The sequence below is a fragment of the Taudactylus pleione genome, unplaced genomic scaffold, assembly GCF_031769625.1.
Source record: "Taudactylus pleione unplaced genomic scaffold, aTauple2 ptg000454l, whole genome shotgun sequence".
Classification (NCBI taxonomy): Eukaryota; Metazoa; Chordata; class Amphibia; order Anura; family Myobatrachidae; genus Taudactylus; species Taudactylus pleione.
In genome coordinates this window covers 3,085,769-4,007,500 of record NW_028284856.1, presented here as the reverse complement: position 1 = coordinate 4,007,500, position 921,732 = coordinate 3,085,769, and the positions used below count along the sequence as shown (strand labels likewise).

The following is a 921,732-nucleotide window of genomic DNA, read 5'->3' as shown; positions in this document are numbered from 1 at the left end:
AGGCAATTACAGCCTGAAGTCTGGAACGCATAGACATCACCAGACGCTGGGTTTCATCCCTGGTGATGCTCTGCCAGGCCTCTACTGCAAATGTCTTCAGTTCCTGCTTGTTCTTGGGGCATTTTCAGTTCAGTTTTGTCTTCATCATGTGAAATGCATGCTCAGTCGGATTCAGGTCGGGGGATTGACTTGGCCATTGCATAACATTCCACTTTTTAGCCTTAAAAAAGTCTTTGGTTGCTTTTGCAGTATGCTTCGGGTCATTGTCCATCTGCACTGTGAAGCGTCGTCCAATGAGTTCTGAAGCATTTGACTGAATATGAGCATATAATATTGCCCGAAACACTTCAGAATTCATTCTGCTGCTTTTGTCAGCAGTCACATCATCAATAAATACAAGGGAACCAGTTCCATTGGCAGCCATACATGCCCACGCCATGACACTACCACCACCATGCTTCACTGATGAGGTGGTATGTTTTGGATCATGAGCAGTTCCTTTCCTTCTCCATACTCTTCTCTTCCCATCACTCTGGTACAAGTTGATCTTTGTCTCATCTGTCCATAGGATGTTGTTCCAGAACTGTAATGGCTTTTTTAGATGTTGTTTGGCAAACTCTAATCTGGTCTTCCTGTTTTTGTGGCTCACCAATGGTTTACATCTTGTGGTGAACCCTCTATATGCACTCTTGTGAAGTCTTCTCTTGATTGTTTACTTTGACACATATACACCTACCTCCTGGAGAGTGTTCTTGATTTGGCCAACTGTTGTGAAGGGGTTTTTCTTCACCAGGGAAATAATTCTTCTGTCATCCACCACAGTTGTTTTCCGTGGTCTTCCGGGTCTTTTGGTGTTGCTGAGCTCTCCGGTGCGTTCTTTCTTTTTAAGAATGTTCCAAACAGTTGATTTGGCCACACCTAATGTTTTTGCTATCTCTCTGATGGGTTTGTTTTGATTTTTCAGCCTAATGATGGCTTGCTTCACTGATAGTGACAGCTCTTTGGATCTCATATTGAGAGTTGACAGCAACTGATTCCAAATGCAAATGTCACACCTAGAATCAACTCCAGACCTTTAACCTGCTTAATTGATAATGAAATAATGAGGGAATAGCCCACACCTGTCCATGAAATAGCTTTTGAGTTGATAGTCCCATTACTTTTGGCCCCTTAAAAAGTGGGAGGCACATATAGAAACCATTGTAATTCCTACACCGTTCACCTGATTTGGATGTAGTTACCCTCAAATTAAATCTGAAAGTCTGCAGTTAAAGCACATCTTGTTTGTTTCATTTCAAAGCCATTGTGGTGGTGAATAGAGGCCAAAATATGAAAATTCTGTCAATGTCCCAATATGTATGCACCTGACTATATATATATATATATATATATATATATATATTTATATATCATACATACTGAGAACTCACCATTACATTCTAGACTGTACTTCATTTAATTCCAGGAAATGTTAGTTCCAAAGTATTGCAATAATTTGTCAAGCTGACCAACCACGTCTCGGTCTTACCTTCTGGTCAGTCTCACTGACTCTAAAAATATGAGCAGCTCCAGGTATCAGACAGATTTTAAATACACATTATGCGGGATCAGTATGCAAGTCCTGGGTTCAGATCCCGACAGCGGAAGCCCGGCAGGGGTAAAAATTCAGAAGCTAATAAGATAAGTAAAACTAAACCTATTCTACCCCCTAACCCTCCTTTAGGGGTGCCTAACCCTAACCTCCTGTCATGATTGGTGCTTGAGAGTTACCTGACTCAGGTGATGAACTGGATTCAGGGGAGACCGGCTTGATGGGAAACATGGATGTTGTAGATAGCTCTATTTGCATAAGAATTGTGTGGCAGTGAGAACTGCCTTTGATGATAAATGACAGGAACTTGGAACCAGTAGAAAACTTGGAAGAACTGGACTGGGACCGGCAGGAAAACTTGCTGAGCTGGATGGGGTACCAGTAGGTAGGCTTGCAGAATTGGACTGAGAACCAGTAGATAACTTGGAGGAACCGGACTGGGACCGGCAGGAAGGCTTGCTGAGCTGGTCTGGGAACCAACGGAATTCCGAATGCGCCAGGTATAGCTATTAGCAGGATTTCTGGGTATGCCAGGTATTGCTGTTAGCAGGATTTCTGGATATGTCAGGTATTGCTGCATAAGGATTACTGGTCTGAGAACCAGCAGGTTTTCCAGATGCACCAGGGGTTACTGCCAGCAGGAGCCTCGGATACACTTATACACAGAGAGACAGAAATAGCACAATCTGTACACCATGGGAAGTAACGAGATGTTCAGGCCCAGAATGCTACCAGAAGAGGATGTTTATACCCTGGGTCATGCAGAAATTGGTGGATACAGTCAGGTGGTCTGGCGGTAGCGTTCTGAGTGGTTTAGGGCACAACATGCAGAGGGAGCAAACATAACTGCAGTACTGAGAGTCAGGACTACACCTGCAATTCCAGTCAAGACTAGCAGTGTACACAGACAGGAAAGGACCCAGGTGAATAATCACTGTGGAAAGGAATGTATACAGAGAAGTGCTGCAGCCAGCATGATCAGAGCAGATCTCCCAGGCAAATACACATACAGATCCATGAGACAGTTGGCAGGGGTAAGTCTAAAGGCAAAAAGGTGAAAAACTAGACAGGGTCGTGACACCTCCCCCCTAGTGCCTAACCCTAACTCCTCCCTAAGTGCCTAAACCTAACCCCCCTTCCCCGCAGCCTAAACTAAAGTCTCCCGGGGGGGTGCCTAACCCTAACCTCCCTAGCCTAACCCTAAACCTCCAGGGGAGGCCGCCTGACCCTAAGTCCCCCTGGGAGCCCCAATTCCCCCCCCCTGCGGCTGTCCGCGGCCGGCTTACCTTCGATCGGTATGCCAGCTGTCGGGCTCCCGGCGTAGGTCTAATGACAGGCGTTGGGATTTCGACACCTGTCATTAGTACCTTTCCCGGATTTGACAGTCGGGAAGCCGGCGGTCGGCATTGCAACCGTCGGCTTCCTGCTTGCATCCCCATTATGCTCCTTCCATGGGTTTAGGTGCTGGCTCACTGGCTTAAAGAGACAGAACCACACCCAAGCATATTAATTAATGAGCACCCGATGCATAGCATGGGACTGGAACAAATCCAGATACTAATGATGATGGCTGAAGCTGTGACAGATGTCTGACTCAGAATCAGCTCCACTGTATCCTCATCAAGTGACAAAACCAGAATTGTTACAAAGTCATAGAGCCATTTGGTAATTTTGTAGCTGTTAACTAAACAGGATCAAGAGTGATTCATTTATGTAACTACTTAAGACAGGCGACACTGAATAAGTGGGATCACAAAAAACTGCAGATATCACACTGCTTATAGACATGTTACTAAATATATGCCATTCAAATAAACAATCATCATTTGTATATGAAACAAAGACTGAGTGGGTTATGTAATAGGTTCCGATTATATGTAACCTTTTACATAACCTCCTTAATGTCTAACTGAATGACTGCTCACGCTCTAACTTTAGGGGCTTATGTATCAAGCCATTTTTTACATAAAATTATGCAGAAACTGCAGTTTCTGCATAATTTTATGTATCAATTCTATCTTTCGATCTCTCCCCCTGCAGCCCCCCCGTCCAGTCCCGGAAGCGGACGCTGTGAGCATGTACAGTGTCAGCTTCCCCCGTGGAAGTCTCTCACTTCAGTGAAAGACTTCTCCGAAATGCCGGGGACATAACTTGCGGGGACAGCGGTTATCGCAACCGCTGTCCATGCGAGTTCCCGGTAGTGCATAGCCGGGATATTTTCATCAAAAATGTAAATATTCACGCCGAGTTACAACGTTAATAATTGCGGCAGTACCGCGCTTATTAATACCTAGGCCCCTTAGTCACAATTACATATGACTTGTGGCACTTAGTTCAGTGGGTAATACAATGTCATACAGTTCTGATTATGACCCAATAATATCTTAATATCAAAAATGAAAGGATATTTTTTTTGTTGTTTTGATCCCAACAAAAGACACAACAGTTGATCAAACAAGATTTTTAATTTCATAAAAACAGCAGTTTTCTCTAAAGAAAAAAATGTTTTAAATATTGTAAGCCATCAAATACAATCTGTATACATTATTTACATCTGTCTACATGTTGTAGAGTTTAAACATTCTTTTTTCGGTCTTCAGAACTTTGTTATAAACTTACATTTTTAGGTTGCGTTACAAACCTGAATAACTATTGGCACACACACAGCTTACATTATACGTCACTTAATAGAGTTCTACCTGCTTTCACCAAACTACGGAATAAAATATCAGTTTTATTTCCAAGTGTAGAGGGCATGAGCCTTTCTGTTTTCTGAACCAAACAGTACCCATCAAAGTCTTTATATTAATGGCAAAGCAGAACAACTACAATATGATGCATTGTCATTTTGGGTAAAATACATTGGATCGTGGAAATATCAGTTAATGGTATTAAGCTGATTACAAATTGGTACAATATGAACATTGGTTACTCTATGAGGAGCAAATCTGTAATTTTGTATTGTACATAGTGTGTTACTACACTTACACTGTATAATACATTCTTCACTATTGTAGCTAGATGAGTTTATTTTTATCTTGTGGCCTCCAACCCACTGAATAAAGTAGAAGTTATACTAGTCACTCACTAGCAGAAATGTACAAGGTTATGGCTGCAGCAAGCAGGCATTTTACAATGCAGTTTGTTATTTTCTACTAGAACACTGCACTGGTTTGAAAGTGTTAAACATTCTCATAGAGGGCCTGATTCAGAGATGGAAGCTATTGCAGCCGCTGTTGTGATTTTTTGCAGGCTCGCAGCAGCGGTAATATGCAAATGCTAGCTTCACCCATGGCCTTGTGCACTAGCGTGCGCCGGACTGTGCAAGCTCTGGGACGCCTACTCTCAATGCCCATGGACACTGTAACTCCGCTGGTGGTGCTGAACACTCAGCGCACCATTGTGTCTACCATCGACCCATTGTGTCTACCATCGACCCTTGCACCAGCCTATGGCTGGCAGAGTGTCTCCTTCTGAAATGCTCTAAACATGGCTTGTGTCTACGGCCCTGCGTATAGTAATGCAGTCATGTTCACTGACACACCCGTGACACACCAACAGCACGCCCATGGGACAGACTTTTTTTGCTCTCACTTCAGGCCACCTCCCAGGATTGTCCCTGATCTTGCGCCGCCAGTTCTAATCCCAGCGATCCCGTGTGCAACAGCGCAACTCTGTGTACACTCATGTGAACGCATGTGTCATTGAGGTCTTCAGGCCTTTATGCGCATGTGCAATAGCAAATAATTGCTCAATTGTGGAAACATCTGCATTGTGTCCACCTCTGAATCATGCCCTGTACCCTGTACCACTTATTAATAAATAGGAAACACTGTTTTTCTGTAACACTGTGTTGAATTGTGAAGGTTTTACAAGCAGCACTTTTACAGCTTAATCTCTCCGATGTGATGTGGAAACAGCATTTCACATTCCGATTCCGATTATGCAAAAGTGTTGCTTCTCTTGCAATTTCACTGCGATTGTTTCATAGCCAAAACCAGATTTAATTCCCACAACAAAATCACAGAAATATCAGCCCTTTTGCAAACTCAGACCCTATTATGTCGAACCCCCCCGCCAATGTTCCCAGTCATTGAAGCAAAGTTTCAACAAGACAATCTATGAATTCTAAAGCTTGTATCACTACCCTTAGATTGCTGTTTAAATTCCAAAAGGTTCGGGCAGTGATCATTTTACTTTTGTTTTATCAGACTGCATGCTGCATTTTATGTCTGGTGGTATATCAGTTAGCACAACTAAAATATGGTCCAAGATATGACCATTGTGTATTTGCTATGCATGCCTGTACGTACATAAAGGGGTAAGATACTAACCGGGCTGGTGGGAGACTGTGGTGAATGGAGAGAACAGAATCTGGGCTTCCTAGTTAGAGGTAAGGATACCTATGCTTGTCCTATTAAGTTTCCCGGTAACAGAGAATTGTCATAAAAACTAGCTTCCTGACTTACATGTCCAACATCTAGGGACCTGGGTGCCTCCTGGCTGTACATCATGAATCTCAGGTATTTGATGTTGCTTGTGTAGGCGTACAGTAAGGTAACGCTAAACTACATTAATCCTTGGCTAATATTTGTAAATGGTTGCTCGCTCAATAGAGCACAATTCACGAAGACATTGGCAAGGGCACAGTGAGAGTGAGTTCAATCACTATTTTGCTACCCACAAGCTTATGTAGCCGCAAATGCTGGAAAACTAAGCATGTTCTACAATATAAAAATAAGTTTGTGAAACCATCACCTATGTGATAAATGTGCTCTCCTTATTGTGTCTGCAATGTTTACTGAAATCAATCTTCTTTAAAAGATTCCTGAGATAATAAAACTGTTTTCTATATTTTACATCTTATGTAAACGGCATAGATGTGCAGCCTCTTCTGGAGGCATTTCTCTATGGCAGGTGATTAGGTTCATGGCTGGCACCTTATTTCTGAGAGTGGAATGGGAAGCTGGGAGTAGGGGTGCAATAGTGGGCAGGGAAAATCTTTTATTTTGCTAATTTTGTCGTTCTCAACCATCAGCTGCACTAGTTGGTTGCACTATTGATATAAACAATCTTTAGATGTACAAGTTATAACTTTGGATTTAATTTTATAAGCCAAGTTGATATTGTCATTATCGAGCAATACAGACCTGTAGCTGGACCACCTAGTAAATCTAGGCCCTAGGCACTTGGCAAAGTATTTTAAGGTTATCATTACTAAATTATAGCACCATTCTAATATTGTATTTTCAATGCAGAAATAGAACTAAATATGAAAGATAAGCAGATCCTAGTATTTCACTGTTAAAGCCCCTCACTATTGTGACCAAGAAGAGCAGAAACAGGGAGGCTGGAACAAAGGGCACACATGTATCTCACAGGAAATAGAAGTACGGTACATGTTTTACAGCTAGTAGCAGAGTATTTGTTTTAGTAGTATGTATATGGAACTTATACTAAGTCCAATGGAATTGGCTTTATTGTGCTTATGGGAACTTAACTACTGGGCTTTAAAACCACAATGGATAGACTATTATTTAAATGTAAGTAAAGTGTACCTGTCAGCTACACAGAATGGAGGTAACTATTTTTCAGGCTCAACCAAATATTTATGGTTCACTAAGAACCTGCCTATCGATATTTGAATTGCTGTGCACCAATAGTTTCTAAAACAGAATTTTGACATACCAGACACGGCTGCATTAGGATTAAGGTCAATTTCATATTTCATTGGTAATATTTGCAGCTTTCAGTGATATTAATACAGCCTTAAAAGCTACTTTTCAACCACATATGGATATATACATGTACAAAAGAGTACATGAATACACACATTTGGGGGCTTATGTAATAGGTTACAAGCTGCAGCCGCTGCAGGAACTCCTGTGAGTCTTCCCATATTTTTAAAGCGGCAATCATTTTTAAAGCAATACCAGCTTGGTTTTGCCTTTAAAATGATTGCCACTTTAAAAATACAGTAAGACTCGCAGGAGTTCCCACAGCGGCTGCAGCTCGCAACCTTTTACATAAGCCCTTGAAGTGATATTAAATTGTATTCATTAGTGCAAAATAGCTGTGTGATTATAGAATAGAAAGGAAAAAAAAAGTACTGGGGAACAAAAAACCCACTCTGTAAAATTTAATTTCCTATACGGCAATTGAAAATCAAATTCAATTCTGATTGATATGGTTACAGCACTTTTTCATCTGCACCAATTTTTGAAAATTCCTCCACTTAATTTTGTTTTACCATATACCTTGCCTGCAAGTCATATGGGTGTAGGATACTCTGGTCCTGATTCAGAGATGGACGCAGTTCCAATGTTTACACAGTTGAGCAATGTTTTTGCTAATGCGTATGTGTTAAAAAGTCCTGAAATCCCTTACTACGCACGTACAAAACTAAGTGTCCTATGCTGTTTGCAATTGAGTATGGCATCGATAACACTTGAGAAGGGGTTTGCAACCCCTGGGCATTTCAGGGTGAAGACTGGAAGGTAACCTAAAATTATTTAAAAAAGGGTCCGTTTCATGGGAGTGCAACGGGCATGTCTGCAGACCCTGCTGCGTTCTCATTCGTAAATCCACAACTTCAGAGGCCATGTTTAGTTGGATTTGAGGAGAGTAGTTGGAGTAGACCCTAGGCTACTGCACATTTCGATTGTGCGACCGATGTAGCATCAATGTTGGAGTGTTTACAATCTCCACGACAAATGCACAGATGAGGGAGGCTGAAAGTGGGCGTCTCACCGCTCGTACAATCCATCACACCATCGAGCGCAAAGAGAAGGCTGAGATTACCATTTGCATATTCCCACAACCACTATTGCAAGTATTACCAACCATCTCTGAATCAGGCCCTCTGTCCCAAAACCAGATTTGCTGCATATTTATAGTCTTGTAAATTTCTATGAACTTCCATAGTGTTTGCTTAACCTAAGACTCCAGTTTAACAGTGCAACCAATTTATAAATCATTATGATAAATTGAAGGGTACTCCTCTAACTGGAACTAAAGAAATAAAAAAAAATGTAAGTTGTATAGGTCAGTGCATATTGATGTTCTAAATGTCTTTGTATGTATGAAAAATTAAGTTCAAGTTGTTAGTTGAAGACATATATCTGTGAGTGTCCTGCCTATATTCTTAATCAATGATTTCTAAGTGTTTACATTATTTGGTGGGGTTTGTTGCACTTAATTAAATTAGTGTTAATTTATGACAAGTCACTATCTAAGACCAGTCAATACAACTGGCTGTTATAGATTTCCAGTTACTTGCCATAAGGTTCCATCAGAGTGTCCCTTACTGTATGCAAATGCAGAGGGGTTTCCAGTGCCCAGAACACCTCACAGTGGCCCGGCCAGCGTCTCGAACCATGACCACTGTAGCAGAATTATATAATATGATTTTACTAGAGCTGCTGCCACAACTTGTAGTATGAGGGACAGAACGGAACTACTGCACATGCCCAGTAGCAGCAGCTGCTCCTACCAAGTCTGCTCTGTGCAGGGCTGGCTCCATGGGTCTGAGCGCACTGTGTCAGCTCAGTCAATAGCACCCAATACTACGAAAATGGGGGTGTGGCCTAATTACCATAGGCCATGCCCCCTAAGTGACGTTATTTGGAGGCGTGCCCGCATGGCACTGCTCCAAATAACGTCAGGCTGGGGATAAGCCCAGCACTCCGTCACTAACTGGGCTTCCCCGCCCTCTCCGGGCACTGAATGGATGCCGGGAGAGGGCAGTAAATTCTCATATTGGTCGAGTTTTATCTTCAAAATGGGAAAACATCTGGATGAGAGTTTTTTGAGTTTGAAAAACATGCGAGTTTACTCTGTTGCTTTGTTCTCGGACTCTATTAGATTGGCAGAGTTTAAAAAGTGTGAGAAAACTCACATTTTCTAACCTCTCATCCTATTACATTTGACCCAGAAAGTCTGTCTTTTAGACTCTCTCCTACAGCCTATATTAAAGAACAGTGTTTCTTAAACTTGGACTTCAGGAAGCCCTAACAGTACATGTTTTACAAATTTACTCAGTATCACAAGTATCTCTTTTAAAATGTGTTAACTAATATTAAATACACCTTGTGTTCATTCTAGCACCCTGCACCTGTAACAACCCGTGCAGTTCCTCTTTCCTCGCTCTCTGCTCTGGTGCTTCAAGCACAATCTGGTCTGTATCTCAGCATTGTTGCATCAGCTAAGTGTGGTAGAAGCACCAGTGTGGAAAGTGACACCCCAGGCAGGAAAGAGGAACTACACGGGTTGTGAAAGATGCAGGGTGCTAGAATGAACACTATACACCTATGTACCAACTAGGAGATATGGAAAACATGCACTTCTAGGGGTCCCAGAGGAAGTTACTACTATAGACCATCTACAATGTCAATTATTAATACTGTATTACATACACTATTCAGTGTATAAGCAGACCTATGTGCACAGATATGCCCAGGGCCGATGTAAGATTCATCTGCAGCTCCCCCAGAATTCTGGATATACTCCAGTGTACTGCAGACCAGGGGACTAAGGTTCTCATTCAGACCCGGTCGCAAGCACCAATGTACTCGCGCGTGCGCAAGCCCTGGGGCGAGAGAAAAACTCTCTCGCTCTGGAGCTCTCTACAAAAGGGCGGCTGTCGATGTTGATCAACAGCTCGCCCCGTTTTGTAGGGGGTGGTTTCCAAAATGGAGGAATTCCTTAAGGAACGCCTACCGTTTTGTGGGTGGCCGCACTGACATCATAAGTGATGTCAGTGGGGAGTTTACTGCTCTTTCAGAGCAGGAAGCTCCCTGGGGCTTGCGGCTGCCGAGACCCAACCTTAGGGTCTCGTCGCAAGCCCCGATGGGTGTGACCCACAGCTTACCTAACGACCAGGAGGCCGCACTTCAAAACTGAAACGGCCGCCCTCATTCAGAACGAGCGCTCGCTTCTTGCGAGCGCCTCTGAATGAGGGCCTAAGATTGTGGAAAGGTGCCCACATCCAAAAAGACACCAAAACATTCAACTCTGGTGGGCTGGCCCTACTGCAGCATATATTGGCTGACTATGGCCCTGATTCAGAGCCGGACGCTCTGACAGAGCGCTCGCTCTGAATCAGAGCGTTTTTTTTTTTTTTTATGGAGCGGCCTCCTGTCCGCTCGCATTGCTGTGGGTTGCCACCCACAGCTAATGCGAGCGGCCAGGATGATGGTCGCGATGGCCAAGACCATCGCGACCATCGGGCTTGCGACGAGACCCTTGTGGTAGGGTCTCGTAGCCGCAAGCCCCAGAGAGCTTTCGGCTCTAACAGAGCCGAAAGCTCTCCCACTGACATCCCCCCCCCATCTCCCCCAGACGGTAGGCATTCTCATGGGGACGCCTCCATCTGGGCAGCCACCCCCCCGGCCCGCCCACCAAAGGGGGCGTGCTGTCACTCAACATCGACAGCACGCCCCCTTTGGTGCGAGACCCAGAGCGATGGATTGCCCGTCGCTATCCGGGTCTCGCGCATCCGCACGATGGAGCCAGCTCCGTCGTGCGCATGCGCTCTGGGCCACCATCGACCTGGTTGCGAGCGTTCAGCGCTCGCGACCGGGTCTGATTCAGGCCCTATGATCGCTGGCTTTGTATATGACTGATGCATTACATACACTGAACTTTGTAAGAGGCAGACTATAGTTTATGTGCTAATTATGCCCCTTTCATGTGCTGGCAACACTTGACCTAAAATCAAGCATTTGGAAACTCCCCTCTGGAAATCCTAAGTTTGTCCCTTCCTATATTACTCTGCAGTAGTACCAAGACTCATGAAAGCAGCCTCTTTCCTAATAGTTTGCTATCAGATAGCAGCATATTGAACAGTGAGCCTGATTCAGAGCCGGATGCTCTTTGAGAGCGCTCGCTCTGAATCAGGGTGTCCTTGGTTTTTTTTTTAAAGACGGCCTCCTGTCTGCTCGCTAAGCTGTGGGTGACCACCCACAGCTTTAGCGAGCGGCCAGGTGATGGTCGCGATGGTCATGATCATCGCGACCATCGGGGCTTGCGACGAGACCCTTGTGGTAGGGTCTAGTTCCCGCAAGCCCCAGTGAGCTTTTGGCTCTAATAGAGCCGGAAGCTCACCCACTGCGGTCAGTGGGGCCGCCCCCAAACGGCAGCCGTTCCTTCGGGAACGCCTCCGTTTAGCCAGCCACCCCCTCTGCCCGCCTCCAAAACGGGGCAAGCTGTCAATCACAATTGACAGCTGCCCGGCTTTGGTGCGAGACCCGTAGCGAGGGAGCGCCCGTCGCTGGCCGGGTCTCGCGCATGCGCACACCGGAGCCTGCTTCGGCGTGCGCATGCGCAGTTGGGGACCATCGACTTGCTTGCAAGTGATGTGCGCTCGCGAGCGGGTCTGAATCAGGCCCAGTACTCAGTAAGTACCTGGAAATTTGGCTACTAGTTAATTTAAGATTTCAAGATTTGTTTCAATGTCATTATGGTACATACCCATCCATCTTCAGTGTTTTGAAAAAAATATACATTGTAGCTAACATATCTTGTACTGTGTTGCACTCTATAGCAAAATCATTAAAATATAACCTCTGCCTAAATACGTTAATATTTCCAGAAGTTAGCATTATATTATAGGGTAACAATGTTTATTTTTCTACAGGAAGTGTTTCTGAGATAAGAACCAAAACATGGAAGAACAGAAAAATGTCTATCTTCAAATATTATAAGTATTTCAGTATATATATATATATATATATATATATATATATATGGACAACTAGAATTTCCAAATTACATACAGTGCTATGAATTAAAATGACTTTAGTACTATATCAAACACAGGTATTTTATTTATTTTTGATAATCAACTGCCAATTTCATATAGGAAAGTCACAGTTTGCGCAGGTGGAACATAACTGCAGACATATCCAGATACGGCCAGCATCCAATCATTTTACTAACGGCCTGTGTCAAAACCGGAATGATCCTGATGAGATGTGGATTTAGATTGCCACATTTTTGGTTCCATTCACACTGCAGTTTCAAGTTTATTTAGACCTAATTGGCTGCAACAATTGAAGCAAAAATTGGTACCTTTAGCGTACACAGATGACCGATTGTTGCGTACTGCACATGCATCGCAGTGTGCGTACGCGAACCAGCAACTGTGATTGCAGTGACTGTGCAGACCCATCGCAGAGTAATTGACAGGAAGCACCGTTTGTGGGTGGTGGTCAGAGAAACGCAGTCATGCCAGTGTTTTTGAATGCTGTTGCAGGGGCGTGCATAAATTAGCCACTGTGATGGCATACGCAGCATAAGCTCTCACTGCGTGCAGGAAAGTTAGCAATGTAGTGGTAGCGTCAGACCTGCCTTAAATGTGTGAGTGGCTTCGATGTTACTGATATCTTGGCTGGATTGCAAGGTATTACGGATGTTTGAGAGGGGAAGTGGGCGTCTAAATGTTGTCAGTGGGAGTGATTTGCGATTGCAATTATTATCATACTTTCGCAGCAGAACTGTGTGCATGATTGCTACCGCGATCACAATAGCGACCCTTGCTGAATCAGGCCCATAGCCCACACCTCAGCTTCACCCTCTTCACCCTGAGGTAAATGTACCACAAAAAGAGGTTGAAATAAAGATTAATATATTAAACGCTAGACTAGATGCTAAATATTCAAAACTATTGTGTAAATTATTGGCCTCATTTGACATTTGGCTACAAAGTTTCAAATATTTAACTTGCAGAACTTGTCCTTATGTGTCCGAGGAGGATATTTATCAATGTTTGGAGAGAGATAGAGTGGAGAGAGATACGGGGCCTGATTCAGAGCCGCTCGTAAGCGGCCGCTCGTTCGCTCCGAGCGATGTTCGCACAACTGCGCATGCGTATGGGTCGTAATGCGCATGCGCCAACCAGTCAGTGCGATCGGAAATCAAGCGCTCGCCAAATAGCGAGTGCCTGCTAATTTGAGTGACAGGATGAGGCGTTTGTGGGTGGTAACAGGGGAAGGTGCTTGAAAACGGGGAGTGGTGATCCGAACGCAGGCGTGCCAAACGGTCAAAACGGGCGTTTTAAGGGTGTGCATAATTAACAAAGCAGCGTCATCGACCTACCACAAGCACTGCGAGCAGTTCAGATGCCTTTCGATTTACTCGATTAATCAAATAAATAGCGGAGATGACGTAGGTTGCGAGCGGCCAGGGGGCGTCTTTACAAAATAGCGAGCGCATGTTTTGTTCGCTCGCTCAGACATAGAGGCGTCAACAGACCGCAAAGAGCGAGCGCTCAATTTAAATAGCTGGCCCCTTTTTCTGACCGAGCAAGCGCAAATAGCGTGCGGCTCTGAATCAGGCCCACAGTCCCGACCAATCAGCTTCTGTCATTTTACAGACTGTGTGTCACTGTTGTGCTAGGTTTCGTATGTGAATCAAGGTTTGAGTGTCTGGCAGGAATGGGTTCTGGGGTTGGTGTCTGGAAGCTGGCTGGTCTGATATACTTCCTGCTCATTGAATAATGTGTATGAGGATGCTGGAAGTACAACTGGGATGGTTTTGCGCTGTACTAGAAGTTGATTATCGAATTGGAACCGATGGTACTGGTTATTGGATTGGAACTGATGGTACATCGTATTGGACTGGAACCGATGGTGCTGATTATTGGACCGGAACCGATAGTTCATGATATAGGCACACATGGAGATAGTTCATGATATCGGATTGGAGCTGATGGTACAGGATTTCTGGGATGGAACTGAATAAAAGGATCACCGTGATGGAACCAGATAGGGAGCATGGGGTGCAGCGAGATAATCGGCACTTGAGTCGCCGAGTAGGATAAGTATTTGCAGGAGTTCTCACAGTATCTGTGAGCTAGGCTGTGGACAAAATTGCACTGGCAAGTGCTATTTGCAGCAGTGACATGTGGTGAGGTCAATGGCTGGGGAAGCACACATGGAGATGGGTCTGAGTGCTGGAAACCTGTCTCACCCACTACTCACTGTAACTCTCCCCTCACTACACTAAGGACCTCATTCAGAGTCGGTCATTGCGGCCGCACGGTCGTACGCCACCGATGTACGCTAAACTGCGCATGCGTAAAATTCACAATGCGTGTGCGCAAACTAGCTATTACGATCAGAAATTTCTCTCTCCTTCAACTTGGCCAGGTCGTTAGTTTGAGTGACAGGATGAGGCGTTTGTGGGTGGTAACAGGGGAAGGAGATCCAAACGCAGGCGTGCCTGACTATGCAAACGGCGTTTTATGGGAGTGCATAATTAACTAAGTAGTGTCATGGCACATGTGACATGGGAGGTTTTTACACTGACTTGATCGTAGTGCTTAAGAGAGGGTATGGTCAACCTTAAGCTCTACGACCAGCTTGATGGTTCCCTATAGTCTCGATTAATCCTTATATGCCTGGAGATGACGTGTAATGCGAACGAGAAGGGGGCATATTTTTAGTCTTACGGCCGCATCCTCCCCTCGCTCGTCCAGCTAACGATCCCATCTTAACGACGCAACTTGCGAGCACTTCATTTGCATATCCGGCCCCTTTTACCTTACGACCGTGCGGCCGCAACGACCGACTCTGTATGAGGTCTTAAGTTTCAATGTCCAGTGATTCTCCTACCTGCATCACTGTGTCTTCTCTTGCAGCTGTTGCCTGAGTTCTGATCTCTAAACACTGCAGTGCACTTCCTGGTTACATGACACTCTCCTACCTGCATCACTGTGGGGTCTATTTACTAAGCAGTGTTAGGAGACAGAGTGAAAAGTGATAAGAAAGTGATAAGGTGCCAGCCAATCAGCTCCCAACTGTCATCTCACTGGCTGTGCTTGAAAAATGTCAGTTGGGAGTTGATTGGCTGGCACCTTATCACTTTCTTATCACTTTTCACTCTGTCTCCTAACACTGCTTGGTAAATAGATCCCTGTGTCTTCTCTTGCTGCTAGGTGTTATACCCCTGCTCCATCCCTATTCAGGACACAACTGACAAGCACTTTTTCAAGAAGCCTACTTTTCATTTCAACCGCTAATCAGCAGAACAGTATTGCAGTGTGCGCGGTATATCGGGAGCACACGTGAGCCGCAGCAGACAACACTACCAGGATACAGGAGAGTCCACTCCATTCACAGTGGCGTGCCATCAGACACGGACCCTGACTGTGATAACTGGTCAGCAGTGGAAACCATTACAGGAGTAGAGGAACACCGCAGCATGCACACTCATTTATTTGAGACCCCCAGCTGCGCTATTATCTATATTTACTTTTACATTGTATCTAATTTTTTCCGGTACTGGCTCAGTCTATTTTTCTTGCTGCTGAGCGCCGATCTCTAACCACTGCAGTGCACTTCCTGGTTACATGACACAAGGTGTCCATCAGTGCTCAAGGCACGCCCCCCATACTCAGAGGCATGCCTCTATTAGCTCTTTGCAGCTCACTGCCCGTGGTGTGGGCCCGCTCCCAGCTCTGCATGCAGTGTCTGACTATAGAGAAGCGAGGCTGAGCTGTTGCTGCTTCATCTTTTGTCACCCTGCAGTCCTACTCCACAAAGCTGGTGAGTGTTAACTATAAAAATTATTACAATAAACAAAAAATATATTTATAAGTTATTTTTATATCAAATCTCAGAGTATGACAGGGGAGGCTCTGCTTACTCTGACTGCACGTCCCTGGTGTGCAGAAAGAAACCTTCTATACCCCTGGGAGAGCAGGGCTTGGCTACAGATGTCAGCAAACTGGATTCAGACTGTCATGGCTGCGCCCAGCAGCCAGCACTGGAGGGAATGTTGTACATGGAAGCCAGCGAAGCTGCAGGTAAAGAGAGCCACCGCGGCTGGATGAAAGCCGCACTGAGTCCCAGGAGGTCTGCCACGAAGCCAGAGCATGGAGTGAGGAAGCAAGTAAGTAGGCTGGCGGCTGCACAGAATACTGCGATTTGTGACACTGTGTTTGAATGAAAAATGATAGGAGCTGATTGGTCGGTACTTTAATTCTCTCTGTTTTATCTCTTTCCAAGCTTTGATAAATCTTCCCCCAAGTTCTAACCTAATTGCATCACACTGTAGAATTAATTTACAATCACTCCAGCTTAACTCATTACACAAGATGAAAATGTAAAAACAGTGCAAAATGTGATTCTGCTTAATAATGATAATGTGTAACTCGAAGATCATGTCACTGGAATGCCACTGCAAAATGGCCTCTGCAGAAAATCCTGCTCCACCATAAATGGCTTGCATGGACTAAATATATCCATCATGTTGAATGATTTCTGTTTCTGTTCTATGCACCACAAATGGAGCAGTGTACACCTAAAGCTGCATACACATGTAAAGATTATCTGTCCAACCATCCAACTAGTTGATTGGTTGGAATGAAAATCTGGTAAAGTATGAAAGCAATTGACAATCAGCAATTTGCTCCCAAACGCCGGAAAATGGACAAAAACTGTTGTTTGAACAAATTGTTTGGATCAAACATTTAACAAACTTGTGTGACGACCATTTTCATCTGTTTTCTGGCATTTAGAAGCAAATTGCTGATCATCATTTACGTTACCAGATTTTCATTCCAACCAATCAACTAGTTGGACAGAAAATATTTTCGTGTGAACCCAGATTATGTACAACGGCCTGGACATAGGACAGTCCATCTATTTATTGTATTATAGTATCTTATTGGCTTCATATACCTGCTACAGAAGAATTACTAGGTCCTGTTTATTTAAACTGATTTTTTTGTATATAATGATTTAAATTATTGCTTTTCTAATGAAAGTAATAGTTTTTCTGTGCATTTTTGTGTTACTCATTGCATTTCTATTATTGGTTATAAGCTACTGTACTTGCTACCAAGTCAATGTACAAGTGAATGCAGTAGTTTATATTGACAAATCTTCTCTGATCTAAAATTAAATACAATGTATTTACTGTAACAAGAAAAACGGGAATTCTTATACAGCGCTACACCTAAAAGTGAGCAGCTAACAGTCAGATCTCAGTCCCCCCAAGGACTAATAAACTTTGAACTAAAAAAATTGAAAAACTGACACAAGCGCTACCTCTTTAACCAAAAAAGGTTCATAATAGATGATGATAAAGATGGTAGAATTACTTATGTAACTATGTCTGCAGACGACGCCCAAGGAATAGAGGATCACTTTAACTCTCTGTATACTCCATTCGATACATGCCGGCAGCCCAGAAGGATACTCCAGCGACCACAACGGAACCTTGAGCTGCTGTCCCAGCCTATTTTGATGTGGAACTAATGTCACGCTCCATATTTCTTGGGACATGCTTTTCCGTAACCCTCGATGACGTCACTTCCGGCTGGACGACTCAAACTTCCGGTTTGATGCTATAAACAAGCGTTCATAGAAAATAAAGAAAGGGAATGTTTGGAATAAATAAGGACGTCTCCACATGCTGTTTTCAAGCTGGGAGGATATACAGGATGTTTTAGAGGGACTGCAATTAGAAACGGGCGACCACTTCCGGTCCGCGATAACCAGAACCGGAAGTCATCATCAAAAGGGGTATTTAAGAGAGCCCAATCATCCATACCTCCAGGCCTTGATAAAGGTACACGGAGTACCGAAACGCGTTGGCAGGAGGGAGTTAGAACTACTGCAGCACCAGGATTGTGGAGAATCAATGGACCTGTGGATTTGAGGGACCCGGACTACCTCTCCGCAATTTTTTACATCTATGCCCATGACCTGCATAATTCTGGTAAAGCAGCCACCTTATATTATAAACACTGAGATTGGACTTATATATGTCATGCATTTGTGATTTCTTGGTGACATAGTTATTTTATATCAGAGCTACCAAGCTGAAGTTTTTATGTGTCATATGTATTGTGTTTTATACTTATATGTTTCATGTCAATAAATAGTGTACACCCTATGATTGCTTTCAATGTACCAGACATAGTTACATAAGTAATTCTACCATCTTTATCATCATCTATTATGAACCTTTTTTGGTTAAAGAGGTAGCGCTTGTGTCAGTTTTTAAATTTTTTTAGTACAATGTATTTACTGAATTACCTTAAGGCAAGCATTACTAAAACAAGCAAAAAGATCTATATGAAACATTTGACCTTATGAATACTGCCTTAGTTCTGAAGCTGGTATAAATTTGCTCCACCGAGTATAAATCAGAAACAAAAATGGCAAAAATATGGGTTTGCTAAATTTGACCCACTTTTATCAGTTAGTATTAGTTGCTTACAGAACATGAAAATGTGCAATAGTTCTTGGCTTCAGAATCAGTCTTCCCAGTCTAACTAACGTCACACTGATTTGTACAGACCTGTTAGGTCACCGTCCTACACTAGATAGGAAATCAGCAAGCATTCATGTAAATGTGCAACTTGTAGTGGTTGAGAAAGGGTTGAGGTGTATTTAAATTAGGCACATTATACTTAACAACCTCTTCAGTGCAGTAAACGTGTGCAAATTATCACATGGTCTTATAGATTCCCTCTCCTTTGAATGTGGTTATGTAAAAATACAATCAACTGGAATCACTAGAAGGCAATAAATTAGGTACATCGCATTCCCTCTGTAAGCACACACACGCTAAAATAAAATTGGTTTTGGCTGTTATAAATGGAACAAGATAACAAAACAATGCTTGCTTGAATGAAAGGCCTCTGTGCTTGAATGACTTGAATCTTATCTGTCCTTGGATGTCAGCTTTTCAATTAGTTCCTGCAGAGGAGCTTGCTCTTTTCTGTCAATTAAGTTGAACTCCTGAAATATATGAACAGAACTTAGCATTAAAGTTGCATCCTAACATCTCCTGGTGCTGATTGTGATGAGCAGTTACTCAGTTTGCTGTTTTACAAGCTACTGTACATGTAACATTTAATATAATCAATTCTATTCCCCCAATATATCTGAAGACACTTTTGTAGTGCAAAAAAATATTCTCTATATTATGGCAGCACAGAGATTATTTAAATTGCCAGATATGTCTTTTAATAAATCTGGTTAAAACATACAGAATTGTGAATAAATTAAAGAATTTAAGCAGCAGCAATAAAGAAAGTGCCAGCGGTGATCAGAAGAGGACATAGGCCCTGATTCAGAGCCGGACGCTCTGACCAGAGTGCTCGCTCTGAATCAGGGCCCACCTCCATTAATATGGAGCGTCCTCCTGGACGCTCGTATAGCTGTGGGTTACCACCCACAGAATATACGAGCATGCAGGATGATGGTCGCGATGGTCTTGACCATCGAAACTGCGAGCAAAAGCCTGCGGTTGAGTTTCTCAACCGCAAGGCCAGGAGTGATTTTGGCTCTATCAGAGCCAAACTCACTCCCACTGACATCACTAGTGATGTCAGTGGGGCCGGCTTCAGACGGTAGGCGTTCCCTTGGGAACGCCTCCTTCTGGCAGGCACGCCCACCAAAGGGGGCGTGCTGTCAGTCAACATCGACAGCACGCCCCCTTTGATGAGACACTCCGAGTGAAGGAACGTCCTTCGCTCGTCACGTCTCGCGCATGCGCACGACGGAGCTCCCTCCGTCGTGCGCATGCGCAGTGCAGACCATCTACCCACTTGCGAGCGGACAGCCGCTCGCGAGTGGGTCTGAATGAGGGCCATAGTGCTGGCTACAATAAACATCATAATGGTGAATTTTACTCTAAGCAAACAAGTGTACACCCAATTATGCATGAGCCCCTAAACCTATATAACTCCGGCTATAATAACTCCTCTTCTAAAACTAGCTACAGGCAGAGCCTTGGGAACACACACCACACTGGTGGTACTACAACATGGGCATGGGCTACATGTCAAACCATCTAACAATGTGAGGATAGACACATTGTGGCTGCAACCCAATAACATACAGTAGCTAGCAAGTGTCCCAACTCTCACAGGACTGTTTCACTTTTTACCCCTATATTCTGCAGCATCTAAGTACTGAAAGGTGAACTAAGACTTGCAACTCATTGTAAAGGCAACTGTTCGGCACAGAAATCTGGTAGCGCTAGTCTGGCAGCATATCAGAAAATATTATCAGCCGGCTGCTGTGAACACTAGTGTTTTTCAGCTACAAAAGCACTAGAGTTCATAGCACTTAAATTAGTCTGGCCAAACAGAGGGAGAAGAGTATCTGTTCTGCAATGTGTTATACGCGTGGTGTATAATTGTGTGCATTCGTACAAATGAAAGAGATGTACCCACCCGCATAAATTTGTGTTTGTAAATGACCTTTAGGGAGGGTTATTTACAAACATTTCAAAAGTGCAAATGTGCGTTAAAACTCTAGCAACCAAATTGTACCTTTTGAGCATCATTAGTAGGTAACTCTCAGAAGTCAATTAATGAACTGGAAAATGTAGACACAGAGCATATTTGCTTTCGTTTGCTTGTGACTTCATGCATCTTTCTGTGTGTGACTGCCTGTATGAATGGGCAAATGCATGGTTTGGGAGGTGTTACCATAGTACTCGTATACAAGAGGGTGATTCAACTTGGTACGAGTCTCATTGGATCTGGTGTTAATTTGGAGTTGTGAGGTCCTAGTTCCAATTTCTGTGCTGTCATAGATTAGTGTCAGACGGACACTTTCTGTGCCCATAATACAACTGCTCTAATAATTGGTTCCTGTCAGACTACTTTGGATACATTCTATGAACGTTATCTATAGTGTTCATAGACATTACCTGCAGTAGTATGACAGGATTCCGACACTTACACTGCCTGTAATGTGTGCTAGATAAACACCAGGCTGTCCTGAGTGTAATGGTGGGTACACACTGGCCGATAAATTGGCCGATCAATTTATCGGCCAATATATCGTGCCCCCATTGGCCAGTGTGTACAGACGATATGTCTGTGAACGACGTCGTTCACAGACACATCGCATTGGCTGTGCTGCACAGCCGATGAACAGATATGTCTACAGACATATCTGTCCATCGGCAAGTGTGTACGGACAATCAGCCGACCACCCATACACACACAGCAGCAGCCGCGAGGAGGGGGTTGGGACACGCCCCCTACCCACCCCCAGGCCAGCGGACCTGCTGCAGCATGTAGATGATGGTTGTTCAGCGTATTTGAACGACCATCATCTGCAGATATATCGCTATAGTGTGTACCCATCTTAAGTCATTAATAAGTGACATGTGCAAATCAGATGTGTTAATTGACCTGTCTTAATTGCAGCTCTTCCTTTTTGGCTTAATAGAGCGTGCAATAAGGTTACTTGCTCCTTGAAGCGGCATTGGTTTCATTACCTGGACAAAAAAAATAAAGTGCTTGAACGATGTGTTAAGATGTGCCTCTTCCTGAAGCTGGATCACTGAATCAAAGTGCTGGTGGTAGATGTGGGCATAGACTCGGAAAAGTCGCTTTAATATTATTTTAGCCACAGACATAAAGTTCTTCGGGAATGGGACACCTACAAAATAAATGGTATTATATAATAGAAATAAACATACATTAGCCAGACCAAAACTATTCATTGCACATAACAAACTAATATATCTGTATGAACAAGTGCCTAAGGTACTTGGGTCCTTCAAATAACTAATCATAAAAAGAAAAGGTTGACATTGTGAGTATCACTATCACTGGATCTTATGAATCTACTATTCACACAGTGTTAATATAGGGCCTGATTCAGAGCCGGACGCAATTAGCGCTCGCTCGTCCAGAAAATAGGGGTGGCTATTCAAATGATCCGTTCGCTGTTTGCGGTCTGTTCACGCCTCTAGGTCTGAACGAGCGTACAAAACTTGCGGTCGTTTTTTAGGAAACTACGCCCCCTGGCCGCTCGCATCCTACGTCATGTCCGCTATTTGTTAGATTAATCGAGTACATCGAACAGGGTATGAACTGCTCGCTATTCTTGTGGTTGGTTTTTGCTACCACAATTTTGCGAGCAGTTCTGGCTATAAAATAACCCAGTGACGTGGTCAATGACGCTGCTGTTTTAAATATGCACACCCATAAAACGCCCGTTTTGACCTTTAAGCACGCCTGCGATCGGATCTCCACTCCCCGTTTTCAAGCACCTTCCCCTGTTACCACCCACATACGCCTCTTTCTGTCACTCAAATTAGCAGGCATTCGCTATTTTGCGAGCACATGAATTTCGGCCGCACTGACTGGTTCGCGCATGCGTATAATGATCCGTACGCATGTGCAGTTGGGCAAACATCGCTCAGAGCGAACGAGCTGCCGCTTACGAGTGGCTCTGAATCAGGCCCATAGTTCCTTTCAAAGGGTCTTGAGATTCAATTTTACTTAATTCCTTCTTCTCTCACGGCTTGGGCAAGGCAACATGGTCACAGCTTAGAATCCTGGGAGTTTCCAAACAGACAACTGTGGCATTCTAAAGTAAGGCTATGCCAGTTACCGCATCATTAAAGTCCATGAGAATCAGTGGCGGAACTTGTAAGCGGTTGGCCCAGGTGCAAAAATATGTTTTGGGCCCCCTCCTCCGCGGAGAGGCAGTGGGTGATGGGAATAGGTAGAAGATGATAAATAGTGATAGAGGGAGAGGCACTGGGTTACAGGGGTACAAGCACACAGTCCTGTGCACTACGGAGAATGGGGGGGAACATAGACACCTCTGCTCTGTATGTGAGAGGGGGCCCAGCCCCTGTGCTTTCCTCAGTTCGGCACTTGGTCAGGCAGGCTCTGGCAGTACCAATTACACCAGCCTAGAGCTGCTTCTAATTCACCCACAGCTGTCTTTGAATTAGAGCTGTCTGTGAGTTAAAGGCAGCACTGATCATTGGCGCTGTTAGGTGGTAGGTCTCCCCTATCGGTCCAGCTTAGATGGCAGACTGATGCGGCTGCACACACATAAGGTCAGGTCCATCTCTCTATGGTAAGCGGCAGGTCCCTCAGGCAGAGGGGCCCACTCAGCTCCCAGCGCTGGACCAGTCATCCAACCATGGTCAAAATGGTCGGGCAGCGAATACGGGGAAAACTCATTGCTTGTCTGGGGAGCAGTGGGCCCCTTAGTTTTCAGGGGCCCTGGTGCAGTGCACCTGCTGCACCACTGGTAATTCCGCCCCTGATGAGAATGTTGTTCCCCTGTCGCATCAGAGCAGATCTCATGTCAGTGTCAATTAATGTTAATTCTATTAACTTGCAATTATTTCAAACAAAGGGCAAACTGACACGTACAAAAATAATAATAATAACATAACATTAACAAAACTCATTAAAGCTGAACAGTAGTACTGTATGTAATGCCCCTTTGGTTAAGCACCAATTAGTGGACTGCACCCAGTAGTTAGTGGAATTGAGATTGGGTTTGAGTGGCAAAATTGTATTTAAATTGCCTCTCAGAGGCCCCGATAAAAACATAGTAGGGTTGGAGTCTCCACAGCTGTTCTCTATATATTCTTATTAATGTTCTGAAGAACTATGAGTTGTCACTATAAATGCTAAAGGGATGAATGTTCCTGAAAAAAACCAAAACCAGATGCTTTGGTCTTTTCGGGCTGATATAAACAATGTAGCTCTTGTACATAAAACTAATTTTAAATATAGTATTTCCCCCTCTCCAAATGATTACTATCCCTATATTAAAATGTTTTTTATAGTGGCAACTCTGCCAGGAAGACGATCAGAGTGGCCATATTGTTTGCTAGACACCTACCTATTACTGATGTCTCTCAGCATGTCAGATCTATAACCAAAGCTTCTCTTTTCTTAATTTACAAACACCTAATCAAGGGCAACCTCTATTTATCTCCTACATGCTAGAGAAGGCTGGGGCTTTTTTGGAAAGTGTTGTGGTGGTGGGTGGAGAATTTGATCATAATACATTGAATAGAGCCTCTCACAGGCCCGGTAAGGTAAGTAAGACGCATCCTGCACGAGCACCAGCTGGCTGACACCTGTAAGATATCCCATTCTGTGGATATAGACTATACATTCTTCTCCTGCCCCCACCTGGTTTATTGCAGGATTAATTATTTTTAAGCCACCGACATTTAGGGGTAAATTTACTAAGCTGACGATTTCTATTCGTTTTCATCCGAGATCAGTCTCGGATAACATCATCCATTATCATGTGTTTCATTTTTCAAACAGATTAGCAAATTTACTAAGCTGCCGAGTTGCTGTCATTTGTGTTCGATGGTCATTCGATATTGTGTTCAATATCATTCGTATTTTTAATTTCTATTTAGCATTCGGTTTTGGCTAATTTGAACGAACAGATGCCTGCACGGATCAGGGAGATCCATGATATATGCATCTGTGTGTAAAAAAATAAACACAGATGCGCGGACTGATCAGAGAGAGCTGTGATACATGCATATGTGTGTAAAAAAATAAAACCTGTGTAAAAATGAAAAAAAAATGGCGTGGCTCCCTCCCCAAAAGAACAACCAGCACCGGGCTTTGCAGACCCGGTACTGGTTGTGCTAAATACAGGGGACAAATTACGTTGCTTCTGTGTTTATTTTTTTACACACAGATGCATGTACAGTATCAATGATCTCCCTGATCGGTGCATGCATCTGTGTCGGTTGACATGTGAAACTCAAATGGAAAAAGGTGTTCTATTTGAGATTTCTATTTGGGTTCTTTTTTGTGTCTTTTGCGCCTGATTTGCACTGTATTTCGGCCGTTAAAACAAATTCAATGTCCTATTGATGTCTATGGCAAAATGCTGCCGAGTTGGACTGATGGTCTATGTGTCCGAAAACATGTTACTGTCCGAGTTATAGGTATTGTCGCCAAAGTTTTAGACATCGAATGGAGCAAAGTCGGCAGAGTTAAGCCTTTAGAAAATTCTGAATATTTAATGATCGAATTTGCCTCATTCGATGTCAGTTGAAACTTAGTAAATTTCCCTACTAAACTTACTTTCTGACATTACTATAGACCTAATCGCCTGCTCAGTTCACGCTCCTATGTACCTTACGATATCCAAGCTCACGAGAATGCAGTAAAAGACTATCTTCAGTCTCTTAGCTATTCCACTCTATCCACATTAACAGATTTTCTTGAACAGCCCCTCCTTCTAGAGGAGGAAGAGCAGGTGATCTCTTTGTCTCCCACCGGCTAAAGCCTGGGACTCAACAGCTTTCATAGCCTAATAAATTCACGCCTCTACTGGTCCAGGCTTTCAACTCCTACTCTGATAGGACCCATTTCTCTAAGCAATCCCTAGAGGGCCACATTACAGTCCTATCTAAAGACCCCATTTTATGCCCAAGTTATAGGACCATTTTGCACCTTAATATTGATATGAAACTAAAGCAAATCACCTGAAACTCTTGTTGCCGAAGTTGATTCATGGAGATCAGATGGGCTTTGTCCTGAGGGCCTGATTCAGACCCGGTCGCTAGCAAGCGATCGCTCGTTGCTGGCGATGTTTGCTAATGTGCGCATGCGTGTACTTTGTAGTGCGCGTGCGCAAACTAGTACGAGCGATCGGGATGCGCTCGCTCGCCCAGCAAAGACAGCCCAGTGGAATGAGTGACAGGAGAGGCCGTTTGTGGGTGGTAACAAGGGCAGGCCACTGGAAACGGGGGAGTCGCGTTGCGAACGTAGGCGTGCCTGAGCATCTTAATGCCGTTTCAGAGGCGTGCATAATTAACGGGAAGCGTCATAGTGCACGTCACCTGGTTGAATTATACACTGAAGTGCTCGCAGTGCTTGCGATACGGTACAGTCAAGTGCTGCGGTCAGGTCTGTTGTACCCCAGTGTACCGATGGTTGCATACAATTCCTGGCGATGACATGCGCAAGTGGTTGTCTTAAGACTGGCCGCAAGACGCCATCTTGATAATGAGATCGCAAGATGCCATTTTGCGAATGGCCAGCAAGCGCCATTTTGGATAAACTCACATTTAAGTACATATGGCGATATTACTATTAGCACCATGCGATTGCATCTTTCACCATTTCTCATATACACATTAATACGCACAATTGCACTGTTAACTAGTCGCATATTAGCGAATGCATAAGATCCTATATGAAAATGCTGTTTATTAGCTTTATGCGCACGCATCTGCTCCAAGTTAACTAGCGTCTTTATATCAAACCCCGCATACTCACACATTACATATCCACATACAAGGTTCCATAAGCTTTAAGGGATAAGATTTAAGTTCGTTCATTTAGTATAAATGCTGTGAAATAAAGATTATTTGGTAACTAAGGTTTTATACATGCTAAGTAAGCCGTGTTTGGTTTTGTAATGATGCATACTCTTTCAACAGAATTCCGGTATTATCGGTGTGGAGATCGCATCATGCATTCTCAACTTATGGACCGCAGAGACTTCAAGCAACAAAATGTATATTATATGAACAACTGTTAGGATGTTGCATGAGGCGGGAAACCAGAGACCCCCAGTTGTCGGAGGCTGGGTGGGGTCTATTTGAATCAGCCTGTTAAATGCTCTGTAACAGATGCATCCCCCTTGGGAACCAATGGCATCAGCAACAAACTTCTCTATTGTGTTGTCTATTTCTGGGGGGTATAAATATGTGTGCTCCAACACTGGGTTTTTAGTGTTCGTGCTGAATGCTGATTGACGAGGGGTTTCTTGCTGATGCCTAACATCTGGTCCGGAAGCGCTGCGTATGTATACTGTACTTGGGTCTGTATAATTCCTTTGCGACTAATTGTGTCTGGATCAATAGCGTGTAACTGACTGTACTTTTATCTGAATAATACTTGTGCTTTGGAACCACAGATTCCAGGTCTGAAGTCTTTATTTACTGTATGACTGCGTACGCAAATTAGCGTCATCCTTAGAAGGTATAGGCAGGATATTAGAAGGTATAGGCAGGATATTAGAAGGTATAGGAATAAGTGTATAGAGGTTCTAAGGCAGTATTGTTAGTCGGGGGCTCGTAGTGAAGTCACTTACCTACTCACACGGTATATACGGTTATCGATATTTCAGCAAAGGGTGGAGTGGCCACATGCAGGGTTTACCTGCAACCACTTTGTGCTGAAAGATCGCTATCCGTTTCCGTGTGAGCCAAAAGCTGACTAGAATCAAGGGACAAGAGAGGGGTTATCCTTTGTTGATAGAACCTAACTTTTAAAGGGGTGCCGCAGTATTGAGTACGCGGCTGAGTCGCAGTTTTGCGCACAGCAAAGATGCACTTTTGCAGACGCAGCTAAAAAGTTGTCATACGGTTGTGTGGTAGACGCATTATTGTGTATGCGACTGGTCGCACAATAGCTTATACTACTTCCGGTTGTGCTGCCACGTGTTTAAACAAAGCCGTTGAGGTTTACATTTTTCAATTGTTATCAATATCTGGGTTAACGTGTATTTTTCTGTGCAGGAAAAAGTGTGTAACAGTGAGTATTTGTTGGTAGGGGTAACTTGTTCCCTACAGTTAGAGGTACCGTATGACCTTTAAGGGCTAAGTGCTAGTCGCTCGGTAAGCAGCTTTACCGTTCTATACACAGTAGCAGGTGTACATGTTGTATTTGTTGTAGAGAGGTGCGTGGAAGTAGCCGACATAAACTTCCATAGGTGTGGAAGTTGCCTTACTAAATCTTATCCGGGTGTGGAAGTTGCCTTTTTCAAATCTTATCCATGTGTGTGGGCGCTGCCGATTTAAATCGTCCACAGGTAAGTGAAAGTATCTTGATTTTCTTTCACCAGTTTAAATCTTTATTGAAAAGCGTAGGATTTGTCTCAGAATGGGAGCCGCGCAAACAGTAGAGATGTTAGACAATGATGTGCTGCTAATGGAAGCGCCGATTGGATCGGCCCATCGTATTATGCATACTAAGTATGGTACTTATGCAATAAGGTATTGTGATTTATGGTTTAAAATGATGATGAAGAGTGTTAGATCGTTTCCCAGAATTGGTATTTTTGATAAAAATGTACTAGATAATGTCCGGGATCACATCAGTCTGATGCGCTCCCGAGAGAAAAAGGTAAAATATCATCAATGTTTAAAGTTGTGGCAGCATGAAGGGGATGCGTGGCTTAAAAATGCGCAAGCAACGCAAACAAGCGTTGTGAGCGCATTGCCAGAGAATACATCCGCGACGCTAAATTGCAATTTCGGGCGGGCCGCAAAATGGCGTGCACGTGCAGCAAGGTAGCGTTGTGGAGAGTATTGCCAGCAGTTCACGCTCACCTCCCCCACCTTATGTGGATGGAGGTGCAAGTACAGTTACCAAAAATACCCATAAAAATGTAACAAGCAATTTGTACCCTCTCTTAAGCAACCATAAAGAAAATGTTTATGATGTGGATGATGAGCCTATTGTAATGTCTGCCATTTCCCATGCTGTGCAAATGATAGATGCTGCATCACCACAATGACGAGTGGTGCCGCCATCTCCATCGGTAACAGCAAGGGAAGTGTTAACACCCTCTGCACCCATAGAGGAAGTTGTTAATTCCATATGTAGCAGCAACAGATTAAACCCCCAGCCAGGTAACAAGGTCAAAGGTAGCAGCGCTGCCGGTCTGCATCCCATTCGGACAATAACCATTCCAAATGGAAATGCAGATGCGAACGGTGTAGTGCCCACGAGGGAAGTGGTAATGCATTGTCCTTGGACAAGAGCAGAACTAAATTCCATCATAAATGACTTCCCCGATCCCAAAAAGGAACTAGCCAAATGTCAAAGATTTTTCAGAAATTTCGGTAGTTCACATGAGCCAACTAATAAAGATTGGCGTGTGGTGTTAAGGGCCTGTCTACCAAGCAATACCGATGTGACAAAATTTATCACGGATTGTGTATTAGATGGTGACGTTCCCTTAACAGACCAAGTAAACCAAGGTAACATTTCCCGCATTGTAACTCAATTGGGTATATATTTTCCAGTAGTAGTTAACTGGAACAAAATTTTCACCATTAAGCAAAAGGAGAGTGAATCTGCAGAAGATTATTGCGACCGGGCTCTGCAGGCTATCACCCAGTACACTGGGATAGAAGATATTAAAGATAGCACTCACCACAGGGGAATGATAGTCACGGTACTCATGGACGGTCTGAAAGAGAATTTAAAGACCCGGGTTCAGACCTCAAAGCCTGGCTGGAGGGGACTCACAATAGATATCCTCATAGAATCTGCCATAGAACATGATAAAAACATCTCAAAGAAGAGAGAGACCCAGAGCGAAAAACTAATGGCTGTCAGTATCCAAGCTCTGTAGGGTATGACGGTAACATCACAGCCAACAGACACACTCGTACCTGCACACACACTTACATCTGAACAGTTAAATGCCCTCTCTAACCCCACACAACAACAAACACAGCTCTATTCCACTAACCCAATACAACCACAGGTCCCATACTACCCACAAACTTCATATCCCCCACAATACCCTTACCCTCCCTATCCTTACCCATATCCACCACCTTTGCCCTCTGCTCAAACCTCACAACAACACATGTCTTCACCCGATCCACGAACATGTTTTAATTGCAAGCAAACAGGACACTTAAGTGGAACATTATCCTTTAACAAAGTCCACAGAGGTTACTATTGGGCCATTGCATACCAGGCATTGTTTCCTTCTGACTGCTGCGACTCCTACTAACCTGCTGGGTAGAGATCTGTTATGTAAAATGGGATGTGTTATATATTGCACCCCTGATGGTGTATTTTTAGATATCCCAGAGAGAGTTGCACATGAGGTGCGGGATATGTTGGACACTCCCCAAAGGATAATCTATCACTCTACTAGTTTAAATGAAAATCCATCTCAGGTAGATGAAATGTTGTCCCAAATTCCAGATTCCCTTTGGACTAAGGATGGCAGGACACTGGATTAATGGCATACGTAATCCCTGTAATGGTAAATTTAAAAAGCGGTAGGCAAGCTCCAAAAATTCCCCAGTACCCACTAAAACAGGAGGTAGAGCTAGGGGTTTTTCCAATAATTGAGCGATTATTGCAACAGGGAATTTTAGGCCCTCATTCAGAGCCACTCGCTAGCGGCAGTACGCTCGTTCCGAGCGATGTTCGCACATCTGCGCATGCGTACGGTTTTTAGTACGCATACGCGAACCAGTCAGTGCGGCCGAAAATCGTTGGTACGCAATATAGCGAAGGCCTGCTATTTTGAGTGACAGAATGAGGCGTATGTGGGTGGTAACAGGGGAAGGTGCTTGAAAACGGGGAGTGGAGATCCGAACGCAGGCGTGCTTAAAGGTCAAAACGGGCGTTTTAAGGGAGTGCATAATTAATACAGCAGCGTCATTGACCACGTCACTTGGTTTTTTTTAACTCAGAACTGCTCGCAAAATAGCGGTTGAAAACACCAACCACAAGAATAGCGAGCAGTTCATACGCTGTACGATGTACTCGATTAATCTAATAAATAGCGGACATGACGTATGGTGCGTGCGGCCAGGGGGCGTTTTTATCAAAAAAACGAGCGTATGTTTTGCTCGCTCGTTCAGACTTAGAGGTGGGAGCAGACTGCAATTTGCGAACGGATCATTTGAATAGCCACCCCTTGTTTTTGAACGAACGACCACAAATAGCGAACGGCTCTGAATCAGGCCCTTAGTTCGTACAGCTAGTGTAGCCAACAGTCCCATCTTTCCAGTGAAAAAGAGTTGTGGGAGGGGTTATAAGCTGGTACAAGACCTTAGAGGTGTTAATAAAGTGGTAGAGAGCCAATTCCCTGTAGTACCAAATCCAGCTGTCATTCTGATGCAGATCCCACCAAATGCAACCCATTTCACTGTCATTGACCTCTGTTCTGCTTTCTTCTCTGTGCCTCTCCACCCTGACTGTCAGTATCTATTCACATTTGCATACAGAGGTGTACAATATACATGGACACGGTAACCCCAAGGTTTCATAGACAGCCCCAGTATCTTCTCCCAGGCATTGCACGACTGTTTACAATCTTTTCAACCTGCCAATGGATCTGTTCTAATTCAATATGTGGACAATTTATTGCTATGTTCTGACTCGTTTATGTCATGTTTGAATGATACTAAACTTTTGTTACTTCATCTCTCGCATACAGGACACAAGGTGGCTAAGAACAAACTACAGCCGTGCCAATCCAGAGTAAAATATTTGGGACACTGCCTAACCCAGGGGTTACGACATCTTACAAATGATAGAATCCAGGCCATACAGAACATGACAGTGCCGCAGAATCAACAGCAAATTCGTACCTTCTTGGGAATGTGTGGATACTGTAGAATGTGGATCCCAGGTTTTTCAATTTTGGCCTTGCCTTTACAGGAATTAGTCTCTTCCTCAAAGCCCGATCATGTCATACACACAAAGGAATCAGAGCAGGCTTTCCTTAATCTTAAGGATAGTCTGACAAAAGCTCCTGCATTGGGAATACCTGATAATGAAAATCCTTTGGATTTGTATTGTACAGAAGCCGATGGTTGTGCTGCACAAAAACATGGTGATGCCAGTAGACCCGTAGCATACTACAGTGCCCAATTGGACACTGTAGCAAGATCACTCCCCACTTGTTTGAGAAGTGTAGCAGCTACCGCTCTATTGGTGAGTAAAAGTGAGGACGTAGTACTGGGTCATGATATGATTGTCTACACTCCCCATGCTGTATCTGCTCTGTTGAACTCAGCTCAAACCAGACACGTCTCTTCGGCTAGGTTTTCCAAATGGGAACTAGCTCTAATCGCACCCGCAAACATCACTGTTAAACATTGCAGGACGCTGAATCCAGCAACGTATTTACCATATGTACAACATGATGTACAAAGGGTGGAAGGAGGCGAGTTGCTAGCGGGAGGTGAGAGCGGACATAATGATACGCACGATTGTATGAAATATCTGAATCAGACCTTTACTGCTAGACCTGAGATACATGACACACCTCTACAGAATGTGGATGTGACCTTTTATACGGATGGGAGTTGTCATAGACAAACAGACACAGGTGAATTATGTACAGGTTATGCTGTTGTAAATGACACAGACATCATAGAAGCTAAACCTCTTGGTCCTCCTCACTCCGCCCAGGTGGCAGAGTTAGTAGCACTAACTAGAGCGTGTGAACTGGCAGCAGGCAAATCTGCTAACATTTACACTGACTCGAGGTACGCGTTCAGGGTGGTGAACGATTTTGGGGCTCTACGGCGTCTGAGAAATTTTATGACAGCAGCAGGCACACCAGTTGCACATTCCGACACATAAAACATCTTTTACAGGCAATCCAACTGCCCAAAGTGGTGGCAGTAATTAAATGTAAAGCCCATACATGTGAGGATGATCCGGTGTCACTGGGCAACAACAGAGCCGATGAAGCTGCAAAATGGGCAGCAGGGTTAAAAATGTTTTCTCCAACTGAAAAAAATTATGTCTTTCCAAACAATTGATATGCTGAAATTAATTGAGATGCAAAATTTGTGTTCAATTCAGGAAAAATCCATTTGGAAGTCCAAGGGATGTGAACAAGAGTCCTCCGGGCTCTGGACGGACGGACAAGGTAAACCAGTAGCCCCCAAGGCATATTACCCCTGCCTGGCTGAGGCAGCACACGGTCTGACTCATCTGGGAAAACAAGGTATGTGCAAGTTGGTGAGAGCATACTGGTGCGCACCAGGGTTTTCTTCACAAGCAGAAAAGATAGCAATGTCCTGTCTGACCTGCTTGAGGAACAACATAGGGAAAGCGATCCCTACCGAAACGTCCCACATTCCACTGACTGATGGACCTTTCCAGGTGATACAAATTGATTTCATCCAATTACCACCCTGCAGGAATCTTAAGTATGTATTAGTGTGCACTGACGTATTTTCTAATTGGGTTGAGGCCTACCCAGCGGCCACTAATACTGCTGCATTTACTGCCAAGAAAATAGTTCAGGAATGTGTATGCATGTACGGTATCCCTAAAATCATCGAGAGTGACAGGGGTACTCATTTCACAGGTGATATTTTTCAAAATATGTGTAAGCTGATGGGTATTAATAGCTGACTTCATACCCCCTACTGACCGCAAGCCAGTGCCAAGGTAGAGAGGATGAACAGGACTATTAAAAATAAGTTAAGTAAAATCATGGCAGAGACTGGACTAGGATGGCCAGAAGCGTTACCTTTGGTAAGCGTTACATAAGGACCACTGCTAGACCCCCTCTAAATCTGTCCCCATTTGAAATACTGTTCGGTAGACAACCTCATTTGATTATAAGTCCACAGGAAGACTTGAAGGATAACAACGAGGTAACTGTAAAGTATCTCATATCAATGAGTAAGCAGTTAAAGCAACAGCAGCAGAAACTGAAATTGTTGTCCCATGATATGCCTGACACTAACTGTCATGATGTTGAACCAGGAGAATATGTTATGATCAGAAATTTTTTGCGTTCAGGTTGTTTGACTGATCGGTGGGAAGGTCCGTACCAGGTGCTGCTGACAAGTACTACATCTTTGAAGGTGGCTGAGAGAGATACCTGGGTCCATTCCACTCACTGCAAAAAGGTCAATCAACCGGTGGAGAAACAAGTCGGAGACAAGGCTGATAGCATGGACCTGTCGCTCGCGAGCTTGTTCCGGGAAGATTGAAAAGGTCGTAGTGAGATACCTCAACTAAGAGAAATTTGCAGGTCTTGTTGTGACAATGGACGGGCCTGCTGTGTTCATTTTCATATTCTCTTTTAGAGTGTTCACCATCCTGGTCGGTTCGGGAATATCCAGTTTGTGTGATGGAAGACCGATTGTGGAAATGGGAGCTGATGGCAGTGCTGATGGAGTGGCGTCAGGAGGAGTACAATGCCAATCAGGGGAGTGTATGACCAATCTTAGTACTGTTATTGTTAAGAGAGCTGTCATTCCGGATACTCGGGGAAGGTGTGGAGGTTTATTTTCTGAAGATTCCTGTATTTGTGAGCTTTGTGGGTCCCTAGTTGATGAGAACTGTATCCAACGGTGCCAACCTAAATATAACCCGTACTGGGGTGGGTATCCTTTAGAGGATTATCATAGCATGGTAGGCAAAGTGTTAAATCAAACTTATTGCTGGGTGTGTTCACATGTGCCACAGGGACAGCATAATGTAGGGTTGGTGCCATTTCCGCTGAATATCATGGAAATTATAGAATTACAAAAAGGGAAAACATTGGATGGAAAATTCCTCTCATCCAAACCACCTCATTTCAAACTCTACCAATTCCAAGTAGATAGATCACTATTGTGTTTACACATAACCAACCCTAATAAACCCGGGAGTTCGGAAGTGACAGGGAATAATCAGATGATGACCTCACAAAGAGCTGATAATGAGTCCATAAACCATGATCTGTTACGCTCAATTAAATCTGGTGGGAAACATTTTAGGTATCGGTATACATTGAGTTCCACCAAAGAAATTATTGGTAAGGTGTCAGATGGTTATTGTGCTAAAATAATACAGCCAGAAACTTGCATGTACCAGATGGAAGACCCATAAATAGGATTGTTTGCAAGGGAAATGTGCTTAATGATAATGATGCATACCATTCCTTATGTTCTCCCTGATAATGTATATTTTATATGTGGAAGAAAAGCGTATAAGTGGCTCTCCACGAGTTCCGAAGGTTTGTGTTACCTGGGAAGAGTAGTCCCAGAAGTTATGACCCTCACACATTTTGAAATGCTTGGTATACATAAGAACACACCATCACCATATCTTCACACACAATATGAACACAGAGGCAAAAGAAATATGATACCCGGTGATGTGCACAAAGCCACTCAGTTAATTAGTGAGACAACTGGATTTCAAGTTTTAGTCGCACTGGATCCCACCAGGATTGCTTGGGGTACATCCAATTTTAGGTATATTCAGGAAATGCTAAATTGATAGATAATATCACCGAGATGTATGATGACACATATACAGGGAGAGAATTGCAAGCGTACAAGAAAGAACTGGTGCAACACAGGCTAGTGTTAAATTATCTAACTGCTGTTACTGGAGGGTATTGCGTAACGTTAGCCACCCAATTTGGAGCAAAATGTTGCACCTATGTCACCAATGATACCAGCGACCCCAAGGAGGTGATAGACCGGAAGATGGATGAAATTCTGCAGCTAAAATGGGAGTTTCGTAAGAACCATAACGCTTCAGTGGCTGAAGTAGGGGAAAAGATAGAAGGATGGGTTTCATGGCTGAACCCAGTGAAATGGTTCTCAGGTCTAGGGGAATGGGTTCAGGAAGTGATCGCCAGCATAGGCAAATTCTTGATCCTTATACTGATTGTCATCATAATAATTGGCATATGTGTCCGTTGTGTTCCTATTGTGTTGAAGTGTGGAAAATGTAAAAATAGAGTAAAATGCAAGAACAAAACGATGATGGTGATCAGTAATGACAATATGAATACCGAGGTAAATATAAAACTGCATTACAATCCTGAACTAGGAAATACCATCATTTAATGTATTATATTTAGACGTGCATAGAATGTATTATTGAAATGTTATTTTTAAAACACCTCAGATAATGTAAAGTCTCAATTCCCCTTCAAGACTGCCTTTATAAGACTGGTGCATCCCCACACCTTTCACATGATCTTCCAAGATCCGCGGTGTGCGTATAATAGTAGTTTTATGTCCCCACTCAGAGACACATTATTGATGGATTAAGAACCACCTTGTGCCATCCCATAATAACACTAAATCATATGTAAATGTAAGCCTAAAATATATATTTTAAAATCAGATTGTGATAGCATGTTGTTCGCTATCAAAGGGTGGACTGTCGAAGCTGGATTATTGGCTGAGACAAGATCAGTTTAAAATTGAATCGCAGCGACGCCATCTTGCGACTGACCGCAAGACGCCATCTTGGAAATTAGATCGCAAGACGCCATTTTGCGAATGGCCGCCCAAGCGCCATTTTAGATAAACTCACATTTAAGTACATATGGCGATATTACTATTAGCACCATGCGATTGCATCTTTCACCATTTCTCATATACACATTAATACGCACAATTGCGCTGTTAACTAGTCACATATTAGCGAATGCATAAGATCCTATATGAAAACGCTGTTTATTAGCTTTATGCACATGCATCTGCTCCAAGTTAACTAGCGTCTTTATATCAAACCCCGCATACTCACACATTACATATCCACATACAAAGTTCCATAAGCTTTAAGGGATAAGATTTAAGTTCGTTCATTTAGTATAAATGCTGTGAAATAAAGATTATTTGGTAACTAAGGTTTTATACATGCTAAGTAAGCTGTGTTTGGTTTTGTACTGATGCGTACTCTTTCAACAGAATTCCGGTATTATCGGTGTGGAGATCGCATCATGCATTCTCAACTTATGGACCGCAGAGACTTCAAGCAACAAAATGTATATTATATGAACAACTGTTAGGATGTTGCATGAGGCGGGAAACCAGAGATCCTCAGTTGTCGGAGGCTGGGTGGGGTCTATTTGACTCAGCCTGTTAAATGCTCTGTAACAGATGCATCCCCCTTGGGAACCAATGGCATCAGTAACAAACTTCTCTATTGTGTTGTCTATTTCTGGGGGGTATAAATATGTGTGCTCCAACACTGGGTTTTTAGTCTTCGTGCTGAATGCTGATTGATGAGGGGTTTCTTGCTGATGCCTAACATCTGGTCCGGAAGCGCTGCGTATGTATACTGTACTTGGGTCTGTATAATTCCTTTGCGACTATATGTGTCTGGATCAATAGCGTGTAACTGACTGTACTTTTACTTGAATAATACTTGTGCTTTGGAACCACAGATTCCAGGTGTGAAGTCTTTATTTACTGTATGACTGCGTACGCAAATTAGCGTCATCCTTAGAAGGTATAGGCAGGATATTAGAAGGTATAGGCAGGATATTAGAAGGTATAGGAATAAGTGTATAGAGGTTCTAAGGCAGTATCGTTAAAAGTTATCAAACTAGTCCACTATGCCTCTCTGTCGGCATCGCATTCAATCCTTCAATAGATGCAGAAAAGGCTTTTGCCTGGTTTGTGGGTGTTATGAAGGGTTTTTCTGAGACATTTAGGATTAGGGCATATCTGCCTCCATAGAATCCTGGCTCTCTATGACTCTCCATCTAAGAGAATTAGGATCAATGGCTCACTTTTTGATGACTTTGATACAACAAATGGCAATAGACATGGTTGTCCTCTCTCTTCTCTTTTATTTGTACTATGCATGGAGGCATTGGCGAGAGCCATTAGATTAAACCTAAACATTTATGGTATGCAACTAGCAGGACAGTAATACAAACTAGCTTTATTTGCAGATGACCTGTTGGCACTGATTACAGAGCCAGTCGTTTCACTTCCTAACTCAATTTCTGTGTTCAGGAATTTTAAAATTAAGTACTCAAAGTCTGTTGATATGAATTTGATGACACCTGCTCCCATGGTCATTGGTTTGAAACATGCCTGGCACCCTACCTGGCTAAAATGTCATAAACATATGGGTGGACTACAACTTTCTCATATTACCAATCACTACCATGCCATATTGTTGAACCGCATTCTTGAATGAACCCATTCTAAAGACTCAGGGCCTGATTTAGATCCACACGCAAATGCAAATGCAGCAGCGATTTCTTACGGATTGCAATAGCGAAAATATGCTAATATCTCTAAAGCCTCCCCGAGCATAGGGACGCTCACTGCTGGCTTCTCTTATCCGCCTGACGAAGTGCAACATAATAAACATCAGGAACATTGACGTATTTTGAGCAGTCAAGCAGCTTCTGAATAAGTCTGACCTGTCTCAAACACTGCTGTTCTCCTGACACGCAGAGGGTCTCATGCTGTGAAGATCACAAAGGCTAATTATGCACGCCCATGAAACAGAATTTAAATGGCCTCTACATTTGCCTAGTTTCCCCCCTGTTACCACCCCCAAAAGCTGACTACCTGTCACTCACTTTGCGATGGATTCCTATGTGTGCGTGATCACTAATCAATCGCTGCGTGTGCATATTGCGGCTCTGGCGCATGTGCAAAGCTTAACAATCTCTCCACTTGTATGAAACAATGACTTTGCATCTGAATCAGGCCCTCAAAACAATAGATCCTGATGGAGTAATGTTGCTTCGTAGGGCTCCATAGAAGTAATCACTTGGCTTCCAACACTCCCTATTATGATTATCTCATACTTCCAACTTTGCGTTGTTGGAGAAAATTGGCAGTGCTCTCTCACATCTCTTCACCAACTTCACCTCTTATGACTTCTTATATAATCCTGACTTTGCCCCAGGTCTTCATGCTCCTTCATTTAAACTTTTGGTGGTAGAAGGTTTTTTCCACGTTGACCTGCTGCTGTGTTTGCTAGATATACCCTCTTTCTCATACATACAGTCATCCTGGCAATAACTTTACTTAAAGTTTTGGAAATATGTACAACTCTCTCATTTCCTAACCACCTCCATCAAATCTTCCAACCTCTTTGTGGCCCTTACCCCTTTTGAATCTCTCTGCGTTTCCACTCAGATATCATTCTATTTCCACATTGTATACATTACTTATTGAGACCCTCTATCATACACTTCCTTCTTTCACATCACCATGGGGGAGGGACTTTCAAAGTGTGGTACACTGAGAAAACAAAATCTTCCAAAATACACACGTTAGTTCTTTAAGCTCTGCAACCTTAGAGAATTTTTAGTAAATTTCTCTTCAGTATAGGCACCCTAGCTTACTCTGGATAAGTGGTGGAGATGTAAAATGGCTCCTGGAAGCTTCTTACAATTCTGGTGGGATTGCCTAAATCTTTCCTCCTTTTGGACATCAGTCTTCAAGTGCTCAGAGTCAATTCTAGGAGGCAATGTTCCAAAGGATGAGGGAGGTGAACCGCGCTCACTGTATAGGCTGTAGGGTTTGGGTTTGGAAAGAGAGGGCGGGAGGGGGGGAGGGGGGAGTGTAGGGAAGGGAGAGGAGTGGAGAAGGAGATGTGCGTGTGTCTGGATGGGGGGGGAGGTTGGCAAGTGCTGCACCTATGGTAGGAGTACCTGTTCCTACCTGGATTGTGGACTAGTAATTAATCATGGAACCTCCATGATTAAGGCACACGCCGAAACGAGTTGGAGAATCCACACCAACCCCCTTCAAATACTCCAAGTCCTACACCCCTCTCTGCTCAGCAGAGAATCCCCCAGCTGTACGCAGGGTGGTGCGTCACAAGGAGCCGCCAGCACCTTCGGCGAGCGGCACCCCCGCCTTGTGCGCACACCACTTCCGGCGGCAACCCATTGACCTCATCAACAGGAGCCGCGAGCAGCCGCCAGACTCCACACCCGAGCGGCATCTATCACCAGACACCCACCCCCATCTGCCCGCCGGCACACGCGGTACATGGACTAGCCAGCAGCGCACCTCCCGCACCCCGGAGCCGCTACCCCACCGCAGCCCGCCCACCTACCCGGGCACAGCCACACCCAGCATCCAGAGGCACCCAACACCAGACACCCACCCCCGGTCGTCCCGCCGGCACACGCGGCACGTGCACGTTGGCAGAAGCGTGCAAACCTTTCCCAGGAGCCGCCAGCCCGTCACAGTCCGCCCACTCAACTCGGGTACAGACACCGCGCTGACGCAGACACCTCCAGTCTGCCATCAAGAACGCCACCACCGTCAACACCAGCACGTGGCACAGCCGCTCCAGGAGACACAGCAGAAAAAGAACAGCCTGCATCTACATCGCTGCACACCATCTAGAGACTGCCTATCACCATCCCCATATCGCAATGCCTACCCAGGCACCTACCAGTAGGTAAGTTGCACACTGTGCGGGATGCCGCCACATCACCCTCCACCACCACATTGCCGGGAGTTAAGACTGTTGACCAAAGGTCCAGCAGGGATTACGTGCTGGTCAAGAACTGCATGGCAAGGAGCCCCCAAAAAGGGTCCACCCACCTTCCCCCCCCCGTGCACGCATCTATCCACACCCCCTTACACCTCTGGGTCATTTGTTTTTCAAGCAGCACTGTGTCTACTTCAATAAAGCCTTTGACCCAACACTACCGCCTCAGTCTCTCTTTTAGACAACTCTTATACACCCACACACAGCACACACTCCCACTTCCCACAACAAGAGCGCGCCTTACCCCTAATTACTAATGTTCCAAAGGATCCGGGGTTCTGGCTGTTATATTTTTCCCCTGTCATGACCAGTGTCTACAATAAGTCCCTTTCAAAATATCTCAATAATCCAGCAAAGCTTTTGATTCCGTTCCTTTGGAGGTTGTCCTCTGCGGGTTGGGTACGGGACCCCGGTAGTCGGGGCACTGGCGATCAAAATCCCAACAGAAGATAAGGATACTAACCCTATTACCCTCCCCCCACTGCAGCCTAACCCTCCTCCTAGTCCCTAAGCCTAAACCTAACCCTTCCCCTAACCCTAAAAAGGGTTAGGGATGCCGGCAGTTGAAATTCTGGTGCCGGGATTCTGACTGCTGTCGGGATTCTAGTGCCGGGATTCTGAGCGCCGGCATCCCAACCACCATGATCTTAACTACATCCCTTTTTATGTCACCTCTACTCGAGATTGGTTTAAAAGAATTGATTACTATATGGACATAGATGATATTATTGTCTTTTCTATAGACAAGTACACCTACTTCTCTGCCACCTGTCTATCTGAGTTGCGGTGGTACCCTTCCTCTCCTTTTAGAGTGTTTGACCTGTAGTCTATTGTATGTGACTAGTCCACAATGCTCCTCCCTCACTCAGGTTGAGTGTGTGGTCCATTATACCACTTTTCCTAACCCCTTCCTTCCATCTCTCTCTGTCTTTCCTTACCCCCTTCTCCCATTTGTTTAAGGTTCCATGTGTTGTTAACTTTTTTGTTTTCTTATTAGCATTAAACATTTTGTATTATATATTGTATATCCGGGACACAAAGCACTATTTGTAATGTGGTACTCTCTTTACCATCTTCAAGTTTCTCTATGCCATATTTATTGTGATGTTATACGTTCTGGGATTTCTCCCATTGTTACATATATGCTATTGTGTTGTGTATTAAAAATTTTTTTAATAAAAATTGTTTGAAAAAAAGAAAAGAGATGGCCAAGACAAGTGAAGGTCTGGTACAGAATAGAGGCGTCAGGTAACAATAGCAGTGGCCAGAGACAAGAATGGGTTTTGTACACAGAAGCAGAGACAGGTAATAATAATAGCGGTATTCAGAGACAAGCTGGGGTCTGGTATACTGTAGCAGAGTAGTCAGGTAATAATAGCAGTGGTCAGAGACAGGTTGGGGTCTGGTTTACAGTAACGGTGACAGATAATAGAAATGGCCAGGGACAAGTAGGGATCTGGTACAGAGTAGCAGAGTCGGGTAATAATAGCAGTGGCCATAGACAAGCCGGGGTCTGCTATACAGCACCGAATGAACTGGGGACCTTTTGTGCATTTGTTGGATTCTTTTCTGCTCCATTTTCAGACTTTTAGGATCTCCCTGATGGAATTGAAATATCTACAGATGCTAAGAGTAGTCATTTTATTAATAATATTTATGTAGTGTTCTTCATATCTGCATTTTAAATGCCTCATAGTTCTGCTTATATATTGTCTCACTGGTGTTGTTGTATTAAGCAGTCAAAAGAGTGGAGAAGTGGAGCAATAGAGCAGTTGCCCATAGCAGGCAATCAGCTTCTACCTATTATTTTATAGAATGTACTTAATAAATGTTAGCTCGAAGCTGATTGGTTGCTATGGGCAACTTCTCCACTGGTATACTTCAATATCAACCCTACTGTAACGTGGGTTGGGTACAGGATCCCGGCAGTCGGGATGCCAGCGGTCAGAATCCGACAGCGCATCCCGACATTCAGAATCCCGACGCATGCAGGTAAGTACCCTAACCCTCCATCTTTCCTTCAGCCTAACAGTAACCCTCCCTTTCCACAGCCTAACTCTAACCCCCCCTCTGTGCAGCCTAACCCTAACCCTCCCTCCCACAGCCTAACCCTAACCTTTCTCCTAGTACCTTACCCTAAACCTAACCCTAATACTTACCATTCAGGATGTCAGCGGTCGCATTCCAAGCGCCAGGATGCCTACTACATCCCCTGTAACACATATGTGGACATTTATTAAATCGTGAGAGATAAAGTGGAGAGTGATAAAGTACCAACCAATCAGCTTCTAACTGTCATTTTAAAGGCTGTGCTAGAAAAATTACTGAAGCTGATTGGTTGGTACTTTATCTCTCTCCACTGTATCTCTTTCCAAGATTTGATAATTCTCCCCCATAGTAACAATTGATAAAAATATTATTAAAATTTTTTTCTGGTGTAATAAACACATTTTTATGTGAATACATGATCAATGCAGTTATTTGTACTGTTATATTTAGTTTTCAGGGACTCTTGGTAAAAGGCGCAGTGTTCTCTTTCTATCTAACTGTATATGTGCCTACTCTCATTAGTTAGTTACTGTATATTTATATATGCAAAAGTCTAATAGAGTGTATGATTTAGAAAACACCTCTGCGAATACATTTTAAAAATAACAAATACAGTAATGTATAATCATTATCAGATGTCTTTGTTGTGACTGTATTCCTACCTATTTTTGAGGGGAAGAGAGTTTCATCATCAAGTTGATCTTGTACCCAGGTCATTAGATAATCAATATATTTTGGGGCAGAACATTTAATTGGCTTCTTTATATTGGTTCCATCAGCCCAATGGTATTCATACCTAGGGAAAAAAAAACATGTTAATCTTTAGACATATTACCATCGATTTATAAAAAAAAATAGTGTCAAAACAATATTCGCTGATAATCCCCGTTTTTAGACAATTTATTTTTCACTGTATCCTATTTGTTCGGCAAAACAAATAGGTGGCCGAAAACACATAGGCTTGTGAACATATCACAGAACCTATGTATTTTCGCCATTGCTGCGGCGAAAACATGGCACTTTTTTCAGGGATTATATTTCAGGACACATCAAATCCCGAAATAAAATCTCTGATAAATTCCGGCGTCGGGCCGGACTCCGGGGCTAATTGGATAACCCCAGGGGAACCATTAGCAGCAGTAATTTACTGCTGCTAATTGGATACTGGCCAGTGTGTAAAAAGCTTTATCATTTACCTGTCTCTGACTTACTGAAACCAGTGGTATATTTGCTGGTGTAACGGATCTATCCTATCTATCTATCTATCTATCTATCTATCTATCTATCTATCTATAAGAATAAAAGTGCATGCATTTCTTGTCTTGTGTAATACATAAAGGGGCAGCCGCGGGGCTAAAGCTCGGCTCTGAGCAATTCAAATAGCGTCGCTACCCCACGTGGTAAGTCCCAAAGGGTGCATATTTATATAACGCATATTTATCCTTGCAACCTCAGGGGCTTACTGCGCAGAGTAACCCATAGATTCCGGGCACTTAACCAGGAATTTATGGGATAAAGTGCGTTAGCCGTGGATTTACCATGTGGGGAAATTGCCTAACAATTGAATAGCTCCAGGCATTAAACCCAGAGCTTTAACTACTCGGTAAACAGCAGCCAATTGACCTGCCCCATAAAGTATGGTGTGACTACATAGAGTCGGTAAGTCATATCTGCCATTTCAAAGACACATATTGCTCTCCACCTGTTTGTTGCTGTGTAATGCCCAATTTAATTAAAATAGGCTAAATAAATGGTGATAAATATTCACATTTTCTAAACCATGTATTGATTAATTCAGTAAAATTAATAATTCAGCCTGAGAAATACTTGAAAAACAGGAGAAGAGTGGTGGTGGTGGCTTATGCTGACATGTATTGGTAACTAAAGCAAGTGCTTTCTCATTCTATTCAAATGAATGCTTATTACAGCTATTTGACCAATGAATGGGAACCAAAGAATTCTCTTACTTTGGGCCAGCAGACATTACTGGGCAGCTCTCCTCTGTACAGAAATCTGTAATGGTTCCATACAACATATTGATCTGGTTGAAAAAATCCACAGCTGGAATTGAAGGGACAGCCTATTAGCATCATAAATACGAGCAGCTGGTGAATAAGTATACAGCAAATTTGGACCATGGCCATAAACAGTCACTGAGAACAAATGATGCAGTGCAAAATGAAAATAACCAATTAGAGCTAATCAAACTCATTTCATCAGTATTTGCTAAAGTGATTAGTTCTAATACACTGTGCTTCTCTGGTGGTGAAAACATTACACACTCACACAGGGAGATGTATCTTGCCTTGGAGAGAGATAAAATGAAGTAGGTGCCCGAAGCAACCAATCAGCTTCTAACTGTAATTTCAAAGAATGAACTAGATCACAGGTTCTCAAACTCGGTCCTCAGAACCCCACACAGTGCATGTTTTACAGGGCTCCTCACAGAATCGCAAGTGAAATAATTAGCTCCACCTGTGGATCTCTTAAAATGTGTCAGTGAGTAAGGAATACACCTGTACACCTGCTGGGTGACCTGCAAAACGTGACCTGTGTGGGGTCCTGAGGACCGAGTTTGAGAACCACTGAACTAGATGAATGACATTTAGAAGCTGATTGGGTGCTTTGGGTAACTTCTTCACTTTGGGGGGGACGATCCAAATAGCTCTGGAAACACCTTCCCGGGGCTATTCAGCATCACACTGAATTGAAATGCCCCTTTATCTCCCTCCAAGGCTTCATACATGTCTACCACAGTCAAAGCAGCTTCCTAATAATAAAAAGAGCCCAGTGGACTGTGCTGCTTTGCTTTGTCTAAGGGGACTTACATCCTTATATTTCATAGGATACAAAAGCTATTTTGTTTGTCTGAACATTAGGCTATTGGATACATAAAATTATGCAGAAACTCTTGTTTCAGCATAATTTTATGAAAAACCGGCTTAATAAATAGGCCTCTAAGAAAGGATTCCTCCAAAACAGACACTGTGGGGAGTTATGTTCAAGCCACATTTCAAATGTTATATCCATATAACAGAAGCAAACTGAATCACTGAGTGCTTACTATTCACAGCCACCCATTCATTGAGATCTTCTCCCTCCGGTAGCATGACAGCCATACGCAGGTTTCCACTGCCCAATGTAGCTTCTGCATGTTTCAGCAGCTCATACTGGTGGGAGCCTTCGGGAATACTCCTTTTTGGCTTAAAAGTCTTCGAAGAGCGATTGCCACTAAACAATATCAAGAGAGAAGACAGCTTGTATACTAATGTTCGAGGGTTTATTACTATTTTATCTACAGATATATAGCACTGATAGGGAGGTAGTCAGCGGCAGACGGGATGCCGATGGTCAAATTACCGGCTCCAGAATCCAGACCACCGGCATCCCGAATGTAAGTATCAGGGGTTAGGGATAGGCACTAGGGGGAGGGTTAGGTTTAGGCGCTAGGGGGAGGGTTAGACACTAAGGGGGAGGTTTGGTTCAGGCCCTGGGGAGGGAGGGTTAGGGGCAAGGGTTAGCGTTAGGGTACTTACCTAATGGTGTCAGGATTCTGATTATCAGGATGCCACTGTCGGTATTCTGACCTACGGCATCCCGACCACCGGGATCCCATACCCAACCTCACTGATAACACTTGAACACACAACTTTCGTATTTGCGTACATATCGATGTGTCATCATACAATGTGGCTTCAGCCGCACCAAACAGGTCCTGTGTGGCTCGGCTACGCCGAGGGTCTTTTACTCTCAAAATGTGCATCTTATTCACACAAATAAAACAACAGGAAATAACAAATCTAATTAGCTAGATTGCACTGATCAATTTGATGTGTGATATTTCTACATCTGTGTGCGAATGAGCCTGAATACAAAGTGCTATTATGCAGCGGTCACAGCTATTTCTCACACCAAGGACCTCATTCAGAGCCGGTCGCACAGAGCGTGCGGTCGGTCTGAATGAGGGGAGGACGTCTTGAATTTTCAAGACGTCCTCCTTTGCGGTGGTAAGGCTGTGGGTTAACAACACCCACAGCCTTACGACCGCCTAAGGTGATGGTTGCGATGGTCAAGACCATCGGGGCTTACGGTGAGACCCTAAGGTAGGGTCTCCCTTGTCGTAAGCCCCGGAGAGCTTTCGGCTCTAGTGATGTCAGTGGGGCCGCCCCCAAACGGTAGGCGTTCCCATGGGAACGCCCCCATTTGGGCTGCCACCCCCCCCGGCCCGCCTTCCAAACGGGGCGAGCTGTCAATCAACATCGACAGCTCGCCCCCTTTGGATCGAGATCCGCTACGACCGGCGCTGTCGGTCGTAGCGGGTCTCACGCATACGCACGACGGCGCCGTCGTGCGCATGCTCTATGGGGGGCCATCGACCCGGTCCGAGCGCATCGGCGCTTACGACCGGGTCTGAATGACCCCCCAAGTTCCTTTCTGCTTCATATACGACTTTGTAAGTTTAAACCTAATTCCTGTCTGGTTAAAGTCGCAGCTCATCATCTCTAATATAATTTGAGTGGTGTTTTGTTGCTTCTTTGATGCGAATAAGTTGCAAAATTGAAAGAAAAAGTTGCTATGCTACACTGCTCGGAGCGGCTCAGTCATGTCGGGCGACTTGAGCCATATGGCTTATTGGTGCTAGGTGTATGAGGACACATCTGTATGTAATTTTTACACACTACACATTCCTTCTGCCCATTGCAGACTATAATGCTACATAGCTAAAGAGGACTATAATTATGGCATTATGCGTCAGGTTCGCAGGTCCCTAAGCTTTTTTTTTTTTTTTTAAACAAAAAAACATAGAACAGTGCTGCTCAGGTCCAAGGGATCGATCTGGCATTATGAATACATGTTTTTGTCACTAAATTTTGCCCTGTGTGTATGGTCCTATATGCTTCATTCTGTTCTATACAATCTTCTTACAGTATGAATAAAAAATGACTTATCAGTGCTTTCCCCTATTTGTCAACATTATGTTTATTTATAAGGTACCGCAAACTCTGCAGCACAAAATGGTGTTATAAGTGGCAAGTCTCTTAAAGGTATGGTATGCTATAAATACAGTCAGGTGCATAAATATTGGGACATTGACAGAATTTTCATATTTTGGCCTCTATTCACCAACACAATGGCTTTGAAATGAAACAAACAAGGTGTGCTTTACCAGCAGACTTTCAGATTTAATTTGAGGGTAATTACATCCAAATCAGGTGAACGGTGTAGGAATTAGAGCGGTTTCTATATGTGCCTCCCACTTTTTAAGGGGCCAAAAGTAACGGGACTATCAACTCAAAAGCTATTTCATGGACAGGTGTGGGCTATTCCCTCGTTATTTCATTATCAATTAAGCAGGTAAAAGGTCTGGAGTTGATTCTAGGTGTGACATTTGCATTTGGAATCAGTTGCTGTCGACTCTCAATAAGGGCTGTCACTATCAGTGAAGCAAGCCATCATTAGGCTGAAAAATCAAAACAAACCCATCAGAGAGATAGCAAAAACATTAGGTGTGGCCAAATCAACTGTTTGGAACATTCTTAAAAAGAAAGAACGCATCGGAGAGCTCAGAAACATCAAAAGACCCGGAAGACCACGGAAAACAACTGTGGTGGATGACAGAAAAATTATTTCCCTGGTGAAGAAAAACCCATTCATAACAGTTGGCCAAATCAAGAACACAGGTGTATATGTGTCAAAGTCAACAATCAAGAGAAGACTTCACAAGAGTGAATATAGAGGGTTCACCACAAGATGTAAACCATTGGTGAGCCTCAAAAACAGGAAGACCAGATTAGAGTTTGCCAAACAACATCTAAAAAAGCCATTATAGTTCTGGAACAACATCCTATGGACAGATGAGACAAAAATCAACTTGTACCAGAGTGATGGGAAGAGAAGAGTATGGAGAAGGAAAGGATTTGCTCATGATCCAAAACATACCACCTCATCAATGAAGCATGGTGGTGGTAGTGTCATGGCGTGGGCATGTATGGCTGCCAATGGAACTGGTTCCCTTGTATTTATTGATGATGTGACTGTTGTTAAAAGCAGCAGAATAAATTCTGAAGTGTTTCAGGCAATATTATATGCTCATATTCAGTCAAATGCTTCAGAACTCATTGGACGGTGCTTCACAGTGCAGATGGACAATGACCCGAAGCATACTGCAAAAGCAACCAAAGAGTTTTTTAAGGCTAAAAAGTGGAATGTTATGCAATGGCCAAGTCAATCCCCTGACCTGAATCCAATTAAGCATGCATTTCACTTGATGAAGACAAAACTGAACTGAAATTGCCCCAAGAACAAGCAGGAACTGAAGACATTTGCAGTAGAGGCCTGGCAGAGCATCACCAGGGATGAAACCCAGCGTCTGGTGATGTCTATGCGTTCCAGACTTCAGGCTGTAATTGCCTGCAAAGGATTTGCAACAAAGTATTAAAAAGTGAAAGTTAGATTTAGGATTGTTTAGTTTGTCCCATTACTTTTGGCCCCTTAAAAAGTGGGAGGCACATATAGAAACCGTTGTAATTCCTACACCGTTCACCTTATTTGGATGTAATTACCCTCAAATTAAATCTGAAAGTCTGCAGTTAATGCACATCTTGTTTGTTTCATTTCAAAGCCATTGTGGTGGTGAATAGAGGCCAAAATATGAAAATTATGTCAAAGTCCCAATATTTATGCACCTGACTGTATGTATTAGCAAGGAGAATATCATCTGTAGTCTCCTATGGAATGGTGATACCTATTGCAGTCTTTCTATCACATTGCTCAAATTTAATAGCTTATTTCACCCTTAAAATCTCGATGCTACAGCGCTAAAATCTCGCTGCTGTCGGACACTTGCATATTAATACATATGGGCCATTGTCTCACAAAAACGTTTGTTTTGTTTTAGAAGATACAAAACATGATTTGTCGATACAATCTCCTTGACACAGATGCTTTGGGATATATTCTAACTTTTTTTAAACCCACACTGTTTAATTTGGCTTAACGTGGCACAAATGGTACAGCACAGCTATACTCTTGTCACCAGGTAGACAAAGCTATTTACCACACATATGTGATGCCCACCTGCAGCAGAACCAAAGAATGAAGGCAAAAGACAATATATTATCTCCATTTTGTTTTATTCAGAGAAGTAATGATCACTGCTACACAAAACCTCTTGGCAAGTGTATGTGGGCATGATGCACTTATGGACCATAATAGCTATAATTTAGCAGCTGTTCCTTCTCTGACAATATAATGTTAAGCTCTACAGTATAATTTTGGCACACTTGCTTCTGTATATTTTCAGCTGTATAGCTGTGCTAAGGTCTGTCAGTAGTTGGAAAAATGGCAATCCCAGCTTGCAGAATAATGGGTGTCCCATGCTAAGGATACTCGTGACAACTCACCACAACTCTCTCTCTACTCCTTGCCAGTCAGGGAAGGAGGTTATTCATACCAAACTGAGGGCCTGATTCAGCAAGAATCGCAAGTGCAAAAACACACGCAACTGGTTGAATATTGCGTTGTGCGCATGCGTGTACATTGCAGTGCGCGAAACAGCCACTACGCGGACCCATCGCAGAGTGATTTTGGTAATGACGGGGAAGGGGGGTTAGGCGAAACGCAGGCGTGCTAGTGCGTTTCCACGTCTTTACAGGGCTCTAGATACCGACAGGAAATTTAGCAGTTTGCGAGTGAGGTCTGACTTGCCTTAATTGTGCGAGGCTCCGATGGTACTCAATCGAAGGTTATTTGCATAATTTCACATCAGAACTGCGTACGTGCTTGCTGCCGCGATCGCATCAGCCATCCTTGCTGAATCAGGCCCTGAGTACATTTATAAAAAAAAATAAAATAAAAGGAAAAAGCCTTTCCCTATCTATCTAAAACTACCACGTGTTATCAATGGAATGGCAGCACTTTGATTACATTCTGAATTATTTTTCATTCTGCTTTTTAACAAGTAGGACTGGAAGCCCAAACCATTATAGTTCCACTGTGTATGAAATTTAACTGATGACAAATACACAGATGCAACAAGATTGGCCAATGAGGCAGAAAGACTTCTCTTAACGCTGCCAGACAGTAAAGAGGCCTATGCATTACACGAATTTTTGAACAATCCAACTAAAACCAGGAGGTTTTGGTTGCATTGTTCACAAAGTCGTGTAATGGATAGCTGGCAAGGACCAGCGATGCGCGTGCACACTGGGTCCTTGCTGACCCCGACTATCTACGGAACATGCTGGTCAACCTGACAACGCTCCTCAGGTTCCCCATGTTCCGAGATAGGAGGTCGGGATCCTGCACTGAAAGACGTTCAGTGAACGCCGATCAGTGTGAGCACCGCACCTGGTGACCTGAAGGACTGAACGCTAGACGTTCAGTCTTTCAGGTCGCCAAATGGATAGGCACCTTAACACTAGACAGGTGAGTATCACTCAGCTAGTAAATTGCTGTGGTGACTGAGTTTCCAGTGCTGCATTAAGCGGTGATACAAAATCTGTGTTGTAGCATAATAATAAACAGGGCAGGATAATCAACCCTAAAATAACTACCATACATTCCTATTTTCAAAAATAAAAATTATTTTGAAAAGCAGTGTTAACCATATAATATTTTTTATATTACATCCTTTAGTGGTATGCAGGTCCTCTCTGGTTTGCATTCTGATTACCAGTAGATTAAACATTGCATGTACAATAATAAAGAGAACAAGACAAATATTTTTGTGAATAGTATAGGAACACCAGTCCTGCATAATATACATTTATTAAGTAGTCACATTTGAAAGCAGCATACAAAAGCGACATTTGCAGACATTTTTGAGCTCCCCTATGAGAGATCCTGGAGGGGAGGTCCATGGTGCAAGTGCAGGGGATGTTGCGGCACAATACTCATCATCATAGCTACACCCCTGCTGTTCAGTGCCGCACCCCGCCTTTCATAATTTAGGTGTTCCTGTAGAGAAATAGCATTATTACCCTTGTGGATTCAGTTACATGCTTCCTTCCTAACCCACCATGGCAAGATGGAGGTTGTCAGTAGCCACATCACTCTCAACCTCTGTGCATTATTAAATGTAACAATTACTTTTCATCTAGTTGTGTGGCTCATGTACTGTGAGGCATATAGTGGGTAAAATAAGTATTGAACACACCACCATTTTTCTCAGTAAATATATTTGTAATGGGGCTATTGTAATTAAATATTCACCAAATGTCAGCAACAACCCATGCAATCCACACATGCAAATAAATCAAATCATAGATGTCCATAAATTAAGTTATGTGTAATAATGTGAAATGACACAGGGAAGAAGTATTGAACATAGGAAGAAATGGAGGTGCAAAAAGGCATGGATAGCCAAGACACCAGCTGAAAACAGTAATTATAAAGCAATCCTGCCCCTTGTCAGTGCAAATTAATATAAGATGGTTCAGTCCCAACTGATGGCCTATAAAAAGGTGTCTCATTACCAAGGTGTCACACAAGAAACATCTCATGATGTGTAATAGCAAAGAGCTCTCTCAAGACCTTCACAACCTTATTGTTGCAAAACATACTGATGGCATTGGTTACAGAAGGATTTGTACATTTCTGAATGTTTCAGTGAGCACTGTTGGGGCCATAATCCAGAAGTGGAAAGAACATAATTTCACCATAAACCGGCCATTACCAGGTGCTCCTCGCAAGATTTCTGACAGAGGAGTAAAAACAATTATCAGAAGAGTTGTCCAAGAGCCAAGGACCACTTGTGGAGAGCTTCAGAAAGACCTGGAATTAGCAGGTACAATTTTTTTCAAGGAAAACAATAATAATGTAATGAAGAAAAAGCATGTTGAAGCTCTTTTAAAGTTTGCTGCACAACATTTGGACAAGCCTGTGAAATACTGGGAGAATATAGTCTGGTCAGATGAGACCAAAATTTAACTCTTTGGATGCCATAATACACACCATGTTTGGAGGAGAAATGGCACTGCACATCACCCCAAAAACACCATTCCAACAGTGAAGTTTATAGGTGGGAACATCATGGTTTGGGGCTGTTTTTCAGCATACGGTACTGGCATACTTCATGTAATTGAATGAAGTATGAATGGAAAAATGTACAGAGACATTCTTAATAAAAATGTGCTGCCATATACCAGATGCTGAAGATGAAATGAGGGTGGACATTTCAGCAAGATAATGATCCCAAACACACAGCCAAGGACACTCTCAATTGGTTTCAGAGAAAGAAAATAAAGCTGCTAGAATGGCCCAGCCAATCACCTGACTTGAATCCAATTGAAAATCTATGGCAAAAACTAAAGATCAGAGTTTATAGAAGAGGCCCACGGAACCCTCAAGATTTGAAGACTGTTTGTGTGGAAGAATGGGCCAATACCACACCTGAGCAATGCATGCGACTAGTTTATCGATACAGGAGGCATCTTGAAGCTGTTATTACCAACAAAGGCTTCTGTACAAAGTATTAAATAAAATTTCAGTAAGCGTTTTTAATACTTTTTCCCTATGTCATTTCACATTATTACACAAAACTTAATTTATGGACATCTATGGTTTGATTTCTTTGCATGTGTGGATTGCATGGGTTGTTGCTGACATTTGGTGAAAATTTCATTACAATATCCCAATATATTTACTGAGAAAAATGTTGATGTTTTCAATACTTATTTTACCTGCTGTATATCCCACCATGCGGTCTAGGGTTTGCGGTGTCAACCCCTGGTCGGATTCACACAATCCTATTATTTTAATTTAGTAAAACATAGACTTTTATAGTGCCTCACACAGCATTTTAAGAGATGGTATTTACAATTCATATGAAGAATATAATCTGTCACATCTGTCTCTGTCAGTCTCATGTAGGCAGGGCCGTAACTAGGGTAGTGCGACCAGTGCCATGGCACAGGGCACCGCAGGGCAAGGGGCGCTGTTTGGGCCTGTACATTTTTTGTTTATTATCATTCTCACTTGTAGCTTCCTTTTTTCTTATCCCCAGCAGCTCCTGGCCTCCCCTATATCTTCCCTGGCCCTTCCCCATGAGGTCATGCCCTTTCTCGGGTGCGCATCTTATATCCCTATTTGAAAAACATGGGGGGTGGCGCCAATGCTCTTTCTGGCATGGGGCACCAAAAAGTCTAGTTACGGCTCTGCATGTAGCAGTGGTCGGCAATATGTCAGCTGTTGTATCTGTATAAAATGGTGAGTTTTGGCATTATCACTTCAGTATTCATTTGGAAAACTTCTCTATTATAAGGAATAATGTGACCTTTACTACAAATTATTATGGATATTTGAAATCCCCTTAAAATGTCCATGACCTGTATAGAAGCACTCAGTGTTTTGTAAGAGCATTATAATGTACATTATACATTATTCCATATATCAATGTATTATTAACAGTAAAATATGTGCTGTGAATGTACAAAAACCATCTCAGAAATAGTTGTAATGTTACACAATGATTGTTTTCTTTTATCAAACCATTAATTAATTCCAGGAAGTGATTAATTTCATGCCTCACTGATAATTTTACTAATGTTGCTTAATATAACTTTACTGTTATTTGTTCATGAAGCAGAATACAGGAACAGAATACAGATCTTCTGCAGCTGTAACGTTGTAAAGGGGAAGTATTTATTTTTAGGCTTTTGACTCTTGGTCAGTTAAGTAGTGTAGTCAAATAATAAGATTCTTTTGTAACAATGAAAATAGATTTACACATGTTTGAGACTTATGCATCCTTTCACTAAAAACGATATGCACTGCATCAGAATGCAACAGTTGTCGTCAGTTTTTTCTATTTGTTCATAAAGAGCATGACATAAATTGGATTAGCAGATTCTGAAATGCAAATTGTAACATAAAATAACAAATGTTTCTACTTGCCTGCAGATGTAGACTTACACACTAGATGACTCGCGAAAGATGCAATGTCGTCAACGATTTCCCTTGATCTCCCACAGCAACTCCCCTGCACTCCCAGACAAACAATATCTTTCATAAACTGTCCAATCTGACAAACGATCTGAACAACAACCTGAATTTTGTTAACGAGATTGGCAGATCTTGCCTGCCGTAGGCAAGATCTGAAGATGCGATGTTCCCCCCGAAATCTGGCAAATCGTGCAAAATATCTAGTGTGTGTGCACCTTTAGGGGGGTATTCAATTAGCCGCGGGGTTTTCTCCGTGACTAATTACCGGCAAAAAATCCAAGTTTTTTCCCCACGTCCGGACCTGATTTTGTGGTTATTCCGCGGACCTTACTTTAATTTGCACCTCCATGAGCTGCGAGGTTTAGTTCGACTGCGGGAGCTCGCGTGTGGAGTAATCCGCTAATTGAATTGCTCTGGTGCGGCAAATAGCCACAGGGTAATCCCTGTGGCTAATTGAATACCCCCCATAGGGCCTGATTCAGATCCACACGCAAATGCCATCACAGCTGCAATCTCTCATGGATCGCAATTGCGAAAATATGCTAATTACTCACTTGCCATCCAGTGCTTAAAGACACCCGCTGACAGCATCTCACTAATGCACTAAACCGGAAACATTGAACATGGCAGCCATCAGCCTTCGGAGTAAGTCTAGGCTGTCGCAGGCAGATAGTGGGTCTCCAGACATGCAGAGAATGCTCCGGCTGCAAGCAAGGACACAGTGGCTCATTTATGCACACCCAGAAAACAATGTTTAAACTCTAGCAACATGCTTGCGTTTACCTCCAACAAACGCTGACTACCTATCACAAACTTAGCAAGTGAATCCTTTAGTGCATGTGCAGTTGCTAAATCAGGCCTATAGAACCCTCCTATTACTAAAGGCAGTATTTATTTATTGAAGCCTATTTATCAAGCTCCTTTTACCTAAAAATCATGTGTAGGCTGCCACTTCTGCATCGTGGCTACTTAACAAGACGCTAAATCAGAACATATTAGAGACATCTCCTTCATTACGCTAAAGCTGGGTACACACATAGCGATGTGTACTCAGCTCGACAACACCTGCAATGGGATCCGGCAAGTGCATACACAGTTGCTGATGCCGGGTCAGACAGGAGGGAGGTACATGTCATGCTGCATTCTGCAACGGATGATGTCGCTAGCGACCAGTGGGAGCGCGCATATCATGGGTACACACTCAGGGCCGCCATCAGGGGGGGACTGCCGGTACTCGAGTCCCGGACCTGGACCCTGGCGGAACGGGAGGGGGCCTGGGCCTGCTCCTGCTGCATAGTCTACCGCACTACCCCCTTGAGTTAAAAGGGAGTGGGGCGCTGCTACCGCCTGCCGGCATGAAATGTGCACTACTTGATTAAGTAGATCTGCTCCAACCTGAGAAACCCATCCCTCCCCTTCCTTCACGATTCCCCTATTCCCCTCTTCGGTCGGCTTGTAATGGGGCGTAGCCAATATGTCAAGCCCCGCCCCCACACACCTGCGAAATGCGTCGTTCCTTAGGGGTGGGGCCTATTAATGCAAGGTGCCCGCCTCCCATTAGCAACCAGCTGGTGTGCAGAAGTGTAAGTAATAAGTATGTTTGTGTTTGTACTGTATGTGTTAGTGTGTATATATGTTTATGTAGTATGTCTATGTGTTAGTGTGTATATATGTGTATGTATTGTGTACTGTATATGTCTGTGTTAGTGTGTATATATGTGTATGTACTGTATATGTCTGTGTTAGTGTGTATATATGTGTATGTACTGTATATGTCTGTGTTAGTGTGTATATATGTGTATGTACTGTATATGTCTGTGTTAGTGGGTATATATGTATATATGGGTATTTATGTCTATGTGTTAGTGTGTATATATGTGGTTGTACTGTATATGTCTGTGTTAGTGTGTATATATGGGTATGTATGTTTATGTGTTAGTGTGTATATATGTGTATGTACTGTATATGTCTGTTAGTGTGTGTATATATATATATATGCGTGTATGTACTGTATACTGTATGTCTGTGTTAGTATGTATATATGTGTATGCACTGTATATGTCTGTTAGTGTGTATGGGTATGTATGTCTATGTGTTAGTGTGTATATATGTGTATGTACTGTATATGTCTGTGTTAGTGTGTATATATGGGTATGTATGTCTATGTGTTAAGGTGCCCACGCACATAGCGATGTGCTCACGATCAGCCGATGTGTACAATTTCCCTTGAAACGCTTCCCGGCAGCTCTGCACACAATCTGCACACGATTCGGTGTCCAATCTTCATACGATCTCTCCCGCATCCAGACTTTTTACAGTGCATCCCTTTCCTAGATTGTCAGATCTGCCCTACAGCATGGCAGATCTGACGATGCGATATATACGACGAGCGGGGACGCGCATCGAATCGTGATCATAAGTGGGACTCACGATTTGGGCATATTTTTACACGATTTGTCGTCACGATTCGTCGAAATCGGCCAACTTGTGTAAAATATCGCTATTTGTGTGGGCATCTTTAGTGTGTATATATGTATGTACTGTATATGTCTGTGTTAGTGTGTATATATGGGTATGTATGTCTGTATGTGTTAGTGTGTATATATGTGTATGTACTGTATATGTCTGTGTTAGTGTGTATATATGGGTATGTATGTCTGTATGTGTTAGTGTGTATATATGTGTATGTACTGTATATGTCTGTGTTAGTGTGTACATATGGGTATGTATGTCTATGTGTTAGTGTGTATATATGTGTATGTACTGTATATGTCTGTGTTAGTGTGTACATATGGGTATGTATGTCTGTATGTGTTAGTGTGTATATATGCATATGTATATGTCTGTATGTGTTAGTGTGTATATATGTGTATGTATATATCTGTATGTGTTAGTATGTGTTAGAGTGTATATATTTGTATGTATGTTAGTGTGTATATACTGTATGTGTATGTACGTATGTTAGCGTGGATATATGTGCATATATGTGTTATATATATAACATATACATGTGTGTTATATGCTGTATATATTATATGTGTATGTGTGTAGTGTTCACTCTAGCTCTGGCGGCAGGCAGGACATCGGAGCTAGAGAGGGCAACTTTGTGTGAAAAGGGGGTGTGGCTGTAAAAGGGGCATGTCTATAAGACGCGTCCCCTTCGTCATGCTTGGGGGCGTGCCCGGCACTTACGGACACGCCGGGCAGCCCCCAAGTGCTGCAGACAGGTAGAATAGATGCCGGGCGCATGCGCCCGGCGTCTATTCTCCGGCGGTGACCGGGTCACCACACATTTCTCCACCCGCGGGACGCAGTGTAGACGGCATCCGCAGGCTGTGAGGGCAGGGTGCTTTTTACCCTCCTTCTGGAGGTCAGGGTGCTTTTTGCCCTCCAGAAGGAGGGCAGGGCGCCGCGCCCCGCTAAAACAACCTAGCGGGAATGCTATGTGTGTGTTTAACAAAACACACACACACATAAAATATATATATATATATATATTTTATTAGAAACCCCCCCTCCCGCTCAGAAAATCCTGCGTTTGCCCCTGCACTTGTTCAATACATTTTTTCTCCTTTGGAGTTGGGGGGCATGCCTTCACGCCACTGGAAGGGAGAGGTCAGATGAGCCGCAGCGTGTGAGGAGCAGCGCCAGCAAGACCTGGGGGAGAAGAAGCCAGAAGGAAGAAGCACAAGGTGATAAGGTAAGTCATAATTAATTAGACTTAGCAGTAGTGGTAGGGGGTGCCCTGCCTATTTTGTCAGTCCTGGGCCCCACAATTTCTGATGGCAGCCCTTTACACAGTATATGATGTACCCGATATGTCGCTCCAGTCCACAGGATCGGACGACACATCGTCTAGTGTGTACCCAGCATGGGACAAATTGCAGTCACCATTATTGCTAATAGAGACTGAGGTATGGCTCTATTTATCAAGCTTCGAAAAATGAAGACTGCATTTCATGGAGATTGGCAATGCTAACATACTATAAGTAAACTTTTATGTTTCTATGGAGCACATTTATCATTTGCAAACTGCACTCCTTCCAATACCTTGGGGACACTTCATATTTGTGGGTATTTCCTGAAAACGGGTGTTTTTGGGGGATATTTCACAAACAGACTTTAATAAAATAGGCCCAATATTTTTAAACCCTTTTACTAAAATATTGGTTTAGCTGTGCATCCAAGCTATGGGCCTGATTCAGCAAGGATCGTAATTGCAAAGCTGCACGCAGGCTATAGATACAGTATATGATGTATGCACTCAGACAGCTTTGCAATTGTGATCCTTGCAAATACGGTAATGCAGCAGAAGGCATCACGCCCCCTGTGCATTACTTATCCGAGCTGCATTGTCCAACGCAGCATCGGATAATCTGCGTAACATCAGCCGGCTGCGGTCACCCATAGGGTCCCGCAGCCGGCCGCTGCAGTTGAGAGGAAGAGGCCAGGAAATCTCCATCAGCCAACGGAGATCCTGGCCTCTTCCCTCTCCTTCAACGGCTGCAACAAGCCTCCGTTTCAGGAAACTGAGGCCATCACCACCCCCTCCCCGCCCAAAAACAGCAGCAGACTGTCAATCACTGACAGTTTGCTGCCAGTCTGCGAGCGGGATCACATACCCATTCTGCACATGCACACATCGGGAATCTGCGTTCAGCAGTGCACTGCTGAATCAGGCCCTATGTTCACTATCAGGTGGACACAGTCACACAAAGGTGGGAGAGAACTAGAAACATAAAGCCAGTGTATACGTACCCTTAGACACTGGTCTACTGCTATTTATTCCTAGCTAAAACAGATCACTGATTTGTGCTTATTGTGATCTAATGAAGTCTACTTTCTGACATTGTAGTGAATTAGATGCCATGTACACTCATGCAGGGTATTCACCGTGGCTAATTGATTGCTCCGCATGGGGAAATACTATCTAATTAAGTAGCATTTTCCCCGCGTGGTAAACCAGAGGTCTTAAAGTGTGGAAACAATGGGTTTTCCTTGTGTGTTAAACCCCAAAGGGTGCCTTTCCTCACTGACTTTTCCTCGCATTCTCCTGAAGCTGCAAGGAAAAGTACACCTCTGTGGTTTAACACGTGGGGTAAACCCGCTAATTGAATTGGATGGTGCAAATAATTAGCTCTGGGGTAAACCCGTGGCTAATTGGATTCCCCCTTAGGGTTCTATTTATCATTAGTTGTACAGTGGGCGCATTCTGTATCGTTGCATATTGCAGCAATACAAAATGCACTTGCCTCGCTTTTTACCTATCTGGGAAACCTCCTGGAACCCCCAGCAAAATATCCCTACTCCTAAGCGGAGGTTTTCTCCCTGTCACCGGCAGTCTAATGCTGCCAGAAAATAGTTCCCATAATATGCTAGCTGCCAGTCAAGCACATAAAGATCATCCAGTGGGGATCCAGTGAAGTCTCTCTGGTTTCACTGGTTCCCCATTGCAAGGTATTACTATGCATTTTGTCACTTGATAAATAGACTCAAGCCGCCTTCCACATAGAGATCTATGGGTACAGCCTTAAACAGCGCAAAACAGGTCATCACCAAAAAAATAGCTGATTTCGCCAGTGTACACCGCTTGTTAGATTGAAAGAAACATGGATAAGCCCTTTCTATAGCGAAAACACTGCAACAAGGACATTTCACAACTCTATGAATAGACCATGTGGCCACAAAATGCATAGTCATCCTTGCCTGAGACTGTGCAGCTTCTCCTACATCTCCTCCGTATCACAGGTGAACAAGCTTACCCGATGAAACGCGCGTCCTGCTTCTCTCCCCGCACTGTATACCTTCTATGCGGGGAAACGCTATCTTGGAGCATTAGGAGATTGTATTCTGCACTGATTTCCAGGTATTTCCTTTCAGTACAAGCAGTCCTCCCAAGGTGCATTTTGACTTCTGCAATGTCTTTATTTTGATATCAGAAGCCACCTAACACCTAGCATGTGAGTGATAGCCTGTATTTTTCTGTTTCCATCAGCACAGCAATTGGCCCCCCTCTCATCCAGCATCCTCTCTTAGAAGAGGCTGGAAAGCAGAAGGTGTCAGGGCATCTGTGTGCTGTACTTTTCACCATCTATACCTTAACCTCCAGTTTTATCTTATATTTATGAAATTGTTTACATGCTGCAACATTTACCATTTCTGTTTTAATTTCTGGCTATGGGCCTGATTCAGAGCCGCTCGTAAGTGGCAGTACGCTCGCTCTGACCGATGTTCGCCCATCTGCGCATGCGTACGGTTTTTAATACGCATGCGCGAACCAGTCAGTGCGGCCGAAAATTGTTTGTTCGCTATATAGCGAATGCCTGCTATTTTGAGTGACAGAATGAGGCGTATGTGGGTGGTAACAGGGGAAGGTGCTTGAAAACGGGGAGTGGAGATCCGAACGCAGGCGTGCTTAAAGGTCAAAACGGGCGTTTTATGGGTGTGCATAATTAATACAGCAGCGTCATTGACCACGTCACTTGGTTGTTTTATAGTCAGAACTGCTCGCAATATAGTGGTAGGAAAAACCAGCCACAAGAATAGCGAGCAGTTCATACGCTGTTCAATGTACTTGATTAATCTAATAAATAGCGGACATGATGTATGATGCGAGCGGCCAGGGGGCGTATTTTTCAAATAAACGTCCGCATGTTTTGTTCGCTCGTTCAGACATGGTGGCGGCAACAGACCGCAAGGAGCGAACGGTTCATTTGAATAGCCACCCCCTTTTTCTGAACGAGCGAGCGCTAATAGCGTCTGGCTCTGAATCAGGCCCTATGTTCAAATATCTGTGAATATAATAGGGAATGATGTTTACTTATAAATCATTGCATCAGAATATTATGTTTTTTACCTACTCACCTATTAATTAAGTGAAATTGTTTTTATTTATTATTAATACTCTAGTAATCTCATAAACTTGTACGAGAGTTTTGAATTTAAGCCAGATTGCAGTAATGAAACTGAGTATTCAAGGTTAAACTATTTATTCATGTACAGCAAAATTATGGAAATTGTCTTGTAGGGTTATTTACCTACTCCCATTAGATGTAATTATTTAGTACTTGTGAGATACTGTTGAGTCACTAAATGTAATTAATCAGTACTTGTGAGATATTTTTGAGTCACAGAAGTTTATTTGAATGACTTTGGCCCTCATTCAGAGCCGTACGCTCTGAGCAGAGCGCACGCTCTGAATGAGGGCCGGCCTCCATGAAAATGGAGCGTCCTTCTGGACGCTCGTATAGCTGTGGGTCACCACCCACAGGCTATACGAGCGTGCATTTTGATGGCCGCGATGGTCGAGACCATCGCGACCATCGAATTTGCGAGCCGGAGCCTGCGGTTGAGGTTTTCAACCGCAAGCTCCGGAGTGATTTTGGCTCTATCAGAGCCAAAATCACTCCCACTGACATCACTGATGTCAGTGGGCCGGCTTCTGACGGGAGGCGTTCCCGTGGGAATGCCCCCGTCAGGGAAGCACGCCCCCGGCACGCCTACCAAAGGGGGCGTGCTGTCAATCAACATTGACAGCACGCCCCCTTTGATCGGACACAACGAGCGAAGGACTTTCCTTCGCTCGTCGTGTCTGGCGCATGCGCACGACGGAGCTCCCTCCGTCGTGCGCATGCTCAGTCCAGAACATCGACCCACTTGCGAGCGGACAGCCGCTCGCGAGTGGGTCTGAATCAGGCCCTTTGTCTCCACTGCTACCAAGTACTAATATATACAATGCGTTTAAATGACTTTGAATCATATCTCGCCGCTATATAACTATTGTAATAGGATATATTTCCAGTGATCGAAATTGTATTTTAATGTTGTTGGGTGGACTCATTATTTTTAAAGAGCCAAGACGCCTTGTATTTTAAAGAAATGTTAATAAAAAGTTATGTTTTAATGTACATCATATTTTCAAAAAAATATTTATTGTTATTTCTTACAAATGAGTGCTCCCCAAAAAGGAATTTCTTCTTTTTTAGCTCTTGCTAAAAATATTGTTTGAGCAGCTTCTCCTACATACAGTATCCTGGCATTTCATGTATTATACAAGGCAGGCATGCAGTGGTGGAGATGTGTAAACCCCTGATGAATTTGACATCATTATAGTTTGTGCAAAGGGTGTATGGACATGATTTACATCTGTTGTGTCAACAGACATACTGTATGTTTATAACAGGTTCTGAAAGGTAAGCCACAATGGAGATTTCTTAAATTTGGAGGCTGCTGGTAAGCCAGGAGCAGTGGTTCTGGGAATATTTACATTGCATCTTCAGCCCCAGATAAAGGCAATGTAAACAGACGCATGGATGATTAGAGATTTCCCTGCAATAATTCCAGGGTCCTCATCTGTCCGGAAATGAAAACAAGAATCAGAATGTAGTTGTAACGGAAAAATTACTTGACTAGTCTGAACATAATTGCATTGTTTAAAGGCAATAAGGAAATGGAAGATACTGGTCACATCGAGCAAAATAGGAAAATATGATAAAAGATTGTGTACTACGACAACTGATTTAAAAATACTGCCATAGATAATTGAATTGCTGCACAATTAGGAAACTAGGGAAAATGAGTACACTGTGTACTGTATTATGAAAAAGCAGTAAGACTACCAGCAGTACTTATATATTTACTAATTATGGGGTTTTAGACTCAATGATTATTATTTCTTATTGCTGCTATTTGCGGCAATAAGAAATCATTGCATAAGCCATCATTTCACTTCTCCTTCTGGAGCCTGGGCTGCTGACCACTCATATGCTGCGTTTATTGGTCACTCTTCTGGTAATTTGTGCAAAGTGTTGCCCATAGGCTACAGTGGCTAACACTATCTTCACATTCCGGAGCTTGGTAAATCTGACAGCTTTGCAGCAACCATAGAAACCTATGGAAGGTCCGTGGCAGATATGGAGATATCTGCTGCGGTCCATTCTTCATACATTCAACTGATCTTTAATATTTATGGCTACCACCGAAAAAACTCCTGATATGAAGCATATAATATTTGATACATAGTCCCCTTAAAGATAATTCTGGTGGCATGGCAATATAGCAATATTCCTGTAATTAACTTTCCAGGTGTTGTGAGAGGGCCCCTGGATAGATCATTAGCTTTCGCCTTGGTATTCTTGTGTCCTTAACTTTCACTTCCAATATTTCTGTTCTTTTAATATTTTAAATGTATATTGTTTCTATACCGTAAAATATAGACGATTCAGCTTTTACTATTGCAATTGATTTATAAACAATAACCCCCCAAAAATTCAGGGTTAGTCGCTCTTGTATTCCTATGGATAGCATTTACTTTTATACATAAATATCAGGAATCATCTCATGAAGGGCCAAATGTAATAGGGTGAGAGTTTAGAAAATGTGACAGTTTAGCAGTAACTCTCACACTTTTAAACTCTGTCCAATGTAATCCGAGAACATGCAAACTCACATGTTTTTAGACTAAAGAAACTCATTGCTTGTTATCAGACCACAAAATAAAGCAACTTTTTACTTGAAATGTATAATAACAACCTTTTATATCGATGAACCTATCCAGAATGTCAGTGCATCTATTAGTTAGTTTTGTTGTTGTTTCGCCCTTTTTTGTTGCTCCACAGCACATTTCTTTTTTTTTGTTTTACAATTTTTTCTCTCTTGGGAGCCTATGTATTACCACGATTATTGACAGTCTGCATTGCAAAGGATATTTTAATTTTGAATGGAAATATGCCCACTATGTACTAACTCACAGAAACAGTGGTAGCATTAATTGCTGTCCCTGCATGTTACATCCCCGTCATATTGGAGGAGTCTTTCACATTTTTAAAAGACTCCTCCTGGGAAAACAGTGTCAGATTCAGGAGTTGGCCAGAGGCTGTGGAAGAGGGATCGTAAAACATACTTGCCGACTTTGTGGCAGCCAGGTCAGCACAGCAGGAGGCATGGCAGTGGCAAAGGTGGGCGATGCGGAGGGCCATTTGTGTCATTTTGGCCCCGCAGAGAGCACAGAAATTGTAAAGCCGGGGTCGGGGCTACAATAAGGCATTTCAGCACTAATTGCATCATCGTCCCGCCCAACACTGCCCACTTTTGCTCGCCAAGTGGGTGGCTGCTGGGGAGTGTTGGCAGCTGACTCCAGGAGACCTGCCCGCTCTTTTCTGGGCGGCTGGGAGCGCCACCCGATTTCCAGGATCCTCCTGACTGTACTGGGAGAGTAGGCGCGTATGTCGTCAGATCCCTCTCCTGTGAATAGGTCTCCATAGCTTAAAAGCTGTTGATGCCATTGAAGGATGGTGGAAACCAAATTGGCTAAATGGTACATAGGGATCAGGACTGCGGTCTGCCTCACTAATAAGCCTTGTGCTGGAGATTTCTGTGCAATCTCCTGCATTAGGCTGTTAGCACATACATACAGTAGCATACAGTAGCAACAATTCAAAAAATTATGCAGAAACTGCAGTTTCTACATAATTTTATAAGAACTGCTTGATAAATAGGCTCCTTAGTTATTTATAGCTGGAAATCCTCATAAGTTGATTGTTTTCTATCTGTCCCACCCTACATGATGTCCTTTCCTGTTTAGAAAATTTGTTTCCTTTCATTTTTCATTTATGACTATTATATAATACTGAATCTGTCATACAATAACTTCTTGTTATCTTACATGTAAATATAAAATAAAATTCTAGTAAACAATGAAAAAAATAAATGAAACAAAAATAAAAATCCAAACAGTGTTGGCAGAAGTAAATCGTAAGGGTTGTCGACGTAAAATTAGAAATAAAATCTGAATGTTAGGGGTGTGGTCTATACATTCTAGGTGCACAACTTTGTACAAATAAAATAATGTAGGCTCTTAACTGTTGCAATCAGCAGCACACACCTGAGGCTTATCTGCAACTCCCACAAGAGACACAAGGCAAAGTGTATAGATGAAAGGGCTAGATTTTGACACTGTCTAAAAATATATATATATTGTATATACAGAAACTGATACTACTTACTATATTTATTTAGAGCATATTAAGGATACATATGATCTGACTGTAGTCCATAAAATATAAATTGAATGCATATAGGCAAATCAACCATACACATAATATACATGCCTATAATCAAAAGTTACTGGGCTTTCTTATGTATCTTAACCAGTCGCAGATTTTACCTAGGGGTTGCAGGTTTGAAGCCCCCCCTTGTAAAATCCATCACCTCAGTGAGACAGTTGCAGTCTGTTACTGGCAGTGACTTCCTATTATAAGCGCTACCTGCCAGTCACACACAGGACAGGCTGTCCCAGGGAGAGGTAGTTTCTCCCTCTGGGACTGTCAGTCCGGATTGCTATTAGCAGAGAACGTGCTTCCAGTGGGAAGCCACTCCTCTGCCTTTTGAACAGCCATACCCGACTTCTAGGGGCTGAAGCAGCAGCAAGCTGATGTTTTCAGCATTTGTGGTGCCACAGCCGCTTGTGCTGGTCTGGGCACCTGCCAGATCCATTGTGCAGGCGCCGGGACCCGACTGGTCAGACCAACTGCCTCCACCTCTCCTTCGGCAACCCCCCGTTATGCAAGAGGGTAGGAGCCGCTGCTGATCTTAACAGTCCAGATGAAAAGTATTAATTAGGCAGGTAGCAATATTTGCATAGATTGCATGTTATATGAATAGAGTTGTAAATAACCAGACAATTGTTGGAACACATAGTCCCTCCTCGTAGAGTTTTATTGGATGTGAGAATTCACAGAAAAATAATGCCGCTAGCAGAAAATTAGTACTGGATCAAGGAACCATAGATCCCTGTGTGGATCACAAACTCCGTCATCTGAACAGTGTGTGCAGTAGAGGCAGATCATAAGTCACAGTTGAAGATGTACTAAGCTGTATGTTTCAAGTAAATTAGGATGAGTTCTGCAATAAGCTTCAAGCCCAGCAACAGTACTGGTGACTGGCCAATAACAGTAATAATGATCAAGATGAAGGAATTCTTAACGCGTTTCTCCTCGACTTGCAAGGTTTCCTCAGAGGACAAAGGTCCTGATTCAGAGCCGGACGCTCTGACAGAGCGCTCGCTCTGAATCAGGGCCGTCCTTCCTGATTTTAGAGCAGCCTCCTGGCCGCTCGCATAGCTGTGGGTGACTTGCGCCTGCGTCTCTTGTCCTTGACCCGTAAACGGGCAACTTGTGATTGTGACGGGAGGCCATCAAGTCCAGCTCCGGCAGTCCCCACCTGTCCACGAGTAGCTGAAACACCTCTGGGTGAAGCGACCATTCCCCGGGATGCACGTCGTGACGGCTGAGGAAGTCCGCTTCCCAATTGAGGACTCCGGGGATGAAGACCGCCGAGATCGCTGGAATGTGACCCTCCGCCCAAGTCAGGATGCGAGACACCTCCGACATCGCTGCCCGACTGCGAGTTCCTCCTTGGTGGTAGATATACTCCACCGTGGTGGCGTTGTCGGACTGCACCTGTACCGCCCTTCCATGTGGAGCGGGGCCGGACGACTGCAGGGATGTCCCCAGGACCGGAGGCTAAAGGACTGCATTTTAAGGCATTCCGCGCGCCGCCGCTAGCCAGCGACGCACATTTTACCTGAATCCCCGGCGACTCCGGCAGCAGTCCTGGGAGGTAGACAGAGTCCGGCTAGTACAGACTCTGTCCTCCCGCCGTGATCCCCAGATCAGTACTGGCGTCGCGGCGCCAGTCGGGGATCAGAGCGGCAGCGTGGGCGTCTGTATAGACAGCCCTTCGCTGCCGTCTGTAGTAAAAAGATTAAAATAAATAATATCTAATTTAGAATAAAAAGCTTCTGGGGGCTGCTCCTGCAGCCCCCCTGCGCGGTGACCGACTCCGGCCGGGCACCAACTTACACTGAGGCTCGGGGGCGGGGTATAGGGGAGGACCCAAGTGCATCCTGGGAGCTAAAAGCTTAACTGTGTGGTGCCCATGGATCCTGATCCAGCTATAACCCCAAGGTCAACCCTGTGGACCCCCTATGGACTCTGAAGTAGAAACATTGTGTATGCCTGAAAATTTTTTGTTGGAGAATGGTTTTCTCCTAAATTTAGTTCACATTTGAAATTATGTAAATCTGTCTCTGTGTTGGCATGGGGACATGATACTAGCACAAGATGAAAATCTATGAGCAGCTGCATACAGAGAATATTGAAAATATATAGTGTGAGATAAAAAAAAAAAATCCATCTCCCCATATTCATATGACCCTTAAATTACAATCATTAAAATGATTAACACTATGAGAAATATATACAAAAGGAGAGATTGCTAAGTGACTAATACATGACCTATTTGTTCGAAGGAAAACAGAAATGTCAGTTTCCATTCAAAATAACCAGGAACCATTCAGCGGCCATAAAAATAAATATCAATAGAGGCATCTGACTACATTGTGCAAGATGTTCAACTTGCTACATAGAGAAATCTGATAAAAGCTTAAACAGATAGTAATTCCATTTGTAATACTTGTCTCATATTAAAAACTGGCAGATGGACTGCTAAATGAGATGAATTTAAGGCTGGCCATTGACCATCTCTGCAGGAGCAGCTCAAGGCATGGGCTGACACGACCATCGCCCGAAGCGCCGTAGCCTTGAAGGGCGCAGCCCTGTGACCCCAGCCATTGGCTAAAAAACTGGCCCGGGCAGTGCTGCCTGGGCCGGCTCAAGGGTAATTTCATAGGAGCAGCCACAAAAGGGTGCATTACGAGGCTGATCAACTCTAAGGGACCAGCACTGCGGTTGCTGGATACATTCCCTGGGCTCCGTGGTGGAAGCCATTGTGCTGGGCACAAATCATGGGAGGATGCACAGGCTGGAGTGCACGACCCCTACCACCTGTTGGCTCCTCCCCCTCATACTCGCAGCAGTGGGATCCTTTTCATATGCGCTGTCTGTGGGAGGCTGGCTGCAACACATAGCAAGCCCAGAATGGAAAAAGTCCCGAACAGCATTAGATGAGGGACTTTTTTATTTTATTTAAAAAACAATATTATACTTCAATATCACTGTTTGCTGCGGAGATTGGGAGTTGGTAGGGGGTTGCTTGTCTCTGGGTGCTGGTGAGGTTGGGGTGTTGGTGGGGGAATGTGTCACTGGATGCAACTGACGTTGAAGTGTTGGTAGGTGAGATGGGAGTGTGTCACTGGGTACAGCTGAAAATGGGGTTTTGGTAGGTGAGGGGGCTGTGTCTCTGGGAGCAGCTGAGGTTGGGGTGTTGGTAGGTGAGGGGGCTGTGTCTCTGGGAGCAGCTGTGGTTGGGGTGTTGGTAGATGAGGGGGGCTGTGTCTCTGGGAGCAGCTGAGGTTGGGGTGTTGGTAGGGGAGGGGGGACTGTGTTTCTGAGTGCAGCTGAGGTTGGGAACAAAACGTTTACACTGAGCTGGAAAGTTTTATTCTGTACACTGGGTGTACCTGGCCCTCATAAAAAGACAACTTGTATGAAACCAATGATATTGTTGTTAGTTGGTCACATAGGGGGGTCCTACCATAGACAGTCTATAACTATAAACCAATCACAAGGAAACGGGAAAATAAGTATGTTGATTGGTGCACTCAGATACAATACTATAATAAAACTTAACTTTTATTACATTATTCAGTTAAATGATTGCTACACATTATATTCAAAATATAGCATGCTGAGGTTGACATCTTGGTAGTTGGGGGACTGTGGGCCTGATTCAGAGCCGGACAGTATTTGCGCTCGCTCGTTCAGAAAAAGGGCCGGATATTTAAATTGAGCGCTCGCTCTTTGCGGTCTGTTGGCGCCTCTATGTCTGAGTGAGCGAACGAAACATGCGCTCGCTATTTTGTAAAGACGCCCCCTGGCCGCTCGCATCCCACATCATCTCTGCTATTTATTAGATTAACCGAGTACATCGAAAGGCGTCTGAACTGCTCGCAGTGCTTGTGGTAGGATTTTCCTACCGCAATCATGCGAACAGTTCAGGCTAAGAGACAACCAAGTGACGTGGCCGATGACGCTGCTCTGTTAATTATGTACACCCTTAAAATGCCCGTTTTGACCGTTTGGCACGCCTGCGTTCGGATCACCACTCCCCGTTTTCAAGCACCTTCCCCTGTTACCACCCACAAACGCCTCATCCTGTCACTCAAATTAGCAGGCACTCGCTATTTTGCGAGCGCTCGATTTCCGACCACACTGACTGGTTGGAGCATGCGCATTCCGACCCATATGCATGCGCAGTTGTGCAAACATCGCTCGGAGCGAACGAGCGTCCGCTTACGAGCGGCTCTGAATCAGGCCCAGTGTCTCTGGGTGCAGTTGATGTTGGGGTGCTGGTAGATGGAGTAAGTGTGTCTCAGAGTGCTGCAGAGGTTAAGGTGTTGGGGGGGGGGGCATGCGACCACTATCTGAATTCTGGGCACCTGGGCCTCTGTCTGGGCTGCACGCCTCCTCTAATAATGTTCTGAGGTGTGAGCCAGGGATGAGCGTACTGCATAAAACCATTAGGAACACTGTAAGGTCAAGGACATAACAGGCCAATGGGGGCAGTTTTTAATTAAATACTATGAAATACTTTTACTGTTAATGAAAATATTAATTATAAACATAGTTGGAAGAAGGAGGGGTCTAAAGGCAAATAGTACTACAAGTACATATTAATTTTATTAGTCCAATTACAGTACTGAATGCAAGAGTCTTGACATGGGCACCATCAACCTTACAAGGGTTTTTCATAAGTACAGACAAATACAGAAGGTATATAAATTAACATAGATACATACAGTAATTATAGTGTGCATTTAGCATAATTATGTAGAGAAGATAGATCATATATTATTAAAATAACATCAAACCACACTATTCATTAGGTGGAAAACATAGCAGCTATTATTAATGTAATTCTATATAAAATATACAAAACAATTAGTAGCAATGTAGATACTTATATACTTAGCAAAATAAGTGAAATGCCATATACAAAAAGTGGTCACCCCTCATTCCCCACCCAGTTACCCCATATGGACGAGTGCTCCCTTTTAAGATTAAATTATATAATAAGACCTAGCCATAATAAATAAAATAACCTCCAGTGCGACAAGAAACTTCCTGCTCTAACCAGCCAGTCTCTGCTTCTAACCATTAATCTACAGGTTGAGTCTCCCCTATCCAAATATTCCGAAATACAGAATTTTTTTTGCATGACGGAGATAATGAAACCTTTGATTTTTGATGGTTCAATGTACACAAACTTTGTCTAAGGCACAAATTATTAAAAATATTGTATGAAATTACCTTCAGGCTGTGTGTATAAGGTGTATATGAAACATAAACGAATTTCATTTCTGTGTACAAACTTTGTTTGAGCTACAAAATTATTGAAAATATTGTATAAAATTACCTGCAGGCTTTGTGTATAAGGTGTATATAACACATAAATGCATTGTGTGTGTATATTTGGGTCCTATTCCCAAGATATTTCATTATGGTATGCAATTATTCTAAAATACGGAATATTCCGTTCTCCAAAACACCCCTGGTCCCAAGCATTTTGGATATGGGAGACTCAACCTGTAATACATTACATTTCTAATTTTAGAACTGGCAAGATTAGAAATTAAATTTATTTTTTAAATAGGTACAATATCCCCTAGAGGTTTGAATTTGGATTTTGAAACCAAATGGTTCTTGGTATAATATAAATTTTGACTATGTATAATATTGAGTTTATGCATTGTAAAGCCTAGGACGATAGTTTTCACACATCTTTTGGTGAGGATGGAACTATTTCCGTCCTCTGACATATGGGTATAAAGAATGTAAAATTACCCATTGTATAAATCAATGTAAGATGAGATTTCTACTTAAAATAGTCAGATCATATAATATTTTGTGAGTTACCTTGTTAATCTTTCTGTATGGTGTTTTATGTATAACTATTCAGTTCCTGTTTGTGTTCAATTATGGTCGGCTTCTGCTTTACTTCTGTGACGTTCTTCCTGCGTAGGTTCAGAGCGGGAGAGAACCGCTAGGTTACTAAAGGTTACATAGCGGTTCTCACTATTGAAGTCAATGGTGGGAACTGCTCATAGGCTGAGAGGGGCGGAGGCTCACCTCTCTCAGCCAAGAACACTCAGCCCCGGCATTTCTATAGAGAAATGCCGCGGCTGAGCTGTCATTCGGGAAGTACCATCCTAAAAACAGTACTTTTGTTTGTGGAATCGGGGCTTGCCGTTTTTTTGTTTTAAGAAGACTGTGGATGCATACATGGACTGAAGAGGACATGATCTATGCTAGGAATAGGTGAGTATGGACTTTTTTTCTACAGGTGTTGTGGATTCTGCTGGACAAAGGGACGTGAATGGCTACAGGGATTCTAGGTATGTGCGAATGTCAGTGTGAATGCAAGTGTGCATGTATGTTTTAATAAAATTATACTGTCGCGGTGTGTGTCTTGTTTTTATTTTAATATTTATTTTGCAGGTGAACTACAGGTACCAGCAGGCCTTTAATACCTCACATGCTGATACTTGTGGTTCTCCAAGTACCATCATGCAGGGGAGGCTTGCTAGGACCTGTAGTTTTCCAGTTTTTTACACACACTATACACAATCAACTATAAGCTCAGGCCTAGGGTGCCCTGGAGAGGGGGACCCCTTTATTGGGGGGGTCCCCACCTCCCCAGGGATCCCCAGCCTGGGCTTAGCGGTCAGGTGTAATGCTTTGGCCGTAGCAACCGGTGAAACAGTTCCCCTGGCTGTGGCATTACACCCCCGCTAGAAGGAGTCCGGTGCCCGTTATGGAAAATACAGGGGAACCATACTCATTTTGTCCCCTGTATTTCCAAAACCAGGACCGGCTCTGAAAAGTCCGGTGCTGGTTGGTCTTTTAGGGGGGACCCCACTTAATTTTTTATTTTATTTGACACTTTACAAGCTTTTTACACAGATTCAAGCACGGATGTCATCTGTATCTGAAGCAGGTATGGGAGGGGAGTGGGAATGCCTGTCAAGTGCAGGTCTGAACGATATTTCATTTGTCATTCAGTAGTGCGTACACACTGCACGTTAAGAGAATCATTAACGATATTGACAGATCTTCCTGCATGTACAAAAGATCTGAAGATGTGACCAACGACCAGCAAGAGCGCGAATCGGGATCGTGATAGGGTATACACACTGTTCCGATGCATCGGAAGCAGCCATATCGCTCACGATATTGTCTAGTGTGTAGGGGTTTTTAGGATCAGATTGGTTGGCAGTTTATCACTCTTTAATTTATCACTTTCCAGAGGTTAATACATCTACCCCAATATCTCTTAACAGGCCTGCTGCCTGTTTCCCCAGGTAGTGAGACACTGAGTTAAAACCCTGACACCTTTATTGGCTTCTTACAGGTGCAAGTTCTACTTAGCCTGTTCTCCCTTAGTGCCTAACCCTAACCTTCCCCCTAGTGCAGTCCAGGTTTTAGTGATATCCATGCTTGAGCACAGACGGTTAAATCAAAATAACTGAGGTACTAATTAAGACACCTGTGCTCAAGTATGGCTATCCTTGAAACCTGGACTGTTAGTGTGCCTTGAGGACCGTGGTTGGGAACCTCTGCCCTCGTGCCTAACCCTAAACCATAACGCTAACCCTCCCCCTAACCCCGCTACTTACCTAAGGGATTTCAGTGGTCGGGATGCTGACGCCGGGGATTCTGAAAGGTGTCGGGATTCTGGCGCAGTCATTCTGACCGGCATAATGTGTGCTGTTCCCTCTATTGTGCACAGCACACAGTTCTAATATCACCTGCAGTCTGCTTCCATTGTGCATAGCACTACGTTCCAATATCTCCTGCAGCCTGCTTCTGTTGCGTTACAGCATCCAAGTCCAACATTTCTATAGTCTGATCAAGATTGTGCTACCGGCACCCAACTCCAGTGCATCTTCACAGTCCATTCCAGATTTTTCACATACTATTGCCATCTCTGGTTTCCCTGGTAACTGCATCTGTCCTGTATCCTGCTGCATTAGTTTCTGCCAATAGCCCTGATCTACATGAGGTCTAATTGAGGAAAAGCATAATCAGACCATCTAGCTTTGTTTACTCTACAGCATCTGTAGCTAATCATAGGGGTCTCGACCCAAATTAAACAAAACTCCGGTGATCTGACAGTTTGCTCTTGTCCCATGGATTCGGCAGAGAAACAGGCCCCAAATGTGGATTCAGGGCATCATTCAGCTTGGATCGCAATTCTGCAATTGCACCCACACGCACGTTGCGAAAATATGCAAATGAATGTGATCGCAGTACTATACCAAGACGCCCACCAGCTTGTAAAGCCGCCCATTTCCCATTACATACATCCGCTTGTCAGCGAAAACATTGGTAACATCGAGTAAAATCGGACCCATACGCAGAGTTGTGTATGAGTTTGACATGACTCACAACCTACGAAGCTTCCTGTCGCCATGTAGATCTCTGGCTATATATGCCATTGCTGGGGCTTAATTATGCATGCCTCCTGTAATGGCATGCAAATGCATTGGCACGCCTGGTTTCCCCGAACACCCCCACCGTCAACACCCACAAACGGCACTTCCTGTCAATCCTGCGATGGGTCTGCATAGTCACTGCAATCGCAATCCCGATCACAATGGCGGTTCGCACACTGCGGTGTATATGCATACCGCAAACATTGACCAGTTGCGTGTGAACACAGACCTGTGATCCAAGCTGAATGAGGCCATCAGTCCAAAATATGGCTAGCCAATTGGAAAAACAAGAAGCTAACCATCATGCACTTCATTCATGGACCCTATTCAAGTATCCCTGAACAGACAAACCACACCTCCGATGCTTGATCAAGTGAGGGCTGCTTCTCTGTCCTTGACATCCAGGCTTTGCCTTCTTACTCCAGCTAAATATGATGAGAATCCCAAAACATGCCAGGGATTTCTGAACCAGTATAGTGTCGAAGCTGGATAATTGGCTGAGACAGAATCAGTTTTAAAATTAGATCGGAGCGACACCATCTTGCGAATGGCGACAAGACTCCATCTTAGAAATAGGTCACAGCGCCATTTTGTCAAAACCACATAGTACACAAAACACAGCGCAAAATTGCTAATAAGTAGCACGGCCAGCTTTTTAACAATCTTCCCCAAACACATACCAACGGTGTCTGACATACATAAAAATGTCCAACACATTAAAATCACCACAGACTTAAATATGAAAAGCACTAAAAAAGTAGCAAATTAGTGGTGTTTTCCCTGCATTCACATTAACACATACACGCGATGTTAAACAGTGCACAACGCAAAATAGCTAATTATTAGCACGTTCAGCTTTTTAACGATCCCTACACAACCAATACCGACTTAGGCCCGGATTCAGAGCCGGACGCTCTGACAGAGCGCTCGCTCTGAAACAGGGCCATCCTTCTGAATTTTAGAGTGGCCTCCTGTGACAACCCACAGCTATAGCGAGCGGCCAAAAAGATGGTCGCGATGGTCAAGACCATCGCGACCATCGGGCTTGCGACGAGACCCTTGTGGTAGGGTCTCGTCTGCCGCAAGCCCTGGAGTGCTTTCGGCTCTATCAGAGCCGAGAGCACTCCCACTGGCATCACTTGCGATGTCAGTGGGGCTGGCCCCAGACGGTAGGCATGCCCATGGGAATGCCTCCGTCTGGGCAGCCATGCCCCCGGCACGCCCACCAAAGGGGGCGTGCTGTTACTCACCATCGACAGCACGCCCTCTTTGTAGCGAGACCCATAGCTACGGCTTGCCCGTCACTATCCGGGTCTCGCGCATGCGCACGACGGAGCCGGCTCCCTCGTGCGCATGCGCACTGGGCCAACATCGACCAGCTTGCGAGCGCTCAGTCTGAATCAGGCCCTTAGTCCCATACACTCAGAGATACCTTTCCAGCTTAGTGCTGCTAACTAAGTACCCCACAGACCCCCAGACGCTATTTAGTGTCGTTCTCCCTTGCATACATACACTTAAAGCAATAGTTCCGTAGCGCAAAAGGGTTATTATTATTATTCAATCACAATGCCAGCATGTAAAGAAATGACTGTTTTCTACAACTAAGGTTTAGTACATGATAAGCAAACTGTGTTTGGTGTTGTACTGATCTACTCTGTCTCAACAGCTTTCCGGTAACATCGGTGAGAAGATCGCAAAATGTATTCTCAACTTATGGACTGTAGATAGTTAAAACACTAAAATGTACTTTGTAATATTAACAGCTTAGATTTGCATGCGACGGGAAAAATGAGACAAAAAAGGTTGTCGGAGGCTGATCTGTGTCCATTTGAATCAACCTGTTAAATGTCCTGTAACAGATGCACGCGTACTGGGAACCAATGGAACCATGCCACACTCTTCTATTGTGTTGCTTATCCCTGTAAGAGTATAAATGTGCGTACTGACTCCAATCTGTAGTCTTCTTGCTGATGCTGTTGACGGAGGTCTCTTGTTGATGCCGGTAACTGGTTCCAGTGCGCGTGCGTATGTATAACTGTACCTTGGGTCTGTATAATTTCTTTGTGCTAAATTGTCTTTAGATCACAGCGTGTAACCTACTGTTTTTATGTTGAATAATATACTTTGTGCGTTGGAAACACATTTCCATGTCTGAAGGCTTTTATTTTACTGTATGACTGCGTACGCAAATAGCGTCAACTTAGAAGGTATAGGCAGGAGTGTATAAAGGATTAGAAGGTATAGGCAGGATTGTACAAGGTTTAATTATGTTATAACAATAGTATCCCCTTCGCTATAGCAAAAACTAAGATCGCTTATATAATGTCTTTATTCTCTGGGCAAGTTCTGGCTTGGGCATCTCCACTATGGTAAAAGTCTAATGCCATCCTACCTGAATATGACAACTTCTTAGCCACTTTCCATAGAAGTTTTGACAAGCCTGGAAGAACCACATCAGCTGCATCCGATATTTTGCTTCTGTGTCAAGGCTCATATACCATGGGACAATACGTACTGCAATTCCAAACCCTGTCCTCTGAACTTCAGTGCAATAATGAGGTGCTTGTTGACAGAGTTAAAATCTAATTCACTGCTCAAGAATTACCCACCAGAATTGACAAAACTCATATCTCTCTGCAATAGGGTAAACCTTCACTTTTGTGAAAGAGCTCAAGAAAGGGGTAGCACGCCCTACGGTTTGTTTGCCTCAGTCCATATCAGAATACATAAATGAGAATCTGGAAAGGGGCTTCATTCACTCTACTACCTCTTCTGCTGGGGCAGGATTTGGGGTGCTATGGCCATGTATTAACTATCAAGTCTATAATTATATCACAGTCAAGAATTGATACCCCCTGCCTCTGTTCTCAGGAACTATTTGACAGTGTCAAAGGAACAACCATTTTTACAAACTCAGATCTGAGAGGGGCATATAAACTCAGCAGAATCTATCAGGGTGAAGAGTGGAAGACAGCTTTTAATACTCGAGACGGGCATTACGAGTACTTGGTGACGCCATTCATTCTGTGCAATGCTCCTGCTGTGTTCCATAACTTTGTAAGGACTTGCGATATGTCACTGTAGTAGTTTATCTAGATTACATCCTCATCTTTTCTAGAGATACTGAGACTCATTGTCAGCATGTCAAGGAAGTCCTTTGGCATATTAGACAAAATAGTATGTTCTGCAAACTAGAAAATGTGTGTTTGAGGTATATTCCATTCCCTTCCTTTGGTATATCATCTCTGGCTCTGGTTTGCGGATGGACCTGGAAAAAGTCCAGGTTATTCTCAACTGGCTTCAGCCAACTACCTTGAAAGTGCTCCAATGATTCCAAGGCTTCACAAACTACTACCAGAAGATTATACAGGGATATTCCACGGTGGTCTCTCCAATCACAACTCTCACCAGGAAAGGTGCCAATTCTGCCAGGTAGTCTGAAGAAGCCCAAGCTACTTTTCAACAACTCAAGCAATCGTTCATCTTGGCACCTATTCTCAATCAGCCAGATGTTGCCCTTCCTTTTGCTTTGAGGTAGACATCTCATCTGTCAAAGTGGGGACTGTTCTCTCCTAGAGAGCACCTGATGATCAACTTCATCCTTGTGGGGTTCTTCCTTTGGAAGTTCCAACCTGCCAAGAAAAATTACTCTATTGGGGATAAAGAACTGGTCGCAGTGGAATGCTACCCATTCACTATCTACACGGACCACAAAAACCTGCATTATCTCAAGTCAGCCCAATGTATGAATCCCCATCAGACCCGGTGGTCCATAATATTTTTTACATCCAAGGTTGAGAGTCCTTTAGCTGTAGAAACATGTCCCATCCTCAATCGTCAGTGTGCATTAACAGTCACTCAGAGGAAGACCTTCTCTCCTGCAAGGCTACACAAAAAACTGCTTCAATGGGTTCATTGCTTCTGATTCACTGGACATGCTGGGATCCATCAGACTTAGGAGCTGATATTTCGGGACAACTGGTGGCCCACACTTCAACAGGATGTAAAGCAGTTTGTGGCAGCCTGCTCAGGAGTGCCCTCAGCATTAGGTTCCCAGACAATCTCCCGCAGGACAACTTCTACCTCTGGCAATTCCAAGGACACCTTGGACCCACATATCAATGGATTTTATAACCAATCTACCACCCTCCAATAATTATATCACCATCTGGGTTGTTGCAAATCAGTTCTCCAAAATGGCTCATTTTGTCCCACTCCGACGCTCCAAGGTCTTCCTTCCGCTCCAGTGTTGGTGCAATTATTCATCAGAAAGATCTCCCAGAGAATATGTCTGACCACAGAGTCCAATTTGTGGACAAATTCCGGCGGTCCCTGTGAAAAACTCTAAAAATAAAGCTCAATTTCTCTTTAGCATATCATCCGCAATCCAATGGCCAAACTGAGCAGGTTAATCAGGATCTGGAGATCTCCTAATATTTTTAATCTTCACAGGATGACTGGTCAGATCTTCCATGGATGGAATTTGCATATCATAATCAATATGCACCCTGCATGTAATCAGTGAGGAGGGCATATTTTAATTTTGAAGGGCAAAATTTTCTATGTGACATATCGCTACAGCTACAGTATCTATAGTGATACATCACGTTTTAATTGTTGCTCTTCAAAATTAAAATATGCCCTCCTCACTGATTATGTGCAGGGTGCTAGAATAAACACTAGCTTAATTCACAAGAAAATATACACAGCAGTATTTTATAAGAAAAAAGGAAATGTAGGAATTAATACTAAGCAATATTATACCCCTTTTACACCAGAACTAAAACCCGGGTTATTGCAGGGTTAACCCGGGTAGCTCCTTGGTGTAAAAGGGGACAGGGTTGGATTCCTGGGTCGAGTGACCCAGCAATCCAACCCAGGTAGCTTGCAGGGTTTTATACGGGTATAACCAGTGAAACCCTGCACTGTAAACGGCGCGATCTGGGTCACGATGACCTGGATCATGGCGCATGCCTGCCGATTGGCTGGCTTCAGTGGTGCTTGAAGATTACGTCATCTCCAAGCGTCCACTTTAACGGCGGAAAAGCCGGGTCTCTGCAGACCCTGCTCCGGTGTGGATGGCGCCGACTCAGGAATATCCTGGGTTGGCACCAGCTAAATTCCGGGTCTGATCCGGTTTGGAACCCTGGGCCTGATTCAGAGCCGGACGCTCTGACCAGAGCGCTCGCTCTGAATCAGGAATCAGGGCCCTCCTACCTGAAAATGGAGCGGCCTTTTGGACGCTCGCATAGCTGTGGGTGACCACTCACAGCTTATGCGAGCGTCCATGATGATGGTCGCGATGGTCAAGACCATCGCGACCATCGGGCTTGCGATGAGACCCTGCGTAGGGTCTCGCTGCCGCAAGCCCAGGAGTGATTTTGGCTCTATCAGAGCCAAAATCACTCCCACTGACATCACTAGTGATGTCAGTGGGGCCGGACCCAGACGGTAGGCGTTCCCATGGGAACGCCTCCGTCTGGCAACCACGCCCCCGGCACGCCCACTAAAGGGGGCGTGCTGTCGATGGTGACTGACAGCACGCCCCCTTTAGTGCGAGACCCATAACGACGGCTTGGCCGTCGTTATTCGGGTCTCGCGCATGCGCACGACGGAGCTCCCTCCGTCGTGCGCACGCGCATTTGGGTACCATCGACCCGCTTGCGAGCGACCGGCGCTCGCGAGCGGGTCTGAATGAGACCCCTGTTACAACCTCCGGGTCAGACCCAGAATTTAGGTGTGAAAGCGGTATTATTCTTCAAAGTGATTTTTTTTAACTTGACTACATGTGCATTCGTATAACGTTCAGCAAGCCTACAGAATATTGTGCAACGTCTGCATTGATCAACATAAAGAAAAGGACTAGTGCTCAGGTGTATGTGCCTGTGGGCATATTGCTATATTAAAAAAAGACCACATAAATACACATAAATTATCTTTACAGGGTGCAATGTATTCATGTAATCACCATCCTTGGCTTGACTAATTCATAAATGCCAGAAAAACTGAACGACGACCTCGCCTATGGAGACTGCCCTGTGAAGGCCATGTGTTTCCATTATTCATGCACCAAGCACAATGCACATGGTAAGGAGAATACAAGAAAAACAAGAGTCCCAGATGTTTCCCTGCAGCATAGAGCCAAGTATCCCTGAGCAACAATCAATGTAATGTCAGGAAACTCTTGGCACATGCACGCCAAGACCAGGCATATGTAGCTGGAAATATATTTGCAGCTCTCTGTGATACATGGCTTTTGCTGTGCTAAAGGGAGCTAATTGCACAATACAATCCCTGCACAGCCAGCAACGGTGATGCTTCTTTGGCACATTACAGCATATTCAATACGCTCCAAATTGACCGTTAAATTAGAATTTCGAATGTAGTGTCCAGAATGGCAAATTTAAAACTAATCATATGTGTCTAGATAATCACCTGAGTACCATCAAACAAACAACTGTAAATAATTTAGTTAAACTATATTCAATATAGAAAGACACTTAGGGGAATATTTATTAAGTGGAGAAAAGCCCATTATCTAGCAAAAATGTCTGCATGTGCTAGAGATAGGGTTTCTTGCTAATTATTGAAGTTACCATCAGTGGTTGCTATCGCTAGTGTTGCCGGCAGACGGCAGTAGTCATTGCTGGGGTTCTGCCATTGTCCTATCACTATCAGCATCTCAAAACGGGGATAACAGTGCTGGGGCAAATTAAAAAAAGGCTTTATTTGCTAAATAGGGCATTTAAATAAAAATTTTTATATTAAAATAATCTTTTCAAGATTTTACTTTACTCGAATGAGTGAACTGGCAATGCCAGCTCGCCCATGCTCACGGGATCTGACCTAGCAAGCAGTAACAGCACTCTTACTGCTGCCAGCCAGTATCACCAGTAGCTGAGCATTTTTACTTTTGGTGGCAGTTTTTTTTCATAAATGAGGATAATAAGCTGCGAGAGAAAATCTACGTTATCAACTAGACTTAACAAATATACCACATAGGCTTTAGTTTAAACAAACTGCTTATGAAAAGAAGTAACTAAGTAATTAAGTAGAACCAGTTGTGCATTATGGGCATGTCCAGACAGGTAAGACTTTGTTTAATGTTTTGATTGAATAATGTAGAAAGTTGATGAGAGTGTTAAACTGGAGTGTGAAGAGACATATAAATAAAGCAGCTCACTGCCAAGACAATATTAATATCTATAACAAATAATGTTATACTCTAAATACAGAATTGTTTACAATAAAGTGGAGGTTTCAAATAAACCTAAATTCACATATCTCATGTTTTCTTTTGTCAGGTGGTGTATCACAAAAGTCCCACTTCGAGCCTCCCAGTGGTGGAACTCTACAGTTCAGTATGAGTTAAATAGTCTAGATCAGTGTTTCTCAAACTTGGTTCTCATGGAACCCTAGCAGTGCATGTTATCTAGGTATCCTCAGGAATAAATAGTACTACCTGTTGATTATTGTGTTAGTCAATAAACACACCTGTGCTCCAGCTAGATGATCTGGAAAACATGACACACTAGACGATGTGCTCACGATGCAATATCGTGAACAATTTCCCTTGAACTCTCCCCGGCAGCTCCCCTGCACTCCAGGACACGATATGGTGCTAAAAAGTGTCCAATCTGACCAACGATGTATAGTGCGTCCTTAATGAGTTCCAGTGCGTCATGTACGAGATTGGCAGATCTTGCCTGCTGTAGGCAAGATCCGAAGATATGATGTACAACCCGCGGGTACGCGCATCGTTATCGTGAGTGGACACTCACGATTTGCACATATTTTGCACGATTTGTCTATCAGGTGAATTGTGCAAAATATCGCACCGTTAGGGTTCCATAAGGAACGAGTTTTAAAAACACTACTCTAAACTAATAAATAAACATTAAAGCTGATCTCCCAAATAGCCATAAGTGTTATTAATCTGCACCACTTTTAGATGACTGGAGGGTGGGGGAGGTTGGAGGGGGTTTGAGTGGAAGGGCCAATCAAAAGCTGCAATCTCTGTGGTATGACAGTCACAAGAAAGGCTCTCAGGACTCTGGTGACTGGTGCCCTGAGTAGGAGGGATTCTACATCTGAGAATGCTGCTTTCAAGGAGAACTGAGAGATAAAACCGATGAAACTGTTTTGAACTATTATTATTCAGCACAGACTTATACGCAAGCACCGCAGTTGCTAATATCAGAGGTGCTATTTAAATGTTTGCATTCACATTACGATCGCAGCCAGACATAAGGATGCCCACTTCCCCTTACATCCGCAAACTAGGGCAACATTGCGAAACAATCGGTAACATCGGACCCATATGCACATTTGCACAAGCCCTGACCTTACTCAGAAATTGCCACGCACGCCCCTACAACGGCGTTGCAACGCACTGGCACGCCTGCATTCGCCCGACCAGCTCCCCGATACCACCCACAGACTGCATCACTTTGCTCTGGGTCTGCGTAGCCTCTGCAATTGCTAGTTCGCGCACTGTGATGCATACACATGCGTAGTACACAACAATCGACTGTGCGCGTATTAGCAACTGCATTCCTTGCTGAATTAAGCCCATTGTCATAGTGGTTAGCGCTGCTGCTTTACAGCAGGTCATGAGTTAATTTCCTGTCTAGGGCTCTATCTATTTGGAGTTGGTATTTTCTCCCCGTGTTTGCGTGGGCTTCCTTCGGGCGCTTCGGTTTCCTCTCACACCTAAAAAACATACTGATAGTTTAAGTGGATTCTGAGAAAATTCTCCTTAGTGTGTGTGTGTGTTTACTTGTATGATAGGGATAGGGATGTATGTTAGCGTGATAAGAATGACAAATTTTCTCTGTGCAGCACTGGTCGTGCTATATAAACTACTGTATAATAATAAACACACACATTACAGTGCACTGCAACAAAATGTCTTCATTCACTTATAGCATTCTAATGATGTAGAGATGAATCTTAGCTTATCTTTGCTGCAGTCATGCCAAAAAGCCCCTCTCGGGGCGCCAGGTCCCTAAAGACTATGCTAGCGTCGGGCAACGTTTTAATCTGAAAATACGTCCCAGTCGCAATACGATACAACTACGATGCACCAGGAGATTGTGCTGATAAATTTGATATGCGACACTTTTATATCTGTGTGCGACTGAGTCTGTAAACGGAAAATGGCATGAAAAAAAGCAGCGGCCATTGCATAGTAGCACTTTGTATGCTGATTGTCACATATCAAATTAATCAGCACAGTCTCGTGGTGCGTCCTAGTTGCAACGAATTGTGACTTAGGGCCTGATTCAGCAAGGAACGCACAGGAGAAACGCACGTGGCTGATGTTTTCGTACTGCGCATGCATCGCACTGCGCGTGCACGAACTACCCGGTGAGATCTGGTAAGCGTACACAGATTACACGCAGCGTATATGCAGACCCCTTTCGATATTGATTGACAGGGAGTGTCGTTTGTGGGTGGTGACGGGGGGGTGGTCGGGTGAATGCAGGCGTGCCTGTGCGTTGGGACGCTGTTTTAGGGGCATCCATAATTAAGCCAGTGCGGTGACGGATGCAGGGATGAGACTCCATGCACACAGGAAGTTGCCAAGATCCTGCATGAGGTCTGGTCAACCATTATTATGCAAATGTGGTCAATGGTTCTCGATGTTACCGATGTTTACGATATCTTGCATGCTGATCAGGCTTTGAGTAAAGGGAGATGGGCGGTTTAATAAGGGGCTGGGCATCTGCATCTTGTGCTGCAGTCTCCGTGCGTATGTATTGATTAGCATATTCTCGCAGCGGCTGGGTGCATGCGTCTGCTAGCTTGCGTTCCTTGCTGAATCAGGCCCTTAGACACATTTTCGGGATAAAAAGATGTGAAAAAGATGTTTGTCGCTAGCAGTGTCTCACGGGACCAGTGGCTCACTCACAGTATGCAAGTTGAGCTGCAAACAAGAGTCTGTAAATTAAGTGCAATAGAACTTGTGTAGAAAAAAGCCACGACCACTGCATCGTAGCACTTCGTATACAGATTCCGACCCAGTCGCACTCTTTCACTTTTTCCACATTTTGTTACGTTACAGCCTTATTATAAAATTGAATAAATTTATTTTTCGTTCTCAAAATTCTACACACAATACCCCATAATGACAACGTGTAAAAAAATTTTTTAAGATTTTTGCAAATTTAATAAAACAAAACAAAAAAAAGTATTCACAGCCTTTGCTCAATACTTTGTTAATGCACCTTTGGCAGCAATTACAGCCTCAAGTCTTTTTGAATATGAAGCCACGAGCTTGGCACACCTATCTTTGGGCTGTGAATACTTATGTACGTATGATTTCTTAGTTGTTTTTGTTTTTTATTAAATTTGAAAAAATCTCAAAAAAACTTTTTACACGTTGTCATTATGGGGTATTGTGTGTAGAATTTTGAGGACAAAATTGAATTTATTCCATTTTGGAATAAGGCTGTAACATAACAAAATTGGGCAAAAGGGAAGCACTGAGAATACTTTCCGGATGCCCTGTATACAAGTGTTGCATATCAAATTAATCAGTGCAGTCTCCTGGTTCCTTTGACACGCATCATATTGCGACTAAGGCTAAAAAGATACACAAAAAAGACGCTGAGCGCAATCAGAGTTACACAAGACCTGGTACGCCGAGGGGGGCTGTTTGATGTGACTGCAGCAATAGTGTGTGATGACACATGTGTACTAGTAATTAGGAACAGATCTTCTCAATCCCAAACCAAATATACAGGATGCGCCTTTACAGTAAGACTTAGGTAAATAAGCTGTGTCCTCTTTATTATCCAAATTCTCACAGTTCAATCTAGATAAATAAATTAGAAAGGACACTGCATAGTGCAGTAAAATGATATATATCTATTTTGCAGTTGTCCAAAAATATAAATCACTCAGTTTCCAACAGAATAAAAAATTTTAAGAGTTTTTTAGATGTACACTGCAGAATGGGATTGACATGCCGGTTCAAATCCAGTCTGTGGAAGCCCTACAGGAGGAAATCCTGACTGGGGCTGGTGAGTATCCTAACCCTCCCCTCTTCCTCCACTAACCCTCCCTTGGTGGTGCCTAACCCTAAAACTCCCGGGGTGGTGCCTAACCCTAAGTACCCCTGGGAGTGTCTAAACCTAACCCCCCCCTTTCCGGACCCTAAACCTAACCCTCCTGGGTGAGTGCCTAACCATAATCCCTCCTTCCTCTAGCCTAACCCTCCCTGGGGAGTGCCTAACCCTAAGTACCCCCCAGGGGTGCCTAAATCTAACCCTCTCCCCCCGTGGCTAACTGCTAAAACGCCCGGATTTATCTTGTCCGGCACGGCGTCGTTCTGCATTCCGGCGTCGAGATTAAGAAAAGCATCGAAATACCGATGCCTAAGTCCCATATCGGGCTTTAGCCATTGGTGGCATCCTAATAACTACATCCCGTACACTACAAAGCTCATACAATACCAGGATTAATGCAATATTTTATAATATCAGTAGGTCGCCAAGCCACCTCCCTGTACATTTTGTTGCCAGCACTTTGCCAAAGGGCCGGCCTAGCACTCAGCACAATGGGCCTGATTCAGAGGTGGAGGCAGAAGTGGTCGCAACTGCGCTTACTGGCGGACGCCTGTCTGCAACTTTATGCAAATGCCACAACAAAGTCCTTCCCTTGTGTTCATCCATGCATCCAAATGTGCAAGGACTGAGAAGCCCACTTTTATCATCCATTCATGCAGTGATGCTGATTGGTGTGTCCTTAGATACCACCACTGAAACTTGCTCAAGCCCTGTGGCAGGTGCAATGTCTCTATCCAAATATGGCCTCCGATGTGAGCGAATGAGTGTTTGTGTATGCAACTACTTGCACAGACACTCCTTTGACACTCCCATAACCCGCCCATAATACAGACCATCCCGTGCATGTGACGGAAGACAGAGTCTGACCATCAACAAGACATTTTCACCATAAAGTCCCCACCATGAAGCTGAATCCTATGTTCACTGGTCCATTCCAAATTCTACAGGCAATTAAATAAGTGGAATTCAGGTTGAAACTTCCCTCCACATTCAAAATTCCTAACATCTTCCATGTCTTCCTCCTTAATCACCTGGTTTTTAATCGGTTTTCATCTTCCAGAAGTCCTTAGTCCGCCATCCCAGTTGACCAACAAGAGGTTGGTTCTAGAGTCGCTTGTGGGTACTTAGTTGATTGGAAGGGTTTTCACCCTAAAGTAAGATGTTGGCTAAAATCCTTGAATGTCCATGCTCTCCAGCTTCTTCGCAAGTTCCACACAAAATTCCCCAATATACCTTTTGTGGGGTGCTTGGTGCCCACCCCTAAAAGGGGGGAGGGTAATGACACAGCACTCCAGAACCTGGCTTCTACTTAGCGTGTCCGACGGCGCTGGTCCCCTGGGGCTTTGGCAGTCCCATCGCAGGCAGGTGATGGGTGGCGCACACAGCAGTAAGTTCCTCATACTGCCGGTGGTCCCTCTCCTAGCTGCAGATGACCGTGGCTCACATAGGGGCTTGCAAGCCATTCTGCCTGATATTTAAAGTGGGAGGTGCACCAGTTCCCAGTGAACTTCAACTGGAAGTTATCTGTGTTCTGATCCGGCTTGTCCGACAATTCTCCTTGCTTATTCCTCTGGTACTGCACCTAGCGTTTTCCTGGTTTGACATCGGCTATTCCATTGACTTGATTCTGCTCGCCCCCTGGTAACACTTTGCCTGCCTGGTCCTGACCCATTCCTAAAGACTACGCTCCAGTATGTCCTCGGCGACCAGTCTCACTGCATGCCCTCAGTTGGAACCCAGCCAGAGGGCCACAACCTGGGATCCCTGGTGAAGGCCATCGATATTTTAGACTCTGTGCCTCCGTTCTGGGTTTACGCCAACTCCAAGTGTACGGTCAGCACCTACACCATCTAAACGAGAGTTTGTGACAGACATCTCCCTATCACAGAAACAGACAAATCTCAGGTGCACAACTCCAAATTATTAATAATATATATAAATGCATTAAAATTTTGCAATCAATAGAGGTTTTTAGCATAATCATGGCCAAGGTTATGGGCCTACCCACCATATCCAGGTAACCTCTTTCGGGTAGGTTCCTAACATACTAGGGTTCAAATCCAGAGCGCAGTACCCCCCAAAACTGGCCCAGCCAAGCTGCCCCAGGGCACCACCATAGTAAGAAAAGTGCAGTGTAAAGAGATAGTTAGGAGCAGCTGCAGCTGCATATAAAGAATGAAAATAAAAGTGTAGTACATATATATTAAACACACAGTGAAGGGTTAAAATGTGTTATAAAGGAAAATGTGTTATAATGCGGTGCCCTGAGACAGATCAACCAATGCAATCTAGGGGGACCCACGCCCCAAAAATGAACCAAAGTTGCACTACAGTATATAACTTGTAGGACTTATCTAGAATTGTGCCTAGATTGCATTGGTTGATCTGTCTCAGGGCACCACATTATAACACATTTTCCTTTATAACACATTTTAACTCTTCACTGTGTGTTTAATATATATGTACTACACTTTTTTATTTTCATTCTTTATATGCAGCTGCAGCTGCTCCTAACTATCTCTTTACACTGCACTTTTCTTACTATGGTGGTGACCTGGGGCAGCTTGGCTGGGCCAGTTTTGGGGGGTCTTGCGCTCTGGATTTGAACCCTAGTATGTTAGGGACCTACCCGAAAGAGGTTACCTGGATATGGTGGGTAGGCCCATAACCTTGGCCATGATTATGCTAAAAACCTCTATTGATTGCAAAATATTATTGCATTTATATATATTATTAATAATTTGGAGTTGTGCACCTGAGATTTGTCTGTTTCTGTGCCTGCAATTAGTCTCATCAGGTAGCACCTCCCATCATATATATAGTCAGGTTGTGCAGTCCAGAAATCTTTCCCATAATCTCCCTATCACAACCCAGAAACGGCCACTACATTTTCAATACACAATCTGGAATCATGCTTGGTGCAACTTAAAACAAATGCACAGTAGCAAAATAAAAACAAATCTCTCCAGTACATCCAATATCAACATTGTGTACACCACTGAATCAGGTCCAAAGAGTTTATAAGGAGCTCCTCATGAATCGTGGCCATTATTCCAAAGCCCCAATCAGCAGTTGTTAAACAATAGAGATAAATAGACATTTCCTGGGATATTTTGGTCCATAAAGTTATTAAAAGTACAACTGGGAAAACCATATATTCACTTAGTCATAACAACAGATTATAGTCCCACTGTGTTACTATACGTCATTAAATCCAATGTATATAGAAGCCAATTGTGATATTTACATCAACAGCATGTCAATCTGACTCAGTGTTTAAAAAAGCAGTGTGTCACACTAAGTCAGCTATATTATTCAATTACAGTAAATCACTCCCTTAATACAGTCATTTTTATGGTAAAAATACTTTTAGGAGGAAGATACTGGCAAAAGATTGACATATTTATAGTCAGATTTGATATAAAAGTGAGCTCTCTGTACATGTCTGATAATGCATGTTATATAACCGGAAATTAGTATAAATCTCCTGGTTTGTTTTATTTGCGACAGTCAATCATTAACAGAAGGCGTGTCCCAGCACACTGCATAACAAGAAGATAATGAAATGGAAACCCAACTGGGTTTTAGCCAAAGGAATTATGTCACTTTAGTGTTGTAGCAATGGCTAGAACACTATAGTCAGAGACAGGGCTGGATTAAGTAAGTAAGAAGCATAGGAAATAAATATTGATTGGGATGTTGAAGATTATAAAAACAAATGTATAGCTGCTAAGGCACCACTTATGGCATGAAGTTACAACAAGTCACCCTTTTCTATGGCTTATCTTAAACAAAACTGCCCCATGCTAATTGGCCAGGAAGGAGTTAACCCGTGAGCATTCCATGCAAAGAGAAAATGTGATTGGATGTTATCATCACATGATCACTTCATAGCTAATACCATGACACCCTATTTTGCCAACTGAGCCCGTTTCTTTGTGTTAGATCTGCATTTGCCACAGGTTTAAAAGTATTTTTTTAGTTATGATTCCTTTATATTTGTGACATATTTGTGACGTGTGTTAAAAAGGATATGATTGACTTTTAGATCAAATTGCAATGCTTTGGGTTGTTATCTACAAAGTATACAACATATAAAAAGGAATTAGACCTTGCGCCAAATCTGTTCCAAATATATTGTGTAGTTTTTCCTTGTTGCAAAACAGAGATGAAATGTATCATATGCGTCCTTCTTAGTGATGTCACAGTTCCTCAATCAGAGTATGAAAAATAAAATAACATACAAAACCAAACATTAGTAGGAATATGTTTAGAGAATGTATATAACATGGAATCCCCAGAATTGCAGGTAAGTCAAAAGCTGAATCATTCCAGAATGACAGATCACCAAAAGGAAGTGGAATAAGGCTCACATCAGTGCTTACATCCAAAGATATATTCTCTATATGAAACCTCTATATGAAAGATCAACATCTTTGGATGTAAGCACTGATGTGAGCCTTATTCCACTTCCTTTTGGTGATCTGTCATTCTGGAATGAATCAGCTTTTGACGTTTGTAGGAGAGTGATCGTGTGTCACACCCCCGTTTTAAGTCATGCTGGTGGCAAACCCAGCACTCATGTCACCTTCAGGGCCCCCTCTCCCCGGGCCACTCCAGTCCAGCTACCCTTCCTCCCATTTCAGAAGCCACTCCATCCCTCCATGTCTCAAAATTAAAAAAACAATTAGAAACCCCACAGCTCTTACCTTGCTCTGGACTGTGTGTCACGTCGGTAGGATCTGGCGTCTAAGGCGCGTCCCCCTCATGGCTGCAGTATCAGTGGCAAGTTGAACTGCTCATTAACATGCAGGAGTGCCTGCCCCTTGAAGCCCTTGTCGTCAGGAAGAGTGAGAGTCGTCAGGAAGAGTGAGAGTCTAGTGGGAAGGCGGCACCAAGATTGGGAGTATGGCAGAGTGAAAACGCCGGCCCCGAATATTCAAACTAATCATGTTGCGTACGGCCCCTGCAGTGGGGGTGGGGGTGCAGCTCAGTACTGGAGCCAGCACCACAGTAAAAGTAGGCAGCAGAGCCTGGCCGTCGGCTGCTAAGGCAGCACCAGGGAGTTACTAACTGGAGGCGGCGCTGGTGGGGTTGCTCAGTACAAGAGCCGGCACCAGTGTGTGGTGAGACAAGGTTGGTGGCAGACAGCCCCTGAGGCGGCGCAGAAGTCCGTCAGAGCAGCCCACTGTGAAAGGGAATTTGCTGGCTGAGCTCTGTCCAGCTCTGGGAGCAGCTTCAGAAGGCAGAAAGAGCTGCAGGTTGGCCACCGCTGCACTTTTAGGCTGTGGGGGGGATGGTTAGGCTGCAGGAGGGGAGGGTTAGGCTGCGGGAAAGATAAGTTAGGAGTAGGGTAAGAATACTTACCTGCATGCATTGGGATTTCCACTTTCGGGAATACGCTGCCGGGATTCTAATCACCAGCATTATCAGCGCTGGGATTGTGTGGCCAACCCCTTTGGACACCGTCTTACAACATCCAGTCAAAAGTGGGTAAGCCTTCTCAATCTGCACACCCACTCTGTGCACAATAATCACATAATTCCTTTTGAAGGGGTATAGGGCCTGATGCAGAGCCGCTCGTAAGCGGTCGCTCGTTCACTCTGAGCGATGTTCGCACAACTGCACATGCGTCGTAATGCGCATGCGTAAACCAGTCATTGCGGTTGGAAATCGTGCGCTCGCAAAACAGTGAAGGGCTGCTAATTTGATTGACAGAATGTACCGTTTGTGGGTGGTAACGGGAAGGTGCTTGAAAACGGTGGAGTGGAGATCTGAACGCAGGCGTGCCTAACGGTCAAAAGGGCGTTTAATGGGAGTGCATAAATTAGTAAAGGAGCGTCATCGACCATGTCACTTGGTTGTCTTTTAGCCTGAACTGCTCGCAGTGATTGCGGTAGGAAAAACCTACCACAAGCACTGCGAGCCGTTCAGATGCCTTTCGATGTACCCGATTAATCTAATAAATTGACGGGTGATGCGAACGACAAAGGGGCGTCTTTACAAAATAGCGAGCGCATTTTTCGTTCGCTCGCTCGCTCAGACATAGAAGTGTCAACAAACCGCAAAGAGCAAGCGCTCAATTTAAATAGCCGGCCCCTTTTTTGGAACGACCGTCCACAAATAGCGTCCGGCTCTGAATCAGGCCCATAGTCAGCATCCTGGCGTGCAGAATGCCAATGGTCAAAATACTGTCGCCGGAATCCCGGCTCCAGTATTTTGACTGCCGGCATCCCGAATATATAGGGGTTTAGGGTGCGGGGAGGGAGAGGTTAGGTTTAGGTACTAGGGGAGAGGTTAGGTTTAGGCAACAGGGGTAAGGGTTAGCGTTAGGGTACTTACCTGGCGGGATCCCATACCCAACCCATTTTGAACATTAATTGTATAGAATGTAAATAGTGCCAGATATTACCCAAACCAGATTCTCTGACGAAGCCCAACGGGGGTGAAACACTTCCTTTCTTACGAGTTTCACCCAGTGAGAGGAACCTTACAGGAGTGTTGATGTGGATGTGCAGGGAGCAACCTTAATCCCTTACCAGCAGGATGCCGCTACAGAATTATAATGATAAACTTTGTCTTTCCATTTATAGAGGAATTGAAGGTTATAGAAGAAGTGCAATAAAATATACCCATGCATTAAGATCCTTATGCCTGGAAGTAAGGCAATAAATGTAGTTTTGGTCATGTCTGGCACTATTTACATTCTATACAATTGACAAGTATCAGCACTTTATATTAGACAGCACCAGTTATACTATACTTGAGGCTTGCTATAGTTGAGACCATCTAACCAGTATTACTATACTGCTTCATGAAAAGACTTTTTATTTTATTGTATTATATATTTGTGTATGTTATAATGTGTATTATACATGTTGATTGCTACAGGTTTGAGTTTTAATAAATGTTTAAAGTGAGACATTGCATTCACACATGTTTGTGTAGCAATAAGCAGATAATTGCTTTTATTACACCTTCCTATATCCAGCGCCAGCACCCTTTAGAAAACCATCATTACAAAGTTACTTGTTCTAAACATTAAAATGCAGCCAGTCTAATATTTTTAGCGCTGACATAACATGATACTGTTGTACTATTTTACTATCAAGAGTTTGTTCCCCAATGTAGAAAATTATCCCTTATCTACTGTATATCCACAAGACTAGTCACTGCTTATTCACATGACAGTAATACACATAACAATAATATTAATAGGTTACAACAAGCTGTAAAAAATATAGGAAAACGAGTGTCACTTTTATACCCCAAGCGATCAGCAGCCTTCCCCTCATTGAATACTCTGAGCACAGAAGGATAGTGAGTGTGACTAAGATAATGTAAGTTGATGTACAGTATAGACCTTCATCAGCATGCATAATAAAGGGATGTCCAGGATGCAGTGTTCCGAAATTGCTTTATTAAAGATGACACACAGATAATTATCTCACTAAATTACAGTGACTAGCTTTACTGCCATCAACAACTTTTTAGAAAAGAGTGCAATAGACAGTTCTTTGCAGCAGTTTTTTCCTCTTAGAAGATGCCCAATTGCAGATAACAAAATCAGTGAAAAACCTAGTTTGTATCTTAACTTTAGGTTCATGTCATCAGCAATGTCCAAAAAACAATGAGCTTTCAAGAATCTTAAATGGATCACAATTTAAACAATATTTAAAATATTTAATCTATGTTTATATATGTTGGTTTATTGGCTCATCAAGCATGAGATGATAGACCAACATAAATAAACATAATTAACGATACTGGAGTTGTCAGAAATAAGAAAAAAAATACTAATCTTCTAAAATGTGTCATTTTAGTAGATTGCCTTAGGACAGTGTGATGCTGGCTTTCTCTGCAGGGTGCCACTTATAGGCTGCTAAACCAGCACCATAGGTCATTCAGGGATGAAAGGATTACAAAACACAAACCCTGTCAACTTCACTTACATGTGAGCATGTTCCAAATATACATGTTCCAAATATACACTGTTAAAAAATTGGTGTGTCTAATTGTCCTTCTCTTCTCCTAACACACTCTTCTCTATCCATGCTTGCTTGGGACATTAACACCACAAAGCAACAACAGACCTGAGCATCTTTGCAGCCTATACACTACTAGACAGATGTCCAATAATCTCCAAGCATGTTCCTGGAAGTACAAAGGACACATAAAGATGCCAGCTTCAGCACCAACATAGGGTCCACTAAATGATGTTTTATTAGTGCGCTCCTTCATTTGTGACTAAGACTGCCTCATTGGCTAAAACTGCTTTTGATTATTAGTATTATTATTATTCAGGATAATACTAATATGTATGACTCCAGTCTTATTACATTCAGCAATAACGTGTTATTATTTGATATGTACTGTACATCCATAAAGATAATCCCATGTAATTTGTGCTCTCCTAAAAAGAACCTGTGTATTTTTTCCATGGTGCTCCATGCCTATAAATAAAACATATTAGCGTACACTGCAAGTAAATGAGCTAACTACACTTCCTATGTTACCCCTGGTTCCAGAATTCCATCACAGTTTATCTGACATGCAAATGCTGGTGAGGTTGGGAAGCGATGACTTACACAAAGGTGAGAGAAATGTTTATATTTACCCCCAAAAAAACACCCAATAACACAAAAAGTTTTAGCTTTAAAAGTTAATCAAGTTAAGAACATAGATGCTTCAATTTATCTAATACTGATGTAACTACATTACACAATATTTAAAACAAATATTTAAAAATAACACACTTGTATCTAGCATCAACTAACTAGACTATAACAGCGCTACAATGAAATAAATTAATAGATTTGGATAGTATATTGTGTATGATACATTGTGTAAAATCAGAACATTTTCTTGTATGGTTACCATTGGAAAACATAGTCAGGCATTGTTATATATTCTGTATATTGACACAATTACATTTGTTAGGACAACTTCTGCAGTGCAAGTATGTACGTATGGTACGTGAAGTTATATTTTAAGCACAGTGCTCCTACCAGTATGTGTAACTTCATCACCTGGCTTTAGTTGAAGTCTCAATGGTAACAGTAATGAGTGTGTACATCTGTATAAGAGACTTACAGAATCATCCATAAATACATTTTTGGAACAAACTTTCATCTTAAAAAACAATACACTTTGCCTCCAAATGCTCAAATGTTTTGCAGTTGTGGAGCATTGTGGGATTAGAATTACAATTTTATAAAAGTAGAAATAATCCCAGAATGATATAGGGTGTGAGAAGGTATGTCTAAGCTTGGCCTAGGTGTCCTAAAAAAAAAAGAAAAAAAAAAAGTTTACCAATAGGATCTCTCTGTGATTTGTATAAATGAGAGCTGCACTGGGGAGGTCATAATCATATTCCAGGATGTGCAGACGAAGAGACACTAGAAAATGCATAGGGGACATTATATAGCGCAAATGCCCTGAATGCAGCTTAGACAAAGCACATAAATCATAGTGCCAGACAGAGGACTAAACTCTGGGTGAAAATAGACAGATCACTCTGCGACAATAGAAAAATGATACATTGTGAGAGGGAGGTACACAGTGTCACAGAGCACTGTGTGACAATGCAAAGGTGACAAGCACACTGACACTCACAACAAGAAGCTCATCTCCTTGCTAAGCCGACAGCAGCAGGGACAGCAGCAGAGCCCAGGAGGTGACAGTCCACTCACAACAGCAGCTGTAATCCTTCTGCCTGAGAGATGGGGGTGTGAACCACACGCTGCAGAACGTTTTTTTTTCTCCTAACAGCTTTATTTAAATAGAACAACTGTAACAAAACACCAGAAGGACATTACAAAATAAATGTGAAATATTGTAATGTGACTAATTTTGAAATATCAACATATCTCACAGCAATTGTGTTTTAAGCTACTGAAATTTGTTTTTCTACATTTATTGGATGTTGCAAACTTGTACAGTATATTATATATATATTTCAAATGCAATACATTTGTCAAATGAACACATAAGTATACTGATCTACAATATATGTAACTAATCTGCTACGGTACTCATAAAATATAATCTAGTATTTCAGCATACCCCCCCAACATGTTAAATGGCAAAGGACACAGAAATCCGTGGTTAGAAGAATATCCCTCTAGGACTAGGATACTTTTGAGATGATTACAGATATGGGCCTCATTCAGATTTGCACGGAATGCCGACATTTACGCAATTTGAGCGATTGTTAGCCATTCCGCATGCGTGAACGCCATACTGTGCACGCGCGATTGTTTTATGATCACGAGTGACAGGTAGTGTTTGGGGAAGTTAACGTGGGTGGTTATAAAAATACAGGCATGTCGAACCGTTTAAGCACTGTTTTCAGAGCGTGCATCTTTGCTTGCAGCAGGAGACACGCTGTGTTTGCAGCACCTTAGACTTACTCAGTAGGCTGATGACCTCCAGATCTGCGTTCGATGCTATTGTGCATGAGAGGCGGATGTGAGATCAGTGGCGGCTCAAAGCACGGCTGTTGCCCGAAGTGCCATAGCCTAAAGGGTGCAGCCCTGCCTAAACTCACCATCACCCGCCTCTGGAAAATCCCACCCTCTGCCCACCCGCTGGCGTTATTGGGTACACGCTCAGGGGGAGGAATGGGGAAGGGGTGAAGCACAGGACGGTGCTGGGCGCAGAGAAACCTAGTGACAGCCCTGTGTTAGATGCTTTCATTGGGCATATCTTAGCCGTGGATGGCGAGTGGATCATTATCATATTTTCGCAATTGCGATCCGTGAGAAATCACAGCTGCAATGGCATTTGCATGTGGATCTGTATCAGGCCTATGGTGTCTTAGAAGACCATGATCTATAGAGAACTTCCATGCCATGATTATGAAACCATTGGGTAATCATATGTTGTCTGTGGATAGGGGGCATTGTCATCGCCTGAAAAGAAATGCAGCAACATGAGGTGAAGATTATCATTCAGTGTTAGTAATTAGCACAGAGCTTACCTTCTGAGGTAATGACTGTATTCAAAAAGTGCCTGGAAAATACACCACACAGTACATAACTACTAGAACACTCACCAAGTAATGTCCACAATCTATATATACAGGCATGTGGGATTGGATACAAGTCACACCATATTTTTTAAATGGCTAAAGTCACAGCCCCATGCTCGTGTGAGGATATACATATGGAGCCAACTTCTGTCAGGAAGAGGCAATGAATTACAGTATAGGGCAGAGGATGGTAAAGATTAATTAAATGACATTGGAAGACAGTTGGAAATGAATAACAAGCGAGGGGTAAGGGTGCAAAATGAATTGCATGAAAGGGTGATGGGGAAAACTGACATGCAATATACACATACATATTACTTTCATATTATTTTCACAAGTTTTCTAAAGGTTGCACTGTAACACACAAGAAAAAACACAGGAGAGAGTGATAGAGGTTTTGTTCACGCATCCATCCAGGGTGTGACCTGGCTGAGACCCCTTTCAGACAGGCTGCCCGACCTGACACTAATGCCAAGTCGATGATGTCATTGGCATCATGTGATGAGACAGCACTTTGAGATGAGATCATCTCCAAGCTCCGGCTCTTCCAATGCAGTGAACGGGACCCGGGTGGCATGGACCTGGGTTACCCGTTCACACTGCATCACGAGCTGGGTTGAACACACTTCACACCTTCTTGTGACCAGGGTTGAAATACTGACCCTATTTCAACCTGGCCCTTTCACACTGCATAGTAAACCAGGTTGCTACGCATTCACGTGCTGGGTTATTGCTTGTAGTGTGAGTGGGGTATATGTAGTTTATCAACCTGAGAATTATATGTCAAAAATAACTATAATAAACTCAGTTAACCTTGGGCTAATTTTTCCAGAAAAAATAAATAAAAATATGATTCTCCAATGTCAGAGAGGTCTGACAGTGCAGGAGTTTGTAAAGGAAGGCGAAAATATGAGTGAACATGAACAGATAATGAAAAGTGCTGAAAAAAAGACAGATTATTATTATCCTTTATTTATATGGCGCCACAAGGGTTCCGCAGCGCCTTACACAGTACATAAACAAATGAGCACACAAGAAAAACAGTTATTAACAGTACAAACAATGCAGGACAAATACAGGATTTATAAAAATTGCTGCATAACAGTGCTGCATGCAGGGTGTCAGCAACCAAGTGTTAGGTGCTGTTGTAAATTAAAATATAAGTAAGGGAAGGAGAAGCACGTGAGGGAAGAGGGCTCTGCTCGTGAGAGCTTACATTCTAAAGGGGAGGGGCAAACAAGGGTGACACAAATGGGCTGGATTGTGAGGAAGGAACATTGAGTAGTGGGTTAGGATGAGCACTGGAAAGCTATGAGGAAGAAAGGGGTATTGAGAACCCATTTAAAGATTAGGAGCCAGGGAACAAAGTTTTCAAGGACTTTTGAGCTAAGGCCATGGGGGCGAAGAAAGGTAGCTACGTCAGGAAGTTGGAAGAAGCGAATGTCATGAGCATTGAATGGAGAGAATGAAATGGAGAGTTTAGTATGTAAGAGTTGGTGGGGGTGACCAGATGATAGAAGTACCCCAACACTGTGGTAACCTCCTGGCCAGGGAGTGTGAAAGACTGTGAGGCCCCCAAAGGAGATAGCTGCAGGAGAAGTGGTGTCAGATTGGTAAATCCAGGATTTGGTGATGGCTAGGAAATTCAAGGAGTTGGAGATGAGGCTGTCATGAACAGGGACCAGTTGATTATAGACAGAACTGGGTTTCCAGAGGACACAGGAGAGAGGGACAGAGTTAGGAGGAGATTGTTAGGGTTACTGTATTGTGGGGTTAAAATGGATTTAGAGCAGAGGGATAAGGATAGTGTGGGTATGTGGTGGGCTTCAAAATGAGGAAAGGTGACAACAGGTGGTGGGCAATGTGAAGGTTTAGTGTGGTGTGGGTGGAGAAGAGAGGTAACTTGGAGAAAAGGGAGGGTGCAGGGCTTAGTGATGGAATAGCAGGACCATGGTGGAATAGGAGTAAATAATAATGGAGTTGTGGGAGATAGGGTGGAGAGTACTAGATGGGATGAAGGGAGACAGAGGAGAGGAAGGAGGGGGAGGAGACTATGGAGGGAGGAAAAAGATGGGAACCAGTGACAGAGGAGAGAGTTATGTAGCTGCTGAGTGAGGGGCGGAGCAGAAGAGAGACATACTGTAGGTGAGGGAATAGTGGAGGGAGCAGCAGTTGTAGTGATGAGAGTAAGATACAGGAACAGTACACTTAAAATGTCTAAGGGCCGTAGTCAATTGCAGGTGAAAAGCCGTTCTCGGTGAACTTTTCGCCGATGACGTAATTTCGCCTGTCGGAAATTTTCCGCCAAATTCAATTGCAATGACTTTTCGCCTAAGCAGAAAGTCAATGCATTCAGATAGGCGGAAAAGATTTGCCTCTGAAAGGAGGCGGAATAAAATGCATTTTTTTGGTGCAAAGTTGCGGGACCCCCGTACAGTGTTAGGACAGTCCCCCAAAGGTAAACTGCATCAAAAAAGTTAAAAAATCCTTAAGCACACCCCAAAAAAGTACTTTAGTTTTGGGTCCGTTAAAGTACAAAGTTGGGGGACACACTTAAAAACTAGCAAAATAGACTCCAGGAGGGTCACCAAGTATACCCCAGGTGTTTTTTTCTTTGCAGGTGATTGCGGCAGGAGTATTTTCCATGATTTTTAAAACTTCACTTTAGTAACTTTTAATATGCTAGCCCCCATTTTCAGGTACCCCAAATTTGCTGGGACTACTTATTTTGATGAAAAAATATTGCTAAATGCTATTCTTCACCCCATATGCATATATGCTAAATAGCACCTATTGAGACCATTTAAGTAACCCAAATACCTTCAGCAGGGCTATTCGGGGGTATCCATACTGATCCCCCATGCCAGTGCATCTTTTGGGGAATGTCAGGCTGATTTCCCCAAAACTGACAGCACTTTTCACCTGTTTGAGTTTCGCCGGGTCCCGTTTTCGCGTCACTTGGAATTGAATAGGGAGAAAAGCAGACGCGCGCACGATACTTTTCCGGACCCAAAACCAGCTATGTAGGTGGAAAGTGCCGGCAATTGAATATGCTCCTATAAATCAGATAAAAGGAAGATAGATGCTGGTAGATGTAAAGGCACAACTAGAGTAGTATCTAATAAACAAAATGAGTGTGGAGTTGTTAAAGTTGCAGTACTTTAAATTTAGGATAAAGTATTCTTAATGAAGAAAGACTGAAATAAGAACACCTGCTCACAGCAAAAAAAATAGTCAATTGTTTCTATTGAATAATCGAACACCCTCTCAAGGTCAGGACTATGCAATTTAAGCTGCAGTATATAAATATTGACAATATCCAGTTACATAAGTGGGGGAAAACAGTAACAGACTATTGGGCCACTGAAGAAATGGATCACCTTTTGGAATAACTCAGGAGTAGATCAGAAGTTAAAGACAATAATTTTTAAACTATTATTATTGGCAATGAGCAGGCCCTGACTATCTCTCACTATATACAGTGCTGCACCTTTACCATACAACACCATGACGGGGGCAGCAAAAGAAGGAAGACAGGTCATATGACCCAGCGCAATGTCACTGTGACCGGCGGCGTGCCCATGTGATCACTGCTATTACTGTCTCACTGCGACAGCGGCTGTCACACAGACCGTTGCATTATGGGAAATGTAGTCTCTATGCATGCCGGGATTTGTAGTATGCTCCTACGTAAATGTGATCGCTGCCTGGATTCGTCGGCAATTTATAGGAAGGCTCCTGGGAAATGTAGTCTTCTCGGTCTCTCACGTGTGGCCATTGGTGAAGCATGAGGAGGAGCTGCTTGCTGGGGGTTGTAGTTCTGCTTCCTGTGTCAGGCTGCTGGTGGCGTCGGCCGGCCTGTCTTTGGTGAGCTGCCCTGCTAGGTTTCCGGGTGAGGTGTCTGCCCTTCCTCTGCATGGCCGGGAGCTGCAGAGTCATCAGCGCCTCGATAGCTCAGCTGCTGCGGGGCCGGGGAGCCGCACTGCTGTGGAGAGGAAGGCCCGGGCAGCAGAGCTGCGTGGGGCGGGCGGGGAGAGTGTGGGGTCCTGGGCAGGAGAGCAGGAGGCTGGAGAGCTCGTTCTGCACCAGCAGCAGCCAGGTAATAATCCTACTCCCAAACTGGAGGCCAGGACAGGGGTGTCCTCGTCTCACCACACAACGACTAGGTCTCTTCACACCCAGGTGCCACTAAAGCAATATATAGGCTTCTCCTGTAACTTTTGTATGGCAACAGGATTAAAGTATGGCAGTCAGTCATGACGCTTATTGCAACATGATTACCCATGCTCTCTAGCCCTTATCTACAAACTACCTACTTGGGCTACTTACCAAATGTATCAAACTTTCTGAAGTGACCAACAGAGTTATTGTCTATAGCAGCCAATCAGATTGTAGCTATCACTTAGAACTTTCTATAAAATGATAGCTAGAATATGATTGGTTCTATAGGCAACACATCTGCTGGTCCTCTTCAAAAAGTTTGATATATCTTCCCCATAATATATCCATAACGTTCTTTTCTCCTGCATAACTGTGACCAATACTCTGGTTTTTCTCAGGTTATTGTATATAGGAGTTGTCCATACTGTTTGCCACCTATATACCTGTACCACCTCTGCATCCATTTTCTGAGCCTTTTCTCATGGCTGCCTGTCCGGTCAAGAACTGCTGCTATGTGCCATTTGTCACACCCAGGGTGGGATCAATTCTTGGCAATGGGAGTGATCTTCCATTCCTGCACCCATCTCCATTGCAAAAGTTTGTTTCACACCCCATAGAGGTGCACAGGAAAACTTGCACAACCAGGCCTACAGAAATTGGCCGTTACGTGTGTGGTCAGACATTGCAGCAATGTCTGGCAGCACATTGTGTTGAATTGAATCTCTTCAACTTCCGCTTTCCCCCCATAGTGTCTGGGGAAGATAGAAAAAAGGGACTTAGGTAGTGATTCAATTAGCTTATTGTAGCCTTGTGCGTCATGTTTCTGCACATATTATAGTGACGATAAAATTGTAGTTTTTTTTTTTTTTTCTTTTTGCTGCAAGCAAAAATGAGCGAATTAAGCATATTATACGTCATCTTGCCTACATGTCATGTGGAAACCGAACTCCTGAGGCTACTATGGATCCCCATGGCGCATCGCCCCTTTAGTTTGAGGGCAACTCGCAAACAGGCCAGAGAAGCCAAACCACCAGTGAGAAATAATTATTGGCAGTTGATTGGGATGAGAGAATGGATGTAGGTTGAACTGAGTTCAGTGGGAGGGAGAGGGTAGGTTTTGTCGGATGGAGTGTGAAAACGGCAACGAGGATGGTTAATCAGGAAGTTTACAGTTTTTTTAGAATTTTAAACTAAACCTAAGGATTAAGGCACACATCCACTACACGATTAAGTTGAGTGATTGAACGATAACGTCAACATTCAATTGTTCATTAATCGTTTGCAAATCGTTCATTAAAATGTCTAAAACGACCAGCGATGCGAGCTCCCGCTGGTCGTTTTAGACATCCATCATCGGCCAAACATGCTGAACAACCTGACGATAACATGTTGATCATGATGTTCCTACACTGAACAACTGATCGTTCAGTGTAGGCACAGCACAGACTGTCAAACGACTGCACGATTACAATGTTGTAATCGTGCAGTCGTTTGGAGGTCTGCTAGTGGATGTGTGCCTTAACAGTGCCAGTAATCTGCCACAGATTTACAAAAATGCTTTAAAGACTGTTCAGTCATGTTTCTTTACCTAACTTTGATCTAAGTGGATCATCAGCTTCAGAGCAGTTGAGTCTCAGCCTCTTCGGTAATAGCTTTATTTGGATTTTTTAACAAAATTTCGAACAGTTGGGGGTCCTGGAAAAACAGACATGTTACGTCCTAGGTGTAAATGGGAGTTCTAGACAGGATATGCATGGTGTATTACCCCGTTTTAAAGACCGGGTTTGTTTGGGGTTAAGTACTTGGGTCCAGGAAAGAAAGACATTTTTATGTTTCTATGAGGTCGCAGGAGATGAAATGCTACTCTATCAGTAGTGCTTTGATAATTCTGTGAGCTCAATGACTTCTGTGAATAACCTCAAGAGCACTTTGGTTGTTTTTTCTTCTTTCCACAGTTTGGCATGTTGTGATTGGGGATGTTCTTTGGTACTAGCTGGATTTGTGATTTCTTTATGGTCTAGTCCAGGGGTAGCCAACCTTGGTCCTTGTGAGCTACCAACTGTTTACGTTTTCCAGACCACCTAGCAGGTGCACAGGTGTATTCATTACTAACTAACACACTTGAAAAGATCCACAGGTGGAGCTAATTATATCACTTGTGATTCTGTAAGGAGACCTACAAAACATGCACCGTTGGTAGCTCTTGAGGACCAGGGTTGGCTACCACTGGTCTAGTCCATTAGTGTGCGTAAAATCTGTATTTGAGGTCCCTTGAGTTTCTTTTTTGTTCAGTTTCTTTTTTTTATGACTCGCGTCTTTCGGGTCCTATTGAATTTAAGTTCACTTGCCAGATTGGAATGTTTTTACTCTTATTTCGTTGAGCTAGTGGCACAAAAGTGTGATCTATCACCAAAGCAGGGTTTCGATGAGGGATGATATTGTGTTTTTTTTTTTTTTTTTTTGTTATGCATTAAGAGTTAAGCCATATATCTAGCAAAAAAGGAATGACCACTGCATCAGTTTGTTCTAATTAAAAGTATTTGAAAATCTTTTAAGAGTAGGATATAATTGGATTAATAAATCTTTTAAATATGATTTAGTGGTTGCGCTCTTTTAGAGTGAGTATATAATACAGAACATGAAAAAATTAGAAAAAACTCTACGGTAAGGGCATTCTTGCATTTTAAGTGTCAATATAGTTTAAACAACTTTTATTTAGTTCCAGGGTATTGTTTCAAATACTTTCTATATAAAACAATAAATAGTATGTGTTGGATAAAGTGAAGGAATGCTTGAGGTAAGCACCTACTATCTATTGTCTTAAATAAGAGTCCATTTTAATCAATACCCTGAAACTAAATAAAAGTTGTTTTGTTTACATTTGAAACTCGAGTGCTTTTACCATAAAGTTTATTTTTCTCCCTTTTTTATGTTCTGCATTAAAAGCTATTTATTGTAAACTGGTTTATTAATAAAGATAAATAAAAGGGGGCCTGTACATATTGTAGTATACTTTCTGATCACCTTGTGAGGATGACCAAAGATGATACATTCACTTTAAAGGATTCCTGTATGCCATGTTCAAAGCTATTCAATAAAGTCCAGCAAACAGATGATTAGTGTTCATTCTAGCACTTTGCACCTGTCACAACCCGTGCAGTTCCTCTTTCCTGACTGGGATGTTGCTCCTTGCTCTGGTGCTACTAGCGCACTCATCTAAGGCAACAAACTGCTGAAATAGAGACCAGACTGTGCTAGAAGCACCAGAGCAGAGAGCAACATCCTGGGCAAGAAAGAGGAACTGCATGGGTTGTGACATGTGCAGGGGGCTAGAATGAACACTAGATGATGATTTGGGCATTGGTTGGCTTGCTTTATTTGAAGGACTAAGTTAATAATTAAACTAGTCAGTGTATGTATGATGCATCGACCACCATTCAGCCACACATTCAAAGTGCATAGAAGAGTAGAGACATGCCTGTGGTAATTGTCTGTGACATTCATTATTCTTTAGACTATAAACTTCCCCTGCTGCCTTTTCAGTAGTAAAAATGGGAAGCAGTTGCAGTATTTCTGATTGCTTTGGACTGACATACAAGTTATACCTCCTACACACTGCACTATGGTCCTGGGTTATTCCCATGTCGACCCCTTTCACACAGAACCTGTGTGAGCCCTGCAAAACAATGTGTGTCATAAGAAAGTGACTTTTTTGGGCACACAAAGGTGAGGTAATAAAGTGGGTGGTGACTGCTTCACAGCCATCAATCAGCTCATTTTAGACATGACCCGGGTCTCACTTTTCACACTGCAGGCTGGGTTGGTTCTGAGAATAACCCTGTTAGCGACTGGGGTCAAGGCCCTGGCAATTTGGACCTGGGTAGACCCTTCCACATAGGCAAAACACCAGGGTTAACACGGCTCACCCCAACAATATCCCGGGTCCAAATCTCTGTGTGAAAGGGGTATTTGTTACTCTGACATTATTCATGTAGAGTAACTGTGGTCTCTCCCCACATTCTGCCAACAGTTGTCAAATTTTTGTCATTAGCGTACTGTTGAATCATTATTTTTTCTTGATTATAGCAGCAGTGCCTTCCTTTTTTTTTTTTTTTTGGTAGTCTAGTTCTCCACTTTAATGGGGGTATCCAATTAGCTGCGATTGTCAAAATATGGGGATTTTTTGCAGGTTATCCCCATTTTTTTTTTTTTTCTCCCTATCCTATTATTTCTCCCGAAAACACATAGGATCCGTGATAAGCTCATGGACCTAATGTGTTTTCACCATTTCAGGGGTGAAAAAACTGCACTTTTCATGGATTCTTTTTCGGGACACTTCAGGTCCTGGAAAAAAAGCCCAGTCGGGCGGACTTCGGGGTTAATTGGATAACCCCGTGGGATCCGTTGGCTCCCAAACAATGTTTGGGGCTAATTGAATACGGCCCTTAATGTTCCTTTAGCCCTCTGTGGAGGGGCGGGGTTGCCGACTATCACATTGTTAGCAAATGCACTTTGTAAAAATGTGCTGCTACTCTCTTTTGGAAAAGTCTTGTTAAAGTGTGATAACTGCTGAAAAATGCTGTCTGTTAGTATCATTTTCTCCTTCATACTTCATGGCTGCCTTACCCTTGAGATTACATCCCTTTCCATTAGATTATACAGGAAGTTTTTCTCCCCTCCTTTAGGGCCCGCCCACTCTTTTTTTCCTTTCTCTTGGAAAGAGGATGTATAGTGTGACACAGTTAGGTTAGGGGGTCCCTCTCCTGGGTAGAGGACTCCTTCCTTACACACACACACAGCAGCAGGGAAGCAGCACACCAGTCTGGATGCAAGTACAAGCTGGTCGGCGCCAGTCTTTATTGTACAATGTCAGAAATAACACAAAGAAAACATAAACGTAAATCCTAGCCCTGTCGGGGCACTAACTTCACAGGTAGTTCCCTCACTACCAGAACCTGGCAGGGCCTAATGCCCTCGCCAGCAACAAAAGCACAGCACAACACTCAGAGTTAGGTATCCAAGTGTCTCTGAGCAAACTCCCTGTCTGCTCTCTCAGTTGAGACAATCAGCCCTAAACAAACTAGGCTTATATTGGCCACTCTCAGGTGGAAAACTAACAATCCTGTTACCAGGCTGCGAGAACCAAAACCTGGAGTGGCCGTGGGTGGAGCCCTCCCTCTCCTCTCACCCACAACCCCCAGGTCCCCAACCGGCTTTTCAAAAAGCCGAAACTCAAGCCTGCTACATTGCAGACTTTCTCCTGGGGGTTTAAAACACAAAAGACAGGAATCTGGGACAAATGTACCTGCTACAGACCACTTTACCAGTGATCCTATCACAATAGATAGAGGTAGTGTAGAAATGTTTCTTATTAGGGCTTACCTAATTTATTCCGGCAAAATGCGCCTCTGGTAGACGCGGCTGAGGAGGGTAGCACTGTGGGGAGAAGTGGAGGCTTCATCCAATGGGTCCCTGTGGCGTCAGAGATGATTAATAATGTCCGGCATATATTTCATATTTCATATCTTTCACCTACGGCTCCCAGGCCGCTCCAAGTAGCTTCCACGCTACCAGCTTTTCCACACGGCTCCCAGGCCACACCAAGTAGCTTCCACGCTACCATCTCTCACCAACTGCTCCCAAGTAGCCTCCCAGCTACCAGCGTCTACCCACGGCTATCCAGCCGCTCCACGTAGCCACCCAGCTACCAACGTCTACCCACGGCCTCCCAAGCCACAACAAGTAGCTTCTACGCTACCATCCATCTGCAAGCCCATCTACTAGTACCTCGACCAGCTCAGTCAGCCTACCCGCCGGTCCCAGTCCGGTCCCTCCAAGTTCCTTCTGGTCTCATTCCAACGTCTCCAGTTTCCAGTTCCAGTCACTCATCACCAAAGGCAGTTCTCATTGCTACCCACTTCTTATAATAAAAGAGCTATTCATGTTAACCATGGTTCCAGTCCAGCCGGCCTCCAGTGATTCCAGTTCATCACCTGATACAGGTAACTCACTAGCACCAACTGTGACAGGACCCCAAGAAGGTACAAGCAATTCTGGATTCGACCCGACCTCAGACACTGAAAGCCATCCAGAGATTGTTGGGCTTCGCCAATTATTATAGACTCTTCATCAAGGGATTTTCTACATTGCTGGCTCCCATTACAGCCTTGACCCGCAAAGGTGCTAATCCTTCCCAATGGTCACCTGAGGCAGAGTCTGCCTTTCATCTTCTAAAACAGGCCTTTATCACAGCACCTGTTCTTCGACAACAAGATCTGGACAGGCCTTTTTTGTTGGAAGTAGACGCATCATCTGAAGCTGTGGGAGCAGTTTTGTCTCAACGTTATGAGGACAACCGAGTCCATCCTTGTGGGTTCTTTTCTAAAAAATTCTCACCTGCCGAAAGGAACTACGCCATAGGTGAGCAAGAGCTACTAGCTGTTAAGTTGGCGATGAAGGAATGGAGATATTTACTAGAAGGTGCTAAGTTCCCATTTACTGTATTTACGGACCATAGAAATCTCCTATTTCTCAAAAATCTTCAATGTGTGAGTCCTCGTTTAGCCCGCTGGGCAATATTCTTTGCCAGGTTTCAGTTCACCCTGACCTTCCGGTCTGGAGCACTTAATCAGAAGGCTGATGCCCTATCGAGATCTCTCCTCTGTGATGATCAATCTGAAAATCAAAGCAATACCCCTGTCTTGGAATCAAGAGTCTTCGCCGCATTACAGATTCAGCCTCCTACGGGGAAATCATTTGTGGCCCCGGAATTAAGGAAGCGGCTTCTCACTTGGGCACATTCCTCTCGCTTCGCAGGGCACTCAGGCACTCGGAAGACCTTGGAGTTCCTGAAAAGACACTATTGGTGGCCTTCTATGAAGGCAGATATAATGGAGTTCATTTCTTCCTGCTCCTCCTGTGCCCAGCATAAATCATCACGACAAGCTCCAGCTGGGGAATTGCTTCCACTACCTACTCCATCACGTCCATGGATGCATCTCTCCATGGATTTCGTCACAGACCTGCCAGTCTCTCAAGGCTTCAACAAAAAAAACTATCTGGGTTGTAATAGACCGATTCTCTAAGATGGTCCACTATATACCGTTGAAGAAGTTACCTTCTGCCCCTGACCTGGCACAGTTGTTTGTCCAACACCTATTTCGTCTACATGGCCTTCCTGCTGAAATTGTCTCTGACCGTGGTGTGCAGTTTACTGCAAAATTCTGGAGGGCTTTGTGTTCTGTTCTTCAAGTGAAGTTAAACTTTTCCACGGCCTACCATCCGCAAAGCAACAGCTCCACCGAGAGAGTTAATCAAGATCTAAAGACTTTTTTAAGAATTTTTATGTCATCTTCCCAGGACAATTGGGCTGTCTTGCTGCCGTGGGCCGAGTTTGAACACTATGCTTCCTACCACTCGTCAACTAACCCAACGCCATTTCAGGTTGTTTATGGCCTTCAGCCTCGTATTCCCAATTTCCGAAGTCTGCCTGTGTTTGATGTTCCGGCCGTGGAGGACACGGTGCAGAATTTTGCTGCCATCTGGACTCAAATACGGTCTGATTTGTTGAAGGCATCCTCTCACTATAAGACCCAGTCCGATAAGCGTAGAATAGTTCCACGCATGCAAGTAGGAAACCAGTAGGAAACCAGGTCTGGTTGTCTACCTGGAACCTTCGTCTAAGAGTTCCTTCAATGAAATTTGCAGCCCGCTTCATCGGTCCCTTCACTATAACAGAAGTCATTAATCCAGTGGCCTACCGTTTACCGTTACCCCCATACCTAAAAATTCCTAATTCCTTCCATGTTTCCTTATTAAAGCCCCTGGTCCTGAATAAGTTCCATAATGCTCTACCTGCTTCTCCTCGAGTCCAGACGGAGAGAGGAGTTGAGTTTGAAGTCGCCCAGGTCTTGGACACTCGTCTGCGCAGAGGTCATCTACAGTATTTGCTGGACTGGAAAGGTTACGGTCCAGAGGAACGTTGCTGGGCCGATGCTCGTGATGTCCACGCTCCCATGCTCATCAGGAGATTCCATTCTGCCCATCCGGAGAAGCCTGGTGAGTGTCCTGAGGCCACCCCAAAAGGGGGGGTATTGTCACGGCCAGGGTATTTCAGCATGGTGCTAGGCGGGTGTTACCTTTTGAGGTTGTTGTGGCGCGGGCTGTCTGGTGGCGGAGCTGGTGTCTGGCGGGGGGCTTTGGCTGCGCGTGTTGTTGTGCGGGGCCTGTTGTCACTCTGCGCTGGTAAGGTCTGGCGGCGTCTCCGTTCCGTTTGGCATGGGCGCCGCCATCTTGCCTTCTGGCCATGTGATGCAGCTGGCCAATCCTGGTGAGTCACATGTTCCCTCCGGCCAGTAACAGCACGGCATGGGGTATTTAGGAAGGGTCAGTGCCTTCCTTCTTTGCCAGTGCAACGTGTATCTCAGCCTAGCTGAGAGGGAGTCTCTATGCTTATCCTGTTCCTGTGAATTCGCTGTCTGCCAGTCTGCCTGTCAGCTCCTAGCTCCCACTGGACTACCCCGCTTCCTCCATCACCCTTGCCCATACCTGAGTGCCTGAGCCTGCTGACATCCTGCTCATTTGCCTTAGTTCACTACCTGCATACCTGGCTTATTATTTCCTGCATACCTGCTTGATTATTTTCAGTCTCACTACCTGCACACCTGGACAGCTCTAATTGTTTCTACTTGGACATTAACCCATTACTCCCACCACAGAACTCTTGTGCACATTTATATATTCCTGGACTTTTATTTACTGCCATATTTTATGTCTACTCAAGCACTTATTAAAAAAACCTAGTTTTTTATTCAAACCCGCTTCTGTGATCGCTCCTGCTACCACCCCGGGTCCACAAATAACCCAGAACATAACACCTACCTTTTGAGGGTTTATTTTTTTTCTTGGTAATAAATTGGGAACAATTTTACTTAAAATGATGGGGGGTACATATGTAAGATTACTTCACGATAAAAGAAGCAGACATCCTATGCCATCTGCAAAGCTGCAGTATAAAGCCAGAAGTTATAAATCTGGGCGGCAGTACAGTGGCAGATGAGGAGACAGTCCTTTCGCCAATCCTACAGGAGACCTAGTCAGATACAATGATTATTACAGAACCCCGACACATTTGCCGGTAGGGGGCAGACTTTTGCTATTCCACAGTCAATGGAAAAAGTCGATTCAAGACTGTTGGATTTGGGATGACAGTGTCAAGGGCATACAGAATAGAATTTTTGAAAGTCCCAAAAAACAAATTTGTGGAATCCAGAGTTTATTCTGGAAGTCAAAGTTTTGGAAAACAGTATAAGAAATTTGCTCAGTTCAAAAGTAGTGGAATTTGTTCCGTAGTTGGAAGAGAAGAGAGGTTTTTATTCTCCATTTTTTTCTCGTAGAAAAGGCAACAGGCGGATTCCGAACTATCTTGGATCTCAGGCATTTGAACAAATGTGTAAAAGTATAGAAATTCTGCATGGAAACTCTGAAAAGCACAAATGGGTATAAGACAAAACTATTTTCTAGCCTCAATAGATCTGAAAGATGCATATTTCCACGTTCTGGTGTGCAGAAGGGATCGAAAATATCTGAGATTTTGCATTCAAGGAAAACATCTCTAATTGTCTACCATTTGGTCTAGCGACGTCCCGAAGGACATTAACAAAAGTGTTGGTGACTCTGTTATCTTGCCTAAGAACACCAGGTATAGCCGTATGGCCATACCTGGACGATCTACTGATTGCTGGAAAATCAGCAGAAGTAGTGAAAGTGGCCGTGCAGAGGACCATAGCATTTCTACTGGGTCACGGCTGGATAATACATTGGGAAAAGAGTCCTTTAATCCATCACAAAAAATAAAAAATTTTGGGGGGCTGATAGACACTCAAATTTACTATATAGCACTATCAGAAGAGGTGTAAAAATCCAAAGCTTGGCTGCTCTTGTTCAAGCATGTGACAAAATAGTTACGTCTAGGGCTACGCCTATTCCGAATGATGTAATCTACAATAGATAAGATACCGTGGGCGAGATGGAGAATGAGGCGATTACAGTGGAATCTACTTCAGTACAGCAGGAAAGGATTTCCTTTATATTATCGGATAAAACTACATCACATGGTGGAAAAGTACAGAAGAAAATATCCGAACAACATTAAAACAACAATTTTTTTGTAAATGCCGACGCAAGTTCGACAGGCTGGGGAGTTGAATTTTCGACACAAAATTTACAAGGATCCTGGAACACCAAGGAAATATTAATGTAATCAAATAAAAAGGAAATGCGGGCAGTTTGGTATGCTATAAAAGGTTTCCAAGATCATTTGAAAGGAAAACATCTAAAGATATTTTCAGACAACATATCAGTAGTGGCCTATCGGAATCGTCAAGGTGGGACCAGATGTCGAATCCTAATGGAAGAAGCATCAACAGTTATAGAATGGGCAGAAAAACATCTCAGTTCTCTGACAGCCATTCATGTTCCAGGAAAGGACAATGTAATTGCAGATTTTTTCAGCAGGAACAAGGTACTATCTGGAGAATGGGCATTTGATGTCCAAGTGTTCTAGGAAACTGTAAGAAAAAATTTGGTCGTCCACAGATAGATTTGATGGCAACTCATCTGAACACAAAGGTACATCACTTTTCCAGATACAACCTACCGCACACAAGCGGAGTGGACACATTCTCTCAAACTGGGATATGTGTTCCCACCGTTCCCTATGATTCCTTGTGTACTGAGGAAAATCAGAGAAGACAGGGCAAAGGTGATAGTAGTGCTTCCGTATTGGCCAAGAAGAGCATGGTTCCCCACAGTAAAGATAAGAGGTGAGAGAGGTCACTTTTTAGGGCGCAAAAGCTGCCAGTCGGTTCTATCAGTATTTCAAATAAGGAATCTTGCCACAATTCAACTAAATAAAGTATCACAGCACAATGAAAAAAAAGACAACCTACGGCGCTAATAAATTTACATGGAGTAGTAATGGTAATACATTCCTTGTTGTTTAAATATGGAAGATATCACAAGTCGAGTCAACAGATGTATCTCCTTCTGAATACAGTTCCTAATCGACGTCCTCTCAATCGTCACATAAGAGGAGATGTTGAAAAAGAAGAAGAAAGGGGACCAATGTGTAGTAATTGTCACGGCTGCCGACACTTGAGACTCCTGGAGGGAGGCAGGCCTACTAGGCACAATAAACTGGGGTGGTCTTGGGAATGACCTTTCCATGAAACTCAGTAGCACAGGATAAAAGTAAAATAGAATTTATTCACATAAGAATTATAAACAGCAAGGTCTCAAACACCACAGAGGTTCACATATGCAATAATATGTATAGGAGAGAATCCCCCCCCCCCAAAAAAAAATAAAAAAAAATATATATATATAATATATGCAGTCTTTAGCATATAAGAACTAACGGGGTAGGGAACGCCGAGTCCAGAATGAGGCTAACACCTCAGGATGACATTAAGGACCTTTGCCAGGGTAGAACCCTGTAGTAATGGAAATTCGGAGTAGAGCGGACCCTGCAGAATAGTATAGTTCTGGGACAGGGCCGTGCCCTGCGGTGCAGTGAGAGCCTTGTGGAGTAGTGAAGTCGGAGCAAGGTTAAGCCCTGTAAGACTATGAGATTCCAGGGCAGGGTTGAGCCCTGCAGCGTGGCTAGAGTTCGGAGCGGGGTTGAGCCCCGGGATGCGGAGAAGATTGCAGCGGGGTTGAGCCCCGGGATGCGGAGAAGATTGTAGTGGGGTTGAGCCTCGTGATGCAGAGAAGATTGTAGCAGGGTTGAGCCCTGTGGTGTGGATAGAGTACGGAGTGGGGTTAAGCCCTGTGATGCGGAGATGACACTGTAACGGTGCAATTGTAACAAGGATGAGTTCAATATCCACAGGAACGAAAAGACAAAAGGTAAAGTGCAGCAAAATGATGAAAGCACAATGATGGAGCAAAAAGTAATATCTAGACAATAGGAATACCTGGCTCTGTAGTACAGCGGATAACTGGCATCAGAAGTTTATCTGGAATACAACAAAGTCCACAGCAATCCACAGGCACAGTGGGGATCTGGCAGGAGTCCAAGAAAAGACCTGAAAGCAACGTTGCACAGACACTGAGACACAGTAACAGGGTTTATACTAGAGGTCTGTGATCCATAGGAAGTTTCAGAACATGTGACCCAAATGGAATCTGGTTTGAAATAATGAGCAATCTAGGAATCCCACAACCTGACGACACCTGGGAAACCGATGATCACTTTAACACTCTATCCCCTGAATGAGAAGCATGCCAGCAAGCAGGATATCTCCTCCAACGAACACCATGGAACTTTGGCAAAAGTAGTCTATCTTTATGTACTGAAATAGTCGCAGTCCTGACAGTAATTACATAAACGCCAAACTTGCTAGCAGACAGAACAGATATTTAGTCATTCATAATGTGGCGTACTCCGCTACCATGAATAACGGGGAAGAAACGTACTAAAGGGTATCTTTATATTCCAATATAAATAATTTATCTTTAGAGTTCACTTACCCATTTCACATCTCAGAGTATTGGATAAAATCTATAAAGGTTTCTTTTTCACTTTATTTGATGGAAAAGACTGACATTAAGGGTGTGTTTTCAAGCCTCACAGCTGGGCTATAACTGTTAGAAGTTTCTTTATAGTGAAAAGGTCCTTAATTGTGTACCCAAACTCACACTAGAGAGTGGACAGATATTCACATAAAGGTATCTTGGTATGATAAATACGGGTGCATACCCCAACTCAAATGATATGGAATGATGGCACTCTCATAGAGGTATCTTTATGATGATATTCAAATGTCTGGATTGGTCCTCAAAAATGTCACTTCAGTGGATGTATAGGCGGACCAATATATTTAAATCCAAAGAGTTTTATTTTTGGCATCATAAAAAAAAAAAGACACGTGGAACAAATCACTCCCAAAGAAAAGCTGTACCACGACACAGGGTAAAAAATGCCAGAATGAATACAATGGGCAATAATTAAAAGTCCAAAGAAAAATACACAATAAAAAAAATTAAAATAAAAAACATGCAAATAAAAAATGTAGCGTATAGGTCCAGGTATTTAGCTACTCACACCCTCAGTAGATTTCAACATGTTTCGGTCTCCAGGACCATTTTCAAGACATACTGCTGGTGTAGGGAGCTCAATATTTATGGAGGGGTGAGCTTATCAACTTGTTACAGGAAGTGGTCATCGCACAAAACATATACGAATGACTAAATACAATATCCAAAACGAACATCTGTTTTAATAAACATAACATTATTCAAAGTGCTAATATCCCATAATTTATGCAGGCCTATTAAGTGACCATTAATCATATTGCAGTAGTAAAATACAATACGGCATACAATTTTCGCTATTGTAGAACTGGAACTTCCGATTAAGTGGATCCTGGGAAATGTAGTCCATAACCTTTAGATGAAAATTCTGTATGTCTGACTACTGGAGTTGTAATTGGCATCATTTGGTACCACATTAGTAAACATGGTGATGGAAGATCCATGGACTTTACCAATTGAAGGCAATGACACTCGCGGACTGTTTGGAAAGCTATATTTTATATAATTGAGCAGTGGTCGCAATAATTAATGATCATTGTGAATGAATCTTTCCTAATAAGAGGACCCTCTATAAAACAGTGTGGCACATTGAAATCAATAGCAACTTTTGCCAAATATATATGGGAATGATAATTCATACTATTATTGTAAGCAACACATTTTCTTTTAACTTCTTCTTTATTAATGTTTGTGTATGTTAATTGTTGGTTCAATATTTCGCTGGTAATATTTTAATTTTAATAATAAAAGTTAAATTTTAGACAATTTGTTAAATCCCCAGAATGATAAAACATCATCATTAGATATCAATTTGTGGCTCATGAGTGCCCACGTAGGAATACTTTTTCTTTCTTTCTTCAGTATACTTTACCAATCATGCCAGGTTTGTTACACCAAGGACCACTGTTACATTCAAATCTTCATTTGACGGTATGGAAATTGAATGTGAACTACTAAGGAAGAAGGGAGTATCTGAACAAGCGGCAAAAAGTGTCCCCTGATATCTTAGAGAATATGGAAAACGTTTCTATTCTGAGCTGGATCAAGATTTGACGTGATGAAAGCAAGCACACCACAAGTGTTACCGTTTTTACATGATGGCTTTGAAAAAGGTCTAGCGACTTCAACCATTAAGGTGCAGATAGCAACACTAGGGGGTAAATATACTAAGATGGGAGTTCTATTACGAAGTGATGTTGCCCATAGCAACCAATCAGATTCCAGGTATTATCTTCTAGAAGGTGCTAGATAAATGAGAAGTAGAATCTGATTGGTTGGTATGGGCAACATCACTTCTTAAATAGAACTCCCATCTTTGTAAATTTACCCCACAGTGTTTTGTTGGACAAGAGATTGTCTCTGGAAAACTTTATAAAACTGTTCTGCCAAGCAATGAAGACAGAACGTCCTCAAGTGAGATCAGTCTTAGTCCCGTGGGATTTGAATCTGATTTTGGATGCATTAATGAAGACTCCGTTTGAACCATTACATGAAATTTTGTTGAATCTATTGACTTAGAAGGTAGTTTTCCTTACAGCTATCACTTTAGCATTATGGGCAGAAGAGCCCTATTTGAATATTTTGCCGGATAAAGTTGTCCTCAGGACAAATCCAAATTTCTTGCCGAAAGTGGTATCTTTTCATCTAAACCCAGAAATAATATTTTACCTTCATTTTTTCCACATCCAGAAAATGAGAATGTCTGCCTGTATACAGCAAAAGTCAAAAGTTTTGAAAATGACACAAGTATTGGTATTCACAAAGTGTTGCTGCTTCAGTGTTTAGACCTTTTTGTCAGATGGTACTATGGTATACTGAAGTAAAATTACAAGCATTTAAGTGTCAAAGGCTTTTATTGACAATTACCTTAAGTTTATGCAAATAGTCAATATTTGCAGTGTTGACCCTTCTTTTTAAAGACGTCAGCAATTCGCCCTGGCATGCTGTCAATCAACTTCTGGGCCACACATACTGACTGATGGCTGCCCATTCTTGCCTAATCAATGCTTGGAGTTTGTCAGAATATGTGGGTTTTTGTTTGTCCACCCGCCTCCTGAGGATTGACCACAAGTGCTCAATGGGATTAAGGTCTGGGGAGTTTCCTGGCCATGGACCCAAAATTTCTATGTTTTGTTTCCCGAGCCACTTAGTTATCACTTTTGCCTTATGGCAAGGTGCTCAATCAAGCTGGAAAAGGCATTGTTCGTCACCAAACTGTTGGATGGTTGGCAGAAGTTGCTCTTGGAGGATGTTTTTAGTACCATTCTTTATTCATGGCTGTGTTCTTAGGCAAAATTTGTGAGTGTGCCCACTCCCTTGTCTGAGAAGCAACCGCACACATGAATGGTCTCTGGATGCTTTACGAGATGTATGTTCAACCGATGGTTAGCAGTCTGCGCAGAACAGGTCCTGCGATCTCGCTCACAGACTCCTCAAGCCGCAGCATGATTGACAGGCTACGCCGTTTGGGGGGCGGGTCTGATTGCCGCTCCCGGAAGCGGGGGCGTGTCATCTCAGTTTTCTGGGGGAGGACGAGGCCAGGGTATGTCTCGGAGGATGCAGATTCCTTCTTCTTGCGTGACCAGGCACCAAACAGGCTGCAGGAAGCTTATGCTCATATAGCATGGCCTAGGGATATTTGGCATATTCTTTAGGTCCCCATGAGCTGTGTGGGTGTGAATATAAACATATGATCTTTGTGAATGACTTGCATTGATTGGAGGTATATCTTTTGTATTTAATTTGAGATGTATTTGGCGGGGGTGGAGTTGGTGGCTGGAATGTTGTCAATGGCTTTTACTGTGCCCCTCAGGCAAGACCTAATAGTTGCTGGCATTTCTGTGGCCCCTGTGTTTTTTTTTTTTTTTCCCCCTCTGACTTCAATAGCCTCTAATACATTTTTCTTTTTTTTTCACCAATGACCTTGGTTTCCTCAGGGTATAAAAAATTGTCTTTCAATGTATCTTGTTGGCGTGGGACTTCATTGTAATAAGCTGAATTACTGCACTACTTAGTGTTCTTTTCTCTCCTCAGGAACAGCACAGTTCATATGTGAATGAATATCCCGCCTTACCAGAGTATGAAACAGAGATTGTAGGCAAAGAACAAAGCGAGATGTTCATTGTGCGTGCTAGAGGATTGCCATGGTCTTGCACTGCTGAGGATGTGGTGAATTTTTTCTCCGGTATGTCCTTCCACCCTGGTAATACAGGGGCTTTATGAAGTGATATAGGAGTTGAATTAGCACATGGACCAATGAAAAGTTTAGTAGAATAGGTGTGTACCATGTAAGTGGTGGTACTATAAATGTCTATGAAAGAGATGCTTATTTTCTGCACTCTGATATCTACATTTTTCAGTATATCTTTCACTGCTGAGTCCCCTCCTTTATGCCAGAGATTGACAAAGGTGATATATTTAGCAGTTCATAAACTACTTGAAAGATACTTTCTGCTTCATCCTTTTTTTTTTACCTCAGCTATTGACTACACACTGCCCAAAATAGACCCAACACCATTCTTGCCCCATGTTGTACCACACCGTCTCCCTCTCACATAGACAGACTTACCTTGCAGAGCACAGCTTAGCTGTATGATGATCACTTTCCTTTTGGTAAAGAGAAGCCAATTAAAGTATATCAAAACCTAATATAATGAAATGATTGTGGTACTCTTTGGGTATTTGGCGTACATACCACTTCAGAAGGGGGGAGAGCAAGCATCCAACATGTGGGAATCTGTCATTTAGGAGATAAAAAATACAATTGCAAAATTTCAGGAGATTTTTTTGTGTTTCCCTTTTTGTCCAAAACTACTACCCTTGTAGGAGGTGTAAAAACATATTAAAAATATTTATCCTATTATTCCCATAATGGTCCTGTGATCAATATAGTATAAAAAAAAACGCATGATATATGTGTACCTCTATTCCTTTACCATAAGACTCTCATTCATTGGCAGACTTTTAAATATAGGTTTTGCACAATGCGCTATTGTTATGCTACAAACTATTTATAAATATACTAAGTACTGGAAGTAATACTGCTATGTATGTGGAATATAAGCGGGCAACTTCTAGGTATCTTAAACTACATGTGCTGTCCAACAGCTGTTAGAGGAGCAAAAATTGATCATCCTTTGACATATTTATATTTTACATGCATAAAATGAACATAGAGCCACCATTTCACCTTTCAGGTTGCAATATACGAAACGGGGAAGATGGAGTGCATTTCATGTTTAACAGAGATGGCAAACCACGAGGAGATGCAGTCATAGAGCTTGAGACGGCAGATGACTTGGCAAAAGCTTTAGAACAGCACAAAAGGTACTTGGGGCAGCGCTATGTAGAAGGTGAGCAAGCTGGATTACTTATTGCCACTATATGCTGGTGTAGTAAATGTATTTGATTTGTCGATTTTCATTACCCTAAACCCAAATATGCATTGAAGTAGAAATCTGATCAGGTGGTATTAGTGACTGCTGCATTATAGTGCTTACAGCAGACAATTACAAAGGGGTGGGTTCAGCAAGCCATTACTGAATGTGATCAGTTGGCCTAAGCAGCATCCGCTCACGTGCCGCTGATCTTTCAGATGATATGCTCCAATGCTCCTTTCAAAAGTCTGTGACAATTAACCTTTACTTAAAAGATTTTGCTACAACTTTAGTGGTTGGATTTGCATCAGTATAAACTCAATTTTCTTTATTAGCACATTGGTAAAACATTGCATAAAGTCCTATTGAGCTGTGCTGCCTACACTGTTACATTCATGGGCATTCCAGAATGCACCCTCCTCAAAATGGAACAAAGTATCCCATTAACTTGACCAGACAGCAGAATATCTGCTGACAAAAAATGCTTGTTACTCCTCTATAAAGAGCATTGCTGTAAAATCTATGATTTGTTGGCCAAAAACAGCGATTTTACAATGCTGGGGGTTCAGTAGCCATAACCTGGGTACACACTTGTCCAATCTGACCTAACACTTGGGTTGACATTGGTAGATTGTGGTTGCTCACACAATCTCTCATCCAATCCCGGCTATGTCAAACGATTTTCATATCTGCTGAAAAAATCTGGAGACACAGTTGTCAATCACTCGACCAATATAGAAGGGTGTACGCTCCTACGACTGGTTTGTCCAATTATCCTGTTTAATCACTCAAGCAGTGTGTGAATGGCAAGTGGTCTGCCAAAGATTGGAAGAGTGTGTATAGTGACACAATAATTTCAGCAGATCTGCTGTAATATTGGACAGGTGTGTACGCATGGATTTGGTGTTGTATATATGCGACCTAGGTCTCCAGTAAGATTCCATAAACAGTCTGGTAGGGAGTTGGGCCCCTGATGCTAGATGCTAGATTGCCATATCTAGCAGTACACTTGTTTTGCTAGGAAAGCATTTTTTTTAAATGCCAAAATTAAGTAGAATGAGTTCCTTATTATGTCAGCATGCTCTCATTGCTGAGATATGCTTTTCACCAAGGTATATCCAATGTGTGATTTTTTTTTTTTTTTTTGTTTTTGTTTTGTGGGACTTCACCCACTTGAGATTATTTTTTGGTCATCAACAACTTTGAGTGTCCTTCCTTTGAACTGTTGTGTACAATTTAATCGCCTTCAAGAGACTCCTGCTGCCCACCATGTTGAGACATAGTACATCTGAGTTGTGTGCTCTTATTTATTCTTCTAATTTTTCAGGAGGGTAAAGAAGTCCTCAGGCTGGTACTGTCCTTGCTGAAGTTTATTTAAAGGTTCAACATGAACCATGTCTTAATTCCAAAGGAAGAACCCTGCGTATGTTAGATGGGTTTTTTTCTCTGCTTGTGTACTTTTCTCAAGTTTTTTTTCGAACATTTTTGGTTTGCTCTATGAATGGAGTGATAGTCATTAGAAAGTCATACTTTATTTTTGGTGAAACTGTTCCTGTCCTAACAATACATTCTCCTAGGTTGGTAGTTCTTTGTGCACTGTTCATAATGAGGCCTCAGTAGAGCTAGCATTTTAAAGATGTCCTTACTTTGTTCACTTCATATCATCACCTATACAGGGTTAACATAACTGCTGCATCAGGTGTCTGACTTGGTCAGAAAAGTCAACCAAGCGACTGCTATTCGTCAGCATTTCTCTCTCTTAAGCATGTTAAGGGCATCCCAAAGTATCTCTATACCAATGGAAAAAAGGATTCTTAGGTATTCTCTACTCACTCATCCAACAAATTATAGTCTAGCTCCCATAGTTTTTCTCTGTATTGGTCTAATAGTAACTGAGCACTGATAGAAGTTAAAAGAAAATATAGGGCTGGAAGAGGAATTGTTTGTAGGTGTAGGGTTTGGCCCCAAATAATGTGTTCCTCTGTTTATACTTTGGAGAAGTATTGGTGCAGAATGCAAATTCCCTTGATTATAAGTAAAAGCCAGTGGGAGGGTTTTCTGGTGACCATAACATTCTTAATTTCTGCTTATTTAATTTGGTGAACAAAAGACTTTAGGTAAAATGTAAAATGATGGAACTGAATTTTTGTTTTCTTGGACATACCTTAAATGTTGCAAAACCAGTAGCACAAAAAGAAAACTCTAGCAGAGGGGCAAACTCTGAGAAAATGAATTAAAACAAAACTTTTAATAGTCTAATGGATAAAATTATTTTAATAGTGGCTCATTTATCTGAATAAGCAATCTGAACACTCGTATATATGCACAACAGTTATCAATATATTCACAGTTGCTGCTGCACCCGCTGTCTGAATAAGTCTATTAGATTACATAACCAGCTCTGTTTGGACAGTTAGGAGGTCTAAATTATATTGTTTGGTTAGCTGTAAAATGCAGCAAGAATGGCATTCACATCTGTAAATAAATCACCGTGACTCCAGCAGACTGCTGTATAACACGCCTATCTGGCGTAAAAGCTGGCCCTGATTGTATATAACGGTGGTCTGTCTCATTTATACTGCTTTTATACCTAAATTCCGGGTCTGATCAGGAGGTTGGAACAGAGTTCTAAACCGGATCAGACCCAGAATTTAGCCGGCGCCGACCTAGGAAATTCCAGAGTCAGAGCCGTTCACACTGGAGCCAGGTCTGCAGTGACCCGGCTCTTCTGGTGTGGAAGTGGACGCTTGGAGATTGTCATCTCCAAGCGCCACTGAAGCCGGCCAATCGGCGTGCTCCAGGTCATCATGATCCGGATCGCGCCGTTTACACTGCAAGGTTTCACAGGTCATTCGTGTTTTAAAATCTGCAAGTTACCTGGATTGGATTTGCTGGGTCACTTGCCCCGGGAATCCAACCCTGTCCCCTTTTTACACCAAGGAGCTTACCCGGTTAACCCTGCAATAACCCGGGTTCTAGCCCGATTGGTGGAGCTTGCTACAATCAGCCTGTCTATGTTCTGGACATAGACGTTTGTCTTGTTTAGAGTGCAGAGATTGGATAGCATAACATACTATGATAGGCTTATACTTTAGTCTATCACTGATTGACCACCTAATTGGTGGAGCTTTGCTATTTAACAGCCTGACTATGTTCCTGGAAACTGAGCTTCTGTGAAAAAGCCCTGGTGAAACGCGCGTTGAGTCTCTGGGGAATTTTCTAGTGCACACAAGGGATCCCCCTGCTCCACGTACCCTGATCTTTTGGCAGTCTAAAGGTATTTACACTGCTATATTCTCTGGTATATTCAGTAGCACTCTCATTGTGAACTACATGCCCTACTGCCCTGCAATGTTAAATGCGCTAGACCATGTTTGGTTTCCAACATAGGACATGATTAGTTTCCAACAGCAGATGCTACTATAATCTATTTTCAATGTGCTAGTGTTTGAGGACTCTCATTGTCTGGGACAGCAGATCCTCCTACATGCAAGAACACAGGTCCTATATTTCCATCAGCTTTACCACCACATTCATATTAATAGGGTGAAATTATCCTTATTTTTTGCTACTATCTTAAAAAATTTTTGTTTCCCAATTGATCAGAGCTATATATATGTAATTGTAAGCCATATATATAATTTTGGGTATTGGTACATTTTAATTTATATATTTTCCTTGTTTTCTATTATTCAAATTTTTGTCATATTTATTTTGTATAAGCAACATATATACTATCAAGTACTGTTCTTATAATTAGGGAGGGTTCAATTAGCCGCAGTAATTGAGTGCTAATTGATTCCCCAATTAGCACTAGAGGCAGCCTGCAGGCTGCCCATAACAGGGAATCCGACCCGAAAATCCCTCATAACTAGCGTGTTAACTGGTACCACAACGCTATTAGCGCATAGGTCCGTGATTTTAGCATGGATTCTATGTGCCCGTTAATGTGTTCACTTAATGGGCGTTAAAACAGACTTTGGTAAAAAATAACTTTGAATTGAATAGCCACAGGCGTTGAAGCCCGAGGATACTCTTTTTTTTTTTTTTTTTTTTTTTTTTTTTTTTTTTTCACCCCCATTGATTTAAAGGGGCTAATTGAATTTGGCCCTTAGTGTTCAGACTGCAATTGCAGGAGCAAATGTGAATTCTTAGACCGCAAATATAATAACTGTTGTGCATATATACGGGTGTTCAGATTACTTATTCATCTAAATGAGCCACTATTAACTTAATAGACTGATAAAATATTTTTGTTTTAATTCTTTTTCTTAGAGTGTGCCCCTTTTGCTAGAGTTTTCTTTTTGTTCTATTGGTTTTGTATGATTCAAATTACTCTGGGTGCACCTCTGTTCTTGCATTTGTTCTGTATTAACACCCTGATGCTTTATATAGAATATCCATTATCTGACATAGTATTACCTGACACAATAATTGGAGAACTTTTTTTTTTTTTCTCTTCCCCCTAACCCTTTTTAAGTACATACATTAAATATCATAGCACATAAGTAAATATAAACTTTGAAAATACCGACATCTATTAAAATATAATATAAATTGAATATAATTTGTTAGTTCTGTTAGTTATGTGACAGAGAAACAATTTAAGGTTCTGTCACGTTGGTCAGATGTCCCCTTAATCTAGCAAATATGTTTCCTGGGCTACCAGATAAATGCTGGCGTCGTGATATGGAGATCGGCTCCCCACTGCACATTTGTTGGGACTGCAGTCTCCTATGTTCCTTCTGGGACCAAGTGATCTGTCCCCAAGTCAATAGTGGGCGAGGAGACTCCCTCTGATCCCTCTTTCTGGCTCCTTAACTAACATCCTGGTCCTTTGGCAACTTATGAGTCCCTGTTAAAGTTTATTAATAGTGCCGTGATCCTGGTTCGCTAGCAGTCTAAATCCCCCCCCTTTCACCCACACACACTAAAGCAATGGTTTGCCCGTATATGTCTATGGAAGAGGGGAATGAGGAGTTCCCCTACTTGGCACCCATGACTGGAATTCAAGTTTTCAAGAACAAACCTAATGTCTGCTGCATGAGCCCAGTTATCTCTTCCCCTGATAGAGCTCTTATAGTTGCTTATGTTGAAGGACGCCCCTTCTCAGATATTATTATTATTACTACCAGTTATTTATATAGCGCACACATATTCCGCAGCGCTTTACAGAGAATATTTGGCCATTCACATCAGTCCAGATATGCTTTCTATCTGCACTTTTGGACCCCCCATCTCTCCCCATCCCCTCCCTTATGTGTGCTTTTTATTTTTGGTGGACTTTTGTCTGTTCCCAATATTTTGTTTTATGCTGGATAATATTTGAGCGCTGTTAGTTTTGGATTTATCTCCATGACTAGTTTTATGTTGTGTATTGTCTTTATCCCACATTTTGATATACTGTCTCTGGTGATTTTGTAATCTGCTTTAAAAAAAAAAAAATATCTATTGAAAAAGATTTAATAGAATATGTTAAAATGGTATCTTGTTACCAGCTGATTTCTGTTTTACAGTGTTCGAAATGAGCCCAAAAGATGCAGAGTCACTGTTACAAAGACTGCAAGCTGTCATGTCGCCCACTACACAGTCCTCTCTGTCACAGGTTCCACAGTCACTGTCTGCAACCCAAATTGACAGCACAGTACGGCTTCGGGGTCTTCCATATAGCTGTAGTGACCAGGACATAATCAATTTCTTTTCAGGTGATCCCTTTTTTTTTAAAATATAATTTGCATTGTTAAGCTGATATGTTTTGTATGCATTTTGATTCATACAACATTAATTTCCTTTTATGAGAACCACTGTGCATAGGTTTAAAGTCCTAGGACTAAAAGCACATAGTGATGTAATCTCAGAGAACGAGAGTGGTGGAGCGATGAACATTCAGTTGCAAAGTGGAATTGGAATTTCCTCTCCATGTTTGGTCTTTCCTTTTTGTTTTCTTTGTTTTTGTCATTTGAACAAAGGAAAAGCACATGAGCTCAGAAAGGTCAGTGATTCTGTAGAGAGAGATGCTTGGGAAGCTCACGTAGTTGTCCTACCAAAACAGACATAGGGACAGCAAAGCATATTCCTTCCCCTTTCCTGTTCTGTCATTCACCTTTACGGGTGTCTATCACTTGTCACACAGTCATACAGCTCAATGATCACTGTGGGCCCCTCCTCTCTCTTTCACCAGACAAAAATGGAATAAAGCTAAAACCAAATGACTATGTATGTGTACATATAGCATAAGAATGTTCTGAAAAAAGCAAAGTGCATAAATCTCTCTGCTTGTAATTCTTAAGATCCCACTGATAGGTTTATTTATTTAAGAGGTGTACAAACGTTTACTTTGTTTTTCATTACTATGTACTGTTTTTTGTGTGTTCTTGCAGGACTGACCATAGCCAATGAAGGCATAAATTTTGTCTATGACCAGAGGGGACGCAAGTCAGGGGAGGCATTTGTTCAGTTTATTTCTCAAGAACATGCAGAAATGGCACTTTTGAGACACAAGCAGGAAATAGGAAGCAGGTAACGTGCGTATGTGATACGTCCGAGATGCTGCCAGTCTTTAGCTGAATTTAGAGGAGTCCAAACAAAACCTATTATTGTACTAAATGCATGTATGCTCAGGTACTGGGAATTACTTGTGACCACAACCATCAAAAGTTATTGCTGGCCACATGATGCTGTATCACAGCGCTATCGGTCAGTAGGTCTGAGCGCACATGTGACTTGCAAACAAAAAGGGCCTCGCAAATGCAGTGATTGGCATATATGATGCAAAAACAATTATCGGATGATTTGTGTATAGTTTCCAAGAAATTATGATTATTGGAGGAATAATGTAAATTAAAGATCTGAAATTATAATTTAAGACTATCAAGTTTTGGTCCTTACATGCAAATTGGATCTTTGGAAAACTTAGAATTATCTGTATTCTAGCATTAGTTTTCTCTAAGGGCTGTAGTTCTACCTACACTCTAGTTAGTGATCTGGTCAGTTTGTTACTCATTTGTTCTGATAGTGTATTGCAGGGGTTGACAACCTGTGGAACTACACCTCACAGCATGCCCTGCCATTTTTGCTGTTGGGATACGTAGTCCACAGCAGGTGGAGCTGTGCATTTTGCATACCTCTGGTGTGTACTATTAGATCTTTTCAGGAAGATATGGCATCCCTGTAAGCATAAGCTGACTAATATTATTGGGATATTGTTCTCTAGGTAACGACAGTGTGTGAAACGTACCAGTAAATTGCAAGTGGAGGGAAAAAATGAAATTTTATTGGTGTTTGTACTAAAATTCATATCTTTAAAAAGGTTGGCTGGATATTGTCAGATGATAAAAGAAAAAAAACACACACACCAATGTACTATATATGGTGCCCTGATACACATAAGCAGCTTAAACATGTTGAGGCATATATCCAGATATATAAATTTTCATGTCATGAGTTTTCCTATAATAATTTGTCGGTGCATAGATAAAGATGTATAGAAAACAATGTAGATGGTTTTAAAATGGCTCTAGCCATTAAAGTGCAAACCATCCCTGCATCGGTGCCTGTAGAGTTTCTTGCCATGGACTTTTATATTTTCCCAATGTGTCCCCATTTTCAGGTACATTGAAATTTTTCCAAGCAGGAAAGGTGAAAGCCAGAGCGCTAATTTCCCTGTCAGAAGAAGAAAAGCATTTGATCCAACCATGAAAGACCTTTATGACCCAAACAATCCTCATAATAGTGAAAATAAAGACAGACAAGCTGATATATCAAGTGAGAATAATCACATGAATGGTGAGACATTACTTACTTTTCTCTTCAAATAAATTGTTAATGACATGGCCTAATTTAACCCTTAGAATGCCAAGCACATACATGTACTGTATGTTAAATGTGCAAAATGCTAGGCAATAAATTAGGACTTAAAGGTGCATACACACACAGATTATCGTTAACTATATCATTTATCGTTCAATCATTGAAAAAGAATCGTTCGCTTTCTAAGTTAAAACGATGAACGATTATTGTTCATGCGCGTTCATGTTTGTAGTTGTCAGATTGACCAACTAAACTATTTTCAGTAAGGGAATATGCAAAAATCGTTTGTAGTTTACTAAAATCGTTCATTTACTAAATGTAATGAACGATTTTTTGTAAGTATTTTCGTTCATTTTTCCCTTGAATGATTTTAGTAAACGATTTTCATTCATTTTTTCCTTGAAAAAATGAACGAAAATCGTTTACTAATATCGCTCATTTACTAAATCGTTGTGTGTGTGTATGCAGCTTAAGAGTCACATTCCTACACAAATCTTTTGCTGATCTGTTTTTTTCTTTAAGACTGCCTTATGAATGATTCCCCCTCCTACAATAAAAAATAAATTGTTAATTATTTTAAAACCTTTTCGGCTGCACTTTCATACCATGATCATCCCCTTCAGTGCTTACACTAGTCTTGGTGCTCAGAGGGTATTCCGTAAGCAGTTACCCACAGTGACTGGGGCATTGGTGGGATGGTCAATGCATGAATAGATAAAAAAAACTAAACAAATTTACTTAAGGACAACACTCTTAAACCTCCCTTGTAGAGAATGAGAGCACCTCTATTGATTGACTAGTCTGTCTGGAACAGTTTGAAGACTGTTCAAAATGGTGTGATCCATGATGTCCACCCAAAGTGCTCAGTTACACCAAACCACTACTACCCCAAGTGACCAGTATAGCCCATCTACCAATAGCAACGCTCCATTTTACTTGCTTAACATCTTTTTATTTGGCAGAGAGCACACATTTTTAAACCCATAGTAGTACAAGTGTATGCTGCTCAGTCTGTGCATTTAGTTTTCTTGGGCTATCTCTTGTATATTTTTTATTGGGCTGCATTGCAAACATTTTTTATAGTTTTGAAATGTTAAAGATTTTGAAATCTTTGATTATCATGTTTCTGGAATTTGCATTTAACCACTTTTGTTTAATAAGTGGTTTTAATTCAATGTTTACCCACAGATTATGTTAAGGACATTTCTGGAAAATCTATGGATGCTAATGATTTCACAGTTGTATCACCAGTCCACGATATCCACATTCGAGGAATCCCATTCCATGCTTCAGGGCAAGATATTGCAAATGTAAGTTAAATAATGATCAAAATGCCTTGTGTACATATTATAATGCTGTTTTATAGTTACAGTATTATCTGCACAATGTGATGACCTCTTTTCTCTCAATAGTATTTTCATCCTGTGATGCCGCTGAAGATTAATATTGAGTTCAGTGCAGATGCTGGCGGTGCCTCTGGGGAAGCTGTTGTAAGATTTCTGACTCATGAGGATGCTGTAACTGCCATGGCCAAAAACAGATGCCATATGCGTAAGTATAGCTACGATCTGTACCTAGATTTCATCTGTGCTGAACTCATTGTAAAAGCTGCATTTCTACTTCAGGGTCCATAGGGTATCCACAGGATACCTTGGGGTATAGGTGTGATGTCAGTCATCGGGCACCATAGAGTTAAGCTTTTCAGCCTCCCAGGATGCACTAGGTCCCCCTCCTATACCCCGCCCCCGAGCCAAGGCACCTCAGTTTAGTTTGGTGCCCGGCCGGAGTCGGGTGCACCTGTCGGAGTGGGGGCTAGAAGAGCCCCTGAAGCTTTCTTCTATGCAGCTGTGGCTGCACATCTGGATGTACAGCATGGACAGTCAGTCCTGACGTCCATGCTGTCTTCCCTACACCCCCGCCGGTACCAGAACGCCGGTACCGATCCGGGGATGCTGGTGAGCATCTGGGGTCACAGCTAGGTAAGCAGCGGGGTCCCGCGGTGGGTCCCTGCTGGTCACATGGTCCTAAGTCCCCAGGCAGGGGGCTCCCTGGGGACTGGCTGCAGCGTGGAGCCAGGCGACCAACCTGCGCTTCCACTACCCCTGGGACAGCGGACCGCAGCAGAGCGGTAGCGCTGCGGCGTCCCAGGGGTTAAATGCATGCCAGGGGAGCGCGCCTTCCCTGTCTCACAGCCGACGCCTCCCCCGCTGCACACAGCCCTCTCTGCACGCTGCCGACTGATCCTATGGCAGCGCTCCTCCCCCAGGCCAGCCTCCTCTCTGCTCCTCGGCGGCCATCTTCTCTGAAACGCATGGTGAACGCTGCTGGAAGCCTGGACGGAAGCATCGTGGTCTGGGTCCGCCTGCATACCTCTCCTCCGATTTGGGTCAGGTCTGTGTATGCTGCGCTGTGTCCTACCAGGCCCTGTGTCTGTGTAGTTGAGTGATCAGCGCTGTTAGTGCAGGAATTGATATTTCTTTGCATTGTATGTGACTGTGCTAGCGCTGCTGCCTGTAACTTTTCTTCTAACTATCAGCTTTATTACTGTCCCTGTTCTTTCTGCTAAGCCCTTGCGGTGCTGCAGGGTGGTCTCTCGCCTATTTAATATATAATTGGTGAGAGGGGTCACATACGTGGTGCCATCATGTCTGAAAGTGATTTTCCCCTCCGGCTACAGTGTACTACGTGTAAAGTACCGTTAGCGGAGGGGGAGGGTAGCGCGGAGGGCCTCTGCCGGCAGTGTTTGTCCATGGCGCGGCCTCTTACGGTTACAGCACCGGTACAGGAGCCGCCCTGGGCTTGTTTCGCTCAGGCGCTTACAGCCTTAGTGGGCCAGTTAGCTCCGCAGCCCGCGTTTACACCGATGGGTTTGTCCCAGCAGTCAGTGGTGTCGTCACCCATGCAGGGTTTCCCACGACAATTGGTGGTACCCCACAGTCTCCCTATTTCCCCGCTCCCGGTTTCTCAGGAGCCAGCGTGGGTTAACTCCCTGACTAGTTCTGTACAGCACTTGTCGGATGTGTTACAAGGGGAGTCTGTGATGCGGCCACATAAACGGCCGGTGGCGTCTCTGTCGGCTCCTTATGAGGATGACGAGGGGACGTCTGATGATGGGGAGTTTCTGGATCCTTATGATCAGGAACCTCTCCATACTAAGGACGCTGATGCTAAGTCCAAAGTATATATTCCTGGACTTATTCGGGCGGTCCGCACAGCCTTGGTGATTGAGGACAAAGTTCCCCCAGCGGCTAAATCTAAGTATGCCTTTTTCAAGGATGTGAAGGGCGATGCCACAGTCTTTCCTCTTTCGGGTCAGTTAGTGGACCATTTAGAGGAGGCGTGGAAACAGTCTGGCAAAAGATACCAGCCGCAGAGGCGCCTGGCGGTAGCTTTTCCGTTTGCGGATAATTATTTTGCAAAGTGGGAATCCCCTCCACAGGTGGATTCTCACGTGACCCGTCTTGTCCGTAGTGCCACATTGCCGATGCCATCCATGTCCTCCCTTAAGGATGCTACAGACCGCAAGGTGGAGATCTGCCTGAAGTCAGCTTATTCCCTTGCGGGGGGGGCAGCACGGCTGGCTATGGCCATTTGCTGGGTTGCCAGAGCGATGGAGCGCTGGGCGGATTCATTAGAGGCATCTTTTGATTCCGACTGTCCGGCCGAACAGGCGGAGTTGATTGGTAATCTCCATGATTCGGCCACTTATATCAACAAGGCGGCCTTAGACATTAGTACTCTGGTGTCTAGAATTTCTTCAGCAGCGGTGGCTGCTCGTCGCACCTTGTGGCTGCGATCCTGGAAGGCGGACGCAGATTCCAAAAAGGGTCTGGAGGCGTTGCCATCTACCGGAGAAGTTCTCTTCGGTCCGGATCTGGATAAGATTGTGGCCACGCTGGCGGCAGCCAAATCGGCTTGTCTCCCGTCGGCCGCTGCTCCTTCTGGTTCTGGACCATCGTCCTTTCGGTCATCTCGGGCCCTGGGCAGGCCCAAACCACAGTCGTTTCCTCGACAGGCTGGCCCTAAGAAATCGGCCAAGCCCCGGAAGCAGGCATGGAGTACCAGACGTCCGGCCCCCAAGCCAGATGACAAGCCTGCGGCCTGACGGTCCGGGCCTCCCTTTGGGGGATCCCAAAGGGGGAGGCCGCCTGCTGCAGTTCGCCGAGTGTTGGTCGGTCACTACGACAGACACTTGGGTTCTCGAGGTGGTCTCCCACGGGTACGCCGTCTCCTTCCGGCACAGACCCCCGGCTCGATTCTTCACCACGGGTCTACCATCAGACCGGAACAAGGCTACGGAGCTGCGGAAGGTATTGCACACTATGCTCCAGGCTGGAGTTATAGTGCCTGTTCCATTCTCCCAGAGGGGCCAGGGTTTCTATTAAAATCTTTTTTTGGTACAGAAACCCAATGGATCATATCGTCCGATTCTCAACCTCTAAGCTCTCAACAGGTCTTTGCGGGTTTCGGATGGAGACACTACGGTCCATTATTCTGGCACTGGAACCTGGGGACTACATGGTGTCATTGGACATACAGGACGCTTACCTGCATGTCCCTATTCTTTTGCGCCATCAACAGTTCCTCAGGTTTGCAATCCGCAGTGACCACTTCCAGTTTCGGGCGTTACCTTTTGGCCTGGCGACAGCACCATGTGTTTTCACCAAGGTGATGGCGGTCATGGTGGCTTCTATGCGGCTGCAGGGAGTCCGCATGTTGCCGTACTTGGACGACCTTTTATTGGTGGCAGGATCTCCAGAGCTCCTTCTACGCCACTTGGACCTGACCATTGCGCTACTGCAACGGCACGGCTGGATAATCAACTGGCAGAAGTCCACTCTAATCCCGTCTCGGAGGATTCTGCACCTCGGAGCCTTATTGGACTCGGAACAGCAGAGGATCTTCGTGACTGAGGAAAAGATCTCTGCTTTACAGTCGAGGGTGCGCAGTTGTCTGCTCAGCCGCCGGGTGTCTCTACACTCGGCGATGAGGTTACTGGGCTCCATGGTGTCGGTGTTCGACATGGTGGAATATGCCCAGTTTCACTCCAGACCTCTGCAGCACCTAATTCTGTCCAAGTGGAACGGGCTGCCTCAGTCTCTGAAGTCCCAGACGATTGTGCTCTCCCCGGAGGTTCGCCTGTCCCTTGCCTGGTGGTTACAGACGACCCATCTCAGCGGGGGACGTCCGTTCTGGGTTCCAACTTGGGTCCTGTTGACAACGGACGCCAGTCTTTGGGGCTGGGGAGCAGTTTCGGGTCCACACTTGTTCCAGGGCAGGTGGACGCCGACAGAAGCGGAGCTTCCAATCAATATCTTGGAACTCCGTGCGGTCTTCAATGCTCTCCAGCAGGCACATCGGGTTCTCCAGGGTCGTCCGGTACAGGTCCAGTCGGACAACGCTACCACCGTGGCCTACATAAACAGGCAAGGAGGAACCCGAAGTCGGGCGGCTCTCGTGGAGGTCTCTCGGATCCTGGTATGGGCGGAGCGCAATCTTCCGGCCATATCAGCGGTCTTCATCCCGGGAGTGCTAAATTGGGAGGCGGACTTTCTAAGTCGCCAGGACGTTCATCCGGGGGAATGGTCCCTGCACCCGGACGTTTTTCAACTGCTGGTGGACAGATGGGGTCTTCCAGAGATCGACCTCATGGCTTCCCGGCACAACAACAAGTTGCCGGTGTACGGGTCTCGCACAAGAGACGAAGGGGTGTCTCTGGTAGATGCTCTGTCCGTCCGGTGGACGTTCCGATTCGCATACCTGTTCCCTCCGGTCTCCCTTCTTCCACGGGTAATCCGGAAATTCAAACAGGAAGGAGGGACGCTCCTGTTGATAGCTCCCGCGTGGCCCAGGCGGCACTGGTTCTCAGACCTTCAGGGTCTGTCCGTGGACAGTCCTCTGCGGTTGCCGCTACGACCGGACCTTCTGTCTCAGGGTCCTTGTCTTCACCCGGACCTGACTCGGCTGTCTTTGACGGCGTGGCTGTTGAGACGGCCATGCTGAGGTCCCGGGGGTTTTCCAGCTCTGTGGTGCGTACCATGTTGCGAGCTAGGAAACAGTCTTCCGCGAGGATATACCATCGCATGTGGCATACGTTCTTCCAGTGGTGTCGACCGAGAGGTTATGCACCGCGGGAGTTTCGTCTGTCTCGGATTCTCGCCTTCCTGCAAGCGGGACTAGATCATGGGCTTCGCCTTGCTTCTTTGAAGGTACAGGTTTCGGCCCTGTCTGTCTGGTTTCACCGTAGGATTGCTACAATCCCGGATGTGCGCACCTTTATGCAAGGTGTTCTCCGCATTCAGCCGCCCTTTGTTCCACCTGTGGCGCCTTGGGATTTGGCTGTGGTCCTGAGGGCTCTCCAGGGACCGCCGTTTGAACCACTGGGCTCAGTGGATCTTAAATGGCTAACAGCTAAGACTGTTTTCCTTCTGGCTATTGCTTCGGCCAGACGTGTTTCTGATTTAGGGGCTCTTTCTTGTAGACCCCCTTTCTTGGTTTTTCATGGGAGCAGGGCAGTGCTCCGCACTCGGCCCGAGTTTCTTCCCAAAGTCGTTTCCCAGTTTCATGTTAACGAGGAAATCGTTGTTCTGGCCTTTAACTCACCGGGTCTTTCCGTGGGTGAGGCCTCTTTGGATGTTGTGCGGGCCTTAAGGACTTATGTTGACCGCACTTCTTCGTTTAGGAAGTCGGACGCTTTGTTTGTCCTCTATGGCTTCCGTAAAAAGGGTTGGCCTGCCTCAAAGCAAACTTTGGCAGCCTGGATCCGTATGGCTATTTCTGAAGCTTATCTTCATGAAGGCCTACCGGTTCCTCCTTCTCTGAAGGCTCATTCCACTAGGTCTGTGGGTCCTTCGTGGGCAGCTCGACGTGGTGCCTCTGCAGTTCAGATCTGCAAGGCGGCTATGTGGTCCTCTGTCCATACCTTCGTGAGGTATTACAGGTTTGACACCTTCGCCTCTCAGGATGCTTCCTTCGGGCGGCGGATTCTCCTTTCTGCACAGGAGCGTCCCCACCCTTAAAGGATACTGCTTTGGGACATCCCCAAGGTATCCTGTGGATACCCTATGGACCCTGAAGTAGAAAATATGAGATATGGTAAGAACTTACCCTTGTTATCTCTATTTCTACGAAGTCCATAGGGTTCCACAGGACTCCCGCCCTGTCGCACCTGTGCTGCAGATGGGCTTTGCTCTGGTCACCGGGTTTTCCGTCTCCCTCTGGTGAGAATGTGATTCTTGTGTGTGTCCAGATCTTTTTTCTCTCTCTCTTCCTTCTCCTCCTCCGGCCTATGGCTTGGTAACTGAGGTGCCTTGGCTCGGGGGCGGGGTATAGGAGGGGGACCTAGTGCATCCTGGGAGGCTGAAAAGCTTAACTCTATGGTGCCCGATGACTGACGTCACACCTATACCCCAAGGTATCCTGTGGAACCCTATGGACTTCGTAGAAATAGAGATAACAAGGGTAAGTTCTTACCATATCTCATATTTTCTCTTTTTAAAAATAGATTTATAATTTTTGTTTTGTGATTATTTTTTTATTTATTACTGGATTACAAAATCCTGAGAAGCTATAATTTTATAACTTCTCAATATAATGCAACTTGCCGTTCGTAAACCTCAATATGCTCTTCAGCGCACTGCAGTATACCCTACACATATGGGATGTCTTATCTATAAAGCAATTATCCAGTGAATTCTGAAAAGCTAGAAAGCAGTATATGTTTGTTTTGGTGTATATTAAATATACATGAACATTGTGTATTTCACACATTAATCTCTGAGGATTGCTGCTGTACACTTTAATGAAAAGGGTAATTTGAGGAAAGAAAGGATGAACTTTCAATTCTAGATATTAAAACCCATCCTTTTACACTAGTGCATTGTGTTTAGTATAAAATGTAGCTTATTAATGAAATGTTAATTATAATGGAATGCTGTAAACGTTGTAGTCATTTGGAGATTTGCACTGACCATCATGCTTGACTTAATGTTTTGGTGCATGGATTTACAGGCACAAGGAGCATTGTCCTTCAATGACTACATGTAACAATGCAGCTCTACTATACTAGTGAGGTGGCTACAACTGATCTATATTCCATACCTCATTGAAAGCCATTATTGCTGCACGGTTACTTGTCTGGCTTAGAAATCATTAATAAACTACATTAAAGATATGGCTTTGCCAGTGTATTGCAAGTTACCAGTTATGGATGTACTTTATTGTATGTATTTATCTTAAAATGTTCTCAAATCCAACTTATTTTTTCCCCCTCCTTCTAGAACAAGGATACTTAGAACTGTTTCTGAATTCATCACCAGATGGCAAATGAGATCTGTATTGGCAGTTTTGTTGCGCACACAAAAGGTATTTAATGCATAAATTGCAATAAAATAGCACATTAGGTTTAAACTGATAAATTTTGCTGCATGGCGATTTACATCAGCCATTGATGCATGTTTTTATGGGTATATATAATTATACAAACTTTTCTATATACAAATGATGCATTAGGGTGTAGCCTAGTGGACTAGCAAGGCCTTGGTTTGTATGGTAATTCCCAATGCCATCAAGTGCCCCCATTAACTACCTCTAGTGGAGGCATTGATGTGGGCTTATGGTGCGTACACACGGGACGATCGTCAACAATATCGTTGAACGCTCCCCCTGGTGTGGTGGATGATGGATATCGATCATCCAGCACAATACGGACCCTGCAATAACCTGTGATCAACAATCGCAGGTCCCTTAGTAACCTGGTAGATATCGACCAGGTTGGCCTGCATGCACAGGCGATGGACGATATCATTAATGTCCATATGTGCATCGCAGGTCGTTGGGCACTGAAAAATGCATGATATGAACATTAATATGATCGATATTGTTCATTTTAATCGTACCATGTGTACGCACCATTACGCTTAAGGGGCCTATCCATTAGCAGATGAAAGACAAGATATTCCTTAAATTCTGATGGCTGTGCTGAACGATATCTGTCATGTACAACAGATTTTGGCGAATGATATCGTATGACATCATTCAGGGAGTGGATTTTTTTTCTCTGCAGCTGCTGCTAATATCTTTCGTCATACACCGCATATAAACTGCACGATATTGCTAATATCGTACAGCTATATGTGATAATTGACCAACATGTTGGAGAGATGATAGACGCGATTTATCGGCCGCGGGAGTGCACATCTGTCAGGGCCTATCCATTAGCAGATATAATGAACGATTTATCGTTCATTTTATCTGCTAATGGATAGGCCCCTTAACTGCTACTTTAAAGGAACTGATACCTCCAGCCCACTTACTCAAGGGGCTGTGGTTGCTAGTGAATGGATAGCCTTGCTTATCATGAATAATTGATCAGCTATGTTCTGTGTAACTGAATTAACATCCCAAAATGCCAACAAATTAAAAAAATTATCATGGAGAAACCATTCTAATAATGTTGTAAAGCTATTTTAAAATTGACCAGTTTCCCCGTTAGGTTCTTTATTTTTTTTATTTTTTTTTCCCTCTACAGGACTGTACAAGAATAATTTCACCACCTCATGCCATTCAACAGATACAATCTTTATACATACATAGATATTTGTTAACCTGCTGAATGTAAGACGATAACTGGTACTAATTCAGCAGGAGACAAGTATATAACGTCCTCTGCAAAAAGTGTACTCATTCAAAAGTAAATATTGGTTCTGGAAGAAAAAAAAAAATAGTTCTGATTGGAATAAATGTTGCAAACCAGCTGTGTATGCTTGTTGTTTCATCAAAGTGCCTAAGTTTATTACTGAGAATGTGATTTGCACTGTAACGCCTCTTGCGTATATGCTGAGAATGGAAAATGAGTGAAATCCTAATTGATCCTCCTTTTTAGCTGTAAAAACATACATTGGTAAGTGGTACAGTAAGCAGGCATTGATCGTTGGCAGCAGTTATTAAGGAAGAAATGTGATGTGGACTCATTCCTTGCATAACTGATTAGCAATGAGATCTCAGTCTATGTAAAACAGTTACATGGATATAGTAGTGTGTTGGGGTGGGGGATGAAGTGGAATAAACATGACAAATACCACGTTTTGCTGTTGTCTTGAATACTTCTTTTTATTGTCTAAATGTGGTTGTATGTTCAAACTATGCTATCAAGGTAGCATCAAATAAAACAAACTGACCCAATTCTCAGTTGTATTCATTCCAGGGTTTAGTTTGGGTGGGTTTTTCTTCGTTGTTCAACAGAAATTAAATTTCACTAATTGATGGATGGAAATAAAGATATGTAATGGTTAGTGAATTCTGCTTTTTAGAAGTAAAGAGAATAGACAGGGATATAGCAGTAAAACAGGAGACACCTGTTGCCATTGTTTTTTTTTATTTAACCTTTCCAAGGTTTGCATAATATATAATCTTCCAATGTATATACAGCAAATGTACAAAGAACATCCATAGCAGCAAGTGACAAGTCAGCATTAAATACCAAAATAGTCATTCATCATTTGTTGTACTGTATTTTTGCATGATATAATACATTCACTGGTGTTCAGAAACATTTGCAGTCAGTTTCTGACATCACTTAGCTGGCAAGCCAGGATTATCACCAATAATTGCTAGATTTTAGTTTGACACACGGGCTACAGCAGGCTGTACATTGAATGTAAATGCCGCTTTAAATTTTCAGCTCCAACATGACGAAAAGCGTGGCTTACAAAAGCTGCGCTTCATAAATATAGCCCATGGTCTTACTTTATCACATCTGCCTGTAGTTAATTTCAGCACTTTGTCCAGTAGCTTATCAGCAATTACAGCTTACAATGCTAAAACAAATCTAGCATATTACACTTGGCAAGGGAGGATCTGACGAGACACTTGTATTACCTTGCACCTCTTTATTTAGAGCATCAATACCAATAATACAGCCTAAGTTATGTATTTGTATTACAAATGTGTTTGACGATACAAATTGCTGACCAAGTCTTGTCCTACCCATGGAAAGCACATCACTCAATCAATGTATTACCTCTTGCCCTTGTCAACAGGCCTCTTCTACTTTCCTCCTGTTTCAGTAGTGCATAATAATTTGGAGATGGTTTTAGAGGGCAAGTAAACAAAAAGAAAAATAGTATTGAACTAGAATCTCATCTTAAAATGCAATTACCAGATTTTGGTGGTAGATAAACATGAGCCTCGCTTAAGTCCCTGTTATGAAGAGTGCAGTTTGCTACGCTACAGTGTGTTTAAACAAAAAACAAATTCATGATTAAACTGAAAGTTTGAATTTGTCCCTGACTAGTTTCTTGGGTTTCTAAGCAGTAACACACAAACCCTAATTATTTCCTAACTGCTGGCAAATTTTACATCCTAACATTGATAAGTATAATATACTAGGCCTGGACAGAGCCATCCTACTCTTACAATGTATGGATTTGAATCCTTTACAGGTACTGCAAATGTGTGCCACACAGCTGTCAGTCAAAAAAGCCTTGGAAAAATTATCAACCTCTTTGCCACAAATTCACTGTGTGAAGGATCCCATTCTCAAAACTTTGGAATGCCAACTACCATTTAAATGAATTGTGATTTTATCAATGAGGCATTTAAGTAGCAGTATGTTTAATGAACGGATGATGGATCTCTATATCAAACACAAGTAGGGGAATTCAATAAAGTGCAAGGTATCAAAGTGGCTGCCGGCATTGCGGGTAATCAAAAGAAAGAAAACATCCCTCATCTTCCTTTCCAAATAACCTGTTATATAATTTAGTTCAATATTTGCCAGATAGTTTTATAAACTGCTACACCCAAACATCTGTGAATGAGCCATTTCTGTACTTGTTCTAATACAGGGAGATTTGAATTAATTAGAAAAAAATCTCTCCGTTATTAAAGGCAATATGTTTAATCTTCATTTTGAGAATGCACAAATTTTCCGGTCTACAGATAAATAGGTATTGGCTCTTCCAAAAAACACTAGATGGCTAATGGATCTGAATGGCTGTAGTATGCTGATTAGTGTCTGTTCCAGTAAATCAGCACATACTGTACTGTCCATGATCTATACATTGCTTTACGATGGACTGCTACAATATTGCTGTATCAGTTTCTTGTGACACAGGTTACAGACTCGCTCAGGATTAATGGAAGAAGGAAGAGGAATTTCATTGGATGAACATGTGGAGCAAAATATCCCACCACAATTCTTGCACTCATTCTGTAAAACAGCAATAATGACACAGGTTAGAAACAAATGGCATAATGCAATACGGAAGTAATTGGATCAAATACTTCGTTAACTAAGCTGGATGTCTAACTCTCTTCTAAAGGTGCCCTAACAGTCCATGTTTTAAGGCTATCCATGCTTAAGCACTTAATTAGTACTTCACTCAGTTTGTTTATACCAGTTGTTCCCAAATTTTCTTGAACCACAGCTCCCCAGAGTATTTTTTTTCACATGGTACCCCTAAGTCAAAATTTTCTTATAGGGAAATTCATAAATATGAATTTTGTAAATTGTTCTTACCTATCATCCCGAGGTTCACTTATGTTGCGCCTCTGTTTGTCCACATATTTATGATTGGTAGCCACCAGCACTAGTTTACACATTGACTATACTTAATTGTATTTGTCACACCTCTGCAAGTGCCCCATGGTGCCACTGCACCCAGTTTGGGAAGCACTGAATTATACCATCTGTGCAGAAGTATGGAAATCCTTAAAACACGGACTGTTGGGGTGCCTTGAGGATCAAGTTTTGGAAACCCTGAACTAAGTGCTTAAACATAGGTGCTAACATGCAGTTGCAAATGGTCCATGACTGTCTACACAAATATTTATGAATGCCTTATTTTAATGTTAAATTCTAGTGGTATGTAAATTATAGTCTATAATTCTATACACTGTAGCAGTCTCCATTACCAACCATTCCTAAAGAGTTGGAAAACCATAATATTGATTTGAAAATGACAGCTCCAAATTGAAAGGAAGTCTTGTTGCTATTACTTTCCCGCACCTCTTCTCAGCACCCCCACATTGCTTAGGAAGCATGCATGCAAACTCATGACTTATCTTTCACTGATCAGTAAGAAAGGGTGCAATGATTTTATTTCCATACTCTTATTTATCCATTGATTTATAGATTAACAAAGGTGAATCATAAAAATTAAATATATGATTAAAAATAATAAGAATTGTCCAAGCAAACTTGAGATCTTAATCTAGATTCTCAAAGAAAAATCTCCATTTAATTGAATGGAACTGTTAGACACTATTATAAGATGCCTATTAAAAAGTGAAGCACAAGGCAGATACAGACTGCATTTTTAAAGAGGAATGCGGTCAATGTAGACAAGCTCAAAATGTTAGGATCCAAAGATATTAATAAATACTGTATAACACCTAGGAGTGTATTTATTAAACACCCTTTGGTATAGACCAAAAACCAGGCATGTTTTGCATTCAATATTATTGCAGTTTAAAATTTTGTTGGAAAAGCCACTAGCTTGGCAAATATACTCTGTAGTTTTTTTTTTTTCACAATGTAAAGTATTAAGGGTAAGTCAGAAATAAGTGGATCTCCTCCAGGTTGGGGCATTTTTTTCAAAGGAGTCAAGATATAGTTTTTTAACACAAACTTTCTTCATTATCAACATCTCAATATTGAATAAACTCCAAAAACAAAGAATATTCGCTATCGGACACTTTAGGACAATATCAATTAAAAAAAAAATAAAGTATGGCTATAAAATCATTGGCACTAGCCTTCTTCCTTAAACATGGACCCAAAAAAGGTGCAAAGAGAAAATGTAAAAAAAAAATACTCTAGACAAACATTTATATAAAAACCACATTAATAAGTTATTTGTTTATAATTGGGATTGTAATAACAAGTAACTGCTGTCTTCGAGGTCCACAGGGATACCATGGGGTAATGTGGTTGGAGAGATCCAGGCACCAAACAATTAAGCTTTCATCTCTAAGGATGCCTCGGGTCCTCTTCTATATATATATCCCACCCCGAGGCCTTCAGTTTTGTAAACAAGCCTCAAGGCAGAAGAAGGAAGAACAATCATACACCAGAAGCACACTCGAACAAGAAGAGGAAATCCGTGACTGAAAGACAAAAATACCCAATGCAGCCAGGTGCGTCAGGGTGGGTGCTCTGTGGACCTCGAAGAAAAAGAGTTATGAATGGTAAGTCTACCATAACTCTTATTTTCTTCTTTAGGGTCCACATGGATACCATGGGGATGTCCTAAAGCAGTTCCCCTAAGGGTGGGGGGCACTCCTGAGCAGAAAGAAGATCTCATTGCCCAAAGGAAGCATCCTGAGGGGCAAAAGTATCAAAGGCATAGAACCGAAGAAAAGTGTGGACAGAAGACCATGTGGCTGACTTGAACAATTGTTCAGCAGAGGCACCACGACCAAATGCCCACGGTGGCCCTACAGACCAAGTAGAATGTGCTATCACCGTGTTTGTGACAGAGATATTAGCCTATGTGTACACCTGAGAGATAGTCATACGTAACCATCGAACCAAGGTCTGCTTGTTAGCTGGCCATCCTAGTTTGTGAAAACCATATAATACAAAAAGAGTATCTGGTTTTCTGGGATGTACTTAATAGACCGGCAGACGCAATGCTGCTGGTCTAAATCCCGACACGATCTGCCCGACAAGGGACTTAATCCCGACCCCCGCCATCCCGATCGTTCTCTGATTCGTAAGTATAACACTTAGCCTGGGGTTGGGGGGGTGGGGTTAGGCAACCCCCCCCCCCGGGAGGGTTAGGGTGTGGGGAGGGGGGTTAGGATTAGGCACCCCTAAGGGAGGGAGAGGGGAGGGTTAGGGTACTTCCTAACGCCCGGCGGGATCTCAATCTGTCGCACTGTCACTGTCAGGATTTGAGCCGCAGGTATTTCAATCCCATTCCGATTTTATAACAGAGTTTGTACGCTCCACATAGATACGGAGAGCACAAACTACAACTAGGGAAGCTTCACCTACCGAGAGGTCTGGAGCCTGAAAAGCTGGAACTACAATTTCTTCATTTACTTGAAAATGGGACGCTACCTTAGGAAGGTAACCCTCCCTTGTACGAAGAACACCTCTATCCTGGTGAAAAAGAAAAAATGGGGAGCGACAAGAGAGCACTGCCAAATCAGAGACTCTGCGTGCAGAAGAGATAGTGAGGAGAAAAAAAAAGTGTCTTAGCTGTCAACTATTTAAAGTCTACAGAGTCCGGAGGTTCAAATGACATATCCCACGATGCTACCGGTGGGACAAGAAGGAGGCTGAAGTCACAGAACTCCCTGAAAAAAAATTCTAACATCTGGTAATGAAGCAATCTTTCTCTGGAACCAGACTGACAATGCAGAAACCTGCACTCTCAAAGTGGCCAGGTAGAGACCAAGGTCTAACCCAGCCTGGAGAAAAGCCAGTACCTGGGAAACCCTAAACACCTTAGGGTTATACTTTCTCTGGGAACACCAGTGACCAAAAGAATGCCAAACCCTGTAATATATGCGGGCAGAGGCAGGCTTCAGTGCGCTAAGCATCGTTTTAATCACAGAGCTGGAGAAACTTTTGGGTCTTAAGATGGAAGATTCAAGAGCTATGCCATCAAAGCCAAATGTGGTAAATCCGGAGGCAGGCAGGGGCACTGAGTTAACAGATCCTGCCATAGAAGAAGAGGCTATGAACTGTCTATGGATAAATTTTGTATGTCGTTGAACCAATGAAGTCTGGGTCAACCTGGAGCCACTAGTATTACTGTTCCGCCTTCCTACTTGAATTTCCTGAGAACTCTTGGGAGGAGGGAAACTGGAGGAAAGAGAGATCCCATCTTGCTGCCAGTGCATTCACGAATGCTGCTGATGGGTCTCTGGACCCGGATCCATACCTGGGGACCTTGCGGTTGTTACATGATGCCATGAGGTCTATGTCCGGTAGACCCCATTTGTTCACAGAGCTGAAACACTCCCGGGTGGAGAGACCACCCTCCGGTGTGTATGTCCTGACGACTTAGGAAATCTGCTTCCCAATTGATGATTCCCGGTATGAATATTGCAGAGATGGCCGGAAGATAACATTCTGCTCAAATCAGAACCTTTGTCACTTCCTTCATGGCTGCATGACTTAGCACGCCTCCCTGATGATTGCGATAGGCCACTGTAGTCACGTTGTCGGACTGGATCTGGACCGGCTTGCCTTGGAGCAGATCTTGTGCCATGATAAGTGCTTTGAATACTGCTCGCAGTTCCAGAATGTTTATTGGCAGATTACTTCCCTGATTTGTCTATTTTCCCTGAACGGTGTGATGACCTGTCACTGCCCCCCATCCGCGAAGACTGGCGTCCGTGGTGAGAAGCACCTAATTTGGAATCCAGAATGGGCACCCTTTGTCCAGATGATCCTTTTTCAGCCACCACAGGAGGGAAAGACAAACCTCTGGAGTGAAAAGAATCCTCTGGGACCTTATTAGCTAATACTGTCTGTTCCCCCTGGAGAGAAAATCTTTTCAGAGGCCTGGAATTAAACTGAGTATACACCACAAAGTCAAAGGTGGATTACCATTTATCCCAGGACCTGCATCATTGATAGAATGGATACCCTTCGCTTGCATACTCACAATGATAGGGCCGCAATCTTGTCCTCTGGTTGAAACACCCTTTGTACCTGAGAATCCAGGGCTGCCCTGCGCCTCGGACGTGAACCCCTTAATGGACGCCGGTATAGAGGAGCCTTGACGCTGGCCAGGCGCTTAATCATATATTTGCAAATGTATGCAACCAATACCTCTGAATTTCTATTATCATGTAGGATTCAAGTATTTTTGCTAATATTGCTGCAGTGTGCTAGAGGGAATCTTCTTTTTTCTGTGGTTCAGTATAAACCCCGCCCTTTACAAGCACCTGAGCAATATCATTAAGCTGATGTGAGCGACCACCATATTTTCTATTTGCAATCCAGAAGTGCTCCAAGATGTATCATCTGCTCTGTTGGAGAAATAGAGGATTTCTTTCAATTGATGATCCAGCCGTGCTTTTGTAGGCAGGCTATGTTCAGTTGAAGATGGTGTTGTAAAACAACTGGAGTTTGTGCCAAAATCAGAAGATCATCCAGATATGGTAGTATTCTGATTTCCTGACGCCTGAGATAGGCCATCATAACTGCCATTATCTTGGTAAATACCCGCAGGGCTGTTGATAGGCCAAAGGGCAGTGTCTGAAATTGGTAATATTGTTGTAGGACAGCAAACCGTAGAAATTGTTGGGAAACCATAAAATCCAGAGGTTCCATTGCCAAATAGCTCAATTGCCAATTATAACTATCACTGTTTTTCTCATCATCCCTCTGTTGCAGCTATGTGGGGTTTTTCTTTATTCTTCACATTTATTTGTTATTTGTGAAGGCTGTCAACATTACGTTACATTGTTACCTTTATAATTGATATGTCAAAAAGTAAAGGGAATCAGGAGGGAGAGGCCCCCGTGCTGGTTTCATGTAAATAATGTTTGGCAGGCTTGTCCTCTCAGGACTTTGTAAAGGATGGTTTAGTTATAAAGAACCACCTCACCAGTACAGTATACCAGTCCCTGTACAAGAGCCATCTTGGGTGTCCTCCTTGTCTCAGGTTATGAAGCAGTTTGTGGATCGTATGGCTACTCCCATACTGCCTCTTTGTATGGGGTATCCATAGCAAATGTAATCAGCTTAAGGCACTGCATCCACAATACATCCTGATTATTTAGGAGCCTATTTGATTCTGATATCAGTTATATCCAATTGAAAAATAATAAGCGTCTTCCCAAATTTTACTACATATAAGTGCCACCTTCTAGGCTATATTTTTCTACAGGCCAAATGTAGAAAATGACTAGAAGCCCTTCCTGTGGTAACTTATTGCTGCATTTTCAGCAGAAAGTGGCTACCTTAGTAAGCAATATGCTGGACTCTTCCCGACACAGCTGGCACATTTGAAGGATCTTCTTTTCACTATTTTGATCCTGCAATAAGAGATAAATATTAATTTTCCCATTTGTCACGTTATATTTATAATTACAGCAAGGAGAGGGGAAGGAAGAATTGGCAGTGGATGTAAGGTGGTATGAAAAAGTTTTTGCCCCCTTCCTGATTTCTATTTTTGCATATTTATTACACTTATTAGTTTTAGATCTTCAAGCAAAAGCGAATATAAAGCAAAAAGACAACCTGAGTAGACACAAAATACCATTTTTTAAATAATTTTTATTGAAGGAAAAAAGTTATCCAACACCTATATCACCCTTGTGAAAAAATTAATTGCCCCCTAAGCTTAATAACTTGTTGTGCAACCTTTAGCAGCAACTACAGCAACCAGCCCTGTAACAAGGAGTGTCCTTGGCCCCGCCCTCTCAGAGCATGCCATCATGAAATCGCACTGAGGGAGTGGGTGGGCGGATCCGCCATCACTGGGAAAGTATGGCATTACCCGAAGCATACGGCCAGATAATTGTACAGTGTATGCCCAGCATTAGTGATGTTTAGATTTGACAGGGCTGGTAGTAATCAAATTGAACCCAATTATTAATTCAATTTGGTCCATTGTTTCAATGAGTTAACTAAGGAGGCAATTACTATTTCACACAGGGCCAGCTTGTGTTGACTAACTTTTTTGCTTCAATAAATGAAATGATCATTTAAAAACTGTATATTTTGTTTACTCAGGTTGTCTTTATTTTATTATTAAATTTAGTTTGAAGATCTGAAACAATTAAGTGTGACAAATATGCAAAAAAAAAAAAAAAAGGAAGACCTCAGGGAGGGGCTAAAACTTTCACACCAGTGAATTCAGAGTAAGCGGTGGCAGAAAGCATTGTTGACAGTGGAAATGCTGGTAATTTGAGATATGGTTTGACAACAGAGTTTATTTATTTTTTAACACAATTCAAGATTGAATGTCTACCAGACCTAGGAGAAATGGCTGTCATCGATGAGTAAGAATAAATAGCTTATAAAAGGTGTTGTAGAGAGAAAACTGATAGCTTAGCACCCAGGTGTGGTGTGCAAAGTAATGTGCATCTAACCTCCCTCTATATTATTTGAGCTTTTCTTTTGTTTAAACGAGTTATAAAATGTACATAGGGATGTTAAATTTAGAGATAAAAGATTAAATGATTGTATCATGCAAAAAGGTCAACTGCTGTACCACAGGCCTGACAATTGGCATTAGGCAGGCTTTGGTCCTAAAATGCAGTTTTAGTACAACTGAACCTGCAAAAAAGTAGCATGTTATAATATATAAACTACACTGAACTGGACATATTTTAGAAAATATATTTTGAGCAACTATTATTTTTCTCTTTTATTCATTACAGGTTGAGTCTCCCATATCCAAATATTCTGAAATATGGAATATTCCGAAATACGGAACATTTTTGGCATGACTGAGCTAATGAAACCTTTGATTTTTGATGGTTCAATGTACACAAACTTTGTCTAAGGCACAAATTATTAAAAATATTGTATAAAATTACCTTCAGGCTGTGTGTATAAGGTGTATATAACACATAAATGCATTCTGTGTGTATATTGGGGTCCCATTCCCAAGATATATCATTATGACATGCAAATATTCCAAAATACGGAATATTCCGTTATCCAAAATACCCCTGGTCCCAAGCATTTTGGATATGGGAGACTCAACCTGGATTTACTTTTTTTTAATACAGGTTGAGTCTCCCCTATCCAAATATTCCAAAATACGGATTTTTTTTTTGGCATGACTAAGATAATGAAACCTTTGTTTTTTGATGGTTCAATGCACACAAACTTTGTCTAAAGCACAAATTATTAAAAATATTGTATAAAATTATGTTCAGGCTGTGTGTATAAGGTAACATAAATGAATTTCATTTCTGTACACAAACTTTGTTTGAACCATAAAATTATTGAATATATTGTATAAAGTTACCTACAGGCTGTGTGCATAAGGTGTATATAACACACAAATGCATTCTGTGTGTATATTTGGGTCGTATTCCCAAGATATTTCATTATGGTATGCAAATATTCCAAAATATGGATTATTCTGTTATCCAAAATAACCCTGGCCCCAAGCATTTTGGATATGGGAGTCTCAACCTGTACTGCGCTATAATATAAACTATGATATAAAAAAAAAAAAAAACCCTCAAAACAACAAAGAAGTGTTTTTGTTCTTTTGTTGTATACTAGAGAGAACAAATCATCGAGTTGCATACAAACCTCACTTTCGGGGTTAATAGAAGTTGACACTGAACTGAAAAACAGAATAAATGACAACATAAGTCTTAAAAAGTTAAACTAAACAAACTAAATATAAATTGGTTATGAATAAGAAACTAAATTATGATCTTTTATTTTTAAGGTGCAATGGGTGTCTGTAGCGCCGTAAACAGAACTTACATGATCAAGTTTCGCTTATTATATAAGTACAGCCAATATAAAGTTACATATCTTTGGAACAACATGGAAATTAAACAGACTAGTTAGGCTGAGGACAAGGGTTGAGGGTAGGACAACTCACTGTTTCTTGACAGGCAAGTGGAGGTGAGTTGCAGGGAGGGGAATGTAGTTCATCGCCCAATAAGTCTAAACCCAACTAAAAGGTGAACATACAGTTTCAAAGTCGCTGAATGTGACATGGAGACAAGAAAAGGAGAAATAGTGGAATGGTAGTGTTAGGGACCAGACAAGAGGAATAAGGTTCCTGCCCGTGAGAGCTTACATACTCCGTGGTGGGGAGAATAGTTTGAAAGTGAACTGGGAAGAGCAGCAGCTCAGGAAGGGGGGGAAGGAAGGTGGAAATTTAGGAGAAGGGATTGTAAGCATTGATGTAAAGGTATATTTTCAGTTCAGATTTGAATCTGGTGAGACTTATCAGGTCTGACTTGTTGAAGGAGAGGGCTCCACAGGTGGGAGGCAGAGCGTGAGATAGGATAACAACAGTGGAGAGGAGATGGCAATCAGTATAAGAGTGTGGGGAGTAGGGGCATATCTGTACCGGGCCCTGGAGTGTAACTGCTACTTCAGCGATCAACAGGGTGCAGGCATGTACGGGGCCTCTGCTGATCACTGCAGCAACACAAGCAGTGGTTTGGGGTCGATCCAGCAAGGAGTTGCTGTATTGCACGTGACGTCATGACTGCTAAAAGACCAAGCAGAGGAGCCGCGGCGGGCAGCCAGAAGACCCAAAAGAAGGTAGGTGAGGGGGCTGAAGACTGTGCTTGTTGGAGCATGGTCAAAACACATAATGGAACCTGTATAAATCATAACAGTTGGTAGTAGGAATATCAACAAATTCTTGTGTAGATAGCTGAGGATGGGAAATGTGCAGTTACATTGTGTTGGGTGATCTAGCCTCCAAATATCTAGTAGTGAAACTGCTGAGCAAAGTCCACAAAGGTTTTTTGAGATCCCGTCTTTTGATCTGTACAATGTTATGGAATTTATAATGCGTTATGGTATTAAAATCTCCTGCTACGATCAAGTCTCTGTGACAAAAGATATTAATGAGAGTTAATAAAGTATGGAGGAATTTGGTAATATTGTATTGGGAGTATACATTGAGTAGATTTAGATTAGTCTTTCTCATAGTATGAACTTTACATCTAGAAAGATGTCCTTAAGGTAAGGGACAAGGTCACACTGTAGGGCCTGGATGGACACTGTGGATGCTGGACAGAAGGGGGGCTAGGGCTGGATAGACCGAATCTAGTGGAAAGACACGGGAGAATAAAGCTGGAGAGACACAGGGCTACTGAAGAGACACAAGGGGATGAGGCTCAGGGACAGTAATCTTCATTCTAAAGAAACATTACTAATACAAATTATACCAAATTATCAAATACAGTTAAAATATAAAATTTTTGATCATGGAAGTTCACATTTAGCCATGCACCAAAACTTCTGTTACAATGTTATCTGGTCGAACCTCTTGGTTATATTCCTACGCAAACAGACTTCTTCTGGACAATGTTATCTCCTATGTGAATACCGATTGAAGTCACCATCTGTCCAGGGAGGAACAATTTCTTCAGAGGTTCCCCACAGAAACCACATATAGGTATGGCAGACTCAAGCATCAGGTCTGTACCTGCCAGTGACCCGGGGATGGGGGCCCCTAAAAATGTGTACAGTAACAAAATTAAAGATGTAAGAGTAGGCAGAGTGAAAGTGTGTGAGGGTGAGTAGTTTGAACTGGATTCTGAGGGGGATGGGGAGCCAGTGAAATAGCTTGCAGAGATGTGAGGCCGACTCGAAGCAGAAAGGAAAGCGAGACGAGCAGTAGTGTTAAAAATAGACTGAAGTGGGGAAAGGCGAGAAAAGGAGATGTTAGAGAAGAAGTTACAGTAGTTGATGCTGGAGAGGATGAATGCATTGATAAAAAAAATTAGTAACACTAGAGGTGAAAAAAGGTCCAATCCTAGATTTGCGGCAGAGATGGGTACAAAAAGAGCGAGAGAGAGCCGAATGTGTTGGATGAAGTAGGGTTCATGTATAATTTGAGGTGCTGGCAAATAAAGGTTGAGATTGCAGAGAGCCAAGGAGAAGACATTTACCACTTCAGTGTTATCAGTGTTAAGGTGGTATTGGAGACTGATGACTTTTCCAAGGGAGGATATGTAAAAGGACAGTTCCTCGGCTAACGATGTTATTATTATTATTATTATTATCCTTTATTTATATGGCGCCACAAGTGTTCCGCAGAACCTTACATAGTACATAAAACTAATATGTGAACAAAAAAAAAACAAGCAACTTACAGTACAGTGAAGGACATTATATACTTTGCTGCAATAGTGTTTAAAACACTCACAATAAGCAGCAGGGAGTTGGCAGAGACGTGTTAGGTGCCCTTATGAGGAGTAAGGAGTAAAGTGTAAGGAGAAGCACATGAGGGAAGAGGTCCCTGCTCGTGAGAGCTTACATTCTAAAGTTAGAAGTGGGGAGAGATGGAATCAGAGATACAGACAGGGTTAGTGTGGTAAGAGGTGAACCATAAAAGAAGACATACAGAGACCAATGGAATGGAGAGTTTGACGGAGGTGGGATAATTTAAAAGTGACCATTGGCTTTGGCGGTGAGAAGGTCATGATGACCTCAGCGGGGACAGTTTTTGTGGAGTGGAGGAGACATAAACCAAATTGAAGAGGATCAAAAAGGGTGTGGGAAGAAAGGAATGTGGTGAGTCAGAATCAGACATCTCCAGACGTAGCTTCGCGGCATAAAGAGGAGACAGATAGGGTGTCGGAGAAAGTTTGGGTCAAATGAGTTTCTTAAGGATGGGTTAAGCAAGTGTACATTTCATTGAAGACACTAGGTTTTAGGAGAGAAGGATCAAAAGTGATGGGAGGGGAATGGGGTCCAACGGCCATGTGGAATGGGAGGATGTTGAGAGAAGGACATGGCAGAGATGGGTCAGATAGGGAGAGCAGGAGGTTGGTATGAGGAGATGCCCTTTTGGGTAGTGTCAATTTTCAATGAGAAGTAGATAGCAAAGTCAAGGGCAGTAGGTGGCACACAGACAACTAAGATTGGAGGTAATTATTTATGTGTAGATATGAATGAAATTCATCACCAAATACAGTGTTACACAAATGCCTATCTAACCAGTGTCCTATTGGAGGTTTACAATCATACGTGAGTTTTCACAATTCCATGCTTCTAAATAGGATTTATATTCACTTTATTTTCATTCACTAAAATATATGCTCAGAAATGAGCATTGATTACCTAATTTCTCAGTGTGTTTATATGTATAAATTATGAGCGGGGGAAAAAATGTCCATTTATATTAGAACAACATACAATGGTATCATTTTTAGTAATGGAATGGGATATATATACGCCTTGTAGACATTCCCAATATTTACAAGCAGTTTGTGGACCCCGCAACGCCGCCACCGGGAGATTGACAATGCTACTTAAAGCATTTCACGGACACAGTCAAATTGTTATCATAATGGTTTATCTTTTTGTTTACATTTGTAGTGCCGGCACGTGTGAAATGCTTTTAGGTACACTTGCCGATTTATAGGTGCCGGCGTTCCCATGGTCCACATAGCGTTTCTCAACTTATCGACGTGTCAACTAAACACCAATGAATATAAGGTCTATCAAGCAACATTTTAATTGTAACTAGTACCTATAGGGCAGCACGGTTTCCAGTATGAATCTCACATCACTAACTGAAGAGATCTGATTAGCTATTCTGAACCCTGCAACATGTATCAAGGGAATAACAGCATTAGTATTCCCGCTAGAGCACAGACAGGGCAGGGCGTGTCTGCGCTCCCAAAAAAGGGCGTGTCTTTGTGACACGTCCCCAATGCATCACACTTAGGGGTGTACCCAGCCCTTACAGAGATGCTGCGCTTCCTCTAAGTCGCTCCCCTCACGGCGAAAAGATGCGCACGTCATCTATTCTTCTGCAGATTGGTCACGGCAACTTTTCCCACCCGCGGGACACTGCGGCCCACAGGTGGGGAAGGCACAGGGCAGACTGCATTAGCCTAACGGGAACACTAAACATAATATTCACGCTAAACAGATTTTACATAAAGTATAGTGTGACATACTTGATTTCAGTGGTGTTGTGGATTTCATTCACAGCTGCTCTCATATTTTCATCCAGTCCTTTATGTTGTGCATTCTGTGTGCATAAGTCAGTATAATTAGCTTTTCACATGCTGGCCAGAAAATGCTATCTTGCAGAGTCCTAGCAAGGCATCTGTATACGGATATTCAGTGTCATGCTCTAAAAGCATTAAGTGCTGCCTTATTAATTGCATTACCTATTCTCCTGAATAGGAGTGGATGCTGATAAATAGAGAGAGATCAGTGAGAGAGAAAGGTAGTACAGGGCAATGACACTTGAATAAACACTGGTTCCCGCAATGTGATTTTTCTTTGATATTTCACAATTTCGGTGGATCCAAACTAATTGATAGTGATCAAACTTTCATTTATCATGCCAGTAATGTGTATCCTCATGTGCAGCATTAATATAATTCGATGATTTGACTGCTGCGATCAAACCACTACTGTGTTTAAGACCTAACAGCTTTACTTCAGCCTGGTGCTCACTCCTCCAAAGTCCCTGATGATACCTTATTTTTGACACTTGATGATGCATGTAATAAACAAGGGACAGGTAAGCAGTTTTCGAGATTCCTATGTGGATAAACACTCCAGCTATTTTATCAATGAAACGGAAAGATGCACCTTCAAAACTTACACTAGTCTAATTAGGTATTACTATTATTAGCATTTCCTATACCATTCATTATTGACAGTGCAGTATTTAAACTCATTTTTCTACTTCAGGGTCCATAGGGGGTCCACAGGGTTGACCTTGGGAGTATAGCTGGATCTGGATCCACGGGCACCACGCAGTTAAAGCTTTAGCTGCTCCCAGGATGCTCTTGGGTCCATCCTCCTCTATACCCCGCCCCCGAGCCACAGGCACCTCAGCTTGAGTTGGTGCCCGGCCGGAGTCGGGTCACCCTGCTCAGGGGGGCTGTAGGAGCAGCCCCCAAACCTTTTTATTTAAAAAAAGAGCCTGTTAGTTTTTTATTTTTAACAGGGGCTCTTCAGTGTGGCAGCGAAGGGCTGTCTGTACAGACGCCCACGCTGCCGCTCTTACTCCCCGCTGGCGCCACTACGCCAGTATCGCACTGGGGATCGCGGCGGGAGGCCAGAGTCCGTACTAGTCGGATTCTGGGGACCTCCCTGGACTGCCGCCGGAGTCGCCGGGGAGAAGGTAAGCCGCGAGTCGCGGGTCTTACTCTACATGCAGTCAATAGTCCCCGTTTCTAGGTGACAGACCGGGGGCTGCTAGCGGTGGCGGCGGGCTACCTCTCCCTTGGAGGAATACCCCGTCAGTCCACTAGACCACCAGGGTTATTTAGCGGCAAGCGGGATGCCGGCTATCCGGGGGTTAATAGCTAGCCTGGGGAGGAAGCCTTCCCTGTTTAGCGGCTCCTCCCCTCAGCTCAGCACGCCTTTCAGCACGTAGTCTGGCGTCGCTGAGCTGCAGTTACTCGGCCACTCCTCCTCTGAGGTCTCTGGGGGCCATTTTCTCTGTGGCTGCGCAGATCTCTCAGGGAGCACGCGGACCGGTCCCCCTGTGTACCTCTCCCCCGATCAAGGACAGTGTACACAGCGCTATAGCCCTCCCAGACACTGAATCTGGGAGGTTGATTGTAGTGGAAAGGTGCAGTGAGTATATCTTCTCTGCATGGCATGTGACTTTTGCTAGTGCTGCATGTCTGTGCTTATTTCTACTTACTGTCAGCTTATACCTATCCCTTTACTTCTCCTACAAGCCCTACAGGTGTGTGGGGGAGGGGCGTTTCTACAGACCTCACCTATATAAATCACGTATTTGTGAGGTCCGTCACATACAGTTGTGTGCTACACAGTACCATATTGTGGGCTGTTGTTCAGCACACTGGTGAGTGCGCTTGATTCTGCTCTGTTGCCAGATATATTTATTTATATAATATATTTTGTCATGTCGGACGAGGAGATTGAGCACTCCGTGGCTCCGGTGTTGGTCTCCTGCGGACGCTGTTCTGCAGGAGTGGATAGGGAGGATTTGTCACAGGATGGCCTGTGTAGACGGTGCCACGTGGTTCCTGGCCCATCAAAACCTCCTATGATGCAGGAACCACCATGGGCGATGTTTTCTCAGGTGCTGGTGTCTATTGCGGACCGTCTGTCGGTCTCGACTGCTGCCCCTACTGGGGCGTTGCCCCAGCCAGCCGTCTCCCATTCCCCGGGTGTCCCGCAATTATTGCGGAGCCCCCCCGGGTCTCAGTCTGTTGGTCCTTATGCGTGGTTACCAATGTATATACAGGCTTCCCCTGTGAAGCAGCAGTCTGTGGTGCCCTTCCAGGCCCCTGTGGCGGCTCCTCCACCCTGGGTGGATGTGCTCTCCAATTCAGTACAAAATTTGGCGGCCGCGTCTTCGGCTTTTCAGTCAATGTTGCAGAATGACATGCCTTCTAGGGCGTCAAAACGCAAACTAATGGCGCAGGCGGAGCATTTATCGGACTCCGAGGGGTCCTCAGATGATGGGGAGGTTCATGATGACACTGACTCGGACACATCGGTCCAGGAGGTGGATACCAAGTCGTCCATTAATGTGCGAGCACCGGTTAGGGCGGTGCGAGCCATTCTCCTAATAGAGGATGAGGCACCAGCTCCTAAGTCGAAGTATCCTAGTTTAAAAAAAACTAAGGTGGCTTCAGCGGTGTTTCCCCTGTCTGATCAGTTGACGGATCATATGGCAGTGGCTTGGCAGGCGCCCAGTAAGAGATTCCTACCACAGAAGCGGTTGGCTTCTCATTACCCTTTTCCTGAGGCACACTGTAAAAAATGGGGAACTCCGCCGGCGGTGGATTCCCATGTCACCCGTTTAATAAGGAGCGCTACTTTGCCATTACCGTCTATATCCTCGCTGAAGGATCCCACGGACAGAAAAGTTGAGACTTGCTTTAAGTCCATTTACTCCCTCTCATGGGCAGTGGCCCAACCGTCCATGATCATCTGCTGGGTGGCCAAGGCCATTGAGGGTTGGGCCAACCCATTAGAGGATCCCTTTCCGGATGATGCTCCGGATTTCCAGAGGACGTTGTTAGGACAGATGAGAGACGCTGCTTCCTACATTGGAGAAGCCTCTTTGGATGCTAGTCTGCTGACCTCTCGAGTATCGGCTGCAGCAGTGTCTGCCCGCCGATCCTCATGGCTGAGGTCCTGGAGAGCGGACTCTGATTCAAAGAAAGGCCTGGAGGCCTTACCTTTCAATGGAGAATTGCTATTTGGTCCGGACTTGGATTTAGCCAGGGTATCCACTATTTTGTCCAAGTCAGCTTTCCTCCCTTCAGCAGCAACGCCTGCCAAGGTCCAGAGCTCGGCCTTTCATTCCTTATGGGTTCAGGGTAAGGCAAAAGGTCAGTCCTTCCCGAGGCAGTAGGCAGCTAAGACCGCCTCTAAACCCAAGAAGCAAGCCTGGAGTGCTAGGCGCCCTTCTTCCGAGCAGGAGGATAAACATGCTGCCTGATGAGACGGGCCTCCCTCTGGGGGACCTCAGAGTGGGAAGCAGACTTCTCCAATTCGCCCAGTGTTGGCACAATACCACCATGGATGCCTGGGTTCGAGAAGTAGTCTCTCAGGGGTACGCCCTGTCTTTTCGGGTCAGGCCGCCCCACCAGTTTTTTTGCACGAGTCCTTCTCTGGACAAGACCACAGCTTCCCAGATTCAGGTGGCAATACAATCCTTGCTACAAGCAGGGGTCATTGTTCCCGTTCCGCAGTCTCAACGCGGGACGGGATACTATTCTACTCTGTTTCTGGTACAGAAGCCCAATGGTTCTCATCGCCCTATCCTGAATTTGAAGTCTCTGAACAAATACCTCAGAGTTCCCAAGTTCAGGATAGAAACGTTACGTTCCATCATTCTGGCGATGGAACCCGGGGATTACATGTTCTCCCTGGATACCCAGGACGCCTATCTCCACGTGCCCATAGCACCGGCACACCAGCAGGTTTGCTATCCTGCAACATCACTACCAGTTTCGGGCATTGCCTTTTGGCCTTTCCACAGCTCCGAGGGTGTTCACCAAGGTGATAGCAATTATGGCCGCCCACCTTCGGGGCCAGGGTATACGGCTGCTGACGTATCTGGATGATCTTCTTCTGCTGGCGAGCTCCCCAGAGGTACTTCTTCGACATCTCCACCTGACCATTGCTTGTCTTCAGGCACACAGGTGGTTGATAAATTGGAAGGAGCCATCTCTGATCCCATCACAACGGATGGTTCATTTGGGAGCCCTTCTGGATTCTCGTCAGCAAAGTATTTTCCTTACTCCGGAAAAGGTGTCCTCCCTACAACTGCGGATACACACTTGCCTGAGCAGTGCCAGGGTGTCGGTACACTCGGCCATGAGAGTCCTAGGGTCCATGGTGTCGGCATTCGACATGGTGGAATTTGCCCAGTTCCATTCCAGGCCCCTGCAGGAGCAGATTCTATCGGAATGGAACGGGTTACCACACCGGATCCGTTCCCAGACACTGGTCTTGTCCTCGGATGTACGCCAGTCTCTAGCTTGGTGGCTTCAGCCAGCTCATCTCATCGAGGGTCGCCCCTTTTGGATCCCGGACTGGGTTCTGCTCACAACAGATGCCAGTCTCCGGGGTTGGGGGGCAGTGACCGGCTCGTTGTCTCTTCAGGGCCGTTGGTCTGCGGAGGAAGCAGTTCTTCCCATAAACGTGCTGGAACTGCGGGCCGTGTACAGGGCTCTGCTGTCAGGCACCGCTCTTCACGGAAGGGCAGTTCAGGTGCAATCCGACAACGCCACCACGGTGGCGTACATCAATCACCAGGGAGGAACTCGCAGTCGAGTCCTCAATTGGGAGGCAGACTTCCTCAGCCGTCACGACGTGCATCCCAGGGAATTGTCGCTTCACCCAGAGGTGTTTCAACTTCTTGTGGACAAATGGGGACTGCCGGAGTTGGACCTGATGGCCTCCCGTCACAATTACAAGTTATCCGTGTACGGCTCAAGGACAAGGGACGCAGGCGCAAACCTGGCGGACGCGCTGTCGGTGAAATGGACATTTCACCTAGCGTACCTGTTCCCTCCGATCTCCCTGCTACCTCGGGTACTAAGAAAAATCACACAGGACGGGGGCACCTTTCTGCTGGTGGCTCCAGCGTGGCCCAGACGTCCTTGGTACTCCAATCTCAGGAGCTTGTCCGTAGATGTCCCGTTCCTTCTGCCGCAGTGTCGGGACCTGCTGTCTCAGGGGTCTTGCCTTTACCCAGATCTGGGTCGGCTGTCTTTGACGGCGTGGCTCTTGAGACAGCAGTCTTAAGATCCCGGGGTTTTTCAAGCTCTGTTGTCAGTACCATGCTGAGGGCGCGTAAACCTGCCTCTGTACGGATTTACCACAGAGTGTGGCACACTTACTTTCAGTGGTGTGAGTCCAGAAACTTTGATCCTCAGGTGTTCAGGGTTTCTAGGATTATTGCATTTCTGCAGTCAGGTCTTGACCGGGGCTTACGTCTTGCTTCCCTGAAGGTTCATGTATCGGCTCTGTCTGTGTGGTTCCAATGTAGAATCGCTACACTGCCTGACATTCACACCTTTTTCCAGGGTGTCCTTAGAATCCAGCCTCCCTTTGTGCTTCCAGTGGCTCCGTGGGACTTGGCGGTGGTTCTTCGGGTCCTGCAGGGAACCTCCTTTTGAACCTCTTGAGTCGGTTGACCTCAAGTGGTTAACACTAGACTGTTTCTCCTGGCAATTGCTTCGGCCAGGAGGGTATCAGTGTTGGGGGCTCTTTCCTGTAGTCCCCCCTTCTTAATTTTTCACCAGGACAGAGCAGTGCTTCGCACTAGTCCTGAGCTTTTGCCTTAAGTTGTCTCTAAGTTCCACATCAATCAGGAACTGGTGGTGCCAGCTTTTCAGTCCCCTGATCTTACAGCTGGCGAGGCTTCGTTGGATGTTGTCCGTGCTCTCAGAATTTATGTTGATCAGACTACTTCGGTTAGAAGGTCCGATTCTTTGTTTGTCCTCTTTGGTTTTCATAAGAGGGGTTGGCCTGCCAACAAACAAACCTTAGCCCGTTGGCTTTGTTCTGTTATTAGGGAGGCTTATGTACAGGAAGGTTTACCTGTTCCAGCCTCTGTTAAGGCTCATTCCACTCGGTCTGTGGGTCCTTCTTGGGCTGCTAGACGTGGTGCCTCCGCAGTTCAGCTGTACAAGGCAGCCACTTGGTCTTCCATTCAGACGTTTTTGAGGTTTTATGCGTTTGACACCTTTGCCTCTCAGGATGCATCCTTTGGGCGCAGGATTCTACTTTCTGCACAGGAGCGTCCCCGCCCTTAGTTGAACTGCTTTGGGACATCCCCAAGGTCAACCCTGTGGACCCCCTATGGACCCTGAAGTAGAAAACAAGAGATATGGTAAGAACTTACCTTTGTTATCTCTGTTTCTACAAAGTCCATAGGGTCCACAGGGCGCCCGACCCTGACGCACCTGGCTTCAAAAGGGTTGTTTTGCTGGTCACCAGTTTTCAGTCTCCTTTTTCTGTGAGTAAGATTTTCTTGTGTGTTCCAGTCTTCCTTCTCTCTGTTTAGTCTACTCCTCCGGCCTGGGCTGCTTACCAACTGAGGTGCCTGTGGCTTGGGGGCGGGGTATAGAGGATGGACCCAAGAGCATCCTGGGAGCAGCTAAAGCTTTAACTGCGTGGTGCCCGTGGATCCAGATCCAGCTATACCCCCAAGATCAACCCTGTGGACCCTATGGACTTCGTAGAAACAGAGATAACAAAGGTAAGTTCTTACCATATCTCTTGTTTTGTATTTTATTTGCTCACATTTTGTGCCATTTAGTTATGCATTTTTCATTTTATTGTGATATTGAGGGGAGTGTATTTGGGGAGATAAACTACCATCCAATCAGCTCCTGTCTGTAATTTTTCAAACACAGGGGGAGATTTATGAAAGTTTAGAGGGAAATAATGTTGAGAGCATTTGAGTACCAAGCAATTAGCACCTGTCATTTTATAAACTGTGTGGTAGATGTATTACATGTCATTATGGGATTTAGAGGTCTATTTACTAAGCAGTGTTCGGAGAAGTGAAAAGTGATAAGGTGCCAGCCAATCAGCTCCTAAATGCAATCTCACAGGCTGTGTTTGAAAAATGACAGTTGGGAGCTGATTGGCTGGCACCTTATCACTTTTCCTAACACTGCTTAGTAAATAGACCCCTTAGTGGCATCTACGCACTTGATGTGTGCTGATACCGCTTCTCCCCATGTATTAATGTGGAGATGTGTTTGAAATGACTCATTTTCAGCACGCCTATCTACATGACAGTGCGCCAATGATGATGCCAATGTATGAACAAAGTTTAGCAGTGTCTGTTCCAATTCCTGCCGTTATCGATTTCGCCTGGTCAGTCCGTGCAGCTGCAGTCTCCCTCTCTTGTTCCATTTTTTTTTGTGATTTTCTGGCCGATAAAGAATTACTTGGTCAGCGTCTTTCAGTGACCGGGATAAGAACGCATACGCAAGCACACAAGCGCAGGAGGCGATGGGAGAAATACAGACGGCGCCTAACTCAAACACAGGAGAGCCGGAAGTGGGAGGGCGCAGATCAGTTGACAGATGATGAAACACTCTCCCACTTCGTAATCAGATAAATACATGCGGCTGTTATCAGTACACGCTTCCCTGCGATCTAGAGGTGAAGCGGGTCCGCACAAATAACGTCCGGAGCCTACTGCTTAATACATATACCAGTCTTTGAAAAATGACAGGAGCAGATTGGTCAAGGAAATGAATGGTGTGTATCCGTTTGCTACACAGATGTTTAGTAATTATTCTAATCTTCTGAAATTAATTGAAGTCCTTGACTAATAAAAGTTTTAAAGTGACTTGGAAAGTGACCTCTGGGTTACCGTTTTCACTGTGTTTTTTTGGAGAAGTTGTGGTATTCTCAAAGGTGTGTATTTATTTTCAGGGGATTCTGTCTCTTTCCGATTTCCAGAAGGACGTCTGCTTCGTTCCTTCTTCAGTTCAGATTCATAATGAGAACTAAAACAGAAGAGAATAAAAATATGTTTACTTAATTATATATTAAATGAAGAGCCTATTCCCTAAAAGGTGAATGATCTATAATGCGGACAGTGAGATCAGATTAGGTGAAACCTTCTGAAGACATGACAATACTGCATGTGATATTTCCCAATATTTTTATAAACTCATTGAACTATTGCTGGATTTATGAGGTAACCTGTTGTTCCCAACATGCACCTGAGAGCCAGAGATTGGCATACTGAGATTTGCAGTTCCATGATAGCTGATAATTAACAGGTTACAAACATACATACAGTAAGAGGGGAATGTGTTACTAAAAAGGTGAGGGAGGGGAATGTCAAATGTGTTACAACATGGGCAAGGGAGGGGAATAAGTTACTACACGGATGAAGGAGGGAAATGTGTTACAATCCCTCCCTCACACTTGTAACACATTATCCTAATTCACCCCTGTAGTAACTTATTCCATTCCCTCACCTCTGTAGTAAGACATTATCCTCGATTACATCTGTAGTAACACATTTTCCTCCCTCGCCCGTGTTGTAACACATTTGACATTTCCCTCCCTCACCTGTGTAGAAATACAATCCCTCCTTCAGACATGTAGCATTTTTACACAGGTGGGGAATGGGATTGTCAAATGTGTTACAACACGGATGAGGGAGGGAAATGTGTTATTTCAGAGGTGATATTGTATAAAATTACCTTCAGGCTGTGTGTATAGGGTGTATATGAGAACATAACTGAATTTTATGTTTGTACACAAACTTTGTTTGAGCCACATAATTATTGAAAATATTGTATAAAATGACCTGCAGGCTGTGTGTATAAGGTGTATATAACACAAATGCATTCTGTGTGTATATTTGGGTCCCATTCCCAAAATATGTCATTATATGCAAATATTCCAAAATACGGAATATTCCGTTATCCAAAAATACCCTTGGTCCCAAGCATTTTGGATATCGGAGACTCAACCTGTACTACAGAGTTGAGGGAGTGGAATGTGTTAGTGCACAGGTGAGGGAGGGTAATATCTTACTATAGCAGTAAGGGAGGGGATGCATTACTATAGTGGTGAAGGATTAATGTGTTACTGGAGTGGTGAAATGGAAACCATACCTATCTAAGTTCTACCCAGGTTTAACAGCTAGTATATAGTACAATAGCGTGCAAATGTTTTAGGCAGGTGTGGAAAAAATACTGCAAAGTAAGAATGCTTTCAAAAATAGAAGTGTAATTTTCAAATTTGTATCAATTCACAAAATGCAAAGTGAAAGAACAGAAGAGAAATCTAAATCAAATCAATATTTGGTGTGACCACTCTTTGCCTTCAAAACAGCATCAATTTTCTAGGTACACTTGCACAAAGTCAGGGATTTTGTAGGACTATAGTCAGGTGTATGATTAACCAATCAACCATAAAGGTGATAATCATCATTTTCATATGCAGGTTGAAACACAGTAATTAACTGAAATAGCTGTGTATGAGACTTAAAACTGGGTGAGGGAACAGCCAAACTCTGCTACAAAGGTGAGGTTGTGGAAGATGGTTTCATATTACAGGTCATACACCATAGCAAGACTGTGCACAGCAACAAGACACAAGGTAGTTATACTGCATCAGCAAGGTCTCTCCCAGGCAAAGATTTCAAAGCAGACTCTGGTTTCAAGATGTGCTGTTCAAGCTCTTTTGAAGAAGCACAAATAAACAGGCAATGTTGAGGACCACAGATGCAGTGGTCGGCCATGAAACTTAGTGCATCAGATGAAAGACACATCATGCTTACTTCCCTTCGAATCAGAAGTTGTTCAGCAGTGCCATCAGCTTAGAACTGGCAGAAACCAGTGGGACCCAGGTACACCCATCTACTGTTCGGAGAAGTCTGGTCTTCATGGAAGAATTGCAGGCCAAAAAGCCATACCTTCGACGTGCCAAACAAGGCCAAGCAACGCAACTATGCACAAAAACAGAGACTGGGGTGCAGAAAAATGGCAGCAGGGGCAGGGGAAATATTTGGCTGTAACAGAAGGCAGTTTGTTTGCTGAAGCGCTGGGGAGCGGTGCAATAATGAGTGAAGTATGGCAATAGTGAAGCATGGTGGAGGTTCCTTGCAAGTTTGGGGCTGCATTTCAGGAAATGGAGTTGGGGATTTGATCAGGATTAATGGTGTCCTCAATGCTTAGAAATACAGACAGGTACTTATCCATCATGCAATACCATCGGGAGGCATCTGATTGGCTCCAAATTTATTCTGCAGCAAGATAACGACCCCAAATATACAGCCAATGTCATTAAGAACGATCTTCAAAGATCGTTCTTAATGACAAGAAGAACAAGGAGTCCTGGAAGTGATGATATGTATATTCATTATATTTATTTTTGATAGGTCAATTCTCCATATAATTGTAGTACCCAGGTGCACACACCTGGTTTTACGAATGGATATTGTGAGGAAGCCCTCCCTCTGTTTCTGATTTGTTCTGCTATTATTGATAGGCGGATTTTCCCTATAAGAACAGGGATTTCCCAGGTATTATTCACTTTGTATGAACAAGCCCGGCCAAAGGCGAAACATACGTCATCAAATAATGGAAGTGGGCAGGTATTTTCCTGGAAACAGCGTGGATAAGAGATCCCCGCGCCTCCTATCACAACGCACTCTACACGGGGAAGCCACTTACAGGCTGTTGCCTGACAACAGTACAGGGAGGAGATCCCTCTATTACTGCTGCGAGCTTCTGATACGACTTGCATACACTCACACACGGAACCAGGCATCCAGGAATGGGTGAGTGGAATCTCTCCGGACCCGGAGGGAGAAGGTGCCTTTTTCAGCTTATAAACGTATCATCTACAGTGGTATCACGGGCATCCGACTACAGTTGAACAAGAATAACTGAGTTAGAGTCCATTTCAACTGATAGTTAAGTATCAATGGTTAATTTACTATCTTGTGGCAAGTTTGCTAAACATATGCTGGGAACATGACTAGTACTTTAACTAGCAATGTTTTAAATGTATGTTGTTATTTTGAGGTTCAATTAATTCTTTAACCTATTCTGTAACTTAGTGAGAGTGTTAAACTGTGCTAATTAATGGCACGTCAATATGTTACTAGTGTACTTACGACATACGGTCTCCTGATAATAGACTATAGCAGTCTTTAGACTTTAAGATTTCTTTCATAATATACACATCACTGTGCAAATAAATTGTTTTACTACATTACGGTTTAATATATGTTACAAATTGTTGTGAAAGACAGTATTAACTATATATACACATTTGTTTGGATACAATGACTAAAATCTGTTACATATTATAATTGGACTGCAGTATTGCAGAAGTGTAATCCATTTCAATTCATGACTATAGGATGTGTTTAAATTTGTGGAAGTGTGCTATCTTAGCAACAGTGAATCACTGCTAGGCTGCTTGGATTGCCAGCAGACCTCATGTTTATTCTCCCATATTAACACAATACCTTGCAATCAAATTGTGTTGCTAGGCTGTGTTAACTGACTTTGGATACTGTGACTAATACCCCTTTTACACCAACCGAATAACCCGGGTTATTGCCGGGTTGATGCTCTGTGTAAACAGCTCCCAGAAAGATTTCCCGGGTTGATTTACCCGGGAATCTTACTCGGGTTGAGAGCAGGGTTGAACACGGGTTGTTCCCGTGTCATGAGGCAGTGTGAACGGGTGCTACCCTGCTTATTTGACCCGGCTAGCTCTGAAAGATGCTGATTAGAGCTTCTGGGGCACTGGCAGATGATGTAATTTGTCAGTGCCCTGCAGAGAGATGCACATGAAGCCATCGCTTGCCTGCCTAACCTCCTGCACCACAGCCTGACCAGCAGCCACAAACGCAGGCTGATACACAGCCTGCCACAGCCAGAACAGCAGCCTGTAGCAATGCTGTAATCAGTCCCCACCCCTCTCTTTTGTTGCCTTTTGTGACCATCTTTGTCAGACCTTAAAACAGACCATTTTTAATGACTTCTATAGAGAAAAGCAGGGATTACCCGGGTTCAGTGTGAACGGGGCAAACCCGAGTCAAGTTGCAGTGTAAACGGGGTCTGAAGCCGAGTTCGACCTGGGATTGACCAGTGTTCAAATTCCAGGGTCGGACCCGGGATTTTGGTGTAAAAGGGGTATTATAATTTGTTACATGTTATATCTGGACTGCAATGTTGCAGAAGTGTATCCTTGCTTACTTCAAGGCTATAGGATGTGCATGAAGTTGTAGAATTATGCTGTTTTAGCAACAGTGAATTACTGTTAAGACTGTATTGTTTACCAGTCTGTTTATAAGGTATATAGATGCATATTATCTCCATTATTTCGCAGCAGGGCATTATGTCAAACTTAAGGAGATCGTGATTTATGATTTACCATCCTATGTATTTATATATGTTATATGTTTGTCTGTCCAAACTTATTTTAAAATAGTGATCGTAAACGTTAAGTTTTATTTATTTTCAAATTACATTACAAGTAGTGCCCCCAAACAAGAGTCTGCTTCTTTCTCTTTTGCTCTGTTTTGATTGTACCCCTCTGGCTCTGGGGAGCACCACCAACATTTAAATTATTACCACTTGTGGTTTATGCTAATTTTTGTCATTTTGGTTTGATTTTTATCTATATTCTAAAATATCTGAATCCTGTGGGCTCTCACTCCCCATTTTTCCTTGGAATAAGTGATGATATGTCCCTGATCTCAACATCATCGAGTCTGTCTGGGATTACATGAAGAGAGAGAAGGATTTGAGCAAGCCTACATACACAGAAGATCTATGGTTAGTTCTCCAAGATGTTTGGAACAACCTCCCTGCCGAGTTCCTTCAAAAACTGTGTGCAAGTGTACCTAGAAGAATAGATTGTTTTTTGAAGGAAAAAGGTGGTCACACTAAATATTGATTTGATTTTTATTTGCTATTTATTCATTCACTTTGCATTTTGTTAATTGATACAAATAAACTATTAACACTTCTATTTGAAAACATTCTTACTGCAGCATTTTTTCCACACCTGCCTAAAACTTTTGCACAGTACTGTATGTGTCTGTGTGAATAGTGCATATAGTATACATGAGGTATATATAGTGTGTTTAAGATATACATAGGGGTAGATTTACTAAAGTTTCTAATAATGAAAAGTGGTGGTGTTACACATAGCAGCCAGCCTCTCTATTGCATTCTACAAAATATAAGTCGTGGGTGGTCATGCTTTCTATGGGAAGCTTCATTGTTAGCCGTGGGACGAGGAGGTCATGTGCCTCCATTCGGCCCATTCTGTTCACATGGAGTGGCTGTGAGTAGATGTAGAGTGCCCAGGGCCGCACTGTAGGTCAGTCCTAGCAGCCACTAAGCTCTCTGAGGGGGAGCGGGACTTTCCATTATCTCTAGTACATGACTGCTACACTGACATTTAGGCTGCTTATATTATAGATGCTTTCTGTTTTTTAGTTAACAATATGTGTAATGGTGTGGTATTATAAACTCTACAATTAAAAGGGCAAGTTTATCAACATTGTATAATTGAAAATTATTAACTAGTAAAAAAATTACAATTGATATATTTTGTTATAAATAGCTACCATTACGTGGAGAGAATAATTGTACAGCTCTTAATATAATTTGTGGCTAATTATTAGTTACCACTAAAATTACCATCTTGCACTTTATTAAATTATACAATAGGGGATTTTGTGAAATAAATAAGTAATAGAAACAGTGGCTAATATATACATGCCATAAAGATGAAGCCAATATACAAAAGCCGAACTAAGTACAATCCAAAGTGACTAACATCTTAATGCCACTTGGAAAATAAACAACAACCTATAGAAACAATAAGTCTACCCATATTATAAGTGGGACATTCAAAGATTTCTTTAAAAAAAAAAAAAAAAAAAAACAACTTTATAAATATGCTGATATTCACAACTAAGAAATAATATGTCCATTTATTAAGTCAAATACTCCCAACCATTCTGCCACTGAAAATAGAGTGGGAATCAACTAAGGGAAATTTTGTGGCAAATTATTTGTACGCCACATATACGAACACTAGGACAGATGTGTACTAATTCACTTTCATCAGACCCTGGGTAATATTCTCTCAGAAAAGAAATGAAAGGGATCTCAATACCCATGTGAACCAACTGATATAATCTTAAAGAGGATATAGAACAATATTCAAACATTCCTAGGAGGTATATAAGATAGCACCTTTTGGTCTGTTATACACTATATATATATATATATATATATATATATTTTATTACATCTCAAGAGATAGAAGAGTAGTTTATAGCTTTCTTTAATCACATTATTTTCTGTACACGTTCTTTAAAATCTATCCAATTTATTTTTCTGGCTATTATATGATGATATTTTATAGGGAACATTTTTTTGTGTACCACACAAGACTATTTTTGTTCTCTCTTTTGTCTGTGATATACATTTAATTGTCAGTGGCAGCACCTCCTCACTGTTCTATGCAATATTAGTATTACTACTTACAGTATAATAGGGGTTCTTATGCAAAATGAACTATTAATATAATTCCAGTGCAGTCGGTAACATAACTATGTCTTGGAACGAGGGCCTGATTCAGAAATGGTTGCTGCTGTGTACACTCTTGCGTCTGTTGTTAGAGTCATGGCAGCGAGTATATGCAATGCTATTATATCATCCTTCCCCTGTTGCAGAAGCCTGTGTCTAACTCTGCAAGGAGTGAGACGCCCACTTCCATCGTCTCAACGCTGTAATACCACCGGTTATTCTTTAGATGCCACCATTGACGCACCTTTGCATGAACCATCACGCGCAGCAGCCCTATGGCAGGTGCAGTTTATCCATCTGACTATGGCCTCTGTGGCTGCCATTGCGTTTAGGTACGCAGTCCCTTTTGCTTTTACGCCACCAACACTCCCATAACTCACACTTTTTTTGCGTTCACTTCTAGCCACCTCCCAGGAATGCCCATCACTTTACTGCCCGATTTCTGATACCGTCTGTCCCGATGACAACAGCATCTTAGTGCGTACACTCTGTGTAATGCATGTGCTGTAGGGGTTTTCTGAATTTTTTTGCGTAGTTACAAATAATCGCTCAACTACGTGAACATCAGCACGCGTAAAAAGTTTTTTTTTATATTTTTGCAAATTTCATTATAAAAAAAAAAACCTAAGAAATCACATGTACATAAGCATTCACAACCTTTACTCAATACTTTGTTGATGCACCTTTGGCAGCAATTACAGCCTGAAGTCTTTTTGAATATAATGCCACAAGTTTGGCACACCTATCTTTGGGCAGTTTCACCCATTACTCTTTGCAGCACCTCTCAAGCGCCATCTGGTTGGATGGGAAGCGTCGGTGCACAGCCATTTTCAGATCTCTCCAGAGATGTTCAATTGGATTCAAGTCTGAGCTCTGGCTGGGCCACTCAAGGACATTCTCAGAGTTACCCTGAAGCCACTCCTTTGATATCTTGGCTGTGTGCTTAGGGTCGTTGTTCTGCTGAAAGATGAACAGTCGCCCCAGTCTGAGGTCAAGAGCGATTTGGAGCAGGTTTTCATCCAGGATGTCTCTGTACATTGCTGCATTCATCTTTCCCTCTATCTTGACTAGTCTCCCAGTTCCTACCGCTGAAAAACATCTGCACTGCATGATGCTGCCACCACCATGCTTCACTGTAGGGATGGTATAGGCCTGGTGATGAGCAGTGCCTGGTTTGCTCCAAACAGAACACCTAGCATTCACGCCGAATAGTTCAATCTTTATCTCATCATGGTCTGAGTCTCTTCAGGTGCATTTTGGCAAACTCCACGTGGGCTGCCATGTGCTTTTTTCTGAGGAGTGGCTTCTGTCTGTCCACTCTACCATACAGGCCTGATTGGTGGATTGCTGCAGAGATGGTTGTCCTTCTCTAAGGTTCTCCTCTCTACACAGAGGAATGCTGTAGCTCTGACAGAGTGACTATCGGGTTCTTGGTCACCTCCCTGACTAGGGCCCTTCTCCCCCAATCGCTCAGTTTAGACAACCGGCCAACTCTAGAAAGAGTCCTGGTGGTTCCGAATTTCTTTCATTTATGGATTATGAAGAACACAGTGCTTATTGGGACCTTCAAAGCAGCAGATATTTTTCTGTACCCTTCCCCAAATTTGTGCCTTGAGACAATTCTGTTTCAGAGGTCTACAGACAATTCCTTGGACTTCATGCTTGGTTTGTACTCTGACATGCACTGTCAAGTGTGGGACCTTATATAGACTGGTGTATGCCTTTCAAAATCATGTCCAATCAACTGAATTTACCACAGGTGGACTCCAATTAAGTTGTAGGAACATCTCAAGGATGATCAGTGGAAACAGGGTGCACCTGAGCTCAAGTTTGAGCCTCATGGCAAAGGCCGTGAATACTTATGTACATGTGATTTCTTAGTGTTTTTTATGTTATTAAATTTGCAAAAATCTCAAAAAATATTTTTACACGTTGTCATTATGGGGTGTTGTGTGCAGAATTTTGAGGACAAAAATGAATTTATTCCAGTTTGGAATAAAGCTGTAACATAACAAAATGTGGAAAAAGTGAAGCGTTGTGAATACTTTCCAGATGCAGAGAGAGTGTGTGTGTGTGAGTATGTGTGTATATATATATATATATATATATATATATATATATATTTATATATTACATATACATACACATATACACACATACATTGTGGTTTTGAATAATATGAAACTGGGGATTGGTAAAGAATTTTACCAATTTTCCCATTAATTTCAATTGTGCTAAATACAGAAAGCCAACATGCGCCCAGCAATAAAGCAAAATTGAAGTACAAAGAGGGAAATTGATTATCGGTTCCTCCTGTGACTAACTCTGTTGCCCTCTTTTTTTGGGGGGGGGGGGGGGGTTACTGATGGGAGGAATCTATTCCCACTGAGGGTGATCTATGGACACTGGGGGTGGGAGGATTATTCCACAAATGGAATCATTGCCCCTGGATAAGGGGGGTGTTTATTAACACAAGAAGTTTACTGGCACTTGGCGTGATGATTCTTTAGTGGGGATCTATGGATCTATTACCATTGGGGAGATAATGCCACTGGCGGGATTAATTGCCCCTGGGGAATCTGGGGGGTTAGGGAATAATATTACAATGGGAGCGATGGACATTTGGGGTTGCTAGGTGGTATTTGTTCACTAATATTGTTAAATGGTTTTGAATACATTTTAATTTACAAAATATTAAATATATTAGTAAAATAATGGGCCAAATTTAAAGATAATGCAAAATGCAAACAATGCCATACATCTGTTAATTTGATAGGGTAGTGGGTGGGTAATTTGAGCGTTGTTGGGCTAGAATTCCAGACACGTGACACAGCTACTCATAGTGGCTGCAGCTATAGAAGTCTGCGTATTTCAAGACCATATTTATTTTTAAGGCATAATGCATATCTAATAGTACTGGGCCAGGAAGGCTCACTGTTATTCTGGAGTCCAATAGTAATTTTGATTTATGCTTTAACAGAGACAACTGGCTAATGGTTTACCTCAGTGGATCAATATTACCACAGTAAGATTTTGGGCTGATTGAATTATAGCACAGTGTATGATGGTGGTTCATGGTTCACAGAAAGTAGCAGATAATTATGATTGTATTACACTGCATTTACTACCCTTGATTCATATGCATTGCTGTAAAACAACATCAAATGTTTACAGGTTATTTCATGGAAACAACAATGACTGAAGCTGAGGTTTCCAATTTGGTCACAAAAAGTGGGTAGAAAAAATGAGCAGATCCAATTGGTGGACAAGTTAAAAAAAAAACCTATTGCTATGGACACTGATGGGTGTAACCATCAGCCTAAAATAAACCCATTACATTTTTTTATAAATATTTTATTTCTAAGCATATATTATTTTCCACTTGGAAGACCTCTGTCAGATGGGTTTTGAAAGAAATCAAAAACAAAATGAACACCAGGATGTCACTGATAGCGCAGTAATCTAAAACATTTATATGGATAATATACAAATATTCAGTGTACATTAAATGAACTTGGAAAATATCTTATCTGAGATTTCTTTACACTGGAATCTCCTCATAGAACTTGTCTTCCTCCTTTTGTCCTCTGACAGATTTCAATATTCCTGTAGTTATACTCATGCAGCAAAAGCAACAAACAAAAAGGCCACTCAGCATGTAGTATATTGATTTTGAATCTTTATAAAAAGTGGATTGAAAAATCCTTACATTAAGACAATGTGTAACTCGCGTATCACAGATGCTTTTTTTTTTCCCTGTGAGTCCACAGCACCGCAATCTCACCCAAACATGGATGGTAGATGCCAAAATCTCCACCAGCAGTTAAGCAAGATCAATAGCCATCCAACATGTATAGCTGTGTCGCCACCTTCATCAGAGATATACTCCCTTATGAAGTTGCACATTAAGGAGCAGTGCAGGTTTTAATGTAAGAATTGTTTTCCCCAATTTTTACAAAGAATAAAAAACAATGTATTCATCGAAGAGGAAGAAATGTTCTATAAGGAGATTCCACTGTAAAGAAACCTTATTGGCAAGTTCACATAATGTACGCTGAATATATATTTGTGGTAGCCATAAGATACAGGTTTTTAAAAAAAAAAAAATTACTGCACTATCAATGCCATCTTGGTGTATGTATCATTCTTTATTTGTAGATTAATGAAGCATTTCACAAAGTGTGTGTGATAAATACAATGGGCAATGGTATTAAAGGTATAATAAGGAAAGGACAGCTAATTATTAAGTTCATTTGTTTAGCGTTTTCTCCACTGCAGTCTCCACATGTAATTTAGAGTTGTAAGAGATAAGAGTGAGTGACAGGCGGTACAGAAGAAAGCCTCTGGCATTCTCCTCCTTATTAGTTTGTATAGCTCCTCACTCATCACCAAAAAAGAGGCTTAATCTGTGTACACACTGACAGATATATTGACCGATCAATTAATCGTCCAATATATCTGGTGCCCGTCGGCCAGTGTGTACCAGCGATATGTCTGAACGACGTCGTTCACAGTCATATCACGTCGGCTGTGTTGCACAACTGATGGACAGATATATCTGCAGACATATCTCTCCATCGACAAGTGTGTACGGGCGATCAGCCGATCGCCCGTACACATGCAGCGGCTGCCGCAGTGAGGGGGAAATCCACCCCTGGACCCACGGCTGCCTGGCAGCTGGACCCACGGCTGCCTGGAAGATGATGGTTGTTCAGTATATATGAACGACCATCATCTACAGATATATCTGCAGATCACTCGATCTGCAGATATATCTGCTAGGTGTGTACCCACCTTTAGTGATCAAGACAAAGTGTATGACATTTTCACAATAAATAGGATTTTAAAAGAAAATTCAGTCCTTCTAAAATTTCTGTCAGAAAGGACTCAGGATAAAGATTTCAAACCTGTATGTGAAAACATTGGATAAAACTTGCAGATTCTAAAATTTGAGTGTCAAAATTTTCATTAGATACTGTTAGTATGTTTTTTCATTGCAGGTTGTGACACCTCTAGTTACAGAACAATACGTTTTAATATTTAATCAATTGACAGGACGGAGGTTCAGGTAATCCTGAAACTTTGCACACAACAGCATTTCAGAATATTTTTATGGGGGTCCAATGAAAGATATCACCACCTGCAAGAGGTTAGGCAATTGGCTGGCACCAGAGATGCCAAGATGGCATCACCGCTGCTTGTGACTAGTACTACACCAAACAATCATTTCTTCACCGCTGCTTTCGGAGCTGATCCACTTCCATCTGTAGACTCTCAATCTTGTCTCCAAACTCTAGCTTGAAGAGTCGGTTGGCTTCCTCAGCTGCCTGACGATCTCGCTCCACCACTCGCAACCTGGATTTGAGCCACATGAATGGGTAGTAAAAACAAAACAAAAACCATGGAGGTGGTGGGGACAAGGATGGGACTTTAATAATCAAAATAAATATAAAACCCAAAAGGTAAATGATGGGAAAATTAGAATGGATAGAATACAGTAAAAATAAAATTATAAAAATGAAACCTTTAAGATGTTTTATGAAACAGAATAGTGGTGAATCAGGCAAAAGTGGACCTAAATATATGTATGTAATACTATAGAAGATTCATTTTAATGGTTCAAAATTAGTAAATGTTGTAGATTAGGCTTATTGTAATCAGCAGTTGGAATGTTTCCATAAACAGACTGAGGTACAGAATGATCCTTAGTTTGGTGAAAGAATTCTAGTGAGAAGTGGAATTCCGAAAACTGGTCCCCAAACATGGCTTCATTATGTCATCCTTGAAAAACTCAAGTGGTACTGCCAATTTCCTCACAGCATGAGAAGTGGTTGCATAATCTTATATAACTGTGGATAGCAGTTGAGTTCAAGTAGAAGAGTTCAACATGAGGTCATTTATTGTCACCATCACATAAACTGAAACCATTACCAAATCTTCTGAAACCATTTGGTAGTGTAGATGCCTTATTCGTCATCACAACATCATGATGACGACATACCTAAGGGGTAGGGCCGTCGTCTCTGGGAAGTAGAGCCCTTCCCAGAGTGCCGTAAGGACACTCCTGGCAACTCCACAGGCTACATGTCTGGCGTGTCCATGGACGGCTTTGCAGTACCGCTACTGACTGCAGGGTGCCGTTCCTGGAACCCTGCAAGCCACATGTAGATGACATGGGACAGTGAAGGTGCCACCCCCTGTCACAGCACCACTCACACACCCCTAGTTACGGCCCTGAGAAATGGGCATCGTTTTATCAAGCAGTATTAATAAACATATATTTAGAAATTCATAATTTAACCAGCCCATGAAAGCTCTGGTCTCCACTGTTCAGCCTTCAATCTTTTTTAGAACAACTATCACAATCATTGCTCATCTGTCATATAAAGATTGTGAGAACTGTAGGGCAGGATAACATTAAGTACCTATTGTGACCATGGAAAGGTAAAAAGTACATTGGATACTTGATCATTAAATGTCACACAGAGGTGGTTTTAAAAAGTTTATTTGGCAAATATTTTGGGGGTTCTAACAAAGATTCCATCTACAGGGAGGGGGTGGGAGAAAAAAAGGATAACAGAACGGAGGAGCCATGGCTTCAAAAGGCAGCAATTTCCAAATCAACGGTAGGCAACATTTAACATCAATGTAGTAGCTTGTAACACGGCAGAATTCCTCCCTTCCTCCTGCTACTGAGCTGCTCTGTTAGTGTTGGTCGGGGGCCCTTGTGTTAGACACCTAGTGCTGCTTCTGTAGAAGTTTACTCGCTGTACTGCTTAAGGTTTTTGCCTGCTTCACCAAATCTTTTTCACTGTCATGTTAATTTAAGGTTGCAATGTGAACAAAAAACAGAAAAGTCAGATGAGAGACAAGGGCAAATGATTAATAGAACAGACAGAGAACACCAAGAGAGAAAGGTCAGCAAGAAACTCATACAGATTTAGAAAAACATTGCAGAGAACCGGTCACTTATGAGTCAAGTATTTACTTACATAATTCTCCATGCACTATGATGTGGGTAAAAACAGCCCCCCACCCCAACATACTATGTTCTGCTCACTTGTGTGTGACGTTCATCCTACATCACAGTTCCTGTGCCTCACAAGGAGCTGTACGGGAGTAAGCATAACACAGTATGTGGCACAAGTTGAAAGAGTTACATCATTTACACATAGTTCACTAATATGATTGTGCTCCCTCTGGAGTCAAAGAGACACCGGGAGCTGCACTTTTTCTTCCAAAATCTATAGTACAGTGGGAATTGTGCAAAAAATACTTACAATGCTCTACAACAGATCTTATATGGTGATTCAATTAAACAGAGTTGAGGGCTCCTGGTTATAAAGAAGAAGGCAGAGTCACCTGTTGATGAACTCTAGTACAATTTGTAACTGACTAACAAAGGTTGGAGCCAAAGATTATGGTGTTTAGTTTTGTGACTATTCTGGCGTATTTAATAAAGTTCCTTAAAACAAAGGTGATGAAAAAAAATTGCCCATGATCTAATTAAATAGGGAAAGAATGCAGTTTCTTACAACAACAAAAACATGAGCTGGCACTCTGTAATGCTGCACAATATGTTCAAAAAGTTTTTATTAAATATCACCTTGCGAGTCACATATTGAAAAAAATGGCTGCAGGAAAGAAAGTGAAATATGAGCGTGCACTCATCTTGAACAGTATATCACAGTGATGGAGAACAGCAGTCTTCATCTTCTCCCAGCTTTATGTCCCCTCAGCCCTGTCCCTTAGGCCCTGCCATCATGTTATTTATTAGGAGCTCAAGTAGCAGATGAAGATGGCCAGGTCATAGAACAGAGAATAAGACTGACCATGATTACTACTTACTTCATTAAGGTCAGGAATGTTTAGGCTGGCCCAGCCATGTACCAGAATACTAGTTCACTTACATATGTGAACATTCCCTATAACTGGGCATATTTAAAAACAAGTTGACGGATGGAAACCTCTGCAGAATTGTGTTGGGTCTGTTCTGTCAGATTTGTTGGTTAAAGCTACTAACTTATTGGGATAATGTATCTAAATACCTGTGATATATTATTAAAAATGTGTCTTTCTTTGATTATATGCAGTTTTGCTGGTATTAAGTGTAACCAGTGGCCCTTATGAAGATTACAGGAGAAAATGCGTCCCTTGGAGCATAGCAGGTTGTCCATCACTGGTATAGCAGTTCTCCAACAATAACTTATTGTAACTACAGCATGCCAAAAATTCATATTATAACATTATTATTTAGCCAAATGTGACATGCCGTCATTTTAATTGGTTAATCTGTGTTATAGTAGCCAAGCCTAGTGTTAAGTACGTTACATTCAAAGGGTGTCTAGTTGTGATTCAGGTCTGTGGGATTGTGACATACAGTTCATCTGTAGAACTTCAGCATGCACACATTATGCAACCTGTGATAAGTACTGTGTGCCTAAACCTTTCAGCAGACTGAGTGCAGATAATTTACACAGGCTGCATAATACACGTTTCCTCAATAGACTTGTGGCTTGGTTATTAGTCTGCTAGGTTCTACTTACTAATAAATGGGTCACAGGTCTTGATAGTTTGAGGAAAATCTTCAAATAAGACAAAAAATAATGTGCTCACACTCACTGCATTAACACAAGTCGCTATCTAGAACCTCTCTTGTTGCAAAATTGATAAAATGTAAGTGATATTTTTCCTTTTAAAACACTACTAGGTGGGAAAATAATTCAAGAATGTGACGTTCACTAATTTGACTGGAAACTATGAAGAATATATTGAAATGTGATGCTATTGGACATTATTAAATTATATTATTGTTACATCCCAGCCACATGCACACCGACACCAGTGTATGTAAAATGTTTGTGACTAAAGCATGTGTTACCTCTGCTCCAGCTGTTTAATGGTAGCGGCCATCTGACTGGTCTTCTCTTCTAAGCGACTGTTCAACTCACTCTTCTGTTTCACTGCAAGGTCTGAGCTCTGCAGGGGAATTGGCACAGTCAGTGAGAGAAAGTCGCTCAAGTACAAGAACAATATTCAGATAAGTCAATACAGGCTCATAATGTTGGTGTGTAGAAATAGCAGGAATCTCTTCCACACCGATGCTAATCAAAGGGGTTATGATAAATATGAAGCTTACTTGGAATTTACATTTTATTGAAACATACCCCATTTTATTTTTTGTTTTAACTGTTACAAATAAAAGCATGAAAGTGTCCCTGAAACTGACAAAAGGCATAGACAGAGAGCAGGTAAACCTGTATAATTGGTACATCATTGTATGCTCAACTAATGTACCAGGTTCACAAGATTGATAGATATTAAGAATGGGCATAGCCGAAAAATCCCATTTCCATAGAACACCTAGGGCGGGATGTAATAGAGATCAAGTCTGCCGGAGGTGCGGGATGCAGATTGATCTCAATCGTTTTTTTCTTAAAGTTGCAGTCATTTACAAGGCAAAGCCAGTTCGGCTCTGCCTTGTAACTGACTGCAACTTTAAAAAACGATCGAGATCAGTATGCATCCCGCAACTGCGGCAGACTTGATCTCTATTACATCCTGCCCTTAGAGCGGAATTCAATTACCCCCATTAAGTTAAAGGGTGCTAATTGAACGCCGGCCACTATTCAAAGAGCCCGACTTTATGGGGATTTCTTTTTGGGTTTCATGAGGCCTGAACAGAATTCCCAGATAAGTATGCAGTTAACGGGTCAAAACGCCCAGTGAAAGCATAAGTCCGTGAACAGTTCACAGACTGTATGAGTTAATACCCGTCAATTGCACTTAACGCCCCTTTTTAACACTCGTTAAAAAGGGTCTCGGGTGAAAAAGGAGTTTGATTGAACAGCCTCAGACGATAAAGCCCAAGGCTACCTCCCATTTTCATCCATGCAAACATAACAGGCTGAATTGAATTCCCCCCCACCTAGTCTATAACCAATTATAGAAAATGAAGATTTTTTATTTAATGCAATTAGAACAAAAAGCATCTATTTCTTGGTTTCCTTCAAGCCATAAAAGTAAGGCCAACTGTGGTTCCCATGGTAAATAAAATGCACTATTCCCATTTGCATAGGTGCAGGCTGTGGTTAAAAAAGAAAATTGTGGTGCAATAATAACTAAATGTAGGGGTATTGGTAGAGAGTGTAAATACAGTATTTAACGCCAGAATTTAAAATGACATGGGTAGAATAAGCTTAAGAACTTTAATGTTCAGTTCAACACTGCCAGGGAATATAGCTCAGACATAAATGTAATGCAATCGGCTTAGTATTGAATGCTTTGGCACTTTACTGCTTATTCTATGCATACAATGTGTTTTCACAGAAGGGAGGGGAGAGAGGGGGACTGATTCATTTTTTTGCATAATACAGTTAATATAATAGGTAACACCACCTCTCAAAATAAAAGATCTGCCCCTGCACAGGAGGTGCCTCCTAGGACTCACACTTTTACCTGATGATCAGTGCAGTACAGTTTGACATCTAGAAGAGGATCCAGCTAACAGAGTACAGGGCAGGCAATTCAAACTGAGATGGTAGTTAATGTGGCATCCGATTTTACAGGAGCCAAAAGCATCCAATCAGGTGCCACACTCATTCTACACCTCCCATCCGCAAATCAGAAATTAGTACATCTTTGTTTCCTGACCTGCAGTTTAAAGGAGAGTTCATGCTTTAAGGCCCTGAGATCGTCAAGCTGCTGTCTGAGCGCTGCTAGAGTATCTTGCTTATCACACACATCCTTATCCAGCATTTTCATGGCCATCTCCATCTCTTGTCTTATTCCTATCTGCACCTCTAGTTCCTTCTCTACATCCTAAAACACAGATAAGATATTAGAAACAAAATGGAAACACCTCAATAAAATAAAATCATTAGCAAACTTCGTAATGTACTGTTACAGTTATATATCCATGAGCTATGTCTACAATATAGTTTCAAAATGGCAAGTGAATCAACAAATATGAAATCATTTCAGAAAAGACTAGAATTTTTATATATTAACTTGTTACATTTAAGTCATACATAACCAGTATTTTATTTATTTTCATAGAAAATTACCCACACATTCACAGACACGAATACAAGTAGATGAGAATATGAGTGAAGTTAACTGAAAATCACTTCTCCTTAAATGCTTGGATATTTAGGTCTCATCTTGTTAATCTGCTTCCTCTCGTTCCTGCTGGCATTTCCAGCCTAAAATAAATAATGCTGGTAGGAATGGAGGTGCGAGACTGATCCAGCAACTTTCTAGTAGTTTAAAACATAAGATGACACTTTCATTTACGCTGATAAGAGAATTGTTCTTTTCATACCTGTATAATGTAACCACAGACAACACTATTTACACAATTTGCGTACTCCTAATTTATGTTCAAAGCTGCTACCGGACTAATGCTGGGTACACATTGGCCAATATATCGTGTTTGTAAGCCAGTGCGTACCAGCGATATGTCTGAACGACGCCGTTCACAGACCCATTGCGTTGGCTGGGCAGCACAGCCGATGCCCAATATTATCTGCAGATATATCTGCTCTTCGTGCTGTTTGTATGGGCAGTCAGCCGATCACCCCTACACTTGCTGCAGCGACTGCCATTGACGTACAGCTTAACTGGGCAGGCACATGTAAATACCTGCCAAGTTGTGACGTCTGGTCGACGATTGGTTAGTGCGTCCAGCCGACCCGTCGTCCAAGTGAGTACCCAGCTTTAGTGATACCTTCCAATGTCCCAGTTGGAAAATCAGGACACGTTTAGTCACTCCTCTGAACAGCACACACGTCTCTATTATAGCCACACCCATTTTCCATTAGCCCACATACCTATTGACCCTGGAATAGTGTTTCAACCACTAATTGCTAACTGTTCAGGGGGGTAGCTATAGTAGGTGCAGAGGGAGTGTGCTACGTTGCCCAGGTTGCCTCATAGGCCCGGCCCTCCCTCTTCACCCAGTTACGTTTTTAGCGGAGGGTCACTCACCTCCTGAGCCCTGTGGCTGGTTTTCATTTTCCAGCAGTTTGCAGAGCAGCACAAATGGTTTCCTGGCTGGCTCTGTATCTCCTTCCTGATGGTGGGAGGAGGTGTGGCTGTGTTGAGCCTACTGGGACTCCCCGGACCACAGCCATGCCTCCTCCCAGCATCAGTGAGGAGAGACTAATCTGGCCGGGACAGCAATTGTGCTGCCCTGCAGCACACTGCTAAGGAATGAAAAGCCGTCCACGGGGCTCAGAAGATGAGTGCCCGCCCCACTCTAAATTGAGCACAGTGGGGAGAGGGGCCCGTGGAAACTTTTTTTTGCTATAAGGCCCCCGTAGGTCTATCAAAGCACTTGTGACTGTTGCTAAGGTATGAGAACATGGTCTTACCAGACGCAATTGGGTTTCTTCCTTTAAGTGCTTCCTGACCTCACCAAGTGTCTGTGCATCAGCTGTCCTCTCTTGCTTGTTTCCCTAGGCACATGATAAAATGAAAACATGCATTTAATGCCGGTCTTATTTTGTGCACTGTGTATTTCTTACAAATAAGAAACTATAAAACAAAATAATAAATGTTAATACAATGTAGTGTAGTTGACCATAAACCTAGACGGTATGTGGACTTTGTGCAGCAGCCCACCTTGGAGTAGAATGAACTGTCATCTTTCATCCTCTCCATCTCCTCCTGCATGGTAATGATTCGGTTGTTTGCCACAGCAAGCTGAAAATAGGGCAGGATATTCATTAGTTACCCAGATACCTTACTTACGGACAGAGAAACATTCAATATATAGTGCATGTGAAGTTAACAGATATAATAAAGAACAACATGCTAGAGAAGTGGGCAACCACACCATCATTCTGCAGGTGGTCCCAATAAATACTGCCAGTGATAGGCAGGTAAAATTCAATGTTTGTAAAAAGAATAACCGAAATGACGTGTGGCAATATTTATACAGGAGAGTTCAGACGGCTCATGCAAGGTATGGGTCACAATTAAAACATTACTACTACAGTGGCTGAGCAGGCACACCACAACAATGTACGGTTTGGAATTTACCTCCTCAGTTAACTTTGTATTAGATTTCTCTAATGCGTCCACCTTTGCCTGCAAGTTGTTGACAGTTGCACTGTAAGACAGAGGGAAACCTTACAATTATGGCCTTACCAATGTCTAAATAACGTGTACAATGATTCACAGCAATAAGTCTCCAAAATGTTAAATGTTACGCCCCAAACCAGTGTAAATATTATTAACTACTAGACTCCAGCGTAACGATTTCTCAATTCCACAGCAAAGCTTTACATTGCCTTCTATTTACAGATAGTGTCAGTTAAAATAATGTACAAATTACAATAGGAAACAGGCATTAAAAAGCAATAACCTTCTACATAGTGGAGGCAGCAATTGAGTTTGAAGGTAAAAGGAGTTTCCAAAAAGAGTGGAATGTTATTTTAGCAGAATGCATGTCCTCTGTATAATAGGAGACTCTCATGGATCTTAAGTGTCCCCAAGACAGCAGCTTTTACCACAAATACACCGTATGCGAAGTTTAGAAAGCTGCTGTCTGTTGGTTTCCATCATTTATTATTATTTATTTATTAACAGTTTCTTATATAGCGCAGCATATTCCGTTGCGCTTTACAATTGGAAACATTGATAGAACAAAACAGGGTAATAACAGACAGACATAGAGGTAAGAGGGCCCTGCTTGCAAGCTTACAATCTATAGGCAAGCTCATGGCAAGAAGCAGAAGCACTATCTGGAAATCACAACTGAACTATCAGTTGGCTGGTTATAACTGTTGGTAACCATTTGTGAGCTCTTTATATCCACACCAAATTTAATTTAGGGACATGAATTTGATTGATTTACAATTTTAATTCACACATCAATTTCCTGTTTTTTATAGGCACGGTTATCTTTAAGTATATAAATACTGACTATTCGCTGAATACTATTTAATATCTACGGTGTTTTACTGCAATTGTTTCAGGAATACTTTAGCTGTTAAAAAGGTAAACTAATACAGTGTAATGGTATAGAAGCCTGTTAGTGGCCTTAATCAAAGGGTTTGGGGTTCTTCAAATGTGTCAAATGGCTGTTATATGCATTTTTGTAAAACAGTGAAACTATAGAAAGCAAGTGTTTTTTGGCCAAAACAAATGCTGTTGTTAAATTAAGGGCAAACTAAAATGGGTGTAAATTATATTATATATATATATATATATATATATATATATACATACATACACAGAATCGGTATGAAACGGTTCGATTCCCGATGCAATGGCAGCCCGATAGATGAACAGATCCAAGCAGCGGCAGCCCGACAGCGCTGGAAATCCCGATCGCCCTCAGGTAAGTAATTGCTAACCTAACCCTCCTTAGGGGTGCCTAACCCTAACCTCCCCCCCAAGTGCCTAACCCTAATCCCCCCTGTAAGTGCCTAACCCCCCCCTTTCCCGCTGCCTAAACCTGAGTCCACCGGGGGGTGCCTAACCCTAAGTCCCCGTTGGGGGTGCCTAACCCTAACCCTCCCTCCCTCTAGCCTAACCCTAACCCTCCCAGGGGGGTGCCTAACCCTAAGCCCCCCCCCCCCGTGTGCGCTAAACCTAAAAAGTTTTCACCGGTGAAAGCTTTTCGTGGAAAAAGGGGTTATCGTGGCTAATAGGATACCCTCCATAGTCACCAATTTCTGGATTTGCACTTAATAATTGACAAATTTATCATTTCCAGTAAAGAATTATGTATATTACTCGAATCCATAGTCAAAATACTGAAGTAACTAAGTATGGTGATATGTTCCTCTGACATATTTTCTATCAAAATTACTACGAACTTATGAGCTAATGATAGGAAAATGCCATCACAGTATCTGGAGAATTTATAGGACAATGCCATCACAGTATCTGGAGAATGTATTATATATAACAAGGGATTCTTGTATTGTTCATGTTTTAGAATATAAACAGAAAATTATTAACACCACCACCCTTACTATCAGTGAACTGGAGACTTCAGCACTTAAAACACCAGGCAGGGAAGAGGAATGAGATAAACAGGGCTACAACAAAATATAGTAATGAGCAAGACTGGTCTCTGTATCCTTCAGTGATATTTTTCAAGGATGTGAGCAGTACTCCATTCACGGTGAGTTGTATAGGAATATCTTTATTTCAGCTATGACAGGGTTAAAATGTTCGATACAGATCCAAAAAATTTTTTCTCTCTTAAAATTAAGCATTTATTACATTGTAAGAGACACTTCCTCAAGGTAATGACAGTTTCTATTTTGTAACACTGCTCAACCTCTGCCACCACAGGAAACTATTAGTATCAGTGCAGTGCTAATGGGACAAATGGAGTGTATTTAAATTACTGATCTGCTTGGGGGCAAAACGGAAATTTCCTCTGTCAGTAGTACTGATTAGCCCTTCAATTATTCACGCTTAGCAGTCCATAAGCCTGAGATGTATAAATTACAAACAAACACATGAACTTCCACTGAATGCTTCTCATTATACAAATTGTACTATTGTTACGTTTTTTTTCCCCCATCAGAGTAACCATGTAATTATAATAACCCCTGAAATCAACCACATGCACATGGGCTAAATGTAACAGCTTTTTCGCTAGTAATCAGTAGAAAATTCATATGACAAACAAATAGCAATATATTTATAAATGAGTAAAAAAAAATGAAGACCTATTTACATATTTGCACACAAAAGTTAAGATTTGTCTCCTGAATTAATTATTCTTTGTTCCCAGAAAGTGAGGAGAGCAGAAGAGAATTTTACCTCTAATTTAAAAGGAACAAACACTGATTTTAACGCTCTTGCTTTGCAAGACACCTTTCTCTATTATAATCTGGAATCCCAGCGGGTGTAGGCGACAGCTAGAGAAGTGAATAATAGTCAAAGGCACATAATTCACTGTTGGTAGGAAAAAATCCATTATATCATTAATTCTGTTTTTAATTGAACAATTATAGCGTGCCATTCAGTCACCATATTCAGCAAGAATACAGGCATCTCTCCTATGTGTTATGCTTCTGGCCATGAAGTAATACTGTGTAGTAAAATCTATAGGTTACAACTCACTGAATAGTATGTATAGTGGTTTTTTCTATTAAAAAAAGGGAACAGTGCTCTCCTAAAATTACGAGTGAATACAAAATGTACATACTCACAACAAGCTTTCAGATGCTTATTTTATTAATTTCCTAAATCATTTCAGATTTAGTCCTGACTCCAAAACTAGTTATATAAATTAAAAATTATACAAAAAGGTGCATCTATCTCCTTCTCTCCGAATTGGTGAAACACTTTACAAATATACAAGTTAATAGAATTAACAGATTTGATCTATTTTCTTTTTAAAAAAGAGGCGTAAAATGATCCCTTATATGACCAAATTTATTTTTGCCCAGTTTAATTGTTAAATGTTCTTACCATACCTTAATTGTCTGTTGAGTTCTTCTACATAATTCTTCTGATCAAGTATGGCAGTTATCTGGCCATCTCTATACACAGAATGAAAATAGTCAGATAATATAAAAAAAATGCATAACAATAAATCTTAGCAATAGAAATAGGAAATATTTCAAAACATTTAAAATGTGTAAAGGTGCTGTCCACTTTGTCAGTCAGATATTTGCTTTCATTGTCCAAGTTGTGTTATGATAGTATAATATGACAATAAGGGCCTAAATAAGTTGCTATGGGTAACACCATTTTTGCAGTTACCTGTACAAGTTTTCATAAATAATGAACAATATCAGCCTTTGGCATTTTCATTCAAGCATAACAATACAGAAAAAAATATTTAATGTTAACTGGTGGGTCTCGTATATATGTAAAGATGGCTTAGACCTATATTCTTTTGTCCATTCTCTCTCACCTCCCCGAAAAACTTTATAATCCTCATTATGATACATTTAGTTGTCAGTGAATGTATATGTTAACACATACTTAAACGATCAGACTTTTCTTTAAAAATAATAATTTTGACTGGTGTTAAAATTAAAATTAGAAAAGGCAAATGAAAACTAAAACCAGCTGCTAGAAGTGCACCATTCAGCAAGATTAAGTGTAATACCACTGGACACATTGATATTTCTCTCTTCATGGATGTCAAGAAACAGGATATCAGTAGCACACTATGCTGTATAGAAATGTTAACACTTTATTGCACAGTGGATTTTCACTGTCATCCAGATGTAACCATGACATTTTATGGACTTGAATATCCTAAATTATGCCAGATGAGCAAATTCCTCTGTCATATCTTTAATTATACAACTTAAATAAGCGGTTGATGCAGCAACATAACCTGCCTTCCAATACTTGTTGTCTGATGCGTTTTCCTCCTACATACTACAGATTAAAAAAATCTGTATGTTTTTTAAATGATCTAATGAACAAAATATACTGGGTTTTGTATATATATATATATACATACATACATATATATAATATATATATATATATATATAATATATATATATATATATATATATATATATATATATATATATATAGTAGTTTGTTTGTTGGCGAATATCTTCCACAGCACTCAAAGTAAAGCTCCCAAATATCTTACATAGTTAATTAGTATAAAAAAAAGCAAGCTATTAGACAACATAGCGACTTGACAAATCTATAAAATTAATTGGTCTTTTTGTTTGTCTGTCTGTCTAGTTATGCATTCGGACACCACTGCACCGACTGGAATGAAACCAATGCGAGGTGGTTCAGTTGGATCCTGGCCAGGTTTTAGGGGGCTAGGGTCCCAGTCGGACCTCCCGTTGGTGTACGTTCGACACCCGGGGAGCCTGTTCTGGGCCTTCCATTGGATGGATTTGCATGAAAACTTCACAGATAGGTGCCAATTGGTCTTGGATGCCTAATGGAGTGGTTGGGATCCCAGTCGGCACTCACATCGGAGTGCGCCGAGCAGAACCCAGGGATCCTGTCCTGGGCCTTCCACTGGATGGATTAGGATGATATCACATAATAAAACTTAATAACTTGAAGATTTAAACCGGGCAACGCCGGGTACTTCAGCTAGTATATATCTATATCATAACGTCCCCGGTTTAGGGGGCTGTCTGTTTGTTCAGGCTAATCTCTTAAACCACTGGACGGATTTTGATGGGGCTTATACTACAGCATACATTGAGGAAGGTATAGGTGTATGAACCATTCATCTGTGACAAAAGGGAGCCGAGCAGTCACTATTTTAGTGAAGTCACAGAAAAAAAAAAACTTGCACCAAGTAGCTGTATAGGAGATGGCCAGGGTGCTGAAATAGCAAGAGAGCATCTGAAACTGATCCAATCAGAGATAGTAATGTGCCATGTTGCTTAGCAGCAGCCTAGAGAGGGGAGCGAGTCAGGGACTGAACAGGGTCATGTTTGAGGCAGACAGAGAATGACAGCACCTCCAATTAATCCATGAAGATGCCCTGATTCAGACACAGTAGCCGGGAAGAAGCAAAGCCATCAGTAATTTAATAAAAACAACCAACAATCGGAACACCATCAAATTATTTCCATTCAATGTTGGCAACATCGGACCGCCACCATCAAAAGTTAAAAACACACGCCCTTGGTGAACAGGAGGGACCTCCCATGGAAGTCAGCGCTGTTCTCAGACAGGGGCACCATGTCTAGGAAGCTCAACAGGAAGCCCAGCAAATACAGGGTACATTGTGCAAAGACTACATTGCTCATCGCTATGTTAGACAGCTGGGGAGAGGTGCACATGGAGGCTGCGTTAATATGCACGGATGCCCCAGCCCCTTTCAGATGGTGCTGATAATGCTTACGGTAGCTGCAATACAAATCTCTCATCTATGATTCTCCTGACCTTCCCAGCACATCCCAGTGGCCGGGCCCCAGGCAACTGCAGAGCAGCAGCAGTGGGAGTTGTGGTGACACTGGTGAGAAGGAGTGAAAAGCAGGGGGCTGTGGTGTTATGTGCTACATGGGGCTGTGATGAGATGAAATTGCATCCGTGTGAAAGCAGGACGTGTCGCTAGTATATGAATAATCTGCGGTGGCCCATAGATAGATAATGATAAATAGGTCACCGTAAATTATACAACTACAATTATAATAAATTTGATTTTTTTCATTTATCAGTATACTTGTATAATCAACTAACTTGTTAAACAATTAAAACATGGCCCATATGAAAGCAAGTGCTGGAGAGATGGGAGTAGTTACCAAGATGTGATATCACATGTCCTAAACATTTTATTTAGTATCTGAATTCAGAGACTCACTTCAACTCTATGCACCAGTAGCAAAAAATAGAATATAAAATCATTTGGGTATGTCTGTGTCTATTGTATGGGCTAAAGTAACTGCATCCTGAAAAAATGGATATTATACTTCACCAAGTAGTACTGTGGCCATTTACACAGATCTGAGATGACCTTTACAATCCATAATAATTTATACTAAGGGAAGAGTAATCACAGAGTGGGAAGTCAGATACTTTATGGTGCAGTGCTCTACATAGTCATGCCCCGCATAATGCAACTATGTCAATATAAGCAGTGAAAACTGATCACTGACCACAGACTGACTGAGATTTATCACAGAATATCAGCTTCATTATCTAAATGGTTGCATTGTACTTACCCTTCACTGCACTTGGTTATGGGGCCTTCTTTTAAGTACATTGAAAAATCAATCACTCCAACCTGAGAATTCAATAAAAAGAACAAGAAAAAAAAAATGACCTTACTAGTACATAATGGCAATAACAACGCATTAAAAATTAAACTTTTGCTAGACACTGAGAAATAATACTGCCTGAGAAAAGTATTACATGGTAAGCTATACAAACTACACTGTATCATATTGAGTAGACTTCATTGGTATTTCTGTTGCAATGCAGACTACTTCCCCTGTAACATTAGGATACCGTTTATACACACACCTGAGAATCTAAGTCTTCTCCTTTCATACAAAAATTAGCATCAATCACATTGAGCCCAACCAGAAGCCCAGAAATGATGGCACCTTCCTCTTCCATCATTAGTGCATTGGGCTCATAAAATTCACTACAATAAAAAAGAGAACAAATTATAGCATTACAATTTTCATTTTTACTTTAAAAGAGAACTGATCAATTCATTTAACTGCAAATTAAAATATACAGCTTATTATTCAAACCATACTTTGTGCTTGCCTTATATATAAATCCCATCTATTTTTATCCCGTTAATAATTTTAAATTATATACACATACCCCCATATACACAATGAGCAGTGCTAGTACAGTATGTATGTAAATCAGATCAGAGTGTGTTCAGTGTGACATAAGCAGCCCAGCTCAGCCTTCTGCTGTACATTAGAAAGCACTGTGAGTGACTATGGGGCACAGCTGCCTCTGTAGCACCATTGTTAGTCCAGACGGTACCATTAACCCTGTTGTAAATACTTAATTACTAATCAATGTGGGACCATTTGCTTTGCTGTGACTCATTTCAGTCATACCGCACTGTGCACCTGCATCCTTGTGCTATATACATGAGGGAAGAGCCTGTTAATTGAGTATAAACAGGCAGACAGGGAAAGCAGAATACTAATTTTTTATCATTTTCAAAGCATTCTTTCTAGAAAGAACATTTAGGTAGTTATCTTATACAGATACTGTGGGCAAATATATAGTAAACAGATATATTTATAATAATGCCTGTTTTTATAGCTTTTTCTTATTTTAGATCAATTACTGACATGCTGCCTACTTCCTGTTCAGCCAACCTGCACACACCAAAGTTATTCTTTGGCTAAAATCATCTTTGCAATTGAAAAATGTAATAGACGTGTTATTTTAATAAAAAAGCTTTGTAGTCAACATTTTGATCTTTACATGAAGGTCTAAAAGGTTCTCCACGTACAGAGTGCTTTTGACTGCCATTTAAGCAGATTTAAATCAGACAGGATGCTAATGGCAGTGTGTAGGAGACTAAAACATCTGAGCACCATGAGATTGGGATTTAAATCAAAATAAATTCTGTCAGATGATGACCTTTTTTTTGCAGATACCTGTTGGATTTGGCCATTCAGCTCAAGGGCTACACATAGAAAGCACACACGTGTTCATATACTCAAGTGTATGACAAATATCAAACCGCTCTGCGATTCTGCCAAGAGGCTCGAAAAGTTTGTGTATGGGCAGGACACCTTAACTCCAGGAACATCTAAAATTCAAATATAAAGAAATCAATTTGCCATGTCACCTCAGGAGATCTTTTCTATTGATAAGGGCTTTCATGTACTCGGAAAGTTTTTTCTGCATCAGAGCTAAACGCAGCCAGGCTCGGCCTCTGCCCACAGGTGTCCTGTCAATGAAAAATCAGTTAATGAAATCAAAGAAACAAAATTTCTATGACAGCAGAAACAATGGTCATTTTAATAGGAATCAACGCCCCCTGCAGTCAGGGCAGTGGCGTATTTATAATGGGGGGCCCCGCACCGCACACCCTGCACCCATAGTATTTTAAACTGACCTGTCCGTGGTCCCGCGTCGGGTGTCAGCGCTGCTCAGAACATCGGAAAATGGCTGCCGCGGCCATATTTCCAGTGTTCTGCGCATGCGCAGTAGACTCCGGGCACACTCTAGTGCCCAGAGTCTACTAATGCTCAGGTGGCTGGCCAGCCGCGTCAGTCGGCAGCCGTCCACCGGGGAGAGAGGAGGAGGCCCCGCACGGGGAGTGCACATGGGCCCCCTCCTCTCTTAAGACGCCCCTGAGTCAGGGATATGCTTTTAAAGCACTTTTGATGCATTGCACCATTCTGTTGTATAGGTAGCATGTGTTAATGCAAGAGGTTGTAAAACTTATGTCTTGGGGGTAAATTTACTAAGCTCCATGTTTGTCCGAATTTGCATTCACGTTAGTATTTTGGCATATTTACAAACATGGAAATTTACTATGGCAAAAACAGGTGTATTTTCAGAGGTAAACGCAGCCGAACAAATAGAAAAAAATACACCATCGTCTGAACATGGCAGTACTTTCCATAGACAGAAACACAACACAGGAATCTACCAAGAATTGCGATTATAATCACAGGTGTAATTGAAACAAACACGGTTAATAAATAGAAGTTTGAAATTTGATTTGTTATTTTGCATTGCAGGGACTCTACTGGAAAAGCGGACCAACCTGGGATAACCGTGGATTTCTACTGGACAAGGGAACTGATCACCGAGGACAATTTAAGCATGTATGTGTGTGTTTTGTGTGCAATAAACTTTCTACAGTGTATGTGTACTGTAAGTTTTTTACTATTATTTGTTCAGTAGGGGTACCGGTGCCGGCCACTAACTGGCACTTGTAGTTCCACAAGTGCCAAAGGGCAGGCACGCTGGCACCTGTAGTCCCACTGTATAAAACAATAGTAGCCATATATAATTTTCACTATTACTCATGCACCCACCAGCCAAGGGTGCAGGGCATAGCCCCGGGCTTGAGCCCAGGCCTGGGGTGCTCAAGAGAGGGGGAACCCCTTTATTAGGGAGGTCCCCACCTCCCCTGGTATCCCCAGCCTGGGCTGACTACTTTGGGATGTTAATGCTTTGGTCGGGGTGACCTGGTGAAAGAGTCCCCTGACTGTGGCATTACACTCCAGATAGTTTGAGTCCGGTGCCGGTTTTAAATTATGGGGACCCCCATGCCATTTTTTCCTAATTTTTTTTTTAAAACCAGGACTGGCCCACAGAGCCCAGTGCTGGTTCATAAAATAAGGGGGTATCCCCTACACATTCCCCTCCCCACCCGTATTTTTAGAACCAGGACTGGCTCATGGAGCCTGGGCTTGTTATGCTTTTGGAGGGTAGTCTTACGTCTTTTTTTTTTGTCTCTTCTTAACAATTAAACAAGCAGCATGCACATATCTCACTGATATGTGCAAACTGCTCATTCGGGAGTGTTGGGCTAGGGAAACACAGCCAGGAAACATGGGTAGGAACGATCAATATACACCATTGGAAAACACGATTCTGTCAAACACGGGAACGTAGTAAATTTCCGAATTGCTTTTAGAATAAAAAACCCTGTGTATGATCGTTCCTACCTGTGTTTAATCTCGGATAAAACACGGGACAAACCCGGAGCTTAGTAAATTTACCCCCTAGAGTGCAGAAAAGTTCAGAAAACCTGTAGTTATGCAAAATGCCACTTACCTGAGCCCAGGTAGGTCCTTCACACTAGCTGTGATCTCTGACGCTTCAGGTACAAGTTTCTCCACAAGTTCCAGTGGTCCCCAGAATGATTTATTCTGCCCTAGAAATGTCTTCTTACCTAACATACAATAACAGAGATGTTACCTCTATATTAACTACAGGAGGATGAACTAGATCTAGTCTATAGTCTCTAGCAAGTGACTGAGGAAGGTGGCGGTTGGAATTTTGAGCAGCTGTATAAAGTAATAGACTGTAAATACTATAAGCCATGCACGTGACTAAAAGCTATTGGCAGAGAAATTTAAAAATAGAGCAATCTGCTGTCTACACACATTACTATGCTACCAATGCTCTTGATATTACATGCCAAAGTGGAGATTGATTAATATCTCTCCATAACTGTCCAGTTTTCTAAACTATATATGGCAAACAAGATGGTAAGTACAGCATTGTGTTTTTTACAAATAAATATAACTCAACCACCAAGTGCTAGTTTTCCTACCTTTTAATCCATGTTTCAGGCAGTGTTCCATCACCACAAAGAACTGCTGCAAAGGGGCATAGTCCGAGTCCAGGGTCCGACCAAGATTCAGAGCAGACTCAATTAGGCCCTTTATACTCAACTTTGCCATATTCATGAGATTCATCCGTTCGTTGGCCATGAGATAATTGGGATCTAGAAAACAAATAAATTACACTTTTAAAACAGAAAAAAAAGTTACACGGATATAGCATAAATAGAGTTATCAAGTAGATTTGGTATTCAGAATGACTAGACTGAGTAAAAGGTGCACAATTCATAATAAGCTGTGCTAGATGCTGCTTTAGGCCATTGTTATATAATACACAATAAATTAGTAATTGTAGCAATAACATGTCCAAAACACAGTTTATTGTATGTAGCTGGTACAAAAATAATGAGGAATGCAAATTAATGTGAAGCCTGATTACTGTTCCATCCTTGTTTATACTACACTAAACCTGTGCGGGCCCCCTGATACTAGTTTAAGCATCTCCATGTATGGTGTATAATTTGCCAAGAACCAGATCATACTTTTATTGATACTTAGTGGTATATTTACTAAAGTGCAGAATTTTAGAAGTGGAGCTGTTTCCCATAGCAACCAATCAGATTCTAGCTATTACCTTCTAGAAGGGGCTAGATAAATGTTAAGTAGAATCTGATTGCTCGCTATGGGCAACATCTCCACTTCTAAAAACCCCACACTTTAGTAAATATACCCCTTACTTTTAACATTGATTAAACCAAGAAAATACCCATCGTCTTATAATTTATATATAAGCCACCATTGTGCAATTATAAGAGCATTAAACAGCAGCTAGCATCTTTAAAAGAAGCACTATATCACAAATGTTAGTTGAAACTACTATTTCAAGCAGCTTATACATTTTTGCTTCGATTCATTACTATTTTACTGACTTTAAAACTATGATAATGTGATGAGTCTAACAAAAGGTGACCTACCTAACAGCGCTGTAATCTCTAACCTATATGCAGTTCTGTTACGTAATATAGTACTAAATAATTAGGTTTTTCTATACAGTAATAGTTACAGCACCATATCCAGCTGATCCTCTAACCTGCAGTTACTGTGAGAATCCACTTTTAAGCTTACTTACCACCCATCTGTCTAAAAACCACCACAGGCTAAACTGTTACAGTATATTTTGTTGAATGGTTTTGCTTATATACATCTCATTACATAACCTAATAAAATTATTGCTGCAAACTTACTTTTCTTAGACATTGAGATACAACATCTTTTAAACTCATCTCGTGAAGGAAGTGAGCCTAGAATCAAAGTATATCAGGAGGCCCGTGATGGAGCTGGTGCCATGGGTGGCCCGGAATTGCAGCATGCATTATTACATTATTAGCACGATTAACAAAAGTATTTCAGTTTTAATTCCAGCAAATTATCCCAATATAAAAACAAAAGAAATGCAACATTAAAACGGACTATAGTATTAGCATAAAATTACTCCTTATTTTATGTAGTTTTCCAAAAATGCTTTGAGGTTACAAAAATTTTTGTTTATGTGGAAACTCATCAGAACTTCTCAAGTAGGAATAAGAAGAGATGCACATAAGCAAAACACAAATACACACACATATATATATATATATATATATATATATATATTTTTTTTAATAAGATAAGAAAAAGAAACATTACTATTCCTAGTAGTTTGCTGAGCAGAATTGATCTTGCATGTATAGAAGAATCTATTTACCTTTTGTAAGAATATCAGCCAGCTCAATCCTCACACAAGACGGCGGAGCACCAAAGCTGATGATCGACTGACTAAGATCAGATTTTGGCTTCATCAGAGAGAAGACAAAACTGAGTACCTGAGCAGACATTACAGAAAGTGTGTCCGCTTCAAGAGAGCCCTGGTAATGTTGTGATTACTTGCTGGGAATTTATACAGCTGATGAAGGGCCTTCCATTTCTCTCAGTCTGTGTTCATGGTAAATTATATTTCTGTTCCCTTAATTATACCATCACAGAGTATTCAGATAAATTGGACATTGTTTCCTTTAATACAGAAATGCCATAGTTCATGTAATAATTGCTGGCCAGCATTCCAGCAACACTGTTATTATAAGACTCAAATACTGCAATTAAGGCTAGATTAAAAGTAGTTTTTAATAAAAGGAAATCACTGGAACCAGACAAAACATATGTGAAGCAGCTTTTAAATCAATCATACAGAAGTAAATGTGTGCTGTTTAGCAGCGTCAAACACCATTGTTTTATGGGTCTTCACACAAAGATTCGGTAAATCAGTTGTAAGTTGGCCTAAGCAGTCTATAAGATTGAGAGCCTGATTCTGATGTAGTTGAGCTGTTTTTTTGCTACTGCGCATACGTAAAAATCCCTAAACACAAAAGGTGCTGTTGCCCGGTATCAGAAATGTCTTGGGAAAAGTGATGGGTGTTTCTGGCCGGTGACTGGGAGGTGGCTTATCACCAAACAGTGTTATGGGAGTGTCACAGATGTGTCAGTGAAAGCAGTGGCTTAACGTCATCCCAGGTGCCCGGAGGCAAGATAAATGTTGGTTCCCCCCCCCCCAAATTCAAATGTACCACCCCCCAGCACCTATGCCAGCTGCCGCCGTCCCCCTATGCAGTTCCTTTTATACAATGCCCCCCAGTAATGGTCCCCCAATGCAGTGCCTCCAGTAGTGGTCCCCCTATGCAGTGACCCCAGTAGTAAGGCCCCTGTAGTGCCCCCATATGATAGCCCCAGTAGTAATGCTGTTGTAGTGACCCCATATGATGCCCCCAGTAGTAATGCCCCCTGTAGTGACCCCATATGATGCCCCCAGTAGTAAGGCCCCAGTAATGCCCCCTGTAGTTCCCCCAGTAGTAAGCCCCCAAGTAATAAGCCCCCTGTAAGTTCCCCCTGTAGTAAGCCCCCTGTAAGTTCCCCCTGTAGTAAGCCCCCACAGTAATAAGTTCCCCCTGTAGTAAGCCCCCACAGTAATAAGCCCCCCCTGTAGTAAGCCCCCCCTGTAGTAAGCCCCCAGTAGTGTCCCCTGTAATCAGCCCCCTGTAGTGTCCCCTGTAATAAGCCCCCTACAGTGCCTCCAGTAGTAAGCCCCCTACAGTGCCTCCAGTAGTAAGCCCCCTACAGTGCCTCCAGTAGTAAGCCCCCTACAGTGCCTCCAGTAGTAAGCCCCCTACAGTGCCTCCAGTAGTAAGCCCCCTACAGTGCCTCCAGTAGTAAGCCCCCTACAGTGCCCCCAGTAGTAAGCCCCCTACAGTGCCTCCAGTAGTAAGCCCCCTACAGTGCCCCCAGTAGTAAGCCCCCAGTAGCGCGCGCGCGCACACAAACAAATTAAAAATATGTACCTTAAACCCCATTCCAGTGCCTGTTGCCGTCCGTTCCCAGCTCTGAACTATGGGAGTGACGTCATGACGTCACTACCATAGTGCACTGCGGGACCCGGAAGCCAGAGCTCAGGAGTGAGCTCCGTCCTCCGGCTATTGCCGTGGGGGAGAGAAGGAGCTGGGCGCCCGCTGGTAAAACACTGAGCGGGCGCCCGGCACATGGAGGGTGCAGGGAGCACACAGATTAGGCTATAACCATCATTCCAGACTGACCACCCAAACCGTGGTTTTACCCACCTATAAAAGCTAGAGATTATTGCTAGGTCCTTCAAAGTAAAGTTTCAATGAAAGGCTGGACCTTCTTCAGGCCCAATTCAAATCTATGTCAATGACAATATTGCTTGGTTGTGAACTAAAACCATCCATCTGATTAACACCGTAATTAAAGCTGCACTACCAGTTAGGGTGAAAAGAAAATCCTACTAGCCAGGGGACCATTCAACAAAGGCAAAGTGGCTCCTCTATATAGTTCCCAAACTATGCGCCGCGGCACCCTGGGGTGCCTCAGGTTGGTGGTCCAGCACCAAATCAAATTTTTTATGGTCAATGTAATGTAAATATGTTGACAAACAGAAGCGCATACCTGTCCACCATCACATAACTGACCCTAAGGATGACAGGTCAGCACAATTTACTTCACTTTACTAATTGCTCAATAACACACTACTGGCGTAAAGGGTGCCGTGAAAACAATATGGATACTCTAGGGCGCCGTGATTCAAAAATGTTTGGGAACCACTGCACTAGGCATTGATTATCTGCCCTCTCTACTACAGCTTTAACCCTTTAAAGGATGCTAATCATTATTGGGACAGACAGAACAATTAAACACGGATAATAATTTGCAAGGTGGTGAACAGTTCTTTGGACAAATCACCCTGGAATTTGGTGAAAATATATATAGTGCTCACGCTTACACACAACGTACCATATTATACCACCACCTGGAGTGTCTCGCTCCCTCCCCTTTGTTTTTGTCTCCAAAATTGCATGTGCGCATCGGAGACTGACATTTTGATTTGACCAGCCCAGGAGAGAACACAGAAGAATGAGAAGAGACAGAGATGAAAGATGATAATAACTTATTTAGATTAGGGTTTTTATGTTTTTGTAAAGAGAGAGCTAAGAATTTGGGTTGTCCTCTTAAGAAACTAAAGAGGCATTAATGAGATGCTTGAATAAACAGTTGAGTATAGAGTCAGTTTCTAGAGGTTTCTGAAGTGGCAGCCTCTCGGGCTGACAGAGGCAGCGAGTTCCCGAGAGTCGGAAACACAAAACTAAAAGTCGGCCCCCAAATGAAGTATGGGAGATTCTAGGTATTACTACCTTCATAGCAATGTACAAATCCACTGTAGCAATCCTTTAAACAGAAATAAAAAATAAGAAAATAAGAATGGGATAAGAGATATTTTAGGATTTAACAAATTTTCATTGCATTCCAAATGATATGCAGCACAGTACTGCAGCACCAATCAGTAAAATCTGTATGTAGTATGAAACAAAGTTTGGCAACTTTTTTAGCAATATGGGTTTAGTATCATTCATGGTTAAAAAAAAAAAAAAAAAAGGAACATATCAGAAAAAGAAGGAGGAATTAAAAATAGAGATTTTGTCCCAGAAGACGCATATTGAATATATAGGGCAGTGGCAGAACAAGCCTGTTTAGATGGTACCAGTTTTCTCCAGCAAATCTAATCTTCAAGGCAGCAGTTTAATACTCATACATTCCAGAATTCTCAATATTATTAGCATAAAAAGTGAATTAGACAATTCCTATTCACATACAAAGTACAATTAAGCTCTATAAACCTTTACTGTTGCAGCAGGGACATAATTAAAAAGTAAACTCCCACACACGGATAACTATATTAAACAAAACCCCAAATACATATAGAAAAGGGATAGAATTTTCAGTCTGCATTTAAATAGAAGTCCGATTTAAAGCAGAATGGATCTCAACCTCTAATGTCAGTCCCACTCCACTGATCACAGCTACACATGAACACTAACCATTTTATCAAAAGGAGTTAAGAAAAGGCTGTTGTCCTGGGTGACTCCCATTTAATAGACTTAAGTACGTTAAACATTTGACAAATCTTAATTAAAAAAATTAAAGAAGAGCAGGTGCATCTTAAAAGCTGTGTGTAATTAAGTATGAAAGGAGACCACAATTTCTGCACTAGGCATAAAAAATAACAATTATACAACTATTAAGATAGTAAGAAATAGTGGGATTACACTATGACTAACTCCAGTGCTTGGGACATACAGTGCATCCGGAAAGTATTCACAGCGCTTCACTTTTTCCACATTTTGTTATGTTACAGCCTTATTCCAAAATGGAATAAATTCATTATTGTCCTCAAAATTCTACACACAATACCCCATAATGACAACGTGTAAATAGTTTTTTTGAGATTTTTGCAAATTTAATAAAAAAAACAAAAACAAACTAAGAAATCACATGTACATAAGTATTCACAGCCTTTGCCATAAAGCTCAAAATGGAGCTCAGGTGCATCCTGTTTCCACTGTTCATCCTTGAGAAGTTCCTACAGCTTAATTGGAGTCTACCTGTGGTAAATTCAGTTAATTGGACAAGATTTTAAAAGGCATACACCTGTCTATATAAGGTCTCACACTTGACAGTGCATGTCAGAACACAAACCAAGCATGAAGTCCATGGAATTGTCTGTAGACCTCAGAGACAGGATTGTCTCGAGGTACAATTCTGGGGAAGGGTACAGTAAAATATCTGCTGCTTTGAAGGTCCCAATGAGCACAGTGGCCTCCATCATCCGTAAATTGAAGAAGTTCGGAACCACCAGTTGGCCGGCCGTCTAAACTGAGCGATCGGGGGATAAGGGAGGTGACCAAGAACCCGATGGTCACTCTGTCAGAGCTACAGCATTCCTCTGTGTAAAGAGGAGAACCTTCCAGAAGGACAACCATCTCTGCAGCAAAACACCAATAAGGCCTGTATGGGAGAGTGGCCAGACGGAAGCCACTCCTTAGTAAAAAAAAGCACATGGCAGCCCGCCTGGAGTTTGCCAAAATGCACCTGAAGGACTCTCAGACCATGAGAAACAAAATTCTCTGGTCTGATGAGACAAAGATTTAACTTTTTTGCATGAATGCCAGGCGGTATGTTTGGAGGAAACCAGGCACCGCTCAAAGCCAGGCCAATACCATCCCTACAGTGAAGCATGGTGGTGGCAGCATCATGATGTGGGGATGTTTTTCAGCGGCAGAAACTGGGAGACTAGTCAGGATAGAGCACAGGTGCTCAAACTCAGGGCCTGATTCAGAGCCGGATGCCATTTGCGCTCGCTCGTTCAGAAAAAGGGGCCGGCTATTTAAATTGAGCTCTTGCTCTTTGCGGTCTGTTGACGCCTCTATGTCTGAGCGAGCGTATGAAACATGCGCTCGCTATTTTGTAAAGACGCCCCCTGGCCGCTCGCATCCTACGTCATCTCCGCTATTTATTTGATTAATCGAGTACATTGAAAGACGTCTGAGCTGCTCGCAGTGCTTGTGGTAGGATTTTCCTACCGCAATTATGCGAACAGTTCAGGCTAAGAAATAACCAAGTGACGTGGTCGATGACGCTGCTTTGTTAATTATGCACACCCTTAAAACGCCCGTTTTGACCGTTTGGCACGCCTGCGTTCGGATCTCCACTGCCCGTTTTCAAGCACCTTCCCCTGTTACCACCCACTAACGCCTCATCCTGTCACTAAAATTAGCAGGCACTCGCTATTTTGCGAGCGCTCGATTTCCGACCGCACTGACTGGTTGGCGCATGCGCATTACGACCCATACGCATGCGCAGATGTGCGAACATCGCTCGGAGCGAACGAGCGGCCGCTTACGAGCGGCTCTGAATCAGGCCCTCAGTCCTCAGGACCCCAAACAGTGCATGTTTTCCAGGTCTCCTCACAGCAACACAAATGAAATAAATAGCTCCACCTGTGGATCTTTTAAAATGTGTCAGTGAGTAATGAATACACCTGTGTTCCTGCTGGTTGACCTGGAAAATGTGACCTGTATGGGGTCCTGAGGACAGAGTTCGAGAACCACTGGGATAGAGAGAAAGATGAATGCAGCAATGTACAGAGACATCCTGGATGAAATCCTGCTCCAGAGCGCCCTTGACCTCAGACTGGGGCAACGGTTCATCTTTCAGCAGGACAACGACCCTAAGCACACAGCCAAGATATCAAAAGGAGTGGCTTCAGGACAACTCTGTGAATATCCTTGAGTGGCCCAGCCAGAGCCCAGACTTGAATCTGATTGAACACCTCTGGAGAGATCTGAAAATGGCTGTGCACCGACGCTTCCCATCCAACCTGATGGAGCTTGAGAGGTGCTGCACAGAAGAATGGACGAAACTGCCCAAAGATAGGTGTGCCAAGCTTGTGGTATCATATTCAAAAAGACTTGAGGCTGTAATTGCTGCCAAAGGTGCATCAACAAAGTATTGAGCAAAGGCTGTGAATACTAATGTACATGTGATTTCTTAGTTGTTTATTTTATTAAATTTGCAAAAATCTCAAAAAACTTTACACGTTGTCATTATGGGGTATTGTGTGTAGAATTTTGAGGACAAAAATGAAGTTATTCCATTTTGGAATAAGGCTCTAACAAACAAAATGTGGTAAAAAGTGAAGCGCTGGGAATACTTTCCAGATGCACTGTATGTGAGGCAGTATAATTCATGTGGACATTGAGCTGCTGACTTCAAAAACAATCATTTTACAACCTTATATATGAAATAATGGTAGAAATCTCAGGGGAACACTAGTGCTGTAATTAGAAAGTTATTTTTTCACACATTGATGTCACCCACCCACCAAACCAGAGGCAGCAATTTTGTGGGCAGATACAATGTGCATCTTATAATTTACGAACTACGGATACTGAGGCTTGGGATACCATTAGATCCTTAAAGGTAGAGTTCTCATAAATATTTGGCCATCTCAAAAAATGTCAGCCTCCACTATGAGAACACAACAGGTGCAGTTTAATAACGACTGAAATCTTTCCGCCATAGGGATGAGACTTGTTTTCATGAAATGAGAAATGGAGACCCCCAATCATTCAGTAATCCCCTTAATGAAGGCCTGTGAGAAAGCGTTGGTACAGATCCATTTCATTACATTTACTCTTTGAAACCCGGCTTCAGAGCACTTACATGGCTATGTTTACATGCATTTACGCATTTTGGAGGAAATGTATCAACCCTTTCAGAGAAAAAGTGGAGCAGTTTCCTATAGCAACCAATCAACTTCGGGCTATCATTTATCTAGCATAGTCTATGAAATGACAGAAGCCGATTGGTCACTACGGGCAACTTCTCCACTTTCTCTCTCAGACATATAGTAGTTTTTATTGATCAACCTTGATTAATTCTCAAAGTAAACAGAACAACTGTTTAACCAACACTACACCATATTATGGGCCCCATTTAACAATGAGACATTACTCCTTTAGTACTCGCTAAAGGAGTAATGTCCGCCTTCATTGTTTAACACATAGCGGTAAGCTAAGCGCAGGGATGTTGGTCCCAGAGCTACAGTATTCAATTCAGCACGCTGTTTAGTCCAACTATTACAAGTTAAAACAGAGAATGCTGGTTCTCGCGACTTAACCTGGGTGTTTAGTTGTGACAACCGGCATTCTCCGATTTAAGTGCCGGCCGCGAGGCTGTAAGCACTTCATTAAGGCGGAAAACAGGAGACTGTAAGAAGAAATAATTTAGTCGATAATAAAAGCGCACTGATTTGAATAGCTCCGGGACCAAGTTCAAAGTGCTGATTTGAATCGCCCCTTAAGATTACAGTTATTTGCCACTGAATCGCTTACGCCATCTGTTGCCAGCAATGAGGATCCAAAATAGCCTTTACGGCTTCAGAGAAGCCTTCCAGGCACTGCTGTGTCCATGATACAGCGGAATCGGTATGAATGACCGCCAGACGAGAGCCCGGCGATCGAAATCCCGACGCCGGCAGGCCGAACAGCGCGGATCCCGATGGAAGTAAGTTAAGTACCTAACCCTCCGCTCTCCCCCCCCCTAGCCCTAACCCTCCTTTAGGGGTGCCTAACCCTAACCACCCACCCCTAGAGCCTAAACCTAATCTCCCCACCCTAAACCTAACCCTCCCGGGAGGGGTGCCTAGCCCTAACCTAACCCCCCCTTCCCCTAGCCTAACCCTAACCCACCCTGGGGGGTGCCTAACCCAAAGTCCCCCCCGGGGGTCCCTAAACCTTACCCCCCCTTCCCCGGCTACGTGGATACTTACCCCCGGCATTTGATGATCGTTCCAGCGTCCTGTCGGGGTCCCGGCGTCGGGATTAACATAGGAGTCGGTATTTCAATGCCAATGTTAGATCGCTTGCCAGGATTACACTGCCTTGCGGCCGCCGGTCACGTGACTGCATCCCAATACAGCAGCCTGTACCTGGTTTTTATAAGCTGCCAGCAACACAGCAGAGGATGTCGCTGGACCTTGCTGGAGGGGTAAGCAATAATAAATAAAATATGCCGCTGGTATTAAGGTTCATTGTTAAATGGGGCACTAAAAATAGTAAGTGTACTGATATCAAATATTTTCCTATATAACTGCCCAACCTCATAACACAAATAATGACATTTGACCTTACTTCCTGTTATTGTCATACTGTCATGTTATATTGCTGCTGTGGCCTCAACTGTAAGCCACCTGAAGTTATACGATGATTAGAGCATGAGGCAGGGCACATATACCACACAAGTTTTACTTGTGTGGAATTATGTGTATAGCCTGCTATTTTTGTATGTTCTAAATTTTGTCAGAGTGTCAAAATAATGCCTGTTCACAATATAATGTATATAAGCAAACACCTAACTAGAGTATTTGGTGAGGTGGTGAGAAACGCACCTTCTGTAGCATGACGCATTTGCTCCATCAACTCTGTCAAATCTTCCCAAGAGTCTTTGCAAATAGCAAAAAAATAAATATTAAAGAAAAGGAAGGAAAAAGAAACAAGCAAAAATCATGTCATGCAAATAAAAGTCCAGAATAATGACATCAGTAATGCTACACAATGCTGTTCATTCAAATGATTTCATTTAAAATCATATGAAAATGGTTTTCTAATCTAAAACCACAGCCTGGTCACAAGATACATATCAATTTAAAAACAGTACAACAGTAGCATGCAATAGTAAAATGTCATTATAATGACCTTATAGTCACAAAGACAAATATAATCTTAACATCGAATAGCACAGTATAAATAGTAAAAGTAGTAATGTTATGGATATGGTATGATAAGAAAAATATGGAGTACTTGTTAAACATATTCTACACACCAATCTTGAATTCATGTGATTTTCAGCCACCACCTGAAATATTGCATATGAGCAGCATAATGGTAACTAGTAATAACATCATATAAAGAAATACAAATTTATCATGAGGTATTTTTATTTATAATATTTTGATTAATTTTTATTCAGCAGCTATCAGAAACCAAAATGTTTAAATGAATGCACCTTAATTGTGTACATAGGGCCACATTCAGCACGGGCTGCTGAACAGATTCCCGAAAGGCATAGAACCAGTTCTGCGCATGTGTAGAACAGGTCCTGCATGATCGGACGCAGAGCGACAGCAGACAGTCAGTGATTGACAATCTGCTGCCGTTTTGGGAGCTGCGACAGGCTAAGTTTACCAAAAGGAGGCATTTTGACGCCGTTGGGAGGGAGGGAAGAGGCCAGGATCTCCCTCGACAGAGGGAAATTTCCTGGACTCTTCTGGTCATATGCATTGGGCGGCATGCGTGACCCCATGGTTACTCAGCCGGCAAAAGGATCACGCAGAGTTCACATCACTAATGCATGCAGGAGGCCTGATGCTCCTGCTGCATTAACATAATAGCAAGAAAGGAATAGCAAAGCTCTGCAATTCCGGCCAGTGCTGAATCACCTCCATAGTGCATGTAATTAAGCATTAATTCTATCAATAGTTGATTGCTCCAGTATTTACTTGATTAATAGATTACGTATAGCTTAAAAGATATATATTTGAATTACTAAGAACATGGTTAAATTCTTCAGCTGTCCATACTGCCATTTTTAGACCAGTCACCAAAAAGGACACAAATTATTGAGTGGTCAAAATATGCATATCAATCTGATCCACTGATAATGGCAAATTGGAGCCACACAGTATATGAACACAGGTGTTATCGCATTATTGGGAATCTGCGCTGGACTCGTTCTGCTCATGTGCATAACGGGTAATGCGTGATCGCACGCAGTCTCTGTTATGTCTTTCTCAGATTGATAGGCAGAGGTATAAGGGGCTATGCAGGGGCGGGGATGGTCGGCGTTTTGCCAGGAGTGGCAAGGCCAGGATTTGCGTCCACGGTTTGCAGTTTCATGGTCTCGCAAGCTGGCCAGCCTGCCTTACTCAGCTGGCCGAAGCCGTCCACCGTCGCGACCTGTTCGTAGTGCTGGGATCGCAAATGCAGCAGGGGGTGGCAGACACCTCTTGCTGCATTTGCATAATTGCAAGGACGGAATTGCAAAGCTGCTTGCGTGCAGCTTTGCAATTCCATCCACTACTGAATCACCCCCACAGATCATACTGCCCATTAGACCATGGGTGGGGAACCTTTATTCTGCCGAGGTCCATTTTGATATATATAACATTATTTGCAGGCCCGGTGCAGGCCACGACCCTCCATGTGGCATCACACGGGGATGGGGCCACAATCACCGGTGACTACAGCAAGGCCTGGAGCATCCTGAGGATGCTTCAGGGAGCTGTAAAGGCAGCGGTGTGACCATCTGTAGCTTCCTGCCGCATATGCTGCATATATTCTGGCTGCAGGATGCCATTCTAGGCACCCTTCTAGCCAGATGAGGCTAGCAGAAAAAAGCTTTGAGGGCCATACCAAATGATTCCGGGGGCCTTATACGGTCCCCGAGCCTGAGGTTCCCCATCCCTGCATTAGATTATGGGATAATTTATTCAATTCTTTTTACTTCTAAAATTTGCCATTGTAAGTCTACCAAAAAAGAAGTAATTCACTGTGATTTGTAGAAGCTTCACAATTTATTTAAATAAGCAACATTTGGAGAAGATTTTCATGTTCAAGCAGCACACATTTTAACTAACAATATGCATGGCAGGCAAGTAACATCAGTGGATTTACACAAGTTTAGTAAATCTATGCACTCTAAAGACAGCATTGCTCAGTAAATTTAGTCCTGAATCAAGGAAGAGATGATTTCTTATGTAGGTTTATAAATTAATACTATAGAAACAGATGAACGCCATTTGCTTACATGATGCATACGGTCCGGCTTAAACTTATATGCCATACTGATATCTGATCTAGCTGTGCACTCAATGTGTCCAGCTCCCAGGAGACACAAGATCCATTCTCTTGTCTCCGTCCATGTGATGTATCGCTATAAAATCTGGCTACTGCCACTTCTGGGAATACACGCTCAGAGCAAGGCAGGGATAATACTCACAAGACATGTACTTGGGGGCTGTGCAAGGATCAAAAACATTAACATTCTGTAGGCATATGTGCATGCTGAAAGAAAGAGCAGGACAGGCTTGTGGAAGCCCAGTGACAGACTGAACACTCTCCCTCTAGTAGGAAACACTACAATTAGGCTGAACCCTATTTTGAATACGTAAACCACAATAATCATACTGCCTAGGCTGAAGATTAACGCTATGCTGTCTGCGCCTGTGGAAAATTGCTGATTTCTTAGAAACGAGCTATGAGCATATAATACCTTTTATTGTAAAAATACCCTTTCTGCATTATTTATGTTAGAAGGCTATTAGGGTTACAGTTGCAGTGGGATAGATAAAACCTAATAGTTAAATTTTTGCTATTCCATAGAGGAGTTTATTCAACTTGGAATAATTATAATACTATAATTTCTATTACAAATTGATGTTAAGCAAAGAAAATGCATGGGATTGGTAGACATGTTTTATTTAAAAGAAATTTAAAAGAGGTTTTCAGTATTATAGATTGCACAGCTGAGAGAATAGCCTAATGGTCTTTATACTGTAGAGATGCATAAAGTATACTGATCTATTTCAGTCATGTGAACAGAACATACATAATGATCAATGATTCACGGTTGGCATGGATGTCTCCTGGGTTCGATTCCCATCAAGGCCCTATCTGTGCAGAGGGCCTGATTCAGAGACGGACGCTCTGACCAGAGCGCTCGCTCTGAATCAGGGCCCTCCTCCATGAAAATGGAGCGGCCTCCTGGCCGCTCGCATAGCTGAGGGTGACCACCCACAGCATATGCGAGCGGCCAAAAAGATGGTCGCGATGGTCTTGACCATCGGACTTGCGACGGAGACCCTGCGGTAGGGTCTCCCTGCCACAAGCCCTAGAGTGATTTTGGCTCTATCAGAGCCAAAATCACTCCCACTGACATCACTAGTGATGTCAGTGGGGCCGGCTTCAGACGGTAGGCGTTCCCATGGGAACGCCTCCATCTGGCCGCCACGCCCACCAAAGGGGGCGTGCTGTCAATCAACATCGACAGCACGCCCCCTTTGGTGCGAGACCCGGAGCGATGGAAAGCCCGTCACTCCCCGGGTCTCGTGCATGCGCAGTGGGGAACATCGACCCACTGGTGAGCGTACTGCCGCTCGCGAGTGGGTCTGAATGACCCCCAGAGTTGGTATGTTCCCCATGCATTTGCTTAGTTTGCCTCAAGTTTTTTTCCCACAATCCAAAATTTGGTAAAAAAATTTTGGTCAGAATCCTAGTGCATATTTGGGTGTGTGCCAACATGGTAGAAAGTAGATAGTAAGCTCCACTGGGGCAGAGACCAGTGGCGTATCCAGGGGGGGTTGGTGCCGTGGGCCAAAAAGGCAAACAGACTCCTATTGGCTGCTGTATCCACGGCCGGAGCCGGGCTGGAGCTCATTCATGAGCTCCGCCCTTCTGCTCCCGCAGTGGGTGCAAGGAGAGACGTCATTACATCTCTTCCATAGTGCCGAAAGGGACCGGAGGAGCGGACGGCGGCGGGCGCAGGAGCGGGGATTCGGGGGAAGTATAATTATATGTGTGTTTGTGTGTTTTATGTATACATGGCACTACTACTGGGGGCACTGTATAAGGAGCACTAATGGGGGAACTGCATAAAAAGCACTACTGGGGGCACTGTATAAGGAGCACTAATGGGGCACTGCATAAAAGGAACTACTGGGGGCACTACATAAAAGGCACTACTGGGGGCACTACATAAGGGGCATTGTTTAAGGGGCACTGCATAAGGGGCACTACTACAGTGAGTATTGCATGAGGGGCTCTACTACTGGGGGCAGTAAGGTGCATATGGAATGGAATGTTACCAGAGTAACAAGAGACGGTGGTGTCCTGTTGACACGCCCCCATTTTCAGTGGCCACACCCCTTGTGGCATGTGGCTATTCCCACTTTTTTAGCGCATGCAAATAGGTGGGGGGCTCAGTCTTTCAAATTGCCCTGGGCTCCAAATACCCTAGTTACGCCACTGGCAGAGACCGATATGAATGACTAAATCCGCTCTGCAAAGCGCTGTAGAATATGTGTTCTCTATCTAAATAATGTAATAAATAAAGGATTCACAATGCTGCTTATGGATTTCAGTCTTTAATTATTTTTGTGTTCAGAGCCTCATTTCAATGGTATTGAAAAACCATCAGCAAGTTTTGCTATTTTCTTTATGGATGATCCAAAGCATCTTGGGATATATACTTGTATAAAAGTGCCCACTTTGCATATGCCATTTATAGTGTTCACTCTAGCTCCGGCGGCAGGCAGGGCGCCGGAGCTAGAGAGGGCACTTCCATGCCCGTGCGCCCGAAAAGGGGGCATGTCTATAAGACGCGTCCCCTTTTCGTCACTCTTGGGGGCGTGTCCGGCACTTATGGACACGCCGGGGCATGCCCGGCACTTACAGACATGCCGGGCAGCCCCCAACAGGGAAAATAGATGCCGGGCGCATGCGTCCGGCGTCTATTCTCCGGCGGTGACTGGGTCGCCGCACATTTCCCCACCCGTGGGACACTGCGACCCACGGGTGAAGACGGCAGCCGCAGGCTGTGAGGGCAGTGCGCTTTTTCCCTCCAGAAGGAGGGCAGGGCGCCGCGCCCCGCTAAAACAGCCTAGCAGGAATGCTACCATTACCTACAGTATGAGTTTTAAAATTCTTTGCCACGGCATGTAGCTTTATAAACACTAGTTTAATACAATAAAAAAAGTAACTGTATTGCTTGTGTTTCCTTGCCCTAAAGCAAACATCAATACTAGAGGTTACATTTGCTAAGGGATGCTTTTCAAAATCACTGCATCTCTGGCAGTTTCAGCTACTGGGTTAAAAGGAGCAATAATATTAAATAAAAAAACTAGCTCCATTCAAAACAAACTTCTGTAATTGCAACAACTACATGTATGAGCAAACAAGAGTAAGACTACTAGGGTATTATTTTGTCCATATCTCTGTATGCTGGTCAGTGGCATTGTAAAAACGCTGGCAATTTTAACAGACCCCAGCAACACCACCAGCATTATATATGCGTTTATGACAGGCATTAAAATGTGTACATGTCATGAGGGCAAACATGTTTGTGGATTCGTTTTGCAGTGTAACGAATATAGTGTTGGCATGAGATACGAGAGCGCTACTCTTGCAATAGACAACCTATTCAAAGATTAGTCTGATATGCTCTTATGTCTCATTTCTATATTTAAAGTGCATCCAAAACTAAGCTTTAATACATCTCTTAAGCATGATAAACTCCAGCTCAGCTTTGTAACATATCGGACTGAAGCCAAAAATGGCTGTAGTCAAAGCAATTATAATATATACAGGGCCGGACAATACGTCGATCGCGATATACCGGTAGCTCACGAAGCTACTGCAGGTAGATCGCCACCAACTTGCTGCAGCAACTGGGAATGCTGGTCTCTGAAGCAATCGGAGACTAAAGAAGCCTCTGATCGCTTCAGAAGCCAGCGTTCCCAGTGATTCAGTGCGCGGGTGACGTCATGGCGTCACCCGCGATGTGATGAGCCTGCGCGCCTGCTGGATCTAGTTCGATCAGCGGCAGGCAGGGTCTAAGCGGGAGTGCTGACCAGTGTGAAGAGAGGTAAGTACTGTACAGGGGAAGGGGCACCCGTACTGGGGCCACAGTATAAGGGCACTACTGGGGGCACTACATAAGATGCACTACATAAGGGGGTATTTAATAATGGGCACAACTACAAGGGCACTGTATAATGGGCTCTAATACAGAGGGCATTGCATAATGGGCACAACTACAGGGGCATTGCATGAGGGGCACTAATACAGGGGGCACTGCATAATGAGCACATCTACAGGGGAACTGTATAATAGGCACAACTACAGTGGCACTGGATAAGGGATTCTAATACAGGGTGCATTGCATAAGGGGCCCTACTACTGGGGACAATGCATAAGGGGCAATACTACGGGGGTCATTGAAAAAGGGGCACTACTACAGTAGTCATTGTATAAGGGGCACTACTGTGTGTCGGAACATGAATAAGGGAGACTACTATGTGGTGTAATGTGAATAAGATTGTGCTGCTGTGTGGAGTAATTTGAATTGGGGATACTGTGTGTGATTTTGGCAGGACAGACCCCACGCCCCTTGCTGTGGGGCCACACCTCCTTTTTTGCAAAGCACACCTCCTTTTTCTGGCTTGGTAGACCAGAAAAGGTTTTAAGTTCTAAAAGTAGATCACCAAGTCCAAAAGTCTGGCCACCCTTGATAGACAGTATTAAAAAAAACAACAACATTATATAGAAATACTGCCCAGAACTTAGTACTTGGTCAGGTTTGTAGCTAGTGAAAGCTGATAGCAGTAATCATTAAAATAATAATTTCTCCTACTCCATACTAAACTATAAAAATCAGGGTTGACCCACGTGACCATGACAAGCCACTTTTTTAAGGCCACTATCTCCATTCCTCCAATACTAGTCACTGAACTTGGGAGCTTATTGCAGTAAATCATGCATGTGCAGCCACATATGTACCAGTGATTAGCGAAGAGGTAGGGGGCAAACTACATAGCACAGGGAAAGCAGAAGTTTGCAGTTAAACAACATGCAATGAACCTGCTTATCCACTAAAAAATAATAACCAGTCTTCGAACCCTCACTAATATCATATATCATCACATTAGCCCTGTTATAATTTCAGCCACAAACAGTATTGCAAATGGAAACATTGTGTTCTGTACTGCTGAAAACAAAGCACTGAGTGGCAGTAACAACAGAGGTGACATTCATTCAGGATTGAGACTCTACATCCTACTGCCTGATTTTCCTTTGTCAGGCCAGACCGATGCGGAAAGATTAACAGGTATTACAGAAGCTGACCCTGTCTATCTGTCTTACTGGCCTCCACACTCCCTGAAAGCACAATGGTGCCCATATTTTCCTCTGGTATAATATGGGAACACTGCTGATACGGTGCTATGTTGGTATATTATCCAGGTGTTTGAAGTAGGATAATATATATTTTACACAATTATATGATGGTCATTATTGCTATCATAATATATTACACGACTAAAACTATATACTAAGGCTATATTTTCTCTTCATTCAAAAGATTGCTGGTCCTAGTACCAACCATTGATACTGGCTGTTAAGGTGCCCACACACTAGATGGTTATCTGCACGATTTGGACGCATCGTAACAATAAATCGTTCTAATTTGTGCAAATCGTGCACAAATTTGATAACGATCCCGATGCGCGGTCCCGCGGGTCATTAATTGTATCTTCAGATCTTACCTGCTACAGGTATAATATATATTTGATATACCCCTGTAGTTTGTATTTGTCTAAAAATTTTCAATAATAAAATGGAAGTCTGTGCAACAGATAGTGCAACCCATTTATCTGGGCCTTGCCTAGGTGATAAGACACACCCCTTAAGCCTTGGACTAAACATATGGCAGATAAAATCCATATATATGCAACACATATGTAAACATATTATATTATATATCCATGTTCTACACACATACAGACTATGCATCCAGATGACCAATATATGTCAAATTATATTTAATGTGTTCTTTACATTCCCCTAAACACAAGCATTCCCTTAAAACAAGCAAAAAAAAAACAACAAAAAAACAATAACAAACAATGGCAAGAGTAGGAATAGGGCACAAATCACGAGAGTGAAAGTACATTAAAGTAGGGATTACAGACTGACAGCAGCTCTCAGTATGCTCTACTGGCCTTTTGTGTGAAAACTATTTAGGCAGAATGACACGAGCTCTACAACAAGGGAGGGGGCAGTGCCATTTAACCACTTCACTGCTGCACACATTACAAAAATCACTGCTACCAGATGGCCCAGCAATGCTAAATCTATCCGTGCAGGCCCAGAAACACATTACAATAGAGGAATTCATTCAGTGCTATGGCGTATTTCACTGCACCATATATAACAAAGGTAATATGAAGGTTACTGATCATAGAGAGAGACAGGCATGCGATAAAAGGACATGATCAATATAACGCTGCTGTTTATAAAGTCCATAATGGACCAAGGAGATACAATTAAGCTTTTCAAAATCTAATTAAATTGTTATAGAGCACAGATATTTTGTAAACAGCACAGCAGGCTGAGATACAATTGACCTTCACAAAACTATGCCATGTATGAAAAGGTGAATTATTTCTTTAAAATCTTACTAACTAGAAAAAAGCATAAATTGTAAGTGGCATGTTCCATTCTAAAAAGAGAAGTAGTATTAACTTCCCGAAAAGGTTACATTCCACAATATATCAAATTATCCGTAAGGACAATTTGTAACAAAGTTGTTTATGACAGTAAATCAGTAGAAAAATAATAAAATGATTGTTTGCTACTAAAACAGGAACCATGCACAAGATATGGATATGGTAAGAATCGAGAACTATATAGCAGGAGATTATGGGATGTTGTCATGGCAGCGATTCAGCCCATACCTTCAGGGTTAGGTTCGGGGTCTGGCGTAAGCGATATGTCATCAAGTTCACGCAAGCAAAGCCATTCGCCATCCATAGAGACGCGGAATTTGCAAAGGTAGATGGTCTCCATGGCAGCTTGTGTTATCTTGTCAGTCGTGGGGGTTGGCATGTCGCTTTGTGGAGTGAGAGCCGACATGATGGCTCAGATGGTATAACAACCACTTAAATAAAATAGAAATAAAGAAAAGAGAAGTAGCAGCAGCAGGAAGAGCCTTTAAGGAGTCCAAAAAGGAGTATGCGCAAGTTAGGAAGGCAGTGAGCTCCGAGATAAAGTTAAACAATTAACATGCAGAGAGAGAATGTATATAGATTTTAAAATGTTACAACAATATTTCTTCAGTGTTACAACAGTACATGAGAGATGCTACTCCTCTCTGGACTGCTCTGGATTCCGGTGAGTCGTCTCTGCCTCTTCCGCCCCCCTGCTGCTCTGTTGTCAATCGTCATGCGTCAAAGCTGCTTGCTAAAGCACTAACTCTCCAGATTATAAGACTCTCCTTTGTCCTAGTCATTAAGATAAAAAGTCAATGCAGTCATCCAGTAGGACATAAATGACAAAAGAGGCAATTCACGGAATCCGAATGTTTCAAAGAGGGCAGCAGGTCTGCACAGCCCAGGCACTTGTGATCTTGTAGGATTGGTTGTGCGCAGTAAGCAGGGTGTTGACCAAAATGGCTGACTAATGAAGAGAAGAGAAAATTCACACTCATGTGACCAGAGATGCTAGGAGCGTAAGCAAGTCCCAGGATGCTGTCTAGATGCTGCTGATGCAGGGAGAGCAATTAAAACGTTCTCTCCTCCAGTACCCAACCCCACTGTTTTCTCAGTGACAGCCTTCCCCTCCCCACTCAGTAACTCCTCCTTGATTCTGACTCTACTAGCAAACAGAGAATCGTTTTAACACAATGAAGCTATGGTTATTCATTCCGTCAGCCCAAACAGCAGGTTAATCTATGAAGAACAGCTAAGCAAGACTGGTAAAGCATCACACCTATGAAATCTATATACTAAACAGCTTATTTAAAGCAAAAATAAGAACATTTTACTCCCTTTTTACTCCTACAATGAGCTTTATATGTTGCTAATTTCTCATAACACACAAATCCAGAACACGTTTATTACAGTGTAAATGTATTCCGCATGAGTTCAAAACAATTCTATTTGCATGCAGATGTTAGATAGTCAATAGATCGACAGGGACAAAAGGTCGACACACTAAAGGTCTACATGTAAAAAGGTCGACAGGTACAAATGGTCAACAGTATCAAAAGGTCGACACAAAAAATGATCACTGCATTTTAAAAAAAAAAGTTTTCTAACCCCGTTCTTCACCCTAAGCCTAACCCCATCCCTTGGTGCCTAACCCTAACCATTTATTCTAGTGCCTAACCCTAACCCTCCCTCCTGGTCCCTAACCCTAGCCTTCCGGGTAAGTGCTTAACCCAAACCATCGGGGTGGCTAACCCTAAAAAAAAAAAAAAAAAAAAGAACAAAAAAACGTGTCAACCATTTTTGTTTCGGCCATTTGTACCTGTCGACCTTTAGCATGATGACTTTTTGTCCCTGTCGACCTTTGGCCCCTGTCTACCTATTGACTGTCTAATATCTGGTGTCTATTTAGACACTGTCGACCTTTTTACTATCTATCTATCTATAGACCAGTATTTCTCAGAATTGAGGACATCATTAATCCTGACTAAATCCCCAACTCCATTTGCTGAAATTCAGCCCCAAATTTGCAAGAAGCCTCCACTGGGAAGCAGTCAGGAAGCCGGCGGTCGCAATGCCGACCGCCGGCTTCCTGGCTGCTTAATCTCGGCAAGGTACAAATGACAGGAGTCGAAATCTCGACGCCTGTCACTAGACCTACGCCGGGAGCCCGACACCCGGCTTACCGATCGAAGGTAAGCCGGGCGCGGACAGCCGTGCAGGGAGGGAGGGTTAGGTTAGGTGCTCCCGGGGGGGACTTAGGTTTAGGCACCCTCCAGGAGGTTAGGGTAAGGCACCCCCCGGGAGACTCAGGGTTAGGCTGCGGGGTTAGGTTTAGGCACTTGGGGGGGGGGGGGGGTTAGGGTAAGGCACACTTCAGCAGCCTAGGGAGGGGAGGAAATCAGGGACTGAGCAAGACCACGTCTTAGGTCTACAGCCTCCAATGAACCCATGAAGATACCCTGATGCAGTCACAGTAGCCAGGAAAGTGCCAAGGGAGACATATCCATTAGGAAATTATTAAAAACAAACAAGCATCGAAACACCATCAAACGATTTCCATGCAATGGTGGCAAACATCGGACCGCCACCATCAAATGGCAAACACACTACCATCGGAACAAAAACATCGACGGTTAGTAACCATCGAATTCCGTTGTTCATCCCTACGTAGAACCTGCAGGCGGACTTCGGCCACCACTCCACCATAAAGTACTCCTTCTCCAGCGTGATGTTCCCGCTCAGCCACATGCCCCCGGAGAACAGGAGTAACCTCCCATGAAAGTCAGCACTTTCCTCAGACAGGGGCGCCATGGTGAGGAAGCTCAGCATGAAACACAGGAAATACAGGGTAAATTGTGCAAAAAGGACATTGCTTATCGCAACGTTCATCAGCTGGGGAGGAGGCTGAGGAAATATGCACAGGTGACCCAGCCCTGGGGACATGCTGCTGATAATGCTTACGGTAGCTGCAATACAAATCTCTCATCCATGATTCTCCTGCCCTTCCCAGCAGTGAAGGTTGTGGTAACAACTGATGAGATGCAGGGGGCAAGAGTGAGAAGCAGGGGCTGTGGTAAGAAGCAGGAACCTGTGATGAGATGCAAGGGGCTGTGGTGAAATATAGGCTGCAGTGGTGAAATGTAGGGGGCAGCAGTGAGAAGCAGGAGGCTGTTGTGCGATGCAGGGTGCAGAAATAAGAAGCAGGAGGCTGTGGTGACAGAGCAGGTTGTTATGAAACTCAGGGGGCTGTGATGAGATTAAAGTGCTCAAGCGCAAAGCCAGGTGGGTCGCTAGTGTGTAATAAATTAAATTTTTTATATATATATATATATATATATATATATATATACACACACACATATATACACAGGTAATATAAACACACACTGCTGTTCCATGTACGCTTTTTCTCACATAAATTCAGCCCACCTGCAGCACAATGTGCTTTAAGCTGCTCTAAGTAAAAAAATATAGTCCAATAACATTCTCTAGACTTTTATATTAATCAGAGATTTCTTTATTCTCATTTGCCATGTTTTACGGTCAAGGTTATATGGCATAGCAAGTAAGAATAAATAAGTAAGAACAGTATGTGGTTGATACAGAAGTCTCATGAATGCCCTATTTCTATACTATATTTTATACAAAAGCTGCTTATATGGTTGAATAGCTTATTACAGCTTTTATGTGTAAGGCTATAGCTTTTTGCATTCATTTCAAATAGAACTGTGGGCCTAATTCATTATGGATCGCAATTGCAACAGTATACGCATATCGTCCGATGGTGCGTACTGCGCATGCACCGCAGTGCGCAGGCCAGTATTGCAATAACGCACGCAGATAGAAAGCAATCGCAGTGGTGACAGGGAAGTGGTTGGAGAAACGCAGGCGTTTCTGGCCATTTGAACGCCATTTCCTGGGAGTGCATAAATTAGCCACAGTGACGGCATACGCAGTTTCAGTACTCACTGTGTGCGACGAGACTTGCAATCTCTGAGACAGGCAAGAGCTGCTGTAATACTGCGTCAGGGTCTGATGTTACTTGATGTCGCCGATGTATACGCAGGACTGCGAGGTCGGATGAGAGAAAGCTGTAGTCGGCGTCTCTATGCTAGCTGAGCAGTTTCAGACATTAGCATATTTTTGCAGCAGGACTGCATGCGTAATCGCAGCTGCAATTGCAATAGCGATCTGTAATTAATACGGCTGTGTGTAAACTACTTATATTTTAAATAACACACTACATGTATAAGCTGGTGTCACGAACATGTTTTCTGTTATTTTTTTTTTTATTTTTTTTAGTGTGTCATCTTGGTTTCTTTTTTAGTAACTTCTAAGGAAAACAATGCTTTCATACATTTACATTCATTGCAATGGCCCTGTATTTTGAAATTACTAAATAAAAAACAAATCTCCTTGGTGAAAATTCTACATGTAATGTTTGTCATTTTAGAAGGTTTGATTAGTAAATATACACCTAGGTGTTTCCAAAGTAAAAGTTTATAGACGTGGAGGTATTGCCCATAGCAACTAATCAGCACCATAGCAACCAATCAGCTTATCATTTATCTAGAACCGTCTAGAAGATAATAGCTAGAATCTGATTGGTTGCTATGGGCAACACCTTCAATTCTATAATCCCGCACTTTAGTAAATATACCCCCTCATTTAAACAGAGCATCACCTTTCGGAAAAACTTGATTCCATGGGCTAAATGTAAGCATCCAATCTTCACTCGCTGTGGGGTTTAATGCGAGTCTCCCTGTATTTTTAAAGTAGCGATAATTTTAAAGGCTAAACCAAGCAGGCAGGAGACGGAGAAAGATCTCTTGCTGCAGCATTTGGGGATTTCTTTGACCACCACCAGGCTGTACCTCTCTGAAAAAAATCTGGAGGAACCACCAATTGTCTGGTGGTGAGAAGCACTGAAAATAAACTCTGAAGAAAGGCAATTATTGAGAAAATATACCCTCTAGTGTCACATATCCAGGATTCAACTCTATTATTATATACACAAAGAAATAAAATATGGTAGTATGCAGCCACTTATTAACATAGGGTCTGATTCAGGGTCTGATACACTATGCACACAGCATCATATATGCCGTCGAAACGAAATAATCGGATATGATCGCTTGCAATTATTATCTGAGGATTTAGTCATCTATGGTCTGATGACGAATTGCTTGGATGCTACCCGGCGTCAGCGCAATTCTTATACACACAAATATATATTTTTAGCACTACAGAATTTGGTCAGAGTGTGGGAGACAGGTCTGGTGTGTATGTTTGTGGGTGTTTGCTTATGTATTGAGAAGACTCCGCATACTGAAACTAGTATGCCTGTAACAAATAATTGAAATATACACAGAAACTAGCATGCTCAAAAGAAGTTATCTTAATGTGAAATTAAGGGTTATTGTCAAGAACCTGCAAGTCATTTGCAATTGTAAGCCTCTTTGTTCAGTATTAGTTTAGCCTAAAGGAACTGGAATTTAGACTGTGAATAGGTAGAGGAAAAACCATTGAATTAATTAATTAAAATGTGGCACCTTTAAGCAGATGTGGCTCTCTCTTCCCCCCTGCTTGGAAGTGATCTTTGCTTTTTGTAAACACATTGCACTGTAGTTTTAAAATATGTCAGAAATGGATAAAATATTAATTCATCACAAAATACACAGAATTACATAAACGCACAGACACATTTACATATAATCATAAATATACACACATTGATAATTGTATATATACTTATTCAAGTATCCATGGGCGCTTGAGACTTTAGTGAGGTATATAAACCTTCACGAACATTTCCTTAGTTTAAATACAGACACAAATTAGTGACCACAATCATATACACATATTTACACTTATAAAAGGTTCCTGCACAATATGGTTTATGTTAGAGATATGTTATAATATGAAATGTATGTATTTGATATCTACAGTATAGAACAATGTAAGCACACCATGTTTAGTATCCAACTGATGCTCTGTTTCTTTGCAGGTTTCCGGTTCTGACAACGAGGAAGCCGCATCATGTGTTCCCGAAATATGGATCGTAGAGAGATTATGGTTTTATTTGGAAATGTTGTATGCAGTGCTCGAAGTGGTAATTTGGAGGTGGGGGTATGGAGATTGAATCTTCCCCCCCTGCTTCCATATCACTCCATTGTACTTCTAACCCCCCCACACACACACTTCTCCCTGCCTGCTCCCCTCTCTCACATCCTGCCCTTACTGATTCCCTCTCTCTTTCACCCCCTACAATAGCTAGCCTGCCTCTGTCTGCCCCTCTCTCTATTCCCTCTCTCACACCCTCCCCTCTCTCTAATTCCCTCTTACCTGCGCTGCTGGAGTGGAGCCACCGGGATCCTCGGGTCTTCCCTCCAGTTTATCTGGCTCCGCTGCGAGCCAATGAGAAGCCGCGATTGGCTGGCGGCTGCGAGCCTCGTGATTGGCTGGCATCCATCCAGTACGTGGTGCTTACAGTGCAGCTGGGACCAGGTACTTTGTCCCGGCTACATGTCAGCGCCTCCACTGCCCCGATTGAGATGTGTCTCCTGCGGGACACATCTTAACACATTGCCGCCGCTGTTCCAGCGCTGGGATCCCATACTGGATCCCAGCGCTGGTGCATTCTTTTCTACATCTAAAACGAAGTGGGGCCGGGAAGTGGTGGTATGTCATACCGCCGTATACCGCCCCACTTCGACCACTGGTTGTATGCAATAAAATGGCTAGTTTAGATTAGTTATGCAGAGGGAAGGTTACACAAAGAAACAACTCCAAGACCAAGCCATGCCCCTAATGACATCATATGGATTGTCCAACGAGAAGATCAAGCTGGAACAAGAACCAATGAAACAGTGTTTGTCTCTCCCCATTGTGTTGATACATCTTGTAAGATAATATATGTTTGCGCAATAAGCTAGGCCAGTAGTCATCACCTGTTTGATGACCACAGACGTCTGGATTGATCGGCTGGGACCTGGTACCGGGGTGCAAGCGTATGTATTTGGCTGTAACCTTGTATTATAATTGTATTTACGCTCAGTGTCTAGATCAAAGCGTGTATTATTTATTTTTGTTGAGTAATATAACTATTTGTGCTTTGGAAACACAACTGGGCTGGTCTGCAATTATTATTGTGTGCAACGCTAAACAGCGACATTTAAGGTAAAGAGGATTATTAGAATCCATAATGCTAATGCATCAGGTGTCTGAAGGAAAAAGACGCCTCCAGCCAGCATATCAAATCCGATGCCTGCATCCGGAGACACAAAATCCGATCAACATTGCAACCATCGAATTGCAGCATTGGTCATCTGAGTAAGCCTAAAGCTGGGTACACAGTAGGCTGACCTATCTAAAAGATTGCCAAGTGTATACACACTTACCAATCATTCTGGCAATGGGTCTGTGGTATGTGCTGAAGGCACAACTGGGCGGGCAACTTAAATTTACCCGCCCACTTAAGATGTTGTTATTCATCGCCGGGTCCCTGCTGCTTGTGTACGGGCGATATATCCATCAGTGTGTACCCTACTTAAGGCTACTTAGATTGGCAGCCTCATCTGTGCTGCCAAGACCAGTAAATCTGTGTTGGTAGACACCTCTATGTTTTTGGGAACGCTGCACAGCGCCAACCACTCCCCACCCCCAAACTCAGCCTGTTAATCAGCGATCTCACAAGACTTTTTCTGGACATGAGCAGTCCTCTTGCCATTAGAGAGGACATGCCTGATTCAGAGTTGCACGCTATGCTCATCGCTGCTGCGTCTTTGTATGCAGCAACGATGAGAAAATATTCTAATGCTGCAGGAGGCGTCTGAGGAAAAAACAGCATCGCAGATTTGTTCAGCCAGGGCCAAGAAATCTCATCGGAAGACGCAGACCCTAGCCTTACCACTCCCCCATTTTGAGAACGCTGGCCAGCCCCGCATATTCTCTGCCCCCATATAGCTGCATGTCAATCATGCTGTGGCTTAGGGGAACCGTGCGCAGTGCAGGTCTCTATCAAGCGGTATTGTACGCAAACCATCAGGCTTGTGTACAAGTCTGAATTAGGCCCATAATAACTTATATTTTTATTGCAGCTATAACTAAATATCAGTGCATATTGACAACACTGGAAGAGTATCTATATTGTTAAAAAAATGAATGAAATAGGAGAGTCTTCTAATTTGGCCAGCACTCTCCTTCCAACCATGGAATGTAAGAGAGATGAGGGAGAACGTATTTCTGAATGTCCATTACAACGGTTTTGGAAACATACAGTGCAAGAGCTGGATGCGACTCTCAAAAGGGCCAGCTGTGGCCAAAATGACCAACCTTCTACATAATTCACATTGCAAACAAACAAACAAACCAGCAGTAATATATCCTCACCCAAGAACCAGCTTTACCAGCTATTCAGCCTTCTACTGTACTTTGACTCATTGTAATTGCAAACATGCAGCTCTTAAACAACTAAAAAATCTGTTGCTGCACTTCCTAAGTACTGGTATAAGCAAAATATACTGACTGCTGCCTAAAATGTAGAGGTGGGAAGTACAGTCAGGTGCATAAATATTGGGACATTGACAGAATTTTCATATTTTGGCCTCTATTCACCAATACAATGGCTTTGAAATGTAACAAACAAGATGTGCTTTAACTGCAGACTTTCAGATTTAATTTGAGGGTAATTACATCCAAATCAGGTGAACGGTGTAGGAATTACAATGGTATCTATATGTTGCTCGCACTTTTTAAGGGGCCAAAAGTAATGGGCCTCCCGTAGTTTACTGACACAGTGCGACAGTGGGGTACAACACCACATTGCCATTACTGATGTGATTTGGAACTCAGAAAGCCGAACCAGTTATAGGAAGCTTAAACATTGCCTAAAGGGGTCTCACCATCAGCATCTCCATAGCTGATCCTGTACGGACTGTAGCTACTGCGGAAAACCAAAAAGACATTTCACTTAATAGACACAGTTTACCTCTGTGCACCTTCCCAACCTTCAACTCCTATTTTGCACTTGCGAAATTGTGAGAAAGGTGTGACGCCAAGACACCTGAGAATTCAAACTAGGCTGCCACATTTTTATGACTTTATCTTTACGATGTATTATATTTTTAAATTTTCTGAATGGACAAAAATATTAGTTTTTCTGCATCAATAATCTTTTAACATATACTTGATAAAATCAGTACAGAACATATATTATTTTTTTTCCCCCTTACCCTTGATTCCTTTACCCATGCACCTCCAACCCCTTTCCCCATGTGACCCATCCTTGTTCCCCCTGTGTCTCCTCCCAGAGTCTGCTCAATTGAATAAACTAGTAACATTGTGATTTGACACGGTCATTGTCACTTAATTGATTTCATTACGATATTTATCTATACTAGTTGTACAACACTTAACCTAATACAGATATATATGATTTTATAACCCTAATTGATTCATAAAGATTTCTTGATTTTGTTAATTGAGTGCTAACTGTATCATTCATACATAATTGGTTCCATTACGCTGTTTATCTATACTAGTTTTACCACACAAAAATTGGTCCCATTACTATATTTATAAATAGAAGTTATACCACACTTAACGTAATAAATATATGTATGATTTTAAAACCATAATTAATTCGTAAAGATTTGTTAATTGAGCGCTAATTGGATTGACACAGTATTTTGCGACATTGTACAAATATAGAGGTTAGTGGTGACCTCACCAACAAGCAGCTCCCATTTTCTCACCAGTATGTTTGACTGAGCACACCCTTACTTCTTAAATAGCTAGTAGTAGCATTCACAAAATAAGAGATATGGTAGGAACTTACCCTTGTTATCTTTAGTTCTACGAAGTCCATAGGGTTCCACAGGATACTTTGGGGTATAGGTGATGACGTCAGGCATCGGGCACCACAGAGTTAAGTTTTTTCATCCTCCCAGGATGCACTGGGGTCCCTCTCCTGTACCCCGCCCCCGAGCCTCAGTCACTCAGTTACGTTATAAGCCAAAGGCCGGAGGAGGAGAAAAGAGAGAGAAGCAAGTCTGGAACACACAAGAAAACACATTTTCACCAGGAGGAGACGGAAAAACCGGTTACCAGAACAAAGCCCATCTGCAGTACAGGTGCGACAGGACGGGAGTCCTGTGGAACCCTATGGACTTCATAGAAATAGAGATAACAAGGGTAAGTTCATACCATATCTCTTATTTTCTACTACAGAGTCCATAGGGTATCCACAGGATACCTTGGGGATGCCCCAAAGCAGTATCCTTTAAGGGTGGGGATGCTCTTGTGCTGAAAGGAGAATCCGCCACCCGAAGGAAGCATCTTGAGAGGCATAAGTATCAAATGCATAGTACCGTACATAAGTATTGACAGATGACCACGTGGCTGCCTTGCAAAGCTGAACCACTGAGGCGCCACGTCGAGCTGCCCACGAAGGACCCACAGGCCTAGTGGAATGAGCCCTAACAGAAGATGGAACAGGAAGGCCTTCATGAACATAAGCTTCAGAAATAGCCAAACGAATAGATCCTGCCAACATTTGCTTAGTGGCAAGCCAACCCTTCTTCCGGAAGCCATAAAAGGACAAACAAAGAATCCAACTTCCTAAAAGAAGCAGTGCAGTCAACATAAAGTTTTAAGGATCGCACCACGTCTATGGTGGCCTCACCAACCGAAAGGTCCGATGAATTAAATGGCGGCACAATAATTTCCTTGTTGATATGGAAACTAGATACTACCTTCGGGAGAAAACCAGGACGATAGCGAAGCACAGCCCTGTTTCTATGAAAAATGAGAAAAGGAGGTCGACATTAGAGAGCCCCCAAATCAGAGACCCTTCTGGCCGAGGCAATGACCAGAAGGAATAGTCTTAATCGTAAGCCATTTCAAATCCACGGAGCCCAATGTTTCAAATGGCCGTCCTTAAAGAGCCCGTAGGACCACAGCCAGATACCAAGGCGCCACAGGTGGAACAAAGGGAGGCTGAATGCGTAGCACACCTTGCATAAAGGTGCGGACATCAGGAAGCGTAGCAATCCTACAATGAAACCATACTGACAGGGCAGATACCTGCACCTTCAGAGAAGCAAGGCGAAGACCGTGACCTAAACCTGCCTGTAGGAAAGCCAATACTCTGGATAGCCGGAACACCCAAGGAGCATAGCCTCTAGGGCGAATCACTGAAAGAAAGCATGCCACACACGATGGTAAATTCTTGCAGATGAGGGTTTCCGAGCTCTTAGCATGGTGTTAACTACAGAGCTGGAAAAATTCCTGGACCTCAAGAGGGCAGTCTCAATAGCCATGCCGTCAAAGACAGCCGGACCCAGCTCCGTATGATGACAAGGACCCTGAGAGAACAGGTCCGGACGTTGAGGCAGCATCATTGGAGTGTCTACCGAGAGACTTCGAAGGTCTGAGTACCAGTGCCGTCTGGGCCACGCTGGAGCTATCAGCAGGAGCGTGCCGCCTTCTTGCTTGAATTTGCTTATCAGTCAAGGAAGAAGGGAGAACATAGGAAAGATGAATGCATACTTCAAGGTCCACCTGACCGACAGGGCATCCACTGAACAAGCCCTTGCGTCTCTTGTTCTTGACCCGAACACCGGCAGTTTGTTGTTGTGTCAGGAGGCCATGAGATCTATTTCTGGAAGGCCCCAACTGTTCACCAGTAGCTGAAACACCTCCTGGTGAAGAGACCACTCTCCTGGATGAACGTCTTGACGGCTGAGAAAGTCTGCTTCCCAGTTGAGGACTCCTGTTATGAACACTGCCGATATTGCAGTGAGACTGCCTTCCGCCCAAGCTAGAATGCGGGACACCTCTGTCAGTACTGCCTGACTGCGGGTCCCCCCCTGGCGGTTTATGTAAGCCACTGTGGTGGCGTTGTCTGACTGTACCTGCATGGGTCTTCCGTGCGGGACCTGTCTTGCATGCTGGAGAGCCTTGAACACTGCCAGAAGTTCCAATATGTTTATTGGAAGAGCAGCTTCTGCTGACGTCGACTTTCCCTGGAAGAAGTGAGGACCCGTCACTGCTCCCCAGCCTCGGAGACTGGCGTCCGTCGTCAGAAGGACCCAGTCCGCAATCCAAAAGGGGCGCCCCCTGTTCAGGTGAGCCGTCTGCAGCCACCAGGCCAGAGACAGACGTACCTCCGGAGAAAGCACCATTGTCTGTGTCTATCCGCTGGGGCAACCAATTCCATCTGGAGAGGATCAACTTCTGCAGAGGCCTGGAGTGAAACTGGGCGAACGCCACCATGGAAGTCCATAACCTCATCGCCGAGTGAATAGACACCCGGCGACTCCACAGACAAATGCGAACCTTTGCCTGTAATGCAGAGATCTTTTCCTCCGTCACAAAGATCCTCTGATGTTGGGAATGCAACAGAGCTCCTAAATGGAGCATCCTCTGTGATGGCACCAGGGAGGACGTCTTCCAATTTATCAGCCAGCCGTTGAAGTTTCTCTTGAGACTCCGCCAACAACAGGAGGTCGTCCAGATAGGGTAACAAGCGAACCCCCTGCATCTGCAGGTGAGCTGCCATAACTGCCATAATTTTGGTAAACACTCGAGGCACTGTGGCCAGACCAAAAGGCAGAGCCTGAAACTGGAAGTGGTTGTTGACCACTGCAAACCTGAGGAAAGGCTGGTGCGCTGAGACAATAGGGATATGCAAATAAGCATCCTGAATATCCAGCGACACCATGAAATCCCCAGGCTCCATCGCAAAGATGATGGTACGCAGGGTCTCCATCCTGAACCGGTGAACCCTCAAAAATTTGTTGAGGGATTTGAGGTTGAGTATTGGCCGGTAGGACCCACTGGGTTTCTGTACCAGAAAAAGATTGGAGTAATACCCCAATCCCCTCTGAGACAAAGGAACCGGCACTATGACCCCAGCCTGGAGCATAGTATGTAATACGTTCTGGAACTCCAGGGCCTTGTCCTTATTGGATTGAAAACCTGTGGTGAAAAACCGGCTGGGAGGCCTCCGCCGGAAGGAGAGGGCGTACCCCTGAGAAACTACTTCTCTTACCCAAGTGTCTGATGTGGTCAGACGCAAACACTGGGCGAATTGAAGAAGTCAGCCTCCCACTTTGGGGTCCCCCAAAGAGAGGCCCGTCCCCTTTGAGAAATAATTATCTGCAAAAGGGTATGCGACGGCCAAACGTCTTTGAGGCCGGTACCGCTTACCTGGATTTTTCCACACCTCCTCTAAATGGTGCAAGAGCTGACCAGATAGGGGAAACACAGTGGTATCACCCTTAATATCCTTAAAGAAGGCATATTTCGATTTAGTCACGGGGGGATCGTCCTCATGAATAACTAGGGCCGTACGGACTGCACGTATAAGGCCTGGTATGTATACCTTAGACTTAGTGCATCCTGGGAGGATGAAAAACGTTAACTCTGTGGTGCCCGATGCCTGACGTCATCACCTATAACCCAAGGTATCCTGTGGATACCCTATGGACCCTGCAGTAGAAATATAAACATAAAAATGTAGAGAGTCTATAGAACAGAAGATGTTGAGATTAAAGCAGTGATCGTGAACAGAGGGCCTATTTTAGACTTGACACTAATGCATTAGCAGCTGAGATATTGTACGGAAATATAGTAATACTACAGGAGTCTGTAAAATGTAGTGAGAGGCCCAATGGCTGTCTTGCGTATCCAAACAACTGCGTGCAAATACGCAGCTGTGGTTGCAGATAATCAATCATCTGAGTAACCCTATGGTCACGCAGAATGGCCGCGGGAATTGAGAGGTTGGCACAATATTTTCTGCATATGGGATCGGAGATGTAGGCAGATACACATTCAAGGAAAACTGTCACAACACGCAAGTGTTCTTGCCGCCACTACACGTTACCTCGCACAAAACAGCCCATCTGTCAATTATTTGAGAATTAATCTTTATTACAACCGTAGCCACATTTGAGCAAAATTCAATCGCTGCACGTGCACATTGCGGCTAAGACGCATGCACAGTCAAACATCGAAATAGCGTCTACATCTTAATCAGGTCTAGATGTAATACAATTAAACCATTAACAGCCTCTACTTTCAGCCACTTTTTGCTGCTAGGAGCAGCTGCCCACTTTGCCACAAGCAAAGGAAAGTTACATGAGCAACAGCCGTTTATTACACAGACGTAATAGCTACAGCTCTTGTGAAGCCACTGGGGCTTGTTACTGCGTTAATACCTATTGTGAATCGTGTTTTCTTCTGTGAATTAGTCTATCGCACTGAGCATGCGTCCAGTTATCATGCGAAGAGAGCCAGAGTTACAATGTAGTCACTCAGGAGACACGGTGTCAGAATTGTGTTGAAAATGTAATGGGCATTCCTGTGCGATGACAAAGCGATCGCACAGATATGGACCATCTTATGGGCGTGTTGCGGGCATGGTGGCGAAATTGGTTACTTACAAAGCCACTTAACTGCTCAGAAAGGAGGCCATACTTGGATGGAGGAACCATACCTGCCAAATGGGCTGCTACAAGTTTCGATGGTGCAACCGATGGTGTGTCGAAAGATGCACCAATCAGTATTTCAGCATATACAGATTTTGTAAGTGGACATCTCAGTCCTTGCATATTTGGATGCATGGATGCACCAAGGAAGGACTTTGTAGCTCCATTTGCTTAAAGTTGCAGACGGTGACCGCCAAAACATGCAGTCATGGGTTAGACGCAGAATCATCCCCTAACGGGCCAATAGACACCTTCCACGAACTGCATTTACAACATACTGTATATAAAACCAGCCACACAATTTTGATCAGATTAGTGGACAACAAGCTAATTTTGAGACCACACTCTGCGATATTGGAGTAAATTACGCAGCATCACTGCTGATAAACCAGTGTGGGGCCAGGGAAACATCTCAATATCCATCAAGTTACAAATGCCTTTACATATACATTTTTTTTACTACAGTAGGTTCTCTTATAAAATGTCACTTGTATTTTATGTTTAGTGTTCCTTTAACATTTGCATTGCTTTCATCTCAGCTGCGTGCAGCATCACAGGGCCTGATTCAGAGATATACGCTAAAGCCACCGCAGCGGTGATTGTGTGCGGCAACTGTGCGAAAATATGTAAATGTTACAGACACCTGGATTTGTATTGAGATGCCCATCACCACCTTGGAAATTGGCTCCAGCGTCTCAGTACATTCGCCCATTCTGCGTGACCATAGGATTTCTCAAAAGGCCGATTATTGACAAAGGATCTGTGACCGATGCTGCATCTCTGTTTGAAGATGCTTTGATTTTAATTGCATACTGGATTGCAGACGCAGGCTGCGAAGCCTCGAAAACGGGCTCAACACTCCTGCATTTTTGCTGTCACTCCCCCAAAAACTCCATGCCCATCAATCACACTGCAAGTAAATAGTCGCTGCAAGCGACTATGGAAATGTACCTTGATGCATGCGCAGTTTACCAATAATCGCACAACTGTGCTAATATTGGCATTGAGTCCATCTCTGAATCAGGCCTGATTCTACTAGAAATTAGATTTGAAATGAGCAAAATAATATTTTATCCCTAACGAGTGTCATTTGTCTATACATATTTTTGATTATATTTTTTCAAATCCAACATTTGCTGCTCTTCAATTTTTCAGTTAATATAACCGTTGCCTTACCATGTATGTATGCTTTCTACACTATAAACAGTAACAAGTTCGTTGATTATAGGGGTGGAACAGACATAACCAGCCAATCAGAACAAAACCTCTGCAATAGAAACAAATGGATTAATGGGGGCTACAGTCAATCAATTAAACCACTGTTATTCCAGGCAAAAAAAATTACAGACGATATGGTTCTTTTATGTTAAGTCACCATTTTACACATAGACTTGTGCTGGAAGCCCAGTTGTTATCAGGTAGTCTATATTGCCTTTTATACTTTGAGAGAACACAATTAAATAATTTATATATACTCATATTGCCAAGTTCACTAATAAAGTGGAAACAAGGAAGGTGTATGGTCACAGTTCCGTGTGTGAGTTCAGGACACAGCCTGGAGTTGTTCCAAGATTATTATTCTAGCTGGAATAACTGGTTTTCTGTTCTCTATTTTGTAACGTGCAAATAGGCTTAAGGGGTTGTCATACAAAGGACATGAATTTACTGTAAAAATCAATGTTGAGTCAAACGCCAAGAAACCATAATAATAAAAAGGGACACGAGCAAAGGGATCAATGCTAAACAAAAGCAGGAAAGACAAAAAAAGCAAACAGATGATTCTCCCCACACAGACACATTAATAATCAATGTTAACTCCTCATTTACATTCCCAAAATTGATGAGAAAAAAAAATAAATTAGCCGATGCTCAAGAATGAAATAAAATCTTAACACTGTTTATTTCAACTACAGATCCTCAGCTGGTGAAGGTGTTATCAAGACTCACCCAGAGTAGTGGATGAAGTGAGGAATATCCTGTGCGTTAAGCCACACTCCAACTAGATCAACACTGTAGAACCTTCTGAAGGGAGACGCTAAACTCACCGTCATCACAGTGACACAAATTCTCTTCAGATGGCCCAGTACATAGATCTGCTCACATTATCCTAGAGGCAAAACACTGAAGTCCTATGCCCAAGTTTCTATATTCTATTGGTCTTGTACAAGGATTTCTTTCCCATTCTCTGGCAATCATCTTTTTAATAAGAGCTGTTATTTTTACATGAAGGGTACGTTGCAGCTTCAAAACCGCAATGCCTGTTACTCATTAAGTGTTCATTTACCTGCTCCTTGCCCTTGGTGGAGCTCTGGGAATGGCACACAACAGTTTTAATGGGTCTGCTTTGTTTTTATATTGCATCGCTGACTTATCATCTTATGGGTGTGTGTAACCACATATGCCAATAAACAGTCACCCACACAGCTCACAGCTGTCACCTGCCCTCCCGCTGACACCCATCTCAGAATGCAATTTAGAATGGTAAATTCTAAACTGTATTGTCCACCTTAATGATACAATGAATGAGAACGTAGTAACTTGTAACGGTGCTTTAGAACTTTATATACACATTTCTGTATAGTGACTTCAGAGACACTGCTATAAGTGCTTTTTCATTTCGGCTACACAGCAGCAGCTGCATGGATACGTTTTGTTTTTCACATCCCCATCCGTATTATTCTCTAAAATAAATTGAAAGTGACAAAAGTAATTGGCACCCATCACAGTTTCTTCAATATTTAATGCAAATCAGGCTGCATTTGATTTTTTGATTCTTTGATTCAACATAATATTTTAAATAAAATAAATGAACATGGCATGGACATTCAAGGAAATAGCTGCAATCAAGTGATTTCTGTAGCTCTCAGAGACTTCTGCACCTGTCAGCACGTAGTTTGGCAAACTCTGTCTTAGGTTAGATGAGTGCTTTCTCCAGACTAGGAATCAGGCCAGGGCTAATAGAATGCTACTTTAGAATAGTCCAATGACCCACTGCCCGCCTGTACACTGGCCGCAGGAACCGCCGACACGGACATCACAACGGGTCAGGCAAATGTAAATGCCCATCCAGTTGTGATGTCTGGCCATACATATCGAGTGGCCAATTGGTGTGTATAGCTTACCAAATCGGCTGCTCAGTCGGCGAGACGGCCTGTCGGCCGCTGGGTCACTCAAGTGTGCATCCAGCATTAGTTTTGATAGACAGACTAATATAACATGGTTGTTTTGACATGCTGAATGTTAGAGCAATAAAATCTGTGGATTGCAGCAACCTATGCAATTGTGATCTAGAATGAAACTAAAAACACCCCTAAAAAGTATACTTTTACCTCCAGCCCCATAATCCCTTCAAACCTTATACAATGTAAACACAATTTGTATCTTAATATTAAGCAGAACTAGCAGTTTACATTTTTAGGTATGTCGTGATTAGGATATGGATCGATCACGAGTTATTAGACCTCATGTAAACCTTCATGCGTATTAATTGTATAGTGATCTTTTAGTGAACTGTTATGGGGTACATCCACTAGGCGATATTAATGAGCGATTGCACAATTACGACATCGTAATCGTCCAATCGCTCATTAATCGTGCACAAATCGTGCACTATAATGTCATAAATGACCAACGATGCGCACTCCCGCCTGTCGTTTCTGACATCAATCATCGCCCGAACATGCCGGTCAATCTGCAGAGAACAACAGATTGGCCATGTTCGGGGATGATGGAGGGTGCCTACACTGAACGACTATTCGCTCAGTGTAGGCATTGCAGGGGATGGGGAACGACGGTAAGATTACGATATCGTAAAAAATAATAATTTTACTTAAGCTGGGCCTACACTGAGATAAAAGGGGTTTTATTCACTATCTGTCGGGTTGTAACACCAACACTTTTTTTTCGTGTTCATGCCTGAAATTTAAAAGGACAGTGCTTTTACTATCAAGACATGGTTAGTAAAAGCAGTGCCCTTTTAAATATCGGGCAAGAATACGAAGTGTCAGGTTGTAAACTTAGTAAATAAACAGACATTTCATCTGACAAGCTGAAACCCATCAGATATCATGCCATACACAATTTCACAGCATATGGCCACGATTCAGCATCAGACTAGGAAATGAAGGGCCCACCAGGGGAATGCAATTACAGAGGTCCACTAGGGGGTGTGGCCAGCCATTAAAACACACACATTGGTCCCCACAGGAAAAAAAAATACATTACTCATCACCCAGCCTCCCACAAAAGACTTACCTGACCTGTAGGTAGCAGAGAAGAGATGAGCTCCCAGTCCCTCCCTGTATATACTCACAGCTTCAGTCAGACGGCAGAGCAAGCACAGCCTCACAATGATACTCCCATGAGGCTGTGCTGCTGCTGATCTCCATGTGTCAGAGAAGCATGTGTTGGGCTCCTCCAATCAGAGCACAGTACATGCTCCACTGACACCTTTGCAACGTCTCATGGAATTTACCCAGAAGTTCAGTACCCCAGTAGCTGCTAGGTCACATTAAACCGCACGCCTACTGCAGCCGCCGCATTGGGCAAGTCAAAACATTTGATGACTGCCTGGCAAGCAGCTGCACTGTTACCTGCTATTTAGAATGATGCCATCAAAGTAGGCTCTGCCCTCCCACAATAGATTGTGTGGCCATGAAGCAGTGAGGCCCACCGGGGTCCTCCAGACCCCTTCCCCCCAGCGGCCCAGTCTGAATCTATCTGTATTACTCCCCTGGTGAGGAAACATTTCCCCGTTCCTCACCTGTGAAACAACAGGGTAAACTGATAGGCAGTCGGCCACGGCAGTGCATACACTGACAGATGTTCAATTATTGGCTGATCAGGACGATAATTGGACAGTGTATGCCCAGCATTAGTTATACTACACAGTTAAAAAGATGTTATTCCCTACAAAACAAGCAAATTGGACTAGTCACAAAAGGGCAAAAATCCTATACCCATTAAATAGTTTAAAGCAGCGGTACAAATGGCAATGTAGCTATCCACACCACACCGCCCTTCCCCTGCCAAATGTACTGCACAGAGAAGTATATCAGATCCAAATCCTACAACGCATTACTACAACAGGTACTTTAGTTACTAAAGTTCATTTTTCCTGCAACTAGTTAAAAAAAAAATATATATATTATAATAATAAAGTTTAAGTAGCATGTACAAGATAATCCAACTTTAATTTTATATCCAACAGTATGCAAAACAGGGGACAGGTTTTCAAACTGGTATTCACTTCCACTTCCACAATTACACTGGCAATAGTGCTCCTTACAGTCATTTGCTTGTGTCGCAGCAGAGCACTAATTTATGCCATGTTGGCACACTGTCTAACCTCCTGTAATAACTGGTCCCATATGAGGAAAATACAACATTCAGTCACAGTTATAGCCAATTTTGTTGAGTATTATTTGAATTTATGATGATAATTGGGATCTGTTATGTCGATTGTGGTATGTATTGTATTGTTTATGTTAATCTGCCCATCGGAGGTGCCATTTTATTTAAATCTGTTGACAGAGGTTGCATTTAAAAAAAAAAAATATATATATAGATATTTTTATTTCACAATAATGGGCCCTTGTTGAGTTAAACATGCTTGTGTAAAAAAAAAAAGAAAAGAGAAAGTAGCATCAGCCGACAGAGAACCTGTCCTTTTCTCCCCGCCCCCTCCCCCAACACGCATCTTGTAGGGGAAACTGAGGTCGTCGTCGACCCCCCCCCCCCCAGAAACAGCAGGAGGCTGTCAATCACTGACAATCTGCTGCCATTCCGCATGCGATCATGCATGACCCGTAGTGCACATGCACTTGCAGAATGACACAAATGGAGATGTGTGCTAAACATCGGGTTAGCGCACATCTCTGAATTAGCACCTATGATCGACGTTTGATAGTAGGTCTCTGAGAGATGGGTGATCTCAGAAATAAACATGAAATTTAAATTTTCATGTGCTACAATTTCAAAGGTATAACGACTACACAACATCAGGGAAAAGATTGTGGTTAGAGTCGTCTGGTACGTATTGTAACATCCAACTGAAAGATAACAGCAAACTTTAATACTGGGGCAACAAGTAACATCAGCATTGCAACAGTGCAATGTTCCCTTTCTTCTTCTATGGGGCACAGGAGCGGATGGCCCACTCGGGTCCCATTGCTGACCCGAGTGGGTCAGCAATGGGACCCTGTGCAAGGCTCTGTGCATCGCCAGGGGCTCGTGAACACCATCACTGGATGCAAGATGACCGGAAACATGTAGCTTGATCTTTTTCATTAAGGTTCCAACTGTTTTAGTAAATAAATAGAAGCCAGTGCTTAGCACTATGTAGCCCAATGACAAATGCCCCTGCCACTAGTTTTAAAAAAGGGGAGATTTGCAGCCCCCCACAAACATAAAACATTAAATTATTGTATTTTGGTGTGTATATATGTATACAATAGGCCCACAGGTGTTACACACAGATCAACATACAACAAGGGTAGATGAGCTGATAGCACGAAATATAGCAATAGATGTTACAAATGTAAACAAATTCTATTGTCAAAATGTTAGATTTGTTTTATCTTGCTATCACTAGAGGTTGATACATTGAAACATAGAGGATATATATTCCAGAACTATGTTAATACCGTAAGACAAATATTATTCTTGCATATACTATTCTTTGATGCTAAAGCGATATACTCATATGGTTTTTATAGATGTTGTGATATGTTTAATATTTTGACAATAAAAATAGTTTACATTTTTAACATCTTTTGATATATTTAGTGCTACCAGCGCAGTTTCTCTCGTTGTATGTTGATGTGTGTGTAACACCTGTAGACTTATTGTAGACATACAGTATATACACACACCAATATAGAATAATTTAATGTTATGTTGTTGGGTGTTTTCAGGTAGCACTCATTTGGACCCCCGATACATCTGCAATCATCCCTGACCGGTGGACGCTACGTAATCATCATTGCGGATCATTTGCAACCGTTCATGTCATGCATTCACTCAGAAGGGAGAGGGCTTTCTCAGAAGACAATGCAGAACTGCCCAGGTCAGATTATGGCTGGAGGAACAGCCCTCCAAGTTTGGCATCATGAGTTTGCCCCCTTGTTTGCCAGATTTGAACTTAATAGAACTCATGTGCGACGCAGTTCAACGTGCCATCAATGGCAGTGTTCCAATTCCAGCAAATATTAGGGATCTGTGGATTATAATTCAGGAGGTATGGTGTACACTATCTACACACTACTTCAGAGTCCATGCTCCATCATGTTACTGCTGTAATCTGATCGAAAGGAGGACCTACATGTTAATGTTTACTGGCACAAGAGTGTATATTTATAAATATTTGCTAAAATAAAAATATAAAATAATACAATACATGTACTACCAAAGATGAAAACACCCATTTTCTACAAAGGCAAATTCACAGTCAGCTACCAGTGCTGGCGACCGTCATCCTCATCAGGGTATATTTGCATCTGCCGTTTGGCACCCAACCCTGTCATCAATCATAATATGGACCCCACAATGTCGACAACATAATGCCGCATGGTTCAAATGGTAAACAGTTCATCATATCGACATATCATCCATTCAGACATGATGAAAGTCAACATGATAACTGTCGACCATACCCAACCTATCCTCCTTCCCTCACAAGAGAACACACCTGTAGCAGTACTAGACATACTTCCAAACATTTCCAGCAGTGATGACAAATTCTTGGCTGGTGGGACAGAAGGATAGGAGGAATGATGAGAGGTTGATATGCTGTTCAAATGGATGTATAAATAAAATGTTTTTAGGCCTAATGATTTACTGTATATCCAAAGCTTGGGACTTTTCCGGATAAGGGTATTATTTCCATAATTTGGGAGGACCAGACTTTAAATTAATCAAAATTTCAATAACCACTATACTTGCTCAAACGAACATTGGCATTCCCATTCTCAGTAAAACCATTTAGCAGCGCTCCGCAGAGTGCCTGTAAGAGGAAACACTTAGGGCCAAATGTAATAGAAATCGCGCTGACGCCCTCAAATCGCCAGTTATTACATTTGGCCCTTGGTATCAAGAAAATATTTATGAGAAAACAGAGCAGAAGCAATTATTTATTTATTTTTCCATTTTTTGTTTTTTAAATCTCTCTAGCTAAAGGGCTGCTGGATATAGAATACATACAGTAGGTACGACAATACATAATAGTCTTAAGCTGGGTACAAAAGATTTTCTGTCCAACCAGCCAACTAGTTTATTGGTTGGAATGAAAATCTGGTAAGGAATGGGAGTAACAGATCAGCAATTAGCTCCTAAATGCCAGAAAACAGATGAAAATGGTCGTCAGACAAGTTTGTTAAATGTTTGACCTAAACAATTTGTTCAAACAACAGTATTTGTTCATTTTCCGGCATTTGGGACCAAATTGCTGATTGTCATTTGCTTTCATACCTTACCAGATTTTCATTCCAACCAATTAACTAGTTGGATGGTTGGACAGAAAATCTTTACGTGTGTACCCAGCTTTAGACTTGTATTCATGTAAGAAAAAATACAGACATCCACCCCAACATATTTTGTGCAGCTTGAAATTTTATCTGTTATATAATTGCTGACTCCTAACTTTTGATTAAGTTGGTATAGGTCTGTTTAATTAAGATATTTTTTTTGTTTTGAATCTTTACAGCACATAACAATGCTGAAAGCAGAAATGCAAAACCCCAAAACCATTTTGTGCCACTTATCAGTTATGCATTTCCTCTGGCATGCATCAACTCTTATCCTTGGTCCCAAACATACTCATATGGCCTATAAAACTGGAAAGCGGATAAAGCAGCAAATAAAAGTCACTCCAATCACTAGCCTAATTCATTACACAAATTAAATCAGTGCCATAAACCATCTTCCTGCACATGAAGGTCCTGGACAACCCACACATGAACAAAACATACTGCAGGCAAACACGGACTATGGGGAAATTACATTGTTTTCTTTAGATATAACTGCTATATATGCTGGTCCTTATGCTATAATCACCAAACACAACTTTAGGATGTCTCATCAGTTTTTATGCCCCAATAGAGACCCTGCGGGCAGAGGAGATAGCAAGAAGAAAAACTGTCTTCACTGTCAACCACTTAAGGTCTACGATTTCAGTGGTTCGAAAGGGGGAGCCTTTAGAGCCCTGAGAACCAAAGACAAATCCCACGGAGCTACTGGAGGGACAAAGAGAGGCTGAAGTCTCAGAACACCCTGAAAAAATGTCCTAACATCAGGCAGCGGAGCGATCCTTCGCTGAAACCAAACCGAGAGTGCAGATACCTGAACTCTCAGGGTGGCCAGGCGGAGACCCCTGTCTAACCCAGCCTGGAGAAAAGCAAGCACCCAGGAGACCTTAAAAACTTCAGGGTCATATTTTCTATGCTTACACCATTGAAAATACGAGTGCCAAAACCTGTAATAGATGCAGGCAGAGGAAGGTTTCCATGCCCTAAGCATCGTCTGAATTACAGAATTAATAAAATCCTTGGCTCTTAAGATGGAAGATTCAAGAGCCACGTTGTCAAAGACAGACGCGTAAGGTCCGGATGCAGGCAGGGGCCCTGTGTTAACAGGTCCAGTCTTAGAGGAAGAGGCCATGGAGAGACTCTGACGGTTGGTCGGTGAACAAATGGATGTCTGGACCAAGCTGGGGCTATCAGTATTACTGTGCCGCCCTCCTGCTTGAATTTTCTGATAGCCCTTGGGAGGAGGGAGATCGGAGGAAAGAGATACGCTAGCTTGAAGTCCCACTTCACTGCTAGAATGTCCCCAAAATCAGCGGAGGGAAACCTGGTTCCATCGCTGCAGGGGCCTGGAATGGAAATGGACATATACCACCAAGTTCGAAGGTGGATACAATGGACCCCAGGACCTGCATTGCTGAGTGAACTGACACCCGTTGATTTTGGAGCAATTTGCGCAGCCGCAGTTGTAACATAGCCCTTGTCTTGTCCCCCGGTAGAAAGATCTTTTGTACCAGGGAATCCTAGTAGCACTCCCAGATGTACCATCTGGTGTAATGGAGGAAGAAAATACCTTTTCCAATTGACTATCCAGCCGTGCTCCTGTAGGCAGACAATGGTCAGCTGGAGATGACGTTGTTAAATCTCTAGAGGCTGCGCCAATATCCGGTGGTCGACAAGTATGGCAGTATCCTGACTCCTTCTGAGAAGAGTAGCTATGACTGCCATTTTCTTGTTAAACCCACGAGGGGCTTGTGGTCTGACCAAAGGGTAATGTTGCAGATGAACAGCAAAACTCAGAACCCCTGGCAATAGGTACATGCAGATATGCATTCTGTATGCCCAGCGCCATGAAATCCCAGGTTCCATTGCCAGCATAATTGACCGTAGGGTGTACATACGGAACTTGGGCACTTGGACAAACCTGTTAAGAGATTTCCAATTCAGAATAGAGCGATGAGACTCCTCTAGCTTCTGAATCAAACACCAATCTGAGTAATATCCTTCCTTGTTAACCAAAGGAACCGTGATTATCACCCCTGAATTTAGAAGCCTGAATGGTCTACTAGAGAGCAAGGGCCTAGATAGAATCTGATGGGGGAGTTGTGTAAACAACCTTCTGGTAAGTAACCCTTTAGGTAGGTGTCACATAAAAATCTCCAGTAAGGAGGGGGATTTCCCACCTAACGCACTCTCCCTGTGGGAGAGGGTAAACAGGAATCTGGAACAGTTTATCTGGAATGTTCCATGCTTCCCCCACAATCTCACTGAGCTGTACAGATTGAGGTAATCCATCCTAAATCACCTTCTGGTGTCTGAACACCAGACTTATTAGGTTTTTTGGAGTCGGTAGTTAATTTTCTATAATGAGAATTGAATCAACCGCCCATACTAGAGAGGAACATCCACAGAGGAATGACACTCCTCCTCTCGGAGAGAAGACCAGAGGGAGAAACTTGTGTATCCTCAGATTATATTTATATCAGACTCTGAAAGCAGGGTGGACTGGGATGGTGCAGTCCATTTATATGCTCAAACGGCTGATGCCTTATTCGCCTGTAACATCTGCAGATAGGTAGATACTAAAAGCCAGATTCTGAACTGAGTGGACATAACCCTCCATCCAGGAGGTATGTATGAGAGAAGGAAACATAGCAGGCTGTAATCACTGTGGGAAACCCAAGTAGGAGGCAGTGTGGGGGCTGATAAGCGGTCGAGCATTCAAGGTGACCCCTGAACAGGTGCTGGCAAGGTGGAATGTTGTCGTGTATAACAATCAACACACAATCTATCCTGTATGAAAACCTGAGAGGCCTACTGCACAGGGTTTACGTGAAACCAGCCCAGGGACAACAGTGTCCCAATTCCCTAGTCCTGGGAAATATTTGCAAGTAACCTACAAGTGTAGGGTTAACAAGTAACCCCCTAAACAGAAAAAAATAAATGTGAAGCACTCTCTAACCCCTTACACCGGCAGTTTGGGGATTAGGAAGAAACAAAAAGTAAAAACTTTTTGAACAGTCACATAAAATCTTTGCAAAAGGGCATTAAAATCAACTACTTAAACACATCAGTTTGGTAGGATCTACCTGCATATAAACATATTTGCAAATAGGCACTAAATCACAGTCATATTGGTAGAATATAAGTGCAATGCATACATATAGGCACTAAATCACAAGCAACAAGAGTTGGTAGGATTCCAGTGCTATATACCTTCCTAGGAAAAAGGTATACTCAGAGAGACCAAATCTCCCCTCAGCCAGCACTCAACTGCAGCTGAATGTCCCTAATTAATTAGGAGAGAGGGGGATGGGAAGCCTAGCCTTCACAAGTCTATGTGGAGTAGAATTTAACCCCTACACACCTGCAGCTGGGGGTTAATTGGAGCACATCCCTTATGCTGGGCATAGACTCTACAATTATCTGTCAGATATCTGTCCAATCTGGATGGTTGGAATGAAAACCTGGTAATGTATGGGAGCCAATGACACTCGAACATTTGCTCACAAACACTGGAACACAGACAAAAATGGTTGTTAAGACAAATTATTTAAAAACACACAAATTTAAACAATTTGAACAATTGTTGTTTGTAAGTTTTCCAGTGTTTAAGACCATATGATCGACTGTCATTCGCTCCCATACATTACCAGGTTTTCATTCCAACCAGCCAGAATGGACAGATAATTGTATAGTGTATGCCCAGCATCAGTCATATAAAGGTAATGTGGCCACCTTCACAAATATCTAGTAAATGTGAAGTACAGTTATAACTGACAGTTTTTTTCAGCAAAATAAAGGCAGTGTAACACAGCAAAACTTAATGCATTTAAGCAATATATTTGCAATAAGCTCTTAATCAACTACAAAAAGCACAAACCACTTAGTAGGATATTGAGCTCTGTATAACCTGGCCACCAAAGGAGAGGCATACAGGGCCATGATCTGGGGAAAAGAAGCCCAACGGGGTTCCTGCCCAGGAGCTGGTAGGTTGGACCAATGTGGTGACTCCTTGTAACAGTGACCACATAATCTATTCTGTATGAAATCCTGAGGGGACAACCCGCCTGACAGGCCACACATGAAACCAGGACAGGTGCTTTCACCTCCTCCTTCTCGTTTTCTTTGGACATAACAATATCCCTAATGTTATGCAAAGTAATATAATACAATGTGACAGTGTTTCACACCCAAAATAACCCACACACCTGTAGCAGAGGGCTTATGAGGAGAAACAGCAGTGATAGTTATCAGGGCCGGGTTAAGGTCTGTGGGGGCACCTGGGCAACAAACATGTGGGAGCCCGTATTAAATGTGACGAACTTGGGGTATGCACAGTGGGGATCTCAGTAGTGTCAGTGCCCACAGTAGTGGTGCCCTTTATGCAATTCTCCCATTAATAGTGCCCCCTGTAGTCATGCCCCAAGTAGTCATGCCCCCTGTATAAATACCCCCAGTAGTAATACCACTGTAGTTGTTCCCCCAATAGTAATGTCCACCAGTAGTCATGCCCACTATGTGTGCCCAATAGTAATACCCCTGTAGTTGTGCCTCCTGTGGTAGTGGCTCCAGTAGTTATACCCCCTGTAGTAATGCCCCTGTATTAGTGCCCCTAATAGTAATGCTCCCTCTGTAGTAGTGCCCCAGTAGTAATGGCCTGCCTTCAAGTAGTAGAGCCCCAATAGTAATTCCCCCAGAATTGGTGCCCCAAATATTAATGCCCCCTGGTGTAATGCCCCCCCCTCCCCACCGAGTAATGCCCCCAGGTGTAATGCCCCCCTCCCCAAGTAATGCCCCCAGTACAAAAAGCCGCTTGCACTACAAAATAAAAAAAGAGCTATTACTTATCTTAAGCCCCGCTGCCGCTGAAGTCCACGTCCATGCCGCCCGGCTGCTCCTCTGCACCATGGGAGAGACGTCATCGTGACGTCTCTCCCATAGTGCACTGCGTGAGCCGGAGCCCGGAGCTCACAAGTGAGCCCCAGTCTCCGGCTGCCGCTGCGGGGAGGGAGCCGGGCGCCCGCTGATTACAATTGTAATCAGCGGACTTCTGGCAAATGGTGCCTCCCTGCGGCGCCGGGGTTGGCCGGAGGAGGCGGAACTGGTTCCGTCTCCTCTAGTTCACTTTAACCCCGATGGATGTGGGCAGTGGCGGACTGGGGCATGAAGGGCCCACAGGGGAATGCAATGGTAGGGGCCCCCAGAAGGGAGACAGCACAAAGCTGGAAAGGTGAGGCCAGCCACCAGAAGGAAAGACGAATAACTGCCCAGGGGCGGAATGCATGACGCAACGCACTCGCGATGCGATGCATTCCGCCGGTCATCGCATGCATGCTGGCATTGGTAACGCCAGTATGCATGACGATCCTCGCAAAGGACCATTCTGTCGGTAAGAGCGGCCTTTTGCGGCAGAGTGGCTTCTGGGTCTATGACCCAGGAAATCCCTCTGGCATCCTTCTGCGCATGACGTAGGGGGGTGCTGGGAGAGATCCAATCGGATCCCTCTGACAGAACTCTGTGGAAAGAAGCCCATTGGCTTCTATGGGTAACACCATCAGGAAGATGGTGTTACCCACAGCAACCAAGTGCACTTCAGGGCTTGGTGCACATGAGAAATGTGGTCAAACCTGCATTTTTGGGGCTTTACCGCATTTCTTCCAAATGGTGCATCCAGTGCAGGCGCTAGGTGTGTCTCGGCACCCAGCGCCGTCCTGTGCTCTCCCTCCTCCCCTTCCTTCACTGCGGCCTCCCACTGAGATTAATAATTAAAGCTGCGGGTGGGCGGGGATCTTTTACACCTGGACACATGTGCAGCCGCACGCTTGGAGTGTGCCTGGAGCCAGCACTGGGTGCATCCCGCCCCAGGTAACCTCATGAGAGTAAATTTACTTTCCACAATAAAAGGGGACTGGGTATAATTTTAACCAATGGGAGGCAGCTCTCTGGCCCCCTACCATTCACTTTGCAATAAATGGGCCACCACTGCTAATGCATAAAATAACATTAAAAAGAAAACAGTAAAAAAATAAATAAATAATACAAATAGACAGGAGGGACGAGAGAGAGAGAGAGAGAGAGAGACGGACAAGATATAGAGGGGTAGTGACGAGAGAGAGAGTTGAAGACAAGAGAGAGAGTCAGCCAGGGTAACTACTAGTACAGCTCACCCAGTAATGTCCTGCACTGTTCCCCGTGGCACAGACTCTGGGTTGCAGAGGGGGGGGGGGGGGGGGAGATTGGATCAGCCGCAGATACAGTATACACTCCTGCACTCACCCTGGCTGGCACAAAGCTCTCCATTCCCTGGCTGATAATGGGCTCTTCCAGGCTGCTCCTTCTCTCTGCAGTGCTGATGCTGCAGCTGCTGCTCCTGCTCTCACAATTTAGAAATCTCCCGCGCTGGTCACTCTTTCAGAGCCCGCCCCCACCTTCCTATGACAGCTTGTCTAAGCAAGCACTGCAGCCAACAGGGATAGTCAGAGAGGCTGAAGTGCACAGTGGTCCCTCCCCCTGAAACTGAAGGCTCCGCTCCCTCCATCCGAGTGCTGCAGTGTGAGTACAAGGGCTTCAAAAAAAAAAAAATATATATATATATTATCAGTTGTTGGAGGCCCCCTGCCTTGCATCCTTGTTGTGTAAAAGGGATTACCTTGCAGACACCGGCAGCGCAATAGGCCACGCCCTCTCGCGGTAGGGGGCGGGGCTTACAGTCGGTGGGGCCCACCGGGGAATACCCCGGCAGCCCAGTCCAAGCCTGGGTGTGGGGGCCCTTCAGGTGTGGGGGCCCAGGGACGATCGCCCCTGTCGCCCCCCCCTTAATCCGGCCCTGATAGTTATAACTGACAGTTGTTCAGGAATAAAAAAGGCAGTATAACACACAGTAGATTTACACAAGTCACATACAATGCAAAAAAATAAATATATACACACATACATAAAAAAAAAAAATATATATATATATATATATTTTTTTTTTTTTAATATATATATATATATATATATATATATATATAAGATAATAAGCTCATAATCAACTACAAACAGCACACAAGGCTAAAGGCCCCCATACATCAGAGATTGATTGCGGCAATCACGCAATTTGCAATCGATTGAAAAAGGGAAAGACTTTTATACACAATCGATTGCAAATTGCCACAATCCATTGAAAAAGGGAAAGATTTTTAAACACAAATCGATTGCAAATTGCACGATTGCTGCAATCAATCTCTGATGTATGGGGGCCTTAAGTAGGATATCGAGCTCTGAATAACCTGGCCATCCAAGGAGAGGTATACAGGGAGACTAACCAAGCTTCCTGAGATCTGCAGCCACTTGAGAGTGGTCTCTGGCTGTCTCATATAACAGGGAGGCAGGTAGCAACCCAGACGGGGACCAGCATCTGGGTTGGAGGAGGGGCAGCTAGGGAGAACGTACCTCCCCCAGGCTGTATGGATCCACTGGGCTCACTGACTTATACATGGCCACCGCCATTATCATCCCCGGCTGCCAGGAAATCTTATGTTCCGGTGGTCTAGTGGGGGAAGCAGTTTACCTGGTTCCTGACAACAGCAGCCTCCGGCAGGTCTCCCACCGCCGGAGGTACAGACTGCCACATGGTTCCCCATCGTCGGCGGCCAGCGGGGAACTACCTTCCCTGCGTCCTCGATGTTTCTGGCTGCAGTTCTGGATCCAGCGCTATGACTATGCTGGCGCCCGCCGAAATCACCAGTTCCCCCACTGGTGTTGAGGCGCCGGCAGGGGTCTACGGAGCAGTAGCGCAGGCGTCCATCCGGACACCCTGAGCTGCTTACTCATAGGATAAAAAAGAAAAACAAACTTGCTTAGGACTGCCGAAGCAGTCCGCTGTTCACAAGGTGCACTCCTGCGCAACAAACAAAAGACTGAATGCCTGTAGCCAGGGGCAGGGTATATATGGAGTAGGACCCAGTGCATCCTGGGAGCTAAAGCTTGTAACTGTTTGGTACCTGGATCACTCCAGCCACATACCCCAAGGTAATTCTTGTGGACCCTAAGAACCCCGAAGAGGAAAAATGACATTATGTAAATTGTGCTGACCTGTCACCCATGGGTTCAGTTATGTGGTGGTGGACAGGATTGCACTTCTGTTTGTCCACTTATGATTGGCAGCCACCAGCATTGGTTTTCCCTATCACATAGACCACAACTAATTTGATATGGTCCTGGACTATCAACCCATGGCACCCAGGTTTGGAACCACAGCCCTATACAACAAAAGCATTAAGTATGGGGGAGAGAGTGAGGTGTGACTTACCAAATAACAAGACTCTACTTAATAGGGAGTGGGAGAACATTGAACTTGGGCCCTCATTCAGAGCCGGACGCTCTGAGCAGAGCGCACGCTCTGAATGAGGGCCGTCCTCCATAATTATGGAGCGTCCTCCTGGACGCTCGTATTGCTGTGGGTCACCACCACAGCTTATACGAGCGTGCAGGTTGATGGCCGCGATGGTCTTGACCATCGCGACCATCGCCACTGCGAGCCGGAGCCTGCGGTTGAGTTTCTCAACCGCAAGGCCCGGAGTGATTTTGGCTCTATCAGAGCCAAAATCACTCCCACTGACATCACTAGTGATGTCAGTGGGCCGGCTTCAGACGGTAGGCGTTCCCTTGATCAGCACGCCCCCTTTGATCAGACACAACGAGCGAAGGAAAGTCCTTCGCTCGTCGCGTCTGGTGCATGCGCACGACGGAGCTCCCACCGTCGTGCGCATGCGCAGTGCACACCATCGACCCACTTGCGAGCGGACAGCCGCTTGCGAGTGGGTCTGAATCAGGCCCTTGGACTTTCCCAAAAAGGTTTTGCAGGTTTTACCCCTATCGCACAGATAGTTTGCTGTCACACAGCGTTGAAAGAAGTGTTTTTCCAGTGCGTCATAAAAATGCTTAGTACAAAAGTAGAGCAACATCTTTAATTTAACTGAGCGAAACACTCACCGAATCTTTCAGTGTCCTCACCGAGGCTTACAGGGCAGATTGTATGTCACGTGCACATGTGTTTGCACAAAAGATTTAGTGACGGTGATGAAGATGTCGAAGATGAACGACCCCAGAAGGCCTTGCACATCAAAAACAAAATTAAAATGCAGAAAAAATTTGAGAAAGTTGATCGAACTGAGGGCCTGATTCAGACGCGCTCGCAAGCGGGTCAATGTTGGCCAAGTGCGCATGCGCACCATGGAGCCGGCTCCGTCATGCGCATGACCCGCATAGCGATGGGCAAGCCGTCGCTATGGGTCTCGCACCAAAGGGGGCATGCTGTCGATGGTGAGTGACAGCACGCCCCCTTTGGTGGGCGTGCCGGGGGCGTGGCTGGCCAGACGGAGGCGTTCCCATGGGAACGCCTACCGTCTGGGGCCGGCCCCACTGACATCACAAGTGATGTCAGTGGGAGTGTTTTGGCTCTGATAGAGCCAAAAGCACTCCTGGGCTTGCGGCAGACGAGACCCTACCACAAGGGTCTCGTCGCAAGCCCGATGGTCTTGACCATCGTGACCATCTTTTTGGCCACTCGCTATAGCTGTGGGTGGTCACCCACAGCTATGCGAGTGGCCAGGAGGCCGCTCTAAAAAAAGAGAAGGAGGGCACTGATTCAGAGCGAGCGCTCTGGAAGAGCGTCCGGCTCTGAATCAGGCCCTGACTGCCAACTCAGCATCCGAATGATAGCAGAAATAGTAAACATTGACAAAGAAACTGTTAGACAAGTTTTGCGTCAAGATTTTAACATGACAAAATTTTGTGCTAAGATAGTTCTGTCGAGCAGAAAGAAACTTTAAAGCAAATTTGTACAGACATTTTTAGATAAAGTTATTACCTGTGATGAAACATGGATCTTCCAGTATGATCCTGAGATAAAATGCTAGGACCATACACTGTAGAACACCTTCATCACCAAGAATGAAGAAAGCTTGTCAAAGCAAATCCAATTCAAAGCCATGTTAATTGTTTTCTTTGATATTAAGGGTGTTATTTTCTAACACTGGGTACCAGAAGGCGCAACAGTGAATCAAAATTACTACAAAAATGTTCTAGCAACTTTGTGGTAAAGAATCAGAATCAGAAGAAAAAGGCCAGAGTTGTGGAAAAATGGTTTCTTCCTCCATCTGGACAATGCACCAGCCCACACAGTTCTCTCTGTGAAGCAGTTTGCAGTGCTAGAACACCCTCCATACTCGCCAGACCTAGCACTGTGTGACTTATTTTTCCTCGAGTCAAATCTGTGCTTAAGGGAACCTGTTTTGAAAATGACAGAGCTGTTGAGCATGGCTTTGACCAATGAAAAATAAGAAAGCAGCAGTGTGCGGATGCAGAAGGGGAGTACAAAGAAGGGGAACGAAGTTAAAATGAACTTAATATAATTAAACAAATTATAGCAACAGTCTCGTTATTTAATAGCCGCACCTTGCATGTGGCTTTAATAAGCCCAGTGGTACTCTCATTCGAAATAATGTGATCACCAGACAGTACAGAAAACATTAAGCAGAGCAGTAATGGGGGAAGGAGCTGTTATGTAAAGATCTTAGCAATCCTGGCTCTTAGAAACTAGCAGGACTCATAAAGGGGAATTCAATTCTGCTACAAGGACGCAATGTGGGAAGCCACTTGCATTGCAAGTTTTCCATTCCATCCCATAGAGGTGTGAGGGAAAACTTTCAATGTTGGCACTACCATAAATGGCCTATATGTACACAATCGGCAGCACATCATTTTGCATTGGTTCCCTCAATAATTTGAAAGATGACAGTTCACGCTTTCAAATAATGTGCCCTCAATTCACAGATTCCTGATGTTCGGGAACTTGCGCATGACCCGTCCTGTGCAGAACAAGTCAACGATCCTGCACGCAGTCCGGCAGCAGTCTGTCAGTGATTACCAGTCTGCTGCAGTTTCTGGATGGCCTCCGTTTCTCAAGACGGTAGCGTGTCACCGCCGATGGGACGAAGTGGAGAGGCCAGGATCTTCGTCAGCTAACAGATTTCCTGGCCTCTTTTACTAAACTGCGGTGCCCGGCTTTAGACCCTATGGTGACTCAACCGGCAGATAGAATCGCAAATTATACAATGCTGTGTCCTTGGACGCAGCTCAGATCAGTAATGCATGCAAGAGGCGTGACGCCTCCTGCTGCATTACCATATTATTGCTACCACAGCTGGTACCATGATAGCAAATGCATCCACAGCTGAACCATTACCATTGTCAGGTGATTACCAGATAAGAACACCCTGCACCACAGAAAGCATTAGGCTTTGAAGAGATGGGGGAGATTTAGTGCAAAGCTCTCACCAAGATGTCCTATCATTTTATGGAGAAGGTTATCTAGTTTTCATAATGTTATGTCTTATTGTTCTATCCATATTATTTCTACACATTTTATGTGTTTTATGCAAAACAGTGCAAATTAGCAAAAACAAAAGCAACATCATTTTCAAACACAGATTTGATGAAAACCTGTGTAGAAAATCCCAAAGAGTGCCAAAATAGTCTCAGGACTGGGATGGGAAAAGCCAGTTAAATATCCTTCCATTAACCAAATGGTCACTGGTTCAATCTATCATAATCAAGAGAAGCTATTAAGACAAAGTTGCACTTTGTATGTTGGAAATGTGTCCTTTTATACAGCAGAAGTACAAATCCATGAATTATTCATCAAAATAACAATAATAATAATAATAATAATAATAATAATAATAATAATAATAATAAGAGATGTGAAGAAAAAAATCATTATGGGTCTTGATAAAGTGAAGAAAGCAGCCTGCGGATTCTGTTCACTACCACATGTAAAATATAAATCTTTAATACAAAGCAACATTTACAAGTAGCTGACATAATAGAGATACATATAGACAAAACACACCTTATTACACAGAAATAGTGTATATGGAGTATGTGGTTCATTATTGTAATCACAACCATAATAATGTGGACATCTGAGTAACCCAAAGGTTTGTCAGAATCTCCACTGAAAGTAAGGTGCCAAAGTCAGTGAATCTGCCTTGAAAGACACAGGCGCTGACTTCGGCATGCCCTTGAAACGCCGGCGACGTGCCTTACATTTTAGACGATCCTCCCCGTCGTCGCCAAACAACCGCAGCCTTTCAATTAGGCTGCAGCTTCTCACACGCTCCCACAGTTAACTAAACATCGGTAAATTGCAACAGATGCATTTATTGCGTCTGAATCAGGCCCTATGTGCCTATTTGTATGCTTGGTTTCAAAGCCATCTGTAGCACTTGCACTTACTTGGTGCAAAAGATCTGTCTGAAAACAAGTTATTTATACTTCCATACTACTATGCATGGTCCGCAATTCCATTGACACACCCTCACTAAACTTGGCAACACCATATTACCACCCAGTTATGCCCATTTGCCACAAGTGGAGATGCGACTGAGTTGTGTACGACTTCGCATCGCCCATAATTGTATACGCTTTAAGCTCGACTCCAAAGCATACACAGTGCTAAAAGACAAAAGCAAAGGGCTCGATTCAATTCAGCGCGATGCTGAATAGCCCCAAAGCTATTCAATTCACCGCGCTGTTTAGTCCGACTAAAGGATTTTTTCTTGCACCCCGAGGGTGCGAGGAGAAATCCCACAAGAGTGTCGGCTGCTATGCTGTTTTCTGGCTTAACGCGGCGCTAGCAGCCGCATGGCCAGCACTTTAGCCGGAGAATGCCGGTTCTCATGATGAAACACCAATGTTAAGTCGCGAGAACCGGCATTCTCCGACTCAGCGAGCTCAATTGAATAGCCTCGGGAGCCCCTCCCGGGTCTATTCACCATCACGCTGAATTTAATCGAGCCCAAAATTTGCAAAACTGTCTGCACCAGCCCTTATATGTTTCACTGTATGTTACTATTGCACTCAGGCTATATGCTTATATTTTCAAAAACAATCATTGTTATGTATGAACCGTTAACATGGGCCATGAGTTCTGATAGGGTTTTTGTGGGATGATCAAATAAATTAGATTATAGTCTTTCAAAATTGAAAGTTCCCATAGTCTGTGAGGTCACTAATTCTCATTGACATGATAAGCTGTGTTTCACCAACATTGGTCGAGACCACAAAGTGGCTACCTCCAGGGGCGCAGAGGGAGGGGAGCGGATACTATTTACCCGGGCCCGGGCTTGCTGGAGGGACCCGGTGCCACCCCCCTCCTTCTTACCTCACAGCAGCCCAGTACACGCTGCTGTGTGCTGGGCTGCAGTGGAAGACTGCTCGCAGCCATCTCCTATGCCTGTGGAGGGGAGCGATCACACAGATTGCGCCCCCCCTGGCTTTGCCCTGGGCTGAGGGGTTTACAGCAGCCCTTTCCCCAGCAGGCAATGCTGCAATAATGATTTTTGTACATTTTTTGTTATCCTAAAGGGGCCTCCCAAATTAGGCCACGCCCCCTTTCCCCGATGCTGCTACACGCTGCTGGTCACGGCAATAACCCAGGTTTTAGCCGTGGTGTAAAAGGAGTATCACAGTCTTTCTTGACTGCTGCCCTGAGTGAATATTCGTTTTTGGTTTTTTTTTACCATAGCTGGGTTACAAAGACAAATTATTTACTACTCAACTAATCATTACGCCTGCTTGGTTAAAAGGAGAAACATATATAAGATTACACATTAAAAGCACTAATGCTGTTAGTTGTGTTGTATTTGTCCAAACTAGGATTTCTTTCTTGACAGAATAACCTTAATGTTTTTACTGTCTTTTCTCAAGTTTGAGAGTTTAATCAGCTTTTCTTCAATACTTTTGCATTAAGAGGGTATTAAGATGAGAGTTTGGACTGTCTCTGACATGCAGTAAGAGCCATTTATCTGAAATTACCAGGATATAAACAAAATTGTTGATTTTAACTCATGTGAAGAAATTGTAAATTCTGTATAGTTTGCTAACTGTTTCATATATCAGAATATTTAATTACATGGAATATAGCAAAAATAAATTAAGTACTACCAATAATCTGACTTTACAAAGTTGTTTAGCTGTCATTAAAATACTCAAATAAGCCTGTGCCACCTTCATTAGCTGACACACTGGCATGTGAGTCTTTGCCATTCTGTTAGTACTATACACATTATAGCAGTTATCCCATATCTTGTTTTCTATTTACTTAAATTACATATCAATAGAAAGCTAAAACAATATTAGGTCTATTCACTACCACATGTCAAAAACAGATCCTTAATACAAAGCAACATTTGCAGTAACTGGCATAATGGAGCTGCATATAGACAAAACATACCTTATTACACACAAATAGAAATAGTGTATATGGAGTATGTGGTTCATTATTGTGATCACAACCATGATAATGAAGCATCATTTTTACTCACTTTTCTGCACTTTGTCTGTACTGCTGGTGCCACCGCTGCCTGCCCCCGTGTAATTCATCATCAGCATCATGAGCTGCAGGGAGGATGTGGGGGAAAGTGCCCCTGCTCCGGGTGATGGGGGGTCTGGATACCCTGGCTGGGATGAGGAAGAGGACAAGGAGGTGGAGGGAGAGGTGCTGATGTATTCGTTCAGGAGGTGCACCCCAGCCTCAGGAGCACTGCAGGGGGCACTTATCACACGCTGCTTGTGCTTCCTTGCACCTGGATAGAGGAATATGGGCGGAGGCAAAGGAGATGCAGGGGGAGAATGCTCATCCTGCTGGCAGTCGCTCTCTTCCAGGTGTAGAGGGATTACTTCCAAATCACTCCCATGCAGAGCTGTTCCCTGGGGGCTGCCGTTGCCGTGCACCCCTGTGCTGGGCTGGAAGCCGTTCTCCTCCTGCTGCTGCTTCCCTTCCATGCTCTGCGGGCGGCACGGGGTGTGACGGATGGCTGTGCTCCCTGCTGCTGTTGTTGCTCTCGGTGTTCTGCGCTTCTCTGCTCTATCTGTGAGCCAGGAGCGGTACCCTCACAAAACTCTAGCGCTCATCCTCCTACTACACCTTCTCCTCTGTTTCCCCCACGCCAGCCCTGCTCACTCACACTCCATACTGACACAAGCTGAAAGAGCAGAGAGTGAGACGCGACTACACACGGGTGTCACGCCGGGGTGAGGAGGATGTCCCCCGTGTTATTAGCAGCAATCATACAAGGGGTAACTCTCTCCCAGCCAGCGTACGTCGTACGCCCGGAACTCTCCTGTCAGCCAGAGGAGGAAGCAGACACTACACAGACTCGGGCTGTTCCTCAGCTGCTGCTCCGCCCTCATCACACCCTCCTTAGGTTGTAGCCACACACATGCTGGTGACACTGCATACACTCTGTGCATGAGCGACTTGTACAGTATTGGTAAGATTTGTTTTAAAATACCTGAATTTATCATGAGATTCAATGGATAAGATGTAAACAAAAGAATTACTGATCGTATTGTAAGTGTTCTCAGTGAATAATTATAGTGAGAGAGAGATTACAGTGCAGTGCATTATATAGCTATCTGCATAGGAGGGAAGCTCTCACCCTGATATTTTCGCGCTCTATCACTCCTGGAAATCATACGGAAACTGCCCTGATTCATCTATCGATGCTATGTACCAAAAGCAAAACGCAGAAGACATCACAGCATTGTTACCTAAAGTTTTTCCTTAAAAACTGCAGAAACTCCGGTAGGGGGCAGACAGGTCTGCACAGTGGAGAAAACACTAGTTTGCAGGAATCTATGACCTGCAAACTGGATTTGTTCTAGGGAATAGGATTGCCACCTAGCAACAGCATGTGGGTTAGGCAGCAAGCAGTCGCTGTCTGGGCCGGGGGGCAGGGTGCCATCTGCCCCCCCGGGCCGGTACAATGCTAGTATTCCACGGCCGCCTGGCAGCGGGAGTACTGTAAGGCAGTCGCAGATGGTTCTTCAGTTCCGACGGGTGGATGGCCAGCTACACTTCTAGATAGAGCTGACTAGTTACAGAGGCTAATAAAAAATGGCTGCCCCCATAGTAAGCTACAAAGAAATGGCCGCTGTCGACCAATGGGGAGCCAGGTTTCCTTTCCCAGGAACCCTGGAGGCTGAAAAGTGTAAAAAGGGGGTGGGGCTTACCGGAGAGTTTGTCAGTGAAGAGGAGCTAAATACGAAGTTTGATGGCACCCAGGGAAGAGAGAGACAAGAGGGCAGAGGTGAGGAGTGATCCAGTGTACAGGAGATCCTGTGCTTCCTGTCTTGTCTACCCTTTTAGAAACCAGGTAAGTGGAGGGTGAAGCTTATATACAGTGTATGTGTCTATTTATCTATCTATCTATCTATCTATCTATCTATCTATCTATCTATCTATCTATCTATCTATCTATCTTATATCTATCTCATTATCTATCTTATATCTATCTAATATCTATCTCATTATCTATCTATCTTCTATCTATCTAATATCTATCTCTCCTATCTATCTATCTATCTATCTATCTATCTATCTATCTATCTATCTATCTATCTCTAATCTTGTATACAAATTATATCAGTGTGGCATAAACTATGCAAGAAGGGTTTTCGTTCTTTATAATATTCATTGTTGGAATTCAATCAAGCGCAATGCTGAATAGCCCTGGGATAAAGCTCCTGGAGCTAATCAATTCAGGGCGCTGTTAAGTCGGAGAAAGCCGGTTCTCACAACTTAACCTGGGTGTTTAGTCATGAGAACCGGCATTCACCGCTAAGCTGGCAAAAAGCCGTGCGGCCGGCAGTTTTGTCGGATTTCTCCTCGCATTCCCAGGGGGGTGCGAGAAGAAATCCCTTTGCCCGACCAAACATCGCGTTGAATTGAATAGCTTCAGGGGCTCCCTCCCGGGGCTATTCAACGTCTCTTTGAATAGAATTCCCCTGCGTGTGTGTGGACTTAATGTGTCTGTATGTATATTAGTGTTCAAACTAGGTACTTTTAGCAGGGCACTACGCCCTGCCCGTTTTGTTAACTATGAAATGCACCCTGCCTGTTTTGTGATTGATGAATTGTGCCCCGCTTTCTCTGGGTCAGATAAACACACTGTGGGACGGAGCTTTAGGGGAAGGCGTAACAAAGGGCCGGGCGCAGCTGCTCTACCCCAGTCCCCAGGAAACGCACACAATAGATGGTATTTATTTATAGCTCTTTGTCATAACAATTTTACCATTGTATACTTAATTGGCTATTTGAACCACACGCACATTACGGAAACCATTGTTGTCACACCCATTTTTACATTGCATTCGCTAGTAGAAAAACTGGGCCACTTGCTTGCGTCTGCCCTCCAGGCTGAAAGTTGCCAGCCAGCCAATGGCAGCAAGCCTCCCGAAAAACGCTGAGGCAGAGGAAAGTGAAAGAATTTTCACTTCCTCTGCCTGTGAATAGCGCGGCGCGGGTGCCCGCGGGTCACGTGCACGCTCGTGTCAGGTGCACGCCTGCGGTCACGTGGGCGCTCACCTGAGCCGCGAATTTCGATTTTTTTCGGAAGCTCGCTGGTGACAATTCAGTCCCCAGATTGTAATGGTGTGGGAGAAGGTAAACCTGTTTACCTGGTACCTTATGCCTTTGTTTGACCTTTGACCTTAGTTTGAAAGGGAAAATAAAAAGGATGAAACCGTAAATGCTTCACAACAAGAACTATTTTTATTGAACTGTAACTGATGATTTCCTTGAAGGAAAAATGGTTTGACTTTGAACAGTGGATTTTGGACTGGACGGGGAACAGCTGTTCCAAACTTAGGCAGGAAATCTTGTCCGGAGTACCGGATTACTTCTGTTCTTTATTGGTTGTTGCTTGAGGCTTCTTTGGGTCCCTTAAGGACGAGAAAGGTAAGGTTAATCGACGTCAAGTGAGAGTCTCAAGAGGAAATAACAGACCTAGCAAAGGAGGAAAAGAAAAATTGGGAGGGTAGGGTGGGAGCTGTTGCTAGGTGGCAATCCTATTCCTTAGAACAAATCCAGTTTGCAGGTCATAGATTCCTGCAAACTAGTGTTTTGTTCTTCGGGAGGCTTGCCACCTAGCAACAGCATGTGGGTAGACTAGCACATACCTGGTGGTTGCTCTGAGAAACTCCATCTTTTGTAGATCAGTTGGTCTCCAATAGTGCTTTGCAAAGGTACGGGCCGAGGCCCACCTTGCTACTAGCATGATTGAGTGTAGGGGCATTCCTTTAGCTGCTCTTGTTGCGGCAGCTCCCCTTAAGGAATGACTTTTGAAGTGGTCGGTGTCTATCCCAGCTTCCCTCGTGGATGTCACAATCCATCCTCTAATAGTAGAGGATCTTGCTGGGCGAAATGGTTTCCTGCAAGTGATGAATAGCTGTGTGATATTATCCCTTATTGGTGCTGTGAGGGCCAAGTAGATGATAAGCATGAAACCACGCACAGGTTAGGTTCTGAAGTGTCATGTATCAAATCGAATTCTACTATTGGGCTATTGAACAAAGATGATTTTGTATGACCTTTAAGAATGATATGGTACCCTGTAGGAGTCCGTGATAACCATGGGTCTGAGGTATCTATAAGGGTTAATTCGGCCCCTATGGCTGCTATCGCTAAAGCTAGCAAGGATGCCAACTTGTGGGATAACAGGGTAATGTTGTTCTCTGTCTCCCAAGAGGCTAGGGCAGAGAGGAACGGTTCGATATCCCAGGTATGGGAGTACTTAGGTTGTATGGGCCTGGAGAGGCAGATACCCCTTAACAGACGTAGGTAAAGTTTATTATCTGTTAGGTTTGGGATCATGATGGCTAAGGCAGAACCATATGACTTTATGGTGGCCGATGCTAGGCCTAATTATTATTTAGAGGATAAGAAGTCTAAGGCTAAATGTAGTAGAGAGGATTGGTTAGAAAAAGACCCTTGGGACCGCCAGCGGTCAAATTCTTTAATTATTGCTGCATACCTGGCTCTAGTGCGGGGTCTTAAGGATGCATTGATTAGGGCTTTTGTGGGGGATGCTAGGGCTGGATCTGTTAGCAACCTAGTAATATTGCCATCCACATGCACTGGGGAAGTGGTTCCAGAATGTCTGGGGTTCCCTGGAAACAGTCCTTGGATAACCCCAGGGGAATCTTGGGTCCTATGCGTAATTGGCTGATCAGGGGGAACCATACCCTGGATGGCCATACTGGATATACTACCACAATACTGGGTACTCGCTCCTCTCTGATTTTCTGTAGGACTTTCAAGAGGAGGGCAGGGGGTGGGAAGGCATAGGGGTGAGACAGGTCTGTCCAAGGGAAGGACATCGCATCCATTCTCCATACCCCTTTTGTCCATATTCTGGATACGAAACATGGAACTTGGGCATTTGTGGGGCTGGCGAAGAGGTCTATTTCTAGGTTTCCGAATTTTTGGATTATTTTTAGGAAGACCTGGTTTGTCAATGCTGCAGATCCCAGGGAGATTCTTTCTCGGGATAGGGAGTCTGCGAGTTCGTTGAGCTCTCCTGGGATGTAGGTTGCCAGTAAAATTATGTCCCTTTGGACTGCCCAATCCCAGATCTCTAATGCTTCTTTGCATAGGGTTAGTGATTTGGTACCCCCCATTCTGTTTATGTATGACACCGCAGTCGTATTGTCCAGGCATAGCTGGATGCAGACCCTTCTCGTGTGCTCGGGAACTAGGGCTTTTAGAGCAAGTTTTGCTGCGCGTAATTCTAGTACGTTTATGAAGAGACTGGATTCTTGGGGACACCAGGTGCCCCTGACTGCTTTCTCTTGAGAGAAACCTCCCCAACCTTTTAGTGATGCATCTGTCATGATCGTCATATGGGGTGTTGGGTCTAAGAGTGGGCGAGGAGGAGGTACAGGGAGACTGTTCCACTTCGACAGTTCTGTTTTTACTCTTCTGGAGAGGAAAATGGTGTCCGTCCAGGAATAGTGGGCGTGAAGTAGAGATCTTAGGAGCGTTTGTAGCTCTCTGCATGACAAGGGCACATGTCTGAAACCAGGGGACATAGCAATCATTTTTCGAATAATCCTTGCTAAGGAGCGGAGGGATAATCTGCGCTTCTGGGAAGTTCTTTGTATGTACTCTTTCGTATCTAGCCATTTTTCTAGAGGGACTGCCAGGGAGAAAGAATGGGTATCTAGATCGAAATAGAGGAATGTTATGTTCCGGGTTGGAGTTAACACTGACTTTTGAGTGTTTATTATGAATCCCAGGGAAAGGGTCAAGACTTTGTGTCTTAGTAGGGTGTCGTGGTCTGAGTGTACCAGTAGTATGTCGTCTAGGTAAATGATACATTGAATGGTTTTCTGACGCAAGTGGGACACTACGGCTTTCATGAGCCTTGTAAAGGTGTAAGGAGCGGAAGAGAGGCCAAACACCATAACTGTCCATTGGAATAAGGTGTCTATCCAAAAAAATCTGAGGAGACGCCTATGATTCGGATGAACTGATATGGAATGGAAAACTTCTTTCAGGTCTATCTTTACGCAGAAGCAGTCTTTTGTGAGGAGGTAAGGAATGTCTGGAATACCTTCCATGCGAAAGTGTTTTGGTTTCAAATATTGATTTAAAGCTTTGACATTTTTTATCGGTCTTATAGAGCCGTCTCGCTTTATTATGGGAAATAAGTGGCTTATCCAGCCTTTTGCCGTCTGGTCTGCCAATTCTATTTTTCCCTGTTGGAGGGCTGTAGTCAGTACCTCATCTAACTGAGGGCTGCAATTCCTTGGACAAGGAATATGACCAGCTTGGTTTGGAAAACAAATTAGAGGGAGGTTTAACCCTGAAGGGATTGTTTTCAGCAACCACTTGTCTGTGGTAATCTTCTGCCACTCTAGATATGATTGTTTGAGAGTTATGTGTCGAGAAGGGAAAGTGGGTGAACTTACCGTAGTTACGGCCTCTCTTGACGTTGTTCCAAGTGTTAGAGTACGATCCTCTTGGGGCATCATTGGATCGGTGCACGAAGCCTCCTCTCTGGGCTCTTCTTGTGCCGTGGAAGTCTCGGGTCGAACCTGTGGCTCTCGAAGTCTGATCCCCTTGAAGAAAGGGCCTCTTGAAGGGCTCATTTACTTTTTTAAGGTCTGAGAAGGACTTCCTTGCCTTATGTCTTATTTTAACCTCCTCTATAACTGAGGGCCGAAGAGGTCTGCGTCAGTAAGGTTAGGGAATTCTAATGATTTAGGCGCTAGGTCTGCGAGTCCTGCGCAAGTAAGCCATCTGGACCTGCGGGTGTTGGTGATGTAGTTAAAAGTCTGGCCTATTATGAGTGTTGCTCTGCTAATGGCCTGAAGGAGAGCAATCTTGGACGCCACTAAAGATTCCAGAGAGATGCTGGATTCCCCTTCTCTCTCTGCTTTATCTAATACAAACAGCAGTGGGCCAGCATTCCACATTCCAGCCAATCCAGGCAGAGCATCACGGGGAGTCCTAGCAACCATCATGCACTCCCTTCCAGGTATTTAAGGGCTGATCTGCAGTCCTTTTTTGCCAGTGCAACGTTATTCCCAGCTCTTGCTGGGTGCTAGTTCTCTGTGCTCCTTGCTGTGTTTCCAGTTCAAGCTTGCTGTTACAGCTCTGCTTGCTCCAGGCTCCAGCTATCCTCGTTATACCCCTGTGTGCAAGCAGCGCTCCTCCTGGCTTTCGCTCCCAGTTGGGATCCCTGGTAAAGGTCCAAAACATCAGTGTCTCTTCTGGCTATCCAGTCACCTATTGGCAGTACCCACATGTCTGCCTGGGTATACGGCCATCTGAATCACTGCCATACGGGCCACTCATGAGCAGTACTCCTCTCAAGCCAGCGTCCTTCCAATATCAGAAGTCTGTTCTTAAATCCACTCCTGATTCCACTCTGGGTCCAAGTCCACAACCATCCATGACAGTTTGTAGTGGACAGGATCCTAGGACAGATCTTCTCCTAGACATTGTCAGCTGCCTAGAGGGACTGTTGGCTTCCCAGCAACAAATGGCCCAATTTCTTCAGGAGATGTCGCTGCGACAGGATAATCTTCAGGCTTATGCCGACTACTAGTCCGCAAGCCTCTTCAGGAGCTTCTACTCCAGCCACTCTGGCCACTCCAGCCCATCTGCATCTTCCAACTCCTAATAAGTTTGATGGAAGTCCAAAGCTGTGTAGGGGCTTCCTCAACCAGTGTGATGTACACTTCACCCTCCAACCCACACATTTTCCATCCACCAAATCCAAGGTGGCCTATATAGTGTCCCTCTTATCCGGCTCCACTCTGGACTTGGTATTGGCACTCTGGGAGAGATCCGATCCATTATTGGAGAATTACCCTGAATTTCTGGCCTCCTTCAGGTGGAGTTTTGATGAACCAGGAAGAACAACTTCAGCAGCTGCTGAGATACTACAATTTCACCAAGGCAGGCGTCCCATGAGCCAGTACGTTGTTCAGTTCCAGACGTTGGCCTCTGAGTTGAGATGGAATGAGGAAGCTTTGATCTCGGCCTTCTGGAGTGGGCTGTCAGACCGTATTAAGGATGACCTTGCCACTAGAGACCTTCCCACTTCATTGGGTCAAGTTATCTCACTCTGTAATAAAGTGGATCTTTGATAGTGGAAAAGACCAAAGGAGACCGCTACCGGTTTCATCCTAGCAACCTCCCTTGTTCGCCCATGCCCGAGCCAGTGACAGATGAGCCCATGCAGATTAATAGGGCCCACTTATCCATCGAGGAGCGGCAAAGACGTCGCCGCAAAAATTTGTGCATGTATTTCAGAGGGACTGGTCATCTGGTGGCATCCTGTCCTCTTCGTCCGGGAAACTCCTGCTCCTAACTGGCACTGGAGACACCAGGTTAGGAGTCATGTCTCGGTCTCCGTCCACGAAAGATTCTACCTTGTCCCTTTCCTTGGAACTTACAAAGGGTTCTAAAACTGTGCTTTCTCTCCTAGATTCAGGGGCAGCGGAGAACTTCATTACCTCCGAACTCATCTTCCGATTACAGATACCCGTTACAACACTCGATCACAACATCACCCTATCGGCAGTTGATGGCAGCCGAATCCATAATGGGACTGTGACTTCCAAAACCCAACCTGTACGAGTCTGGGTAGGGGCTCTCCATACCAAGCTTATCCAGTTTTTAGTTATTCCCAAAGCCTCGCATGGGATCATCTTGGGACACCCCTGGTTATGTAGACATAACCCCATAATTGATTGGACTCTATGCAAATTCTGTCCTGGGGTGAGGACTGTCATGTCTCCTGTTTACCCTGTGTCAAACCCGCAAAGAAAATACAAATATCTGAGAACCCGCAAATTCCTTGTGAGTATGCTTTTGTTTAGGGATTTGTTCTGTAAAGCTTGAGCAGACACTTTACCACTGCACTGGTACTGTCCTATTGAGCTGATGTCGGGCAAGACTACTCCTCGGGGTCGCACGTATCCTTTGTCTCTGCCTGAAACTAAGGCCATTTCTGAATATATTCAGTAGAATTTAAAAAAAGGCTTCATCAGACCTTCCACCTCTCCATCAGGTGCAGGATTCTTCTTTGTGCCAAAAAAAGATGTAGGCATCCGACCCTGTATTGACTATCGAGGATTAAACAATATCACAGTGAAGAATCGTTACCCTTTGCCTCTTATTATGGAATTATTTGACAGGGTCAAGGGGCTACAGTTTTACAAAACTGGTCTTGAAAGGGGCATTCAATCTCATCAGGGTACATTCAGGAGACGAATGGAAGACCGCATTTAATACCCGGGATGGACATTTTGAGTATCTGGTGATGCCCTTTGGTCTTTGCAATGCCCCTGTGGTTTTCCAGGGATTCGTGAATGAGATCTTCAGAGATTTGCTTTATTCCTCAGTCATAGTATATCTCAATGATATTTTAATATTCTCTTCCTCACTTGAAAAACATTGAGTCCATGTGAAGGAGGTCTTATCCCGTTTAAGAAGAAATCAGTTATACTGCAAACTTAAGAAATGCGTCATTGAGGTGCCTTCCATCCCTTTCCTAGGTTACATCATCAGAGTCTGAATTGGAGATGGATCCAAAATAGATACAGGCCATTCTTGACTGGTCTCATCCTACTTCCCTGGTTCTTAGGTTTTGCTAACTATTCTAGACGACTAATCAAGGGCTTTTCCACCTTGGTGGCACCAATATCCGCATTGACCCGAAAGGGAGCAATCCCCTCTCAGTGGCCACTCGAAGCCGAGACAGCCTTTCAACTACTGAAACAAGCCTTCATCACCACACCCATTCTGAGACAACCTAATGTGGAGAATCCTTTTTTGCTGGAGGTGGACGCCTCCTCTGAGGCAGTAGGAGCAGTACTTTCTCAGAGATTTGAGGATAACAGAGTGCATCCCTGTGTGTATTTCTCCAAGGAATTCTCACCTGCAGTAAGGAACTACCCTATTGGAGAACAGGAATTGTTAGCGATTAAGATTGATTTTGAGGAGTGGTGATATTTGCATGAAGGTGCCAAGTACCCCATCACTCTGTACACTGATCACAGGAATTTGCTCTTTTTGAAGAATATCCAATGTATCAGTTCTCGCTTAGCCCAATGGGCAATTTTCTTCTCCCATTTTGAGTGCAATCTAACCTTCTGCCCAGGATCACAAAATTTAAAGCTGACGCACTTTCACGGTCCTTCTCTTCTGAGAATTCTGTCAGAGGTCTTCAAGAGGCACCTGTTCTGGAGTCCAAGGTGTTTTCCACTACTAATATTCAACCACCTCCAGGGAAGATCTTTGCAGTTTCAGACCTAAGGAAACAACTCTTAACCTGGGCACATTCATCTTGTTTTTCCGGACACGCCAGCACTCATAAAACCCTGAAATTCCTCCCGATGATCATATTGGTGGCCTGCCATGAGAACCGAAGACTCCGAATTTTTTCAACTCCTGCATCCAGTGCGCTCGGCACAAGGCTTCTTGACAAGCACCAGCTGGAGAACTCAGACCCCTCTCCATCCCAACTTGTCCTTGGTTCCACTTGTCCATGACAGACCTGCTGTCTCAAAAGGTAATACCACCATTTGGGTGGTGAGCGACCATTTCTCAAAGATGGTACATTACATACCCCTCAAGAAATTTCCTTCTGCTCCTGAAATGGCTCAACTTTTCATTTCCCATATTTTTCGTCTACACGGACTACCAACTGAAATTGTGTCTGACCGCAGAGTCCAGTTTTTGGCAACATTTTGGAGAGCCTTATGTTCAGCCCTGCAGGTCAAGTTAAGAGTCTTCACAGCCTATCACCCCCAAACTAGTATGGAGAGAGTGAACCAAGACCTTGAGATGTTCTTGAGAATTTACATGTCTTCCTCTCAAGACAATTAAGCAGATTCCTTACCATGAGTGGAGTTTGCACATAACAGCACATATCATTCCTCTAATGGACAAATCCCATTCCTCGCAGTCTATGGCTACCATCCCAGGAATCCTGAGTTCAAAAGTCTGCCAGCCTTCGACGTACCAGCAGTGACTACTTCATTATGGAACTTTTCACAAATTTGGTCCCGGATTCGTTCTTTGCTGTTGAAAACGTCCCATCATTATAAATTAGTGGTGGATAGGAAAAGAAGAATTGTTCCTAGCATGAAAGCAGGGGATCAAGTATGGCTCTCCACCCATAACCTACATTTGCGGGTTTCTTCTATGAAGTTTGCACCCCGCTTCATCAGCCCATTTAGCATCATAGAGGTAATCCTGTAGTTTACAAGATAAGACTACCTAATTACCTCAAAATTTCAAACTGCTTCCACATCTCCTTACTCAAGCCACTTGTTCTTAATCGATTCTTACAAGTCCTGCCGCCATCTACCAAAGTCCAAACTGAGGGCCTGATTCAGAGCCACTCGTAAGCGGCCGCTCGTTCGCTATGAGCGATGTTCGCACAACCCATGCATATGGGTCTTAATGCGTAAACCAGTCATTGCAGTCGGAAATCGAGCGCTCGCAAAACCGCGAGGGGCTGCTAATTTGATTGACAGAATGTACCGTTTGTGGGTGGTAACGGGAAGGTGCTTGAAAACGGGGGAGTGGAGATCCGAACGCAGGCGTGTCTAACGGTAAAAAGGGCGTTTAATGGGAGTGCATAATTAGTAAAGGAGTGTCATCGACCACGTCACTTGGTTGTCTTTTACTCTGAACTGCTCGCAGTGATTGCGGTAGGAAAAACCTACCACAAGCATTGCGAGCAGTTCAGATGCCTTTCGATGTACCCGATTAATCAAATACCGGAGATGACGTGTGATGCGAACGGCAAAGGGGCGTCTTTACAAAATAGCGAGCGCATTTTTCGTTCGCTCGCTCAGACATAGAGGCGTCAACAAACCGCAATGAGTGAGCGCTCAATTTAAATAGCCGGACCCTTTTTTGGAACGACTGTCCGCAAATAGCGTCCGGCTCTGAATCAGGCCCTGAGATAGGTGTAGAATTCGAGATTAAGCAGGTCTTGGATTCCCGATTTCATTATGGTCAACTTCAGTATCTGGTGGACTGGAAGGGCTATGGTCCGGAAGAAAGATGTTGGGTGAAAGAAGGAGATGTCAACGCACCCCATCTCTTAATATATTTCATTCCGAAAACCCAGAGAAACCCAAGACATTCCCAGAGGTCACCCATAAAGGAGGGGGTACTGTCATGACCAGGACTGTGTGTGCGCAGGGGCAGCGGACCTTAGCTGTCCAGACACTATGGCGGGGTCCCGCTGGCGGGGTCCTGGCACTTGCATGCTAGAGGCGGTATGCAATCTGGATGCCGACGGCCTAAATGCCAACCGCCGGCATCCCGACTGTCTAATCCCGGCAAGGGTCTAATGACAGGCATCGAAATCCTAATGCCTGTAATTTTACCTATGCTGTGAGCTTGGTGCACGGCATCACGATCGAAGGTAAGCTGGGCGTGGACAGCTGCCTGGGGGGGAGGGTTAGGTTAGGGGCTACCATGGGTGACTTGGGGTTAGGCACCCCCCAGGAGAGTTAGGCTAGGGAAAGGGGTGGTTAGGGTTAGGCACCCCCAGGGGGAGGTTAGGGTTAGGCAATCCCCCTGGGAGGTTTAGGTTTAGGCAGCGGGGAAGGGGGGATTAGGGTTAGACACTTAGAGGGGGGTTAGGGTTAGGCACTAGGGAGGAAGGTTAGGGTTAGACACCCCTAAGGGAGGGTTAGGAGGGGTTATGTTAGTACTTACCTTTACCGCAGTCGGGATCTTCACTGGTGCTGCTCTCCCGGCATCGGGATTTGAACCGCCGGACATGCATCCGGCGGTAAATCATACCGATTCCCCGGAGGCACACTATCCTGAATGCTTGAGTGAGTCTGGGTCAGGTCTGGCAGTGCCACATGGGCACTGCTATCTTGGATTTCATCATGTGACACATTCCAGCCAATCCAGGCAGAGAATCACGGGAGTCTTAGCAACCATCATGCACTCCCTTCCGAGTATATAAGGGCTGATCTGCAGTTCTTTCTTTGCCAGTGCAATGTTATTTCTAGCTCTTGCTGGATGCTAGTTCTCTGTGCTCCTTGCTGTTTTTCCAGATTAAGCTTGCTGTTATGACTCTGCTTGCTCCAGGCTCCAGCTATCCTCGTTATACCCTTGTGTGCCAGCAGCGCTCCTCCTGGCTTTTGCTCCCAGTTGGGATCCCTGCTATAGGTCCAAAACATCAGTGTCCCCTCTGGCTATCCAGTCACCTATTGTCGATACCCACATGCCTTCCTGGGTATACAGCCGTCTGAGTCACTCCCTGCCATACGGGCCACTCATGAGCAGTACTCCTCTCAAGCCAGCGTCCTTCCAATATCAGAAGTCTGTTCTTAAATCCGCTTCTGATTCCTCTCCGGGTCCAAGTCCACAACCATCCATGACACCTTCTTCTTATCATAGCCAAGTGCTGCTTCCACTGGTGCCTAACTTACAAAAAACAACATCCTCATCCTCAATATCCTCATTAGTGCCAGCATCAGCTACAGAAATATTCCCCTCATCCTCTTGCATTCCCACGTTGACATCCTCAATGTCTATGTCATCAGCAATACTTATGCTGCTCAACAAATACAGGGGGAGTAGAAACTGTGGAAGGCAGCTTCTCTGAAAGGTCAGGCTCACACATAGCACTTGTGGACACACTTAGACTCTCCTCAGGGATTTCTGACATTTGTGTTTCTGAACGCACAGTATGATCTACTGCCTCAGTGATTTTACGCCCTTGAGCATCAGCTTTAGATGATAGTGAAGGACTACTATGGTCATCATAACTGGTTCCAGCAGCTGCAGTGCTAGCATTTGCTTGCTACTTCTGCTCTCCTCTTGGTTGGTTGTTGTGATCCATATTGATGAAAACACTCACGTTGTACAAAAACTATTAAGTTACTAATATTATGTGTTTACTAATCACCACACACTTTGGAGTCACAGTACTTGTGTGTTATAGACTCACAGAGGGCTAAGGCCCAAGGAGTCACAGTGCTTGTATACACAGAGGGCTAAGGCCCAAGGAGTCACAGTGCTTGTATACACACAGGGCTAAGGCCCAAGAAGTCATGGTGTTTGTATGCACAGGGGACTAACGGCCTGATTCAGAGCCGGACGCTCTGACCAGAGCACTCGCTCTGAATCAGTGCCCTCCTCCATGAAAATGGAGCGGCCTCCCGGCCGCTCGTATAGCTGTGGGTGACCACCCACAGCGCATGCGAGCGGCCATGATGATGGTCTTGACCATCGCGACCATCGGACTTGCGACGGAGACTCTGCGGTAGGGTCTCCCTGCCACAAGCCCTGGAGTGATTTTGGCTCTATCAGAGCCAAAATCACTCCCACTGACATCACTAGTGATGTCAGTGGGGCCGCCTTCAGACGGTAGGCGTTCCCATGGGAACGCCTCCATCTGGCAGGCACGCCCCCAGTGGGGCCGCCTTCAGACGGTAGGTGTTCCCATGGGAACGCCTCCGTCTGGCAGGCACACCCCCAGCACGCCCACCAAAGGGGGCGTGCTGTCAATCAACATCGACAGCACGCCCCCTTTGGTGCGAGACCCGGAGCGATGGAAAGCCCATCGCTCCCCGGGTCTCGCGCATGCACACGACGGAGCTCCCACCGTCGTGCGCATGCGCATTGGGGAACATCGACCCGCTTGCGAGCGTACTGCTGCTCGCGAGCGGGTCTGAATGACCCCCTAAGGCCCAAGCAGTCACGGTCCTTGTATACAAGGAGGACTATGGCCCAAGGAGTCATGGTGCTTGTATACATAGAGGGCTATGGCCCAAGGAGTCATGGTGCTTCTATAAAGTACACAGGGGGATACAGCACAAAACAAAAACATTTTTTTAAAACTTTTATTATATTTTTTTACAAATATTATTTTTTTTTTTACTCTGAAGAAGATGGGAATGAGTACAGCGCAGCATACATCAGCATGTCTTGTACAGAAAGCCACTTTTGAGTCAGACACAAGTTACAACCACTTTAATCAGCAGAGTAGCGCAGCATACATCAGCGTGCAGTGTGCCCCCTAAACAAAGTCACTTAACAGCACAGCCACTTGTGAGTCTGGAATCTGGACACAGGCTACTACAGCCACTTTAATTAGCAGGTGCAACAACCCGGGTCTGTTTCCCTTGCCGCCAGGTCACTTAATGGTTCTGCCAGCATTCTCTATCACATCCCAGATGCACAGGCTTCAGTGTTACTCACCCTGCTATGCCTCAAGCAAAATCTAAGCCTGCTACAGAGTACTGCCGTGACAAGTCCCGATCACCTGTCTGCAACAGCCAATAAAGTGATAGCCTGAGCCTCAACGTATCACCTGTCTCTGCGCCTATCCCAGGTAACCCAGGGGTATATATCCCAGCTGCTGACTCTACCTAATTGCCAGTACAATGTCTAACCTCAGTTCCTACTGAGTGAGCTATACTGAGCTCCTGTTGCTTACTTGTATCCAGTTTGTGCAGTTTTGCTTTCTTCTGATATATGGATTCCTGCAAGTGATCTACACCTGGGGCAGCTATTTCACTGGCTGCACAGCTATCCAAATCTGCAACTCGCCTGTATATACCATTCTCATTGCATGGTGAGTGTTCCTGGTTCCTGCGTCATTGATGCCGCTCCTGGTATCGGCATCCACTATCCATTCTGGTGTCCGGTCAGCATCCGGTTCTGTCTATGCCTGAAGCAGCTATCTCACTAGTTGCACAGATAATACCTACCTTTTCCAGTTATCCGAACTACAACTCACCTGTGTATACCATTCTCACTACATGGTGAGTGTTCCTGGTTCCTGCTCCATTTGATACCGTTCCTGGTTTCATCACCTACTACCCATTCCAGTGTTTTGTCTGCATCTGGTCCTGCTACCATCTGAGTGCTCCTGGATCCTGGACTACAGCGACAACCCAGTTTCAGCCTGGTGAATATGTTGCCAAGTTCTACCACTCCAGCATACCGGTTACAGTAAGAAAAGTGTCTTATTATATATCTACAGTATTAATCCATTATCACTTTTAAACAAACACAATGAGATGGCCAAAAGGCACCGGATATGCGTCTCTATATTTTCTTCCACAACAAAAATAGACACATAGACAAATGGTGTTATACACAATTCCACTACAAAGTTTGTTTGTGGGCTGTCCTTGATGTTTCCTCGCCAGAATAAGGTGAGAAGTGTGCACATAAAGGTATCTTTACTTTTTCGTCCAGTTCTTTTTCTCATGCCCGATGGATCCTCTCCATATATAATCAAAGAAAACTGATCATGGTGTTTAAAAGTTTTAACATTTATTAACAAACAACAGATCATAAAAAATTACTTTGTACCATAAATGGCCTTTCCAGAAAGGCACAGTATAAGATGTAATGCCAAAAGTAGAGAATGATACCCAGGTAAATCACCTCACTTCTCCCGTCCTCCTCCCTGGAAATGGTCACAAAAATTTCAACAGCACTCCTCCCTCACCAACATGTTTTGGACACACTCTGTCCTTTTTCAAGGTGTATAAGGAATGCTGCCACTACTTCCCTTTTAAACCCTCCACCTTAACTTAATTGATCATGTGATCACCAACTTTTAATTGCACAAATCCCATAAATACATTAAAAACCTAAAAAATAATAACCCTTTGACTTTATTTAATAAAGGGCATTTTCCTAGGTATCATACTCCCTAAAAATACAATAAAAAAAACCAAATTCATCAATAAACACTTAAACATAAAATGTCCCAAATAAAAATCGGCTTTTTGTCTTAAAAAAACCCGGGATGGAATCCTCCCAGTATACAAATGTCCTTATATGGTTGATATGCTCTGTCTGTTTGTGCCGTTCCTGGGTATGGATAAACGATCCTCTAATCAACCACCTGTTTCTTCATGAGCTCCGGGGAGTGGGTGTGTTATCATCCACCATCCTGTGTACCCTCGCGACGTACTTCCGGTGGATGGCCCGCAGACCGGAAGTGTCTCCTCGCGATGAACATCTGGTGAATGACCCACAAACCGGAATTCTTCAAACTGAACTAATGTCTCTGGTCATACTGTCCAACAGTCCTCCCGGGACATGTTACCGGATGTATCAGTTCCATATATACTCCTCATCCATGCTCAGAAATAAGAGTGGGATAAGAGGAAATGTTAAAATCATCATAATAATGAAAACATCTCTAAAAACATATACATGGTTATAGCAAAAAGAAAAACACATATTAGGATCCAACAGGTAGCTCTATGCTAATATGGACCTATTATAGAAACCATTTAGTTTCAAAGTCAACATTTAGACCATATGTTGTTAAGGTACGTAATTCATAAATGGTACGCATTTCTAATCTGGCTAGAGTACCCTCCACATCATTATTCCTCTAATTAGGTATTGCTGCATTAATGCCATAAAACGAGGTTAAATCAGAAAAACTACATTGGTGTTCCTTTTTAAAATTTAAAGAGACACTATGCATTTCTACCCCTTTTTGGATGTTCCTGCGGTGTTCTGCCAGTCTAGTTTAGAATGTTTAGACTCTAAACCACAGTTTATATACAGGAGGGCAAAGAACGTAAAGAACCAACTAGTAAGAAGCGTAGTAGAAAATCCTAAAAAAAATATAATTAATAAATCCAAAGGTTTCTATCGTTGTGGTTTATGTATTCCATGCAAATACTGTAAATCCACCTCTACCAAAATTACCACATATAAGTCGAATAATACGGGGAAAGAATATCCGATTTCTCAATTTATTACGTGCCAGACAAAAAACTGTGTTTATCTATTGGAGTGTTCCTGCGGTAAACAATACGTGGGCAAGTCTAGTCGGATGTTGAAAACTAGACTGGCAGAACACCGCAGGAACATCCAAAAATGGGTAGAAACACATTGGTGTTCCTTTTTAAAATGTAAAGAGACACTATGTAGTTTTTCTGATTTAACCATTGGTGTGGCATTAATGTAGCAATACCTAATTGGAGGAATAATGATGTGGAGGGTACTCTAGACAGATTAGAAATGCGTACCATTTATGAATTACGTACCTTAACACCATATGGTCTAAGGCCCTCATTCAGAGCCGTACGCTCTGAGCAGAGCGCACGCTCTGAATGAGGGCCGGGCTCCATTTTCATGGAGCGTCCTCCTGGACGCTCGTATAGCTGTGGGTCACCACCCACAGGCTATACGAGCGTGCATTTTGATGGCCGCGATGGTCGTGACCATCGCGACCATCGAAATTGCGAGCCGGAGCCTGCGGTTGAGGTTTTCAACCGCAAACTCCGGAGTGATTTTGGCTCTATCAGAGCCAAAATCACTCCCACTGACATCACTAGTGATGTCAGTGGGCCGGCTTCTGACGGGAGGCGTTCCCGTGGGAACGCCCCCGTCAGGGAGGCACGCCCACCAAAGGGGGCGTGCTGTCAATCAACATTGACAGCACGCCCCCTTTGATCGGACACAACGAGCGAAGGAAAGTCCTTCGCTCGTCGTGTCTGGCGCATGCGCACGACGGAGCTCCCTCCGTCGTGCGCATGCTCAGTGCAGACCATCGACTCACTTGCGAGCGGACAGCCGCTCGCGAGTGGGTCTGAATCAGGCCCTAAATGTGGACTTTGAAGCTAAATGGTTTCTATAATAGGTGCATATTAGCATAGAGCTACCTGTTGGATCCTAATATGTGTTTTTCTTTTTGCTATAACCATGTATATGTTTTTAGAGATGTTTTCATTTACCGTATATACTCGAGTATAAGCCGACCCGAATATAAGCCGAGGTACCTACTTTTACCCCAAAAAACTGGGAAAACTTATTGACTCGAGTATAAGCCTAGGGTGGGAAATGGCAGCAGCTGGTAGTGCCCCCAGTAGTAATTCCCCCTGGTTGTGCCCCCAGTAGTAATCCCTCCTGGTAGTGCACCCAGTGGTAATCCCTCCTTTCAGTGCCTCCAGTGGTAATCCCCCCTTTCAGTGCCCCCAGTAGTAATCCCTCCTGGTAGTGCACCCAGTAGTAATCCCCCCTTTCAGTGCCTCCAGTTGTAATCCCCCCGTTTTAGTGCCCCCAGTAGTAATCCCTCCCTGGTAGTACCCCCAGTGGTAATCACCCCTTATAGTGCCCCCTGTAGTAATCCCCCCCTGGTAGTGCCCCCTGTAGTAATCCCCCCCTGGTAGTTCCCCGAGTGGTAATCCCCCCTTTTAGTGCCCCCTGTAGTAATCGCCCCCTGGTAGTGCCCCCTGTAGTAATCGCCCCCTGGTAGTGCCCCCTGTAGTCCCCCCCAGTAGAGAGACATGATAAGAATAAAAAAAAATTACTTACCTGAAACTCCCGCTCCTGGTCCCGCCGCTATCCGCTCTTTCGGCCGCTTTGCATGGGAGAGACGTCGTCATGACGACGTGTCTCTCATTACCCACTGCGGGAGCCGGAAGATGACTCCCGCAGTGGGAGCAAGCAGCAGCCGCTGAGAGTCTGACAGACTCTCAGCAGCTGCTGATTACAGCAAACACACAGCTGCCGGCTCCGGAGGCTGTGTGTTTGTGCTGTGTAGCGCTGACCGAACTCCGTCCGGTCAGCGCTACACTTCACTCGAGTATAAGCCGAGGGGGTACTTTTTCAGCACAAAAAATGTGCTGAAAAAGTCGGCTTATACTCGAGTATATACGGTATATGATGATTTTAACATTTCCTCTTAACCCACCCTTATTTCTGAGCATGGATGAGGAGTATATATGGAACTGATACATCCGGTAACATGTCCCGGGAGGACTGTTGGACAGTATGACCAGAGACATTAGTTCCATTTGAAGACTTACGGTTTGTGGGTCATTCACCAGATGTTCATCGCGAGGAGACACTTCCGGTTTGCGGGTCATCCATCGGAAGTGCGTCGCGAGGGTACACAGGATGGTGGATGATAACACACCCACTCCCCGGAGCTCATGGAGAAACAGGTGGTTGATTAGAGGATCGTTTATCCATACCCAGGACCGGCACAAACAGACAGAGCATATCAACCATATAAGGACATTTGTATACTGGGAGGATTCCATCCCGGGTTTTTTTAAGACAAAAAGCCGATTTTTATTTGGGACATTTTATGTTTAAGTGTTTATTGATGAATTTGGAGTTTTTTATTGTATTTTTAGGGAGTATGATACCTAGGAAAATGCCCTTTATTAAATAAAGTCAAAGGGTTATTATTTTTTAGGTTTTTAATGTATTTATGGGATTTGTGCAATTAAAAGTTGGTGATCACATGATCAATTAAGTTAAGGTGGAGGGTTTAAAAGGGAAGTAGTGGCAGCATTCCTTATATACCTTGAAAAAGGACAGACTGTGTCCGAAACATGTTGGTGAGGGAGGAGTGCTGTTGAAATTTTTGTGACCATTTCCAGGGAGGAGGATGGGAAAAGTGAGGTAATTTACCCGGGTATCATTCTCTATTTTTGGCATTACATCTTATACAGTGCCTTTCTGAAAAGGCCACTTATGGTACAAAGTAATTTTTTATGATCTGTTGTTTGTTAATAAATGTTAAAACTTTTAAACACCATGATCAGTTTTCTTTGATTATATATGGAGAGGATCCATCGGGCATGAGAAAAAGAACTGGACGAAAAAGTAAAGATACCTTTATGTGCACACTTCTCACCTTATTCAGGTGAGGAAACATCAAGGACAGCCCACAAGCAAACTTTGTAGTGGAATTGTGTATAACACCATTTTGTCTATGTCTATATTTCTTTTTTGGAAGAAAATGTAGAGACGCATATCCAGCACCTTTTGGCCATCTCATTGTGTTTGTTTAAAGGTGTGGTGATCCTGAGGTGGTCTTTTGGCAGCAGGATCTATAATCACGCAGGTTATATTCTGTTTTTTCTGTCAATCCATTATCAGCCTGGTCAATCTACTGCTACACTCTCCACTGATTGCACATAACAACTTCAACACTAACATCCCTGTTGGTCTAGTGGATACAATTTGACATCTCTCCGCTGAGACTCGGTTTCGATTCCCGGTCAGGGAAGTGTTCTTCATTAACATGCCAGGAGGTCTCCTTAGGCCTGCCAGCTTTCATTACACACCTCCAGACACCATCACAGACAAATATCAGACACCGGGTTCACAAACAAATACTAGTCTGACAGTTTGTACTGGCCACATGGATCCGGCCGAAAGAATTCGTCTTACACCGGACCTCCTCAGCAATATTGCGTGTTGTCTGGAGGGTACTGGAAGTAACAAGTCTCTAGCTGGCGCAATGTCTTCAGGAAATCTCCACCCGTCGGACTATGATCCTAAATTCTACCGCAGGATCTGGTGTTACTACCCCTCCTGCATCTATTGTTCCTCCAATACCCAGACTTCGCCTACCAACTCCTAATAAATTTGACGCAGGTTTTTAAGCCAATGTGATATGCACTTTACTTTGCAACCTGTTAATTTTTCATCTGACAAAATCAAGATTGCTTATATTGTATCCTCGGTCCAGCTCTGGATTGGGTATCCCCATTATGGGAACGATCTGACCCACTACTGTCTGTTTATACTGACTTTGTTACTACCTTCCGCAAGATATTTGGCAAGCTTGGAAGATCTACATCAGCATCCATAGACATAATACGGTTACATCAGGGCAGTAAATCTGTTGGTCAATACGTGATTCAATTTCTGACTTTAGCATCTGAATTGCAATGGAATGAGGAAGCTCTTATAGCCACATTCTGGAATGGGGTTTCTGACCGAATTAACCACTTAACTGACAATTTTTTTTTTCAAAAAACACCCCCAAAATTGTCGTCTTTTTTTTATTAGCAAATTATGTAAATAATAGCTATTTAAACTTGATTCAATATATATATTTTTTAACAAAAAATGTAAATCACATTTAAATAGCTATTTATTATATAATGTATAATAGACGCGCTAATGGTGTAACTGAGCAAATGACCTTAATGGGTTAATCGCGGTCCCAGCAAAGGTGAATGACAAACACTCAATACATATGATTCAAGACAAAATGTAAATAGCGCTTTCTGTGATAAATATTTTATATGTTGGATCTCCCCATGACTGCCAAAAGGCGCACTGAGAAAACTAGCCCTACCTTTCCCTGTCTGAGTCCCGCTTGGTGTGCGACTGGTGTCTTCAGCGCTGCTGTTGCTGGATCAGCTGTGCTGCTTCTCCGTCCGCTCACAGCCCATCTGGAACGCCGTCCTTCCACACACCCTCGTAGCTGTCGCTCACGTGTAGGGAAGCAGGAATCCTCGCGCTCACCAAGTAATGACGTCAGTGGGGGTCCGACACCAACGCGTTTCGTCACGTATGACTTTATCAAGGTGTCTCCGTGTTGTTCTTGCTCTCCTTTTAACCCTGTGAACCTTTTCTGATTGGCTGGGTGGTTATGTCCATCATAAGGTACCTTAGTCCCATGTTGATTAATAGCCCGGTCTCAGGATGGAGGCTGAATCTTTGGTCATGTCAGTTTAAAAACTTTTATTAGGCAAATGAATGTAGTAAAAAATGCAAATGAGATCATAATGTTAATGAGATAAAAAAAAATATATATATATATATATATATATATGAAAAAAATATATATATTAAGATTAAAAATTAATAAATTAAAATCAGATTGCTGCATAAATCATTTATACTAAATCATCAGTAGAATGTATTGTTGTAATTCATTAATTGCTGGGCACAAACATGGACCATCTAATGGGGTATTATACAAGAATAAAGGAATAACCTTTAGTCAAAAAATATATATATATAAAATCGTGTATGTGCCTACATCTTCAAGAATGCTCCTAAATCAAAGTCAAGATTTAGGCCCTCATTCAGAGCCGGACGCTCTGAGCAGAGCGCACGCTCTGAATGAGGGCCGTCCTCCATAATTATGGAGCGTCCTCCTGGACGCTCGTATAGCTGTGGGTCACCACCCACAGCCTATACGAGCGTGCAGGTTGATGGCCGCGTTGGTCTTGACCATCGCGACCATCGCCACTGCGAGCCGGAGCCTGCGGTTGAGTTTCTCAACCGCATGGCCCGGAGTGATTTTGGCTCTATCAGAGCCAAAATCACTCCCACTGACATCACTAGTGATGTCAGTGGGCCGGCTTCTGACGGTAGGGGTTCCCTTGGGAACGCCCCCGTCTGGGAGGCACGCCCCCGGCACGCCCACCAAAGGGGGCGTGCTGTCAATGAACATCGACAGCACGCCCCCTTTGATCAGACACAACGAGCGAAGGAAAGTCCTTCGCGCGTCGCGTCTGGCGCATGCGCACGACGGAGCTCCCGCCGTCGTGCGCATGCGCAGTGCACACCATCGACCCACTTGCGAGCGGACAGCCGCTTGCGAGTGGGTCTGAATCAGGCCCTTAATCCCTTTGGATGTAATGTGCCAATGTTGTATATCCATTCCATTTCTGATCTAGAAATTTTTTCCAGATAATATTATATAATGTGATAATAAAATTTACCATTTTGGGGACGTTTAGAAAAAAATACTTTTATATTGTATTTTTAAATAACCTGCTAGCTGGGAGGATGGACAAAATGAAGGGCTGGGTATATGTGTGTGTGTAATTATAAGGGCACAGTCGTGCCCTTATATTAAGGCTGAATAGAAAAAAAATGGAAATCTCCATAGAGAATTCCGAAGGGGGGGCAGGGTTCTAAAGGGGATACACCTCAAAAGCTATTGAAGGTACCAGACTGAAATTTGGCATGGACAGGTAGAACCGTTGATAGGTGCTGCGTGCAAAATTTCAGGGCAAAGATATAAAAAAATAGGATTTGGAAGTAATCTAAAGCTCCAACTGTCACTTTTCTTGACACTCTCAATTAGGACAACTTTTCTGCTGTTCTCTATGGGGGATTTTTGGGAAGGCATAACTCAGGGTATGGTGCAAATTTAGACTTGGGGTTTGTTTTATTAGGTAGCTATTATTCCAGAATAGGGCCTTTTGGGGTTCAGGTAATTGAGAAAGTTACAGTTTTTAAACTATTACCTCACAAATCCAACATTATACAGATAGAAAGTTTAAATTCCTTGCGCAGCCACAGTAGGAGCCTTTAGGTGTATTCACTGTGGCTTCACTTGGGTGCAGCAAGATGGTTACCTTTTGCGGGCGGTAGTGGGGGCCAGGTCCGGGGGGAAGGAAGCCGCTGTTTGCTGCGGCCGGGATGCGGGGGAGAGGCGGTAGGGGTTAGCGGGCGTTAGCTGTGGCCGGGAACTGAGACGGTAGCAGATGTTAGCAGCAGTGGAGCGGCGGCAGTGCGGGCGGTGGTGGTGCAGGCATTAGGACCCGGGGGGGGTAGCAGCACACAGATGCAGGTTCGGATCTGGAATATCCATAATACCTGCATCTGTGTTTAAAAAAACAAACACAGAAGCAGGGATGGGTCAGTGAGACCCGTCTGTGCTTCTGTGTTTAGTAAAAAAAAAAACCTGTGTAAAAAAAATAAAATAAGATGGCGTGGCCCCCTCCCCAAAAACAACAACCAGCATCGGGGTTTGGAAAGCCAGTACTGGTTGTGCTAAATACAGGAGACAAATGACGTAGCGGTTCCCCCGTATGAAGCACAACTAGGACTAGGCTTTTCAGAACCAGTCCTGGTTGCCAAAACATGGGGAACAAATGACATAGGGGTCCCCCGTATTCAGCGCATAGGGGTCCCCCGTATTCAGCGCAACCAGCACTGGGCTCTGAACCAGCCCTGGTTCTGGAAATACAGTGGGAAAAAATTGATAGGGTCCCCCTGTATTTACCAGAACCAGCACTGGACTCTTTCTAGTGGGGGGGGGGTGATGCCACAACCAAGAGAGCCCTTTCACCGGGCCCCCCCAGCCGAAGCATCACCCCTGACTGCTAGCCATCCAGACAGAGGAAACCCTGAGGAGCTGGGGACACAATTCTGTGAATTAGCAGTTCCACCATTTTGTGAGTGACAGCAATCTCATTCTGTGAGAGTTCTGAATCTGTAGTTAACCACAGGGTGTGATGGCATACCATATCTGTATTGCGCAAGGAACACGTCCATTCAGATCATGTCTTAGAAGCCTTGATGGGATATGTAAAACCGTAAGGTTTTTTTGCCTATGGAATATATATATATATACTTACAATGTAGTCAGTAGACACTGCTTGACCACTGTTGCCTGCAGCGATCAGGCACATGCCATGGGTGCAGACAGCAGAGGTGGCACTAATGTACCTGTGTACTGGTGAACCCGGTGGCACTGTGAACCCGGCGGAAGGAGAAGGTCTCTGGGGCAGGAAACAGATCAGCAGCCGGGCTGCTGCTATCACTGAAGGCAGCCGTGCTGGGAGGAGGGTGCCGCCGACTGGACACAGTGCAGCAGCTGCGGCAACTACAAGAAGCCAGGGGTACTGCCTTCTTTGAACAGGCTGGGAGGGGTGAAGGTAGCTTCCTGATCACTGCTGGCCACAGTGATTGGGGCACAGCAGCAGCTTCGGCTATAAGGAGCCACAGCTGCTGCTTCTATGTAAGACACAGCTGTCCTTGCAGCCGCGCTGGGAGGGGGCTGATGCCAGGTGCCCAATCACTGTGGCCAGCAGTGATCGGGACACAAAGGAGGGGGAGCCGAGGCTGTAGAGGGACCAGGAGGTCCCTCTTATATAGACGACTGTGGGAAGATTAGCTTCCCGAAGCCACCCAGTGGGCATTTCTGACTGGTCGTATCAGATACGACCATGTCAGGTAAAGCCCAGTCTGGTATAATCGTATTTGATACGACCATGCCAGGCAAGTGGTTAAGGATGAATTGGCAACCCGCGCTCTTCCATCCAAATTGGAGGACCTTATTTCCTTGTGCATCAAAATTGATTTATGCCTCCATGAGCGTTCTAGTGTAAGAAGCAAAAGCAAGGGGATTTCTTCTCCTGTTAAAAGGTCCCGTCTATCGCCCAAAGAACGTCAAAGACGACATCAGTTGAACTTATGGGCCTGATTCAAACCCGCTCGCGAGCGCTCAGCGCTCGCATGCGGGTCGATGTTGGCCCAGTGCGCGCATGCCAAGCCATCGCTCCGGGTCTCGTACCAAAGGGGGCGTGCTGTCGTTGGTGAGTGACAGCATGCCCCCTTTGGTGGGCGTGCCGGGGTCGTGGCTGCCCAGATGGAGGCGATCCCATGGGAACACCTACCGTCTGGGGCCGGCCCCACTGACATCACAAGTGATGTCAGTGGGAGTGCTCTCGGCTCTGATAGAGCCGAAAGCACTCCAGGGCTTGTGGCAACGAGACCCTACCACAAAGGTCTCGTTGCAAGCCCGATGGTCGCGATGGTCTTGTCCCACAGCTATACGAGCGGCCAGGAGGCCGCTCTAAAATTAAGAAGGACGGCCCTGATTCTGAGTGAGCGATCTGTCAGAGTGTCCGGCTCTGAATCAGGGCCTATGTTTATATTGTGGAGAAATTGTACATATGATTTCTTCTTGTACCAAACGACTGGGAAATGGTCGCTTCTAATCTCTCAGAGTGAACAGATTAGGAGGAATACATCCTTATTCTCAACTACTTGACTCTGTGATTCCTGTGACTCTTATTCTTGACAATAAACGTTATTCTCTCTCTGTTCTCCTGGATTCTGGTTCTGCTGAGAACTTTATAACACACAGCTATGTCATCAAGCATCATATACCCACTGTGACTTTATCCCATCCAATATCACTATCGGTTGTGGATGGCAGTCTGATTCCTCATGGCTCCATCACTGACTGCACATCAACTGTTAAACTCCAGGTAGGAGTATTGCACTTTGAAGAAATGTCATTTCTTGTCATTCCAAATTCTACCCATGCTATTTTACTCAGACTTCCTTGCCTACAGAAGCACAACCCTCAGGTTGAGTGGTCTACCATGCATATCCTGTCTTGGGGTAAGAGCTGTGCTAAAGCATGTCTGGAGAAAGTGGTCCCCATGCGGGCCTCTGATACTGCCCTGGTTGAAAAACTACCATCCCTATATCATTCTTATCTGGATGTTTTCAGCAGACAGGGGGCTGACATTCTGTCTCCCCACAGGGAGTTGGATTGCCCAATAGAGTTACGACCTGGAAAAACGCCTCCCTGAGGTCGGACTTATCCATTATTCATGCCAGAGATGAAATCAATGACCGAGCACATCCAAGAGAATCTTGCCAAAGGATTAATGCGACCTTCATCTTCTCCTGCCAGTGCAGGGTTTTTCTTTGTTAAAAAAAATATGGCGGACTTCGCCCCTGTATTGGTTATAGAGGACTCAATGAAATCACCATCAAGAATCAGTGCCATTACCACTGATCACAGTCCTCTTTGATAAATTGAAGGGTTCTACTGTCTTCACGAAATTGGATCTAATGGGTGCATACAATTTAATCCATATTCGCTTGGGTGACGAATGGAAAACCGCATTCAACACTAGAGATGGGCGCTATGAATACCTTGTCATACCCTTTGGTCTGAGCAACGCCCCAGCTGTATTTCAACATTTTGTGAACAAAATTTTTCGTGACCTCCTGTACCAAGCAGTGGTTGTATACCTGGATGATATCCTTATATTTTCCAGTGACCTTGCTACTCATTGTAACCAAGTGAAAGAAGTCTTTGTACTAACCACCTTTATTGTAAGATTGAAAAATGTATGTTCGAAGTACCAGACATTGCTTTTCTAAGATACATAATTTCATTTACTAGCCTCAAGATGGATCCTGAAAAGGTTCAAGCAGTACTTTCCTGGGCTGAACCCAATTCCTTAAAAGCCATTCAAAGATTTCTGGGTTTCGCCAACTTTTATAGGACATTTGTCAAAGCATTTTCTACCTTGGCAGCTCCTATCTCTACATTAACCTGCAAGGCTGCCAACCCAACGCAATGGTCTCCAGAAGCAAAGTCAGCCTTCCAGCTATTAAAACGGTCTTTTATTTCTGCTCCGGTACTCTGCCAACCTGACGTCACTCAACCTTTTATTCTCGAGGTGGACATATCTTCTGAAGTAGTAGGGGCAGTGTTATCTCACAGATCTTAAGAAAACCTACACCCATGTGGATTTTTCTCCAAAAAGTTCTTGCCTGCTGAATAAAAATACCCTATTGGTGTGAAAGAACTTATCAAATTGGCCTTTGAAGAATGGCTTTACCTGCTGGACAGTGCCCATTTCCCAATATCTGTATTCACTGACCACAAAAATCTGTTTCTAAAGACTGCCCAATGCCTCACACCCAGACAAGCCCAGTGAGCATTGTTCTTCTCCCGATTCAATTTTAAAATTTCCTTCTGTCCTAGCTCTTGCAACTGTAAGGCAGATGCCTTATCTCGGTCCATGAACCCCGAGGATGAATCAGAAGCTCCTGAACAATATCCACTGTTAAACCCTACTTTGTTTACTGCTACTGATTGTCAGAACTTGATTGGAGTTTGGATCCGGAGTGGACACAGGAGTAGTACTTGGGGCCGTTTGCTGGTATTGAAAAGATGCCTGCCTTAATGGGGTGTGTTTCATGAATGGAGGGAGGTGCAGGAGGTACAAACTGTGGTAACCGAGGGAGGCAAGGTATGTCAGACACTGGAGCCGGAGCTGGAGGCGTCCAAGGACACAGAACCCTCTATAGGAGGCAGGACCCTCTATAGGGCAGGCGACTGGAGCACGCAATCCGGACAGGAGTCAGAGGTGGAACGAGCTGGAGCACGGACTGAGAGTTAGCAGGCTCACCATGACAGACTGCAGCAATACAAACAAGGGAGCTCAGGAACTAGCACATAGCTAAGCTGTGTAAAACGTTGCACTTGGCAACTAAAGAGCCTCTTGACAACTCTTTAATACCCTCAGGTAGTGCAGGATAGGTTGCTAGCCCTCCAGCCCAAGCTGTAAGTTGATTGGTCCAATTTAGACATCTGACCTGGATCCAAGATAGTGACGCCCAGTGGTCAGCAGCACTGCTCAGGAATGTACAGCCTGCTGTTCAGCCAGCTGCTACACCTGATCTCCAGGACCAGGATCACCTCCAGAAGCCAGGATACCTGAAGGAAGGACCATGCCAGAGCGCCCTGAGAGGTAAGGTCCGCACTGCTCGTGAACCTGCGGTCCTGGTCGTGACACTGATATGGTCATACCTCCTCTAGGGAAACTTTTGTGTCCCCTGAGCTTCATAAACAACTACTACTATGGGCTCATGCTTCCAAGTTCTCCAGCCATACAGGCATCAAAAAGACTATAGAACTTATCAAAAGTTCCTATTGGTGGCCTTCTATGCAATCTGATGTACAAGAGTTTGTATCCTCATGCTCTCAGTGTGCCCAGCATAAGATTTCTTGCCAGCTGCCTGTTGGACCATTACAGCCTCTGCCCATTCCACTGCAACCATGGACCCATATATCCATGGATTTTATTACCGACCTTCCAGTCTCCAAGGGATTTACCACCATATGGGTTGTAGTCGACAGGTTTTTGAAGATAGCACACTTCATACCTCTATTAGGATTACCATCTGCTCCACATCTCTCTCAGCTCTTCATTGCCGAAATAGTTTCAGACAGGGGGTCACAGTTCATTGCTAGTTTCTGGCGAGCTCTCTGTACTTCCTTACAGATTCAATTAAAGTTTTCCACATCATATCATACGCAGTCCAATGGGCAAACTGAGAGGGTCAACCAGGATCTCAACACCTTCCTCCGTATGTATATTACTTCCTCTCAGGATGATTGGATTGATTTTCTGCCATGAGCTGAATTCACCCATAACAACTCATATCACACTTCTCCTGGAACCACTCCCTTTCTAACAGTCTTTGAGCAACATCCTCGTATCCCTGAGTTTCAGTCTCTTCGAACATTTGATGTACCAGTGACCAACGCATTTCTGAAATATTTTTATCTAGAAGGAAGTTTATGCCACTTTGAAAAAATCTTCAGCTCGTTACAAAATCTTTGCTGACAGAAAAAGGAGGGCCATTCCATATCTTAAAGTGGGCGATCGTGTCTGGCTATCCACAGGTAACCTCAGACTTCGACTTCCATCTATGAAGTTCGCTCCTCGTTTTATCGGTCCATTCCCTATTATCAAGATCATCAATCCAGTGGCATACCGTTTACAGCTTACGCCATCACTCTAGATCCCCAATTCCTTTCATGTGTCTCCCCTCAAACCTCTTATTCTCAACAGGTTCCAATCTTCTCCACCAGTCAAGACCCAGCGAGGGGTTGAATTTGAGATTGAGAACATTGTTGACGCTCAATGTTGTTATGGGAAACTCCAATATTTGGTCCATTGGAAAGGATATGGTCCTGAGGAGTGATCCTGGGTGAGTTTTGAAGATGTTAATGCTCCTCACCTTGTTTCCAGCTTTCACGCCAAGTTTTCTGGGAAGCCAAAGAGATGTCCTGATGCCACTCCTCAAGGAGGGGGTACTGTCACAACCCAGGTCTGTTTCCCCTGCCACCGAGTCACCTACCGATTTTGCCAACATTCTCTGTCACATCCCAGACGCACAGGCTTCAGTGTTTTCTCGGCCTGCTAGGTCTCAAGCAAGATCTAAGCCTGCTACAGAGTACTGCAGTGATAAGTCCCGATCACCTGTCTACAACAGCCAATCAAGTGATAGCCTGAGCCTCAACATACCACCTGTTTCTGCTCAGCCTATCCCAGGTAACCCAGGGGTATATAACCCAGTTGCTGACTCTACCTAATTGCCAGTACAATGTTTAACCTCAGTTCCTATTGAGTGAGCTATACTGAGCTCCTGTTGCTTACTTGTATCTAGTTTGTGCAGTTTTGCTTCCTTCTGCTATTTGGATTCCTGCAAGTGATCTACACCTGGGGCAGCTATTCCACTGGCTGCACAGAGAATATCAACCTGTTCCAGCTATCCAAACCTGCAACTCGCCTGTGTATACCATTCTCATTGCTGTTACGATCCTCTAGCAATTGCTAGGACCGAGATGGAGGTGTTGTAGATACGTGGCACATCGAAGAACAAACACAAGAAGTATAGTTAAATCATGGCAGTTTACTAAATAAATGATATGATGGACCAGTGAAAACACAACATGTCAATGGTGCAATAAGGAGCTGAAACCATAGGACAGTCAATAGAATATACTGTAGGTTTACAGTACAAACTAAAGTTGTTAAATGGCCAGGAGGCCTAGTAGACAGCGATGCTTGAAACCTGATGTAGAATCAGGATTGCTGGATGGCCTGGAGGGCCTAGCAGACAGCGATGCTTGAAACATGGCATAGAAGCAGGATTGCAGTATGGCCTGGAGGGCCTAGCAGACAGCGATGCTTGAAACGTGGTGTAGAAGCAGGGTTGCTGTATGGCCTGGAGGGCCTAGTAGACAGTGGTGCTTGAAACGTGGTGTTGAAGCAGGATTGCTGTTTTGCCTGAAAGGCCTAGTAGACAGCGTAGCTAGAAGCAGGATAGCTGTATGGCCTGGAGGGCTCAGCAGACAGCGATGCTTGAACCGTGGTATAGAAGCAGAATAGCTGTATGGCCTGGAGGCTCTGTAGACAGCGATGCTTGAACCGTGGTATAGAAACAGGATAGCTGTATGGCCTTGAGGGCTTAGTAGACAGCGATGCTTGAACCATGGTATAGAAGCAGGATAGCTGTACAACCTGGAGGCTCTGTAGACAGCGATGCTTGAACCGTGGTATAGAAGCAGGATAGCTGTATGGCCTGGAGGGGCCTGCAGACAGCGTTACTTGAAACGTGGTATAGAAGCAGGATAGCTGTATGGCCTGGAGGGCCCTGGAGACAGCGTTGCTTGGACCCAGGGTACTTGGGTCACTTAAAAGCCGGTGAGCAGAATACACGCAGCATGTAGAAAATATAGCTGGAAGTCTGGATGCACAGAGAGCAGCTTGCATAACCAAAAGTTCCACATGAAAACTCTATAGCCGACAGGGTGGCGACAGTCCAGGAAGTTCAAATAGGATCAGCTGCCAATCAGGCAACACTAGGAGGAAACATGTGAAATCCTCTGACATCTGGGTCTCCTAGCAACCGGCAACCTAGAAGCATGGTCAGGAGCAGGAGGAATACTGGCAGGAGACAAGTCCTGGACTGGACTTGTAACAATTGCATGGTGAGTGTTCCAGGTGACTCCAGGATACTTGGCCACTCTTCCATGTGGCTGAGAGCACCACCTGATTTTTGGAGCCTCCCCGCCATTCCAGGAGAGTAGGCAAGTATGAAAAGATGATTTAAGACAGGAAAGAGCCCGTGTGTAGACTTTGTGTCATGTTCCCGGAAACTTCTCTGTTGCGCATGTGCTAAAAACTGGGAAAATTACCTAAATACTAACTTTTTCTGCAGACCGCAGTCCCCATTAATGTCAGTGGTTACTGTAGACTGACTCCTGTGTACCAAATTTTGATTTTCGGAGGTTTGGTCCCTTTGATTTATGCCATCCTCAGATGGCAACAACTGTTTTAGGCATACTCGCAGGAAAGCGATCTTCTAGCTAGGACGCTGAGATTGACTACTGTAACGCTGGGTTGCTACAATGATAACCTACTGTATGATTCTTGTAGCTCATGGTCTTTCTTCAAATTCGCTAGACACACCTGTGTGACTGGGGTTGAGTGGGGTTGCTGGATTTGCTGGGCTGCTGCAGGGCAGGGGGGAATTCCTGGCCGTCTGTGGGATCATAAAGCTCTGCTCTTCCCCTCTGACTTCATACAGTCTGGCTCTGTGTCCTCAGGTACATCGGCCCTGTAAACAGATTGTTCTTCACTCACCCCCACAAACTGCACCGCACCTGCGGGCTGCGTCTGCCAGACTGGCATTCCAGCATTCTTGCCTGATGCTCTCATGAGCTGGCTGGCTGGCTTGTTGTATCTTGTATATCATCTGACAAAGGTGGCACCCTTGCAGCTTTTCTTTTATGGGGCGGGATGCACTAACTTCAGAAATGCGGTCAAACCCCCAAAAAATGCCTTTTATGTGGTATGACCGCAGTTCTCATTTACATCAAGATCCAGAATGCAATACATTCCAGAGCTTTGATGCAGTGGGCTTGCCCAATAGAAGCCTATAGGATTCTATTCGCAGCTTCCCCCTTGGGAGGGTTCCAATCAGATCCCTCCGAGCACCCCCTGTGTCGTGCATCCTTCTGCGCATGCTTCCTTCTACATGCATAGAAGGACACCAGAGGGACTTCTGGATCGTAGACCCAGAAGTCCCTCACTTGCAAAGGACAGCTGTTACCGAGAGAGCTGTCATTTGCATCTTTCGTCATGCATACCAGTGTAATTAATGCCGGCATGCATGCGAAAAGTGACTGGATGCATCGCATGCATCCAGCCCCTAATATTACTGCTTCTCTCTCATCTGCTGCTGGCTGCAGGTGCATGAACGGCCGTTCCTCTTCCTCGCTTAAAAGGGCAGCAAGAGCCCTTCTCCTCTCCAGGCGCTCAGTGCAAAATACCTCTGGCTGCAGCATGCTGTTAGTGATGTGAGCTTATGTAGACCAGGATGTGCAGTGTGTGGATTGATCTGCATGTGAGTATTAACCTCCCTTTCTTCTTGCTGTTCATTATATCTGCCTCCCTGCTCCTTCCCCTTCCAGCACAGATGTGCTGCCCTACTGAGCAGCGGGTTGCCTAAGGTGTTAAAACGGAAATGGCCCCCCTCCCAATTTGTGCCACCATTTTGGCGTCATTTGCCCACATTATATAGCCATTAGCATAGCATTGAAGCTGTCACCATGAGTTTTTTTCACTGTATTAGACTTAGGGGACTATTTATTACAACTTACAGCCTGCTGATATACCAAAAGCAAAGCGCAGAAGACATCACGGATATTGCCCGCATTGTTCAGCTGAATAAGGGGCCTATTAATCAAGCCAGTTTTCCATAAAATTATGCAGAAATTGCAGTGTCTCATAATTTTATGCACCCCTGCTGCGTAACAACAGCATAATGAATGAGATTTCACACAAATCTCCAGCAAAAGGCTAGCTATTATATTATTAATTTCAATGGGGACTGTAGTCTGATCCCTATGTACCAAACTTTAAGGTTTGGTCCCCTTAGTTTGTGCCATCCTCAGATAATGTAAACTGCTTTATGCCTATGGAGGCATACTCGCAGGAGAAGGATCTTCTGGCTTCCGATCTAATATTGCAGTCCTATATGGGGCGCTATAACAATTATATTGAATAAACAAAGCCTATTAATTTCTATAGGGGGTGCTGTAATAAGAATATTTGTTGATAAAACTTCATTAGGCAGCATAACACCTACCAACTGCATGTAACATACAGTTTATGAATTAACTTTGTAGTCCTACAGGGGGCACTGAAACAGAAATATCTAACAATATAATCTATATATCCCTATAGGGGGCGCTGTAGTGAAAATACCTGATAATGAATCATATCCAGGGGCGTATCTATAATGGGTGTGCGCGGAACACGGGCACCTGGGTCCAGGGGGGCCCCACACCCTGCACCCATAATTTTACTTACCTCTCCGAAGTCCCACGTCGGCGCGGGGGGTCCGGCGCTGTAAAACAACTGGAAAATGGCCGCGGCAGCCATTTTCCCATCGTTTGTGCATGCGCAGTACAGGGAACATGGCTGCCACGCCATTTTCCTGGTGACCTGTGCATACACTATAGACTCTGGGCACACTCTAGTGCCCAGAGTCTATAACTCCAGCGCTGGCCGCACACAGCTCAGTGCGCTGCCGGCCGCCGGGCGGAGAGGAGGAGCCTGTGTCGGAGACTGCATACGGGCCCCCTCCTCTCTAGAAATTGGATATGTGTTCCCATGTGACAAAATTCTACAGCTATAGATGCTTTACTCCTACAGGGGGCGCTGTGATTATTACAGTATATGTGATTAGATTCTACAGTTATAGACGCTTCACTCCTACAGAGGGCGCCGTGTTTATCACAGTATAAATCAGTCATAATTATTTTCAGAACACATCCTAGACAATTTAATTATAGATTATATCCAATAGATGGCAGTGTGATACTGAAAGCTCAATGAACACACAATCTGAGACTATATAATCAGGCTATTATGAGATAAGCAGGTTATAATAATACTATAACCAATCTTGATATACTCTATAACTTGATATAAATTAAGAGTACATTATATATATTGAACATATTAAAATCCAATAAATATTATTAAATGATTAAAAGCACAACTCAAAAAAGGACAGAGACAAATGTACTGTCAATAATTTAATACCAATAATAACTTCATGATATACAGTCAGGTACATAAATATTGGGACATTGACAGAATTTTCTTATTTTGGCCTCTATTCACCACCACAATGGCTTTGAAATGAAACAAACAAGATGTGCTTTAACTGCAGACTTTCAGATTTAATTTGAGTGTAATTACATCCAAATCAGGTGAACGGTGTAGGAATTACAACGGTTTCTATATGTGCCTCCCACTTTTTAAGGGGCCAAAAGTAATGGGACAAACTAAACAATCCTAAATCTAACTTTCACTTTTTAATACTTTGTTGCAAATCCTTTGCAGGCAATTACAGCCTGAAGTCTGGAACACATAGACATCACCAGACGCTGGGTTTCATCCCTGGTGATGCTCTCCCAGGCCTCTACTGCAAATGTCTTCAGTTCCTGCTTGTTCTTGGGGCATTTTCCCTTCAGTTTTGTCTTCATCAAGGGAAATGCATGCTCAATCGGATTCAAGTCAGGGGATTGACTTGGCTATTGCATAACATTCCACTTTTTAGCATTAAAAAACTTTTTGGTTGCTTTTGCAGTATGCTTCGGGTCATTGTCCATCTGCACTGTGAAGCACCGTCCAATGAGTTCTGAAGCATTTGACTGAATATGAGCATATAATATTGACTGAAACACTTCAGAATTCATTCTGCTGCTTTTGTCAACAGTCACATCATCAATAAATACAAGGGAACCAGTTCCATTGGCAGCCATACATGCCCACGCCATGACATTACCACCACCATGCTTCACTGATGAGGTGGTATGTTTTGGATCATGAGCAGTTCCTTTCCTTCTCCATACTCTTCTCTTCCCATCACTCTGGTACAAGTTGATCTGTGTCTCATCTGTCCATAGGATGTTGTTCCAGAACTGTAATGGCTTTTTTAGATGTTGTTTGGCAAACTCTAATCTGGTCTTCTTGTTTTTGAGGCTCACCAATGATTTACATCTTATGATGAACCCTCTATATTCACTCTTGTGAAGTCTTCTCTTGATTGTTGACTTTGACACATATACACCTATCTCCTGGAGAGTGTTCTTGATTTAGCCAACTGTTGTGAAGGGGTTTTTCTTCACCAGGGAAATAATTCTTCTGTCATCCACCACAGTTGTTTTCCGTGGTCTTCCGGGTCTTTTGGTGTTGCTGAGCTCTCCAGTGCGTTCTTTCTTTTTAACAATGTTCCAAACAGTTGATTTGGCCACAACTAATGTTTTTGCTATCTCTCTGATGGGTTTGTTTTGATTTTTCAGCCTAACGATGGCTTGCTTCACTGATAGTGACAGCTCTTTGGATCTCATATTGAGAGTCGACAGCAACTGATTCCAAATGCAAATGTCACACCTAGAATCAACTCCAGACCTTTTACCTTCTTAATTGATAATGAAATAATGAGGGACTAGCCCACACCTGTCCATGAAATAGCTTTTGAGTTGATAGCCCCATTACTTTTGGCCCCTTAAAAAGTGGGAGGCACATACAGAAACCGTTGTAATTCCTACACCGTTCACCTGATTTGGATGTAATTACCCTCAAATTAAATCTGAAAGTCTGCAGTTAAAACACATCTTGTTTGTTTAATTTCAAGCCATTGTGGTGGTGAATAGAGGCCAAAATATGAAAATTCTGTCAATGTCCCAATATTTATGCACCTGACTGTATGTCTGTTTTACATTTATTTTTCATGGAATATTTCACTAATAAGGCGAAGTGAATTTTTAATATATACGTAATAAAAGTTATATTTTATTCTATTTTCTCATATTTGCACCAACAAAGAATACTTTTCTTTCTTCCTTTTTTTTTTTTTTTGGCATACTTCTATTTATTGTCCTTGGCAGCACCCCCACAGAGTGATTATATATCTGCTAGAATTTGTCTAATTGGGGCCACTATACAAATAATCTTTCTGACCTAAGCCTAGTGCAGAGGTGTCTCCCAAAAAAAACCCACCCCCAATCCAATGGCTTCCGATCGGACACTGTGTGCATGTGTAGATTTACAATAGGAATCTTTCACAAATGTGATAGACTCCTCAATACCCCTGGGAATGTAACTCACAGGGACAGTGGTTAGTGCTACCACTGTCCCTGCAAGTTACATTTAGTACATAATGGGACAATCATGTAAAAAATAATTATCCCTGCTTCGATGTACAATGGAAAAAATTGCGGCACTTCTGCAGGTTTTTGTACATATACCCCTAAGATAGATTTTGCACTCCCTATAGTTTTTAGAAAATGGGTGCTGCAATATTCTATTTATTAAGCTCTGAAAACCAAGTCCCAGATAGCTACAATATGGCATCTGTGGGCTACAATTTTGCATTGTTTTCGGAGCGAAATCTACAGATACCTTCTTTGTACACCATGGAGGAAAAAATATGGTGCGCTAACTGTTCAATTAATGTCTATTGTAAACACCTGCAGCTGACACCAGAGGGATTCCTGCAATCATGCCTCACACAAAATAAACAAAAGAGAGAAGGTGACTGCGCTGGTGTTATTACACAAACCACAAATCTAATATATGTGAATACAAAAATTATTTATTAAACATGTAATATGAACTGCATGTTTAATAAATAATTTTTGTATTCACATATATTTGTACACCATGGACCTGATTCTGAATCAGAGCGTGTTTTTTTTTTTTTTTTTATTTCTCCAGCCCGCTTGCTAAGCTGTGGGTGACCACCCACAGCTTGTGCGAGTGGCCTGGAGTCCATCGCGATTATCGCGACCATCGGGCTTGTGACGAGACCCTGTGGTAGGGTATCGGCTCCCACAAGCCCGAGTGGACTTCCTGCTCTAATAGAGCAGGAAGTCCACTACTGACATCACTAGTGATGTCAGTAGGGCCGCCCACAAACGCCAGGCGTTCCTAAGGGAACGCCTGCATTTGTGCAGCCACCCCCCCTCCCCACCTACAAAACGGGGTGAGCTGTCACTCACCATCGACAGCCGCCCCATCTTGTAGCGAGACCTGTAGCGACAGTCGCTGGACGGGTCTCGCGCATTCGCGCGCAGCAGGTGGCGCATACACAGTGGGGTAATGTCGATCCGCTTGCGAGTGCTGTGCACTTGTGAGCGGCTCTCAATCAGCCCCTATGCTTGCAAATGCAACACTCAATGGCTATGCATACACATACCTCTGGAACATCTCGCCTGCAGCATTAAGCTACGGAGAGGGGAGAAAACCATAATTTAGGAGCCAGTTTTTTATCCAGGCTCTAAAACTGGGTACACACTATATGATCAAATATATATTCCAACGCAGATCTGAACGATATATTGTACACATCGTATAGTGTGTATGCCCAATCCGTCGTTCACTGCCATCGGTTATTGCATGATTACTTCTGATGGGACCATGCAATGAATGATGTGGTGCACTTCGTGTAGTGTGTACACACAATCGCACGACCACAAGATATACTGTATTGGTCCAATCTTTCCTCTGAAGATGTCACCCGAACTGCAATAAATATACACAATTTACACATTGTGTGTACAGGAGAAAACATTAATTGGATACAGTCATTCGACTAAATATATTGTGCCGTCATTCTGAAGATTGCATAGTTTGTATACTCTGTACCGTGTGTTCTGGGATTTAGTGAAATTCTAATTGTTTGTTCCATCATATAGTGTGTACCCAACTTTAGAGCAGCCCTGGATTGATACATAGGTGAGAAAAAACATTCCAAATCACTGCAATATGTGACAGTATGGAATGTTAATGGGAGCAACATAATCTTAATAAATAGACCCCTAAGTGTGTAGATAATAGTAATAATAATAACAACAATAATATAGATTTTGATAATATTTTTTAAGAAGTGTTAACCCTTCCCTTTGCACCCCTTTCTCATTTTAGTGTGACTTTACTAGAAGACTCTGGCCCTCATTCAGAGCCGCTCGCTAGCGGCAGTACGCTTGTTCCGAGCGATGTTCGCACATCTGCACATGCGTACGGTTTTTAGTACGCATGCGCGAACCAGTCAGTGCGGCCGAAAATCGTTTGTACGCTATATAGCGGGTGCCTGCTTTTTTGAGTGACAGAATGAGGCGTATGTGGGTGGTAACAGGGGAAGGTGCTTGAAAACGGGGGAGTGGAATTCGAACGCAGGCGTGCTTAAAGGTCAAAACGGTTAAGGGAGTGCATAATTAATACAGCAGCGTCATTGACCACGTCACTTGGTTTTTTTTAACTCAGAACTGCTCGCAAAATAGCGGTTGAAAACACCAACCACAAGAATAGCGAGCAGTTCATACGCTGTACGATGTACTCGATTAATCTAATAAATAGCGGACATGACGTATGGTGCGTGCGGCCAGGGGGCGTTTTTATCAAATAAACGAGCGTATGTTTTGCTCGCTCGTTCAGACTTAGAGGTGTGAACAGACTGCAATTTGCTAAAGGATCATTTGAATAGCCACCCCTTGTTTTTGAACGAACGAACGCAAATAGCGAACGGCTCTGAATGAGGGCCTCTGTTCTTAAAAGTGCTTTTATAGCTGTTGATGGTCAGCTTTTGAATAATGTAAAAAAGCTCAGTTCCCCATGACTAATTTTGCAGAACAATATTTTGTGTTGAAAGGACATAAACATTTTGTGTTGAAAGCATAAACAAATGGGGTGGTAATACAACAATTGGTTGTCCCTGTATGCTTTAGAAAACAAGTACGTGGCCCATGGTTTTCCCTTTGAAAAATAGGGGTGGACCTGTTGAGATCTACCAAGCCATCCTTTAAAGTTACAAGTTTATTCTAGTGATAGACCATGCCATCCAGTGTCCTAAGGTGATTCACCTGCCTTTTGCCAAGCAAACTGATGGCCACCATGTTAGTGGAAATATTATCCTAGCAGGTTTGATAGAAAGTTGACGAAACCTGCACCGAATATTAGGAACAAAATTGTAAAAAGTGCAATCCCGTAAAGAACTGGCATAATCAAAACCAAGGGGTTCCACCGCTGTGGAACCTGACTGGTATGTAGAACCTTCACAAAACAAACTTCAAAGGTAGAGAATTTCCAATCATCTATAACTAAACAGTCGCATCCTATATTAGAGTTCATCACTTATAATAGTAAAAATTGTGTATATCTAATAGAATGCACTTGTGGTTTACAATACATAGGGCGAACCACTCGGTGTCTGAAAGATAGATGGTCAGAACATCTGAGAAATATTAAGAAAGGCTTTGAAAAACATTCGTTATCATGCCATTTTAAAGAGTATCACCAAAATCTCCTAATGGCGTAAAACAAATTATTGGAATTAAACAAGTAGGGAGGCATTGGAGAAAAAATAAAGATGTTGAAACCAGTCTGGCCCAAACCGAAATGAAATTTATCTGTGACCTGAAAACACTTAAACCCAATGGATTGAATATCGATTTTGAACTTAAGTGGTTTTTATGATGCATTTTACAATTTTAAGAATTTATGTCTTCTATTCTGTGTCATCTATATTTTTAAGCTTTTAGATTTTAGATCTATTTACTATATTGGTATATACTGTATAGTTTTTATTGTCAAGTTTTCCTGTTGCTCCTCCCAACTGTTGGCACTTTCTGCTGTTTTATCTAATAGTCCCACTTTTAACATGGAGATCGCGGCTTCTGTGTATAATAAACGAAAGTGATGCGAACAGACCCATTGGCATCCTGCTGGTTGTTCCATTAAAGAGTTCCCTTTTTCAAAATGGCGATGTAGACTTCCGTCTATATAGCAGAAGTAATGCGGATGAATCTCCGTTTAAATTCTATTATCAGTGGCTTTATTACAATTGGGCACTCTGAATCTCACTCTGGGACTGTCACAGGCTGGGAAATTGGAAGGGGTGGACCCGAGCTGGGTTGAGTGACAGAGACACCTGGACCAGAAGGGAGTTTGAATTTAGATGGTTTAATGTAATTCTTTAACATACAGATGAAAGAGGACTAACTGAGTGATGGTAAATAAAGTCCTTGGTGCAGAGATGCACAACTGCAGATACTTAAAACAAACACAAAAGTCTCTTAGGTTCAGGGGGTACTGTGGAGGAGAATTGCAGGGTTAAATACTGTAGAACTTGTAGATGAGTTGAATACTAAATTGAATAATGTGCAGAGTAGACTATATCTCCTGGATGGAGTATGCAGGATTGGGGAAGCACTTTGAATAGAACTCCGGATGGAGTGTGCTGGATTGGGTGAGCACTTGGAATAGAACTCCAGGATGGAGTGTGCTGGATTGGGTGAGCACTTGGAATAGAACTCTGGGATGGAGTGTGCCGGATTGGGTGAGCACTTGGAATAGAACTCCGGGATGGAGTGTGCCTGATTGGGTGAGCACTTGGAATAGAACTCCGGGATGGAGTGTGCTGGATTGGGCAGGAGTACTCCCGGCTGGAGTACAGAGGAACAGAGTCACAGGTGAACTGGAACTGGAAACAGCATGGCTCATAAGCATAGGTCTGGCTAGAGCAAGAACACTATTGTACTGACAATGAGACAGAGACAGGGAAGGGCTTTTATACTCCTGGCCAGATGGTGATTGGCTGGAGTCACTGGAGAGTGCTGCTGACTGGATGGGGTTGGATCACCTGACCTGATCCAAGATGGCCGCGCCCATGATCCGGATGTCTGGCATGCAGAAGCACAGGAAGTGCATGGAGAGGCAGCAGGAACAGCTAGGCAACAGCGGGAATGCAAGGAACCACCTTCTGGCATAGGCCCCACTCTGGATTCCTCTGAAATCAGCGGCCGGCGACTCAGCAAGCCGCGATGACACCAGCACATGGGAAGATGCAGGGGTTTCTGACGGAGGTCTCTAGCATGGTTTGTGACAGGGAGTACTTATTATATGGAGAAGATTAGCCGTCACTTGGGAGGCGCTGATTCTTTCTCCGTCCAGCACCGGAAGTGACGTCTGCGTGTCACCGCCGGACCGGAAGCCATGTGTGTTTGCATTCCACCGAAGCGTGGAAAGTTATTTATAAGTAATTTTACTCATCTGTAACAATTTTTTTGTATTTGTATGATGTTATTGATATAAGCATCTCTCAAGTGTTTTAAGATGCCTAAATCTCATACTTTTTATTAGTAAATGAAAGTTTATGAATGTTATCCGGTATGAACCAATCAGGATCCTAGGGAGGGTATAAGAAGGTACCCAGTCCACCAAATGATCACACCTTGAAAAAGACTCCTATTTAGAGTCAAAACACGTTGGTGATATTTCTGAAACGCTTGAATCCAGGAGGTGTGGACGGTCCATAGGCACTGGGGTCTGCTGAGGTACCACGGAGTCCTGTTCCCAGGAAGTGTTAATGAAGCGACTTGTGTATTTCTGTACACCCACATCATCTGGTACGCCTTGATTTTTTAAAAAACTATGGTGGATTTTATATGTATTTATTTTATGTTTCTATTTCTATTAAAGTACTATACTATGGTAGTCCTTTTTACCTCTCTTTTATATATGATTGGACGTGTTTGATGAGAGTGTGAAGATCATCCTACTACAATACCCTATATTGGAATCAGAGAAACCCTCTATCTTTTAATTACCGGATATATTGAATAATTATATCACCGGATTTATTGATTTAATTATATCACCGGATATATTGAATAAGTAACTTTATTCTGAACCCTTATCCAGGAACTTTGTTAAGATCGAATTATTGAACTTCTCACAGATCGTTTTAGTAACTGATATAGACTGTTTTTTGTGACCACTCTGTATCTGATTTGTGCTTGGGTGACTATCACTATTGGTTGTTCATTATCCTAGCAGGGTTTGCCAATGGTGATCCTTATAGGTCAGTGCACCACTTTTATTTTCTGAAGCTCTTAATATGGACCTTATTGATGATATCAGTCTACCATCCACAGACAGATAATTAGTCAAATGGCTGAATCGCACTCTAAAATCAATGTTAAAATGCTTTACTGAAGCTGAGAAATTATAGGGTGAACCCCTTCATACCTATTGTTTGCTTTTCCTAAGGTGGCACAGGCTTATACTTAAGTTCCACTATAGGAAGAATCTTCTGGCGTCCTTGATCTCCTTTGAGAGTCCTTGGAGGAGCGGCCAATAGAGATGTAGAATGTCCTGCAATATGTTGTGAATATGCATACAGTAACTGCATTGATTCAACTGCACAGTTGGTCAAGGAGAATCTGTTGAATATACAACAAGCACAAGAGTGGCTGTATGATTGTAATGACCTCACTCATTTCTATGCATCAGGCAATAACATTTTACTGTTGTTAAAAAAACAGGGGAGCAAGCACATTTGAAGTGACCCATAAAGTAGTATCTCAACCTGATACTTGAAAGAAGAAATATATTTATCATTTAAACCCATTAATAGCTTGAAGAAACCAGCAAACTTTATTTGCACACCCTAATGGAGTTGACATTGGTTTTGGTCCTCAGGTACCTCGAAAAGCATGGACTGAATGTGAGTTTCCATGTGGACCAACTTCAACTATAGAGACCCAGGTGGCCAAATATGTGGATTTGTTCTCAAATTCCCCAGGAAGCATTAATGATCAGCATGACCTTATGCAAGTTATGTTATTACTAAGTACCGTATATACTCGAGTATAAGCCGAGTTTTTCAGCACAAAAAATGTGCTGAAAAAGTACCCCCTCGGCTTATACTCGAGTCAAGTGTAGTGCTGACCAGACGGAGTTCGGTCAGCGCTACACACTGCCAAACACACAGCCGCCGGAGCTGGCAGCTGCGTGTTTGGTGTAATCAGCAGCCACTGAGAGTCTGTCAGACTCTCACTGGCTGCTGCTGCTCCCACTGCGGGAGCCATCTTCCGGCTCCCGCAGTGGGTGATGGGAGACACGTCGTCATGACGACGTCTCTCCCATGCAAAGCGGCCGGAGGAGCGGACAGCGGCGGGACCAGGAGCGGGAGTTCAGGTAAGTGATTTTTTTTTTTATCTTTTCACTTCTCTCTCTACTAGGGGGGGGGACTACAGGGGGCACTACCAGGGGGCAATGACTTCAGGGGGCACTACCAGGGGGCGATTACTACAGGGGGCACTACCAAGGGGCATTATCAGGGGGCGATTACTACAGGGGGCACTAAAAGGGATTACCACTGGGGGAACTACAAGGGGGGGATTACTACAGGGGGCACTACCAGGGGGAGATTACTACAGGGGGCACTAAAAGGGGGGATTACCACTGGGGGAACTACCAGGGGAGGATTACTACAGGGGGCACTACCAGTGGGGGATTACTACAGGGGGCACTAAAAGGGGGGATTACTACTGGGGGTACTACCAGGGGGGGATTACTACTGGAGGCACTGAAAGGGGGGATTACCACTGGGGGCACTACCAGGAGGGATTACTACTGGGGGCACAACCAGGGGGAATTACTACTGGGGGCACTACCAGCTGCTGCCATTTCCCACACTAGGCTTATACTCGAGTCAGTAAGTTTTCCCAGTTTTTTGGGGTAAAAGTAGGTACCTCGGCTTATATTCGGGTCGACTTATACTCGAGTATATACGGTACATATAACAGAAGGGTGTAGCCCCATTAAAATTGCAAGGATTTCCTCAAGGTAAATGCAGTTCCAAAACTGTATGCTTATTCTATGCCACAGGTGAATGAGTTCCCAGATTGGCTGGTCTCTACTCTTTTGAAACCTGCTACTTGGTAGTGGTTTAGGAATGTCTCGCAGTCAAGTGGGCTTTGGAGGTGCTTTACATTGATCTTGAAGGTACATTTTGTTGTGGTCACTTATTATGGCCCCCTAGCATGGCTTCAATCAATGCAGGATTCCAATGGCCTCTTTAAGAAGTGGTATATGGTGTTCCAGCCTTTTTCTTTTGAGATATATCATTGCCCAGGATGTCTCCATCATAATGCTAATTTTCTGTCCTAGGATGGCTGGTGTGCCGGGCTTTTGCCTCAGGCAGTCACGGATTACCAACTAATGGCTGGAGGTATGTGGCATGGTGGGAGAGTAGATTACCACACTTGAGGAGACTCACATGGTGAGAGACTGCCACATAGAATTCAGGAGGTATTTTTTCCTCTTCCTAATATGGAGCAGAGTTTGGGTCCCTTTAAGGCCTCAAGCTTAGGGACTAGTGTTGGGTAGTTGTTATGATCCACATTGCAGTGAATGGGGATGTGGTTAGCTTCTTGGCAATCAAAATGTTGACAAGTTAAATATAGACCAGTGAATTTAGACATCATCATGTGAACTGATGCAAAATACTTCTTAAAGCTTTTCACGAGCAACGACAGTACAACTGTAATCATTATCAATTAGGATCATGTTTACAGTTGTACTGCCAGCCCTCATAAAATACATGGCATTTTACAGTGGTCGACACAATGGTGTCTAATTTCTGGTACATATAGCTTGCTGACTTTTTGATTAACGACAAGCCATATGTATCCCAGTGAAAGAGCCTGTGGGGTATATTTACAAAATTTAGATTTTGGATTTGTGGTATATTTGAATTAAATTTTCAATCAATTTTGCACATCATACAATTATTAAAGGTATTTAAATGTAAAATCAAATATATATAAACGTATCCCATTCAAAATCAAATATTGCCAACACATCTGCACTTTTACATAGACGAACATAGGATCCCCTGATTTACTAACATTCCTTTAGAAAATTGAACATAAATCTCACACAAAATCGAACCCAAAATAATAGACTAATAACAGACAGGCGATTTGTGCTTCTAAACAGCATTCTATTGGTTGTAACTTAATTGTGCTCCTTATAAAAGTGGACACAAGCATGTGCTGCACTGTTTTTGTAGGAATAATTGCTAATCAAAGATATGCAATGCTGGCAACTTTCCTGCGGTATGCAAATCGCCACCTGACTGAGAGGACCCAGGAGCCTGAACCAGAGGAACAACAGCAGCTTATTGAGGTACCACAGAGCCTACGCAGACCTAGGTTGTTTCGTTTGCTGTTAAATCTTGATAACTTATCTGCTGGCATGGTCATACAAATCTTTCGCCTCAACCATTCCAACCTTATGCTGTATGACCTAAGCAAGATTCACCTTGACACTGCACGGTCAGCCTACCTATAGCAGACACCTCTCACAAGTTATGGTTGCACTGACCCCCCCCCTTCCCCTGCAACAACTACATTTGCATTCCCAGCCAGATGTCACTTGGCATGAAGTTAGGGTAGCTTTCTATAGTCTCTCAGGCATGGATAATGTCCTGGGAGCTATAGATTGCACACACATTTAGCTTAGACCACCCAGGAATACTGCACACCATTTACATTATTCATCGTCATGCAGGTGGTCTGTGATGCAAAACCAAAAAATTGTGAGTGCTGTAACTGGCTATCCTGGTTCATGTCACAATGCCTACATCCTCAGTAATTTATCCCTCTCTGCAAAGTTTGAGTTGGGACAAATACCAAAGGTGATTGCTGGGTAAGTTATCTGTATATTTTAAGTAACCAGCTACAATATGTTCTGCATATTCAATACTTTTTTGTTATCAATTTAAGAAGTAATGATTGCATGCCTAAATGGGTGATTTTACAAATTTTGGCCATCATGTGGATATTTGAAATGTGATAAATAGAGAAATGTCTTGTCTTTTTACATATCCTCTCTAGCTCATGTGATAAAGCTGAAAAATTACCAGATCTTAAAGAGCAGAAAAATCAAATCAGTTTTTACAATAGAAGAATATTCGTTTCTGGAGTTTTTTCCTAAATGAAATGTACAATTATGTTCTGTATATTCAATACTTTTTGTTATCAATTTAAGAAGTAAAGACAATGAATGCATGCCTAATTGGGTGATTTTCCACTCTGCACTATGGGGGTGATTCAGACCCGGAGGCAATGCAGTGCACTTTCGCAGCCGTCAGGGGCATGTTGGGGTGACGAGGCTTCCTACCCCTGGATTATGGTATGAGAAACGCTTCTCTTGTATTATTAATTTTCCTTCCAGCCGGTTGGGGAGATGAGAAAAACTCAACACACACACTTGTGATGAATCCACTCAGCTCTCAGAGGTACATCATCTTTGAGCCGTCTTTTATAAGTTCAGAAAACTGCTGTCACAAACATTTGGCAAAAATGGTTTGACAGAAAAGAATACATATGATTGGTTTTAACAAGTACATAGGATGTGTCAATGCTTCTTTCAGTTTGTCGTTTCTTCAGTGTCCAAACTTAGGGTCTCATTCAGACCCGCTCGCGAGCGCAGGACGCTCGCAAGTGGGTCGATGGTACCCAAATGCGCATGCACATGACGGAGGGAGCTCAGTCGTGCGCATGCGCGAGACCCGGCGAGCGACGGGGTAGCCGTCGCTCGGGGTCTCGCACCAAAGGGGGCGTGCTGTCGATGGTGAGTGACAGCACACCCCCTTTGGTGGGCATGCCAGGAGCGTGGCTGGCCAGATGGAGGCACTCCAGGGCTTGCAGCAACGAGACCCTACCGCAGGTAGGTCAGAGCGTCCGGCTCTGAATCAGGCCCTTAGTATCCTATTCTGGGATTCTTCAGCTGTTGCTCTCCTTCAGCTGCTCGTTCAATATAATGGTGGTTCAATCTCATGATATTTGTGTAAAGGAAAATGGCTTTTTCTCGTAAATACTGATGAATCTTACAGTATGTTTTAAATAACCACTATAAATTATTATAGACTCTCACAGGCAGGGTATGCAAATTCCGTGATTGCACAGTAAGGCTTAAGGACTCCCTCTATCTGTTAGAGAGTAATTGCAAAGTTCACGCCAGTCTATAGATGCCCCATTTTTCCTTCGCAGCACACCTCATCTCTAGTGTTTGCAATATCAGTAATATTGAGAGCCATCGGAGCTGCTCGTATACCTTGAGGTAGACCCTACACTGCTGCAAGCACTGCGATCACTGCAGGCTAAAATACAACCAGGTGATGTGTACAATGATGCCTCCATGCTAATTATGCATGCCCGTGAAACACCGTTAGGACGCACAGGCACTCCTGCGTTCACACATTCACCCACCCGTTTTCATAGACCTTCCCCTGACAGCACACACAAACGGCATTATCTGTCACGCAAAGCAGCGCTCAGTCTGTGTACCTCAAGCGCCTGAATCCCGATCGCTAAGACTGGCTTGCGCACATGCACTATGACTTATATGCATGCGCAGAATGCGAAAATCAGCCAGCTACGAGTTACACTGCATTGCATCTGGGTCTGAATGACCTCCTATGTTCCATTTCACAAAGAACAGCACACTGCTTAAATGGCACTCGCCCAAACATAGACTTGATTAAAAGTCTGAAGCTTTACCGACTGAGGTATCCAGGATCTGCTGGAGTAAGTTACAAATCTGCAGAAAGTTCATAATACTAAAAACAAGTAATTTCAAGTGCTGACAACTCCTAGTTACTGTGCAATTATCAAAGTGTGAAATCTCTGTATTACTAAAAGTATGAACTGAAAATCTTGACATTTAGGCCCTGATTCAGACCCGGACGCAAGTGGGCGTACGTACGTTCGGCGTACGTAAAAAAATATTTAAATTCAAGCACTCGCTCGTATTTTCGTACGCAGATAAAAATCCGCCCCAAACTCAACAGACCCCTCCTCTAACTAACGAGCGTGCCAAATAGCGAGCGTACATCCCCGAAATGGCTTGAAGGGAACGCACGCACAAGTACAAACCGGAAGTGGGCCTGTCAGATTCCGATTACCTGCTCGTTTATTCTGCCTACCTCCCTCAATCGTATCCTGCCAATCAATGTATCAATTAGCTTAATTTATTTATTTTTTTCAATACAATGCAATAAACTTTAATCTTGTCCGTGTTTGTGTTTACCCGCAGAATACGTACGGCTTAAACATTCGCTTTTATTGGTCAAAATACATGTTAGCCCCAATTAAACAATTGTTCTATTTGTTTGGATCCCCGCATATTTTCCGGGGTTCATTTCTTTATTTAAATTTGCTTACGCATGTCACTGCATCAAGCCTATCATAACTCTCAAGAGATTTCTGGCCCTGTCGAACACATGACTCATACACTAACCAATAGAATTGGTCCTGTTAATTTCCAAAATACATTAGCCAATCAAATTTTTTTTTGGTGCTTTATTAAAATTAATTGTAAAAAAATACACCATTGCCACCATGAGAGCCGCCGCATTCACCAGGCGCGAGCTGCTGGTGCTCACGGAGGTGATGGACAGGCGGATCACCAGGCAGCCTCCACCCATCACAAATCGCAGAAAGCATTCCGCATATGCGGAGGTACGTCGGACATATCGGCCAGCTGGAGCGCAGGTGGTCGGACCTGCCCCGCTTGCTGGCATGCTTTCACATGCAGATCGCGGAAAGTAAGTTTTATGGACTGTGGCTTTCGTGTTTATCTTGTGGGCCATAACTGCGTGTGCATGTTTTCATGTCTGATCTATTTATTCATTGTACTCATATCTGCGTGTGCATGTTTTCATGTCTGTTCTATTTATTCTTGTACTCATATCTGCGTGTGCATGTTTTCATGTCTGTCCTATTTATTCATTGTACTCATATCTGCATGGCCATGTTTTCATGTCTGTCCTATTTATTCATTGTACTCATATCTGCATGGCCATGTTTTCCTATTTGTGTTGTCTTAAAAATTTTTATTTTTTGGATTCATGTTGAAACTAACCACATTTTTTTTTACATCTTTTAGGGGCACAGCAAAGACTACGGCATCATCGGCAGACAAGACGCCGGTCACGGCCCCTCTCGCCAACCCCCAATTCCTCAATTACCCCCTCCTCCCCAGACCCTGTGGCCGAGATTTCGGGGCTACTTCCCCTCCAGCCCAATTCCCCCTCTCCTCCAACCGCCCCTCCTCCAAATACCCCCTCCCAGGATTCAGCCAACACCCTGCCCCTAGGTTTGGGGAATGTAGCCACCTCCGAGGAGGTCGAGGGAGTGGCTTCTCGCTCTGGCGTTTTGCAGAACGGTATGTTTTTTTTTTTTGTTTTTTTTGGCACCACAAATTGTTTGTATGTAATCATGTGTCGTCCCCTTTTTTGTGGGCTTTTTGTCGCCTTTTTGTTTTTTTTGGGGTTGTCTTTACCTGTTCCTGCTGATTTCACTATACACATATCACACCTGTGGGCATTTTTTTTTGGCCCTTGTATTTTTGGGCTACAACATTTTGGGGTGCTGGGTTTTATCCGTGTAATGGTGGTTTTTTTCACAAGCTTTTAAGTTTTGGTTTGCTTGTTTTGTGTTGTTTTTGAATGTGGCTTCATTATTGATGTATTAATCCCCAAACTTTTGTCACCCACAGAGGAACAGAGGCGTCGGGCTGAAATATGTCAGTGTGTGGCCCGTATGCAGGAGCAAGTCACCGGGCTGCTGCAGGGCCTTGACCATCTGGCAGTCCTCCTTAGGAATTAGTTTAATTTTTATTTTTTTTACAAATTGTTTACAAATAAATCAGTTATAATTAACGCTCTGTCTCATGCGTTTTTTGTAAATCAAAGATTCTTTACACTGACATAAGTAGACTCTTCAAGCAAGGATTGCCAATTATTCTCACTAAAGATTGTGTGTTGTATTTTGAAGGCAAACAGGCACAAGAAACACCTACCAGTACCAATGTAATTTTCCTTTTTTGGGGTGGGCAACATTATAGTTTACAACATTTTACAGGTTCCTATTTGGTGGGCAAGCTGCTTAGGCCGATCTTACGAAGCCAACTGATTGTACAGGATTCCTTGGTGTGTTGGTTTGTACCCCGAAAACATATTACATTTTAGCTCAACTTGCTTCATTACTGGGTTACCCCTTAGGCAAATGTAACGTTTGTGAGCCTGGTTACACTTGCTTCTAACGTGCCCAAAAAGGAACCAAATTACACTCTCAAAAAATTTATTCACAACAGAAATCAAAAAACAAAGTGGTCACTCACAAACAAAACACACAGTGATAATCAGAAATACACCACATACCAAAAACAGGAAACAAACACAACAAATCAAGAACTGGTTGACGAAGGACCATGCCCACATGATTCCACAAATATGGCGTTGCAATATGGGTTACATAATATATTCCACAAGTTTCCACATAAAGGTTTTTGAAGGGTAGCAGGAAGTAGTCATCGTGGGAGTGCCAAAGATTATGCAAACAAACAGATGATGGGGAAAAAATTATTTTAAAAAAAGATGAACGCAAACAAACCGTAACACATTGGGTATAAACACTGTTGTTTGGTCAATAATTACCTAAAATATCTGGCCACCACATCATCGCGTATGGCCCCCCCACATACTGACCTCCGACCAACCTCGGGGGGGCCATCCTCAGGTAAGGCATCCTCTGGCTGCATTGGGACACCACTCCTTATGGCGATGTTGTGAAATATCCCACACAGGACCACAATTTTCGAAACCATATCCGGCAAATACATGAGCTCGCCACCAGAGCGGTGGAGGCATCTGAATCGGCCTTTTAAAAGGCCGATACAGCGCTCCACCACTTGCCTGGTGGCTGTAAGTGCGGTATTAAACTCACTTTGTGGGCCTGGTGTGGGAGCCAAATAAGGAGTGAGCAGCCAGGGCATGCAAGGGTAGCCACTGTCTCCTGTGAAAAAGAATAGACAATATCAGGATCACTGTGTATGAAGCTTAACATTGTTATGTACTAAAGGTCTCCACTTACCCAGAAGCCACGCATCACCAGCTTGTAGGTTGGTTAATTTGTGCCATATCTCTGATTGACGGATGACGAAGGAGTCGTGCACTTCCTGGTAATTTTGCATTCAGGGACAGGATCTGGAGGGAGGCATCACATACCACCATTACATTCAGGGAGTGATAGTGTTTACGGTTGCGAAATATGGCCTCCAGCCGTGCTGGAGGCTGAAGTGGTATGTGAGTACCATCCACAACCCCTATGATGTGTGGGAAGCCAGCTATTTGGTAAAAATTGGCCTTGGCCACACTAAGGGCACCCATATCCAAAGGCATTTGAATAAAATGATGGAGGTGCTTGAAAAGTGCCTCCATCACTGCCCTCAGGATCCTGGAAAAGGAGGATTGTGAGATGCCCGCCACTATTCCCACCGTTGTTTGAAATGATCCTGAGGCACAGAAATGTAACACCGCCATAAATTGCGTAAGTGGTGGTATTGCTGTAGGACTGTCAATTTGCCGCTCAAGATCACTCTCTATTAATGAGAGAGTGTCTATGATGATTTTGGGAGGAAGACGGTAGCGTCTTAAAACCTCATCATCGGGCATTCCAAAAAGGGTGACACGTGTTCGAAATATCTGGGGCCTTGCATGCCTACGATGCCTACACCTGGGACGAGATTGAGGTTGGTCGGCTTCCGGGAGCATGGCCAGAACAATCCGACCCAGATCAACCTGAAATGGCAAGATTTGAATGTAAGGCTTTTTACCCACCCCAAAATAAAATTAAAACAACTTAGCTTGATGATACCATCCATTGCTGCTTACATGCCGGGGTATTGTCATGATACGTCCAAACTGTAAATATTCCCAATATTAAAAAAAATCTGTTTAGTCTGTGCATTTATGTTTGTAAATTTGGTGCAAGACAAAACATAAAATAGGTGAAACACACTTTTGGCCAACGAGCAAAATGACATTGCACACAGTACATCAAATTGGGGTCAAATGTAAGCAAAAAATGCTAAAGGGAAAACACAAACAATTTTACAGGATGAATAAGCATTTAAAATTGCGCTAATTAGTTCGCAAATACAAGTCACTATACAAACAGATAAAAATGCGCTAATTAGTTCGCAAATACAAGTCACTATACAAACAGATAAAAATGCGCTAATTAGTTCGCAAATACAAGTCACTATACAAACAGATAAAAATGCACTAATTAGTTCGCAAATACAAGTTAAAAAATGGACTTACCAAGAGCTAATATATAAGATTCCCGATCAAAAGGTCTTTGGGGCCGAGACAAATAAAAACCTAACAGAGATGAAATTAGGAAAAAAAAACTTTAGAAAAATATGAAAAAGAAGGAGACACAAATTGAACCAAAGTTAGACTTCCCAAAACTTACCAAATCAAGAAACGAGGCCAAAAAAAACACCAAAAAAAAAGCGTCCGGAAAATAAAAACGCAAATATAGCAAACAAAAAAAACTCCCAACAACGCCAACTCCAAAATCCGCAAACAAGAAACTCCGACCAAGGTAACCTCCAACAATCCAAAAACGCCACCTCGACTCGAGACACACCAAGCCATAAATAGTGTTTAGTTTCCCGCACAAATTAAGGAGGGATCATAGGAACGCACAATCAATGATGCGGCCGCAAAATAAGGACGCATGTATAAATACGTCACGAAACACAACTAAAATTCTGGTGTATTTCTTGTTTGGAGCTCAGACATGGCTACAGACCAGGGAAACAATGGACAACAGTCAGGCGGTAAGTATTTCATGCATTTTGTCTCAATGATTAATTTGAAACATAATATTGGGCAAGTTGTGAAGTTGAGAATTCTGCATATTTACACAAATAGGTGAGGAGGATGACATGGAAGAGGCTGCTGGGCCCAGTATTCCGGGCAAAGCTGCCAAAAAGAAAAGGCAGCCACAATTCACAAGAAAGGAGATGGAGGTTTTGATTCAGAAGTATGTGGACATCCTGCCACAGGCAGACAGGAATATGAGTACAAGCCAGAAGTGGAGAATGTGGGAAGAGGTAGCCGTTGCTGTCAATAGCCCGGGATGTCAAACGGCGGTAAGTAAACACTTGCCCCCCCTAAAAACAAACCCCATTTTAAACAAAAGGATAATGGTTCCAATTTTATCCCACAGATGGGGCGACTTCAAATATCGCCTAAAGCAAAAACTGGCGGGCAGGGCTAGGCATGCAAGGGGGACAGGTGGGGGTCCCACCCCTGTGTCATTGGAGTTGACGGATTTAGAAGAGCTGGCACAGGGATGTGTGCAGCCTGTGGAGGTGTTTGGCGTGTCCAACATGGATACGGACATGCCAGACTTTGCGGCTCCTCATGTTGTCCCAGGTAAATATTGTGATGTCACCAACTCTGAAATGTTATTGTGCCAATATGTAGATTCTAATGTGAGTCTTTTCTCATTTTTCCAACAGAGACACAGGCGGATGAGTCTGCTCCAGAGGGGAGCCTTGGCCGCAGAATTTCTGCTGGCTCTGCAGGGGAGGAACCAGTACATCCGGCTGAGGACCCTGCAGAAGCCAGTCCAGGGCAATCCCCCTCGCAGACAGTTGCCCTCCTCACAGAACTTAATTTCAAATCGGATTTCCATACGGAGATTCTGCAGAGGATGGACGCCAGTCTGATACGGGTGGCTGAGGCCCTGGAGCAAAATGCGGCGGCCAACGTGACCATTGGTCAGGCCCTTGCGGAAAATACCAGGGCCAACATCTGCATCACCAATGCCCTGGAGCAGCTCATTTGCCAGCACATGGTGGAGCCGACCTCCCTTCCTGCCGGAACATCAGGATCCTCCACCTCTGGCACAACATCAGCCAATCCTCCAAATGTGCCTAGCCCTGTGCCTAGTCCAGAGGCCACAACATCTGCCTCTGGACAGGCCAGCCCGATGACATCCCGGACCCGGTCTGGCGCCCTCCCTCCCCCAGCCAAACGGGTGAAAAAACGGTGACAGCAATGGCTACTTTTCCTTCTGTGCTTGCCTCATATTCCTTTCTGGACAAAACTTCCCTCTCCTTTCTTGTGAATTGTTTTTAATTTTGTGTTTTACGTTTCATAAATCTTTTATGTTGGCCCAATTATTTTAACTTTGGGAATGAACCCTGCAAAAAATCTTTTTCTACAATCTGTTTTTTATTTTAGTTTTTGTTTGAGCAATAAAATTCAAAAAAAAGTTTGAAATTGTATTCTCACATTATTGTCAAAATGGGTTACATTTAATCCTGGGCCAAAAGGCAAAACGTGCAAAAACCACATTTTACATGAATTAAAAAAAAGGGCTCTTTAAGGAACGTTTAAAAATTTACATAACGATGCAAATTCACCAGGCCAAAAGAAAAAGGGAAAAACAAAAAAAACATGATGACATTATTGTTACAATAGGCCAAAACCAACAAATTGAGGCCAAAATAAACCCCCACAAATGTACGCAAATTGATTGTGTAATCCTGACATTAGCAGCTATGATTTCCACCTGCGTACGCTTTTGTGCTAACCCAAAAAACTGATTTCAAAACACATACCAAGCCGGTTTTCAATCCAACACTAATTGCTGTTCTGACCACCCGCGATTAATCGCTGCAACATCGTGGAGTGCCGGGACGGAGGAGAAGGCCATCGCCAATGTGGTCCAGTAATCCAGACCCTAAGCTGTGCGAGCATTTTGAAGGGAAAGAGGATCATCCAGTGACGAATGAGTCGGTACGAACACATTTGACGTTCGCATCTGCTAATGTATGTACGCCCCAAAAACGCCTCTCCACGCCTGCGTTTTTCCATCTCCACCCCCGTCAACACCCAAAAACGCCCTGTTCTGTCAATCACATTGGACATGTCACTTCCTGTACGCTATTTTATGAACGAGTCAAAATAAGCTCGCAATCTGCCGTACGCACATGCGCAGTGTAACACCGACGCATGCGCGGTTAGTCAACATCGGAACGCAACGAGCGTACTGCTGTTAACGAGCGGCTCTGAATGAGGGCCTTAGTGTTTTGATGAAATATGTTTAATTTAGCTCTTGGTTTAAGGTGTAGATTCTTAGGGTGCATACACACCTGTATGATATCGGACCAATTTAGCCAAATCGGAATGACAAATTGGGCATATCGTGCAGTGTGTATGCCCAAATTGCGCGTACCCGTGGTTGCATGCGATATCGTGCGATTGGCTGTGCTGCACAGTCAATCATACGATATCGCATGTGAGTCTGTACAAGTTAATGAAGGACGGAACAGTGGGCCTGATTCAGACCTGCTCACGAGCGATGAGCACTCGCAAGCGGGTCAATGATGGCCCAGTGCGCATGCGCACAATGGAGCCGGCTTCTTGCGCATGCGCGAGACCCGGATAGCGACGGGCAAACCATCGCTTCAGGTCTCGTACTAAAGGGGGCGTGCTGTTGATGTTGAGTGACAGCACGCCCCCTTTGGTGGGCATGCCGGGGGCGTGGCTGCCCAGACAGAGGCATTCCCATGGGACCACCTACCATCTGGGGCCGGCCCCACTGACATCACAAGTGATGTCAGTGGGAGTGCTTTCGGCTCTGTTTGAGCCGAAAGCACTCCAGGGCTTGTGGCAACGAGACTCTACCACAAGGGTCTCGTCGCAAGCCCGATGGTCATGATGGTCTTGACCATCACGACCATCTTCCTGGCCACTCGCTATAGCTGTGGGTGGTCACCCACAGCTATACGAGCATCTAGGAGTCCCCTCTAAAAATAAAGGATGGCCCTGATTCATAGCGAGCGCTCTGTCAGAGCGTCCGGCTCTGAATCAGGGCCAGTGATTGTTCCATCTTTCATTAAATCTTTCAAGTGTGTACCGGCAATCATGCAAAGTCCAGGGTGAAGGCAAATTGCCCTGAACATCGGCACGATTGCCGGTCATTTAGGTGTGTACCCTGCCTTAAACAGTTTGTAATTTTCCACTCTGCACTATGTTCCATTTCACAAAAACAGCACATTGCTTAAAAGACACTCACCCGAACCCTGGACCCTAAAATTAAAAGTCTGATGGTCTACTAACTGAGCTATCCAGACTTTTCTGGAGTAAGTCCTAAATCTGCAGAAAGTTCGTAATACTAAAAACAAGTCATGTCAAATGCTAACACCTACTACTAATTGTGCAATTACTAAAGTAGGAAAATCTTTGTATTACTAAGAGTGTAAACTGAAAAGCTTGACAATTAGGGCAAAATTTACAAAGCGGCGTTTTGATGGCGGTTTCTATTCTATTCTAAACCGCATCGGTTTGGTGGCGAGTTCTATTCTGTTCTAAACCCGGAGGTTTGGTGGCAGTTTTGCAGTGGTTTCTAAATGACAGCGTTGTTCTATTCTATTCTAAAATGTGTTTTGACTGTGGTTTGGTGGCGGTTTTGCTAGCTGCAGATTTACTAAGGCCAAAACCGCTGCAAAACTGCTGTTAAAACACATTTAGAATAGAATAGAACAGGGCTGTCATTTAGAAACCACTGCAAAACCGCCACCAAACCCCAGGGGTTTAGAACAGAATAGAACCCGCCACCAAACCGCCGGTGTTTAGAATAGAATAGAAATCGCTGTTTAGGGCAAAATTTACTAAGTGTCTATTGATGAAATACAAATAATTTACGTCTTGGTTTAAGGTGTAGATTTAAACAGTTTGTGATTTTCCATTTCACTAAGAAAGCACATTGCTTAAAAGACACTCATCCGAAAAGGTACTTGAACCCTGGACCTCAGATTAAAAGTCTGATGCTCTACCAACTGAGCTATCCAGACTCTGCTGGAGGCAGTTGCAAATAGTTCGGAATATTAAAAACAAGTCATGTCAAATGCTAACAATTACTACTAACTGTGCAATTACCAAAGTAGGAAAATCTCTGTATTACTAAAAGTATGACCTGAAAAGCTTGACATTTAGTGTCTCTTTATGAAATACATTTAATTTGCCTATTGTTTGTAGGTGTAGTTTCTTAAACAATTTGTGACTTTCCCACTCTGCACTATGTTACATTTCACAAAAATGACACATTGCTTGAAAGACAGTAGCCCGAACAGGGACTTTATCCCTGGAACCTCAGATTAAAAGTCTGATGCTCTACCGACTGAGCTTTCCAGGCTATTCTGGAGTATGTCACAAATCTGAAGAAAGTTCGTAAAACTAAAAACAAGTCATTTGAAATTCTGATAACTACTAGTTACTGTGCAATTTCCAAAGTAGAGAGATTTTCCTATCACTAAAAGTATGAACTGAAAAGCTTGACATTTAGTGTCTCTTTATGAAATACATTTAATTTGCCTATTGTTTGTAGGTGTAGTTTCTTAAACAATTTGTGACTTTCCCACTCTGCACTATGTTCCATTTCACAAAAATAACATACTACATAGAAGACACTCACCTGCACAGGGATTTGAATCCTGAACCCTCAGATTAAACGTCTTATGCTCTACCGACTGAGCTATCCAGGCTCTTCTGGAGTGTGTCGCAAATCTGCAGAAAGTTCGTAATACTAAAAACAAGTAAATTCAAATGGTGACAACTACTGTGCAATTACTAAAGTATTAAAATCTCTCTATCACTAAAAGTATGATCTGAATAGCTTAACATTTAGTGTCTATTGATGAAATACATTTAATTTGCCTCTTGGTTGAAGGTGTACATTCTTAATCAGTTTGTGATTTTCCCACTCTGCAATATGTTCCATTTCACAAAATGACACATTGCTTAAAAGACACTCGCCTGAACAGGGACTTGAACCCTGGACCCTCAGATTAAAAGTCTGATGCTCTACCAACAGAGCTATCCAGGCTCTTCTGTGATAGGTCGCAAAAATGCAGAAAGTTCGTAATACAAAAAACAAGTCATTTCAAATGATGACAACTACTAGTTACAGTGCAATTACTAAAGTAGGAAAATCTCTCTATCACTAAAAGTATGAACTGAAAAGCTTGACATTTAGTGTCTCTTGATGAAATACATTTAATTTGCCTCTTGGTTGAAGGTGTACATTCTTAAACAGTTTGTGATTTTCCCACTCTGCACTATGTTCCATTTCACAAAAATGACACATTGCTTAAAAGACACTCGCCCGAACAGGGACTTGAACCCTGGACCCTCAGATTAAAGTTCTGATGTTTTACCGACTCCAGGCGCTTCTGGAGTCTGTCGCAAACCTATAGAAATTTCGTAATACTAAAAACAAGTAAATTCAAATGGTGACAACTACTGTGCAATTACTAAAGTATTAAAATCTCTCTATCACTAAAAGTATGATCTGAAAAGTTTGACATTTAGTGTCTATTGATGAAATACATTTAATTTGCCTCTTGGTTGAAGGTGTACATTCTTAAACAGTTTGTGATTTTCCCACTCTGCACTATGTTCCATTTCACAAAAACGACACATTGCTTAATAGACACTCGCCCAAACAGGGACTTGAACCCTGGACCCTCAGATTAAAGTTCTGATGTTTTATCGACTCCAGGCTCTTCAGGAGTCTGTCGCAAACCTATAGAAAGTTCGGAATACTAAAAACAAGTAAATTCAAATGGTGACAACTACTGTGCAATTACTAAAGTAGGAAAATCTCTCTATCACTAAAAGTATGATCTGAATAGCTTGACATTTAGTGTCTATTGATGAAATACATTTAATTTGCCTCTTGGTTGAAGGTGTACATTCTTAAACAGTTTGTGATTTTCCCACTCTGCAATATGTTCCATTTCACAAAATGACACATTGCTTAAAAGACACTCGCCCGAACAGGGACTTGGAACCTGGACCCTCAGATTAAAGTTCTAATGTTTTACCGACTCCAGGCTCTTCTGGAGTCTGTCGCAAACCTATAGAAAGTTTGTAATACTAAAAACAAGTATATTCAAATGGTGACAACTACTGTGCAATTACTAAAGTAGGAAAATCTCTCTATCACTAAAAGTATGATCTGAATAGCTTGACAGTTAGTGTCTCTTTATGAAATACATTTAATTTGCATATTGGTGTTTGGTGTAGTTTCTTAAACAGTTTGTGATTTTCCCACTCTGCACTATGTTACATTTCAAAAAAATGACACATTGCTTAAAAGACATTAGCCCGAACAGGGACTTGAACCCTGGACCCTCAGATTAAAAGTCTGACGCTCTAAAGGACTTGAACCCTGGACCCTCAGATTAAAAGTCAGACGCTCTACCGACTGAGCTATCCATACTCATCTGAAGCATGTTGCAAATCTGCAGAAAGTTCGTAAATACTAAAAACAAGTCATTTGAAATGCTGACAACTACTAGTTACTGTGCAATTTCCAAAGTCGGAATATCTCTCTATCACTAAAAGTATAAACTGAAAAGCTTGACATTTAGTGTCTGTTGAAGTAATACATTTGATTTGCCTATTGGTTGTATGTGTAGTTTCTTAAACAGTTTGTGATTTTCCCTCTCTGCACTATGCTCCATTTCACAAAAACAACACATTGCTTAAAAGACACTCACCCGAACAGGGACTTAACCCCTGGACCCTCAGATTAAAAGTTTGATGCTCTACTGACTGAGCTTTCCAGGCTCTTCTGGAGTATATCACAAATCTGCAGAAAGTTCGTAAAACTAAAAACAAGTCATTTGAAATGCTGACAACTACTAGTTACTGTGCAATTTCCAAAGTAGGAAAATCTCTCTATCACTAAAAGTATGAACTGAAAAGCTTGACATTTAGTATCCCTTGATGAAATACATTTAATTTGCCTATTGGTGTTAGGTGTAGTTTCTTTAACGGTTTGTGATTTTCCCACTCTGCACTATGTTACATTTCACAAAAATGACACATTGCTTAAAAGACAGTAGCCCGAACAGGGACTTGATCCCTGGACCCTCAGATTAAAAGTTTGATGGTCTACCGACTGAGCTTTCCAGGCTCTTCTGTGATAGGTCGCAAAAATGCAGAAAGTTCGTAATACAAAAAACAAGTCATATCAAATGATGACAACTACTAGTTACTGTGCAATTACTAAAGTTGAAAAATCTCTCTATCACTAAAAGTATTATCTGAATAGCTTGACATTTAGTGTCTATTGATGAAATACATTTAATTTGCCTCTTGGTTGAAGGTGTACATTCTTAAACAGTTTGTGATTTTCCCACTCTGCACTATGTTCCATTTCACAAAAATGACACATTGCTTAAAAGACACTCGCCCGAACAGGGACTTGAACCCTGGACCCTCAGATTAAAGTTCTGATGTTTTACCGACTCCAGGCTCTTCTGGAGTTTGTCGCAAACCTATAGAAAGTTCGTAATACTAAAACCAAGTAAATTCAAATGGTGACAACTACTGTGCAATTACTAAAGTAGGAAAATCTCTCTATCACTAAAAGTATGATATGAATAGCTTGACATTTAGTGTCTATTGGTGAAATACATTTAATTTGCCTCTTGGTTGAAGGTGTACATTCTTAAACAGTTTGTGATTTTCCCACTCTACACTATGTTCCATTTCACAAAATGACACATTGCTTAAAAGACACTCGCCCGAACAGACCCTTGAACCCTGGACCCTCAGATTAAAAGTCTGATGCTCTACCGACTGAGCTATCCAGGGTCTTCTGCGATAGGTCGCAAAAATGCAGAAAGTTCGTAATACAAAAAACAAGTCATATCAAATGATGACAACTACTAGTTACTGTGCAATTACTAAAGTAGGAAAATCTCTCTATCACTAAAAGTATGATCTGAATAGCTTGACATTTAGTGTCTATTGATGAAATACATTTAATTTGCCTCTTGGTTGAAGGTGTACATTCTTAAACAGTTTGTGATTTTCCCACTCTGCAATATGTTCCATTTCACAAAATGATACGTTGCTTAAAAGACACTCGCCCGAACAGGGACTTGAACCCTGTACCCTCAGATTAAAAGTCTGATGCTCTACCGACTGAGCTATCCAGGATCTTCTGTGGTGACATTGCACAACTACTGTGCAATTACTAAAGTAGGAAAATCTCTCTATCACTAAAAGTATGATCTGAATAGCTTGACATTTAGTGTCTATTGATGAAATACATTTAATTTGCCTCTTGGTTGAAGGTGTACATTCTTAAACAGTTTGTGATTTTCCCACTCTGCAATATGTTCCATTTCACAAAATGATACGTTGCTTAAAAGACACTCGCCCGAACAGGGACTTGAACCCTGGACCCTCAGATTAAAAGTCTGATGCTCTACCGACTGAGCTATCTAGGATCTTCTGTGATAGGTCGCAAAAATGCAGAAAGTTCGTAATACAAAAAACAAGTCATATCAAATGATGACAACTACTAGTTACTGTGCAATTACTAAAGTTGGACAATCTCTCTATCACTAAAAGTATGAACTGAAAAGCTTGACATTTAGTGTCTCTTGATGAAATACATTTAATTTGCCTCTTGGTTGAAGGTGTACATTCTTAAACAGTTTGTGATTTTCCCACTCTGCACTATGTTCCATTTCACAAAAATGACACATTGCTTAAAAGACACTTGCCCGAACAGGGACTTGAACCCTGGACCCTCAGATTAAAGTTCTGATGTTTTACCGACTCCAGGCTCTTCTGGAGTTTGTCGCAAACCTATAGAAAGTTCGTAATACTAAAACCAAGTAAATTCAAATGGTGACAACTACTGTGCAATTACTAAAGTAGGAAAATCTCTATCACTAAAAGTATGATATGAATAGCTTGACATTTAGTGTCTATTGGTGAAATACATTTAATTTGCCTCTTGGTTGAAGGTGTACATTCTTAAACAGTTTGTGATTTTCCCACTCTGCACTATGTTCCATTTCACAAAATGACACATTGCTTAAAAGACACTCGCCCGAACAGACCCTTGAACCCTGGACCCTCAGATTAAAAGTCTGATGCTCTACCGACTGAGCTATCCAGGCTCTTCTGCGATAGGTCGCAAAAATGCAGAAAGTTCGTAATACAAAAAACAAGTCATATCAAATGATGACAACTACTAGTTACTGTGCAATTACTAAAGTTGGAAAATCTCTCTATCACTAAAAGTATGATCTGAATAGCTTGACATTTAGTGTCTATTGATGAAATACATTTAATTTGCCTCTTGGTTGAAGGTGTACATTCTTAAACAGTTTGTGATTTTCCCACTCTGCAATATGTTCCATTTCACAAAATGATACGTTGCTTAAAAGACACTCGCCCGAACAGGGACTTGAACCCTGTACCCTCAGATTAAAAGTCTGATGCTCTACCGACTGAGCTATCCAGGATCTTCTGTGGTGACATTGCACAACTACTGTGCAATTACTAAAGTAGGAAAATCTCTCTATCACTAAAAGTATGATCTGAATAGCTTGACATTTAGTGTCTATTGATGAAATACATTTAATTTGCCTCTTGGTTGAAGGTGTACATTCTTAAACAGTTTGTGATTTTCCCACTCTGCAATATGTTCCATTTCACAAAATGATACGTTGCTTAAAAGACACTCGCCCGAACAGGGACTTGAACCCTGTACCCTCAGATTAAAAGTCTGATGCTCTACCGACTGAGCTATCCAGGATCTTCTGTGATAGGTCGCAAAAATGCAGAAAGTTCGTAATACAAAAAACAAGTCATATCAAATGATGACAACTACTAGTTACTGTGCAATTACTAAAGTTGGACAATCTCTCTATCACTAAAAGTATGAACTGAAAAGCTTGACATTTAGTGTCTCTTGATGAAATACATTTAATTTGCATCTTGGTTGAAGGTGTACATTCTTAAACACTCTGCACTATGTTCCATTTCACAAAAACGACACATTGCTTAAAAGACACTCGCCCGAACAGGGACTTGAACCCTGGACCCTCAGATTAAAAGTCTGATGCTCTACCGACTGAGCTATCCAGGCTATTCTGTGATAGGTCGCAAAAATGCAGAAAGTTCGTAATACAAAAAACAAGTCATATCAAATGATGACAACTACTAGTTACTGTGCAATTACTAAAGTTGGAAAATCTCTCTATCACTAAAAGTATTATCTGAATAGCTTGACATTTAGTGTCTATTGATGAAATACATTTAATTTGCCTCTTGGTTGAAGGTGTACATTCTTAAACAGTTTGTGATTTTCCCACTCTGCACTATGTTCCATTTCACAAAAATGACACATTGCTTAAAAGACACTCGCCCGAACAGGGACTTGAACCCTGGACCTTCAGATTAAAGTTCTGATGTTTTACCGACTCCGGGCTCTTCTGGAGTTTGTCGCAAACCTATAGAAAGTTCGTAATACTAAAACCAAGTAAATTCAAATGGTGACAACTACTGTGCAATTACTAAAGTAGGAAAATCTCTCTATCACTAAAAGTATGATATGAATAGCTTGACATTTAGTGTCTATTGGTGAAATACATTTAATTTGCCTCTTGGTTGAAGGTGTACATTCTTAAACAGTTTGTGATTTTCCCACTCTGCACTATGTTCCATTTCACAAAATGACACATTGCTTAAAAGACACTCGCCCGAACAGACCCTTGAACCCTGGACCCTCAGATTAAAAGTCTGATGCTCTACCGACTGAGCTATCCAGGCTCTTCTGTGATAGGTCGCAAAAATGCAGAAAGTTCGTAATACAAAAAACAAGTCATATCAAATGATGACAACTACTAGTTACTGTGCAATTACTAAAGTTGGAAAATCTCTTTATCACTAAAAGTATGATCTGAATAGCTTGACATTTAGTGTCTATTGATGAAATACATTTAATTTGCCTCTTGGTTGAAGGTGTACATTCTTAAACAGTTTGTGATTTTCCCACTCTGCAATATGTTCCATTTCACAAAATGATACGTTGCTTAAAAGACACTCGCCCGAACAGGGACTTGAACCCTGTACCCTCAGATTAAAAGTCTGATGCTCTACCGACTGAGCTATCCAGGATCTTCTGTGATAGGTCGCAAAAATGCAGAAAGTTCGTAATACAAAAAACAAGTCATATCAAATGATGACAACTACTAGTTACTGTGCGATTACTAAAGTAGGAAAATCTCTCTATCACTAAAAGTATGATATGAATAGCTTGACATTTAGTGTCTATTGGTGAAATACATTTAATTTGCCTCTTGGTTGAAGGTGTACATTCTTAAACAGTTTGTGATTTTCCCACTCTGCACTATGTTCCATTTCACAAAATGACACGTTGCTTAAAAGACACTCGCCCGAACAGACCCTTGAACCCTGGACCCTCAGATTAAAAGTCTGATGCTCTACCGACTGAGCTATCCAGGATCTTCTGTGATAGGTCGCAAAAATGCAGAAAGTTCGTAATACAAAAAACAAGTCATATCAAATGATGACAACTACTAGTTACTGTGCAATTACTAAAGTTGGACAATCTCTCTATCACTAAAAGTATGAACTGAATAGCTTGACATTTAGTGTCTATTGGTGAAATACATTTAATTTGCCTCTTGGTTGAAGGTGTACATTCTTAAACAGTTTGTGATTTTCCCACTCTGCACTATGTTCCATTTCACAAAAATGACACATTGCTTAAAAGACACTCGCCCGAACAGGGACTTGAACCCTGGACCCTCAGATTAAAGTTCTGATGTTTTACCGACTCCAGGCTCTTCTGGAGTTTGTCGCAAACCTATAGAAAGTTCGTAATACTAAAACCAAGTAAATTCAAATGGTGACAACTACTGTGCAATTACTAAAGTAGGAAAATCTCTCTATCACTAAAAGTATGATATGAATAGCTTGACATTTAGTGTCTATTGGTGAAATACATTTAATTTGCCTCTTGGTTGAAGGTGTACATTCTTAAACAGTTTGTGATTTTCCCACTCTGCACTATGTTCCATTTCACAAAATGACACATTGCTTAAAAGACACTCGCCCGAACAGACCCTTGAACCCTGGACCCTCAGATTAAAAGTCTGATGCTCTACCGACTGAGCTATCCAGGCTCTTCTGTGATAGGTCGCAAAAATGCAGAAAGTTCGTAATACAAAAAACAAGTCATATCAAATGATGACAACTACTAGTTACTGTGCAATTACTAAAGTTGGAAAATCTCTCTATCACTAAAAGTATGATCTGAATAGCTTGACATTTAGTGTCTATTGATGAAATACATTTAATTTGCCTCTTGGTTGAAGGTGTACATTCTTAAACAGTTTGTGATTTTCCCACTCTGCAATATGTTCCATTTCACAAAATGATACGTTGCTTAAAAGACACTCGCCCGAACAGGGACTTGAACCCTGGACCCTCAGATTAAAGTTCTGATGTTTTACCGACTCCAGGCTCTTCTGGAGTTTGTCGCAAACCTATAGAAAGTTCGTAATACTAAAACCAAGTAAATTCAAATGGTGACAACTACTGTGCAATTACTAAAGTAGGAAAATCTCTCTATCACTAAAAGTATGATATGAATAGCTTGACATTTAGTGTCTATTGGTGAAATACATTTAATTTGCCTCTTGGTTGAAGGTGTACATTCTTAAACAGTTTGTGATTTTCCCACTCTGCACTATGTTCCATTTCACAAAATGACACATTGCTTAAAAGACACTCGCCCGAACAGACCCTTGAACCCTGGACCCTCAGATTAAAAGTCTGATGCTCTACCGACTGAGCTATCCAGGCTCTTCTGTGATAGGTCGCAAAAATGCAGAAAGTTCGTAATACAAAAAACAAGTCATATCAAATGATGACAACTACTAGTTACTGTGCAATTACTAAAGTTGGAAAATCTCTCTATCACTAAAAGTATGATCTGAATAGCTTGACATTTAGTGTCTATTGATGAAATACATTTAATTTGCCTCTTGGTTGAAGGTGTACATTCTTAAACAGTTTGTGATTTTCCCACTCTGCAATATGTTCCATTTCACAAAATGATACGTTGCTTAAAAGACACTCGCCCGAACAGGGACTTGAACCCTGTACCCTCAGATTAAAAGTCTGATGCTCTACCGACTGAGCTATCCAGGATCTTCTGTGATAGGTCGCAAAAATGCAGAAAGTTCGTAATACAAAAAACAAGTCATATCAAATGATGACAACTACTAGTTACTGTGCAATTACTAAAGTTGGACAATCTCTCTATCACTAAAAGTATGAACTGAAAAGCTTGACATTTAGTGTCTCTTGATGAAATACATTTAATTTGCATCTTGGTTGAAGGTGTACATTCTTAAACACTCTGCACTATGTTCAATTTCACAAAAACGACACATTGCTTAAAAGACACTCGCCCGAACAGGGACTTGAACCCTGGACCCTCAGATTAAAAGTCTGATGCTCTACCGACTGAGCTATCCAGGCTATTCTGTGATAGGTCGCAAAAATGCAGAAAGTTCGTAATACAAAAAACAAGTCATATCAAATGATGACAACTACTAGTTACTGTGCAATTACTAAAGTTGGAAAATCTCTCTATCACTAAAAGTATTATCTGAATAGCTTGACATTTAGTGTCTATTGATGAAATACATTTAATTTGCCTCTTGGTTGAAGGTGTACATTCTTAAACAGTTTGTGATTTTCCCACTCTGCACTGTGTTCCATTTCACAAAAACGACACATTGCTTAAAAGACACTCGCCCGAACAGGGACTTGAACCCTGGACCCTCAGATTAAAGTTCTGATGTTTTACCGACTCCAGGCTCTTCTGGAGTTTGTCGCAAACCTATAGAAAGTTCGTAATACTAAAACCAAGTAAATTCAAATGGTGACAACTACTGTGCAATTACTAAAGTAGCAAAATCTCTCTATCACTAAAAGTATGATATGAATAGCTTGACATTTAGTGTCTATTGGTGAAATACATTTAATTTGCCTCTTGGTTGAAGGTGTACATTCTTAAACAGTTTGTGATTTTCCCACTCTGCACTATGTTCCATTTCACAAAATGACACATTGCTTAAAAAACACTCGCCCGAACAGGGACTTGAACCCTGGACCCTCAGATTAAAAGTCTGATGCTCTACCGACTGAGCTATCCAGGCTCTTCTGTGATAGGTCGCAAAAATGCAGAAAGTTCGTAATACAAAAAACAAGTCATATCAAATGATGACAACTACTAGTTACTGTGCAATTACTAAAGTTGGAAAATCTCTCTATCACTAAAAGTATTATCTGAATAGCTTGACATTTAGTGTCTATTGATGAAATACATTTAATTTGCCTCTTGGTTGAAGGTGTACATTCTTAAACAGTTTGTGATTTTCCCACTCTGCACTGTGTTCCATTTCACAAAAACGACACATTGCTTAAAAGACACTCGCCCGAACAGGGACTTGAACCCTGGACCCTCAGATTAAAGTTCTGATGTTTTACCGACTCCAGGCTCTTCTGGAGTTTGTCGCAAACCTATAGAAAGTTCGTAATACTAAAACCAAGTAAATTCAAATGGTGACAACTACTGTGCAATTACTAAAGTAGCAAAATCTCTCTATCACTAAAAGTATGATATGAATAGCTTGACATTTAGTGTCTATTGGTGAAATACATTTAATTTGCCTCTTGGTTGAAGGTGTACATTCTTAAACAGTTTGTGATTTTCCCACTCTGCACTATGTTCCATTTCACAAAATGACACATTGCTTAAAAAACACTCGCCCGAACAGGGACTTGAACCCTGGACCCTCAGATTAAAAGTCTGATGCTCTACCGACTGAGCTATCCAGGCTCTTCTGTGATAGGTCGCAAAAATGCAGAAAGTTCGTAATACAAAAAACAAGTCATATCAAATGATGACAACTACTAGTTACTGTGCAATTACTAAAGTTGGAAAATCTCTCTATCACTAAAAGTATGATCTGAATAGCTTGACATTTAGTGTCTATTGATGAAATACATTTAATTTGCCTCTTGGTTGAAGGTGTACATTCTTAAACAGTTTGTGATTTTCCCACTCTGCAATATGTTCCATTTCACAAAATGATACGTTGCTTAAAAGACACTCGCCCGAACAGGGACTTGAACCCTGTACCCTCAGATTAAAAGTCTGATGCTCTACCGACTGAGCTATCCAGGATCTTCTGTGACAGGTCGCAAAAATGCAGAAAGTTCGTAATACAAAAAACAAGTCATATCAAATGATGACAACTACTAGTTACTGTGCAATTACTAAAGTTGGACAATCTCTCTATCACTAAAAGTATGAACTGAAAAGCTTGACATTTAGTGTCTCTTGATGAAATACATTTAATTTGCATCTTGGTTGAAGGTGTACATTCTTAAACACTCTGCACTATGTTCCATTTCACAAAAACGACACATTGCTTAAAAGACACTCGCCCGAACAGGGACTTGAACCCTGGACCCTCAGATTAAAAGTCTGATGCTCTACCGACTGAGCTATCCAGGCTATTCTGTGATAGGTCGCAAAAATGCAGAAAGTTAGTAATACAAAAAACAAGTCATATCAAATGATGACAACTACTAGTTACTGTGCAATTACTAAAGTTGGAAAATCTCTCTATCACTAAAAGTATGATCTGAATAGCTTGACATTTAGTGTCTATTGATGAAATACATTTAATTTGCCTCTTGGTTGAAGGTGTACATTCTTAAACAGTTTGTGATTTTCCCACTCTGCAATATGTTCCATTTCACAAAATGATACGTTGCTTAAAAGACACTCGCCCGAACAGGGACTTGAACCCTGGACCCTCAGATTAAAAGTCTGATGCTCTACCGACTGAGCTATCCAGGATCTTCTGTGATAGGTCGCAAAAATGCAGAAAGTTCGTAATACAAAAAACAAGTCATATCAAATGATGACAACTACTAGTTACTGTGCAATTACTAAAGTTGGAAAATCTCTCTATCACTAAAAGTATTATCTGAATAGCTTGACATTTAGTGTCTATTGATGAAATACATTTAATTTGCCTCTTGGTTGAAGGTGTACATTCTTAAACAGTTTGTGATTTTCCCACTCTGCACTGTGTTCCATTTCACAAAAACGACACATTGCTTAAAAGACACTCGCCCGAACAGGGACTTGAACCCTGGACCCTCAGATTAAAGTTCTGATGTTTTACCGACTCCAGGCTCTTCTGGAGTTTGTCGCAAACCTATAGAAAGTTCGTAATACTAAAACCAAGTAAATTCAAATGGTGACAACTACTGTGCAATTACTAAAGTAGCAAAATCTCTCTATCACTAAAAGTATGATATGAATAGCTTGACATTTAGTGTCTATTGGTGAAATACATTTAATTTGCCTCTTGGTTGAAGGTGTACATTCTTAAACAGTTTGTGATTTTCCCACTCTGCACTATGTTCCATTTCACAAAATGACACATTGCTTAAAAAACACTCGCCCGAACAGGGACTTGAACCCTGGACCCTCAGATTAAAAGTCTGATGCTCTACCGACTGAGCTATCCAGGCTCTTCTGTGATAGGTCGCAAAAATGCAGAAAGTTCGTAATACAAAAAACAAGTCATATCAAATGATGACAACTACTAGTTACTGTGCAATTACTAAAGTTGGAAAATCTCTCTATCACTAAAAGTATTATCTGAATAGCTTGACATTTAGTGTCTATTGATGAAATACATTTAATTTGCCTCTTGGTTGAAGGTGTACATTCTTAAACAGTTTGTGATTTTCCCACTCTGCACTGTGTTCCATTTCACAAAAACGACACATTGCTTAAAAGACACTCGCCCGAACAGGGACTTGAACCCTGGACCCTCAGATTAAAGTTCTGATGTTTTACTGACTCCAGGCTCTTCTGGAGTTTGTCGCAAACCTATAGAAAGTTCGTAATACTAAAACCAAGTAAATTCAAATGGTGACAACTACTGTGCAATTACTAAAGTAGCAAAATCTCTCTATCACTAAAAGTATGATATGAATAGCTTGACATTTAGTGTCTATTGGTGAAATACATTTAATTTGCCTCTTGGTTGAAGGTGTACATTCTTAAACAGTTTGTGATTTTCCCACTCTGCACTATGTTCCATTTCACAAAATGACACATTGCTTAAAAAACACTCGCCCGAACAGGGACTTGAACCCTGGACCCTCAGATTAAAAGTCTGATGCTCTACCGACTGAGCTATCCAGGCTCTTCTGTGATAGGTCGCAAAAATGCAGAAAGTTCGTAATACAAAAAACAAGTCATATCAAATGATGACAACTACTAGTTACTGTGCAATTACTAAAGTTGGAAAATCTCTCTATCACTAAAAGTATGATCTGAATAGCTTGACATTTAGTGTCTATTGATGAAATACATTTAATTTGCCTCTTGGTTGAAGGTGTACATTCTTAAACAGTTTGTGATTTTCCCACTCTGCAATATGTTCCATTTCACAAAATGATACGTTGCTTAAAAGACACTCGCCCGAACAGGGACTTGAACCCTGTACCCTCAGATTAAAAGTCTGATGCTCTACCGACTGAGCTATCCAGGATCTTCTGTGACAGGTCGCAAAAATGCAGAAAGTTCGTAATACAAAAAACAAGTCATATCAAATGATGACAACTACTAGTTACTGTGCAATTACTAAAGTTGGACAATCTCTCTATCACTAAAAGTATGAACTGAAAAGCTTGACATTTAGTGTCTCTTGATGAAATACATTTAATTTGCATCTTGGTTGAAGGTGTACATTCTTAAACACTCTGCACTATGTTCCATTTCACAAAAACGACACATTGCTTAAAAGACACTCGCCCGAACAGGGACTTGAACCCTGGACCCTCAGATTAAAAGTGTGATGCTCTACCGACTGAGCTATCCAGGCTATTCTGTGATAGGTCGCAAAAATGCAGAAAGTTAGTAATACAAAAAACAAGTCATATCAAATGATGACAACTACTAGTTACTGTGCAATTACTAAAGTTGGAAAATCTCTCTATCACTAAAAGTATGATCTGAATAGCTTGACATTTAGTGTCTATTGATGAAATACATTTAATTTGCCTCTTGGTTGAAGGTGTACATTCTTAAACAGTTTGTGATTTTCCCACTCTGCAATATGTTCCATTTCACAAAATGATACGTTGCTTAAAAGACACTCGCCCGAACAGGGACTTGAACCCTGGACCCTCAGATTAAAAGTCTGATGCTCTACCGACTGAGCTATCCAGGATCTTCTGTGATAGGTCGCAAAAATGCAGAAAGTTCGTAATACAAAAAACAAGTCATATCAAATGATGACAACTACTAGTTACTGTGCAATTACTAAAGTTGGAAAATCTCTCTATCACTAAAAGTATTATCTGAATAGCTTGACATTTAGTGTCTATTGATGAAATACATTTAATTTGCCTCTTGGTTGAAGGTGTACATTCTTAAACAGTTTGTGATTTTCCCACTCTGCACTGTGTTCCATTTCACAAAAACGACACATTGCTTAAAAGACACTCGCCCGAACAGGGACTTGAACCCTGGACCCTCAGATTAAAGTTCTGATGTTTTACCGACTCCAGGCTCTTCTGGAGTTTGTCGCAAACCTATAGAAAGTTCGTAATACTAAAACCAAGTAAATTCAAATGGTGACAACTACTGTGCAATTACTAAAGTAGCAAAATCTCTCTATCACTAAAAGTATGATATGAATAGCTTGACATTTAGTGTCTATTGGTGAAATACATTTAATTTGCCTCTTGGTTGAAGGTGTACATTCTTAAACACTCTGCACTATGTTCCATTTCACAAAAACGACACATTGCTTAAAAGACACTCGCCCGAACAGGGACTTGAACCCTGGACCCTCAGATTAAAAGTGTGATGCTCTACCGACTGAGCTATCCAGGCTATTCTGTGATAGGTCGCAAAAATGCAGAAAGTTAGTAATACAAAAAACAAGTCATATCAAATGATGACAACTACTAGTTACTGTGCAATTACTAAAGTTGGAAAATCTCTCTATCACTAAAAGTATGATCTGAATAGCTTGACATTTAGTGTCTATTGATGAAATACATTTAATTTGCCTCTTGGTTGAAGGTGTACATTCTTAAACAGTTTGTGATTTTCCCACTCTGCAATATGTTCCATTTCACAAAATGATACGTTGCTTAAAAGACACTCGCCCGAACAGGGACTTGAACCCTGGACCCTCAGATTAAAAGTCTGATGCTCTACCGACTGAGCTATCCAGGATCTTCTGTGATAGGTCGCAAAAATGCAGAAAGTTCGTAATACAAAAAACAAGTCATATCAAATGATGACAACTACTAGTTACTGTGCAATTACTAAAGTTGGAAAATCTCTCTATCACTAAAAGTATTATCTGAATAGCTTGACATTTAGTGTCTATTGATGAAATACATTTAATTTGCCTCTTGGTTGAAGGTGTACATTCTTAAACAGTTTGTGATTTTCCCACTCTGCACTGTGTTCCATTTCACAAAAACGACACATTGCTTAAAAGACACTCGCCCGAACAGGGACTTGAACCCTGGACCCTCAGATTAAAGTTCTGATGTTTTACCGACTCCAGGCTCTTCTGGAGTTTGTCGCAAACCTATAGAAAGTTCGTAATACTAAAACCAAGTAAATTCAAATGGTGACAACTACTGTGCAATTACTAAAGTAGCAAAATCTCTCTATCACTAAAAGTATGATATGAATAGCTTGACATTTAGTGTCTATTGGTGAAATACATTTAATTTGCCTCTTGGTTGAAGGTGTACATTCTTAAACAGTTTGTGATTTTCCCACTCTGCACTATGTTCCATTTCACAAAAACGACACATTGCTTAAAAAACACTCGCCCGAACAGGGACTTGAACCCTGGACCCTCAGATTAAAAGTCTGATGCTCTACCGACTGAGCTATCCAGGCTCTTCTGTGATAGGTCGCAAAAATGCAGAAAGTTCGTAATACAAAAAACAAGTCATATCAAATGATGACAACTACTAGTTACTGTGCAATTACTAAAGTTGAAAAATCTCTCTATCACTAAAAGTATTATCTGAATAGCTTGACATTTAGTGTCTATTGATGAAATACATTTAATTTGCCTCTTGGTTGAAGGTGTACATTCTTAAACAGTTTGTGATTTTCCCACTCTGCACTATGTTCCATTTCACAAAAATGACACATTGCTTAAAAGACACTCGCCTGAACAGGGACTTGAACCCTGGACCCTCAGATTAAAGTTCTGATGTTTTACCGACTCCAGGCTCTTCTGGAGTTTGTCGCAAACCTATAGAAAGTTCGTAATACTAAAACCAAGTAAATTCAAATGGTGACAACTACTGTGCAATTACTAAAGTAGGAAAATCTCTATCACTAAAAGTATGATATGAATAGCTTGACATTTAGTGTCTATTGGTGAAATACATTTAATTTGCCTCTTGGTTGAAGGTGTACATTCTTAAACAGTTTGTGATTTTCCCACTCTGCACTATGTTCCATTTCACAAAATGACACATTGCTTAAAAGACACTTGCCCGAACAGACCCTTGAACCCTGGACCCTCAGATTAAAAGTCTGATGCTCTACCGACTGAGCTATCCAGGCTATTCTGTGATAGGTCGCAAAAATGCAGAAAGTTCGTAATACAAAAAACAAGTCATATCAAATGATGACAACTACTAGTTACTGTGCAATTACTAAAGTTGGAAAATCTCTCTATCACTAAAAGTATTATCTGAATAGCTTGACATTTAGTGTCTATTGATGAAATACATTTAATTTGCCTCTTGGTTGAAGGTGTACATTCTTAAACAGTTTGTGATTTTCCCACTCTGCACTGTGTTCCATTTCACAAAAACGACACATTGCTTAAAAGACACTCGCCCGAACAGGGACTTGAACCCTGGACCCTCAGATTAAAGTTCTGATGTTTTACCGACTCCAGGCTCTTCTGGAGTTTGTCGCAAACCTATAGAAAGTTCGTAATACTAAAACCAAGTAAATTCAAATGGTGACAACTACTGTGCAATTACTAAAGTAGCAAAATCTCTCTATCACTAAAAGTATGATATGAATAGCTTGACATTTAGTGTCTATTGGTGAAATACATTTAATTTGCCTCTTGGTTGAAGGTGTACATTCTTAAACAGTTTGTGATTTTCCCACTCTGCACTATGTTCCATTTCACAAAAACGACACATTGCTTAAAAAACACTCGCCCGAACAGGGACTTGAACCCTGGACCCTCAGATTAAAAGTCTGATGCTCTACCGACTGAGCTATCCAGGCTCTTCTGTGATAGGTCGCAAAAATGCAGAAAGTTCGTAATACAAAAAACAAGTCATATCAAATGATGACAACTACTAGTTACTGTGCAATTACTAAAGTTGAAAAATCTCTCTATCACTAAAAGTATTATCTGAATAGCTTGACATTTAGTGTCTATTGATGAAATACATTTAATTTGCCTCTTGGTTGAAGGTGTACATTCTTAAACAGTTTGTGATTTTCCCACTCTGCACTATGTTCCATTTCACAAAAATGACACATTGCTTAAAAGACACTCGCCCGAACAGGGACTTGAACCCTGGACCCTCAGATTAAAGTTCTGATGTTTTACCGACTCCAGGCTCTTCTGGAGTTTGTCGCAAACCTATAGAAAGTTCGTAATACTAAAACCAAGTAAATTCAAATGGTGACAACTACTGTGCAATTACTAAAGTAGGAAAATCTCTATCACTAAAAGTATGATATGAATAGCTTGACATTTAGTGTCTATTGGTGAAATACATTTAATTTGCCTCTTGGTTGAAGGTGTACATTCTTAAACAGTTTGTGATTTTCCCACTCTGCACTATGTTCCATTTCACAAAATGACACATTGCTTAAAAGACACTCGCCCAAACAGACCCTTGAACCCTGGACCCTCAGATTAAAAGTCTGATGCTCTACCGACTGAGCTATCCAGGCTCTTCTGCGATAGGTCGCAAATATGCAGAAAGTTCGTAATACAAAAAACAAGTCATATCAAATGATGACAACTACTAGTTACTGTGCAATTACTAAAGTTGGAAAATCTCTCTATCACTAAAAGTATGATCTGAATAGCTTGACATTTAGTGTCTATTGATGAAATACATTTAATTTGCCTCTTGGTTGAAGGTGTACATTCTTAAACAGTTTGTGATTTTCCCACTCTGCAATATGTTCCATTTCACAAAATGATACGTTGCTTAAAAGACACTCGCCCGAACAGGGACTTGAACCCTGTACCCTCAGATTAAAAGTCTGATGCTCTACCGACTGAGCTATCCAGGATCTTCTGTGGTGACATTGCACAACTACTGTGCAATTACTAAAGTAGGAAAATCTCTCTATCACTAAAAGTATGATCTGAATAGCTTGACATTTAGTGTCTATTGATGAAATACATTTAATTTGCCTCTTGGTTGAAGGTGTACATTCTTAAACAGTTTGTGATTTTCCCACTCTGCAATATGTTCCATTTCACAAAATGATACGTTGCTTAAAAGACACTCGCCCGAACAGGGACTTGAACCCTGTACCCTCAGATTAAAAGTCTGATGCTCTACCGACTGAGCTATCCAGGATCTTCTGTGATAGGTCGCAAAAATGCAGAAAGTTCGTAATACAAAAAACAAGTCATATCAAATGATGACAACTACTAGTTACTGTGCAATTACTAAAGTTGGACAATCTCTCTATCACTAAAAGTATGAACTGAAAAGCTTGACATTTAGTGTCTCTTGATGAAATACATTTAATTTGCATCTTGGTTGAAGGTGTACATTCTTAAACACTCTGCACTATGTTCCATTTCACAAAAACGACACATTGCTTAAAAGACACTCGCCCGAACAGGGACTTGAACCCTGGACCCTCAGATTAAAAGTCTGATGCTCTACCGACTGAGCTATCCAGGATCTTCTGTGGTGACATTGCACAACTACTGTGCAATTACTAAAGTAGGAAAATCTCTCTATCACTAAAAGTATGATCTGAATAGCTTGACATTTAGTGTCTATTGATGAAATACATTTAATTTGCCTCTTGGTTGAAGGTGTACATTCTTAAACAGTTTGTGATTTTCCCACTCTGCACTATGTTCCATTTCACAAAAATGACACATTGCTTAAAAGACACTCGCCCGAACAGGGACTTGAACCCTGGACCCTCAGATTAAAGTTCTGATGTTTTACCGACTCCAGGCTCTTCTGGAGTTTGTCGCAAACCTATAGAAAGTTCGTAATACTAAAACCAAGTCAATTCAAATGGTGACAACTACTGTGCAATTACTAAAGTAGCAAAATCTCTCTATCACTAAAAGTATGATATGAATAGCTTGACATTTAGTGTCTATTGGTGAAATACATTTAATTTGCCTCTTGGTTGAAGGTGTACATTCTTAAACAGTTTGTGATTTTCCCACTCTGCACTATGTTCCATTTCACAAAATGACACATTGCTTAAAAGACACTCGCCCGAACAGACCCTTGAACCCTGGACCCTCAGATTAAAAGTCTGATGCTCTACCGACTGAGCTATCCAGGCTCTTCTGTGATAGGTCGCAAAAATGCAGAAAGTTCGTAATACAAAAAACAAGTCATATCAAATGATGACAACTACTAGTTACTGTGCAATTACTAAAGTTGAAAAATCTCTCTATCACTAAAAGTATTATCTGAATAGCTTGACATTTAGTGTCTATTGATGAAATACATTTAATTTGCCTCTTGGTTGAAGGTGTACATTCTTAAACAGTTTGTGATTTTCCCACTCTGCACTATGTTCCATTTCACAAAAATGACACATTGCTTAAAAGACACTCGCCCGAACAGGCACTTGAACCCTGGACCTTCAGATTAAAGTTCTGATGTTTTACCGACTCCGGGCTCTTCTGGAGTTTGTCGCAAACCTATAGAAAGTTCGTAATACTAAAACCAAGTAAATTCAAATGGTGACAACTAGTGTGCAATTACTAAAGTTGGAAAATCTCTCTATCACTAAAAGTATTATCTGAATAGCTTGACATTTAGTGTCTATTGATGAAATACATTTAATTTGCCTCTTGGTTGAAGGTGTACATTCTTAAACAGTTTGTGATTTTCCCACTCTGCACTGTGTTCCATTTCACAAAAACGACACATTGCTTAAAAGACACTCGCCCGAACAGGGACTTGAACCCTGGACCCTCAGATTAAAGTTCTGATGTTTTACCGACTCCAGGCTCTTCTGGAGTTTGTCGCAAACCTATAGAAAGTTCGTAATACTAAAACCAAGTAAATTCAAATGGTGACAACTACTGTGCAATTACTAAAGTAGCAAAATCTCTCTATCACTAAAAGTATGATATGAATAGCTTGACATTTAGTGTCTATTGGTGAAATACATTTAATTTGCCTCTTGGTTGAAGGTGTACATTCTTAAACAGTTTGTGATTTTCCCACTCTGCACTATGTTCCATTTCACAAAATGACACATTGCTTAAAAAACACTCGCCCGAACAGGGACTTGAACCCTGGACCCTCAGATTAAAAGTCTGATGCTCTACCGACTGAGCTATCCAGGCTCTTCTGTGATAGGTCGCAAAAATGCAGAAAGTTCGTAATACAAAAAACAAGTCATATCAAATGATGACAACTACTAGTTACTGTGCAATTACTAAAGTTGGAAAATCTCTCTATCACTAAAAGTATGATCTGAATAGCTTGACATTTAGTGTCTATTGATGAAATACATTTAATTTGCCTCTTGGTTGAAGGTGTACATTCTTAAACAGTTTGTGATTTTCCCACTCTGCAATATGTTCCATTTCACAAAATGATACGTTGCTTAAAAGACACTCGCCCGAACAGGGACTTGAACCCTGTACCCTCAGATTAAAAGTCTGATGCTCTACCGACTGAGCTATCCAGGATCTTCTGTGACAGGTCGCAAAAATGCAGAAAGTTCGTAATACAAAAAACAAGTCATATCAAATGATGACAACTACTAGTTACTGTGCAATTACTAAAGTTGGACAATCTCTCTATCACTAAAAGTATGAACTGAAAAGCTTGACATTTAGTGTCTCTTGATGAAATACATTTAATTTGCATCTTGGTTGAAGGTGTACATTCTTAAACACTCTGCACTATGTTCCATTTCACAAAAACGACACATTGCTTAAAAGACACTCGCCCGAACAGGGACTTGAACCCTGGACCCTCAGATTAAAAGTCTGATGCTCTACCGACTGAGCTATCCAGGCTATTCTGTGATAGGTCGCAAAAGTGCAGAAAGTTAGTAATACAAAAAACAAGTCATATCAAATGATGACAACTACTAGTTACTGTGCAATTACTAAAGTTGGAAAATCTCTCTATCACTAAAAGTATGATCTGAATAGCTTGACATTTAGTGTCTATTGATGAAATACATTTAATTTGCCTCTTGGTTGAAGGTGTACATTCTTAAACAGTTTGTGATTTTCCCACTCTGCAATATGTTCCATTTCACAAAATGATACGTTGCTTAAAAGACACTCGCCCGAACAGGGACTTGAACCCTGGACCCTCAGATTAAAAGTCTGATGCTCTACCGACTGAGCTATCCAGGATCTTCTGTGATAGGTCGCAAAAATGCAGAAAGTTCGTAATACAAAAAACAAGTCATATCAAATGATGACAACTACTAGTTACTGTGCAATTACTAAAGTTGGAAAATCTCTCTATCACTAAAAGTATTATCTGAATAGCTTGACATTTAGTGTCTATTGATGAAATACATTTAATTTGCCTCTTGGTTGAAGGTGTACATTCTTAAACAGTTTGTGATTTTCCCACTCTGCACTGTGTTCCATTTCACAAAAACGACACATTGCTTAAAAGACACTCGCCCGAACAGGGACTTGAACCCTGGACCCTCAGATTAAAGTTCTGATGTTTTACCGACTCCAGGCTCTTCTGGAGTTTGTCGCAAACCTATAGAAAGTTCGTAATACTAAAACCAAGTAAATTCAAATGGTGACAACTACTGTGCAATTACTAAAGTAGCAAAATCTCTCTATCACTAAAAGTATGATATGAATAGCTTGACATTTAGTGTCTATTGGTGAAATACATTTAATTTGCCTCTTGGTTGAAGGTGTACATTCTTAAACAGTTTGTGATTTTCCCACTCTGCACTATGTTCCATTTCACAAAAACGACACATTGCTTAAAAAACACTCGCCCGAACAGGGACTTGAACCCTGGACCCTCAGATTAAAAGTCTGATGCTCTACCGACTGAGCTATCCAGGCTCTTCTGTGATAGGTCGCAAAAATGCAGAAAGTTCGTAATACAAAAAACAAGTCATATCAAATGATGACAACTACTAGTTACTGTGCAATTACTAAAGTTGAAAAATCTCTCTATCACTAAAAGTATTATCTGAATAGCTTGACATTTAGTGTCTATTGATGAAATACATTTAATTTGCCTCTTGGTTGAAGGTGTACATTCTTAAACAGTTTGTGATTTTCCCACTCTGCACTATGTTCCATTTCACAAAAATGACACATTGCTTAAAAGACACTCGCCTGAACAGGGACTTGAACCCTGGACCCTCAGATTAAAGTTCTGATGTTTTACCGACTCCAGGCTCTTCTGGAGTTTGTCGCAAACCTATAGAAAGTTCGTAATACTAAAACCAAGTAAATTCAAATGGTGACAACTACTGTGCAATTACTAAAGTAGGAAAATCTCTATCACTAAAAGTATGATATGAATAGCTTGACATTTAGTGTCTATTGGTGAAATACATTTAATTTGCCTCTTGGTTGAAGGTGTACATTCTTAAACAGTTTGTGATTTTCCCACTCTGCACTATGTTCCATTTCACAAAATGACACATTGCTTAAAAGACACTCGCCCGAACAGACCCTTGAACCCTGGACCCTCAGATTAAAAGTCTGATGCTCTACCGACTGAGCTATCCAGGCTATTCTGTGATAGGTCGCAAAAATGCAGAAAGTTCGTAATACAAAAAACAAGTCATATCAAATGATGACAACTACTAGTTACTGTGCAATTACTAAAGTTGGAAAATCTCTCTATCACTAAAAGTATTATCTGAATAGCTTGACATTTAGTGTCTATTGATGAAATACATTTAATTTGCCTCTTGGTTGAAGGTGTACATTCTTAAACAGTTTGTGATTTTCCCACTCTGCACTGTGTTCCATTTCACAAAAACGACACATTGCTTAAAAGACACTCGCCCGAACAGGGACTTGAACCCTGGACCCTCAGATTAAAGTTCTGATGTTTTACCGACTCCAGGCTCTTCTGGAGTTTGTCGCAAACCTATAGAAAGTTCGTAATACTAAAACCAAGTAAATTCAAATGGTGACAACTACTGTGCAATTACTAAAGTAGCAAAATCTCTCTATCACTAAAAGTATGATATGAATAGCTTGACATTTAGTGTCTATTGGTGAAATACATTTAATTTGCCTCTTGGTTGAAGGTGTACATTCTTAAACAGTTTGTGATTTTCCCACTCTGCACTATGTTCCATTTCACAAAATGACACATTGCTTAAAAAACACTCGCCCGAACAGGGACTTGAACCCTGGACCCTCAGATTAAAAGTCTGATGCTCTACCGACTGAGCTATCCAGGCTCTTCTGTGATAGGTCGCAAAAATGCAGAAAGTTCGTAATACAAAAAACAAGTCATATCAAATGATGACAACTACTAGTTACTGTGCAATTACTAAAGTTGGAAAATCTCTCTATCACTAAAAGTATTATCTGAATAGCTTGACATTTAGTGTCTATTGATGAAATACATTTAATTTGCCTCTTGGTTGAAGGTGTACATTCTTAAACAGTTTGTGATTTTCCCACTCTGCACTGTGTTCCATTTCACAAAAACGACACATTGCTTAAAAGACACTCGCCCGAACAGGGACTTGAACCCTGGACCCTCAGATTAAAGTTCTGATGTTTTACCGACTCCAGGCTCTTCTGGAGTTTGTCGCAAACCTATAGAAAGTTCGTAATACTAAAACCAAGTAAATTCAAATGGTGACAACTACTGTGCAATTACTAAAGTAGCAAAATCTCTCTATCACTAAAAGTATGATATGAATAGCTTGACATTTAGTGTCTATTGGTGAAATACATTTAATTTGCCTCTTGGTTGAAGGTGTACATTCTTAAACAGTTTGTGATTTTCCCACTCTGCACTATGTTCCATTTCACAAAATGACACATTGCTTAAAAAACACTCGCCTGAACAGGGACTTGAACCCTGGACCCTCAGATTAAAAGTCTGATGCTCTACCGACTGAGCTATCCAGGCTCTTCTGTGATAGGTCGCAAAAATGCAGAAAGTTCGTAATACAAAAAACAAGTCATATCAAATGATGACAACTACTAGTTACTGTGCAATTACTAAAGTTGGAAAATCTCTCTATCACTAAAAGTATGATCTGAATAGCTTGACATTTAGTGTCTATTGATGAAATACATTTAATTTGCCTCTTGGTTGAAGGTGTACATTCTTAAACAGTTTGTGATTTTCCCACTCTGCAATATGTTCCATTTCACAAAATGATACGTTGCTTAAAAGACACTCGCCCGAACAGGGACTTGAACCCTGTACCCTCAGATTAAAAGTCTGATGCTCTACCGACTGAGCTATCCAGGATCTTCTGTGACAGGTCGCAAAAATGCAGAAAGTTCGTAATACAAAAAACAAGTCATATCAAATGATGACAACTACTAGTTACTGTGCAATTACTAAAGTTGGACAATCTCTCTATCACTAAAAGTATGAACTGAAAAGCTTGACATTTAGTGTCTCTTGATGAAATACATTTAATTTGCATCTTGGTTGAAGGTGTACATTCTTAAACACTCTGCACTATGTTCCATTTCACAAAAACGACACATTGCTTAAAAGACACTCGCCCGAACAGGGACTTGAACCCTGGACCCTCAGATTAAAAGTGTGATGCTCTACCGACTGAGCTATCCAGGCTATTCTGTGATAGGTCGCAAAAATGCAGAAAGTTAGTAATACAAAAAACAAGTCATATCAAATGATGACAACTACTAGTTACTGTGCAATTACTAAAGTTGGAAAATCTCTCTATCACTAAAAGTATGATCTGAATAGCTTGACATTTAGTGTCTATTGATGAAATACATTTAATTTGCCTCTTGGTTGAAGGTGTACATTCTTAAACAGTTTGTGATTTTCCCACTCTGCAATATGTTCCATTTCACAAAATGATACGTTGCTTAAAAGACACTCGCCCGAACAGGGACTTGAACCCTGGACCCTCAGATTAAAAGTCTGATGCTCTACCGACTGAGCTATCCAGGATCTTCTGTGATAGGTCGCAAAAATGCAGAAAGTTCGTAATACAAAAAACAAGTCATATCAAATGATGACAACTACTAGTTACTGTGCAATTACTAAAGTTGGAAAATCTCTCTATCACTAAAAGTATTATCTGAATAGCTTGACATTTAGTGTCTATTGATGAAATACATTTAATTTGCCTCTTGGTTGAAGGTGTACATTCTTAAACAGTTTGTGATTTTCCCACTCTGCACTGTGTTCCATTTCACAAAAACGACACATTGCTTAAAAGACACTCGCCCGAACAGGGACTTGAACCCTGGACCCTCAGATTAAAGTTCTGATGTTTTACCGACTCCAGGCTCTTCTGGAGTTTGTCGCAAACCTATAGAAAGTTCGTAATACTAAAACCAAGTAAATTCAAATGGTGACAACTACTGTGCAATTACTAAAGTAGCAAAATCTCTCTATCACTAAAAGTATGATATGAATAGCTTGACATTTAGTGTCTATTGGTGAAATACATTTAATTTGCCTCTTGGTTGAAGGTGTACATTCTTAAACAGTTTGTGATTTTCCCACTCTGCACTATGTTCCATTTCACAAAAACGACACATTGCTTAAAAAACACTCGCCCGAACAGGGACTTGAACCCTGGACCCTCAGATTAAAAGTCTGATGCTCTACCGACTGAGCTATCCAGGCTCTTCTGTGATAGGTCGCAAAAATGCAGAAAGTTCGTAATACAAAAAACAAGTCATATCAAATGATGACAACTACTAGTTACTGTGCAATTACTAAAGTTGAAAAATCTCTCTATCACTAAAAGTATTATCTGAATAGCTTGACATTTAGTGTCTATTGATGAAATACATTTAATTTGCCTCTTGGTTGAAGGTGTACATTCTTAAACAGTTTGTGATTTTCCCACTCTGCACTATGTTCCATTTCACAAAAATGACACATTGCTTAAAAGACACTCGCCTGAACAGGGACTTGAACCCTGGACCCTCAGATTAAAGTTCTGATGTTTTACCGACTCCAGGCTCTTCTGGAGTTTGTCGCAAACCTATAGAAAGTTCGTAATACTAAAACCAAGTAAATTCAAATGGTGACAACTACTGTGCAATTACTAAAGTAGGAAAATCTCTATCACTAAAAGTATGATATGAATAGCTTGACATTTAGTGTCTATTGGTGAAATACATTTAATTTGCCTCTTGGTTGAAGGTGTACATTCTTAAACAGTTTGTGATTTTCCCACTCTGCACTATGTTCCATTTCACAAAATGACACATTGCTTAAAAGACACTTGCCCGAACAGACCCTTGAACCCTGGACCCTCAGATTAAAAGTCTGATGCTCTACCGACTGAGCTATCCAGGCTATTCTGTGATAGGTCGCAAAAATGCAGAAAGTTCGTAATACAAAAAACAAGTCATATCAAATGATGACAACTACTAGTTACTGTGCAATTACTAAAGTTGGAAAATCTCTCTATCACTAAAAGTATTATCTGAATAGCTTGACATTTAGTGTCTATTGATGAAATACATTTAATTTGCCTCTTGGTTGAAGGTGTACATTCTTAAACAGTTTGTGATTTTCCCACTCTGCACTGTGTTCCATTTCACAAAAACGACACATTGCTTAAAAGACACTCGCCCGAACAGGGACTTGAACCCTGGACCCTCAGATTAAAGTTCTGATGTTTTACCGACTCCAGGCTCTTCTGGAGTTTGTCGCAAACCTATAGAAAGTTCGTAATACTAAAACCAAGTAAATTCAAATGGTGACAACTACTGTGCAATTACTAAAGTAGCAAAATCTCTCTATCACTAAAAGTATGATATGAATAGCTTGACATTTAGTGTCTATTGGTGAAATACATTTAATTTGCCTCTTGGTTGAAGGTGTACATTCTTAAACAGTTTGTGATTTTCCCACTCTGCACTATGTTCCATTTCACAAAAACGACACATTGCTTAAAAAACACTCGCCCGAACAGGGACTTGAACCCTGGACCCTCAGATTAAAAGTCTGATGCTCTACCGACTGAGCTATCCAGGCTCTTCTGTGATAGGTCGCAAAAATGCAGAAAGTTCGTAATACAAAAAACAAGTCATATCAAATGATGACAACTACTAGTTACTGTGCAATTACTAAAGTAGCAAAATCTCTCTATCACTAAAAGTATGATATGAATAGCTTGACATTTAGTGTCTATTGGTGAAATACATTTAATTTGCCTCTTGGTTGAAGGTGTACATTCTTAAACAGTTTGTGATTTTCCCACTCTGCACTATGTTCCATTTCACAAAATGACACATTGCTTAAAAAACACTCGCCCGAACAGGGACTTGAACCCTGGACCCTCAGATTAAAAGTCTGATGCTCTACCGACTGAGCTATCCAGGCTCTTCTGTGATAGGTCGCAAAAATGCAGAAAGTTCGTAATACAAAAAACAAGTCATATCAAATGATGACAACTACTAGTTACTGTGCAATTACTAAAGTTGGAAAATCTCTCTATCACTAAAAGTATGATCTGAATAGCTTGACATTTAGTGTCTATTGATGAAATACATTTAATTTGCCTCTTGGTTGAAGGTGTACATTCTTAAACAGTTTGTGATTTTCCCACTCTGCAATATGTTCCATTTCACAAAATGATACGTTGCTTAAAAGACACTCGCCCGAACAGGGACTTGAACCCTGTACCCTCAGATTAAAAGTCTGATGCTCTACCGACTGAGCTATCCAGGATCTTCTGTGACAGGTCGCAAAAATGCAGAAAGTTCGTAATACAAAAAACAAGTCATATCAAATGATGACAACTACTAGTTACTGTGCAATTACTAAAGTTGGACAATCTCTCTATCACTAAAAGTATGAACTGAAAAGCTTGACATTTAGTGTCTCTTGATGAAATACATTTAATTTGCATCTTGGTTGAAGGTGTACATTCTTAAACACTCTGCACTATGTTCCATTTCACAAAAACGACACATTGCTTAAAAGACACTCGCCCGAACAGGGACTTGAACCCTGGACCCTCAGATTAAAAGTCTGATGCTCTACCGACTGAGCTATCCAGGCTATTCTGTGATAGGTCGCAAAAGTGCAGAAAGTTAGTAATACAAAAAACAAGTCATATCAAATGATGACAACTACTAGTTACTGTGCAATTACTAAAGTTGGAAAATCTCTCTATCACTAAAAGTATGATCTGAATAGCTTGACATTTAGTGTCTATTGATGAAATACATTTAATTTGCCTCTTGGTTGAAGGTGTACATTCTTAAACAGTTTGTGATTTTCCCACTCTGCAATATGTTCCATTTCACAAAATGATACGTTGCTTAAAAGACACTCGCCCGAACAGGGACTTGAACCCTGGACCCTCAGATTAAAAGTCTGATGCTCTACCGACTGAGCTATCCAGGATCTTCTGTGATAGGTCGCAAAAATGCAGAAAGTTCGTAATACAAAAAACAAGTCATATCAAATGATGACAACTACTAGTTACTGTGCAATTACTAAAGTTGGAAAATCTCTCTATCACTAAAAGTATTATCTGAATAGCTTGACATTTAGTGTCTATTGATGAAATACATTTAATTTGCCTCTTGGTTGAAGGTGTACATTCTTAAACAGTTTGTGATTTTCCCACTCTGCACTGTGTTCCATTTCACAAAAACGACACATTGCTTAAAAGACACTCGCCCGAACAGGGACTTGAACCCTGGACCCTCAGATTAAAGTTCTGATGTTTTACCGACTCCAGGCTCTTCTGGAGTTTGTCGCAAACCTATAGAAAGTTCGTAATACTAAAACCAAGTAAATTCAAATGGTGACAACTACTGTGCAATTACTAAAGTAGCAAAATCTCTCTATCACTAAAAGTATGATATGAATAGCTTGACATTTAGTGTCTATTGGTGAAATACATTTAATTTGCCTCTTGGTTGAAGGTGTACATTCTTAAACAGTTTGTGATTTTCCCACTCTGCACTATGTTCCATTTCACAAAAACGACACATTGCTTAAAAAACACTCGCCCGAACAGGGACTTGAACCCTGGACCCTCAGATTAAAAGTCTGATGCTCTACCGACTGAGCTATCCAGGCTCTTCTGTGATAGGTCGCAAAAATGCAGAAAGTTCGTAATACAAAAAACAAGTCATATCAAATGATGACAACTACTAGTTACTGTGCAATTACTAAAGTTGAAAAATCTCTCTATCACTAAAAGTATTATCTGAATAGCTTGACATTTAGTGTCTATTGATGAAATACATTTAATTTGCCTCTTGGTTGAAGGTGTACATTCTTAAACAGTTTGTGATTTTCCCACTCTGCACTATGTTCCATTTCACAAAAATGACACATTGCTTAAAAGACACTCGCCTGAACAGGGACTTGAACCCTGGACCCTCAGATTAAAGTTCTGATGTTTTACCGACTCCAGGCTCTTCTGGAGTTTGTCGCAAACCTATAGAAAGTTCGTAATACTAAAACCAAGTAAATTCAAATGGTGACAACTACTGTGCAATTACTAAAGTAGGAAAATCTCTATCACTAAAAGTATGATATGAATAGCTTGACATTTAGTGTCTATTGGTGAAATACATTTAATTTGCCTCTTGGTTGAAGGTGTACATTCTTAAACAGTTTGTGATTTTCCCACTCTGCACTATGTTCCATTTCACAAAATGACACATTGCTTAAAAGACACTCGCCCGAACAGACCCTTGAACCCTGGACCCTCAGATTAAAAGTCTGATGCTCTACCGACTGAGCTATCCAGGCTATTCTGTGATAGGTCGCAAAAATGCAGAAAGTTCGTAATACAAAAAACAAGTCATATCAAATGATGACAACTACTAGTTACTGTGCAATTACTAAAGTTGGAAAATCTCTCTATCACTAAAAGTATTATCTGAATAGCTTGACATTTAGTGTCTATTGATGAAATACATTTAATTTGCCTCTTGGTTGAAGGTGTACATTCTTAAACAGTTTGTGATTTTCCCACTCTGCACTGTGTTCCATTTCACAAAAACGACACATTGCTTAAAAGACACTCGCCCGAACAGGGACTTGAACCCTGGACCCTCAGATTAAAGTTCTGATGTTTTACCGACTCCAGGCTCTTCTGGAGTTTGTCGCAAACCTATAGAAAGTTCGTAATACTAAAACCAAGTAAATTCAAATGGTGACAACTACTGTGCAATTACTAAAGTAGCAAAATCTCTCTATCACTAAAAGTATGATATGAATAGCTTGACATTTAGTGTCTATTGGTGAAATACATTTAATTTGCCTCTTGGTTGAAGGTGTACATTCTTAAACAGTTTGTGATTTTCCCACTCTGCACTATGTTCCATTTCACAAAATGACACATTGCTTAAAAAACACTCGCCCGAACAGGGACTTGAACCCTGGACCCTCAGATTAAAAGTCTGATGCTCTACCGACTGAGCTATCCAGGCTCTTCTGTGATAGGTCGCAAAAATGCAGAAAGTTCGTAATACAAAAAACAAGTCATATCAAATGATGACAACTACTAGTTACTGTGCAATTACTAAAGTTGGAAAATCTCTCTATCACTAAAAGTATTATCTGAATAGCTTGACATTTAGTGTCTATTGATGAAATACATTTAATTTGCCTCTTGGTTGAAGGTGTACATTCTTAAACAGTTTGTGATTTTCCCACTCTGCACTGTGTTCCATTTCACAAAAACGACACATTGCTTAAAAGACACTCGCCCGAACAGGGACTTGAACCCTGGACCCTCAGATTAAAGTTCTGATGTTTTACCGACTCCAGGCTCTTCTGGAGTTTGTCGCAAACCTATAGAAAGTTCGTAATACTAAAACCAAGTAAATTCAAATGGTGACAACTACTGTGCAATTACTAAAGTAGCAAAATCTCTCTATCACTAAAAGTATGATATGAATAGCTTGACATTTAGTGTCTATTGGTGAAATACATTTAATTTGCCTCTTGGTTGAAGGTGTACATTCTTAAACAGTTTGTGATTTTCCCACTCTGCACTATGTTCCATTTCACAAAATGACACATTGCTTAAAAAACACTCGCCTGAACAGGGACTTGAACCCTGGACCCTCAGATTAAAAGTCTGATGCTCTACCGACTGAGCTATCCAGGCTCTTCTGTGATAGGTCGCAAAAATGCAGAAAGTTCGTAATACAAAAAACAAGTCATATCAAATGATGACAACTACTAGTTACTGTGCAATTACTAAAGTTGGAAAATCTCTCTATCACTAAAAGTATGATCTGAATAGCTTGACATTTAGTGTCTATTGATGAAATACATTTAATTTGCCTCTTGGTTGAAGGTGTACATTCTTAAACAGTTTGTGATTTTCCCACTCTGCAATATGTTCCATTTCACAAAATGATACGTTGCTTAAAAGACACTCGCCCGAACAGGGACTTGAACCCTGTACCCTCAGATTAAAAGTCTGATGCTCTACCGACTGAGCTATCCAGGATCTTCTGTGACAGGTCGCAAAAATGCAGAAAGTTCGTAATACAAAAAACAAGTCATATCAAATGATGACAACTACTAGTTACTGTGCAATTACTAAAGTTGGACAATCTCTCTATCACTAAAAGTATGAACTGAAAAGCTTGACATTTAGTGTCTCTTGATGAAATACATTTAATTTGCATCTTGGTTGAAGGTGTACATTCTTAAACACTCTGCACTATGTTCCATTTCACAAAAACGACACATTGCTTAAAAGACACTCGCCCGAACAGGGACTTGAACCCTGGACCCTCAGATTAAAAGTGTGATGCTCTACCGACTGAGCTATCCAGGCTATTCTGTGATAGGTCGCAAAAATGCAGAAAGTTAGTAATACAAAAAACAAGTCATATCAAATGATGACAACTACTAGTTACTGTGCAATTACTAAAGTTGGAAAATCTCTCTATCACTAAAAGTATGATCTGAATAGCTTGACATTTAGTGTCTATTGATGAAATACATTTAATTTGCCTCTTGGTTGAAGGTGTACATTCTTAAACAGTTTGTGATTTTCCCACTCTGCAATATGTTCCATTTCACAAAATGATACGTTGCTTAAAAGACACTCGCCCGAACAGGGACTTGAACCCTGGACCCTCAGATTAAAAGTCTGATGCTCTACCGACTGAGCTATCCAGGATCTTCTGTGATAGGTCGCAAAAATGCAGAAAGTTCGTAATACAAAAAACAAGTCATATCAAATGATGACAACTACTAGTTACTGTGCAATTACTAAAGTTGGAAAATCTCTCTATCACTAAAAGTATTATCTGAATAGCTTGACATTTAGTGTCTATTGATGAAATACATTTAATTTGCCTCTTGGTTGAAGGTGTACATTCTTAAACAGTTTGTGATTTTCCCACTCTGCACTGTGTTCCATTTCACAAAAACGACACATTGCTTAAAAGACACTCGCCCGAACAGGGACTTGAACCCTGGACCCTCAGATTAAAGTTCTGATGTTTTACCGACTCCAGGCTCTTCTGGAGTTTGTCGCAAACCTATAGAAAGTTCGTAATACTAAAACCAAGTAAATTCAAATGGTGACAACTACTGTGCAATTACTAAAGTAGCAAAATCTCTCTATCACTAAAAGTATGATATGAATAGCTTGACATTTAGTGTCTATTGGTGAAATACATTTAATTTGCCTCTTGGTTGAAGGTGTACATTCTTAAACAGTTTGTGATTTTCCCACTCTGCACTATGTTCCATTTCACAAAAACGACACATTGCTTAAAAAACACTCGCCCGAACAGGGACTTGAACCCTGGACCCTCAGATTAAAAGTCTGATGCTCTACCGACTGAGCTATCCAGGCTCTTCTGTGATAGGTCGCAAAAATGCAGAAAGTTCGTAATACAAAAAACAAGTCATATCAAATGATGACAACTACTAGTTACTGTGCAATTACTAAAGTTGAAAAATCTCTCTATCACTAAAAGTATTATCTGAATAGCTTGACATTTAGTGTCTATTGATGAAATACATTTAATTTGCCTCTTGGTTGAAGGTGTACATTCTTAAACAGTTTGTGATTTTCCCACTCTGCACTATGTTCCATTTCACAAAAATGACACATTGCTTAAAAGACACTCGCCTGAACAGGGACTTGAACCCTGGACCCTCAGATTAAAGTTCTGATGTTTTACCGACTCCAGGCTCTTCTGGAGTTTGTCGCAAACCTATAGAAAGTTCGTAATACTAAAACCAAGTAAATTCAAATGGTGACAACTACTGTGCAATTACTAAAGTAGGAAAATCTCTATCACTAAAAGTATGATATGAATAGCTTGACATTTAGTGTCTATTGGTGAAATACATTTAATTTGCCTCTTGGTTGAAGGTGTACATTCTTAAACAGTTTGTGATTTTCCCACTCTGCACTATGTTCCATTTCACAAAATGACACATTGCTTAAAAGACACTTGCCCGAACAGACCCTTGAACCCTGGACCCTCAGATTAAAAGTCTGATGCTCTACCGACTGAGCTATCCAGGCTATTCTGTGATAGGTCGCAAAAATGCAGAAAGTTCGTAATACAAAAAACAAGTCATATCAAATGATGACAACTACTAGTTACTGTGCAATTACTAAAGTTGGAAAATCTCTCTATCACTAAAAGTATTATCTGAATAGCTTGACATTTAGTGTCTATTGATGAAATACATTTAATTTGCCTCTTGGTTGAAGGTGTACATTCTTAAACAGTTTGTGATTTTCCCACTCTGCACTGTGTTCCATTTCACAAAAACGACACATTGCTTAAAAGACACTCGCCCGAACAGGGACTTGAACCCTGGACCCTCAGATTAAAGTTCTGATGTTTTACCGACTCCAGGCTCTTCTGGAGTTTGTCGCAAACCTATAGAAAGTTCGTAATACTAAAACCAAGTAAATTCAAATGGTGACAACTACTGTGCAATTACTAAAGTAGCAAAATCTCTCTATCACTAAAAGTATGATATGAATAGCTTGACATTTAGTGTCTATTGGTGAAATACATTTAATTTGCCTCTTGGTTGAAGGTGTACATTCTTAAACAGTTTGTGATTTTCCCACTCTGCACTATGTTCCATTTCACAAAAACGACACATTGCTTAAAAAACACTCGCCCGAACAGGGACTTGAACCCTGGACCCTCAGATTAAAAGTCTGATGCTCTACCGACTGAGCTATCCAGGCTCTTCTGTGATAGGTCGCAAAAATGCAGAAAGTTCGTAATACAAAAAACAAGTCATATCAAATGATGACAACTACTAGTTACTGTGCAATTACTAAAGTTGAAAAATCTCTCTATCACTAAAAGTATTATCTGAATAGCTTGACATTTAGTGTCTATTGATGAAATACATTTAATTTGCCTCTTGGTTGAAGGTGTACATTCTTAAACAGTTTGTGATTTTCCCACTCTGCACTATGTTCCATTTCACAAAAATGACACATTGCTTAAAAGACACTCGCCCGAACAGGGACTTGAACCCTGGACCCTCAGATTAAAGTTCTGATGTTTTACCGACTCCAGGCTCTTCTGGAGTTTGTCGCAAACCTATAGAAAGTTCGTAATACTAAAACCAAGTAAATTCAAATGGTGACAACTACTGTGCAATTACTAAAGTAGGAAAATCTCTATCACTAAAAGTATGATATGAATAGCTTGACATTTAGTGTCTATTGGTGAAATACATTTAATTTGCCTCTTGGTTGAAGGTGTACATTCTTAAACAGTTTGTGATTTTCCCACTCTGCACTATGTTCCATTTCACAAAATGACACATTGCTTAAAAGACACTCGCCCAAACAGACCCTTGAACCCTGGACCCTCAGATTAAAAGTCTGATGCTCTACCGACTGAGCTATCCAGGCTCTTCTGCGATAGGTCGCAAATATGCAGAAAGTTCGTAATACAAAAAACAAGTCATATCAAATGATGACAACTACTAGTTACTGTGCAATTACTAAAGTTGGAAAATCTCTCTATCACTAAAAGTATGATCTGAATAGCTTGACATTTAGTGTCTATTGATGAAATACATTTAATTTGCCTCTTGGTTGAAGGTGTACATTCTTAAACAGTTTGTGATTTTCCCACTCTGCAATATGTTCCATTTCACAAAATGATACGTTGCTTAAAAGACACTCGCCCGAACAGGGACTTGAACCCTGTACCCTCAGATTAAAAGTCTGATGCTCTACCGACTGAGCTATCCAGGATCTTCTGTGGTGACATTGCACAACTACTGTGCAATTACTAAAGTAGGAAAATCTCTCTATCACTAAAAGTATGATCTGAATAGCTTGACATTTAGTGTCTATTGATGAAATACATTTAATTTGCCTCTTGGTTGAAGGTGTACATTCTTAAACAGTTTGTGATTTTCCCACTCTGCAATATGTTCCATTTCACAAAATGATACGTTGCTTAAAAGACACTCGCCCGAACAGGGACTTGAACCCTGTACCCTCAGATTAAAAGTCTGATGCTCTACCGACTGAGCTATCCAGGATCTTCTGTGATAGGTCGCAAAAATGCAGAAAGTTCGTAATACAAAAAACAAGTCATATCAAATGATGACAACTACTAGTTACTGTGCAATTACTAAAGTTGGACAATCTCTCTATCACTAAAAGTATGAACTGAAAAGCTTGACATTTAGTGTCTCTTGATGAAATACATTTAATTTGCATCTTGGTTGAAGGTGTACATTCTTAAACACTCTGCACTATGTTCCATTTCACAAAAACGACACATTGCTTAAAAGACACTCGCCCGAACAGGGACTTGAACCCTGGACCCTCAGATTAAAAGTCTGATGCTCTACCGACTGAGCTATCCAGGATCTTCTGTGGTGACATTGCACAACTACTGTGCAATTACTAAAGTAGGAAAATCTCTCTATCACTAAAAGTATGATCTGAATAGCTTGACATTTAGTGTCTATTGATGAAATACATTTAATTTGCCTCTTGGTTGAAGGTGTACATTCTTAAACAGTTTGTGATTTTCCCACTCTGCACTATGTTCCATTTCACAAAAATGACACATTGCTTAAAAGACACTCGCCCGAACAGGGACTTGAACCCTGGACCCTCAGATTAAAGTTCTGATGTTTTACCGACTCCAGGCTCTTCTGGAGTTTGTCGCAAACCTATAGAAAGTTCGTAATACTAAAACCAAGTCAATTCAAATGGTGACAACTACTGTGCAATTACTAAAGTAGCAAAATCTCTCTATCACTAAAAGTATGATATGAATAGCTTGACATTTAGTGTCTATTGGTGAAATACATTTAATTTGCCTCTTGGTTGAAGGTGTACATTCTTAAACAGTTTGTGATTTTCCCACTCTGCACTATGTTCCATTTCACAAAATGACACATTGCTTAAAAGACACTCGCCCGAACAGACCCTTGAACCCTGGACCCTCAGATTAAAAGTCTGATGCTCTACCGACTGAGCTATCCAGGCTCTTCTGTGATAGGTCGCAAAAATGCAGAAAGTTCGTAATACAAAAAACAAGTCATATCAAATGATGACAACTACTAGTTACTGTGCAATTACTAAAGTTGAAAAATCTCTCTATCACTAAAAGTATTATCTGAATAGCTTGACATTTAGTGTCTATTGATGAAATACATTTAATTTGCCTCTTGGTTGAAGGTGTACATTCTTAAACAGTTTGTGATTTTCCCACTCTGCACTATGTTCCATTTCACAAAAATGACACATTGCTTAAAAGACACTCGCCCGAACAGGCACTTGAACCCTGGACCTTCAGATTAAAGTTCTGATGTTTTACCGACTCCGGGCTCTTCTGGAGTTTGTCGCAAACCTATAGAAAGTTCGTAATACTAAAACCAAGTAAATTCAAATGGTGACAACTAGTGTGCAATTACTAAAGTTGGAAAATCTCTCTATCACTAAAAGTATTATCTGAATAGCTTGACATTTAGTGTCTATTGATGAAATACATTTAATTTGCCTCTTGGTTGAAGGTGTACATTCTTAAACAGTTTGTCATTTTCCCACTCTGCACTGTGTTCCATTTCACAAAAACGACACATTGCTTAAAAGACACTCGCCCGAACAGGGACTTGAACCCTGGACCCTCAGATTAAAGTTCTGATGTTTTACCGACTCCAGGCTCTTCTGGAGTTTGTCGCAAACCTATAGAAAGTTCGTAATACTAAAACCAAGTAAATTCAAATGGTGACAACTACTGTGCAATTACTAAAGTAGCAAAATCTCTCTATCACTAAAAGTATGATATGAATAGCTTGACATTTAGTGTCTATTGGTGAAATACATTTAATTTGCCTCTTGGTTGAAGGTGTACATTCTTAAACAGTTTGTGATTTTCCCACTCTGCACTATGTTCCATTTCACAAAATGACACATTGCTTAAAAGACACTCGCCCGAACAGGGACTTGAACCCTGGACCCTCAGATTAAAAGTCTGATGCTCTACCGACTGAGCTATCCAGGCTCTTCTGTGATAGGTCGCAAAAATGCAGAAAGTTCGTAATACAAAAAACAAGTCATATCAAATGATGACAACTACTAGTTACTGTGCAATTACTAAAGTTGAAAAATCTCTCTATCACTAAAAGTATTATCTGAATAGCTTGACATTTAGTGTCTATTGATGAAATACATTTAATTTGCCTCTTGGTTGAAGGTGTACATTCTTAAACAGTTTGTGATTTTCCCACTCTGCACTATGTTCCATTTCACAAAAATGACACATTGCTTAAAAGACACTCGCCCGAACAGGGACTTGAACCCTGGACCCTCAGATTAAAGTTCTGATGTTTTACCGACTCCAGGCTCTTCTGGAGTTTGTCGCAAACCTATAGAAAGTTCGTAATACTAAAACCAAGTAAATTCAAATGGTGACAACTACTGTGCAATTACTAAAGTAGGAAAATCTCTATCACTAAAAGTATGATATGAATAGCTTGACATTTAGTGTCTATTGGTGAAATACATTTAATTTGCCTCTTGGTTGAAGGTGTACATTCTTAAACAGTTTGTGATTTTCCCACTCTGCACTATGTTCCATTTCACAAAATGACACATTGCTTAAAAGACACTCGCCCGAACAGACCCTTGAACCCTGGACCCTCAGATTAAAAGTCTGATGCTCTACCGACTGAGCTATCCAGGCTATTCTGTGATAGGTCGCAAAAATGCAGAAAGTTCGTAATACAAAAAACAAGTCATATCAAATGATGACAACTACTAGTTACTGTGCAATTACTAAAGTTGAAAAATCTCTCTATCACTAAAAGTATTATCTGAATAGCTTGACATTTAGTGTCTATTGATGAAATACATTTAATTTGCCTCTTGGTTGAAGGTGTACATTCTTAAACAGTTTGTGATTTTCCCACTCTGCACTATGTTCCATTTCACAAAAATGACACATTGCTTAAAAGACACTCGCCCGAACAGGGACTTGAACCCTGGACCCTCAGATTAAAGTTCTGATGTTTTACCGACTCCAGGCTCTTCTGGAGTTTGTCGCAAACCTATAGAAAGTTCGTAATACTAAAACCAAGTAAATTCAAATGGTGACAACTACTGTGCAATTACTAAAGTAGGAAAATCTCTATCACTAAAAGTATGATATGAATAGCTTGACATTTAGTGTCTATTGGTGAAATACATTTAATTTGCCTCTTGGTTGAAGGTGTACATTCTTAAACAGTTTGTGATTTTCCCACTCTGCACTATGTTCCATTTCACAAAATGACACATTGCTTAAAAGACACTCGCCCGACCAGACCCTTGAACCCTGGACCCTCAGATTAAAAGTCTGATGCTCTACCGACTGAGCTATCCAGGCTCTTCTGCGATAGGTCGCAAATATGCAGAAAGTTCGTAATACAAAAAACAAGTCATATCAAATGATGACAACTACTAGTTACTGTGCAATTACTAAAGTTGGAAAATCTCTCTATCACTAAAAGTATGATCTGAATAGCTTGACATTTAGTGTCTATTGATGAAATACATTTAATTTGCCTCTTGGTTGAAGGTGTACATTCTTAAACAGTTTGTGATTTTCCCACTCTGCAATATGTTCCATTTCACAAAATGATACGTTGCTTAAAAGACACTCGCCCGAACAGGGACTTGAACCCTGTACCCTCAGATTAAAAGTCTGATGCTCTACCGACTGAGCTATCCAGGATCTTCTGTGGTGACATTGCACAACTACTGTGCAATTACTAAAGTAGGAAAATCTCTCTATCACTAAAAGTATGATCTGAATAGCTTGACATTTAGTGTCTATTGATGAAATACATTTAATTTGCCTCTTGGTTGAAGGTGTACATTCTTAAACAGTTTGTGATTTTCCCACTCTGCAATATGTTCCATTTCACAAAATGATACGTTGCTTAAAAGACACTCGCCCGAACAGGGACTTGAACCCTGTACCCTCAGATTAAAAGTCTGATGCTCTACCGACTGAGCTATCCAGGATCTTCTGTGATAGGTCGCAAAAATGCAGAAAGTTCGTAATACAAAAAACAAGTCATATCAAATGATGACAACTACTAGTTACTGTGCAATTACTAAAGTTGGACAATCTCTCTATCACTAAAAGTATGAACTGAAAAGCTTGACATTTAGTGTCTCTTGATGAAATACATTTAATTTGCATCTTGGTTGAAGGTGTACATTCTTAAACACTCTGCACTATGTTCCATTTCACAAAAACGACACATTGCTTAAAAGACACTCGCCCGAACAGGGACTTGAACCCTGGACCCTCAGATTAAAAGTCTGATGCTCTACCGACTGAGCTATCCAGGATCTTCTGTGGTGACATTGCACAACTACTGTGCAATTACTAAAGTAGGAAAATCTCTCTATCACTAAAAGTATGATCTGAATAGCTTGACATTTAGTGTCTATTGATGAAATACATTTAATTTGCCTCTTGGTTGAAGGTGTACATTCTTAAACAGTTTGTGATTTTCCCACTCTGCACTATGTTCCATTTCACAAAAATGACACATTGCTTAAAAGACACTCGCCCGAACAGGGACTTGAACCCTGGACCCTCAGATTAAAGTTCTGATGTTTTACCGACTCCAGGCTCTTCTGGAGTTTGTCGCAAACCTATAGAAAGTTCGTAATACTAAAACCAAGTCAATTCAAATGGTGACAACTACTGTGCAATTACTAAAGTAGCAAAATCTCTCTATCACTAAAAGTATGATATGAATAGCTTGACATTTAGTGTCTATTGGTGAAATACATTTAATTTGCCTCTTGGTTGAAGGTGTACATTCTTAAACAGTTTGTGATTTTCCCACTCTGCACTATGTTCCATTTCACAAAATGACACATTGCTTAAAAGACACTCGCCCGAACAGACCCTTGAACCCTGGACCCTCAGATTAAAAGTCTGATGCTCTACCGACTGAGCTATCCAGGCTCTTCTGTGATAGGTCGCAAAAATGCAGAAAGTTCGTAATACAAAAAACAAGTCATATCAAATGATGACAACTACTAGTTACTGTGCAATTACTAAAGTTGAAAAATCTCTCTATCACTAAAAGTATTATCTGAATAGCTTGACATTTAGTGTCTATTGATGAAATACATTTAATTTGCCTCTTGGTTGAAGGTGTACATTCTTAAACAGTTTGTGATTTTCCCACTCTGCACTATGTTCCATTTCACAAAAATGACACATTGCTTAAAAGACACTCGCCCGAACAGGCACTTGAACCCTGGACCTTCAGATTAAAGTTCTGATGTTTTACCGACTCCGGGCTCTTCTGGAGTTTGTCGCAAACCTATAGAAAGTTCGTAATACTAAAACCAAGTAAATTCAAATGGTGACAACTAGTGTGCAATTACTAAAGTTGGAAAATCTCTCTATCACTAAAAGTATTATCTGAATAGCTTGACATTTAGTGTCTATTGATGAAATACATTTAATTTGCCTCTTGGTTGAAGGTGTACATTCTTAAACAGTTTGTGATTTTCCCACTCTGCACTGTGTTCCATTTCACAAAAACGACACATTGCTTAAAAGACACTCGCCCGAACAGGGACTTGAACCCTGGACCCTCAGATTAAAGTTCTGATGTTTTACCGACTCCAGGCTCTTCTGGAGTTTGTCGCAAACCTATAGAAAGTTCGTAATACTAAAACCAAGTAAATTCAAATGGTGACAACTACTGTGCAATTACTAAAGTAGCAAAATCTCTCTATCACTAAAAGTATGATATGAATAGCTTGACATTTAGTGTCTATTGGTGAAATACATTTAATTTGCCTCTTGGTTGAAGGTGTACATTCTTAAACAGTTTGTGATTTTCCCACTCTGCACTATGTTCCATTTCACAAAATGACACATTGCTTAAAAGACACTCGCCCGAACAGGGACTTGAACCCTGGACCCTCAGATTAAAAGTCTGATGCTCTACCGACTGAGCTATCCAGGCTCTTCTGTGATAGGTCGCAAAAATGCAGAAAGTTCGTAATACAAAAAACAAGTCATATCAAATGATGACAACTACTAGTTACTGTGCAATTACTAAAGTTGAAAAATCTCTCTATCACTAAAAGTATTATCTGAATAGCTTGACATTTAGTGTCTATTGATGAAATACATTTAATTTGCCTCTTGGTTGAAGGTGTACATTCTTAAACAGTTTGTGATTTTCCCACTCTGCACTATGTTCCATTGCACAAAAATGACACATTGCTTAAAAGACACTCGCCCGAACAGGGACTTGAACCCTGGACCCTCAGATTAAAGTTCTGATGTTTTACCGACTCCAGGCTCTTCTGGAGTTTGTCGCAAACCTATAGAAAGTTCGTAATACTAAAACCAAGTAAATTCAAATGGTGACAACTACTGTGCAATTACTAAAGTAGGAAAATCTCTATCACTAAAAGTATGATATGAATAGCTTGACATTTAGTGTCTATTGGTGAAATACATTTAATTTGCCTCTTGGTTGAAGGTGTACATTCTTAAACAGTTTGTGATTTTCCCACTCTGCACTATGTTCCATTTCACAAAATGACACATTGCTTAAAAGACACTCGCCCGAACAGACCCTTGAACCCTGGACCCTCAGATTAAAAGTCTGATGCTCTACCGACTGAGCTATCCAGGCTATTCTGTGATAGGTCGCAAAAATGCAGAAAGTTCGTAATACAAAAAACAAGTCATATCAAATGATGACAACTACTAGTTACTGTGCAATTACTAAAGTTGGAAAATCTCTCTATCACTAAAAGTATTATCTGAATAGCTTGACATTTAGTGTCTATTGATGAAATACATTTAATTTGCCTCTTGGTTGAAGGTGTACATTCTTAAACAGTTTGTGATTTTCCCACTCTGCACTGTGTTCCATTTCACAAAAACGACACATTGCTTAAAAGACACTCGCCCGAACAGGGACTTGAACCCTGGACCCTCAGATTAAAGTTCTGATGTTTTACCGACTCCAGGCTCTTCTGGAGTTTGTCGCAAACCTATAGAAAGTTCGTAATACTAAAACCAAGTAAATTCAAATGGTGACAACTACTGTGCAATTACTAAAGTAGCAAAATCTCTCTATCACTAAAAGTATGATATGAATAGCTTGACATTTAGTGTCTATTGGTGAAATACATTTAATTTGCCTCTTGGTTGAAGGTGTACATTCTTAAACAGTTTGTGATTTTCCCACTCTGCACTATGTTCCATTTCACAAAAACGACACATTGCTTAAAAAACACTCGCCCGAACAGGGACTTGAACCCTGGACCCTCAGATTAAAAGTCTGATGCTCTACCGACTGAGCTATCCAGGCTCTTCTGTGATAGGTCGCAAAAATGCAGAAAGTTCGTAATACAAAAAACAAGTCATATCAAATGATGACAACTACTAGTTACTGTGCAATTACTAAAGTTGAAAAATCTCTCTATCACTAAAAGTATTATCTGAATAGCTTGACATTTAGTGTCTATTGATGAAATACATTTAATTTGCCTCTTGGTTGAAGGTGTACATTCTTAAACAGTTTGTGATTTTCCCACTCTGCACTATGTTCCATTTCACAAAAATGACACATTGCTTAAAAGACACTCGCCCGAACAGGGACTTGAACCCTGGACCCTCAGATTAAAGTTCTGATGTTTTACCGACTCCAGGCTCTTCTGGAGTTTGTCGCAAACCTATAGAAAGTTCGTAATACTAAAACCAAGTAAATTCAAATGGTGACAACTACTGTGCAATTACTAAAGTAGGAAAATCTCTATCACTAAAAGTATGATATGAATAGCTTGACATTTAGTGTCTATTGGTGAAATACATTTAATTTGCCTCTTGGTTGAAGGTGTACATTCTTAAACAGTTTGTGATTTTCCCACTCTGCACTATGTTCCATTTCACAAAATGACACATTGCTTAAAAGACACTCGCCCGAACAGACCCTTGAACCCTGGACCCTCAGATTAAAAGTCTGATGCTCTACCGACTGAGCTATCCAGGCTCTTCTGCGATAGGTCGCAAAAATGCAGAAAGTTCGTAATACAAAAAACAAGTCATATCAAATGATGACAACTACTAGTTACTGTGCAATTACTAAAGTTGGAAAATCTCTCTATCACTAAAAGTATGATCTGAATAGCTTGACATTTAGTGTCTATTGATGAAATACATTTAATTTGCCTCTTGGTTGAAGGTGTACATTCTTAAACAGTTTGTGATTTTCCCACTCTGCAATATGTTCCATTTCACAAAATGATACGTTGCTTAAAAGACACTCGCCCGAACAGGGACTTGAACCCTGTACCCTCAGATTAAAAGTCTGATGCTCTACCGACTGAGCTATCCAGGATCTTCTGTGGTGACATTGCACAACTACTGTGCAATTACTAAAGTAGGAAAATCTCTCTATCACTAAAAGTATGATCTGAATAGCTTGACATTTAGTGTCTATTGATGAAATACATTTAATTTGCCTCTTGGTTGAAGGTGTACATTCTTAAACAGTTTGTGATTTTCCCACTCTGCAATATGTTCCATTTCACAAAATGATACGTTGCTTAAAAGACACTCGCCCGAACAGGGACTTGAACCCTGTACCCTCAGATTAAAAGTCTGATGCTCTACCGACTGAGCTATCCAGGATCTTCTGTGATAGGTCGCAAAAATGCAGAAAGTTCGTAATACAAAAAACAAGTCATATCAAATGATGACAACTACTAGTTACTGTGCAATTACTAAAGTTGGACAATCTCTCTATCACTAAAAGTATGAACTGAAAAGCTTGACATTTAGTGTCTCTTGATGAAATACATTTAATTTGCATCTTGGTTGAAGGTGTACATTCTTAAACACTCTGCACTATGTTCCATTTCACAAAAACGACACATTGCTTAAAAGACACTCGCCCGAACAGGGACTTGAACCCTGGACCCTCAGATTAAAAGTCTGATGCTCTACCGACTGAGCTATCCAGGCTATTCTGTGATAGGTCGCAAAAATGCAGAAAGTTCGTAATACAAAAAACAAGTCATATCAAATGATGACAACTACTAGTTACTGTGCAATTACTAAAGTTGGAAAATCTCTCTATCACTAAAAGTATTATCTGAATAGCTTGACATTTAGTGTCTATTGATGAAATACATTTAATTTGCCTCTTGGTTGAAGGTGTACATTCTTAAACAGTTTGTGATTTTCCCACTCTGCACTATGTTCCATTTCACAAAAATGACACATTGCTTAAAAGACACTCGCCCGAACAGGGACTTGAACCCTGGACCCTCAGATTAAAGTTCTGATGTTTTACCGACTCCAGGCTCTTCTGGAGTTTGTCGCAAACCTATAGAAAGTTCGTAATACTAAAACCAAGTCAATTCAAATGGTGACAACTACTGTGCAATTACTAAAGTAGCAAAATCTCTCTATCACTAAAAGTATGATATGAATAGCTTGACATTTAGTGTCTATTGGTGAAATACATTTAATTTGCCTCTTGGTTGAAGGTGTACATTCTTAAACAGTTTGTGATTTTCCCACTCTGCACTATGTTCCATTTCACAAAATGACACATTGCTTAAAAGACACTCGCCCGAACAGACCCTTGAACCCTGGACCCTCAGATTAAAAGTCTGATGCTCTACCGACTGAGCTATCCAGGCTCTTCTGTGATAGGTCGCAAAAATGCAGAAAGTTCGTAATACAAAAAACAAGTCATATCAAATGATGACAACTACTAGTTACTGTGCAATTACTAAAGTTGAAAAATCTCTCTATCACTAAAAGTATTATCTGAATAGCTTGACATTTAGTGTCTATTGATGAAATACATTTAATTTGCCTCTTGGTTGAAGGTGTACATTCTTAAACAGTTTGTGATTTTCCCACTCTGCACTATGTTCCATTTCACAAAAATGACACATTGCTTAAAAGACACTCGCCCGAACAGGCACTTGAACCCTGGACCTTCAGATTAAAGTTCTGATGTTTTACCGACTCCGGGCTCTTCTGGAGTTTGTCGCAAACCTATAGAAAGTTCGTAATACTAAAACCAAGTAAATTCAAATGGTGACAACTACTGTGCAATTACTAAAGTTGGAAAATCTCTCTATCACTAAAAGTATTATCTGAATAGCTTGACATTTAGTGTCTATTGATGAAATACATTTAATTTGCCTCTTGGTTGAAGGTGTACATTCTTAAACAGTTTGTGATTTTCCCACTCTGCACTGTGTTCCATTTCACAAAAACGACACATTGCTTAAAAGACACTCGCCCGAACAGGGACTTGAACCCTGGACCCTCAGATTAAAGTTCTGATGTTTTACCGACTCCAGGCTCTTCTGGAGTTTGTCGCAAACCTATAGAAAGTTCGTAATACTAAAACCAAGTAAATTCAAATGGTGACAACTACTGTGCAATTACTAAAGTAGCAAAATCTCTCTATCACTAAAAGTATGATATGAATAGCTTGACATTTAGTGTCTATTGGTGAAATACATTTAATTTGCCTCTTGGTTGAAGGTGTACATTCTTAAACAGTTTGTGATTTTCCCACTCTGCACTATGTTCCATTTCACAAAATGACACATTGCTTAAAAGACACTCGCCCGAACAGGGACTTGAACCCTGGACCCTCAGATTAAAAGTCTGATGCTCTACCGACTGAGCTATCCAGGCTCTTCTGTGATAGGTCGCAAAAATGCAGAAAGTTCGTAATACAAAAAACAAGTCATATCAAATGATGACAACTACTAGTTACTGTGCAATTACTAAAGTTGGAAAATCTCTCTATCACTAAAAGTATGAACTGAAAAGCTTGACATTTAGTGTCTCTTGATGAAATACATTTAATTTGCATCTTGGTTGAAGGTGTACATTCTTAAACACTCTGCACTATGTTCCATTTCACAAAAACGACACATTGCTTAAAAGACACTCGCCCGAACAGGGACTTGAACCCTGGACCCTCAAATTAAAAGTCTGATGCTCTACCGACTGAGCTATCCAGGCTATTCTGTGATAGGTCGCAAAAATGCAGAAAGTTCGTAATACAAAAAACAAGTCATATCAAATGATGACAACTACTAGTTACTGTGCAATTACTAAAGTTGGAAAATCTCTCTATCACTAAAAGTATTATCTGAATAGCTTGACATTTAGTGTCTATTGATGAAATACATTTAATTTGCCTCTTGGTTGAAGGTGTACATTCTTAAACAGTTTGTGATTTTCCCACTCTGCACTGTGTTCCATTTCACAAAAACGACACATTGCTTAAAAGACACTCGCCCGAACAGGGACTTGAACCCTGGACCCTCAGATTAAAGTTCTGATGTTTTACCGACTCCAGGCTCTTCTGGAGTTTGTCGCAAACCTATAGAAAGTTCGTAATACTAAAACCAAGTAAATTCAAATGGTGACAACTACTGTGCAATTACTAAAGTAGCAAAATCTCTCTATCACTAAAAGTATGATATGAATAGCTTGACATTTAGTGTCTATTGGTGAAATACATTTAATTTGCCTCTTGGTTGAAGGTGTACATTCTTAAACAGTTTGTGATTTTCCCACTCTGCACTATGTTCCATTTCACAAAAACGACACATTGCTTAAAAAACACTCGCCCGAACAGGGACTTGAACCCTGAACCCTCAGATTAAAAGTCTGATGCTCTACCGACTGAGCTATCCAGGCTCTTCTGTGATAGGTCGCAAAAATGCAGAAAGTTCGTAATACAAAAAACAAGTCATATCAAATGATGACAACTACTAGTTACTGTGCAATTACTAAAGTTGAAAAATCTCTCTATCACTAAAAGTATTATCTGAATAGCTTGACATTTAGTGTCTATTGATGAAATACATTTAATTTGCCTCTTGGTTGAAGGTGTACATTCTTAAACAGTTTGTGATTTTCCCACTCTGCACTATGTTCCATTTCACAAAAATGACACATTGCTTAAAAGACACTCACCCGAACAGGGACTTGAACCCTGGACCCTCAGATTAAAGTTCTGATGTTTTACCGACTCCAGGCTCTTCTGGAGTTTGTCGCAAACCTATAGAAAGTTCGTAATACTAAAACCAAGTAAATTCAAATGGTGACAACTACTGTGCAATTACTAAAGTAGGAAAATCTCTCTATCACTAAAAGTATGATATGAATAGCTTGACATTTAGTGTCTATTGGTGAAATACATTTAATTTGCCTCTTGGTTGAAGGTGTACATTCTTAAACAGTTTGTGATTTTCCCACTCTGCACTATGTTCCATTTCACAAAATGACACATTGCTTAAAAGACACTCGCCCGAACAGACCCTTGAACCCTGGACCCTCAGATTAAAAGTCTGATGCTCTACCGACTGAGCTATCCAGGCTCTTCTGTGATAGGTCGCAAAAATGCAGAAAATTCGTAATACAAAAAACAAGTCATATCAAATGATGACAACTACTAGTTACTGTGCAATTACTAAAGTTGGAAAATCTCTCTATCACTAAAAGTATTATCTGAATAGCTTGACATTTAGTGTCTATTGATGAAATACATTTAATTTGCCTCTTGGTTGAAGGTGTACATTCTTAAACAGTTTGTGATTTTCCCACTCTGCACTATGTTCCATTTCACAAAAACGACACATTGCTTAAAAGACACTCGCCCGAACAGGGACTTGAACCCTGGACCCTCAGATTAAAGTTCTGATGTTTTACCGACTCCAGGCTCTTCTGGAGTCTGTCGCAAACCTATAGAAAGTTCATAATACTGAAACCAAGTAAATTCAAATGGTGACAACTACTGTGCAATTACTAAAGTAGGAAAATCTCTCTATCACTAAAAGTATGATCTGAATAGCTTGACATTTAGTGTCTATTGATGAAATACATTTAATTTGCCTCTTGGTTGAAGGTGTACATTCTTAAACAGTTTGTGATTTTCCCACTCTGCAATATGTTCCATTTCACAAAATGATACGTTGCTTAAAAGACACTCGCCCGAACAGGGACTTGAACCCTGTACCCTCAGATTAAAAGTCTGATGCTCTACCGACTGAGCTATCCAGGATCTTCTGTGATAGGTCGCAAAAATGCAGAAAGTTCGTAATACAAAAAACAAGTCATATCAAATGATGACAACTACTAGTTACTGTGCAATTACTAAAGTTGAAAAATCTCTCTATCACTAAAAGTATTATCTGAATAGCTTGACATTTAGTGTCTATTGATGAAATACATTTAATTTGCCTCTTGGTTGAAGGTGTACATTCTTAAACAGTTTGTGATTTTCCCACTCTGCACTATGTTCCATTTCACAAAAATGACACATTGCTTAAAAGACACTCGCCCGAACAGGGACTTGAACCCTGGACCCTCAGATTAAAGTTCTGATGTTTTACCGACTCCAGGCTCTTCTGGAGTCTGTCGCAAACCTATAGAAAGTTCATAATACTGAAACCAAGTAAATTCAAATGGTGACAACTACTGTGCAATTACTAAAGTAGGAAAATCTCTCTATCACTAAAAGTATGATCTGAATAGCTTGACATTTAGTGTCTATTGATGAAATACATTTAATTTGCCTCTTGGTTGAAGGTGTACATTCTTAAACAGTTTGTGATTTTCCCACTCTGCAATATGTTCCATTTCACAAAATGATACGTTGCTTAAAAGACACTCGCCCGAACAGGGACTTGAACCCTGTACCCTCAGATTAAAAGTCTGATGCTCTACCGACTGAGCTATCCAGGCTCTTCTGTGATAGGTCGCAAAAATGCAGAAAGTTCGTAATACAAAAAACAAGTCATATCAAATGATGACAACTACTAGTTACTGTGCAATTACTAAAGTTGAAAAATCTCTCTATCACTAAAAGTATTATCTGAATAGCTTGACATTTAGTGTCTATTGATGAAATACATTTAATTTGCCTCTTGGTTGAAGGTGTACATTCTTAAACAGTTTGTGATTTTCCCACTCTGCACTATGTTCCATTTCACAAAAATGACACATTGCTTAAAAGACACTCGCCCGAACAGGGACTTGAACCCTGGACCCTCAGATTAAAGTTCTGATGTTTTACCGACTCCAGGCTCTTCTGGAGTGTGTCGCAAACCTATAGAAAGTTCGTAATACTAAAACCAAGTAAATTCAAATGGTGACAACTACTGTGCAATTACTAAAGTAGGAAAATCTCTCTATCACTAAAAGTATGATATGAATAGCTTGACATTTAGTGTCTATTGGTGAAATACATTTAATTTGCCTCTTGGTTGAAGGTGTACATTCTTAAACAGTTTGTGATTTTCCCACTCTGCACTATGTTCCATTTCACAAAATGACACATTGCTTAAAAGACACTCGCCCGAACAGACCCTTGAACCCTGGAGCCTCAGATTAAAAGTCTGATGCTCTACCGACTGAGCTATCCAGGCTCTTCTGTGATAGGTCGCAAAAATGCAGAAAGTTCGTAATACAAAAAACAAGTCATATCAAATGATGACAACTACTAGTTACTGTGCAATTACTAAAGTTGGAAAATCTCTCTATCACTAAAAGTATTATCTGAATAGCTTGACATTTAGTGTCTATTGATGAAATACATTTAATTTGCCTCTTGGTTGAAGGTGTACATTCTTAAACAGTTTGTGATTTTCCCACTCTGCACTATGTTCCATTTCACAAAAATGACACATTGCTTAAAAGACACTCGCCCGAACAGGGACTTGAACCCTGGACCCTCAGATTAAAGTTCTGATGTTTTACCGACTCCAGGCTCTTTTGGAGTTTGTCGCAAACCTATAGAAAGTTCATAATACTGAAACCAAGTAAATTCAAATGGTGACAACTACTGTGCAATTACTAAAGTAGGAAAATCTCTCTATCACTAAAAGTATGATCTGAATAGCTTGACATTTAGTGTCTATTGATGAAATACATTTAATTTGCCTCTTGGTTGAAGGTGTACATTCTTAAACAGTTTGTGATTTTCCCACTCTGCAATATGTTCCATTTCACAAAATGATACGTTGCTTAAAAGACACTCGCCCGAACAGGGACTTGAACCCTGTACCCTCAGATTAAAAGTCTGATGCTCTACCGACTGAGCTATCCAGGATCTTCTGTGATAGGTCGCAAAAATGCAGAAAGTTCGTAATACAAAAAACAAGTCATATCAAATGATGACAACTACTAGTTACTGTGCAATTACTAAAGTTGGACAATCTCTCTATCACTAAAAGTATGAACTGAAAAGCTTGACATTTAGTGTCTCTTGATGAAATACATTTAATTTGCATCTTGGTTGAAGGTGTACATTCTTAAACACTCTGCACTATGTTCCATTTCACAAAAACGACACATTGCTTAAAAGACACTCGCCCGAACAGGGACTTGAACCCTGGACCCTCAGATTAAAAGTCTGATGCTCTACCGACTGAGCTATCCAGACTATTCTGTGATAGGTCGCAAAAATGCAGAAAGTTCGTAATACAAAAAACAAGTCATATCAAATGATGACAACTACTAGTTACTGTGCAATTACTAAAGTTGGAAAATCTCTCTATCACTAAAAGTATTATCTGAATAGCTTGACATTTAGTGTCTATTGATGAAATACATTTAATTTGCCTCTTGGTTGAAGGTGTACATTCTTAAACAGTTTGTGATTTTCCCACTCTGCACTGTGTTCCATTTCACAAAAACGACACATTGCTTAAAAGACACTCGCCCGAACAGGGACTTGAATCCTGGACCCTCAGATTAAAGTTCTGATGTTTTACCGACTCCAGGCTCTTCTGGAGTTTGTCGCAAACCTATAGAAAGTTCGTAATACTAAAACCAAGTAAATTCAAATGGTGACAACTACTGTGCAATTACTAAAGTAGCAAAATCTCTCTATCACTAAAAGTATGATATGAATAGCTTGACATTTAGTGTCTATTGGTGAAATACATTTAATTTGCCTCTTGGTTGAAGGTGTACATTCTTAAACAGTTTGTGATTTTCCCACTCTGCACTATGTTCCATTTCACAAAAACGACACATTGCTTAAAAGACACTCGCCCGAACAGGGACTTGAACCCTGGACCCTCAGATTAAAGTTCTGATGTTTTACCGACTGAGCTATCCAGGATCTTCTGTGATAGGTCGCAAAAATGCAGAAAGTTCGTAATACAAAAAACAAGTCATATCAAATGATGACAACTACTAGTTACTGTGCAATTACTAAAGTTGGACAATCTCTCTATCACTAAAAGTATGAACTGAAAAGCTTGACATTTAGTGTCTCTTGATGAAATACATTTAATTTGCATCTTGGTTGAAGGTGTACATTCTTAAACACTCTGCACTATGTTCCATTTCACAAAATGACACATTGCTTAAAAGACACTCGCCCGAACAGACCCTTGAACCCTGGACCCTCAGATTAAAAGTCTGATGCTCTACCGACTGAGCTATCCAGGCTCTTCTGTGATAGGTCGCAAAAATGCAGAAAGTTCGTAATACAAAAAACAAGTCATATCAAATGATGACAACTACTAGTTACTGTGCAATTACTAAAGTTGGAAAATCTCTCTATCACTAAAAGTATTATCTGAATAGCTTGACATTTAGTGTCTATTGATGAAATACATTTAATTTGCCTCTTGGTTGAAGGTGTACATTCTTAAACAGTTTGTGATTTTCCCACTCTGCACTATGTTCCATTTCACAAAAACGACACATTGCTTAAAAGACACTCGCCCGAACAGGGACTTGAACCCTGGACCCTCAGATTAAAGTTCTGATGTTTTACCGACTCCAGGCTCTTCTGGAGTCTGTCGCAAACCTATAGAAAGTTCATAATACTGAAACCAAGTAAATTCAAATGGTGACAACTACTGTGCAATTACTAAAGTAGGAAAATCTCTCTATCACTAAAAGTATGATCTGAATAGCTTGACATTTAGTGTCTATTGATGAAATACATTTAATTTGCCTCTTGGTTGAAGGTGTACATTCTTAAACAGTTTGTGATTTTCCCACTCTGCAATATGTTCCATTTCACAAAATGATACGTTGCTTAAAAGACACTCGCCCGAACAGGGACTTGAACCCTGTACCCTCAGATTAAAAGTCTGATGCTTTACCGACTGAGCTATCCAGGATCTTCTGTGATAGGTCGCAAAAATGCAGAAAGTTCGTAATACAAAAAACAAGTCATATCAAATGATGACAACTACTAGTTACTGTGCAATTACTAAAGTTGGACAATCTCTCTATCACTAAAAGTATGAACTGAAAAGCTTGACATTTAGTGTCTCTTGATGAAATACATTTAATTTGCATCTTGGTTGAAGGTGTACATTCTTAAACACTCTGCACTATGTTCCATTTCACAAAAACGACACATTGCTTAAAAGACACTCGCCCTAACAGGGACTTGAACCCTGGACCCTCAGATTAAAAGTCTGATGCTCTACCGACTGAGCTATCCAGGCTATTCTGTGATAGGTCGCAAAAATGCAGAAAGTTCGTAATACAAAAAACAAGTCATATCAAATGATGACAACTACTAGTTACTGTGCAATTACTAAAGTTGGAAAATCTCTCTATCACTAAAAGTATTATCTGAATAGCTTGACATTTAGTGTCTATTGATGAAATACATTTAATTTGCCTCTTGGTTGAAGGTGTACATTCTTAAACAGTTTGTGATTTTCCCACTCTGCACTGTGTTCCATTTCACAAAAACGACACATTGCTTAAAAGACACTCGCCCGAACAGGGACTTGAACCCTGGACCCTCAGATTAAAGTTCTGATGTTTTACCGACTCCAGGCTCTTCTGGAGTTTGTCGCAAACCTATAGAAAGTTCGTAATACTAAAACCAAGTAAATTCAAATGGTGACAACTACTGTGCAATTACTAAAGTAGCAAAATCTCTCTATCACTAAAAGTATGATCTGAATAGCTTGACATTTAGTGTCTATTGATGAAATACATTTAATTTGCCTCTTGGTTGAAGGTGTACATTCTTAAACAGTTTGTGATTTTCCCACTCTGCAATATGTTCCATTTCACAAAAATGACACATTGCTTAAAAGACACTCGCCCGAACAGGGACTTGAACCCTGGACCCTCAGATTAAAGTTCTGATGTTTTACCGACTCCAGGCTCTTCTGGAGTTTGTCGCAAACCTATAGAAAGTTCGTAATACTAAAACCAAGTAAATTCAAATGGTGACAACTACTGTGCAATTACTAAAGTAGGAAAATCTCTCTATCACTAAAAGTATGATATGAATAGCTTGACATTTAGTGTCTATTGGTGAAATACATTTAATTTGCCTCTTGGTTGAAGGTGTACATTCTTAAACAGTTTGTGATTTTCCCACTCTGCACTATGTTCCATTTCACAAAATGACACATTGCTTAAAAGACACTCGCCCGAACAGACCCTTGAACCCTGGACCCTCAGATTAAAAGTCTGATGCTCTACCGACTGAGCTATCCAGGCTCTTCTGTGATAGGTCGCAAAAATGCAGAAAGTTCGTAATACAAAAAACAAGTCATATCAAATGATGACAACTACTAGTTACTGTGCAATTACTAAAGTTGGACAATCTCTCTATCACTAAAAGTATGAACTGAAAAGCTTGACATTTAGTGTCTCTTGATGAAATACATTTAATTTGCATCTTGGTTGAAGGTGTACATTCTTAAACACTCTGCACTATGTTCCATTTCACAAAAACGACACATTGCTTAAAAGACACTCACCCGAACAGACCCTTGAACCCTGGACCCTCAGATTAAAAGTCTGATGCTCTACCGACTGAGCTATCCAGGCTCTTCTGTGATAGGTCGCAAAAATGCAGAAAGTTCGTAATACAAAAAACAAGTCATATCAAATGATGACAACTACTAGTTACTGTGCAATTACTAAAGTTGGAAAATCTCTCTATCACTAAAAGTATTATCTGAATAGCTTGACATTTAGTGTCTATTGATGAAATACATTTAATTTGCCTCTTGGTTGAAGGTGTACATTCTTAAACAGTTTGTGATTTTCCCACTCTGCACTATGTTCCATTTCACAAAAACGACACATTGCTTAAAAGACACTCGCCCGAACAGGGACTTGAACCCTGGACCCTCAGATTAAAGTTCTGATGTTTTACCGACTCCAGGCTCTTCTGGAGTCTGTCGCAAACCTATAGAAAGTTCATAATACTGAAACCAAGTAAATTCAAATGGTGACAACTACTGTGCAATTACTAAAGTAGGAAAATCTCTCTATCACTAAAAGTATGATCTGAATAGCTTGACATTTAGTGTCTATTGATGAAATACATTTAATTTGCCTCTTGGTTGAAGGTGTACATTCTTAAACAGTTTGTGATTTTCCCACTCTGCAATATGTTCCATTTCACAAAATGATACGTTGCTTAAAAGACACTCGCCCGAACAGGGACTTGAACCCTGTACCCTCAGATTAAAAGTCTGATGCTTTACCGACTGAGCTATCCAGGATCTTCTGTGATAGGTCGCAAAAATGCAGAAAGTTCGTAATACAAAAAACAAGTCATATCAAATGATGACAACTACTAGTTACTGTGCAATTACTAAAGTTGGACAATCTCTCTATCACTAAAAGTATGAACTGAAAAGCTTGACATTTAGTGTCTCTTGATGAAATACATTTAATTTGCATCTTGGTTGAAGGTGTACATTCTTAAACACTCTGCACTATGTTCCATTTCACAAAAACGACACATTGCTTAAAAGACACTCGCCCTAACAGGGACTTGAACCCTGGACCCTCAGATTAAAAGTCTGATGCTCTACCGACTGAGCTATCCAGGCTATTCTGTGATAGGTCGCAAAAATGCAGAAAGTTCGTAATACAAAAAACAAGTCATATCAAATGATGACAACTACTAGTTACTGTGCAATTACTAAAGTTGGAAAATCTCTCTATCACTAAAAGTATTATCTGAATAGCTTGACATTTAGTGTCTATTGATGAAATACATTTAATTTGCCTCTTGGTTGAAGGTGTACATTCTTAAACAGTTTGTGATTTTCCCACTCTGCACTGTGTTCCATTTCACAAAAACGACACATTGCTTAAAAGACACTCGCCCGAACAGGGACTTGAACCCTGGACCCTCAGATTAAAGTTCTGATGTTTTACCGACTCCAGGCTCTTCTGGAGTTTGTCGCAAACCTATAGAAAGTTCGTAATACTAAAACCAAGTAAATTCAAATGGTGACAACTACTGTGCAATTACTAAAGTAGCAAAATCTCTCTATCACTAAAAGTATGATCTGAATAGCTTGACATTTAGTGTCTATTGATGAAATACATTTAATTTGCCTCTTGGTTGAAGGTGTACATTCTTAAACAGTTTGTGATTTTCCCACTCTGCAATATGTTCCATTTCACAAAATGATACGTTGCTTAAAAGACACTCGCCCGAACAGGGACTTGAACCCTGGACCCTCAGATTAAAAGTCTGATGCTCTACCGACTGAGCTATCCAGGCTCTTCTGTGATAGGTCGCAAAAATGCAGAAAGTTCGTAATACAAAAAACAAGTCATATCAAATGATGACAACTACTAGTTACTGTGCAATTACTAAAGTTGAAAAATCTCTCTATCACTAAAAGTATTATCTGAATAGCTTGACATTTAGTGTCTATTGATGAAATACATTTAATTTGCCTCTTGGTTGAAGGTGTACATTCTTAAACAGTTTGTGATTTTCCCACTCTGCACTATGTTCCATTTCACAAAAATGACACATTGCTTAAAAGACACTCGCCCGAACAGGGACTTGAACCCTGGACCCTCAGATTAAAGTTCTGATGTTTTACCGACTCCAGGCTCTTCTGGAGTTTGTCGCAAACCTATAGAAAGTTCGTAATACTAAAACCAAGTAAATTCAAATGGTGACAACTACTGTGCAATTACTAAAGTAGGAAAATCTCTCTATCACTAAAAGTATGATATGAATAGCTTGACATTTAGTGTCTATTGGTGAAATACATTTAATTTGCCTCTTGGTTGAAGGTGTACATTCTTAAACAGTTTGTGATTTTCCCACTCTGCACTATGTTCCATTTCACAAAATGACACATTGCTTAAAAGACACTCGCCCGAACAGACCCTTGAACCCTGGACCCTCAGATTAAAAGTCTGATGCTCTACCGACTGAGCTATCCAGGCTCTTCTGTGATAGGTCGCAAAAATGCAGAAAGTTCGTAATACAAAAAACAAGTCATCAAATGATGACAACTACTAGTTACTGTGCAATTACTAAAGTTGGAAAATCTCTCTATCACTAAAAGTATTATCTGAATAGCTTGACATTTAGTGTCTATTGATGAAATACATTTAATTTGCCTCTTGGTTGAAGGTGTACATTCTTAAACAGTTTGTGATTTTCCCACTCTGCACTATGTTCCATTTCACAAAAACGACACATTGCTTAAAAGACACTCGCCCGAACAGGGACTTGAATCCTGGACCCTCAGATTAAAGTTCTGATGTTTTACCGACTCCAGGCTCTTCTGGAGTTTGTCGCAAACCTATAGAAAGTTCGTAATACTAAAACCAAGTAAATTCAAATGGTGACAACTACTGTGCAATTACTAAAGTAGCAAAATCTCTCTATCACTAAAAGTATGATATGAATAGCTTGACATTTAGTGTCTATTGGTGAAATACATTTAATTTGCCTCTTGGTTGAAGGTGTACATTCTTAAACAGTTTGTGATTTTCCCACTCTGCACTATGTTCCATTTCACAAAAACGACACATTGCTTAAAAAACACTCGCCCGAACAAGGACTTGAACCCTGGACCCTCAGATTAAAAGTCTGATGCTCTACCGACTGAGCTATCCAGGCTCTTCTGTGATAGGTCGCAAAAATGCAGAAAGTTCGTAATACAAAAAACAAGTCATATCAAATGATGACAACTACTAGTTACTGTGCAATTACTAAAGTTGAAAAATCTCTCTATCACTAAAAGTATTATCTGAATAGCTTGACATTTAGTGTCTATTGATGAAATACATTTAATTTGCCTCTTGGTTGAAGGTGTACATTCTTAAACAGTTTGTGATTTTCCCACTCTGCACTATGTTCCATTTCACAAAAATGACACATTGCTTAAAAGACACTCGCCCGAACAGGGACTTGAACCCTGGACCCTCAGATTAAAGTTCTGATGTTTTACCGACTCCAGGCTCTTCTGGAGTCTGTCGCAAACCTATAGAAAGTTCATAATACTGAAACCAAGTAAATTCAAATGGTGACAACTACTGTGCAATTACTAAAGTAGGAAAATCTCTCTATCACTAAAAGTATGATCTGAATAGCTTGACATTTAGTGTCTATTGATGAAATACATTTAATTTGCCTCTTGGTTGAAGGTGTACATTCTTAAACAGTTTGTGATTTTCCCACTCTGCAATATGTTCCATTTCACAAAATGATACGTTGCTTAAAAGACACTCGCCCGAACAGGGACTTGAACCCTGTACCCTCAGATTAAAAGTCTGATGCTCTACCGACTGAGCTATCCAGGCTCTTCTGTGATAGGTCGCAAAAATGCAGAAAGTTCGTAATACAAAAAACAAGTCATATCAAATGATGACAACTACTAGTTACTGTGCAATTACTAAAGTTGAAAAATCTCTCTATCACTAAAAGTATTATCTGAATAGCTTGACATTTAGTGTCTATTGATGAAATACATTTAATTTGCCTCTTGGTTGAAGGTGTACATTCTTAAACAGTTTGTGATTTTCCCACTCTGCACTATGTTCCATTTCACAAAAATGACACATTGCTTAAAAGACACTCGCCCGAACAGGGACTTGAACCCTGGACCCTCAGATTAAAGTTCTGATGTTTTACCGACTCCAGGCTCTTCTGGAGTTTGTCGCAAACCTATAGAAAGTTCGTAATACTAAAACCAAGTAAATTCAAATGGTGACAACTACTGTGCAATTACTAAAGTAGGAAAATCTCTCTATCACTAAAAGTATGATATGAATAGCTTGACATTTAGTGTCTATTGATGAAATACATTTAATTTGCCTCTTGGTTGAAGGTGTACATTCTTAAACAGTTTGTGATTTTCCCACTCTGCACTATGTTCCATTTCACAAAATGACACATTGCTTAAAAGACACTCGCCCGAACAGACCCTTGAACCCTGGACCCTCAGATTAAAAGTCTGATGCTCTACCGACTGAGCTATCCAGGCTCTTCTGTGATAGGTCGCAAAAATGCAGAAAGTTCGTAATACAAAAAACAAGTCATATCAAATGATGACAACTACTAGTTACTGTGCAATTACTAAAGTTGGAAAATCTCTCTATCACTAAAAGTATTATCTGAATAGCTTGACATTTAGTGTCTATTGATGAAATACATTTAATTTGCCTCTTGGTTGAAGGTGTACATTCTTAAACAGTTTGTGATTTTCCCACTCTGCACTATGTTCCATTTCACAAAAACGACACATTGCTTAAAAGACACTCGCCCGAACAGGGACTTGAATCCTGGACCCTCAGATTAAAGTTCTGATGTTTTACCGACTCCAGGCTCTTCTGGAGTTTGTCGCAAACCTATAGAAAGTTCGTAATACTAAAACCAAGTAAATTCAAATGGTGACAACTACTGTGCAATTACTAAAGTAGCAAAATCTCTCTATCACTAAAAGTATGATATGAATAGCTTGACATTTAGTGTCTATTGGTGAAATACATTTAATTTGCCTCTTGGTTGAAGGTGTACATTCTTAAACAGTTTGTGATTTTCCCACTCTGCACTATGTTCCATTTCACAAAAACGACACATTGCTTAAAAAACACTCGCCCGAACAAGGACTTGAACCCTGGACCCTCAGATTAAAAGTCTGATGCTCTACCGACTGAGCTATCCAGGCTCTTCTGTGATAGGTCGCAAAAATGCAGAAAGTTCGTAATACAAAAAACAAGTCATATCAAATGATGACAACTACTAGTTACTGTGCAATTACTAAAGTTGAAAAATCTCTCTATCACTAAAAGTATTATCTGAATAGCTTGACATTTAGTGTCTATTGATGAAATACATTTAATTTGCCTCTTGGTTGAAGGTGTACATTCTTAAACAGTTTGTGATTTTCCCACTCTGCACTATGTTCCATTTCACAAAAATGACACATTGCTTAAAAGACACTCGCCCGAACAGGGACTTGAACCCTGGACCCTCAGATTAAAGTTCTGATGTTTTACCGACTCCAGGCTCTTCTGGAGTCTGTCGCAAACCTATAGAAAGTTCATAATACTGAAACCAAGTAAATTCAAATGGTGACAACTACTGTGCAATTACTAAAGTAGGAAAATCTCTCTATCACTAAAAGTATGATCTGAATAGCTTGACATTTAGTGTCTATTGATAAAATACATTTAATTTGCCTCTTGGTTGAAGGTGTACATTCTTAAACAGTTTGTGATTTTCCCACTCTGCAATATGTTCCATTTCACAAAATGATACGTTGCTTAAAAGACACTCGCCCGAACAGGGACTTGAACCCTGGACCCTCAGATTAAAAGTCTGATGCTCTACCGACTGAGCTATCCAGGCTCTTCTGTGATAGGTCGCAAAAATGCAGAAAGTTCGTAATACAAAAAACAAGTCATATCAAATGATGACAACTACTAGTTACTGTGCAATTACTAAAGTTGGAAAATCTCTCTATCACTAAAAGTATTATCTGAATAGCTTGACATTTAGTGTCTATTGATGAAATACATTTAATTTGCCTCTTGGTTGAAGGTGTACATTCTTAAACAGTTTGTGATTTTCCCACTCTGCACTGTGTTCCATTTCACAAAAACGACACATTGCTTAAAAGACACTCGCCCGAACAGGGACTTGAACCCTGGACCCTCAGATTAAAGTTCTGATGTTTTACCGACTCCAGGCTCTTCTGGAGTTTGTCGCAAACCTATAGAAAGTTCGTAATACTAAAACCAAGTAAATTCAAATGGTGACAACTACTGTGCAATTACTAAAGTAGCAAAATCTCTCTATCACTAAAAGTATGATCTGAATAGCTTGACATTTAGTGTCTATTGATGAAATACATTTAATTTGCCTCTTGGTTGAAGGTGTACATTCTTAAACAGTTTGTGATTTTCCCACTCTGCACTGTGTTCCATTTCACAAAAACGACACATTGCTTAAAAGACACTCGCCCGAACAGGGACTTGAACCCTGGACCCTCAGATTAAAGTTCTGATGTTTTACCGACTCCAGGCTCTTCTGGAGTTTGTCGCAAACCTATAGAAAGTTCGTAATACTAAAACCAAGTAAATTCAAATGGTGACAATTACTGTGCAATTACTAAAGTAGCAAAATCTCTCTATCACTAAAAGTATGATCTGAATAGCTTGACATTTAGTGTCTATTGATGAAATACATTTAATTTGCCTCTTGGTTGAAGGTGTACATTCTTAAACAGTTTGTGATTTTCCCACTCTGCAATATGTTCCATTTCACAAAATGATACGTTGCTTAAAAGACACTCGCCCGAACAGGGACTTGAACCCTGGACCCTCAGATTAAAAGTCTGATGCTCTACCGACTGAGCTATCCAGGCTCTTCTGTGATAGGTCGCAAAAATGCAGAAAGTTCGTAATACAAAAAACAAGTCATATCAAATGATGACAACTACTAGTTACTGTGCAATTACTAAAGTTGAAAAATCTCTCTATCACTAAAAGTATTATCTGAATAGCTTGACATTTAGTGTCTATTGATGAAATACATTTAATTTGCCTCTTGGTTGAAGGTGTACATTCTTAAACAGTTTGTGATTTTCCCACTCTGCACTATGTTCCATTTCACAAAAATGACACATTGCTTAAAAGACACTCGCCTGAACAGGGACTTGAACCCTGGACCCTCAGATTAAAGTTCTGATGTTTTACCGACTCCAGGCTCTTCTGGAGTTTGTCGCAAACCTATAGAAAGTTCGTAATACTAAAACCAAGTAAATTCAAATGGTGACAACTACTGTGCAATTACTAAAGTAGGAAAATCTCTCTATCACTAAAAGTATGATATGAATAGCTTGACATTTAGTGTCTATTGGTGAAATACATTTAATTTGCCTCTTGGTTGAAGGTGTACATTCTTAAACAGTTTGTGATTTTCCCACTCTGCACTATGTTCCATTTCACAAAATGACACATTGCTTAAAAGACACTCGCCCGAACAGACCCTTGAACCCTGGACCCTCAGATTAAAAGTCTGATGCTCTACCGACTGAGCTATCCAGGCTCTTCTGTGATAGGTCGCAAAAATGCAGAAAGTTCGTAATACAAAAAACAAGTCATATCAAATGATGACAACTACTAGTTACTGTGCAATTACTAAAGTTGGAAAATCTCTCTATCACTAAAAGTATTATCTGAATAGCTTGACATTTAGTGTCTATTGATGAAATACATTTAATTTGCCTCTTGGTTGAAGGTGTACATTCTTAAACAGTTTGTGATTTTCCCACTCTGCACTATGTTCCATTTCACAAAAACGACACATTGCTTAAAAGACACTCGCCCGAACAGGGACTTGAATCCTGGACCCTCAGATTAAAGTTCTGATGTTTTACCGACTCCAGGCTCTTCTGGAGTTTGTCGCAAACCTATAGAAAGTTCGTAATACTAAAACCAAGTAAATTCAAATGGTGACAACTACTGTGCAATTACTAAAGTAGCAAAATCTCTCTATCACTAAAAGTATGATCTGAATAGCTTGACATTTAGTGTCTATTGGTGAAATACATTTAATTTGCCTCTTGGTTGAAGGTGTACATTCTTAAACAGTTTGTGATTTTCCCACTCTGCACTATGTTCCATTTCACAAAAACGACACATTGCTTAAAAAACACTCGCCTGAACAAGGACTTGAACCCTGGAGCCTCAGATTAAAAGTCTGATGCTCTACCGACTGAGCTATCCAGGCTCTTCTGTGATAGGTCGCAAAAATGCAGAAAGTTCGTAATACAAAAAACAAGTCATATCAAATGATGACAACTACTAGTTACTGTGCAATTACTAAAGTTGAAAAATCTCTCTATCACTAAAAGTATTATCTGAATAGCTTGACATTTAGTGTCTATTGATGAAATACATTTAATTTGCCTCTTGGTTGAAGGTGTACATTCTTAAACAGTTTGTGATTTTCCCACTCTGCACTGTGTTCCATTTCACAAAAACGACACATTGCTTAAAAGACACTCGCCCGAACAGGGACTTGAATCCTGGACCCTCAGATTAAAGTTCTGATGTTTTACCGACTCCAGGCTCTTCTGGAGTTTGTCGCAAACCTATAGAAAGTTCGTAATACTAAAACCAAGTAAATTCAAATGGTGACAACTACTGTGCAATTACTAAAGTAGCAAAATCTCTCTATCACTAAAAGTATGATATGAATAGCTTGACATTTAGTGTCTATTGGTGAAATACATTTAATTTGCCTCTTGGTTGAAGGTGTACATTCTTAAACAGTTTGTGATTTTCCCACTCTGCACTATGTTCCATTTCACAAAAATGACACATTGCTTAAAAAACACTCGCCCGAACAGGGACTTGAACCCTGGACCCTCAGATTAAAAGTCTGATGCTCTACCGACTGAGCTATCCAGGCTCTTCTGTGATAGGTCGCAAAAATGCAGAAAGTTCGTAATACAAAAAACAAGTCATATCAAATGATGACAACTACTAGTTACTGTGCAATTACTAAAGTTGAAAAATCTGTCTATCACTAAAAGTATTATCTGAATAGCTTGACATTTAGTGTCTATTGATGAAATACATTTAATTTGCCTCTTGGTTGAAGGTGTACATTCTTAAACAGTTTGTGATTTTCCCACTCTGCACTATGTTCCATTTCACAAAAACGACACATTGCTTAAAAGACACTCGCCCGAACAGGGACTTGAACCCTGGACCCTCAGATTAAAGTTCTGATGTTTTACCGACTCCAGGCTCTTCTGGAGTCTGTCGCAAACCTATAGAAAGTTCATAATACTGAAACCAAGTAAATTCAAATGGTGACAACTACTGTGCAATTACTAAAGTAGGAAAATCTCTCTATCACTAAAAGTATGATCTGAATAGCTTGACATTTAGTGTCTATTGATGAAATACATTTAATTTGCCTCTTGGTTGAAGGTGTACATTCTTAAACAGTTTGTGATTTTCCCACTCTGCAATATGTTCCATTTCACAAAATGATACGTTGCTTAAAAGACACTCGCCCGAACAGGGACTTGAACCCTGTACCCTCAGATTAAAAGTCTGATGCTCTACCGACTGAGCTATCCAGGATCTTCTGTGATAGGTCGCAAAAATGCAGAAAGTTCGTAATACAAAAAACAAGTCATATCAAATGATGACAACTACTAGTTACTGTGCAATTACTAAAGTTGGACAATCTCTCTATCACTAAAAGTATGAACTGAAAAGCTTGACATTTAGTGTCTCTTGATGAAATACATTTAATTTGCATCTTGGTTGAAGGTGTACATTCTTAAACACTCTGCACTATGTTCCATTTCACAAAAACGACACATTGCTTAAAAGACACTCGCCCGAACAGGGACTTGAACCCTGGACCCTCAGATTAAAAGTCTGATGCTCTACCGACTGAGCTATCCAGGCTATTCTGCGATAGGTCGCAAAAATGCAGAAAGTTCGTAATACAAAAAACAAGTCATATCAAATGATGACAACTACTAGTTACTGTGCAATTACTAAAGTTGGAAAATCTCTCTATCACTAAAAGTATTATCTGAATAGCTTGACATTTAGTGTCTATTGATGAAATACATTTAATTTGCCTCTTGGTTGAAGGTGTACATTCTTAAACAGTTTGTGATTTTCCCACTCTGCACTGTGTTCCATTTCACAAAAACGACACATTGCTTAAAAGACACTCGCCCGAACAGGGACTTGAATCCTGGACCCTCAGATTAAAGTTCTGATGTTTTACCGACTCCAGGCTCTTCTGGAGTTTGTCGCAAACCTATAGAAAGTTCGTAATACTAAAACCAAGTAAATTCAAATGGTGACAACTACTGTGCAATTACTAAAGTAGCAAAATCTCTCTATCACTAAAAGTATGATATGAATAGCTTGACATTTAGTGTCTATTGGTGAAATACATTTAATTTGCCTCTTGGTTGAAGGTGTACATTCTTAAACAGTTTGTGATTTTCCCACTCTGCACTATGTTCCATTTCACAAAATGACACATTGCTTAAAAGACACTCGCCTGAACAGACCCTTGAACCCTGGACCCTCAGATTAAAAGTCTGATGCTCTACCGACTGAGCTATCCAGGCTCTTCTGTGATAGGTCGCAAAAATGCAGAAAGTTCGTAATACAAAAAACAAGTCATATCAAATGATGACAACTACTAGTTACTGTGCAATTACTAAAGTTGGAAAATCTCTCTATCACTAAAAGTATTATCTGAATAGCTTGACATTTAGTGTCTATTGATGAAATACATTTAATTTGCCTCTTGGTTGAAGGTGTACATTCTTAAACAGTTTGTGATTTTCCCACTCTGCACTATGTTCCATTTCACAAAAACGACACATTGCTTAAAAGACACTCGCCCGAACAGGGACTTGAACCCTGGACCCTCAGATTAAAGTTCTGATGTTTTACCGACTCCAGGCTCTTCTGGAGTCTGTCGCAAACCTATAGAAAGTTCATAATACTGAAACCAAGTAAATTCAAATGGTGACAACTACTGTGCAATTACTAAAGTAGGAAAATCTCTCTATCACTAAAAGTATGATCTGAATAGCTTGACATTTAGTGTCTATTGATGAAATACATTTAATTTGCCTCTTGGTTGAAGGTGTACATTCTTAAACAGTTTGTGATTTTCCCACTCTGCAATATGTTCCATTTCACAAAATGATACGTTGCTTAAAAGACACTCGCCCGAACAGGGACTTGAACCCTGTACCCTCAGATTAAAAGTCTGATGCTTTACCGACTGAGCTATCCAGGATCTTCTGTGATAGGTCGCAAAAATGCAGAAAGTTCGTAATACAAAAAACAAGTCATATCAAATGATGACAACTACTAGTTACTGTGCAATTACTAAAGTTGGACAATCTCTCTATCACTAAAAGTATGAACTGAAAAGCTTGACATTTAGTGTCTCTTGATGAAATACATTTAATTTGCATCTTGGTTGAAGGTGTACATTCTTAAACACTCTGCACTATGTTCCATTTCACAAAAACGACACATTGCTTAAAAGACACTCGCCCTAACAGGGACTTGAACCCTGGACCCTCAGATTAAAAGTCTGATGCTCTACCGACTGAGCTATCCAGGCTATTCTGTGATAGGTCGCAAAAATGCAGAAAGTTCGTAATACAAAAAACAAGTCATATCAAATGATGACAACTACTAGTTACTGTGCAATTACTAAAGTTGGAAAATCTCTCTATCACTAAAAGTATTATCTGAATAGCTTGACATTTAGTGTCTATTGATGAAATACATTTAATTTGCCTCTTGGTTGAAGGTGTACATTCTTAAACAGTTTGTGATTTTCCCACTCTGCACTGTGTTCCATTTCACAAAAAAGACACATTGCTTAAAAGACACTCGCCCGAACAGGGACTTGAACCCTGGACCCTCAGATTAAAGTTCTGATGTTTTACCGACTCCAGGCTCTTCTGGAGTTTGTCGCAAACCTATAGAAAGTTCGTAATACTAAAACCAAGTAAATTCAAATGGTGACAACTACTGTGCAATTACTAAAGTAGCAAAATCTCTCTATCACTAAAAGTATGATCTGAATAGCTTGACATTTAGTGTCTATTGATGAAATACATTTAATTTGCCTCTTGGTTGAAGGTGTACATTCTTAAACAGTTTGTGATTTTCCCACTCTGCAATATGTTCCATTTCACAAAATGATACGTTGCTTAAAAGACACTCGCCCGAACAGGGACTTGAACCCTGGACCCTCAGATTAAAAGTCTGATGCTCTACCGACTGAGCTATCCAGGCTCTTCTGTGATAGGTCGCAAAAATGCTGAAAGTTCGTAATACAAAAAACAAGTCATATCAAATGATGACAACTACTAGTTACTGTGCAATTACTAAAGTTGAAAAATCTCTCTATCACTAAAAGTATTATCTGAATAGCTTGACATTTAGTGTCTATTGATGAAATACATTTAATTTGCCTCTTGGTTGAAGGTGTACATTCTTAAACAGTTTGTGATTTTCCCACTCTGCACTATGTTCCATTTCACAAAAATGACACATTGCTTAAAAGACACTCGCCCGAACAGGGACTTGAACCCTGGACCCTCAGATTAAAGTTCTGATGTTTTACCGACTCCAGGCTCTTCTGGAGTTTGTCGCAAACCTATAGAAAGTTCGTAATACTAAAACCAAGTAAATTCAAATGGTGACAACTACTGTGCAATTACTAAAGTAGGAAAATCTCTCTATCACTAAAAGTATGATATGAATAGCTTGACATTTAGTGTCTATTGGTGAAATACATTTAATTTGCCTCTTGGTTGAAGGTGTACATTCTTAAACAGTTTGTGATTTTCCCACTCTGCACTATGTTCCATTTCACAAAATGACACATTGCTTAAAAGACACTCGCCCGAACAGACCCTTGAACCCTGGACCCTCAGATTAAAAGTCTGATGCTCTACCGACTGAGCTATCCAGGCTCTTCTGTGATAGGTCGCAAAAATGCAGAAAGTTCGTAATACAAAAAACAAGTCATATCAAATGATGACAACTACTAGTTACTGTGCAATTACTAAAGTTGGAAAATCTCTCTATCACTAAAAGTATTATCTGAATAGCTTGACATTTAGTGTCTATTGATGAAATACATTTAATTTGCCTCTTGGTTGAAGGTGTACATTCTTAAACAGTTTGTGATTTTCCCACTCTGCACTATGTTCCATTTCACAAAAACGACACATTGCTTAAAAGACACTCGCCCGAACAGGGACTTGAATCCTGGACCCTCAGATTAAAGTTCTGATGTTTTACCGACTCCAGGCTCTTCTGGAGTTTGTCGCAAACCTATAGAAAGTTCGTAATACTAAAACCAAGTAAATTCAAATGGTGACAACTACTGTGCAATTACTAAAGTAGCAAAATCTCTCTATCACTAAAAGTATGATATGAATAGCTTGACATTTAGTGTCTATTGGTGAAATACATTTAATTTGCCTCTTGGTTGAAGGTGTACATTCTTAAACAGTTTGTGATTTTCCCACTCTGCACTATGTTCCATTTCACAAAAACGACACATTGCTTAAAAAACACTCGCCTGAACAAGGACTTGAACCCTGGACCCTCAGATTAAAAGTCTGATGCTCTACCGACTGAGCTATACAGGCTCTTCTGTGATAGGTCGCAAAAATGCAGAAAGTTCGTAATACAAAAAACAAGTCATATCAAATGATGACAACTACTAGTTACTGTGCAATTACTAAAGTTGAAAAATCTCTCTATCACTAAAAGTATTATCTGAATAGCTTGACATTTAGTGTCTATTGATGAAATACATTTAATTTGCCTCTTGGTTGAAGGTGTACATTCTTAAACAGTTTGTGATTTTCCCACTCTGCACTGTGTTCCATTTCACAAAAACGACACATTGCTTAAAAGACACTCGCCCGAACAGGGACTTGAATCCTGGACCCTCAGATTAAAGTTCTGATGTTTTACCGACTCCAGGCTCTTCTGGAGTTTGTCGCAAACCTATAGAAAGTTCGTAATACTAAAACCAAGTAAATTCAAATGGTGACAACTACTGTGCAATTACTAAAGTAGCAAAATCTCTCTATCACTAAAAGTATGATATGAATAGCTTGACATTTAGTGTCTATTGGTGAAATACATTTAATTTGCCTCTTGGTTGAAGGTGTACATTCTTAAACAGTTTGTGATTTTCCCACTCTGCACTATGTTCCATTTCACAAAAATGACACATTGCTTAAAAAACACTCGCCCGAACAGGGACTTGAACCCTGGACCCTCAGATTAAAAGTCTGATGCTCTACCGACTGAGCTATCCAGGCTCTTCTGTGATAGGTCGCAAAAATGCAGAAAGTTCGTAATACAAAAAACAAGTCATATCAAATGATGACAACTACTAGTTACTGTGCAATTACTAAAGTTGAAAAATCTCTCTATCACTAAAAGTATTATCTGAATAGCTTGACATTTAGTGTCTATTGATGAAATACATTTAATTTGCCTCTTGGTTGAAGGTGTACATTCTTAAACAGTTTGTGATTTTCCCACTCTGCACTATGTTCCATTTCACAAAAACGACACATTGCTTAAAAGACACTCGCCCGAACAGGGACTTGAACCCTGGACCCTCAGATTAAAGTTCTGATGTTTTACCGACTCCAGGCTCTTCTGGAGTCTGTCGCAAACCTATAGAAAGTTCATAATACTGAAACCAAGTAAATTCAAATGGTGACAACTACTGTGCAATTACTAAAGTAGGAAAATCTCTCTATCACTAAAAGTATGATCTGAATAGCTTGACATTTAGTGTCTATTGATGAAATACATTTAATTTGCCTCTTGGTTGAAGGTGTACATTCTTAAACAGTTTGTGATTTTCCCACTCTGCAATATGTTCCATTTCACAAAATGATACGTTGCTTAAAAGACACTCGCCCGAACAGGGACTTGAACCCTGTACCCTCAGATTAAAAGTCTGATGCTCTACCGACTGAGCTATCCAGGATCTTCTGTGATAGGTCGCAAAAATGCAGAAAGTTCGTAATACAAAAAACAAGTCATATCAAATGATGACAACTACTAGTTACTGTGCAATTACTAAAGTTGGACAATCTCTCTATCACTAAAAGTATGAACTGAAAAGCTTGACATTTAGTGTCTCTTGATGAAATACATTTAATTTGCATCTTGGTTGAAGGTGTACATTCTTAAACACTCTGCACTATGTTCCATTTCACAAAAACGACACATTGCTTAAAAGACACTCGCCCGAACAGGGACTTGAACCCTGGACCCTCAGATTAAAAGTCTGATGCTCTACCGACTGAGCTATCCAGGCTATTCTGTGATAGGTCGCAAAAATGCAGAAAGTTCGTAATACAAAAAACAAGTCATATCAAATGATGACAACTACTAGTTACTGTGCAATTACTAAAGTTGGAAAATCTCTCTATCACTAAAAGTATTATCTGAATAGCTTGACATTTAGTGTCTATTGATGAAATACATTTAATTTGCCTCTTGGTTGAAGGTGTACATTCTTAAACAGTTTGTGATTTTCCCACTCTGCAATGTGTTCCATTTCACAAAAACGACACATTGCTTAAAAGACACTCGCCCGAACAGGGACTTGAATCCTGGACCCTCAGATTAAAGTTCTGATGTTTTACCGACTCCAGGCTCTTCTGGAGTTTGTCGCAAACCTATAGAAAGTTCGTAATACTAAAACCAAGTAAATTCAAATGGTGACAACTACTGTGCAATTACTAAAGTAGCAAAATCTCTCTATCACTAAAAGTATGATATGAATAGCTTGACATTTAGTGTCTATTGGTGAAATACATTTAATTTGCCTCTTGGTTGAAGGTGTACATTCTTAAACAGTTTGTGATTTTCCCACTCTGCACTATGTTCCATTTCACAAAATGACACATTGCTTAAAAGACACTCGCCCGAACAGACCCTTGAACCCTGGACCCTCAGATTAAAAGTCTGATGCTCTACCGACTGAGCTATCCAGGCTCTTCTGTGATAGGTCGCAAAAATGCAGAAAGTTCGTAATACAAAAAACAAGTCATATCAAATGATGACAACTACTAGTTACTGTGCAATTACTAAAGTTGGAAAATCTCTCTATCACTAAAAGTATTATCTGAATAGCTTGACATTTAGTGTCTATTGATGAAATACATTTAATTTGCCTCTTGGTTGAAGGTGTACATTCTTAAACAGTTTGTGATTTTCCCACTCTGCACTATGTTCCATTTCACAAAAACGACACATTGCTTAAAAGACACTCGCCCGAACAGGGACTTGAACCCTGGACCCTCAGATTAAAGTTCTGATGTTTTACCGACTCCAGGCTCTTCTGGAGTCTGTCGCAAACCTATAGAAAGTTCATAATACTGAAACCAAGTAAATTCAAATGGTGACAACTACTGTGCAATTACTAAAGTAGGAAAATCTCTCTATCACTAAAAGTATGATCTGAATAGCTTGACATTTAGTGTCTATTGATGAAATACATTTAATTTGCCTCTTGGTTGAAGGTGTACATTCTTAAACAGTTTGTGATTTTCCCACTCTGCAATATGTTCCATTTCACAAAATGATACGTTGCTTAAAAGACACTCGCCCGAACAGGGACTTGAACCCTGTACCCTCAGATTAAAAGTCTGATGCTTTACCGACTGAGCTATCCAGGATCTTCTGTGATAGGTCGCAAAAATGCAGAAAGTTCGTAATACAAAAAACAAGTCATATCAAATGATGACAACTACTAGTTACTGTGCAATTACTAAAGTTGGACAATCTCTCTATCACTAAAAGTATGAACTGAAAAGCTTGACATTTAGTGTCTCTTGATGAAATACATTTAATTTGCATCTTGGTTGAAGGTGTACATTCTTAAACACTCTGCACTATGTTCCATTTCACAAAAACGACACATTGCTTAAAAGACACTCGCCCTAACAGGGACTTGAACCCTGGACCCTCAGATTAAAAGTCTGATGCTCTACCGACTGAGCTATCCAGGCTATTCTGTGATAGGTCGCAAAAATGCAGAAAGTTCGTAATACAAAAAACAAGTCATATCAAATGATGACAACTACTAGTTACTGTGCAATTACTAAAGTTGGAAAATCTCTCTATCACTAAAAGTATTATCTGAATAGCTTGACATTTAGTGTCTATTGATGAAATACATTTAATTTGCCTCTTGGTTGAAGGTGTACATTCTTAAACAGTTTGTGATTTTCCCACTCTGCACTGTGTTCCATTTCACAAAAACGACACATTGCTTAAAAGACACTCGCCCGAACAGGGACTTGAACCCTGGACCCTCAGATTAAAGTTCTGATGTTTTACCGACTCCAGGCTCTTCTGGAGTTTGTCGCAAACCTATAGAAAGTTCGTAATACTAAAACCAAGTAAATTCAAATGGTGACAACTACTGTGCAATTACTAAAGTAGCAAAATCTCTCTATCACTAAAAGTATGATCTGAATAGCTTGACATTTAGTGTCTATTGATGAAATACATTTAATTTGCCTCTTGGTTGAAGGTGTACATTCTTAAACAGTTTGTGATTTTCCCACTCTGCAATATGTTCCATTTCACAAAATGATACGTTGCTTAAAAGACTCTCGCCCGAACAGGGACTTGAACCCTGGACCCTCAGATTAAAAGTCTGATGCTCTACCGACTGAGCTATCCAGGCTCTTCTGTGATAGGTCGCAAAAATGCAGAAAGTTCGTAATACAAAAAACAAGTCATATCAAATGATGACAACTACTAGTTACTGTGCAATTACTAAAGTTGAAAAATCTCTCTATCACTAAAAGTATTATCTGAATAGCTTGACATTTAGTGTCTATTGATGAAATACATTTAATTTGCCTCTTGGTTGAAGGTGTACATTCTTAAACAGTTTGTGATTTTCCCACTCTGCACTATGTTCCATTTCACAAAAATGACACATTGCTTAAAAGACACTCGCCCGAACAGGGACTTGAACCCTGGACCCTCAGATTAAAGTTCTGATGTTTTACCGACTCCAGGCTCTTCTGGAGTTTGTCGCAAACCTATAGAAAGTTCGTAATACTAAAACCAAGTAAATTCAAATGGTGACAACTACTGTGCAATTACTAAAGTAGGAAAATCTCTCTATCACTAAAAGTATGATATGAATAGCTTGACATTTAGTGTCTATTGGTGAAATACATTTAATTTGCCTCTTGGTTGAAGGTGTACATTCTTAAACAGTTTGTGATTTTCCCACTCTGCACTATGTTCCATTTCACAAAATGACACATTGCTTAAAAGACACTCGCCCGAACAGACCCTTGAACCCTGGAGCCTCAGATTAAAAGTCTGATGCTCTACCGACTGAGCTATCCAGGCTCTTCTGTGATAGGTCGCAAAAATGCAGAAAGTTCGTAATACAAAAAACAAGTCATATCAAATGATGACAACTACTAGTTACTGTGCAATTACTAAAGTTGGAAAATCTCTCTATCACTAAAAGTATTATCTGAATAGCTTGACATTTAGTGTCTATTGATGAAATACATTTAATTTGCCTCTTGGTTGAAGGTGTACATTCTTAAACAGTTTGTGATTTTCCCACTCTGCACTATGTTCCATTTCACAAAAACGACACATTGCTTAAAAGACACTCGCCCGAACAGGGACTTGAACCCTGGACCCTCAGATTAAAGTTCTGATGTTTTACCGACTCCAGGCTCTTCTGGAGTTTGTCGCAAACCTATAGAAAGTTCGTAATACTAAAACCAAGTAAATTCAAATGGTGACAACTACTGTGCAATTACTAAAGTAGGAAAATCTCTCTATCACTAAAAGTATGATATGAATAGCTTGACATTTAGTGTCTATTGGTGAAATACATTTAATTTGCCTCTTGGTTGAAGGTGTACATTCTTAAACAGTTTGTGATTTTCCCACTCTGCACTATGTTCCATTTCACAAAATGACACATTGCTTAAAAGACACTCGCCCGAACAGACCCTTGAACCCTGGACCCTCAGATTAAAAGTCTGATGCTCTACCGACTGAGCTATCCAGGCTCTTCTGTGATAGGTCGCAAAAATGCAGAAAGTTCGTAATACAAAAAACAAGTCATATCAAATGATGACAACTACTAGTTACTGTGCAATTACTAAAGTTGGAAAATCTCTCTATCACTAAAAGTATTATCTGAATAGCTTGACATTTAGTGTCTATTGATGAAATACATTTAATTTGCCTCTTGGTTGAAGGTGTACATTCTTAAACAGTTTGTGATTTTCCCACTCTGCACTATGTTCCATTTCACAAAAACGACACATTGCTTAAAAGACACTCGCCCGAACAGGGACTTGAATCCTGGACCCTCAGATTAAAGTTCTGATGTTTTACCGACTCCAGGCTCTTCTGGAGTTTGTCGCAAACCTATAGAAAGTTCGTAATACTAAAACCAAGTAAATTCAAATGGTGACAACTACTGTGCAATTACTAAAGTAGCAAAATCTCTCTATCACTAAAAGTATGATATGAATAGCTTGACATTTAGTGTCTATTGGTGAAATACATTTAATTTGCCTCTTGGTTGAAGGTGTACATTCTTAAACAGTTTGTGATTTTCCCACTCTGCACTATGTTCCATTTCACAAAAACGACACATTGCTTAAAAAACACTCGCCTGAACAAGGACTTGAACCCTGGACCCTCAGATTAAAAGTCTGATGCTCTACCGACTGAGCTATCCAGGCTCTTCTGTGATAGGTCGCAAAAATGCAGAAAGTTCGTAATACAAAAAACAAGTCATATCAAATGATGACAACTACTAGTTACTGTGCAATTACTAAAGTTGAAAAATCTCTCTATCACTAAAAGTATTATCTGAATAGCTTGACATTTAGTGTCTATTGATGAAATACATTTAATTTGCCTCTTGGTTGAAGGTGTACATTCTTAAACAGTTTGTGATTTTCCCACTCTGCACTATGTTCCATTTCACAAAAATGACACATTGCTTAAAAGACACTCGCCCGAACAGGGACTTGAACCCTGGACCCTCAGATTAAAGTTCTGATGTTTTACCGACTCCAGGCTCTTCTGGAGTCTGTCGCAAACCTATAGAAAGTTCATAATACTGAAACCAAGTAAATTCAAATGGTGACAACTACTGTGCAATTACTAAAGTAGGAAAATCTCTCTATCACTAAAAGTATGATCTGAATAGCTTGACATTTAGTGTCTATTGATGAAATACATTTAATTTGCCTCTTGGTTGAAGGTGTACATTCTTAAACAGTTTGTGATTTTCCCACTCTGCAATATGTTCCATTTCACAAAATGATACGTTGCTTAAAAGACACTCGCCCGAACAGGGACTTGAACCCTGTACCCTCAGATTAAAAGTCTGATGCTCTACCGACTGAGCTATCCAGGCTCTTCTGTGATAGGTCGCAAAAATGCAGAAAGTTCGTAATACAAAAAACAAGTCATATCAAATGATGACAACTACTAGTTACTGTGCAATTACTAAAGTTGAAAAATCTCTCTATCACTAAAAGTATTATCTGAATAGCTTGACATTTAGTGTCTATTGATGAAATACATTTAATTTGCCTCTTGGTTGAAGGTGTACATTCTTAAACAGTTTGTGATTTTCCCACTCTGCACTATGTTCCATTTCACAAAAATGACACATTGCTTAAAAGACACTCGCCCGAACAGGGACTTGAACCCTGGACCCTCAGATTAAAGTTCTGATGTTTTACCGACTCCAGGCTCTTCTGGAGTTTGTCGCAAACCTATAGAAAGTTCGTAATACTAAAACCAAGTAAATTCAAATGGTGACAACTACTGTGCAATTACTAAAGTAGGAAAATCTCTCTATCACTAAAAGTATGATATGAATAGCTTGACATTTAGTGTCTATTGGTGAAATACATTTAATTTGCCTCTTGGTTGAAGGTGTACATTCTTAAACAGTTTGTGATTTTCCCACTCTGCACTATGTTCCATTTCACAAAATGACACATTGCTTAAAAGACACTCGCCCGAACAGACCCTTGAACCCTGGAGCCTCAGATTAAAAGTCTGATGCTCTACCGACTGAGCTATCCAGGCTCTTCTGTGATAGGTCGCAAAAATGCAGAAAGTTCGTAATACAAAAAACAAGTCATATCAAATGATGACAACTACTAGTTACTGTGCAATTACTAAAGTTGGAAAATCTCTCTATCACTAAAAGTATTATCTGAATAGCTTGACATTTAGTGTCTATTGATGAAATACATTTAATTTGCCTCTTGGTTGAAGGTGTACATTCTTAAACAGTTTGTGATTTTCCCACTCTGCACTATGTTCCATTTCACAAAAACGACACATTGCTTAAAAGACACTCGCCCGAACAGGGACTTGAACCCTGGACCCTCAGATTAAAGTTCTGATGTTTTACCGACTCCAGGCTCTTCTGGAGTTTGTCGCAAACCTATAGAAAGTTCATAATACTGAAACCAAGTAAATTCAAATGGTGACAACTACTGTGCAATTACTAAATTAGGAAAATCTCTCTATCACTAAAAGTATGATCTGAATAGCTTGACATTTAGTGTCTATTGATGAAATACATTTAATTTGCCTCTTGGTTGAAGGTGTACATTCTTAAACAGTTTGTGATTTTCCCACTCTGCAATATGTTCCATTTCACAAAATGATACGTTGCTTAAAAGACACTCGCCCGAACAGGGACTTGAACCCTGGAGCCTCAGATTAAAAGTCTGATGCTCTACCGACTGAGCTATCCAGGCTCTTCTGTGATAGGTCGCAAAAATGCAGAAAGTTCGTAATACAAAAAACAAGTCATATCAAATGATGACAACTACTAGTTACTGTGCAATTACTAAAGTTGGAAAATCTCTCTATCACTAAAAGTATTATCTGAATAGCTTGACATTTAGTGTCTATTGATGAAATACATTTAATTTGCCTCTTGGTTGAAGGTGTACATTCTTAAACAGTTTGTGATTTTCCCACTCTGCACTATGTTCCATTTCACAAAAACGACACATTGCTTAAAAGACACTCGCCCGAACAGGGACTTGAACCCTGGACCCTCAGATTAAAGTTCTGATGTTTTACCGACTCCAGGCTCTTCTGGAGTTTGTCGCAAACCTATAGAAAGTTCGTAATACTAAAACCAAGTAAATTCAAATGGTGACAACTACTGTGCAATTACTAAAGTAGGAAAATCTCTCTATCACTAAAAGTATGATATGAATAGCTTGACATTTAGTGTCTATTGGTGAAATACATTTAATTTGCCTCTTGGTTGAAGGTGTACATTCTTAAACAGTTTGTGATTTTCCCACTCTGCACTATGTTCCATTTCACAAAATGACACATTGCTTAAAAGACACTCGCCCGAACAGACCCTTGAACCCTGGACCCTCAGATTAAAAGTCTGATGCTCTACCGACTGAGCTATCCAGGCTCTTCTGTGATAGGTCGCAAAAATGCAGAAAGTTCGTAATACAAAAAACAAGTCATATCAAATGATGACAACTACTAGTTACTGTGCAATTACTAAAGTTGGATAATCTCTCTATCACTAAAAGTATTATCTGAATAGCTTGACATTTAGTGTCTATTGATGAAATACATTTAATTTGCCTCTTGGTTGAAGGTGTACATTCTTAAACAGTTTGTGATTTTCCCACTCTGCACTATGTTCCATTTCACAAAAACGACACATTGCTTAAAAGACACTCGCCCGAACAGGGACTTGAACCCTGGACCCTCAGATTAAAGTTCTGATGTTTTACCGACTCCAGGCTCTTCTGGAGTCTGTCGCAAACCTATAGAAAGTTCATAATACTGAAACCAAGTAAATTCAAATGGTGACAACTACTGTGCAATTACTAAAGTAGGAAAATCTCTCTATCACTAAAAGTATGATCTGAATAGCTTGACATTTAGTGTCTATTGATGAAATACATTTAATTTGCCTCTTGGTTGAAGGTGTACATTCTTAAACAGTTTGTGATTTTCCCACTCTGCAATATGTTCCATTTCACAAAATGATACGTTGCTTAAAAGACACTCGCCCGAACAGGGACTTGAACCCTGTACCCTCAGATTAAAAGTCTGATGCTCTACCGACTGAGCTATCCAGGATCTTCTGTGATAGGTCGCAAAAATGCAGAAAGTTCGTAATACAAAAAACAAGTCATATCAAATGATGACAACTACTAGTTACTGTGCAATTACTAAAGTTGGACAATCTCTCTATCACTAAAAGTATGAACTGAATAGCTTGACATTTAGTGTCTCTTGATGAAATACATTTAATTTGCATCTTGGTTGAAGGTGTACATTCTTAAACACTCTGCACTATGTTCCATTTCACAAAAATGACACATTGCTTAAAAGACACTCGCCCGAACAGGGACTTGAACCCTGGACCCTCAGATTAAAAGTCTGATGCTCTACCGACTGAGCTATCCAGGCTATTCTGTGATAGGTTGCAAAAATGCAGAAAGTTCGTAATACAAAAAACAAGTCATATCAAATGATGACAACTACTAGTTACTGTGCAATTACTAAAGTTGGAAAATCTCTCTATCACTAAAAGTATTATCTGAATAGCTTGACATTTAGTGTCTATTGATGAAATACATTTAATTTGCCTCTTGGTTGAAGGTGTACATTCTTAAACAGTTTGTGATTTTCCCACTCTGCACTGTGTTCCATTTCACAAAAACGACACATTGCTTAAAAGACACTCGCCCGAACAGGGACTTGAATCCTGGACCCTCAGATTAAAGTTCTGATGTTTTACCGACTCCAGGCTCTTCTGGAGTTTGTCGCAAACCTATAGAAAGTTCGTAATACTAAAACCAAGTAAATTCAAATGGTGACAACTACTGTGCAATTACTAAAGTAGCAAAATCTCTCTATCACTAAAAGTATGATATGAATAGCTTGACATTTAGTGTCTATTGGTGAAATACATTTAATTTGCCTCTTGGTTGAAGGTGTACATTCTTAAACAGTTTGTGATTTTCCCACTCTGCACTATGTTCCATTTCACAAAATGACACATTGCTTAAAAGACACTCGCCCGAACAGACCCTTGAACCCTGGACCCTCAGATTAAAAGTCTGATGCTCTACCGACTGAGCTATCCAGGCTCTTCTGTGATAGGTCGCAAAAATGCAGAAAGTTCGTAATACAAAAAACAAGTCATATCAAATGATGACAACTACTAGTTACTGTGCAATTACTAAAGTTGGAAAATCTCTCTATCACTAAAAGTATTATCTGAATAGCTTGACATTTAGTGTCTATTGATGAAATACATTTAATTTGCCTCTTGGTTGAAGGTGTACATTCTTAAACAGTTTGTGATTTTCCCACTCTGCACTATGTTCCATTTCACAAAAACGACACATTGCTTAAAAGACACTCGCCCGAACAGGGACTTGAACCCTGGACCCTCAGATTAAAGTTCTGATGTTTTACCGACTCCAGGCTCTTCTGGAGTCTGTCGCAAACCTATAGAAAGTTCATAATACTGAAACCAAGTAAATTCAAATGGTGACAACTACTGTGCAATTACTAAAGTAGGAAAATCTCTCTATCACTAAAAGTATGATCTGAATAGCTTGACATTTAGTGTCTATTGATGAAATACATTTAATTTGCCTCTTGGTTGAAGGTGTACATTCTTAAACAGTTTGTGATTTTCCCACTCTGCAATATGTTCCATTTCACAAAATGATACGTTGCTTAAAAGACACTCGCCCGAACAGGGACTTGAACCCTGTACCCTCAGATTAAAAGTCTGATGCTTTACCGACTGAGCTATCCAGGATCTTCTGTGATAGGTCGCAAAAATGCAGAAAGTTCGTAATACAAAAAACAAGTCATATCAAATGATGACAACTACTAGTTACTGTGCAATTACTAAAGTTGGACAATCTCTCTATCACTAAAAGTATGAACTGAAAAGCTTGACATTTAGTGTCTCTTGATGAAATACATTTAATTTGCATCTTGGTTGAAGGTGTACATTCTTAAACACTCTGCACTATGTTCCATTTCACAAAATGACACATTGCTTAAAAGACACTCGCCCGAACAGACCCTTGAACCCTGGACCCTCAGATTAAAAGTCTGATGCTTTACCGACTGAGCTATCCAGGCTCTTCTGTGATAGGTCGCAAAAATGCAGAAAGTTCGTAATACAAAAAACAAGTCATATCAAATGATGACAACTACTAGTTACTGTGCAATTACTAAAGTTGAAAAATCTCTCTATCACTAAAAGTATTATCTGAATAGCTTGACATTTAGTGTCTATTGATGAAATACATTTAATTTGCCTCTTGGTTGAAGGTGTACATTCTTAAACAGTTTGTGAATTTCCCACTCTGCACTATGTTCCATTTCACAAAAATGACACATTGCTTAAAAGACACTCGCCCGAACAGGGACTTGAACCCTGGACCATCAGATTAAAGTTCTGATGTTTTACCGACTCCAGGCTCTTCTGGAGTTTGTCGCAAACCTATAGAAAGTTCGTAATACTGAAACCAAGTAAATTCAAATTGTGACAACTACTGTGCAATTACTAAAGTAGGAAAATCTCTCTATCACTAAAAGTATGATATGAATAGCTTGACATTTAGTGTCTATTGGTGAAATACATTTAATTTGCCTCTTGGTTGAAGGTGTACATTCTTAAACAGTTTGTGATTTTCCCACTCTGCACTATGTTCCATTTCACAAAATGACACATTGCTTAAAAGACACTCGCCCTAACAGGGACTTGAACCCTGGACCCTCAGATTAAAAGTCTGATGCTCTACCGACTGAGCTATCCAGGCTATTCTGTGATAGGTCGCAAAAATGCAGAAAGTTCGTAATACAAAAAACAAGGCATATCAAATGATGACAACTACTAGTTACTGTGCAATTACTAAAGTTGGAAAATCTCTCTATCACTAAAAGTATTATCTGAATAGCTTGACATTTAGTGTCTATTGATGAAATACATTTAATTTGCCTCTTGGTTGAAGGTGTACATTCTTAAACAGTTTGTGATTTTCCCACTCTGCACTGTGTTCCATTTCACAAAAACGACACATTGCTTAAAAGACACTCGCCCGAACAGGGACTTGAACCCTGGAACCTCTGATTAAAGTTCAGATGTTTTACCGACTCCAGGCTCTTCTGGAGTTTGTCGCAAACCTATAGAAAGTTCGTAATACTAAAACCAAGTAAATTCAAATGGTGACAACTACTGTGCAATTACTAAAGTAGCAAAATCTCTCTATCACTAAAAGTATGATCTGAATAGCTTGACATTTAGTGTCTATTGATGAAATACATTTAATTTGCCTCTTGGTTGAAGGTGTACATTCTTAAACAGTTTGTGATTTTCCCACTCTGCAATATGTTCCATTTCACAAAATGATACGTTGCTTAAAAGACACTCGCCCGAACAGGGACTTGAACCCTGGACCCTCAGATTAAAAGTCTGATGCTCTACCGACTGAGCTATCCAGGCTCTTCTGTGATAGGTCGCAAAAATGCAGAAAGTTCGTAATACAAAAAACAAGTCATATCAAATGATGACAACTACTAGTTACTGTGCAATTACTAAAGTTGAAAAATCTCTCTATCACTAAAAGTATTATCTGAATAGCTTGACATTTAGTGTCTATTGATGAAATACATTTAATTTGCCTCTTGGTTGAAGGTGTACATTCTTAAACAGTTTGTGATTTTCCCACTCTGCACTATGTTCCATTTCACAAAAATGACACATTGCTTAAAAGACACTCGCCCGAACAGGGACTTGAACCCTGGACCCTCAGATTAAAGTTCTGATGTTTTACCGACTCCAGGCTCTTCTGGAGTTTGTCGCAAACCTATAGAAAGTTCGTAATACTAAAACCAAGTAAATTCAAATGGTGACAACTACTGTGCAATTACTAAAGTAGGAAAATCTCTCTATCACTAAAAGTATGATATGAATAGCTTGACATTTAGTGTCTATTGGTGAAATACATTTAATTTGCCTCTTGGTTGAAGGTGTACATTCTTAAACAGTTTGTGATTTTCCCACTCTGCACTATGTTCCATTTCACAAAATGACACATTGCTTAAAAGACACTCGCCCGAACAGACCCTTGAACCCTGGACCCTCAGATTAAAAGTCTGATGCTCTACCGACTGAGCTATCCAGGCTCTTCTGTGATAGGTCGCAAAAATGCAGAAAGTTCGTAATACAAAAAACAAGTCATATCAAATGATGACAACTACTAGTTACTGTGCAATTACTAAAGTTGGAAAATCTCTCTATCACTAAAAGTATTATCTGAATAGCTTGACATTTAGTGTCTATTGATGAAATACATTTAATTTGCCTCTTGGTTGAAGGTGTACATTCTTAAACAGTTTGTGATTTTCCCACTCTGCACTATGTTCCATTTCACAAAAACGACACATTGCTTAAAAGACACTCGCCCGAACAGGGACTTGAATCCTGGACCCTCAGATTAAAGTTCTGATGTTTTACCGACTCCAGGCTCTTCTGGAGTTTGTCGCAAACCTATAGAAAGTTCGTAATACTAAAACCAAGTAAATTCAAATGGTGACAACTACTGTGCAATTACTAAAGTAGCAAAATCTCTCTATCACTAAAAGTATGATATGAATAGCTTGACATTTAGTGTCTATTGGTGAAATACATTTAATTTGCCTCTTGGTTGAAGGTGTACATTTTTAAACAGTTTGTGATTTTCCCACTCTGCACTATGTTCCATTTCACAAAAACGACACATTGCTTAAAAAACACTCGCCCGAACAAGGACTTGAACCCTGGACCCTCAGATTAAAAGTCTGATGCTCTACCGACTGAGCTATCCAGGCTCTTCTGTGATAGGTCGCAAAAATGCAGAAAGTTCGTAATACAAAAAACAAGTCATATCAAATGATGACAACTACTAGTTACTGTGCAATTACTAAAGTTGAAAAATCTCTCTATCACTAAAAGTATTATCTGAATAGCTTGACATTTAGTGTCTATTGATGAAATACATTTAATTTGCCTCTTGGTTGAAGGTGTACATTCTTAAACAGTTTGTGATTTTCCCACTCTGCACTATGTTCCATTTCACAAAAATGACACATTGCTTAAAAGACACTCGCCCGAACAGGGACTTGAACCCTGGACCCTCAGATTAAAGTTCTGATGTTTTACCGACTCCAGGCTCTTCTGGAGTTTGTCGCAAACCTATAGAAAGTTCGTAATACTAAAACCAAGTAAATTCAAATGGTGACAACTACTGTGCAATTACTAAAGTAGGAAAATCTCTCTATCACTAAAAGTATGATATGAATAGCTTGACATTTAGTGTCTATTGGTGAAATACATTTAATTTGCCTCTTGGTTGAAGGTGTACATTCTTAAACAGTTTGTGATTTTCCCACTCTGCACTATGTTCCATTTCACAAAATGACACATTGCTTAAAAGACACTCGCCCGAACAGACCCTTGAACCCTGGACCCTCAGATTAAAAGTCTGATGCTCTACCGACTGAGCTATCCAGGCTCTTCTGTGATAGGTCGCAAAAATGCAGAAAGTTCGTAATACAAAAAACAAGTCATATCAAATGATGACAACTACTAGTTACTGTGCAATTACTAAAGTTGGAAAATCTCTCTATCACTAAAAGTATTATCTGAATAGCTTGACATTTAGTGTCTATTGATGAAATACATTTAATTTGCCTCTTGGTTGAAGGTGTACATTCTTAAACAGTTTGTGATTTTCCCACTCTGCACTATGTTCCATTTCACAAAAACGACACATTGCTTAAAAGACACTCGCCCGAACAGGGACTTGAACCCTGGACCCTCAGATTAAAGTTCTGATGTTTTACCGACTCCAGGCTCTTCTGGAGTCTGTCGCAAACCTATAGAAAGTTCATAATACTGAAACCAAGTAAATTCAAATGGTGACAACTACTGTGCAATTACTAAAGTAGGAAAATCTCTCTATCACTAAAAGTATGATCTGAATAGCTTGACATTTAGTGTCTATTGATGAAATACATTTAATTTGCCTCTTGGTTGAAGGTGTACATTCTTAAACAGTTTGTGATTTTCCCACTCTGCAATATGTTCCATTTCACAAAATGATACGTTGCTTAAAAGACACTCGCCCGAACAGGGACTTGAACCCTGTACCCTCAGATTAAAAGTCTGATGCTTTACCGACTGAGCTATCCAGGATCTTCCGTGATAGGTCGCAAAAATGCAGAAAGTTCGTAATACAAAAAACAAGTCATATCAAATGATGACAACTACTAGTTACTGTGCAATTACTAAAGTTGGACAATCTCTCTATCACTAAAAGTATGAACTGAAAAGCTTGACATTTAGTGTCTCTTGATGAAATACATTTAATTTGCATCTTGGTTGAAGGTGTACATTCTTAAACACTCTGCACTATGTTCCATTTCACAAAAACGACACATTGCTTAAAAGACACTCGCCCGAACAGGGACTTGAACCCTGGACCCTCAGATTAAAAGTCTGATGCTCTACCGACTGAGCTATCCAGGCTATTCTGTGATAGGTCGCAAAAATGCAGAATGTTCGTAATACAAAAAACAAGTCATATCAAATGATGACAACTACTAGTTACTGTGCAATTACTAAAGTTGGAAAACCTCTCTATCACTAAAAGTATTATCTGAATAGCTTGACATTTAGTGTCTATTGATGAAATACATTTAATTTGCCTCTTGGTTGAAGGTGTACATTCTTAAACAGTTTGTGATTTTCCCACTCTGCACTGTGTTCCATTTCACAAAAACGACACATTGCTTAAAAGACACTCGCCCGAACAGGGACTTGAACCCTGGACCCTCAGATTAAAGTTCTGATGTTTTACCGACTCCAGGCTCTTCTGGAGTTTGTCGCAAACCTATAGAAAGTTCGTAATACTAAAACCAAGTAAATTCAAATGGTGACAACTACTGTGCAATTACTAAAGTAGCAAAATCTCTCTATCACTAAAAGTATGATCTGAATAGCTTGACATTTAGTGTCTATTGATGAAATACATTTAATTTGCCTCTTGGTTGAAGGTGTACATTCTTAAACAGTTTGTGATTTTCCCACTCTGCAATATGTTCCATTTCACAAAATGATACGTTGCTTAAAAGACACTCGCCCGAACAGGGACTTGAACCCTGGACCCCCAGATTAAAAGTCTGATGCTCTACCGACTGAGCTATCCAGGCTCTTCTGTGTTAGGTCGCAAAAATGCAGAAAGTTCGTAATACAAAAAACAAGTCATATCAAATGATTACAACTACTAGTTACTGTGCAATTACTAAAGTTGAAAAATCTCTCTATCACTAAAAGTATTATCTGAATAGCTTGACATTTAGTGTCTATTGATGAAATACATTTAATTTGCCTCTTGGTTGAAGGTGTACATTCTTAAACAGTTTGTGATTTTCCCACTCTGCACTATGTTCCATTTCACAAAAATGACACATTGCTTAAAAGACACTCGCCCGAACAGGGACTTGAACCCTGGACCATCAGATTAAAGTTCTGATGTTTTACCGACTCCAGGCTCTTCTGGAGTTTGTCGCAAACCTATAGAAAGTTCGTAATACTGAAACCAAGTAAATTCAAATTGTGACAACTACTGTGCAATTACTAAAGTAGGAAAATCTCTCTATCACTAAAAGTATGATATGAATAGCTTGACATTTAGTGTCTATTGGTGAAATACATTTAATTTGCCTCTTGGTTGAAGGTGTACATTCTTAAACAGTTTGTGATTTTCCCACTCTGCACTATGTTCCATTTCACAAAAACGACACATTGCTTAAAAGACACTCGCCTGAACAGGGACTTGAACCCTGGACCCTCAGATTAAAGTTCTGATGTTTTACCGACTCCAGGCTCTTCTGGAGTCTGTCGCAAACCTATAGAAAGTTCATAATACTGAAACCAAGTAAATTCAAATGGTGACAACTACTGTGCAATTACTAAAGTAGGAAAATCTCTCTATCACTAAAAACAAGTCATATCAAATGATGACAACTACTAGTTACTGTGCAATTACTAAAGTTGGACAATCTCTCTATCACTAAAAGTATGAACTGAAAAGCTTGACATTTAGTGTCTCTTGATGAAATACATTTAATTTGCATCTTGGTTGAAGGTGTACATTCTTAAACACTCTGCACTATGTTCCATTTCACAAAAACGACACATTGCTTAAAAGACACTCGCCCGAACAGGGACTTGAACCCTGGACCCTCAGATTAAAAGTCTGATGCTCTACCGACTGAGCTATCCAGGCTATTCTGTGATAGGTCGCAAAAATGCAGAAAGTTCGTAATACAAAAAACAAGTCATATCAAATGATGACAACTACTAGTTACTGTGCAATTACTAAAGTTGGAAAATCTCTCTATCACTAAAAGTATTATCTGAATAGCTTGACATTTAGTGTCTATTGATGAAATACATTTAATTTGCCTCTTGGTTGAAGGTGTACATTCTTAAACAGTTTGTGATTTTCCCACTCTGCACTGTGTTCCATTTCACAAAAACGACACATTGCTTAAAAGACACTCGCCCGAACAGGGACTTGAACCCTGGACCCTCAGATTAAAGTTCTGATGTTTTACCGACTCCAGGCTCTTCTGGAGTTTGTCGCAAACCTATAGAAAGTTCGTAATACTAAAACCAAGTAAATTCAAATGGTGACAACTACTGTGCAATTACTAAAGTAGCAAAATCTCTCTATCACTAAAAGTATGATCTGAATAGCTTGACATTTAGTGTCTATTGATGAAATACATTTAATTTGCCTCTTGGTTGAAGGTGTACATTCTTAAACAGTTTGTGATTTTCCCACTCTGCAATATGTTCCATTTCACAAAATGATACGTTGCTTAAAAGACACTCGCCCGAACAGGGACTTGAACCCTGGACCCTCAGATTAAAAGTCTGATGCTCTACCGACTGAGCTATCCAGGCTCTTCTGTGATAGGTCGCAAAAATGCAGAAAGTTCGTAATACAAAAAACAAGTCATATCAAATGATGACAACTACTAGTTACTGTGCAATTACTAAAGTTGGAAAATCTCTCTATCACTAAAAGTATTATCTGAATAGCTTGACATTTAGTGTCTATTAATGAAATACATTTAATTTGCCTCTTGGTTGAAGGTGTACATTCTTAAACAGTTTGTGATTTTCCCACTCTGCACTATGTTCCATTTCACAAAAACGACACATTGCTTAAAAGACACTCGCCCGAACAGGGACTTGAACCCTGGACCCTCAGATTAAAGTTCTGATGTTTTACCGACTCCAGGCTCTTCTGGAGTCTGTCGCAAACCTATAGAAAGTTCATAATACTGAAACCAAGTAAATTCAAATGGTGACAACTACTGTGCAATTACTAAAGTAGGAAAATCTCTCTATCACTAAAAGTATGATCTGAATAGCTTGACATTTAGTGTCTATTGATGAAATACATTTAATTTGCCTCTTGGTTGAAGGTGTACATTCTTAAACAGTTTGTGATTTTCCCACTCTGCAATATGTTCCATTTCACAAAATGATACGTTGCTTAAAAGACACTCGCCCGAACAGGGACTTGAACCCTGTACCCTCAGATTAAAAGTCTGATGCTTTACCGACTGAGCTATCCAGGATCTTCCGTGATAGGTCGCAAAAATGCAGAAAGTTCGTAATACAAAAAACAAGTCATATCAAATGATGACAACTACTAGTTACTGTGCAATTACTAAAGTTGGACAATCTCTCTATCACTAAAAGTATGAACTGAAAAGCTTGACATTTAGTGTCTCTTGATGAAATACATTTAATTTGCATCTTGGTTGAAGGTGTACATTCTTAAACACTCTGCACTATGTTCCATTTCACAAAAACGACACATTGCTTAAAAGACACTCGCCCGAACAGGGACTTGAACCCTGGACCCTCAGATTAAAAGTCTGATGCTCTACCGACTGAGCTATCCAGGCTATTCTGTGATAGGTCGCAAAAATGCAGAAAGTTCGTAATACAAAAAACAAGTCATATCAAATGATGACAACTACTAGTTACTGTGCAATTACTAAAGTTGGAAAACCTCTCTATCACTAAAAGTATTATCTGAATAGCTTGACATTTAGTGTCTATTGATGAAATACATTTAATTTGCCTCTTGGTTGAAGGTGTACATTCTTAAACAGTTTGTGATTTTCCCACTCTGCACTGTGTTCCATTTCACAAAAACGACACATTGCTTAAAAGACACTCGCCCGAACAGGGACTTGAACCCTGGACCCTCAGATTAAAGTTCTGATGTTTTACCGACTCCAGGCTCTTCTGGAGTTTGTCGCAAACCTATAGAAAGTTCGTAATACTAAAACCAAGTAAATTCAAATGGTGACAACTACTGTGCAATTACTAAAGTAGCAAAATCTCTCTATCACTAAAAGTATGATCTGAATAGCTTGACATTTAGTGTCTATTGATGAAATACATTTAATTTGCCTCTTGGTTGAAGGTGTACATTCTTAAACAGTTTGTGATTTTCCCACTCTGCAATATGTTCCATTTCACAAAATGATACGTTGCTTAAAAGACACTCGCCCGAACAGGGACTTGAACCCTGGACCCCCAGATTAAAAGTCTGATGCTCTACCGACTGAGCTATCCAGGCTCTTCTGTGTTAGGTCGCAAAAATGCAGAAAGTTCGTAATACAAAAAACAAGTCATATCAAATGATGACAACTACTAGTTACTGTGCAATTACTAAAGTTGAAAAATCTCTCTATCACTAAAAGTATTATCTGAATAGCTTGACATTTAGTGTCTATTGATGAAATACATTTAATTTGCCTCTTGGTTGAAGGTGTACATTCTTAAACAGTTTGTGATTTTCCCACTCTGCACTATGTTCCATTTCACAAAAATGACACATTGCTTAAAAGACACTCGCCCGAACAGGGACTTGAACCCTGGACCATCAGATTAAAGTTCTGATGTTTTACCGACTCCAGGCTCTTCTGGAGTTTGTCGCAAACCTATAGAAAGTTCGTAATACTGAAACCAAGTAAATTCAAATTGTGACAACTACTGTGCAATTACTAAAGTAGGAAAATCTCTCTATCACTAAAAGTATGATATGAATAGCTTGACATTTAGTGTCTATTGGTGAAATACATTTAATTTGCCTCTTGGTTGAAGGTGTACATTCTTAAACAGTTTGTGATTTTCCCACTCTGCACTATGTTCCATTTCACAAAAACGACACATTGCTTAAAAGACACTCGCCTGAACAGGGACTTGAACCCTGGACCCTCAGATTAAAGTTCTGATGTTTTACCGACTCCAGGCTCTTCTGGAGTCTGTCGCAAACCTATAGAAAGTTCATAATACTGAAACCAAGTAAATTCAAATGGTGACAACTACTGTGCAATTACTAAAGTAGGAAAATCTCTCTATCACTAAAAGTATGATCTGAATAGCTTGACATTTAGTGTCTATTGATGAAATACATTTAATTTGCCTCTTGGTTGAAGGTGTACATTCTTAAACAGTTTGTGATTTTCCCACTCTGCAATATGTTCCATTTCACAAAATGATACGTTGCTTAAAAGACACTCGCCCGAACAGGGACTTGAACCCTGTACCCTCAGATTAAAAGTCTGATGCTTTACCGACTGAGCTATCTAGGATCTTCCGTGATAGGTCGCAAAAATGCAGAAAGTTCGTAATACAAAAAACAAGTCATATCAAATGATGACAACTACTAGTTACTGTGCAATTACTAAAGTTGAAAAATCTCTCTATCACTAAAAGTATTATCTGAATAGCTTGACATTTAGTGTCTATTGATGAAATACATTTAATTTGCCTCTTGGTTGAAGGTGTACATTCTTAAACAGTTTGTGATTTTCCCACTCTGCACTATGTTCCATTTCACAAAAATGACACATTGCTTAAAAGACACTCGCCCGAACAGAGACTTGAACCCTGGACCCTCAGATTAAAGTTCTGATGTTTTACCGACTCCAGGCTCTTCTGGAGTTTGTCGCAAACCTATAGAAAGTTCGTAATACTAAAACCAAGTAAATTCAAATGGTGACAACTACTGTGCAATTACTAAAGTAGGAAAATCTCTCTATCACTAAAAGTATGATATGAATAGCTTGACATTTAGTGTCTATTGGTGAAATACATTTAATTTGCCTCTTGGTTGAAGGTGTACATTCTTAAACAGTTTGTGATTTTCCCACTCTGCACTATGTTCCATTTCACAAAATGACACATTGCTTAAAAGACACTCGCCCGAACACACCCTTGAACCCTGGACCCTCAGATTAAAAGTCTGATGCTCTACCGACTGAGCTATCCAGGCTCTTCTGTGATAGGTCGCAAAAATGCAGAAAGTTCGTAATACAAAAAACAAGTCATATCAAATGATGACAACTACTAGTTACTGTGCAATTACTAAAGTTGGAAAATCTCTCTATCACTAAAAGTATTATCTGAATAGCTTGACATTTAGTGTCTATTGATGAAATACATTTAATTTGCCTCTTGGTTGAAGGTGTACATTCTTAAACAGTTTGTGATTTTCCCACTCTGCACTATGTTCCATTTCACAAAAACGACACATTGCTTAAAAGACACTCGCCCGAACAGGGACTTGAATCCTGGACCCTCAGATTAAAGTTCTGATGTTTTACCGACTCCAGGCTCTTCTGGAGTTTGTCGCAAACCTATAGAAAGTTCGTAATACTAAAACCAAGTAAATTCAAATGGTGACAACTACTGTGCAATTACTAAAGTAGCAAAATCTCTCTATCACTAAAAGTATGATATGAATAGCTTGACATTTAGTGTCTATTGGTGAAATACATTTAATTTGCCTCTTGGTTGAAGGTGTACATTCTTAAACAGTTTGTGATTTTCCCACTCTGCACTATGTTCCATTTCACAAAAACGACACATTGCTTAAAAAACACTCGCCCGAACAAGGACTTGAACCCTGGACCCTCAGATTAAAAGTCTGATGCTCTACCGACTGAGCTATCCAGGCTCTTCTGTGATAGGTCGCAAAAATGCAGAAAGTTCGTAATACAAAAAACAAGTCATATCAAATGATGACAACTACTAGTTACTGTGCAATTACTAAAGTTGAAAAATCTCTCTATCACTAAAAGTATTATCTGAATAGCTTGACATTTAGTGTCTATTGATGAAATACATTTAATTTGCCTCTTGGTTGAAGGTGTACATTCTTAAACAGTTTGTGATTTTCCCACTCTGCACTATGTTCCATTTCACAAAAATGACACATTGCTTAAAAGACACTCGCCCGAACAGGGACTTGAACCCTGGACCCTCAGATTAAAGTTCTGATGTTTTACCGACTCCAGGCTCTTCTGGAGTTTGTCGCAAATCTATAGAAAGTTCGTAATACTAAAACCAAGTAAATTCAAATGGTGACAACTACTGTGCAATTACTAAAGTAGGAAAATCTCTCTATCACTAAAAGTATGATATGAATAGCTTGACATTTAGTGTCTATTGGTGAAATACATTTAATTTGCCTCTTGGTTGAAGGTGTACATTCTTAAACAGTTTGTGATTTTCCCACTCTGCACTATGTTCCATTTCACAAAATGACACATTGCTTAAAAGACACTCGCCCGAACAGACCCTTGAACCCTGGACCCTCAGATTAAAAGTCTGATGCTCTACCGACTGAGCTATCCAGGCTCTTCTGTGATAGGTCGCAAAAATGCAGAAAGTTCGTAATACAAAAAACAAGTCATATCAAATGATGACAACTACTAGTTACTGTGCAATTACTAAAGTTGGAAAATCTCTCTATCACTAAAAGTATTATCTGAATAGCTTGACATTTAGTGTCTATTGATGAAATACATTTAATTTGCCTCTTGGTTGAAGGTGTACATTCTTAAACAGTTTGTGATTTTCCCACTCTGCACTATGTTCCATTTCACAAAAACGACACATTGCTTAAAAGACACTCGCCTGAACAGGGACTTGAACCCTGGACCCTCAGATTAAAGTTCTGATGTTTTACCGACTCCAGGCTCTTCTGGAGTCTGTCGCAAACCTATAGAAAGTTCATAATACTGAAACCAAGTAAATTCAAATGGTGACAACTACTGTGCAATTACTAAAGTAGGAAAATCTCTCTATCACTAAAAGTATGATCTGAATAGCTTGACATTTAGTGTCTATTGATGAAATACATTTAATTTGCCTCTTGGTTGAAGGTGTACATTCTTAAACAGTTTGTGATTTTCCCACTCTGCAATATGTTCCATTTCACAAAATGATACGTTGCTTAAAAGACACTCGCCCGAACAGGGACTTGAACCCTGTACCCTCAGATTAAAAGTCTGATGCTTTACCGACTGAGCTATCCAGGATCTTCCGTGATAGGTCGCAAAAATGCAGAAAGTTCGTAATACAAAAAACAAGTCATATCAAATGATGACAACTACTAGTTACTGTGCAATTACTAAAGTTGGACAATCTCTCTATCACTAAAAGTATGAACTGAAAAGCTTGACATTTAGTGTCTCTTGATGAAATACATTTAATTTGCATCTTGGTTGAAGGTGTACATTCTTAAACACTCTGCACTATGTTCCATTTCACAAAAACGACACATTGCTTAAAAGACACTCGCCCGAACAGGGACTTGAACCCTGGACCCCCAGATTAAAAGTCTGATGCTCTACCGACTGAGCTATCCAGGCTCTTCTGTGTTAGGTCGCAAAAATGCAGAAAGTTCGTAATACAAAAAACAAGTCATATCAAATGATGACAACTACTAGTTACTGTGCAATTACTAAAGTTGAAAAATCTCTCTATCACTAAAAGTATTATCTGAATAGCTTGACATTTAGTGTCTATTGATGAAATACATTTAATTTGCCTCTTGGTTGAAGGTGTACATTCTTAAACAGTTTGTGATTTTCCCACTCTGCACTATGTTCCATTTCACAAAAATGACACATTGCTTAAAAGACACTCGCCCGAACAGGGACTTGAACCCTGGACCATCAGATTAAAGTTCTGATGTTTTACCGACTCCAGGCTCTTCTGGAGTTTGTCGCAAACCTATAGAAAGTTCGTAATACTGAAACCAAGTAAATTCAAATTGTGACAACTACTGTGCAATTACTAAAGTAGGAAAATCTCTCTATCACTAAAAGTATGATATGAATAGCTTGACATTTAGTGTCTATTGGTGAAATACATTTAATTTGCCTCTTGGTTGAAGGTGTACATTCTTAAACAGTTTGTGATTTTCCCACTCTGCACTATGTTCCATTTCACAAAAACGACACATTGCTTAAAAGACACTCGCCTGAACAGGGACTTGAACCCTGGACCCTCAGATTAAAGTTCTGATGTTTTACCGACTCCAGGCTCTTCTGGAGTCTGTCGCAAACCTATAGAAAGTTCATAATACTGAAACCAAGTAAATTCAAATGGTGACAACTACTGTGCAATTACTAAAGTAGGAAAATCTCTCTATCACTAAAAGTATGATCTGAATAGCTTGACATTTAGTGTCTATTGATGAAATACATTTAATTTGCCTCTTGGTTGAAGGTGTACATTCTTAAACAGTTTGTGATTTTCCCACTCTGCAATATGTTCCATTTCACAAAATGATACGTTGCTTAAAAGACACTCGCCCGAACAGGGACTTGAACCCTGTACCCTCAGATTAAAAGTCTGATGCTTTACCGACTGAGCTATCCAGGATCTTCCGTGATAGGTCGCAAAAATGCAGAAAGTTCGTAATACAAAAAACAAGTCATATCAAATGATGACAACTACTAGTTACTGTGCAATTACTAAAGTTGAAAAATCTCTCTATCACTAAAAGTATTATCTGAATAGCTTGACATTTAGTGTCTATTGATGAAATACATTTAATTTGCCTCTTGGTTGAAGGTGTACATTCTTAAACAGTTTGTGATTTTCCCACTCTGCACTATGTTCCATTTCACAAAAATGACACATTGCTTAAAAGACACTCGCCCGAACAGGGACTTGAACCCTGGACCCTCAGATTAAAGTTCTGATGTTTTACCGACTCCAGGCTCTTCTGGAGTTTGTCGCAAACCTATAGAAAGTTCGTAATACTAAAACCAAGTAAATTCAAATGGTGACAACTACTGTGCAATTACTAAAGTAGGAAAATCTCTCTATCACTAAAAGTATGATATGAATAGCTTGACATTTAGTGTCTATTGGTGAAATACATTTAATTTGCCTCTTGGTTGAAGGTGTACATTCTTAAACAGTTTGTGATTTTCCCACTCTGCACTATGTTCCATTTCACAAAATGACACATTGCTTAAAAGACACTCGCCCGAACACACCCTTGAACCCTGGACCCTCAGATTAAAAGTCTGATGCTCTACCGACTGAGCTATCCAGGCTCTTCTGTGATAGGTCGCAAAAATGCAGAAAGTTCGTAATACAAAAAACAAGTCATATCAAATGATGACAACTACTAGTTACTGTGCAATTACTAAAGTTGGAAAATCTCTCTATCACTAAAAGTATTATCTGAATAGCTTGACATTTAGTGTCTATTGATGAAATACATTTAATTTGCCTCTTGGTTGAAGGTGTACATTCTTAAACAGTTTGTGATTTTCCCACTCTGCACTATGTTCCATTTCACAAAAACGACACATTGCTTAAAAGACACTCGCCCGAACAGGGACTTGAATCCTGGACCCTCAGATTAAAGTTCTGATGTTTTACCGACTCCAGGCTCTTCTGGAGTTTGTCGCAAACCTATAGAAAGTTCGTAATACTAAAACCAAGTAAATTCAAATGGTGACAACTACTGTGCAATTACTAAAGTAGCAAAATCTCTCTATCACTAAAAGTATGATATGAATAGCTTGACATTTAGTGTCTATTGGTGAAATACATTTAATTTGCCTCTTGGTTGAAGGTGTACATTCTTAAACAGTTTGTGATTTTCCCACTCTGCACTATGTTCCATTTCACAAAAACGACACATTGCTTAAAAAACACTCGCCCGAACAAGGACTTGAACCCTGGACCCTCAGATTAAAAGTCTGATGCTCTACCGACTGAGCTATCCAGGCTCTTCTGTGATAGGTCGCAAAAATGCAGAAAGTTCGTAATACAAAAAACAAGTCATATCAAATGATGACAACTACTAGTTACTGTGCAATTACTAAAGTTGAAAAATCTCTCTATCACTAAAAGTATTATCTGAATAGCTTGACATTTAGTGTCTATTGATGAAATACATTTAATTTGCCTCTTGGTTGAAGGTGTACATTCTTAAACAGTTTGTGATTTTCCCACTCTGCACTATGTTCCATTTCACAAAAATGACACATTGCTTAAAAGACACTCGCCCGAACAGGGACTTGAACCCTGGACCCTCAGATTAAAGTTCTGATGTTTTACCGACTCCAGGCTCTTCTGGAGTTTGTCGCAAATCTATAGAAAGTTCGTAATACTAAAACCAAGTAAATTCAAATGGTGACAACTACTGTGCAATTACTAAAGTAGGAAAATCTCTCTATCACTAAAAGTATGATATGAATAGCTTGACATTTAGTGTCTATTGGTGAAATACATTTAATTTGCCTCTTGGTTGAAGGTGTACATTCTTAAACAGTTTGTGATTTTCCCACTCTGCACTATGTTCCATTTCACAAAATGACACATTGCTTAAAAGACACTCGCCCGAACAGACCCTTGAACCCTGGACCCTCAGATTAAAAGTCTGATGCTCTACCGACTGAGCTATCCAGACTCTTCTGTGATAGGTCGCAAAAATGCAGAAAGTTCGTAATACAAAAAACAAGTCATATCAAATGATGACAACTACTAGTTACTGTGCAATTACTAAAGTTGGAAAATCTCTCTATCACTAAAAGTATTATCTGAATAGCTTGACATTTAGTGTCTATTGATGAAATACATTTAATTTGCCTCTTGGTTGAAGGTGTACATTCTTAAACAGTTTGTGATTTTCCCACTCTGCACTATGTTCCATTTCACAAAAACGACACATTGCTTAAAAGACACTCGCCTGAACAGGGACTTGAACCCTGGACCCTCAGATTAAAGTTCTGATGTTTTACCGACTCCAGGCTCTTCTGGAGTCTGTCGCAAACCTATAGAAAGTTCATAATACTGAAACCAAGTAAATTCAAATGGTGACAACTACTGTGCAATTACTAAAGTAGGAAAATCTCTCTATCACTAAAAGTATGATCTGAATAGCTTGACATTTAGTGTCTATTGATGAAATACATTTAATTTGCCTCTTGGTTGAAGGTGTACATTCTTAAACAGTTTGTGATTTTCCCACTCTGCAATATGTTCCATTTCACAAAATGATACGTTGCTTAAAAGACACTCGCCCGAACAGGGACTTGAACCCTGTACCCTCAGATTAAAAGTCTGATGCTTTACCGACTGAGCTATCCAGGATCTTCCGTGATAGGTCGCAAAAATGCAGAAAGTTCGTAATACAAAAAACAAGTCATATCAAATGATGACAACTACTAGTTACTGTGCAATTACTAAAGTTGGACAATCTCTCTATCACTAAAAGTATGAACTGAAAAGCTTGACATTTAGTGTCTCTTGATGAAATACATTTAATTTGCATCTTGGTTGAAGGTGTACATTCTTAAACACTCTGCACTATGTTCCATTTCACAAAAACGACACATTGCTTAAAAGACACTCGCCCGAACAGGGACTTGAACCCTGGACCCTCAGATTAAAAGTCTGATGCTCTACCGACTGAGCTATCCAGGCTATTCTGTGATAGGTCGCAAAAATGCAGAAAGTTCGTAATACAAAAAACAAGTCATATCAAATGATGACAACTACTAGTTACTGTGCAATTACTAAAGTTGGAAAATCTCTCTATCACTAAAAGTATTATCTGAATAGCTTGACATTTAGTGTCTATTGATGAAATACATTTAATTTGCCTCTTGGTTGAAGGTGTACATTCTTAAACAGTTTGTGATTTTCCCACTCTGCACTGTGTTCCATTTCACAAAAACGACACATTGCTTAAAAGACACTCGCCCGAACAGGGACTTGAACCCTGGACCCTCAGATTAAAGTTCTGATGTTTTACCGACTCCAGGCTCTTCTGGAGTTTGTCGCAAACCTATAGAAAGTTCGTAATACTAAAACCAAGTAAATTCAAATGGTGACAACTACTGTGCAATTACTAAAGTAGCAAAATCTCTCTATCACTAAAAGTATGATCTGAATAGCTTGACATTTAGTGTCTATTGATGAAATACATTTAATTTGCCTCTTGGTTGAAGGTGTACATTCTTAAACAGTTTGTGATTTTCCCACTCTGCAATATGTTCCATTTCACAAAATGATACGTTGCTTAAAAGACACTCGCCCGAACAGGGACTTGAACCCTGGACCCTCAGATTAAAAGTCTGATGCTCTACCGACTGAGCTATCCAGGCTCTTCTGTGTTAGGTCGCAAAAATGCAGAAAGTTCGTAATACAAAAAACAAGTCATATCAAATGATGACAACTACTAGTTACTGTGCAATTACTAAAGTTGAAAAATCTCTCTATCACTAAAAGTATTATCTGAATAGCTTGACATTTAGTGTCTATTGATGAAATACATTTAATTTGCCTCTTGGTTGAAGGTGTACATTCTTAAACAGTTTGTGATTTTCCCACTCTGCACTATGTTCCATTTCACAAAAATGACACATTGCTTAAAAGACACTCGCCCGAACAGGGACTTGAACCCTGGACCATCAGATTAAAGTTCTGATGTTTTACCGACTCCAGGCTCTTCTGGAGTTTGTCGCAAACCTATAGAAAGTTCGTAATACTAAAACCAAGTAAATTCAAATTGTGACAACTACTGTGCAATTACTAAAGTAGGAAAATCTCTCTATCACTAAAAGTATGATATGAATAGCTTGACATTTAGTGTCTATTGGTGAAATACATTTAATTTGCCTCTTGGTTGAAGGTGTACATTCTTAAACAGTTTGTTATTTTCCCACTCTGCACTATGTTCCATTTCACAAAATGACACATTGCTTAAAAGACACTCGCCCGAACAGACCCTTGAACCCTGGACCCTCAGATTAAAAGTCTGATGCTCTACCGACTGAGCTATCCAGGCTCTTCTGTGATAGGTCGCAAAAATGCAGAAAGTTCGTAATACAAAAAACAAGTCATATCAAATGATGACAACTACTAGTTACTGTGCAATTACTAAAGTTGGAAAATCTCTCTATCACTAAAAGTATGAACTGAAAAGCTTGACATTTAGTGTCTCTTGATGAAATACATTTAATTTGCCACTTGGTTGAAGGTGTGCATTCTTAAACAGTTTGTGATTTTCCCACTCTGCACTATGTTCCATTTCACAAAAATGACACATTGCTTAAAAGACACTCGCCAGAACAGGGACTTGAACCCTGGACCCTCAGATTAAAAGTCTGATGCTCTACCGACTGAGCTATCCAGGCTCTTCTGTGATAGGTCGCAAAAATGCAGAAAGTTCGTAATACAAAAAACAAGTCATATCAAATGATGACAACTACTAGTTACTGTGCAATTACTAAAGTTGAAAAATCTCTCTATCACTAAAAGTATTATCTGAATAGCTTGACATTTAGTGTCTATTTATGAAATACATTTAATTTGCCTCTTGGTTGAAGGTGTACATTCTTAAACAGTTTGTGATTTTCCCACTCTGCACTATGTTCCATTTCACAAAAACGACACATTGCTTAAAAGACACTCGCCCGAACAGGGACTTGAACCCTGGACCCTCAGATTAAAGTTCTGATGTTTTACCGACTCCAGGCTCTTCTGGAGTTTGTCGCAAACCTATAGAAAGTTCGTAATACTAAAACCAAGTAAATTCAAATGGTGACAACTACTGTGCAATTACTAAAGTAGGAAAATCTCTCTATCACTAAAAGTATGATATGAATAGCTTGACATTTAGTGTCTATTGATGAAATACATTTAATTTGCCTCTTGGTTGAAGGTGTACATTCTTAAACAGTTTGTGATTTTCCCACTCTGCACTATGTTCCATTTCACAAAATGACACATTGCTTAAAAGACACTCGCCCGAACAGGGACTTGAACCCTGGATCCTCAGATTAAAAGTCTGATGCTCTACCGACTGAGCTATCCAGGCTCTTCTGTGATAGGTCGCAAAAATGCAGAAAGTTCGTAATACAAAAAACAAGTCATATCAAATGATGACAACTACTAGTTACTGTGCAATTACTAAAGTTGGAAAATCTCTCTATCACTAAAAGTATTATCTGAATAACTTGACATTTAGTGTCTATTGATGAAATACATTTAATTTGCCTCTTGGTTGAAGGTGTACATTCTTAAACAGTTTGTGATTTTCCCACTCTGCACTATGTTCCATTTCACAAAAATGACACATTGCTTAAAAGACACTCGCCCGAACAGGGACTTGAACCCTGGACCCTCAGATTAAAGTTCTGATGTTTTACCGACTCCAAGCTCTTCTGGAGTCTGTCGCAAACCTATAGAAAGTTCATAATACTGAAACCAAGTAAATTCAAATGGTGACAACTACTGTGCAATTACTAAAGTAGGAAAATCTCTCTATCACTAAAAGTATGATCTGAATAGCTTGACATTTAGTGTCTATTGATGAAATACATTTAATTTGCCTCTTGGTTGAAGGTGTACATTCTGAAACAGTTTGTGATTTTCCCACTCTGCAATATGTTCCATTTCACAAAATGATACGTTGCTTAAAAGACACTCGCCCGAACAGGGACTTGAACCCTGTACCTTCAGATTTAAAGTCTGATGCTCTACCGACTGAGCTATCCAGGATCTTCCGTGATAGGTCGCAAAAATGCAGAAAGTTCGTAATACAAAAAACAAGTCATATCAAATGATGACAACTACTAGTTACTGTGCAATTACTAAAGTTGGACAATCTCTCTATCACTAAAAGTATGAACTGAAAAGCTTGACATTTAGTGTCTCTTGATGAAATACATTTAATTTGCCACTTGGTTGAAGGTGTGCATTCTTAAACAGTTTGTGATTTTCCCACTCTGCACTATGTTCCATTTCACAAAAACGACACATTGCTTAAAAGACACTCGCCCGAACAGGGACTTGAACCCTGGACCCTCAGATTAAAAGTCTGATGCTCTACCGACTGAGCTATCCAGGCTCTTCTGTGATAGGTCGCAAAAATGCAGAAAGTTCGTAATACAAAAAACAAGTCATATCAAATGATGACAACTACTAGTTACTGTGCAATTACTAAAGTTGGAAAATCTCTCTATCACTAAAAGTATTATCTGAATAGCTTGACATTTAGTGTCTATTTATGAAATACATTTAATTTGCCTCTTGTTTGAAGGTGTACATTCTTAAACAGTTTGTGATTTTCCCACTCTGCACTATGTTCCATTTCACAAAAACGACACATTGCTTAAAAGACACTCGCCCGAACAGGGACTTGAACCCTGGACCCTCAGATTAAAGTTCTGATGTTTTACCGACTCCAGGCTCTTCTGGAGTTTGTCGCAAACCTATAGAAAGTTCGTAATACTAAAACCAAGTAAATTCAAATGGTGACAACTACTGTGCAATTACTAAAGTAGGAAAATCTCTCTATCACTAAAAGTATGAACTGAAAAGCTTGACATTTAGTGTCTCTTGATGAAATACATTTAATTTGCCACTTGGTTGAAGGTGTGCATTCTTAAACAGTTTGTGATTTTCCCACTCTGCACTATGTTCCATTTCACAAAAACGACACATTTCTTAAAAGACACTCGCCAGAACAGGGACTTGAACCCTGGACCCTCAGATTAAAAGTCTGATGCTCTACCGACTGAGCTATCCAGGCTCTTCTGTGATAGGTCGCAAAAATGCAGAAAGTTCGTAATACAAAAAACAAGTCATATCAAATGATGACAACTACTAGTTACTGTGCAATTACTAAAGTTGAAAAATCTCTCTATCACTAAAAGTATTATCTGAATAGCTTGACATTTAGTGTCTATTTATGAAATACATTTAATTTGCCTCTTGGTTGAAGGTGTACATTCTTAAACAGTTTGTGATTTTCCCACTCTGCACTATGTTCCATTTCACAAAAACGACACATTGCTTAAAAGACACTCGCCCGAACAGGGACTTGAACCCTGGACCCTCAGATTAAAGTTCTGATGTTTTACCGACTCCAGGCTCTTCTGGAGTTTGTCGCAAACCTATAGAAAGTTCGTAATACTAAAACCAAGTAAATTCAAATGGTGACAACTACTGTGCAATTACTAAAGTAGGAAAATCTCTCTATCACTAAAAGTATGATATGAATAGCTTGACATTTAGTGTCTATTGATGAAATACATTTAATTTGCCTCTTGGTTGAAGGTGTACATTCTTAAACAGTTTGTGATTTTCCCACTCTGCACTATGTTCCATTTCACAAAATGACACATTGCTTAAAAGACACTCGCCCGAACAGGGACTTGAACCCAGATTAAAAGTCTGATGCTCTACCGACTGAGCTATCCAGGCTCTTCTGTGATAGGTCGCAAAAATGCAGAAAGTTCGTAATACAAAAAACAAGTCATATCAAATGATGACAACTACTAGTTACTGTGCAATTACTAAAGTTGGAAAATCTCTCTATCACTAAAAGTATGAACTGAAAAGCTTGACATTTAGTGTCTCTTGATGAAATACATTTAATTTGCCACTTGGTTGAAGGTGTGCATTCTTAAACAGTTTGTGATTTTCCCACTCTGCACTATGTTCCATTTCACAAAAACGACACATTGCTTAAAAGACACTCGCCAGAACAGGGACTTGAACCCTGGACCCTCAGATTAAAAGTCTGATGCTCTACCGACTGAGCTATCCAGGCTCTTCTGTGATAGGTCGCAAAAATGCAGAAAGTTCGTAATACAAAAAACAAGTCATATCAAATGATGACAACTACTAGTTACTGTGCAATTACTAAAGTTGAAAAATCTCTCTATCACTAAAAGTATTATCTGAATAGCTTGACATTTAGTGTCTATTGATGAAATACATTTAATTTGCCTCTTGGTTGAAGGTGTACATTCTTAAACAGTTTGTGATTTTCCCACTCTGCACTATGTTCCATTTCACAAAAATGACACATTGCTTAAAAGACACTCGCCCGAACAGGGACTTGAACCCTGGACCCTCAGATTAAAGTTCTGATGTTTTACCGACTCCAGGCTCTTCTGGAGTTTGTCGCAAACCTATAGAAAGTTCGTAATACTAAAACCAAGTAAATTCAAATGGTGACAACTACTGTGCAATTACTAAAGTAGGAAAATCTCTCTATCACTAAAAGTATGATATGAATAGCTTGACATTTAGTGTCTATTGGTGAAATACATTTAATTTGCCTCTTGGTTGAAGGTGTACATTCTTAAACAGTTTGTGATTTTCCCACTCTGCACTATGTTCCATTTCACAAAATGACACATTGCTTAAAAGACACTCGCCCGAACAGACCCTTGAACCCTGGACCCTCAGATTAAAAGTCTGATGCTCTACCGACTGAGCTATCCAGGCTCTTCTGTGATAGGTCGCAAAAATGCAGAAAGTTCGTAATACAAAAAACAAGTCATATCAAATGATGACAACTACTAGTTACTGTGCAATTACTAAAGTTGGAAAATCTCTCTATCACTAAAAGTATTATCTGAATAGCTTGACATTTAGTGTCTATTGATGAAATACATTTAATTTGCCTCTTGGTTGAAGGTGTACATTCTTAAACAGTTTGTGATTTTCCCACTCTGCACTATGTTCCATTTCACAAAAACGACACATTGCTTAAAAGACACTCGCCCGAACAGGGACTTGAACCCTGGACCCTCAGATTAAAAGTCTGATGCTCTACCGACTGAGCTATCCAGGCTCTTCTGTGATAGGTCGCAAAAATGCAGAAAGTTTGTAATACAAAAAACAAGTCATATCAAATGATGACAACTACTAGTTACTGTGCAATTACTAAAGTTGAAAAATCTCTCTATCACTAAAAGTATTATCTGAATAGCTTGACATTTAGTGTCTATTGATGAAATACATTTAATTTGCCTCTTGGTTGAAGGTGTACATTCTTAAACAGTTTGTGATTTTCCCACTCTGCACTATGTTCCATTTCACAAAAATGACACATTGCTTAAAAGACACTCGCCCGAACAGGGACTTGAACCCTGGACCCTCAGATTAAAGTTCTGATGTTTTACCGACTCCAGGCTCTTCTGGAGTTTGTCGCAAACCTATAGAAAGTTCGTAATACTAAAACCAAGTAAATTCAAATGGTGACAACTACTGTGCAATTACTAAAGTAGGAAAATCTCTCTATCACTAAAAGTATGATATGAATAGCTTGACATTTAGTGTCTATTGGTGAAATACATTTAATTTGCCTCTTGGTTGAAGGTGTACATTCTTAAACAGTTTGTGATTTTCCCACTCTGCACTATGTTCCATTTCACAAAATGACACATTGCTTAAAAGACACTCGCCCGAACAGACCCTTGAACCCTGGACCCTCAGATTAAAAGTCTGATGCTCTACCGACTGAGCTATCCAGGCTCTTCTGTGATAGGTCGCAAAAATGCAGAAAGTTCGTAATACAAAAAACAAGTCATATCAAATGATGACAACTACTAGTTACTGTGCAATTACTAAAGTTGGAAAATCTCTCTATCACTAAAAGTATTATCTGAATAGCTTGACATTTAGTGTCTATTGATGAAATACATTTAATTTGCCTCTTGGTTGAAGGTGTACATTCTTAAACAGTTTGTGATTTTCCCACTCTGCACTATGTTCCATTTCACAAAAACGACACATTGCTTAAAAGACACTCGCCCGAACAGGGACTTGAACCCTGGACCCTCAGATTAAAGTTCTGATGTTTTACCGACTCCAGGCTCTTCTGGAGTTTGTCGCAAACCTATAGAAAGTTCGTAATACTAAAACCAAGTAAATTCAAATGGTGACAACTACTGTGCAATTACTAAAGTAGGAAAATCTCTCTATCACTAAAAGTATGATATGAATAGCTTGACATTTAGTGTCTATTGGTGAAATACATTTAATTTGCCTCTTGGTTGAAGGTGTACATTCTTAAACAGTTTGTGATTTTCCCACTCTGCACTATGTTCCATTTCACAAAATGACACATTGCTTAAAAGACACTCGCCCGAACAGACCCTTGAACCCTGGACCCTCAGATTAAAAGTCTGATGCTCTACCGACTGAGCTATCCAGGCTCTTCTGTGATAGGTCGCAAAAATGCAGAAAGTTCGTAATACAAAAAACAAGTCATATCAAATGATGACAACTACTAGTTACTGTGCAATTACTAAAGTTGGAAAATCTCTCTATCACTAAAAGTATTATCTGAATAGCTTGACATTTAGTGTCTAGATGAAATACATTTAATTTGCCTCTTGGTTGAAGGTGTACATTCTTAAACAGTTTGTGATTTTCCCACTCTGCACTATGTTCCATTTCACAAAAACGACACATTGCTTAAAAGACACTCGCCCGAACAGGGACTTGAACCCTGGACCCTCAGATTAAAGTTCTGATGTTTTACCGACTCCAGGCTCTTCTGGAGTCTGTCGCAAACCTATAGAAAGTTCATAATACTGAAACCAAGTAAATTCAAATGGTGACAACTACTGTGCAATTACTAAAGTAGGAAAATCTATCTATCACTAAAAGTATGATCTGAATAGCTTGACATTTAGTGTCTATTGATGAAATACATTTAATTTGCCTCTTGGTTGAAGGTGTACATTCTTAAACAGTTTGTGATTTTCCCACTCTGCAATATGTTCCATTTCACAAAATGATACGTTGCTTAAAAGACACTCACCCGAACAGGGACTTGAACCCTGTACCCTCAGATTAAAAGTCTGATGCTTTACCGACTGAGCTATCCAGGATCTTCTGTGATAGGTCGCAAAAATGCAGAAAGTTCGTAATACAAAAAACAAGTCATATCAAATGATGACAACTACTAGTTACTGTGCAATTACTAAAGTTGGACAATCTCTCTATCACTAAAAGTATGAACTGAAAAGCTTGACATTTAGTGTCTCTTGATGAAATACATTTAATTTGCATCTTGGTTGAAGGTGTACATTCTTAAACACTCTGCACTATGTTCCATTTCACAAAAACGACACATTGCTTAAAAAACACTCGCCCGAACAGGGACTTGAACCCTGGACCCTCAGATTAAAAGTCTGATGCTCTACCGACTGAGCTATCCAGGCTCTTCTGTGATAGGTCGCAAAAATGCAGAAAGTTCGTAATACAAAAAACAAGTCATATCAAATGATGACAACTACTAGTTACTGTGCAATTACTAAAGTTGGAAAATCTCTCTATCACTAAAAGTATTATCTGAATAGCTTGACATTTAGTGTCTATTGATGAAATACATTTAATTTGCCTCTTGGTTGAAGGTGTACATTCTTAAACAGTTTGTGATTTTCCCACTCTGCACTATGTTCCATTTCACAAAAACGACACATTGCTTAAAAGACACTCGCCCGAACAGGGACTTGAACCCTGGACCCTCAGATTAAAGTTCTGATGTTTTACCGACTCCAGGCTCTTCTGGAGTCTGTCGCAAACCTATAGAAAGTTCATAATACTGAAACCAAGTAAATTCAAATGGTGACAACTACTGTGCAATTACTAAAGTAGGAAAATCTCTCTATCACTAAAAGTATGATCTGAATAGCTTGACATTTAGTGTCTATTGATGAAATACATTTAATTTGCCTCTTGGTTGAAGGTGTACATTCTTAAACAGTTTGTGATTTTCCCACTCTGCAATATGTTCCATTTCACAAAATGATACGTTGCTTAAAAGACACTCGCCCGAACAGGGACTTGAACTACCGACTGAGCTATCCAGGATCTTCTGTGATAGGTCGCAAAAATGCAGAAAGTTCGTAATACAAAAAACAAGTCATATCAAATGATGACAACTACTAGTTACTGTGCAATTACTAAAGTTGGACAATCTCTCTATCACTAAAAGTATGAACTGAAAAGCTTGACATTTAGTGTCTCTTGATGAAATACGTTTAATTTGCATCTTGGTTGAAGGTGTACATTCTTAAACACTCTGCACTATGTTCCATTTCACAAAAACGACACATTGCTTAAAAGACACTCGCCCGAACAGGGACTTGAACCCTGGACCCTCAGATTAAAAGTCTGATGCTCTACCGACTGAGATATCCAGGCTATTCTGTGATAGGTCGCAAAAATACAGAAAGTTCGTAATACAAAAAACAAGTCATATCAAATGATGACAACTACTAGTTACTGTGCAATTACTAAAGTTGGAAAATCTCTCTATCACTAAAAGTATTATCTGAATAGCTTGACATTTAGTGTCTAATGATGAAATACATTTAATTTGCCTCTTGGTTGAAGGTGTACATTCTTAAACAGTTTGTGATTTTCCCACTCTGCACTGTGTTCCATTTCACAAAAATGACACATTGCTTAAAAGACACTCGCCCGAACAGGGACTTGAACCCTGGACCCTCAGATTAAAGTTCTGATGTTTTACCGACTCCAGGCTCTTCTGGAGTTTGTCGCAAACCTATAGAAAGTTCGTAATACTAAAACCAAGTAAATTCAAATGGTGACAACTACTGTGCAATTACTAAAGTAGGAAAATCTCTCTATCACTAAAAGTATGATATGAATAGCTTGACATTTAGTGTCTATTGGTGAAATACATTTAATTTGCCTCTTGGTTGAAGGTGTACATTCTTAAACAGTTTGTGATTTTCCCACTCTGCACTATGTTCCATTTCACAAAATGACACATTGCTTAAAAGACACTCGCCCGAACAGACCCTTGAACCCTGGACCCTCAGATTAAAAGTCTGATGCTCTACCGACTGAGCTATCCAGGCTCTTCTGTGATAGGTCGCAAAAATGCAGAAAGTTCGTAATACAAAAAACAAGTCATATCAAATGATGACAACTACTAGTTACTGTGCAATTACTAAAGTTGGAAAATCTCTCTATCACTAAAAGTATTATCTGAATAGCTTGACATTTAGTGTCTATTGATGAAATACATTTAATTTGCCTCTTGGTTGAAGGTGTACATTCTTAAACAGTTTGTGATTTTCCCACTCTGCACTATGTTCCATTTCACAAAAACGACACATTGCTTAAAAGACACTCGCCCGAACAGGGTCTTGAACCCTGGACCCTAAGATTAAAGTTCTGATGTTTTACCGACTCCAGGCTCTTCTGGAGTCTGTCGCAAACCTATAGAAAGTTCATAATACTGAAACCAAGTAAATTCAAATGGTGACAACTACTGTGCAATTACTAAAGTAGGAAAATCTCTCTATCACTAAAAGTATGATCTGAATAGCTTGACATTTAGTGTCTATTGATGAAATACATTTAATTTGCCTCTTGGTTGAAGGTGTACATTCTTAAACAGTTTGTGATTTTCCCACTCTGCAATATGTTCCATTTCACAAAATGATACGTTGCTTAAAAGACACTCGCCCGAACAGGGACTTGAACCCTGTACCCTCAGATTAAAAGTCTGATGCTCTACCGACTGAGCTATCCAGGATCTTCTGTGATAGGTCGCAAAAATGCAGAAAGTTCGTAATACAAAAAACAAGTCATATCAAATGATGACAACTACTAGTTACTGTGCAATTACTAAAGTTGGACAATCTCTCTATCACTAAAAGTATGAACTGAAAAGCTTGACATTTAGTGTCTCTTGATGAAATACATTTAATTTGCATCTTGGTTGAAGGTGTACATTCTTAAACACTCTGAACTATGTTCCATTTCACAAAAACGACACATTGCTTAAAAGACACTCGCCCGAACAGGGACTTGAACCCTGGACCCTCAGATTAAAAGTCTGATGCTCTACCGACTGAGCTATCCAGGCTATTCTGTGATAGGTCGCAAAAATGCAGAAAGTTCGTAATACAAAAAACAAGTCATATCAAATGATGACAACTACTAGTTACTGTGCAATTACTAAAGTTGGAAAATCTCTCTATCACTAAAAGTATTATCTGAATAGCTTGACATTTAGTGTCTATTGATGAAATACATTTAATTTGCCTCTTGGTTGAAGGTGTACATTCTTAAACAGTTTGTGATTTTCCCACTCTGCACTGTGTTCCATTTCACAAAAACGACACATTGCTTAAAAGACACTCGCCTGAACAGGGACTTGAACCCTGGACCCTCAGATTAAAGTTCTGATGTTTTACCGACTCCAGGCTCTTCTGGAGTTTGTCGCAAACCTATAGAAAGTTCGTAATACTAAAACCAAGTAAATTCAAATGGTGACAACTACTGTGCAATTACTAAAGTAGGAAAATCTCTCTATCACTAAAAGTATGATATGAATAGCTTGACATTTAGTGTCTATTGGTGAAATACATTTAATTTGCCTCTTGGTTGTAGGTGTACATTCTTAAACAGTTTGTGATTTTCCCACTCTGCACTATGTTCCATTTCACAAAATGACACATTGCTTAAAAGACACTCGCCCGAACAGACCCTTGAACCCTGGACCCTCAGATTAAAAGTCAGATGCTCTACCGACTGAGCTATCCAGGCTCTTCTGTGATAGGTCGCAAAAATGCAGAAAGTTCGTAATACAAAAAACAAGTCATTTCAAATGATGACAACTACTAGTTACTGTGCAATTACTAAAGTAGGAAAATCTCTCTATCACTAAAAGTATGAACTGAAAAGCTTGACATTTAGTGTCTCTTGATGAAATACATTTAATTTGCCTCTTGGTTGAAGGTGTACATTCTTAAACAGTTTGTGATTTTCCCACTCTGCACTATGTTATATTTCACAAAAACGACACATTGCTTAAAAGACACTCGCCCGAACAGGAACTTGAACCCTTGACCCTCAGATTAAAGTTCTGATGTTTTACCGACTCCAGGCTCTTCTGGAGTCTGTCGCAAACCTATAGAAAGTTCGTAATACTAAAACAAGTAAATTCAAATGGTAACAACTACTGTGCAATTACTAAAGTAGGAAAGTCTCTCTATCACTAAAAGTATGATATGAATAGCTTGACATTTAGTGTCTATTGATGAAATACATTTAATTTGCCTCTTGGTTGAAGGTGTACATTCTTAAACAGTTTGTGATTTTCCCACTCTGCACTATGTTCCATTTCACAAAATGACACATTGCTTAAAAGACACTCGCCCAAACAGGGACTTGAACCCTGGACCCTCAGATTAAAAGTCTGATGCTCTACCGACTGAGCTATCCAGGCTCTTCTGTGATAGGTCGCAAAAATGCAGAAAGTTCGTAATACAAAAAACAAGTCATATCAAATGATGACAACTACTAGTTACTGTGCAATTACTAAAGTTGGAAAATCTCTCTATCACTAAAAGTATTATCTGAATAGCTTGACATTTAGTGTCTATTGATGAAATACATTTAATTTGCCTCTTGGTTGAAGGTGTACATTCTTAAACAGTTTGTGATTTTCCCACTCTGCACTATGTTCCATTTCACAAAATGACACATTGCTTAAAAGACACTCGCCCGAACAGACCCTTGAACCCTGGACCCTCAGATTAAAAGTCTGATGCTCTACCGACTGAGCTATCCAGGCTCTTCTGTGATAGGTCGCAAAAATGCAGAAAGTTCGTAATACAAAAAACAAGTCATATCAAATGATGACAACTACTAGTTACTGTGCAATTACTAAAGTTGGAAAATCTCTCTATCACTAAAAGTATTATCTGAATAGCTTGACATTTAGTGTCTATTGATGAAATACATTTAATTTGCCTCTTGGTTGAAGGTGTACATTCTTAAACAGTTTGTGATTTTCCCACTCTGCACTATGTTCCATTTCACAAAAACGACACATTGCTTAAAAGACACTCGCCCGAACAGGGTCTTGAACCCTGGACCCTCAGATTAAAGTTCTGATGTTTTACCGACTCCAGGCTCTTCTGGAGTCTGTCGCAAACCTATAGAAAGTTCATAATACTGAAACCAAGTAAATTCAAATGGTGACAACTACTGTGCAATTACTAAAGTAGGAAAATCTCTCTATCACTAAAAGTATGATCTGAATAGCTTGACATTTAGTGTCTATTGATGAAATACATTTAATTTGCCTCTTGGTTGAAGGTGTACATTCTTAAACAGTTTGTGATTTTCCCACTCTGCAATATGTTCCATTTCACAAAATGATACGTTGCTTAAAAGACACTCGCCCGAACAGGGACTTGAACCCTGTACCCTCAGATTAAAAGTCTGATGCTCTACCGACTGAGCTATCCAGGATCTTCTGTGATAGGTCGCAAAAATGCAGAAAGTTCGTAATACAAAAAACAAGTCATATCAAATGATGACAACTACTAGTTACTGTGCAATTACTAAAGTTGGACAATCTCTCTATCACTAAAAGTATGAACTGAAAAGCTTGACATTTAGTGTCTCTTGATGAAATACATTTAATTTGCATCTTGGTTGAAGGTGTACATTCTTAAACACTCTGAACTATGTTCCATTTCACAAAAACGACACATTGCTTAAAAGACACTCGCCCGAACAGGGACTTGAACCCTGGACCCTCAGATTAAAAGTCTGATGCTCTACCGACTGAGCTATCCAGGCTATTCTGTGATAGGTCGCAAAAATGCAGAAAGTTCGTAATACAAAAAACAAGTCATATCAAATGATGACAACTACTAGTTACTGTGCAATTACTAAAGTTGGAAAATCTCTCTATCACTAAAAGTATTATCTGAATAGCTTGACATTTAGTGTCTATTGATGAAATACATTTAATTTGCCTCTTGGTTGAAGGTGTACATTCTTAAACAGTTTGTGATTTTCCCACTCTGCACTATGTTATATTTCACAAAAACGACACATTGCTTAAAAGACACTCGCCCGAACAGGAACTTGAACCCTTGACCCTCAGATTAAAGTTCTGATGTTTTACCGACTCCAGGCTCTTCTGGAGTCTGTCGCAAACCTATAGAAAGTTCGTAATACTAAAACAAGTAAATTCAAATGGTAACAACTACTGTGCAATTACTAAAGTAGGAAAGTCTCTCTATCACTAAAAGTATGATATGAATAGCTTGACATTTAGTGTCTATTGATGAAATACATTTAATTTGCCTCTTGGTTGAAGGTGTACATTCTTAAACAGTTTGTGATTTTCCCACTCTGCACTATGTTCCATTTCACAAAATGACACATTGCTTAAAAGACACTCGCCCAAACAGGGACTTGAACCCTGGACCCTCAGATTAAAAGTCTGATGCTCTACCGACTGAGCTATCCAGGCTCTTCTGTGATAGGTCGCAAAAATGCAGAAAGTTCGTAATACAAAAAACAAGTCATATCAAATGATGACAACTACTAGTTACTGTGCAATTACTAAAGTTGGAAAATCTCTCTATCACTAAAAGTATTATCTGAATAGCTTGACATTTAGTGTCTATTGATGAAATACATTTAATTTGCCTCTTGGTTGAAGGTGTACATTCTTAAACAGTTTGTGATTTTCCCACTCTGCACTGTGTTCCATTTCACAAAAACGACACATTGCTTAAAAGACACTCGCCCGAACAGGGACTTGAACCCTGGACCCTCAGATTAAAGTTCTGATGTTTTACCGACTCCAGGCTCTTCTGGAGTTTGTCACAAACCTATAGAAAGTTCGTAATACTAAAACCAAGTAAATTCAAATGGTGACAACTACTGTGCAATTACTAAAGTAGCAAAATCTCTCTATCACTAAAAGTATGATATGAATAGCTTGACATTTAGTGTCTATTGGTGAAATACATTTAATTTGCCTCTTGGTTGAAGGTGTACATTCTTAAACAGTTTGTGATTTTCCCACTCTGCACTATGTTCCATTTCACAAAAACGACACATTGCTTAAAAAACACTCGCCCAAACAGGGACTTGAACCCTGGACCCTCAGATTAAAAGTCTGATGCTCTACCGACTGAGCTATCCAGGCTCTTCTGTGATAGGTCGCAAAAATGCAGAAAGTTCGTAATACAAAAAACAAGTCATTTCAAATGATGACAACTACTAGTTACTGTGCAATTACTAAAGTAGGAAAATCTCTCTATCACTAAAAGTATGAACTGAAAAGCTTGACATTTAGTGTCTCTTGATGAAATACATTTAATTTGCCTCTTGGTTGAAGGTGTACATTCTTAAACAGTTTGTGATTTTCCCACTCTGCACTATGTTATATTTCACAAAAACGACACATTGCTTAAAAGACACTTGCCCGAACAGGAACTTGAACCCTTGACCCTCAGATTAAAGTTCTGATGTTTTACCGACTCCAGGCTCTTCTGGAGTCTGTCGCAAACCTATAGAAAGTTCGTAATACTAAAACAAGTAAATTCAAATGGTAACAACTACTGTGCAATTACTAAAGTAGGAAAGTCTCTCTATCACTAAAAGTATGATATGAATAGCTTGACATTTAGTGTCTATTGATGAAATACATTTAATTTGCCTCTTGGTTGAAGGTGTACATTCTTAAACAGTTTGTGATTTTCCCACTCTGCACTATGTTCCATTTCACAAAATGACACATTGCTTTAAAGACACTCGCCCGAGCAGGGACTTGAACCCTGGACCCTCAGATTAAAAGTCTGATGCTCTACCGACTGAGCTATCCAGGCTCTTCTGTGATGGGTCGCAAAAATGCAGAAAGTTCGTAATACAAAAAACAAGTCATATCAAATGATGACAACTACTAGTTACTGTGCAATTACTAAAGTTGGAAAATCTCTCTATCACTAAAAGTATGAACTGAAAAGCTTGACATTTAGTGTCTCTTGATGAAATACATTTAATTTGCATCTTGGTTGAAGGTGTACATTCTTAAACACTCTGCACTATGTTCCATTTCACAAAAACGACACATTGCTTAAAAGACAGTCGCCCGAACAGGGACTTGAACCCTGGACCCTCAGATTAAAAGTCTGATGCTCTACCGACTGAGCTATCCAGGCTCTTCTGTGATAGGTCACAAAAATGCAGAAAGTTCGTAATACAAAAATCAAGTCATATCAAATGATGACAACTACTAGTTACTGTGCAATTACTAAAGTTGGAAAATCTCTCTATCACTAAAAGTATTATCTGAATAGCTTGACATTTAGTGTCTATTGATGAAATACATTTAATTTGCCTCTTGGTTGAAGGTGTACATTCTTAAACAGTTTGTGATTTTCCCACTCTGCACTGTGTTCCATTTCACAAAAACGACACATTGCTTAAAAGACACTTGCCCGAACAGGGACTTGGACCCTGGACCCTCAGATTAAAAGTCTGATGCTCTACCGACTGAGCTATCCAGGCTCTTCTGTGATAGGTCGCAAAAATGCAGAAAGTTCGTAATACAATAAACTAGTCATATCAAATGATGACAACTACTAGTTACTGTGCAATTACTAAAGTTGGAAAATCTCTCTATCACTAAAAGTATTATCTGAATAGCTTGACATTTAGTGTCTATTGATGAAATACATTTAATTTGCCTCTTGGTTGAAGGTGTACATTCTTAAACAGTTTGTGATTTTCCCACTCTGCACTGTGTTCCATTTCACAAAAACGACACATTGCTTAAAAGACACTCGCCCGAACAGGGACTTGAACCCTGGACCCTCAGATTAAAGTTCTGATGTTTTACCGACTCCAGGCTCTTCTGGAGTTTGTCACAAACATATAGAAAGTTCGTAATACTAAAACCAAGTAAATTCAAATGGTGACAACTACTGTGCAATTACTAAAGTAGGAAAATCTCTCTATCACTAAAAGTATGATATGAATAGCTTGACATTTAGTGTCTATTGGTGAAATACATTTAATTTGCCTCTTGGTTGTAGGTGTACATTCTTAAACAGTTTGTGATTTTCCCACTCTGCACTATGTTCCATTTCACAAAATGACACATTGCTTAAAAGACACTCGCCCGAACAGACCCTTGAACCCTGGACCCTCAGATTAAAAGTCAGATGCTCTACCGACTGAGCTATCCAGGCTCTTCTGTGATAGGTCGCAAAAATGCAGAAAGTTCGTAATACAAAAAACAAGTCATTTCAAATGATGACAACTACTAGTTACTGTGCAATTACTAAAGTAGGAAAATCTCTCTATCACTAAAAGTATGAACTGAAAAGCTTGACATTTAGTGTCTCTTGATGAAATACATTTAATTTGCCTCTTGGTTGAAGGTGTACATTCTTAAACAGTTTGTGATTTTCCCACTCTGCACTATGTTATATTTCACAAAAATGACACATTGCTTAAAAGACACTCGCCCGAACAGGAACTTGAACCCTTGACCCTCAGATTAAAGTTCTGATGTTTTACCGACTCCAGGCTCTTCTGGAGTCTGTCGCAAACCTATAGAAAGTTCGTAATACTAAAACAAGTAAATTCAAATGGTAACAACTACTGTGCAATTACTAAAGTAGGAAAGTCTCTCTATCACTAAAAGTATGATATGAATAGCTTGACATTTAGTGTCTATTGATGAAATACATTTAATTTGCCTCTTGGTTGAAGGTGTACATTCTTAAACAGTTTGTGATTTTCCCACTCTGCACTATGTTCCATTTCACAAAATGACACATTGCTTAAAAGACACTCGCCCGAACAGGGACTTGAACCCTGGACCCTCAGATTAAAAGTCTGATGCTCTTCCGACTGAGCTATCCAGGCTCTTCTGTGATAGGTCGCAAAAATGCAGAAAGTTCGTAATACAAAAAACAAGTCATATCAAATGATGACAACTACTAGTTACTGTGCAATTACTAAAGTTGGAAAATCTCTCTATCACTAAAAGTATGAACTGAAAAGCTCATCTGGAGTTTGTCGCAAACCTATAGAAAGTTCGTAATACTAAAACCAAGTAAATTCAAATGGTGACAACTACTGTGCAATTACTAAAGTAGGAAAATCTCTCTATCACTAAAAGTATGATATGAATAGCTTGACATTTAGTGTCTATTGGTGAAATACATTTAATTTGCCTCTTGGTTGAAGGTGTACATTCTTAAACAGTTTGTGATTTTCCCACTCTGCACTATGTTCCATTTCACAAAATGACACATTGCTTAAAAGACACTCGCCCGAACAGACCCTTGAACCCTGGACCCTCAGATTAAAAGTCTGATGCTCTACCGACTGAGCTATCCAGGCTCTTCTGTGATAGGTCGCAAAAATGCAGAAAGTTCGTAATACAAAAAACAAGTCATATCAAATGATGACAACTACTAGTTACTGTGCAATTACTAAAGTTGGAAAATCTCTCTATCACTAAAAGTATTATCTGAATAGCTTGACATTTAGTGTCTATTGATGAAATACATTTAATTTGCCTCTTGGTTGAAGGTGTACATTCTTAAACAGTTTGTGATTTTCCCACTCTGCACTATGTTCCATTTCACAAAAACGACACATTGCTTAAAAGACACTCGCCCGAACAGGGACTTGAACCCTGGACCCTCAGATTAAAGTTCTGATGTTTTACCGACTCCAGGCTCTTCTGGAGTTTGTCGCAAACCTATAGAAAGTTCGTAATACTAAAACCAAGTAAATTCAAATGGTGACAACTACTGTGCAATTACTAAAGTAGGAAAATCTCTCTATCACTAAAAGTATGATATGAATAGCTTGACATTTAGTGTCTATTGGTGAAATACATTTAATTTGCCTCTTGGTTGAAGGTGTACATTCTTAAACAGTTTGTGATTTTCCCACTCTGCACTATGTTCCATTTCACAAAATGACACATTGCTTAAAAGACACTCGCCCAAACAGGGACTTGAACCCTGGACCCTCAGATTAAAAGTCTGATGCTCTACCGACTGAGCTATCCAGGCTCTTCTGTGATAGGTCGCAAAAATGCAGAAAGTTCGTAATACAAAAAACAAGTCATATCAAATGATGACAACTACTAGTTACTGTGCAATTACTAAAGTTGGAAAATCTCTCTATCACTAAAAGTATTATCTGAATAGCTTGACATTTAGTGTCTATTGATGAAATACATTTAATTTGCCTCTTGGTTGAAGGTGTACATTCTTAAACAGTTTGTGATTTTCCCACTCTGCACTGTGTTCCATTTCACAAAAACGACACATTGCTTAAAAGACACTCGCCCGAACAGGGACTTGAACCCTGGACCCTCAGATTAAAGTTCTGATGTTTTACCGACTCCAGGCTCTTCTGGAGTTTGTCACAAACCTATAGAAAGTTCGTAATACTAAAACCAAGTAAATTCAAATGGTGACAACTACTGTGCAATTACTAAAGTAGCAAAATCTCTCTATCACTAAAAGTATGATATGAATAGCTTGACATTTAGTGTCTATTGGTGAAATACATTTAATTTGCCTCTTGGTTGAAGGTGTACATTCTTAAACAGTTTGTGATTTTCCCACTCTGCACTATGTTCCATTTCACAAAAACGACACATTGCTTAAAAAACACTCGCCTAAACAGGGACTTGAACCCTGGACCCTCAGATTAAAAGTCTGATGCTCTACCGACTGAGCTATCCAGGCTCTTCTGTGATAGGTCGCAAAAATGCAGAAAGTTCGTAATACAAAAAACAAGTCATATCAAATGATGACAACTACTAGTTACTGTGCAATTACTAAAGTTGAAAAATCTCTCTATCACTAAAAGTATTATCTGAATAGCTTGACATTTAGTGTCTATTGATGAAATACATTTAATTTGCCTCTTGGTTGAAGGTGTACATTCTTAAACAGTTTGTGATTTTCCCACTCTGCACTATGTTCCATTTCACAAAAACGACACATTGCTTAAAAGACACTCGCCCGAACAGGGACTTGAACCCTGGACCCTCAGATTAAAGTTCTGATGTTTTACCGACTCCAGGCTCTTCTGGAGTTTGTCGCAAACCTATAGAAAGTTCGTAATACTAAAACCAAGTAAATTCAAATGGTGACAACTACTGTGCAATTACTAAAGTAGGAAAATCTCTCTATCACTAAAAGTATGATATGAATAGCTTGACATTTAGTGTCTATTGGTGAAATACATTTAATTTGCCTCTTGGTTGTAGGTGTACATTCTTAAACAGTTTGTGATTTTCCCACTCTGCACTATGTTCCATTTCACAAAATGACACATTGCTTAAAAGACACTCGCCCGAACAGACCCTTGAACCCTTGACCCTCAGATTAAAAGTCAGATGCTCTACCGACTGAGCTATCCAGGCTCTTCTGTGATAGGTCGCAAAAATGCAGAAAGTTCGTAATACAAAAAACAAGTCATTTCAAATGATGACAACTACTAGTTACTGTGCAATTACTAAAGTAGGAAAATCTCTCTATCACTAAAAGTATGAACTGAAAAGCTTGACATTTAGTGTCTCTTGATGAAATACATTTAATTTGCCTCTTGGTTGAAGGTGTACATTCTTAAACAGTTTGTGATTTTCCCACTCTGCACTATGTTATATTTCACAAAAACGACACATTGCTTAAAAGACACTTGCCCGAACAGGAACTTGAACCCTTGACCCTCAGATTAAAGTTCTGATGTTTTACCGACTCCAGGCTCTTCTGGAGTCTGTCGCAAACCTATAGAAAGTTCGTAATACTAAAACAAGTAAATTCAAATGGTAACAACTACTGTGCAATTACTAAAGTAGGAAAGTCTCTCTATCACTAAAAGTATTATCTGAATAGCTTGACATTAAGTGTCTATTGATGAAATACATTTAATTTGCCTCTTGGTTGAAGGTGTACATTCTTAAACAGTTTGTGATTTTCCCACTCTGCACTGTGTTCCATTTCACAAAAACGACACATTGCTTAAAAGACACTTGCCCGAACAGGGACTTGGACCCTGGACCCTCAGATTAAAAGTCTGATGCTCTACCGACTGAGCTATCCAGGCTCTTCTGTGATAGGTCGCAAAAATGCAGAAAGTTCGTAATACAAAAAACAAGTCATATCAAATGATGACAACTACTAGTTACTGTGCAATTACTAAAGTAGGAAAATCTCTCTATCACTAAAAGTATGAACTGAAAAGCTTGACATTTAGTGTCTCTTGATGAAATACATTTAATTTGCCTCTTGGTTGAAGGTGTACATTCTTAAACAGTTTGTGATTTTCCCACTCTGCACTATGTTATATTTCACAAAAACGACACATTGCTTAAAAGACACTCGCCCGAACAGAAACTTGAACCCTTGACCCTCAGATTAAAGTTCTGATGTTTTACCGACTCCAGGCTCTTCTGGAGTCTGTCGCAAACCTATAGAAAGTTCGTAATACTAAAACAAGTAAATTCAAATGGTAACAACTACTGTGCAATTACTAAAGTAGGAAAGTCTCTCTATCACTAAAAGTATGATATGAATAGCTTGACATTTAGTGTCTATTGATGAAATACATTTAATTTGCCTCTTGGTTGAAGGTGTACATTCTTAAACAGTTTGTGATTTTCCCACTCTGCACTATGTTCCATTTCACAAAATGACACATTGCTTAAAAGACACTCGCCCGAACAGTGACTTGAACCCTGGACCCTCAGATTAAAAGTCTGATGCTCTACCGACTGAGCTATCCAGGCTCTTCTGTAATAGGTCGCAAAAATGCAGAAAGTTCGTAATACAAAAAACAAGTCATATCAAATGATGACAACTACTAGTTACTGTGCAATTACTAAAGTTGGAAAATCTCTCTATCACTAAAAGTATGAACTGAAAAGCTCATCTGGAGTTTGTCGCAAACCTATAGAAAGTTCGTAATACTAAAACCAAGTAAATTCAAATGGTGACAACTACTGTGCAATTACTAAAGTAGGAAAATCTCTCTATCACTAAAAGTATGATATGAATAGCTTGACATTTAGTGTCTATTGGTGAAATACATTTAATTTGCCTCTTGGTTGAAGGTGTACATTCTTAAACAGTTTGTGATTTTCCCACTCTGCACTATGTTCCATTTCACAAAATGACACATTGCTTAAAAGACACTCGCCCGAACAGACCCTTGAACCCTGGACCCTCAGATTAAAAGTCTGATGCTCTACCGACAGAGCTATCCAGGCTCTTCTGTGATAGGTCGCAAAAATGCAGAAAGTTCGTAATACAAAAAACAAGTCATATCAAATGATGACAACTACTAGTTACTGTGCAATTACTAAAGTTGGAAAATCTCTCTATCACTAAAAGTATTATCTGAATAGCTTGACATTTAGTGTCTATTGATGAAATACATTTAATTTGCCTCTTGGTTGAAGGTGTACATTCTTAAACAGTTTGTGATTTTCCCACTCTGCACTATGTTCCATTTCACAAAAACGACACATTGCTTAAAAGACACTCGCCCGAACAGGGACTTGAACCCTGGACCCTCAGATTAAAGTTCTGATGTTTTACCGACTCCAGGCTCTTCTGGAGTTTGTCGCAAACCTATAGAAAGTTCGTAATACTAAAACCAAGTAAATTCAAATGGTGACAACTACTGTGCAATTACTAAAGTAGGAAAATCTCTCTATCACTAAAAGTATGATATGAATAGCTTGACATTTAGTGTCTATTGGTGAAATACATTTAATTTGCCTCTTGGTTGTAGGTGTACATTCTTAAACAGTTTGTGATTTTCCCACTCTGCACTATGTTCCATTTCACAAAATGACACATTGCTTAAAAGACACTCGCCCGAACAGACCCTTGAACCCTTGACCCTCAGATTAAAAGTCAGATGCTCTACCGACTGAGCTATCCAGGCTCTTCTGTGATAGGTCGCAAAAATGCAGAAAGTTCGTAATACAAAAAACAAGTCATTTCAAATGATGACAACTACTAGTTACTGTGCAATTACTAAAGTAGGAAAATCTCTCTATCACTAAAAGTATGAACTGAAAAGCTTGACATTTAGTGTCTCTTGATGAAATACATTTAATTTGCCTCTTGGTTGAAGGTGTACATTCTTAAACAGTTTGTGATTTTCCCACTCTGCACTATGTTATATTTCACAAAAACGACACATTGCTTAAAAGACACTTGCCCGAACAGGAACTTGAACCCTTGACCCTCAGATTAAAGTTCTGATGTTTTACCGACTCCAGGCTCTTCTGGAGTCTGTCGCAAACCTATAGAAAGTTCGTAATACTAAAACAAGTAAATTCAAATGGTAACAACTACTGTGCAATTACTAAAGTAGGAAAGTCTCTCTATCACTAAAAGTATTATCTGAATAGCTTGACATTAAGTGTCTATTGATGAAATACATTTAATTTGCCTCTTGGTTGAAGGTGTACATTCTTAAACAGTTTGTGATTTTCCCACTCTGCACTGTGTTCCATTTCACAAAAACGACACATTGCTTAAAAGACACTTGCCCGAACAGGGACTTGGACCCTGGACCCTCAGATTAAAAGTCTGATGCTCTACCGACTGAGCTATCCAGGCTCTTCTGTGATAGGTCGCAAAAATGCAGAAAGTTCGTAATACAAAAAACAAGTCATATCAAATGATGACAACTACTAGTTACTGTGCAATTACTAAAGTAGGAAAATCTCTCTATCACTAAAAGTATGAACTGAAAAGCTTGACATTTAGTGTCTCTTGATGAAATACATTTAATTTGCCTCTTGGTTGAAGGTGTACATTCTTAAACAGTTTGTGATTTTCCCACTCTGCACTATGTTATATTTCACAAAAACGACACATTGCTTAAAAGACACTCGCCCGAACAGAAACTTGAACCCTTGACCCTCAGATTAAAGTTCTGATGTTTTACCGACTCCAGGCTCTTCTGGAGTCTGTCGCAAACCTATAGAAAGTTCGTAATACTAAAACAAGTAAATTCAAATGGTAACAACTACTGTGCAATTACTAAAGTAGGAAAGTCTCTCTATCACTAAAAGTATGATATGAATAGCTTGACATTTAGTGTCTATTGATGAAATACATTTAATTTGCCTCTTGGTTGAAGGTGTACATTCTTAAACAGTTTGTGATTTTCCCACTCTGCACTATGTTCCATTTCACAAAATGACACATTGCTTAAAAGACACTCGCCCGAACAGTGACTTGAACCCTGGACCCTCAGATTAAAAGTCTGATGCTCTACCGACTGAGCTATCCAGGCTCTTCTGTAATAGGTCGCAAAAATGCAGAAAGTTCGTAATACAAAAAACAAGTCATATCAAATGATGACAACTACTAGTTACTGTGCAATTACTAAAGTTGGAAAATCTCTCTATCACTAAAAGTATGAACTGAAAAGCTCATCTGGAGTTTGTCGCAAACCTATAGAAAGTTCGTAATACTAAAACCAAGTAAATTCAAATGGTGACAACTACTGTGCAATTACTAAAGTAGGAAAATCTCTCTATCACTAAAAGTATGATATGAATAGCTTGACATTTAGTGTCTATTGGTGAAATACATTTAATTTGCCTCTTGGTTGAAGGTGTACATTCTTAAACAGTTTGTGATTTTCCCACTCTGCACTATGTTCCATTTCACAAAATGACACATTGCTTAAAAGACACTCGCCCGAACAGACCCTTGAACCCTGGACCCTCAGATTAAAAGTCTGATGCTCTACCGACAGAGCTATCCAGGCTCTTCTGTGATAGGTCGCAAAAATGCAGAAAGTTCGTAATACAAAAAACAAGTCATATCAAATGATGACAACTACTAGTTACTGTGCAATTACTAAAGTTGGAAAATCTCTCTATCACTAAAAGTATTATCTGAATAGCTTGACATTTAGTGTCTATTGATGAAATACATTTAATTTGCCTCTTGGTTGAAGGTGTACATTCTTAAACAGTTTGTGATTTTCCCACTCTGCACTATGTTCCATTTCACAAAAACGACACATTGCTTAAAAGACACTCGCCCGAACAGGGACTTGAACCCTGGACCCTCAGATTAAAGTTCTGATGTTTTACCGACTCCAGGCTCTTCTGGAGTTTGTCGCAAACCTATAGAAAGTTCGTAATACTAAAACCAAGTAAATTCAAATGGTGACAACTACTGTGCAATTACTAAAGTAGGAAAATCTCTCTATCACTAAAAGTATGATATGAATAGCTTGACATTTAGTGTCTATTGGTGAAATACATTTAATTTGCCTCTTGGTTGAAGGTGTACATTCTTAAACAGTTTGTGATTTTCCCACTCTGCACTATGTTCCATTTCACAAAATGACACATTGCTTAAAAGACACTCGCCCGAACAGACCCTTGAACCCTGGACCCTCAGATTAAAAGTCTGATGCTCTACCGACTGAGCTATCCAGGCTCTTCTGTGATAGGTCACAAAAATGCAGAAGTTCGTAATACAAAAAACAAGTCATTTCAAATGATGACAACTAGTAGTTACTGTGCAATTACTAAAGTAGGAAAATCTCTCTATCACTAAAAGTATGAACTGAAAAGCTTGACATTTAGTGTCTCTTGATGAAATACATTTAATTTGCCTCTTGGTTGAAGGTGTACATTCTTAAACAGTTTGTGATTTTCCCACTCTGCACTATGTTCCATTTCACAAAAACACACATTGCTTAAAAGACACTCGCCCGAACAGGGACTTGAACCCTTGACCCTCAGATTAAAGTTCTGATGTTCTACCGACTCCAGGCTCTTCTGGAGTCTGTCGCAAACCTATAGAAAGTTCATAATACTAAAACCAAGTAAATTCAAATGGTGACAACTACTGTGCAATTACTAAAGTAGGAAAATCTCTCTATCACTAAAAGTATGATCTGAATAGCTTGACATTTAGTGTCTATTGATGAAATACATTTAATTTGCCTCTTGGTTGAAGGTGTACATTCTTAAACAGTTTGTGATTTTCCCACTCTGCAATATGTTCCATTTCACAAAATGATACGTTGCTTAAAAGACACTCGCCCGAACAGGGACTTGAACCCTGTACCCTCAGATTAAAAGTCTGATGCTCTACCGACTGAGCTATCCAGGCTCTTCTGTGATAGGTCGCAAAAATGCAGAAAGTTCGTAATACAAAAAACAAGTCATATCAAATGATGACAACTACTAGTTACTGTGCAATTACTAAAGTTGGACAATCTCTCTATCACTAAAAGCATGAACTGAAAAGCTTGACATTTAGTGTCTCTTGATGAAATACATTTAATTTGCCACTTGGTTGAAGGTGTGCATTCTTAAACAGTTTGTGATTTTCCCACTCTGCACTATGTTCCATTTCACAAAAACGACACATTGCTTAAAAGACACTCGCCCGAACAGGGACTTGAACCCTGGACCCTCAGATTAAAAGTCTGATGCTCTACCGACTGAGCTATCCAGGCTCTTCTGTGATAGGTCGCAAAAATGCAGAAAGTTCGTAATACAAAAAACAAGTCATATCAAATGATGACAACTACTAGTTACTGTGCAATTACTAAAGTTGAAAAATCTCTCTATCACTAAAAGTATTATCTGAATAGCTTGACATTTAGTGTCTATTGATGAAATACATTTAATTTGCCTCTTGGTTGAAGGTGTACATTCTTAAACAGTTTGTGATTTTCCCACTCTGCACTATGTTCCATTTCACAAAAATGACACATTGCTTAAAAGACACTCGCCCGAACAGGGACTTGAACCCTGGACCCTCAGATTAAAGTTCTGATGTTTTACCGACTCCAGGCTCTTCTGGAGTTTGTCGCAAACCTATAGAAAGTTCGTAATACTAAAACCAAGTAAATTCAAATGGTGACAACTACTGTGCAATTACTAAAGTAGGAAAATCTCTCTATCACTAAAAGTATGATATGAATAGCTTGACATTTAGTGTCTATTGGTGAAATACATTTAATTTGCCTCTTGGTTGAAGGTGTACATTCTTAAACAGTTTGTGATTTTCCCACTCTGCACTATGTTCCATTTCACAAAATGACACATTGCTTAAAAGACACTCGCCCGAACAGACCCTTGAACCCTGGACCCTCAGATTAAAAGTCTGATGCTCTACCGACTGAGCTATCCAGGCTCTTCTGTGATAGGTCGCAAAAATGCAGAAAGTTCGTAATACAAAAAACAAGTCATATCAAATGATGACAACTACTGGTTACTGTGCAATTACTAAAGTTGGAAAATCTCTCTATCACTAAAAGTATTATCTGAATAGCTTGACATTTAGTGTCTATTGATGAAATACATTTAATTTGCCTCTTGGTTGAAGGTGTACATTCTTAAACAGTTTGTGATTTTCCCACTCTGCAATATGTTCCATTTCACAAAATGATACGTTGCTTAAAAGACACTCGCCCGAACAGGGACTTGAACCCTGTACCCTCAGATTAAAAGTCTGATGCTCTACCGACTGAGCTATCCAGGATCTTCTGTGATAGGTCGCAAAAATGCAGAAAGTTCGTAATACAAAAAACAAGTCATATCAAATGATGACAACTACTAGTTACTGTGCAATTACTAAAGTTGGACAATCTCTCTATCACTAAAAGTATGAACTGAAAAGCTTGACATTTAGTGTCTATTGATGAAATACATTTAATTTGCCTCTTGGTTGAAGGTGTACATTCTTAAACAGTTTGTGATTTTCCCACTCTGCACTGTGTTCCATTTCACAAAAACGACACATTGCTTAAAAGACACTCGCCCGAACAGGGACTTGAACCCTGGACCCTCAGATTAAAGTTCTGATGTTTTACCGACTCCAGGCTCTTCTGGAGTTTGTCACAAACCTATAGAAAGTTCGTAATACTAAAACCAAGTAAATTCAAATGGTGACAACTACTGTGCAATTACTAAAGTAGCAAAATCTCTCTATCACTAAAAGTATGATATGAATAGCTTGACATTTAGTGTCTATTGGTGAAATACATTTAATTTGCCTCTTGGTTGAAGGTGTACATTCTTAAACAGTTTGTGATTTTCCCACTCTGCACTATGTTCCATTTCACAAAAATGACACATTGCTTAAAAAACACTCGCCTAAACAGGGACTTGAACCCTGGACCCTCAGATTAAAAGTCTGATGCTCTACCGACTGAGCTATCCAGGCTCTTCTGTGATAGGTCGCAAAAATGCAGAAAGTTCGTAATACAAAAAACAAGTCATATCAAATGATGACAACTACTAGTTACTGTGCAATTACTAAAGTTGAAAAATCTCTCTATCACTAAAAGTATTATCTGAATAGCTTGACATTTAGTGTCTATTGATGAAATACATTTAATTTGCCTCTTGGTTGAAGGTGTACATTCTTAAACAGTTTGTGATTTTCCCACTCTGCACTATGTTCCATTTCACAAAAACGACACATTGCTTAAAAGACACTCGCCCGAACAGGGACTTGAACCCTGGACCCTCAGATTAAAGTTCTGATGTTTTACCGACTCCAGGCTCTTCTGGAGTTTGTCGCAAACCTATAGAAAGTTCGTAATACTAAAACCAAGTAAATTCAAATGGTGACAACTACTGTGCAATTACTAAAGTAGGAAAATCTCTCTATCACTAAAAGTATGATATGAATAGCTTGACATTTAGTGTCTATTGGTGAAATACATTTAATTTGCCTCTTGGTTGTAGGTGTACATTCTTAAACAGTTTGTGATTTTCCCACTCTGCACTATGTTCCATTTCACAAAATGACACATTGCTTAAAAGACACTCGCCCGAACAGACCCTTGAACCCTTGACCCTCAGATTAAAAGTCAGATGCTCTACCGACTGAGCTATCCAGGCTCTTCTGTGATAGGTCGCAAAAATGCAGAAAGTTCGTAATACAAAAAACAAGTCATTTCAAATGATGACAACTACTAGTTACTGTGCAATTACTAAAGTAGGAAAATCTCTCTATCACTAAAAGTATGAACTGAAAAGCTTGACATTTAGTGTCTCTTGATGAAATACATTTAATTTGCCTCTTGGTTGAAGGTGTACATTCTTAAACAGTTTGTGATTTTCCCACTCTGCACTATGTTATATTTCACAAAAACGACACATTGCTTAAAAGACACTTGCCCGAACAGGAACTTGAACCCTTGACCCTCAGATTAAAGTTCTGATGTTTTACCGACTCCAGGCTCTTCTGGAGTCTGTCGCAAACCTATAGAAAGTTCGTAATACTAAAACAAGTAAATTCAAATGGTAACAACTACTGTGCAATTACTAAAGTAGGAAAGTCTCTCTATCACTAAAAGTATTATCTGAATAGCTTGACATTAAGTGTCTATTGATGAAATACATTTAATTTGCCTCTTGGTTGAAGGTGTACATTCTTAAACAGTTTGTGATTTTCCCACTCTGCACTATGTTCCATTTCACAAAAATGACACATTGCTTAAAAAACACTCGCCTAAACAGGGACTTGAACCCTGGACCCTCAGATTAAAAGTCTGATGCTCTACCGACTGAGCTATCCAGGCTCTTCTGTGATAGGTCGCAAAAATGCAGAAAGTTCGTAATACAAAAAACAAGTCATATCAAATGATGACAACTACTAGTTACTGTGCAATTACTAAAGTTGAAAAATCTCTCTATCACTAAAAGTATTATCTGAATAGCTTGACATTTAGTGTCTATTGATGAAATACATTTAATTTGCCTCTTGGTTGAAGGTGTACATTCTTAAACAGTTTGTGATTTTCCCACTCTGCACTATGTTCCATTTCACAAAAACGACACATTGCTTAAAAGACACTCGCCCGAACAGGGACTTGAACCCTGGACCCTCAGATTAAAGTTCTGATGTTTTACCGACTCCAGGCTCTTCTGGAGTTTGTCGCAAACCTATAGAAAGTTCGTAATACTAAAACCAAGTAAATTCAAATGGTGACAACTACTGTGCAATTACTAAAGTAGGAAAATCTCTCTATCACTAAAAGTATGATATGAATAGCTTGACATTTAGTGTCTATTGGTGAAATACATTTAATTTGCCTCTTGGTTGTAGGTGTACATTCTTAAACAGTTTGTGATTTTCCCACTCTGCACTATGTTCCATTTCACAAAATGACACATTGCTTAAAAGACACTCGCCCGAACAGACCCTTGAACCCTTGACCCTCAGATTAAAAGTCAGATGCTCTACCGACTGAGCTATCCAGGCTCTTCTGTGATAGGTCGCAAAAATGCAGAAAGTTCGTAATACAAAAAACAAGTCATTTCAAATGATGACAACTACTAGTTACTGTGCAATTACTAAAGTAGGAAAATCTCTCTATCACTAAAAGTATGAACTGAAAAGCTTGACATTTAGTGTCTCTTGATGAAATACATTTAATTTGCCTCTTGGTTGAAGGTGTACATTCTTAAACAGTTTGTGATTTTCCCACTCTGCACTATGTTATATTTCACAAAAACGACACATTGCTTAAAAGACACTTGCCCGAACAGGAACTTGAACCCTTGACCCTCAGATTAAAGTTCTGATGTTTTACCGACTCCAGGCTCTTCTGGAGTCTGTCGCAAACCTATAGAAAGTTCGTAATACTAAAACAAGTAAATTCAAATGGTAACAACTACTGTGCAATTACTAAAGTAGGAAAGTCTCTCTATCACTAAAAGTATTATCTGAATAGCTTGACATTAAGTGTCTATTGATGAAATACATTTAATTTGCCTCTTGGTTGAAGGTGTACATTCTTAAACAGTTTGTGATTTTCCCACTCTGCACTGTGTTCCATTTCACAAAAACGACACATTGCTTAAAAGACACTTGCCCGAACAGGGACTTGGACCCTGGACCCTCAGATTAAAAGTCTGATGCTCTACCGACTGAGCTATCCAGGCTCTTCTGTGATAGGTCGCAAAAATGCAGAAAGTTCGTAATACAAAAAACAAGTCATATCAAATGATGACAACTACTAGTTACTGTGCAATTACTAAAGTAGGAAAATCTCTCTATCACTAAAAGTATGAACTGAAAAGCTTGACATTTAGTGTCTCTTGATGAAATACATTTAATTTGCCTCTTGGTTGAAGGTGTACATTCTTAAACAGTTTGTGATTTTCCCACTCTGCACTATGTTATATTTCACAAAAACGACACATTGCTTAAAAGACACTCGCCCGAACAGGAACTTGAACCCTTGACCCTCAGATTAAAGTTCTGATGTTTTACCGACTCCAGGCTCTTCTGGAGTCTGTCGCAAACCTATAGAAAGTTCGTAATACTAAAACAAGTAAATTCAAATGGTAACAACTACTGTGCAATTACTAAAGTAGGAAAGTCTCTCTATCACTAAAAGTATGATATGAATAGCTTGACATTTAGTGTCTATTGATGAAATACATTTAATTTGCCTCTTGGTTGAAGGTGTACATTCTTAAACAGTTTGTGATTTTCCCACTCTGCACTATGTTCCATTTCACAAAATGACACATTGCTTAAAAGACACTCGCCCGAACAGTGACTTGAACCCTGGACCCTCAGATTAAAAGTCTGATGCTCTACCGACTGAGCTATCCAGGCTCTTCTGTAATAGGTCGCAAAAATGCAGAAAGTTCGTAATACAAAAAACAAGTCATATCAAATGATGACAACTACTAGTTACTGTGCAATTACTAAAGTTGGAAAATCTCTCTATCACTAAAAGTATGAACTGAAAAGCTCATCTGGAGTTTGTCGCAAACCTATAGAAAGTTCGTAATACTAAAACCAAGTAAATTCAAATGGTGACAACTACTGTGCAATTACTAAAGTAGGAAAATCTCTCTATCACTAAAAGTATGATATGAATAGCTTGACATTTAGTGTCTATTGGTGAAATACATTTAATTTGCCTCTTGGTTGAAGGTGTACATTCTTAAACAGTTTGTGATTTTCCCACTCTGCACTATGTTCCATTTCACAAAATGACACATTGCTTAAAAGACACTCGCCCGAACAGACCCTTGAACCCTGGACCCTCAGATTAAAAGTCTGATGCTCTACCGACTGAGCTATCCAGGCTCTTCTGTGATAGGTCGCAAAAATGCAGAAAGTTCGTAATACAAAAAACAAGTCATATCAAATGATGACAACTACTAGTTACTGTGCAATTACTAAAGTTGGAAAATCTCTCTATCACTAAAAGTATTATCTGAATAGCTTGACATTTAGTGTCTATTGATGAAATACATTTAATTTGCCTCTTGGTTGAAGGTGTACATTCTTAAACAGTTTGTGATTTTCCCACTCTGCACTATGTTCCATTTCACAAAAACGACACATTGCTTAAAAGACACTCGCCCGAACAGGGACTTGAACCCTGGACCCTCAGATTAAAGTTCTGATGTTTTACCGACTCCAGGCTCTTCTGGAGTTTGTCGCAAACCTATAGAAAGTTCGTAATACTAAAACCAAGTAAATTCAAATGGTGACAACTACTGTGCAATTACTAAAGTAGGAAAATCTCTCTATCACTAAAAGTATGATATGAATAGCTTGACATTTAGTGTCTATTGGTGAAATACATTTAATTTGCCTCTTGGTTGAAGGTGTACATTCTTAAACAGTTTGTGATTTTCCCACTCTGCACTATGTTCCATTTCACAAAATGACACATTGCTTAAAAGACACTCGCCCGAACAGACCCTTGAACCCTGGACCCTCAGATTAAAAGTCTGATGCTCTACCGACTGAGCTATCCAGGCTCTTCTGTGATAGGTCACAAAAATGCAGAAGTTCGTAATACAAAAAACAAGTCATTTCAAATGATGACAACTAGTAGTTACTGTGCAATTACTAAAGTAGGAAAATCTCTCTATCACTAAAAGTATGAACTGAAAAGCTTGACATTTAGTGTCTCTTGATGAAATACATTTAATTTGCCTCTTGGGTGAAGGTGTACATTCTTAAACAGTTTGTGATTTTCCCACTCTGCACTATGTTCCATTTCACAAAAACACACATTGCTTAAAAGACACTCGCCCGAACAGGGACTTGAACCCTTGACCCTCAGATTAAAGTTCTGATGTTCTACCGACTCCAGGCTCTTCTGGAGTCTGTCGCAAACCTATAGAAAGTTCATAATACTAAAACCAAGTAAATTCAAATGGTGACAACTACTGTGCAATTACTAAAGTAGGAAAATCTCTCTATCACTAAAAGTATGATCTGAATAGCTTGACATTTAGTGTCTATTGATGAAATACATTTAATTTGCCTCTTGGTTGAAGGTGTACATTCTTAAACAGTTTGTGATTTTCCCACTCTGCAATATGTTCCATTTCACAAAATGATACGTTGCTTAAAAGACACTCGCCCGAACAGGGACTTGAACCCTGTACCCTCAGATTAAAAGTCTGATGCTCTACCGACTGAGCTATCCAGGCTCTTCTGTGATAGGTCGCAAAAATGCAGAAAGTTCGTAATACAAAAAACAAGTCATATCAAATGATGACAACTACTAGTTACTGTGCAATTACTAAAGTTGGACAATCTCTCTATCACTAAAAGCATGAACTGAAAAGCTTGACATTTAGTGTCTCTTGATGAAATACATTTAATTTGCCACTTGGTTGAAGGTGTGCATTCTTAAACAGTTTGTGATTTTCCCACTCTGCACTATGTTCCATTTCACAAAAACGACACATTGCTTAAAAGACACTCGCCCGAACAGGGACTTGAACCCTGGACCCTCAGATTAAAAGTCTGATGCTCTACCGACTGAGCTATCCAGGCTCTTCTGTGATAGGTCGCAAAAATGCAGAAAGTTCGTAATACAAAAAACAAGTCATATCAAATGATGACAACTACTAGTTACTGTGCAATTACTAAAGTTGAAAAATCTCTCTATCACTAAAAGTATTATCTGAATAGCTTGACATTTAGTGTCTATTGATAAAATACATTTAATTTGCCTCTTGGTTGAAGGTGTACATTCTTAAACAGTTTGTGATTTTCCCACTCTGCACTATGTTCCATTTCACAAAAATGACACATTGCTTAAAAGACACTCGCCCGAACAGGGACTTGAACCCTGGACCCTCAGATTAAAGTTCTGATGTTTTACCGACTCCAGGCTCTTCTGGAGTTTGTCGCAAACCTATAGAAAGTTCGTAATACTAAAACCAAGTAAATTCAAATGGTGACAACTACTGTGCAATTACTAAAGTAGGAAAATCTCTCTATCACTAAAAGTATGATATGAATAGCTTGACATTTAGTGTCTATTGGTGAAATACATTTAATTTGCCTCTTGGTTGAAGGTGTACATTCTTAAACAGTTTGTGATTTTCCCACTCTGCACTATGTTCCATTTCACAAAATGACACATTGCTTAAAAGACACTCGCCCGAACAGACCCTTGAACCCTGGACCCTCAGATTAAAAGTCTGATGCTCTACCGACTGAGCTATCCAGGCTCTTCTGTGATAGGTCGCAAAAATGCAGAAAGTTCGTAATACAAAAAACAAGTCATATCAAATGATGACAACTACTGGTTACTGTGCAATTACTAAAGTTGGAAAATCTCTCTATCACTAAAAGTATTATCTGAATAGCTTGACATTTAGTGTCTATTGATGAAATACATTTAATTTGCCTCTTGGTTGAAGGTGTACATTCTTAAACAGTTTGTGATTTTCCCACTCTGCAATATGTTCCATTTCACAAAATGATACGTTGCTTAAAAGACACTCGCCCGAACAGGGACTTGAACCCTGTACCCTCAGATTAAAAGTCTGATGCTCTACCGACTGAGCTATCCAGGATCTTCTGTGATAGGTCGCAAAAATGCAGAAAGTTCGTAATACAAAAAACAAGTCATATCAAATGATGACAACTACTAGTTACTGTGCAATTACTAAAGTTGGACAATCTCTCTATCACTAAAAGTATGAACTGAAAAGCTTGACATTTAGTGTCTCTTGATGAAATACATTTAATTTGCATCTTGGTTGAAGGTGTACATTCTTAAACACTCTGAACTATGTTCCATTTCACAAAAACGACACATTGCTTAAAAGACACTCGCCTGAACAGGGACTTGAACCCTGGACCCTCAGATTAAAGTTCTGATGTTTTACCGACTCCAGGCTCTTCTGGAGTTTGTCGCAAACCTATAGAAAGTTCGTAATACTAAAACCAAGTAAATTCAAATGTTGACAACTACTGTGCAATTACTAAAGTAGGAAAATCTCTCTATCACTAAAAGTATGATATGAATAGCTTGACATTTAGTGTCTATTGGTGAAATACATTTAATTTGCCTCTTGGTTGTAGGTGTACATTCTTAAACAGTTTGTGATTTTCCCACTCTGCACTATGTTCCATTTCACAAAATGACACATTGCTTAAAAGACACTCGCCCGAACAGACCCTTGAACCCTGGACCCTCAGATTAAAAGTCAGATGCTCTACCGACTGAGCTATCCAGGCTCTTCTGTGATAGGTCGCAAAAATGCAGAAAGTTCGTAATACAAAAAACAAGTCATTTCAAATGATGACAACTACTAGTTACTGTGCAATTACTAAAGTAGGAAAATCTCTCTATCACTAAAAGTATGAACTGAAAAGCTTGACATTTAGTGTCTCTTGATGAAATACATTTAATTTGCCTCTTGGTTGAAGGTGTACATTCTTAAACAGTTTGTGATTTTCCCACTCTGCACTATGTTATATTTCACAAAAACGACACATTGCTTAAAAGACACTCGCCCGAACAGAAACTTGAACCCTTGACCCTCAGATTAAAGTTCTGATGTTTTACCGACTCCAGGCTCTTCTGGAGTCTGTCGCAAACCTATAGAAAGTTCGTAATACTAAAACAAGTAAATTCAAATGGTAACAACTACTGTGCAATTACTAAAGTAGGAAAGTCTCTCTATCACTAAAAGTATGATATGAATAGCTTGACATTTAGTGTCTATTGATGAAATACATTTAATTTGCCTCTTGGTTGAAGGTGTACATTCTTAAACAGTTTGTGATTTTCCCACTCTGCAATATGTTCCATTTCACAAAATGACACATTGCTTAAAAGACACTCGCCCAAACAGGGACTTGAACCCTGGACCCTCAGATTAAAAGTCTGATGCTCTACCGACTGAGCTATCCAGGCTCTTCTGTGATAGGTCGCAAAAATGCAGAAAGTTCGTAATACAAAAAACAAGTCATATCAAATGATGACAACTACTAGTTACTGTGCAATTACTAAAGTTGGAAAATCTCTCTATCACTAAAAGTATTATCTGAATAGCTTGACATTTAGTGTCTATTGATGAAATACATTTAATTTGCCTCTTGGTTGAAGGTGTACATTCTTAAACAGTTTGTGATTTTCCCACTCTGCACTATGTTCCATTTCACAAAATGACACATTGCTTAAAAGACACTCGCCCGAACAGACCCTTGAACCCTGGACCCTCAGATTAAAAGTCTGATGCTCTACCGACTGAGCTATCCAGGCTCTTCTGTGATAGGTCGCAAAAATGCAGAAAGTTCGTAATACAAAAAACAAGTCATATCAAATGATGACAACTACTAGTTACTGTGCAATTACTAAAGTTGGAAAATCTCTCTATCACTAAAAGTATTATCTGAATAGCTTGACATTTAGTGTCTATTGATGAAATACATTTAATTTGCCTCTTGGTTGAAGGTGTACATTCTTAAACAGTTTGTGATTTTCCCACTCTGCACTATGTTCCATTTCACAAAAACGACACATTGCTTAAAAGACACTCGCCCGAACAGGGTCTTGAACCCTGGACCCTCAGATTAAAGTTCTGATGTTTTACCGACTCCAGGCTCTTCTGGAGTCTGTCGCAAACCTATAGAAAGTTCATAATACTGAAACCAAGTAAATTCAAATGGTGACAACTACTGTGCAATTACTAAAGTAGGAAAATCTCTCTATCACTAAAAGTATGATCTGAATAGCTTGACATTTAGTGTCTATTGATGAAATACATTTAATTTGCCTCTTGGTTGAAGGTGTACATTCTTAAACAGTTTGTGATTTTCCCACTCTGCAATATGTTCCATTTCACAAAATGATACGTTGCTTAAAAGACACTCGCCCGAACAGGGACTTGAACCCTGTACCCTCAGATTAAAAGTCTGATGCTCTACCGACTGAGCTATCCAGGATCTTCTGTGATAGGTCGCAAAAATGCAGAAAGTTCGTAATACAAAAAACAAGTCATATCAAATGATGACAACTACTAGTTACTGTGCAATTACTAAAGTTGGACAATCTCTCTATCACTAAAAGTATGAACTGAAAAGCTTGACATTTAGTGTCTCTTGATGAAATACATTTAATTTGCATCTTGGTTGAAGGTGTACATTCTTAAACACTCTGAACTATGTTCCATTTCACAAAAACGACACATTGCTTAAAAGACACTCGCCCGAACAGGGACTTGAACCCTGGACCCTCAGATTAAAAGTCTGATGCTCTACCGACTGAGCTATCCAGGCTATTCTGTGATAGGTCGCAAAAATGCAGAAAGTTCGTAATACAAAAAACAAGTCATATCAAATGATGACAACTACTAGTTACTGTGCAATTACTAAAGTTGGAAAATCTCTCTATCACTAAAAGTATTATCTGAATAGCTTGACATTTAGTGTCTATTGATGAAATACATTTAATTTGCCTCTTGGTTGAAGGTGTACATTCTTAAACAGTTTGTGATTTTCCCACTCTGCACTGTGTTCCATTTCACAAAAACGACACATTGCTTAAAAGACACTCGCCTGAACAGGGACTTGAACCCTGGACCCTCAGATTAAAGTTCTGATGTTTTACCGACTCCAGGCTCTTCTGGAGTTTGTCGCAAACCTATAGAAAGTTCGTAATACTAAAACCAAGTAAATTCAAATGGTGACAACTACTGTGCAATTACTAAAGTAGGAAAATCTCTCTATCACTAAAAGTATGATATGAATAGCTTGACGTTTAGTGTCTATTGGTGAAATACATTTAATTTGCCTCTTGGTTGTAGGTGTACATTCTTAAACAGTTTGTGATTTTCCCACTCTGCACTATGTTCCATTTCACAAAATGACACATTGCTTAAAAGACACTCGCCCGAACAGACCCTTGAACCCTGGACCCTCAGATTAAAAGTCAGATGCTCTACCGACTGAGCTATCCAGGCTCTTCTGTGATAGGTCGCAAAAATGCAGAAAGTTCGTAATACAAAAAACAAGTCATTTCAAATGATGACAACTACTAGTTACTGTGCAATTACTAAAGTAGGAAAATCTCTCTATCACTAAAAGTATGAACTGAAAAGCTTGACATTTAGTGTCTCTTGATGAAATACATTTAATTTGCCTCTTGGTTGAAGGTGTACATTCTTAAACAGTTTGTGATTTTCCCACTCTGCACTATGTTATATTTCACAAAAACGACACATTGCTTAAAAGACACTCGCCCGAACAGGAACTTGAACCCTTGACCCTCAGATTAAAGTTCTGATGTTTTACCGACTCCAGGCTCTTCTGGAGTCTGTCGCAAACCTATAGAAAGTTCGTAATACTAAAACAAGTAAATTCAAATGGTAACAACTACTGTGCAATTACTAAAGTAGGAAAGTCTCTCTATCACTAAAAGTATGATATGAATAGCTTGACATTTAGTGTCTATTGATGAAATACATTTAATTTGCCTCTTGGTTGAAGGTGTACATTCTTAAACAGTTTGTGATTTTCCCACTCTGCACTATGTTCCATTTCACAAAATGACACATTGCTTAAAAGACACTCGCCCAAACAGGGACTTGAACCCTGGACCCTCAGATTAAAAGTCTGATGCTCTACCGACTGAGCTATCCAGGCTCTTCTGTGATAGGTCGCAAAAATGCAGAAAGTTCGTAATACAAAAAACAAGTCATATCAAATGATGACAACTACTAGTTACTGTGCAATTACTAAAGTTGGAAAATCTCTCTATCACTAAAAGTATTATCTGAATAGCTTGACATTTAGTGTCTATTGATGAAATACATTTAATTTGCCTCTTGGTTGAAGGTGTACATTCTTAAACAGTTTGTGATTTTCCCACTCTGCACTGTGTTCCATTTCACAAAAACGACACATTGCTTAAAAGACACTCGCCCGAACAGGGACTTGAACCCTGGACCCTCAGATTAAAGTTCTGATGTTTTACCGACTCCAGGCTCTTCTGGAGTTTGTCACAAACCTATAGAAAGTTCGTAATACTAAAACCAAGTAAATTCAAATGGTGACAACTACTGTGCAATTACTAAAGTAGCAAAATCTCTCTATCACTAAAAGTATGATATGAATAGCTTGACATTTAGTGTCTATTGGTGAAATACATTTAATTTGCCTCTTGGTTGAAGGTGTACATTCTTAAACAGTTTGTGATTTTCCCACTCTGCACTATGTTCCATTTCACAAAAACGACACATTGCTTAAAAAACACTCGCCCAAACAGGGACTTGAACCCTGGACCCTCAGATTAAAAGTCTGATGCTCTACCGACTGAGCTATCCAGGCTCTTCTGTGATAGGTCGCAAAAATGCAGAAAGTTCGTAATACAAAAAACAAGTCATATCAAATGATGACAACTACTAGTTACTGTGCAATTACTAAAGTTGAAAAATCTCTCTATCACTAAAAGTATTATCTGAATAGCTTGACATTTAGTGTCTATTGATGAAATACATTTAATTTGCCTCTTGGTTGAAGGTGTACATTCTTAAACAGTTTGTGATTTTCCCACTCTGCACTATGTTCCATTTCACAAAAACGACACATTGCTTAAAAGACACTCGCCCGAACAGGGACTTGAACCCTGGACCCTCAGATTAAAGTTCTGATGTTTTACCGACTCCAGGCTCTTCTGGAGTTTGTCGCAAACCTATAGAAAGTTCGTAATACTAAAACCAAGTAAATTCAAATGGTGACAACTACTGTGCAATTACTAAAGTAGGAAAATCTCTCTATCACTAAAAGTATGATATGAATAGCTTGACATTTAGTGTCTATTGGTGAAATACATTTAATTTGCCTCTTGGTTGTAGGTGTACATTCTTAAACAGTTTGTGATTTTCCCACTCTGCACTATGTTCCATTTCACAAAATGACACATTGCTTAAAAGACACTCGCCCGAACAGACCCTTGAACCCTTGACCCTCAGATTAAAAGTCAGATGCTCTACCGACTGAGCTATCCAGGCTCTTCTGTGATAGGTCGCAAAAATGCAGAAAGTTCGTAATACAAAAAACAAGTCATTTCAAATGATGACAACTACTAGTTACTGTGCAATTACTAAAGTAGGAAAATCTCTCTATCACTAAAAGTATGAACTGAAAAGCTTGACATTTAGTGTCTCTTGATGAAATACATTTAATTTGCCTCTTGGTTGAAGGTGTACATTCTTAAACAGTTTGTGATTTTCCCACTCTGCACTATGTTATATTTCACAAAAACGACACATTGCTTAAAAGACACTTGCCCGAACAGGAACTTGAACCCTTGACCCTCAGATTAAAGTTCTGATGTTTTACCGACTCCAGGCTCTTCTGGAGTCTGTCGCAAACCTATAGAAAGTTCGTAATACTAAAACAAGTAAATTCAAATGGTAACAACTACTGTGCAATTACTAAAGTAGGAAAGTCTCTCTATCACTAAAAGTATGATATGAATAGCTTGACATTTAGTGTCTATTGATGAAATACATTTAATTTGCCTCTTGGTTGAAGGTGTACATTCTTAAACAGTTTGTGATTTTCCCACTCTGCACTATGTTCCATTTCACAAAATGACACATTGCTTTAAAGACACTCGCCCGAACAGGGACTTGAACCCTGGACCCTCAGATTAAAAGTCTGATGCTCTACCGACTGAGCTATCCAGGCTCTTCTGTGATAGGTCGCAAAAATGCAGAAAGTTCGTAATACAAAAAACAAGTCATATCAAATGATGACAACTACTAGTTACTGTGCAATTACTAAAGTTGGAAAATCTCTCTATCACTAAAAGTATGAACTGAAAAGCTTGACATTTAGTGTCTCTTGATGAAATACATTTAATTTGCATCTTGGTTGAAGGTGTACATTCTTAAACACTCTGCACTATGTTCCATTTCACAAAAACGACACATTGCTTAAAAGACAGTCGCCCGAACAGGGACTTGAACCCTGGACCCTCAGATTAAAAGTCTGATGCTCTACCAACTGAGCTATCCAGGCTCTTCTGTGATAGGTCACAAAAATGCAGAAAGTTCGTAATACAAAAATCAAGTCATATCAAATGATGACAACTACTAGTTACTGTGCAATTACTAAAGTTGGAAAATCTCTCTATCACTAAAAGTATTATCTGAATAGCTTGACATTTAGTGTCTATTGATGAAATACATTTAATTTGCCTCTTGGTTGAAGGTGTACATTCTTAAACAGTTTGTGATTTTCCCACTCTGCACTGTGTTCCATTTCACAAAAACGACACATTGCTTAAAAGACACTTGCCCGAACAGGGACTTGGACCCTGGACCCTCAGATTAAAAGTCTGATGCTCTACCGACTGAGCTATCCAGGCTCTTCTGTGATAGGTCGCAAAAATGCAGAAAGTTCGTAATACAAAAAACAAGTCATATCAAATGATGACAACTACTAGTTACTGTGCAATTACTAAAGTTGGAAAATCTCTCTATCACTAAAAGTATTATCTGAATAGCTTGACATTTAGTGTCTATTGATGAAATACATTTAATTTGCCTCTTGGTTGAAGGTGTACATTCTTAAACAGTTTGTGATTTTCCCACTCTGCACTGTGTTCCATTTCACAAAAACGACACATTGCTTAAAAGACACTCGCCCGAACAGGGACTTGAACCCTGGACCCTCAGATTAAAGTTCTGATGTTTTACCGACTCCAGGCTCTTCTGGAGTTTGTCACAAACATATAGAAAGTTCGTAATACTAAAACCAAGTAAATTCAAATGGTGACAACTACTGTGCAATTACTAAAGTAGGAAAATCTCTCTATCACTAAAAGTATGATATGAATAGCTTGACATTTAGTGTCTATTGGTGAAATACATTTAATTTGCCTCTTGGTTGTAGGTGTACATTCTTAAACAGTTTGTGATTTTCCCACTCTGCACTATGTTCCATTTCACAAAATGACACATTGCTTAAAAGACACTCGCCCGAACAGACCCTTGAACCCTGGACCCTCAGATTAAAAGTCAGATGCTCTACCGACTGAGCTATCCAGGCTCTTCTGTGATAGGTCGCAAAAATGCAGAAAGTTCGTAATACAAAAAACAAGTCATTTCAAATGATGACAACTACTAGTTACTGTGCAATTACTAAAGTAGGAAAATCTCTCTATCACTAAAAGTATGAACTGAAAAGCTTGACATTTAGTGTCTCTTGATGAAATACATTTAATTTGCCTCTTGGTTGAAGGTGTACATTCTTAAACAGTTTGTGATTTTCCCACTCTGCACTATGTTATATTTCACAAAAACGACACATTGCTTAAAAGACACTCGCCCGAACAGGAACTTGAACCCTTGACCCTCAGATTAAAGTTCTGATGTTTTACCGACTCCAGGCTCTTCTGGAGTCTGTCGCAAACCTATAGAAAGTTCGTAATACTAAAACAAGTAAATTCAAATGGTAACAACTACTGTGCAATTACTAAAGTAGGAAAGTCTCTCTATCACTAAAAGTATGATATGAATAGCTTGACATTTAGTGTCTATTGATGAAATACATTTAATTTGCCTCTTGGTTGAAGGTGTACATTCTTAAACAGTTTGTGATTTTCCCACTCTGCACTATGTTCCATTTCACAAAATGACACATTGCTTAAAAGACACTCGCCCGAACAGGGACTTGAACCCTGGACCCTCAGATTAAAAGTCTGATGCTCTACCGACTGAGCTATCCAGGCTCTTCTGTGATAGGTCGCAAAAATGCAGAAAGTTCGTAATACAAAAAACAAGTCATATCAAATGATGACAACTACTAGTTACTGTGCAATTACTAAAATTGGAAAATCTCTCTATCACTAAAAGTATGAACTGAAAAGCTCATCTGGAGTTTGTCGCAAACCTATAGAAAGTTCGTAATACTAAAACCAAGTAAATTCAAATGGTGACAACTACTGTGCAATTACTAAAGTAGGAAAATCTCTCTATCACTAAAAGTATGATATGAATAGCTTGACATTTAGTGTCTATTGGTGAAATACATTTAATTTGCCTCTTGGTTGAAGGTGTACATTCTTAAACAGTTTGTGATTTTCCCACTCTGCACTATGTTCCATTTCACAAAATGACACATTGCTTAAAAGACACTCGCCCGAACAGACCCTTGAACCCTGGACCCTCAGATTAAAAGTCTGATGCTCTACCGACTGAGCTATCCAGGCTCTTCTGTGATAGGTCGCAAAAATGCAGAAAGTTCGTAATACAAAAAACAAGTCATATCAAATGATGACAACTACTAGTTACTGTGCAATTACTAAAGTTGGAAAATCTCTCTATCACTAAAAGTATTATCTGAATAGCTTGACATTTAGTGTCTATTGATGAAATACATTTAATTTGCCTCTTGGTTGAAGGTGTACATTCTTAAACAGTTTGTGATTTTCCCACTCTGCACTATGTTCCATTTCACAAAAACGACACATTGCTTAAAAGACACTCGCCCGAACAGGGACTTGAACCCTGGACCCTCAGATTAAAGTTCTGATGTTTTACCGACTCCAGGCTCTTCTGGAGTTTGTCGCAAACCTATAGAAAGTTCGTAATACTAAAACCAAGTAAATTCAAATGGTGACAACTACTGTGCAATTACTAAAGTAGGAAAATCTCTCTATCACTAAAAGTATGATATGAATAGCTTGACATTTAGTGTCTATTGGTGAAATACATTTAATTTGCCTCTTGGTTGAAGGTGTACATTCTTAAACAGTTTGTGATTTTCCCACTCTGCACTATGTTCCATTTCACAAAATGACACATTGCTTAAAAGACACTCGCCCAAACAGGGACTTGAACCCTGGACCCTCAGATTAAAAGTCTGATGCTCTACCGACTGAGCTATCCAGGCTCTTCTGTGATAGGTCGCAAAAATGCAGAAAGTTCGTAATACAAAAAACAAGTCATATCAAATGATGACAACTACTAGTTACTGTGCAATTACTAAAGTTGGAAAATCTCTCTATCACTAAAAGTATTATCTGAATAGCTTGACATTTAGTGTCTATTGATGAAATACATTTAATTTGCCTCTTGGTTGAAGGTGTACATTCTTAAACAGTTTGTGATTTTCCCACTCTGCACTGTGTTCCATTTCACAAAAACGACACATTGCTTAAAAGACACTCGCCCGAACAGGGACTTGAACCCTGGACCCTCAGATTAAAGTTCTGATGTTTTACCGACTCCAGGCTCTTCTGGAGTTTGTCACAAACCTATAGAAAGTTCGTAATACTAAAACCAAGTAAATTCAAATGGTGACAACTACTGTGCAATTACTAAAGTAGCAAAATCTCTCTATCACTAAAAGTATGATATGAATAGCTTGACATTTAGTGTCTATTGGTGAAATACATTTAATTTGCCTCTTGGTTGAAGGTGTACATTCTTAAACAGTTTGTGATTTTCCCACTCTGCACTATGTTCCATTTCACAAAAACGACACATTGCTTAAAAAACACTCGCCCAAACAGGGACTTGAACCCTGGACCCTCAGATTAAAAGTCTGATGCTCTACCAACTGAGCTATCCAGGCTCTTCTGTGATAGGTCACAAAAATGCAGAAAGTTCGTAATACAAAAATCAAGTCATATCAAATGATGACAACTACTAGTTACTGTGCAATTACTAAAGTTGGAAAATCTCTCTATCACTAAAAGTATTATCTGAATAGCTTGACATTTAGTGTCTATTGATGAAATACATTTAATTTGCCTCTTGGTTGAAGGTGTACATTCTTAAACAGTTTGTGATTTTCCCACTCTGCACTGTGTTCCATTTCACAAAAACGACACATTGCTTAAAAGACACTTGCCCGAACAGGGACTTGGACCCTGGACCCTCAGATTAAAAGTCTGATGCTCTACCGACTGAGCTATCCAGGCTCTTCTGTGATAGGTCGCAAAAATGCAGAAAGTTCGTAATACAAAAAACAAGTCATATCAAATGATGACAACTACTAGTTACTGTGCAATTACTAAAGTTGGAAAATCTCTCTATCACTAAAAGTATTATCTGAATAGCTTGACATTTAGTGTCTATTGATGAAATACATTTAATTTGCCTCTTGGTTGAAGGTGTACATTCTTAAACAGTTTGTGATTTTCCCACTCTGCACTGTGTTCCATTTCACAAAAACGACACATTGCTTAAAAGACACTCGCCCGAACAGGGACTTGAACCCTGGACCCTCAGATTAAAGTTCTGATGTTTTACCGACTCCAGGCTCTTCTGGAGTTTGTCACAAACATATAGAAAGTTCGTAATACTAAAACCAAGTAAATTCAAATGGTGACAACTACTGTGCAATTACTAAAGTAGGAAAATCTCTCTATCACTAAAAGTATGATATGAATAGCTTGACATTTAGTGTCTATTGGTGAAATACATTTAATTTGCCTCTTGGTTGTAGGTGTACATTCTTAAACAGTTTGTGATTTTCCCACTCTGCACTATGTTCCATTTCACAAAATGACACATTGCTTAAAAGACACTCGCCCGAACAGACCCTTGAACCCTGGACCCTCAGATTAAAAGTCAGATGCTCTACCGACTGAGCTATCCAGGCTCTTCTGTGATAGGTCGCAAAAATGCAGAAAGTTCGTAATACAAAAAACAAGTCATTTCAAATGATGACAACTACTAGTTACTGTGCAATTACTAAAGTAGGAAAATCTCTCTATCACTAAAAGTATGAACTGAAAAGCTTGACATTTAGTGTCTCTTGATGAAATACATTTAATTTGCCTCTTGGTTGAAGGTGTACATTCTTAAACAGTTTGTGATTTTCCCACTCTGCACTATGTTATATTTCACAAAAACGACACATTGCTTAAAAGACACTCGCCCGAACAGGAACTTGAACCCTTGACCCTCAGATTAAAGTTCTGATGTTTTACCGACTCCAGGCTCTTCTGGAGTCTGTCGCAAACCTATAGAAAGTTCGTAATACTAAAACAAGTAAATTCAAATGGTAACAACTACTGTGCAATTACTAAAGTAGGAAAGTCTCTCTATCACTAAAAGTATGATATGAATAGCTTGACATTTAGTGTCTATTGATGAAATACATTTAATTTGCCTCTTGGTTGAAGGTGTACATTCTTAAACAGTTTGTGATTTTCCCACTCTGCACTATGTTCCATTTCACAAAATGACACATTGCTTAAAAGACACTCGCCCGAACAGGGACTTGAACCCTGGACCCTCAGATTAAAAGTCTGATGCTCTACCGACTGAGCTATCCAGGCTCTTCTGTGATAGGTCGCAAAAATGCAGAAAGTTCGTAATACAAAAAACAAGTCATATCAAATGATGACAACTACTAGTTACTGTGCAATTACTAAAATTGGAAAATCTCTCTATCACTAAAAGTATGAACTGAAAAGCTCATCTGGAGTTTGTCGCAAACCTATAGAAAGTTCGTAATACTAAAACCAAGTAAATTCAAATGGTGACAACTACTGTGCAATTACTAAAGTAGGAAAATCTCTCTATCACTAAAAGTATGATATGAATAGCTTGACATTTAGTGTCTATTGGTGAAATACATTTAATTTGCCTCTTGGTTGAAGGTGTACATTCTTAAACAGTTTGTGATTTTCCCACTCTGCACTATGTTCCATTTCACAAAATGACACATTGCTTAAAAGACACTCGCCCGAACAGACCCTTGAACCCTGGACCCTCAGATTAAAAGTCTGATGCTCTACCGACTGAGCTATCCAGGCTCTTCTGTGATAGGTCGCAAAAATGCAGAAAGTTCGTAATACAAAAAACAAGTCATATCAAATGATGACAACTACTAGTTACTGTGCAATTACTAAAGTTGGAAAATCTCTCTATCACTAAAAGTATTATCTGAATAGCTTGACATTTAGTGTCTATTGATGAAATACATTTAATTTGCCTCTTGGTTGAAGGTGTACATTCTTAAACAGTTTGTGATTTTCCCACTCTGCACTATGTTCCATTTCACAAAAACGACACATTGCTTAAAAGACACTCGCCCGAACAGGGACTTGAACCCTGGACCCTCAGATTAAAGTTCTGATGTTTTACCGACTCCAGGCTCTTCTGGAGTTTGTCGCAAACCTATAGAAAGTTCGTAATACTAAAACCAAGTAAATTCAAATGGTGACAACTACTGTGCAATTACTAAAGTAGGAAAATCTCTCTATCACTAAAAGTATGATATGAATAGCTTGACATTTAGTGTCTATTGGTGAAATACATTTAATTTGCCTCTTGGTTGAAGGTGTACATTCTTAAACAGTTTGTGATTTTCCCACTCTGCACTATGTTCCATTTCACAAAATGACACATTGCTTAAAAGACACTCGCCCAAACAGGGACTTGAACCCTGGACCCTCAGATTAAAAGTCTGATGCTCTACCGACTGAGCTATCCAGGCTCTTCTGTGATAGGTCGCAAAAATGCAGAAAGTTCGTAATACAAAAAACAAGTCATATCAAATGATGACAACTACTAGTTACTGTGCAATTACTAAAGTTGGAAAATCTCTCTATCACTAAAAGTATTATCTGAATAGCTTGACATTTAGTGTCTATTGATGAAATACATTTAATTTGCCTCTTGGTTGAAGGTGTACATTCTTAAACAGTTTGTGATTTTCCCACTCTGCACTGTGTTCCATTTCACAAAAACGACACATTGCTTAAAAGACACTCGCCCGAACAGGGACTTGAACCCTGGACCCTCAGATTAAAGTTCTGATGTTTTACCGACTCCAGGCTCTTCTGGAGTTTGTCACAAACCTATAGAAAGTTCGTAATACTAAAACCAAGTAAATTCAAATGGTGACAACTACTGTGCAATTACTAAAGTAGCAAAATCTCTCTATCACTAAAAGTATGATATGAATAGCTTGACATTTAGTGTCTATTGGTGAAATACATTTAATTTGCCTCTTGGTTGAAGGTGTACATTCTTAAACAGTTTGTGATTTTCCCACTCTGCACTATGTTCCATTTCACAAAAACGACACATTGCTTAAAAAACACTCGCCCAAACAGGGACTTGAACCCTGGACCCTCAGATTAAAAGTCTGATGCTCTACCGACTGAGCTATCCAGGCTCTTCTGTGATAGGTCGCAAAAATGCAGAAAGTTCGTAATACAAAAAACAAGTCATATCAAATGATGACAACTACTAGTTACTGTGCAATTACTAAAGTTGAAAAATCTCTCTATCACTAAAAGTATTATCTGAATAGCTTGACATTTAGTGTCTATTGATGAAATACATTTAATTTGCCTCTTGGTTGAAGGTGTACATTCTTAAACAGTTTGTGATTTTCCCACTCTGCACTATGTTCCATTTCACAAAAACGACACATTGCTTAAAAGACACTCGCCCGAACAGGGACTTGAACCCTGGACCCTCAGATTAAAGTTCTGATGTTTTACCGACTCCAGGCTCTTCTGGAGTTTGTCGCAAACCTATAGAAAGTTCGTAATACTAAAACCAAGTAAATTCAAATGGTGACAACTACTGTGCAATTACTAAAGTAGGAAAATCTCTCTATCACTAAAAGTATGATATGAATAGCTTGACATTTAGTGTCTATTGGTGAAATACATTTAATTTGCCTCTTGGTTGTAGGTGTACATTCTTAAACAGTTTGTGATTTTCCCACTCTGCACTATGTTCCATTTCACAAAATGACACATTGCTTAAAAGACACTCGCCCGAACAGACCCTTGAACCCTTGACCCTCAGATTAAAAGTCAGATGCTCTACCGACTGAGCTATCCAGGCTCTTCTGTGATAGGTCGCAAAAATGCAGAAAGTTCGTAATACAAAAAACAAGTCATTTCAAATGATGACAACTACTAGTTACTGTGCAATTACTAAAGTAGGAAAATCTCTCTATCACTAAAAGTATGAACTGAAAAGCTTGACATTTAGTGTCTCTTGATGAAATACATTTAATTTGCCTCTTGGTTGAAGGTGTACATTCTTAAACAGTTTGTGATTTTCCCACTCTGCACTATGTTATATTTCACAAAAACGACACATTGCTTAAAAGACACTTGCCCGAACAGGAACTTGAACCCTTGACCCTCAGATTAAAGTTCTGATGTTTTACCGACTCCAGGCTCTTCTGGAGTCTGTCGCAAACCTATAGAAAGTTCGTAATACTAAAACAAGTAAATTCAAATGGTAACAACTACTGTGCAATTACTAAAGTAGGAAAGTCTCTCTATCACTAAAAGTATGATATGAATAGCTTGACATTTAGTGTCTATTGATGAAATACATTTAATTTGCCTCTTGGTTGAAGGTGTACATTCTTAAACAGTTTGTGATTTTCCCACTCTGCACTATGTTCCATTTCACAAAATGACACATTGCTTTAAAGACACTCGCCCGAACAGGGACTTGAACCCTGGACCCTCAGATTAAAAGTCTGATGCTCTACCGACTGAGCTATCCAGGCTCTTCTGTGATAGGTCGCAAAAATGCAGAAAGTTCGTAATACAAAAAACAAGTCATATCAAATGATGACAACTACTAGTTACTGTGCAATTACTAAAGTTGGAAAATCTCTCTATCACTAAAAGTATGAACTGAAAAGCTTGACATTTAGTGTCTCTTGATGAAATACATTTAATTTGCATCTTGGTTGAAGGTGTACATTCTTAAACACTCTGCACTATGTTCCATTTCACAAAAACGACACATTGCTTAAAAGACAGTCGCCCGAACAGGGACTTGAACCCTGGACCCTCAGATTAAAAGTCTGATGCTCTACCAACTGAGCTATCCAGGCTCTTCTGTGATAGGTCACAAAAATGCAGAAAGTTCGTAATACAAAAATCAAGTCATATCAAATGATGACAACTACTAGTTACTGTGCAATTACTAAAGTTGGAAAATCTCTCTATCACTAAAAGTATTATCTGAATAGCTTGACATTTAGTGTCTATTGATGAAATACATTTAATTTGCCTCTTGGTTGAAGGTGTACATTCTTAAACAGTTTGTGATTTTCCCACTCTGCACTGTGTTCCATTTCACAAAAACGACACATTGCTTAAAAGACACTTGCCCGAACAGGGACTTGGACCCTGGACCCTCAGATTAAAAGTCTGATGCTCTACCGACTGAGCTATCCAGGCTCTTCTGTGATAGGTCGCAAAAATGCAGAAAGTTCGTAATACAAAAAACAAGTCATATCAAATGATGACAACTACTAGTTACTGTGCAATTACTAAAGTTGGAAAATCTCTCTATCACTAAAAGTATTATCTGAATAGCTTGACATTTAGTGTCTATTGATGAAATACATTTAATTTGCCTCTTGGTTGAAGGTGTACATTCTTAAACAGTTTGTGATTTTCCCACTCTGCACTGTGTTCCATTTCACAAAAACGACACATTGCTTAAAAGACACTCGCCCGAACAGGGACTTGAACCCTGGACCCTCAGATTAAAGTTCTGATGTTTTACCGACTCCAGGCTCTTCTGGAGTTTGTCACAAACATATAGAAAGTTCGTAATACTAAAACCAAGTAAATTCAAATGGTGACAACTACTGTGCAATTACTAAAGTAGGAAAATCTCTCTATCACTAAAAGTATGATATGAATAGCTTGACATTTAGTGTCTATTGGTGAAATACATTTAATTTGCCTCTTGGTTGTAGGTGTACATTCTTAAACAGTTTGTGATTTTCCCACTCTGCACTATGTTCCATTTCACAAAATGACACATTGCTTAAAAGACACTCGCCCGAACAGACCCTTGAACCCTGGACCCTCAGATTAAAAGTCAGATGCTCTACCGACTGAGCTATCCAGGCTCTTCTGTGATAGGTCGCAAAAATGCAGAAAGTTCGTAATACAAAAAACAAGTCATTTCAAATGATGACAACTACTAGTTACTGTGCAATTACTAAAGTAGGAAAATCTCTCTATCACTAAAAGTATGAACTGAAAAGCTTGACATTTAGTGTCTCTTGATGAAATACATTTAATTTGCCTCTTGGTTGAAGGTGTACATTCTTAAACAGTTTGTGATTTTCCCACTCTGCACTATGTTATATTTCACAAAAACGACACATTGCTTAAAAGACACTCGCCCGAACAGGAACTTGAACCCTTGACCCTCAGATTAAAGTTCTGATGTTTTACCGACTCCAGGCTCTTCTGGAGTCTGTCGCAAACCTATAGAAAGTTCGTAATACTAAAACAAGTAAATTCAAATGGTAACAACTACTGTGCAATTACTAAAGTAGGAAAGTCTCTCTATCACTAAAAGTATGATATGAATAGCTTGACATTTAGTGTCTATTGATGAAATACATTTAATTTGCCTCTTGGTTGAAGGTGTACATTCTTAAACAGTTTGTGATTTTCCCACTCTGCACTATGTTCCATTTCACAAAATGACACATTGCTTAAAAGACACTCGCCCGAACAGGGACTTGAACCCTGGACCCTCAGATTAAAAGTCTGATGCTCTACCGACTGAGCTATCCAGGCTCTTCTGTGATAGGTCGCAAAAATGCAGAAAGTTCGTAATACAAAAAACAAGTCATATCAAATGATGACAACTACTAGTTACTGTGCAATTACTAAAGTTGGAAAATCTCTCTATCACTAAAAGTATGAACTGAAAAGCTCATCTGGAGTTTGTCGCAAACCTATAGAAAGTTCGTAATACTAAAACCAAGTAAATTCAAATGGTGACAACTACTGTGCAATTACTAAAGTAGGAAAATCTCTCTATCACTAAAAGTATGATATGAATAGCTTGACATTTAGTGTCTATTGGTGAAATACATTTAATTTGCCTCTTGGTTGAAGGTGTACATTCTTAAACAGTTTGTGATTTTCCCACTCTGCACTATGTTCCATTTCACAAAATGACACATTGCTTAAAAGACACTCGCCCGAACAGACCCTTGAACCCTGGACCCTCAGATTAAAAGTCTGATGCTCTACCGACTGAGCTATCCAGGCTCTTCTGTGATAGGTCGCAAAAATGCAGAAAGTTCGTAATACAAAAAACAAGTCATTTCAAATGATGACAACTACTAGTTACTGTGCAATTACTAAAGTAGGAAAATCTCTCTATCACTAAAAGTATGAACTGAAAAGCTTGACATTTAGTGTCTCTTGATGAAATACATTTAATTTGCCTCTTGGTTGAAGGTGTACATTCTTAAACAGTTTGTGATTTTCCCACTCTGCACTATGTTATATTTCACAAAAACGACACATTGCTTAAAAGACACTCGCCCGAACAGGAACTTGAACCCTTGACCCTCAGATTAAAGTTCTGATGTTTTACCGACTCCAGGCTCTTCTGGAGTCTGTCGCAAACCTATAGAAAGTTCGTAATACTAAAACAAGTAAATTCAAATGGTAACAACTACTGTGCAATTACTAAAGTAGGAAAGTCTCTCTATCACTAAAAGTATGATATGAATAGCTTGACATTTAGTGTCTATTGATGAAATACATTTAATTTGCCTCTTGGTTGAAGGTGTACATTCTTAAACAGTTTGTGATTTTCCCACTCTGCACTATGTTCCATTTCACAAAATGACACATTGCTTAAAAGACACTCGCCCGAACAGGGACTTGAACCCTGGACCCTCAGATTAAAAGTCTGATGCTCTACCGACTGAGCTATCCAGGCTCTTCTGTGATAGGTCGCAAAAATGCAGAAAGTTCGTAATACAAAAAACAAGTCATATCAAATGATGACAACTACTAGTTACTGTGCAATTACTAAAGTTGGAAAATCTCTCTATCACTAAAAGTATGAACTGAAAAGCTCATCTGGAGTTTGTCGCAAACCTATAGAAAGTTCGTAATACTAAAACCAAGTAAATTCAAATGGTGACAACTACTGTGCAATTACTAAAGTAGGAAAATCTCTCTATCACTAAAAGTATGATATGAATAGCTTGACATTTAGTGTCTATTGGTGAAATACATTTAATTTGCCTCTTGGTTGAAGGTGTACATTCTTAAACAGTTTGTGATTTTCCCACTCTGCACTATGTTCCATTTCACAAAATGACACATTGCTTAAAAGACACTCGCCCGAACAGACCCTTGAACCCTGGACCCTCAGATTAAAAGTCTGATGCTCTACCGACTGAGCTATCCAGGCTCTTCTGTGATAGGTCGCAAAAATGCAGAAAGTTCGTAATACAAAAAACAAGTCATATCAAATGATGACAACTACTAGTTACTGTGCAATTACTAAAGTTGGAAAATCTCTCTATCACTAAAAGTATTATCTGAATAGCTTGACATTTAGTGTCTATTGATGAAATACATTTAATTTGCCTCTTGGTTGAAGGTGTACATTCTTAAACAGTTTGTGATTTTCCCACTCTGCACTATGTTCCATTTCACAAAAACGACACATTGCTTAAAAGACACTCGCCCGAACAGGGACTTGAACCCTGGACCCTCAGATTAAAGTTCTGATGTTTTACCGACTCCAGGCTCTTCTGGAGTTTGTCGCAAACCTATAGAAAGTTCGTAATACTAAAACCAAGTAAATTCAAATGGTGACAACTACTGTGCAATTACTAAAGTAGGAAAATCTCTCTATCACTAAAAGTATGATATGAATAGCTTGACATTTAGTGTCTATTGGTGAAATACATTTAATTTGCCTCTTGGTTGAAGGTGTACATTCTTAAACAGTTTGTGATTTTCCCACTCTGCACTATGTTCCATTTCACAAAATGACACATTGCTTAAAAGACACTCGCCCAAACAGGGACTTGAACCCTGGACCCTCAGATTAAAAGTCTGATGCTCTACCGACTGAGCTATCCAGGCTCTTCTGTGATAGGTCGCAAAAATGCAGAAAGTTCGTAATACAAAAAACAAGTCATATCAAATGATGACAACTACTAGTTACTGTGCAATTACTAAAGTTGGAAAATCTCTCTATCACTAAAAGTATTATCTGAATAGCTTGACATTTAGTGTCTATTGATGAAATACATTTAATTTGCCTCTTGGTTGAAGGTGTACATTCTTAAACAGTTTGTGATTTTCCCACTCTGCACTGTGTTCCATTTCACAAAAACGACACATTGCTTAAAAGACACTCGCCCGAACAGGGACTTGAACCCTGGACCCTCAGATTAAAGTTCTGATGTTTTACCGACTCCAGGCTCTTCTGGAGTTTGTCACAAACCTATAGAAAGTTCGTAATACTAAAACCAAGTAAATTCAAATGGTGACAACTACTGTGCAATTACTAAAGTAGCAAAATCTCTCTATCACTAAAAGTATGATATGAATAGCTTGACATTTAGTGTCTATTGGTGAAATACATTTAATTTGCCTCTTGGTTGAAGGTGTACATTCTTAAACAGTTTGTGATTTTCCCACTCTGCACTATGTTCCATTTCAATAACGACACATTGCTTAAAAAACACTCGCCCAAACAGGGACTTGAACCCTGGACCCTCAGATTAAAAGTCTGATGCTCTACCGACTGAGCTATCCAGGCTCTTCTGTGATAGGTCGCAAAAATGCAGAAAGTTCGTAATACAAAAAACAAGTCATATCAAATGATGACAACTACTAGTTACTGTGCAATTACTAAAGTTGGAAAATCTCTCTATCACTAAAAGTATGAACTGAAAAGCTCATCTGGAGTTTGTCGCAAACCTATAGAAAGTTCGTAATACTAAAACCAAGTAAATTCAAATGGTGACAACTACTGTGCAATTACTAAAGTAGGAAAATCTCTCTATCACTAAAAGTATGATATGAATAGCTTGACATTTAGTGTCTATTGGTGAAATACATTTAATTTGCCTCTTGGTTGAAGGTGTACATTCTTAAACAGTTTGTGATTTTCCCACTCTGCACTATGTTCCATTTCACAAAATGACACATTGCTTAAAAGACACTCGCCCGAACAGACCCTTGAACCCTGGACCCTCAGATTAAAAGTCTGATGCTCTACCGACTGAGCTATCCAGGCTCTTCTGTGATAGGTCGCAAAAATGCAGAAAGTTCGTAATACAAAAAACAAGTCATATCAAATGATGACAACTACTAGTTACTGTGCAATTACTAAAGTTGGAAAATCTCTCTATCACTAAAAGTATTATCTGAATAGCTTGACATTTAGTGTCTATTGATGAAATACATTTAATTTGCCTCTTGGTTGAAGGTGTACATTCTTAAACAGTTTGTGATTTTCCCACTCTGCACTATGTTCCATTTCACAAAAACGACACATTGCTTAAAAGACACTCGCCCGAACAGGGACTTGAACCCTGGACCCTCAGATTAAAGTTCTGATGTTTTACCGACTCCAGGCTCTTCTGGAGTTTGTCGCAAACCTATAGAAAGTTCGTAATACTAAAACCAAGTAAATTCAAATGGTGACAACTACTGTGCAATTACTAAAGTAGGAAAATCTCTCTATCACTAAAAGTATTATCTGAATAGCTTGACATTTAGTGTCTATTGATGAAATACATTTAATTTGCCTCTTGGTTGAAGGTGTACATTCTTAAACAGTTTGTGATTTTCCCACTCTGCACTATGTTCCATTTCACAAAAACGACACATTGCTTAAAAGACACTCGCCCGAACAGGGACTTGAACCCTGGACCCTCAGATTAAAGTTCTGATGTTTTACCGACTCCAGGCTCTTCTGGAGTTTGTTGCAAACCTATAGAAAGTTCGTAATACTAAAACCAAGTAAATTCAAATGGTGACAACTACTGTGCAATTACTAAAGTAGGAAAATCTCTCTATCACTAAAAGTATGATATGAATAGCTTGACATTTAGTGTCTATTGGTGAAATACATTTAATTTGCCTCTTGGTTGAAGGTGTACATTCTTAAACAGTTTGTGATTTTCCCACTCTGCACTATGTTCCATTTCACAAAATGACACATTGCTTAAAAGACACTCGCCCAAACAGGGACTTGAACCCTGGACCCTCAGATTAAAAGTCTGATGCTCTACCGACTGAGCTATCCAGGCTCTTCTGTGATAGGTCGCAAAAATGCAGAAAGTTCGTAATACAAAAAACAAGTCATATCAAATGATGACAACTACTAGTTACTGTGCAATTACTAAAGTTGGAAAATCTCTCTATCACTAAAAGTATTATCTGAATAGCTTGACATTTAGTGTCTATTGATGAAATACATTTAATTTGCCTCTTGGTTGAAGGTGTACATTCTTAAACAGTTTGTGATTTTCCCACTCTGCACTGTGTTCCATTTCACAAAAACGACACATTGCTTAAAAGACACTCGCCCGAACAGGGACTTGAACCCTGGACCCTCAGATTAAAGTTCTGATGTTTTACCGACTCCAGGCTCTTCTGGAGTTTGTCGCAAACCTATAGAAAGTTCGTAATACTAAAACCAAGTAAATTCAAATGGTGACAACTACTGTGCAATTACTAAAGTAGGAAAATCTCTCTATCACTAAAAGTATGATATGAATAGCTTGACATTTAGTGTCTATTGGTGAAATACATTTAATTTGCCTCTTGGTTGTAGGTGTACATTCTTAAACAGTTTGTGATTTTCCCACTCTGCACTATGTTCCATTTCACAAAATGACACATTGCTTAAAAGACACTCGCCCGAACAGACCCTTGAACCCTTGACCCTCAGATTAAAAGTCAGATGCTCTACCGACTGAGCTATCCAGGCTCTTCTGTGATAGGTCGCAAAAATGCAGAAAGTTCGTAATACAAAAAACAAGTCATTTCAAATGATGACAACTACTAGTTACTGTGCAATTACTAAAGTAGGAAAATCTCTCTATCACTAAAAGTATGAACTGAAAAGCTTGACATTTAGTGTCTCTTGATGAAATACATTAATTTGCCTCTTGGTTGAAGGTGTACATTCTTAAACAGTTTGTGATTTTCCCACTCTGCACTATGTTATATTTCACAAAAACGACACATTGCTTAAAAGACACTTGCCCGAACAGGAACTTGAACCCTTGACCCTCAGATTAAAGTTCTGATGTTTTACCGACTCCAGGCTCTTCTGGAGTCTGTCGCAAACCTATAGAAAGTTCGTAATACTAAAACAAGTAAATTCAAATGGTAACAACTACTGTGCAATTACTAAAGTAGGAAAGTCTCTCTATCACTAAAAGTATTATCTGAATAGCTTGACATTAAGTGTCTATTGATGAAATACATTTAATTTGCCTCTTGGTTGAAGGTGTACATTCTTAAACAGTTTGTGATTTTCCCACTCTGCACTGTGTTCCATTTCACAAAAACGACACATTGCTTAAAAGACACTTGCCCGAACAGGGACTTGGACCCTGGACCCTCAGATTAAAAGTCTGATGCTCTACCGACTGAGCTATCCAGGCTCTTCTGTGATAGGTCGCAAAAATGCAGAAAGTTCGTAATACAAAAAACAAGTCATATCAAATGATGACAACTACTAGTTACTGTGCAATTACTAAAGTTGGAAAATCTCTCTATCACTAAAAGTATTATCTGAATAGCTTGACATTTAGTGTCTATTGATGAAATACATTTAATTTGCCTCTTGGTTGAAGGTGTACATTCTTAAACAGTTTGTGATTTTCCCACTCTGCACTATGTTCCATTTCACAAAATGACACATTGCTTAAAAGACACTCGCCCAAACAGGGACTTGAACCCTGGACCCTCAGATTAAAAGTCTGATGCTCTACCGACTGAGCTATCCAGGCTCTTCTGTGATAGGTCGCAAAAATGCAGAAAGTTCGTAATACAAAAAACAAGTCATATCAAATGATGACAACTACTAGTTACTGTGCAATTACTAAAGTTGGAAAATCTCTCTATCACTAAAAGTATGAACTGAAAAGCTCATCTGGAGTTTGTCGCAAACCTATAGAAAGTTCGTAATACTAAAATCAAGTAAATTCAAATGGTGACAACTACTGTGCAATTACTAAAGTAGGAAAATCTCTCTATCACTAAAAGTATGATATGAATAGCTTGACATTTAGTGTCTATTGGTGAAATACATTTAATTTGCCTCTTGGTTGAAGGTGTACATTCTTAAACAGTTTGTGATTTTCCCACTCTGCACTATGTTCCATTTCACAAAATGACACATTGCTTAAAAGACACTCGCCCGAACAGACCCTTGAACCCTGGACCCTCAGATTAAAAGTCTGATGCTCTACCGACTGAGCTATCCAGGCTCTTCTGTGATAGGTCGCAAAAATGCAGAAAGTTCGTAATACAAAAAACAAGTCATATCAAATGATGACAACTACTAGTTACTGTGCAATTACTAAAGTTGGAAAATCTCTCTATCACTAAAAGTATTATCTGAATAGCTTGACATTTAGTGTCTATTGATGAAATACATTTAATTTGCCTCTTGGTTGAAGGTGTACATTCTTAAACAGTTTGTGATTTTCCCACTCTGCACTATGTTCCATTTCACAAAAACGACACATTGCTTAAAAGACACTCGCCCGAACAGGGACTTGAACCCTGGACCCTCAGATTAAAGTTCTGATGTTTTACCGACTCCAGGCTCTTCTGGAGTTTGTCGCAAACCTATAGAAAGTTCGTAATACTAAAACCAAGTAAATTCAAATGGTGACAACTACTGTGCAATTACTAAAGTAGGAAAATCTCTCTATCACTAAAAGTATTATCTGAATAGCTTGACATTTAGTGTCTATTGATGAAATACATTTAATTTGCCTCTTGGTTGAAGGTGTACATTCTTAAACAGTTTGTGATTTTCCCACTCTGCACTATGTTCCATTTCACAAAAACGACACATTGCTTAAAAGACACTCGCCCGAACAGGGACTTGAACCCTGGACCCTCAGATTAAAGTTCTGATGTTTTACCGACTCCAGGCTCTTCTGGAGTTTGTCGCAAACCTATAGAAAGTTCGTAATACTAAAACCAAGTAAATTCAAATGGTGACAACTACTGTGCAATTACTAAAGTAGGAAAATCTCTCTATCACTAAAAGTATGATATGAATAGCTTGACATTTAGTGTCTATTGGTGAAATACATTTAATTTGCCTCTTGGTTGAAGGTGTACATTCTTAAACAGTTTGTGATTTTCCCACTCTGCACTATGTTCCATTTCACAAAATGACACATTGCTTAAAAGACACTCGCCCAAACAGGGACTTGAACCCTGGACCCTCAGATTAAAAGTCTGATGCTCTACCGACTGAGCTATCCAGGCTCTTCTGTGATAGGTCGCAAAAATGCAGAAAGTTCGTAATACATAAAACAAGTCATATCAAATGATGACAACTACTAGTTACTGTGCAATTACTAAAGTTGGAAAATCTCTCTATCACTAAAAGTATTATCTGAATAGCTTGACATTTAGTGTCTATTGATGAAATACATTTAATTTGCCTCTTGGTTGAAGGTGTACATTCTTAAACAGTTTGTGATTTTCCCACTCTGCACTGTGTTCCATTTCACAAAAACGACACATTGCTTAAAAGACACTCGCCCGAACAGGGACTTGAACCCTGGACCCTCAGATTAAAGTTCTGATGTTTTACCGACTCCAGGCTCTTCTGGAGTTTGTCACAAACCTATAGAAAGTTCGTAATACTAAAACCAAGTAAATTCAAATGGTGACAACTACTGTGCAATTACTAAAGTAGCAAAATCTCTCTATCACTAAAAGTATGATATGAATAGCTTGACATTTAGTGTCTATTGGTGAAATACATTTAATTTGCCTCTTGGTTGAAGGTGTACATTCTTAAACAGTTTGTGATTTTCCCACTCTGCACTATGTTCCATTTCACAAAAACGACACATTGCTTAAAAAACACTCGCCCAAACAGGGACTTGAACCCTGGACCCTCAGATGAAAAGTCTGATGCTCTACCGACTGAGCTATCCAGGCTCTTCTGTGATAGGTCGCAAAAATGCAGAAAGTTCGTAATACAAAAAACAAGTCATATCAAATGATGACAACTACTAGTTACTGTGCAATTACTAAAGTTGAAAAATCTCTCTATCACTAAAAGTATTATCTGAATAGCTTGACATTTAGTGTCTATTGATGAAATACATTTAATTTGCCTCTTGGTTGAAGGTGTACATTCTTAAACAGTTTGTGATTTTCCCACTCTGCACTATGTTCCATTTCACAAAAACGACACATTGCTTAAAAGACACTCGCCCGAACAGGGACTTGAACCCTGGACCCTCAGATTAAAGTTCTGATGTTTTACCGACTCCAGGCTCTTCTGGAGTTTGTCGCAAACCTATAGAAAGTTCGTAATACTAAAACCAAGTAAATTCAAATGGTGACAACTACTGTGCAATTACTAAAGTAGGAAAATCTCTCTATCACTAAAAGTATGATATGAATAGCTTGACATTTAGTGTCTATTGGTGAAATACATTTAATTTGCCTCTTGGTTGTAGGTGTACATTCTTAAACAGTTTGTGATTTTCCCACTCTGCACTATGTTCCATTTCACAAAATGACACATTGCTTAAAAGACACTCGCCCGAACAGACCCTTGAACCCTTGACCCTCAGATTAAAAGTCAGATGCTCTACCGACTGAGCTATCCAGGCTCTTCTGTGATAGGTCGCAAAAATGCAGAAAGTTCGTAATACAAAAAACAAGTCATTTCAAATGATGACAACTACTAGTTACTGTGCAATTACTAAAGTAGGAAAATCTCTCTATCACTAAAAGTATGAACTGAAAAGCTTGACATTTAGTGTCTCTTGATGAAATACATTTAATTTGCCTCTTGGTTGAAGGTGTACATTCTTAAACAGTTTGTGATTTTCCCACTCTGCACTATGTTATATTTCACAAAAACGACACATTGCTTAAAAGACACTTGCCCGAACAGGAACTTGAACCCTTGACCCTCAGATTAAAGTTCTGATGTTTTACCGACTCCAGGCTCTTCTGGAGTCTGTCGCAAACCTATAGAAAGTTCGTAATACTAAAACAAGTAAATTCAAATGGTAACAACTACTGTGCAATTACTAAAGTAGGAAAGTCTCTCTATCACTAAAAGTATTATCTGAATAGCTTGACATTAAGTGTCTATTGATGAAATACATTTAATTTGCCTCTTGGTTGAAGGTGTACATTCTTAAACAGTTTGTGATTTTCCCACTCTGCACTGTGTTCCATTTCACAAAAACGACACATTGCTTAAAAGACACTTGCCCGAACAGGGACTTGGACCCTGGACCCTCAGATTAAAAGTCTGATGCTCTACCGACTGAGCTATCCAGGCTCTTCTGTGATAGGTCGCAAAAATGCAGAAAGTTCGTAATACAAAAAACAAGTCATATCAAATGATGACAACTACTAGTTACTGTGCAATTACTAAAGTTGGAAAATCTCTCTATCACTAAAAGTATTATCTGAATAGCTTGACATTTAGTGTCTATTGATGAAATACATTTAATTTGCCTCTTGGTTGAAGGTGTACATTCTTAAACAGTTTGTGATTTTCCCACTCTGCACTGTGTTCCATTTCACAAAAACGACACATTGCTTAAAAGACACTCGCCCGAACAGGGACTTGAACCCTGGACCCTCAGATTAAAGTTCTGATGTTTTACCGACTCCAGGCTCTTCTGGAGTTTGTCGCAAACATATAGAAAGTTCGTAATACTAAAACCAAGTAAATTCAAATGGTGACAACTACTGTGCAATTACTAAAGTAGGAAAATCTCTCTATCACTAAAAGTATGATATGAATAGCTTGACATTTAGTGTCTATTGGTGAAATACATTTAATTTGCCTCTTGGTTGTAGGTGTACATTCTTAAACAGTTTGTGATTTTCCCACTCTGCACTATGTTCCATTTCACAAAATGACACATTGCTTAAAAGACACTCGCCCGAACAGACCCTTGAACCCTGGACCCTCAGATTAAAAGTCAGATGCTCTACCGACTGAGCTATCCAGGCTCTTCTGTGATAGGTCGCAAAAATGCAGAAAGTTCGTAATACAAAAAACAAGTCATTTCAAATGATGACAACTACTAGTTACTGTGCAATTACTAAAGTAGGAAAATCTCTCTATCACTAAAAGTATGAACTGAAAAGCTTGACATTTAGTGTCTCTTGATGAAATACATTTAATTTGCCTCTTGGTTGAAGGTGTACATTCTTAAACAGTTTGTGATTTTCCCACTCTGCACTGTTATATTTCACAAAAACGACACATTGCTTAAAAGACACTCGCCCGAACAGGAACTTGAACCCTTGACCCTCAGATTAAAGTTCTGATGTTTTACCGACTCCAGGCTCTTCTGGAGTCTGTCGCAAACCTATAGAAAGTTCGTAATACTAAAACAAGTAAATTCAAATGGTAACAACTACTGTGCAATTACTAAAGTAGGAAAGTCTCTCTATCACTAAAAGTATGATATGAATAGCTTGACATTTAGTGTCTATTGATGAAATACATTTAATTTGCCTCTTGGTTGAAGGTGTACATTCTTAAACAGTTTGTGATTTTCCCACTCTGCACTATGTTCCATTTCACAAAATGACACATTGCTTAAAAGACACTCGCCCGAACAGTGACTTGAACCCTGGACCCTCAGATTAAAAGTCTGATGCTCTACCGACTGAGCTATCCAGGCTCTTCTGTAATAGGTCGCAAAAATGCAGAAAGTTCGTAATACAAAAAACAAGTCATATCAAATGATGACAACTACTAGTTACTGTGCAATTACTAAAGTTGGAAAATCTCTCTATCACTAAAAGTATGAACTGAAAAGCTCATCTGGAGTTTGTCGCAAACCTATAGAAAGTTCGTAATACTAAAACCAAGTAAATTCAAATGGTGACAACTACTGTGCAATTACTAAAGTAGGAAAATCTCTCTATCACTAAAAGTATGATATGAATAGCTTGACATTTAGTGTCTATTGGTGAAATACATTTAATTTGCCTCTTGGTTGAAGGTGTACATTCTTAAACAGTTTGTGATTTTCCCACTCTGCACTATGTTCCATTTCACAAAATGACACATTGCTTAAAAGACACTCGCCCGAACAGACCCTTGAACCCTGGACCCTCAGATTAAAAGTCTGATGCTCTACCGACTGAGCTATCCAGGCTCTTCTGTGATAGGTCGCAAAAATGCAGAAAGTTCGTAATACAAAAAACAAGTCATATCAAATGATGACAACTACTAGTTACTGTGCAATTACTAAAGTTGGAAAATCTCTCTATCACTAAAAGTATTATCTGAATAGCTTGACATTTAGTGTCTATTGATGAAATACATTTAATTTGCCTCTTGGTTGAAGGTGTACATTCTTAAACAGTTTGTGATTTTCCCACTCTGCACTATGTTCCATTTCACAAAAACGACACATTGCTTAAAAGACACTCGCCCGAACAGGGACTTGAACCCTGGACCCTCAGATTAAAGTTCTGATGTTTTACCGACTCCAGGCTCTTCTGGAGTTTGTCGCAAACCTATAGAAAGTTCGTAATACTAAAACCAAGTAAATTCAAATGGTGACAACTACTGTGCAATTACTAAAGTAGGAAAATCTCTCTATCACTAAAAGTATGATATGAATAGCTTGACATTTAGTGTCTATTGGTGAAATACATTTAATTTGCCTCTTGGTTGAAGGTGTACATTCTTAAACAGTTTGTGATTTTCCCACTCTGCACTATGTTCCATTTCACAAAATGACACATTGCTTAAAAGACACTCGCCCGAACAGACCCTTGAACCCTGGACCCTCAGATTAAAAGTCTGATGCTCTACCGACTGAGCTATCCAGGCTCTTCTGTGATAGGTCACAAAAATGCAGAAGTTCGTAATACAAAAAACAAGTCATTTCAAATGATGACAACTAGTAGTTACTGTGCAATTACTAAAGTAGGAAAATCTCTCTATCACTAAAAGTATGAACTGAAAAGCTTGACATTTAGTGTCTCTTGATGAAATACATTTAATTTGCCTCTTGGTTGAAGGTGTACATTCTTAAACAGTTTGTGATTTTCCCACTCTGCACTATGTTCCATTTCACAAAAACACACATTGCTTAAAAGACACTCGCCCGAACAGGGACTTGAACCCTTGACCCTCAGATTAAAGTTCTGATGTTTTACCGACTCCAGGCTCTTCTGGAGTCTGTCGCAAACCTATAGAAAGTTCATAATACTAAAACCAAGTAAATTCAAATGGTGACAACTACTGTGCAATTACTAAAGTAGGAAAATCTCTCTATCACTAAAAGTATGATCTGAATAGCTTGACATTTAGTGTCTATTGATGAAATACATTTAATTTGCCTCTTGGTTGAAGGTGTACATTCTTAAACAGTTTGTGATTTTCCCACTCTGCAATATGTTCCATTTCACAAAATGATACGTTGCTTAAAAGACACTCGCCCGAACAGGGACTTGAACCCTGTACCCTCAGATTAAAAGTCTGATGCTCTACCGACTGAGCTATCCAGGCTCTTCTGTGATAGGTCGCAAAAATGCAGAAAGTTCGTAATACAAAAAACAAGTCATATCAAATGATGACAACTACTAGTTACTGTGCAATTACTAAAGTTGGACAATATCTCTATCACTAAAAGCATGAACTGAAAAGCTTGACATTTAGTGTCTCTTGATGAAATACATTTAATTTGCCACTTGGTTGAAGGTGTGCATTCTTAAACAGTTTGTGATTTTCCCACTCTGCACTATGTTCCATTTCACAAAAACGACACATTGCTTAAAAGACACTCGCCCGAACAGGGACTTGAACCCTGGACCCTCAGATTAAAAGTCTGATGCTCTACCGACTGAGCTATCCAGGCTCTTCTGTGATAGGTCGCAAAAATGCAGAAAGTTCGTAATACAAAAAACAAGTCATATCAAATGATGACAACTACTAGTTACTGTGCAATTACTAAAGTTGAAAAATCTCTCTATCACTAAAAGTATTATCTGAATAGCTTGACATTTAGTGTCTATTGATGAAATACATTTAATTTGCCTCTTGGTTGAAGGTGTACATTCTTAAACAGTTTGTGATTTTCCCACTCTGCACTATGTTCCATTTCACAAAAATGACACATTGCTTAAAAGACACTCGCCCGAACAGGGACTTGAACCCTGGACCCTCAGATTAAAGTTCTGATGTTTTACCGACTCCAGGCTCTTCTGGAGTTTGTCGCAAACCTATAGAAAGTTCGTAATACTAAAACCAAGTAAATTCAAATGGTGACAACTACTGTGCAATTACTAAAGTAGGAAAATCTCTCTATCACTAAAAGTATGATATGAATAGCTTGACATTTAGTGTCTATTGGTGAAATACATTTAATTTGCCTCTTGGTTGAAGGTGTACATTCTTAAACAGTTTGTGATTTTCCCACTCTGCACTATGTTCCATTTCACAAAATGACACATTGCTTAAAAGACACTCGCCCGAACAGACCCTTGAACCCTGGACCCTCAGATTAAAAGTCTGATGCTCTACCGACTGAGCTATCCAGGCTCTTCTGTGATAGGTCGCAAAAATGCAGAAAGTTCGTAATACAAAAAACAAGTCATATCAAATGATGACAACTACTAGTTACTGTGCAATTACTAAAGTTGGAAAATCTCTCTATCACTAAAAGTATTATCTGAATAGCTTGACATTTAGTGTCTATTGATGAAATACATTTAATTTGCCTCTTGGTTGAAGGTGTACATTCTTAAACAGTTTGTGATTTTCCCACTCTGCACTATGTTCCATTTCACAAAAACGACACATTGCTTAAAAGACACTCGTCCGAACAGGGACTTGAACCCTGGACCCTCAGATTAAAGTTCTGATGTTTTACCGACTCCAGGCTCTTCTGGAGTCTGTCGCAAACCTATAGAAAGTTCATAATACTAAAACCAAGTAAATTCAAATGGTGACAACTACTGTGCAATTACTAAAGTAGGAAAATCTCTCTATCACTAAAAGTATGATCTGAATAGCTTGACATTTAGTGTCTATTGATGAAATACATTTAATTTGCCTCTTGGTTGAAGGTGTACATTCTTAAACAGTTTGTGATTTTCCCACTCTGCAATATGTTCCATTTCACAAAATGATACGTTGCTTAAAAGACACTCGCCCGAACAGGGACTTGAACCCTGTACCCTCAGATTAAAAGTCTGATGCTCTACCGACTGAGCTATCCAGGCTCTTCTGTGATAGGTCGCAAAAATGCAGAAAGTTCGTAATACAAAAAACAAGTCATATCAAATGATGACAACTACTAGTTACTGTGCAATTACTAAAGTTGGACAATCTCTCTATCACTAAAAGCATGAACTGAAAAGCTTGACATTTAGTGTCTCTTGATGAAATACATTTAATTTGCCACTTGGTTGAAGGTGTGCATTCTTAAACAGTTTGTGATTTTCCCACTCTGCACTATGTTCCATTTCACAAAAACGACACATTGCTTAAAAGACACTCGCCCGAACAGGGACTTGAACCCTGGACCCTCAGATTAAAAGTCTGATGCTCTACCGACTGAGCTATCCAGGCTCTTCTGTGATAGGTCGCAAAAATGCAGAAAGTTCGTAATACAAAAAACAAGTCATATCAAATGATGACAACTACTAGTTACTGTGCAATTACTAAAGTTGAAAAATCTCTCTATCACTAAAAGTATTATCTGAATAGCTTGACATTTAGTGTCTATTGATGAAATACATTTAATTTGCCTCTTGGTTGAAGGTGTACATTCTTAAACAGTTTGTGATTTTCCCACTCTGCACTATGTTCCATTTCACAAAAATGACACATTGCTTAAAAGACACTCGCCCGAACAGGGACTTGAACCCTGGACCCTCAGATTAAAGTTCTGATGTTTTACCGACTCCAGGCTCTTCTGGAGTTTGTCGCAAACCTATAGAAAGTTCGTAATACTAAAACCAAGTAAATTCAAATGGTGACAACTACTGTGCAATTACTAAAGTAGGAAAATCTCTCTATCACTAAAAGTATGATATGAATAGCTTGACATTTAGTGTCTATTGGTGAAATACATTTAATTTGCCTCTTGGTTGAAGGTGTACATTCTTAAACAGTTTGTGATTTTCCCACTCTGCACTATGTTCCATTTCACAAAATGACACATTGCTTAAAAGACACTCGCCCGAACAGACCCTTGAACCCTGGACCCTCAGATTAAAAGTCTGATGCTCTACCGACTGAGCTATCCAGGCTCTTCTGTGATAGGTCGCAAAAATGCAGAAAGTTCGTAATACAAAAAACAAGTCATATCAAATGATGACAACTACTAGTTACTGTGCAATTACTAAAGTTGGAAAATCTCTCTATCACTAAAAGTATTATCTGAATAGCTTGACATTTAGTGTCTATTGATGAAATACATTTAATTTGCCTCTTGGTTGAAGGTGTACATTCTTAAACAGTTTGTGATTTTCCCACTCTGCACTATGTTCCATTTCACAAAAACGACACATTGCTTAAAAGACACTCGTCCGAACAGGGACTTGAACCCTGGACCCTCAGATTAAAGTTCTGATGTTTTACCGACTCCAGGCTCTTCTGGAGTCTGTCGCAAACCTATAGAAAGTTCATAATACTAAAACCAAGTAAATTCAAATGGTGACAACTACTGTGCAATTACTAAAGTAGGAAAATCTCTCTATCACTAAAAGTATGATCTGAATAGCTTGACATTTAGTGTCTATTGATGAAATACATTTAATTTGCCTCTTGGTTGAAGGTGTACATTCTTAAACAGTTTGTGATTTTCCCACTCTGCAATATGTTCCATTTCACAAAATGATACGTTGCTTAAAAGACACTCGCCCGAACAGGGACTTGAACCCTGTACCCTCAGATTAAAAGTCTGATGCTCTACCGACTGAGCTATCCAGGCTCTTCTGTGATAGGTCGCAAAAATGCAGAAAGTTCGTAATACAAAAAACAAGTCATATCAAATGATGACAACTACTAGTTACTGTGCAATTACTAAAGTTGGACAATCTCTCTATCACTAAAAGCATGAACTGAAAAGCTTGACATTTAGTGTCTCTTGATGAAATACATTTAATTTGCCACTTGGTTGAAGGTGTGCATTCTTAAACAGTTTGTGATTTTCCCACTCTGCACTATGTTCCATTTCACAAAAACGACACATTGCTTAAAAGACACTCGCCCGAACAGGGACTTGAACCCTGGACCCTCAGATTAAAAGTCTGATGCTCTACCGACTGAGCTATCCAGGCTCTTCTGTGATAGGTCGCAAAAATGCAGAAAGTTCGTAATACAAAAAACAAGTCATATCAAATGATGACAACTACTAGTTACTGTGCAATTACTAAAGTTGAAAAATCTCTCTATCACTAAAAGTATTATCTGAATAGCTTGACATTTAGTGTCTATTGATGAAATACATTTAATTTGCCTCTTGGTTGAAGGTGTACATTCTTAAACAGTTTGTGATTTTCCCACTCTGCACTATGTTCCATTTCACAAAAATGACACATTGCTTAAAAGACACTCGCCCGAACAGGGACTTGAACCCTGGACCCTCAGATTAAAGTTCTGATGTTTTACCGACTCCAGGCTCTTCTGGAGTTTGTCGCAAACCTATAGAAAGTTCGTAATACTAAAACCAAGTAAATTCAAATGGTGACAACTACTGTGCAATTACTAAAGTAGGAAAATCTCTCTATCACTAAAAGTATGATATGAATAGCTTGACATTTAGTGTCTATTGGTGAAATACATTTAATTTGCCTCTTGGTTGAAGGTGTACATTCTTAAACAGTTTGTGATTTTCCCACTCTGCACTATGTTCCATTTCACAAAATGACACATTGCTTAAAAGACACTCGCCCGAACAGACCCTTGAACCCTGGACCCTCAGATTAAAAGTCTGATGCTCTACCGACTGAGCTATCCAGGCTCTTCTGTGATAGGTCGCAAAAATGCAGAAAGTTCGTAATACAAAAAACAAGTCATATCAAATGATGACAACTACTAGTTACTGTGCAATTACTAAAGTTGGAAAATCTCTCTATCACTAAAAGTATTATCTGAATAGCTTGACATTTAGTGTCTATTGATGAAATACATTTAATTTGCCTCTTGGTTGAAGGTGTACATTCTTAAACAGTTTGTGATTTTCCCACTCTGCACTATGTTCCATTTCACAAAAACGACACATTGCTTAAAAGACACTCGTCCGAACAGGGACTTGAACCCTGGACCCTCAGATTAAAGTTCTGATGTTTTACCGACTCCAGGCTCTTCTGGAGTCTGTCGCAAACCTATAGAAAGTTCATAATACTGAAACCAAGTAAATTCAAATGGTGACAACTACTGTGCAATTACTAAAGTAGGAAAATCTCTCTATCACTAAAAGTAAGATATGAATAGCTTGACATTTAGTGTCTATTGGTGAAATACATTTAATTTGCCTCTTGGTTGAAGGTGTACATTCTTAAACAGTTTGTGATTTTCCCACTCTGCACTATGTTCCATTTCACAAAATGACACATTGCTTAAAAGACACTCGCCCGAACAGACCCTTGAACCCTGGACCCTCAGATTAAAAGTCTGATGCTCTACCGACTGAGCTATCCAGCCTCTTCTGTGATAGGTCGCAAAAATGCAGAAAGTTCGTAATACAAAAAACAAGTCATATCAAATGATGACAACTACTAGTTACTGTGCAATTACTAAAGTTGGAAAATCTCTCTATCACTAAAAGTATTATCTGAATAGCTTGACATTTAGTGTCTATTGATGAAATACATTTAATTTGCCTCTTGGTTGAAGGTGTACATTCTTAAACAGTTTGTGATTTTCCCACTCTGCACTATGTTCCATTTCACAAAAACACACATTGCTTAAAAGACACTCGCCCGAACAGGGACTTGAACCCTTGACCCTCAGATTAAAGTTCTGATGTTTTACCGACTCCAGGCTCTTCTGGAGTCTGTCGCAAACCTATAGAAAGTTCATAATACAAAAAACAAGTCATATCAAATGATGACAACTACTAGTTACTGTGCAATTACTAAAGTTGGAAAATCTCTCTATCACTAAAAGTATTATCTGAATAGCTTGACATTTAGTGTCTATTGATGAAATACATTTAATTTGCCTCTTGGTTGAAGGTGTACATTCTTAAACAGTTTGTGATTTTCCCACTCTGCACTATGTTCCATTTCACAAAATGATACGTTGCTTAAAAGACACTCGCCCGAACAGGGACTTGAACCCTGTACCCTCAGATTAAAAGTCTGATGCTCTACCGACTGAGCTATCCAGGCTCTTCTGTGATAGGTCGCAAAAATGCAGAAAGTTCGTAATACAAAAAACAAGTCATATCAAATGATGACAACTACTAGTTACTGTGCAATTACTAAAGTTGGACAATCTCTCTATCACTAAAAGCATGAACTGAAAAGCTTGACATTTAGTGTCTCTTGATGAAATACATTTAATTTGCCACTTGGTTGAAGGTGTGCATTCTTAAACAGTTTGTGATTTTCCCACTCTGCACTATGTTCCATTTCACAAAAACGACACATTGCTTAAAAGACACTCGCCCGAACAGGGACTTGAACCCTGGACCCTCAGATTAAAAGTCTGATGCTCTACCGACTGAGCTATCCAGGCTCTTCTGTGATAGGTCGCAAAAATGCAGAAAGTTCGTAATACAAAAAACAAGTCATATCAAATGATGACAACTACTAGTTACTGTGCAATTACTAAAGTTGAAAAATCTCTCTATCACTAAAAGTATTATCTGAATAGCTTGACATTTAGTGTCTATTGATGAAATACATTTAATTTGCCTCTTGGTTGAAGGTGTACATTCTTAAACAGTTTGTGATTTTCCCACTCTGCACTATGTTCCATTTCACAAAAATGACACATTGCTTAAAAGACACTCGCCCGAACAGGGACTTGAACCCTGGACCCTCAGATTAAAGTTCTGATGTTTTACCGACTCCAGGCTCTTCTGGAGTTTGTCGCAAACCTATAGAAAGTTCGTAATACTAAAACCAAGTAAATTCAAATGGTGACAACTACTGTGCAATTACTAAAGTAGGAAAATCTCTCTATCACTAAAAGTATGATATGAATAGCTTGACATTTAGTGTCTATTGGTGAAATACATTTAATTTGCCTCTTGGTTGAAGGTGTACATTCTTAAACAGTTTGTGATTTTCCCACTCTGCACTATGTTCCATTTCACAAAATGACACATTGCTTAAAAGACACTCGCCCGAACAGACCCTTGAACCCTGGACCCTCAGATTAAAAGTCTGATGCTCTACCGACTGAGCTATCCAGGCTCTTCTGTGATAGGTCGCAAAAATGCAGAAAGTTCGTAATACAAAAAACAAGTCATATCAAATGATGACAACTACTAGTTACTGTGCAATTACTAAAGTTGGAAAATCTCTCTATCACTAAAAGTATTATCTGAATAGCTTGACATTTAGTGTCTATTGATGAAATACATTTAATTTGCCTCTTGGTTGAAGGTGTACATTCTTAAACAGTTTGTGATTTTCCCACTCTGCACTATGTTCCATTTCACAAAAACGACACATTGCTTAAAAGACACTCGTCCGAACAGGGACTTGAACCCTGGACCCTCAGATTAAAGTTCTGATGTTTTACCGACTCCAGGCTCTTCTGGAGTCTGTCGCAAACCTATAGAAAGTTCATAATACTGAAACCAAGTAAATTCAAATGGTGACAACTACTGTGCAATTACTAAAGTAGGAAAATCTCTCTATCACTAAAAGTAAGATATGAATAGCTTGACATTTAGTGTCTATTGGTGAAATACATTTAATTTGCCTCTTGGTTGAAGGTGTACATTCTTAAACAGTTTGTGATTTTCCCACTCTGCACTATGTTCCATTTCACAAAATGACACATTGCTTAAAAGACACTCGCCCGAACAGACCCTTGAACCCTGGACCCTCAGATTAAAAGTCTGATGCTCTACCGACTGAGCTATCCAGCCTCTTCTGTGATAGGTCGCAAAAATGCAGAAAGTTCGTAATACAAAAAACAAGTCATATCAAATGATGACAACTACTAGTTACTGTGCAATTACTAAAGTTGGAAAATCTCTCTATCACTAAAAGTATTATCTGAATAGCTTGACATTTAGTGTCTATTGATGAAATACATTTAATTTGCCTCTTGGTTGAAGGTGTACATTCTTAAACAGTTTGTGATTTTCCCACTCTGCACTATGTTCCATTTCACAAAAACACACATTGCTTAAAAGACACTCGCCCGAACAGGGACTTGAACCCTTGACCCTCAGATTAAAGTTCTGATGTTTTACCGACTCCAGGCTCTTCTGGAGTCTGTCGCAAACCTATAGAAAGTTCATAATACTAAAACCAAGTAAATTCAAATGGTGACAACTACTGTGCAATTACTAAAGTAGGAAAATCTCTCTATCACTTAAAGTATGATCTGAATAGCTTGACATTTAGTGTCTATTGATGAAATACATTTAATTTGCCTCTTGGTTGAAGGTGTACATTCTTAAACAGTTTGTGATTTTCCCACTCTGCAATATGTTCCATTTCACAAAATGATACGTTGCTTAAAAGACACTCGCCCGAACAGGGACTTGAACCCTGTACCCTCAGATTAAAAGTCTGATGCTCTACCGACTGAGCTATCCAGGCTCTTCTGTGATAGGTCGCAAAAATGCAGAAAGTTCGTAATACAAAAAACAAGTCATATCAAATGATGACAACTACTAGTTACTGTGCAATTACTAAAGTTGAAAAATCTCTCTATCACTAAAAGTATTATCTGAATAGCTTGACATTTAGTGTCTATTGATGAAATACATTTAATTTGCCTCTTGGTTGAAGGTGTACATTCTTAAACAGTTTGTGATTTTCCCACTCTGCACTATGTTCCATTTCACAAAAATGACACATTGCTTAAAAGACACTCGCCCGAACAGGGACTTGAACCCTGGACCCTCAGATTAAAGTTCTGATGTTTTACCGACTCCAGGCTCTTCTGGAGTTTGTCGCAAACCTATAGAAAGTTCGTAATACTAAAACCAAGTAAATTCAAATGGTGACAACTACTGTGCAATTACTAAAGTAGGAAAATCTCTCTATCACTAAAAGTATGATATGAATAGCTTGACATTTAGTGTCTATTGGTGAAATACATTTAATTTGCCTCTTGGTTGAAGGTGTACATTCTTAAACAGTTTGTGATTTTCCCACTCTGCACTATGTTCCATTTCACAAAATGACACATTGCTTAAAAGACACTCACCCGAACAGACCCTTGAACCCTGGACCCTCAGATTAAAAGTCTGATGCTCTACCGACTGAGCTATCCAGGCTCTTCTGTGATAGGTCGCAAAAATGCAGAAAGTTCGTAATACAAAAAACAAGTCATATCAAATGATGACAACTACTAGTTACTGTGCAATTACTAAAGTTGGAAAATCTCTCTATCACTAAAAGTATTATCTGAATAGCTTGACATTTAGTGTCTATTGATGAAATACATTTAATTTGCCTCTTGGTTGAAGGTGTACATTCTTAAACAGTTTGTGATTTTCCCACTCTGCACTATGTTCCATTTCACAAAAACGACACATTGCTTAAAAGACACTCGTCCGAACAGGGACTTGAACCCTGGACCCTCAGATTAAAGTTCTGATGTTTTTCCGACTCCAGGCTCTTCTGGAGTCTGTCGCAAACCTATAGAAAGTTCGTAATACTAAAACAAGTAAATTCAAATGGTGACAACTACTGTGCAATTACTAAAGTAGGAAAATCTCTCTATCACTAAAAGTATGATATGAATAGCTTGACATTTAGTGTCTATTGATGAAATACATTTAATTTGCCTCTTGGTTGAAGGTGTACATTCTTAAACAGTTTGTGATTTTCCCACTCTGCACTATGTTCCATTTCACAAAAACGACACATTGCTTAAAAGACACTCGCCCAAACAGGGACTTGAACCCTGAACCCTCAGATTAAAAGTCTGAAGCTCTACCGACTGAGCTATCCAGGCTCTTCTATGATAGGTCGCAAAAATGCAGAAAGTTCGTAATACAAAAAACAAGTCATTTCAAATGATGACAACTACTAGTTACTGTGCAATTACTAAAGTAGGAAAATCTCTCTATCACTAAAAGTATGAACTGAAAAGCTTGACATTTAGTGTCTCTTGATGAAATACATTTAATTTGCCTCTTGGTTGAAGGTGTACATTCTTAAACAGTTTGTGATTTTCCCACTCTGCACTATGTTCCATTTCACAAAAACGACACATTGCTTAAAAGACACTCGCCCGAACAGGGACTTGAACCCTGGACCCTCAGATTAAAGTTCTGATGTTTTACCGACTCCAGGCTCTTCTGGAGTTTGTCGCAAACCTATAGAAAGTTCTTAATACTAAAACCAAGTAAATTCAAATGGTGACAACTACTGTGCAATTACTAAAGTAGGAAAATCTCTCTATCACTAAAAGTATGATATGAATAGCTTGACATTTAGTGTCTATTGGTGAAATACATTTAATTTGCCTCTTGGTTGAAGGTGTACATTCTTAAACAGTTTGTGATTTTCCCACTCTGCACTATGTTCCATTTCACAAAATGACACATTGCTTAAAAGACACTCGCCCGAACAGGAACTTGAACCCTTGACCCTCAGATTAAAGTTCTGATGTTTTACCGACTCCAGGCTCTTCTGGAGTCTGTCGCAAACCTATAGAAAGTTCGTAATACTAAAACAAGTAAATTCAAATGGTAACAACTACTGTGCAATTACTAAAGTAGGAAAGTCTCTCTATCACTAAAAGTATGATATGAATAGCTTGACATTTAGTGTCTATTGGTGAAATACATTTAATTTGCCTCTTGGTTGAAGGTGTACATTCTTAAACAGTTTGTGATTTTTCCACTCTGCACTATGTTCCATTTCACAAAAACGACACATTGCTTAAAAAACACTCGCCCGAACAGGGACTTGAACCCTGGACCCTCAGATTAAAGTTCTGATGTTTTACCGACTCCAGGCTCTTCTGGAGTCTGTCGCAAACCTATAGAAAGTTCGTAATACTAAAACAAGTAAATTCAAATGGTGACAACTTCTGTGCAATTACTAAAGTAGGAAAGTCTCTCTATCACTAAAAGTATGATATGAATAGCTTGACATTTAGTGTCTATTGATGAAATACATTTAATTTGCCTCTTGGTTGAAGGTGTACATTCTTAAACAGTTTGTGATTTTCCCACTCTGCACTATGTTCCATTTCACAAAATGACACATTGCTTAAAAGACACTCGCCCGAACAGACCCTTGAACCCTGGACCCTCAGATTAAAAGTCAGATGCTCTACCGACTGAGCTATCCAGGCTCTTCTGTGATAGGTCGCAAAAATGCAGAAAGTTCGTAATACAAAAAACAAGTCATTTCAAATGATGACAACTACTAGTTACTGTGCAATTACTAAAGTAGGAAAATCTCTCTATCACTAAAAGTATGAACTGAAAAGCTTGACATTTAGTGTCTCTTGATGAAATACATTTAATTTGCCTCTTGGTTGAAGGTGTACATTCTTAAACAGTTTGTGATTTTCCCACTCTGCACTATGTTCCATTTCACAAAAACGACACATTGCTTAAAAAACACTCGCCCGAACAGGGACTTGAACCCTGGACCCTCAGATTAAAGTTCTGATGTTTTACCGACTCCAGGCTCTTCTGGAGTCTGTCGCAAACCTATAGAAAGTTCGTAATACTAAAACAAGTAAATTCAAATGGTGACAACTACTGTGCAATTACTAAAGTAGGAAAGTCTCTCTATCACTAAAAGTATGATATGAATAGCTTGACATTTAGTGTCTATTGATGAAATACATTTAATTTGCCTCTTGGTTGAAGGTGTACATTCTTAAACAGTTTGTGATTTTCCCACTCTGCACTATGTTCCATTTCACAAAATGACACATTGCTTAAAAGACACTCGCCCGAACAGGCCCTTGAACCCTGGACCCTCAGATTAAAAGTCAGATGCTCTACCGACTGAGCTATCCAGGCTCTTCTGTGATAGGTCGCAAAAATGCAGAAAGTTCGTAATACAAAAAACAAGTCATTTCAAATGATGACAACTACTAGTTACTGTGCAATTACTAAAGTAGGAAAATCTCTCTATCACTAAAAGTATGAACTGAAAAGCTTGACATTTAGTGTCTCTTGATGAAATACATTTAATTTGCCTCTTGGTTGAAGGTGTACATTCTTAAACAGTTTGTGATTTTCCCACTCTGCACTATGTTCCATTTCACAAAAACGACACATTGCTTAAAAGACACTTGCCCGAACAGGAACTTGAACCCTTGACCCTCAGATTAAAGTTCTGATGTTTTACCGACTCCAGGCTCTTCTGGAGTCTGTCGCAAACCTATAGAAAGTTCGTAATACTAAAACAAGTAAATTCAAATGGTGACAACTACTGTGCAATTACTAAAGTAGGAAAGTCTCTCTATCACTAAAAGTATGACATGAATAGCTTGACATTTAGTGTCTATTGATGAAATACATTTAATTTGCCTCTTGGTTGAAGGTGTACATTCTTAAACAGTTTGTGATTTTCCCACTCTGCACTATGTTCCATTTCACAAAATGACACATTGCTTAAAAGACACTCGCCCGAACAGACCCTTGAACCCTGGACCCTCAGATTAAAAGTCAGATGCTCTACCGACTGAGCTATCCAGGCTCTTCTGTGATAGGTCGCAAAAATGCAGAAAGTTCGTAATACAAAAAACAAGTCATTTCAAATGATGACAACTACTAGTTACTGTGCAATTACTAAAGTAGGAAAATCTCTCTATCACTAAAAGTATGAACTGAAAAGCTTGACATTTAGTGTCTCTTGATGAAATACATTTAATTTGCCTCTTGGTTGAAGGTGTACATTCTTAAACAGTTTGTGATTTTCCCACTCTGCACTATGTTCCATTTCACAAAAACGACACATTGCTTAAAAGACACTTGCCCGAACAGGAACTTGAACCCTTGACCCTCAGATTAAAGTTCTGATGTTTTACCGACTCCAGGCTCTTCTGGAGTCTGTCGCAAACCTATAGAAAGTTCGTAATACTAAAACAAGTAAATTCAAATGGTGACAACTACTGTGGAATTACTAAAGTAGGAAAGTCTCTCTATCACTAAAAGTATGATATGAATAGCTTGACATTTAGTGTCTATTGATGAAATACATTTAATTTGCCTCTTGGTTGAAGGTGTACATTCTTAAACAGTTTGTGATTTTCCCACTCTGCACTATGTTCCATTTCACAAAATGACACATTGCTTAAAAGACACTCGCCCGAACAGACCCTTGAACCCTGGACCCTCAGATTAAAAGTCAGATGCTCTACCGACTGAGCTATCCAGGCTCTTCTGTGATAGGTCGCAAAAATGCAGAAAGTTCGTAATACAAAAAACAAGTCATTTCAAATGATGACAACTACTAGTTACTGTGCAATTACTAAAGTAGGAAAATCTCTCTATCACTAAAAGTATGAACTGAAAAGCTTGACATTTAGTGTCTCTTGATGAAATACATTTAATTTGCCTCTTGGTTGAAGGTGTACATTCTTAAACAGTTTGTGATTTTCCCACTCTGCACTATGTTCCATTTCACAAAAACGACACATTGCTTAAAAGACACTTGCCCGAACAGGAACTTGAACCCTTGACCCTCAGATTAAAGTTCTGATGTTTTACCGACTCCAGGCTCTTCTGGAGTCTGTCGCAAACCTATAGAAAGTTCGTAATACTAAAACAAGTAAATTCAAATGGTGACAACTACTGTGCAATTACTAAAGTAGGAAAGTCTCTCTATCACTAAAAGTATGATATGAATAGCTTGACATTTAGTGTCTATTGATGAAATACATTTAATTTGCCTCTTGGTTGAAGGTGTACATTCTTAAACAGTTTGTGATTTTCCCACTCTGCACTATGTTCCATTTCACAAAATGACACATTGCTTAAAAGACACTCGCCCGAACAGACCCTTGAACCCTGGACCCTCAGATTAAAAGTCAGATGCTCTACCGACTGAGCTATCCAGGCTCTTCTGTGATAGGTCGCAAAAATGCAGAAAGTTCGTAATACAAAAAACAAGTCATTTCAAATGATGACAACTACTAGTTACTGTGCAATTACTAAAGTAGGAAAATCTCTCTATCACTAAAAGTATGAACTGAAAAGCTTGACATTTAGTGTCTCTTGATGAAATACATTTAATTTGCCTCTTGGTTGAAGGTGTACATTCTTAAACAGTTTGTGATTTTCCCACTCTGCACTATGTTCCATTTCACAAAAACGACACATTGCTTAAAAGACACTTGCCCGAACAGGAACTTGAACCCTTGACCCTCAGATTAAAGTTCTGATGTTTTACCGACTCCAGGCTCTTCTGGAGTCTGTCGCAAACCTATAGAAAGTTCGTAATACTAAAACAAGTAAATTCAAATGGTGACAACTACTGTGGAATTACTAAAGTAGGAAAGTCTCTCTATCACTAAAAGTATGATATGAATAGCTTGACATTTAGTGTCTATTGATGAAATACATTTAATTTGCCTCTTGGTTGAAGGTGTACATTCTTAAACAGTTTGTGATTTTCCCACTCTGCACTATGTTCCATTTCACAAAATGACACATTGCTTAAAAGACACTCGCCCGAACAGACCCTTGAACCCTGGACCCTCAGATTAAAAGTCAGATGCTCTACCGACTGAGCTATCCAGGCTCTTCTGTGATAGGTCGCAAAAATGCAGAAAGTTCGTAATACAAAAAACAAGTCATTTCAAATGATGACAACTACTAGTTACTGTGCAATTACTAAAGTAGGAAAATCTCTCTATCACTAAAAGTATGAACTGAAAAGCTTGACATTTAGTGTCTCTTGATGAAATACATTTAATTTGCCTCTTGGTTGAAGGTGTACATTCTTAAACAGTTTGTGATTTTCCCACTCTGCACTATGTTCCATTTCACAAAAACGACACATTGCTTAAAAGACACTTGCCCGAACAGGAACTTGAACCCTTGACCCTCAGATTAAAGTTCTGATGTTTTACCGACTCCAGGCTCTTCTGGAGTCTGTCGCAAACCTATAGAAAGTTCGTAATACTAAAACAAGTAAATTCAAATGGTGACAACTACTGTGGAATTACTAAAGTAGGAAAGTCTCTCTATCACTAAAAGTATGATATGAATAGCTTGACATTTAGTGTCTATTGATGAAATACATTTAATTTGCCTCTTGGTTGAAGGTGTACATTCTTAAACAGTTTGTGATTTTCCCACTCTGCACTATGTTCCATTTCACAAAATGACACATTGCTTAAAAGACACTCGCCCGAACAGACCCTTGAACCCTGGACCCTCAGATTAAAAGTCAGATGCTCTACCGACTGAGCTATCCAGGCTCTTCTGTGATAGGTCGCAAAAATGCAGAAAGTTCGTAATACAAAAAACAAGTCATTTCAAATGATGACAACTACTAGTTACTGTGCAATTACTAAAGTAGGAAAATCTCTCTATCACTAAAAGTATGAACTGAAAAGCTTGACATTTAGTGTCTCTTGATGAAATACATTTAATTTGCCTCTTGGTTGAAGGTGTACATTCTTAAACAGTTTGTGATTTTCCCACTCTGCACTATGTTCCATTTCACAAAAACGACACATTGCTTAAAAGACACTTGCCCGAACAGGAACTTGAACCCTTGACCCTCAGATTAAAGTTCTGATGTTTTACCGACTCCAGGCTCTTCTGGAGTCTGTCGCAAACCTATAGAAAGTTCGTAATACTAAAACAAGAAAATTCAAATGGTGACAACTACTGTGGAATTACTAAAGTAGGAAAGTCTCTCTATCACTAAAAGTATGATATGAATAGCTTGACATTTAGTGTCTATTGATGAAATACATTTAATTTGCCTCTTGGTTGAAGGTGTACATTCTTAAACAGTTTGTGATTTTCCCACTCTGCACTATGTTCCATTTCACAAAATGACACATTGCTTAAAAGACACTCGCCCGAACAGACCCTTGAACCCTGGACCCTCAGATTAAAAGTCAGATGCTCTACCGACTGAGCTATCCAGGCTCTTCTGTGATAGGTCGCAAAAATGCAGAAAGTTCGTAATACAAAAAACAAGTCAATTCAAATGATGACAACTACTAGTTACTGTGCAATTACTAAAGTAGGAAAATCTCTCTATCACTAAAAGTATGAACTGAAAAGCTTGACATTTAGTGTCTCTTGATGAAATACATTTAATTTGCCTCTTGGTTGAAGGTGTACATTCTTAAACAGTTTGTGATTTTCCCACTCTGCACTATGTTCCATTTCACAAAAACGACACATTGCTTAAAAGACACTTGCCCGAACAGGAACTTGAACCCTTGACCCTCAGATTAAAGTTCTGATGTTTTACCGACTCCAGGCTCTTCTGGAGTCTGTCGCAAACCTATAGAAAGTTCGTAATACTAAAACAAGTAAATTCAAATGGTGACAACTACTGTGGAATTACTAAAGTAGGAAAGTCTCTCTATCACTAAAAGTATGATATGAATAGCTTGACATTTAGTGTCTATTGATGAAATACATTTAATTTGCCTCTTGGTTGAAGGTGTACATTCTTAAACAGTTTGTGATTTTCCCACTCTGCACTATGTTCCATTTCACAAAATGACACATTGCTTAAAAGACACTCGCCCGAACAGACCCTTGAACCCTGGACCCTCAGATTAAAAGTCAGATGCTCTACCGACTGAGCTATCCAGGCTCTTCTGTGATAGGTCGCAAAAATGCAGAAAGTTCGTAATACAAAAAACAAGTCATTTCAAATGATGACAACTACTAGTTACTGTGCAATTACTAAAGTAGGAAAATCTCTCTATCACTAAAAGTATGAACTGAAAAGCTTGACATTTAGTGTCTCTTGATGAAATACATTTAATTTGCCTCTTGGTTGAAGGTGTACATTCTTAAACAGTTTGTGATTTTCCCACTCTGCACTATGTTCCATTTCACAAAAATGACACATTGCTTAAAAGACACTTGCCCGAACAGGAACTTGAACCCTTGACCCTCAGATTAAAGTTCTGATGTTTTACCGACTCCAGGCTCTTCTGGAGTCTGTCGCAAACCTATAGAAAGTTCGTAATACTAAAACAAGTAAATTCAAATGGTGACAACTACTGTGGAATTACTAAAGTAGGAAAGTCTCTCTATCACTAAAAGTATGATATGAATAGCTTGACATTTAGTGTCTATTGATGAAATACATTTAATTTGCCTCTTGGTTGAAGGTGTACATTCTTAAACAGTTTGTGATTTTCCCACTCTGCACTATGTTCCATTTCACAAATTGACACATTGCTTAAAAGACACTCACCCGAACAGGGACTTGAACCCTGGACCCTCAGATTAAAAGTCTGATGCTCTACCGACTGAGCTATCCAGGTTCTTCTGTGATAGGTCGCAAAAATGCTGAAAGTTCGTAATACAAAAAACAAGTCATTTCAAATGATGACAACTACTAGTTACTGTGCAATTACTAAAGTAGGAAAATCTCTCTATCACTAAAAGTATGAACTGAAAAGCTTGACATTTAGTGTCTCTTGATGAAATACATTTAATTTGCCTCTTGGTTGAAGGTGTACATTCTTAAACAGTTTGTGATTTTCCCACTCTGCACTATGTTCCATTTCACAAAAACGACACATTGCTTAAAAGACACTTGCCCGAACAGGAACTTGAACCCTTGACCCTCAGATTAAAGTTCTGATGTTTTACCGACTCCAGGCTCTTCTGGAGTCTGTCGCAAACCTATAGAAAGTTCGTAATACTAAAACCAAGTAAATTCAAATGGTGACAACTACTGTGCAATTACTAAAGTAGCAAAATCTCTCTATCACTAAAAGTATGATATGAATAGCTTGACATTTAGTGTCTATTGGTGAAATACATTTAATTTGCCTCTTGGTTGAAGGTGTACATTCTTAAACAGTTTGTGATTTTCCCACTCTGCACTATGCTCCATTTCACAAATTGACACATTGCTTAAAAGACACTCACCCGAACAGGGACTTGAACCCTGGACCCTCAGATTAAAAGTCTGATGCTCTACCGACTGAGCTATCCAGGTTCTTCTGTGATAGGTCGCAAAAATGCTGAAAGTTCGTAATACAAAAAACAAGTCATTTCAAATGATGACAACTACTAGTTACTGTGCAATTACTAAAGTAGGAAAATCTCTCTATCACTAAAAGTATGAACTGAAAAGCTTGACATTTAGTGTCTCTTGATGAAATACATTTAATTTGCCTCTTGGTTGAAGGTGTACATTCTTAAACAGTTTGTGATTTTCCCACTCTGCACTATGTTCCATTTCACAAAAACGACACATTGCTTAAAAGACACTTGCCCGAACAGGAACTTGAACCCTTGACCCTCAGATCAAAGTTCTGATGTTTTACCGACTCCAGGATCTTCTGGAGTCTGTCGCAAACCTATAGAAAGTTCGTAATACTAAAACCAAGTAAATTCAAATGGTGACAACTACTGTGCAATTACTAAAGTAGGAAAATCTCTCTATCACTAAAAGTATGATATGAATAGCTTGACATTTAGTGTCTATTGGTGAAATACATTTAATTTGCCTCTTGGTTGAAGGTGTACATTCTTAAACAGTTTGTGATTTTCCCACTCTGCACTATGTTCCATTTCACAAAATGACACATTGCTTAAAAGACACTAGCCCGAACAGACCCTTGAACCCTGGACCCTCAGATTAGAAGTCTGATGCTCTACCGACTGAGCTATCCAGGCTCTTCTGTGATAGGTCGCAAAAATGCAGAAAGTTCGTAATACAAAAAACAAGTCATTTCAAATGATGACAACTACTAGTTACTGTGCAATTACTAAAGTAGGAAAATCTCTCTATCACTAAAAGTATGAACTGAAAAGCTTGACATTTAGTGTCTCTTGATGAAATACATTTAATTTGCCTCTTGGTTGAAGGTGTACATTCTTAAACAGTTTGTGATTTTCCCACTCTGCACTATGTTCCATTTCACAAAAACGACACATTGCTTAAAAGACACTCGCCCGAACAGGGACTTGAACCCTGGACCCTCTGATTAAAAGTCTGATGCTCTACCGACTGAGCTATTCAGGCTTTTCTGTGATAGGCCGCAAAAATGCTGAAAGTTCGTAATACAAAAAACAAGTCATTTCAAATGATGACAACTACTAGTTACTGTGCAATTACTAAAGTAGGAAAATCTCTCTATCACTAAAAGTATGAACTGAAAAGCTTGACATTTAGTGTCTCTTGATGAAATACATTTAATTTGCCTCTTGGTTGAAGGTGTACATTCTTAAACAGTTTGTGATTTTCCCACTCTGCACTATGTTCCATTTCACAAAAACGACACATTGCTTAAAAGACACTCGCCCGAACAGGGACTTGAACCCTGGACCCTCAGATTAGTTCTGATGTTTTACCGACTCCAGGCTCTTCTGGAGTTTGTCGCAAACCTATAGAAAGTTCGTAATACTAAAACCAAGTAAATTCAAATGGTGACAACTACTGTGCAATTACTAAAGTAGGAAAATCTCTCTATCACTAAAAGTATGATATGAATAGCTTGACATTTAGTGTCTATTGGTGAAATACATTTAATTTGCCTCTTGGTTGAAGGTGTACATTCTTAAACAGTTTGTGATTTTCCCACTCTGCACTATGTTCCATTTCACAAAATGACACATTGCTTAAAAGACACTCGCCCGAACAGACCCTTGAACCCTGGACCCTCAGATTAAAAGTCTGATGCTCTACCGACTGAGCTATCCAGGCTCTTCTGTGATAGGTCGCAAAAATGCAGAAAGTTCGTAATACAAAAAACAAGTCATTTCAAATGATGACAACTACTACTTACTGTGCAATTACTAAAGTAGGAAAATCTCTCTATCACTAAAAGTATGAACTGAAAAGCTTGACATTTAGTGTCTCTTGATGAAATACATTTAATTTGCCTCTTGGTTGAAGGTGTACATTCTTAAACAGTTTGTGATTTTCCCACTCTGCACTATGTTCCATTTCACAAAAATGACACATTGCTTAAAAGACACTCGCCCGAACAGGGACTTGAACCCTGGACCCTCAGATTAGTTCTGATGTTTTACCGACTCCAGGCTCTTCTGGAGTTTGTCGCAAACCTATAGAAAGTTCGTAATACTAAAACCAAGTAAATTTAAATGGTTACAACTACTGTGCAATTACTAAAGTAGGAAAAACTCTCTATCACTAAAAGTATGATATGAATAGCTTGACATTTAGTGTCTATTGGTGAAATACATTTAATTTGCCTCTTGGTTGAAGGTGTACATTCTTAAACAGTTTGTGATTTTCCCACTCTGCACTATGTTCCATTTCACAAAATGACACATTGCTTAAAAGACACTCGCCCGAACAGACCCTTGAACCCTGGACCCTCAGATTAAAAGTCTGATGCTCTACCGACTGAGCTATCCAGGCTCTTCTGTGATAGGTCGCAAAAATGCAGAAAGTTCGTAATACAAAAAACAAGTCATTTCAAATGATGACAACTAGTAGTTACTGTGCAATTACTAAAGTAGGAAAATCTCTCTATCACTAAAAGTATGAACTGAAAAGCTTGACATTTAGTGTCTCTTGATGAAATACATTTAATTTGCCTCTTGGTTGAAGGTGTACATTCTTAAACAGTTTGTGATTTTCCCACTCTGCACTATGTTCCATTTCACAAAAATGACACATTGCTTAAAAGACACTCGCCCGAACAGGGACTTGAACCCTGGACCCTCAGATTAAAGTTCTGATGTTTTACCGACTCCAGGCTCTTCTGGAGTTTGTCGCAAACCTATAGAAAGTTCGTAATACTAAAACCAAGTAAATTCAAATGGTGACAACTACTGTGCAATTACTAAAGTAGGAAAATCTCTCTATCACTAAAAGTATGATATGAATAGCTTGACATTTAGTGTCTATTGGTGAAATACATTTAATTTGCCTCTTGGTTGAAGGTGTACATTCTTAAACAGTGTTTGATTTTCCCACTCTGCACTATGTTCCATTTCACAAAATGACACATTGCTTAAAAGACACTCGCCCGAACAGACCCTTGAACCCTGGACCCTCAGATTAAAAGTCTGATGCTCTACCGACTGAGCTATCCAGGTTCTTCTGTGAAAGGTCGCAAAAATGCAGAAAGTTCGTAATACAAAAAACAAGTCATATCAAATGATGACAACTACTAGTTACTGTGCAATTACTAAAGTAGGAAAATCTCTCTATCACTAAAAGTATGAACTGAAAAGCTTGACATTTAGTGTCTCTTGATGAAATACATTTAATTTGCCTCTTGGTTGAAGGTGTACATTCTTAAACAGTTTGTGATTTTCCCACTCTGCACTATGTTCCATTTCACAAAAACGACACATTGCTTAAAAGACACTCGCCCGAACAGGGACTTGAACCCTGGACCCTCAGATTAGTTCTGATGTTTTACCGACTCCAGGCTCTTCTGGAGTTTGTCGCAAACCTATAGAAAGTTCGTAATACTAAAACCAAGTAAATTCAAATGGTGACAACTACTGTGCAATTACTAAAGTAGGAAAATCTCTCTATCACTAAAAGTATGATATGAATAGCTTGACATTTAGTGTCTATTGGTGAAATACATTTAATTTGCCTCTTGGTTGAAGGTGTACATTCTTAAACAGTTTGTGATTTTCCCACTCTGCACTATGTTCCATTTCACAAAATGACACATTGCTTAAAAGACACTCGCCCGAACAGACCCTTGAACCCTGGACCCTCAGATTAAAAGTCTGATACTCTACCGACTGAGCTATCCAGGCTCTTCTGTGATAGGTCGCAAAAATGCAGAAAGTTCGTAATACAAAAAACAAGTCATTTCAAATGATGACAACTACTACTTACTGTGCAATTACTAAAGTAGGAAAATCTCTCTATCACTAAAAGTATGAACTGAAAAGCTTGACATTTAGTGTCTCTTGATGAAATACATTTAATTTGCCTCTTGGTTGAAGGTGTACATTCTTAAACAGTTTGTGATTTTCCCACTCTGCACTATGTTCCATTTCACAAAAACGACACATTGCTTAAAAGACACTCGCCCGAACAGGGACTTGAACCCTGGACCCTCAGATTAGTTCTGATGTTTTACCGACTCCAGGCTCTTCTGGAGTTTGTCGCAAACCTATAGAAAGTTCGTAATACTAAAACCAAGTAAATTTAAATGGTTACAACTACTGTGCAATTACTAAAGTAGGAAAATCTCTCTATCACTAAAAGTATGATATGAATAGCTTGACATTTAGTGTCTATTGGTGAAATACATTTAATTTGCCTCTTGGTGTACATTCTTAAACAGTTTGTGATTTTCCCACTCTGCACTATGTTCCATTTCACAAAATGACACATTGCTTAAAAGACACTCGCCCGAACAGACCCTTGAACCCTGGACCCTCAGATTAAAAGTCTGATGCTCTACCGACTGAGCTATCCAGGCTCTTCTGTGATAGGTCGCAAAAATGCAGAAAGTTCGTAATACAAAAAACAAGTCATTTCAAATGATGACAACTAGTAGTTACTGTGCAATTACTAAAGTAGGAAAATCTCTCTATCACTAAAAGTATGAACTGAAAAGCTTGACATTTAGTGTCTCTTGATGAAATACATTTAATTTGCCTCTTGGTTGAAGGTGTACATTCTTAAACAGTTTGTGATTTTCCCACTCTGCACTATGTTCCATTTCACAAAAATGACACATTGCTTAAAAGACACTCGCCCGAACAGGGACTTGAACCCTGGACCCTCAGATTAAAGTTCTGATGTTTTACCGACTCCAGGCTCTTCTGGAGTTTGTCGCAAACCTATAGAAAGTTCGTAATACTAAAACCAAGTAAATTCAAATGGTGACAACTACTGTGCAATTACTAAAGTAGGAAAATCTCTCTATCACTAAAAGTATGATATGAATAGCTTGACATTTAGTGTCTATTGGTGAAATACATTTAATTTGCCTCTTGGTTGAAGGTGTACATTCTTAAACAGTGTTTGATTTTCCCACTCTGCACTATGTTCCATTTCACAAAATGACACATTGCTTAAAAGACACTCGCCCAAACAGACCCTTGAACCCTGGACCCTCAGATTAAAAGTCTGATGCTCTACCGACTGAGCTATCCAGGTTCTTCTGTGAAAGGTCGCAAAAATGCAGAAAGTTCGTAATACAAAAAACAAGTCATATCAAATGATGACAACTACTAGTTACTGTGCAATTACTAAAGTTGGAAAATCTCTCTATCACTAAAAGTATGAACTGAAAAGCTTGACATTTAGTGTCTCTTGATGAAATACATTTAATTTGCCTCTTGGTTGAAGGTGTACATTCTTAAACAGTTTGTGATTTTCCCACTCTGCACTATGTTCCATTTCACAAAAACGACACATTGCTTAAAAGACACTCGCCCAAACAGGGACTAGAACCCTGAACCCTCAGATTAAAAGTCTGAAGCTCTACCGACTGAGCTATCCAGGCTCTTCGGTGATAGGTCGCAAAAATGCAGAAAGTTCGTAATACAAAAAGCAAGTCATATCAAATGATGACAACTACTAGTTACTGTGCAATTACTAAAGTTGGAAAATCTCTCTATCACTAAAAGTATTATCTGAATAGCTTGACATTTAGTGTCTATTGATGAAATACATTTAATTTGCCTCTTGGTTGAAGGTGTACATTCTTAAACAGTTTGTGATTTTACCACTCTGCACTATGTTCCATTTCACAAAAACGACACATTGCTTAAAAGACACTCGCCCGAACAGGGACTTGAACCCTGGACCCTCAGATTAAAGTTCTGATGTTTTTCCGACTCCAGGCTCTTCTGGAGTTTGTCGCAAACCTATAGAAAGTTTGTAATACTAAAACCAAGTAAATTCAAATGGTGACAACTACTGTGCAATTACTAAAGTAGGAAAATCTCTCTATCACTAAAAGTATGATATGAATAGCTTGACATTTAGTGTCTATTGGTGAAATACATTTAATTTGCCTCTTGGTTGAAGGTGTACATTCTTAAACAGTTTGTGATTTTCCCACTCTGCACTATGTTCCATTTCACAAAATGACACATTGCTTAAAAGACACTCGCCCGAACAGGAACTTGAACCCTTGACCCTCAGATTAAAGTTCTGATGTTTTACCAACTCCAGGCTCTTCTGGAGTCTGTCGCAAACCTATAGAAAGTTCGTAATACTAAAACAAGTAAATTCAAATGGTAACAACTACTGTGCAATTACTAAAGTAGGAAAGTCTCTCTATCACTAAAAGTATGATATGAATAGCTTGACATTTAGTGTCTATTGGTGAAATACATTTAATTTGCCTCTTGGTTGAAGGTGTACATTCTTAAACAGTTTGTGATTTTTCCACTCTGCACTATGTTCCATTTCACAAAAACGACACATTGCTTAAAAAACACTCGCCCGAACAGGGACTTGAACCCTGGACCCTCAGATTAAAGTTCTGATGTTTTACCGACTCCAGGCTCTTCTGGAGTCTGTCGCAAACCTATAGAAAGTTCGTAATACTAAAACAAGTAAATTCAAATGGTGACAACTACTGTGCAATTACTAAAGTAGGAAAGTCTCTCTATCACTAAAAGTATGATATGAATAGCTTGACATTTAGTGTCTATTGATGAAATACATTTAATTTGCCTCTTGGTTGAAGGTGTACATTCTTAAACAGTTTGTGATTTTCCCACTCTGCACTATGTTCCATTTCACAAAATGACACATTGCTTAAAAGACACTCGCCCGAACAGACCCTTGAACCCTGGACCCTCAGATTAAAAGTCAGATGCTCTACCGACTGAGCTATCCAGGCTCTTCTGTGATAGGTCGCAAAAATGCAGAAAGTTCGTAATACAAAAAACAAGTCATTTCAAATGATGACAACTACTAGTTACTGTGCAATTACTAAAGTAGGAAAATCTCTCTATCACTAAAAGTATGAACTGAAAAGCTTGACATTTAGTGTCTCTTGATGAAATACATTTAATTTGCCTCTTGGTTGAAGGTGTACATTCTTAAACAGTTTGTGATTTTCCCACTCTGCACTATGTTCCATTTCACAAAAACGACACATTGCTTAAAAGACACTCGCCCGAACAGGGACTTGAACCCTGGACCCTCAGATTAAAGTTCTGATGTTTTTCCGACTCCAGGCTCTTCTGGAGTTTGTCGCAAACCTATAGAAAGTTTGTAATACTAAAACCAAGTAAATTCAAATGGTGACAACTACTGTGCAATTACTAAAGTAGGAAAATCTCTCTATCACTAAAAGTATGATATGAATAGCTTGACATTTAGTGTCTATTGGTGAAATACATTTAATTTGCCTCTTGGTTGAAGGTGTACATTCTTAAACAGTTTGTGATTTTCCCACTCTGCACTATGTTCCATTTCACAAAATGACACATTGCTTAAAAGACACTCGCCCGAACAGGAACTTGAACCCTTGACCCTCAGATTAAAGTTCTGATGTTTTACCGACTCCAGGCTCTTCTGGAGTCTGTCGCAAACCTATAGAAAGTTCGTAATACTAAAACAAGTAAATTCAAATGGTAACAACTACTGTGCAATTACTAAAGTAGGAAAGTCTCTCTATCACTAAAAGTATGATATGAATAGCTTGACATTTAGTGTCTATTGGTGAAATACATTTAATTTGCCTCTTGGTTGAAGGTGTACATTCTTAAACAGTTTGTGATTTTTCCACTCTGCACTATGTTCCATTTCACAAAAACGACACATTGCTTAAAAAACACTCGCCCGAACAGGGACTTGAACCCTGGACCCTCAGATTAAAGTTCTGATGTTTTACCGACTCCAGGCTCTTCTGGAGTCTGTCGCAAACCTATAGAAAGTTCGTAATACTAAAACAAGTAAATTCAAATGGTAACAACTACTGTGCAATTACTAAAGTAGGAAAGTCTCTCTATCACTAAAAGTATGATATGAATAGCTTGACATTTAGTGTCTATTGGTGAAATACATTTAATTTGCCTCTTGGTTGAAGGTGTACATTCTTAAACAGTTTGTGATTTTCCCACTCTGCACTATGTTCCATTTCACAAAATGACACATTGCTTAAAAGACACTTGCCCGAACAGACCCTTGAACCCTGGACCCTCAGATTAAAAGTCTGATGCTCTACCGACTGAGCTATCCAGGCTCTTCTGTGATAGGTCGCAAAAATGCAGAAAGTTCGTAATACAAAAAACAAGTCATTTCAAATGATGACAACTAGTAGTTACTGTGCAATTACTAAAGTAGGAAAATCTCTCTATCACTAAAAGTATGAACTGAAAAGCTTGACATTTAGTGTCTCTTGATGAAATACATTTAATTTGCCTCTTGGTTGAAGGTGTACATTCTTAAACAGTTTGTGATTTTCCCACTCTGCACTATGTTCCATTTCACAAAAATGACACATTGCTTAAAAGACACTCGCCCGAACAGGGACTTGAACCCTGGACCCTCAGATTAAAGTTCTGATGTTTTACCGACTCCAGGCTCTTCTGGAGTTTGTCGCAAACCTATAGAAAGTTCGTAATACTAAAACCAAGTAAATTCAAATGGTGACAACTACTGTGCAATTACTAAAGTAGGAAAATCTCTCTATCACTAAAAGTATGATATGAATAGCTTGACATTTAGTGTCTATTGGTGAAATACATTTAATTTGCCTCTTGGTTGAAGGTGTACATTCTTAAACAGTGTTTGATTTTCCCACTCTGCACTATGTTCCATTTCACAAAATGACACATTGCTTAAAAGACACTCGCCCGAACAGACCCTTGAACCCTGGACCCTCAGATTAAAAGTCTGATGCTCTACCGACTGAGCTATCCAGGTTCTTCTGTGAAAGGTCGCAAAAATGCAGAAAGTTCGTAATACAAAAAACAAGTCATATCAAATGATGACAACTACTAGTTACTGTGCAATTACTAAAGTTGGAAAATCTCTCTATCACTAAAAGTATGAACTGAAAAGCTTGACATTTAGTGTCTCTTGATGAAATACATTTAATTTGCCTCTTGGTTGAAGGTGTACATTCTTAAACAGTTTGTGATTTTCCCACTCTGCACTATGTTCCATTTCACAAAAACGACACATTGCTTAAAAGACACTCGCCCAAACAGGGACTAGAACCCTGAACCCTCAGATTAAAAGTCTGAAGCTCTACCGACTGAGCTATCCAGGCTCTTCGGTGATAGGTCGCAAAAATGCAGAAAGTTCGTAATACAAAAAGCAAGTCATATCAAATGATGACAACTACTAGTTACTGTGCAATTACTAAAGTTGGAAAATCTCTCTATCACTAAAAGTATTATCTGAATAGCTTGACATTTAGTGTCTATTGATGAAATACATTTAATTTGCCTCTTGGTTGAAGGTGTACATTCTTAAACAGTTTGTGATTTTACCACTCTGCACTATGTTCCATTTCACAAAAACGACACATTGCTTAAAAGACACTCGCCCGAACAGGGACTTGAACCCTGGACCCTCAGATTAAAGTTCTGATGTTTTTCCGACTCCAGGCTCTTCTGGAGTTTGTCGCAAACCTATAGAAAGTTTGTAATACTAAAACCAAGTAAATTCAAATGGTGACAACTACTGTGCAATTACTAAAGTAGGAAAATCTCTCTATCACTAAAAGTATGATATGAATAGCTTGACATTTAGTGTCTATTGGTGAAATACATTTAATTTGCCTCTTGGTTGAAGGTGTACATTCTTAAACAGTTTGTGATTTTCCCACTCTGCACTATGTTCCATTTCACAAAATGACACATTGCTTAAAAGACACTCGCCCGAACAGGAACTTGAACCCTTGACCCTCAGATTAAAGTTCTGATGTTTTACCAACTCCAGGCTCTTCTGGAGTCTGTCGCAAACCTATAGAAAGTTCGTAATACTAAAACAAGTAAATTCAAATGGTAACAACTACTGTGCAATTACTAAAGTAGGAAAGTCTCTCTATCACTAAAAGTATGATATGAATAGCTTGACATTTAGTGTCTATTGGTGAAATACATTTAATTTGCCTCTTGGTTGAAGGTGTACATTCTTAAACAGTTTGTGATTTTTCCACTCTGCACTATGTTCCATTTCACAAAAACGACACATTGCTTAAAAAACACTCGCCCGAACAGGGACTTGAACCCTGGACCCTCAGATTAAAGTTCTGATGTTTTACCAACTCCAGGCTCTTCTGGAGTCTGTCGCAAACCTATAGAAAGTTCGTAATACTAAAACAAGTAAATTCAAATGGTGACAACTACTGTGCAATTACTAAAGTAGGAAAGTCTCTCTATCACTAAAAGTATGATATGAATAGCTTGACATTTAGTGTCTATTGATGAAATACATTTAATTTGCCTCTTGGTTGAAGGTGTACATTCTTAAACAGTTTGTGATTTTCCCACTCTGCACTATGTTCCATTTCACAAAATGACACATTGCTTAAAAGACACTCGCCCGAACAGACCCTTGAACCCTGGACCCTCAGATTAAAAGTCAGATGCTCTACCGACTGAGCTATCCAGGCTCTTCTGTGATAGGTCGCAAAAATGCAGAAAGTTCGTAATACAAAAAACAAGTCATTTCAAATGATGACAACTACTAGTTACTGTGCAATTACTAAAGTAGGAAAATCTCTCTATCACTAAAAGTATGAACTGAAAAGCTTGACATTTAGTGTCTCTTGATGAAATACATTTAATTTGCCTCTTGGTTGAAGGTGTACATTCTTAAACAGTTTGTGATTTTCCCACTCTGCACTATGTTCCATTTCACAAAAACGACACATTGCTTAAAAGACACTTGCCCGAACAGGAACTTGAACCCTTGACCCTCAGATTAAAGTTCTGATGTTTTACCGACTCCAGGCTCTTCTGGAGTCTGTCGCAAACCTATAGAAAGTTCGTAATACTAAAACAAGTAAATTCAAATGGTGACAACTACTGTGGAATTACTAAAGTAGGAAAGTCTCTCTATCACTAAAAGTATGATATGAATAGCTTGACATTTAGTGTCTATTGATGAAATACATTTAATTTGCCTCTTGGTTGAAGGTGTACATTCTTAAACAGTTTGTGATTTTCCCACTCTGCACTATGTTCCATTTCACAAAAACGACACATTGATTAAAAGACACTCGCCCAAACAGGGACTTGAACCCTGAACCCTCAGATTAAAAGTCTGAAGCTCTACCGACTGAGCTATCCAGGCTCTTCGGTGATAGGTCGCAAAAATGCAGAAAGTTTGTAATACAAAAAGCAAGTCATATCAAATGATGACAACTACTAGTTACTGTGCAATTACTAAAGTTGGAAAATCTCTCTATCACTAAAAGTATTATCTGAATAGCTTGACATTTAGTGTCTATTGATGAAATACATTTAATTTGCCTCTTGGTTGAAGGTGTACATTCTTAAACAGTTTGTGATTTTACCACTCTGCACTATGTTCCATTTCACAAAAACGACACATTGCTTAAAAGACACTCGCCCGAACAGGGACTTGAACCCTGGACCCTCAGATTAAAGTTCTGATGTTTTTCCGACTCCAGGCTCTTCTGGAGTTTGTCGCAAACCTATAGAAAGTTTGTAATACTAAAACCAAGTAAATTCAAATGGTGACAACTACTGTGCAATTACTAAAGTAGGAAAATCTCTCTATCACTAAAAGTATGATATGAATAGCTTGACATTTAGTGTCTATTGGTGAAATACATTTAATTTGCCTCTTGGTTGAAGGTGTACATTCTTAAACAGTTTGTGATTTTCCCACTCTGCACTATGTTCCATTTCACAAAATGACACATTGCTTAAAAGACACTCGCCCGAACAGGAACTTGAACCCTTGACCCTCAGATTAAAGTTCTGATGTTTTACCGACTCCAGGCTCTTCTGGAGTCTGTCGCAAACCTATAGAAAGTTCGTAATACTAAAACAAGTAAATTCAAATGGTAACAACTACTGTGCAATTACTAAAGTAGGAAAGTCTCTCTATCACTAAAAGTATGATATGAATAGCTTGACATTTAGTGTCTATTGGTGAAATACATTTAATTTGCCTCTTGGTTGAAGGTGTACATTCTTAAACAGTTTGTGATTTTTCCACTCTGCACTATGTTCCATTTCACAAAAATGACACATTGCTTAAAAGACACTTGCCCGAACAGGGACTTGAACCCTTGACCCTCAGATTAAAGTTCTGATGTTTTACCAACTCCAGGCTCTTCTGGAGTCTGTCGCAAACCTATAGAAAGTTCGTAATACTAAAACAAGTAAATTCAAATGGTGACAACTACTGTGGAATTACTAAAGTAGGAAAGTCTCTCTATCACTAAAAGTATGATATGAATAGCTTGACATTTAGTGTCTATTGATGAAATACATTTAATTTGCCTCTTGGTTGAAGGTGTACATTCTTAAACAGTTTGTGATTTTCCCACTCTGCACTATGTTCCATTTCACAAATTGACACATTGCTTAAAAGACACTCACCCGAACAGGGACTTGAACCCTGGACCCTCAGATTAAAAGTCTGATGCTCTACCGACTGAGCTATCCAGGTTCTTCTGTGATAGGTCGCAAAAATGCTGAAAGTTCGTAATACAAAAAACAAGTCATTTCAAATGATGACAACTACTAGTTACTGTGCAATTACTAAAGTAGGAAAATCTCTCTATCACTAAAAGTATGAACTGAAAAGCTTGACATTTAGTGTCTCTTGATGAAATACATTTAATTTGCCTCTTGGTTGAAGGTGTACATTCTTAAACAGTTTGTGATTTTCCCACTCTGCACTATGTTCCATTTCACAAAAACGACACATTGCTTAAAAGACACTCGCCCGAACAGGGACTTGAACCCTGGACCCTCAGATTAGTTCTGATGTTTTACCGACTCCAGGCTCTTCTGGAGTTTGTCGCAAACCTATAGAAAGTTCGTAATACTAAAACCAAGTAAATTCAAATGGTGACAACTACTGTGCAATTACTAAAGTAGGAAAATCTCTCTATCACTAAAAGTATGATATGAATAGCTTGACATTTAGTGTCTATTGGTGAAATACATTTAATTTGCCTCTTGGTTGAAGGTGTACATTCTTAAACAGTTTGTGATTTTCCCACTCTGCACTATGTTCCATTTCACAAAATGACACATTGCTTAAAAGACACTCGCCCGAACAGACCCTTGAACCCTGGACCCTCAGATTAAAAGTCTGATGCTCTACCGACTGAGCTATCCAGGCTCTTCTGTGATAGGTCGCAAAAATGCTGAAAGTTCGTAATACAAAAAACAAGTCATTTCAAATGATGACAACTACTACTTACTGTGCAATTACTAAAGTAGGAAAATCTCTCTATCACTAAAAGTATGAACTGAAAAGCTTGACATTTAGTGTCTCTTGATGAAATACATTTAATTTGCCTCTTGGTTGAAGGTGTACATTCTTAAACAGTTTGTGATTTTCCCACTCTGCACTATGTTCCATTTCACAAAAACGACACATTGCTTAAAAGACACTTACCCGAACAGGGACTTGAACCCTGGACCCTCTGATTAAAAGTCTGATGCTCTACCGACTGAGCTATTCAGGCTTTTCTGTGATAGGCCACAAAAATGCTGAAAGTTCGTAATACAAAAAACAAGTCATTTCAAATGATGACAACTACTAGTTACTGTGCAATTACTAAAGTAGGAAAATCTCTCTATCACTAAAAGTATGAACTGAAAAGCTTGACATTTAGTGTCTCTTGATGAAATACATTTAATTTGCCTCTTGGTTGAAGGTGTACATTCTTAAACAGTTTGTGATTTTACCACTCTGCACTATGTTCCATTTCACAAAAACGACACATTGCTTAAAAGACACTCGCCCGAACAGGGACTTGAACCCTGGACCCTCAGATTAAAGTTCTGATGTTTTTCCGACTCCAGGCTCTTCTGGAGTTTGTCGCAAACCTATAGAAAGTTTGTAATACTAAAACCAAGTAAATTCAAATGGTGACAACTACTGTGCAATTACTAAAGTAGGAAAATCTCTCTATCACTAAAAGTATGATATGAATAGCTTGACATTTAGTGTCTATTGGTGAAATACATTTAATTTGCCTCTTGGTTGAAGGTGTACATTCTTAAACAGTTTGTGATTTTCCCACTCTGCACTATGTTCCATTTCACAAAATGACACATTGCTTAAAAGACACTCGCCCGAACAGGAACTTGAACCCTTGACCCTCAGATTAAAGTTCTGATGTTTTACCGACTCCAGGCTCTTCTGGAGTCTGTCGCAAACCTATAGAAAGTTCGTAATACTAAAACAAGTAAATTCAAATGGTAACAACTACTGTGCAATTACTTAAGTAGGAAAGTCTCTCTATCACTAAAAGTATGATATGAATAGCTTGACATTTAGTGTCTATTGGTGAAATACATTTAATTTGCCTCTTGGTTGAAGGTGTACATTCTTAAACAGTTTGTGATTTTTCCACTCTGCACTATGTTCCATTTCACAAAAACGACACATTGCTTAAAAAACACTCGCCCGAACAGGGACTTGAACCCTGGACCCTCAGATTAAAGTTCTGATGTTTTACCGACTCCAGGCTCTTCTGGAGTCTGTCGCAAACCTATAGAAAGTTCGTAATACTAAAACAAGTAAATTCAAATGGTAACAACTACTGTGCAATTACTAAAGTAGGAAAGTCTCTCTATCACTAAAAGTATGATATGAATAGCTTGACATTTAGTGTCTATTGGTGAAATACATTTAATTTGCCTCTTGGTTGAAGGTGTACATTCTTAAACAGTTTGTGATTTTCCCACTCTGCACTATGTTCCATTTCACAAAATGACACATTGCTTAAAAGACACTCGCCCGAACAGACCCTTGAACCCTGGACCCTCAGATTAAAAGTCTGATGCTCTACCGACTGAGCTATCCAGGCTCTTCTGTGATAGGTCGCAAAAATGCAGAAAGTTCGTAATACAAAAAACAAGTCATTTCAAATGATGACAACTAGTAGTTACTGTGCAATTACTAAAGTAGGAAAATCTCTCTATCACTAAAAGTATGAACTGAAAAGCTTGACATTTAGTGTCTCTTGATGAAATACATTTAATTTGCCTCTTGGTTGAAGGTGTACATTCTTAAACAGTTTGTGATTTTCCCACTCTGCACTATGTTCCATTTCACAAAAATGACACATTGCTTAAAAGACACTCGCCCGAACAGGGACTTGAACCCTGGACCCTCAGATTAAAGTTCTGATGTTTTACCGACTCCAGTCTCTTCTGGAGTTTGTCGCAAACCTATAGAAAGTTCGTAATACTAAAACCAAGTAAATTCAAATGGTGACAACTACTGTGCAATTACTAAAGTAGGAAAATCTCTCTATCACTAAAAGTATGATATGAATAGCTTGACATTTAGTGTCTATTGGTGAAATACATTTAATTTGCCTCTTGGTTGAAGGTGTACATTCTTAAACAGTGTTTGATTTTCCCACTCTGCACTATGTTCCATTTCACAAAATGACACATTGCTTAAAAGACACTCGCCCGAACAGACCCTTGAACCCTGGACCCTCAGATTAAAAGTCTGATGCTCTACCGACTGAGCTATCCAGGTTCTTCTGTGAAAGGTCGCAAAAATGCAGAAAGTTCGTAATACAAAAAACAAGTCATATCAAATGATGACAACTACTAGTTACTGTGCAATTACTAAAGTTGGAAAATCTCTCTATCACTAAAAGTATGAACTGAAAAGCTTGACATTTAGTGTCTCTTGATGAAATACATTTAATTTGCCTCTTGGTTGAAGGTGTACATTCTTAAACAGTTTGTGATTTTCCCACTCTGCACTATGTTCCATTTCACAAAAACGACACATTGCTTAAAAGACACTCGCCCAAACAGGGACTAGAACCCTGAACCCTCAGATTAAAGTCTGAAGCTCTACCGACTGAGCTATCCAGGCTCTTCGGTGATAGGTCGCAAAAATGCAGAAAGTTCGTAATACAAAAAGCAAGTCATATCAAATGATGACAACTACTAGTTACTGTGCAATTACTAAAGTTGGAAAATCTCTCTATCACTAAAAGTATTATCTGAATAGCTTGACATTTAGTGTCTATTGATGAAATACATTTAATTTGCCTCTTGGTTGAAGGTGTACATTCTTAAACAGTTTGTGATTTTACCACTCTGCACTATGTTCCATTTCACAAAAACGACACATTGCTTAAAAGACACTCGCCCGAACAGGGACTTGAACCCTGGACCCTCAGATTAAAGTTCTGATGTTTTTCCGACTCCAGGCTCTTCTGGAGTTTGTCGCAAACCTATAGAAAGTTTGTAATACTAAAACCAAGTAAATTCAAATGGTGACAACTACTGTGCAATTACTAAAGTAGGAAAATCTCTCTATCACTAAAAGTATGATATGAATAGCTTGACATTTAGTGTCTATTGGTGAAATACATTTAATTTGCCTCTTGGTTGAAGGTGTACATTCTTAAACAGTTTGTGATTTTCCCACTCTGCACTATGTTCCATTTCACAAAATGACACATTGCTTAAAAGACACTCGCCCGAACAGGAACTTGAACCCTTGACCCTCAGATTAAAGTTCTGATGTTTTACCAACTCCAGGCTCTTCTGGAGTCTGTCGCAAACCTATAGAAAGTTCGTAATACTAAAACAAGTAAATTCAAATGGTAACAACTACTGTGCAATTACTAAAGTAGGAAAGTCTCTCTATCACTAAAAGTATGATATGAATAGCTTGACATTTAGTGTCTATTGGTGAAATACATTTAATTTGCCTCTTGGTTGAAGGTGTACATTCTTAAACAGTTTGTGATTTTTCCACTCTGCACTATGTTCCATTTCACAAAAACGACACATTGCTTAAAAAACACTCGCCCGAACAGGGACTTGAACCCTGGACCCTCAGATTAAAGTTCTGATGTTTTACCGACTCCAGGCTCTTCTGGAGTCTGTCGCAAACCTATAGAAAGTTCGTAATACTAAAACAAGTAAATTCAAATGGTGACAACTACTGTGCAATTACTAAAGTAGGAAAGTCTCTCTATCACTAAAAGTATGATATGAATAGCTTGACATTTAGTGTCTATTGATGAAATACATTTAATTTGCCTCTTGGTTGAAGGTGTACATTCTTAAACAGTTTGTGATTTTCCCACTCTGCACTATGTTCCATTTCACAAAATGACACATTGCTTAAAAGACACTCGCCCGAACAGACCCTTGAACCCTGGACCCTCAGATTAAAAGTCAGATGCTCTACCGACTGAGCTATCCAGGCTCTTCTGTGATAGGTCGCAAAAATGCAGAAAGTTCGTAATACAAAAAACAAGTCATTTCAAATGATGACAACTACTAGTTACTGTGCAATTACTAAAGTAGGAAAATCTCTCTATCACTAAAAGTATGAACTGAAAAGCTTGACATTTAGTGTCTCTTGATGAAATACATTTAATTTGCCTCTTGGTTGAAGGTGTACATTCTTAAACAGTTTGTGATTTTCCCACTCTGCACTATGTTCCATTTCACAAAAACGACACATTGCTTAAAAGACACTTGCCCGAACAGGAACTTGAACCCTTGACCCTCAGATTAAAGTTCTGATGTTTTACCGACTCCAGGCTCTTCTGGAGTCTGTCGCAAACCTATAGAAAGTTCGTAATACTAAAACAAGTAAATTCAAATGGTGACAACTACTGTGGAATTACTAAAGTAGGAAAGTCTCTCTATCACTAAAAGTATGATATGAATAGCTTGACATTTAGTGTCTATTGATGAAATACATTTAATTTGCCTCTTGGTTGAAGGTGTACATTCTTAAACAGTTTGTGATTTTCCCACTCTGCACTATGTTCCATTTCACAAAAACGACACATTGCTTAAAAGACACTCGCCCAAACAGGGACTTGAACCCTGAACCCTCAGATTAAAAGTCTGAAGCTCTACCGACTGAGCTATCCAGGCTCTTCGGTGATAGGTCGCAAAAATGCAGAAAGTTTGTAATACAAAAAGCAAGTCATATCAAATGATGACAACTACTAGTTACTGTGCAATTACTAAAGTTGGAAAATCTCTCTATCACTAAAAGTATTATCTGAATAGCTTGACATTTAGTGTCTATTGATGAAATACATTTAATTTGCCTCTTGGTTGAAGGTGTACATTCTTAAACAGTTTGTGATTTTACCACTCTGCACTATGTTCCATTTCACAAAAACGACACATTGCTTAAAAGACACTCGCCCGAACAGGGACTTGAACCCTGGACCCTCAGATTAAAGTTCTGATGTTTTTCCGACTCCAGGCTCTTCTGGAGTTTGTCGCAAACCTATAGAAAGTTTGTAATACTAAAACCAAGTAAATTCAAATGGTGACAACTACTGTGCAATTACTAAAGTAGGAAAATCTCTCTATCACTAAAAGTATGATATGAATAGCTTGACATTTAGTGTCTATTGGTGAAATACATTTAATTTGCCTCTTGGTTGAAGGTGTACATTCTTAAACAGTTTGTGATTTTCCCACTCTGCACTATGTTCCATTTCACAAAATGACACATTGCTTAAAAGACACTCGCCCGAACAGGAACTTGAACCCTTGACCCTCAGATTAAAGTTCTGATGTTTTACCGACTCCAGGCTCTTCTGGAGTCTGTCGCAAACCTATAGAAAGTTCGTAATACTAAAACAAGTAAATTCAAATGGTAACAACTACTGTGCAATTACTAAAGTAGGAAAGTCTCTCTATCACTAAAAGTATGATATGAATAGCTTGACATTTAGTGTCTATTGGTGAAATACATTTAATTTGCCTCTTGGTTGAAGGTGTACATTCTTAAACAGTTTGTGATTTTTCCACTCTGCACTATGTTCCATTTCACAAAAACGACACATTGCTTAAAAGACACTTGCCCGAACAGGGACTTGAACCCTTGACCCTCAGATTAAAGTTCTGATGTTTTACCGACTCCAGGCTCTTCTGGAGTCTGTCGCAAACCTATAGAAAGTTCGTAATACTAAAACAAGTAAATTCAAATGGTGACAACTACTGTGGAATTACTAAAGTAGGAAAGTCTCTCTATCACTAAAAGTATGATATGAATAGCTTGACATTTAGTGTCTATTGATGAAATACATTTAATTTGCCTCTTGGTTGAAGGTGTACATTCTTAAACAGTTTGTGATTTTCCCACTCTGCACTATGTTCCATTTCACAAATTGAAACATTGCTTAAAAGACACTCACCCGAACAGGGACTTGAACCCTGGACCCTCAGATTAAAAGTCTGATGCTCTACCGACTGAGCTATCCAGGTTCTTCTGTGATAGGTCGCAAAAATGCTGAAAGTTCGTAATACAAAAAACAAGTCATTTCAAATGATGACAACTACTAGTTACTGTGCAATTACTAAAGTAGGAAAATCTCTCTATCACTAAAAGTATGAACTGAAAAGCTTGACATTTAGTGTCTCTTGATGAAATACATTTAATTTGCCTCTTGGTTGAAGGTGTACATTCTTAAACAGTTTGTGATTTTCCCACTCTGCACTATGTTCCATTTCACAAAAACGACACATTGCTTAAAAGACACTCGCCCGAACAGGGACTTGAACCCTGGACCCTCAGATTAGTTCTGATGTTTTACCGACTCCAGGCTCTTCTGGAGTTTGTCGCAAACCTATAGAAAGTTCGTAATACTAAAACCAAGTAAATTCAAATGGTGACAACTACTGTGCAATTACTAAAGTAGGAAAATCTCTCTATCACTAAAAGTATGATATGAATAGCTTGACATTTAGTGTCTATTGGTGAAATACATTTAATTTGCCTCTTGGTTGAAGGTGTACATTCTTAAACAGTTTGTGATTTTCCCACTCTGCACTATGTTCCATTTCACAAAATGACACATTGCTTAAAAGACACTCGCCCGAACAGACCCTTGAACCCTGGACCCTCAGATTAAAAGTCTGATGCTCTACCGACTGAGCTATCCAGGCTCTTCTGTGATAGGTCGCAAAAATGCTGAAAGTTCGTAATACAAAAAACAAGTCATTTCAAATGATGACAACTACTACTTACTGTGCAATTACTAAAGTAGGAAAATCTCTCTATCACTAAAAGTATGAACTGAAAAGCTTGACATTTAGTGTCTCTTGATGAAATACATTTAATTTGCCTCTTGGTTGAAGGTGTACATTCTTAAACAGTTTGTGATTTTCCCACTCTGCACTATGTTCCATTTCACAAAAACGACACATTGCTTAAAAGACACTTACCCGAACAGGGACTTGAACCCTGGACCCTCTGATTAAAAGTCTGATGCTCTACCGACTGAGCTATTCAGGCTTTTCTGTGATAGGCCGCAAAAATGCTGAAAGTTCGTAATACAAAAAACAAGTCATTTCAAATGATGACAACTACTAGTTACTGTGCAATTACTAAAGTAGGAAAATCTCTCTATCACTAAAAGTATGAACTGAAAAGCTTGACATTTAGTGTCTCTTGATGAAATACATTTAATTTGCCTCTTGGTTGAAGGTGTACATTCTTAAACAGTTTGTGATTTTCCCACTCTGCACTATGTTCCATTTCACAAAAACGACACATTGCTTAAAAGACACTCGCCCGAACAGGGACTTGAACCCTGGACCCTCAGATTAGTTCTGATGTTTTACCGACTCCAGGCTCTTCTGGAGTTTGTCGCAAACCTATAGAAAGTTCGTAATACTAAAACCAAGTAAATTTAAATGGTTACAACTACTGTGCAATTACTAAAGTAGGAAAATCTCTCTATCACTAAAAGTATGATATGAATAGCTTGACATTTAGTGTCTATTGGTGAAATACATTTAATTTGCCTCTTGGTTGAAGGTGTACATTCTTAAACAGTTTGTGATTTTCCCACTCTGCACTATGTTCCATTTCACAAAATGACACATTGCTTAAAAGACACTCGCCCGAACAGACCCTTGAACCCTGGACCCTCAGATTAAAAGTCTGATGCTCTACCGACTGAGCTATCCAGGCTCTTCTGTGATAGGTCGCAAAAATGCAGAAAGTTCGTAATACAAAAAACAAGTCATTTCAAATGATGACAACTAGTAGTTACTGTGCAATTACTAAAGTAGGAAAATCTCTCTATCACTAAAAGTATGAACTGAAAAGCTTGACATTTAGTGTCTCTTGATGAAATACATTTAATTTGCCTCTTGGTTGAAGGTGTACATTCTTAAACAGTTTGTGATTTTCCCACTCTGCACTATGTTCCATTTCACAAAAACACACATTGCTTAAAAGACACTCGCCCGAACAGGGACTTGAACCCTGGACCCTCAGATTAAAGTTCTGATGTTTTACCGACTCCAGGCTCTTCTGGAGTCTGTCGCAGACCTATAGAAAGTTCATAATACTAAAACCAAGTAAATTCAAATGGTGACAACTACTGTGCAATTACTAAAGTAGGAAAATCTCTCTATCACTAAAAGTATGATCTGAATAGCTTGACATTTAGTGTCTATTGATGAAATACATTTAATTTGCCTCTTGGTTGAAGGTGTACATTCTTAAACAGTTTGTGATTTTCCCACTCTGCAATATGTTCCATTTCACAAAATGATACGTTGCTTAAAAGACACTCGCCCAAACAGGGACTTGAACCCTTGACCCTCAGATTAAAAGTCTGATGCTCTACCGACTGAGCTATCCAGGATCTTCTGTGATAGGTCGCAAAAATGCAGAAAGTTCATAATACAAAAAACAAGTCATATCAAATGATGACAACTACTAGTTACTGTGCAATTACTAAAGTTGGAAAATCTCTCTATCACTAAAAGTATTATCTGAATAGCTTGACATTTAGTGTCTATTGATGAAATACATTTAATTTGCCTCTTGGTTGAAGGTGTACATTCTTAAACAGTTTGTGATTTTCCCACTCTGCACTATGTTCCATTTCACAAAAACGACACATTGCTTAAAAGACACTCGCCCGAACAGGGACTTGAACCCTGGACCCTCAGATTAAAGTTCTGATGTTTTACCGACTCCAGGCTCTTCTGGAGTCTGTCGCAAACCTATAGAAAGTTCGTAATACTAAAACAAGTAAATTCAAATGGTGACAACTACTGTGCAATTACTAAAGTAGGAAAGTCTCTCTATCACTAAAAGTATGATATGAATAGCTTGACATTTAGTGTCTATTGATGAAATACATTTAATTTGCCTCTTGGTTGAAGGTGTACATTCTTAAACAGTTTGTGATTTTCCCACTCTGCACTATGTTCCATTTCACAAAATGACACATTGCTTAAAAGACACTCGCCCGAACAGACCCTTGAACCCTGGACCCTCAGATTAAAAGTCTGATGCTCTACCGACTGAGCTATCCAGGCTCTTCTGTGATAGGTCGCAAAAATGCAAAAAGTTCGTAATACAAAAAACAAGTCATTTCAAATGATGACAACTAGTAGTTACTGTGCAATTACTAAAGTAGGAAAATCTCTCTATCACTAAAAGTATGAACTGAAAAGCTTGACATTTAGTGTCTCTTGATGAAATACATTTAATTTGCCTCTTGGTTGAAGGTGTACATTCTTAAACAGTTTGTGATTTTCCCACTCTGCACTATGTTCCATTTCACAAAAACACACATTGCTTAAAAGACACTCGCCCGAACAGGGACTTGAACCCTGGACCCTCAGATTAAAGTTCTGATGTTTTACCGACTCCAGGCTCTTCTGGAGTCTGTCGCAGACCTATAGAAAGTTCATAATACTAAAACCAAGTAAATTCAAATGGTGACAACTACTGTGCAATTACTAAAGTAGGAAAATCTCTCTATCACTAAAAGTATGATCTGAATAGCTTGACATTTAGTGTCTATTGATGAAATACATTTAATGTGCCTCTTGGTTGAAGGTGTACATTCTTAAACAGTTTGTGATTTTCCCACTCTGCAATATGTTCCATTTCACAAAATGATATGTTGCTTAAAAGACACTCGCCCAAACAGGGACTTGAACCCTGTACCCTCAGATTAAAAGTCTGATGCTCTACCGACTGAGCTATCCAGGCTCTTCTGTGATAGGTCGCAAAAATGCAGAAAGTTCGTAATACAAAAAACAAGTCATATCAAATGATGACAACTACTAGTTACTGTGCAATTACCCAAAGTTGGAAAATCTCTCTATCACTAAAAGTATTATCTGAATAGCTTGACATTTAGTGTCTATTGATGAAATACATTTAATTTGCCTCTTGGTTGAAGGTGTACATTCTTAAACAGTTTGTGATTTTCCCACTCTGCACTATGTTCCATTTCACAAAAACGACACATTGCTTAAAAGACACTCGCCCGAACAGGGACTTGAACCCTGGACCCTCAGATTAAAGTTCTGATGTTTTACCGACTCCAGGCTCTTCTGGAGTCTGTCGCAAACCTATAGAAAGTTCGTAATACTAAAACAAGTAAATTCAAATGGTGACAACTACTGTGCAATTACTAAAGTAGGAAAGTCTCTCTATCACTAAAAGTATGATATGAATAGCTTGACATTTAGTGTCTATTGATGAAATACATTTAATTTGCCTCTTGGTTGAAGGTGTACATTCTTAAACAGTTTGTGATTTTCCCACTCTGCACTATGTTCCATTTCACAAAAACGACACATTGCTTAAAAGACACTCGCCCGAACAGGGACTTGAACCCTGGACCCTCAGATTAAAGTTCTGATGTTTTACCGACTCCAGGCTCTTCTGGAGTCTGTTGCAAACCTATAGAAAGTTCGTAATACTAAAACAAGTAAATTCAAATGGTGACAACTACTGTGCAATTACTAAAGTAGGAAAGTCTCTCTATCACTAAAAGTATGATATGAATAGCTTGACATTTAGTGTCTATTGATGAAATACATTTAATTTGCCTCTTGGTTGAAGGTGTACATTCTTAAACAGTTTGTGATTTTCCCACTCTGCACTATGTTCCATTTCACAAAATGACACATTGCTTAAAAGACACTCGCCCGAACAGACCCTTGAACCCTGGACCCTCAGATTAAAAGTCAGATGCTCTACCGACTGAGCTATCCAGGCTCTTCTGTGATAGGTCGCAAAAATGCAGAAAGTTCGTAATACAAAAAACAAGTCATTTCAAATGATGACAACTACTAGTTACTGTGCAATTACTAAAGTAGGAAAATCTCTCTATCACTAAAAGTATGATCAGAATAGCTTGACATTTAGTGTCTCTTGATGAAATACATTTAATTTGCCTCTTGGTTGAAGGTGTACATTCTTAAACAGTTTGTGATTTTCCCACTCTGCACTATGTTCCATTTCACAAAAACGACACATTGCTTAAAAGACACTCGCCCGAACAGGGACTTGAACCCTGGACCCTCAGATTAAAGTTCTGATGTTTTACCGACTCCAGGCTCTTCTGGAGTCTGTTGCAAACCTATAGAAAGTTCGTAATACTAAAACAAGTACATTCAAATGGTGACAACTACTGTGCAATTACTAAAGTAGGAAAGTCTCTCTATCACTAAAAGTATGATATGAATAGCTTGACATTTAGTGTCTCTTGATGAAATACATTTAATTTGCCTCTTGGTTGAAGGTGTACATTCTTAAACAGTTTGTGATTTTCCCACTCTGCACTATGTTCCATTTCACAAAATGACACATTGCTTAAAAGATACTCGCCCGAACAGACCCTTGAACCCTGGACCCTCAGATTAAAAGTCAGATGCTCTACCGACTGAGCTATCCAGGCTCTTCTGTGATAGGTCGCAAAAATGCAGAAAGTTCGTAATACAAAAAACAAGTCATTTCAAATGATGACAACTACTAGTTACTGTGCAATTACTAAAGTAGGAAAATCTCTCTATCACTAAAAGTATGAACTGAAAAGCTTGACATTTAGTGTCTCTTGATGAAATACATTTAATTTGCCTCTTGGTTGAAGGTGTACATTCTTAAACAGTTTGTGATTTTCCCACTCTGCACTATGTTCCATTTCACAAAAACGACACATTGCTTAAAAGACACTTGCCCGAACAGGAACTTGAACCCTTGACCCTCAGATTAAAGTTCTGATGTTTTACCGACTCCAGGCTCTTCTGGAGTCTGTCGCAAACCTATAGAAAGTTCGTAATACTAAAACAAGTAAATTCAAATGGTGACAACTACTGTGGAATTACTAAAGTAGGAAAGTCTCTCTATCACTAAAAGTATGATATGAATAGCTTGACATTTAGTGTCTATTGATGAAATACATTTAATTTGCCTCTTGGTTGAAGGTGTACATTCTTAAACAGTTTGTGATTTTCCCACTCTGCACTATGTTCCATTTCACAAAAACGACACATTGCTTAAAAGACACTCGCCCAAACAGGGACTTGAACCCTGAACCCTCAGATTAAAAGTCTGAAGCTCTACCGACTGAGCTATCCAGGCTCTTCGGTGATAGGTCGCAAAAATGCAGAAAGTTTGTAATACAAAAAGCAAGTCATATCAAATGATGACAACTACTAGTTACTGTGCAATTACTAAAGTTGGAAAATCTCTCTATCACTAAAAGTATTATCTGAATAGCTTGACATTTAGTGTCTATTGATGAAATACATTTAATTTGCCTCTTGGTTGAAGGTGTACATTCTTAAACAGTTTGTGATTTTACCACTCTGCACTATGTTCCATTTCACAAAAACGACACATTGCTTAAAAGACACTCGCCCGAACAGGGACTTGAACCCTGGACCCTCAGATTAAAGTTCTGATGTTTTTCCGACTCCAGGCTCTTCTGGAGTTTGTCGCAAACCTATAGAAAGTTTGTAATACTAAAACCAAGTAAATTCAAATGGTGACAACTACTGTGCAATTACTAAAGTAGGAAAATCTCTCTATCACTAAAAGTATGATATGAATAGCTTGACATTTAGTGTCTATTGGTGAAATACATTTAATTTGCCTCTTGGTTGAAGGTGTACATTCTTAAACAGTTTGTGATTTTCCCACTCTGCACTATGTTCCATTTCACAAAATGACACATTGCTTAAAAGACACTCGCCCGAACAGGAACTTGAACCCTTGACCCTCAGATTAAAGTTCTGATGTTTTACCGACTCCAGGCTCTTCTGGAGTCTGTCGCAAACCTATAGAAAGTTCGTAATACTAAAACAAGTAAATTCAAATGGTAACAACTACTGTGCAATTACTAAAGTAGGAAAGTCTCTCTATCACTAAAAGTATGATATGAATAGCTTGACATTTAGTGTCTATTGGTGAAATACATTTAATTTGCCTCTTGGTTGAAGGTGTACATTCTTAAACAGTTTGTGATTTTTCCACTCTGCACTATGTTCCATTTCACAAAAACGACACATTGCTTAAAAGACACTTGCCCGAACAGGGACTTGAACCCTTGACCCTCAGATTAAAGTTCTGATGTTTTACCGACTCCAGGCTCTTCTGGAGTCTGTCGCAAACCTATAGAAAGTTCGTAATACTAAAACAAGTAAATTCAAATGGTGACAACTACTGTGGAATTACTAAAGTAGGAAAGTCTCTCTATCACTAAAAGTATGATATGAATAGCTTGACATTTAGTGTCTATTGATGAAATACATTTAATTTGCCTCTTGGTTGAAGGTGTACATTCTTAAACAGTTTGTGATTTTCCCACTCTGCACTATGTTCCATTTCACAAATTGAAACATTGCTTAAAAGACACTCACCCGAACAGGGACTTGAACCCTGGACCCTCAGATTAAAAGTCTGATGCTCTACCGACTGAGCTATCCAGGTTCTTCTGTGATAGGTCGCAAAAATGCTGAAAGTTCGTAATACAAAAAACAAGTCATTTCAAATGATGACAACTACTAGTTACTGTGCAATTACTAAAGTAGGAAAATCTCTCTATCACTAAAAGTATGAACTGAAAAGCTTGACATTTAGTGTCTCTTGATGAAATACATTTAATTTGCCTCTTGGTTGAAGGTGTACATTCTTAAACAGTTTGTGATTTTCCCACTCTGCACTATGTTCCATTTCACAAAAACGACACATTGCTTAAAAGACACTCGCCCGAACAGGGACTTGAACCCTGGACCCTCAGATTAGTTCTGATGTTTTACCGACTCCAGGCTCTTCTGGAGTTTGTCGCAAACCTATAGAAAGTTCGTAATACTAAAACCAAGTAAATTCAAATGGTGACAACTACTGTGCAATTACTAAAGTAGGAAAATCTCTCTATCACTAAAAGTATGATATGAATAGCTTGACATTTAGTGTCTATTGGTGAAATACATTTAATTTGCCTCTTGGTTGAAGGTGTACATTCTTAAACAGTTTGTGATTTTCCCACTCTGCACTATGTTCCATTTCACAAAATGACACATTGCTTAAAAGACACTCGCCCGAACAGACCCTTGAACCCTGGACCCTCAGATTAAAAGTCTGATGCTCTACCGACTGAGCTATCCAGGCTCTTCTGTGATAGGTCGCAAAAATGCTGAAAGTTCGTAATACAAAAAACAAGTCATTTCAAATGATGACAACTACTACTTACTGTGCAATTACTAAAGTAGGAAAATCTCTCTATCACTAAAAGTATGAACTGAAAAGCTTGACATTTAGTGTCTCTTGATGAAATACATTTAATTTGCCTCTTGGTTGAAGGTGTACATTCTTAAACAGTTTGTGATTTTCCCACTCTGCACTATGTTCCATTTCACAAAAACGACACATTGCTTAAAAGACACTTACCCGAACAGGGACTTGAACCCTGGACCCTCTGATTAAAAGTCTGATGCTCTACCGACTGAGCTATTCAGGCTTTTCTGTGATAGGCCGCAAAAATGCTGAAAGTTCGTAATACAAAAAACAAGTCATTTCAAATGATGACAACTACTAGTTACTGTGCAATTACTAAAGTAGGAAAATCTCTCTATCACTAAAAGTATGAACTGAAAAGCTTGACATTTAGTGTCTCTTGATGAAATACATTTAATTTGCCTCTTGGTTGAAGGTGTACATTCTTAAACAGTTTGTGATTTTCCCACTCTGCACTATGTTCCATTTCACAAAAACGACACATTGCTTAAAAGACACTCGCCCGAACAGGGACTTGAACCCTGGACCCTCAGATTAGTTCTGATGTTTTACCGACTCCAGGCTCTTCTGGAGTTTGTCGCAAACCTATAGAAAGTTCGTAATACTAAAACCAAGTAAATTTAAATGGTTACAACTACTGTGCAATTACTAAAGTAGGAAAATCTCTCTATCACTAAAAGTATGATATGAATAGCTTGACATTTAGTGTCTATTGGTGAAATACATTTAATTTGCCTCTTGGTTGAAGGTGTACATTCTTAAACAGTTTGTGATTTTCCCACTCTGCACTATGTTCCATTTCACAAAATGACACATTGCTTAAAAGACACTCGCCCGAACAGACCCTTGAACCCTGGACCCTCAGATTAAAAGTCTGATGCTCTACCGACTGAGCTATCCAGGCTCTTCTGTGATAGGTCGCAAAAATGCAGAAAGTTCGTAATACAAAAAACAAGTCATTTCAAATGATGACAACTAGTAGTTACTGTGCAATTACTAAAGTAGGAAAATCTCTCTATCACTAAAAGTATGAACTGAAAAGCTTGACATTTAGTGTCTCTTGATGAAATACATTTAATTTGCCTCTTGGTTGAAGGTGTACATTCTTAAACAGTTTGTGATTTTCCCACTCTGCACTATGTTCCATTTCACAAAAACACACATTGCTTAAAAGACACTCGCCCGAACAGGGACTTGAACCCTGGACCCTCAGATTAAAGTTCTGATGTTTTACCGACTCCAGGCTCTTCTGGAGTCTGTCGCAGACCTATAGAAAGTTCATAATACTAAAACCAAGTAAATTCAAATGGTGACAACTACTGTGCAATTACTAAAGTAGGAAAATCTCTCTATCACTAAAAGTATGATCTGAATAGCTTGACATTTAGTGTCTATTGATGAAATACATTTAATTTGCCTCTTGGTTGAAGGTGTACATTCTTAAACAGTTTGTGATTTTCCCACTCTGCAATATGTTCCATTTCACAAAATGATACGTTGCTTAAAAGACACTCGCCCAAACAGGGACTTGAACCCTTGACCCTCAGATTAAAAGTCTGATGCTCTACCGACTGAGCTATCCAGGATCTTCTGTGATAGGTCGCAAAAATGCAGAAAGTTCATAATACAAAAAACAAGTCATATCAAATGATGACAACTACTAGTTACTGTGCAATTACTAAAGTTGGAAAATCTCTCTATCACTAAAAGTATTATCTGAATAGCTTGACATTTAGTGTCTATTGATGAAATACATTTAATTTGCCTCTTGGTTGAAGGTGTACATTCTTAAACAGTTTGTGATTTTCCCACTCTGCACTATGTTCCATTTCACAAAAACGACACATTGCTTAAAAGACACTCGCCCGAACAGGGACTTGAACCCTGGACCCTCAGATTAAAGTTCTGATGTTTTACCGACTCCAGGCTCTTCTGGAGTCTGTCGCAAACCTATAGAAAGTTCGTAATACTAAAACAAGTAAATTCAAATGGTGACAACTACTGTGCAATTACTAAAGTAGGAAAGTCTCTCTATCACTAAAAGTATGATATGAATAGCTTGACATTTAGTGTCTATTGATGAAATACATTTAATTTGCCTCTTGGTTGAAGGTGTACATTCTTAAACAGTTTGTGATTTTCCCACTCTGCACTATGTTCCATTTCACAAAATGACACATTGCTTAAAAGACACTCGCCCGAACAGACCCTTGAACCCTGGACCCTCAGATTAAAAGTCTGATGCTCTACCGACTGAGCTATCCAGGCTCTTCTGTGATAGGTCGCAAAAATGCAAAAAGTTCGTAATACAAAAAACAAGTCATTTCAAATGATGACAACTAGTAGTTACTGTGCAATTACTAAAGTAGGAAAATCTCTCTATCACTAAAAGTATGAACTGAAAAGCTTGACATTTAGTGTCTCTTGATGAAATACATTTAATTTGCCTCTTGGTTGAAGGTGTACATTCTTAAACAGTTTGTGATTTTCCCACTCTGCACTATGTTCCATTTCACAAAAACACACATTGCTTAAAAGACACTCGCCCGAACAGGGACTTGAACCCTGGACCCTCAGATTAAAGTTCTGATGTTTTACCGACTCCAGGCTCTTCTGGAGTCTGTCGCAGACCTATAGAAAGTTCATAATACTAAAACCAAGTAAATTCAAATGGTGACAACTACTGTGCAATTACTAAAGTAGGAAAATCTCTCTATCACTAAAAGTATGATCTGAATAGCTTGACATTTAGTGTCTATTGATGAAATACATTTAATGTGCCTCTTGGTTGAAGGTGTACATTCTTAAACAGTTTGTGATTTTCCCACTCTGCAATATGTTCCATTTCACAAAATGATATGTTGCTTAAAAGACACTCGCCCAAACAGGGACTTGAACCCTGTACCCTCAGATTAAAAGTCTGATGCTCTACCGACTGAGCTATCCAGGCTCTTCTGTGATAGGTCGCAAAAATGCAGAAAGTTCGTAATACAAAAAACAAGTCATATCAAATGATGACAACTACTAGTTACTGTGCAATTACCCAAAGTTGGAAAATCTCTCTATCACTAAAAGTATTATCTGAATAGCTTGACATTTAGTGTCTATTGATGAAATACATTTAATTTGCCTCTTGGTTGAAGGTGTACATTCTTAAACAGTTTGTGATTTTCCCACTCTGCACTATGTTCCATTTCACAAAAACGACACATTGCTTAAAAGACACTCGCCCGAACAGGGACTTGAACCCTGGACCCTCAGATTAAAGTTCTGATGTTTTACCGACTCCAGGCTCTTCTGGAGTCTGTCGCAAACCTATAGAAAGTTCGTAATACTAAAACAAGTAAATTCAAATGGTGACAACTACTGTGCAATTACTAAAGTAGGAAAGTCTCTCTATCACTAAAAGTATGATATGAATAGCTTGACATTTAGTGTCTATTGATGAAATACATTTAATTTGCCTCTTGGTTGAAGGTGTACATTCTTAAACAGTTTGTGATTTTCCCACTCTGCACTATGTTCCATTTCACAAAAACGACACATTGCTTAAAAGACACTCGCCCGAACAGGGACTTGAACCCTGGACCCTCAGATTAAAGTTCTGATGTTTTACCGACTCCAGGCTCTTCTGGAGTCTGTTGCAAACCTATAGAAAGTTCGTAATACTAAAACAAGTAAATTCAAATGGTGACAACTACTGTGCAATTACTAAAGTAGGAAAGTCTCTCTATCACTAAAAGTATGATATGAATAGCTTGACATTTAGTGTCTATTGATGAAATACATTTAATTTGCCTCTTGGTTGAAGGTGTACATTCTTAAACAGTTTGTGATTTTCCCACTCTGCACTATGTTCCATTTCACAAAATGACACATTGCTTAAAAGACACTCGCCCGAACAGACCCTTGAACCCTGGACCCTCAGATTAAAAGTCAGATGCTCTACCGACTGAGCTATCCAGGCTCTTCTGTGATAGGTCGCAAAAATGCAGAAAGTTCGTAATACAAAAAACAAGTCATTTCAAATGATGACAACTACTAGTTACTGTGCAATTACTAAAGTAGGAAAATCTCTCTATCACTAAAAGTATGATCAGAATAGCTTGACATTTAGTGTCTCTTGATGAAATACATTTAATTTGCCTCTTGGTTGAAGGTGTACATTCTTAAACAGTTTGTGATTTTCCCACTCTGCACTATGTTCCATTTCACAAAAACGACACATTGCTTAAAAGACACTCGCCCGAACAGGGACTTGAACCCTGGACCCTCAGATTAAAGTTCTGATGTTTTACCGACTCCAGGCTCTTCTGGAGTCTGTTGCAAACCTATAGAAAGTTCGTAATACTAAAACAAGTACATTCAAATGGTGACAACTACTGTGCAATTACTAAAGTAGGAAAGTCTCTCTATCACTAAAAGTATGATATGAATAGCTTGACATTTAGTGTCTCTTGATGAAATACATTTAATTTGCCTCTTGGTTGAAGGTGTACATTCTTAAACAGTTTGTGATTTTCCCACTCTGCACTATGTTCCATTTCACAAAATGACACATTGCTTAAAAGATACTCGCCCGAACAGACCCTTGAACCCTGGACCCTCAGATTAAAAGTCAGATGCTCTACCGACTGAGCTATCCAGGCTCTTCTGTGATAGGTCGCAAAAATGCAGAAAGTTCGTAATACAAAAAACAAGTCATTTCAAATGATGACAACTACTAGTTACTGTGCAATTACTAAAGTAGGAAAATCTCTCTATCACTAAAAGTATGAACTGAAAAGCTTGACATTTAGTGTCTCTTGATGAAATACATTTAATTTGCCTCTTGGTTGAAGGTGTACATTCTTAAACAGTTTGTGATTTTCCCACTCTGCACTATGTTCCATTTCACAAAAAAGACACATTGCTTAAAAGACACTCGCCCGAACAGGGACTTGAACCCTGGACCCTCAGATTAAAGTTCTGATGTTTTACCGACTCCAGGCTCTTCTGGAGTTTGTCGCAAACCTATAGAAAGTTCTTAATACTAAAACCAAGTAAATTCAAATGGTGACAACTACTGTGCAATTACTAAAGTAGGAAAATCTCTCTATCACTAAAAGTATGATATGAATAGCTTGACATTTAGTGTCTATTGGTGAAATACATTTAATTTGCCTCTTGGTTGAAGGTGTACATTCTTAAACAGTTTGTGATTTTCCCACTCTGCACTATGTTCCATTTCACAAAATGACACATTGCTTAAAAGACACTCGCCCGAACAGACCCTTGAACCCTGGACCCTCAGATTAGAAGTCTGATGCTCTACCGACTGAGCTATCCAGGCTCTTCTGTGATAGGTCGCAAAAATGCAGAAAGTTCGTAATACAAAAAACAAGTCATTTCAAATGATGACAACTACTAGTTACTGTGCAATTACTAAAGTAGGAAAATCTCTCTATCACTAATAGTATGAACTGAAAAGCTTGACATTTAGTGTCTCTTGATGAAATACATTTAATTTGCCTCTTGGTTGAAGGTGTACATTCTTAAACAGTTTGTGATTTTCCCACTCTGCACTATGTTCCATTTCACAAAAACGACACATTGCTTAAAAGACACTCGCCCGAACAGGGACTTGAACCCTGGACCCTCAGATTAAAGTTCTGATGTTTTACCGACTCCAGGCTCTTCTGGAGTCTGTTGCAAACCTATAGAAAGTTCGTAATACTAAAACAAGTAAATTCAAATGGTGACAACTACTGTGCAATTACTAAAGTAGGAAAGTCTCTCTATCACTAAAAGTATGATATGAATAGCTTGACATTTAGTGTCTATTGATGAAATACATTTAATTTGCCTCTTGGTTGAAGGTGTACATTCTTAAACAGTTTGTGATTTTCCCACTCTGCACTATGTTCCATTTCACAAAATGACACATTGCTTAAAAGACACTCGCCCGAACAGACCCTTGAACCCTGGACCCTCAGATTAAAAGTCAGATGCTCTACCGACTGAGCTATCCAGGCTCTTCTGTGATAGGTCGCAAAAATGCAGAAAGTTCGTAATACAAAAAACAAGTCATTTCAAATGATGACAACTACTAGTTACTGTGCAATTACTAAAGTAGGAAAATCTCTCTATCACTAAAAGTATGAACTGAAAAGCTTGACATTTAGTGTCTCTTGATGAAATACATTTAATTTGCCTCTTGGTTGAAGGTGTACATTCTTAAACAGTTTGTGATTTTCCCACTCTGCACTATGTTCCATTTCACAAAAAAGACACATTGCTTAAAAGACACTCGCCCGAACAGGGACTTGAACCCTCAGATTAAAGTTCTGATGTTTTACCGACTCCAGGCTCTTCTGGAGTTTGTCGCAAACCTATAGAAAGTTCTTAATACTAAAACCAAGTAAATTCAAATGGTGACAACTACTGTGCAATTACTAAAGTAGGAAAATCTCTCTATCACTAAAAGTATGATATGAATAGCTTGACATTTAGTGTCTATTGGTGAAATACATTTCATTTGCCTCTTGGTTGAAGGTGTACATTCTTAAACAGTTTGTGATTTTCCCACTCTGCACTATGTTCCATTTCACAAAATGACACATTGCTTAAAAGACACTCGCCCGAACAGACCCTTGAACCCTGGACCCTCAGATTAGAAGTCTGATGCTCTACCGACTGAGCTATCCAGGCTCTTCTGTGATAGGTCGCAAAAATGCAGAAAGTTCGTAATACAAAAAACAAGTCATTTCAAATGATGACAACTACTAGTTACTGTGCAATTACTAAAGTAGGAAAATCTCTCTATCACTAATAGTATGAACTGAAAAGCTTGACATTTAGTGTCTCTTGATGAAATACATTTAATTTGCCTCTTGGTTGAAGGTGTACATTCTTAAACAGTTTGTGATTTTCCCACTCTGCACTATGTTCCATTTCACAAAAACGACACATTGCTTAAAAGACACTCGCCCGAACAGGGACTTGAACCCTGGACCCTCAGATTAAAGTTCTGATGTTTTACCGACTCCAGGCTCTTCTGGAGTTTGTCGCAAACCTATAGAAAGTTCTTAATACTAAAACCAAGTAAATTCAAATGGTGACAACTACTGTGCAATTACTAAAGTATGAAAATCTCTCTATCACTAAAAGTATGATATGAATAGCTTGACATTTAGTGTCTATTGGTGAAATACATTTAATTTGCCTCTTGGTTGAAGGTGTACATTCTTAAACAGTTTGTGATTTTCCCACTCTGCACTATGTTCCATTTCACAAAATGACACATTGCTTAAAAGACACTAGCCCGAACAGATCCTTGAACCCTGGACCCTCAGATTAGAAGTCTGATGCTCTACCGACTGAGCTATCCAGGCTCTTCTGTGATAGGTCGCAAAAATGCAGAAAGTTCGTAATACAAAAAACAAGTCATTTCAAATGATTACAACTACTAGTTACTGTGCAATTACTAAAGTAGGAAAATCTCTCTATCACTAAAAGTATGAACTGAAAAGCTTGACATTTAGTGTATCTTGATGAAATACATTTAATTTGCCTCTTGGTTGAAGGTGTACATTCTTAAACAGTTTGTGATTTTCCCACTCTGCACTATGTTCCATTTCACAAAAACGACACATTGCTTAAAAGACACTCGCCCGAACAGGGACTTGAACCCTGGACCCTCAGATTAAAGTTCTGATGTTTTACCGACTCCAGGCTCTTCTGGAGTTTGTCGCAAACCTATAGAAAGTTCGTAATACTAAAACCAAGTAAATTCAAAAGGTGACAACTACTGTGCAATTACTAAAGTAGGAAAATCTCTCTATCACTAAAAGTATGATATGAATAGCTTGACATTTAGTGTCTATTGGTGAAATACATTTAATTTGCCTCTTGGTTGAAGGTGTACATTCTTAAACAGTTTGTGATTTTCCCACTCTACACTATGTTCCATTTCACAAAAATGACACATTGCTTAAAAGACACTCGCCCAAACAGGGACTTGAACCCTGAACCCTCAGATTAAAAGTCTGAAGCTCTACCGACTGAGCTATCCAGGCTCTTCTGTGATAGTTCGCAAAAATGCAGAAAGTTCGTAATACAAAAAACAAGTCATATCAAATGATGACAACTACTAGTTACTGTGCAATTACTAAAGTTGGAAAATCTCTCTATCACTAAAAGTATTATCTGAATAGCTTGACATTTAGTGTCTATTGATGAAATACATTTAATTTGCCTCTTGGTTGAAGGTGTACATTCTTAAACAGTTTGTGATTTTCCCACTCTGCACTATGTTCCATTTCACAAAAACGACACATTGCTTAAAAGACACTCGCCCGAACAGGGACTTGAACCCTGGACCCTCAGATTAAAGTTCTGATGTTTTACCGACTCCAGGCTCTTCTGGAGTCTGTCGCAAACCTATAGAAAGTTCGTAATACTAAAACAAGTAAATTCAAATGGTGACAACTACTGTGCAATTACTAAAGTAGGAAAGTCTCTCTATCACTAAAAGTATGATATGAATAGCTTGACATTTAGTGTCTATTGATGAAATACATTTAATTTGCCTCTTGGTTGAAGGTGTACATTATTAAACAGTTTGTGATTTTCCCACTCTGCACTATGTTCCATTTCACAAAATGACACATTGCTTAAAAGACACTCGCCCGAACAGACCCTTGAACCCTGGACCCTCAGATTAAAAGTAAGATGCTCTACCGACTGAGCTATCCAGGATCTTCTGTGATAGGTCGCAAAAATGCAGAAAGTTCGTAATACAAAAAACAAGTCATTTCAAATGATGACAACTACTAGTTACTGTGAAATTACTAAAGTAGGAAAATCTCTCTATCACTAAAAGTATGAACTGAAAAGCTTGACATTTAGTGTCTCTTGATGAAATACATTTAATTTGCCTCTTGGTTGAAGGTGTACATTCTTAAACAGTTTGTGATTTTCCCACTCTGCACTATGTTCCATTTCACAAAAACGACACATTGCTTAAAAGACACTTGCCCGAACAGGAACTTGAACCCTTGACCCTCAGATTAAAGTTCTGATGTTTTACCGACTCCAGGCTCTTCTGGAGTCTGTCGCAAACCTATAGAAAGTTCGTAATACTAAAACAAGTAAATTCAAATGGTGACAACTACTGTGGAATTACTAAAGTAGGAAAGTCTCTCTATCACTAAAAGTATGATATGAATAGCTTGACATTTAGTGTCTATTGATGAAATACATTTATTTTGCCTCTTGGTTGAAGGTGTACATTCTTAAACAGTTTGTGATTTTCCCACTCTGCACTATGTTCCATTTCACAAATTGACACATTGCTTAAAAGACACTCACCCGAACAGGGACTTGAACCCTGGACCCTCAGATTAAAAGTCTGATGCTCTACCGACTGAGCTATCCAGGCTCTTCTGTGATAGTTCGCAAAAATGCAGAAAGTTCGTAATACAAAAAACAAGTCATATCAAATGATGACAACTACTAGTTACTGTGCAATTACTAAAGTTGGAAAATCTCTCTATCACTAAAAGTATTATCTGAATAGCTTGACATTTAGTGTCTCTTGATGAAATACATTTAATTTGCCTCTTGGTTGAAGGTGTACATTCTTAAACAGTTTGTGATTTTCCCACTCTGCACTATGTTCCATTTCACAAAAACGACACATTGCTTAAAAGACACTTGCCCGAACAGGAACTTGAACCCTTGACCCTCAGATTAAAGTTCTGATGTTTTACCGACTCCAGGCTCTTCTGGAGTCTGTCGCAAACCTATAGAAAGTTCGTAATACTAAAACAAGTAAATTCAAATGGTGACAACTACTGTGGAATTACTAAAGTAGGAAAGTCTCTCTATCACTAAAAGTATGATATGAATAGCTTGACATTTAGTGTCTATTGATGAAATACATTTATTTTGCCTCTTGGTTGAAGGTGTACATTCTTAAACAGTTTGTGATTTTCCCACTCTGCACTATGTTCCATTTCACAAATTGACACATTGCTTGAAAGACACTCACCCGAACAGGGACTTGAACCCTGGACCCTCAGATTAAAAGTCTGATGCTCTACCGACTGAGCTATCCAGGCTCTTCTGTGATAGGTCGCAAAAATGCTGAAAGTTCGTAATACAAAAAACAAGTCATTTCAATTGATGACAACTACTAGTTACTGTGCAATTACTAAAGTAGGAAAATCTCTCTATCACTAAAAGTATGAACTGAAAAGCTTGACATTTAGTGTCTCTTGATGAAATACATTTAATTTGCCTCTTGGTTGAAGGTGTACATTCTTAAACAGTTTGTGATTTTCCCACTCTGCACTATGTTCCATTTCACAAAAATGACACATTGCTTAAAAGACACTCGCCCGAACAGGGACTTGAACCCTGGACCCTCAGATTAAAGTTCTGATGTTTTACCGACTCCAGGCTCTTCTGGAGTTTGTCGCAAACCTATAGAAAGTTCTTAATACTAAAACCAAGTAAATTCAAATGGTGACAACTACTGTGGAATTACTAAAGTAGGAAAGTCTCTCTATCACTAAAAGTATGATATGAATAGCTTGACATTTAGTGTCTATTGATGAAATACATTTATTTTGCCTCTTGGTTGAAGGTGTACATTCTTAAACAGTTTGTGATTTTCCCACTCTGCACTATGTTCCATTTCACAAATTGACACATTGCTTAAAAGACACTCACCCGAACAGGGACTTGAACCCTGGACCCTCAGATTAAAAGTCTGATGCTCTACCGACTGAGCTATCCAGGCTCTTCTGTGATAGTTCGCAAAAATGCAGAAAGTTCGTAATACAAAAAACAAGTCATATCAAATGATGACAACTACTAGTTACTGTGCAATTACTAAAGTTGGAAAATCTCTCTATCACTAAAAGTATTATCTGAATAGCTTGACATTTAGTGTCTATTGATGAAATACATTTAATTTGCCTCTTGGTTGAAGGTGTACATTCTTAAACAGTTTGTGATTTTCCCACTCTGCACTATGTTCCATTTCACAAAAACGACACATTGCTTAAAAGACACTCGCCCGAACAGGGACTTGAACCCTGGACCCTCAGATTAAAGTTCTGATGTTTTACCGACTCCAGGCTCTTCTGGAGTCTGTCGCAAACCTATAGAAAGTTCGTAATACTAAAACAAGTAAATTCAAATGGTGACAACTACTGTGCAATTACTAAAGTAGGAAAGTCTCTCTATCACTAAAAGTATGATATGAATAGCTTGACATTTAGTGTCTATTGATGAAATACATTTAATTTGCCTCTTGGTTGAAGGTGTACATTCTTAAACAGTTTGTGATTTTCCCACTCTGCACTATGTTCCATTTCACAAAATGACACATTGCTTAAAAGACACTCGCCCGAACAGACCCTTGAACCCTGGACCCTCAGATTAAAAGTCAGATGCTCTACCGACTGAGCTATCCAGGCTCTTCTGTGATAGGTCGCAAAAATGCAGAAAGTTCGTAATACAAAAAACAAGTCATTTCAAATGATGACAACTACTAGTTACTGTGCAATTACTAAAGTAGGAAAATCTCTCTATCACTAAAAGTATGAACTGAAAAGCTTGACATTTAGTGTCTCTTGATGAAATACATTTAATTTGCCTCTTGGTTGAAGGTGTACATTCTTAAACAGTTTGTGATTTTCCCACTCTGCACTATGTTCCATTTCACAAAAATGACACATTGCTTAAAAGACACTTGCCCGAACAGGAACTTGAACCCTTGACCCTCAGATTAAAGTTCTGATGTTTTACCGACTCCAGGCTCTTCTGGAGTCTGTCGCAAACCTATAGAAAGTTCGTAATACTAAAACAAGTAAATTCAAATGGTGACAACTACTGTGGAATTACTAAAGTAGGAAAGTCTCTCTATCACTAAAAGTATGATATGAATAGCTTGACATTTAGTGTCTATTGATGAAATACATTTATTTTGCCTCTTGGTTGAAGGTGTACATTCTTAAACAGTTTGTGATTTTCCCACTCTGCACTATGTTCCATTTCACAAATTGACACATTGCTTGAAAGACACTCACCCGAACAGGGACTTGAACCCTGGACCCTCAGATTAAAAGTCTGATGCTCTACCGACTGAGCTATCCAGGCTCTTCTGTGATAGGTCGCAAAAATGCTGAAAGTTCGTAATACAAAAAACAAGTCATTTCAATTGATGACAACTACTAGTTACTGTGCAATTACTAAAGTAGGAAAATCTCTCTATCACTAAAAGTATGAACTGAAAAGCTTGACATTTAGTGTCTCTTGATGAAATACATTTAATTTGCCTCTTGGTTGAAGGTGTACATTCTTAAACAGTTTGTGATTTTCCCACTCTGCACTATGTTCCATTTCACAAAAATGACACATTGCTTAAAAGACACTCGCCCGAACAGGGACTTGAACCCTGGACCCTCAGATTAAAGTTCTGATGTTTTACCGACTCCAGGCTCTTCTGGAGTCTGTTGCAAACCTATAGAAAGTTCGTAATACTAAAACAAGTAAATTCAAATGGTGACAACTACTGTGCAATTACTAAAGTAGGAAAGTCTCTCTATCACTAAAAGTATGATATGAATAGCTTGACATTTAGTGTCTATTGATGAAATACATTTAATTTGCCTCTTGGTTGAAGGTGTACATTCTTAAACAGTTTGTGATTTTCCCACTCTGCACTATGTTCCATTTCACAAAATGACACATTGCTTAAAAGACACTCGCCCGAACAGACCCTTGAACCCTGGACCCTCAGATTAAAAGTCAGATGCTCTACCGACTGAGCTATCCAGGCTCTTCTGTGATAGGTCGCAAAAATGCAGAAAGTTCGTAATACAAAAAACAAGTCATTTCAAATGATGACAACTACTAGTTACTGTGCAATTACTAAAGTAGGAAAATCTCTCTATCACTAAAAGTATGATCAGAATAGCTTGACATTTAGTGTCTCTTGATGAAATACATTTAATTTGCCTCTTGGTTGAAGGTGTACATTCTTAAACAGTTTGTGATTTTCCCACTCTGCACTATGTTCCATTTCACAAAAACGACACATTGCTTAAAAGACACTCGCCCGAACAGGGACTTGAACCCTGGACCCTCAGATTAAAGTTCTGATGTTTTACCGACTCCAGGCTCTTCTGGAGTCTGTTGCAAACCTATAGAAAGTTCGTAATACTAAAACAAGTACATTCAAATGGTGACAACTACTGTGCAATTACTAAAGTAGGAAAGTCTCTCTATCACTAAAAGTATGATATGAATAGCTTGACATTTAGTGTCTCTTGATGAAATACATTTAATTTGCCTCTTGGTTGAAGGTGTACATTCTTAAACAGTTTGTGATTTTCCCACTCTGCACTATGTTCCATTTCACAAAATGACACATTGCTTAAAAGATACTCGCCCGAACAGACCCTTGAACCCTGGACCCTCAGATTAAAAGTCAGATGCTCTACCGACTGAGCTATCCAGGCTCTTCTGTGATAGGTCGCAAAAATGCAGAAAGTTCGTAATACAAAAAACAAGTCATTTCAAATGATGACAACTACTAGTTACTGTGCAATTACTAAAGTAGGAAAATCTCTCTATCACTAAAAGTATGAACTGAAAAGCTTGACATTTAGTGTCTCTTGATGAAATACATTTAATTTGCCTCTTGGTTGAAGGTGTACATTCTTAAACAGTTTGTGATTTTCCCACTCTGCACTATGTTCCATTTCACAAAAAAGACACATTGCTTAAAAGACACTCGCCCGAACAGGGACTTGAACCCTGGACCCTCAGATTAAAGTTCTGATGTTTTACCGACTCCAGGCTCTTCTGGAGTTTGTCGCAAACCTATAGAAAGTTCTTAATACTAAAACCAAGTAAATTCAAATGGTGACAACTACTGTGCAATTACTAAAGTAGGAAAATCTCTCTATCACTAAAAGTATGATATGAATAGCTTGACATTTAGTGTCTATTGGTGAAATACATTTAATTTGCCTCTTGGTTGAAGGTGTACATTCTTAAACAGTTTGTGATTTTCCCACTCTGCACTATGTTCCATTTCACAAAATGACACATTGCTTAAAAGACACTCGCCCGAACAGACCCTTGAACCCTGGACCCTCAGATTAGAAGTCTGATGCTCTACCGACTGAGCTATCCAGGCTCTTCTGTGATAGGTCGCAAAAATGCAGAAAGTTCGTAATACAAAAAACAAGTCATTTCAAATGATGACAACTACTAGTTACTGTGCAATTACTAAAGTAGGAAAATCTCTCTATCACTAATAGTATGAACTGAAAAGCTTGACATTTAGTGTCTCTTGATGAAATACATTTAATTTGCCTCTTGGTTGAAGGTGTACATTCTTAAACAGTTTGTGATTTTCCCACTCTGCACTATGTTCCATTTCACAAAAACGACACATTGCTTAAAAGACACTCGCCCGAACAGGGACTTGAACCCTGGACCCTCAGATTAAAGTTCTGATGTTTTACCGACTCCAGGCTCTTCTGGAGTCTGTCGCAAACCTATAGAAAGTTCGTAATACTAAAACAAGTAAATTCAAATGGTGACAACTACTGTGCAATTACTAAAGTAGGAAAGTCTCTCTATCACTAAAAGTATGATATGAATAGCTTGACATTTAGTGTCTATTGATGAAATACATTTAATTTGCCTCTTGGTTGAAGGTGTACATTATTAAACAGTTTGTGATTTTCCCACTCTGCACTATGTTCCATTTCACAAAATGACACATTGCTTAAAAGACACTCGCCCGAACAGACCCTTGAACCCTGGACCCTCAGATTAAAAGTAAGATGCTCTACCGACTGAGCTATCCAGGATCTTCTGTGATAGGTCGCAAAAATGCAGAAAGTTCGTAATACAAAAAACAAGTCATTTCAAATGATGACAACTACTAGTTACTGTGAAATTACTAAAGTAGGAAAATCTCTCTATCACTAAAAGTATGAACTGAAAAGCTTGACATTTAGTGTCTCTTGATGAAATACATTTAATTTGCCTCTTGGTTGAAGGTGTACATTCTTAAACAGTTTGTGATTTTCCCACTCTGCACTATGTTCCATTTCACAAAAACGACACATTGCTTAAAAGACACTTGCCCGAACAGGAACTTGAACCCTTGACCCTCAGATTAAAGTTCTGATGTTTTACCGACTCCAGGCTCTTCTGGAGTCTGTCGCAAACCTATAGAAAGTTCGTAATACTAAAACAAGTAAATTCAAATGGTGACAACTACTGTGGAATTACTAAAGTAGGAAAGTCTCTCTATCACTAAAAGTATGATATGAATAGCTTGACATTTAGTGTCTATTGATGAAATACATTTATTTTGCCTCTTGGTTGAAGGTGTACATTCTTAAACAGTTTGTGATTTTCCCACTCTGCACTATGTTCCATTTCACAAATTGACACATTGCTTAAAAGACACTCACCCGAACAGGGACTTGAACCCTGGACCCTCAGATTAAAAGTCTGATGCTCTACCGACTGAGCTATCCAGGCTCTTCTGTGATAGTTCGCAAAAATGCAGAAAGTTCGTAATACAAAAAACAAGTCATATCAAATGATGACAACTACTAGTTACTGTGCAATTACTAAAGTTGGAAAATCTCTCTATCACTAAAAGTATTATCTGAATAGCTTGACATTTAGTGTCTCTTGATGAAATACATTTAATTTGCCTCTTGGTTGAAGGTGTACATTCTTAAACAGTTTGTGATTTTCCCACTCTGCACTATGTTCCATTTCACAAAAACGACACATTGCTTAAAAGACACTTGCCCGAACAGGAACTTGAACCCTTGACCCTCAGATTAAAGTTCTGATGTTTTACCGACTCCAGGCTCTTCTGGAGTCTGTCGCAAACCTATAGAAAGTTCGTAATACTAAAACAAGTAAATTCAAATGGTGACAACTACTGTGGAATTACTAAAGTAGGAAAGTCTCTCTATCACTAAAAGTATGATATGAATAGCTTGACATTTAGTGTCTATTGATGAAATACATTTATTTTGCCTCTTGGTTGAAGGTGTACATTCTTAAACAGTTTGTGATTTTCCCACTCTGCACTATGTTCCATTTCACAAATTGACACATTGCTTGAAAGACACTCACCCGAACAGGGACTTGAACCCTGGACCCTCAGATTAAAAGTCTGATGCTCTACCGACTGAGCTATCCAGGCTCTTCTGTGATAGGTCGCAAAAATGCTGAAAGTTCGTAATACAAAAAACAAGTCATTTCAATTGATGACAACTACTAGTTACTGTGCAATTACTAAAGTAGGAAAATCTCTCTATCACTAAAAGTATGAACTGAAAAGCTTGACATTTAGTGTCTCTTGATGAAATACATTTAATTTGCCTCTTGGTTGAAGGTGTACATTCTTAAACAGTTTGTGATTTTCCCACTCTGCACTATGTTCCATTTCACAAAAATGACACATTGCTTAAAAGACACTCGCCCGAACAGGGACTTGAACCCTGGACCCTCAGATTAAAGTTCTGATGTTTTACCGACTCCAGGCTCTTCTGGAGTTTGTCGCAAACCTATAGAAAGTTCTTAATACTAAAACCAAGTAAATTCAAATGGTGACAACTACTGTGGAATTACTAAAGTAGGAAAGTCTCTCTATCACTAAAAGTATGATATGAATAGCTTGACATTTAGTGTCTATTGATGAAATACATTTATTTTGCCTCTTGGTTGAAGGTGTACATTCTTAAACAGTTTGTGATTTTCCCACTCTGCACTATGTTCCATTTCACAAATTGACACATTGCTTAAAAGACACTCACCCGAACAGGGACTTGAACCCTGGACCCTCAGATTAAAAGTCTGATGCTCTACCGACTGAGCTATCCAGGCTCTTCTGTGATAGTTCGCAAAAATGCAGAAAGTTCGTAATACAAAAAACAAGTCATATCAAATGATGACAACTACTAGTTACTGTGCAATTACTAAAGTTGGAAAATCTCTCTATCACTAAAAGTATTATCTGAATAGCTTGACATTTAGTGTCTATTGATGAAATACATTTAATTTGCCTCTTGGTTGAAGGTGTACATTCTTAAACAGTTTGTGATTTTCCCACTCTGCACTATGTTCCATTTCACAAAAACGACACATTGCTTAAAAGACACTCGCCCGAACAGGGACTTGAACCCTGGACCCTCAGATTAAAGTTCTGATGTTTTACCGACTCCAGGCTCTTCTGGAGTCTGTCGCAAACCTATAGAAAGTTCGTAATACTAAAACAAGTAAATTCAAATGGTGACAACTACTGTGCAATTACTAAAGTAGGAAAGTCTCTCTATCACTAAAAGTATGATATGAATAGCTTGACATTTAGTGTCTATTGATGAAATACATTTAATTTGCCTCTTGGTTGAAGGTGTACATTCTTAAACAGTTTGTGATTTTCCCACTCTGCACTATGTTCCATTTCACAAAATGACACATTGCTTAAAAGACACTCGCCCGAACAGACCCTTGAACCCTGGACCCTCAGATTAAAAGTCAGATGCTCTACCGACTGAGCTATCCAGGCTCTTCTGTGATAGGTCGCAAAAATGCAGAAAGTTCGTAATACAAAAAACAAGTCATTTCAAATGATGACAACTACTAGTTACTGTGCAATTACTAAAGTAGGAAAATCTCTCTATCACTAAAAGTATGAACTGAAAAGCTTGACATTTAGTGTCTCTTGATGAAATACATTTAATTTGCCTCTTGGTTGAAGGTGTACATTCTTAAACAGTTTGTGATTTTCCCACTCTGCACTATGTTCCATTTCACAAAAATGACACATTGCTTAAAAGACACTTGCCCGAACAGGAACTTGAACCCTTGACCCTCAGATTAAAGTTCTGATGTTTTACCGACTCCAGGCTCTTCTGGAGTCTGTCGCAAACCTATAGAAAGTTCGTAATACTAAAACAAGTAAATTCAAATGGTGACAACTACTGTGGAATTACTAAAGTAGGAAAGTCTCTCTATCACTAAAAGTATGATATGAATAGCTTGACATTTAGTGTCTATTGATGAAATACATTTATTTTGCCTCTTGGTTGAAGGTGTACATTCTTAAACAGTTTGTGATTTTCCCACTCTGCACTATGTTCCATTTCACAAATTGACACATTGCTTGAAAGACACTCACCCGAACAGGGACTTGAACCCTGGACCCTCAGATTAAAAGTCTGATGCTCTACCGACTGAGCTATCCAGGCTCTTCTGTGATAGGTCGCAAAAATGCTGAAAGTTCGTAATACAAAAAACAAGTCATTTCAATTGATGACAACTACTAGTTACTGTGCAATTACTAAAGTAGGAAAATCTCTCTATCACTAAAAGTATGAACTGAAAAGCTTGACATTTAGTGTCTCTTGATGAAATACATTTAATTTGCCTCTTGGTTGAAGGTGTACATTCTTAAACAGTTTGTGATTTTCCCACTCTGCACTATGTTCCATTTCACAAAAATGACACATTGCTTAAAAGACACTCGCCCGAACAGGGACTTGAACCCTGGACCCTCAGATTAAAGTTCTGATGTTTTACCGACTCCAGGCTCTTCTGGAGTCTGTTGCAAACCTATAGAAAGTTCGTAATACTAAAACAAGTAAATTCAAATGGTGACAACTACTGTGCAATTACTAAAGTAGGAAAGTCTCTCTATCACTAAAAGTATGATATGAATAGCTTGACATTTAGTGTCTATTGATGAAATACATTTAATTTGCCTCTTGGTTGAAGGTGTACATTCTTAAACAGTTTGTGATTTTCCCACTCTGCACTATGTTCCATTTCACAAAATGACACATTGCTTAAAAGACACTCGCCCGAACAGACCCTTGAACCCTGGACCCTCAGATTAAAAGTCAGATGCTCTACCGACTGAGCTATCCAGGCTCTTCTGTGATAGGTCGCAAAAATGCAGAAAGTTCGTAATACAAAAAACAAGTCATTTCAAATGATGACAACTACTAGTTACTGTGCAATTACTAAAGTAGGAAAATCTCTCTATCACTAAAAGTATGATCAGAATAGCTTGACATTTAGTGTCTCTTGATGAAATACATTTAATTTGCCTCTTGGTTGAAGGTGTACATTCTTAAACAGTTTGTGATTTTCCCACTCTGCACTATGTTCCATTTCACAAAAACGACACATTGCTTAAAAGACACTCGCCCGAACAGGGACTTGAACCCTGGACCCTCAGATTAAAGTTCTGATGTTTTACCGACTCCAGGCTCTTCTGGAGTCTGTTGCAAACCTATAGAAAGTTCGTAATACTAAAACAAGTACATTCAAATGGTGACAACTACTGTGCAATTACTAAAGTAGGAAAGTCTCTCTATCACTAAAAGTATGATATGAATAGCTTGACATTTAGTGTCTCTTGATGAAATACATTTAATTTGCCTCTTGGTTGAAGGTGTACATTCTTAAACAGTTTGTGATTTTCCCACTCTGCACTATGTTCCATTTCACAAAATGACACATTGCTTAAAAGATACTCGCCCGAACAGACCCTTGAACCCTGGACCCTCAGATTAAAAGTCAGATGCTCTACCGACTGAGCTATCCAGGCTCTTCTGTGATAGGTCGCAAAAATGCAGAAAGTTCGTAATACAAAAAACAAGTCATTTCAAATGATGACAACTACTAGTTACTGTGCAATTACTAAAGTAGGAAAATCTCTCTATCACTAAAAGTATGAACTGAAAAGCTTGACATTTAGTGTCTCTTGATGAAATACATTTAATTTGCCTCTTGGTTGAAGGTGTACATTCTTAAACAGTTTGTGATTTTCCCACTCTGCACTATGTTCCATTTCACAAAAAAGACACATTGCTTAAAAGACACTCGCCCGAACAGGGACTTGAACCCTGGACCCTCAGATTAAAGTTCTGATGTTTTACCGACTCCAGGCTCTTCTGGAGTTTGTCGCAAACCTATAGAAAGTTCTTAATACTAAAACCAAGTAAATTCAAATGGTGACAACTACTGTGCAATTACTAAAGTAGGAAAATCTCTCTATCACTAAAAGTATGATATGAATAGCTTGACATTTAGTGTCTATTGGTGAAATACATTTAATTTGCCTCTTGGTTGAAGGTGTACATTCTTAAACAGTTTGTGATTTTCCCACTCTGCACTATGTTCCATTTCACAAAATGACACATTGCTTAAAAGACACTCGCCCGAACAGACCCTTGAACCCTGGACCCTCAGATTAGAAGTCTGATGCTCTACCGACTGAGCTATCCAGGCTCTTCTGTGATAGGTCGCAAAAATGCAGAAAGTTCGTAATACAAAAAACAAGTCATTTCAAATGATGACAACTACTAGTTACTGTGCAATTACTAAAGTAGGAAAATCTCTCTATCACTAATAGTATGAACTGAAAAGCTTGACATTTAGTGTCTCTTGATGAAATACATTTAATTTGCCTCTTGGTTGAAGGTGTACATTCTTAAACAGTTTGTGATTTTCCCACTCTGCACTATGTTCCATTTCACAAAAACGACACATTGCTTAAAAGACACTCGCCCGAACAGGGACTTGAACCCTGGACCCTCAGATTAAAGTTCTGATGTTTTACCGACTCCAGGCTCTTCTGGAGTCTGTTGCAAACCTATAGAAAGTTCGTAATACTAAAACAAGTAAATTCAAATGGTGACAACTACTGTGCAATTACTAAAGTAGGAAAGTCTCTCTATCACTAAAAGTATGATATGAATAGCTTGACATTTAGTGTCTATTGATGAAATACATTTAATTTGCCTCTTGGTTGAAGGTGTACATTCTTAAACAGTTTGTGATTTTCCCACTCTGCACTATGTTCCATTTCACAAAATGACACATTGCTTAAAAGACACTCGCCCGAACAGACCCTTGAACCCTGGACCCTCAGATTAAAAGTCAGATGCTCTACCGACTGAGCTATCCAGGCTCTTCTGTGATAGGTCGCAAAAATGCAGAAAGTTCGTAATACAAAAAACAAGTCATTTCAAATGATGACAACTACTAGTTACTGTGCAATTACTAAAGTAGGAAAATCTCTCTATCACTAAAAGTATGAACTGAAAAGCTTGACATTTAGTGTCTCTTGATGAAATACATTTAATTTGCCTCTTGGTTGAAGGTGTACATTCTTAAACAGTTTGTGATTTTCCCACTCTGCACTATGTTCCATTTCACAAAAAAGACACATTGCTTAAAAGACACTCGCCCGAACAGGGACTTGAACCCTCAGATTAAAGTTCTGATGTTTTACCGACTCCAGGCTCTTCTGGAGTTTGTCGCAAACCTATAGAAAGTTCTTAATACTAAAACCAAGTAAATTCAAATGGTGACAACTACTGTGCAATTACTAAAGTAGGAAAATCTCTCTATCACTAAAAGTATGATATGAATAGCTTGACATTTAGTGTCTATTGGTGAAATACATTTCATTTGCCTCTTGGTTGAAGGTGTACATTCTTAAACAGTTTGTGATTTTCCCACTCTGCACTATGTTCCATTTCACAAAATGACACATTGCTTAAAAGACACTCGCCCGAACAGACCCTTGAACCCTGGACCCTCAGATTAGAAGTCTGATGCTCTACCGACTGAGCTATCCAGGCTCTTCTGTGATAGGTCGCAAAAATGCAGAAAGTTCGTAATACAAAAAACAAGTCATTTCAAATGATGACAACTACTAGTTACTGTGCAATTACTAAAGTAGGAAAATCTCTCTATCACTAATAGTATGAACTGAAAAGCTTGACATTTAGTGTCTCTTGATGAAATACATTTAATTTGCCTCTTGGTTGAAGGTGTACATTCTTAAACAGTTTGTGATTTTCCCACTCTGCACTATGTTCCATTTCACAAAAACGACACATTGCTTAAAAGACACTCGCCCGAACAGGGACTTGAACCCTGGACCCTCAGATTAAAGTTCTGATGTTTTACCGACTCCAGGCTCTTCTGGAGTTTGTCGCAAACCTATAGAAAGTTCTTAATACTAAAACCAAGTAAATTCAAATGGTGACAACTACTGTGCAATTACTAAAGTATGAAAATCTCTCTATCACTAAAAGTATGATATGAATAGCTTGACATTTAGTGTCTATTGGTGAAATACATTTAATTTGCCTCTTGGTTGAAGGTGTACATTCTTAAACAGTTTGTGATTTTCCCACTCTGCACTATGTTCCATTTCACAAAATGACACATTGCTTAAAAGACACTCGCCCGAACAGATCCTTGAACCCTGGACCCTCAGATTAGAAGTCTGATGCTCTACCGACTGAGCTATCCAGGCTCTTCTGTGATAGGTCGCAAAAATGCAGAAAGTTCGTAATACAAAAAACAAGTCATTTCAAATGATTACAACTACTAGTTACTGTGCAATTACTAAAGTAGGAAAATCTCTCTATCACTAAAAGTATGAACTGAAAAGCTTGACATTTAGTGTATCTTGATGAAATACATTTAATTTGCCTCTTGGTTGAAGGTGTACATTCTTAAACAGTTTGTGATTTTCCCACTCTGCACTATGTTCCATTTCACAAAAACGACACATTGCTTAAAAGACACTCGCCCGAACAGGGACTTGAACCCTGGACCCTCAGATTAAAGTTCTGATGTTTTACCGACTCCAGGCTCTTCTGGAGTTTGTCGCAAACCTATAGAAAGTTCGTAATACTAAAACCAAGTAAATTCAAAAGGTGACAACTACTGTGCAATTACTAAAGTAGGAAAATCTCTCTATCACTAAAAGTATGATATGAATAGCTTGACATTTAGTGTCTATTGGTGAAATACATTTAATTTGCCTCTTGGTTGAAGGTGTACATTCTTAAACAGTTTGTGATTTTCCCACTCTACACTATGTTCCATTTCACAAAAATGACACATTGCTTAAAAGACACTCGCCCAAACAGGGACTTGAACCCTGAACCCTCAGATTAAAAGTCTGAAGCTCTACCGACTGAGCTATCCAGGCTCTTCTGTGATAGTTCGCAAAAATGCAGAAAGTTCGTAATACAAAAAACAAGTCATATCAAATGATGACAACTACTAGTTACTGTGCAATTACTAAAGTTGGAAAATCTCTCTATCACTAAAAGTATTATCTGAATAGCTTGACATTTAGTGTCTATTGATGAAATACATTTAATTTGCCTCTTGGTTGAAGGTGTACATTCTTAAACAGTTTGTGATTTTCCCACTCTGCACTATGTTCCATTTCACAAAAACGACACATTGCTTAAAAGACACTCGCCCGAACAGGGACTTGAACCCTGGACCCTCAGATTAAAGTTCTGATGTTTTACCGACTCCAGGCTCTTCTGGAGTCTGTCGCAAACCTATAGAAAGTTCGTAATACTAAAACAAGTAAATTCAAATGGTGACAACTACTGTGCAATTACTAAAGTAGGAAAGTCTCTCTATCACTAAAAGTATGATATGAATAGCTTGACATTTAGTGTCTATTGATGAAATACATTTAATTTGCCTCTTGGTTGAAGGTGTACATTATTAAACAGTTTGTGATTTTCCCACTCTGCACTATGTTCCATTTCACAAAATGACACATTGCTTAAAAGACACTCGCCCGAACAGACCCTTGAACCCTGGACCCTCAGATTAAAAGTAAGATGCTCTACCGACTGAGCTATCCAGGATCTTCTGTGATAGGTCGCAAAAATGCAGAAAGTTCGTAATACAAAAAACAAGTCATTTCAAATGATGACAACTACTAGTTACTGTGAAATTACTAAAGTAGGAAAATCTCTCTATCACTAAAAGTATGAACTGAAAAGCTTGACATTTAGTGTCTCTTGATGAAATACATTTAATTTGCCTCTTGGTTGAAGGTGTACATTCTTAAACAGTTTGTGATTTTCCCACTCTGCACTATGTTCCATTTCACAAAAACGACACATTGCTTAAAAGACACTTGCCCGAACAGGAACTTGAACCCTTGACCCTCAGATTAAAGTTCTGATGTTTTACCGACTCCAGGCTCTTCTGGAGTCTGTCGCAAACCTATAGAAAGTTCGTAATACTAAAACAAGTAAATTCAAATGGTGACAACTACTGTGGAATTACTAAAGTAGGAAAGTCTCTCTATCACTAAAAGTATGATATGAATAGCTTGACATTTAGTGTCTATTGATGAAATACATTTATTTTGCCTCTTGGTTGAAGGTGTACATTCTTAAACAGTTTGTGATTTTCCCACTCTGCACTATGTTCCATTTCACAAATTGACACATTGCTTAAAAGACACTCACCCGAACAGGGACTTGAACCCTGGACCCTCAGATTAAAAGTCTGATGCTCTACCGACTGAGCTATCCAGGCTCTTCTGTGATAGTTCGCAAAAATGCAGAAAGTTCGTAATACAAAAAACAAGTCATATCAAATGATGACAACTACTAGTTACTGTGCAATTACTAAAGTTGGAAAATCTCTCTATCACTAAAAGTATTATCTGAATAGCTTGACATTTAGTGTCTATTGATGAAATACATTTAATTTGCCTCTTGGTTGAAGGTGTACATTCTTAAACAGTTTGTGATTTTCCCACTCTGCACTATGTTCCATTTCACAAAAACGACACATTGCTTAAAAGACACTCGCCCGAACAGGGACTTGAACCCTGGACCCTCAGATTAAAGTTCTGATGTTTTACCGACTCCAGGCTCTTCTGGAGTCTGTCGCAAACCTATAGAAAGTTCGTAATACTAAAACAAGTAAATTCAAATGGTGACAACTACTGTGCAATTACTAAAGTAGGAAAGTCTCTCTATCACTAAAAGTATGATATGAATAGCTTGACATTTAGTGTCTATTGATGAAATACATTTAATTTGCCTCTTGGTTGAAGGTGTACATTCTTAAACAGTTTGTGATTTTCCCACTCTGCACTATGTTCCATTTCACAAAATGACACATTGCTTAAAAGACACTCGCCCGAACAGACCCTTGAACCCTGGACCCTCAGATTAAAAGTCAGATGCTCTACCGACTGAGCTATCCAGGCTCTTCTGTGATAGGTCGCAAAAATGCAGAAAGTTCGTAATACAAAAAACAAGTCATTTCAAATGATGACAACTACTAGTTACTGTGCAATTACTAAAGTAGGAAAATCTCTCTATCACTAAAAGTATGAACTGAAAAGCTTGACATTTAGTGTCTCTTGATGAAATACATTTAATTTGCCTCTTGGTTGAAGGTGTACATTCTTAAACAGTTTGTGATTTTCCCACTCTGCACTATGTTCCATTTCACAAAAACGACACATTGCTTAAAAGACACTTGCCCGAACAGGAACTTGAACCCTTGACCCTCAGATTAAAGTTCTGATGTTTTACCGACTCCAGGCTCTTCTGGAGTCTGTCGCAAACCTATAGAAAGTTCGTAATACTAAAACAAGTAAATTCAAATGGTGACAACTACTGTGGAATTACTAAAGTAGGAAAGTCTCTCTATCACTAAAAGTATGATATGAATAGCTTGACATTTAGTGTCTATTGATGAAATACATTTATTTTGCCTCTTGGTTGAAGGTGTACATTCTTAAACAGTTTGTGATTTTCCCACTCTGCACTATGTTCCATTTCACAAATTGACACATTGCTTGAAAGACACTCACCCGAACAGGGACTTGAACCCTGGACCCTCAGATTAAAAGTCTGATGCTCTACCGACTGAGCTATCCAGGCTCTTCTGTGATAGGTCGCAAAAATGCTGAAAGTTCGTAATACAAAAAACAAGTCATTTCAATTGATGACAACTACTAGTTACTGTGCAATTACTAAAGTAGGAAAATCTCTCTATCACTAAAAGTATGAACTGAAAAGCTTGACATTTAGTGTCTCTTGATGAAATACATTTAATTTGCCTCTTGGTTGAAGGTGTACATTCTTAAACAGTTTGTGATTTTCCCACTCTGCACTATGTTCCATTTCACAAAAATGACACATTGCTTAAAAGACACTCGCCCGAACAGGGACTTGAACCCTGGACCCTCAGATTAAAGTTCTGATGTTTTACCGACTCCAGGCTCTTCTGGAGTTTGTCGCAAACCTATAGAAAGTTCTTAATACTAAAACCAAGTAAATTCAAATGGTGACAACTACTGTGGAATTACTAAAGTAGGAAAGTCTCTCTATCACTAAAAGTATGATATGAATAGCTTGACATTTAGTGTCTATTGATGAAATACATTTATTTTGCCTCTTGGTTGAAGGTGTACATTCTTAAACAGTTTGTGATTTTCCCACTCTGCACTATGTTCCATTTCACAAATTGACACATTGCTTAAAAGACACTCACCCGAACAGGGACTTGAACCCTGGACCCTCAGATTAAAAGTCTGATGCTCTACCGACTGAGCTATCCAGGCTCTTCTGTGATAGTTCGCAAAAATGCAGAAAGTTCGTAATACAAAAAACAAGTCATATCAAATGATGACAACTACTAGTTACTGTGCAATTACTAAAGTTGGAAAATCTCTCTATCACTAAAAGTATTATCTGAATAGCTTGACATTTAGTGTCTATTGATGAAATACATTTAATTTGCCTCTTGGTTGAAGGTGTACATTCTTAAACAGTTTGTGATTTTCCCACTCTGCACTATGTTCCATTTCACAAAAACGACACATTGCTTAAAAGACACTCGCCCGAACAGGGACTTGAACCCTGGACCCTCAGATTAAAGTTCTGATGTTTTACCGACTCCAGGCTCTTCTGGAGTCTGTCGCAAACCTATAGAAAGTTCGTAATACTAAAACAAGTAAATTCAAATGGTGACAACTACTGTGCAATTACTAAAGTAGGAAAGTCTCTCTATCACTAAAAGTATGATATGAATAGCTTGACATTTAGTGTCTATTGATGAAATACATTTAATTTGCCTCTTGGTTGAAGGTGTACATTCTTAAACAGTTTGTGATTTTCCCACTCTGCACTATGTTCCATTTCACAAAATGACACATTGCTTAAAAGACACTCGCCCGAACAGACCCTTGAACCCTGGACCCTCAGATTAAAAGTCAGATGCTCTACCGACTGAGCTATCCAGGCTCTTCTGTGATAGGTCGCAAAAATGCAGAAAGTTCGTAATACAAAAAACAAGTCATTTCAAATGATGACAACTACTAGTTACTGTGCAATTACTAAAGTAGGAAAATCTCTCTATCACTAAAAGTATGAACTGAAAAGCTTGACATTTAGTGTCTCTTGATGAAATACATTTAATTTGCCTCTTGGTTGAAGGTGTACATTCTTAAACAGTTTGTGATTTTCCCACTCTGCACTATGTTCCATTTCACAAAAATGACACATTGCTTAAAAGACACTTGCCCGAACAGGAACTTGAACCCTTGACCCTCAGATTAAAGTTCTGATGTTTTACCGACTCCAGGCTCTTCTGGAGTCTGTCGCAAACCTATAGAAAGTTCGTAATACTAAAACAAGTAAATTCAAATGGTGACAACTACTGTGGAATTACTAAAGTAGGAAAGTCTCTCTATCACTAAAAGTATGATATGAATAGCTTGACATTTAGTGTCTATTGATGAAATACATTTATTTTGCCTCTTGGTTGAAGGTGTACATTCTTAAACAGTTTGTGATTTTCCCACTCTGCACTATGTTCCATTTCACAAATTGACACATTGCTTGAAAGACACTCACCCGAACAGGGACTTGAACCCTGGACCCTCAGATTAAAAGTCTGATGCTCTACCGACTGAGCTATCCAGGCTCTTCTGTGATAGGTCGCAAAAATGCTGAAAGTTCGTAATACAAAAAACAAGTCATTTCAATTGATGACAACTACTAGTTACTGTGCAATTACTAAAGTAGGAAAATCTCTCTATCACTAAAAGTATGAACTGAAAAGCTTGACATTTAGTGTCTCTTGATGAAATACATTTAATTTGCCTCTTGGTTGAAGGTGTACATTCTTAAACAGTTTGTGATTTTCCCACTCTGCACTATGTTCCATTTCACAAAAATGACACATTGCTTAAAAGACACTCGCCCGAACAGGGACTTGAACCCTGGACCCTCAGATTAAAGTTCTGATGTTTTACCGACTCCAGGCTCTTCTGGAGTTTGTCGCAAACCTATAGAAAGTTCTTAATACTAAAACCAAGTAAATTCAAATGGTGACAACTACTGTGCAATTACTAAAGTAGGAAAATCTCTCTATCACTAAAAGTATGATCTGAATAGCTTGACATTTAGTGTCTATTGGTGAAATACATTTAATTTGCCTCTTGGTTGAAGGTGTACATTCTTAAACAGTTTGTGATTTTCCCACTCTGCACTATGTTCCATTTCACAAAATGACACATTGCTTAAAAGACACTCGCCTGAACAGACCCTTGAACCCTGGACCCTCAGATTAGAAGTCTGATGCTCTACCGACTGAGCTATCCAGGCTCTTCTGTGATAGGTCGCAAAAATGCAGAAAGTTCGTAATACAAAAACAAGTCATTTCAAATGATGACAACTACTAGTTACTGTGCAATTACTAAAGTAGGAAAATCTCTCTATCACTAAAAGTATGAACTGAAAAGCTTGACATTTAGTGTCTCTTGATGAAATACATTTAATTTGCCTCTTGGTTGAAGGTGTACATTCTTAAACAGTTTGTGATTTTCCCACTCTGCACTATGTTCCATTTCACAAAAACGACACATTGCTTAAAAGACACTCGCCCGAACAGGGACTTGAACCCTGGACCCTCAGATTAAAGTTCTGATGTTTTACCGACTCCAGGCTCTTCTGGAGTTTGTCGCAAACCTATAGAAAGTTCGTAATACTAAAACCAAGTAAATTCAAATGGTGACAACTACTGTGCAATTACTAAAGTAGGAAAATCTCTCTATCACTAAAAGTATGATATGAATAGCTTGACATTTAGTGTCTATTGGTGAAATACATTTAATTTGCCTCTTGGTTGAAGGTGTACATTCTTAAACAGTTTGTGATTTTCCCACTCTGCACTATGTTCCATTTCACAAAATGACACATTGCTTAAAAGACACTCGCCCGAACAGACCCTTGAACCCTGGACCCTCAGATTAAAAGTCTGATGCTCTACCGACTGAGCTATCCAGGCTCTTCTGTGATAGGTCGCAAAAATGCAGAAAGTTCGTAATACAAAAAACAAGTCATTTCAAATGATGACAACTAGTAGTTACTGTGCAATTACTAAAGTAGGAAAATCTCTCTATCACTAAAAGTATGAACTGAAAAGCTTGACATTTAGTGTCTCTTGATGAAATACATTTAATTTGCCTCTTGGTTGAAGGTGTACATTCTTAAACAGTTTGTGATTTTCCCACTCTGCACTATGTTCCATTTCACAAAAACACACATTGCTTAAAAGACACTCGCCCGAACAGGGACTTGAACCCTGGACCCTCAGATTAAAGTTCTGATGTTTTACCGACTCCAGGCTCTTCTGGAGTCTGTCGCAGACCTATAGAAAGTTCATAATACTAAAACCAAGTCAATTCAAATGGTGACAACTACTGTGCAATTACTAAAGTAGGAAAATCTCTCTATCACTAAAAGTATGATCTGAATAGCTTGACATTTAGTGTCTATTGATGAAATACATTTAATTTGCCTCTTGGTTGAAGGTGTACATTCTTAAACAGTTTGTGATTTTCCCACTCTGCAATATGTTCCATTTCACAAAATGATACGTTGCTTAAAAGACACTCGCCCAAACAGGGACTTGAACCCTGTACCCTCAGATTAAAAGTCTGATGCTCTACCGACTGAGCTATCCAGGCTCTTCTGTGATAGGTCGCAAAAATGCAGAAAGTTCGTAATACAAAAAACAAGTCATATCAAATGATGACAACTACTAGTTACTGTGCAATTACTAAAGTTGGAAAATCTCTCTATCACTAAAAGTATGAACTGAAAAGCTTGACATTTAGTGTCTCTTGATGAAATACATTTAATTTGCCTCTTGGTTGAAGGTGTACATTGTTAAACAGTTTGTGATTTTCCCACTCTGCACTATGTTCCATTTCACAAAAACACACATTGCTTAAAAGACACTCGCCCGAACAGGGACTTGAACCCTGGACCCTCAGATTAAAGTTCTGATGTTTTACCGACTCCAGGCTTTTCTGGAGTCTGTCGCAGACCTATAGAAAGTTCATAATACTAAAACCAAGTAAATTCAAATGGTGACAACTACTGTGCAATTACTAAAGTAGGAAAATCTCTCTATCACTAAAAGTATGATCTGAATAGCTTGACATTTAGTGTCTATTGATGAAATACATTTAATTTGCCTCTTGGTTGAAGGTGTACATTCTTAAACAGTTTGAGATTTTCCCACTCTGCAATATGTTCCATTTCACAAAATGATACGTTGCTTAAAAGACACTCGCCCGAACAGGGACTTGAACCCTGGTCCCTCAGATTAAAAGTCTGATGCTCTACCGACTGAGCTATCCAGGCTCTTCTGTGATAGGTCGCAAAAATGCAGAAAGTTCGTAATACAAAAAACAAGTCATTTCAAATGATGACAACTAGTAGTTACTGTGCAATTACTAAAGTAGGAAAATCTCTCTATCACTAAAAGTATGAACTGAAAAGCTTGACATTTAGTGTCTCTTGATGAAATACATTTAATTTGCCTCTTGGTTGAAGGTGTACATTCTTAAACAGTTTGTGATTTTCCCACTCTGCACTATGTTCCATTTCACAAAAACGACACATTGCTTAAAAGACACTTGCCCGAACAGGAACTTGAACCCTTGACCCTCAGATTAAAGTTCTGATGTTTTACCGACTCCAGGCTCTTCTGGAGTCTGTCGCAAACCTATAGAAAGTTCGTAATACTAAAACAAGTAAATTCAAATGGTGACAACTACTGTGGAATTACTAAAGTAGGAAAGTCTCTCTATCACTAAAAGTATGATATGAATAGCTTGACATTTAGTGTCTATTGATGAAATACATTTATTTTGCCTCTTGGTTGAAGGTGTACATTCTTAAACAGTTTGTGATTTTCCCACTCTGCACTATGTTCCATTTCACAAATTGACACATTGCTTAAAAGACACTCACCCGAACAGGGACTTGAACCCTGGACCCTCAGATTAAAAGTCTGATGCTCTACCGACTGAGCTATCCAGGCTCTTCTGTGATAGTTCGCAAAAATGCAGAAAGTTCGTAATACAAAAAACAAGTCATATCAAATGATGACAACTACTAGTTACTGTGCAATTACTAAAGTTGGAAAATCTCTCTATCACTAAAAGTATTATCTGAATAGCTTGACATTTAGTGTCTATTGATGAAATACATTTAATTTGCCTCTTGGTTGAAGGTGTACATTCTTAAACAGTTTGTGATTTTCCCACTCTGCACTATGTTCCATTTCACAAAAACGACACATTGCTTAAAAGACACTCGCCCGAACAGGGACTTGAACCCTGGACCCTCAGATTAAAGTTCTGATGTTTTACCGACTCCAGGCTCTTCTGGAGTTTGTCGCAAACCTATAGAAAGTTCTTAATACTAAAACCAAGTAAATTCAAATGGTGACAACTACTGTGCAATTACTAAAGTAGGAAAATCTCTCTATCACTAAAAGTATGATCTGAATAGCTTGACATTTAGTGTCTATTGGTGAAATACATTTAATTTGCCTCTTGGTTGAAGGTGTACATTCTTAAACAGTTTGTGATTTTCCCACTCTGCACTATGTTCCATTTCACAAAATGACACATTGCTTAAAAGACACTCGCCTGAACAGACCCTTGAACCCTGGACCCTCAGATTAGAAGTCTGATGCTCTACCGACTGAGCTATCCAGGCTCTTCTGTGATAGGTCGCAAATATGCAGAAAGTTCGTAATACAAAAACAAGTCATTTCAAATGATGACAACTACTAGTTACTGTGCAATTACTAAAGTAGGAAAATCTCTCTATCACTAAAAGTATGAACTGAAAAGCTTGACATTTAGTGTCTCTTGATGAAATACATTTAATTTGCCTCTTGGTTGAAGGTGTACATTCTTAAACAGTTTGTGATTTTCCCACTCTGCACTATGTTCCATTTCACAAAAACGACACATTGCTTAAAAGACACTCGCCCGAACAGGGACTTGAACCCTGGACCCTCAGATTAAAGTTCTGATGTTTTACCGACTCCAGGCTCTTCTGGAGTTTGTCGCAAACCTATAGAAAGTTCGTAATACTAAAACCAAGTAAATTCAAATGGTGACAACTACTGTGCAATTACTAAAGTAGGAAAATCTCTCTATCACTAAAAGTATGATATGAATAGCTTGACATTTAGTGTCTATTGGTGAAATACATTTAATTTGCCTCTTGGTTGAAGGTGTACATTCTTAAACAGTTTGTGATTTTCCCACTCTGCACTATGTTCCATTTCACAAAATGACACATTGCTTAAAAGACACTCGCCCGAACAGACCCTTGAACCCTGGACCCTCAGATTAAAAGTCTGATGCTCTACCGACTGAGCTATCCAGGCTCTTCTGTGATAGGTCGCAAAAATGCAGAAAGTTCGTAATACAAAAAACAAGTCATTTCAAATGATGACAACTAGTAGTTACTGTGCAATTACTAAAGTAGGAAAATCTCTCTATCACTAAAAGTATGAACTGAAAAGCTTGACATTTAGTGTCTCTTGATGAAATACATTTAATTTGCCTCTTGGTTGAAGGTGTACATTCTTAAACAGTTTGTGATTTTCCCACTCTGCACTATGTTCCATTTCACAAAAACACACATTGCTTAAAAGACACTCGCCCGAACAGGGACTTGAACCCTGGACCCTCAGATTAAAGTTCTGATGTTTTACCGACTCCAGGCTCTTCTGGAGTCTGTCGCAGACCTATAGAAAGTTCATAATACTAAAACCAAGTAAATTCAAATGGTGACAACTACTGTGCAATTACTAAAGTAGGAAAATCTCTCTATCACTAAAAGTATGATCTGAATAGCTTGACATTTAGTGTCTATTGATGAAATACATTTAATTTGCCTCTTGGTTGAAGGTGTACATTCTTAAACAGTTTGTGATTTTCCCACTCTGCAATATGTTCCATTTCACAAAATGATACGTTGCTTAAAAGACACTCGCCCAAACAGGGACTTGAACCCTGTACCCTCAGATTAAAAGTCTGATGCTCTACCGACTGAGCTATCCAGGCTCTTCTGTGATAGGTCGCAAAAATGCAGAAAGTTCGTAATACAAAAAACAAGTCATATCAAATGATGACAACTACTAGTTACTGTGCAATTACTAAAGTTGGAAAATCTCTCTATCACTAAAAGTATGAACTGAAAAGCTTGACATTTAGTGTCTCTTGATGAAATACATTTAATTTGCCTCTTGGTTGAAGGTGTACATTGTTAAACAGTTTGTGATTTTCCCACTCTGCACTATGTTCCATTTCACAAAAACACACATTGCTTAAAAGACACTCGCCCGAACAGGGACTTGAACCCTGGACCCTCAGATTAAAGTTCTGATGTTTTACCGACTCCAGGCTTTTCTGGAGTCTGTCGCAGACCTATAGAAAGTTCATAATACTAAAACCAAGTAAATTCAAATGGTGACAACTACTGTGCAATTACTAAAGTAGGAAAATCTCTCTATCACTAAAAGTATGATCTGAATAGCTTGACATTTAGTGTCTATTGATGAAATACATTTAATTTGCCTCTTGGTTGAAGGTGTACATTCTTAAACAGTTTGAGATTTTCCCACTCTGCAATATGTTCCATTTCACAAAATGATACGTTGCTTAAAAGACACTCGCCTGAACAGACCCTTGAACCCTGGACCCTCAGATTAGAAGTCTGATGCTCTACCGACTGAGCTATCCAGGCTCTTCTGTGATAGGTCGCAAATATGCAGAAAGTTCGTAATACAAAAACAAGTCATTTCAAATGATGACAACTACTAGTTACTGTGCAATTACTAAAGTAGGAAAATCTCTCTATCACTAAAAGTATGAACTGAAAAGCTTGACATTTAGTGTCTCTTGATGAAATACATTTAATTTGCCTCTTGGTTGAAGGTGTACATTCTTAAACAGTTTGTGATTTTCCCACTCTGCACTATGTTCCATTTCACAAAAACGACACATTGCTTAAAAGACACTCGCCCGAACAGGGACTTGAACCCTGGACCCTCAGATTAAAGTTCTGATGTTTTACCGACTCCAGGCTCTTCTGGAGTTTGTCGCAAACCTATAGAAAGTTCGTAATACTAAAACCAAGTAAATTCAAATGGTGACAACTACTGTGCAATTACTAAAGTAGGAAAATCTCTCTATCACTAAAAGTATGATATGAATAGCTTGACATTTAGTGTCTATTGGTGAAATACATTTAATTTGCCTCTTGGTTGAAGGTGTACATTCTTAAACAGTTTGTGATTTTCCCACTCTGCACTATGTTCCATTTCACAAAATGACACATTGCTTAAAAGACACTCGCCCGAACAGACCCTTGAACCCTGGACCCTCAGATTAAAAGTCTGATGCTCTACCGACTGAGCTATCCAGGCTCTTCTGTGATAGGTCGCAAAAATGCAGAAAGTTCGTAATACAAAAAACAAGTCATTTCAAATGATGACAACTAGTAGTTACTGTGCAATTACTAAAGTAGGAAAATCTCTCTATCACTAAAAGTATGAACTGAAAAGCTTGACATTTAGTGTCTCTTGATGAAATACATTTAATTTGCCTCTTGGTTGAAGGTGTACATTCTTAAACAGTTTGTGATTTTCCCACTCTGCACTATGTTCCATTTCACAAAAACACACATTGCTTAAAAGACACTCGCCCGAACAGGGACTTGAACCCTGGACCCTCAGATTAAAGTTCTGATGTTTTACCGACTCCAGGCTCTTCTGGAGTCTGTCGCAGACCTATAGAAAGTTCATAATACTAAAACCAAGTAAATTCAAATGGTGACAACTACTGTGCAATTACTAAAGTAGGAAAATCTCTCTATCACTAAAAGTATGATCTGAATAGCTTGACATTTAGTGTCTATTGATGAAATACATTTAATTTGCCTCTTGGTTGAAGGTGTACATTCTTAAACAGTTTGTGATTTTCCCACTCTGCAATATGTTCCATTTCACAAAATGATACGTTGCTTAAAAGACACTCGCCCAAACAGGGACTTGAACCCTGTACCCTCAGATTAAAAGTCTGATGCTCTACCGACTGAGCTATCCAGGCTCTTCTGTGATAGGTCGCAAAAATGCAGAAAGTTCGTAATACAAAAAACAAGTCATATCAAATGATGACAACTACTAGTTACTGTGCAATTACTAAAGTTGGAAAATCTCTCTATCACTAAAAGTATGAACTGAAAAGCTTGACATTTAGTGTCTCTTGATGAAATACATTTAATTTGCCTCTTGGTTGAAGGTGTACATTGTTAAACAGTTTGTGATTTTCCCACTCTGCACTATGTTCCATTTCACAAAAACACACATTGCTTAAAAGACACTCGCCCGAACAGGGACTTGAACCCTGGACCCTCAGATTAAAGTTCTGATGTTTTACCGACTCCAGGCTTTTCTGGAGTCTGTCGCAGACCTATAGAAAGTTCATAATACTAAAACCAAGTAAATTCAAATGGTGACAACTACTGTGCAATTACTAAAGTAGGAAAATCTCTCTATCACTAAAAGTATGATCTGAATAGCTTGACATTTAGTGTCTATTGATGAAATACATTTAATTTGCCTCTTGGTTGAAGGTGTACATTCTTAAACAGTTTGAGATTTTCCCACTCTGCAATATGTTCCATTTCACAAAATGATACGTTGCTTAAAAGACACTCGCCCGAACAGGGACTTGAACCCTGGTCCCTCAGATTAAAAGTCTGATGCTCTACCGACTGAGCTATCCAGGCTCTTCTGTGATAGGTCGCAAAAATGCAGAAAGTTCGTAATACAAAAAACAAGTCATTTCAAATGATGACAACTAGTAGTTACTGTGCAATTACTAAAGTAGGAAAATCTCTCTATCACTAAAAGTATGAACTGAAAAGCTTGACATTTAGTGTCTCTTGATGAAATACATTTAATTTGCCTCTTGGTTGAAGGTGTACATTCTTAAACAGTTTGTGATTTTCCCACTCTGCACTATGTTCCATTTCACAAAATGACACATTGCTTAAAAGACACTCGCCCGAACAGACCCTTGAACCCTAGACCCTCAGATTAAAAGTCAGATGCTCTACCGACTGAGCTATCCAGGCTCTTCTGTGATAGGTCGCAAAAATGCAGAAAGTTCGTAATACAAAAAACAAGTCATTTCAAATGATGACAACTACTAGTTACTGTGCAATTACTAAAGTAGGAAAATCTCTCTATCACTAAAAGTATGAACTGAAAAGCTTGACATTTAGTGTCTCTTGATGAAATACATTTAATTTGCCTCTTGGTTGAAGGTGTACATTCTTAAACAGTTTGTGATTTTCCCACTCTGCACTATGTTCCATTTCACAAAAAAGACACATTGCTTAAAAGACACTCGCCCGAACAGGGACTTGAACCCTGGACCCTCAGATTAAAGTTCTGATGTTTTACCGACTCCAGGCTCTTCTGGAGTTTGTCGCAAACCTATAGAAAGTTCTTAATACTAAAACCAAGTAAATTCAAATGGTGACAACTACTGTGCAATTACTAAAGTAGGAAAATCTCTCTATCACTAAAAGTATGATATGAATAGCTTGACATTTAGTGTCTATTGGTGAAATACATTTCATTTGCCTCTTGGTTGAAGGTGTACATTCTTAAACAGTTTGTGATTTTCCCACTCTGCACTATGTTCCATTTCACAAAATGACACATTGCTTAAAAGACACTCGCCCGAACAGACCCTTGAACCCTGGACCCTCAGATTAGAAGTCTGATGCTCTACCGACTGAGCTATCCAGGCTCTTCTGTGATAGGTCGCAAAAATGCAGAAAGTTCGTAATACAAAAAACAAGTCATTTCAAATGATGACAACTACTAGTTACTGTGCAATTACTAAAGTAGGAAAATCTCTCTATCACTAATAGTATGAACTGAAAAGCTTGACATTTAGTGTCTCTTGATGAAATACATTTAATTTGCCTCTTGGTTGAAGGTGTACATTCTTAAACAGTTTGTGATTTTCCCACTCTGCACTATGTTCCATTTCACAAAAACGACACATTGGTTAAAAGACACTCGCCTGAACAGGGACTTGAACCCTGGACCCTCAGATTAAAGTTCTGATGTTTTACCGACTCCAGGCTCTTCTGGAGTTTGTCGCAAACCTATAGAAAGTTCTTAATACTAAAACCAAGTAAATTCAAATGGTGACAACTACTGTGCAATTACTAAAGTATGAAAATCTCTCTATCACTAAAAGTATGATATGAATAGCTTGACATTTAGTGTCTATTGGTGAAATACATTTAATTTGCCTCTTGGTTGAAGGTGTACATTCTTAAACAGTTTGTGATTTTCCCACTCTGCACTATGTTCCATTTCACAAAATGACACATTGCTTAAAAGACACTCGCCCGAACAGATCCTTGAACCCTGGACCCTCAGATTAGAAGTCTGATGCTCTACCGACTGAGCTATCCAGGCTCTTCTGTGATAGGTCGCAAAAATGCAGAAAGTTCGTAATACAAAAAACAAGTCATTTCAAATGATTACAACTACTAGTTACTGTGCAATTACTAAAGTTGGAAAATCTCTCTATCACTAAAAGTATGAACTGAAAAGCTTGACATTTAGTGTATCTTGATGAAATACATTTAATTTGCCTCTTGGTTGAAGGTGTACATTCTTAAACAGTTTGTGATTTTCCCACTCTGCACTATGTTCCATTTCACAAAAACGACACATTGCTTAAAAGACACTCGCCCGAACAGGGACTTGAACCCTGGACCCTCAGATTAAAGTTCTGATGTTTTACCGACTCCAGGCTCTTCTGGAGTTTGTCGCAAACCTATAGAAAGTTCGTAATACTAAAACCAAGTAAATTCAAAAGGTGACAACTACTGTGCAATTACTAAAGTAGGAAAATCTCTCTATCACTAAAAGTATGATATGAATAGCTTGACATTTAGTGTCTATTGGTGAAATACATTTAATTTGCCTCTTGGTTGAAGGTGTACATTCTTAAACAGTTTGTGATTTTCCCACTCTGCACTATGTTCCATTTCACAAAAATGACACATTGCTTAAAAGACACTCGCCCAAACAGGGACTTGAACCCTGAACCCTCAGATTAAAAGTCTGAAGCTCTACCGACTGAGCTATCCAGGCTCTTCTGTGATAGTTCGCAAAAATGCAGAAAGTTCGTAATACAAAAAACAAGTCATTTCAAATGATGACAACTACTAGTTACTGTGCAATTACTAAAGTAGGAAAATCTCTCTATCACTAAAAGTATGAACTGAAAAGCTTGACATTTAGTGTCTCTTGATGAAATACATTTAATTTGCCTCTTGGTTGAAGGTGTACATTCTTAAACAGTTTGTGATTTTCCCACTCTGCACTATGTTCCATTTCACAAAAACGACACATTGCTTAAAAGACACTTGCCCGAACAGGAACTTGAACCCTTGACCCTCAGATTAAAGTTCTGATGTTTTACCGACTCCAGGCTCTTCTGGAGTCTGTCGCAAACCTATAGAAAGTTCGTAATACTAATACAAGTAAATTCAAATGGTGACAACTACTGTGGAATTACTAAAGTAGGAAAGTCTCTCTATCACTAAAAGTATGATATGAATAGCTTGACATTTAGTGTCTATTGATGAAATACATTTATTTTGCCTCTTGGTTGAAGGTGTACATTCTTAAACAGTTTGTGATTTTCCCACTCTGCACTATGTTCCATTTCACAAATTGACACATTGCTTAAAAGACACTCACCCGAACAGGGACTTGAACCCTGGACCCTCAGATTAAAAGTCTGATGCTCTACCGACTGAGCTATCCAGGCTCTTCTGTGATAGGTCGCAAAAATGCTGAAAGTTCGTAATACAAAAAACAAGTCATTTCAATTGATGACAACTACTAGTTACTGTGCAATTACTAAAGTAGGAAAATCTCTCTATCACTAAAAGTATGAACTGAAAAGCTTGACATTTAGTGTCTATTGATGAAATACATTTAATTTGCCTCTTGGTTGAAGGTGTACATTCTTAAACAGTTTGAGATTTTCCCACTCTGCAATATGTTCCATTTCACAAAATGATACGTTGCTTAAAAGACACTCGCCCGAACAGGGACTTGAACCCTGGTCCCTCAGATTAAAAGTCTGATGCTCTACCGACTGAGCTATCCAGGCTCTTCTGTGATAGGTCGCAAAAATGCAGAAAGTTCGTAATACAAAAAACAAGTCATTTCAAATGATGACAACTAGTAGTTACTGTGCAATTACTAAAGTAGGAAAATCTCTCTATCACTAAAAGTATGAACTGAAAAGCTTGACATTTAGTGTCTCTTGATGAAATACATTTAATTTGCCTCTTGGTTGAAGGTGTACATTCTTAAACAGTTTGTGATTTTCCCACTCTGCACTATGTTCCATTTCACAAAATGACACATTGCTTAAAAGACACTCGCCCGAACAGACCCTTGAACCCTAGACCCTCAGATTAAAAGTCAGATGCTCTACCGACTGAGCTATCCAGGCTCTTCTGTGATAGGTCGCAAAAATGCAGAAAGTTCGTAATACAAAAAACAAGTCATTTCAAATGATGACAACTACTAGTTACTGTGCAATTACTAAAGTAGGAAAATCTCTCTATCACTAAAAGTATGAACTGAAAAGCTTGACATTTAGTGTCTCTTGATGAAATACATTTAATTTGCCTCTTGGTTGAAGGTGTACATTCTTAAACAGTTTGTGATTTTCCCACTCTGCACTATGTTCCATTTCACAAAAAAGACACATTGCTTAAAAGACACTCGCCCGAACAGGGACTTGAACCCTGGACCCTCAGATTAAAGTTCTGATGTTTTACCGACTCCAGGCTCTTCTGGAGTTTGTCGCAAACCTATAGAAAGTTCTTAATACTAAAACCAAGTAAATTCAAATGGTGACAACTACTGTGCAATTACTAAAGTAGGAAAATCTCTCTATCACTAAAAGTATGATATGAATAGCTTGACATTTAGTGTCTATTGGTGAAATACATTTCATTTGCCTCTTGGTTGAAGGTGTACATTCTTAAACAGTTTGTGATTTTCCCACTCTGCACTATGTTCCATTTCACAAAATGACACATTGCTTAAAAGACACTCGCCCGAACAGACCCTTGAACCCTGGACCCTCAGATTAGAAGTCTGATGCTCTACCGACTGAGCTATCCAGGCTCTTCTGTGATAGGTCGCAAAAATGCAGAAAGTTCGTAATACAAAAAACAAGTCATTTCAAATGATGACAACTACTAGTTACTGTGCAATTACTAAAGTAGGAAAATCTCTCTATCACTAATAGTATGAACTGAAAAGCTTGACATTTAGTGTCTCTTGATGAAATACATTTAATTTGCCTCTTGGTTGAAGGTGTACATTCTTAAACAGTTTGTGATTTTCCCACTCTGCACTATGTTCCATTTCACAAAAACGACACATTGGTTAAAAGACACTCGCCTGAACAGGGACTTGAACCCTGGACCCTCAGATTAAAGTTCTGATGTTTTACCGACTCCAGGCTCTTCTGGAGTTTGTCGCAAACCTATAGAAAGTTCTTAATACTAAAACCAAGTAAATTCAAATGGTGACAACTACTGTGCAATTACTAAAGTATGAAAATCTCTCTATCACTAAAAGTATGATATGAATAGCTTGACATTTAGTGTCTATTGGTGAAATACATTTAATTTGCCTCTTGGTTGAAGGTGTACATTCTTAAACAGTTTGTGATTTTCCCACTCTGCACTATGTTCCATTTCACAAAATGACACATTGCTTAAAAGACACTCGCCCGAACAGATCCTTGAACCCTGGACCCTCAGATTAGAAGTCTGATGCTCTACCGACTGAGCTATCCAGGCTCTTCTGTGATAGGTCGCAAAAATGCAGAAAGTTCGTAATACAAAAAACAAGTCATTTCAAATGATTACAACTACTAGTTACTGTGCAATTACTAAAGTTGGAAAATCTCTCTATCACTAAAAGTATGAACTGAAAAGCTTGACATTTAGTGTATCTTGATGAAATACATTTAATTTGCCTCTTGGTTGAAGGTGTACATTCTTAAACAGTTTGTGATTTTCCCACTCTGCACTATGTTCCATTTCACAAAAACGACACATTGCTTAAAAGACACTCGCCCGAACAGGGACTTGAACCCTGGACCCTCAGATTAAAGTTCTGATGTTTTACCGACTCCAGGCTCTTCTGGAGTTTGTCGCAAACCTATAGAAAGTTCGTAATACTAAAACCAAGTAAATTCAAAAGGTGACAACTACTGTGCAATTACTAAAGTAGGAAAATCTCTCTATCACTAAAAGTATGATATGAATAGCTTGACATTTAGTGTCTATTGGTGAAATACATTTAATTTGCCTCTTGGTTGAAGGTGTACATTCTTAAACAGTTTGTGATTTTCCCACTCTGCACTATGTTCCATTTCACAAAAATGACACATTGCTTAAAAGACACTCGCCCAAACAGGGACTTGAACCCTGAACCCTCAGATTAAAAGTCTGAAGCTCTACCGACTGAGCTATCCAGGCTCTTCTGTGATAGTTCGCAAAAATGCAGAAAGTTCGTAATACAAAAAACAAGTCATTTCAAATGATGACAACTACTAGTTACTGTGCAATTACTAAAGTAGGAAAATCTCTCTATCACTAAAAGTATGAACTGAAAAGCTTGACATTTAGTGTCTCTTGATGAAATACATTTAATTTGCCTCTTGGTTGAAGGTGTACATTCTTAAACAGTTTGTGATTTTCCCACTCTGCACTATGTTCCATTTCACAAAAACGACACATTGCTTAAAAGACACTTGCCCGAACAGGAACTTGAACCCTTGACCCTCAGATTAAAGTTCTGATGTTTTACCGACTCCAGGCTCTTCTGGAGTCTGTCGCAAACCTATAGAAAGTTCGTAATACTAATACAAGTAAATTCAAATGGTGACAACTACTGTGGAATTACTAAAGTAGGAAAGTCTCTCTATCACTAAAAGTATGATATGAATAGCTTGACATTTAGTGTCTATTGATGAAATACATTTATTTTGCCTCTTGGTTGAAGGTGTACATTCTTAAACAGTTTGTGATTTTCCCACTCTGCACTATGTTCCATTTCACAAATTGACACATTGCTTAAAAGACACTCACCCGAACAGGGACTTGAACCCTGGACCCTCAGATTAAAAGTCTGATGCTCTACCGACTGAGCTATCCAGGCTCTTCTGTGATAGGTCGCAAAAATGCTGAAAGTTCGTAATACAAAAAACAAGTCATTTCAATTGATGACAACTACTAGTTACTGTGCAATTACTAAAGTAGGAAAATCTCTCTATCACTAAAAGTATGAACTGAAAAGCTTGACATTTAGTGTCTCTTGATGAAATACATTTAATTTGCCTCTTGGTTGAAGGTGTACATTCTTAAACAGTTTGTGATTTTCCCACTCTGCACTATGTTCCATTTCACAAAAATGACACATTGCTTAAAAGACACTCGCCCGAACAGGGACTTGAACCCTGGACCCTCAGATTAAAGTTCTGATGTTTTACCGACTCCAGGCTCTTCTGGAGTTTGTCGCAAACCTATAGAAAGTTCTTAATACTAAAACCAAGTAAATTCAAATGGTGACAACTACTGTGCAATTACTAAAGTAGGAAAATCTCTCTATCACTAAAAGTATGATATGAATAGCTTGACATTTAGTGTCTATTGGTGAAATACATTTAATTTGCCTCTTGGTTGAAGGTGTACATTCTTAAACAGTTTGTGATTTTCCCACTCTGCACTATGTTCCATTTCACAAAATGACACATTGCTTAAAAGACACTCGCCCGAACAGACCCTTGAACCCTGGACCCTCAGATTAAAAGTCTGATGCTCTACCGACTGAGCTATCCAGGCTCTTCTGTGATAGGTCGCAAAAATGCAGAAAGTTCGTAATACAAAAAACAAGTCATTTCAAATGATGACAACTAGTAGTTACTGTGCAATTACTAAAGTAGGAAAATCTCTATCACTAAAAGTATGAACTGAAAAGCTTGACATTTAGTGTCTCTTGATGAAATACATTTAATTTGCCTCTTGGTTGAAGGTGTACATTCTTAAACAGTTTGTGATTTTCCCACTCTGCACTATGTTCCATTTCACAAAAACACACATTGCTTAAAAGACACTCGCCCGAACAGGGACTTGAACCCTGGACCCTCAGATTAAAGTTCTGATGTTTTACCGACTCCAGGCTCTTCTGGAGTTTGTCGCAAACCTATAGAAAGTTCGTAATACTAAAACCAAGTAAATTCAAATGGTGACAACTACTGTGCAATTACTAAAGTAGGAAAATCTCTCTATCACTAAAAGTATGATATGAATAGCTTGACATTTAGTGTCTATTGGTGAAATACATTTAATTTGCCTCTTGGTTGAAGGTGTACATTCTTAAACAGTTTGTGATTTTCCCACTCTGCACTATGTTCCATTTCACAAAATGACACATTGCTTAAAAGACACTCGCCCGAACAGACCCTTGAACCCTGGACCCTCAGATTAAAAGTCTGATGCTCTACCGACTGAGCTATCCAGGCTCTTCTGTGATAGGTCGCAAAAATGCAGAAAGTTCGTAATACAAAAAACAAGTCATTTCAAATGATGACAACTAGTAGTTACTGTGCAATTACTAAAGTAGGAAAATCTCTCTATCACTAAAAGTATGAACTGAAAAGCTTGACATTTAGTGTCTCTTGATGAAATACATTTAATTTGCCTCTTGGTTGAAGGTGTACATTCTTAAACAGTTTGTGATTTTCCCACTCTGCACTATGTTCCATTTCACAAAAACACACATTGCTTAAAAGACACTCGCCCGAACAGGGACTTGAACCCTGGACCCTCAGATTAAAGTTCTGATGTTTTACCGACTCCAGGCTCTTCTGGAGTCTGTCGCAGACCTATAGAAAGTTCATAATACTAAAACCAAGTAAATTCAAATGGTGACAACTACTGTGCAATTACTAAAGTAGGAAAATCTCTCTATCACTAAAAGTATGATCTGAATAGCTTGACATTTAGTGTCTATTGATGAAATACATTTAATTTGCCTCTTGGTTGAAGGTGTACATTCTTAAACAGTTTGTGATTTTCCCACTCTGCAATATGTTCCATTTCACAAAATGATACGTTGCTTAAAAGACACTCGCCCAAACAGGGACTTGAACCCTGTACCCTCAGATTAAAAGTCTGATGCTCTACCGACTGAGCTATCCAGGCTCTTCTGTGATAGGTCGCAAAAATGCAGAAAGTTCGTAATACAAAAAACAAGTCATATCAAATGATGACAACTACTAGTTACTGTGCAATTACTAAAGTTGGAAAATCTCTCTATCACTAAAAGTATGAACTGAAAAGCTTGACATTTAGTGTCTCTTGATGAAATACATTTAATTTGCCTCTTGGTTGAAGGTGTACATTCTTAAACAGTTTGTGATTTTCCCACTCTGCACTATGTTCCATTTCACAAAATGACACATTGCTTAAAAGACACTCGCCCGAACAGACCCTTGAACCCTGGACCCTCAGATTAAAAGTCTGATGCTCTACCGACTGAGCTATCCAGGCTCTTCTGTGATAGGTCGCAAAAATGCAGAAAGTTCGTAATACAAAAAACAAGTCATTTCAAATGATGACAACTAGTAGTTACTGTGCAATTACTAAAGTAGGAAAATCTCTCTATCACTAAAAGTATGAACTGAAAAGCTTGACATTTAGTGTCTCTTGATGAAATACATTTAATTTGCCTCTTGGTTGAAGGTGTACATTCTTAAACAGTTTGTGATTTTCCCACTCTGCACTATGTTCCATTTCACAAAAACACACATTGCTTAAAAGACACTCGCCCGAACAGGGACTTGAACCCTGGACCCTCAGATTAAAGTTCTGATGTTTTACCGACTCCAGGCTCTTCTGGAGTCTGTCGCAGACCTATAGAAAGTTCATAATACTAAAACCAAGTAAATTCAAATGGTGACAACTACTGTGCAATTACTAAAGTAGGAAAATCTCTCTATCACTAAAAGTATGATCTGAATAGCTTGACATTTAGTGTCTATTGATGAAATACATTTAATTTGCCTCTTGGTTGAAGGTGTACATTCTTAAACAGTTTGTGATTTTCCCACTCTGCAATATGTTCCATTTCACAAAATGATACGTTGCTTAAAAGACACTCGCCCAAACAGGGACTTGAACCCTGTACCCTCAGATTAAAAGTCTGATGCTCTACCGACTGAGCTATCCAGGCTCTTCTGTGATAGGTCGCAAAAATGCAGAAAGTTCGTAATACAAAAAACAAGTCATATCAAATGATGACAACTACTAGTTACTGTGCAATTACTAAAGTTGGAAAATCTCTCTATCACTAAAAGTATGAACTGAAAAGCTTGACATTTAGTGTCTCTTGATGAAATACATTTAATTTGCCTCTTGGTTGAAGGTGTACATTGTTAAACAGTTTGTGATTTTCCCACTCTGCACTATGTTCCATTTCACAAAAACACACATTGCTTAAAAGACACTCGCCCGAACAGGGACTTGAACCCTGGACCCTCAGATTAAATTTCTGATGTTTTACCGACTCCAGGCTTTTCTGGAGTCTGTCGCAGACCTATAGAAAGTTCATAATACTAAAACCAAGTAAATTCAAATGGTGACAAATACTGTGCAATTACTAAAGTAGGAAAATCTCTCTATCACTAAAAGTATGATCTGAATAGCTTGACATTTAGTGTCTATTGATGAAATACATTTAATTTGCCTCTTGGTTGAAGGTGTACATTCTTAAACAGTTTGAGATTTTCCCACTCTGCAATATGTTCCATTTCACAAAATGATACGTTGCTTAAAAGACACTCGCCCGAACAGGGACTTGAACCCTGGACCCTCAGATTAAAAGTCTGATGCTCTACCGACTGAGCTATCCAGGCTCTTCTGTGATAGGTCGCAAAAATGCTGAAAGTTCGTAATACAAAAAACAAGTCATTTCAATTGATGACAACTACTAGTTACTGTGCAATTACTAAAGTAGGAAAATCTCTCTATCACTAAAAGTATGAACTGAAAAGCTTGACATTTAGTGTCTCTTGATGAAATACATTTAATTTGCCTCTTGGTTGAAGGTGTACATTCTTAAACAGTTTGTGATTTTCCCACTCTGCACTATGTTCCATTTCACAAAAATGACACATTGCTTAAAAGACACTCGCCCGAACAGGGACTTGAACCCTGGACCCTCAGATTAAAGTTCTGATGTTTTACCGACTCCAGGCTCTTCTGGAGTTTGTCGCAAACCTATAGAAAGTTCTTAATACTAAAACCAAGTAAATTCAAATGGTGACAACTACTGTGCAATTACTAAAGTAGGAAAATCTCTCTATCACTAAAAGTATGATATGAATAGCTTGACATTTAGTGTCTATTGGTGAAATACATTTAATTTGCCTCTTGGTTGAAGGTGTACATTCTTAAACAGTTTGTGATTTTCCCACTCTGCACTATGTTCCATTTCACAAAATGACACATTGCTTAAAAGACACTCGCCCGAACAGACCCTTGAACCCTGGACCCTCAGATTAAAAGTCTGATGCTCTACCGACTGAGCTATCCAGGCTCTTCTGTGATAGGTCGCAAAAATGCAGAAAGTTCGTAATACAAAAAACAAGTCATTTCAAATGATGACAACTAGTAGTTACTGTGCAATTACTAAAGTAGGAAAATCTCTCTATCACTAAAAGTATGAACTGAAAAGCTTGACATTTAGTGTCTCTTGATGAAATACATTTAATTTGCCTCTTGGTTGAAGGTGTACATTCTTAAACAGTTTGTGATTTTCCCACTCTGCACTATATTCCATTTCACAAAAACACACATTGCTTAAAAGACACTCGCCCGAACAGGGACTTGAACCCTGGACCCTCAGATTAAAGTTCTGATGTTTTACCGACTCCAGGCTCTTCTGGAGTTTGTCGCAAACCTATAGAAAGTTCGTAATACTAAAACCAAGTAAATTCAAATGGTGACAACTACTGTGCAATTACTAAAGTAGGAAAATCTCTCTATCACTAAAAGTATGATATGAATAGCTTGACATTTAGTGTCTATTGGTGAAATACATTTAATTTGCCTCTTGGTTGAAGGTGTACATTCTTAAACAGTTTGTGATTTTCCCACTCTGCACTATGTTCCATTTCACAAAATGACACATTGCTTAAAAGACACTCGCCCGAACAGACCCTTGAACCCTGGACCCTCAGATTAAAAGTCTGATGCTCTACCGACTGAGCTATCCAGGCTCTTCTGTGATAGGTCGCAAAAATGCAGAAAGTTCGTAATACAAAAAACAAGTCATTTCAAATGATGACAACTAGTAGTTACTGTGCAATTACTAAAGTAGGAAAATCTCTCTATCACTAAAAGTATGAACTGAAAAGCTTGACATTTAGTGTCTCTTGATGAAATACATTTAATTTGCCTCTTGGTTGAAGGTGTACATTCTTAAACAGTTTGTGATTTTCCCACTCTGCACTATGTTCCATTTCACAAAAACACACATTGCTTAAAAGACACTCGCCCGAACAGGGACTTGAACCCTGGACCCTCAGATTAAAGTTCTGATGTTTTACCGACTCCAGGCTCTTCTGGAGTCTGTCGCAGACCTATAGAAAGTTCATAATACTAAAACCAAGTAAATTCAAATGGTGACAACTACTGTGCAATTACTAAAGTAGGAAAATCTCTCTATCACTAAAAGTATGATCTGAATAGCTTGACATTTAGTGTCTATTGATGAAATACATTTAATTTGCCTCTTGGTTGAAGGTGTACATTCTTAAACAGTTTGTGATTTTCCCACTCTGCAATATGTTCCATTTCACAAAATGATACGTTGCTTAAAAGACACTCGCCCAAACAGGGACTTGAACCCTGTACCCTCAGATTAAAAGTCTGATGCTCTACCGACTGAGCTATCCAGGCTCTTCTGTGATAGGTCGCAAAAATGCAGAAAGTTCGTAATACAAAAAACAAGTCATATCAAATGATGACAACTACTAGTTACTGTGCAATTACTAAAGTTGGAAAATCTCTCTATCACTAAAAGTATGAACTGAAAAGCTTGACATTTAGTGTCTCTTGATGAAATACATTTAATTTGCCTCTTGGTTGAAGGTGTACATTCTTAAACAGTTTGTGATTTTCCCACTCTGCACTATGTTCCATTTCACAAAATGACACATTGCTTAAAAGACACTCGCCCGAACAGACCCTTGAACCCTGGACCCTCAGATTAAAAGTCTGATGCTCTACCGACTGAGCTATCCAGGCTCTTCTGTGATAGGTCGCAAAAATGCAGAAAGTTCGTAATACAAAAAACAAGTCATTTCAAATGATGACAACTAGTAGTTACTGTGCAATTACTAAAGTAGGAAAATCTCTCTATCACTAAAAGTATGAACTGAAAAGCTTGACATTTAGTGTCTCTTGATGAAATACATTTAATTTGCCTCTTGGTTGAAGGTGTACATTCTTAAACAGTTTGTGATTTTCCCACTCTGCACTATGTTCCATTTCACAAAAACACACATTGCTTAAAAGACACTCGCCCGAACAGGGACTTGAACCCTGGACCCTCAGATTAAAGTTCTGATGTTTTACCGACTCCAGGCTCTTCTGGAGTCTGTCGCAGACCTATAGAAAGTTCATAATACTAAAACCAAGTAAATTCAAATGGTGACAACTACTGTGCAATTACTAAAGTAGGAAAATCTCTCTATCACTAAAAGTATGATCTGAATAGCTTGACATTTAGTGTCTATTGATGAAATACATTTAATTTGCCTCTTGGTTGAAGGTGTACATTCTTAAACAGTTTGTGATTTTCCCACTCTGCAATATGTTCCATTTCACAAAATGATACGTTGCTTAAAAGACACTCGCCCAAACAGGGACTTGAACCCTGTACCCTCAGATTAAAAGTCTGATGCTCTACCGACTGAGCTATCCAGGCTCTTCTGTGATAGGTCGCAAAAATGCAGAAAGTTCGTAATACAAAAAACAAGTCATATCAAATGATGACAACTACTAGTTACTGTGCAATTACTAAAGTTGGAAAATCTCTCTATCACTAAAAGTATGAACTGAAAAGCTTGACATTTAGTGTCTCTTGATGAAATACATTTAATTTGCCTCTTGGTTGAAGGTGTACATTGTTAAACAGTTTGTGATTTTCCCACTCTGCACTATGTTCCATTTCACAAAAACACACATTGCTTAAAAGACACTCGCCCGAACAGGGACTTGAACCCTGGACCCTCAGATTAAAGTTCTGATGTTTTACCGACTCCAGGCTTTTCTGGAGTCTGTCGCAGACCTATAGAAAGTTCATAATACTAAAACCAAGTAAATTCAAATGGTGACAACTACTGTGCAATTACTAAAGTAGGAAAATCTCTCTATCACTAAAAGTATGATCTGAATAGCTTGACATTTAGTGTCTATTGATGAAATACATTTAATTTGCCTCTTGGTTGAATGTGTACATTCTTAAACAGTTTGTGATTTTCCCACTCTGCAATATGTTCCATTTCACAAAATGATACGTTGCTTAAAAGACACTCGCCCGAACAGGGACTTGAACCCTGTACCCTCAGATTAAAAGTCTGATGCTCTACCGACTGAGCTATCCAGGCTCTTCTGTGATAGGTCGCAAAAATGCAGAAAGTTCGTAATACAAAAAACAAGTCATTTCAAATGATGACAACTAGTAGTTACTGTGCAATTACTAAAGTAGGAAAATCTCTCTATCACTAAAAGTATGAACTGAAAAGCTTGACATTTAGTGTCTCTTGATGAAATACATTTAATTTGCCTCTTGGTTGAAGGTGTACATTCTTAAACAGTTTGTGATTTTCCCACTCTGCACTATGTTCCATTTCACAAAAACACACATTGCTTAAAAGACACTCGCCCGAACAGGGACTAGAATCCTGGACCCTCAGATTAAAGTTCTGATGTTTTACCAACTCCAGGCTCTTCTGGAGTCTGTCGAAAACCTATAGAAAGTTCATAATACTAAAACCAAGTAAATTCAAATGGTGACAACTACTGTGCAATTACTAAAGTAGGAAAATCTCTCTATCACTAAAAGTATGATCTGAATAGCTTGACATTTAGTGTCTATTGATGAAATACATTTAATTTGCCTCTTGGTTGAAGGTGTACATTCTTAAACAGTTTGTGATTTTCCCACTCTGCAATATGTTCCATTTCACAAAATGATAAGTTGCTTAAAAGACACTCGCCCGAACAGGGACTTGAACCCTGTACCCTCAGATTAAAAGTCTGATGCTCTACCGACTGAGCTATCCAGGCTTTTCTGTGATAGGTCGCAAAAATGCAGAAAGTTCGTAATACAAAAAACAAGTCATATCAAATGATGACAACTACTAGTTACTGTGCAATTACTAAAGTTGGAAAATCTCTCTATCACTAAAAGTATGAACTGAAAAGCTTGACATTTAGTGTCTCTTGATGAAATACATTTAATTTGCCTCTTTGTTGAAGGTGTACATTCTTAAACACTCTGCACTATGTTCCATTTCACAAATACTACACATTGCTTAAAAGACACTCGCCCGAACAGGGACTTGAACCCTGGACCCTCAGATTAAAAGTCTGATGCTCTACCGACTGAGCTATCCAGGCTCTTCTGTGATAGGTCGCAAAAATGCAGAAAGTTCGTAATACAAAAAACAAGTCATATCAAATGATGACAACTACTAGTTACTGTGCAATTACTAAAGTTGAAAAATCTCTCTATCACTAAAAGTATTATCTGAATAGCTTGACATTTAGTGTCTATTGATGAAATACATTTAATTTGCCTCTTGGTTGAAGGTGTACATTCTTAAACAGTTTGTGATTTTCCCACTCTGCACTATGTTCCATTTCACAAAAACGACACATTGCTTAAAAGACACTCGCCCGAACAGGGACTTGAACCCTGGACCCTCAGATTAAAGTTCTGATGTTTTACCGACTCCAGGCTCTTCTGGAGTTTGTCGCAAACCTATAGAAAGTTCGTAATACTAAAACCAAGTAAATTCAAATGGTGACAACTACTGTGCAATTACTAAAGTAGGAAAATCTCTCTATCACTAAAAGTATGATATGAATAGCTTGACATTTAGTGTCTATTGGTGAAATACATTTAATTTGCCTCTTGGTTGAAGGTGTACATTCTTAAACAGTTTGTGATTTTCCCACTCTGCACTATGTTCCATTTCACAAAAACGACACATTGCTTAAAAAACACTCACCCGAAGAGGGACTTGAACCCTGGACCCTCAGATTAAAAGTCTGAGTCTGATGCTCTACCGACTGAGCTATCCAGGCTCTTCTGTGATAGGTCGCAAAAATGCAGAAAGTTCGTAATACAAAAAACAAGTCATATGAAATGATGACAACTACTAGTTACTGTGCAATTACTAAAGTTGGAAAATCTCTCTATCACTAAAAGTATTATCTGAATAGCTTGACATTTAGTGTCTATTTATGAAATACATTTAATTTGCCTCTTGGTTGAAGGTGTACATTCTTAAACAGTTTGTGATTTTCCCACTCTGCACTATGTTCCATTTCACAAAAACGACACATTGCTTAAAAGACACTCGCCCGAACAGGGACTTGAACCCTGGACCCTCAGATTAAAGTTCTGATGTTTTACCGACTCCAGGCTCTTCTGGAGTTTGTCGCAAACCTATAGAAAGTTCGTAATACTAAAACCAAGTAAATTCAAATGGTGACAACTACTGTGCAATTACTAAAATAGGAAAATCTCTCTATCACTAAAAGTATGATATGAATAGCTTGACATTTAGTGTCTATTGGTGAAATACATTTAATTTGCCTCTTGGTTGAAGGTGTACATTCTTAAACAGTTTGTGATTTTCCCACTCTGCACTATGTTCCATTTCACAAAATGACACATTGCTTAAAAGACACTCGCCCGAACAGACCCTTGAACCCTGGACCCTCAGATTAAAAGTCTGATGCTCTACCGACTGAGCTATCCAGGCTCTTCTGTGATAGGTCGCAAAAATGCAGAAAGTTCGTAATACAAAAAACAAGTCATTTCAAATGATGACAACTACTACTTACTGTGCAACTACTAAAGTAGGAAAATCTCTCTATCACTAAAAGTATGAACTGAAAAGCTTGACATTTAGTGTCTCTTGATGAAATACATTTAATTTGCCTCTTGGTTGAAGGTGTACATTCTTAAACAGTTTGTGATTTTCCCACTCTGAACTATGTTCCATTTCACAAAATGACACATTGCTTAAAAGACACTTGCCCGAACAGACCCTTGAACCCTGGACCCTCAGATTAAAAGTCAGATGCTCTACCGACTGAGCTATCCAGGCTCTTCTGTGATAGGTCGCAAAAATGCAGAAAGTTCGTAATACAAAAAACAAGTCATTTCAAATGATGACAACTAGTAGTTACTGTGCAATTACTAAAGTAGGAAAATCTCTCTATCACTAAAAGTATGAACTGAAAAGCTTGACATTTAGTGTCTCTTGATGAAATACATTTAATTTGCCTCTTGGTTGAAGGTGTACATTCTTAAACAGTTTGTGATTTTCCCACTCTGCACTATGTTCCATTTCACAAAAACACACATTGCTTAAAAGACACTCGCCCGAACAGGGACTTGAACCCTGGACCCTCAGATTAAAGTTCTGATGTTTTACCAACTCCAGGCTCTTCTGGAGTCTGTCGCAAACCTATAGAAAGTTCATAATACTAAAACCAAGTAAATTCAAATGGTGACAACTACTGTGCAATTACTAAAGTTGGAAAATCTCTCTATCACTAAAAGTATGAACTGAAAAGCTTGACATTTAGTGTCTCTTGATGAAATACATTTAATTTGCATCTTGGTTGAAGGTGTACATTCTTAAACACTCTGCACTATGTTCCATTTCACAAATACTACACATTGCTTAAAAGACACTCGCCCGAACAGGGACTTGAACCCTGGACCCTCAGATTAAAAGTCTGATGCTCTACCGACTGAGCTATCCAGGCTCTTCTGTGATAGGTCGCAAAAATGCAGAAAGTTCGTAATACAAAAAACAAGTCATTTCAAATGATGACAACTACTACTTACTGTGCAACTACTAAAGTAGGAAAATCTCTCTATCACTAAAAGTATGAACTGAAAAGCTTGACATTTAGTGTCTCTTGATGAAATACATTTAATTTGCCTCTTGGTTGAAGGTGTACATTCTTAAACAGTTTGTGATTTTCCCACTCTGAACTATGTTCCATTTCACAAAATGACACATTGCTTAAAAGACACTTGCCCGAACAGACCCTTGAACCCTGGACCCTCAGATTAAAAGTCAGATGCTCTACCGACTGAGCTATCCAGGCTCTTCTGTGATAGGTCGCAAAAATGCAGAAAGTTCGTAATACAAAAAACAAGTCATTTCAAATGATGACAACTAGTAGTTACTGTGCAATTACTAAAGTAGGAAAATCTCTCTATCACTAAAAGTATGAACTGAAAAGCTTGACATTTAGTGTCTCTTGATGAAATACATTTAATTTGCCTCTTGGTTGAAGGTGTACATTCTTAAACAGTTTGTGATTTTCCCACTCTGCACTATGTTCCATTTCACAAAAACACACATTGCTTAAAAGACACTCGCCCGAACAGGGACTTGAACCCTGGACCCTCAGATTAAAGTTCTGATGTTTTACCAACTCCAGGCTCTTCTGGAGTCTGTCGCAAACCTATAGAAAGTTCATAATACTAAAACCAAGTAAATTCAAATGGTGACAACTACTGTGCAATTACTAAAGTTGGAAAATCTCTCTATCACTAAAAGTATGAACTGAAAAGCTTGACATTTAGTGTCTCTTGATGAAATACATTTAATTTGCATCTTGGTTGAAGGTGTACATTCTTAAACACTCTGCACTATGTTCCATTTCACAAATACTACACATTGCTTAAAAGACACTCGCCCGAACAGGGACTTGAACCCTGGACCCTCAGATTAAAAGTCTGATGCTCTACCGACTGAGCTATCCATGCTCTTCTGTGATAGGTCGCAAAAATGCAGAAAGTTCGTAATACAAAAAACAAGTCATATCAAATGATGACAACTACTAGTTACTGTGCAATTACTAAAGTTGAAAAATCTCTCTATCACTAAAAGTATTATCTGAATAGCTTGACATTTAGTGTCTATTGATGAAATACATTTAATTTGCCTCTTGGTTGAAGGTGTACATTCTTAAACAGTTTGTGATTTTCCCACTCTGCACTATGTTCCATTTCACAAAAACGACACATTGCTTAAAAGACACTCGCCCGAACAGGGACTTGAACCCTGGACCCTCAGATTAAAGTTCTGATGTTTTACCGACTCCAGGCTCTTCTGGAGTTTGTCGCAAACCTATAGAAAGTTCGTAATACTAAAACCAAGTAAATTCAAATGGTGACAACTACTGTGCAATTACTAAAGTAGGAAAATCTCTCTATCACTAAAAGTATGATATGAATAGCTTGACATTTAGTGTCTATTGGTGAAATACATTTAATTTGCCTCTTGGTTGAAGGTGTACATTCTTAAACAGTTTGTGATTTTCCCACTCTGCACTATGTTCCATTTCACAAAAACGACACATTGCTTAAAAAACACTCACCCGAACTGACCCTTGAACCCTGGACCCTCAGATTAAAAGTCTGATGCTCTACCGACTGAGCTATCCAGGCTCTTCTGTGATAGGTCGCAAAAATGCAGAAAGTTCGTAATACAAAAAACAAGTCATATGAAATGATGACAACTACTAGTTACTGTGCAATTACTAAAGTTGGAAAATCTCTCTATCACTAAAAGTATTATCTGAATAGCTTGACATTTAGTGTCTATTTATGAAATACATTTAATTTGCCTCTTGGTTGAAGGTGTACATTCTTAAACAGTTTGTGATTTTCCCACTCTGCACTATGTTCCATTTCACAAAAACGACACATAGCTTAAAAGACACTCGCCCGAACAGGGACTTGAACCGTGGACCCTCAGATTAAAGTTCTGATGTTTTACCGACTCCAGGCTCTTCTGGAGTTTGTCGCAAACCTATAGAAAGTTCGTAATACTAAAACCAAGTAAATTCAAATGGTGACAACTACTGTGCAATTACTAAAGTAGGAAAATCTCTCTATCACTAAAAGTATGATATGAATAGCTTGACATTTAGTGTCTATTGGTGAAATACATTTAATTTGCCTCTTGGTTGAAGGTGTACATTCTTAAACAGTTTGTGATTTTCCCACTCTGCACTATGTTCCATTTCACAAAATGACACATTGCTTAAAAGACACTCGCCCGAACAGACCCTTGAACCCTGGACCCTCAGATTAAAAGTCAGATGCTCTACCGACTGAGCTATCCAGGCTCTTCTGTGATAGGTCGCAAAAATGCAGAAAGTTCGTAATACAAAAAACAAGTCATTTCAAATGATGACAACTACTAGTTACTGTGCAATTACTAAAGTAGGAAAATCTCTCTATCACTAAAAGTATGAACTGAAAAGCTTGACATTTAGTGTCTCTTGATGAAATACATTTAATTTGCCTCTTGTTTGAAGGTGTACATTCTTAAACAGTTTGTGATTTTCCCACTCTGAACTATGTTCCATTTCACAAAAATGACACATTGCTTAAAAGACACTCGCCCGAACAGGAACTTGAACCCTTGACCCTCAGATTAAAGTTCTGATGTTTTACCGACTCCAGGCTCTTCTGGAGTCTGTCGCAAACCTATAGAAAGTTCGTAATACTAAAACAAGTAAATTCAAATGGTAACAACTACTGTGCAATTACTAAAGTAGGAAAGTCTCTCTATCACTAAAAGTATGATATGAATAGCTTGACATTTAGTGTCTATTGATGAAATACATTTAATTTGCCTCTTGGTTGAAGGTGTACATTCTTAAACAGTTTGTGATTTTCCCACTCTGCACTATGTTCCATTTCACAAAATGACACATCGCCCGAACAGGGACTTGAACCCTGGACCCTCAGATTAAAAGTCTGATGCTCTACCGACTGAGCTATCCAGGCTCATCTGTGATAGGTCGCAAAAATGCAGAAAGTTCGTAATACAAAAAACAAGTCATTTCAAATGATGACAACTAGTAGTTACTGTGCAATTACTAAAGTAGGAAAATCTCTCTATCACTAAAAGTATGAACTGAAAAGCTTGACATTTAGTGTCTCTTGATGAAATACATTTAATTTGCCTCTTGGTTGAAGGTGTACATTCTTAAACAGTTTGTGATTTTCCCACTCTGCACTATGTTCCATTTCACAAAAACACACATTGCTTAAAAAACACTCGCCCGAACTGGGACTTGAACCCTGGACCCTCAGATTAAAGTTCTGATGTTTTACCAACTCCAGGCTCTTCTGGAGTCTGTCGCAAACCTATAGAAAGTTCATAATACTAAAACCAAGTAAATTCAAATGGTGACAACTACTGTGCAATTACTAAAGTAGGAAAATCTCTCTATCACTAAAAGTATGATCTGAATAGCTTGACATTTAGTGTCTATTGATGAAATACATTTAATTTGCCTCTTGGTTGAAGGTGTACATTCTTAAACAGTTTGTGATTTTCCCACTCTGCAATATGTTCCATTTCACAAAATGATACGTTGCTTAAAAGACACTCGCTGGAACAGGGACTTGAACCCTGTACCCTCAGATTAAAAGTCTGATGCTCTACCGACTGAGCTATCCAGGCTCTTCTGTGATAGGTCGCAAAAATGCAGAAAGTTCGTAATACAAAAAACAAGTCATGAAATGATGACAACTACTAGTTACTGTGCAATTACTAAAGTTGGAAAATCTCTCTATCGCTAAAAGTATTATCTGAATAGCTTGACATTTAGTGTCTATTTATGAAATACATTTAATTTGCCTCTTGGTTGAAGATGTACATTCTTAAACAGTTTGTGATTTTCCCACTCTGCACTATGTTCCATTTCACAAAAATGACACATTGCTTAAAAGACACTCGCCCGAACAGGGACTTGAACCCTGGACCCTCAGATTAAAGTTCTGATGTTTTACCGACTCCAGGCTCTTCTGGAGTTTGTCGCAAACCTATAGAAAGTTCGTAATACTAAAACCAAGTAAATTCAAATGGTGACAACTACTGTGCAATTACTAAAGTAGGAAAATCTCTCTATCACTAAAAGTATGATATGAATAGCTTGACATTTAGTGTCTATTGGTGAAATACATTTAATTTGCCTCTTGGTTGAAGGTGTACATTCTTAAACAGTTTGTGATTTTCCCACTCTGCACTATGTTCCATTTCACAAAATGACACATTGCTTAAAAGACACTCGCCCGAACAGACCCTTGAACCCTGGACCCTCAGATTAAAAGTCAGATGCTCTACCGACTGAGCTATCCAGGCTCTTCTGTGATAGGTCGCAAAAATGCAGAAAGTTCGTAATACAAAAAACAAGTCAATTCAAATGATGACAACTACTAGTTACTGTGCAATTACTAAAGTAGGAAAATCTCTCTATCACTAAAAGTATGAACTGAAAAGCTTGACATTTAGTGTCTCTTGATGAAATACATTTAATTTGCCTCTTGGTTGAAGGTGTACATTCTTAAACAGTTTGTGATTTTCCCACTCTGAACTATGTTCCATTTCACAAAAATGACACATTGCTTAAAAGACACTCGCCCGAACAGGAACTTGAACCCTTGACCCTCAGATTAAAGTTCTGATGTTTTACCGACTCCAGGCTCTTCTGGAGTCTGTCGCAAACCTATAGAAAGTTCGTAATACTAAAACAAGTAAATTCAAATGGTAACAACTACTGTGCAATTACTAAAGTAGGAAAGTCTCTCTATCACTAAAAGTATGATATGAATAGCTTGACATTTAGTGTCTATTGATGAAATACATTTAATTTGCCTCTTGGTTGAAGGTGTACATTCTTAAACAGTTTGTGATTTTCCCACTCTGCACTATGTTCCATTTCACAAAATGACACATTGCTTAAAAGACACTCGCCCGAACAGACCCTTGAACCCTGGACCCTCAGATTAAAAGTCAGATGCTCTACCGACTGAGCTATCCAGGCTCTTCTGTGATAGGTCGCAAAAATGCAGAAAGTTCGTAATACAAAAAACAAGTCATTTCAAATGATGACAACTACTAGTTACTGTGCAATTACTAAAGTAGGAAAATCTCTCTATCACTAAAAGTATGAACTGAAAAGCTTGACATTTAGTGTCTCTTGATGAAATACATTTAATTTGCCTCTTGGTTGAAGGTGTACATTCTTAAACAGTTTGTGATTTTCCCACTCTGAACTATGTTCCATTTCACAAAAATGACACATTGCTTAAAAGACACTCGCCCGAACAGGAACTTGAACCCTTGACCCTCAGATTAAAGTTCTGATGTTTTACCGACTCCAGGCTCTTCTGGAGTCTGTCGCAAACCTATAGAAAGTTCGTAATACTAAAACAAGTAAATTCAAATGGTAACAACTACTGTGCAATTACTAAAGTAGGAAAGTCTCTCTATCACTAAAAGTATGATATGAATAGCTTGACATTTAGTGTCTATTGATGAAATACATTTAATTTGCCTCTTGGTTGAAGGTGTACATTCTTAAACAGTTTGTGATTTTCCCACTCTGCACTATGTTCCATTTCACAAAATGACACATTGCTTAAAAGACACTCGCCCGAACAGGGACTTGAACCCTGGACCCTCAGATTAAAAGTCTGATGCTCTACCGACTGAGCTATCCAGGCTCATCTGTGATAGGTCGCAAAAATGCAGAAAGTTCGTAATACAAAAAACAAGTCATTTCAAATGATGACAACTAGTAGTTACTGTGCAATTACTAAAGTAGGAAAATCTCTCTATCACTAAAAGTATGAACTGAAAAGCTTGACATTTAGTGTCTCTTGATGAAATACATTTAATTTGCCTCTTGGTTGAAGGTGTACATTCTTAAACAGTTTGTGATTTTCCCACTCTGCACTATGTTCCATTTCACAAAAACACACATTGCTTAAAAGACACTCGCCCGAACAGGGACTTGAACCCTGGACCCTCAGATTAAAGTTCTGATGTTTTACCAACTCCAGGCTCTTCTGGAGTCTGTCGCAAACCTATAGAAAGTTCATAATACTAAAACCAAGTAAATTCAAATGGTGACAACTACTGTGCAATTACTAAAGTAGGAAAATCTCTCTATCACTAAAAGTATGATCTGAATAGCTTGACATTTAGTGTCTATTGATGAAATACATTTAATTTGCCTCTTGGTTGAAGGTGTACATTCTTAAACAGTTTGTGATTTTCCCACTCTGCAATATGTTCCATTTCACAAAATGATACGTTGCTTAAAAGACACTCGCCCGAACAGGGACTTGAACCCTGTACCCTCAGATTAAAAGTCTGATGCTCTACCGACTGAGCTATCCAGGCTCTTCTGTGATAGGTCGCAAAAATGCAGAAAGTTCGTAATACAAAAAACAAGTCATATGAAATGATGACAACTACTAGTTACTGTGCAATTACTAAAGTTGGAAAATCTCTCTATCACTAAAAGTATTATCTGAATAGCTTGACATTTAGTGTCTATTTATGAAATACATTTAATTTGCCTCTTGGTTGAAGATGTACATTCTTAAACAGTTTGTGATTTTCCCACTCTGCACTATGTTCCATTTCACAAAAACGACACATTGCTTAAAAGACACTCGCCCGAACAGGGACTTGAACCCTGGACCCTCAGATTAAAGTTCTGATGTTTTACCGACTCCAGGCTCTTCTGGAGTTTGTCGCAAACCTATAGAAAGTTCGTAATACTAAAACCAAGTAAATTCAAATGGTGACAACTACTGTGCAATTACTAAAGTAGGAAAATCTCTCTATCACTAAAAGTATGATATGAATAGCTTGACATTTAGTGTCTATTGGTGAAATACATTTAATTTGCCTCTTGGTTGAAGGTGTACATTCTTAAACAGTTTGTGATTTTCCCACTCTGCACTATGTTCCATTTCACAAAATGACACATTGCTTAAAAGACACTCGCCCGAACAGACCCTTGAACCCTGGACCCTCAGATTAAAAGTCAGATGCTCTACCGACTGAGCTATCCAGGCTCTTCTGTGATAGGTCGCAAAAATGCAGAAAGTTCGTAATACAAAAAACAAGTCATTTCAAATGATGACAACTAGTAGTTACTGTGCAATTACTAAAGTAGGAAAATCTCTCTATCACTAAAAGTATGAACTGAAAAGCTTGACATTTAGTGTCTCTTGATGAAATACATTTAATTTGCCTCTTGGTTGAAGGTGTACATTCTTAAACAGTTTGTGATTTTCCCACTCTGCACTATGTTCCATTTCACAAAAACACACATTGCTTAAAAGACACTCGCCCGAACAGGGACTTGAACCCTGGACCCTCAGATTAAAGTTCTGATGTTTTACCAACTCCAGGCTCTTCTGGAGTCTGTCGCAAACCTATAGAAAGTTCATAATACTAAAACCAAGTAAATTCAAATGGTGACAACTACTGTGCAATTACTAAAGTAGGAAAATCTCTCTATCACTAAAAGTATGATCTGAATAGCTTGACATTTAGTGTCTATTGATGAAATACATTTAATTTGCCTCTTGGTTGAAGGTGTACATTCTTAAACAGTTTGTGATTTTCCCACTCTGCAATATGTTCCATTTCACAAAATGATACGTTGCTTAAAAGACACTCGCCCGAACAGGGACTTGAACCCTGTACCCTCAGATTAAAAGTCTGATGCTCTACCGACTGAGCTATCCAGGCTCTTCTGTGATAGGTTGCAAAAATGCAGAAAGTTCGTAATACAAAAAACAAGTCATATGAAATGATGACAACTACTAGTTACTGTGCAATTACTAAAGTAGGAAAATCTCTCTATCACTAAAAGTATTATCTGAATAGCTTGACATTTAGTGTCTATTTATGAAATACATTTAATTTGCCTCTTGGTTGAAGGTGTACATTCTTAAACAGTTTGTGATTTTCCCACTCTGCACTATGTTCCATTTCACAAAAACACACATTGCTTAAAAGACACTCGCCCGAACAGGGACTTGAACCCTGGACCCTCAGATTAAAGTTCTGATGTTTTACCAACTCCAGGCTCTTCTGGAGTCTGTCGCAAACCTATAGAAAGTTCATAATACTAAAACCAAGTAAATTCAAATGGTGACAACTACTGTGCAATTACTAAAGTAGGAAAATCTCTCTATCACTAAAAGTATGATCTGAATAGCTTGACATTTAGTGTCTATTGATGAAATACATTTAATTTGCCTCTTGGTTGAAGGTGTACATTCTTAAACAGTTTGTGATTTTCCCACTCTGCAATATGTTCCATTTCACAAAATGATACGTTGCTTAAAAGACACTCGCCCGAACAGGGACTTGAACCCTGTACCCTCAGATTAAAAGTCTGATGCTCTACCGACTGAGCTATCCAGGCTCTTCTGTGATAGGTCGCAAAAATGCAGAAAGTTCGTAATACAAAAAACAAGTCATATGAAATGATGACAACTACTAGTTACTGTGCAATTACTAAAGTTGGAAAATCTCTCTATCACTAAAAGTATTATCTGAATAGCTTGACATTTAGTGTCTATTTATGAAATACATTTAATTTGCCTCTTGGTTGAAGATGTACATTCTTAAACAGTTTGTGATTTTCCCACTCTGCACTATGTTCCATTTCACAAAAACGACACATTGCTTAAAAGACACTCGCCCGAACAGGGACTTGAACCCTGGACCCTCAGATTAAAGTTCTGATGTTTTACCGACTCCAGGCTCTTCTGGAGTTTGTCGCAAACCTATAGAAAGTTCGTAATACTAAAACCAAGTAAATTCAAATGGTGACAACTACTGTGCAATTACTAAAGTAGGAAAATCTCTCTATCACTAAAAGTATGATATGAATAGCTTGACATTTAGTGTCTATTGGTGAAATACATTTAATTTGCCTCTTGGTTGAAGGTGTACATTCTTAAACAGTTTGTGATTTTCCCACTCTGCACTATGTTCCATTTCACAAAATGACACATTGCTTAAAAGACACTCGCCCGAACAGACCCTTGAACCCTGGACCCTCAGATTAAAAGTCAGATGCTCTACCGACTGAGCTATCCAGGCTCTTCTGTGATAGGTCGCAAAAATGCAGAAAGTTCGTAATACAAAAAACAAGTCATTTCAAATGATGACAACTAGTAGTTACTGTGCAATTACTAAAGTAGGAAAATCTCTCTATCACTAAAAGTATGAACTGAAAAGCTTGACATTTAGTGTCTCTTGATGAAATACATTTAATTTGCCTCTTGGTTGAAGGTGTACATTCTTAAACAGTTTGTGATTTTCCCACTCTGCACTATGTTCCATTTCACAAAAACACACATTGCTTAAAAGACACTCGCCCGAACAGGGACTTGAACCCTGGACCCTCAGATTAAAGTTCTGATGTTTTACCAACTCCAGGCTCTTCTGGAGTCTGTCGCAAACCTATAGAAAGTTCATAATACTAAAACCAAGTAAATTCAAATGGTGACAACTACTGTGCAATTACTAAAGTAGGAAAATCTCTCTATCACTAAAAGTATGATCTGAATAGCTTGACATTTAGTGTCTATTGATGAAATACATTTAATTTGCCTCTTGGTTGAAGGTGTACATTCTTAAACAGTTTGTGATTTTCCCACTCTGCAATATGTTCCATTTCACAAAATGATACGTTGCTTAAAAGACACTCGCCCGAACAGGGACTTGAACCCTGTACCCTCAGATTAAAAGTCTGATGCTCTACCGACTGAGCTATCCAGGCTCTTCTGTGATAGGTCGCAAAAATGCAGAAAGTTCGTAATACAAAAAACAAGTCATATGAAATGATGACAACTACTAGTTACTGTGCAATTACTAAAGTTGGAAAATCTCTCTATCACTAAAAGTATTATCTGAATAGCTTGACATTTAGTGTCTATTTATGAAATACATTTAATTTGCCTCTTGGTTGAAGATGTACATTCTTAAACAGTTTGTGATTTTCCCACTCTGCACTATGTTCCATTTCACAAAAACGACACATTGCTTAAAAGACACTCGCCCGAACAGGGACTTGAACCCTGGACCCTCAGATTAAAGTTCTGATGTTTTACCGACTCCAGGCTCTTCTGGAGTTTGTCGCAAACCTATAGAAAGTTCGTAATACTAAAACCAAGTAAATTCAAATGGTGACAACTACTGTGCAATTACTAAAGTAGGAAAATCTCTCTATCACTAAAAGTATGATATGAATAGCTTGACATTTAGTGTCTATTGGTGAAATACATTTAATTTGCCTCTTGGTTGAAGGTGTACATTCTTAAACAGTTTGTGATTTTCCCACTCTGCACTATGTTCCATTTCACAACATGACACATTGCTTAAAAGACACTCGCCCGAACAGACCCTTGAACCCTGGACCCTCAGATTAAAAGTCAGATGCTCTACCGACTGAGCTATCCAGGCTCTTCTGTGATAGGTCGCAAAAATGCAGAAAGTTCGTAATACAAAAAACAAGTCATTTCAAATGATGACAACTACTAGTTACTGTGCAATTACTAAAGTAGGAAAATCTCTCTATCACTAAAAGTATGAACTGAAAAGCTTGACATTTAGTGTCTCTTGACGAAATACATTTAATTTGCCTCTTGGTTGAAGGTGTACATTCTTAAACAGTTTGTGATTTTCCCACTCTGAACTATGTTCCATTTCACAAAAATGACACATTGCTTAAAAGACACTCGCCCGAACAGGAACTTGAACCCTTGACCCTCAGATTAAAGTTCTGATGTTTTACCGACTCCAGGCTCTTCTGGAGTCTGTCGCAAACCTATAGAAAGTTCGTAATACTAAAACAAGTAAATTCAAATGGTAACAACTACTGTGCAATTACTAAAGTAGGAAAGTCTCTCTATCACTAAAAGTATGATATGAATAGCTTGACATTTAGTGTCTATTGATGAAATACATTTAATTTGCCTCTTGGTTGAAGGTGTACATTCTTAAACAGTTTGTGATTTTCCCACTCTGCACTATGTTCCATTTCACAAAATGACACATTGCTTAAAAGACAATCGCCCGAACAGGGACTTGAACCCTGTACCCTCAGATTAAAAGTCTGATGCTCTACCTACTGAGCTATCCAGGCTCTTCTGTGATAGGTCGCAAAAATGCAGAAAGTTTGTAATACAAAAAACAAGTCATTTCAAATGATGACAACTAGTAGTTACTGTGCAATTACTAAAGTAGGAAAATCTCTCTATCACTAAAAGTATGAACTGAAAAGCTTGACATTTAGTGTCTCTTGATGAAATACATTTAATTTGCCTCTTGGTTGAAGGTGTACATTCTTAAACAGTTTGTGATTTTCCCACTCTGCACTATGTTCCATTTCACAAAAACACACATTGCTTAAAAGACACTCGCCCGAACAGGGACTAGAACCCTGGACCCTCAGATTAAAGTTCTGATGTTTTACCAACTCCAGGCTCTTCTGGAGTCTGTCGAAAACCTATAGAAAGTTCATAATACTAAAACCAAGTAAATTCAAATGGTGACAACTACTGTGCAATTACTAAAGTAGGAAAATCTCTCTATCACTAAAAGTATGATCTGAATAGCTTGACATTTAGTGTCTATTGATGAAATACATTTAATTTGCCTCTTGGTTGAAGGTGTACATTCTTAAACAGTTTGTGATTTTCCCACTCTGCAATATGTTCCATTTCACAAAATGATACGTTGCTTAAAAGACACTCGCCTGAACAGGGACTTGAACCCTGTACCCTCAGATTAAAAGTCTGATGCTCTACCGACTGAGCTATCCAGGCTCTTCTGTGATAGGTCGCAAAAATGCAGAAAGTTTGTAATACAAAAAACAAGTCATTTCAAATGATGACAACTAGTAGTTACTGTGCAATTACTAAAGTAGGAAAATCTCTCTATCACTAAAAGTATGAACTGAAAAGCTTGACATTTAGTGTCTCTTGATGAAATACATTTAATTTGCCTCTTGGTTGAAGGTGTACATTCTTAAACAGTTTGTGATTTTCCCACTCTGCACTATGTTCCATTTCACAAAAACACACATTGCTTAAAAGACACTCGCCCGAACAGGGACTAGAACCCTGGACCCTCAGATTAAAGTTCTGATGTTTTACCAACTCCAGGCTCTTCTGGAGTCTGTCGAAAACCTATAGAAAGTTCATAATACTAAAACCAAGTAAATTCAAATGGTGACAACTACTGTGCAATTACTAAAGTAGGAAAATCTCTCTATCACTAAAAGTATGATCTGAATAGCTTGACATTTAGTGTCTATTGATGAAATACATTTAATTTGCCTCTTGGTTGAAGGTGTACATTCTTAAACAGTTTGTGATTTTCCCACTCTGCACTATGTTCCATTTCACAAAATGACACATTGCTTAAAAGACACTCGCCCGAACAGACCCTTGAACCCTGGACCCTCAGATTAAAAGTCAGATGCTCTACCGACTGAGCTATCCAGGCTCTTCTGTGATAGGTCGCAAAAATGCAGAAAGTTCGTAATACAAAAAACAAGTCATTTCAAATGATGACAACTACTAGTTACTGTGCAATTACTAAAGTAGGAAAATCTCTCTATCACTAAAAGTATGAACTGAAAAGCTTGACATTTAGTGTCTCTTGACGAAATACATTTAATTTGCCTCTTGGTTGAAGGTGTACATTCTTAAACAGTTTGTGATTTTCCCACTCTGAACTATGTTCCATTTCACAAAAATGACACATTGCTTAAAAGACACTCGCCCGAACAGGAACTTGAACCCTTGACCCTCAGATTAAAGTTCTGATGTTTTACCGACTCCAGGCTCTTCTGGAGTCTGTCGCAAACCTATAGAAAGTTCGTAATACTAAAACAAGTAAATTCAAATGGTAACAACTACTGTGCAATTACTAAAGTAGGAAAGTCTCTCTATCACTAAAAGTATGATATGAATAGCTTGACATTTAGTGTCTATTGATGAAATACATTTAATTTGCCTCTTGGTTGAAGGTGTACATTCTTAAACAGTTTGTGATTTTCCCACTCTGCACTATGTTCCATTTCACAAAATGACACATTGCTTAAAAGACAATCGCCCGAACAGGGACTTGAACCCTGTACCCTCAGATTAAAAGTCTGATGCTCTACCTACTGAGCTATCCAGGCTCTTCTGTGATAGGTCGCAAAAATGCAGAAAGTTTGTAATACAAAAAACAAGTCATTTCAAATGATGACAACTAGTAGTTACTGTGCAATTACTAAAGTAGGAAAATCTCTCTATCACTAAAAGTATGAACTGAAAAGCTTGACATTTAGTGTCTCTTGATGAAATACATTTAATTTGCCTCTTGGTTGAAGGTGTACATTCTTAAACAGTTTGTGATTTTCCCACTCTGCACTATGTTCCATTTCACAAAAACACACATTGCTTAAAAGACACTCGCCCGAACAGGGACTAGAACCCTGGACCCTCAGATTAAAGTTCTGATGTTTTACCAACTCCAGGCTCTTCTGGAGTCTGTCGAAAACCTATAGAAAGTTCATAATACTAAAACCAAGTAAATTCAAATGGTGACAACTACTGTGCAATTACTAAAGTAGGAAAATCTCTCTATCACTAAAAGTATGATCTGAATAGCTTGACATTTAGTGTCTATTGATGAAATACATTTAATTTGCCTCTTGGTTGAAGGTGTACATTCTTAAACAGTTTGTGATTTTCCCACTCTGCAATATGTTCCATTTCACAAAATGATACGTTGCTTAAAAGACACTCGCCTGAACAGGGACTTGAACCCTGTACCCTCAGATTAAAAGTCTGATGCTCTACCGACTGAGCTATCCAGGCTCTTCTGTGATAGGTCGCAAAAATGCAGAAAGTTCGTAATACAAAAAACAAGTCATATCAAATGATGACAACTACTAGTTACTGTGCAATTACTAAAGTTGGAAAATCTCTCTATCACTAAAAGTATGAACTGAAAAGCTTGACATTTAGTGTCTCTTGATGAAATACATTTAATTTGCCTCTTGGTTGAAGGTGTGCATTCTTAAACAGTTTGTGATTTTCCCACTCTGCACTAAGTTCCATTTCACAAAAACGACACATTGCTTAAAAGACACTCGCCCGAACAGGGACTTGAACCCTGGACCCTCAGATTAAAAGTCTGATGCTCTACCGACTGAGCTATCCAGGCTCTTCTGTGATAGGTTGCAAAAATGCAGAAAGTTCGTAATACAAAAAACAAGTCATATGAAATGATGACAACTACTAGTTACTGTGCAATTACTAAAGTTGGAAAATCTCTCTATCACTAAAAGTATGATATGAATAGCTTGACATTTAGTGTCTATTGGTGAAATACATTTAATTTGCCTCTTGGTTGAAGGTGTACATTCTTAAACAGTTTGTGATTTTCCCACTCTGCACTATGTTCCATTTCACAAAATGACACATTGCTTAAAAGACACTCGACCGAACAGACCCTCGAACCCTGGACCCTCAGATTAAAAGTCAAATGCTCTACCGACTGAGCTATCCAGGCTCTTCTGTGATAGGTCGCAAAAATGCAGAAAGTTCGTAATACAAAAAACAAGTCATTTCAAATGATGACAACTACTAGTTACTGTGCAATTACTAAAGTAGGAAAATCTCTCTATCACTAAAAGTATGAACTGAAAAGCTTGACATTTAGTGTCTCTTGATGAAATACATTTAATTTGCCTCTTGGTTGAAGGTGTACATTCTTAAACAGTTTGTGATTTTCCCACTCTGCACTATGTTCCATTTCACAAAAACACACATTGCTTAAAAGACACTCGCCCGAACAGGGACTTGAACCCTGGACCCTCAGATTAAAGTTCTGATGTTTTACCAACTCCAGGCTCTTCTGGAGTCTGTCGCAAACCTATAGAAAGTTCATAATACTAAAACCAAGTAAATTCAAATGGTGACAACTACTGTGCAATTACTAAAGTAGGAAAATCTCTCTATCACTAAAAGTATGATCTGAATAGCTTGACATTTAGTGTCTATTGATGAAATACATTTAATTTGCCTCTTGGTTGAAGGTGTACATTCTTAAACAGTTTGTGATTTTCCCACTCTGCAATATGTTCCATTTCACAAAATGATACGTTGCTTAAAAGACACTTGCCCGAACAGGGACTTGAACCCTGTACCCTCAGATTAAAAGTCTGATGCTCTACCGACTGAGCTATCCAGGTTCTTCTGTGATAGGTCGCAAAAATGCAGAAAGTTCGTAATACAAAAAACAAGTCATTTCAAATGATGACAACTAGTAGTTACTGTGCAATTACTAAAGTAGGAAAATCTCTCTATCACTAAAAGTATGAACTGAAAAGCTTGACATTTAGTGTCTCTTGATGAAATACATTTAATTTGCCTCTTGGTTGAAGGTGTACATTCTTAAACAGTTTGTGATTTTCCCACTCTGCACTATGTTCCATTTCACAAAAACACACATTGCTTAAAAGATTAAAGTTCTGATGTTTTACCAACTCCAGGCTCTTCTGGAGTCTGTCGAAAACCTATAGAAAGTTCATAATACTAAAACCAAGTAAATTCAAATGGTGACAACTACTGTGCAATTACTAAAGTAGGAAAAATCTCTCTATCACTAAAAGTATGATCTGAATAGCTTGACATTTAGTGTCTATTGATGAAATACATTTAATTTGCCTCTTGGTTGAAGGTGTACATTCTTAAACAGTTTGTGATTTTCCCACTCTGCACTATGTTCCATTTCACAAAAACGACACATTGCTTAAAAGACACTCGCCCGAACAGGGACTTGAACCCTGGACCCTCAGATTAAAGTTCTGATGTTTTACCGACTCCAGGCTCTTCTGGAGTTTGTCGCAAACCTATAGAAAGTTCGTAATACTAAAACCAAGTAAATTCAAATGGTGACAACTACTGTGCAATTACTAAAGTAGGAAAATCTCTCTATCACTAAAAGTATGATATGAATAGCTTGACATTTAGTGTCTATTGGTGAAATACATTTAATTTGCCTCTTGGTTGAAGGTGTACATTCTTAAACAGTTTGTGATTTTCCCACTCTGCACTATGTTCCATTTCACAAAATGACACATTGCTTAAAAGACACTCGCCCGAACAGACCCTTGAACCCTGGACCCTCAGATTAAAAGTCTGATGCTCTACCGACTGAGCTATCCAGGCTCTTCTGTGATAGGTCGCAAAAATGCAGAAAGTTCGTAATACAAAAAACAAGTCATTTCAAATGATGACAACTAGTAGTTACTGTGCAATTACTAAAGTAGGAAAATCTCTCTATCACTAAAAGTATGAACTGAAAAGCTTGACATTTAGTGTCTCTTGATGAAATACATTTAATTTGCCTCTTGGTTGAAGGTGTACATTCTTAAACAGTTTGTGATTTTCCCACTCTGCACTATGTTCCATTTCACAAAAACACACATTGCTTAAAAGACACTCGCCCGAACAGGGACTTGAACCCTGGACCCTCAGATTAAAGTTCTGATGTTTTACCGACTCCAGGCTCTTCTGGAGTCTGTCGCAGACCTATAGAAAATTCATAATACTAAAACCAAGTAAATTCAAATGGTGACAACTACTGTGCAATTACTAAAGTAGGAAAATCTCTCTATCACTAAAAGTATGATCTGAATAGCTTGACATTTAGTGTCTATTGATGAAATACATTTAATTTGCCTCTTGGTTGAAGGTGTACATTCTTAAACAGTTTGTGATTTTCCCACTCTGCAATATGTTCCATTTCACAAAATGATACGTTGCTTAAAAGACACTCGCCCAAACAGGGACTTGAACCCTGTACCCTCAGATTAAAAGTCTGATGCTCTACCGACTGAGCTAACCAGGCTCTTCTGTGATAGGTCGCAAAAATGCAGAAAGTTCGTAATACAAAAAACAAGTCATATCAAATGATGACAACTACTAGTTACTGTGCAATTACTAAAGTTGGAAAATCTCTCTATCACTAAAAGTATGAACTGAAAAGCTTGACATTTAGTGTCTCTTGATGAAATACATTTAATTTGCCTCTTGGTTGAAGGTGTACATTGTTAAACAGTTTGTGATTTTCCCACTCTGCACTATGTTCCATTTCACAAAAACACACATTGCTTAAAAGACACTCGCCCGAACAGGGACTTGAACCCTGGACCCTCAGATTAAAGTTCTGATGTTTTACCGACTCCAGGCTTTTCTGGAGTCTGTCGCAGACCTATAGAAAGTTCATAATACTAAAACCAAGTAAATTCAAATGGTGACAACTACTGTGCAATTACTAAAGTAGGAAAATCTCTCTATCACTAAAAGTATGATCTGAATAGCTTGACATTTAGTGTCTATTGATGAAATACATTTAATTTGCCTTAAACAGTTTGAGATTTTCCCACTCTGCAATATGTTCCATTTCACAAAATGATACGTTGCTTAAAAGACACTCGCCCGAACAGGGACTTGAACCCTGGTCCCTCAGATTAAAAGTCTGATGCTCTACCGACTGAGCTATCCAGGCTCTTCTGTGATAGGTCGCAAAAATGCAGAAAGTTCGTAATACAAAAAACAAGTCATTTCAAATGATGACAACTAGTAGTTACTGTGCAATTACTAAAGTAGGAAAATCTCTCTATCACTAAAAGTATGAACTGAAAAGCTTGACATTTAGTGTCTCTTGATGAAATACATTTAATTTGCCTCTTGGTTGAAGGTGTACATTCTTAAACAGTTTGTGATTTTCCCACTCTGCACTATGTTCCATTTCACAAAAACACACATTGCTTAAAAGACACTCGCCCGAACAGGGACTTGAACCCTGGACCCTCAGATTAAAGTTCTGATGTTTTACCAACTCCAGGCTCTTCTGGAGTCTGTCGCAAACCTATAGAAAGTTCATAATACTAAAACCAAGTAAATTCAAATGGTGACAACTACTGTGCAATTACTAAAGTAGGAAAATCTCTCTATCACTAAAAGTATGATCTGAATAGCTTGACATTTAGTGTCTATTGATGAAATACATTTAATTTGCCTCTTGGTTGAAGGTGTACATTCTTAAACAGTTTGTGATTTTCCCACTCTGCAATATGTTCCATTTCACAAAATGATACGTTGCTTAAAAGACACTCGCCCGAACAGGGACTTGAACCCTGTACCCTCAGATTAAAAGTCTGATGCTCTACCGACTGAGCTATCCAGGCTCTTCTGTGATAGGTCGCAAAAATGCAGAAAGTTCGTAATACAAAAAACAAGTCATATGAAATGATGACAACTACTAGTTACTGTGCAATTACTAAAGTTGGAAAATCTCTCTATCACTAAAAGTATTATCTGAATAGCTTGACATTTAGTGTCTATTTATGAAATACATTTAATTTGCCTCTTGGTTGAAGATGTACATTCTTAAACAGTTTGTGATTTTCCCACTCTGCACTATGTTCCATTTCACAAAAACGACACATTGCTTAAAAGACACTCGCCCAAACAGGGACTTGAACCCTGGACCCTCAGATTAAAGTTCTGATGTTTTACCGACTCCAGGCTCTTCTGGAGTTTGTCGCAAACCTATAGAAAGTTCGTAATACTAAAACCAAGTAAATTCAAATGGTGACAACTACTGTGCAATTACTAAAGTAGGAAAATCTCTCTATCACTAAAAGTATGATATGAATAGCTTGACATTTAGTGTCTATTGGTGAAATACATTTAATTTGCCTCTTGGTTGAAGGTGTACATTCTTAAACAGTTTGTGATTTTCCCACTCTGCACTATGTTCCATTTCACAAAATGACACATTGCTTAAAAGACACTCGCCCGAACAGACCCTTGAACCCTGGACCCTCAGATTAAAAGTCAGATGCTCTACCGACTGAGCTATCCAGGCTCTTCTGTGATAGGTCGCAAAAATGCAGAAAGTTCGTAATACAAAAAACAAGTCATTTCAAATGATGACAACTACTAGTTACTGTGCAATTACTAAAGTAGGAAAATCTCTCTATCACTAAAAGTATGAACTGAAAAGCTTGACATTTAGTGTCTCTTGACGAAATACATTTAATTTGCCTCTTGGTTGAAGGTGTACATTCTTAAACAGTTTGTGATTTTCCCACTCTGAACTATGTTCCATTTCACAAAAATGACACATTGCTTAAAAGACACTCGCCCGAACAGGAACTTGAACCCTTGACCCTCAGATTAAAGTTCTGATGTTTTACCGACTCCAGGCTCTTCTGGAGTCTGTCGCAAACCTATAGAAAGTTCGTAATACTAAAACAAGTAAATTCAAATGGTAACAACTACTGTGCAATTACTAAAGTAGGAAAGTCTCTCTATCACTAAAAGTATGATATGAATAGCTTGACATTTAGTGTCTATTGGTGAAATACATTTAATTTGCCTCTTGGTTGAAGGTGTACATTCTTAAACAGTTTGTGATTTTCCCACTCTGCACTATGTTCCATTTCACAAAATGACACATTGCTTAAAAGACACTCGCCCGAACAGACCCTTGAACCCTGGACCCTCAGATTAAAAGTCTGATGCTCTACCGACTGAGCTATCCAGGCTCTTCTGTGATAGGTCGCAAAAATGCAGAAAGTTCGTAATACAAAAAACAAGTCATTTCAAATGATGACAACTAGTAGTTACTGTGCAATTACTAAAGTAGGAAAATCTCTCTATCACTAAAAGTATGAACTGAAAAGCTTGACATTTAGTGTCTCTTGATGAAATACATTTAATTTGCCTCTTGGTTGAAGGTGTACATTGTTAAACAGTTTGTGATTTTCCCACTCTGCACTATGTTCCATTTCACAAAAACACACATTGCTTAAAAGACACTCGCCCGAACAGGGACTTGAACCCTGGACCCTCAGATTAAAGTTCTGATGTTTTACCGACTCCAGGCTTTTCTGGAGTCTGTCGCAGACCTATAGAAAGTTCATAATACTAAAACCAAGTAAATTCAAATGGTGACAACTACTGTGCAATTACTAAAGTAGGAAAATCTCTCTATCACTAAAAGTATGATCTGAATAGCTTGACATTTAGTGTCTATTGATGAAATACATTTAATTTGCCTCTTGGTTGAAGGTGTACATTCTTAAACAGTTTGAGATTTTCCCACTCTGCAATATGTTCCATTTCACAAAATGATACGTTGCTTAAAAGACACTCGCCCGAACAGGGACTTGAACCCTGGTCCCTCAGATTAAAAGTCTGATGCTCTACCGACTGAGCTATCCAGGCTCTTCAGTGATAGGTCGCAAAAATGCAGAAAGTTCGTAATACAAAAAACAAGTCATTTCAAATGATGACAACTAGTAGTTACTGTGCAATTACTAAAGTAGGAAAATCTCTCTATCACTAAAAGTATGAACTGAAAAGCTTGACATTTAGTGTCTCTTGATGAAATACATTTAATTTGCCTCTTGGTTGAAGGTGTACATTCTTAAACAGTTTGTGATTTTCCCACTCTGCACTATGTTCCATTTCACAAAAACACACATTGCTTAAAAGACACTCGCCCGAACAGGGACTTGAACCCTGGACCCTCAGATTAAAGTTCTGATGTTTTACCAACTCCAGGCTCTTCTGGAGTCTGTCGCAAACCTATAGAAAGTTCATAATACTAAAACCAAGTAAATTCAAATGGTGACAACTACTGTGCAATTACTAAAGTAGGAAAATCTCTCTATCACTAAAAGTATGATATGAATAGCTTGACATTTAGTGTCTATTGGTGAAATACATTTAATTTGCCTCTTGGTTGAAGGTGTACATTCTTAAACAGTTTGTGATTTTCCCACTCTGCACTATGTTCCATTTCACAAAATGACACATTGCTTAAAAGACACTCGCCCGAACAGACCCTTGAACCCTGGACCCTCAGATTAAAAGTCAGATGCTCTACCGACTGAGCTATCCAGGCTCTTCTGTGATAGGTCGCAAAAATGCAGAAAGTTCGTAATACAAAAAACAAGTCATTTCAAATGATGACAACTACTAGTTACTGTGCAATTACTAAAGTAGGAAAATCTCTCTATCACTAAAAGTATGAACTGAAAAGCTTGACATTTAGTGTCTCTTGATGAAATACATTTAATTTGCCTCTTGGTTGAAGGTGTACATTCTTAAACAGTTTGTGATTTTCCCACTCTGCACTATGTTCCATTTCACAAAAACACACATTGCTTAAAAGATTAAAGTTCTGATGTTTTACCAACTCCAGGCTCTTCTGGAGTCTGTCGAAAACCTATAGAAAGTTCATAATACTAAAACCAAGTAAATTCAAATGGTGACAACTACTGTGCAATTACTAAAGTAGGAAAAATCTCTCTATCACTAAAAGTATGATCTGAATAGCTTGACATTTAGTGTCTATTGATGAAATACATTTAATTTGCCTCTTGGTTGAAGGTGTACATTCTTAAACAGTTTGTGATTTTCCCACTCTGCACTATGTTCCATTTCACAAAATGACACATTGCTTAAAAGACACTCGCCCGAACAGACCCTTGAACCCTGGACCCTCAGATTAAAAGTCTGATGCTCTACCGACTGAGCTATCCAGGCTCTTCTGTGATAGGTCGCAAAAATGCAGAAAGTTCGTAATACAAAAAACAAGTCATTTCAAATGATGACAACTACTACTTACTGTGCAATTACTAAAGTAGGAAAATCTCTCTATCACTAAAAGTATGAACTGAAAAGCTTGACATTTAGTGTCTCTTGATGAAATACATTTAATTTGCCTCTTGGTTGAAGGTGTACATTCTTAAACAGTTTGTGATTTTCCCACTCTGAACTATGTTCCATTTCACAAAATGACACATTGCTTAAAAGACACTCGCCCGAACAGACCCTTGAACCCTGGACCCTCAGATTAAAAGTCAGATGCTCTACCGACTGAGCTATCCAGGCTCTTCTGTGATAGGTCGCAAAAATGCAGAAAGTTCGTAATACAAAAAACAAGTCATTTCAAATGATGACAACTAGTAGTTACTGTGCAATTACTAAAGTAGGAAAATCTCTCTATCACTAAAAGTATGAACTGAAAAGCTTGACATTTAGTGTCTCTTGATGAAATACATTTAATTTGCCTCTTGGTTGAAGGTGTACATTCTTAAACAGTTTGTGATTTTCCCACTCTGCACTATGTTCCATTTCACAAAAACACACATTGCTTAAAAGACACTCGCCCGAACAGGGACTTGAACCCTGGACCCTCAGATTAAAGTTCTGATGTTTTACCAACTCCAGGCTCTTCTGGAGTCTGTCGCAAACCTATAGAAAGTTCATAATACTAAAACCAAGTAAATTCAAATGGTGACAACTACTGTGCAATTACTAAAGTTGGAAAATCTCTCTATCACTAAAAGTATGAACTGAAAAGCTTGACATTTAGTGTCTCTTGATGAAATACATTTAATTTGCATCTTGGTTGAAGGTGTACATTCTTAAACACTCTGCACTATGTTCCATTTCACAAATACTACACATTGCTTAAAAGACACTCGCCCGAACAGGGACTTGAACCCTGGACCCTCAGATTAAAAGTCTGATGCTCTACCGACTGAGCTATCCATGCTCTTCTGTGATAGGTCGCAAAAATGCAGAAAGTTCGTAATACAAAAAACAAGTCATATCAAATGATGACAACTACTAGTTACTGTGCAATTACTAAAGTTGAAAAATCTCTCTATCACTAAAAGTATTATCTGAATAGCTTGACATTTAGTGTCTATTGATGAAATACATTTAATTTGCCTCTTGGTTGAAGGTGTACATTCTTAAACAGTTTGTGATTTTCCCACTCTGCACTATGTTCCATTTCACAAAAACGACACATTGCTTAAAAGACACTCGCCCGAACAGGGACTTGAACCCTGGACCCTCAGATTAAAGTTCTGATGTTTTACCGACTCCAGGCTGTTCTGGAGTTTGTCGCAAACCTATAGAAAGTTCGTAATACTAAAACCAAGTAAATTCAAATGGTGACAACTACTGTGCAATTACTAAAGTAGGAAAATCTCTCTATCACTAAAAGTATGATATGAATAGCTTGACATTTAGTGTCTATTGGTGAAATACATTTAATTTGCCTCTTGGTTGAAGGTGTACATTCTTAAACAGTTTGTGATTTTCCCACTCTGCACTATGTTCCATTTCACAAAAACGACACATTGCTTAAAAAACACTCACCCGAACAGACCCTTGAACCCTGGACCCTCAGATTAAAAGTCTGATGCTCTACCGACTGAGCTATCCAGGCTCTTCTGTGATAGGTCGCAAAAATGCAGAAAGTTCGTAATACAAAAAACAAGTCATATGAAATGATGACAACTACTAGTTACTGTGCAATTACTAAAGTTGGAAAATCTCTCTATCACTAAAAGTATTATCTGAATAGCTTGACATTTAGTGTCTATTTATGAAATACATTTAATTTGCCTCTTGGTTGAAGGTGTACATTCTTAAACAGTTTGTGATTTTCCCACTCTGCACTATGTTCCATTTCACAAAAACGACACATAGCTTAAAAGACACTCGCCCGAAAAGGGACTTGAACCATGGACCCTCAGATTAAAGTTCTGATGTTTTACCGACTCCAGGCTCTTCTGGAGTTTGTCGCAAACCTATAGAAAGTTCGTAATACTAAAACCAAGTAAATTCAAATGGTGACAACTACTGTGCAATTACTAAAGTAGGAAAATCTCTCTATCACTAAAAGTATGATATGAATAGCTTGACATTTAGTGTCTATTGGTGAAATACATTTAATTTGCCTCTTGGTTGAAGGTGTACATTCTTAAACAGTTTGTGATTTTCCCACTCTGCACTATGTTCCATTTCACAAAATGACACATTGCTTAAAAGACACTCGCCCGAACAGACCCTTGAACCCTGGACCCTCAGATTAAAAGTCAGATGCTCTACCGACTGAGCTATCCAGGCTCTTCTGTGATAGGTCGCAAAAATGCAGAAAGTTCGTAATACAAAAAACAAGTCATTTCAAATGATGACAACTACTAGTTACTGTGCAATTACTAAAGTAGGAAAATCTCTCTATCACTAAAAGTATGAACTGAAAAGCTTGACATTTAGTGTCTCTTGATGAAATACATTTAATTTGCCTCTTGGTTGAAGGTGTACATTCTTAAACAGTTTGTGATTTTCCCACTCTGAACTATGTTCCATTTCACAAAAATGACACATTGCTTAAAAGACACTCGCCCGAACAGGAACTTGAACCCTTGACCCTCAGATTAAAGTTCTGATGTTTTACCGACTCCAGGCTCTTCTGGAGTCTGTCGCAAACCTATAGAAAGTTCGTAATACTAAAACAAGTAAATTCAAATGGTAACAACTACTGTGCAATTACTAAAGTAGGAAAGTCTCTCTATCACTAAAAGTATGATATGAATAGCTTGACATTTAGTGTCTATTGATGAAATACATTTAATTTGCCTCTTGGTTGAAGGTGTACATTCTTAAACAGTTTGTGATTTTCCCACTCTGCACTATGTTCCATTTCACAAAATGACACATTGCTTAAAAGACAATCGCCCGAACAGGGACTTGAACCCTGGACCCTCAGATTAAAAGTCTGATGCTCTACCGACTGAGCTATCCAGGCTCATCTGTGATAGGTCGCAAAAATGCAGAAAGTTCGTAATACAAAAAACAAGTCATTTCAAATGATGACAACTAGTAGTTACTGTGCAATTACTAAAGTAGGAAAATCTCTCTATCACTAAAAGTATGAACTGAAAAGCTTGACATTTAGTGTCTCTTGATGAAATACATTTAATTTGCCTCTTGGTTGAAGGTGTACATTCTTAAACAGTTTGTGATTTTCCCACTCTGCACTATGTTCCATTTCACAAAAACACACATTGCTTAAAAAACACTCGCCCGAACTGGGACTTGAACCCTGGACCCTCAGATTAAAGTTCTGATGTTTTACCAACTCCAGGCTCTTCTGGAGTCTGTCGCAAACCTATAGAAAGTTCATAATACTAAAACCAAGTAAATTCAAATGGTGACAACTACTGTGCAATTACTAAAGTAGGAAAATCTCTCTATCACTAAAAGTATGATCTGAATAGCTTGACATTTAGTGTCTATTGATGAAATACATTTAATTTGCCTCTTGGTTGAAGGTGTACATTCTTAAACAGTTTGTGATTTTCCCACTCTGCAATATGTTCCATTTCACAAAATGATACGTTGCTTAAAGGACACTCGCTGGAACAGGGACTTGAACCCTGTACCCTCAGATTAAAAGTCTGATGCTCTACCGACTGAGCTATCCAGGCTCTTCTGTGATAGGTCGCAAAAATGCAGAAAGTTCGTAATACAAAAAACAAGTCATATGAAATGATGACAACTACTAGTTACTGTGCAATTACTAAAGTTGGAAAATCTCTCTATCACTAAAAGTATTATCTGAATAGCTTGACATTTAGTGTCTATTTATGAAATACATTTAATTTGCCTCTTGGTTGAAGATGTACATTCTTAAACAGTTTGTGATTTTCCCACTCTGCACTATGTTCCATTTCACAAAAATGACACATTGCTTAAAAGACACTCGCCCGAACAGGGACTTGAACCCTGGACCCTCAGATTAAAGTTCTGATGTTTTACCGACTCCAGGCTCTTCTGGAGTTTGTCGCAAACCTATAGAAAGTTCGTAATACTAAAACCAAGTAAATTCAAATGGTGACAACTACTGTGCAATTACTAAAGTAGGAAAATCTCTCTATCACTAAAAGTATGATATGAATAGCTTGACATTTAGTGTCTATTGGTGAAATACATTTAATTTGCCTCTTGGTTGAAGGTGTACATTCTTAAACAGTTTGTGATTTTCCCACTCTGCACTATGTTCCATTTCACAAAATGACACATTGCTTAAAAGACACTCGCCCGAACAGACCCTTGAACCCTGGACCCTCAGATTAAAAGTCAGATGCTCTACCGACTGAGCTATCCAGGCTCTTCTGTGATAGGTCGCAAAAATGCAGAAAGTTCGTAATACAAAAAACAAGTCATTTCAAATGATGACAACTACTAGTTACTGTGCAATTACTAAAGTAGGAAAATCTCTCTATCACTAAAAGTATGAACTGAAAAGCTTGACATTTAGTGTCTCTTGATGAAATACATTTAATTTGCCTCTTGGTTGAAGGTGTACATTCTTAAACAGTTTGTGATTTTCCCACTCTGAACTATGTTCCATTTCACAAAAATGACACATTGCTTAAAAGACACTCGCCCGAACAGGAACTTGAACCCTTGACCCTCAGATTAAAGTTCTGATGTTTTACCGACTCCAGGCTCTTCTGGAGTCTGTCGCAAACCTATAGAAAGTTCGTAATACTAAAACAAGTAAATTCAAATGGTAACAACTACTGTGCAATTACTAAAGTAGGAAAGTCTCTCTATCACTAAAAGTATGAACTGAAAAGCTTGACATTTAGTGTCTCTTGATGAAATACATTTAATTTGCCTCTTGGTTGAAGGTGTACATTCTTAAACAGTTTGTGATTTTCCCACTCTGCACTATGTTCCATTTCACAAAAACACACATTGCTTAAAAAACACTCGCCCGAACTGGGACTTGAACCCTGGACCCTCAGATTAAAGTTCTGATGTTTTACCAACTCCAGGCTCTTCTGGAGTCTGTCGCAAACCTATAGAAAGTTCATAATACTAAAACCAAGTAAATTCAAATGGTGACAACTACTGTGCAATTACTAAAGTAGGAAAATCTCTCTATCACTAAAAGTATGATCTGAATAGCTTGACATTTAGTGTCTATTGATGAAATACATTTAATTTGCCTCTTGGTTGAAGGTGTACATTCTTAAACAGTTTGTGATTTTCCCACTCTGCAATATGTTCCATTTCACAAAATGATACGTTGCTTAAAGGACACTCGCTGGAACAGGGACTTGAACCCTCTACCCTCAGATTAAAAGTCTGATGCTCTACCGACTGAGCTATCCAGGCTCTTCTGTGATAGGTCGCAAAAATGCAGAAAGTTCGTAATACAAAAAACAAGTCATATGAAATGATGACAACTACTAGTTACTGTGCAATTACTAAAGTTGGAAAATCTCTCTATCACTAAAAGTATTATCTGAATAGCTTGACATTTAGTGTCTATTTATGAAATACATTTAATTTGCCTCTTGGTTGAAGATGTACATTCTTAAACAGTTTGTGATTTTCCCACTCTGCACTATGTTCCATTTCACAAAAATGACACATTGCTTAAAAGACACTCGCCCGAACAGGGACTTGAACCCTGGACCCTCAGATTAAAGTTCTGATGTTTTACCGACTCCAGGCTCTTCTGGAGTTTGTCGCAAACCTATAGAAAGTTCGTAATACTAAAACCAAGTAAATTCAAATGGTGACAACTACTGTGCAATTACTAAAGTAGGAAAATCTCTCTATCACTAAAAGTATGATATGAATAGCTTGACATTTAGTGTCTATTGGTGAAATACATTTAATTTGCCTCTTGGTTGAAGGTGTACATTCTTAAACAGTTTGTGATTTTCCCACTCTGCACTATGTTCCATTTCACAAAATGACACATTGCTTAAAAGACACTCGCCCGAACAGACCCTTGAACCCTGGACCCTCAGATTAAAAGTCAGATGCTCTACCGACTGAGCTATCCAGGCTCTTCTGTGATAGGTCGCAAAAATGCAGAAAGTTCGTAATACAAAAAACAAGTCATTTCAAATGATGACAACTACTAGTTACTGTGCAATTACTAAAGTAGGAAAATCTCTCTATCACTAAAAGTATGAACTGAAAAGCTTGACATTTAGTGTCTCTTGATGAAATACATTTAATTTGCCTCTTGGTTGAAGGTGTACATTCTTAAACAGTTTGTGATTTTCCCACTCTGAACTATGTTCCATTTCACAAAAATGACACATTGCTTAAAAGACACTCGCCCGAACAGGAACTTGAACCCTTGACCCTCAGATTAAAGTTCTGATGTTTTACCGACTCCAGGCTCTTCTGGAGTCTGTCGCAAACCTATAGAAAGTTCGTAATACTAAAACAAGTAAATTCAAATGGTAACAACTACTGTGCAATTACTAAAGTAGGAAAGTCTCTCTATCACTAAAAGTATGATATGAATAGCTTGACATTTAGTGTCTATTGATGAAATACATTTAATTTGCCTCTTGGTTGAAGGTGTACATTCTTAAACAGTTTGTGATTTTCCCACTCTGCACTATGTTCCATTTCACAAAATGACACATTGCTTAAAAGACACTCGCCCGAACAGACCCTTGAACCCTGGACCCTCAGATTAAAAGTCAGATGCTCTACCGACTGAGCTATCCAGGCTCTTCTGTGATAGGTCGCAAAAATGCAGAAAGTTCGTAATACAAAAAACAAGTCATTTCAAATGATGACAACTACTAGTTACTGTGCAATTACTAAAGTAGGAAAATCTCTCTATCACTAAAAGTATGAACTGAAAAGCTTGACATTTAGTGTCTCTTGATGAAATACATTTAATTTGCCTCTTGGTTGAAGGTGTACATTCTTAAACAGTTTGTGATTTTCCCACTCTGAACTATGTTCCATTTCACAAAAATGACACATTGCTTAAAAGACACTCGCCCGAACAGGAACTTGAACCCTTGACCCTCAGATTAAAGTTCTGATGTTTTACCGACTCCAGGCTCTTCTGGAGTCTGTCGCAAACCTATAGAAAGTTCGTAATACTAAAACAAGTAAATTCAAATGGTAACAACTACTGTGCAATTACTAAAGTAGGAAAGTCTCTCTATCACTAAAAGTATGATATGAATAGCTTGACATTTAGTGTCTATTGATGAAATACATTTAATTTGCCTCTTGGTTGAAGGTGTACATTCTTAAACAGTTTGTGATTTTCCCACTCTGCACTATGTTCCATTTCACAAAATGACACATTGCTTAAAAGACACTCGCCCGAACAGACCCTTGAACCCTGGACCCTCAGATTAAAAGTCAGATGCTCTACCGACTGAGCTATCCAGGCTCTTCTGTGATAGGTCGCAAAAATTCAGAAAGTTCGTAATACAAAAAACAAGTCATTTCAAATGATGACAACTACTAGTTACTGTGCAATTACTAAAGTAGGAAAATCTCTCTATCACTAAAAGTATGAACTGAAAAGCTTGACATTTAGTGTCTCTTGATGAAATACATTTAATTTGCCTCTTGGTTGAAGGTGTACATTCTTAAACAGTTTGTGATTTTCCCACTCTGAACTATGTTCCATTTCACAAAAATGACACATTGCTTAAAAGACACTCGCCCGAACAGGAACTTGAACCCTTGACCCTCAGATTAAAGTTCTGATGTTTTACCGACTCCAGGCTCTTCTGGAGTCTGTCGCAAACCTATAGAAAGTTCGTAATACTAAAACAAGTAAATTCAAATGGTAACAACTACTGTGCAATTACTAAAGTAGGAAAGTCTCTCTATCACTAAAAGTATGATATGAATAGCTTGACATTTAGTGTCTATTGATGAAATACATTTAATTTGCCTCTTGGTTGAAGGTGTACATTCTTAAACAGTTTGTGATTTTCCCACTCTGCACTATGTTCCATTTCACAAAATGACACATTGCTTAAAAGACACTCGCCCGAACAGGGACTTGAACCCTGGACCCTCAGATTAAAAGTCTGATGCTCTACCGACTGAGCTATCCAGGCTCATCTGTGATAGGTCGCAAAAATGCAGAAAGTTCGTAATACAAAAAACAAGTCATTTCAAATGATGACAACTAGTAGTTACTGTGCAATTACTAAAGTAGGAAAATCTCTCTATCACTAAAAGTATGAACTGAAAAGCTTGACATTTAGTGTCTCTTGATGAAATACATTTAATTTGCCTCTTGGTTGAAGGTGTACATTCTTAAACAGTTTGTGATTTTCCCACTCTGCACTATGTTCCATTTCACAAAAACACACATTGCTTAAAAGACACTCGCCCGAACAGGGACTTGAACCCTGGACCCTCAGATTAAAGTTCTGATGTTTTACCAACTCCAGGCTCTTCTGGAGTCTGTCGCAAACCTATAGAAAGTTCATAATACTAAAACCAAGTAAATTCAAATGGTGACAACTACTGTGCAATTACTAAAGTAGGAAAATCTCTCTATCACTAAAAGTATGATCTGAATAGCTTGACATTTAGTGTCTATTGATGAAATACATTTAATTTGCCTCTTGGTTGAAGGTGTACATTCTTAAACAGTTTGTGATTTTCCCACTCTGCAATATGTTCCATTTCACAAAATGATACGTTGCTTAAAAGACACTCGCCCGAACAGGGACTTGAACCCTGTACCCTCAGATTAAAAGTCTGATGCTCTACCGACTGAGCTATCCAGGCTCTTCTGTGATAGGTCGCAAAAATGCAGAAAGTTCGTAATACAAAAAACAAGTCATATGAAATGATGACAACTACTAGTTACTGTGCAATTACTAAAGTTGGAAAATCTCTCTATCACTAAAAGTATTATCTGAATAGCTTGACATTTAGTGTCTATTTATGAAATACATTTAATTTGCCTCTTGGTTGAAGATGTACATTCTTAAACAGTTTGTGATTTTCCCACTCTGCACTATGTTCCATTTCACAAAAACGACACATTGCTTAAAAGACACTCGCCCGAACAGGGACTTGAACCCTGGACCCTCAGATTAAAGTTCTGATGTTTTACCGACTCCAGGCTCTTCTGGAGTTTGTCGCAAACCTATAGAAAGTTCGTAATACTAAAACCAAGTAAATTCAAATGGTGACAACTACTGTGCAATTACTAAAGTAGGAAAATCTCTCTATCACTAAAAGTATGATATGAATAGCTTGACATTTAGTGTCTATTGGTGAAATACATTTAATTTGCCTCTTGGTTGAAGGTGTACATTCTTAAACAGTTTGTGATTTTCCCACTCTGCACTATGTTCCATTTCACAAAATGACACATTGCTTAAAAGACACTCGCCCGAACAGACCCTTGAACCCTGGACCCTCAGATTAAAAGTCAGATGCTCTACCGACTGAGCTATCCAGGCTCTTCTGTGATAGGTCGCAAAAATGCAGAAAGTTCGTAATACAAAAAACAAGTCATTTCAAATGATGACAACTAGTAGTTACTGTGCAATTACTAAAGTAGGAAAATCTCTCTATCACTAAAAGTATGAACTGAAAAGCTTGACATTTAGTGTCTCTTGATGAAATACATTTAATTTGCCTCTTGGTTGAAGGTGTACATTCTTAAACAGTTTGTGATTTTCCCACTCTGCACTATGTTCCATTTCACAAAAACACACATTGCTTAAAAGACACTCGCCCGAACAGGGACTTGAACCCTGGACCCTCAGATTAAAGTTCTGATGTTTTACCAACTCCAGGCTCTTCTGGAGTCTGTCGCAAACCTATAGAAAGTTCATAATACTAAAACCAAGTAAATTCAAATGGTGACAACTACTGTGCAATTACTAAAGTAGGAAAATCTCTCTATCACTAAAAGTATGATCTGAATAGCTTGACATTTAGTGTCTATTGATGAAATACATTTAATTTGCCTCTTGGTTGAAGGTGTACATTCTTAAACAGTTTGTGATTTTCCCACTCTGCAATATGTTTCATTTCACAAAATGATACGTTGCTTAAAAGACACTCGCCCGAACAGGGACTTGAACCCTGTACCCTCAGATTAAAAGTCTGATGCTCTACCGACTGAGCTATCCAGGCTCTTCTGTGATAGGTCGCAAAAATGCAGAAAGTTCGTAATACAAAAAACAAGTCATATGAAATGATGACAACTACTAGTTACTGTGCAATTACTAAAGTTGGAAAATCTCTCTATCACTAAAAGTATTATCTGAATAGCTTGACATTTAGTGTCTATTTATGAAATACATTTAATTTGCCTCTTGGTTGAAGATGTACATTCTTAAACAGTTTGTGATTTTCCCACTCTGCACTATGTTCCATTTCACAAAAACGACACATTGCTTAAAAGACACTCGCCCGAACAGGGACTTGAACCCTGGACCCTCAGATTAAAGTTCTGATGTTTTACCGACTCCAGGCTCTTCTCGAGTTTGTCGCAAACCTATAGAAAGTTCGTAATACTAAAACCAAGTAAATTCAAATGGTGACAACTACTGTGCAATTACTAAAGTAGGAAAATCTCTCTATCACTAAAAGTATGATATGAATAGCTTGACATTTAGTGTCTATTGGTGAAATACATTTAATTTGCCTCTTGGTTGAAGGTGTACATTCTTAAACAGTTTGTGATTTTCCCACTCTGCACTATGTTCCATTTCACAAAATGACACATTGCTTAAAAGACACTCGCCCGAACAGACCCTTGAACCCTGGACCCTCAGATTAAAAGTCAGATGCTCTACCGACTGAGCTATCCAGGCTCTTCTGTGATAGGTCGCAAAAATGCAGAAAGTTCGTAATACAAAAAACAAGTCATTTCAAATGATGACAACTACTAGTTACTGTGCAATTACTAAAGTAGGAAAATCTCTCTATCACTAAAAGTATGAACTGAAAAGCTTGACATTTAGTGTCTCTTGACGAAATACATTTAATTTGCCTCTTGGTTGAAGGTGTACATTCTTAAACAGTTTGTGATTTTCCCACTCTGAACTATGTTCCATTTCACAAAAATGACACATTGCTTAAAAGACACTCGCCCGAACAGGAACTTGAACCCTTGACCCTCAGATTAAAGTTCTGATGTTTTACCGACTCCAGGCTCTTCTGGAGTCTGTCGCAAACCTATAGAAAGTTCGTAATACTAAAACAAGTAAATTCAAATGGTAACAACTACTGTGCAATTACTAAAGTAGGAAAGTCTCTCTATCACTAAAAGTATGATATGAATAGCTTGACATTTAGTGTCTATTGATGAAATACATTTAATTTGCCTCTTGGTTGAAGGTGTACATTCTTAAACAGTTTGTGATTTTCCCACTCTGCACTATGTTCCATTTCACAAAAACACACATTGCTTAAAAGACACTCGCCTGAACAGGGACTAGAACCCTGGACCCTCAGATTAAAGTTCTGATGTTTTACCAACTCCAGGCTCTTCTGGAGTCTGTCGAAAACCTATAGAAAGTTCATAATACTAAAACCAAGTAAATTCAAATGGTAACAACTACTGTGCAATTACTAAAGTAGGAAAGTCTCTCTATCACTAAAAGTATGATATGAATAGCTTGACATTTAGTGTCTATTGATGAAATACATTTAATTTGCCTCTTGGTTGAAGGTGTACATTCTTAAACAGTTTGTGATTTTCCCACTCTGCACTATGTTCCATTTCACAAAATGACACATTGCTTAAAAGACAATCGCCCGAACAGGGACTTGAACCCTGTACCCTCAGATTAAAAGTCTGATGCTCTACCTACTGAGCTATCCAGGCTCTTCTGTGATAGGTCGCAAAAATGCAGAAAGTTTGTAATACAAAAAACAAGTCATTTCAAATGATGACAACTAGTAGTTACTGTGCAATTACTAAAGTAGGAAAATCTCTCTATCACTAAAAGTATGAACTGAAAAGCTTGACATTTAGTGTCTCTTGATGAAATACATTTAATTTGCCTCTTGGTTGAAGGTGTACATTCTTAAACAGTTTGTGATTTTCCCACTCTGCACTATGTTCCATTTCACAAAAACACACATTGCTTAAAAGACACTCGCCCGAACAGGGACTTGAACCCTGGACCCTCAGATTAAAGTTCTGATGTTTTACCGACTCCAGGCTTTTCTGGAGTCTGTCGCAGACCTATAGAAAGTTCATAATACTAAAACCAAGTAAATTCAAATGGTGACAACTACTGTGCAATTACTAAAGTAGGAAAATCTCTCTATCACTAAAAGTATGATCTGAATAGCTTGACATTTAGTGTCTATTGATGAAATACATTTAATTTGCCTCTTGGTTGAAGGTGTACATTCTTAAACAGTTTGAGATTTTCCCACTCTGCAATATGTTCCATTTCACAAAATGATACGTTGCTTAAAAGACACTCGCCCGCACAGGGACTTGAACCCTGGTCCCTCAGATTAAAAGTCTGATGCTCTACCGACTGAGCTATCCAGGCTCTTCTGTGATAAGTCGCAAAAATGCAGAAAGTTCGTAATACAAAAAACAAGTCATTTCAAATGATGACAACTACTAGTTACTGTGCAATTACTAAAGTAGGAAAATCTCTCTATCACTAAAAGTATGAACTGAAAAGCTTGACATTTAGTGTCTCTTGACGAAATACATTTAATTTGCCTCTTGGTTGAAGGTGTACATTCTTAAACAGTTTGTGATTTTCCCACTCTGAACTATGTTCCATTTCACAAAAATGACACATTGCTTAAAAGACACTCGCCCGAACAGGAACTTGAACCCTTGACCCTCAGATTAAAGTTCTGATGTTTTACCGACTCCAGGCTCTTCTGGAGTCTGTCGCAAACCTATAGAAAGTTCGTAATACTAAAACAAGTAAATTCAAATGGTAACAACTACTGTGCAATTACTAAAGTAGGAAAGTCTCTCTATCACTAAAAGTATGATATGAATAGCTTGACATTTAGTGTCTATTGATGAAATACATTTAATTTGCCTCTTGGTTGAAGGTGTACATTCTTAAACAGTTTGTGATTTTCCCACTCTGCACTATGTTCCATTTCACAAAATGACACATTGCTTAAAAGACACTCGCCCGAACAGACCCTTGAACCCTGGACCCTCAGATTAAAAGTCAGATGCTCTACCGACTGAGCTATCCAGGCTCTTCTGTGATAGGTCGCAAAAATGCAGAAAGTTCGTAATACAAAAAACAAGTCATTTCAAATGATGACAACTAGTAGTTACTGTGCAATTACTAAAGTAGGAAAATCTCTCTATCACTAAAAGTATGAACTGAAAAGCTTGACATTTAGTGTCTCTTGATGAAATACATTTAATTTGCCTCTTGGTTGAAGGTGTACATTCTTAAACAGTTTGTGATTTTCCCACTCTGCACTATGTTCCATTTCACAAAAACACACATTGCTTAAAAGACACTCGCCCGAACAGGGACTTGAACCCTGGACCCTCAGATTAAAGTTCTGATGTTTTACCAACTCCAGGCTCTTCTGGAGTCTGTCGCAAACCTATAGAAAGTTCATAATACTAAAACCAAGTAAATTCAAATGGTGACAACTACTGTGCAATTACTAAAGTAGGAAAATCTCTCTATCACTAAAAGTATGATCTGAATAGCTTGACATTTAGTGTCTATTGATGAAATACATTTAATTTGCCTCTTGGTTGAAGGTGTACATTCTTAAACAGTTTGTGATTTTCCCACTCTGCAATATGTTCCATTTCACAAAATGATACGTTGCTTAAAAGACACTCGCCCGAACAGGGACTTGAACCCTGTACCCTCAGATTAAAAGTCTGATGCTCTACCGACTGAGCTATCCAGGCTCTTCTGTGATAGGTCGCAAAAATGCAGAAAGTTCGTAATACAAAAAACAAGTCATATGAAATGATGACAACTACTAGTTACTGTGCAATTACTAAAGTTGGAAAATCTCTCTATCACTAAAAGTATTATCTGAATAGCTTGACATTTAGTGTCTATTTATGAAATACATTTAATTTGCCTCTTGGTTGAAGATGTACATTCTTAAACAGTTTGTGATTTTCCCACTCTGCACTATGTTCCATTTCACAAAAACGACACATTGCTTAAAAGACACTCGCCCGAACAGGGACTTGAACCCTGGACCCTCAGATTAAAGTTCTGATGTTTTACCGACTCCAGGCTCTTCTGGAGTTTGTCGCAAACCTATAGAAAGTTCGTAATACTAAAACCAAGTAAATTCAAATGGTGACAACTACTGTGCAATTACTAAAGTAGGAAAATCTCTCTATCACTAAAAGTATGATATGAATAGCTTGACATTTAGTGTCTATTGGTGAAATACATTTAATTTGCCTCTTGGTTGAAGGTGTACATTCTTAAACAGTTTGTGATTTTCCCACTCTGCACTATGTTCCATTTCACAAAATGACACATTGCTTAAAAGACACTCGCCCGAACAGACCCTTGAACCCTGGACCCTCAGATTAAAAGTCAGATGCTCTACCGACTGAGCTATCCAGGCTCTTCTGTGATAGGTCGCAAAAATGCAGAAAGTTCGTAATACAAAAAACAAGTCATTTCAAATGATGACAACTACTAGTTACTGTGCAATTACTAAAGTAGGAAAATCTCTCTATCACTAAAAGTATGAACTGAAAAGCTTGACATTTAGTGTCTCTTGACGAAATACATTTAATTTGCCTCTTGGTTGAAGGTGTACATTCTTAAACAGTTTGTGATTTTCCCACTCTGAACTATGTTCCATTTCACAAAAATGACACATTGCTTAAAAGACACTCGCCCGAACAGGAACTTGAACCCTTGACCCTCAGATTAAAGTTCTGATGTTTTACCGACTCCAGGCTCTTCTGGAGTCTGTCGCAAACCTATAGAAAGTTCGTAATACTAAAACAAGTAAATTCAAATGGTAACAACTACTGTGCAATTACTAAAGTAGGAAAGTCTCTCTATCACTAAAAGTATGATATGAATAGCTTGACATTTAGTGTCTATTGATGAAATACATTTAATTTGCCTCTTGGTTGAAGGTGTACATTCTTAAACAGTTTGTGATTTTCCCACTCTGCACTATGTTCCATTTCACAAAAACACACATTGCTTAAAAGACACTCGCCCGAACAGGGACTAGAACCCTGGACCCTCAGATTAAAGTTCTGATGTTTTACCAACTCCAGGCTCTTCTGGAGTCTGTCGAAAACCTATAGAAAGTTCATAATACTAAAACCAAGTAAATTCAAATGGTAACAACTACTGTGCAATTACTAAAGTAGGAAAGTCTCTCTATCACTAAAAGTATGATATGAATAGCTTGACATTTAGTGTCTATTGATGAAATACATTTAATTTGCCTCTTGGTTGAAGGTGTACATTCTTAAACAGTTTGTGATTTTCCCACTCTGCACTATGTTCCATTTCACAAAATGACACATTGCTTAAAAGACAATCGCCCGAACAGGGACTTGAACCCTGTACCCTCAGATTAAAAGTCTGATGCTCTACCTACTGAGCTATCCAGGCTCTTCTGTGATAGGTCGCAAAAATGCAGAAAGTTTGTAATACAAAAAACAAGTCATTTCAAATGATGACAACTAGTAGTTACTGTGCAATTACTAAAGTAGGAAAATCTCTCTATCACTAAAAGTATGAACTGAAAAGCTTGACATTTAGTGTCTCTTGATGAAATACATTTAATTTGCCTCTTGGTTGAAGGTGTACATTCTTAAACAGTTTGTGATTTTCCCACTCTGCACTATGTTCCATTTCACAAAAACACACATTGCTTAAAAGACACTCGCCCGAACAGGGACTTGAACCCTGGACCCTCAGATTAAAGTTCTGATGTTTTACCGACTCCAGGCTTTTCTGGAGTCTGTCGCAGACCTATAGAAAGTTCATAATACTAAAACCAAGTAAATTCAAATGGTGACAACTACTGTGCAATTACTAAAGTAGGAAAATCTCTCTATCACTAAAAGTATGATCTGAATAGCTTGACATTTAGTGTCTATTGATGAAATACATTTAATTTGCCTCTTGGTTGAAGGTGTACATTCTTAAACAGTTTGAGATTTTCCCACTCTGCAATATGTTCCATTTCACAAAATGATACGTTGCTTAAAAGACACTCGCCCGAACAGGGACTTGAACCCTGGTCCCTCAGATTAAAAGTCTGATGCTCTACCGACTGAGCTATCCAGGCTCTTCTGTGATAAGTCGCAAAAATGCAGAAAGTTCGTAATACAAAAAACAAGTCATTTCAAATGATGACAACTACTAGTTACTGTGCAATTACTAAAGTAGGAAAATCTCTCTATCACTAAAAGTATGAACTGAAAAGCTTGACATTTAGTGTCTCTTGACGAAATACATTTAATTTGCCTCTTGGTTGAAGGTGTACATTCTTAAACAGTTTGTGATTTTCCCACTCTGCACTATGTTCCATTTCACAAAAATGACACATTGCTTAAAAGACACTCGCCCGAACAGGAACTTGAACCCTTGACCCTCAGATTAAAGTTCTGATGTTTTACCGACTCCAGGCTCTTCTGGAGTCTGTCGCAAACCTATAGAAAGTTCGTAATACTAAAACAAGTAAATTCAAATGGTAACAACTACTGTGCAATTACTAAAGTAGGAAAGTCTCTCTATCACTAAAAGTATGATATGAATAGCTTGACATTTAGTGTCTATTGATGAAATACATTTAATTTGCCTCTTGGTTGAAGGTGTACATTCTTAAACAGTTTGTGATTTTCCCACTCTGCACTATGTTCCATTTCACAAAATGACACATTGCTTAAAAGACAATCGCCCGAACAGGGACTTGAACCCTGTACCCTCAGATTAAAAGTCTGATGCTCTACCGACTGAGCTATCCAGGCTCTTCTGTGATAGGTCGCAAAAATGCAGAAAGTTTGTAATACAAAAAACAAGTCATTTCAAATGATGACAACTAGTAGTTACTGTGCAATTACTAAAGTAGGAAAATCTCTCTATCACTAAAAGTATGAACTGAAAAGCTTGACATTTAGTGTCTCTTGATGAAATACATTTAATTTGCCTCTTGGTTGAAGGTGTACATTCTTAAACAGTTTGTGATTTTCCCACTCTGCACTATGTTCCATTTCACAAAAACACACATTGCTTAAAAGACACTCGCCCGAACAGGGACTTGAACCCTGGACCCTCAGATTAAAGTTCTGATGTTTTACCGACTCCAGGCTTTTCTGGAGTCTGTCGCAGACCTATAGAAAGTTCATAATACTAAAACCAAGTAAATTCAAATGGTGACAACTACTGTGCAATTACTAAAGTAGGAAAATCTCTCTATCACTAAAAGTATGATCTGAATAGCTTGACATTTAGTGTCTATTGATGAAATACATTTAATTTGCCTCTTGGTTGAAGGTGTACATTCTTAAACAGTTTGAGATTTTCCCACTCTGCAATATGTTCCATTTCACAAAATGATACGTTGCTTAAAAGACACTCGCCCGAACAGGGACTTGAACCCTGGTCCCTCAGATTAAAAGTCTGATGCTCTACCGACTGAGCTATCCAGGCTCTTCTGTGATGGGTCGCAAAAATGCAGAAAGTTCGTAATACAAAAAACAAGTCATTTCAAATGATGACAACTAGTAGTTACTGTGCAATTACTAAAGTAGGAAAATCTCTCTATCACTAAAAGTATGAACTGAAAAGCTTGACATTTAGTGTCTCTTGATGAAATACATTTAATTTGCCTCTTGGTTGAAGGTGTACATTCTTAAACAGTTTGTGATTTTCCCACTCTGCACTATGTTCCATTTCACAAAAACACACATTGCTTAAAAGACACTCGCCCGAACAGGGACTTGAACCCTGGACCCTCAGATTAAAGTTCTGATGTTTTACCAACTCCAGGCTCTTCTGGAGTCTGTCGCAAACCTATAGAAAGTTCATAATACTAAAACCAAGTAAATTCAAATGGTGACAACTACTGTGCAATTACTAAAGTAGGAAAATCTCTCTATCACTAAAAGTAAGATCTGAATAGCTTGACATTTAGTGTCTATTGATGAAATACATTTAATTTGCCTCTTGGTTGAAGGTGTACATTCTTAAACAGTTTGTGATTTTCCCACTCTGCAATATGTTCCATTTCACAAAATGATACGTTGCTTAAAAGACACTCGCCCGAACAGGGACTTGAACCCTGTACCCTCAGATTAAAAGTCTGATGCTCTACCGACTGAGCTATCCAGGCTCTTCTGTGATAGGTCGCAAAAATGCAGAAAGTTCGTAATACAAAAAACAAGTCATATGAAATGATGACAACTACTAGTTACTGTGCAATTACTAAAGTTGGAAAATCTCTCTATCACTAAAAGTATTATCTGAATAGCTTGACATTTAGTGTCTATTTATGAAATACATTTAATTTGCCTCTTGGTTGAAGATGTACATTCTTAAACAGTTTGTGATTTTCCCACTCTGCACTATGTTCCATTTCACAAAAACGACACATTGCTTAAAAGACACTCGCCCGAACAGGGACTTGAACCCTGGACCCTCAGATTAAAGTTCTGATGTTTTACCGACTCCAGGCTCTTCTGGAGTCTGTCGCAAACCTATAGAAAGTTCGTAATACTAAAACAAGTAAATTCAAATGGTAACAACTACTGTGCAATTACTAAAGTAGGAAAGTCTCTCTATCACTAAAAGTATGATATGAATAGCTTGACATTTAGTGTCTATTGATGAAATACATTTAATTTGCCTCTTGGTTGAAGGTGTACATTCTTAAACAGTTTGTGATTTTCCCACTCTGCACTATGTTCCATTTCACAAAATGACACATTGCTTAAAAGACAATCGCCCGAACAGGGACTTGAACCCTGTACCCTCAGATTAAAAGTCTGATGCTCTACCTACTGAGCTATCCAGGCTCTTCTGTGATAGGTCGCAAAAATGCAGAAAGTTTGTAATACAAAAAACAAGTCATTTCAAATGATGACAACTAGTAGTTACTGTGCAATTACTAAAGTAGGAAAATCTCTCTATCACTAAAAGTATGAACTGAAAAGCTTGACATTTAGTGTCTCTTGATGAAATACATTTAATTTGCCTCTTGGTTGAAGGTGTACATTCTTAAACAGTTTGTGATTTTCCCACTCTGCACTATGTTCCATTTCACAAAAACACACATTGCTTAAAAGACACTCGCCCGAACAGGGACTTGAACCCTGGACCCTCAGATTAAAGTTCTGATGTTTTACCGACTCCAGGCTTTTCTGGAGTCTGTCGCAGACCTATAGAAAGTTCATAATACTAAAACCAAGTAAATTCAAATGGTGACAACTACTGTGCAATTACTAAAGTAGGAAAATCTCTCTATCACTAAAAGTATGATCTGAATAGCTTGACATTTAGTGTCTATTGATGAAATACATTTAATTTGCCTCTTGGTTGAAGGTGTACATTCTTAAACAGTTTGAGATTTTCCCACTCTGCAATATGTTCCATTTCACAAAATGATACGTTGCTTAAAAGACACTCGCCCGAACAGGGACTTGAACCCTGGTCCCTCAGATTAAAAGTCTGATGCTCTACCGACTGAGCTATCCAGGCTCTTCTGTGATGGGTCGCAAAAATGCAGAAAGTTCGTAATACAAAAAACAAGTCATTTCAAATGATGACAACTAGTAGTTACTGTGCAATTACTAAAGTAGGAAAATCTCTCTATCACTAAAAGTATGAACTGAAAAGCTTGACATTTAGTGTCTCTTGATGAAATACATTTAATTTGCCTCTTGGTTGAAGGTGTACATTCTTAAACAGTTTGTGATTTTCCCACTCTGCACTATGTTCCATTTCACAAAAACACACATTGCTTAAAAGACACTCGCCCGAACAGGGACTTGAACCCTGGACCCTCAGATTAAAGTTCTGATGTTTTACCAACTCCAGGCTCTTCTGGAGTCTGTCGCAAACCTATAGAAAGTTCATAATACTAAAACCAAGTAAATTCAAATGGTGACAACTACTGTGCAATTACTAAAGTAGGAAAATCTCTCTATCACTAAAAGTAAGATCTGAATAGCTTGACATTTAGTGTCTATTGATGAAATACATTTAATTTGCCTCTTGGTTGAAGGTGTACATTCTTAAACAGTTTGTGATTTTCCCACTCTGCAATATGTTCCATTTCACAAAATGATACGTTGCTTAAAAGACACTCGCCCGAACAGGGACTTGAACCCTGTACCCTCAGATTAAAAGTCTGATGCTCTACCGACTGAGCTATCCAGGCTCTTCTGTGATAGGTCGCAAAAATGCAGAAAGTTCGTAATACAAAAAACAAGTCATATGAAATGATGACAACTACTAGTTACTGTGCAATTACTAAAGTTGGAAAATCTCTCTATCACTAAAAGTATTATCTGAATAGCTTGACATTTAGTGTCTATTTATGAAATACATTTAATTTGCCTCTTGGTTGAAGATGTACATTCTTAAACAGTTTGTGATTTTCCCACTCTGCACTATGTTCCATTTCACAAAAACGACACATTGCTTAAAAGACACTCGCCCGAACAGGGACTTGAACCCTGGACCCTCAGATTAAAGTTCTGATGTTTTACCGACTCCAGGCTCTTCTGGAGTTTGTCGCAAACCTATAGAAAGTTCGTAATACTAAAACCAAGTAAATTCAAATGGTGACAACTACTGTGCAATTACTAAAGTAGGAAAATCTCTCTATCACTAAAAGTATGATCTGAATAGCTTGACATTTAGTGTCTATTGGTGAAATACATTTAATTTGCCTCTTGGTTGAAGGTGTACATTCTTAAACAGTTTGTGATTTTCCCACTCTGCACTATGTTCCATTTCACAAAATGACACATTGCTTAAAAGACACTCGCCCGAACAGACCCTTGAACCCTGGACCCTCAGATTAAAAGTCAGATGCTCTACCGACTGAGCTATCCAGGCTCTTCTGTGATAGGTCGCAAAAATGCAGAAAGTTCGTAATACAAAAAACAAGTCATTTCAAATGATGACAACTACTAGTTACTGTGCAATTACTAAAGTAGGAAAATCTCTCTATCACTAAAAGTATGAACTGAAAAGCTTGACATTTAGTGTCTCTTGACGAAATACATTTAATTTGCCTCTTGGTTGAAGGTGTACATTCTTAAACAGTTTGTGATTTTCCCACTCTGAACTATGTTCCATTTCACAAAAATGACACATTGCTTAAAAGACACTCGCCCGAACAGGAACTTGAACCCTTGACCCTCAGATTAAAGTTCTGATGTTTTACCGACTCCAGGCTCTTCTGGAGTCTGTCGCAAACCTATAGAAAGTTCGTAATACTAAAACAAGTAAATTCAAATGGTAACAACTACTGTGCAATTACTAAAGTAGGAAAGTCTCTCTATCACTAAAAGTATGATATGAATAGCTTGACATTTAGTGTCTATTGATGAAATACATTTAATTTGCCTCTTGGTTGAAGGTGTACATTCTTAAACAGTTTGTGATTTTCCCACTCTGCACTATGTTCCATTTCACAAAAACACACATTGCTTAAAAGACACTCGCCCGAACAGGGACTAGAACCCTGGACCCTCAGATTAAAGTTCTGATGTTTTACCAACTCCAGGCTCTTCTGGAGTCTGTCGAAAACCTATAGAAAGTTCATAATACTAAAACCAAGTAAATTCAAATGGTAACAACTACTGTGCAATTACTAAAGTAGGAAAGTCTCTCTATCACTAAAAGTATGATATGAATAGCTTGACATTTAGTGTCTATTGATGAAATACATTTAATTTGCCTCTTGGTTGAAGGTGTACATTCTTAAACAGTTTGTGATTTTCCCACTCTGCACTATGTTCCATTTCACAAAATGACACATTGCTTAAAAGACAATCGCCCGAACAGGGACTTGAACCCTGTACCCTCAGATTAAAAGTCTGATGCTCTACCTACTGAGCTATCCAGGCTCTTCTGTGATAGGTCGCAAAAATGCAGAAAGTTTGTAATACAAAAAACAAGTCATTTCAAATGATGACAACTAGTAGTTACTGTGCAATTACTAAAGTAGGAAAATCTCTCTATCACTAAAAGTATGAACTGAAAAGCTTGACATTTAGTGTCTCTTGATGAAATACATTTAATTTGCCTCTTGGTTGAAGGTGTACATTCTTAAACAGTTTGTGATTTTCCCACTCTGCACTATGTTCCATTTCACAAAAACACACATTGCTTAAAAGACACTCGCCCGAACAGGGACTTGAACCCTGGACCCTCAGATTAAAGTTCTGATGTTTTACCGACTCCAGGCTTTTCTGGAGTCTGTCGCAGACCTATAGAAAGTTCATAATACTAAAACCAAGTAAATTCAAATGGTGACAACTACTGTGCAATTACTAAAGTAGGAAAATCTCTCTATCACTAAAAGTATGATCTGAATAGCTTGACATTTAGTGTCTATTGATGAAATACATTTAATTTGCCTCTTGGTTGAAGGTGTACATTCTTAAACAGTTTGAGATTTTCCCACTCTACAATATGTTCCATTTCACAAAATGATACGTTGCTTAAAAGACACTCGCCCGAACAGGGACTTGAACCCTGGTCCCTCAGATTAAAAGTCTGATGCTCTACCGACTGAGCTATCCAGGCTCTTCTGTGATAAGTCGCAAAAATGCAGAAAGTTCGTAATACAAAAAACAAGTCATTTCAAATGATGACAACTACTAGTTACTGTGCAATTACTAAAGTAGGAAAATCTCTCTATCACTAAAAGTATGAACTGAAAAGCTTGACATTTAGTGTCTCTTGACGAAATACATTTAATTTGCCTCTTGGTTGAAGGTGTACATTCTTAAACAGTTTGTGATTTTCCCACTCTGAACTATGTTCCATTTCACAAAAATGACACATTGCTTAAAAGACACTCGCCCGAACAGGAACTTGAACCCTTGACCCTCAGATTAAAGTTCTGATGTTTTACCGACTCCAGGCTCTTCTGGAGTCTGTCGCAAACCTATAGAAAGTTCGTAATACTAAAACAAGTAAATTCAAATGGTAACAACTACTGTGCAATTACTAAAGTAGGAAAGTCTCTCTATCACTAAAAGTATGATATGAATAGCTTGACATTTAGTGTCTATTGATGAAATACATTTAATTTGCCTCTTGGTTGAAGGTGTACATTCTTAAACAGTTTGTGATTTTCCCACTCTGCACTATGTTCCATTTCACAAAATGACACATTGCTTAAAAGACAATCGCCCGAACAGGGACTTGAACCCTGTACCCTCAGATTAAAAGTCTGATGCTCTACCTACTGAGCTATCCAGGCTCTTCTGTGATAGGTCGCAAAAATGCAGAAAGTTTGTAATACAAAAAACAAGTAATTTCAAATGATGACAACTAGTAGTTACTGTGCAATTACTAAAGTAGGAAAATCTCTCTATCACTAAAAGTATGAACTGAAAAGCTTGACATTTAGTGTCTCTTGATGAAATACATTTAATTTGCCTCTTGGTTGAAGGTGTACATTCTTAAACAGTTTGTGATTTTCCCACTCTGCACTATGTTCCATTTCACAAAAACACACATTGCTTAAAAGACACTCGCCCGAACAGGGACTTGAACCCTGGACCCTCAGATTAAAGTTCTGATGTTTTACCGACTCCAGGCTTTTCTGGAGTCTGTCGCAGACCTATAGAAAGTTCATAATACTAAAACCAAGTAAATTCAAATGGTGACAACTACTGTGCAATTACTAAAGTAGGAAAATCTCTCTATCACTAAAAGTATGATCTGAATAGCTTGACATTTAGTGTCTATTGATGAAATACATTTAATTTGCCTCTTGGTTGAAGGTGTACATTCTTAAACAGTTTGAGATTTTCCCACTCTGCAATATGTTCCATTTCACAAAATGATACGTTGCTTAAAAGACACTCGCCCGAACAGGGACTTGAACCCTGTACCCTCAGATTAAAAGTCTGATGCTCTACCGACTGAGCTATCCAGGCTCTTCTGTGATAGGTCGCAAAAATGCAGAAAGTTTGTAATACAAAAAACAATTCATTTCAAATGATGACAACTAGTAGTTACTGTGCAATTACTAAAGTAGGAAAATCTCTCTATCACTAAAAGTATGAACTGAAAAGCTTGACATTTAGTGTCTCTTGATGAAATACATTTAATTTGCCTCTTGGTTGAAGGTGTACATTCTTAAACAGTTTGTGATTTTCCCACTCTGCACTATGTTCCATTTCACAAAAACACACATTGCTTAAAAGACACTCGCCCGAACAGGGACTTGAACCCTGGACCCTCAGATTAAAGTTCTGATGTTTTACCAACTCCAGGCTCTTCTGGAGTCTGTCGCAAACCTACAGAAAGTTCATAATACTAAAACCAAGTAAATTCAAATGGTGACAACTACTGTGCAATTACTAAAGTAGGAAAATCTCTCTATCACTAAAAGTATGATCTGAATAGCTTGACATTTAGTGTCTATTGATGAAATACATTTAATTTGCCTCTTGGTTGAAGGTGTACATTCTTAAACAGTTTGTGATTTTCCCACTCTGCAATATGTTCCATTTCACAAAATGATACGTTGCTTAAAAGACACTTGCCCGAACAGGGACTTGAACCCTGTACCCTCAGATTAAAAGTCTGATGCTCTACTGACTGAGCTATCCAGGTTCTTCTGTGATAGGTCGCAAAAATGCAGAAAGTTCGTAATACAAAAAACAAGTCATTTCAAATGATGACAACTAGTAGTTACTGTGCAATTACTAAAGTAGGAAAATCTCTCTATCACTAAAAGTATGAACTGAAAAGCTTGACATTTAGTGTCTCTTGATGAAATACATTTAATTTGCCTCTTGGTTGAAGGTGTACATTCTTAAACAGTTTGTGATTTTCCCACTCTGCACTATGTTCCATTTCACAAAAACACACATTGCTTAAAAGATTAAAGTTCTGATGTTTTACCAACTCCAGGCTCTTCTGGAGTCTGTCGAAAACCTATAGAAAGTTCATAATACTAAAACCAAGTAAATTCAAATGGTGACAACTACTGTGCAATTACTAAAGTAGGAAAAATCTCTCTATCACTAAAAGTATGATCTGAATAGCTTGACATTTAGTGTCTATTGATGAAATACATTTAATTTGCCTCTTGGTTGAAGGTGTACATTCTTAAACAGTTTGTGATTTTCCCACTCTGCACTATGTTCCATTTCACAAAAACACACATTGCTTAAAAGACACTCGCCCGAACAGGGACTTGAACCCTGGACCCTCAGATTAAAGTTCTGATGTTTTACCGACTCCAGGCTTTTCTGGAGTCTGTCGCAGACCTATAGAAAGTTCATAATACTAAAACCAAGTAAATTCAAATGGTGACAACTACTGTGCAATTACTAAAGTAGGAAAATCTCTCTATCACTAAAAGTATGATCTGAATAGCTTGACATTTAGTGTCTATTGATGAAATACATTTAATTTGCCTCTTGGTTGAAGGTGTACATTCTTAAACAGTTTGAGATTTTCCCACTCTGCAATATGTTCCATTTCACAAAATGATACGTTGCTTAAAAGACACTCGCCCGAACAGGGACTTGACCCCTGGTCCCTCAGATTAAAAGTCTGATGCTCTACCGACTGAGCTATCCAGGCTCTTCTGTGATGGGTCGCAAAAATGCAGAAAGTTCGTAATACAAAAAACAAGTCATTTCAAATGATGACAACTAGTAGTTACTGTGCAATTACTAAAGTAGGAAAATCTCTCTATCACTAAAAGTATGAACTGAAAAGCTTGACATTTAGTGTCTCTTGATGAAATACATTTAATTTGCCTCTTGGTTGAAGGTGTACATTCTTAAACAGTTTGTGATTTTCCCACTCTGCACTATGTTCCATTTCACAAAAACACACATTGCTTAAAAGACACTCGCCCGAACAGGGACTTGAACCCTGGACCCTCAGATTAAAGTTCTGATGTTTTACCGACTCCAGGCTCTTCTGGAGTCTGTCGCAGACCTATAGAAAGTTCATAATACTAAAACCAAGTAAATTCAAATGGTGACAACTACTGTGCAATTACTAAAGTAGGAAAATCTCTCTATCACTAAAAGTATGATCTGAATAGCTTGACATTTAGTGTCTATTGATGAAATACATTTAATTTGCCTCTTGGTTGAAGGTGTACATTCTTAAACAGTTTGTGATTTTCCCACTCTGCAATATGTTCCATTTCACAAAATGATACGTTGCTTAAAAGACACTCGCCCAAACAGGGACTTGAACCCTGTACCCTCAGATTAAAAGTCTGATGCTCTACCGACTGAGCTATCCAGGCTCTTCTGTGATAGGTCGCAAAAATGCAGAAAGTTTGTAATACAAAAAATAATTCATATCAAATGATGACAACTACTAGTTACTGTGCAATTACTAAAGTTGGAAAATCTCTCTATCACTAAAAGTATGAACTGAAAAGCTTGACATTTAGTGTCTCTTGATGAAATACATTTAATTTGCCTCTTGGTTGAAGGTGTACATTGTTAAACAGTTTGTGATTTTCCCACTCTGCACTATGTTCCATTTCACAAAAACACACATTGCTTAAAAGACACTCGCCCGAACAGGGACTTGAACCCTGGACCCTCAGATTAAAGTTCTGATGTTTTACCGACTCCAGGCTTTTCTGGAGTCTGTCGCAGACCTATAGAAAGTTCATAATACTAAAACCAAGTAAATTCAAATGGTGACAACTACTGTGCAATTACTAAAGTAGGAAAATCTCTCTATCACTAAAAGTATGATCTGAATAGCTTGACATTTAGTGTCTATTGATGAAATACATTTAATTTGCCTCTTGGTTGAAGGTGTACATTCTTAAACAGTTTGTGATTTTCCCACTCTGCAATATGTTCCATTTCACAAAATGATACGTTGCTTAAAAGACACTCGCCCGAGCAGGGACTTGAACCCTGTTCCCTCAGATTAAAAGTCTGATGCTCTACCGACTGAGCTATCCAGGCTCTTCTGTGATAGGTCGCAAAAATGCAGAAAGTTCGTAATACAAAAAACAAGTCATTTCAAATGATGACAACTAGTAGTTACTGTGCAATTACTAAAGTAGGAAAATCTCTCTATCACTAAAAGTATGAACTGAAAAGCTTGACATTTAGTGTCTCTTGATGAAATACATTTAATTTGCCTCTTGGTTGAAGGTGTACATTCTTAAACAGTTTGTGATTTTCCCACTCTGCACTATGTTCCATTTCACAAAAACACACATTGCTTAAAAGACACTCGCCCGAACAGGGACTAGAACCCTGGACCCTCAGATTAAAGTTCTGATGATTTACCAACTCCAGGCTCTTCTGGAGTCTGTCGAAAACCTATAGAAAGTTCATAATACTAAAACCAAGTAAATTCAAATGGTGACAACTACTGTGCAATTACTAAAGTAGGAAAATCTCTCTATCACTAAAAGTATGATCTGAATAGCTTGACATTTAGTGTCTATTGATGAAATACATTTAATTTGCCTCTTGGTTGAAGGTGTACATTCTTAAACAGTTTGTGATTTTCCCACTCTGCAATATGTTCCATTTCACAAAATGATACGTTGCTTAAAAGACACTCGCCCGAACAGGGACTTGAACCCTGTACCCTCAGATTAAAAGTCTGATGATCTACCGACTGAGCTATCCAGGCTCTTCTGTGATAGGTCGCAAAAATGCAGAAAGTTCGTAATACAAAAAACAAGTCATATCAAATGATGACAACTACTAGTTACTGTGCAATTACTAAAGTTGGAAAATCTCTCTATCACTAAAAGTATGAACTGACAAGCTTGACATTTAGTGTCTCTTGATGAAATACATTTAATTTGCCTCTTTGTTGAAGGTGTACATTCTTAAACACTCTGCACTATGTTCCATTTCACAAATACTACACATTGCTTAAAAGACACTCGCCCGAACAGGGACTTGAACCCTGGACCCTCAGATTAAAAGTCTGATGCTCTACCGACTGAGCTATCCAGGCTCTTCTGTGATAGGTCGCAAAAATGCAGAAAGTTCGTAATACAAAAAACAAGTCATATCAAATGATGACAACTACTAGTTACTGTGCAATTACTAAAGTTGAAAAATCTCTCTATCACTAAAAGTATTATCTGAATAGCTTGACATTTAGTGTCTATTGATGAAATACATTTAATTTGCCTCTTGGTTGAAGGTGTACATTCTTCAACAGTTTGTGATTTTCCCACTCTGCACTATGTTCCATTTCACAAAAACGACACATTGCTTAAAAGACACTCGCCCGAACAGGGACTTGAACCCTGGACCCTCAGATTAAAGTTCTGATGTTTTACCGACTCCAGGCTCTTCTGGAGTTTGTCGCAAACCTATAGAAAGTTCGTAATACTAAAACCAAGTAAATTCAAATGGTGACAACTACTGTGCAATTACTAAAGTAGGAAAATCTCTCTATCACTAAAAGTATGATATGAATAGCTTGACATTTAGTGTCTATTGGTGAAATACATTTAATTTGCCTCTTGGTTGAAGGTGTACATTCTTAAACAGTTTGTGATTTTCCCACTCTGCACTATGTTCCATTTCACAAAAACGACACATTGCTTAAAAAACACTCACCCGAAGAGGGACTTGAACCCTGGACCCTCAGATTAAAAGTCTGAGTCTGATGCTCTACCGACTGAGCTATCCAGGCTCTTCTGTGATAGGTCGCAAAAATGCAGAAAGTTCGTAATACAAAAAACAAGTCATATGAAATGATGACAACTACTAGTTACTGTGCAATTACTAAAGTTGGAAAATCTCTCTATCACTAAAAGTATTATCTGAATAGCTTGACATTTAGTGTCTATTTATGAAATACATTTAATTTGCCTCTTGGTTGAAGGTGTACATTCTTAAACAGTTTGTGATTTTCCCACTCTGCACTATGTTCCATTTCACAAAAACGACACATTGCTTAAAAGACACTCGCCCGAACAGGGACTTGAACCCTGGACCCTCAGATTAAAGTTCTGATGTTTTACCGACTCCAGGCTCTTCTGGAGTTTGTCGCAAACCTATAGAAAGTTCGTAATACTAAAACCAAGTAAATTCAAATGGTGACAACTACTGTGCAATTACTAAAATAGGAAAATCTCTCTATCACTAAAAGTATGATATGAATAGCTTGACATTTAGTGTCTATTGGTGAAATACATTTAATTTGCCTCTTGGTTGAAGGTGTACATTCTTAAACAGTTTGTGATTTTCCCACTCTGCACTATGTTCCATTTCACAAAATGACACATTGCTTAAAAGACTCTCGCCCGAACAGACCCTTGAACCCTGGACCCTCAAATTAAAAGTCTGATGCTCTACCGACTGAGCTATCCAGGCTCTTCTGTGATAGGTCGCAAAAATGCAGAAAGTTCGTAATACAAAAAACAAGTCATTTCAAATGATGACAACTACTACTTACTGTGCAATTACTAAAGTAGGAAAATCTCTCTATCACTAAAAGTATGAACTGAAAAGCTTGACATTTAGTGTCTCTTGATGAAATACATTTAATTTGCCTCTTGGTTGAAGGTGTACATTCTTAAACAGTTTGTGATTTTCCCACTCTGAACTATGTTCCATTTCACAAAAATGACACATTGCTTAAAAGACACTCGCCCGAACAGGAACTTGAACCCTTGACCCTCAGATTAAAGTTCTGATGTTTTACCGACTCAAGGCTCTTCTGGAGTCTGTCGCAAACCTATAGAAAGTTTGTAATACTAAAACAAGTAAATTCAAATGGTAACAACTACTGTGCAATTACTAAAGTAGGAAAGTCTCTCTATCACTAAAAGTATGATATGAATAGCTTGACATTTAGTGTCTATTGATGAAATACATTTAATTTGCCTCTTGGTTGAAGGTGTACATTCTTAAACAGATTGTGATTTTCCCACTCTGCACTATGTTCCATTTCACAAAATGACACATTGCTTAAAAGACAATCGCCCGAACAGGGACTTGAACCCTGGACCCTCAGATTAAAAGTCTGATGCTCTACCGACTGAGCTATCCAGGCTCAGCTGTAATAGGTCGCAAAAATGCAGAAAGTTCGTAATACAAAAAACAAGTCATATCAAATGATGACAACTACTAGTTACTGTGCAATTACTAAAGTTGGAAAATCTCTCTATCACTAAAAGTATGAACTGAAAAGCTTGACATTTAGTGTCTCTTGATGAAATACATTTAATTTGCCTCTTGGTTGAAGGTGTACATTCTTAAACAGTTTGTGATTTTCCCACTCTGAACTATGTTCCATTTCACAAAAATGACACATTGCTTAAAAGACACTCGCCCGAACAGGAACTTGAACCCTTGACCCTCAGATTAAAGTTCTGATGTTTTACCGACTCAAGGCTCTTCTGGAGTCTGTCGCAAACCTATAGAAAGTTCGTAATACTAAAACAAGTAAATTCAAATGGTAACAACTACTGTGCAATTACTAAAGTAGGAAAGTCTCTCTATCACTAAAAGTATGATATGAATAGCTTGACATTTAGTGTCTATTGATGAAATACATTTAATTTGCCTCTTGGTTGAAGGTGTACATTCTTAAACAGATTGTGATTTTCCCACTCTGCACTATGTTCCATTTCACAAAATGACACATTGCTTAAAAGACAATCGCCCGAACAGGGACTTGAACCCTGGACCCTCAGATTAAAAGTCTGATGCTCTACCGACTGAGCTATCCAGGCTCAGCTGTAATAGGTCGCAAAAATGCAGAAAGTTCGTAATACAAAAAACAAGTCATATCAAATGATGACAACTACTAGTTACTGTGCAATTACTAAAGTTGGAAAATCTCTCTATCACTAAAAGTATGAACTGAAAAGCTTGACATTTAGTGTCTCTTGATGAAATACATTTAATTTGCATCTTGGTTGAAGGTGTACATTCTTAAACACTCTGCACTATGTTCCATTTCACAAATACTACACATTGCTTAAAAGACACTCGCCCGAACAGGGACTTGAACCCTGGACCCTCAGATTAAAAGTCTGATGCTCTACCGACTGAGCTATCCATGCTCTTCTGTGATAGGTCGCAAAAATGCAGAAAGTTCGTAATACAAAAAACAAGTCATATCAAATGATGACAACTACTAGTTACTGTGCAATTACTAAAGTTGAAAAATCTCTCTATCACTAAAAGTATTATCTGAATAGCTTGACATTTAGTGTCTATTGATGAAATACATTTAATTTGCCTCTTGGTTGAAGGTGTACATTCTTAAACAGTTTGTGATTTTCCCACTCTGCACTATGTTCCATTTCACAAAAACGACACATTGCTTAAAAGACACTCGCCCGAACAGGGACTTGAACCCTGGACCCTCAGATTAAAGTTCTGATGTTTTACCGACTCCAGGCTCTTCTGGAGTTTGTCGCAAACCTATAGAAAGTTCGTAATACTAAAACCAAGTAAATTCAAATGGTGACAACTACTGTGCAATTACTAAAGTAGGAAAATCTCTCTATCACTAAAAGTATGATATGAATAGCTTGACATTTAGTGTCTATTGGTGAAATACATTTAATTTGCCTCTTGGTTGAAGGTGTACATTCTTAAACAGTTTGTGATTTTCCCACTCTGCACTATGTTCCATTTCACAAAAATGACACATTGCTTAAAAAATACTCACCCGAACAGGGACTTGAACCCTGGACCCTCAGATTAAAAGTCTGAGTCTGATGCTCTACCGACTGAGCTATCCAGGCTCTTCTGTGATAGGTCGCAAAAATGCAGAAAGTTCGTAATACAAAAAACAAGTCATATGAAATGATGACAACTACTAGTTACTGTGCAATTACTAAAGTTGGAAAATCTCTCTATCACTAAAAGTATTATCTGAATAGCTTGACATTTAGTGTCTATTTATGAAATACATTTAATTTGCCTCTTGGTTGAAGGTGTACATTCTTAAACAGTTTGTGATTTTCCCACTCTGCACTATGTTCCATTTCACAAAAACGACACATTGCTTAAAAGACACTCGCCCGAACAGGGACTTGAACCGTGGACCCTCAGATTAAAGTTCTGATGTTTTACCGACTCCAGGCTCTTCTGGAGTTTGTCGCAAACCTATAGAAAGTTCGTAATACTAAAACCAAGTAAATTCAAATGGTGACAACTACTGTGCAATTACTAAAGTAGGAAAATCTCTCTATCACTAAAAGTATGATATGAATAGCTTGACATTTAGTGTCTATTGGTGAAATACATTTAATTTGCCTCTTGGTTGAAGGTGTACATTCTTAAACAGTTTGTGATTTTCCCACTCTGCACTATGTTCCATTTCACAAAATGACACATTGCTTAAAAGACACTCGCCCGAACAGACCCTTGAACCCTGGACCCTCAGATTAAAAGTCAGATGCTCTACCGACTGAGCTATCCAGGCTCTTCTGTGATAGGTCGCAAAAATGCAGAAAGTTCGTAATACAAAAAACAAGTCATTTCAAATGATGACAACTACTAGTTACTGTGCAATTACTAAAGTAGGAAAATCTCTCTATCACTAAAAGTATGAACTGAAAAGCTTGACATTTAGTGTCTCTTGATGAAATACATTTAATTTGCCTCTTGGTTGAAGGTGTACATTCTTAAACAGTTTGTGATTTTCCCACTCTGAACTATGTTCCATTTCACAAAAATGACACATTGCTTAAAAGACACTCGCCCGAACAGGAACTTGAACCCTTGACCCTCAGATTAAAGTTCTGATGTTTTACCGACTCCAGGCTCTTCTGGAGTCTGTCGCAAACCTATAGAAAGTTCGTAATACTAAAACAAGTAAATTCAAATGGTAACAACTACTGTGCAATTACTAAAGTAGGAAAGTCTCTCTATCACTAAAAGTATGATATGAATAGCTTGACATTTAGTGTCTATTGATGAAATACATTTAATTTGCCTCTTGGTTGAAGGTGTACATTCTTAAACAGTTTGTGATTTTCCCACTCTGCACTATGTTCCATTTCACAAAATGACACATTGCTTAAAAGACAATCGCCCGAACAGGGACATGAACCCTGGACCCTCAGATTAAAAGTCTGATGCTCTACCGACTGAGCTATCCAGGCTCAGCTGTGATAGGTCGCAAAAATGCAGAAAGTTCGTAATACAAAAAACAAGTCATATCAAATGATGACAACTACTAGTTACTGTGCAATTACTAAAGTTGGAAAATCTCTCTATCACTAAAAGTATGAACTGAAAAGCTTGACATTTAGTGTCTCTTGATGAAATACATTTAATTTGCATCTTGGTTGAAGGTGTACATTCTTAAACACTCTGCACTATGTTCCATTTCACAAATACTACACATTGCTTAAAAGACACTCGCCCGAACAGGGACTTGAACCCTGGACCCTCAGATTAAAAGTCTGATGCTCTACCGACTGAGCTATCCATGCTCTTCTGTGATAGGTCGCAAAAATGCAGAAAGTTCGTAATACAAAAAACAAGTCATATGAAATGATGACAACTACTAGTTACTGTGCAATTACTAAAGTTGGAAAATCTCTCTATCACTAAAAGTATTATCTGAATAGCTTGACATTTAGTGTCTATTTATGAAATACATTTAATTTGCCTCTTGGTTGAAGGTGTACATTCTTAAACAGTTTGTGATTTTCCCACTCTGCACTATGTTCCATTTCACAAAAACGACACATTGCTTAAAAGACACTCGCCCGAACAGGGACTTGAACCGTGGACCCTCAGATTAAAGTTCTGATGTTTTACCGACTCCAGGCTCTTCTGGAGTTTGTCGCAAACCTATAGAAAGTTCGTAATACTAAAACCAAGTAAATTCAAATGGTGACAACTACTGTGCAATTACTAAAGTAGGAAAATCTCTCTATCACTAAAAGTATGATATGAATAGCTTGACATTTAGTGTCTATTGGTGAAATACATTTAATTTGCCTCTTGGTTGAAGGTGTACATTCTTAAACAGTTTGTGATTTTCCCACTCTGCACTATGTTCCATTTCACAAAATGACACATTGCTTAAAAGACACTCGCCCGAACAGACCCTTGAACCCTGGACCCTCAGATTAAAAGTCAGATGCTCTACCGACTGAGCTATCCAGGCTCTTCTGTGATAGGTCGCAAAAATGCAGAAAGTTCGTAATACAAAAAACAAGTCATTTCAAATGATGACAACTACTAGTTACTGTGCAATTACTAAAGTAGGAAAATCTCTCTATCACTAAAAGTATGAACTGAAAAGCTTGACATTTAGTGTCTCTTGATGAAATACATTTAATTTGCCTCTTGGTTGAAGGTGTACATTCTTAAACAGTTTGTGATTTTCCCACTCTGAACTATGTTCCATTTCACAAAAATGACACATTGCTTAAAAGACACTCGCCCGAACAGGAACTTGAACCCTTGACCCTCAGATTAAAGTTCTGATGTTTTACCGACTCCAGGCTCTTCTGGAGTCTGTCGCAAACCTATAGAAAGTTCATAATACTAAAACCAAGTAAATTCAAATGGTGACAACTACTGTGCAATTACTAAAGTAGGAAAATCTCTCTATCACTAAAAGTATGATCTGAATAGCTTGACATTTAGTGTCTATTGATGAAATACATTTAATTTGCCTCTTGGTTGAAGGTGTACATTCTTAAACAGTTTGTGATTTTCCCACTCTGGAATATGTTCCATTTCACAAAATGATACGTTGCTTAAAAGACACTCGCCGGAACAGGGACTTGAACCCTGTACCCTCAGATTAAAAGTCTGATGCTCTACCGACTGAGCTATCCAGGCTCTTCTGTGATAGGTCGCAAAAATGCAGAAAGTTCGTAATACAAAAAACAAGTCATATGAAATGATGACAACTACTAGTTACTGTGCAATTACTAAAGTTGGAAAATCTCTCTATCACTAAAAGTATTATCTGAATAGCTTGACATTTAGTGTCTATTTATGAAATACATTTAATTTGCCTCTTGGTTGAAGATGTATATTCTTAAACAGTTTGTGATTTTCCCACTCTGCACTATGTTCCATTTCACAAAAATGACACATTGCTTAAAAGACACTCGCCCGAACAGGGACTTGAACCCTGGACCCTCAGATTAAAGTTCTGATGTTTTACCGACTCCAGGCTCTTCTGGAGTTTGTCGCAAACCTATAGAAAGTTCGTAATACTAAAACCAAGTAAATTCAAATGGTGACAACTACTGTGCAATTACTAAAGTAGGAAAATCTCTCTATCACTAAAAGTATGATATGAATAGCTTGACATTTAGTGTCTATTGGTGAAATACATTTAATTTGCCTCTTGGTTGAAGGTGTACATTCTTAAACAGTTTGTGATTTTCCCACTCTGCACTATGTTCCATTTCACAAAATGACACATTGCTTAAAAGACACTCGCCCGAACAGACCCTTGAACCCTGGACCCTCAGATTAAAAGTCAGATGCTCTACCGACTGAGCTATCCAGGCTCTTCTGTGATAGGTCGCAAAAATGCAGAAAGTTCGTAATACAAAAAACAAGTCATTTCAAATGATGACAACTACTAGTTACTGTGCAATTACTAAAGTAGGAAAATCTCTCTATCACTAAAAGTATGAACTGAAAAGCTTGACATTTAGTGTCTCTTGATGAAATACATTTAATTTGCCTCTTGGTTGAAGGTGTACATTCTTAAACAGTTTGTGATTTTCCCACTCTGAACTATGTTCCATTTCACAAAAATGACACATTGCTTAAAAGACACTCGCCCGAACAGGAACTTGAACCCTTGACCCTCAGATTAAAGTTCTGATGTTTTACCGACTCCAGGCTCTTCTGGAGTCTGTCGCAAACCTATAGAAAGTTCGTAATACTAAAACAAGTAAATTCAAATGGTAACAACTACTGTGCAATTACTAAAGTAGGAAAGTCTCTCTATCACTAAAAGTATGATATGAATAGCTTGACATTTAGTGTCTATTGATGAAATACATTTAATTTGCCTCTTGGTTGAAGGTGTACATTCTTAAACAGTTTGTGATTTTCCCACTCTGCACTATGTTCCATTTCACAAAATGACACATTGCTTAAAAGACAATCGCCCAAACAGGGACTTGAACCCTGGACCCTCAGATTAAAAGTCTGATGCTCTACCGACTGAGCTATCCAGGCTCATCTGTGATAGGTCGCAAAAATGCAGAAAGTTCGTAATACAAAAAACAAGTCATTTCAAATGATGACAACTAGTAGTTACTGTGCAATTACTAAAGTAGGAAAATCTCTCTATCACTAAAAGTATGAACTGAAAAGCTTGACATTTAGTGTCTCTTGATGAAATACATTTAATTTGCCTCTTGGTTGAAGGTGTACATTCTTAAACAGTTTGTGATTTTCCCACTCTGCACTATGTTCCATTTCACAAAAACACACATTGCTTAAAAGACACTCGCCCGAACAGGGACTTGAACCCTGGACCCTCAGATTAAAGTTCTGATGTTTTACCAACTCCAGGCTCTTCTGGAGTCTGTCGCAAACCTATAGAAAGTTCATAATACTAAAACCAAGTAAATTCAAATGGTGACAACTACTGTGCAATTACTAAAGTAGGAAAATCTCTCTATCACTAAAAGTATGATCTGAATAGCTTGACATTTAGTGTCTATTGATGAAATACATTTAATTTGCCTCTTGGTTGAAGGTGTACATTCTTAAACAGTTTGTGATTTTCCCACTCTGCAATATGTTCCATTTCACAAAATGATACGTTGCTTAAAAGACACTCGCCCGAACAGGGACTTGAACCCTGTACCCTCAGATTAAAAGTCAGATGCTCTACCGACTGAGCTATCCAGGCTCTTCTGTGATAGGTCGCAAAAATGCAGAAAGTTCGTAATACAAAAAACAAGTCATTTCAAATGATGACAACTAGTAGTTACTGTGCAATTACTAAAGTAGGAAAATCTCTCTATCACTAAAAGTATGAACTGAAAAGCTTGACATTTAGTGTCTCTTGATGAAATACATTTAATTTGCCTCTTGGTTGAAGGTGTACATTCTTAAACAGTTTGTGATTTTCCCACTCTGCACTATGTTCCATTTCACAAAAACACACATTGCTTAAAAGACACTCGCCCGAACAGGGACTTGAACCCTGGACCCTCAGATTAAAGTTCTGATGTTTTACCAACTCCAGGCTCTTCTGGAGTCTGTCGCAAACCTATAGAAAGTTCATAATACTAAAACCAAGTAAATTCAAATGGTGACAACTACTGTGCAATTACTAAAGTAGGAAAATCTCTCTATCACTAAAAGTATGATCTGAATAGCTTGACATTTAGTGTCTATTGATGAAATACATTTAATTTGCCTCTTGGTTGAAGGTGTACATTCTTAAACAGTTTGTGATTTTCCCACTCTGCAATATGTTCCATTTCACAAAATGATACGTTGCTTAAAAGACACTCGCCCGAACAGGGACTTGAACCCTGTACCCTCAGATTAAAAGTCTGATGCTCTACCGACTGAGCTATCCAGGCTCTTCTGTGATAGGTCGCAAAAATGCAGAAAGTTCGTAATACAAAAAACAAGTCATATGAAATGATGACAACTACTAGTTACTGTGCAATTACTAAAGTTGGAAAATCTCTCTATCACTAAAAGTATTATCTGAATAGCTTGACATTTAGTGTCTATTTATGAAATACATTTAATTTGCCTCTTGGTTGAAGATGTACATTCTTAAACAGTTTGTGATTTTCCCACTCTGCACTATGTTCCATTTCACAAAAACGACACATTGCTTAAAAGACATTCGCCCGAACAGGGACTTGAACCCTGGACCCTCAGATTAAAGTTCTGATGTTTTACCAACTCCAGGCTCTTCTGGAGTTTGTCGCAAACCTATAGAAAGTTCGTAATACTAAAACCAAGTAAATTCAAATGGTGACAACTACTGTGCAATTACTAAAGTAGGAAAATCTCTCTATCACTAAAAGTATGATATGAATAGCTTGACATTTAGTGTCTATTGGTGAAATACATTTAATTTGCCTCTTGGTTGAAGGTGTACATTCTTAAACAGTTTGTGATTTTCCCACTCTGCACTATGTTCCATTTCACAAAATGACACATTGCTTAAAAGACACTCGCCCGAACAGACCCTTGAACCCTGGACCCTCAGATTAAAAGTCAGATGCTCTACCGACTGAGCTATCCAGGCTCTTCTGTGATAGGTCGCAAAAATGCAGAAAGTTCGTAATACAAAAAACAAGTCATTTCAAATGATGACAACTACTAGTTACTGTGCAATTACTAAAGTAGGAAAATCTCTCTATCACTAAAAGTATGAACTGAAAAGCTTGACATTTAGTGTCTCTTGACGAAATACATTTAATTTGCCTCTTGGTTGAAGGTGTACATTCTTAAACAGTTTGTGATTTTCCCACTCTGAACTATGTTCCATTTCACAAAAATGACACATTGCTTAAAAGACACTCGCCCGAACAGGAACTTGAACCCTTGACCCTCAGATTAAAGTTCTGATGTTTTACCGACTCCAGGCTCTTCTGGAGTCTGTCGCAAACCTATAGAAAGTTCGTAATACTAAAACAAGTAAATTCAAATGGTAACAACTACTGTGCAATTACTAAAGTAGGAAAGTCTCTCTATCACTAAAAGTATGATATGAATAGCTTGACATTTAGTGTCTATTGATGAAATACATTTAATTTGCCTCTTGGTTGAAGGTGTACATTCTTAAACAGTTTGTGATTTTCCCACTCTGCACTATGTTCCATTTCACAAAATGACACATTGCTTAAAAGACAATCGCCCGAACAGGGACTTGAACCCTGTACCCTCAGATTAAAAGTCTGATGCTCTACCTACTGAGCTATCCAGGCTCTTCTGTGATAGGTCGCAAAAATGCAGAAAGTTTGTAATACAAAAAACAAGTAATTTCAAATGATGACAACTAGTAGTTACTGTGCAATTACTAAAGTAGGAAAATCTCTCTATCACTAAAAGTATGAACTGAAAAGCTTGACATTTAGTGTCTCTTGATGAAATACATTTAATTTGCCTCTTGGTTGAAGGTGTACATTCTTAAACAGTTTGTGATTTTCCCACTCTGCACTATGTTCCATTTCACAAAAACACACATTGCTTAAAAGACACTCGCCCGAACAGGGACTAGAACCCTGGACCCTCAGATTAAAGTTCTGATGTTTTACCAACTCCAGGCTCTTCTGGAGTCTGTCGAAAACCTATAGAAAGTTCATAATACTAAAACCAAGTAAATTCAAATGGTGACAACTACTGTGCAATTACTAAAGTAGGAAAATCTCTCTATCACTAAAAGTATGATCTGAATAGCTTGACATTTAGTGTCTATTGATGAAATACATTTAATTTGCCTCTTGGTTGAAGGTGTACATTCTTAAACAGTTTGTGATTTTCCCACTCTGCAATATGTTCCATTTCACAAAATGATACGTTGCTTAAAAGACACTCGCCCGAACAGGGACTTGAACCCTGTACCCTCAGATTAAAAGTCTGATGCTCTACCGACTGAGCTATCCAGGCTCTTCTGTGATTGGTCGCAAAAATGCAGAAAGTTCGTAATACAAAAAACAAGTCATATCAAATGATGACAACTACTAGTTACTGTGCAATTACTAAAGTTGGAAAATCTCTCTATCACTAAAAGTATGAACTGAAAAGCTTGACATTTAGTGTCTCTTGATGAAATACATTTAATTTGCCTCTTGGTTGAAGGTGTGCATTCTTAAACAGTTTGTGATTTTCCCACTCTGCACTAAGTTCCATTTCACAAAAACGACACATTGCTTAAAAGACACTCGCCCGAACAGGGACTTGAACCCTGGACCCTCAGATTAAAAGTCTGATGCTCTACCGACTGAGCTATCCAGGCTCTTCTGTGATAGGTTGCAAAAATGCAGAAAGTTCGTAATACAAAAAACAAGTCATATGAAATGATGACAACTACTAGTTACTGTGCAATTACTAAAGTTGGAAAATCTCTCTATCACTAAAAGTATTATCTGAATAGCTTGACATTTAGTGTCTATTTATGAAATACATTTAATTTGCCTCTTGGTTGAAGATGTACATTCTTAAACAGTTTGTGATTTTCCCACTCTGCACTATGTTCCATTTCACAAAAACGACACATTGCTTAAAAGACACTCGCCCGAACAGGGACTTGAACCCTGGACCCTCAGATTAAAGTTCTGATGTTTTACCGACTCCAGGCTCTTCTGGAGTTTGTCGCAAACCTATAGAAAGTTCATAATACTAAAACCAAGTAAATTCAAATGGTGACAACTACTGTGCAATTACTAAAGTAGGAAAATCTCTCTATCACTAAAAGTATGATATGAATAGCTTGACATTTAGTGTCTATTGGTGAAATACATTTAATTTGCCTCTTGGTTGAAGGTGTACATTCTTAAACAGTTTGTGATTTTCCCACTCTGCACTATGTTCCATTTCACAAAATGACACATTGCTTAAAAGACACTCGCCCGAACAGACCCTTGAACCCTGGACCCTCAGATTAAAAGTCAGATGCTCTACCGACTGAGCTATCCAGGCTCTTCTGTGATAGGTCGCAAAAATGCAGAAAGTTCGTAATACAAAAAACAAGTCATTTCAAATGATGACAACTAGTAGTTACTGTGCAATTACTAAAGTAGGAAAATCTCTCTATCACTAAAAGTATGAACTGAAAAGCTTGACATTTAGTGTCTCTTGATGAAATACATTTAATTTGCCTCTTGGTTGAAGGTGTACATTCTTAAACAGTTTGTGATTTTCCCACTCTGCACTATGTTCCATTTCACAAAAACACACATTGCTTAAAAGACACTCGCCCGAACAGGGACTTGAACCCTGGACCCTCAGATTAAAGTTCTGATGTTTTACCAACTCCAGGCTCTTCTGGAGTCTGTCGCAAACCTATAGAAAGTTCATAATACTAAAACCAAGTAAATTCAAATGGTGACAACTACTGTGCAATTACTAAAGTAGGAAAATCTCTCTATCACTAAAAGTATGATCTGAATAGCTTGACATTTAGTGTCTATTGATGAAATACATTTAATTTGCCTCTTGGTTGAAGGTGTACATTCTTAAACAGTTTGTGATTTTCCCACTCTGCAATATGTTCCATTTCACAAAATGATACGTTGCTTAAAAGACACTCGCCCGAACAGGGACTTGAACCCTGTACCCTCAGATTAAAAGTCTGATGCTCTACCGACTGAGCTATCCAGGCTCTTCTGTGATAGGTCGCAAAAATGCAGAAAGTTCGTAATACAAAAAACAAGTCATATGAAATGATGACAACTACTAGTTACTGTGCAATTACTAAAGTTGGAAAATCTCTCTATCACTAAAAGTATTATCTGAATAGCTTGACATTTAGTGTCTATTTATGAAATACATTTAATTTGCCTCTTGGTTGAAGATGTACATTCTTAAACAGTTTGTGATTTTCCCACTCTGCACTATGTTCCATTTCACAAAAACGACACATTGCTTAAAAGACACTCGCCCGAACAGGGACTTGAACCCTGGACCCTCAGATTAAAGTTCTGATGTTTTACCAACTCCAGGCTCTTCTGGAGTTTGTCGCAAACCTATAGAAAGTTCGTAATACTAAAACCAAGTAAATTCAAATGGTGACAACTACTGTGCAATTACTAAAGTAGGAAAATCTCTCTATCACTAAAAGTATGATATGAATAGCTTGACATTTAGTGTCTATTGGTGAAATACATTTAATTTGCCTCTTGGTTGAAGGTGTACATTCTTAAACAGTTTGTGATTTTCCCACTCTGCACTATGTTCCATTTCACAAAATGACACATTGCTTAAAAGACACTCGCCCGAACAGACCCTTGAACCCTGGACCCTCAGATTAAAAGTCAGATGCTCTACCGACTGAGCTATCCAGGCTCTTCTGTGATAGGTCGCAAAAATGCAGAAAGTTCGTAATACAAAAAACAAGTCATTTCAAATGATGACAACTACTAGTTACTGTGCAATTACTAAAGTAGGAAAATCTCTCTATCACTAAAAGTATGAACTGAAAAGCTTGACATTTAGTGTCTCTTGACGAAATACATTTAATTTGCCTCTTGGTTGAAGGTGTACATTCTTAAACAGTTTGTGATTTTCCCACTCTGAACTATGTTCCATTTCACAAAAATGACACATTGCTTAAAAGACACTCGCCCGAACAGGAACTTGAACCCTTGACCCTCAGATTAAAGTTCTGATGTTTTACCGACTCCAGGCTCTTCTGGAGTCTGTCGCAAACCTATAGAAAGTTCGTAATACTAAAACAAGTAAATTCAAATGGTAACAACTACTGTGCAATTACTAAAGTACGAAAGTCTCTCTATCACTAAAAGTATGATATGAATAGCTTGACATTTAGTGTCTATTGATGAAATACATTTAATTTGCCTCTTGGTTGAAGGTGTACATTCTTAAACAGTTTGTGATTTTCCCACTCTGCACTATGTTCCATTTCACAAAATGACACATTGCTTAAAAGACAATCGCCCGAACAGGGACTTGAACCCTGTACCCTCAGATTAAAAGTCTGATGCTCTACCTACTGAGCTATCCAGGCTCTTCTGTGATAGGTCGCAAAAATGCAGAAAGTTTGTAATACAAAAAACAAGTCATTTCAAATGATGACAACTAGTAGTTACTGTGCAATTACTAAAGTAGGAAAATCTCTCTATCACTAAAAGTATGAACTGAAAAGCTTGACATTTAGTGTCTCTTGATGAAATACATTTAATTTGCCTCTTGGTTGAAGGTGTACATTCTTAAACAGTTTGTGATTTTCCCACTCTGCACTATGTTCCATTTCACAAAAACACACATTGCTTAAAAGACACTCGCCCGAACAGGGACTAGAACCCTGGACCCTCAGATTAAAGTTCTGATGTTTTACCAACTCCAGGCTCTTCTGGAGTCTGTCGAAAACCTATAGAAAGTTCATAATACTAAAACCAAGTAAATTCAAATGGTGACAACTACTGTGCAATTACTAAAGTAGGAAAATCTCTCTATCACTAAAAGTATGATCTGAATAGCTTGACATTTAGTGTCTATTGATGAAATACATTTAATTTGCCTCTTGGTTGAAGGTGTACATTCTTAAACAGTTTGTGATTTTCCCACTCTGCAATATGTTCCATTTCACAAAATGATACGTTGCTTAAAAGACACTCGCCCGAACAGGGACTTGAACCCTGTACCCTCAGATTAAAAGTCTGATGCTCTACCGACTGAGCTATCCAGGCTCTTCTGTGATAGGTCGCAAAAATGCAGAAAGTTCGTAATACAAAAAACAAGTCATATCAAATGATGACAACTACTAGTTACTGTGCAATTACTAAAGTTGGAAAATCTCTCTATCACTAAAAGTATGAACTGAAAAGCTTGACATTTAGTGTCTCTTGATGAAATACATTTAATTTGCCTCTTGGTTGAAGGTGTGCATTCTTAAACAGTTTGTGATTTTCCCACTCTGCACTAAGTTCCATTTCACAAAAACGACACATTGCTTAAAAGACACTCGCCCGAACAGGGACTTGAACACTGGACCCTCAGATTAAAAGTCTGATGCTCTACCGACTGAGCTATCCAGGCTCTTCTGTGATAGGTTGCAAAAATGCAGAAAGTTCGTAATACAAAAAACAAGTCATATGAAATGATGACAACTACTAGTTACTGTGCAATTACTAAAGTTGGAAAATCTCTCTATCACTAAAAGTATGATATGAATAGCTTGACATTTAGTGTCTATTGGTGAAATACATTTAATTTGCCTCTTGGTTGAAGGTGTACATTCTTAAACAGTTTGTGATTTTCCCACTCTGCACTATGTTCCATTTCACAAAAATGACACATTGCTTAAAAGACACTCGCCCGAACAGGAACTTGAACCCTTGACCCTCAGATTAAAGTTCTGATGTTTTACCGACTCCAGGCTCTTCTGGAGTCTGTCACAAACCTATAGAAAGTTCGTAATACTAAAACAAGTAAATTCAAATGGTAACAACTACTGTGCAATTACTAAAGTAGGAAAGTCTCTCTATCACTAAAAGTATGATATGAATAGCTTGACATTTAGTGTCTATTGATGAAATACATTTAATTTGCCTCTTGGTTGAAGGTGTACATTCTTAAACAGTTTGTGTTTTTCCCACTCTGCACTATGTTCCATTTCACAAAATGACACATTGCTTAAAAGACAATCGCCCGAACAGGGACTTGAACCCTGTACCCTCAGATTAAAAGTCTGATGCTCTACCTACTGAGCTATCCAGGCTCTTCTGTGATAGGTCGCAAAAATGCAGAAAGTTTGTAATACAAAAAACAAGTCATTTCAAATGATGACAACTAGTAGTTACTGTGCAATTACTAAAGTAGGAAAATCTCTCTATCACTAAAAGTATGAACTGAAAAGCTTGACATTTAGTGTCTCTTGATGAAATACATTTAATTTGCCTCTTGGTTGAAGGTGTACATTCTTAAACAGTTTGTGATTTTCCCACTCTGCACTATGTTCCATTTCACAAAAACACACATTGCTTAAAAGACACTCGCCCGAACAGGGACTAGAACCCTGGACCCTCAGATTAAAGTTCTGATGTTTTACCAACTCCAGGCTCTTCTGGAGTCTGTCGAAAACCTATAGAAAGTTCATAATACTAAAACCAAGTAAATTCAAATGGTGACAACTACTGTGCAATTACTAAAGTAGGAAAATCTCTCTATCACTAAAAGTATGATCTGAATAGCTTGACATTTAGTGTCTATTGATGAAATACATTTAATTTGCCTCTTGGTTGAAGGTGTACATTCTTAAACAGTTTGTGATTTTCCCACTCTGCAATATGTTCCATTTCACAAAATGATACGTTGCTTAAAAGACACTCGCCCGAACAGGGACTTGAACCCTGTACCCTCAGATTAAAAGTCTGATGCTCTACCGACTGAGCTATCCAGGCTCTTCTGTGATAGGTCGCAAAAATGCAGAAAGTTCGTAATACAAAAAACAAGTCATATCAAATGATGACAACTACTAGTTACTGTGCAATTACTAAAGTTGGAAAATCTCTCTATCACTAAAAGTATGAACTGAAAAGCTTGACATTTAGTGTCTCTTGATGAAATACATTTAATTTGCCTCTTGGTTGAAGGTGTGCATTCTTAAACAGTTTGTGATTTTCCCACTCTGCACTAAGTTCCATTTCACAAAAACGACACATTGCTTAAAAGACACTCGCCCGAACAGGGACTTGAACCCTGGACCCTCAGATTAAAAGTCTGATGCTCTACCGACTGAGCTATCCAGGCTCTTCTGTGATAGGTTGCAAAAATGCAGAAAGTTCGTAATACAAAAAACAAGTCATATGAAATGATGACAACTACTAGTTACTGTGCAATTACTAAAGTTGGAAAATCTCTCTATCACTAAAAGTATGATATGAATAGCTTGACATTTAGTGTCTATTGGTGAAATACATTTAATTTGCCTCTTGGTTGAAGGTGTACATTCTTAAACAGTTTGTGATTTTCCCACTCTGCACTATGTTCCATTTCACAAAATGACACATTGCTTAAAAGACACTCGACCGAACAGACCCTTGAACCCTGGACCCTCAGATTAAAAGTCAAATGCTCTACCGACTGAGCTATCCAGGCTCTTCTGTGATAGGTCGCAAAAATGCAGAAAGTTCGTAATACAAAAAACAAGTCATTTCAAATGATGACAACTACTAGTTACTGTGCAATTACTAAAGTAGGAAAATCTCTCTATCACTAAAAGTATGAACTGAAAAGCTTGACATTTAGTGTCTCTTGATGAAATACATTTAATTTGCCTCTTGGTTGAAGGTGTACATTCTTAAACAGTTTGTGATTTTCCCACTCTGAACTATGTTCCATTTCACAAAAATGACACATTGCTTAAAAGACACTCGCCCGAACAGGAACTTGAACCCTTGACCCTCAGATTAAAGTTCTGATGTTTTACCGACTCCAGGCTCTTCTGGAGTCTGTCGCAAACCTATAGAAAGTTCGTAATACTAAAACAAGTAAATTCAAATGGTAACAACTACTGTGCAATTACTAAAGTAGGAAAGTCTCTCTATCACTAAAAGTATGATATGAATAGCTTGACATTTAGTGTCTATTGATGAAATACATTTAATTTGCCTCTTGGTTGAAGGTGTACATTCTTAAACAGTTTGTGATTTTCCCACTCTGCACTAAGTTCCATTTCACAAAATGACACATTGCTTAAAAGACAATCGCCCGAACAGGGACTTGAACCCTGGACAATCAGATTAAAAGTCTGATGCTCTACCGACTGAGCTATCCAGGCTCTTCTGTGATAGGTTGCAAAAATGCAGAAAGTTCGTAATACAAAAAACAAGTCATATCAAATGATGACAACTACTAGTTACTGTGCAATTACTAAAGTTGGAAAATCTCTCTATCACTAAAAGTATGATATGAATAGCTTGACATTTAGTGTCTATTGGTGAAATACATTTAATTTGCCTCTTGGTTGAAGGTGTACATTCTTAAACAGTTTGTGATTTTCCCACTCTGCACTATGTTCCATTTCACAAAATGACACATTGCTTAAAAGACACTCGACCGAACAGACCCTTGAACCCTGGACCCTCAGATTAAAAGTCAAATGCTCTACCGACTGAGCTATCCAGGCTCTTCTGTGATAGGTCGCAAAAATGCAGAAAGTTCGTAATACAAAAAACAAGTCATTTCAAATGATGACAACTACTAGTTACTGTGCAATTACTAAAGTAGGAAAATCTCTCTATCACTAAAAGTATGAACTGAAAAGCTTGACATTTAGTGTCTCTTGATGAAATACATTTAATTTGCCTCTTGGTTGAAGGTGTACATTCTTAAACAGTTTGTGATTTTCCCACTCTGAACTATGTTCCATTTCACAAAAATGACACATTGCTTAAAAGACACTCGCCCGAACAGGAACTTGAACCCTTGACCCTCAGATTAAAGTTCTGATGTTTTACCGACTCCAGGCTCTTCTGGAGTCTGTCGCAAACCTATAGAAAGTTCGTAATACTAAAACAAGTAAATTCAAATGGTAACAACTACTGTGCAATTACTAAAGTAGGAAAGTCTCTCTATCACTAAAAGTATGATATGAATAGCTTGACATTTAGTGTCTATTGATGAAATACATTTAATTTGCCTCTTGGTTGAAGGTGTACATTTTTAAACAGTTTGTGATTTTCCCACTCTGCACTAAGTTCCATTTCACAAAATGACACATTGCTTAAAAGACAATCGCCCGAACAGGGACTTGAACCCTGGACCCTCAGATTAAAAGTCTGATGCTCTACCGACTGAGCTATCCAGGCTCACCTGTGATAGGTCGCAAAAATGCAGAAAGTTCGTAATACAAAAAACAAGTCATTTCAAATGATGACAACTAGTAGTTACTGTGCAATTACTAAAGTAGGAAAATCTCTCTATCACTAAAAGTATGAACTGAAAAGCTTGACATTTAGTGTCTCTTGATGAAATACATTTAATTTGCCTCTTGGTTGAAGGTGTACATTCTTAAACAGTTTGTGATTTTCCCACTCTGCACTATGTTCCATTTCACAAAAACACACATTGCTTAAAAGACACTCGCCCGAACAGGGACTTGAACCCTGGACCCTCAGATTAAAGTTCTGATGTTTTACCAACTCCAGGCTCTTCTGGAGTCTGTCGCAAACCTATAGAAAGTTCATAATACTAAAACCAAGTAAATTCAAATGGTGACAACTACTGTGCAATTACTAAAGTAGGAAAATCTCTCTATCACTAAAAGTATGATCTGAATAGCTTGACATTTAGTGTCTATTGATGAAATACATTTAATTTGCCTCTTGGTTGAAGGTGTACATTCTTAAACAGTTTGTGATTTTCCCACTCTGCAATATGTTCCATTTCACAAAATGATACGTTGCTTAAAAGACACTTGCCCGAACAGGGACTTGAACCCTGTACCCTCAGATTAAAAGTCTGATGCTCTACCGACTGAGCTATCCAGGTTCTTCTGTGATAGGTCGCAAAAATGCAGAAAGTTCGTAATACAAAAAACAAGTCATTTCAAATGATGACAACTAGTAGTTACTGTGCAATTACTAAAGTAGGAAAATCTCTCTATCACTAAAAGTATGAACTGAAAAGCTTGACATTTAGTGTCTCTTGATGAAATACATTTAATTTGCCTCTTGGTTGAAGGTGTACATTCTTAAACAGTTTGTGATTTTCCCACTCTGCACTATGTTCCATTTCACAAAAACACACATTGCTTAAAAGATTAAAGTTCTGATGTTTTACCAACTCCAGGCTCTTCTGGAGTCTGTCGAAAACCTATAGAAAGTTCATAATACTAAAACCAAGTAAATTCAAATGGTGACAACTACTGTGCAATTACTAAAGTAGGAAAAATCTCTCTATCACTAAAAGTATGATCTGAATAGCTTGACATTTAGTGTCTATTGATGAAATACATTTAATTTGCCTCTTGGTTGAAGGTGTACATTCTTAAACAGTTTGTGATTTTCCCACTCTGCAATATGTTCCATTTCACAAAATGATACGTTGCTTAAAAGACACTCGCCTGAACAGGGACTTGAACCCTGTACCCTCAGATTAAAAGTCTGATGCTCTACCGACTGAGCTATCCAGGCTCTTCTGTGATAGGTTGCAAAAATGCAGAAAGTTCGTAATACAAAAAACAAGTCATATGAAATGATGACAACTACTAGTTACTGTGCAATTACTAAAGTTGGAAAATCTCTCTATCACTAAAAGTATTATCTGAATAGCTTGACATTTAGTGTCTATTTATGAAATACATTTAATTTGCCTCTTGGTTGAAGGTGTACATTCTTAAACAGTTTGTGATTTTCCCACTCTGCACTATGTTCCATTTCACAAAAACGACACATTGCTTAAAAGACACTCGCCCGAACAGGGACTTGAACCCTGGACCCTCAGATTAAAGTTCTGATGTTTTACCGACTCCAGGCTCTTCTGGAGTTTGTCGCAAACCTATAGAAAGTTCGTAATACTAAAACCAAGTAAATTCAAATGGTGACAACTACTGTGCAATTACTAAAGTAGGAAAATCTCTCTATCACTAAAAGTATGATACGAATAGCTTGACATTTAGTGTCTATTGGTGAAATACATTTAATTTGCCTCTTGGTTGAAGGTGTACATTCTTAAACAGTTTGTGATTTTCCCACTCTGCACTATGTTCCATTTCACAAAATGACACATTGCTTAAAAGACACTCGCCCGAACAGACCCTTGAACCCTGGACCCTCAGATTAAAAGTCAGATGCTCTACCGACTGAGCTATCCAGGCTCTTCTGTGATAGGTCACAAAAATGCAGAAAGTTCGTAATACAAAAAACAAGTCATTTCAAATGATGACAACTACTAGTTACTGTGCAATTACTAAAGTAGGAAAATCTCTCTATCACTAAAAGTATGAACTGAAAAGCTTGACATTTAGTGTCTCTTGATGAAATACATTTAATTTGCCTCTTGGTTGAAGGTGTACATTCTTAAACAGTTTGTGATTTTCCCACTCTGAACTATGTTCCATTTCACAAAAATGACACATTGCTTAAAAGACACTCGCCCGAACAGGAACTTGAACCCTTGACCCTCAGATTAAAGTTCTGATGTTTTACCGACTCCAGGCTCTTCTGGAGTCTGTCGCAAACCTATAGAAAGTTCGTAATACAAAAAACAAGTCATTTCAAATGATGACAACTAGTAGTTACTGTGCAATTACTAAAGTAGGAAAATCTCTCTATCACTAAAAGTATGAACTGAAAAGCTTGACATTTAGTGTCTCTTGATGAAATACATTTAATTTGCCTCTTGGTTGAAGGTGTACATTCTTAAACAGTTTGTGATTTTCCCACTCTGCACTATGTTCCATTTCACAAAAACACACATTGCTTAAAAGATTAAAGTTCTGATGTTTTACCAACTCCAGGCTCTTCTGGAGTCTGTCGAAAACCTATAGAAAGTTCATAATACTAAAACCAAGTAAATTCAAATGGTGACAACTACTGTGCAATTACTAAAGTAGGAAAATCTCTCTATCACTAAAAGTATGATCTGAATAGCTTGACATTTAGTGTCTATTGATGAAATACATTTAATTTGCCTCTTGGTTGAAGGTGTACATTCTTAAACAGTTTGTGATTTTCCCACTCTGCAATATGTTCCATTTCACAAAATGATACGTTGCTTAAAAGACACTCGCCCGAACAGGGACTTGAACCCTGTACCCTCAGATTAAAAGTCTGATGCTCTACCGACTGAGCTATCCAGGCTCTTCTGTGATAGGTCGCAAAAATGCAGAAAGTTCGTAATACAAAAAACAAGTCATATGAAATGATGACAACTACTAGTTACTGTGCAATTACTAAAGTTGGAAAATCTCTCTATCACTAAAAGTATTATCTGAGTAGCTTGACATTTAGTGTCTATTTATGAAATACATTTAATTTGCCTCTTGGTTGAAGGTGTACATTCTTAAACAGTTTGTGATTTTCCCACTCTGAACTATGTTCCATTTCACAAAAATGACACATTGCTTAAAAGACACTCGCCCGAACAGGAACTTGAACCCTTGACCCTCAGATTAAAGTTCTGATGTTTTACCGACTCCAGGCTCTTCTGGAGTCTGTCGCAAACCTATAGAAAGTTCGTAATACTAAAACAAGTAAATTCAAATGGTAACAACTACTGTGCAATTACTAAAGTAGGAAAGTCTCTCTATCACTAAAAGTATGATATGAATAGCTTGACATTTAGTGTCTATTGATGAAATACATTTAATTTGCCTCTTGGTTGAAGGTGTACATTCTTAAACAGTTTGTGATTTTCCCACTCTGCACTATGTTCCATTTCACAAAATGACACATTGCTTAAAAGACAATCGCCCGAACAGGGACTTGAACCCTGTACTCTCAGATTAAAAGTCTGATGCTCTACCTACTGAGCTATCCAGGCTCTTCTGTGATAGGTCGCAAAAATGCAGAAAGTTTGTAATACAAAAAACAAGTCATTTCAAATGATGACAACTAGTAGTTACTGTGCAATTACTAAAGTAGGAAAATCTCTCTATCACTAAAAGTATGAACTGAAAAGCTTGACATTTAGTGTCTCTTGATGAAATACATTTAATTTGCCTCTTGGTTGAAGGTGTACATTCTTAAACAGTTTGTGATTTTCCCACTCTGCACTATGTTCCATTTCACAAAAACACACATTGCTTAAAAGACACTCGCCCGAACAGGGACTAGAACCCTGGACCCTCAGATTAAAGTTCTGATGTTTTACCAACTCCAGGCTCTTCTGGAGTCTGTCGAAAACCTATAGAAAGTTCATAATACTAAAACCAAGTAAATTCAAATGGTGACAACTACTGTGCAATTACTAAAGTAGGAAAATCTCTCTATCACTAAAAGTATGATCTGAATAGCTTGACATTTAGTGTCTATTGATGAAATACATTTAATTTGCCTCTTGGTTGAAGGTGTACATTCTTAAACAGTTTGTGATTTTCCCACTCTGCAATATGTTCCATTTCACAAAATGATACGTTGCTTAAAAGACACTCGCCCGAACAGGGACTTGAACCCTGTACCCTCAGATTAAAAGTCTGATGCTCTACCGACTGAGCTATCCAGGCTCTTCTGTGATAGGTTGCAAAAATGCAGAAAGTTCGTAATACAAAAAACAAGTCATATCAAATGATGACAACTACTAGTTACTGTGCAATTACTAAAGTTGGAAAATCTCTCTATCACTAAAAGTATGAACTGAAAAGCTTGACATTTAGTGTCTCTTGATGAAATACATTTAATTTGCCTCTTGGTTGAAAGTGTGCATTCTTAAACAGTTTGTGATTTTCCCACTCTGCACTAAGTTCCATTTCACAAAAACGACACATTGCTTAAAAGACACTCGCCCGAACAGGGACTTGATCCCTGGACCCTCAGATTAAAAGTCTGATGCTCTACCGACTGAGCTATCCAGGCTCTTCTGTGATAGGTTGCAAAAATGCAGAAAGTTCGTAATACAAAAAACAAGTCATATCAAATGATGACAACTACTAGTTACTGTGCAATTACTAAAGTTGGAAAATCTCTCTATCACTAAAAGTATTATCTGAATAGCTTGACATTTAGTGTCTATTGATGAAATACATTTAATTTGCCTCTTGGTTGAAGGTGTACATTCTTAAACAGTTTGTGATTTTCCCACTCTGCACTATGTTCCATTTCACAAAAACGACACATTGCTTAAAAGACACTCGCCCGAACAGGGACTTGAACCCTGGACCCTCAGATTAAAGTTTTGATGTTTTACCGACTCCAGGCTCTTCTGGAGTTTGTCGCAAACCTATAGAAAGTTCGTAATACTAAAACCAAGTAAATTCAAATGGTGACAACTACTGTGCAATTACTAAAGTAGGAAAATCTCTCTATCACTAAAAGTATGATATGAATAGCTTGACATTTAGTGTCTATTGGTGAAATACATTTAATTTGCCTCTTGGTTGAAGGTGTACATTCTTAAACAGTTTGTGATTTTCCCACTCTGCACTATGTTCCATTTCACAAAAACGACACATTGCTTAAAAAACACTCAACCGAACAGGGACTTGAACCCTGGACCCTCAGATTAAAAGTCTGATGCTCTACCGACTGAGCTATCCAGGCTCTTCTGTGATAGGTCGCAAAAATGCAGAAAGTTCGTAATACAAAAAACAAGTCATATCAAATGATGACAACTACTAGTTACTGTGCAATTACTAAAGTTGAAAAATCTCTCTATCACTAAAAGTATTATCTGAATAGCTTGACATTTAGTGTCTATTGATGAAATACATTTAATTTGCCTCTTGGTTGAAGGTGTACATTCTTAAACAGTTTGTGATTTTCCCACTCTGCACTATGTTCCATTTCACAAAAATGACACATTGCTTAAAAGACACTCGCCCGAACAGGGACTTGAACCCTGGACCCTCAGATTAAAGTTCTGATGTTTTACCGACTCCAAGCTCTTCTGGAGTTTGTCGCAAACCTATAGAAAGTTCGTAATACTAAAACCAAGTAAATTCAAATGGTGACAACTACTGTGCAATTACTAAAGTAGGAAAATCTCTCTATCACTAAAAGTATGATATGAATAGCTTGACATTTAGTGTCTATTGGTGAAATACATTTAATTTGCCTCTTGGTTGAAGGTGTACATTCTTAAACAGTTTGTGATTTTCCCACTCTGCACTATGTTCCATTTCACAAAATGACACATTGCTTAAAAGACACTCGCCCGAACAGACCCTTGAACCCTGGACCCTCAGATTAAAAGTCTGATGCTCTACCGACTGAGCTATCCAGGCTCTTCTGTGATAGGTCGCAAAAATGCAGAAAGTTTGTAATACAAAAAACAAGTCATTTCAAATGATGACAACTACTAGTTACTGTGCAATTACTAAAGTTGGAAAATCTCTCTATCACTAAAAGTATGAACTGAAAAGCTTGACATTTAGTGTCTCTTGATGAAATACATTTAATTTGCCTCTTGGTTGAAGGTGTACATTCTTAAACAGTTTGTGATTTTCCCACTCTGCACTATGTTCCATTTCACAAAAACGACACATTGCTTAAAAGACACTCGCCCGAACAGGAACTTGAAACCTTGACCCTCAGATTAAAGTTCTGATGTTTTACCGACTCCAGGCTCTTCTGGAGTCTGTCGCAAAAGTATAGAAAGTTCGTAATACTAAAACAAGTAAATTCAAATGGTGACAACTACTGTGCAATTACTAAAGTAGGAAAGTCTCTCTATCACTAAAAGTATGATATGAATAGCTTGACATTTAGTGTCTATTGATGAAATACATTTAATTTGCCTCTTGGTTGAAGGTGTACATTCTTAAACAGTTTGTGATTTTCCCACTCTGCACTATGTTCCATTTCACAAAAACGACACATTGCTTAAAAGACACTCGCCCGCACAGGGACTTGAACCCTGGACCCTCAGATTAAAGTTCTGATGTTTTACCGACTCCAGGCTCTTCTGGAGATTGTCGCAAACCTATAGAAAGTTCGTAATACTAAAACCAAGTAAATTCAAATGGTGACAACTACTGTGCAATTACTAAAGTAGGAAAATCTCTCTATCACTAAAAGTATGATATGAATAGCTTGACATTTAGTGTCTATTGGTGAAATACATTTAATTTGCCTCTTGGTTGAAGGTGTACATTCTTAAACAGTTTGTGATTTTCCCACTCTGCACTATGTTCCATTTCACAAAATGACACATTGCTTAAAAGACACTCGCCCGAACAGGGACTTGAACCCTGGACCCTCAGATTAAAGTTCTGATGTTTTACCGACTCCAGGCTCTTCTGGAGTTTGTCGCAAAAGTATAGAAAGTTCGTAATACTAAAACCAAGTAAATTCAAATGGTGACAACTACTGTGCAATTACTAAAGTAGGAAAATCTCTCTATCACTAAAAGTATGATATGAATAGCTTGACATTTAGTGTCTATTGGTGAAATACATTTAATTTGCCTCTTGGTTGAAGGTGTACATTCTTAAACAGTTTGTGATTTTCCCACTCTGCACTATGTTCCATTTCACAAAATGACACATTGCTTAAAAGACACTTGCCCGAACAGGGACTTGAACCCTGGACCCTCAGATTAAAAGTCTGATGCTCTACCGACTGAGCTATCCAGGCTCTTCTGTGATAGGTCGCAAAAATGCAGAAAGTTTGTAATACAAAAAACAAGTCATTTCAAATGATGACAACTACTAGTTACTGTGCAATTACTAAAGTAGGAAAATCTCTCTATCACTAAAAGTATGAACTGAAAAGCTTGACATTTAGTGTCTCTTGATGAAATACATTTAATTTGCCTCTTGGTTGAAGGTGTACATTCTTAAACAGTTTGTGATTTTCCCACTCTGCACTATGTTCCATTTCACAAAAATGACACATTGCTTAAAAGACACTCGCCCGAACAGGAACTTGAAACCTTGACCCTCAGATTAAAGTTCTGATGTTTTACCGACTCCAGGCTCTTCTGGAGTCTGTCGCAAACCTATAGAAAGTTCGTAATACTAAAACAAGTAAATTCAAATGGTAACAACTACTGTGCAATTACTAAAGTAGGAAAGTCTCTCTATCACTAAAAGTATGATATGAATAGCTTGACATTTAGTGTCTATTGATGAAATACATTTAATTTGCCTCTTGGTTGAAGGTGTACATTCTTAAACAGTTTGTGATTTTCCCACTCTGCACTAAGTTCCATTTCACAAAATGACACATTGCTTAAAAGACACTCGCCCGAACAGGGACTTGAACCCTGGACCCTCAGATTAAAAGTCTGATGCTCTACCGACTGAGCTATCCCGGCTCTTCTGTGATAGGTCGCAAAAATGCAGAAAGTTCGTAATACAAAAAACAAGTCATTTCAAATGATGACAACTACTAGTTACTGTGCAATTACTAAAGTAGGAAAATCTCTCTATCACTAAAAGTATGAACTGAAAAGCTTGACATTTAGTGTCTCTTGATGAAATACATTTAATTTGCCTCTTGGTTGAAGGTGTACATTCTTAAACAGTTTGTGATTTTCCCACTCTGAACTATGTTCCATTTCACAAAAATGACACATTGCTTAAAAGACACTCGCCCGAACAGGAACTTGAACCCTTGACCCTCAGATTAAAGTTCTGATGTTTTACCGACTCCAGGCTCTTCTGGAGTCTGTCGCAAACCTATAGAAAGTTCGTAATACTAAAACAAGTAAATTCAAATGGTAACAACTACTGTGCAATTACTAAAGTAGGAAAGTCTCTCTATCACTAAAAGTATGATATGAATAGCTTGACATTTAGTGTCTATTGATGAAATACATTTAATTTGCCTCTTGGTTGAAGGTGTACATTCTTAAACAGTTTGTGATTTTCCCACTCTGCACTAAGTTCCATTTCACAAAATGACACATTGCTTAAAAGACAATCGCCCGAACAGGGACTTGAACCCTGGACCCTCAGATTAAAAGTCTGATGCTCTACCAACTGAGCTATCCAGGCTCTTCTGTGATAGGTCGCAAAAATGCAGAAAGTTTGTAATACAAAAAACAAGTCATTTCAAATGATGACAACTACTAGTTACTGTGCAATTACTAAAGTAGGAAAATCTCTCTATCACTAAAAGTATGAACTGAAAAGCTTGACATTTAGTGTCTCTTGATGAAATACATTTAATTTGCCTCTTGGTTGAAGGTGTACATTCTTAAACAGTTTGTGATTTTCCCACTCTGCACTATGTTCCATTTCACAAAAATGACACATTGCTTAAAAGACACTCGCCCGAACAGGAACTTGAAACCTTGACCCTCAGATTAAAGTTCTGATGTTTTACCGACTCCAGGCTCTTCTGGAGTCTGTCGCAAACCTATAGAAAGTTCGTAATACTAAAACAAGTAAATTCAAATGGTAACAACTACTGTGCAATTACTAAAGTAGGAAAGTCTCTCTATCACTAAAAGTATGATATGAATAGCTTGACATTTAGTGTCTATTGATGAAATACATTTAATTTGCCTCTTGGTTGAAGGTGTACATTCTTAAACAGTTTGTGATTTTCCCACTCTGCACTAAGTTCCATTTCACAAAATGACACATTGCTTAAAAGACACTCGCCCGAACAGGGACTTGAACCCTGGACCCTCAGATTAAAAGTCTGATGCTCTACCGACTGAGCTATCCAGGCTCTTCTGTGATAGGTCGCAAAAATGCAGAAAGTTCGTAATACAAAAAACAAGTCATTTCAAATGATGACAACTACTAGTTACTGTGCAATTACTAAAGTAGGAAAATCTCTCTATCACTAAAAGTATGAACTGAAAAGCTTGACATTTAGTGTCTCTTGATGAAATACATTTAATTTGCCTCTTGGTTGAAGGTGTACATTCTTAAACAGTTTGTGATTTTCCCACTCTGAACTATGTTCCATTTCACAAAAATGACACATTGCTTAAAAGACACTCGCCCGAACAGGAACTTGAACCCTTGACCCTCAGATTAAAGTTCTGATGTTTTACCGACTCCAGGCTCTTCTGGAGTCTGTCGCAAACCTATAGAAAGTTCGTAATACTAAAACAAGTAAATTCAAATGGTAACAACTACTGTGCAATTACTAAAGTAGGAAAGTCTCTCTATCACTAAAAGTATGATATGAATAGCTTGACATTTAGTGTCTATTGATGAAATACATTTAATTTGCCTCTTGGTTGAAGGTGTACATTCTTAAACAGTTTGTGATTTTCCCACTCTGCACTAAGTTCCATTTCACAAAATGACACATTGCTTAAAAGACAATCGCCCGAACAGGGACTTGAACCCTGGACCCTCAGATTAAAAGTCTGATGTTTTACCGACTCCAGGCTCTTCTGGAGTCTGTCGCAAACCTATAGAAAGTTTGTAATACTAAAACAAGTAAATTCAAATGGTAACAACTACTGTGCAATTACTAAAGTAGGAAAGTCTCTCTATCACTAAAAGTATTATCTGAATAGCTTGACATTTAGTGTCTCTTGATGAAATACATTTAATTTGCATCTTGGTTGAAGGTGTACATTCTTAAACACTCTGCACTATGTTCCATTTCACAAAAACGACACATTGCTTAAAAGACACTCGCCCGAACAGGGACTTGAACCCTGGACCCTCAGATTAAAAGTCTGATGCTCTACCGACTGAGCTATCCAGGCTCTTCTGTGATAGGTCGCAAAAATGCAGAAAGTTCGTAATACAAAAAACAAGTCATTTCAAATGATGACAACTAGTAGTTACTGTGCAATTACTAAAGTAGGAAAATCTCTCTATCACTAAAAGTATGAACTGAAAAGCTTGACATTTAGTGTGTCTTGATGAAATACATTTAATTTGCCTCTTGGTTGAAGGTGTACATTCTTAAACAGTTTGTGATTTTCCCACTCTGCACTATGTTCCATTTCACAAAATGACACATTGCTTAAAAGACACTCGCCCGAACAGACCCTTGAACCCTGGACCCTCAGATTAACAGTCTGATGCTCTACCGACTGAGCTATCCAGGCTCTTCTGTGATAGGTCGCAAAAATGCAGAAAGTTCGTAATACAAAAAACAAGTCATATCAAATGATGACAACTACTAGTTACTGTGCAATTACTAAAGTTGGAAAATCTCTCTATCACTAAAAGTATTATCTGAATAGCATGACATTTAGTGTCTATTGATGAAATACATTTAATTTGCCTCTTGGTTGAAGGTGTACATTCTTAAACAGTTTGTGATTTTCCCACTCTGCACTATGTTCCATTTCACAAAAACGACACATTGCTTAAAAGACACTCGCCCGAACAGACCCTTGAACCCTGGACCCTCAGATTAAAAGTCTGATGCTCTACCGACTGAGCTATCCAGGCTCTTCTGTGATAGGTCGCAAAAATGCAGAAAGTTCGTAATACAAAAAAGAAGTCATATCAAATGATGACAACTACTAGTTACTGTGCAATTACTAAAGTTGGAAAATCTCTCTATCACTAAAAGTATTATCTGAATAGCTTGACATTTAGTGTCTATTGATGAAATACATTTAATTTGCCTCTTGGTTGAAGGTGTACATTCTTAAACAGTTTGTGATTTTCCCACTCTGCACTATGTTCCATTTCACAAAAACGACACATTGCTTAAAAAACACTCGCCCGAACAAGGACTTGAACCCTGGACCCTCAGATTAAAAGTCTGATGCTCTACCGACTGAGCTATCCAGGCTCTTCTGTGATAGGTCGCAAAAATGCAGAAAGTTCGTAATACAAAAAACAAGTCATATCAAATGATGACAACTACTAGTTACTGTGCAATTACTAAAGTTGGAAAATCTCTCTATCACTAAAAGTATGAACTGAAAAGCTTGACATTTAGTGTCTCTTGATGAAATACATTTAATTTGCCTCTTGGTTGAAGGTGTACATTCTTAAACAGTTTGTGATTTTCCCACTCTGCACTATGTTCCATTTCACAAAAACGACACATTGCTTAAAAGACACTCGCCCGAACAGGGACTTGAACCCTGGACCCTCAGATTAAAGTTCTGATGTTTTACCGACTCCAGGCTCTTCTGGAGTTTGTCGCAAACCTATAGAAAGTTCGTAATACTAAAACCAAGTAAATTCAAATGGTGACAACTACTGTGCAATTACTAAAGTAGGAAAATCTCTCTATCACTAAAAGTATGATATGAATAGCTTGACATTTAGTGTCTATTGGTGAAATACATTTAAATTTGCCTCTTGGTTGAAGGTGTACATTCTTAAACAGTTTGTGATTTTCCCACTCTGCACTATGTTCCATTTCACAAAATGACACATTGCTTAAAAGACACTCGCCCGAACAGACCCTTGAACCCTGGACCCTCAGATTAAAAGTCTGATGCTCTACCGACTGAGCTATCCAGGCTCTTCTGTGATAGGTCGCAAAAATGCAGAAAGTTCGTAATACAAAAAACAAGTCATATCAAATGATGACAACTACTAGTTACTGTGCAATTACTAAAATTGGAAAATCTCTCTATCACTAAAAGTATTATCTGAATAGCTTGACATTTAGTGTCTATTGATGAAATACATTTAATTTGCCTCTTGGTTGAAGGTGTACATTCTTAAACAGTTTGTGATTTTCCCACTCTGCACTATGTTCCATTTCACAAAAACGACACATTGCTTAAAAGACACTCGCCCGAACAGGGACTTGAACCCTGGACCCTCAGATTAAAGTTCTGATGTTTTACCGACTCCAGGCTCTTCTGGAGTTTGTCGCAAACCTATAGAAAGTTCGTAATACTAAAACCAAGTAAATTCAAATGGTGACAACTACTGTGCAATTACTAAAGTAGGAAAATCTCTCTATCACTAAAAGTATGATATGAATAGCTTGACATTTAGTGTCTATTGGTGAAATACATTTAATTTGCCTCTTGGTTGAAGGTGTACATTCTTAAACAGTTTGTGATTTTCCCACTCTGCACTATGTTCCATTTCACAAAAACGGCACATTGCTTAAAAAACACTCAACCGAACAGGGACTTGAACCCTGGACCCTCAGATTAAAAGTCTGATGCTCTACCGACTGAGCTATCCAGGCTCTTCTGTGATAGGTCGCAAAAATGCAGAAAGTTCGTAATACAAAAAACAAGTCATATCAAATGATGACAACTACTAGTTACTGTGCAATTACTAAAATTGGAAAATCTCTCTATCACTAAAAGTATTATCTGAATAGCTTGACATTTAGTGTCTATTGATGAAATACATTTAATTTGCCTCTTGGTTGAAGGTGTACATTCTTAAACAGTTTGTGATTTTCCCACTCTGCACTATGTTCCATTTCACAAAAACGACACATTGCTTAAAAGACACTCGCCCGAACAGGGACTTGAACCCTGGACCCTCAGATTAAAGTTCTGATGTTTTACCGACTCCAGGCTCTTCTGGAGTTTGTCGCAAACCTATAGAAAGTTCGTAATACTAAAACCAAGTAAATTCAAATGGTGACAACTACTGTGCAATTACTAAAGTAGGAAAATCTCTCTATCACTAAAAGTATGATATGAATAGCTTGACATTTAGTGTCTATTGGTGAAATACATTTAATTTGCCTCTTGGTTGAAGGTGTACATTCTTAAACAGTTTGTGATTTTCCCACTCTGCACTATGTTCCATTTCACAAAAACGACACATTGCTTAAAAGACACTCGCCCGAACAGACCCTTGAACCCTGGACCCTCAGATTAAAAGTCTGATGCTCTACCGACTGAGCTATCCAGGCTCTTCTGTGATAGGTCGCAAAAATGCAGAAAGTTCGTAATACAAAAAACAAGTCATATCAAATGATGACAACTACTAGTTACTGTGCAATTACTAAAGTTGAAAAATCTCTCTATCACTAAAAGTATGAACTGAAAAGCTTGACATTTAGTGTCTCTTGATGAAATACATTTAATTTGCCTCTTGGTTGAAGGTGTACATTCTTAAACAGTTTGTGATTTTCCCACTCTGCACTATGTTCCATTTCACAAAAACGACACATTGCTTAAAAGACACTCGCCCGAACAGGGACTTGAACCCTGGACCCTCAGATTAAAGTTCTGATGTTTTACCGACTCCAGGCTCTTCTGGAGTTTGTCGCAAACCTATAGAAAGTTCGTAATACTAAAACCAAGTAAATTCAAATGGTGACAACTACTGTGCAATTACTAAAGTAGGAAAATCTCTCTATCACTAAAAGTATGATATGAATAGCTTGACATTTAGTGTCTATTGGTGAAATACATTTAATTTGCCTCTTGGTTGAAGGTGTACATTCTTAAACAGTTTGTGATTTTCCCACTCTGCACTATGTTCCATTTCACAAAATGACACATTGCTTAAAAGACACTCGCCCGAACAGGGACTTGAACCCTGGACCCTCAGATTAAAGTTCTGATGTTTTACCGACTCCAGGCTCTTCTGGAGTTTGTCGCAAAAGTATAGAAAGTTCGTAATACTAAAACCAAGTAAATTCAAATGGTGACAACTACTGTGCAATTACTAAAGTAGGAAAATCTCTCTATCACTAAAAGTATGATATGAATAGCTTGACATTTAGTGTCTATTGGTGAAATACATTTAATTTGCCTCTTGGTTGAAGGTGTACATTCTTAAACAGTTTGTGATTTTCCCACTCTGCACTATGTTCCATTTCACAAAATGACACATTGCTTAAAAGACACTTGCCCGAACAGGGACTTGAACCCTGGACCCTCAGATTAAAAGTCTGATGCTCTACCGACTGAGCTATCCAGGCTCTTCTGTGATAGGTCGCAAAAATGCAGAAAGTTTGTAATACAAAAAACAAGTCATTTCAAATGATGACAACTACTAGTTACTGTGCAATTACTAAAGTAGGAAAATCTCTCTATCACTAAAAGTATGAACTGAAAAGCTTGACATTTAGTGTCTCTTGATGAAATACATTTAATTTGCCTCTTGGTTGAAGGTGTACATTCTTAAACAGTTTGTGATTTTCCCACTCTGCACTATGTTCCATTTCACAAAAATGAAACATTGCTTAAAAGACACTCGCCCGAACAGGAACTTGAAACCTTGACCCTCAGATTAAAGTTCTGATGTTTTACCGACTCCAGGCTCTTCTGGAGTCTGTCGCAAACCTATAGAAAGTTCGTAATACTAAAACAAGTAAATTCAAATGGTGACAACTACTGTGCAATTACTAAAGTAGGAAAGTCTCTCTATCACTAAAAGTATGATATGAATAGCTTGACATTTAGTGTCTATTGATTAAATACATTTTATTTGCCTCTTGGTTGAAGGTGTACATTCTTAAACAGTTTGTGATTTTCCCACTCTGCAATATGTTCCATTTCACAAAATGATACATTGCTTAAAAGACACTCGCCCGAACAGGGACTTGAACCCTGTACCCTCAGATTAAAAGTCTGATGCTCTACCAACTGAGCTATCCAGGATTTTCTGTGATAGGTCGCTAAAATGCAGAAAGTTCGTAATACAAAAAACAAGTCATTTCAAATGATGACAACTACAAGTTACTGTGCAATTACTAAAGTAGGAAAATCTCTCTATCACTAAAAGTATGAACTATAAAGCTTGACATTTAGTGTCTCTTGATGAAATACATTTAAGTTGCCTCTTGGTTGAAGGTGTACATTCTTAAACAGTTTGTGATTTTCCCACTCTGCACTATGTTCCATTTCACAAAAACGACACATTGCTTAAAAGACACTCGCCCGAACAGGGACTTGAACCCTGGACCCTCAGATTAAAGTTCTGATGTTTTACCGACTCCAGGCTCTTCTGGAGTTTGTCGCAAACCTATAGAAAGTTCGTAATACTAAAACCAAGTAAATTCAAATGGTGACAACTACTGTGCAATTACTAAAGTAGGAAAATCTCTCTATCACTAAAAGTATGATATGAATAGCTTGACATTTAGTGTCTATTGGTGAAATACATTTAATTTGCCTCTTGGTTGAAGGTGTACATTCTTAAACAGTTTGTGATTTTCCCACTCTGCACTATGTTCCATTTCACAAAATGACACATTGCTTAAAAGACACTCGCCCGAACAGACCCTTGAACCCTGGACCCTCAGATTAAAAGTCTGATGCTCTACCGACTGAGCTATCCAGGCTCTTCTGTGATAGGTCGCAAAAATGCAGAAAGTTCGTAATACAAAAAACAAGTCATATCAAATGATGACAACTACTAGTTACTGTGCAATTACTAAAGTTGAAAAATCTCTCTATCACTAAAAGTATTATCTGAATAGCTTGACATTTAGTGTCTATTGATGAAATACATTTAATTTGCCTCTTGGTTGAAGGTGTACATTCTTAAACAGTTTGTGATTTTCCCACTCTGCACTATGTTCCATTTCACAAAAACGACACATTGCTTAAAAGACACTCGCCCGAACAGGGACTTGAACCCTGGATCCTCAGATTAAAGTTCTGATGTTTTACCGACTCCAGGCTCTTATGGAGTTTGTCGCAAACCTATAGAAAGTTCGTAATACTAAAACCAAGTAAATTCAAATGGTGACAACTACTGTGCAATTACTAAAGTAGGAAAATCTCTCTATCACTAAAAGTATGATATGAATAGCTTGACATTTAGTGTCTATTGGTGAAATACATTTAATTTGCCTCTTGGTTGAAGGTGTACATTCTTAAACAGTTTGTGATTTTCCCACTCTGCACTATGTTCCATTTCACAAAATGACACATTGCTTAAAAGACACTCGCCCGAACAGACCCTTGAACCCTGGACCCTCAGATTAAAAGTCTGATGCTCTACCGACTGAGCTATCCAGGCTCTTCTGTGATAGGTCGCAAAAATGCAGAAAGTTCGTAATACAAAAAACAAGTCATATCAAATGATGACAACTACTAGTTACTGTGCAATTACTAAAGTTGGAAAATCTCTCTATCACTAAAAGTATTATCTGAATAGCTTGACATTTAGTGTCTATTGATGAAATACATTTAATTTGCCTCTTGGTTGAAGGTGTACATTCTTAAACAGTTTGTGATTTTCCCACTCTGCACTATGTTCCATTTCACAAAAACGACACATTGCTTAAAAGACACTCGCCCGAAAAGGGACTTGAACCCTGGACCCTCAGATTAAAGTTCTGATGTTTTACCGACTCCAGGCTCTTCTGGAGTTTGTCGCAAAAGTATAGAAAGTTCGTAATACTAAAACCAAGTAAATTCAAATGGTGACAACTACTGTGCAATTACTAAAGTAGGAAAATCTCTCTATCACTAAAAGTATGATATGAATAGCTTGACATTTAGTGTCTATTGGTGAAATACATTTAATTTGCCTCTTGGTTGAAGGTGTACATTCTTAAACAGTTTGTGATTTTCCCACTCTGCACTATGTTCCATTTCACAAAATGACACATTGCTTAAAAGACACTCGCCCGAACAGACCCTTGAACCCTGGACCCTCAGATTAAAAGTCTGATGCTCTACCGACTGAGCTATCCAGGCTCTTCTGTGATAGGTCGCAAAAATGCAGAAAGTTCGTAATACAAAAAACAAGTCATATCAAATGATGACAACTACTAGTTACTGTGCAATTACTAAAGTTGGAAAATCTCTCTATCACTAAAAGTATTATCTGAATAGCTTGACATTTAGTGTCTATTGATGAAATACATTTAATTTGCCTCTTGGTTGAAGGTGTACATTCTTAAACAGTTTGTGATTTTCCCACTCTGCACTATGTTCCATTTCACAAAAACGACACATTGCTTAAAAGACACTCGCCCGAACAGGGACTTGAACCCTGGACCCTCAGATTAAAGTTCTGATGTTTTACCGACTCCAGGCTCTTCTGGAGTTTGTCGCAAACCTATAGAAAGTTCGTAATACTAAAACCAAGTAAATTCAAATGGTGACAACTACTGTGCAATTACTAAAGTAGGAAAATCTCTCTATCACTAAAAGTATGATATGAATAGCTTGACATTTAGTGTCTATTGGTGAAATACATTTAATTTGCCTCTTGGTTGAAGGTGTACATTCTTAAACAGTTTGTGATTTTCCCACTCTGCACTATGTTCCATTTCACAAAATGACACATTGCTTAAAAGACACTCGCCCGAACAGACCCTTGAACTCTGGACCCTCAGATTAAAAGTCTGATGCTCTACCGACTGAGCTATCCAGACTCTTCTGTGATAGGTCGCAAAAATGCAGAAAGTTCGTAATACAAAAAACAAGTCATTTCAAATGATGACAACTACTAGTTACTGTGCAATTACTAAAGTTGAAAAATCTCTCTATCACTAAAAGTATTATCTGAATAGCTTGACATTTAGTGTCTATTGATGAAATACATTTAATTTGCCTCTTGGTTGAAGGTGTACATTCTTAAACAGTTTGTGATTTTCCCACTCTGCACTATGTTCCATTTCACAAAAACGACACATTGCTTAAAAGACACTCGCCCGAACAGGGACTTGAACCCTGGACCCTCAGATTAAAGTTCTGATGTTTTACCGACTCCAGGCTCTTCTGGAGTTTGTCGCAAACCTATAGAAAGTTCGTAATACTAAAACCAAGTAAATTCAAATGGTGACAACTACTGTGCAATTACTAAAGTAGGAAAATCTCTCTATCACTAAAAGTATGATATGAATAGCTTGACATTTAGTGTCTATTGGTGAAATACATTTAATTTGCCTCTTGGTTGAAGGTGTACATTCTTAAACAGTTTGTGATTTTCCCACTCTGCAATATGTTCCATTTCACAAAATGACACATTGCTTAAAAGACACTCGCCCGAACAGGGACTTGAACCCTATACCCTCAGATTAAAAGTCTGATGCTCTACCAACTGAGCTATCCAGGATTTTCTGTGATAGGTCGCTAAAATGCAGAAAGTTCGTAATACAAAAAACACGTCATTTCAAATGATGACAACTACAAGTTACTGTGCAATTACTAAAGTAGGAAAATCTCTCTATCACTAAAAGTATGAACTATAAAGCTTGACATTTAGTGTCTCTTGATGAAATACATTTAATTTGCCTCTTGGTTGAAGGTGTACATTCTTAAACAGTTTGTGATTTTCCCACTCTGCACTATGTTCCATTTCACAAAAACGACACATTGCTTAAAAGACACTCGCCCGAACAGGGACTTGAACCCTGGACCCTCAGATTAAAGTTCTGATGTTTTACCGACTCCAGGCTCTTCTGGAGTCTGTCGCAAACCTATAGAAAGTTCATAATACTAAAACCAAGTAAATTCAAATGGTGACAACTACTGTGCAATTACTAAAGTAGGAAAGTCTCTCTATCACTAAAAGTATGATCTGAATAGCTTGACATTTAGTGTCTATTGATGAAATACATTTAATTTGCCTCTTGGTTGAAGGTGTACATTCTTAAACAGTTTGTGATTTTCCCACTCTGCACTATGTTCCATTTCACAAAATGACACATTGCTTAAAAGACACTCGCCCGAACAGGGACTTGAACCCTGGACCCTCAGATTAAAAGTCTGATGCTCTACCGACTGAGCAATCCCGGCTCTTCTGTGTTAGGTCGCAAAAATGCAGAAAGTTCGTAATACAAAAAACAAGTCATTTCAAATGATGAGAACTACAAGTTACTGTGCAATTACTAAAGTAGGAAAATCTCTCTATCACTAAAAGTATGAACTATAAAGCTTGACATTTAGTGTCTCTTGATGAAATACATTTAATTTGCCTCTTGGTTGAAGGTGTACATTCTTAAACAGTTTGTGATTTTCCCACTCTGCACTATGTTCCATTTCACAAAAACGACACATTGCTTAAAAGACACTCGCCCGAACAGGGACTTGAACCCTGGACCCTCAGATTAAAGTTCTGATGTTTTACCGACTCCAGGCTCTTCTGGAGTCTGTCGCAAACCTATAGAAAGTTCATATTACTAAAACCAAGTAAATTAAAATGGTGACAACTACTGTGCAATTACTAAAGTAGGAAAATCTCTCTATCACTAAAAGTATGATCTGAATAGCTTGACATTTAGTGTCTATTGATGAAATACATTTAATTTGCCTCTTGGTTGAAGGTGTACATTCTTAAACAGTTTGTGATTTTCCCACTCTGCAATATGTTCCATTTCACAAAAACGACACATTGCTTAAAAGACACTCGCCCGAACAGGCACTTGAACCCTGGACCCTCAGATTAAAGTTCTGATGTTTTACCGACTCCAGGCTCTTCTGGAGTTTGTCGCAAATCTATAGAAAGTTCTTAATACTAAAACCAAGTAAATTCAAATGGTGACAACTACTGTGCAATTACTAAAGTAGGAAAATCTCTCTATCACTAAAAGTATGATATGAATAGCTTGACATTTAGTGTCTATTGGTGAAATACATTTAATTTGCCTCTTGGTTGAAGGTGTACATTCTTAAACAGTTTGTGATTTTCCCACTCTGCACTATGTTCCATTTCACAAAATGACACATTGCTTAAAAGACACTCGCTCGAACAGACCCTTGAACCCTGGACCCTCAGATTAGAAGTCTGATGCTCTACCGACTGAGCTATCCAGGCTCTTCTGTGATAGGTCGCAAAAATGCAGAAAGTTCGTAATACAAAAAACAAGTCATTTCAAATGATGACAACTACTAGTTACTGTGCAATTACTAAAGTAGGAAAATCTCTCTATCACTAAAAGTATGAACTGAAAAGCTTGACATTTAGTGTCTCTTGATGAAATACATTTAATTTGCCTCTTGGTTGAAGGTGTACATTCTTAAACAGTTTGTGATTTTCCCACTCTGCACTATGTTCCATTTCACAAAAACGACACATTGCTTAAAAGACACTCGCCCAAACAAGGACTTGAACCCTGGACCCTCAGATTAAAGTTCTGATGTTTTACCGACTCCAGGCTCTTCTGGAGTCTGTCGCAAACCTATAGAAAGTTCGTAATACTAAAACAAGTAAATTCAAATGGTGACAACTACTGTGCAATTACTAAAGTAGGAAAGTCTCTCTATCACTAAAAGTATGATCTGAATAGCTTGACATTTAGTGTCTATTGATGAAATACATTTAATTTGCCTCTTGGTTGAAGGTGTACATTCTTAAACAGTTTGTGATTTTCCCACTCTGCACTATGTTCCATTTCACAAAATGACACATTGCTTAAAAGACACTCGCCCGAACAAGGACTTGAACCCTGGACCCTCAGATTAAAAGTCTGATGCTCTACCGACTGAGCTATCCCGGCACTTCTGTGTTAGGTCGCAAAAATGCAGAAAGTTCGTAATACAAAAAACAAGTCATTTCAAATGATGAGAACTACAAGTTACTGTGCAATTACTAAAGTAGGAAAATCTCTCTATCACTAAAAGTATGAACTATAAAGCTTGACATTTAGTGTCTCTTGATGAAATACATTTAATTTGCCTCTTGGTTGAAGGTGTACATTCTTAAACAGTTTGTGATTTTCCCACTCTGCACTATGTTCCATTTCACAAAAATGACACATTGCTTAAAAGACACTCGCCCGAACAGGGACTTGAACCCTGGACCCTCAGATTAAAGTTCTGATGTTTTACCGACTCCAGGCTCTTCTGGAGTCTGTCGCAAACCTATAGAAAGTTCATATTACTAAAACCAAGTAAATTAAAATGGTGACAACTACTGTGCAATTACTAAAGTAGGAAAATCTCTCTATCACTAAAAGTATGATCTGAATAGCTTGACATTTAGTGTCTATTGATGAAATACATTTAATTTGCCTCTTGGTTGAAGGTGTACATTCTTAAACAGTTTGTGATTTTCCCACTCTGCAATATGTTCCATTTCACAAAAACGACACATTGCTTAAAAGACACTCGCCCGAACAGGCACTTGAACCCTGGACCCTCAGATTAAAGTTCTGATGTTTTACCGACTCCAGGCTCTTCTGGAGTTTGTCGCAAATCTATAGAAAGTTCTTAATACTAAAACCAAGTAAATTCAAATGGTGACAACTACTGTGCAATTACTAAAGTAGGAAAATCTCTCTATCACTAAAAGTATGATATGAATAGCTTGACATTTAGTGTCTATTGGTGAAATACATTTAATTTGCCTCTTGGTTGAAGGTGTACATTCTTAAACAGTTTGTGATTTTCCCACTCTGCACTATGTTCCATTTCACAAAATGACACATTGCTTAAAAGACACTCGCCCGAACAGACCCTTGAACCCTGGACCCTCAGATTAGAAGTCTGATGCTCTACCGACTGAGCTATCCAGGCTCTTCTGTGATAGGTCGCAAAAATGCAGAAAGTTCGTAATACAAAAAACAAGTCATTTCAAATGATGACAACTACTAGTTACTGTGCAATTACTAAAGTAGGAAAATCTCTCTATCACTAAAAGTATGAACTGAAAAGCTTGACATTTAGTGTCTCTTGATGAAATACATTTAATTTGCCTCTTGGTTGAAGGTGTACATTCTTAAACAGTTTGTGATTTTCCCACTCTGCACTATGTTCCATTTCACAAAAACGACACATTGCTTAAAAGACACTCGCCCAAACAAGGACTTGAACCCTGGACCCTCAGATTAAAGTTCTGATGTTTTACCGACTCCAGGCTCTTCTGGAGTCTGTCGCAAACCTATAGAAAGTTCGTAATACTAAAACAAGTAAATTCAAATGGTGACAACTACTGTGCAATTACTAAAGTAGGAAAGTCTCTCTATCACTAAAAGTATGATCTGAATAGCTTGACATTTAGTGTCTATTGATGAAATACATTTAATTTGCCTCTTGGTTGAAGGTGTACATTCTTAAACAGTTTGTGATTTTCCCACTCTGCACTATGTTCCATTTCACAAAATGACACATTGCTTAAAAGACACTCGCCCGAACAGGGACTTGAACCCTGGACCCTCAGATTAAAAGTCTGATGCTCTACCGACTGAGCTATCCCGGCTCTTCTGTGTTAGGTCGCAAAAATGCAGAAAGTTCGTAATACAAAAAACAAGTCATTTCAAATGATGAGAACTACAAGTTACTGTGCAATTACTAAAGTAGGAAAATCTCTCTATCACTAAAAGTATGAACTATAAAGCTTGACATTTAGTGTCTCTTGATGAAATACATTTAATTTGCCTCTTGGTTGAAGGTGTACATTCTTAAACAGTTTGTGATTTTCCCACTCTGCACTATGTTCCATTTCACAAAAACGACACATTGCTTAAAAGACACTCGCCCGAACAGGGACTTGAACCCTGGACCCTCAGATTAAAGTTCTGATGTTTTACCGACTCCAGGCTCTTCTGGAGTCTGTCGCAAACCTATAGAAAGTTCATATTACTAAAACCAAGTAAATTAAAATGGTGACAACTACTGTGCAATTACTAAAGTAGGAAAATCTCTCTATCACTAAAAGTATGATCTGAATAGCTTGACATTTAGTGTCTATTGATGAAATACATTTAATTTGCCTCTTGGTTGAAGGTGTACATTCTTAAACAGTTTGTGATTTTCCCACTCTGCAATATGTTCCATTTCACAAAAATGACACATTGCTTAAAAGACACTCGCCCGAACAGGCACTTGAACCCTGGACCCTCAGATTAAAGTTCTGATGTTTTACCGACTCCAGGCTCTTCTGGAGTTTGTCGCAAATCTATAGAAAGTTCTTAATACTAAAACCAAGTAAATTCAAATGGTGACAACTACTGTGCAATTACTAAAGTAGGAAAATCTCTCTATCACTAAAAGTATGATATGAATAGCTTGACATTTAGTGTCTATTGGTGAAATACATTTAATTTGCCTCTTGGTTGAAGGTGTACATTCTTAAACAGTTTGTGATTTTCCCACTCTGCACTATGTTCCATTTCACAAAATGACACATTGCTTAAAAGACACTCGCCCGAACAGACCCTTGAACCCTGGACCCTCAGATTAGAAGTCTGATGCTCTACCGACTGAGCTATCCAGGCTCTTCTGTGATAGGTCGCAAAAATGCAGAAAGTTCGTAATACAAAAAACAAGTCATTTCAAATGATGACAACTACTAGTTACTGTGCAATTACTAAAGTAGGAAAATCTCTCTATCACTAAAAGTATGAACTGAAAAGCTTGACATTTAGTGTCTCTTGATGAAATACATTTAATTTGCCTCTTGGTTGAAGGTGTACATTCTTAAACAGTTTGTGATTTTCCCACTCTGCACTATGTTCCATTTCACAAAAACGACACATTGCTTAAAAGACACTCGCCCAAACAAGGACTTGAACCCTGGACCCTCAGATTAAAGTTCTGATGTTTTACCGACTCCAGGCTCTTCTGGAGTCTGTCGCAAACCTATAGAAAGTTCGTAATACTAAAACAAGTAAATTCAAATGGTGACAACTACTGTGCAATTACTAAAGTAGGAAAGTCTCTCTATCACTAAAAGTATGATCTGAATAGCTTGACATTTAGTGTCTATTGATGAAATACATTTAATTTGCCTCTTGGTTGAAGGTGTACATTCTTAAACAGTTTGTGATTTTCCCACTCTGCACTATGTTCCATTTCACAAAATGACACATTGCTTAAAAGACACTCGCCCGAACAGGGACTTGAACCCTGGACCCTCAGATTAAAAGTCTGATGCTCTACCGACTGAACTTTCCCGGCTCTTCTGTGATAGGTCGCAAAAATGCAGAAAGTTCGTAATACAAAAAACAAGTCATTTCAAATGATGACAACTACTAGTTACTGTGCAATTACTAAAGTAGGAAAATCTCTCTATCACTAAAAGTATGAACTGAAAAGCTTGACATTTAGTGTCTCTTGATGAAATACATTTAATTTGCCTCTTGGTTGAAGGTGTACATTCTTAAACAGTTTGTGATTTTCCCACTCTGCACTATGTTCCATTTCACAAAAACGACACATTGCTTAAAAGACACTCGCCCGAACAGGAACTTGAACCCTTGACCCTCAGATTAAAGTTCTGATGTTTTACCGACTCCAGGCTCTTCTGGAGTCTGTCGCAAACCTATAGAAAGTTCGTAATACTAAAACAAGTAAATTCAAATGGTGACAACTACTGTGCAATTACTAAAGTAGGAAAGTCTCTCTATCACTAAAAGTATGATATGAATAGCTTGACATTTAGTGTCTATTGATGAAATACATTTAATTTGCCTCTTGGTTGAAGGTGTACATTCTTAAACAGTTTGTGATTTTCCCACTCTGCACTATGTTCCATTTCACAAAAATGACACATTGCTTAAAAGACACTCGCCTGAACAGGTACTTGAACCCTGGACCCTCAGATAAAAAGTCTGATGCTCTACCGACTGAGCTATCCAGGCTCTTCTGTGATAGGTCGCAAAAATGCAGAAAGTTCGTAATACAAAAAACAAGTCATTTCAAATGATGACAACTAGTAGTTACTGTGCAATTACTAAAGTAGGAAAATCTCTCTATCACTAAAAGTATGAACTGAAAAGCTTGACATTTAGTGTCTCTTGATGAAATACATTTAATTTGCCTCTTGGTTGAAGGTGTACATTCTTAAACAGTTTGTGATTTTCCCACTCTGCACTATGTTCCATTTCACAAAATGACACATTGCTTAAAAGACACTCGCCCGAACAGACCCTTGAACCCTGGACCCTCAGATTAAAAGTCTGATGCTCTACCGACTGAGGTATCCAGGCTCTTCTGTGATAGGTCGCAAAAATGCAGAAAGTTCGTAATACAAAAAACAAGTCATATCAAATGATGACAACTACTAGTTACTGTGCAATTACTAAAGTAGGAAAATCTCTCTATCACTAAAAGTATGAACTGAAAAGCTTGACATTTAGTGTCTCTTGATGAAATACATTTAATTTGCCTCTTGGTTGAAGGTGTACATTCTTAAACAGTTTGTGATTTTCCCACTCTGCACTATGTTCCATTTCACAAAAACGACACATTGCTTAAAAGACACTCGCCCAAACAAGGACTTGAACCCTGGACCCTCAGATTAAAGTTCTGATGTTTTACCGACTCCAGGCTCTTCTGGAGTCTGTCGCAAACCTATAGAAAGTTCGTAATACTAAAACAAGTAAATTCAAATGGTGACAACTACTGTGCAATTACTAAAGTAGGAAAGTCTCTCTATCACTAAAAGTATGATCTGAATAGCTTGACATTTAGTGTCTATTGATGAAATACATTTAATTTGCCTCTTGGTTGAAGGTGTACATTCTTAAACAGTTTGTGATTTTCCCACTCTGCACTATGTTCCATTTCACAAAATGACACATTGCTTAAAAGACACTCGCCCGAACAGGGACTTGAACCCTGGACCCTCAGATTAAAAGTCTGATGCTCTACCGACTGAGCTTTCCCGGCTCTTCTGTGATAGGTCGCAAAAATGCAGAAAGTTCGTAATACAAAAAACAAGTCATTTCAAATGATGACAACTACTAGTTACTGTGCAATTACTAAAGTAGGAAAATCTCTCTATCACTAAAAGTATGAACTGAAAAGCTTGACATTTAGTGTCTCTTGATGAAATACATTTAATTTGCCTCTTGGTTGAAGGTGTACATTCTTAAACAGTTTGTGATTTTCCCACTCTGCACTATGTTCCATTTCACAAAAACGACACATTGCTTAAAAGACACTCGCCCGAACAGGAACTTGAACCCTTGACCCTCAGATTAAAGTTCTGATGTTTTACCGACTCCAGGCTCTTCTGGAGTCTGTCGCAAACCTATAGAAAGTTCGTAATACTAAAACAAGTAAATTCAAATGGTGACAACTACTGTGCAATTACTAAAGTAGGAAAGTCTCTCTAACACTAAAAGTATGATATGAATAGCTTGACATTTAGTGTCTATTGATGAAATACATTTAATTTGCCTCTTGGTTGAAGGTGTACATTCTTAAACAGTTTGTGATTTTCCCACTCTGCACTATGTTCCATTTCACAAAAATGACACATTGCTTAAAAGACACTCGCCTGAACAGGTACTTGAACCCTGGACCCTCAGATAAAAAGTCTGATGCTCTACCGACTGAGCTATCCAGGCTCTTCTGTGATAGGTCGCAAAAATGCAGAAAGTTCGTAATACAAAAAACAAGTCATTTCAAATGATGACAACTAGTAGTTACTGTGCAATTACTAAAGTAGGAAAATCTCTCTATCACTAAAAGTATGAACTGAAAAGCTTGACATTTAGTGTCTCTTGATGAAATACATTTAATTTGCCTCTTGGTTGAAGGTGTACATTCTTAAACAGTTTGTGATTTTCCCACTCTGCACTATGTTCCATTTCACAAAATGACACATTGCTTAAAAGACACTCGCCCGAACAGACCCTTGAACCCTGGACCCTCAGATTAAAAGTCTGATGCTCTACCGACTGAGGTATCCAGGCTCTTCTGTGATAGGTCGCAAAAATGCAGAAAGTTCGTAATACAAAAAACAAGTCATATCAAATGATGACAACTACTAGTTACTGTGCAATTACTAAAGTAGGAAAATCTCTCTATCACTAAAAGTATGAACTGAAAAGCTTGACATTTAGTGTCTCTTGATGAAATACATTTAATTTGCCTCTTGGTTGAAGGTGTACATTCTTAAACAGTTTGTGATTTTCCCACTCTGCACTATGTTCCATTTCACAAAAACGACACATTGCTTAAAAGACACTCGCCCAAACAAGGACTTGAACCCTGGACCCTCAGATTAAAGTTCTGATGTTTTACCGACTCCAGGCTCTTCTGGAGTCTGTCGCAAACCTATAGAAAGTTCGTAATACTAAAACAAGTAAATTCAAATGGTGACAACTACTGTGCAATTACTAAAGTAGGAAAGTCTCTCTATCACTAAAAGTATGATCTGAATAGCTTGACATTTAGTGTCTATTGATGAAATACATTTAATTTGCCTCTTGGTTGAAGGTGTACATTCTTAAACAGTTTGTGATTTTCCCACTCTGCACTATGTTCCATTTCACAAAAATGACACATTGCTTAAAAGACACTCGCCTGAACAGGTACTTGAACCCTGGACCCTCAGATTAAAAGTCTGATGCTCTACCGACTGAGGTATCCAGGCTCTTCTGTGATAGGTCGCAAAAATGCAGAAAGTTCGTAATACAAAAAACAAGTCATATCAAATGATGACAACTACTAGTTACTGTGCAATTACTAAAGTAGGAAAATCTCTCTATCACTAAAAGTATGAACTGAAAAGCTTGACATTTAGTGTCTCTTGATGAAATACATTTAATTTGCCTCTTGGTTGAAGGTGTACATTCTTAAACAGTTTGTGATTTTCCCACTCTGCACTATGTTCCATTTCACAAAAACGACACATTGCTTAAAAGACACTCGCCCAAACAAGGACTTGAACCCTGGACCCTCAGATTAAAGTTCTGATGTTTTACCGACTCCAGGCTCTTCTGGAGTCTGTCGCAAACCTATAGAAAGTTCGTAATACTAAAACAAGTAAATTCAAATGGTGACAACTACTGTGCAATTACTAAAGTAGGAAAGTCTCTCTATCACTAAAAGTATGATCTGAATAGCTTGACATTTAGTGTCTATTGATGAAATACATTTAATTTGCCTCTTGGTTGAAGGTGTACATTCTTAAACAGTTTGTGATTTTCCCACTCTGCACTATGTTCCATTTCACAAAATGACACATTGCTTAAAAGACACTCGCCCGAACAGGGACTTGAACCCTGGACCCTCAGATTAAAAGTCTGATGCTCTACCGACTGAGCTTTCCCGGCTCTTCTGTGATAGGTCGCAAAAATGCAGAAAGTTCGTAATACAAAAAACAAGTCATTTCAAATGATGACAACTACTAGTTACTGTGCAATTACTAAAGTAGGAAAATCTCTCTATCACTAAAAGTATGAACTGAAAAGCTTGACATTTAGTGTCTCTTGATGAAATACATTTAATTTGCCTCTTGGTTGAAGGTGTACATTCTTAAACAGTTTGTGATTTTCCCACTCTGCACTATGTTCCATTTCACAAAAACGACACATTGCTTAAAAGACACTCGCCCGAACAGGAACTTGAACCCTTGACCCTCAGATTAAAGTTCTGATGTTTTACCGACTCCAGGCTCTTCTGGAGTCTGTCGCAAACCTATAGAAAGTTCGTAATACTAAAACAAGTAAATTCAAATGGTGACAACTACTGTGCAATTACTAAAGTAGGAAAGTCTCTCTAACACTAAAAGTATGATATGAATAGCTTGACATTTAGTGTCTATTGATGAAATACATTTGATTTGCCTCTTGGTTGAAGGTGTACATTCTTAAACAGTTTGTGATTTTCCCACTCTGCACTATGTTCCATTTCACAAAAATGACACATTGCTTAAAAGACACTCGCCTGAACAGGTACTTGAACCCTGGACCCTCAGATAAAAAGTCTGATGCTCTACCGACTGAGCTATCCAGGCTCTTCTGTGATAGGTCGCAAAAATGCAGAAAGTTCGTAATACAAAAAACAAGTCATTTCAAATGATGACAACTAGTAGTTACTGTGCAATTACTAAAGTAGGAAAATCTCTCTATCACTAAAAGTATGAACTGAAAAGCTTGACATTTAGTGTCTCTTGATGAAATACATTTAATTTGCCTCTTGGTTGAAGGTGTACATTCTTAAACAGTTTGTGATTTTCCCACTCTGCACTATGTTCCATTTCACAAAATGACACATTGCTTAAAAGACACTCGCCCGAACAGACCCTTGAACCCTGGACCCTCAGATTAAAAGTCTGATGCTCTACCGACTGAGGTATCCAGGCTCTTCTGTGATAGGTCGCAAAAATGCAGAAAGTTCGTAATACAAAAAACAAGTCATATCAAATGATGACAACTACTAGTTACTGTGCAATTACTAAAGTAGGAAAATCTCTCTATCACTAAAAGTATGAACTGAAAAGCTTGACATTTAGTGTCTCTTGATGAAATACATTTAATTTGCCTCTTGGTTGAAGGTGTACATTCTTAAACAGTTTGTGATTTTCCCACTCTGCACTATGTTCCATTTCACAAAAGCGACACATTGCTTAAAAGACACTCGCCCGAACAGGGACTTGAACCCTGGACCCTCAGATTAAAGTTCTGATGTTTTACCGACTCCAGGCTCTTCTGGAGTCTGTCGCAAACCTATAGAAAGTTCATAATACTAAAACCAAGTAAATTCAAATGGTGACAACTACTGTGCAATTACTAAAGTAGGAAAATCTCTCTATCACTAAAAGTATGATCTGAATAGCTTGACATTTAGTGACTATTGATGAAATACATTTAATTTGCCTCTTGGTTGAAGGTGTACATTCTTAAACAGTTTGTGATTTTCCCACTCTGCAATATGTTCCATTTCACAAAAACGACACATTGCTTAAAAGACACTCGCCCGAACAGGGACTTGAACCCTGGACCCTCAGATTAAAGTTCTGATGTTCTACCGACTCCAGGCTCTTCTGGAGTTTGTCGCAAACCTATAGAAAGTTCTTAATACTAAAACCAAGTAAATTCAAATGGTGACAACTACTGTGCAATTACTAAAGTAGGAAAATCTCTCTATCACTAAAAGTATGATATGAATAGCTTGACATTTAGTGTCTATTGGTGAAATACATTTAATTTGCCTCTTGGTTGAAGGTGTACATTCTTAAACAGTTTGTGATTTTCCCACTCTGCACTATGTTCCATTTCACAAAATGACACATTGCTTAAAAGACACTCGCCCGAACAGACCCTTGAACCCTGGACCCTCAGATTAGAAGTCTGATGCTCTACCGACTGAGCTATCCAGGCTCTTCTGTGATAGGTCACAAAAATGCAGAAAGTTCGTAATACAAAAAACAAGTCATTTCAAATGATGACAACTACTAGTTACTGTTCAATTACTAAAGTAGGAAAATCTCTCTATCACTAAAAGTATGAACTGAAAAGCTTGACATTTAGTGTCTCTTGATGAAATACATTTAATTTGCCTCTTGGTTGAAGGTGTACATTCTTAAACAGTTTGTGATTTTCCCACTCTGCACTATGTTCCATTTCACAAAAACGACACATTGCTTAAAAGACACTCGCCCGAACAGGGACTTGAACCCTGGACCCTCAGATTAAAAGTCTGATGCTCTACCGACTACGCTATCCAGGCTCTTCTGTGATAGGTCGCAAAAATGCAGAAAGTTCGTAATACAAAAAACAAGTCATATCAAATGATGACAACTACTAGTTACTGTGCAATTACTAAAGTTGGAAAATCTCTCTATCACTAAAAGTATGATCTGAATAGCTTGACATTTAGTGTCTATTGATGAAATACATTTAATTTGCCACTTGGTTGAAGGTGTACATTCTTAAACAGTTTGTGATTTTCCCACTCTGCACTATGTTCCATTTCACAAAATGACACATTGCTTAAAAGACACTCGCCCGAACAGGGACTTGAACCCTGGTCCCTCAGATTAAAAGTCTGATGCTCTACCGACTGAGCTATCCCGGCTCTTCTGTGATAGGTCGCAAAAATGCAGAAAGTTCGTAATACAAAAAACAAGTCATTTCAAATGATGACAACTACTAGTTACTGTGCAATTACTAAAGTAGGAAAATCTCTCTATCACTAAAAGTATGAACTGAAAAGCTTGACATTTAGTGTCTCTTGATGAAATACATTTAATTTGCCTCTTGGTTGAAGGTGTACATTCTTAAACAGTTTGTGATTTTCCCACTCTGCACTATGTTCCATTTCACAAAAACGACACATTGCTTAAAAGACACTCGCCCGAACAGGAACTTGAACCCTTGACCCTCAGATTAAAGTTCTGATGTTTTACCGACTCCAGGCTCTTCTGGAGTCTGTCGCAAACCTATAGAAAGTTCGTAATACTAAAACAAGTAAATTCAAATGGTGACAACTACTGTGCAATTACTAAAGTAGGAAAGTCTCTCTATCACTAAAAGTATGATATGAATAGCTTGACATTTAGTGTCTATTGATGAAATACATTTAATTTGCCTCTTGGTTGAAGGTGTACATTCTTAAACAGTTTGTGATTTTCCCACTCTGCACTATGTTGCATTTCACAAAAATGACACATTGCTTAAAAGACACTCGCCTGAACAGGTACTTGAACCCTGGACCCTCAGATAAAAAGTCTGATGCTCTACCGACTGAGCTATCCAGGCTCTTCTGTGATAGGTCGCAAAAATGCAGAAAGTTCGTAATACAAAAAACAAGTCATTTCAAATGATGACAACTAGTAGTTACTGTGCAATTACTAAAGTAGGAAAATCTCTCTATCACTAAAAGTATGAACTGAAAAGCTTGACATTTAGTGTCTCTTGATGAAATACATTTAATTTGCCTCTTGGTTGAAGGTGTACATTCTTAAACAGTTTGTGATTTTCCCACTCTGCACTATGTTCCATTTCACAAAATGACACATTGCTTAAAAGACACTCGCCCGAACAGACCCTTGAACCCTGGACCCTCAGATTAAAAGTCTGATGCTCTACCGACTGAGCTATCCAGGCTCTTCTGTGATAGGTCGCAAAAATGCAGAAAGTTCGTAATAGAAAAAACAAGTCATATCAAATGATGACAACTACTAGTTACTGTGCAATTACTAAAGTTGGAAAATCTCTCTATCACTAAAAGTATTATCTGAATAGCTTGACATTTAGTGTCTATTGATGAAATACATTTAATTTGCCTCTTGGTTGAAGGTGTACATTCTTAAACAGTTTGTGATTTTCCCACTCTGCACTATGTTCCATTTCACAAAAACGACACATTGCTTAAAAGACACTCGCCCGAACAGGGACTTGAACCCTGGACCCTCAGATTAAAGTTCTGATGTTTTACCGACTCCAGGCTCTTCTGGAGTTTGTCGCAAACCTATAGAAAGTTCGTAATACTAAAACCAAGTAAATTCAAATGGTGACAACTACTGTGCAATTACTAAAGTAGGAAAATCTCTCTATCACTAAAAGTATGATATGAATAGCTTGACATTTAGTGTCTATTGGTGAAATACATTTAATTTGCCTCTTGGTTGAAGGTGTACATTCTTAAACAGTTTGTGATTTTCCCACTCTGCACTATGTTCCATTTCACAAAATGACACATTGCTTAAAAGACACTCGCCCGAACAGACCCTTGAACTCTGGACCCTCAGATTAAAAGTCTGATGCTCTACCGACTGAGCTATCCAGGCTCTTCTGTGATAGGTCGCAAAAATGCAGAAAGTTCGTAATACAAAAAACAAGTCATTTCAAATGATGACAACTACTAGTTACTGTGCAATTACTAAAGTAGGAAAATCTCTCTATCACTAAAAGTATGAACTGAAAAGCTTGACATTTAGTGTCTCTTGATGAAATACATTTAATTTGCCTCTTGGTTGAAGGTGTACATTCTTAAACAGTTTGTGATTTTCCCACTCTGCACTATGTTCCATTTCACAAAAACGACACATTGCTTAAAAGACACTCGCCCGAACAGGGACTTGAACCCTGGACCCTCAGATTAAAGTTCTGATGTTTTACCGACTCCAGGCTCTTCTGGAGTCTGTTGCAAACCTATAGAAAGTTCATAATACTAAAACCAAGTAAATTCAAATGGTGACAACTACTGTGCAATTACTAAAGTAGGAAAATCTCTCTATCACTAAAAGTATGATCTGAATAGCTTGACATTTAGTGACTATTGATGAAATACATTTAATTTGCCTCTTGGTTGAAGGTGTACATTCTTAAACAGTTTGTGATTTTCCCACTCTGCAATATGTTCCATTTCACAAAAACGACACATTGCTTAAAAGACACTCGCCCGAACAGTGACTTGAACCCTGGACCCTCAGATTAAAGTTCTGATGTTCTACCGACTCCAGGCTCTTCTGGAGTTTGTCGCAAACCTATAGAAAGTTCTTAATACTAAAACCAAGTAAATTCAAATGGTGACAACTACTGTGCAATTACTAAAGTAGGAAAATCTCTCTATCACTAAAAGTATGATATGAATAGCTTGACATTTAGTGTCTATTGGTGAAATACATTTAATTTGCCTCTTGGTTGAAGGTGTACATTCTTAAACAGTTTGTGATTTTCCCACTCTGCACTATGTTCCATTTCACAAAATGACACATTGCTTAAAAGACACTCGCCCGAACAGACCCTTGAACCCTGGACCCTCAGAATAGAAGTCTGATGCTCTACCGACTGAGCTATCCAGGCTCTTCTGTGATAGGTCGCAAAAATGCAGAAAGTTCGTAATACAAAAAACAAGTCATTTCAAATGATGACAACTACTAGTTACTGTTCAATTACTAAAGTAGGAAAATCTCTCTATCACTAAAAGTATGAACTGAAAAGCTTGACATTTAGTGTCTCTTGATGAAATACATTTAATTTGCCTCTTGGTTGAAGGTGTACATTCTTAAACAGTTTGTGATTTTCCCACTCTGCACTATGTTCCATTTCACAAAAACGACACATTGCTTAAAAGACACTCGCCCGAACAGGGACTTGAACCCTGGACCCTCAGATTAAAAGTCTGATGCTCTACCGACTACGCTATCCAGGCTCTTCTGTGATAGGTCGCAAAAATGCAGAAAGTTCGTAATACAAAAAACAAGTCATATCAAATGATGACAACTACTAGTTACTGTGCAATTACTAAAGTTGGAAAATCTCTCTATCACTAAAAGTATGATCTGAATAGCTTGACATTTAGTGTCTATTGATGAAATACATTTAATTTGCCTCTTGGTTGAAGGTGTACATTCTTAAACAGTTTGTGATTTTCCCACTCTGCAATATGTTCCATTTCACAAAAACGACACATTGCTTAAAAGACACTCGCCCGAACAGTGACTTGAACCCTGGTCCCTCAGATTAAAGTTCTGATGTTCTACCGACTCCAGGCTCTTCTGGAGTTTGTCGCAAACCTATAGAAAGTTCTTAATACTAAAACCAAGTAAATTCAAATGGTGACAACTACTGTGCAATTACTAAAGTAGGAAAATCTCTCTATCACTAAAAGTATGATATGAATAGCTTGACATTTAGTGTCTATTGGTGAAATACATTTAATTTGCCTCTTGGTTGAAGGTGTACATTCTTAAACAGTTTGTGATTTTCCCACTCTGCACTATGTTCCATTTCACAAAATGACACATTGCTTAAAAGACACTCGCCCGAACAGACCCTTGAACCCTGGACCCTCAGAATAGAAGTCTGATGCTCTACCGACTGAGCTATCCAGGCTCTTCTGTGATAGGTCGCAAAAATGCAGAAAGTTCGTAATACAAAAAACAAGTCATTTCAAATGATGACAACTACTAGTTACTGTTCAATTACTAAAGTAGGAAAATCTCTCTATCACTAAAAGTATGAACTGAAAAGCTTGACATTTAGTGTCTCTTGATGAAATACATTTAATTTGCCTCTTGGTTGAAGGTGTACATTCTTAAACAGTTTGTGATTTTCCCACTCTGCACTATGTTCCATTTCACAAAAACGACACATTGCTTAAAAGACACTCGCCCGAACAGGGACTTGAACCCTGGACCCTCAGATTAAAAGTCTGATGCTCTACCGACTACGCTATCCAGGCTCTTCTGTGATAGGTCGCAAAAATGCAGAAAGTTCGTAATACAAAAAACAAGTCATATCAAATGATGACAACTACTAGTTACTGTGCAATTACTAAAGTTGGAAAATCTCTCTATCACTAAAAGTATGATCTGAATAGCTTGACATTTAGTGTCTATTGATGAAATACATTTAATTTGCCTCTTGGTTGAAGGTGTACATTCTTAAACAGTTTGTGATTTTCCCACTCTGCACTATGTTCCATTTCACAAAATGACACATTGCTTAAAAGACACTCGCCCGAACAGGGACTTGAACCCTGGTCCCTCAGATTAAAAGTCTGATGCTCTACCGACTCCAGGCTCTTCTGGAGTTTGTCGCAAACCTATAGAAAGTTCGTAATACTAAAACCAAGTAAATTCAAATGGTGACAACTACTGTGCAATTACTAAAGTAGGAAAATCTCTCTATCACTAAAAGTATGATATGAATAGCTTGACATTTAGTGTCTATTGGTGAAATACATTTAATTTGCCTCTTGGTTGAAGGTGTACATTCTTAAACAGTTTGTGATTTTCCCACTCTGCACTATGTTCCATTTCACAAAAACGACACATTGCTTAAAAGACTCTCGCCCGAACAGGGACTTGAACCCTGGACCCTCAGATTAAAGTTCTGATGTTTTACCGACTCCAGGCTCTTCTGGAGTTTGTCGCAAACCTATAGAAAGTTCTTAATACTAAAACCAAGTAAATTCAAATGGTGACAACTACTGTGCAATTACTAAAGTAGGAAAATCTCTCTATCACTAAAAGTATGATATGAATAGCTTGACATTTAGTGTCTATTGGTGAAATACATTTAATTTGCCTCTTGGTTGAAGGTGTACATTCTTAAACAGTTTGTGATTTTCCCACTCTGCACTATGTTCCATTTCACAAAATCACACATTGCTTAAAAGACACTTGCCCGAACAGACCCTTGAACCCTGGACCCTCAGATTAAAAGTCTGATGCTCTACCGACTGAGCTATCCAGGCTCTTCTGTGATAGGTCGCAAAAATGCAGAAAGTTCGTAATACAAAAAACAAGTCATATCAAATGATGACAACTACTAGTTACTGTGCAATTACTAAAGTTGAAAAATCTCTCTATCACTAAAAGTATTATCTGAATAGCTTGACATTTAGTGTCTATTGATGAAATACATTTAATTTGCCTCTTGGTTGAAGGTGTACATTCTTAAACAGTTTGTGATTTTCCCACTCTGCACTATGTTCCATTTCACAAAAACGACACATTGCTTAAAAGACACTTGCCCGAACAGGGACTTGAACCCTGGACCCTCAGATTAAAGTTCTGATGTTTTACCGACTCCAGGCTCTTCTGGAGTTTGTCGCAAACCTATAGAAAGTTCGTAATACTAAAACCAAGTAAATTCAAATGGTGACAACTACTGTGCAATTACTAAAGTAGGAAAATCTCTCTATCACTAAAAGTATGATATGAATAGCTTGACATTTAGTGTCTATTGGTGAAATACATTTAATTTGCCTCTTGGTTGAAGGTGTACATTCTTAAACAGTTTGTGATTTTCCCACTCTGCACTATGTTCCATTTCACAAAATGACACATTGCTTAAAAGACACTCGCCCGAACAGACCCTTGAACCCTGGACCCTCAGATTAAAAGTCTGATGCTCTACCGACTGAGCTATCCAGCCTCTTCTGTGATAGGTCGCAAAAATGCAGAAAGTTCGTAATACAAAAAACAAGTCATATCAAATGATGACAACTACTAGTTACTGTGCAATTACTAAAGTTGAAAAATCTCTCTATCACTAAAAGTATTATCTGAATAGCTTGACATTTAGTGTCTATTGATGAAATACATTTAATTTGCCTCTTGGTTGAAGGTGTACATTCTTAAACAGTTTGTGATTTTCCCACTCTGCACTATGTTCCATTTCACAAAATGACACATTGCTTAAAAAGACACTCGCCCGAACAGGGACTTGAACCCTGGACCCTCATATTAAAAGTCTGATGCTCTACCGACTACGCTATCCAGGCTCTTCTGTGATAGGTCGCAAAAATGCAGAAAGTTCGTAATACAAAAAACAAGTCATATCAAATGATGACAACTACTAGTTACTGTGCAATTACTAAAGTTGGAAAATCTCTCTATCACTAAAAGTATGATCTGAATAGCTTGACATTTAGTGTCTATTGATGAAATACATTTAATTTGCCTCTTGGTTGAAGGTGTACATTCTTAAACAGTTTGTGATTTTCCCACTCTGCACTATGTTCCATTTCACAAAATGACACATTGCTTAAAAGACACTCGCCCGAACAGGGACTTGAACCCTGGTCCCTCAGATTAAAAGTCTGATGCTCTACCGACTCCAGGCTCTTCTGGAGTTTGTCGCAAACCTATAGAAAGTTCGTAATACTAAAACCAAGTAAATTCAAATGGTGACAACTACTGTGCAATTACTAAAGTAGGAAAATCTCTCTATCACTAAAAGTATGATCTGAATAGCTTGACATTTAGTGTCTCTTGATGAAATACATTTAATTTGCCTCTTGGTTGAAGGTGTACATTCTTAAACAGTTTGTGATTTTCCCACTCTGCAATATGTTCCATTTCACAAAATGATACATTGCTTAAAAGACACTCGCCCGAACAGGGACTTGATCCCTGGACCCTCAGATTAAAAGTCTGATGCTCTACCGACTGAGCTATCCAGGCTCTTCTGTGTTAGGTCGCAAAAATGCAGAAAGTTTGTAATACAAAAAACAAGTCATATCAAATGATGACAACTACTAGTTACTGTGCAATTACTAAAGTTGAAAAATCTCTCTATCACTAAAAGTATTATCTGAATAGCTTGACATTTAGTGTCTATTGATGAAATACATTTAATTTGCCTCTTGGTTGAAGGTGTACATTCTTAAACAGTTTGTGATTTTCCCACTCTGCACTATGTTCCTTTTCACAAAAACGACACATTGCTTAAAAGACACTCGCCCGAACAGGGACTTGAACCCTGGACCCTCAGATTAAAGTTCTGATGTTTTACCGACTCCAGGCTCTTCTGGAGTTTGTCGCAAACCTATAGAAAGTTCGTAATACTAAAACCAAGTAAATTCAAATGGTGACAACTACTGTGCAATTACTAAAGTAGGAAAATCTCTCTATCACTAAAAGTATGATATGAATAGCTTGACATTTAGTGTCTATTGGTGAAATACATTTAATTTGCCTCTTGGTTGAAGGTGTACATTCTTAAACAGTTTGTGATTTTCCCACTCTGCACTATGTTCCATTTCACAAAATGACACATTGCTTAAAAGACACTCGCCCGAACAGACCCTTGAACCCTGGACCCTCAGATTAAAAGTCTGATGCTCTACCGACTGAGCTATCCAGCCTCTTCTGTGAAAGGTCGCAAAAATGCAGAAAGTTCGTAATACAAAAAACAAGTCATATCAAATGATGACAACTACTAGTTACTGTGCAATTACTAAAGTTGAAAAATCTCTCTATCACTAAAAGTATTATCTGAATAGCTTGACATTTAGTGTCTATTGATGAAATACATTTAATTTGCCTCTTGGTTGAAGGTGTACATTCTTAAACAGTTTGTGATTTTCCCACTCTGCACTATGTTCCATTTCACAAAATGACACATTGCTTAAAAGACACTCGCCCGAACAGACCCTTGAACTCTGGACCCTCAGATTAAAAGTCAGATGCTCTACCGACTGAGCTATCCAGGCTCTTCTGTGATAGGTCGCAAAAATGCAGAAAGTTCGTAATACAAAAAACAAGTCATTTCAAATGATGACAACTACTAGTTACTGTGCAATTACTAAAGTAGGAAAATCTCTCTATCACTAAAAGCATTATCTGAATAGCTTGACATTTAGTGTCTCTTGATGAAATACATTTAATTTGCCTCTTGGTTGAAGGTGTACATTCTTAAACAGTTTGTGATTTTCCCACTCTGCACTATGTTCCATTTCACAAATTGACACATTGCTTAAAAGACACTCATCCGAACAGGGACTTGAACCCTGGACCCTCAGATTAAAAGTCTGATGCTCTACCGACTGAGCTATCCAGGCTCTTCTGTGATAGGTCGCAAAAATGCAGAAAGTTCGTAATACAAAAAACAAGTCATTTCAAATGATGACAACTACTAGTTACTGTGCAATTACTAAAGTAGGAAAATCTCTCTATCACTAAAAGTATGAACTGAAAAGCTTGACATTTAGTGTCTCTTGATGAAATACATTTAATTTGCCTCTTGGTTGAAGGTGTACATTCTTAAACAGTTTGTGATTTTCCCACTCTGCACTATGTTCCATTTCACAAAAATGACACATTGCTTAAAAGACACTCGCCCGAACAGGGACTTGAACCCTGGACCCTCAGATTAAAGTTCTGATGTTTTACCGACTCCAGGCTCTTCTGGAGTCTGTCGCAAACCTATAGAAAGTTCATAATACTAAAACCAAGTAAATTCAAATGGTGACAACTACTGTGCAATTACTAAAGTAGGAAAATCTCTCTATCACTAAAAGTATGATCTGAATAGCTTGACATTTAGTGTCTCTTGATGAAATACATTTAATTTGCCTCTTGGTTGAAGGTGTACATTCTTAAACAGTTTGTGATTTTCCCACTCTGCAATATGTTCCATTTCACAAAATGATACATTGCTTAAAAGACACTCGCCCGAACAGGGACTTGATCCATGGACCCTCAGATTAAAAGTCTGATGCTCTACCGACTGAGCTATCCAGGCTCTTCTGTGTTAGGTCGCAAAAATGCAGAAAGTTTGTAATACAAAAAACAAGTCATATCAAATGATGACAACTACTAGTTACTATGCAATTACTAAAGTTGAAAAATCTCTCTATCACTAAAAGTATTATCTGAATAGCTTGACATTTAGTGTCTATTGATGAAATACATTTAATTTGCCTCTTGGTTGAAGGTGTACATTCTTAAACAGTTTGTGATTTTCCCACTCTGCACTATGTTCCTTTTCACAAAAACGACACATTGCTTAAAAGACACTCGCCCGAACAGGGACTTGAACCCTGGACCCTCAGATTAAAGTTCTGATGTTTTACCGACTCCAGGCTCTTCTGGAGTTTGTCGCAAACCTATAGAAAGTTCGTAATACTAAAACCAAGTAAATTCAAATGGTGACAACTACTGTGCAATTACTAAAGTAGGAAAATCTCTCTATCACTAAAAGTATGATATGAATAGCTTGACATTTAGTGTCTATTGGTGAAATACATTTAATTTGCCTCTTGGTTGAAGGTGTACATTCTTAAACAGTTTGTGATTTTCCCACTCTGCACTATGTTCCATTTCACAAAATGACACATTGCTTAAAAGACACTCGCCCGAACAGACCCTTGAACCCTGGACCCTCAGATTAAAAGTCTGATGCTCTACCGACTGAGCTAGCCAGCCTCTTCTGTGATAGGTCGCAAAAATGCAGAAAGTTCGTAATACAAAAAACAAGTCATATCAAATGATGACAACTACTAGTTACTGTGCAATTACTAAAGTTGAAAAATCTCTCTATCACTAAAAGTATTATCTGAATAGCTTGACATTTAGTGTCTATTGATGAAATACATTTAATTTGCCTCTTGGTTGAAGGTGTACATTCTTAAACAGTTTGTGATTTTCCCACTCTGCACTATGTTCCATTTCACAAAATGACACATTGCTTAAAAGACACTCGCCCGAACAGACCCTTGAACTCTGGACCCTCAGATTAAAAGTCAGATGCTCTACCGACTGAGCTATCCAGGCTCTTCTGTGATAGGTCGCAAAAATGCAGAAAGTTCGTAATACAAAAAACAAGTCATTTCAAATGATGACAACTACTAGTTACTGTGCAATTACTAAAGTAGGAAAATCTCTCTATCACTAAAAGCATTATCTGAATAGCTTGACATTTAGTGTCTCTTGATGAAATACATTTAATTTGCCTCTTGGTTGAAGGTGTACATTCTTAAACAGTTTGTGATTTTCCCACTCTGCACTATGTTCCATTTCACAAAAACGACACATTGCTTAAAAGACACTCGCCCGAATAGGGACTTGAACCCTGGACCCTCAGATTAAAGTTCTGATGTTTTACTGACTCCAGGCTCTTCTGGAGTCTGTCGCAAACCTATAGAAAGTTCGTAATACTAAAACCAAGTAAATTCAAATGGTGACAACTACTGTGCAATTACTAAAGTAGGAAAATCTCTCTATCACTAAAAGTATGATATGAATAGCTTGACATTTAGTGTCTATTGGTGAAATACATTTAATTTGCCTCTTGGTTGAAGGTGTACATTCTTAAACAGTTTGTGATTTTCCCACTCTGCACTATGTTCCATTTCACAAAATGACACATTGCTTAAAAGACACTCGCCCGAACAGGGACTTGATCCATGGACCCTCAGATTAAAAGTCTGATGCTCTACCGACTGAGCTATCCAGCCTCTTCTGTGATAGGTCGCAAAAATGCAGAAAGTTCATAATACAAAAAACAAGTCATATCAAATGATGACAACTACTAGTTACTGTGCAATTACTAAAGTTGAAAAATCTCTCTATCACTAAAAGTATTATCTGAATAGCTTGACATTTATTGTCTATTGATGAAATACATTTAATTTGCCTCTTGGTTGAAGGTGTACATTCTTAAACAGTTTGTGATTTTCCCACTCTGCACTATGTTCCATTTCACAAAATGACACATTGCTTAAAAGACACTCGCCCGAACAGACCCTTGAACTCTGGACCCTCAGATTAAAAGTCAGATGCTCTACCGACTGAGCTATCCAGGCTCTTCTGTGATAGGTCGCAAAAATGCAGAAAGTTCGTAATACAAAAAACAAGTCATTTCAAATGATGACAACTACTAGTTACTGTGCAATTACTAAAGTAGGAAAATCTCTCTATCACTAAAAGCATTATCTGAATAGCTTGACATTTAGTGTCTCTTGATGAAATACATTTAATTTGCCTCTTGGTTGAAGGTGTACATTCTTAAACAGTTTGTGATTTTCCCACTCTGCACTATGTTCCATTTCACAAAATGACACATTGCTTAAAAGACACTCGCCCGAACAGACCCTTGAACCCTGGACCCTCAGATTAAAAGTCTGATGCTCTACCGACTGAGCTATCCAGGCTCTTCTGTGATAGGTCGCAAAAATGCAGAAAGTTCGTAATACAAAAAACAAGTCATTTCAAATGATGACAACTACTAGTTACTGTGCAATTACTAAAGTAGGAAAATCTCTCTATCACTAAAAGTATGAACTGAAAAGCTTGACATTTAGTGTCTCTTGATGAAATACATTTAATTTGCCTCTTGGTTGAAGGTGTACATTCTTAAACAGTTTGTGATTTTCCCACTCTGCACTATGTTCCATTTCACAAAAATGACACATTGCTTAAAAGACACTCGCCCGAACAGGGACTTGAACCCTGGACCCTCAGATTAAAGTTCTGATGTTTTACCGACTCCAGGCTCTTCTGGAATCTGTCGCAAACCTATAGAAAGTTCGTAATACAAAAACAAGTAAATTCAAATGGTGACAACTACTGTGCAATTACTAAAGTAGGAAAGTCTCTCTATCACTAAAAGTATGATATGAATAGCTTGACATTTAGTGTCTATTGGTGAAATACATTTAATTTGCCTCTTGGTTGAAGGTGTACTTTCTTAAACAGTTTGTGATTTTCCCACTCTGCACTATGTTCCATTTCACAAAATGACACATTGCTTAAAAGACACTCGACCGAACAGAGCCTTGAACCCTGGACCCTCAGATTAAAGTTCTGATGTTTTACCGACTCCAGGCTCTTCTGGAGTCTGTCGCAAACCTATAGAAAGTTCATAATACTAAAACCAAGTAAGTTCAAATGGTGACAACTACTGTGCAATTACTAAAGTAGGAAAATCTCTCTATCACTAAAAGTATGATATGAATAGCTTGACATTTAGTGTATATTGATGAAATACATTTAATTTGCCTCTTGGTTGAAGGTGTACATTCTTAAACAGTTTGTGATTTTCCCACTCTGCACTATGTTCCATTTCACAAAATTACACATTGCTTAAAAGACAATCGCCCGAACAGGGACTTGAACCCTGGACCCTCAGATTAAAAGACTGATGCTCTACCGACTGAGCTATCCAGGCTCTTCTGTGATAGGTCGCAAAAATGCAGAAAGTTCGTAATACAAAAAACAAGTCATTTCAAATGATGACAACTACTAGTTACTGTGCAATTACTAAAGTTGGAAAATCTCTCTATCACTAAAAGTATGAACTGAAAAGCTTGACATTTAGTGTCTCTTGATGAAATACATTTAATTTGCCTCTTGGTTGAAGGTGTACATTCTTAAACAGTTTGTGATTTTCCCACTCTGCACTATGTTCCATTTCACAAATTGACACATTGCTTAAAAGACACTCACCCGAACAGGGACTTGAACCCTGGACCCTCAGATTAAAGTTCTGATGTTTTACCGACTCCAGGCTCTTCTGGAGTTTGTCGCAAACCTATAGAAAGTTCGTAATACTAAAACCAAGTAAATTCAAATGGTGACAACTACTGTGCAATTACTAAAGTAGGAAAATCTCTCTATCACTAAAAGTATGATATGAATAGCTTGACATTTAGTGTCTATTGGTGAAATACATTTAATTTGCCTCTTGGTTGAAGGTGTACTTTCTTAAACAGTTTGTGATTTTCCCACTCTGCACTATGTTCCATTTCACAAAATGACACATTGCTTAAAAGACACTCGCCCGAACAGACCCTTGAACTCTGGACCCTCAGATTAAAAGTCAGATGCTCTACCGACTGAGCTATCCAGGCTCTTCTGTGATAGGTCGCAAAAATGCAGAAAGTTCGTAATACAAAAAACAAGTCATTTCAAATGATGACAACTACTAGTTACTGTGCAATTACTAAAGTAGGAAAATCTCTCTATCACTAAAAGCATTATCTGAATAGCTTGACATTTAGTGTCTCTTGATGAAATACATTTAATTTGCCTCTTGGTTGAAGGTGTACATTCTTAAACAGTTTGTGATTTTCCCACTCTGCACTATGTTCCATTTCACAAAAACGACACATTGCTTAAAAGACACTCGCCCGAATAGGGACTTGAACCCTGGACCCTCAGATTAAAGTTCTGATGTTTTACTGACTCCAGGCTCTTCTGGAGTCTGTCGCAAACCTATAGAAAGTTCATAATACTAAAACCAAGTAAATTCAAATGGTGACAACTACTGTGCAATTACTAAAGTAGGAAAATCTCTCTATCACTAAAAGTATGATCTGAATAGCTTGACATTTAGTGTCTCTTGATGAAATACATTTAATTTGCCTCTTGGTTGAAGGTGTACATTCTTAAACAGTTTGTGATTTTCCCACTCTGCAATATGTTCCATTTCACAAAATGATACATTGCTTAAAAGACACTCGCCCGAACAGGGACTTGATCCCTGGACCCTCAGATTAAAAGTCTGATGCTCTACCGACTGAGCTATCCAGGCTCTTCTGTGTTAGGTCGCAAAAATGCAGAAAGTTTGTAATACAAAAAACAAGTCATATCAAATGATGACAACTACTAGTTACTGTGCAATTACTAAAGTTGAAAAATCTCTCTATCACTAAAAGTATTATCTGAATAGCTTGACATTTAGTGTCTATTGATGAAATACATTTAATTTGCCTCTTGGTTGAAGGTGTACATTCTTAAACAGTTTGTGATTTTCCCACTCTGCACTATGTTCCTTTTCACAAAAACGACACATTGCTTAAAAGACACTCGCCCGAACAGGGACTTGAACCCTGGACCCTCAGATTAAAGTTCTGATGTTTTACCGACTCCAGGCTCTTCTGGAGTTTGTCGCAAACCTATAGAAAGTTCGTAATACTAAAACCAAGTAAATTCAAATGGTGACAACTACTGTGCAATTACTAAAGTAGGAAAATCTCTCTATCACTAAAAGTATGATATGAATAGCTTGACATTTAGTGTCTATTGGTGAAATACATTTAATTTGCCTCTTGGTTGAAGGTGTACATTCTTAAACAGTTTGTGATTTTCCCACTCTGCACTATGTTCCATTTCACAAAATGACACATTGCTTAAAAGACACTCGCCCGAACAGGGACTTGATCCATGGACCCTCAGATTAAAAGTCTGATGCTCTACCGACTGAGCTATCCAGCCTCTTCTGTGATAGGTCGCAAAAATGCAGAAAGTTCATAATACAAAAAACAAGTCATATCAAATGATGACAACTACTAGTTACTGTGCAATTACTAAAGTTGAAAAATCTCTCTATCACTAAAAGTATTATCTGAATAGCTTGACATTTATTGTCTATTGATGAAATACATTTAATTTGCCTCTTGGTTGAAGGTGTACATTCTTAAACAGTTTGTGATTTTCCCACTCTGCACTATGTTCCATTTCACAAAATGACACATTGCTTAAAAGACACTCGCCCGAACAGACCCTTGAACTCTGGACCCTCAGATTAAAAGTCAGATGCTCTACCGACTGAGCTATCCAGGCTCTTCTGTGATAGGTCGCAAAAATGCAGAAAGTTCGTAATACAAAAAACAAGTCATTTCAAATGATGACAACTACTAGTTACTGTGCAATTACTAAAGTAGGAAAATCTCTCTATCACTAAAAGCATTATCTGAATAGCTTGACATTTAGTGTCTCTTGATGAAATACATTTAATTTGCCTCTTGGTTGAAGGTGTACATTCTTAAACAGTTTGTGATTTTCCCACTCTGCACTATGTTCCATTTCACAAAATGACACATTGCTTAAAAGACACTCGCCCGAACAGACCCTTGAACCCTGGACCCTCAGATTAAAAGTCTGATGCTCTACCGACTGAGCTATCCAGGCTCTTCTGTGATAGGTCGCAAAAATGCAGAAAGTTCGTAATACAAAAAACAAGTCATTTCAAATGATGACAACTACTAGTTACTGTGCAATTACTAAAGTAGGAAAATCTCTCTATCACTAAAAGTATGAACTGAAAAGCTTGACATTTAGTGTCTCTTGATGAAATACATTTAATTTGCCTCTTGGTTGAAGGTGTACATTCTTAAACAGTTTGTGATTTTCCCACTCTGCACTATGTTCCATTTCACAAAAATGACACATTGCTTAAAAGACACTCGCCCGAACAGGGACTTGAACCCTGGACCCTCAGATTAAAGTTCTGATGTTTTACCGACTCCAGGCTCTTCTGGAATCTGTCGCAAACCTATAGAAAGTTCGTAATACAAAAACAAGTAAATTCAAATGGTGACAACTACTGTGCAATTACTAAAGTAGGAAAGTCTCTCTATCACTAAAAGTATGATATGAATAGCTTGACATTTAGTGTCTATTGATGAAATACATTTAATTTGCCTCTTGGTTGAAGGTGTACATTCTTAAACAGTTTGTGATTTTCCCACTCTGCACTATGTTCCATTTCACAAAATGACACATTGCTTAAAAGACAATCGCCCGAACAGGGACTTGAACCCTGGACCCTCAGATTAAAAGGCTGATGCTCTACCGACTGAGCTATCCAGGCTCTTCTGTGATAGGTCGCAAAAATGCAGAAAGTTCGTAATACAATAAACAAGTCATATCAAATGATGACAACTACTAGTTACTGTGCAATTACTAAAGTAGGAAAATCTCTCTATCACTAAAAGCATTATCTGAATAGCTTGACATTTATTGTCTATTGATGAAATACATTTAATTTGCCTCTTGGTTGAAGGTGTACATTCTTAAACAGTTTGTGATTTTCCCACTCTGCACTATGTTCCATTTCACAAAATGACACATTGCTTAAAAGACACTCGCCCGAACAGACCCTTGAACTCTGGACCCTCAGATTAAAAGTCAGATGCTCTACCGACTGAGCTATCCAGGCTCTTCTGTGATAGGTCGCAAAAATGCAGAAAGTTCGTAATACAAAAAACAAGTCATTTCAAATGATGACAACTACTAGTTACTGTGCAATTACTAAAGTAGGAAAATCTCTCTATCACTAAAAGCATTATCTGAATAGCTTGACATTTAGTGTCTCTTGATGAAATACATTTAATTTGCCTCTTGGTTGAAGGTGTACATTCTTAAACAGTTTGTGATTTTCCCACTCTGCACTATGTTCCATTTCACAAAATGACACATTGCTTAAAAGACACTCGCCCGAACAGACCCTTGAACCCTGGACCCTCAGATTAAAAGTCTGATGCTCTACCGACTGAGCTATCCAGGCTCTTCTGTGATAGGTCGCAAAAATGCAGAAAGTTCGTAATACAAAAAACAAGTCATTTCAAATGATGACAACTACTAGTTACTGTGCAATTACTAAAGTTGAAAAATCTCTCTATCACTAAAAGTATTATCTGAATAGCTTGACATTTAGTGTCTATTGATGAAATACATTTAATTTGCCTCTTGGTTGAAGGTGTACATTCTTAAACAGTTTGTGATTTTCCCACTCTGCACTATGTTCCTTTTCACAAAAACGACACATTGCTTAAAAGACACTCGCCCGAACAGGGACTTGAACCCTGGACCCTCAGATTAAAGTTCTGATGTTTTACCGACTCCAGGCTCTTCTGGAGTTTGTCGCAAACCTATAGAAAGTTCGTAATACTAAAACCAAGTAAATTCAAATGGTGACAACTACTGTGCAATTACTAAAGTAGGAAAATCTCTCTATCACTAAAAGTATGATATGAATAGCTTGACATTTAGTGTCTATTGGTGAAATACATTTAATTTGCCTCTTGGTTGAAGGTGTACATTCTTAAACAGTTTGTGATTTTCCCACTCTGCACTATGTTCCATTTCACAAAATGACACATTGCTTAAAAGACACTCGCCCGAACAGGGACTTGATCCATGGACCCTCAGATTAAAAGTCTGATGCTCTACCGACTGAGCTATCCAGCCTCTTCTGTGATAGGTCGCAAAAATGCAGAAAGTTCATAATACAAAAAACAAGTCATATCAAATGATGACAACTACTAGTTACTGTGCAATTACTAAAGTTGAAAAATCTCTCTATCACTAAAAGTATTATCTGAATAGCTTGACATTTATTGTCTATTGATGAAATACATTTAATTTGCCTCTTGGTTGAAGGTGTACATTCTTAAACAGTTTGTGATTTTCCCACTCTGCACTATGTTCCATTTCACAAAATGACACATTGCTTAAAAGACACTCGCCCGAACAGACCCTTGAACTCTGGACCCTCAGATTAAAAGTCAGATGCTCTACCGACTGAGCTATCCAGGCTCTTCTGTGATAGGTCGCAAAAATGCAGAAAGTTCGTAATACAAAAAACAAGTCATTTCAAATGATGACAACTACTAGTTACTGTGCAATTACTAAAGTAGGAAAATCTCTCTATCACTAAAAGCATTATCTGAATAGCTTGACATTTATTGTCTATTGATGAAATACATTTAATTTGCCTCTTGGTTGAAGGTGTACATTCTTAAACAGTTTGTGATTTTCCCACTCTGCACTATGTTCCATTTCACAAAATGACACATTGCTTAAAAGACACTCGCCCGAACAGACCCTTGAACCCTGGACCCTCAGATTAAAAGTCTGATGCTCTACCGACTGAGCTATCCAGGCTCTTCTGTGATAGGTCGCAAAAATGCAGAAAGTTCGTAATACAAAAAACAAGTCATTTCAAATGATGACAACTACTAGTTACTGTGCAATTACTAAAGTAGGAAAATCTCTCTATCACTAAAAGCATTATCTGAATAGCTTGACATTTAGTGTCTCTTGATGAAATACATTTAATTTGCCTCTTGGTTGAAGGTGTACATTCTTAAACAGTTTGTGATTTTCCCACTCTGCACTATGTTCCATTTCACAAAATGACACATTGCTTAAAAGACACTCGCCCGAACAGACCCTTGAACCCTGGACCCTCAGATTAAAAGTCTGATGCTCTACCGACTGAGCTATCCAGGCTCTTCTGTGATAGGTCGCAAAAATGCAGAAAGTTCGTAATACAAAAAACAAGTCATTTCAAATGATGACAACTACTAGTTACTGTGCAATTACTAAAGTAGGAAAATCTCTCTATCACTAAAAGTATGAACTGAAAAGCTTGACATTTAGTGTCTCTTGATGAAATACATTTAATTTGCCTCTTGGTTGAAGGTGTACATTCTTAAACAGTTTGTGATTTTCCCACTCTGCACTATGTTCCATTTCACAAAAATGACACATTGCTTAAAAGACACTCGCCCGAACAGGGACTTGAACCCTGGACCCTCAGATTAAAGTTCTGATGTTTTACCGACTCCAGGCTCTTCTGGAATCTGTCGCAAACCTATAGAAAGTTCGTAATACAAATACAAGTAAATTCAAATGGTGACAACTACTGTGCAATTACTAAAGTAGGAAAGTCTCTCTATCACTAAAAGTATGATATGAATAGCTTGACATTTAGTGTCTATTGATGAAATACATTTAATTTGCCTCTTGGTTGAACGTGTACATTCTTAAACAGTTTGTGATTTTCCCACTCTGCACTATGTTCCATTTCACAAAATGACACATTGCTTAAAAGACAATCGCCCGAACAGGGACTTGAACCCTGGACCCTCAGATTAAAAGGCTGATGCTCTACCGACTGAGCTATCCAGGCTCTTCTGTGAAAGGTCGCAAAAATGCAGAAAGTTCGTAATACAATAAACAAGTCATATCAAATGATGACAACTACTAGTTACTGTGCAATTACTAAAGTAGGAAAATCTCTCTATCACTAAAAGCATTATCTGAATAGCTTGACATTTAGTGTCTCTTGATGAAATACATTTAATTTGCCTCTTGGTTGAAGGTGTACATTCTTAAACAGTTTGTGATTTTCCCACTCTGCACTATGTTCCATTTCACAAATTGACACATTGCTTAAAAGACACTCATCCAAACAGGGACTTGAACCCTGGACCCTCAGATTAAAAGTCTGATGCTCTACCGACTGAGCTATCCAGGCTCTTCTGTGATAGGTCGCAAAAATGCAGAAAGTTCGTAATACAAAAAACAAGTCATTTCAAATGATGACAACTACTAGTTACTGTGCAATTACTAAAGTAGGAAAATCTCTCTATCACTAAAAGTATGAACTGAAAAGCTTGACATTTAGTGTCTCTTGATGAAATACATTTAATTTGCCTCTTGGTTGAAGGTGTACATTCTTAAACAGTTTGTGATTTTCCCACTCTGCACTATGTTCCATTTCACAAAAATGACACATTGCTTAAAAGACACTCGCCCGAACAGGGACTTGAACCCTGGACCCTCAGATTAAAGTTCTGATGTTTTACCGACTCCAGGCTCTTCTGGAGTCTGTCGCAAACCTATAGAAAGTTCATAATACTAAAACCAAGTAAATTCAAATGGTGACAACTACTGTGCAATTACTAAAGTAGGAAAATCTCTCTATCACTAAAAGTATGATCTGAATAGCTTGACATTTAGTGTCTCTTGATGAAATACATTTAATTTGCCTCTTGGTTGAAGGTGTACATTCTTAAACAGTTTGTGATTTTCCCACTCTGCAATATGTTCCATTTCACAAAATGATACATTGCTTAAAAGACACTCGCCCGAACAGGGACTTGATCCATGGACCCTCAGATTAAAAGTCTGATGCTCTACCGACTGAGCTATCCAGGCTCTTCTGTGTTAGGTCGCAAAAATACAGAAAGTTTGTAATACAAAAAACAAGTCATATCAAATGATGACAACTACTAGTTACTGTGCAATTACTAAAGTTGAAAAATCTCTCTATCACTAAAAGTATTATCTGAATAGCTTGACATTTAGTGTCTATTGATGAAATACATTTAATTTGCCTCTTGGTTGAAGGTGTACATTCTTAAACAGTTTGTGATTTTCCCACTCTGCACTATGTTCCATTTCACAAAAACGACACATTGCTTAAAAGACACTCGCCCGAACAGGGACTTGAACCCTGGACCCTCAGATTAAAGTTCTGATGTTTTACCGACTCCAGGCTCTTCTGGAGTTTGTCGCAAACCTATAGAAAGTTCGTAATACTAAAACCAAGTAAATTCAAATGGTGACAACTACTGTGCAATTACTAAAGTAGGAAAATCTCTCTATCACTAAAAGTATGATATGAATAGCTTGACATTTAGTGTCTATTGGTGAAATACATTTAATTTGCCTCTTGGTTGAAGGTGTACATTCTTAAACAGTTTGTGATTTTCCCACTCTGCACTATGTTCCATTTCACAAAATGACACATTGCTTAAAAGACACTCGCCCGAACAGTCCCTTGAACCCTGGACCCTCAGATTAAAAGTCTGATGCTCTACCGACTGAGCTATCCAGCCTCTTCTGTGATAGGTCGCAAAAATGCAGAAAGTTCGTAATACAAAAAACAAGTCATATCAAATGATGACAACTACTAGTTACTGTGCAATTACTAAAGTTGAAAAATCTCTCTATCACTAAAAGTATTATCTGAATAGCTTGACATTTAGTGTCTATTGATGAAATACATTTAATTTGCCTCTTGGTTGAAGGTGTACATTCTTAAACAGTTTGTGATTTTCCCACTCTGCACTATGTTCCATTTCACAAAAACGACACATTGCTTAAAAGACACTCGCCCGAACAGGGACTTGAACCCTGGACCCTCAGATTAAAGTTCCGATGCTCTACCGACTGAGCTATCCAGGATCTTCTGTGATAGGTCGCAAAAATGCAGAAAGTTCGTAATACAAAAAACAAGTCATTTCAAATGATGACAACTACTAGTTACTGTGCAATTACTAAAGTAGGAAAATCTCTCTATCACTAAAAGTATGAACTGAAAAGCTTGACATTTAGTGTCTCTTGATGAAATACATTTAATTTGCCTCTTGGTTGAAGGTGTACATTCTTAAACAGTTTGTGATTTTCCCACTCTGCACTATGTTCCATTTCACAAAAACGACACATTGCTTAAAAGACACTCGCCCGAACAGGGACTTGAACCCTGGACCCTCAGATTAAAGTTGTGATGTTTTTCCGACTCCAGGCTCTTCTGGAGTTTGTCGCAAACCTATAGAAAGTTTGTAATACTAAAACCAAGTAAATTCAAATGGTGACAACTACTGTGCAATTACTAAAGTAGGAAAATCTCTCTATCACTAAAAGTATGATATGAATAGCTTGACATTTAGTGTCTATTGGTGAAATACATTTAATTTGCCTCTTGGTTGAAGGTGTACATTCTTAAACAGTTTGTGATTTTCCCACTCTGCACTATGTTCCATTTCACAAAAACGACACATTGCTTAAAAGACACTCGCCCGAACAGGGACTTGAACCCTGGACCCTCAGATTAAAGTTCTGATGTTTTACCGACTCAAGGCTCTTCTGGAGTTTGTCGCAAACCTATAGAAAGTTCGTAATACTAAAACCAAGTAAATTCAAATGGTGACAACTACTGTGCAATTACTAAAGTAGGAAAATCTCTCTATCACTAAAAGTATGATATGAATAGCTTGACATTTAGTGTCTATTGGTGAAATACATTTAATTTGCCTCTTGGTTGAAGGTGTACATTCTTAAACAGTTTGTGATTTTCCCACTCTGCACTATGTTCCATTTCACAAAATGACACATTGCTTAAAAGACACTCGCCCGAACAGACCCTTGATCCCTGGACCCTCAGATTAAAAGTCAGATGCTCTACCGACTGAGATATCCAGGCTCTTCTGTGATAGGTCGCAAAAATGCAGAAAGTTCGTAATACAAAAAACAAGTCATATCAAATGATGACAACTACTAGTTACTGTGCAATTACTATAGTTGGAAAATCTCTCTATCACTAAAAGTATGAACTGAAAAGCTTGACATTTAGTGTCTCTTGATGAAATACATTTAATTTGCCTCTTGGTTGAAGGTGTACATTCTTAAACAGTTTGTGATTTTCCCACTCTGCACTATGTTCCATTTCACAAATTGACACATTGCTTAAAAGACACTCACCCGAACAGGGACTTGAACCCTGGACCCTCAGATTAAAGTTCTGATGTTTTACCGACTCCAGGCTCTTCTGGAGTTTGTCGCAAACCTATAGAAAGTTCGTAATACTAAAACCAAGTAAATTCAAATGGTGACAACTACTGTGCAATTACTAAAGTAGGAAAATCTCTCTATCACTAAAAGTATGATATGAATAGCTTGACATTTAGTGTCTATTGGTGAAATACATTTAATTTGCCTCTTGGTTGAAGGTGTACTTTCTTAAACAGTTTGTGATTTTCCCACTCTGCACTATGTTCCATTTCACAAAATGACACATTGCTTAAAAGACACTCGCCCGAACGGAGCCTTGAACCCTGGACCCTCAGATTAAAAGTCAGATGCTCTACCGACTGAGCTATCCAGGCTCTTCTGTGATAGGTCGCAAAAATGCAGAAAGTTCGTAATACAAAAAACAAGTCATTTCAAATGATGACAACTACTAGTTACTGTGCAATTACTAAAGTAGGAAAATCTCTCTATCACTAATAGTATGAACTGAAAAGCTTGACATTTAGTGTCTCTTGATGAAATACATTTAATTTGCCTCTTGGTTGAAGGTGTACATTCTTAAACAGTTTGTGATTTTCCCACTCTGCACTATGTTCCATTTCACAAAAATGACACATTGCTTAAAAGACACTCGCCCGAACAGGGACTTGAACCCTGGACCCTCAGATTAAAGTTCTGATGTTTTACCGACTCCAGGCTCTTCTGGAGTCTGTCGCAAACCTATAGAAAGTTCGTAATACAAAAACAAGTAAATTCAAATGGTGACAACTACTGTGCAATTACTAAAGTAGGAAAGTCTCTCTATCACTAAAAGTATGATATGAATAGCTTGACATTTAGTGTCTATTGATGAAATACATTTAATTTGCCTCTTGGTTGAAGGTGTACATTCTTAAACAGTTTGTGATTTTCCAACTCTGCACTATGTTCCATTTCACAAAATGACACATTGCTTAAAAGACAATCGCCCGAACAGGGACTTGAACCCTGGACCCTCAGATTAAAAGTCTGATGCTCTACCGACTGAGCTATCCAGGCTCTTCTGTGTTAGGTCGCAAAAATGCAGAAAGTTTGTAATACAAAAAACAAGTCATATCAAATGATGACAACTACTAGTTACTGTGCAATTACTAAAGTTGAAAAATCTCTCTATCACTAAAAGTATTATCTGAATAGCTTGACATTTAGTGTCTCTTGATGAAATACATTTAATTTGCCTCTTGGTTGAAGGTGTACATTCTTAAACAGTTTGTGATTTTCCCACTCTGCACTATGTTCCATTTCACAAAAACGACACATTGCTTAAAAGACACTCGCCCGAACAGGGACTTGAACCCTGGACCCTCAGATTAAAGTTCTGATGTTTTACCGACTCCAGGCTCTTCTGGAGTTTGTCGCAAACCTATAGAAAGTTCGTAATACTAAAACCAAGTAAATTCAAATGGTGACAACTACTGTGCAATTACTAAAGTAGGAAAATCTCTCTATCACTAAAAGTATGATATGAATAGCTTGACATTTAGTGTCTATTGGTGAAATACATTTAATTTGCCTCTTGGTTGAAGGTGTACATTCTTAAACAGTTTGTGATTTTCCCACTCTGCACTATGTTCCATTTCACAAAATGACACATTGCTTAAAAGACACTCGCCCGAACTGTCCCTTGAACCCTGGACCCTCAGATTAAAAGTCTGATGCTCTACCGACTGAGCTATCCAGCCTCTTCTGTGATAGGTCGCAAAAATGCAGAAAGTTCGTAATACAAAAAACAAGTCATATCAAATGATGACAACTACTAGTTACTGTGCAATTACTAAAGTTGAAAAATCTCTCTATCACTAAAAGTATTATCTGAATAGCTTGACATTTAGTGTCTATTGATGAAATACATTTAATTTGCCTCTTGGTTGAAGGTGTACATTCTTAAACAGTTTGTGATTTTCCCACTCTGCACTATGTTCCATTTCACAAAAATGACACATTGCTTAAAAGACACTCGCCCGAACAGGGACTTGAACCCTGGACCCTCAGATTAAAGTTCTGATGTTTTACCGACTCCAGGCTCTTCTGGAGTTTGTCACAAACCTATAGAAAGTTTGTAATACTAAAACCAAGTAAATTCAAATGGTGACAACTACTGTGCAATTACAAAAGTAGGAAAATCTCTCTATCACTAAAAGTATGATATGAATAGCTTGACATTTAGTGTCTATTGGTGAAATACATTTAATTTGCCTCTTGGTTGAAGGTGTACATTCTTAAACAGTTTGTGATTTTCCCACTCTGCACTATGTTCCATTTCACAAAATGACACATTGCTTAAAAGACACTCGCCCGAACAGACCCTTGAACCCTGGACCCTCAGATTAAAAGTCTGATGCTCTACCGACTGAGCTATCCAGGCTCTTCTGTGATAGGTCGCAAAAATGCAGAAAGTTCGTAATACAAAAAACAAGTCATATCAAATGATGACAACTACTAGTTACTGTGCAATTACTAAAGTTGGAAAATCTCTCTATCACTAAAAGTATTATCTGAATAGCTTGACATTTAGTGTCTCTTGATGAAATACATTTAATTTGCCTCTTGGTTGAAGGTGTACATTCTTAAACAGTTTGTGATTTTCCCACTCTGCACTATGTTCCATTTCACAAAAACGACACATTGCTTAAAAGACACTCGCCCGAACAGGGACTTGAACCCTGGACCCTCAGATTAAAGTTCCGATGCTCTACCGACTGAGCTATCCAGGATATTCTGTGATAGGTCGCAAAAATGCAGAAAGTTCGTAATACAAAAAACAAGTCATTTCAAATGATGACAACTACTAGTTACTGTGCAATTACTAAAGTAGGAAAATCTCTCTATCACTAAAAGTATGAACTGAAAAGCTTGACATTTAGTGTCTCTTGATGAAATACATTTAATTTGCCTCTTGGTTGAAGGTGTACATTCTTAAACAGTTTGTGATTTTCCCACTCTGCACTATGTTCCATTTCACAAAAACGACACATTGCTTAAAAGACACTCGCCCGAACAGGGACTTGAACCCTGGACCCTCAGATTAAAGTTCTGATGTTTTTCCGACTCCAGGCTCTTCTGGAGTTTGTCGCAAACCTATAGAAAGTTTGTAATACTAAAACCAAGTAAATTCAAATGGTGACAACTACTGTGCAATTACTAAAGTAGGAAAATCTCTCTATCACTAAAAGTATGATATGAATAGCTTGACATTTAGTGTCTATTGGTGAAATACATTTAATTTGCCTCTTGGTTGAAGGTGTACATTCTTAAACAGTTTGTGATTTTCCCACTCTGCACTATGTTCCATTTCACAAAAACGACACATTGCTTAAAAGACACTCGCCCGAACAGGGACTTGAACCCTGGACCCTCAGATTAAAGTTCTGATGTTTTACCGACTCAAGGCTCTTCTGGAGTTTGTCGCAAACCTATAGAAAGTTCGTAATACTAAAACCAAGTAAATTCAAATGGTGACAACTACTGTGCAATTACTAAAGTAGGAAAATCTCTCTATCACTAAAAGTATGATATGAATAGCTTGACATTTAGTGTCTATTGGTGAAATACATTTAATTTGCCTCTTGGTTGAAGGTGTACATTCTTAAACAGTTTGTGATTTTCCCACTCTGCACTATGTTCCATTTCACAAAATGACACATTGCTTAAAAGACACTCGCCCGAACAGACCCTTGATCCCTGGACCCTCAGATTAAAAGTCAGATGCTCTACCGACTGAGATATCCAGGCTCTTCTGTGATAGGTCGCAAAAATGCAGAAAGTTCGTAATACAAAAAACAAGTCATATCAAATGATGACAACTACTAGTTACTGTGCAATTACTATAGTTGGAAAATCTCTCTATCACTAAAAGTATGAACTGAAAAGCTTGACATTTAGTGTCTCTTGATGAAATACATTTAATTTGCCTCTTGGTTGAAGGTGTACATTCTTAAACAGTTTGTGATTTTCCCACTCTGCACTATGTTCCATTTCACAAATTGACACATTGCTTAAAAGACACTCACCCGAACAGGGACTTGAACCCTGGACCCTCAGATTAAAGTTCTGATGTTTTACCGACTCCAGGCTCTTCTGGAGTTTGTCGCAAACCTATAGAAAGTTCGTAATACTAAAACCAAGTAAATTCAATTGGTGACAACTACTGTGCAATTACTAAAGTAGGAAAATCTCTCTATCACTAAAAGTATGATATGAATAGCTTGACATTTAGTGTCTATTGGTGAAATACATTTAATTTGCCTCTTGGTTGAAGGTGTACATTCTTAAACAGTTTGTGATTTTCCAACTCTGCACTATGTTCCATTTCACAAAATGACACATTGCTTAAAAGACAATCGCCCGAACAGGGACTTGAACCCTGGACCCTCAGATTAAAAGTCTGATGCTCTACCGACTGAGCTATCCAGGCTCTTCTGTGATAGGTCGCAAAAATGCAGAAAGTTCGTAATACAAAAAACAAGTCGTATCAAATGATGACAACTACTAGTTACTGTGCAATTACTAAAGTTTGAAAATCTCTCTATCACTAAAAGTATGAACTGAAAAGCTTGACATTTAGTGTCTCTTGATGAAATACATTTAATTTGCCTCTTGGTTGAAGGTGTACATTCTTAAACAGTTTGTGATTTTCCCACTCTGCACTATGTTCCATTTCACAAAAATGACACATTGCTTAAAAGACACTCGCCCGAATAGGGACTTGAACCCTGGACCCTCAGATTAAAGTTCTGATGTTTTACCGACTCCAGGCTCTTCTGGAGTCTGTCGCAAACCTATAGAAAGTTCATAATACTAAAACCAAGTAAATTCAAATGGTGACAACTACTGTGCAATTACTAAAGTAGGAAAATCTCTCTATCACTAAAAGTATGATCAGAATAGCTTGACATTTAGTGTCTCTTGATGAAATACATTTAATTTGCCTCTTGGTTGAAGGTGTACATTCTTAAACAGTTTGTGATTTTCCCACTCTGCAATATGTTCCATTTCACAAAATGATACATTGCTTAAAAGACAATCGCCCGAACAGGGACTTGAACCCTGGACCCTCAGATTAAAAGTCTGATGCTCTACCGACTGAGCTATCCAGGCTCGTCTGTGATAGGTCGCAAAAATGCAGAAAGTTCGTAATACAAAAAACAAGTCATATCAAATGATGACAACTACTAGTTACTGTGCAATTACTAAAGTTGGAAAATCTCTCTATCACTAAAAGTATGAACTGAAAAGCTTGACATTTAGTGTCTCTTGATGAAATACATTTAATTTGCCTCTTGGTTGAAGGTGTACATTCTTAAACAGTTTGTGATTTTCCCACTCTGCACTATGTTCCATTACACAAAAATGACACATTGCTTAAAAGACACTCGCCCGAATAGGGACTTGAACCCTGGACCCTCAGATTAAAGTTCTGATGTTTTACCGACTCCAGGCTCTTCTGGAGTCTGCCGCAAACCTATAGAAAGTTCATAATACTAAAACCAAGTAAATTCAAATGGTGACAACTACTGTGCAATTACTAAAGTAGGAAAATCTCTCTATCACTAAAAGTATGATCAGAATAGCTTGACATTTAGTGTCTCTTGATGAAATACATTTAATTTGCCTCTTGGTTGAAGGTGTACATTCTTAAACAGTTTGTGATTTTCCCACTCTGCAATATGTTCCATTTCACAAAAACGACACATTGCTTAAAAGACACTCGCCCGAACAGGGACTTGAACCCTGGACCCTCAGATTAAAGTTCTGATGTTTTACCGACTCCAGGCTCTTCTGGAGTTTGTCGCAAACCTATAGAAAGTTCGTAATACTAAAACCAATTAAATTCAAATGGTGACAACTACTGTGCAATTACTAAAGTAGGAAAATCTCTCTATCACTAAAAGTATGATATGAATAGCTTGACATTTAGTGTCTATTGGTGAAATACATTTAATTTGCCTCTTGGTTGAAGGTGTACATTCTTAAACAGTTTGTGATTTTCCCACTCTGCAATATGTTCCATTTCACAAAATGATACATTGCTTAAAAGACACTCGCCCGAACAGGGACTTGATCCCTGGACCCTCAGATTAAAAGTCTGATGCTATCACAGAAGAGCTATCCAGGCTCTTCTGTGATAGGTCGCAAAAATGCTGAAAGTTCGTAATACAAAAAACAAGTCATTTCAAATGATGACAACTACTAGTTACTGTGCAATTACTAAAGTTGGAAAATCTCTCTATCACTAAAAGTATGAACTGAAAAGCTTGACATTTAGTGTCTCTTGATGAAATACATTTAATTTGCCTCTTGGTTGAAGGTGTACATTCTTAAACAGTTTGTGATTTTCCCACTCTGCACTATGTTCCATTTCACAAATTGTCACATTGCTTAAAAGACACTCACCCGAACAGGGACTTGAACCCTGGACCCTCAGATTAAAGTTCTGATGTTTTACCGACTCCAGGCTCTTCTGGAGTTTTTCGCAAACCTATAGAAAGTTCGTAATACTAAAACCAAGTAAATTCAAATGGTGACAACTACTGTGCAATTACTAAAGTAGGAAAATCTCTCTATCACTAAAAGTATGATATGAATAGCTTGACATTTAGTGTCTATTGGTGAAATACATTTAATTTGCCTCTTGGTTGAAGGTGTACTTTCTTAAACAGTTTGTGATTTTCCCACTCTGCACTATGTTCCAGTTCACAAAATGACACATTGCTTAAAAGACACTCGCCCGAACAGAGCCTTGAACCCTGGACCCTCAGATTAAAAGTCAGATGCTCTACCGACTGAGCTATCCAGGCTCTTCTGTGATAGGTCGCAAAAATACAGAAAGTTCGTAATACAAAAATCAAGTCATTTCAAATGATGACAACTACTAGTTACTGTGCAATTACTAAAGTAGGAAAATCTCTCTATCACTAAAAGTATGAACTGAAAAGCTTGACATTTAGTGTCTCTTGATGAAATACATTTAATTTGCCTCTTGGTTGAAGGTGTACATTCTTAAACAGTTTGTGATTTTCCCACTCTGCACTATGTTCCATTTCACAAAAACGACACATTGCTTAAAAGACACTCGCCCGAACAGGGACTTGAACCCTGGACCCTCAGATTAAAGTTGTGATGTTTTTCCGACTCCAGGCTCTTCTGGAGTTTGTCGCAAACCTATAGAAAGTTTGTAATACTAAAACCAAGTAAATTCAAATGGTGACAACTACTGTGCAATTACTAAAGTAGGAAAATCTCTCTATCACTAAAAGTATGATATGAATAGCTTGACATTTAGTGTCTATTGGTGAAATACATTTAATTTGCCTCTTGGTTGAAGGTGTACATTCTTAAACAGTTTGTGATTTTCCCACTCTGCACTATGTTCCATTTCACAAAATGACACATTGCTTAAAAGACACTCGCCAGAACAGACCCTTGAACCCTGGACCCTCAGATTAAAAGTCTGATGCTCTACCGACTGAGCTATCCAGGCTCTTCTGTGATAGGTCGCAAAAATGCAGAAAGTTCGTAATACAAAAAACAAGTCATATCAAATGATGACAACTACTAGTTACTGTGCAATTACTAAAGTTGGAAAATCTCTCTATCACTAAAAGTATGAACTGAAAAGCTTGACATTTAGTGTCTCTTGATGAAATACATTTAATTTGCCTCTTGGTTTAAGGTGTACATTCTTAAACAGTTTGTGATTTTCCCACTCTGCACTATGTTCCATTTCACAAAAATGACACATTTCAAATGATGACAACTACTAGTTACTGTGCAATTACTAAAGTAGGAAAATCTCTCTATCACTAAAAGTATGAACTGAAAAGCTTGACATTTAGTGTCTCTTGATGAAATACATTTAATTTGCCTCTTGGTTGAAGGTGTACATTCTTAAACAGTTTGTGATTTTCCCACTCTGCACTATGTTCCATTTCACAAAAATGACACATTGCTTAAAAGACACTCGCCCGAACAGGGACTTGAACCCTGGACCCTCAGATTAAAGTTCTGATGTTTTACCGACTCCAGGCTCTTCTGGAGTCTGTCGCAAACCTATAGAAAGTTCGTAATACAAAAACAAGTAAATTCAAATGGTGACAACTACTGTGCAATTACTAAAGTAGGAAAGTCTCTCTATCACTAAAAGTATGATATGAATAGCTTGACATTTAGTGTCTATTGATGAAATACATTTAATTTGCCTCTTGTTTGAAGGTGTACATTCTTAAACAGTTTGTGATTTTCCCACTCTGCACTATGTTCCATTTCACAAAATGACACATTGCTTAAAAGACAATCGCCCGAACAGGGACTTGAACCCTGGACCCTCAGATTAAAAGTCTGATGCTCTACCGACTGAGCTATCCAGGCTCTTCTGTGATAGGTCGCAAAAATGCAGAAAGTTCGTAATACAAAAAACAAGTCATTTCAAATGATGACAACTACTAGTTACTGTGCAATTACTAAAGAAGGAAAATCTCTCTATCACTAAAAGTATGAACTGAAAAGCTTGACATTTAGTGTCTCTTGATGAAATACATTTAATTTGCCTCTTGGTTGAAGGTGTACATTCTTAAACAGTTTGTGATTTTCCCACTCTGCACTATGTTCCATTTCACAAAAATGACACATTGCTTAAAAGACACTCGCCCGAACAGGGACTTGAACCCTGGACCCTCAGATTAAAGTTCTGATGTTTTACCGACTCCAGGCTCTTCTGGAGTTTGTCGCAAACCTATAGAAAGTTCGTAATACTAAAACCAAGTAAATTCAAATGGTGACAACTACTGTGCAATTACTAAAGTAGGAAAATCTCTCTATCACTAAAAGTATGATATGAATAGCTTGACATTTAGTGTCTATTGGTGAAATACATTTAATTTGCCTCTTGGTTGAAGGTGTACATTCTTAAACAGTTTGTGATTTTCCCACTCTGCACTATGTTCCATTTCACAAAATGACACATTGCTTAAAAGACACTCGCCCGAACAGACCCTTGATCCCTGGACCCTCAGATTAAAAGTCAGATGCTCTACCGACTGAGCTATCCAGGCTCTTCTGTGATAGGTCGCAAAAATGCAGAAAGTTCGTAATACAAAAAACAAGTCATATCAAATGATGACAACTACTAGTTACTGTGCAATTACTAAAGTTGGAAAATCTCTCTATCACTAAAAGTATGAACTGAAAAGCTTGACATTTAGTGTCTCTTGATGAAATACATTTAATTTGCCTCTTGGTTGAAGGTGTACATTCTTAAACAGTTTGTGATTTTCCCACTCTGCACTATGTTCCATTTCACAAAAACGACACATTGCTTAAAAGACACTCACCCGAACAGGGACTTGAACCCTGGACCCTCAGATTAAAGTTCTGATGTTTTACCGACTCCAGGCTCTTCTGGATTTTGTCGCAAACCTATAGAAAGTTCGTAATACTAAAACCAAGTAAATTCAAATGGTGACAACTACTGTGCAATTACTAAAGTAGGAAAATCTCTCTATCACTAAAAGTATGATATGAATAGCTTGACATTTAGTGTCTATTGGTGAAATACATTTAATTTGCCTCTTGGTTGAAGGTGTACTTTCTTAAACAGTTTGTGATTTTCCCACTCTGCACTATGTTCCATTTCACAAAATGACACATTGCTTAAAAGACACTCGACCGAACAGAGCCTTGAACCCTGGACCCTCAGATTAAAAGTCAGATGCTCTACCGACTGAGCTATCCAGGCTCTTCTGTGATAGGTCGCAAAAATGCAGAAAGTTCGTAATACAAAAAACAAGTTATTTCAAATGATGACAACTACTAGTTACTGTGCAATTACTAAAGTAGGAAAATCTCTCTATCACTAAAAGTATGAACTGAAAAGCTTGACATTTAGTGTCTCTTGATGAAATACATTTAATTTGCCTCTTGGTTGAAGGTGTACATTCTTAAACAGTTTGTGATTTTCCCACTCTGCACTATGTTCCATTTCACAAAAATGACACATTGCTTAAAAGACACTCGCCCGAACAGGGACTTGAACCCTGGACCCTCAGATTAAAGTTCTGATGTTTTACCGACTCCAGGCTCTTCTGGAGTCTGTCGCAAACCTATAGAAAGTTCGTAATACAAAAACAAGTAAATTCAAATGGTGACAACTACTGTGCAATTACTAAAGTAGGAAAGTCTCTCTATCACTAAAAGTATGATATGAATAGCTTGACATTTAGTGTCTATTGATGAAATACATTTAATTTGCCTCTTGTTTGAAGGTGTACATTCTTAAACAGTTTGTGATTTTCCCACTCTGCACTATGTTCCATTTCACAAATTGTCACATTGCTTAAAAGACACTCGCCCGAACAGACCCTTGATCCCTGGACCCTCAGATTAAAAGTCAGATGCTCTACCGACTGAGCTATCCAGGCTCTTCTGTGATAGGTCGCAAAAATGCAGAAAGTTCGTAATACAAAAAACAAGTCATATCAAATGATGACAACTACTAGTTACTGTGCAATTACTAAAGTTGGAAAATCTCTCTATCACTAAAAGTATGAACTGAAAAGCTTGACATTTAGTGTCTCTTGATGAAATACATTTAATTTGCCTCTTGGTTGAAGGTGTACATTCTTAAACAGTTTGTGATTTTCCCACTCTGCACTATGTTCCATTTCACAAAAACGACACATTGCTTAAAAGACACTCGCCCGAACAGGGACTTGAACCCTGGACCCTCAGATTAAAGTTGTGATGTTTTTCCGACTCCAGGCTCTTCTGGAGTTTGTCGCAAACCTATAGAAAGTTTGTAATACTAAAACCAAGTAAATTCAAATGGTGACAACTACTGTGCAATTACTAAAGTAGGAAAATCTCTCTATCACTAAAAGTATGATATGAATAGCTTGACATTTAGTGTCTATTGGTGAAATACATTTAATTTGCCTCTTGGTTGAAGGTGTACATTCTTAAACAGTTTGTGATTTTCCCACTCTGCACTATGTTCCATTTCACAAAATGACACATTGCTTAAAAGACACTCGCCAGAACAGACCCTTGAACCCTGGACCCTCAGATTAAAAGTCTGATGCTCTACCGACTGAGCTATCCAGGCTCTTCTGTGATAGGTCGCAAAAATGCAGAAAGTTCGTAATACAAAAAACAAGTCATATCAAATGATGACAACTACTAGTTACTGTGCAATTACTAAAGTTGGAAAATCTCTCTATCACTAAAAGTATGAACTGAAAAGCTTGACATTTAGTGTCTCTTGATGAAATACATTTAATTTGCCTCTTGGTTGAAGGTGTACATTCTTAAACAGTTTGTGATTTTCCCACTCTGCACTATGTTCCATTTCACAAAAACGACACATTGCTTAAAAGACACTCACCCGAACAGGGACTTGAACCCTGGACCCTCAGATTAAAGTTCTGATGTTTTACCGACTCCAGGCTCTTCTGGAGTTTGTCGCAAACCTATAGAAAGTTCGTAATACTAAAACCAAGTAAATTCAAATGGTGACAACTACTGTGCAATTACTAAAGTAGGAAAATCTCTCTATCACTAAAAGTATGATATGAATAGCTTGACATTTAGTGTCTATTGGTGAAATACATTTAATTTGCCTCTTGGTTGAAGGTGTACTTTCTTAAACAGTTTGTGATTTTCCCACTCTGCACTATGTTCCATTTCACAAAATGACACATTGCTTAAAAGACACTCGACCGAACAGAGCCTTGAACCCTGGACCCTCAGATTAAAAGTCAGATGCTCTACCGACTGAGCTATCCAGGCTCTTCTGCGATAGGTCGCAAAAATGCAGAAAGTTCGTAATACAAAAAACAAGTTATTTCAAATGATGACAACTACTAGTTACTGTGCAATTACTAAAGTAGGAAAATCTCTCTATCACTAAAAGTATGAACTGAAAAGCTTGACATTTAGTGTCTCTTGATGAAATACATTTAATTTGCCTCTTGGTTGAAGGTGTACATTCTTAAACAGTTTGTGATTTTCCCACTCTGCACTATGTTCCATTTCACAAAAATGACACATTGCTTAAAAGACACTCGCCCGAACAGGGACTTGAACCCTGGACCCTCAGATTAAAGTTCTGATGTTTTACCGACTCCAGGCTCTTCTGGAGTCTGTCGCAAACCTATAGAAAGTTCGTAATACAAAAACAAGTAAATTCAAATGGTGACAACTACTGTGCAATTACTAAAGTAGGAAAGTCTCTCTATCACTAAAAGTATGATATGAATAGCTTGACATTTAGTGTCTATTGATGAAATACATTTAATTTGCCTCTTGTTTGAAGGTGTACATTCTTAAACAGTTTGTGATTTTCCCACTCTGCACTATGTTCCATTTCACAAATTGTCACATTGCTTAAAAGACACTCGCCCGAACAGACCCTTGATCCCTGGACCCTCAGATTAAAAGTCAGATGCTCTACCGACTGAGCTATCCAGGCTCTTCTGTGATAGGTCGCAAAAATGCAGAAAGTTCGTAATACAAAAAACAAGTCATATCAAATGATGACAACTACTAGTTACTGTGCAATTACTAAAGTTGGAAAATCTCTCTATCACTAAAAGTATGAACTGAAAAGCTTGACATTTAGTGTCTCTTGATGAAATACATTTAATTTGCCTCTTGGTTGAAGGTGTACATTCTTAAACAGTTTGTGATTTTCCCACTCTGCACTATGTTCCATTTCACAAAAACGACACATTGCTTAAAAGACACTCGCCCAAACAGGGACTTGAACCCTGGACCCTCAGATTAAAGTTGTGATGTTTTTCCGACTCCAGGCTCTTCTGGAGTTTGTCGCAAACCTATAGAAAGTTTGTAATACTAAAACCAAGTAAATTCAAATGGTGACAACTACTGTGCAATTACTAAAGTAGGAAAATCTCTCTATCACTAAAAGTATGATATGAATAGCTTGACATTTAGTGTCTATTGGTGAAATACATTTAATTTGCCTCTTGGTTGAAGGTGTACATTCTTAAACAGTTTGTGATTTTCCCACTCTGCACTATGTTCCATTTCACAAAATGACACATTGCTTAAAAGACACTCGCCAGAACAGACCCTTGAACCCTGGACCCTCAGATTAAAAGTCTGATGCTCTACCGACTGAGCTATCCAGGCTCTTCTGTGATAGGTCGCAAAAATGCAGAAAGTTCGTAATACAAAAAACAAGTCATATCAAATGATGACAACTACTAGTTACTGTGCAATTACTAAAGTTGGAAAATCTCTCTATCACTAAAAGTATGAACTGAAAAGCTTGACATTTAGTGTCTCTTGATGAAATACATTTAATTTGCCTCTTGGTTGAAGGTGTACATTCTTAAACAGTTTGTGATTTTCCCACTCTGCACTATGTTCCATTTCACAAAAATGACACATTTCAAATGATGACAACTACTAGTTACTGTGCAATTACTAAAGTAGGAAAATCTCTCTATCACTAAAAGTATGAACTGAAAAGCTTGACATTTAGTGTCTCTTGATGAAATACATTTAATTTGCCTCTTGGTTGAAGGTGTACATTCTTAAACAGTTTGTGATTTTCCCACTCTGCACTATGTTCCATTTCACAAAAATGACACATTGCTTAAAAGACACTCGCCCGAACAGGGACTTGAACCCTGGACCCTCAGATTAAAGTTCTGATGTTTTACCGACTCCAGGCTCTTCTGGAGTCTGTCGCAAACCTATAGAAAGTTCGTAATACAAAAACAAGTAAATTCAAATGGTGACAACTACTGTGCAATTACTAAAGTAGGAAAGTCTCTCTATCACTAAAAGTATGATATGAATAGCTTGACATTTAGTGTCTATTGATGAAATACATTTAATTTGCCTCTTGTTTGAAGGTGTACATTCTTAAACAGTTTGTGATTTTCCCACTCTGCACTATGTTCCATTTCACAAAATGACACATTGCTTAAAAGACAATCGCCCGAACAGGGACTTGAACCCTGGACCCTCAGATTAAAAGTCTGATGCTCTACCGACTGAGCTATCCAGGCTCTTCTGTGATAGGTCGCAAAAATGCAGAAAGTTCGTAATACAAAAAACAAGTCATTTCAAATGATGACAACTACTAGTTACTGTGCAATTACTAAAGAAGGAAAATCTCTCTATCACTAAAAGTATGAACTGAAAAGCTTGACATTTAGTGTCTCTTGATGAAATACATTTAATTTGCCTCTTGGTTGAAGGTGTACATTCTTAAACAGTTTGTGATTTTCCCACTCTGCACTATGTTCCATTTCACAAAAACGACACATTGCTTAAAAGACACTCACCCGAACAGGGACTTGAACCCTGGACCCTCAGATTAAAGTTCTGATGTTTTACCGACTCCAGGCTCTTCTGGAGTTTGTCGCAAACCTATAGAAAGTTCGTAATACTAAAACCAAGTAAATTCAAATGGTGACAACTACTGTGCAATTACTAAAGTAGGAAAATCTCTCTATCACTAAAAGTATGATATGAATAGCTTGACATTTAGTGTCTATTGGTGAAATACATTTAATTTGCCTCTTGGTTGAAGGTGTACTTTCTTAAACAGTTTGTGATTTTCCCACTCTGCACTATGTTCCATTTCACAAAATGACACATTGCTTAAAAGACACTCGACCGAACAGAGCCTTGAACCCTGGACCCTCAGATTAAAAGTCAGATGCTCTACCGACTGAGCTATCCAGGCTCTTCTGTGATAGGTCGCAAAAATGCAGAAAGTTCGTAATACAAAAAACAAGTTATTTCAAATGATGACAACTACTAGTTACTGTGCAATTACTAAAGTAGGAAAATCTCTCTATCACTAAAAGTATGAACTGAAAAGCTTGACATTTAGTGTCTCTTGATGAAATACATTTAATTTGCCTCTTGGTTGAAGGTGTACATTCTTAAACAGTTTGTGATTTTCCCACTCTGCACTATGTTCCATTTCACAAAAATGACACATTGCTTAAAAGACACTCGCCCGAACAGGGACTTGAACCCTGGACCCTCAGATTAAAGTTCTGATGTTTTACCGACTCCAGGCTCTTCTGGAGTCTGTCGCAAACCTATAGAAAGTTCGTAATACAAAAACAATTAAATTCAAATGGTGACAACTACTGTGCAATTACTAAAGTAGGAAAGTCTCTCTATCACTAAAAGTATGATATGAATAGCTTGACATTTAGTGTCTATTGATGAAATACATTTAATTTGCCTCTTGTTTGAAGGTGTACATTCTTAAACAGTTTGTGATTTTCCCACTCTGCACTATGTTCCATTTCACAAATTGTCACATTGCTTAAAAGACACTCGCCCGAACAGACCCTTGATCCCTGGACCCTCAGATTAAAAGTCAGATGCTCTACCGACTGAGCTATCCAGGCTCTTCTGTGATAGGTCGCAAAAATGCAGAAAGTTCGTAATACAAAAAACAAGTCATATCAAATGATGACAACTACTAGTTACTGTGCAATTACTAAAGTTGGAAAATCTCTCTATCACTAAAAGTATGAACTGAAAAGCTTGACATTTAGTGTCTCTTGATGAAATACATTTAATTTGCCTCTTGGTTGAAGGTGTACATTCTTAAACAGTTTGTGATTTTCCCACTCTGCACTATGTTCCATTTCACAAATTGTCACATTGCTTAAAAGACACTCACCCGAACAGGGACTTGAACCCTGGACCCTCAGATTAAAGTTCTGATGTTTTACCGACTCCAGGCTCTTCTGGAGTTTGTCGCAAACCTATAGAAAGTTCGTAATACTAAAACCAAGTAAATTCAAATGGTGACAACTACTGTGCAATTACTAAAGTAGGAAAATCTCTCTATCACTAAAAGTATGATATGAATAGCTTGACATTTAGTGTCTATTGGTGAAATACATTTAATTTGCCTCTTGGTTGAAGGTGTACTTTCTTAAACAGTTTGTGATTTTCCCACTCTGCACTATGTTCCATTTCACAAAATGACACATTGCTTAAAAGACACTCGCCCGAACAGAGCCTTGAACCCTGGACCCTCAGATTAAAAGTCAGATGCTCTACCGACTGAGCTATCCAGGCTCTTCTGTGATAGGTCGCAAAAATACAGAAAGTTCGTAATACAAAAAACAAGTCATTTCAAATGATGACAACTACTAGTTACTGTGCAATTACTAAAGTTGGAAAATCTCTCTATCACTAAAAGTATGAACTGAAAAGCTTGACATTTAGTGTCTCTTGATGAAATACATTTAATTTGCCTCTTGGTTGAAGGTGTACATTCTTAAACAGTTTGTGATTTTCCCACTCTGCACTATGTTCCATTTCACAAAAACGACACATTGCTTAAAAGACACTCACCCGAACAGGGACTTGAACCCTGGACCCTCAGATTAAAGTTCTGATGTTTTACCGACTCCAGGCTCTTCTGGAGTTTGTCGCAAACCTATAGAAAGTTCGTAATACTAAAACCAAGTAAATTCAAATGGTGACAACTACTGTGCAATTACTAAAGTAGGAAAATCTCTCTATCACTAAAAGTATGATATGAATAGCTTGACATTTAGTGTCTATTGGTGAAATACATTTAATTTGCCTCTTGGTTGAAGGTGTACTTTCTTAAACAGTTTGTGATTTTCCCACTCTGCACTATGTTCCATTTCACAAAATGACACATTGCTTAAAAGACACTCGACCGAACAGAGCCTTGAACCCTGGACCCTCAGATTAAAAGTCAGATGCTCTACCGACTGAGCTATCCAGGCTCTTCTGTGATAGGTCGCAAAAATGCAGAAAGTTCGTAATACAAAAAACAAGTTATTTCAAATGATGACAACTACTAGTTACTGTGCAATTACTAAAGTAGGAAAATCTCTCTATCACTAAAAGTATGAACTGAAAAGCTTGACATTTAGTGTCTCTTGATGAAATACATTTAATTTGCCTCTTGGTTGAAGGTGTACATTCTTAAACAGTTTGTGATTTTCCCACTCTGCACTATGTTCCATTTCACAAAAATGACACATTGCTTAAAAGACACTCGCCCGAACAGGGACTTGAACCCTGGACCCTCAGATTAAAGTTCTGATGTTTTACCGACTCCAGGCTCTTCTGGAGTCTGTCGCAAACCTATAGAAAGTTCGTAATACAAAAACAAGTAAATTCAAATGGTGACAACTACTGTGCAATTACTAAAGTAGGAAAGTCTCTCTATCACTAAAAGTATGATATGAATAGCTTGACATTTAGTGTCTATTGATGAAATACATTTAATTTGCCTCTTGTTTGAAGGTGTACATTCTTAAACAGTTTGTGATTTTCCCACTCTGCACTATGTTCCATTTCACAAATTGTCACATTGCTTAAAAGACACTCGCCCGAACAGACCCTTGATCCCTGGACCCTCAGATTAAAAGTCAGATGCTCTACCGACTGAGCTATCCAGGCTCTTCTGTGATAGGTCGCAAAAATGCAGAAAGTTCGTAATACAAAAAACAAGTCATATCAAATGATGACAACTACTAGTTACTGTGCAATTACTAAAGTTGGAAAATCTCTCTATCACTAAAAGTATGAACTGAAAAGCTTGACATTTAGTGTCTCTTGATGAAATACATTTAATTTGCCTCTTGGTTGAAGGTGTACATTCTTAAACAGTTTGTGATTTTCCCACTCTGCACTATGTTCCATTTCACAAATTGTCACATTGCTTAAAAGACACTCACCCGAACAGGGACTTGAACCCTGGACCCTCAGATTAAAGTTTTGATGTTTTACCGACTCCAGGCTCTTCTGGAGTTTGTCGCAAACCTATAGAAAGTTCGTAATACTAAAACCAAGTAAATTCAAATGGTGACAACTACTGTGCAATTACTAAAGTAGGAAAATCTCTCTATCACTAAAAGTATGATATGAATAGCTTGACATTTAGTGTCTATTGGTGAAATACATTTAATTTGCCTCTTGGTTGAAGGTGTACTTTCTTAAACAGTTTGTGATTTTCCCACTCTGCACTATGTTCCATTTCACAAAATGACACATTGCTTAAAAGACACTCGACCGAACAGAGCCTTGAACCCTGGACCCTCAGATTAAAAGTCAGATGCTCTACCGACTGAGCTATCCAGGCTCTTCTGTGATAGGTCGCAAAAATGCAGAAAGTTCGTAATACAAAAAACAAGTTATTTCAAATGATGACAACTACTAGTTACTGTGCAATTACTAAAGTAGGAAAATCTCTCTATCACTAAAAGTATGAACTGAAAAGCTTGACATTTAGTGTCTCTTGATGAAATACATTTAATTTGCCTCTTGGTTGAAGGTGTACATTCTTAAACAGTTTGTGATTTTCCCACTCTGCACTATGTTCCATTTCACAAAAATGACACATTGCTTAAAAGACACTCGCCCGAACAGGGACTTGAACCCTGGACCCTCAGATTAAAGTTCTGATGTTTTACCGACTCCAGGCTCTTCTGGAGTCTGTCGCAAACCTATAGAAAGTTCGTAATACAAAAACAAGTAAATTCAAATGGTGACAACTACTGTGCAATTACTAAAGTAGGAAAGTCTCTCTATCACTAAAAGTATGATATGAATAGCTTGACATTTAGTGTCTATTGATGAAATACATTTAATTTGCCTCTTGTTTGAAGGTGTACATTCTTAAACAGTTTGTGATTTTCCCACTCTGCACTATGTTCCATTTCACAAATTGTCACATTGCTTAAAAGACACTCGCCCGAACAGACCCTTGATCCCTGGACCCTCAGATTAAAAGTCAGATGCTCTACCGACTGAGCTATCCAGGCTCTTCTGTGATAGGTCGCAAAAATGCAGAAAGTTCGTAATACAAAAAACAAGTCATATCAAATGATGACAACTACTAGTTACTGTGCAATTACTAAAGTTGGAAAATCTCTCTATCACTAAAAGTATGAACTGAAAAGCTTGACATTTAGTGTCTCTTGATGAAATACATTTAATTTGCCTCTTGGTTGAAGGTGTACATTCTTAAACAGTTTGTGATTTTCCCACTCTGCACTATGTTCCATTTCACAAAAACGACACATTGCTTAAAAGACACTCGCCCGAACAGGGACTTGAACCCTGGACCCTCAGATTAAAGTTGTGATGTTTTTCCGACTCCAGGCTCTTCTGGAGTTTGTCGCAAACCTATAGAAAGTTTGTAATACTAAAACCAAGTAAATTCAAATGGTGACAACTACTGTGCAATTACTAAAGTAGGAAAATCTCTCTATCACTAAAAGTATGATATGAATAGCTTGACATTTAGTGTCTATTGGTGAAATACATTTAATTTGCCTCTTGGTTGAAGGTGTACATTCTTAAACAGTTTGTGATTTTCCCACTCTGCACTATGTTCCATTTCACAAAATGACACATTGCTTAAAAGACACTCGCCAGAACAGACCCTTGAACCCTGGACCCTCAGATTAAAAGTCTGATGCTCTACCGACTGAGCTATCCAGGCTCTTCTGTGATAGGTCGCAAAAATGCAGAAAGTTCGTAATACAAAAAACAAGTCATATCAAATGATGACAACTACTAGTTACTGTGCAATTACTAAAGTTGGAAAATCTCTCTATCACTAAAAGTATGAACTGAAAAGCTTGACATTTAGTGTCTCTTGATGAAATACATTTAATTTGCCTCTTGGTTGAAGGTGTACATTCTTAAACAGTTTGTGATTTTCCCACTCTGCACTATGTTCCATTTCACAAAAACGACACATTGCTTAAAAGACACTCACCCGAACAGGGACTTGAACCCTGGACCCTCAGATTAAAGTTCTGATGTTTTACCGACTCCAGGCTCTTCTGGAGTTTGTCGCAAACCTATAGAAAGTTCGTAATACTAAAACCAAGTAAATTCAAATGGTGACAACTACTGTGCAATTACTAAAGTAGGAAAATCTCTCTATCACTAAAAGTATGATATGAATAGCTTGACATTTAGTGTCTATTGGTGAAATACATTTAATTTGCCTCTTGGTTGAAGGTGTACTTTCTTAAACAGTTTGTGATTTTCCCACTCTGCACTATGTTCCATTTCACAAAATGACACATTGCTTAAAAGACACTCGACTGAACAGAGCCTTGAACCCTGGACCCTCAGATTAAAAGTCAGATGCTCTACCGACTGAGCTATCCAGGCTCTTCTGCGATAGGTCGCAAAAATGCAGAAAGTTCGTAATACAAAAAACAAGTTATTTCAAATGATGACAACTACTAGTTACTGTGCAATTACTAAAGTAGGAAAATCTCTCTATCACTAAAAGTATGAACTGAAAAGCTTGACATTTAGTGTCTCTTGATGAAATACATTTAATTTGCCTCTTGGTTGAAGGTGTACATTCTTAAACAGTTTGTGATTTTCCCACTCTGCACTATGTTCCATTTCACAAAAATGACACATTGCTTAAAAGACACTCGCCCGAACAGGGACTTGAACCCTGGACCCTCAGATTAAAGTTCTGATGTTTTACCGACTCCAGGCTCTTCTGGAGTCTGTCGCAAACCTATAGAAAGTTCGTAATACAAAAACAAGTAAATTCAAATGGTGACAACTACTGTGCAATTACTAAAGTAGGAAAGTCTCTCTATCACTAAAAGTATGATATGAATAGCTTGACATTTAGTGTCTATTGATGAAATACATTTAATTTGCCTCTTGTTTGAAGGTGTACATTCTTAAACAGTTTGTGATTTTCCCACTCTGCACTATGTTCCATTTCACAAATTGTCACATTGCTTAAAAGACACTCGCCCGAACAGACCCTTGATCCCTGGACCCTCAGATTAAAAGTCAGATGCTCTACCGACTGAGCTATCCAGGCTCTTCTGTGATAGGTCGCAAAAATGCAGAAAGTTCGTAATACAAAAAACAAGTCATATCAAATGATGACAACTACTAGTTACTGTGCAATTACTAAAGTTGGAAAATCTCTCTATCACTAAAAGTATGAACTGAAAAGCTTGACATTTAGTGTCTCTTGATGAAATACATTTAATTTGCCTCTTGGTTGAAGGTGTACATTCTTAAACAGTTTGTGATTTTCCCACTCTGCACTATGTTCCATTTCACAAAAACGACACATTGCTTAAAAGACACTCGCCCAAACAGGGACTTGAACCCTGGACCCTCAGATTAAAGTTGTGATGTTTTTCCGACTCCAGGCTCTTCTGGAGTTTGTCGCAAACCTATAGAAAGTTTGTAATACTAAAACCAAGTAAATTCAAATGGTGACAACTACTGTGCAATTACTAAAGTAGGAAAATCTCTCTATCACTAAAAGTATGATATGAATAGCTTGACATTTAGTGTCTATTGGTGAAATACATTTAATTTGCCTCTTGGTTGAAGGTGTACATTCTTAAACAGTTTGTGATTTTCCCACTCTGCACTATGTTCCATTTCACAAAATGACACATTGCTTAAAAGACACTCGCCAGAACAGACCCTTGAACCCTGGACCCTCAGATTAAAAGTCTGATGCTCTACCGACTGAGCTATCCAGGCTCTTCTGTGATAGGTCGCAAAAATGCAGAAAGTTCGTAATACAAAAAACAAGTCATATCAAATGATGACAACTACTAGTTACTGTGCAATTACTAAAGTTGGAAAATCTCTCTATCACTAAAAGTATGAACTGAAAAGCTTGACATTTAGTGTCTCTTGATGAAATACATTTAATTTGCCTCTTGGTTGAAGGTGTACATTCTTAAACAGTTTGTGATTTTCCCACTCTGCACTATGTTCCATTTCACAAAAATGACACATTTCAAATGATGACAACTACTAGTTACTGTGCAATTACTAAAGTAGGAAAATCTCTCTATCACTAAAAGTATGAACTGAAAAGCTTGACATTTAGTGTCTCTTGATGAAATACATTTAATTTGCCTCTTGGTTGAAGGTGTACATTCTTAAACAGTTTGTGATTTTCCCACTCTGCACTATGTTCCATTTCACAAAAATGACACATTGCTTAAAAGACACTCGCCCGAACAGGGACTTGAACCCTGGACCCTCAGATTAAAGTTCTGATGTTTTACCGACTCCAGGCTCTTCTGGAGTCTGTCGCAAACCTATAGAAAGTTCGTAATACAAAAACAAGTAAATTCAAATGGTGACAACTACTGTGCAATTACTAAAGTAGGAAAGTCTCTCTATCACTAAAAGTATGATATGAATAGCTTGACATTTAGTGTCTATTGATGAAATACATTTAATTTGCCTCTTGTTTGAAGGTGTACATTCTTAAACAGTTTGTGATTTTCCCACTCTGCACTATGTTCCATTTCACAAAATGACACATTGCTTAAAAGACAATCGCCCGAACAGGGACTTGAACCCTGGACCCTCAGATTAAAAGTCTGATGCTCTACCGACTGAGCTATCCAGGCTCTTCTGTGATAGGTCGCAAAAATGCAGAAAGTTCGTAATACAAAAAACAAGTCATTTCAAATGATGACAACTATTAGTTACTGTGCAATTACTAAAGAAGGAAAATCTCTCTATCACTAAAAGTATGAACTGAAAAGCTTGACATTTAGTGTCTCTTGATGAAATACATTTAATTTGCCTCTTGGTTGAAGGTGTACATTCTTAAACAGTTTGTGATTTTCCCACTCTGCACTATGTTCCATTTCACAAAAATGACACATTGCTTAAAAGACACTCGCCCGAACAGGGACTTGAACCCTGGACCCTCAGATTAAAGTTCTGATGTTTTACCGACTCCAGGCTCTTCTGGAGTTTGTCGCAAACCTATAGAAAGTTCGTAATACTAAAACCAAGTAAATTCAAATGGTGACAACTACTGTGCAATTACTAAAGTAGGAAAATCTCTCTATCACTAAAAGTATGATATGAATAGCTTGACATTTAGTGTCTATTGGTGAAATACATTTAATTTGCCTCTTGGTTGAAGGTGTACATTCTTAAACAGTTTGTGATTTTCCCACTCTGCACTATGTTCCATTTCACAAAATGACACATTGCTTAAAAGACACTCGCCCGAACAGACCCTTGATCCCTGGACCCTCAGATTAAAAGTCAGATGCTCTACCGACTGAGCTATCCAGGCTCTTCTGTGATAGGTCGCAAAAATGCAGAAAGTTCGTAATACAAAAAACAAGTCATATCAAATGATGACAACTACTAGTTACTGTGCAATTACTAAAGTTGGAAAATCTCTCTATCACTAAAAGTATGAACTGAAAAGCTTGACATTTAGTGTCTCTTGATGAAATACATTTAATTTGCCTCTTGGTTGAAGGTGTACATTCTTAAACAGTTTGTGATTTTCCCACTCTGCACTATGTTCCATTTCACAAAAACGACACATTGCTTAAAAGACACTCACCCGAACAGGGACTTGAACCCTGGACCCTCAGATTAAAGTTCTGATGTTTTACCGACTCCAGGCTCTTCTGGAGTTTGTCGCAAACCTATAGAAAGTTCGTAATACTAAAACCAAGTAAATTCAAATGGTGACAACTACTGTGCAATTACTAAAGTAGGAAAATCTCTCTATCACTAAAAGTATGATATGAATAGCTTGACATTTAGTGTCTATTGGTGAAATACATTTAATTTGCCTCTTGGTTGAAGGTGTACTTTCTTAAACAGTTTGTGATTTTCCCACTCTGCACTATGTTCCATTTCACAAAATGACACATTGCTTAAAAGACACTCGACCGAACAGAGCCTTGAACCCTGGACCCTCAGATTAAAAGTCAGATGCTCTACCGACTGAGCTATCCAGGCTCTTCTGTGATAGGTCGCAAAAATGCAGAAAGTTCGTAATACAAAAAACAAGTTATTTCAAATGATGACAACTACTAGTTACTGTGCAATTACTAAAGTAGGAAAATCTCTCTATCACTAAAAGTATGAACTGAAAAGCTTGACATTTAGTGTCTCTTGATGAAATACATTTAATTTGCCTCTTGGTTGAAGGTGTACATTCTTAAACAGTTTGTGATTTTCCCACTCTGCACTATGTTCCATTTCACAAAAATGACACATTGCTTAAAAGACACTCGCCCGAACAGGGACTTGAACCCTGGACCCTCAGATTAAAGTTCTGATGTTTTACCGACTCCAGGCTCTTCTGGAGTCTGTCGCAAACCTATAGAAAGTTCGTAATACAAAAACAATTAAATTCAAATGGTGACAACTACTGTGCAATTACTAAAGTAGGAAAGTCTCTCTATCACTAAAAGTAAGATATGAATAGCTTGACATTTAGTGTCTATTGATGAAATACATTTAATTTGCCTCTTGTTTGAAGGTGTACATTCTTAAACAGTTTGTGATTTTCCCACTCTGCACTATGTTCCATTTCACAAATTGTCACATTGCTTAAAAGACACTCGCCCGAACAGACCCTTGATCCCTGGACCCTCAGATTAAAAGTCAGATGCTCTACCGACTGAGCTATCCAGGCTCTTCTGTGATAGGTCGCAAAAATGCAGAAAGTTCGTAATACAAAAAACAAGTCATATCAAATGATGACAACTACTAGTTACTGTGCAATTACTAAAGTTGGAAAATCTCTCTATCACTAAAAGTATGAACTGAAAAGCTTGACATTTAGTGTCTCTTGATGAAATACATTTAATTTGCCTCTTGGTTGAAGGTGTACATTCTTAAACAGTTTGTGATTTTCCCACTCTGCACTATGTTCCATTTCACAAATTGTCACATTGCTTAAAAGACACTCACCCGAACAGGGACTTGAACCCTGGACCCTCAGATTAAAGTTCTGATGTTTTACCGACTCCAGGCTCTTCTGGAGTTTGTCGCAAACCTATAGAAAGTTCGTAATACTAAAACCAAGTAAATTCAAATGGTGACAACTACTGTGCAATTACTAAAGTAGGAAAATCTCTCTATCACTAAAAGTATGATATGAATAGCTTGACATTTAGTGTCTATTGGTGAAATACATTTAATTTGCCTCTTGGTTGAAGGTGTACTTTCTTAAACAGTTTGTGATTTTCCCACTCTGCACTATGTTCCATTTCACAAAATGACACATTGCTTAAAAGACACTCGCCCGAACAGAGCCTTGAACCCTGGACCCTCAGATTAAAAGTCAGATGCTCTACCGACTGAGCTATCCAGGCTCTTCTGTGATAGGTCGCAAAAATACAGAAAGTTCGTAATACAAAAAACAAGTCATTTCAAATGATGACAACTACTAGTTACTGTGCAATTACTAAAGTTGGAAAATCTCTCTATCACTAAAAGTATGAACTGAAAAGCTTGACATTTAGTGTCTCTTGATGAAATACATTTAATTTGCCTCTTGGTTGAAGGTGTACATTCTTAAACAGTTTGTGATTTTCCCACTCTGCACTATGTTCCATTTCACAAAAACGACACATTGCTTAAAAGACACTCACCCGAACAGGGACTTGAACCCTGGACCCTCAGATTAAAGTTCTGATGTTTTACCGACTCCAGGCTCTTCTGGAGTTTGTCGCAAACCTATAGAAAGTTCGTAATACTAAAACCAAGTAAATTCAAATGGTGACAACTACTGTGCAATTACTAAAGTAGGAAAATCTCTCTATCACTAAAAGTATGATATGAATAGCTTGACATTTAGTGTCTATTGGTGAAATACATTTAATTTGCCTCTTGGTTGAAGGTGTACTTTCTTAAACAGTTTGTGATTTTCCCACTCTGCACTATGTTCCATTTCACAAAATGACACATTGCTTAAAAGACACTCGACCGAACAGAGCCTTGAACCCTGGACCCTCAGATTAAAAGTCAGATGCTCTACCGACTGAGCTATCCAGGCTCTTCTGTGATAGGTCGCAAAAATGCAGAAAGTTCGTAATACAAAAAACAAGTTATTTCAAATGATGACAACTACTAGTTACTGTGCAATTACTAAAGTAGGAAAATCTCTCTATCACTAAAAGTATGAACTGAAAAGCTTGACATTTAGTGTCTCTTGATGAAATACATTTAATTTGCCTCTTGGTTGAAGGTGTACATTCTTAAACAGTTTGTGATTTTCCCACTCTGCACTATGTTCCATTTCACAAAAATGACACATTGCTTAAAAGACACTCGCCCGAACAGGGACTTGAACCCTGGACCCTCAGATTAAAGTTCTGATGTTTTACCGACTCCAGGCTCTTCTGGAGTCTGTCGCAAACCTATAGAAAGTTCGTAATACAAAAACAAGTAAATTCAAATGGTGACAACTACTGTGCAATTACTAAAGTAGGAAAGTCTCTCTATCACTAAAAGTATGATATGAATAGCTTGACATTTAGTGTCTATTGATGAAATACATTTAATTTGCCTCTTGTTTGAAGGTGTACATTCTTAAACAGTTTGTGATTTTCCCACTCTGCACTATGTTCCATTTCACAAATTGTCACATTGCTTAAAAGACACTCGCCCGAACAGACCCTTGATCCCTGGACCCTCAGATTAAAAGTCAGATGCTCTACCGACTGAGCTATCCAGGCTCTTCTGTGATAGGTCGCAAAAATGCAGAAAGTTCGTAATACAAAAAACAAGTCATATCAAATGATGACAACTACTAGTTACTGTGCAATTACTAAAGTTGGAAAATCTCTCTATCACTAAAAGTATGAACTGAAAAGCTTGACATTTAGTGTCTCTTGATGAAATACATTTAATTTGCCTCTTGGTTGAAGGTGTACATTCTTAAACAGTTTGTGATTTTCCCACTCTGCACTATGTTCCATTTCACAAATTGTCACATTGCTTAAAAGACACTCACCCGAACAGGGACTTGAACCCTGGACCCTCAGATTAAAGTTTTGATGTTTTACCGACTCCAGGCTCTTCTGGAGTTTGTCGCAAACCTATAGAAAGTTCGTAATACTAAAACCAAGTAAATTCAAATGGTGACAACTACTGTGCAATTACTAAAGTAGGAAAATCTCTCTATCACTAAAAGTATGATATGAATAGCTTGACATTTAGTGTCTATTGGTGTAATACATTTAATTTGCCTCTTGGTTGAAGGTGTACTTTCTTAAACAGTTTGTGATTTTCCCACTCTGCACTATGTTCCATTTCACAAAATGACACATTGCTTAAAAGACACTCGCCCGAACAGAGCCTTGAACCCTGGACCCTCAGATTAAAAGTCAGATGCTCTACCGACTGAGCTATCCAGGCTCTTCTGTGATAGGTCGCAAAAATACAGAAAGTTCGTAATACAAAAAACAAGTCATTTCAAATGATGACAACTACTAGTTACTGTGCAATTACTAAAGTAGGAAAATCTCTCTATCACTAAAAGTATGAACTGAAAAGCTTGACATTTAGTGTCTCTTGATGAAATACATTTAATTTGCCTCTTGGTTGAAGGTGTACATTCTTAAACAGTTTGTGATTTTCCCACTCTGCACTATGTTCCATTTCACAAAAACGACACATTGCTTAAAAGACACTCGCCCGAACAGGGACTTGAACCCTGGACCCTCAGATTAAAGTTCTGATGTTTTTCCGACTCCAGGCTCTTCTGGAGTTTGTCGCAAACCTATAGAAAGTTTGTAATACTAAAACCAAGTAAATTCAAATGGTGACAACTACTGTGCAATTACTAAAGTAGGAAAATCTCTCTATCACTAAAAGTATGATATGAATAGCTTGACATTTAGTGTCTATTGGTGAAATACATTTAATTTGCCTCTTGGTTGAAGGTGTACATTCTTAAACAGTTTGTGATTTTCCCACTCTGCACTATGTTCCATTTCACAAAATGACACATTGCTTAAAAGACACTCGCCAGAACAGACCCTTGAACCCTGGACCCTCAGATTAAAAGTCTGATGCTCTACCGACTGAGCTATCCAGGCTCTTCTGTGATAGGTCGCAAAAATGCAGAAAGTTCGTAATACAAAAAACAAGTCATATCAAATGATGACAACTACTAGTTACTGTGCAATTACTAAAGTTGGAAAATCTCTCTATCACTAAAAGTATGAACTGAAAAGCTTGACATTTAGTGTCTCTTGATGAAATACATTTAATTTGCCTCTTGGTTGAAGGTGTACATTCTTAAACAGTTTGTGATTTTCCCACTCTGCACTATGTTCCATTTCACAAAAATGACACATTTCAAATGATGACAACTACTAGTTACTGTGCAATTACTAAAGTAGGAAAATCTCTCTATCACTAAAAGTATGAACTGAAAAGCTTGACATTTAGTGTCTCTTGATGAAATACATTTAATTTGCCTCTTGGTTGAAGGTGTACATTCTTAAACAGTTTGTGATTTTCCCACTCTGCACTATGTTCCATTTCACAAAAATGACACATTGCTTAAAAGACACTCGCCCGAACAGGGACTTGAACCCTGGACCCTCAGATTAAAGTTCTGATGTTTTACCGACTCCAGGCTCTTCTGGAGTCTGTCGCAAACCTATAGAAAGTTCGTAATACAAAAACAAGTAAATTCAAATGGTGACAACTACTGTGCAATTACTAAAGTAGGAAAGTCTCTCTATCACTAAAAGTATGATATGAATAGCTTGACATTTAGTGTCTATTGATGAAATACATTTAATTTGCCTCTTGTTTGAAGGTGTACATTCTTAAACAGTTTGTGATTTTCCCACTCTGCACTATGTTCCATTTCACAAAATGACACATTGCTTAAAAGACAATCGCCCGAACAGGGACTTGAACCCTGGACCCTCAGATTAAAAGTCTGATGCTCTACCGACTGAGCTATCCAGGCTCTTCTGTGATAGGTCGCAAAAATGCAGAAAGTTCGTAATACAAAAAACAAGTCATTTCAAATGATGACAACTACTAGTTACTGTGCAATTACTAAAGAAGGAAAATCTCTCTATCACTAAAAGTATGAACTGAAAAGCTTGACATTTAGTGTCTCTTGATGAAATACATTTAATTTGCCTCTTGGTTGAAGGTGTACATTCTTAAACAGTTTGTGATTTTCCCACTCTGCACTATGTTCCATTTCACAAAAATGACACATTGCTTAAAAGACACTCGCCCGAACAGGGACTTGAACCCTGGACCCTCAGATTAAAGTTCTGATGTTTTACCGACTCCAGGCTCTTCTGGAGTTTGTCGCAAACCTATAGAAAGTTTGTAATACTAAAACCAAGTAAATTCAAATGGTGACAACTACTGTGCAATTACTAAAGTAGGAAAATCTCTCTATCACTAAAAGTATGATATGAATAGCTTGACATTTAGTGTCTATTGGTGAAATACATTTAATTTGCCTCTTGGTTGAAGGTGTACATTCTTAAACAGTTTGTGATTTTCCCACTCTGCACTATGTTCCATTTCACAAAATGACACATTGCTTAAAAGACACTCGCCCGAACAGACCCTTGATCCCTGGACCCTCAGATTAAAAGTCAGATGCTCTACCGACTGAGCTATCCAGGCTCTTCTGTGATAGGTCGCAAAAATGCAGAAAGTTCGTAATACAAAAAACAAGTCATATCAAATGATGACAACTACTAGTTACTGTGCAATTACTAAAGTTGGAAAATCTCTCTATCACTAAAAGTATGAACTGAAAAGCTTGACATTTAGTGTCTCTTGATGAAATACATTTAATTTGCCTCTTGGTTGAAGGTGTACATTCTTAAACAGTTTGTGATTTTCCCACTCTGCACTATGTTCCATTTCACAAAAACGACACATTGCTTAAAAGACACTCACCCGAACAGGGACTTGAACCCTGGACCCTCAGATTAAAGTTCTGATGTTTTACCGACTCCAGGCTCTTCTGGAGTTTGTCGCAAACCTATAGAAAGTTCGTAATACTAAAACCAAGTAAATTCAAATGGTGACAACTACTGTGCAATTACTAAAGTAGGAAAATCTCTCTATCACTAAAAGTATGATATGAATAGCTTGACATTTAGTGTCTATTGGTGAAATACATTTAATTTGCCTCTTGGTTGAAGGTGTACTTTCTTAAACAGTTTGTGATTTTCCCACTCTGCACTATGTTCCATTTCACAAAATGACACATTGCTTAAAAGACACTCGACCGAACAGAGCCTTGAACCCTGGACCCTCAGATTAAAAGTCAGATGCTCTACCGACTGAGCTATCCAGGCTCTTCTGTGATAGGTCGCAAAAATGCAGAAAGTTCGTAATACAAAAAACAAGTTATTTCAAATGATGACAACTACTAGTTACTGTGCAATTACTAAAGTAGGAAAATCTCTCTATCACTAAAAGTATGAACTGAAAAGCTTGACATTTAGTGTCTCTTGATGAAATACATTTAATTTGCCTCTTGGTTGAAGGTGTACATTCTTAAACAGTTTGTGATTTTCCCACTCTGCACTATGTTCCATTTCACAAAAATGACACATTGCTTAAAAGACACTCGCCCGAACAGGGACTTGAACCCTGGACCCTCAGATTAAAGTTCTGATGTTTTACCGACTCCAGGCTCTTCTGGAGTCTGTCGCAAACCTATAGAAAGTTCGTAATACAAAAACAAGTAAATTCAAATGGTGACAACTACTGTGCAATTACTAAAGTAGGAAAGTCTCTCTATCACTAAAAGTATGATATGAATAGCTTGACATTTAGTGTCTATTGATGAAATACATTTAATTTGCCTCTTGTTTGAAGGTGTACATTCTTAAACAGTTTGTGATTTTCCCACTCTGCACTATGTTCCATTTCACAAAATGACACATTGCTTAAAAGACAATCGCCCGAACAGGGACTTGAACCCTGGACCCTCAGATTAAAAGTCTGATGCTCTACCGACTGAGCTATCCAGGCTCTTCTGTGATAGGTCGCAAAAATGCAGAAAGTTCGTAATACAAAAAACAAGTCATTTCAAATGATGACAACTACTAGTTACTGTGCAATTACTAAAGAAGGAAAATCTCTCTATCACTAAAAGTATGAACTGAAAAGCTTGACATTTAGTGTCTCTTGATGAAATACATTTAATTTGCCTCTTGGTTGAAGGTGTACATTCTTAAACAGTTTGTGATTTTCCCACTCTGCACTATGTTCCATTTCACAAAAATGACACATTGCTTAAAAGACACTCGCCCGAACAGGGACTTGAACCCTGGACCCTCAGATTAAAGTTCTGATGTTTTACCGACTCCAGGCTCTTCTGGAGTTTGTCGCAAACCTATAGAAAGTTTGTAATACTAAAACCAAGTAAATTCAAATGGTGACAACTACTGTGCAATTACTAAAGTAGGAAAATCTCTCTATCACTAAAAGTATGATATGAATAGCTTGACATTTAGTGTCTATTGGTGAAATACATTTAATTTGCCTCTTGGTTGAAGGTGTACATTCTTAAACAGTTTGTGATTTTCCCACTCTGCACTATGTTCCATTTCACAAAATGACACATTGCTTAAAAGACACTCGCCCGAACAGACCCTTGATCCCTGGACCCTCAGATTAAAAGTCAGATGCTCTACCGACTGAGCTATCCAGGCTCTTCTGTGATAGGTCGCAAAAATGCAGAAAGTTCGTAATACAAAAAACAAGTCATATCAAATGATGACAACTACTAGTTACTGTGCAATTACTAAAGTTGGAAAATCTCTCTATCACTAAAAGTATGAACTGAAAAGCTTGACATTTAGTGTCTCTTGATGAAATACATTTAATTTGCCTCTTGGTTGAAGGTGTACATTCTTAAACAGTTTGTGATTTTCCCACTCTGCACTATGTTCCATTTCACAAAAACGACACATTGCTTAAAAGACACTCACCCGAACAGGGACTTGAACCCTGGACCCTCAGATTAAAGTTCTGATGTTTTACCGACTCCAGGCTCTTCTGGAGTTTGTCGCAAACCTATAGAAAGTTCGTAATACTAAAACCAAGTAAATTCAAATGGTGACAACTACTGTGCAATTACTAAAGTAGGAAAATCTCTCTATCACTAAAAGTATGATATGAATAGCTTGACATTTAGTGTCTATTGGTGAAATACATTTAATTTGCCTCTTGGTTGAAGGTGTACTTTCTTAAACAGTTTGTGATTTTCCCACTCTGCACTATGTTCCATTTCACAAAATGACACATTGCTTAAAAGACACTCGACCGAACAGAGCCTTGAACCCTGGACCCTCAGATTAAAAGTCAGATGCTCTACCGACTGAGCTATCCAGGCTCTTCTGTGATAGGTCGCAAAAATGCAGAAAGTTCGTAATACAAAAAACAAGTTATTTCAAATGATGACAACTACTAGTTACTGTGCAATTACTAAAGTAGGAAAATCTCTCTATCACTAAAAGTATGAACTGAAAAGCTTGACATTTAGTGTCTCTTGATGAAATACATTTAATTTGCCTCTTGGTTGAAGGTGTACATTCTTAAACAGTTTGTGATTTTCCCACTCTGCACTATGTTCCATTTCACAAAAATGACACATTGCTTAAAAGACACTCGCCCGAACAGGGACTTGAACCCTGGACCCTCAGATTAAAGTTCTGATGTTTTACCGACTCCAGGCTCTTCTGGAGTCTGTCGCAAACCTATAGAAAGTTCGTAATACAAAAACAAGTAAATTCAAATGGTGACAACTACTGTGCAATTACTAAAGTAGGAAAGTCTCTCTATCACTAAAAGTATGATATGAATAGCTTGACATTTAGTGTCTATTGATGAAATACATTTAATTTGCCTCTTGTTTGAAGGTGTACATTCTTAAACAGTTTGTGATTTTCCCACTCTGCACTATGTTCCATTTCACAAAATGACACATTGCTTAAAAGACAATCGCCCGAACAGGGACTTGAACCCTGGACCCTCAGATTAAAAGTCTGATGCTCTACCGACTGAGCTATCCAGGCTCTTCTGTGATAGGTCGCAAAAATGCAGAAAGTTCGTAATACAAAAAACAAGTCATTTCAAATGATGACAACTACTAGTTACTGTGCAATTACTAAAGAAGGAAAATCTCTCTATCACTAAAAGTATGAACTGAAAAGCTTGACATTTAGTGTCTCTTGATGAAATACATTTAATTTGCCTCTTGGTTGAAGGTGTACATTCTTAAACAGTTTGTGATTTTCCCACTCTGCACTATGTTCCATTTCACAAAAACGACACATTGCTTAAAAGACTCTCGCCCGAACAGGGACTTGAACCCTGGACCCTCAGATTAAAGTTCTGATGTTTTACCGACTCCAGGCTCTTCTGGAGTTTGTCGCAAACCTATAGAAAGTTCGTAATACTAAAACCAAGTAAATTCAAATGGTGACAACTACTGTGCAATTACTAAAGTAGGAAAATCTCTCTATCACTAAAAGTATGATATGAATAGCTTGACATTTAGTGTCTATTGGTGAAATACATTTAATTTGCCTCTTGGTTGAAGGTGTACATTCTTAAACAGTTTGTGATTTTCCCACTCTGCACTATGTTCCATTTCACAAAATGACACATTGCTTAAAAGACACTCGCCCGAACAGACCCTTGATCCCTGGACCCTCAGATTAAAAGTCAGATGCTCTACCGACTGAGCTATCCAGGCTCTTCTGTGATAGGTCGCAAAAATGCAGAAAGTTCGTAATACAAAAAACAAGTCATATCAAATGATGACAACTACTAGTTACTGTGCAATTACTAAAGTTGGAAAATCTCTCTATCACTAAAAGTATGAACTGAAAAGCTTGACATTTAGTGTCTCTTGATGAAATACATTTAATTTGCCTCTTGGTTGAAGGTGTACATTCTTAAACAGTTTGTGATTTTCCCACTCTGCACTATGTTCCATTTCACAAAAACGACACATTGCTTAAAAGACACTCACCCGAACAGGGACTTGAACCCTGGACCCTCAGATTAAAGTTCTGATGTTTTACCGACTCCAGGCTCTTCTGGAGTTTGTCGCAAACCTATAGAAAGTTCGTAATACTAAAACCAAGTAAATTCAAATGGTGACAACTACTGTGCAATTACTAAAGTAGGAAAATCTCTCTATCACTAAAAGTATGATATGAATAGCTTGACATTTAGTGTCTATTGGTGAAATACATTTAATTTGCCTCTTGGTTGAAGGTGTACTTTCTTAAACAGTTTGTGATTTTCCCACTCTGCACTATGTTCCATTTCACAAAATGACACATTGCTTAAAAGACACTCGACCGAACAGAGCCTTGAACCCTGGACCCTCAGATTAAAAGTCAGATGCTCTACCGACTGAGCTATCCAGGCTCTTCTGTGATAGGTCGCAAAAATGCAGAAAGTTCGTAATACAAAAACAAGTTATTTCAAATGATGACAACTACTAGTTACTGTGCAATTACTAAAGTAGGAAAATCTCTCTATCACTAAAAGTATGAACTGAAAAGCTTGACATTTAGTGTCTCTTGATGAAATACATTTAATTTGCCTCTTGGTTGAAGGTGTACATTCTTAAACAGTTTGTGATTTTCCCACTCTGCACTATGTTCCATTTCACAAAAATGACACATTGCTTAAAAGACACTCGCCCGAACAGGGACTTGAACCCTGGACCCTCAGATTAAAGTTCTGATGTTTTACCGACTCCAGGCTCTTCTGGAGTCTGTCGCAAACCTATAGAAAGTTCGTAATACAAAAACAAGTAAATTCAAATGGTGACAACTACTGTGCAATTACTAAAGTAGGAAAGTCTCTCTATCACTAAAAGTATGATATGAATAGCTTGACATTTAGTGTCTATTGATGAAATACATTTAATTTGCCTCTTGTTTGAAGGTGTACATTCTTAAACAGTTTGTGATTTTCCCACTCTGCACTATGTTCCATTTCACAAAATGACACATTGCTTAAAAGACAATCGCCCGAACAGGGACTTGAACCCTGGACCCTCAGATTAAAAGTCTGATGCTCTACCGACTGAGCTATCCAGGCTCTTCTGTGATAGGTCGCAAAAATGCAGAAAGTTCGTAATACAAAAAACAAGTCATTTCAAATGATGACAACTACTAGTTACTGTGCAATTACTAAAGAAGGAAAATCTCTCTATCACTAAAAGTATGAACTGAAAAGCTTGACATTTAGTGTCTCTTGATGAAATACATTTAATTTGCCTCTTGGTTGAAGGTGTACATTCTTAAACAGTTTGTGATTTTCCCACTCTGCACTATGTTCCATTTCACAAATTGTCACATTGCTTAAAAGACACTCACCCGAACAGGGACTTGAACCCTGGACCCTCAGATTAAAGTTCTGATGTTTTACCGACTCCAGGCTCTTCTGGAGTTTGTCGCAAACCTATAGAAAGTTCGTAATACTAAAACCAAGTAAATTCAAATGGTGACAACTACTGTGCAATTACTAAAGTAGGAAAATCTCTCTATCACTAAAAGTATGATATGAATAGCTTGACATTTAGTGTCTATTGGTGAAATACATTTAATTTGCCTCTTGGTTGAAGGTGTACTTTCTTAAACAGTTTGTGATTTTCCCACTCTGCACTATGTTCCATTTCACAAAATGACACATTGCTTAAAAGACACTCGCCCGAACAGAGCCTTGAACCCTGGACCCTCAGATTAAAAGTCAGATGCTCTACCGACTGAGCTATCCAGGCTCTTCTGTGATAGGTCGCAAAAATACAGAAAGTTCGTAATACAAAAAACAAGTCATTTCAAATGATGACAACTACTAGTTACTGTGCAATTACTAAAGTAGGAAAATCTCTCTATCACTAAAAGTATGAACTGAAAAGCTTGACATTTAGTGTCTCTTGATGAAATACATTTAATTTGCCTCTTGGTTGAAGGTGTACATTCTTAAACAGTTTGTGATTTTCCCACTCTGCACTATGTTCCATTTCACAAAAACGACACATTGCTTAAAAGACACTCGCCCGAACAGGGACTTGAACCCTGGACCCTCAGATTAAAGTTCTGATGTTTTTCCGACTCCAGGCTCTTCTGGAGTTTGTCGCAAACCTATAGAAAGTTTGTAATACTAAAACCAAGTAAATTCAAATGGTGACAACTACTGTGCAATTACTAAAGTAGGAAAATCTCTCTATCACTAAAAGTATGATATGAATAGCTTGACATTTAGTGTCTATTGGTGAAATACATTTAATTTGCCTCTTGGTTGAAGGTGTACATTCTTAAACAGTTTGTGATTTTCCCACTCTGCACTATGTTCCATTTCACAAAATGACACATTGCTTAAAAGACACTCGCCCGAACAGACCCTTGATCCCTGGACCCTCAGATTAAAAGTCAGATGCTCTACCGACTGAGCTATCCAGGCTCTTCTGTGATAGGTCGCAAAAATGCAGAAAGTTCGTAATACAAAAAACAAGTCATATCAAATGATGACAACTACTAGTTACTGTGCAATTACTAAAGTTGGAAAATCTCTCTATCACTAAAAGTATGAACTGAAAAGCTTGACATTTAGTGTCTCTTGATGAAATACATTTAATTTGCCTCTTGGTTGAAGGTGTACATTCTTAAACAGTTTGTGATTTTCCCACTCTGCACTATGTTCCATTTCACAAAAACGACACATTGCTTAAAAGACACTCACCCGAACAGTGACTTGAACCCTGGACCCTCAGATTAAAGTTCTGATGTTTTACCGACTCCAGGCTCTTCTGGAGTTTGTCGCAAACCTATAGAAAGTTTGTAATACTAAAACCAAGTAAATTCAAATGGTGACAACTACTGTGCAATTACTAAAGTAGGAAAATCTCTCTATCACTAAAAGTATGATATGAATAGCTTGACATTTAGTGTCTATTGGTGAAATACATTTAATTTGCCTCTTGGTTGAAGGTGTACTTTCTTAAACAGTTTGTGATTTTCCCACTCTGCACTATGTTCCATTTCACAAAATGACACATTGCTTAAAAGACACTCGACCGAACAGAGCCTTGAACCCTGGACCCTCAGATTAAAAGTCAGATGCTCTACCGACTGAGCTATCCAGGCTCTTCTGTGATAGGTCGCAAAAATGCAGAAAGTTCGTAATACAAAAAACAAGTTATTTCAAATGATGACAACTACTAGTTACTGTGCAATTACTAAAGTAGGAAAATCTCTCTATCACTAAAAGTATGAACTGAAAAGCTTGACATTTAGTGTCTCTTGATGAAATACATTTAATTTGCCTCTTGGTTGAAGGTGTACATTCTTAAACAGTTTGTGATTTTCCCACTCTGCACTATGTTCCATTTCACAAAAATGACACATTGCTTAAAAGACACTCGCCCGAACAGGGACTTGAACCCTGGACCCTCAGATTAAAGTTCTGATGTTTTACCGACTCCAGGCTCTTCTGGAGTCTGTCGCAAACCTATAGAAAGTTCGTAATACAAAAACAAGTAAATTCAAATGGTGACAACTACTGTGCAATTACTAAAGTAGGAAAGTCTCTCTATCACTAAAAGTATGATATGAATAGCTTGACATTTAGTGTCTATTGATGAAATACATTTAATTTGCCTCTTGTTTGAAGGTGTACATTCTTAAACAGTTTGTGATTTTCCCACTCTGCACTATGTTCCATTTCACAAAATGACACATTGCTTAAAAGACAATCGCCCGAACAGGGACTTGAACCCTGGACCCTCAGATTAAAAGTCTGATGCTCTACCGACTGAGCTATCCAGGCTCTTCTGTGATAGGTCGCAAAAATGCAGAAAGTTCGTAATACAAAAAACAAGTCATTTCAAATGATGACAACTACTAGTTACTGTGCAATTACTAAAGAAGGAAAATCTCTCTATCACTAAAAGTATGAACTGAAAAGCTTGACATTTAGTGTCTCTTGATGAAATACATTTAATTTGCCTCTTGGTTGAAGGTGTACATTCTTAAACAGTTTGTGATTTTCCCACTCTGCACTATGTTCCATTTCACAAAAACGACACATTGCTTAAAAGACTCTCGCCCGAACAGGGACTTGAACCCTGGACCCTCAGATTAAAGTTCTGATGTTTTACCGACTCCAGGCTCTTCTGGAGTTTGTCGCAAACCTATAGAAAGTTCGTAATACTAAAACCAAGTAAATTCAAATGGTGACAACTACTGTGCAATTACTAATGTAGGAAAATCTCTCTATCACTAAAAGTATGATATGAATAGCTTGACATTTAGTGTCTATTGGTGAAATACATTTAATTTGCCTCTTGGTTGAAGGTGTACATTCTTAAACAGTTTGTGATTTTCCCACTCTGCACTATGTTCCATTTCACAAAATGACACATTGCTTAAAAGACACTCGCCCGAACAGACCCTTGATCCCTGGACCCTCAGATTAAAAGTCAGATGCTCTACCGACTGAGCTATCCAGGCTCTTCTGTGATAGGTCGCAAAAATGCAGAAAGTTCGTAATACAAAAAACAAGTCATATCAAATGATGACAACTACTAGTTACTGTGCAATTACTAAAGTTGGAAAATCTCTCTATCACTAAAAGTATGAACTGAAAAGCTTGACATTTAGTGTCTCTTGATGAAATACATTTAATTTGCCTCTTGGTTGAAGGTGTACATTCTTAAACAGTTTGTGATTTTCCCACTCTGCACTATGTTCCATTTCACAAAAACGACACATTGCTTAAAAGACACTCACCCGAACAGGGACTTGAACCCTGGACCCTCAGATTAAAGTTCTGATGTTTTACCGACTCCAGGCTCTTCTGGAGTTTGTCGCAAACCTATAGAAAGTTCGTAATACTAAAACCAAGTAAATTCAAATGGTGACAACTACTGTGCAATTACTAAAGTAGGAAAATCTCTCTATCACTAAAAGTATGATATGAATAGCTTGACATTTAGTGTCTATTGGTGAAATACATTTAATTTGCCTCTTGGTTGAAGGTGTACTTTCTTAAACAGTTTGTGATTTTCCCACTCTGCACTATGTTCCATTTCACAAAATGACACATTGCTTAAAAGACACTCGACCGAACAGAGCCTTGAACCCTGGACCCTCAGATTAAAAGTCAGATGCTCTACCGACTGAGCTATCCAGGCTCTTCTGTGATAGGTCGCAAAAATGCAGAAAGTTCGTAATACAAAAAACAAGTTATTTCAAATGATGACAACTACTAGTTACTGTGCAATTACTAAAGTAGGAAAATCTCTCTATCACTAAAAGTATGAACTGAAAAGCTTGACATTTAGTGTCTCTTGATGAAATACATTTAATTTGCCTCTTGGTTGAAGGTGTACATTCTTAAACAGTTTGTGATTTTCCCACTCTGCACTATGTTCCATTTCACAAAAACGACACATTGCTTAAAAGACACTCGCCCAAACAGGGACTTGAACCCTGGACCCTCAGATTAAAGTTCTGATGTTTTTCCGACTCCAGGCTCTTCTGGAGTTTGTCGCAAACCTATAGAAAGTTTGTAATACTAAAACCAAGTAAATTCAAATGGTGACAACTACTGTGCAATTACTAAAGTAGGAAAATCTCTCTATCACTAAAAGTATGATATGAATAGCTTGACATTTAGTGTCTATTGGTGAAATACATTTAATTTGCCTCTTGGTTGAAGGTGTACATTCTTAAACAGTTTGTGATTTTCCCACTCTGCACTATGTTCCATTTCACAAAATGACACATTGCTTAAAAGACACTCGCCAGAACAGACCCTTGAACCCTGGACCCTCAGATTAAAAGTCTGATGCTCTACCGACTGAGCTATCCAGGCTCTTCTGTGATAGGTCGCAAAAATGCAGAAAGTTCGTAATACAAAAAACAAGTCATATCAAATGATGACAACTACTAGTTACTGTGCAATTACTAAAGTTGGAAAATCTCTCTATCACTAAAAGTATGAACTGAAAAGCTTGACATTTAGTGTCTCTTGATGAAATACATTTAATTTGCCTCTTGGTTGAAGGTGTACATTCTTAAACAGTTTGTGATTTTCCCACTCTGCACTATGTTCCATTTCACAAAAATGACACATTTCAAATGATGACAACTACTAGTTACTGTGCAATTACTAAAGTAGGAAAATCTCTCTATCACTAAAAGTATGAACTGAAAAGCTTGACATTTAGTGTCTCTTGATGAAATACATTTAATTTGCCTCTTGGTTGAAGGTGTACATTCTTAAACAGTTTGTGATTTTCCCACTCTGCACTATGTTCCATTTCACAAAAATGACACATTGCTTAAAAGACACTCGCCCGAACAGGGACTTGAACCCTGGACCCTCAGATTAAAGTTCTGATGTTTTACCGACTCCAGGCTCTTCTGGAGTCTGTCGCAAACCTATAGAAAGTTCGTAATACAAAAACAAGTAAATTCAAATGGTGACAACTACTGTGCAATTACTAAAGTAGGAAAGTCTCTCTATCACTAAAAGTATGATATGAATAGCTTGACATTTAGTGTCTATTGATGAAATACATTTAATTTGCCTCTTGTTTGAAGGTGTACATTCTTAAACAGTTTGTGATTTTCCCACTCTGCACTATGTTCCATTTCACAAAATGACACATTGCTTAAAAGACAATCGCCCGAACAGGGACTTGAACCCTGGACCCTCAGATTAAAAGTCTGATGCTCTACCGACTGAGCTATCCAGGCTCTTCTGTGATAGGTCGCAAAAATGCAGAAAGTTCGTAATACAAAAAACAAGTCATTTCAAATGATGACAACTACTAGTTACTGTGCAATTACTAAAGAAGGAAAATCTCTCTATCACTAAAAGTATGAACTGAAAAGCTTGACATTTAGTGTCTCTTGATGAAATACATTTAATTTGCCTCTTGGTTGAAGGTGTACATTCTTAAACAGTTTGTGATTTTCCCACTCTGCACTATGTTCCATTTCACAAAAATGACACATTGCTTAAAAGACACTCGCCCGAACAGGGACTTGAACCCTGGACCCTCAGATTAAAGTTCTGATGTTTTACCGACTCCAGGCTCTTCTGGAGTTTGTCGCAAACCTATAGAAAGTTTGTAATACTAAAACCAAGTAAATTCAAATGGTGACAACTACTGTGCAATTACTAAAGTAGGAAAATCTCTCTATCACTAAAAGTATGATATGAATAGCTTGACATTTAGTGTCTATTGGTGAAATACATTTAATTTGCCTCTTGGTTGAAGGTGTACATTCTTAAACAGTTTGTGATTTTCCCACTCTGCACTATGTTCCATTTCACAAAATGACACATTGCTTAAAAGACACTCGCCCGAACAGACCCTTGATCCCTGGACCCTCAGATTAAAAGTCAGATGCTCTACCGACTGAGCTATCCAGGCTCTTCTGTGATAGGTCGCAAAAATGCAGAAAGTTCGTAATACAAAAAACAAGTCATATCAAATGATGACAACTACTGGTTACTGTGCAATTACTAAAGTTGGAAAATCTCTCTATCACTAAAAGTATGAACTGAAAAGCTTGACATTTAGTGTCTCTTGATGAAATACATTTAATTTGCCTCTTGGTTGAAGGTGTACATTCTTAAACAGTTTGTGATTTTCCCACTCTGCACTATGTTCCATTTCACAAAAACGACACATTGCTTAAAAGACACTCACCCGAACAGTGACTTGAACCCTGGACCCTCAGATTAAAGTTCTGATGTTTTACCGACTCCAGGCTCTTCTGGAGTTTGTCGCAAACCTATAGAAAGTTCGTAATACTAAAACCAAGTAAATTCAAATGGTGACAACTACTGTGCAATTACTAAAGTAGGAAAATCTCTCTATCACTAAAAGTATGATATGAATAGCTTGACATTTAGTGTCTATTGGTGAAATACATTTAATTTGCCTCTTGGTTGAAGGTGTACTTTCTTAAACAGTTTGTGATTTTCCCACTCTGCACTATGTTCCATTTCACAAAATGACACATTGCTTAAAAGACACTCGACCGAACAGAGCCTTGAACCCTGGACCCTCAGATTAAAAGTCAGATGCTCTACCGACTGAGCTATCCAGGCTCTTCTGTGATAGGTCGCAAAAATGCAGAAAGTTCGTAATACAAAAAACAAGTTATTTCAAATGATGACAACTACTAGTTACTGTGCAATTACTAAAGTAGGAAAATCTCTCTATCACTAAAAGTATGAACTGAAAAGCTTGACATTTAGTGTCTCTTGATGAAATACATTTAATTTGCCTCTTGGTTGAAGGTGTACATTCTTAAACAGTTTGTGATTTTCCCACTCTGCACTATGTTCCATTTCACAAAAATGACACATTGCTTAAAAGACACTCGCCCGAACAGGGACTTGAACCCTGGACCCTCAGATTAAAGTTCTGATGTTTTACCGACTCCAGGCTCTTCTGGAGTCTGTCGCAAACCTATAGAAAGTTCGTAATACAAAAACAAGTAAATTCAAATGGTGACAACTACTGTGCAATTACTAAAGTAGGAAAGTCTCTCTATCACTAAAAGTATGATATGAATAGCTTGACATTTAGTGTCTATTGATGAAATACATTTAATTTGCCTCTTGTTTGAAGGTGTACATTCTTAAACAGTTTGTGATTTTCCCACTCTGCACTATGTTCCATTTCACAAAATGACACATTGCTTAAAAGACAATCGCCCGAACAGGGACTTGAACCCTGGACCCTCAGATTAAAAGTCTGATGCTCTACCGACTGAGCTATCCAGGCTCTTCTGTGATAGGTCGCAAAAATGCAGAAAGTTCGTAATACAAAAAACAAGTCATTTCAAATGATGACAACTACTAGTTACTGTGCAATTACTAAAGAAGGAAAATCTCTCTATCACTAAAAGTATGAACTGAAAAGCTTGACATTTAGTGTCTCTTGATGAAATACATTTAATTTGCCTCTTGGTTGAAGGTGTACATTCTTAAACAGTTTGTGATTTTCCCACTCTGCACTATGTTCCATTTCACAAAAACGACACGTTGCTTAAAAGACACTCGCCCGAACAGGGACTTGAACCCTGGACCCTCAGATTAAAGTTCTGATGTTTTACCGACTCCAGGCTCTTCTGGAGTCTGTCGCAAACCTATAGAAAGTTTGTAATACAAAAACAAGTAAATTCAAATGGTGACAACTACTGTGCAATTACTAAAGTAGGAAAATCTCTCTATCACTAAAAGTATGATCAGAATAGCTTGACATTTAGTGTCTCTTGATGAAATACATTTAATTTGCCTCTTGGTTGAAGGTGTACATTCTTAAACAGTTTGTGATTTTCCCACTCTGCACTATGTTCCATTTCACAAAATGACACATTGCTTAAAAGACACTCGCCCGAACAGACCCTTGAACCCTGGACCCTCAGATTAAAAGTCAGATGCTCTACCGACTGAGCTATCCAGGCTCTTCTGTGATAGGTCGCAAAAATGCAGAAAGTTCGTAATACAAAAAACAAGTCATTTCAAATGATGACAACTACTAGTTACTGTGCAATTACTAAAGTAGGAAAATCTCTCTATCACTAAAAGTATGAACTGAAAAGCTTGACATTTAGTGTCTCTTGATGAAATACATTTAATTTGCCTCTTGGTTGAAGGTGTACATTCTTAAACAGTTTGTGATTTTCCCACTCTGCACTATGTTCCATTTCACAAAAACGACACATTGCTTAAAAGACACTCGCCCGAACAGGGACTTGAACCCTGGACCCTCAGATTAAAGTTCTGATGTTTTACCGGCTCCAGGCTCTTCTGGAGTCTGTCGCAAACCTATAGAAAGTTCGTAATACAAAAACAAGTAAATTCAAATGGTGACAACTACTGTGCAATTACTAAAGTAGGAAAGTCTCTCTATCACTAAAAGTATGATATGAATAGCTTGACATTTAGTGTCTATTGATGAAATACATTTAATTTGCCTCTTGGTTGAAGGTGTACATTCTTAAACAGTTTGTGATTTTCCCACTCTGCACTATGTTCCATTTCACAAAATTACACATTGCTTAAAAGACAATCGCCCGAACAGGGACTTGAACCCTGGACCCTCAGATTAAAAGTCTGATGCTCTACTGACTGAGCTATCCAGGCTCTTCTGTGATAGGTCGCAAAAATGCAGAAAGTTCGTAATACAAAAAACAAGTTATTTCAAATGATGACAACTACTAGTTACTGTGCAATTACTAAAGTAGGAAAATCTCTCTATCACTAAAAGTATGAACTGAAAAGCTTGACATTTAGTGTCTCTTGATGAAATACATTTAATTTGCCTCTTGGTTGAAGGTGTACATTCTTAAGCAGTTTGTGATTTTCCCACTCTGCACTATGTTCCATTTCACAAAAATGACACATTGCTTAAAAGACACTCGCCCGAACAGGGACTTGAACCCTGGACCCTCAGATTAAAGTTCTGATGTTTTACCGACTCCAGGCTCTTCTGGAGTCTGTCGCAAACCTATAGAAAGTTCGTAATACAAAAACAAGTAAATTCAAATGGTGACAACTACTGTGCAATTACTAAAGTAGGAAAGTCTCTCTATCACTAAAAGTATGATATGAATAGCTTGACATTTAGTGTCTATTGATGAAATACATTTAATTTGCCTCTTGTTTGAAGGTGTACATTCTTAAACAGTTTGTGATTTTCCCACTCTGCACTATGTTCCATTTCACAAAATGACACATTGCTTAAAAGACAATCGCCCGAACAGGGACTTGAACCCTGGACCCTCAGATTAAAAGTCTGATGCTCTACCGACTGAGCTATCCAGGCTCTTCTGTGATAGGTCGCAAAAATGCAGAAAGTTCGTAATACAAAAAACAAGTCATTTCAAATGATGACAACTACTAGTTACTGTGCAATTACTAAAGAAGGAAAATCTCTCTATCACTAAAAGTATGAACTGAAAAGCTTGACATTTAGTGTCTCTTGATGAAATACATTTAATTTGCCTCTTGGTTGAAGGTGTACATTCTTAAACAGTTTGTGATTTTCCCACTCTGCACTATGTTCCATTTCACAAAAACGACACATTGCTTAAAACACTCTCGCCCGAACAGGGACTTGAACCCTGGACCCTCAGATTAAAGTTCTGATGTTTTACCGACTCCAGGCTCTTCTGGAGTTTGTCGCAAACCTATAGAAAGTTCGTAATACTAAAACCAAGTAAATTCAAATGGTGACAACTACTGTGCAATTACTAAAGTAGGAAAATCTCTCTATCACTAAAAGTATGATATGAATAGCTTGACATTTAGTGTCTATTGGTGAAATACATTTAATTTGCCTCTTGGTTGAAGGTGTACATTCTTAAACAGTTTGTGATTTTCCCACTCTGCACTATGTTCCATTTCACAAAATGACACATTGCTTAAAAGACACTCGCCCGAACAGACCCTTGATCCCTGGACCCTCAGATTAAAAGTCAGATGCTCTACCGACTGAGCTATCCAGGCTCTTCTGTGATAGGTCGCAAAAATGCAGAAAGTTCGTAATACAAAAAACAAGTCATTTCAAATGATGACAACTACTAGTTACTGTGCAATTACTAAAGAAGGAAAATCTCTCTATCACTAAAAGTATGAACTGAAAAGCTTGACATTTAGTGTCTCTTGATGAAATACATTTAATTTGCCTCTTGGTTGAAGGTGTACATTCTTAAACAGTTTGTGATTTTCCCACTCTGCACTATGTTCCATTTCACAAAAACGACACGTTGCTTAAAAGACACTCGCCCGAACAGGGACTTGAACCCTGGACCCTCAGATTAAAGTTCTGATGTTTTACCGACTCCAGGCTCTTCTGGAGTCTGTCGCAAACCTATAGAAAGTTTGTAATACAAAAACAAGTAAATTCAAATGGTGACAACTACTGTGCAATTACTAAAGTAGGAAAATCTCTCTATCACTAAAAGTATGATCAGAATAGCTTGACATTTAGTGTCTCTTGATGAAATACATTTAATTTGCCTCTTGGTTGAAGGTGTACATTCTTAAACAGTTTGTGATTTTCCCACTCTGCACTATGTTCCATTTCACAAAATGACACATTGCTTAAAAGACACTCGCCCGAACAGACCCTTGAACCCTGGACCCTCAGATTAAAAGTCAGATGCTCTACCGACTGAGCTATCCAGGCTCTTCTGTGATAGGTCGCAAAAATGCAGAAAGTTCGTAATACAAAAAACAAGTCATTTCAAATGATGACAACTACTAGTTACTGTGCAATTACTAAAGTAGGAAAATCTCTCTATCACTAAAAGTATGAACTGAAAAGCTTGACATTTAGTGTCTCTTGATGAAATACATTTAATTTGCCTCTTGGTTGAAGGTGTACATTCTTAAACAGTTTGTGATTTTCCCACTCTGCACTATGTTCCATTTCACAAAAACGACACATTGCTTAAAAGACACTCGCCCGAACAGGGACTTGAACCCTGGACCCTCAGATTAAAGTTCTGATGTTTTACCGGCTCCAGGCTCTTCTGGAGTCTGTCGCAAACCTATAGAAAGTTCGTAATACAAAAACAAGTAAATTCAAATGGTGACAACTACTGTGCAATTACTAAAGTAGGAAAGTCTCTCTATCACTAAAAGTATGATATGAATAGCTTGACATTTAGTGTCTATTGATGAAATACATTTAATTTGCCTCTTGGTTGAAGGTGTACATTCTTAAACAGTTTGTGATTTTCCCACTCTGCACTATGTTCCATTTCACAAAATTACACATTGCTTAAAAGACAATCGCCCGAACAGGGACTTGAACCCTGGACCCTCAGATTAAAAGTCTGATGCTCTACTGACTGAGCTATCCAGGCTCTTCTGTGATAGGTCGCAAAAATGCAGAAAGTTCGTAATACAAAAAACAAGTTATTTCAAATGATGACAACTACTAGTTACTGTGCAATTACTAAAGTAGGAAAATCTCTCTATCACTAAAAGTATGAACTGAAAAGCTTGACATTTAGTGTCTCTTGATGAAATACATTTAATTTGCCTCTTGGTTGAAGGTGTACATTCTTAAGCAGTTTGTGATTTTCCCACTCTGCACTATGTTCCATTTCACAAAAATGACACATTGCTTAAAAGACACTCGCCCGAACAGGGACTTGAACCCTGGACCCTCAGATTAAAGTTCTGATGTTTTACCGACTCCAGGCTCTTCTGGAGTCTGTCGCAAACCTATAGAAAGTTCGTAATACAAAAACAAGTAAATTCAAATGGTGACAACTACTGTGCAATTACTAAAGTAGGAAAGTCTCTCTATCACTAAAAGTATGATATGAATAGCTTGACATTTAGTGTCTATTGATGAAATACATTTAATTTGCCTCTTGTTTGAAGGTGTACATTCTTAAACAGTTTGTGATTTTCCCACTCTGCACTATGTTCCATTTCACAAAATGACACATTGCTTAAAAGACAATCGCCCGAACAGGGACTTGAACCCTGGACCCTCAGATTAAAAGTCTGATGCTCTACCGACTGAGCTATCCAGGCTCTTCTGTGATAGGTCGCAAAAATGCAGAAAGTTCGTAATACAAAAAACAAGTCATTTCAAATGATGACAACTACTAGTTACTGTGCAATTACTAAAGAAGGAAAATCTCTCTATCACTAAAAGTATGAACTGAAAAGCTTGACATTTAGTGTCTCTTGATGAAATACATTTAATTTGCCTCTTGGTTGAAGGTGTACATTCTTAAACAGTTTGTGATTTTCCCACTCTGCACTATGTTCCATTTCACAAAAACGACACATTGCTTAAAACACTCTCGCCCGAACAGGGACTTGAACCCTGGACCCTCAGATTAAAGTTCTGATGTTTTACCGACTCCAGGCTCTTCTGGAGTTTGTCGCAAACCTATAGAAAGTTCGTAATACTAAAACCAAGTAAATTCAAATGGTGACAACTACTGTGCAATTACTAAAGTAGGAAAATCTCTCTATCACTAAAAGTATGATATGAATAGCTTGACATTTAGTGTCTATTGGTGAAATACATTTAATTTGCCTCTTGGTTGAAGGTGTACATTCTTAAACAGTTTGTGATTTTCCCACTCTGCACTATGTTCCATTTCACAAAATGACACATTGCTTAAAAGACACTCGCCCGAACAGACCCTTGATCCCTGGACCCTCAGATTAAAAGTCAGATGCTCTACCGACTGAGCTATCCAGGCTCTTCTGTGATAGGTCGCAAAAATGCAGAAAGTTCGTAATACAAAAAACAAGTCATATCAAATGATGACAACTACTAGTTACTGTGCAATTACTAAAGTTGGAAAATCTCTCTATCACTAAAAGTATGAACTGAAAAGCTTGACATTTAGTGTCTCTTGATGAAATACATTTAATTTGCCTCTTGGTTGAAGGTGTACATTCTTAAACAGTTTGTGATTTTCCCACTCTGCACTATGTTCCATTTCACAAAAACGACACATTGCTTAAAAGACACTCACCCGAACAGGGACTTGAACCCTGGACCCTCAGATTAAAGTTCTGATGTTTTACCGACTCCAGGCTCTTCTGGAGTTTGTCGCAAACCTATAGAAAGTTCGTAATACTAAAACCAAGTAAATTCAAATGGTGACAACTACTGTGCAATTACTAAAGTAGGAAAGTCTCTCTATCACTAAAAGTATGATATGAATAGCTTGACATTTAGTGTCTATTGATGAAATACATTTAATTTGCCTCTTGTTTGAAGGTGTACATTCTTAAACAGTTTGTGATTTTCCCACTCTGCACTATGTTCCATTTCACAAAATGACACATTGCTTAAAAGACAATCGCCCGAACAGGGACTTGAACCCTGGACCCTCAGATTAAAAGTCTGATGCTCTACCGACTGAGCTATCCAGCCTCTTCTGTGATAGGTCGCAAAAATGCAGAAAGTTCGTAATACAAAAAACAAGTCATTTCAAATGATGACAACTACTAGTTACTGTGCAATTACTAAAGAAGGAAAATCTCTCTATCACTAAAAGTATGAACTGAAAAGCTTGACATTTAGTGTCTCTTGATGAAATACATTTAATTTGCCTCTTGGTTGAAGGTGTACATTCTTAAACAGTTTGTGATTTTCCCACTCTGCACTATGTTCCATTTCACAAAAACGACACGTTGCTTAAAAGACACTCGCCCGAACAGGGACTTGAACCCTGGACCCTCAGATTAAAGTTCTGATGTTTTACCGACTCCAGGCTCTTCTGGAGTCTGTCGCAAACCTATAGAAAGTTTGTAATACAAAAACAAGTAAATTCAAATGGTGACAACTACTGTGCAATTACTAAAGTAGGAAAATCTCTCTATCACTAAAAGTATGATCAGAATAGCTTGACATTTAGTGTCTCTTGATGAAATACATTTAATTTGCCTCTTGGTTGAAGGTGTACATTCTTAAACAGTTTGTGATTTTCCCACTCTGCACTATGTTCCATTTCACAAAATGACACATTGCTTAAAAGACACTCGCCCGAACAGACCCTTGAACCCTGGACCCTCAGATTAAAAGTCAGATGCTCTACCGACTGAGCTATCCAGGCTCTTCTGTGATAGGTCGCAAAAATGCAGAAAGTTCGTAATACAAAAAACAAGTCATTTCAAATGATGACAACTACTAGTTACTGTGCAATTACTAAAGTAGGAAAATCTCTCTATCACTAAAAGTATGAACTGAAAAGCTTGACATTTAGTGTCTCTTGATGAAATACATTTAATTTGCCTCTTGGTTGAAGGTGTACATTCTTAAACAGTTTGTGATTTTCCCACTCTGCACTATGTTCCATTTCACAAAAACGACACATTGCTTAAAAGACACTCGCCCGAACAGGGACTTGAACCCTGGACCCTCAGATTAAAGTTCTGATGTTTTACCGACTCCAGGCTCTTCTGGAGTCTGTCGCAAACCTATAGAAAGTTCGTAATACAAAAACAAGTAAATTCAAATGGTGACAACTACTGTGCAATTACTAAAGTAGGAAAGTCTCTCTATCACTAAAAGTATGATATGAATAGCTTGACATTTAGTGTCTATTGATGAAATACATTTAATTTGCCTCTTGGTTGAAGGTGTACATTCTTAAACAGTTTGTGATTTTCCCACTCTGCACTATGTTCCATTTCACAAAATTACACATTGCTTAAAAGACAATCGCCCGAACAGGGACTTGAACCCTGGACCCTCAGATTAAAAGTCTGATGCTCTACTGACTGAGCTATCCAGGCTCTTCTGTGATAGGTCACAAAAATGCAGAAAGTTCGTAATACAAAAAACAAGTCATTTCAAATGATGACAACTACTAGTTACTGTGCAATTACTAAAGTTGGAAAATCTCTCTATCACTAAAAGTATGAACTGAAAAGCTTGACATTTAGTGTCTCTTGATGAAATACATTTAATTTGCCTCTTGGTTGAAGGTGTACATTCTTAAACAGTTTGTGATTTTCCCACTCTGCACTATGTTCCATTTCACAAATTGACACATTGCTTAAAAGACACTCACCCGAACAGGGACTTGAACCCTGGACCCTCAGATTAAAGTTCTGATGTTTTACCGACTCCAGGCTCTTCTGGAGTTTGTCGCAAACCTATAGAAAGTTCGTAATACTAAAACCAAGTAAATTCAAATGGTGACAACTACTGTGCAATTACTAAAGTAGGAAAATCTCTCTATCACTAAAAGTATGATATGAATAGCTTGACATTTAGTGTCTATTGGTGAAATACATTTAATTTGCCTCTTGGTTGAAGGTGTACTTTCTTAAACAGTTTGTGATTTTCCCACTCTGCACTATGTTCCATTTCACAAAATGACACATTGCTTAAAAGACACTCGACCGAACAGAGCCTTGAACCCTGGACCCTCAGATTAAAAGTCAGATGCTCTACCGACTGAGCTATCCAGGCTCTTCTGTGATAGGTCGCAAAAATGCAGAAAGTTCGTAATACAAAAAACAAGTCATTTCAAATGATGACAACTACTAGTTACTGTGCAATTACTAAAGTAGGAAAATCTCTCTATCACTAAAAGTATGAACTGAAAAGCTTGACATTTAGTGTCTCTTGATGAAATACATTTAATTTGCCTCTTGGTTGAAGGTGTACATTCTTAAACAGTTTGTGATTTTCCCACTCTGCACTATGTTCCATTTCACAAAAACGACACATTGCTTAAAAGACACTCGCCCGAATAGGGACTTGAACCCTGGACCCTCAGATTAAAGTTCTGATGTTTTACCGACTCCAGGCTCTTCTGGAGTCTGTCGCAAACAAATAGAAAGTTCATAATACTAAAACCAAGTAAATTCAAATGGTGACAACTACTGTGCAATTACTAAAGTAGGAAAATCTCTCTATCACTAAAAGTATGATCAGAATAGCTTGACATTTAGTGTCTCTTGATGAAATACATTTAATTTGCCTCTTGGTTGAAGGTGTACATTCTTAAACAGTTTGTGATTTTCCCACTCTGCACTATGTTCCATTTCACAAAAACGACACATTGCTTAAAAGACACTCGCCCGAATAGGGACTTGAACCCTGGACCCTCAGATTAAAGTTCTGATGTTTTACCGACTCCAGGCTCTTCTGGAGTCTGTCGCAAACCTATAGAAAGTTCATAATTCTAAAACCAAGTAAATTCAAATGGTGACAACTACTGTGCAATTACTAAAGTAGGAAAATCTCTCTATCACTAAAAGTATGATCAGAATAGCTTGACATTTAGTGTCTCTCGATGAAATACTTTTAATTTGCCTCTTGGTTGAAGGTGTACATTCCTAAACAGTTTGTGATTTTCCCACTCTGCAATATGTTCCATTTCACAAAATGATACATTGCTTAAAAGACACTCGCCCAAACAGGGACTTGATCCCTGGACCCTCAGATTAAAAGTCTGATGCTCTACCGACTGAGCTATCCAGGATCTTCTGTGATAGGTCGCAAAAATGCTGAAAGTTCGTAATACAAAAATCAAGTCATTTCAAATGATGACAACTACTAGTTACTGTGCAATTACTAAAGTAGGAAAATCTCTCTATCACTAAAAGTATGAACTGAAAAGCTTGACATTTAGTGTCTCTTGATGAAATACATTTAATTTGCCTCTTGGTTGAAGGTGTACATTCTTAAACAGTTTGTGATTTTCCCACTCTGCACTATGTTCCATTTCACAAAAATGACACATTGCTTAAAAGACACTCGCCCGAACAGGAACTTGAACCCTGGACCCTGAGATTAAAGTTCTGATGTTTTACCGACTCCAGGCTCTTCTGGAGTCTGTCGCAAACCTATAGAAAGTTCGTAATACAAAAACAAGTAAATTCAAATGGTGACAACTACTGTGCAATTACTAAAGTAGGAAAGTCTCTCTATCACTAAAAGTATGATATGAATAGCTTGACATTTAGTGTCTATTGATGAAATACATTTAATTTGCCTCTTGGTTGAAGGTGTACATTCTTAAACAGTTTGTGATTTTCCCACTCTGCACTATGTTCCATTTCACAAAATGACACATTGCTTAAAAGACAATCGCCCGAACAGGGACTTGAACCCTGGACCCTCAGATTAAAAGACTGATGCTCTACCGACTGAGCTATCCAGGCTCTTCTGTGATAGGTCGCAAAAATGCAGAAAGTTCGTAATACAAAAAACAAGTCATATCAAATGATGACAACTACTAGTTACTGTGCAATTACTAAAGTTGGAAAATCTCTCTATCACTAAAAGTATGAACTGAAAAGCTTGACATTTAGTGTCTCTTGATGAAATACATTTAATTTGCCTCTTGGTTGAAGGTGTACATTCTTAAACAGTTTGTGATTTTCCCACTCTGCACTATGTTCCATTTCACAAAAACGACACATTGCTTAAAAGACACTCGCCCGAACAGGGACTTGAACCCTGGACCCTCAGATTAAAGTTCTGATGTTTTACCGACTCCAGGCTCTTCTGGAGTCTGTCGCAAACCTATAGAAAGTTTGTAATACAAAAACAAGTAAATTCAAATGGTGACAACTACTGTGCAATTACTAAAGTAGGAAAATCTCTCTATCACTAAAAGTATGATCAGAATAGCTTGACATTTAGTGTCTCTTGATGAAATACATTTAATTTGCCTCTTGGTTGAAGGTGTACATTCTTAAACAGTTTGTGATTTTCCCACTCTGCACTATGTTCCATTTCACAAAATGACACATTGCTTAAAAGACACTCGCCCGAACAGACCCTTGAACCCTGGACCCTCAGATTAAAAGTCAGATGCTCTACCGACTGAGCTATCCAGGCTCTTCTGTGATAGGTCGCAAAAATGCAGAAAGTTCGTAATACAAAAAACAAGTCATTTCAAATGATGACAACTACTAGTTACTGTGCAATTACTAAAGTAGGAAAATCTCTCTATCACTAAAAGTATGAACTGAAAAGCTTGACATTTAGTGTCTCTTGATGAAATACATTTAATTTGCCTCTTGGTTGAAGGTGTACATTCTTAAACAGTTTGTGATTTTCCCACTCTGCACTATGTTCCATTTCACAAAAACGACACATTGCTTAAAAGACACTCGCCCGAACAGGGACTTGAACCCTGGACCCTCAGATTAAAGTTCTGATGTTTTACCGACTCCAGGCTCTTCTGGAGTCTGTCGCAAACCTATAGAAAGTTCGTAATACAAAAACAAGTAAATTCAAATGGTGACAACTACTGTGCAATTACTAAAGTAGGAAAGTCTCTCTATCACTAAAAGTATGATATGAATAGCTTGACATTTAGTGTCTATTGATGAAATACATTTAATTTGCCTCTTGGTTGAAGGTGTACATTCTTAAACAGTTTGTGATTTTCCCACTCTGCACTATGTTCCATTTCACAAAATTACACATTGCTTAAAAGACAATCGCCCGAACAGGGACTTGAACCCTGGACCCTCAGATTAAAAGTCTGATGCTCTACTGACTGAGCTATCCAGGCTCTTCTGTGATAGGTCACAAAAATGCAGAAAGTTCGTAATACAAAAAACAAGTCATTTCAAATGATGACAACTACTAGTTACTGTGCAATTACTAAAGTTGGAAAATCTCTCTATCACTAAAAGTATGAACTGAAAAGCTTGACATTTAGTGTCTCTTGATGAAATACATTTAATTTGCCTCTTGGTTGAAGGTGTACATTCTTAAACAGTTTGTGATTTTCCCACTCTGCACTATGTTCCATTTCACAAATTGACACATTGCTTAAAAGACACTCACCCGAACAGGGACTTGAACCCTGGACCCTCAGATTAAAGTTCTGATGTTTTACCGACTCCAGGCTCTTCTGGAGTTTGTCGCAAACCTATAGAAAGTTCGTAATACTAAAACCAAGTAAATTCAAATGGTGACAACTACTGTGCAATTACTAAAGTAGGAAAATCTCTCTATCACTAAAAGTATGATATGAATAGCTTGACATTTAGTGTCTATTGGTGAAATACATTTAATTTGCCTCTTGGTTGAAGGTGTACTTTCTTAAACAGTTTGTGATTTTCCCACTCTGCACTATGTTCCATTTCACAAAATGACACATTGCTTAAAAGACACTCGACCGAACAGAGCCTTGAACCCTGGACCCTCAGATTAAAAGTCAGATGCTCTACCGACTGAGCTATCCAGGCTCTTCTGTGATAGGTCGCAAAAATGCAGAAAGTTCGTAATACAAAAAACAAGTCATTTCAAATGATGACAACTACTAGTTACTGTGCAATTACTAAAGTAGGAAAATCTCTCTATCACTAAAAGTATGAACTGAAAAGCTTGACATTTAGTGTCTCTTGATGAAATACATTTAATTTGCCTCTTGGTTGAAGGTGTACATTCTTAAACAGTTTGTGATTTTCCCACTCTGCACTATGTTCCATTTCACAAAAACGACACATTGCTTAAAAGACACTCGCCCGAATAGGGACTTGAACCCTGGACCCTCAGATTAAAGTTCTGATGTTTTACCGACTCCAGGCTCTTCTGGAGTCTGTCGCAAACAAATAGAAAGTTCATAATACTAAAACCAAGTAAATTCAAATGGTGACAACTACTGTGCAATTACTAAAGTAGGAAAATCTCTCTATCACTAAAAGTATGATCAGAATAGCTTGACATTTAGTGTCTCTTGATGAAATACATTTAATTTGCCTCTTGGTTGAAGGTGTACATTCTTAAACAGTTTGTGATTTTCCCACTCTGCACTATGTTCCATTTCACAAAAACGACACATTGCTTAAAAGACACTCGCCCGAATAGGGACTTGAACCCTGGACCCTCAGATTAAAGTTCTGATGTTTTACCGACTCCAGGCTCTTCTGGAGTCTGTCGCAAACCTATAGAAAGTTCATAATTCTAAAACCAAGTAAATTCAAATGGTGACAACTACTGTGCAATTACTAAAGTAGGAAAATCTCTCTATCACTAAAAGTATGATCAGAATAGCTTGACATTTAGTGTCTCTCGATGAAATACTTTTAATTTGCCTCTTGGTTGAAGGTGTACATTCCTAAACAGTTTGTGATTTTCCCACTCTGCAATATGTTCCATTTCACAAAATGATACATTGCTTAAAAGACACTCGCCCAAACAGGGACTTGATCCCTGGACCCTCAGATTAAAAGTCTGATGCTCTACCGACTGAGCTATCCAGGATCTTCTGTGATAGGTCGCAAAAATGCTGAAAGTTCGTAATACAAAAATCAAGTCATTTCAAATGATGACAACTACTAGTTACTGTGCAATTACTAAAGTAGGAAAATCTCTCTATCACTAAAAGTATGAACTGAAAAGCTTGACATTTAGTGTCTCTTGATGAAATACATTTAATTTGCCTCTTGGTTGAAGGTGTACATTCTTAAACAGTTTGTGATTTTCCCACTCTGCACTATGTTCCATTTCACAAAAATGACACATTGCTTAAAAGACACTCGCCCGAACAGGAACTTGAACCCTGGACCCTGAGATTAAAGTTCTGATGTTTTACCGACTCCAGGCTCTTCTGGAGTCTGTCGCAAACCTATAGAAAGTTCGTAATACAAAAACAAGTAAATTCAAATGGTGACAACTACTGTGCAATTACTAAAGTAGGAAAGTCTCTCTATCACTAAAAGTATGATATGAATAGCTTGACATTTAGTGTCTATTGATGAAATACATTTAATTTGCCTCTTGGTTGAAGGTGTACATTCTTAAACAGTTTGTGATTTTCCCACTCTGCACTATGTTCCATTTCACAAAATGACACATTGCTTAAAAGACAATCGCCCGAACAGGGACTTGAACCCTGGACCCTCAGATTAAAAGACTGATGCTCTACCGACTGAGCTATCCAGGCTCTTCTGTGATAGGTCGCAAAAATGCAGAAAGTTCGTAATACAAAAAACAAGTCATATCAAATGATGACAACTACTAGTTACTGTGCAATTACTAAAGTTGGAAAATCTCTCTATCACTAAAAGTATGAACTGAAAAGCTTGACATTTAGTGTCTCTTGATGAAATACATTTAATTTGCCTCTTGGTTGAAGGTGTACATTCTTAAACAGTTTGTGATTTTCCCACTCTGCACTATGTTCCATTTCACAAAAACGACACATTGCTTAAAAGACACTCGCCCGAACAGGGACTTGAACCCTGGACCCTCAGATTAAAGTTCTGATGTTTTACCGACTCCAGGCTCTTCTGGAGTCTGTCGCAAACCTATAGAAAGTTTGTAATACAAAAACAAGTAAATTCAAATGGTGACAACTACTGTGCAATTACTAAAGTAGGAAAATCTCTCTATCACTAAAAGTATGATCAGAATAGCTTGACATTTAGTGTCTCTTGATGAAATACATTTAATTTGCCTCTTGGTTGAAGGTGTACATTCTTAAACAGTTTGTGATTTTCCCACTCTGCACTATGTTCCATTTCACAAAATGACACATTGCTTAAAAGACACTCGCCCGAACAGACCCTTGAACCCTGGACCCTCAGATTAAAAGTCAGATGCTCTACCGACTGAGCTATCCAGGCTCTTCTGTGATAGGTCGCAAAAATGCAGAAAGTTCGTAATACAAAAAACAAGTCAATTCAAATGATGACAACTACTAGTTACTGTGCAATTACTAAAGTAGGAAAATCTCTCTATCACTAAAAGTATGAACTGAAAAGCTTGACATTTAGTGTCTCTTGATGAAATACATTTAATTTGCCTCTTGGTTGAAGGTGTACATTCTTAAACAGTTTGTGATTTTCCCACTCTGCACTATGTTCCATTTCACAAAAACGACACATTGCTTAAAAGACACTCGCCCGAACAGGGACTTGAACCCTGGACCCTCAGATTAAAGTTCTGATGTTTTACCGACTCCAGGCTCTTCTGGAGTCTGTCGCAAACCTATAGAAAGTTCGTAATACAAAAACAAGTAAATTCAAATGGTGACAACTACTGTGCAATTACTAAAGTAGGAAAGTCTCTCTATCACTAAAAGTATGATATGAATAGCTTGACATTTAGTGTCTATTGATGAAATACATTTAATTTGCCTCTTGGTTGAAGGTGTACATTCTTAAACAGTTTGTGATTTTCCCACTCTGCACTATGTTCCATTTCACAAAATGACACATTGCTTAAAAGACAATCGCCCGAACAGGGACTTGAACCCTGGACCCTCAGATTAAAAGTCTGATGCTCTACTGACTGAGCTATCCAGGCTCTTCTGTGATAGGTCACAAAAATGCAGAAAGTTCGTAATACAAAAAACAAGTCATTTCAAATGATGACAACTACTAGTTACTGTGCAATTACTAAAGTTGGAAAATCTCTCTATCACTAAAAGTATGAACTGAAAAGCTTGACATTTAGTGTCTCTTGATGAAATACATTTAATTTGCCTCTTGGTTGAAGGTGTACATTCTTAAACAGTTTGTGATTTTCCCACTCTGCACTATGTTCCATTTCACAAATTGACACATTGCTTAAAAGACACTCACCCGAACAGGGACTTGAACCCTGGACCCTCAGATTAAAGTTCTGATGTTTTACCGACTCCAGGCTCTTCTGGAGTTTGTCGCAAACCTATAGAAAGTTCGTAATACTAAAACCAAGTAAATTCAAATGGTGACAACTACTGTGCAATTACTAAAGTAGGAAAATCTCTCTATCACTAAAAGTATGATATGAATAGCTTGACATTTAGTGTCTATTGGTGAAATACATTTAATTTGCCTCTTGGTTGAAGGTGTACTTTCTTAAACAGTTTGTGATTTTCCCACTCTGCACTATGTTCCATTTCACAAAATGACACATTGCTTAAAAGACACTCGACCGAACAGAGCCTTGAACCCTGGACCCTCAGATTAAAGTTCTGATGTTTTACCGACTCCAGGCTCTTCTGGAGTCTGTCGCAAACCTATAGAAAGTTCATAATACTAAAACCAAGTAAGTTCAAATGGTGACAACTACTGTGCAATTACTAAAGTAGGAAAATCTCTCTATCACTAAAAGTATGATATGAATAGCTTGACATTTAGTGTATATTGATGAAATACATTTAATTTGCCTCTTGGTTGAAGGTGTACATTCTTAAACAGTTTGTGATTTTCCCACTCTGCACTATGTTCCATTTCACAAAATTACACATTGCTTAAAAGACAATCGCCCGAACAGGGACTTGAACCCTGGACCCTCAGATTAAAAGACTGATGCTCTACCGACTGAGCTATCCAGGCTCTTCTGTGATAGGTCGCAAAAATGCAGAAAGTTCGTAATACAAAAAACAAGTCATTTCAAATGATGACAACTACTAGTTACTGTGCAATTACTAAAGTTGGAAAATCTCTCTATCACTAAAAGTATGAACTGAAAAGCTTGACATTTAGTGTCTCTTGATGAAATACATTTAATTTGCCTCTTGGTTGAAGGTGTACATTCTTAAACAGTTTGTGATTTTCCCACTCTGCACTATGTTCCATTTCACAAATTGACACATTGCTTAAAAGACACTCACCCGAACAGGGACTTGAACCCTGGACCCTCAGATTAAAGTTCTGATGTTTTACCGACTCCAGGCTCTTCTGGAGTTTGTCGCAAACCTATAGAAAGTTCGTAATACTAAAACCAAGTAAATTCAAATGGTGACAACTACTGTGCAATTACTAAAGTAGGAAAATCTCTCTATCACTAAAAGTATGATATGAATAGCTTGACATTTAGTGTCTATTGGTGAAATACATTTAATTTGCCTCTTGGTTGAAGGTGTACTTTCTTAAACAGTTTGTGATTTTCCCACTCTGCACTATGTTCCATTTCACAAAATGACACATTGCTTAAAAGACACTCGACCGAACAGAGCCTTGAACCCTGGACCCTCAGATTAAAAGTCAGATGCTCTACCGACTGAGCTATCCAGGCTCTTCTGTGATAGGTCGCAAAAATGCAGAAAGTTCGTAATACAAAAAACAAGTCATTTCAAATGATGACAACTACTAGTTACTGTGCAATTACTAAAGTAGGAAAATCTCTCTATCACTAAAAGTATGAACTGAAAAGCTTGACATTTAGTGTCTCTTGATGAAATACATTTAATTTGCCTCTTGGTTGAAGGTGTACATTCTTAAACAGTTTGTGATTTTCCCACTCTGCACTATGTTCCATTTCACAAAAACGACACATTGCTTAAAAGACACTCGCCCGAATAGGGACTTGAACCCTGGACCCTCAGATTAAAGTTCTGATGTTTTACCGACTCCAGGCTCTTCTGGAGTCTGTCGCAAACAAATAGAAAGTTCATAATACTAAAACCAAGTAAATTCAAATGGTGACAACTACTGTGCAATTACTAAAGTAGGAAAATCTCTCTATCACTAAAAGTATGATCAGAATAGCTTGACATTTAGTGTCTCTTGATGAAATACATTTAATTTGCCTCTTGGTTGAAGGTGTACATTCTTAAACAGTTTGTGATTTTCCCACTCTGCACTATGTTCCATTTCACAAAAACGACACATTGCTTAAAAGACACTCGCCCGAATAGGGACTTGAACCCTGGACCCTCAGATTAAAGTTCTGATGTTTTACCGACTCCAGGCTCTTCTGGAGTCTGTCGCAAACCTATAGAAAGTTCATAATACTAAAACCAAGTAAATTCAAATGGTGACAACTACTGTGCAATTACTAAAGTAGGAAAATCTCTCTATCACTAAAAGTATGATCAGAATAGCTTGACATTTAGTGTCTCTCGATGAAATACTTTTAATTTGCCTCTTGGTTGAAGGTGTACATTCCTAAACAGTTTGTGATTTTCCCACTCTGCAATATGTTCCATTTCACAAAATGATACATTGCTTAAAAGACACTCGCCCAAACAGGGACTTGATCCCTGGACCCTCAGATTAAAAGTCTGATGCTCTACCGACCGAGCTATCCAGGATCTTCTGTGATAGGTCGCAAAAATGCTGAAAGTTCGTAATACAAAAATCAAGTCATTTCAAATGATGACAACTACTAGTTACTGTGCAATTACTAAAGTAGGAAAATCTCTCTATCACTAAAAGTATGAACTGAAAAGCTTGACATTTAGTGTCTCTTGATGAAATACATTTAATTTGCCTCTTGGTTGAAGGTGTACATTCTTAAACAGTTTGTGATTTTCCCACTCTGCACTATGTTCCATTTCACAAAAATGACACATTGCTTAAAAGACACTCGCCCGAACAGGAACTTGAACCCTGGACCCTGAGATTAAAGTTCTGATGTTTTACCGACTCCAGGCTCTTCTGGAGTCTGTCGCAAACCTATAGAAAGTTCGTAATACAAAAACAAGTAAATTCAAATGGTGACAACTACTGTGCAATTACTAAAGTAGGAAAGTCTCTCTATCACTAAAAGTATGATATGAATAGCTTGACATTTAGTGTCTATTGATGAAATACATTTAATTTGCCTCTTGGTTGAAGGTGTACATTCTTAAACAGTTTGTGATTTTCCCACTCTGCACTATGTTCCATTTCACAAAATGACACATTGCTTAAAAGACAATCGCCCGAACAGGGACTTGAACCCTGGACCCTCAGATTAAAAGACTGATGCTCTACCGACTGAGCTATCCAGGCTCTTCTGTGATAGGTCGCAAAAATGCAGAAAGTTCGTAATACAAAAAACAAGTCATATCAAATGATGACAACTACTAGTTACTGTGCAATTACTAAAGTTGGAAAATCTCTCTATCACTAAAAGTATGAACTGAAAAGCTTGACATTTAGTGTCTCTTGATGAAATACATTTAATTTGCCTCTTGGTTGAAGGTGTACATTCTTAAACAGTTTGTGATTTTCCCACTCTGCACTATGTTCCATTTCACAAAAACGACACATTGCTTAAAAGACACTCGCCCGAACAGGGACTTGAACCCTGGACCCTCAGATTAAAGTTCTGATGTTTTACCGACTCCAGGCTCTTCTGGAGTCTGTCGCAAACCTATAGAAAGTTTGTAATACAAAAACAAGTAAATTCAAATGGTGACAACTACTGTGCAATTACTAAAGTAGGAAAATCTCTCTATCACTAAAAGTATGATCAGAATAGCTTGACATTTAGTGTCTCTTGATGAAATACATTTAATTTGCCTCTTGGTTGAAGGTGTACATTCTTAAACAGTTTGTGATTTTCCCACTCTGCACTATGTTCCATTTCACAAAATGACACATTGCTTAAAAGACACTCGCCCGAACAGACCCTTGAACCCTGGACCCTCAGATTAAAAGTCAGATGCTCTACCGACTGAGCTATCCAGGCTCTTCTGTGATAGGTCGCAAAAATGCAGAAAGTTCGTAATACAAAAAACAAGTCAATTCAAATGATGACAACTACTAGTTACTGTGCAATTACTAAAGTAGGAAAATCTCTCTATCACTAAAAGTATGAACTGAAAAGCTTGACATTTAGTGTCTCTTGATGAAATACATTTAATTTGCCTCTTGGTTGAAGGTGTACATTCTTAAACAGTTTGTGATTTTCCCACTCTGCACTATGTTCCATTTCACAAATTGACACATTGCTTAAAAGACACTCACCCGAACAGGGACTTGAACCCTGGACCCTCAGATTAAAGTTCTGATGTTTTACCGACTCCAGGCTCTTCTGGAGTTTGTCGCAAACCTATAGAAAGTTCGTAATACTAAAACCAAGTAAATTCAAATGGTGACAACTACTGTGCAATTACTAAAGTAGGAAAATCTCTCTATCACTAAAAGTATGATATGAATAGCTTGACATTTAGTGTCTATTGGTGAAATACATTTAATTTGCCTCTTGGTTGAAGGTGTACTTTCTTAAACAGTTTGTGATTTTCCCACTCTGCACTATGTTCCATTTCACAAAATGACACATTGCTTAAAAGACACTCGACCGAACAGAGCCTTGAACCCTGGACCCTCAGATTAAAAGTCTGATGCTCTACCGACTGAGCTATCCAGGCTCTTCTGTGATAGGTCGCAAAAATGCAGAAAGTTCGTAATACAAAAAACAAGTCATTTCAAATGATGACAACTACTAGTTACTGTGCAATTACTAAAGTTGGAAAATCTCTCTATCACTAAAAGTATGAACTGAAAAGCTTGACATTTAGTGTCTCTTGATGAAATACATTTAATTTGCCTCTTGGTTGAAGGTGTAGATTCTTAAACAGTTTGTGATTTTCCCACTCTGCACTATGTTCCATTTCACAAAAACGACACATTGCTTAAAAGACACTCGCCCGAATAGGGACTTGAACCCTGGACCCTCAGATTAAAGTTCTGATGTTTTACCGACTCCAGGCTCTTCTGGAGTCTGTCGCAAACCTATAGAAAGTTCATAATACTAAAACCAAGTAAATTCAAATGGTGACAACTACTGTGCAATTGCTAAAGTAGGAAAATCTCTCTATCACTAAAAGTATGATCAGAATAGCTTGACATTTAGTGTCTCTTGATGAAATACATTTAATTTGCCTCTTCGTTGAAGGTGTACATTCTTAAACAGTTTGTGATTTTCCCACTCTGCACTATGTTCCATTTCACAAAATGACACATTGCTTAAAAGACAATCGCCCGAACAGGGATTTGAACCCTGGACCCTCAGATTAAAAGTCTGATGCTCTACCGACTGAGCTATCCAGGCTCTTCTGTGATAGGTCGCAAAAATGCAGTAAGTTCGTAATACAAAAAACAAGTCATATCAATTGATGACAACTACTAGTTACTGTGCAATTACTAAAGTTGGAAAATCTCTCTATCAATAAAAGTATGAACTGAAAAGCTTGACATTTAGTGTCTCTTGATGAAATACATTTAATTTGCCTCTTGGTTGAAGGTGTACATTCTTAAACAGTTTGTGATTTTCCCACTCTGCACTATGTTCCATTTCACAAAAACGACACATTGCTTAAAAGACACTCGCCCGAATAGGGACTTGAACCCTGGACCCTCAGATTAAAGTTCTGATGTTTTACCGACTCCAGGCTCTTCTGGAGTCTGTCGCAAACCTATAGAAAGTTCATAATACTAAAACCAAGTAAATTCAAATGGTGACAACTACTGTGCAATTACTAAAGTAGGAAAATCTCTCTATCACTAAAAGTATGATCAGAATAGCTTGACATTTAGTGTCTCTTGATGAAATACATTTAATTTGCCTCTTGGTTGAAGGTGTACATTCTTAAACAGTTTGTGATTTTCCCACTCTGCACTATGTTCCATTTCACAAAAACGACACATTGCTTAAAAGACACTCGCCCGAATAGGGACTTGAACCCTGGACCCTCAGATTAAAGTTCTGATGTTTTACCGACTCCAGGCACTTCTGGAGTCTGTCGCAAACCTATAGAAAGTTCATAATACTAAAACCAAGTAAATTCAAATGGTGACAACTACTGTGCAATTACTAAAGTAGGAAAATCTCTCTATAACTAAAAGTATGATCAGAATAGCTTGACATTTAGTGTCTCTTGATGAAATACATTTAATTTGCCTCTTGGTTGAAGGTGTACATTCTTAAACAGTTTGTGATTTTCCCACTCTGCAATATGTTCCATTTCACAAAATGATACATTGCTTAAAAGACACTCGCCCAAACAGGGACTTGATCCCTGGACCCTCAGATTAAAAGTCTGATGCTCTACTGACTGAGCTATCCAGGATCTTCTGTGATAGGTCGCAAAAATGCTGAAAGTTCGTAATACAAAAAACAAGTCATTTCAAATGATGACAACTACTAGTTACTGTGCAATTACTAAAGTAGGAAAATCTCTCTATCACTAAAAGTATGAACTGAAAAGCTTGACATTTAGTGTCTCTTGATGAAATACATTTAATTTGCCTCTTGGTTGAAGGTGTACATTCTTAAACAGTTTGTGATTTTCCCACTCTGCACTATGTTCCATTTCACAAAAACGACACATTAATTAAAAGACACTCGCCCGAATAGGGACTTGAACCCTGGACCCTCAGATTAAAGTTCTGATGTTTTACCGACTCCAGGCTCTTCTGGAGTCTGTCGCAAACCTATAGAAAGTTCATAATACTAAAACCAAGTAAATTCAAATGGTGACAACTACTGTGCAATTACTAAAGTAGGAAAATCTCTCTATCACTAAAAGTATGATCAGAATAGCTTGACATTTAGTTTCTCTTGATGAAATACATTTAATTTGCCTCTTGGTTGAAGGTGTACATTCTTAAACAGTTTGTGATTTTCCCACTCTGCACTATGTTCCATTTCACAAAAACGACACATTGCTTAAAAGACACTCGCCCGAATAGGGACTTGAACCCTGGACCCTCAGATTAAAGTTCTGATGTTTTACCGACTCCAGGCTCTTCTGGAGTCTGTCGCAAACCTATAGAAAGTTCATAATACTAAAACCAAGTAAATTCAAATGGTGACAACTACTGTGCAATTACTAAAGTAGGAAAATCTCTCTATCACTAAAAGTATGATCAGAATAGCTTGACATTTAGTGTCTCTCGATGAAATACATTTAATTTGCCTCTTGGTTGAAGGTGTACATTCTTAAACAGTTTGTGATTTTCCCACTCTGCAATATGTTCCATTTCACAAAATGATACATTGCTTAAAAGACACTCGCACTAACAGGGACTTGATCCCTGGACCCTCAGATTAAAAGTCTGATGCTCTACCGACTGAGCTATCCAGGATCTTCTGTGATAGGTCGCAAAAATGCTGAAAGTTCGTAATACAAAAATCAAGTCATTTCAAATGATGACAACTACTAGTTACTGTGCAATTACTAAAGTAGGAAAATCTCTCTATCACTAAAAGTATGAACTGAAAAGCTTGACATTTAGTGTCTCTTGATGAAATACATTTAATTTGCCTCTTGGTTGAAGGTGTACATTCTTAAACAGTTTGTGATTTTCCCACTCTGCACTATGTTCCATTTCACAAAAATGACACATTGCTTAAAAGACACTCGCCCGAACAGGAACTTGAACCCTGGACCCTGAAATTAAAGTTCTGATGTTTTACCGACTCCAGGCTCTTCTGGAGTCTGTCGCAAACCTATAGAAAGTTCGTAATACAAAAACAAGTAAATTCAAATGGTGACAACTACTGTGCAATTACTAAAGTAGGAAAGTCTCTCTATCACTAAAAGTATGATATGAATAGCTTGACATTTAGTGTCTATTGATGAAATACATTTAATTTGCCTCTTGGTTGAAGGTGTACATTCTTAAACAGTTTGTGATTTTCCCACTCTGCACTATGTTCCATTTCACAAAATGACACATTGCTTAAAAGACAATCGCCCGAACAGGGACTTGAACCCTGGACCCTCAGATTAAAAGACTGATGCTCTACCGACTGAGCTATCCAGGCTCTTCTGTGATAGGTCGCAAAAATGCAGAAAGTTCGTAATACAAAAAACAAGTCATATCAAATGATGACAACTACTAGTTACTGTGCAATTACTAAAGTTGGAAAATCTCTCTATCACTAAAAGTATGAACTGAAAAGCTTGACATTTAGTGTCTCTTGATGAAATACATTTAATTTGCCTCTTGGTTGAAGGTGTACATTCTTAAACAGTTTGTGATTTTCCCACTCTGCACTATGTTCCATTTCACAAAAACGACACATTGCTTAAAAGACACTCGCCCGAACAGGGACTTGAACCCTGGACCCTCAGATTAAAGTTCTGATGTTTTACCGACTCCAGGCTCTTCTGGAGTCTGTCGCAAACCTATAGAAAGTTCATAATACTAAAACCAAGTAAATTCAAATGGTGACAACTACTGTGCAATTACTAAAGTAGGAAAATCTCTCTATCACTAAAAGTATGATATGAATTGCTTGACATTTAGTGTCTATTGATGAAATACATTTAATTTGCCTCTTGGTTGAAGGTGTACATTCTTAAACAGTTTGTGATTTTCCCACTCTGCACTATGTTCCATTTCACAAAATGACAATCGCCCGAACAGGGACTTGAACCCTGGACCCTCAGATTAAAAGACTGATGCTCTACCGACTGAGCTATCCAGGCTCATCTGTGATAGGTCGCAAAAATGCAGAAAGTTCGTAATACAAAAAACAAGTCATATCAAATGATGACAACTACTAGTTACTGTGCAATTACTAAAGTTGGAAAATCTCTCTATCACTAAAAGTATGAACTGAAAAGCTTGACATTTAGTGTCTCTTGATGAAATACATTTAATTTGCCTCTTGGTTGAAGGTGTACATTCTTAAACAGTTTGTGATTTTCCCACTCTGCACTATGTTCCATTTCACAAAAATGACACATTGCTTAAAAGACACTCGCCCGAACAGGGACTTGAACCCTGGACCCTCAGATTAAAGTTCTGATGTTTTACCGACTCCAGGCTCTTCTGGAGTCTGTCGCAAACCTATAGAAAGTTTGTAATACAAAAACAAGTAAATTCAAATGGTGACAACTACTGTGCAATTACTAAAGTAGGAAAATCTCTCTATCACTAAAAGTATGATCAGAATAGCTTGACATTTAGTGTCTCTTGATGAAATACATTTAATTTGCCTCTTGGTTGAAGGTGTACATTCTTAAACAGTTTGTGATTTTCCCACTCTGCACTATGTTCCATTTCACAAAATGACACATTGCTTAAAAGACACTCGCCCGAACAGACTCTTGAACCCTGGACCCTCAGATTAAAAGTCAGATGCTCTACCGACTGAGCTATCCAGGCTCTTCTGTGATAGGTCGCAAAAATGTAGAAAGTTCGTAATACAAAAAACAAGTCATTTCAAATGATGACAACTACTAGTTACTGTGCAATTACTAAAGTAGGAAAATCTCTCTATCACTAAAAGTATGAACTGAAAAGCTTGACATTTAGTGTCTCTTGATGAAATACATTTAATTTGCCTCTTGGTTGAAGGTGTACATTCTTAAACAGTTTGTGATTTTCCCACTCTGCACTATGTTCCATTTCACAAAAACGACACATTGCTTAAAAGACACTCGCCCGAACAGGAACTTGAACCCTTGACCCTCAGATTAAAGTTCTGATGTTTTACCGACTCCAGGCTCTTCTGGAGTCTGTCGCAAACCTATAGAAAGTTCGTAATACTAAAACAAGTAAATTCAAATGGTGACAACTACTGTGCAATTACTAAAGTAGGAAAGTCTCTCTATCACTAAAAGTATGATATGAATAGCTTGACATTTAGTGTCTATTGATGAAATACATTTAATTTGCCTCTTGGTTGAAGGTGTACATTCTTAAACAGTTTGTGATTTTCCCACTCTGCACTATGTTCCATTTCACAAAAACGACACATTGCTTAAAAGACACTCGCCCGAACAGGGACTTGAACCCTGGACCCTCAGATTAAAGTTCTGATGTTTTACCGACTCCAGGCTCTTCTGGAGTCTGTCGCAAACCTATAGAAAGTTCGTAATACAAAAAACAAGTCATTTCAAATGATGACAACTACTAGTTACTGTGCAATTACTAAAGTAGGAAAATCTCTCTATCACTAAAAGTATGAACTGAAAAGCTTGACATTTAGTGTCTCTTGATGAAATACATTTAATTTGCCTCTTGGTTGAAGGTGTACATTCTTAAACAGTTTGTGATTTTCCCACTCTGCACTATGTTCCATTTCACAAAAACGACACATTGCTTAAAAGACACTCGCCCGAACAGGAACTTGAACCCTGGACCCTCAGATTAAAGTTCTGATGTTTTACCGACTCCAGGCTCTTCTGGAGTCTGTCGCAAACCTATAGAAAGTTCATAATACTAAAACCAAGTAAATTCAAATGGTGACAACTACTGTGCAATTACTAAAGTAGGAAAATCTCTCTATCACTAAAAGTATGATCTGAATAGCTTGACATTTAGTGTCTATTGATGAAATACATTTTATTTGCCTCTTGGTTGAAGGTGTACAATCTTAAACAGTTTGTGATTTTCCCACTCTGCAATATGTTCCATTTCACAAAATGATACATTGCTTAAAAGACACTCGCCCGAACAGGGACTTGAACCCTGTACCCTCAGATTAAAAGTCTGATGCTCTACCAACTGAGATATCCAGGATTTTCTGTGATAGGTCGCTAAAATGCAGAAAGTTCGTAATACAAAAAACAAGTCATTTCAAATGATGACAACTACTAGTTACTGTGCAATTACTAAAGTTGGAAAATCTCTCTATCACTAAAAGTATGAACTGAAAAGCTTGACATTTAGTGTCTCTTGATGAAATGCATTTAATTTGCCTCTTGGTTGAAGGTGTACATTCTTAAACAGTTTGTGATTTTCCCACTCTGCACTATGTTCCATTTCACAAAAACGACACATTGCTTAAAAGACACTCGCCCGAACAGGGACTTGAACAATGGACCCTCAGATTAAAGTTCTGATGTTTTACCGACTCCAGGCTCTTCTGGAGTCTGTCGCAAACCTATAGAAAGTTCATAATACTAAAACCAAGTAAATTCAAATGGTGACAACTACTGTGCAATTACTAAAGTAGGAAAATCTCTCTATCACTAAAAGTATGATCAGAATAGCTTGACATTTAGTGTCTCTTGATGAAATACATTTAATTTGCCTCTTGGTTGAAGGTGTACATTCTTAAACAGTTTGTGATTTTCCCACTCTGCAATATGTTCCATTTCACAAAATGATACATTGCTTTAAAGACACTCGCCCGAACAGGGACTTGAACCCTGTACCCTCAGATTAAAAGTCTGATGCTCTACCAACTGAGCTATCCAAGATTTTCTGTTATAGGTCGCAAAAATGCAGAAAGTTCGTAATACAAAAAACAAGTCATTTCAAATGATGACAACTACAAGTTACTAGGAAAATCTCTCTATCACTAAAAGTATGAACTGAAAAGCTTGACATTTAGTGTCTCTTGATGAAATACATTTAATTTGCCTCTTGGTTGAAGGTGTACATTCTTAAACAGTTTGTGATTTTCCCACTCTGCACTATGTTCCATTTCACAAAAACGACACATTGCTTAAAAGACACTCGCCCGAATAGGGACTTGAACCCTGGACCCTCAGATTAAAGTTCTGATGTTTTACCGACTCCAGGCTCTTCTGGAGTCTGTCGCAAACCTATAGAAAGTTCATAATACTAAAACCAAGTAAATTCAAATGGTGACAACTACTGTGCAATTACTAAAGTAGGAAAATCTCTCTATCACTAAAAGTATGATCAGAATAGCTTGACATTTAGTGTCTCTCGATGAAATACATTTAATTTGCCTCTTGGTTGAAGGTGTACATTCTTAAACAGTTTGTGATTTTCCCACTCTGCAATATGTTCCATTTCACAAAATGATACATTGCTTAAAAGACACTCGCACTAACAGGGACTTGATCCCTGGACCCTCAGATTAAAAGTCTGATGCTCTACCGACTGAGCTATCCAGGATCTTCTGTGATAGGTCGCAAAAATGCTGAAAGTTCGTAATACAAAAATCAAGTCATTTCAAATGATGACAACTACTAGTTACTGTGCAATTACTAAAGTAGGAAAATCTCTCTATCACTAAAAGTATGAACTGAAAAGCTTGACATTTAGTGTCTCTTGATGAAATACATTTAATTTGCCTCTTGGTTGAAGGTGTACATTCTTAAACAGTTTGTGATTTTCCCACTCTGCACTATGTTCCATTTCACAAAAATGACACATTGCTTAAAAGACACTCGCCCGAACAGGAACTTGAACCCTGGACCCTGAAATTAAAGTTCTGATGTTTTACCGACTCCAGGCTCTTCTGGAGTCTGTCGCAAACCTATAGAAAGTTCGTAATACAAAAACAAGTAAATTCAAATGGTGACAACTACTGTGCAATTACTAAAGTAGGAAAGTCTCTCTATCACTAAAAGTATGATATGAATAGCTTGACATTTAGTGTCTATTGATGAAATACATTTAATTTGCCTCTTGGTTGAAGGTGTACATTCTTAAACAGTTTGTGATTTTCCCACTCTGCACTATGTTCCATTTCACAAAATGACACATTGCTTAAAAGACAATCGCCCGAACAGGGACTTGAACCCTGGACCCTCAGATTAAAAGACTGATGCTCTACCGACTGAGCTATCCAGGCTCTTCTGTGATAGGTCGCAAAAATGCAGAAAGTTCGTAATACAAAAAACAAGTCATATCAAATGATGACAACTACTAGTTACTGTGCAATTACTAAAGTTGGAAAATCTCTCTATCACTAAAAGTATGAACTGAAAAGCTTGACATTTAGTGTCTCTTGATGAAATACATTTAATTTGCCTCTTGGTTGAAGGTGTACATTCTTAAACAGTTTGTGATTTTCCCACTCTGCACTATGTTCCATTTCACAAAAACGACACATTGCTTAAAAGACACTCGCCCGAACAGGGACTTGAACCCTGGACCCTCAGATTAAAGTTCTGATGTTTTACCGACTCCAGGCTCTTCTGGAGTCTGTCGCAAACCTATAGAAAGTTCATAATACTAAAACCAAGTAAATTCAAATGGTGACAACTACTGTGCAATTACTAAAGTAGGAAAATCTCTCTATCACTAAAAGTATGATATGAATAGCTTGACATTTAGTGTCTATTGATGAAATACATTTAATTTGCCTCTTGGTTGAAGGTGTACATTCTTAAACAGTTTGTGATTTTCCCACTCTGCACTATGTTCCATTTCACAAAATGACAATCGCCCGAACAGGGACTTGAACCCTGGACCCTCAGATTAAAAGACTGATGCTCTACCGACTGAGCTATCCAGGCTCATCTGTGATAGGTCGCAAAAATGCAGAAAGTTCGTAATACAAAAAACAAGTCATATCAAATGATGACAACTACTAGTTACTGTGCAATTACTAAAGTTGGAAAATCTCTCTATCACTAAAAGTATGAACTGAAAAGCTTGACATTTAGTGTCTCTTGATGAAATACATTTAATTTGCCTCTTGGTTGAAGGTGTACATTCTTAAACAGTTTGTGATTTTCCCACTCTGCACTATGTTCCATTTCACAAAAACGACACATTGCTTAAAAGACACTCGCCCGAACAGGGACTTGAACCCTGGACCCTCAGATTAAAGTTCTGATGTTTTACCGACTCCAGGCTCTTCTGGAGTCTGTCGCAAACCTATAGAAAGTTTGTAATACAAAAACAAGTAAATTCAAATGGTGACAACTACTGTGCAATTACTAAAGTAGGAAAATCTCTCTATCACTAAAAGTATGATCAGAATAGCTTGACATTTAGTGTCTCTTGATGAAATACATTTAATTTGCCTCTTGGTTGAAGGTGTACATTCTTAAACAGTTTGTGATTTTCCCACTCTGCACTATGTTCCATTTCACAAAATGACACATTGCTTAAAAGACACTCGCCCGAACAGACCCTTGAACCCTGGACCCTCAGATTAAAAGTCAGATGCTCTACCGACTGAGCTATCCAGGCTCTTCTGTGATAGGTCGCAAAAATGTAGAAAGTTCGTAATACAAAAAACAAGTCATTTCAAATGATGACAACTACTAGTTACTGTGCAATTACTAAAGTAGGAAAATCTCTCTATCACTAAAAGTATGAACTGAAAAGCTTGACATTTAGTGTCTCTTGATGAAATACATTTAATTTGCCTCTTGGTTGAAGGTGTACATTCTTAAACAGTTTGTGATTTTCCCACTCTGCACTATGTTCCATTTCACAAAAACGACACATTGCTTAAAAGACACTCGCCCGAACAGGAACTTGAACCCTTGACCCTCAGATTAAAGTTCTGATGTTTTACCGACTCCAGGCTCTTCTGGAGTCTGTCGCAAACCTATAGAAAGTTCGTAATACTAAAACAAGTAAATTCAAATGGTGACAACTACTGTGCAATTACTAAAGTAGGAAAGTCTCTCTATCACTAAAAGTATGATATGAATAGCTTGACATTTAGTGTCTATTGATGAAATACATTTAATTTGCCTCTTGGTTGAAGGTGTACATTCTTAAACAGTTTGTGATTTTCCCACTCTGCACTATGTTCCATTTCACAAAAACGACACATTGCTTAAAAGACACTCGCCCGAACAGGGACTTGAACCCTGGACCCTCAGATTAAAGTTCTGATGTTTTACCGACTCCAGGCTCTTCTGGAGTCTGTCGCAAACCTATAGAAAGTTCGTAATACAAAAAACAAGTCATTTCAAATGATGACAACTACTAGTTACTGTGCAATTACTAAAGTAGGAAAATCTCTCTATCACTAAAAGTATGAACTGAAAAGCTTGACATTTAGTGTCTCTTGATGAAATACATTTAATTTGCCTCTTGGTTGAAGGTGTACATTCTTAAACAGTTTGTGATTTTCCCACTCTGCACTATGTTCCATTTCACAAAAACGACACATTGCTTAAAAGACACTCGCCCGAACAGGAACTTGAACCCTGGACCCTCAGATTAAAGTTCTGATGTTTTACCGACTCCAGGCTCTTCTGGAGTCTGTCGCAAACCTATAGAAAGTTCATAATACTAAAACCAAGTAAATTCAAATGGTGACAACTACTGTGCAATTACTAAAGTAGGAAAATCTCTCTATCACTAAAAGTATGATCTGAATAGCTTGACATTTAGTGTCTATTGATGAAATACATTTTATTTGCCTCTTGGTTGAAGGTGTACAATCTTAAACAGTTTGTGATTTTCCCACTCTGCAATATGTTCCATTTCACAAAATGATACATTGCTTAAAAGACACTCGCCCGAACAGGGACTTGAACCCTGTACCCTCAGATTAAAAGTCTGATGCTCTACCAACTGAGATATCCAGGATTTTCTGTGATAGGTCGCTAAAATGCAGAAAGTTCGTAATACAAAAAACAAGTCATTTCAAATGATGACAACTACTAGTTACTGTGCAATTACTAAAGTTGGAAAATCTCTCTATCACTAAAAGTATGAACTGAAAAGCTTGACATTTAGTGTCTCTTGATGAAATGCATTTAATTTGCCTCTTGGTTGAAGGTGTACATTCTTAAACAGTTTGTGATTTTCCCACTCTGCACTATGTTCCATTTCACAAAAACGACACATTGCTTAAAAGACACTCGCCCGAACAGGGACTTGAACAATGGACCCTCAGATTAAAGTTCTGATGTTTTACCGACTCCAGGCTCTTCTGGAGTCTGTCGCAAACCTATAGAAAGTTCATAATACTAAAACCAAGTAAATTCAAATGGTGACAACTACTGTGCAATTACTAAAGTAGGAAAATCTCTCTATCACTAAAAGTATGATCAGAATAGCTTGACATTTAGTGTCTCTTGATGAAATACATTTAATTTGCCTCTTGGTTGAAGGTGTACATTCTTAAACAGTTTGTGATTTTCCCACTCTGCAATATGTTCCATTTCACAAAATGATACATTGCTTTAAAGACACTCGCCCGAACAGGGACTTGAACCCTGTACCCTCAGATTAAAAGTCTGATGCTCTACCAACTGAGCTATCCAAGATTTTCTGTGATAGGTCGCAAAAATGCAGAAAGTTCGTAATACAAAAAACAAGTCATTTCAAATGATGACAACTACAAGTTACTAGGAAAATCTCTCTATCACTAAAAGTATGAACTGAAAAGCTTGACATTTAGTGTCTCTTGATGAAATACATTTAATTTGCCTCTTGGTTGAAGGTGTACATTCTTAAACAGTTTGTGATTTTCCCACTCTGCACTATGTTCCATTTCACAAAAATGACACATTGCTTAAAAGACACTCGCACGAACAGGGACTTGAACCCTGGACCCTCAGATTAAAAGTCTGATGCTCTACCAACTGAGCTATCCAGGAATGCTTGGTCGCAAAAATGCAGAAAGTTCGTAATACAAAAAACAAGTCATTTCAAATGATGACAACTACAAGTTACTGTGCAATTACTAAAGTAGGAAAATCTCTATATCTAAGAAAAATATGAACTGAAAAGCTTGACATTTAGTGTCTCTTGATGAAATACATTTAATTTGCCTCTTGGTTGAAGGTGTACATTCTTAAACAGTTTGTGATTTTCCCACTCTGCACTATGTTCCATTTCACAAAAACGACACATTGCTTAAAAGACACTCGCCCGAACAGGGACTTGAACCCTGGACCCTCAGATTAAAGTTCTGATGTTTTACCGACTCCAGGCTCTTCTGGAGTCTGTCGCAAACCTATAGAAAGTTCGTAATACTAAAACAAGTAAATTCAAATGGTGACAACTACTGTGCAATTACTAAAGTAGGAAAGTCTCTCTATCACTAAAAGTATGATATGAATAGCTTGACATTTAGTGTCTATTGATGAAATACATTTATTTTGCCTCTTGGTTGAAGGTGTACATTCTTAAACAGTTTGTGATTTTCCCACTCTGCACTATGTTCCATTTCACAAAATGACACATTGCTTAAAAGACACTCGCCCGAACAGGGACTTGAACCCTGGACCCTCAGATTAAAAGTCTGATGCTCTACCGACTGAGCTATCCAGGCTCTTCTGTGATAGGTCACAAAAATGCAGAAAGTTCGTAATACAAAAAACAAGTCATATCAAATGATGACAACTACTAGTTACTGTGCAATTACTAAAGTTGGAAAATCTCTCTATCACTAAAAGTATGAACTGAAAAGCTTGACATTTAGTGTCTCTTGATGAAATACATTTAATTTTCCTCTTGGTTGAAGGTGTACATTCTTAAACAGTTTGTGATTTTCCCACTCTGCACTATGTTCCATTTCACAAAAACGACACATTGCTTAAAAGACACTTGCCCGAATAGGAACTTGAACCCTTGACCCTCAGATTAAAGTTCTGATGTTTTACCGACTCCAGGCTCTTCTGGAGTCTGTCGCAAACCTATAGAAAGTTCGTAATACTAAAACAAGTAAATTCAAATGGTGACAACTACTGTGCAATTACTAAAGTAGGAAAATCTCTCTATCACTAAAAGTATGATCAGAATAGCTTGACATTTAGTGTCTCTTGATGAAATACATTTAATTTGCCTCTTGGTTGAAGGTGTACATTCTTAAACAGTTTGTGATTTTCCCACTCTGCACTATGTTCCATTTCACAAAAACGACACATTGCTTAAAAGACACTCGCCCGAACAGGAACTTGAACCCTTGACCCTCAGATTAAAGTTCTGATGTTTTACCGACTCCAGGCTCTTCTGGAGTCTGTCGCAAACCTATAGAAAGTTCGTAATACTAAAACAAGTAAATTTAAATGGTGACAACTACTGTGCAATTACTAAAGTAAGAAAGTCTCTCTATCACTAAAAGTATGATATGAATAGCTTGACATTTAGTGTCTATTGATGAAATACATTTAATTTGCCTCTTGGTTGAAGGTGTACATTCTTAAACAGTTTGTGATTTTCCCACTCTGCACTATGTTCCATTTCACAAAAACGACACATTGCTTAAAAGACACTCGCCCGAACAGGGACTTGAACCCTGGACCCTCAGATTAAAGTTCTGATGTTTTACCGACTCCAGGCTCTTCTGGAGTCTGTCGCAAACCTATAGAAAGTTCGTAATACAAAAACAAGTAAATTCAAATGGTGACAACTACTGTGCAATTACTAAAGTAGGAAAGTCTCTCTATCACTAAAAGTATGATATGAATAGCTTGACATTTAGTGTCTATTGATGAAATACATTTAATTTGCCTCTTGGTTGAAGGTGTACATTCTTAAACAGTTTGTGATTTTCCCACTCTGCAATATGTTCCATTTCACAAAATGATACATTGCTTAAAAGACACTCGCCCGAACAGGGACTTGAACCCTGTACCCTCAGATTAAAAGTCTGATGCTCTACCAACTGAGCTATCCAAAATTTTCTGTGATAGGTCACAAAAATGCAGAAAGTTCGTAATACAAAAAACAAGTCATTTCAAATGATGACAACTACAAGTTACTAGGAAAATCTCTCTATCACTAAAAGTATGAACTGAAAAGCTTGACATTTAGTGTCTCTTGATGAAATACATTTAATTTGCCTCTTGGTTGAAGGTGTACATTCTTAAACAGTTTGTGATTTTCCCACTCTGCACTATGTTCCATTTCACAAAAATGACACATTGCTTAAAAGACACTCGCCCGAACAGGGACTTGAACCCTGGACCCTCAGATTAAAAGTCTGATGCTCTACCAATTGAGCTATCCAGGAATGCTAGGTCGCGAAAATGCAGAAAGTTCGTAATACAAAAAACAAGTCATTTCAAATGATGACAACTACAAGTTACTGTGCAATTACTAAAGTAGGAAAATCTCTCTATCACTAAAAGTATGAACTGAAAAGCTTGACATTTAGTGTCTCTTGATGAAATACATTTAATTTGCCTCTTGGTTGAAGGTGTACATTCTTAAACAGTTTGTGATTTTTCCACTCTGCACTATGTTCCATTTCACAAAACGACACATTGCTTAAAAGACACTCGCCCGAACAGGGACTTGAACCCTGGACCCTCAGATTAAAGTTATGATGTTTTACCGACTCCAGGCACTTCTGGAGTCTGTCGCAAACCTATAGAAAGTTCGTAATACTAAAACAAGTAAATTCAAATGGTGACAACTACTGTGCAATTACTAAAGTAGGAAAGTCTCTCTATCACTAAAAGTATGATATGAATAGCTTGACATTTAGTGTCTATTGATGAAATACATTTATTTTGCCTCTTGGTTGAAGGTGTACATTCTTAAACAGTTTGTGATTTTCCCACTCTGCACTATGTTCCATTTCACAAAATGACACATTGCTTAAAAGACACTCGCCCGAACAGGGACTTGAACCCTGGATCCTCAGATTAAAAGTCTGATGCTCTACCGACTGAGCTATCCAGGCTCTTCTGTAATAGGTCGCAAAAATGCAGAAAGTTCGTAATACAAAAAACAAGTCATATCAAATGATGACAACTACTAGTTACTGTGCAATTACTAAAGTTGGAAAATCTCTCTATCACTAAAAGTATGAACTGAAAAGCTTGACATTTAGTGTCTCTTGATGAAATACATTTAATTTGCCTCTTGGTTGAAGGTGTACATTCTTAAACAGTTTGTGATTTTTCCCACTCTGCACTATGTTCCATTTCACAAAATGACACATTGCTTAAAAGACACTCGCCCGAACAGGGACTTGAACCCTGGATCCTCAGATTAAAAGTCTGATGCTCTACCGACTGAGCTATCCAGGCTCTTCTGTAATAGGTCGCAAAAATGCAGAAAGTTCGTAATACAAAAAACAAGTCATATCAAATGATGACAACTACTAGTTACTGTGCAATTACTAAAGTTGGAAAATCTCTCTATCACTAAAAGTATGAACTGAAAAGCTTGACATTTAGTGTCTCTTGATGAAATACATTTAATTTGTCTCTTGGTTGAAGGTGTACATTCTTAAACAGTTTGTGATTTTCCCACTCTGCACTATGTTCCATTTCACAAAAACGACACATTGCTTAAAAGACACTCGCCCGAACAGGGACTTGAACCCTGGACCCTCAGATTAAAGTTCTGATGTTTTACCGACTCCAGGCTCTTCTGGAGTCTGTCGCAAACCTATAGAAAGTTCGTAATACTAAAACAAGTAAATTCAAATGGTGACAACTACTGTGCAATTACTAAAGTAGGAAAGTCTCTCTATCACTAAAAGTATGATATGAATAGCTTGACATTTAGTGTCTATTGATGAAATACATTTAATTTGCCTCTTGGTTGAAGGTGTACATTCTTAAACAGTTTGTGATTTTCCCACTCTGCACTATGTTCCATTTCACAAAATGACACATTGCTTAAAAGACACTCGCACGAACAGGGACTTGAACCCTGGATCCTCAGATTAAAAGTCTGATGCTCTACCGACTGAGCTATCCAGGCTCTTCTGTAATAGGTCGCAAAAATGCAGAAAGTTCGTAATACAAAAAACAAGTCATATCAAATGATGACAACTACTAGTTACTGTGCAATTACTAAAGTTGGAAAATCTCTCTATCACTAAAAGTATGAACTGAAAAGCTTGACATTTAGTGTCTCTTGATGAAATACATTTAATTTGCCTCTTGGTTGAAGGTGTACATTCTTAAACAGTTTGTGATTTTCCCACTCTGCACTATGTTCCATTTCACAAAAACGACACATTGCTTAAAAGACACTCGCCCGAACAGGGACTTGAACCCTGGACCCTCAGATTAAAGTTCTGATGTTTTACCGACTCCAGGCTCTTCTGGAGTCTGTCGCAAACCTATAGAAAGTTCGTAATACTAAAACAAGTAAATTCAAATGGTGACAACTACTGTGCAATTACTAAAGTAGGAAAGTCTCTCTATCACTAAAAGTATGATATGAATAGCTTGACATTTAGTGTCTATTGATGAAATACATTTAATTTGCCTCTTGGTTGAAGGTGTACATTCTTAAACAGTTTGTGATTTTCCCACTCTGCACTATGTTCCATTTCACAAAATGACACATTGCTTAAAAGACACTCGCACGAACAGGGACTTGAACCCTGGATCCTCAGATTAAAAGTCTGATGCTCTACCGACTGAGCTATCCAGGCTCTTCTGTAATAGGTCGCAAAAATGCAGAAAGTTCGTAATACAAAAAACAAGTCATATCAAATGATGACAACTACTAGTTACTGTGCAATTACTAAAGTTGGAAAATCTCTCTATCACTAAAAGTATGAACTGAAAAGCTTGACATTTAGTGTCTCTTGATGAAATACATTTAATTTGCCTCTTGGTTGAAGGTGTACATTCTTAAACAGTTTGTGATTTTTCCCACTCTGCACTATGTTCCATTTCACAAAATGACACATTGCTTAAAAGACACTCGCCCGAACAGGGACTTGAACCCTGGATCCTCAGATTAAAAGTCTGATGCTCTACCGACTGAGCTATCCAGGCTCTTCTGTAATAGGTCGCAAAAATGCAGAAAGTTCGTAATACAAAAAACAAGTCATATCAAATGATGACAACTACTAGTTACTGTGCAATTACTAAAGTTGGAAAATCTCTCTATCACTAAAAGTATGAACTGAAAAGCTTGACATTTAGTGTCTCTTGATGAAATACATTTAATTTGCCTCTTGGTTGAAGGTGTACATTCTTAAACAGTTTGTGATTTTTCCCACTCTGCACTATGTTCCATTTCACAAAATGACACATTGCTTAAAAGACACTCGCCCGAACAGGGACTTGAACCCTGGATCCTCAGATTAAAAGTCTGATGCTCTACCGACTGAGCTATCCAGGCTCTTCTGTAATAGGTCGCAAAAATGCAGAAAGTTCGTAATACAAAAAACAAGTCATATCAAATGATGACAACTACTAGTTACTGTGCAATTACTAAAGTTGGAAAATCTCTCTATCACTAAAAGTATGAACTGAAAAGCTTGACATTTAGTGTCTCTTGATGAAATACATTTAATTTGTCTCTTGGTTGAAGGTGTACATTCTTAAACAGTTTGTGATTTTCCCACTCTGCACTATGTTCCATTTCACAAAAACGACACATTGCTTAAAAGACACTCGCCCGAACAGGGACTTGAACCCTGGACCCTCAGATTAAAGTTCTGATGTTTTACCGACTCCAGGCTCTTCTGGAGTCTGTCGCAAACCTATAGAAAGTTCGTAATACTAAAACAAGTAAATTCAAATGGTGACAACTACTGTGCAATTACTAAAGTAGGAAAGTCTCTCTATCACTAAAAGTATGATATGAATAGCTTGACATTTAGTGTCTATTGATGAAATACATTTAATTTGCCTCTTGGTTGAAGGTGTACATTCTTAAACAGTTTGTGATTTTCCCACTCTGCACTATGTTCCATTTCACAAAATGACACATTGCTTAAAAGACACTCGCACGAACAGGGACTTGAACCCTGGATCCTCAGATTAAAAGTCTGATGCTCTACCGACTGAGCTATCCAGGCTCTTCTGTAATAGGTCGCAAAAATGCAGAAAGTTCGTAATACAAAAAACAAGTCATATCAAATGATGACAACTACTAGTTACTGTGCAATTACTAAAGTTGGAAAATCTCTCTATCACTAAAAGTATGAACTGAAAAGCTTGACATTTAGTGTCTCTTGATGAAATACATTTAATTTGCCTCTTGGTTGAAGGTGTACATTCTTAAACAGTTTGTGATTTTCCCACTCTGCACTATGTTCCATTTCACAAAAACGACACATTGCTTAAAAGACACTCGCCCGAACAGGGACTTGAACCCTGGACCCTCAGATTAAAGTTCTGATGTTTTACCGACTCCAGGCTCTTCTGGAGTCTGTCGCAAACCTATAGAAAGTTCGTAATACTAAAACAAGTAAATTCAAATGGTGACAACTACTGTGCAATTACTAAAGTAGGAAAGTCTCTCTATCACTAAAAGTATGATATGAATAGCTTGACATTTAGTGTCTATTGATGAAATACATTTAATTTGCCTCTTGGTTGAAGGTGTACATTCTTAAACAGTTTGTGATTTTCCCACTCTGCACTATGTTCCATTTCACAAAATGACACATTGCTTAAAAGACACTCGCACGAACAGGGACTTGAACCCTGGATCCTCAGATTAAAAGTCTGATGCTCTACCGACTGAGCTATCCAGGCTCTTCTGTAATAGGTCGCAAAAATGCAGAAAGTTCGTAATACAAAAAACAAGTCATATCAAATGATGACAACTACTAGTTACTGTGCAATTACTAAAGTTGGAAAATCTCTCTATCACTAAAAGTATGAACTGAAAAGCTTGACATTTAGTGTCTCTTGATGAAATACATTTAATTTGCCTCTTGGTTGAAGGTGTACATTCTTAAACAGTTTGTGATTTTTCCCACTCTGCACTATGTTCCATTTCACAAAATGACACATTGCTTAAAAGACACTCGCCCGAACAGGGACTTGAACCCTGGATCCTCAGATTAAAAGTCTGATGCTCTACCGACTGAGCTATCCAGGCTCTTCTGTAATAGGTCGCAAAAATGCAGAAAGTTCGTAATACAAAAAACAAGTCATATCAAATGATGACAACTACTAGTTACTGTGCAATTACTAAAGTTGGAAAATCTCTCTATCACTAAAAGTATGAACTGAAAAGCTTGACATTTAGTGTCTCTTGATGAAATACATTTAATTTGCCTCTTGGTTGAAGGTGTACATTCTTAAACAGTTTGTGATTTTCCCACTCTGCACTATGTTCCATTTCACAAAAACGACACATTGCTTAAAAGACACTCGCCCGAACAGGGACTTGAACCCTGGACCCTCAGATTAAAGTTCTGATGTTTTACCGACTCCAGGCTCTTCTGGAGTCTGTCGCAAACCTATAGAAAGTTCGTAATACTAAAACAAGTAAATTCAAATGGTGACAACTACTGTGCAATTACTAAAGTAGGAAAGTCTCTCTATCACTAAAAGTATGATATGAATAGCTTGACATTTAGTGTATATTGATGAAATACATTTAATTTGCCTCTTGGTTGAAGGTGTACATTCTTAAACAGTTTGTGATTTTCCCACTCTGCACTATGTTCCATTTCACAAAAACGACACATTGCTTAAAAGACACTCGCACGAACAGGGACTTGAACCCTGGATCCTCAGATTAAAAGTCTGATGCTCTACCGACTGAGCTATCCAGGCTCTTCTGTAATAGGTCGCAAAAATGCAGAAAGTTCGTAATACAAAAAACAAGTCATATCAAATGATGACAACTACTAGTTACTGTGCAATTACTAAAGTTGGAAAATCTCTCTATCACTAAAAGTATGAACTGAAAAGCTTGACATTTAGTGTCTCTTGATGAAATACATTTAATTTGCCTCTTGGTTGAAGGTGTACATTCTTAAACAGTTTGTGATTTTCCCACTCTGCACTATGTTCCATTTCACAAAAACGACACATTGCTTAAAAGACACTCGCCCGAACAGGGAATTGAACCCTGGACCCTCAGATTAAAGTTCTGATGTTTTACCGACTCCAGGCTCTTCTGGAGTCTGTCGCAAACCTATAGAAAGTTCGTAATACTAAAACAAGTAAATTCAAATGGTGACAACTACTGTGCAATTACTAAAGTAGGAAAGTCTCTCTATCACTAAAAGTATGATATGAATAGCTTGACATTTAGTGTCTATTGATGAAATACATTTAATTTGCCTCTTGGTTGAAGGTGTACATTCTTAAACAGTTTGTGATTTTCCCACTCTGCACTATGTTCCATTTCACAAAATGACACATTGCTTAAAAGACACTCGCACGAACAGGGACTTGAACCCTGGATCCTCAGATTAAAAGTCTGATGCTCTACCGACTGAGCTATCCAGGCTCTTCTGTAATAGGTCGCAAAAATGCAGAAAGTTCGTAATACAAAAAACAAGTCATATCAAATGATGACAACTACTAGTTACTGTGCAATTACTAAAGTTGGAAAATCTCTCTATCACTAAAAGTATGAACTGAAAAGCTTGACATTTAGTGTCTCTTGATGAAATACATTTAATTTGCCTCTTGGTTGAAGGTGTACATTCTTAAACAGTTTGTGATTTTCCCACTCTGCACTATGTTCCATTTCACAAAAACGACACATTGCTTAAAAGACACTCGCCCGAACAGGGACTTGAACCCTGGACCCTCAGATTAAAGTTCTGATGTTTTACCGACTCCAGGCTCTTCTGGAGTCTGTCGCAAACCTATAGAAAGTTCGTAATACTAAAACAAGTAAATTCAAATGGTGACAACTACTGTGCAATTACTAAAGTAGGAAAGTCTCTCTATCACTAAAAGTATGATATGAATAGCTTGACATTTAGTGTCTATTGATGAAATACATTTAATTTGCCTCTTGGTTGAAGGTGTACATTCTTAAACAGTTTGTGATTTTCCCACTCTGCACTATGTTCCATTTCACAAAATGACACATTGCTTAAAAGACACTCGCACGAACAGGGACTTGAACCCTGGATCCTCAGATTAAAAGTCTGATGCTCTACCGACTGAGCTATCCAGGCTCTTCTGTAATAGGTCGCAAAAATGCAGAAAGTTCGTAATACAAAAAACAAGTCATATCAAATGATGACAACTACTAGTTACTGTGCAATTACTAAAGTTGGAAAATCTCTCTATCACTAAAAGTATGAACTGAAAAGCTTGACATTTAGTGTCTCTTGATGAAATACATTTAATTTGCCTCTTGGTTGAAGGTGTACATTCTTAAACAGTTTGTGATTTTTCCCACTCTGCACTATGTTCCATTTCACAAAATGACACATTGCTTAAAAGACACTCGCCCGAACAGGGACTTGAACCCTGGATCCTCAGATTAAAAGTCTGATGCTCTACCGACTGAGCTATCCAGGCTCTTCTGTAATAGGTCGCAAAAATGCAGAAAGTTCGTAATACAAAAAACAAGTCATATCAAATGATGACAACTACTAGTTACTGTGCAATTACTAAAGTTGGAAAATCTCTCTATCACTAAAAGTATGAACTGAAAAGCTTGACATTTAGTGTCTCTTGATGAAATACATTTAATTTGCCTCTTGGTTGAAGGTGTACATTCTTAAACAGTTTGTGATTTTCCCACTCTGCACTATGTTCCATTTCACAAAAACGACACATTGCTTAAAAGACACTCGCCCGAACAGGGACTTGAACCCTGGACCCTCAGATTAAAGTTCTGATGTTTTACCGACTCCAGGCTCTTCTGGAGTCTGTCGCAAACCTATAGAAAGTTCGTAATACTAAAACAAGTAAATTCAAATGGTGACAACTACTGTGCAATTACTAAAGTAGGAAAGTCTCTCTATCACTAAAAGTATGATATGAATAGCTTGACATTTAGTGTCTATTGATGAAATACATTTAATTTGCCTCTTGGTTGAAGGTGTACATTCTTAAACAGTTTGTGATTTTCCCACTCTGCACTATGTTCCATTTCACAAAATGACACATTGCTTAAAAGACACTCGCACGAACAGGGACTTGAACCCTGGATCCTCAGATTAAAAGTCTGATGCTCTACCGACTGAGCTATCCAGGCTCTTCTGTAATAGGTCGCAAAAATGCAGAAAGTTCGTAATACAAAAAACAAGTCATATCAAATGATGACAACTACTAGTTACTGTGCAATTACTAAAGTTGGAAAATCTCTCTATCACTAAAAGTATGAACTGAAAAGCTTGACATTTAGTGTCTCTTGATGAAATACATTTAATTTGCCTCTTGGTTGAAGGTGTACATTCTTAAACAGTTTGTGATTTTTCCCACTCTGCACTATGTTCCATTTCACAAAATGACACATTGCTTAAAAGACACTCGCCCGAACAGGGACTTGAACCCTGGATCCTCAGATTAAAAGTCTGATGCTCTACCGACTGAGCTATCCAGGCTCTTCTGTAATAGGTCGCAAAAATGCAGAAAGTTCGTAATACAAAAAACAAGTCATATCAAATGATGACAACTACTAGTTACTGTGCAATTACTAAAGTTGGAAAATCTCTCTATCACTAAAAGTATGAACTGAAAAGCTTGACATTTAGTGTCTCTTGATGAAATACATTTAATTTGCCTCTTGGTTGAAGGTGTACATTCTTAAACAGTTTGTGATTTTCCCACTCTGCACTATGTTCCATTTCACAAAAACGACACATTGCTTAAAAGACACTCGCCCGAACAGGGACTTGAACCCTGGACCCTCAGATTAAAGTTCTGATGTTTTACCGACTCCAGGCTCTTCTGGAGTCTGTCGCAAACCTATAGAAAGTTCGTAATACTAAAACAAGTAAATTCAAATGGTGACAACTACTGTGCAATTACTAAAGTAGGAAAGTCTCTCTATCACTAAAAGTATGATATGAATAGCTTGACATTTAGTGTCTATTGATGAAATACATTTAATTTGCCTCTTGGTTGAAGGTGTACATTCTTAAACAGTTTGTGATTTTCCCACTCTGCACTATGTTCCATTTCACAAAATGACACATTGCTTAAAAGACACTCGCACGAACAGGGACTTGAACCCTGGATCCTCAGATTAAAAGTCTGATGCTCTACCGACTGAGCTATCCAGGCTCTTCTGTAATAGGTCGCAAAAATGCAGAAAGTTCGTAATACAAAAAACAAGTCATATCAAATGATGACAACTACTAGTTACTGTGCAATTACTAAAGTTGGAAAATCTCTCTATCACTAAAAGTATGAACTGAAAAGCTTGACATTTAGTGTCTCTTGATGAAATACATTTAATTTGCCTCTTGGTTGAAGGTGTACATTCTTAAACAGTTTGTGATTTTTCCCACTCTGCACTATGTTCCATTTCACAAAATGACACATTGCTTAAAAGACACTCGCCCGAACAGGGACTTGAACCCTGGACCCTCAGATTAAAAGTCTGATGCTCTACCGACTGAGCTATCCAGGCTCTTCTGTAATAAGTCGCAAAAATGCAGAAAGTTCGTAATACAAAAAACAAGTCATATCAAATGATGACAACTACTAGTTACTGTGCAATTACTAAAGTTGGAAAATCTCTCTATCACTAAAAGTATGAACTGAAAAGCTTGACATTTAGTGTCTCTTGATGAAATACATTTAATTTGCCTCTTGGTTGAAGGTGTACATTCTTAAACAGTTTGTGATTTTCCCACTCTGCACTATGTTCCATTTCACAAAAACGACACATTGCTTAAAAGACACTCGCCCGAACAGGGACTTGAACCCTGGACCCTCAGATTAAAGTTCTGATGTTTTACCGACTCCAGGCTCTTCTGGAGTCTGTCGCAAACCTATAGAAAGTTCGTAATACTAAAACAAGTAAATTCAAATGGTGACAACTACTGTGCAATTACTAAAGTAGGAAAGTCTCTCTATCACTAAAAGTATGATATGAATAGCTTGACATTTAGTGTCTATTGATGAAATACATTTAATTTGCCTCTTGGTTGAAGGTGTACATTCTTAAACAGTTTGTGATTTTCCCACTCTGCACTATGTTCCATTTCACAAAATGACACATTGCTTAAAAGACACTCGCACGAACAGGGACTTGAACCCTGGATCCTCAGATTAAAAGTCTGATGCTCTACCGACTGAGCTAGCCAGGCTCTTCTGTAATAGGTCGCAAAAATGCAGAAAGTTCGTAATACAAAAAACAAGTCATATCAAATGATGACAACTACTAGTTACTGTGCAATTACTAAAGTTGGAAAATCTCTCTATCACTAAAAGTATGAACTGAAAAGCTTGACATTTAGTGTCTCTTGATGAAATACATTTAATTTGCCTCTTGGTTGAAGGTGTACATTCTTAAACAGTTTGTGATTTTCCCACTCTGCACTATGTTCCATTTCACAAAAACGACACATTGCTTAAAAGACACTCGCCCGAACAGGGACTTGAACCCTGGACCCTCAGATTAAAGTTCTGATGTTTTACCGACTCCAGGCTCTTCTGGAGTCTGTCGCAAACCTATAGAAAGTTCGTAATACTAAAACAAGTAAATTCAAATGGTGACAACTACTGTGCAATTACTAAAGTAGGAAAGTCTCTCTATCACTAAAAGTATGATATGAATAGCTTGACATTTAGTGTCTATTGATGAAATACATTTAATTTGCCTCTTGGTTGAAGGTGTACATTCTTAAACAGTTTGTGATTTTCCCACTCTGCACTATGTTCCATTTCACAAAATGACACATTGCTTAAAAGACACTCGCACGAACAGGGACTTGAACCCTGGATCCTCAGATTAAAAGTCTGATGCTCTACCGACTGAGCTATCCAGGCTCTTCTGTAATAGGTCGCAAAAATGCAGAAAGTTCGTAATACAAAAAACAAGTCATATCAAATGATGACAACTACTAGTTACTGTGCAATTACTAAAGTTGGAAAATCTCTCTATCACTAAAAGTATGAACTGAAAAGCTTGACATTTAGTGTCTCTTGATGAAATACATTTAATTTGCCTCTTGGTTGAAGGTGTACATTCTTAAACAGTTTGTGATTTTTCCCACTCTGCACTATGTTCCATTTCACAAAATGACACATTGCTTAAAAGACACTCGCCCGAACAGGGACTTGAACCCTGGACCCTCAGATTAAAAGTCTGATGCTCTACCGACTGAGCTATCCAGGCTCTTCTGTAATAAGTCGCAAAAATGCAGAAAGTTCGTAATACAAAAAACAAGTCATATCAAATGATGACAACTACTAGTTACTGTGCAATTACTAAAGTTGGAAAATCTCTCTATCACTAAAAGTATGAACTGAAAAGCTTGACATTTAGTGTCTATTGATGAAATACATTTAATTTGCCTCTTGGTTGAAGGTGTACATTCTTAAACAGTTTGTGATTTTCCCACTCTGCACTATGTTCCATTTCACAAAATGACACATTGCTTAAAAGACACTCGCACGAACAGGGACTTGAACCCTGGATCCTCAGATTAAAAGTCTGATGCTCTACCGACTGAGCTATCCAGGCTCTTCTGTAATAGGTCGCAAAAATGCAGAAAGTTCGTAATACAAAAAACAAGTCATATCAAATGATGACAACTACCAGTTACTGTGCAATTACCAAAGTTGGAAAATCTCTCTATCACTAAAAGTATGAACTGAAAAGCTTGACATTTAGTGTCTCTTGATGAAATACATTTAATTTGCCTCTTGGTTGAAGGTGTACATTCTTAAACAGTTTGTGATTTTCGCACTCTGCACTATGTTCCATTTCACAAAAACGACACATTGCTTAAAAGACCCTCGCCCAAACAGGGATTTGAACCCTGGACCCTCAGATTAAAGTTATGATGTTTTACCGACTCCAGGCACTTCTGGAGTCTGTTGCAAACCTATAGAAAGTTCGTAATACTAAAACAAGTAAATTCAAATGGTGACAACTACTGTGCAATTACTAAAGTAGGAAAGTCTCTCTATCACTAAAAGTATGATATGAATAGCTTGACATTTAGTGTCTATTGATGAAATACATTTAATTTGCCTCTTGGTTGAAGGTGTACATTCTTAAACAGTTTGTGATTTTCCCACTCTGCACTATGTTCCATTTCACAAAATGACACATTGCTTAAAAGACACTCGCCCGAACAGGGACTTGAACCCTGGACCCTCAGATTAAAAGTCTGATGCTCTACCGACTGAGCTATCCAGGCTCTTCTGTAATAGGTCGCAAAAATGCAGAAAGTTCGTAATACAAAAAACAAGTCATATCAAATGATGACAACTACTAGTTACTGTGCAATTACTAAAGTTGGAAAATCTCTCTATCACTAAAAGTATGAACTGAAAAGCTTGACATTTAGTGTCTCTTGATGAAATACATTTAATTTGCCTCTTGGTTGAAGGTGTACATTCTTAAACAGTTTGTGATTTTCCCACTCTGCACTATGTTCCATTTCACAAAAACGACACATTGCTTAAAAGACACTCGCCCGAACAGGGACTTGAACCCTGGACCCTCAGATTAAAGTTCTGATGTTTTACCGACTCCAGGCTCTTCTGGAGTCTGTCGCAAACCTATAGAAAGTTCGTAATACTAAAACAAGTAAATTCAAATGGTGACAACTACTGTGCAATTACTAAAGTAGGAAAGTCTCTCTATCACTAAAAGTATGATATGAATAGCTTGACATTTAGTGTCTATTGATGAAATACATTTAATTTGCCTCTTGGTTGAAGGTGTACATTCTTAAACAGTTTGTGATTTTCCCACTCTGCACTATGTTCCATTTCACAAAATGACACATTGCTTAAAAGACACTCGCACGAACAGGGACTTGAACCCTGGATCCTCAGATTAAAAGTCTGATGCTCTACCGACTGAGCTATCCAGGCTCTTCTGTAATAGGTCGCAAAAATGCAGAAAGTTCGTAATACAAAAAACAAGTCATATCAAATGATGACAACTACTAGTTACTGTGCAATTACTAAAGTTGGAAAATCTCTCTATCACTAAAAGTATGAACTGAAAAGCTTGACATTTAGTGTCTCTTGATGAAATACATTTAATTTGCCTCTTGGTTGAAGGTGTACATTCTTAAACAGTTTGTGATTTTTCCCACTCTGCACTATGTTCCATTTCACAAAATGACACATTGCTTAAAAGACACTCGCCCGAACAGGGACTTGAACCCTGGATCCTCAGATTAAAAGTCTGATGCTCTACCGACTGAGCTATCCAGGCTCTTCTGTAATAGGTCACAAAAATGCAGAAAGTTCGTAATACAAAAAACAAGTCATATCAAATGATGACAACTACTAGTTACTGTGCAATTACTAAAGTTGGAAAATCTCTCTATCACTAAAAGTATGAACTGAAAAGCTTGACATTTAGTGTCTCTTGATGAAATACATTTAATTTGCCTCTTGGTTGAAGGTGTACATTCTTAAACAGTTTGTGATTTTCCCACTCTGCACTATGTTCCATTTCACAAAAACGACACATTGCTTAAAAGACACTCGCCCGAACAGGGACTTGAACCCTGGACCCTCAGATTAAAGTTCTGATGTTTTACCGACTCCAGGCTCTTCTGGAGTCTGTCGCAAACCTATAGAAAGTTCGTAATACTAAAACAAGTAAATTCAAATGGTGACAACTACTGTGCAATTACTAAAGTAGGAAAGTCTCTCTATCACTAAAAGTATTATCTGAATAGCTTGACATTTAGTGTCTATTGATGAAATACATTTAATTTGCCTCTTGGTTGAAGGTGTACATTCTTAAACAGTTTGTGATTTTCCCACTCTGCACTATGTTCCATTTCACAAAAACGACACATTGCTTAAAAGACACTCGCCCGAACAAGGACTTGAACCCTGGACCCTCAGATTAAAGTTCTGATGTTTTACCGACTCCAGGCTCTTCTGGAGTCTGTCGCAAACCTATAGAAAGTTCATAATACTAAAACCAAGTAAATTCAAATGGTGACAACTACTGTGCAATTACTAAAGTAGGAAAATCTCTCTATCACTAAAAGTATGATCTGAATAGCTTGACATTTAGTGTCTATTGATGAAATACATTTTATTTGCCTCTTGGTTGAAGGTGTACATTCTTAAACAGTTTGTGATTTTCCCACTCTGCAATATGTTCCATTTCACAAAATGATACATTGCTTAAAAGACACTCGCCCGAACAGGGACTTGAACCCTGTACCCTCAGATTAAAAGTCTGATGCTCTACCAACTGAGCTATCCAAGATTTTCTGTGATAGGTCGCTAAAATGCAGAAAGTTCGTAATACAAAAAACAAGTCATTTCAAATGATGACAACTACTAGTTACTGTGCAATTACTAAAGTTGGAAAATCTCTCTATCACTAAAAGTATGAACTGAAAAGCTTGACATTTAGTGTCTCTTGATGAAATGCATTTAATTTGCCTCTTGGTTGAAGGTGTACATTCTTAAACAGTTTGTGATTTTCCCACTCTGCACTATGTTCCATTTCACAAAAACGACACATTGCTTAAAAGACACTCGCCCGAACAGGGACTTGAACAATGGACCCTCAGATTAAAGTTCTGATGTTTTACCGACTCCAGGCTCTTCTGGAGTCTGTCGCAAACCTATAGAAAGTTCATAATACTAAAACCCAGTAAATTCAAATGGTGACAACTACTGTGCAATTACTAAAGTAGGAAAGTCTCTCTATCACTAAAAGTATTATCTGAATAGCTTGACATTTAGTGTCTATTGATGAAATACATTTAATTTGCCTCTTGGTTGAAGGTGTACATTCTTAAACAGTTTGTGATTTTCCCACTCTGCACTATGTTCCATTTCACAAAAACGACACATTGCTTAAAAGACACTCGCCCGAACAAGGACTTGAACCCTGGACCCTCAGATTAAAGTTCTGATGTTTTACCGACTCCAGGCTCTTCTGGAGTCTGTCGCAAACCTATAGAAAGTTCATAATACTAAAACCAAGTAAATTCAAATGGTGACAACTACTGTGCAATTACTAAAGTAGGAAAATCTCTCTATCACTAAAAGTATGATCTGAATAGCTTGACATTTAGTGTCTATTGATGAAATACATTTTATTTGCCTCTTGGTTGAAGGTGTACATTCTTAAACAGTTTGTGATTTTCCCACTCTGCAATATGTTCCATTTCACAAAATGATACATTGCTTAAAAGACACTCGCCCGAACAGGGACTTGAACCCTGTACCCTCAGATTAAAAGTCTGATGCTCTACCAACTGAGCTATCCAAGATTTTCTGTGATAGGTCGCTAAAATGCAGAAAGTTCGTAATACAAAAAACAAGTCATTTCAAATGATGACAACTACTAGTTACTGTGCAATTACTAAAGTTGGAAAATCTCTCTATCACTAAAAGTATGAACTGAAAAGCTTGACATTTAGTGTCTCTTGATGAAATGCATTTAATTTGCCTCTTGGTTGAAGGTGTACATTCTTAAACAGTTTGTGATTTTCCCACTCTGCACTATGTTCCATTTCACAAAAACGACACATTGCTTAAAAGACACTCGCCCGAACAGGGACTTGAACAATGGACCCTCAGATTAAAGTTCTGATGTTTTACCGACTCCAGGCTCTTCTGGAGTCTGTCGCAAACCTATAGAAAGTTCATAATACTAAAACCCAGTAAATTCAAATGGTGACAACTACTGTGCAATTACTAAAGTAGGAAAATCTCTCTATCACTAAAAGTATGATCAAAATAGCTTGACATTTAGTGTCTCTTGATGAAATACATTTAATTTGCCTCTTGGTTGAAGGTGTACATTCTTAAACAGTTTGTGATTTTCCCACTCTGCAATATGTTCCATTTCACAAAATGATACATTGCTTTAAAGACACTCGCCCGAACAGGGACTTGAACCCTGTACCCTCAAATTAAAAGTCTGATGCTCTACCAACTGAGCTATCCAGGATTTTCTGTGATAGGTCGCAAAAATGCTGAAAGTTCGTAATACAAAAAACAAGTCATTTCAAATGATGACAACTACAAGTTACTAGGAAAATCTCTCTATCACTAAAAGTATGAACTGAAAAGCTTGACATTTAGTGTCTCTTGATGAAATACATTTAATTTGCCTCTTGGTTGAAGGTGTACATTCTTAAACAGTTTGTGATTTTCCCACTCTGCACTATGTTCCATTTCACAAAAATGACACATTGCTTAAAAGACACTCGCCCGAACAGGGACTTGAACCCTGGACCCTCAGATTAAAAGTCTGATGCTATACCAACTGAGCTATCCAGGAATGCTAGGTCGCAAAAATGCAGAAAGTTTGTCATACAAAAAACAAGTCATTTCAAATGATGACAACTACAAGTTACTGTGCAATTACTAAAGTAGGAAAATCTCTCTATCACTAAAAGTATGAACTGAAAAGCTTGACATTTAGTGTCTCTTGATGAAATACATTTAATTTGCCTCTTGGTTGAAGGTGTACATTCTTAAACAGTTTGTGATTTTCCCACTCTGCACTATGTTCCATTTTACAAAAACGACACATTGCTTAAAAGACACTCGCCCGAACAGGGACTTGAACCCTGGACCCTCAGATTAAAGTTCTGATGTTTTACCGACTCCAGGCTCTTCTGGAGTCTGTCGCAAACCTATAGAAAGTTCGTAATACAAAAACAAGTAAATTCAAATGGTGACAACTACTGTGCAATTACTAAAGTAGGAAAGTCTCTCTATCACTAAAAGTATGATATGAATAGCTTGACATTTAGTGTCTATTGATGAAATACATTTAATTTGCCTCTTGGTTGAAGGTGTACATTCTTAAACAGTTTGTGATTTTCCCACTCTGCACTATGTTCCATTTCACAAAATGACACATTGCTTAAAAGACACTCGCCCGAACAGGGACTTGAACCCTGGATCCTCAGATTAAAAGTCTGATGCTCTACCGACTGAGCTATCCAGGCTCTTCTGTGATAGGTCACAAAAATGCTGAAAGTTCGTAATACAAAAAACAAGTCATTTCAAATGATGACGACTACAAGTTACTAGGAAAATCTCTCTATCACTAAAAGTATGAACTGAAAAGCTTGACATTTAGTGTCTCTTGATGAAATACATTTAATTTGCCTCTTGGTTGAAGGTGTACATTCTTAAACAGTTTGTGATTTTCCCACTCTGCACTATGTTCCATTTCACAAAAATGACACATTGCTTAAAAGACACTCGCCCGAACAGGGACTTGAACCCTGGACCCTCAGATTAAAAGTCTGATGCTATACCAACTGAGCTATCCAGGAATGCTAGGTCGCAAAAATGCAGAAAGTTTGTCATACAAAAAACAAGTCATTTCAAATGATGACAACTACAAGTTACTGTGCAATTACTAAAGTAGGAAAATCTCTCTATCACTAAAAGTATGAACTGAAAAGCTTGACATTTAGTGTCTCTTGATGAAATACATTTAATTTGCCTCTTGGTTGAAGGTGTACATTCTTAAACAGTTTGTGATTTTCCCACTCTGCACTATGTTCCATTTCACAAAAACGACACATTGCTTAAAAGACACTCGCCCGAACAGGGACTTGAACCCTGGACCCTCAGATTAAAGTTCTGATGTTTTACCGACTCCAGGCTCTTCTGGAGTCTGTTGCAAACCTATAGAAAGTTCGTAATACTAAAACAAGTAAATTCAAATGGTGACAACTACTGTGCAATTACTAAAGTAGGAAAATCTCTCTATCACTAAAAGTTTGATATGAATAGCTTGACATTTAGTGTCTATTGGTGAAATACATTTAATTTGCCTCTTGGTTGAAGGTGTACATTCTTAAACAGTTTGTGATTTTCCAACTCTGCACTATGTTCCATTTCACAAAATGACACATTGCTTAAAAGACACTCGCCCGAACAGACCCTTGAACCCTGGACCCTCAGATTAAAAGTCAGATGCTCTACCGACTGAGCTATCCAGGCTCTTCTGTGATAGGTCGCAAAAATGCAGAAAGTTCGTAATACAAAAAACAAGTCATATCAAATGATGACAACTACTAGTTACTGTGCAATTACTAAAGTTGGAAAATCTCTCTATCACTAAAAGTATGAACTGAAAAGCTTGACATTTAGTGTCTCTTGATGAAATACATTTAATTTGCCTCTTGGTTGAAGGTGTACATTCTTAAACAGTTTGTGATTTTCCCACTCTGCACTATGTTCCATTTCACAAAAACGACACATTGCTTAAAAGACACTCGCCCGAACAGAAACTTGAACCCTTGACCCTCAGATTAAAGTTCTGATGTTTTACCGACTCCAGGCTCTTCTGGAGTCTGTCGCAAACCTATAGAAAGTTCGTAATACTAAAACAAGTAAATTCAAATGGTGACAACTACTGTGCAATTATTAAAGTAGGAAAGTCTCTCTATCACTAAAAGTATGATATGAATAGCTTGACATTTAGTGTCTATTGATGAAATACATTTAATTTGCCTCTTGGTTGAAGGTGTACATTCTTAAACAGTTTGTGATTTTCCCACTCTGCACTATGTTCCATTTCACAAAAACGACACATTGCTTAAAAGACACTCGCCCGAACAGGGACTTGAACCCTGGACCCTCAGATTAAAGTTCTGATGTTTTACCGACTCCAGGCTCTTCTGGAGTTTGTCGCAAACCTATAGAAAGTTCGTAATACTAAAACCAAGTAAATTCAAATGGTGACAACTACTGTGCAATTACTAAAGTAGGAAAATCTCTCTATCACTAAAAGTATGATATGAATAGCTTGACATTTAGTGTCTATTGGTGAAATACATTTAATTTTCCTCTTGGTTGAAGGTGTACATTCTTAAACAGTTTGTGATTTTCCCACTCTGCACTATGTTCCATTTCACAAAATGACACATTGCTTAAAAGACACTCGCCCGAACAGACCCTTGAACCCTGGACCCTCAGATTAAAAGTCAGATGCTCTACCGACTGAGCTATCCAGGCTCTTCTGTGATAGGTTGCAAAAATGCAGAAAGTTTGTAATACAAAAAACAAGTCATATCAAATGATGACAACTACTAGTTACTGTGCAATTACTAAAGTTGGAAAATCTCTCTATCACTAAAAGTATGTACTGAAAAGCTTGACATTTAGTGTCTCTTGATGAAATACATTTAATTTGCCTCTTGGTTGAAGGTGTACATTCTTAAACAGTTTGTGATTTTCCCACTCTGCACTATGTTCCATTTCACAAATTGACACATTGCTTAAAAGACACTCACCCGAACAGGGACTTGAACCCTGGACCCTCAAATTAAAAGTCTGATGCTCTATCGACTGAGCTATCCAGGCTCTTCTGTGATAGGTCGCAAAAATGCTGAAAGTTCGTAATACAAAAAACAAGTCATTTCAAATGATGACAACTACTAGTTACTGTGCAATTACTAAAGTTGGAAAATCTCTCTATCACTAAAAGTATGAACTGAAAAGCTTGACATTTAGTGTCTCTTGATGAAATGCATTTAATTTGCCTCTTGGTTGAAGGTGTACATTCTTAAACAGTTTGTGATTTTCCCACTCTGCACTATGTTCCATTTCACAAAAACGACACATTGCTTAAAAGACACTCGCCCGAACAGGGACTTGAACCCTGGACCCTCAGATTAAAGTTATGATGTTTTACCGACTCCAGGCTCTTCTGGAGTCTGTCGCAAACTTATAGAAAGTTCATAATACTAAAACCAAGTAAATTCAAATGTTGACAACTACTGTGCAATTACTAAAGTAGGAAAATCTCTCTATCACTAAAAGTATGATCAGAATAGCTTGACATTTAGTGTCTCTTGATGAAATACATTTAATTTGCCTCTTGGTTGAAGGTGTACATTCTTAAACAGTTTGTGATTTTCCCACTCTGCACTATGTTCCATTTCACAAAATGACACATTGCTTAAAAGACACTCGCCCGAACAGACCCTTGAACCCTGGACCCTCAGATTAAAAGCCTGATGCTCTACCGACTGAGCTATCCAGGCTCTTCTGTGATAGGTCGCAAAAATGCAGAAAGTTCGTAATACAAAAAACAAGTCATTTCAAATGATGACAACTACTAGTTACTGTGCAATTACTAAAGTAGGAAAATCTCTCTATCACTAAAAGTATGAACTGAAAAGCTTGACATTTAGTGTCTCTTGATGAAATACATTTAATTTGCCTCTTGGTTGAAGGTGTACATTCTTAAACAGTTTGTGATTTTCCCACTCTGCACTATGTTCCATTTCACAAAAACGACACATTGCTTAAAAGACACTCGCCCGAACAGGAACTTGAACCCTTGACCCTCAGATTAAAGTTCTGATGTTTTACCGACTCCAGGCTCTTCTGGAGTCTGTCGCAAACCTATAGAAAGTTCGTAATACTAAAACAAGTAAATTCAAATGGTGACAACTACTGTGCAATTACTAAAGTAGGAAAGTCTCTCTATCACTAAAAGTATGATATGAATAGCTTGACATTTAGTGTCTCTTGATGAAATGCATTTAATTTGCCTCTTGGTTGAAGGTGTACATTCTTAAACAGTTTGTGATTTTCCCACTCTGCACTATGTTCCATTTCACAAAAACGACACATTGCTTAAAAGACACTCGCCCGAACAGGGACTTGAACCCTGGACCCTCAGATTAAAGTTCTGATGTTTTACCGACTCCAGGCTCTTCTGGAGTTTGTCGCAAACCTATAGAAAGTTCGTAATACTAAAACCAAGTAAATTCAAATGGTGACAACTACTGTGCAATTACTAAAGTAGGAAAATCTCTCTATCACTAAAAGTATGATATGAATAGCTTGACATTTAGTGTCTATTGGTGAAATACATTTAATTTGCCTCTTGGTTGAAGGTGTACATTCTTAAACAGTTTGTGATTTTCCCACTCTGCACTATGTTCCATTTCACAAAATGACACATTGCTTAAAAGACACTCGCCCGAACAGACCCTTGAACCCTGGACCCTCAGATTAAAAGTCAGATGCTCTACCGACTGAGCTATCCAGGCTCTTCTGTGATAGGTTGCAAAAATGCAGAAAGTTTGTAATACAAAAAACAAGTCATATCAAATGATGACAACTACTAGTTACTGTGCAATTACTAAAGTTGGAAAATCTCTCTATCACTAAAAGTATGAACTGAAAAGCTTGACATTTAGTGTCTCTTGATGAAATACATTTAATTTGCCTCTTGGTTGAAGGTGTACATTCTTAAACAGTTTGTGATTTTCCCACTCTGCACTATGTTCCATTTCACAAATTGACACATGGCTTAAAAGACACTCACCCGAACAGGGACTTGAACCCTGGACCCTCAAATTAAAAGTCTGATGCTCTATCGACTGAGCTATCCAGGCTCTTCTGTGATAGGTCGCAAAAATGCTGAAAGTTCGTAATACAAAAAACAAGTCATTTCAAATGATGACAACTACTAGTTACTGTGCAATTACTAAAGTTGGAAAATCTCTCTATCACTAAAAGTATGAACTGAAAAGCTTGACATTTAGTGTCTCTTGATGAAATGCATTTAATTTGCCTCTTGGTTGAAGGTGTACATTCTTAAACAGTTTGTGATTTTCCCACTCTGCACTATGTTCCATTTCACAAAAACGACACATTGCTTAAAAGACACTCGCCCGAACAGGGACTTGAACCCTGGACCCTCAGATTAAAGTTCTGATGTTTTACCGACTCCAGGCTCTTCTGGAGTCTGTCGCAAACTTATAGAAAGTTCATAATACTAAAACCAAGTAAATTCAAATGTTGACAACTACTGTGCAATTACTAAAGTAGGAAAATCTCTCTAACACTAAAAGTATGATCAGAATAGCTTGACATTTAGTGTCTCTTGATGAAATACATTTAATTTGCCTCTTGGTTGAAGGTGTACATTCTTAAACAGTTTGTGATTTTCCCACTCTGCACTATGTTCCATTTCACAAAATGACACATTGCTTAAAAGACACTCGCCCGAACAGACCCTTGAACCCTGGACCCTCAGATTAAAAGTCAGATGCTCTACCGACTGAGCTATCCAGGCTCTTCTGTGATAGGTCGCAAAAATGCAGAAAGTTCGTAATACAAAAAACAAGTCATTTCAAATGATGACAACTACTAGTTACTGTGCAATTACTAAAGTAGGAAAATCTCTCTGTCACTAAAAGTATGAACTGAAAAGCTTGACATTTAGTGTCTCTTGATGAAATACATTTAATTTGCCTCTTGGTTGAAGGTGTACATTCTTAAACAGTTTGTGATTTTCCCACTCTGCACTATGTTCCATTTCACAAAAACGACACATTGCTTAAAAGACACTCGCCCGAACAGGAACTTGAACCCTTGACCCTCAGATTAAAGTTCTGATGTTTTACCGACTCCAGGCTCTTCTGGAGTCTGTCGCAAACCTATAGAAAGTTCGTAATACTAAAACAAGTAAATTCAAATGGTGACAACTACTGTGCAATTACTAAAGTAGGAAAGTCTCTCTATCACTAAAAGTATGATATGAATAGCTTGACATTTAGTGTCTATTGATGAAATACATTTAATTTGCCTCTTGGTTGAAGGTGTACATTCTTAAACAGTTTGTGATTTTCCCACTCTGCACTATGTTCCATTTCACAAAAACGACACATTGCTTAAAAGACACTCGCCCGAACAGGGACTTGAACCCTGGACCCTCAGATTATAGTTCTGATGTTTTACCGACTCCAGGCTCTTCTGGAGTCTGTCGCAAACTTATAGAAATTTCTTAATACTAAAACCAAGTAAATTCAAATGGTGACAACTACTGTGCAATTACTAAAGTAGGAAAATCTCTCTATCACTAAAAGTATGATCAGAATAGCTTGACATTTAGTGTCTCTTGATGAAATACATTTAATTTGCCTCTTGGTTGAAGGTGTACATTCTTAAACAGTTTGTGATTTTCCCACTCTGCACTATGTTCCATTTCACAAAATGACACATTGCTTAAAAGACACTCGCCCGAACAGACCCTTGAACCCTGGACCCTCAGATTAAAAGTCAGATGCTCTACCAACTGAGCTATCCAGGCTCTTCTGTGATAGGTCGCAAAAATGCTGAAAGTTCGTAATACAAAAAACAAGTCATTTCAAATGATGACAACTACTAGTTACTGTGCAATTACTAAAGTAGGAAAATCTCTCTATCACTAAAAGTATGAACTGAAAAGCTTGACATTTAGTGTCTCTTGATGAAATACATTTAATTTGCCTCTTGGTTGAAGGTGTACATTCTTAAACAGTTTGTGATTTTCCCACTCTGCACTATGTTCCATTTCACAAAAACGACACATTGCTTAAAAGACACTCGCCCGAACAGGAACTTGAACCCTTGACCCTCAGATTAAAGTTCTGATGTTTTACCGACTCCAGGCTCTTCTGGAGTCTGTCGCAAACCTATAGAAAGTTCGTAATACTAAAACAAGTAAATTCAAATGGTGACAACTACTGTGCAATTACTAAAGTAGGAAAGTCTCTCTATCACTAAAAGTATGATATGAATAGCTTGACATTTAGTGTCTATTGATGAAATACATTTAATTTGCCTCTTGGTTGAAGGTGTACATTCTTAAACAGTTTGTGATTTTCCCACTCTGCACTATGTTCCATTTCACAAAAACGACACATTGCTTAAAAGACACTCGCCCGAACAGGGACTTGAACCCTGGACCCTCAGATTAAAGTTCTGATGTTTTACCAACTCCAGGCTCTTCTGGAGTCTGTCGCAAACCTATAGAAAGTTCGTAATACAAAAACAAGTAAATTCAAATGGTGACAACTACTGTGCAATTACTAAAGTAGGAAAGTCTCTCTATCACTAAAAGTATGATATGAATAGCTTGACATTTAGTGTCTATTGATGAAATACATTTAATTTGCCTCTTGGTTGAAGGTGTACATTCTTAAACAGTTTGTGATTTTCCCACTCTGCACTATGTTCCATTTCACAAAAACGACACATTGCTTAAAAGACACTCGCCCGAACAGGGACTTGAACCCTGGACCCTCAGATTAAAGTTCTGATGTTTTACCGACTCCAGGCTCTTCTGGAGTCTGTCGCAAACTTATAGAAAGTTCATAATACTAAAACCAAGTAAATTCAAATGGTGACAACTACTGTGCAATTACTAAAGTAGGAAAATCTCTCTATCACTAAAAGTATGATCAGAATAGCTTGACATTTAGTGTCTCTTGATGAAATACATTTAATTTGCCTCTTGGTTGAAGGTGTACATTCTTAAACAGTTTGTGATTTTCCCACTCTGCACTATGTTCCATTTCACAAAATGACACATTGCTTAAAAGACACTCGCCCGAACAGACCCTTGAACCCTGGACCCTCAGATTAAAAGTCAGATGCTCTACCGACTGAGCTATCCAGGCTCTTCTGTGATAGGTCGCAAAAATGCAGAAAGTTCGTAATACAAAAAACAAGTCATTTCAAATGATGACAACTACTAGTTACTGTGCAATTACTAAAGTAGGAAAATCTCTCTATCACTAAAAGTATGAACTGAAAAGCTTGACATTTAGTGTCTCTTGATGAAATACATTTAATTTGCCTCTTGGTTGAAGGTGTACATTCTTAAACAGTTTGTGATTTTCCCACTCTGCACTATGTTCCATTTCACAAAAATGACACATTGCTTAAAAGACACTCGCCCGAACAGGAACTTGAACCCTGGACCCTCAGATTAAAGTTCTGATGTTTTACCGACTCCAGGCTCTTCTGGAGTCTGTCGCAAACCTATAGAAAGTTCGTAATACTAAAACAAGTAAATTCAAATGGTGACAACTACTGTGCAATTACTAAAGTAGGAAAATCTCTCTATCACTAAAAGTATGATATGAATAGCTTGACATTTAGTGTCTCTTGATGAAATACATTTAATTTGCCTCTTGGTTGAAGGTGTACATTCTTAAACAGTTTGTGATTTTCCCACTCTGCACTATGTTCCATTTCACAAAAATGACACATTGCTTAAAAGACACTCGCCCGAACAGGGACTTGAACCCTGGACCCTCAGATTAAAGTTCTGATGTTTTACCGACTCCAGGCTCTTCTGGAGTCTGTCGCAAACTTATAGAAAGTTCATAATACTAAAACCAAGTAAATTCAAATGGTGACAACTACTGTGCAATTACTAAAGTAGGAAAATCTCTCTATCACTAAAAGTATGATCAGAATAGCTTGACATTTAGTGTCTCTTGATGAAATACATTTAATTTGCCTCTTGGTTGAAGGTGTACATTCTTAAACAGTTTGTGATTTTCCCACTCTGCACTATGTTCCATTTCACAAAATGACACATTGCTTAAAAGACACTCGCCCGAACAGACCCTTGAACCCTGGACCCTCAGATTAAAAGTCAGATGCTCTACCGACTGAGCTATCCAGGCTCTTCTGTGATAGGTCGCAAAAATGCAGAAAGTTTGTAATACAAAAAACAAGTCATTTCAAATGATGACAACTACTAGTTACTGTGCAATTACTAAAGTAGGAAAATCTCTCTATCACTAAAAGTATGAACTGAAAAGCTTGACATTTAGTGTCTCTTGATGAAATACATTTAATTTGCCTCTTGGTTGAAGGTGTACATTCTTAAACAGTTTGTGATTTTCCCACTCTGCACTATGTTCCATTTCACAAAAACGATACATTGCTTAAAAGACACTTGCCCGAACAGGAACTTGAACCCTGGACCCTCAGATTAAAGTTCTGATGTTTTACCGACTCCAGGCTCTTCTGGAGTCTGTCGCAAACCTATAGAAAGTTCGTAATACTAAAACAAGTAAATTCAAATGGTGACAACTACTGTGCAATTACTAAAGTAGGAAAGTCTCTCTATCACTAAAAGTATGATATGAATAGCTTGACATTTAGTGTCTATTGATGAAATACATTTAATTTGCCTCTTGGTTGAAGGTGTACATTCTTAAACAGTTTGTGATTTTCCCACTCTGCACTATGTTCCATTTCACAAAAACGACACATTGCTTAAAAGACACTCGCCCGAACAGGGACTTGAACCCTGGACCCTCAGATTAAAGTTCTGATGTTTTACCGACTCCAGGCTCTTCTGGTGTCTGTCGCAAACTTATAGAAAGTTCATAATACTAAAACCAAGTAAATTCAAATGGTGACAACTACTGTGCAATTACTAAAGTAGGAAAATCTCTCTATCACTAAAAGTATGATCAGAATAGCTTGACATTTAGTGTCTCTTGATGAAATACATTTAATTTGCCTCTTGGTTGAAGGTGTACATTCTTAAACAGTTTGTGATTTTCCCACTCTGCACTATGTTCCATTTCACAAAATGACACATTGCTTAAAAGACACTCGCCCGAACAGACCCTTGAACCCTGGACCCTCAGATTAAAAGTCAGATGCTCTACCGACTGAGCTATCCAGGCTCTTCTGTGATAGGTCGCAAAAATGCAGAAAGTTCGTAATACAAAAAACAAGTTATTTCAAATGATGACAACTACTAGTTACTGTGCAATTACTAAAGTAGGAAAATCTCTCTATCACTAAAAGTATGAACTGAAAAGCTTGACATTTAGTGTCTCTTGATGAAATACATTTAATTTGCCTCTTGGTTGAAGGTGTACATTCTTAAACAGTTTGTGATTTTCCCACTCTGCACTATGTTCCATTTCACAAAAACGACACATTGCTTAAAAGACACTCGCCCGAACAGGAACTTGAACCCTTGACCCTCAGATTAAAGTTCTGATGTTTTACCGACTCCAGGCTCTTCTGGAGTCTGTCGCAAACCTATAGAAAGTTCGTAATACTAAAACAAGTAAATTCAAATGATGACAACTACTGTGCAATTACTAAAGTAGGAAAGTCTCTCTATCACTAAAAGTATGATATGAATAGCTTGACATTTAGTGTCTATTGATGAAATACATTTAATTTGCCTCTTGGTTGAAGGTGTACATTCTTAAACAGTTTGTGATTTTCCCACTCTGCACTATGTTCCATTTCACAAAAACGACACATTGCTTAAAAGACACTCACCCGAACAGGGACTTGAACCCTGGACCCTCAGATTAAAGTTCTGATGTTTTACCGACTCCAGGCTCTTCTGGAGTCTGTCGCAAACCTATAGAAAGTTCGTAATACAAAAACAAGTAAATTCAAATGGTGACAACTACTGTGCAATTACTAAAGTAGGAAAGTCTCTCTATCACTAAAAGTATGATATGAATAGCTTGACATTTAGTGTCTATTGATGAAATACATTTAATTTGCCTCTTGGTTGAAGGTGTACATTCTTAAACAGTTTGTGATTTTCCCACTCTGCACTATGTTCCATTTCACAAAAAGACACATTGCTTAAAAGACACTCGCCCGAACAGGGACTTGAACCCTGGACCCTCAGATTAAAGTTCTGATGTTTTACCGACTCCAGGCTCTTCTGGAGTTTGTCGCAAACCTATAGAAAGTTCGTAATACTAAAACCAAGTAAATTCAAATGGTGACAACTACTGTGCAATTACTAAAGTAGGAAAATCTCTCTATCACTAAAAGTATGATATGAATAGCTTGACATTTAGTGTCTATTGGTGAAATACATTTAATTTGCCTCTTGGTTGAAGGTGTACATTCTTAAACAGTTTGTGATTTTCCCACTCTGCACTATGTTCCATTTCACAAAATGACACATTGCTTAAAAGACACTCGCCCGAACAGACCCTTGAACCCTGGACCCTCAGATTAAAAGTCAGATGCTCTACCGACTGAGCTATCCAGGCTCTTCTGTGATAGGTCGCAAAAATGCAGAAAGTTTGTAATACAAAAAACAAGTCATATCAAATGATGACAACTACTAGTTACTGTGCAATTACTAAAGTTGGAAAATCTCTCTATCACTAAAAGTATGAACTGAAAAGCTTGACATTTAGTGTCTCTTGATGAAATACATTTAATTTGCCTCTTGGTTGAAGGTGTACATTCTTAAACAGTTTGTGATTTTCCCACTCTGCACTATGTTCCATTTCACAAATTGACACATTGCTTAAAAGACACTCACCCGAGCAGGGACTTGAACCCTGGACCCTCAGATTAAAAGTCTGATGCTCTATCGACTGAGCTATCCAGGCTCTTCTGTGATAGGTCGCAATAATGCTGAAAGTTCGTAATACAAAAAACAAGTCATTTCAAATGATGACAACTACTAGTTACTGTGCAATTACTAAAGTTGGAAAATCTCTCTATCACTAAAAGTATGAACTGAAAAGCTTGACATTTAGTGTCTCTTGATGAAATGCATTTAATTTGCCTCTTGGTTGAAGGTGTACATTCTTAAACAGTTTGTGATTTTCCCACTCTGCACTATGTTCCATTTCACAAAAACGACACATTGCTTAAAAGACACTCGCCCGAACAGGGACTTGAACCCTGGACCCTCAGATTAAAGTTCTGATGTTTTACCGACTCCAGGCTCTTCTGGAGTCTGTCGCAAACTTATAGAAAGTTCATAATACTAAAACCAAGTAAATTCAAATGGTGACAACTACTGTGCAATTACTAAAGTAGGAAAATCTCTCTATCACTAAAAGTATGATCAGAATAGCTTGACATTTAGTGTCTCTTGATGAAATACATTTAATTTGCCTCTTGGTTGAAGGTGTACATTCTTAAACAGTTTGTGATTTTCCCACTCTGCACTATGTTCCATTTCACAAAATGACACATTGCTTAAAAGACACTCGCCCGAACAGACCCTTGAACCCTGGACCCTCAGATTAAAAGTCAGATGCTCTACCGACTGAGCTATCCAGGCTCTTCTGTGATAGGTCGCAAAAATGCAGAAAGTTCGTAATACAAAAAACAAGTCATTTCAAATGATGACAACTACTAGTTACTGTGCAATTACTAAAGTAGGAAAATCTCTCTATCACTAAAAGTATGAACTGAAAAGCTTGACATTTAGTGTCTCTTGATGAAATACATTTAATTTGCCTCTTGGTTGAAGGTGTACATTCTTAAACAGTTTGTGATTTTCCCACTCTGCACTATGTTCCATTTCACAAAAACGACACATTGCTTAAAAGACACTCGCCCGAACAGGAACTTGAACCCTGGACCCTCAGATTAAAGTTCTGATGTTTTACCGACTCCAGGCTCTTCTGGAGTCTGTCGCAAACCTATAGAAAGTTCGTAATACTAAAACAAGTAAATTCAAATGGTGACAACTACTGTGCAATTACTAAAGTAGGAAAGTCTCTCTATCACTAAAAGTATGATATGAATAGCTTGACATTTAGTGTCTATTGATGAAATACATTTAATTTGCCTCTTGGTTGAAGGTGTACATTCTTAAACAGTTTGTGATTTTCCCACTCTGCACTATGTTCCATTTCACAAAAACGACACATTGCTTAAAAGACACTCGCCCGAACAGGGACTTGAACCCTGGACCCTCAGATTAAAGTTCTGATGTTTTACCGACTCCAGGCTCTTCTGGTGTCTGTCGCAAACTTATAGAAAGTTCATAATACTAAAACCAAGTAAATTCAAATGGTGACAACTACTGTGCAATTACTAAAGTAGGAAAATCTCTCTATCACTAAAAGTATGATCAGAATAGCTTGACATTTAGTGTCTCTTGATGAAATACATTTAATTTGCCTCTTGGTTGAAGGTGTACATTCTTAAACAGTTTGTGATTTTCCCACTCTGCACTATGTTCCATTTCACAAAATGACACATTGCTTAAAAGACACTCGCCCGAACAGACCCTTGAACCCTGGACCCTCAGATTAAAAGTCAGATGCTCTACCGACTGAGCTATCCAGGCTCTTCTGTGATAGGTCGCAAAAATGCAGAAAGTTCGTAATACAAAAAACAAGTCATTTCAAATGATGACAACTACTAGTTACTGTGCAATTACTAAAGTAGGAAAATCTCTCTATCACTAAAAGTATGAACTGAAAAGCTTGACATTTAGTGTCTCTTGATGAAATACATTTAATTTGCCTCTTGGTTGAAGGTGTACATTCTTAAACAGTTTGTGATATTCCCACTCTGCACTATGTTCCATTTCACAAAAACGACACATTGCTTAAAAGACACTCGCCCGAACAGGAACTTGAACCCTTGACCCTCAGATTAAAGTTCTGATGTTTTACCGACTCCAGGCTCTTCTGGAGTCTGTCGCAAACCTATAGAAAGTTCGTAATACTAAAACAAGTAAATTCAAATGGTGACAACTACTGTGCAATTACTAAAGTAGGAAAGTCTCTCTATCACTAAAAGTATGATATGAATAGCTTGACATTTAGTGTCTATTGATGAAATACATTTAATTTGCCTCTTGGTTGAAGGTGTACATTCTTAAACAGTTTGTGATTTTCCCACTCTGCACTATGTTCCATTTCACAAAAACGACACATTGCTTAAAAGACACTCACCCGAACAGGGACTTGAACCCTGGACCCTCAGATTAAAGTTCTGATGTTTTACCGACTCCAGGCTCTTCTGGAGTCTGTCGCAAACCTATAGAAAGTTCGTAATACAAAAACAAGTAAATTCAAATGGTGACAACTACTGTGCAATTACTAAAGTAGGAAAGTCTCTCTATCACTAAAAGTATGATATGAATAGCTTGACATTTAGTGTCTATTGATGAAATACATTTAATTTGCCTCTTGGTTGAAGGTGTACATTCTTAAACAGTTTGTGATTTTCCCACTCTGCACTATGTTCCATTTCACAAAAACGACACATTGCTTAAAAGACACTCGCCCGAACAGGGACTTGAACCCTGGACCCTCAGATTAAAGTTCTGATGTTTTACCGACTCCAGGCTCTTCTGGAGTTTGTCGCAAACCTATAGAAAGTTCGTAATACTAAAACCAAGTAAATTCAAATGGTGACAACTACTGTGCAATTACTAAAGTAGGAAAATCTCTCTATCACTAAAAGTATGATATGAATAGCTTGACATTTAGTGTCTATTGGTGAAATACATTTAATTTGCCTCTTGGTTGAAGGTGTACATTCTTAAACAGTTTGTGATTTTCCCACTCTGCACTATGTTCCATTTCACAAAATGACACATTGCTTAAAAGACACTCGCCCGAACAGACCCTTGAACCCTGGACCCTCAGATTAAAAGTCAGATGCTCTACCGACTGAGCTATCCAGGCTCTTCTGTGATAGGTCGCAAAAATGCAGAAAGTTTGTAATACAAAAAACAAGTCATATCAAATGATGACAACTACTAGTTACTGTGCAATTACTAAAGTTGGAAAATCTCTCTATCACTAAAAGTATGAACTGAAAAGCTTGACATTTAGTGTCTCTTGATGAAATACATTTAATTTGCCTCTTGGTTGAAGGTGTACATTCTTAAACAGTTTGTGATTTTCCCACTCTGCACTATGTTCCATTTCACAAATTGACACATTGCTTAAAAGACACTCACCCGAGCAGGGACTTGAACCCTGGACCCTCAGATTAAAAGTCTGATACTCTATCGACTGAGCTATCCAGGCTCTTCTGTGATAGGTCGCAATAATGCTGAAAGTTCGTAATACAAAAAACAAGTCATTTCAAATGATGACAACTACTAGTTACTGTGCAATTACTAAAGTTGGAAAATCTCTCTATCACTAAAAGTATGAACTGAAAAGCTTGACATTTAGTGTCTCTTGATGAAATGCATTTAATTTGCCTCTTGGTTGAAGGTGTACATTCTTAAACAGTTTGTGATTTTCCCACTCTGCACTATGTTCCATTTCACAAAAACGACACATTGCTTAAAAGACACTCGCCCGAACAGGGACTTGAACCCTGGACCCTCAGATTAAAGTTCTGATGTTTTACCGACTCCAGGCTCTTCTGGAGTCTGTCGCAAACTTATAGAAAGTTCATAATACTAAAACCAAGTAAATTCAAATGGTGACAACTACTGTGCAATTACTAAAGTAGGAAAATCTCTCTATCACTAAAAGTATGATCAGAATAGCTTGACATTTAGTGTCTCTTGATGAAATACATTTAATTTGCCTCTTGGTTGAAGGTGTACATTCTTAAACAGTTTGTGATTTTCCCACTCTGCACTATGTTCCATTTCACAAAATGACACATTGCTTAAAAGACACTCGCCCGAACAGACCCTTGAACCCTGGACCCTCAGATTAAAAGTCAGATGCTCTACCGACTGAGCTATCCAGGCTCTTCTGTGATAGGTCGCAAAAATGCAGAAAGTTCGTAATACAAAAAACAAGTCATTTCAAATGATGACAACTACTAGTTACTGTGCAATTACTAAAGTAGGAAAATCTCTCTATCACTAAAAGTATGAACTGAAAAGCTTGACATTTAGTGTCTCTTGATGAAATACATTTAATTTGCCTCTTGGTTGAAGGTGTACATTCTTAAACAGTTTGTGATTTTCCCACTCTGCACTATGTTCCATTTCACAAAAACGACACATTGCTTAAAAGACACTCGCCCGAACAGGAACTTGAACCCTGGACCCTCAGATTAAAGTTCTGATGTTTTACCGACTCCAGGCTCTTCTGGAGTCTGTCGCAAACCTATAGAAAGTTCGTAATACTAAAACAAGTAAATTCAAATGGTGACAACTACTGTGCAATTACTAAAGTAGGAAAGTCTCTCTATCACTAAAAGTATGATATGAATAGCTTGACATTTAGTGTCTATTGATGAAATACATTTAATTTGCCTCTTGGTTGAAGGTGTACATTCTTAAACAGTTTGTGATTTTCCCACTCTGCACTATGTTCCATTTCACAAAAACGACACATTGCTTAAAAGACACTCGCCCGAACAGGGACTTGAACCCTGGACCCTCAGATTAAAGTTCTGATGTTTTACCGACTCCAGGCTCTTCTGGAGTCTGTCGCAAACTTATAGAAAGTTCATAATACTAAAACCAAGTAAATTCAAATGGTGACAACTACTGTGCAATTACTAAAGTAGGAAAATCTCTCTATCACTAAAAGTATGATCAGAATAGCTTGACATTTAGTGTCTCTTGATGAAATACATTTAATTTGCCTCTTGGTTGAAGGTGTACATTCTTAAACAGTTTGTGATTTTCCCACTCTGCACTATGTTCCATTTCACAAAATGACACATTGCTTAAAAGACACTCGCCCGAACAGACCCTTGAACCCTGGACCCTCAGATTAAAAGTCAGATGCTCTACCGACTGAGCTATCCAGGCTCTTCTGTGATAGGTCGCAAAAATGCAGAAAGTTCGTAATACAAAAAACAAGTCATTTCAAATGATGACAACTACTAGTTACTGTGCAATTACTAAAGTAGGAAAATCTCTCTATCACTAAAAGTATGAACTGAAAAGCTTGACATTTAGTGTCTCTTGATGAAATACATTTAATTTGCCTCTTGGTTGAAGGTGTACATTCTTAAACAGTTTGTGATATTCCCACTCTGCACTATGTTCCATTTCACAAAAACGACACATTGCTTAAAAGACACTCGCCCGAACAGGAACTTGAACCCTTGACCCTCAGATTAAAGTTCTGATGTTTTACCGACTCCAGGCTCTTCTGGAGTCTGTCGCAAACCTATAGAAAGTTCGTAATACTAAAACAAGTAAATTCAAATGGTGACAACTACTGTGCAATTACTAAAGTAGGAAAGTCTCTCTATCACTAAAAGTATGATATGAATAGCTTGACATTTAGTGTCTATTGATGAAATACATTTAATTTGCCTCTTGGTTGAAGGTGTACATTCTTAAACAGTTTGTGATTTTCCCACTCTGCACTATGTTCCATTTCACAAAAACGACACATTGCTTAAAAGACACTCGCCCGAACAGGGACTTGAACCCTGGACCCTCAGATTAAAGTTCTGATGTTTTACCGACTCCAGGCTCTTCTGGAGTCTGTCACAAACCTATAGAAAGTTCGTAATACAAAAACAAGTAAATTCAAATGGTGACAACTACTGTGCAATTACTAAAGTAGGAAAGTCTCTCTATCACTAAAAGTATGATATGAATAGCTTGACATTTAGTGTCTATTGATGAAATACATTTAATTTGCCTCTTGGGTGAAGGTGTACATTCTTAAACAGTTTGTGATTTTCCCACTCTGCACTATGTTCCATTTCACAAAATGACACATTGCTTAAAAGACAATCGCCCGAACAGGGACTTGAACCCTGGACCCTCAGATTAAAAGTCTGATGCTCTACCGACTGAGCTATCCAGGCTCTTCTGTGATAGGTCACAAAAATGCAGAAAGTTCGTAATACAAAAAACAAGTCATTTCAAATGATGACAACTACTAGTTACTGTGCAATTACTAAAGTAGGAAAATCTCTCTATCACTAAAAGTATGAACTGAAAAGCTTGACATTTAGTGTCTCTTGATGAAATACATTTAATTTACCTCTTGGTTGAAGGTGTACATTCTTAAACAGTTTGTGATTTTCCCACTCTGCACTATGATCCATTTCACAAAAACGACACATTGCTTAAAAGACACTCGCCCGAACAGGGACTTGAACAATGGACCCTCAGATTAAAGTTCTGATGTTTTACCGACTCCAGGCTCTTCTGGAGTCTGTCGCAAACCTATAGAAAGTTCGTAATACTAAAACCAAGTAAATTCAAATGGTGACAACTACTGTGCAATTACTAAAGTAGGAAAATCTCTCTATCACTAAAAGTATGATCAGAATAGCTTGACATTTAGTGTCTCTTGATGAAATACATTTAATTTGCCTCTTGGTTGAAGGTGTACATTCTTAAACAGTTTGTGATTTTCCCACTCTGCAATATGTTCCATTTCACAAAATGATACATTGCTTTAAAGACACTCGCCCGAACAGGGACTTGAACCCTGTACCCTCAGATTAAAAGTCTGATGCTCTACCAACTGAGCTATCCAGTATTTTCTGTGATAGGTCGCAAAAATGCAGAAAGTTCGTAATACAAAAAACAAGTCATTTCAAATGATGACAACTACAAGTTACTAGGAAAATCTCTCTATCACTAAAAGTATGAACTGAAAAGCTTGACATTTAGTGTCTCTTGATGAAATACATTTAATTTGCCTCTTGGTTGAAGGTGTACATTCTTAAACAGTTTGTGATTTTCCCACTCTGCACTATGTTCCATTTCACAAAAATGACACATTGCTTAAAAGACACTCGCCCGAACAGGGACTTGAACCCTGGACCCTCAGATTAAAAGTCTGATGCTCTACTAACTGAGCTATCCAGGAATGCTAGGTCGCAAACATGCAGAAAGTTCGTAATACAAAAAACAAGTCATTTCAAATGATGACAACTACAAGTTACTGTGCAATTACTAAAGTAGGAAAATCTCTCTATCACTAAAAGTATGAACTGAAAAGCTTGACATTTAGTGTCTCTTGATGAAATACATTTAATTTGCCTCTTGGTTGAAGGTGTACATTCTTAAACAGTTTGTGATTTTCCCACTCTGCACTATGTTCCATTTCACAAAAACGACACATTGCTTAAAAGACACTCGCCCGAACAGGGACTTGAACCCTGGACCCTCAGATTAAAGTTCTGATGTTTTACCGACTCCAGGCTCTTCTGGAGTCTGTCGCAAACCTATAGAAAGTTCGTAATACAAAAACAAGTAAATTCAAATGGTGACAACTACTGTGCAATTACTAAAGTAGGAAAGTCTCTCTATCACTAAAAGTATGATATGAATAGCTTGACATTTAGTGTCTATTGATGAAATACATTTAATTTGCCTCTTGGTTGAAGGTGTACATTCTTAAACAGTTTGTGATTTTCCCACTCTGCACTATGTTCCATTTCACAAAATGACACATTGCTTAAAAGACACTCGCCCGAACAGGGACTTGAACCCTGGATCCTCAGACTAAAAGTCTGATGCTCTACCGACTGAGCTATCCAGGCTCTTCTGTAATAGGTCGCAAAAATGCAGAAAGTTCGTAATACAAAAAACAAGTCATATCAAATGATGACAACTACTAGTTACTGTGCAATTACTAAAGTTGGAAAATCTCTCTATCACTAAAAGTATGAACTGAAAAGCTTGACATTTAGTGTCTCTTGATGAAATACATTTAATTTGCCTCTTGGTTGAAGGTGTACATTCTTAAACAGTTTGTGATTTTCCCACTCTGCACTATGTTCCATTTCACAAAAACGACACATTGCTTAAAAGACACTCGCCCGAACAGGGACTTGAACAATGGACCCTCAGATTAAAGTTCTGATGTTTTACCGACTCCAGGCTCTTCTGGAGTCTGTCGCAAACCTATAGAAAGTTCATAATACTAAAACCAAGTAAATTCAAATGGTGACAACTACTGTGCAATTACTAAAGTAGGAAAATCTCTCTATCACTAAAAGTATGATCAGAATAGCTTGACATTTAGTGTCTCTTGATGAAATACATTTAATTTGCCTCTTGGTTGAAGGTGTACATTCTTAAACAGTTTGTGATTTTCCCACTCTGCAATATGTTCCATTTCACAAAATGATACATTGCTTTAAAGACACTCGCCCAAACAGGGACTTGAACCCTGTACCCTCAGATTAAAAGTCTGATGCTCTACCAACTGAGCTATCCAGGATTTTCTGTGATAGGTCGCAAAAATGCAGAAAGTATGTAATACAAAAAACAAGTCATTTCAAATGATGACAACTACAAGTTACTAGGAAAATCTCTCTATCACTAAAAGTATGAACTGAAAAGCTTGACATTTAGTGTCTCTTGATGAAATACATTTAATTTGCCTCTTGGTTGAAGGTGTACATTCTTAAACAGTTTGTGATTTTCCCACTCTGCACTATGTTCCATTTCACAAAAACGACACATTGCTTAAAAGACACTCGCCCGAACAGGGACTTGAACCCTGGACCCTCAGATTAAAGTTCTGATGTTTTACCGACTCCAGGCTCTTCTGGAGTCTGTCGCAAACCTATAGAAAGTTCGTAATACAAAAACAAGTAAATTCAAATGGTGACAACTACTGTGCAATTACTAAAGTAGGAAAGTCTCTCTATCACTAAAAGTATGATATGAATAGCTTGACATTTAGTGTCTATTGATGAAATACATTTAATTTGCCTCTTGGTTGAAGGTGTACATTCTTAAACAGTTTGTGATTTTCCCACTCTGCACTATGTTCCATTTCACAAAATGACACATTGCTTAAAAGACACTCGCCCGAACAGGGACTTGAACCCTGGACCCTCAGATTAAAAGTCTGATGCTCTACCAAATGAGCTATCCAGGAATGCTAGGTCGCAAAAATGCAGAAAGTTCGTAATACAAAAAACAAGTCATTTCAAATGATGACAACTACAAGTTACTGTGCAATTACTAAAGTAGGAAAATCTCTCTATCACTAAAAGTATGAACTGAAAAGCTTGACATTTAGTGTCTCTTGATGAAATACATTTAATTTGCCTCTTGGTTGAAGGTGTACATTCTTAAACAGTTTGTGATTTTCCCACTCTGCACTATGTTCCATTTCACAAAAATGACACATTGCTTAAAAGACACTCGCCCAAACAGGGACTTGAACCCTGGACCCTCAGATTAAAGTTCTGATGTTTTACCGACTCCAGGCTCTTCTGGAGTCTGTTGCAAACCTATAGAAAGTTCGTAATACAAAAACAAGTAAATTCAAATGGTGACAACTACTGTGCAATTACTAAAGTAGGAAAGTCTCTCTATCACTAAAAGTATGATATGAATAGCTTGACATTTAGTGTCTATTGATGAAATACATTTAATTTGCCTCTTGGTTGAAGGTGTACATTCTTAAACAGTTTGTGATTTTCCCACTCTGCACTATGTTCCATTTCACAAAATGACACATTGCTTAAAAGACACTCGCCCGAACAGGGACTTGAACCCTGGATCCTCAGATTAAAAGTCTGATGCTCTACCGACTGAGCTATCCAGGCTCTTCTGTAATAGGTCGTAAAAATGCAGAAAGTTCGTAATACAAAAAACAAGTCATATCAAATGATGACAACTACTAGTTACTGTGCAATTACTAAAGTTGGAAAATCTCTCTATCACTAAAAGTATGAACTGAAAAGCTTGACATTTAGTGTCTCTTGATGAAATACATTTAATTTGCCTCTTGGTTGAAGGTGTACATTCTTAAACAGTTTGTGATTTTCCCACTCTGCACTATGTTCCATTTCACAAAAATGACACATTGCTTAAAAGACACTCGCCCGAACAGGGACTTGAACCCTGGACCCTCAGATTAAAAGTCTGATGCTCTACCGACTGAGCTATCCAGGCTCTTCTATGATAGGTCGCAAAAATGCAGAAAGTTCGTAATACAAAAAACAAGTCATATCAAATGATGACAACTACTAGTTACTGTGCAATTACTAAAATAGGAAAATCTCTCTATCACTGAAAGTATGAACTGAAAAGCTTGACATTTAGTGTCTCTTGATGAAATACATTTAATTTGCCTCTTGGTTGAAGGTGTACATTCTTAAACAGTTTGTGATTTTCCCACTCTGCACTATGTTCCATTTCACAAAAACGACACATTGCTTAAAAGACACTCGCCCGAACAGGGACTTGAACCCTGGACCCTCAGATTAAAGTTCTGATGTTTTACCGACTCCAGGCTCTTCTGGAGTCTGTCGCAAACCTATAGAAAGTTCGTAATACTAAAACAAGTAAATTCAAATGGTGACAACTACTGTGCAATTACTAAAGTAGGAAAGTCTCTCTATCACTAAAAGTATGATATGAATAGCTTGACATTTAGTGTCTATTGATGAAATACATTTAATTTGCCTCTTGGTTGAAGGTGTACATTCTTAAACAGTTTGTGATTTTCCCACTCTGCACTATGTTCCATTTCACAAAATGACACATTGCTTAAAAGACACTCGCCCGAACAGGGACTTGAACCCTGGATCCTCAGATTAAAAGTCTGATGCTCTACCGACTGAGCTATCCAGGCTCTTCTGTAATAGGTCGCAAAAATGCAGAAAGTTCGTATTACAAAAAACAAGTCATATCAAATGATGACAACTACTAGTTACTGTGCAATTACTAAAGTTGGAAAATCTCTCTATCACTAAAAGTATGAACTGAAAAGCTTGACATTTAGTGTCTCTTGATGAAATACATTTAATTTGCCTCTTGGTTGAAGGTGTACCTATTCTTAAACAGTTTGTGATTTTCCCACTCTGCACTATGTTCCATTTCACAAAAACGACACATTGCTTAAAAGACACTCGCCCGAACAGGGACTTGAACCCTGGACCCTCAGATTAAAGTTCTGATGTTTTACCGACTCCAGGCTCTTCTGGAGTCTGTCGCAAACCTATAGAAAGTTCGTAATACTAAAACAAGTAAATTCAAATGGTGACAACTACTGTGCAATTACTAAAGTAGGAAAGTCTCTCTATCACTAAAAGTATGATATGAATAGCTTGACATTTAGTGTCTATTGATGAAATACATTTAATTTGCCTCTTGGTTGAAGGTGTACATTCTTAAACAGTTTGTGATTTTCCCACTCTGCACTATGTTCCATTTCACAAAATGACACATTGCTTAAAAGACACTCGCCCGAACAGGGACTTGAACCCTGGACCCTCAGATTAAAAGTCTGATGCTCTACCGACTGAGCTATCCAGGCTCTTCTGTGACAGGTCACAAAAATGCAGAAAGTTCGTAATACAAAAAACAAGTCATTTCAAATGATGACAACTACTATTTACTGTGCAATTACTAAAGTAGGAAAATCTCTCTATCACTAAAAGTATGAACTGAAAAGCTTGACATTTAGTGTCTCTTGATGAAATACATTTAATTTGCCTCTTGGTTGAAGGTGTACATTCTTAAACAGTTTGTGATTTTCCCACTCTGCACTATGTTCCATTTCACAAAAACGACACATTGCTTAAAAGACACTCGCCTGAACAGGGACTTGAACCCTGGACCCTCAGATTAAAGTTCTGATGTTTTACCGACTCCAGGCTCTTCTGGAGTCTGTCGCAAACCTATAGAAAGTTCGTAATACTAAAACAAGTAAATTCAAATGGTGACAACTACTGTGCAATTACTAAAGTAGGAAAGTCTCTCTATCACTAAAAGTATGATATGAATAGCTTGACATTTAGTGTCTATTGATGAAATACATTTAATTTGCCTCTTGGTTGAAGGTGTACATTCTTAAACAGTTTGTGATTTTCCCACTCTGCACTATGTTCCATTTCACAAAATGACACATTGCTTAAAAGACACTCGCCCGAACAGGGACTTGAACCCTGGATCCTCAGATTAAAAGTCTGATGCTCTACCGACTGAGCTATCCAGGCTCTTCTGTAATAGGTCGCAAAAATGCAGAAAGTTCGTAATACAAAAAACAAGTCATATCAAATGATGACAACTACTAGTTACTGTGCAATTACTAAAGTTGGAAAATCTCTCTATCACTAAAAGTATGAACTGAAAAGCTTGACATTTAGTGTCTCTCGATGAAATACATTTAATTTGCCTCTTGGTTGAAGGTGTACATTCTTAAACAGTTTGTGATTTTCCCACTCTGCACTATGTTCCATTTCACAAAAACGACACATTGCTTAAAAGACACTCGCCCGAACAGGGACTTGAACCCTGGACCCTCAGATTAAAGTTCTGATGTTTTACCGACTCCAGGCTCTTCTGGAGTCTGTCGCAAACCTATAGAAAGTTCGTAATACTAAAACAAGTAAATTCAAATGGTGACAACTACTGTGCAATCACTAAAGTAGGAAAGTCTCTCTATCACTAAAAGTATGATATGAATAGCTTGACATTTAGTGTCTATTGATGAAATACATTTAATTTGCCTCTTGGTTGAAGGTGTACATTCTTAAACAGTTTGTGATTTTCCCACTCTGCACTATGTTCCATTTCACAAAAATGACACATTGCTTAAAAGACACTCACCCGAACAGGGACTTGAACCCTGGACCCTCAGATTAAAGTTCTGATGTTTTACCGACTCCAGGCTCTTCTGGAGTTTGTCGCAAACCTATAGAAAGTTCGTAATACTAAAACCAAGTAAATTCAAATGGTGACAACTACTGTGCAATTACTAAAGTAGGAAAATCTCTCTATCACTAAAAGTATGATATGAATAGCTTGACATTTAGTGTCTATTGGTGAAATACATTTAATTTGCCTCTTGGTTGAAGGTGTACATTCTTAAACAGTTTGTGATTTTCCCACTCTGCACTATGTTCCATTTCACAAAAATGACACATTGCTTAAAAGACACTCACCCGAACAGGGACTTGAACCCTGGACCCTCAGATTAAAGTTCTGATGTTTTACCGACTCCAGGCTCTTCTGGAGTTTGTCGCAAACCTATAGAAAGTTCGTAATACTAAAACCAAGTAAATTCAAATGGTGACAACTACTGTGCAATAACTAAAGTAGGAAAATCTCTCTATCACTAAAAGTATGATATGAATAGCTTGACATTTAGTGTCTATTGGTGAAATACATTTAATTTGCCTCTTGGTTGAAGGTGTACATTCTTAAACAGTTTGTGATTTTCCCACTCTGCACTATGTTCCATTTCACAAAATGACACATTGCTTAAAAGACACTCGCCCGAACAGACCCTTGAACCCTGGACCCTCAGATTAAAAGTCAGATGCTCTACCGACTGAGCTATCCAGGCTCTTCTGTGATAGGTCGCAAAAATGCAGAAAGTTCGTAATACAAAAAACAAGTCATATCAAATGATGACAACTACTAGTTACTGTGCAATTACTAAAGTTGGAAAATCTCTCTATCACTAAAAGTATGAACTGAAAAGCTTGACATTTAGTGTCTCTTGATGAAATACATTTAATTTGCCTCTTGGTTGAAGGTGTACATTCTTAAACAGTTTGTGATTTTCCCACTCTGCACTATGTTCCATTTCACAAAAACGACACATTGCTTAAAAGACACTCGCCCGAACAGGGACTTGAACCCTGGACCCTCAGATTAAAGTTCTGATGTTTTACCGACTACAGGCTCTTCTGGAGTTTGTTGCAAACCTATAGAAAGTTCGTAATACTAAAACCAAGTAAATTCAAATGGTGACAACTACTGTGCAATTACTAAAGTAGGAAAATCTCTCTATCACTAAAAGTATGATATGAATAGCTTGACATTTAGTGTCTATTGGTGAAATACATTTAATTTGCCTCTTGGTTGAAGGTGTACATTCTTAAACAGTTTGTGATTTTCCCACTCTGCACTATGTTCCATTTCACAAAATGACACATTGCTTAAAAGACACTTGCCCGCACAGACCCTTGAACCCTGGACCCTCAGATTAAAAGTCAGATGCTCTACCGACTGAGCTATCCAGGCTCTTCTGTGATAGGTCGCAAAAATGCTGAAAGTTCGTAATACAAAAAACAAGTCATTTCAAATGATGACAACTACTAGTTACTGTGCAATTACTAAAGTAGGAAAATCTCTCTATCACTAAAAGTATGAACTGAAAAGCTTGACATTTAGTGTCTCTTGATGAAATACATTTAATTTGCCTCTTGGTTGAAGGTGTACATTCTTAAACAGTTTGTGATTTTCCCACTCTGCACTATGTTCCATTTCACAAAAACGACACATTGCTTAAAAGACACTCGCCCGAACAGGGACTTGAACCCTGGACCCTCAGATTAATGTTCTGATGTTTTACCGACTCCAGGCTCTTCTGGAGTCTGTCGCAAACCTATAGAAAGTTCGTAATACAAAAACAAGTAAATTCAAATGGTGATAACTACTGTGCAATAACTAAAGTAGGAAAGTCTCTCTATCACTAAAAGTATGATATGAATAGCTTGACATTTAGTGTCTATTGATGAAATACATTTAATTTGCCTCTTGGTTGAAGGTGTACATTCTTAAACAGTTTGTGATTTTCCCACTCTGCACTATGTTCCATTTCACAAAATGACACATTGCTTAAAAGACAATCACCCGAACAGGGACTTGAACCCTGGACCCTCAGATTAAAAGTCTGATGCTCTACTGACTGAGCTATCCAGGATCTTCTGTAATAGGTCGCAAAAATGCAGAAAGTTCGTAATACAAAAAACAAGTCATATCAAATGATGACAACTACTAGTTACTGTGCAATTACTAAAGTAGGAAAATCTCTCTATCACTAAAAGTATTATCTGAAAAGCTTGACATTTAGTGTCTCTTGATGAAATACATTTAATTTGCCTCTTGGTTGAAGGTGTACATTCTTAAACAGTTTGTGATTTTCCCACTCTGCACTATGTTCCATTTCACAAAAACGACACATTGCTTAAAAGACACTCGCCCGAACAGGGCCTTGAACCCTGGACCCTCAGATTAAAGTTCTGATGTTTTACCGACTCCAGGCTCTTCTGGAGTCTGTCGCAAACCTATAGAAAGTTCGTAATACAAAAACAAGTAAATTCAAATGGTGATAACTACTGTGCAATTACTAAAGTAGGAAAGTCTCTCTATCACTAAAAGTATGATATGAATAGCTTGACATTTAGTGTCTATTGATGAAATACATTTAATTTGCCTCTTGGTTGAAGGTGTACATTCTTAAACAGTTTGTGATTTTCCCACTCTGCACTATGTTCCATTTCACAAAATGACACATTGCTTAAAAGACAATCGCCCGAACAGGGACTTGAACCCTGGACCCTCAGATTAAAAGTCTGATGCTCTACCGACTGAGCTATCCATGATCTTCTGTGATAGGTCGCAAAAATGCAGAAAGTTTGTAATACAAAAAACAAGTCATATCAAATGATGACAACTACTAGTTACTGTGCAATTACTAAAGTTGGAAAATCTCTCTATCACTAAAAGTATTATCTGAAAAGCTTGACATTTAGTGTCTCTTGATGAAATACATTTAATTTGCCTCTTGGTTGAAGGTGTACATTCTTAAACAGTTTGTGATTTTCCCACTCTGCACTATGTTCCATTTCACAAAAACGACACATTGCTTAAAAGACACTCGCCCGAACAGGGACTTGAACCCTGGACCCTCAGATTAAAGTTCTGATGTTTTACCGACTCCAGGCTCTTCTGGAGTCTGTCGCAAACCTATAGAAAGTTCGTAATACAAAAACAAGTAAATTCAAATGGTGATAACTACTGTGCAATTACTAAAGTAGGAAAGTCTCTCTATCACTAAAAGTATGATATGAATAGCTTGACATTTAGTGTCTATTGATGATATACATTTAATTTGCCTCTTGGTTGAAGGTGTACATTCTTAAACAGTTTGTGATTTTCCCACTCTGCACTATGTTCCATTTCACAAAATGACACATTGCTTAAAAGACAATCACCCGAACAGGGACTTGAACCCTGGACCCTCAGATTAAAAGTCTGATGCTCTACCGACTGAGCTATCCAGGATCTTCTGTAATAGGTCGCAAAAATGCAGAAAGTTCGTAATACAAAAAACAAGTCATATCAAATGATGACAACTACTAGTTACTGTGCAATTACTAAAGTTGGAAAATCTCTCTATCACTAAAAGTATTATCTGAATAGCTTGACATTTAGTGTCTATTGATGAAATACATTTAATTTGCCTCTTGGTTGAAGGTGTACATTCTTAAACAGTTTGTGATTTTCCCACTCTGCACTATGTTCCATTTCACAAAATGAAACATTGCTTAAAAGACAATCGCCCGAACAGGGACTTGAACCCTGGACCCTCAGATTAAAAGTCTGATGCTCTACCGACTGAGCTATCCATGATCTTCTGTGATAGGTCGCAAAAATGCAGAAAGTTTGTAATACAAAAAACAAGTCATATCAAATGATGACAACTACTAGTTACTGTGCAATTACTAAAGTTGGAAAATCTCTCTATCACTAAAAGTATTATCTGAAAAGCTTGACATTTAGTGTCTCTTGATGAAATACATTTAATTTGCCTCTTGGTTGAAGGTGTACATTCTTAAACAGTTTGTGATTTTCCCACTCTGCACTATGTTCCATTTCACAAAAACGACACATTGCTTAAAAGACACTCGCCCGAACAGGGACTTGAACCCTGGACCCTCAGATTAAAGTTCTGATGTTTTACCGACTCCAGGCTCTTCTGGAGTCTGTCGCAAACCTATAGAAAGTTCGTAATACAAAAACAAGTAAATTCAAATGGTGATAACTACTGTGCAATTACTAAAGTAGGAAAGTCTCTCTATCACTAAAAGTATGATATGAATAGCTTGACATTTAGTGTCTATTGATGAAATACATTTAATTTGCCTCTTGGTTGAAGGTGTACATTCTTAAACAGTTTGTGATTTTCCCACTCTGCACTATGTTCCATTTCACAAAATGACACATTGCTTAAAAGACAATCGCCCGAACAGGGACTTGAACCCTGGACCCTCAGATTAAAAGTCTGATGCTCTACCGACTGAGCTATCCATGATCTTCTGTGATAGGTCGCAAAAATGCAGAAAGTTTGTAATACAAAAAACAAGTCATATCAAATGATGACAACTACTAGTTACTGTGCAATTACTAAAGTTGGAAAATCTCTCTATCACTAAAAGTATTATCTGAAAAGCTTGACATTTAGTGTCTCTTGATGAAATACATTTAATTTGCCTCTTGGTTGAAGGTGTACATTCTTAAACAGTTTGTGATTTTCCCACTCTGCACTATGTTCCATTTCACAAAAACGACACATTGCTTAAAAGACACTCGCCCGAACAGGGACTTGAACCCTGGACCCTCAGATTAAAGTTCTGATGTTTTACCGACTCCAGGCTCTTCTGGAGTCTGTCGCAAACCTATAGAAAGTTCGTAATACAAAAACAAGTAAATTCAAATGGTGATAACTACTGTGCAATTACTAAAGTAGGAAAGTCTCTCTATCACTAAAAGTATGATATGAATAGCTTGACATTTAGTGTCTATTGATGAAATACATTTAATTTGCCTCTTGGTTGAAGGTGTACATTCTTAAACAGTTTGTGATTTTCCCACTCTGCACTATGTTCCATTTCACAAAATGACACATTGCTTAAAAGACAATCACCCGAACAGGGACTTGAACCCTGGACCCTCAGATTAAAAGTCTGATGCTCTACCGACTGAGCTATCCAGGATCTTCTGTAATAGGTCGCAAAAATGCAGAAAGTTCGTAATACAAAAAACAAGTCATATCAAATGATGACAACTACTAGTTACTGTGCAATTACTAAAGTTGGAAAATCTCTCTATCACTAAAAGTATTATCTGAATAGCTTGACATTTAGTGTCTATTGATGAAATACATTTAATTTGCCTCTTGGTTGAAGGTGTACATTCTTAAACAGTTTGTGATTTTCCCACTCTGCACTATGTTCCATTTCACAAAATGACACATTGCTTAAAAGACAATCGCCCGAACAGGGACTTGAACCCTGGACCCTCAGATTAAAAGTCTGATGCTCTACCGACTGAGCTATCCATGATCTTCTGTGATAGGTCGCAAAAATGCAGAAAGTTTGTAATACAAAAAACAAGTCATATCAAATGATGACAACTACTAGTTACTGTGCAATTACTAAAGTTGGAAAATCTCTCTATCACTAAAAGTATTATCTGAAAAGCTTGACATTTAGTGTCTCTTGATGAAATACATTTAATTTGCCTCTTGGTTGAAGGTGTACATTCTTAAACAGTTTGTGATTTTCCCACTCTGCACTATGTTCCATTTCACAAAAACGACACATTGCTTAAAAGACACTCGCCCGAACAGGGACTTGAACCCTGGACCCTCAGATTAAAGTTCTGATGTTTTACCGACTCCAGGCTCTTCTGGAGTCTGTCGCAAACCTATAGAAAGTTCGTAATACAAAAACAAGTAAATTCAAATGGTGATAACTACTGTGCAATTACTAAAGTAGGAAAGTCTCTCTATCACTAAAAGTATGATATGAATAGCTTGACATTTAGTGTCTATTGATGAAATACATTTAATTTGCCTCTTGGTTGAAGGTGTACATTCTTAAACAGTTTGTGATTTTCCCACTCTGCACTATGTTCCATTTCACAAAATGACACATTGCTTAAAAGACAATCACCCGAACAGGGACTTGAACCCTGGACCCTCAGATTAAAAGTCTGATGCTCTACCGACTGAGCTATCCAGGATCTTCTGTGATAGGTCGCAAAAATGCAGAAAGTTCGTAATACAAAAAACAAGTCATATCAAATGATGACAACTACTAGTTACTGTGCAATTACTAAAGTTGGAAAATCTCTCTATCACTAAAAGTATTATCTGAATAGCTTGACATTTAGTGTCTATTGATGAAATACATTTAATTTGCCTCTTGGTTGAAGGTGTACATTCTTAAACAGTTTGTGATTTTCCCACTCTGCACTATGTTCCATTTCACAAAAACGACACATTGCTTAAAAGACACTCGCCCGAACAGGGACTTGAACCCTGGACCCTCAGATTAAAGTTCTGATGTTTTACCGACTCCAGGCTCTTCTGGAGTTTGTCGCAAACCTATAGAAAGTTCGTAATACTAAAACCAAGTAAATTCAAATGGTGACAACTACTGTGCAATTACTAAAGTAGGAAAATCTCTCTATCACTAAAAGTTTGATATGAATAGCTTGACATTTAGTGTCCATTGGTGAAATACATTTAATTTGCCTCTTGGTTGAAGGTGTACATTCTTAAACAGTTTGTGATTTTCCCACTCTGCACTATGTTCCATTTCACAAAATGACACATTGCTTAAAAGACACTCGCCCGAACAGACCCTTGAACCCTGGACCCTCAGATTAAAAGTCAGATGCTCTACCGACTGAGCTATCCAGGCTCTTCTGTGATAGGTCGCAAAAATGCTGAAAGTTCGTAATACAAAAAACAAGTCATTTCAAATGATGACAACTACTAGTTACTGTGCAATTACTAAAGTAGGAAAATCTCTCTATCACTAAAAGTATGAACTGAAAAGCTTGACATTTAGTGTCTCTTGATGAAATACATTTAATTTGCCTCTTGGTTGAAGGTGTACATTCTTAAACAGTTTGTGATTTTCCCACTCTGCACTATGTTCCATTTCACAAAAACGACACATTGCTTAAAAGACACTCGCCCGAACAGGGACTTGAACCCTAGACCCTCAGATTAATGTTCTGATGTTTTACCGACTCCAGGCTCTTCTGGAGTCTGTCGCAAACCTATAGAAAGTTCGTAATACAAAAACAAGTAAATTCAAATGGTGATAACTACTGTGCAATAACTAAAGTAGGAAAGTCTCTCTATCACTAAAAGTATGATATGAATAGCTTGACATTTAGTGTCTATTGATGAAATACATTTAATTTGCCTCTTGGTTGAAGGTGTACATTCTTAAACAGTTTGTGATTTTCCCACTCTGCACTATGTTCCATTTCACAAAATGACACATTGCTTAAAAGACAATCACCCGAACAGGGACTTGAACCCTGGACCCTCAGATTAAAAGTCTGATGCTCTACTGACTGAGCTATCCAGGATCTTCTGTAATAGGTCGCAAAAATGCAGAAAGTTCGTAATACAAAAAACAAGTCATATCAAATGATGACAACTACTAGTTACTGTGCAATTACTAAAGTAGGAAAATCTCTCTATCACTAAAAGTATTATCTGAAAAGCTTGACATTTAGTGTCTCTTGATGAAATACATTTAATTTGCCTCTTGGTTGAAGGTGTACATTCTTAAACAGTTTGTGATTTTCCCACTCTGCACTATGTTCCATTTCACAAAAACGACACATTGCTTAAAAGACACTCGCCCGAACAGGGACTTGAACCCTGGACCCTCAGATTAAAGTTCTGATGTTTTACCGACTCCAGGCTCTTCTGGAGTCTGTCGCAAACCTATAGAAAGTTCGTAATACAAAAACAAGTAAATTCAAATGGTGATAACTACTGTGCAATTACTAAAGTAGGAAAGTCTCTCTATCACTAAAAGTATGATATGAATAGCTTGACATTTAGTGTCTATTGATGAAATACATTTAATTTGCCTCTTGGTTGAAGGTGTACATTCTTAAACAGTTTGTGATTTTCCCACTCTGCACTATGTTCCATTTCACAAAATGACACATTGCTTAAAAGACAATCGCCCGAACAGGGACTTGAACCCTGGACCCTCAGATTAAAAGTCTGATGCTCTACCGACTGAGCTATCCATGATCTTCTGTGATAGGTCGCAAAAATGCAGAAAGTTTGTAATACAAAAAACAAGTCATATCAAATGATGACAACTACTAGTTACTGTGCAATTACTAAAGTTGGAAAATCTCTCTATCACTAAAAGTATTATCTGAAAAGCTTGACATTTAGTGTCTCTTGATGAAATACATTTAATTTGCCTCTTGGTTGAAGGTGTACATTCTTAAACAGTTTGTGATTTTCCCACTCTGCACTATGTTCCATTTCACAAAAACAACACATTGCTTAAAAGACACTCGCCCGAACAGGGACTTGAACCCTGGACCCTCAGATTAAAGTTCTGATGTTTTACCGACTCCAGGCTCTTCTGGAGTCTGTCGCAAACCTATAGAAAGTTCGTAATACAAAAACAAGTAAATTCAAATGGTGATAACTACTGTGCAATTACTAAAGTAGGAAAGTCTCTCTATCACTAAAAGTATGATATGAATAGCTTGACATTTAGTGTCTATTGATGAAATACATTTAATTTGCCTCTTGGTTGAAGGTGTACATTCTTAAACAGTTTGTGATTTTCCCACTCTGCACTATGTTCCATTTCACAAAATGACACATTGCTTAAAAGACAATCACCCGAACAGGGACTTGAACCCTGGACCCTCAGATTAAAAGTCTGATGCTCTACCGACTGAGCTATCCAGGATCTTCTGTAATAGGTCGCAAAAATGCAGAAAGTTCGTAATACAAAAAACAAGTCATATCAAATGATGACAACTACTAGTTACTGTGCAATTACTAAAGTTGGAAAATCTCTCTATCACTAAAAGTATTATCTGAATAGCTTGACATTTAGTGTCTATTGATGAAATACATTTAATTTGCCTCTTGGTTGAAGGTGTACATTCTTAAACAGTTTGTGATTTTCCCACTCTGCACTATGTTCCATTTCACAAAATGACACATTGCTTAAAAGACAATCGCCCGAACAGGGACTTGAACCCTGGACCCTCAGATTAAAAGTCTGATGCTCTACCGACTGAGCTATCCATGATCTTCTGTGATAGGTCGCAAAAATGCAGAAAGTTTGTAATACAAAAAACAAGTCATATCAAATGATGACAACTACTAGTTACTGTGCAATTACTAAAGTTGGAAAATCTCTCTATCACTAAAAGTATTATCTGAAAAGCTTGACATTTAGTGTCTCTTGATGAAATACATTTAATTTGCCTCTTGGTTGAAGGTGTACATTCTTAAACAGTTTGTGATTTTCCCACTCTGCACTATGTTCCATTTCACAAAAACGACACATTGCTTAAAAGACACTCGCCCGAACAGGGACTTGAACCCTGGACCCTCAGATTAAAGTTCTGATGTTTTACCGACTCCAGGCTCTTCTGGAGTCTGTCGCAAACCTATAGAAAGTTCGTAATACAAAAACAAGTAAATTCAAATGGTGATAACTACTGTGCAATTACTAAAGTAGGAAAGTCTCTCTATCACTAAAAGTATGATATGAATAGCTTGACATTTAGTGTCTATTGATGAAATACATTTAATTTGCCTCTTGGTTGAAGGTGTACATTCTTAAACAGTTTGTGATTTTCCCACTCTGCACTATGTTCCATTTCACAAAATGACACATTGCTTAAAAGACAATCACCCGAACAGGGACTTGAACCCTGGACCCTCAGATTAAAAGTCTGATGCTCTACCGACTGAGCTATCCAGGATCTTCTGTGATAGGTCGCAAAAATGCAGAAAGTTCGTAATACAAAAAACAAGTCATATCAAATGATGACAACTACTAGTTACTGTGCAATTACTAAAGTTGGAAAATCTCTCTATCACTAAAAGTATTATCTGAATAGCTTGACATTTAGTGTCTATTGATGAAATACATTTAATTTGCCTCTTGGTTGAAGGTGTACATTCTTAAACAGTTTGTGATTTTCCCACTCTGCACTATGTTCCATTTCACAAAAACGACACATTGCTTAAAAGACACTCGCCCGAACAGGGACTTGAACCCTGGACCCTCAGATTAAAGTTCTGATGTTTTACCGACTCCAGGCTCTTCTGGAGTTTGTCGCAAACCTATAGAAAGTTCGTAATACTAAAACCAAGTAAATTCAAATGGTGACAACTACTGTGCAATTACTAAAGTAGGAAAATCTCTCTATCACTAAAAGTTTGATATGAATAGCTTGACATTTAGTGTCCATTGGTGAAATACATTTAATTTGCCTCTTGGTTGAAGGTGTACATTCTTAAACAGTTTGTGATTTTCCCACTCTGCACTATGTTCCATTTCACAAAATGACACATTGCTTAAAAGACACTCGCCCGAACAGGAACTTGAACCCTGGACCCTCAGATTAAAGTTCTGATGTTTTACCGACTCCAGGCTCTTCTGGAGTTTGTCGCAAACCTATAGAAAGTTCGTAATACTAAAACCAAGTAAATTCAAATGGTGACAACTACTGTGCAATTACTAAAGTAGGGAAATCTCTCTATCACTAAAAGTATGATACGAATAGCTTGACATTTAGTGTCTATTGGTGAAATACATTTAATTTGCCTCTTGGTTGAAGGTGTACATTCTTAAACAGTTTGTGATTTTCTCACTCTGCACTATGTTCCATTTCACAAATTGACACATTGCTTAAACGACACTCACCCGAACAGGGACTTGAACCCTGGACCCTCAGATTAAAAGTCTGATGCTCTACCAACTGAGCTATCCAGGATTTTCTGTGATAGGTCGCAAAAATGCAGAAAGTTCGTAATACAAAAAACAAGTCATTTCAAATGATGACAACTACAAGTTACTGTGCAATTACTAAAGTAGGAAAATCTCTCTATCACTAAAAGTATGAACTGAAAAGCTTGACATTTAGTGTCTCTTGATGAAATACATTTAATTTGCCTCTTGGTTGAAGGTGTACATTCTTAAACAGTTTGTGATTTTCCCACTCTGCAATATGTTCCATTTCACAAAAACGACACATTGCTTAAAAGACACTCGCCCGAACAGGGACTTGAACCCTTGACCCTCAGATTAAAGTTCTGATGTTTTACCGACTCCAGGCTCTTCTGGAGTCTGTCGCAAACCTATAGAAAGTTCGTAATACTAAAACAAGTAAATTCAAATGGTGACAACTACTGTGCAATTACTAAAGTAGGAAAGTCTCTCTATCACTAAAAGTATGATATGAATAGCTTGACATTTAGTGTCTATTGATGAAATACATTTAATTTGCCTCTTGGTTGAAGGTGTACATTCTTAAACAGTTTGTGATTTTCCCACTCTGCACTATGTTCCATTTCACAAATTGACACATTGCTTAAAAGACACTCGCCCGAACAGGGACTTGAACCCTGGACCCTCAGATTAAAGTTCTGATGTTTTACCGACTCCAGGCTCTTCTGGAGTCTGTCGCAAACCTATAGAAAGTTCGTAATACAAAAACAAGTAAATTCAAATGGTGATAACTACTGTGCAATTACTAAAGTAGGAAAGTCTCTCTATCACTAAAAGTATGATATGAATAGCTTGACATTTAGTGTCTATTGATGAAATACATTTAATTTGCCTCTTGGTTGAAGGTGTACATTCTTAAACAGTTTGTGATTTTCCCACTCTGCACTATGTTCCATTTCACAAAATGACACATTGCTTAAAAGACAATCGCCCGAACAGGGACTTGAACCCTGGACCCTCAGATTAAAAGTCTGATGCTCTACCGACTGAGCTATCCAGGATCTTCTGTGATAGGTCGCAAAAATGCAGAAAGTTCGTAATACAAAAAACAAGTCATATCAAATGATGACAACTACTAGTTACTGTGCAATTACTAAAGTTGGAAAATCTCTCTATCACTAAAAGTATGAACTGAAAAGCTTGACATTTAGTGTCTCTTGATGAAATACATTTAATTTGCCTCTTGGTTGAAGGTGTACATTCTTAAACAGTTTGTGATTTTCCCACTCTGCACTATGTTCCATTTCACAAAAACGACACATTGCTTAAAAGACACTCGCCCGAACAGGGACTTGAACCCTGGACCCTCAGATTAAAGTTCTGATGTTTTACCGACTACAGGCTCTTCTGGAGTTTGTTGCAAACCTATAGAAAGTTCGTAATACTAAAACCAAGTAAATTCAAATGGTGACAACTACTGTGCAATTACTAAAGTAGGAAAATCTCTCTATCACTAAAAGTATGATATGAATAGCTTGACATTTAGTGTCTATTGGTGAAATACATTTAATTTGCCTCTTGGTTGAAGGTGTACATTCTTAAACAGTTTGTGATTTTCCCACTCTGCACTATGTTCCATTTCACAAAATGACACATTGCTTAAAAGACACTCGCCCGCACAGACCCTTGAACCCTGGACCCTCAGATTAAAAGTCAGATGCTCTACCGACTGAGCTATCCAGGCTCTTCTGTGATAGGTCGCAAAAATGCTGAAAGTTCGTAATACAAAAAACAAGTCATTTCAAATGATGACAACTACTAGTTACTGTGCAATTACTAAAGTAGGAAAATCTCTCTATCACTAAAAGTATGAACTGAAAAGCTTGACATTTAGTGTCTCTTGATGAAATACATTTAATTTGCCTTTTGGTTGAAGGTGTACATTCTTAAACAGTTTGTGATTTTCCCACTCTGCACTATGTTCCATTTCACAAAAACGACACATTGCTTAAAAGACACTCGCCCGAACAGGGACTTGAACCCTGGACCCTCAGATTAATGTTCTGATGTTTTACTGACTCCAGGCTCTTCTGGAGTCTGTCGCAAACCTATAGAAAGTTCGTAATACTAAAACCAAGTAAATTCAAATGGTGACAACTACTGTGCAATTACTAAAGTAGGAAAATCTCTCTATCACTAAAAGTATGATATGAATAGCTTGACATTTAGTGTCTATTGGTGAAATACATTTAATTTGCCTCTTGGTTGAAGGTGTACATTCTTAAACAGTTTGTGATTTTCCCACTCTGCACTATGTTCCATTTCACAAAATGACACATTGCTTAAAAGACACTCGCCCGCACAGACCCTTGAACCCTGGACCCTCAGATTAAAAGTCAGATGCTCTACCGACTGAGCTATCCAGGCTCTTCTGTGATAGGTCGCAAAAATGCTGAAAGTTCGTAATACAAAAAACAAGTCATTTCAAATGATGACAACTACTAGTTACTGTGCAATTACTAAAGTAGGAAAATCTCTCTATCACTAAAAGTATGAACTGAAAAGCTTGACATTTAGTGTCTCTTGATGAAATACATTTAATTTGCCTTTTGGTTGAAGGTGTACATTCTTAAACAGTTTGTGATTTTCCCACTCTGCACTATGTTCCATTTCACAAAAACGACACATTGCTTAAAAGACACTCGCCCGAACAGGGACTTGAACCCTGGACCCTCAGATTAATGTTCTGATGTTTTACTGACTCCAGGCTCTTCTGGAGTCTGTCGCAAACCTATAGAAAGTTCGTAATACAAAAACAAGTAAATTCAAATGGTGATAACTACTGTGCAATAACTAAAGTAGGAAAGTCTCTCTATCACTAAAAGTATGATATGAATAGCTTGACATTTAGTGTCTATTGATGAAATACATTTAATTTGCCTCTTGGTTGAAGGTGTACATTCTTAAACAGTTTGTGATTTTCCCACTCTGCACTATGTTCCATTTCACAAAATGACACATTGCTTAAAAGACAATCACCCGAACAGGGACTTGAACCCTGGACCCTCAGATTAAAAGTCTGATGCTCTACCGACTGAGCTATCCAGGATCTTCTGTAATAGGTCGCAAAAATGCAGAAAGTTCGTAATACAAAAAACAAGTCATATCAAATGATGACAACTACTAGTTACTGTGCAATTACTAAAGTAGGAAAATCTCTCTATCACTAAAAGTATTATCTGAAAAGCTTGACATTTAGTGTCTCTTGATGAAATACATTTAATTTGCCTCTTGGTTGAAGGTGTACATTCTTAAACAGTTTGTGATTTTCCCACTCTGCACTATGTTCCATTTCACAAAATGACACATTGCTTAAAAGACAATCGCCCGAACAGGGACTTGAACCCTGGACCCTCAGATTAAAAGTCTGATGCTCTACCGACTGAGCTATCCATGATCTTCTGTGATAGGTCGCAAAAATGCAGAAAGTTTGTAATACAAAAAACAAGTCATATCAAATGATGACAACTACTAGTTACTGTGCAATTACTAAAGTTGGAAAATCTCTCTATCACTAAAAGTATTATCTGAAAAGCTTGACATTTAGTGTCTCTTGATGAAATACATTTAATTTGCCTCTTGGTTGAAGGTGTACATTCTTAAACAGTTTGTGATTTTCCCACTCTGCACTATGTTCCATTTCACAAAAACGACACATTGCTTAAAAGACACTCGCCCGAACAGGGACTTGAACCCTGGACCCTCAGATTAAAGTTCTGATGTTTTACCGACTCCAGGCTCTTCTGGAGTCTGTCGCAAACCTATAGAAAGTTCGTAATACAAAAACAAGTAAATTCAAATGGTGATAACTACTGTGCAATTACTAAAGTAGGAAAGTCTCTCTATCACTAAAAGTATGATATGAATAGCTTGACATTTAGTGTCTATTGATGAAATACATTTAATTTGCCTCTTGGTTGAAGGTGTACATTCTTAAACAGTTTGTGATTTTCCCACTCTGCACTATGTTCCATTTCACAAAATGACACATTGCTTAAAAGACAATCACCCGAACAGGGACTTGAACCCTGGACCCTCAGATTAAAAGTCTGATGCTCTACCGACTGAGCTATCCAGGATCTTCTGTGATAGGTCGCAAAAATGCAGAAAGTTCGTAATACAAAAAACAAGTCATATCAAATGATGACAACTACTAGTTACTGTGCAATTACTAAAGTTGGAAAATCTCTCTATCACTAAAAGTATTATCTGAATAGCTTGACATTTAGTGTCTATTGATGAAATACATTTAATTTGCCTCTTGGTTGAAGGTGTACATTCTTAAACAGTTTGTGATTTTCCCACTCTGCACTATGTTCCATTTCACAAAAACGACACATTGCTTAAAAGACACTCGCCCGAACAGGGACTTGAACCCTGGACCCTCAGATTAAAGTTCTGATGTTTTACCGACTCCAGGCTCTTCTGGAGTTTGTCGCAAACCTATAGAAAGTTCGTAATACTAAAACCAAGTAAATTCAAATGGTGACAACTACTGTGCAATTACTAAAGTAGGAAAATCTCTCTATCACTAAAAGTTTGATATGAATAGCTTGACATTTAGTGTCCATTGGTGAAATACATTTAATTTGCCTCTTGGTTGAAGGTGTACATTCTTAAACAGTTTGTGATTTTCCCACTCTGCACTATGTTCCATTTCACAAAATGACACATTGCTTAAAAGACACTCGCCCGAACAGACCCTTGAACCCTGGACCCTCAGATTAAAAGTCAGATGCTCTACCGACTGAGCTATCCAGGCTCTTCTGTGATAGGTCGCAAAAATGCAGAAAGTTCGTAATACAAAAAACAAGTCATATCAAATGATGACAACTACTAGTTACTGTGCAATTACTAAAGTTGGAAAATCTCTCTATCACTAAAAGTATGAACTGAAAAGCTTGACATTTAGTGTCTCTTGATGAAATACATTTAATTTGCCTCTTGGTTGAAGGTGTACATTCTTAAACAGTTTGTGATTTTCCCACTCTGCACTATGTTCCATTTCACAAAAATGACACATTGCTTAAAAGACACTCGCCCGAACAGGAACTTGAACCCTGGACCCTCAGATTAAAGTTCTGATGTTTTACCGACTCCAGGCTCTTCTGGAGTTTGTCGCAAACCTATAGAAAGTTCGTAATACTAAAACCAAGTAAATTCAAATGGTGACAACTACTGTGCAATTACTAAAGTAGGGAAATCTCTCTATCACTAAAAGTATGATACGAATAGCTTGACATTTAGTGTCTATTGGTGAAATACATTTAATTTGCCTCTTGGTTGAAGGTGTACATTCTTAAACAGTTTGTGATTTTCTCACTCTGCACTATGTTCCATTTCACAAATTGACACATTGCTTAAACGACACTCACCCGAACAGGGACTTGAACCCTGGACCCTCAGATTAAAAGTCTGATGCTCTACCAACTGAGCTATCCAGGATTTTCTGTGATAGGTCGCAAAAATGCAGAAAGTTCGTAATACAAAAAACAAGTCATTTCAAATGATGACAACTACAAGTTACTGTGCAATTACTAAAGTAGGAAAATCTCTCTATCACTAAAAGTATGAACTGAAAAGCTTGACATTTAGTGTCTCTTGATGAAATACATTTAATTTGCCTCTTGGTTGAAGGTGTACATTCTTAAACAGTTTGTGATTTTCCCACTCTGCAATATGTTCCATTTCACAAAAACGACACATTGCTTAAAAGACACTCGCCCGAACAGGGACTTGAACCCTTGACCCTCAGATTAAAGTTCTGATGTTTTACCGACTCCAGGCTCTTCTGGAGTCTGTCGCAAACCTATAGAAAGTTCGTAATACTAAAACAAGTAAATTCAAATGGTGACAACTACTGTGCAATTACTAAAGTAGGAAAGTCTCTCTATCACTAAAAGTATGATATGAATAGCTTGACATTTAGTGTCTATTGATGAAATACATTTAATTTGCCTCTTGGTTGAAGGTGTACATTCTTAAACAGTTTGTGATTTTCCCACTCTGCACTATGTTCCATTTCACAAAATGACACATTGCTTAAAAGACAATCGCCCGAACAGGGACTTGAACCCTGGACCCTCAGATTAAAAGTCTGATGCTCTACCGACTGAGCTATCCAGGATCTTCTGTGATAGGTCGCAAAAATGCAGAAAGTTCGTAATACAAAAAACAAGTCATATCAAATGATGACAACTACTAGTTACTGTGCAATTACTAAAGTTGGAAAATCTCTCTATCACTAAAAGTATGAACTGAAAAGCTTGACATTTAGTGTCTCTTGATGAAATACATTTAATTTGCCTCTTGGTTGAAGGTGTACATTCTTAAACAGTTTGTGATTTTCCCACTCTGCACTATGTTCCATTTCACAAAAACGACACATTGCTTAAAAGACACTCGCCCGAACAGGGACTTGAACCCTGGACCCTCAGATTAAAGTTCTGATGTTTTACCGACTCCAGGCTCTTCTGGAGTCTGTCGCAAACCTATAGAAAGTTCGTAATACAAAAACAAGTAAATTCAAATGGTGATAACTACTGTGCAATTACTAAAGTAGGAAAGTCTCTCTATCACTAAAAGTATGATATGAATAGCTTGACATTTAGTGTCTATTGATGAAATACATTTAATTTGCCTCTTGGTTGAAGGTGTACATTCTTAAACAGTTTGTGATTTTCCCACTCTGCACTATGTTCCATTTCACAAAATGACACATTGCTTAAAAGACAATCACCCGAACAGGGACTTGAACCCTGGACCCTCAGATTAAAAGTCTGATGCTCTACCGACTGAGCTATCCAGGATCTTCTGTGATAGGTCGCAAAAATGCAGAAAGTTCGTAATACAAAAAACAAGTCATATCAAATGATGACAACTACTAGTTACTGTGCAATTACTAAAGTTGGAAAATCTCTCTATCACTAAAAGTATTATCTGAATAGCTTGACATTTAGTGTCTATTGATGAAATACATTTAATTTGCCTCTTGGTTGAAGGTGTACATTCTTAAACAGTTTGTGATTTTCCCACTCTGCACTATGTTCCATTTCACAAAAACGACACATTGCTTAAAAGACACTCGCCCGAACAGGGACTTGAACCCTGGACCCTCAGATTAAAGTTCTGATGTTTTACCGACTCCAGGCTCTTCTGGAGTTTGTCGCAAACCTATAGAAAGTTCGTAATACTAAAACCAAGTAAATTCAAATGGTGACAACTACTGTGCAATTACTAAAGTAGGAAAATCTCTCTATCACTAAAAGTTTGATATGAATAGCTTGACATTTAGTGTCCATTGGTGAAATACATTTAATTTGCCTCTTGGTTGAAGGTGTACATTCTTAAACAGTTTGTGATTTTCCCACTCTGCACTATGTTCCATTTCACAAAATGACACATTGCTTAAAAGACACTCGCCCGAACAGACCCTTGAACCCTGGACCCTCAGATTAAAAGTCAGATGCTCTACCGACTGAGCTATCCAGGCTCTTCTGTGATAGGTCGCAAAAATGCAGAAAGTTCGTAATACAAAAAACAAGTCATATCAAATGATGACAACTACTAGTTACTGTGCAATTACTAAAGTTGGAAAATCTCTCTATCACTAAAAGTATGAACTGAAAAGCTTGACATTTAGTGTCTCTTGATGAAATACATTTAATTTGCCTCTTGGTTGAAGGTGTACATTCTTAAACAGTTTGTGATTTTCCCACTCTGCACTATGTTCCATTTCACAAAAATGACACATTGCTTAAAAGACACTCGCCCGAACAGGAACTTGAACCCTGGACCCTCAGATTAAAGTTCTGATGTTTTACCGACTCCAGGCTCTTCTGGAGTTTGTCGCAAACCTATAGAAAGTTCGTAATACTAAAACCAAGTAAATTCAAATGGTGACAACTACTGTGCAATTACTAAAGTAGGGAAATCTCTCTATCACTAAAAGTATGATACGAATAGCTTGACATTTAGTGTCTATTGGTGAAATACATTTAATTTGCCTCTTGGTTGAAGGTGTACATTCTTAAACAGTTTGTGATTTTCTCACTCTGCACTATGTTCCATTTCACAAATTGACACATTGCTTAAACGACACTCACCCGAACAGGGACTTGAACCCTGGACCCTCAGATTAAAAGTCTGATGCTCTACCAACTGAGCTATCCAGGATTTTCTGTGATAGGTCGCAAAAATGCAGAAAGTTCGTAATACAAAAAACAAGTCATTTCAAATGATGACAACTACAAGTTACTGTGCAATTACTAAAGTAGGAAAATCTCTCTATCACTAAAAGTATGAACTGAAAAGCTTGACATTTAGTGTCTCTTGATGAAATACATTTAATTTGCCTCTTGGTTGAAGGTGTACATTCTTAAACAGTTTGTGATTTTCCCACTCTGCAATATGTTCCATTTCACAAAAACGACACATTGCTTAAAAGACACTCGCCCGAACAGGGACTTGAACCCTTGACCCTCAGATTAAAGTTCTGATGTTTTACCGACTCCAGGCTCTTCTGGAGTCTGTCGCAAACCTATAGAAAGTTCGTAATACTAAAACAAGTAAATTCAAATGGTGACAACTACTGTGCAATTACTAAAGTAGGAAAGTCTCTCTATCACTAAAAGTATGATATGAATAGCTTGACATTTAGTGTCTATTGATGAAATACATTTAATTTGCCTCTTGGTTGAAGGTGTACATTCTTAAACAGTTTGTGATTTTCCCACTCTGCACTATGTTCCATTTCACAAATTGACACATTGCTTAAAAGACACTCGCCCGAACAGGGACTTGAACCCTGGACCCTCAGATTAAAGTTCTGATGTTTTACCGACTCCAGGCTCTTCTGGAGTCTGTCGCAAACCTATAGAAAGTTCGTAATACAAAAACAAGTAAATTCAAATGGTGATAACTACTGTGCAATTACTAAAGTAGGAAAGTCTCTCTATCACTAAAAGTATGATATGAATAGCTTGACATTTAGTGTCTATTGATGAAATACATTTAATTTGCCTCTTGGTTGAAGGTGTACATTCTTAAACAGTTTGTGATTTTCCCACTCTGCACTATGTTCCATTTCACAAAATGACACATTGCTTAAAAGACAATCGCCCGAACAGGGACTTGAACCCTGGACCCTCAGATTAAAAGTCTGATGCTCTACCGACTGAGCTATCCAGGATCTTCTGTGATAGGTCGCAAAAATGCAGAAAGTTCGTAATACAAAAAACAAGTCATATCAAATGATGACAACTACTAGTTACTGTGCAATTACTAAAGTTGGAAAATCTCTCTATCACTAAAAGTATGAACTGAAAAGCTTGACATTTAGTGTCTCTTGATGAAATACATTTAATTTGCCTCTTGGTTGAAGGTGTACATTCTTAAACAGTTTGTGATTTTCCCACTCTGCACTATGTTCCATTTCACAAAAACGACACATTGCTTAAAAGACACTCGCCCGAACAGGGACTTGAACCCTGGACCCTCAGATTAAAGTTCTGATGTTTTACCGACTACAGGCTCTTCTGGAGTTTGTTGCAAACCTATAGAAAGTTCGTAATACTAAAACCAAGTAAATTCAAATGGTGACAACTACTGTGCAATTACTAAAGTAGGAAAATCTCTCTATCACTAAAAGTATGATATGAATAGCTTGACATTTAGTGTCTATTGGTGAAATACATTTAATTTGCCTCTTGGTTGAAGGTGTACATTCTTAAACAGTTTGTGATTTTCCCACTCTGCACTATGTTCCATTTCACAAAATGACACATTGCTTAAAAGACACTCGCCCGCACAGACCCTTGAACCCTGGACCCTCAGATTAAAAGTCAGATGCTCTACCGACTGAGCTATCCAGGCTCTTCTGTGATAGGTCGCAAAAATGCTGAAAGTTCGTAATACAAAAAACAAGTCATTTCAAATGATGACAACTACTAGTTACTGTGCAATTACTAAAGTAGGAAAATCTCTCTATCACTAAAAGTATGAACTGAAAAGCTTGACATTTAGTGTCTCTTGATGAAATACATTTAATTTGCCTTTTGGTTGAAGGTGTACATTCTTAAACAGTTTGTGATTTTCCCACTCTGCACTATGTTCCATTTCACAAAAACGACACATTGCTTAAAAGACACTCGCCCGAACAGGGACTTGAACCCTGGACCCTCAGATTAATGTTCTGATGTTTTACTGACTCCAGGCTCTTCTGGAGTCTGTCGCAAACCTATAGAAAGTTCGTAATACAAAAACAAGTAAATTCAAATGGTGATAACTACTGTGCAATAACTAAAGTAGGAAAGTCTCTCTATCACTAAAAGTATGATATGAATAGCTTGACATTTAGTGTCTATTGATGAAATACATTTAATTTGCCTCTTGGTTGAAGGTGTACATTCTTAAACAGTTTGTGATTTTCCCACTCTGCACTATGTTCCATTTCACAAAATGACACATTGCTTAAAAGACAATCACCCGAACAGGGACTTGAACCCTGGACCCTCAGATTAAAAGTCTGATGCTCTACCGACTGAGCTATCCAGGATCTTCTGTAATAGGTCGCAAAAATGCAGAAAGTTCGTAATACAAAAAACAAGTCATATCAAATGATGACAACTACTAGTTACTGTGCAATTACTAAAGTAGGAAAATCTCTCTATCACTAAAAGTATTATCTGAAAAGCTTGACATTTAGTGTCTCTTGATGAAATACATTTAATTTGCCTCTTGGTTGAAGGTGTACATTCTTAAACAGTTTGTGATTTTCCCACTCTGCACTATGTTCCATTTCACAAAAATGACACATTGCTTAAAAGACACTCGCCCGAACAGGGACTTGAACCCTGGACCCTCAGATTAAAAGTCTGATGCTCTACCGTCTGAGCTATCCAGGCTCTTCTGTGATAGGTCGCAAAAATGCTGAAAGTTCGTAATACAAAAAACAAGTCATTTCAAATGATGACAACTACTAGTTACTGTGCAATTACTAAAGTAGGAAAATCTCTCTATCACTAAAAGTATGAACTGAAAAGCTTGACATTTAGTGTCTCTTGATGAAATACATTTAATTTGCCTCTTGGTTGAAGGTGTACATTCTTAAACAGTTTGTGATTTTCCCACTCTGCACTATGTTCCATTTCACAAATTGACACATTGCTTAAAAGACACTCACCCGAACAGGGACTTGAACCCTGGACCCTCAGATTAAAAGTCTGATACTCTATCGACTGAGCTATCCAGGCTCTTCTGTGATAGGTCGCAAAAATGCTGAAAGTTCGTAATACAAAAAACAAGTCATTTCAAATGATGACAACTACTAGTTACTGTGCAATTACTAAAGTAGGAAAATCTCTCTATCACTAAAAGTATGAACTGAAAAGCTTGACATTTAGTGTCTCTTGATGAAATACATTTAATTTGCCTCTTGGTTGAAGGTGTACATTCTTAAACAGTTTGTGATTTTCCCACTCTGCACTATGTTCCATTTCACAAAAACGACACATTGCTTAAAAGACACTCGCCCGAACAGGGACTTGAACGCTGGACCCTCAGATTAAAGTTCTGATGTTTTACCGACTCCAGGCTCTTCTGGAGTCTGTCGCAAACCTATAGAAAGTTCGTAATACAAAAACAAGTAAATTCAAATGATGATAACTACTGTGCAATTACTAAAGTAGGAAAGTCTCTCTATCACTAAAAGTATGATATGAATAGCTTGACATTTAGTGTCTATTGATGAAATACATTTAATTTGCCTCTTGGTTGAAGGTGTACATTCTTAAACAGTTTGTGATTTTCCCACTCTGCACTATGTTCCATTTCACAAAATGACACATTGCTTAAAAGACAATCGCCCGAACAGGGACTTGAACCCTGGACCCTCAGATTAAAAGTCTGATGCTCTACCGACTGAGCTATCCAGGATCTTCTGTGATAGGTCGCAAAAATGCAGAAAGTTCGTAATACAAAAAACAAGTCATATCAAATGATGACAACTACTAGTTACTGTGCAATTACTAAAGTTGGAAAATCTCTCTATCACTAAAAGTATAATCTGAATAGCTTGACATTTAGTGTCTATTGATGAAATACATTTAATTTGCCTCTTGGTTGAAGGTGTACATTCTTAAACAGTTTGTGATTTTCCCACTCTGCACTATGTTCCATTTCACAAAAACGACACATTGCTTAAAAGACACTCGCCCGAACAGGGACTTGAACCCTGGACCCTCAGATTAAAGTTCTGATGTTTTACCGACTCCAGGCTCTTCTGGAGTTTGTCGCAAACCTATAGAAAGTTCGTAATACTAAAACCAAGTAAATTCAAATGGTGACAACTACTGTGCAATTACTAAAGTAGGAAAATCTCTCTATCACTAAAAGTTTGATATGAATAGCTTGACATTTAGTGTCTATTGGTGAAATACATTTAATTTGCCTCTTGGTTGAAGGTGTACATTCTTAAACAGTTTGTGATTTTCCCACTCTGCACTATGTTCCATTTCACAAAATGACACATTGCTTAAAAGACACTCGCCCGAACAGACCCTTGAACCCTGGACCCTCAGATTAAAAGTCAGATGCTCTACCGACTGAGCTATCCAGGCTCTTCTGTGATAGGTCGCAAAAATGCAGAAAGTTCGTAATAAAAAAAACAAGTCATATCAAATGATGACAACTACTAGTTACTGTGCAATTACTAAAGTTGGAAAATCTCTCTATCACTAAAAGTATGAACTGAAAAGCTTGACATTTAGTGTCTCTTGATGAAATACATTTAATTTGCCTCTTGGTTGAAGGTGTACATTCTTAAACAGTTTGTGATTTTCCCACTCTGCACTATGTTCCATTTCACAAATTGACACATTATTTAAAAGACACTCACCTGAACAGGGACTTGAACCCTGGACCCTCAGATTAAAAGTCTGATGCTCTATCGACTGAGCTATCCAGGGTCTTCTGTGATAGGTCGCAAAAATGCTGAAAGTTCGGAATACAAAAAACAAGTCATTTCAAATGATGACAACTACTAGTTACTGTGCAATTACTAAAGTAGGAAAATCTCTCTATCACTAAAAGTATGAACTGAAAAGCTTGACATTTAGTGTCTCTTGATGAAATACATTTAATTTGCCTCTTGGTTGAAGGTGTACATTCTTAAACAGTTTGTGATTTTCCCACTCTGCACTATGTTCCATTTCACAAAAACGACACATTGCTTAAAAGACACTCGCCCGAACAGGAACTTGAACCCTGGACCCTCAGATTAAAGTTCTGATGTTTTACCGACTCCAGGCTCTTCTGGAGTTTGTCGCAAACCTATAGAAAGTTCGTAATACTAAAACCAAGTAAATTCAAATGGTGACAACTACTGTGCAATTACTAAAGTAGGAAAATCTCTCTATCACTAAAAGTATGATATGAATAGCTTGACATTTAGTGTCTATTGGTGAAATACATTTAATTTGCCTCTTGGTTGAAGGTGTACATTCTTAAACAGTTTGTGATTTTCCCACTCTGCACTATGTTCCATTTCACAAAATGACACATTGCTTAAAAGACACTCGCCCGAACAGACCCTTGAACCCTGGACCCTCAGATTAAAAGTCAGATGCTCTACCGACTGAGCTATCCAGGCTCTTCTGTGATAGGTCGCAAAAATGCAGAAAGTTCGTAATACAAAAAACAAGTAATTTCAAATGATGACAACTACTAGTTACTGTGCAATTACTAAAGTAGGAAAATCTCTCTATCACTAAAAGTATGAACTGAAAAGCTTGACATTTAGTGTCTCTTGATGAAATACATTTAATTTGCCTCTTGGTTGAAGGTGTACATTCTTAAACAGTTTGTGATTTTCCCACTCTGCACTATGTTCCATTTCACAAAAACGACACATTGCTTAAAAGACTCTCGCCCGAACAGGGACTTGAACCCTGGACCCTCAGATTAAAGTTCTGATGTTTTACCGACTCCAGGCTCTTCTGGAGTTTGTCGCAAACCTATAGAAAGTTCGTAATACTAAAACCAAGTAAATTCAAATGGTGACAACTACTGTGCAATTACTAAAGTAGGAAAATCTCTCTATCACTAAAAGTTTGATATGAAAAGCTTGACATTTAGTGTCTATTGATGAAATACATTTAATTTGCCTCTTGATTGAAGGTGTACATTCTTAAACAGTTTGTGATTTTCCCACTCTGCACTATGTTCCATTTCACAAATTGACACATTGCTTAAAAGACACTCGCCCGAACAGACCCTTGAACCCTGGACCCTCAGATTAAAAGTCAGATGCTCTACCGACTGAGCTATCCAGGATCTTCTGTGATAGGTCGCAAAAATGCAGAAAGTTCGTAATACAAAAAACAAGTCATTTCAAATGATGACAACTACTAGTTACTGTGCAATTACTAAAGTAGGAAAATCTCTCTATCACTAAAAGTATGAACTGAAAAGCTTGACATTTAGTGTCTCTTGATGAAATACATTTAATTTGCCTCTTGGTTGAAGGTGTACATTCTTAAACAGTTTGTGATTTTCCCACTCTGCACTATGTTCCATTTCACAAAAACGACACATTGCTTAAAAGACACTCGCCCGAACAGGGACTTGAACCCTGGACCCTCAGATTAAAGTTCTGATATTTTACCGACTCCAGGCTCTTCTGGAGTTTGTCCCAAACCTATAGAAAGTTCGTAATACTAAAACCAAGTAAATTCAAATGGTGACAACTACTGTGCAATTACTAAAGTAGGAAAATCTCTCTATCACTAAAAGTATGATATGAATAGCTTGACATTTAGTGTCTATTGATGAAATACATTTAATTTGCCTCTTGGTTGAAGGTGTACATTCTTAAACAGTTTGTGATTTTCCCACTCTGCACTATGTTCCATTTCACAAAAACGACACATTGCTTAAAAGACACTTGCCCGAACAGGGACTTGAACCCTGGACCCTCAGATTAAAGTTCTGATGTTTTACCGACTCCAGGCTCTTCTGGAGTTTGTCGCAAACCTATAGAAAGTTCGTAATACTAAAACCAAGTAAATTCAAATGGTGACAACTACTGTGCAATTACTAAAGTAGGAAAATCTCTCTATCACTAAAAGTATGATATGAATAGCTTGACATTTAGTGTCTATTGGTGAAATACATTTAATTTGCCTCTTGGTTGAAGGTGTACATTCTTAAACAGTTTTTGATTTTCCCACTCTGCACTATGTTCCATTTCACAAAAATGACACATTGCTTAAAAGACACTCGCCCGAACAGGGACTTGAACCCTGGACCCTCAGATTAAAAGTCTGATGCTCTACCGTCTGAGCTATCCAGGCTCTTCTGTGATAGGTCGCAAAAATGCTGAAAGTTCGTAATACAAAAAACAAGTCATTTCAAATGATGACAACTACTAGTTACTGTGCAATTACTAAAGTAGGAAAATCTCTCTATCACTAAAAGTATGAACTGAAAAGCTTGACATTTAGTGTCTCTTGATGAAATACATTTAATTTGCCTCTTGGTTGAAGGTGTACATTCTTAAACAGTTTGTGATTTTCCCACTCTGCACTATGTTCCATTTCACAAAAATGACACATTGCTTAAAAGACACTCGCCCGAACAGGGACTTGAACCCTGGACCCTCAGATTAAAGTTCTGATGTTTTACCGACTCCAGGCTCTTCTGGAGTCTGTCGCAAACTTATAGAAAGTTCGTAATACAAAAACAAGTAAATTCAAATGGTGATAACTACTGTGCAATTACTAAAGTAGGAAAGTCTCTCTATCACTAAAAGTATGAACTGAAAAGCTTGACATTTAGTGTCTCTTGATGAAATACATTTAATTTGCCTCTTGGTTGAAGGTGTACATTCTTAAACAGTTTGTGATTTTCCCACTCTGCACTATGTTCCATTTCACAAAATGACACATTGCTTAAAAGACACTCGCCCGAACAGACCCTTGAACCCTGGACCCTCAGATTAAAAGTCAGATGCTCTACCGACTGAGCTATCCAAGCTCTTCTGTGATAGGTCGCAAAAATGCAGAAAGTTCGTAATACAAAAAACAAGTAATTTCAAATGATGACAACTACTAGTTACTGTGCAATTACTAAAGTAGGAAAATCTCTCTATCACTAAAAGTATGAACTGAAAAGCTTGACATTTAGTGTCTCTTGATGAAATACATTTAATTTGCCTCTTGGTTGAAGGTGTACATTCTTAAACAGTTTGTGATTTTCCCACTCTACACTATGTTCCATTTCACAAAAACGACACATTGCTTAAAAGACTCTCGCCCGAACAGGGACTTGAACCCTGGACCCTCAGATTAAAGTTCTGATGTTTTACCGACTCCAGGCTCTTCTGGAGTTTGTCGCAAACCTATAGAGAGTTCGTAATACTAAAACCAAGTAAATTCAAATGGTGACAACTACTGTGCAATTACTAAAGTAGGAAAATCTCTCTATCACTAAAAGTTTGATATGAATAGCTTGACATTTAGTGTCTATTGATGAAATACATTTAATTTGCCTCTTGATTGAAGGTGTACATTCTTAAACAGTTTGTGATTTTCCCACTCTGCACTATGTTCCATTTCACAAATTGACACATTGCTTAAAAGACACTCGCCCGAACAGACCCTTGAACCCTGGACCCTCAGATTAAAAGTCAGATGCTCTACCGACTGAGCTATCCAGGATCTTCTGTGATAGGTCGCAAAAATGCAGAAAGTTCGTAATACAAAAAACAAGTCATTTCAAATGATGACAACTACTAGTTACTGTGCAATTACTAAAGTAGGAAAATCTCTCTATCACTAAAAGTATGAACTGAAAAGCTTGACATTTAGTGTCTCTTGATGAAATACATTTAATTTGCCTCTTGGTTGAAGGTGTACATTCTTAAACAGTTTGTGATTTTCCCACTCTGCACTATGTTCCATTTCACAAAAACGACACATTGCTTAAAAGACACTTGCCCGAACAGGGACTTGAACCCTGGACCCTCACATTAAAGTTCTGATGTTTTACCGACTCCAGGCTCTTCTGGAGTTTGTCGCAAACCTATAGAAAGTTCGTAATACTAAAACCAAGTAAATTCAAATGGTGACAACTACTGTGCAATTACTAAAGTAGGAAAATCTCTCTATCACTAAAAGTTTGATATGAATAGCTTGACATTTAGTGTCTATTGGTGAAATACATTTAATTTGCCTCTTGGTTGAAGGTGTACATTCTTAAACAGTTTGTGATTTTCCCACTCTGCACTATGTTCCATTTCACAAAATGACACATTGCTTAAAAGACACTCGCCCGAACAGACCCTTGAACCCTGGACCCTCAGATTAAAAGTCAGATGCTCTACCGACTGAGCTATCCAGGCTCTTCTGTGATAGGTCGCAAAAATGCAGAAAGTTCGTAATACAAAAAACAAGTCATATCAAATGATGACAACTACTAGTTACTGTGCAATTACTAAAGTTGGAAAATCTCTCTATCACTAAAAGTATGAACTGAAAAGCTTGACATTTAGTGTCTCTTGATGAAATACATTTAATTTGCCTCTTGGTTGAAGGTGTACATTCTTAAACAGTTTGTGATTTTCCCACTCTGCACTATGTTCCATTTCACAAATTGACACATTACTTAAAAGACACTCACCTGAACAGGGACTTGAACCCTGGACCCTCAGATTAAAAGTCTGATGCTCTATCGACTGAGCTATCCAGGGTCTTCTGTGATAGGTCGCAAAAATGCTGAAAGTTCGTAATACAAAAAACAAGTCATTTCAAATGATGACAACTACTAGTTACTGTGCAATTACTAAAGTAGGAAAATCTCTCTATCACTAAAAGTATGAACTGAAAAGCTTGACATTTAGTGTCTCTTGATGAAATACATTTAATTTGCCTCTTGGTTGAAGGTGTACATTCTTAAACAGTTTGTGATTTTCCCACTCTGCACTATGTTCCATTTCACAAAAACGACACATTGCTTAAAAGACACTCGCCCGAACAGGGACTTGAACCCTGGACCCTCAGATTAAAGTTCTGATGTTTTACCGACTCCAGGCTCTTCTGGAGTTTGTCCCAAACCTATAGAAAGTTCGTAATACTAAAACCAAGTAAATTCAAATGGTGACAACTACTGTGCAATTACTAAAGTAGGAAAATCTCTCTATCACTAAAAGTATGATATGAATAGCTTGACATTTAGTGTCTATTGATGAAATACATTTAATTTGCCTCTTGGTTGAAGGTGTACATTCTTAAACAGTTTGTGATTTTCCCACTCTGCACTATGTTCCATTTCACAAAAACGACACATTGCTTAAAAGACACTTGCCCGAACAGGGACTTGAACCCTGGACCCTCAGATTAAAGTTCTGATGTTTTACCGACTCCAGGCTCTTCTGGAGTTTGTCGCAAACCTATAGAAAGTTCGTAATACTAAAACCAAGTAAATTCAAATGGTGACAACTACTGTGCAATTACTAAAGTAGGAAAATCTCTCTATCACTAAAAGTATGATATGAATAGCTTGACATTTAGTGTCTATTGGTGAAATACATTTAATTTGCCTCTTGGTTGAAGGTGTACATTCTTAAACAGTTTGTGATTTTCCCACTCTGCACTATGTTCCATTTCACAAAAATGACACATTGCTTAAAAGACACTCGCCCGAACAGGGACTTGAACCCTGGACCCTCAGATTAAAAGTCTGATGCTCTACCGTCTGAGCTATCCAGGCTCTTCTGTGAAAGGTCGCAAAAATGCTGAAAGTTCGTAATACAAAAAATAAGTCATTTCAAATGATGACAACTACTAGTTACTGTGCAATTACTAAAGTAGGAAAATCTCTCTATCACTAAAAGTATGAACTGAAAAGCTTGACATTTAGTGTCTCTTGATGAAATACATTTAATTTGCCTCTTGGTTGAAGGTGTACATTCTTAAACAGTTTGTGATTTTCCCACTCTGCACTATGTTCCATTTCACAAAAACGACACATTGCTTAAAAGACACTCGCCCGAACAGGGACTTGAACCCTGGACCCTCAGATTAAAGTTCTGATGTTTTACCGACTCCAGGCTCTTCTGGAGTCTGTCGCAAACCTATAGAAAGTTCGTAATACAAAAACAAGTAAATTCAAATGGTGATAACTACTGTGCAATTACTAAAGTAGGAAAGTCTCTCTATCACTAAAAGTATGAACTGAAAAGCTTGACATTTAGTGTCTCTTGATGAAATACATTTAATTTGCCTCTTGGTTGAAGGTGTACATTCTTAAACAGTTTGTGATTTTCCCACTCTGCACTATGTTCCATTTCACAAAAATGACACATTGCTTAAAAGACACTCGCCCGAACAGGGACTTGAACCCTGGACCCTCAGATTAAAAGTCTGATGCTCTACCGTCTGAGCTATCCAGGCTCTTCTGTGATAGGTCGCAAAAATGCTGAAAGTTCGTAATACAAAAAACAAGTCATTTCAAATGATGACAACTACTAGTTACTGTGCAATTACTAAAGTAGGAAAATCTCTCTATCACTAAAAGTATGAACTGAAAAGCTTGACATTTAGTGTCTCTTGATGAAATACATTTAATTTGCCTCTTGGTTGAAGGTGTACATTCTTAAACAGTTTGTGATTTTCCCACTCTGCACTATGTTCCATTTCACAAAAACGACACATTGCTTAAAAGACACTCGCCCGAACAGGGACTTGAACCCTGGACCCTCAGATTAAAGTTCTGATGTTTTACCGACTCCAGGCTCTTCTGGAGTCTGTCGCAAACCTATAGAAAGTTCGTAATACAAAAACAAGTAAATTCAAATGGTGATAACTACTGTGCAATTACTAAAGTAGGAAAGTCTCTCTATCACTAAAAGTATGATATGAATAGCTTGACATTTAGTGTCTATTGATGAAATACATTTAATTTGCCTCTTGGTTGAAGGTGTACATTCTTAAACAGTTTGTGATTTTCCCACTCTGCACTATGTTCCATTTCACAAAATGAGACATTGCTTAAAAGACAATCGCCTGAACAGGGACTTGAACCCTGGACCCTCAGATTAAAAGTCTGATGCTCTACCGTCTGAGCTATCCAGGCTCTTCTGTGATAGGTCGCAAAAATGCTGAAAGTTCGTAATACAAAAAACAAGTCATTTCAAATGATGACAACTACTAGTTACTGTGCAATTACTAAAGTAGGAAAATCTCTCTATCACTAAAAGTATGAACTGAAAAGCTTGACATTTAGTGTCTCTTGATGAAATACATTTAATTTGCCTCTTGGTTGAAGGTGTACATTCTTAAACAGTTTGTGATTTTCCCACTCTGCACTATGTTCCATTTCACAAAAACGACACATTGCTTAAAAGACACTCGCCCGAACAGGGACTTGAACCCTGGACCCTCAGATTAAAGTTCTGATGTTTTACCGACTCCAGGCTCTTCTGGAGTCTGTCGCAAACCTATAGAAAGTTCGTAATACAAAAACAAGTAAATTCAAATGGTGATAACTACTGTGCAATTACTAAAGTAGGAAAGTCTCTCTATCACTAAAAGTATGATATGAATAGCTTGACATTTAGTGTCTATTGATGAAATACATTTAATTTGCCTCTTGGTTGAAGGTGTACATTCTTAAACAGTTTGTGATTTTCCCACTCTGCACTATGTTCCATTTCACAAAATGACACATTGCTTAAAAGACAATCACCCGAACAGGGACTTGAACCCTGGACCCTCAGATTAAAAGTCTGATGCTCTACCGTCTGAGCTATCCAGGCTCTTCTGTGATAGGTCGCAAAAATGCTGAAAGTTCGTAATACAAAAAACAAGTCATTTCAAATGATGACAACTACTAGTTACTGTGCAATTACTAAAGTAGGAAAATCTCTCTATCACTAAAAGTATGAACTGAAAAGCTTGACATTTAGTGTCTCTTGATGAAATACATTTAATTTGCCTCTTGGTTGAAGGTGTACATTCTTAAACAGTTTGTGATTTTCCCACTCTGCACTATGTTCCATTTCACAAAAACGACACATTGCTTAAAAGACACTCGCCCGAACAGGGACTTGAACCCTGGACCCTCAGATTAAAGTTCTGATGTTTTACCGACTCCAGGCTCTTCTGGAGTCTGTCGCAAACCTATAGAAAGTTCGTAATACAAAAACAAGTAAATTCAAATGGTGATAACTACTGTGCAATTACTAAAGTAGGAAAGTCTCTCTATCACTAAAAGTATGATATGAATAGCTTGACATTTAGTGTCTATTGATGAAATACATTTAATTTGCCTCTTGGTTGAAGGTGTACATTCTTAAACAGTTTGTGATTTTCCCACTCTGCACTATGTTCCATTTCACAAAATGACACATTGCTTAAAAGACAATCGCCCGAACAGGGACTTGAACCCTGGACCCTCAGATTAAAAGTCTGATGCTCTACCGACTGAGCTATCCAGGATCTTCTGTGATAGGTCGCAAAAATGCAGAAAGTTCGTAATACAAAAAACAAGTCATAGCAAATGATGACAACTACTAGTTACTGTGCAATTACTAAAGTTGGAAAATCTCTCTATCACTAAAAGTATTATCTGAATATCTTGACATTTAGTGTCTATTGATGAAATACATTTAATTTGCCTCTTGGTTGAAGGTGTACATTCTTAAACAGTTTGTGATTTTCCCACTCTGCACTATGTTCCATTTCACAAAAACGACACATTGCTTAAAAGACACTCGCCCGAACAGGGACTTGGACCCTGGACCCTCAGATTAAAGTTCTGATGTTTTACCGACTCCAGGCTCTTCTGGAGTTTGTCGCAAACCTATAGAAAGTTCGTAATACTAAAACCAAGTAAATTCAAATGGTGACAACTACTGTGCAATTACTAAAGTAGGAAAATCTCTCTATCACTAAAAATTTGATATGAATAGCTTGACATTTAGTGTCTATTGGTGAAATACATTTAATTTGCCTCTTGGTTGAAGGTGTACATTCTTAAACAGTTTGTGATTTTCCCACTCTGCACTATGTTCCATTTCACAAAATGACACATTGCTTAAAAGACACTCGCCCGAACAGACCCTTGAACCCTGGACCCTCAGATTAAAAGTCAGATGCTCTACCGACTGAGCTATCCAGGCTCTTCTGTGATAGGTCGCAAAAATGCAGAAAGTTCGTAATACAAAAAACAAGTCATATCAAATGATGACAACTACTAGTTACTGTGCAATTACTAAAGTTGGAAAATCTCTCTATCACTAAAAGTATGAACTGAAAAGCTTGACATTTAGTGTCTCTTGATGAAATACATTTAATTTGCCTCTTGGTTGAAGGTGTACATTCTTAAACAGTTTGTGATTTTCCCACTCTGCACTATGTTCCATTTCACAAATTGACACATTACTTAAAAGACACTCACCTGAACAGGGACTTGAACCCTGGAGCCTCAGATTAAAAGTCTGATGCTCTATCGACTGAGCTATCCAGGGTCTTCTGTGATAGGTCGCAAAAATGCTGAAAGTTCGTAATACAAAAAACAAGTCATTTCAAATGATGACAACTACTAGTTACTGTGCAATTACTAAAGTAGGAAAATCTCTCTATCACTAAAAGTATGAACTGAAAAGCTTGACATTTAGTGTCTCTTGATGAAATACATTTAATTTGCCTCTTGGTTGAAGGTGTACATTCTTAAACAGTTTGTGATTTTCCCACTCTGCACTATGTTCCATTTCACAAAAACGACACATTGCTTAAAAGACACTCGCCCGAACAGGGACTTGAACCCTGGACCCTCAGATTAAAGTTCTGATGTTTTACCGACTCCAGGCTCTTCTGGAGTTTGTCGCAAACCTATAGAAAGTTCGTAATACTAAAAACAAGTAAATTCAAATGGTGATAACTACTGTGCAATTACTAAAGTAGGAAAATCTCTCTATCACTAAAAGTTTGATATGAATAGCTTGACATTTAGTGTCTATTGGTGAAATACATTTAATTTGCCTCTTGGTTGAAGGTGTACATTCTTAAACAGTTTGTGATTTTCCCACTCTGCACTATGTTCCATTTCACAAAATGACACATTGCTTAAAAGACACTCGCCCAAACAGACCCTTGAACCCTGGACCCTCAGATTAAAAGTCAGATGCTCTACCGACTGAGCTATCCAGGCTCTTCTGTGATAGGTCGCAAAAATGCAGAAAGTTCGTAATACAAAAAACAAGTCATATCAAATGATGACAACTACTAGTTACTGTGCAATTACTAAAGTTGGAAAATCTCTCTATCACTAAAAGTATGAACTGAAAAGCTTGACATTTAGTGTCTCTTGATGAAATACATTTAATTTGCCTCTTGGTTGAAGGTGTACATTCTTAAACAGTTTGTGATTTTCCCACTCTGCACTATGTTCCATTTCACAAATTGACACATTACTTAAAAGACACTCACCTGAACAGGGACTTGAACCCTGGAGCCTCAGATTAAAGTTCTGATGTTTTACCGACTCCAGGCTCTTCTGGAGTCTGTCGCAAACCTATAGAAAGTTCGTAATACAAAAACAAGTAAATTCAAATGGTGATAACTACTGTGCAATTACTAAAGTAGGAAAGTCTCTCTATCACTAAAAGTATGATATGAATAGCTTGACATTTAGTGTCTATTGATGAAATACATTTAATTTGCCTCTTGGTTGAAGGTGTACATTCTTAAACAGTTTGTGATTTTCCCACTCTGCACTATGTTCCATTTCACAAAATGACACATTGCTTAAAAGACAATCGCCCGAACAGGGACTTGAACCCTGGACCCTCAGATTAAAAGTCTGATGCTCTACCGACTGAGCTATCCAGGATCTTCTGTGATAGGTCGCAAAAATGCAGAAAGTTCGTAATACAAAAAACAAGTCATATCAAATGATGACAACTACTAGTTACTGTGCAATTACTAAAGTTGGAAAATCTCTCTATCACTAAAAGTATTATCTGAATAGCTTGACATTTAGTGTCTATTGATGAAATACATTTAATTTGCCTCTTGGTTGAAGGTGTACATTCTTAAACAGTTTGTGATTTTCCCACTCTGCACTATGTTCCATTTCACAAAAACGACACATTGCTTAAAAGACACTCGCCCGAACAGGGACTTGAACCCTGGACCCTCAGATTAAAGTTCTGATGTTTTACCGACTCCAGGCTCTTCTGGAGTCTGTCGCAAACCTATAGAAAGTTCGTAATACAAAAACAAGTAAATTCAAATGGTGATAACTACTGTGCAATTACTAAAGTAGGAAAGTCTCTCTATCACTAAAAGTATGATATGAATAGCTTGACATTTAGTGTCTATTGATGAAATACATTTAATTTGCCTCTTGGTTGAAGGTGTACATTCTTAAACAGTTTGTGATTTTCCCACTCTGCACTATGTTCCATTTCACAAAATGACACATTGCTTAAAAGACAATTGCCCGAACAGGGACTTGAACCCTGGACCCTCAGATTAAAAGTCTGATGCTCTACCGACTGAGCTATCCAGGATCTTCTGTGATAGGTCGCAAAAATGCAGAAAGTTCGTAATACAAAAAACAAGTCATAGCAAATGATGACAACTACTAGTTACTGTGCAATTACTAAAGTTGGAAAATCTCTCTATCACTAAAAGTATTATCTGAATAGCTTGACATTTAGTGTCTATTGATGAAATACATTTAATTTGCCTCTTGGTTGAAGGTGTACATTCTTAAACAGTTTGTGATTTTCCCACTCTGCACTATGTTCCATTTCACAAAAACGACACATTGCTTAAAAGACACTCGCCCGAACAGGGACTTGAACCCTGGACCCTCAGATTAAAGTTCTGATGTTTTACCGACTCCAGGCTCTTCTGGAGTTTGTCGCAAACCTATAGAAAGTTCGTAATACTAAAACCAAGTAAATTCAAATGGTGACAACTACTGTGCAATTACTAAAGTAGGAAAATCTCTCTATCACTAAAAGTTTGATATGAATAGCTTGACATTTAGTGTCTATTGGTGAAATACATTTAATTTGCCTCTTGGTTGAAGGTGTACATTCTTAAACAGTTTGTGATTTTCCCACTCTGCACTATGTTCCATTTCACAAAATGACACATTGCTTAAAAGACACTCGCCCGAACAGACCCTTGAACCCTGGACCCTCAGATTAAAAGTCAGATGCTCTACCGACTGAGCTATCCAGGCTCTTCTGTGGTAGGTCGCAAAAATGCAGAAAGTTCGTAATACAAAAAACAAGTCATATCAAATGATGACAACTACTAGTTACTGTGCAATTACTAAAGTTGGAAAATCTCTCTATCACTAAAAGTATGAACTGAAAAGCTTGACATTTAGTGTCTCTTGATGAAATACATTTAATTTGCCTCTTGGTTGAAGGTGTACATTCTTAAACAGTTTGTGATTTTCCCACTCTGCACTATGTTCCATTTCACAAATTGACACATTACTTAAAAGACACTCACCTGAACAGGGACTTGAACCCTGGAGCCTCAGATTAAAGTTCTGATGTTTTACCGACTCCAGGCTCTTCTGGAGTCTGTCGCAAACCTATAGAAAGTTCGTAATACAAAAACAAGTAAATTCAAATGGTGATAACTACTGTGCAATTACTAAAGTAGGAAAGTCTCTCTATCACTAAAAGTATGAACTGAAAAGCTTGACATTTAGTGTCTCTTGATGAAATACATTTAATTTGCCTCTTGGTTGAAGGTGTACATTCTTAAACAGTTTGTGATTTTCCCACTCTGCACTATGTTCCATTTCACAAAAACGACACATTGCTTAAAAGACACTCGCCCGAACAGGGACTTGAACCCTGGACCCTCAGATTAAAGTTCTGATGTTTTACCGACTCCAGGCTCTTCTGGAGTCTGTCGCAAACCTATAGAAAGTTTGTAATACAAAAACAAGTAAATTCAAATGGTGATAACTACTGTGCAATTACTAAAGTAGGAAAGTCTCTCTATCACTAAAAGTATGATATGAATAGCTTGACATTTAGTGTCTATTGATGAAATACATTTAATTTGCCTCTTGGTTGAAGGTGTACATTCTTAAACAGTTTGTGATTTTCCCACTCTGCACTATGTTCCATTTCACAAAATGACACATTGCTTAAAAGACAATCGCCCGAACAGGGACTTGAACCCTGGACGCTCAGATTAAAAGTCTGATGCTCTACTGACTGAGCTATCCAGGATCTTCTGTGATAGGTCGCAAAAATGCAGAAAGTTCGTAATACAAAAAACAAGTCATATCAAATGATGACAACTACTAGTTACTGTGCAATTACTAAAGTTGGAAAATCTCTCTATCACTAAAAGTATTATCTGAATAGCTTGACATTTAGTGTCTATTGATGAAATACATTTAATTTGCCTCTTGGTTGAAGGTGTACATTCTTAAACAGTTTGTGATTTTCCCACTCTGCACTATGTTCCATTTCACAAAAACGACACATTGCTTAAAAGACACTCGCCCGAACAGGGACTTGAACCCTGGACCCTCAGATTAAAGTTCTGATGTTTTACCGACTCCAGGCTCTTCTGGAGTTTGTCGCAAACCTATAGAAAGTTTGTAATACTAAAACCAAGTAAATTCAAATGGTGACAACTACTGTGCAATTACTAAAGTAGGAAAATCTCTCTATCACTAAAAGTTTGATATGAATAGCTTGACATTTAGTGTCTATTGGTGAAATACATTTAATTTGCCTCTTGGTTGAAGGTGTACATTCTTAAACAGTTTGTGATTTTCCCACTCTGCACTATGTTCCATTTCACAAAATGACACATTGCTTAAAAGACACTCGCCCGAACAGACCCTTGAACCCTGGACCCTCAGATTAAAAGTCAGATGCTCTACCGACTGAGCTATCCAGGCTCTTCTGTGATAGGTCGCAAAAATGCAGAAAGTTCGTAATACAAAAAACAAGTCATATCAAATGATGACAACTACTAGTTACTGTGCAATTACTAAAGTTGGAAAATCTCTTTATCACTAAAAGTATGAACTGAAAAGCTTGACATTTAGTGTCTCTTGATGAAATACATTTAATTTGCCTCTTGGTTGAAGGTGTACATTCTTAAACAGTTTGTGATTTTCCCACTCTGCACTATGTTCCATTTCACAAATTGACACATTACTTAAAAGACACTCACCTGAACAGGGACTTGAACCCTGGACCCTCAGATTAAAAGTCTGATGCTCTATCGACTGAGCTATCCAGGGTCTTCTGTGATAGGTCGCAAAAATGCAGAAAGTTCGTAATACAAAAAACAAGTCATATCAAATGATGACAACTACTAGTTACTGTGCAATTACTAAAGTTGGAAAATCTCTCTATCACTAAAAGTATTATCTGAATAGCTTGACATTTAGTGTCTATTGATGAAATACATTTAATTTGCCTCTTGGTTGAAGGTGTACATTCTTAAACAGTTTGTGATTTTCCCACTCTGCACTATGTTCCATTTCACAAAAACGACACATTGCTTAAAAGACACTCGCCCGAACAGGGACTTGAACCCTGGACCCTCAGATTAAAGTTCTGATGTTTTACCGACTCCAGGCTCTTCTGGAGTTTGTCGCAAACCTATAGAAAGTTCGTAATACTAAAACCAAGTAAATTCAAATGGTGACAACTACTGTGCAATTACTAAAGTAGGAAAATCTCTCTATCACTAAAAGTTTGATATGAATAGCTTGACATTTAGTGTCTATTGGTGAAATACATTTAATTTGCCTCTTGGTTGAAGGTGTACATTCTTAAACAGTTTGTGATTTTCCCACTCTGCACTATGTTCCATTTCACAAAATGACACATTGCTTAAAAGACACTCGCCCGAACAGACCCTTGAACCCTGGACCCTCAGATTAAAAGTCAGATGCTCTACCGACTGAGCTATCCAGGCTCTTCTGTGATAGGTCGCAAAAATGCAGAAAGTTCGTAATACAAAAAACAAGTCATATCAAATGATGACAACTACTAGTTACTGTGCAATTACTAAAGTTGGAAAATCTCTCTATCACTAAAAGTATGAACTGAAAAGCTTGACATTTAGTGTCTCTTGATGAAATACATTTAATTTGCCTCTTGGTTGAAGGTGTACATTCTTAAACAGTTTGTGATTTTCCCACTCTGCACTATGTTCCATTTCACAAAAACTACACATTGATTAAAAGACACTCGCCCGAACAGGAACTTGAACCCTGGAGCCTCAGATTAAAGTTCTGATGTTTTACCGACTCCAGGCTCTTCTGGAGTTTGTCGCAAACCTATAGAAAGTTCGTAATACTAAAACCAAGTAAATTCAAATGGTGACAACTACTGTGCAATTACTAAAGTAGGAAAATCTCTCTATCACTAAAAGTATGATATGAATAGCTTGACATTTAGTGTCTATTGGTGAAATACATTTAATTTGCCTCTTGGTTGAAGGTGTACATTCTTAAACAGTTTGTGATTTTCCCACTCTGCACTATGTTCCATTTCACAAAATGACACATTGCTTAAAAGACACTCGCCCGAACAGACCCTTGAACCCTGGAGCCTCAGATTAAAAGTCAGATGCTCTACCGACTGAGCTATCCAGGCTCTTCTGTGATAGGTCGCAAAAATGCAGAAAGTTCGTAATACAAAAAACAAGTAATTTCAAATGATGACAACGACTAGTTACTGTGCAATTACTAAAGTAGGAAAATCTCTCTATCACTAAAAGTATGAACTGAAAAGCTTGACATTTAGTGTCTCTTGATGAAATACATTTAATTTGCCTCTTGGTTGAAGGTGTACATTCTTAAACAGTTTGTGAATTTCCCACTCTGCACTATGTTCCATTTCACAAAAACGACACATTGCTTAAAAGACACTCGCCCGAACAGGGACTTGAACCCTGGACCCTCAGATTAAAGTTCTGATGTTTTACCGACTCCAGGCTCTTCTGGAGTTTGTCGCAAACCTATAGAAAGTTCGTAATACTAAAACCAAGTAAATTCAAATGGTGACAACTACTGTGCAATTACTAAAGTAGGAAAATCTCTCTATCACTAAAATTTTGATATGAATAGCTTGACATTTAGTGTCTATTGATGAAATACTTTTAATTTGCCTCTTGATTGAAGGTGTACATTCTTAAACAGTTTGTGATTTTCCCACTCTGCACTATGTTCCATTTCACAAATTGACACATTGCTTAAAAGACACTCGCCCGAACAGACCCTTGAACCCTGGACCCTCAGATTAAAAGTCTGATGCTCTACCGACTGAGCTATCCAGGCTCTTCTGTGATAGGTCGCAAAAATGCAGAAAGTTCGTAATACAAAAAACAAGTTATTTCAAATGATGACAACTACTAGTTACTGTGCAATTACTAATGTAGGAAAATCTCTCTATCACTAAAAGTATGAACTGAAAAGCTTGACATTTAGTGTCTCTTGATGAAATACATTTAATTTGCCTCTTGGTTGAAGGTGTACATTCTGAAACAGTTTGTGATTTTCCCACTCTGCACTATGTTCCATTTCACAAAAACACACATTGCTTAAAAGACACTCGCCCGAACAGGGACTTGAACCCTGGACCCTCAGATTAAAGTTCTGATGTTTTACCGACTCCAGGCTCTTCTGGAGTTTGTCGCAAACCTATAGAAAGTTCGTAATACTAAAACCAAGTAAATTCAAATGGTGACAACTACTGTGCAATTACTAAAGTAGGAAAATCTCTCTATCACTAAAAGTTTGATATGAATAGCTTGACATTTAGTGTCTATTGGTGAAATACATTTAATTTGCCTCTTGGTTGAAGGTGTACATTCTTAAACAGTTTGTGATTTTCCCACTCTGCACTATGTTCCATTTCACAAAATGACACATTGCTTAAAAGACACTCGCCCGAACAGACCCGTGAACCCTGGACCCTCAGATTAAAAGTCAGATGCTCTACCGACTGAGCTATCCAGGCTCTTCTGTGATAGGTCGCAAAAATGCAGAAAGTTCGTAATACAAAAAACAAGTCATATCAAATGATGACAACTACTAGTTACTGTGCAATTACTAAAGTTGGAAAATCTCTCTATCACTAAAAGTATGAACTGAAAAGCTTGACATTTAGTGTCTCTTGATGAAATACATTTAATTTGCCTCTTGGTTGAAGGTGTACATTCTTAAACAGTTTGTGATTTTCCCACTCTGCACTATGTTCCATTTCACAAAAACGACACATTGCTTAAAAGACACTCGCCCGAACAGGGACTTGAACCCTGGACCCTCAGATTAAAGTTCTGATGTTTTACCGACTCCAGGCTCTTCTGGAGTTTGTCGCAAACCTATAGAAAGTTCGTAATACTAAAACCAAGTAAATTCAAATGGTGACAACTACTGTGCAATTACTAAAGTAGGAAAATCTCTCTATCACTAAAAGTTTGATATGAATAGCTTGACATTTAGTGTCTATTGGTGAAATACATTTAATTTGCCTCTTGGTTGAAGGTGTACATTCTTAAACAGTTTGTGATTTTCCCACTCTGCACTATGTTCCATTTCACAAAATGACACATTGCTGAAAAGACACTCGCCCGAACAGACCCGTGAACCCTGGACCCTCAGATTAAAAGTCAGATGCTCTACCGACTGAGCTATCCAGGCTCTTCTGTGATAGGTCGCAAAAATGCAGAAAGTTCGTAATACAAAAAACAAGTCATATCAAATGATGACAACTACTAGTTACTGTGCAATTACTAAAGTTGGAAAATCTCTCTATCACTAAAAGTATGAACTGAAAAGCTTGACATTTAGTGTCTCTTGATGAAATACATTTAATTTGCCTCTTGGTTGAAGGTGTACATTCTTAAACAGTTTGTGATTTTCCCACTCTGCACTATGTTCCATTTCACAAAAACGACACATTGCTTAAAAGACACTCGCCCGGACAGGGACTTGAACCCTGGACCCTCAGATTAAAGTTCTGATGTTTTACCGACTCCAGGCTCTTCTGGAGTCTGTCGCAAACCTATAGAAAGTTCGTAATACAAAAACAAGTAAATTCAAATGGTAATAACTACTGTGCAATTACTAAAGTAGGAAAGTCTCTCTATCACTAAAAGTATGATATGAATAGCTTGACATTTAGTGTCTATTGATGAAATACATTTAATTTGCCTCTTGGTTGAAGGTGTACATTCTTAAACAGTTTGTGATTTTCCCACTCTGCACTATGTTCCATTTCACAAAATGACACATTGCTTAAAAGACAATCGCCCGAACAGGGACTTGAACCCTGGACCCTCAGATTAAAAGTCTGATGCTCTATCGACTGAGCTATCCAGGCTCTTCTGTGATAGGTCGCAAAAATGCTGAAAGTTCGTAATACAAAAAACAAGTCATTTCAAATGATGACAACTACTAGTTACTGTGCAATTACTAAAATAGGAAAATCTCTCTATCACTAAAAGTATGAACTGAAAAGCTTGACATTTAGTGTCTCTTGATGAAATACATTTAATTTGCCTCTTGGTTGAAGGTGTACATTCTTAAACAGTTTGTGATTTTCCCACTCTGCACTATGTTCCATTTCACAAAAATGACACATTGCTTAAAAGACACTCGCCCGAACAGGGACTTGAACCCTGGACCCTCAGATTAAAAGTCTGATGCTCTACCGTCTGAGCTATCCAGGCTCTTCTGTGATAGGTCGCAAAAATGCTGAAAGTTCGTAATACAAAAAACAAGTCATTTCAAATGATGACAACTACTAGTTACTGTGCAATTACTAAAGTAGGAAAATCTCTCTATCACTAAAAGTATGAACTGAAAAGCTTGACATTTAGTGTCTCTTGATGAAATACGTTTAATTTGCCTCTTGGTTGAAGGTGTACATTCTTAAACAGTTTGTGATTTTCCCACTCTGCACTATGTTCCATTTCACAAAAACGACACATTGCTTAAAAGACACTCGCCCGAACAGGGACTTGAACCCTGGACCCTCAGATTAAAGTTCTGATGTTTTATCGACTCCAGGCTCTTCTGGAGTCTGTCACAAACCTATAGAAAGTTCGTAATACAAAAACAAGTAAATTCAAATGGTGACAACTACTGTGCAATTACTAAAGTAGGAAAATCGCTCTATCACTAAAAGTATGATATGAATAGCTTGACATTTAGTGTCTATTGGTGAAATACATTTAATTTGCCTCTTGGTTGTAGGTGTACATTCTTAAACAGTTTGTGATTTTATCACTCTGCACTATGTTCCATTTCACAAAATGACACATTGCTTAAAAGACACTCGCCCGAACAGACCCTTGAACCCGGGACCCTCAGATTAAAAGTCAGATGCTCTACCGACTGAGCTATCCAGGCTCTTCTGTGATAGGTCGCAAAAATGCAGAAAGTTCGTAATACAAAAAACAAGTCATATCAAATGATGACAACTACTAGTTACTGTGCAATTACTAAAGTTGGAAAATCTCTCTATCACTAAAAGTATGAACTGAAAAGCTTGACATTTAGTGTCTCTTGATGAAATACATTTAATTTGCCTCTTGGTTGAAGGTGTACATTCTTAAACAGTTTGTGATTTTCCCACTCTGCACTATGTTCCATTTCACAAATTGACACATTACTTAAAAGACACTCACCTGAACAGGGACTTGAACCCTGGACCCTCAGATTAAAAGTCTGATGCTCTATCGACTGAGCTATCCAGGGTCTTCTGTGATAGGTCGCAAAAATGCTGAAAGTTCGTAATACAAAAAACAAGTCATTTCAAATGATGACAACTACTAGTTACTGTGCAATTACTAAAGTAGGAAAATCTCTCTATCACTAAAAGTATGAACTGAAAAGCTTGACATTTAGTGTCTCTTGATGAAATACATTTAATTTGCCTCTTGGTTGAAGGTGTACATTCTTAAACAGTTTGTGATTTTCCCACTCTGCACTATGTTCCATTTCACAAAAACGACACATTGCTTAAAAGACACTCGCCCGAACAGGGACTTGAACCCTGGACCCTCAGATTAAAGTTCTGATGTTTTACCGACTCCAGGCTCTTCTGGAGTTTGTCCCAAACCTATAGAAAGTTCGTAATACTAAAACCAAGTAAATTCAAATGGTGACAACTACTGTGCAATTACTAAAGTAGGAAAATCTCTCTATCACTAAAAGTATGATATGAATAGCTTGACATTTAGTGTCTATTGATGAAATACATTTAATTTGCCTCTTGGTTGAAGGTGTACATTCTTAAACAGTTTGTGATTTTCCCACTCTGCACTATGTTCCATTTCACAAAAACGACACATTGCTTAAAAGACACTTGCCCGAACAGGGACTTGAACCCTGGACCCTCAGATTAAAGTTCTGATGTTTTACCGACTCCAGGCTCTTCTGGAGTTTGTCGCAAACCTATAGAAAGTTCGTAATACTAAAACCAAGTAAATTCAAATGGTGACAACTACTGTGCAATTACTAAAGTAGGAAAATCTCTCTATCACTAAAAGTATGATATGAATAGCTTGACATTTAGTGTCTATTGGTGAAATACATTTAATTTGCCTCTTGGTTGAAGGTGTACATTCTTAAACAGTTTGTGATTTTCCCACTCTGCACTATGTTCCATTTCACAAAAATGACACATTGCTTAAAAGACACTCGCCCGAACAGGGACTTGAACCCTGGACCCTCAGATTAAAAGTCTGATGCTCTACCGTCTGAGCTATCCAGGCTCTTCTGTGAAAGGTCGCAAAAATGCTGAAAGTTCGTAATACAAAAAATAAGTCATTTCAAATGATGACAACTACTAGTTACTGTGCAATTACTAAAGTAGGAAAATCTCTCTATCACTAAAAGTATGAACTGAAAAGCTTGACATTTAGTGTCTCTTGATGAAATACATTTAATTTGCCTCTTGGTTGAAGGTGTACATTCTTAAACAGTTTGTGATTTTCCCACTCTGCACTATGTTCCATTTCACAAAAACGACACATTGCTTAAAAGACACTCGCCCGAACAGGGACTTGAACCCTGGACCCTCAGATTAAAGTTCTGATGTTTTACCGACTCCAGGCTCTTCTGGAGTCTGTCGCAAACCTATAGAAAGTTCGTAATACAAAAACAAGTAAATTCAAATGGTGATAACTACTGTGCAATTACTAAAGTAGGAAAGTCTCTCTATCACTAAAAGTATGAACTGAAAAGCTTGACATTTAGTGTCTCTTGATGAAATACATTTAATTTGCCTCTTGGTTGAAGGTGTACATTCTTAAACAGTTTGTGATTTTCCCACTCTGCACTATGTTCCATTTCACAAAAATGACACATTGCTTAAAAGACACTCGCCCGAACAGGGACTTGAACCCTGGACCCTCAGATTAAAAGTCTGATGCTCTACCGTCTGAGCTATCCAGGCTCTTCTGTGATAGGTCGCAAAAATGCTGAAAGTTCGTAATACAAAAAACAAGTCATTTCAAATGATGACAACTACTAGTTACTGTGCAATTACTAAAGTAGGAAAATCTCTCTATCACTAAAAGTATGAACTGAAAAGCTTGACATTTAGTGTCTCTTGATGAAATACATTTAATTTGCCTCTTGGTTGAAGGTGTACATTCTTAAACAGTTTGTGATTTTCCCACTCTGCACTATGTTCCATTTCACAAAAACGACACATTGCTTAAAAGACACTCGCCCGAACAGGGACTTGAACCCTGGACCCTCAGATTAAAGTTCTGATGTTTTACCGACTCCAGGCTCTTCTGGAGTCTGTCGCAAACCTATAGAAAGTTCGTAATACAAAAACAAGTAAATTCAAATGGTGATAACTACTGTGCAATTACTAAAGTAGGAAAGTCTCTCTATCACTAAAAGTATGATATGAATAGCTTGACATTTAGTGTCTATTGATGAAATACATTTAATTTGCCTCTTGGTTGAAGGTGTACATTCTTAAACAGTTTGTGATTTTCCCACTCTGCACTATGTTCCATTTCACAAAATGAGACATTGCTTAAAAGACAATCGCCTGAACAGGGACTTGAACCCTGGACCCTCAGATTAAAAGTCTGATGCTCTACCGTCTGAGCTATCCAGGCTCTTCTGTGATAGGTCGCAAAAATGCTGAAAGTTCGTAATACAAAAAACAAGTCATTTCAAATGATGACAACTACTAGTTACTGTGCAATTACTAAAGTAGGAAAATCTCTCTATCACTAAAAGTATGAACTGAAAAGCTTGACATTTAGTGTCTCTTGATGAAATACATTTAATTTGCCTCTTGGTTGAAGGTGTACATTCTTAAACAGTTTGTGATTTTCCCACTCTGCACTATGTTCCATTTCACAAAAACGACACATTGCTTAAAAGACACTCGCCCGAACAGGGACTTGAACCCTGGACCCTCAGATTAAAGTTCTGATGTTTTACCGACTCCAGGCTCTTCTGGAGTCTGTCGCAAACCTATAGAAAGTTCGTAATACAAAAACAAGTAAATTCAAATGGTGATAACTACTGTGCAATTACTAAAGTAGGAAAGTCTCTCTATCACTAAAAGTATGATATGAATAGCTTGACATTTAGTGTCTATTGATGAAATACATTTAATTTGCCTCTTGGTTGAAGGTGTACATTCTTAAACAGTTTGTGATTTTCCCACTCTGCACTATGTTCCATTTCACAAAATGACACATTGCTTAAAAGACAATCACCCGAACAGGGACTTGAACCCTGGACCCTCAGATTAAAAGTCTGATGCTCTACCGTCTGAGCTATCCAGGCTCTTCTGTGATAGGTCGCAAAAATGCTGAAAGTTCGTAATACAAAAAACAAGTCATTTCAAATGATGACAACTACTAGTTACTGTGCAATTACTAAAGTAGGAAAATCTCTCTATCACTAAAAGTATGAACTGAAAAGCTTGACATTTAGTGTCTCTTGATGAAATACATTTAATTTGCCTCTTGGTTGAAGGTGTACATTCTTAAACAGTTTGTGATTTTCCCACTCTGCACTATGTTCCATTTCACAAAAACGACACATTGCTTAAAAGACACTCGCCCGAACAGGGACTTGAACCCTGGACCCTCAGATTAAAGTTCTGATGTTTTACCGACTCCAGGCTCTTCTGGAGTCTGTCGCAAACCTATAGAAAGTTCGTAATACAAAAACAAGTAAATTCAAATGGTGATAACTACTGTGCAATTACTAAAGTAGGAAAGTCTCTCTATCACTAAAAGTATGATATGAATAGCTTGACATTTAGTGTCTATTGATGAAATACATTTAATTTGCCTCTTGGTTGAAGGTGTACATTCTTAAACAGTTTGTGATTTTCCCACTCTGCACTATGTTCCATTTCACAAAATGACACATTGCTTAAAAGACAATCGCCCGAACAGGGACTTGAACCCTGGACCCTCAGATTAAAAGTCTGATGCTCTACCGACTGAGCTATCCAGGATCTTCTGTGATAGGTCGCAAAAATGCAGAAAGTTCGTAATACAAAAAACAAGTCATAGCAAATGATGACAACTACTAGTTACTGTGCAATTACTAAAGTTGGAAAATCTCTCTATCACTAAAAGTATTATCTGAATATCTTGACATTTAGTGTCTATTGATGAAATACATTTAATTTGCCTCTTGGTTGAAGGTGTACATTCTTAAACAGTTTGTGATTTTCCCACTCTGCACTATGTTCCATTTCACAAAAACGACACATTGCTTAAAAGACACTCGCCCGAACAGGGACTTGGACCCTGGACCCTCAGATTAAAGTTCTGATGTTTTACCGACTCCAGGCTCTTCTGGAGTTTGTCGCAAACCTATAGAAAGTTCGTAATACTAAAACCAAGTAAATTCAAATGGTGACAACTACTGTGCAATTACTAAAGTAGGAAAATCTCTCTATCACTAAAAATTTGATATGAATAGCTTGACATTTAGTGTCTATTGGTGAAATACATTTAATTTGCCTCTTGGTTGAAGGTGTACATTCTTAAACAGTTTGTGATTTTCCCACTCTGCACTATGTTCCATTTCACAAAATGACACATTGCTTAAAAGACACTCGCCCGAACAGACCCTTGAACCCTGGACCCTCAGATTAAAAGTCAGATGCTCTACCGACTGAGCTATCCAGGCTCTTCTGTGATAGGTCGCAAAAATGCAGAAAGTTCGTAATACAAAAAACAAGTCATATCAAATGATGACAACTACTAGTTACTGTGCAATTACTAAAGTTGGAAAATCTCTCTATCACTAAAAGTATGAACTGAAAAGCTTGACATTTAGTGTCTCTTGATGAAATACATTTAATTTGCCTCTTGGTTGAAGGTGTACATTCTTAAACAGTTTGTGATTTTCCCACTCTGCACTATGTTCCATTTCACAAATTGACACATTACTTAAAAGACACTCACCTGAACAGGGACTTGAACCCTGGAGCCTCAGATTAAAAGTCTGATGCTCTATCGACTGAGCTATCCAGGGTCTTCTGTGATAGGTCGCAAAAATGCTGAAAGTTCGTAATACAAAAAACAAGTCATTTCAAATGATGACAACTACTAGTTACTGTGCAATTACTAAAGTAGGAAAATCTCTCTATCACTAAAAGTATGAACTGAAAAGCTTGACATTTAGTGTCTCTTGATGAAATACATTTAATTTGCCTCTTGGTTGAAGGTGTACATTCTTAAACAGTTTGTGATTTTCCCACTCTGCACTATGTTCCATTTCACAAAAACGACACATTGCTTAAAAGACACTCGCCCGAACAGGGACTTGAACCCTGGACCCTCAGATTAAAGTTCTGATGTTTTACCGACTCCAGGCTCTTCTGGAGTTTGTCGCAAACCTATAGAAAGTTCGTAATACTAAAAACAAGTAAATTCAAATGGTGATAACTACTGTGCAATTACTAAAGTAGGAAAATCTCTCTATCACTAAAAGTTTGATATGAATAGCTTGACATTTAGTGTCTATTGGTGAAATACATTTAATTTGCCTCTTGGTTGAAGGTGTACATTCTTAAACAGTTTGTGATTTTCCCACTCTGCACTATGTTCCATTTCACAAAATGACACATTGCTTAAAAGACACTCGCCCAAACAGACCCTTGAACCCTGGACCCTCAGATTAAAAGTCAGATGCTCTACCGACTGAGCTATCCAGGCTCTTCTGTGATAGGTCGCAAAAATGCAGAAAGTTCGTAATACAAAAAACAAGTCATATCAAATGATGACAACTACTAGTTACTGTGCAATTACTAAAGTTGGAAAATCTCTCTATCACTAAAAGTATGAACTGAAAAGCTTGACATTTAGTGTCTCTTGATGAAATACATTTAATTTGCCTCTTGGTTGAAGGTGTACATTCTTAAACAGTTTGTGATTTTCCCACTCTGCACTATGTTCCATTTCACAAATTGACACATTACTTAAAAGACACTCACCTGAACAGGGACTTGAACCCTGGAGCCTCAGATTAAAGTTCTGATGTTTTACCGACTCCAGGCTCTTCTGGAGTCTGTCGCAAACCTATAGAAAGTTCGTAATACAAAAACAAGTAAATTCAAATGGTGATAACTACTGTGCAATTACTAAAGTAGGAAAGTCTCTCTATCACTAAAAGTATGATATGAATAGCTTGACATTTAGTGTCTATTGATGAAATACATTTAATTTGCCTCTTGGTTGAAGGTGTACATTCTTAAACAGTTTGTGATTTTCCCACTCTGCACTATGTTCCATTTCACAAAATGACACATTGCTTAAAAGACAATCGCCCGAACAGGGACTTGAACCCTGGACCCTCAGATTAAAAGTCTGATGCTCTACCGACTGAGCTATCCAGGATCTTCTGTGATAGGTCGCAAAAATGCAGAAAGTTCGTAATACAAAAAACAAGTCATATCAAATGATGACAACTACTAGTTACTGTGCAATTACTAAAGTTGGAAAATCTCTCTATCACTAAAAGTATTATCTGAATAGCTTGACATTTAGTGTCTATTGATGAAATACATTTAATTTGCCTCTTGGTTGAAGGTGTACATTCTTAAACAGTTTGTGATTTTCCCACTCTGCACTATGTTCCATTTCACAAAAACGACACATTGCTTAAAAGACACTCGCCCGAACAGGGACTTGAACCCTGGACCCTCAGATTAAAGTTCTGATGTTTTACCGACTCCAGGCTCTTCTGGAGTCTGTCGCAAACCTATAGAAAGTTCGTAATACAAAAACAAGTAAATTCAAATGGTGATAACTACTGTGCAATTACTAAAGTAGGAAAGTCTCTCTATCACTAAAAGTATGATATGAATAGCTTGACATTTAGTGTCTATTGATGAAATACATTTAATTTGCCTCTTGGTTGAAGGTGTACATTCTTAAACAGTTTGTGATTTTCCCACTCTGCACTATGTTCCATTTCACAAAATGACACATTGCTTAAAAGACAATTGCCCGAACAGGGACTTGAACCCTGGACCCTCAGATTAAAAGTCTGATGCTCTACCGACTGAGCTATCCAGGATCTTCTGTGATAGGTCGCAAAAATGCAGAAAGTTCGTAATACAAAAAACAAGTCATAGCAAATGATGACAACTACTAGTTACTGTGCAATTACTAAAGTTGGAAAATCTCTCTATCACTAAAAGTATTATCTGAATAGCTTGACATTTAGTGTCTATTGATGAAATACATTTAATTTGCCTCTTGGTTGAAGGTGTACATTCTTAAACAGTTTGTGATTTTCCCACTCTGCACTATGTTCCATTTCACAAAAACGACACATTGCTTAAAAGACACTCGCCCGAACAGGGACTTGAACCCTGGACCCTCAGATTAAAGTTCTGATGTTTTACCGACTCCAGGCTCTTCTGGAGTTTGTCGCAAACCTATAGAAAGTTCGTAATACTAAAACCAAGTAAATTCAAATGGTGACAACTACTGTGCAATTACTAAAGTAGGAAAATCTCTCTATCACTAAAAGTTTGATATGAATAGCTTGACATTTAGTGTCTATTGGTGAAATACATTTAATTTGCCTCTTGGTTGAAGGTGTACATTCTTAAACAGTTTGTGATTTTCCCACTCTGCACTATGTTCCATTTCACAAAATGACACATTGCTTAAAAGACACTCGCCCGAACAGACCCTTGAACCCTGGACCCTCAGATTAAAAGTCAGATGCTCTACCGACTGAGCTATCCAGGCTCTTCTGTGATAGGTCGCAAAAATGCAGAAAGTTCGTAATACAAAAAACAAGTCATATCAAATGATGACAACTACTAGTTACTGTGCAATTACTAAAGTTGGAAAATCTCTCTATCACTAAAAGTATGAACTGAAAAGCTTGACATTTAGTGTCTCTTGATGAAATACATTTAATTTGCCTCTTGGTTGAAGGTGTACATTCTTAAACAGTTTGTGATTTTCCCACTCTGCACTATGTTCCATTTCACAAATTGACACATTACTTAAAAGACACTCACCTGAACAGGGACTTGAACCCTGGAGCCTCAGATTAAAGTTCTGATGTTTTACCGACTCCAGGCTCTTCTGGAGTCTGTCGCAAACCTATAGAAAGTTCGTAATACAAAAACAAGTAAATTCAAATGGTGATAACTACTGTGCAATTACTAAAGTAGGAAAGTCTCTCTATCACTAAAAGTATGAACTGAAAAGCTTGACATTTAGTGTCTCTTGATGAAATACATTTAATTTGCCTCTTGGTTGAAGGTGTACATTCTTAAACAGTTTGTGATTTTCCCACTCTGCACTATGTTCCATTTCACAAAAACGACACATTGCTTAAAAGACACTCGCCCGAACAGGGACTTGAACCCTGGACCCTCAGATTAAAGTTCTGATGTTTTACCGACTCCAGGCTCTTCTGGAGTCTGTCGCAAACCTATAGAAAGTTTGTAATACAAAAACAAGTAAATTCAAATGGTGATAACTACTGTGCAATTACTAAAGTAGGAAAGTCTCTCTATCACTAAAAGTATGATATGAATAGCTTGACATTTAGTGTCTATTGATGAAATACATTTAATTTGCCTCTTGGTTGAAGGTGTACATTCTTAAACAGTTTGTGATTTTCCCACTCTGCACTATGTTCCATTTCACAAAATGACACATTGCTTAAAAGACAATCGCCCGAACAGGGACTTGAACCCTGGACGCTCAGATTAAAAGTCTGATGCTCTACTGACTGAGCTATCCAGGATCTTCTGTGATAGGTCGCAAAAATGCAGAAAGTTCGTAATACAAAAAACAAGTCATATCAAATGATGACAACTACTAGTTACTGTGCAATTACTAAAGTTGGAAAATCTCTCTATCACTAAAAGTATTATCTGAATAGCTTGACATTTAGTGTCTATTGATGAAATACATTTAATTTGCCTCTTGGTTGAAGGTGTACATTCTTAAACAGTTTGTGATTTTCCCACTCTGCACTATGTTCCATTTCACAAAAACGACACATTGCTTAAAAGACACTCGCCCGAACAGGGACTTGAACCCTGGACCCTCAGATTAAAGTTCTGATGTTTTACCGACTCCAGGCTCTTCTGGAGTTTGTCGCAAACCTATAGAAAGTTTGTAATACTAAAACCAAGTAAATTCAAATGGTGACAACTACTGTGCAATTACTAAAGTAGGAAAATCTCTCTATCACTAAAAGTTTGATATGAATAGCTTGACATTTAGTGTCTATTGGTGAAATACATTTAATTTGCCTCTTGGTTGAAGGTGTACATTCTTAAACAGTTTGTGATTTTCCCACTCTGCACTATGTTCCATTTCACAAAATGACACATTGCTTAAAAGACACTCGCCCGAACAGACCCTTGAACCCTGGACCCTCAGATTAAAAGTCAGATGCTCTACCGACTGAGCTATCCAGGCTCTTCTGTGATAGGTCGCAAAAATGCAGAAAGTTCGTAATACAAAAAACAAGTCATATCAAATGATGACAACTACTAGTTACTGTGCAATTACTAAAGTTGGAAAATCTCTTTATCACTAAAAGTATGAACTGAAAAGCTTGACATTTAGTGTCTCTTGATGAAATACATTTAATTTGCCTCTTGGTTGAAGGTGTACATTCTTAAACAGTTTGTGATTTTCCCACTCTGCACTATGTTCCATTTCACAAATTGACACATTACTTAAAAGACACTCACCTGAACAGGGACTTGAACCCTGGACCCTCAGATTAAAAGTCTGATGCTCTATCGACTGAGCTATCCAGGGTCTTCTGTGATAGGTCGCAAAAATGCAGAAAGTTCGTAATACAAAAAACAAGTCATATCAAATGATGACAACTACTAGTTACTGTGCAATTACTAAAGTTGGAAAATCTCTCTATCACTAAAAGTATTATCTGAATAGCTTGACATTTAGTGTCTATTGATGAAATACATTTAATTTGCCTCTTGGTTGAAGGTGTACATTCTTAAACAGTTTGTGATTTTCCCACTCTGCACTATGTTCCATTTCACAAAAACGACACATTGCTTAAAAGACACTCGCCCGAACAGGGACTTGAACCCTGGACCCTCAGATTAAAGTTCTGATGTTTTACCGACTCCAGGCTCTTCTGGAGTTTGTCGCAAACCTATAGAAAGTTCGTAATACTAAAACCAAGTAAATTCAAATGGTGACAACTACTGTGCAATTACTAAAGTAGGAAAATCTCTCTATCACTAAAAGTTTGATATGAATAGCTTGACATTTAGTGTCTATTGGTGAAATACATTTAATTTGCCTCTTGGTTGAAGGTGTACATTCTTAAACAGTTTGTGATTTTCCCACTCTGCACTATGTTCCATTTCACAAAATGACACATTGCTTAAAAGACACTCGCCCGAACAGACCCTTGAACCCTGGACCCTCAGATTAAAAGTCAGATGCTCTACCGACTGAGCTATCCAGGCTCTTCTGTGATAGGTCGCAAAAATGCAGAAAGTTCGTAATACAAAAAACAAGTCATATCAAATGATGACAACTACTAGTTACTGTGCAATTACTAAAGTTGGAAAATCTCTCTATCACTAAAAGTATGAACTGAAAAGCTTGACATTTAGTGTCTCTTGATGAAATACATTTAATTTGCCTCTTGGTTGAAGGTGTACATTCTTAAACAGTTTGTGATTTTCCCACTCTGCACTATGTTCCATTTCACAAAAACTACACATTGATTAAAAGACACTCGCCCGAACAGGAACTTGAACCCTGGAGCCTCAGATTAAAGTTCTGATGTTTTACCGACTCCAGGCTCTTCTGGAGTTTGTCGCAAACCTATAGAAAGTTCGTAATACTAAAACCAAGTAAATTCAAATGGTGACAACTACTGTGCAATTACTAAAGTAGGAAAATCTCTCTATCACTAAAAGTATGATATGAATAGCTTGACATTTAGTGTCTATTGGTGAAATACATTTAATTTGCCTCTTGGTTGAAGGTGTACATTCTTAAACAGTTTGTGATTTTCCCACTCTGCACTATGTTCCATTTCACAAAATGACACATTGCTTAAAAGACACTCGCCCGAACAGACCCTTGAACCCTGGAGCCTCAGATTAAAAGTCAGATGCTCTACCGACTGAGCTATCCAGGCTCTTCTGTGATAGGTCGCAAAAATGCAGAAAGTTCGTAATACAAAAAACAAGTAATTTCAAATGATGACAACGACTAGTTACTGTGCAATTACTAAAGTAGGAAAATCTCTCTATCACTAAAAGTATGAACTGAAAAGCTTGACATTTAGTGTCTCTTGATGAAATACATTTAATTTGCCTCTTGGTTGAAGGTGTACATTCTTAAACAGTTTGTGAATTTCCCACTCTGCACTATGTTCCATTTCACAAAAACGACACATTGCTTAAAAGACACTCGCCCGAACAGGGACTTGAACCCTGGACCCTCAGATTAAAGTTCTGATGTTTTACCGACTCCAGGCTCTTCTGGAGTTTGTCGCAAACCTATAGAAAGTTCGTAATACTAAAACCAAGTAAATTCAAATGGTGACAACTACTGTGCAATTACTAAAGTAGGAAAATCTCTCTATCACTAAAATTTTGATATGAATAGCTTGACATTTAGTGTCTATTGATGAAATACTTTTAATTTGCCTCTTGATTGAAGGTGTACATTCTTAAACAGTTTGTGATTTTCCCACTCTGCACTATGTTCCATTTCACAAATTGACACATTGCTTAAAAGACACTCGCCCGAACAGACCCTTGAACCCTGGACCCTCAGATTAAAAGTCTGATGCTCTACCGACTGAGCTATCCAGGCTCTTCTGTGATAGGTCGCAAAAATGCAGAAAGTTCGTAATACAAAAAACAAGTTATTTCAAATGATGACAACTACTAGTTACTGTGCAATTACTAATGTAGGAAAATCTCTCTATCACTAAAAGTATGAACTGAAAAGCTTGACATTTAGTGTCTCTTGATGAAATACATTTAATTTGCCTCTTGGTTGAAGGTGTACATTCTGAAACAGTTTGTGATTTTCCCACTCTGCACTATGTTCCATTTCACAAAAACACACATTGCTTAAAAGACACTCGCCCGAACAGGGACTTGAACCCTGGACCCTCAGATTAAAGTTCTGATGTTTTACCGACTCCAGGCTCTTCTGGAGTTTGTCGCAAACCTATAGAAAGTTCGTAATACTAAAACCAAGTAAATTCAAATGGTGACAACTACTGTGCAATTACTAAAGTAGGAAAATCTCTCTATCACTAAAAGTTTGATATGAATAGCTTGACATTTAGTGTCTATTGGTGAAATACATTTAATTTGCCTCTTGGTTGAAGGTGTACATTCTTAAACAGTTTGTGATTTTCCCACTCTGCACTATGTTCCATTTCACAAAATGACACATTGCTTAAAAGACACTCGCCCGAACAGACCCGTGAACCCTGGACCCTCAGATTAAAAGTCAGATGCTCTACCGACTGAGCTATCCAGGCTCTTCTGTGATAGGTCGCAAAAATGCAGAAAGTTCGTAATACAAAAAACAAGTCATATCAAATGATGACAACTACTAGTTACTGTGCAATTACTAAAGTTGGAAAATCTCTCTATCACTAAAAGTATGAACTGAAAAGCTTGACATTTAGTGTCTCTTGATGAAATACATTTAATTTGCCTCTTGGTTGAAGGTGTACATTCTTAAACAGTTTGTGATTTTCCCACTCTGCACTATGTTCCATTTCACAAAAACGACACATTGCTTAAAAGACACTCGCCCGAACAGGGACTTGAACCCTGGACCCTCAGATTAAAGTTCTGATGTTTTACCGACTCCAGGCTCTTCTGGAGTTTGTCGCAAACCTATAGAAAGTTCGTAATACTAAAACCAAGTAAATTCAAATGGTGACAACTACTGTGCAATTACTAAAGTAGGAAAATCTCTCTATCACTAAAAGTTTGATATGAATAGCTTGACATTTAGTGTCTATTGGTGAAATACATTTAATTTGCCTCTTGGTTGAAGGTGTACATTCTTAAACAGTTTGTGATTTTCCCACTCTGCACTATGTTCCATTTCACAAAATGACACATTGCTGAAAAGACACTCGCCCGAACAGACCCGTGAACCCTGGACCCTCAGATTAAAAGTCAGATGCTCTACCGACTGAGCTATCCAGGCTCTTCTGTGATAGGTCGCAAAAATGCAGAAAGTTCGTAATACAAAAAACAAGTCATATCAAATGATGACAACTACTAGTTACTGTGCAATTACTAAAGTTGGAAAATCTCTCTATCACTAAAAGTATGAACTGAAAAGCTTGACATTTAGTGTCTCTTGATGAAATACATTTAATTTGCCTCTTGGTTGAAGGTGTACATTCTTAAACAGTTTGTGATTTTCCCACTCTGCACTATGTTCCATTTCACAAAAACGACACATTGCTTAAAAGACACTCGCCCGGACAGGGACTTGAACCCTGGACCCTCAGATTAAAGTTCTGATGTTTTACCGACTCCAGGCTCTTCTGGAGTCTGTCGCAAACCTATAGAAAGTTCGTAATACAAAAACAAGTAAATTCAAATGGTAATAACTACTGTGCAATTACTAAAGTAGGAAAGTCTCTCTATCACTAAAAGTATGATATGAATAGCTTGACATTTAGTGTCTATTGATGAAATACATTTAATTTGCCTCTTGGTTGAAGGTGTACATTCTTAAACAGTTTGTGATTTTCCCACTCTGCACTATGTTCCATTTCACAAAATGACACATTGCTTAAAAGACAATCGCCCGAACAGGGACTTGAACCCTGGACCCTCAGATTAAAAGTCTGATGCTCTATCGACTGAGCTATCCAGGCTCTTCTGTGATAGGTCGCAAAAATGCTGAAAGTTCGTAATACAAAAAACAAGTCATTTCAAATGATGACAACTACTAGTTACTGTGCAATTACTAAAATAGGAAAATCTCTCTATCACTAAAAGTATGAACTGAAAAGCTTGACATTTAGTGTCTCTTGATGAAATACATTTAATTTGCCTCTTGGTTGAAGGTGTACATTCTTAAACAGTTTGTGATTTTCCCACTCTGCACTATGTTCCATTTCACAAAAATGACACATTGCTTAAAAGACACTCGCCCGAACAGGGACTTGAACCCTGGACCCTCAGATTAAAAGTCTGATGCTCTACCGTCTGAGCTATCCAGGCTCTTCTGTGATAGGTCGCAAAAATGCTGAAAGTTCGTAATACAAAAAACAAGTCATTTCAAATGATGACAACTACTAGTTACTGTGCAATTACTAAAGTAGGAAAATCTCTCTATCACTAAAAGTATGAACTGAAAAGCTTGACATTTAGTGTCTCTTGATGAAATACGTTTAATTTGCCTCTTGGTTGAAGGTGTACATTCTTAAACAGTTTGTGATTTTCCCACTCTGCACTATGTTCCATTTCACAAAAACGACACATTGCTTAAAAGACACTCGCCCGAACAGGGACTTGAACCCTGGACCCTCAGATTAAAGTTCTGATGTTTTATCGACTCCAGGCTCTTCTGGAGTCTGTCACAAACCTATAGAAAGTTCGTAATACAAAAACAAGTAAATTCAAATGGTGACAACTACTGTGCAATTACTAAAGTAGGAAAATCGCTCTATCACTAAAAGTATGATATGAATAGCTTGACATTTAGTGTCTATTGGTGAAATACATTTAATTTGCCTCTTGGTTGTAGGTGTACATTCTTAAACAGTTTGTGATTTTCCCACTCTGCACTATGTTCCATTTCACAAAATGACACATTGCTTAAAAGACACTCGCCCGAACAGACCCTTGAACCCGGGACCCTCAGATTAAAAGTCAGATGCTCTACCGACTGAGCTATCCAGGCTCTTCTGTGATAGGTCGCAAAAATGCAGAAAGTTCGTAATACAAAAAACAAGTCATTTCAAATGATGACAACTACTAGTTACTGTGCAATTACTAAAGTAGGAAAATCTCTCTATCACTAAAAGTATGAACTGAAAAGCTTGACATTTAGTGTCTCTTGATGAAATACATTTAATTTGCCTCTTGGTTGAAGGTGTACATTCTTAAACAGTTTGTGATTTTCCCACTCTGCACTATGTTATATTTCACAAAAACGACACATTGCTTAAAAGACACTCGCCCGAACAGGAACTTGAACCCTTGACCCTCAGATTAAAGTTCTGATGTTTTACCGACTCCAGGCTCTTCTAGAGTCTGTCGCAAACCTATAGAAAGTTCGTAATACTAAAACAAGTAAATTCAAATGGTAACAACTACTGTGCAATTACTAAAGTAGGAAAGTCTCTCTATGACTAAAAGTATGATATGAATAGCTTGACATTTAGTGTCTCTTGATGAAATACATTTAATTTGCCTCTTGGTTGAAGGTGTACATTCTTAAACAGTTTGTGATTTTCCCACTCTGCACTATGTTCCATTTCACAAAATGACACATAGCTTAAAAGACACTTGCCCGAACAGGGACTTGAACCCTGGACCCTCAGATTAAAAGTCTGATGCTCTACCGACTGAGCTATCCAGGCTCTTCTGTGATAGGTCGCAAAAATGCAGAAAGTTCGTAATACAAAAAACAAGTTATTTCAAATGATGACAACTACTAGTTACTGTGCAATTACTAAAGTAGGAAAATCTCTCTATCACTAAAAATATGAACTGAAAAGCTTGACATTTAGTGTCTCTTGATGAAATACATTTAATTTGCCTCTTGGTTGAAGGTGTACATTCTTAAACAGTTTGTGATTTTCCCACTCTGCACTATGTTCCATTTCACAAAAACACAAATTGCTTAAAAGACACTCGCTCGAACAGGGACTTGAACCCTGGACCCTCAGATTAAAGTTCTGATGTTTTACCGACTCCAGGCTCTTCTGGAGTTTGTCGCAATCCTATAGAAAGTTCGTAACACTAAAACCAAGTAAATTCAAATGGTGACAACTACTGTGCAATTACTAAAGTAGGAAAATCTCTCTATCACTAAAAGTTTGATATGAATAGCTTGACATTTAGTGTCTATTGGTGAAATACATTTAATTTGCCTCTTGGTTGAAGGTGTACATTCTTAAACAGTTTGTGATTTTCCCACTCTGCACTATGTTCCATTTCACAAAATGACACATTGCTTAAAAGAAACTCGCCCGAACAGACCCGTGAACCCTGGACCCTCAGATTAAAAGTCAGATGCTCTACCGACTGAGCTATCCAGGCTCTTCTGTGATAGGTCGCAAAAATGCAGAAAGTTCGTAATACAAAAAACAAGTCATATCAAATGATGACAACTACTAGTTACTGTGCAATTACTAAAGTAGGAAAATCTCTCTATCACTAAAAGTATGAACTGAAAAGCTTGACATTTAGTGTCTCTTGATGAAATACATTTAATTTGCCTCTTGGTTGAAGGTGTACATTCTTAAACAGTTTGTGATTTTCCCACTCTGCACTATGTTCCATTTCACAAAAACGACACATTGCTTAAAAGACACTCGCCCGAACAGGGACTTGAACCCTGGACCCTCAGATTAAAGTTCTGATGTTTTACCGACTCCAGGCTCTTCTGGAGTTTGTCGCAAACCTATAGAAAGTTCGTAATACTAAAACCAAGTAAATTCAAATGGTGACAACTACTGTGCAATTACTAAAGTAGGAAAATCTCTCTATCACTAAAAGTTTGATATGAATAGCTTGACATTTAGTGTCTATTGGTGAAATACATTTAATTTGCCTCTTGGTTGAAGGTGTACATTCTTAAACAGTTTGTGATTTTCCCACTCTGCACTATGTTCCATTTCACAAAATGACACATTGCTGAAAAGACACTCGCCCGAACAGACCCGTGAACCCTGGACCCTCAGATTAAAAGTCAGATGCTCTACCGACTGAGCTATCCAGGCTCTTCTGTGATAGGTCGCAAAAATGCAGAAAGTTCGTAATACAAAAAACAAGTCATATCAAATGATGACAACTACTAGTTACTGTGCAATTACTAAAGTTGGAAAATCTCTCTATCACTAAAAGTATGAACTGAAAAGCTTGACATTTAGTGTCTCTTGATGAAATACATTTAATTTGCCTCTTGGTTGAAGGTGTACATTCTTAAACAGTTTGTGATTTTCCCACTCTGCACTATGTTCCATTTCACAAAAACGACACATTGCTTAAAAGACACTCGCCCGGACAGGGACTTGAACCCTGGACCCTCAGATTAAAGTTCTGATGTTTTACCGACTCCAGGCTCTTCTGGAGTCTGTCGCAAACCTATAGAAAGTTCGTAATACAAAAACAAGTAAATTCAAATGGTGATAACTACTGTGCAATTACTAAAGTAGGAAAGTCTTTCTATCACTAAAAGTATGATATGAATAGCTTGACATTTAGTGTCTATTGATGAAATACATTTAATTTGCCTCTTGGTTGAAGGTGTACATTCTTAAACAGTTTGTGATTTTCCCACTCTGCACTATGTTCCATTTCACAAAATGACACATTGCTTAAAAGACAATCGCCCGAACAGGGACTTGAACCCTGGACCCTCAGATTAAAAGTCTGATGCTCTACCGTCTGAGCTATCCAGGCTCTTCTGTGATAGGTCGCAAAAATGCTGAAAGTTCGTAATACAAAAAACAAGTCATTTCAAATGATGACAACTACTAGTTACTGTGCAATTACTAAAGTAGGAAAATCTCTCTATCACTAAAAGTATGAACTGAAAAGCTTGACATTTAGTGTCTCTTGATGAAATACATTTAATTTGCCTCTTGGTTGAAGGTGTACATTCTTAAACAGTTTGTGATTTTCCCACTCTGCACTATGTTCCATTTCACAAAAACGACACATTGCTTAAAAGACACTCGCCCGAACAGGGACTTGAACCCTGGACCCTCAGATTAAAGTTCTGATGTTTTACCGACTCCAGGCTCTTCTGGAGTCTGTCGCAAACCTATAGAAAGTTCGTAATACAAAAACAAGTAAATTCAAATGGTGATAACTACTGTGCAATTACTAAAGTAGGAAAGTCTCTCTATCACTAAAAGTATGAACTGAAAAGCTTGACATTTAGTGTCTCTTGATGAAATACATTTAATTTGCCTCTTGGTTGAAGGTGTACATTCTTAAACAGTTTGTGATTTTCCCACTCTGCACTATGTTCCATTTCACAAAAATGACACATTGCTTAAAAGACACTCGCCCGAACAGGGACTTGAACCCTGGACCCTCAGATTAAAAGTCTGATGCTCTACCGTCTGAGCTATCCAGGCTCTTCTGTGATAGGTCGCAAAAATGCTGAAAGTTCGTAATACAAAAAACAAGTCATTTCAAATGATGACAACTACTAGTTACTGTGCAATTACTAAAGTAGGAAAATCTCTCTATCACTAAAAGTATGAACTGAAAAGCTTGACATTTAGTGTCTCTTGATGAAATACATTTAATTTGCCTCTTGGTTGAAGGTGTACATTCTTAAACAGTTTGTGATTTTCCCACTCTGCACTATGTTCCATTTCACAAAAACGACACATTGCTTAAAAGACACTCGCACGAACAGGGACTTGAACCCTGGACCCTCAGATTAAAGTTCTGATGTTTTACCGACTCCAGGCTCTTCTGGAGTCTGTCGCAAACCTATAGAAAGTTCGTAATACAAAAACAAGTAAATTCAAATGGTGATAACTACTGTGCAATTACTAAAGTAGGAATTCTCTCTATCACTAAAAGTATGATATGAATAGCTTGACATTTAGTGTCTATTGATGAAATACATTTAATTTGCCTCTTGGTTGAAGGTGTACATTCTTAAACAGTTTGTGATTTTCCCACTCTGCACTATGTTCCATTTCACAAAATGACACATTGCTTAAAAGACAATCGCCCGAACAGGGACTTGAACCCTGGACCCTCAGATTAAAAGTCTGATGCTCTACCGCCTGAGCTATCCAGGATCTTCTGTGATAAGTCGCAAAAATGCAGAAAGTTCGTAATACAAAAAACAAGTCATATCAAATGATGACAACTACTAGTTACTGTGCAATTACTAAAGTTGGAAAATCTCTCTATCACTAAAAGTATTATCTGAATAGCTTGACATTTAGTGTCTATTGATGAAATACATTTAATTTGCCTCTTGGTTGAAGGTGTACATTCTTAAACAGTTTGTGATTTTCCCACTCTGCACTATGTTCCATTTCACAAAAACGACACATTGCTTAAAAGACACTCGCCCGAACAGGGACTTGAACCCTGGACCCTCAGATTAAAGTTCTGATGTTTTACCGACTCCAGGCTCTTCTGGAGTTTGTCGCAAACCTATAGAAAGTTCGTAATACTAAAACCAAGTAAATTCAAATGGTGACAACTACTGTGCAATTACTAAAGTAGGAAAATCTCTCTATCACTAAAAGTTTGATATGAATAGCTTGACATTTAGTGTCTATTGGTGAAATACATTTAATTTGCCTCTTGGTTGAAGGTGTACATTCTTAAACAGTTTGTGATTTTCCCACTCTGCACTATGTTATATTTCACAAAAACGACACATTGCTTAAAAGACACTCGCCCGAACAGGAACTTGAACCCTTGACCCTCAGATTAAAGTTCTGATGTTTTACCGACTCCAGGCTCTTCTAGAGTCTGTCGCAAACCTATAGAAAGTTCGTAATACTAAAACAAGTAAATTCAAATGGTAACAACTACTGTGCAATTACTAAAGTAGGAAAATCTCTCTATCACTAAAAGTTTGATATGAATAGCTTGACATTTAGTGTCTATTGGTGAAATACATTTAATTTGCCTCTTGGTTGAAGGTGTACATTCTTAAACAGTTTGTGATTTTCCCACTCTGCACTATGTTCCATTTCACAAAATGACACATTGCTGAAAAGACACTCGCCCGAACAGACCCGTGAACCCTGGACCCTCAGATTAAAAGTCAGATGCTCTACCGACTGAGCTATCCAGGCTCTTCTGTGATAGGTCGCAAAAATGCAGAAAGTTCGTAATACAAAAAACAAGTCATATCAAATGATGACAACTACTAGTTACTGTGCAATTACTAAAGTTGGAAAATCTCTCTATCACTAAAAGTATGAACTGAAAAGCTTGACATTTAGTGTCTCTTGATGAAATACATTTAATTTGCCTCTTGGTTGAAGGTGTACATTCTTAAACAGTTTGTGATTTTCCCACTCTGCACTATGTTCCATTTCACAAAAACGACACATTGCTTAAAAGACACTCGCCCGGACAGGGACTTGAACCCTGGACCCTCAGATTAAAGTTCTGATGTTTTACCGACTCCAGGCTCTTCTGGAGTCTGTCGCAAACCTATAGAAAGTTCGTAATACAAAAACAAGTAAATTCAAATGGTGATAACTACTGTGCAATTACTAAAGTAGGAAAGTCTTTCTATCACTAAAAGTATGATATGAATAGCTTGACATTTAGTGTCTATTGATGAAATACATTTAATTTGCCTCTTGGTTGAAGGTGTACATTCTTAAACAGTTTGTGATTTTCCCACTCTGCACTATGTTCCATTTCACAAAATGACACATTGCTTAAAAGACAATCGCCCGAACAGGGACTTGAACCCTGGACCCTCAGATTAAAAGTCTGATGCTCTATCGACTGAGCTATCCAGGCTCTTCTGTGATAGGTCGCAAAAATGCTGAAAGTTCGTAATACAAAAAACAAGTCATTTCAAATGATGACAACTACTAGTTACTGTGCAATTACTAAAGTAGGAAAATCTCTCTATCACTAAAAGTATGAACTGAAAAGCTTGACATTTAGTGTCTCTTGATGAAATACATTTAATTTGCCTCTTGGTTGAAGGTGTACATTCTTAAACAGTTTGTGATTTTCCCACTCTGCACTATGTTCCATTTCACAAAAATGACACATTGCTTAAAAGACACTCGCCCGAACAGGGACTTGAACCCTGGACCCTCAGATTAAAAGTCTGATGCTCTACCGTCTGAGCTATCCAGGCTCTTCTGTGATAGTTCGCAAAAATGCTGAAAGTTCGTAATACAAAAAACAAGTCATTTCAAATGATGACAACTACTAGTTACTGTGCAATTACTAAAGTAGGAAAATCTCTCTATCACTAAAAGTATGAACTGAAAAGCTTGACATTTAGTGTCTCTTGATGAAATACATTTAATTTGCCTCTTGGTTGAAGGTGTACATTCTTAAACAGTTTGTGATTTTCCCACTCTGCACTATGTTCCATTTCACAAAAACGACACATTGCTTAAAAGACACTCGCCCGAACAGGGACTTGAACCCTGGACCCTCAGATTAAAGTTCTGATGTTTTACCGACTCCAGGCTCTTCTGGAGTCTGTCGCAAACCTATAGAAAGTTCGTAATACAAAAACAAGTAAATTCAAATGGTGATAACTACTGTGCAATTACTAAAGTAGGAAAGTCTCTCTATCACTAAAAGTATGAACTGAAAAGCTTGACATTTAGTGTCTCTTGATGAAATACATTTAATTTGCCTCTTGGTTGAAGGTGTACATTCTTAAACAGTTTGTGATTTTCCCACTCTGCACTATGTTCCATTTCACAAAAATGACACATTGCTTAAAAGACACTCGCCCGAACAGGGACTTGAACCCTGGACCCTCAGATTAAAAGTCTGATGCTCTACCGACTGAGCTATCCAGGATCTTCTGTGATAAGTCGCAAAAATGCAGAAAGTTCGTAAAACAAAAAACAAGTCATATCAAATGATGACAACTACTAGTTACTGTGCAATTACTAAAGTTGGAAAATCTCTCTATCACTAAAAGTATTATCTGAATAGCTTGACATTTAGTGTCTATTGATGAAATACATTTAATTTGCCTCTTGGTTGAAGGTGTACATTCTTAAACAGTTTGTGATTTTCCCACTCTGCACTATGTTCCATTTCACAAATTGACACATTACTTAAATGACACTCACCTGAACAGGGACTTGAACCCTGGACCCTCAGATTAAAAGTCTGATGCTCTATCGACTGAGCTATCCAGGGTCTTCTGTGATAGGTCGCAAAAATGCTGAAAGTTCGTAATACAAAAACAAGTCATTTCAAATGATGACAACTACTAGTTACTGTGCAATTACTAAAGTAGGAAAATCTCTCTATCACTAAAAGTATGAACTGAAAAGCTTGACATTTAGTGTCTCTTGATGAAATACATTTAATTTGCCTCTTGGTTGAAGGTGTACATTCTTAAACAGTTTGTGATTTTCCCACTCTGCACTATGTTCCATTTCACAAAAATGACACATTGCTTAAAAGACACTCGCCCGAACAGGAACTTGAACCCTGGACCCTCAGATTAAAGTTCTGATGTTTTACCGACTCCAGGCTCTTCTGGAGTTTGTCGCAAACCTATAGAAAGTTCGTAATACTAAAACCAAGTAAATTCAAATGGTGACAACTACTGTGCAATTACTAAAGTAGGAAAATCTCTCTATCACTAAAAGTATGATATGAATAGCTTGACATTTAGTGTCTATTGGTGAAATACATTTAATTTGCCTCTTGGTTGAAGGTGTACATTCTTAAATAGTTTGTGATTTTCCCACTCTGCACTATGTTCCATTTCACAAAATGACACATTGCTTAAAAGACACTTGCCCGAACAGACCCTTGAACCCTGGACCCTCAGATTAAAAGTCAGATGCTCTACCGACTGAGCTATCCAGGCTCTTCTGTGATAGGTCGCAAAAATGCAGAAAGTTCGTAATACAAAAAACAAGTAATTTCAAATGATGACAACTACTAGTTACTGTGCAATTACTAAAGTAGGAAAATCTCTCTATCACTAAAAGTATGAACTGAAAAGCTTGACATTTAGTGTCTCTTGATGAAATACATTTAATTTGCCTCTTGGTTGAAGGTGTACATTCTTAAACAGTTTGTGATTTTCCCACTATGCACTATGTTCCATTTCACAAAAACGACACATTGCTTAAAAGACACTCGCCCGAACAGGGACTTGAACCCTGGACCCTCAGATTAAAGTTCTGATGTTTTACCGACTCCAGGCTCTTCTGGAGTTTGTCGCAAACCTATAGAAAGTTCGTAATACTAAAACCAAGTAAATTCAAATGGTGACAACTACTGTGCAATTACTAAAGTAGGAAAATCTCTCTATCACTAAAAGTTTGATATGAATAGCTTGACATTTAGTGTCTATTGATGAAATACATTTAATTTGCCTCTTGATTGAAGGTGTACATTCTTAAACAGTTTGTGATTTTCCCACTCTGCACTATGTTCCATTTCACAAATTGACACATTGCTTAAAAGACACTCGCCCGAACAGACCCTTGAACCCTGGACCCTCAGATTAAAAGTCAGATGCTCTACCGACTGAGCTATCCAGGATCTTCTGTGATAGGTCGCAAAAATGCAGAAAGTTCGTAATACAAAAAACAAGTCATTTCAAATGATGACAACTACTAGTTACTGTGCAATTACTAAAGTAGGAAAATCTCTCTATCACTAAAAGTATGAACTGAAAAGCTTGACATTTAGTGTCTCTTGATGAAATACATTTAATTTGCCTCTTGGTTGAAGGTGTACATTCTTAAACAGTTTGTGATTTTCCCACTCTGCACTATGTTCCATTTCACAAAAATGACACATTGCTTAAAAGACACTCGCCCGAACAGGGACTTGAACCCTGGACCCTCAGATTAAAAGTCTGATGCTCTACCGTCTGAGCTATCCAGGCTCTTCTGTGATAGGTCGCAAAAATGCTGAAAGTTCGTAATACAAAAAACAAGTCATTTCAAATGATGACAACTACTAGTTACTGTGCAATTACTAAAGTAGGAAAATCTCTCTATCACTAAAAGTATGAACTGAAAAGCTTGACATTTAGTGTCTCTTGATGAAATACATTTAATTTGCCTCTTGGTTGAAGGTGTACATTCTTAAACAGTTTGTGATTTTCCCACTCTGCACTATGTTCCATTTCACAAAAACGACACATTGCTTAAAAGACACTCGCCCGAACAGGGACTTGAACCCTGGACCCTCAGATTAAAGTTCTGATGTTTTACCAACTCCAGGCTCTTCTGGAGTCTGTCGCAAACCTATAGAAAGTTCGTAATACAAAAACAAGTAAATTCAAATGGTGATAACTACTGTGCAATTACTAAAGTAGGAAAGTCTCTCTATCACTAAAAGTATGAACTGAAAAGCTTGACATTTAGTGTCTCTTGATGAAATACATTTAATTTGCCTCTTGGTTGAAGGTGTACATTCTTAAACAGTTTGTGATTTTCCCACTCTGCACTATGTTCCATTTCACAAAAATGACACATTGCTTAAAAGACACTCGCCCGAACAGGGACTTGAACCCTGGACCCTCAGATTAAAAGTCCGATGCTCTACCGTCTGAGCTATCCAGGCTCTTCTGTGATAGGTCGCAAAAATGCAGAAAGTTCGTAATACAAAAAACAAGTCATTTCAAATGATGACAACTACTAGTTACTGTGCAATTACTAAAGTAGGAAAATCTCTCTATCACTAAAAGTATGAACTGAAAAGCTTGACATTTAGTGTCTCTTGATGAAATACATTTAATTTGCCTCTTGGTTGAAGGTGTACATTCTTAAACAGTTTGTGATTTTCCCACTATGCACTATGTTCCATTTCACAAAAACGACACATTGCTTAAAAGACACTCGCCCGAACAGGGACTTGAACCCTGGACCCTCAGATTAAAGTTCTGATGTTTTACCGACTCCAGGCTCTTCTGGAGTCTGTCGCAAACCTATAGAAAGTTCGTAATACAAAAACAAGTAAATTCAAATGGTGATAACTAATGTGCAATTACTAAAGTAGGAAAGTCTCTCTATCACTAAAAGTATGATATGAATAGCTTGACATTTAGTGTCTATTGATGAAATACATTTAATTTGCCTCTTGGTTGAAGGTGTACATTCTTAAACAGTTTGTGATTTTCCCACTCTGCACTATGTTCCATTTCACAAAATGACACATTGCTTAAAAGACAATCGCCCGAACAGGGACTTGAACCCTGGACCCTCAGATTAAAAGTCTGATGCTCTACCGACTGAGCTATCCAGGATCTTCTGTGATAGGTCGCAAAAATGCAGAAAGTTCGTAATACAAAAAACAAGTCATATCAAATGATGACAACTACTAGTTACTGTGCAATTACTAAAGTTGGAAAATCTCTCTATCACTAAAAGTATTATCTGAATAGCTTGACATTTAGTGTCTATTGATGAAATACATTTAATTTGCCTCTTGGTTGAAGGTGTACATTCTTAAACAGTTTGTGATTTTCCCACTCTGCACTATGTTCCATTTCACAAAAACGACACATTGCTTAAAAGACACTCGCCCGAACAGGGACTTGAACCCTGGACCCTCAGATTAAAGTTCTGATGTTTTACCGACTCCAGGCTCTTCTGGAGTTTGTCGCAAACCTATAGAAAGTTCGTAATACAAAAACAAGTAAATTCAAATGGTGATAACTACTGTGCAATTACTAAAGTAGGAAAGTCTCTCTATCACTAAAAGTATGATATGAATAGCTTGACATTTAGTGTCTATTGATGAAATACATTTAATTTGCCTCTTGGTTGAAGGTGTACATTCTTAAACAGTTTGTGATTTTCCCACTCTGCACTATGTTCCATTTCACAAAATGACACATTGCTTAAAAGACAATCGCCCGAACAGGGACTTGAACCCTGGACCCTCAGATTAAAAGTCTGATGCTCTACCGACTGAGCTATCCAGGATCTTCTGTGATAAGTCGCAAAAATGCAGAAAGTTCGTAATACAAAAAACAAGTCATATCAAATGATGACAACTACTAGTTACTGTGCAATTACTAAAGTTGGAAAATCTCTCTATCACTAAAAGTATTATCTGAATAGCTTGACATTTAGTGTCTATTGATGAAATACATTTAATTTGCCTCTTGGTTGAAGGTGTACATTCTTAAACAGTTTGTGATTTTCCCACTCTGCACTATGTTCCATTTCACAAAAATGACACATTGCTTAAAAGACACTCGCCCGAACAGGGACTTGAACCCTGGACCCTCAGATTAAAAGTCTGATGCTCTACCGTCTGAGCTATCCAGGCTCTTCTGTGATAGGTCGCAAAAATGCTGAAAGTTCGTAATACAAAAAACAAGTCATTTCAAATGATGACAACTACTAGTTACTGTGCAATTACTAAAGTAGGAAAATCTCTCTATCACTAAAAGTATGAACTGAAAAGCTTGACATTTAGTGTCTCTTGATGAAATACATTTAATTTGCCTCTTGGTTGAAGGTGTACATTCTTAAACAGTTTGTGATTTTCCCACTCTGCACTATGTTCCATTTCACAAAAACGACACATTGCTTAAAAGACACTCGCCCGAACAGGGACTTGAACCCTGGACCCTCAGATTAAAGTTCTGATGTTTTACCAACTCCAGGCTCTTCTGGAGTCTGTCGCAAACCTATAGAAAGTTCGTAATACAAAAACAAGTAAATTCAAATGGTGATAACTACTGTGCAATTACTAAAGTAGGAAAGTCTCTCTATCACTAAAAGTATGAACTGAAAAGCTTGACATTTAGTGTCTCTTGATGAAATACATTTAATTTGCCTCTTGGTTGAAGGTGTACATTCTTAAACAGTTTGTGATTTTCCCACTCTGCACTATGTTCCATTTCACAAAAATGACACATTGCTTAAAAGACACTCGCCCGAACAGGGACTTGAACCCTGGACCCTCAGATTAAAAGTCCGATGCTCTACCGTCTGAGCTATCCAGGCTCTTCTGTGATAGGTCGCAAAAATGCTGAAAGTTCGTAATACAAAAAACAAGTCATTTCAAATGATGACAACTACTAGTTACTGTGCAATTACTAAAGTAGGAAAATCTCTCTATCACTAAAAGTATGAACTGAAAAGCTTGACATTTAGTGTCTCTTGATGAAATACATTTAATTTGCCTCTTGGTTGAAGGTGTACATTCTTAAACAGTTTGTGATTTTCCCACTCTGCACTATGTTCCATTTCACAAAAACGACACATTGCTTAAAAGACACTCGCCCGAACAGGGACTTGAACCCTGGACCCTCAGATTAAAGTTCTGATGTTTTACCAACTCCAGGCTCTTCTGGAGTCTGTCGCAAACCTATAGAAAGTTCGTAATACAAAAACAAGTAAATTCAAATGGTGATAACTACTGTGCAATTACTAAAGTAGGAAAGTCTCTCTATCACTAAAAGTATGAACTGAAAAGCTTGACATTTAGTGTCTCTTGATGAAATACATTTAATTTGCCTCTTGGTTGAAGGTGTACATTCTTAAACAGTTTGTGATTTTCCCACTCTGCACTATGTTCCATTTCACAAAAATGACACATTGCTTAAAAGACACTCGCCCGAACAGGGACTTGAACCCTGGACCCTCAGATTAAAAGTCCGATGCTCTACCGTCTGAGCTATCCAGGCTCTTCTGTGATAGGTCGCAAAAATGCAGAAAGTTCGTAATACAAAAAACAAGTCATTTCAAATGATGACAACTACTAGTTACTGTGCAATTACTAAAGTAGGAAAATCTCTCTATCACTAAAAGTATGAACTGAAAAGCTTGACATTTAGTGTCTCTTGATGAAATACATTTAATTTGCCTCTTGGTTGAAGGTGTACATTCTTAAACAGTTTGTGATTTTCCCACTATGCACTATGTTCCATTTCACAAAAACGACACATTGCTTAAAAGACACTCGCCCGAACAGGGACTTGAACCCTGGACCCTCAGATTAAAGTTCTGATGTTTTACCGACTCCAGGCTCTTCTGGAGTCTGTCGCAAACCTATAGAAAGTTCGTAATACAAAAACAAGTAAATTCAAATGGTGATAACTAATGTGCAATTACTAAAGTAGGAAAGTCTCTCTATCACTAAAAGTATGATATGAATAGCTTGACATTTAGTGTCTATTGATGAAATACATTTAATTTGCCTCTTGGTTGAAGGTGTACATTCTTAAACAGTTTGTGATTTTCCCACTCTGCACTATGTTCCATTTCACAAAATGACACATTGCTTAAAAGACAATCGCCCGAACAGGGACTTGAACCCTGGACCCTCAGATTAAAAGTCTGATGCTCTACCGACTGAGCTATCCAGGATCTTCTGTGATAGGTCGCAAAAATGCAGAAAGTTCGTAATACAAAAAACAAGTCATATCAAATGATGACAACTACTAGTTACTGTGCAATTACTAAAGTTGGAAAATCTCTCTATCACTAAAAGTATTATCTGAATAGCTTGACATTTAGTGTCTATTGATGAAATACATTTAATTTGCCTCTTGGTTGAAGGTGTACATTCTTAAACAGTTTGTGATTTTCCCACTCTGCACTATGTTCCATTTCACAAAAACGACACATTGCTTAAAAGACACTCGCCCGAACAGGGACTTGAACCCTGGACCCTCAGATTAAAGTTCTGATGTTTTACCGACTCCAGGCTCTTCTGGAGTTTGTCGCAAACCTATAGAAAGTTCGTAATACAAAAACAAGTAAATTCAAATGGTGATAACTACTGTGCAATTACTAAAGTAGGAAAGTCTCTCTATCACTAAAAGTATGATATGAATAGCTTGACATTTAGTGTCTATTGATGAAATACATTTAATTTGCCTCTTGGTTGAAGGTGTACATTCTTAAACAGTTTGTGATTTTCCCACTCTGCACTATGTTCCATTTCACAAAATGACACATTGCTTAAAAGACAATCGCCCGAACAGGGACTTGAACCCTGGACCCTCAGATTAAAAGTCCGATGCTCTACCGTCTGAGCTATCCAGGCTCTTCTGTGATAGGTCGCAAAAATGCAGAAAGTTCGTAATACAAAAAACAAGTCATTTCAAATGATGACAACTACTAGTTACTGTGCAATTACTAAAGTAGGAAAATCTCTCTATCACTAAAAGTATGAACTGAAAAGCTTGACATTTAGTGTCTCTTGATGAAATACATTTAATTTGCCTCTTGGTTGAAGGTGTACATTCTTAAACAGTTTGTGATTTTCCCACTATGCACTATGTTCCATTTCACAAAAACGACACATTGCTTAAAAGACACTCGCCCGAACAGGGACTTGAACCCTGGACCCTCAGATTAAAGTTCTGATGTTTTACCGACTCCAGGCTCTTCTGGAGTCTGTCGCAAACCTATAGAAAGTTCGTAATACAAAAACAAGTAAATTCAAATGGTGATAACTAATGTGCAATTACTAAAGTAGGAAAGTCTCTCTATCACTAAAAGTATGATATGAATAGCTTGACATTTAGTGTCTATTGATGAAATACATTTAATTTGCCTCTTGGTTGAAGGTGTACATTCTTAAACAGTTTGTGATTTTCCCACTCTGCACTATGTTCCATTTCACAAAATGACACATTGCTTAAAAGACAATCGCCCGAACAGGGACTTGAACCCTGGACCCTCAGATTAAAAGTCTGATGCTCTACCGACTGAGCTATCCAGGATCTTCTGTGATAGGTCGCAAAAATGCAGAAAGTTCGTAATACAAAAAACAAGTCATATCAAATGATGACAACTACTAGTTACTGTGCAATTACTAAAGTTGGAAAATCTCTCTATCACTAAAAGTATTATCTGAATAGCTTGACATTTAGTGTCTATTGATGAAATACATTTAATTTGCCTCTTGGTTGAAGGTGTACATTCTTAAACAGTTTGTGATTTTCCCACTCTGCACTATGTTCCATTTCACAAAAACGACACATTGCTTAAAAGACACTCGCCCGAACAGGGACTTGAACCCTGGACCCTCAGATTAAAGTTCTGATGTTTTACCGACTCCAGGCTCTTCTGGAGTTTGTCGCAAACCTATAGAAAGTTCGTAATACAAAAACAAGTAAATTCAAATGGTGATAACTACTGTGCAATTACTAAAGTAGGAAAGTCTCTCTATCACTAAAAGTATGATATGAATAGCTTGACATTTAGTGTCTATTGATGAAATACATTTAATTTGCCTCTTGGTTGAAGGTGTACATTCTTAAACAGTTTGTGATTTTCCCACTCTGCACTATGTTCCATTTCACAAAATGACACATTGCTTAAAAGACAATCGCCCGAACAGGGACTTGAACCCTGGACCCTCAGATTAAAAGTCTGATGCTCTACCGACTGAGCTATCCAGGATCTTCTGTGATAAGTCGCAAAAATGCAGAAAGTTCGTAATACAAAAAACAAGTCATATCAAATGATGACAACTACTAGTTACTGTGCAATTACTAAAGTTGGAAAATCTCTCTATCACTAAAAGTATTATCTGAATAGCTTGACATTTAGTGTCTATTGATGAAATACATTTAATTTGCCTCTTGGTTGAAGGTGTACATTCTTAAACAGTTTGTGATTTTCCCACTCTGCACTATGTTCCATTTCACAAAAACGACACATTGCTTAAAAGACACTCGCCCGAACAGGGACTTGAACCCTGGACCCTCAGATTAAAGTTCTGATGTTTTACCGACTCCAGGCTCTTCTGGAGTTTGTCGCAAACCTATAGAAAGTTCGTAATACAAAAACAAGTAAATTCAAATGGTGATAACTACTGTGCAATTACTAAAGTAGGAAAGTCTCTCTATCACTAAAAGTATGATATGAATAGCTTGACATTTAGTGTCTATTGATGAAATACATTTAATTTGCCTCTTGGTTGAAGGTGTACATTCTTAAACAGTTTGTGATTTTCCCACTCTGCACTATGTTCCATTTCACAAAATGACACATTGCTTAAAAGACAATCGCCCGAACAGGGACTTGAACCCTGGACCCTCAGATTAAAAGTCTGATGCTCTACCGACTGAGCTATCCAGGATCTTCTGTGATAAGTCGCAAAAATGCAGAAAGTTCGTAATACAAAAAACAAGTCATATCAAATGATGACAACTACTAGTTACTGTGCAATTACTAAAGTTGGAAAATCTCTCTATCACTAAAAGTATTATCTGAATAGCTTGACATTTAGTGTCTATTGATGAAATACATTTAATTTGCCTCTTGGTTGAAGGTGTACATTCTTAAACAGTTTGTGATTTTCCCACTCTGCACTATGTTCCATTTCACAAAAATGACACATTGCTTAAAAGACACTCGCCCGAACAGGGACTTGAACCCTGGACCCTCAGATTAAAAGTCTGATGCTCTACCGTCTGAGCTATCCAGGCTCTTCTGTGATAGGTCGCAAAAATGCTGAAAGTTCGTAATACAAAAAACAAGTCATTTCAAATGATGACAACTACTAGTTACTGTGCAATTACTAAAGTAGGAAAATCTCTCTATCACTAAAAGTATGAACTGAAAAGCTTGACATTTAGTGTCTCTTGATGAAATACATTTAATTTGCCTCTTGGTTGAAGGTGTACATTCTTAAACAGTTTGTGATTTTCCCACTCTGCACTATGTTCCATTTCACAAAAACGACACATTGCTTAAAAGACACTCGCCCGAACAGGGACTTGAACCCTGGACCCTCAGATTAAAGTTCTGATGTTTTACCAACTCCAGGCTCTTCTGGAGTCTGTCGCAAACCTATAGAAAGTTCGTAATACAAAAACAAGTAAATTCAAATGGTGATAACTACTGTGCAATTACTAAAGTAGGAAAGTCTCTCTATCACTAAAAGTATGAACTGAAAAGCTTGACATTTAGTGTCTCTTGATGAAATACATTTAATTTGCCTCTTGGTTGAAGGTGTACATTCTTAAACAGTTTGTGATTTTCCCACTCTGCACTATGTTCCATTTCACAAAAATGACACATTGCTTAAAAGACACTCGCCCGAACAGGGACTTGAACCCTGGACCCTCAGATTAAAAGTCCGATGCTCTACCGTCTGAGCTATCCAGGCTCTTCTGTGATAGGTCGCAAAAATGCTGAAAGTTCGTAATACAAAAAACAAGTCATTTCAAATGATGACAACTACTAGTTACTGTGCAATTACTAAAGTAGGAAAATCTCTCTATCACTAAAAGTATGAACTGAAAAGCTTGACATTTAGTGTCTCTTGATGAAATACATTTAATTTGCCTCTTGGTTGAAGGTGTACATTCTTAAACAGTTTGTGATTTTCCCACTCTGCACTATGTTCCATTTCACAAAAACGACACATTGCTTAAAAGACACTCGCCCGAACAGGGACTTGAACCCTGGACCCTCAGATTAAAGTTCTGATGTTTTACCAACTCCAGGCTCTTCTGGAGTCTGTCGCAAACCTATAGAAAGTTCGTAATACAAAAACAAGTAAATTCAAATGGTGATAACTACTGTGCAATTACTAAAGTAGGAAAGTCTCTCTATCACTAAAAGTATGAACTGAAAAGCTTGACATTTAGTGTCTCTTGATGAAATACATTTAATTTGCCTCTTGGTTGAAGGTGTACATTCTTAAACAGTTTGTGATTTTCCCACTCTGCACTATGTTCCATTTCACAAAAATGACACATTGCTTAAAAGACACTCGCCCGAACAGGGACTTGAACCCTGGACCCTCAGATTAAAAGTCCGATGCTCTACCGTCTGAGCTATCCAGGCTCTTCTGTGATAGGTCGCAAAAATGCAGAAAGTTCGTAATACAAAAAACAAGTCATTTCAAATGATGACAACTACTAGTTACTGTGCAATTACTAAAGTAGGAAAATCTCTCTATCACTAAAAGTATGAACTGAAAAGCTTGACATTTAGTGTCTCTTGATGAAATACATTTAATTTGCCTCTTGGTTGAAGGTGTACATTCTTAAACAGTTTGTGATTTTCCCACTATGCACTATGTTCCATTTCACAAAAACGACACATTGCTTAAAAGACACTCGCCCGAACAGGGACTTGAACCCTGGACCCTCAGATTAAAGTTCTGATGTTTTACCGACTCCAGGCTCTTCTGGAGTCTGTCGCAAACCTATAGAAAGTTCGTAATACAAAAACAAGTAAATTCAAATGGTGATAACTAATGTGCAATTACTAAAGTAGGAAAGTCTCTCTATCACTAAAAGTATGATATGAATAGCTTGACATTTAGTGTCTATTGATGAAATACATTTAATTTGCCTCTTGGTTGAAGGTGTACATTCTTAAACAGTTTGTGATTTTCCCACTCTGCACTATGTTCCATTTCACAAAATGACACATTGCTTAAAAGACAATCGCCCGAACAGGGACTTGAACCCTGGACCCTCAGATTAAAAGTCTGATGCTCTACCGACTGAGCTATCCAGGATCTTCTGTGATAGGTCGCAAAAATGCAGAAAGTTCGTAATACAAAAAACAAGTCATATCAAATGATGACAACTACTAGTTACTGTGCAATTACTAAAGTTGGAAAATCTCTCTATCACTAAAAGTATTATCTGAATAGCTTGACATTTAGTGTCTATTGATGAAATACATTTAATTTGCCTCTTGGTTGAAGGTGTACATTCTTAAACAGTTTGTGATTTTCCCACTCTGCACTATGTTCCATTTCACAAAAACGACACATTGCTTAAAAGACACTCGCCCGAACAGGGACTTGAACCCTGGACCCTCAGATTAAAGTTCTGATGTTTTACCGACTCCAGGCTCTTCTGGAGTTTGTCGCAAACCTATAGAAAGTTCGTAATACAAAAACAAGTAAATTCAAATGGTGATAACTACTGTGCAATTACTAAAGTAGGAAAGTCTCTCTATCACTAAAAGTATGATATGAATAGCTTGACATTTAGTGTCTATTGATGAAATACATTTAATTTGCCTCTTGGTTGAAGGTGTACATTCTTAAACAGTTTGTGATTTTCCCACTCTGCACTATGTTCCATTTCACAAAATGACACATTGCTTAAAAGACAATCGCCCGAACAGGGACTTGAACCCTGGACCCTCAGATTAAAAGTCCGATGCTCTACCGTCTGAGCTATCCAGGCTCTTCTGTGATAGGTCGCAAAAATGCAGAAAGTTCGTAATACAAAAAACAAGTCATTTCAAATGATGACAACTACTAGTTACTGTGCAATTACTAAAGTAGGAAAATCTCTCTATCACTAAAAGTATGAACTGAAAAGCTTGACATTTAGTGTCTCTTGATGAAATACATTTAATTTGCCTCTTGGTTGAAGGTGTACATTCTTAAACAGTTTGTGATTTTCCCACTATGCACTATGTTCCATTTCACAAAAACGACACATTGCTTAAAAGACACTCGCCCGAACAGGGACTTGAACCCTGGACCCTCAGATTAAAGTTCTGATGTTTTACCGACTCCAGGCTCTTCTGGAGTCTGTCGCAAACCTATAGAAAGTTCGTAATACAAAAACAAGTAAATTCAAATGGTGATAACTAATGTGCAATTACTAAAGTAGGAAAGTCTCTCTATCACTAAAAGTATGATATGAATAGCTTGACATTTAGTGTCTATTGATGAAATACATTTAATTTGCCTCTTGGTTGAAGGTGTACATTCTTAAACAGTTTGTGATTTTCCCACTCTGCACTATGTTCCATTTCACAAAATGACACATTGCTTAAAAGACAATCGCCCGAACAGGGACTTGAACCCTGGACCCTCAGATTAAAAGTCTGATGCTCTACCGACTGAGCTATCCAGGATCTTCTGTGATAGGTCGCAAAAATGCAGAAAGTTCGTAATACAAAAAACAAGTCATATCAAATGATGACAACTACTAGTTACTGTGCAATTACTAAAGTTGGAAAATCTCTCTATCACTAAAAGTATTATCTGAATAGCTTGACATTTAGTGTCTATTGATGAAATACATTTAATTTGCCTCTTGGTTGAAGGTGTACATTCTTAAACAGTTTGTGATTTTCCCACTCTGCACTATGTTCCATTTCACAAAAACGACACATTGCTTAAAAGACACTCGCCCGAACAGGGACTTGAACCCTGGACCCTCAGATTAAAGTTCTGATGTTTTACCGACTCCAGGCTCTTCTGGAGTTTGTCGCAAACCTATAGAAAGTTCGTAATACAAAAACAAGTAAATTCAAATGGTGATAACTACTGTGCAATTACTAAAGTAGGAAAGTCTCTCTATCACTAAAAGTATGATATGAATAGCTTGACATTTAGTGTCTATTGATGAAATACATTTAATTTGCCTCTTGGTTGAAGGTGTACATTCTTAAACAGTTTGTGATTTTCCCACTCTGCACTATGTTCCATTTCACAAAATGACACATTGCTTAAAAGACAATCGCCCGAACAGGGACTTGAACCCTGGACCCTCAGATTAAAAGTCTGATGCTCTACCGACTGAGCTATCCAGGATCTTCTGTGATAAGTCGCAAAAATGCAGAAAGTTCGTAATACAAAAAACAAGTCATATCAAATGATGACAACTACTAGTTACTGTGCAATTACTAAAGTTGGAAAATCTCTCTATCACTAAAAGTATTATCTGAATAGCTTGACATTTAGTGTCTATTGATGAAATACATTTAATTTGCCTCTTGGTTGAAGGTGTACATTCTTAAACAGTTTGTGATTTTCCCACTCTGCACTATGTTCCATTTCACAAAAACGACACATTGCTTAAAAGACACTCGCCCGAACAGGGACTTGAACCCTGGACCCTCAGATTAAAGTTCTGATGTTTTACCGACTCCAGGCTCTTCTGGAGTTTGTCGCAAACCTATAGAAAGTTCGTAATACTAAAACCAAGTAAATTCAATTGGTGACAACTACTGTGCAATTACTAAAGTAGGAAAATCTCTCTATCACTAAAAGTTTGATATGAATAGCTTGACATTTAGTGTCTATTGGTGAAATACATTTAATTTGCCTCTTGGTTGAAGGTGTACATTCTTAAACAGTTTGTGATTTTCCCACTCTGCACTATGTTCCATTTCACAAAATGACACATTGCTTAAAAGACACTCGCCCGAACAGACCCTTGAACCCTGGACCCTCAGATTAAAAGTCAGATGCTCTACCGACTGAGCTATCCAGGCTCTTCTGTGATAGGTCGCAAAAATGCAGAAAGTTCGTAATACAAAAAACAAGTCATATCAAATGATGACAACTACTAGTTACTGTGCAATTACTAAAGTTGGAAAATCTCTCTATCACTAAAAGTATGAACTGAAAAGCTTGACATTTAGTGTCTCTTGATGAAATACATTTAATTTGCCTCTTGGTTGAAGGTGTACATTCTTAAACAGTTTGTGATTTTCCCACTCTGCACTATGTTCCATTTCACAAATTGACACATTACTTAAAAGACACTCACCTGAACAGGGACTTGAACCCTGGACCCTCAGATTAAAAGTCTGATGCTCTATCGACTGAGCTATCCAGGGTCTTCTGTGATAGGTCGCAAAAATGCTGAAAGTTCGTAATACAAAAACAAGTCATTTCAAATGATGACAACTACTAGTTACTGTGCAATTACTAAAGTAGGAAAATCTCTCTATCACTAAAAGTATGAACTGAAAAGCTTGACATTTAGTGTCTCTTGATGAAATACATTTAATTTGCCTCTTGGTTGAAGGTGTACATTCTTAAACAGTTTGTGATTTTCCCACTCTGCACTATGTTCCATTTCACAAAAATGACACATTGCTTAAAAGACACTCGCCCGAACAGGAACTTGAACCCTGGACCCTCAGATTAAAGTTCTGATGTTTTACCGACTCCAGGCTCTTCTGGAGTTTGTCGCAAACCTATAGAAAGTTCATAATACTAAAACCAAGTAAATTCAAATGGTGACAACTACTGTGCAATTACTAAAGTAGGAAAATCTCTCTATCACTAAAAGTATGATATGAATAGCTTGACATTTAGTGTCTATTGGTGAAATACATTTAATTTGCCTCTTGGTTGAAGGTGTACATTCTTAAATAGTTTGTGATTTTCCCACTCTGCACTATGTTCCATTTCACAAAATGACACATTGCTTAAAAGACACTCGCCCGAACAGACCCTTGAACCCTGGACCCTCAGATTAAAAGTCAGATGCTCTACCGACTGAGCTATCCAGGCTCTTCTGTGATAGGTCGCAAAAATGCAGAAAGTTCGTAATACAAAAAACAAGTAATTTCAAATGATGACAACTACTAGTTACTGTGCAATTACTAAAGTAGGAAAATCTCTCTATCACTAAAAGTATGAACTGAAAAGCTTGACATTTAGTGTCTCTTGATGAAATACATTTAATTTGCCTCTTGGTTGAAGGTGTACATTCTTAAACAGTTTGTGATTTTCCCACTATGCACTATGTTCCATTTCACAAAAACGACACATTGCTTAAAAGACACTCACCCGAACAGGGACTTGAACCCTGGACCCTCAGATTAAAGTTCTGATGTTTTACCGACTCCAGGCTCTTCTGGAGTTTGTCGCAAACCTATAGAAAGTTCGTAATACTAAAACCAAGTAAATTCAAATGGTGACAACTACTGTGCAATTACTAAAGTAGGAAAATCTCTCTATCACTAAAAGTTTGATATGAATAGCTTGACATTTAGTGTCTATTGATGAAATACATTTAATTTGCCTCTTGATTGAAGGTGTACATTCTTAAACAGTTTGTGATTTTCCCACTCTGCACTATGTTCCATTTCACAAATTGACACATTGCTTAAAAGACACTCGCCCGAACAGACCCTTGAACCCTGGACCCTCAGATTAAAAGTCAGATGCTCTACCGACTGAGCTATCCAGGATCTTCTGTGATAGGTCGCAAAAATGCTGAAAGTTCGTAATAGAAAAAACAAGTCATTTCAAATGATGACAACTACTAGTTACTGTGCAATTACTAAAGTAGGAAAATCTCTCTATCACTAAAAGTATGAACTGAAAAGCTTGACATTTAGTGTCTCTTGATGAAATACATTTAATTTGCCTCTTGGTTGAAGGTGTACATTCTTAAACAGTTTGTGATTTTCCCACTCTGCACTATGTTCCATTTCACAAAAACGACACATTGCTTAAAAGACACTCGCCCGAACAGGGACTTGAACCCTGGACCCTCAGATTAAAGTTCTGATGTTTTGCCGACTCCAGGCTCTTCTGGAGTCTGTCGCAAACCTATAGAAAGTTCGTAATACAAAAACAAGTAAATTCAAATGGTGATAACTACTGTGCAATTACTAAAGTAGGAAAGTCTCTCTATCACTAAAAGTATGAACTGAAAAGCTTGACATTTAGTGTCTCTTGATGAAATACATTTAATTTGCCTCTTGGTTGAAGGTGTACATTCTTAAACAGTTTGTGATTTTCCCACTCTGCACTATGTTCCATTTCACAAAAATGACACATTGCTTAAAAGACACTCGCCCGAACAGGGACTTGAACCCTGGACCCTCAGATTAAAAGTCCGATGCTCTACCGTCTGAGCTATCCAGGCTCTTCTGTGATAGGTCGCAAAAATGCAGAAAGTTCGTAATACAAAAAACAAGTCATTTCAAATGATGACAACTACTAGTTACTGTGCAATTACTAAAGTAGGAAAATCTCTCTATCACTAAAAGTATGAACTGAAAAGCTTGACATTTAGTGTCTCTTGATGAAATACATTTAATTTGCCTCTTGGTTGAAGGTGTACATTCTTAAACAGTTTGTGATTTTCCCACTCTGCACTATGTTCCATTTCACAAAAACGACACATTGCTTAAAAGACACTCGCCCGAACAGGGACTTGAACCCTGGACCCTCAGATTAAAGTTCTGATGTTTTACCGACTCCAGGCTCTTCTGGAGTCTGTCGCAAACCTATAGAAAGTTCGTAATACAAAAACAAGTAAATTCAAATGGTGATAACTAATGTGCAATTACTAAAGTAGGAAAGTCTCTCTATCACTAAAAGTATGATATGAATAGCTTGACATTTAGTGTCTATTGATGAAATACATTTAATTTGCCTCTTGGTTGAAGGTGTACATTCTTAAACAGTTTGTGATTTTCCCACTCTGCACTATGTTCCATTTCACAAAATGACACATTGCTTAAAAGACAATCGCCCGAACAGGGACTTGAACCCTGGACCCTCAGATTAAAAGTCAGATGCTCTACCGACTGAGCTATCCAGGCTCTTCTGTGATAGGTCGCAAAAATGCAGAAAGTTTGTAATACAAAAAACAAGTCATATCAAATGATGACAACTACTAGTTACTGTGCAATTACTAAAGTTGGAAAATCTCTCTATCACTAAAAGTATGAACTGAAAAGCTTGACATTTAGTGTCTCTTGATGAAATACATTTAATTTGCCTCTTGGTTGAAGGTGTACATTCTTAAACAGTTTGTGATTTTCCCACTCTGCACTATGTTCCATTTCACAAATTGACACATTGCTTAAAAGACACTCGCCCGAACAGACCCTTGAACCCTGGACCCTCAGATTAAAAGTCAGATGCTCTACCGACTGAGCTATCCAGGATCTTCTGTGATAGGTCGCAAAAATGCAGAAAGTTCGTAATACAAAAAACAAGTCATTTCAAATGATGACAACTACTAGTTACTGTGCAATTACTAAAGTAGGAAAATCTCTCTATCACTAAAAGTATGAACTGAAAAGCTTGACATTTAGTGTCTCTTGATGAAATACATTTAATTTGCCTCTTGGTTGAAGGTGTACATTCTTAAACAGTTTGTGATTTTCCCACTCTGCACTATGTTCCATTTCACAAATTGACACATTGCTTAAAAGACACTCGCCCGAACAGACCCTTGAACCCTGGACCCTCAGATTAAAAGTCAGATGCTCTACCGACTGAGCTATCCAGGATCTTCTGTGATAGGTCGCAAAAATGCAGAAAGTTCGTAATACAAAAAACAAGTCATTTCAAATGATGACAACTACTAGTTACTGTGCAATTACTAAAGTAGGAAAATCTCTCTATCACTAAAAGTATGAACTGAAAAGCTTGACATTTAGTGTCTCTTGATGAAATACATTTAATTTGCCTCTTGGTTGAAGGTGTACATTCTTAAACAGTTTGTGATTTTCCCACTCTGCACTATGTTCCATTTCACAAAAACGACACATTGCTTAAAAGATACTCGCCCGAACAGGGACTTGAACCCTGGACCCTCAGATTAAAGTTCTGATGTTTTACCGACTCCAGGCTCTTCTGGAGTTTGTCGCAAACCTATAGAAAGTTCGTAATACTAAAACCAAGTAAATTCAAATGGTGACAACTACTGTGCAATTACTAAAGTAGGAAAATCTCTCTATCACTAAAAGTTTGATATGAATAGCTTGACATTTAGTGTCTATTGGTGAAATACATTTAATTTGCCTCTTGGTTGAAGGTGTACATTCTTAAACAGTTTGTGATTTTCCCACTCTGCACTATGTTCCATTTCACAAAATGACACATTGCTTAAAAGACACTCGCCCGAACAGACCCTTTAACCCTGGACCCTCAGATTAAAAGTCAGATGCTCTACCGACTGAGCTATCCAGGCTCTTCTGTGATAGGTCGCAAAAATGCAGAAAGTTCGTAATACAAAAAACAAGTCATATCAAATGATGACAACTACTAGTTACTGTGCAATTACTAAAGTAGGAAAATCTCTCTATCACTAAAAGTATGAACTGAAAAGCTTGACATTTAGTGTCTCTTGATGAAATACGTTTAATTTGCCTCTTGGTTGAAGGTGTACATTCTTAAACAGTTTGTGATTTTCCCACTCTGCACTATGTTCCATTTCACAAAATGACACATTGCTTAAAAGACACTCGCCCGAACAGACCCTTTAACCCTGGACCCTCAGATTAAAAGTCAGATGCTCTACCGACTGAGCTATCCAGGCTCTTCTGTGATAGGTCGCAAAAATGCAGAAAGTTCGTAATACAAAAAACAAGTCATATCAAATGATGACAACTACTAGTTACTGTGCAATTACTAAAGTAGGAAAATCTCTCTATCACTAAAAGTATGAACTGAAAAGCTTGACATTTAGTGTCTCTTGATGAAATACATTTAATTTGCCTCTTGGTTGAAGGTGTACATTCTTAAACAGTTTGTGATTTTCCCACTCTGCACTATGTTCCATTTCACAAAAACGACACATTGCTTAAAAGACACTCGCCCGAACAGGGACTTGAACCCTGGACCCTCAGATTAAAGTTCTGATGTTTTACCGACTCCAGGCTCTTCTGGAGTCTGTCGCAAACCTATAGAAAGTTCGTAATACAAAAACAAGTAAATTCAAATGGTGATAACTACTGTGCAATTACTAAAGTAGGAAAGTCTCTCTATCACTAAAAGTATGAACTGAAAAGCTTGACATTTAGTGTCTCTTGATGAAATACATTTAATTTGCCTCTTGGTTGAAGGTGTACATTCTTAAACAGTTTGTGATTTTCCCACTCTGCACTATGTTCCATTTCACAAAAATGACACATTGCTTAAAAGACACTCGCCCGAACAGGGACTTGAACCCTGGACCCTCAGATTAAAAGTCCGATGCTCTACCGTCTGAGCTATCCAGGCTCTTCTGTGATAGGTCGCAAAAATGCAGAAAGTTCGTAATACAAAAAACAAGTCATTTCAAATGATGACAACTACTAGTTACTGTGCAATTACTAAAGTAGGAAAATCTCTCTATCACTAAAAGTATGAACTGAAAAGCTTGACATTTAGTGTCTCTTGATGAAATACATTTAATTTGCCTCTTGGTTGAAGGTGTACATTCTTAAACAGTTTGTGATTTTCCCACTCTGCACTATGTTCCATTTCACAAAAACGACACATTGCTTAAAAGACACTCGCCCGAACAGGGACTTGAACCCTGGACCCTCAGATTAAAGTTCTGATGTTTTACCGACTCCAGGCTCTTCTGGAGTCTGTCGCAAACCTATAGAAAGTTCGTAATACAAAAACAAGTAAATTCAAATGGTGATAACTAATGTGCAATTACTAAAGTAGGAAAGTCTCTCTATCACTAAAAGTATGATATGAATAGCTTGACATTTAGTGTCTATTGATGAAATACATTTAATTTGCCTCTTGGTTGAAGGTGTACATTCTTAAACAGTTTGTGATTTTCCCACTCTGCACTATGTTCCATTTCACAAAATGACACATTGCTTAAAAGACAATCGCCCGAACAGGGACTTGAACCCTGGACCCTCAGATTAAAAGTCAGATGCTCTACCGACTGAGCTATCCAGGCTCTTCTGTGATAGGTCGCAAAAATGCAGAAAGTTTGTAATACAAAAAACAAGTCATATCAAATGATGACAACTACTAGTTACTGTGCAATTACTAAAGTTGGAAAATCTCTCTATCACTAAAAGTATGAACTGAAAAGCTTGACATTTAGTGTCTCTTGATGAAATACATTTAATTTGCCTCTTGGTTGAAGGTGTACATTCTTAAACAGTTTGTGATTTTCCCACTCTGCACTATGTTCCATTTCACAAATTGACACATTGCTTAAAAGACACTCGCCCGAACAGACCCTTGAACCCTGGACCCTCAGATTAAAAGTCAGATGCTCTACCGACTGAGCTATCCAGGATCTTCTGTGATAGGTCGCAAAAATGCAGAAAGTTCGTAATACAAAAAACAAGTCATTTCAAATGATGACAACTACTAGTTACTGTGCAATTACTAAAGTAGGAAAATCTCTCTATCACTAAAAGTATGAACTGAAAAGCTTGACATTTAGTGTCTCTTGATGAAATACATTTAATTTGCCTCTTGGTTGAAGGTGTACATTCTTAAACAGTTTGTGATTTTCCCACTCTGCACTATGTTCCATTTCACAAATTGACACATTGCTTAAAAGATACTCGCCCGAACAGACCCTTGAACCCTGGACCCTCAGATTAAAAGTCAGATGCTCTACCGACTGAGCTATCCAGGATCTTCTGTGATAGGTCGCAAAAATGCAGAAAGTTCGTAATACAAAAAACAAGTCATTTCAAATGATGACAACTACTAGTTACTGTGCAATTACTAAAGTAGGAAAATCTCTCTATCACTAAAAGTATGAACTGAAAAGCTTGACATTTAGTGTCTCTTGATGAAATACATTTAATTTGCCTCTTGGTTGAAGGTGTACATTCTTAAACAGTTTGTGATTTTCCCACTCTGCACTATGTTCCATTTCACAAAAACGACACATTGCTTAAAAGATACTCGCCCGAACAGGGACTTGAACCCTGGACCCTCAGATTAAAGTTCTGATGTTTTACCGACTCCAGGCTCTTCTGGAGTTTGTCGCAAACCTATAGAAAGTTCGTAATACTAAAACCAAGTAAATTCAAATGGTGACAACTACTGTGCAATTACTAAAGTAGGAAAATCTCTCTATCACTAAAAGTTTGATATGAATAGCTTGACATTTAGTGTCTATTGGTGAAATACATTTAATTTGCCTCTTGGTTGAAGGTGTACATTCTTAAACAGTTTGTGATTTTCCCACTCTGCACTATGTTCCATTTCACAAAATGACACATTGCTTAAAAGACACTCGCCCGAACAGACCCTTTAACCCTGGACCCTCAGATTAAAAGTCAGATGCTCTACCGACTGAGCTATCCAGGCTCTTCTGTGATAGGTCGCAAAAATGCAGAAAGTTCGTAATACAAAAAACAAGTCATATCAAATGATGACAACTACTAGTTACTGTGCAATTACTAAAGTAGGAAAATCTCTCTATCACTAAAAGTATGAACTGAAAAGCTTGACATTTAGTGTCTCTTGATGAAATACGTTTAATTTGCCTCTTGGTTGAAGGTGTACATTCTTAAACAGTTTGTGATTTTCCCACTCTGCACTATGTTCCATTTCACAAAAACGACACATTGCTTAAAAGACACTCGCCCGAACAGGAACTTGAACCCTGGACCCTCAGATTAAAGTTCTGATGTTTTACCGACTCCAGGCTCTTCTGGAGTCTGTCGCAAACCTATAGAAAGTTCGTAATACTAAAACCAAGTAAATTCAAATGGTGACAACTACTGTGCAATTACTAAAGTAGGAAAATCTCTCTATCACTAAAAGTATGATATGAATAGCTTGACATTTAGTGTCTATTGGTGAAATACATTTAATTTGCCTCTTGGTTGAAGGTGTACATTCTTAAACAGTTTGTGATTTTCCCACTCTGCACTATGTTCCATTTCACAAAATGACCCATTGCTTAAAAGACACTCGCCCGAACAGACCCTTGAACCTTGGACCCTCAGATTAAAAGTCAGATGCTTTACCGACTGAGCTATCCAGGCTCTTCTGTGATAGGTCGCAAAAATGCAGAAAGTTCGTAATACAAAAAACAAGTTATTTCAAATGATGACAACTACTAGTTACTGTGCAATTACTAAAGTAGGAAAATCTCTCTATCACTAAAAGTATGAACTGAAAAGCTTGACATTTAGTGTCTCTTGATGAAATACATTTAATTTGCCTCTTGGTTGAAGGTGTACATTCTTAAACAGTTTGTGATTTTCCCACTCTGCACTATGTTCCATTTCACAAAAACACACATTGCTTAAAAGACACTCGCCCGAACAGGGACTTGAACCCTGGACCCTCAGATTAAAGATCTGATGTTTTACCGACTCCAGGCTCTTCTGGAGTTTGTCGCAAACCTATAGAAAGTTCGTAATACTAAAACCAAGTAAATTCAAATGGTGACAACTACTGTGCAATTACTAAAGTAGGAAAATCTCTCTATCACTAAAAGTTTGATATGAATAGCTTGACATTTAGTGTCTAATGGTGAAATACATTTAATTTGCCTCTTGGTTGAAGGTGTACATTCTTAAACAGTTTGTGATTTTCCCACTCTGCACTATGTTCCATTTCACAAAATGACACATTGCTGAAAAGACACTCGCCCGAACAGACCCGTGAACCCTGGACCCTCAGATTAAAAGTCAGATGCTCTACCGACTGAGCTATCCAGGCTCTTCTGTGATAGGTCGCAAAAATGCAGAAAGTTCGTAATACAAAAAACAAGTCATATCAAATGATGACAACTACTAGTTACTGTGCAATTACTAAAGTTGGAAAATCTCTCTATCACTAAAAGTATGAACTGAAAAGCTTGACATTTAGTGTCTCTTGATGAAATACATTTAATTTGCCTCTTGGTTGAAGGTGTACATTCTTAAACAGTTTGTGATTTTCCCACTCTGCACTATGTTCCATTTCACAAAAACGACACATTGCTTAAAAGACACTCGCCCGGACAGGGACTTGAACCCTGGACCCTCAGATTAAAGTTCTGATGTTTTACCGACTCCAGGCTCTTCTGGAGTCTGTCGCAAACCTATAGAAAGTTCGTAATACAAAAACAAGTAAATTCAAATGGTGATAACTACTGTGCAATTACTAAAGTAGGAAAGTCTCTCTATCACTAAAAGTATGATATGAATAGCTTGACATTTAGTGTCTATTGATGAAATACATTTAATTTGCCTCTTGGTTGAAGGTGTACATTCTTAAACAGTTTGTGATTTTCCCACTCTGCACTATGTTCCATTTCACAAAATGACACATTGCTTAAAAGACAATCGCCCGAACAGGGACTTGAACCCTGGACCCTCAGATTAAAAGTCTGATGCTCTACCGACTGAGCTATCCAGGCTCTTCTGTGATAGGTCGCAAAAATGCAGAAGTTCGTAATACAAAAAACAAGTCATTTCAAATGATGACAACTAGTAGTTACTGTGCAATTACTAAAGTAGGAAAATCTCTCTATCACTAAAAGTATGAACTGAAAAGCTTGACATTTAGTGTCTCTTGATGAAATACATTTAATTTGCCTCTTGGTTGAAGGTGTACATTCTTAAACAGTTTGTGATTTTCCCACTCTGCACTATGTTCCATTTCACAAAAACGACACATTGCTTAAAAGACACTCGCCCGAACAGGGACTTGAACCCTGGACCCTCAGATTAAAGTTCTGATGTTTTACCGACTCCAGGCTCTTCTGGAGTCTGTCGCAAACCTATAGAAAGTTCGTAATACAAAAACAAGTAAATTCAAATGGTGATAACTACTGTGCAATTACTAAAGTAGGAAAGTCTCTCTATCACTAAAAGTATGATATGAATAGCTTGATATTTAGTGTCTATTGATGAAATACATTTAATTTGCCTCTTGGTTGAAGGTGTACATTCTTAAACAGTTTGTGATTTTCCCACTCTGCACTATGTTCCATTTCACAAAATGACACATTGCTTAAAAGACAATCGCCCGAACAGGGACTTGAACCCTGGACCCTCAGATTAAAAGTCTGATGCTCTACCGACTGATCTATCCAGGCTCTTCTGTGATAGGTCGCAAAAATGCAGAAAGTTCGTAATACAAAAAACAAGTCATTTCAAATGATGACAACTACTAGTTACTGTGCAATTACTAAAGTAGGAAAATCTCTCTATCACTAAAAGTATGAACTGAAAAGCTTGACATTTAGTGTCTCTTGATGAAATACATTTAATTTGCCTCTTGGTTGAAGGTGTACATTCTTAAACAGTTTGTGATTTTCCCACTCTGCACTATGTTCCATTTCACAAAAACGACACATTGCTTAAAAGATACTCGCCCGAACAGGGACTTGAACCCTGGACCCTCAGATTAAAGTTCTGATGTTTTACCGACTCCAGGCTCTTCTGGAGTTTGTCGCAAACCTATAGAAAGTTCGTAATACTAAAACCAAGTAAATTCAAATGGTGACAACTACTGTGCAATTACTAAAGTAGGAAAATCTCTCTATCACTAAAAGTTTGATATGAATAGCTTGACATTTAGTGTCTATTGGTGAAATACATTTAATTTGCCTCTTGGTTGAAGGTGTACATTCTTAAACAGTTTGTGATTTTCCCACTCTGCACTATGTTCCATTTCACAAAATGACACATTGCTTAAAAGACACTCGCCCGAACAGACCCTTTAACCCTGGACCCTCAGATTAAAAGTCAGATGCTCTACCGACTGAGCTATCCAGGCTCTTCTGTGATAGGTCGCAAAAATGCAGAAAGTTCGTAATACAAAAAACAAGTCATATCAAATGATGACAACTACTAGTTACTGTGCAATTACTAAAGTAGGAAAATCTCTCTATCACTAAAAGTATGAACTGAAAAGCTTGACATTTAGTGTCTCTTGATGAAATACGTTTAATTTGCCTCTTGGTTGAAGGTGTACATTCTTAAACAGTTTGTGATTTTCCCACTCTGCACTATGTTCCATTTCACAAAAACGACACATTGCTTAAAAGACACTCGCCCGAACAGGAACTTGAACCCTGGACCCTCAGATTAAAGTTCTGATGTTTTACCGACTCCAGGCTCTTCTGGAGTCTGTCGCAAACCTATAGAAAGTTCGTAATACTAAAACCAAGTAAATTCAAATGGTGACAACTACTGTGCAATTACTAAAGTAGGAAAATCTCTCTATCACTAAAAGTATGATATGAATAGCTTGACATTTAGTGTCTATTGGTGAAATACATTTAATTTGCCTCTTGGTTGAAGGTGTACATTCTTAAACAGTTTGTGATTTTCCCACTCTGCACTATGTTCCATTTCACAAAATGACACATTGCTTAAAAGACACTCGCCCGAACAGACCCTTGAACCTTGGACCCTCAGATTAAAAGTCAGATGCTCTACCGACTGAGCTATCCAGGCTCTTCTGTGATAGGTCGCAAAAATGCAGAAAGTTCGTAATACAAAAAACAAGTTATTTCAAATGATGACAACTACTAGTTACTGTGCAATTACTAAAGTAGGAAAATCTCTCTATCACTAAAAGTATGAACTGAAAAGCTTGACATTTAGTGTCTCTTGATGAAATACATTTAATTTGCCTCTTGGTTGAAGGTGTACATTCTTAAACAGTTTGTGATTTTCCCACTCTGCACTATGTTCCATTTCACAAAAACACACATTGCTTAAAAGACACTCGCCCGAACAGGGACTTGAACCCTGGACCCTCAGATTAAAGATCTGATGTTTTACCGACTCCAGGCTCTTCTGGAGTTTGTCGCAAACCTATAGAAAGTTCGTAATACTAAAACCAAGTAAATTCAAATGGTGACAACTACTGTGCAATTACTAAAGTAGGAAAATCTCTCTATCACTAAAAGTTTGATATGAATAGCTTGACATTTAGTGTCTATTGGTGAAATACATTTAATTTGCCTCTTGGTTGAAGGTGTACATTCTTAAACAGTTTGTGATTTTCCCACTCTGCACTATGTTCCATTTCACAAAATGACACATTGCTGAAAAGACACTCGCCCGAACAGACCCGTGAACCCTGGACCCTCAGATTAAAAGTCAGATGCTCTACCGACTGAGCTATCCAGGCTCTTCTGTGATAGGTCGCAAAAATGCAGAAAGTTCGTAATACAAAAAACAAGTCATATCAAATGATGACAACTACTAGTTACTGTGCAATTACTAAAGTTGGAAAATCTCTCTATCACTAAAAGTATGAACTGAAAAGCTTGACATTTAGTGTCTCTTGATGAAATACATTTAATTTGCCTCTTGGTTGAAGGTGTACATTCTTAAACAGTTTGTGATTTTCCCACTCTGCACTATGTTCCATTTCACAAAAACGACACATTGCTTAAAAGACACTCGCCCGGACAGGGACTTGAACCCTGGACCCTCAGATTAAAGTTCTGATGTTTTACCGACTCCAGGCTCTTCTGGAGTCTGTCGCAAACCTATAGAAAGTTCGTAATACAAAAACAAGTAAATTCAAATGGTGATAACTACTGTGCAATTACTAAAGTAGGAAAGTCTCTCTATCACTAAAAGTATGATATGAATAGCTTGACATTTAGTGTCTATTGATGAAATACATTTAATTTGCCTCTTGGTTGAAGGTGTACATTCTTAAACAGTTTGTGATTTTCCCACTCTGCACTATGTTCCATTTCACAAAATGACACATTGCTTAAAAGACAATCGCCCGAACAGGGACTTGAACCCTGGACCCTCAGATTAAAAGTCTGATGCTCTACCGACTGAGCTATCCAGGCTCTTCTGTGATAGGTCGCAAAAATGCAGAAGTTCGTAATACAAAAAACAAGTCATTTCAAATGATGACAACTAGTAGTTACTGTGCAATTACTAAAGTAGGAAAATCTCTCTATCACTAAAAGTATGAACTGAAAAGCTTGACATTTAGTGTCTCTTGATGAAATACATTTAATTTGCCTCTTGGTTGAAGGTGTACATTCTTAAACAGTTTGTGATTTTCCCACTCTGCACTATGTTCCATTTCACAAAAACGACACATTGCTTAAAAGACACTCGCCCGAACAGGGACTTGAACCCTGGACCCTCAGATTAAAGTTCTGATGTTTTACCGACTCCAGGCTCTTCTGGAGTCTGTCGCAAACCTATAGAAAGTTCGTAATACAAAAACAAGTAAATTCAAATGGTGATAACTACTGTGCAATTACTAAAGTAGGAAAGTCTCTCTATCACTAAAAGTATGATATGAATAGCTTGATATTTAGTGTCTATTGATGAAATACATTTAATTTGCCTCTTGGTTGAAGGTGTACATTCTTAAACAGTTTGTGATTTTCCCACTCTGCACTATGTTCCATTTCACAAAATGACACATTGCTTAAAAGACAATCGCCCGAACAGGGACTTGAACCCTGGACCCTCAGATTAAAAGTCTGATGCTCTACCGACTGAGCTATCCAGGCTCTTCTGTGATAGGTCCCAAAAATGCAGAAGTTCGTAATACAAAAAACAAGTCATTTCAAATGATGACAACTAGTAGTTACTGTGCAATTACTAAAGTAGGAAAATCTCTCTATCACTAAAAGTATGAACTGAAAAGCTTGACATTTAGTGTCTCTTGATGAAATACATTTAATTTGCCTCTTGGTTGAAGGTGTACATTCTTAAACAGTTTGTGATTTTCCCACTCTGCACTATGTTCCATTTCACAAAAACGACACATTGCTTAAAAGACACTCGCCCGAACAGGGACTTGAACCCTGGACCCTCAGATTAATGTTCTGATGTTTTACCGACTCCAGGCTCTTCTGGAGTCTGTCGCAAACCTATAGAAAGTTCGTAATACAAAAACAAGTAAATTCAAATGGTGATAACTAATGTGCAATTACTAAAGTAGGAAAGTCTCTCTATCACTAAAAGTATGATATGAATAGCTTGACATTTAGTGTCTATTGATGAAATACATTTAATTTGCCTCTTGGTTGAAGGTGTACATTCTTAAACAGTTTGTGATTTTCCCACTCTGCACTATGTTCCATTTCACAAAATGACACATTGCTTAAAAGACAATCGCCCGAACAGGGACTTGAACCCTGGACCCTCAGATTAAAAGTCTGATGCTCTACCGACTGAGCTATCCAGGATCTTCTGTGATAGGTCGCAAAAATGCAGAAAGTTCGTAATACAAAAAACAAGTCATATCAAATGATGACAACTACTAGTTACTGTGCAATTACTAAAGTTGGAAAATCTCTCTATCACTAAAAGTATTATCTGAATAGCTTGACATTTAGTGTCTATTGATGAAATACATTTAATTTGCCTCTTGGTTGAAGGTGTACATTCTTAAACAGTTTGTGATTTTCCCACTCTGCACTATGTTCCATTTCACAAAAACGACACATTGCTTAAAAGACACTCGCCCGAACAGGGACTTGAACCCTGGACCCTCAGATTAAAGTTCTGATGTTTTACCGACTCCAGGCTCTTCTGGAGTTTGTCGCAAACCTATAGAAAGTTCGTAATACTAAAACCAAGTAAATTCAAATGGTGACAACTACTGTGCAATTACTAAAGTAGGAAAATCTCTCTATCACTAAAAGTTTGATATGAATAGCTTGACATTTAGTGTCTATTGGTGAAATACATTTAATTTGCCTCTTGGTTGAAGGTGTACATTCTTAAACAGTTTGTGATTTTCCCACTCTGCACTATGTTCCATTTCACAAAATGACACATTGCTTAAAAGACACTCGCCCGAGCAGACCCTTGAACCCTGGACCCTCAGATTAAAAGTCAGATGCTCTACCGACTGAGCTATCCAGGCTCTTCTGTGATAGGTCGCAAAAATGCAGAAAGTTTGTAATACAAAAAACAAGTCATATCAAATGATGACAACTACTAGTTACTGTGCAATTACTAAAGTTGGAAAATCTCTCTATCACTAAAAGTATGAACTGAAAAGCTTGACATTTAGTGTCTCTTGATGAAATACATTTAATTTGCCTCTTGGTTGAAGGTGTACATTCTTAAACAGTTTGTGATTTTCCCACTCTGCACTATGTTCCATTTCACAAATTGACACATTGCTTAAAAGACACTCGCCCGAACAGACCCTTGAACCCTGGACCCTCAGATTAAAAGTCAGATGCTCTACCGACTGAGCTATCCAGGATCTTCTGTGATAGGTCGCAAAAATGCAGAAAGTTCGTAATACAAAAAACAAGTCATTTCAAATGATGACAACTACTAGTTACTGTGCAATTACTAAAGTAGGAAAATCTCTCTATCACTAAAAGTATGAACTGAAAAGCTTGACATTTAGTGTCTCTTGATGAAATACATTTAATTTGCCTCTTGGTTGAAGGTGTACATTCTTAAACAGTTTGTGATTTTCCCACTCTGCACTATGTTCCATTTCACAAAAACGACACATTGCTTAAAAGATACTCGCCCGAACAGGGACTTGAACCCTGGACCCTCAGATTAAAGTTCTGATGTTTTACCGACTCCAGGCTCTTCTGGAGTTTGTCGCAAACCTATAGAAAGTTCGTAATACTAAAACCAAGTAAATTCAAATGGTGACAACTACTGTGCAATTACTAAAGTAGGAAAATCTCTCTATCACTAAAAGTTTGATATGAATAGCTTGACATTTAGTGTCTATTGGTGAAATACATTTAATTTGCCTCTTGGTTGAAGGTGTACATTCTTAAACAGTTTGTGATTTTCCCACTCTGCACTATGTTCCATTTCACAAAATGACACATTGCTTAAAAGACACTCGCCCGAACAGACCCTTTAACCCTGGACCCTCAGATTAAAAGTCAGATGCTCTACCGACTGAGCTATCCAGGCTCTTCTGTGATAGGTCGCAAAAATGCAGAAAGTTTGTAATACAAAAAACAAGTCATATCAAATGATGACAACTACTAGTTACTGTGCAATTACTAAAGTAGGAAAATCTCTCTATCACTAAAAGTATGAACTGAAAAGCTTGACATTTAGTGTCTCTTGATGAAATACGTTTAATTTGCCTCTTGGTTGAAGGTGTACATTCTTAAACAGTTTGTGATTTTCCCACTCTGCACTATGTTCCATTTCACAAAAACGACACATTGCTTAAAAGACACTCGCCCGAACAGGAACTTGAACCCTGGACCCTCAGATTAAAGTTCTGATGTTTTACCGACTCCAGGCTCTTCTGGAGTCTGTCGCAAACCTATAGAAAGTTCGTAATACTAAAACCAAGTAAATTCAAATGGTGACAACTACTGTGCAATTACTAAAGTAGGAAAATCTCTCTATCACTAAAAGTATGATATGAATAGCTTGACATTTAGTGTCTATTGGTGAAATACATTTAATTTGCCTCTTGGTTGAAGGTGTACATTCTTAAACAGTTTGTGATTTTCCCACTCTGCACTATGTTCCATTTCACAAAATGACACATTGCTTAAAAGACACTCGCCCGAACAGACCCTTGAACCTTGGACCCTCAGATTAAAAGTCAGATGCTCTACCGACTGAGCTATCCAGGCTCTTCTGTGATAGGTCGCAAAAATGCAGAAAGTTCGTAATACAAAAAACAAGTTATTTCAAATGATGACAACTACTAGTTACTGTGCAATTACTAAAGTAGGAAAATCTCTCTATCACTAAAAGTATGAACTGAAAAGCTTGACATTTAGTGTCTCTTGATGAAATACATTTAATTTGCCTCTTGGTTGAAGGTGTACATTCTTAAACAGTTTGTGATTTTCCCACTCTGCACTATGTTCCATTTCACAAAAACACACATTGCTTAAAAGACACTCGCCCGAACAGGGACTTGAACCCTGGACCCTCAGATTAAAGATCTGATGTTTTACCGACTCCAGGCTCTTCTGGAGTTTGTCGCAAACCTATAGAAAGTTCATAATACTAAAACCAAGTAAATTCAAATGGTGACAACTACTGTGCAATTACTAAAGTAGGAAAATCTCTCTATCACTAAAAGTTTGATATGAATAGCTTGACATTTAGTGTCTATTGGTGAAATACATTTAATTTGCCTCTTGGTTGAAGGTGTACATTCTTAAACAGTTTGTGATTTTCCCACTCTGCACTATGTTCCATTTCACAAAATGACACATTGCTGAAAAGACACTCGCCCGAACAGACCCGTGAACCCTGGACCCTCAGATTAAAAGTCAGATGCTCTACCGACTGAGCTATCCAGGCTCTTCTGTGATAGGTCGCAAAAATGCAGAAAGTTCGTAATACAAAAAACAAGTCATATCAAATGATGACAACTACTAGTTACTGTGCAATTACTAAAGTTGGAAAATCTCTCTATCACTAAAAGTATGAACTGAAAAGCTTGACATTTAGTGTCTCTTGATGAAATACATTTAATTTGCCTCTTGGTTGAAGGTGTACATTCTTAAACAGTTTGTGATTTTCCCACTCTGCACTATGTTCCATTTCACAAAAACGACACATTGCTTAAAAGACACTTGCCCGGACAGGGACTTGAACCCTGGACCCTCAGATTAAAGTTCTGATGTTTTACCGACTCCAGGCTCTTCTGGAGGCTGTCGCAAACCTATAGAAAGTTCGTAATACAAAAACAAGTAAATTCAAATGGTGATAACTACTGTGCAATTACTAAAGTAGGAAAGTCTCTCTATCACTAAAAGTATGATATGAATAGCTTGACATTTAGTGTCTATTGATGAAATACATTTAATTTGCCTCTTGGTTGAAGGTGTACATTCTTAAACAGTTTGTGATTTTCCCACTCTGCACTATGTTCCATTTCACAAAATGACACATTGCTTAAAAGACAATCGCCCGAACAGGGACTTGAACCCTGGACCCTCAGATTAAAAGTCTGATGCTCTACCGACTGAGCTATCCAGGCTCTTCTGTGATAGGTCGCAAAAATGCAGAAGTTCGTAATACAAAAAACAAGTCATTTCAAATGATGACAACTAGTAGTTACTGTGCAATTACTAAAGTAGGAAAATCTCTCTATCACTAAAAGTATGAACTGAAAAGCTTGACATTTAGTGTCTCTTGATGAAATACATTTAATTTGCCTCTTGGTTGAAGGTGTACATTCTTAAACAGTTTGTGATTTTCCCACTCTGCACTATGTTCCATTTCACAAAAACGACACATTGCTTAAAAGACACTCGCCCGAACAGGGACTTGAACCCTGGACCCTCAGATTAAAGTTCTGATGTTTTACCGACTCCAGGCTCTTCTGGAGTCTGTCGCAAACCTATAGAAAGTTCGTAATACAAAAACAAGTAAATTCAAATGGTGATAACTACTGTGCAATTACTAAAGTAGGAAAGTCTCTCTATCACTAAAAGTTTGATATGAATAGCTTGACATTTAGTGTCTATTGGTGAAATACATTTAATTTGCCTCTTGGTTGAAGGTGTACATTCTTAAACAGTTTGTGATTTTCACACTCTGCACTATGTTCCATTTCACAAAATGACACACTGCTTAAAAGACACTCGCCCGAACAGACCCTTGAACCCTGGACCCTCAGATTAAAAGTCAGATGCTCTACCGACTGAGCTATCCAGGCTCTTCTGTGATAGGTCGCAAAAATGCAGAAAGTTCGTAATACAAAAAACAAGTCATATCAAATGATGACAACTACTAGTTACTGTGCAATTACTAAAGTTGGAAAATCTCTCTATCACTAAAAGTATGAACTGAAAAGCTTGACATTTAGTGTCTCTTGATGAAATACATTTAATTTGCCTCTTGGTTGAAGGTGTACATTCTTAAACAGTTTGTGATTTTCCCACTCTGCACTATGTTCCATTTCACAAAAACGACACATTGCTTAAAAGACACTCGCTCGAACAGGAACTTGAACCCTGGACCCTCAGATTAAAGTTCTGATGTTTTACCGACTCCAGGCTCTTCTGGAGTTTGTCGCAAACCTATAGAAAGTTCGTAATGCTAAAACCAAGTAAATTCAAATGGTGACAACTACTGTGCAATTACTAAAGTAGGAAAATCTCTCTATCACTAAAAGTTTGATATGAATAGCTTGACATTTAGTGTCTATTGGTGAAATACATTTAATTTGCCTCTTGGTTGAAGGTGTACATTCTTAAACAGTTTGTGATTTTCCCACTCTGCACTATGTTCCATTTCACAAAATGACACATTGCTTAAAAGACACTCGCCCGAACAGACCCTTGAACCCTGGACCCTCAGATTAAAAGTCAGATGCTCTACCGACTGAGCTATCCAGGCTCTTCTGTGATAGGTCGCAAAAATGCAGAAAGTTCGTAATACAAAAAACAAGTCATATCAAATGATGACAACTACTAGTTACTGTGCAATTACTAAAGTAGGAAAATCTCTCTATCACTAAAAGTATGAACTGAAAAGCTTGACATTTAGTGTCTCTTGATGAAATACATTTAATTTGCCTCTTGGTTGAAGGTGTACATTCTTAAACAGTTTGTGATTTTCCCACTCTGCACTATGTTCCATTTCACAAATTGACACATTGCTTAAAAGACACTCACCCGAACAGGAACTTGAACCCTGGACCCTCAGATTAAAGTTCTGATGTTTTACCGACTCCAGGCTCTTCTAGAGTTTGTCGCAAACCTATAGAAAGTTCGTAATACTAAAACCAAGTAAATTCAAATGGTGACAACTACTGTGCAATTACTAAAGTAGGAAAATCTCTCTATCACTAAAAGTATGATATGAATAGCTTGACATTTAGTGTCTATTGGTGAAATACATTTAATTTGCCTCTTGGTTGAAGGTGTACATTCTTAAACAGTTTGTGATTTTCCCACTCTGCACTATGTTCCATTTCACAAAATGACACATTGCTTATAAGACACTCGCCCGAACAGGGACTTGAACCCTGGACCCTCAGATTAAAAGTCTGATGCTCTACCGTCTGAGCTATCCAGGCTCTTCTGTGATAGGTCGCAAAAATGCTGAAAGTTCGTAATACAAAAAACAAGTCATTTCAAATGATGACAACTACTAGTTACTGTGCAATTACTAAAGTAGGAAAATCTCTCTATCACTAAAAGTATGAACTGAAAAGCTTGACATTTAGTGTCTCTTGATGAAATACATTTAATTTGCCTCTTGGTTGAAGGTGTACATTCTTAAACAGTTTGTGATTTTCCCACTCTGCACTATGTTCCATTTCACAAAAACGACACATTGCTTAAAAGACACTCGCCCGAACAGGAACTTGAACCCTGGACCCTCAGATTAAAGTTCTGATGTTTTACCGACTCCAGGCTCTTCTGGAGTTTGTCGCAAACCTATAGAAAGTTCGTAATACTAAAACCAAGTAAATTCAAATGGTGACAACTACTGTGCAATTACTAAAGTAGGAAAATCTCTCTATCACTAAAAGTATGATATGAATAGCTTGACATTTAGTGTCTATTGGTGAAATACATTTAATTTGCCTCTTGGTTGAAGGTGTACATTCTTAAACAGTTTGTGATTTTCCCACTCTGCACTATGTTCCATTTCACAAAATGACACATTGCTTAAAAGACACTCGCCCGAACAGACCCTTGAACCCTGGACCCTCACATTAAAAGTCAGATGCTCTACCGACTGAGCTATCCAGGCTCTTCTGTGATAGGTCGCAAAAATGCAGAAAGTTCGTAATACAAAAAACAAGTAATTTCAAATGATGACAACTACTAGTTACTGTGCAATTACTAAAGTAGGAAAATCTCTCTATCACTAAAAGTATGAACTGAAAAGCTTGACATTTAGTGTCTCTTGATGAAATACATTTAATTTGCCTCTTGGTTGAAGGTGTACATTCTTAAACAGTTTGTGATTTTCCCACTCTGCACTATGTTCCATTTCACAAAAACGACACATTGCTTAAAAGACACTCGCCCGAACAGGGACTTGAACCCTGGACCCTCAGATTAAAGTTCTAATGTTTTACCGACTCCAGGCTCTTCTGGAGTTTGTCGCAAACCTATAGAAAGTTCGTAATACTAAAACCAAGTAAATTCAAATGGTGACAACTACTGTGCAATTACTAAAGTAGGAAAATCTCTCTATCACTAAAAGTTTGATATGAATAGCTTGACATTTAGTGTCTATTGATGAAATACATTTAATTTGCCTCTTGATTGAAGGTGTACATTCTTAAACAGTTTGTGATTTTCCCACTCTGCACTATGTTCCATTTCACAAATTGACACATTGCTTAAAAGACACTTGCCCGAACAGACCCTTGAACCCTGGACCCTCAGATTAAAAGTCAGATGCTCTACCGACTGAGCTATCCAGGCTCTTCTGTGATAGGTCGCAAAAATGCAGAAAGTTCGTAATACAAAAAACAAGTCATATCAAATGATGACAACTACTAGTTACTGTGCAATTACTAAAGTAGGAAAATCTCTCTATCACTAAAAGTATGAACTGAAAAGCTTGACATTTAGTGTCTCTTGATGAAATACATTTAATTTGCCTCTTGGTTGAAGGTGTACATTCTTAAACAGTTTGTGATTTTCCCACTCTGCACTATGTTCCATTTCACAAAAACGACACATTGCTTAAAAGACACTCGCCTGAACAGGAACTTGAACCCTGGACCCTCAGATTAAAGTTCTGATGTTTTACCGACTCCAGGCTCTTCTGGAGTCTGTCGCAAACCTATAGAAAGTTCGTAATACTAAAACCAAGTAAATTCAAATGGTGACAACTACTGTGCAATTACTAAAGTAGGAAAATCTCTCTATCACTAAAAGTATGATATGAATAGCTTGACATTTAGTGTCTATTGGTGAAATACATTTAATTTGCCTCTTGGTTGAAGGTGTACATTCTTAAACAGTTTGTGATTTTCCCACTCTGCACTATGTTCCATTTCACAAAATGACACATTGCTTAAAAGACACTCGCCCGAACAGACCCTTGAACCCATGACCCTCAGATTAAAAGTCAGATGCTCTACCGACTGAGCTATCCAGGCTCTTCTGTGATAGGTCGCAAAAATGCTGAAAGTTCGTAATACAAAAAACAAGTCATTTCAAATGATGACAACTACTAGTTACTGTGCAATTACTAAAGTAGGAAAATCTCTCTATCACTAAAAGTATGAACTGAAAAGCTTGACATTTAGTGTCTCTTGATGAAATACATTTAATTTGCCTCTTGGTTGAAGGTGTACATTCTTAAACAGTTTGTGATTTTCCCACTCTGCACTATGTTCCATTTCACAAAAATGACACATTGCTTAAAAGACACTCGCCCGAACAGGGACTTGAACCCTGGACCCTCAGATTAAAGTTCTGATGTTTTACCGACTCCAGGCTCTTCTGGAGTCTGTCGCAAACATATAGAAAGTTCGTAATACAAAAACAAGTAAATTCAAATGGTGATAACTACTGTGCAATTACTAAAGTAGGAAAGTCTCTCTATCACTAAAAGTATGATATGAATAGCTTGACATTTAGTGTCAATTGATGAAATACATTTAATTTGCCTCTTGGTTGAAGGTGTACATTCTTAAACAGTTTGTGATTTTCCCACTCTGCACTATGTTCCATTTCACAAAATGACACATTGCTTAAAAGACAATCGCCCGAACAGGGACTTGAACCCTGGACCCTCAGATTAAAAGTCTGATGCTCTACCGACTGAGCTATCCAGGATCTTCTGTGATAGGTCGCAAAAATGCAGAAAGTTCGTAATACAAAAAACAAGTCATATCAAATGATGACAACTACTAGTTACTGTGCAATTACTAAAGTTGGAAAATCTCTCTATCACTAAAAGTATTATCTGAATAGCTTGACATTTAGTGTCTATTGATGAAATACATTTAATTTGCCTCTTGGTTGAAGGTGTACATTCTTAAACAGTTTGTGATTTTCCCACTCTGCACTATGTTCCATTTCACAAAAACGACACATTGCTTAAAAGACACTCGGCCGAACAGGGACTTGAACCCTGGACCCTCAGATTAAAGTTCTGATGTTTTACCGACTCCAGGCTCTTCTGGAGTTTGTCGCAAACCTATAGAAAGTTCGTAATGCTAAAACCAAGTAAATTCAAATGGTGACAACTACTGTGCAATTACTAAAGTAGGAAAATCTCTCTATCACTAAAAGTTTGATATGAATAGCTTGACATTTAGTGTCTATTGGTGAAATACATTTAATTTGCCTCTTGGTTGAAGGTGTACATTCTTAAACAGTTTGTGATTTTCCCACTCTGCACTATGTTCCATTTCACAAAATGACACATTGCTTAAAAGACACTCGCCCGAACAGACCCTTGAACCCTGGACCCTCAGATTAAAAGTCAGATGCTCTACCGACTGAGCTATCCAGGCTCTTCTGTGATAGGTCGCAAAAATGCAGAAAGTTCGTAATACAAAAAACAAGTCATATCAAATGATGACAACTACTAGTTACTGTGCAATTACTAAAGTTGGAAAATCTCTCTATCACTAAAAGTATGAACTGAAAAGCTTGACATTTAGTGTCTCTTGATGAAATACATTTAATTTGCCTCTTGGTTGAAGGTGTACATTCTTAAACAGTTTGTGATTTTCCCACTCTGCACTATGTTCCATTTCACAAATTGACACATTGCTTAAAAGACACTCACCCGAACAGGGACTTGAACCCTGGACCCTCAGATTAAAAGTCTGATGCTCTATCGACTGAGCTATCCAGGCTCTTCTGTGATAGGTCGCAAAAATGCAGAAAGTTCGTAATACAAAAAACAAGTCATATCAAATGATGACAACTACTAGTTACTGTGCAATTACTAAAGTAGGAAAATCTCTCTATCACTAAAAGTATGAACTGAAAAGCTTGACATTTAGTGTCTCTTGATGAAATACATTTAATTTGCCTCTTGGTTGAAGGTGTACATTCTTAAACAGTTTGTGATTTTCCCACTCTGCACTATGTTCCATTTCACAAAAACGACACATTGCTTAAAAGACACTCGCCCGAACAGGAACTTGAACCCTGGACCCTCAGATTAAAGTTCTGATGTTTTACCGACTCCAGGCTCTTCTGGAGTTTGTCGCAAACCTATAGAAAGTTCGTAATGCTAAAACCAAGTAAATTCAAATGGTGACAACTACTGTGCAATTACTAAAGTAGGAAAATCTCTCTATCACTAAAAGTTTGATATGAATAGCTTGACATTTAGTGTCTATTGGTGAAATACATTTAATTTGCCTCTTGGTTGAAGGTGTACATTCTTAAACAGTTTGTGATTCTCCCACTCTGCACTATGTTCCATTTCACAAAATGACACATTGCTTAAAAGACACTCGCCCGAACAGACCCTTGAACCCTGGACCCTCAGATTAAAAGTCAGATGCTCTACCGACTGAGCTATCCAGGCTCTTCTGTGATAGGTCGCAAAAATGCTGAAAGTTCGTAATACAAAAAACAAGTCATTTCAAATGATGACAACTACTAGTTACTGTGCAATTACTAAAGTAGGAAAATCTCTCTATCACTAAAAGTATGAACTGAAAAGCTTGACATTTAGTGTCTCTTGATGAAATACATTTAATTTGCCTCTTGGTTGAAGGTGTACATTCTTAAACAGTTTGTGATTTTCCCACTCTGCACTATGTTCCATTTCACAAAAACGACACATTGCTTAAAAGACACTCGCCCGAACAGGAACTTGAACCCTGGACCCTCAGATTAAAGTTCTGATGTTTTACCGACTCCAGGCTCTTCTGGAGTTTGTCGCAAACCTATAGAAAGTTCGTAATACTAAAACCAAGTAAATTCAAATGGTGACAACTACTGTGCAATTACTAAAGTAGGAAAATCTCTCTATCACTAAAAGTATGATATGAATAGCTTGACATTTAGTGTCTATTGGTGAAATACATTTAATTTGCCTCTTGGTTGAAGGTGTACATTCTTAAACAGTTTGTGATTTTCCCACTCTGCACTATGTTCCATTTCACAAAATGACACATTGCTTAAAAGACACTCGCCCGAACAGACCCTTGAACCCTGGACCCTCACATTAAAAGTCAGATGCTCTACCGACTGAGCTATCCAGGCTCTTCTGTGATAGGTCGCAAAAATGCAGAAAGTTCGTAATACAAAAAACAAGTAATTTCAAATGATGACAACTACTAGTTACTGTGCAATTACTAAAGTAGGAAAATCTCTCTATCACTAAAAGTATGAACTGAAAAGCTTGACATTTAGTGTCTCTTGATGAAATACATTTAATTTGCCTCTTGGTTGAAGGTGTACATTCTTAAACAGTTTGTGATTTTCCCACTCTGCACTATGTTCCATTTCACAAAAACGACACATTGCTTAAAAGACACTCGCCCGAACAGGGACTTGAACCCTGGACCCTCAGATTAAAGTTCTAATGTTTTACCGACTCCAGGCTCTTCTGGAGTTTGTCGCAAACCTATAGAAAGTTCGTAATACTAAAACCAAGTAAATTCAAATGGTGACAACTACTGTGCAATTACTAAAGTAGGAAAATCTCTCTATCACTAAAAGTTTGATATGAATAGCTTGACATTTAGTGTCTATTGATGAAATACATTTAATTTGCCTCTTGATTGAAGGTGTACATTCTTAAACAGTTTGTGATTTTCCCACTCTGCACTATGTTCCATTTCACAAATTGACACATTGCTTAAAAGACACTTGCCCGAACAGACCCTTGAACCCTGGACCCTCAGATTAAAAGTCAGATGCTCTACCGACTGAGCTATCCAGGCTCTTCTGTGATAGGTCGCAAAAATGCAGAAAGTTCGTAATACAAAAAACAAGTCATATCAAATGATGACAACTACTAGTTACTGTGCAATTACTAAAGTAGGAAAATCTCTCTATCACTAAAAGTATGAACTGAAAAGCTTGACATTTAGTGTCTCTTGATGAAATACATTTAATTTGCCTCTTGGTTGAAGGTGTACATTCTTAAACAGTTTGTGATTTTCCCACTCTGCACTATGTTCCATTTCACAAAAACGACACATTGCTTAAAAGACACTCGCCTGAACAGGAACTTGAACCCTGGACCCTCAGATTAAAGTTCTGATGTTTTACCGACTCCAGGCTCTTCTGGAGTCTGTCGCAAACCTATAGAAAGTTCGTAATACTAAAACCAAGTAAATTCAAATGGTGACAACTACTGTGCAATTACTAAAGTAGGAAAATCTCTCTATCACTAAAAGTATGATATGAATAGCTTGACATTTAGTGTCTATTGGTGAAATACATTTAATTTGCCTCTTGGTTGAAGGTGTACATTCTTAAACAGTTTGTGATTTTCCCACTCTGCACTATGTTCCATTTCACAAAATGACACATTGCTTAAAAGACACTCGCCCGAACAGACCCTTGAACCCATGACCCTCAGATTAAAAGTCAGATGCTCTACCGACTGAGCTATCCAGGCTCTTCTGTGATAGGTCGCAAAAATGCTGAAAGTTCGTAATACAAAAAACAAGTCATTTCAAATGATGACAACTACTAGTTACTGTGCAATTACTAAAGTAGGAAAATCTCTCTATCACTAAAAGTATGAACTGAAAAGCTTGACATTTAGTGTCTCTTGATGAAATACATTTAATTTGCCTCTTGGTTGAAGGTGTACATTCTTAAACAGTTTGTGATTTTCCCACTCTGCACTATGTTCCATTTCACAAAAATGACACATTGCTTAAAAGACACTCGCCCGAACAGGGACTTGAACCCTGGACCCTCAGATTAAAGTTCTGATGTTTTACCGACTCCAGGCTCTTCTGGAGTCTGTCGCAAACATATAGAAAGTTCGTAATACAAAAACAAGTAAATTCAAATGGTGATAACTACTGTGCAATTACTAAAGTAGGAAAGTCTCTCTATCACTAAAAGTATGATATGAATAGCTTGACATTTAGTGTCAATTGATGAAATACATTTAATTTGCCTCTTGGTTGAAGGTGTACATTCTTAAACAGTTTGTGATTTTCCCACTCTGCACTATGTTCCATTTCACAAAATGACACATTGCTTAAAAGACAATCGCCCGAACAGGGACTTGAACCCTGGACCCTCAGATTAAAAGTCTGATGCTCTACCGACTGAGCTATCCAGGATCTTCTGTGATAGGTCGCAAAAATGCAGAAAGTTCGTAATACAAAAAACAAGTCATATCAAATGATGACAACTACTAGTTACTGTGCAATTACTAAAGTTGGAAAATCTCTCTATCACTAAAAGTATTATCTGAATAGCTTGACATTTAGTGTCTATTGATGAAATACATTTAATTTGCCTCTTGGTTGAAGGTGTACATTCTTAAACAGTTTGTGATTTTCCCACTCTGCACTATGTTCCATTTCACAAAAACGACACATTGCTTAAAAGACACTCGGCCGAACAGGGACTTGAACCCTGGACCCTCAGATTAAAGTTCTGATGTTTTACCGACTCCAGGCTCTTCTGGAGTTTGTCGCAAACCTATAGAAAGTTCGTAATGCTAAAACCAAGTAAATTCAAATGGTGACAACTACTGTGCAATTACTAAAGTAGGAAAATCTCTCTATCACTAAAAGTTTGATATGAATAGCTTGACATTTAGTGTCTATTGGTGAAATACATTTAATTTGCCTCTTGGTTGAAGGTGTACATTCTTAAACAGTTTGTGATTTTCCCACTCTGCACTATGTTCCATTTCACAAAATGACACATTGCTTAAAAGACACTCGCCCGAACAGACCCTTGAACCCTGGACCCTCAGATTAAAAGTCAGATGCTCTACCGACTGAGCTATCCAGGCTCTTCTGTGATAGGTCGCAAAAATGCAGAAAGTTCGTAATACAAAAAACAAGTCATATCAAATGATGACAACTACTAGTTACTGTGCAATTACTAAAGTTGGAAAATCTCTCTATCACTAAAAGTATGAACTGAAAAGCTTGACATTTAGTGTCTCTTGATGAAATACATTTAATTTGCCTCTTGGTTGAAGGTGTACATTCTTAAACAGTTTGTGATTTTCCCACTCTGCACTATGTTCCATTTCACAAATTGACACATTGCTTAAAAGACACTCACCCGAACAGGGACTTGAACCCTGGACCCTCAGATTAAAAGTCTGATGCTCTATCGACTGAGCTATCCAGGCTCTTCTGTGATAGGTCGCAAAAATGCAGAAAGTTCGTAATACAAAAAACAAGTCATATCAAATGATGACAACTACTAGTTACTGTGCAATTACTAAAGTAGGAAAATCTCTCTATCACTAAAAGTATGAACTGAAAAGCTTGACATTTAGTGTCTCTTGATGAAATACATTTAATTTGCCTCTTGGTTGAAGGTGTACATTCTTAAACAGTTTGTGATTTTCCCACTCTGCACTATGTTCCATTTCACAAAAACGACACATTGCTTAAAAGACACTCGCCCGAACAGGAACTTGAACCCTGGACCCTCAGATTAAAGTTCTGATGTTTTACCGACTCCAGGCTCTTCTGGAGTTTGTCGCAAACCTATAGAAAGTTCGTAATGCTAAAACCAAGTAAATTCAAATGGTGACAACTACTGTGCAATTACTAAAGTAGGAAAATCTCTCTATCACTAAAAGTTTGATATGAATAGCTTGACATTTAGTGTCTATTGGTGAAATACATTTAATTTGCCTCTTGGTTGAAGGTGTACATTCTTAAACAGTTTGTGATTCTCCCACTCTGCACTATGTTCCATTTCACAAAATGACACATTGCTTAAAAGACACTCGCCCGAACAGACCCTTGAACCCTGGACCCTCAGATTAAAAGTCAGATGCTCTACCGACTGAGCTATCCAGGCTCTTCTGTGATAGGTCGCAAAAATGCAGAAAGTTCGTAATACAAAAAACAAGTCATATCAAATGATGACAACTACTAGTTACTGTGCAATTACTAAAGTTGGAAAATCTCTCTATCACTAAAAGTATGAACTGAAAAGCTTGACATTTAGTGTCTCTTGATGAAATACATTTAATTTGCCTCTTGGTTGAAGGTGTACATTCTTAAACAGTTTGTGATTTTCCCACTCTGCACTATGTTCCATTTCACAAATTGACACATTGCTTAAAAGACACTGACCCGAACAGGGACTTGAACCCTGGACCCTCAGATTAAAAGTCTGATGCTCTATCGACTGAGCTATCCAGGCTCTTCTGTGATAGGTCGCAAAAATGCAGAAAGTTCGTAATACAAAAAACAAGTCATATCAAATGATGACAACTACTAGTTACTGTGCAATTACTAAAGTAGGAAAATCTCTCTATCACTAAAAGTATGAACTGAAAAGCTTGACATTTAGTGTCTCTTGATGAAATACATTTAATTTGCCTCTTGGTTGAAGGTGTACATTCTTAAACAGTTTGTGATTTTCCCACTCTGCACTATGTTCCATTTCACAAAAACGACACATTGCTTAAAAGACACTCGCCCGAACAGGAACTTGAACCCTGGACCCTCAGATTAAAGTTCTGATGTTTTACCGACTCCAGGCTCTTCTGGAGTTTGTCGCAAACCTATAGAAAGTTCGTAATGCTAAAACCAAGTAAATTCAAATGGTGACAACTACTGTGCAATTACTAAAGTAGGAAAATCTCTCTATCACTAAAAGTTTGATATGAATAGCTTGACATTTAGTGTCTATTGGTGAAATACATTTAATTTGCCTCTTGGTTGAAGGTGTACATTCTTAAACAGTTTGTGATTTTCCCACTCTGCACTATGTTCCATTTCACAAAATGACACATTGCTTAAAAGACACTCGCCCGAACAGACCCTTGAACCCTGGACCCTCAGATTAAAAGTCAGATGCTCTACCGACTGAGCTATCCAGGATCTTCTGTGATAGGTCGCAAAAATGCAGAAGGTTCGTAATACAAAAAACAAGTCATATCAAATGATGACAACTACTAGTTACTGTGCAATTACTAAAGTAGGAAAATCTCTCTATCACTAAAAGTATGAACTGAAAAGCTTGACATTTAGTGTCTCTTGATGAAATACATTTAATTTGCCTCTTGGTTGAAGGTGTACATTCTTAAACAGTTTGTGATTTTCCCACTCTGCACTATGTTCCATTTCACAAATTGACACATTGCTTAAAAGACACTCACCCGAACAGGGACTTGAACCCTGGACCCTCAGATTAAAAGTCTGATGCTCTACCGACTGAGCTATCCAGGGTCTTCTGTGATAGGTCGCAAAAATGCAGAAAGTTCGTAATTCAAAAAACAAGTCATTTCAAATGATGACAACTACTAGTTACTGTGCAATTACTAAAGTTGGAAAATCTCTCTATCACTAAAAGTATGAACTGAAAAGCTTGACATTTAGTGTCTCTTGATGAAATACATTTAATTTGCCTCTTGGTTGAAGGTGTACATTCTTAAACAGTTTGTGATTTTCCCACTCTGCACTATGTTCCATTTCACAAAAACGACACATTGCTTAAAAGACACTCGCCCGAACAGGAACTTGAACCCTGGACCCTCAGATTAAAGTTCTGATGTTTTACCGACTCCAGGCTCTTCTAGAGTTTGTCGCAAACCTATAGAAAGTTCGTAATACTAAAACCAAGTAAATTCAAATGGTGACAACTACTGTGCAATTACTAAAGTAGGAAAATCTCTCTATCACTAAAAGTATGATATGAATAGCTTGACATTTAGTGTCTATTGATGAAATACATTTAATTTGCCTCTTGGTTGAAGGTGTACATTCTTAAACAGTTTGTGATTTTCCCACTCTGCACTATGTTCCATTTCACAAAATGACACATTGCTTAAAAGACACTCGCCCGATTAGACCCTTGAACCCTGGACCCTCAGATTAAAAGTCAGATGCTCTATCGACTGAGCTATCCAGGCTCTTCTGTGATAGGTCGCAAAAATGCAGAAAGTTCGTAATACAAAAAACAAGTCATATCAAATGATGACAACTACTAGTTACTGTGCAATTACTAAAGTAGGAAAATCTCTCTATCACTAAAAGTATGAACTGAAAAGCTTGACATTTAGTGTCTCTTGATGAAATACATTTAATTTGCCTCTTGGTTGAAGGTGTACATTCTTAAACAGTTTGTGATTTTCCCACTCTGCACTATGTTCCATTTCACAAAAACGACACATTGCTTAAAAGACACTCGCCCGAACAGGAACTTGAACCCTGGACCCTCAGATTAAAGTTCTGATGTTTTACCGACTCCAGGCTCTTCTGGAGTTTGTCGCAAACCTATAGAAAGTTCGTAATGCTAAAACCAAGTAAATTCAAATGGTGACAACTACTGTGCAATTACTAAAGTAGGAAAATCTCTCTATCACTAAAAGTTTGATATGAATAGCTTGACATTTAGTGTCTATTGGTGAAATACATTTAATTTGCCTCTTGGTTGAAGGTGTACATTCTTAAACAGTTTGTGATTTTCCCACTCTGCACTATGTTCCATTTCACAAAATGACACATTGCTTAAAAGACACTCGCCCGAACAGACCCTTGAACCCTGGACCCTCAGATTAAAAGTCAGATGCTCTACCGACTGAGCTATCCAGGATCTTCTGTGATAGGTCGCAAAAATGCAGAAGGTTCGTAATACAAAAAACAAGTCATATCAAATGATGACAACTACTAGTTACTGTGCAATTACTAAAGTAGGAAAATCTCTCTATCACTAAAAGTATGAACTGAAAAGCTTGACATTTAGTGTCTCTTGATGAAATACATTTAATTTGCCTCTTGGTTGAAGGTGTACATTCTTAAACAGTTTGTGATTTTCCCACTCTGCACTATGTTCCATTTCACAAATTGACACATTGCTTAAAAGACACTCACCCGAACAGGGACTTGAACCCTGGACCCTCAGATTAAAAGTCTGATGCTCTACCGACTGAGCTATCCAGGGTCTTCTGTGATAGGTCGCAAAAATGCAGAAAGTTCGTAATTCAAAAAACAAGTCATTTCAAATGATGACAACTACTAGTTACTGTGCAATTACTAAAGTTGGAAAATCTCTCTATCACTAAAAGTATGAACTGAAAAGCTTGACATTTAGTGTCTCTTGATGAAATACATTTAATTTGCCTCTTGGTTGAAGGTGTACATTCTTAAACAGTTTGTGATTTTCCCACTCTGCACTATGTTCCATTTCACAAAAACGACACATTGCTTAAAAGACACTCGCCCGAACAGGAACTTGAACCCTGGACCCTCAGATTAAAGTTCTGATGTTTTACCGACTGCAGGCTCTTCTAGAGTTTGTCGCAAACCTATAGAAAGTTCGTAATACTAAAACCAAGTAAATTCAAATGGTGACAACTACTGTGCAATTACTAAAGTAGGAAAATCTCTCTATCACTAAAAGTATGATATGAATAGCTTGACATTTAGTGTCTATTGATGAAATACATTTAATTTGCCTCTTGGTTGAAGGTGTACATTCTTAAACAGTTTGTGATTTTCCCACTCTGCACTATGTTCCATTTCACAAAAACGACACATTGCTTAAAAGACACTCGCCCGAACAGGAACTTGAACCCTGGACCCTCAGATTAAAGTTCTGATGTTTTACCGACTCCAGGCTCTTCTGGAGTTTGTCGCAAACCTTTAGAAAGTTCGTAATACTAAAACCAAGTAAATTCAAATGGTGACAACTACTGTGCAATTACTAAAGTAGGAAAATCTCTCTATCACTAAAAGTATGATATGAATAGCTTGACATTTAGTGTCTATTGGTGAAATACATTTACTTTGCCTCTTGGTTGAAGGTGTACATTCTTAAACAGTTTGTGATTTTCCCACTCTGCACTATGTTCCATTTCACAAAATGACACATTGCTTAAAAGACACTCGCCCGAACAGACCCTTGAACCCTGGACCCTCACATTAAAAGTCAGATGCTCTACCGACTGAGCTATCCAGGCTCTTCTGTGATAGGTCGCAAAAATGCAGAAAGTTCGTAATACAAAAAACAAGTAATTTCAAATGATGACAACTACTAGTTACTGTGCAATTACTAAAGTAGGAAAATCTCTCTATCACTAAAAGTATGAACTGAAAAGCTTGACATTTAGTGTCTCTTGATGAAATACATTTAATTTGCCTCTTGGTTGAAGGTGTACATTCTTAAACAGTTTGTGATTTTCCCACTCTGCACTATGTTCCATTTCACAAAAACGACACATTGCTTAAAAGACACTCGCCCGAACAGGGACTTGAACCCTGGACCCTCAGATTAAAGTTCTGATGTTTTACCGACTCCAGGCTCTTCTGGAGTTTGTCGCAAACCTATAGAAAGTTCGTAATACTAAAACCAAGTAAATTCAAATGGTGACAACTACTGTGCAATTACTAAAGTAGGAAAATCTCTCTATCACTAAAAGTTTGATATGAATAGCTTGAAATTTAGTGTCTATTGATGAAATACATTTAATTTGCCTCTTGATTGAAGGTGTACATTCTTAAACAGTTTGTGATTTTCCCACTCTGCACTATGTTCCATTTCACAAATTGACACATTGCTTAAAAGACACTTGCCCGAACAGACCCTTGAACCCTGGACCCTCAGATTAAAAGTCAGATGCTCTACCGACTGAGCTATCCAGGATCTTCTGTGATAGGTCGCAAAAATGCAGAAAGTTCGTAATACAAAAAACAAGTCATTTCAAATGATGACAACTACTAGTTACTGTGCAATTACTAAAGTAGGAAAATCTCTCTATCACTAAAAGTATGAACTGAAAAGCTTGACATTTAGTGTCTCTTGATGAAATACATTTAATTTGCCTCTTGGTTGAAGGTGTACATTCTTAAACAGTTTGTGATTTTCCCACTCTGCACTATGTTCCATTTCACAAAAACGACACATTGCTTAAAAGACACTCGCCCGAACAGGGACTTGAACCCTGGACCCTCAGATTAAAGTTCTGATGTTTTACCGACTCCAGGCTCTTCTGGAGTTTGTCGCAAACCTATAGAAAGTTCGTAATACTAAAACCAAGTAAATTCAAATGGTGACAACTACTGTGCAATTACTAAAGTAGGAAAATCTCTCTATCACTAAAAGTTTGATATGAATAGCTTGACATTTAGTGTCTATTGGTGAAATACATTTAATTTGCCTCTTGGTTGAAGGTGTACATTCTTAAACAGTTTGTGATTTTCCCACTCTGCACTATGTTCCATTTCACAAAATGACACATTGCTTAAAAGACACTCGCCCGAACAGACCCTTTAACCCTGGACCCTCAGATTAAAAGTCAGATGCTCTACCGACTGAGCTATCCAGGCTCTTCTGTGATAGGTCGCAAAAATGCAGAAAGTTCGTAATACAAAAAACAAGTCATATCAAATGATGACAACTACTAGTTACTGTGCAATTACTAAAGTAGGAAAATCTCTCTATCACTAAAAGTATGAACTGAAAAGCTTGACATTTAGTGTCTCTTGATGAAATACATTTAATTTGCCTCTTGGTTGAAGGTGTACATTCTTAAACAGTTTGTGATTTTCCCACTCTGCACTATGTTCCATTTCACAAAAACGACACATTGCTTAAAAGACACTCGCCCGAACAGGAACTTGAACCCTGGAGCCTCAGATTAAAGTTCTGATGTTTTACCGACTCCAGGCTCTTCTGGAGTCTGTCGCAAACCTATAGAAAGTTCGTAATACTAAAACCAAGTAAATTCAAATGGTGACAACTACTGTGCAATTACTAAAGTAGGAAAATCTCTCTATCACTAAAAGTATGATATGAATAGCTTGACATTTAGTGTCTATTGGTGAAATACATTTAATTTGCCTCTTGGTTGAAGGTGTACATTCTTAAACAGTTTGTGATTTTCCCACTCTGCACTATGTTCCATTTCACAAAATGACACATTGCTTAAAAGACACTCGCCCGAACAGACCCTTGAACCCTGGACCCTCAGATTAAAAGTCAGATGCTCTACCGACTGAGCTATCCAGGCTCTTCTGTGATAGGTCGCAAAAATGCAGAAAGTTCGTAATACAAAAAACAAGTCATTTCAAATGATGACAACTACTAGTTACTGTGCAATTACTAAAGTAGGAAAATCTCTCTATCACTAAAAGTATGAACTGAAAAGCTTGACATTTAGTGTCTCTTGATGAAATACATTTAATTTGCCTCTTGGTTGAAGGTGTACATTCTTAAACAGTTTGTGATTTTCCCACTCTGCACTATGTTCCATTTCACAAAAACGACACATTGCTTAAAAGACACTCGCCCAAACAGGGACTTGAACCCTGGACCCTCAGATTAAAGTTCTGATGTTTTACCGACTCCAGGCTCTTCTGGAGTCTGTCGCAAACCTATAGAAAGTTCGTAATACAAAAACAAGTAAATTCAAATGGTGATAACTACTGTGCAATTACTAAAGTAGGAAAGTCTCTCTATCACTAAAAGTATGATATGAATAGCTTGACATTTAGTGTCTATTGATGAAATACATTTAATTTGCCTCTTGGTTGAAGGTGTACATTCTTAAACAGTTTGTGATTTTCCCACTCTGCACTATGTTCCATTTCACAAAATGACACATTGTTTAAAAGACAATCGCCCGAACAGGGACTTGAACCCTGGACCCTCAGATTAAAAGTCTGATGCTCTACCGACTGAGCTATCCAGGATCTTCTGTGATAGGTAGCAAAAATGCAGAAAGTTCGTAATACAAAAAACAAGTCATATCAAATGATGACAACTACTAGTTACTGTGCAATTACTAAAGTTGGAAAATCTCTCTATCACTAAAAGTATTATCTGAATAGCTTGACATTTAGTGTCTATTGATGAAATACATTTAATTTGCCTCTTGGTTGAAGGTGTACATTCTTAAACAGTTTGTGATTTTCCCACTCTGCACTATGTTCCATTTCACAAAAACGACACATTGCTTAAAAGACACTCGGCCGAACAGGGACTTGAACCCTGGACCCTCAGATTAAAGTTCTGATGTTTTACCGACTCCAGGCTCTTCTGGAGTTTGTCGCAAACCTATAGAAAGTTCGTAATGCTAAAACCAAGTAAATTCAAATGGTGACAACTACTGTGCAATTACTAAAGTAGGAAAATCTCTCTATCACTAAAAGTTTGATATGAATAGCTTGACATTTAGTGTCTATTGGTGAAATACATTTAATTTGCCTCTTGGTTGAAGGTGTACATTCTTAAACAGTTTGTGATTTTCCCACTCTGCACTATGTTCCATTTCACAAAATGACACATTGCTTAAAAGACACTCGCCCGAACAGACCCTTGAACCCTGGACCCTCAGATTAAAAGTCAGATGCTCTACCGACTGAGCTATCCAGGCTCTTCTGTGATAGGTCGCAAAAATGCAGAAAGTTCGTAATACATAAAACAAGTCATATCAAATGATGACAACTACTAGTTACTGTGCAATTACTAAAGTAGGAAAATCTCTCTATCACTAAAAGTATGAACTGAAAAGCTTGACATTTAGTGTCTCTTGATGAAATACATTTAATTTGCCTCTTGGTTGAAGGTGTACATTCTTAAACAGTTTGTGATTTTCCCACTCTGCACTATGTTCCATTTCACAAATTGACACATTGCTTAAAAGACACTCACCCGAACAGGGACTTGAACCCTGGACCCTCAGATTAAAAGTCTGATGCTCTACCGACTGAGCTATCCAGGGTCTTCTGTGATAGGTCGCAAAAATGCAGAAAGTTCGTAATACAAAAAACAAGTCATTTCAAATGCTGACAACTACTAGTTACTGTGCAATTACTAAAGTTGGAAAATCTCTCTATCACTAAAAGTATGAACTGAAAAGCTTGACATTTAGTGTCTCTTGATGAAATACATTTAATTTGCCTCTTGGTTGAAGGTGTACATTCTTAAACAGTTTGTGATTTTCCCACTCGGCACTATGTTCCATTTCACAAAAACGACACATTGCTTAAAAGACACTCGCCCGAACAGGAACTTGAACCCTGGACCCTCAGATTAAAGTTCTGATGTTTTACCGACTCCAGGCTCTTCTAGAGTTTGTCGCAAACCTATAGAAAGTTCGTAATACTAAAACCAAGTAAATTCAAATGGTGACAACTACTGTGCAATTACTAAAGTAGGAAAATCTCTCTATCACTAAAAGTTTGATATGAATAGCTTGACATTTAGTGTCTATTGGTGAAATACATTTAATTTGCCTCTTGGTTGAAGGTGTACATTCTTAAACAGTTTGTGATTTTCCCACTCTGCACTATGTTCCATTTCACAAAATGACACATTGCTTAAAAGACACTCGCCCGAACAGACCCTTTAACCCTGGACCCTCAGATTAAAAGTCAGATGCTCTACCGACTGAGCTATCCAGGCTCTTCTGTGATAGGTCGCAAAAATGCAGAAAGTTCGTAATACAAAAAACAAGTCATATCAAATGATGACAACTACTAGTTACTGTGCAATTACTAAAGTAGGAAAATCTCTCTATCACTAAAAGTATGAACTGAAAAGCTTGACATTTAGTGTCTCTTGATGAAATACATTTAATTTGCCTCTTGGTTGAAGGTGTACATTCTTAAACAGTTTGTGATTTTCCCACTCTGCACTATGTTCCATTTCACAAAAACGACACATTGCTTAAAAGACACTCGCCCGAACAGGAACTTGAACCCTGGACCCTCAGATTAAAGTTCTGATGTTTTACCGACTCCAGGCTCTTCTGGAGTCTGTCGCAAACCTATAGAAAGTTCGTAATACAAAAACAAGTAAATTCAAATGGTGATAACTACTGTGCAATTACTAAAGTAGGAAAGTCTCTCTATCACTAAAAGTATGATATGAATAGCTTGACATTTAGTGTCTATTGATGAAATACATTTAATTTGCCTCTTGGTTGAAGGTGTACATTCTTAAACAGTTTGTGATTTTCCCACTCTGCACTATGTTCCATTTCACAAAATGACACATTGCTTAAAAGACAATCGCCCGAACAGGGACTTGAACCCTGGACCCTCAGATTAAAGTTCTGATGTTTTACCGACTCCAGGCTCTTCTGGAGTTTGTCGCAAACCTATAGAAAGTTCGTAATACTAAAACCAAGTAAATTCAAATGGTGACAACTACTGTGCAAT

The 921,732-nt window shown here is 39.1% G+C and overlaps 3 protein-coding genes and 376 non-coding genes across 387 annotated transcripts; 1 reads left to right on the top strand and 378 right to left on the bottom strand.

The window, feature by feature from the left end:
- Positions 1 to 18,820: 18,820 nt before the first annotated feature.
- On the bottom strand, positions 18,821 to 94,564 carry MOB1B (MOB kinase activator 1B). The gene is made up of 6 exons (XM_088448239.1): positions 94,500 to 94,564; positions 45,481 to 45,647; positions 44,384 to 44,477; positions 43,079 to 43,212; positions 21,845 to 22,008; positions 18,821 to 19,344 (listed from the first exon to the last, which is right to left on the bottom strand). Exons 1-6 carry the CDS (start codon positions 94,511 to 94,513, stop codon positions 19,267 to 19,269), a joined length of 651 nt encoding a protein of 216 aa, XP_088304365.1. The 5' UTR covers positions 94,514 to 94,564; the 3' UTR covers positions 18,821 to 19,266.
- A 5,060-nt stretch (positions 94,565 to 99,624) lies between these two features.
- Positions 99,625 to 135,539, top strand: GRSF1 (G-rich RNA sequence binding factor 1). 2 transcript variants are annotated; one of them, XM_088448347.1, is made up of 10 exons: positions 99,625 to 99,783; positions 116,206 to 116,356; positions 117,369 to 117,524; positions 123,065 to 123,253; positions 123,929 to 124,067; positions 125,158 to 125,333; positions 126,546 to 126,667; positions 126,770 to 126,908; positions 133,637 to 133,721; positions 134,887 to 135,539. In XM_088448347.1, the coding sequence occupies exons 2-9, from the start codon at positions 116,287 to 116,289 to the stop codon at positions 133,684 to 133,686; spliced, it is 1,041 nt and encodes a 346-aa protein (XP_088304473.1). In that variant the 5' UTR covers positions 99,625 to 99,783; positions 116,206 to 116,286; the 3' UTR covers positions 133,687 to 133,721; positions 134,887 to 135,539. The 2 variants fall into 2 exon arrangements, with proteins under 2 accessions (XP_088304473.1, XP_088304474.1); XM_088448348.1 differs by lacking the exon at positions 99,625 to 99,783 and adding an exon at positions 99,790 to 100,015.
- A 176-nt stretch (positions 135,540 to 135,715) lies between these two features.
- RUFY3 (RUN and FYVE domain containing 3) lies at positions 135,716 to 245,679 on the bottom strand. 8 transcript variants are annotated; one of them, XM_088448346.1, is made up of 19 exons: positions 244,857 to 245,679; positions 198,594 to 198,647; positions 188,257 to 188,430; positions 187,755 to 187,872; positions 185,809 to 185,910; positions 184,503 to 184,626; positions 184,202 to 184,263; positions 181,010 to 181,075; positions 177,606 to 177,675; positions 177,186 to 177,266; positions 176,936 to 177,019; positions 175,215 to 175,382; positions 173,443 to 173,540; positions 169,797 to 169,916; positions 157,847 to 157,982; positions 149,955 to 150,028; positions 145,600 to 145,633; positions 143,286 to 143,360; positions 135,716 to 137,568 (listed from the first exon to the last, which is right to left on the bottom strand). In XM_088448346.1, exons 1-19 carry the CDS (start codon positions 245,314 to 245,316, stop codon positions 137,425 to 137,427), a joined length of 2,244 nt encoding a protein of 747 aa, XP_088304472.1. In that variant the 5' UTR covers positions 245,317 to 245,679; the 3' UTR covers positions 135,716 to 137,424. The 8 variants fall into 8 exon arrangements, with proteins under 8 accessions (XP_088304472.1, XP_088304465.1, XP_088304464.1 ...); XM_088448339.1 differs by lacking the exon at positions 244,857 to 245,679 and adding an exon at positions 207,714 to 208,526; XM_088448338.1 differs by lacking the exon at positions 198,594 to 198,647 and having other exon boundaries at positions 244,857 to 245,677.
- A 57,820-nt stretch (positions 245,680 to 303,499) lies between these two features.
- On the bottom strand, positions 303,500 to 303,572 carry TRNAK-UUU (transfer RNA lysine (anticodon UUU)). The gene has a single exon. It is a non-coding gene; the product is annotated as a tRNA-Lys (tRNA).
- A 5,003-nt stretch (positions 303,573 to 308,575) lies between these two features.
- TRNAK-UUU (transfer RNA lysine (anticodon UUU)) lies at positions 308,576 to 308,648 on the bottom strand. Its single transcript has one exon. It is a non-coding gene; the product is annotated as a tRNA-Lys (tRNA).
- Positions 308,649 to 312,000: 3,352 nt separating this feature from the next.
- On the bottom strand, positions 312,001 to 312,073 carry TRNAK-UUU (transfer RNA lysine (anticodon UUU)). Its single transcript has one exon. It is a non-coding gene; the product is annotated as a tRNA-Lys (tRNA).
- Positions 312,074 to 312,683: 610 nt separating this feature from the next.
- On the bottom strand, positions 312,684 to 312,756 carry TRNAK-UUU (transfer RNA lysine (anticodon UUU)). The gene has a single exon. It is a non-coding gene; the product is annotated as a tRNA-Lys (tRNA).
- Positions 312,757 to 313,366: 610 nt separating this feature from the next.
- On the bottom strand, positions 313,367 to 313,439 carry TRNAK-UUU (transfer RNA lysine (anticodon UUU)). Its single transcript has one exon. It is a non-coding gene; the product is annotated as a tRNA-Lys (tRNA).
- A 608-nt stretch (positions 313,440 to 314,047) lies between these two features.
- Positions 314,048 to 314,120, bottom strand: TRNAK-UUU (transfer RNA lysine (anticodon UUU)). The gene has a single exon. It is a non-coding gene; the product is annotated as a tRNA-Lys (tRNA).
- A 275-nt stretch (positions 314,121 to 314,395) lies between these two features.
- Positions 314,396 to 314,468, bottom strand: TRNAK-UUU (transfer RNA lysine (anticodon UUU)). The gene has a single exon. It is a non-coding gene; the product is annotated as a tRNA-Lys (tRNA).
- A 610-nt stretch (positions 314,469 to 315,078) lies between these two features.
- On the bottom strand, positions 315,079 to 315,151 carry TRNAK-UUU (transfer RNA lysine (anticodon UUU)). The gene has a single exon. It is a non-coding gene; the product is annotated as a tRNA-Lys (tRNA).
- Positions 315,152 to 315,761: 610 nt separating this feature from the next.
- On the bottom strand, positions 315,762 to 315,834 carry TRNAK-UUU (transfer RNA lysine (anticodon UUU)). The gene has a single exon. It is a non-coding gene; the product is annotated as a tRNA-Lys (tRNA).
- Positions 315,835 to 316,790: 956 nt separating this feature from the next.
- On the bottom strand, positions 316,791 to 316,863 carry TRNAK-UUU (transfer RNA lysine (anticodon UUU)). The gene has a single exon. It is a non-coding gene; the product is annotated as a tRNA-Lys (tRNA).
- A 943-nt stretch (positions 316,864 to 317,806) lies between these two features.
- Positions 317,807 to 317,879, bottom strand: TRNAK-UUU (transfer RNA lysine (anticodon UUU)). The gene has a single exon. It is a non-coding gene; the product is annotated as a tRNA-Lys (tRNA).
- A 611-nt stretch (positions 317,880 to 318,490) lies between these two features.
- On the bottom strand, positions 318,491 to 318,563 carry TRNAK-UUU (transfer RNA lysine (anticodon UUU)). The gene has a single exon. It is a non-coding gene; the product is annotated as a tRNA-Lys (tRNA).
- Positions 318,564 to 319,855: 1,292 nt separating this feature from the next.
- TRNAK-UUU (transfer RNA lysine (anticodon UUU)) lies at positions 319,856 to 319,928 on the bottom strand. Its single transcript has one exon. It is a non-coding gene; the product is annotated as a tRNA-Lys (tRNA).
- Positions 319,929 to 321,510: 1,582 nt separating this feature from the next.
- On the bottom strand, positions 321,511 to 321,583 carry TRNAK-UUU (transfer RNA lysine (anticodon UUU)). Its single transcript has one exon. It is a non-coding gene; the product is annotated as a tRNA-Lys (tRNA).
- A 1,573-nt stretch (positions 321,584 to 323,156) lies between these two features.
- Positions 323,157 to 323,229, bottom strand: TRNAK-UUU (transfer RNA lysine (anticodon UUU)). Its single transcript has one exon. It is a non-coding gene; the product is annotated as a tRNA-Lys (tRNA).
- Positions 323,230 to 323,837: 608 nt separating this feature from the next.
- On the bottom strand, positions 323,838 to 323,910 carry TRNAK-UUU (transfer RNA lysine (anticodon UUU)). The gene has a single exon. It is a non-coding gene; the product is annotated as a tRNA-Lys (tRNA).
- A 275-nt stretch (positions 323,911 to 324,185) lies between these two features.
- TRNAK-UUU (transfer RNA lysine (anticodon UUU)) lies at positions 324,186 to 324,258 on the bottom strand. Its single transcript has one exon. It is a non-coding gene; the product is annotated as a tRNA-Lys (tRNA).
- A 611-nt stretch (positions 324,259 to 324,869) lies between these two features.
- On the bottom strand, positions 324,870 to 324,942 carry TRNAK-UUU (transfer RNA lysine (anticodon UUU)). Its single transcript has one exon. It is a non-coding gene; the product is annotated as a tRNA-Lys (tRNA).
- A 1,291-nt stretch (positions 324,943 to 326,233) lies between these two features.
- Positions 326,234 to 326,306, bottom strand: TRNAK-UUU (transfer RNA lysine (anticodon UUU)). The gene has a single exon. It is a non-coding gene; the product is annotated as a tRNA-Lys (tRNA).
- A 610-nt stretch (positions 326,307 to 326,916) lies between these two features.
- TRNAK-UUU (transfer RNA lysine (anticodon UUU)) lies at positions 326,917 to 326,989 on the bottom strand. Its single transcript has one exon. It is a non-coding gene; the product is annotated as a tRNA-Lys (tRNA).
- A 956-nt stretch (positions 326,990 to 327,945) lies between these two features.
- TRNAK-UUU (transfer RNA lysine (anticodon UUU)) lies at positions 327,946 to 328,018 on the bottom strand. Its single transcript has one exon. It is a non-coding gene; the product is annotated as a tRNA-Lys (tRNA).
- Positions 328,019 to 328,629: 611 nt separating this feature from the next.
- TRNAK-UUU (transfer RNA lysine (anticodon UUU)) lies at positions 328,630 to 328,702 on the bottom strand. Its single transcript has one exon. It is a non-coding gene; the product is annotated as a tRNA-Lys (tRNA).
- A 1,292-nt stretch (positions 328,703 to 329,994) lies between these two features.
- TRNAK-UUU (transfer RNA lysine (anticodon UUU)) lies at positions 329,995 to 330,067 on the bottom strand. The gene has a single exon. It is a non-coding gene; the product is annotated as a tRNA-Lys (tRNA).
- A 275-nt stretch (positions 330,068 to 330,342) lies between these two features.
- On the bottom strand, positions 330,343 to 330,415 carry TRNAK-UUU (transfer RNA lysine (anticodon UUU)). The gene has a single exon. It is a non-coding gene; the product is annotated as a tRNA-Lys (tRNA).
- Positions 330,416 to 331,023: 608 nt separating this feature from the next.
- Positions 331,024 to 331,096, bottom strand: TRNAK-UUU (transfer RNA lysine (anticodon UUU)). The gene has a single exon. It is a non-coding gene; the product is annotated as a tRNA-Lys (tRNA).
- A 275-nt stretch (positions 331,097 to 331,371) lies between these two features.
- Positions 331,372 to 331,444, bottom strand: TRNAK-UUU (transfer RNA lysine (anticodon UUU)). Its single transcript has one exon. It is a non-coding gene; the product is annotated as a tRNA-Lys (tRNA).
- A 611-nt stretch (positions 331,445 to 332,055) lies between these two features.
- On the bottom strand, positions 332,056 to 332,128 carry TRNAK-UUU (transfer RNA lysine (anticodon UUU)). Its single transcript has one exon. It is a non-coding gene; the product is annotated as a tRNA-Lys (tRNA).
- Positions 332,129 to 333,419: 1,291 nt separating this feature from the next.
- Positions 333,420 to 333,492, bottom strand: TRNAK-UUU (transfer RNA lysine (anticodon UUU)). Its single transcript has one exon. It is a non-coding gene; the product is annotated as a tRNA-Lys (tRNA).
- A 610-nt stretch (positions 333,493 to 334,102) lies between these two features.
- Positions 334,103 to 334,175, bottom strand: TRNAK-UUU (transfer RNA lysine (anticodon UUU)). Its single transcript has one exon. It is a non-coding gene; the product is annotated as a tRNA-Lys (tRNA).
- A 956-nt stretch (positions 334,176 to 335,131) lies between these two features.
- TRNAK-UUU (transfer RNA lysine (anticodon UUU)) lies at positions 335,132 to 335,204 on the bottom strand. The gene has a single exon. It is a non-coding gene; the product is annotated as a tRNA-Lys (tRNA).
- Positions 335,205 to 335,815: 611 nt separating this feature from the next.
- Positions 335,816 to 335,888, bottom strand: TRNAK-UUU (transfer RNA lysine (anticodon UUU)). The gene has a single exon. It is a non-coding gene; the product is annotated as a tRNA-Lys (tRNA).
- A 1,292-nt stretch (positions 335,889 to 337,180) lies between these two features.
- TRNAK-UUU (transfer RNA lysine (anticodon UUU)) lies at positions 337,181 to 337,253 on the bottom strand. Its single transcript has one exon. It is a non-coding gene; the product is annotated as a tRNA-Lys (tRNA).
- Positions 337,254 to 338,835: 1,582 nt separating this feature from the next.
- On the bottom strand, positions 338,836 to 338,908 carry TRNAK-UUU (transfer RNA lysine (anticodon UUU)). The gene has a single exon. It is a non-coding gene; the product is annotated as a tRNA-Lys (tRNA).
- Positions 338,909 to 340,481: 1,573 nt separating this feature from the next.
- TRNAK-UUU (transfer RNA lysine (anticodon UUU)) lies at positions 340,482 to 340,554 on the bottom strand. The gene has a single exon. It is a non-coding gene; the product is annotated as a tRNA-Lys (tRNA).
- A 2,263-nt stretch (positions 340,555 to 342,817) lies between these two features.
- On the bottom strand, positions 342,818 to 342,890 carry TRNAK-UUU (transfer RNA lysine (anticodon UUU)). The gene has a single exon. It is a non-coding gene; the product is annotated as a tRNA-Lys (tRNA).
- A 1,573-nt stretch (positions 342,891 to 344,463) lies between these two features.
- Positions 344,464 to 344,536, bottom strand: TRNAK-UUU (transfer RNA lysine (anticodon UUU)). The gene has a single exon. It is a non-coding gene; the product is annotated as a tRNA-Lys (tRNA).
- Positions 344,537 to 345,828: 1,292 nt separating this feature from the next.
- Positions 345,829 to 345,901, bottom strand: TRNAK-UUU (transfer RNA lysine (anticodon UUU)). Its single transcript has one exon. It is a non-coding gene; the product is annotated as a tRNA-Lys (tRNA).
- A 1,582-nt stretch (positions 345,902 to 347,483) lies between these two features.
- Positions 347,484 to 347,556, bottom strand: TRNAK-UUU (transfer RNA lysine (anticodon UUU)). Its single transcript has one exon. It is a non-coding gene; the product is annotated as a tRNA-Lys (tRNA).
- Positions 347,557 to 349,184: 1,628 nt separating this feature from the next.
- On the bottom strand, positions 349,185 to 349,257 carry TRNAK-UUU (transfer RNA lysine (anticodon UUU)). Its single transcript has one exon. It is a non-coding gene; the product is annotated as a tRNA-Lys (tRNA).
- Positions 349,258 to 349,517: 260 nt separating this feature from the next.
- TRNAK-UUU (transfer RNA lysine (anticodon UUU)) lies at positions 349,518 to 349,590 on the bottom strand. The gene has a single exon. It is a non-coding gene; the product is annotated as a tRNA-Lys (tRNA).
- Positions 349,591 to 350,201: 611 nt separating this feature from the next.
- On the bottom strand, positions 350,202 to 350,274 carry TRNAK-UUU (transfer RNA lysine (anticodon UUU)). Its single transcript has one exon. It is a non-coding gene; the product is annotated as a tRNA-Lys (tRNA).
- A 1,976-nt stretch (positions 350,275 to 352,250) lies between these two features.
- TRNAK-UUU (transfer RNA lysine (anticodon UUU)) lies at positions 352,251 to 352,323 on the bottom strand. The gene has a single exon. It is a non-coding gene; the product is annotated as a tRNA-Lys (tRNA).
- Positions 352,324 to 353,949: 1,626 nt separating this feature from the next.
- Positions 353,950 to 354,022, bottom strand: TRNAK-UUU (transfer RNA lysine (anticodon UUU)). Its single transcript has one exon. It is a non-coding gene; the product is annotated as a tRNA-Lys (tRNA).
- A 1,959-nt stretch (positions 354,023 to 355,981) lies between these two features.
- On the bottom strand, positions 355,982 to 356,054 carry TRNAK-UUU (transfer RNA lysine (anticodon UUU)). The gene has a single exon. It is a non-coding gene; the product is annotated as a tRNA-Lys (tRNA).
- A 2,294-nt stretch (positions 356,055 to 358,348) lies between these two features.
- Positions 358,349 to 358,421, bottom strand: TRNAK-UUU (transfer RNA lysine (anticodon UUU)). Its single transcript has one exon. It is a non-coding gene; the product is annotated as a tRNA-Lys (tRNA).
- A 610-nt stretch (positions 358,422 to 359,031) lies between these two features.
- Positions 359,032 to 359,104, bottom strand: TRNAK-UUU (transfer RNA lysine (anticodon UUU)). Its single transcript has one exon. It is a non-coding gene; the product is annotated as a tRNA-Lys (tRNA).
- Positions 359,105 to 360,396: 1,292 nt separating this feature from the next.
- TRNAK-UUU (transfer RNA lysine (anticodon UUU)) lies at positions 360,397 to 360,469 on the bottom strand. The gene has a single exon. It is a non-coding gene; the product is annotated as a tRNA-Lys (tRNA).
- A 610-nt stretch (positions 360,470 to 361,079) lies between these two features.
- Positions 361,080 to 361,152, bottom strand: TRNAK-UUU (transfer RNA lysine (anticodon UUU)). The gene has a single exon. It is a non-coding gene; the product is annotated as a tRNA-Lys (tRNA).
- A 1,294-nt stretch (positions 361,153 to 362,446) lies between these two features.
- TRNAK-UUU (transfer RNA lysine (anticodon UUU)) lies at positions 362,447 to 362,519 on the bottom strand. The gene has a single exon. It is a non-coding gene; the product is annotated as a tRNA-Lys (tRNA).
- A 610-nt stretch (positions 362,520 to 363,129) lies between these two features.
- On the bottom strand, positions 363,130 to 363,202 carry TRNAK-UUU (transfer RNA lysine (anticodon UUU)). The gene has a single exon. It is a non-coding gene; the product is annotated as a tRNA-Lys (tRNA).
- A 945-nt stretch (positions 363,203 to 364,147) lies between these two features.
- Positions 364,148 to 364,220, bottom strand: TRNAK-UUU (transfer RNA lysine (anticodon UUU)). The gene has a single exon. It is a non-coding gene; the product is annotated as a tRNA-Lys (tRNA).
- A 1,978-nt stretch (positions 364,221 to 366,198) lies between these two features.
- Positions 366,199 to 366,271, bottom strand: TRNAK-UUU (transfer RNA lysine (anticodon UUU)). The gene has a single exon. It is a non-coding gene; the product is annotated as a tRNA-Lys (tRNA).
- Positions 366,272 to 367,214: 943 nt separating this feature from the next.
- Positions 367,215 to 367,287, bottom strand: TRNAK-UUU (transfer RNA lysine (anticodon UUU)). Its single transcript has one exon. It is a non-coding gene; the product is annotated as a tRNA-Lys (tRNA).
- A 1,626-nt stretch (positions 367,288 to 368,913) lies between these two features.
- Positions 368,914 to 368,986, bottom strand: TRNAK-UUU (transfer RNA lysine (anticodon UUU)). The gene has a single exon. It is a non-coding gene; the product is annotated as a tRNA-Lys (tRNA).
- A 610-nt stretch (positions 368,987 to 369,596) lies between these two features.
- On the bottom strand, positions 369,597 to 369,669 carry TRNAK-UUU (transfer RNA lysine (anticodon UUU)). The gene has a single exon. It is a non-coding gene; the product is annotated as a tRNA-Lys (tRNA).
- A 1,294-nt stretch (positions 369,670 to 370,963) lies between these two features.
- On the bottom strand, positions 370,964 to 371,036 carry TRNAK-UUU (transfer RNA lysine (anticodon UUU)). Its single transcript has one exon. It is a non-coding gene; the product is annotated as a tRNA-Lys (tRNA).
- Positions 371,037 to 371,647: 611 nt separating this feature from the next.
- On the bottom strand, positions 371,648 to 371,720 carry TRNAK-UUU (transfer RNA lysine (anticodon UUU)). Its single transcript has one exon. It is a non-coding gene; the product is annotated as a tRNA-Lys (tRNA).
- Positions 371,721 to 372,663: 943 nt separating this feature from the next.
- On the bottom strand, positions 372,664 to 372,736 carry TRNAK-UUU (transfer RNA lysine (anticodon UUU)). The gene has a single exon. It is a non-coding gene; the product is annotated as a tRNA-Lys (tRNA).
- A 1,626-nt stretch (positions 372,737 to 374,362) lies between these two features.
- Positions 374,363 to 374,435, bottom strand: TRNAK-UUU (transfer RNA lysine (anticodon UUU)). The gene has a single exon. It is a non-coding gene; the product is annotated as a tRNA-Lys (tRNA).
- Positions 374,436 to 375,045: 610 nt separating this feature from the next.
- On the bottom strand, positions 375,046 to 375,118 carry TRNAK-UUU (transfer RNA lysine (anticodon UUU)). The gene has a single exon. It is a non-coding gene; the product is annotated as a tRNA-Lys (tRNA).
- Positions 375,119 to 377,095: 1,977 nt separating this feature from the next.
- On the bottom strand, positions 377,096 to 377,168 carry TRNAK-UUU (transfer RNA lysine (anticodon UUU)). Its single transcript has one exon. It is a non-coding gene; the product is annotated as a tRNA-Lys (tRNA).
- A 610-nt stretch (positions 377,169 to 377,778) lies between these two features.
- TRNAK-UUU (transfer RNA lysine (anticodon UUU)) lies at positions 377,779 to 377,851 on the bottom strand. The gene has a single exon. It is a non-coding gene; the product is annotated as a tRNA-Lys (tRNA).
- Positions 377,852 to 379,144: 1,293 nt separating this feature from the next.
- TRNAK-UUU (transfer RNA lysine (anticodon UUU)) lies at positions 379,145 to 379,217 on the bottom strand. The gene has a single exon. It is a non-coding gene; the product is annotated as a tRNA-Lys (tRNA).
- A 1,626-nt stretch (positions 379,218 to 380,843) lies between these two features.
- Positions 380,844 to 380,916, bottom strand: TRNAK-UUU (transfer RNA lysine (anticodon UUU)). Its single transcript has one exon. It is a non-coding gene; the product is annotated as a tRNA-Lys (tRNA).
- Positions 380,917 to 383,224: 2,308 nt separating this feature from the next.
- On the bottom strand, positions 383,225 to 383,297 carry TRNAK-UUU (transfer RNA lysine (anticodon UUU)). Its single transcript has one exon. It is a non-coding gene; the product is annotated as a tRNA-Lys (tRNA).
- Positions 383,298 to 383,907: 610 nt separating this feature from the next.
- TRNAK-UUU (transfer RNA lysine (anticodon UUU)) lies at positions 383,908 to 383,980 on the bottom strand. The gene has a single exon. It is a non-coding gene; the product is annotated as a tRNA-Lys (tRNA).
- A 1,294-nt stretch (positions 383,981 to 385,274) lies between these two features.
- On the bottom strand, positions 385,275 to 385,347 carry TRNAK-UUU (transfer RNA lysine (anticodon UUU)). Its single transcript has one exon. It is a non-coding gene; the product is annotated as a tRNA-Lys (tRNA).
- A 1,626-nt stretch (positions 385,348 to 386,973) lies between these two features.
- TRNAK-UUU (transfer RNA lysine (anticodon UUU)) lies at positions 386,974 to 387,046 on the bottom strand. The gene has a single exon. It is a non-coding gene; the product is annotated as a tRNA-Lys (tRNA).
- Positions 387,047 to 387,656: 610 nt separating this feature from the next.
- On the bottom strand, positions 387,657 to 387,729 carry TRNAK-UUU (transfer RNA lysine (anticodon UUU)). The gene has a single exon. It is a non-coding gene; the product is annotated as a tRNA-Lys (tRNA).
- Positions 387,730 to 388,735: 1,006 nt separating this feature from the next.
- Positions 388,736 to 388,808, bottom strand: TRNAK-UUU (transfer RNA lysine (anticodon UUU)). The gene has a single exon. It is a non-coding gene; the product is annotated as a tRNA-Lys (tRNA).
- A 610-nt stretch (positions 388,809 to 389,418) lies between these two features.
- Positions 389,419 to 389,491, bottom strand: TRNAK-UUU (transfer RNA lysine (anticodon UUU)). Its single transcript has one exon. It is a non-coding gene; the product is annotated as a tRNA-Lys (tRNA).
- A 943-nt stretch (positions 389,492 to 390,434) lies between these two features.
- On the bottom strand, positions 390,435 to 390,507 carry TRNAK-UUU (transfer RNA lysine (anticodon UUU)). The gene has a single exon. It is a non-coding gene; the product is annotated as a tRNA-Lys (tRNA).
- Positions 390,508 to 391,117: 610 nt separating this feature from the next.
- TRNAK-UUU (transfer RNA lysine (anticodon UUU)) lies at positions 391,118 to 391,190 on the bottom strand. Its single transcript has one exon. It is a non-coding gene; the product is annotated as a tRNA-Lys (tRNA).
- Positions 391,191 to 393,502: 2,312 nt separating this feature from the next.
- TRNAK-UUU (transfer RNA lysine (anticodon UUU)) lies at positions 393,503 to 393,575 on the bottom strand. The gene has a single exon. It is a non-coding gene; the product is annotated as a tRNA-Lys (tRNA).
- A 1,626-nt stretch (positions 393,576 to 395,201) lies between these two features.
- On the bottom strand, positions 395,202 to 395,274 carry TRNAK-UUU (transfer RNA lysine (anticodon UUU)). Its single transcript has one exon. It is a non-coding gene; the product is annotated as a tRNA-Lys (tRNA).
- A 2,312-nt stretch (positions 395,275 to 397,586) lies between these two features.
- Positions 397,587 to 397,659, bottom strand: TRNAK-UUU (transfer RNA lysine (anticodon UUU)). The gene has a single exon. It is a non-coding gene; the product is annotated as a tRNA-Lys (tRNA).
- Positions 397,660 to 399,285: 1,626 nt separating this feature from the next.
- On the bottom strand, positions 399,286 to 399,358 carry TRNAK-UUU (transfer RNA lysine (anticodon UUU)). Its single transcript has one exon. It is a non-coding gene; the product is annotated as a tRNA-Lys (tRNA).
- Positions 399,359 to 399,968: 610 nt separating this feature from the next.
- On the bottom strand, positions 399,969 to 400,041 carry TRNAK-UUU (transfer RNA lysine (anticodon UUU)). Its single transcript has one exon. It is a non-coding gene; the product is annotated as a tRNA-Lys (tRNA).
- A 959-nt stretch (positions 400,042 to 401,000) lies between these two features.
- Positions 401,001 to 401,073, bottom strand: TRNAK-UUU (transfer RNA lysine (anticodon UUU)). The gene has a single exon. It is a non-coding gene; the product is annotated as a tRNA-Lys (tRNA).
- Positions 401,074 to 401,683: 610 nt separating this feature from the next.
- TRNAK-UUU (transfer RNA lysine (anticodon UUU)) lies at positions 401,684 to 401,756 on the bottom strand. The gene has a single exon. It is a non-coding gene; the product is annotated as a tRNA-Lys (tRNA).
- Positions 401,757 to 402,715: 959 nt separating this feature from the next.
- On the bottom strand, positions 402,716 to 402,788 carry TRNAK-UUU (transfer RNA lysine (anticodon UUU)). Its single transcript has one exon. It is a non-coding gene; the product is annotated as a tRNA-Lys (tRNA).
- Positions 402,789 to 403,399: 611 nt separating this feature from the next.
- On the bottom strand, positions 403,400 to 403,472 carry TRNAK-UUU (transfer RNA lysine (anticodon UUU)). The gene has a single exon. It is a non-coding gene; the product is annotated as a tRNA-Lys (tRNA).
- Positions 403,473 to 404,422: 950 nt separating this feature from the next.
- Positions 404,423 to 404,495, bottom strand: TRNAK-UUU (transfer RNA lysine (anticodon UUU)). The gene has a single exon. It is a non-coding gene; the product is annotated as a tRNA-Lys (tRNA).
- A 959-nt stretch (positions 404,496 to 405,454) lies between these two features.
- On the bottom strand, positions 405,455 to 405,527 carry TRNAK-UUU (transfer RNA lysine (anticodon UUU)). Its single transcript has one exon. It is a non-coding gene; the product is annotated as a tRNA-Lys (tRNA).
- Positions 405,528 to 407,834: 2,307 nt separating this feature from the next.
- Positions 407,835 to 407,907, bottom strand: TRNAK-UUU (transfer RNA lysine (anticodon UUU)). The gene has a single exon. It is a non-coding gene; the product is annotated as a tRNA-Lys (tRNA).
- A 912-nt stretch (positions 407,908 to 408,819) lies between these two features.
- Positions 408,820 to 408,892, bottom strand: TRNAK-UUU (transfer RNA lysine (anticodon UUU)). The gene has a single exon. It is a non-coding gene; the product is annotated as a tRNA-Lys (tRNA).
- Positions 408,893 to 410,518: 1,626 nt separating this feature from the next.
- Positions 410,519 to 410,591, bottom strand: TRNAK-UUU (transfer RNA lysine (anticodon UUU)). The gene has a single exon. It is a non-coding gene; the product is annotated as a tRNA-Lys (tRNA).
- A 1,292-nt stretch (positions 410,592 to 411,883) lies between these two features.
- On the bottom strand, positions 411,884 to 411,956 carry TRNAK-UUU (transfer RNA lysine (anticodon UUU)). The gene has a single exon. It is a non-coding gene; the product is annotated as a tRNA-Lys (tRNA).
- A 1,291-nt stretch (positions 411,957 to 413,247) lies between these two features.
- On the bottom strand, positions 413,248 to 413,320 carry TRNAK-UUU (transfer RNA lysine (anticodon UUU)). Its single transcript has one exon. It is a non-coding gene; the product is annotated as a tRNA-Lys (tRNA).
- A 609-nt stretch (positions 413,321 to 413,929) lies between these two features.
- Positions 413,930 to 414,002, bottom strand: TRNAK-UUU (transfer RNA lysine (anticodon UUU)). The gene has a single exon. It is a non-coding gene; the product is annotated as a tRNA-Lys (tRNA).
- A 611-nt stretch (positions 414,003 to 414,613) lies between these two features.
- TRNAK-UUU (transfer RNA lysine (anticodon UUU)) lies at positions 414,614 to 414,686 on the bottom strand. The gene has a single exon. It is a non-coding gene; the product is annotated as a tRNA-Lys (tRNA).
- Positions 414,687 to 415,295: 609 nt separating this feature from the next.
- TRNAK-UUU (transfer RNA lysine (anticodon UUU)) lies at positions 415,296 to 415,368 on the bottom strand. Its single transcript has one exon. It is a non-coding gene; the product is annotated as a tRNA-Lys (tRNA).
- A 260-nt stretch (positions 415,369 to 415,628) lies between these two features.
- On the bottom strand, positions 415,629 to 415,701 carry TRNAK-UUU (transfer RNA lysine (anticodon UUU)). The gene has a single exon. It is a non-coding gene; the product is annotated as a tRNA-Lys (tRNA).
- Positions 415,702 to 415,977: 276 nt separating this feature from the next.
- Positions 415,978 to 416,050, bottom strand: TRNAK-UUU (transfer RNA lysine (anticodon UUU)). Its single transcript has one exon. It is a non-coding gene; the product is annotated as a tRNA-Lys (tRNA).
- A 1,292-nt stretch (positions 416,051 to 417,342) lies between these two features.
- On the bottom strand, positions 417,343 to 417,415 carry TRNAK-UUU (transfer RNA lysine (anticodon UUU)). Its single transcript has one exon. It is a non-coding gene; the product is annotated as a tRNA-Lys (tRNA).
- Positions 417,416 to 418,505: 1,090 nt separating this feature from the next.
- On the bottom strand, positions 418,506 to 418,578 carry TRNAK-UUU (transfer RNA lysine (anticodon UUU)). Its single transcript has one exon. It is a non-coding gene; the product is annotated as a tRNA-Lys (tRNA).
- A 611-nt stretch (positions 418,579 to 419,189) lies between these two features.
- TRNAK-UUU (transfer RNA lysine (anticodon UUU)) lies at positions 419,190 to 419,262 on the bottom strand. Its single transcript has one exon. It is a non-coding gene; the product is annotated as a tRNA-Lys (tRNA).
- A 1,293-nt stretch (positions 419,263 to 420,555) lies between these two features.
- TRNAK-UUU (transfer RNA lysine (anticodon UUU)) lies at positions 420,556 to 420,628 on the bottom strand. Its single transcript has one exon. It is a non-coding gene; the product is annotated as a tRNA-Lys (tRNA).
- Positions 420,629 to 421,237: 609 nt separating this feature from the next.
- On the bottom strand, positions 421,238 to 421,310 carry TRNAK-UUU (transfer RNA lysine (anticodon UUU)). The gene has a single exon. It is a non-coding gene; the product is annotated as a tRNA-Lys (tRNA).
- A 1,773-nt stretch (positions 421,311 to 423,083) lies between these two features.
- Positions 423,084 to 423,156, bottom strand: TRNAK-UUU (transfer RNA lysine (anticodon UUU)). The gene has a single exon. It is a non-coding gene; the product is annotated as a tRNA-Lys (tRNA).
- A 609-nt stretch (positions 423,157 to 423,765) lies between these two features.
- Positions 423,766 to 423,838, bottom strand: TRNAK-UUU (transfer RNA lysine (anticodon UUU)). Its single transcript has one exon. It is a non-coding gene; the product is annotated as a tRNA-Lys (tRNA).
- A 1,771-nt stretch (positions 423,839 to 425,609) lies between these two features.
- Positions 425,610 to 425,682, bottom strand: TRNAK-UUU (transfer RNA lysine (anticodon UUU)). Its single transcript has one exon. It is a non-coding gene; the product is annotated as a tRNA-Lys (tRNA).
- A 276-nt stretch (positions 425,683 to 425,958) lies between these two features.
- Positions 425,959 to 426,031, bottom strand: TRNAK-UUU (transfer RNA lysine (anticodon UUU)). The gene has a single exon. It is a non-coding gene; the product is annotated as a tRNA-Lys (tRNA).
- A 1,642-nt stretch (positions 426,032 to 427,673) lies between these two features.
- On the bottom strand, positions 427,674 to 427,746 carry TRNAK-UUU (transfer RNA lysine (anticodon UUU)). Its single transcript has one exon. It is a non-coding gene; the product is annotated as a tRNA-Lys (tRNA).
- A 1,293-nt stretch (positions 427,747 to 429,039) lies between these two features.
- On the bottom strand, positions 429,040 to 429,112 carry TRNAK-UUU (transfer RNA lysine (anticodon UUU)). Its single transcript has one exon. It is a non-coding gene; the product is annotated as a tRNA-Lys (tRNA).
- Positions 429,113 to 430,405: 1,293 nt separating this feature from the next.
- Positions 430,406 to 430,478, bottom strand: TRNAK-UUU (transfer RNA lysine (anticodon UUU)). The gene has a single exon. It is a non-coding gene; the product is annotated as a tRNA-Lys (tRNA).
- A 609-nt stretch (positions 430,479 to 431,087) lies between these two features.
- TRNAK-UUU (transfer RNA lysine (anticodon UUU)) lies at positions 431,088 to 431,160 on the bottom strand. The gene has a single exon. It is a non-coding gene; the product is annotated as a tRNA-Lys (tRNA).
- A 1,771-nt stretch (positions 431,161 to 432,931) lies between these two features.
- On the bottom strand, positions 432,932 to 433,004 carry TRNAK-UUU (transfer RNA lysine (anticodon UUU)). Its single transcript has one exon. It is a non-coding gene; the product is annotated as a tRNA-Lys (tRNA).
- A 276-nt stretch (positions 433,005 to 433,280) lies between these two features.
- On the bottom strand, positions 433,281 to 433,353 carry TRNAK-UUU (transfer RNA lysine (anticodon UUU)). The gene has a single exon. It is a non-coding gene; the product is annotated as a tRNA-Lys (tRNA).
- A 2,307-nt stretch (positions 433,354 to 435,660) lies between these two features.
- Positions 435,661 to 435,733, bottom strand: TRNAK-UUU (transfer RNA lysine (anticodon UUU)). The gene has a single exon. It is a non-coding gene; the product is annotated as a tRNA-Lys (tRNA).
- Positions 435,734 to 437,024: 1,291 nt separating this feature from the next.
- Positions 437,025 to 437,097, bottom strand: TRNAK-UUU (transfer RNA lysine (anticodon UUU)). Its single transcript has one exon. It is a non-coding gene; the product is annotated as a tRNA-Lys (tRNA).
- Positions 437,098 to 438,389: 1,292 nt separating this feature from the next.
- Positions 438,390 to 438,462, bottom strand: TRNAK-UUU (transfer RNA lysine (anticodon UUU)). Its single transcript has one exon. It is a non-coding gene; the product is annotated as a tRNA-Lys (tRNA).
- A 611-nt stretch (positions 438,463 to 439,073) lies between these two features.
- On the bottom strand, positions 439,074 to 439,146 carry TRNAK-UUU (transfer RNA lysine (anticodon UUU)). Its single transcript has one exon. It is a non-coding gene; the product is annotated as a tRNA-Lys (tRNA).
- Positions 439,147 to 440,438: 1,292 nt separating this feature from the next.
- TRNAK-UUU (transfer RNA lysine (anticodon UUU)) lies at positions 440,439 to 440,511 on the bottom strand. The gene has a single exon. It is a non-coding gene; the product is annotated as a tRNA-Lys (tRNA).
- A 260-nt stretch (positions 440,512 to 440,771) lies between these two features.
- TRNAK-UUU (transfer RNA lysine (anticodon UUU)) lies at positions 440,772 to 440,844 on the bottom strand. Its single transcript has one exon. It is a non-coding gene; the product is annotated as a tRNA-Lys (tRNA).
- A 276-nt stretch (positions 440,845 to 441,120) lies between these two features.
- On the bottom strand, positions 441,121 to 441,193 carry TRNAK-UUU (transfer RNA lysine (anticodon UUU)). Its single transcript has one exon. It is a non-coding gene; the product is annotated as a tRNA-Lys (tRNA).
- Positions 441,194 to 442,485: 1,292 nt separating this feature from the next.
- TRNAK-UUU (transfer RNA lysine (anticodon UUU)) lies at positions 442,486 to 442,558 on the bottom strand. The gene has a single exon. It is a non-coding gene; the product is annotated as a tRNA-Lys (tRNA).
- A 1,090-nt stretch (positions 442,559 to 443,648) lies between these two features.
- On the bottom strand, positions 443,649 to 443,721 carry TRNAK-UUU (transfer RNA lysine (anticodon UUU)). Its single transcript has one exon. It is a non-coding gene; the product is annotated as a tRNA-Lys (tRNA).
- A 611-nt stretch (positions 443,722 to 444,332) lies between these two features.
- TRNAK-UUU (transfer RNA lysine (anticodon UUU)) lies at positions 444,333 to 444,405 on the bottom strand. Its single transcript has one exon. It is a non-coding gene; the product is annotated as a tRNA-Lys (tRNA).
- A 276-nt stretch (positions 444,406 to 444,681) lies between these two features.
- On the bottom strand, positions 444,682 to 444,754 carry TRNAK-UUU (transfer RNA lysine (anticodon UUU)). Its single transcript has one exon. It is a non-coding gene; the product is annotated as a tRNA-Lys (tRNA).
- Positions 444,755 to 446,046: 1,292 nt separating this feature from the next.
- On the bottom strand, positions 446,047 to 446,119 carry TRNAK-UUU (transfer RNA lysine (anticodon UUU)). Its single transcript has one exon. It is a non-coding gene; the product is annotated as a tRNA-Lys (tRNA).
- Positions 446,120 to 447,209: 1,090 nt separating this feature from the next.
- Positions 447,210 to 447,282, bottom strand: TRNAK-UUU (transfer RNA lysine (anticodon UUU)). Its single transcript has one exon. It is a non-coding gene; the product is annotated as a tRNA-Lys (tRNA).
- A 611-nt stretch (positions 447,283 to 447,893) lies between these two features.
- Positions 447,894 to 447,966, bottom strand: TRNAK-UUU (transfer RNA lysine (anticodon UUU)). Its single transcript has one exon. It is a non-coding gene; the product is annotated as a tRNA-Lys (tRNA).
- A 1,292-nt stretch (positions 447,967 to 449,258) lies between these two features.
- Positions 449,259 to 449,331, bottom strand: TRNAK-UUU (transfer RNA lysine (anticodon UUU)). Its single transcript has one exon. It is a non-coding gene; the product is annotated as a tRNA-Lys (tRNA).
- Positions 449,332 to 449,591: 260 nt separating this feature from the next.
- On the bottom strand, positions 449,592 to 449,664 carry TRNAK-UUU (transfer RNA lysine (anticodon UUU)). Its single transcript has one exon. It is a non-coding gene; the product is annotated as a tRNA-Lys (tRNA).
- A 276-nt stretch (positions 449,665 to 449,940) lies between these two features.
- TRNAK-UUU (transfer RNA lysine (anticodon UUU)) lies at positions 449,941 to 450,013 on the bottom strand. The gene has a single exon. It is a non-coding gene; the product is annotated as a tRNA-Lys (tRNA).
- Positions 450,014 to 451,305: 1,292 nt separating this feature from the next.
- TRNAK-UUU (transfer RNA lysine (anticodon UUU)) lies at positions 451,306 to 451,378 on the bottom strand. The gene has a single exon. It is a non-coding gene; the product is annotated as a tRNA-Lys (tRNA).
- A 1,089-nt stretch (positions 451,379 to 452,467) lies between these two features.
- Positions 452,468 to 452,540, bottom strand: TRNAK-UUU (transfer RNA lysine (anticodon UUU)). The gene has a single exon. It is a non-coding gene; the product is annotated as a tRNA-Lys (tRNA).
- Positions 452,541 to 453,630: 1,090 nt separating this feature from the next.
- TRNAK-UUU (transfer RNA lysine (anticodon UUU)) lies at positions 453,631 to 453,703 on the bottom strand. Its single transcript has one exon. It is a non-coding gene; the product is annotated as a tRNA-Lys (tRNA).
- Positions 453,704 to 454,312: 609 nt separating this feature from the next.
- Positions 454,313 to 454,385, bottom strand: TRNAK-UUU (transfer RNA lysine (anticodon UUU)). The gene has a single exon. It is a non-coding gene; the product is annotated as a tRNA-Lys (tRNA).
- Positions 454,386 to 455,810: 1,425 nt separating this feature from the next.
- On the bottom strand, positions 455,811 to 455,883 carry TRNAK-UUU (transfer RNA lysine (anticodon UUU)). The gene has a single exon. It is a non-coding gene; the product is annotated as a tRNA-Lys (tRNA).
- Positions 455,884 to 457,175: 1,292 nt separating this feature from the next.
- On the bottom strand, positions 457,176 to 457,248 carry TRNAK-UUU (transfer RNA lysine (anticodon UUU)). The gene has a single exon. It is a non-coding gene; the product is annotated as a tRNA-Lys (tRNA).
- Positions 457,249 to 457,523: 275 nt separating this feature from the next.
- Positions 457,524 to 457,596, bottom strand: TRNAK-UUU (transfer RNA lysine (anticodon UUU)). The gene has a single exon. It is a non-coding gene; the product is annotated as a tRNA-Lys (tRNA).
- Positions 457,597 to 459,021: 1,425 nt separating this feature from the next.
- TRNAK-UUU (transfer RNA lysine (anticodon UUU)) lies at positions 459,022 to 459,094 on the bottom strand. The gene has a single exon. It is a non-coding gene; the product is annotated as a tRNA-Lys (tRNA).
- Positions 459,095 to 459,705: 611 nt separating this feature from the next.
- On the bottom strand, positions 459,706 to 459,778 carry TRNAK-UUU (transfer RNA lysine (anticodon UUU)). Its single transcript has one exon. It is a non-coding gene; the product is annotated as a tRNA-Lys (tRNA).
- Positions 459,779 to 461,071: 1,293 nt separating this feature from the next.
- TRNAK-UUU (transfer RNA lysine (anticodon UUU)) lies at positions 461,072 to 461,144 on the bottom strand. The gene has a single exon. It is a non-coding gene; the product is annotated as a tRNA-Lys (tRNA).
- A 1,290-nt stretch (positions 461,145 to 462,434) lies between these two features.
- Positions 462,435 to 462,507, bottom strand: TRNAK-UUU (transfer RNA lysine (anticodon UUU)). The gene has a single exon. It is a non-coding gene; the product is annotated as a tRNA-Lys (tRNA).
- Positions 462,508 to 464,278: 1,771 nt separating this feature from the next.
- On the bottom strand, positions 464,279 to 464,351 carry TRNAK-UUU (transfer RNA lysine (anticodon UUU)). Its single transcript has one exon. It is a non-coding gene; the product is annotated as a tRNA-Lys (tRNA).
- A 276-nt stretch (positions 464,352 to 464,627) lies between these two features.
- Positions 464,628 to 464,700, bottom strand: TRNAK-UUU (transfer RNA lysine (anticodon UUU)). Its single transcript has one exon. It is a non-coding gene; the product is annotated as a tRNA-Lys (tRNA).
- A 1,293-nt stretch (positions 464,701 to 465,993) lies between these two features.
- Positions 465,994 to 466,066, bottom strand: TRNAK-UUU (transfer RNA lysine (anticodon UUU)). Its single transcript has one exon. It is a non-coding gene; the product is annotated as a tRNA-Lys (tRNA).
- A 276-nt stretch (positions 466,067 to 466,342) lies between these two features.
- On the bottom strand, positions 466,343 to 466,415 carry TRNAK-UUU (transfer RNA lysine (anticodon UUU)). Its single transcript has one exon. It is a non-coding gene; the product is annotated as a tRNA-Lys (tRNA).
- Positions 466,416 to 467,708: 1,293 nt separating this feature from the next.
- Positions 467,709 to 467,781, bottom strand: TRNAK-UUU (transfer RNA lysine (anticodon UUU)). Its single transcript has one exon. It is a non-coding gene; the product is annotated as a tRNA-Lys (tRNA).
- A 276-nt stretch (positions 467,782 to 468,057) lies between these two features.
- On the bottom strand, positions 468,058 to 468,130 carry TRNAK-UUU (transfer RNA lysine (anticodon UUU)). The gene has a single exon. It is a non-coding gene; the product is annotated as a tRNA-Lys (tRNA).
- A 1,982-nt stretch (positions 468,131 to 470,112) lies between these two features.
- On the bottom strand, positions 470,113 to 470,185 carry TRNAK-UUU (transfer RNA lysine (anticodon UUU)). The gene has a single exon. It is a non-coding gene; the product is annotated as a tRNA-Lys (tRNA).
- Positions 470,186 to 470,461: 276 nt separating this feature from the next.
- Positions 470,462 to 470,534, bottom strand: TRNAK-UUU (transfer RNA lysine (anticodon UUU)). Its single transcript has one exon. It is a non-coding gene; the product is annotated as a tRNA-Lys (tRNA).
- Positions 470,535 to 472,509: 1,975 nt separating this feature from the next.
- TRNAK-UUU (transfer RNA lysine (anticodon UUU)) lies at positions 472,510 to 472,582 on the bottom strand. The gene has a single exon. It is a non-coding gene; the product is annotated as a tRNA-Lys (tRNA).
- Positions 472,583 to 473,875: 1,293 nt separating this feature from the next.
- On the bottom strand, positions 473,876 to 473,948 carry TRNAK-UUU (transfer RNA lysine (anticodon UUU)). The gene has a single exon. It is a non-coding gene; the product is annotated as a tRNA-Lys (tRNA).
- Positions 473,949 to 481,363: 7,415 nt separating this feature from the next.
- On the bottom strand, positions 481,364 to 481,436 carry TRNAK-UUU (transfer RNA lysine (anticodon UUU)). The gene has a single exon. It is a non-coding gene; the product is annotated as a tRNA-Lys (tRNA).
- A 610-nt stretch (positions 481,437 to 482,046) lies between these two features.
- TRNAK-UUU (transfer RNA lysine (anticodon UUU)) lies at positions 482,047 to 482,119 on the bottom strand. Its single transcript has one exon. It is a non-coding gene; the product is annotated as a tRNA-Lys (tRNA).
- A 610-nt stretch (positions 482,120 to 482,729) lies between these two features.
- On the bottom strand, positions 482,730 to 482,802 carry TRNAR-UCU (transfer RNA arginine (anticodon UCU)). The gene has a single exon. It is a non-coding gene; the product is annotated as a tRNA-Arg (tRNA).
- A 276-nt stretch (positions 482,803 to 483,078) lies between these two features.
- TRNAK-UUU (transfer RNA lysine (anticodon UUU)) lies at positions 483,079 to 483,151 on the bottom strand. Its single transcript has one exon. It is a non-coding gene; the product is annotated as a tRNA-Lys (tRNA).
- Positions 483,152 to 493,275: 10,124 nt separating this feature from the next.
- On the bottom strand, positions 493,276 to 493,348 carry TRNAK-UUU (transfer RNA lysine (anticodon UUU)). The gene has a single exon. It is a non-coding gene; the product is annotated as a tRNA-Lys (tRNA).
- Positions 493,349 to 494,625: 1,277 nt separating this feature from the next.
- On the bottom strand, positions 494,626 to 494,698 carry TRNAK-UUU (transfer RNA lysine (anticodon UUU)). The gene has a single exon. It is a non-coding gene; the product is annotated as a tRNA-Lys (tRNA).
- A 5,371-nt stretch (positions 494,699 to 500,069) lies between these two features.
- TRNAK-UUU (transfer RNA lysine (anticodon UUU)) lies at positions 500,070 to 500,142 on the bottom strand. The gene has a single exon. It is a non-coding gene; the product is annotated as a tRNA-Lys (tRNA).
- Positions 500,143 to 501,419: 1,277 nt separating this feature from the next.
- TRNAK-UUU (transfer RNA lysine (anticodon UUU)) lies at positions 501,420 to 501,492 on the bottom strand. The gene has a single exon. It is a non-coding gene; the product is annotated as a tRNA-Lys (tRNA).
- A 3,684-nt stretch (positions 501,493 to 505,176) lies between these two features.
- Positions 505,177 to 505,249, bottom strand: TRNAK-UUU (transfer RNA lysine (anticodon UUU)). Its single transcript has one exon. It is a non-coding gene; the product is annotated as a tRNA-Lys (tRNA).
- Positions 505,250 to 507,558: 2,309 nt separating this feature from the next.
- On the bottom strand, positions 507,559 to 507,631 carry TRNAK-UUU (transfer RNA lysine (anticodon UUU)). The gene has a single exon. It is a non-coding gene; the product is annotated as a tRNA-Lys (tRNA).
- Positions 507,632 to 508,908: 1,277 nt separating this feature from the next.
- TRNAK-UUU (transfer RNA lysine (anticodon UUU)) lies at positions 508,909 to 508,981 on the bottom strand. Its single transcript has one exon. It is a non-coding gene; the product is annotated as a tRNA-Lys (tRNA).
- Positions 508,982 to 512,665: 3,684 nt separating this feature from the next.
- Positions 512,666 to 512,738, bottom strand: TRNAK-UUU (transfer RNA lysine (anticodon UUU)). Its single transcript has one exon. It is a non-coding gene; the product is annotated as a tRNA-Lys (tRNA).
- A 2,309-nt stretch (positions 512,739 to 515,047) lies between these two features.
- Positions 515,048 to 515,120, bottom strand: TRNAR-UCU (transfer RNA arginine (anticodon UCU)). The gene has a single exon. It is a non-coding gene; the product is annotated as a tRNA-Arg (tRNA).
- Positions 515,121 to 516,405: 1,285 nt separating this feature from the next.
- On the bottom strand, positions 516,406 to 516,478 carry TRNAR-UCU (transfer RNA arginine (anticodon UCU)). Its single transcript has one exon. It is a non-coding gene; the product is annotated as a tRNA-Arg (tRNA).
- A 610-nt stretch (positions 516,479 to 517,088) lies between these two features.
- Positions 517,089 to 517,161, bottom strand: TRNAR-UCU (transfer RNA arginine (anticodon UCU)). The gene has a single exon. It is a non-coding gene; the product is annotated as a tRNA-Arg (tRNA).
- Positions 517,162 to 517,772: 611 nt separating this feature from the next.
- On the bottom strand, positions 517,773 to 517,845 carry TRNAK-UUU (transfer RNA lysine (anticodon UUU)). Its single transcript has one exon. It is a non-coding gene; the product is annotated as a tRNA-Lys (tRNA).
- A 1,291-nt stretch (positions 517,846 to 519,136) lies between these two features.
- TRNAK-UUU (transfer RNA lysine (anticodon UUU)) lies at positions 519,137 to 519,209 on the bottom strand. Its single transcript has one exon. It is a non-coding gene; the product is annotated as a tRNA-Lys (tRNA).
- Positions 519,210 to 519,818: 609 nt separating this feature from the next.
- Positions 519,819 to 519,891, bottom strand: TRNAK-UUU (transfer RNA lysine (anticodon UUU)). The gene has a single exon. It is a non-coding gene; the product is annotated as a tRNA-Lys (tRNA).
- Positions 519,892 to 520,501: 610 nt separating this feature from the next.
- On the bottom strand, positions 520,502 to 520,574 carry TRNAK-UUU (transfer RNA lysine (anticodon UUU)). The gene has a single exon. It is a non-coding gene; the product is annotated as a tRNA-Lys (tRNA).
- A 1,291-nt stretch (positions 520,575 to 521,865) lies between these two features.
- Positions 521,866 to 521,938, bottom strand: TRNAK-UUU (transfer RNA lysine (anticodon UUU)). The gene has a single exon. It is a non-coding gene; the product is annotated as a tRNA-Lys (tRNA).
- Positions 521,939 to 523,912: 1,974 nt separating this feature from the next.
- Positions 523,913 to 523,985, bottom strand: TRNAR-UCU (transfer RNA arginine (anticodon UCU)). Its single transcript has one exon. It is a non-coding gene; the product is annotated as a tRNA-Arg (tRNA).
- Positions 523,986 to 525,276: 1,291 nt separating this feature from the next.
- TRNAK-UUU (transfer RNA lysine (anticodon UUU)) lies at positions 525,277 to 525,349 on the bottom strand. The gene has a single exon. It is a non-coding gene; the product is annotated as a tRNA-Lys (tRNA).
- Positions 525,350 to 525,958: 609 nt separating this feature from the next.
- TRNAK-UUU (transfer RNA lysine (anticodon UUU)) lies at positions 525,959 to 526,031 on the bottom strand. The gene has a single exon. It is a non-coding gene; the product is annotated as a tRNA-Lys (tRNA).
- A 610-nt stretch (positions 526,032 to 526,641) lies between these two features.
- TRNAK-UUU (transfer RNA lysine (anticodon UUU)) lies at positions 526,642 to 526,714 on the bottom strand. The gene has a single exon. It is a non-coding gene; the product is annotated as a tRNA-Lys (tRNA).
- Positions 526,715 to 528,005: 1,291 nt separating this feature from the next.
- TRNAK-UUU (transfer RNA lysine (anticodon UUU)) lies at positions 528,006 to 528,078 on the bottom strand. The gene has a single exon. It is a non-coding gene; the product is annotated as a tRNA-Lys (tRNA).
- Positions 528,079 to 530,052: 1,974 nt separating this feature from the next.
- On the bottom strand, positions 530,053 to 530,125 carry TRNAR-UCU (transfer RNA arginine (anticodon UCU)). Its single transcript has one exon. It is a non-coding gene; the product is annotated as a tRNA-Arg (tRNA).
- Positions 530,126 to 531,410: 1,285 nt separating this feature from the next.
- On the bottom strand, positions 531,411 to 531,483 carry TRNAR-UCU (transfer RNA arginine (anticodon UCU)). The gene has a single exon. It is a non-coding gene; the product is annotated as a tRNA-Arg (tRNA).
- Positions 531,484 to 532,093: 610 nt separating this feature from the next.
- TRNAR-UCU (transfer RNA arginine (anticodon UCU)) lies at positions 532,094 to 532,166 on the bottom strand. The gene has a single exon. It is a non-coding gene; the product is annotated as a tRNA-Arg (tRNA).
- A 611-nt stretch (positions 532,167 to 532,777) lies between these two features.
- Positions 532,778 to 532,850, bottom strand: TRNAK-UUU (transfer RNA lysine (anticodon UUU)). The gene has a single exon. It is a non-coding gene; the product is annotated as a tRNA-Lys (tRNA).
- Positions 532,851 to 534,141: 1,291 nt separating this feature from the next.
- On the bottom strand, positions 534,142 to 534,214 carry TRNAK-UUU (transfer RNA lysine (anticodon UUU)). Its single transcript has one exon. It is a non-coding gene; the product is annotated as a tRNA-Lys (tRNA).
- A 1,291-nt stretch (positions 534,215 to 535,505) lies between these two features.
- TRNAK-UUU (transfer RNA lysine (anticodon UUU)) lies at positions 535,506 to 535,578 on the bottom strand. Its single transcript has one exon. It is a non-coding gene; the product is annotated as a tRNA-Lys (tRNA).
- Positions 535,579 to 536,188: 610 nt separating this feature from the next.
- On the bottom strand, positions 536,189 to 536,261 carry TRNAK-UUU (transfer RNA lysine (anticodon UUU)). Its single transcript has one exon. It is a non-coding gene; the product is annotated as a tRNA-Lys (tRNA).
- A 1,291-nt stretch (positions 536,262 to 537,552) lies between these two features.
- TRNAK-UUU (transfer RNA lysine (anticodon UUU)) lies at positions 537,553 to 537,625 on the bottom strand. The gene has a single exon. It is a non-coding gene; the product is annotated as a tRNA-Lys (tRNA).
- A 610-nt stretch (positions 537,626 to 538,235) lies between these two features.
- Positions 538,236 to 538,308, bottom strand: TRNAR-UCU (transfer RNA arginine (anticodon UCU)). The gene has a single exon. It is a non-coding gene; the product is annotated as a tRNA-Arg (tRNA).
- A 1,291-nt stretch (positions 538,309 to 539,599) lies between these two features.
- TRNAK-UUU (transfer RNA lysine (anticodon UUU)) lies at positions 539,600 to 539,672 on the bottom strand. Its single transcript has one exon. It is a non-coding gene; the product is annotated as a tRNA-Lys (tRNA).
- A 609-nt stretch (positions 539,673 to 540,281) lies between these two features.
- Positions 540,282 to 540,354, bottom strand: TRNAK-UUU (transfer RNA lysine (anticodon UUU)). Its single transcript has one exon. It is a non-coding gene; the product is annotated as a tRNA-Lys (tRNA).
- A 609-nt stretch (positions 540,355 to 540,963) lies between these two features.
- TRNAK-UUU (transfer RNA lysine (anticodon UUU)) lies at positions 540,964 to 541,036 on the bottom strand. The gene has a single exon. It is a non-coding gene; the product is annotated as a tRNA-Lys (tRNA).
- Positions 541,037 to 541,646: 610 nt separating this feature from the next.
- TRNAR-UCU (transfer RNA arginine (anticodon UCU)) lies at positions 541,647 to 541,719 on the bottom strand. Its single transcript has one exon. It is a non-coding gene; the product is annotated as a tRNA-Arg (tRNA).
- Positions 541,720 to 543,010: 1,291 nt separating this feature from the next.
- On the bottom strand, positions 543,011 to 543,083 carry TRNAK-UUU (transfer RNA lysine (anticodon UUU)). Its single transcript has one exon. It is a non-coding gene; the product is annotated as a tRNA-Lys (tRNA).
- Positions 543,084 to 543,692: 609 nt separating this feature from the next.
- On the bottom strand, positions 543,693 to 543,765 carry TRNAR-UCU (transfer RNA arginine (anticodon UCU)). Its single transcript has one exon. It is a non-coding gene; the product is annotated as a tRNA-Arg (tRNA).
- Positions 543,766 to 545,056: 1,291 nt separating this feature from the next.
- TRNAK-UUU (transfer RNA lysine (anticodon UUU)) lies at positions 545,057 to 545,129 on the bottom strand. Its single transcript has one exon. It is a non-coding gene; the product is annotated as a tRNA-Lys (tRNA).
- Positions 545,130 to 545,738: 609 nt separating this feature from the next.
- Positions 545,739 to 545,811, bottom strand: TRNAK-UUU (transfer RNA lysine (anticodon UUU)). Its single transcript has one exon. It is a non-coding gene; the product is annotated as a tRNA-Lys (tRNA).
- A 958-nt stretch (positions 545,812 to 546,769) lies between these two features.
- Positions 546,770 to 546,842, bottom strand: TRNAR-UCU (transfer RNA arginine (anticodon UCU)). The gene has a single exon. It is a non-coding gene; the product is annotated as a tRNA-Arg (tRNA).
- Positions 546,843 to 547,452: 610 nt separating this feature from the next.
- On the bottom strand, positions 547,453 to 547,525 carry TRNAR-UCU (transfer RNA arginine (anticodon UCU)). Its single transcript has one exon. It is a non-coding gene; the product is annotated as a tRNA-Arg (tRNA).
- Positions 547,526 to 548,136: 611 nt separating this feature from the next.
- Positions 548,137 to 548,209, bottom strand: TRNAK-UUU (transfer RNA lysine (anticodon UUU)). The gene has a single exon. It is a non-coding gene; the product is annotated as a tRNA-Lys (tRNA).
- Positions 548,210 to 548,818: 609 nt separating this feature from the next.
- TRNAK-UUU (transfer RNA lysine (anticodon UUU)) lies at positions 548,819 to 548,891 on the bottom strand. Its single transcript has one exon. It is a non-coding gene; the product is annotated as a tRNA-Lys (tRNA).
- Positions 548,892 to 549,166: 275 nt separating this feature from the next.
- TRNAK-UUU (transfer RNA lysine (anticodon UUU)) lies at positions 549,167 to 549,239 on the bottom strand. Its single transcript has one exon. It is a non-coding gene; the product is annotated as a tRNA-Lys (tRNA).
- A 958-nt stretch (positions 549,240 to 550,197) lies between these two features.
- On the bottom strand, positions 550,198 to 550,270 carry TRNAR-UCU (transfer RNA arginine (anticodon UCU)). Its single transcript has one exon. It is a non-coding gene; the product is annotated as a tRNA-Arg (tRNA).
- A 610-nt stretch (positions 550,271 to 550,880) lies between these two features.
- Positions 550,881 to 550,953, bottom strand: TRNAR-UCU (transfer RNA arginine (anticodon UCU)). Its single transcript has one exon. It is a non-coding gene; the product is annotated as a tRNA-Arg (tRNA).
- A 611-nt stretch (positions 550,954 to 551,564) lies between these two features.
- Positions 551,565 to 551,637, bottom strand: TRNAK-UUU (transfer RNA lysine (anticodon UUU)). Its single transcript has one exon. It is a non-coding gene; the product is annotated as a tRNA-Lys (tRNA).
- A 609-nt stretch (positions 551,638 to 552,246) lies between these two features.
- On the bottom strand, positions 552,247 to 552,319 carry TRNAK-UUU (transfer RNA lysine (anticodon UUU)). Its single transcript has one exon. It is a non-coding gene; the product is annotated as a tRNA-Lys (tRNA).
- A 1,972-nt stretch (positions 552,320 to 554,291) lies between these two features.
- On the bottom strand, positions 554,292 to 554,364 carry TRNAK-UUU (transfer RNA lysine (anticodon UUU)). Its single transcript has one exon. It is a non-coding gene; the product is annotated as a tRNA-Lys (tRNA).
- A 957-nt stretch (positions 554,365 to 555,321) lies between these two features.
- On the bottom strand, positions 555,322 to 555,394 carry TRNAK-UUU (transfer RNA lysine (anticodon UUU)). The gene has a single exon. It is a non-coding gene; the product is annotated as a tRNA-Lys (tRNA).
- A 609-nt stretch (positions 555,395 to 556,003) lies between these two features.
- TRNAK-UUU (transfer RNA lysine (anticodon UUU)) lies at positions 556,004 to 556,076 on the bottom strand. The gene has a single exon. It is a non-coding gene; the product is annotated as a tRNA-Lys (tRNA).
- A 1,974-nt stretch (positions 556,077 to 558,050) lies between these two features.
- Positions 558,051 to 558,123, bottom strand: TRNAK-UUU (transfer RNA lysine (anticodon UUU)). Its single transcript has one exon. It is a non-coding gene; the product is annotated as a tRNA-Lys (tRNA).
- Positions 558,124 to 559,080: 957 nt separating this feature from the next.
- On the bottom strand, positions 559,081 to 559,153 carry TRNAK-UUU (transfer RNA lysine (anticodon UUU)). The gene has a single exon. It is a non-coding gene; the product is annotated as a tRNA-Lys (tRNA).
- A 609-nt stretch (positions 559,154 to 559,762) lies between these two features.
- On the bottom strand, positions 559,763 to 559,835 carry TRNAK-UUU (transfer RNA lysine (anticodon UUU)). Its single transcript has one exon. It is a non-coding gene; the product is annotated as a tRNA-Lys (tRNA).
- A 609-nt stretch (positions 559,836 to 560,444) lies between these two features.
- On the bottom strand, positions 560,445 to 560,517 carry TRNAK-UUU (transfer RNA lysine (anticodon UUU)). Its single transcript has one exon. It is a non-coding gene; the product is annotated as a tRNA-Lys (tRNA).
- A 260-nt stretch (positions 560,518 to 560,777) lies between these two features.
- On the bottom strand, positions 560,778 to 560,850 carry TRNAK-UUU (transfer RNA lysine (anticodon UUU)). Its single transcript has one exon. It is a non-coding gene; the product is annotated as a tRNA-Lys (tRNA).
- Positions 560,851 to 561,461: 611 nt separating this feature from the next.
- TRNAL-CAG (transfer RNA leucine (anticodon CAG)) lies at positions 561,462 to 561,540 on the bottom strand. The gene is given in 2 exon segments: positions 561,462 to 561,497; positions 561,504 to 561,540. It is a non-coding gene; the product is annotated as a tRNA-Leu (tRNA).
- Positions 561,541 to 563,165: 1,625 nt separating this feature from the next.
- On the bottom strand, positions 563,166 to 563,238 carry TRNAK-UUU (transfer RNA lysine (anticodon UUU)). Its single transcript has one exon. It is a non-coding gene; the product is annotated as a tRNA-Lys (tRNA).
- A 942-nt stretch (positions 563,239 to 564,180) lies between these two features.
- On the bottom strand, positions 564,181 to 564,253 carry TRNAK-UUU (transfer RNA lysine (anticodon UUU)). Its single transcript has one exon. It is a non-coding gene; the product is annotated as a tRNA-Lys (tRNA).
- Positions 564,254 to 566,214: 1,961 nt separating this feature from the next.
- TRNAK-UUU (transfer RNA lysine (anticodon UUU)) lies at positions 566,215 to 566,287 on the bottom strand. The gene has a single exon. It is a non-coding gene; the product is annotated as a tRNA-Lys (tRNA).
- Positions 566,288 to 568,941: 2,654 nt separating this feature from the next.
- Positions 568,942 to 569,014, bottom strand: TRNAK-UUU (transfer RNA lysine (anticodon UUU)). Its single transcript has one exon. It is a non-coding gene; the product is annotated as a tRNA-Lys (tRNA).
- Positions 569,015 to 569,623: 609 nt separating this feature from the next.
- Positions 569,624 to 569,696, bottom strand: TRNAK-UUU (transfer RNA lysine (anticodon UUU)). The gene has a single exon. It is a non-coding gene; the product is annotated as a tRNA-Lys (tRNA).
- Positions 569,697 to 570,988: 1,292 nt separating this feature from the next.
- TRNAK-UUU (transfer RNA lysine (anticodon UUU)) lies at positions 570,989 to 571,061 on the bottom strand. Its single transcript has one exon. It is a non-coding gene; the product is annotated as a tRNA-Lys (tRNA).
- Positions 571,062 to 571,670: 609 nt separating this feature from the next.
- TRNAK-UUU (transfer RNA lysine (anticodon UUU)) lies at positions 571,671 to 571,743 on the bottom strand. Its single transcript has one exon. It is a non-coding gene; the product is annotated as a tRNA-Lys (tRNA).
- A 1,292-nt stretch (positions 571,744 to 573,035) lies between these two features.
- TRNAK-UUU (transfer RNA lysine (anticodon UUU)) lies at positions 573,036 to 573,108 on the bottom strand. The gene has a single exon. It is a non-coding gene; the product is annotated as a tRNA-Lys (tRNA).
- A 1,974-nt stretch (positions 573,109 to 575,082) lies between these two features.
- On the bottom strand, positions 575,083 to 575,155 carry TRNAK-UUU (transfer RNA lysine (anticodon UUU)). The gene has a single exon. It is a non-coding gene; the product is annotated as a tRNA-Lys (tRNA).
- A 1,973-nt stretch (positions 575,156 to 577,128) lies between these two features.
- Positions 577,129 to 577,201, bottom strand: TRNAK-UUU (transfer RNA lysine (anticodon UUU)). Its single transcript has one exon. It is a non-coding gene; the product is annotated as a tRNA-Lys (tRNA).
- Positions 577,202 to 577,477: 276 nt separating this feature from the next.
- On the bottom strand, positions 577,478 to 577,550 carry TRNAK-UUU (transfer RNA lysine (anticodon UUU)). Its single transcript has one exon. It is a non-coding gene; the product is annotated as a tRNA-Lys (tRNA).
- Positions 577,551 to 580,828: 3,278 nt separating this feature from the next.
- Positions 580,829 to 580,901, bottom strand: TRNAK-UUU (transfer RNA lysine (anticodon UUU)). The gene has a single exon. It is a non-coding gene; the product is annotated as a tRNA-Lys (tRNA).
- Positions 580,902 to 581,510: 609 nt separating this feature from the next.
- TRNAK-UUU (transfer RNA lysine (anticodon UUU)) lies at positions 581,511 to 581,583 on the bottom strand. Its single transcript has one exon. It is a non-coding gene; the product is annotated as a tRNA-Lys (tRNA).
- A 1,974-nt stretch (positions 581,584 to 583,557) lies between these two features.
- On the bottom strand, positions 583,558 to 583,630 carry TRNAK-UUU (transfer RNA lysine (anticodon UUU)). Its single transcript has one exon. It is a non-coding gene; the product is annotated as a tRNA-Lys (tRNA).
- Positions 583,631 to 585,898: 2,268 nt separating this feature from the next.
- On the bottom strand, positions 585,899 to 585,971 carry TRNAK-UUU (transfer RNA lysine (anticodon UUU)). Its single transcript has one exon. It is a non-coding gene; the product is annotated as a tRNA-Lys (tRNA).
- A 1,976-nt stretch (positions 585,972 to 587,947) lies between these two features.
- TRNAK-UUU (transfer RNA lysine (anticodon UUU)) lies at positions 587,948 to 588,020 on the bottom strand. Its single transcript has one exon. It is a non-coding gene; the product is annotated as a tRNA-Lys (tRNA).
- A 5,037-nt stretch (positions 588,021 to 593,057) lies between these two features.
- TRNAK-UUU (transfer RNA lysine (anticodon UUU)) lies at positions 593,058 to 593,130 on the bottom strand. Its single transcript has one exon. It is a non-coding gene; the product is annotated as a tRNA-Lys (tRNA).
- Positions 593,131 to 593,739: 609 nt separating this feature from the next.
- TRNAK-UUU (transfer RNA lysine (anticodon UUU)) lies at positions 593,740 to 593,812 on the bottom strand. The gene has a single exon. It is a non-coding gene; the product is annotated as a tRNA-Lys (tRNA).
- A 1,292-nt stretch (positions 593,813 to 595,104) lies between these two features.
- Positions 595,105 to 595,177, bottom strand: TRNAK-UUU (transfer RNA lysine (anticodon UUU)). The gene has a single exon. It is a non-coding gene; the product is annotated as a tRNA-Lys (tRNA).
- A 2,308-nt stretch (positions 595,178 to 597,485) lies between these two features.
- On the bottom strand, positions 597,486 to 597,558 carry TRNAK-UUU (transfer RNA lysine (anticodon UUU)). The gene has a single exon. It is a non-coding gene; the product is annotated as a tRNA-Lys (tRNA).
- Positions 597,559 to 598,849: 1,291 nt separating this feature from the next.
- TRNAK-UUU (transfer RNA lysine (anticodon UUU)) lies at positions 598,850 to 598,922 on the bottom strand. Its single transcript has one exon. It is a non-coding gene; the product is annotated as a tRNA-Lys (tRNA).
- A 2,308-nt stretch (positions 598,923 to 601,230) lies between these two features.
- Positions 601,231 to 601,303, bottom strand: TRNAK-UUU (transfer RNA lysine (anticodon UUU)). Its single transcript has one exon. It is a non-coding gene; the product is annotated as a tRNA-Lys (tRNA).
- A 609-nt stretch (positions 601,304 to 601,912) lies between these two features.
- Positions 601,913 to 601,985, bottom strand: TRNAK-UUU (transfer RNA lysine (anticodon UUU)). Its single transcript has one exon. It is a non-coding gene; the product is annotated as a tRNA-Lys (tRNA).
- Positions 601,986 to 602,594: 609 nt separating this feature from the next.
- On the bottom strand, positions 602,595 to 602,667 carry TRNAK-UUU (transfer RNA lysine (anticodon UUU)). The gene has a single exon. It is a non-coding gene; the product is annotated as a tRNA-Lys (tRNA).
- Positions 602,668 to 603,276: 609 nt separating this feature from the next.
- TRNAK-UUU (transfer RNA lysine (anticodon UUU)) lies at positions 603,277 to 603,349 on the bottom strand. Its single transcript has one exon. It is a non-coding gene; the product is annotated as a tRNA-Lys (tRNA).
- Positions 603,350 to 604,640: 1,291 nt separating this feature from the next.
- On the bottom strand, positions 604,641 to 604,713 carry TRNAK-UUU (transfer RNA lysine (anticodon UUU)). Its single transcript has one exon. It is a non-coding gene; the product is annotated as a tRNA-Lys (tRNA).
- Positions 604,714 to 605,322: 609 nt separating this feature from the next.
- TRNAK-UUU (transfer RNA lysine (anticodon UUU)) lies at positions 605,323 to 605,395 on the bottom strand. The gene has a single exon. It is a non-coding gene; the product is annotated as a tRNA-Lys (tRNA).
- Positions 605,396 to 607,703: 2,308 nt separating this feature from the next.
- TRNAK-UUU (transfer RNA lysine (anticodon UUU)) lies at positions 607,704 to 607,776 on the bottom strand. The gene has a single exon. It is a non-coding gene; the product is annotated as a tRNA-Lys (tRNA).
- A 1,291-nt stretch (positions 607,777 to 609,067) lies between these two features.
- Positions 609,068 to 609,140, bottom strand: TRNAK-UUU (transfer RNA lysine (anticodon UUU)). Its single transcript has one exon. It is a non-coding gene; the product is annotated as a tRNA-Lys (tRNA).
- Positions 609,141 to 610,727: 1,587 nt separating this feature from the next.
- TRNAK-UUU (transfer RNA lysine (anticodon UUU)) lies at positions 610,728 to 610,800 on the bottom strand. Its single transcript has one exon. It is a non-coding gene; the product is annotated as a tRNA-Lys (tRNA).
- A 609-nt stretch (positions 610,801 to 611,409) lies between these two features.
- TRNAK-UUU (transfer RNA lysine (anticodon UUU)) lies at positions 611,410 to 611,482 on the bottom strand. The gene has a single exon. It is a non-coding gene; the product is annotated as a tRNA-Lys (tRNA).
- A 1,624-nt stretch (positions 611,483 to 613,106) lies between these two features.
- TRNAK-UUU (transfer RNA lysine (anticodon UUU)) lies at positions 613,107 to 613,179 on the bottom strand. Its single transcript has one exon. It is a non-coding gene; the product is annotated as a tRNA-Lys (tRNA).
- A 611-nt stretch (positions 613,180 to 613,790) lies between these two features.
- On the bottom strand, positions 613,791 to 613,869 carry TRNAL-CAG (transfer RNA leucine (anticodon CAG)). Its single transcript is given in 2 exon segments — positions 613,791 to 613,826; positions 613,833 to 613,869. It is a non-coding gene; the product is annotated as a tRNA-Leu (tRNA).
- Positions 613,870 to 615,161: 1,292 nt separating this feature from the next.
- On the bottom strand, positions 615,162 to 615,234 carry TRNAK-UUU (transfer RNA lysine (anticodon UUU)). Its single transcript has one exon. It is a non-coding gene; the product is annotated as a tRNA-Lys (tRNA).
- A 609-nt stretch (positions 615,235 to 615,843) lies between these two features.
- TRNAK-UUU (transfer RNA lysine (anticodon UUU)) lies at positions 615,844 to 615,916 on the bottom strand. Its single transcript has one exon. It is a non-coding gene; the product is annotated as a tRNA-Lys (tRNA).
- A 260-nt stretch (positions 615,917 to 616,176) lies between these two features.
- Positions 616,177 to 616,249, bottom strand: TRNAK-UUU (transfer RNA lysine (anticodon UUU)). Its single transcript has one exon. It is a non-coding gene; the product is annotated as a tRNA-Lys (tRNA).
- Positions 616,250 to 616,860: 611 nt separating this feature from the next.
- TRNAL-CAG (transfer RNA leucine (anticodon CAG)) lies at positions 616,861 to 616,939 on the bottom strand. Its single transcript is given in 2 exon segments — positions 616,861 to 616,896; positions 616,903 to 616,939. It is a non-coding gene; the product is annotated as a tRNA-Leu (tRNA).
- Positions 616,940 to 618,231: 1,292 nt separating this feature from the next.
- Positions 618,232 to 618,304, bottom strand: TRNAK-UUU (transfer RNA lysine (anticodon UUU)). The gene has a single exon. It is a non-coding gene; the product is annotated as a tRNA-Lys (tRNA).
- A 260-nt stretch (positions 618,305 to 618,564) lies between these two features.
- Positions 618,565 to 618,637, bottom strand: TRNAK-UUU (transfer RNA lysine (anticodon UUU)). The gene has a single exon. It is a non-coding gene; the product is annotated as a tRNA-Lys (tRNA).
- A 2,658-nt stretch (positions 618,638 to 621,295) lies between these two features.
- On the bottom strand, positions 621,296 to 621,368 carry TRNAK-UUU (transfer RNA lysine (anticodon UUU)). Its single transcript has one exon. It is a non-coding gene; the product is annotated as a tRNA-Lys (tRNA).
- Positions 621,369 to 622,659: 1,291 nt separating this feature from the next.
- TRNAK-UUU (transfer RNA lysine (anticodon UUU)) lies at positions 622,660 to 622,732 on the bottom strand. Its single transcript has one exon. It is a non-coding gene; the product is annotated as a tRNA-Lys (tRNA).
- A 1,974-nt stretch (positions 622,733 to 624,706) lies between these two features.
- Positions 624,707 to 624,779, bottom strand: TRNAK-UUU (transfer RNA lysine (anticodon UUU)). The gene has a single exon. It is a non-coding gene; the product is annotated as a tRNA-Lys (tRNA).
- Positions 624,780 to 625,055: 276 nt separating this feature from the next.
- TRNAK-UUU (transfer RNA lysine (anticodon UUU)) lies at positions 625,056 to 625,128 on the bottom strand. The gene has a single exon. It is a non-coding gene; the product is annotated as a tRNA-Lys (tRNA).
- A 1,292-nt stretch (positions 625,129 to 626,420) lies between these two features.
- TRNAK-UUU (transfer RNA lysine (anticodon UUU)) lies at positions 626,421 to 626,493 on the bottom strand. Its single transcript has one exon. It is a non-coding gene; the product is annotated as a tRNA-Lys (tRNA).
- A 1,974-nt stretch (positions 626,494 to 628,467) lies between these two features.
- On the bottom strand, positions 628,468 to 628,540 carry TRNAK-UUU (transfer RNA lysine (anticodon UUU)). Its single transcript has one exon. It is a non-coding gene; the product is annotated as a tRNA-Lys (tRNA).
- A 1,640-nt stretch (positions 628,541 to 630,180) lies between these two features.
- TRNAK-UUU (transfer RNA lysine (anticodon UUU)) lies at positions 630,181 to 630,253 on the bottom strand. Its single transcript has one exon. It is a non-coding gene; the product is annotated as a tRNA-Lys (tRNA).
- A 276-nt stretch (positions 630,254 to 630,529) lies between these two features.
- On the bottom strand, positions 630,530 to 630,602 carry TRNAK-UUU (transfer RNA lysine (anticodon UUU)). The gene has a single exon. It is a non-coding gene; the product is annotated as a tRNA-Lys (tRNA).
- A 957-nt stretch (positions 630,603 to 631,559) lies between these two features.
- On the bottom strand, positions 631,560 to 631,632 carry TRNAK-UUU (transfer RNA lysine (anticodon UUU)). Its single transcript has one exon. It is a non-coding gene; the product is annotated as a tRNA-Lys (tRNA).
- Positions 631,633 to 632,589: 957 nt separating this feature from the next.
- On the bottom strand, positions 632,590 to 632,662 carry TRNAK-UUU (transfer RNA lysine (anticodon UUU)). Its single transcript has one exon. It is a non-coding gene; the product is annotated as a tRNA-Lys (tRNA).
- A 1,253-nt stretch (positions 632,663 to 633,915) lies between these two features.
- On the bottom strand, positions 633,916 to 633,988 carry TRNAK-UUU (transfer RNA lysine (anticodon UUU)). The gene has a single exon. It is a non-coding gene; the product is annotated as a tRNA-Lys (tRNA).
- A 1,595-nt stretch (positions 633,989 to 635,583) lies between these two features.
- Positions 635,584 to 635,656, bottom strand: TRNAK-UUU (transfer RNA lysine (anticodon UUU)). Its single transcript has one exon. It is a non-coding gene; the product is annotated as a tRNA-Lys (tRNA).
- A 1,291-nt stretch (positions 635,657 to 636,947) lies between these two features.
- TRNAK-UUU (transfer RNA lysine (anticodon UUU)) lies at positions 636,948 to 637,020 on the bottom strand. Its single transcript has one exon. It is a non-coding gene; the product is annotated as a tRNA-Lys (tRNA).
- A 276-nt stretch (positions 637,021 to 637,296) lies between these two features.
- On the bottom strand, positions 637,297 to 637,369 carry TRNAK-UUU (transfer RNA lysine (anticodon UUU)). The gene has a single exon. It is a non-coding gene; the product is annotated as a tRNA-Lys (tRNA).
- Positions 637,370 to 640,014: 2,645 nt separating this feature from the next.
- TRNAK-UUU (transfer RNA lysine (anticodon UUU)) lies at positions 640,015 to 640,087 on the bottom strand. Its single transcript has one exon. It is a non-coding gene; the product is annotated as a tRNA-Lys (tRNA).
- A 609-nt stretch (positions 640,088 to 640,696) lies between these two features.
- On the bottom strand, positions 640,697 to 640,769 carry TRNAK-UUU (transfer RNA lysine (anticodon UUU)). The gene has a single exon. It is a non-coding gene; the product is annotated as a tRNA-Lys (tRNA).
- A 609-nt stretch (positions 640,770 to 641,378) lies between these two features.
- TRNAK-UUU (transfer RNA lysine (anticodon UUU)) lies at positions 641,379 to 641,451 on the bottom strand. The gene has a single exon. It is a non-coding gene; the product is annotated as a tRNA-Lys (tRNA).
- A 609-nt stretch (positions 641,452 to 642,060) lies between these two features.
- TRNAK-UUU (transfer RNA lysine (anticodon UUU)) lies at positions 642,061 to 642,133 on the bottom strand. Its single transcript has one exon. It is a non-coding gene; the product is annotated as a tRNA-Lys (tRNA).
- Positions 642,134 to 643,060: 927 nt separating this feature from the next.
- On the bottom strand, positions 643,061 to 643,133 carry TRNAK-UUU (transfer RNA lysine (anticodon UUU)). The gene has a single exon. It is a non-coding gene; the product is annotated as a tRNA-Lys (tRNA).
- A 973-nt stretch (positions 643,134 to 644,106) lies between these two features.
- TRNAK-UUU (transfer RNA lysine (anticodon UUU)) lies at positions 644,107 to 644,179 on the bottom strand. The gene has a single exon. It is a non-coding gene; the product is annotated as a tRNA-Lys (tRNA).
- A 2,996-nt stretch (positions 644,180 to 647,175) lies between these two features.
- On the bottom strand, positions 647,176 to 647,248 carry TRNAK-UUU (transfer RNA lysine (anticodon UUU)). Its single transcript has one exon. It is a non-coding gene; the product is annotated as a tRNA-Lys (tRNA).
- Positions 647,249 to 652,973: 5,725 nt separating this feature from the next.
- On the bottom strand, positions 652,974 to 653,046 carry TRNAR-UCU (transfer RNA arginine (anticodon UCU)). Its single transcript has one exon. It is a non-coding gene; the product is annotated as a tRNA-Arg (tRNA).
- A 1,627-nt stretch (positions 653,047 to 654,673) lies between these two features.
- On the bottom strand, positions 654,674 to 654,746 carry TRNAR-UCU (transfer RNA arginine (anticodon UCU)). The gene has a single exon. It is a non-coding gene; the product is annotated as a tRNA-Arg (tRNA).
- Positions 654,747 to 655,355: 609 nt separating this feature from the next.
- On the bottom strand, positions 655,356 to 655,428 carry TRNAK-UUU (transfer RNA lysine (anticodon UUU)). The gene has a single exon. It is a non-coding gene; the product is annotated as a tRNA-Lys (tRNA).
- Positions 655,429 to 656,373: 945 nt separating this feature from the next.
- Positions 656,374 to 656,446, bottom strand: TRNAR-UCU (transfer RNA arginine (anticodon UCU)). Its single transcript has one exon. It is a non-coding gene; the product is annotated as a tRNA-Arg (tRNA).
- A 6,767-nt stretch (positions 656,447 to 663,213) lies between these two features.
- On the bottom strand, positions 663,214 to 663,286 carry TRNAR-UCU (transfer RNA arginine (anticodon UCU)). The gene has a single exon. It is a non-coding gene; the product is annotated as a tRNA-Arg (tRNA).
- A 624-nt stretch (positions 663,287 to 663,910) lies between these two features.
- On the bottom strand, positions 663,911 to 663,983 carry TRNAK-UUU (transfer RNA lysine (anticodon UUU)). The gene has a single exon. It is a non-coding gene; the product is annotated as a tRNA-Lys (tRNA).
- Positions 663,984 to 666,642: 2,659 nt separating this feature from the next.
- TRNAR-UCU (transfer RNA arginine (anticodon UCU)) lies at positions 666,643 to 666,715 on the bottom strand. The gene has a single exon. It is a non-coding gene; the product is annotated as a tRNA-Arg (tRNA).
- A 959-nt stretch (positions 666,716 to 667,674) lies between these two features.
- TRNAR-UCU (transfer RNA arginine (anticodon UCU)) lies at positions 667,675 to 667,747 on the bottom strand. Its single transcript has one exon. It is a non-coding gene; the product is annotated as a tRNA-Arg (tRNA).
- A 3,007-nt stretch (positions 667,748 to 670,754) lies between these two features.
- Positions 670,755 to 670,827, bottom strand: TRNAK-UUU (transfer RNA lysine (anticodon UUU)). Its single transcript has one exon. It is a non-coding gene; the product is annotated as a tRNA-Lys (tRNA).
- A 1,306-nt stretch (positions 670,828 to 672,133) lies between these two features.
- On the bottom strand, positions 672,134 to 672,206 carry TRNAK-UUU (transfer RNA lysine (anticodon UUU)). Its single transcript has one exon. It is a non-coding gene; the product is annotated as a tRNA-Lys (tRNA).
- A 4,036-nt stretch (positions 672,207 to 676,242) lies between these two features.
- TRNAK-UUU (transfer RNA lysine (anticodon UUU)) lies at positions 676,243 to 676,315 on the bottom strand. Its single transcript has one exon. It is a non-coding gene; the product is annotated as a tRNA-Lys (tRNA).
- Positions 676,316 to 677,607: 1,292 nt separating this feature from the next.
- On the bottom strand, positions 677,608 to 677,680 carry TRNAK-UUU (transfer RNA lysine (anticodon UUU)). The gene has a single exon. It is a non-coding gene; the product is annotated as a tRNA-Lys (tRNA).
- Positions 677,681 to 679,668: 1,988 nt separating this feature from the next.
- On the bottom strand, positions 679,669 to 679,741 carry TRNAK-UUU (transfer RNA lysine (anticodon UUU)). The gene has a single exon. It is a non-coding gene; the product is annotated as a tRNA-Lys (tRNA).
- A 3,032-nt stretch (positions 679,742 to 682,773) lies between these two features.
- Positions 682,774 to 682,846, bottom strand: TRNAK-UUU (transfer RNA lysine (anticodon UUU)). The gene has a single exon. It is a non-coding gene; the product is annotated as a tRNA-Lys (tRNA).
- Positions 682,847 to 687,218: 4,372 nt separating this feature from the next.
- Positions 687,219 to 687,291, bottom strand: TRNAK-UUU (transfer RNA lysine (anticodon UUU)). The gene has a single exon. It is a non-coding gene; the product is annotated as a tRNA-Lys (tRNA).
- A 3,342-nt stretch (positions 687,292 to 690,633) lies between these two features.
- TRNAK-UUU (transfer RNA lysine (anticodon UUU)) lies at positions 690,634 to 690,706 on the bottom strand. The gene has a single exon. It is a non-coding gene; the product is annotated as a tRNA-Lys (tRNA).
- A 610-nt stretch (positions 690,707 to 691,316) lies between these two features.
- On the bottom strand, positions 691,317 to 691,389 carry TRNAK-UUU (transfer RNA lysine (anticodon UUU)). The gene has a single exon. It is a non-coding gene; the product is annotated as a tRNA-Lys (tRNA).
- A 3,197-nt stretch (positions 691,390 to 694,586) lies between these two features.
- Positions 694,587 to 694,659, bottom strand: TRNAK-UUU (transfer RNA lysine (anticodon UUU)). The gene has a single exon. It is a non-coding gene; the product is annotated as a tRNA-Lys (tRNA).
- Positions 694,660 to 700,252: 5,593 nt separating this feature from the next.
- Positions 700,253 to 700,325, bottom strand: TRNAK-UUU (transfer RNA lysine (anticodon UUU)). The gene has a single exon. It is a non-coding gene; the product is annotated as a tRNA-Lys (tRNA).
- An 8,321-nt stretch (positions 700,326 to 708,646) lies between these two features.
- TRNAK-UUU (transfer RNA lysine (anticodon UUU)) lies at positions 708,647 to 708,719 on the bottom strand. Its single transcript has one exon. It is a non-coding gene; the product is annotated as a tRNA-Lys (tRNA).
- Positions 708,720 to 714,993: 6,274 nt separating this feature from the next.
- Positions 714,994 to 715,066, bottom strand: TRNAK-UUU (transfer RNA lysine (anticodon UUU)). Its single transcript has one exon. It is a non-coding gene; the product is annotated as a tRNA-Lys (tRNA).
- Positions 715,067 to 717,041: 1,975 nt separating this feature from the next.
- TRNAK-UUU (transfer RNA lysine (anticodon UUU)) lies at positions 717,042 to 717,114 on the bottom strand. The gene has a single exon. It is a non-coding gene; the product is annotated as a tRNA-Lys (tRNA).
- Positions 717,115 to 719,089: 1,975 nt separating this feature from the next.
- On the bottom strand, positions 719,090 to 719,162 carry TRNAK-UUU (transfer RNA lysine (anticodon UUU)). Its single transcript has one exon. It is a non-coding gene; the product is annotated as a tRNA-Lys (tRNA).
- A 1,974-nt stretch (positions 719,163 to 721,136) lies between these two features.
- TRNAK-UUU (transfer RNA lysine (anticodon UUU)) lies at positions 721,137 to 721,209 on the bottom strand. The gene has a single exon. It is a non-coding gene; the product is annotated as a tRNA-Lys (tRNA).
- Positions 721,210 to 723,866: 2,657 nt separating this feature from the next.
- Positions 723,867 to 723,939, bottom strand: TRNAK-UUU (transfer RNA lysine (anticodon UUU)). The gene has a single exon. It is a non-coding gene; the product is annotated as a tRNA-Lys (tRNA).
- Positions 723,940 to 726,802: 2,863 nt separating this feature from the next.
- Positions 726,803 to 726,875, bottom strand: TRNAK-UUU (transfer RNA lysine (anticodon UUU)). Its single transcript has one exon. It is a non-coding gene; the product is annotated as a tRNA-Lys (tRNA).
- Positions 726,876 to 728,850: 1,975 nt separating this feature from the next.
- On the bottom strand, positions 728,851 to 728,923 carry TRNAK-UUU (transfer RNA lysine (anticodon UUU)). The gene has a single exon. It is a non-coding gene; the product is annotated as a tRNA-Lys (tRNA).
- Positions 728,924 to 730,214: 1,291 nt separating this feature from the next.
- On the bottom strand, positions 730,215 to 730,287 carry TRNAK-UUU (transfer RNA lysine (anticodon UUU)). The gene has a single exon. It is a non-coding gene; the product is annotated as a tRNA-Lys (tRNA).
- Positions 730,288 to 730,896: 609 nt separating this feature from the next.
- On the bottom strand, positions 730,897 to 730,969 carry TRNAK-UUU (transfer RNA lysine (anticodon UUU)). The gene has a single exon. It is a non-coding gene; the product is annotated as a tRNA-Lys (tRNA).
- A 1,974-nt stretch (positions 730,970 to 732,943) lies between these two features.
- TRNAK-UUU (transfer RNA lysine (anticodon UUU)) lies at positions 732,944 to 733,016 on the bottom strand. The gene has a single exon. It is a non-coding gene; the product is annotated as a tRNA-Lys (tRNA).
- A 609-nt stretch (positions 733,017 to 733,625) lies between these two features.
- TRNAK-UUU (transfer RNA lysine (anticodon UUU)) lies at positions 733,626 to 733,698 on the bottom strand. Its single transcript has one exon. It is a non-coding gene; the product is annotated as a tRNA-Lys (tRNA).
- Positions 733,699 to 734,991: 1,293 nt separating this feature from the next.
- On the bottom strand, positions 734,992 to 735,064 carry TRNAK-UUU (transfer RNA lysine (anticodon UUU)). The gene has a single exon. It is a non-coding gene; the product is annotated as a tRNA-Lys (tRNA).
- Positions 735,065 to 736,355: 1,291 nt separating this feature from the next.
- On the bottom strand, positions 736,356 to 736,428 carry TRNAK-UUU (transfer RNA lysine (anticodon UUU)). The gene has a single exon. It is a non-coding gene; the product is annotated as a tRNA-Lys (tRNA).
- A 2,309-nt stretch (positions 736,429 to 738,737) lies between these two features.
- On the bottom strand, positions 738,738 to 738,810 carry TRNAK-UUU (transfer RNA lysine (anticodon UUU)). The gene has a single exon. It is a non-coding gene; the product is annotated as a tRNA-Lys (tRNA).
- Positions 738,811 to 740,101: 1,291 nt separating this feature from the next.
- TRNAK-UUU (transfer RNA lysine (anticodon UUU)) lies at positions 740,102 to 740,174 on the bottom strand. Its single transcript has one exon. It is a non-coding gene; the product is annotated as a tRNA-Lys (tRNA).
- A 2,309-nt stretch (positions 740,175 to 742,483) lies between these two features.
- Positions 742,484 to 742,556, bottom strand: TRNAK-UUU (transfer RNA lysine (anticodon UUU)). Its single transcript has one exon. It is a non-coding gene; the product is annotated as a tRNA-Lys (tRNA).
- Positions 742,557 to 743,847: 1,291 nt separating this feature from the next.
- On the bottom strand, positions 743,848 to 743,920 carry TRNAK-UUU (transfer RNA lysine (anticodon UUU)). The gene has a single exon. It is a non-coding gene; the product is annotated as a tRNA-Lys (tRNA).
- Positions 743,921 to 744,863: 943 nt separating this feature from the next.
- On the bottom strand, positions 744,864 to 744,936 carry TRNAK-UUU (transfer RNA lysine (anticodon UUU)). Its single transcript has one exon. It is a non-coding gene; the product is annotated as a tRNA-Lys (tRNA).
- A 2,309-nt stretch (positions 744,937 to 747,245) lies between these two features.
- On the bottom strand, positions 747,246 to 747,318 carry TRNAK-UUU (transfer RNA lysine (anticodon UUU)). The gene has a single exon. It is a non-coding gene; the product is annotated as a tRNA-Lys (tRNA).
- A 1,974-nt stretch (positions 747,319 to 749,292) lies between these two features.
- Positions 749,293 to 749,365, bottom strand: TRNAK-UUU (transfer RNA lysine (anticodon UUU)). The gene has a single exon. It is a non-coding gene; the product is annotated as a tRNA-Lys (tRNA).
- A 2,645-nt stretch (positions 749,366 to 752,010) lies between these two features.
- Positions 752,011 to 752,083, bottom strand: TRNAK-UUU (transfer RNA lysine (anticodon UUU)). The gene has a single exon. It is a non-coding gene; the product is annotated as a tRNA-Lys (tRNA).
- A 594-nt stretch (positions 752,084 to 752,677) lies between these two features.
- TRNAK-UUU (transfer RNA lysine (anticodon UUU)) lies at positions 752,678 to 752,750 on the bottom strand. Its single transcript has one exon. It is a non-coding gene; the product is annotated as a tRNA-Lys (tRNA).
- Positions 752,751 to 756,750: 4,000 nt separating this feature from the next.
- Positions 756,751 to 756,823, bottom strand: TRNAK-UUU (transfer RNA lysine (anticodon UUU)). Its single transcript has one exon. It is a non-coding gene; the product is annotated as a tRNA-Lys (tRNA).
- Positions 756,824 to 757,417: 594 nt separating this feature from the next.
- On the bottom strand, positions 757,418 to 757,490 carry TRNAK-UUU (transfer RNA lysine (anticodon UUU)). Its single transcript has one exon. It is a non-coding gene; the product is annotated as a tRNA-Lys (tRNA).
- A 3,661-nt stretch (positions 757,491 to 761,151) lies between these two features.
- On the bottom strand, positions 761,152 to 761,224 carry TRNAK-UUU (transfer RNA lysine (anticodon UUU)). The gene has a single exon. It is a non-coding gene; the product is annotated as a tRNA-Lys (tRNA).
- A 2,285-nt stretch (positions 761,225 to 763,509) lies between these two features.
- On the bottom strand, positions 763,510 to 763,582 carry TRNAK-UUU (transfer RNA lysine (anticodon UUU)). The gene has a single exon. It is a non-coding gene; the product is annotated as a tRNA-Lys (tRNA).
- A 276-nt stretch (positions 763,583 to 763,858) lies between these two features.
- Positions 763,859 to 763,931, bottom strand: TRNAK-UUU (transfer RNA lysine (anticodon UUU)). The gene has a single exon. It is a non-coding gene; the product is annotated as a tRNA-Lys (tRNA).
- A 1,640-nt stretch (positions 763,932 to 765,571) lies between these two features.
- Positions 765,572 to 765,644, bottom strand: TRNAK-UUU (transfer RNA lysine (anticodon UUU)). The gene has a single exon. It is a non-coding gene; the product is annotated as a tRNA-Lys (tRNA).
- A 276-nt stretch (positions 765,645 to 765,920) lies between these two features.
- On the bottom strand, positions 765,921 to 765,993 carry TRNAK-UUU (transfer RNA lysine (anticodon UUU)). Its single transcript has one exon. It is a non-coding gene; the product is annotated as a tRNA-Lys (tRNA).
- Positions 765,994 to 767,633: 1,640 nt separating this feature from the next.
- Positions 767,634 to 767,706, bottom strand: TRNAK-UUU (transfer RNA lysine (anticodon UUU)). Its single transcript has one exon. It is a non-coding gene; the product is annotated as a tRNA-Lys (tRNA).
- Positions 767,707 to 770,029: 2,323 nt separating this feature from the next.
- On the bottom strand, positions 770,030 to 770,102 carry TRNAK-UUU (transfer RNA lysine (anticodon UUU)). The gene has a single exon. It is a non-coding gene; the product is annotated as a tRNA-Lys (tRNA).
- Positions 770,103 to 771,060: 958 nt separating this feature from the next.
- TRNAK-UUU (transfer RNA lysine (anticodon UUU)) lies at positions 771,061 to 771,133 on the bottom strand. The gene has a single exon. It is a non-coding gene; the product is annotated as a tRNA-Lys (tRNA).
- A 958-nt stretch (positions 771,134 to 772,091) lies between these two features.
- On the bottom strand, positions 772,092 to 772,164 carry TRNAK-UUU (transfer RNA lysine (anticodon UUU)). The gene has a single exon. It is a non-coding gene; the product is annotated as a tRNA-Lys (tRNA).
- Positions 772,165 to 773,804: 1,640 nt separating this feature from the next.
- TRNAK-UUU (transfer RNA lysine (anticodon UUU)) lies at positions 773,805 to 773,877 on the bottom strand. The gene has a single exon. It is a non-coding gene; the product is annotated as a tRNA-Lys (tRNA).
- A 957-nt stretch (positions 773,878 to 774,834) lies between these two features.
- TRNAK-UUU (transfer RNA lysine (anticodon UUU)) lies at positions 774,835 to 774,907 on the bottom strand. Its single transcript has one exon. It is a non-coding gene; the product is annotated as a tRNA-Lys (tRNA).
- A 958-nt stretch (positions 774,908 to 775,865) lies between these two features.
- Positions 775,866 to 775,938, bottom strand: TRNAK-UUU (transfer RNA lysine (anticodon UUU)). The gene has a single exon. It is a non-coding gene; the product is annotated as a tRNA-Lys (tRNA).
- A 3,654-nt stretch (positions 775,939 to 779,592) lies between these two features.
- On the bottom strand, positions 779,593 to 779,665 carry TRNAK-UUU (transfer RNA lysine (anticodon UUU)). Its single transcript has one exon. It is a non-coding gene; the product is annotated as a tRNA-Lys (tRNA).
- A 17,247-nt stretch (positions 779,666 to 796,912) lies between these two features.
- On the bottom strand, positions 796,913 to 796,985 carry TRNAK-UUU (transfer RNA lysine (anticodon UUU)). Its single transcript has one exon. It is a non-coding gene; the product is annotated as a tRNA-Lys (tRNA).
- A 3,644-nt stretch (positions 796,986 to 800,629) lies between these two features.
- Positions 800,630 to 800,702, bottom strand: TRNAK-UUU (transfer RNA lysine (anticodon UUU)). The gene has a single exon. It is a non-coding gene; the product is annotated as a tRNA-Lys (tRNA).
- A 276-nt stretch (positions 800,703 to 800,978) lies between these two features.
- Positions 800,979 to 801,051, bottom strand: TRNAK-UUU (transfer RNA lysine (anticodon UUU)). Its single transcript has one exon. It is a non-coding gene; the product is annotated as a tRNA-Lys (tRNA).
- A 609-nt stretch (positions 801,052 to 801,660) lies between these two features.
- Positions 801,661 to 801,733, bottom strand: TRNAK-UUU (transfer RNA lysine (anticodon UUU)). The gene has a single exon. It is a non-coding gene; the product is annotated as a tRNA-Lys (tRNA).
- Positions 801,734 to 802,344: 611 nt separating this feature from the next.
- On the bottom strand, positions 802,345 to 802,417 carry TRNAK-UUU (transfer RNA lysine (anticodon UUU)). The gene has a single exon. It is a non-coding gene; the product is annotated as a tRNA-Lys (tRNA).
- Positions 802,418 to 803,026: 609 nt separating this feature from the next.
- Positions 803,027 to 803,099, bottom strand: TRNAK-UUU (transfer RNA lysine (anticodon UUU)). The gene has a single exon. It is a non-coding gene; the product is annotated as a tRNA-Lys (tRNA).
- A 12,541-nt stretch (positions 803,100 to 815,640) lies between these two features.
- Positions 815,641 to 815,713, bottom strand: TRNAK-UUU (transfer RNA lysine (anticodon UUU)). The gene has a single exon. It is a non-coding gene; the product is annotated as a tRNA-Lys (tRNA).
- A 5,053-nt stretch (positions 815,714 to 820,766) lies between these two features.
- On the bottom strand, positions 820,767 to 820,839 carry TRNAK-UUU (transfer RNA lysine (anticodon UUU)). Its single transcript has one exon. It is a non-coding gene; the product is annotated as a tRNA-Lys (tRNA).
- Positions 820,840 to 823,829: 2,990 nt separating this feature from the next.
- Positions 823,830 to 823,902, bottom strand: TRNAK-UUU (transfer RNA lysine (anticodon UUU)). The gene has a single exon. It is a non-coding gene; the product is annotated as a tRNA-Lys (tRNA).
- A 1,641-nt stretch (positions 823,903 to 825,543) lies between these two features.
- Positions 825,544 to 825,616, bottom strand: TRNAK-UUU (transfer RNA lysine (anticodon UUU)). Its single transcript has one exon. It is a non-coding gene; the product is annotated as a tRNA-Lys (tRNA).
- A 957-nt stretch (positions 825,617 to 826,573) lies between these two features.
- On the bottom strand, positions 826,574 to 826,646 carry TRNAK-UUU (transfer RNA lysine (anticodon UUU)). Its single transcript has one exon. It is a non-coding gene; the product is annotated as a tRNA-Lys (tRNA).
- A 3,343-nt stretch (positions 826,647 to 829,989) lies between these two features.
- TRNAK-UUU (transfer RNA lysine (anticodon UUU)) lies at positions 829,990 to 830,062 on the bottom strand. Its single transcript has one exon. It is a non-coding gene; the product is annotated as a tRNA-Lys (tRNA).
- A 3,342-nt stretch (positions 830,063 to 833,404) lies between these two features.
- TRNAK-UUU (transfer RNA lysine (anticodon UUU)) lies at positions 833,405 to 833,477 on the bottom strand. Its single transcript has one exon. It is a non-coding gene; the product is annotated as a tRNA-Lys (tRNA).
- Positions 833,478 to 834,087: 610 nt separating this feature from the next.
- On the bottom strand, positions 834,088 to 834,160 carry TRNAK-UUU (transfer RNA lysine (anticodon UUU)). Its single transcript has one exon. It is a non-coding gene; the product is annotated as a tRNA-Lys (tRNA).
- A 609-nt stretch (positions 834,161 to 834,769) lies between these two features.
- On the bottom strand, positions 834,770 to 834,842 carry TRNAK-UUU (transfer RNA lysine (anticodon UUU)). Its single transcript has one exon. It is a non-coding gene; the product is annotated as a tRNA-Lys (tRNA).
- Positions 834,843 to 836,133: 1,291 nt separating this feature from the next.
- On the bottom strand, positions 836,134 to 836,206 carry TRNAK-UUU (transfer RNA lysine (anticodon UUU)). Its single transcript has one exon. It is a non-coding gene; the product is annotated as a tRNA-Lys (tRNA).
- A 2,322-nt stretch (positions 836,207 to 838,528) lies between these two features.
- TRNAK-UUU (transfer RNA lysine (anticodon UUU)) lies at positions 838,529 to 838,601 on the bottom strand. The gene has a single exon. It is a non-coding gene; the product is annotated as a tRNA-Lys (tRNA).
- Positions 838,602 to 839,210: 609 nt separating this feature from the next.
- Positions 839,211 to 839,283, bottom strand: TRNAK-UUU (transfer RNA lysine (anticodon UUU)). The gene has a single exon. It is a non-coding gene; the product is annotated as a tRNA-Lys (tRNA).
- A 6,752-nt stretch (positions 839,284 to 846,035) lies between these two features.
- Positions 846,036 to 846,108, bottom strand: TRNAK-UUU (transfer RNA lysine (anticodon UUU)). The gene has a single exon. It is a non-coding gene; the product is annotated as a tRNA-Lys (tRNA).
- Positions 846,109 to 846,384: 276 nt separating this feature from the next.
- TRNAK-UUU (transfer RNA lysine (anticodon UUU)) lies at positions 846,385 to 846,457 on the bottom strand. Its single transcript has one exon. It is a non-coding gene; the product is annotated as a tRNA-Lys (tRNA).
- A 1,976-nt stretch (positions 846,458 to 848,433) lies between these two features.
- Positions 848,434 to 848,506, bottom strand: TRNAK-UUU (transfer RNA lysine (anticodon UUU)). The gene has a single exon. It is a non-coding gene; the product is annotated as a tRNA-Lys (tRNA).
- Positions 848,507 to 849,116: 610 nt separating this feature from the next.
- On the bottom strand, positions 849,117 to 849,189 carry TRNAK-UUU (transfer RNA lysine (anticodon UUU)). The gene has a single exon. It is a non-coding gene; the product is annotated as a tRNA-Lys (tRNA).
- A 609-nt stretch (positions 849,190 to 849,798) lies between these two features.
- TRNAK-UUU (transfer RNA lysine (anticodon UUU)) lies at positions 849,799 to 849,871 on the bottom strand. The gene has a single exon. It is a non-coding gene; the product is annotated as a tRNA-Lys (tRNA).
- A 1,291-nt stretch (positions 849,872 to 851,162) lies between these two features.
- On the bottom strand, positions 851,163 to 851,235 carry TRNAK-UUU (transfer RNA lysine (anticodon UUU)). The gene has a single exon. It is a non-coding gene; the product is annotated as a tRNA-Lys (tRNA).
- A 2,322-nt stretch (positions 851,236 to 853,557) lies between these two features.
- TRNAK-UUU (transfer RNA lysine (anticodon UUU)) lies at positions 853,558 to 853,630 on the bottom strand. Its single transcript has one exon. It is a non-coding gene; the product is annotated as a tRNA-Lys (tRNA).
- Positions 853,631 to 854,239: 609 nt separating this feature from the next.
- On the bottom strand, positions 854,240 to 854,312 carry TRNAK-UUU (transfer RNA lysine (anticodon UUU)). Its single transcript has one exon. It is a non-coding gene; the product is annotated as a tRNA-Lys (tRNA).
- Positions 854,313 to 861,064: 6,752 nt separating this feature from the next.
- On the bottom strand, positions 861,065 to 861,137 carry TRNAK-UUU (transfer RNA lysine (anticodon UUU)). The gene has a single exon. It is a non-coding gene; the product is annotated as a tRNA-Lys (tRNA).
- A 276-nt stretch (positions 861,138 to 861,413) lies between these two features.
- TRNAK-UUU (transfer RNA lysine (anticodon UUU)) lies at positions 861,414 to 861,486 on the bottom strand. The gene has a single exon. It is a non-coding gene; the product is annotated as a tRNA-Lys (tRNA).
- Positions 861,487 to 862,777: 1,291 nt separating this feature from the next.
- On the bottom strand, positions 862,778 to 862,850 carry TRNAK-UUU (transfer RNA lysine (anticodon UUU)). The gene has a single exon. It is a non-coding gene; the product is annotated as a tRNA-Lys (tRNA).
- Positions 862,851 to 864,824: 1,974 nt separating this feature from the next.
- Positions 864,825 to 864,897, bottom strand: TRNAK-UUU (transfer RNA lysine (anticodon UUU)). Its single transcript has one exon. It is a non-coding gene; the product is annotated as a tRNA-Lys (tRNA).
- Positions 864,898 to 865,507: 610 nt separating this feature from the next.
- TRNAK-UUU (transfer RNA lysine (anticodon UUU)) lies at positions 865,508 to 865,580 on the bottom strand. Its single transcript has one exon. It is a non-coding gene; the product is annotated as a tRNA-Lys (tRNA).
- A 2,307-nt stretch (positions 865,581 to 867,887) lies between these two features.
- TRNAK-UUU (transfer RNA lysine (anticodon UUU)) lies at positions 867,888 to 867,960 on the bottom strand. The gene has a single exon. It is a non-coding gene; the product is annotated as a tRNA-Lys (tRNA).
- Positions 867,961 to 868,236: 276 nt separating this feature from the next.
- Positions 868,237 to 868,309, bottom strand: TRNAK-UUU (transfer RNA lysine (anticodon UUU)). Its single transcript has one exon. It is a non-coding gene; the product is annotated as a tRNA-Lys (tRNA).
- A 610-nt stretch (positions 868,310 to 868,919) lies between these two features.
- Positions 868,920 to 868,992, bottom strand: TRNAK-UUU (transfer RNA lysine (anticodon UUU)). Its single transcript has one exon. It is a non-coding gene; the product is annotated as a tRNA-Lys (tRNA).
- A 1,989-nt stretch (positions 868,993 to 870,981) lies between these two features.
- TRNAK-UUU (transfer RNA lysine (anticodon UUU)) lies at positions 870,982 to 871,054 on the bottom strand. The gene has a single exon. It is a non-coding gene; the product is annotated as a tRNA-Lys (tRNA).
- A 1,292-nt stretch (positions 871,055 to 872,346) lies between these two features.
- TRNAK-UUU (transfer RNA lysine (anticodon UUU)) lies at positions 872,347 to 872,419 on the bottom strand. The gene has a single exon. It is a non-coding gene; the product is annotated as a tRNA-Lys (tRNA).
- Positions 872,420 to 873,028: 609 nt separating this feature from the next.
- On the bottom strand, positions 873,029 to 873,101 carry TRNAK-UUU (transfer RNA lysine (anticodon UUU)). Its single transcript has one exon. It is a non-coding gene; the product is annotated as a tRNA-Lys (tRNA).
- Positions 873,102 to 873,377: 276 nt separating this feature from the next.
- TRNAK-UUU (transfer RNA lysine (anticodon UUU)) lies at positions 873,378 to 873,450 on the bottom strand. The gene has a single exon. It is a non-coding gene; the product is annotated as a tRNA-Lys (tRNA).
- Positions 873,451 to 875,425: 1,975 nt separating this feature from the next.
- On the bottom strand, positions 875,426 to 875,498 carry TRNAK-UUU (transfer RNA lysine (anticodon UUU)). Its single transcript has one exon. It is a non-coding gene; the product is annotated as a tRNA-Lys (tRNA).
- Positions 875,499 to 876,789: 1,291 nt separating this feature from the next.
- Positions 876,790 to 876,862, bottom strand: TRNAK-UUU (transfer RNA lysine (anticodon UUU)). The gene has a single exon. It is a non-coding gene; the product is annotated as a tRNA-Lys (tRNA).
- Positions 876,863 to 877,471: 609 nt separating this feature from the next.
- On the bottom strand, positions 877,472 to 877,544 carry TRNAK-UUU (transfer RNA lysine (anticodon UUU)). The gene has a single exon. It is a non-coding gene; the product is annotated as a tRNA-Lys (tRNA).
- A 609-nt stretch (positions 877,545 to 878,153) lies between these two features.
- On the bottom strand, positions 878,154 to 878,226 carry TRNAK-UUU (transfer RNA lysine (anticodon UUU)). Its single transcript has one exon. It is a non-coding gene; the product is annotated as a tRNA-Lys (tRNA).
- A 276-nt stretch (positions 878,227 to 878,502) lies between these two features.
- Positions 878,503 to 878,575, bottom strand: TRNAK-UUU (transfer RNA lysine (anticodon UUU)). Its single transcript has one exon. It is a non-coding gene; the product is annotated as a tRNA-Lys (tRNA).
- Positions 878,576 to 880,550: 1,975 nt separating this feature from the next.
- TRNAK-UUU (transfer RNA lysine (anticodon UUU)) lies at positions 880,551 to 880,623 on the bottom strand. The gene has a single exon. It is a non-coding gene; the product is annotated as a tRNA-Lys (tRNA).
- A 1,291-nt stretch (positions 880,624 to 881,914) lies between these two features.
- On the bottom strand, positions 881,915 to 881,987 carry TRNAK-UUU (transfer RNA lysine (anticodon UUU)). The gene has a single exon. It is a non-coding gene; the product is annotated as a tRNA-Lys (tRNA).
- Positions 881,988 to 886,357: 4,370 nt separating this feature from the next.
- TRNAK-UUU (transfer RNA lysine (anticodon UUU)) lies at positions 886,358 to 886,430 on the bottom strand. The gene has a single exon. It is a non-coding gene; the product is annotated as a tRNA-Lys (tRNA).
- A 3,019-nt stretch (positions 886,431 to 889,449) lies between these two features.
- Positions 889,450 to 889,522, bottom strand: TRNAK-UUU (transfer RNA lysine (anticodon UUU)). The gene has a single exon. It is a non-coding gene; the product is annotated as a tRNA-Lys (tRNA).
- A 3,353-nt stretch (positions 889,523 to 892,875) lies between these two features.
- Positions 892,876 to 892,948, bottom strand: TRNAK-UUU (transfer RNA lysine (anticodon UUU)). Its single transcript has one exon. It is a non-coding gene; the product is annotated as a tRNA-Lys (tRNA).
- A 3,338-nt stretch (positions 892,949 to 896,286) lies between these two features.
- Positions 896,287 to 896,359, bottom strand: TRNAK-UUU (transfer RNA lysine (anticodon UUU)). The gene has a single exon. It is a non-coding gene; the product is annotated as a tRNA-Lys (tRNA).
- Positions 896,360 to 896,967: 608 nt separating this feature from the next.
- TRNAK-UUU (transfer RNA lysine (anticodon UUU)) lies at positions 896,968 to 897,040 on the bottom strand. The gene has a single exon. It is a non-coding gene; the product is annotated as a tRNA-Lys (tRNA).
- Positions 897,041 to 901,409: 4,369 nt separating this feature from the next.
- Positions 901,410 to 901,482, bottom strand: TRNAK-UUU (transfer RNA lysine (anticodon UUU)). The gene has a single exon. It is a non-coding gene; the product is annotated as a tRNA-Lys (tRNA).
- Positions 901,483 to 903,455: 1,973 nt separating this feature from the next.
- TRNAK-UUU (transfer RNA lysine (anticodon UUU)) lies at positions 903,456 to 903,528 on the bottom strand. The gene has a single exon. It is a non-coding gene; the product is annotated as a tRNA-Lys (tRNA).
- Positions 903,529 to 921,732: the final 18,204 nt, after the last annotated feature.

Coding starts and splice junctions, on each gene's coding strand:
- RUFY3 (XM_088448346.1), bottom strand. CDS start 245,316: ATGGAAGGGAAGCAGCAGCAGGAGGAGAACGGCTTCCAGCCCAGCACA. Junction 188,431..198,593: donor AATGCGTCATGCTACAGAAG/GTGCGTTTCTCA, acceptor TTTGTTTTCTAG/ATCCCAATTATCTCATGGCC. Junction 175,383..176,935: donor AAGAAACCCAATTGCGTCTG/GTAAGACCATGT, acceptor TCTGTGTTTTAG/GATGTAGAGAAGGAACTAGA.
- MOB1B (XM_088448239.1), bottom strand. Junction 43,213..44,383: donor GTAATGTCTGCTGGCCCAAA/GTAAGAGAATTC, acceptor TTTTTTCCCTAG/GTATGAATACCATTGGGCTG. Junction 22,009..43,078: donor TCTCTTCCCCTCAAAAATAG/GTAGGAATACAG, acceptor TTTATTTTGTAG/GTGTCCCATTCCCGAAGAAC.
- GRSF1 (XM_088448348.1), top strand. CDS start 99,833: ATGGCCGGGAGCTGCAGAGTCATCAGCGCCTCGATAGCTCAGCTGCTG. Junction 126,668..126,769: donor CAGGGCAAGATATTGCAAAT/GTAAGTTAAATA, acceptor TTCTCTCAATAG/TATTTTCATCCTGTGATGCC. Junction 126,909..133,636: donor CAAAAACAGATGCCATATGC/GTAAGTATAGCT, acceptor CCCTCCTTCTAG/AACAAGGATACTTAGAACTG.